A 1,153,433-nucleotide genomic window follows, 5' to 3' on the forward strand; every position below is an offset into this window, starting at 1 on the left:
AACCTGGGTATGGTGACATACACCTGTAACCCTGACACCTGGAAGCTGAAACAAAATATCATGACTTTGAGGTCAGCCTCTGATACACTGCAATCTTGAGGTCAGCCTGAGCCACCTGGTTAGACTTTGATTCAAAACACCAAGCATCAAGAGTGTTTTTGTGGTTGTTGTTAAATTTAATAGCACAAAATCCACATACAAATCAGCCATGTGCTTCATCTAAGAAATAGCTATCAGTCTCTCTGAAAGTGATCAGCCACCTACAGGTTGGACGGGATTAAAATGAACTTATCTAAACCCCATTTTCATTCTTGTTCTTCCCATCACTTTGTCGTGGAGGGCATACAATAAGTACGTTTGGTTTTTGAGATTTAAATAAAGCATAACCAGTTTGAGAACACAATGTGTCTTTGGATAAAATTTGACAAGTTGCGACTGGCAAACTTCCTTAGCAACTCAATAAGGGAGTCAGAAAGCCAAAGAGTTAACCCAACCAAGTAAAAAAAAGAAAAAATTCTAGAAAATATTTACTTAGAAACCACCAAGTACCCTATATTTCAGAAAGAAAAAAAAAAACTAAATAGAAGGTACTGAAATAAAGGTCTTAAAAATTTAAATGATTGACTTCACATTCGCTCCTGTAGTGCTAGCTGCTTCAAAGTTAACTAGAAAAGTTGATAAGAGTACTATATAAGCAAAACAAAAACAATACACACATATAAAAGTGAACTAAACCAACCAACCAACCAAACAAACAAACAAAAAAACCCACAAAATGACAAATCCTCAAGTGTTCTGTCTGTAAAGATGCCATAGCTCAGAGTTTGGCAAACATTTGCTCAACACTTCGAGGCTAAATGCTTAGTGATTGGAGTACACTTGGGTGATCTAGTCCCCAGCAGCTCAGTTTGAGAAGGAAACGCACAATTAAGAGAGGCACACTATGTAATAAGTGTGACCCATGGGCAACAGGCACACAGGCATGTGAAGAAAAAGTGACACACTGTGCTCTCCCACCAGCATATACTTAAAATGCCTTGTGGCACAGATCTGCAACAGGAATATCACACTAGTCACAAAAGAGCAAAATACATAATGCATAATACTATGCCAATGACAGACATATAATTAATATCTGCTTTGGCTTCTATCTGATTTGGTCAGGAAATAAGACAATAAATGGATGCCTCTAGATCATAAATCATCAGACACCATGTGTAATACATAGCATCCATGGGTTTGGTGTATTAATATGAAATTACCTTCAAGTAACTCTTTATTGCATTCTCATGACCTTCTTTTAAACATTTCATAATTGAAAAGTAAATGAAAATGATAGGTATGAGAAATATGAAGGTGGAGAAACGGCTGTCTCAAGCCCAATGTGACCTACATAATTTGAGTTTACAACTGCCAATTACTACCTTGGACAGGTTGGACCAGTACATCGCATTCAAGTCGGAAGTCTTATTATTGACCAAGTACCTAATTGAGGCATAAAATCAGGCGAGTAAAGGATCATTTAGACAGCTGTTTGCCTGTCTTCTGTGAATTTCCTTTCTCACAGCTGCTACCTGGAATTCATGCTGAACTGAACATCGTCAGCTTGCTAGTGCAGCTGTTAAGAAACACAGAAATGGGGCTGCGGCTCTTGCAGAGGCATTTAAGGCAGAGGAAAGAGCAAACACAGTGGGTGGTATTTCCAGTTCTGTTGTGTTACATGAAAGGTGTCACACTGAAGGGCTTAATGACTCTTGTGCCTTGGTTCCAGACAGCCAATGAGGCCAGGCAACATGTGGTAGGGTCAAAGTCCCTGCAAAGAGGACCTGAGGTACTACTATAACATGAAGTCAAACCCGAGCTGTAATTGAGACCCCCTCAAAATCTGCAGATGCTAGGACCATGAAACATCTACCAAGAAAGCTGCAGGATGGAGAGAAGCTGACTCAATAAAGGGGAGTATATATGGGTACTAGAGGTGGCAGAGCTGGAGGGTGGGGCTGTCCAGACCCTTTGGAGTCCAGAGGATTCCACTTGTAATAGATGCCAGGCATTGAGCTTAAGGATTGGCATTTGCTTTGCTGGATTTCAGTCTTGCTCTGGCCCAATCATTCTTTGCTATGCCCTTATTCACTCCTTTGGGAGAAGAATGTTTATTCCCTACTGTTCTATATAGGATACAACTTGTTTTTTTTTTTTCCCCCATAGGAGCTCACAGTTAAAAAAAAAAATTGCCTTGAGTCTCTGATGAGACTTAGGCTTTGGATTTACAAACAATGTTATAATTATTAAAGTATAGGGGCACTTTTGATGTTGGACTGAATGCATTCTACATTATGAGGTGGCCACAAGCTTATGGGAACAAGATACGGAAATTTCAAAGTGATGTGTTTGGGTCACGTTGACAAGGATAGGACAACTTGATGGGATTTGGAATCATCATGAAAACAAATCATTGGCTTGTCTGAAGGATTATCTAAATTGATATAGGGAGACTCATCCTAAATGTGAGTAGTATCGTTCCCCAGGCTGGGGTCCTAGACAGAGTAAAAAAAAAATACAATCTGAGTATAAGCATTCATCACTCTCAGCTTCCTGACTGTGGATACAAAGAGCCCAGCTGCACACTGCCACTAGTACCACACTTTCTCTGCTGAGACTGACTGTATCCCCAGGAATGGTAAGTCAAAATAAATCCTCCTTCTTTATGTTGTATTAAAGCACAGTGAGTAAACAGTTCTTTTAAGCTAAGACATAGAAAGATAGTAAGAGGGTAGGCACTATACATAAAGTTAGGTAAATCAACATATTTTATTTAACATACTAGAGTGAATTCATAAGCAAGTTTAATTTGCTTTCTGTTTACACAAAATGCACAAGTTGAAATCCTAAACACCAGTGTAATATGAGGAGGAACAGTCTTAGAAAAGCAGCAAAAGAATAGATGTTATACATGAAGTTAGGCAAATCGGCATATTTTATTTAACATACTAGAGTGATAAGCAAGTTGAATTTGCCCTGTGTTTACATAAAATGCAGTTTGAAAACCTAAACACCAGTGTGATACAAGGAGGAACAGTCTTTGGGAAGTAATTAGTTCATAATGATGGAGCTCTCTTAAGATATAATGGCCTTCATACTCTTATAAAAGAAACCCAGAGTGTTCTCTCCCTCCTTTCTATTGGGATACAATGAGAAGACGGAACTCTATGGATGAGAAGAAGGCTCTCAACAGAACCTTAAAGCAATGGCAGCCTGATGGCAAATCTCTATCCTCTACAACTTCTGTTGTATGTGAGCTGCCAAGGCTATGGTTATTTTGTTATATCAACCTCAATTAAGCAAATATTTTCACAAGTAAATGGAAATCATAACATTGATGTGCCAAAGTTCTGAAAGAAAAATTTTCAAGTAATTAGGGTATAATTCATAATTTGTACCAGAACCTTAAATGAAAAATACATAAAACTCAGTTCATCTATGATTTATAAAATAGTCTGGAAAGGCCAACACAGAAATATTTAAACAGCGCTGTAAGATCTGAACATTTTACAAAATGCTCTGTTAAAATACAGAGCTTAGGCCAGGCGGTGGTGGCGCATGCCTTTGATCCCAGCACTCGGGAGGCAGAGCCAGGCGGATCTCTGTGAGTTCGAGGCCAGCCTGGGCTACCAAGTGAGTTCCAGGAAAGGCACAAAGCTACACAGAGAAACCCTGTCTCGAAAAACCAAAAAAAAAAAAAAAAAAAAAATACAGAGCTTAAACTTTTTAATGCTGATGATGTATAAATATGGGAAAACAATTGTTTCAACTTTGAGATACGTTACAATTATATAATATGCTAAATGCAATAATTTCAGCTTATATACATATGGTGTCCTATATTATTATCCAATTTGCTTCTAGAGAATCTTTGCTTGAAAATGAAGGGTAGTAATAAATGATGCTCACAAACCATTAATAGGTTTAATGGAAACAAGGGAAAAGTATATTTTCTTTCTTCTAAATATTTCCATATGTGTAAATGGCTACTTAATTTAGCTTTAAGTAGTTTTTTATTTATATTTTATTGTTTGAAACTATACAAAGCTATAAAGCCAGCTAAGCTTGGTTTTGCCTTATGTCAAAGTGAAACATACAGACACTTACACTTTATCTATTTAAATTATGGGTCAAATGTGTTTCTATCATTTTGTATGATTTTTAATGAAGCATTATTTGATATTAAAACAATTTATATAAAATATCTGAAACTTCATAGTATTATTTACATATGATTACTTTAAAATACATCACTTGATTTGGATTAATTTATCCAAAGTAAAAAAACAGTAACAAAAATTTTGCTCTGACAAGCACATTATTAGGCTAAGATAGTTTGGGTGACAGACATTGGCTGGAAACTGAGTCTGGCTTTAAACATTACTATACTATTGCCTCCATTGTTACATAGCACTTATTAGTAGACTATCACCAGCTAACGTTATCATTGCCTTTGTCAAACGGAAGACAAAAATGTAGAGAGGGAAAGCAGTGCAGGCACATCTCTCTCTTGCTTGTAAGTGCACTGGCGGCAGGATGAAAGTAGTCCAAAGCACTGCCTGTTGAATCTGATGGGCCCATCTCTTACGTTTGTCAGAACTATCCTGTTCTTTCCTGCACTTGTGTAAGTGGCTGTATCCTGCCTGTGAAGTTGTTCTCAGTAACACAGTGGGTAGTACTCTGAAGAAGACATCGAGGCAAGTTCGGGCCACTATTCTGAAAGGCTATCTTCAAAAACACTTAGAGCACAGGTTAAAACATTTATACAGCTTTTATATCTAAGAGCCAAGAGACAAAACAAACATGAAGTGTGCTCATACTTTTGAATTTATTTCTATTTGAATCCCTGTGCTTTCTCTAAAATTCAAATAAACAGGAATATTGTATTGTTCTAGGGCCTGGCCCCATTTGTTTCCATTGCAATTAGCAAGGCAGCTGTGCTGAAGTGCAAGAGCAAATGAATGAAGTCAAAATAAAGAAAACAGGTAGAAGGACTAATCATGCTATAGAAAACAACTGAGCAATTCTGAAATAGCAGCCTTAAGTAGTTCTAAGAGTTACTTTTATCTAACTTGTCAAGGTCTCATGTACCTCATCTAAGCCCAGATAGTAAAATTTCAGTGTTAATAGACTTAAAATAAAAAGCCAACAAACAACCAAAATAAACAACACCCAACAACCTTCAGTAGTTTCTAGTTTATGATTTTCCAATCAATTTTGCTTTTAGTAATATTACCAAATAATACCTGTATTTTCTTACCTATTTTGAATCATCTGTTCTAAACAGAGTGCCTGGTTTTGAAGCCCAGCATCAGCATTTCTCAGCTCTGGGGCCTTCATCAAATCACAGAACCTTTTAAAAATGAGCTAGAGTGAAGCAATTTCCTCTGAAATGAAACATTCTACCATGGAGGGAAGTTCCTTTAGGGACAGAAACTTCTAAAAGGCAGCTCAGTTAGACACAGGAAGGAAACAACTAACAAGTCTCAGGAAGTCCTTGAAACTTACCTGAAGCACAATGCTAAGCAGCAAGCACTGCTTCAAAAGGAAATTCTGCCAGTTGAATTGTCCACCTATGTGCTGACCTCCATGGATGCAGCTTTTCTGAGTCATCAGCCATGCTGGGAGGAATGGAGTTCTTTGGCAATGTGGCTTTGAGTTGTCCATGATTCTGTAAGTAACCCTTCATTCATACTCTGGAGTAAGTAGCCATAATAAACTCACTGGTTCACCAAGTTGTACTTCGTTAGATTTATTTCTTTGGTGTGTTGTTGGTGCCCTATCTGGGCTCAGTAGATGTTTCTTCATTATTTACCCAGGAAAAGTCTCATACAATAGGTCCAAATGTCTTAATCCACAAAACAGAGCCAACAGGACATAGCACATAGGGTTGTGAAGACTAAATGATGTAAAGATCTGAATTTGTAAAAATACATGGTGGGTGAATTGTTACGATGTATCTGTTTTTTTCTTTCTGTAAATGGTATCATAAGGCTGTGAGGATGGCACTATTAGGGAACGGAACTTGATGCCAAACCTAATGGCCTGAGTTCCATCCCAGGAACCCACATGGTAGTAGGAGAGAACCAACTCCTGAAAGTTGTTCTCTTACCTCCATATAGTATTTCCTCCCTAAGAAAATAAATACATGTAAAAAAAAAACCACATTACATCTTTTCTATCTATATTTGAGGATGTCATAGGCTGCATCCTAATGAAAGCAACTTATGACAGGCTATCAAAACAGCTAAGCTACTAAACCACTACAATATTTTGATAATTTTCAGTTTTACAAATACCCATTCATTGGTATTTCTGGATTCTGAGAGACTGGATAATATAGCTTTGACTGCTATTTTTTAGAAATCTGTAAAAACATTTACCACCACTGGGATATGTACAACAATGAATCTGTATCACTTACCTTGCCGTCTGTTAGTTTCATGGCTAAGAATGTCAAAGATGTTATACAATTCAAAGCTTTTCTTTCAAATGCAATGTTTTTCAGGATTGACATCATTGTTATGTGACTAGTCTCAGTGTTTAATTTAAAATGGGAGCTTAAAGTTAGAGTTTAGAATTATAACTAGTCTTTACGCTATGAGAAGTTACGTGTTGTGTACCTGAGATTTGCCTAAAATTCTAAAGAACATTCACAGAGTAGTTTCTAAATAGTTTGTTGAGGTACTTTACTCTGCTATTTGGATCCTGACTACCCTGCAGGCTCCTTCAGCAGTGAGTCGAGGATGTACCATGAAGGGGCTTTCTTACCCCAGCCCTTTCTCTTCGTACTTTGCTTCCTAGCTGTGGAAGTGAAGAGCTGCTTTGCCATGTATTACAGCCATGAAACTGCCTCAGCACAGGACTGAATATAAGGAGCTGAGCATAAACTGAAGCCTTAAAAATTTCAACAAGAATCAATCTTTCTTTCTTCCTTGCTTTATCTCTTTTTCTTTTTATAAGTTATCTCCTATATAATGTTATAACAGAAACATAGGCATGTTAAGAGAAAAAATAAGGCAGTTATAAAAATATTAATGTTAAATATTTATTAAATTTTAATTTATTAATCTGAAAATGTAATACTGTCATTCAGCTAATGAAATAAAATTAATCATATGTCAAATGTTCTCAGATTCTCCCTCATTAAATTGATTTCAGGGGAGGCAAAGGATATTTTACACATATGAGGGATCCGAAAGAATGGGCTGACCACATACCCAAACTTTCACAACTGTGAAGAGAAAAACACACATGCAGGTTTACAGGGCAATGCCTAATCAGAAAGGATGGAACTATTTGGTAAACAAAAAGTAAATTTAGTTTGGTTGGTCTCAGATAATGACTGGCAGTAAAACACCAAACAGTACACCAACACATTATTTTCAGCATGAACAAAGCACTCTAGTTGGTATATTTCATTTTTTATTGATTGTGACACAATAAAAATTACATATATAACAATTACCTGTGATCCCTTATAACTCTTTAAAGCTATTTCACTAACACAATTCAAGCTTCAAAGCCATAGAATAAACTAAACTTTTAGAGGACAATTTAAAAATACATTAAAGATATCATAAATCATGATAGGATATTGAGATGGCTTATAACTGGTATTTACACATTCTAATTACAACAACATGTAGACTTTTACAAGAAGCTAGTAACAAAGGCGTTCTGAGGTAATGTTAGTTTTCATATAGTTAATGGCCAGATTAACAATGTCTCAAGTCCTAAGTTCTTAAAAAGTTTTTCCAGATTTCACAAAAGCAAGTAGAATATTGTAAAATATTCTTGGTTGCATAAATCTTTAAAAATAAATTTGAGATTATTCAGTATGCCTTACATAGACTCCTTTAATTGAAAACTGCTGAGGTTTCCAGAGACTATCTTTTCATGTCTTCACAGCTTGGATCTGATCTGATAACAAACAGACAAAACCATCATCAGCCTCACAAGGGAAACAGCAGCAACCCTATTCTCTAAGTCAATTCAAGGCAAATCTATATAACACAGGGGTACCCTATCTGCATATCTGTTTTCTTAATGTACAATTAATACTACTGTGTTAATTTTTATGTAAGCTATAAGGAGGTAAAGAATTAACTAGTTCTACAGGCTTATTAGAAAGACACATAGCAGTTCCTTGGGTCATCGCTCCTTTTTGGAAGCTACTACTTACAATTAATTCCCTTCTAGGTAATTACTTACAACTCACTAAACACACATTCTTATCAGACTTCAGCTCTCACACTCCTCATTCAGCTACTCCTTTGCAACCTTTATGGCCCTAATACTTCTATCTCAGTTAATGCAATTATTATCTTAATGACGATGTCAATGTCACTCAGCGCTCAGACAGGTAGGATGTAGGCTTTTTTCTTCTAAATTTTGTTTACCCTAAAGGTAATAATCTCAACCAAGCCCATCTATTTAGTTTCTCCTCCTTTCTTCTCCTTTTTTTTTAGCATATTTAACACTAACTCAACTCAAATACTCTCACACATGACACACATTACATAACCCATCATTTCATCTTCTTTTTAAACAATTATTTATGTGTATGGGTGTTTTTCCTACATGAATGTCTGTGTACCATGTGCATGCCTGGTGCCTGCAGAAGCTAGTAATGTTGGGTACCCCAGAACTGGAGTCATGGATGGTTGTGAGCCCCCATGAGGATGCTGGGAATTTAGCTGAGGTCCTCTGGAAGAACAGCCTTAACCATTGAGCAATCTCACTAGTCCCTGTTTACACCTTCTTGAAGAACTTTTTTCCTAAACATCATGAGGACTCTCCAACCTCGACAGCCCTTTTCTCTGCTTGCCAACTATTCTTGAGATCCCTTTCATTATCAGTCTAGGATTTTCTTTAACAGTGCACGAATTTGTTCCTCCATTCCTGTGCTGGTTTTCCTAGGTCCTGATCCATCTAGCCATCCTTCCTTTCTTCCCCTTCTGTCCTTATTTTGATAGTGTAAGATGCACGTGTACACATTCATGTGTCTGTGTGTGTGTTGGTCCATGTGTGGAGGTCAGAGGTCAGCTCTGGTGTTGGTCCTCGTCTTCCACCTTAAGGCAGGGTCTTTGTTGTTTGCAGTTGAACACACCAGGCTGGCTGACGAACAAGCGTCTGTGGATGCTCCATCTCTGCCTGCCATCTTGCCATAGGCTCACTGGATTACAGATGAGTGCTACTGGCTTTCAGTAAGTATTGGGGATTTAAACCCACTCAGGCTCATGCCTGCACAATGGGCACTTTACTAGTACACAGGGAGATGAGCCCCTGGATCTTGTCTTTTTCTTTTCTTGGTTTACTCTCTCCCTCTTGAGCTAATACAGCTATGTCTTCACTTGTTGTCACATTTGGTATTGCCTGAGTATGGGATTCCAGGATATTCTCCATGATCTTTTCCAGGCACTGACCATTATCATGTAGCTCCTAAGTAGCAGGTGTTGGGAAGTTTGATTTCACCATTTCCCTCCTTATGTGAAACCTATTTCCACCTCAGGAAGATTGCACAAGTTTCCACTGTCTTCAGGGTTGAACCTTACTAATGGTGTGCCTTGGGAAGGAATATTTTCTTCCCCAGTACTGGGCTCTCAAGGTTCAGTTCTAGCAAATACTCTTTGATGGCATACTATTCCTCCCTATTTTCTTGGTTCTCTTTCTAAACTGTCTCTTGTTTGGATACAGGATCTTCTCAATATGACCTCTTTGGTTGTTTGGGGTTGTTGTTTTTTTCTTTTTTCTTTTCTTTTCTTTTTTTTTTTTTTTTTTTTTTTTGAGATAGGGTTTATCTATGTAGCACGGGCTGTCCTGGAACTTGCTCTGTAGACCAGGCTGGACTCAAACTCATAGATCCATCTGCCTCTGCCTCTCCAGTGCTAGGATTAAAGGTGTGTGCTACCACTGCTGATGTCTGCCTACTTCTTAGTCTGATTCCTCAGATGACCCTCTCTGCATTGTGCCTACTTCTACTGTTTCCTGGCAGAGTAGGAGACAGAAGAGAATCACAATATTTTCCGAGAAAACTTGCAGCTCCTCCTTGCTTTCAGTTTACTATTACCACATACGGTGTGTCTGGTATTTTTCAGTCTACAGATAGTGTTTGAATATTTGCAAAGGATAATACTTGAAACTCATTGTTTCTTGTAGTTGTTGGGTGGGTGGGAGTCATATTTTCTCTTTTCAACTCCAGATCCATCTTTTATTTCCAATTACAAGCATATTCTTAACCCTTGAGAAGATCTTCAAAGTGAATTAGGCTGTGTACTATCATTTCACAGTGCCCACTTTCAGCTGGGGCCTATTAAGCCAATCAACAACCATCAGATCTCCAGCTTTCCAAACAAGATTGCCATTTTTACCACATCCATTTATGTACACGGAATTAACATCTTTTTAAAACACTGCCTTTATCATTAGTGAAACCTGAAATTGGAACATATGTTCGATCCTCTATTTTCATTCGCATACTCGTAGTACAGCATGTACAATAGAGATATTATAATCTAGAAGTGGGCTAGGATAGTAGACCAGAAATATACTACTTGCCTATGTTTGCTTAACACATGTGATTATTAACACATGGGATTACTCTTGGTATTCAAAACAAAACAACATTACGGTTTGAAATCGGGAGGCATTACTGATTTTTTTACCTTGCATGTAATATGATAAAAACAAGTCTCATTATTTTAGAAAAACTTAAAAAAAAATCTCACTTGAACCCTGGGCAGGTAGAACATGCCTGCAGTCTCATTGCTGGGAAATTCAGATAGTGAGTTCCAGGTCAGCCAGTGCTACATAATAGTGATAGCCTGCCTCAGAACAAAAAACAAAAACAAACCTACTCTTCCCCACAAAAATGTTTCAGAACTAGAAATTTTATACTTATTATTACACATACAAAATTACTGCATCTTTCAAAAGAGAATATAATCATATGCAACATTTAATATTTCATGAAAATGTTCAATCTTAAGCTTAAAGAAATAAGACTAACTTAGTACAAAATGGACCTTTTTTAACAGGCTAGAAAACTTCAGGATTCTGAAAGCAAAATGAACATAGTTCAGTTCAAAGGTCTTTTACACCTAGAGTTTTCTATGTTTACGTAGTGAGTGAGTGAAATTACAAGCAGGTTAATCTCTTTTATTTACTATTACTTGTTTTGAAGATAGGTGTTTACCTCTTTTCATATTCAAACAGATAACTGAGAACCATAAAATGTACACTATTACTATTCTACAGGAAAATACGAATGAATGATCATCTAGTCAAACACAAAATGATGTACTCTTAGATTTTTAAAAAAAAACTATATGGTTTCTGCTTTTTTTAAATAAGATGTCTAGGTAGGAGAGTAAGTTTGAGATGTATTGAAAGCTTTCCTATGCACTGTATTTTAACATATATACACACTATTTTATGAAATCTAAGATGTGAATATTACAGATGTGACAGTTACTTCATAAGATAATAAAAGATGTCTGTTAGTGTGAAGAGAGGTTACTAGTAAGTGGAATAGATGTGCTGCCTCAAAGGGCAGCTCCTTTGCTGCTGCTGCTGCTGCACAGAGCAGGCAAGGATGCTATTACTCACCTTGCAGAGACTGCTGCAACCCAAGGACACAAAATCACTTCTAACAATATTCTGTTCTCACAAAGACTTAGGACGCGGAAGATAACAGATCAGAATAGAAAGAAAAACAATGGGTACTAAGAAGAGTTGAAAACTGGTACTGTAAAATTGGGTCATTACTGACACCTAGTGGCTATTGCTACAGATTAAAAAAATAAAACTAGAACTATAAATGGAGTTGGGGAAGAAAGGAGCGATAGAAACCCAAACCTAGGAGCTCTAGCATCTTCTTCCCAGTGCTGTGCTCAGAACCCCTGCACTAAGAGTGTTGGCATGGCTTCCACGGCCTGCCGCATCTGCACTGAGAGTACTGTCAGCATCAGCCAGGGAAGAAAATACACTTCTCTGTCTTCCCTGGGGTTCTACTCTGTAACCTATCAGTTTCTTCTGGAAAGCCATCCATCCCCCATAACCCTGAACACTTCTTACAATAATTTGAAACATGAAGTTGGTGGGTTCAAAGAAAAAATTTCCTTTACTACTTTTGAGAACCATCAGAGATGTTTGTTTCACTTATTTATGAAATATGACTAGAATGGTCTTTGCAATTTAACAGTAAATGTTTTGACTGAATAAATACAAGCCAGAAAGGAAAGTCTGTGCCAGGTGGTGGTGGTATACACCTTTAACCCCAGCACAAGGAGGCAGAGGCAGGTGGATCTCAGACTCTGGAGGCCAGCTCCAGGACAGTCAGGGCTACACAGAGAAACCCTGTCTCAAAAACAAAAAGGAAAAAACAAAGAGGAAAAAACAAACAAACAAAAAATTAAAGTCTGTGGAATTCACTAGAAGAGCAGATTTTACTTATCTTTATAAAACGTGCTCTTAGCATTTGTAAGCAGATTACTCTCCCATCTAACACAACAGGTTATAATTCTGCCATGGTTTCCAAAACATGGAAGAAGAAAAATGAAAAACTATTCCACATGTATCTAATATTAAAAGGCTAATGTAGAATGAATAGTATTTATAATCAAAAACTGTAATTAGGATTTCTATCTTCTTTTATCCCATCCAGAGTAGGGAGATTCCCAGTAAGAACAAACACTCATTTGAAAACTTCTGAGTTGGCCATAAGAACTCTACAGAAAGGACATACATACACCTATCTACTGCTTTGCATGCTTCAAGCTGTTCTAACACACAGTAGATAATATGACCCTAGGGAAAACTATTATCTTAATTTATTCCCTAATAGAGTAGTGCTGTACCAATCTATTACAGCTATTTTGATTAAAAAACTGAACTGAAAATAAATAAGATATCAATAGAATAATAGTACTTATAATAGTAGTATGAGTGTTAAAATTTGTGCATCTATGTCATGTATAAATGAAGTTATATGTGGAGTGCTATACAGCATGGTTAAGAAAAAGATAATTGTCATTTGGTCCTTTTATTAACAGTAAGGCCTAACTAACATTTGTGCCAAACTTCACGTGTTTTCAGCTACTAGAGTTAATGAGAATCTGGGTCCCTAAATTAAAACCATTTTCTATATGTGTGTGTGTGTGTGTGTGTGTGTGTGTGTGTGTGTGTGTGTGTGTGTGTATGTATATATAGAGATCTGATTATATATATATATATATACACATATATATATCTGATATATATATAATATAAACATAGAAACACTTTAATTAAATCTGCCAGAAAAATATAATAAAGTAAATGCAACAAGGTATCAGATACTTACTGTACTGTTTTTTCTGACAGCAGAAATAAAAACAAGAAGGGGGCATTGATATAATAAAATTAAAATCAAAAATGAAAGAAATCAATGAAAAGAAACAGGCTACAGATGCACAGTAGCTGGCGATGTACCTTGGAGCCAGTCCACACCTTCTTGGAGTCCTTCTCCTTTGATGGCATCACTAGCACTGAAATAAAAGCCACACAAAACATCCATCTTACAGCATCATACAGCTCTAGAGTACAATAACACTTTTACAATACTGTAAAGAAATATATTCTAGGAACATACATTTGCGCAAAAACTGATTAAGTATTGAAATAGAACAAATAGAAACAGAGTCTGAGGACTGGGAGAAAAAACACGTGGGACAAATTTTGAGAATATGTAGTGATGTTAAGAACATATAAACATTAGGTTATTTTTCTCACTGTAAAAAAATTTTCTAGAGTTCACTGTCTACCTCAGTCTACACAGTGATCGACACATTTACTCACTCTCTACCCCACTGTACACAGTGTTCCAACAGAAATGTTTGACTTAGGTCACAGTATAGTCACAGAATCAATTGACTTCATTTGAAATGTAATTTGTTATCTATGGAGTAAAAACCCACAATTACAATATGGGTTCTGTTGTTGTTTTGTTGTTTTATTTTTGAGGCAGGATCTCATACAATTAAAGCTGGCCTCAAACTTGCTATGTGTTGATTGAACTTTAGCCTCCACCCTGCAAATACAGGAATCACAGTTAGGAGCCACCATGAGGAGCTCATAAACTTCTTTTTTTTTTTGAGACAGGGTTTCTCTGTGTAGCCCTGGCTGTCCTGGAATTCACTCTGTAGACCCGGCAGGCCTTAAACTCAAGAGATTTGCCTGCCTCTGCCTCCCAAGTGCTGGACTGAAGGCATGCGTCACCACCCCCTGGCTGGTCATATACTTTTATAAGCTATTAGAAGAAAAAAAAACTCCATTAATCTCAGTTGTACTTTTATATTTACTACTGCGGGAACCTTTGGCATCTGCAACTGAAGGAATATTACCACTGACCTAACATTGTTATTATAAGACTTACATATTTGTATGTAAAAGAAAAAGTGCTTCCCTTGTCTTCCAGACTTAAACTTAAACCCCTAATGTGATATTTCATCTATAAGAATTTAAGGTATATAAAATGAAAATAGGAAAAGTTCAAATAATCCTTTTGAGGGATATAAACCAATGTTATATGTTACAGATCTAGTAGCTTATTTAAAATCTATGATCACATTAATAATTAAAATGTCTGAGTAACTAGAGATTATTTTATGCATTCACTTAGTGGGGAAACATACCTAAAGCACAGCAGAGAGCCTAAAGAATTAATCAGGTTACAACTAAAGAAATTACTACCAAGGAATTACTTGTTAAATTGAGATTACATGGTAGTGAAGAATTTTTCAAGTAAGAAGACAGAAACAAACAGTATGAGGTAAACAATTCTTCAAAGCACATTCTTGATTACATATCATAACAGCAAGGCACCAGGAACTAAAATACTTTTATCAAAAATCCAAGCTATTGATTTTGGCACATACAACCTTAGACAAGAATACAGGGAAGAACTCCTTGTCCACTGGTGGAAGTGTCACCAAGTGACTAAAACCCTCCATAATTCTCCGAACAAGCTCCGCCTTTTCTTTGACATAAACTGTAGAACTCAGAACTAGAGCAAAAATTGAGCTCTTCGACACATGCACTACAATGCTTTGCATTTTATGGCCCTGAGTTACTTCTCAGTGGTCACATCTCCCACGGTTTCTCCCTCGATTGCTCTGTTGCAGCCAGACTACCCTCTGTTCCTGAACAGACCAGTACACTCTCAGCCATGAAGAGCCCTTTCTTTCCTGGCCTCTCACTGGGGAAATGCTTCTCCAACCAGGCCTTCACATGAAATGCTCCCTGACTGAAATCAGGCCATAAAGACGACAAGTCACTCATGCTTTCTCTTACGCTGTTGACATTGCCCCATCTGGTCATCTGATGTTTATATAATTATTTCCTTATTATCTGTCTATATCAGAATTCAATATGCAAATCAAAATATATCATAAAGGAACTAAGTAAAAAACATGCTAATGCAATGAAGCCTTAGACTCTATGATTAGTAAAAATGGTAAAAATAAAGGCCCCAAATTCTTCTTTAATTTCCCAGACTATACCAATATATTTGTATCTAAGAGACAGGTAATGTCTTATCTCTGTGTCACTAAGGACTACTACCCACATAGCTAAAGCTAGAAAAGAAGGATAAACATATTTTCAATCTTGTTCATGCTTTAAAAAAAATCACAAAATGCAGAACAAATTTTATAAATGAAATGCTAATTTGAATTAGCAAGATGAAATCCAGTTTGAATTAAAGAGAAGTAAAGTTATAGATAGGTTTTAAAAAAATCTTGGCATTTTTCTGTGTTATATGGAGAGAACACAGAATCTGGGAATATAATATCCTCACAGAATCACCATTTCACTTTTCACACAGAGATATTTTGAGATGTCATAATTGAATAAATAAATCTGTTTAAATTTAACTGTTAGTTATTTTAGGTGGAAGGGGGTAATTCCCTCATTCTACTGACATTTCTTGGATATTGTGCCTCCCGTCAAAGCATCACAATACTCTGCACAATGCAAACATTAGTATTCACTTTAATTTATGTTGTCTTTGGAGTCCAGTGGTTTGTGATAGCAAAAGTTCTATCTCAAAATTTTTCTTGGTCTAAAATCACTCTCTCCTTTAACTATCAAACATCACTGGACCTCAGATTCAAATTGAACAACCATAGAGTAGCACTGCCCCCCACCCCACCACCACTCAAAAGCAAGGAAGGTTTCACTGTTTCCTTCCTTGGTAGAGGGATGCTGGGCCTCATAGAATTCCGAGGTGTCTCTTGGGTTTACTTAAGCTCTACTCTGTTCAGCACCAAGGCTAGTTCTTAAGGAGCTTTTCTTTTTAAAAGCGTTTTTATTAATTCTTTGGAATTTCATACAATCAATTTTGAGCACATCATTCTCACCTCCCGACGCATCCAACTTGGAGTCACTCTTTTTGAAAACCCAGGGAGTCTAGTTTGTGTTACCCCAAAACAGTTTTAGGTGTGGTGTCTCCCCTGATGTGTGGTTGACCTATCGGGTCACACCCTTAAAGAAAACTAACTCTTCCTCTCAAGAAACTTTCAAAATGCTGTTAGGAGTGGAATTCCCACCCCACACTCCATGTTGGGATTCCTAGGCTCCACTTTCTTGCTTTACATGCTAGATCACTTCTAGAGTCAGTAGACTTCTCTGCTTTGTGTCCACCCTCCCTTTAGTTATTACTGTAACTCTTGTGAAAAGTGGGGAAACTACAGAAGGACATCCTGGGGCAGTGGGTGAGTAGGTAACAAAAGAGGATGTCGGGAAGGTAGCACAAAGGAGTTAATTAAGAAACTGTTTCCTAAATAAATAATGCATACAATTTCAGACACCATATATGTCTAGTATGTCCATACACAACCATTATCTCTACTTCCTCATTTGAACAAGTATTTATAGTATATGTACCAGGGACCAGTCACAGAAGTGGGGAAAGAAAAATACGGCAGCAACCACACCTGGCAAAATCCCAACTCTAGGAAGACAAACTACCTCCAAAATAAAAAGCAAGAGAGAGGCCACATGGTACTGGTGAAACACAGTAGCAACCCAGGAACATTGCTTTGGAGAAGGATCAGACAAGGTGATACCAGAGTGCAAATATCCCAAGAAAAGATTGGGCTTGTCTAATTTCAGGTGAAAAGGGGAGTCATTGTGGTTAAAGACTGGAGAGCAAGTGGATAATTTAATTTATGTTTTTGATTATAAGGATTTTTTTTTAATATAACCGTTTCTAGCTCCAAAGGATTTGGAAAGTTAATAGCAATCTATTCATGAGTACCTGGAATGTCACAGTTCTGTGAAGTAAATACTCTGCTTGCATTCTTCCATGTCTGCCATTTATAAAATGATGTAAAAACCAAACAGAAAGCCTAAACAGAACCCTGCGTTTCACAGGCTTTTCAGAAGGACAAATGAGAACTATTTTTTCTTACCAAATATGCCAGGGCTTATCTTTGATGTTCTCTAAGCACAGCAACTGAGACACTTTCACAGACGTCACTGCGTCTCTCAGATCCATTTTGTTCGCAAAGAACAAGATTGGAATCCGGCGGTGCTTAATGTCTGCAAAGAAAAGACACCATCACAACACCTGTTTGAATCACTTTGCCCCAACCCCCGAAAACTGAAAGAAGATGAACTTTCCCGTTGCTTCTTTCAGTATTATCCATACACAAGCACTTAAAAATGCACAGTTAAAGCCGGGTGGTGGCGGTGGCGGTGGCGGTGGCGGCGGCGGCGGCGGCGGCGGCGGCGGCGGCGGCGGCGGCGGCGGCGGCGGCGGCGGCGGCGGCGCACGCCTTTAATCCTAGCACTCGGGAGGCAGAGCCAGGTGGATCTCTGTGAGTTCGAGGCCAGCCTGGACTACCAAGTGAGTTCCAGGAGAGGCGCAAAGCTACACTGAGAAACCCTGTCTCGAAAAACCATAAAAAAAAAAAAAAAAAAAAAAAAAAAGATGCACAAACATTCACCTAAACAGAGGGATCAAAACTACTTGGTAAGACATGTGCCCTCTGACTTTAAACAAAAGAAGAAAATCAGAGAAGGAGAGAAGGGGAATCTGGCAGTTAGAGAAGCATCTATGCCAAAAGGTAAATATTTCTCGTTTTCAGTTGTTAGCACAAGGGAGACAGATCTCAAACAGGAAGAGGAGGAAATGGATTCTGCGTTTTTTTTTTTGTTTGTTTGTTTGTTTGGTTGGTTGGTTGGTTGTTTTTGCTTTTTCGAGACAGGGTTTCTCTGTGTAGTTTTGGTGCTTGTCCTGGATCTCATTCTGCAGACCAGGCTGGCCTCAAACTCACAGAGATCCACCCGGCTCTGCCTCCTGGGTGCTGGGATTAAAGGCGTGCGCCACCATCGCCCAGCTGCTTTATTTTTAAATCACAGACTGTATCATGAACAGGTGAGATATTTTTTAACACGGTATTTTTCCCATTTACAATTTTGAAAGCATTTTCCAAAGGTTATGTGTATTCTTTTTATATTTATTTATTTACGTGTGTGTGTGTGTGTGTGTGTGTGTGTGTGTGTGTGTGTGTGCTGGCACACATGGTATGTATGGGGAAGCACAGGAAAAGTAATGGGAAGGACTCAGTTCTCTCCCTGTCTACTATGCAAGTTTATGAGATCAAACTCAGGATGGATCCCAGGTTTGGCAGCAAGTGCCCTTAGCTGCTGAGTGAAGCCAAGTCCAAATGTATTAAAAAGCTTAGAACTCAGAAGGAAAAGCTCCTTCCCACCTTTGTCCAGTGCTGTTCAATTGCCCCACAGTAAAGACAACACACAGCAGCATCTTCACATCTTGTAGAAACACTGTATTTCCAGTCATAATTATTATACCTAATTCTCCATAACAACAGGCTCAGCAGTTTCATTACTGTACATATTTATCTTTTCACTAAGTTCCCTATCTTGACTGTTACCTAAGCAACACTTAAAAATAAAATGATGAGTGGTTCATAACTGTTTGAATCTCCAATTCTAGGGGATCTGATGCACTCGACTGACCTTTGTGTGTGGTGATATATTGTGTACCCTAATAAAATTTGCCTGAAGATCAGAGAACAGAACAAGCCACTAGATTAAACATAGAGGCCAGGCAGTGGTGGCACACACCTTTAATCTCTGTACTTGGGGATCACACGCCTTTAATACCAACATTGTGGGAAGAACACAGGCCTTTAATCCCAGCGCTAAGAAGGAAGTGATACAGTTGGGTGGAGAAAGGTATAGAAGGCGGGAGGACACAGGAACTGAAGGCTTTTTCGGCTGAAGCTTTTTGGCTAAGGCCTTTCGGCTAGAGGCTTTTTTGGCTGGAGGCTTTTCAGCTGGACCCCATAAGGCTAAGGAAGTCTTTCAGTTAAGGACTGAGAGGCTTTCAGTCAGGATTTGTGGAGTTGGCGAGGTGAGACGTGGCAGTGGCTTGTTCTTTTGTCTCTCTGATCTTTCAGCATTTACCCCAATATCTGGGTCCAGGATTTTTATTAATGTTGGAGCCCATTAGGTTTCCTAGTGGCTGTACCCAGCAGGACTGCATAAGAGTTTGATTGGACCATGGGCCTGGGTTCCAGGTGTTTGTAAGGGTCTAACTAGCAAGGGGGGGGGGGGGGTGCCTTTTGCTCCACCCCTTGGCATTGTTATAAACAGACCTTTGGAATAAAGTTCTGGGCTGGAAGATAAAGATCCAGGCCCACCCGAGTTTATTTTGTATTTTCTCTCTGTTTCTCTTCCTTACTCTTTCTAACTAAAGTCTCTTATCCTTCAATCCTCAAGAGTTCCTGGGGTAAATAAGTATGGGGGCTGGTCTCCTACATATTAAAAAACCAGTTAGATTTCGAGTTACATTTGTGGGCTCCTGCACACCCAGGGTACACATAAATACACTCAGGCACACATACACTTAAAATACACACTCAAATAAAGAATAAATAAAACTACAATCTAGTTCCTCTTTCTTCTACTCGAAGTTTTCCTAACACTGAGAGCAAAACAAGCAGCAGCATGCCCTCTTGTTAGCTGCTCCCCTGTCTCCACTCCCATGGGAATAAGGTAACCAAGGCAACCATACCTGATGTCCTACTGCACAGAATGCCACTGCCTCCCTCATCCTTTCTCTCTGAATGTTCTTCTCTTATTACTACATATTATTTATATATTTAGGAAAGCAACGATTTTTAGTGTTAAAGAAATAAACGCCGGGAGCCTCCCTCCCCTCCCCCCCCCCCCCCCCCCCCCCCCCGCCAAAAAAAAAAAACCACTGTATAAAGCTTTGAAATTAAAAAAGAATAGGCAAAGTTTTTATAAATTTTGTGTAACCAATAAGCTTTAAGATTTACACATTTAAATAGAAAATAATTCTATCTCATAAACAACTTGTTCCTAAACAAACCAACACACATAAGATGGAAGCCAAAGCACAGACATCACAGAAGAGATTACCCAAGTACCTGGGTGACTGAGAAGGGTGTCAAGTTCTTCTTTGGCTACAACCATTCTTAATTTATCACTGCTATCAATGACAAAAATAATAGCTTGTCCGTCTCTGTATAATACAAAGAAATAGAATAATAACATTATTTTACCACCACATGCAATCTTAAGTGGTTATAAAACATCTGGATCCTAGTTAGTTGGCAGCGTCATATCTTAAGTATTTACTGAACATTATATCTGTATACTCTGAAAAATATCTTGTTTGGAAATATTTGTAAAACAAGTAATCAGCTGTTAAATAATCTTGCTATTTTAACTAAATGTGGTCAATAATAATTCTGATCTATGAGCTAAGCATCATACCAATCCTTGAAGGAATAACTTGAATAAGGAATAATTTCTCCACTGAAGGCAGCTGTGGTACCTGATTACACAGATGTGAGTGGACAAAGTATTACACAAGCACTGGTAATCCAGCCTGGCTTCTAACCCAGCCTCTCTTAAATTGTGATTCTTCATCCTTAGCATTGTAAGTACCGGGATTGCAGGCATGTGTCACTCTGCATAGCCTGATAGCTGGCTCTTAAAGTGTAGCTATATTAACCACAGACAGAAACGGACACCAAAAGCAGAGAAGAGAACAAAGGGACAGTGTCATGAATCATATGAAGTTACATTAGTACAGCAGAAACCATACAATCACTTGGATTATTAATCATTATTTGACATTAAAATGTAGCCATGTAGTTAAGCAATATTCATGAAAATACTTACTTATAATAGTGTTCCCAGAGATTCCTGTATCTTCCTTGCCCTGACATGTCAAATACTGTAAAAGACAAACTATAAACAAAAGCAAGGCATTACTGTGTATTTTAAGCAACTAAGCGAAATGGTCATCTTTTAATATCTTAAGTTGTTTTCTATGAGATAAATCAGCATGGCTATAGGACAATAAATGTGATCAACATTCAGGAAAAAATTAAGAATAAACTTATTAATCTATGATTTTGCAATGTATAACCTAAAAGTGTTTCCTTTGCTAATGAGGTTTTCAAGAGTTTGTCTAAGCATTAAGTGTGAGAATAAACTAAAGGTAGTGATACAAAAAGGCCAAAGCCCGTGGGAACTGGAAATGACAACTGACTTCCAGGTAAGTATGGAAACACTCACAGCTTTGGAGTCACAGAGAGAAGGCGGTTACCTGGAGGATTTGAATTTCTCTATGCTGAATCCTATGGTTGGAACTATATCCTGAGACTGAGCCTGGAAGAGAAAACATAAAATTTAGACATTTGTAATTACAAAGATGGATTTTTTTCCTCAAGTCTCAGATTTTTCCATTTCTAAAATATGCTACCAAGGAGATAACAAAGTTAAATATTATAATTTTTGTAATAGGGTCACTATGTGTAAAATCACTTATAAAAATGCAAGATTTACTTGCCAATTATGAATTGGTATAACATGTATGTTTGAATTCACATTTTGTCTTATTAAACAAGGTAGGCAGGTTTTCATAAGTGGTTTAAAAAGTCACTCGGAGTTCCTGTGTTGAACTTCTTAGTTACTCTACACATTATGTTGCTGTGGGATGTTCTGTATGTCAAATGTGTTGCTGATTGGTCAATAAATAAATCACTGATTGGCCAGTGGCCAGGCAGGAAGTATAGGCGGGACAAGGAGAATAAAGCGGGGAAGTAGAAGGCTGAGTCAGAGAGACACTGCCAGCCGCCACCATGACAAACAGCATGTGAAGATGCCGGTAAGTCACGAGCCATGTGGCAAGGTATAGATTAATGGAAATGGATTAATTTAAGCTGTAAGAAAAGTTAGCAAGAAGCCTGCCACGGCCATACAGTTTGTAAGCAATATAAGTCTCTGTGTTTACTTGGTTGGGTCTGAGCGGCTGTGGGACAGGCAGGTGAGAGAGATTTGTCCTGACTGTGGGCCAGGCAGGAAAACTCTAGCTACATTATGTTTATTGAACTTATGTACATTCAATTTATGTATGTTTGGGATTGTCTGTCTTCATGTCTGCCTGGTCCCTGCTCTCAAGAAGCTCATCAGATAGAAAATGTAAGCAACCATCAACATATGACAACATGGATGTGGAGTGCTAGGGAGCAAATAGTAGGTAGTGGAAGCCCCAGGGCAAGTTCTTGGCAAAGAATATTCCAGTAAATGCAAAGAGTAAAATGACCTCAGGAACTTGCTACTGAGGAAAAATAGAAGGCATGCATTCCTAAAGCACATTGCTAAATAAAAGAGTGATACAGACTGAAGGAAGCTAGGTGGAGTCATGATGGCTCTGGCAGGAAGTTCTACATGAAGAATCCTGTAGAACCCTGTGGAACAGGGCCACAAGAACAGCAGGACATACTTTGACAGGTTTCACAGACATTCAAAAATATATTGATAACTGAACACATTAAATGCCTCCTAGAATTTCCATCATCAAAACGGTTCATTCATTTAAACAAAAATGTATCCACTTTACGATCCAGATGCTTAGAAGTTGTTAACTCCTTCTTTGTTACATGCCATGTATGAAACCACTCCTTCCCTAAGTTTTCCTGGCTCTGTGCCATTACCTTAGAATTCACCTTTCCATTTGTTGCTTTGAATTACAATAGCCTCCTAATTACTCCTAATTTGCTATGCCACCTGGAACAAGTTATTTAAGCCTAGGTTTGCTTAAATGTCAACTATATTATCATGCTCATAAAGTTATTATGAGAATTAAATGAGCTAATAGGTACAAAATACTCAACATGGTGTCTATAAACATTCCACAAATGTGTGCTATTATTATAATTATACTCTCATTTTGGTTAGTCTTATTCCTATGTTTTCCCATATTGGCCTTAAGAATAACAAAATAAAAAAGGTCTTGTTACTTTTATGTGAGATTAAAAGTAGAAGAAGGGAAAATTTGACTCACATTACCATGCTCACTTGGGTACTCTACTTCTGCAAAATTGAAATCCAAATGGGAGAGAAGCTGAAAACGAACTGGAGCATGGGAACCTTAATAGTAATGTGCTGCGACCAGAACTCTCCCAAGTCTGTTTACTCAGCTTTTCCTTATACCCAGCCTTTGAGCTGCATAAATATTTCCCCCAAAGTATTGCTTTTTGTTTGCTAGAAAAATAAATTATTTTGTGGCACTTAGGTTCTTGCCTCATTACTCTGAGGTGTCTTGAACAACAAGCTTTGGAATAAAGTACTTCTTAATTTTGTTGTTTTTCCCATGGTTCTACCACTTAAAAAGGTTTTTGTTTTTGTTTTTGTTTTTTTCATGAACACATGATAAAGGTTAAAAATTTAATGAAATCACAGAAAAATACACCAAATAGTAACAAGTGTCTTCAATGAATTATCACTTGAACACTTAAGTTGCCTCTCCATAATTACCTAGGTTCTCCACAAACTCCCCTTTAAAATTTAGCCTGAAGGGATAAAATCCCTCAACTTTTTCTTCTCCAAGGTTCTAGTGGAAATAATCCACAAAAGAAGCTCCAGATGTTAACCAGGATAGAGTAGATTCATATGGAACACATTTTCCCCTACAGTAATAGAGAGTAAAGACTGGGCACAGCACACACTCAGGAAATGGATACAGTGGACGGACATCCTGGAGTCCATAGGCCAGCCACTCCAGCAGAATCTGTGAGCTTCAGATTCAGTGAGGGATAATGGCTGAAAACATAAGGTGGAGGGAAACTGAGGCAGAAACCTGAGTCAACCTCTGGCTTTCATGTGCATATGAATATATATACACATGCACATACCTTTCTTTACACACATAACAAGCACACTCTCATTCCCATCTTCCCAGCAGAGTCATCTCTAATATTAATTTCTCTCTGCTTTACCCAGGAACAAATACATCCAGTCATTGGACTGGAATGGCAACAAGAAAGGAAGGAGGGTAGCCTGGACCATTTGAGTCAGCAGTGACTAGACCAGTATCAACAGGATAAGAGCAGAATTTAAGAGAAATCCTAGTTTCATCAACTCTGCTAAAAATCCTATCTCCATGTAATCAACAAAATCCCCTGGCCAAAGATGATGATGATAACTATAATAATAGTAATAATAATAATAATAACAGCCATCAATCTGTTCACCTACCATCTAAAATATATTTAAGTGCTAATCCTTGTTCTAGGTATTTGTTATTCAATGCTTGACAACTCAAGAGTTCTTTGATGCTGAGGAGAAATATAATACACAAGGTATCAACTGAATATGTAGCACACTATCAAAAGAATATGCAAATTGCCTAGGAAATTTTCAAGATAAAACTAGATGCTTTCTCCCTCCCTACCCAAAGTGGGATCTCATCATGCAGTCCTACCTGACCTGGAGCACTCTATGCAGACAAACCAGATTGGCCTGGAACTCAGAGATTGGTATGCCTCTGCCTCCTCAGTGCTAGGATTAAAGGCATATACCCAAACTACATTCTTTCCTACATAGAGTGAATGGGTGAATACCCTCTCAGCTGAGGATATTTATCATTTTAATACAACACTAGGATAAATTATTCTTAAAAATAAGTTTGAGTCTAAAATCTAGTTATCTAAAAAAATTAATTTTATTTATATATACAAGGAGACAACGTGGAACAGTCTTAGAAGGCTTTTCCTAACAGAACACTGTAGATCCTAAGATTAATACAGTTAATTAACTAAAAATAGCACCCAAATGTAGATGAAAGCTCACAAGTGATGAATTTAAAATAAGATGGGAAAAATGTAAAACCTACACCTGAGTAACAAAAGTATGGAGCTTCTAGACTTCCAATTCAATAACACCTTTTGGCTATTATTTCTAGAGATAAAGGGCAGGTGGGGGAAGCAAGCAAATCTCTCCTAAAGTCTTCAGGTCAATTTTTCTGAACCAGGACAGTTACAGCTTAAGGTTCAGTAAATCATATCAGGAATTATATGCAACAAAGCCTACTTCTGACTTATGAATCATATGTTGCATTGCTAGCTTTATAGATTTTCAGCAATAAAATAATATTTTCATAATATGTTGCTCAAAATCACTGTCTGTCACCAATATGCACAGCACTGTCTAATTATCCAAAGAATTTAGAAATAGGATGCATCTTTCCTTTTGTTTTGTTTTTCCCATGAAGAAGAAATTTAAGCAAAGTCAGTGCAACCTATAAATAAACTTAGTCAATTTGGGAAGCTCTTTAGAGAAATATGAAGGAAGATAAAGAGAATATTCCAGCTTAACAATCAAGACTCACCTGCATATTGCAGAAATATGTGGTATACGCATCAAGCAACCCCTTAAGCAACAGTAATATTAACAGGACTTTACAAGATTATAGGAAGCTAGAACTTCATGCTGCACATAGCTTTCACTAGTATCAGACAGAGTCAAGCTTTACAGAGATACTCACATTGGAAGGTTTAAGTTTGTTAATGATTGTCGTTTTGCCACTGTTATCCAGGCCAAGGCATAAAACATGAACCTCCTTCTTCTTCAGGCCAAGTAAACCTGAAAGTCTGTCCAGCAATCCCATAATGTGATTTAAATATTTACAAAGCAACTGCAAGGGAAAAGAAATGATTATTCCAATGGTACCTTACATATGGAATACGTTAGTATGTACATAAAAAAATGTAAGGATAATGGCAGCACACAAATACATCGGTGTGGCTTAACTCCAAGTAAACACAATAAGCCGATTATCAGAAAGGAGCCTTGACTGAAATGCAGACTGGCAGCTTATAAACCTTGACAGCAGGAATAACATCCCTGACACAACCACATTTATAATATTCAAGAAGAAGCTTTTGTCAACTTCAGTATCATGTGGAGTCTGCAAATTGCAGTTTTCAAAGTTATTTATGAATGAGAGTCTGGTAAACACGGAACACTACAGAGGCAATGAGACTCAGCTACCGTCGGAGGCTAAAACTCAAAAAGTAGAAGACAAGAAAACCAAGAGCCCCAAGGTTTAGCTACATCAGCTTAACTGCTAGATCAATATCTGAAATGAGGCCATGGTTCTATTTTGAAATAATATGTAATTATAAAAACGTCACTGCTTCTGTTTTCTGCAGGATTATTTCCAGTTTAGGTAAGGTTATCTACTAATAGAGACAGGATATTTATCCTGATTTCACCTATCTCTTCTATATCTCTTCAATTCACCATTAATTCTTTGGGAATAATGGATACACTCCTTCACAATTTTAGTCAATCTTACTAAATTCAATGTTTTCTTTTTCTTTCCCTTTTTTTGGTAAAGATTTGTTTTACTTCTACTGGGGGAAGGAAGATGACAGATATTACCAAGTTGCTGTCCACTATGTACACACATACATATATCCCCACACATACATATCCATGCATACCAAAAGTTCCCCCCAAAAAAACAAAAAACCACCTTCAAACTATACCAATACTTCATATTTTGACCAAAAGAATAGATCCTGGGAAAAAGTGAAAAATGCAAAATTAAATGACCAAGAAATGCTGAACAAACAGCATTATTAATATCCAAGTATTTATATTACTGACTAATAACAGATGATGTTCTCTGTGTCTGTAAAACTTTGGAACAACAGAGCTGATTGTTAATTCTAGTCCATGCCAGGCTCCAGATCCCAGGGGATTTTAGTCAGCTTCATTTTTCAATGCTTCATCAAAATTTTCTACAAGATCTGGAACATCATCATCCTCTTCATCAATATTTTCTAGTTTTTGTCCTTTACTATCCAATACTTGTCACAGGAATTATTCAGCTAACTTTCTATTGCTTGTTAAGCTGTCAGCACCAAGATGACTTAATATTCCAGGAAGCATTGCTGTGACTGGTTTGGCTTTTGCATGACCAGTAATTGCAAAGGTATTAGTGAAGAGGGAAGCTTGGACTTTGGAACTGTTGAAATAAAGAGCTGTTCCATCGTCTTTAATCATGGTCACCTCTTCAATACCAGCTATATTGTTCGCAGCCGGTTTCTTTAAAGAACTCTGAAGCTTTTTGTCATCAGCTTGCAGAAAGAAGAAGGCAGTACATAGGACAGCTGTACACACACACACACACACACACACACACACACACACACACACACACACACATCTATTTTTTTAACTTGTCCCCTGGGTGCTCAACTGAATCATTTTTTAAGGGGAATATCTGTCTTAGTCAGCTTTCTGCTCCCATAACAAATGTTGAGATAAATCAGCTCACAATTTTAGACGCTACAGTCCATGACACAGTCCCCAATGTTGGAGACTAAGCTCTTAAGACACAGGCCTTCAAGGAGTATTTATTATTACTGTTAGGTGTGGGATATCTCCCTTCCAGTTGCTGGTCCAGGAAGGGAATCTCAGAGCACCCCAAACAATATACCAGCCATTGCCATTGCTCCCGGTTGCCCATAGGAACTTGATGTTAAGACACTGTTGCTGAAGACACCACACATTTTAGCCACAAGATATGGAGAAATCCAGCTGGCACTGACCAAAGGCTTCTTCCCTGATAGCTAGCTTTCATAGTACAGGAAAGTGCCACACAGACTTTGGGGGGCAAAAAGTCATTAAAAGTCTTCCTCATTTGTAAACCCTGAGAGCTATTATAACGACCAATCTGATAGGCTATACCCAGGCAAGAACGACATGAAGACTGTGGGGGTAACCAACTGCTTTCTGATTGAACTTAAGGCCTGCTTTTCAGGTAGAAACTCAAGCCTGGTACAACAAACCTAACCAAGAACCTGTGAATGGGGAGGTCATAGGGAAAAGCCTACTACTGTTACTGGACACAGTAATAAACTGCTCCCTACACTTTTATCATTATACCCATAGATTAAAGCAGTCCTCAACTCTTCTCAGAGAAGCTTCTTTTTGCAGTGGATAGCTGTTGATACAGAGATTCACAACCCATCCAAGTACAGAGAGCAAGTGACTGTAAAGTGTTCAGCTCTAAATGGGACATCTATCTATACCACATCCCTCCTCCCAAGGCTTAGGGAACATTCTAGAAAAGGAGGCAGAAAGGCTGTACAGGCCAGCAGTTGGAGAGGGGCGTGCCAAAGCACAACCTTCTGGGCATGACAAGGCCAATGTACTCATGAACTCTTATCAGCTGTGATTGTCCACACAAGAACTGCCCAAACCAGGTAACATTCCAGCATGGATTAGGGAAGGGCTCACCAGGCCACTCCCCTTTCAGAGAAGCTCCTGGCAGTGGATGGCTGTTAGGGAGAGCCAGTTTCCTTCAGGGATGTGGCCATTGGCTGGTTGCCCACATAGATAGCTCTATACCCATGAGCATAATAGCACACTAATTGTGCTCACTGGGTTACTTTCAAAGAACAGAAAGAAGAGGACATAAAGTTGGGAGGGCAACATCATGGGGGAGGGTGTCTAGGAAGAGTTGGAGTTGGAGAGCACGGGGTGGAGATAATCAAAATGCATTGTATACAAGTACAATTTTTTTTTGTTTTGTTTTGGTTTTGGTTTTTTGAGACAGCATTTCTCTGTGTAACAGTCCTGGCAGCCCTAGAACTTGCTTCGTAGACCAGGCTGGCCTCAAACTCACAGAGATCTTCCTGCCTCTGCCTCCCAAGTGCTAGGATTAAATGCCTGTACCACCTCCACCCAGCTACAAGTATAAAATTCTTAAAGAATAAATTAAAAATATTATACTTTAAAAAAATCCAAACTATATAACTTTCTAAAGCAAACTTAAAGAACAACTCCCCCAAAACAACTCCTCAAAAATTAATTCCATTAGCAATACAAGACAGAAGTACTCTGAAGTCAAATAAAACTGCTGCTGATGTATTGCTTGCTTTTCGCAGCTTTACATCTGTTCCTTTCCCTCAAGGCCAGCACTGTTAAATTCACACCCCACATCTCCAAAGGAAGTTTTTAAAGGAGCTCTCCTTTGGTTTCATCAAACCCTAAATATTACTATGACAGGAGAAGAAAACTACTCTTTTGCCAGCCACCCAGTACTACTGGCACTGCCACAATATACCTGGGTAATAAATACTTCCCTTTTTCTCTCAACATTAATTTCCAAAGTTCCTGAGACCATTAATTCACTTCATTGATTCTCATGTTCATTTAAGTTCATATAAGTCTGTCATGCTACAGTTCTTTTCATATTTTTTTTACTCTATAGCACCCGAAGCAAGGGATGTTGAGAGAGGTAAGGCTATAGCAGGTAATCAATAGGAAGCTTCTAAGTCAAATGCCATAAGAAAAGTGGCTGCATAGCTGACGTTTTGCTTAGTGCCTTTGGGAGATCTCTATCAATGATGTGCCTTCAAGGCACAGTGCCTCCCTCAAGGGTGGGGCCTACAAGAAAGCTGTCTTTCTTATCCAAAGGATGGGTTTGACCTTAGCTACCTCCCTATGTCCCAGTTCAAAACCTTTTCATATTAGAGATTCAAAGCCTATTTCAAAACATTTCTTTGAATCCCAGCTTAAGAGTTGGCACTTGATGAATCTATTTTAAATTTAACTTGTGATATGAAACAATTCATATTTACCATTTTAATTTCAATTTGCTATTAAGTCCTATACTGTGCTAAGCATATTAATATAAATACTTATATATTTTTCACTTTCCATATAATTTTTATCATATTTTCAAAACTATGACCTATTTTCTTTCTCATGTCCCCTCTCTAGGAAAGTACTACAAGCATTAATTGTTAAAAGTTCTATCATGGATATTCATTTTCCAAGCTTTTTGTGACTTTCTATCATTTTTCAAACACCTGAGGATAACTATTGAAATATTTTGGAATATACAATTTTAAAGAGAAGTCAGCTTTTCAATTTTTTTCTTATCTACAAAATGAAAAATCCTATCACAGCACTGGTTTTTTTTTTTTTTTTTTTTTTGGTTTTTCAAGACAGGGTTTCTCTGTGTAGCTTTGCGCCTTTCCTGGAATTCACTTGGTAGCCCAGGCTGGCCTCGAACTCACAGAGATCTGCCTGCCTCTGCCTCTCGAGTGCTGGGATTAAAGGCTTGCGCCACCACTGCCCAGCCACAGCACTGTTTAAATTTGCATTCATTTCATCAATAGTAAAACTGAAGATTACTGCAAAACTTGCTTCTTATTGGTGTTTCTTTTATGAGCTACTGACCAAATTTTATAGTTACTCCTTTGATTACTGTATATAGGAACCCTTTCCATGTATATGAACTCCGAATCATTTTAGTCAAATAAAATTTTCCTTTATGGTCCTGGATCTCACTCTGTAGACTAGGTTGGCCTTGAACTCACAGCGATCTGCCTGCCTCTGCCTCTAGAGTGCTGGGATTAAAGACGTGCGCCACCACCGCCCGGCTCCCTTATGTTTTTGTAATACATGATTTTTATCTGATGCTACTGATAGGTTTTTGTTGTTGTTGTTCATCTGTTTCTTCAGTTTCAGGTCTAGAAACATTCCCTCTCTCCAGTATTTTAAACACATTCGCTAATATTTTGTTTCCTATATTTGCAGTTTATTTTTCAGATTTTAAATTCTAATTTGTCTGAACCTTACCTGGGTATGAGAAATGATTCAGAGAACTGGCTGCCCTTCTCCTCTCCATCCCTCCCTCTTTCTGTTTTATAATACAGGCAGTCATTTTTTTTTCTAGTTTCATTGTTTTTCTAATCATCCCTTATTGACTAATGTTTCTCTCATTGTGTATTCTAACACATGTTTGGGTCTACTAGTAGGTTCTCAATTCTGTACAATCTAAACTATATTCTCTGGAAGATAATTCTTGGGGATTACTTTTAAAAGAATCTCAAGGTCACTTAAATTTGAGAAATTTTAGATTCTGAGTTTAAACGAGCTTCAAAAGTGTTCCACTCTTTTAAATGCTGACACTAGTTGTAAATCTCCAAGAGAGGGAAAAGGAAGCACTGTTTTTGGTGAGTACTTGGCCATGGGAACCCTTTGGGAAATGAACTGGGAAGCTGGTCTGTTCTTGTGTTGGTCTGTTCATGCCACAGTCTCCGAATTCACACACCACAGCATTCTGTCATGTCAACCCGCAAGTATCCTTTCATTAATGTCTCCTTTTCAGAAAATGAGGGATTTAACAGTTTCTTCCAATTTGAGGGGAACTGTGCTCCAAAACCGTTTGTGTTTTCATGGGATAGATGTTCTAATTTTATTTTCTCCTTATTTTTGTTTAATTTGGAGAAAGGGAGATCTTGAACAACAAAGTTTTCCCAAGGCTAAGTACAACTAACCTAAAATAAGTCCATAAAAAGCTTAAGAAGAAACAAACACTTCCTGAGATTGAGGAAGACTAGCAAATCAATAAGAGAGAAAATCAGAGCAATTTGAGAATAATCTGCAGCACTAACAGTGAACTATAAAGCTTGTTGTTGAATAATAGACAGTTAAGAACATTTATCACAAAGTATTCTCAGCCATTCTTGATTCTTTATTTTGTTTTGAATTTCTTCAAAATAATAGTTTAAGGTTTTTAACAATAAAATCATCTTAATGTAATGAACTCACTAATAAAACATCACACAACTAGATTAAGATAGCCACTCAAGCAAAAACTTGCCCAGTGCCAAACTATATATATCTCAGTGAACTTCTACAATTAGAACTTTTCTAAAGCAACTGAGCTTTGCTTAAGGCTTTACACTTTCACTATCAATTACATTTTTTATGCAATTAACCCCCACAACAAAGGGGGAAAAACTACAATAGGGCTAGAACTAGGGTAAAATTAGCTTTATACTTTCACAACTCATGTCTATTTAAACTTTTTAAAAGAAAAGTATGATCTTAGGGACTAATTACGTAGTAAAATGATAAAGTGCTTGTTTGCCTACAATGTACAAAAGTCCTTGATCTTAAACCTGCAAAAGAGGGGAAAAAATTAAAAATTATACTGGAGAGATAACACAGTAGTTAAGAGGGCTTGCTGCTCTTCCAGAGGACCGGAGTTTGGTTCCCAACAATCAAAGAATGAGGTTCTCAAGCACCTGTAATTCTAGTTCCAGGGGTAGTCACACCCTCTTCTGGCTTCGGTGGGCATTACACTACATGAACACACACACACACACACACACACACACACACACACACACACACACACATACACACACAGAGAGAGAGAGAGAGAGAGAGAGAGAGAGAGAGAGAGAGAACACTAAAACTAAAACTTCTAAAGATTTATTAACATCTTTGTTTAAGAACTAGGTAGAAAGCTGATAGTGAGTTGAGACAAGACTGCCCTAACAGATAGGAAGAACAGCGTATTGACTAGATTAGGAAAAAAATATACCTTCAGCTTTAAAAGTCTTACTATATGTACTGTATAATGTTAGCAGAATTGATAGCTAAAGTAAACTTTCTAAAATGAAACAACTCTGGTACTCGAATCAAGAACACGTAGGTTTAAACACTGGCACTGCACTACTCCAGTGTGACTTTTTAGATTGTCGAACCTTTCTGTCCTACAATATTTAAGGCAATGGGCCGTGCATATGTTTCAAGGTTCTGTTCATTTGTTCAGAGTCTGGCTGATATTTTTCAGTTTCTCATCTCACTCTTGCCTTTATATATACATCAGCCAAATTCTCCTAGCTGCTTCCTGAGAATTAACTTTCCAAAGGATTACTGGTAGTCAGAAAAGCACCGAAGAATTAGCATGTTATCCACACGTAAATGCTTGGAGGGAAGCTGCAGAGAGATGAGATTAGATAGAAAAACTCTCCAGAAATGCTATTTTGTAAACTTTAAGCACGTTGGGAGTGTGGACTGTTGCTACCGCAATTAAACAATCTTACTCAGTTTTAAATATTCGATGAAGAAATTTCAACTAAATAATTCATACATCATTCAAAAAGGCTTGTTTGGGCAGCTTTAAAGTCAATTAATTAAGCAAGCCAACAAACAGCGTTCGCCAAAAGCAGTTCAAGACATTTTCGAGGCTCCTTAGTATTCACCATATAAACTCAATTGCCTTTCTCCATCTCACAGATTAGAGACAGTCACTCGTTTGGAATGAAAAACATGGGCAATAATTTATTCTAAATCGGACCGGGAGAGGGTGGCCTCTGGCTACCGGGGTGGAAACGGCTACAAACAGGTAGCCGGAACTTTTCGAAGTAGTGGATCCTGGCGACCGTGCCATAGCGCTACAACCACAGCAGCAAGGTAGCGTCCACTTAACAAGGGTGAAACGGATAGTGTGTAAAATTATACCCAACAGAGCTGAGAGATAACACAGAGGCGGAGAGGAAGACAGACAAAAAAAACCTGGGTGCGGGCGGAGATACCTGATCTTTTGAGGCCAATCCAAAAGCCCAAAGGCTGACAAGGACCGGAATGGACGCACTCCTCTACCCGTTGCCGCGGTGGGATCTTCCCTGAGAGCCTCAGCCTTCCTCTCTACGCCTCGGTATGAAGGCTCCCGTGTCCTGAGCACAGCTTCTCCTACAAGTTGGGGGAACCGGCGGCTTCGGCCTGGACGGGAGCATCAGTGGCGGAGCGGACTCCAAGGCGCGCGGCGTTCCCTTGGCAACAGGAGCCTCTTCCGGTTCCCAAAGCCCCGCCTCCTCGGACGTTGCAGCGAGTTGGCTGTTAGAGGTCTTCCTTGTGCGGCTGAAGATCTCCGGGCAGAAATGGCCTGATTCCAGCAGAGGAGTTCTATGAGAGAGAGAAAGCATAGAAAACACGGGGAGCCTGTCCCAATTCGCTGGGAGTCCAGTGGTCGCGGCTGGGACGGGATTGGGCGTTGTAGGCCGGCGCACAGCCTGCTGGGTAGTGCGCCGCCGGGGCCTTGGCTGCTCGCACATCGCTGGGAGATGGCGTCCTGGGCGCCCCGGTTCTGGTTAGCGCCAAGCCCTTGGCACAGATTTGGGGTGATTGCCACTCAACCGCAGAGCGTGGCGTGGTGTGGGGAGGGGGTCTGCGTGGATACGGTTCTGCCTCCCATCACAGACCCTTCCCTGGGCTCAGCTAGGCCTGAGAGCGAGTCCTGCGGAAGTATAGCACTGAGCATGGGCAGGAGAGGAGGGGAACTGGTGTAAACAACATAGTTACTGTTAAAAAGGCCAGAGACCTTTGGCAAAGAAAGTGTGATCCTGTCCCTGACTCTTAAGCGGTCTGTTGTCCTGGAGAGATTAACACCCAGCATGAATTTCTGATTACAGTCCTCGGAATCAGAGAGCCTGGTGGCCAGGAAAAGCTTTTGCTAATCAATACTTAAAGTTAACCTTCTTAAATTCACTTGGGATTTATAGCAATAGAAATAAATTGTACTAATTGAAAGATTTTGGATAGACACGGTCCCTCACAGTTGCATTGCTTTCCAATGGACAGGCCATAGATACAACGGTTTTTAAAGATCTAAGAAATTTTTGTCAGCCTTTCAAGCTAGTTTTTTTTCCTCCTCCTCAACGGATGATTCTCATGACAAACTTGTATTTAAAAATTTCATCTCTACATTTTTTTTAAAGTTTCATCTCTTCATTTCACTTCGTAGCATAAGTGTGAGATGTTATTTTACCTTTTCACTAGCTAGCGGTATTTTTAACTACCATACTTGTTTTTTTTTAATCTGACCTAGTAACTTGACTATGGAGGTGGAAAAAAAAAAGGAAGGAAGGAAACTGAAAGGAATTCCAAAGACTTGGTGGTAAAGACACTTGAACGTGTATTACTATGGAGTGCTTTTTCTATTGCCTTTCCAAATTCCCAGATGTTCATAACATGGAATAGGGTGTAGTTCTGATCCCCTGACGCTTGGAAGGCAAAAAACAAACTGAGTGAAGAAAACTGATGTGTGTGTGTGTGTGTGTGTGTATGTAAAACAATGGCATGAATGTCCTTGTTAAAATAGATAATGGATATATGCTATACTTTGTAGTCTAGAAAAATTAACCCATCTATGTATTTCATCTTCAAAAAGGTATTTTATCTAGTGGTTTTGAGGACTTAAGAAAGAAAAGTATACATGTCTGATTGTTAGCAAGTGTTCAGTCAGTACTTTCCTTTGTCCTGAGTTTTTTTTTGTTACCCAAAGAAAATCAACTCAATCCCTGATGTGGTTGTCCTTTAACTTCTGACACCAGACACATTTACAGGGAGCTATTAAACACTTCTCTTTGATCCTGAATATTGTGACTCACTTTAACAAAATGTGGATGCTTATATAGTATTTTCCCCTTAGACATAGCATAGAGCTTATGTGCTAGAATTTTTTTTTCCTTTGCCTCTTTTAAGCTGAGTTCAGTTTTTCTTGGTACAAAGCATTTGGAGAAAACTCAAATATAAGAGACAGACTGAACAACCAACTTTATAGTAAACTTAGATGATACTTTATTGGCCTTATTCATTTTATTTTATGTGTTTTGTCTGTTTATATGTATATGCACCACATGAGTACTTGATTCAGGAAGAGGCCAGCAGAGGGCATCATATCTCCTGGGACTGGAATTAGGGATGGGTGTGAGCCACCATGTGAGTGCTGAGAATCAAACCTAGTTCCTCTGTAAGAGCCACATTGCTTTAAACCACTGAGCCACCGCTTCATCCTCAACTTAGATGATTTTAACTATAAGGAGAACAGTTACTTTAGAGAAGTGTAGTTAATAATTTATTTTATTGTTATTAGAGATTAAAGAGTTCACACGATGCCTAAATTCTATTTGGTGATCCAGAAAACATTGAAAAGATGAACCCTAAAATAATGTAAATATTTCAGATGTTTGCATCTGCTGTTTTGATGGTTGGCAGCTGTAACCTCTCTAGCGTTTACCCAGAAACACGACATAAAATTATTCCATTTGACTTAAAAAGTTAATTTGACTTTCTTGATTTTATTGTGAGCACAACAAGCTTTGAAAACAGTATTAATTTTCTCAAGTCTACTTAAGACACATGTCTAAGAGAGTTTTAGATACCACCTTTCATGTCACAGTGGCTTGTTGGAACTACAGTTCAACAATTATAAAAGTCTGAGATACATTGGATCAACTCAGAATAGTGCAGATGTATTTTCTTCTTTTTTTTTAAGATTTATTTATTATGTGTACAGTGTTCTGCCTGCATGCCAGCAGAGGACACCAAATCTCGTTACAGATGGTTGTGAGTCACCATGTGGTTGCTAGGAATTAAACTGGAAGAACAGTCAGTGCTCTTAACCTCTGAGCCATCTCTCAGATGTATTTTCTTATTAGCAACTTACAAGGAATCTGGAAAATCTCAGATTTATAATTTATTGGATATTTTTCGATGGAAATCTTTAGTGATGGTCTAAAGATTTGTTAGAACAGTTGATATTGTGGGTGTGCTATATGTGTATGTGTATAAACTACCTCTGTAATACATAATTTCATTCATCTGAATCTCATAAAATATTTGCCAGTATAAAATCACTACAAAAATATGTATCCATTAATTATAGTGATATGTGTGAATTTATGCCTAGACCTCAAAGTCTGTAATTATTTTGAAAAATTACAACTATGTTTTGCATACAGAATTATTAAAGTTCTAAACAATACCTAGAAGTATATACTAAAAAGTAAATTAGTAAATTACAATAATATACTTGCATATAACAGTACAAAACGTCACAAATTCAACCACCAAAACTGTAACTTTTATTTGGTAATAGATATTTTAATAAACAGGCTTTCTCCATCTGTAAGACCCTGATAATGCCTTTTAGGAAATCATAGAAAAATAAAATACAGTAATTAGCAATTTGTACTTTGTACAAAAATCTTACTATGTTGCTCAGCAGGTTGTTTTGCTAAACACCATATTCTTTCAGCAAATAGATGACATACATAATGCAATTTACCATAAACAATCCCTCATATTGAGAGCTGGACATTCTATAACACTATTAACTTGTATGCATGCCAGCACATGAAAATTTACATGAATATTATAGTAGATTTTTATAAGATGAAAATAGTACCACTTTCCAATCAATCTGGACTACTCCTCTACTATGGTCAAGTAGGTAGTAGGTGGGATTGCAGTTTGAGTAACACCATTTTGCTGCATTTGTGTCTCTACCATATAATAATTACAACTAAGAAGAAAACAGATTGTATAAACAACTTGGGAGGAAACATATGCCCTAAATAGTGATATGATTCCAAACTGAGAAAACATCATGTGGTGCTATTCTTCCTCATTGTCATAAACAGATACATACTCTCTTGCAAGAATAGATGGCTATAATGCTCACATTTGATGATTAATAGCTTCAGGTCAGTTTACAAAGAAAGACATTGAAAGTCTTTAACTTGTGGAAGGAAAATATTATGACTGTAGTTTTTGATTAGTCAGATATAATCTCTGTGAGAGATTAAATAAGTTCTTCTAGACAGATGTTATCTAGGTATTTTATAGAAATACACTAGCTAGGCGGCGGTGGTGTACACCTTTAATCCCAGTACTCGGGAGGCAGAGAGAGGCACACTCTCTGTGAGTTTGAGGCCAGCCTGGGCTACAAAATGAGTTTCAGGACAGCTAGGACTGTCACACAGAGAAACCCTGTCTCAAGAAAACAATAAAAAAAGAAATACATAATTTACTATTTTTTTTAGGGTTTGTGTCACAAAGACTTTCATTCTTAATATTTTGAGTGCATTGAAAATGTCTACCATTTAAAATTTGAGGTGGCCATTTAAATATCTAAAGTGTTTAAGCAGATAAACATTTACATGTATACTTATATATATTTTGGTTATGCTAGAACAGCAAAAATCTGGAGAACAATCTAATCCCATTAGTCACAATCTAATTTCACATAAAGCCCAAAGAAGCAATATGCATCTTTAAATTCCCACACATCAGATACAGCTTATCCAGAAATGAAGCACCAAGCACTGTTTAAGAAAAAAAAATCCTGTCTGTTAAGTTGAGTGGAACAATGAACAAAACAACCTTATATTGCCCATGTACTTCTAAATGGCAAAATATTTGAGTGTTTTCTATGTGGAACAAAAGCAAAAGCAATTTATCTTAGAATATTAACATCTGCTCACCTACTTTATTTCTTTTTAAAATTTGGATGGGTACGGAAACCCCTCCAAAATAGGATTTGAGAATATTGACAGGCCAAATAAATACTATACCTCTTTCAAGACTAATTTTAATTTTCATAGCTTTTAAAGTAGAATATGTACCAAATGTTTCTGCCATATTCTCTGTCACAGGCAAACATAAGTAAGGAAACAGAAGTAATACTCATACCCTTGAGAAATCCTCAATCTCTACAATATGGACAGAGAAGACTCATTCCAGTCCTTGAAAAACAAAGTGTCAGGTCTTCTAATAAGTTATCTTAAAACTGATATTTGATGAAGATGCCTTTGAGATAGTTTATGTTTTCCTCACTATTTATTATACATAAAGTCCCATCAAATGTGTATGCAAATTATATATATATATATATATATATATATATATATATGTAACTATCCTACACTTCCTTCCCAACCCCAACATTGACTTTTCTTGCTCAAATCAAACTACTCACAAAGCAATGTTTTTGCCTTTCTACCACAGATCTATCAGTTTATCTGCATAGTGCATAATCTTTTCCCTTGCACTGGAGTTCCTTGTACCTGTTCCTTTTCAAAGTAACCTTTATACTTAGCGTGAATACCAACAAACCTTCTACCTCTTCAGCCTTTTTCTGTAATTACCTTCTCTCCTGCATAATCAGTTTCCACTCTGCCAAATCACTCTCATTAGTATGCAAATATGCTTTAGCATCCTTCCTCTAAACAAAATAAAACACAAAACCCAGAACTCTCTTGACCCGAGCTCCTTTGCTACAGGCCTATTTTTTCTTGGCTTCTGTCACAACAAATACTTCTGAAGACTTGTTTACAGATTCTGATTCCATTTTGTATTTCTCAGTCTATTCCAGGCAGGCTTTCACTTCACTGTTTCATAGAGACTGCCCTCAGTAAGGACTTCAAGGAGCATTCTGGACAAAGTTGTCATGTCCAATGACCATTACTTTGGTGTGATCTTGACTTTTTTTTCTTTTCTTTTCTTTTAGACTTATTTCTATTATTTTTAACTTTGTATGTATGTGTCTCTGTGTATGTGCACATGTGTGGGAATGCCCTAGAGGCCGGAAGAGGGCATAGATCCTCTGGAGCTACAATGATGGGCGACTGTTTTAAGCTCCTGCATGTAGGTGCTAAAACCAAACTCAGGTCCTCTGCAAGTACACACTGTTAAGCCATCTCTCTAGCCCTGATCTTGACTTAAAAGCACCCACTCAACTACATTTCTCTTTTCTGTACCTTACCTTTTACTTCTTGGTTTACATTATTAACTTCTTGTTCTCTGCCTAACCCCTAAGCACTGGATTTTTTTTTTAAAGCTCAATCCCAGGCATATTTTTTTATCTATTGTACAGGGTTATTCTTGGTTTTAAAATGTAAACACTGATATATAGACTAATGAATTTCAATTCTGATCTCCAGTCTTAATAGCTCTTTTGAAGTCTCAGATACAACTGTTTACAACTGTGTGTATGTGCACGCTCGTGTGTGCCTGTACATGTAGAGGCCAGATGACAAATTTGAGTGTCCTTAGTTGCTGTCCACCATTATGTTGAGTCAGGTCTTTCACTGACATCGAACTTACAGCTAAACTGGCTGACCAGCAAGCCTCAGGGATCTTCTTGTCTACATCTACCAGCTGTGGAATTACAAGAGTGCCATGATGTTAGGTTTTTTAAATGATGATTCCTGGGCTTAAACTCATGTCATCAATCTTGCAAGTAAAACAGTCTACTGCTGAGCTATCTCTAAGACTATAGCTGCCTACATATAGTTCCACTTGAATAGCTGCTGTTTATTTCTGACATCATATAGCCAAAGCCAAAATTGATTTTCCCCTCCAAAGCTCCTATTTCACTGCCATTCAATCAATTGCTGCTTCCCCAAATGCAAATTTAGTTTTGGTTTTTCTGTCTTCTTCATCCCTCATTCTCAATCCCAATCCCAACTACTGATGAGTAAACCTGGTTTGAAATCATCCAAAACTGTTCCACTTGTCTCTGTCTTTAGCATCTCCCAAGAGCTACCACTTTTTTCTAAATCACCGCAGCCTTGTTCATGCTCTTTGATTCTCCATTTTCCTCACTACTATGTATCACTCTCTATATTCTCGTACACTCCAAATTCCCAACTGTTAGCTACTCCCTTACTTATAACTTTGTTCTTGCTCCTCTCATGGATGTTCCTTCCAGTTTTCTGGATTGCAGTTTAAAATCATATCAGTACCAATTTATTTTACCACTTACTGTGAAGTCACAGTCACTTGTAACTGTAATGTGTATGTAACATGATTATGAGTATAACGCATGGCTGTTGTTTGTCTTTACTACTAAAATGTCAATTTCAGAATCTCGGACCTTGCTTGTCTTGGTCATCACTAACCCTTAGTGCTTTTGTTGGATGTCTGTATTTATAATAAACATATTCAAAGTAAATTTTATGTAAGCGTATATACTTATTTTAAAGTTGAGGAATTTTACAGGTTTGGGCCAGTAAACTCACATGATTTGCTTTATTTTGTTGTTGTTTTAAATATCACATAATATAAATAGGATAAAATTAGGCAAATCATGCTATTCTGGTCATATACATTAAATTATAGATACTTCTATATTTAATGCAAAGTGGTTAAGGTTGTAAAATAGGAAAATGGAATATTATATTTTTTTTCAGAAGGTTTTGGAGACTTGGAAGAAAACAAATAGATTATATAAAATGGAATAGTTATTTGCTTTTGTTTGAACATCGTATTCAGTGAAATCTTAAACATCAAATAAAAAATGACTAGAAAAATTAAACATTATTATCCTAAATTCACTAAGTTTGTTGTGAACCTCTTTTTTGTGTTTCTCTTGTTGAGAAAGTAAAACAATTTGCTTTTTCTAGCTGACCTTATAGGATATCTGAATAGTATGAGATAAAAGAATTCTTTGAAAAAAGAAGAAGAAATTCTAGCTAAGAGAATTGGAAAGTTACTAATATTATGTGATTGAATGAAAATATATAACATGAGACTACAGTCCAGGTACACAACTCTGGACTTTCAGCACCCAGTGACAGAGGGGAGAGGATACTGAGGCCAGCCTGGGCCACAAAGTGAGACTCTATTTCCAAAAATGGGCAAAAGAAAACAAACTCCAAACTTCTAGGAGTGGCTCTGAAAGCAACTAGGGAAATAAAGAATATAATCATTTAGAGTTTTAAGGTGGCACATAAAAACCAAAGTGTCACATAAAATTTATATGAAGATATTGCATTTAAAAACATTTAATATTGTGTAAAATACATATAACTGCTTAAAATTATGTTGATTGTAAACCCTTTCACAGCATCTCTTCAGTATCTTTTAGATACTGTTTCAAATTTAATGATAAGTTTAAAAAAATCTATGAATTGGATAATTCATTAACACATATAAAATATTTTGAGAGTCACATTTAATGAACTATGAGTTCAAAAATCTTTTGCCTATGTTTCTTAGAAATCAAAAGCATTACTACAAGAATGTTCAGATATGGCCATAGCCTTCTAGTATTTTAAAAAGTTGTTTAATTTCAGTGTTTTCATAAGATATTTTTTCTATTTTAATGTCAATATATATATTCACAAAAATGAGTAGAATTATTCACATTATATATTCACACCCTCAAAATTCATCTATTTCAAAATTAAAAGTGAGAACAACATGACAGAATGTTAACTGATTCTTTTTTAATAGTTTTCTTTTTAAATGAAGTAACCCCTTTATCATAAGCTACTCTTTTTACTACCTTTTGTTCTGTAATATTCTGTATTAAAGTTATAATTAATGACATGCTTCTGATCTTTCATGTATGCTGTTATTACAAGTATAGCTCACTCTTTCAAAAACAAAATTTAAACTATTGGTATTTTCCTTGCACGCAAAATGAAAACTAAGTTAATGGAAAAAAATCTCCTAAAGGCATTTATTTTCTACATACAGGTTTTCAATGTCACAATCTGAGGGGAAATGATATTAGTGAAATAATTAGTATGATATCCAAAATAAAACACATTCATGACCCTTAAAATCAAGTGTTCCTCACATTCATTTTTGTTACTACTGATCTAATGTTGTGCCCCTCTTCCCCTAAAATGCTCCCATTTCAGGTTTTATTTATATTTTCCCACTCTCAAAGGATTAATTAAAAACAATAAAATTGAACAACAGCTCCATGTTTTTATAAAAAGAAAATGAGAGTTTTGCATAGTATCAATATATTAATATGATTTTCCTTGAAGAACTATATATAGCACAGGAAGAGAAAACACATTAAATTAAAAACTCCAATGAAAAACATTTATATACATTAAACTTTGCTTTCCATATATTGCAAAAAAATTTAAAAGCTTCATTATTCATTTATTGTCAGTAATATTCACCATTGTCTCAACAATACTTTAAGTGTATATGGCAATGATATTTTTAGATAATATATCAGTGAGTATGAGAACAATTTGGTTTTAACAATAATCATATGAACCACTTTGATGGGAAAGTAGCTCATTCATTTACAAATTCCCTAGCAAGTGCGTGGCTACTCGTTTTTATTTTCTTAGAGTTTCTAAAGACGTTATTTTAAGTAGATTCAGTAAAGGAAAACAAATATATGACAACAAAGCATGCCCAGTTAAAATTTCATCATGGATTTGATAATATCTATAGTTCAGGATTATGAAGAGAGAATATTACTTTCCCTGTCAATTTGAGACAATAGAATTAATAGTGTTTCATCCTTTCAGATTGAATGAAGATGTGTTTAAATGAAAAATATGTTAAAGCAAGTTCTGTCTAAAACACAAACAGCTAATTCTACAAATAATTCAATGTAGAAAAGATTTATGACACCCCAGAAGCAACAGAGCATTCCAGATAAAACCTTGGAAATTTGTGGTTTGTTTTTAGGATCTGGCTTATTTTTTTTCACGCCATATGTCATGATTTCAAACACTTAAAATGATATTGGCTCTTTCTGGAAGGGAAAAAACAGAAGAGTGTCTTGTGTAGGAACACAAGATATGAACAGACTTGTACTGAAATGCTGGCATCAGCTGGAGGAGTAACTCTGGTACTACCCTGTGACAAGGCCTTAGGCTTATCACCAGCACAAAAAACACAAACAATAAGGTTTATATCAATATTGCTTTGTACTTAAGTTCATGTTTAACTCATGAAAACAATTATGACTAAATATAAAATCTGAACATGATATATGAAAAACAATGATTCTTATGTCCCTAGAGTTTTCTTTATAATCACATAGTATGTGGAGACAACATTGGATCTTCCTTTCAGTGAGGACTATTGACATGGAGATCCTGATGCCAACTGAGTAGGGATCCCTTAGTAGCATTATTATCCACTTTTTGTTATTCTGATTTTCTATTTGGTTTGATAACACACCAACTAGAATTCGATTGTGGCAAATTAAAGACCACTAGAAGATAAGTATGATATAGAAACATGGAAAAGGACAGATATGTTACTTGAGAGAGTATCATTAATAGAATAAATACTTGTTGAATTTACAACTTGTGGGATAAATGTATGGTTAACCTATACCTTATTTGATAATACAAAACTGGAAACAATTTGCCCTAGGGATGGATGTGCATACTTCATAGTATGCACAACTCTCTGTATTGTGTTATCCTTTATCCTGTTTTATGACTGGTACTATTTCTTTAGTGGCTCTGATATTCTTAAAAAAATTGGTTGTACATAAGAGTAGGAGAATTATCCTTTGAAAATTTCTCTTAATATGAAACAAATCAAAGATTCTTTTTTTGAAGAAAAGATGGCAGTGTGACTAATGAGTATAGCAATTTAAGAAAGGACATTGCTTTGTTTTCGCTATAAAAATTGCTTTTATTAGGAAAGTGTTATTTATTATAAAGTAGGAGTGACTTGATATCACTGAGATGCACAAGTATTGTAGTTGTCAGATTCTTTTGGAAAAACTGGTTTATTTAGAAGTCCTTTACCTCCCTTAGACATTGAAGTTCTCTTAACTTACTTGTTTCATTTTAAATGCAGTAACTTGAAAAGCTAAACTTTTAGTTACATTCTGTGATTTCAAAAGAGAAATCTGCCAACCAAATAAAAAACACCTGATCCAAGGGCAAAGAACTCAAGCTTTTATATATATAACTCAATAAAAAGTTTCAAAATAATTTGACCTATTGATAATTTGAATCTAAGTACTAGTCAGTAAAAGAGGTTAGTTCAATTACATCTAGACAACCTGTGACTTCTAGACCTTTCCAACTTTCTGTTTCCCAGGAGACATATGTATCATGTCAGATCTCTGTATAACAAAACCCTACTGTTTTTCTAATAAATCTTTAAAACATCTGCCTAAAGTCTTGATTTTTAAAGGGAACAGTGAGAGGAATTCGCAATATATTTTTATGCAACATGAGGTTTTTCTTCCCTTTGGCTCTGTTCATTCTAGTCATGGGTAATCACTTCTTTCCCTGGTTAATGGATCCTGTCGGAAAGGATTTTGTACAAGCTTTGAAGTGCATACATTACATCTGCTAGAAAAATTAGCTCAGGTGAAAGATTACTTTCAGGTTTGGTTTGAAAAAAATGATGTTTTTATAGGCTATCTGAAGAATGATTTCATATATGGACTGACTTCTGATGAGAGTATCTTAGAGAACACACAAGTATGATTGATTCCCTCTACCAAACAGAGTAATGGATGTTTGAGAAGAATTTTAAGAGATTCCAAGATTCAAAATACATCTTTCTAACAGGAATTGAAAATGCACTTCACACTTGACTAGCTCCTGTTTGTTTAGTTTTATTCTATAGCAAGATCCAATCCCCCATGACAGAGTCACCATAGTAAACTGCAAAGAGGCTCCAATCTCTAAAATTTAAACTCAGGGATTAATAGTAGCCAATAACAGCATACTTAAATTCATTTTTGTGAAAAAATAATGTGTATGGGAGGCATGTTGTTTTGTTCAACTACAGTAAATAAAACCTATACCTTTCTGAACATTATAAAAATCAGAAAGTATGTTGGAAATGTTGATCATAAAATGGAAAAGTTATATGACTTGAACATGTGAAGGACAAATGAACATCCCCAGTTGTAACCAGTATACTTCTCTACTGTTTAAAAAAAGTATCAAATATGTTTTGATTAATTATGAGTAAGAGTTTATCTGACTACATGAAATTTCATGTAGTTGTGAAAGTTAAGGAGATAATAATATAAGAACTGATATATCTGCTGTGGTGATACTTTGTTTGTGTTCTGACAAATAAAGCTTGCCTGAAAATCAGAAGTTGGAGCTAGTCACTAGTCAACCATAAAGGTCTGGAGGTCTGTAGAAACAGGAGACAGGAAGCGATATGGCTGGGCAGAGAGAGGAAGTGATAAGGCGGGGCAGACACAGGAGCTCTGCCCTTTCCAGTCTGAGGAGTTGGAGAGGTAAGAGGTGACTGTGGCTGCTGCTCCTTTGCTTCTCTGATCTTTCAGCTTTTACCCTGATAACTGACTCTAGGTTTTTATTATTAAGACTAATTAGGATCATGCTTCTATCGGCTTTAAATCTCTTTTATGTATAAAAACACGGATCCCCTATAAGTTAACAGTGGATTATTAAAATACTAATTTCTTTTCAATTAGTATTAGACTTAGCTCACCGAAGGTGAAGGAACAATCTATTTTGAATTTCCTCCCTTTGTGCGTAGTTTTCTGTTAAGCAAAGTCAGAGCTCACAGCTTCTAACTTGAAGGGCTCCCATTTGTATGCTGAGACCTAACATGTTAAAAGTATACTTTTTTCCAACCTGCCCTGCCATCCTGCCCCTTCTATGGAAACTTACAAGGCATTTTTAGACGTGCTCTGCTTCACTGTGCTGATATAATGAGTGTATTGATAGAACCTGAAACAGAAGGAGATTGAAGAGGGGATTTAAACAAAAAATGGAGAGGGCTGAAAAATTTAATAAAGGAATAAAAAAAGGCAATACTGGTAAAAATCTTGAGTTGAGAGTTTAACTGATTTTCTCCCAGAGCATAAATTTAATAGAGAAAGGTATCAAAGCAGACGTTTAGAACACAGGTTGGATGTTATGCAATTTCCTCTTCACTATCAATGCCATAGAGAGCTTTATAAAAACTTAACTTTTCACAGATTAAATTTCACTTTTTTTCTATTATGGGCTATGTGAGGCTTTAGAGTTATGATTGGAATGCTGCCTTATTCAGTTTGTAGCTGGGTAGATTTTAAGAAGTGATACACAGTGTAATAAATCTGTGATTATAGCATGCACAACACATTTATCAGCAGTTCCAGAGAAACTTTGCAAATTTTCTGTAATTCTTCCTTCCTGCTACACTGTCATCATTTCAGATATTTTTTAGCTGAATGATTTAAATACACCACCTTCATTCTTCATTGTACATTTTTTTGGCTATAGACCAGAAGTTGACTTTGAGAAAATAAAAAATTTACACGGTCTGATTTTCAAAATTCTAAGAACTCACTCATTAGAATTGACTAAGATTTTTTAAAAGCAAGTACATAATGTATATGCATATTCTAGATATAAGAAGTTATTCCTAACTGTAATTATGAAAGTCATTAGCTTATTTTGTCTTATACTTGTTATTGATCGTAGGCACCAAAGAAATCTCAGATTGTTTCTTGTTATATTGCCAACTGCATTTGGTGTTTTAACCATTCATATCCCCAGATCTTAATTCCTCTTGAATCATAGGGTGCATGACCATTAGGCAGCAATGAAATAGATATTCTTATAATTTAATATTTCTGTTTAATTTTGCACATACTTCTGCCTTGTTCTGTTTATAATGAAGTTCATAATTACACTTAACATTATCATGCGCATAGCTTGGTAAATTAAAAATGTAATTTTATAAAACTTGGAAGAAGATATGGAGATAGAGAGTAGAAAGAGAATTTTGTAATAAATCAGGAAAGACATAGAAATGCAAATTAAATAGAAATAGAATTGCATCATCAGACTTTTAAAAGAAGAATGTTAACAGATTTTTAATCTTGCCATCACTGAATGTAAATTCCACAGAATTTTAAATACTATTATAGAATTTATATCAAGGCATACAGATGCTGCAGACAGAGTCCTATGATGGACCATATTATTCTATTTCTTATTTTTCTAAATACCTTTTGTTGTATTATAAAAATAAATATATATGATTAATAAATTTAATCATCTGTTTACATCTGTTATCATTTTATAGATATTTAAAGACAGATAAATATGGAAATTTTGTATTTCCCCTAAATGTATCCAGATTTGTGTAAATGTATCAGGCAAACTGCAGAGAGTCTATGAGTGATACATGGCCATGCATGTAGGTGGCTAGAAAATATTAGTAGCTATTTCTGACACACTTACTTAAAAAGGGATGGAATTCCATTCTTTCCTTTTTCTGTATAGTTAAGCAATAGGAGGGAAAAAACCCAAGAAGATGAGTCAGGTAAAGAAATTATATAAAAGGATCTCATATGAAAAGAAAAAAAAATCTTACAAACAAGAATAAAAGGAAAAGTGAGGGTCCTTAAATAGAAATAACTTTATCTTTTCTTAGGAAAGTTTAGGTAGGAATTTGTGTATGTGAAGAGGATACCTTTGTCTCTGACATCAAATAAAAATTGGTTCACTCAATCCACCTCTTTAGACAATCTGATCTGCATTTTTCTTCCAGTTATTCTTCACTCATCACAATGGTAATTTTTGTAGTTTCACAGGGAGCAGATGATTTTATGGTTGAGTTTATCTTAAAAGGAGCACTATTTTGATAAGCTGACAAATTCATTGGAAAAATATATTTGCTTTTTTTTTTTTTTGCTGCAAGCCTCAGAGAAGATTATGACAACACATCTCAAATGTGTTCTTATTTTTATATACTATGATGGACCAAGGTTTACACATTATATATATGTATATATGCATATATATGCTTAATGTGAGATATATTTATATCATGTTTATGTTATCCATACTAATTTCTTAGAAGATTTGGAAAACCATTCAGAGTGTTCATGTAACTTATTTTTGTGAACAAAAATATTGGAATTGTTAAAGTTGGAAAATACAGTGGTTATCAATCAACTCCATGTGTTTATTACCTTAGGCCACTGCAAGCTATCTTAAATTGAATAAATAATTTCCAATTTAATCTATGGCTACCATTTTAGACCTTTTATTTTAAAAATTTTTCATTGTGAACAATTAACTTTCTCAACGCTTTGATAATTGTTTTTCAAACTTGTGAAGATGAATCCAAGGGAACAGCCATAGATATACTCCATGCATCTGTCTATGAAAACTATCAGAGTAATGGGCTCACTCTTGGTCTTTCCAAGGGTTATTCTTGTAACATACTAGAGAAATACAGTATAGTTAGTAAAAAATTAGAGGGGGGAAAAGCCTCTAAACAACCACCTACTATGAAATATGTATAACCCTATAAAGTCAATTTAAAAATATAGACAAACCCAGCCTTAGAATATTTAAAAGCACAGTATTTTTGTCCATCTCCCTCCCCAACAATGCCCTTCATACAGTAGTCACACCTGACACAAATGCACTATATGGAATCATTGATCGTTTCTGCAAATCGTTGTAACAACATCAGGCACCAACAGTTAAGGTATTAAAAATAAAACAACAGTACAACCCGTAGAGTTGAGTAAAACTATCGAAAAAGAAGCATGTCAAGTTGGAAGCTACTCGATCACAAAACATGGAAGAATGATCAACTATTTCTTTCTTATCTATCGTCAAACTCTACATACATCTTGAAGATGCCACACCTGGACAAATTCCTTTAGGTTAAGTCCATGAACACTTTCCAAACATTTCTATACAAAGTTATACATTCATGCTGAGTTATTTATCATTATGTAGTGGTAATCTGCAGTGGACCAGAGTTTCATTTGCAGGCTATTCAGAGAGGACCTGTTGTAGCGTGATACTTAAATCCAGGATGGAAGCATAAACCTAAGGTGTGCAGCCATAGTCTGAAGAGGAGACTGTGGATTGTGAAGGGATGTCTGGAGAATCAGAACAATGAGTCGTAGAGGGTATATCTTTCTTTGTAGAAATGCTGAGGCACAAAATACAGGTGTTTATAGTACTTTCATACATGAAATCCCTTCTCCTGTATGTGCATCATATGTAAACGTAAAGTCTGTATGCTGCTGACTATTCGTCTCTGATGTCCAATGAGTATGACTCCAATTCGTCTAATATCACTGAGAGAATATGAGGGGGGAGAGAAGGGAGAAGAGACAGAGAAGAAGGGAAGGGGGGGAGAGAGAGAGATTTTAAGCATATAGATTTAATAAATACAAGTCAGAGAAAATGAATACTTAGCTATGTTAAATATATGCCATGTTACATTTGACAAAAAATGTGTTGGTTAATTGTTAAGTAGTCATATAAATGGATAGCAAAAATTGTTTATTTTATTCTCCCTTGTTCCATAAAATATTCTAAAATTCATGTAATCTCAAATTTAATGATATAAAGAAAAATTCCATATCCAGATAGAATGTTTACATTTCTATTGGCATAAGACTATTTAGAATTCAATTAGTTATATAGATTTGCAACAGTCATAGAAAATACAGAGCATGTAGGGTAGAGGTATAATATGGGTATGAAAATGACATTAAGCAAAATTAGTAATTTTGTGGAAATGTACATGTTCTACAACCCCAGAGCAACTGCACTGCTGTGCTTAAGAGACACACACACACACACACACACAAATGGATACAAAAATTGTACAATTCAAAAGTCCTTGCACTAAGACAGATTTTAAAAGCAGTGGAGTCCTGCACAGTAGCCCAAACTGATGAACTAGATTTATCGGCATGAACGCAAATGAATCTCCAACGTTGGGTGAGAAAAGCAAGAACAAAACATAACCTCTTGACTGAATTTTTAAATTTACATGAAATATGTAAATTAGATACACATAGACTAATAAACATTAAATACAGAACAGGGATGACCTTGGGATGGGGGTGGGAGCTGTGGTGGAAGTGGGGTACACACAGAGCTTCAACTGTCTTATGAATGGATTATCTCATAAACTTGGTGGTGGGTACCCTGAAATTTTTTACATTAGTCTCCGTACTTGTTTGTGCATATATGAGAAATAATTCATAAGAATCAATAAAAGCCAGTATTTGACTTAAGAAACTGTCATTGTTTTGAACCATATAAAGTTACATTCCTATCTTAAAACAATGGCAGTTTCACATGGCTCCATTGTTATAATATCTTTAATCCACATTTTGAACATTTCTATTGGATGTAGGCAAAGAATGATCTTTGAGACAATTGAAGATGTCTGAACATGATAATACACAGAAGGATCTCTAAAACGGCAAAGTAACACTATAAGGAGATTGCTTTAATGAAGGTAGCAGGAACTAATTATGCTTTATTAGTATATATGAATAGCATTTTACCAAGGCAACAAACACTATGTCGATGATAATGTCTATGATGTGAATAAGATCAGCATGTATTTTGGAAGCATTTACAACAATGCCACACATCCATTCGAATTAAATATATTCTTTAAAAGAATAATAGTTGAAAGTGTAACTTTCAGCTTCCACTGGAATGATAATGAGAGAAATCACATACTAGCCTTAGGAAAGGTATTCTTGATTGGACATGTGAATTTGAAATTCCATGAGCAGAATATCTAATTACAGCAATAAGCCTAGAACTACTTACTCAATGCTCATTCTTGAAATCAGATCAAACGTTGTAAAGCCTGCTGCCATGAAGTTACTCTTGTATTGACCCATCTTTATAGAATCCAACCAGTCACCAACTGTGACGAACAATGGATATTCGGGAACATCACCGGGGGATTCTGGCATTCTACAGGGAAATGAAACAGCATTTAAAAGCCAGATAAGCCAGACTTAGTCATTTTTAGTTTTTCCTTTTGCAATATTCTTGTATCAAATATTTTTATCCTCTATTTGAATGAACTCTAATTTTCTGTCTTATTCAGCAAGTAATTAGAAAAAACTCTTTTTTTAAAAAAATCAAATCAGTCATTTCTTTTGACATTTTCTGCTTTTTTAACCACTATGGGCATTATTACATTTGATAGATCTTTAGAAGACCCATTTTTTTCTATATTCCTTTGCATGTTTTCGCTCATGTAACTTGAAGCCTAGTCTGCCCACTCTCTCTGCATAGAGAGTAACAGCTGTTCACGATTACCATTTTCTTAGGAATCCATGCCCTTCACCACATGAAAACCCAGAGAATCAACTAACCTGGGCTTACAGGAGCTCACAGAGACTGAACTGACAACAGAGAGCCTGCATGGGACTGACCTAGGCACTCTGCTATGTGCTACAGTTGTGTTCCTCTTGTGGAACTCCTCACAGTGGGAACAGGGGCTGTTGCTGACTCTTTTCCTGGCTTTTGGGACCCTCCTCCTCATACTGGGTCACCTTGCCCAGCCTTAATACATGGGGAGGTGCTTAGTCTTACTGCAACTTAATATGCCATGTTTTGTTGATACTCATGGGAGATCTGCCCTTTCCTAGAGAGAAACAGAGGAAGAGTGGACTGAGGTGTGGGGACAGAGGGAGGTTGGGGGGAGGGACTGAAAGGAAAAACTACAGCCCTGTGTAAAATAAATAAATTTTTAAAAAGGAATCCATGTCCTTTTACCGGCCCCACACTTACTGTGATGGTTCTCCTTTTAATGATGAATTCATTGATCAAACTTCAAATTATGTTGTTAAACATTCAACAATAATAGTCTTATTTAAAAACAATTTCTGATATCATAAAACTTAGTTGCACAAGTAGGATTTACATATAACCAAGTATAATGTGTGGGTATTGTAGCTCAAAATATAGATATAAAGGCATAAAATAAGGCAAATGTCAATGAAATTTGGGCTAACAAGTCAAGGAGAATAGTACTGATAGATAGTAAAATTGTATTATCTCAATCATTTTAGTTTCTAAAATATATGCAGAAAGCATTCTAATTGAGAATGTTTTATACTTTAAGCACAGAAATAATGTAAAGACATTATTTTAAAAAGACTAGGAAAGATATGTGTGAATGCACACATACATATATGTATGCATACATATACATAGCACACACACACATATTACCTAAAGTTGGGGGGAATAAAATGGAATTATCTTAGAAATTATAGTAAAATAACTCAGGATTTGGGGCTTAAATCATTCTAGTAAAACATCGTAGTATTCTTCTTACAGGAATATTGGAACACAGTCCATGAATGAAGCTGTGTGACATTTCTGAGAGCTAGTGAGACAACTCCAAGTAAACAAGACAAGAGTCTGGTAACCTCTGTTCCTCCATAACATGGGATGGTCTTGGAATGTGCTTTAATGCCCCTTCCAGGTGTAATAAATAGGAGTGGGTTTACCTCAGATTATCCATCATCTTACCCATTCTTGTTCAGAATGAGGTTTTCAAGCATGAGTTGTCCTCCTGACTATATACAGCCTAAACTCATGTGACCTTGCCCTTGTGACTATATACAAGTCGGACTCAAGTGAGCTTTGCTTACATGACCTTGCTTAGCCCACAGAATACCCTCACAACATAAATTGTCTGATGCCTTGAATAAAATTGTTATTACATGAGACTTTAGTCTGCCTCATTTTTAGGCTTTACTCTCTGAGGTTCATGCTACCACATAGAGCAACAACATAAGAACATGTAAATATTTTGATGTTTGTAAAAGCACATGGTAGGAAAAGTGTTTGTGTAATAATTGTGCATTACAATCAAAGTCTCATTTAAACATTCTTAGATACAGAACTTACATTATCTAGTAAACTAATAATGATCTTTAAAAATATGCTTATGATTTCATTCAAATCAATATTTACTAAATAATGAAAAATGTTCTTACTACAAGTAAAGTGTTTTATTACACACTGAAAGTTAGTCCAACTTCCAATTATTTTGTTCCTAATTTTCATTCATTTTTTAAATGAATGAAAATATCTGCAGACATATAATTTGAATAACAATATTTTAAATATTTAATCAAGCTTTTGCCATCAGTATTTTAATTGGAACTAGAATTTGCTAATATTCAAAAGCACTTGGCTAAAACCCTATGAAGGAAGAATTTCTGAACTAATACATACTATTTAACTTTGGTATCATTCTGATAAAGTATACATGGGAGTGAGCATTAAATTCTAAGGTGAAAATTGAAGACTACTACAGTCAAATTTAATCTTAAAATTTTTTTTTTTACCTTTCTTTTAAAGTCTTTGAGGAGCACACGTTGTACTTATTTCACCATCTAAAGACTAGGAGGTGGTGTCTTGCAATGCAGGACTAAGTCCTTGCTACAGATTCTTTGGATATTTTCTTTGCTACATTGATTTCTTTCTTTTTCTAAACTGAGATCCAGTTTAAATTAGAGGTGGATATAAATGTGGATATTGGAGAAACCCAGAAGTTTTTGTTTTTGTTTTTTTTTTTTATATGGAATAGGAGTTTGTGTACACCGTACTTTATGTTGAGTATAGTTTCCCTTAATGGTGATTTTACTTAAAAAAAAAACAAACAAACTATTTAGTTCCAGTATATTTCAATAATTTCTATTCTGGAAGCTAAACCATAATGATAAATCTATTTAACTGTGGGTTGTTTCATTCTAGTTAATATCAGAATGACTCACAATTTTACGCAAAACAAAAATAAGTCATGCTCAAATTTGAAAAGCTATCAGAGGGGCTGGGCAGATGGCTCAGTGGTTAAGAGGTCCTGAGTTAAACTCCCAGCAACCACATGGTGGCTCGCAACCATCTCTAGTGGGATCTGATGTCCTCTTCTGGCATAAAGTTGTAAATGCAGATAAAGCACTCATATACATAAATAAATAATAAAATCTTAAAAAAAAAGAAAAGGTATCATAGCATCTAATGACAGGCTCTCGATTGTTGCAATGTTTCTTCCAAGTTTCTTAGCTGTATATATGTTAATAAATATCATCAAATAAAAATTCATATATGAAATACTAAATAAGAACCACCATGGCAAACAAATTTAACTAGATTTTTGAATGATAGCATTCCTTAGAATCTCCAGTTGTCAAGCATGCATTCTGAATATGTAAGAGAATTCAAAATAGCTTCTGCATAATTTTCCTGAATTATTTAGTCAGTGTTTACAACATTATCTTTTAGGAAGTACCACAGTATTTCACAACTAACTCTCAAAAGATTAGGACATCCTTATTGACTAATAGTATAAGTAACCATAGGTGAACGTCTTATTTTAGAACAATATGGCTTTAATAAGTGGAATTACTTGTTAGAGAATTTTGTTAAAATGGAACAAAATTAAAAAAAAATAAGTTAAATTTACATTTCCTTTATATTCTTATTTCTTTATTTTATTTTGTTTTTATTTGTTTGTGTGAAATAGTATTTCACTATGTGACTCAGCCTGGCCTCAAACTCTTGATCCTTCTGCCTCAGCCTCTAGAGTTCCAGGATTATAGTCGTGTACCTTAACACCTAGTTTATAGTCTTCTTGATGCACAGGGCAAGTTGGATAAGTCTCTTTCTCTACCCTGAGATGACACTGGAGCACCTCTTGAGATTTCACAATTTTATGCAACTGGTGAGTAGAAATGTGATTTGCTAATTTTATGTCATTAACATAGAAAATTGATGGGAGAACAAACACCCTTTAAAACTAATGACTGAAATGGCCTATTTCCCCATTGAAAAGCATTCCCAGTTGCTCCCCAAGTCTTCTATTGTCATAATTTCCTTTCTTGCACACACATAAGTAAGCTAGTTAACTCCATGGCCTTTTCTGCAGCTGGCTTGGCACTTGATTTAGTTAGGTCAGGGGCCCTGCATTGTTCACAGCGGCCATGCGGTAATTTTGATTTCATTTTATCTTATACTGAAGTTGAAAAATGTTGCTATATTCAGTTTTCAGAGTTGGACACTATCATCCTCACATGAATTCTCCAGAACATTGCCTAATAAACAATAAATGCCCTTTCTTATCAAACCTGTACAGTGATAAATTCAGTCTATTTTTGGCTGAGATTGTGGAAATCTCTGGTGTTTCATGATTAGTGGAGTTGCTCACCTGAAACATCTTCCTAGTTTAGCCTGAAGCTCACATTTTCGAAGTATATATTGTAAGCTGGATGTAGCAGTTCACACCTGGACTCTCAGCACTAAGGAATATTATCACTTTTACAGGCAGTTCTCTTGATTCAATGGCTATTCTTCTCTACATTTTGAATATATACATTGCCCATCCAGTCACTGAAAGAAAATTTTACTTTGCATTTTTTCAAATTTTCAAGATTTTACATTGCATTCTTTTCAATAGAGCCTATTATTTAACTTGATCACAAATTAATGAAATAATTTTGAGACTTGAAATTAAAGCATGATTTGACTCAAAATATCCTAAAGTATCAAATGCTTGGAAACATGTATCTTGCCTCTACTTAATGCTTAAGGGGAATGAATGAATAATGTTTGCAGTCTGATTCTTTTTTTTTTTTTTTTTTTTTTTTTTTTTTTTTTGGTTTTTTGAGACAGGGTTTCTCTGTGTAGCTTTGCGCCTGTCCTGGAACTCACTTGGTAGCCCAGGCTGGCCTCGAACTCACAGAGATCCGCCTGGCTCTGCCTCCCGAGTGCTGGGATTAAAGGCGTGCGCCACCACCACCCGGCTGCAGTCTGATTCTTAACTGTGTTAAGTTAGAGGCATTAAGTTTTGTCAGGCTTTATTCAGTAACTTCTGTTTTTAATTGTTCAGATTATTAAATATGCATAATAAGATTGATAACTGGTAAAACATACAGGAATAATAATCAAAATTATAGGTAGCTACACAAAGAGAGATAAGTGTAAGACAGGAAAAAATGCATTTAAAGTAATCTCTCAGAATTCTGAGTAGAGTACCCAGCACATGGTCCCTAAAGAGAGATAGGTCACTGGATCTCAATGAAAGTCTTTTGTGAGGAAATAATCCAGAGTAAAAACAAATGTCATATCACATGCAGTCACCATGTATTAGCAGTAACTGTCATTATATCACTATGGGATCAAGTCACAGTACTCCACAAACAATGACAGCAGCATAGCATCTGAGCTAAGCAGGAAAGCGTCATGATGTAATGTCTGCCATTGCAGGCAGGAAGAAGCCACACGTGTGTGCAGCACCAGAAAATCCAATCTATAGACATGCCTAAGGATGTCATTTTGGAACTATGTTCTTGCCATATTTCCTTCATCTCTCTATGTTGTTGTAGTTATATCTGTTCTCAGCTAGTGTTCTTCAAGTGGCTGCACATTGTAGGAATATGCTTAGGGAGTATATGTCTATTTCTGTGCTATTTATCTATATGAGGAGGGCATTTGCTCTACAATGCTGTGTATATCACTCTGTATAAATAAAAGGCTGATTGGCCAGTAGCCAGGTAGGAAGTATAGGCGGGACAAGCAGAGAAGAGAACTCTGGGAACAGGAAGGCTGAGTGAGGAGACTCCAGCCTGCTGTCCAGGGAGCAGCATGTAAAGGCAACAGGTAAAGCCACAGAACACGTGGCGACATATAGATGAACAGAAATGGGCTGAGTTTAAGTGTAAGAGCTAGTCAGTGGTTAGCCTGAGCTAATGGCCCAGCAGTTTAATTAATATAAGTGATTATTTTATAAGTGGTTGCAGGGTCCTCAGGGGCTTGGTGGGACCTGGAGAGAAGCTCTTCAGCTACACTACATCCTTGTATTTACTCGGTAAAAACAATAAAGTGACAGGATGTGCTACATTCAAATATTTTAAAAGGCTTTTTAATAAATTTCATCTATGAAGTTTTATTTAACACAAAGAAATCTAACTGGAAAAATAAAAATGCACCTTCTTTTCTTATACTCATATGTGCAGAATAGTGCAGGGCTAAGAAACATCTGTAGATTTTCTGTTATTCCCTACTCTGTGGTCTGAGTGAATATAGACTTTGGAGTTGATGAACCTTGTGGGTTTTTTTTTTTTTTTTTTTTTGACAAACAGCCTCCTTGAGTCTCCCTTTCCTTATCTGAGCCATGGGAACAACAGTAGTGATAATTAAAGAAAGAAGTAATGAAAGTACCCAGTAGATACAATGATTAGCACACAGTACAGTCTCAATAAGTGGTACTAATTGTTATTGTTTGTAACACAGAATATGTGTCAGTACTACAACAGTTATAGGCAGTATTGTAATTATCTTGTGCCAGAAGAGTAGCTCATTCAGTTTAGATTTGTCTTGTGGGCAGGTAGGAACTTCATGCTTTCTGACCAATGCTTCATTTTCTATCTTCCTTCCACAAAGCTGATTATTGTGCAGTTTCTGCACAGGTTTGACCAGCCAGTTATTTCTGTATGACAAAACATCAATAAAGTACCAGCGACAAAAATCAAAACAAAACACATTGCTCAAGGCTTGTTTATGGACATAAACAATTTTGTAGATGTTGATAATATAGTCAGTGTTGTGAAAAGCCTTTTGAAAATGGATGGAAAATTGTATATTAAATTGTTGAAAATTATTAACTGCATACAAGATGATAGTTTTATTTGGTCTTAGGTTTCTCATCATTTTCTGAAGCAGAAGCATTACAGCACTGGGATGATTATTTCTCTACCTTCCTTATTCACTGTAAACCAGGTGCTTGAAAATCCAACCATCCACTTGTATGTGCTAAGGAAGATAGTAATTAAAGTTACTAAGAACTGCACATTTACAAGATCCCTAGCCATGGCCAGTGAATAGTGAAAATATTTACAATGTGCCTTAGCTGGAGCAGAATATGACTAATGAGCCCATTGACCATTACGGACCAGTACCATCCATCTGAGCAATTGCTTCATATCCCCAGATAACATATATGAATTGATGTTTAAAAAGCACAAAATTGTTTGCCAGTGACTTTCAGTGGGCTTGGAACAGAATTGGAAATGTTATTTTCTCTCCCCGCTACCTGCTCTTTCCTTTCTTCTTTTTTCTTTTTGTAATACTATGTATCAAAGGTAGGGACTTTCTTATAGTAAGCAAGGGTTCTACCACTGAGCTCTATACATGAAGCCCGAGGAATGTTATTTCTTGATTGCATTGCAGTACCGCCAAAGAGCGCAGCTAACTGACTGCAGTCTAATATGCTTAGCCGACGCCAGAGCCTGGAGCATTGGAATGGATGGAGAATGAATGTGCTGGGAGATATGGTAGGGTGGGGAAGGTAGGTAGGGCTTCCTGAAAGGACACCTTATGGTAATCAGGTCACTTTGTATATTATTAAATTTCAAATGGCCAGATCCATCCCTGGACTCTGTAGGATTATACCCACTTGGAATTGGGAACTACAAGGTTGATCCTGACAGTTGTGGGAGAGAGGACACAGAGAGGAAAATGAACAGAAGTCCAGTCAGGCATGGCCTCCACTGCTCTTCTACACATAACCTTGATCCCAGCCAGTCCCATTCTACAAAGGATTGTGTACCATGTGACAATTATAAATAACTCTTTGGGAGGAAATTATTATAAAGTGATTAATGAGGGTACATTGCATTTATGGAAGGTTGCCTGGCTCCATCAAGATGGTAATTTTGAAAATCTATTTAGCAGTTGGTTGGATTTAAGGACATTCTTATATAAATCACCATGATCTCATATATGTCCATACACTTTTTAAAATAGTGTATTGGGAGCTATACAGAAATGAAAATATGCCCCTGGGGAAGTATTGGGCAGAGGAATGTCAGTAGAAGACAAGAGTGAGCACTGCTCTTCCTAGTCCTGAAAGCCATAGATCAACATCTTTCCTATAGATACTCAGGTGTTTGCAAGGAAAGGCTACCAATGTGATTTATGAAATTGCTAATTTGCTAGCAGAAAACTATTAAACTGTGGGGTTCATAGCCTTCTATAGTCTCTTTGATCATTGTATTTTCTCCCCACTTATTATCTTGTCAACAGAAAGATTAAAAGTTTCTCAGGTGAATTCTTTTTTGTTGTTGTTGTGTTTTTTGTTTTGTTTTGTTTTTGAGACAGGGTTTCTCTGTGTACCTTTGTGCCTTTCCTGGCACTCACTCTGTAGCCCAGGCTGGCCTTGAACTCACAGAGATCTGACTGCTTCTACCTCCCAAGTGCTGGGATTAAAGGCGTGCACCGCCACCGCCCTGGCTCAGGTGAATTCTTGAGACAAAGGCAATTAGGGTGGAATAAAAACCGTGGGAGTGTTGATGAAAGAACAATGCCTGTGTTGGTGTAGAAATGAGAAAAACCTGGAGTTTGGGGATACTGGAGTAAAGGAGAGTCTAATGATGAGTGGCTGCTCATTATCCACTCAGGCTCTTTAGCGTTTGTGTGTGTGTGTGTGTGTGTGTGTGTGTGTGTGTGTGTGTGTGTGTATGCATGTGTGTATTACATGCATGTGGTTATGAAGAAGCTAGAGAAGGACATTAAATCTTTTATTTTCTGCCCTGCAGCCTTAAGACAGGATTTCTCACTGAATTGGAAGCTTGCTATTTTGGTTTGGCTGGCTGGCTGGCCAGCAAGCTCTTGAGTTTCTACTATCTCTATCTCTAATACTGGGGATATAGGCACATACAATCATGCTCAGCTGTTTTTTTGTAATGTGGGTGGTGGCAATTCAAACTCAGATTAATGCCCATGTTTGCAGAGCAAGCACTCTTAGGCACCAAGCCATCTCCCCAGCTGGCATGTTTAAAGAGGCATTCTGTCACAAAGATTGATGGTCATGTTTCCTTAATCCAGCATTAATCTGAGACAGGCATGTGTTCTTGGAACTTGGGGGATGGAGAGACTTCTCATGTGGAGGTGCTTGTCATCATTTTGTGAACACAAAACCCACCAGGCCATCTCATTACACTAAAGTGTCTCAATTCTCTGGGACTAGAAACAGAGTGTGTGGATGGCAGTGGGACTATGGCATGAGTGGGAAGACAGGGAAATCCAGTCCTGGCCCTCATGATAATAAGAATAAAGATGAGTTTCAGGCCTGATACCCTGGGAACTCTGGTTCATTTTGTTTCTCAAACACAAATATATTAAAACAAAAAGTTCATATGCCTCTGTCATGAACAAGGATAGAAAAATCACTCACAAAAATTTCCATTTGTTTCAGAGAGATTAGGTTTTGGAATTGAACCAAGCTGACAATTTAGATGAAGGATGCAACTTCTGGTCTGTGTGTGGCCGGGCTCTTAGAGCATGGCAGTCACTTCATCATGGATCTGTGGACATCAATCAGAACCCTGCATCTGCCTTGACCTATGTATTCTTTTTCCATTTTGGGGGGGTCATTTTCTGATTTGAGATTCTTCTTATTTAATAAATAAGATGATTATTCACAGTCTCAAAATGCAATCAATTAAAAATGATGACTATAGCCATTTTCATAGTTAGATAGCTTTGCTATAGCCACCATTAAGTCTGTTAACCCTGTGTTACAGGAAGCCCAGAGGAAATGATTTGGCTTTAGAGGTATGATGTGATTTCCTCTTCCATGAATGTAGACTTATTTTGTAATATGTTTCCATTATGATGTTCTCTCAGTAGTAAAGCATGAACACTGTATTTTCAAGAAAATATGAAAACAAAAATCAAGAAACATTTTCTCTATTTATCTTGCCTATAGGTTTATGGAAATAAAAGTTATTATTATGCATTGATTTTTATTTTGACTTTGTACCCCCTCTTTATTGTCTCATAAATTTTATAAAAATTTGTCCTTTTGAGGCTGCTCATGAACCTGTGCATCCCACTGCTAAATCCAGTTAATACTCCACTTGGTGTTTTCTGAATCTTTGTGAAGACTTGTGTGTTACATTTCTTTGACACAGCCTTCTCTTTCGGCTTTTATGATGTGGCTCCATCCATGTTTCCTGCATTACCAGTCTGGCTCTTCTTTCTCAATCTCCTTTGGTTATTTATTTATTTATTTATTTATTTATTTATTTATTTATTTTTGGTGTGTGTGTGTGGGGGAATCATGTCTTGAATCTTGGTGTTTTAGATAATTGCCTTATTTTTCTCTGTTTATTTGCATTCTTTATTTTCTTCATAGGTTATCTAAGTATGTTAATGCCTTCAGTAATAATCTATGTGCTGGTCAATTTCAAATGTACACCTTTAACCTATATCTTTGGAACAAAAAGTAATTATGCTATGACAAGTGTCTACATGTGGGTATGTATACATGAGTGTAGGAACCCATGGAAGCCAGAAGGGGGTCGTATATCCTGGAGCTCAAGCTATAGGGAGTTTTGAGCAGCCCTGTGTAGTCAGTTGGAAACTGACTCAAGAATAGTACACTCTTAACTGCTGAGCTATCTCTCTAGTTCCATAGCCCAGATATTTTACCTCAAATTCAATCTAGAAGTTATGCACCTATGGAATTTCCACTTGACTATCCCACAGGCATCTATGACTCAGAATGCCCCAAATCATCTAATTTATTCTCCAGAACTTGTTCCTGTTCTTCTCTTAGCATGTATTACACCCACTGTTTGTACAAAAAAAATGAGAAATATCCACTTCTTTCTTCTTTCCATATCTATTCAGTGACCACAACACATAAATATTGTTTGTGTATGTTGCCAGACAATAAATTCATTCTCTTTCCTCCTGATCTCAACTTTATTCTCATTTTATAATTTAGGCCTTGAACTTTTTTCTTAACTCTTCTTCTTATTATTATTAATTATTTTACATAACAACCATTGGTCCCCCTCCTTTCCCTTCTCCCATCTTGCCCACCTCCCCCCATCTCACCCTGCCTTCACTCTTCACAGAGGGTAAGGCTTCCCTTGGGTAGTCAACACTGGCTGACATACGAAGTTGGGACAAGACTAAGACCCTTTCCCTTCATCAAGGCTGAGTAAGGCATCCCACAATAGGGAATGGGCCCTAAAAAAGTCAGTTCATGAGCCTGGGATAGGTTCTGGTCCCATTGCTAGGGTCTCCACAAACAGATCAAGCCATACAACTGTCACCCACATTCTGTCCCATGCAGGTTCCCCAGCTGTCAGTCAGTTCAGAGTCCGTGAGCTCCTATTAGCTTGAGTCAGCTGTCTCTGTGGTTTTTCCCATCATGATCTTGACCCCCTTTGCTCCTATAATACCTCCTAACTCTCTTCAACTGTACTCCAGGAGCTCCACCCAGTGCTTGGCTGTGGGTCTCTGCATCTGCTTTCATCAGTCACTGGATATAGGTTCTATGATGACAATTAGGGTAAATACCAATCTCAGTGCAGGGGAAGGCTAGTTCAGGCACCCTCTCCACCATTGCTAGGAGTCTTAGTTGGGGACATCTTAGGCCTTGAACTTTTATAGCTTGGATTTCTGAAAAGACACATGTGGCTCTGTTTCCCATCTTGTTCCTTGCCTTGCATTCATAGCCTAAATCAACACTCGAGTGGTCTTCTAGAAGTGCAACTGTAATCACATTATTCTCTTGCTTAAACATCCTTCAATGGCTGTCCATGGCCATAGTAATAAAATCCAAAGTGCTTTTCTTTTCTATGCCTTTTGCTCACGGCTTCCGATGTTGGACTGCTCAGAGGAGGCAGTCTGCAGCAATAGTTGGATCACTAGCTATTCCATGCTTGGCTTCATTTTGCTGAGACTGCCAATTAGTGATTTAGAGGTGAACTCTTACATGATCGGCAGTGAAAAGAGGTCTGTTTCAAATGTCCCTTACAGAGCCTAGTCTTATTGTTACTAAAACCCTATACTGACTGGGACCTGTGCCCCACAGTGAATGTCTGCATATCCTGTGGCCATCTTGTGATTCAGGAAGGTGTGCTTTGGCTATTTATAATCTAGTCTAAAAGAAGACACTGATGATATTTGAAGTGTAATATTTCAGACAGAGATGAGGAATATTTTTGCTTCTCCTCCTAATCGTTGTTCTTCAGAGAGAAGTGAGTAGATTTTCTTGGTTCTACTGAAGGTTACAAAATGGTGTATGAGTGCCTTGACCCACCCTATTCTGGTTTGGGGAGAGGAAAGTAGCAAGAGTGAGGTGTGATCAGACCAGAAGGGAGCACCCTCACTTCCGGTGACAGTGACTCACAAATTAACCCACCCTGACCCCCACCCCCCACCCCCATCTTGCTTGGGATTTCAAACAGAGGGATGGAACATAGAATGGAAAGAAAATTAGAGGGGACACACACATGCACACAAATTCTACTTATAAAGGTAAAGAAGGATCAGTAAAGACATAAATATCAAAGATCCACAAAAGAGAAATGGAAATAAAGTAAAGCAGATAGAATAGATAGCAGAGAGAAAAGAAGGGGAAAATTTTTTTCTTGTGAAAAATCCCCACATTTTTTCATATTCGTCATTTATCTGTTCAGCTGATAAATAAAATAAGGTTTATACAGGGTTGGCAATTAGACAATGAGTGACCAAGGCAAACTAATTCCCTCTACCTGTTGTTCTTGCCTGTAGCCTGAAAGAGATTATGATTGTCAGGGGAAAACAATACCAACATTATGCATCTTACACAAGGATGTCCTCCACCAGTGTGTGAAGGGCACTGGGATTGCGGATCAGTTTGTCAAGGAAGCTGACGATGTCAGTAAATTTTGGCCTGTGGTTTCTTTCTTTCTGCCAGCAATGGAGCATCAGCTGGTGCAGGGATGGTGGGCAGCCCATCGGAGCAGGAAGTCTGTAACCTTCTTCAATGGACAAAATTACCTAAACGCAAACACATGCAGATCATGCTCTTACTTTTGGTGACAAGATCTATGCTAAACAATAGCATCTTTACATGTAAGCAGTAAAAACCAAAATACTATTAAGCATAAAAGCGACTCAAGAGGACAAGCACGGCCTGAGCAAGGGTAAATATCTAAGTTCTGAGCAGGGAATGCTGGTAACTCAGTAGCATCTGCCGCCCCTTTTGCAAAGAAAATGTGCAGTACACACGCACTGCTGGAGTCCATGTAGTTAAGTTTCATCACAGTCTCAAGAGCACAGCTTCTGTGTTGCTTTGCTGGACTCTCTGAAACCCCGATGCCAACATCAGAAATGCAGCATGATATGGATACATTCAGTGCAAACTGTATGTGACAAACAGGATTGTTTCTCGAATCATTTTTCATCCTCCTTACAATAACCGGTGTATTTTTAAAACCCATTATTCTCTCTTGGTTGTTTATTTCGGTTCTCCTCATTGACGTCGGATTTTCCTTTAGTCTGACACTGACTTGGCAATGAAGTTGTTTTCCCATGAGCCCTAAGGGAGTCCAAATCATGAAAAGCCAACAACGGCGAGCACCGAGTCCTATGAACATAGGGGCATTCAGTCCGAGTACCCAACAGGTGGTTCTCTGGTGCGTGAGGGGCTCCGTCTGTAGGACATGGTGGTGACCAGTTGTGTGCAGTCACTGTGCAGCTAGCAGGACTGAGGGATTGAAATTTTGATCTGGGTTAATTTTAATTCACTTAATTTATTTTAAACTCTCACTTCCTGTCCTGGTCTAGAGAAAGGAATCTGCATAAAGAGTTAAGAATGACCAGGAGATGACAGCCTGGTGGTAAGACTCCACTTAAAGGCCACGTAGGCCATTTACTTGCTTAATGTATTACCTGCCAGCCCCTCCCATGAGGAATTTCCTGGAGGTGGAATAAAACCAATTCTGAATTTATGTAGATTAGCTTTTGAAGAACAGGTCAAAGGTAGTCATTTGAACCTTTGCTCTTATACCATCTATTGGGGAGAATTTTTTTTTATACAAATTTAAAAGCAAGAAAACTGAGTATCAAATGTATTTAACACAGACTTCAATCAAATTCACCTCCCCACCAACAATCAAAATATAAAACTTAATATCACTACATTAAGAAATCTGTTGCAGGACCATCTACATATATTCTATGTTATTTTTTTAAACACTGACATCTCATTTTAATTTCTTCTTAAATTGACACATTTGACATGACTCTAAAATAGTCTGAATTGATGTCAGATGCAATTTTTAAAAAGGAAACATTAACATCTCTTCAGAATCCTCTTAATGGCCAAGTTTCAACTTTTTCAGTATTACAGAATTTCTTGTGAGCACGTCAACATTTTTGTGACCACAGTGCTTTATGTGTGTGCATGTAATCTCCTGTGTATGGGTGTGAGGATGCCAGAGATGACTTCAGCTGTCTTCTTCTATCAATATTCACCTTATGATTTTGAGGTGGGATCTCTCTCACTGAACCTGGAGCTTGCTGTTTTGGCCCCTGAGCCCCTGGGACCCAGGTTTCTCTTCTGTCCCAGAGCTGGGATTATGGGTATGTGCTGTCACACTCAGCTTCATAGATGAGTGCTGGGGATCCCAATTCGGGTCCACATGCTTGAACATCAGGTACTTTACTTACAGATCTCTCTCCCAGTTCTAGAATACTTTAATCCTCATGGATATTAATGTTTTACTCTCCATTTTATGTTACATTACTGAATATGGTTTTTTTCTCATCTTTTTCTTTTCTTTTCTTTTTCCAAACTACTTCTGGTACCAAGTAGGCTTGAGATTAAGTCATTTTGTTACATCTTTTAGTAAAACACAAATGGATAAAAATGCTTTAAATCAATCAAAACTACTGTGAATAGCTTCTGGAAGTAATTATAAAAAATAGGGCAGAATGACTTCAAAGAACAATTTTGAAGTTGTGCCCTGGGAGCATGAGAGTAAATTTGCCACAGTTATGTGATTATATGTGCATAGAATAAAATAGTGACAAGTTGAGGTCATGTTAGGAGAAAAAGGTTGCTTTTATTGAATATTTTCTATGTGCTTGGTCCTTATACTTTTTTTGTTTACTGCTTAAAATTTCACAGTATGGTGGTTACTATCATCACGATTCCTTACATCATAAAAAGAGAGGTAGGAAGACTTGCTTAGATTCACATCATTACTCTGCAGCAGAATTAGGACCTGTATTTAATTTCTTGTGACTTTCAGATGTCTTCTCTGCTATTCCTCAGATAGTGGTTTTAATTTTCATGATAGAATGTTTTCCTCTCAAATTTTATACCATGAAGCAAACATGAATACTGCTTATCATGTTACCCTTTGTCATTATACATGTTAATTTGACTTCAGTGTTTTTATTTGGGCTCTAAATAGTATGCTTAGTAAGTTTAAAAAATTATTTTGTAGTCTATAAACCGTAATGTTTAACTGAGTCATCATTTCTGAACATTTCTGAGTCTTATGCACATCTCTACTATTGCATCTACTTATTACTTTTTTTCTGTTTTCTTAAATTTATTTATTTAAAAATAGTTTCTTTTTTCATTTTACGTACCAATCCCAGTTCCCCTCCCTCCCCTCTTTCCACACCCTCCCATCTCCCCAATTCCATTCCCCATTCACTCCTCAGAGAGGGTAAAGCCTCCCCCTTGAGGAGTCAACAAAGTCCGGCATATTAAGTTGGGGCAGGACCAAGCCCCTCACCCCCACCCTCATGTCAAGGCTGAGCAAGGATTCTCACCCTAGAGAATGTGTTCCAAAAAGCAATTTCATGCACCTAGGGTAAGTCCTGGACTGAGCTAGGCCTTCTGCATCTGGGTGACAGTTGTGTAGCTTGGTCTTTTGTGGGGTGTCTAGCAGTGGGACCAGGACATGTCCCTGATGCATGAGCTGGCTCTTTGGAACCTATTCCCTATGGTGGGATGCCTTGTTCAGCCTTGATGCAGGGTGGGAGGAGCTTGGTCCTACATCAACTTGATATGCCATGCTTTGTGGATTCCCAAGGGAGACCTTACCCCATCTGAATAGAAAGGGAGGAGGAGTGGATGGGGGTGTGGAAAGGAGGTGGGGGGAGGGAACAGGAGGAGAGGAGGGAGAGGAAACTGTAGTTGGTATGTAAAATAAAATAAAGGAAAAAAAGAATAGTGTCTGACTTATTAGCAAATGCTAATGATCTAAACAGAAATTAATAAAATAATTTTTGATTTGTCTTGATAGAGGAACACATTTCTGTAAAATTTGGAATATCTAGCTACTTCAAATAGACCCAGGGAAAAGCATGATAGCATTTGAAGTCCTGAAGAACACAGTAGTAATTAAAAAAAAATGTCATCAACCAACACTACTCAAAATCTTATTGTTTGCTTAGACCATTCAGATAACAGGGGATTTGCTCTTCCTTAAGAAAGAACTTTATTACACTTATCATTTGGCTATGATCTCCCTCCCCAACGAGAGATTTATATTTCCTTCAGGCTTTTCTAGACAACAAATGGAAATGGTTCACACCAAACACCCAGACCACTTGGCATCTGTCAGGCAGCAAACTCCCTCAGTTTTGATGCTTTTTCTCTAAGAGAAGAGAGAGTGGTAAGAGGGTGGGTGGTATTGCTGTAGAGAAATTTTACCTTTTTTTTTATAAGTATAAAATTTCTTTAATAATGCATGCCAGATTTACTAATATATTCTTTCCACTACATCATTTCTTTTTTTTTCATGCTAGAAAAAAATTTTTTATATAAGTAAAAAGAAAAGATACAAAAAGACATAAAACATATTTGGAAGCCATCATATCTAAGCAAATGATGAGTAAGCTAAATTATGTAAAAGCAGAGAATTATGCACCTAGAACCATCCAAGATATCATTGATTTTGTTTTTTATTATCTTATTTATGGAAATAGATTTTTCTTTTTTTAAATTTAATTTAATTTTATTTTACAATACAATTCAGTTCTACATATCAGCCACGGATTCCTTTGTTCTCCTCCCTCCCGCCCCCCTCCCCTTCCCCCCAGCCCACCCCCCATTCCCACCTCCGCCAGGGGAAAGCCTCACAGAGATATGCCTGCTTCTGCCTCCCGAGCGCTGGGATTAAAGGCGTGTGCCACCACCACCCGGCTGTAGCTACAGTTCTTATCATCATCGTTTTATAGGTAAGACACCTAATCACAGGAAGACTAGACTTGCCTAAAGCTGATTACATACTTAAAAATTCTGACTTCAAAGGTAGCCTGAAACTTGATTCACAAAAAATATATTCCTAATGGATATTCAATAGTTTTCACCCAAACAGATACATATTAATCACTTAAAATGGACTATTGGTCATTCTAGTATGAAAGATGGCACAGCATGATATGTATCTGGGATTAAGAAGTGTCCAATCTAGTGAAGGAGACCAAAGCCTGTGAGTACGGCAAGTATCATCTAAAACAGGAGTCTGTGGAAGCACACAGTAGAGCCTAGCCCAGCCTCAGGACGGCTGTCCAGGAGAGGTGAGTATACAATGGTTTGTGGAAGTTTACAAGGGCAAATGGGGCCTCAAAGGAGATGCTGCTTGAAGTAGATTTGTGTGGATGGGAAAGTCTTAAAAAAGTGTAAAGCTGCATAGGAGATAAAACATTGATCTCCTACATCATTGCTTTTGTATATTATAAACTTAAACTTGCATTTTCAACTAATTAGGATATTTTAACTGACATATATTCATTGTACACGGGGTTGGGTTTTCATGAGCTCAATTGCATATTAATGTATTTAATATACTTTGAGAATATTACTCCATACTCTCTACCCTTCGTATCTGCCTCACACGCTCTCATTTGCACCCTTTGTTTTCCCTGGACAGTTTTACTTCTACTTTCAAGTCATATATGCATATGTGAATTTATATATACATATACATATATATACATATACATATATACATACACACACACACACACACACACACACACACACACACACACACACATATATATATATATATATATATATATATATATATGAGCAAGCTGACAGTTCTGGCGCTATAGGAAACACAGTAGAGTAGAAGAGTGCTGCTTAATTTGATTAAGATAATTATCTCCAGTCATATCCATTTCCTGAAATGGACATGCCTTTTTTTTTTTTTTTTTTTTTTTTTTTTTTTTTTTTTTTTTTTTTTTTTTTTTGGTTTTTCGAGACAGGGTTTCTCTGTGTAGCTTTGCGCCTTTCCTGGAACTCACTTGGTAGCCCAGGCTGGCCTCGAACTCACAGAGATCCGCCTGGCTCTGCCTCCCAAGTGCTGGGATTAAAGGCGTGCGCCACCACCGCCCGGCTAGGACATGCCTTTTTTCTTTATGGTTGAAAAATATACCACACTTTCTTTACCCATTCACCTGTTGACAGGTTGGTTTCAAAGCTTAGCTACTATAAATAGTCTTACGGCAAACACTGATATATGCAAATTTAGACTTTCAACATAGAAGAAAAGTTTTAGCAAATAAATGATTAGATTTTGCTTTTAGAAAGGCTCACTGTGGAAAGCCTAAGGAGACTGGCAGTGGAGACAAGAGATAAAGTTTCAGGCTTGGTAAATGACACAGGAAGAAAAGTAATTTATTGGGGGCTTGAGTGACTACGAATCTGGCGTGTGTGTGTGTGTGTGTGTGTGTGTGTGTGTGTGTGTGTGTGTGTGTGTGTGTATGTGCATACATGCGTGCTTATGGAGGCCAGGTCAATGTCATTATCTTTCTAAATTGGTCTCTACCTTATTTTGTGAGACATGGTCTCTCACTGAGCCTGGAACTCACCAATTCAGAGAGACTTGCTGATCAGCTAGTTCAGGGGGTCTTCCTGTCTTGGCTTCTCCAGTACTGGGATTACAGATGTGTGTTGCCACAGTTGGCTTTCTATCTACATGGTGGAGATCTGAATTCAGTCCTTCATGCTTTCATGGCAAGTAACATACTGACTGAGCTAACTCCTTGACCCATTTGTCCAGTTTCCATCAGCTTTTGGGTTTTAGATTTTTTTTTTTTTTTTTTTTTTTTTTTTTTTTTTTTTTTTTCTTGGCAGCAGAGACAGGTGAATCTCCGGAAGTTCAGGACAGGCCAGCTAGTCTGGTGTACACAGGAGCTACCAGTTCGTTCTTTCCTTCTTTCCTTCTTTCCTTCCTTCCTTCCTTCCTTCCTTCCTTCTTTCTTCTTTCTTCTTTCTTCTTCCTCCTCCTCCTCCTCCTCCTTCTCCTTCTTCTTTTAAGATTTCTTTATTTCATTATTTCTGCCCACCAGAAGAGGGCACCAGATCCCACTATAGATGGTTGTGGGCCACCATGTGGTTGCTAGGAATTGAACTCAGGACCTCTGGAAGAGCAGCCAGTGGTCTTAACTGCTGAGCCATCTCCCCAGCCCTAAGGACTCTTTTTTATTTGTTTGTGGGTTTTTTTTGTTTGTTTTTTGTTTTTTGTTTGTTTTTTGAGACAGGGTTTCTCTGTGCAATTTTGGTGCCTGTCCTGGGTCCTGGATCTCACTCTGTAGATCAGGCTGGTCTCGAACTTACAGAGATCCGCCTGGCTCTGCCTCCCGAGTGCTGGGATTAAAGGTGTGTGCCACCACTGCCTAGCAATAAGGACTCTTAACCACTGAGCCATATCTGCAGCCCCCGGTTTTAGATTTAACACACACACACACACACACACACACACACACACACACACACACACACACACACACACACACATTTTCTCCCAACATTTGAGAACATATATGCCAAGTTATGAGCTGGGAACATAGTTTACTTCATTTAAAGATACTTACAATTATGCATACTATAGGTATGTAAACTGAAGATAAACAAATTGGTAGATTAGCCAACCATCTCCCATGAGACTTGAGCCGCATCCCCAACTCATTTGCCAAGGTTGCTTATGGATTCTTCTTTTCTGTGCTCTTATTGTGTATTCCCAGCTGTCGCCTGCACCCCTCTTCTGATGCTTCCATGTCTGGAGCCCTAGGCCAATTCTGCCCCTAGATATCAATATTTATTACTTCTGTTACAGATCACTTCATTTTGGATCTCAATCTCCATCTCTGATCTGTCCAGCCTGGCTCTTTGCTCTGGTCATTAAGAAACAGATGCCGTCTCTCAGCTGGTTGAAATGAACTCAAGATCTGCTAATCTCTTCCTAGCACTGTCAAGCGTGGAGCCTTGTCAAGTCAAGCAATGGAGCCGCAACTTTCAGCTCTGTGAGTTCTGAAAGCTCTGCTTTGGAGGTAGCTTGAGGGAAAGCTGTATTAACTGTGTCGACTCTGCGACTCTGGCCAGGTGAGGGTGGGGCCAGCTCTGCACAGTCTTCAGACATCCACATGGTCAGACCAGGGACATCTGAATGGCCTTTGGTGGTAACAAGGGCCAAGGACATTGACCCTGATCTCTGCTGCTGCATGGCCACGGACCTAGAAGAGTCCCTCAGTGGCAGCATGGGACCGGACATCACCATAGCCTCTGGTGGCTTCTCAGGCTTCATATCAGGCTGTTCCTCTCCACCCTCACATTTCCAGATCTGCCTCTCTTCATAGTGTTCAAGCTGTTCCACCTCTCTCTCTCCCATCTCTCTACCACATATTTGCTCATCATAGTGGTGCCTTTCCTGCCCGCACCTTGTGGTGGCATTGGGTGGGGGCCTCTTCACTTTTATAGATACTTTCTGACCCCTTGATAAAGGAACAATGGGGAGCAGCTTGTGGTCACTTTGATTACAAGACAAACTGAGGCTCATTGCCTTATGAGATGGAATAAAATCCATTGTACTGATGAATAAATGTTTATAGGACAAGTAGGATAAGTTAGTTAGAGAATAAGGTACAAAAACATGTATTACCAAGGGCTGACCTATTGCTTATCCCAACATTTTCTCTTTAAGATGGAAAACTTTCTTAAAACCATGCAATTAAGTGGGGCTGAAGAGATGACTCAGCATCTGACTGACTGCTCTTCCAGAGGACCCAGGTTCAATTCCCAGCACCCACATGGCAGCTCACAACTGTCTGTAACTCCAGTTCCAGAGGATTCCGATACCCTCACACAGACTGACATGAAGACAAAACTCCAAAGCACATAAAGTTAAAAAAAAAAATCTTAAAAAAATTAATTCTTAAGCTTTCTTTCTTTCCTTCTTTACTTTTTTCTGTTTGTCTCTTTACCTTTCTTTCTTAAAAAAAAATGTGTATGAGGGTGTCAGATATCCTGGCATTGGAGTTACAGATAGTTATGAGCTACCATGTGGGTACTGAGAATTGAACTTGGGTCTTTTGCAAGAGCAGCCTTTAAGGCCATCTTTCCACCTTATGCTCTGTCTGTCTGTCTCTCTCTTTGGAAGTCACAGCAGAACATCATGGGCCTGTATAGAATGGCATATGTTTGTCCCAGAACAGGCTCCTGAAGGGGTCAAAGAATAAGGAGTGATTTGAAGTACAGTTGTTGTTCTGTTGTTGGCGACGGCTTTGGACAGTCATTATCTCTAATAATTGAACATCACACCCAAAAGCCTCCCCCTCTTAGAACTAACTTCCATAGCCCCAGGAAGTGCTGCAGAAGTTGCCACTGGAGAGAAGTAATCAGTACTCTATCCATTTGTGATACCTGTGAACCACAACAATGCCCAGCATGGCCAGATACCCTACAGGTTCAATAATGGCACTTATACTTTGGAAGTAATTAACAGTTGTCTAATTGTACTTAAGGCCTACTCAACAGGAGGGAAATCATGCCTGGTTCTGAAAACCTAGTCAACCATCTGGTGGTGAGTGGGGCCATGAATCTTAGAGAAGAACTTTTTACCCCTACTTTACTAAACTAACATAATTACTAACTGCATTCTAAATACTTATTCTTGTGCCCACAGGTAAGTGTGGCTCCCAACCTTCACTAAAAAGAAGCTCCCTTTTGCAGCAGATAGAGACGATCACAGAAACCACAACCGATCACAGGGTGCTCATCCCCAGTGGATACATCTCCAGCACAACTCCTGCACCAAAGGCTCAGAACATTGCAGAAGATGGGGTGGAAAGAATACATGAGCCGGAAGACCAGGGACTCCGCTTACGAGTTTGCATCTCCTAGGAATGACAAGAAGACTACAGCTGTGATACCTCAACAATGTGGCTGCCTAAATGAGACCTGGGCAATGCCAGTACCACTAAAGATGCTATTGCAGAAATCTCAGGAGGCCCCATCCCTCTACTAAGCTAGAGGCAACTAAGGATTGCTGAGAGCTGGAAAAGTAGGCTTCCGCTAGGGAGGGGCCTCTGACTGGGTATCCATTGTCACGTGGTGAGTCCTAAATTTATTTATGTACATGAAGCAACCCTGAATGGTCTCAGCAGGTTGTATTTATGTACTTATATGGCATATAACAACTAAAGAAGAGAAAGCCAGGCATTGAGAGGGAGTGAGGTTGTGTACTCGTGTGGGAGACATGAGAAGAGTTGGAGTAAGGAAAGGGAATACACGGAAATGATGTAAATTTTCAAAAATCTATCTATCTATCTATCTATCTATCTATCTATTTATTTATTTTTGTTTTTTTTTTTTTTTTTCAAGACTCGGTTTCTTTGTGTAGTTTTGGTGCCTGTCCTGGATCTTGCTCTGCAGATCAGGCTGGCCTTGCGCAACTACTACCCAGTGTCGTAATTATTTTTTAATAAGGAAAAAAAAAAAGACACTTCGGGGAACAGAAGTAACTAACGGCTTTTCTGTACTTTACATCAGCTTGTTACAGTGTCAATAAGAGAACAATGAAGTCCTTGGCATCACTAGGCATCACTCGCAAACAAGGCTCTGTTACTGATAAAGGAATAAGAACTCGGTTCTGCCTGCGATTGGACCTTTTACACCAGAAGCTACATCTGTAGAGATTCTGAAGCTGAAGGAAGTTTGCTAACTACTCTAAGTTTTGGGTTCCCCTGCATTTAGGAGAGGATTTGTTTTAATACAGAACTGTTTCCTAAGAGCTCTGGGTGTCTCCATAAGGAAACAAAAGTTCAGACAGGGATGGAGGATGTGCCTTGTAAACAAAAAATAGGAACGTTGGGGCAGCAACACAATTTTTTTTTATTTGTCTGATTCCTTATTGTGACTTACCCTTTTTAAGAAATATACAGATTTCAACTAATTATGATATTTTAACTGACATATATTCATTGTACATGGTGTTGGTTTTCCTGAGGTCAATTGCTTATTAATGTATTTAATATTCTTTGAGAATATAACTCCATACTCCCTACCCTTCTTATCTGCCTCACATCCTCTCATTTGCACCTTTTATTCTTCCTGGACAGTTTTACTTCTACTTTCAAGTCATATATGCATATGTGAAAATACACACACACCACACACACACACACACACACACACACACACACATCTGGGATCCACAGATAAGAGGCAACATGGAATATTTGTCTTCTGAAGTTGACTTACAGATTAAGTTCCAAGCTAATTTATTTGAAATGTCTTTTCTAGAGAGGGCAGTGTTCTTAAATTCCAAGTTTCCCTGGTGGGGAAAGGCAAACTTTTCTTCTTTGGAACCTCATTGTGAATTCAGAAGCATATCAGGCAACTTTTAATATTATGGTTCCTTGGTCCACTAAAACTACTGAAAACCTATGAAAAAGTAGCTGACTACAGGTGAAAAGAAAAATTTAAAATAAACTCTATGTAAATGACCCCAGAGAACAAAAATAAAAACTACAACAACCAAAAATGGCAAATCATATTTAGTGGAAATCGAAGGTGTAGCCATTTTTTTTGGGGGGGGGGTAAAGGAAAACACTATGGATGCTGTAGGTTATCTAGTTTTTGATCATGTAGTTAGAAAAGAAACAATGTATTTTTTCTTAAAAGTTCCATGGTAGTAGTAACATATGAGTTAGTGGTTTCTCCTACTTACTTTACTAACTGAATTATTTAGCAATGGTGATTCACTGCATTTTTTCCGTATTCCCTATTACTCTTGTTTCTGAAGCAGGCATCCATCCTGAAGGTGCAATTAGTGTTCATTTAGTTAAAATGGTGCCTATCAACCAAATGCCCATGCACCAAGAGTATGAATTACTGAAAAGCTGAGAAGACAAAGACTGTTTTGAAAATTGCTTCAGTAGAATACATATTCAAATCAAGGCAAAAATTCCCCCTGTAAAATGGAAGGATGAAATAATGGGAATGGGTTTTTTAGCAATTTACTGTATCTTATACAGGTCATTACACAGGGACCATTACATAATACAGTCGAGTCTGGAAAATCTAATCAGAGAAAAAAATTGAAATTGACTGGGCTATTTGAGTCATAAAATCACACTGCATTTCTAGGTAAGTAGATTCTGGGCATCCTCCAGTCTTGGCTGTGGTGCTGACCCCTGAGAAGGGTTATAGAATTATGAGGCAATCAAGAAATACAGGAAACATACTTTCTTCCTTCTTAAATTTCAGAAAGATGTTTTCAACCACACCACATCTAAAAATAAAAACTGGATGATACATCCCATTTTCCCCCTTCTAGTGAGCTTCAGAAAGTAACCCACAGGGAAACTCATTATTATTATTATATGAAAGCTTTAAAAAAAGTGAGGAGGAAAAACTCAAACACTGCGGTAGCATTGTGCTTCCTTATAGCCTCAAGTGAGATCTTCCCTGGTGTCTTTCTTCTAGGGAAAACGGATGAGTTTAGTGGCTAAGCCTAAATGATAGCTCACCCAGGAGGCATCTTTGGTCCAAACTGCTTCAAGGCTCTTTTTTTTTTTTTTTTCCTTTCAGTCTTGTAGTCAGATCATTAGAGCTACTGAAGTCACTTCTCGTTTAAGTGAAGCTGACTTTTCCCCCACCTAATGACTGCGGATTTGGTTATTTCCTGCTGTTCATATTTTGATCCCCCCACCCCTGTGAAGCTCATTACCTGGTACAAGCATTGGAGTGGGGAAGCGCAGTGCCCTTGGTACCATCTTTGGAGCTCCCACATCCACGATGAATTCCCATTATGTAGTAAATTACAATGATTTGGGACTTGCATGAAAATAACATACAACATTACCTTGACCTACCTTACGGAAATGAAAGATAAGCATCCCATGCTTTAAAAGCAGCAAGACATCCCCCACCTTCAATCTGCCTGAGAATTGTTTTAGGTGATGGGATCCTTCTGTCATTCATTAAAATTTGACGGAATTGTTGGTAAGAAATGTAACAACAAGCGAGAGCGTTTCATGAAATTTTAACATTGAGATACAAAAAAGCCACAAGGAGGCTTTACATTTCTCAACAGTGATAGGTCAGCCTGCATCCTTTTGCAAGCAGGAAGCAATGTAAACACTTCTGTGTGATGGGGTGGCATGCATAATTAACGAGGCTTTGGTCTCATTAGGTAGAGCTGTTGCAGAATCCTGGATGTCTACTTTACAGGTTAGCAGTAAAGGCAAGCACTTTGGATTAAGCAGGGACTGGCACTTCAATATCATGGCTCCCCAACAACCTGGGTAGATCACTGATCCTTTCTAAGCTCCAGTTCTCTTATCTGGAAATGGGGACAATAATGGCATCTACCCCAGAGAATTGCTTTGAAGCTTAAAAGAGCTAATCATCTAAAAGGGCTGTTTTCTGCTAGCCTTCTCTTCAGTACCCTGGTCTCTTATTTCTAACTAGGACATTTTGTTCGTTTAAACACAAGGTTGGTATTGACAGGTAAAGACTTAATCTTCTCAGGTTTTAAAATTTTGTTTTAAATATTTATTCTGTTATTATAATGTTCTTCTTCATGCCTTTGTGGTTTGATATCTTAATGTACCAATAAAGCTTGATACTTAAAATACATAAAACAAACTGTGTCAAACAAAAAAATAGGTGATTTATAGCAAATTCATAAAATTCAAACTTTTACAACCCATGGTTAATTAAACAATGTGTATGTACCAGGTGCTATGTATGAGTTATCTTTTATTTCTTCAATGTCTACAGTTAGTTATTTTGAACTGCAGGAAATGGTATACCAGAAAGCTTAAACCACTTGCCTAAATGTTTAGTTAGTCATGGGCTTGGGATTGGAGATCAGAGCTTCCTAGTTATTTTAGGAAGTAGCTCTTAACTGGGGTTAATTCTGTCTCACATCTCTGACAAGGCAATAACCAGGGGCTTTTGTTGTTGTTATTTCAGTAAGGGAATGCTACTGGCATCTAGTAGGTAAAGGTTGGTACTGCTGGTTAGCATCAACTCCAATGTTCAGAACAGACTCTCATCCCAAATACCAATGCTGCTGATGTTGAGAGACTCTGCAGGCCTACTAGTCTTTCCCATTTGTGCTGTTATTAGATTAGAATACAGTATCTACCCTGACTACAAGGGACTTATCTGAAAGTGTTGTAGCTGACTGTGAGTGATTGTCTTACTCACTGGGCTGTAGTTAGTTCCAGTGGAGCTTTGCAAGAGATCAGATCCTATGTGAGACTAGCTTTCAGAGAATCCATCAAGTCAAAACTTATATCTCAGATCTCTCTTGCCTCAAGTCAAAAGTCACTTCTCAGCATCACAATCTACAATCAACATTTTTACCCGTAACATTTCACATCAGATATGTGGCTAGTCACTGTCTCACTGTGGTTGACACCGGAGCACATTTGATCATGGATGAGAAAGTCCTGCTAGGGGAGGAGTCCATGTTCACCTCAGCTAGAATTGAAGGTGCCATTGAGTTGACCAGAACTGGAAGTATTGATTTGGAAGGGGTAACATGGCCATTATCCACACTTCATCGTGGAGAATGAGAAAAGGCCAGCTGTGATGGACAATGCCACTTTCTGGTCTTTTTCAGTGACCAGAGGCCCTCTGTTGCTACAGTGCTAGAGTACCCTGGTTCCGGATCACATGGGCATGGGGACTGACAAGTACAGAATCATACACTTGAAGTTATACAGTTCAAGATTTGATGCATCATACCACAAAACTGTGGGGAACAAGGCACCTGGAGACCTATTTCTTATTTTGCCTCTATATTTTTCCCCAAGGCTTGATACTCCAGCAATCTTGTGCCACTGCTGTATTGGGCATTTTCCTTTCTGTGACAGTCATTGTGAACTGTACCTTATCCATGGGTCTAGAGAGTAAAATCAGGTTAAATGTAAAAACAAAACAAAAACAAACCCAAAAGATGAAAAACCAAAAACCAAAAACCAACCAACCAAACAAACAAACAAAAAACAACCCTATAAACATTTGGTGTCTCACAAAAGCGAGGCTACAATAAGGTTGCTCTTGAAAATGACAAGTATCCCAAAAGGATGAGTAAAAGTGAAGCTAAACAAGCAAACCAAAGAACCTCACTTATCTCCTAGCTGCACAACTATTTTCAACTTGGAGAACTTGCAATCACAGTGCTCCATCCACTTTGGAGTGGAGAAGGCTGGCATAGAGACCAAGCACGGCTAATCACAGTATTTACTTCCCTGATGGGGCTTTAGGTCAGGGTTGAACAGAGCCCTTACAGAGCGAGCCAGGGTCTTCTCTAACATTGGATTGGCCTGTGAATTTGAGAAAGGTCTTATTGTACTGCTCTTGCTGGGCTGGAATTGTGAGCCCCAGGGTATGAGACAGCAAAGGATGTAGTGATTAGAGAGAAAAATCTAGAAATCCAGGCCAACACTAAAGCCCTGTATGCCCAGATCCTGTGTGCTAATTGACCTGCTGTTTCATGATTTAAAAAAACAAACTTTTTGTTCAAGTTAGCTTGTGTTGTGTTCCTTTCATTAATCATTAGAATAACCCTCTATAACAGAGTTTGCATGCTATCTTGGTATGTATATTTTAAATAGCTATATTGTAGTTATACAGTGTTTTATTACATTTAAAAAAAAGCACAGAATATGCCCTTGGTGAGTGTCATTCTAACTGGATATGGGTGTAGGACTTATAAAGTATCAGAACTTCATCTCTGCACCAAAATAATGGATTCCCTTAGTAAGAAATATGTCTCCTTAATGCTTTTTTTTGTGTGTGTTTATGGAATACAGTGGAGAATTCCATACAGGTGTACAATGGATAATGATAAATCAGCATGATTTACCTTTCCATCTCTGCAACCATTTGTCATTTCTTTGCTCTGGAAATCTTCAAACTTCTTTCATCTAGTTCTTTACAAAATAGGTAATCAAGTCAGGCGCGATAGCACATGCTTTTAGTCCCAGCACTTGGGAGGCAGAGGCATACAGATCTCTGAGTTCGAGGCCAACCTGATCTACAGAGCTAGTTCAAGGACAGCTACTGGGCTATAGAGAGAAATCCTGTCTCAACCAACCAAAACGAAACAAAACAACCCTCCCCCAACCCAAAATATATAATCACTAGTAGTATTCTGTAGTTACCTTGGTGTGCTACACAGAACACTAGCCCTTGTTTCTCTGACCTGGGTGTGTTTGGGTACTTGGTACTTGCTGCCTGATCTCCTCGCAGGCACCTCTTAGCGACTGCTAGAGTCCAGTTAAGTACCACTCCACTCATTAGTGCTATGTGATCATCTTCTTTAGCTTCCCTTTGTGGGAGAGAGTTCCTCATCTGTCTTTCTGCTCTTTGTTTATTTCATATAACACAGTGGAGGACTGATTTTCCCTGTTCCTCATCCTTGTCCCACGTGCATACCTGGTCGGTGATTGACACATGTTTAATAAATACTTGCTGAATAGCTCAGCATCTGGCACCAGCTATTATATTTTGTTAGGTTTTTTTTTTTTTTAATGGGATAGTTCTGTGCATTCTGCTTTTTTTTCCCCTTCTCATTTCCCTTCCCTAATGCACAATTCCACTGACCTTTGGGAAACTCATTATATTATTCACTAACACAGATTCTGCAGACTCGGAATTGTTCATTGTAATAAAATACACCATAGTCTGCAGAATAGAAAAACCATTTCCTAAAAACTGTCTGAAATTTCCTAAACTCATTAACAATCCTAAAACATTGTAACGTTCAATTTGAACTGTGCCCACAGCTGTGTTAAACTCACCCAAATGCGGTAAAAGCATGTACAATATTGAAACAGGACATAGCTGGACTTCTGTTCCCTGTCTCACCACTTTTCTTAGAAAACACCTTGGATGGAAATGGTCAAATGTAAACCTATACCTTGACTCAACGAATGAGAACTGCAGGAGAAACAGGGAATAGTATTTATGCAGAGGTCAGGAAATTTTGACTAAGCTATTTCTGCTTCTAAATGGAAATGCTGGTTACAGGATCCATCACAGATATGCTAACTTCCAATATGTTTAGCTAAACAGAATCCCAGCTCCCCTTCCTGTAGCAGCGGAAGGTATTCATGAGATACATAAAAGATCTCAGCTATTTCTGCTATTGCCTAGTAATGTGTTGATCCGAAGGCTTCAAGATTTGGCTCCCCAACTCCAGCCCCCACTTTCCGCCTCCCTCTTCTCAGAATCTTCCTTGAGTATTCTTTGGCCCCCACAGAAAGACAGTGAAACTGCAGTGACTGAGAGCCTATTTTGGCTCTGGAACTTGGTGGAAAGTTCAGGCTGATGCTGAGGACAAATGTGAGCAGCCTCAGTGTCAAGAGGTGATTCCTGGCGGTAAAATCTTCTCCTGTTCCAGATAGAGTCCAGGCAGCCAAATGTGGCTTAATAGACAAAATCACTCTCTAAATGGTCATCTTGGATGCTGATCATCAAGATCCATGGCCAGAACTGCTGGGTGAACTGTTGGGCACAATGCAGGCAGAGAGAGGCTGACAACAGGGTCTGGACTACTCTAGGCAACAATTAAGAACAATTTACCTGGTAGTCTGAGTTGAAATGGTACATTTGGGTCATTCCCCACAGAAGCTGTCCTCCTCAGCAATCTATCATGTGGCCTGGCATCCTTGCTTGTACCTGATCTGCCCTATGAAAGTCCTGTCTAGGCTTTGGTACCTCTGCACAGATAGGGAGAACCCTATATTAGTGAAGGAAGAGCACAGATCTTTCTTTGCTGGAATAAGTGCTATCCGTGTCTCTTCAGAGATAAAATCATAGCCTCTTGCTATTAGAAGGCACATTAAACAGGAACCTAATTATTTCTTTATCATTTTATTTAGTCATGAAACTGAGGCACTTTCAGAGTTTAAGTGGCTTTCATGATTGAGCCACAGTCCACATCATCACGGTCATGCTTGCTAAGTCTGCGACTGCAACGTGTCCCAGGAGGAAAGAAAATCTAGGGATCGAGAAACTCAGGAAACGGCCCTTTCTCTTGGTCAGGCTTTTATTAGAATTACTCCCTCTGAATGAATAAGAAAGACTAATTATGACTTTCATTGCCATAAGTGAATGACTTTTATGAAAGGGTTTCATAAAATGAATCAAATCCAAGTCTGGAGTTTCTTATCTGCCTCTTTTGTTTCAGGTCACATATTATATTTTTTGCTTATTTATTTCGCTTCCAGTCTCTCTCCCAACTGTTAAAACATAAACTCCATAAGGACAGGAGATCACCAGCCCCAAACAGGAAGCTGCATGAACAACAACAAACCAACAGAGAAGTCACAGTTATTCATTCCTTGCTTTCCCCAGCCACGACCTGCTCTGAAAGTTCACTATGGCTACAATCTAAAAGCACGAACAACTCATTACCAGGGGATCCTGGGCAAGGAGAGGTACTGAAGAGGACTTGACTCTGGGGATTTGCTTGGACAGCTTACTTTAGTCCAAACAGGGGCAATGTTCAGGTTTAGAATAAAGCAGGTATTAGAGTGACTGAACTTAGGCCTTGCAGGAGCTTTGCTAACTGTTTTTTTAGGAAGTACAAATAAGTGCTAAAAATAAAACAAAACCATAGCATACAGTGGAAGTTCTGGGAGTGAAGAGACAAGTTTCCAGTTTGGGAATTTAACATCAGGAAGTGCTGGAAAGGTTTTGATGAGCTGACACCCACTACACACACACACACACACACACACACACACACACACACACACACACACACACACACACACACCCCTATGCTCAGTGACTGAGTGACAAGAAAAGCTGTGAGGCACATTAGACAAAACTCCTCCAGGGAATAGAGGATTCTAGCCAAATGACACGGCACTAAAATGATCCAGTGCTGGGTACGACACAGAGGTTGCGGGTACAGCATACTCTCTATGTAAGAGCAGATGTTCCAGATGTTCTGAGGGGCCCTGCTATTCTGACTTTGTGTTTGATATTGTGCTTTGGAGAGCAATGACTGTGGAGCTCATGTGACCTTATCCTTGCTGCTTTATAGGTATCTGGTGTTGGAATGACCCATGATCAGTCAGTAGAAACCCACGTAATGAAGTAGGACTCAGTTGCAAAAGCAACACTCCATGTCAGTAGAAGCATCAACAGTGGCCAAAATCTAACCAAGCTTAAGCCTGACTCTAAAATCCCAGCACTCAGGAAGTAGGGGCAGGCCGATCTCCTGAGTTCCAGGCTAGCCTGGTCTACACAAAGTGAGTTCCAGGAGAGCCAGAGTTACATAGAGAGACCCCGTTTCAACAAACAAACAAAACAAAACAAATCTTGTGAAAGGTGAACAACCTGTAGTATGTACTAGCAAAGTCTGAGGTGTGGAGGTTTGTGAGGAGGTTGTCAGCTTTTAACTGGAGTAAAAGAATGTGATGCTGCAGTAGTTATGCTCTGTGTGTGTACTTAGGGATGATTTACAGGCACATAGCTATCTTTACATCTGTGGACAGTCAAAATCATATCCGCGCTCATTTCCCATCATGATAGCTTTAGAAACCATCAGGGTGCATTGAAGAAGGCAAGCTAATTAGACAAAGCTCGGTTCTGAGATGAGGCAGTGGTGAGAGAATACACTGTCTGCTCTGACCTTGCCCTCACTTGCATTGTTGGGATATCTGTAATTCTGATTACTGTCTCTATGACTGTGGGCAGATCATAGAGGCTGAGTGTATGAACTATTCGCTTCTGTAATGTTATCAACCACAAACGTAATTGCTACAGATAAAACAGAACCAAAAGAGAGAGAGCGAGCGCGAGATTGGACAAAAGATTATGTATCTCAAAAGAACCTTGAGAGATGACATCTATTGATAGTGCATCCCTGAAAGCATTCCCTCTTCTTCTAAGTATTATCTGGCCTGGGCTGATATGGGTTTTGCAGTGGTGCACTGTATTGCCCTGTGCTAGAAATGAAATGTCAACATTACCCTGTCTTTTGTGTAACTGTAGGCAAGCATAGTTTTGCTACCCTAGAACAGTGAGAGTGTCTCAGAGAAGATGCATATCAGGCATGGAACAAAGCCCAGCTTGCCCAGTAAACTGCAGTGAAAGGTTCCTCAGATTCTCAAGCCCACCCTCTCCCCAGTCCCCTGTGAAACAGCCATCAGGACAAGGGTTAATCTGAAAGGGAATTACAAGAGGATTTTTCCCGCTCAAAGGTAATGTGCTTGCACTCACAAAATGACAGACCTGTCCATGTACTTACATCCTGGTTGGACATTTCCCAGTATGGTCTCTCTCCATAGGACATCACCTCCCACATGACAATGCCATAGCTCCATGCATCACTTGCTGAAGAGAATTTTCTGTAGGCAATAGCTTCCGGGGCTGTCCACCGTATAGGGATTTTCCCACCCTGAACAAAAAATAGGATATTTCTCAGTTGGATCACAAGTATATTAAGACACAGGCATTCCTTTTAAATATCTCTGGCTTGCAATCCCTGAGCACTTGATAATAATGTTGGCACTTTAAATTAAAGTAGAGAACTGGGATAATGTTAAAATGTGAGAATCCCCACCCCCCATAATGGTTATTCAGGAAAAATAGCTTTAATGGGGGAAAAGTCTTACTTTTGAAAGATTTTATTTCTTTCATTAGAGAAATTTATTTTTACTTTAGATTCACACAATTAAACACACTATTATGCCGTTTAGAGAAATTCCAGATTATGGGACATTAAAAACTAAATATTATTCAACACTCATTAAGCACTGCATTACGTTTATAAATAATAATGAGACTAAAGCTCAGGTCTAATTGAAGACAAATGGTTAAATAGGCTGAGCAGCCTGTACCCACTCCACAGTTGGGAGAATGTTATGTTGTTGCTTTTTCTCAGCTACGATTACATTATTTAAAAAATATTCTTTACCATCATACAAGAGCAGAGGAGTAGGATAACTTTTATTTTTTCACATGTTAGGGTACATTGCATTTTTTTCCCTTCAGTGTTCAAGTTTACATCTGAACATCATAAAGAGATTAAATTGCACACATTTGTACTGTTTAAATGCTAATGTCTGTCATTGTGTTATACTTAACTTTTATTAACATTTATTACATTTTATCTGTTGAAACACTCTGTAAATCTCTTTTTACTATGATGGCAAGAGTAAAACAATTCATCCATTTGATTTATAGCAATATTTAAAAATCTCAGCTCAGAACTACCACGTTGCGTCGATGTGTGTGACCACGGCGCCACTAGATGGCGGTAGAGAACAAGGAGCTGCTCCTGACTGACTCTAACCCGGGAGATGGCTTCAGTTCCCAGCAAAATGATTTCCATCAGTCAGAACCCGCCACCATGGGATTGTTTCAACATCATCAGCATTTTCATGTGCACAGTATCTGAGCTCGCGATCTGTACAGAATCTGTGTTAAAGGGACTGTGGGGGAGGAGTGGAGGAGAAAAAAAAATCTACGTACTTTCTCTCACCCTTGATGAATTTAGGGTTCCCAAACTTACCTTTTAGAGGTGAAATTTCTGAGTACTATAATCTTTAATTATTTAACAATCGAAGCACTATGCACTTCAAGAGAAAAAGGATTAATTTGAAGTAGGAGCCATTTAGCCTTCATACGGCAAATGAGAGAATTAGTGGAACCCTCATTTCAGAGAAGCCTGGAGAGGAATTGTTAGGACCCTTGGGAAAAACACCTTGAATCCAATCCTCTTGTTTTACAAAACAGTGAGCAGCCTAGTGTTCAGAAAGAAACAATTGATATCCTTAGTATCTGAAGCCTACTAGTGCAATCATACAGACGGCATGACAGGGTGTTGTTAGAGAAGCGTAAATACTTCAGCTGGAGAGCTGGGCACGTAACTAATATTAATATTTAACGTGACATATTATAGTCATATATCATGTAGCAGTTTGGACAGGAGCCTGAGCCTGGGTTTCTGTGCTTTAGGACAGAGGTCTTTTAAAAACCATCGAACAAAGATCAGAAAATCACATTTATGAAGTTAGTTAAAGCAATTTAATTGGGTGTGGAGGTGGGACAGGGATAGTCATACATTTTGTTGTTGTTGTTGTTGTGTTTTTCGAAACAGGGTTTCTCTGTGTAGCTTTGTGCCTTTCCTGGAACTCACTCTTTAGCCCAGGCTGGCCTCGAACTCACAGAGATCCACCTGGCTCTGCCTCCCGAGTGCTGGGATTAAAGGCGTGCACCACCACCGCCCGGCAGAGCCATCTTTTTTTCCCTTAAAATTGTTTGTGTTTTTTTTTTTTTTTTTTTTTTTTTTTTTGTGTGTGTGTATGTATGTGTGTGTTTTCTGTGTGTGCCGTGTGTGAGGGTAACGTGGAGTCCAGTTGAGAGTTTCTGGTACCCTAGAGCTGGAGTTACTGATGGTTGTGAGTGGCCAGAAATGGATGCTGGGAATTGAACATTGATCCTCCGGAAGAGCAGCAAGCATTCTTAACTGATGAACCCTTCTCCACATATATCCCACACCCCCAAAAGATTCAATCTTTAATCTAATGTAAATTTGCCAGAAAAACAACCAACCAAACAACAAATCCCACAGACCCACAGTTAAATTGGAATTCTAGATAAATAGCAAATAATTTTTTTAGGGTATATATACTCCATGGAGGAGCTTTTTCTTTTTTCTTTTGAAAAGTGTGTCCCTACTATCAAACACGTCCGGCATTTATCATAAATCAATAAACCAATCACCTTTATTCAACTATACTTTAAATATGCATTCTGTATTTTGATTTGTGACATTTGGCAAACCCTAGGCAAATGCACGAAAAATAAGATGTTGTAAATGCTGTCATTGAACATTAAGTGATACTCCCAGGAAGCTGGTCTTACCTACTTGTCTCTGCGTTTGTTAAGTCTTAGTGTGTTCTATGGGGTAGTGCAAAACAGCAGCTAATGATGACTTTATGTTCATTTACCCATTGACTTGTAAATGATATCCTTATTCAAGTGATTCGCATATGCATACAAATTTGTATTTCAAACAACTTTCCCATGTAAATGTGAAATCTATCATGTTCCTTCTTGAGATTTTCTTTTCGTCCCGAAGGGAAGATATTAAAAACATTGGACAAGCTGCATTGCTACCTGTTGTGAACTGTGCTTACTCCAAATTCCTGAGTTGAAGCCCTAACCCACAGTGTGACTCTCTTAAGAGAAATTTAAAGAGAAGGTAATGCATGTTAAATCAAGTCATCAGGGGGTAACCCAGTATAACTGGTGTCCCTACGGGAGGATGAAGAGACCGCAAAGAATCTGCAGGCACAGAGAGAAGGCCATGTGAGGACACCCTCAGCAAGCAGCCAGCTGTCTATGAGCCAGAGAAGCTTCCAGAAGAGCCAGAATGGCTGACACCTTGGTATTGGACTCCAGGACTACAAAGAAAAAAATTTCTTGTGTTTAGGACACCCAGTTGGGGTATTTTCTCATGGCAAATCCAGCAGACTAAATATTATACTACCCCAATTTAAAAAAAAAAAAAGAACCCCTTTCAATACTTGTTCAAATGAATGCCACCACAAAACGAACAGCATATCTTTATTTGAAATTCTTTGCCCAGTGTTGTCTGGAAATGGAAAGTGTGAGCCAGAATAATCTTAAAATAAAATATGAAAAAAATGGGACAGACGTTTAATGTAGAAAATATAATTTTAAGTAACGAAATGCATGAATCTAATAGTGGGTAGAAACTGGGATGCTTCTGAGCTCACATGTGATAGAGATAAGGAAATATTCAAAGCACATTCTTTTTCTGATAAGAAACACTAGATATAGTTTATTTCTAGTTGTAAGATTAGGCAAAAGGGAGAGACCCTTCAGCCTAGGGCATGGTTTCTATTTCCTACATAAAAGGAAGTAGAGGTCTAGCTATCTTTTGTATTTGTGTATAGTGTGTATGTGTGTGCATGCTTGTGTGTGTGTGAGTGAGGGTGCTCATGTGTCATAGCACATGTGTGTGGCACACACGTGGAGGTCAGAGAACAGCCACAGGTACCAGCCCTCATCTTCTAACTCATTTCAGGCAGGGTCTCTTTATTGTTTGGCGAGGCACAGCCAGCTAACTGGCTCCCAAGCTTCTGGGGTTTCTCCTGTCTCCATCTCCCAACTCATGCAGGTGTGCTTGGATTACAGATGCATGCTGCCTTACTCAGCTTTATGTGCAGGCTGGGAATTGGAACTCAGGTCCTCAGAGTTCCATGCAGCCACCTCCCCAGGTTCTCCTCCCTTTTAATAGGATGGACTAACTTAAACTGCGGCTTAATCTTGGCTACACGTTTTCACCCAGGGGCGCTAAGGTGCTTTTTGTCTTCTTTCATTTCTTTCTGTTATTTCTGGAAGCTCTAACCACCAGATGCTTGCTTCAGGTTCCAGGAATGAACAAACAGGATAATTCTTTAGATCTGAAACCACAATCATTGCTCGTTGTTTCACCATATGTTAGAAGAAAAGATGCTAATCAAAGGGACGAACTGGGATTCAGAAGCGCCTTCGTTACTAATTCCTCTCTTACACAGCAAGCTTAATCGCCAGGGAACAAAGGAAGAACAGGAAGTCAGACACATATATGCTACTGAAACCATTGCTAGCAAAGCTTTTACTCTGTTTTCTAAATGATATTCAAAGCTTATTACCGACCAAGTAGGTAGTGGGTTGCAGATATAAAGGAGCTGAAAACAGAATGGGGAGCTGTGCATGCCTGTCTATCTGTGCATACCCAGCACCTCACAATGCAGCTGTAGTGCACATCTGTTTCACATTTAAATTTTAGAATGTAGCCCTATTGTCTCCAGCGGACTGGCCAATCAATAGATAGGTAGTAAAATTACAAAGACAATACTGAACTCTAACAAAAGAAATGATCCAGAGAAAGCAGAGACATTTGAAAAAAGTCCTCTTTTTTTTTCATTCTCTGGATTTGATGTTTAGCCCAAAGAAAAAAGGTTTTGAATGGACAATAAGCTCTCTGGAGGCATTTCTTTTCCTATAGAGCCTACATCTGAAGTCCTAAAATGTTAAGAGATAAGAATTATGGAATAGACAAACACCCAGGAAATGTATGGAAAAATGTTTATCATTTTAGCTATCAGGAAAAGGCCAATCAAAATTACAAGGAGGTTCTATCTCACCACAGTCGGAATGGTTATCATCAAGAAAGCAAACAACAAATGCTAGGCAAGACGAGAGAGATAGGAGAAGGAACCCTTATTCAGTGCTGGTGGGAAAGTAAATCCATTCCCTATGGAAATCAGTAAAAACAAACAAACTAGCAAACGAACTAAAATGAGCTACCCTGTGATCTAGCTATAGTACCTGTAGTTATATACCTCGAGGAGTCTAAGTTATAGACATTCTTTCACATTCATGCTTATTGGGCCACTATTCACAATAGCCCAGTTATAGAACCTGCCTAGGTTCTCATCAACAGATGAATGAAATATGGCATTTGTACACCATGGAACTTGATTCAGTAATGAAGTGCAAAATTATGTTATTTGCAAGAAAATGGAATGAATTGGAGATCATCATGTTAAGCAAACTAAGCTAGATTTAGAAGGCTGAATACATTTTCTCTCATATATGGAATCTCTCTGTCTGTCCATCTATGTATGTATGTATGTATGTATGTATGTATGTATGTATATATGTATGTATGTATGTATGTATGTACCTACCAACCTACCTACCATCTGTCTGTCTGTCTTTGATATTTAAAAGTAGAAGGTATTATTTGGGAGGAAAGGGACCAGTGGACAGGAGAGTGGATCTGGGGTGAACATGAGCAAAAATACATGTTAACTATCATAATTCATCATGGAGCACCTGAAGTCACCTTTCATAGTGTCCAGGCTCAGGTGTGACCTACTTTGTGTGTGTGTGTGTGTGTGTGTGTGTGTGTGTGTGTGTGGTCTTTTGAAATAGGTTTCTCTGTGTAACAACAGCTCTGGCTGTCCTGGAATTCACTTTACCGGTGAGGCTGGCCAAGAACTCACAGAGATCCACCTGCCTCTGCTTCCTGAGTACTGGGACTAAAGTCAGGCACCACTACTGCTTGACTAAGTGTGACCTTTTTAAAGTTTGTAAAAAGCACAGTCAGGTGTAGGGTAGACCACTGTCACAAGCATTTGGGAGACAGAAGGAGGATCACTGTTTTGAGATCAGTCTGGGTTACATACTGAGTTCAAGACCGATTTGAACTTTGGAGCAAGACCTTCCCTACCAACTACTTATGGCTAGTGAGGCCATGGTTCTTAAAAGAGGATCTTTTATAACCATTCTCCTAAACCAGTATAATTCTTACTTTATTCTAAAGACTTGCTTGTGTATCCACAGGTAAGTGTAGATCTCATCCCTCATCAAATTTGTTTCTCTTTGCAACAGATGGAGACCATATAGAGAAAGACAACAAGTCAAAATGCACAATAACTGTGGGATGCCCAGCCTCAATTGACAACACAACTCCTGTATGCACAGGTCAGGGGATATCATGAAAGAGGGACGGAATGATCACAAGAGCCAGAGGACCAGGAAGGCTGCTGTGAGAGTGTGCCTTGAGCTATGACAGGGAAGCTACAGTCATGGAAGTACCACAGAAGGGCTATCTAAACAAAACCAAACAACAGCAACAGGTGATGTCCCAACATAGACATAGCAAATATCATCTTGTGTTCCCACCACTAGATAAAGAGTTACAAGCATTTAACGACTGGGATGAACTCCCTGGTTAGTTAACCAATAAATAATGAGTCGTCAACCCTATAAACACACAGGCAACCCTGAACAGACTAGACAGGTTATATTTATATGATGATTCATTTATATGCCTGTAACAACAGTGGTTAAAGAAGAGGAGGTTATCAATTTGAGGGGGGTTTGGATATGGGAGGAGGAAGTGGAGAAGGGGTAGGAGAAATGGTATGATTATATTTTAATTAAATAAAAAAAATCTAATGGCTGAGAATGCAGTTCAGTGGTAGAATACTGACTTAAGATGCACAAGGTCCTGAATATGATCACCAGAAAAGTGCACACACACACACACACACATACACACACACACCAGATATGCATACACATATACACACAGCACACACACACACACACACACACACACACCCACACCCACATGCACACACACCCAGATCTCAAGGTAGCAAGACAGTTCTGCTAATTGACAGAATCTGATCCATTTTCAATAATTAGGTAATTAGCCTTATTTTGGCTAATTTGAGAAAATATACATAACTAGATCCTGTGCCTAAAATCTTGACATTGTCCTAAAAATGCCCCTTAAGTCTGAGGATATACCTTACTCATCTCACCATGTCACAACTAAAATTCTGTTATCAAAGAACTGCATCTGTGTTTGAATGCTGGCTGGAAAGATCTCTCCTTGTAGCTTAACCAGCTGGTAATGATTGTCCACACTCCTTGCCCTTCCCTCGTATTTCTCTTTGTGAGGTCCTGGGACACTGGGCAAGCTCCTCAACATCTTCCTTTACAATGTCACCAGAATATACCTGTTCACATAAACACATGATTTTGCATAAAATCATTTGATTCACAGATGCCAGATTAAGACATCTTGCTCTAAGCAAAGACTCTTGTTGATATGGAATTAAAAAAATTTTTTTTTGGTTGAGATATGTATATTTTACAAAGTATATATTATGATAATTCTGTACAGGTGTAGACTATGGAAGAATCAACTCAAATACTTCTATCTCCTTCAAATGTTAATCATTTGTATGTTTTGAGAATTCACACTCTTCATGTCTTTGTGAAATATACAGTAGATTGCTTTAACTAATAATTATCCTACTGTGCTATGAAAACACAGATCAATTTCTTCTTTCTGTTTTGGTACCCTTTATTTAACCTCATTTTCCCTGCCCACCCTCTCCAGGTTTTAGTGACAACTATTCTACTATGAGACAGGCTTTTTAAGTTTTCAGACGTCGTTCGTTCTTAATAACCATCGTAAGTCAAGTTTGTTCCCCCAAATTTCGAAGTTGGAAGCTAAACTCTTGTCTAGTGATGGTGGGGGACTTCAAAGCTGACTTGGTTATAAGCATCCTTCAGGAATGAATTAATGCTATTAGTGTGGAATGGGTTACTTATCACTGGAGTGGGTTTGGCTTGTCCCATCTCTATCCTTTCCCTGACTTGTACAGGAAAGTCCACATACCACCTCTCTTGTGCCCTGGCTCAGGCTGACATTGCAGGGAGAAAGCCCTTGCCAGACGCAGACTCTTCAACCTTGGAGTTCCCTGGCTTTCGAACTGTAAGAAATAAACCTCCGCTCTTTACAATTACCCAGTATTTGGTGTAGTGTTACAGCAACACAAAAAGACAAAGAAGGTAAAAATTTTTAAGGAGATAAACACTGCAGAAATCTATGGCAAACGGCATTGCTTTATGCTACAAATGTGTAAAACTAGTCTTGGAAGTACTTGTCCTTTGTGCCAGACTTCTAGTATTTATGCCGAGGACCTCTGTCACGGTCATCTCTGAGGTCTCATGGTATGCTTTTTTTCTGAACTCAGAGCGATCAACAGTTTGGCCTGGTGCTAAGACAAGCTAATTTTTCCACGACTAAATGGTTCTTATTTTCAAGTGAATTTAGCCCTCTGTAGACTAGTGGAGTAGGAAATAGGGAGGGATAGGGGAGGGAGGGGAGGGGTGAGGTGGGGTGGATACTCGAGCATCCCACCATTGCCCCCTCTCGCCCAGGAATACTGTGAGTATTGCTGCGCTCCTGCGCTCTCACGCTAGCCCACCTTCTCTGTTTTGATGATGAAATAAATCATTACGTACTTTTGAAGCATATTCAAATGCATTGCTCACGAAGGACAGGGACAGACGAGAATGATTTCAGATAAACAGGAAGAACCGAATCATCAGCTTTGGTTCCCACTCGCTAAAACAGTTTTTAAGTGTGGACAGGGCTTCTCGTCCTTTCCTCATGCTGTCGACCTGGGATTACGTCACCTTTCCATTCACTGTCCAAAGGTGATAAGCAGCCGCGCAAATGCAACATTTTTGTTTCCTTTTAATAAAACAGTGTTCGTCACGCCATTCAAAGCTCCAGGAACTAGGATCCTTTTAACCTACTTCCTCCTAAGTTGCTCTGGAACATAATTCATTGCCATCTACTGCCCAGTACTCTCTTTCAATGCAAACATAGGTGCCACATCATTCAGTGAATAACACTATTCTGGAAGACACGTGTTAAATTAGATTTTCTGTTCTATATTAGAAAGAAGATAATGCAGGACACGATGCTACGGTAACATGGAGAATTAAACGCAACAGTTATTATGAGAATTGCCATTGTATCTCAGCACAGATAATTTCAACACTGCTGGCCAAATGCACATGGGCAAGTGGTTGTTGTTGTGTTTTTTTTTTTTTTTTTTTTTTTTTTTGGTTTTTCGAGACAGGGTTTCTCTGTGTAGCTTTGCGCCTTTCCTGGAACTCGCTTTGGAGACCAGGCTGGCCTCGAACTCACAGAGATCCGCCTGGCTCTGCCTCCCGAGTGCTGGGATTAAAGGCGTGCGCCACCACCGCCCGGCTGTTGTGTTTTAAAAATAACCTATCCCTTGTTATTGCTTTACAAATAGATATGATAAAATGCCAACAGGATAGATGATAAAAAAGAGAGTTAAATAACTATTCTCAGTCTTTTCTGGACAGCACTTTCTCTTAATGGCTTCCTTTCTCTTCCTCTTTCCTCTCTCTCTCTCTCTCTCTCTCTCTCTCTCTCTCTCTCTCTCTCTCTCTCTTCCTTCCTCTTTGTAGAAGACTAGGCAACACAGTCTTCTCCTCTTAATGGAGTTTTAAAATCCTGTGGTTAGTGGCTGGAGAGATGGCTCAAGTGATTAAGAGCACTGGCTGCTCTTCCAAAGATCCTGGGTTCAATCCCCAGCACCCACATGGCAGTTCACAACTGTGTGTAACTCCAGTTCCAGGGGATCTGACACCCGCATACAGACATACATGCAGGCCAAACTCCAAGGTACATTAAAGAAATAAAAACCTGTGGTCTGTGTGGTAACTCTGTGGAAACCAACATGGAAGCGATGGCTTAAAATGTACCACATAAATTAAAAAGAGAAAGATGAGTTATTTGAGGTCATTTGCTACCATTAAAATTGAGAAATCTAATACTTTAGGGGATTAATCATGATACAATTATTTGCATACATCACATTTGCTAGTTCTGTTTTTCTGAGAGCTCTTCTCCCATCCATCTCTTCTATTCATGGTTGGACGTTACTTTTGGAAAGCCTTTAGATTCTGTTAGGATAATGAATTGGAAAAAGCAAGGCAAACCTGTATCTATTCTAGTGTTATTTGTAAGTCCTGTTTGAAACAAAATTTTGAAAAGGCTATTGAGCGGACCTAGGTTTCTGAAGGGAAGGGATTCAGGGTTTTAAATACTCGTGTCCACTGGAGAAATTGACGATGTGGAGAGAAGGCAGCTGTGAAGTCAGCTGGCTACCTGACTTTGCAGTCCTCTTTCGTCCCTAATTTCTTCTGACTCTGGACAGATGCTAGGTGTTACTATACGCTGATGGCTTTGGACCGGGTGGTCTTGTAGACTTCCTGAAGGTCTAATATGCTATGATTTGTTAATAAGTGTCATTCTACAGTGAGTTAAACAGAAAGAGTAGCCTTGCCTGCTGTCTAAGGCTGCTGCTAAACTGGGCTGTTCCCTCTTGTGCCCACAGGCACTTTACACAGAGTGTCTAGAGAGAGCCTGGTGCTTTGAGCATATTGGAGAAGCAAGGCCTTTGTTGTTTGTGGTGTTTTGATGCACCAGTTCAGAGTGAAGCTGTGACCTCAAATTACCTGTTGTGAGAGAGGGTAATCTGAGGAGAGAGGAGACAGCATGATGGAATCTTCAGAAGCTATCAGTTTAGGTCTAGCTGCTCAGAATGCTGAGCACTCAGGAGTCCAGCTTCCTTGAGACTTAAAAAGCAGTACTCTGTGAGGACAGGCTAGGAACTCACATCCCACAGAGTCCAAAACTTAAATGTCTGTATATATAAAAAAAAGTTTAATACAGCTGATCCTATTTTAGAGGTAGCCCTTAGCTGAGAGGATTGTTAAAAATGCCAGGATTTTTAATGTGTTTAAAAATTGAGTACAGTTTATAATCATTAGGTTCAGAGTTGAGAGTACCTACTCCTGTGTTTATTCAATTATTCCAAGTTTTCCTTTTAATTTTTTTTGTTATGCAAAACCAATTGATGATCCTTTGAGGAGCCAATTGCTTGTAACTAATATAGTGGGTTCTCTTCCTCCAACCTGTAACCCATCAGCTTCACCAGACTGGCACTCGAAAGCACACACCCTCTGTGTTCTACTTGACAGTGTCCCATCCACTCACGATTTCACTTTCCACAGTTCCAGTTGCGCACAGCTGATTGTAGCTCAAACAATACCTAAGTTTTACATTTCATCCCAAAGTGGGGCGTGGGAAAATGTCTACAGTTACAACCACTTGGGAGGCAGAGGCAGAAATGTCCTTTGAGTCCACAGGTTCAGCGCTACTGGAGCTACACCAATCAGGTGTCTGCACTAAGTTGGGAACTGGATGGGATGAGTAAGGTAAATGATGCAGAATGAAAAATTTTCCTTTTCAATGTTGTCTTACTAATCACCATGTACTTGGCCATCAATAAGAAAAAGAGAAGGGGAAGTTTTCAAGTCTGAATTTTCAGTTTATAAAGCGCAAAACCAGTGGGAGCACTGAAGACCACTGGTGGCATTCATTCATTCATTCATTCACTCATTCTCTTAGTGTTTCTTTGAACAAATATTTTTTGAACACATCTCTCATACCAAGTGAGAGTTATAAAGAAGACATTCCTCTAGTGGGATCACATTAAGGTAAGAGAGAAATTGATGTAAGTAAGTACTAACAGCACCAAAGTTTCTGGTAACTTCACTGAGCAGCAGAAAAGGAGGGATGGATGAGCAGTTCGGATGACTGTGGGGAGAGGGAGGAGGGCATCGAAACGGAGTTGATCTGTAGAGTTGGGAAGAAAAGTAGGAAAGTGATTATAAAGAGGAAGCACGGGCCATTGCTTCAGAGATGTAGCAAGCTCAGAGAGGCAGCAGGTAGAACAGTACCAAGTGTCCAAGGTACTGTTCACAACAGTACCAAGTGTTCACAATTCTGAAACGGCTCCAATTTAGAGTCCAAGGATGGAAGAGATGGCTTGAAGTCTGAGAGACCAGCAACTTGACTAACCACTTGGAATAGTCAGCACTGGGATTGCACGATGCTCTCTTCATTTGGAATGCGTTCCCAGAAACTGAATTTTACTATTTTGGTTCTATCTGCTGCTATTTCTATGTGCAAAATTATACATGATTTGGTTTTCTTTCTTTCTTTCTTTCTTTCTTTCTTTCTTTCTTTCTTTCTTTCTTTCTTTCTTTCTTTCTTGTTTGTTTTCATCCTACTTTTACTTCTTGTGGCTTAAAGATTTGCATCTTGTGGGAGAATGTGGTATAAATAATCCAATTTTTTTTTTAAATGTAAAGGGATACCAGGGACTCTAAATCTTCTTTTTGACCTTTGGACTAAATGTCTAATAAAAAAAAATGAAATTGCTTCAATTCTGGCAGAATCACCTGCGGTACGCGTGTGCAATCATGCGTCATGCCGAGCAGGTTGGAAGGTCTAATTTTACTTGCATAAAATGTTCACTATTTTACAGCAGATTTTCCCAGTGAATACATTTTGGGAAAGCAATGCTTCTTGAAATGAGCCTCCAGCTTGTTTTGCTCTGGTTTAAGTATATCGTTTGGGTTCTGAAGCCTTGTTCTCATGGACAGCAGATGGCTCCGGAGGACACTGCTGGAGTGCTGAATGGCATGGTATGACAGGATCTGAATGTACTTGCCTGTGAGCAGAATGAAGCAAGAAAGAGGTTTTTATCGTTTTTAAATGTTATCACAAGCCAAAGGCAAAGGATAGCTTCAAATAAAAGAAAGCCCATCTAGATATGAGGTTTTTTTTTCTTCTTTTTTAACAGTCCAGATATTTCAGGCACTTTCTTAGGCTAACCAAGATGCTGATGTCTCAGGTTTCAAGCCTGAGCCGCCTTCTTTGGACTCTAAGTAGGAATGATTTAGAAGAATTGAAACTCCTTGGATACAGGGTGCTGTTCCACCCTTCTGTCCCTTTGAATTTGCTGTTTTCTTTGAAGAGATGCTCTGGCCTCCGTCTTTCTCATCACACTCCTACTTTTCTTGCCAATTGCACACATTGCTTCTGTTGTGGAGCCCTTCTTTGCCTTGAGTGTCTCTCCATATTTCCCATTCTCCTCTGTGTTCTTTTTCTTGTTCATTCTTTTTGTTCTGGTCTTCTGCTCACCTGTTACCTTTCACTATGTTTGTGCAAACAATTACTAATTGTGTGTTCAGGCAGAGTCCTTGTTCCTTGGTTCTTTGACATTTCCTTATCACTTAAGAATAAACCTGACTGGCTTCCCTGTCCCCCATGGGAGGACTTACTCTTTTGGAGGAGGGGATAGGAGGTAGATTGTGGGGGGGGGGCAGGAGGAGAGATGAGAGGGGTATCTGTGGTTGGTATGTAAAATGAATAAAATTTTTTTTAAATTAAAAAAAGAATGAGCCTGATCATAAATAGCTGCTCAATTAATACTAGCTAAATGAATGTTGAAGATGCAGCATGAAGTAACAATAGTATGCTTATGTAATGGGTAATGAATGACATATGGTAAATGATTCTATGGATGATGAAAGGCACAATGTTGTGGAGACCGAGTGAGTGAGGGTTTCCAAGAGATTATGAGAACTAGATAATTAGGACTCTATGTAAGCTAGATTGTAAATTAATTGTGGATAAGGAGAGGATCAGGCATAGGACTGTGGAAATATGTTCAGAAAGAGAGAGAAGAAAGCATGATGTGGTTAGAGTTTGCTGAGCTAAGTGGAGTGCAACTGGATAAAACAGTGTGGGACAGGTGGATGGAGACAGATGGGATAAGACAAGCAGGTAGGGGAAAATCAGCGAGGGCTTCCTAAGTCAATCTAAGAACTTGAACCACATTTTGAGTTAATAGTAAGCTATTAAAACCTTTATGCATAGGGATGATGAAATCCTGTTTTTTACTTGGTTTTGGTATTTTTTTGGATTACTTTGGTTGTAGATTAGGGATGGTGAGGGATGACTAGAAATAGGAAAGTCTTGGCAAGTTTAAGAAGCTGGTGATATTTCATATTTCTATAGCAATCATATAACAAATCTTTATACATTAAAGACTTACTTATTGTTCACATTAGAGACTGTCCATTTTACAGAGAAGAGTGTGGTGACATTTATTCTGCTGAGTGCAATCTAAACCCAAGAGTCCAAAGTTGGGCATTAAGTTTGGAAAATTCTCTTTTAAGGACCACCATTTATATACAGTAGTATATTTCCATTTATATACATACAGTAGAGCCATCATTTATTTATACTTCATGTTTATATATCAGAGTAAATCTCTAGGAAAAGGAATTCAACAAGAAGTTATATTGACATGTAAGAGGAGATTTGCTATGGAGAAGCACTCATGTGATCTGGGCCATGGAGTTCCATGCTGAGGTCACCAATCCCATGAAGAATGAGGGAAGCCATGGCATAATCAAGCCTGAGTGGAGGCACTGACAACCTGGAGAGCCCAAGGTATAACTCTAAGGGTGACGCCAAAGTCCCCAGGATAGGGGTGGAGGGGTAGAGTTTAGGAAGCAGCTGATGTTTCGGTTCAGGTCTGAACACCCAAGAGCTAAGAGCTCTGATGTTGGAGGACAGAAGAAGAGGAATGTGACAGGCATAATTTGCTGTGGATATCATTCTGTACAAATAAAATGCTGATTGGCCAGTAGCCAGGCAGGAAGTATAGGCGGGACAAGCAGAGAAGAGAATTCTGGGAACAGGAAGGCTGAGTCAGGAGACACTGCTAGCCGCCATGATGAGAAGCAGATGTTAAGATACCAGTAAGCCATGAGCCACGTGGCAACTTATAGATTAATAGAAATGGGTTAATTTAAGATATAAGAACAGTTAGCAAGAAGCCTGCCATACAGTTTGTAAATAATATAAGTCTCTGTGTATTTACTTGGTTGGGTCTGAGTGGCTGTGGGACTGGCGGGTGAGAGAGATTTGTCCTGACCATGGGCCAGGCAGGACTGGATAAAACTTCAGCTGCAATAATTCAGCCTTCTACACTGTTTGGTTCTACCCCATTCTTAAACGGATTGGATGATGACTGCCCACTTTGGTGAGTGTGAATTTTCTTAATTTAGTTGGTTGAATGCAAATTTTTTTTGGTACTATATATTCACATCAGAACAATGTTTACCAATTATCTAGGTATGCTTAGGGTCAGTCAGTTTCATGAATACACTTAGCCACCACACTGCCAAGGTCCCGCTAATTTGACTAGAAACCTTTCATATAGATATCTAAAATTAATTCTGTTATGATTAAAAAAAGCATCTCTTCATACTTATTTATAATGGTTTTTGTATTAAACATTTTTGGTTTGCTTTTTTTTGTATATTGACAAGTACTAGGTGAAATAAAGAAAGTTCACTCAGTGTGGTTGTTTTCCCTGTGTTCTCAGCTATGAAATTCTATAGGTCCAATTTCTTAGTTTCCTCTTGACAACAAATTTGCCCAGGGACGAGGAAGACACATGGGTCACACTCTAGTGAAATGGACTCAAGGTCAGACTGTGGCAGCATTCAGCAAACCCAAATGAGCAGTTATGGGTACCATTGGCTCCATCCTTTATTTAAGCACAAAGCAAGATCATTAGTTTGATAATGTTTGCTGTTTATCTTTTGGTCCCTGGTGATATTCTAGTCGGGTGGTTGGAGGGCTTTGTACGATTTGTCAGTTCCTCGTGTGCTTGTCAGGTTACTGTCCTGAGTAAACACCTTTCACAGCATTAACCTTGTTCTCAGATCTGTCTGGTAAACAGAACTGAACTTAAAGCAGAGCCCTGAGAATTCAGGAAGGAAAATATATACTTGTAGAAAAATAAATATAATAAAAAATTAAAAAAAATAAGATAAGCTACTTTTGAAAGTCACATTCCAGGAAAGCCACCCCCCCCATCCTTTTTTTACTACTCTGAGCTCAGTCACCCCTAATTAAGCTCAGTTAGACATTTGCAAGCAGTTGAATATCAGGATCCTTTGGCCCAGTTTTGCATTATTGACAAGCTCTTCTTAAATTGCTGCTTCTTGGAATCTAGAGGGAACCTCATGTCAGTGTTGTGGTGCATTAGCATGGCTGTCATAAATGCTTTCTGGGGACTGGACGCTCTCTGCCCGACGTCAGTTAGTACTTCAGTGTCTCTCTTTCATCAGCACTAAATGATTCTGTCCTTTTCCCAAGTATCTCTCAGAAAGGGGGAAGAACTATGCGCAGGTGTGCGCAGGGGTACAGGTTAGTCTTGGTTGTTGTTCCTTACGCTCTGCCCACCTTAAAACCAACTGAATCATGTGCCGGAGTGTGTGTCGTTCTGTGTGCACATGCATATGAGTGTAGGCATCTATAGAGGCCAAGGCACAGAATCCCCTTGGAGTCGTGAGTCCCTCTTTGTAGGGTCCTCTGGAAGAGCAATACAAGCTTTAACTACTGATCCATTTCTTCAGCCCCCACCTTGGTTGGCTTTGTTGCCTTTTGTTGTTTAGTTTTGAGATTGTATTTTAATTACAATCTTTCTTCTTTCCTTTGCCTCTCCCGGCCTTTTTTTTTTTTTTTTTTTTTTTTGAGACAGGGTATCTCCCTGGTCTGGAATCAAATAGGGTAGGCTGACTGCTCAGTGAGTCCTGGATATCCACCTGTCTCCATCTATGCATCTGTAACACCAACGCTGTCTCCATCCATGTATCTGTGATACCAACACTGTCTCCATCCATGCATCTGTGATATTAACACTGTCTCCATGCAACAGGATCACATCCTTGGAAACTGTAGCTTGCTTTGTTTGCTTCCTTCCTTCATTCTCTGTCTCGAATACCATGAGTGAGGAATTTTACCCTACCACATGTTCCCTCCTATGATGCCTTGCCTCACCTAAGGCCCGAAATAATTCAGCCAGCACACTACAGACTGTGACCTCTGAGTCTAAGAGCCAAAATAAATGTTTCTCTTAGGTATCTGCATAGTGAAAAAAAACCTAAACTATGACTATCAGTGATAAAACTAGGAAGACAGCTTACATCTATCAAATTTGTCTTTTTAAAACAAATTTATGGCGCACGCCTTTAATCCCAGCACTCGGGAGGCAGAGCCAGGCGGATCTCTGTGAGTTCGAGGCCAGCCTGGGCTACCAAGTGAGTTCCAGGAAAGGCGCAAAGCTACACAGAGAAACCCTGTCTCGAAAAACCAAAAAAAAAAAAAAAAACAAAACAAATTTAGGTGTTTGCTTTAAAAGAAAATCCTAGGTATCTTATGGGTTCTCCTTGTTAAATGATGGGATTTATGTGATGTAGCTTGTTTTAAAAAAAGAAGAGAAAGTAGTTCAATCAACCCATGGGTGTTGAAGACAGAGTGCTAAGCCTACCACCTTCTGAACTACAAGCACTGATCAAGGACAAAGAGAACAGCTTGGAGCTGGGTCTATCACACTGCAGAAAAAAGCTACAAGTCCTCACCTTTAGACACTTGGTAAGAGGTCTATTTCATTTGAGATAGATGGAAACATGTAACTCTAAAAGTTTGTCTGTGCACTTAGATTTACAAGTCAGAGTTCTTAGGATTTAATTTTTTTTTTTTGTCAAAACATGCTGCAGCTCTTCTTGGAAACATCATGTTTGAAAGAAAATTCAGAACTCTCCACTACTATCCCTTTTCTAAAAGCTCATCTACTTCAACCAGATGCTTAGTTTTCAAAAGTATTATGGAATTTGAACATCATATACATCTCCTCCATAACAATTTTTCATTTTGTCAACTGGGAACTTTCAATAAGTAATAAAAAAATCCTCATTAGTAGTTCCCTTATACCAATTCACTTTGGCACTGAAGGAGAAAAACGTTTTTTTCCCTCCATTCTAATACATTGATCTTCACAAAGGTTGAAAGATAATAAAATATCTAATAAAAATGCATAGCTTTGACCCTCAAAATCCTTGTAAGTGAAAGGGGAGTGAATATCTCTGAATGTTAAAAATCTGTACTACAATCATATTTCCTTGGCAGGCTGATTTAAAGAGCTTTACATGACAGAGAAGTTATACTAGCCTTGACACTGGGACGGGCTGAAGAAGATTCAGATCTGTTTTTATATTTAATTGGAGTGTAAGGGTCAGACTGTCAGAGCAAGATAGTCTTGCCAGTTGTCAGGAAGGGCTACTTCTGAGAACATCAAATTAGGAATGCAGATACCTGGCATCACGTTCAATCAGGTTCTGAATTTCTAAATCTGGGGGAATGGCTAAGCATCTAGTTATACATTATTCCTGCCACCATAATTTAAGGGATTGATTGCTTCGTACTTGAAGGAGGCTGGAAGGGCAAGAAGGAAGGTATTAGAGGTGAATGTGAATGTCAAATATCAAGTTGGACTGTACAAGAAGAGAGGTGGGTATAGATTGTTAGGAAAAGGAAAATATAATTGCATTAAATTTTACTAATTAAAATGAAATTCTATGCATTCTGTGGCTAAGAAAAATGTTAATAAACTATCAAAAATATACAAGAGAAAATTTGAATTTGCTGCTCATCTAAAATATGTATTAAAAATCAGATGTAATAAATACACATTTTTTTTCTCCTGACAAAGGGATATAACTGTCAATGCACTCCAATCAAGGAAGGAAGTGATGGAATAACTCATCTGATCATTCAATCTGACACTGCTTCCCTGGCTCTCTTACTGTTCAAAGGTGGATGCTCAGCACCACTGGTATACTGAATGGGCAAAGGTTTCCATATCCATTAGTTTCTGCTTATTTTTTGTATTTTGCTTTTTTCTTTTTTAGATCAGTTCATGTTCATTTCTCATATTTGGATACTTCTCCTACCTCCATAGAGTCTATAGGCATTACCAGAATGATCGAGTAACTGGAATAATTGGCACTTAAATCCATAAACTGTGAAATGTTTACCTTCCTGGGCAAACAGTTGCTGTCTGCTTCAGAGAGGCTCCAGGTATTGTGTGTGCTCTGTCTACCTTCAGGGATACCTTTCTCTTCAGCCTCCATCATAGCCCACCTGCTGAATAGCCCCTGGCCAGTAAGCTGGCCCACATAGGGTTGCTACTGCTCTACTTCCCTTTTATACTGTTTCTTCTCCTTTTCCTGTAGGTTGGGCTGACCAACTCTAGTTTACCATCAGTGGAAAACCGGTCCAAGCAATAAATATTTTAGAATTACATTTCCGAAAATTCACTGGCTATGATTAGCTTATATTTAAGACAGTGTTTTATGACATGAAAGGGGATTATACGTATTCTCTACATGTATGATAAACACTCATATTGTGCATGTGTATTATTGCATATATGCATTATTTTCTTCATACTTAACCCCTTAGATGCTATTATATCTTAAATGATGTTTCTTAGTGTCCTTGACTTTAAATAATGTTTGGTTGAGCTAAGAGACCTATTTCTTAAAATTCACATGAATATAAGGAAGTGTGTCAGTTTCTACCATCCTCATCTGCCTCTTGGACCATATGTTACCCTTGAAGCAGACCAGACACTAGACTTTCAGGTGCCAGATCCACACCACACCAGAAAGGCCAGTAAGTTGTAGACTCTAATGAGTGACTTCCATTGCTGATTGAGTTGAATGACAAACCACAGAGAAGAGTGTACGTTCTAGGATCACATATGGTCACAGAAGTTGTCGGTCCACTCAACTGGGAAGCACACAGGAATGGATCTGTCACTTCCAGAATGCTGGTAGGTAGTAAACAAGAGACATGAAAGAATTGCAAGGAGCCTTTTGCCTTCTTGCTCCTTCCCCTGAACTGTGGCAAAGCCCGATGTCTTGGCACAGCTAATATGCAGACTTCTGGTCATGTGTGGAGAGTCTCTCAATCACTGTGTCTTTTGTCTCTTACTGAAACAGCAGCAAACACCGGCAAAAGTAAGGGTCCTGCCTGACAGCCTCCTGTGTTCCACTTACATTTTCCTTCCATGAGGAGAGCCTGTTTTTGTACCTCAATACTGCATCATTACTACAGGTGCTTTCTTGAGGTCCTCCTAAAGAGGGAATGGGACTGGAAGAATCATCACTGAATCATTATTTTTTTGCCAGCTCTGAAAATTCAGGATGTGAATTATAGTCATATGCAAGTTTTGACAAAACACATTTAGGAAAATGCCTACATGAGTGCTTGTTATATATCTTTGTATAATAAAAATGTGCAATGGGACTATTGAAAAGGAATCAATTTTCATGTTTTCTACACAATTCCTGACCATTCTGTGAAGCACCATTTATTCTTCCAGGCCTCAGAGTCTTGACAAATTTTAAGTTTTAACTTTTGCAGTAGACTTTGGAATTGCACTGCAGTTTGCTGTTTTGTGTTCTTTGTCTGTTTGGTACACTGTGTAATGAACGTAAGGCTAAGAGCTCAGGCTTCTGAGTCACAGTGCTTAAATGGAAACTGGTTGTATAACTTGTGTGCTATGTGTCATCTGGTAATTTCCTTTCTTGTCCATACCTTACTTTTTCATACATGGCAGGGGTATTGCGTGGATTAAAGAACAAGAGGGGTCTACAATGGGAACAAGACTGATAATCTCATGAAAGAGTGATTATTCACATGATTTCTTTATACACTAGTTCTCTGTGCTGAACAGGATATGGAATGGACTAGTAAGGGAAAATGTCATTTCCAAATAGGAAGCAATGTGATACTCATTCTGTATTGTTTATCTTGACAGTGAAGGAAGGGCTGCATCCTAGCATGTGCTGGTAAATGGCAGTGTCTATACAGAGCAAAGGGGAGAAACCAGCTGCTGAAGTGAAACCGAGTGTTTCCTTCCACAGCGTGTCTCTTACTGTATACTGTATGTTGTACTCTTCTAGAATGGCTGATGCTCCTTTTCAGACTCCACACTTGTCAGAATGAGCAAAGTTGACTTAATCCTCTTCTCACATCCCTGTCATCATGCTCTGCTTTCTAGCTGTGTGACACTGGGCCCTGCAGATTTGCTGAGCCTTGATCTGCTCATTTGTAAACCCCGGATAAGAATTCCTCACAAAGGTGTTTACTCAGCAGAAACTCCCCCTGCCCAGCATTGCACTAGGGAACCGAGGACACAAAGAGAAGCTGAGAGAAGGTCGTCCACTCAGCTTAGAGATGCTTAACAGAAACTGTTTCAACATTGGAGGCAAAGAAAAGGAAGGTTGAAAAAAGGAGGAAAATTACTCATGTAAACAGACTGGCAGGAAACAAGAGACAATATTGAGATTTAGGCCTTTGCCGTCAAACTTGTGCTTTTCTGTTTAACATTTAAAAAATATTAATTATATTTATATTATATGTGTGTGTGTGTGCGCGTGCATGTGTGTATGTGTATGTGTGTGTGTATGTGTGTGTGTGTGTGCTGTGGGATGGTCTGTATGTCAAATGTGTTGCTGATTGGTCAATGAATAAATCACTGATTGGCCCGTGGCCAGGCAGGAAGTGTAGGCGGGACAAGGAGGAGAATAGAGCTGGGAAGTGGAAGGCTGAGTCGGGGAGACACTGCCAGCCGCCATCAGGACAAGGAAGATGTAAAGTACCGGTAAGCCACAAGCCACGTGGCAAGGTATAGATTAATAGAAATGGATTAATTTAAGCTGTAAGAACAGTTAGCAAGAAGCCTGCCACGGCCATACAGTTTGTAACCAATATAAGTCTCTGTGTTTACTTGATCGGGTTTGAGCGGCTTGGGACTGGTGGGTGAGAGAGATTTGTCCTGACTGTGGGCCAGGCAGGAAAACTCTAGCAACAAATGGCGTCCAACGTGGTGGCAAGAGTTTCCACCTAAAACCTGAGAAAAAAGATTCTAAAACGGAGCTAAAAACAGTTCCTAATTGTCTCTCTCAAATGAGCGGCAGCTGCTGGTTTGAGCTACTGGCGGGTTGCTGGCGTGTGCGCTCGACCTGCCGCCATATGGCGGGAATGAGGCCTCTGCAAGTGGCACATTAAGCTACATTGTGGATTTAGCCTTTGCTAGTACAAAACAAAAAAAGAGGTTTCTGGGCTACATGCTGCTTGGATAAAAGCATAGACCCACAATGGCTCCCAGAGCTGGCGGTATCACCGCCATGTTGGGAAGCTGAGGTGGGCGGAGCCAGCAGCCACAGCTGCTACAGTTTAAAGCAACAGATTCACAATAAGACAGATTCAGATGTAATAGTTTAAAATGTGTGTAAAATATACGTAGGCTTAAAAGAGACAAAAAAAGGTGATATATACAGTATAGAAACAAATACATAGTTTTAAAAAATAAAGTCTTTAAAGAGACAGTAAAATTAATATAAAAAAATAAGCCACGTGAAGATGAATATTACACAGAGAATCTGGATTGTGTTGTCTTTGGGATTTTTAACTGCAGAAAAACATTTGATTGTAAAAGCTGTTGAGTTATGCCAAAATGTATATTTTAAAGGTACCTTGACTTCAAAATTTGGATATAAGGATATGTTGCTTTGGAAAGGAGATTCTGCTTTTGTTTCCACAGAAAGCCAGAAGCTATGGATTTGTTCCAGATTAAGACACATCAGGTTTGACCAACCAAGACCCCCTGAAAGGTCTCCGATGACACCATGGCCCAGATGATCCAACATCCAGAACTGTTTCAAGGCAACTGGCTCAGACGAATACACCCTCATGGACTATTCCATAATCCTAAAATGTTCTTTATGTCCCCATAAGATACAGCGCCCCCCTCCAACAAGAAGTAGTAAGAGAAGCTACGCCCAAATTCCCAAATATACCAAGCTGACTTTGGAGATGTGTAAAGGTTAAAACCTTCCTTTTTAAGAAAAGAAAACGGGAAGTGCTGTGGGATGGTCTGTATGTCAAATGTGTTGCTGATTGGTCAATGAATAAATCACTGATTGGCCCGTGGCCAGGCAGGAAGTGTAGGCGGGACAAGGAGGAGAATAGAGCTGGGAAGTGGAAGGCTGAGTCGGGGAGACACTGCCAGCCGCCATCAGGACAAGGAAGATGTAAAGTACCGGTAAGCCACAAGCCACGTGGCAAGGTATAGATTAATAGAAATGGATTAATTTAAGCTGTAAGAACAGTTAGCAAGAAGCCTGCCACGGCCATACAGTTTGTAACCAATATAAGTCTCTGTGTTTACTTGATCGGGTTTGAGCGGCTTGGGACTGGTGGGTGAGAGAGATTTGTCCTGACTGTGGGCCAGGCAGGAAAACTCCAGCTACATGTGTGTATGTGTGTATGTGTATGTGTGTGTGTGTATGTGTGTGTGTGTATGTGTGTATGTGTATGTGTGTGTGTGCGTGTGTGCGTGTATGTGTATGTGTGTGTGTGTGCGTGTGTGTGTGTGTGTGTGTGTGTGTGTACTTGGCTCATGGACTACAGCATGTACATAAAGCCAGATGGACAACTGATAAGGAGGACAGCCTGTTCTGTCCTTCTGCCATGTGGGTCCAGGCTTGGTGACAAAATCTGGGACCTGCTGAGCCATCTTGCCTGGCCTGCCTTTTCTTTCATATATTAAAAAATTCTATTGTTATGTCCAAACCCAATAAAATAACTGGATTAAAATTCCTACACAAATGCTAAGTGCCTTATGTATTAACCTGTGGTGCTATTTTGGGATTCACTGTTATAGTTCCTGCAGCACTGGTATTATTTCTTTCAGCATTTAAAGGCAAACTCAGCCTAACCCCACAGGCTGCAGACCCAGTACTAGGGAGGCTGAAGTAGAGGAATTTTAAGTTCAAGGCCAGCCTGGATAGCATAGTAAGACTCTGTCTCAAATGTATCATAATATAATGAATATGGTATCATATATTAAATAAAATAAAACTCTTGAGGGTATACTTCAGTGGTTGAGTGCTAAACAAGGATGCTCAAGACCCTGGGTTTAGTCACCAGTACTGTAAATCATAAAACAGTTTGAATGTCACTAATACACTTTTTTCTTGAAAGACCACTTATTTCTTTATTAGTATGTAGTTATCTAAATCAAAGACCCAATGGCTAACTTTGGGTGCTCTGCTTTCATCTTTAAAAAAAAATCAATATCTTCATTCACCATAGCAATAGAACCAAGGGCAGCCAAGGTGTGTACAGGGGTGTGAATACTCAGTCAAGTGATTTTAGGCAGCCTTCTTTGGAGAGTGTTAGATGGGAACACTTTGGGAAGATAGCTTTCGGGACCATAAGCTTTGGGAGAGACTAACGTAAAATGATTGCTGGGTCATGGAGTGACCCCCATCCTGTTGGTTCAGCCGAGTATATTAGATGCTCTGGAAATTGATAACACACCTCCAAGCCAAATTGAACGTTGACAGGTTGATGCCGACTTCATCATGATCTAACCAGTGGATCCCTGGAAGCACTCCAGAACAGGCACCCCACTGAAATTGCACACATAAATCAGCTGAAGGAAAAACTCCTTTCATGACCCTGAAACATTTCTTGAGGTCTGTGACACATCCATCTTTTCAGGATTTTACTGCTGATGAAGAGATGTACGTACCCATTCCTAGAAGCCACACATATTCCTATCCTTGCCTTTTAGGCTCAAGAAAATGGCCTATGCTTTTCTAAATGGATGTTAAAATGGGATTCTGTCTTAATTTTCACCATAATTCTAAAAGGCCAAGGAGAAAAAAAAAACAATAAACAAAAAACCAACAACACCTAGTGAGTCCTACCTACATTTATCCAAAGGCTTGAGGAAATAACCAAACAATAGAAAGCACTGGCTTTGTACTCTCTGGCTCCATACTCAGATCAGTGAGAAAGAAGAAGCTGGGGTGGGAGGAATTCTCTCTGGAGATTATGGGAGTTCTGGATAACCCCTCATCTTAAGTGCATTGGGTCCACTAGGAAACTTTTACTTAGCCATTGAAATTTGGTGGAGTATGCACTTGATTTGAATTTACATCTGAAAAAGTTTAAAGGCAAGAACCCGGTCTGCTGGTGCCTGTTCTAAGGAGAGAATCTAGTTTTAAGTCTAACATTTGGCCCTCAAAGCCCTAGTACAGCTTAGAATACATCACAACTGTGGCCGCAGGTGTGAGGCCTCTGAAGGTCTTTGGGTTAATTTAATCCTTCCTAGGCCTTTGGGAAACTCAGTTTTCTTTTCTTCAAAACATTATTCTCTGAGGATTTCCTACATTGCATTTTGGTCATGCATAACCCTCTTTCCATTCTTCACAGATCTGTGCCTGCATTCTGTAGTCACCAAATGTGTTCTCATTAAAAACAATCCCATCCAATTACTGCTGACTCTATACTCTCGGATGTGTAACCACCCACTGGAGCATGTTTGTCCTTTCGTGGGCCATATCCTTAAAACTAACCTCTCTATTCCAGACGCTATTCATTACCAATAACTCCTCAGCTCGGGGTAGAACCTCTTGACCACCTCTGCCATCTACACTGGGATGTTATTTGGCTTGAACTTGCATGAGTCTTAAACATGCTGTCACAACCATTGTGAGATCACATGTGCCACTGGCCAGTTGTGTCTGGAAACACTGTCTTCTTGTGGTCACCAACTGCCTTTGGCCCTTATAATCTTTTCATACCCTCGTTTTCAGTGATTCCTGAGCTTTGGGAGGAAGGGGTGTTTTATAGATGTCTCAGTTAGGGATGAGAGTTGTATAGCTTTATATATCTTCATCTTGACTACTTCTGGGTCTCTGTGTTAATTGTCACCTACAGCAAAAGGAAGCTTCTCCAATAAAAGTTGAGAGATGCGCTAAATTACAGCTATGAGTTACAGACATTATGGGTTAGTTTATTATCATGTCCACTTAGCAGATTAATAATAGTAGGTTCTCCTCTAGGACCTGTCTAGCCACAGGTTCCAAATAATAATACCAGACATGGGTTTCATCTCGTGAAACAGGCCTTAAATTCAAGCGGAAAGTGGTTGGTTGCTTCTGCAACATTTGTGACACTATTGCACAAGTGGGCATATCCTGTAAGGCTGGTCATTATTGTAGCTTATGGGGCTCAAAGCTGGGTAAGACTGATGATAATTTTTCCCCTTGGTATCATACATAGCACCTTCCAGCACTGTGAATGACAGCCAATAGGGATGAAGCTTCCAGGTCAATAACAGATTGATTTTTCCTTATTATATAACTCAAGTATATGGTATCTTCAACAATGGGGTCTAACTATCAAGTTCTGGAAGGTAACCTAAAGCAATAGCCATAGCATATAATATTTTGGGGTCTATGGAACCTTGATGGCCAACAATGATAATAGAGGTAACTTGCTGTGGGATGGTCTTTCTATATTCTGTAAATATGTATTGCTATGATTGGTTAATAAAGAAGCTACTCTGGCCTATAGTGAGTCAGGTTATAGCCAGCTGGGGAATACAAGAGAGAGACAGGAAGAAGAAAGGCAGAGGTGGAAGAGATGCCAGTGTGCCACCCACAGAGCAGCAAGCCAGCAGACTGGTAATGCAACAGCCATGTGGCAAAACACAGATTAATAGAAATGGGTTAATTTATGATGATAGAGCTACCTAGCAAGAAACAGAAGCCATTGGCCATACAGTTTGCAATTAATGTTAATCTCTGAGTGATTATTTTATAATGGCTGCAGGACCATGGGGCTGGGTGGGACCAGAGAAACTTCTGGCTACAGTAACTCATTATGGGTACTGGGATTTTATCTATCTATGTATCTATGTATCTATGTATCTATGTATCTATGTATCTATGTATCTATGTATCTATCTATCTATCTATCTATCTATCTAATTAACACAATCAGTGACATCTGATTCTTTTAATTTGTTTTAATTTTTTGTGGTTTTGAATATGGAAACTTAAAGGAAATGTCCAATTAAATTTAGCAAATTTATTTTGAGTGCATAGGTACACCAAGTTATATACAAAGATGTTTTGGTGAAAATGATCAGCTTATGTAGGGAACAAACTAGTTGTTACCCTACCACAGGACTTAGGAATAGCTGGTTGGTTCAGCTCTATGAGGCATAAACAACATGCCATTACAAAGTGTCATCTGTAATGAATAGACTAACCAGTGGTCTTACAATAGATGATGTCTCATTAGCTGTCTTTGGATTTCTTAAAGATAATTAAAGAGAATTAGATCTCTGTCAAAGTTTGATTCAAGTGCAAAGGATGACTTTTGGTGTACATTTAACTATCTGCTCTATCTACAGCAATAATATTTAAATTGACAGTGCTTTCACAACCCCACCTCATGGTCTCATCTTTCTTTAACTTGTTTTCAGCTCTAAAGGACATCTTAATATACCACTATACATGAGTTCTGGCACTAGAATATCATCAGCCCTATTTATCAACTGAGTCGGCTGGGAGTTTTCCATGATAGTGTCATTTTTTGAGTAATATGAAATCAGATAATCTCTCACTGATGATGTATCTCACTAAATCACTCTCTGAGTACTGATAACATAATGACAATAACATATTAGCATAATTCATCATCACATGTACCTTTGCTCTGGGGGATATTTTATTGTAATATACAATATACTGGCTGTCACTTTGATGATGTATTACAGCAAGACTTCCTCAGGAAAAAACATATTTTGATGGAATGCTACTCGTATCAGATGGTACTGCCCAGGGATAAACAGTGGAAAACAAAATTTGAGTTGCTTTGCTATAGCAGTTGCACGAAGGTCAAAGGCACTGCAAATAGTAAAAGATTATTGGAAGACAACAGGTATCTCTCTGTTACAGAACAGTATTTAAAAGTTTAATATGCAAGTGGGTCAAGACAGGATTTTAGCCTTAGTAAATATTTAATATCCACAGCACTGGTACTATGCAATGGACATTTCTGCAGCCTGCAGTACTGCTCAATGAAATGACGTTCTTAAAGAAGATGTAGAAGCTGGCTTGGGGCAGAAGTGAGGTGACTTCTAAGGACAGATTAAAGTGAATGCAATGTATTATAATGATTTTCCGGCAATCCCTTTCCCCTGAACTACTCCAAAGTCTATTAGATGTAAAAATGACTTAGAGATTTCTGAGCTACTAACTATAGCCCAGAGAGAGTAAGAGTAACCCTAGGTCATGTAACACTGAACGATAGATAGGATTATAAACTATTTTCTGACAACTATTCTTGTGCTTGATATGAAATAATCAAAGTTAATTGTTGGCCATTTGTGATTTAAATAGTGTCAGATAAATATGTGGAGGCAATATGCTGAGTAGAGAGCAGTTCTTTATTTTTATTACCTTGGAGAAAGAGTTTCATGCAAATCAGTGTACAGTTGACTGAGCATAATCATAACTACCCAATAGAAGAAAACAAGGATGGTGTTGATTATGATTATAATAATGGTATCAGCTAATATCCATTGTTTATTGGGCATTTCACTAGACATTTTACAAATATTACATTATTTTGCTTTTCATTTTGTTTAAAGATTTATTCTGACACATGGAGTCCAGAGATTAATGCTTCTAAGCTACTGTGTATGTCTTAAAAACACTATTTCTTCCTCTATGAAAAGTACTGTTCAACAGTGAAACACAGAAGGTTCATCTATTCTTGATGTACTCACTTTTATTGATTACTACATACAGGAAACCATCTTTATTATACCCCTTAAGCAGAAGATATAACTGTCCCTTTAAAAAAAGTCATGCTTTCAATTTGTTTATTTTTTCTAGGCTTCTGAGAAGAAAAATGATTTCTATTTAACATAAATTGGTACTGGTGAACTCAGATGCCTGGGTTTCCCCACCATCATTTGATGAGCCCCTCTCTTTTCAGTTGACTCTCCTCAGCATTTTTTTCTGGCTGCCTCATTTAAATGACAAGGCCCCTATCCAGGTAGGCTCTTTCCCTCACCTTCTGTTCTGTGTAAATCAGAACCTTTCATAAGTGCTTAGTCTTCTGTAGAGATGTCTGTCTCACTGAACCAGACAGTACTATCCTCATTTAGTGTCTTAATTATTGTCCTAGGGGTATCAGGAGCCTCGAGGAGGGTCGCTTTTCAACCCCCTCTCTGAGTGGTGCAAAGTAAACATTCCAGGGGCCCTAAAGAATGCTGGTCATGCTATAGCTTTCAGTAACTCAGCAGAGCATATGATACTCTCCTTCATTCTAAAGGTCATGTAGCCATTGGCAATGGCAGAGTGCACACAGGATAATGATCTATTTGGTAATGTTATTTAATGTGTGACTTTGCAGAGAGACTGCCCATATGCATTTTTTAATTTGAAAAACAACAGGGCAGAAAATTGAGGTCACTGATAATTGAGCCATAGGCTGTGGAGGATGAATGAGAAAGTGAATGTTTCAGAAAAGTTTTCAGCAACTTCCCAGCACTAAGAGAGGACGTCACGGTAAATCACAGGCAAACAAGTCACATGCAGAGACATTTCAGGGCTTTTCATAAGGCACCACAGTTCACATAAATCATCCAGAAAACAGCAGCCAGGTCTAGCAATGTGCCTGAGATGGTGAGGATTTCGTGCTTGAGGGTCAATCGGTTTAGGACAGGAATGGCTTTTAGGAGATTGATGGTATTCCTGGCAACTATACTGTAAAAAGGCTGGGTAAAGAGAAAATAAAACAAAGCCCTGGTTTTGAAATGTCTATTATGCACACACTTTCAAAAATTTGGCCAAATACTCATTATAAAGAGTAACATGTCCATTATAGACTTTTTATGTGGGTACCAGAGAGTCAAACTCAATCTCATTTTATCAACTCAGTCTCATTTTATCAACTGAGCCATCTTCCTAGCTTGGACCTCATCGTTTATATCATAAATTCTGTAGAATTTCAGGGATGAAGTGGTCCATATATTAATTTCTTAGATGCTTGAGTACTATGGCTGCCTCTCCCACAGTGTTTCCAGTTCCAAATATGCAAGGAAACATCATTTGTGCTGAGCAAACATGAACTTGGCAGTCATTCTTGCAGGCCTGAGCATACTGCCATGGTCTTCTCTGGCTTTAAAGGAATGTTTGCTTTCATTCACCAAGTAAGTTTTTATTGCTAAAAGTTGAAAGCAAGAGAAGGACTGTAAGTGAATTTTCTCCTTCTGCTTCTAGGGCATCATGAAGTTTGTGTGCTTCCAAATGCAATCATTTCTCATCAGGGCTACTGTGTGGCTGTGACATCAGTAGATATCTTAGGGGATAAGTTGATGTGTGAGTTGGGCCAAGGGCTTATTAGAGTATGACTTTCAAGTACTTTCCTTTCAGCAAGAATTTCGTGATAATAGCTAAACCTTGGAAATGTTTTAGTGTGAATATATGCATATTATTCAAAGTTGATAATTCTTCCAGCAACACAGGTATTATTCATTTTCTGAAACTTTGTATAGTATAGACAAATGTGGAGAAACTCAGAAGAACTTTGAATGATTTACCTCGAACATTAAGCTAAGATGTAGAGGCTACAGTAGTCAAAGCAATGTTATGAAGAATGAAATTCCCAGGCTCACACTATTAGATTTTATAACTTGAAAGGGTTAGCAATCCGAGTGTGCTGGTAGAGTAATAGGCATACAAGCAAACTGAATGACTTTAGAGACCAATACTCACAAAAAAGGTATTTGTGGTCACTAGTTATAAACTAAGGAGCCAAGACAGGTCAATGGGAGAAAACAGTCTTTCAACTAATAGCATGTACAAGATAATGGTAAAAGAGTGAAATTGGATCCATCATATCAAAAATTTATTCAAAGAAAACTATACATCTAACCACAATGGCTAAAGCTACAGCGACATTAGAGGACAACGCAGTGGTAAAACATCATGACTTATACAGTCAATGTTTAGACCTAACACCAAGAGCACAATCAATGAAAGGAAGTGTAATGCTGACCACATGGGCATGGATGCTTCTTTCTTCTACATGTTGTTAATAGTGATTAGGACTAAGAGAATGGTGGATGATATCCTCAAGTCACATATTGGGTCAGGTACTTGCCTATAGAATGTATGAAGTCATCTTACAAGAGCTTAGTCCAAAAACGGGGGGGGGGGGGGGGGGGGAGAGTACCAGCTCTAAAGAAGACATTGTATGCTTAGAAAAAGATGTCCAGCACCATTGGCAACTAAGTACATGTAAGTCAAAGCCATGGTGAGGTACCTCTACACAGCCACTGGGAACGGCTGTAAGAAAGAAGACAGGAGAAAACGCTGGTAAGGCTTTGCTGCACTGGAAGCCTTGTTTATTCCTAGTGTGAGACTAGAATAGAACATGCCTTTGGAAAACAATTTGGCAGCTCTTCAGAAGGAATGACTTGCCTAAAACTTATATAGTTATGTTTATATAACATAACCACATTTAACTGTACCATGACACAACCATTTAATTTTTCACTTTCTTCTCTCTCCCTCTCCCTCCCCTTCCTCTCCCTCTGTCTCCTGTCTCTGTCTCTTCTCTCTTTCTTTTTATAGTTCATGGAACTCAGGTTGGCCTTGAACTTACTTTGTAATCCAGGATAAACAGCATCCATCTTCTGAATGCTGGGATCACAAGCAAGTGCCACCATGCATAGTTTATACAGTACTAGGAATAGAACTCAGGACTTTATGCATGCAAGAACATACTGTACCAACTTGGTTGCTTCCCAGCCCCAGCAATTTCAATTCTAGATATATACATAAAGGAAAAAAATATATCTTCACAAAGCTTTACACGTGAAAGGTCATGGCAATAGTCACTATAACAACCCTGAGGTGGAAGCAACTCAGATTCCTACCACTTTAATGGGAAATAAATTCAGTATTCTCATACAATGGAACATTATTCATCAATAAACAGAAATGAAGTCTTGATGCACGATACACATTTCAAGAACGATACTCTTCAAGAGCAATTGCATTTACTGAAAAGTTATTCATAAGGGCTGCTATGAAGCTCTGCTGGTTGAGTGCTTGTTTACCATGAATGTAGCCCTGGACTCAGTTCTTGGAACTACATAAACCGGGCTTGGTGGCCCACTTCTGGAATGCCAGCATTTAGGAGTAGAGGCAATAGGTAGGATCAAAGGTTCAAGGTCATTTTCACCTATATAGTTTAAAGCCAACCTGGGCCCTTGAGACCCTGTCTCAAGCAAGCAAGTAAACAAACAAACAAATAAGCATTAAGAAATGTTATTTGCAAAAGACATATATGATATGATGCTATTTGAAATATCTATAATTGGTGAATATGAACAGATAGAAAGTAGATTTGTAGTTGGCTAAGGCTGGGGGCAGCTGTCAAGAAATGGAGAGTGATTTCAGATGGGTAGTGGTTTCCAGGGAAATTAAGAAAATGTTCCCAAATTAGGTTGTGTTTTTCTTGGTTGCCCACTGGAACTTGATGGCAAGACTCTATTGCTGAAGACACCACACACTTTGGTCACATGGCATGGAGAAAGCAAGCTGGTACTGTCCTAGAAGCTTCCTTCCCGCTGGCTAGTTTTTGGAGCATGTGGAGGTGCTATTCAGGCTACTGGGAGAAACAAAGCCAACAGCAGACAATTTTACCCAGCTGTGAATCCTGCAAGTTAAAACAATGGACCTTTCTTCCTTTCCCTGGCCCTTGCTCCTTGGGAATGGAGCTGGCTTCCCTTCCTTGATGACTTTGAACTTTGCAGGAGAGTTGGTTGGCCAATGGGTTGTTGGTGAAGTAATGTATTCCACACACTGCCATGGCTTTAGTGTGTTGCCACTTGGGGCTCTCACCTTGCTACTTCTGCCCTGCACCTCAAGCAGGGCCTACTACAGGTAGCTCTGCTCCTAAAGGATGTATCCCAGGATGGGAGATGTGGAGCAAGCAACCCCAGCCCTGATTCATATGTTAACTATTGTGCACTGGCATACTCCTGAATGAGGAACAATGGCTTCTTGCCACCCTCCAAGGTTCTTTGGGGGCTTCTGGTCATAAAACATTCTGTTTAATTTCTCAAAGTTTATGTGCAACTAAAATTGTCAATGGGTTCAACAAAATTATACAGCATCTATTGGAAAGGAACCTGTTTAGAATGGTGGATCTCCCACCCGGCAAGGGACACATTACAAAATAGGATCCAGGATCTAAGCCACAATTCCACAGTCTCAGACTGAAACCGAATATCTTATACTTCATTATATTACAATCTCTGGCAACTTAAGCTACAAAGGAAGCTTGTTTCCATTTGAATTACTTACCAAAGGCTAGCATTTTACTCTTGGATTATGTCCACAGTGTCCAACAATACTCTAACAAATGTACATCTACCTGCATTCCCATAGAGGGAAAAGAAGACACAGATTGAGATAAAATGTACTATAGCCAATTGCTGTAACTTAGCACCAATGTTGGCTTTTATTTATTTTTTTTATTTTTTTATTTTTTTACAGAATGAAGGATCTACAGCAGACTAAAATACATAAAGCAATCGAAAACGGTGTAATTGGAAAAGAAAGCAAAATCAGACCTCTGACACGAGAATGGAGGTGGGTTATCATGGCAGTAATTAGAGTCTGGAAAGGTAACTTTTATGAGTGGGGAAGATATTGCAGGGGAAGGACTTTCATTTGTCCTTTTCATGCACCATAAGAGACAAAAAGCCTAATACAAATCATTGCAGGTAAAGTGCAAGGAAGACTTTCCACCAGATGGCTATAAACAACTCTCAGAGCCATGAAGCCAGACGCAGAATTTCCCCCACAATATACAGGAGGCACTTTTGCTGTGCCACAGGTAAACACTGTATACCCTAAAGCCACTGGAGGTAGCAAGATATTTACTAACAGATGCCAGAGAACAGAGATTCCAGGATCCAGTGTTCCCTGATGGTCATAAATGCATCTCTTTACTATAATTCTGAGTGATTTCAGTGAAAACACTTGGAATCTTATCTAGACATAAAGCTATGGCACCATGTGTCAGGGTAAACAAATGTGGGCACAAAAGCCAGGAAAGATAGTGCGTGTCAACTGTAAACATATCAGTGTGTAAAACCGAAAGGTCTCAGGCATTAGAGAGGGTGCTAATAAATTCACAGGCTGAGAGCTGTAATAAATACATCCTGGCACGTTACAGCCTAGCCCTGCCCTATAAAACTGGGCATGTGTAGATTTTGAATTTTACAAGATTTTCAGAGGGTCTCACTGAATCTTATATTGCATTTCTACCTCTCATTTATGGCTGTGATTGTGCATTCTTGTATGTGTTGGAGTGAGTACAGATCTTATTCCTCCTTATCTCTTCAAATCTTAATGCCCATCACCTACCAGGAGAGCAGTACCTTTTTGTGAGAAAAGATGGAAGGATGCATAGGAAGAGAAATAGAGGGAGAGAAGGGCGACCGAGTCATTCTACATTTCTGCCACCCAATGGCTGGTCCTTTCTTCTATATACAGAGACTTCTAGCGTCAGTCAAGGTTGGGGGAATTTCTCCTTTTAATTTTCTCTAGGACCCCAATGTCACCACACATCTTAAATTAATAGTTGTATTCATTTATAATTTCCAAATGCACTTCAGAATTTGTTTGATGCATATAATAAATAACATTTATTTAGGCTGTATTGTTTGTTAGAGACGATGTGGGTCTGACTGTTTCACCCTTCATAATTTCTCTTCAAGAACATAGAACAATTACTTCAAGTGATGCCATATATTAAAATGATTTATTTAGTGTGTGTGTGCACACACAGGTGCAAACACAGGCATAATACACACGTGTGTACATGCACACGTGTGCCAGAGCACACATGTGGAGGTCAGAAGACAACTTGTTGCACTGTGCTCTTTCATTGCACCATGCGGCTTATGGGGTCCAAACTCAGGTTGTCAGGATTAGTGGCGGGCACCTCTATCCACTGAGCGGTGCTGCTAACTGGCTCTCATTTGGTATTCTAAGACTTAGAGATTTATCAACATTTGACACGGAAAGAGAAAGAAGCCCTGTGCATAAGACATTTGGACTCAGTCTTGGTATTGTGTTTTATCATTCTTACAATTTTCATTTAGCTTGCTCCATACTTCAATTTTTCTATATGCCAACTGGTGACATCAGTACCTTCAGTAATCATTATCGATTTTTTTTTTTTTTTACAAATAGCATTCTTTAAGTAGAAGGTATTTTTTGCTCACTTATATGACGTTAAGCATTTTCATGTGACTTTCTTAGGTCACAAAGCATCCATGAATGTGATTCCTGTTACTTATGGTCAGGCTGTTGAGGAGTCATTGGGCTGTGTGTTACTTCCCTTCTCCCATTACAGTGACTAGAGATATTGCTTACAACTGAGGCTCTGACATCCCATTGCTATGTGACAACCGTGTACAGTATAATTTATAGCTATAGGATATACAGATTGAAGAAGAGGCAACCCTCTATTGTACAAAACTGCTGAAGTTTAATGACAGATCTGGTGTGGTCTAGCTAACTCTGCTTAGATCTGCTATGATTGGGCTAATCAAGCAGTAAGGGCTTGCTCAGTCATAAATTCTTTAAAGGAGTAAAGATCGATAGCCTCTTGAAAGCATGGGCAAAATAGATCTCATCCTTAGTTTACTTTGTTGTTGCTTCCTTTTATCACTTCTTCTTTGGATGACATTTTCATGCTATTTCTCTCTAGAAGTGAAACAAAGGAGAATGAGTCCTTTCCTTTAATATCACTATACTTATTTTTATTAGTAATACTCTAGAAAATTTTCTTTTAGTTTCATTAATTTTTATGGGTACTATCCTATGCATTTTAGTGGAATTTATTAAATTTTGGGTGGGGGGGGACCTATCAAACTTCTTTAACATTTCAGTTGCCAAAACTTGCTGCTTTCAGCCACGGATTTGTTCCCCACAATCACGGAAACTGTGGTAAATTTAGTTTTATATAAAATCCAGTTTCATGTGATACTCATTAAAAGAGAAAAAAGTGCCATGACCTTGGGGTGGTACACCCATCACATCATCATCAAAGGCACACTTTTGACAGGAGAACCATTCTTTTTGGATTGAACTTTGATTAGAACTGACTTCTACTTACAATTTTATGATTCTGAAAATTGAAAGAATTTTGTACAGAATGGTTTCTGGCTCCTTCTCTTCCAAATCCTTATTTTTCTTTCACTGTTAATGCCCTGGTATGTGTGTGTAGGGTACTATAGGTGATGTTCAGTCACAGCATCACTCACAGCATCTCTGACAGTATCTTTGTGATGCTATTGTAGGGATTTAGCATGTTGGGTGAGAAATATTTCTAAAAACCAACAGTAATGTTAGCATGCACAGAAGTGCCTGAGAAACACATTATAAATCTCACTATGCTTGTAACAAATGGACCCTCAGCTTAGCTTTCTAATAGCTGAACTTTTGAAATGCTCATGGTCACTTCAACTGTGGGAGAAATGTTACTAAGATTAAGGCAGAGTGGTGTCAACAATTTTAACCAGTTGCAGTTTAAGTATCTTGTTTTTGTGAAATTTGTAGTAGATTACCATATGAACTTTTGAATTTGAATTTGAAAGGTCTTCTTTGGTACAAAAGGCCTATGCAATTGAAGCTTTGTTAATGCCACAGTAAAGATGCCAGCTTGTTTCAGAGAGAGAGAGAGAGAGAGAGAGAGAGAGAAAGGATATAGATTAGGGTAGATGAGGAGGTAGCTAGGATCTGGGAGGAGTTGGAAGAGAGGGAACTAAAATTAGAATACATTGTATAAAAAAAATCTATTTTCAAAGAAAGTTAAAAAATAAGTCTCATACTTAATATTATATTCATTTATTAATTCATTACTAAAAATGCTTGCAAATTCTGTAACATGTATTAAGCATGGATAACAATTCAGTGCACACAAAAGCAGATTTTAAGGTACATGCCCTCTCAGTGGCATATATTCATGGGGGGATGGGGAGATAAATGTGTCTATAAAGAGCAGTATGTCTAGGGAATAGCAGATATTAATTCTTTCCAGTCAGCACACTAGTAGTACATTCATTTTTAAGCAGAATGGGGACTTGGCTGGATAATCTGATTTAGTTATGTACCCACAGATGAAACAACTTCTAGTCGTTCCAACTCTCTGCATGTGACAGAATTGGGAACAGGCATTAGTTGAAGGCCCCATATGACTATACACTGGAAGCTTCTGAGACAGTCAACTGAACACTCACTTGTCTTCCACTGAGACTTCAAACTCAGGCAGGGATGTCTAGATCTACCATAGGCATCTTACTGCTAAACAGAATGCACAGGGGCCAAGTAGAAAGAAATGGGAAGAAGTACATACGGCTTTTTGCAGGGCTGGTGAGCAGCAAAATTAATCAGTCTTCAAGCCTCCCGATCCAGGCCTGACGATGCTTCAGGGAATTTAGATTTCAAAAGGAAAATGTTTAATAAGCTAGAAAACTTCAAATTAAACTCATGAATTTATTTATTTATTTATTTTTGCCAGCCGCTCTCCTTTCTAAAATTGTAAAGTTTCGCTTTCCATTACTTTAATTCTGTTCCAAATATGAAAAGCAACTAAATACCTCAGAGGGTGATTTGATTGTCCTTTTTATAGTTACTACATCTGCACTAATGTATTGGGGGTTATTATGCTGTTTATTTTCTGTAATTTTTCCCAATTAACAGTTATTACCAGGAGCTAAATGAAGGTTGCAGTGTGTGTGTGTTTATGTGTGTGTGTGTGTGTGTGTGTGTGTGTGTGTGTGTGTGTGTGTGTGTGTGTGTATGTTGATACAAGTCAGGCAACGGTTAAAAAGGCCTTTTTTTTTTTTAACAATCTGAGGAACTAAAACATAACCCTTAATGTGAGGGAAATTGTATACATTCACAAGAACGTGGTGCCAATAAAATTTGAGTTAATCTGAAATTAGGAAAATTTATCTTAATTAAAAATGTAATCGAAAAGTATTCTAAGGCTCTGTTTTCTCTTCAAGGGGAAACAAATTCTTTTCATGTTTGTGAGTAGAAATGCAGATGCAGTTTCTGAGAAAGCACTGTATGAATTCAATGTCCTTATAAATTTGATAAGTGCTTTGAGAGTAGAAGGGAATCTTTCTGTGATGCTGTCTGTGATTAAGATGTAGTCAGGTTTCAGCTCATTGCTGGCATCTGTTATCATTTAGCCGTAACTATGTGGCTCATCAGTGCTTATCAATTCCTTCAGTCCAATATAGGAGAATGTGTTTTGTTTTCAGTAACTGAGTATGACAGACAAGCTGTCCATAGAGTATACAGATGACAGGTCAAGGGGAAAATGAGCTCTTAGACAGTTTTTCAGGTCTTTCACAGGAAAAAAAAATAGTCAAGTGGCATGTGCATGGTACCCATTGGGCATCGAAGTTAGTGTTCATACCGCTGGAAAATGCATTGCTTGAACTAAACGCACTCTCTATTGAGCGCCAGTGATTCACCATCATTCAATAGAGAGATCATTACTTCTGCAACAGGGTTTTCATTCCAGGTGAGTACTGAAGAGAAATGGTCTATGGAGAAATTGAGCTATCATTTGCTCAGAATTGTAAATTTGTAAGGGCTTGTGGGTAGATATTGCCTGCTCTTCATGCCAATAGGTGGAAAGTCTAAAAAAAATTAAAGGAATGCTTCAGTTGAGTTGTAGATATCCTTATGTATCCACAGGAATGATCTATTTTCCTTATTTTGTTTTATTTTTAGGTTCTAAAGTTAAAAAATAAACAAAGCAAAAAAGAAAACCCTCTGGAAAAAATCCCTTGAAGGATCAGAATTGAGGTTTCTCATCATTCGTACTCATCTTTGACCATTTTCTAGGTTGTGATGGTTTTCATCACATTGGCCTTCCACTGAGAGATCAGAGTTGTACTCCAGGCAAGGATGAAAGAACAGGCATTATTAATCTTAAGTAATAAATTAGGTAGGCTCTCCGTTATTTCATTATAATTTGATTGCTTTTAACTCCTCAAAGAGTGAGATGCTGTCTGTGCTGGTTAGTTTTATCCCAGCTCGACACAAGGTAGAGCCATTTGGAAGAGGAAACCTCAGTTGTAAAAGTGTGCCCTCCAGATTGGCCCCTGGGCAGTCCTGTTGTGCATTTTCTTGATTGATGCTTGAGGTGGGTGAGTTCAACTCACTGGAGGCAGTATCATCCCTAGGTTGGTGTTCCTAGTTGCTGTAGGAACACAGATTGAGGAAGACATGGGGGTCAAGCCAGTAAGTAGCACTCCTCCATGGCTTCTGCATCAGGTTCTCGCCTCTAGGTTGCTGCCCTGCTTGAGTTCCTGTCCTTACTTCCCTTTGTGATGGACTGTTACCTGTGTGTGTAAGTGAAATAAACTCTTTCCTCATCATGTTGCTTTTGGTCACAGTGTTTTACCCCAGCAATTGAAACCCTAAGACACTGCCATATTTCTGTAGTCAGGTACTATAAACTTCTAGCTGCTTGGCATGTAAGTAGCAATCTGGACTGATAGCAAACCTTATTAACCTTATTATGATGTAAATGTATTTTTTGAAATAGCATGTAACATATATTTGTTATAATAGATTCAGATTACATCAAACTAGGTAGAGTAAAACACATTAACTCTACTTCATCCAATTCCCAACACGCATCAACTTCAAGGTTGGTAATTATCTTGTCAACTTTGCCAACAGGTAGAACACTGAATTGTTAACATCACATTTCTTCATTTAAAATGTAGCATTCCCTTCAAAATAAATGCATTCAGTAGATACAAGGGTAGCTTTGAGTATTTCCAAACCTCAGATTGATTCATTTAATAACTATATATGAATTTATATAAATGATATTATATTAACAATTTAAATTTAAACATGTTTTCAATTTAGAATCAGGTTATAGAGATATTTTCAAGTTGACTAATCAAAGCCTGCATTATTTGTAACACTGCATGGTGTCCTGTGGTGTGAATGTTTAATAATTAGTTTAAATTTTCTGAATTGGAGGAATTCAATAGGTTTTCAAGTTTTCTCTATGCTGAACAATGGTTCAATGATTGTATGTAAGTCATTGTTTTCCAGTGAAAGCATTTCTGCAGGGAACAGTCAAAATTGAAAATCTGAGATATTGCCAAGCATTCTGAAAAACAGGTTCATCAATAATTTTGCTTCAACCAACAATGTGTAAACATTTTTATTTCTAATTATCCCTGTCAAGTCCTTTACCTTATAAATCTTCCTAATTTGTGCTCCTTCAATAGTTGTAAACAAAATCTTGTCTTACTTTGCATTTTTCCGGATTATTAATAAGATTGGATACTTTTCATTTATAGTGACATTTATATATTTTTTGCTGTGAATTCTATTTTCTATTTTTTTCTATTTGATGATGTACTCCCCCACCACTGACTTGTATACCTAATATTTTTATCACAGTTTTTTTAACCTACTTATATTTATTTTCTGTTAATGCTGATACTAATTCTATATATTTCTGTATGCCTCTGTGTGGTGACAAAAGGTACCTCCTAGGGCGGGAGATGCCACTCAGTTGGCAGAGTGCTTGCCTGACACACACAATACCCAGGTGTGACTCTTATCACTTCAGAGTAATTACAAGATTCTCATTAAAAAAGTCAAATTCATTAAAGTTCAAAAACATTGCTTTACCATTTTACAAGAAAATGATTTTAATCATGTCTTCTTTCATTTAAAGCACTTCACCATGCCAAATACTTGGATGGCAAAGAGAATTTTCAAGTCTGAGATTCATTATACTTCATTCAAAATTATGTGTACCACATGCGTGACTTGAAGAATGCTCCCTGCTATCACTTCGCTCGTAGACAATGGGGTGTTGGTACCTAAGACAACTCACACAATACAGTAGAGTCAGAGGTTGGCAGTTTTAAGTTCCAAATGCCTTAGTCTGAAATCAGTGAAAACCAGGGAAACCAATTATTTTTCACTTTTCATATTTTTTTTTGTCTGACTCATTCCTTCAGCAACACTTAATTTCAATCAAAAATAACAGAGAAATAAGAATAATTACTATTTTAGACCCTCCCACAAACAACTGAGAATTAGAAAGACAGATAGAACCACATTTTCGAGAGATCCTAGAGAATATTGACTATGTTATTAATACCTGTGGGCCAGGTGCACTAAGGAAGGAAGGAAGGAATTGAGGGCAGTGACATGCCAATAGATCCTCACACATCAGAGGAGAGGGCTGATTTTGAGCATCGATGCCTGTGGTTGTGATTTCTTGGTCCATTCATATTGCCAAGTTTATATTTGTTTGCAGACTTAGCAAGGGAGGTGAAAGCAGAATTAGAAGTTAAAACCGACAGTGGTTTTCATCAAATGCTAAGGCATCAAGGACATAAGAGGGACACTGAGAGAGCTGTAGTCAAAAGCAAAAGAGTAAAAGAGGCAGAAGCAGTCATTTCACAACAGAACCCCACACAGCAGTCCTTTCTAAACACACTCCACTGAAGACAAGTTGTCAGTGACAGAGCAGTAAAAGGCTGCATTGTCAAATAGTCTGGGGTCACAACAGGCTACACAGGTGTCTTAATGCTGAGTCATTTAATAAATTAAGGTCTCTTGGCAAATCACCAACAGAAAATATACTGGACTCTGATTTAATGGGTTGTGTAATACAGAACCCATTGTAGGGTGTCTTAAGGGAAATATTTTTTGGAAGAAGAAAAAAAAACCCAAACATTTTGCATATCACTCTTCCTATATCTCTATGCACACGCTACAAATTCCCTTTTGCTCACATTTCCAGACAAGATGAAGGTAAAACGAAGAGCTGTGGAGGTTATTTACTCTTAGGTGTATTTCAAAACAAATGATTGACTAGAGACTGAATTAAGCATCTAATTATATTCCACTTAATGATTCCTCCATTAAGTACATGCCATATTATAGTACATTAATCAGGCATAAAATACTTAAACCTACTTTTAAATGTCTTCCGGAAACTTGTTTATCATGCTCACCCATACCACAGAATGAACTTGACATATCATAAATGATGATTTCTTGGTTTAGGCACTTTGGTAAGTTAACATGCTTCATATTCTAAAGCCATAGAGTTCATGATTTCTGTTCAGATCAGGAAAATTACCTGTGTGACTAAATTCTTGAGATTCCGATTTTCTATTGAAGAAACTGAATAGATTCCAGATCATTTTCTCAATAGAGACACAGAAATAAACTCTAGGAAAACTTTATTCTCAAGGTTGCTAGGAATACAAAATATGTTAGCCATTGTCAGAAAATATTAGCATGCACAACTTCTAAATCACTTGTAGATAATAAATGAATAGTTATTTTGATTTATAAGGTAAAACTCAGAATATGATAATAAATTGGAGAAGTGGGTGGCAGATGCAACAATGTACATATTACCACAATAAATGGACATGGGTTAAACTCACTATTAATGGATAGTCAGTGGGGGCTGAAAGATGATTCAGTGGATAAGAGCACATATTGCTTTTGCAGAGGTCCTGAATTTGGTTCTTAGAACCCACAATTGGCTTGTAAGTCCAGCTTCAGGGCATCTGATGCTTCTGGCCTCCTTGGGTAATCACATACTCATAGTCACATACTCACATATGCATGCACACACAATTTAAAATAATAAAATAAATCTTTAAAGTATGGAGAGTATCAAATTGAGTCTCATGTACACCAACATACACAAATAAAAGGATCCCCTAAGATTAAATTCCAAAGAAAGTATAATACTATTTTAAGACATCCAGAAAGCAAATGTGAAATCAGGATTTACATTATTTGTAACAAAAAGAATAAAAACAGGTCTGAGGAGTTAATTCAGTGGTTGAGTGCTTCCCTAGCATGCTCAAAGATGTGTTCCCCAGCCTATAAACAAATCAGATAATTCTGTAAATCAAGTACTCAGCATCAAATTATAGAAAGGAAAACTCTTAGAGACCTGGGAAAAGACTGGCAAAGACCATGATCAAGTGAAGCTGTTTTTCTTCCTCAATTAAATGAGATTTCAGTAAAGGAAACAGTAAGTTACCCTGGACTTCTTTGCATCCATTATAGAAATGACAGAGAGCCTCAGAAACCTTGAGAATATACAGCATGGCCTCCACAATCTGCTGTAAGAACATCGGGACCTATTTTATTGTTCCTTATCTCTGTGCATTGTGCTGTTTGTCACAGGAACCTCCAGGCTCTTAGGCTAGCCCTCCTCTTTTATATCCATATCTTCATATTTAAAGCCTTGCCTTAAAATCTTTAGACCTGAATATCTGTCTTTAGTCTATTTTCTGATGGTTCATTTACCATATTAACCAAGCATGTAAACTTTCCCTGAGATCACATAATCTTCTGAACAACTTTTATGTCACAGCTGTAGTTATAATGCTCTGTGCCATCTACATAGAGAAAAGAAAAGGAATTTCCTTTATCTTATTCTAAAATATCCACCTTATTTTTGTTATAAACTCTCAACATCCAAAGGAGAGTAGAGGTAGAGAAAGAGGCAGCCAGATTAATATATGAAAGAAGCTGGTTAACATGGGAAGTTTGGAAATCCCTCCAACTCAGTACACACATAATAAAACAGATCATGCATGAGATAAACCATGCCACCTCTGAATGCAGGAGCAGGAGCTTTGAAAACAATCGACAATGGGTCACATCACTGGGGGCTTAAGGGCTTCTAATCTCAGACCTGTTTAGCTCACTAGTCTAATTTTATTTTGGGGAATATCTTTCTCCGTCTTAATAAATGGTCTCCATTTCTATCACTATCTATGCGTCCCTGGTCCAACTCTTTGTTTCAGGACACAAAAACCTGGAAATCTCAGCAGGTGTCCCCTGAATTCAGATATATACCTATAACAACCCCCATCAAGTTTTTTTTTAAATGTATTACAATGGAGATTTATTAAATTGGTAACATCTAGGCAGTCTGACAATGGCTGGCTGAATGCTAGGATGCTGACAAACTGGTAACTAGCTGCTCAGTCCATAAGTCTGAGCTTCAGAAGACTACTCTCAGGCTGAAGGCCTGGAGGATTCTGTGAGGGCCACTGGTCTTCAGTGTACACTGGAAGGATGAAGAATCTATGTTCTGGCTTTAGTGGAAGATGGCAACAACAATATCAGCAGTGGTAGCAATAGAGATATGATGTACTTACCATCAAAAGTAAATGGTAGACAGGCAAAAAGCAACTGCTTTTCCTTAGATTTACTTCTAGGTTGATGCCTGAACTGGAAGGTCTTTGCTTCTCAGTTAATTGTTGCAGGAAATGCCTTCAAAGATCAACCTAGAGATATGTCTCTTACTTGAGTCAAGATCCAATGAAGTTGGCAGCCATAGGGATAGATCTTGAATTTCTGGTCTCTCTGATGCCCCTCATGCCTCTGACTTGCCTATGGATCAAGTTCTTAAAGAGTTCTACTTCTGAATTACAGTCCTCTCCAAAACAACTTCCTTTTGATTTTGGTCATTCATGTAGGTGTATTCCCTGTCTAGTTACAGTCTTTCAATACTATTAGGTATAAGATAAACATGAGTGCTAGGGCAGGGAGAGAGAAGCGAGGAAGGCAGTGCAAACACTATCTTGTTTGTGAAGCCTGACAAATGATTGTAACACCCTGGCCTCAGCTTTTAACATGAAACCTCAATTTAAAAATAATAGGATGCCTTAGCCTCGAGGTAACAGAATGTCCTAACACGGGGTCAATCCTGAGACCTTGAACAGTTTCAAAAAAAGAGTAAACAAAGTCTAGCTCAAACCACTTCTAAGTGAGCACTTGGAAGGAGGGAAGCATATTTAAATCCCTCAGTCCCAGAGAAGGGATGAAGAAATGATGCTCCAAAACACAGGCAGGAAAGTAACAGGGTAAAATGGCACAGTGGGTCAGTCTTTTCTCTGAACAGTCCAATCATGTCCATAAGAATGTATCTACCTTAAATTTCAATAAGTTTCCTTGCTATAACTCTCTGTGCTTGTCCTGGAATAACACCCCTTCCTCTTCCTCATTCGTTCTCTTCTTATTCCCCTCCTCCTTCTTTTTCTTTGAGACAAGGTTTTGCTATGTAACAGAGCTCACCTGGAACTTGCTATGTAGATCAGTGTGGCTTCAAACTCACCAGCCTCTATGTTTTGAATGCAAGTGAAGAGATGAAAGAAAGGTATCCACTGCTGCTGTGAGCAGCTACATTGTGCTTGACAAGAGTGAAAAGAAGAGAGAGACCTTGCAACCATGCAACTTCTTTTACTGCTTCTGTTTCACATCTGAGATTGAATTATCACCAAAGTCACAATACCTCTATAGTCCCAATTCTAAGCCAATCACTTTCTAACAACCATGTCTGATAGTATAGTCTTTTTTCCCCACGAGGGTGTATTCATATATTCCAGTATACTTATTCTTACAAACTTAACAGGAAAGGAGTCCAAAGTCTATTCTTACACCTCTGGTAGCTTTTCTCTATTAATGTTTCAATGTCACCAAATGTAGGAATCCACTCACTTTTTAAATTTTCATTTCTCATGTCCTCATTTTGCTGCTTATCTTAACTTTTATTGTCAAATATTTTAATAGTTCTCTTGCAATCAATTCAACTCTCTGACTTGCTTTTGCCTTGTTATAATCATGTCCTGAGAGCCCAACTCTGGTTAAAGTCAACGTTGTACCTTCGCTGTAGCTGAACCACACATGAAAAAAATCATACAACATGATGATGAGGTTGTGTTTTAAATTCAGAGTCATTCACATCAACAGAACTTTCTCACAGTATACCTTAAAAACTGTTTATACGCCTTATTACTCTTTTTAGCCACTGCCTTCTTTCTTCTTTCCTTTCTTTTCTTTTCTTTTTTAACAGTAAAACCCTTGAGTTTCTCTATTTTCTGGCTTCAAGATATGTATTCTCATTTCCTCTTAAAGTCACTCAAAACAAACGTCACCACCATCTCTTTGCCAAATTTATACTTTCAAAGGCAATGATTATCACCATTGTTATTATTGCTAAATCAAATTACCATTCTTAATCTGTCTTCCCTGAGAACTCCTTCCTTCTTGAAACTTCCTTCCTTCTTGCTCCCAGGACCCCACTCATTCTTGGTTTCCTTTATCCATTTCTGAACATTTCTTCTCCAATTTCTAATCTTCTCAACCTCTTGGCTCAGGATGTCACAGCATTCTCTCTATTCTCTTGGTAGTCTTAAGTCTTTAAATGACATGGATAGGCCACAGAGTCACAAATTTATCTTTAATTCTTCCCTGTACTTCAGATAGTTTTGTGTGTGTGTGTGTGTGTGTGTGTGTGTGTGTGTGTGTGTGTGTGTGTATGTGTGAATATTTTGGCTCAACATCTCAAGTTGGCTTATCATGCTTAAGGTACTCACAATTAACATTTTCATATTTCTCTGATTGCAGTTTCATATAGCCATCCTTCTTAGGACATCCAGAAAACTTTGAGGTTATTTTTTAACATACCATAATTTTTCTCATACTCACTGCAGTTAGAATACTGGTGGCTCTATGTTAAGAATATACCCAGAATTCAAATACTTTAGTTATCTCCATATTTTTTGACATCTGCATATGTTTTAGGAGTTGAGGGAGTCAGTCTTCTTTTACGTTAGAAAAACATAGTTATCAATTTTAACAATAGTCTATTTTTGGTATAAGATTCAGTTTATATATGTAGCACTCATAACATTCAATTAAAAGATCTGATGGAGAAATTAGTTTTATTCTTTTTTTAAAAACCATTTATTTATTATGTATACAGTGTTCTGCCTGCATGTCAGAAGAAGGCACCAAATCTCATTATAGATGGTCGTGAACCACCATGGGGTTGCTGGGAATTGAACTTAGGACCTCTGGAAAAGAAGTCAGTGCTCTTAACCTCTGAGCCATCTCTCCAGCCCAATTAGTTTTATTCTTATAAGGTATTACATATAATTGTACACTCAAAGTTTATAAAGAACGAATGTTTCAGATGAGTTTTTTTTGTCTTACTATCATGACAGTAACCGGACTCATAAGGAGGAAGCTATGTTTTGATCTTCAATAGTTTAAAATAAAAACTACAGATTCACTGGGAGCACACCAGCTAAGCAAATCAGGGAAACAGATTAGCTAACTAAAGACCCTCACCACTCCCTCCTCCTGTCCAAATCCAATCCTGAAGTCTTGTCCCTAGCAACAGAACACAAGCTGCAGTCTTCCTTTCCCCATGCCCACATCTCCTGTGGATCCCACAGTCAATCCCCTCCTAACCTTCCTCCCAGGACTCTGTTGCTTTATCACAGCCCTCAACCCCAGCAGGGACATCCTGCTAACCTATAGGCCATTCCTACCAGTAAATTAGGTAAGTTGCCTGTAGGTCTTCTTTTTTCCCTGTATTTCCCCAGGCCAATCCCCCAGTATCATTCCTAGCTCTCTAGCAGAATGCACATGGCAGCCTTCCCTGATGCCCTGCTCCCACCTCCTGTGCATCTCATAGATCTTCCCATTCTAATCTTCTCCCTGCAACTCATTGCTTTGTCCCAGACCCCCAACTCTAGCAGGCTCCCCCTGCTAACCCAAGGGCTGCACCTCCTAGGGTAGGTAGGCTGAAGGCAAACCCACACCTTTCCTACTGCTCCTGAGATCTAATCTCCCCAGTCTCAGAAACCCACTGTAATCTCCTTTTCCTCCTTGACCCCATCCCCAAGGAATTACAAACACTTTCTTCCCAATCATCCTTTCCTCAACAAATCCTAGTATCCCAGCCACCAACACCAACAGACATTCCCTATGAACACACCAGCTGAGCAGGCCAGGAAACAGGAAACACACAGCATCACACTCTTTGAAAATCCAGGGAGGGAACAAAACCAAGACACCAAACACCTATTCAGCAAAGACAAACCCAGAAATCAGCACCTAGACCTATAACCATCCCCAACACAGATGCCTAGACACAGTAACAGTCAGACAAATATGTCTCCACTAGAGGCCACAGAAGGCCCTGAATAGTCCAACATAGCTGAAGCATAAGCACAAGGTCTTTTGACCTATATGACGATGATAGAGGTCCTTAAAGAGGAAATCAATAAATCCCTTAAAGCAAGCAAGCAAGCAAGCAAGCAAAGAAACAAACACACAAACAAAAAGTTGAAGGAAAGGAATAAAACTGTTCAAGACCTGAAAATTGAAATAAAATAAAGAAAATATAAACTGAAGGAATTCTGGAAATGAAAAATTTATGAATTTGAATAGAAACCACAGAGGCAAGCTTTGCCAAACAGAATATAAGAGGTGGAAGAGAGATCTCAGGCATTAAAGATATGATATAAGATATAGATATATCAGTCAAAGAAAATGTTAAACTAAAAATTCCTGGCACAAAACATCCAGGAAATCTGGGACACTATGAAAAGACTAAACCTAAGAATAATAGGAATAGAGAATAGAGGAGAATTTCAGCTCAAAAGCCTGGAAAATATTTTCAACAAAATCATAGGAAAAAAACCTCTAACTTAAAGAAGGAGATGCCTATAAAGGTACAAGAAGCATGCAGAATACCAAGTAGATTGGATCAGAAAAGAAAGTCCTCTTGCCACATAATAATCAAAACACTAAGTATACAGAACAAAGAAAGAATATTAAAAGCAGCAAGAGGAAAAGGCCAAGTAACATATAAAGGCAGACCTATCAGAAGTACACTTAACTTCTTGATGGAGACTCTAAAAACCAGAAGGGTTTGAATCAAAAATCAAGTATCCACATGTGGATATATATCTGGGTCTTCAGTTCCATTCATCAGCATGTCTATTTTTATGCCAATACCATTTGGTTTTTATTACTGTAGCTCTGTATTACAACTTGAAGTCAGGGATGGTGATACCTCCAGAAGTTCTTTTATGTACAGGATTGTTTTAGCTATCTTGGGCTTTTTGTTTTTACATATGAAGTAGAGAATTGTTCTGTCAAAGTTGTAAAGAACTGTGTTGGAATTTTGATGGGAACTACATGGAACCTATAGATTGATTTTAGTAGGATGGCCATTTTTACTATGGTTAATCCTACTGATCCATTAGCATTGGGGATCTTTCCATCTTCTGATATTTTCTTCAATTTCTTTCTTCAAAGACTTGAAGTTTTTAGCTAGAAGACTTTCAATTTCTTGGTTAGAGTTACCCCCCAAAATATTTTATATTATTTGAGGCTATTGTGAAAGGTGTTGCAGAGAAGAAGTTATATTCTTTTGAGTTTGGGTGAAATTTTCTATAAACCGTTTGGTCCATTTGATTTATAACATCTGTTAGCTCCTTTATTTCTCTGTTTATATTTTGTCTGGTTGACCTGTCCATAGTAAAAGTGGGATATTGAGGTCTCCTAATAGTAAGTAAGGCAGAGAGAGAATATCTAAATCAACAAAATCAGAAATGAAAAGGGGGACATAATGATAGACTCCAAGGAAATCTAGAGAACCATTAGGTCATACTTTAAAAACCTGTACTCCACACTATTGGAAAAGCTAAAAGAAATGGAAATTTCTTGATAGATACCACTTACCAAAGTTCAATCAAGATCAAATAAACAATTTAAATAGACCAATAAGCCCTAAGGAAATAGAAGCAGTCATTAAAAATCTCCCAACCAAAAAAATTCCAGGCACTGAAGATTTTAATGCAGAATTCTACCAGACTTTCAAAAAAGAACTAATACCAATACTTTTCAAATTATTCCACAAAATAGAAATAGAAGGAACATTGCCAAAATCTTTCTATGAGGACACAGTCACCCTGATATCCAAACCACACTAACTCAACAAAGAAAAAGAATTACAGACCAATTTCACTTATGAGTATTGGTACAAAAATACTCAATAAAATACTGCAAACCAAATCCAAGAACACATCACACAAATCATCCACAATGACTGAGTAGGCTTCATCCCAGGGATGCAGGGATGGTTGAACATAAAAAAAAATCTGTCAATGTAATCCATCATAAACAAACTGAAAGAAAAAAAACCACATGATCATCTTGATAGATGCTGAAAAAGCCTTTTACAAAATCTAACACCCCTTCATGATAAAAGTCTTGGAGAGGTCAAGGATACAAGGAACATACTTAAACGTGATAAAAGCAATATATAGCAAGCCATTGCCAACATCAAATTAAATGGAGAGAAACTCAAAGCAATTACACTAAAACCAACAACAAGACAAGGTTGCCCACGCTCTCCATACTTATTCAATGTAGTATTTTAAGTTCTAACTAGAGCAATAAGACAAGTAAAGGAAATCAAGGGGATACAAATTGGAAAGAAAAAAGTCAAAGTATTATTCACAGATGATATGATAGTATACATAAGTGACCCCAAAAATTCTACCAGGGAACTCCTACAGCTGATAAACATCTTTAGTCAAGTGGCTGGATACAAGATTAACTCAAAAAATCAGTAGCCTTCTTATATACAAATGATAAATGGGCTGAGAAAGAAATCAGAGAAACAACAGCATTTTTAATAGCCTCAAATCATATAAAATATCTTGGTGTAACTCTAACCATGCAAGCGAAAGACCTGTATGATAAGAACTTCAAGTCTTTGAAGAAAGAAATTGAAGATGCTATCAGGAAATGGAAAGATCTCTAAAGATGGAAAGATCTCTCATGATCATGGTTTGGTAGTTTTAACATAGTAAAAGTGGCAATCTTACCAAAAGCAATCTATAGATTCAATGCAATCCCCATTAAAATCCCGACACAATTCTTTACAGACCTTCAAAGAGCAATACTCAACTTCATATGGAAAAAAAATCCATGATAGCTAAAACAATCTTGTACAACACAAGAACTTCTGGGAGTATTACCATCCCTGATTTCAAGCTCTACTTCAGAGCTATGTTAATAAAAACCTGCATGGTGTTGGCATAAAAGCAGACTGATGGACCAATAGAATTGAATGAAGACCCAGACATAAATCTACACACCCATGGATATCTGATTTTTGACAAAGAAGCCAAAATTATACAATTGAAAAAAGAAAGCATCTTCAACAAATGGTGCTGATCTGTTGTATTTTTATTTTATTTTAAGGTGTTTTACATTTGTTTATGCTGTGGAACATTTGTTTAATGATTCAAAGATGTGTTGCATTTGTTCATGGTTTATTTGTTTAACTCTGTGAAGCTGTGTTACTGTGCCTGTCTAAAATACCTGATGGTCTAATAAAAAGCTGCAGCCAATAGCATGATAGGAGAAAGGATAGAAGGGGCTGGCAGGCAGAGAAGATAAATAGAAGGAGAAATCTGGGAGAAAAAAGAAGGAGGAACAAGAGAAAAGGAGGAGGACATCAGGGGCCAGCCACTCAGCTACACAGTCAGACAGGGAGAAGAAGGAAAGAAATGGTATAAAGAAATAGAAAAAGGTAAAAGTCCAGAGGCAAAGGGTAGATGGGTAATTTAAGTTAAAAAAAGTTGGCAAGAAAAAAGTCAAGCTAAGACTGGTCATTTATAATTAAGAATAAGCCTCCATGTGTGATTTATTTGGGAGCTGGGAGGAGGGTCCTCCCAAAAACCAAGAGCCAAAGAACCAAAGAGTTGAAACACACAACACTTGTCTAACTGAATGTCTGCATGTAGAAGAACACAAATAGATCCATAGCTATCACTCTGCACAAAACTCAAGTCCAAGTGGATCGATGACCTCAACACAAATCCAGATACACTGAACCTGATAGAAGAGAAAGTGGAAAGTAATCTCAAATACATTGGCATGGGAGACAACTTCCTGAGCAGAACACCAATAGCACAGGCACTAAGACTGATAACTAATAAACGGGATCCCATGAAACTGAAAAGTTTCTATAAGGCAAAGGATACCAGCAATGGGACAAAACAGCAGCTTACAGAATGGGAAAAGATATTCACCAATACCACATTCAACAGGGGGGTTGATTTCCAAAATATACAAAGAACTCAAGAAACAAAATATCACCAAACCAAATAATACAATTTAAAAAAATGGGGTATAGATCTAAACAGAGAATTCTTTTTTTATTTTTTTTTCATTTTATATATGCTGTGGATATCACTCTGTATAAATAAAATGCTGATTGGCCAGTAGCCAGGCAGGAAGGATAGGCAGGACAAGGAGAGAGGAGAATTCTGGGAAGTGGAAGGCTGAGGCAGAGAGACACTGCCAGGCACCGCCATGACAAGCGAGATGTAAGGTACCGGTAAGCCACGAGCCACGTGGCAACTTATAGATTAATAGAAATGGGTTAATGTAAGATATAAGAACAGTTAGCAAGAAGCCTGCCACGGCCATACAGTTTGTAAGCAATATAAGTCTCTGTGTGTTTACTCAGTTGGGTCTGAGCAGCTGCAGGACTGGCAGGTGATAGAAATTTGTCCTGACCGTGGGCCAGGCAGGACTGGAAAAAACTCTAGCTACATATATACCAACCCCAGTTCCCCCACCTACCCTTTCTCCTACACCCCTTACCGCCTCCCCCATCCCACTCCTGGTTCTCTCCTCAGAGGGGTAAGGCCTCCTTTGGGGAGTCAAAATATCTGCCATACCAAGTTGAGGCAGGAGCAAGCCCCTCCCCACTGCATTAAGACTGAGCAAGTTATTCCACCACAGGGAATGGGCTCCAAAAAGCCAGCTCATGCACCTTTGATAATTCCTGGTCCCACTGCCAGGGTCCCTACCAACAGATCAAGCCATACAACTAAACAGAGAATTCTTAACAGAAGAATCTCAAATGGTCCAGAAACATTTAAGGAGATGTACAACATCCTTAGCCATCAGGGAAATGCAAATCAAAACGACTCTAAGATTCTATTTACATCTGTCAGAACAGCTAAAATAAAAAACACAAGTGACAGCTCATGTTGGAGAGGATATGGAGCAAGGGGAACACTCCATCATTGCTGGTGGGAGTGCAAACTTGTATAGCCATATTGGAGGTCAGTGTGGTGGTGTCTCAGAAAACTGGGAATCAACCTACCACAAGACGTAGATATATCACTCTTGGGCATATACTCAAAGGATACTCAATCATACACAAGGAAACTTGCTCAGCCATGGTTACAGCAGCTTTATTTGTAATAGCCAGGACCTGGAAACAACCTAGATGTCCCTCAACCGAGGAACAGATAAAGAAAATGTGGTGTATTTACACAATGGAGTATTACTCAGGTAATCAGGTTAAAAACAAGGACATCAGGAAATTTGAAGGTAAATAGATGGAAATAGAAAAAAATTACCCTGAGTGAGGTCACCCAGACCAACAAAGATAAAGATAGTATGTGCTCACTCACAAACGGATATTAGCTGTAAAATAAAGGATAACTATGCTACAATCTACAGTCCCAGAGAGGCTAGGGAGAACAACAAGGGTTCAGGGTGTGTGTGTGTGGAAACCCAGATGTCCCTGGGAAGGGGAAATAGAAGAGATTTTGTGAGTTGACTAAGGGCTGGTCAGCATGGGAACAAGAACGATCCAGTTGCGGGAGATGGAGAGGGAGTGTACTGAAAGAGACTACTGGAAACAGCGGGGGCATTTTGGAGTCAGGTAAAAAACCTGGTGCAAGGGAATCTCCTAGGAATCTACAAGAAAGACCTTGGCTTTGACTCCTAGCAATAGTAGATAACAGTCTGACCTGGCCATCTCCTGTGACCAGACTGTTGCCTAGCCCAATTGTCATCAGAGAGATTTCATCCAGAAACTGATGGAAACAGATGCAGAGACTCACAGCTAAACATTAGGCAGAGTTTGGGGGAACCCTATAGAAGAGGGTGAGAAGGGATTGTAGGAGCCAGAGGGGTCAAGGACACCACAAGAAAACTCACAGAATCAACTAACCTGGGGTCGTAGGGGCCCACTGAATCAACAACCAGGGAGCCTGCATGGGACTGACCTAGGCACTTTGCGTATATGTTACAGTTGTATAGCTTGGTCCTCTTGTTGGATTCCTAACAGTGGGAATAGGTGCTGCCTCTGACTGTTTTACAGGCCTTTGGAAGCCTACTTCTCATACTGAGGCTTGCCCAGCCTTAATACATGGGGAGGTACTTAGTCTTACTGAAACTTGATATGCTTATTTTTTGTCGATACTCATGGGAGACCTGCCCTTTCCTAAACAGAAATGGAGGAAGAGTAGATTGGGGGGTAGGAACAGAGGCGGTGTGGGGGGACTGGGAGGAGAGGAGGGAGGGGAAACTGTGGTTGGAATATAAAAGAAATAAATTTATTAAAAAGTGACATCATAAGTTTTGCAGGAAGTAGACAGAACTAGAAAAAAATCATTCTGAGTGATGTAACCCAGACCCAGAAAGATAAATATGGTATGTGTTCACTTATAAGTGTATATTAGCTCTTAAGTAAGTAATAACCCAACTAAAATCTGTAGACCCAGAGAGGTTAGGTAAAGAGGAGGGGTCTTGGGTGATGCATAGATCTCCCTGGGCGGGGGGAAGTAGAATAGATTTTATGGGTGGACTGGGGACAGATAGGGGGATGGAAGCAGGGGATCATATTTGGGTGGGAGATGGGGTAGAGGGGGAGAGTGCTGTGAGATCTGGCTTTAATTTGGGGGCGGGGCGGCTTTTGGGGGTGATGTGGAAACCTAATGCAGCAAAGAAATTTCCTGGAATGTATGAAGGTGATTCTAATGAGGATTACTAGTAATAGGGGATATAGAATCTCAACTGACCATCTCTTGTTGTCAAGTGAGGCTTCCGGCAGCATGACTGGGTTGCAATCAATTGAGTTGCAGGCCAAGGGATCTCAAGAAATTCGAAAACAACCTAGCCTGTTGCTAAGACAGAGGGTTGCTCTTGGCAAACTGACAGCTGAGCCCTATTACTGAGCACTACACCCATAGAACTCACTGAACAAAGAAAAACCGAGCTGGTGCAAACACAGAGCCTTTACCCCTATGTTCTAGTCTCTATGTTAGGCTATCAAAAGAGTAACGTGGATACCATCCCAGCCACAAAAATCTTTGACCTACAATCTGTCCTGCCTGAAAAATATGCAAGGACAATGAGGGCACAGAACTTGTGGGAATAGCCAATCAATGTCTGGTTTGACTAAAGGCCCACTCTATGAGATGGAACCCAAATCCAACACTGCTTGGGTGACCAAGAACTGGAGACTAGATAGCCCAGAGACCTAGGGCAAAACCCAACACTACTGGTTTTTAAAAAGTATCAAGAAAATGACTCCTATTGATACTCTGCTATACCCATATATCAGTGCCTTATTCAGTCATTATCAGAGAAGCTTCCTCAAGCCGCAGATGGGAACAGTTGCAGGGACCACAGCCGGAATGGAAAGAGAGTCTACATGGGAGCTTTCTGTCAAATCCCTTCTTTCAGAGCTCAGGTAATCCCATGAAAGAGGAGGTAGAAAATTGTAAGAGCCAGAGGGGATGGGGGACCCCAAGAGCACATGTTTCTCTGAATTAACTAACCAAGGTGCACATGAGCTCACAGAGACTGAAGCAGTAAGCACAGAGCCTACATTGGTCTGCACCAGGTCCTCTATGCATCTATTATAGCTATTAGTTTAGTATTTTTATGGGACTCCAGATCATGAGAATGAGTGGGTATCTATCTGACTCATGTGCTTGGTCTTGGGTCTCTTCTCCTCCTTTTAGGTTGTGGTGTCCAACTTGGAAATAATAGCTTTTGCTTCATCTTATTATATTTTGTTTTGTCATGCTTGGTTGTTATCTCTTAGAAGCCTGTTCTTTCCTAAAGAGAGACAGAAACAGAGTTGATCCAGAGAGGTGAGATGAGGAGGAACTGGGAGGAACAGAGGGAAGGTATTGTGGGATATTTGTACACTCTGAAGATGTGTTGTGACTGGTTTAATAGAATGGCCAAGAGCTAGACAGGAGAGGCTAGGCAGGACTTCTGGGCAGAGAGGAACTGACTGTTAGAATCTGGCAGGACAGGAAATGCCAGTGAGACACTGAGGAAGTCAGTCATACAGAATGGAAGAGAGGTAAAAAGCCACGTGGCAGAACGTAGATGAATAGAAACTGGTTAATTTAAGTTATGAGAGCTAGTTGGGAACAAGCCAAAGCTAAAGACCAAGCTCTCATAATTAATAGTGTCAGTGTCATTATTGAGGAGCTGGTGATCCCAAAGAAAGTCCAACAAGAAAGTGCAACAACAGGAAGGGAAACCATATCAGGATACATTGTAACAAAAAGAAAAGAAAACATAGCAACATTTAATCACTAGAATTTTCTTGGATAGTTATTTAAGAAATAGTCTCGACTTCTAACAGTGGGAGCAGGGACTGTCTCTGACTCTTGCCAGCTTTTGAGACCCTCCTCCTCATACTGGGTTGCCTTGTCCAGCCTTAATACGAGGGAAGCTGCACAGTCGTACTGCAACTTGTTATGATGTGTTTGGTTACTATCCATGAGAAGCCTGCCTTTTTCTGAATAGAAATGGAGGAGGAGTGGATGGGGGAGGTAGAGGGTTGGTGGTGGGGGGATTGAAAGGAGGGGAGGGAAGAGAAAATGTGATCAGGATATAAAAATAATAATATTATTAAAAAGAAATATTCTTAAATATTTGAAATTACTACTGTTTCAAAATTATAAATTGAATTATTCTAAGGAGAAAGATGAGTTTTGCTCGTAATGTTATTTTTAGTAGATTGGAATAATGTGACACTATGTCGATGTGTATAATCTCCCGTTATCTGGTTTCAGTTGGTATATTTGCTTTCTTAGTAATCAACATAATATGAGGCACATTAACAAAAATAAAATGAAATAAAAATTACATTGTGTAAATCTTTAGGTGTCTCTTTCTGTTTGGTCCCTGATGCTCTTTTAACTTCCAGTTCAAGGCCTATGCATTTTGTTTATAAAATCAGGATTTAAACAGGCTTTCTTTTGTGTTTTGTTGGAAAATCAAATGAAGAAAGCATTGTTATTTCATAGTTTGTTTGCAGTAAAGTATAGGCCACATTATATTATTTTCATGTCATTATAGTAAGGATTCCTATATGACTGTGACTCAATATATTTGAATATTGAAAGACTGTAATTGTTGTATAAACTTATCCTGAAACCTGGTGATTAGGCATTCCCTGGCTGAGAATTCTTGATGAAGTGAGTCAAACCTGGCTTCTGCTTGCAGATGGAATGGGATACAGAAAGATGGAGCACACTGGTTTCTACGACTGCAGCTTTAGATGACAACAGTGAACTGTAGACACAGAACCTGCTTCAGCAAACCGTTTTCCTGTCTGCTTCTAATTGAATCAGTCAGTTATGTGACCTGAATAACCATTTCCTCAAGTGGCTGCAATAAGCAGAAGCTATATTACTGTACTTTTCAAAGACTTGATTTCAGCCCAGTAATTGAATCTTCCTGATTTCTTTGTGATACTCCTGGGAAGTATCACACTACAGAAAGCAACAAAAACAGTCTGGTCTAGACAGAATTTGTTTTTATCTCTTTTTGTTTGAAAATATTCAAAACATGGGCCCCATTCATTGATAAAATGATTAGGCAAAATGTTTTATTGCCCAGGGTAGGTCAGTTATTTTATATAGAATGCACTATCAGAACACTATTAAATATAGTTTTATCTATGCTCGTGTGGATGAAAATGAGCTGTTGGAAGAAATTCATGGCAAATGTCCTTGCTTGCATGTATCATGAAGCCTATGTAAATGAGCAAGTAGAAGCCAATGTAGCCTCATTAACATCTGCACACATGAAAATTGAGACAGAATGTACACGTGGTTGAGATGTAGCTTCAGATACTTAGAAAAGAGACATTGCATTGTTCACATACTTGCTTTGCCATCCACATCAATATAATTTCTAGGGTAATGTGCTACTATCTAATCATCTAGGTTTTTACTTTTCTTAGTATTGTATGTTCTCAGAATCCAGGTTCATTTCATTCCGTACTCAACATCTTTTTTTTTTTAAAGTATAGATCTATATTATAAAATGTCTATTTTTCCTTTGGGATATTGAAAAACATACTTTCCCAGAAAAGCTTTTAGGTAATACTACTTGCATATATCATGTAAATAAAGGGGTTAACTATATTCTTATTGATGGTAAACAAAGATATACTTTAAACCCATTATAGAAAGCCAGTTGTGATTAGACCAGTTAGCTCTATGTCAGGCTAATTCTACTAAGATGGACTTGGCTGGATGTGCTGGCATACCAGATCTTTGCTCCAGAATTGTATTAAGAAGAGGTTTAAAAACAACAACAACAACAACAACAACAACAACAACTACATTAAATCCTGAGCAACTAGGTCATATAGAGATTGAGTTGACAATGAATGCAGTCCATTTAATAGAAAATTGCTTAGTAAGTTTCACTCTGATTCAGGGGACCTTCTCTAAGGAAAGCTTGTTTTTCTGTGTTCCCTCCAGGTGGCCCCTTGGTGCTGCAGCTGCTCAGACCCAAGTGAACACACAGAGGTTTATGTTAATTAAAACTGCTTGACCATTATCTCAGGCCTACCATTGACTAGCTCTTACACTCAAAGTCAGCCCATTTCTGTTCATCTATATGTTGCCTCGTTTTCTGTGGCTTACCTGTGTGCCATTACATGCTGCTCCCTGGACGGTGGGCTGGCATCTCCTGACTCAACCTTCCCCTCCTCAGAATGCTCCTTGTCTGTTTATCCCACCTATACTTCCTGTATGGTTACTGGCCAATCAGCATTTTATTTATCAACCAATCAGAGCAACACCTTCACAGCATACAGAGCGATATCCACAGCAGAGTTGAATTTGGAGAAACCTGTCCTTAAATGTGACTCATGACCTGATCCGTGTGTGTGTGTGTGTGTGTGTGTGTGTGTGTGTGTGTGTGTGTGTGTGTGTCTGTTTATGTGAAAATGTGTCTGGGGTCTGTGTATATAGGTACATCATGCGTGTATAGAGGCAGGAAGTCAGCCTTGGGGGTCCTTCCTCAGATACCATCCACTTTTTGTTGTTTGAGTCAGGGTCTCTCCGTGGGACCTGGGGCTTGCTGATTCAGCTAGGCTGTCTCTTTGGAAAGACCCATGATATTTGTTGTTTCTGCCTTCCCAGTGACTGTGATTACCAGCTCCTGCCCCCCTGCCCAAATGTCACATCATGCTAAGGGTGGAACTCAGGTCCTCATGCTTATGCCGCAAGCATTTTACTGCTTGAGCTGCCTTCCCAGCCCCCACCTGATCCTTCTTTTACTATGTTAAGTTTGGTTGTTGCCAAGATATTGAAAGACTTGGCTGTAAAACTGCAAAGGAGTTTCACAATCCAATAGCTACTAATCCAGCTCATCCTTCACCAGTGAAAAGTGGATGAGAATCATTCAAAGCAATGATTTAGCCTGCTACTCTGTCTATATCTGGAATTTGCTGAAATATTCATGTTATTCCTCTTCCTGGCCAACATCAACTTCCTGTTCATATTCATTCTCCAAGTCTTCTTGTCTCTAGGTCTCCTTTCTTTCCTTCTTCTTTCTTTCTTTCTTTTTTTTTTAGAAAAAAACATTTTTCTTTTATGTGAACAATGTGCATGCTTGGTATTTGTGGATGCTAGAAAAAGGCATCTGATCCCCTGGGACTGGAGTTAGAGATAGTTGTAGGTTGCCATTGGGTGCTGGGAATCAAACACTGGTCCTCCTGAAGAACAGTTGTGCTCTTAACCTCTGAGCCATCTCCCTAGCCCTGATGCCTCCTTTCTTTAAGCCTCTTCCGATATCTCAGAAGTTGATTTTTGCAAATCTTCTATATCTACTTCTTTTTTTTTTTTTTTTTTTTGGTTTTTTGAGACAGGGTTTCTCTGTAGTTTTGCGCCTTTCCTGGAACTCACTTTGTAGACCAGGCTCGCCTCGAACTCACAGAGATCCTCCTGCCTCTGCCTCCCGAGTGCTGGGATTAAAGGAGTGCGCCACCACCGCCCGGCTTATATCTACTTCTTATTTTAAATGAGGACAATTTTATTTTCAAGAGGCTTTTTCATTTAAAATAAAAGTTCTCCACAGGGTTTTATTAATAACTGGTTTCTCTTAGGGAACATTCCGAATGGTCAGGTATAGAGAAATGTGGCTTTTTCTGTTCTCTTCGCTTCCATTGTAGGGTTGGTCATTGAACTAATTGAACTACTCCACCATCTAATCCCAAAGGTGAGATTTTGATTCTAGTTAAGCAAAACAAATTCTAATGAAAACTAAAAAGTTCATTTTTTTTAAAAAAACAAGAAGTGTCTGCTCTCACATAATACAAAAAAGTCATTTAAGCAAAAGAGCACCAATGAAAATCAGGAACAAGACAAGGCTGTCGACTCTCCCCATATTTATTCAATATAGTACTTGAAGTTCTAGTTAGAGCAATAAGACAACAAAAGGAAATCAAAGGGATACAAATTGGAAAGGAAGAAGTCAAATTTTCACTCTTTGCAGATGATATGATAGTATACATAAGTGACCCCAAAAATTCTACCAGGGAACTCCTATAGCTGATAAACTCCTACAGTAAAGTGGCAGGATACAAGATCAACTCAAAAAAATCAGTAGCCCTCCTATACACAAATGACAAAAGGGCTGAGAAAGAAATCAGAGAAACATCACCCTTTACAGTAGCCACAAGTAATATAAAATACCTCGGGATAACACTAACTAAACAAGTGAAGGACCTGTTTGATAAGAACTTTAAATCTCTAAGGAAAGAAATTGAAGAAGATATCAGAAAATGGAAGGATCTCCCATGCTTGTGGATAGGTAGGATTAACATAGTAAAAATGGCAATCTTACCAAAAGCAATATACAGATTCAATGCAATCCCCATCAAAATCCCAACACAATTCTTCACAGATTTGGAAAGAAAAATACTCAACTTCATATGGAAAAACATAAGACCCAGGATAGCTAAAAGAATCCTGTATAATAAAGCAACCTCTGGAGGCATCACCATCCCTGACCTCAAGCTCTACTATAGAGCTATAGTAATAAAAACAGCTTGGTATTGGCATGAAAACTGACATATAGACCAATGGAATCGAATTGAAGACCCTGTCCATACACATATAAACACCTGATTTTTGACAAAAAAGCCAAAATTGTACAATGGAAAAAAGAAAGTATCTTCAACAAATGGTGCTGGCATAACTGGATGTCAATACATAAAACATTACAAATAGATCCATATCTGTCACCATGCACAAAACTCAAGTCCAAGTGGATCAAAGACCTCGACATAAATCCATTTACACTAAACTTAATAGAAGAGAAAGTAGGAAGTACTCTTGAATGCATTGGCACAGGAGATCACTTCCTAAATATAACACCAGCAGCACAGACACTGAGCACAACAATTAATAAATGGGACCTCTTGAAACTGAGAAGCTTTTGTAGGACGAAAGACATGGTCAATAAGACAAAAAGACAGCCTACAGAATGGGAAAAGACCTTCACCAACCCCACATCTGACAGAGGACTGATCTCCAAAGTATATAAAGAACTCAAGAAACTAGATATCAAAATACTGAACAATCCAATTAAAAAATGGGCTGAAGAGCTAAACAGAGAATTCTCAAAAGAAGAATCACAAATGACTGAAAGACATTTAAAGAAATGCTCAACATCCTTAATCATCAGAGAAATGCAAATCAAAATGACTCTGAGATACCACCTTACACCTGTCAGAATGGCTATGATCAAAAACACTAGTAACAGTCAATGTTGGAGAGGATGCAGAGTAAAGGGAACACTCCTCCACTGTTGGTGGGAATGCAAACTTGTACAACCACTGTGGAAATCAGTATGGCGGTTTCTCAGAAAATTGGGAATCAATCTACCTCAAGACCTAGCCATACCACTCTTGGGCATATACCCAAGGAATGCTCAATTATACCACAAGGGCACATGCTCAACTATGTTCATAGCAGCACTATTTGTAATAGCCAGAACCTGGAAATAACCTAGATGCCCATCAACTGAAAAATGGATTAAAAAATGTGGTACATATACACAATGGAGTACTACTCAGCAGAGAAAAACAATGATATCATGAAATTTGCAGACGAATGGATGGAACTAGAAAATATCATCCTGAGTGAGGTAACCCAAACCCAGAAGGACAAACATGGTATGTACTCACTCATAAGTGGATTCTAGATATAAAGCAAAGAACAATCAGATTGCAACCCACAGAACCAGGGAGGCTATATAGCAGGCGGACCCTAGGATAACTGTGGCTTATAATAAGTTTTGGTTTTACTCAATTATTGGGCAAGCCTCAATGAAACATTTCACTATTAGGATAAGAATTTATACTGTATCAAGCTGATAATAGAAAAATAAATAAATAAAAAGTTTAAAAAATATAAAAAATAAAATCTATCTCTATAGGACTGAAGGACTCTTTCCACAAATTCAAAAGTCTCTGTACTTATTCCATCTCTCCTTTCTCTGTTCCTCTTTATTTCCCGCTTTCTCCTTCATTATTTTTTATTTTTTTAAAAATTCTTTATTAGGATATGTTACAGAACGGTGGGTTTCATTGTGATATTTCATAGATGCACTCCTCATCCACACTCCGCATTCCCCCCAGAATCTCCTCCTCTCTCTATGCTTTTTCCTCTTCCCTATAAGTCCCTCATCTATTTTCATGTCTTTATTTCCAGCCCTATACTCTACATATGAGAAAATCCATGCTATTTGTATTTGCTTTTAAGCTCAAGGTCAGGAGGCAGGAACTTGATGACGTTCTACCCTCTCCCCGGAACATGCTTCCTTCCTTTACATCACTGTGGTTTTCATTAACTGGGTCATTGTTACTTACTGCCCAGAGGACCCTTAACTCCTCTTTTGCCTGCCTTCAATAATAACTAGAAAGAATTATAGTAAATGAATCTCTGCTCTTACAAGGCAACAGAAGTGCTTAGTTTTCAGAAATAAGAATAGTTTGGGCAGGGAACTAGTCATATCAAAACTATAGAGAGACAAGGAGTAGGAGCTACACATAAGACTAATCACACAGAGGCACACATCTCCAGGAGAAGGTGTTATTTTGCAGAGCTGGAAGTTGGAACATTATTTGGTATACCTGCAAAAGCACTTTGGGTGATTTAATAGGTAAGAATCAGATCTTGAAATTGGAATTGAAAGAGACAATTTATTGTATAATTTAGTCTCTTTGGCCAGGAGAGGAACAATACAATTTTGGATCTAAATTTAATTGGGATTCAACTAGATTCTTTGAAACCTCTTCATTTTTCACTTGGAAAGCACCAAGGGCTCATCCTTTCAGGAACCGTGATGGACGGCATAATCCAGCACAGCACAGCACATCCTAAATCACCTTCTCAGCAGCCACGGTGGGGCCATTGAAAAAACTGGACTGAAATGAGATCTAAACAGCTTTGTGGTTTGCACAGGGAAGGAAGTCAAGTCTGTTGGGTAGAAAATGATTGGAAGTCACAGCTTCCAGTTCTCCTTTCTTTTTATTTTTGACAATGGAAAAATCTATGCTGGGATTTCATCTCCCCTCCCTATCCTTGTCTCCTGCAACAGTTGCTTAGCAATTCTTGCTTAAGTAGAAGATATGTTTTAAAAAAATCCTTAAATTACCTTTTCAGAGTTTATCCTGAGTCAAAGGTGTCATAAATTACTATTTATGCTTGCAATACCAAGATTACAGCAGAAAGATTATTATTAAAGAATATTAAATATTATTATTAAAGAATAAGGCAATGTGTAAATTAAGCGTATTATGTTTTCTTTCTATCATTGACTATGCCACTTGCATAGTCCTATTGAATATGTTCTTGAAAGTTCAAACCCATGCTTGTCGGCACCTAACTCTCATATGCTCCTTTGCAATCAGAAAAAAGACAAATCAGGCTTGATTAGGAATCATTATGGTGACTACGTAAAAAAGAATTTGTCTCACTCAAATCACTGCCTTATAACCATATCATAGAATCTATGATTTTAAATCGATTATTCTCCCTCCAACTCATCAACTTGCCCAGTTTTTCTGGTATGACAGAACTGAATAAAAGAAAGACAGAGAGAGGACAGGAAAAATGATGATAGCTTGGGTAGTTATTTGTAAATTTGCTAAATCCCAGGCTGGTGGTCTCAGCCAGCTGTGTGCTCAAGGGAGGCTATTTATGATGCAGAGGGGTTAAATTTAGAACAGTGTATACCAATGATCTGAGGGGTGTTCACAAGTGGGAAAATGGAGACTCTGAGAAGGACATACAAAATGTGTGGTCAGTATCTGAGTTGGCACCAATTAGAGGCCATCAAGGATCCTTGAAAGAAACTAATTATAGATTCTCTAGAAGATATTTTGCCTTCCCACAACTCCCAGATATGCTAATTGATTTTCTCTTTTGTGGAAGGCGTAAGAGTCCTGATCAGATGAACAGCAGTGGTCTTGTAAAAACATAAAGTCAGAAGAATCATTATAGTATCTATCTGAAATAAATAAAAGTGTGTATTGATGTTGTTGATTTCAAAACAACTTCTGCATCTAGAGAAGAGATCAAGAAGAGTGTTATTCCAAAGCAAAACATTCCTTAAGGTTTTAGACACCATTCTAACCAGAGTTTGTTGTTTCTACTTGAATATCTTGTGAATCTTGAAGTTCTTTTCATAAATTACTTGAAGTTGGGCCTTGAACATTGTATGACCAGAGATTTGAAGCTGTACCCAAGCATGTATGGAATAAGTAACCTTGCTATTTCATAATCAAGAAGTCAGCCTGAATTTGGCAGTGACATACCTGGAGACTTCTAAAGTATGTGTGAACAATGGCAAAAGCAACGGGAAAAGTGATAAAGTAGGTAAGCCCTATTTTCCCAGGTGCAGATGGCTAGATACTTTACTTTCTCCCTCTGAATTTCTGTGGATGTGCCTGAGATGAAAGGGCTGCCTCTGTACTTTTAATTTCTTTGCAAATTTGGATGAGAATAGGACTGCTACTCTTAAACCATTGTCAGAAACAATTGTTTAATCTCACAATTATTTATATGTATTGTCTTTGTATCTGTACATTTAACAATATTCATCAGCAGTTATAGAGCTAATTGTGAGGCATTGTGTTTTCAGGCATGCAGATAATGTCAGAGTTTTCTGACCTCATGTGATTGGTGGATATTACAGCCAACACTTCTTTATTGTATATAGGAGGGATGGTCCTTTTAGGCAGAATATTGCACAGATAATCTGCAAATCACAGTTTACTATGTCATCAGACTTAATAACAAGCTTCAAAAGATGGATTATTTGTCTTCCAGAAAAATAGTGAGATGGACTAAAATAAGGCAGAAGAAACTGAGAGCCTGGATAATCCATCAACTAGTTAATTCTCATCTGAATAATTGAGAATTTGCTCTCTCATTTCTGAATATTTATGAAAATTCCACAGTGTGCTTACGAGTAGATGCTTCACATAAACACACCAAATAAAATCAACTTGTACAGTTGCATTTTACAAGGATACTTACTATCACTTATCTACAACATACAAAATAGAATGTGGCTTCAGACTTGATGTGTTTAAGAGTCACAGGATTTAGGAATTTTCTAAAACTGCAGGCTGTAGCCCAGCTTCACAAGTGTTTCTCAGGATTTTGCATCATTAAATTTATGTCAGCATATTCCCAAGAAGGTATTGTAGAGTCTGTTCATAGAGAAAATATAGATTACTTTAGATGGCCACAGGAAATACTTATTTCCTGACTGGCACAAAATGAGTAACCAGAGACAAAATGACCTACAAACTTTAAATAAAAGTGCCTGCCTGGCAATGCCTATTGTCATAAAGGAAACCAGAACTGTAAAGAAGTAAAAATGAAAAAGAAGTCAAGCCTGATGCATACCATAGGAAATCACATCTTGGCACTTTACTAAAATGCTGTGGTGCCTATAATTACTGAATGTTATTTTAGGGTAATATGATTGTTTAAATGAGGATGGCCCCATGGACTGGAATGTTTGACTGCTTTGTTCCTAGCTTATGGAACTGTTTGGCTTATAAGGATTAGGAGGTGTGGCCTTGTTGGAGGAGGTATGTCACTGGGGGGTGGGTGGGCTTTGAGGTATCAAAAGACTTTTACCATTCCCAGTGTACCCTCTTGCCTTCTGTTTATGGTCCTATGAGTTCTCAGCTGTTCCTGTTGCCATGTTTTCACTCTGCTGTAATGGACTCTGCTGTGGAATGGTCTTTCTGTGTGTTGCTCTCATTGGTTGATAAATAAAGCTGATTTGGCCTATAGCCAGGCAGAATAAGGCTGGGTGGGAAAGCCACATGGAGATACAGGGGGAAGGAGGGCAGAGCCAGGCAGATGCCATTCAGTGCCCAAGGAACAAGAGGTCAGAGAACCGGTAGGTAAGCCACGGGCCATGTGGCAACACACAGATTAATAGAAATGGATTAATTTAAGTGTAAGATCTAACTAGTAATAAGCCTGAGGCATCAACTGAAGATTTATAATTAATATAAGCCTCTGAGTGATTATTTGGAAATGGCTATGGGAAGGGGTGGGACAGAGAAACTCTGTTTACAGGACTCTAACTCTCTAAACTGTAATCCCAATCAAACAGTTGCATCAGTCATGGTGTTTTATCATAGCAATAGAAAAGTGACTAATACAGGCGTACAGTTGGTATATATTCCAATGTAGGAATCATGGATTAGTTACTCAGGAGTGGCTTGGTAGTATTCTGCTAGGAAGTCCAGGCTGCAGGAGAAGTGTTTACATCCAACTCAGGCCTGCATACTGGGTCAATGCCAGAGTGATAAAGGATTAGCATAATACACATTAAGGAAGAAATTTCATTGAAAATAGTAGATTGTTAACCAGAATAATGGATATTAAAAATAGACTGTAAGTGGCAGAGTTAGTGGTAGTCAAGAAGTGTGGATCAGCTAACCTATTTGGAAATATTTTCTATTTTTCTTTTCATAACTAGACTACATAGATGCTGTTACCCAAGGGTGCTTCCTAATCTCTAAAACATCTCAGTGAATTCAAGCAGTGAATCTGAGGATTCTGACTGCCTGGAAAACAGAGTTACAATGTCTTGGCTTAGAATACCCTTAAATGGCTTTTTTTCCTTCCAGGCACGATTTTTGAAAAAAACAAAAACAAAAACAAAAACAGAAACAAAAACAAAAAACCTCTCCTTGAATGGTAACTTGGAAACTGAATGATTTTATGAACAACTTTTATGAAAGTTTTATACCAATATGTTTAAATTTACTTATTGCTATTCCTTTGATGAATGTCTATCAGGTACCTCAAATGTCTATCTGGTGGCTCTTTCTGCACAGCAGAACATTTACCATGAGTTGCCATGGTTTTACTGTATGGATAAGTTCACCAAACCAATTCAGAGAAATCAGAGGACAAATTTGTTGCACCTCCCTTGTTTTGGTTACCTTTTTTTTTGTGGCAAAAATTAATAAAGTGATGCATTCCCTTCTTTGATGAAGCATGGTCTGAGAGAAGTATTTACTTCTGTGATTTCTTCCATGAAGAAGAGAAAACACCAGAAAGAGCATAGACTCGGCTTTTTTCACGTTGGTTCACTGGTTTTGCAATGGCTCATACATGCTGAGGATTTCCCCAACTGACCATTGAAGGTACTTTTCCTCTTATTTTGTCTGTTTCTATCTCCTTCCTCTAGCAGTTGCTGGTGAAAAAGTATTTCAAAGGTAACCAGATGGCTAGAGAGGTAGGTCAGCTGGCAGAGTACTTGTTATGCAAGAATGAGGACCCAAGTTCAATTCCCAGAACCCATAAACAATTACCGGCGCTGATGGTCCCTCACTTAATCCCAGTACCAGGGAAGTGGAGACAAGTGGATTCTGGAGCCTGCTGCCAGCCAGTCTAGAACAGTCGGTGAATACAAGACCAAGAAAAACCCTATATTAATGGAGGTGGGTGGTGTTCTAGAGGGAAAATCCTAGCTTTTCCTTTGGCCTACATGCCCCCAACACATAACAATAACAAGAACAACGGTGATGATGATGATGATAACCAGAAAGCTCTAGCAGTATCATATTCAACTTTTTCTGCTTAAATACTCTGAAGTAACAGATTTGATTTCAGCAAACCTGTCCAGATATGAGGTTAATACTTTTCAAATATTTAGTTATATTCAGGAGTTAGATATGAAAATGTTCAAATGTGTTGCACGATAAATTTGTTTTTCTACAGTTCAAAAAAAGTGTAAATGGAAAACTAGAAATGTTATGTCTATTTTTAGCAATATCTCTTCTGAGGTAATATATAAAATAACTTGGGAACATGCAACCCAACACCTTTAAATGTTTGAATGCATAATATTTGTGAGGTCACTTCAAAATATTAGAGTCAAAATCTAGAACAGCAGTGTAATTGAGGTACAGACACAGTGGTTATTTATGAAAGCCACACTTCCAGCAAAATTCAGAGATTTTAGTCTGTGTAGTTTGTCACTTTTATAGTTCTTTGATTTATTAAACAATGTTACCATGCAGAAAGAAGGTGGATGCTATCTATAAATAACTTCATAAATGTTTGCCACAGCTTGCCAACTAATTATCATCTTGAAATATGATGGTTCTGATTAATATATCAAAGGGGAAACTCAATTATGAATGCAAGCAATCACACTCCATATACAAGCCAAAATAAACCTGGTGTTTGTAAGTCAGAAGAACCCATCGGGGAAACAATTATGGTAGAATTCCAAGGCTGTGTCGTGTGGGAAATAATGTTCTCCAGTTCAATAAAAAAGAGGTAGGTGAGAATATAGAGAAAAAGCACTTGGGATATTGTACACGACAATAACACATGAGCTGACAAAAAACAAAACAAAACAACCTATCAAAAGAGAAATGACTTCAAGTGTCTTCAAGTTATATAAATTGAGTTCGAGGAAGATTTATTGGGAAACACACATACCCACACATACATGTGTACATACAGACACACACATGAGAGAGAGAGAAAGAGAGAGAGAGAGAGAGAGAGAGAGAGAGAGAGAGAGAGAGAGAGAGAGAGAGAGAGAGAGAGAGACTGACTAAAGAGGGTTGTCAATAGTTTGGGGTCTAATGGTATCTCCTTTTGATTTTTAGATTGAAAAATCTAATATGGAGTTATGTCAGAATATGAACTTTCCAGGAAATAAGGTTGTTGTAGATTTTATCAGTTAAAATGAGTTCATCCCAGAGTAGGATATGTCCCTAATCCAGTAATTCAGTAAAGTATGTATCCTTATGAAGAGGGGAACACTGACAGACATGCAGACAGGAAAATACCTGTGCACAGAAAGGCACAGACAGGGGTAATGCTTCTGGTAGTCAAAACCCAACAAAGATGGCCAACAGACCACCAGAGAATAGGAGAGAGACAGGGAATAGGTTACTCCTAACAGTCCTCAGAAGGATCCAAGCCTGATCTCAGACTCATCAGAGTTATGAGACTATCAGTTTTGCTAATTAAGCCATTTGCTCTGTTGTGCTCTGTTAAGGCACTCGCAGGAAGCCAGCAGAGCTGGAACTGACAGTAAAGACAGTGTCTTCTCCAAGAGTGTGCACAAATACATTGTATTTTCCAAGTTTGTAGAGAATTCTGTTGACTGAGTTTTGGTCTATAAACAACACCATTTGGGTACTTGGAGACACAATCAAGGAGAGAGACAATGTCGGTTACTCAGAGCTGTGTGCTGACCAGGGGTGACGGGAAAGGAAGATTCAAGGCTCATTCAGTGAACATGCATGAGGACCCTGGTACAAATCTTCAGGGCCCATATAAAAGCTGGACACAGCTGCTCATGTCTGTAATCCTAGCACTGGGTCTCTCTGGAGAGAACAGAGGATTCCAGAGACCCACTGGTCAGCCTGTCTAGACAAAATGGTGAGCACCAGGTTCAGCAAGAGACCCTGCTCCAAATTAAGGTGGAGAGGCAACTGAGGAAGGTACCACCCTCTGTCCTCCACATGGGCCTGTAGAATCAGCACACACATGCAGACATGCCTACAGAAGACACACACACACACCACACACGCACACACACACGTATGCACACATGCATACGCACAATTAAGTGAATAAATGGCCAAATAAAGAAATTTAAAACACTTCAAGTGAAAGTCATGTATAGACTATAATTACCTACATTTCTTCAACCTGGCTTAAAAACAGAGTATTGAGGACAATGGCTCATTGGGTAAAAAGCTTGCTGTACAAACACAAAATCCTCAATTTGAATCCTCCTCAGTCCACACGCGCGGGAGCCTGCTGTGGTGCTGTGCCTATGATCTCAACGGTAGGGAGTGGAGGTAGGCAGAACCCAGTGGCTCACAGACCAGCCAGCCTACCAAAAATGATGAACTACAGATTCCAACTGTGTCTCGAAACATAAGGCAGAGACTTGTTAAAGGATGACATCTGACATCAACCCTTGGTTGTCACATGTGCATGCATGGACAAAGGCAACTACACAGATACATGCACACATATGTATACACCCCCTACCCCATGCCACACTGAACTGTCTCTAGTACAGTTGAAGTCCAGACTTCCTCTTTCAATTATCTTTCCTCCCCTATCTCCATCTTTTGATGCCCCCTGTTCTAAAGTTGGACTTTGTTATCCCCATGTTCTTCTTTCTGTGTTTTCACTCAAGAGTTGTCTTGAGGTCTTTCTGTTCATCTCTGGGTTGAGGCCTGTCCTTAGCTGAACGTAAATTTCAAATCGCTTCCCAGATACTTTTGCCTATAGGCAAGGTAGGTTACAGTAGTCTTCAGGTCAGTCTCCAGACAAGGTTCTGGTGGTGACTGTTGGAGCAAATATATATTTACAGAATGTGTAAAAAAAAAATAACAAAGGGAGACAATGAATCGGGCTGCATACTGTAAGACCTGTTCCATGTGTGATCTGGTGGACATTGATTAAAGTGAGCATGTAGTTCAGTTTTTTCCTTTATGTTATTCTTTGAGAATTTCATAAGTATATAAATGAAATATGATCATATTTATTCATTTCCACTTTCTAAATCCCCTCTGTATCCAGGGTTTTTTTGTTTTTTGTTTTCCCAAGACAGTATTTCTGTGTGTAGGCCTGGCTATCCTGGAATTCACTCTGGTCTCAAACTGGGCTGGCCTTGAACTCACAGAGATCCTCCTACTTCTGCCCCCCTAGTGCTGGGATTAAAATTATATGCCACCACTGCCCAGCTCTCTGCATCCAGTTTTTAATACTGGCTGTTGATGGTCAGACACCTTGCTCACCCCTGATAAAGTGGGGAGGGACTTGATCCTGCCTCAACTGAATGTACCAGGCTTAGCTGTCCCCCTATGGGAGAACTTACCCTGTTGGAGGAGGGGATGAAGGGTCGGGGGGGGGGGAAAAGATGGGAGTGGGGTGGGAGGAGGGATGAGAGGGGGATCTGTGGTTGGTATGTAAAATGAATAAAAAAAATTTAAAAAAGACTGGCTGTTGAGTAGGTCACAAAAGTAGGTATCTGAGCATTCCCAGGAGACTTGTTCTATTTTATGATTTAAGAAATGGTATAAGTCTCCCATAGACTTATTTTCCATGGGAAATTTGCTGAAGGATGAGAGACTGCTTATCTTTTATTTGCATAGATGAGGTGAGATAGGGCACATTCTCACAAGGCAGTTGCTTGGATGCCTTCCATCTGAATGCCACAGCTGAGGGCTGAAACCTGTGACCTGACCTTTAAGACCATCTCACAAAGAAAAGTCCAGTCCTCATGGTGTTTTATTATCTTCTTTATTTATTGACTACCTTGCTTATTGTTTTAAAAACAAGCATTTTGCTTTTATTGTGCTGTCATGTGTAAGATTATTATTTATCAAATATTTTAACAGCATTAGCCAGGAGATATTTTCATATAGGGATGAGTTGGTTGCTTAATCTCCAAATAACAGAGGGCTAATAGTACTTCACCTTTCCTTATCATTCTTTTTACTTCGTCAGCTCTTAGGATTGGCTTGAGGTATAAATGGTCCATAGACCTAAACCATATATTAAACAATGCTTTTTGGTTGGGATAAGGGCTCCTGAGGACCCATGTTTTTCAAAGAAGCTACTAATAGTTGATGTCTGCGGTAGGGAAGGAGAATCTCTCTCCTTTGGAGATGTGGATGCTGACAGGTTGCTCACCCCTTGATAGATGACAGTACATCCGTGTGCACATGGGCAGAACTAATTAGACATAACAAAATCAGACATATATTCTATAAATATTAGATATATAACTAATTAGTGTTAGGATTCTGCCACTCCTCCAGCTGCATGACTGCACATGTGCAGTTCAGTAGCTAAGCAAGTGGTCTTACATCTTAAGTCATCTGTGTGCTGCATTACATAATGCATGGCGTGGTCTCAGAATCTGCACATGCATGGCGTAGCTCTGTGAGCCCACATGCGCATGTACAGGAGAATCCTTAAAAAGCTAGTCACAGACTCCTCCTCTCTCTCCTCCTCCTCCACCCCCCATCTCTCCCTTCTCCTCAGGTGTCTCTTCCACAGGCCTGGCAATACTCTCTTCTGTCCCCCGCCCTCCTAATAAAGCTCTGATACCGGGTTTTGTTGTGCCTTGTGACCTTTCCTTGCAGAGTAAAAGCGCTGCTTATTTGAAACCAACAATTAGATATAACAAAAATTAAAATAAGTCAGAAAACTGGCTGGGAGATGAGCTGTGGAGCACTGGGGAAGGCTGGAAAGATGTAACAGTGGGTGGATATGATTAACATACATTGAATTAATGTATGGCCCTTTCACAGAATAAAAAAAATATTAAAACACCATGAATACATATGAGCAACACTAAATGGACTCTTCATGTTTTAGGTATATACACACACACTCATGTGTGTGTGTAAAATGGTAATAATTAAAGGGATATAAATTTGAAAAGGAATGGGGAGAATGGGATGATTTTTCTCACTACCACCTCATTCTCTGTACACTTAACTCATAGGATTTCCACGTCTACTTTGTTTTATTGTCCTCCCCACCCATCCCTTAAAGCTCTGTTAGAATTACAGAACAGACTAAAAAGTCTCTTGGCCCATTTTGAGTCTTCTTGGTTTAACTCATATTTACTCCCACCTGGATACACTTAATGGATAGTGACTAGGACCCACAGATGAGAAGGAGCAATGAATCTCTTTCTGAGGAGGGTTACCTTGCTTAAAATGATTCTTCTTGCTCTGAACTTCTTTTGATAACATCACACATGATTTGCATGAAAACTGAGATGTATGGTATGAAGAGACCGAAGGAGATTGTAAGTACTATCGAACCATAAAAAGTGACATTTTTTATGGATTGAAAAATACAACAGGGAATTAATATTTTCACTTCTTTGAAGGAAGCACAGTGGAAAAGAGGACACCTAATAGTGCTTTGTGCAAATGTATAAAGTACAAGACACACAGAGAGAAGACTCGTTGAAGATGGGAAGAATTCAATTAGACAAAAATAAAAGTGTTATCTTTGATAGCAGTTTTTCTGATTTTTACTTAGAAGAAATTGGGATTTAAGGTAATAATCTGTTTATTGTGTTCATTTATTTATTTATGTCAGGGGCCAAACTCAGGGCTGTGTGCATGTAGGGAAAGTGTGCTACCCATGAACCAAGATCTCTTTTTTCTGTATGTTAAATATATCTATAGTTAACTTATTAAATAGTAAATTATATGCCACATTTTAGGAAAATGTAAATAATATTTTTATCATCCCAATGATTCCAGAACTGGAGAAGAATTTACCAATGTCATCATCTATTAATGCTATAGTGTTGATTGTTTTCTACCACAGGGAAGATATTGTGGACAACCCAAACCAGGCACTCTGCATTTTTACAGGATATGTTTTAGTGGTTGCATATTTCTGTCAGATTGTGCCTATCATTGGTGTCTTTCTCATTCTTGTATCTAATGTAAAAAGGGTCCGATTTTCACTTATTTTCTTTTTTTACTTTTCATTGTTCTAGACAAGCTAACTCAAGCCACACGCAGTGATAGACAAAAGACTTTGCAGTCTGGTCCCAACACCTTTCAGGTTGTGAAGTCCACATTCAGCTGCATTTCATCTCCTGTCAGTGTGAAGGGCAGGAGGACTAGGATTTAGGGAGTCACAGAACATAATGAGCTTTTTAAAGAGTTGTATGTGATGTTGTTAGAAATATGACCTGGATTAATCCCTAAAATTGAAATCTAGAAAGCTAGCAAAAACAAACATATTGTGATATTTTTAAAAATCAGGGAACAACACAAAATACCAAGAGAAGTATAAGGAATAATATTCTATATGACTATTATTATAATCTTTCTGTCAACCTGTTTAAAGAGAGATTTGACAAAAAGAATACATAGCTAGATACAAGATTTAAAATACAAAAGAAAAATATGCATTTCTATTACATAAGTTCATTTGTCTTAGACCACCCCAGTACTCAGGATGCAGAAGCAGGAGGATTGCTACAAGTTCAAAGCTACGTGGTCTATATGCCAATTCTAGCTGGTCAGGGCTACTTAGTGGAAGCTGTTTCAAACAAACAAGTGTTGGGGAGATGGCTTGGAGGGTAAGAGGACTAGTTTGAAAAGCCGGCCTCCATGTAAAAAGCCAAGCATGGCTACACATGCCTATAACCTCAGTGCTGAAGGGCAGAATCAGCCAGCCCAGCAAAAGTGACTAGCTTCTCATTCTGAGATAGATCTACCTCAAGGAAATAAGGTATAGAACAACAGAGGAAGATACTCAGTGTTCTCTTCTGACTTTGACATCCTCACACGGTAGGGTATGTACTTGCACATTCACGAGCATGCACTACACCTCCCCCACAACAAAACAAATACACACACACACACACACACACACACACACACACACACACACACTCACACACACCACACCCCTCCCAAGCAAAATAGAAAAAAATCAAAAACAAGAATTATACACCCACAATTCATTTGTATGTTGTCAACCTGATATCCAATAAATTACTGGGAGACATAACCATAATTTTTTGGAAAACTTGAAAGTAAGTATTATTTCCCCCTCAGAGTAGTGTTTGAATTTTCTTTCTTTTTCTTCTTCTTCTTTTTTTAATCTCTGGTAATTTTTTTTTCAACACACCGAAAATCTACCTGTGGTAATTTAACATTTTCTTCAAATTGAATTCTTGACTCTTTCTTTCTAATTAATCTGACAGCTGGGCTCTCCACGCATTCCCCACCCAGCTGTATCAACGAGATTATGGAGTATCACATTGGATTTGATGTACTCAATTCTGTAGACTTGCCCACTGCCTCACATCTCCTATAACCATGGTGGTTCTCTTGCCTATGGAATGCTTTCATGTTCCCTCCAGTGTTCTAGAAACGATTTCATTCCTAAGAAGGAAAACTAGCCATTTAAAATAGTCATTGAAAAGCCTATGTGTTTTATTTTCTTTTTTTTTATACAAATTTCTATTGTTTCTGTACTTTTCATCCTGTTTTAAACAAGTACTACTTTACTTAACAATTCATTTTTTTGAAAATTTACATTTGATCATCTCATAAGGATTTTTACATCCAATTATACCTTCATTTTTATGGAGGGAAACACTGACTAAATCCATGTAAAGCCAGCTATTGGAATCCCATCTTAAATCTGGCAAACTGCTCAGTTAAATCTTAGGATATAAATTGATCCCTCTGCTTCCTCCCTGCTTTTTTTTGTTTTGGATAGAGCTCAGGGTTTTGTCTTCAAGAGGGTACATTTAAAAAAAATCCTTGCTTCCTGGGCTGTGGTGTCTCATGCCTTTGACCCCAGCACTCAGGAGGCAGTGGTATGTCGATCTCTGAATTCCAGGCCAGGCTGGTCTACAGAGTAAGTTCCAGGGCAGCCAGGGCTACACAGAGAAACCCTGTCTCCAAAACCCAAAGAAAAGCAAAAAATTTCTTGCTTATTAAGTCTCATAAAATATGTGTCTTCTCTCTGAGGCAATTTAAAACTAAGAGGAACAAAATTCAAACTTTCCAAAAAGGCAATGTGTCCCATTCAGGAGCAACAAGAGGGCATGGCGGTTTTAATGGCCTCATAACCCTTCGATAACTTCTGTTGATGACCTTTCATGAAGGGTTTTTATTAGCTCTTGCCCCGCCCCCCCCCCACCCAAGCATGCACAGTTCTTATAAAGAGATCATAAGATCAGCTAGTTCTCCTCACTGAGTATGGAGAAGGAGTTTCAGTTCAGAAACAGAGGGATACTCTAAGTGTACACACTGGAAATTGCAACTCCAAAAGCTTTTCTTCATTCCCATGAGGCATATTTTAGTTCAAGAAGAAACCTGATCATTTTTAGTATCTTGAAACTGCTATGGATGATTGATTGATAAATAAAGTACTGATTGGCCAGTAGCCAGGCAGGAAGTATAGGAGAGACAAGGAGAGAGGAGAATTCTGGAAAGTGGAAGGCCGAGGCAGGGAAAGACGCTGCCAGCCACTAGGATAAGAAGCATGATGTAAGATACCTGTAAGCCACGAGGCATGTGGCAAGGTATAGATTTATAGAAATGGGTTAATTAAAGATATAAGAACTAGATAACAAGAAGCCTGCCACGGCCATACAGTTTATAAGTAATATAAGTCTCTGTGTGTTTGATTGTGTCTGAGCTGCTGCGGGACTGGCGGGTGAGAGAGATTTGTCCTGACCGTGGGCCAGGCAGGACCAGGAAAACTTCATCTACATGAAACCTTGTCAGATTTAAATGTTCAATTGCATAATTTGAAATACATATAGTTACTTTAATACAACTGAGATAAAAATTCAGTGCTGAGACAACTTGAGCAATTTTGCTATCTGCAAAATGGTGTTGATATTTGGCCATGTATTATAGTTACATCACAAAATATTTGCACAGAATTTTACAGGCCATTAATAAAAGCTGAGGGAGGAACACATGTATCATAGGCATTCTAAAGAGAGACTGGGGAAACAGTCTTTAAGAAGAATCTAGAGAAGTAGAGAATACTAAATTTGCCAAGGGAAGATGTCATATTGAGGCTAATGGTTTCATTATTATGAAATATTTTCATTTTTTTTTATTTTTTTTCTATGCTTAAATCAATCTTCTAGTACAAATTAAAAATAAAATATTTGAGTTGTATGGAATATAATATATTAAAATAATACCAGGGAGCTTATTTAGCCTGCTGGTCAGTTTGTTCTCATATTAATAAGATAAGGTCTAGTGTTTCCTTGTCCCTTCCTTCTCCTTCCTCTTCTATCCCTTTCCCCACTCTATTGACAGCTCTTTTATCTGTTTGTAACTTCTGCCTTCTTTAATGATGTATAAAGCTGCAGGAGGAAATAATTGGATGTGGGTCTAGATTGTGTTAGCCTAGCTAATCAAGATGGGGTCCTCAGATAAATTGATTCCTAGTCGCTTGGGTGTTTATTGAAAACTCAAGTTTCTTGATAGTATGCTGTTATTCTTCTCTTGGGCCTGCTGAATGAAGATGAATCTTAGCCAGAACTGGAAGTCTGTTCTATAAATGCTTCAAGGCATTTCTTAAGTGGGCAATCTCAACAGTGGCCACACTTTAGCTTGTTATATTCTTATGATGTTTCTGTGGCAACTGGACAGTTTTATTAATTCTATTCCAGATGCAGCCACTGAAGCATGAGGATTTTAAATGAATGATTCATCTTGTTTACTAAATTATGGTCAAATTGAGATTAAAAACAGAGCTCCAAACTTCTCTGTTTTCTCTACTACATTTTACCCATGGTGTTTCTTCATTATTTAATGGCAAAACACCTATACTAGAATGAAAAGCCTTGATTATCAAACCTAAGGATTGTGGAGAGGAGTGGATAACTTTCTCCTTGATGTCTTTGTTAAGTGCAAATACATTACTTGTAAAAATCCTGAGCAGTAAACGTTCTTCACAAGTTTATCAACACAAAACCAGATGAGAAAGACAGTTAACCAGAAGCACGGGATCTTCTTTGTTGACAAGGATACTGGATACATTTTTTTTTAATGTTTGAAATTCAAGACTCAGTCATGCTTTTTCTAGCTTGCATCTTGGAGTCATCGTTATCGACCTGAAAAAGTTGGTAGTGTGGTGGTGAAAATGAAGATCAGACAATAAATGTAAAGATCTGAGGGAACCTGGCACTTCTTAGAATTCTGTCGCAGAATTCTGTGAAAAATCAGTGAGATAGTAATGTTCATTTTCTTAATCTTCTTGTCTTTCAGTGAAAAGAAAATGCTACCTAGAAAAATGATCTCTAGCTATCCTTTTTGGTAGAGAAGCCAAATAAACACATTACTTACTCACTGTCTGATATCAAGCAGAATAAATTTCTTTTGCAACTCTGTCCAGAGATATTTCTCTATTTTTAAGATGTATAATATTTTCCTTCTCTTCGCATAAAAGTAAAATATCTACTATAGGAAAATTTACAAGTTCAATAAACAAAATAAATATATAAAGTTATGTAATATATATATATATATACACACACACATATGGACATGCACACACATGCACGTAGCACACATGCATGTACATACACACACACAGATCGAGTGATGACTCTTTTCATTTTTCAGCCTTTTTAAGCTCTCACTGCTGCTGTCCTGTTCTGCAAAGGTCTCAAGGCGAGAGTCAGAAGGGAGTTTGAATGTGATAGGATACAATTTGAACAGGGAAGTTCCAAAGGAGGAAACATAGAAATAGGAGGAGGATTATTATTTGAGTGTGGGACAAATACTTTCTTTTTTTTTTTTTTTTTTTTTTTTGGTTTTTCGAGACAGGGTTTCTCCGTGTAGCTTTGCGCCTTTTTCCTGGAACTCACTTGGTAGCCCAGGCTGGCCTCGAACTCACAGAGATCCGCCTGGCTCTGCCTCCCGAGTGCTGGGATTAAAGGCGTGCGCCACCACCGCCCGGCTGACAAATACTTTCTTTAAATAATTACTTAAGACTATTTAGTGACATAGCTTTCATGAAAGAACCATATGATACAATGCTGAGCTCATCACTAAATTTCTTCGACTCTCAATTTCTTAATCCATAAGAGCAAAACAAATCACACACACACACACACACACACACACACACACACACACACACACACACACACACACACCATACTCTGCACACCTTATCAGGATATACTGTCTCTTCTCCCTCCCTCTTTCCTTTTCTTCAAGTCTGTCTGCCTCTCTCCAATCTTTGAGTTTACACCAGCTCACACCAAGCCCCGGTACTGAATAAAGCATCTTTGCTACGGCTTTCCCTGTCCCTTTATAAATCCCTCTCAGCGTGCCAGGCAGAGGTACCTCTTACAGCATCAGTTCTATCCTTCCTGTCACACCTTCAGCGCCTTTCCTGTAGTGAGACTCCAATTTCCACTCCTTTCCCTGACATCGAATTCCTGTAGGACCTTCTCTGTCAATCCTTCAGTGCATCAGCCATTCTGGCCCGAGTCCTAGCTACAAAATATGCCAAGCTTGTCCCCATCTGCAGATTTATATTTGTTCTTTCTTCACCTTAGAACGTTCTGGCTCCAGACATTTTCTTAGCTGCCACCCTCATTATATTCAGGTCTCATTTCAATGTCCCCAATTAAAGAAGTATTTTCTGGCCACATCTTCCAAGGCACTTACTGTGATTATTCTTATTCTATACTTATGGCATAGAATTATTTTTTTGTTTAAAAATTATATTCACTGCAGCATATTCAAAACTGCGAAGTCCATGAGAATGACTTGTTTGGTGGAAAATTCGCAGTGCCTGGAACAGTATCTGACACACAGTAGGCACTTTATTACACGTTCATTATATAGGATCTCAGTATAATGATTCAAGAACATGATTATTTAATGCATGCTTTTCCCCCAAAATCTCAGAACCTTTCCTCCTACAAATTTATTGAATTAATATGGACAGATTATATGCATATATATGTATAATGTTTTCATATATATTGTAAATTTATCTTCATGAAATGACCACTATAATAAAACTAATTCACACACTTTCACTCTTTTCTTTCTTTTGTGAAGAATTAAATTCTACCCTCGTATTAAATTTCACCTGTAAATTGTAGTAGTATTCCTACAGACAGTGTACTTTTCATGAGATCACAGTTCTGTCCTTGATCAGCTAAAACAATATTCACTGGGCAACATTTTCCTATTTCTACCTCTCATCTTCTGACAACAACTGTTCTACTTTCTACTTCTGTGATATGGACTAATTTAGATTATAAATATGTATATATACACATATGTGTATTTGTGTGTGTGTGTGTGAGAGAGAGAGAGAATGCTGCATTTTTTGTGTGCCTGTATGATTTCACTTAGCATAGTGTCCTTCAGTCCTTCAAGTGTTTCATATTGCTGCAAATGGTTGATCCCCTTTTAAAAGTTCAAATAACATTCCTCATGATTAACATCAGGGTTAAAAGTACTGCATTTCTACAGTTGAGCCCTGATATCACACACACACACATACACACATACACACAGACATACACACATGTATATGTGTGTGTAAGTAACATTATGTTGTATTTATATATATATATGTAACAAGAATCATGTAGAGGCCATGGTTTTGTGAGGGAGTGATGGAGTTTTATGGGAAGTGTTGGAGGAAGCAAAGGGAAGGAATAAAATAATGCAATTGTATTTTTATTTAAAATAATATTAAAAAGAAGCACTGGCTCCTTTTCCCTTAAAATATGCATTCTGTGGTATTGAGTTCCATCTGTCTCAGCTCTTATCCATGTTGTAGGTAGCATTTTGTGCTCAAAGCATTTTGGTATACATTTTCAGAGATTTAGAAAAGCAGGATTTTCTTCTTTGCTTGTGAATATCTTAATCCACCATTATAAAGCTTCAACATTTGTCACATTGGCTTCTTTGTACTGCAGAATTTTCAGTTCATTACACTACCGTAAGGGTTGTCCCAGACATACCCAGGAGTGGGCTGTGGGTAACAGTGATAGTAGAGAAGTAATTGGTGGTTTTGCTGAGGGTAATATGCTAATAGTTTCAATCTTCCAACCTGTCTTTTCATGGCCTTATTATTCACAATGATTAAGCAGCCCCTATAGTAAATGAGTATCTTTCCTAGACATTTTCAAAAGATGTAAAAAAGAGGGGCCAGGGAGATGGCTCAGAAAGTAAAAATATTTGGTGCCTTATCCTCTGACTCCCTATCCCAAATAAATAAATATAGAGGTAATGAAAATTTAAAAAGTCAGGAATAAATAAATCTCTTATTTTCCAGGGATGTACATGAATCTGAAGTGATATATTACCTTAGGACAAAAACAAAAAAGAACCAAATAAACTAACTATTAATACTCCCCTTGCACAGAAAGATAGGTTCTTAGCAGATTCTTCTTTTAAAGAATGTCTTCCAGTTCTGAAGTCTTAGAGTATTTTTTTTAAGACACACATTGAATAGATGGAAGAAATACCCTCAGAATGCCTTTCTTACAGGACTTACCACTCACAAATGAAAGAATGAGATACTTTCCCAATCACTGCTTAACTTCTTATGAATACATCTCACTTAGATTACCTTGTAGTCTAGGTCATATTTTTTTCCTTTGAATGATCATGTTAAATATTTTAATTCCTTAACCACAGAGTTCTAGAGCTACCATAAACTATTGTTTCCTAAGCTTCAGAGATGAGAGCTCTTTAAGAAATGACTATTTTTCTGTATGCTGTTTATTTAGTTGCACTGGGATTTAACCCAGGGTTCTACACAGGCTAGGCAAAAACTTTACCACTGACCTGTACCACCCCTTGGGTTGAGTCTTTGGATGATCATTTCTCTGGAGCTGTATTGCCTTCTGTTTCTATCTTGATTAAGATTTGCTACCATCAAGTCACCTGAGTGCTACATTCTTAAGTGTCACACCCTCTTCCACTGACTCTCCAGTCACCATTAAGGTTTTTCTTCTCTTAGCCTGAGATCTAGGTTGCTGCATATGGTGCTCACTCACAATGGGTGATGCCTCTGTCTCTATACTCAGCTCATGTTCTTCGTGCCTGCTAGAGAGCTTGGTTATACTTTCATGTACATTTTTGTAGGTTTTTTTTGGTGCAAAGTGTGGTATTTTGGTGCAAATTGTGGAACCCATTAGTTTCTAGAAATGTAATTTTAGAAAATTGTTTCTCTTATTTTTGAGATTATAATGTAATTACATCATTTTCCCCTTCCCTTTCTTCCCTCCCAAATATCTTCCTAGCTCTTTTTCAAATTCATAGCCTCTTTTTAAAATTAATTGCTGTTACTTGCATATATATATATATCATGCTCAGTCTGTACAATGTTACATATATATGGTTTCAGGCTGACCATTTCATATTGAATAACCCATTGGTGGCCCCTTCCCTGGGGAAAACCATTTCACCTGCTCTCAGCTTGACTCAGTGTGTATGGTTGAGGCATCATGATTATTTTCCCACCCATTTTAGCATGTCTACTGTCCTTGTTCAGCTCATGTCTAGGCAGTCATGTTGGTGAAACTGTATGGGTCTTAGAAACTGTAATTTTTTAAAATTTGACTAATGTCATTAGAATTTCTATGACTAAAAGAGCACATTGAAAAAAATAAATAAGAACTCAGATTTCCCTTTTATAGATAAGCCTAACCTATTAAACATCTTTTTTTAGTGAAAGAGTACACCTTGTGTCCTTTCAATTTAGGAAACCTCTGTTGAGACATATGATCTTTTCTCCTCAGTTAATTATAACATCCTGGGAATTAACTGCTTTTGATTGACAGCGATCATAGGATCTGTTGAGTAACTACCATCTGTGTGTGTATGTTAAGCGTGATCTTATTCTTTTTTCTGTAACTGCAAGCACCTTTCTTGAAGATGGATCTGATTCATCTAGGCTGGATTTTGTTGCTATTCCTTTTTCCAAGGTGTATGTACCCATCAACCTGCATTATTGAACAAGAAGTTATTTTAATCTTTATGCAACAGCTTTCTGATAGCATCATTGTTTTTGTTACCTTTCTTTTTACTCCTGTTGCCGCATTTAGCCTAAAAAAAGCCCAGTCACTTCTTTCACTTCATGTTTCAGTGAATGTGCACAAAATCCTGTTATTCCATTTTATTTTTCTGCATGCTGCTTTGTGGAGGTCACTAGTTATTATAGTTTTCTGCCTTAGTATCTGGTGTGTGCCCAACACTTTCTTATCTACTACATTTTTAGCTTAGCAAAGGTCTAAAACATGAAATACAAACTATTCTTCAGCCCGCTGTTGGTCCCTCCATCACGTTCTAATGCACAGAAAGTGTCTTGGTAGGATGTCAAAGGACAAAGTTTTATTTGCTGAATTTCAGAAGTAAAGAACATGTTTTTTTTTTTTTTTCAGTAGAAAACTTTATATTTTCTCAAGAAGCATTCCATAGCAACCTTTCAATTTAAAACATACCAATGAGGGAACATTCTGAGTCTGTTTTACTAGAAGTTTTAGCAAACCTCCAGGAAAAAAATCAGGTATTCATATCAGATTAAAGTACTTCTAGGCAGAATTGCAAAGGACCATCGTGTGCTGTTTTGTTAGTTTGTTTGAGATAGGCTACCTCCAATCTCCTAGATTCTGGGATTATTGGCTTATGTCATCATTCCCAGATATCAGAATATTTTGTAAATTTATCCTCACACTAAGCATATTTATTATTGAAAAGGCCAATCTCAAGATTTAAAAATTAATACAAAAAGTCAAGAAAATTCATAAACACTTGAATTAGGTGAGGGTTCATACCTCTCTCAGGCTATTGCACTGTTAGCTGTAATTATTTACATATTATGTATAGGCCATGTCTTCTTAAACTGGTAGATTTGACATTTCTCATATTTTTCTTATAGAATACGGAAAAGATGCTTACAAAGGCCAATTAACCAAAACTAAGATGTTAGTAGAAATCTAATTATCCAGATTATGTGTTATCAGCTACAGCATTCTGTATTCCAATAAGGAAGTGCCAATATACAATTACTGCTGTTGAAGAAAAACAAACAAAAATTAGTCACAGATAACATGAAAAGTAGTAATCAAGAAACCACAGAATTTTGTCAGGCATTATATAATGATTCCTACATGTTGCTTTAATCTTTAAAATATAACAGAAATCATTACCATAATTAAAAATAATACTACCATTATATTTTAAATAAAAATCATCTCTTACATCATGTGAATGTGAGCCAAAATATATGTTTTAATGTTCTTTTGAGGTAAATAGGACCTTATTTCCATAAATGAAAGCAAAGAGGCTTAGCATTTTCAATATAGGTATAAGCTGTGGTTGCCTAGCAATATTCAAATGAGCTAGAGTACCTTTTTAGGACTGGTTATAAAGCAGTTGTCCATGTGAATATGTGTCAGATTTAGAAATGGAAGAGATTTTTCAGCACTTAAATTTTAGCCAGACAGGACACCATTTATCAAATGAGAAAACCCCCAAAGAGTCAATAATTTCTATGTAGATTAACTAGTCAAAAATGGTAATTTCATGTGCATTGTTGGGAAAGGGTCATAATCACCAACTTTAAGAACCTGATAGGTTTTTTCACAGAATTGGCACAGAAAAGCATGGACTTAGTTCTTGTCAAGACACTATTTTTGTAATTTATTTCCTTCTATCCTTGGCCTACATTGCACATTTCTTGGTTTCACTGTCATTACCAGGTCCCACGGTCCCTTAGCAGAGGCTTGATGTGTTTTAGCCTAGGGTTTAAGTGCTTTACTAGAAGCAGCTGCTATTACTGTAGTTCCTTTTAAGCTGCATTGTCCACTCTTCATGTCTTCAGAGATATGAGTCCTATTATAGGCTGCAGCTGGTTATTCTTAGTTCTGTCTCCATATAGCTTTGTATGTGTTCTCGCCTTCAGGCTTTGTTAGTAGTGGAGATAGTTTTCTGGAGTGTATTGCAATCATCGAGTTACCGCTTCTTCTTCCTTTTAGTTCTGAAGAATCACAGTAGAAAGTTCTGGTACTGTAAATACCCTGACAGAGAGATATTGTCTCAAAAACATGAGCCTGCCTACTTCTAGTAATGTAGAATGTAACGTCTAGGAATGTAGCATCTAGAGCTGGGAAGGAATTCCAGGAAGTCCTCTTGTTGTTTCTCTCTTCCTTGGATGCAAGGTTTCCATGAAAGCTTTGGCTACTAAGTCCGGTGCCACTAAGGTATATAACCTGGACTTACCTACTTTATAATGTTTCCCAGTGGCATTAAAGGAGGGTCTGTCCAGTCAAGACTCTATCCAAAATGGGAGGCTTTCTATATTCCGCCCAATGAATCTGGAACTTTTGTGCCCTGTTGCCTATTTGTAAATCATAAACCTACTTCTTATGATATCTGTGCATGCCTTGTATTGCTGGACTCAAGACAGTTAGGTATATACATTATATGCATTAGACCTCTACATTGGTTCAGGATTCATAGGGTATAAGTGATATGTGTTCATTTTTGGAGGCTGGCATAGTATAACAAGCTTTGTTATTTTCTACAGAGAAGAGCTTTTTCTCATGAGGGGTAATCCAAACACACTCCATAACAGGTTCACTAAAGAGAACCCTAATGTGGTAGCTCCGTAATACATGGTGCTGAGTACAGATTAGACCTTGGACCTGAATCAAGACCAACGAATACTCAAGTGTAGGAAGAATATGAGAATTTCTAGTTATATTTAATTATAAATCTCACCCATTAACCCACTTTACTGAACTTTATAATGTACAAATATTGACATATATTGCAGGCATATGGATTTTAAATAGGGCTCTAAGGAGTTCTCACTGCCATTTGTTGTAATATGTTTTTCAGGTTTTTTTTTTTGTGTTGTTGTTTGTTTTACTTTTTAGAAAACATTTATTTGGCCTCCGTTTGATTAGGAAAGAACAGCATTGGTGTAGTGTACAGTTAGAAAGAGCATTTGTCTGAAAATTAAATCAAAACTACCCACAGATTTTTAATAGGGGACCTGTGTCATGATTAATAATGTCTCTCAACAACTAGTTATAAATAGATGCCTGGATACCAGCACTCCACCACTATAAATTATATTTTCTTTTCTTTTTCTGTCAATATAGGTACTATTGTGTCACTATTTGTAAAGGTTTTATAATGTCCATAAGAAAGGGATTGGAACAAAAACAGCTCTGTAAAATATCTAAAAACAGGAAGACACCATGGGCACTGGACTAGGCTCTCTGCATAAGCGAGACAGTTTTATAGCTTGATCTGCTTAAGGGACCCCCTGACAGTAGGATCAGAATTCATCATTGGTGTATGAGCTGGGTTTTTGGAGCCCATTACCTGCGGTGAGACACCTTGCACAGCCTTGATTCAGGGGGAGGGGCTTGGACCTGCCTCAGCTGAATGTAATAGGTTCTGCTGACTCCCCATGGGAGATCTTACCTTCTTGTAGGAGGGAATGGGGAGTGTTTAGTGGGGAAGCCTGTAGGGTCAGGAGGAGGGAAAAGTGGGGATCTGTGGTTGGTATATAAAATGAATAAAAAATTTCTTAATAAAAAAGAAAAAAATCTACTTCTAATAATGCCTTCTTTAATTCCTTCTTTTCTATGTCATCTATGCGTAATTTATTATTGGATCTTGAAAATTATATGGTCATAATGATTTTGACCCTTTCTTTTCCTTTTTATCCTAGCTGCCATTATTTTAATTAAGCCGGTATGAGCTTTTGAGTCTGCAGGACTGACGCCTACTTGGAAGATCTACTACCAGTTTCTCTCGTCCTTCAACCTTTCACCCCTTTCTTTGTTTTCTGGAATATCTGTGACACGAATCTACTGTTTTGTTTTTGTATTTGTGCACATCAGAGGCTTCTTCTTAGTTCCTACAGAAAAACCTTCAAATTCCTTGGAGCTGCATTCAAGAACCTTGAAAATTTTTGTTGAAGAAGTGAACCCACCACCCCAATCACTTTCCCTGGACTCCATTTCTAACGCTCCATACATCTGCTTTCCTGCCTGTCCACTCATTTACATTTCAATGTCCTCCCCACCAATTTCCTTTCCTCATGAGGAATGTATTTCATCTAAAAGTCTGTGGGGTGGTTTGAAAGAAAATGGTCCCCAAAGGGAGGGGCACTATTAGGACATGTGGCTTTGTTGGAGTAGGGGTAACTTTATTGGAGGAAGTGTGTCACTGTGGGGGTGGGTTTTGAGGTCTCCTATATGCAAGCAATGCCCAGTGTGGAAAACAGACCACTTCCTGTTGCCTGTAGTTCAAGATGTAGGACTCTCAGTTCCCTCTCCAGGACCATGTCTGCCTGCACATCAGTATGTTGCACCATGATAATAATGGACTAAATCTCTGAAAACGTAATTCACCTCAATTAAATGTTTTCCTTTATAAGAATGCCATGATCATGGTATCTCTTCACGGCAATAGAAACCCTAACTAAGACAGTCTGTCTTTATTTTTTATGTCATGATAGTATCTTTGCCATTCTATAAAGCCTTGTTTAAGCTACTTATCTTTGTTATCACCATATTTCTTGTTTAGATCTCCAGAACAACACTAAATGTATCAAATTGCTGGCATGCACAAGACTGTCTGCTCTTAAAATAATGAAGCCTTTGGAAGAAATGGCCTCATTATTTAGGATTGAATATCCATGCCCATTATAAAGCCAAGTGATCAAATTAATGATATTTATATTATACTTCAACTTTTTTTCCTTGTTCTCTTTGTCTTTCTTTTCTTCCTTCCCCCTCCCCCCCCCCATTTGTGTGTGTGTGTGTGTGTGTGTGTGTGTGTGTGTGTGTGTATGTCAGTGTTACTATGTACCTTGCCTGGCCTGGAACTCATTATATTGGCCAGACTGAACTCATTCATAGATCCTCTAACTATTTTTCCTGAGAGATAAGATTAAAGACATGTGCCACCACCCCTGGCTTTCCTCATACCTAAAAGTTCTTTGAGTAGCAAGATAATTTTGAGATCTGTAAAAATATTTGATTATATTATTTTACATTTACTGATCTTTTAAATTCAGAAACACATTTTAAGACAATCTGTGGCTTGATAGTTGTCATTGGATTCTAACATGCTGGCTTCTTAATTTTCTATTTAATTTAAAAATATAATCTAGATCTAAAGCAACTGTATTTTAAGCTTCTTAACATGTTAGCTATGTAACAGAATATGCTCAGAGGCTTTGGGTCAAATATGATCAAACTGATGATGTATATACATGATTTTAGGTTACCTGTTAGTTTTATGAAGATATTAAATCTAGGTATGGGCTTCTTATTTTAAAGAGCAATTAAGTTATTACCTAATAAGGGGTCCAAATATATATATATATATATATATATATATATATACACATTTATATTTATATTAACCCCTTTATGTATATGTATATACACAAAATGTGTGTATATATGTGTATCTATATATATTTGAGTGTATATATTTTATAAATACATATATTATATATACACACACACACATACACACACACACACATACAAAGAGCTCATCAATTACTTTCTTGTATTTTAGGTATATCGCATGTGTAGCAAATTTATAAATTTTAAAAATTACAATTAATATTTTATAGAATAATCTTTAACCCTAAGAATTGGTATAAGTTATGGGTTTACCAAAATGAAGAAAGAAAATAGCCACAAATAATACAAAATATCTTGATGTAACTCTAACCAAGCAAGTGAAAGACCTATATGGCAAGAACTTCAAAGTATTTGAAGAAAGAAATTGGAGAAGATATCAAAAATATATAAAGAACTCAAGAAATTAGACATAAAAATCACAAATAATCCAATTAAAAAATGGAGTATAGATCTAAACAGAATTCTCAACAGAGGAATCTCAAATGGCCCAGAAACACTCAAAGAAATGTTCAACATCCTTAGCCATGAGGGAAATGCAAATCAAAATGATACTGAGATTCCTTCTTACACTTGTCAGAATTAAGATAAAGAACACAAGTGACAGCTCATGCTGGAGAGGATATGGAGCAAGGAGAACACTCCTCTACTGCTGGTGGGAGTGCAAACGTGTATAGCCACTTTGGAAATCAATACGGCAGTTTCTTAGAACATTGGGAACCAATCTTCCTGAAGACCCAGCTATGCCACTCTTGGGCATATACCCAAAGGACACTCCATCATACCACAAGGACACTTGCTCAACTATGTTCATAGCAGTTTTATTTGCAATTGCTAGAACCTGCAAACAATCTAGATGCCCCTCAATCTAAGAATGGATAAAGAAAATGTGGTACATTTACACAATGAAATATTACTCTGCTGTTAAAAAAAATGAGTAGGAAATTTGCTGTTAAGTGAATGGAACTAGAAAAGATCATCCTGAATGAGGTAACCCAGAACCAGAAAGACAAACATGGTTTTTCCTCACTCATAAGTAGATATTAGCTATAAAGCAAAAGAGAAACATGCTACAACCCATAGGCGCTAAGTAACAAAGGGCTCAAGGTGGTGGGTGGGATGCATGAATCTCACTGTGAATGGGAAATAAAATGGACATTCCCAGTGGACATGGGGAAGGGTAGCTGGAAGGGGAGTGGGGGATGGGAACAAGAGGGATCATGTGCGGGAAGGATGGAGGGAGAGAGTACCAGGAGAGACAACCAGAGTCTGGGGGCATCTCTGGGGTGAGCTAGAAACCTAGAGCAATGGAAACTCCCAGGAATCTATGAGGGTGACCCTAACTAAGATTCCTAGCAATAGGGGATATGGAGCCTTTACCAGCCATCTCCTTAACCAGGTAAGACTTCCAGTGGAGGGACTGGGACACCAATAGATTGGTGCCTAACCCAAATGCTATCAGAGAGGCTTCACCCAGCAACTGATGGGAACAGATTCAGAGACCCACAGCCCAACATTAAGAGGACTTGGAGAATCCTATGGAAGAGGGGGGATGAAGAGTTGTATGAGCCATAGGGGTCAAGGACACCACAAGAAAACCCACAGAATCAACTAACCTGGGCTCATGGAAGCTCACAGAGACTGAACCGACAACCAGGGAACCTGCATGGGACTGGCCTAGGCACTCTGCATACATGTTACTTTTGTGTAATGTGATCTTCTTGTGAGAACCTAACAGTGGAAGCAGGGGCTGTCTCTGACTCTGATGCCTGCTTTTGGGACCCATTCCTTCTACCGGATTGCCTCATTCAGCCTTAATAGAAGAGGAGAAGCCTAGTCTTACTGCAACTTGGCTGGTTGATATCTGTGGAAGGCCAGTCTGTATTTGAAGAAAAATAGTGGAGGAGGAATTGATGATAGTGGTGGGGGGAGTAGAGGGAAGATGGAGGAAATTGGGAGGAAGGGAGGGAGGGGAAACTTGGGTTGGGATGTAAAAACAAAAATGTAATAAAAAATGAAGAAAGAAAATAAAAAGCCTTTAGAAAAGTGAAAATAGCTACAATATTTTCTAAATAGAAGATGGAGTTTAAAATATCATTTTTCTCTAAAATGACTAATGTATTTTCAGGTTTATATATTTTTATTTTTATAAAGTATTTGGTTAAACTAAAAGATCAATGAATACCTATACCTTACATATCAGAATTAGAAATTAATTTATTTTCTATAGAACTCTATTTTATGTTGAAACTGTGAAAATGTTGACAAATTATCACAAGACATTGCAACAAAAATAATAAGGGCATAAATTTTTTTATTAATGATATAAAATTTCCATCTACCTCAAGACTGATTGAATACAGTGAAACTTCAAAATATTTAATAGAAAATGAAATAAAAGAGAATTAATTAATGGGGTGCCATCTAAAAATTATTTGCAAGGTTTAAAGATGGAAAAACAGTAAATATAGTAAATATAGTAAGTTTGGATAGTCTCATTGATATACTCTTTCACTGATGCTGATTTAAATCTCAAATCAATGGTGAGAATTTTAATATACAAATGATGAAGTTACAACTGAAAATCAACAGCATTAACATACTTCAACAGAGATGTTAAGACTAAATTCTTCAAAGCAATATCAAAGGAGATGAATACAGTGAATTGTCTTGGAGCAATTGAAAAATATATGATACTCATGGTGTAGTTGACATCATATAATTTAAGTTGATAGTTTTGTTTTAAAGAGTTAGCCTTTTATTCTTGCTTCCTTTCCCCCAAGTACAATTTTCAAAATGACTTAGAGAACCTTTATATGTCTCCAAAGAAACTTGTTACTCATATATACGTGCATCTGGATCATCTGATAATACCTACCGAAAAAGGAGACATTTCCTAATCACTGGGTCCTTATTAATTACCCTTGAAGTATTAAAGGCAATGATGACCCATAAAGAGGCCTATTTAAAGAATACTTATTAAACAGCTAAAATATCTCCAGCAAGGGCAGGTTCATTTTGAAGGCAGTCATGAGATACATCTTCATCATGATCGCAAAGTCCTAGCACATCAGAAGCCCAAAGATAAAATTTAAGAAGTCTTTTTTCTTTTTTTTAAAAACAACAACAGCAGCAACATCAACCCTCTGAGCCTTCAAATATAAGAAATTCTGTTAACTAAGTAACGTATTAGTAAGAACAAATAAAAAATGAGAACATGAAATTAAGGAAACATGAACCATTATTCTAACAGCGTTAAAGAACTGAAAGCAAGCATGGTAAGGGAACAGGGCACGGAACTTACAGTTGTTGTATAAGCTGCTTCTGGATCATCTTCCAGTACTCGGGAGAGACCGAAGTCAGAGACTTTGCACACTAAGTTGCTGTTCACCAGTATGTTTCTGGCTGCTAGGTCTCGATGAACATATCCCATATCAGAAAGATACTTCATGCCTGATGCGATACCCCGCAGCATGCCGACCAACTGGATGACAGTGAAGTGGCCATCATGCTTCTGTGAGAGAATTACACCTGTTAGTTGACTGACATTAATACAATGTTCATACGTAGATGCAGTACATTAAGCCATGGATTATTGTACAGGATCTTTGAAGATATGCATCAATTCTGTTGACCGTTGCTTATCTTCCTAAAAAAGTACAAGACCCTTGTCTGACATTTAAAGGAGGAATAAAAGCTAACTAGAGGTGATGAAGTACACAAGGAGAGAGGGAAGCCAGTCAAGTCAACCTCCAGAGAAAATTACGTCAAAGAATTTTTTTTCCCAAACAAGAACAAACTCAAGTAAAATGGTATGAGAGAAAAGACTGCAGAGAATACACAATGGGCATTCCATATTTATAAGCTTTGCTGAAGTTGCACAAGCAGACAAGAGAGCAGCAAAACCTGTGACTGGGAGAAACTCATGTGGTAACCAGAAATACTGTGGGAAATAGCAATCACGCTAGGCCATTCAAGAAAAAACAAAGATACATAAACAAGAAATGGATTGAGGAAATCGGCAGATAAAATTGAAAAACACAAGTAAACAGAAAACTAGATGATTTTTTCCAAATATATTGGGCAAATATAAAAGGAAGCATTAGAAGTTGACTGGAAATAAGATATTTTAGCTCTTGGCAAGAAGAATTATACTAAATACCACAATGTGAATAATATGTCAGGCAGGATAGTGTTACACAACAATCAACACATGACATGTTATTCTCTCACCTAGAGTAAAAAACAATGCATAATCTACAAAACAGTAAGATCAGTCCAACAGTATTCTGTGCAAAATGCAAGTACAGGCGAAGTCAAATGCAGATAGTGGTCTTGATGTCGGATGAGATGCAAATACAAATAAACATAATGCATATCAGCTTTAACTTCCTAATTGTTTGGAGACTGTTGTCTTTGACAAGTTACAGAGAAGCATAAAAGGTTCAAGTCATTTTTATACACCAGGCCAAATTGATTTATGAATAACATTAAAAGTTTATATATATATATATGTGTGTATATAAAGTCATTAAGGCTATATTACATAGTAGAAACACACATAAGGATATTTTTGTGCTACAAGCTGTTTGTCATAAATATTTGATAAAAACCACAGAGTGTCTTAGGCACAAGAGATACCCACTGTATCTCTCACAGTGACACTGCCTCCTCCACAATGCCATCCCATTGATTATTTAGAAGAATAAGCTTACATATCAATGGTGCAAACTTGGCCTTATCATATCATCTTATCTCTCTAATATCTCTTGGATTATATCTCCAAAGTGCAGAGTAGAGAAAGGAAGCCTCTCTTAAAAGAAGCTTCCTCACAACAACTGTGTCCACTAAAGTAGGGTCTTCTGTATAATTAATGTGCAAAAGATAACTTAGCATAGAAAATCCTTGGTGTTATTAGCCCTTTATGTTCCCAATCCATCTTCATAGACAGTCCACTCTTAGATAGAATCAGCCTCTTCGATCATGTGTTCGACCTACCTCTCTGCTATTAAGAATCTCAAAACTTGAGAATTGAAAACATAAATTCTATTTTTTTTTTCTGGAAAGGGTTATACTACACTTTAAAGGCAACTCTTTTTCACAAAGTAAAGTTCTCCCAGATCATAGTTATTGTCAGGCAGAATCTCTACACAGTAGGAAGAGTTCAGGGACCATGAGGAAATAAGGAAAGCCTCATTCCCTTCTTCGTACAAGTGTAGTGATCCAACCCACGGTTTTGATGAGACTCACTTATAAAATACATAGGTGCCTCCTGGATTTTTTTTAATAATTGTTAACAGTTAATGAGTCTTTGTTATTATTACATGACATTTTATAACTACAATGAATCAGAAAATTCTGTTTTCTGAAAAACATGTTGTTACTCTAAATACCTACAAAAGGAAACAGGTACACAAAGTCATGTGGAAATGTAACTTCCAATCAATCCTGAGGGTGGCACAAAGAACAAAATTACTATTTAAAAAATGTCTTTTTTTAAATATCAAATGTGAACTGTAAAAAAAAAAATAGTGGGCTTCTGGATGGCCTTTATAAGCACATATACAAGGTATTTTTTAAAATAATTACCATCCTATTATTTATGTGTATTACTTGCTTTCCTTCTCGTTATTGGTACCATACCAATTTCTATAGACTCCCTTCTAGTTTAATGGTTTTGTGTTTTTGTTAATTTTGATTTTATTCCTTAAATTTCATATATGAGAGGAAATATGTTTCTAAGACTGGCCAGTATGTGTGTGTGTGTGTGTGTGTGTGTGTGTGTGTGTGTGTGTGTGCGCAAGCATGCACACTCACATGCGTATGCAAGGTTGACATTGGGTGTCTTCTATTGCTGTCCATCTTTTAAATTTTTTTTTATTTTCAGGTCAAGGCACCCACTGAACCTCGAGCTTACTGATTCAACTACATTGGCTAGCTAGTGAGCTACATGTGAGCTACCCCGCAGCTTTGCTTCTGTAGTCTTAGGTTTGCAGGTGTGCACTGCTCTACCTTGCCCTCTGTGTGGGTGCTTGGATTACGACCCAAGATCCCTTACGTGGGCATTTTACTGACTGAGCCATCTTTCCCACTCTGATAGTAACTAATTTTGCTTAACATGATAATCTTCAGTTCCATACATATTCTGGAATAATTACCTTGGTTTCATTCTTGTTTACTGGCTGAAGAATGTACCATTATATATATACACCATGTTTTCTCTTCTGTGAATACATCCATGGGTTCCTATGCTACCTCTATGATGGGACTATTGTGAAGAGTGCTGTGATGAAGGTACATCATACAAGTGTCTCTTTTTTATGCTGCCTTAGATTCCTTCAGGTTGTAACCCAGGAGTGGGTTTTATGGCAGTTCTAATTTTAGTTTTTTGAGGATTATCCATACTGGGTTTCAAATGACTACATTGTTTACATTCCCATCAATGCTACTCACACGTTTCATTATCATATCTTCACCAACATTGTGTCACATTCTTTTCAATGGCTTTAGTAACACAGAATTCCCACAGCATAACATTTATCCTTCTAAAGCACACAACTTAAAAGAACTTAAGAATTTTCTTCATCACTCCCAAGAGAACCACATAAGGACCATCATACCCTGCTATGCTCAATAATCCCGCCATGCTGGGCAACCACCAACCTACTTTCTACCACAATGAGGTTTTACATGCTCTCAATATTTTCTATGCAGAAACACACAGCTTTTTATGACTATCTTCTTTCACGTTGAACCCTAATGTTTCTGAGACTGTTTTGCATTGTAGCACATATCAGTGTTTTATCTCCGCATTGTTACATTTTATTCATTTAAAGTTAATAAATATTTGAATTACTTCCATGTTTTAGTGATTGTGCATGGAAGTTTTTAATGGTTTATTTTAATGTTGTTATTAACACTGGAAGAGATTTGGATTAACTGCTTTCCTATCAACTGCATGGCAATATATTTTCTACCAATGGTAAGCACTGTCATTTAAAAATTGAGATACTGGTATGTGAGAGAAGTCTGAACTACTTTGTACATGTTGTTTCAGAGGTCACACCATGTTCCTTATCAATTTCTAATTCATTTGACCAAGAATTATTTTGGGGTTCATAAAATCAAAACCATTTTTCATAATAACAACATGACATGTATCTGCTTTTTGTAACTAGGTTTGAATTTGTGTGAATGGTACAAAGCTCTAATAGGTAAAAGGTTAGGAGCCTAATATGAATTAAGACAGTAACATTCAAGTAAAAATAGATTGCTATCTTTATGTTCTTTTTTGCCGCATGTAGAGGATGCTGAACTGTCCTTGGTATAGTGAAGCATTAATTTCCCTAAATCTTGTCTGTGATTATATAACTGCATAATCAACACCTGTGAGACAGACTAAAAGCAAGAATGGACATGGGAGACATTAAATTCGCAGTACATTAAAAGTAGGCCTTCAGGGGTGGGCTTGGGGCTTGTATATTGACAATAATCAATTACCAATTCAGACTGATCCTGTAAAGGTCTAATGGCCTTTGGTTATAGTACTTTCTGCAGTCATGGCTATTTCCAAGACAGGAACTCTGGTAAAAGACTTTAACCTCCAAAGTGCCAGAAGTCCCATCATGTAGGACATTCAATCTGAGAGCTTACCCTAATGTCGTAGTTCTTGAATGCAAATCTTTTTATAATCCATTACCCTGATTAGCTACTGGTGACAATTTCTGTATCTTTCAATCTGTCTGCTTATTCGCCATCCATCCATCCATCCATCCTTTCATCCATGCATCTATTCCTCGTTCATAATATATCACCCAGATGAAAGGTAAACTCCAAAAGTAATGAAATATTATTTAAGGTAGGCATATCTTAATTGCTACTACATTGGCCTTGGGAAAATACACAGCATTTATAAATCACTATAAACTAGTGACACTCGTAAGTCTTCCAGATACTTTTCCATTTAATTCTCCACTCTGGAATCTAAGCGTAGTTATTATCACCTTTATGTACTGGCGGAGTTATGGTTTATAAACACTATACAATAGAGCTTTTAAAACTATTGGTCCCAACTCTATATAGGATTTTGTGATTGGGTTTAGGGTCAGCAGTATCTGATAATGGTAAAAGGCTTAAGAATGTGAAATGATGTCCCTCAACTGAAGAATGGATAAAGAAATTGTGGTATATCTACACAATGGAATAATACTCAGTGGAAAAAAATGACATCATGAAATTTGCAGGCAAATGGATGGAACTAGAAAAAATTATTCTGAGTGAGGTAACCTAGACTCAGAAGGCCAAACATAGTATGTACTCACTCATAAGTGGATATTAGATGTATAGCAGAGGATAACTAAACTACAGTCCTTAGCCCCAGAGAAGCTAGGTACCAAGGAGAACCCTTAGAGGGATGCATGAAGCTTCCTGGGAAGAGGAAATAGATGAGATGTCCTGGGTAAACTAGTGGCAGGGAAGGGGGAGAGTAGAGAGAAAGGGATGGAGGTATGGGAACATGAGGGATCAGGATGGTCAAGTTGGAGATGGAATAGAGGGGAAGAACAATAAAAGTGGTATCTTGATAGAGGGGCCATTATGGGGTTAGGGAGAAACCTGGTGCCAGTGAAACTCCAAGGAAACCACAAGGATGACCCCAGCAAAGACTCCTAGCAATAGTGGAGAGGGTGCCTGAACTGGCCTTCTTCCCCTGTAATCAGATTGGTGACTACCCTATTTGTCATCATAGAACCTTCATCCAGTAACTGATGGAAGCAGATGCAGATATCCACAGCCAAGTACTGGGCTGAGCTCTAGAAGTATAGTTGAAGAGAAGGAAGAGGGATTATATGAGAAAGGGGGGACAAGATCATGATGGGAAATCCCACAGAGACAGCTGACTTGAGCTTGTGGGAGCTCATGGACTCTGGACAGATAGCTAGGGAGCCAGCATGGGACCGACCTAGAGCCCCTGTATCTGGGTGATAGTTGTATAGCTTGCTCTTTTGTGGTGCCCCTAGCATGGGACCAGGACATGTCCTTGATGCATGAGCTGGCTCTTTGGAACCTATTCCCTACGGTGGGATGCCTTGTTTAGCCTTGATGCAGGGTGGAGGAGCTTGGGCCTGCCTCAACTTGATATGCCATGCTTTGTGGATTCCCAAGGGAGATCTTACCCTATCTGAATGGAGGGGAAGGAGGAGTGGATGGGGGTGGGAAGAAGGTAGGTGGGGGGAGGGGACGACAGGAGAGGAGGGGGGAACTGTGGTTGGCATGTAAAATAAAATAAAGAAAAAATACAGAAAAATTATTTCATTGCTACTTCATAACTGTAAGAAAAAAAATGCAATGACCAAAAATTAATTAAAAACAACCATGTGACAAATCCAGGCATTTCCGGCAGTATTTGCTCATGTTGCATTGTTGGGGCTTCACTGCAGTACTGGCTCTGAGCACACACGTGTAGTTTGCAGTGTGCATGCTTCCATCCCACACAGTGCCAGGGAACACTGCATGAAATGCACCAGCTCAGCTGTAGGACTCACATGGTATGAACTGCAGTGCTTTTACTAAACATGGGAAGTTTTCTGCTGTTGTGAAAACACAACACTTTAATTACAGAAAACAAAGACTTAAGATTTTCTTGCATAATTCTTCAGCACATAAGTATCACATTGGTATATTTTTGGATTGCATTATATTAGAATGGTAGAGCTTAAAATTTGCTAATTGAAGAACAGAGGTGAAATTCCTAAAGAAAATCACTTAATGAATATTAGTTTGGAATTAGGACAGACTTTCTAATGATATCTGAAATGGTGCTAAATGTACTGCCATTTCGTATTAAATATTTCTACAAAGTAACACTCTCAGTATTGATGACCCTGAATCAAAACATTAAGGAACCCATTAAAGGCGCTCTGTCTTTTATATTTTCAAGTGCTCAGCATAGATTCAATTATTTTAAAATATTTTCAAATTTTTAAAAAATATCTAATTATTTTAAAATAATATGTATATATGATATGTATGTCTGTACATGCATGAGGAATGTGTGAGTACAGGCACGCGCATGCCATGCTACACATGTGGATGTCAAAGGACAATGCAGGCCCGTCTTTCCCTTACACCTTATTGGAGGCAGGATATCGTTTTCACTTCAGCAATCAGCAGGCTGTCTGGCCTGGAACATCTTTAGATGCTCTTTTCTTTCCTCTCTCCCCCTCCCGCATCTTGTCACAAGAGCCCTATGATTACAGATGCTACCACATCTGGCTTTGTGTAGGTCCTAGGGACTCAAACTCATTTCATTATACTTGTACTGCAAGAGCTTTATCCTCTGAACTGTCTTGCTAGCACCAATATTTAATTCCTTTAAAAAATATTTATTAATTCATTTTATGTGTATGAGTGTTTTGTCTGCGTGTGTGTGCGTGCGTGTGTGCGTGTGTGTGTGTGTGTGTGTGTGTGTGTGTGTGTGTGTGTGCACGATGGGCATGCCTGCTGCCTGAGGATTTCAAAATAGCGTGTCAGAGCCCCTTAAAACTGGAGTTGTAAATGGTTGAGTAGCCATGTGGGTACTAGGAACTGAGCCTAGATCCTCTACAAGAGCAAGGGCTATAAACTGCCGAGCCACCACTCCAGCCCCCAAGTTTTAATTCTTCATGCATAAATAACCACATCCCTCTCATTAGTGAGAAAACTTCTCCTTGTCTTTAAAAGATAATGAAATCATGCATGTGCAAAGGACTTGATTTAAACCAACAATTTCTTTGTGATTTATTACAAGTAAAGGGTTGATTTCTACACAGATTTTTATACACATACATACATACCCAAAGTTATTTCAAAGTTTCTTGGGTAAAAGGAATTGTGAGTATAATAGTTTAAGAAGCCCTGAAGTAGAAAGCATGCATTCTTATGTATAATAATTGTCAGAAAAAGAGCTAGCCTCATCTTTACCTAGCCTTGGATAGTTTGGGCAGCACCATTTGGCATAATAAAGTATGCTGTAAATGATCTCTGAGAGTTATTAAATCAAAACCAAGCAAACAAGAACATTCCAGATAACTCAAAAAAGGCTATTCTATTCTTCTATGTCTGGCTAAGAGGAATAGCCTCATTTATTCACAAATGAGGCACTATGAACTATTTTTCTCTAGAAACAATGTCACTGTGTTCTCCAAACAAAATCTATATCCCCTTTTCTACTCAGTGACAACATCACTTTTACAAATTCAGTTCAGAACTTGGCTTTCTTGAATATGGCATGTGGTTAATAAAGAGTGACAGAATTTAAACAAACTTTTTTAGCATCTCGGGGTTTACTGATTGCTACTGCTATGACATTCCTATTGTTTTGTATAAACCAGGTTGTTTTCTTGAGACTGGGCAAGAGTCTTAGCCTTTTTATGCAGCACTTCTATTACACCTTCCACCATGCTGCCGTCCACAGTGCGGTGCTTGAAAAATATTAATTCAAATTCAATTGAATTGTTTACAAGGGGTGGAGAAAAATGTGAGAACACTGAAATTTAATATCTTTGGGCTTCCTACTGGAGATTAATCAAAACGAAAGTGTGATTTTTTTATATGACATATGGTTTCTTCCCCGAAAGGCAGATCCAAATGAAAGCAAGTGAAGGTGACATATTTACACGATGCATTTGGAGCTCAGTAGCTAGAATTCTGTTTGTTTTTACCCTGTTCTTTCTTTGCTTTCTCAACCTGACTGCTGAGAAACAAGGAATTTACCCTCTAACTGACAGGAAGGGTGAGCCTGATTGGAAGGGTTTTCTGAGAGCTATACATAATAATGACTGCTATTCTGAAAGCTGCAGAGAGTTCCATCATACCCTTTCTCAGACCCTGGGGCACAGCATCCTCTAGATCTAGGCTGTCACTTGCATGTCACATCATTTCTGCAGCAGCTCCAGCTGTTTTGATGGTTCTCAAGGCCCTCTTCTGTGAGTTGCACCCACAGACACATTAAGCTTTTCAATGTTTGTTCCTCTTAGAGTTGAGGTACCTGGCCTAAGCTTAGAAAAAATATTGGATTAGAGTGTCAGGCTGTCTGAAGTTACCATATAATTGTCTGTTGAGTTTTAATTTTTGATAAATATGCGCAGGTCCTCAGAAAACCAAAATCTTATACTGTCATTGCCTAACACTCTTCAGTGATCTTCAGTGATAGAACAAGATGCAATGTTTCCATCATGAATATGAAATTGTGACTGTCTTTTAGATCTTTAGTTCCCCATCCTTATTTTGATTCACCTTTTTGTTTGTTCAGTTCACCTGCAAAACTAGTTGCAGTTAATAGGCTGGGCTTATACAGCTCCCTCATCAAGGGATATTTTTTTTTCTTCACCTGAGCTTTTCATGACAAGTTTTGTCTTCTAAGTAGCCTTTTGTATAAATACATGCCCTGGGACAATATTCATCAAAGTGTCTACTGTGGGGTAATGATTGCTCTGGTTAATAGAAGTCAGCATGAAAACTTAAATCAAGAAAGGTGCTTGCACTAGAGAGATAGAAAATAAAAGAGTAAAATAAGTGAGATCACTTTAAAGAATGATGGTAAAACAAATATGACAGAATAATCAAAAAAGACTGTTACAATGGAGCCTATGAACACTTCTAAGCACATACCAATAGCTCAGATTAAGAATGAATTAGTTTGGCAAGAGAAGGGAAAGCCAAGGAGGCTGGAATCCTGTAATCGAGGAGAACAAGAGAGGATCTGAAGAGGTTGATAAGGTAAAGCCAAGGAGAGTCACGAAAGTCATCATAGTTAAAAGTCTATTCAAAATATGAGGATAAGTTGGCAGATTATTTAATAGTAAGTGAAGAATGATATATTCTTATTTTCATGTGGTCAGGGGAAGCAGAGAGATAAGTTTGGAAGTTAATAGGATAATCCAAGAGTAAGATCCTGGCTTGAATGAAGTTCAAGATTTATTTTAGAAGCTGGCTGGCAAAGCCTGTGATTAACTGGACAAAAGAGAGTACTGGCTTAGGAAAGTCGATTTCTTCTATAGGACTGACTGAACTTACCTTGTCGTGTTCATCCTTACACTCTAAGGGCCTACCCCAGAACTGGCAAGTGGTAAATACTCAAGAGATATTCCCTGAATTAAGCTGCTCAATGCATTTTTCTTTTAGAGAGAGAAGCCATTCAAATCCTCAGTAAGCAGTAAGATATGCTTCTTTAACTATTTTTTTCATAGAAAGTTAGATTTGCTAGGATTTCCCCCAAGAATATCATATGTGAACAGGCTTTGAAATGCTGATTACACTTGGAGCTATCTCCACTTTTAAAAGCAAGATCCTTTGACTATAAATAACAGATCCTTGTAGTTCTAGTACAGAGCTAGAAAAAGGGGGGATAAATAGCATCTAATATTTCTGTTATATATTTTGAGGGAGTTATTATTGAAGAATCTTGGTAAAATAGAGACCATCAACAAAACAGACTTAGAAACGACGAAAGATCTGATTACCATAGTATAAATCAATGTTTTGAAGCTCTTGCTGAAAAATGTGCAATACTCTATAAAAGGTAGATCTTTCTAGTGATTCATGACCTAGAAAGGTTAACTATCAGTGATAACATTATACCTAGTTGATCACAAGCCAGTACTCTTGAGCAGCATTACTAAAATCATACATTATCCATCAAACACATATTTATAGAGGCTCCAGTTCTCAGCACAAGACCTTGGTTTCCTACAATGAATACATCACACTCATGGTGTAATAAGCGCTATTGGATAATGACAGTGCCTTAAGGTCTAAAAAGAAGATATTAAAGTTTGTTTCATATGTATGTTACAGCACTTTTTTTTTGTTCACTTACTACAAGTTACATGAAATTATTGCAACCTTTTAAAACATACACAGAGGAATTTTCCTTCAGGTATAAAGAATGAACTTATGCTGTTTGCTGGAAAATGGATCATTATATTATCTGAATTAAAACAGTCTCAGCAAGACAAATTCAAATGTTTTCCACTATTTGTTGGTCCTAGATTTTATATAGTTACATAAAGTTACACATGAACAGATCATATGAAAGTAGAAGCAAAACTGTCTAGTGGGAGGAGGAGGGATAAGAAAGGAGAGAGTGGTGGGGACTAGGAGGAATGTGTTCAAAATATATCATATACTTACAAGAAAATGATCTTAAATAAATAATAAAAATTAAAAACATTACACAAAACCAAACCAGAATGACAATTAGAAGGCTTAGCTGAAACCTGGAAAATCATTATATCCTAACTTTGACCTATGCTGTAAAATGGCTGTATGATAAGTGGTTTATAGGAAACTCATGCCATGTACTATAACTTTTGTCAAGAACCTATGGCCAATGAGCTCATGGACCCTAAGGGGGCTCTCTCATTAATATTTTGCTAAATGGCCATGGCATCTGATCACATCCGGATAAAGATCTCTGTATTCACAGATCCATGAAGCTCTCGGTCTTCATCTAAGAAACTCCTTTTTGCAGTAGCTGTCAGTTAAGACCCAGACTCACAGCCAGTCGAAGTGCAGAGAACATGTGTTGGTGGAGAGCTCAGACACAAATGAGACATGCATATCACACTTCTTCCTCTCAAGGTTCAGGGAACATCAAGAAACAGAGGGCTCAAAGATTATAAAAGTCAGAGTTTGGGAAAGATCAGGACATGTCTTCTGGACATGATATGATTATTGCTCTCATGAACTCACAGCCGGTGTGTTTGGCTACACAAGACCAACAGAGTCAACATTCCAGCAGGTACAGGGGAAGGGCTCACCTGTACCTGAGGAACTATTGGCAGCTGATGGCTGTTTGGAGAGGGAAATCATTTTTCTCAAGTGGTGTTGCCCTTCGTAGGTTTATAATGCCCCTGTTGATGGTCCCATACCCATGAGTATATGGGCAGTATTAATCAAACTTGGTGAGTTATGAAAGAGAATAAGACTATGCACTTGGGTCATAGGCAGGATCCTAGAGGAGTTGGAGGCAGGGAGTAGAGAATGAGTGAGAAAAATAATTGTATTCAAGTACCGAATTCTGTGTGATGCCCAAATGTAACTGATACATTTGCCATATAACCACTAGACCTAAGGCTCAGGGGAAAATCACAGAAGAAGGGGAGGAAAGATTCTAAGAATTCAGAGGACCAGGATGTCTGCTGCTAAATTGTGTTCTCCAGACATCACAGGGAAAATGAGCCCATGAAATCTCAACAGAACTGAATGAACAAGATGGGCAAGATGACAACAGGATTTGACATGGCATCATGGAAGGGAAAATCCCTCATGGTTCCACATCTAGATGAAAAGGTCAATGGCTGTTGAGAGACATAAAAAAAATCAATCACTTCCAGGGAAGTGATAGTGCAAAGGTTGTTCAATTCAAAGTGGTTAGCCTGGGATACACGTACATCTGAGCAACAATAAATGGACTCAATAGGTTGTATATACAAGCATGCATATATACATATATATTCATATATACAAATGTGTAACAATAATAATTAAAGAGATTATGAATTCAGGAAGGAGAAGACATGGAAAGAATTGGAAGGAGAGGGAGATTCATGAGTACTGTAGATGCAGTGCTCATGTATGAAGCTCTCAAAAAGTAAAATTGTTAAATGAAATAGCAATTCTCAAAGAAAAAGTAAATCTATTATATTAAAGCAAAAGAGAAAGAAAGGATTGGTTTACAAAACTGGTATATAAACCCTGGGAACTATATGCCTCTTTCTCCCCTGCTGTGTTACCAGAGGCTAATGTGAGATAACAAGATTATAATCAGATCATGAGATAAAAGATTATGGTCTGTGAGAGCATAGCAAGAGGAGCTACCTTTTGCCTCCTATATTCCCTTGTTCCTAAAATATCTTCACCTATATTGTCTTTTTGTTTTCCCTTCTTTTGTTTTGTTAACCATTTTTCTGCTGATAAATTCTATTTGGATTTACAAATGCACACAGAAGATGAAAAGTCGTCAGGAGGAATGTGAAAAATATTGTTGAGTAACCTGCTAGTGTGAGTTCCTCAAACTTTATATGGTAAGATACATACAAATGAGGGGATGAGTGTTGCAGAATATTATTTTAAGGTGTGTTACTTTTATTTTGCGTTTGTTTAACTCTATGAAGTTGTGTTATTATGCCTGTCTATAACACCTGATGGTCTAATAAAGAACTGAACAGCCAATAGTGAAGCAGGAGAAAGGATAGGTAGGGCTGGCAGGCAGAGAGGATATATAGACGGAGAAATCTGGGAGGAGAAACGGAGAAGCCAGAGAAGGAGGAGGACTCCAGGGGCCAACCACCCAACTACACAGCAAGTTATGGAGTAAGAGTAAGATTACTAGAAGTAAGAGAATGGGAAAAGCTCAGAGGCAAAAGGTAGATGGGATTTTTTAAGGAAAGCTAGCTAGAAACTAAGCCAAGCTAAGGCTGGGAAATCATAATTAAGAATAAGCCTCTGCATATGATTTATTTGGAAGCTGAGTAGTGGGCCCTCCAAAAGAGAAAAGAGCAAAAACCAAACAACATTTTGGCATTTCAACATGGACTGTATTTCCATAAGGCCTGAGAAAGCTGAACAAAAACAACTAAAAGGGATACAGCTCCTTTAATTGTTTCGGCTGAACATTTTCTGCCGGTCGGTGAGCACTTGAGCAGCTAGCACATTAAATAGAAACAAAAAAACTAATTAAAAAATGCCTGCTGCAGTGCAAGCATTGGTGTTCTAAAGATTTAGGAAAGCTGAATACAGTTCCTGGTCTGACAACCTCCCACAGGCCTTGAGTTTCACGCTTGGCTTCTATGACCAGAGAAGCAGGCGGAGCCAGCTGAGACAGCTATGCGGAGATAATTGTTTAAAATTTGCTCATGTGGTCAAAAAGGACTAGAGATGCGCAGTAAAAGAGATCCAGGCAGGAAAAAAAATCTAAATAGATTTCAGTGTGTTTAACAATGTGATTAGGCTTAAGAAAAGAAAAAGGATATAGTCATAAAAAATGAATAGTTTATAAAATAAAGTCTTTAAAGAGAGAGTAAAAGAAAAAAGCCATATAAAATGGGAAATACACAGATAGTCTGGATCCTGTACATCATTGTGTTTATTTTGAATTTTTTGATTGTTGGAAAGCAAAGGACAGCTGCAAAGAGATGTGGAATTGAAACAGGGACTATTGAAATAAATCAGCCTATATGCTTTAGGAATGCCTTAACTTTTAAAATGTCAAAAAATATGTTTGTCAAATGGAAATAAAAAAATGCTTTGAAATTTTGTTCCCATAGGTAATGAGAAGTTATGGATTCCTTCAAGGTTAATATGGATCAGGTTTGATCAGGCAAGACCTCCTGAAACTTGACAGGTGCTATCTATCAGCAAAAATTACTGGTCTTCCCAGGATTTGGTTATTATCTCAAAATTTTCTCTCTGGGACCCTAAAGATACTTTTTCCACAGACAACAGGAAGCAGTATGGCGAAAACTACACCCACATTCCTGAGAGTTAAGGGGTGTGGGTGGTCTTTGTTTATTTGGTGGGTTATGTATGTTTGTTATCATTTAGGAGAATACAAAATATTGATACAAATTTAAAGTTATTTTTGTGACACTGTATATATGTTTCTACTCTTGTTTAAACAATTCTTGTATATTGATACAAATTTAAGATTTTTTGTTACAGCATCTTGTATACATGTTTCTATTCTTGTTTAAATAACCTATGCAGTTTACTCAAAAATGTACCATGAAGTTCTAGTTTTTGAAAGCTATTATAAACTATATAGGATAATCAGGAATATAGGTTAGTGGTTAGTCATTTATAATGATCAAATTTATAGATATGTTAGGTATGTTTTCTAGGTTAAATAGATATATTTTAGATAGATAGATGGTCTTTAGACCTTTCAAAGACCTACAGAATATGGCATTTAAAATATTTTGGTAACTTAAGGTTTTTCATGACAATGAGACACATCTGCTTCTGGCAGTACCAATTTACTTCAAAGATGGTGGACACCGAAGAAACTCTTTATGGATTTTGATTTCATTATGGCAGGCCACTGGGCAAAGAAACTGCTATTGCCTTGACTGCTTTACTGTGTGCTGTGCAGACTGGACATTCAGGGCCCACAGAAAAATGACTGTTGAACTTTGCCAAAGCAAGGCAGGACAGTCCTTCAAAATTTCTACTTCACAGAAAAGTCTGCCAGTATTCTGCAGGACACAGAGGAAAATGACTGACAAACCTTGCCAAAACAAGGCAGGACAGTCCAAAATTCCTGCTTCATAGAAAAGTCTGCCAGATATTCTAGGCCAGTAGGCTGAAGATGGATGCCCCAAATGTGGCAGAGGAACTCTGGGTGACTGTCCAGGCAGCAACACATGTCTCTCTTGTTAGATAATGTTACATCATTCTGGGTCTTTGATGGAGTTGAAGACAAAATGGTTATAGCTACAGTTTTCCTTAGTTTTGATAGAAAGTGAATTAGGTATAAAAATTTAGAATCACTAAGATAGGATAGTGCATTATTTTCTCTGAATATACTAACTACAAATGGACAGAACATTGTGAATGCAATCCTTACTTGATAATTGCTATTGTCTTACTATGTAGCTGGAGTTAGAGCTGAGCCACTCAGACTCAAATAAACACACAGACTCTTATATTATTTATAAACTGTATGGCCATGGAAGACTTGTTATTTAGTTCTTATATCTTAAATTAACCCATTTCTATAAGTCTATACCTTGCCACGCGGCTCGTGGCTTATCGGTACTTTACATCCTGCTCCACGACGGCAGCTGGCAGCTTCTAGTCACTCAGCCTTCCTGTTCCCAGAATTCTCCTTTCTCCTTGTCCTGTCTATCCTTCCTGCCTGGCTACTGGCCAATCAGCACTTTATTCATTAACCAATCAAAGCAACACATTCACAGCATAGAGAACATCCCACATCATTACTATGTTTAAAACTCTTTTAAAAAGAGGGAAATGTTGTAGAATATTATTTTAAGGTGTGTTATTTTTGTTTATGTTGCAGTTGTTTAACTCTGTGAAGCTGTGTTAACACACCTGTGCCTGTGTAACACACCTGATGGTCTAATAAGGAACTGAATGACCAATGGCAAGTCAGGAGAAAGGGTAGGTGGGGCTGGCAGGGAGAGAGTATATATAGAAGGAGAAATCTGGGAGGGAAAGGAAGAAAAGAGATGGAGGAGATCCAACAGTCAGAAGAGAAGGACTCCAGGGGCCAGCCACCAAGCTACACAGCAAACCATGGAGTAAGGGTAAGATTTACAGATATAAGAGAACAGAAAAAGCCCAGAGGCAAAAGGTAGACAGGATAAGTTAAGGAAAGCTGGCTAGAACTAAGCCAACTAAGGCTGGGCAATCATAATTAAGAATAAGCCTCTGTGGGTGATTTATTTGGGAGATGGGTGGTGGGCCCCCCAAAGGAGAAAAGAGCAAAAAACAAACAGATGAGAGCTTAGATCGGGTCAGATGTAGTTAAAAGTGGTTGTGAAAAAATAGAGAAAAGTCCAGCCTGGGGCAGAAGGGCTTGGGAGAGGTTGTGTTGCCACAGGGATTTACAGCAGTAAGAATTGTAAGGATTGAGCATTTGAGGACCTGGGTAATGAACACAGAGACAGAGCTATATGACAGAAAAATGCCTTGAAGAAAATTTTGCTGGGGGAAGATTGTTTAGAAGGGAGGAAAACATTATCTTCCCATCTTTACAGTAAACTTTTAGCCCCATTTCCTATTGGATGTTACCTCCTCTAACTGAATTCTGCGTAAAAGAGACTTTTATGGGTCTATCTAGGGACTTATGTGATATCTTTAAGGGAAATATTTGTGGGAAAATGCATTCTGAGTTCTAAACAGTCTATTTATATGCGACTTTGAAGGAGGCAGTCCATGGAGGACTACTGTTATGACTAAAGTTTAAAGCTAAAATCCAGTGCTGATGTGCTTGTGAATCAGAAAGTTGGCCATGCCACGACCATTTAGCATGTTCCTGAATCTCAAAATGAAACAGCTAGAATTATTTGTAGGTTTGAAAGACCAGTAAAATACTAAATGTAAAAAATAAAAGTCATTGTTTATGTTCTACTGAAAAGTCTGTTAATTTTTTTTTGTAGTTTCCCTATTGAAAACCTTAAAATGTTTATGAGTGCTTAATAAATATCTGAAAGCCATTCTGTGGCAGTCATCATGACTTTTGAATTCAGGTTAGAAAGTTGTATTTTTAGTTATGGGTGAGAGAAGGCAGCAGGTAGAATCAGAAATTTCAATCATGAAGAAACTAAAAGTAATTTTTTTTCTATTCCTACAAAGTGTAGGAAGAAAAGCAGGTACGGATTTGTGAAGGATGGCAGCTAGATTTCAGAATTACATTTAAGAATCTAAAATGGATTTGAATATAATATAGCTGAAACCTATCAATCTTACTATTAAACTTGAGATTTTTTTTCTTTTTAAACTTTTTGGTAAGTTTTTCATGAACATAATCTATGTAACTTACTGTGTATAGCTCTTATATGAAGCCAAGAAAACTAAAAGTTGTTTGGGTTTGTATTTGGGCGGAGCATCATTGAAGTACAACAGTATTACTCTGGGGAGGATTTGTACACTATATCTGTGCATGTTTGCAAAGAACTCCATATCTAGTTATGTAAATCCAGAACCTCCTGTATAATTGAAACTTAAAAGGAAGACCACAGAGGAGTGCAGATAGGTATATAAAATATCTCTATTTACAAATATAATTTTACATTGTATGTCAACCAATAAGTACCCCAGTCAGAATGGCTAAGATTAAGAAAACTGATGGGGCTAAACAGGTGTCTCTGGTTAAGAGCTGTTCTTACAGATGATATGGTTTCAATTACCAGCACCTAAATAGAGGCTCACAACCATCTGTCACTCCAGTTCCAGGGCATGCAATCCTCTCTCTGGCCTCCTTGCACACTAGGCATATACTTGGTGCACAGATATGAATGCAGATGAAACACTCATACACATGAACTAATTTAAAAAGGAGTGAAAGAGAAGGGAATGCAATGCTGTTGAGGATGAAGGGAAAGGGAACTCCCATCTTATTGGTTGGAATGCAAACTGGAGCAGCTGTTACAAAAATCAGTGGGAAGAATCACCAAAAAGTTGAACATTGTCATACAATCCAGGTATACCACTCATTGTACACAAAGGACTTGATATCATTCTTCAGAGACACCTGTTTATCCATGCTCATTGCAACTCCTTCATAATAGTGCCTCCTCCAGAAAATGAGTCAGCCGAGACATTTATTAACTTATGAATTAATAATAAAAATGTGGTCCATATACACAATAGAACTTTATTCAACTGTAAAGAAAGGTGGAACCATGAAATTTTAAGGTACATGGATGGAACTGGAAAATATTATACTGAGTGAAGTGACCCAGACCTGGAAAGACAAACACAGGATGTTCTTTCTCTTTCTAATTTTAACTTTTTGAGGAATTCGTATGTGAGTACTATATTTACATCATTTCCTTGACTCCCTCTCAAATTCTTGACTTTTTCTGCTATTATTGCTAGATACATCTTCCCTGTTATGTCTAGAAGATACTACATCACAGCAGATTTTGTGGTTTTCAGACTCTTACCATCTTTGAGCCCTCTCTTCCCCGACTATCCCTGAGCCTTAGGTGTAGGTGATGTGTTTTAAGTGCATCAATTAAGATTGAGAATCCTATGGTCACTATTCTTTGCACTTAGACTAGCTTGGATCTCTGCAACAGTCACCATCTGATGCAAAAGGAAGAGAGTTACAGTCATGTGTATACAAAAGGATAAGCATTTAGAATACAGATAGAAATGATATTGTTTTAAGAAAATGGCAGTAGTGGGTTCTTTTCTAAGACCTATGACCTCTCCATTCGTGGATAAATTGCACACATTTACAGGACCCTGCATGGATTTCCTATTGAATAGGGACCTAGCTAACCAGGTGTTAGTTCTCAAGATAAAAAGATACTATTTTACTCTGGGCAATATTTTATTGGACCAGTCATCATTATCATTTGTAGCTTTTACAACTAGGTATGATTATTAATTGCTTCTCTCCCTTGGCAGCTTGCATAGCTTCTTGGGAAATATGAGCTAGTCCCAAGGGATGAAGTTTCTGGGTCTGTTCTGGCTTGATTTTCCCAAATTCTGTATCTGAAGGTTGTGATGTCTTCATCTATAGCATCATACCTTCAGGTTCTAGGAACTGAGTAAGGACAATAGCAACATTGTCTCTTGTTTGGAGAGTCTCTTGGACTCTCTCTGTCCAACAATTTGAAGGGAGGGTCCCCATGTTTAGAACTGTTTTCTTGTTATAGTCTATGGTTTTGGGGAAGAGCATTACCAGCCTGTGTGGCATAATTACATTTAAACTATACATACATATGTACATGCATAGAAAATACACACACACATACACACATATGCACGCACATGCGTTTTAAAGCAAACAAAAACAAAATATATCCTTATGGCCTTTAAAACCATTCTTGTGTTATTTATCTATTTCCTCTCCATGTGTATTACACCCTACCTCCCTCTGCAGTTAAAGTCTCCTTCCTTGGCTCCAGAGAGATTATTCTTACTTATTTGTGGACCACAGCCTCATGTATTAGATTTGAGTATCTAACTGAAGGCAGAAAAGTAGAAAGCGATCATGGGGAAGAGGAGGAGAAAGAGTTCTAGAGAGGTGTATAATAGGCTCAAGGCACATCTGTGAAGGAGTAATGGGGGAAAGCAGTGGGGAGCACACACCTACGGGATTGGAGTTACCACCAATGGAGGGGTAATGCTTTCCTCAGGAGCCACAGAGTATCTAACAAAAACCTAGTACCAGGCAAAGGATATCTTCTTTCAATTGTTGATCAGGGGATCAAAGAGACCCTCCAAGACAATATAGAATATTGCTATCGTCCTTACTTGCCTCCTAGAAATTGAAGTAAAACCCTAATTCTTTAGTCATCACATACTTTTGTCATAGAAGAAGTTGGAGCCATTAAGCTTACAGTAACCTGGGAGCCTCATCCCTGAGAGCTAGCTATTATAATACCAGAAGGTGCTATGCAAGTAGTTAAAGGTAACATTATCAACATTCCTTTATAGCTGAAAACCTCTGAGCCACAGCAATGACCAACCTGATAAGATACTCTCAATGGTACAATAGCAACACTTATGTTTTATGGGTAACCAAAGGGCTGCCTAGCTAGATTTAAGGCCCACTCAGTATTAGGGAACTCATGTCTTTTACTGTAAACCTTTCTAAGAAGACTGGAGAAGTCATATACTGCAGAGGAGAACCTATTACTGTTATATTGCTAAATGAATATAGCTTTCAACTATATTCTAAGTACTTACCGTTATGCCCACAGATAAGTGCAGCTTTTACCCTTCATCAGAGAATCTTCTTTATGTAGTAGATGGGAGAGTGCTACAGAAATGCATAAGTAGTCAAGATATAGAAAATAAGTGATGGTGGGGTTCCTAGTACAAGTGGGAACATCTACAACAGAATCTCCACACATAAGGTTCAGGGAACATCCTGGATGCAGAGAGGGCAATGGTAAAAGTTTGTAAATTCAGAACACCAGGATGACTGGTACCCAATAGTGTCTTCTCGACTTGATACAGATGTTACAACTATGAATTCTCAATAAAATGCCTGCCTTCAGAAGACATGTACAGGAGTACACCAGTCAACATGTCAGCACAGATGGGGAAAGTTTCCCAGTGTAAAACTGCTAGATAAAGAGTTACAGATAGAGGATGCTAAGGGAGGGTGCATTGGATCTCTTCAGTCATGAACTGTCTGTTAGTTTTATCAACAGTAAGCAATCAGCCCTAGCATATGTACACATGAGAAATACCAATTGGACTCAATAGGTTGTATATGTGTATAAATATTTCAAAGTAATAATTACAGAAGAGATCACAAATTCAAGAGGGAATGAGGATGATGCAAGAAGCATTTAGAGGGGAAAAGGAAAGGGTGGAAATGATATATTGTATTAGAGTGCTCATGTATGAACTTCAAAAAATTCAAATTAATAATCAGCAAAATTCTTACATATAAAAGGAGGAATAGAAAGCAGACTAATAAAGGCTAATTTCATGGTAACAGGATGAATGATACTACATATCACAGCACTAAAATATTGGCTATTGATACTTTAACAATTAAAAAACAAAAAAACCCAGACAAGTATGAAAACGACACAAAGGAATCCATTATTTTGTATAAATTTAAAAATATATAAAGTCACCCAGGAACCTAAGACCTCAAAGAGAAAGCTAAGAAAGTAAAGATCCACTTCATCTAAAAAAAAAAAAAAAAAAGGAACCAGAAAAGTCAAGCCTGCCTTGTATATAGGTTCTAGTACACCATGCTTTTCCATAATTGAATAATTATTGTCACAGTAATTTTAGATCTTTTTTTATTGCTAAATTGTAACAGATATGCTAAATAATAACATTGCTCTGTATCAAGTTTCACCTATTTCCTCTTAAAATTAATTAAGATAAAATTCAACTATAACTTTTATGGTTTGAAGCATTATTAGTGAATAAGTGCATTTTTTTCACTGTTGAACATAAAATGACTATGATACAGATTAATTTCATTCTTGTGCCTCTGCATGAATATAACCAGGCACACACAATTTTCAAGAAAAGTATGCTAATAAAATTCAGCTCTCATTATTAATAAATAACTAGCATAAGGTAAAATGCCATCTTTACTAGATTTATAATTTGAGGACATAAATATTTAAAAGATCCCTTTAATTTTTTAAATTAATATTTGCTTTGCATTTGTTCAAGGAGCACTTCAAATGACTCACATTGCTTTTGAAATGCTGATATGAGTGCATATGCATTATTAAATACTCATATTCCTGAGGTATATCTAGGTCTTTTTAATGAGAGAAAACAAAACCATTGATTAAAAAAGGGAAGGACTGAATTGGAAGACAATTATGAGATTCTTAGTGACATGTTCTGAAACATACAAGAATACTATTTCAGATGACATTGTTGGTACTGCATTATATGCAGGATGTCCTTCTATGTGTTTTGTTATAGATAATGTAACATATTTAATAACTTTAAGAATGGAAATTAGAGTGATGATTTCCAGGAGCTGAGCTAAGTAGATATAACTGGGTAACAGATACTGGGTTTCAATCATATTATTTATATTTTTACCTAAAATTACACACAATAATACAAATATATATTTAAATGAAGACACGCACATACATATGTGTATTATATGAAGTTCTATCATTGTGCTAGATTATATCATTATGCTAGTTATAATAATAATTATATCATTATACAACTCCACAGGGTGATAATACTCCCCTAAAAGCCATAGGCTATTTAACAAAATCCCCAGTACCAAGCATGAGAAATCTCTTTCCAAGTTGTTGTTCCAGTGACTCCCAGGGGTTTTCAAAACAATATTTTTCATTGCCCCTGGTTGCCTTTCTTGAACTCGAAGGTGAGTCCTTATTGCTGAAGACACAATGTACTTCTGAAACAGGACTCGGAGCTGGATCTGCCCCCAAAGTCTCCTTCCCAAGGACTGGTTTTTCATAGTACCAGAAGGCTATATGCAAGATGCTAAGGGAGGAAGGCATCAGTCGTCTTACCCACTGTGATGCCTACGAACCGCAACCAAAGATGTCATGACAATATATTGCACCAAAGGTACAATAGCGGCACTTAAATCTTGGTGGTAACCAACAGCTGCCTCGATGAACTTACAGCTCATTCCGCAGGAGGGAGATCATGTTTGGTACTGTAAACCTAGCCAACTATCTGTGGCTAGTGACGAGTGAGAGCATGGATCTTAGAGGGACATCTACTACGGTTGCTTTCCCAAATCAGTATAATTTTAACTGCATTTTAAATAGTTATCTGTTGTTGGCATTTCACTCATTTTGGGGGGCCCGCCATCCTGCTCCCAAATCAACCACACATGGAGGCTTATTCTTTTTTTTTTTTTTTTTTTTTTTTTGGTTTTTCGAGACAGGGTTTCTCTGTGTAGCTTTGCGCCTTTCCTGGAACTCACTTGGTAGTCCAGGCTGGCCTCGAACTCACAGAGATCCGCCTGGCTCTGCCTCCCGAGTGCTGGGATTAAAGGCGTGCGCCACCACCGCCCGGCTAAATTTTTATTTATTATTTTTTTTTCCGGAGCTGAGGACCGAACCCAGGACATTGTGCTTGCTAGGCAAGCGCTCTACCACTGAGCTAATCCCCAACCCGGAGGCTTATTCTTAATTATGAATGCCTGGCCTTAGTTTGGCTTAGTTTCTAGCCAGCTTTTCTTGACTTAAATTATCCCATTTACCTTTTGCCTCTGGGCTTTTCCCATTCACTCACTTCGGTAAATCTGACTCTTACTCCATGGCTTCCTGTGTAGCTGGGTGGCTGGCCCCCGGAGTCTTCCTCCTCCTTTGGCTCCTAGCTCTTCTCCTTTCTCCAAGATTTCTCTCTGCCTGCCAGCCCCACCTATCCTTTCTTCTGCCTCGCTATTGGCTGTTCAGCTCTTTATTAGACCATTGGGTGTTTTAGACAGGCAAAGTAACACAGCTTTACAGAGTTAAACCAATGCATCATAAACAAAAGTAACACACCTTAAAATAATACTCTACTGCATGTATCCTTACGTGCACAGGTGAGTGTATTAAAGAAGCTTCATTTTGCAACAGATGGAGCTCATTACAGAATCCATGATTGGTCAAAATGTAGAGACCCACTAATAGGAGGTACTCAGTGCCAATTGATACATACACAATGTAACTGCTACACTTATGGCTCAGGGAACCCAGTGGAAGATGGAGGCAGAAAGATTGCAATGGCCAGAGGACTAGTAAGTCTGCTGTGAGATTATGTCTTATAAATATGACAAAGAAGCTACACCCATGTTATAAAATGGAAGTTGTCAGGTTTAGAGACAGAGTATTCATTAAAGTACTGTAAAACTTATTTACGAAATTCATCTGTGTCACCAAAGAGATACTGTGTAGGGATGGTGGTTAAAATGACACTTAATTATCATGAATGCATTCCATTATCAAAGGCAGAAAACCCTTCGACATTGTGCTTCTGGGCAGCCTGATACAGGATTTCCTCACTAAGGTGTGATGTATTGTATCTTTAAACCAAAAGCACATGTAGTTACACACATACCAATTCTCTTTTTTTCACACCCATCTGAACTCTTGACCATGCATTCCCCACTGGTAATATGTATCAGGAAAAATGTCCACAAGAACCCAAATAGCATTAGATTTATGAATTTGGAGCAACATAACAGCCAGCCACCAGCACTGGAAGTGGGTTGCAATCTTGTACTTAGTTGTGCTACAACTCCTTCATAATAAAATAGCAAATTGAAGTGATTTTCAGACAGTGTGGGAGACCAAAGGGAAATGTTTCTGCCTCCAGTAAGCACAGAAGGCTATTAATGAGCCATGTCTGGCTCCCCCACCTCGCAGTGCATTCAGCGACTGCCTGCTTTCTGTGCTCACAGAAGTTGCGATTATCAAATTCTAAAGCAGTGGTTGGAAAAATGACTTAGCTTTTCAGAGTTTATGGGCCATATATATACTTAGATATTTTATTTGTGGTTGGCAAGGAGAATTGAGTGCCCACCGTTGAGATGGGTTTATATGGTACACTTTGAGCTCCTGGATAAGAGTTATGATAGCACGGAGGGAACAGGATGCTAAAGAAGGGTAAGATGTTAGTGGCCATAGTTGCCTTTATTCTTATTTTTGTCTTTTTGAATTTTTTCAATATATTTTGAGACAAGGGCTAACTATGTAGCCCCAGATGGCCTTTAACTCATGGTAATCCTCCTGCCTAAGCTTCTGAATTGCTGAAATTACAGGTATGAGCAATCATGCCCAGATTCTTCTTGTGTTCTAATCATGTAAACTTCTTCGTTTATTTTGAAGAAAAATCCATCATGCTTATAAGCTTTTGAAAGTATTTCTAATATTTACTTTAAAAACTACTTCTACAATTTGCTATCTTAAAGTTAATAATTAATTTTCCCTTTGGAATTTGTTCACTGTACCTAGTACTGGGTTACATAGGGATAGTTTCTTACACGTATATAAAGTACACTGAACTATCACCCTATATTCCCTCTGAACCTCTCCTTTTCCCCTCTTCTCATCAGTTCAAATTTTCCCTAGACAGCTTCACATTGACTTTTATGTCACATATGCAGATATGATTTTATGCATCTATGTAAAATCTAGGACACCTATGTTTGAATAAGAATGTCTCCCAAAGGGTCATATATTTGAATGCCTAGTTACCAGGGAGTGTCACTATTTGATAAGGTTTGAAGGATTAAGAGATATGGCTTTTTTGGAGGAAGTGTGTCACTAGGGGTGGACTGTGAGGTTTCAAAAGCCCATGTAAGCCAAGAGTCTGTCTCTGTCTATGGTTCAGGATGTAGTTCTCAACTTCTGCTCAAGCATTTGCCTGCATGCCACCATGATTCCTGCCATGGTGGTAATGGATTAAATCTCTGAAAATGTAAACAAGTCACCAATTAAATGTTTTTTCTTATAATAGTTGCCTTGGTCATGGTGTCTCTTTACAGCAATGGAACAGTGACTAAGACACTATAAGAGAGAAAAATGTGATAGTTGCCATTCTGAGACGACAATTAGTTTAATGTGACTATCTTAAGTCATATCCATTTTCTGCAAACGGCATACTTCATTCTTGTCTATAACCAAAAAGCTTCACTGGCTATGAACCCCACATTTTAGCTGTTCCATTGTTGACAGACACATTGGTTAGTTCTATTGCTAAACTATTTTGAACAGTACTGCAATAAACATTGATGTGCAGATATCTATGTGAGGTACTGAGTTGAAGTCCTTCAGATAAATACATAGGGGGTAGAGTGTGGTTATATGGTGGTTCTATTTTCAGGTTTTTGATTAACCTCATATTGATTTCTATGGTGGCTGGATGAGTTTATGTTCATACTAGCAGTGTATGAGGGGCTCCCTTCTGTCCACATCCTTCCTATCATTTGCTATTTGTCTTCTTTACGAATGTCATTATGACTGGGGTGAGATGGAATCTTTTTTTTAAATTTGAATATCCTTTATTTAATGAACACTGTTACTAATGAAACCAGGTATGACTTCTGTGGTTATTGACTCATTGGAAGATTAATTTCCAGGTTACATGGAGACATTCTGGTACTTTTAAAACAAAGAGCTAGGTACTCTCCACATAGTTATCCAAGGAATGGTCTTAGTCACCTTGGTCACTATGTTTGGATCACCAATACCTGACCTGTACTAGATAGGATTGTATTCATTAATGTTTGTGGGGGAGATGAGTTTTAAAAGGCCATCATATTATTACTTGCATTTTAATATTTGATTCATATAAAATTTAGGAGCCAAAGACATTGCTCAATGGTTAAGAGCAATGACTGCTTTTACAGAGAACCTGGGTTTGATTCCCAGCACTACTGTTTACAACTACAAGTAACTCCTCTTCCAGAGAATCCTGTACCCTCTTTTGGCTTCCCCAGGTACCAGTTATACAAATGCTGCACAGACATACATGCAAGCAAAATAAACATACAAATAATTTTTTTTAAAAAACATGTGAAGGCTACCTTATGATCCTTTTTTCTTTTTTAATTACTAATTGCATGGCCTAAGGCAGGTTTCTTGCTAGCTAGCTCTTATAACTTAACCCATTTCTATTAATCTATATTTTATCACATGGCCATGGCTTTACCAGTCTGTTGGCATTTTGCTTTTCCTTTGATAACAGCTAGTTTCTCTTTGCCTCTCCTTTCTTCTTCCTGTCTCTCTCTGCATTTTCCACCTGCCTCTAAGCTGCCTTGCCATAGGCCAAAACAGTTTTATTTATCAACCAATCAGAGTGACATATATTCACAATATACAGAAAGACATTCTACAGTACTTCCCCTTTTCTGTCTAATCAAAAAATAAGGTTTTAACTTTAATATAGTAAAATTACATATAAAAAATAGTTACCAAGCAAGAATTACAGTTACAGTATCTAGTCTATTTATATTTGGCAAAATTAAAGGAAATATTTTATCATCTAGCCTATATTTGTGAGTCTAAAGTTTCATCTCTAATTTATTTTTTTATTATAATCAAGGAGAATTATAACTATGACTATTTAGTCTTCAACTGCATCAAACACTCCAGAAGGATATAATATTACCTAAGTAAAGCTTTGTAAGCAGCTTCCAAAATTCTGGAAATGACAGAGACAGCTGGTTGCCTGGATGCCCCAAGTTCCTCTGTAACATTGGGGCATCCTTCTTCAGCCTATAGGCCCAGAGTCTCTGAGGTGCTTCTCCCTGTGTCCTGCAGAATATCTGGCAGTCTCCTCTGCAAAGCAGGAACCTGACGGACCATCTTGCCTTATTTTGGCAAAATTTAGTGGTCATTTTTCCATGGGTCTTGCATGCCCAGTCAATACAACATTTTGTCAGGCAGTCCAGGCAAGAACTGTTTCTTGCCCAAATGGCTGACTTTTGCTATAAGGAAAGTAAACTCCATATGGAGTTTTTTTTGATACCCATCATCATCTCTGAAGTACAATGGTGCTACCAGGAGCAGACATGTCTCAACGTCCAAAAAAGCGTAAGTTCTTAAAACATTTAAAATGCCATATTCTGTAAGTCTTTGAAGTGTTTGAAGATTACCTATCTATCTGAAATATATCTATGTATACCTAGAAAACTTAAGGTAGTGTTTTTTTTCGCATTTCTTCAATGTCTAGGGATAATATGTTTATTAGCCATTTGACATTCAACATTTGAGAACCATCTCTTTACTTCATTAGCCCCTTTATCAAACAGGTTATTTTATTTTTAAATCTTTTAGAGGTCTTTGTACACTTCAATGATATAATTTTTCCTAGTGAAGCATGCATATGCAGAGGCAGTGCTCATGGTGTGCAGAGTTGACAGTGCCTTACAAGGAGAATCACATATCAACTCAATGAAGAGAATTCACAGCAGAGAAAAGCATCACTTTTGGAGTCATGAAGACTTACGTGTGGATCTTTTCTGATAAATTTTACTTACACCAGTCAATAAAGTTCTTTTAACAACTATAGGAGGAAGGTACTTTTTACTGTGCTGTTACATACATGGACCAGAAGAGATCCAGGAAAGGTACCATCACGTCTATGGACCCACAGGTAATATGAGGCAGAGCTAGGATTAACAGACATAGGCATCCAGATTTTCATAGTAGTATTAATGGTGGCCAGCACCAATTAAAGCTTTGCTTCTTTCTAGACTGTCAGTTACCTATATGGTGCATACTTAGAGCTGAAAAATGCTAGTTTTGAAAAGTTAACTCAGGAAATACACCATTTATAAGCATGTGATATAGGATGTCACATCTTTTAATTATTGATTCTTTGTACATATTTGCTGAAGACCAGCTCTGACCTGTCAAAGGGTTCTTGGGGGGAGGAGTGAGGAATGAGGAAGTATTAGATAGAAATATAGACAGAGATGGTGAGAAAAACAGAGACACAGGATAGCTTCGGGAGGCCCCTGGGTTGATACCCAGTTTCCTGGACTCTATTCATAATGGGCCATTTATACATCAGCAAGGGGAGAGGTAAAAGACCTCTCCCTTCCAATGTCAAGGTATAAAGTGTAGACCCTTTGAAATACCTGGCAACAATGCCCTTGGTCAAATCATCCTATTATGCAGCCCTGCTAGGTAAAGCAAGCTCAGACTTTCTGACCTTGAATAAGGCCTTACTAGGGAGCTTCTGTAGGACCCCACACATATTGTAACGTATTCCTTGTTCAGTAGAATAAAAGTTTATCTGAAACTAACATTTTCCACCTAATTTTTTTTACCATCCATTTGGTCCAATTTTTAACAGTAATTTAAATTGAATGTCTGCTACATTATTTGCTGTTATAGTTTGCTTTGGGTAGTTGTTATAAAAAATGTAAAACCAACCTATGCCAAACATTATTAGATAGTGAATCATTTTGATATATATCTGATAAAAATATGTTTTGAACAAAAATAATGAAAAGACATAAGTATACATGTATTTCAAGCCCCATAGGTGTCCCTGATAAATTATTCTAAAATAATTTAGAACATTTACAGGTAAAATTATAGGTAGAATATTCTGAAATGGTCACAGCAGAGAACAAACAGCTCATGTCCCCAACCTATGAATTTCATGTTGCCTTAAAGAGCACGCTTGGTTAAGAGTGTGTGCTGTGGATGTAGTTTCTATTTATTACAACCTGAAGATGATGCTGAATTCAGCTTCAGGGATTGAATCTGGACATCAAGCTAAGTCACAGGACTGAGACATCGTCCCCACCAACATTGAGAACAGTTGGAAAGAGAGGACAGGAATCAGGCAAAATAAGTGGAAATGAGATCACGGGAGACAGACAGATGCAAATGGAAAATATCTAAATAGCACGGGACAGAAAATGAGGTGGGACTACAAAGAAAGACAACAGATTCTAACTGGAAGAAAACTCAGGCATTTCATAAGCACAGATACTTTTTATGCCTTTGGTTGGATATGTTAAAGAGTTCACCAGCACGTAAATACATCACCTCTCCTGGGGATAGAAACATCTACTTCAGTGAATAGTTTTATATGTCATTTCACTTTTCACTATCCATGTGTGTTTTCCAAGTGTATTGTGGTGCTTTAAAGCTTAACATGTGATGAATACACTTTGAAAAATGATGTTGAGACTTTGCTAGCTTTAGTTTGTTCCACTATATATTCATGTGAAGTCATCTTAAACTGAATGAGTTTTCAATTTTTATTCTAAAAGATATCACTGCTAAAGGAATCTTATTTGTTCTTTTCCTCTTTAAACAGCCGAATGAACATGAGGGACAAAATTGGCAGAATTTGGGACAGCAATGTAAGGGCTCAGCACTTTAGAAAATGTGTAAAATATCACACTAAATTGGTAAATACGGCTGCATGAACAGCTATAAGTGGCAATGGAATTTTATTTTTACTTCTTAATTGATAGTAGAATCATTTAGTATATATATATAATATATATATGTTATAATCATTAATATGGCAAGTAAATTTATAGGAGAAATCAATTATATTATTATGTGTGCATCCTGTCCCCTCAGTAATGCTTTAGTGCATCATAGAACCAGAGAAATGCATCCAGAGAAAATGCTGCCCTTCTCCACAGAAAACTCATGCATAACATTATATAGAAATTAATTCATGGAATGATTTCAAGTATGGATCTCAGAATAGCTTATTTAAACGGCACCAGGAAAGAGCACCTTACCCGCAAAAAGGAGTCGAGGGATCCATTCTCCATATACTCTACCACGATCATTACTGGTCGGCCTAAAAGAAAGCCAAGAACACACATTGTTAGAGCAATTACAGAGAGATGTGCGGCAGGTAGAGATTTCCAGCTGCCATAGCTAACTTCTTTGTATTTTTAAAAGGTGAACTTCACTTTCCAACCTCTTTCATGAAAGTGTTCTCATATGTGCTTTTCCTTTTGTTTTTTCTCTATAGCATTATTTCTTTTTGAGTTCACAAAAGGACATGGATTATAATCTGAGTTACAAAGTAATTAAACATGTTTTACAAATGTCTTGCAAATTGTTTGTATAGACTGTGTGTGTGTGTGTTTTTTTTTCCTCTAGTTTTTCCATAAATGACAACCAGGACACTGAAGTCATCATTTAAGCAGACATCGCTTCTGTTTTTACAGTTGTGGCATGGCTTCCATGATGTTGTAGCACTTTTTTCCTTACTTAGAGTGGGCAGTTCTGAAATTATTTCTAAATCAAAGCAGAAAGGAGAAATTCATAAATCCTCTTTGATTACTTATAAAAGATCAGACATAGACTGCTTTTAAGGGATTTCAAGCAGAATAATTTTCAGCAGATTGATGAATATCACACACCCATGCCTGGTCATCTCTTTATTGGATACAGATTTGATCAGCAGAGAGCTGATGGTAAAGCATGAAAAACAGATAACTGACTTGTAGTCTAGTGCAGAAGCAAAGATCAGAAACGGAGCATCATTTACTTCTCCTTTTATCACACCAGTTGTTACGGTTCCCAATATATCTCTATTAGGTAGAATATTTGACATAAATAACTTTGATTTGTTTCAAAGAAAGGAATGTATTTGCTCTCTCCAATTGCACAGGCTTAAAAGATAAAATTTCAATTGAGTGGAAAATGATATTTACCTGAAATAGGAATCTATCAATGCTTACTTTTTCTTTCTACATTTTTTTATTTCTGATTAGAATTCTTGATGATTCAATCTGAATGGCACATAGCTATTTTTAGGACACAAAAAATTGATCTGGAAAGAACCTATGCCAATGCCAAGGATGAAAATGTTGGACTCGTAATTCAAGTCTTTTTTCCTGAACTCAAAACCTTGCAGGTTAGAAAGGGTAGCCATCATAAATTGCTTCAATGTATGCAAATGCTAGATTTTACATTTGAATGTATATTTTAAAGAAAGATGAGCTAAAGGTCAAAAGGTGCAATAAAGCTCCCAATTTATCATGCATAGAATTCAAACCTAAGGAAATTTTCCATTTGGAGAGAATATTAACTTATGTTCTGTAATGACCCTTAAAGCTATTAATCTTAACCATATGAACAAAAAACTTTATCGGCAATTCCAGAGGTGAGATGACCTGTCAGCACTCTCATGGACAGGGATCAAGAAGACCTGGTTTGAAGCCTGAAACCTTGTCACTCTGCCCTTTATTTGTCCATTGGTTTCAGAGAGCCAAGAGGTAGCAAGCTAATGCCAACACTTAGGTAGGAAAGTGGAGAAAAATCAAAAGCTATTTTTGTATCTCAACCCCAAATTCTAAGCAAATATTCAAGTTATGAGTACTAAGGAAGAATGTTGAGTTACTGTTATGGGTACCTGAATTATGCTCCCTCTGCATTTTTCATACCTCTGTAATAGCTCCTGACCACTGCTGTCAAGTGTTCATTTTAAAGTATATAATTTGAGTTTTGTTAGAATCAAAGAGCTTATAAACACTTCCTTGCATTGCTACACCCCTATGACACAGATAAAGAAATTGAGGGATAGAAAAATAAAGTATGTTTCTTGAACCAAAAGCCAGCAAGGGGCAGTATTAGGCATCACATCTGGTGCTTTGGATTATTGAACTTTTATGGTATAGCTGCATCTCAGAAGAGATGAGTGGATCGTATCTCTAAGTCTAGTCTGGCTGACCATTAACTCCAGTGAAGGACATTTTCCTAACAAACACTGTCATCCTTGTTCTACCAGCCGTCTACTACTTTCTCTTGTTCAATTCTGCATTCCAATTGCTATTCATCAGTCACAGTTATTTCTTAACTTGTTCCTCTCTGCAATACCCCCACAATGTTCCCCCCTCCAGAATTTAAACTCTGTATATCCTTGCAAGCCTTCATGCTGACATTTCCAATAGATCCCCATCATTGCTATTGTGTATGCTATGACATGCTCTGCTTGGCCTTTGTCTTGCTTTGTCTTTTTCCTTCAGAGACTTGTATTTTCATTCACTGTGATTCTCAAGGTTGATTACCATGAGACCAGGAGCTTAGTAGGTGCTTCATAAAGTCAATTTCTATTTTCTTACTGATTTCACTATCCTTATGAAATCAACACTGAATTATTTCAGCAAGATTCCTAACTGTGTGAATACAAGGTACTCTGGGCTTAGTTCTAGTTAAAACTCTTTTGTAGGTCCATTTTGCAGTCTGAAAATCCATCAGCAGCAAGTTTCACTTCTCATTTAGAATGATGAGGATGAAGACTCCCCCATTTCTTGTGAATTAGAGACTTTTTTTGAGCCATTTTTACCTTTTATGCAGAACTCTCAGTTGAGAGTGGCTGAACTGAAGAACCGTGGTTATTTTTTTTTTCAGACTACTCTTAGAATTTAATCTGTAATTCATTTCCTAATGGTTTTCTACAGGAAATATGTAGTTACAATGAGAAGGTTAAAGGCAAACTTGTAGTCCCTTATTGCATCTGTGAAAAAAATACAAAGAAATAAGGGAACTTATGAAAATTCGGATGCTATTCTTTTTTCCATTTTAGGTGAGTGAAGCTTTTTGGTACACATTCCCTCTTTGACTTGCCTTTTCAATGTGCACAATTACATATGTAAATCATATATTGTATATTCTAAGACTATGACTGCTCCTAGAAGATATACTTAGAAGTAATGGATTCATTTTCTAAATTTTCAAAGATATCTGAGCTCATTTCCTTTAGTAAATTTTAGTCTGCTGCCCAAATGCCGCATACCACAGCATCATCCTAGTGGCTGAATTGAGTTACAGACAATGAGCATACTCCAGGATGCTTTAACCTCAGTCGGTTCTCAAAATTACCACTTAATTTAAGAATGTTCATTGGTTTGATGTTACATCTCCCAAACTACCCAAAGTTATCATTTTCTAGATCATAAAATATATAAATAGTCAGATGTTGTTATGAAGTCTTAACTACATAAGAATCAAAATCTGAAAAATCACTTACTTATGTTCTGAAGATAATTACAAAACTCCTTTATCATCCTTTTCTATTATAGACAACAACAATTGTTTTCTTTTGGTTAGAATATATGTGTGTGTTTGTGTACACATGTCTATACATACGTATACACATTATATATATATGCACATACATACACACACATATATTCCAATACTTCCCAACACCTATAATGACTGATAAAGGAGGTTTGCAGAATCCATATGATCATAAGACTCTACCATTCTCATGATGATATTAAAGAAAAGTAAACAAAGGCATCCTTTAACTTTCTTATAAAATTCTCAGAGAATACTTGGCTAGTGAAATAGGTTTTCTTCAGAGAAGATTTGTGAAAGACGAGGATTACATAGATTTGCCATTTTTATATAAGTAATGAGTCTGTGACGGATGTGGTGTTTTGAATCAGTTCAGCAATTTCTAATGTGCAGCCAGTAAAATGAAGAATCGAAACAAATCTCAACAACCTCAGAACTCTATTACAGATTTAAATCATTCTAGTTTATTTAACATTCGATCATGTCTATATTCTGTCTACCAGGTTATAAACTTGCAGCAATAACTTGTATTGACAGAGTGTCAGTATTCTTTCTACCCACATGCAGTTCAGTACTTCTTAAGCTGGTTATTTCATCTATTCTTCTTCCTTGCTGGTTTTATAGATAGGGAATTACAATTATAATCTCCTCTCGGTTTGATAATAAATGAAACAATTTTCTTATCCGTGTAATGCTTTCTACAGATATGGGTAATACATATCTGAAAAGATATAATATATTAAATTATTGTTTTTATTCACATGATAACTACTAAAATAGGGAAACCATTTTACTTTTAAAGTGTTACCTGTTAAGTATCAGAACCCTCTCCCAAACAAAACTCATCCTCAATGACTTTGACTCTTAGGTTATTTTAAATTTTTAAATTAAAATTTAATTTATTTTTAATCTAATACTTTAATCTAATACTTGTGCTTGAAAATTACACATCTATTGGGTACTATGTGATGTTTCAATACACATACACATTGTGCAATATTTCAATAAGGATAAATATCTATCTCATCAAACCTTTTTTATTTTTCATAGTGAAAACATTCAAAGTCATTTTCCAGCATTTTGAAAGATACAGTACATCATATTTACTCTACTGTGAAGTGGCACATCAGAACTTCTTGTTCTTACATAATGTGGTCTCCACTGATCACCCATCATTGTTATTTATCCCAAATCCTGGTAACCACCATCCTCTCAGCTTCTCTGAGATATACCACTTCATATTGCACATTGGAGTGGGAGAATGCAGAAATTTATTCTGTTTAACACAGTGAACTCTGGCTCCCACTGTGTTGCCACAATTTGTTACACTTCCCTCAGTGAGGACTCTATCAGGAATTGGACTGGAAGCCATTCATGTCACACTTCAGCAAAGGATCTCTGTATTCTGTCTGTGCCCTGAAAATCTTAATGAAGGTGAACTCAGAAATGATGAACTGAGTTGTTTGGGGGAGACAGTTTCAAGGTGGCATACCATCTGTGGTTACTGCTCACTGCTCTTAGATTTATAGTTGGAGACAGCAAAATGAAGTGTAAAAACAGTTGAGGTGTAAATGCAGTTTGGCAAGTAGAGGAATCTGAGTAACTTTAAACTTGCAATAAAGGCGGGGCAGACAAAGCAATTATAATTTGTAATTGTTAAAGAGATTAGAGCTATTACTGGGGCAATTGAGAAAGCACCTAGAACAAAACTTCACCTATTACAAGATTCTGGATATGAGTATAAATTCATTAGGTAATAGAATACCTTTAAAAAGGGTTTTAGAACACTTGATTAGAAAACGTCCTCCTAGGGAGGCATTTTCCTAAGCTCAAGCAAGAAGGTATGGTATACTAATGCAGCTGTGGTCTAAGTAAGCCAGGCTAAGGGGCAGTAGAACTTGGTCTATGTGGTACTGCTTTTCAGGCATGCGAAATGGAAGTCATGGTGAGGGTGGTGGAAGCTTGCATATAGGATCTAGAAAGCCACTGAGACCAAGCAGTGTGTTCCAGGGTCAGATTCTCTGCCAAGAGGAACTGAGTAGCCGCTGATTAATGCTCATGAAACGTAAGTCATAATTGATAGGCTAGGATAGAGGAGATGCCAAAAAAAATAGGATATTCAATGAGGAAATCAGCAGGTACTGAGTGTATCTGACCAAGTAAGACTCCAGTTTCCACAGGCAATAGAGCTGAAAGGACTGCTGGACACCAGCTGATGCCATGATTCCCTAATGAGGGACGATGTGTAACTTCTCTGTGTGCTGATTATTTGCTGTGCTAGGCGCTGATCCTTGTTGGTCCTGCTTTCCCTAGCTGTACCCCTAGTTCCTTACATTTGTAATGGGGATGACAGCTTGTCATTGCATTATGCAGTATTTTGTTCTCTCTCTCTCTTTTTTAAATGAAAAAAATGTACATTTTTTTTTTTTGTCTTTCTGTGTGCTGTGAATATGTGTTGCTCTGATTGGTTGATAAATAAAGCTGCATTGGCCTACGGCAAGGCAGCTTAGAGGCAGGTGGGAAATCAAAGCAGAAGCATGGAGAAAAGAAAGGAGAGGAGGGGAGATGCCAGCCTACTGCCCAAGGAACAACATGCAGACAGACTGGTAAGCCATGGAATACATGGCAAAACATAGATTAGTAGAAATGGTTTAATTTAAGATGTAAGAGCTAGCTAGCAAGAGGCATGCCATAGACCATACAGTTTGTAAATAATATTAAGCCTCTGAGTGATTATTTTACAAGCAACTACAGGACCGTGGGGCCAGGCTGGACCAGAGAAGCCTTCTGGCTACAGTACATTTCCCCTAGACAATGAATTACAGGCAATTTATTCCTGCTGGGAGAAGGAGAATTGGCTTCTCCCAAGGATAAGTTTTCTTTTTGGTTGTCTAGTATTAAACTGATTAGTCCTGAAGTCATATACACACAAACAACAAAAATGGTTGTACTTACATATATCTGTACATACACATATGTACACATATACACATAAAAGCATACATACACATACATATATATATACACACACACATACATACATATGTGTGTATGTAACAATAATAAAGAAAAAGAAGTTAAGAATTGGGTGGGATTTGGAAGGAGGGTGTTTGGGACAGCAAGAAAAAGGAAAGGGAAGTGATGTAATTTTACTTCAATTAAATTTAAAAAGTATATTTATTAATCAACAATGATACTATTTAGAATTATAACATGCAGTGAAGAAAAAAAGGCATTTCTCAGTGTTTTCAAATTTCTGACATGTTACTCTGAATTTCTGGGACAATAAGTCACTATTCCCAGAGTCTTCAAAATTATGATATTTTAAATGTGCTTTTAATAGTCTTCATACTCTATGGATTTGAGTAACTAAAATTCTTGTTTAAAGAATAAAATATGCTAAATTTAGTGGTACTTAAAAGAACTATAGCCTATAGAAATATTTACTGAAAATATAATTTAAAACTTAGGTCTCCTAATAAGGGAACAGCCCCTCAGTGGACACTTTCCATTTAAGGATTTATTTGGCATTTAAAATATGCTAAACCTTGAGAAAGCATTAAAAAGACTGACACAAAGTATCCTATATAGTGAACTCATTAGTGAGCATTTTGTCTTTTAATTACATTCTCTTGTTCTCCTTTCTATGTTATACTATAACCACACATGCATTTGTTTATTTATATACATGTATACCTTGTAGGCTAGGCTCCACATATGAGGGAGTACATGCATTTTCCTCTCTGGCATTGGGTGACCCACTCAATATTACTCTAACTCCATCCATTTTTTTCCAGAAAATATTGCTATTGAACCTTTTCTTTAGATCTGAATATATTCGATATTAGAAACTCTGGTGATATTTTATTTGTGCTGAAATGTGGTGATATTTTATTTGTGCTTTAATAAATAAAGCTTGCCTGGAGATCAGAGAAAGATAGCCACAACACAAAAGTCATACAATGTTAGCACACGCCTTTAATCCTATCACTTGGCAGTCAGGATCTCTGTGTGTTCAAGGCCACACTGGAAACAGAGCCAGGTATGGTGGCACACGCCTTAAATTCCAAAACTAGTTAACCATGGAGGTTTGGAGGTCTGTACAGACAGACAGACAGGAAGTAACAGAGCTGGGTAGAAAGAGGAAGTGATGTAGCTGGGCAGAGAGAGCAAATCAGATTGCAGAACAGCAGGGCATAAAGGCGTGGGTAAACAGGAAGTAACTTGCATTTGGAAGCTACAGAGTTGGTGAGGTAAGGTTGGCTGGTGGCTTTCCCTATTTCCCTGATCTCTCTAAGGCTTTCACCCCTATGTTTGGCCCTGTGTTTTTTATTTAATAAGACCATTTAGAAATCCATCTACAGGAAACATGTAACCTGATTTTGTATTTAGGATTTTTATCAGTATATATTCATTATATAGGGTCTAGTTTCATCTAGGTAATTTTTCTCAAGTTTATCATGTTCTTTGATCATATTCACTCTTCCTATTACCTTCCATTCTTCTTCCTCCCCATTTTCTCTCCTCTTACTAGTCTTCTCTTTTTCTCTAGTCTCCTTCTTTCATTTCACTCACATAGACATACACAGAGAGAGACACACACACAGCACTCAAGTATCTATAAGAATTCTAAGGCCCACTTACATGTCTTATGTGTCCTTTTGACTGCATTCAGTACTTTCTCATCACCTAATACTACCTTTTCTTGCTCTTCTTTCTAAATATTATCCCATACATATACTCACAATTGTTAATATATAATCATACATACATATACTATAGACGAGGATTTCCCTATGAAGGAGAATGTTTCTATTTTTTTCTTTCTGATTTTAAGTGATATGACTTAATAGTATACATTCTAAGTTCATTCATTTTTCTGCAAATATCATGATTTTTTTACATCTGACTATGTATACATTTTGTATCTTTACCACTCTTTCATTATGCATTCATCTGTTGATAGACATCTATGTTGGTTCTATTTCATTGATATCATAAATAGATCATCAATAAATGTGGATGTTCAAATAAACAATAATTCTAAGATCTACAGATGAGAGAAAAATGTATGCTGTTTTATCTGTATGTGACTTATTTTGCTTAATGTGATGATCTACAATTGCATTTGCTTTCTAGCATATAACCTAATTTCATTCTTTGTTATGTCTGAAGAAAACTTTTGTGTATATAAACCACATTTTCTTCATTCATCTGTTGACAAACATCTAGGCGGATTTCATGATTTAGCTACTGCAATAAATAGAGATGTGCTGCTATCTCTGTAGTAATTTGTCTTAGATTCTTTGGGTATAAACCCTTAAGTGGTATACTTCAGGCAGATGCTACTTCTATTTTTAGTTTTTGAGGAACGTCTATGCTGCTTTCCATAGTGTCTAGACTAATTTAATCCTAAGAACAGTATAAGGATTCCCTTTTTCTCACATCCTCACTAGCATTTAAAGCGAGTCTTAGCATTAGACTAAATGCATGCTGTATCAGGAAATATGTAGACGCTAAGGGCAGAATGTCATAGTTTATACAGATGTGCTGGAGGGTCAGTTTGAAAAGGAATGGACTTGTTATGGTTAGTTTTCACTGTCATCTTAGTCAGACTGAGAAACATGTAGGACATTAGTGAAACATATCTTCAAGTGTGTCGCTGAGGGTGTTTTCAGAAAGGCTTGCCTTAAATATGGGCAGCACCGTGCCTTGAGGTGAGGTGTTAGAATGAACAAAAAGAACACATAGAGTGAGAAATCTGTGCCCAAGCGTTTTGCTTTTTGCTTCCCAATCCACCAAGATGTGAGCTGCCACTCACAGGCTACCACGCCGTAGCCTTTCTCATGGACTCTATCCTCCCAATAGTCAGCGACAGTAAACCTCTCCCCTTCAGTTGCTTTTGTCAGGCATTTGGTCCCAGCAGTGAGAAAAAGGACCCAAGTATTCGATATTAAGCATAAAACCACCCAGTGATGGCCTGAGCAAAGGAATGCATATATCGCCACTATACACTACCTTCCAGACAGACTGCTTGTGGATTTTAAGTTAAGGACTATACAATTAAAGAAGGTTTTTGACTGAAAATTGCAGGGGACAGTATATTTAGGACCTCTCCTGATAGGTTCAAAGGGTCACTAAAATTCTGTATAGCTGAAATCAATAGGTTTGCATGTTTTTTAATAAATAAAATGGTTTCTCATAAGGTGGATATTTTTTGACTTAAATATTATACTATATTAGATTTTGAAAAACAGCTTCTTCCAGAGAGTTTTTTATTCTTTCACTATCTGTGTGTGCCTTCTGTATGCTGTTGACAGACCCATGTGTGTACCAACTGTCTTGATTATTAATAACCAGGTGAATTTTGTTCCATGTTTCTCCTCATTTCCTAATTTTAAAATTTAGAGGTGATCTCAATGATCCTTCAGAAATGCTAAAGAATAAAACACCACATCCAACGACAGAAACAACTGAGTAGGAATTGGGAAGAATGATCTATCTATATATTTTTAAAGAATAATAGTTCTTCGTCTAGGTTTACTTAAAAGCAAATTAATGGTGCAAAGCTAAGAAAACAATCAACCCAAAAAGCAAACAACAACAAAAACCTCAACCAACTTGCATTTTCCTGCAGTTCCAGAGAGCTGAGACATGCCATCTGTACCAACCAGCTCTGGTATTATTCAGTAATGTTCTTCTTCCTACAAGAAATTACCATACAAGCAAAAGAATTTTTCTAGTCTAATTATGTCATGTAGACAATAGAAATAACTGCAAAAGATGCCCAATGCTATGCTGCCTTTCACTATGAGAAGTGGAATGCATAGACTGCCTTCCATAATTTTAATAGCATACATAGGCTTTTTAACCTTTGAACGTTTTATTTAAGAACTACTATTTAATTTTTAAAAGTGTGTGTGTGTGTGTGTGTGTGTGTGTGTGTGTGTGTGTGTGTGTGTGTGTGTGTATGTGTGTGTATGGGATATATACATACGAATGCTGATTGCAGTGGAGGCCAGAAGCATTTGATCCCTTGTAGCTGTGAGATGCCTGACATGGGTGCTGGGAAATAAACTCTCTTCCTCTAGAGGAGCATTCCATACTCTTCATGACTGAGCCATTCACTCATCTCCACATTTTTTTGATTAGTGTTTGAGAATTTAATGTGTGTATAACTTGTTTATATCAATTCCGTCTCCTAATCCCTCCTGTCTAAGTCTTTTTAGACTTCCCAGTACTTCTCTGTCTTCCTTTTAAAACTGTTTTTCTTGAGTTTAAATTGCATCCGTACTCATTAGAGTAATATAATAATAAGGATCACATTGAAAGTGGGTCTTGAAATTATGCTTTATTTATTCTTTCCAATGGCTTAATGCTGCTTTATTTCTTGGTGTGTATATGTGTGTGCATGTGGGCGTAGATGTACATGTGTGTCCATGCATGTTGAGGACAGAGGTTGCTGTTGGGCATCTTTTTGAATTGCTCTCCCCCTTATTTTGGTTTTTGGGGAGGGCAGGATCTTTCACTAAACCCAGTGTTCACCGATTGGTTAGGCTGGCCAGCTCAGAGCCTCAGGAACCCTCATCTCTGACTCTGCAAATTACAGGTGTATGCTACTTTTTTTTGGTAGAAGTTCATTTCTCTCTCTCTCTCTCTCTCTCTCTCTCTCTCTCTCTCTCTCTCTCTCTCTCTCTGTCTCTCTCTCTTTCTGTGTGTGTGTGTGTGCGTGTGTGTGTGTGTGTACCTTCATGTTGGTGCTTACAGAGGCCAGAAGAGGGCAACAAATCCCCAGGGAGCAAAGGGCAGTTGTGAGTCACTCAATATGGGTGCTGGGAACTGAATTCCAATCCTCTGTAAGAACAACAAGTGCTCTTAACCTCTGAGCTGTATCTCCAGCCCCATCCATGCCTCACTTTTAGAAAGGTTTTAGAGATCCAAACTGAGTTTCCCCAGGCTTGCAAGTAAAGCATTTTACTGGCTAAACTAAGTCCCTAGGCCTTATTTAGGTAAAAAACATTTTACGTAAATAACTTATAAATACATACAAACTATAAATCAGCATATCCATCATAAATATTGTATGTTTATCAATGTGCCAGGCATTGTTCTCAGGACACTCCATTTCTTAATTAATTTCATCCTTATGACATGCCTATGGTGGTTGCCGTCACGATTTGAGTTTAACAGGTGAGATGCCTGTTTTTTAAGCAGCATAGTCAGGGCTTGAAATGACAGCTTCTAGAGTCCAAGCACTTGTCTATGTGGATGAATCTCGAAATGACACTGTGGCCTCCATTCATCATTTGGACAGCATAAAAAGTTACCCTAAATCTTTATGTCTCATTATGGAAACATTCTGGAAAGGAATTACAGATGATGTGCTTCTGTGGCTACTGAACATACTGTATAGACAAGTTACCTATGAACAGCAAGTAGGTTAGAAGGAGAATGGCTGGGAAAATCTTTAGATTTTTCTTCTTGTGCATTCTATTTATGATAAATCATTTATGGTAAGTTTATGATAATCATTTTAAGACTCTATTATGCATTTTTACAAAAGCACTTTCCCTCATATTCTCCTATGGGACTTAAACAGATAAAATTTCCACTTGTAATTTCACTTGTAAGGGGCATACATGAAACTTTGGAGAGTGGCAATGTAAAATCACTTCTGGGGAAGGCATCGGAGGTGCTGTCACATCCTGAGTCTTTTAAGAGTCCCTGGAAGGCTAGCAGAAAGCTGTTGTGGCTTCCAGACCATCTTTTGGTTCCATAAGTGATTTGATATATACTTATCCGGTCTTCTGTATTATTCCAGATCAGAAGAAAATCACCAGTAAATTTAAAATAAAAACACAATTCTGTCCTATCTATTCAGTATATCCTAGTATGGCTGGAGAGAACTACATTGAAATCATCATACATTGTTAGTTATCTTTTTCCATACTCCATCTTCTACCCTGTCTTCCTTCCACTATCCAATATAATTCCCCTGTTCCTTTATTCCCTTCCCCCTTCATACTACCTGTATTCTCTATTTCCTTGCAATTCCCACAATCATCATCTCTTATGAGTTCCTTATCGTCTATGAATACTTTAATTTAAACACATATCTCTAAAGATTCAAAGCTAATATCTACATATGAGTGAAAAAATACATGGAATTTGTCATTCTGGATCTGGGTTACTTCACTTAGAATGATTATTTCCAGATCCATCCATTTACCTATGAGTTTCATATTTCTTTTCAGCTGAATACTAGTCCACAGTGTATATGAACCATATTTCATTATCCATTCATCAATAGTTTGTTTTCTTTTTCTGGCTATTTTACATTGAGCTGTTGTGGGATATTAGCTTAAGATGTATTACATTCATTTATGCTGTGGAATGTTTGATTTAATGATGCAAAAATACGTTGCATTCTTTAATGTTGCATTTGTTTAGCTCTGTAAAGCTATGTTACTTTGCCTGCCTAAAACAGCTGGTTGGGCTAATGAAGAGCTGAATGGCCAATAGCTAGGCAGGAGAGAGAAATAGATGGGGCAGAGAGTATTAATAGGAGGAGAAGTCTAGAGAAGGAGGAGGAGTGAGAAAAGGAGAATGTCAGGGGTCAGACACCCAGCCACACAGCCAGCCATGGAGTAAGAAGGAAAGATGGATATACAGAATAAAGAAAAGTAAAAAACCCAGTGGTAAAATGTAGTTAAAGAGAAACGGAATAATTTGTTAGAAAAGCTGGTAAAAAAAACAAGCCAAGTTGGGGATTTAGCTCAGTGGTAGAGCACTTGCCTAGCAAGCACAAGGCCCTGAGTTTGGTCCTCAGCTCCAAAAAATAAATAAAAAAATAAATAAATAAAAATAAAAAATAAAAAAAATAAAAAAACAAGAACAAACAACAACAACAAAACAAGCCAAGCTAAGGCCAGACATTCATAAATAAGAAGTCTCCATGTATTTATTTGGGAGCTGGGTGGCAGGCCCCCAAAGACTTAAAAAACAAAACAAAACAAAACCCAACTACACTGAGCAGAAATGAGCATGGATAGCAAAGTTTATATTAGGATTTAGAGTTCTTTGAGATGCTCCTGGGAGTGGTATTGCTGTATCATTGCTGTATCATTATTGCTGTATCATGTGGTAGTTTTGCGATTTTTGAGAAACCTCTACACTGATTTCCATGGTGACCGCACCGGTTTGTATGGTCAGCAGTAATGGGTAAGTCTCCCTTGTTCCCATGTCCCCACATCCACATCATCATTTGTTGTCATTTGTTTTATTGTTCTTAGCTGTTCTTTCCAGTAAGATGAAACCCTAAGGTAGTTTTAGTTTGCATTCCCCGATGGCTAAGGATGTTGAACATTCTTGGCCATTTCTGTTTCCACTTTTGTAAGCTCTCAGTTTAGTTCTATCCCCTAATTTTTAATTGTTCCCTTTCTTTGTGTTTAGGATCCTCTGTGGATCCTAAACTATAAAGGGTCGTGTAGTTCCTGCATGAGCTTTTGGAGCACATGTTCTTCCCTTAGCTTTCTAGCTCAGTCTTATCCTGGATAGTGTTTTTCTTTCTTTCTTTCTTTCTTTCTTTCTTTCTTTCTTTCTTTCTTTCTTTCTTTCTTTCTTTCTTTCTTTCTTTTTAAATCTGTCTTTATTTCTATTTCTAGCCATGTGCTTCTTGTCCAATTCATTGTGCTTTGACATGAGAACCTGGATTTTTTAACAAGACCCTGGGATACTCTGGCAAGTGCCGAACAGACTCAGATCCCTGCCTATAATACCATCTCTACAGGCTCCTTAGGATGAACTTTCAATTTGAAGGAGAAAACGATTGCTAAATGCATTACACATAATTAGATCACTGACTACCTTCTTCCCAACCGGGAAGTTACTATTTATATCCAAATCCTTGCTGCAACTTTTACAAGATGTTTAAGTTTTCTTTCTCTAAGTTCAGTTTTGCTAAGTGCACTCTCTGCAAGCCGCCTGTGAAAAGAACCATGAAAAGCCCACATTGTGTCAGAGTGCGGCTTCCACTGTGCTTTGCCCTACAAAGCAAAAGAATGAGTGCCGAATTTTTGTTCCAGGGCTGGTGTCTCTCTTACTCATGTTCTTAAGTGGCCCAGCTGCCCAATAGGGCATGCATTCCACCCTGAGGGAATGGCTCTCTGGAGGGGAAGAGGTACTGGAGCAGCCAGGTCCCTTTGGTGTTCCTAATTAGGGAGAAAACATACCCACAAAACAACCCCACTCAATGCCAAGATTAAATGCTGATTCACATGGAGACTCAGCTAAATTAGCAAATGGTGTAAGGCTGTTTAGAATTTTCCTTTGTAAGAAGAAAATGATGCTTTGACAAATCCTTCAAAAGACTTGAGCACGTCTTTAAATAGAAACAAAATAAATGGCATAATCTAGAATAATAAACAAGATCTCTAGGTGTTGCATATATTTTTAGTGAGACTTTAAATAGCTATGTAAGATTTATAGTTTTTAAGATTCAAACTTATTCAAATGATAATAAGATAAAAAGAAGCTTTTATGTTAATAAGAAGGCTTAGCCAAGGTCAAAGGCTAACACTTTTTAAAGATTGTGAATAGACACACATAAATGGATGGGGGATTATTTAAAGACTCTTTTAAGATTTTTCATGTCTTTCTCGCAGACAAGAAAAAGCTCAGAGCATGTTCAAGAGTTTGCTATCAAATGCACTATGCAGGCGCTTTCCTCCCTTGTTACTGTACCATCAAGTCTATAGAAAGGCGGCAGTGCTCACTTCTAACCCTGAGCAGAACTTTGAAAGCAGAACATCTAGATGAGCAGGACATGCGGTGCTTCCTTTCTGAGTTTCAGGCTGTTCAGCGACCCCCTGAAACTTACAGAATGTGCGCCCATCTTCTTGGGGAAGAGAGTCTATAGCCATCCTTTAAGGGTTGGGCATGGGGATGGAGACTAAAGAACCACTATGCTTTCGGGTGTTCTGTTAAAAAAATGAGTCTTATTTTCTACCCCCACTGCCCCAAAGTAACAAACAAAAAACAAAGCACAGCTGTGAGGAATCTGAATCCGTGCCTGTGCCACTGTATCATGTGACTTGTCCAGAGGTTTCTTTCATCTCATAAACTGCTTTAAAGTTTCTGAAGCCTAACGTTTGCAGGGTTTAATAACATCTTCAATTTAACGTATGCTCCTATTCTGACTTTTTAAAATTCCAAGTGATATTTTGAATTTGCCTTCTTTAATTTTAAATCGTTTCCCTACTTTTGGAGTACTTTTCCTTATTGAAGTCTAAGAACCACAGTGTATACCTGCTCTTTTAAGCCCATTGAGTTTGAACAATAAGCAAACCTACTGAATATAACCTGGATCTTGATTCTGGCTTTTGATTGATCGTAAAATACATCCTAAATGGGTGTTTAAAAATAACCCTCAAACCCAGCACTAACAATGTTGCAAATATTTGACCCAGAACTACCAATGTTGCAAGTATTTTAAAGGGGGCATTTCCTTGAAAAGATTAGCACTTCTGTCACAGATGTTGATTTCTTTGTGCGTTGGCTGGCTGGGTGTATTGTCATTCTGCCTGTGACCCTGTCCCTCAATGATCTCTCACCAGAGATAGCAATAATCCTGGTTGCCTGCCTGGATCTGCCTGAGTCTGCAACTTTGTTTCCCTTCTTAAATACCATTCTTCTGGCTTTTCTTCTAAAGCCCGCAGCTGTAAAAACTGTAGAGAAGGAGAATCCTTTAGAACAGAGTGACAAACACCTCTTGAGTAGGGACTGAAGTGTGTGGAGGGTTGAAGTCATGCAGGCAGCCAGGGAGGAAGAAACTGGAAGTTAGTACTACAGAGGAGGGGGTATATTTTTACTATAGTGCATTTGAATGGCTTATTTGGAACTTCCCATACTTTTCATCTTTTATAGTTCCCTTCAGCTCTTGATCTAAGCGGGCACAGGGACACACTCACCCATAATTCATCCTGGGTAAATGGCAATATTTGCAACTGCAAAATATACAGCAGATACACACCTCAATGGAATAATAGGAGTTTTTCATCTTGAAGATCTCCTACTTATAAAGTGTATCCTGTGAGGAGTATTTATACTAAATACAATGATGTTTTATTAAAATAAGGCAATTTTTGAATGCTCTTTGGAAAACTAATTCATTAATTATCACCATTTGGGTAACTATTTCTAGTAGATGTGGGTTTGACGTACGTGACTGGGTTTGAAACGTTTCAGGCAAAAGTCATTGCCCACCCCCTTTAGCATGCCTGAAAGTATGAAGAAATCAAATGGTTTAATTTGATTTTTCTGAACTGTTGTTTGATCACATTTAAAATTTAATGTATACATTTCCACTGTTGATTTCCCATGGTGCACTGAGTTTGAACAAATGTTAAATTTCCTTAACATACCATTTACTCCATTCAAACCTGCCACCTAGTCACCATCATTCATGTTGTTTACTTTCTGCATCCTCTGTACAGGCCCAGAGCTAAGAACATCATCATCACCAGGCAGGAAACTTCATGCAGTTTCTAACTTACCTAGTCTAATTTTAACACCTAAACTGTATATTTCCATTTCTTAGGCTGAATAATAATAATACAAACAAATTTTTCCCAAACTCCATATCAGATGTTATTTCACATGAAGCAGAAAAAGGAAAATCATGATATTTGTTAAATAGGCTGTGGAGAACTTGTAATATTTATTCAGGACTGTGAATCCCTTGTTGTGAAAATGGTGCAGCTGGAATGTTAGTGACTTACACAAACCTTGGTTGTGAACCCATTTGCTATTGTGACTAGCCAGGGGCAGGAAAGCAGTTTGGATCTTTGAATTTAAGAATGATTAAAATCTCTTTCTATGAAAATAAACAAGTGATGTTAAATACTACTAGTTATATACCTAGAAGCTGCACATCTGGTTTTGGAATCACTGTGTGTTCACATTTACCCTGTTTTCCAGTTCCAGGTGAGCAGAGGAAGAGGCTAAGCAGATTGGCCATTTCCTTGACTCTCACACAACGAAGAGACACTCCAAGGGAAATGAGAAGGGAAAAAGAAGAAGAGTCATTGTTATGGTACAGACAAACGGAGGTGCTGTGGAGTGGCATCTGCTTCTAAGATTAACCACGGAGGAAACACTGGGGAGATTTTCAATGCTCATTTTGTTTTCTGAACTTACGCATTTAAAAGTTTCACTTGCTCCCATGTTATTGAGCATTAGTCAATATATCCTACTGTTTTTCTCTACCCTAGACTCAGAAAAATAACCCTTTAAACTGACCTTTCTAGAAATAAGAAATTCACAAATGATTGACGGTTGTTACATAAATACTGACAAGCTTGTCTGTTTTCTGGGTCTCATGATCTAGTGATTGTCCTAAGATTGAAGCTATGTGTTAGAAGTAAATGCCATAGTAGAAAAACTGTTACTTAATAGCAGAATGTGATGCAAAACAGAGGACAGAATATAGCTGCATATCTCATTTAAGTTTGACTGACAGGAACCAAATTAGCAAAAGCCCTAGAACAGGTTTGCTAATTCTTCAATGACACGGGAAATGTCTTGAGAGAATGTCAAGTTCTGTGGCATATAATCAATTAGTAGATGCCCAGCAGTCATTATCCTTCAGCTGGTTCTGGGCATATCCTGGTAGCTATGGGAAAGGAACATGCTTCCTATCCTTGGTTTGATATCCTAACCATGAAGGAACATTCCTGTGGATATTATGTGACAGGGGAATACTTCAGGATATTAAATGTATGAAACAATAAAAACTTCATGTCATGACTGCATAATTCTTTGTAACTCAAGATTATGAAGGAAATTAGCTCGAGTTGGGTGAGAGAAATTACAAATCACCTTTGAAAATGTGGCAGTCTTAGCTGTAAGGTAAGGAAATGTACAGGGATCATTTAGGAGAGGGTTATGAGTCAGGAAAAGCAAGCTGGGTTAACTTCAGTTTGAAGGAACAGGAACAAGTTGAGATCTATAAATGTTTCATGCAGCAATTTTGTTTCACCTGATTTGTATGTAAGTCATGAAAACGGAACAGAGTTTTTTCTCCTATGAAGGCTGGAGGCAAATTGGCTTCAAGCCTAGAAGAATAGAGTGCTGGGGCTCTCTCTCAGATCCTTCTCTGGAAGGGAGCTTATGTTTGTGTTATAGAAAGATCGTCTTCCTTCTGTCATTCCCAGTGGCTAAATGACAAGGGCTATTTCAAGGTTTTGCTAGTAATGCTGAATAATTCAAAGCGCTGTTAAACTTCATAATGTCATTTCTGACAGATAACATCTAAATTCACCAGATTTCCACTAACATTAAGGATTAAACCACTAAACTACTAATTGTGTTTATCTACACCATTCTCACCAGTGAGATATCAATTACATAAACTAAAGCTGCGTTTTAAAAATTGGAGTGTGAATTAATTTTCCAGAGAGAAACCACACATATACTGAACATTTTACAGAGCTGATTGACTCATTATAACTTTAGAGAAGTTGGATGTTGCAAGTCCAAACCAAGTATCTTGAGTTATCTTAGCTAATGACTCTTTATTGTCCACACTGTGTATGACCTAATATTCTTGAACCTAGACAAATCCTCTGGGATATAAAACAGACCCTTACCTTCTACCAACCTAAAAGTTAAGCACACTATCAGATTAACATGTGAGGTTAATGGTATTTCCCACTTTGCTGTAACTGCTACTCCAATGCTTCCACAGACGCATTTAAAAAGTGTCTTAATTTACGACTTTCTTTGTTTTGTTACTATGAAACTTCACGAGGGGCTGGAGAAATTGGCTTAGAGGTTAAAAACACTTGCTGCTCTTGCAGAGGACCCGGGATCAGTTCTCAGCATCCACACAGCCCTCACAACCCTCTGTAATTCCAGTTCCAGAAGACCTGACCCTCTCTTTGGCCTCTGAACAGCAGACTCTCATGAGGTACACACACACACACACACACACACACACACACACACACACACACACACACACACACAAATATGCAAAACACTCATGCACATAAAATGAATCTTAAAAGAAACTTTATTTAATCAGTGACCTTGTTGGAACGTGGGATTTGAGCAACCTAGATATGCAGTCCTGGGCTAAAGTCACTCATAGTTCTTCCATATTAAACTATTTCTCATTGTGTTTGAGGTGATGGCTGTGATTTTTCTACATTACCAGTCATTAGTTCTGAGAGCTTAGCCGATGAAGTTTTTTTCCTTTATCTTTGACAATAACAAGAAAAATTCCCCATGTCATTCTCTCCGTTCTGTTTCTTGGTACACAAAAGGGGTAGAGCATCGTCAGAATTAAAATTACCAGTCTTTTAACTTACATCATTTTAGTTTCTACTTTTATCAATAGTACTGTGAGCCACAGAGTTTCTAGGCATAGTACCACGTGGCAACAATAAGGAAAATGATATTTAAGCATATTTACTGCTAGCTGATTTTTATATATTAAATTTCATTAAAAGGCAAGAGGAAAATATCAGAATAATTGCAAGAATAGTTGGCATTATGTTAAAAAAAGAAAACAAATGTACATCTTGTGATTTTTTAAAAATTAGAATTTCCAGCCCTGCCAAATGTTCCATTACCCTGATGGGTGGATCAGCCCTTATGGATACACTTATAGCATTAGCCTAATTTATACCATTACTATTATTTATAATAAATATACAATCATTTTTATTTAAAAAGTCAAGAGTCAACATTCATGTAAAGTGCAAGGTAAGTCTGCATTATTTGGGTATAGTGGAAGATGACAGACAATGCTAGACTTCATTGAAAGACAGGAAGAAAGGGTTTGTGATTAGTGATGCAATGAACAACTCATGAAAAATTTCACTAAATTCGGAAATTGAAGTTTAGAATGTGAGATATGCTCTATCTTATTTCATAATTTTGGTCAGATTGCTATTTTTAGAGAGGACTGAATTTTAATTTTCTATCTTAAATTTTCCTTGGTTTCTGGCTTTTCTTCAAATCATTTTCCTTTAGTGAAATGGAACTTTAATTAACCCTCCATAGATTTGTCTAATTATTCTTTCCGTCAACATACTTAGTTTTCAATCTTCTTTTGTGGTCCATTCCAAGTGGCAAGGTCACTCTAGTCCTTGCTTATGTAAACTCTACACTAAGTGGACATTTAGGGTGCAAATCCTTTTACCCCACATTGATTCTATTTTCACAGTACTAGATATCACAGAGATGCTTCCTGCATTGCAAAGAGTCACTTGCATTTCTTCTCAATGTCTTTTAGAAGTATTCATTTTTGTATTGTTTCTCTATCAGCTGTTGGAAGAATTCTATCGCTTTCTATGGTGATGGAGAAGTGTACCTGGGATACCTACCAGCAGGAATCCTGGGGGGCAGAGATCCTCCTGCTGTCACTGGATGTGGGGCCTGGATGCTGTTTAAAAACCCAGCCCTCAGGAAGCTGGGGCAGAAGGCTTCCACTCCAATCGCTGGGAAGGATCCTTGGAAGAAATAAAAATTGATGTTAATCAAAGGCTTATTCATGGAAAAGTTAGTGACCATTTACACGCAATTAAACCCATAATCAATAATGACAAGAAACCTCACAAGAAAGTTATAAAGTTAAATGATTGAGATAGAGTTTTTCTCATACATTTATAAGATAATTCTATCATTTTTTTGAAGAAAGCTCTACTTAACTATTTAACACACACCCAATATTAGTGAATGGATGAATCCGGTGATCCAGATAGCCAATCTAAAGTAAAATTCTAGTTGTTCACAGAAAGCACATTTCACTGAGGACATGCATTTCATTTAGGCCTCTAGAGAGCCCACTAGGGTAAGAAACTGTATATTCTGTGTCCTAGAGTGAGATTCGTCCCGTTCTGAGGTTTAGCAAGTGCTGTGTTTGTGAGGAGACTTTCTTCTCTTGTATGGCTTGAGTGTAAGATTTCCTCTATAGGCTTGTGTCCTTAAACACAGGTCACCAGCTAATTAGTGGTGCTTTAGGAGACTGTAGAACATTTTAAAGACAGAGTCTTGCTTGAGGAAGTGGGTCACTATGAGAGAGCCTAGAGGTTTTGAGGTTTGACTCCAGTTTCAGTCCACCCTGGAGGAACTGTGATTAGATTATCCCACCACAGCTGTGCCTTCCCCAACCGTGAGGGACTGTTCCCTCTCAAACTGTAAACCCAAATAAACTCTTCTTTCCTTGTTTCCTCTCAGATCTTTGGTCACATCAATAAGACAAGCAGTAACTAATATAAGATTTTTCAATAAAAAAATCTCTGCCAAAAGTAGGTTGAAGTTGGAAATATCTCTGTACCTGGGTCAGAACTAATAGCAGAGCTGGAGTACTTTCAAAATTAAGACCTGTGTCACAAGTATCCAGGGGTAGATCAGAGAGTATTCTGTCACAACTTCAAAGAACAGTGAAAAACTTTTTTTTCCCTTGTGACTGCATAGAGTATTCATCACTGAACACTAATAGCTCCTGTGTGTAAGGTCTCCCCAGCATGCATTTTCTGTATTGCAGAGCTTCATCATTTTCTGGAAAACACTAGTCACTAATGATGGCATTTCACTGCATGCCAGGTGGGTATTACCTTATATGTGCACATATCATTCTTACTTAAAGTCACAAAAGAAATGATATTGTTATAATAGAAAAAAGTTAACTGTAAGAAATACAGATTTTATTATATGCTGTGAAAACTAAAACAGTAAAGTTTTAGCTGACAATGGATTTATTAAAACCAAATAATAAGAAAGACTGGTTCAACTATGTTAGATCTCAAGAAAAAGAATAAGTTAATCACATAGAACAGTGAATAAAAGGATATAAATGAAATGACCACAGAAGCAACTTAAAACAAAGATATCCAGATCAGTGATTCTGAGTAAGGTAAATATCCTGCACATTTCAAGATGTTGTCTTGTTTTTACTATTTTTTTGACAACTCCATAAAAAAACTACCAATTTAGAAAAGATGCTCATTATTTTAACTCCTTGGAAAGAACTAAATACAAATCCTACTTTATTGTTACGATTACATTTATTACCGTGTGCTGTTGTGACACCTGCCATATCTAATAGCAACTTTCATTTTCCTAAACTTACCGCACCTTTCATGATGGCTTTTTTTTGTGTGTGTGTGTTTCTTTACCATAGTTAGAAAGGTCTTTCATTTATTGTAGTGTCTGTTTCTTAAAGAACTGTCACTTTATTTAAAAGCTAATAGAACCCCATAAAAGTGAATATGGATACATATTCTGCTGAAATTGGGCATTATGTGATAATCACACCTTATCATTTCTCTTCATTCATAGGGAATCAAATTTTAGGACTTGCTATAGATTGGATACAAAATGTCCCTCACAGTGCTTGCTTTTAATAGCCTGTTTCCTTGCTGGTGGAGTTATTAGGGAACTTTCTAGAAACTTTAGCAGGTGGCACTCAATTGGAGTCATGGAATCCCTTGGAGCAAGTCTTTTGGCGGGGCGGGGGGCGGTATTTATCCTTGGACCTTTGCTGTCTCTCTCTGTTTCCTACACACCAAGAGATAAAGAATAGCCACTTTCATATGCTCCAGGAACAGGACATTCTGTCTGAGTACATGGAGCTAGGCTGAAATCTTTCAGCCCAAATAAATCATTCCTGATTTTAATTTCTTTTCCTTGGATGTTTTTCACAGCCACAACAGAAGTAACTAACACAGTTTGATATGAAATGGTTTTTAACAGGTTCAGTCAATTGCTCCAGTTGCTCACGCTCTCGACTTTTAGTTTTTAATTGTGAAACACATTAATAATTTATTTTATACCTAACATCGTAATGTCTAAAATCTATAGCAGGAGAGTTGTCAATTTCTTTGAGTGCTTCGATTTTAGTTACACTCAGTGGAGTAAGCATTTATTAAATATTTATAACATGAATCCTTGCACTTCTGGCTTGTTAGTATCTTGAGTCTTTCATTAGAACAGTGGTTCTCAGGTTTAGTGGCACCTGCACACTCAGGACACCATAAATTAGGATGGGGAAGTCATTATTGGTGCTTAATAGATAGAAGGTTGGGGGTCTTGCAATATATAATGTACTGCCATCAAAAGGAAAACTCTATCTCCATATGCCAGTAGTGCCCACTGAAAAATATTATGCTACAGTAAAGTATGATTATTGCAGAAAGACTGTAAGAGAGAACCAAGATGTCTGTTGCCAGAGAATGTCTTCTACATATGACAGGGAAGCTGCACAATGAAATCTCACAAATACAGTCACCTAAATTAGACCTGCATAATGATAACACTGACTGATATGCACCCAGGGATGGGGAGAGTGCAAAGGATGCCATCCCTAGATGAAAAGCTATAGGCAATTAATGGCTGCTGAAAGAGGGAGATAGTCTTCTCCAGGGGCAAACTTTCTAATAAGTTACCCAACCCTAATTGATCATCCCTAAATATGTGTCCACTTAAGCATTACTACTAAATGGTTTTATGAGCACACATGCATATGTATGCATTTGTGTGTGTGTGAGTGTGTGTGTGTGATGAAGAAAGGTCATGGATTTGAGAAGGAGTTGAGGTGCAGAGTGGAGGATTTGGATGGGAAGATAGAGGGGTAAAAATGATGTGATACCATGCTCATGTATGAAATTCTTAAAACAATATAAAATGTTAGCTGGGTGACTGTGGCACATGCCTTCACTCCCAGCACTTGGGAGGCAGAGCCAGGTGGATCTCTGTGAGTTCGAGACCAGCCTGGTCTACAAAGCGAGATCCAGGACAGGCACCAAAACTACATAGGGAAACCCTGTCTCGAAAAACCAAATATATATATAAAATGTTGCTCTCTACTAGTCTATATAATGAGACAACACCAAAAAAGGAGAAGTTGGCATGGCCTGCATCCTGATATCTGACTTGATAACAGAATTGAGAGTTGCTTAGGTGTCTATGTCTGAAAACTAGCTGGCCCACAGAGCAACTATTTTCAATAATTAAATGATATTTGATGCAAACTCTATGAAATCCCATTTCTAAATTGATATTGCAGCAATGTCTCTGGAACAACTCTGCACTAAAAATTAGGTGTCACTGGGTATTTGTGTAAAAATAACACATGATGACAGAGAACTCTGAGCTTCCACTTCATTTTTAAAATGAAAACGATAATGGAGGACACCTTTTAGGGCTCATTTTTAGGATTTAATTATAGCAAATAATCACATATATAAGCCAGTGCTATCATCCTACTATCATACACACACACACACACACACACACACACACACACACACACACACACACACATATGCCCTGCTTCTTAAGGAAGGAAATAAAAAAATGATAAAATTTTGTGACTTCTTCCTCTATATACATTCACAAATCCTTAATAGAAAATAAAAATCTTTCCTTAAACACTACACGTCAGTCATTTATATTTGATGCTAAGATATTAAACAATAAGACAACATCCCTTCTAATCCAATCTTTTGTGATGCAGTTCCTTCATAGCATTTTTGTTAAGTGACATTTTTGCGAGTAATCATTATGATCCATGCATAGAAATCTAAAACGCTGACTGAGTTAAAGTCAAGCAGTCCAGAACTGAGCTTAAGAAATGCGTGCACATGGTCGAGAGACAGCCCGAACTGACCTATTCTGGTGATGGGATGGCCAAACACCCTAATTGTTGTGCTAGAAGCCTCATCCAACTACTGAGGGATCTGGATGCAGAGATCCATGACAAGGCCCTGGGTGGATCTCTGGGAGTCCAATTAAGGAGAATGAGGAGGGTTTATATGAGCGAGAATTGTTGAGACCAAGGTTGGATAAAGCACAGGGACAAATAGCCAAATGAATGGAAACACATGAACTATGAACCAATGGCTGAGGGGCCCCCAACTGGATCAGGCCCTCTGAATGGGTGAGACAGTTGATTGGCTTGATCTGTTTGGGAGGCATCCAGGCAGTGGGACCGGGTCCTGTGCTCATAGCATGAGTTGGCTGTTTGAAACCTGGGGCCTATGCAGGATTGTTTGGCTCGGCCTGAGAGGAGGTGACTAGACCTACCTGGACTGAGTCTACCAGGTTGACCTCAGTCTGTGGGGAAGGCTTTGCCCTGGAGGAGATGGGAATGGGGGGGGGGGGGGTTGGGGGGAAGGTGAGGGGGATGGGAGGGGGGGAGAACAAGGGAATCCGTGGCTGATATGTAGAACTGAATTGTATTGCAAAATAAAAAAAAAAAAAAAAAAGAAATGCGTGCACATGTGCACGGCCTTAGGAAGGGCAGTTTGCTAGTTCCTACCTGGGCTGCCTCTATTGCCGCTTCTGTGACAGTGAGTTTCCTTCTGTAAATGTTTTCAGACCTTAGGGTGGTGGGTGTGCCCCCAGAGTGCAGGAAAATGGACAGAAGGAATATAAGACCAGAAGATCCATATACAGGTATTTTTATATATGCACATATATTATGAATGTTTATCTTTTAGCAACTAACCAATACAAAAAATTAAATATACTCAATACTCCTTGGAAGGTTGCTCAAACATTTTATTGTTAGAGGTGTTTTATAATCAGAGAATTTTGGAGATCGCTTTTGATAATGAGTGAGGTAAAAATGGCAAAGTATGGGTAAGGACAATTTATTACAAAGACTTGAAATATTAGATCAGGGCTTTGTAATGATCATAGAAGACTGCGTTGCTCCTGTATAGGTGTTCCCAGCAGTGTATACTCATTAGGAGCCATAATGAAGCACAAGGGGACAAACACAGTATGGAGTGTCCATGCTTTCAGCTCGTGAAATGAACTCGTCACCAAATATGTTATGACAAGAAAGGATTATGTACTCAGATATAAAGAAACGAGACTACACACACAAATATTAAAAATAAGGATTTTGTAATAACAAATGATTACAAATAAGTAGCATTTTATATGTACCTCTGTGTATTGTTATTATTGTATTATACTGTCTAAATAAACTGAATGTAGTCAGACTCTAAATTATTAAAATCTACTTTTATATCCTCCCTTCCCTTCCCTTTTCTCCTCTCTCTCTCTCTCTCTCTTTGACCCAGGCTGGCCTCCAACTCACAGAGTTCTGCTTGCCTCTGCCTCCAAAGTGCTGGGATTTAAAGTCTGCACCACCACATCTGACTCTGTATTCTATATTTTAGAATAAACATAACAATATAATGACCACTATAAAGTAATTTGTATCTATGACAAGTAGATAAACACAATCCATGCAGCAGACACTTGTCGCTCAAAGATGCTGGCTGATTGGACATGGCCAAAATTAGTAGAGCTGAGGAGCAAGCCTGTGAGTATTAGGAGGGATCCTGTACTTATCTTGATTACTCATGATAGGAGCTCTGTAGCTGCCTCATAGATGCCACTTCATGCCTGGACTTCAGATTAACGAGTGTGCTTCTGTTCTGTAGTTAGAATACCTTCACTATGAAAAATGGGCTGGGCGGTGGTGGCGCATGCCTTTAATCCCAGCACTCGGGAGGCAGAGCCAGGCGGATCTCTGTGAGTTCGAGGCCAGCCTGGGCTACCAAGTAAGTTCCAGGAAAAGGCGCAAAGCTACACAGAGAAAACCTGTCTTGAAAAAACCAAAAAAAAAAAAAAAAAAAAGAAAAAAGAAAAATGGAACAGTTAAACCAAATGCTATTCCAAGCGTTTTCACTGAGGCACGCCCACTTCTGAATGCCCAAGGTTCTCTACTCATATTCCTCCCTCCAGCCACACTAGTTCTTATTTTCAGTAGACTCCATATAATTCTTTCATTACTTCTGGAGCTTGTTTTTCTTTTCCTATATATCTCTCTTCTCTTTCTCAGTTACAGTAATTTATAGTACCACACATTCTCTCTTCCTCTAAGAAGAGGAAAGTCATACACCTTCATGTCTGAGAAAATGTTTCCTAATTTTCTACAATCAGGAAGGGGACTAACGACTCATAACACTCAAACCACCACTGAGAAAGAACAACCCTAGGAAGAAGAGCCATCTTTATGTACAGCACTTGAATAATTCATCCTTAGTCTACTGAGGCCTTTGCTTTGGTTCCCTCACTGATGGTATACACAAAGGCTAAGTTGTTCAACCTATATATACGTTTCACTATAGAAAGGTTTATGCTTCCTGCTGGCCCTTGAGGCCACCCAGACTGGTCTTCTGTAACTGTGGTCAGAAGACATAGAGGATAGTTTCAATAAATGTAAGTTGAGTAAGTAGATATAAGAATGAAGCAATTAAACATGACATATTCCTCCGTAGGCAAGAAACTTCCTAAGCTCTAAAAAACTTGCCTGCTCAATTGCTTTCTCAGCCAAATTATTTTCTAGGAAGGGAGGTAATTTTTAGTTAGGTTTAAAGTATGGAAAATTTCTCCTTCCCAAGGAGATCCATGTTACTTAGCCACTCTGGGTCTGTGTATTGTAGTATGAGTATCCTTTAATACCCAGTTACACATGAGAACATATTATGCTTGCCTTTCTGGATCTGGGTGACCCTAGTTTAGACCCCTAGTAATGGAGGATTCAGAGCCTGAACTGACCATCTCCTGTAACCAGGCAAGGCTTCCAGTGATGGGACTGGGACACCAACCCAGACACAAAACCTGTGACCTACAACCTGTTCTGCCTGTAAGATATGCTGGGGCACTGGTAACATAGAACTTGTGGGAGTGGCCAAACAATAACTGATCCAATTTGAGACCTACACCCTGAGAGGGAACCCATGCCTGACTCTGCCTGGATGGCCAGGAACCAGAAGATGGATGACTCAGAGACCTAAAGTAGAACCAAATACAACTGTGCCCCCCAAAAGTTAATAAAATGATTCCTAATGATATTCTGCTATACTCATAGATTAGTGCCTAGCCCAACCATCATCATAGAGGCTTCCTCCAGCAGCTGATGGGAGTAGATACAGAGACCCACAGCCAAACATTAGTCAGAGTTCAGGGAACCCACAGAAGATGGGGGGAAGGATTGTAGGAGCTAGAGGAGCTGAAGACACCAGGAGAAACAGTCTACATAATCAACTAAGCAGGACTCATAGGGGCTCACAGAGACTGAATCAGCAAGAACTGACCTAGGTCCTCTGTACATAGGTTATAGTTGTTAGCGCAATGCTTTTGTGGGACTCCTAATAGTGGGAGTTGGGGTGGCTCTGACTCTTTTGCCTGCTCCCGGGACCCTTTTCCACCTACTGAGTTGTCTAGTCTAGCCTTGATATGAGAGTTTGTGACTGGTCTTACTATATTTTGTTATGTTATGTTTGGTTAATGTCCCTAGGAAATCTGCTCTTTTCTGAAAGGAAACAGAGGAGGAATGGATCTGGGGAAGAGAAGAGGTGTGTATCGGGGGAGGGTGGAATCTGGGAGTAGTGGAGAGAGGAGATGCTACGGTAGTAAGGTATTGTACAGGAGAAGAATAAATAAAAAGAAAATATATTTCAAAATTATGACCAATGATAAGTGAACTTAACTAAGTTTCTAAAGTCAAGCTATTCTAAACTATAAATTGTATTCCATATACATAAAGTAAATAAAGGAATGTGGAAAAACAAAAAATATGGAAAATTATGAATGAGTGACTCATTAATCTCTCCTTTTGTTCATCTACTGACTCACTTATTTAGCAAATACTTTTAAAGCATAAACTCTGGTACTCATTCCTAATTGAAAGCAAGTAAGAAAAACATTCTTGTGACACTATTGCTTTTAGGAAATAATTCTAATCTAAGTCAAAGTTACAATCACAGAATGTGGTCCATTTTCTAAATTCATACACATGGAAATACTTCTGAAGGTAAGTCAGCATTTTCCTCTGTAGTTGTATATCCAACCTCAATGCAGATTCTTCATAACATTTTAAAATGAAAAATTAAGGTAATAGTGTCTTGCTTTTGACTTTTTTTAATCCTCCAGGTCACAGTAATATAAATTTTAGAGATCTCTCACCTTGTTAATTTTAATGGTTAACTCATAATCCAATATTGGAGCAAAAAGGGCAGAAATATCATTAAATTTCAGTGATTTCTTCAGTGACTTTAAAATAAATTTTCATCTTACTTTCAGTTATTTTTAAATGATATAATGAGGATTGTCATGATTTGTTTAATTATAGCACTAACAAGGAGAATGAAAAGATATTGAAGCTGTTAAGCTTCTTCTTGAAAAATATTTTTATGTATAAAATAAATATTTTAAAAGCAAATATTTAAATGTCTTAGTTTTTTTAACTAATAAAGCAATAAAGTTTGGCCAGAATAACTCACTATATTTCCTTTATACTGAAGGGATCTGTTTACTTAATTTTTGTTCCATTTGTTTCTTTGAATGATTCTTAAATACTCTCCAAGTGGGGTTTATGTCCAGTGGTCTAATTTATATTTAGTGGGTTAAGCAAAATTAATTACCAGATAAGTTCCCTGAATAAATTTAAAATCTGCTAATAGGTATACTAAACTGAACAGTGAAAGTTGCTATGTCTGAAGCCAGGTAGAACTTTGAATTTCATCTTCATTAATGTTGGGTGATTTGGAGCCAGTAAGAACGAATACATTGGTTTATTGTGAAATGTATTGGGAGTATTTATGTGTACAGAAAGTATTCAGTAAGTACAGAGTAAATACTTTTCCACTTTCTCCTCCAACTCCCATGACCTGAAACCCACAGTTTATTCTCCACACTCCTTTTTGTGACTCCTGTCTATAACGCCTTTCTGGCCTTGGCAGGTATCACTTCCTTTATTAGAGTGTGCTTCAGCATTTCTGGCAAGGATTCAGTCTACTCAAGCCTCTGTGCCTTCTATACAATCTTAAAAACTGCAACAGAGACACAACATCACCATAGATACAGTGTTTATTTTTCAGTTTGTGGTGCCAAGCTCAGATGCCTTTAGGACCTTGCCAGGTGCAGTAAATAAGTAAATCAGCTGGTGACAAAGGCATTCAGATGAGCTGAGGGTAAAAGCTCTGACTAAAAATGAATCCACATGTTTAAATATATTTTAAAAATCAAATGGCACACATCTCCAGGACGATTTCGGTTTGTAACTGGTGACCGGTGACTCTGGCTTACACATTTGGCTGCCTTACATTTTTCTGGGTTGTGACCCCTTTATAACACTGGGAAGGGGGTGGAGTGAAGGCTCAGAGGCTAAGAAAGCATCTTGCTTTTGCCAAGGACCCAGGTTTGGTTCTCAGCACACACGACAGGCAGTTCATAACTACCTGTGACTTGGTTTTCAAAGCATCCAATGCCCTCAGACCTCTGAGGGTACCTGAACACCTGTGGTGTGTGGTGGTATTGTGTTCCCCAAAATATTGTGCACCATAATAAACTTATCTGTGGTCAGAGAACAGAAGAGCCACTAGATACAGAGGCTAGAAAATGGTGGCATTCATGCCTTTAATCCTAGTATTCCAGAGGCAGAAATCTGTCTGGATCTCTGTGAGTCCAAGGCCACATTGGAAACAGCCAGGCATGGTGACACATGCCTTTAATCCCAAAAAGTGAGCCTTTAATCCCAGTAAGTGATGGCAGAAAGCTGAAAGGTATATAAGGCATGAAAACCAGGAAGTATGCTGGTTAAGCTTTCAGGCTTTCAAGGAGCACATTTCAGCTGAGATTCATTCTGGATGAGGACTCAGAGGCTTCCAGTCTGAGGAAACAGAATCAGCTGAGGAATTGGCAAGGTGAGGTGGCTGTGGCTTGTTCTGCTTCTCTGGTCTTCCAGCATTCACCCCAACACTTGGCTCCAGGTTTGTTTTTATTAATAAGACCTTTTAGGATTCATGTAACAGTGATGCATATAAGTTCACTTTGGTACACACATATATACACATACACAAGATTAATAAACCTAAAATAATATGAACAGAGAGGAGTAGGTCATACAGGTCCTATTGTCCTCCACACACCATCCTCAGAGTTTGTTCAATGTATTATTTATCATACTGAATTAAAATCATCTTTGTATAAATAATCCATAGGAAGTTTCACTTTGTAGAAACAAAAGGCTGACTTTTCTCTCTGTTAGAGCTTTCAGAGCTACATATACTTTAACAATAAACATAGCCTCAAAATATGTATAATTATCAGAGTTTAATGAGGCTTTTATTTTTCCACTTTAAATGCTCATGAAAAGCTAGTGTTTAGGAACTGGGGAGGGACTTGGGTTCTAAAAGTTTGAGTGTTCTAAGAAGTAATCTGAGAAGTAATGAAAAGATGGATGAATTTGGAAAGTATGTCCCTCTGACTCAGTCCCATGATGCTTGGTCGACATATTCCTACCTAGCTGTTGCTTTCTAGGTTTACAGTTTTAATCTCTATGTCTTTAAAAAAAAAAAGGAGGGGGGCACTTCTAAATCTCAGATAACGATGAGCCAGCCAAGGATTGTTAAACAGAATTTATCAACATGTAAGGGAGCTCAATCTCTTTAGCTTGGTAGTCAAAGTGTGCTATGCTTTAATATTTATGAACTCTGGGTCTATCTGCCACTTTATTACCACAAGGCTTACACATTTTGTACACTAGATAGGAGTGCAGGAGGCAGGCTGCATTTGTATCTGTTCCTGTGTAACTTTCAAAGGAGGCTACTGTAGACCAGACGTCGTGATGGTTCATCTGTAACCTACTTCTCCATACATGCCATAGTTGCTTCAGTATACAAAGCTTAAAAGAGAATGTGGGTATTTAGATTTTTTCCCCAGATATGATGCTAATGCTCATTATCGTTAGCCACCAACCAATGTGTTATGCATATCAATTATTTCTTGTTCAAATAAAATATTAAATCATTTCTCTACAGTGTTAGGTCTTTCAGGTAAGATGACACTAAGTTGGCATGTGTGTGGAAGCAATGCATGACAGGAAATTGGGATTAATCATCACTATGCCGAACAATGATTGACTTAAACAGAGCAGGGAACACAATCATCTTAAAAACAACTGGAACCACCAACAGAGACTAAGACCAAGTTGGGTCCTAATAGGACTTTCTGTGACAGACTGGGACCATTGTGGTAGTGTCTTGGCAGAAGCAAGGGCATGTGCGCTTTATCAAGTAGATGCTGTCTGCTTGAGGTCAGCCTGTGGAATTTGCCTCCCAATCCTCGCCTATGCCTCCTCAGGGCGCTTATGTTGCGATGGATGTGTAACATGAATCTTAAGTGGCCATATTAATGAAAAAAGCCCTCAGAGCCAGCTATTGGGGTGAATTCTGAAAGACCAGAGAAGCCGAACAAGCCACAGCTAACCCCTATGTTTAATGTAGTAGCTGTTCTGTTCTCTGACACCCAGATAAGTTTATTGGGGTGCACAATATATCCAACACGTAGATGCCTGTCCTCACAGTTCAGGTCTCGTCCTGTGCCTTTCAACAACTTCGTGCCATCTCAAATTCTCGAGGTTGAGTACAAACTCGGACATCAGAATTGCTTCAAAATCCTCCTCTTTTCACTCTGTCTGCACCTCTTGTTATTTGGAGGCGTTGGAGACTCCTTCTAGAGAGGGAGTGCCCCACCTTGACTTGGCAGTCTAGATATGACATTAAAACACCCCCTCTTCAAAGCAGCTTTCAGTTTTTCCATTGGCATCTGTGGGAAGCTCCAGGTGCCCTCTGGGAAGACTGCAGATTCTGAAGCTAGAGGCATCTGGTGTCACACCTTTACTATGCCATAGTTTGCACGTGATATCATACAAGCCACCTACACTCCTTTGAGCCTCACTTTTTCTTTTAATAATATGTAGCAAATACTATATTATGAAGACAATTATTTCATATAGTGTTTATGGCACACAGTAGTTACAAAGGGCCTCACTACTATCATTTTTCAATGTTTTTCTTTTTTTCACTTACAAGTAATACTTTTTTTTTCATTGTAGTGGAGTTATTTCTTGTTCATGACACATGTTACCGTAAATTATTTGCAGAAGCTTCTCATTTTTGTATTTTCAACAGAACTTGGCACGCTATAAGGCATGAAACATCGGACGGACTATGCAGGCAATTGTCAAAATGGGACGAACAAAACGTGCCTGTGTTCTCTGTGACACTGTTACTGGTGATTTGATACCGATTTTTAAAGGTCAAATAAATTCATGCAAGTGGTTGGCCAAGTTAGAATACCATTAGAGTCACAAAAAAAAAAAAATGTGACATGAAGCCACACTCCTGAGCTCATGTGTTGTTCTTTCATTCCCAGACAGAAAAGGGGACAGTGAGCCACATTTTCAGCTGATAAGAGGTTTTCACATACCCACTGCCCGCATTTTCTTCTGCTTTGCGTACGTGCCCTCTCTTGTTTAGGTGTGTAAGAGGAAGGGGGAAGGTTTTGACTGGGAAGCATTTGGAAGATACTAACGGGTGGGTATGCATCGTAGTAGAGAGTCTAGTCTGTGAGGAGAGAGACTGAATGGGCTTCCAATCTCCGGGGGGCCTCACTCTAGATGGAAGCCTGAAGTCGCACCCCTTGTGTGTGTTTGGCAGACAGGAAACAATGGTGTGTCGTGCTCTGTTTCATCTAAGATCGTAATGTGAAATGGTCTTGAAAAGCGTTGGATATTGCATACTTTAATGCACTTTAAAAGTTTTTATTGTAGCTATCCATTTTAAAGCTTGATACCATTGAGAACTATATTAATTTAACTTTCCGAGTCAATCTGAGCTAACACTTGCTCCTGAGGGGAAGTGAGGAAGTGGAAACAGACTCAGAGGAGCCTGAGTCTCAGTATTCTCAGCCATGTTTGTTGGGCATGCTGAAATAATGTCTCCACTCACCATCTTTGCTCTTTCCTGCTGTGCCACCATGCTTACCACTGGGCAATCCTTGAAAGCCTATTAGCCTGACTTCAAAATGAGGCTCCACGTACATCCTGTTTGAAAAGACTCCTGCTCGAGAGGTTCAAGGACCTTGTGTCGAGAAAAGTGAGGGAAGGCTAGCAGGTGTTGCTCAGCAGGGAAAATGTGCTTGTCGATGCACTCTTCAAAGCTAATTTCAACACACTTTCTGACAATATCGTTTAGATTCTGGGTTCACGTATCAATCATGCTTTGTATCACTGTTCAAATGCTGGCGTGGACTTGAATTTGGATAGTTTGCTGAAATGTGCTGCTAGAAGTTGCCAGTGGTTCTGGTATCTTGGATACAGTGACAGTGTGATAGAAACAGCTCTGATATATTTGTGGGCAGGAAAACATTGGAAGCAGTCTGCCTGCATTTTATTTCTGCATGGACTCTGGGCACCCAGCTACTTTCTAACCTTCCCATAACAACCTGTGGCATCAAAACAGCTTCATGCTCTGGATGCTCATTTTCAAGAACAGAACCCATCAATGTCTGAAATGTTAATAGCCAAGAGTATAATAGGATTGAGTTAAAAGTAAGTGAACAGTTATATTTACAAGTGAAAAAATACTGCTTTCTAAGTATTCCTTTCAATTTCATTACTATTTAAATAGGCTCATTTTATGACTGTATTATTGTACTGAAGGTTTAAAAAAGATGCTTGTTTACTGAAAAGTTTAAGGAATGAAATCATTTTATTGTATTATGGTGGATTTATCAGCTTTTTTTTTTTTTACAGTTTCAAGTGTAAAGAATCAGGATGCATTCTTTTTCTATTTGATTATAAAACAGCAAAATAATCAGCTTTCTCCTTTCTCCTTGGACTCGTACACATGCTCTCAAACAAAATGGTTCAGTGTTATTGTCTGTGTCTATAGGTAAGTACTATGTCATACAAATAACCCCAAAGCATCAATAAGGTTGGACCAGTGCAGAAGTGGGGAAAAGAAACTACTCCCTGGAAGGAAGCTGTTCACCCATGTGAGGCGAATTTAGTGTGCTGGATGAGATAATTTACTAAATGGTACTCTAGTGCCTCAGAAGACTTCATTCACCTCAGCTGAATGAGCAGCTGGATCAAACTCAATTATGGAGACTTACCATTCATACTCAAAGGCATATAGACCTCAAATTGAATGTTCCTTAATTGGGTGCATATAACTCCAGGGTAACCTGGGTATAGGGCTGAACTGGTATAAATGAGTGCAGACTAATTAGAAAGACTTAGATCAGCACGCCTTTGAATCTCATCTCTACAACACCAAACGTCGATGACCAAGGAGAGAAGGCACCGAAAGGAAGAGGAAAAACAAGGGACAATATTGCTCAAGTGTAATCACAAACTCCGAGTTTGGGGAGATTCCCAGAGAGTATGTATTTAAGTAGAAGCTGAGCTATAATCTAGAACACTGTGCTTATAGAGAGCGCTTTGTCAAGGATAAATACTAATGGCTAGAAGAAAATAAATGATGAAGAATAGAGAGACATTAGGTTAATGATCCACATCAGTCAATAAGAAAACCTTTCATAAGAGACTCTGTGTGTGTGTGTGTGTGTGTGTGTGTGTGTATGGGTGTGCGTGTGCGTGTGCGTGTGCATGTGTGCATATGTTCAAAACTTTCAATATAGGCACGAAGCTTTTTTCTAAATAATAATAATAAGAACAACAACCAAAACTTAGTTTTTTTTTAATTTTTTGCTTTTGAGAAAGGATCTCACTATGTCTCTTTGGCTAGCCTGAAATTCCCTGTGTACCTGCTTCCATCTCCCAGAGATCAGCCTGCCTCTGCCTCCTGAGTGCCTCACTACTGCCCAGTATTTAAACTGAGTATTAAATGCAGTAAACTGTTTCAATTTTCGGGGATTTTTTTTCTTCAAAGAGAGCAGTCCCAATGCATCCTTGAAAACTGAGGGAAGTCTACCACCTCTCGCTACAGACTTCACAGTGCCAGAGATGGGAGGCTTTTCAGAATTGCTCACTAGATTTTTAGTTTACAAAATCTTGATTGTAAGCTGACTTGTTGTTTGCCAGAATAAAACCAGTCTTCATTTTCCGTTTTCCCTGTGTATTCAGATGAGGCCATGTGATGAAGCTGTTCAGAATGGCTCTATTCTTCACACTGCAGGCAGCTGCTCAGGAAGCAGAAGAAACCTGCGTCTTTGGGGACTGTAGACAAATTTCCAAGGAAAGTCATCCTGCACTCTCTGGTGTCCCCGTGTGGAAGCTGCTTAAGTATGAGAGTCATAATCTTTATACTGTAAAGTCATGGCTATTTGCATTTTTCTATCATTCACATTGATCCTACCCTGAAGCTTGTAGTCCGTTTTGTCCTCTATTAAGATTCCTGGTCTTTTCATTAACTGTCAATACCCTATAATGACTTTTGCTCAAACTAAGAATTTGAAAGAAATTTAGAATTTGGAACAGATTTCACACTCATCACTTAGGCAGTTCTGGATCCTTCTACTTTTATTTAAGCTCTTATTTCAGAATGTATTCACCAGTTTAGATACCAGTCCCCCGCCTCGATTGTTCTTGATCTGTCCTCTTGTCTCAAAATAATGAAAAGAGCATAGTTATATTGTGGTATTCTATCAAAGCTCCAGATAGAAATAGTACGTTATCATTTCATACAGATATTTTGATCATGTTTTCCCTCTTCAAACTCCTCCAAGATCCTCCACACTTTACTCCTCACCCAACTTCATTTTCTCTTTCTCTGTCTTTCCTTCTGTCTCTCCCCTCTCTCCCCTCTCTTGAAAAAACAAAAGACTAATAACAACAGCAACAACAAAAAGAAACCTAATAAGACAAAAAAAAATATCAAAATGAAACAAGAAGCCCCCAACAACGTTTTGCGGAGCTCTGCCCTGTAGATAGGAATAAACACAGAGACCAATAAGTGAAAATAGACAGAGAGTGAGAGACTTTGGAACACTCAGTCCTTAATGGGGTTTCTTCATCAAACCTCTCCTCTCAAGGATCAGGAATCTATGTGGAAGAGGAGACAGAGAGATTGTCTGATCCAGAGGTGATGGATAGCTCCAAGGAACCAGTGTCTTCCAGTCACAATAGGACTGATATACATGTGAACTCACAAAGTCTTTGACAGCATACTCAAGACTTCAGGAGGTTCAAACCACATAAAATTGCCTTTTTTTCCCCAATAAAGAATCTATACCCAACAAAATTGAGAGTGATATTTAGAAGTAACCACTTAACTGACTTTTATTTTAAAAAACATTTTCAATTTTTTTTACATCTTGATTATTATAAGGAGATAACTGGAGGTATGATTCTATTCTTCACTGGTCATGTTAGGCTGTGTCTTGTTACCTCAGTTCAGAACTGTGTCTTGGTGGACCAGGCTCACAAAGAGCCACTAACTCTGAGGAGACTAAAAAAGAATGTACAAATCAGGAGCAAAGTTCTTCTCAGTTTTATGGTAGAACTTTTAAATTCATACACCTGAGATCAAAGCTGAGCTTAGTGTCTATAGTTTAGCTGATCAATGAATGCAAAAGAAAGAAAAAAAAAGAAAAATACCTCAAAAACAAGAGCATGAATTCTCTTCTCTTCAAAAGAAAAATCGTTGTTTAGTTGCAAATAAATTTTTATGGTAGGAATCATCATTGACTCTATTTTGTTTATTCGAGTCTTTCTCAAAATTTCTTTTATTTATTTTCAATTTTATTTCCCAGTCAAAGAAAAACAGCAAAAGCAACCATGACAGAAATCTCCAGAGATGAGATTCTATCCCAGCTTGTTCTTTCCCTCAAAGTCTGTGAAGACCCATATTATGCCATCTTATTCATGACTTCATTGGTACTTGGGGACTGGTAAATGATTACATAGAGTTTATCTTTTCTGCCAATATCTAATACAAACATTTTTACTTTTGGGAATGATGAATTCTGATTACTAAAAGCAAAAATCTCATCTCGCTGTCTAATCTTAATGTCACAATTTTACATATAAATGGGATTTTATTTCCATTTGTTTCTCCTCCCCCAACTAAGCATATACTTTAAAGATTATATGCTTTGAACTTAGAAAAAGTGCCATGACTAAATTGAAATTTAAAATCACCTTTAAAACTAAAGTTCTATGACCTTGAATTCAATCTAGCAGCCAACATCAACTGTTGACTCAGAGAACACAAGTTTGTCAATGTATTCTTTGACCATTCTGACAGACAATAGTCTCCAAACCTTTGGACTGCTACCTGAGTGTACTGATGAGAGAGGTCATTGGCTGGGATGGAGAGTAGGCAAAATGGGCACAGCTCTAGTGCATGATATGACCCTCTGCCTCTTAGGAGATAAAACAGGCATGTGGAGCTAATCTCTGGGTTAGTTTTTGCAGAATATAGAAATTTCATGAGGCATTATAGAAATCTAGTATGTTTATATTTAATTCATTTGTCACTGAGCTCTTGTTGAAGGAAATAAATATTTTTCAAGGGGAAAATAAAAATTAGAAAATCAGTTAGGAGTATGCTGCCTATACGGATCCGTACTAGCTAGGGTCTAGGACTCACACTGATATCCATCCTAACCCCATCTTCTCACCCTACGTGCCTACTGTGTTCCTATCAGTAGGCTGGCTTAGTTACTGAGCCAGTCACTGAGGTGGAAACTTGAGGATCATGTAGATTCCTCCATCATTGTCACTTTGTATTCTTCAGTGGTCATCCACATAGCCTGTGTCTTCTCTACCCTATGTCCCCATCTATTCTCTTCTTTCTATCTTGTTCATCTCTACTGACATCACATGACCTTTAAAAAATTTGTGAATCCCTCAGCCATTGGTTCAGATCTGTTTGGGAGGCATCCAGGCAGTGGGACCGGGTCCTGTGCTCATTGCATGAGTTGGCTGTTTGAAATCTGGGGCCTGTGCAGGATCGCTTGGCTCGGCCTGGGAGGAGGGGACTGGACCTACCTGGACTGAGTCTGCCAGATTGATCTCAGTCCGTGGGGGAGGCTTTGCCCTGGAGGAGGTGGGAATGGGGGGGTGGGCTGGGGGGAAGGTGAGGGAGACCGGAGTGGGGAGAACAAGGGAATCCGTGGCTGATATGTAGAACTGAATTGTATTGCAAAAAAAAAAAAATAAAATAAAAATTAAAAAAAAATTTGTGAATCATTGCTGTATTTTTTTTAATTGGCACTCTTTTCTCAACTTTAATTTTTTGGTACTTCTTATATTCAGCTGGCAGAAGATGTTCCTAAAATGCAAATGTTGGTGATTTTCTCCCCCTGTTTATACCCTTTCAATGAGTCTTCACAGGTTTAAGAATAATGCTTGCAATTTATATTATACACAATATGCAAACTACTATTAACCTTTATAAAATCTAGAGAAATGAAAATTCCCTTTCATCAATTTATTGAATTCCATTCTCCTACTGTTACCATTTTGATGTGTGACCTCATAGATGTTTTCATGTGATATGTTATTCTACATTTTTATGTGTATGTTCACATAGTCACATGAAAATATACAGCTTTGGTAATTGAAAAGAGATACAGACTATTATAAAGATATTTTGAAAAGAGCATATAGACTGCAATAAACTTGCTGTTTATATTTAAACTTGATTACATTCTTTGGAGAGCCTTTGTGACATTGACCTACTTCTTTTTAGTTCATTATAGTTACCAGTATTGATACAGGATATTCACTAATTTATCTAATAATTTACTTTCTGATGAGGATTTAGGTTATTTTGTGTACTTCTAGGATACCTATGTAGAGTTAGAAATGGTTTTTATTTTTTTATATTTCTCTTGTTTTGTTTTCTTTTTTGAGATAAGGTTTCCTGGCCGGTGTAGAATTCCCTATGTAGTCCAAATTGGCTTCAAATATGGGATCCCCTTACTTTACTGTTTTGAGGACTGCAGGTGTTTGCCACTGTTCCCACTGTTTGAATTTCTTAGTTAATCTATGCATGCCTTTAAAACCATTGCAAATGTTTCCAAATAGTCTACCAGAAGTCTTCATCAGTTTGTACTTTTATCAGTAGAGAACTGCAAGTCTGTTTCATTTCCCATGTGATCTCTGAAACTCATAGTACTGGCAATCTAATTTTTTCAAACACTAAAATGGTATAATTTTGTTTAATTTTCCTACTACTTTATACTAATTCAATCAAATACATTTTAATATTTTATTGATCATTATATTCATTATATAGAAATTAGTTGTTCACACACTTATGTAATTTCTTTTGAAAAGAGATTAAAACACAGTATATAGTTTGATTATTCATCTTTGTTTAATAAATCTAGCATTTTTTTCAATATCATGTCTCCCATGTTGTCAATCTCTCTGGCTCCTTCTCACCAAACCGCTTTATGAGTCTTTGCTCTCACAGTAAGCTGATGCTTGTAGGTTTGTAAGCCCTTTGTCAGTTCATTTCATATATCAGCAGCTTATTCCCATATGACTTTGCTGCTAATACTACATCCTTTCCTTACCTCCTATTCAAAGTAGCTTTGACTTACCTTCTAATATTCTGCTACCTGTGACCATCTGTGATGAACTTACTTATTATTATTATTATTTTTAAATTTTATTTTATTTTACAATACAATTCAGTTCTATATATCAGCCACGGATTCCCCCGTTCTCCCCCCTCCCACCCCCCCTCCCCTTCCCCCCAGCATACTCCCTATTCCCACCTCCTCCAGGGCAAAGCCTCCCCCAAGGACTGAGATCAACCTGGTAGACTCAGTCCAGGCAGGTCCAGTCCCCTCCTCCCAGGCCGAGCCAAGCGACCCTGTTGTATAAGCCCCAGATTTCAAACAGCCAACTCATGCAATGAGCACAGGACCCGGTCCCACTGCCTGGATGCCTCCCCAACAGATCAAGCCAATCGACTATCTCACCCATTCAGAGGGCCTGATCCAGTTGGGGACCCCTCAGCCATTGGTTCATAGTTCATGTGTTTCCATTCATTTGGCTGTTTGTCCCTGTGCTTTATCCAACCTTGGTCTCAACAATTCTCGCTCATATAAACCCTTCTCATTCTCGCTAACTGGACTCCCGGAGCTCTACCCGGGGCCTAGCCATGGATCTCTGCCTCCAGTTCCCTCAGTCATTGGATGGGGTTTCTAGCATGACAATTAGGGTGTTTGGCCAGAGTAGGTCAGATCGGGCTGTCTCTCGACCATTGCCAGCAGTCTATTGTGGGGGTATCTTTGTGGATTTCTGTGGGCCTCTCTAGCACTTTGCTTCTTCCTATACTCATGTGGTCTTCATTTACCATGGTCTCCTATTCCTTGTTTTCCCTCTCTGTTCCTGATCCAGCTGGGATATCCCGCTCCCTCAAACTCTCTTTCCCTTCTTTAGGGAGATCACACATGTTCACAACCTGATCCTGACTTCTTGATCTACCACATGTCACCTAGAGCACATCCACATATTAGTTACTTATCACTGCTACCAGATTCCTTGGAGTGGAAACTAAGCCATACTTTCTGTTAGCTTCACAGTAGTTCCTTTGAGTAGACTAAGTGACTCACTAAGCTCTTGTTCAGAAAGGATTGTTAAAACTGTTGCTTTATTTAAAAGTAAAATATGGATCTCCACATTTTCCCCTCAAAAATTTCCACATTTTTCCCTCAAATTCATTACATAAATATATTGTTCTGGTTCCTTAAATAGAAAGAGAGAAAATTGTTGTAAATATTGATGATAAAATGCCACAAAATATCGTAACTATCATTCAACAAAAGGAACTTAGAAAGGGCATGGATTTGAATGTTCTGGGTGTATTTGAACTAATCTATTTGTGTGCCTGTAACTGTACTCAATGCTAACCTGTTTCACTGCTAAGATTTTCCAGTTAAAATTAAATCAACTAAAATTGTTTTCATGAGAGATCTATTATTCTTCCATCCACTGGTCTTTGTTTTCTTTGATGTTGCATGTGACAATCCATAATAACTGGAAAGACCTGTTCCTTTGCCCTTCCATCTCCAACTTATGTTCTTGACGGTTGACTAAATAGATCTTGATTTGTCTGGCATTCCTCTGAAAAATCTTATCATCATGGTTCTCTACTTAATCTTACCCATAAAGTGTTCTTTTTTTTTTTTAAATCAGTGAACGATATAAAAATTAATGTGAGAATCCAGCCTCTGTGTAAGTCTTTTCTCATAGATACAGACAGGCACCATAGTGGGACACGTTCTATGAGTCCTTACCTAACAGACAGGATTTCTCACCTGGGAATTGAGTTAACATCAAAGGGTACTAATGTTAAGGTATTGACATAATTAGTGCCACACACATTCTACTCTCCACTCACTTCCTTGCCTCCTGCCTGGGAATCAGACAGCCGGGCTCTGGACACTTGCTGTGAACTTCCCTCATCTTCAGAGAACTGTAAGAACAGACGTTACTTCTACCAAATGGGTTCTGATACTCTTTAGAGATGCCACATTTCTGTCTGTCTCTGGTGATCAAGTCTGAGCTCTCCTCTAAGCCCCTACCATGGTCTTTTCTCTCTGTCTTTTCATGGGGTGAATAACCCTTCCAATAAACTCCTGATACCTCAGTAATCTGTTTTTCTGTGTACCACCCCACCCAACCTTAACAAACAGCAGATGTGAGCAAGTCTGAGTATATTATAAAGGACACAGATTCTCTTGAAAGCCTTTAATTTTTAGCAACCTAAAATGCAGTTGGTCCTTCAGCTACAGTAGTGTTACAACTGTTAAATCACTATTTACCACCGAGCATGTGCCAACCAAAAAACCACTGGTGTTTTCAGTTGCCCTTGGTTATTTCCTTACTTTCTACTTAATATAATTGGAAGACACACGGCTGTCTTGTTATTTTTATTTTTTTAGTTTCTTTTCCTTGTTTTGATTCTAGGCATGCATCTTTTTCATATATACAAACAAAAGGCAGATGGAGGACTTCATTATCACACTTTAAATAATTCATTAATTAACAAAAATCTAGTCACTTAGAAGTAATCAGTCATTTAAAATAGACAGTTGATTTTAAAAAGCTGAAGAGTTTGAAAGCAAGCTTTAACAGGAAGTGAGTCAGCTTCTTGTCTGATACTTTCTCCCTCAGTGCGATACATATTGTTGCACATTGTATGATTGCACATTCTTAGATCTGATACATACTTTTAGCAAAGTAGCAAGATTCAAACTCTATGTTAAAAATCCATAGTTTTTCTATGCCAATAATAAACACATTGAGAATAAAATCAGGAAACAAGCATATTTATAATAGCTCCAGAAACACTGTGAATAAACATTTAAGGAAGGGAATGACCTGTACCATGAGAAATGTCAGCAGAAAAAAAAAACATGAAGACATCAGGAAATGGAAAAACCTCTCCTGCTCAAAGAATGTCAGAATTAATATTGTAAAATGGCTACATTACCAAAAGTCATCTACAGTTTCTATGCACTCCTGAGAAAGTTTCCAGTGACATCATTGCAGAAGTGGAAAAAAAATCTCAAGTTTTATTTGGAAGTACAAAAAAGACTCAGAACAGCTAAGGAAATCCTGAGTGGAAGGAACACGACAAAAGTATCATAATATCAATTTCAAATTATACTATAGATCCATAGTGTTAAAAGCAACAAGATGCTGGCAGAAAAGCTAGCATGAAGATGAGTAGAATAGAACAGAGAACCCAGAATTTAACCCATATAATTACAGCCACTTAGATTTTGACAGTGTTCTCACAATCATACATTGAAGAAAATGGTACAGAGAGTGTTGGATATCCACTTGTAGAAAAATGAAATGAGATTCGTATCTCTTAACTTACACAAAAAGCAACCCAAATTGTACCAAAGGCTTTAATGTAAGACTGAAGTTCTGAAACCAGTAGCAGAAAGCCTATGAGAAAGAGACATAGGCAAGGTCTTTCTAAAAACCTCTAACAACTAAGTAAATAATTTCAAAATGGATCACATGATACTTAAAAGCATCTGCAGAGCAAAGGAAATAAGAACAGAGTGAAATGATAGCCTTAGATCTGAGAAATAATATTCTTGTCTAGTCATTTGGTAGGCAATTAATATCATTAATATGTAAAGAACTAAGAAACTTAAACACAGAAAAGGAAATAATCCAAATAAGAAATGGGCAAAAATGAACAGACTGTCTTAGGGTTTCTTTTGCTGTGAAGAGACACCAGGACCATGGCAACTCTTATAAAGAAAAACATCTATTTGTGTTGGCTCATTTACAGTTCAGATGTTCAGTCTATTATCATCATGGTGGAACATGGTGGCACACAGGTAGACATGGTGTTGTAAATGAGAATTCAGCATCTTACAGGCAACAGGAAGTGAACTTTGTTACTGGGCAGTATCTTGAACATATATGAGAGCTCAAAGCCTGCCTCCACAGTGACACACTTCCTCCAACAAGACCATACCCACACCAACAAGGCCACACCTCCTAGTAGTGCCACTCTCTTCGGGGGACATTTTCTTTCAAATCACCACACAGATACTTTACCAAAAATTAAGTACAGATGGCTAATAAATACATGACAACACATTCAGCTTCTTTGGCCATTAGGGAAGGACAAATCAAAATTACATTGAAATTCTACCTCATCCTGTTAGAAGAATTATAATTAAAACAAGAATTGCTGATACAGATGGGGAAGAATTCTTACACTAGCTGGAAGGAATATTAACTAGTGCAGTCAATTGGAGGTCCATCAAAACTAATAATAGAAGTACCACAATATCTAGCTATATAACTCCTGGGAATATATGACAAGGAATCTAAGTCAGCATCCTACAGAGACTCTTTTAATGTTGATTGTGACATTATTCATAATAGCCAAGTTAACAATCAGTAGATGACGAGACAAGGAAATGGAGTATGAACACAAGCATAGTTTATTAAATCATAAAGGAAAATAAGGTTATATCCTTTGTAGGAAAATGGGAAGAATTTGAGACCATCAAATTAAGTAAGTAACTCAAACTCAGAAAAACTAATACCACATGTTTTCTATCATATGGGGATCCTGGGTTATATAAATAACAAGAAAATTAATATCTACGTATATAACACAGACATATAAAATAAATAACATAGAATTCACTTTGGAAGGAGAATCACTGGGGGAGTTGACAGGAGAGGGTAATAGAAGGACATAGGGTCAAAGTTCACAATGTACTAGAGAATGATGTCATATACAACCAGTCATGAATAGTACCGTGAATATATACTAATAAAAGTAAAATAAATAAAATGACCTTAATACTAAAGACGTGAAATAAAAATTGTGGGCTGAAAAAAATTAGCTAATTGACTAAGAAAAAGGGAGTAAGGAGCTTTGGCACATTGGTAGATTTGACTCTTCTGCTTACTCTATGATATTTAGTATGTTTACTTAACTTTTCTGAATTAAGTTTCCTTATTTGAGAAACAAGAAAACTAATAATAATTAGCTTTATAGCTTTTGTGAGGGCTAATGAGGCTACATATGTAAAATGTATAACATAATATCTGGTACATAGCAGACATCCAACCATGAGTGAGCAAGGAGAAAATCACATGGAAGTCAGTTAATCCTGAACCATAAACACAGCAACAGAGGGAGGACATTTAAGGGTATGGCACCTTAAACACTACTTTGTGGCTTAAAAATCTGGGAACCAGAGGGCCATGTGGAGTAGCACTTACTATTATCACACTCTACTACCTGGCTAAAATATGTAACCAACAGTGCTATACAATCCATTAAGCATGTCGAGATACCATCGGCAAACAGGTAAAGAAGCAATTTTGAGATGAGTATTTCAGGTGATGTGGGCATTAATCAGAACTATAGAGATACTTTGTGCAAGAAAACCTATACTTTAGATAAACTGTCAAGAAAAAAGGCAAACTAGCATATATACGCAAAACACCAATGGAGGGAAATGGATTATTATTATATATATATTATTATTATGCTGGCTGGGGCATAATAACCATAACAGTTTTACAAGCAGGAAGTGGCAGTAGAGGGTGTTGAAAAGCTGTTAGCACCCCTTGCATTGTTATGGTGGCTCTGTGTCCAGAACCCCTTTGCAATCATCATTAACCTACATTCTGCATTGACCTTGATGTTCATAATTTCTGTTGAGATAACAATTGGTCTTTTGTGAGCAGAAAATGCATGCCTTTGTAGGTCTTTAATGTTCAATTTTAATGAAAAACTATTGAGCAGCAAGTTCCTGGTGAATCCAGAGTAAGGAAGAACTGGGGGTAATCTGCATCTTTCATGTGATACGAAGCAGAGGGGTTTCATTAGCTATTTTAAAGCAGATTTTCTTTTGATCTTTGGGAAATAAGATTTATGGCATTTGTGTAATTTTTTTCTTCTGAAGGTTGCAGTGTAATGAATGTAATAACAGTAAAAGGGCATTTCAGATAATAAAGTAGTAGCCATGTCACAGAGAGAATGGCTTTTAAAAGGTACCAGAAGTTATCTCATGGCTCAACTTCAGAATCTATTAATTAGCACTAAATTTCAGAAAAAATCGCCTGACATATGCAGTTGGTTCAAAGGATATATACAAAAAGTGAAACCTCAGAGACTTTTGTTTAAGGAGCACTTTGCTCTTGAACCTCCTTTAGTTAGCCCCCTATAAGCTAATTTTCACCATTCCACCTCTAGCCCTTACTATTCTTAATTTTGACTATTCAAGAGTCTGCTAATTGGTCCCTCTGCTCCATTCCTTCTCGATTAGGATTAATTGAGTTCCTAGGTCTGTAATAACCCTGCAGTAACACTTTGTAACAAGTCAGGTTGCTTCCTTCAATGAGACCTCCCTTCAGTGACGTGTATGATTGATATATGTATATATATGTATATATATATCAATCTATATCTATATCTATATATATCAGTGACATGTATGGTGTGTATGTGTGTGTGTGTGTGTGTGTGTGTGTGTGTGTGTGTGTGTGTGTGTATGTATTCAACTTTTAACTTCAAACTCATTTTTCCAGAGGGCGTAATTGTAACCTTACCTTTAAAAAAAAAAAAACTTTCTATTGCATTTGAAGATAAAACATCATAGTTTACCATTTAAAATTTTCCAGAACACATTATAAATAATTTTTAAAGTTTAAATTCTGAATCTTCCCCATCTAAGCCTCATATGTAAGGCAGATTCAAGTGTTCCATCTCCAAGATAAGGAATGTCCCTGCCCTCAGGCCTATCTTTACAGTTTTTCTATCAGTCTCTTCTCTTCCTTCTCCTGTCATTGTCAAACCCCTGACCTTTTCTCATTCCATATTCATGCCTCTTGTTCTCCCATAATTTTCCTAGTCACTCAATTCTTCAATTGTTCACATTTTTCTTTATGTCATGAGCATTTTATTCTACTTAACACCAACTTTTTTCATTAATTATAGCATCTCTGATAATGTCCAGGTGGGGTAAAAATATTGGCAGGGCAATACAATATTAAAATATTAAATTAATATTTTAATTTTAATATTAAAAATAAAATGCTAGTACAATCTGGAAACAGGGCTAAGAGATTCTGCTTGGGACTTCTTTTGTTCTTCATGGAATATTCAACAGATTTTGAACTCAGAAAAACCATAGTGAGGCAAGTTATCGTGACATATGCCTCTAATTACATCATGGGAGTTATAGGCAGGTCGATCTCTGTGAGTTTAAGGATAACCTGATCTATATAATGAGTTCATAGCAAGTCATGGCTATATGGTAAGACTTTGTCTTAAAGAATAAAAAGTTATGACTACTAATATCACCCCTCTCTGGTCCTGATACAAGATGCTGATTATAACCAGTATCTACATGCAACACTTGCAGGAAAGGTACAGTTTTACTTTTCAAAAAGTGTGTGCGTTTTCATATGTATTGTGGAAACCGAAGTACCAGAAACTACAGAAATGCTGTTTATAATTTCAGCTCAAAGTTTTTAAAGTATGCACATAGAAAGAACAAGGACTTCCTCTAAGAGTCTTATTGCTAATCTTTTGTCACTGAAAGTGTTTTAAACAAAATGTATACAGGAGTTACTATATTCACAATTCATCTTTATAACTGTCATACCATAAATGTCTATTTACTTAGTTTTTCCAAAAAGCCAATGATGAAGAAAATTTTTCATCACAATTCTTAGAGAAGTAAATGCCACAAATTGCCCCTATATGTGGCTAAGCAGAATTAAGGCAAGCTGACTTCAGAGGCTGCACCTTTCAGCGTTTATTTTCAAGGGATATAGAACCAATCCTTTACATACTTTTAAGTGAATTACTTTATGGGTAGGTATGCAGCTCATTTAATATTTACCCCTAGTTTGTAATTTCTATTTTCCTTAATCATCAGCTTAGCGGCATTTCACTGAGCACTGATGTGCCATTCATCATGGAGAAAACACTCGATCCCTGAGGTAACTGTGAAGGCCAATGCAGGCAAATAAATAGACACATACATGGTTTTAGGTACTGTGCTAAGTGTGAGGACTGTGTCTTCTGACCGGCACGTTAGTCAGGTTCCTGAGCCTTGTCTGATTATTTTGAATTTGGAGTTTCTCTTTTTTTCCATATAAAACCCAGTTTGGGGGAGAATCCTGTGTTTATTGAACAAGAATATCCCACCCCTGATCTTTTGAATCTGCTCACATTCAGTAGTATCAGCCAGGCCTGCTTTCATTAACAATCTTATTCTGCCTTGATGATTCTTCTTGGCAGCTTTCTATTCACCGAGTACATCTTGCTCCTTAGTTATCAATCTATTATTACCTGTCTACACAGGAGTTGCATCAATTCTTCCTCTCTGATTGCATACCTTACTTCTGGTTCTTATACCATTCACCATGGTCTTCCTTGAAGACCTTTCTAGTAATTTTTTCTTTAACAATAGATGTCTGAGTGCAGTACAATGGACACAAAAGGAAGCCATGGAGGGACTTCCTGAGTTGAACTTAAGAAGGTCAGGTGTTTGCTACTTGGAAAGAGGGCATTCCTGGCAGAATGAACTCCTCTGCAGAGCCTGGTTCAGGCTAAGAGTCTTGAGCAGTTGAATAGAACTGGAGCACGGGCTCTGTGAGTGATTAACAAATGCCATCCAACTAAGGAGCAAGTGCCAGATCAACCTGGTCTCTGAGGACTCTGCCAAAGAACTTGGCTGCTCCCCATCTGACTGTGGGGAGCCTTGGAGATTTATAAAATATGGGACTGATGCTATCGGCTGTGCATTTTTTGAAGTTTATTCCTCCCGTAGCTCAAAGCGTGAATAGGCAGATAATGAAAATGAAGATAGAGTTGCAAAAATATTTTAAATTATTCTAAAAAAGTATGGTGTTTGGATATCTTAAAAAATTCTTCCTGGTTGTTGAAAGACTTGCCCTGCCAGTTCCCAGCAAGTCCTTGAGGATGGTGACCTATGTTTTTTGAGAGTGACAGAGCCTTTCTTGGCTCTGGTGAACTTAATCTTGGGTGGAAATGGAGAGTGCCAGACAACCACAGTCACCAAAGCTAAGCAGAGTTGGTGTCTTTGGTGTTCATTATTTCATGCCCAAGAAGAATAAGAAATGCAGACAAGGAGTGAGCAAAGAGGAAGCAGATTTATTTAGGAAAAGTGAGAAAAACATTGCAGTAGGAAGTGTCCTAAGAGAGGGGGTACTGCTCAGTAGCTTACTTTGGTGACCTTTTATGAGACTTATGGCAAGAAATAGAGACTGAGATGATAATATTGAGACTGGCCACTCTTTGTTCACACTGTGTGCTGAACATTGAGTAGCCTACATAACCTGTGTATGTCTCCTAGGCCCAATGGAATGATTGCATTGCTCATCCTATGAGGTAAATAGTCATGTTTCCTGTCATCTTTGTCCATCTTCCTTTGGTTCATTTTAGTACTTTGTACACCATTAATCAAGTCACTCTCTTTATTTTCTGGATATGTCATTAGCTTATAAATTCCAGGAGACTTCATCCTTACTCCGTATGGAGAGCTAACTCTTGTCTCTATAGCAAAGAGCCATAATCAAACCCTTTTACACCCCAGAAGACAGTATTTCTTTGCTTTGCCATTCCTAGGCTGGGAGTTGACAGCCAAAGGTCATTCCTAGTGTTCGAATCTCAACTCACTATGTCCACTTACATTTTTTTTCCTTTACCGTTGAACCTAAATCAAGGTCATTGCTTAAATCATTCTCTTTTTGTTGACCCTCCAGGAATCTTATCTAAGTGTCCCACCTTGGTGTGCTCTGACTTCTGATTTAGGACTTGGAGATGCACTTTATCATCCAGTGCTTTCCCCATGTCTCTCGTTTTGGCTGAACTTGACAGGTTATCTCATCAGAGAATATAAATGAGTTCCCCATGAAGGTGGGAAGGAAGAGAGGTATCAGAGTGAGGAAGAGAGAAGAAACAAAGCCCTGTTCTGGGTTTGATGTGAATGGAGAGGGACAAGGACAATTGACTGTAACTCCTTGGGACAAGCAAATTTGGGGATAAGGAAGTTGAATTCCTGCATAGTTTAAGCTATACATGTGATATCTGTATGGAAACATGTAAATAGCTGTTATGATTCTGGAACACAGGAGAGTATTGCTGGTGGTGATTCATGGATGCTGCTTGTTTTCCATGGTGAAAAGAGAAGAGGGTTCATGCTCATTATCCATGGTGAAAAGAAAAGAGAATTCAGGACTGAATACTTGATTCGAGCAGCATGGAGGATCAGAGGAAGAGAACATGACAAAGAAAGCAGGTAAGTAGTCAGACAAAATGAGGACAGTTGGAAGAGTGAGGAATCTAGTAAAGCAAGACAAGCTTTCTAAAGGGAACAGACAAAAGGGGTCAGTATCACAAAGAGTCCCAGCAAAATAAGCAATTGACTTCTTGTTTCTGAAATGTCAGCTAACTAATTATATGCATATATTACATTTTGGAAAAAAAATCAATATTGAATATTTTAGTTTAGCCAAGATTGATTCCAATTAGAATTTTTAAAAATTTTATTTTATATTTGTATTATTTGAATTTTTTTAACCTGGTGTAATAAAGTCATAGTCACAGGATATCAAATGTGTCTTGAATGAGTTGGACTTTAATGCTACATGCTATTGTGATTTTTAAATAAGGAACACAAATATATCCTCCCACTAAATAAAGTATGTTGAACTGAATATCTCAAAATGATAGAAATCTTTTCTGTCCCAGGTGTGATGGTTGTTTCAGCAGAGTGAAAGCTTCTTGAAGGCTCCAGCAGATGACACCTTGGCTTGCAGAGACCTCACCATAATCTTTCCTTCCATATTGACGTGGCCACTTTGCTCTCTGTATCTCCTAGTATTCTACCTGTGTGCTTCTCCCTTCTAAGGACCCACACCTAGTCTAGAATGACTTAATCTTAACCAGCTGAGTCTGTGCTGGGAGGAACACATCACAATATCCCCTTTTCATATTCAACTCAGTTTACAACAGTGGCCAACACTCTGTTATATACTTCCAAAATGCTATGATTGCTCTTCATAGTCCATAAAAAGCTACGAATGGCCTCATTTTGGAGATGGTATTGATGAATTTCCTTCATTGTACTCTGGGTGAAGGATGTCCTCTATTACTGTGCAAAAGTCAGGTCTAGATTTATTTTGGGGCATGATCCTTTGTTTGCCACTTTTTTCCCCTTCATCAGGTCATTTATTGAATTCCAATGATGAATGTATTTTTAAAACTTGTGGGAAAGACTTGGGAAATCTTGGCAATTACTGAAGGTCATAAAATTAGATTTTCTTGCTTTCGTTCCTAATGCTACTTATACAACACTGAAATAATAAGTGGACCAATGTGAAATTATCTGTAGAATTAAACAAATTAAACCAAACTGAACATAGTAGACATTTGCTTTTGCTTATCTGTAACCCATTTTTCTTTGGTCTTGAAAACCACATTGATTTTCCTTTAAAAACATTCTTTTCTTTGTCTCAGTTGATTCAAGTTCCATGGTAGAGTTGAAATCTAGCTATCTCTGTTGAAATTCTGTGGCTTGTTGAGGTAGAGAGTTTCGAATCTGTTGTTCTGTTATAGTTTTAAGAGAATGAAGGCTACCATTCATCTGAATTGTACATCAGTGCAAGATAGAGGATATTGCTTTAAAGCAATCATTCCTGAAAGTGAGCCATTCTAGAAAAAAAAAGCAGCAGAGGGAGACTGAAAGCAACTGACTATTATTAAAGAAAATTACAGATCCAGCCAGCCATATCAGTAGTTAAATGACCCAGAACTGTTAATTAAAATAGGTACAAATTCCCTTTGGATGAATACAATATAATTTGAGTTTTTGTCATTCACAACTAAGAACCTCAATAAATAACATTCTATAAACAGATATGGATTACTAATGTACTATTGGCATCAGTCACCATTGAACAAGGTCATATTTTAAATCAATGCTATTCATATAATCTTAGCATTGGAAATCATTATCTTATGTTTGTTAGAATCATTCTTTTGAGTCTCATGTATCCCATTCAAGTTAGAAGAGTTTGGACAGATAGATATTAAAATTCTCTTGTAGAATGTACTTGGTGATATGATTTCAAAGCTGATGATTTAGTGGGAGTATATATTTGTGTTCATTATTTAAAAATCAAAATAGCATGTTGCATTAAAGTCTAACTCATTGAAGACACATTTGATATCCTGTGACTATGAATTGTCACACAATCATTTAGGAAGCAGAAGTGAAATACTTTCTCATCAGAATGTTTGAGTCATAATGATTATTCCAACTTAGATTTCTATGTTCAACAGTTATAATTGTCATTTTAATGATATATCTATTAATATTACTTCAAATGCACAATTAATTCTTACAGTCTAATTTTCTTGAATAATTCTAAAGCTCGAGCCTAGACCTGGTAAATGAAGGGGACCTTATGGTGCTGTTTGACTGTTAGCATTCTTCTTTCTTTCTTTCTTTTTTTTTTAAACTTATTTGTTTAACCCATAAATTAAGAAAAAGTACCTGCAGGAAAGTGCAAGGTGATGTTTTGCAAGCACTGTGTTACAAATTACCACATTTATACTCACATCTTTTAATCCAAAATTCTAAATTGAATTTTGAGTAGAGACACACCTTTTATTTCAGATGTGAAATGTTTAAGTAGGTTTTGTTATTTGGTACAATTCGCTTGTTAAAGAAATTCTGTGCTTAGCACAATAATGTTTTTAAAATTATTTTATTTATATTATAATACAGTTACATTGTTTTCTTCCTTTCATTTCCCCTGTCCTTTTGATTTGTATTCACTTGTTCATTGCATGTGGAACGAAGTTGTCTCATTTTCAGTGAGTGTTGGCAAGAGGCTCCTTAGGGTCACTTCAGGTCCTACTGCTTGTCTGGCAACGCTTTCCCTTGGTATGTGGGTTGGAAATGCACATCATCTTTATGTTGCCAAGAGTCACCTCTATCCTTCATTAATACTCATTTTTTTGACATCAGGAATGCTAATGTCTCCCATTTTTCCTGCCTCTAAGGTACTATATATGCCAGACATTTACTTGGAACATGTCTCAGATTTTGTTCCATTATGACCTTTGATTATGTATGCAGTATTGGTCTCCAAAAGTATAACCGGTGCTGACAACTTTTTCCCACTTAGCTTTAGCCTCAAAAATCTGAACTTTTACTGATTCTATCCAACAAAATGTTATTATTGTATATTTCCCTCTATGGTCCCGTATAAATTAATTATTTGGCTTGGGTGGTAATTTATACCATGACATGATGGATTGTCCTAGTTTGCTCTTCTGTTGCTGTGATAAACATTAAGGCCAAAAGCATCTTATGGAGGAAAGGGTTTCTTTGGCTTACAGGTTACAGTCTATCAGGAAGGGAGGAACCCTTGGAACCTGGATGCAGGAACTAAAGAAGAGACCAGAGGAATGCTGCTTAATGGCCTGCTTTCCCTGCCTTGCTCAGCTTACTTTTTTATACAACCCAGTACCACTTGTAAGGGGATGGAACCAACACAGTGGGGTGGACCTCCCTATTTCAATGAGAGGTCAAGAAAATGCCTCAATGACTTAACTGCAGGCCACTGTGAACTGGGAATTCCCCACTGGAGGATCCCTCCTTGCGGGTATGTCAAGTTGAAAATCAAGATTTCTTATGACATGTATATATTATGGGATTTTAATAATGTGATATGCAATTTTGAACTATTCTTTTTTTAAAAAAAATAACCCTTTTATTCAGCAACTAAAATGTGTAATTTTTTTGTCAATTAAATGTTATTGTAAGAAACAGTTAAGATAATAAAGGTAATATGGTAGTATTTTAGTCATGGAATTAGTATTATAAAGTATGACATGTATATAGACAAAATAAAAATAGTCATAATGGTATAAAATAGCAACAAAATGATCTACTCGCCTATGTAATTTCTTGATTGTCAAAAATGAGAGTTTTCTCTTAAAAAACTACTTATATCTCTTTTTTCTAGAGATTATAAAATTATTTATTTTTTACTTCTGTTTATTTGATTTTGCATTTCTGTTTCACTTACCCTTTAGTACCTGTAATCAAACCACATCCAGGGGGATGTTAGGCAAGGCTCTACTCCTGAGTGCCATTTCCCGCCACTGGTATTTATTGACTTAGATGACTTACAAAGAATCATTTCACTCCCTACCTAGTTCATGAACTTTTCCCTGAGTTTTATTACTTTTGATTATCTTTAGTTTACTATCTATTAATTAACTTAGTGCTTTTAAACAACATTCAAATTTGTATTGAATTGTTCTAGCCATTGACATCTCTTATGAGGGATGGAAACATCTCAAGCCTTTCCATTAGCCTTCACTTTCTAACTTCTAATGATCAGAAGTTAGACAAAATCACTTTAAAGTGTTTAAAATCTCATATGTATAATTACTCACAACTTTGATGCTTTTTTTTTTTTTTTGCTTTTAGATGCATTCTGAGCATTTTATACTAATGGCCAGAGTCTATATTAACATAGTTATATAAATACTATTCTTTCTGAACCCATTGCTGAAATTAACTTTTAGGAACAGAAGTATAATTTGTCTCTAAACTTGTCAGTGAGAGATAATGTTTAAGACCTCAATGTTAAATGAATGCTTTTAATCATTCATATTTATTAGATAATTTTATTTGGTTCATATTTAAATCAGGAACTTCCTGGTAAATACATTTTCTGATAGTTACACATAAAATTTTCCTCTGCTCTTAGACCCATATAATTTCCCATCAGTACAGTTAAACTGATGGCTTAGACATGTAAACCTGAGCTCTGTATGTTCCCCCAAATCGAATACCGCAGTCTCATTCCCAAATCTGCAGCCTTCCTTGCTCCATTGCTCCCATCTCCCATGAATTGCACAGATTTTCCCCTTCTTACCTTCCTTTAGTTGGTTGCTTTGACCCAGAGTCCAACCCAGCAGGAACCCCCTGCTAATCCAAGGGCTGCTTTTTGCAGGGCAACAAGTGGGCTGGAGGCGGACTCAAATCTTTCCACTGCTCCTGATATCCAATTCCCCCATCACCCTCCAGTTTCATCCCTGGCTCTGTAGCAAGAAACCTGCTATGGTCTCCCTTTCCTCTCCGACCCCATCACCAAGAGATCACAAGGATCATCTCCACCGACCTTCTTTCCCCCAATTCATCCCAGTATCCCAGCCTCCACCACCAGTAGGCATACCATACCAGTGGAGAAGGCCAGGAACATAGGCAACACAGGGCTATCATACTTTCTGGAAATTCAGAGAGGAAATAGAAACCAAGAAACAAAACACCTATCCAACAAAGACAAACCCAGAAATCAACTTCTAGACCTATAACTATCCCCAACCCAGATGCCTAGTGCCAGCATAAAATACAACCAGTAACAGACAGGGCAATATATCTCCACTAGAGCCCAGCTATCTTACCACAACAGGCCCTGAATAGAAAGAAGCACAAGATTAAAACCTTAACACCTACTATATAAAGATAATACAGGTTCTTAAAGAGGAAATGAATAAATACCTTAACAAAATCCAGGAAAAAAACAAATAAAAAATAGAAAGAAATGAATAAACTTAAGGAAATAAAAAAATAGAAACAAACAGGTAAAGAGAATGAATAAAACTGATCAAGATCTAAAAGTGGAAATAGAATTAATAAAGAAAACACAAACTGAAGGGATTCTGGAAAATTTAGGAATTTGATAGAAATTATAGGGAAAACTTCAAAGGAATTCTCAAAAATTTGGGAATTTGAACAGAAACTACAGAGGAAAGCTTCCCCAACAGAAGACAAGAGAAGGAAGAGAGAATCTCAGGCACTGAAGATACAATAGACTAAATGGATACATTAGTTTAAGAAAATGTTAAATCTAAAAAATCCTGACATAAAACATCTAAGAAATCTGGCAGACTATGAAAAGACCAAACATATGAATAATAGGAACAGAGGAAGGAGAAAAATTCCAGCTTAAAGACCTAAAAAATATTTTCAACAAAATTATAGAAGAAAATTTTTTAACCTTAGTAAGGAGATGCCTATCAAGGTATAAGAAACTTGAATATACTGGATCAGAAAAGAAAATCTTCTTGACATGTAATAATCAAAAAACTAAACAGATAGAACAAAAAAGAATATTTAAAAGCTGCAAGGGGAAAAGGCCAAGTAACATATAAAGGCAGAACTATGAGAATTACACCTGACTTCTCAAAGGAAACTCTAAAAGCCAGAAGGGACAGGACAGATGTGCTGTAGACTCTAAAAGACGACAGACACCACCTTAGACTACTATACCCAGCAAAACTTTCAATTACCATAGTTTGGAGAAAACAAGATATTCCATGATAAAGTCAAATTTAACAATATCTATCTATAAATCCAGCCCCAAAGAAGAGGCTAGAAGGAAAATTCCAACCTAGAAAGGTTAACTACTACCATAAAAACACAGGAAATACATAATTTCATACCAGCAAAATCAGAAGAAAGGGAGCACACATAACGAATTCCCCAAAAAGAAAATAACAGGAATCAACAATTATTAGTCATTGATATTTCTCAATATCAATAGTCTCAGTTTCCCAATAAAAAGATGTGGACTAACATAATGCACGTAAAAACAGGATCCATCCTTCTGCTGCATCCAAGAAACATACCTCAGCATCAAGGATAGATATTACCTCGGGGTATAGATTGGAAAAAGATGTGCTAAGGTAATGGACCTAAGAAGCAAGCTGGTGTAGTGACTTCAATATCTAACAAAATAGACTTCAAACCAAATCTAATCAAAAGAGATAGGGAAGGACACTACATACTCATTAAAAAAAAAATCCACCAAGATAACATTTCAATTCTTAATATCCATGCTTGAAAGACAAGGGCACTCAAGTTTGGAAACAAACAAACAAAAAATAAAACAAAACCAAGACACTACTATAGCTTAAGTCACATATTAAAACTCACATGATAGTAGAAGACTTCAATATTCCATTCTCACCAATAGACAGGTCATCTAGAGAAGAACTAAACAGAGAATATTGGAGCTCACAGAGGTTATAAATCAAATGGACCTAACAGATATCTACAGAACATTTCACCCAAACCCAAAAGAATGCATTTTATCTGCAACCCATGGAACTTTCTCCAAGATTAACCACTATTTGGACATGAAGCAAGTATCAACAGATTAAAGAAAATTGAATCCCTGCATCCTATCAGAACACCACAGTTTAAAGTTGGATATCAACAACAGAAATAACAGAAGTCACACAACTCATGGAAACTAAACAACCCTTTACTTAATGAAAAATAGGTCAAGAAAAAAATAAAGAAATTAAATACTTTCTGGAATTCAGTGAAAGTGAACACACAACATATGCAAACGTACGGGACACAGTGAAAGTGGTGCTAAGAGAAAAGTTCATATCATGCTAGCAACTTAACCGCACAGCTGAACCCTCTAGAACAAAAACAAGTATGCACACCCAAGAAGAATAGATAGCAAGAAATAATCAAATGTGGGTATGAAATCAATAAAATAGAAACAGATTAACAATACAAAAAAATCAGTGAAAAAAAAGTGGTTTTTTGAGAAAATCAAAAAGATAGGCAAACCCTTATCCAAATTAACTAAGTGGCAGAAAGGGAATATCCAAATTGATAAAATCAGAAATAAAAAGGGGGACATAACAACAGACACTGAGGAAATCCAGAGAATCCTAAGGACATACTTTAAAAACGTTTACAGCAACAAATTCGGAAAATCTCAATGAAATGGATAATTTCCTTCACAGGTACTACTTACCAAAGTTAAATCAAGATCATATAAACAATTTAAATAGACTTATAACCCCTAAGGAAATAGAAACAGTCATTAAAATCTCCCAACCAAAGAAAGTACAGGGCCAGATGGTTTAAGCACAGAATTCTATCAAACTTCAAAGAACACTTAATGCCAATACTCTTCAAATTATTCCACAAAATAGAAACAGAAAGAACATTGCCCAATTCATTTTATGAGGCCACAGTCTCCCTGATATCCAAGGACTCAACAAAGAAAGAGAATTACAGACCATTTTCCCTTAGGTGCAAAATGAAATTAGGTGTGAAAATACTCAGTAAAATATTTGCAAATGGAAGCCAAGGAAACATCAATTGATCATCAACCATGATCAAGTAGGGTTCACACAAGAAAAGCAGGGATGGTTCAATATATGAAAATCAGTAAATTAATGTACCATATAAATAAACTGGAAGAAAAAAATCCCATATGATGATCATCTTATTAGATGATGAGGCCTTTTGTCAAAGGCAGAAAAGACCCATGACAAAATACAACATCCTCTCATGATAAAAGTCATGGAGAGATTAGGGACACATGAACATACCTAAACATAATAGGAAAATTTATAGCAAGTCTATAGCCAGCGTCAAATAAAATGGAAAGAAACTCAGAGCAATTCCACTAAAATCAGGAACGAGTGTGTCCACCCTCTTCATATCTACTCAATATAGTATCTGAAATTTTAACTAGAGCAATAAGACAACTAAAAGAGATCAAGTGCACAGAAATTGGAAAGGAAGAAGTCAAAGTATTGTTGTTTGCAGATGATATGGTAGTGTATATACATAAGTGACCCTAAAAATTCTACTAGGAAACTCTTACAACTGATAAAAACTTTCAACAAAGTAGTTGAATACAAGATTAACTAAAATAAAATTCAGTAGCCCTCCTATATACAAATGACAAATGGACTGAGAAAGAAATCACAGAAACAACACCTTTCACAAGAGCCTCAAATAACATAAAATATCTTGAGGTAACTCTAATCCAGCAAGTGAAAGACTTATATGGGAAAAACTTGAAGTCAGTGAAGAAAAAATTGAAGAGATATCAGAAAATGTAAAGCTCTCCAATGCTCATGAATCAGTAGGACTAAACTATCAAAATTGCCATCCTACCAAAAGCATTATACAGATTCAATGCAATTCCCATCAAAATCCCAATACACTTCTTTACAGACCTTGACAGGACAATTCTCAACTTCATATGGAAAAACAAAAACGAAAATCAAACCAAACTAAACAACAAAACACCCCCTCACCCCCACTCCCTCCCCCCCAAAAAAAACAGGATAGCTAAAACAAAATCCTGAACAATAAAAGAACTGCTGGAGGTCTCATTATTTCCAATTTCATGTTTTCTACAGAGCTATAGTAATAATAACCACATGGTACTGGCATAAAAACAGACACATTGATCAATGTAATTGAATTGAAGACCCGGACATAAATATATACACCTTACGGATATCTGCTTTTTTATAAAGAAGCCAGAAATATACACAGGAAAAAAGAAAGCCTCTTCAACAACCTGATATCTGCATCTACAAGAATGCAAATAGATCCATACTGGGGGTGGGTGTGGAATATAGGGAGGGGAGAGATATATTTGGAATGGGGGGTAAATTAGGGAGGTGGTATGGAAATGTAGCACAGTTGAAACTTCCTGGAATTTATGAAGGTGATGCTAATATGGACTCTTAGTAATGGGGACACAAAGTCTCAGTTGGGTATCTCTTGTCTCCAGGTAAGGCTTCCATTAGTGGGATTGGGTTGCACTCAATTGAGTTGTTGGCCAAGGGGCCCCATGGAAATTCCCAAACCACTCATGCTTTTGCCATGACAAGGGGTTCTTCTCTGCAAACTGACAGCAGGGCCCCATTACTGAGAACAACACCCACATAACTCATTGAATGTGGAGAAGTCAAGCTGGTGCCTACATGGGGCTCTCGCTCCTATGTTCTAGTCTCTTTGATGTGTTAAGGTACTTTTCAGGCTACTGAAAGAGAAATGTGGAAACCAACCAGCCATAAAACTTTTGACGTACAATCTGACTGGACTAAAAAATAGGCTGGGCTGATGGTGGCACAGAACTTGTGGGAGTAACCAACCAATGTCTGATTTGACTTAAGGCCTACTCCACAAGAAAGAACCCATAGTCAACACTGCTTGAGTAACCAAGAACCAGAGACTAGATATCCCTGAGACCTAGGGTAAAGCTGAACACTATTGTTAAAAGAAATCAATAAAATGATTCCTAATGATACTCTGCTATACCCATAGATCAGTGCCTCATCCATTCATCATCAGAGAGGCTTCCTTCAGCAGCAGATGGGAACAGTTGCAGAGACCCATAGCCAGACATTACATGGAAAGATACTCTGGATGGGAGGTCTCTATCAAATCTCTTCCCTCAGAGCTCAGGGAATCTTTCAATGTATGAAGGAGAAAATAGTAAAACCCAGAGAGCATGGAGGACAGTAGGAGAACAAAGACCTCTGAGTTAACAGGGCAAAGTGTGTATGAGTTCACAGAGCCTGAGTCAGCAGACACAGAGCCAACGTGGGTCTACACCAGGTCCTCTGCATACATGTTACAGCTATTTAGTTTTTTAATTTTTATTTTATTTCAATTTTTTTAATGTGACCTGACTATGAGAACAAGTGGGTGTCTGACTCTTGTGCCTGTTCTTGGGGTTTGTCTCCTCCTGTTGTGGTTGGTGTGTCCAATTTTGATACGACAATTTCAGCTTCATCTTAACATATTTCATTTTGTCATCTTTGGTTGTTACTCTTAGAAGCCTGTTCTGTTCTAATGAGAAATAGAAAGGGAGTGGATCTGGAGGGGAGGGGAGATGAGGAAGAACTGGAAACAATAATAAGTATATAATGTATGAGAAAAGAATGTATTTTCAATAAAAGGAAAAAGAGAGAAAATGTAAATTTGATCAGATCATAGCCTCCTTCAATAGTTTGTCTAAAGGTGAAAATATTATATTTTTTCACTGGAAAAAATATACACTGAGTCCAACTTCTTCCACAATCTGCTTCCTGTTTTTTAGTCTGCCTTGATCCTGCTCTCCTTTCCCTAGCTGTTTCAGAGTGTCTATCCTGTTCTAGAGACAGACTTTTTGCCATCCTTGTTCTGGGTCTTCTCTTCACCTGGAATTCTTTCCATAGATTCCATAGGCATCTTGACCTTTCAGAATCATGTTCTCAGAGAAGCCTGAACTCACATCCAGACTGGAAGAGTCTCCTCTAATCTCTTTTTATTGCTTTATTTTTCCTGTTTGCATTTGTCAACACTTTACATTATATTATGCATTAGCTATTTACTGACTGTCTATCTGTTTGGCTCCAGGGCCCCACGGGGACAAAGATTCTCTTGTCTCCATATGGATGTTTTATTTTCACTCTGTCCTATTCCTCAAAATTATGTGCCTCAACAGATATTTGTTGAATAATAAATGAAAGAAATCTGCTCACCACATCACTAAGGTCAACGCTGTTCTTTAGACTCTCTGTGATGGAAAACACTGCAACTGTGCTTTACATTACAGAAGTCGCTAGCCACACATGGCTAGTGAGCACTGGAAATGTCACTAGTGGGAGCAGATTTCCAAATCACACATTTCTTAAAATTTTTATTCACGCAAAAATAAGTGCATGTCTCTGACATATAGGTATTGTAACCTTATACCTGTTGAGCAAGTCTACTCTTTCACGTTAAAACATTTTCTATGGAACATTAGGACTGTTAATTTCTATCTATGTTTCTCATGACGTTTGTCATAGCTCTTCTGGGATTTTTATTTTTTTTGTTCCTCCTCCCCCTCCCCCTCTTTTTGTGTGTAGGAGGAATGTTTCACTTTTATGAATTATTTCCTTATTTCAATTATGTTTTTAAGAGCGAGTTAAAAATTTTAAAAAATATTTATTTGTACTTGATACATACAGGTGTTTGGTCTTCATGCATCTGTGTGCACCACATGTGTGTCTAGTGTTCAAGGAGGCCGGAAAAGGGCATCAGATACTTTAGAACTGAAGGTAACTTAGAACTGAAGTTACAGGGGGTTGTGAACTTCCATATTAGTACTGGGATCCATATCTATTCTCTCTGTTAAAGCAGCCAGTGGTCTGAACTGCTGAACCATCCTTCCAGACAATGACTGATAAGTTTATTATTTTTAATTCTAATTTTTTATTTAATTTTATTTGTTTTTTGACTGCAGTTTCTCCTTCCTCCCTTCCTGCCAGTTTCTCCCCACTTTCCCTCTCCTCCAGACCTGCTCCCCCCTCCACCTTCCCTCAGAAAAGAGCAGGCCTCCCAGGAATATCAATCACAGTGTAACAATCTACAGTAAGATCAGGCACATACCCTCACATCAAGGTTGGACGAGGCAATTCAGTAGGAGGAAAAGGGTCCCACAAGCAGGCAAAAGAGTCAGTGACCGCCCCTGCTCTCACTGTTAGGAATCCCACAAGAACACCAAGCTACTCAGCCATAACATATATGCAGAGAACCTAGGTCAGATCCCTACAGGCTCCCTGATCTCTGTGAGCCCCCATGAGTCCTGGTCAGTTGATTCTGTGGGACATGTTCTCATGGTGTCTCTGATATATCTGGTTCCTCCAATCCTTCCTCCTCTGCAAGACTCTCCGAGCTCTGCCTAATGTTTAGCTGTGGGACACCGTGGTAATATTTTGTTCCTCAATATATCATGCACCCTAATAAATTTATCTGGGGTCAGAGAACAGAATAGCCATAATATTAAACATAGAGGTTAGGCAGTGGTAGCACATGCCTTTAATCCTAGCATTCCAGAGGCAGAGATCCCTCTGGATCTCTGTGAGTTCAAGGCCACACTGGAAACAGCCAGGGGTGGTAACAAGAGCCTTTAATCCCAAGAAGTAATGGCAGAAAGGTATATAAGGTGTGAAAACCAGAAACTAGGATGGTTAAGCTTTTAGGCTTTTGAGCAGCACAGTTCAGCTGAGAGGCATCCAGTTTGAGGAAATAGGATCACCTGTGGAATTGATGAGGTGAGGGACCTTTGGCTTGTTCTGCTTCTCTGATCTTCCAGCATTCACCCCAATACCCAGCTCTGGGTTTGATTTTTATTAGTAAGACCTGTTAAGATTCATGCCACAGGACTCTGCATCTGTTCCTGTCAGTTGCTGCATGAAGTCTCTAGAGTCCCTGATGAGGATTCTGCTAGGCTCTGGTCCCAGAACACTCTGCAGGCAGGACAAACTGTAGGTCAAGGGTTTTGTGGCTAGGTTGGTGTTCCAACTCCTCCACTGAGGCCTTGTCTCATTACAGAAGATAGCTGTTCAGGTTCTGAGTCCCCCATTAGCAGGAGTCTTTGCTAGGGTTACTCTCTCAGATTCCACGGAGCTTTGCTTGAAGGTATGCATAGCATGTGAATGCAGTGCCCACAGAGGCCAGAAGAGGGCATCAGATTTCCATGAACCTGAAGTTACAGATGTTTGTAAGTCACTATATCTGATGTTAGAATCCAATCCTAGTCCTCTGAAAGAGCAGTGAGAACTGTTAGTTTAGAATTTTCTTTTTAATGACAGAATAGTCTTACTGAGTGGATGTGGTATCTTTTATTATCTCTAAGATCATTAAATAGACCCCTCTCTATGTGTGTGTGTATGTGTGTTTTCAAATTACTATTTTAAGTTGCTAGCCTCAAACTTAATAGTGAACCCCTTCCTGCTTGTGTCTCACTGGTGCTGGTACTGCAGATGCTGTACCATCCCCAGCTCTCAAACAGAACTACGAAAAAGCAGACAGACTTCCATTTTTGTTTCTTTTACAGTTTTGTGATCATTGATGAGTATCCCCCCCGCCCCGCCCCAATTCTTCTTTATGCTTTTAAATCCTGGCTGTCCATCCTTCTCCATCTGAACAGCTGTTTCCTTGAATAAGAAAGGTGCCCATAAATTGTTGACTGACAGTCTTAACTTCAGTGATGAATAGGCAAATCTGCCTGTTCCTGTTTCCTTGCAAAAGATGGGAGAGCTTTACATTTGAATGGGAGCATCTCTATTAGTTCTATTGCTTTCTTGGGGTCTTTCTCTACTTCTTTAGATGGACCACTTCCCCATTCAGCTTATAGGAATATGCTATCACTTCTAGTGGCTGTGCATGCAAGGAAGTGCTAAGAGAGTGTATGGAGAACAAAGGTTTGGTACCAATGCCCTCCTTTCCTCCCTCTGGCTTCTGAGCACTTTCCTGGCTCTATTTTGTCAGTTGATGCAGAACTTCTTTGTTTAAAGTGGGTCAATGCCAACAATTTTCCTCGTGTATCCTTTGAAAAACATGCCCCCCCCACCCCTTTCTAGCTCATCCACTCAGAGCCATGCAATTTCCATTTGCTCATATTCATCCAAACCTCCAGAGGTCTTTCTCATTTATTGTCAATATTAATTCACATATATTCTCATGTATTCATGGCCACTGTCATTTTATTGTAATTTTGGGAGGAAAGTGAAGATTTTAGCATGCCTTTATTAATGGATACCCACGTTCTGTAATGCTGATGATATGTACTAAGAAGTAATGGTAACACTGGTTTTAATTTGTTTGCCATCAACCATTCTTTTATTAGTATCATGTTATTTACATGGAAGTCTTTAAAGTGCAACATTCATCCTCTTGCACGCTGTGCATTAATTCAAGATAGACTCTGTATTCCCAATATTTCTAAGACAATGACACGGTTTGTCTCTAAATTAACTGTGTGCTTGCCTCATACATTGTTTCACTTACTACCAATTTCTACAAGTTACCGTTAATAGACTATTAAGCAATTCAGAACGTTTTAATTTTATTTTAAATTGTTTAAGTTCTTACGTGTTGCTTTATCCACAATATAACTTTTGATATTCTTTTTAAGACTATGAAGAGAGTGCATCATGATATTTAAAATTTTTTAAAAGATTTATTTATTTTTTTATGTGTATGAGTGTTTTGCCTGCTTGTATGTCTGTCTGAGGATGCCAGAAGAGGGTACTGAATTCTTAGAACTGGAGTCGCAGACAGTTGTGAGCCACTGTGTGGGCACTGGGGATTGAACCTGGGTCTTCTGTAAGAACAACCTGCCCTTTAACTGTTGAGCTACCTCTCTAACCCCAATTATCATGATATGTTTATTTAACCTACATCAAAGTTTACACGCACATGACCTATATATTGAAAAGTTGCATTGCTTCCTGAAAAATTTAAAATCTAGACATATTTTAGTATACTATAAAACTTTATTTTTAAAAATTTTTAAATTCATTTTATATACCAACCATAGATCCCCCCACCCACCACCTCTCATCCTCTATTCCAAAAGGGTAAGTTCTCCCATGGTGGGGGGACAGCTAAGCCTGGTGCATTCAGTTGAGGTAATGGAATCCGGAAAGCCAGCTCATGTACCAGGGATAGATCCTGATTACACTGCCAGGGGCCCCTTAAACAGACCCAGCTATACAACTGTCTCCTGTATGCAAGGGTCAATTCCAGTCCCATGCAGACTCCACAGCTGTTGGTCTAAAGTTCCTGAGTTCCTAAGACCTTAATTTAGTTGTCTCTGCAGATTTTTCCATTATGATCTTGACTCCCCTTGCTCATATAATTCTTAGTCCCTCTCTTTGACTGGACTCCCAGAGCTTAGAAAACATCATCCTGGGTGAGGTAACCCGGACTCAGAAAGGCAAACATGGTATATACTCACTCATAAGTGGACATTAGATATAAAGCAAAGGGTAATCAGACTACTACCTACAGCTCCAGAGAAGCTAGGAAACAAGGAGGACCCTAAGAGGGATGTACGGATCACCTTGGGAAGGGGAAACAGAGGAGATCCCTATGAGTAAATTGGGGATGAAGGGGATAACAGAGGGGAGGGGATGGGGGATGACAACATGAGGGAACTGGATGGTTGAGCTAGGGGAGGGATGAAGTTGGAGAGCAATGAATGAGATATCTTGATAGAGGGAGACATTATCAGGTAAGGGAGAAACCTGGTACCAGGGAAATTCCCACAAGGACGACCACAGATTAGACTACTAGAAATAGTGGAGAGGGTCCCTGAACTAGCCTACCCTGGTAATCAGATTGGTGACTACCCTAACTGTCATCATAGAGCCTTCATCCAGTAAGTGATGGAAGCAGATGCAGAGATCCACAATCAAGCACCAGGCCGAGTTTTGGGAGTCAAGTAAAATACATTTTTATATTTTTAAAATTTTTTTATTTTCTGTGTATGAATGTTTGCCTAAATATATGTATACCATGCTTGTACCTGATGGCCAAGGAGGCCAGAAGAGTGCATCAGATCCCCAGGAACTGGAGTTACTGATGGTTTTGAAATTCTGATGTGGGTACAAGGAACTGAACCCAGGTCCTCTGCAAGAGCAGCTCATGCTTTGAACTGTTGAACTGTCCTTCCAGTCCCTATTCTAGACCTTTGGAGGCATTATTGAACTTCTCATTTTCTTCTGAAGTGCATTAGTATTTCCTTGTCCACATGAGTGAATTAAAACAGAAACATCTGTCCACTTGAGTGAATTAAAACAGAAACATCTGTGTACATGGTGGAGGCAAAGGAAAGAAGATGAATGGGGCAAAAACATCCCACACACTCAGGATATAAGCAGATACGAGACAAAACTAGGCACTAATGTCTGAGATTTTTCAATACACTTAAGTCATAGAACATGGAGAAAAATGTATGTTATGGACCACACATTGTTACATTGGCTATATAGCTTATTTTTAATTTATAACTAAATCACCATGGCAAGTCACTTTATTTAGTATTCTGTATTTATAAATATAAAATAGTAGGGCTACATAATGAATGACAGCCACCCATAGTTACATCATAAGAGGCTCCCTCTATTGGTGGAAGTATTAAGGCAACTCTATGTAGTTAAAAGGGAGGTTTATTTTGTGGGGTAACTTACAAGTAAAGGGATATGTTACAGGGTCTGGGAAAGGTATAGTGCAGTCCAGTGGTGTTCTCTGGAGAACTCTGCTCGGTCTACCTCCAGCGTCCAGGATCCAGGAACCATGAGAGCTGGCACATCCAGATCTCAGGTCTTAAGGGATCCTGTCTCAGCCCTGCCTTGTAGCCGTGACAGTTACTTGAAGCATCAATGGGGTAGTACTTCCAGGTCAAAGCTGGAACAGCTACCCACTACTTTCTCTCTCTCTCTCTCTCTCTCTCTCTCTCTCTCTCTCTCTCTCTCTCTCTCTCTCTCACACACACACACACACACACACACACACACACACACCCCTGGGATAGGAGAAGGGCTACTTTAACTTTAGTTGGGTTTCCATCCACATGCCCAGAGCACAGCCATGAGACTTTAAGAAGGTACTGGGATCCAGGAGATGGAGGGAAAGTCCCCAGACAGTGAGAAGTGGCCAGAGAGACTCGAGCTCCTAGAAAAGTGAAGACTCAAAAACATCATGTAATCAGGGTCTGATCATCTTTAAGCCACAAGTATAAGTTGTAAAATTTTTTTTTTACATGAAATGAAACATGTTTAATTGATCAAACATAAACGAAGTATTCACAAAAACAGAGCTTAGTCCTATCTCAACTTGATATGCCATGCTTTGTTGGCACCCATGGGAGGGCTGCCCCTTTCTCAACAGAGGTGGAGGAGGGGTGGATTCAGTGCGGGGTTGGGGAGGAGAAGGGAGAGAAAGCTGTGGTCATTGTCATTGTGCAAAATAAATGAAAAAAATTAATTAACTAAAAATTATAAAATAAGAAGTTATATCTACTTGGAATGTGCAAATAGTGATAAAAAGTTTCCATACTTATATATCGTCAAGAACATATGACTTTTTTGATCAATGTTTCTCAGTGAAAAATCATATCCATTTAGATAAAAAATTATAGGGAATAGACAAAGGTCATATATTCTCCAATTAATTTATATATCATCATAATTTAATATAAAACATGAAGAGCATGGCGTAAGAACCTTGTAGCAAGTCTACCTTATGTATGCAAAGATGTCAATAGAGTATGAACTCATTTTATAAATAATGTTTGAGAAACAAGGGCTAGAAAATCCACTTTTCATAAAGTACATGAAGTTAGAGGTCCTAGAAGATGGATTAAGGTAGCTAGGCAAAATGGAAGACAACTGTGCCCAGCATATCACTATTGTCAGATGTAAAGAGGTAAAATAAGAACTCTAATTTGCAAAAATAGCAGATCTTTATGAAAGTTCATGCAATCAAATAGGGAACAGGAAATCATTGTGATTATAATTTTGGTTTCCAATACTAAAGTTGTATGAAGATGATAATTTGTTTTCCTGATAATAGCCTTAAACTTTTTCTTTTCTCTTTGTTAAAGCTAGTATTTTCAGAAGTATAAAGAGCAAAAATATCAGCTGTGAGTATCACACCCAGATCTGAAGTGTGGCTAGAATGCCGCCTTGAAAACTATTTTTACATCTGTGCATGTGGGTATGAAATAATACAGAGCCCTTGCCTATTTTACTTTTAAATCAGAAATAAATGCTGAACACTAGGGGAAGCCTTCTAAAACTGGTCATATTGAATATGAGTTGTACTTCATTTCCTCTATTAACAGAAAATAACCTTAGATTTCATCAGTTGTGTGTCAGTGTATTTCCCTTGAGTAAAATTCATATTGACATCATTTTTCATTCTTCTTCTACACCACTATGCTTTCTTTGCTACATTTCTTAAGACAATATTTTGGTAATATCCCATGTTCTTTAAAAACAGTGTATTAATAAATGTATTAAGATATGATATTTCCTGTGAGGAGATGAGTTTGGAGTATGGAAATGGATTAGCTCCATAAGGAAATTTACCACTGTTGAAGCTTCCTGAAACAAATACATATAAAATGGATTTAAATGGTATTACTGTATAGTGATGAACAATGCCTCCCTCAGACATCACAAGTTATCAATAAAAATTCTAGTGACAGGAATGGGTTACTTTTTTTATTGTTGGTCAGTGGGATCCCCTAGACCATTCCATCAATACCACAGGCTATTGGCATTGCTTTATTTTAACACATAGATGTTAGTGGTAAGACCCTATTGCTGGAGATGCAACATACCTGAATCAGAGGACATGGGGAAATCAAGCTTGCACTGATCTGAAAGCTTCATCCATAGTGGCTAACTTTTCTAATGGCAGAAGATTTTATTAATGCTGGTCTTTTCCACCCATGAGCCCTGGCAGCTACAATAATGAGTAGAGTGGAAAGATTTGCCTACTGGTACAATGTGGCAGAATATTATGGCAGTAACCAATCATTTTCCAATTATTCTTTTTTTTTAATCATAAGAATTTATTAGACATTTTTAAAATGTGTAGGAGCATGCCACCTCTGTGGGCACCTGCAGGGGCTAAGAGTGAGTGTGATCACCTGGAAATGAAGCTACAGGTAGCTGTGAGCCACCTGACATGGATGCTGGCAGTCACGCTTGAATCTCTGGAAGAGCAGCAAGCACTCTCAATCACCGAGCCATCTCTATATCCCAAATCTAAGATAGTTTTAAGGCCTTTGCTTCACACGATCATTTTTCTCCCCATTCACATTTATATTTGGTCCTTTTATCCTCCTGATAGCCAGAAGGTCCTGAAGTTAATTATTTTCCAACTCCTGAATGGATGGTTTGATAGAGATAGCTTGGCTGTTGAGAGCATTTGTTGCTCTTGCAGAGGACCAAAGTCCAGTTCCCAGCACCTGTGTTGGGTGTCTCACAACTGCCTGTAACTCCAGCTTCAGGGGAGCTGACCTCTCCATGGACATGTGCACACACACATCGTTAAATAAATAATTAAAAAAATAAATATTTCTCAATAGCACACTGCCAAAAAGTTGCCAAAACTATAAACCAACAGTTCTCAACCTGTGGGTCACAAACCCCTTGGGGTCGAATGACCCTTTCACTGAGTCACCTAAGACTATCAGAAAACACTGATACTTATATTACAATTCATAACAATAGCAAAATTACAGTTATGAAGTATCAACAAGAATAGTTTTATGGTTGGGGATCACCACAGCATGAAGAACTATATTAAAGGGTTGCAGCACTAGAAAGGTTGAAAACTACTGCCATAAATGTATGCTCCACAAGATGAAACCCATACTTGATGGCATTAACTGGGCCAAAAAACTGACCAGTTAGGTCACAGGCCCTAGGGGAGAACCTACCACTATCATTTTGCTAGAAGGACAGAGTAATAAATTGCCTTCTAAGTTTTTACCTTTATACCTATAGATTAGTACCTCTCTCAACCCTCATCAGAGAATCTTCTTTTTCTAGTGGATGGCAATGAATATTGAAACCCACAACCCATCAATGTACAGAAAATAGAGATTTTGGAGTTATAAGCTTGAAGTTGAACACCTATAAAAACAGTCCTTCACACTAGGGCTCAGGGATCACCAAGAAAGAAGGGAGAGAAAGATTGTAAGAGCCAGAGGGGTAGAAATCTCCAACACAAACAACATTTGCAGGACAGGACAGCCCAGTTGCACCCATGAAGTCACGGAGGGTGTGAGTGAATGTATAAGACAGGTCCATTCAGCCTAAATCCCATCATGAATGATGGCAGGATTCATGTAATCTCACTCCCATTTGAGAGACCATTAGTAATTGAGGGCTACTGGCAAGGGGTATAAGCTTCTTCAGGGATACAGGCCCTGAGAGACTATACATTTTCTTGAATCCATGTATATGCATAAAACTCCAAATGGACTTAGTGGGTATTAAAAATAAAGAGATAGAAAGTACATGAAGTTACGGGGCAGGGGGAGTGGTAGTGCAGGTAAGAGAGGAATTGGAGGGGAGGAAATAGGGGTGGATTTGATCCAAACACATTATATGCATGTGTGAATATTAAAAACAAATTAAAAAGCATTGCATCTAAAACAGAATTGTACACTGTAATAAGGCAAGGAGTAAATAGTTATTCAAGAACTTAACTGTTTAAAGTAGACTTTTATTTGGTTGTTTGTGCATTTTTTTCCTAGGAGCTTTGCAAAATTCTTTTTAAGGATCATTATGAGAGAGAGGGAAAAAATAGGCAGTGGTGGATCAACAGTAAAATCAAGACAAGGATGACACATAGTGAAGCAATTGCAAAGATTTCATTAAAGCATGCCAGTCATAAAGTAGACATAGCAGATTTTCTAATCTGTTTGCTACCTGAATATAACCTGACCAACGTGAGCCATGTTTTACAGTCAAAACTGGATCAGGGAAGAAAGGAGGCTATTAGATATTAAACAAACAAGCTAGCTACAGCTTTTAAAGATCAGAAAACAGTATCTCTAAAGGCATAATATTATTTCTCTGTCAGTGGGCAATTGCTTAGGGAAAATGTTCAGAAACTACAAAACTAATATTTACTATCATACATACCTCTAGTGCTAGCCCCTAAGATTACCTTCTAAAATAGTTTTATTTTCTATCCCTACCTCTATCAAGACTAAATTGCACTGTGGCTTTTCTTAGAATTCCTCTGTTTAATATATTACATTTCTTTGTCAAGAGGGGTATCTTTTCCTACTGTGAAGGACATGTCTTTAACACATGCAAAATCATATGCCTCATTCCATCAAATTCCTAACAAGACTATTGATAAATCCTTTAAGGAACTCAAATTTGATTAAAATGGATGTTCATTCCATTCACACCAGCTTCTCCACCAATATTTTATCCTCTCCCCTTTCCTGGCTAATTCCTTCTTTATTAATTAGAAAAAAGACCAGGCCCATTTAGTTACAAACTGAAGGGAGCACCTCCTTACAATGCAGACTTCCCTTACTGTCAAACTCTAGGATGCACCAAAAAACTAGTAGAATTATTTTGGCTATAAGAAGTTTAATTTTTTTTTATATTATGAAAATAGTAATTTTAAGTATATATGTGGTTGTTTAATTAAGACATTTATCATTTGATTAACATAGCACTCCCATTTCCTGCCTGGGCCAGTTCCTATGAAATCATTTCTGAGCACATTGCCTGTCCTTTGTGATTGGGAACCCCGCTTCACTCTAACAGGCTCATTTGGAACACTAGATCTGAAAGCAGCAAAGCTTCAGTTTGTTTCACAAAACTTGCTTAGTAACATTTAAGCAATAACTCTATTAATTTCACATCCCTCTTAAGGGGACTGGATTCACTTTCTTGAACAAGCTAAGACATCCACTACCCTCACCACTGAGTCTTTCTGTCTTTAAATTGCCTTATGCTTAGTCTCTCCAGCAGCCTTAGACTTCTCACTTAGCCTTTCTTTCCCAGGGGATGTTCTTGGATTTCTCACCACAGTATAAAATTTATATTAAGAGGCAATAGCTAATGGGGGCATTTCTGGATCCTTTCATTTTAGTGTAATGAAATGGTTCAGGCATTGGGTATGTGAAATCGTGACAAAGCCACAGAGGAGCAATAGCCTGCTGTACGTATGGATTGTTGTAGCAAATACAATGACATTTCTCATATAATCTATGGCCATGTCAAAATGAAAACTGAACTTATTTCCAAAGAATCATGCTTATTAATGTTTAGGGGAAAGGCCAATACATTAACTTCACTACTAAGAATCTTGAAATAGTCATCACATATAATGAAATGGAGAAAAATATCACTAATGCCTTTGTTTGACATTTGTGATGAGTGAACAATGAAAAAATGCTCTCATGGTGATTGATGCAACTTCATAAAAATGTCAGTCCATTCACACCATTCTGTTGCTTTATCTCAACCTAGAGTGGACTAAAGTGCCCCTACTGTTATATCTCAGGCCAGAAAGCCCAACACTGTACTTATATATCCATGCCCACGTTAAGAATGAGTGCTGCAAGTACCATTTACACATCTCTGTGAGATACAGACCAGGTAATGCTTGGGAATATTTAATATTTCTGTATGTGAAGTAGTCATTTGGTCATTTTATCAACTTGGTCCTGTAGAAAAGCCATGTACCCTAACAATTAGCATGTAGTATAAAATTTTAGAGGAGAAAAATACCCCAATATGATAATTGTTGAGAGATAGGAGAAAGTGACTAAGTCCAGAAAAACACAATTATGAGGAAAGCTACCAGTTTTACATAAATGTGACTGACACTAGTCAGAGTTACAGATAAGCACTGAGCTCGACATCCTAGACAAAAAAAATCAGGCTCCTTATACACATAATCTCTATTGTGTCTTTAGCAATGTTGTAGGCATCATGGCAGATAAAATATACCCTTTATTTATAGGTCAAGACATCTGTGACCCTTATTTTGCTACAGGATAACCTACGTTCAAAAATAAATAAATATATACTATATATTGGGGGTCCATATTGCAGATTTGGGAGAGAAGAAGCAATTGAGGAGGGTCACAAAAGAAAGTTAATGCCAAGAAAATAGATGGAGGTATGCAGCACACGAAGTTTAAGGTTTGATTACCAGGGTCATCACAAGTCTTGAGAATCTGTTACAGAGGCATTTGGTTGCTCTAAGAGTTTAAAAGAGCAACTTGGGTGTTGGAGGGGCTTAGCATAAAGCTGCTTAAAGACAGCAAGAACCAAGGGTAAGTATAGTGGTTTTGTTCATCAGACCCCTTCCTTACATTAGCTGAAGAGATTCTATATACCATAAGTATAAACCATTTAAAAAACTGTATTTTATCAAAATTAGATTAAAACCTTCTCTGCAGAAGATGCTAATAGAATAAAAAGAGGAACTTCTAACTGGAAAAGAAAAAAACACTCTAAAATTATTGACAAAGTATTTTTATGCTGAAAAAATTAAATGCAATCTAAAAATTACAATGAAAAAAGATAGGCAAAACTAAAATGTCTCATCAAAGGAGCAATATGGAGAGCAAAATAGGTGTATGAGAGATGCACAGATTTACTAGGAAAATGCAGCTAAGACTCCCCTGGAAATTCACAGGAACAGCTAAATTTATTTGTTTAAGTGACAGAATTAAGAATCACAAATGGTATCAAGACCTGCCATGATCATAATCACTAGTGGACATGAAGAATGTTATACTCATGCAAAAAACTGTTTGGCAGTTTCTCATAAAGTTAAATACATATTTATCGTATGGTTCAATCATCCCACATCTAAGTATTTACCCAGGATAGATGTAAATGTATCTTCTCCTAGAAACTTATGCTTACATGTTGACAGGAATTTTATGACACCTAAGCTACAAACATCTTAGATGCCTTCCAGTTCTGCACGCAAAACAAACAGGAACAGCACTCTACAAAAGCATCCCATTAAGAGAATGAAGCTAGACCGAGAGGGCTACATGTAGTATATTTTATTACAAAGATTTTGAAACCGTTCTGCCCTAAAGAAGGGTTCTGATTAACTAATACAGGCAGAAAATAGAAACAGAGAAGTTAACTTTATAATACAACTGAAATAACTGTTGCAGACAGTGTCTATTAGTTGATGTTAAAACTACTTAAAAAAATTGAGAAATATTTTCACAGTCTAAATGATCTGTCCTTCAAATACACACTATCTTCAAAAAAGGAAAAAATTCACTTTTCAGTGCAGTAGTGTAGAAGTTTGCATCCTAAAGAATGAGGTGCCTGGGGGGCATCATCCCATTGTCATGCACTGCACTCAGAAGGTGTACCTACCCTGCAATGTTCCTGCCAACAGAGGGACACAGAGAGAAGTGCCATATAGTCCTGAGAACTACAGACACAAGTATGGAAGACATTCAGAAAACAAACCAATCAGTATTCATGGACAGTTGTCAAGGTCAAAGACAAAGAAGACTGAAGAATTCCCACAGATGAGCAGAGACTAAGAAGATGGGAGTGTTAATAGTATGTGGGAGCCTGGAACCAATAATAGAGCATAAGCAGGAGGCAGCTCTGTAAATGTTGATAATCGGAGTGAGACTCCACAGTAAGGACTACACACTGACTCTCCCATCTCTCTGCCTTCCTTCCGTCTTTCCCCTCTCTCTTTCTTACTTAGAAGATCTTCGTATACTGCCCAGCCTGGACTCAAAGGAGTGAAATTTCTGGTTCAGCTTCCAAAAGCTGGGACTATGAGCATGTGCTACCACACTTGGGTTGCTTCTTGGTTTTGATATTAATCTTAGAGTTATCAGAGGAACTGGCTGAAGGTTGTGTAAGAAGTCTATCTTTTCATAATATCTTTTCTAAGTCTGAAATTATATTGAGAGGAAAATGGAGGGAAAGTCCCAGCAATGGGCTCCAATAATGACAAAAGCAACAGCAATTACAACAGTATTAACCAGCATTAAAATAACATTCAACTCGAGGTTCAGTCCTGAGCCCTTTCCCAAATCCCACACAATAAACAAAGACTATGTTAAATTTCTATCATCAATTCCACAGATAATTTTGAAAATAGAAATTTCATATGAGAGGCTCCACAGTAATTTGATGATTTCAATAACTAAGGGTTTTGTAAGTGTTACCAACTCAACAAAAAGGCTGTTAGGAATTTCAGGAAGGCTTCTTAGTCATGACTCAAGTGTCCTCTCCTTCAGCTGGCTGGTTCTCTTCCTCCATTTCTTTTCAGAAAAGGGCAGGACATCTCTGAATAACAGCCAGCTAAGGTATATCAAGTTTCAGTGAGACTAGGCACCTTCTCTCCTATTAAGGCCAGAGGAGGCAATCTGATAGGAGGAACATATTCCAAAAGCAACAGAGTCAGAGACAGCCTCTACTCCCATTGTTAGGATTCCCACAAGAAGACCAAGGTACATAACTGTAACCTGTATGCAGAAGGACTGGGTCAGTTCCATACAGGCTCCCTAGTTGACAGGTCAGTCTCTGTGAGCCCTGTGAGCCCAGATCAGTTTATTATGTGGGTTTTCTTTTGGTGTCCTTCATTTCTTTGGCTTCTACAATCCTTCCTCCCCTTCTGCAGGCTTCCCCCAGCTCCACCTAATGTTAGGCTGTGGGTCTCAGCATCTATTTCAACCAGTTGCTGAGTGAAGTCCCTCTCTGATGACAATTAGGTTAGGTACCAATCTATGAATATAGTAGAGTATCATTAGGAATTATTGACTTTTTTTGTTTGGGTCTATCCTAGGTATCTGGGCTGTCCAGACTCTGGGTCCTGGCCCTCCAGGCATTGTCCGATATGGGCTGATAATGATAGGGTCTTCATCTTGACCAGTCATTGGTTGGTCATTCCTACAATTTCTGTGCCACCTTTACCCCAGCACATCTTGTAGACAGGACAAATTATAGGTCAAAGATTGTGTGGCTGGGTTGGTGTCCCTCCACTGAAAGTCTTGCCTGGTTATAGGAGATGGCCAGTTCATGCGCCATATCTCTCATTGCTAGAAGTCTTAGCTAGGGTCATCCTCATAGATTCCTGGGAGGTTCCATTGTACTAGGTTTCTAGCTCATCCCAGAGATGCCTCTGATTTCAACTGTCTTTCCTAGTGTTCTTTTTCTCTATCCTCCTTGCAACTGATCCTTCCTGTTTCCATGCCCATGTCCCCATCCAGACCCCTTCCCCTGTTCACTGGCAATGCCCATTCTATGTTCCCTTTGGAATGAGATTCATGCATTCCCCACCCCACCCCACCCCACCCTGCAGGCCTTGAGCTTGAGTTCTCTTTGTTACTTAGCTTCTCTGGGTCTGTGGGTTGTATGTGGCATGTTTCTCCTTTGCTTTACAGCTAATATCCACTTATGAGTGAGTATATACAGTGTTCAATGACTTCGTTCTCAAAGGAAATATTTTGTATGAATACAATTTTATGTGTAGTCTCTTTTCTCTCTTAGCTCCTGCGGTTTACAGTGTTACTTTCATACTCAACAACTTGTTATTAGGTTTCTTTCAGAAAGCTGTTAATACTTATGACCATCTACTCCATCATTAGCAGGATTAGGGATGCAGAGAACCGATGGAGGTGGGGAACAGCTGAGAGGTAGATCTATGGAAGTGATTTAAATGAATGATCTTAGGAAATTTAAACACTGAAAGGACAAGAATACATTTCCCTTAAATACAGAAAAACATTTATTCTCTTATAAAGAGAGAGTTGACTCTGGCAATAGGAAAATGTACTGGTTAATCTAACTTCCCAATTAGCCCCAGCAGTGCTTGAAGAGTCTGACAACAGGGCCACAGGCTAGGCCATCATGTAATTATTTGTTACAGTCACATTCACTATCTGGTTTAGCTATATGTATATGTTATAATTCCAAGAACAAACACTTGGTAGTAAATGTTCTACAAATCCCTTGAGTCCCCTGAAATCATACAGAAATAATTCAGCACTATTTCAGCAACAGCAGAGTAAGTGCTTAAGGATAGTAGGAGAAGAAAATCCAGGAAATTCACCCTATTTTCTCTTTTCTGCTGCCATTCCTGTGCTCCTTTCCCCTGGGTCATATCTTCTCCACACCCTCACTCTTCTTTCCTTTCTAGACAGCAAGGAATCAGGCTGTCATCATCTCTAGTTTCCTTAGACACCAGTGATACCAGCTGGGGTCTAAGGATCAGTTTGCTTTCAACATCTCAGAATTTATTGCAAATACTAACACCAGTCCTCTACCAACCATTTTGGTAGACACACTCATATCCTTTACCATCAAAGCAAATAAAGGCAGAAACTCCAGAGAAAGCATGCTCTAGAGACCACCGTCTTCTTATCACAGGTATCTGCCTGAGTACTTGGCCGAGATCACATTAATATTTTATCCCCTCTTTTTCAGGATTCAGAAAGAGGAAGAGAAACACAGGAGAAATAAGAGTGAATTGGAAATGCCTTTGTCATTCAAAATGAATGCTTGATTTAAGAAGAATGAAACCACAGGAGTTTCTGACCCAGGAGGATAGGATTTGACCTTTCCTAGTCAATGCTGAAAATCTACAACTTGGGAAAGTGCCTGGCATCCTGTAACTTAGAATTTAATTAATATTATTTGAGTGAGTAAATGCTTTAATGAATGTTAAACATTTTGAATTTTAGTTACCAGCAGCCTTGACTCTATTTTCAAAGTGGCCAGTCAGTTTGTAGTGTTAGAATGCCTCAAATGTTTTGCTGCCTAGCTCTTCCAACAACAGTTAGCTGATTGAAGTATATTTTTCTGATTGCTTTTGCCGAAGGATGCTTCTTGGCCCTTATTGCAGTTGGCTTCCCAGCTCATCTTATTCTAGGGATCTCTGTCTCTCACTCTGAGAGATCTACCCTTTCTGTTGCAGGCTGCTCTTCTGTTTTACCTTCTCTTCCAGTACATTTCTTTCTGCCTTTTTTATTGATTAAATGTATTTCTTGAGAATTTCATACACGTGTGCCTCTTCTTATTTATAAATTATTTAGTTTATGTGCATTGGTATTTTTCTTGCTTGTGTGTCTGTGTAAGAATGTTGGATCCTGGGATTACAAATAGTTGTGAGCTGCTGTGTGGGTGCTGGGAACTGAACCCAGCTCCTCTGGAAGAGCAGTCAGTGCTCTTAACTGCTGAGCCATCTCTCCAGCTCCAACGTGTGTGCCTTTTAATGTAGTTCTCTTCCAGTGAATATCACCTTCCCTACATCAGCTACTAACCACCACCACCTGTGTGTTCAACAACTTCTAATTGGCATCTGTGGTCCAAGCTTCTCACCAGCTTTCAAGGACTTCCTGGAAGTCTTTAGTTAAATTCAGTCATGTTCAAACCAGAAAGTGCTATTTTCTCTTTAAATCTGCTCTCCTTCCTGATTTCCCTGTCCATCCTCTTTCTTACAGGGACAATAAGATTAGAAGCCATTTGAATGCACCATCTGTCTTCCTCGTCTACTATATAACCAGGCAATAACTAAAATATCTCACTCAAATCTTGAAAAGAGATATTTAATTTATTCCTTAAAATATACATTGATTAATTGATTTTCTTATCATTTTTACCTTGTCTTACTTGTGGTGGCTCACAGAGGCTATCTAGTGAGACCTTACTCAGGGTCGGAGATTCTGACACAAAAACTCCCTGGGAGTAATTTATAATATTTCTGAACATACACAGGACTTGAGGACCTCTAAAAGATTCTGTTATAGCTTCAGTATTGAGCCATGGACTCTTTAAAGAATGTCTTAGGATGACATGGAATTATCTTTGGGAATTTGTTTGCTAGTGGAAATGACTTCTATTCCACTTTACTGAGTTTGTATTTAGGCAATATAGTTAGTGCTTGGAAATGTGCTTTTTACTTAGTTGAAAGATAGACAATGTTGTTTGTCTCACAGTGACTGCACTATATTTCTTCATCATTCATTCTTATCTTCTTATAGAAAGGTAGCATTTTGCCTCTTGGTGATGTACCTAATGTCATTGATAACTATCAGTTACATATTGTGAGTACCTATGCTACTAATGATTATAAGTCTGCCCTCCAACCGATGGCCTCCATTTGCTTCCTGGAGAAATAGTATGTGTTGAGCATATGGCTATATCTTTTTCCATTAGCTGTAGCTTATCAGGCTAATAAAGTTGTTATGTGTATCATATAAATAGGCTCAAACTTTTATCAGACATAATTCTTTTGTATAATACAGTTTTTAATCATTTAACTTTCAAGTTTAAATAAAAGCAGATATATGTGCACATATGAAGGAGCAGAAGTGATTCAAAGAACTGTACAATACATGTTTCTAAGAGAAAAGGCTCTATGACAAAAAACATACTCACATTAAGTAAAAACTTATGGAAGACTGTTCTAAAGGTTTTTTTTTTATCTATAATCTTATGTCACTTTTAATGGAGAGCCAATGTATTTGTTTCCCAGACCCCAGGAAAGTCTACAATCAGGCCCTTGTACTGCATCATTATCTTCATCAGTATCATCTTTTATGCAGTGGGGCTGTCTTTAGGGAACATTAATTGCTAGCTATCTCTTAGGTACTTAAGGGCAATCTTGGAACAATTACCATGTATTTATGGGAATGAGGTATTCATTTATTTATTGCTTTTCTTATAACAATCCCGTAGCACTTGACTTAAGCTGATAACAGTATAAACAGGCTCACTGAGTATTTCGGGAATTGCTTTTCTCTCATCCCCACTATGTACCCTGTAGCACCTCAATACTCCCCTATGGGGCTCACTCTTGGCAGTTAAAACTATAGTGCTGATTGTCATCAAGAGTGTACTGAAGCTATCTTTTCTCAGTCAATTTCTTGTAACAGATATGAGAATATCTTTTCCTCATTTTTTTCAGAAGACTCAAACTGTAATACTGGTATGTGAATCACACAAATTTGTCTAAATAGAGGTCACCTATCTGGTTTTCAGATAAGATTCTAACAGATATAATCTCTTTGTTGGTTATTTGGGTGTTTATGTGAAATAAACGTTCAACCTGACAGCATAAAATACCACTGATGAGCTTAGTAAACCTATTTATTTGACTTAAAATATAGAATTAATTTCTCTATTTTTGTAGAGCCATAGAGCCTTCCTTTTTATAGATCCTAATTTAAATATACATAATATATGATAATATATGGATGAAATCATAATACTGAATGAAAAGACATATGATTTGATCTATTAAAGGAAGAAAAAGATCTCTTACTTTCCAGTCTTTGAGTTTATTCCTGGTCACCTATTTCTAGATGTTCTATATGTAAACCCTTCCAAGAGAACTTTGGCATCAAACTTAGTATGTAATCATCTTCAAAATTAAATTTTGCCTGCCATATAAATAAAAATATAAAAACAAAGGAATAATTTGAAATGGTGAAGCCAATAACAGGAAGTCAGCAGATGATGCTAAATGCAATATACATGTATAAATTTAATTTGTATAGAAATCCTTTGCAGTCTTGAAAAAAAGGGAATGGAGGTGCTCCAATCAATGATATTTAGATTAATTTAGTCTTGTTTTACAGACATGAAAGAAAGTTCAGGATAGACATGTTAAATAATTTATCCCATGTGCTTCAAATCTTAACTAGCAAGAGCAGAATTCCAATAATGATTCATTAGTTAGGCCATTTATTGCTGTGAAAGAATGAGTTTGAAATTTAATGGCTTGAAACAACAATTTTACATGAATTTAATCAGGCAGTTGGATACTATGTACATTTAACAGGATAATTGTAGCAGGTTCATCCCCAGGGTCTCTTGGGATGAAGAACTAAGGACCCACACCATGGATTCTTCCTCAGATTTATAGTTTCAAGCATGTGTTTTCTCCTGCGAAGCAGGACTTAAATCCAACTAGAAAGCAGTTGGTTACATTCATAACATTTGCACCACTAGTGCACATGGACATATTTGTATCACTTTATCCATAGATCAGTGTGGTTCCTGAACTTCATCAGAGAGGTACCTTTATGTAGTGGATGGTGGTTCAAAGTGTTAGTGGAGGGGGTCATCTAGAATTCACTTCTCCATCTCACAAGGCTCAGAGCCCATGGCGGAAGCGGGCATGGAAAGAGGATAAGAGCCAGAGTTCAGGGAGGACCACGGTGAAACAGTGCTTCCTGTATCTAACAGGGGAGCCGAACTTACAAACTCACAGCAAATGTGTTTGTCTGCACAAGACTTGAACAAGATTAAGCCAATCAGTTTTCAAGTATGAAAGGGAAAGGAGCTCGCAAGCCTATACCCCTACCTGAGGAGCTATGGACAATTAGATTTTAAGGTGAGGAAAAGTCACTTTTCTTTATGGATGAGGCCCCTGGTACATTGCAATACACCAGTGGATGATCCCATACCCAGAAGTATATGGGCAGCACAAATTTAACCCAATGGAATATTGGAAAAAAAAATGAAAAGACACTAACTTGGAGTAGATCTTGGAGTAGTTACAGTGAGGAGTGGGAAGATAAATATAATCAAAACATATTGTATGAATTTCTTAAAGAATTAATAAAAATACAAAATTATTAAATAAAACCCCTTTCATTGTTTATTGGATACGCTAGATTGAGCTGATTTGGCTTCTTTGTCTCACAAATGACCATAGCTGCAGGTATCTGAGTAGGTTGGGACTTGGGTAGGATTATAATGTCTGAGATGATCCACTCACAAGCCTGTCATTCAGTGCCGCCTAACACTTTGGATGGGGCTGTTGACTAAAGTATCTTGATTCTCTGCTTTTAAAAATGTATTTATTTATCTAACTCATTTTGTGTGTGTGTGTGTATGTGTGTGTGTGTGTGTGTGTGTGTGTGTGTGTGTGTGTGTGTGTGTGCATTTGCATGAGTTTATATGCACCACTTATTTACAAGAGCCTGTGGTGGCATGAAGAGATCATCAAATCCACTGGAACTAGAACTACATATAATTGTGGCTTGGCAGTAGGTTCTGAAAACCCAGCCCAGGTCCTCTACAAGATTAGGTACTGTTCTTAACCACTTGGCAATCTCTCCAGACCCCACTCTTGTCTTTGATGGTTGTGAAGGAAATTTTAATTCCGTAAATAAAAGTAATATTTGCAAATATCTAAATAATTTCTATGAAAAATTTAGTGGCAGTCTGTGTTGGGTTTTATGTTTAATTCATTAGTGAATAAAAATGGAGAAATATTTTTACATTTCATGCCTTTATCATTGTTCAAATATATGCAGCCAATTTCTTTTTTTTTTTTTTTTTTTTGGTTTTTCGAGACAGGGTTTCTCTGTGTAGCTTTGCGCCTTTCCTGGAACTCACTTGGTAGTCCAGGCTGGCCTCGAACTCACAGAGATCCGCCTGGCTCTGCCTCCCGAGTGCTGGGATTAAAGGCGTGCGCCACCACCGCCCGGCCCAATTTCTTAAAGTATAGGAATAAATTTGGATTTTACAGTCATTTTCTTTCAAAAGAATGACCTTGATTCCATTATTTCTGTAACATCAGGATTGTTATTGCAGCAGTTATCTTTTATTTTACTTTATATCAACTATAATAATTTATTAATAATGCTATTAATAGAGTTGACTTCCCTATAGAATTTTTTCGTGGAAATGTTTTATTCTACAATAAAGCATTCTACATTTGTCTATGAAATGTATTTCTAAGCAGTAGTATTTTACTTTAATGAATCAAATATTGATGGTCAGTCTTCTATTAATATTGACATTTAGAAAAAATATAATCCTTTCCTCCTGAGTCATTATGCCAAGTTAAATGAGAAAAGTTTAAAGGTAATGCAATTTCAAAGCTCTGAGGTAACCTATGCCAACTCTGATAATGTCACGACCTCATGGCAAGACACTGAGAAGCAATGTCAGAGACAGAATCTGAATGAAGTTGTTGTCTTCACAACTATGGATCTGTTATTATGAGTTAATAAAAACTAAAAGCAGTACATGAGAAGTAGTGAGGAAAATCAGGAACTTACTTTTGGTGACAACACCTTCTAGGCGAATGATGTTTGGGTGGTCAAACTGACCCATGATGCTAGCTTCTCTCAGAAAATCTCTTCTTTGTCGATCCACGTGACCACCCTTCAGTGTTTTAATGGCCACTGGGATCTCCCTTTTCCCTGGTGTCTTCAAACGCCCACTGCAGACTTCCCCAAATTCACCTTAAAAAACAAAGCAGAAATCATTTGTTTAAACCAAATACTTCTATGTGAAAAATCCAAATTACCTTGTTATCATTTAGAAAAGAACCTAAAACATGTCTTTCAAGTTTGCCATCTTTACTTGAAAATGCTTTTTCTTTAGTCTGTATTAAACAATAGGCCTGATTGTTTATAATGAATAATAGACTACATTTCCATGTGCTACTCCAAGGGAGCTCTGTTGAGAGACATCCCTGATCTGCTGCAGAATTATTTCCAGCAGAATGTGAGATGATAATGTAAATCTAGAGAAAAGTAATCATTACCTAAAATTCCCTGTTCCTCTTCTCTGTCCTAATCTATGGGCCTAATACCATCTTTGTTCAGAGAATCTACCAAGTTTTGTGGTTTATTTGCTCTCTGAAGTCATATATCTGGGTTTTATGACAATTAGAAAGCAATATTGTTTCAATTAATTTATGAACATTGAGAAAACCCATGCTGAACACAATTATAATAACTTATATAGGATACAGAATTATACAAGCTTTATTGATGAAAATGTAAATGTGTAAAGATGAGTTTTGTTTCAGTTCTAGTTTCATCAATAGATTAAATAAGCAAGTATTTTCTAAATTGTTGCACATATACTACTAGGTTGCTGTGAAATTCAAAGAGGTATATGGTATTATTTTGAACTCACAGAAAAATAGGAGATGAATGCAAATGAAACACTTAGAGCATTCCATCCATGTCAATACTGCTTCCCTTAAGAACAGCTATGGTTTGAGGACTTGCAGAGAGGGTTATAGCTTATTTTGGACTGTGAATGATGAGTAGGATGTACAAGTACAGGAGCAGAAGAAACATGTGGGATGGGTGTATTGAAGATGTAAAGAAAATGAATAAAAAGATTAAAAGGTTAGAAACAGTCAATGAATGAAGAGGATACAAGGCCACTGATTCTGAGGGGCTGTTATGGAAAAGGTCATAGTCTTTCTCAGGGTAACAGAATACATTCAACAAAGATTAAGTGGATGGGAAAATAACTCATTAAAAAGGGGCTTGCATATAAGTATGAAGGCCTGAGTTTGACCCCCAGAACCCATATTAAGAACACAGGTATAAGGGAGGTGGAGACAGGTGGATCCCATCCCTAGGGTTCACGGTTTAAGCCAGCCTAGCTTAGTAGGCAAATTTGAAGACAGAGACTCTGTCTCAAAAACCAAGATGGATGGTTTCTGAGAAACTATACTTGAAGATGTTCAACTGTCCTACATATATACCTGCATAAAAAAAACCAACCAAACAAACTCAACCCTCCAAAAAAAAACCCAAAACCCAAAATCCAGAATCTAAATTTTTCTATGGAAAATGCTCTACATTTACTTAAGACCATAATGTTTGATGCCAATTTAGTAATTGGTAACATGATAATGTTAATATTTTATGTTATTGCATAGGATTTCTTTTCTGCAGGAATATAAGGGAAATTAAAAGAGATAACATGCATGCAAATATTTACCAACTATAAATGGTCAGGGCTGGGAATGTAACTCAGTTGCTAATGTTTGTCTACCGTATATGAGGCTCTGGGTTCAATTCTCAGTATAGTATAAACCAGTCATGTTGATGCATGTCTGCAACCCCATCACTGGGGAGGTATAGGCAGGAATATCAGAAATTCAAGGCCATCACTAGTTACAAAGCAAGTTCCAGGGAAGCCTGTGGTATGTGATGCTTGGCCTCAAAATGAAAACAGGAAGTTGGAGAGATGGCTCATTGGTCAAGAGCACTTGCTGCAGCATAAGAACCGAAGTCTGGATCCCAGCACCCACATTACTGGCACTTGCCGACTTGTGGCTTAGCTGAAAAACTGTGAGGTCCGGGCTCAGGGAAAGAGACAGCGCCTCAAAGAAGTAAGGTGAGAGCAACAGAAAAGGACGCCCACATTCTCCTAGGGCTTCCACACACTCCTAGCTACACACTTGCTCCTATACCACACTCACTGCACTCACGCATATTCACACATACTCACATATATGCACACACTAACCAAAGCTAAGTAACAAGCCAATGAGACATACACACACACACACACACACACACACACACACACACACACACGCCACATACTGTGGAGTATTACTCACAAATGACTTTAGATCATTTACATTTAAATCTTTTAAGGGTAGAAGGAATAAAAACTCATGTCTCTTCAGTTCATTAGTTCACAGTTCTAATCAACTGTTGGATGAGAATAGAAGATCAAATTATAATTTGTGGTGCCATGGATTTCAGTTATCCACATTGTCTGTTCCTCAATTCATCAGTCAACCAAACACTGACTATATGTGAATAACTACATCTGTTTATTAATTTTAAGTAAAAAAGACTATATTTTCTTTCTAAAATTATATGCATACATGTCTGTCAGAAATAGAAAGTCTAACAAGTTAGTTGTCATTATTACTATTATTATTATTATTATTATTATAACTACTACTACTACTACCACTACTACTACTACTACCAGAACTAGAAACCATGTATTACAAAAGAAAAAGGCACCCCCTCTGAAGGAAATAGGCTAGTAAGCTGGGAAGGGTGGCTTCAAAGCTTAGAGTTTGTCTTTTATATGTTAAAAATTCACACAAGCAAGGACATGAAAACACTGATTATACTGTTGTCCCCAGGAAATGGAGTGCTCATAATATTGGACTTGACAAATCTTGCCCAAATTTTGCAAGAAATATAAGAATATATTTTTAACTTGATGCTTTCAATTTGTTGGGAGATGAATGTTCATATTTCACAGAGAATAAAGCTGAGGTTTTTTTTCTAAAGTTCTTTCATAAAGCTTTTGATTTTTTAAAGATTTTATTTTGTACCTAAAAATAATTGTTAATAGAAAATTGCAACATTTTTCTCAGCCTCTGCAACCTTTGTGGGGGAAAAAGATGTTTGAATATGTCTTAACTAATGTCAAATATACACAAAGCTTACTAAAGTATTAGAAATTTGTCTATTGATCAGACTTCTCCCCCTAAGAAATATGTAGAAAAAGTAAAGCATTTATCTTTGCTTTTCTTGATCTTTTACTGAACCTGAAAACACCAGCTAGTATTAATAAAGACTTGACAATATTTAGAAATGAAATAGCTGGCCTAAGTCCAAATACATTTGATTTTTTTCCATCCACATATCATAAGAATTCAAATAAACTTTTGAGTACAATAAAAACATGACAGCTCTGTTGGTATTTTATCAAGACAGACAGAGTGGTAATTTTCTTTGGTTTTCTGTTGTCTGAAACTCATGCATCTTATTAACACCAGGCAGGTGTTTTCTTCATGTCAAGCTTTGCTTGATCAGGTTGTTATCACACTTATTTCATTGGCACTAAATATGGTGATCTGAGATTCCAGCTCTCCTTTATTTCCAACCGCTTAACACAAGGAAACAAAAATGCCAAATTCCTGTGTTATTTAAAGAATCATGTGTATTGGTTTTTGGAATGGTAAATATGCCTTAAGGATCCGAGACTCAGTGAATTTTTCAGGCATGGGCCAAAAAACTCACTTGTAAAATGTGTTCAAATCTTCTTTCACAGAAAGCCTGGAGATATCACACATATAAAAGTGTTTTAAACTTAAGTATAATCTCATAAATTGCCAAACACTGATTCATTATGTTACTGTCAGTTATTGTAACAGTAGTTACAATAACTGACAGTAACATCCTAGATGTAACTTGGTCATCAGTAAGAAAAATTATTCCTCAATAAGATTGTGAATATTTATATACATAATTTAGTCCCTAGCTAACCCATTAACTAGAGGCACATGACATTAATGACTACTTGTGCATAATTGCAAACATTATTACAATGCCCTCACATGCTTTTTTGTGGCAATGAGTCTATTAACTTAACACGTACTTTAATCTCTCTAAAAACCTTTTGAAGTAAGTACTAATATTCAATTTATAAATGAGGAAACTGAAACACACCTCCTACATAACTTGTTCACAACCAAACAACTGTTAGGCCCAACAGTTCATCATGGTTAACACTGTTTTCTGCTATTTGAGCAATTTAGTCATTATTAGCATTTTATTGCATTCATATGCTAAGTTCCTTATGGTAATAATGCTATCTTTCTTCACATCAGCTATCTTAAGTGTTTAGATCATGAACTAGACTGGAAATGTACAGAGTGATGAAGCCATGCTGTATGAATCCTTCACTACTGCCCTAGGTGAGGTTACAATTGCTGTGATGAAATATCATGACAAAAAGCAACTTGGGGATGAAAGGGTTTATTTCAGCTTACAATTCCAGGTGACAGTCCATCACTGAGGAAAGTCAGGGCAGGAACTCCAACAGGGCAGGAACTTGGAGGCAGTATACAGAGGCCATGGAGAGGATGCTATTTCCTGGCCTGCTCCTCATGGCTTGCTCAGTCTGCTTTCTTATAGAACCCAGGACCACAAGCCCAGGGATGGCACCACCTACAATGGACTGGACTCTCCACCATTGATCAATAACTAAGAAAATGTCTTACATCCAGATCTTACGGAGGCATTTTCTCAATTGAATTTTGCTTTCAGATAACTCTAGTTTGTGTTAAGTTGACATAAAACTATTAGCGCAACTACTAAATTTGAGCCCTAGCTCAAAGGTGCTGTATATTAGGTGATCTGTAGAAACCACTACAGTCCAGTTTCAAGGTGGCTAAGAAAATTATACACAGGATAATTGATCTTCTGCCATGGACAGTACATTTACTAGCTAACAATCCCATCTATCTGCCAAGTAGTGGTAAAAATGTTTCTTGACAAGCAATTTTATTGGATAATATATAGAGTCTTGTGAAAATATCAATTAGTATTGGATTTTCCACAAAAACTGCAGAATTGAGTTGAAACTTGCAGGAAAGCAGAAAGAAGTAAGTATAATCTGCTTGGAAAGCTATGACATCATGATCATGACAGCCATCCTTAAGTTCCATCCTCTGTGATCTGAGATTCCGGCTCTCCTACATTCCCAACCCCTTGAGACAAAGAAACAAAAAAGCCACAGTTCTGATTTTTTTTTTTTTTTTTTTTTTTTTTTTTTGGTTTTTCGAGACAGGGTTTCTCTGTGTAGCTTTGTGCCTTTCCTGGAACTCACTTGGTAGTCCAGGCTGGCCTCGAACTCACAGAGATCCGCCTGGCTCTGCCTCCCGAGTGCTGGGATTAAAGGCGTGCGCCACCACCGCCCGGCCTGATTTTTTTTTTTTAAATCACGTCTTTTGGTTTGGTGGATGGTAAATATTGTCATCTTGATTAGACCTGGAATCAACTAAAAGACAAGACTTCGGGCAAGTCTGTGAAGGATTTACAAGTAGGACCAATAGAGAGGAGGAGAGCCCCCCACCCACCCACCCCCAGAGTGAACAACACTTCCAGCGGCAGCTCAGATAAAAAGAGGTCAGCGAGAGACAGAACCAAACCTGTTCTATCCAGTTAAGAGTGGCGAGTTGCTGGGCCTAACTTCCACCCTCCCTCTGCATGCTTTTCTTCTTCAATAAACTGCTGATTACTGATACTTGAAGCCATTGTTCTAAGACACTGCTTTCTTTTCCATTCTTTTTTTTTTTCCCCTTTTCTATTTTAATAAAAAGGAAAAAAAAGAAAAAGGTTATAACTAACAAAAGAAAAACTATATACAAAAGTACAATGACTATATACAATATATACAAGTAATAAATGTCTAAACAATGTCTAGTCCATTTGTATTTGACAAATTCAGAGAAAATAATTTCATTGTCTGTAGAATTAATTAAGCTTCCCTACCTAGAATAGGTCTTAATTTTAGATAGACATACAACCTGCAAACTGAATTTCAAATACTTTCCCTACTGTACTAGAGAAAAGAAGGTAATAACCAAATATTTGGAAAAGTTTGTAAAATTTTGAGCTTCTTGGGGAGAAAAATATTTTCATATAGTGCGTAATAACCTATCATATTATGTGATATGCAAAATGTCTTTTGATGGTGATATTTATATATGATAACAGGTATCAATAAAAACAAGGAATTGATACACAAAAAAAAAAAAACAAAACAAAAAAAAAAAAAACAAGGTATTTATGAAGATGCAAGAAAGAAAAAGTACTTTTGAAGATTCAAGGAAATGATCACTTCCCTGCTCAGTGAACCTATGGTTGATGGGTAACTTGATGCATCCAAAAGACTGAAGTAAGCATTTTCCTTCAGCTAAGGATTCTATTTCTAAAAGGATGGCCTAAAAAAATACCTGGTCACATTACGACATGAGTAGATGAAGATATTTATAACCCAGATATGTGTAATATTAGAGAAATCAGTAATTACTTAAATACCTAATAGGAGAATTTAAAAATTGCATACTTCTATTCAATAAAATAAATATGAAAATATGGAAAAAAAAAAAAAAAAAAAAAAAAAAGAGGTCAGCGAGAAAAGCCATGAGCTTGCCTGCCTGCCTTTGACCCTGGTGATGAGTGTGTTTTCTTCCCATTGCTACAGCAGATGCCAGCCTTTCCTGCCATCAGAATACAGCTTCAGCCTCCTGAAATGTACTAAAGACCAGGGGCTCCCTAGAAATCCCTCGGGCATTCAGCACCAGGTTGAGGAGAAGTGGTATCCAGCCTTGTGCACTCAGCAGCCACCAGCTTGTCAAACCTCTCCAGAATGAAGATAATCCTATTGGCCTACACAACTCCTATCCTGTAAGACAGACTAATAAATCTCCCGTGTAATATATATTTGTTCTCTGAATTGTTCTCCTCTGGAGAACTCCAACACAAGTATTTCAAATGTTTTTCTTCACACTTGCTGTTTCCTCAGACTGGATTGATCTCCATTACAAATATCTTCATTTGTTCTGTCTACATCTCCTCAGTTCCCTGTAAAGACTGAGCTTTGCTATCTTCTCTGCAGAATACTTTCCCTAATAAACTTTCATTTAACTTACTTCCATTTGACTCACTTGTCCATTTAAATGTGAAAGAAAGAAAAACCCCACTAAAGTAATACCATCCTCTACATTTGGAAGTGCATCCAAGCACTCACAGACAGGCTATTTTATTCTCCTACCAGATATAATACCAACCTCAGACAAGGCTATTCTGAGACATGACAAGATGAGACAAAGAAAGGCCACTTCATAAATTTGTTCAAGTTCAGACACATGCAAGGTCACTATGTCATCCCAAAATACCACACTTCTCATTCTCTTGGCTAAAGTGAGTGCTCCTCTTTTTAAAACTGATTCTCGTTTTATTCTTATTCCAGTGTTCCCTGTTAAAAGCTAAATTTTATTGGGATAATATGATAGATGTCCTTAAATGTGGACTCATTATTTTGTGCTTTTTTTTTTTTTTTTTTGGATGGAGAGCTTATACAGAACTCAAATAGCACTATGGCAAGCTGTCCACCCTCTCCATTTCTTCAGATATGGTTCCCTAGACAGACTCACTCTCTTTTTCAAGCAGGCCACATACAGCCACTCCTCACTACCAAGTGCCTGATACCAAGCTTCAGGATTCAGCTACGCTTTGTGACTTTTCCTGGAGCGATGTGAATAAACTGTTTATTCACCCTAGATAGAACACCAATGAGAAACCAAAGATATGACCCTACTCAAGTCTAGCTTAGTGAGCCAACTACTGGAGTATGGGCAACTTAGAGACAGCTATACCACAGAACAAAAGTCTCTCTCACAGCAATTGTTCACTGCTAATAAATCCCTGGAGAGAAGTATAATCTTGTAAGCCCCATTCCCAGCAACCACTAACTGCTTATAAATTCCTGGGAAGAAACAGAGCTTAATGCATCCCTCCTCACATCCTCAAGGATGGAACATTAATGGACCAAAACTTTGTGTAGTAATTACAGATGCTGGGCATTCAAGAGGGCAGTGGCCATGACAGGCCTGGAGGAAAGCATTCCACCAGTTCCTTGTCAGTTTGTGGAAGGATTAAACTAAGCCAGTAACCCTCATGGAAGAATCAGGGACACCCAAACCTTGATACTATAAAACCTATATCCCACACCCTCATTCCTTCTGTTCCCAATGGAAACTTCCTTGTAGACCTACAAAGTATGGACTGTCTTCCTCCTGTGGGCTGGGAGTACATTTCATTAATAAATATGCATCATCTCGTCTGTCCAGTGAGAGGTGTAGTATACTGGGCCATCCACTTAACCCTGAACTTAGAATCCTCTGATCAACAGGATGGGCAGGAGGTAATCCAAACAGTTACTTTCCTTTCATTGCCTTCCCAGGAAACTTGTCTACTCACCACTTACTTCCGAAGGGTCTGCTTTGCGCTGGGCAGGTGTGCTCTACATCATGTGCTTCTCCTTATTCTGTGGGATACACCTTTTCCTCCTTAAGTCGCTTCTCACCACTGTGTTTTATTAAAGCAACAGAAACAAAACTGCGACTCCTGTAGAGCTAAAGTACTTTTACTGTAATATAAAATCATTATAAAAAAGCCCAGCTATCTATAGGGCATTACTAACTAGCAAGAAAAGTTTTGTACTCTATATGTCTCTTTGTGGTAGGTTTTGGGTTTGGAATAGGAGGTTGTAAAATTTCAATGGGGCAGAAGACTTAGGAGGGTCATTCTGATAGAACAGATACATAACTGTACGACAGACCCATTACTATAGCTCTATCTTTATAGATACAGCTTCATTTGCCAGACAACTTGGCTTTAGACCCATTTGGACTTGAGCCTGCAAATAAAACCACCTGGCAAAAGGTGGCAGAAGGCAGGCATCATGCACAATGTCCACTGTAGACAGGTCTGTCTGCCTGCTGACATTGATCATGGCCATGAGCCTGAAACCTCGACTGCCATTTTTCTCTAATTGCCTCTCAACTGAACTTGAGTTTAGTGCTGCTACTACAAGGCCATGGGACACTTGCCCATCACTGCTAATGGAACAGGCTTCTTAATCTCTCTCTTACAACAGATCCTGAAGGAATCCTGTCTAGGCCACTCTCGTGCTCTGTTGTAGCCCTAATGGTATTTTTCCTGTTCAGAGAACACCTTGGTGACAGTCCTAGATAAGTTTGCTGCTTTTTTCCCCCCACTGCTGGTCCCCCAAAACTCTAAGCTCAGTTCTAGACTTTTCTACCTATATCCTGGTAGCAATCAGACCCACACAATGATGTGATAAGATTCTTGCCCACGGGTGCCATTGTCATATCCTTACAAACATTAGTTCTAGAGCAGATTTCAAAACATCCCTGAACTTCATTGTGTAGTAAATTAGTGATTATAGATGCTCCTCCAATAACCATACATTCACCAGCACTATGGTCTATGAGTAGTGTGGTGGTTAGAATGAGAATGTCCCCATAGGATCAGATGTTTGAGTATTTTGACATCAATTTGTGCCATTGTTTGGGTAAATTTCATAAATGTGGCCTTGTTGGAGGAAGTGTGTAACTGGGGAAGGCCTTTAAGGTTGCAAAGCCATGAGTTATTTCTAGTTTGTTCTCTTTGCATCCTGCTTGTGGTTTGAGATGCAAGCCCTTGGCTTACCGCTCCAGCTGCCTCCCAGCCTTGATGGATCCTTATTCCTCTGGAACCATAAGCCCAAATAAACCTTCTTTTTATAAGTTGACCAGGTCATGATGTTTTATCACAGAGATATAAAAGTAATGAATACAACCAGCTGCGGAAAGCCAGAGTACCAGGAGAAGCTGTATCTGTCTGAGTCTCCCTACAACCCAGAACACTGACAGAAGCAGCAGGTGATTTGGGGCAGGTTGGGATGGCCAGCTTCAGGCTAGCATTATGTAGAGACACTTGTCTCAAATAACAAACAGACAGACAGTCAGATAATTGTAAAACAAATAAAAACTGATTTTGCTCATCACTATGAAACTGACCTCACGAGAATACTGAAAAAGTTTTTTACACTAAAAGAAAATGATAAATAACAATATAAAAATGTATAAAAGTACAAAGCTCACTGCTAGATGTCAAATTAAGAACGTTCTAATACTGACAGGTCATATGTAAATTACTTTTAATTCTAGTATATGAGTTAGTTAACTCTAGTATGGAGATAAATCTCAAGTAAAAATACTACAGTTCTACAGTAGCATCTAGTCACTTTGACTGTAAGCAACTGGTTAATAAATAGATGTGGAGCTGGTTTCTGTCCTAGTTAGGGTGACAATTGCTGTAATGAAACAGCATGATCAAAAGCATTGGAGAGGAAAGGGTTTATTTGGCTTACATATCATAGTCCATTGAGGGAAGCAAAGGCAGGGACTCAAATCAGGCAGAAAGCTGGAGCAGGAGCTGATGCAGAGGCCATGGAGGAGTGCTGCTTACTGACTCTTGCTCTTCATGGATTACTCAGCCTGTTTTCTTATAGAACTCGGGACCACCATCTCAGGGATGGCCCTACTCACATGGGCTGGGAAAACTCACATATGGAGTCAGTTTTTTAATTGAGGTTCTCCCTTCTCTGATGACTCTAGCTTGTGTCAAGTTGACATAAAACTAGCTAGCATAGCATCAATAGAAAAAAGTTATTAAGGATAAGTGTAAGTGTAGAACTGTTGCATAGGAATAAAGTTAAAGTACTTTTAGCCTACATTAGGTTATTATAACATATATTCTCTAATGATGCTATCATCTAAATCATCTATCTGTCTACATATATATCATCTATCTATCTATTTATCATCTATCTATCTATCTATTTATCTATCTATCTATCTATCTATCTATCTGTCATCTATCATCTGTCCATCTCTGGAAACATAAAGTAAAACAGAAGATATAGAGCAGGATTGGAAAAAGGAGCAAAAGAAGATGAGAATATTAAAAAAAAACTCTAAAAATTTCACAAAATGTCCTATATGGTGATATTTTATTTGTATTAAAATGTTATTTGTATGTTAATAAATAAAGTAGCCCGGGGGTCAGAGCTATTAGCAAGCCATAGGAAAGCAGGGCAGTGGTAGCGTACGCTTGTAATTCCAGCACTTGGTAGGCAGTGCTGGGTAAGTCTCTGTGTGCTCAGGGATACAGCCATTATTGGATACACATGCCTTTAATCTTAATACCAATCATGGAAAACTTGGAGGCCTATACAGACAGGCTGTGAGGAGGCGGTCATGTGGTTGGGTTTACAACCAATGAGAAGGCAGGACAGGAACTCTATATAAAGACTTTAACACAGGGGTAGCTCTGGTTCGGAGAGGTAGGACCACCGCAGGAGGAAGGGTAAGGTTTTAGCTCTTAGCTCTGACCTCTTGGCTTTCTTCTTTGCATTGGTTCTGTGTTTATTATTTAATAAGAAGGTTGGATACATCTACATTTGGCGCCCAACGTGACAAGAATTCATTAAAAACCGCTTGGCTTGGCTTGGCGGCAGGTCTGGTTTCCAGCCTGGGCTGCCCGGCTGCCTAGCTTGGGACCAGGCCTGACTGACCCGCAGCTGGAGCTACTTGCAACTGCTACAAACAACTCAGACCTGCCCTGCTGAACAGGGCCCCTGCCTGTAAAGCCAAGGCTTGACTCGGCTCAAGCGGCTACACTTTCTCTCTCTCTCTCTCTCTCTCTCTCTCTCTCTTGCTGGATTCACACCTCGAAAACCAGGTGGCTGTGAAATTCCCTGGGAGTCTACTGTTCTACCCAGACTTGGTAAGTCAATTAACATATCTATTTAAAAGAGAATTTTTTTCTACATTAAAAAAAATGGGCTTTATGTGTACATTGGAAGAAAATTGGGCTTTGTTTGAAATTTTAGGCACTCTGACAATGGAACAACTATATGAAAAGAATAATATTGATCGAATTATTCAGTTTATTACTTTTCTTATCCTCATTTTACTATTTAAAAAGATCGTCAACTTAAGTGCCAGGATAACAGTCTTAGAAAAACTTGTTAAACCGGTAAAAATGAATTATAGAGAAATTCAAATTCAGACAGAAGAAATAAATAGTGAAGTTGTTTCAAAATTGGATCGTAAGGTTACAGAAAGAAAGCCAGTTTTCACACAATCACCCTTAATTTATCCAGTAGCCGTACAGCAGCTACCTGATGAAGAGAATGAACAAAATACTTGGGTTCCAGTTGAAATGTTAGACTTACGAAGATTTAAGGAGGCAATAGCATCTTATGGCATGCACTCCCCATATGTAAAGCAAATGTTAAACACCTGGTCAACTTGTAATAGGATTCTACCAAAGGACTGGCGGGAATTGGCACAGGCTGTTCTTGAACCCGGACAAAATCTCCAGTGGAAAATGTGGTTCAGTAATGAGGCTAAAAATATAGAAAGACGCCGGGCGGTGGTGGCTCACGCCTTTAATCCCAGCACTTGGGAGGCAGAGGCAGGCGGATCTCTGTGAGTTCGAGGCCAGCCTGGTCTACAGAGCGAGATCCAGGAAAGGCGCAAAGCTACACAGAGAAACCCTGTCTTGAAAAAAACCAAAAAAAAAATATATATATAGAAAGACAATGGAGGGATAGCGGAATACAAGTCTGCCAGGATCAGCTTATTGGCGAAGGCCAATATGCTTCAGTACAAACACAATGTTCATATGATGTCCAAACCCTAGTTCTATGTAAAACGGCAGCTTTGAATGCATGGGACAGAGTTGAAGAACCAGGAAAAAAAACTGAGTCATTTACAAAGGTTATACAGGGCCCCAAAGAATCTTTCACAGATTTCTTACAAAGATTGACTTCAGCAGTACAAAAAATGGTCCCGAATTCAGAGGCTAGTCAGATAATAATTGAATCTTTAGCCTTTGAGCACGCAAATGCAGCGTGCAAAAGAATAATTAGGCCGTTAAAGAGATACAGTTAATGTAGAGGCTTATGACCATGATGATATGTGGGTAGGAAAAGCAATTTCAAAAGGTTTGAGCAATGTTAGATGTTTTGGATGTGGAAAGCAAGGACATTTGAAAAGGGATTGTAAACAGGTCATTCCTAGAAATAATGTTTCTTCAAGGAACACTAGCAACAGAATGCCCCTTCCTTCTGGAGTATGCAGAAGGTGTGGTAAGGGAAAACACTGGACCAACGAATGTAGATCAACAAGGGACAGACAGGGTAACCCTCTGCCTCGAGCTTCGGGAAACTCCCAGAGGGGCCTCAGGCAGGCCCCCACAGTAAATCCAGTTCAAACCTTTCCTGCAGTTGTAGAGGAAACCCCTACTCAAAGCAACTAAATAACCAAATGTCTATTGGAATAAATTATGTTAGTCGAGATGATGAAACAGAGAAAATAGGAAATACAGGAAAAAACATAAAGAAAATTTTTTGGCAAACTTCTATTAATGAACAAAGACCAAAACTAACAATAAAAATAAATGGTGTTTTGTTGTCTGGTCTGGTAGACACAGGTGCTGACATTACCATAATTGCACCAGAATTTTGGCATCCAACTTGGCCTCTTCAGGAGGTAAACATTCAACTCTTAGGAATTGGGACATTATCTAGAGTGAAACAAAGTGTAAGATGGCTTGAATATATAGGTCCAGAAGGACAGAAAGGAAAATTAAAACCATATATGGCTAACATAGCTATGAACCTGTGGGGTCGAGACTTGTTACAACAATGGAATACTCAGATTAATATCCCTCCAATCTCAGAATACAAATCATAAATTAGTACATGTTTCTGAGAGAAATATTAAAAGATATTATTCTAATGAGTGCTCACCAGCCATCCATGTCATACAAGAACAGGGCACAACAACTGATAATCTTCCAAAAACATTAACAGCTCTACCTTTAAAATGGTCAACAGACAAGCCTGTATGGGTTCAGCAATGGCCTTTAACAACAGAGAAACTCCAGGCTTTACAAGAGCTGGTGGAAGAACAGTTAAATGCTCATCATATTGAAGAATCAACCAGCCCTTGGAATTCTCCTGTATTTGTTATAAAAAAAAAATCTGGTAAATGGAGAATGGTAACAGACCTTAGAGCAATTAACAAAGTAATTCAGCCAATGGGCTCTTTACAATCTGGAATTCCTTTACCTACTCTGTTACCAAAAGGATGGCCTCTCATAGTTATTGATTTAAAAGACTGTTTCTTTTTAATACCCTTACAAGAAAAAGACAGAGAAAGATTTGCTTTCACAGTGCCTACTTATAATAATTCTCAACCGGTTAAAAGATTTCAATGGAGGGTTCTCCCACAGGGAATGTTGAATAGCCCAACTTTGTGCCAATATTTTGTAAAACAGCCATTAGAAGTGGTACGTAAAAAATTTCCTAAATCTATAATTTATCATTATATGGATGACATTTTATTAGCTGATTCAAATGCAGATACTTTAGAAAGAATGTTTGAAAAAGTAAAGAAAATTTTGCCTTGCTGGGGATTACAAATTGCTTTAGAAAAGGTACAAAGAGGAGATTCTATTAATTATTTAGGATATAAAATAGAACTTCAAAAAATTAGACCTCAAAAAGTGCAAATTAGGAGAGATCGACTACAGACTCTTAATGACTTTCAAAGATTATTTGGAGACATTTCTCATCTAAGAACTATTGTTGGGGTAAAAAAATGATGAACTGAATAATTTGTTTAAAACCTTAGAAGGTGATAAGGACTTAAATAGTCCAAGAGAATTATCACCTGAAGCTGAGAAAGAATTGGCCTTGGTAGAAAAGAAAGTACATGAAGGGCACGTAGATTGTATTAATCCAAAGCTGGATTGCATTTTGGTTATTTTACCTTCTAGGCATTCCCCAACAGGAATATTAATGCAAAGGGAAGATATTATATTGGAATGGATATTTTTACCAAATAAACCAAATAAAAAATTAAAAACTTATGTGGAAAAAATCTCTGACTTGATTTGGAAAGGAAAATTGAGACTTCGTCAATTAGCAGGAATAGACCCAGCAGAAATTGTCGTACCTTTAACTAAGGAGGACACTGAAAAATTATGGATAGAAAATGAAGCTTGGCAAAAAGCTTATAGTAATTTTTTGGGAGAAATTAACAGCAAATATCCCAAAAGCAATAGAATTGATCTTATAAAGAGAGCTGATTGGATCTTGCCTCGAATTGTGAGGAAAAAACCCATATCTGGAGTTAGTACATTTTATACAGATGCCAACAAACAAGGAAAGGCAGGTTACAAATCAGAAAATTTAAGTAAAGTGGTTCAAAGTCCTTATAATTCAGTTCAAAAATCAGAATTGTATGCTATTCTGTTGGTATTAATGGATTTTTCAGAACCTCTCAATATAGTAACTGACTCTCAGTATGCTGAAAGAGTAGTATTACATATTGAGACTGCAGAATTTATCCACGATGCTTCAGAATTAACTTCATTATTTATTCAATTACAAGATACAATCAGAAAAAGGAGTCATCCTTTATATATAACTCACATCCGATCCCATACTGGTCTGCCAGGCCCTCTAGCACAAGGCAATGATGAGATTGATAAATTATTGATAGGAAATGTGCTGGAGGCCTCAGAATTTCATAAAAAACATCATGTAAATAGTAAAGGTTTAAAAAAGGATTTTTCCATAACCTGGCAACAAGCCAAAGAAATAGTAAAGAAATGTCCTACTTGTTCCTTCTACAATCAAACACCATTACCAGCAGGATGTAACCCAAAGGGTACTCAGAGGAATGAAATCTGGCAGATGGACGTGTTTCACTTTGCAGAATTTGGAAAACTGAAATATGTACACCACACTATCGATACTTATTCAGGATTTCAATGGGCAACTGCTTTGAGTTCTGAAAAAGCTGATTCTGTAATCACTCATTTGCTAGAAGTTATGACCATTATGGGTATACCTGCACAAATCAAAACTGATAATGCTCCATCATATGTCTCTGTTAAAATGAAACAGTTTTTTGCTTATTATAATATAAACCATGTTACAGGTATACCACATAATCCTACAGGTCAAGCAGTTATAGAAAGATCAAACAGAACTCTAAAGGATATGCTAAATAAACAAAAAGGAGTAACAAAAACCCCCAGAAATAGACTACATAATGCTCTATTAACTTTGAATTTTCTCAATGCCAATGAGAAAGGAACAACAGCTGCAGAGAGACATTGGATAATAGAAAAAACTACAGAATTAAATCAACCTATATACTTTAAGGATGTGCTGACCTCAGAATGGAAACCAGGGTATGTGTTACGTTGGGGACGAGGTTTTGCTTTTATTTCTACAGGAGAAGATAAGCTGTGGGTACCATCAAAATTGATAAAGGTTCGATTTGAACAAGAGAGACCTCTTAATTAGAGGAGGTGATAGTTCATCAACTATCGTAAACATCCAATTTAAACTAACTTACACCAGTAACACATGCCTTTTCATTTAATCAGATAACTTGTCAAAAAGGAACATCCCCAAAAAACCTTGGGGAAAGGTTTTTGTTTTTGTCTTTTAGGAGAATGAAGGTTAAGGAATTTGAAGAACACTGGACAAATGAGACAACTGAAGAAAAGGAACAAATCATCTATCCTAAGAAACAGAGTGAAATGGCGTATGGGTATGTTATCTAAAAAAATTTTATGTCTTCCTAAATGTTTGTTTCTGCTTTTCTTTAAAGATTTAACACTATTTAACTTCTAATAGTCCCAGTTCAATTAAAATTTAAAGCTGACTTTGGAGTTGAAGAATGGCTCTCTCCTTCTTCAAACTCAAGCATGTTGTTGACAGGAAAATGCAAACTCCCTGTATCATGCCAGAAGAAAAGAGCCATCTTCTGCTATGGGACAGGAGAAAAGCCAAATTAATTAAGGGACTATTCTATTACGAATCTCAACTCTTTGATTCTATTCTGATTCTTTAAACTTTTCTTAAAGTATGAATTTTATATCAAAATTTACAAGATCAATATATATAGATATATATACATTTTAAACTTTGTTAAGATATAAATGGTCATATAGAGTACTAACTAATTCTAAAAAGTCGCATATATAGTCTTTGTGTTCGAGTCTCTTATCAGTTTTCTGCAGGAAATCACGGTTAGGCCTAACATCAACTGAAGTCTCCAGGAAGAAGATGGGGCCCCACAACAACAACAATTCCACGTGGACAATAATAACATCACTAAGCTGACAAACATCATCTACAGATCAGCTTTGAACTACAAAGTGCTCAGAGCAATTTTGAGAGAGCTAGCTGAGATGATCCAGTCTCAAAGACTACTTGAATAAGGATTTGAGATAAACCCTGAATTTTGGCATTAAACACAGACTGGATAATGAAGGATATATTTACCTTTCCTAGAATTTGACAATTAACCTAAAATTTTTCTTTCAGGATAAAGATACCTTCGCCCATACCTAGCAGGAAGCAATTTCAAGAATATGACGCCCACATTCCCAAAGAGGTGGTGCGGGGCGGTTGTTTTTTTTGGTCTTTTAATGGGTTTTGGGTCTGGGATAATTTTCATTGATTAGGGGTGTTGGTTACAAGTTGTTGTCAAGGGTTAGGAAAAAGGCTAAGCAAAGGAGATTAGATTTAAGGTTCTTATTAAAAAAAAAAAGAAAAAAAAAGAAAGAAAAGAAAAATGTAAATACTTTACATTGGATTGGATTGTTTTACATTGTATACAAATTATATATATTGAAATTGATATTGTTAGAAAATGTTATATATATTTTTCTAATTGTACCGTTCATCTAACAATGTAATGCAATTTTCTGATCCTTGAATGTTATTACCAACTATTAGGATATAAAGAAATGAAAGTTAGTAGTTAGATATTATAATAGAACTTGTAGTTATATTAGGTATGTTTTCAAGATTGAGTAGATATATTTTAGATAGACAGGTTATCTTCAAACCCTTCAGAGATCTACAGAATATGGCATTTAAAATGTTTTAATAACTTAGAAAATTTTTCTTTTTTGTTATGACTATGAGACATGTCATCTCCTGGCAGTACCAATCTACTTCAGAGAAAATATGGGCATTGAAGAAACTGCATATGGAGTTAACTTTCATTGTGGCAAAAGTTAGCCACTGGACAACAAAGTATCCTCGAATCAACAGGACAAAATGGACAGACAGGACATAAAACAAAGGATTACTGATTCTTGCCAAAACAAGTGTGGTTATGGCTTTATCAAAAGGCATCTTCAGAGGCCAGGACAATATGGCACCATCCCTGAAGTGGCCTTCGCAATTCGAAAAAGGTACAGTGCCCTTTTCTTCGAAGGCAGCTGAACAGGCAGTGGGCCGATGGCCTCTGATGTGCAATGGAACAGCAGCTGAAACAGTTATTCTTGAAGAGTAACTAAGCTCACGCCTCTCAATAGTAGACTGGCATTTGATAGAGGGATATGGAGAAGAATGGGATGCTGAGATGAAGCCATATATACACAGCCAAGAAGAATGGACAGCTGAATTAAAAAACCATCAACAATTTCCAGAATTTAAAATCCTGAATCATGACATGACACTAGTGGAATTCAGGTGTTTCTGGTACATGGACTACTTTCATTCAATGTGAGGTTGAACTGTTGACCTTGTGTACATCCTACTTCACAAATGAGTCTGTCAGATATGCTAAGCCTATAGGCTGAAGATGATGCCCCAGCACTTCGGAGAAACCTCAGGTGACTGTCCAGACAGCTGTCTATTTCTATCAACTCACAAATTTTTTGGAAGTTGCTTATGTGCACTTCCTGTTTTTATTTTTGTTAGCTAATATTATTTCCTTCTTGGGTCTCTGAGGGAGTTGAAGATTAGTTATAGTTGAAGGTTAGTTAGTTATAGTTGAAGATTAATTAGGATACATTTTGGACTTACCAAAATAGGATAGATAATGAAATTATTTTCTCTGAATTTGTCAAATACAAATGGACTAGACATTGTTTAGGTATTTATTACTTGTATATATTGTATATAGTTATTGTACTTTTGTATATAGTTTTTCTTATATTAGTTATAAGCTTTTTCTTTTTTTTCCTTTTTATTAAAATAGAAAAGGGGAAATATGGTGATATTTTATTTGTATTAAAATGTTATTTGTATGTTAATAAATAAAGTAGCCCGGGGGTCAGAGCTATTAGCAAGCCATAGGAAAGCAGGGCAGTGGTAGCGTACGCTTGTAATTCCAGCACTTGGTAGGCAGTGCTGGGTAAGTCTCTGTGTGCTCAGGGATACAGCCATTATTGGATACACATGCCTTTAATCTTAATACCAATCATGGAAAACCTGGAGGCCTATACAGACAGGCTGTGAGGAGGCGGTCATGTGGTTGGGTTTACAACCAATGACACAGGGGTAGCTCTGGTTCGGAGAGGTAGGACCACCACAGGAGGAAGGGTAAGGTTTTAGCTCTTAGCTCTGACCTCTTGGCTTTCTTCTTTGCATTGGTTCTGTGTTTCTTATTTAATAAGAAGTTTGGATACATCTACAGTCCTACCCAGCTATGAAGTCTATGAACCATAACAACAACCAACATGGCTCAATACCCGGAAGGGTTCAGTAGTGGCACATATACATTGGTGCTCACTAATGGCTCTCTATTTGTACAAGACCCTCTCAAAAGAAGGAAACCATGTCCAGGACTAGGAACCTAGTTAACAACTTAGTGCTAGTGAATTTATGGTTATTGGAGGAGCATCTACAATCACTAATTTACTGCAACAGTATAATCACTGACAACAGTCTATAGACATCTGTCCTTATGACAACATATAAATGTAGTCTTCCTCAAGGAAATTTCTCTTTGCATGAAACAGAGGCCACTACTACAACCAATCAAAATACAGAGTTGCAGAGCCCAGTCCCAACGCATACATCTACAAAACCACTCCTGCACCTAAGGATCAGGAAACATTGGGGAAGAGGGAATTGGGAGAATTATAAAAACCAGGGCACCTGGGACTCTGCTGTGAGAAACTCAGTGTCTCCCAGCAATATCAGAGCTACATTCATAAAATCTCACCAATATGACTCTCAAACATGAGCTGAACAACCACGACACAAAGCAACATGCCAAACTGGACAGGGAAATGCCCATGAGGCCTCAGTACTAAACAAAGAACTATGGGCAACTGAGGAAAGCTGGGAGTCGGAGACGTGGTCTTTCCTAGAGGACAACATACCAATTGGTTGTCCAGTGCCAAATGGTCAGTCCTGAAAACATACATACAAGCAACATTATATGGGCTCTACAGGTTATATTTAGGAATATATATGTATATGCAAGAAAAATTAGTAGGAAAAAAAGATGCCATGAATTTGAGGGAGAGTGGGAAAGGGTATGTGAGGGGAGTTTGGGGGGAGGAGAGGGAAGGGAGAAATCTTGTAATTAAATTATAATCTCAAAAATCAAAAGTAAAAAATAAAAGATTAACAAAATGTCTGTAGAAATCTCTTATCTATCATAGAGTAAAAATTCAACATATTAAACAATCAAAATCATTGAATAGCTGATGAGACTTGGTGAGAAAAACAGAAGCAAGCATTGACATATATTACCTGTAGGAAACTCACTTTAATATGCTATGAGAGTGAAGGGATAGAGAAAGAGGATGTTAGCCAAATGTGAGCAAGGGTGAGTCTGCTTAGACAAAATACTGTCAAAAGTAGTAAAAGCTGGCAAAGTATGTGACACCTAATGATGAGGGAATGGATTCCTTAAGAGGCTTTAATTTAAAATATACATGTACCACATACTGTGACATCTTAACATATAAAGGGAGTGTTAACAGAGTGTAAGTGTGAAAAGGATCAGGGCTTCTTATTCTGTTTTCCACCATGACCTCCTTTTGTTTGAGAAAGTTTTACTCAACCCTGGGTGTCTAGGTATATCATATGCCAATAAATAAGCCTACGTTATCCATAATAAATGAAAAGTATCTTAGAGGCTGAAGAGATGGCTTAATGGGTATAGCCAATTGTCTCTAAGATGAATGACCTGTATTCATGGGACCCACATGGTGAAAGAGACCTGAATCCAGAAAATTATCTTCTGATCTACACATGCATGCTGTGGCATGTGAAACACATATATTGCACACACCTGCACACACACACACAAACACACAAACACACAAACACTGTAAAATAACAAATATTTTAAAACAATTCTTTGATTAATATATATACAGGAGAAACTGTACATACTCATGAGACAGATGTACTTGCTTACTTTACATAAAGAATTAAATTTTGGCCACATATTTGGCAATATAAGAAACAAACAACATCTTCAAAGTTTCTTAGAATTGATCAATATTTTTATCTTATAAGAATAATTAATTCTGAGAACACTACTTTACATAAATATGTAACACAAAATGGTACAAACATATTTTGTGTCAACTCAGAAATTATTCAAAATTCTATCTTATTCTCAAGCCAAAATCCATTTACTAATTTTCAGAAACATGTCAGCAATTTAAACAATAAATTTAAAACCAAACATTCTAGCACAAAGCAAGCACAAACTATACTGTTTTGATACATGCAAAAGAATGAGGACAGGAAAATAATAAAAATACTTTTCTGAAGTGAAGTCATGTTTGTATAAGAGCAGAAAACTCTATGTCCAATAAAAACTAAAAATGTTGTAATTTATATTGAGAGGATCAAGCAGACGCCATAACAGGCTGCTCAGTCTTCTCTCAGAGATCAGGCCTCAACTTCATTTTCCTGAGACTAAACAAGCACTTTCTGAAAGAGCCAAAACAAAGGACAATCAATCTCCAACACCCTGAAAGCAAGGACTGGTACATGCAGTCCTAGGCCAGGCTTGAGCCATACTCAGCAGATAATCAAATAAGGACAAAGCCTGGGGCTTGTCCAGATCAGCCCAAAAGTAGAAAATTGTATCCCTGACCAGTCCCTAACTAGCCCTGGCCAATTAGAATGTGCAAATAAGATTGCCACTTGCTTAAGGCAATTGAAGATAAAATGAACTAGCTGCCTTAGGCCCTCCCCTTCAGCTGTACTTAAAAGAAGCCTATGAGCTCCTCTTGAGGTTATTGCCATTTTGCCTTTGTGTGGGATGGTCAACCCTAGCATGTTGGAATAAAGAACACTCTTGCTGACTGCACACATGGATGGTGGTCTTTTGAGGGACTTCTCCAGGACCCTAACAATACCATACACCAATCTTCAGTCTGAGTCTGGGTGTTTTGGGCAGCTTCCTTGGCATGACAGCATGTGTAGTACAAATGTGTATGTTTAGAACTAAGGCTGCAGTGGAGTCATGTGATAGACAAATTCATAATTTTTCCAGTTACTAAATCTGATTATAACCTTAACAATGTCCCATATCTGCCTATGTTAATTTTCAGAATATGCTAAGAGAAAATTTTATGTATTTTTGGTTCTAATAAGAAATTGTGTTCTAGTTTATTGGCAATATGTAAATTATTCTCTGGCTCACTAGATTTTTTTTCATTGGTAGCATTTGGGTATTGCCTTTATCTTCTACATGACCTTATAATATTTACTTTTGCTACAATATATAAAATGATTACATATAAAAGAGACAATATTTTCAGGAATTTATATAAAATAAAAGGTAAATTTTAAAAATATGGTAAATATGCATAATGATCTACTACTCAGCCTAAGAAAAAAACATCGTGTCATATGCAACAGAATAAATGAACCTGGATGATTTTATACTAATTAAAATAGTCCATGCCCACAATGATACACCTGGATGATCTCACATGTGTGTAGCGTCTAGAGAAATCAAATCAATTGAAGTAAAGGATAGACTGAACAGTTCCAGGGACTGGGGTGGCATAAGTGGAGAGAGAAAAGTTGCTGATCAAAGTGTATAGTTTTAGGCAGGAAGGAGGGATTTGTATTAGGGATCTAATATATTACATGATAAAAAAATACACTATGTGCTTCAAAATTGCTAAAAGAATAGGTTTTAAATATTGTACTTCTAAAGACTATGTGAGATAATTGGTTTTAAAAACTTGGTTTTTTTTTTTTTTTGGTTTTTCGAGACAGGGTTTCTCTGAGTAGCTTTGCGCCTTTCCTGGAACTCACTTGGTAGCCCAGGCTGGCCTCGAACTCACAGAGATCCGCCTGCCTCTGCCTCCCGAGTGCTGGGATTAAAGGCGTGCGCCACCACCGCCCGGCAAAAAATTGGTTTTTAAAAAGCTTGATTCAATTAGTCATTCTAAACTGCAGCCATTTACGAGAGCATCACATCATGTTCCTTAAATGTAATATACAATTTTTATTTCTCATTTAAAAAATGAAGACATCAGATACCCCATGATGGAATTGCCTGTTTCCCGACATCTAATTGAGAGCAAGTCCTTGCTTCCCTAGTCTCTTAAATCACTCAAAAAGTTCAAACCCTGACCTAGGCTCTTCTAACATCTTGTTGACATACTAGTTCTCCACACTGTGAGCATTTCATTATTTAAAGGAGAAATAGGCACATCTTGTTTAAACAGATATGTTCTAGGCACGTTTTGCTTTCACTGTTGTTCTGTCAGTTTCCTCTGTGATTGCCATACTCCATCCTGACAGGAAATTTCTTAAGCAGTGAACAACTCAATGTAACTTCAGGAAGTCCCTGAAACTGACCAGATTCGTTAGGCCCTTCCTTACCAGAGTAAACAAGAAAAGCTGCAAAGAAGACTCTAAAGAGGAGCCAAGTTACAAAGATTCTTAGGCCAGACAAGCTGCCTGGAAGAAGCAAAAACCCAGCTGAACTAACTGCCTGAAAAAGGTTTAGACTGGAGTCACTTGGTAAACACTCTCCATCCTGTTGAGTTGCCTGTAGGCTGTGCAGTGTGCTCCAGGTTCCTAGCTTTTGTGAGCTGTCACACATATTGAGGTGTGCTGTGGGATGGCTTTCTGTATGTGGTGAATGTGTGTTGCTATGATTGGTTAATAAAGAGGCTACTCTGGCCTATGTCGAGTCAGATTCTAGCCAGGCAGGAAATCTAAGAGAGAGATAGGAGAAGAAAGGAGAGTGGGGAGACGCCAAACCGCTGTCCAAAGAGCAACATGCAATGAGACTCAGGTAAAGCCACAAAACACGTGGCGATACGTAGATTAGTAGAAATAGGACAATTTAAGATGAAAGAGCTAGCTAGCAAGAAGCCTGCCATAGACCATACAATTGGTAATTAATGTAAGCCTCTGAATGATTATTTTATAAGTGACTGCGGGACCGCAGGGCCAGGTGGGACCAGAGAAACTTCTGGCTATAGAGGTGGGTTTTGATGATATAGCTGTGTTTGAGCCGTTTCTGCTTCTGTAAGTAACCCCTTGCCCATACTCCTTTAATTAATCCCAATGAAACTCATTGTTTTTATCAAATTGGATGTTAGTGGTATCCATACTTTGGCCTGTTGTGGGCTCCCTATCTGTGTTGGGTGGATGTGTGTGTAGTGTCTCCCCAGAAAATATTTTGTCACAAAACATTATTAATAGTATTTACTGACATAAAACCTTTTACTAGTTGAAATCGGCATTAAATTTCATCTTTGATATGTTCATTCTTTTGTTAGTTTTCTTTCCAAGGCAACACTTCCACATAACCCCATCTTGTCAACTATAATCTAAGTTATTACATGTACATTATACTGGTTAAATATCATGTGCTGTGGCTCACTGAGAAGGTGGCTCTGGACTTGAGGTTGGCACCTAGATTTCAGACCAACAATGTTACATCAAGTGTCCTCCAAGCCCCACTGTCGTAAGTGGGCTGCCCTGCTGGCTCTGTAGTAGGGAAAGGTAGAGCAGAAAATAGTCCAAGAGCAGAAAACATCAGGCTTTTGAGAACAGCTGGAGGAAGAAAACATTTTCAATAAAGGTTACTACATTTTATCTCATGATGTAACAGTGCTTGTCACACAATGGGACGGAAAAGTCAACAGCTCTTTCATGGAGAGAGTGCTTTGCTCCACCTAAATAATTTCAGCCCTACTTCCACAATTCCATCAGCTGTTTCCAGATGCACTCTCATAGCAACAGTTTTCTTGCCTCGGGATATGTTGAAAGAGATCAATCCTCCTTATGCTGAAAATTATTTGCATTTCAAAGGTAGGTCTGCTTGATAATCTATCAAAATTGATTTTTCCATTCTGCTATCAGAAGAAACAAGCTAAAAATAAAACATAATGAAAAAATACATTTGTGCCTGTTTCCTTTGTCTATTTTGCAGGAGAATGTACATAAAGCATATAGTATGTCTCCATCTTCCACTTGCTTTTCATACTGTGACTGAAACTGAGAATTAATTCAACCCCTCCCTGAATATTTTTAGAGAAATAGATTACATATAAAATCTATGTATTATATATATATATAATTTTATGCATATATTCTCATCTATATACTTCTTTCAGTAGACATACTCATATACTAGATTAATATTTTTCCCCACTGCCAATTACTACCACCTATATGCTGATAAATTCCACATCTGTGTTAACTGCTCAGCTTTCTCTCTTGAAATCTGCACATGCTCTAACACCTGAAAGTCTCCCGAGGACCATCTCATCATCACCTCCTGTCTCATTCTGCTCAGACTGCCATTACAAAATGCCACAGAGTGTCTGGCTTAAATAAGAGATGGCTCTTCTCACCATTTTGAAGGGTGGGAAGACCTCATTCAATACACTGGCTGTTTCATTTCCTGGTAGGACTTTCTTCCTGGCTATTAAGTAAATTCTTTCCCCTTGAAACATCACCTTTTCTTTTCTTGGTGCTCATGTGGAGAAAAATTGCTCCCTTTCTGTCTTAAAAGGCTACCAATCTTACAAGATTTGGAACTTGCTTATGATTAATTTAACCTGAATTACCTTCTAAAAAATCATGTCCTCCCAAAAATCTAACCTCTCACACTTGAAATTACCTTCAACACATGAATGTGCAATGGGCACAGTTTAATACATAGAATATCTTGTAACCTCTTTTCCTACTTTATCCCTTAATTCATTTTGTAGTTATGACTGATTGAATCATGCCCCCTCACCCCAAAGATAAGCACATCCAAAAAGCCTTACCATAAAGACCTTATAGATACATTAAATTAATAACCTTGAGACATACCAGTTACACTAGGTCACCCAGATAGGTCAAGTGGAAACACAAAGGTTCTTATAGGAGAGAAGCAGAAAGGGCAGGGTGCATGACACAGGATGCATGAACATGAAAGAGAGGGAAGACTGTCAAGTGGTTTGAAGAGGCTATAGTATGTTTTTGAAGAAGGGGACATGTAGAAGCTGGCACAGACAAGGATACACGCTCTTCCCTCTGAAGGAATCTGGCCTGCCATCAGCCTGGATTTAGTTCAGTGTGACTGATTTGGTATTTTTGATTTCAAGAACTATAAAACAAACAAACCTGTGAATATCTCTGGTAATGCATGGATGGCAACCATTTCAGGGTTGAGCACAAGCTAATTCTCACGTTGCGGGTTCTGCTTTAATCTGAATGTGACTCTTTAGGCCTTGGCTTCTTGGTGTTGTCTGAAGCTCTCTTCTTCAATAATTCCCTCGTTTATTGTCATTTTCTGCTCCTTTGCCTTTCCCACTGGGAAACTTTTGGGAGTAAAGACTTTTGCTGTCTTCTTCTTCTGACATCAGTCACCATGAGCCCAATGGGGGAAGGGATGTTACTGAGTGATTGGGTGGAGAGGTACCTTCATGACAGTCACCTGCATGAGTATTTGACTAACCGTGAGAGGACATACTATTCTTGAGTCACTAAGGCAACACAAAGATCTTCATTTCTCTGAGGATGAGATCTTCACATTGGTGCAGACAAAAGCTTTTGAAATTCAGTCAGACAAAAAAAACCAAGAGGTGTTTACAGCAGAGAGGTTGTGTTTGGACAGCAATGATGTAATGATGGAGAGAAGTCAGCTGCTTCATAGCTGTGTTGGTCAAGATGTGGCAAGTAACAGAAGAACCATGATTTTTCCAAAACAAGTGGGATAATAATTTTGATTTTAAAAGTCAAATGTGTGTCCTAGATTACCACTGAAATGATATTAGTTGACTTCAACAGCAGTAACGTCTTTGCATAGCTTTAATATAGTAAATGTTTGCATTTAAAACTGTATTATTAGATCATTTCATCTTAAGCTATAGAAAATATTCATGGAAAATCACTATTACCTCTGTAAATTAAACCATGATTCAAATGGAAGACATTTTAATATGACTTTACTTATTCTCTAGAGATAACAGGAAGATCTTCTAATAAAATAATTAGCATAAAATGTTCCTTCTCATGTTAACATTACATTTTCACCAATATAAACTTTATGACTTTAGTTAAAATTTCATTCAGTCTATTTGTCTCTAAGAGACACTCATCATTCATTAAAAAAATATTCTTTATTATTTATTAAAGCACTTTCACCAAGACCTACATTATGATATATGCCATTATTAATACTTCTAAGAGTGAAGGAAAGTTTCCAACAAAACTACAAATGTTTCAGCTGTAGGAAACACCCAAATTCCATGGAGTAATATGAAAAAATATGTAGCAGTATATAGTTAGATTGGATATATCAGTCAACAGCATTTTTTCAAATAATTACTTTGAGCTGTGTTTCAATAAGAATATTCTAAGTTCAATTATTGTAATCCACTAATATTTTGACAGACAAATTTTAAATTGCAAAATGTTGCTCTATACAGACTTATATGCCATTCAATGGTAAACTAGGCTTAAAGAATTATAAATTGAGATGGATTCCAAAGTAAAAGAGCTATTTGTTAAAGTTATAATCTATGTTATAATATAAAATTGCATTTAATATAGTAAGCAATGAATACAGAAGTGTCTTCATTTTAGGCAGCAAAATATTATACAGACTAATTACCACTTAGTGAAAAGAAGGTATAAGCTTTATGCTCAGAGAAGCAGGAACATGTAGATTAATGAGTACTAGAAATATAAATTTAAAAGTAACTAAGTCATTAAATTTACAAATAATCATTTTCTAAATAGGATATTTAAAGCTTATTCTTCACCTAATGTGACATGATAATGTAGAAAGCCATTTCCACCAGGTTCAAAACTCTAACATAGGATGAAAAATTATGACTCATCTTAATGCTTGAATTTTCTTAAATACTTGCTTGGTTTATTATTGCATCTAGACCCTTTGCCATAAGAAGCAAATTCCAACTGTTTAGTCAGATATTTTTCAGTGTAGCTTGCAAGTTTGGACCATGCTTTCTATGTTGATATTGAGTAGAAAGCAAAACCTAGTTTCTACTTGTGCAGAAAAAGAAAAAAATTTCCAGATAATCTTAGGCAAACATTTCACATATTGGGAAGGAGAGAGGCAGGTTAAACAAACTTTCTTTTCAAATCAGTTTTTTCTCGAGGTAGATAATTTCAACATTATTTAAAAAAAATCCATATAAAATTGGTGCTATGGAATGTTGCTTTGTATGCTGTGAATGTGTGTTGCTTGGCTTGGTTGATAAATAGTATGCTGATTGGCCAGTATCCAGGCAGAAAGGACAGGTGGGATAAGCAGACAAGGAGAATTCTGGGAAGAGGAAGGCTGAGTGAGGAGACACTAGCCCACTGTCCGGGGAGCAGCATGTAATGGCACACAGGTAAAGGCACGGAACATGTGGTGACATACAGATTAATAGAAATGGACTAAATTTAAATGTAAGAGCTAGTAAGTAATAAGCATGAGCTAATGGCCAAGCACTTATAATTGATAGAAGCTTCTAAGTGAAAATATGCCATGGGTCAAAGGTGTGACTGCAATTCCCATGGGGATTCTAGACCTATATATCCTCATTTTTGAATGAACTTTGAATGTACTTTCTTAGCTTTTTATTCCTTTCTCTATCTCACAAGTTCTCTGCAATTCATGAAATCATTGACATACAGTGGTGTATACGTCTCAAAGGCTGTTTTTACTCCCATTCTCCCATATATTCTATTTCTTTCCCCCTGACTTCTGTTTTCCCAAAGATTAGCATTTGAGTTCTGCTGTTCTTTCTTCTGCACTTTCTAGTCTGTTAGACTTTCAGCTTCTGTTGTCTCTTTCTGAGACAATGTCCACTATGTGCCCAGGGTGCTGTACAGCTTTCCTTGAAGACCCTATTAGTCTTGAACATGTGGTCCTTCCTCAGCTTCTTGAGTGTAGGAATTGCAGGCATATACTAAGCCTGCTCAAAACTCTATTTTTATTTCACCTACTGATTTCTTAATTTCCAAGATTTTTGTTTGTTTCTTGGTCATTCTCACTGTATACTAAATTTCTCATTTATATCATGAGCTGTTTTAATATTTTTGGTGAATTGTCTTTCTATACTCTCAAACCTCACTGAGATGTTTCAAGAAATATTTGTTGTTCTTAATGGGTATTTTCATTTATATCCTTTCCTTTGATGTCTGCTGCTAGAAGTTATTGTGTTCTTTTGGAGGCGTTATGGTACCCCCTTTTTATTTTAACAATCACCTCCTAGTTTGAGATCTGTACATCTGTGGGATAAGTTTTCTGTAACACTTTGTAAGCCAGTAGTCATAGCTGTGGCTTCTTCCAGTAAAATATAAGTCTGCAGCCTATGGTGGCTTTGGTTTTACTGAGAGTACTCTAATACACTTTCCAGGTAGATTTGTCATTTGTAATCATGGCTTTGGGTATGATGTGTATGTTGTAATGGGTCAGAGGACCAGTTTTTTTGGTTTGAGTACCACAGGGAAGATGGATAATATAGCTACCTAGTCAGGTAGGTAAATATAATACTTGGGGTGGGGCATCTACTGTGAGGCCCCTTCAACAATGGGAGTGGTCACGAGAAATGTGGAGTGTGGTGAATATGTGCTCTACAGTGGCAGCTCTGGGGTGAGTGGTGACTGGCAGAGTGACTTTGGCTCTGATATGGCACCATGCTGAAGAGCCTTGGGCTCTAAGATTTGAAGAGAGACAACAACGTAGGTTCTTTCTGTAGAGCAAAGCTATAGTGTGGACTCCACATAACTCTTCTACCTGGCCTCCAAGCTTGTGTGGACTGTGGGACTCTCATTTGGGGGGGCTGACATACCTACTTATGGTAAGCAGGGCTCTCCCAGTCACCTTTTCATCTACCATGGAGTCTCCATAATGGAGAACTAATTAGTTTTCCATAATGAAAAACTAATGTCCCAATTGCGATCATGCTCTGCTTTGTTCTCTGCCTCAACCCAGGCCTGTATCTCACAGCATTTTCATTTCTCCATCATTAGATTCAATTCCCTTCCCTCAGCTCCTTCCCTGAATGCAACCATTTGCTTTTCTGATTTCATCATACAGGAGAAAATAAGCCCTAAGCATCTCCATTCCTTAGGAATGTTTTAAGTTCTCTAATTTTTAGATGTTTCTTATTTATTTCTTGTTAATTGTATCTTATTTAGAAGTATATTTCTGAAAACCCTGAATACTTAACATGGTTTAAAAACTGCTTTATGACAGGATATATAAAATTCATACTTATTTTGTTTTGTTGAAGAGAATATGACTCTGAAATTTTAGGCTTATTATCTTTTGACTATTCATCAAACTTAAGTTTGTTATTTATATTATTCATATCCACTAGCCTTATTGACTTTCCTATTTTAACCTATTATTTATTAAAGAAAATACAATAAAATATTTTGCTGTTAGGGTTGTCAATTTGCAATTTTATCACTAAGACAATTTTTACTTTATATTTTTATTTATTCTTATACATTTTAATGTTGATATGTACATAGAGCTAAATCCAGAACAGCTAGCCTAAAATACTGAATGTCACCTTAAAATATCAGTCACAATTAGCATCTTAAACTTGAACACTGCCCTTATAAAGGCAAGAAAGTTTGATGTTTACTAATTCAGTCTTACTTGTTGCCTAATTTTCTATGAAATAATATTGGGTGATTAGCTATTGGGTATTGCTTTGAGTACTATATACAAATTAATTCATTTAATCAAGCATGTTACTGAACTAATTGTGAAAATAAATAAATAGTACTAGTATCAAGCTTATTTAAATGATCCACTGATAAAAATAAAACCTATTAATTCCAGAATGTTTGGAAGACAGTCCCATATTTAGGAATCTCAGCAGGAGACAAAGACATCCTTCCTCATAATAAGTACTTTGACCACTCTCACAGTTGATATGGATTATTGATGACCTTAAGGCTATAAGGAATAGTATACGGGATACAACACTTGAAAATTCTCACCATTCTAGCATTTTACAAGCATGTTTCTGAATCACGTCTTTCGATTTTTTTAATCTATTCAAAATGAAGAAGTGCTATGTGCAACTCCAAGCAATGCACTTTCTGCATCCTCAGATGGAAAGCAACAGCCATCCCAACTAGTGATATCTGTCATGTTTGAAGAGACATAATGGGCTTAACTCTCTACCTTAATCTCTACAAAATCACCTCCCAAAATTATATTGACAACATATAGTTATCCTTATTAGATTAATAGCTCATGAAGTGACCAACAGCTGTACAATTATTATGCATTTCAAGCATTTCTTCTGTTAAATCATAATTTGTTCTATAGTGAAGTCAAAGTAATGAGCAAATAATTTTAAAAACTGAAAAAAAGGTAGGTGAAGAGAGATGCATTTTTAATAATGTTAAAATTTGTCTACAAATGATTTGAATTTGAGGTTGGTAAACTGGAATTTTCTGAACCTTAAGGGTATCGGATGATATATACATTATACTGAAACAGGAGCAGACACAGATGCTAAATGCCTGTTGTTTTGATGTTTTGCCTTTCTCTTTTAAAATGATGATAGACCAGGTGATTGCTCTGGATTTCATTGCAATATCATGAATAATAAAACCTGACAATGTTCATGTTCACGTTAGTGAAATAAATGAAAGCTATATGGCATTTGTCGTAGAAGATGTGATTCTCTCTTATTAGAAAAGAACAACAATCCAAAGCCAAAATGCAGAATACATTTATTCTGCATATTCACAGAAAAGTCTACTTGAGATATTAAATGACTGGGATTTCTTTGCATTTCTTAAAATAACAACTGATCTCTCTGTTTCTTTTGCCCGTTATTTTCTTTTATGTTTTATTTAATTAAAAATAGGATGACATGCTTTTTAAACAAGTACTTCTAGCTCTGAATATGTAGTTGATTTTAAATGTTAAATACTTTACATTGTTTTAGAAGTAAGGCTGTCCCTCAGAAGACAGTGAGACACAACTTTTCTAAAGAAAATGGCTTCATTAAAAGGCACACACATACTTTGGCAGCTTGGCTAAGAAGGGATAATTAAGCCTTCCTTTCCTGGGATAGCAGAAAATGGCATCTGATGATCATGAGCCACCATGTTAGAAATCCTAGCACAGAGGCTCAAACATTTTATACACATGTATACAATTATTAGGAAAGTTGTCCTTATATTTTAAATATTGACTATGGTGAGAAAGTATTTAACTATAAAAGTAATGCTCACATATGCTGGAAGATGCTACAAAGGTTTATATCCAAGATAAATACATTATCTAAAATACAGGGTAACATAGGTAACAGCATTATTGAGAGGAGAGGAAAGATTGTATTTAAGCATCCTAAATCATTATCTGTGGTAATATTAATGTCAGTAGTTAAAAGTCATATGAAGGTAATAATAACAATTAAAACAAAAATAGAGTCAGTTAAAACTTTTGCCACATGTTTTCTCAGAAAATTGGGAATCAATCTACCTCATGATCCAGCAGTACCACTCTTGAGTATATACCCAAGATATGAATGGGATGCTCATTCATACCACAAGGACATGTGTTGTGTTCATAGCAGCATTATATGGTGATAGCCAGAACTTGGAAACAAGCTAGACATCCCTAAGCTCTGAGGGAGTAGATGGGGGGAGGGCAAAGTGGGGGATGAACAAGAGGAAGGGAGGTAGGGGAAACTGTAACTGTTATGTAAAATGAAAAAAAAAATTAAAATAAAAAACTTTTGCCATAAATTGGGTATGGTGGCTTTATTGTATGTTTATATATAGTATATTTTATATCTTAAGTATATATAAATATACAATAAAATATATTTTATAATAATGTTTTATTTATAAATTATAATAAGTTTTATTTATTAAAAAGAATCATCATTTTATAGTCTATAAGATAACAAATTATGGATTTTTTAAATTATATTTTCTCTGACAAACTCAAGAATTACATTCACAGTTTTCTTATTTAGCAACTACTAGGTAATGAGCCTAAAGTTAGATACCATGATGCTTACAAAAAATAAACAGGAAAGCCACGTAAGCTCAATAGGAGAATGGAAAATAATATAGAAGGAAAAATTAGAAAGGGCATATGCTTATTAAACATGTGTATAAATTGATATGCACATCCAAAAATCTGAAACCCACTATGGACAGAGTGATCAGATCTATGCATCCACATTAATAAAGCTGCAGCTGTACAGTATGATACATAATCTTATAGCTGCCCACTGTTATTATTCTGCAGAATTGAACTTCTATGAAGTAAGGCTACTCCTACTCTACACCCCTGCACATATATATAGACAGTACATAAACATCATAGTCTTCATTTTCGATAACTAATTTGTCTGACGTTCTCAGCCATTCCCAACTGTGAAAATTTCTGGATGCTTCATCACTATGGTCACCTTCCCCTAGGGTATCCTTCTGAGTCTTTTTAGAATGGGACCCAACATTTGAATTTTTTTTCTAATCAATACAGAAAACTCAGGGTTAGCATCTTCCCTGCTGAGACTGGACGAGTGCAGCAGGGATCCATGTTTGCTCCTGAACAGCTACCATGCCCTCTTGCTGGAGAGAGCTTCCCACTGGGTTATCCTCAGTGGGTGATCTAAGATAAACTGCTGAGAAGTCAAGCCCATTTCTATACTGGGCCAGTTGACTTTATTATGCTTAGCAGTACAGTATCATATTATATTTTATGCCATACTATAAATATATAAACATATATTGTATGTGTATTCACTCTATATTAAATATAATGTATTTATATGTCCCTCTCAAAAATATTCCTAATAAAGTTTTAATTGCAGTTCTGTACATAAAATTCCCCAACTTTCCATGTCCTTTTCCACCTCAATTAGTTCAATTACTGCAATTCCTTTTCTTTTCAGTGTTGTCTGGGGTGTTTTCTGTCTTGCAAATCTATCAGGTGACCTGAAAACAGCTCAGAGCTCCCTATGCAGCAATAATTCAATAGTCTCTCTAGTTTTTTCTTTATTTAGATAACTAGGTTTACACTGTGGGAATTCTGTATTTATTGATTCCCAAAGTTCCTCCTTTATAGAATCCCCAGCGGTGAATTATACCAAACAACACTGCTGTAATGGCCACACCAAAATCAAATGTTAACGATTGGTAGGTCCAACCTTTTGTTATATTTTTTTCAGCATCTTAATAAAGGAAACGAGTCAGTTTTAATTCAAGTTTTCACTTCTCACTTCTATTTCATCCCATCCCAATGGCAGTTCTCTTAACTTCTGGAATGATGGAGACAGTATCAAGGTAGACAAATACCACCCATTACGACGGACCCTTCTCCGCTATTTTCATGAAGAAGTGACTAAGCTCACAGGGGAGAAGTCATTTCTGTAAGGACTGCTGGAGGCTGCAAGCACATGAACATTCTCTGCGATCCCGTGCAATGCCTTGTCTGGAAGGAAAAGCTCTGCTCCTCTGCTCCGGGCAGTGTCTTTCCACACTCCGCTTCCTCCTTTACCTCATCCTACTAGGATCATTAACCTGTTTTTGACTTTGAGGATGTTAAGTTCTAAATTCAAAATTGTATTAGCATATGTTCCCCGAGAGGAAAATAAAAGGGGGTCTTAATAAAAACCACAAAGGTCCCACGGCATGGTTATATGTTACATATAAAGACATATAATATATCTTATTATAAAACTTATAAATAAGACATTAAAACTTAGATGATAGTCAGTGGCCTCCAATTTTTCCCAATCCTCTATGTGTATCTATTTATATGACTGTGCTCTCTGATCAAGAGATAGAGTACTCCTTGTCATCGCATGAAATCGGGATTTCCTTTGGACTTGCTTTGACCAAGTTGACATGTGATGATGAACAGTGATGTGGGAACTCAGAGCCAAAACCTTGAGTGGCTGCACAGCACTTTCATCACTGGCTTAGAACGCTGCCCACTACCACAGCTCAGGGCCAGTGGATGGGAGATAAAATGGAGGGGAGATGAATCAGCTGCCCTGAGATGTTCTAGAAAAGCCACCTGACAGTAATGCCATTTAAACCACCAGTGATTGTGGCTGAGAGGTGACCTTAGGCTAAACAAGCAGAAAATACCCCCAAGTGCTTACAGAGACAAGCCCAAATTGTAGAATTATGAATAAACTAATTAATTATTATTTGAAGCCATTTGGTTTGGGGACAGTTTGTTTCACGGCAACAATACCTTAGATAGCCAAAAATTCCACAAAAGCCATTAGTTAAGTACAGAGACAATTAGATCGAGGTCACGAGTATCACTATGGGAACAATAAACTAATTGCCTCATGCTGGGCAAACTTTATTATGACATAAGCAAATCCTTTAAAGAGATTTATGGTCTTAATTCACACTTATAGCTTACCAATATAGAATGCACAGGGTCTCAATGGCATTATGAAATATCATGTAGTAGAAACAACCTCACATTTTATAAGACAGAAGTGTAAAGTTAACATTGAATTTTTATTTAAACTTTCTCCAGATAATTCTAGCATTGGTAAAACACAAACTTCAAATTATTTTCAGGTTTAAAAACTTGTAAGAGACATGTTATATCCAGGTTACTATTTTCGCAAGGACTTCATATATATCTTGTAAGGCCAACGTTATGTGTCTGTTGGCTTTAGGATAAAATCAGGTGTGGCAATTACTGGACCTCTGTAAAAATAGGACCTAAAACCCTGGATGCCCAAAACAGAAGGCCACCTCAGCACATCCTCAGTTCTCATACGTGTCCCAACAAAACTTTCTTGTACATAGGTGTAAGGAAGTGATGGAGAATCCCCCAAACTGTTAATGAAGATCTCTAGAGGGAGATCTTTTTGGTAGGTTGCTCTGATGAACCTGTTGTGTCTGGCTCATAATGAAGGTCTTCTCCCCTACTCATCTTCTGAGTCTGCCAGAACAAACTCTTAACCATCAGATGCTGTCTAAGACTCAGCATTGACACTAACTGGACTGAAGAAGAGAGAATGCATTTCTGAGGAAGCAGGTGAACTCAACCACCATGTCTAAACATAATACATTATTGTATATTCTAGGCAGATATGTACGTCAGGCAGCACTGGTCCCTCCAACTTGGTATTTATGTACTATAGAATCTTTGTTTTCAAGGCTGGTGGCCCTGGAATTTTTAGCCGACAGAATATGGCAAAATTGATATTATGTTACTTCTTTTATTATTTATAAAATATTATGGCTTCTGTTTTATCGACAGAGCCTCTTGTTGGCTTCGATGAAGCTAGCTGCCACATCATGGCAAGATTATGGGAAGAACACATGGTTAGAGCTAGTGCAGAATTAAGGCATTCCATCCCACAAGCCCAAGTGACCATTTCCTGACAAGATCCACTTTTTGTGTGTCTAGCAATGGGTTCTGTTCAGCTGAGCTTCAAGTGTGCCCACTGCAACTTCTGTCCTCATTGCATCCCTGTGAGCATCCCCAAAGGAGCAAAGCCATGCCTAGATTCCTGGCCTATGGTAACTGGAAAATAGTGAATGTTCTTGGTTTCAGTTTTATGATACTTTTTAATGATACTTTTTATAGAACAATAAATAACATATCATGGAAATATACTGAATTAAAGTTGTTATTCGACAGAGAAGTTGAGCTGGTGCCTAACTAGAGCCTTTACTTCTACTCATTAGGGTTCATGGTATCTAAAGATACACTTCATGATACCATAGGAGAAAAATAAGCACAAACCTAGTTACAAACTCTTCAATATACAACGATGGCCTTCCTGATTAATAGTGACACAAAGATTGTGAGAATAACCAACCAATATCTGATTTAAGGCTCACTCTATGAGGTGAAACCATCCCTGGCAGTGCTTCTGTGTCCAAGAACCTAAGACCAGATAGGCCAAGGATTTGGGGAAAACCAAATAAATATAGTCCTGCTAAAGGAAAAAAAAAAACAAGAAAGTGACTCAGAATGACATTCTGCTATTACTGGTAGATCAGTTTTTCCTCAGGCATTATCAGAGAAGCTTCTTTCTGTAGTAATCGAGAACAAATACAGAGACCCACAGCTGAACAATGTGAAGGGTATGAGAGACCTTGGAACACTCAGTCCTAAATGGGATGTCTCCTCTCAGGGATCAGGGAACTCTACAGCAGAGGAGACAGAAAAATTGTAAAAGCCTGAGTTGATGGATGACATTAATGAAACAGTGTCTTCCATACACAACAGGACAGATGCACAGATGAACTCAAAGAGACTGTGGCAGCATGCACAGGGACTGTACAGGTTCAAGATAGCTGGGGTTCCAGCACTGAGTGGGGGAATTGGATATGAGCTCCCATCCATAAACAATAAGCTATCTCCAACGGACAACTGCTTGCCAAGGAAAAATTAGTCTTCTCCAGTGTAGTCTCATTGGGCATATAAATCACACTCCAGTTTAGGCTCCATGCTAAAATAAACTCACTGGTATTATTATAGATTTTTTTTGTCTCATATTGTTTTGTTTGTGATTTTTTTCTCTCTTTGATCTTTCACTTATATATTATAGTTTCCAATTATATATTTGCACGGGTTATTTATGTATGTGTGTGTTTCTTATGCTTTTTCTTTTTTTCATAGAAAGAGAAAGAAGGTAGGAAGTTGGATAGGTAGGGAGGGAAATAGATCTGAGAGGAGATGGGGAAGGGGCAACTGTGATCGGCATAAATTATATGAAAAAGGTATTTTCAATAAAAGTGAAAATAAATAAAAAGAAAAAACTTGTTGGCATGAGGGTCTTATATTTTTTATTGGTCTTAGTTTTTAAGAGAATAGCATTCTTATTTCTTTCCATATAAAATATAACCATCTTTCCAACTCTTTTTAGAGCATTCCTTCAAAAATGAATCGAATTTCATTTCACCAAACACTTCAGCAATATCCAAATGAGAAGGAAAAATAGTGAAAAAATCTAAAAATTAGCTAGTTCTTATTCCACTTATACAAATTCAATACAAATTACATTATCCATGTAGTTTTTATTTTTGCAATTTTGTGTTTCAATATATAAAGGCAGTTGCATATAATAATTCTATAATTTGATCTGACTTGTCAGGTAAATTATTCATCTAAAGCAAAGCAATGATAGTTTGTAAATCTTTTATACATTTGTTCTTTCTGATTTAATATTGTATATAAAACATGTGCATGATGTTGTATTATTTTGTGTCATATTTTAATGTACTCTCTAGTAAGAATTTTTCTAAACATATAATCTATATCTGTCTACATATCTATATATCTAGTGTGTGTGTGTGTGTGTGTGTGTGTGTGTGTGTGTGTGTGTGTGTGTGTGTTTGTATAGGTCAGAGGACAAACTGGGGGAGTCAGTTCTCTCCTTCCACCATGCTGGTTCTTGGGACAGAACTCTGGTCTTCAGACTTGACACAAAGTGTCTTTACCTGCTGAGCCATCTCACTGCCATCTATTAAGATCTTTGTTGATAACAAAATATGTACAGTCACCTAAAACAAATACTTAAAATATCCTCCCCGTTTTTTATACATTTACTTTGGTATGTGTGTGGTGGGGAGAGGTTAGAGGAAATCCCTTGGGTGTAGGTTCTCTCCTTCCAACATGTAGGCTTCAGGAAATTAAGCTCTGCTAGTAAAACTTGCAGCAGGCACAGTCTTGCAGGTCCACAAGTAATTCTATGTTCTTGAACTTTTTATTTATTTTCTAATTCAATATTTGTTTATTTAGCAAATATTTTACAAATGACTAGTGCAATAGGGCAGTTTGTAAGACAGACAAATTCCCATGTAACATAACTAAAAAACACTAAATGGACCCGCAAATAAGATGTAGAATATTGAATTAGAGGCCAATAAAATTTACTTAAGGTCTATCAAATTGAAGGATAGTACTGTTTCTAATAACAAATGGACTGATTTGTGTGTGTGTGTGTGTGTGTGTGTGTGTGTGTGTGTGTGTGTGAGAGAGAGAGAGAGAGAGAGAGAGAGAGAGAGAGAGAGAGAGAGAGAGATAATGGATTAAATAAAGAATTGAAATAATTTTTTTCTTTGTTAAAACCAATTCATCCTGTTAAGTTTATGGCAATAATAAAGCACAGGGTAAATATATTCTTCCAAGATACAGAGAAAATTAAGAATTTGGGTTTTTTATTAAAAAGAAATATAAAACAGGACATGTTATGGTTACAACCCAATATACCATCAAGAATGAAATTTAATTTAATTATTAATTTTCAGTTATCTGAAAGTCATAAGTATTCTTACATTACATAAGGCACTGAATGTGAAACTGCTTGTGGTAGGTATTTGTGTCATAATGCGTTTTGAGATTGAGCAAAGAGTGATATTCTCAGACATCAGAAATACACAAAGACTAAATTCATTTCAACCTAATAGAATTGTTCCCATGCTTGATTGTTATTATATGTCTGGTCCTTGTCTACACTCTTTAATATCTAATACTGCCTTTAATCCAGTGAGATAGTGATTGCTGTTATCGGTCCATTATATAGGTAAGCAAGCCAGCTATCTAAAAGATGGCTAAATTAATGAAAGTCACAGAGGCTAGTGGGGATGTTGTGACTCAAACACTAATTTGGTCTGAGTCCCTCCCACTCACATCATATTATTTATGGAAAACAAAAATCTTATCTTTTATCATGTCATTTGATTTATAAAGCCATGAAGTTTATGATTCAAAGTCATCAACAGGTCTGTCTACTCGTTATTAAAAATAGTTTAAAAACTACACCAATATGTCCTCTACCATAAATCACTTAAGTTGGTCAAATCAGAGCATGGGAACAATTATACTAGGTTCAAAATGAATGTAGTGTTCATGCAGTTGTAATATCTGAGAATATAACTCATTGCCCAATATCAAACCACAAACCTGCCTCTGTGCGAGAGCTTTTAATCTAAACATGGAGGACATGCACTATAATTACTGGTTTCTTCTTGCAAAAGGTGATCCATGAAACCACATTGGTAATGCTTTTGACTTTTCATATTGTCATACTCCAAGAAAGTGTAATATTAATACAACTCTAATAGGTAATAATAGGCCTAAGAGTTTGCGATCTCTGAAAATAAATGAACTCTATAATAGAAAGAAGAGGTGAGTGGCAGCAGTATAGGGGGTGGGGGCTAGTGCATGAAGACAGGATTAAAGTCAAGCTTTTGGTTTGTACAGCACAAAGGGCAGAAAGTCCTTGAATATTATTCGGAATGAGTTAGTATTGGGGCACTCACTTCTCATATCCTTTTATTGTCCTTTCAACTTTCTTTTCCCTGCTTGCAGCTGACTGCTGAGAAACTGGCATTTAAAACTTCTGTCTTTCTTCAGGAACAGAAAAACAGAGTGACACTAAGCTGGAAGAGGACGCTGATAGCAGAGGCAATAATGAGTTTTGTATAGATAAAGGGATAGAATGTGAATGACAGGAAGATATTGCATTGTCACTGTGACTAGGGAAAGAAGGAAGGTCAAGTTTAAGAAGGATGCCCTATGGGCTTAGAGACACAAGAACAATATTTTTCAATGGAATAATATTTCAAAATTATAGAAATTCTATTCAGAAAGGCTTTCTCATAATGTGCTCTGTCCTAAAAATGAGGTAGCCTTCCATTGACCTTTTCCAGACCATGATTAAATTTCAGTTTACCAGATTTTTTCATTATCTCAAGATATGTGTACAATAATGATTCAGCCTTAATCTACCTTGGTTTTTTAGCCTGGGATTTCTGTTTTACAGGCTTCTACCCATAGTATTTTATTTTATGATGCAAAAAAGTCAGAGGAGATAGACGATCAGATTGTCTCCTATGCATCGGAGCTGCTCACTTCATTTAAATGGAAATGTGGAAATTCAGGCCTGTATTGATGAACAAAGATAAGATGCCTCTAGTAAGTAAAGCAGTGATATAAAAACTGTCTTAGAAAACTCATAAAACAGTAAAATTTACAGTGATGACAGAGTAAGTTAAATATCTATACACACACACACACACACATTCATACAGGCTATTTAAGTTTTTCACTGCATAATATTTGATTATGAACTTGAAAATCCAAGGACAGTGGTTGTGGATGACAGGTGGAATACATACATCTCCAATCAACATAAAGAATTCCTATGAAAGAAGTAGTTAGCATATTGTCTTCTATAAGTATAAGCCATCTAGTAAACATGACTCAGTCAATGGATTAAGTAATGCTGTGGGTCAAGTGCAATGTAATTTTTCATGTTCTTTTGCCTTTTTCTGAGAACATCAATGCTTCCATGTTTACATTCCTTTGTTGTAACTTGGTTAAGAAACATTAAATGGTCTTGTGTCTACCAGTGAGGAACATGGCAATGATTCATGGCTATTTCTTTGCCAAAAATTCATACAGGTCTTGTAGATTCCTCAATAATGAATTTTGAGAGTGTGTGCTATGTCCACACCATCAATGCCTTCATCTAGCCTGAATATCATTCACCTGACACTTGTCAGGATATAGTACCCATCCTTTGCCATCTCCCATGCCACTCTCTATCTTTCCAACATCTTTACTCAGCAACTTATGTAATTTAGCTTACATTTCCACAAGAGTTGTCCTGTGAACTCTGGTACAGTAGAAATGGACACTACTGGAAAACAATAGGTGTGTGTGTGTGTGTGTGTGTGTGTGTGTGTGTGTGTGTGTGTGTGTATTTGTGCTGGCGTGCGTGCGCAGAGGAACAGGATAGGATTAAATGATGGAAACTTATTACTTAAGATTTGGTAAATGTGTATACACACACATATTCCTCATAATTTAAATCATGCTAAGATTTAGAAAAAATTTCGCTATTGTATAGCACATTCACCTGCCATCATTCAGGATAATGGCAGAGTCTCAGAGTCTCTCTGGCCATTTCATGGCCCTTCTATGTCTTGTCCCTGCTCTTTTTCTCTGAAACATTTCACAGAAATGAGAGAACTCTCTCTTCCAAAGCAAATCATACAAACTAAGTTTATTGTTTGTATCTTCCTGTGTCTTTCTATGTAGGAGTTGGACATGTATAAATTCTTTGTTCTGTCTTATCTGAGAGTACATTATTAGCCCCCTCCCCATTCCAAGGACTTCTGCCTCAAATCCAGAAGGAAGGAAAGCTACAAATCGAGGTAAGAAGACAATAATTATGAGATTCCCTTTTAGTCTCTTATGTTAGATCACATCTTTTGTCTGGAAACATTAGCATACAGTATGCATATTTACTATCCAAAACATATACATGGCTAACATTCCCTGCGTCTTGTAGTCTTTGTATCTGAAAGCTCTCATACCACGCTAAACTTAATTAAATGCTGAGTTGTGCATTTCTGTATTTAACCTATCTTTTCTTATGGGAGTTGGCCATGATCATTACCATAGAGGAGGAAAAGTACTATACCTTTCTTGACCCTACATTTAATGGTGCTTTCTCCACATTGCTTCCACAAGCCATGACCACACCTATCCACCCATGTTTCCCACACATGATCAGTTATAGAAACATGGTCTAAAGGGTTTGTTAGTACTGAGTAGGGACACAAAAGGGAACATTAAGTTGTAGCAGTATGGTCTCACAAAGCATTTACTTTTATTTTTCTAAAGGCAAATAGTAGCGAGACCCTTATCAACATATTGTGTGGAAGCTGAGGCTGAATAAAGATGGGGGTTTGGGGGGTAAGAAGGAGGAGGACAGGAGAGGGACATAGAGAAGTAACTACAAATTTAAATGCTCCATGTTTGTTTGCCACATGAGAAGTTCAGATAAAGCAGGTTGAATATGGTATTAAGAAAGTCTTTTTAGTAGTCATTGTATCTGTTATACTTTTGAGAGGAAAAAGATGGTGTGAACTAATCTTTTTGTGCACTGTGAAGATGTGTCACTCAGATTGGTTTAATAAAAAGCTGAATGGCCAATAGCTAGTCAGAATTTTGGGGGCGGAGAGGATGCTGGGAAGAAAAAGGGTGGAGTCACCAGCTAGACGGAGAGGGAGCAAGACATGCAGGAGGACAGGTAAATGTCACAAGTCATGTGGCAACATGTAGATGAATAAAAATGGTTAATTTAAGTTATAGAAGCTAGTTAGAAACAAGCCTAAACTACCAGCCAAGCTTTCATAAAATAACTTTCTGTGTGGTTATTTGGGAGCAGACAAGTGGGACAAAAACCCCACCTATAATTTTTGATGATGAGCAGCATCTGGCCACATAGATCCACATAAAACCTAAGTAAGTTTAAAGATGTTTCCAAACACACAAAAATGGAGCCAAATTTGGCTTCCTAGTCCCGCCATCTCTCATGGTGGCTGTGGTAGAGAGATGCTTCTCCCAGCTGCTGCCTGTGGGCTTCAGTTGCCAGAACACCATGGGCTAATCTGTGCCAAGGTTTAAGGTTTTGCTCATGCAGACAAAAAAGGTTACAGATATGTAGTAAGGCAGGTTCAGATGGAAAAATCTCTAAACAGGTTACAGTATGTTTAACAATGTGCATAGGCTTAAGGAAATAAAAAAGAAAAAGGATATAGATAGTCATAAAAATAAAAAGTTTAAAAATAATAAAGTCTTTAAAAAAAGAGTAAAAATAACAACAACAACAACAAGAATAAGCCACCTAAAGGTGGGATATACAAAGGAAGTCTGGATCCTGTGTGTTTTTTTGAAGTTTGAATTTTTTATTCCTGATGAACCAATGACATCTGCTGAGAGACTTTGGATTATGGAAACTGCTAAATTAAACTATCCTACATATTTTAAAAATGTCAACTTTGAAATGAAAGTAAAAAATATGTTTGGATGGAGAAGAGGTTATGCTTTTGTTTCCACATAAAATGAAAAGCTGTGGGTTCATTCAAGGTTAAGGTGGATCAGATTTGTTCAGGGGAGACCCCATGAAAATCTTGACTACAGACATAAAGAAATAAATCAGAAAAACTACAAGACAGATGACATATATTTACCTGCTCAAACATAAAACAAAAAATCTTTTTTGGCTGGCTTGTGTAAAATGCATAGTATGTACTTGTATTAATGCAGATATGTATGTTACCTTTGAAAGTTTATATGTTTTCAGAGCAAGGGACCAGATACCAATGGCCCAGGTGATCCAGCCTCTGAGAATGCCTCTGTTGCAGTTTCCTCAGAGTTCTACATCCAGAATAGCTTCAAGGCTGCTGGCTGAGATAGCCCAGCCTCACAGACTAGCTAGCCAGGACTTAGCCATTATCCTAATTTTTTCAGGGTCTCTTAAAGATGCCAACTCCCACAGACAACAGGAAGCAGTCTAAAGAACACAATGCCCACATTCCAAAGAGACAGGGTATGTGGTTTTTGTTTATTCAACGGGTTATAGATGTTTATCATTGTTTAGGGGATATATAGAAATATAATAAAGGATAAAACAACAACTGTTAACTTCAAATACTTTGTATTGGTGTGGATTTTGGTATACTAATACAAATTTAAAGTTATTTTTGTTATACTAAATATATGTTTCTACTCTTGTTTGGGATATTGTACTTATGGATAATTAAGAAATGCAGGTTAGTAGTTAATCATTTATAACAATAAAACTTGTAGTTCTATTAGGTATGTTTTCAAGGTTAAACAGATATATTTAGATAGATAGGTAGTTTTTAAACACTTCAAAGACCTATAGAATATGACATTTAAAATGTTTTGTTAACTTTGAGTTTTTCATAACAATGAGAACATCTGCTCCTGGTAGCACCAATCTACTTTATGAAAGGATAATGGGCATCGAGAAAACTCCTTATGGAGTTTGCTTTCATTGTGGCAAGGTTAGTCACTGGGCAAGAAACTGCTTTTGCCTTGACTGTTGACAGTATGCTGTGCAAACTGGACAAGCAGAAGACAAAGGAAAAAGTGTTGAACTTTGCCAAGATAAGGCATGACAGCCCTTCAAAATTCTTGCTTCATAGAAAAGTCTGCCAGACATTCTACAGGACACACAGGAAAGCAGCTCCTAAACTTTGCCAAGACTAGGCAGGACAGTCCTTCAAAATTCCTGCTTCATAAAAGAGTCTGCCAGATATTCTAGGCCTGTAGGCTGAAGGTGGGTGCCCCAAACATTGCACAAGAACCTTGGGTGACTGTTCAGGCAGCCAGATGTCTGTCATTTCTATAGATTTGGAAGTGGCTTGCATTGCACTTCCTGTTTACTCAGGTAATATTATATCCTTCTGGTGTCTTTGTTGGAGTTAAGGACTAGGTAGTTATAGTTGTAGTCTTCATTAGTTATGATAGAAGATAAATTAGATACAAAGCTTTGGACTCATGAAGATAGAATAAATAATGGGATATTTTCTCCAAATATGCCAAATACAATTGGACTGGACATCGTAAATGTAATTCTTACCTGATAATCATTCTTACTGTTTATAGTTTTGTTAAGTTAGAGTTAAAATCTTTCCTTTTCATTTAGACAAAAAGGGAGAAATATTGTGGAATAATCTTTTTGTACACTGTGAAGATCTTTCACTTGGATTGGTTTAATAAAAAGCTGAATGGCCAATAGGTAGGCAGGATAGAGAGAATGCTGGGAAGAAGAAGGTCAGAGTTGCCAGCCAGATAGAGAGGAAGCAAGACATGCAGCAGACAGGTAAATGCCAGAAGCCATGTGGCAACATGTAGATGAATCAAAAAGCTTAATTTAAGCTATAAGAGCTGATTAGAAAAAAGTCTAAGCTACAGGCCAAGCTTTCATAATTACTAAGAACTCTCCATGTGGCTATTTGGGGACAGACAGGCAGGACAGAAAAATCTGCCTACAAAAAGATATAGTTTGATTAGTACAAAGGAGTCCCAAACTGAAAGTTGAATTTCTTCACATCATTGATATTTCAGGCACTTGATTTTAAGTCTCAATATAATGATTTCAGACATTTAATTTATACACAGGAGACTATGATAGAAACATGCTTCTACTCTATCTTGAGAGTGCTAAATAACATGGCACTAAAGTTTACAGTGGGCAGATGAGATGGCTCAGCAGGCGACAGAACACACTGTGCAGCAGAGCCTGAAGATCTGAGCTAATGCCCAAGGCCCTAACAAAAATAGATATGATGCTGTGTATTTGTAATCTCAGCATCCCGACATCAGCACGATGGGAGGCGGAAGCTGGAAATTAGTCTAGGAGCTGGAAGGGCAGCTAACCTGGAGCACATATGGTGGCAGAAACCCCAAATAGTGGGTCTCAGTAAGGTAGAAAGAGTAAACCAACTCCTGAAAGTTGTCCTCTGTAGAGAGACGTGCACGGCCGTGCCTCGAAGATGGCGCCGGCGTCTGGCTTCCGCCTTCCCGATGGGTGGGTGTTCTCTGGGATAAACAACTCCTTATTTGGCTTGGGCGTGGAATCTGGCTTGCTTGCGTTTGTCTGACCCTATCGGCATTGTCCACGTGGCACTACGGGATTGGTTGCCCAGTGGCTATAAAGGGCGTGGGCTGGCTTTCCCCGGGGTCAGAAGATTGTTCAAGGTTCCTGAATAAATGGCAAAAAGAAGAGCTCGGTGTTGTGTCTTCCTTGCTGGTCGAGGTGGTCGCAACAGTCCTCTGACCTTCATACGCACGCCTTGGAACACATACACGTGCGCGCACGCACGCGCGCTCACACACATACACACACACACACCATACAGACACACAAATAATGATGAAAATAATGACAATAAATAAAAGAAATAAGAATTTAAAGTTGATAGCACTATTTCACATGGGACACAAGAGAAAAGTTGAATGATGCTTAGAACTCCTTTAGCTTCTAGATGGCTCCACCTTTTAGAAGAACAAAAACCAAGCACACACTATGAAACTGAATATAATACACACTTAAGTTGTGTGTTGGGTTTTGTAGTTGTTTATTCAACAAAAGATAGCAAAGGTTTCAATTCTTTTCTAAGCCTTTCATCTTTCTAATAGAGAAGTCTTTTCTGATAAGAGCATAGATGTGCAATATAAGACCCTTATGCCAGTTTTCAAAGGGACATCTGGCCATGGAGGGAACCTGATGGCCCAATGTGTTTGAGAAATGGAGTGCAGTTAGGAAAAATTCTTTCCTAATTGTCCATGTTCCTGGGTGGTACTAGTATTTAATGACTCTGGAAAACAAGACTACCTCTGGCATGTGTTATGCAATCACAGAGATAGAGCTCGGGTTTAAAAGAAGTTGTTGGTGGGTTTCATATATTACTGTCATCACCTTAAAACTTATAATATTTCTTTAATAAGGGATCCTCTGTTATCATCATACATTGTGCCTGGAGAACTATGATGTGTAGAAGGGCTTTTAAAGAAGTGCAGTATAATCAGTTGCTTTCTTCTGGCCTTTGAGAAGACACAACATGAGAAAAGCAACATACCATGCACACATGGGCTTGATAGGCAAATCAATGTGTTGGAAATTTCTAGGTGATTGCTGCAAAAGCAAAGACAAGTGGACAGAACTCTTTCTTCTTCTTCCTTCAGGCTGAAAGGCAGATGTGCTGGGAAGTGAACCTTGGCCATGTAGAAGAGAACATGCTAGGGGAAAGCTCAGCAAGGGAAGACAGAACTCATCTCCTTGCAAGACCTGGTGAAGGAAAACTCTTCTGCAAAACCCTGGGCTGCTTATCTTGCATCAAAGACTTAAAAGAGGAATTATTTTTTATTCCCAAGGCCCTTTGCATTAGCACCATTTCTCCTAGCTAATGCACACCATAAATTCTTGTGGGGTGCTTCACTATAATTTTTTTAAAGTAGAATAGCTGAATAATGAAAAGTTCTGAGTACTGGAGATTTGCACATAGGAAGCATTATTAATTTGCATTAAAATGATCTAAAACTATATTGAACCAAATTTTACCTTCAATGATTTTCAGAACGCTCTAAGTCTTGTGTAGCCTCAAGGTCATCTTTATGAACACTAATTATAGTATAAGTCTATAGATGCTGGGACTTGAGTAAATCTATAATAACCTCATGACAAACTCCTGAAATTGCATTTTCAAAATAAATTCCTGAGGCACTCTAATTTCTCTGTAATTTATCTTCATTACGAAACAGACTACAGAAGGTGAAAATAACTTTTGCAAATGTTCTCATTATTTGGGAAATGAATATGGACACATCTGCTTTTGAAGAAATAAGTAAAAAAAACTAGAAAATACTTTTACACCTTCATATTTTCAGTGATGAAACATGCTAAGATTTAAAATATCATGTTGATGAACCAATTGCAAAGCTGTGAAGGAATCCTGTAGTTAAGAGTGTAGATTTTATGTTTACCTGCTCCGATAACTCTCTCAATGCGAATTCTTGAAGGATCAATCTCTTTTGCAAATTCATGGACTGCTAAGGATGGGTCTTCATAGGTGTCTGGATCGATGTATGTTTTAATTCCTGGGAAGCGCACTGAAAGAAAATATAAGATTGATTTAATTTAAGAGTATTTCAGCAGGCATCTATCTTGTGAATGTCTAAAGGTGGGAGTGGCATACAGAGGTAGTTACTTATTAATTACTTAAATTTCTCATTATTTTCCCTTCAGGTTGATGCCTGCATAAAAAGGAAAACAACAGAGAGCTCCTACAGTGTATAAATTCTCTCTCTTGCCGGGCGGTGGTGGTGCACGCCTTTAATCCCAGCACTAGGGAGGCAGAGCCAGGCGGATCTCTGTGAGTTCGAGGCCAGCCTGGGCTACCAAGTGAGTTCCAGGAAAAGGCGCAAAGCTACACAGAGAAACCCTGTCTCAAAAAACAAAAAACAAAAAAAAAAAACAAAAAAAATTCTCTCTCTTGCTCTGCTTCTTGGCTGCCACAAATTGAACAGCTTTTGCCGCAGGGTCCTACCTCTAGGATATATTACCTTACCATAGGTCCACAAATTCAAAATCAGGTAGCCACAGACAGAATTCTATGAAATCCTGAGCTAAAAATACATCCTTCCTCCTTAAGAAATCTAATGTAAAGAAACAGGAACATTACTGTGACTAGACTGGACCCTATGGTTCAGAGGCTTTCGGAATGGTTTATAAGTGGATCTGAAAAATTCTGACCAAAAGTTCTGGGTCTGTAAGGAGAGCCTAATGGTAATTCTGGAGGGAGGTCAGAAGACCAGAATGCAGGCAGGAATGCCAAGAGTGAAGACCATATTCATGGAGTTTCTTATAGGAAGAACTGTATTGGAAATCTGACTAGAGGACCTTCATGTTACACTGTGACAAAGAATTTCCACAACTTTTGTTCATGCCCCAGGGGAAGGCTGAAATGAGAGGTCACCAAAGGCAAATTTGGTGGAGGAAATTTCAAAGCAGTCCAAGAAGGCTCTGACACAGTTGTGCTGGCTACTTTTAGTCATATTTATGGTGAGAACTGTGATTTAAAAAAAATTAGAATAGAAGGGCTTGGAAGACAAAAAATAACCTCACAATTTGGTCAGAAAGAATTAAGTTTAAATTTAAAGACAAGAGGGTGTGGCTGTTAAAGAGATTAGAGCCATTAAAAGAAAGCTGTGGACTTGGCTTTGGAAAGTTAAGGTGTGCCTTAAGCATTTCAGGACTGAGCAGGATTCTACCCATGTTAGATTCTAGAGAATAAGTGCATACACTTACTTGAAAGATATTTCCTAAGAGGCAAGATCTATTGGTGTAAACTATTCACCTAGGATAATCTGGGTAGTTATTTCCTTAAGATTTATTTCACTTTTCTCAGTCATCTTCACCCTAAGAGGACTCTATACTCATGGTTCAGGCTGACAAAAGACCTAACATTATTTACTAATTCTAATTTTGTAATGATGAATGTAGAAGAATCATTAGTAAGGTCATAGAGACTCCCCTCAACTTTCAAAGAAAGCCTAGAGATCCAGTCAATGTGTAGAAGATTTGGTATTACTGTGGTAATTGTTGATAGGATAATGTATAAAGTTATGATAACAAAGGTAAAGATGAAATAGAGATTCCAGAAAGCTAGAGATTCTGGGAATACGGAATACCTGTTGAGAAATACTATAGGCAATAGGCAGAACCAGCTCAAGAAAGTGGTCAAGTGTGCTAAAAATAGAGAGGATGCGATACCCAAGTCCTTTGCAACTTATGTCATTCTACAACATGACCTGAATCCTAGACACAAAGCTACACGATTTAATGTTTACTCTGTTATATTTGCTTTGTATTGTTCCAAACCTTATTTGGTATTCTGTATTCTCGGCTTTTGGAATGAGAGAATTTATTTTGTATCACTCTATCTGGTCTCTGTGACTCTGGCTTCATAGGAGATTTTGAACTTTTCAGCAATGGTGAGCTATTAAGACTTTAAAGACTGGGTTCTAGGAAAAAAATGCATTTGATATTGTAAGGTGCAGATGAAACATTTCAGAATGAGCAGTAGAATGTTATGGTTTAAGGAGATATGTTTAGATGTGAAGTCGATGGAAGGTGGACTCACGATGGTTAATTTTGATTGACAGATAGATTGAGAAGTGCTTCAGAGATTAATAAAGGTCTTTGGGTGTATCTGTAAAAATGTTCTAAGATAGTCATTAAAGGAGAAAACTTCCTCAAATCTTGGTGCAATAATCACATGGGCTAGGGTATGGCATGGATAAAGGAAAAGAGAGGGAAGCCCACAGCACAGGCAGTCTTTTCACAGCACACTCTGCCTCTTCTCTACCATGAGTTGAATGTCTCTGCTCTATCATACCCTCGATGTATGAGAACTCTGAGACCATGAACAAAAGAAAGCTTCAACCTAGAAGGTATGTGTGTCCACTATTTCGTCACAGTGATATCAAAGTATCTATCACACAATGGAAAATAAGTGGATGATAATTTGGTTTTGTTACATCTCAGAAATTCGAAGCCATACTAATTCACAATCAAGTGGGTTTTTAGTCTCACTCACTTTCTTACAGGAAAATCATACCCCCCCCCCCCAAAAAAAAGGAGCTTAGAAGAGGCAATAAGATGTTCATTATGTTCATTAGTAGCTGTAATTTGCTTCATTAATTATTCTGTGTTCATTGCCTTCATTTATTACCTTTCACCTAGGACTTCTTAGTGCTTTGATATGCACACATGAGAAAATCAGCATTTTAAAAAATAGTACCAAAAAAGAATACTGCCAGGTTTTTTTAGACCTGACATTGATTCTGAAATTCTATGCTGTTCCTGACTTGTCACAGTTTAAATATGAGGAAAGAAGAGATAGCTTGTACCTCTATGTTATATTTATATTTTCATAGCTTCTGTGTTATACTCACAACTTAATCATAGTTATAATCTTAAGTTTAGCTCTAATTCTGCTGGAGAATGAGTGTCAGCTAACCAGATATATGGTCATGTTGAAAACATTAGAGACAAATAAAAGTCCCATTACTAACTCACATGTAATTTTCACAATTAAGCTATTTCTTTAAAGTTATAAAGCATTCCTATACAATAGCTAGATAACAATGCTTCTTCTGCAAAAATGTGATATATGTAATTTTGGAAAAACCTTGGCCCAATGAGTCCCGATTGTGACTATCAGGTTTACTACTTTAACTCATCCCTGATTTCTTCAACACTGGTTTCTTTTTCTTCACTTCCTTGGCGGCTTCAGGTTATTTTCAATAGGTCTTGCTGAGCCCATCTGGTTTAGTTTATGCTAATCTGCTGCTTGGAAAGCAGATAATAAATACCTCAGAAGCACTGTTTCTCCCTGCACCTCAGTACAAAAGGCCCTGCAGTGAATCTTAAGGTTGCCCAGCATTAGTCATCCCACCAGGTGTCTGCATCCAGGTTTTTGCAATCTGTTTACAATGTTCTGAGTTCATCTCAGGCCAGGTCTCTCAGGCAGATGGTACTTAGACCACTTTTAAAAGTGATAGGTGCCTTAGAAATTTCCCCAAACCATCTCAGAAATTTATAATATCTTACTTAAACCTTTTCCTGTCTTGTGGGGTGATATAGACGGGAGGGGTGCTTTTAAATTTTTTTTTTTTTGCTTAATTTAAAACAAAAAGGAGATTTAAATAGTTGAGCAAGATGCTCCATATATTATCTCTATACTTTGCTTAATTAAAGAACATTGCTTTCTTGTTAATTCAGTGTCTCACAATAGAAAAACTGTCTTGACAAAGTAGTTTGCAATTTTGAGGTAAAGGTGGAGGTGGGTGTTTGGGAGGAGAAAAGGGCAATTATCAAACCAACTATAGTAGTAATTATAGCTTGCCTAGGAAGAGATCTTCAAATGAATATAACCTTGTAGTCAGCATGGGGCTTCATACATATTCTAAGAGTTAAAGAGCTGATATACTTTTATAGTGCTAATGAATTGTAAATTGCTTTGTTGTATGATTAAATGACAATCTCTAAAAAAAGGCATAAGGGTTCCTCAACACATCTCTATCTAATGCTGCACTAAGTAAAACCAACTCATGTTCCAGGGCCATTGTGATGGTAAATAACTATATACAATTAGTCACCAGGTATTTTTAGTAAATTCAATTTGTTGGGTTCTCCCACAAGCATTGAAGGAAAGGTAATGTCATTTAATGAGAAGCAGGTGCAGTTTCCACCCTAAACCTGGAAGCTAGATGAAACCCTTAATGCCAGAAGGTTGGAAATGCATTTCTTGTTTGCTTGCTTCCAGGGGATCACAAATGTGAAGGGAGTTCTGAAGCTTGCAGGAGGATGCTCAGCAGAGGCAGAGCAATGGCGGTACTTACGGTGGCCATTCTGTAAGTGTGTCCTTCTCTTCTCCTCTGATTTCATTTTGGCCTTTATGTACCATTGACACCTTACAAAAACAGTAAACAAAAGCTTATTTAAGAATTATGTGATATAAGAATACAAAATAATTAGAGACCTGGAGACATGGCTCAGTGGTGAAGAACACTTGCTACTCTTCCAGAGGTCTTGAGTTGATCCCCTACATCAGAGGACGCGCAACTACTTGCACCTCCAGGTTCAGGACCTATAACACCCTCTTCTGGCCTCCATGGACACTTGAACTCCTATGCATATATCCTTCTACATATACATGATTTACAACTAAAAATAAAATGTAAAAAAGAATACAAAACAATTAGAATACACATCGTCCCTAGACAAAGTTCTTGTCTCTCTTTATAAAGACCAGCTTAGAATATGTTTACAATGTGAAAATGCCCCATATAATGCTTTACATAAAAGTTAGCACCAAATAGCATGGTCAAATATACTGATTCAAAAGATAGGATTCATATAAAATATTTCACCATCAGCCATAAAATCCCTTTTATATCTGACTTCTAATAATCACATTTTTTTAAAAGCATCAAAATAAAAAAGGTTTTGAGTCAGAATCTCAGAAATTTAGGAAGTTAGCTTCTATTTTCAATGCGTTAGCATGGTGGCTTCTTTCTTAGGAGTTGAAAATTTGTGGGGGAATGTTCTGTTCTTGCATTGCGTAGTTGGGCTCTTATGACTATATCAATTCAAGTAGCTTCATCAACATCCATGGGATTTGACTGTTCATAAAATTTATAATTCCAGTTAGTTAAACAGAATGCATCTATAGGACATAGTGCAATTTTTCAATGTGAATTATGCCTGTATTTCTAGGGTAGTTTAAATATTCATCCAGATTTGCTATTTCCATGGAATTACTTTCATTGGATGTCTCTCTACCAAGGTCCGTGAGAGGTACTTCAGAATGACTGTATTAGCTAATGTAATCAAAGTAGTTCTTTCCAGCATGTAAAGTATTTAGGCAATTTCTGATGTTATAAAAATTGGCAAACATAGAAATTCAAAGTTGAGAATGATTTAGTGTTCAGTTTTCTTTGTTACTAACTTCTCTGTTTAAGTGGCACTGATATTCCAGTTTAGGAATTATGAAGACAGGTAACATTTGATAACTCCTTTCAAATTTGTTAGGTTAAATTTTGTCCACAAAGATTGCAGCATTTTAAGTTTGTAACATTTATAATCCAAAGCAATAATTTTTACTGTAAAAGGTGAATGTTCTTATAATGTCATCACATTCTCTCTTGCAAAGAACAATTCTAAGACAGTGATGATCTTTGTCAGAGTAGAGACAAGTGAAAGAAAAAAAGTATCTGAGGAGTTAAAAGGATGTGGGGGATAAAATGAAAATGAAAATATTTGGTTATGTGAAATGTCACAATGACAACGTGATTGTGTTATAAAAATACTGCTAATAACTTATATATTGATAACTGCTTAGTAAATGTTATCAGGAGAACACTAAATATAATAATCTTTTCTAGTACTCATTTACCCTCTATAAAATAAATGCTGTTGGCAACTTGTGAATCTTGGGTATGGATATCTTGACATAAATAATTACTTCCTCATAAAATTACACACAACTGAAAGTACAATGATATCCACTATAGATTTATTAACACCAAAGATACAAAACATGTATGATCTAGACTATGATAATTTAAAAGGATGATTAATTTTTGACTTCACAAGATTCTTAATTTCCATTTTGAAAATTTCTTTGAAGATGTTTAGGGTACAATATTAGATGGCTTTTATTTAAGAGGAGTGTCATATTTGTCTACAACAACAAACAATATACAAAAACCCCTATAAATCATGAAGTTTATTTTAAATGTTCTATAAATCCACTCTATAGCCACATCAGATATACTTATAATATATGTTACCTACATCGTATAGAATATGAATTGAGGCCTTTCTCCCCATCTCATCGTCTCTTTCTGTCACCAGGGATGTGAACGGCATACCCAGATTTACTGCCTGTGAATATTGGGCTTTGTCTGCTTTAGGGCTTTCTACTAGGGTTTGGTGCTTTATACATGGAGTCACCTTGGGTGTCTATTGTTTGTTTTATTGGCATTATTTGGGCAGTTTGAAATCATGGCTTTGGAATCTTGTATTATGCACATGTTTCAGATTATTAATGTAAGTCTTGAGGCATTCTTTGTTCCCCTACTGATATTTAGAAATGCTTCGAGTTTTGATTGTTGTGAGAAAGCATAATTACCAAATCAATTTGGGAAGGAAAGCCTTTATTTTTCTGCTTACAACTGTCAATTCATGCTCTATCAGTGAGGGAAGTCAGGACAGGAATCTACAGGCAGGAACTGAAGCAGAGTCCATAGGGGTTCTATCCTCACTGGCTTGTTCCTTGTGGCTTATTCAGCCTGGTTTCTTAGACATTCTAGGATCAGTGCCTAGGAGTAACACCACCCACAATCAGCTGGGTGCTCCCATATCAATCTGATGTGACCAGTCTGGTGAGATTTTCTAACTGGGTTTCCTCTTCCCAAATGACTCTAGCTTGTGTCAAGTTGGCATAAAACTAATCAGCACAATCAATGAATACATATTTTTCCTTAGAAGAATGATCTGAAGATACTTCTGATAAATAAATGTCAAAGATGATTTCAAAATAAGTTGCTTGAAAATAACTTCATATATGATATCTTCATTCTTATTTGTGAAGTTTTGATACTTGGGTATTGGTAATCATCCAAACACTGTCATACACACACACATGTATGCACATACACACACACACACTCACACATACACACATACACTCAAACACACATACACACACTCACACATACACACACACATGTAAACACACACACATGCTCACACATACACACACATACACTCATACACATACACATACATCCTCACACATACATACACATACATTCATACACATACACACACACACTCACACATACACTCATACACATACACAAACAATCACACATACACATACATTCTCTCTCTCTCTCTCTCTCTCATAAAGTGTGGTTTTTCACGGAGTTGGGGATAATTGGGATAGACTCATTTACCTCCCAGTGATGAGGAAGAACAGAGTGAGGATGACCAGGAGCGTGAATCCCCCGACGGCTGCTGTGGCTATTACCAGGATCTGGCCTTGTTCTGCTGCCATATCAGAAGCTGAAACAGAGACACAGGCGACACATATGATGCTGGTTATTTATTTTAAATCACACCAGATTGACCTTTATTTTAATAGCACTTTAAATAACCCAGCTGAAATGATATTTATATAATGTTTGTAGAACTGAGGTCATCATACACAGCACCAAACTTTCTTCTTTCTTAAAAATATAACTAAAATATATGAATTCTTAGTGCTTCCTTTTAAGATTGAATATGAGTTGCATCGATCAGACTTTGCAGACTCGTTTGGCAATGGTTTCTACAACATGAAAAGACTATGCTGAAATTTAAATTAATAAATTAAAATAATTAAATTTATATTTAATATATATTTCATAGAACTAAGTTCAAATATTAAAGATGTGCATTTCCATATTCACAGCGCAAGGATATTCATGTGTGGACAAGGATACAGGTATATATGTGTGTACACATGTATATATATTTGATAGATAATAAGTGGGGGGAAAGGAATACTTAAGTGCTTTGTTTTTTCTTTTTTGATAAAAAGGTCAGATATCACATATAGTAACAACATACTACTTTTTTTCCTATGTGTGATGTTTAGTATGAATTGTCAACTTGACGGACCTAGAATCATCTAGGTGATGCTGGCATCTCAGCATCCATGTGGGCAATTATTTTGATTACATTAACATTTATTGTAGGTGGAATCATTTCATGGGCTGGGATCCAGGAATGAATGAATGGAGAAGGGGAAATAATCACCAGCATTCACTCATTTGCTCCATATTCCATGATTGTGCTATGGCCACCTGCTCCAGCTCTTTCTTGTGGCCTGGACTTCCCTTCCTAAATACAGGTACTAGAGCCAAAACATACCTTTCTACTTAAGTTACTTTTGTCAGGGTGTTTTACTATACAAAGAAATAAATAAACTAAGACATTGGCAAAATTCTCTCTCTCTCTCTCTCTTTCTCTGTGTGTGTGTGTATGTGTTTATGATGCTAAGGTTTGAACAGGGGGCCTTGCACATTATAGACAAAGAAAAAAAAAACCTCTTGTCTTAAAAACTGCAGCAGCTACATGTCACTTATCTTTCAATACATTGATTGGTTCAGTTCTTTATTGTACTCTATTTCTCTATTACTGTTTTCTACACTGGATAGTATGGGAATTGCTTACATATGATGTATATACAGACAGAAACATCAGAGTGAATCCCTTAATATCTATAATTAGTGTGTTAATTAAAGAAAAAAGTAGTGGTAAAGAAAGTGAAACCCAGATTAAAGAGTTTCCTCATGTAAACTTTTGACCAGAATCCAGGCTCTCAAATTATAAATTTCTTTTCCTTCCCATGTTATAAGTACCAATAATAATTCATCCATCAGTAGTCTAAAATATTAATCAATAAGTCCCATTATTATCCTTCAACTTGACTAAAGCACTGTATTATATTTCGTGTGTGTGTGTGTGTGTGTGTGTGTGTGTGTGTGTGTGTGTGTGTGCGCACCAGTGTGTGTTTGAGTGTACATATGGAGGTCAGAGGACAATCTTGGCTTTTGGTGCTAGTCTTCTGCCTTGGTGGAGATAGGGTTTCTCATCATTCACCACCCTTTTTTGGGACTACCTTGATATATACATTCCCTAGCCTCCAGGAGTTTTCCTTTCTCCACCTCCCATCTTTCTGTAAGGGTGGCTATGCTACTACATCCATCTTTCATAAACATTCTTGGGGACTCAACTCAGGTCATCAGGCTTGCACAGCCTCCTCTTCTAGGGAGTATCAACTGTTGGCTTCAGTAAGAAATCAGTCAATCAGTCACACCATTTAGGAGACTTTCCAAATGTCATAAAAAAGGGGCACGTTTGTTCAGTTTTCAGCTAAAGAAATTTATTAAACATTGGAATTAGAATTTAGTCACCATTATTTTATCAAAGTATTTTTAGGCAGTTTTTATAATGTTACATTTTAGTTCTTAATCTATTCAGAAATGAGTTAAATAGTTGCATCTTATCCAATAAGTAATGGACTCAAGCTTTTTATTAGTTTTTCTCCTAGTTTTACAATCTTCAAAATACCACTGATATGGGAATTAACGGTGTGCTCTTAAAATGTCGTATTTTCTCACTGAAAATTATCAAACAATAAATTTTTTAAGTAATTGATGTTTCAGAAAACATTATAGTTTTGAAGATAAAGAAGATGACCTTTTTAATGGAAGACATTATTTACTTACATCTCCTGTGCTCATGAAAGATATTATCTAGTTCAAGACTTTTCAGCCTAGAACAAATATTGTCACAGCAGTCAAGTCTCTAGTGATTTATTGAGACTTTATTCAAAGCTCAGATGGGAAATAAGATTATGTACTTGACTGGCTTGTGGAAATCAGAAAGTTTGCCATAGAAATTTATGTTTACTTACATAATAACTTAGTTAACTACTGATTTCATTAATACATCTCCTTTTGCATACTTCTGAATATGTGATTGTAAGCTGGTTTTGAATTAAAATTTTAATTGTTTAAAAGAATTCATAGCCCTGTATAATTATTTCCTAAGCATGTATACTAGCAAAATTAAGCATTTCTGTATAAAGAATAACATACACACCATACTCAACACAGTTGAAAATAATGCTTAATGACAGTCACTATTTTACTGGGTATAAAATAATATAGACAATGAGGGTAGTATGATTAGGGAAATATGACAAACATAAATACCCATAATCACTTATAGTCTATGTATTATTTAATAAACAGACATATGTTCTTAGGTCAACGTATAGAGTTTAAAAATATTATTGAATGTATGTTCATGATCCACAGGCTTATGTCAGCACCATTGTTACTCCTAGTTAAGTAGTTCTGTTTCTTGTCAAAACCTACACATACTGGACAGAGAAAAGCTGAGAGCACAATACTGATTTGTCTGTCTCCAAGTCCTAGCTACTGAAATATTTTAAATGACCCTTTTCACTAACAGGAGAACCTACTAGACATAGATTTTCTTTTGTTTTACAAGAATCATGCATGCCCTTGTTTGCCATTGATTTTAAGTCTATAATGTGAGAGTGTTGAATTAAATATAATTGTCACATTCTGCCAGAGAAATGTAACTATGTTATTGTGTTTTTCATGAGGCAGTAAAATATTGGAAAGAACACAATTTCCAACATGGAAGTAGGAGCCATGGCCCAGCTTTGTGCAGCCATTATTATACTTGGTGGATAAGTTCTGTCTTTATGGGATTAGTGCTGGTCCATCACACAGAGCTCTGATTTCATCTCAGGGTAAACTTCAAATCCCTTAACTTTATTAATGAGGCTTTTTCCAACTGACTAGCACAAATCTCTAGGTTGTCTGATTAGAGGACAGTGCATTCCCTCAGTTTCTTGAGTGAGTCACACTTTCTTTAAGGGTCAGTTTTCTTTCATGGTCACCCAGTCATTTGGAAAGCTTTTCCAAGTTGTGTGTGTTTTTTCTTAATTGGGCTCTCAGACAGTTGTTTCCATAGCCCACTTAAATTAATACTATAAATGAAAGTATAGGACGTCACCCAAATTACTTTTTGTCTAACTGTCTCTTTTATTGGAATGAAAATTCCAGGAAGGCAGGAAATTCAATCATTGTGATGTCTGTAGGAAGTCCAGTGAGATACACCTCCACTTCACTCCTCTCAAAGAGAAAGTGTAAATCAAAATCATACCCAGCATGGATTATCTAGATGGTCTCAGATCTAACAGGGATTCTTCTTATATGAGGTTAAGACAAGAAGACAAAGAGACTGTGGAGTGATGAGGAACTGGATGAGAAGTTCTTTCTCAGACTTGGAAGAGGTATATTTTGGGTTCTATTGTGATCTGTTGTTTGAAGGCACAAGATGTGTAATGTACTGCACAAAAACGAATTTGAAGGCCAATGTGACTTAACATATCCTAGTAGCTTAATGAATACATTGAGAAAATGAATTGAATGGTCATCAGCACTGTATAATTCTGATAAGGAGAGTTTGGATTAAGCTGGGAGTAACTCACAAACTGTCCTCCTTTTGATAACGTGAGGAAATTTTACCTCAAACACAGCTGTTCAATGGATATGAAGATAGCATGCTCAATATTCATTTCTAATTACTCTATGCACTTTGGAGACAATGATCCTAGAAGGCAAGAGTTACTATAGCAGTAACACTTCCACATTTCACCATGGTCTTCAGAACAAGTTTAAAGAATTCATTAATTCACTCAGTAAGTATTTATTGGGAAGTTATTACATAGCAGATACCAGGGTGACCCTGGGGAGACAGAGATGAATAAAACAGACGCAATCACTATGCTGGTAGACTGACAGTTCAGGAGGGAAAACAGACAATGAACAAAAAAAAAAAAATTACAAAGAGTAAGAACTGCTGCATCAGGGGAACTTGTCTGCAGTGCTATCTATATTCATTTGTGAAGTCCCAATGCTAATTATGCCTAATTAGTTTTCTCAGAGAAAATGTATCTAGAACTTATTCTCCTAAGTAGTACCAACAGGGAGAGACCTGACCCTAAAATGAGCCATCGTGGGATCTGCAGAAATAAATGAAATTTATCTGTGACTCACTCATTGGGAAATATTTTTTTTAAACACAAAAAGGTTATATTGGCAGACCCAAACAAGCATATTAAAATGATATACTTAATTTTATGGTCTTGGCAAGAATTATACTCCCTTAAAGAAAAATAATTAATTTAAAAAATATTGTGATTGTGTTACTCAGAAAATATATAGCACCTACATAATGCTTGTTTTAAGTCAGGAGAATATTAAAAGAAGCTTGCTCTAGTTGTTTCTATTTCAAAACAGAATGAAGTTCTTTCCACGGAATCTCAATTCTTACAAAAAATAGACTCCACATTTTTAGAAGAGTGTGAGAGAAAAGCAAGTTGGCTATTTTTAACTAACATATTTTCTTATATGGAGGCATATGATTCGGCCTCACTGTAATCAAGATTATTTTTTATATTTACATTTCAAAGTGAAATGTGTTATTTGTATTCTGTGTCATTTTCTATGGAAAAGCGTTTTGAAGTTAACTCATTTCTGTTGTGAACTTCTTCTGAAAGCTACTCGGAGATATATGACACATTTTGAATAAAGTATTTCTCAAAAATGCTGCTGAGCGAAACGAATTTCTTTGTCATTTCACTGAAATGATTTTAAAATCATAACCTATATTTCAACAAATAGGCTCACAGTAAACAAAAAAATCATTGTAAGGTTTATTGGCAAGTGACACATGAAAATTCCCTCCTTAGATGATATGTGACAATCAGGATTCTAAATTATATAAGACTGAGAAGCACATTGAACAATGTGCAGTGAAGATTAATAGATCTGCAAAAATTTCAATGCTTCAAGCCTAGATAGACATTAGAATATTATGTACAGATGAAAGGTAGTACAATAAATATTTCTGGAAGAAAAAAAATACAATATTGTAATTTTGTAGATGATGCTATTATTATCTTTCTTGCCCACCTGGAATTTTAAACATGGTCTCACCTTGGGTCTTCCAACAAATCTGAATTTCAAGTCAAACTTTTTACTACATCTTACTTTGTGTTTTCATCACCACTAACATGGTCTAATTTCAGGCTATAGACATATATGAGTAGATGAGTTATGAGTTTCTATTGATCTGCCTTGTCCCAATCTGAGTCTGAGTCTTCCCAATCTATTTATTCCACCTTATGTGATAATTATTCTTCAAAATATTATTTTAATTTCTCAGATATTTTTCATTGCCTAGAAGGTAAAGCCATTCCTTTCTAGTAAGTCTGTCTCAGAGATGCCCATGCAGAGGATACTGGAGTCAGGCCTCATGCTGTTCTCTCCTTTGTCTTCCCACTGCTCATCAATATTCCCAGTACTCATCAAAATTGCCATTTATACCTTGCAAGTATCCCTTCATTTCATTCTTATTCGCTCCAACTCCCGTTTTCTCAGTTCGGATCCACATCTGATCACATTTATTTGAAATGGGCTAGATGGCAGCCTCAATTATGCAAAATACAGTTGAGCAATACTAAGACAAAGAGTAAAAAAGTAAGATCTTACAAAAGACCTCAGACTGATACTCGCACGTCGACACTGAATAGTTTGCTTCCTAGCAGAGCATGTATTCCCTATACTGAGAGTTCAGACCTATGTATTAATTTCTAACTTTACAGCAACAGTACAGTAGCAGTAGATTCTTAGAAAATGAGGCAGGGACATATGAAGAGAAAGGGTTGTTGAAGCTTGTACAAAGTTTTACAAAGAAGTGTCCAAGCCAATAGGACAGACAGAAGGGAGAAATGGGATGAAAATATGATTTACAATTCTAAAATTATTTCTCACCAGGAGCTAAAAGTTTAGAATTAAACCGCCTTACACAATTCAAAGGGTGGCAAAAAATTCATGTGTTATGGCTCAGTGACATAATCACTTAAATTCAATGAAAAAATACTTTGTTAATCATGAGTTTCACCCAGCTCCAATCTGTGTTACAATAAAAACTACCTGCAAAATATGCCCACTGGGGTAACAGTGCCACAAATATGATGGGAGGAAACAACCAGTTTGTGCGTGGGTTTAGCCTGCTCCAGAAGATGGAACCCACACTGACAGTGTTAATAAGGCCAAGAGCCCGAGACTAGGATGTAGTGGGTAGCCATTCCAGCTTTGATCTGGAAGTTCCAACCCCCATTGAGACTTCGGCAACTGTCATGCCTACAAGGCGGGGCCAGCTCAGTTGGTAGAGCATGGGACTCTTAATCCCAGGGTCGTGGGTTCGTGCCCCACGTTGGGTGCCAGATATTGGTGAAATTATTAAGGCCACTCCATGTAGTTAAAAGGAGATTTATTTAATGGCATAACTTACAAGTTAAGGGATAGGTAGGTCGCGGGGTCTGGGGAAGGTGTATTGCAATCCAGCGGTGTTCTCTGGAGCTCTGCTTGGCCCACCTTTACCGTCCAAGGTCCCGGAACCGAGTGAGTGCGCCACCCATCCAGATCTCAGGTCTCCAGGCGCCTCTCTTGGCCCTGCCTTGTAGGCATGACAGTTGCCGAAGTCTCAATGGGGGTTGGAACTTCCAGATCAAAGCTGGAATGGCTACCCACTACACTAGACAGACCATGAACCTTAAGGGAAAACCCTACCACTATCATTACACTAAATGAGCATAGAAATAAAATGATTCCTAAGGACATATTGCTGCACCCATAGATCAAAGTATCACTCAGCCCTCATCAGAGAAGCTTCTTCTTCTAGTAGATGGCAATTAACACAGAAACCCACAACAGATCAATGAGCAGAAAATGAGAGACTACGAAATACTGAGTCCTAAATGGAATGTCAGTATCACTCCCCATTTCTCAAGGCTCAGGGATCTATGTGACATGCTTATGTGGATGGGGCTGGGTGTAGGGGGAGCCAAGGCCACTAAGGAAGGCTGAGAACTGCAGAAATAGTCTCCCTTAGGGGAGTACACACCAATTGGTTATCCAACACAAAATGGTCATTCTTGGAAATATACATGCAAGTAACACTGTATGGACTGAGCAGGTTGTGTTTATGTATTTAGGAATCATATATATACATATGTGTGTGTGTGTATGTGTGTGTGTGTGTGTGTGTGTGTGTATTAACAACTAATGAAAAAGAGGCCACAAATTTGAAATAGAACAAGGAGGGGTATATGGGGTGGGGGTTAAGTGAAGAAAGGGAAAGGATAAATGAGGAGTTATATTAGAACATCAAATCATAAAAGGAATAATTAAAATATTATATGAAATTACCAAAGAATAAATAAAAATATTATTTAGAAATACCATCAAGTACAAGATAATTCACTTAAAATGGAAAGAATATGTGGATGCAAGGTTAGAAAAGCATTCTCCTTTAAATATTTAAAGCTTATAAAAATGATACTTAAAAAGCCAAAACACTGTTTGACAACTCTAGCTATCAAAAATCATTCATTTCTTTCTTTTTTTTATTGAGGATATCAGTTTGGTAAATATGAATGCCAGTTTAGTTTCTTGAGTGCAGAGAATGTTATCTTTCAACTTTCTAAATAACAATGGATTAACATAATGTTCTAAAAGTATGTTAGCAAATGTATAGTCATCAAAAGTGATTAACGAAAGAAGACATTCTATGTGCAAATATAAAAGATTCCAAGTTAAAAGAAATGTTAATTATTAAACATAGCTTAATATATAAACATTCACTAATTTGTTTTTGATCTAGAATAAATTAGTGATGCATTAAAGGATAATAATATGAACTAATTTTCCCCAATTATCTATGACTAAAACATTCAGTGAAGAGACTATTTAGAGGGAGCAGTATAAACATGGAGTTGTGTCAACACACTTTTCTTTTATAACTATCGAAACTTAAGGCCATCTTCCATCACACACATAAAAAATATCTCTAAGATTAAAAACTCAAAGAGAAAAAGACAAGAGATTCTCTTTTCCCCTCAGGTGAGCTGCTTACTGAATTCTCAGCTGAATGGAAGCATGCCTCACAGATCAGCCCTGTTGAAGCAGAGGCTTTGCAAGGATTATATTCTTCAGAAAGTACCTTCACAGCAGAGCCTTCCCTACTGCTCTGCCACTTCTCCAGAAACAAAGTAATTCAGTACATCAAACTGTGTTTCCCCTGGAACACCACCAATCTCAAGACTCACTCTCCTTGATGCCCCAATTTACCTGTCAGATGAAATGCCAAATGACACAGGGATAATTGGAAAATGCAAGTTTGGCACAACTTGATGGAGAGGAAGTGGCAGAGATAGGTGTGGAAAGTAATGAAATACCTTTTTTTTCCTTTTGGAAGAGATTCCCGTGTTCATTAGTGAGTTGCTCAGATGCCTTGCCACATGCAGAGAATTTTCAAAATGAAAATTAATGATCACAGCATTGGAACAACTAGAACAATTGTCAGTGCTTTAAATTTCTGCAATTTAATGTGTATTCGTCTGCCTTTTATACTGTTCCTTGTTATGCTAGGCCTTTGAGACTATTTTTATAATTCAAATATCTATGACTTCATATGTACAGGCTTTACTCCTTTTTAATTATCCAGTGTAGAATAGTATATCCTTATAAATGCCACAAAGTCTCATGATTGCTCACCAGAAATCAAAGAATTCTCTGTACTAAGGATGATTTGCTATGTACGATTATATAAAATGTGGATATTTGGATATTGATAAACATATTTGAGACAGGCAAATATAGGGAATAGTTTAGAAGACTGGTCTGTTCTTGGATTAGGCTATGTACTCTCAGTACATTTAATGGTGCTTCTTTAACTATGCACATATAACCCTTACTATATGACTCACATAGAGGTTTAAGACCCTCACTGGCATTGGGCTACTAGTACACTCCTCTCTGAACAATAGGCTAAATTTCTTCTCTTATTAATGACCATTAAATATGTACCACTTCTTTCAAACATTCTTAATTCAAACATAATTAATCCTGGTTCCAGGTGGGGTAGCAGTTATCAAGCCTAAACTGGTTTTCCATACATGTATAGTAAGAAAAAATTGTGTATTCAAGTAAAATTTATGGAGAATTCCCTAATCCCATTTTATGCATGTGCATGAATTATAAGGGGCATGCATGGTAGAAAAATTATATATGACCTAATCTGTCAATTGAAACACAGAATGACCATTACTGGGACCCTTAGAAACAAAGCTTTTCCTTTCCTTTAATAACATAAAAGGAAATCCTAGGCGCCCTTAAGTGTTTTCACCCACATGGATTGTTGCTCTGTTGCAATGTATTCTACTCTTTATTATTGCATTGTCCTAAGAAAAATTTCTGTGTGGCTGCACAATCTGTGTGAGTTTTTATTTCAATTCCTTGAATAAAAGGCCAAGAACTAAGTAACACCCAACCCTGATCCCAATCACAGTAACATATTGATAAGCATACCTTTGTATTTGAGGCTTTAGTCTTTTACAACACTAACAATTGTTTGGAGAAAAAGGCTTTATTATTAAATACATAACTAATAGAAATCACAGATTTCATAAGTTTTGTGTGTCCTAAGATTTATTTAAAACAAAAATTTATTTATTTTTTATAGAAAGATATTTAAATTAATCTCAATTTAAAATTTTATTTAGAGCTTTATTTAGTAAAGGGTTCAGAGGGCTGGCACGATGTTTTAGTGAATAAAAGAACTTATTGCAGAAGTTTGATCAGAGTTAAGTTTTTGGAATCAACGGGAGAAGGGGAAAACCAATTCCCAAAATCTGTTCTCTGACCTACACACACACACACACACACACACACACACACACACACACACACACACACACCCACACACACACCCACACACCCACACACCCACACACCCACACACACAAACACCATGGTACTTGTGCAACTGCCCCTCCTACTAACATGACGACTACTTTTTGTTATTAAAAATAATCTTAAAATAGGAAGTTTCTGGAGAACATTTTTTTTTTTTTTTTTTTTTTTTGGTTTTTCGAGACAGGGTTTCTCTGTGTAGCTTTGCGCCTTTTCCTGGAACTCACTTGGTAGCCCAGGCTGGCCTCGAACTCACAGAGATCCGCCTGGCTCTGCCTCCCGAGTGCTGGGATTAAAGGCGTGCGCCACCACCGCCCAGCTGGAGAACATTCTTATTGACTTAGGACTTATTGAAAAAAAAATGTCCATCATCAAGAATGTGCTGGGGCTAGGAACGTAGCTTATTTGGTCGAATGCTTTCATTATATGACTGAAGCCCTGAGTTCCATCCTCAGTACAGCCCTAAACTGTGGGTGGTGCCTCCTTCTTCCAAAGTTTTGGACCATCTAGGAAGAGGGGGTGGAAAGATTGTGAGAGCCAGAGGTTGGGGTAGGGGAAGGCAGTGTCTTCTGGACCCATATGACAGGGCTGATGCTTTGATAAACTCAGGATAGCTTCACTAGGCCTCCACAAGATCATATCAGTTAACACTACAGCATAGAGAACAGGGTCTCAGTAGCCCCTACTCCTACCTGAGAAAATATTTTCTTTAAGAATATGGCTTCTGCTAAGTTGACCATGTTCTAGGGGATGTTTCAAAACCCCTAAGATCTATGGTTAGCACAAATTGGACTAAGTAAGAAATTAAAATTAAAAGCGTTAAAAGCGTACCAGACTTGGAGGGAGTCAGGAAGTGTGAAGTCTATCTGGTAAGAATTAGGGAGAGGATTGTGGGGTAAATACTATCAAAATAGAGTGTATATACATGTATAAAATTATCAATAAATTAAACATATTTTATTAAAAAATAAAGACTGAGTATAGTCATGCATATTAATAATCCAAGTATTTGAGAGGTTGAGGCAGGAGGATATAAGTTATAAGAGCTCTCAAGGCCATCCTTGGCAACATAGCAAGTTTAAGACAATCTGGGCTACATGAGAGCCAGTCCAAAACAATAAAAGTATATTACACTTTGTGATACAGATAGGAGTTTCTGAGATAGAAACTAAAGCATAGTTTCTCTCATCCTCATAAAAGTTTCTTTTTTAGTGGCAGAGCTAGATAAGTAAGCCTCAACTGAAATCTAATAAAGTTATATAAATGTAGGTATGTGTTAGGGTCATAAAAGGAGACTGAGAAAAGGAGATGGTGATCCCTTAGCTCAAATCTGTAATGATTAGAAGAGTTTTGCAGCTCACCAAGTGGTTGAGTGGATATTTCGAAATGAGGACATCCTATTTTAAAGAAACCTCATTAGAAATAGCCCAGAGATACAAAAATGCACAAAACCTTCAGGACTTGTTTGCCATGTCTTGAGATGTCTGAGGCACAGAGAAAGATACAGGAGAGAAATTTGGGATTATGGGCTAGGATGGATCAGGGCAACATAAAGTCACAGTGGTCAGCATTCCATTGTTTTTCTCTGTTACTATTAAGCACCTAGGTCGAAAAATGTGAGTTGACTCAAAACTATAATTTTGATGGAGATATGAATCCTTACAGATAGCTGTGACAAGGAAATTAACCTGGGTTGTACTGAGTCTCAAAGTACTTCCTTTATTTTTTGGTTATATGTGGGATCCAACTCCCAATTTCATTGAATTAGTTGTGTTTCTGTCACTTGAAATTGAGAAAACTGAGAAAATGATTTAATGTAATGAATTTAGAGAAAATAATTTAATCATATGTATATCATGCATGGAGAGGGGAATAGAATGGGAGATAGGTCTATTTCTGCCTCACCATTAATAATTTCTCGTTATTTATTGTATTTTTCTTTAGCATCACGATTTTCTTTGTATTTTGAAGCTAAACACAGCGTCACTAGATGTTTTCTCATGATGGACAGTACTTGAAGTAAGGTGAAACAGGATGGAGATTTTTTTATCATTCTAGAACAACCTTTTGTTAAAAAATATTGAATGGCTCGTTAGATACATAAACCACACTTAAAAGCGGGCCCGTGCCCAGCAGTAGATGATCGACACAAAATGAACTCAATGGTATTTTTGGAGGATTGTGTCTCATAGTACTTTGTCTGGGCATTTTCTCCATTTCAGGTCATTTCTTTATATATTATGGTTTCTGATTTTGTGTCTTTATGGGGTTTCTGTGCATGTGAGTATGGGTGCCTGTGTTTCTACTTTGCCTTTTTTTCTGTTTGTTTGTTTGCTTTTTTCTATTCAGGTTTGTTTGCTTTTGTTTTATCATATTTTAATTTATTATTCCCTCCTTTTTTTAGATACTTAATGGTTTTCTAGAGAGAGAGAGCTAGAAAAGGTGTGGATTTGGGTAGGCTGGGAGATGGCAAGGCTCTGGGAAGATTTGGGGAAGGGGAAACCATAATCAGAATATATTGTAGAAAAAACAAACTTTCAATTAAAAAACAAAATTCCAAAAAATAAATTGAATTAAAAATGAATAAATAAAAAAAGGCAAAAATACTAAATGTTCTGCCAGGACAGACTCCAATCTGTATTTTCTTTAATAGTTTCAGATTAGAAACACATCTTCTCTGGCTCCTTAGCAGATGTCATGTTGATTTATAAAAGCGACTAAAGACATATGAGTAAACAACACTTTGGGGCGTTTAGCAATGCCACTTGTTAACATTATGGTGTGTGTGAGCTATCCAAACAAAAAACACTGACCTATAAAGTTACCAACCAAATCTTAGAGTCAAATAAACGAAAGCCGGGGATGGGTGGGGCGCTGCTGCTTCGCCTGATATCAATTTGAATTGACCACATTTGTTTATACGAGTTGTGTAGAAATGTTCCCAGAAGTACAGATAATCATCCATCCTGAGGGTCAGTGTCTCCAAGCTTTTCAACCCAACATTCCTTAAGTAACTTAGAGCCCAGGCATCTAATAGTGACATAATTGCTGTCTGTCAACCCCTAGCTCATCATCCCCTGACAATAAATTCTAAGGGAAGTTTGGGGATCATCACGTGAAAGCTGTTCAGAAGGTTGTATTTGCCTCATAGAGACTCTTGCAACCATTTGATGCTCTAACATGATGCTGTCACCTACAGAATTTTGGGTTCCATTCACAGTTCTCTAGGGGTATATGCTGCCTGCAGGCCAAAGGTTAGGTATGCCCATCAGCTGTGGCAATTTTGTAGGGAGTCAGAGAGAGCAGGTCTAGTTGCAGAATCCTCAGGCCCATGGGAAAACAAAAGTGGCTTCACCAATATTATGCATTTTTATTTTGTCAAGTAGTTTTATCAATCTGCTTCTCAAACCTTACGTATGAAACTCCAATTAAGAGATTAATATTAGATGAAAATACTTTCAAGCTCAATATCACTCTACTAGCTGTTAATATTATTTTTAAGAAGACTTTGCTGCTGATTGGACCAAGAGGTGAGTAACTCTTCTCCCACCCAGAGTCCTGCCTCTCGGACTTAGGCCCTGGGACATAATTCATTCCCCCCCAACCCCACCCATTGCTGCCCCCATTGCAGGCCAAAAGGGGAGACTCCTACCAGCAGGCCTACCCACCAACAACCCCACCGGACCCTGCCATCTAATCCTCTCCCTACCCCAAACCCACCATCTCCCTGAGACCTCTGTGGCTCTCTGAGACAGAGAATCTGCCATATCTGATTGGACCAAGAGCTCCAATTAGACCAAGAGAGGTCCTCTGAGACACACACACACACACACACACACACACACACACACACACACACAGCAAGCACAGATTGGACCAAGAGCAACTCCCTCAGACACAGATACCTGTTGTACCTATTGGAGGAAGAGATGGGCAGATGCCAGTGCAAAATACATACAACAACATAAAGAACAATATGGCACCACCAGAACCTAGCAGTTATACAACAGCAAGACCTGAATGTCACAACGTAGAAAAGCAGAGGAAAATGACCTTAAAAATAACCTTATAAAGATGATAGAGGCGCCGGGCGGTGGTGGCGCACACCTTTAATCCCAGCACTTGGGAGGCAGAGCCAGGCGGATCTCTGTGAGTTTGAGGCCAGCCTGGGCTACCAAGTGAGTTCCAGGAAAGGCGCAAAGCTACACAGAGAAACCCTGTCTCGAAAAACCAAAAAAAAAAAAAAAAAGATGATAGAGGCTTTTAAAGAGGAAATGAAAATTTCCTTAAAGAAATTGAGGAAAAGACAAACAAAAATGAAAGAAATCAATAAATCCCTTAAGGAAAGCTAAGAAAACCAAGAAAAAGCAATTAAACATGTGAGGGAAACAGTTCAAGACCTGAAAATAGAAGCAATGAAGAAGACACAAACTGAGAGAATGCTGTGAAGAGAAAATCTGAGTAAATGAAAAGGAAATACAGATGGAAGCATAGCCAACAGAATACAAGAGATGGAAGAGAGAATCTCTGGTGTGGAGGATACAATAGAGGAGATAGACTCAGCAGTAAAAGAAAACACTAAAGCCAAAACAGTCCACACAAAATGTCCAGGAAATCTGGGGCACCATGAAAAGGCCAAACCTAGTAATAATAGGGATAGAAGAAGGAGAATACAAACTCAAAGGCACAGAAAATATATTCAACAAAATCATAGACGAAAAATTTCCCAACTTAAAAATGGAAATACCTATGAAGATACAAGAAACTTACAGAACACCAGGTAGACCAGACCCCTCCAAAAAAGTCTTTCCATATAATAAACAAACCAATAAACATACAGAATAAAGAAGGTATGAGCAGCAAATGAAAAAGGCCAAGTGACTTATAAAGGCACATCTATCAGAATAACACCTGACTTCTCAATGGAGATTCTGAAAGACAGAATGTCCCTGACAGACGTAATGCAAACACTAAGAGACAAGAGATGCCAGCCTAGAATACTATACTCAGCAAAACTTTCAATCACCATAGATGGAGTGCACAAGATATTCCAAAACAAAACCAGATTTAAACAATACCTATCCACAAATCCAGCCCTAAAGAAAGCACTAGAAGGAAAACCCCTACCTAAGGAAATTAGATGCACCCATGAAAACATAGGCAATAGATAACCCCACAGCAACAAATCCCAAAGAGAGGAAATACACACAAACTATTACCAAAAAATAACAGGAATTAGCAATCATTGGTCATTAATATCCCTTAATATTAATAGACACAATTTGTTTATAAAAAGACACAGGCTAACAGAATGGACACGAAAATAGGATCCATCCTTCTGCTGTATACAAGAAATACACCTCAACTTCAGAGACAGACACTACCTCGGAGTAGAAGGCTAGGAAAAGATTTTCCAATCAAATGGACTTAAGAAACCAGTTGATGCAGCTATGTTAGTTAATATCTAACAAAATAGACTTCAAACTAAAAACAATCAAAAGAGACTGGGAAGGACATTACATATTCATCACAGGAAAGATCCACCAAGATGAAGTCTCAACTCTTAACATTTACCCTCCAAATACAAGGGCATCCATATATGTAAAAGGAACAATACTGAAGCTTAAATTTCACATCAAACTCCACACACTAATAGTGGGAGACTTCAACACCCCACTCTCACCAATGGACAGGTCTGTCAGACAGAAACTTAACAAAGAAATAAGGGAACTAGCAGATGCTATGACTCAAATGTACTTAATAGATAGCTACAGAACATTCCTTCCTAATACAAAAGAATGTACCTTTTTTCTCAGCACTCCACGGAACTGTCTCTAAAATCAATTACATACTCAGTCACAAAGCAAATCTCAACAAATACAAAAAAAAAAGGAATAACCTCTTGTATTTTAATGGACCATCAAGGCTTAAAGCTAGATTTCAATAATAACAAAAATTATAGAAAGCTTATAATCTCATGGAAACTGAATAATGCTCAACTGAATCACCAATGGATCAAGGAAGAAATAAGGAAAGAAATTAAAGACTTCCTAGAATTCATTGAAAATGAATGTACAACATACCCAAACTTATGGGACACCATGAAAGCAGTGCTAAGAAGAAAATTCATAGCACTAAATGCCCACATAATGAAGTTGGAGAAATCTTACCCTAGCAACTTAACAGCACACCTGAAAGTTCTAGAACAAAAAGAAACAAACTCACCCAGGAGGAATAGATGCCAGGAAATAATCAAATTGAGGGCTGAAATCAATAAAATAGAAACAAAGAGAACAATACAAAGAATCAATGACACGAAGAGTTGGTTCTTTGAGAAAATCAACAAGACAGACAAACCACTACCCAAACTAACCAAAAGGCAGAGAGGAAACATCCAAATTAACAAAATCAGAAATGAAAAAATAGATATAACAACAGACAATGAGGAAATCCAGAGAATCATCAGGTCAAACTTCAAAAACCTGTACTCCACAAAATTGGAAAATCTAAAAGAAATGGACAATTTTCTGGATAGGTACCACAGTCCAAAATTAAATCAAGGCCAGATAAACCTATAACCGCAAAGGAAATACAAACAGTCATTAAAAGTCTCCCAAGCCCCCCCCAAACAAACAAACAAACAAACAAAACAAAAAACCTACCCACAATCAGATGGTTTCAGCACAGAATACTACCAGAATTTCAAAGAAAAGCTAATACCAATAATTCTCATATTGTTCCACACAATAGAAACAGAAGGAACATTGCTAAACTCTTTTTATGAGGCTACAATTACCCTGATACCTAAACCACACAATGATACAACAAAGAAAGAGTATTACAGACGAATCTCCCTCATGAACATTGATGCAAAAATATTCAGTAGAATATTGGCAAACCAAATCCAAGAACACATAAAAAAAATCATCCACCATGATCAAGTAGATTTCATCCCTGAGATGCAAGGGTGGTTCAACCTACAAAAATCTGTCAATGTTAATCCACCATATAAACAAACTGAAAGCAAAAACCACATGATCATTTCATTAGATGCCAAAAAAACCTTTGACAAAATCCAACACAAAACTTGACAAAATCCTTCATGATAAAGGTCTTGGAGTGATCAGTAATACAAGGAACATATCTAAACATAATAAAGGCAATTTACAGCAAGCCGACAGCCAACATCAAATTAAATGGACAGAAACTCAAAGCAATTCCACTAAAATCAGGAACAAGACAAGGCTGTCCACTCTCCCCAAATAAATTCAATATAGTTCTGGAAGTTCTAGCTAGAGCAAGAAGACAACAAAAGGAGATCAAGGGGATACAAATTGGAAAGGAAGATGCCAAACTTTAGCTATTTGTAGGCGATATGACAGTCTAATAAGTGACCCCAAAAATTCTACTAGGGAACTCCTACAGCTGATCAACACCTTCAGTAGTGTGGCAGGATACAGGATTAACTAAGAAAAACATCAATAGCTCTCCTATGTACAAATGATAAACTGGCCAAGAAAGAAATCACAGAAACATCACCCTTTACAATAGTCACAAAAGATATAAAATAGCTTGGGGTAACTCTAACTAAGCAGGTGAAGGACCTATATGACAAGAACTTTAAGTCTCTGAAGAAAGAAATTGAAGAAGATACCAGAAAAAGGAAAGATCTCCCATGCTCATGTATAGGTAGGATTAACATAGCAAAAATGGCAATCTTACCAAAAGCATTCTACAGATTCAATGCAATCCCCATCAAAATCCCAACACAATTCTTCACAGACCTGGAAAGAACAATACTCAACTTCATATGGAAAAACAAAAACCCAGGAGAGCTAAAATAATCCTGTACCATAAAACAACTTTTGGAGGCATCACTATCCCTGACTTGAAGCTCTACTATAGAGCTATAGTAATAAAAACAGCTTGGTATTGGCACAAAAACCAACATATGGACCAATGGAATCGAATTGAAAACCCTGACATTAATCCACATACCTATGAATATCTGATTTTTGAAAAGGAAGCCAAAACTGTACAATGGAAAAAAGAAAGCATCTTCAACAAATGGTGCTGACATAACTCGACGTCAACATGCAGAAGATTGCAAATAGATCCATATCTGTCGCCATGCACAAAACTCAAGTCCAAATGGATTAAAGACCTCAACATAAATCCAGTTACACTGAACTTGATAGAAGAGAAAGTAAGAAGTAGTCTTGAATGCATTGGCACAGGACACCACTTTCTAAATATAACAACAATAGCACAGACACTGAAAGCAACAATTAATAAATGGGACCTCCTGAAACTGAGAAGCTTCTGTAAGGCAAAAGACACAGTAAATAAGACAAAACAACAGCCTATAGAATGAGAAAATATCTTCATCAACCCCACATCTGACAGAGGGCTGGTCTACAAAATATATAAAGAATTCAAGAAACTAGATATCAAAATACCAAGAAGTTACATCAGACAGCAGTTTGAATCTTTTTCTGTGCCTATAGGAATATTTTATTATTTACTTCTTTATATCTCTCCTTTCTCTCTTCTGTATATCTCTTTTCTCTCCTACATCTCTCTCTTCTTTCTCTTCTGTATATCTCTTCTGTCTTCCCAGCGCCACAGAGTTTATTTTTATATCTTACAACAATGATTATACCAGCCTATATTTGCATTTCAAAAGATATCTAATACATAACTACTTTTCCAACATGAATCAAAACATCCTTAAAAAGTCATAATCATAAAATTCAATTATCACAGTTCCGGGAGGGTAGGAAAGGCCTTTAATGTTTCCTCATGGTCATTCTTGCCAGACAATTAGAACCTAGGAATCTAATTCTTAACATAATAAACAAAACAGAAATTCTTATCAAATTATACTATAATCTATTTTAAAACTTTATATATAACTATCCTAATTTCTATATCCACATAACTTCTGTAACATTCCTACCTTTCTTATTTAATAATCTTCTTTTATTTTATTTTATTTTATTCTGAGACAGGGTTTCTCTGTGTAGTTTTGGTGCCTGTCCTGGATCTCACTCTGTAGACCAGGCTGGCGTTGAACTCACAGAGATCTGCCTGGCTCTGCCTCCCAAGTCCTAAGATTAAAGGTATGCGTCACCAGTGCCCGGCCTTTTTATAATCTTCTAATGATTAACTCATAATGTGAAATCATAGCATTTTTCTTGATTCTTAGTTTTAAAGTTTGCATTTTATATCTATAAAAGCATTAATATGTTCACTACAAAATAAGCAGAAAATATTTCTAAACTCATTTTTTGTTTTTTTTTTTACTTTGTCAGTCTTGATCTTCATCTCCATCTCTGTTCAGCAATTTCATCAATATTAATACTTTCAAATGTATAGGTTTTATATTGCCTTTTTCAATAAATTTATTCATCTTATTGCCTTTCCCAGATAATCTCAGATCACCGATCTTTTGAGGGCAAAATGGAACAAGTCAGTGAACCCAAAAACCACTATACAAATGATTCTGTTCTTTAAGTAATAAAACTAAAGAAGGGAGTGGGGCTGTATCCACTCAACCAGAAACTGGAACTTTGTCACACAGCTTTTTTAGCCAAACAACAGCCATACAATCTCTTTAGGTAAGTTATGAGAACAGAACTTTGTCATCCAGTCTCCTTAGCCAAATAACAATCAGGCATTCTATTCAGCCAAATGGGGAGTGGTGCCACCAATCCAGTAGCTGGTAGAAGCAGATGTAGTTTCACACCCAAGCACCAGGCTGAGCTCCAGGAGGCCAAATGAAGAGAGGGAAGAGGGATTCTATGAGCAAGGGCCATCAAGATTATGATAGGGAAACCTACAGAGACAACCAAACCAAGCTAGTGGAAACTCATGAACTTTAGATCAATAGCTGTGGAGCCTGTATGGGACTGGACTAGGCCTTCTGCGTAAGTGAGACAGTTGTGTACCTTGATCTGCTTAAGGGGCCCCCTGGCAGTAGGATCAGGATCCACCCCTGGTGCATGAGTTGGCTTTTTGGAGTCCATTACCTATGATGGGACACCTTGCATAGTCTTGATGCTGGGGGAGGGGCTTGGACCTGCCTCAACTGAATGTTCCAGTCTCTGCTGACTCCCCATGGGAGGCCTTACCTTTTCGGAGGAGGGTATGGGGGTGGGAGGAGGGAAGAGAGGAGCTCTGTCATTGGTATGTAAAATGAATAAAAAAATAAGACTGCTATGTATATTGATCTTTCTCTAAATTAAGAGAGGGGGGATAGATAGATGCATGGATGGATGGATGGATGGATGGATGGATGGATGGATGGATGGATGGATAGATATCTAAGGGCTGCAGGTGTGGTTTCCCGAGTGCCTGGGTAACAGGTATGGGTATCTGGTTTAGTCTCAAACACTGCAAAGGAAAAAGAAAGCTGTGTGTGTGTGTGTGTGTGTGTGTGTGTGTGTGTGTGTGTGTGTGTGTGTGCGTGCGCAAACATGTTAGTAAATAGCCCTTTAAAATTGAATTAAAAAAGAAAACATCCTCAACATATTCATTTTTTAAGTCATGTAATAGAAACCAGTATTTTGCTTTATTTATTTCTATTTAAACTAATATCCTTGTAGATAGAACAGTGATTTTAGAATTATTCAGTGTTGGCCATGATGGGAAATAGAAAAATAACCTTTATAAAGACCCTGTTATGAATTTAATTTTTCAATAACTAGAATCGATTTAAGGACACAAATAACTTTGCTCTTCTAGTGCTGCCAGAAAAAAATTGAGTGTCGTCAACTTGATCAAAACTAAAATCATTTTCTTTGGCAGACAAAAAGCAATTGATCAGAGTTCTACACAATACGAGGATCTATTTCTGTTTTGCACAAATGGACTTGCCCAGAGCTAATCCCCAGAAGCTTGCTCCAGAGTTACACAGCTCATCAGAATTTTGTCTATAGCAGCATATTCCTCAGATTCTTTTTGATGACTCAGAACACCTGCCTTGAAAAATTTCATGGCCATTGTGATCTTTCCTCATGGTATCTTGTGGTATGATGGTCTGGGCTCTCAATCTACTATAGGTCTAATTGTGGGAGCAGATTAAAAGCAGAATCCTAAGGACAATTTTTCTTTGCCTGTAGCCTATCAGAGGAGATGCAGGAGGTTTTATCTTCACCTTGGTTCAAATATTTGTTAGGCATCTTGATTTTTACAATAAAAGGGATTCAATTTCTCTTCACCTTAGTTGCAATAACTGATATCATTTTGTTAAAATAATAATGAAAAACCTCACATTTTAAACTCTCCATAAAGACTATCCTCCATGCTGGGCTGAGTAATATATTTAGGTACTCCCAGCACCAGGGATGTAGAGGAAGGAAGATTGAGTGTTTGAAGCAACCCTGAGATACACTCACTTTAGCATTGTCAGCATCCTATAGGGTAGCTATTCAGTCCTGTGTCTTACAGGGCAGAACTTTGGAAAACTGTCCAATCGTAGCTGTTGGCTTTGGAGTAGGGATCTGATCCCAAAGTGAAACAGACACATTCTCATTTTCTTGGGATTAGGAGTCACCATTGTTTTAGCAATTTTGATGTTGGCAAGCATGATCTTGTAGGGCACAAACACCTTTTTTTTTTTTAAAGCATGGATAACTGTAGTTTTTTTGGGTTGTTTGTTTATTTTTGTTTTTTGTTTTTGAATCTTTTGGGAGTCTGCCATTCAGCTCCCAAATTTAAACACAGAGACTTATTCTTATTTATGATTGCCCAGCCTTAGCTTGGCTTGTTTCTAGGCAGCTTTTCTGAATCTAAATTATCCCATCTACCTTTTGCCTCTGGGCTTTTACCTTTCTCTATTCAATATACCTCTCTTTCCTTCTTACTCTGTGGTTGGCTCTGTGGCTGGGTGACTGGCCCCTGGCATCCTCCTCTCCTTCTCCTTTTCTTGTTCCTCCGTCTCTTTTCCTCTTTTCTCCAGTCTACATTCCTCCTCCAGTTTATTCCTATTTACCAGCCCCTCCTATCACTCTCCTGCCTAGCTATTGGCCTTCAGCTCTTTATTAGACCAATCAGGTGTTTTAGGCAGGACACGACAACTTCTCAGAGTTAAACAAATGCGACATAAAAGAATGATGAGAAACCTCGTGCACCCTCGAGGCAAGGGGAAGGGCTTAGACTTGCCTCTACTGGATGTAGGCCTTGCCTTCTTGTGGAGGAGAGTAGGGGGTGGGTTGGGGGGGCAGCTGGGGGGGCAGGAGGAGGGAAGAAGGGGATCTTTGATTGGTATGTAAAATGAATGAAAAACTTTCTTAATAAAAAGAAAGAATGCAACACATCTTTGCATCATTAAACAGATATTCCACAGCATAAACAAATACAACACATCTTCAACTAATATTCCACAACAAGTAATCTCTTCCTCTACTGAGTGGATCAAGAATGTTGGTGACTTCGTTTAGGAGAGTTTTCCAGTGTTTCTGTTTCACCAGGTGTGATTCTTGCCAAGCCCTTTGCTTAGGCTAACTCATGGTATGTTTGTTACTTGAATCAAAGGATAATCTAAAGTTATTCCAAGTTTCAGATAATGAATTAGAAACGACTTACAAACAACATGCAATATGCTTCTTTCTGCCAACCTCTTTGGTATCATTTTTTTCATTTGAAATCCTTATGTATGATATGATTAAGTAATTTTCTTTTCTCCTTTCATTCTCAATATGGAAAGAAGTCTCACTCGACTACTGACATTTTGCCTTGGCTCTCTTCAAGGCTATATGCTTATGAAAATAAACCAATAAAATGTCTGCATTTCTTGAAAAACTGCCTGCAGTCTTATTTCAGAATGTTGCTTATCTCATCCCTGTAGCATCTGGGCTTCATGTGTGCAGGAGGACACGACTATTCTCTCACGCCCAGAAGGAACGCTAGGCCAAGATGATGCGCAAGTTTGACCTCAGTCACAGGACTCCGAGAAAGACCATGATAGTTTGTGTTTATAGGTTCCAGATATTCTATTTCTGGGTCTAATTTCATTTTTATTATTTTACTAGGTTTTTTGTATTTTGTATGCCTATGTGTGGGAGAGTTTTGAAGGTATGCATGTATACCATTGTGCATGCAGGTGGCCATGGAAGCTAGATGAATGTGTCAGAGTCCCTGGAGCTGGAGTTACAAGTTATTGTTAGCTTCACAATGTGGGTTCTAGGAACTGAACTCAAGTCCTCTGGAAGAGTAGCAAGTGCATTTAACCAATGAACAATCTCTTCAGCCCCTATTTTTAATTTATTAACATTTAGTATGTGTATTTTGAACAACCATGAATGTTCTTAGGGAGAAGAGAATTGCAAGTTAAAAAAAATAAACTTTACTCTGTTTAATCATGCTTTCTGAGCAAGCATCCCAGTACAATTCAAGGATGACTCAGGAATCTTAGACAATATGTAAAGAAAATTGGCATAGGGGAAAAGTCCAGCCTTTTCCCGGAAACCAAATCTGCTTGCCCTTATAACTTTCTTTATCCCCACAGATTGTTGCTAATGACTTCAATTAGTAATGTACACATGTTTGGGAATATTCTATTACACTTTTTTTTTTATTAAATAACCCAATGATTAAGAAAAGTGTAATGGAGGTCCTTCTAGCTCCCTTTGTATACATGAGAATTCCTGAGCTCCATTTTCTTATCACCCTGACTAATTCATATGATGAGGTTTCTTTTTCTTTTTTCTTTTCTTTTCCTTGCATTTGGAGGTGCAAAGACAAAGCTTCAAAGGAATTTTTTTTTATACTGGTTTTCTTTTGAAGGTTAACAAAAACCCTTTTTTTTCTCATAATAAAACCAAATATAATAAGATAAAACAAAAACTAACACATTGAATTTGGACAAAACAAACAGAAAGATAACAGCCCAAGGGAACACACAAGAATGAGAAACCCACTCATTTACACACTGAGAAATGCCATAAAAACACTAAACAAAGCCATAACACACGTAAAATGGGTTTGGTGTTCTCCTCAGTCTCTGTGAGTTCCTATGAGCTTTACTCATGTGAATTAGAAGACCTCATTTTCTTGGTGTCATCTATCCCTTCTGGTTCTTATACTCTTTTTGCCTCTTCTTCCTTAGGGTTCCCTGAGCCCTGTGTGTGTGTGTGTGTGTGTGTGTGTGTGTGTGTGTGTGTGTGTAGAGGGTGTTGATGGAGACATCACATTTAGGGCTGAATGTTAAAAGTCTCTCACTCTCTACATAATGACTGGGTGCAGGTCTCTGTATTTGTTCCCAGCTGCTGGTGGAGGAAGCTTCTCTGATGATGGCTGAGCAAGGCTTTGTCTATCTGTCTTCCCTAGTTCTTTATACCTAACTCCTGTGATTCTATGGATGATAGCTTGGTTATCATTGTCTAAACAGCTAATATCCACATTTAAGCAAATATATACCATATTTGTCTTTCTGGGTCTGGGATATCTCACTTAGGACTTTTTTGTAGTTCATTTCATTTAGCTGCAAGTTTCATGATTTTTCCAAGCTGAGCTTTGCTGTCCTGATCTTCAGTTTCACAAGTACAAGTTATTAGAAGCATCTGACACTCCCCAGTGGAGCTTCCTAGTTATAGACCATCTGGAAATACCCCTTACCTCTTTTTGGAAAAAATTCCCTTGGGCTCTGGAAACTTCTAGAAGCCACTCATGAGTGCAAAGGTGAAACAATCCATCAAGCTCTTATGTGTGGAATATACTCATTCCCTGCTTGAACCAACAGGTGTATATACAGGAATGTTTAGCCTTGTTTTCACTGATTTTTTTTCCTTATGAAAGCTCACTGAGTTGATCTTACTTGCTCTAGCTCAAGGGTAGGATAAAATCTGATTTTATCTGATTATTATCCGATAAAATGTGATTATATATATGTGTATCAAAGTATATTTAGATAAAATATATAACATATATTTATATAAAATATGTATTATAAACTTTAAAAAAATCCTGAATTTAAGCTAGAGATAGTTCTGAAGATACATAGTTTTTTTTTAAAGAAAATCACCATATGTGCTACATTGGGTGTCTTTACTGAGCACGCACACTTGTTTAATATCGTTAGGAATCCACTATCCCTGTGGGCATTTAAGTAGGATGAGTGAGAAAAAAGATGACAAAAAGACAGCTAGGTGGTTATAAAAACTGCAGTTCCCAAGATGGATAAATACTGATAGTGAGAAGTGGGTCCCTAATGGATAGGAGTTAGCTGTTAATGGTTTAGAAGGATTCAACAAGCACTGAGAATTGCAATAAAGAACATGACAGTAAAGACAAAATATGCTGAAGGTAATTAGGTAACCCATGTCGCTTGGGTACATTGCCATTTGGTGTTCTTGTTGTCTGCAAGGCGAGAGGATAATTTGGCAAAAAATGGAACAGACTTCTTTTTGGTACTATGTAATGTTTAAAAATGTGATTTTATGAAAGTCCAAATATTCTCAAAACTGCCTGTCTAACATTTGTAAAAGGAAAATCCTTCAAACAAGCTACTGTGTCCAAGAAGGAATAGCACAGTTAATACCTCTTCTGATCAATATCCAATTTTCAACATATGGCTAGCTTTATTGTTCTTTCATTCGCTCATTCCTGTCTAAGGAAATCAACTGATGGCTGTGGAATTGTTAAACTGCAGTAAGGCATTCTGGCTCCTTTCTAGACTAGACTCTTTCCCCTGAAAGTTGGAGTATTGGAAAGTCAACCATCCTATGCAAATGGTGATGGCGTTTGGAGTCAGGGTCATTCTGAGGTAATGAGGCTTGAGTGTGATCCCAGATCAGTATGGGACGCCACATCACCCGAATGGTTTATATGGAGAGGAAGAGGCATGTTGATCTGGCATGCTAGTCCTGTCTCATTACGTGTTGCTCTCTGCCTCGCTATAAGGCAGCACAAAGCAGCAGGTGCCGCACAGATGCAGGTAATGAGCTTTCTTTTCCTCTAGAAATTTGAGCCATTTAAACTTCTTGTAGTTAGAGTTTTCCTGCCTGGCCCACAGTCAGGACAAATCTCTCTCACTTGCCAGTCCCATAGCCGCTCAGACCCAACCAAGCAAACACAGAGACTTATACTGCTTACAAACTGTATGGCCATAGCAGGCTTCTTGCTAACTGTTCTTATATCTTAAATTAATCCATTTCTATAAATCTATACCTTGCCATGTGGCTCATGGCTTACCAGCATCTTCACATGCTGCTTGTCATGGTGGTGGCTGGCAGTGTCTCCTTCTGCCTTCCTGTTCTTTCTTTTCTCCTCTCTGTTAGTCCTGCCTATACTTCCTGCCTAGCCACTGGCCAATCAGTGTTTTATTTATTGACCAATCAGAGTAATTTGACATACGGACCATCCCACAGCAACTTCTGCCATTTATAAATGACAAGTTCTGAGTATTGTGTTACAGCAATGCAAAACAGACAGGTGTACAGATGTTCATTCCAACGTGAAAAGGATTTCACAGTGAGTGCCCTAAGGAAGGTCTCTCACCAGAATTATATTCATCTTCACTTTACATTTTTTTTCTTTCCTCTTTTATGAAGATGAATATAAGGTGATTCACAGCTCAGGGTTGTCTTTCAGAATTATGATACATTTCATGAAGGGGTCTCTCTTAGAAGAGGGCCAATATTTATGAGTATAATAATAACAAATGCTTTTAGTATAGCTATTCATAACATCCATACTTCTAAACATACCACACATATCAACTTACATAGTCTTCACAGCAGTCACCTGAGAAGGTGGTCATGCTATATATATAGAGGCCAAGGACTGCAGTTAGAATTGGGATACATAGTGAGCTCCAGGGGAACGGCTAAACTGGGGCACAGACAATTGAATTCACCTGCCCATGGTTATATGAGTAGACAAGACTGAGCCAAATTCTACATACAAATATTCTAGCTCCAATATTTGAGATTTTTAGAACCGTGCAATATAAATAAAAAATAGCCCAAACCTTAAATAATCAGATGACCACATGCCTGAGTTTCTCTACTTGCAGTTGTGATAAAATACTTGGACCAAACCAACTCAAAGGAGAAAGGGTTTGTGTAGTTCACAGTTCCAGGTTGCAGTGCATCATGGCAGGGGGGTCCCATTGACAGGAGCTTGAAATGACATCAGGTGGAAGAAGAAAGCCATGATGCATGCATGTTGGTGCTCAGCTCTTTGTCTCTACTATTATATAGACCAGGATTCCCACCTAGGGAATGGTTGGCCCCACAGTTAAGATGGATCCTCCCACATCAATTAACCTAAATCAAGATAATATACAAAGGACACATCTAACTTATAACCCAGGTGATTCTACATTCTATCAAACTGACAACACTATCACATGGTAGATTGTGGAGCCTCATTAGTTGAATGTTTCAGAGCACTTAAACTCTGGGAAGTCAATACATCTTGGGAATTCCTGCTGTAGGGTGGTCTTTCCGTATGCTGTGAATATGTGTTGCTCTCATGGGTCGATAAATAAAGCTGATTGGCCAATAGCCAGGAAGAAAGAGATTAAGCACAATACTAGGAGAATTCTGGGAAGTGAAAGGGCAGAGTCATGACAGCTGCCAGCCAGCCAGCCGCTGAGGAACAAGATGTATAGAAAATGAGGTAACAAGTCATGAACCACGTGACAAAGCATAGATAAGAAACATGGGTTGATTTAAATGTAAGAGCTAGCTAGTAATAAGCCTGAACCATCAGCCAAACTTTTATAATTAATATAAGCTTCTGAGTGATTATTTGGGAACAGCTGCAGGACAAGGTGGGACAGAGAAGCCTCTGTTTACATATTCAGTGCACTTAAACTCTGGGAGGTCAATACATCTTGGGAATCCCACTAATTTTTATATCTCACCAGTAAAACAAACAAAATCTAATATCAAAACAGCAATGATGATGGCCATGTAAAATAAGTGTTGAAGGGAAAAACCAAGAAAGTGACTTGAATACTATTCTGCTGGTGTGTACAAGCAAAAAGATACAGAATATTGTTTGGTTTTTTTAAAATATGATATTGCTATTAGAATGAGATTTTGGAGATAGAAACAGCAATTAATTAATGTTTGTTGATTGCTACCCATTGAGTCTAACACTACCCAAAAGTCAATGCTGACATGAACATTAGAAATTAGAAAATTATCATTACCATTTTCCAGATGTGGAAGCTGAGGCATAGAACAATGCAGTGACACAACCCACTTTAGTATTCAGAAAGACTAGCATCAAAATGTAAATCATGGGAATTTAAATTTAAGTACAAAATATGAATTTTAAAAAGTATATATTAACCCCCCCTTCAGTTGTTCTATTTATGGATCTGTTTATCTGTAAAATATTTACCAGATAGAAAAGTATGGCTCTGTTGTAACTATGCAAATTTTCCTTATTTCTTTCTGGGTATTTGTATACTTCATGTTCTTCCATGATGAAGCAAGTTTCTCCATGAAGTTTTCTCCATGAAGTTTTCATAGGCTGCCTCCCTTACAGTAACCGTTATGATTATAGTGACAGTGAATGATCAGAAGAGACATGTGTTAGACAGCAGAGTACTATATAAGAACTCCTTATATTGCTTCTCAGCTTTGCTTTTCCTCAGAGGACCTTTCCTTAATTATCTGAGGTAGCATTCACTATGAACTGTGCACAGGAGCCTTGCATTTGATAGGGCAATGGGGAGTTTTCTCAACATGGACATATGAGGGAGTATGGGTAGCAGAAAAGAATTTATATGGCAATGGATATGGCAACAAAGATAACAGCAAATATCAGGGAGTCCTGGATCTGAGGTGGCTCTTCATAATTTAACCTCGCCGAAGCAAATTGGTCTTTGTAACTCACATTGAACAGTCTTGGATTCTGTCTGTTCTGGAGTTTGGGTGGCTGGCATGATCCTGTGGCACGCAGCTTTTTTAGGCCCGGGGAAATGCCTGTAGCTATGAGTTCTCATGAGGGCTCCCAATAACAGAGAGAGTCAGTACTTCTGTCTTGAGGGAGTCCCACCACAGCGTTCCATAGTTCTGCACCACCTGAAACATTAACTATTTTTCTTATTGTTTATTCATTGAGTCTCTCTGCCCTTGAGAATGTAACCTCCAAAGAAGCAAAGATCCTTGATTATTTCTGTGACAGCTCCATCATGTAGAGAATATTCAAATAGGGAGTGGGATCTAAAGACAAGTGAGTTGGGTAGGTAACAGTACAGTACATGAATGAGTATCTAGGTTTCCACAATGAAACAAAAGCTTAAACTGGTTAAATTGACTTTTTATGTCCCAATACTTAAACAAACAAACAAACAAACAAAAAAACTAGGTATGTTTAGATGCTCATCCAGAGATATCTGGTGCAGATCTTAAATTCCTCTGTTATGATTTCCCATTTAATGAACAAAGGAAACTATCACAGCATATTTTTTAAAATTTCATTAAGAAGAAACTGAAGCCTATAGAGTTTAGTCTTCATGGGCAAAGAGACTATGTCTTATGCTACTTAATGAATTGAATGTATCATTCTGTCTTTACCAGGTTACAATATATAGTCAAGTAGTCCAGCTCAATACAAGCTAGTGACATGTTGTGTGATGTTACTGTCTACTGTTGCTTTGCTAACACATCTCTGTTTCCTCCCTTCCATCTAGATTCATGAAGTCTCCTAGATAACTTAATTTCCAAGATTCGCGCAACTGACCACTTTCGTGGCAGGCTTGACACGAGGTGGCTTTGCTGTACTTTTCTCAGGAGGCTCCAGTGAGAAGGCCAGAATTCAGTGTGCCCTGAAACTCCAGAGACCAAATGTGAACTGTCAAGGAGAGATATGCAGGCTTGCGTGCTGGCAGAGAGTGAGCATGAGTCAGAATGTAAATTGATAATTCCCAAGGTCCCAGCACTTTCAGTATGTGAATTCTGAAAGCTAAAACCGTCTCTAGGGAAGGAGAAAGCGATGACAGCTACAGGATGATAATAAAAAGGTATTTGGAAAGGTTTATTTGTAGTGTGGATAAAATGAAGGTGGGGAAATAATTAGATGTGTTAGCATTGGTTCCAGACAAGTTACTTATGGGAAGCTTGCTTTTAGTGTGGATAAAATGAAGGTGGGGAAATAACTAGATGTGTTAGCATTGGTTCCAGACAAGTTACTTATGGGAAGCTTGCCCTGGATAGTTTGCCTGTCCTCATGTTGTTGATTATTTTTTACTCTTTGACTCTTTTGGGGGCGGGGGCTACCACCAGCTCTCAAATAAATCCATGAAGGATTATTCTTTCTTACAGATTGCCTGGCCTTAGCTTGGATTATTTCTAGCCAGCTTTTCATAACTTAAATTATCCTGTCTACCTTTTGCCTCTTGGCTTTTATCTTTCTCTATTTCTGTATACCTTTCTTTGGTTCTTATTTTGTGGCTTGCTGTGTAGCTGGGTGGCTGGCCCCCAATGTCCTCCTCCTTTTCTTGCTCCTCCTATTCATTCTCTCTGCCTGCCATCCCTTCCTATTCTTTTTCCTGCCTTGTATTGGCCATTCAACTCTTTATTAGACCAATCAGGTGTTTTAGACACATAAAGTAACATAGTTTCACAGAGTTAAACAAATGCAACATAAAAGAATGCAACACATCCTTGTACCATTAAATAAATGTTTCACAGCATAAACAAATGTAACACATCTTTAACTAATATTCTATATTCTACAACATCTTCATAACTACAGGTAGTTGGAAGAAAATTGGAAAACCAGGAAATTTTACTCTCAGTAGCAAGATAACGTACAGCATTGACCATTTCTTGCATTTTTTTTGTACCCATACATCACCTTAACCACTAGTAACCCCTGATCTTGTACTCACTGATAAAGCTGTTAGTGCTATGAATACAGCAAGTTATCAGAATCAGGATGGCTTATCAAAAGAGAATGCTAACTCTGATTTAAGAGTCAGCATATTCTGCCCACGATAGCTTTTGTCAAATGCCCTTTACTTTTGGGCTTATTCTATTAAATTTAGGATTAAATATATCAAATTTCCATTTTTTAATTTTCTAGGATAATTTACACAGTAATATTTAGAATACTCCCCTTTTCATTCTTTTATCTCAGTATGAAAATAGAAAGTACAGTTCAGACAGAATGGATGTATTCTATATATTCTAGCTTAGTAAGTAATATTATAGCATTTCATATTTATTTACAATGCTGAAATGGTTGAAAAAAATCATTTAAGGTGTTTCCTGGCTATGTATTCAGCAAATATAAGAGACAAAAATAACCATAGTACAAGACAATTTTTAAATGGGTATTCAGTTTTCCAAAAACACAGAAGAGTAAGCAATTCCTTTTACTACATATCAGCTGTTTCCTATCTGGAAATAAGGTGGGCATTCTCTGCTATTAGCCTTACTTTATAGTGGAGTAATGTGCTCACAGATACACACTGGGATTTGTACACAGGCAGTTAAATACTTTACAAGGCTTCTGTGATTTTGACAAATAAAATCATATAAAATATACTTAAATACCTTGGAAAAGTAAAGTGTAGCAAATATTTAGGCTGCTTCTTAATTCTTCACACATGCCTCTGAGGAAGGCTTCCTGGGTTTATTTCCAAAAAATATGCCCATTCAGTATTGTAACTTCATAGCCAGACAAAAGCAAAAATGGATACTCTACTTTGGTTAATATAAATTTAAAAATTATCAAATTATATTAAATGACTTTACTTCTGAGTAGTGCTGGGAGAATTTAGAGTGTTTAATGTGCCTTTAAGTTTTGACATGGGTATGAGAGTTAATATTTACATATTTTACATAACATATAACCTGTTCTGAATATTTTGATAATTTCATTCAACTCAAACTTTCCAGTGCTGAGAAATGATGGACTATTATGTGGGTTAAAGTCAATGGGGGGAAACTCTAAAAGAAACCTAAGCTGTCTTGTCTTTGTACTCTGTTGCTTCCTCAATGACAGCTGCATGCTGGCACCAAGTTTTTCCAGCCTTTCCTATAGAGCTGTATCCATGTGTCACCAATATGTGTCACTCGACAGTAGGGAAAGTCCCCTCATGCCTTTAAACACTGTCTCATAACTGCCATTGTCAGCATTCCATACCCATTCCTATCTGTATTCATGATCGTGTGCACTGTGGAGGTGAGGGGTAACTACAGCTCAGACTGAGCTGCAGTAGTTATGTGACAGCTTCCACATGGTCACAATGAGAAATTAGTAGTTTATCATTTTGCCCTTGATGTTTTTGTAACAATTAAGCTGTGGCATTAAAAAAAACAAAAACACTTCAAAACACATAAGCAATAAAGTAGATTCTTATAGTCGGAAGAATGGTTCCAAATCTTCAACAATTACATTGAGAATATTTTTTTCCTTTGAATTTGGAGCAGTTTGATATGTCTTCAGAGGATTTTTGTTCCCTAGAAGAATACAACCATTTATAGTCAAATAACTTGGACAGAAAAGTTTAGGCCTGATGATTCCCTGGATTTCTTCGTTGTCTGTTGTTATGTCTCCCTTTTCATTTCTGATTTTGATAATTTGGATGTCCTCTCTGTGACTTTTGGTTAGTTTGGATAGGGATTTGTCTATCTTGTTGATTTTCTCAAAGAACCAACTCTTTGTGTCAATGATTCTTTGTATTGTTCTCTTTTTTTTTCTATTTTATTGATTTCAGCCCTCAATTTGATTATTTCCTGCCATCTATTCCTCCTGGGTGAGTTTGCTTCTTTTTGTTCTAGAGCTTTCAGGTATGTTACTAAGCTGCTAGTATGAGATTTTTTCCATCCAACTTCTTTTTCTTCTTCTTTTTTTTTTTTTTTTTTGATTTTCTAGACAGGGTTTCACTGTGTAGCTTTGTGCCTTTCCTGGAACTCACTCTGTGGCCCAGGTTGGCCTGGAACTCACAGAGATCCACCTGGCTCTGCCTCCTGAGTGCTGGGATTAAAGGCATATGTCACTACCGCCCGACTTTTCCAACTTCTTTATACAGGCATTAGTGCTATGAATTTTCCTCTTAGCAGTACTTCATAGTGTCTCATAAGTTTGGATATGTTGTACATTCATTTTCATTGCATTTTAGGAAATCTTTAATTTCTTTCTTTATTTCTTCCTTGACCTAGTGGTGATTCAGTTGAGCATTACACAGTTTCCATGAGTTTGTAGGCTTTCTGTAATTTGTGTTGTTGAGTTCTAACTAAGACATTTAAGGAATTGCTCAACATCCCAAGTTATCAGGGAAATGCAAATCAAAACAACTCTAGGATACCATCTTATGCTGTCAGAATGGCTAAGATCAAAAACACTGATGTTGGCCTGGTGGTGGTGGTGCACGCCTTTAATCCCAGCACTCGGGAGGCAGAGCCAGGTAGATCTCTGTGAGTTTGAGGCCAGCCTGGGTTGTAAAGTGATTTTAAGGAAAGGTGCAAAGCTACACAGAGAAACCCTGTCTCGAAAAACAAAAACAAAAACAAAAACAAACAAACAAAATCACTGATGTCAGCTTATATTGGAGAGGATGTGGAGCAAGGGGAACACTCCTCTACTGTTGGTGGGAGTGCAAACTGGTACAGTCACTTTGGAAATCAGTATGTCAATTTTTCAGAAAGTTGGACTCAATCTAAGTCAAGACCCAATGATACCACTCTTGGTCATATACTCAAGGAATGCTCAATCATACCACAAGGACACTTGCTCAACTATGTTCATAGCAACATTATTCATAATAGCCAGAACCTGGAAACAACCCAGATACCCCTCAACCAAAGAATGGATAAAGAAAATGTGGTACATATACAAAATGAGTACTACTCAGCAGTAAAAAACAATGACACCATGAAATTTGCAGGCAAATGGATGGAACTAGAAAATATCCTGAATGAAGTAACCCAAACTCAGAAAGACAAACATGGTATGTACTCACTCATAAGTAGATACTAGATGTAAAGCAAAGGATAACCAGACTACACCCCACACTGCCAGAGAAGCTGGTTAACAAGGAGGACCCAAAGAGTGATGCATGCATTGCCCTGGGAAGGGGAAATAGATGAGATCTCCATGAGTAAACTGGGTATGAGGGGTGGGTTATGGAGAGTAGGGGGTGGGGGATGAGAGAAGAGGGATTCTATGAGCAAGGGGCATCAAGATCTTAATGGGGAAATCTACAGAGACAACTGAACCAAGCTAGTGGCAACTCATGAGCTTTAGACCAACAGCATGGGAATGGACTAGGCCCTCTGCATAAGTGAGACAGTTGTGTAGCTTGTTCTGTTTGAGGGGCCCCTGGCAGTGGGATCAGGATCTATCCCTGGTGCATGAGCTGGTGTTTTGGAGCCCATTACCTGTGGTGGGACACCTTGCACAGCCGTGTTTTGGGGAGGGGGCGCTTATACCTGCCTCAACTGAATGTACCAGGCTTTGCTGACTCCCCATGGGAGGCCTTACCTTTTTGGAGGAGGGTTGTTGGAAAAGGCTTTGGGGGAGCAGGAGGAGGGATTAGAGGGGGATCTGTGGTTGGTATGTAAAATGAATAAAAGTGGACTGCTCTTCTACATTCTTCAGTTTTTGAGCCATATAACTTGAAAGGCAATACCATCTTTTATAAAGGTTGTAAACATGTTATTATCCAGAAAGAAAAGAATAGTGCTTGAAAAATAATTAGAAATCAACAAATACCATACTGTGGAGTTTCAATGGCAGACACTATACCAGACTTCTCTGTCAACATCCTACATAAGTCAGGAAGTTTCTTTATCATCTAGCAAATAAGGGTCCTTCTACCTTTAGTGCAAATTCTTGTCATTATGAACCTTCATTCCTTCATAAGATAGACTAGTTTGTATTTTGATAGTCTGATGCTAGGGAAGTCTTTTCCACTGACTTTTGTCTTTACAGAGTTACAGCTGCAAACTTAGAAAATGTGCTATTGATTGGAGATGATTCCATATTAATGTGTTATACCCTGGAATTTGTCCTCCTCTGAATAGACTCATAAATATGAAATACACCTCCTAGTTGATTAATTAACTTTTTTATTGTTCCACCAGGGTCAGTTGATCTTCTTCCTGCTTCATGCTCCACCATTAATAATCATTCCAAACTTTCTGGCTGCTTTTAATAATGATGTAGCTAATTTCATTCTAGGCAACTGAAGCAGTACAGATTGTGTTGAAACTAGAAGACTGGGTCAAATGGAATAGAGGTTTCAAAAATAAATTTAAGAAGGAAACATGTTAACAAGAAAAACATTTTGTCCTTCAAAATAAGAGATATAGTTTCTTGTTCATCAAGACTATGTCAAGAAATAGGGGAGCTGGTCTGAAGTTCATAATGTAATAGTTTTCTGAATGTTGGAAAGAGTGGAAGAATATGAGATACGATGACATTACTAAAACTTTGTGTTTGAAGTATCCAAACAATCCCACTTTCACAGAGTTCACATTAACAAAGAAAATGATGTTCATTGAGATTAGATTTGGAGACAGATGACTACTTGTTGAGACATTCATATTTTACTCAATAAAATATGGTTATTTAATCACCAATGATTTAGGGGTTAACTCTGTACAAGATGGAATATAGAAAAAAATGAGTTTCTTAGGAACATGAAGAATGCATTAGGAATGACAGAACTAGAGGCAATCTTGTATCTTCACATTCAGGATCACTCTCATCAGTGCCCTGTTCTTATGAATCAATTGCTTCTAATCAGACTTCAATAAATTAGCTAATTTTTACAGATGTTTTCAAAACACTTAGTGATTAAGTCTATTCATTGAGATCTATATTCCATTTTTGGTATAAATGTTTAAGAGAGAATTAAAAAAAACTATTGCTGTGATTCAGCATTTCATATCTTAGTTTGTTAATGCTGCTGCTGCTGTTTTTTGTGTTTATTTCATGATATATAAAACTAGTCAGTCATTAAGACTCAGTTACTGTACATTTAAAATTGCTGACAGATGGCCTTTTGTGCTACAAAACTGTGTATGTAGCCTAACTTTACACAGGTGAAACCTAAATTTACACAATGTAAAAACGCAAGCTATAATTGATGCTTTCAGGGAAAAACATTATATTCGCCCTCTCAGGTCACCTGGATAAATAACTAGGGAAAGAAAAGATGTAAATGACCAATCATTACTTGTAGAAGTCCAATTTCCTAATATTATTGGGTTTTAACTATGGATTCTACTCCCATTGAATAGCTTAAAAATTATTTTTTGTGTGTATGAAAAGTTAAAAATAGCTATAATCTGATAATATTTTATTTTGTGTTTAAATACGCACATATACAGTTATATCCTGTGACTCTAAAATGATGTGAATGTGAAAAAATATAGACAGTGATTTAAATAAAATAAGTGTTTGATTTTATAATCTTTAAAAATTGCTGTACCTTTTAAAAATATATGTAATTTTAACAAATTATTATCTTAAAACATATAAGATATGTTTTAAAGCATTGTTAAGGATATAAAATTATTGGTGAGTTTTTAATTTTCATCTATTCAGAATTCTGACTAGAAGGACATAAATAGTATGTTTGAGGCAATTAACATTTTCCACAGATTCATTCTCAGCTAGAACAAACTGCCCTTGACCAGATAGTGGAATATTGTTTATTGTTGTTATTTTGTAGTATTATATCAATTTATTTCAATTTTGAAAAATCTTTTTTCTTAGCACCCATACTGTTTCTGAATGTCTTAAGAATATTCACATGAAATATTTTATATTCTTGTTTTCTTACTATTATTGTTTAATTTGTTCTAATTTTGTTTACTTTATCCTAACAAAAGTGGAAGGTGATCAAGCATAGCACTTAACAAGTCCAGTATAAAATTTGCAACTGATAAATGCTGTTAGTGGGCACAATATGTAAATATATGCTTGGTACAGTGCTTAACATTAAAACATAAGAAATAACATGCTACTCTGTATGCAACTAAACAGATACTTATCAATCAATATCGATTACTACTCTATCACCAATATATCTCTCCATGTATACATATGTAATAATTTTGTTCTATAGAAGAGAAAAGAAAGCTACCAAGCTTGTTCAAATAAGTTGTTTTTTATTGTCTAGCAACCATAATTAATAATCTTTACATCTGTTAGCTACTTTCCATTAGCATATTCTAATGATGAAATAATGAATAAAAAAGTAAGTGAAAGCACTGACTTTGGAGATTAAGAGATATTACTATAACTATTCTTTGGATATCTTTATCATTTAGAGTACAGTAGCTATTAATGTTTAAGAACATTATTATTATTTTGAAAAACAATCAGTCTATTCCTTATATTATTGTTTTTGTTAGTAAACTATAGCCTGAACAAAGTAAAATAGATACAGCAAAGGAGAACAGAACAGTAAACTCTTCTACTTACTTTGAAAAACTTGAAGTAGGCCATCAAATGAGAGAGAGCCTAATCCACCCAGCCCCTACCCATTCTCTATGAGAATATTATAAAGTTAGTTAATTAAATGGAAGACACAGGGGAGAACTTAGTAATAAAGTTGACATCATAATAGTTCATATACTACTTGAGAAACAAAAGCTATAAAAATTTACACATGAGCTAGGAGAATATGAAGAGGAAAAGACATGCTATCAACTGGGGTACATATCATCATATTATTGAATTATGGCAAACCCACCCCAATCCTACCCAGCCATTATTCACTGGAATTCTCTTCTGGGCATAAACAACATGTTTTAAAATGCAATTTAGAGCTAGTCCAATAAAAATGAGCCTTTAAATGCTTTTTCCGTTTGCTGTAAATTGACTTAGGAACCATTTCATATTCCTGAACTCCAGATTTAGACAAACATATTTTTCAGATTCTTCTCAGATACTTTATCTTTTCAAGGGTCTAATCAAAGTCACTTTAATACTAAAAGCACAGTGTTCACTGTCTTCTGATGCTATTGTTAGCCAGTGCTATGGCCTTCATCTATTACCTCCACTCCCTAGTATACAATTATGGATGCAGCTAATTATGTTTATAAAAAGAGCCATAATGCTTTTAGAATTAAAGGAAATGATTTTTGTAAATTGCTCAATGTGGAATTGTATGTACTATTCCTTTACATGACCAAATACAAACTCCAGTGCAGAATTAGAAATATTTTAAGGGAAATATCAAGTTAATTAATAAAAAGAATACTTAGGACATGGGTGTTTAATATTGCCATTGTCATTAAAGTTATTAAGAGTATATTTTATCAATCACCAAATACAGTTATATGATGAAATCAATATAAATTTATCCTAAAAGTGTCCCTGCCACATCCTGTTGACCATTTCCCCCTAACCACTGGTCATGTGCAGCCTAAGTAATAAAGCAAAGGCCACTGTCATTTGGGGGCTGTAGGTTTTTTTTTTTTAATTTATATTTACATGTATTAGTATTGACCAAAATTAACTGCACAGCTTAGAAAAGTTAATACCTATTTGTTTCTTTTTATTTTACAAGGGAAATAATTCATCTTCCTTTTAAAAGCACATTTGTGAGTACTGAATTATTAAGTTATAAATGCACTCTCAGGAAAATTGGCCAAGTGAAATGTATTTAAAATCTAGTCAAATGAGAAAATGAAGCCTGATGTAAAAATTGTACTTGCTATCAATTCTAATTTTTTCTAAGCTACAGATGATAGGCTGTTCATTAGTTGACAGTTGCATACTCAGTCACACATCACTATAATATTTATTCTAGCCAATAACAATGTATAGAACACCTAAACCACTCATGTTCTGTGTGAGGCTCCAAGGATACAGAAGCAAATTGAAAAGTTATGGCCATTTGTGTTCTCATGATTTACCACCTATATAGCTGGGAAGAAAATGTAAATTTGAATTAAAAATACTAGACTGGTGGCATGTACTCTCATGGGGTGCCAAGAAGGTATACATGGCTTTGATTCTCAACAGAGGAGTCAAGCAAGATTCTGGGGCTGGGAGGGTGAAGTAGGACTATTTCTGAAAACAGGAGTCATTATAGAACAGGAAAAGAACTGGGTGCTGAGACCTCAGGCCAAGCTTCAAGAGAGACTGAAGTGACTAGACATGGATGGTAATGTTGGCCACTCTCTAGTAACCCACAAAGATGAAAGAATGATGGAGTTGTATATTCACTAATATATCTGGATTTATAATGAATAAGAGATTTCAAAATGCACATCATACTTCACTCCCTTCATCTCAGGTTTTGGTTTTCAGTCTGCTGAGCTTGTGGAAATAATGCAAGTTTCTCATAAAGCCTATGCATCTATATTTAATCTTGTAATGTACATGTTGGTGGAATGTGTCTCCTGACCACTGTTTTTTATTGATCTGAGACAACAAGCCAAACGTGCATATTTTAAACTGACTGCTGAAACCATTTGTTTGCAGCCTGATTTCTTCCAAGTTTTCGTTAGGATTATATTATAATACTAGGACTGGTGAACAATCACACAGCCATTAAGATCCTGTGTAATAGCATGTTTGACAAATTCTGCATAAAGGGACATATTTGTGACACATGATTGAGAGTAAGGCATTTCAAGAGGTATTCATTGACTAACGTCAAAACAGTAACTCAAATGAGTATGTGGGTATTTATATGAACTGCATCCCATTCAGAAGGGCCATTAAAAGCTGGGACACCTGGTTTTAAATTATCAGGTTAACTGGAATAGTCCTAAATTACCATCTTACTTTATATCCTTTAGTGAAACTTACTTTCATCTCCTGTTTCAAATTCAAACTTCTGACTGTAGCCACTGTATCCTGTCGCAGTCCTCACTCGGATATGAAATATGTACTTGGTGGATGGCTTGAGACCTGTGATGATGACACTGGGGGCCTTGGACCTCGTGGAAGAATAGGTGAGCTGCTCATGCTCCTAGGGACAGAAAAAAGGAAAAAGGAAATGAGGCGGTGTGACCCTGCCGTTTCCTAGAGACAGTTCCCAGCAAAACTGAGGACCGAGGCTAAGCATATCGAAAATACTGATGAAAAGAAATGTAAGGGTTTCCACAATTTAGCATTTAGTTGATCAGCATTATATATGAGATATGTCTCTGACTTGGAAATTTATCAATAGGATGGCTGCCTGGATTAAACTACACTTGGACCACTGGTGACTTCGACTTTGGCTGGCTGTGACTTGGAGAATAGTGGTGGTCTGAGGGCATGTTCACACAGAACAGCACCTTCTTCACCAAAATGGACAGACTGGACTAGACACATTATCATGAGTGTGGGGAATCATGAATCCACTACACAGCATTTTCACCCACAGGTAGTGAGTGCCAAAATGCCAGGGCTCTCTATCTGTGGGGAGACCTCTGGGTGAAAAGAAAATAGTTTTTAAGGTTTGAAATCTTTATATAGAAATCACCTGTATTGATCTATAACTCTGATTCCTTAGAATTTTATCATTAATATATAAAATTTAACAAATAAAATGATGCAATTTTTTTCCGTTGAGATTTCAGAGTTCACTTTTAGATTTGTGCAAGCTACATAGTGATGGTGAGATCGCCTTCAAAAGGTGTCCATAGAATAGCAGTGACAACAGAAAGGTAGGGAATACTTACGGCCCCTGTGAAATCATTGACAGGTCTTGGAGGGAGGCTTGTTCTGTTTCCTGGGTTTTGTATTCAACTGTTACACATCATTAAGGTGAAATGGGCTTACTCTGGCACTCCGAATGATCAGGTGAGTCCAGGACTTTTAAGTGGGCTCTTTTGCTCTTACGTAAGAACAGAATTGTTTACCTGTCTCTGTAAGGGATTGTTTACAAGATCATGGTGGTGGGTGATGAACTAAACTCTTATTGCTTGGGGTTTATAAAGCTTTCCTCTAAGAGCTTATCTTTTAATAAGATATTCAAAAGCTTCTCTATTCTGAAAATCTGCAGTCTGAAATCCTCAACCCAAACTGATCCAGTGCTGACATGATGTCACATGTCATGTGGATAGTTCCACACTTGAGCTCATATATGCCACAGTCAGGATGGTGGCACACTGGAAATATTGCATAAAATTGCCTTCAGGTTATGCATATAAGAAGTTTAAATGAATTTGGGGCTTAGAATTGGGTACCATCTTCAAGATATCTCATGTATATGCAAATACCCCAAAACTGAAAAAAAATCCAGATCTGAAAGACCCAAGGATATTAGATGAGGGAGAATCAATCTACATTTGTATAAACAACTTTTCTCAATGCACAGATCAACATAGGTCAACAGTTCCCAAAGTGAATTCTGCTTTTTATAAGTCTAAATGTAAAAATTCCGAGGAAGGCAGGAGCCTTTCAGGGTCTCTAATTTAATGATTCATTTGATGCTTAATCATATCTGTATTATCAGAATCTCATTTTTGGTTGTCCTTGAAACTGCTATTTTTTAAGGGAGTTTCTAGACTAAAGACTGTAAAAAAATCTACACATCTACACATACAGAGGATGTGTCAAAGTTCCGTTTACTTGAGGGTGATGACTTAAGATTCAGAACTATGACAATGATTTCCTTTATGTTGCTTTGGAGAAAAAGTTCTTAAGAGAAGACATTAAAAGATGTTATAGCTTTATTTTTCAGGACTTTACATACTTTATGGTAGTTCAGTGTCTGAATAAAGGAATCAAATTTTCCATCTCTCCCTCAAATAATAAAAATTAATTACAAAATGACTAAACTATAGCAATATTGTAAGTAATAAACAAAACATAAAAATTGGGAATACGCACACATATGCAATTTTGAGAGTAGGAAGTAAATAGAAACTTATGCATCTAGCATAGGAGCTACGGAAACAAAACCAGGTCTATAAATATTGATGATGATAATCATCTGCTGAGAATTGAAAGCAGGAGTCAGCTAATGTCAAGACATTTGTAATCAAGGGCTTAAAAAGTCCATAGCATAGAGAAATAGAAATGTACTTGCCAACCATAATGTCTGAAGTAGAAATTTGCTGATCATTTAGATTTTTCAATTTCTTGTGCAAGAGGAAAATAGTCCACCTTTGATATAATTTCCTCCAATATATGTTATATTTTATCTTGAATGCTGCTGTACCATATGAAATGATGACTATGGGAGGATTTGTAAAGCAATGAAAAAGAATTTAGTATTATCCCCTGAGACAGATGGTATGTAATGGAAAGTTTACTCTTTAAAATACTGCCTAACAATCATACACTGTCTTGGTTGCTTCACCAAAACATAAGCAGTAATTTCCTACCTAGTAAGTCACAGAGTCTAGGATGCCTACTATAGGCAGCTTTCAGATTTTTTTTTGCTATCTGATTTGCACAAACTTGTTTGTAGTTTTACCCCTGGAATAAAAATCTTCAGGAAGTGTGCTGAAATGTATCCAACTCATCACCAGCTGCATGTCAGTTGCTTTTCTCATTTCTTGCCACTTATTAGCTTCTAGCAGAACAGAGCTCGTGAAGTGGACTTTTCCTCTTGGTACATTTAGACTCATAGGAAACCAAGTTAGCTTTCATCTACTACAAGCATAGGACGTTATTATGTCCTAACATTGGCTAATTGCTCTTTTGCTGACATATAAGTTCCAAGTCTAAACAGCCGTCATGAGGTAGAGAACATACCTTGCAAGGGACTGTTAGATTCCTTGCTCATCCTGGCAGGACGGATTGTGGATATGTTTGAGTGCAGCGTTTGCATATGCTTTTCTAGAGCAGCACCATCGTTGTGAATCATAGTAGAATTGCTAGCTGTGTGACATGAATGCTGTTAACTCTGCTGAGAAATCTATTTCACTGCTCCTAAATTCATACGTTTTCATCTTTATTCTGTAGTAAAATTCCCTGATCATTTTCTTTTATTTTTCAAGGTATGATCACTATTTGTTTTCCCCCCTATTACTAAAGAGAGATTTTGTTCTCCTATAATACATCCTAATTATAGCTTTCCCTCCCCCCACCCCCTCTGGTTCTTTCCCAACTTCCCTGCTACCCAGATCCACTCCCTTTCTGTCTCTCATTAGAAAGCAAACAAGATTCTAACGGATACTATTAAAATAAGATATAACAAGAGAAAGCAAAAACTAACACATCAGAATTGGACAAAATGAACAAATAGAAGGAAAAGAGCCAGGAGAAAGTAAAAGAAACATAGATACAGAATCCCACTTGCTCTATACTTAGAAATCCCATAAAAACATTAAACTGGAAGTCATAATACATATGCAAAGTACCTGCTAGGGTAAAAAGAGATAAGAAAAAATATAAATTAAATAACAAATAAGGTAAAATTTAAAAGTGTGTATGGAAAGCTCTGCAATGACAATTTGAGACAGGGAACCCACAAAAATTCCCTTGAGTTCATTTTCGGTTGGCCAGCTACTGCTGGACATGCAGCCTGCCTTAAGAGTAGCTTTTGTACTCTTTTTCCCTTTGGAGGAAACTAAATTATCAAAGTGGTTATCATTGCATTTAATTATTACTGCAGTTGGAGAGAGCTCCTGGGTTAGGGATGGGGACATGCGTTCATGTCTCCTTTCAGCCCTGTACATGCTGCCGCAGTCTCTGCGGAGGCATATGTGCATCTATCATGTGCAACTAGAGGACCTTGACTTCTCTTTCCTTGTGTCATCCATTCCCTTTGGGTCTTACGCTCTTTCTGCCTCCTCTTCCTCGGGGTTCATTGAGCCCTGGGGGGAGGGATTTGATGGAGACATTCCATTTAGGGCTTAGGGTTTGAAGGTCTCTCACTCTCTGTAGGGTTCAGGGCACTCCAGTCCAAGAGGCCAGCACTGACAGTGTTCCTTTAGCTGGCTTCCTTTCTCTTAGTCTTTGGATCTTGTCATATTTCTAAATGATATCCATCTCTTTAATTTTGATTTTAACGTAAATTTTAAATTAGATTAGCTAGATGGATAGTTAATAACAATGCTATGGTGATATTTTATTTGTATTAAAATATTATTTGTATGTTAATAAATAAAGTTGCCCGGGGGTCAGAGCTATTAGCAAGCCATAGGAAAGCAGGGCAGTGGTAGCTTCCGCTTGTAATTCCAGCACTTGGTAGGCAGAGCTGGGTAAGTCTCTGTGTGTTCAGGGATACAGCCATTATTGGATACACATGCTTTTAATCTTAATACCAATCATGGAAAACCTGGAGGCCTATACAGACAGGCTGTGAGGAGGCGGTCATGTGGTTGGGCTTACAACCAATGAGAAGGCAGGACAGGAACTCTATATAAAGACTTTAACACAGGGGTAGCTCTGGTTCGGAGAGGTAGGACCACCGCAGGAGGAAGGGTAAGGTTTTAGCTCTTAGCTCTGACCTCTTGGCTTTCTTCTTTGCATTGGTTCTGTGTTTATTATTTAATAAGAAGGTTGGATACATCTACATTTGGCGCCCAACGTGACAAGAATTCATTAAAAACCGCTTGGCTTGGCTTGGCGGCAGGTCCGGTTTCCAGCCTGGGCGGCCCGGCTGCCTAGCTTGGGCCCAGGCCTGACTGACCCGCAGCTGGAGCTACTTGCAACTGCTACAAACAACTCAGACCTGCTCTGCTGAACAGGGCCCCTGCCTGTAAAGCCAAGGCTTGACTGGGCTCAAGCGGCTACACTTTCTCTCTCTCTCTCTCTCTCTCTCTCTCTCTCTCTCTCTCTCTCTCGCTGGATTCACACCTCGAACACCAGGTGGCTGTGAAATTCCCTGGGAGTCTACTGTTCTACCCAGACTTGGTAAGTCAATTAACATATCTATTTAAAAGAGAATTTTTTTCTACATTAAAAAAAAATGGGCTTTATGTGTACATTGGAAGAAAATTGGGCTTTGTTTGAAATTTTAGGCACTCTGACAATGGAACAACTGTATGAAAAGATTAATATTGATCGAATTATTCAGTTTATTACTTTTCTTATCCTCATTTTACTATTTAAAAAGATCGTCAACTTAAGTGCCAGGATAACAGTCTTAGAAAAACTTGTTAAATCGGTAAAAATGAATTATAGAGAAATTCAAATTCAGACAGAAGAAATAAATAGTGAAGTTGTTTCAAAATTGGATCATAAGGTTACAGAAAGAAAGCCAGTTTTCACACAATCACCCTTAATTTATCCAGTAGTCGTACAGCAGCTACCTGATGAAGAGAATGAACAAAATACTTGGGTTCCAGTTGAAATGTTAGACTTACAAAGATTTAAGGAGGCAATAGCATCTTATGGCATGCACTCCCCATATGTAAAGCAAATGTTAAACACCTGGTCAACTTGTAATAGGATTATACCAAAGGACTGGCGGGAATTGGCACAGGCTGTTCTTGAACCCGGACAAAATCTCCAGTGGAAAATGTGGTTCAGTAATGAGGCTAAAAATATAGAAAGACAATGGAGGGATAGTGGAATGCAAGTCTGCCAGGATCAGCTTATTGGCGAAGGCCAATATGCTTCAGTACAAACACAATGTTCATATGATGTCCAAACCCTACTTCTATGTAAAACGGCAGCTTTGAATGCATGGGACAGAGTTGAAGAACCAGGAAAAAAAACTGAGTCATTTACAAAGGTTATACAGGGCCCCAAAGAATCTTTCACAGATTTCTTACAAAGATTGACTTCAGCAGTACAAAAAATGGTCCCGAATTCAGAGGCTAGTCAGATAATAATTGAATCTTTAGCCTTTGAGAATGCAAATGCAGCGTGCAAAAGAATAATTAGGCCGTTAAAGGCAAGATCTGCACCTTTGGAAGATTGGATTAGAGATACAGTTAATGTAGAGGCTTATGACCATGAGGATATGTGGGTAGGAAAAGCAATTTCAAAAGGTTTGAGCAATGTTAGATGTTTTGGATGTGGAAAGCAAGGACATTTGAAAAGGGATTGTAAACAGGTCATTCCTAGAAATAATGTTTATTCAAGGAACACTGGCAACAGAATGCCCCTTCCTTCTGGAGTATGCAGAAGGTGTGGTAAGGGAAAACACTGGACCAACGAATGTAGATCAACAAGGGACAGACAGGGTAACCCTCTGCCTCGAGCTTCGGGAAACTCCCAGAGGGGCCTCAGGCAGGCCCCCACAGTAAATCCAGTTCAAACCTTTCCTGCAGTTGTAGAGGAAACCCCTACTCAAAGCAACTAAATAACCAAATGTCTATTGGAATAAATCATGTTAGTCGAGATGATGAAACAGAGAAAATAGGAAATACAGGAAAAAACATAAAGAAAATTTTTTGGCAAACTTCTATTAATGAACAAAGACCAAAACTAACAATAAAAATAAATGGTGTTTTGTTGTCTGGTCTGGTAGACACAGGTGCTGACATTACCATAATTGCACCAGAATTTTGGCATCCAACTTGGCCTCTTCAGGAGGTAAACATTCAACTCTTAGGAATTGGGACATTATCTAGAGTGAAACAAAGTGTAAGATGGCTTGAATGTATAGGTCCAGAAGGACAGAAAGGAAAATTAAAACCATATATGGCTAACATAGCTATGAACCTGTGGGGTCGAGACTTGTTACAACAATGGAATACTCAGATTAATATCCCTCCAATCTCAGAAACAAATCATAAATTAGTACATGTTTCTGAGAGAAATATTAAAAGATATTATTCTAATGAGTGCTCACCAGCCATCCATGTCATACAAGAACAGGGCACAACAACTGATAATCTTCCAAAAACATTAACAACTCTGCCTTTAAAATGGTCAACAGACAAGCCTGTATGGGTTCAGCAATGGCCTTTAACAACAGAGAAACTCCAGGCTTTACAAGAGCTGGTGGAAGAACAGTTAAATGCTCATCATATTGAAGAATCAACCAGCCCTTGGAATTCTCCTGTATTTGTTATAAAAAAAAATCTGGTAAATGGAGAATGGTAACAGACCTTAGAGCACTTAACAAAGTAATTCAGCCAATGGGCTCTTTACAATCTGGAATTCCTTTACCTACTCTGTTACCAAAAGGCTGGCCTCTCATAGTTATTGATTTAAAAGACTGTTTCTTTTCAATACCCTTACAAGAAAAAGACAGAGAAAGATTTGCTTTCACAGTGCCTACTTATAATAATTCTCAACCGGTTAAAAGATTTCAATGGAGGGTTCTCCCACAGGGAATGTTGAATAGCCCAACTTTGTGCCAATATTTTGTAAAACAGCCATTAGAAGTGGTACGTAAAAAATTTCCTAAATCTATAATTTATCATTATATGGATGATATTTTACTAGCTGACTCAAATGCAGATACTTTAGAAAGAATGTTTGAAGAAGTAAAGAAAATTTTGCCTTGCTGTGGATTACAAATTGCTTTAGAAAAGGTACAAAGAGGAGATTCTATTAATTATTTAGGATATAAAATAGAACTTCAAAAAATTAGACCTCAAAAAGTGCAAATTAGGAGAGATCGACTACAGACTCTTAATGACTTTCAAAGATTATTTGGAGACATTTCTCATCTAAGAACTATTGTTGGGGTAAAAAAATGATGAGCTGAATAATTTGTTTAAAACCTTAGAAGGTGATAAGGACTTAAATAGTCCAAGAGAATTATCACCTGAAGCTGAGAAAGAATTGGCCTTGGTAGAAAAGAAAGTACATGAAGGGCACGTAGATCGTATTAATCCAAAGCTGGATTGCATTTTGGTTATTTTACCTTCTAGGCATTTCCCAACAGGAATATTAATGCAAAGGGAAGATATTATATTGGAATGGATATTTTTACCAAATAAACCAAATAAAAAATTAAAAACTTATGTGGAAAAAATCTCTGACTTGATTTGGAAAGGAAAATTGAGACTTCGTCAATTAGCAGGAATAGACCCAGCAGAAATTGTCGTACCTTTAACTAAGGAGGACATTGAAAAATTATGGATAGAAAGTGAACCTTGGCAAAAAGCTTGTAGTAATTTTTTGGGTGAAATTAACAGCAAATATCCCCAAAGCAATAGAATTGATCTTATAAAGAGAGCTGATTGGATCTTGCCTCGAATTGTGAGGAAAAAACCCATATCTGGAGTTCGTACATTTTATACAGATGCCAACAAACAAGGAAAGGCAGGTTACAAATCAGAAAATTTAAGTAAAGTGGTTCAAAGTCCTTATAATTCAGTTCAAAAATCAGAATTGTATGCTATTCTGTTGGTATTAATGGATTTTTCAGAACCTCTCAATATAGTAACTGACTCTCAGTATGCTGAAAGAGTAGTATTACATATTGAGACTGCAGAATTTATCCACGATGCTTCAGAATTAACTTCATTATTTATTCAATTACAAGATACAATCAGAAAAAGGAGTCATCCTTTATATATAACTCACATCCGATCCCATACTGGTCTGCCAGGCCCTCTAGCACAAGGCAATGATGAGATTGATAAATTATTGATAGGAAATGTGCTGGAGGCCTCAGAATTTCATAAAAAACATCATGTAAATAGTAAAGGTTTAAAAAAGGATTTTTCCATAACCTGGCAACAAGCCAAAGAAATAGTAAAGAAATGTCCTACTTGTTCCTTCTACAATCAAACACCATTACCAGCAGGATGTAACCCAAAGGTTACTCAGAGGAATGAAATCTGGCAGATGGACGTGTTTCACTTTGCAGAATTTGGAAAACTGAAATATGTACACCACACTATCGATACTTATTCAGGATTTCAATGGGCAACTGCTTTGAGTTCTGAAAAAGCTGATTCTGTAATCACTCATTTGCTAGAAGTTATGGCCATTATGGGTATACCTGCACAAATCAAAACTGATAATGCTCCATCATATGTCTCTGTTAAAATGAAACAGTTTTTTGCCTATTATAATATAAACCATGTTACAGGTATACCACATAATCCTACAGGTCAAGCAGTTATAGAAAGATCAAACAGAACTCTAAAGGATATGCTAAATAAACAAAAAGGAGTAACAAAAACCCCCAGAAATAGACTACATAATGCTCTATTAACTTTGAATTTTCTCAATGCCAATGAGAAAGGAACAACAGCTGCAGAGAGACATTGGATAATAGAAAAAACTACAGAATTAAATCAACCTATATACTTTAAGGATGTGCTGACCTCAGAATGGAAACCAGGGTATGTGTTACGTTGGGGACGAGGTTTTGCTTTTATTTCTACAGGAGAAGATAAGCTGTGGGTACCATCAAAATTGATAAAGGTTCGATTTGAACAAGAGAGACCTCTTAATTAGAGGAGGTGATAGTTCATCAACTATCGTAAACATCCAATTTATACTAACTTACACCAGTAACACATGCCTTTTCATTTAATCAGATAACTTGTCAAAAAGGAACATCCCCAAAAAACCTTGGGGAAAGGTTTTTGTTTTTGTCTTTTAGGAGAATGAAGGTTAAGGAATTTGAAGAACACTGGACAAATGAGACAACTGAAGAAAAGGAACAAATCATCTATCGTAAGAAACAGAGTGAAATGGCGTATGGGTATGTTATCTAAAAAAATTTTATGTCTTCCTAAATGTTTGTTTCTGCTTTTCTTTAAAGATTTAACACTATTTAACTTCTAATAGTCCCAGTTCAATTAAAATTTAAAGCTGACTTTGGAGTTGGAGAATGGCTCTCTCCTTCTTTAAACTCAAGCATGTTGTTAAAAGGAAAATGCAAACTCCCTGTATCATGCCAGAAGAAAAGAGCCATCTTCTGCTATGGGACAGGAGAAAAGCCAAATTAATTAAGGGACTATTCTATTACGAATCTCAACTCTTTGATTCTATTCTGATTCTTTAAACTTTTCTTAAAGTATGAATTTTATATCAAAATTTACAAGATCAATATATATATAGATATATATACATTTTAAACTTTGTTAAGATATAAATGGTCATATAGAGTACTAACTAATTCTAAAAAGTCGCATATATAGTCTTTGTGTTCGAGTCTCTTATCAGTTTTTTGCAGGAAATCACGGTTAGGCCTAACATCAACTGAAGTCTCCAGGAAGAAGATGGGGCCCCACAACAACAATTCCACGTGGACAATAATAACATCACTAAGCTGACAAACATCATCTACAGATCAGCTTTGAACTACAATGTGCTCAGAGCAATTTTGAGAAGAGCTAGCTGAGATGATCCAGTCTCAAAGACTACTTGTATAAGGATTTGAGATAAACCCTGAATTTTGGCATTATACACAGACTGGATAACGAAGGATATATTTACCTTTCCTAGAATTTGACAATTAACCTAAAATTTTTCTTTCAGGATAAAGATACCTTCGCCCATACCCAGCAGGAAGCAATTTCAAGAATACGACGCCCACATTCCCAAAGAGGTGGTGTGGGGCAGTTGGGTTTTTTGGTCTTTTAATGAGTTTTGGGTCTGGGATAATTTTCATTGATTAGGGGGGTTGGTTACAAGTTGTTGTCAAGGATTAGGAAAAAGGCTAAGCAAAGGAGATTAGATTTAAGGTTCTTATTAAAAAAAAAAGAAAGAAAAGAAAAATGTAAATACTTTACATTGGATTGGATTGTTTTATATTGTATACAAATTATATATATTGAAATTGATATTGTTAGAAAATGTTATATTTTTCTAATTGTACCGTTCATCTAACAATGTAATGCAATTTTCTGATCCTTGAATGTTATTACCAACTATTAGGATATAAAGAAATGAAAGTTAGTAGTTAGATATTATAATAGAACTTGTAGTTATATTAGGTATGTTTTCAAGATTGAGTAGATATATTTTAGATAGACAGGTTATCTTCAAATCCTTCAGAGATCTACAGAATATGGCATTTAAAATGTTTTAATAACTTAGAAAATTTTTCTTTTTTGTTATGACTATGAGACATGTCGGCTCCTGGCAGTACCAATCTACTTCAGAGAAAATATGGGCATTGAAGAAACTGCATATGGAGTTAACTTTCATTGTGGCAAAAGTTAGCCACTGGACAACAAAGTATCCTCGAATCAACAGGACAAAATGGACAGACAGGACATAAAACAAAGGATTACTGATTCTTGCCAAAACAAGTGTGGTTATGGCTTTATCAAAAGGCATCTTCAGAGGCGAGGACAATATGGCACCATCCCTGAAGTGGCCTTCGCAATTCGAAAAAGGTACAGTGCCCTTTTCTTCGAAGGCAGCTGAACAGGCAGTGGGCCGATGGCCTCTGATGTGCAATGGAACAGCAGCTGAAACAGTTATTCTTGAAGAGTAACTAAGCTCACGCCTCTCAATAGTAGACTGGCATTTGATAGAGGGATATGGAGAAGAATGGGATGCTGAGATGAAGCCATATATACACAACCAAGAAGAATGGACAGCTGAATTAAAAAACCATCAACAATTTCCAGAATTTAAATCCTGAATCATGACATGACACTAGTGGGATTCAGGTGTTTCTGGTACATGGACTACTCTCACTCAATGTGAGGTTGAACTGTTGACCTTGTGTACATCCTACTTCACAAATGAGTCTGTCAGATATGCTAAGCCTATAGGCTGAAGATGATGCCCCAGCACTTCGGAGAAACCTCAGGTGACTGTCCAGACAGCTGTCTGTTTCTGTCAACTCACAAATTTTTTGGAAGTTGCTTATGTGCACTTCCTGTTTTTATTTTTGTTAGCTAATATTATTTCCTTCTTGGGTCTCTGAGGGAGTTGAAGATTAGTTAGTTATAGTTGAAGTTTAGTTAGTTATAGTTGAAGATTAATTAGGATACATTTTGGACTTACCAAAATAGGATAGATAATGAAATTATTTTCTCTGAATTTGTCAAATACAAATGGACTAGACATTGTTTAGGTATTTATTACTTGTATATATTGTATATAGTTATTGTACTTTTGTATATAGTTTTTCTTATATTAGTTATAAGCTTTTTCTTTTTTTTCTTTTTATTAAAATAGAAAAGGGGAAATATGGTGATATTTTATTTGTATTAAAATATTATTTGTATGTTAATAAATAAAGTTGCCCGGGGGTCAGAGCTATTAGCAAGCCATAGGAAAGCAGGGCAGTGGTAGCCTACGCTTGTAATTCCAGCACTTGGTAGGCAGAGCTGGGTAAGTCTCTGTGTGTTCAGGGATACAGCCATTATTGGATACACATGCCTTTAATCTTAATACCAATCATGGAAAACCTGGAGGCCTATACAGACAGGCTGTGAGGAGGCGGTCATGTGGTTGGGTTTACAACCAATGAGAAGGCAGGACAGGAACTCTATATAAAGACTTTAACACAGGGGTAGCTCTGGTTCGGAGAAGTAGGACCACCGCAGGAGGAAGGGTAAGGTTTTAGCTCTTAGCTTTGACCTCTTGGCTTTCTTCTTTGCATTGGTTCTGTGTTTATTATTTAATAAGAAGGTTGGATACATCTACACAATGCTACCGACTTTTTCCTACAGACTTACAGAAATGAAGGTGTCGGTATTCATAGGAACATGATTTATATAGCGCTGTGCAACTGCCGAGATGTTTTCACACACATTCTTTAGTCCTCATAACAAGTTTCCAAAGCAAGTAAAATGATAATATTCAATTCCCATTTATATTATGGTGAAACTAATCCAGAGTCTGTCTACCTCAGTTAATTCAGACATATGTGCTGTACTTATTTTCATTTTATATTAATCGATTGTGTAGACAGTTTGTAAGTAATATTAGGAAGTCACCTCACTTTCCATGGAACATGCAAAATTCATATTCACCCCGAGATCAGAATTTGTTCAAAAGCCCAAGATTCTGTCTTCGATGATCTGGCAGCTGATTAGTAGCCAGCCATGGGAACTTAAAACTATAAGGAACAGATGACAAGTTTAGGACTGTGCCTTGGTTTTTCTTGGTAAAGTTTTTTGTCCACTGATTAGAAGTCTGAACCTATACAATGCTTGAGAAAACATAAAATTAAAAGTGATGGTTTTGCAAGGGTTAGTTTGTCATTTCAACCTTATCGCTCTTCTATGTGTCTCTGCTTACTTGTCTCTGTCTTTCTTTCTCTCACATACACGCATACAACAAATGAAGAATCACACATGGTCTAGTGACATGAAGTTTGAAATAATGAAATTTTGAAATAATAATATTGCATGAATTGGTACCTGCATATCAGGAAAAACATTGAATTCCTCCTCAAAGGGGGAAGATCCTCATGGTTCCCAATCGAGAAGGCATGAGTGTTAAATTTAAACTGTGTTCAATGGTTACTTTCCAAAGGGGAGCTACAGGGAGAATCCAGCTACTTCATTTAGTGGCCCATTTAAACAAGAGTACTACCTGGGAACAGGAGGAACTCATCAACCCTGCCTGAAAGATGCTTTAAGATTTTTTCCTATCATTTCTCTGATGCTGTATTCTTCCTTTAGCTAAAATAAATTCTCAAACACCACTGAAGCAGACCTAAACATATTAAGACATAGCATCCTGGTTGACTTTTCAGTCTCTTCTTGGATTTAATTGGAATGTCAAAACTCTGGAAAAGCTATTGACTCTGTGTGTATTCCATCTTTAAGGTTTTTATAACACCGTGCCAAATGAGTAGAGTGAATGCAATATCTGAAGGTGTAGCATCTCTGTCAAATGGGAGTCACCACATAAGGGTATATGCTATAAAACATCATTTCTATTCTTGTGTCAGTAGCCTTGATTAGCCCGACATGTTAATCTATGCATTCTTTAAAGTTCTCTGGAGAAAAAGAATCTTATTCCCCACAAAATAATCAATATAGTATATAATGTCCTTCTAAATCATAACTTAGTTATTTGCTAAAAGAAGCACAATAATTTGTGTGAATATGGGTGACAATTCTGCTAACATTGAACTCTAGGAAACCATCATTTCATTCTTTTCTTTTTTATTCCAGGATAAGACAACATAGAAATACTTTTATTAACGACCAAAAAGCCAAGGAAGGGCAACAATTTTAACCCAATAAAATCCTGTTCAATGTTAATTAACCAGTAATTAATGCACAGTGGGAAAATGGAATGGCTAAAAATATCAACATGAAAGGACTAAATCTGTCTACAAAGCAGGTGAAAAATAAAAACCCTGTTTATAAAAAAAAAAAGTTTGAAAAAAACCAAAGTTGCTAAAACAGGCCACATTGCAGAGTGGATGTGCCTGACACCCTGATCTCCTTGCCAGTGTGCTTCCTGTGGATGACATCACTTGTCCAGGTACAAGTGGGTCCAGAGCTTCTGCTCACAAAGATGCACCTGCCTCTGCCTCCCCAGTGCTGGGATTAAAGGTGTGTACCACCACATTTGGCAATTAATCAATTAATTAATTAATTAATTAAAAATTTCTCTGTCTATGAGTGTTTTGCCTTTGTGCTTGTACGTGCACTGTGCATACAGTGTCTGCTGTGACAGTGATGACTTGTTTGGCTACTTCATGCTGACCAGAAGAGTAAACGACTGGAAGTGAATGGCCTCCTGCAGCCTGAAGGGCGTGCCTGCCAGCACTGACAGTACCATTCACAGACTCCAGGGTGGGCAAAGAACCAGGCACTTGAGGCACAATGGCTGCTCTTCCCTAAGCCCCCAATCCTGGAAGCTACAGAACAGATTGAGATAAAGATTAAGATCGGACGAACAGCTCACATGATGATGTAGGCACGTACTTGAAGCTTGCCAGCAGGGCAGGCTGCCACACCCAATAAGTCCTTGAAAAGAACGAGAAATATGCCCACACTCTTGTAGTTCCAAATGAACGTGAATGATAGCCAGGAGAAATTTTGGGAAGTGAAGTAGAATGGGAAATGTGCAAACTGTGGGATAACTTTAAGCACAGGTACAAGGTAAAGTTGACTGGCTTTGTGAGGATGTGGTCTATATCAACGAGTTGTATGGCTTCTTGGGAGCCACACATTCAGTAAGCCTCGCAAGAACCAGAGAAATGGACCAAACATTAAGAGCACTTGCTGCTCTTGCAGAGGTCTGGGGTTCAGGTTTTAGCGCCCACACGGTGGCTTTCAACCATGTTCCAGGTGATCCCATGCTCTCATCTGGCCACCTTAGACACTGTGTACACACAGTGCACAGACAAGCACAAAGGCATCATTTCATTCTTGCAAGTGAGGACTGTTACTGAGAAATTTCTAGAGTGTCAACTTGGAAAACTGTAGAATTAATTAATAGACTTTTACTTGGGTTAGCTAAAATATTATTTTTAGTATATATAGCAGTAGCAAATAAATTTTTTTCATTTATCAAATACTTAACTATATGACAAAAATGAACAACACTCATATTCCTAAATATTTAGTATTTTACTGTAGAAAAATAAAGTCTTTATTTTTCTTTTATGACACAATACTACAATTTTGTGTAAAATACATATAGTAGTGATTGAAACAGAAACATAGCTTCAGTTTTATATTTATTGTAACCATATTAAATTGTGTTGTTAATGCAACTGTGACTAGTTTAGTTGCTTGTTAGGAAGTTAGCTTTTGTTCTTTTGTGCTTACATGCAGTTATGTTCATATAAAAAAAAAAGTCTATCTGCCATCAACTTGGCTGTAGGTTTTTAATTCTAATATACTATAAATTTTTAGTAAACTATTATTTTATTCCCATAGTAAAACTGACCTGTTAGTACTTGTTAAGTATATAGCAGCATTATACTTCTTTTTAAAATTTATTTATTTTAAAAAGTTTTTTTTTTCTTTTATTATACATACCAATCTCAGTTCTCTCTCTCTCTCCTCCCACCTTCCCATATCCCCCCTGCATCCAACCACCCATCTACTCCAAAGAGAGGGTAAGGCCTCCCTTGGGGAGTCAACAATGTCTGGCATACTAAGTTGAGGCAGGACCAAGCCCCTCCCCTCTGTGTCAAGGCTGAGCAAGGTATCCCAACCTAGGGAATGCATTCCAAAAAGCCATTTACTTCTAAATGAAAACTTTGGATTTAATGACATTTTAACTGAAAATTTAATCAACTTTTTTTATAAGTGACTTTAACTTTTTCCTATTACTGGCCTGTAGCTAGAGTTTTCCTGCCTGGCCCATAGTCAGGACAAATCTCTCTCACCTGCCAGTCCCACAGCCACTCAGACCTGACCAAGTAAACACAGAGACTTATATTGGTTACAAACTGTATGGCCGTGGCAGGCTTCTTGTTAACTGTTCTTATAGCTTAAATTAATCCATTTCCATTAATCTATACCTTGCCACGTGGCTCGTGGCTTACCGGCATCTTCACATGCTGTTTGTCATCATGGCAGCTGGCAGTGTCTCTCTGACTCAGCCTTCCACTTCCCAGCTTTATTCTCCTCCTTGTCCCGCCTATACTTCCTGCCTAGCCAAAGGCCAATCAGTGTTTTATTTAATGACCCATCAGAGCAACACATTTGACATACAGACCATCCCACAGCACTTCCCCCCCCCTTTTTTTTTCAAAAAGGAAGGTTTTAACCTTAACAAAGTAAAATTACATATAATTTGGGAATTTGGGCGTAGCTTCTCTTACTACTTCCTGCTGGAGGGGGGCGCTGTATCTTATGGGGACACAAAGAAAATTTTAGGATCATGGAGTAGTCTGTGAGGCTGTATTGTCTGAGCCAGTTGCCTTCAAACCATTCTGGATGTTGGATCATCTGGATCATGGTGTCATTGGAGACCTTTCAGGGGGTCTTGGGTGGTCAAACCTGATGTATCTTAATCTGGAACAAATCCATAGCCTCTGGCTTTCTGTGGAAACAAAAGCAGAGACTCTTTTCCAAAGCAACATATCCTTATATCCAAATTTTGAAGTCAAGGTACCTTTAAAATGTACATTTTGGCATAACTCAACAGCTTTTACAATCAAATGTTTTTCTGCAGTTAAAAATCCCAAAGACAACACAATCCAGATTCTCTGTGTAATATTCATCTTCATGTGGCTTATTTTTATATTAATTTTACTGTCTCTTTAAAGACTTTATTTTTTAAAACTATGTATTTGTTTCTATAACTGTATTTATCACCTTTTTTGTCTCTTTCAAGCCTACATATATTTTACACACATTGTAAACTATTACATCTGAATCTGTCTTAGTGTGAATCTATTGCTTTAAACTGCAGCAGCTGTGGCTGCTGGCTCTGCCCACCTCAGCTTCCCAACATGGCAGTGGTACTTTACCACCAGCTCTGGGAGCTATCGTGGGTCTATGCTTTTAGCCAAGCAGCGTGTAGCCCAGAAACCTCTTTCTTTGTTTTGTACTAGCAAAGTCTAAATCCACTATGCAGCTTAATGTGCCACTTGCAGAGGCCTCATTCCCGTCATATGGCAGGTTGAGCGTGCACACTAGGAACCCACCAGTAGCTCAAACCGGCAGCTGCCGCTCATTTGAGAGAGACAATGAGGAAGCTGTTTTTAGCTCCATTTTAGAATCTTTTTTCTCAGTTTTTAGGTGGAAACTCTTGTCACCACGTTAGACGCCACTGGCCTCGGGTTATGATTTGTGGGTTTTGTTAGAAATACTGTGTTGTAAAACTTTCTTTCATTGCAATGCCCTAGAATGACATCATCATCATGAGAACCCTATATTCTTTGGTAATGTCACTGAAATCGACAATTCTGATGGTCGATTTGAGTCATTTCCTGTGCCCTCCTCCTACCCCAGGCCAGCAAAAGGGGACAAAGATGGTGTACTGTCTCAGCGATAAGAGCAAGGTAAAAGGACTACAGGTTTGCTCTTCTAGATGACTGACTCTGTAATTAAGAGCCACAGAGAAAAACACTTCCACTTTGTGGTTTCTTCGGTTCAGAGACCCAACTCTGCCTTGCAGCCTGTGTGTTAATCATCCTATCAACAAAATTCACAGCTGGATTCCATAGCTAGCCAGCAACAAAACTGCTCTCTTTCCTCTCATTGTTCAAACTGTGTAAGAAGTTCCTGACTTGAAGAGAAATGGGGGAGGGGTCAGTTAATTGTACCTGGGCAGTCAGTAGAGTGCTCTGAAATGTTTTTCTGCTATGACAAAATTTTAAAATACGCACAAGTAAGAAAACTGTAGAGTTATTTTAAATGCAGAAGCACTTTCTGGCTACACTTGAGAAGTGTCATTTAATGTACGGTAGCTGTAATTTACTACAATCAACTCTTGATTACCCCCAGTAATCAAAAATAGAAGACCATAAATCACTGTGAAATGCGTTCATGTCCTTTTTCTCATGTATTTCTTCCAATGCGTATCATGATTCATGTAAAACGAAAGCACATACATTCTTAGCACACCAACTGTTCAGCAATAGGAAATAGCTTATTGGTCTTAAATCAGGTATTGAAAATTGGTTGATCAGATATATGTAAATGACTAAGTAAAGTTAATGGTAAGTTTTCTGCTAGGGATATGGTTAAATTATTATAGCATGACTACAAAATGCTAGTTCTAGGAATGGACCAGTAAAGTCATTCGACACATGAAGTTGGGATGTGTAAGCAAGGAGTTAAGCTTGCTGTAATGATAAAGTGAAATGTAAAAGTGTGAAAGTTATTATAGAACCCCGCAGATATCTGACATAGCGTTTTTATTTTCAGAGCACTTGTCAATAGTGAGTCAAAATTAAGTCATTATAAAATCAGTGGTACCTGCACTGCTTCCGTCAGTATGCCTAGGCCCATAGAATTTACCCAAGGATGAATGAAGAAATTTGTAATTTACCTTCGAATGCTTAAATTAGTATTAAATTTTTGTAGCAATTTGAAATTTGGTGTTATCACCTAATGGTCACCAAAATGTAAGGAAAATAATTTTCTTTACTAATATTTCATCACAACCAAGTACTACTGAGAGCAGGAGAGGTGGTCTTTCCCAACGAAGAGCACACCAATTAGTTGTCCAGTGCCAAATGGGCAGCTGAAAACATACATACAAGTAACAATATATGAATCCAATAGATTATATTTAGGAATACATAAAAAATGTATATATACACAAAATAATTTATGACAAAAGAAGCTCTGAATTTGAAGGAAAATGGGAAGGGGTATATAGTAAGGTTTGAAGGGAGGAAAATGGAAGAAGAAATGTTATAATTAAAATATTGTCTCAAAAATAAACAATATCAAAAAGTCATTCATATGGTATCAAGTGGCCAATTTGTTTTCTTGGGAATATTGTGAACAGCAGGTAGGACTTCACTTGCAAAACTTAAAAATTAGTATTTACGCCACATATAGTGGTATATACCTTTAGTCCTAGCACGTGAGAGGCAGAGGCAGGTAGATCCCTATGAGTTCAAGGCCAGCCTGGGCTACATGGCAAGTTCCAGGGTAGCCAGTGCTACGAAATGTGACCCTTTCTTAAATAAATAGATAAATAAATAAATAAATAAATAAATAACACAACTATTTGTGTTGAAACATCTCAGTGCATATTCTTAATATTTATTCGGTTTAAACTTTCCCTCTGGTCTTGGTGTTACCCAACTTTCATATCAATGAGATATTGATTTTTCTTCTTTCCTGTATTATACACATTTATGAAGCTATATAATTAAAATGAAATGTTTAAACCTGCACACACACCTGTTCACAGAGAAAAGTTCCTTCAGTGCACAATTCTTTAGTATATTTTATTAAATGTACACTATGGACAAAAAGTAAGTTTTAAACTTCTTCAATCTTTTTATTTATTTAAATATTTATTGAGATTATAGTACAATTACATTTCTCCCATCTCTTCCCCCATATATGCCTTTCTGCTCCCCTTCAAATTATAAGTATATAGACATATAATATACACATACCTAATAATACATAACATGCATATAATGTACATATATGTTCCTAAATAAACCTGTTCAGTCCAGAAATGTTACTTGCATGTATGTTTTCAGGGTTATTTGGCACTGGAAAACCAGTTGGTGTGCTATGGAAGACCATTTTTCCCTCCCACAGATTTCCTGAGTTGCATATAGTTCTTTGTGTAGGGTTGAGGATTTAGGGCATTTCTTCATTCTTTGTGGAGGGTCACTTGTTCCTAAAGATTTGAATTATTTATTAGCATTTCAATATCAATATGTAGGTGATAAGAATAAATGTGCTGATAGAAAAGGCAGGAATATAAATGTCAGGGAAAAAACATTTAAATAATTCACGTATATTAGACTACTGAGAATAAATGAAATGATTTTATGTGAAAGTAAAAATTCCAAAAGAAAATTATTTGCTGTAAGAATATTTGAGGATTGCACTAAATTTTAACTAAATATGTAGAAAGTTTAGGAATTCCTACAGATAGTAGTAGTTGAGGCAAGAGTGTAAAATAGCTACATAAAAGCTAGATAAAATGTATTTTATTATAAAAATTAGCATAAGTTAGCAATAAGTGTCAAAGAGAGAAAAATACACTAAGCATCTTTAGAAACATTAACATGCATATCTGTATTTTCTCAACTATAAATGTTAAAGCAAATGTCAATGTGAACATTTGCAAAGTTAAATCATTGTAACAGTGTCAGTATGGAGTGGCCCTTTCATTAATTCTACCAAACCATGGGATGTAAATTTTTTTTAAAAAATGAAAAGCTAGAGAAAATAATATATCTAAAAAAAGAACAGCTCTATTTATGATAACAGTTCTGACCGGATGGAAATAAACAATGCAAGTGACAGAAAACTACTATGAAGATTAAATAAACACAGTAGCAGAAGGCTTGTTTTAAATATGTCTAGGTTGCTATTTCTGGAAGAATTAAAGTAAGATAAGATGGACATAATTGTACTGGAATGGGAGAGAGTAGCAGCATAATATAAGAAATACTTCAGTGAAGAGTGTCTACTGAATGACAGTATAATTTGTAAATAAAGACCATCACATTTTTTTCTAAATCAGCTACAAAATACATTGTCATGTGATATACTTCTTACATTAGAAAAGGAAGCAGAAATTTATTTAAATCGATATGCAAGCATGAGAGTTCTTTAGCATTGTTTACTTTTCATGTGGCTCTGATGTGTGGGTGTGCAGGTGTAAACCCCAGGTTTATACAAGTAGTCTTCCTTCATCACTGGTCAGCTTGTTTCAGGGCTCCCTGTTTTTTCTGACTTCTGAGCCTGGGATTACAGGTGGGCTGCCATTTCCACCCAGCACTTTAATTCTGGGGATCTGAACTCTAGTACTTTTCCCTATATGGCAAGTGATTTATCCACTGAGCTATCTCCTCAGAGTTGAAGGGAGATAGATGATAGATAGATGGATGGATGGATGGGTAGGTGGGTGGGTGGGTGGATGGGCAGAGAGAGAGACAGACAGAGTTTGTGGATAGACAGTTTCAAGGATGAACATGTTGAAACTGAGGACAACATGAAGTGTCCTGTCCTCTCCATCCATAATGTAGGTTCAAAGGAATGAATTGAGGCTGGGCCCTCTTGGTGTCAGGTACCTTTGCCTGCTGAGCCATTTTGCCCCACACCTATCCTGGACAATTTTCTAGCATTGGGGCTGAAGTTTTAGGTTTTAGAGCAGAGATTAGTTTTCTCCACTATTTCCTAGTCAATTCATTGACTCACTATTTCAAGAGACATATAAATTGTAACTTTAAGTAACTATATATTGAGATAGCTTAATATGTAGTAATAGAAAACTGTAATATGTAAGTATCATTTCATAGTCTCCAACTCTATTATGACACAGTTCAGTGATCATATATACATTTTATAAATCACTACATTTATTCATGATATTTTGTCTTAACAATAGAAAAGCTTAATCAATTTAAGCACAGGAATTACTGAATTGTTTGGAAGAATTGATAACATTTTAGCCTGAAATGACAACCTAGATTAGTCAAAACAAATTAATTAAAATCATAAACAGAGCATGCATTTTAATTTTAACACATTCATCCTGCTTTCTGTGCTGAAGGCAAGGGACACTCACAGTAGAAAATCCTCCTACCTACTGTATGTAGCAGGTCTCAAAAATGGCATGACCAACTGAGGTACAGACTGCTCACATTAACTGCTAATGTCACTCAGTAGTTCCTGCTGCTGGGATGTTAGCTTCGCTTGAACTCCAGATCTCAGGAGCTAACAATTCTATCTCTAGTGACTGATGGAAGCAGATACAGAGATCCACAGCCAATACCAGGCCAAGCTCCAGGAGTCCGGTAGGAGAGAGAGAGGGGAGAGATTCTGTGAGCAATTGTACCAAGATCATGATGGGGAAACCTACAGAGACAACCAAACCAAACTAGTGGGAACTCATGAAAGTTGGAGCAACAGCTGTGGAGCCTGCATGGAACTGGCCTAGGCCCTCTGCATGGTGAGACAGTTGTGTAGCTTGATCTGCTTGGGGGGCCCACTGGTGGTAGGATCAGAATCCATCCCTGGTGCATGAGCTGGTTTTTTGGAGCCTACTACCTATGAGGGGACACCTCATGCAGCCTTAAGGCAGGGGGAGGGGCTTGGACCTGCCTCTACTGAATTTACCTCCCCATGGGAGGCCTTGTCTTCTTGTGGGGAGGAGTAGGGGATGAGTTGGGAGGAGGGAAGAGGGAGATCTTTGATTGGTGTGTAAAATGAATAGAAAAATTTTTCTTAATAAAAAAAGAAAGAGAAAAAGATTCTACGTTATCATTTATTATCCTATATAGTTTCTAACATCAAATGATATAAAAAAAAAGCCAAGTGTCTCTAAGAAACTTTATATATTCAATGTGATGGATTTCACATTACACTTTTCTTAATAGTCTGGTAAGAACAAAAATGCAAAAAAAAAAATCAGGAATATATTTCTTTTTTTTCTTTTTTATTAAGAAGTTTTTTATTCATTTTACATACCAAACACAGATCCCCATCTCATCCTTCCTCCTCCTCTCCCCAAGCCTTCTCTCCCAGCCTACACCGTACCCCCTTCTCCAGAAAGGTTAGGCCTCCCATGGGGAGTCAGCAGAGCCTGGTACATTCAGCTGAGTCAGGTCCAAGCACCTCCCTCAGCATCAAGACTGTGCAAAGTGTCCCACCATAGGTAATGGGCTCCAAAAAGCTAGTGCATGCACCAGGCATATATTTCCTATACAGAAATAGGTTGCACCCTGAACCATGATATATGGACCTCTGACCTTGAAAGTACTTGACCCTACAAATAGATTATTATTTTGTTACTATTTCATGTGATTTGCAGCTGTCATTAAAGACAGAGCTGAAGACACTGCAGGCTACTTTGTTTTATTGTTTGGTTTTCTTTTGTTTATTTTTAACCATAGGAGGCAAGAGACTCACAAGGAAGAATAAAACTATTACATCTTCTATAAAGTTACATTTTTAGTTTGTTTATGCTCATCTATGAAACCAAACAGGATGTAACAAGCCAAATCATGTTCTTCATTCCGCTTTTGTTTCACTGTTTTCTTTGTAGTGTAGGAGGGTCCGTGTGCCACAAGTGATGAGACGATGTGCTTCCCAGTCTTAAACTGAGATTTTTAATTCTGTGTTAGAGTGTCCAACAGGACCTTTTCTGTTTGCCAACAGAAGTGGCCTTTTAAACTAATATATATAATTTCAAGAAAAAAGATCCCTTTCTGTGATTTAAGCATGGCTTCTTATGACTGAGCAAGTGCATATCCTGATAAAGAATGAGTGCGAACCCTTGGCTTCAGCAGTCTCACAATACTGAGATGTATCGAATCATAACTGCATCTGAAGTGATTCTAAATGGGAGTATGTTCAAATGCAAACCAGATAATCATTGCTGCTGCTGTTAATACAATTAAACAGATGTCCTTGTTGATAACGGAAACTTTTGTTGCATAGAAGTCAAATTTGAGTTAGTGGATGGGACTGCATTGATCACTTAGTAAATTGCTCTCTGAAAAGCACAGAAACTTGAATCTTTTTACTCCATGTCTGGAGATTTAGGAAATCTTAGCCAGGGGCCCAGGTGTCGGATCCTTTGAATGACTGAGTTTGGGCAAAGTATCTCTATGCAGGTAGAATTTCAATGCTTTAAGTTTGCTTCAGATGGTAGAATAGCTTTAGAAGTCAATTATTTTGGGTTTCAGGTCAATAGCCTTTACCTGTGGGCACGAGCCCTTGACTGTGAATACAGTCCTCATTAGTACATCAGGATAATCTTTGGTTATTCTATATTTCAGGAGCCAAGGACAGCTAACATGATGAACATGTGCAGGGAAAACGGCCTTGATTACTGGGCTAATAAACAATTGAACTAAGTTTTTAGATGGTATGAATGGTGTGTTTTAAATTTGCTATTTCATTTTAGACAGTTTTCTTTGGAGCCAAAGCTGGTCTCAGACTAATAATTCACCTGTTCTAGCCTCTTGATCTCTGAGGTTACAAGCGCTTACCACTACTTTGGCTTTATACTGGTCTTTGAAAATGTGACATTATTGAACATGCTAAAATAAAAACTATCATCATGTATAGTTCACTAAGTAGAAAATTACCTAGGTGTTATGTGCAACAGGAGCTGTCACAGCTCCGAACATTCAGACATAGCTAAATTAGAGGGGACAGAAATATTTAATTCATTCACCTGCTGTATTTATCCACAAAATCACAAGATCAAGGGACATGTGATTGCTTTGATTGCCTTATTTAAATGTCCTTGTGTGAAAAAAAAATCAAATGCAGGTTCTGGAAACTCTTGTCTTTGCCAACTGAAACTTAGCCAAAACCAATTTAGCCTGCACCCAACCGTGGAAAATGGCAGAATGCTTCTTTAGCTAACACTTTGTATTTTTCTGAGTATATATCTGTGAGTTTCTATGAGTTAAATAAGAAAGACCCAAATAAATTACAATTCTTACTTTTTCCCCGAGGAAATGTTGGTATATCTGATAGTCACCACTTTCTTACCAATGCAATCTATATGAGAATTAATTTTTAATATAGGTAAATTAGGACACCAAAAATTGAAGAATGAAAGTCTAAACGAACTCAAATAGTGTAAGGTAACTACCTAGATGGTTAAAACCATTGATTGAAAAATAACTTTTGAAGTATCAGAACACTTAAAATAATCACGCAATTTTCTAATTTTCCACTTATATGTTCACATAAATGAATAACTGTCTTTTATTCTTGTTTTTCTTTCCTCTAAAAATTCAGATCAGCATGCAACCTACAAGGTCACTACAAATACATGATATTAAAACGCAGCCAAATTCTTTAGCAACATAAATGTTTTTATGAGCAGCAGGTGTATTCTTTGCAAGGCTGTAAAGCCATTAACAGCTCAGTAAGGAGTACATAATAATAGGCTGTTAAGGCAGCCTCCCTTGCAGTAGTACTGAGGAAGGACACTTTTGAAACCATTAAGACAACAGGATTTTAAAGAGTATCAGATATGGATGCTTTATGAATAGTGGTTCATTTAAACCTTATATCATTAAAGTAATGAATTTAGTTTTCTTAATATGAATATGCTCACCCAAAAGAATGAACTCTTCTGAATAAAAGTTAAATCATAATCTTGAGGCTAAATATGTTTTAGTCATAAGTCCTTGAAAATAAATTGTTATTTTATTTAATTTTTTTTAAATCCATGGTTTAGGGCTGATAACAGCAAAGTTATCTTAATTGAAACTTGTGTTTTCCATCTAGGAGTTCAGTCAGCCTACTTCTATCAACAACTGAATGAATGTTCAGGATAGTCTATGTTATGTGAAGTGCTACTGCTCATTCTGAAGAAATTATGCATGATCTTATTTTCTTTCTATCATCTCCAGATAGTCAATAAAATGGTTTTCTTGGTTTAGTAGAGGGATTTTACTTCCATAGTTGGCATATTCATTAAGTTAAAAAAATGTGTGTATGTGTATTGTACACTGTGTGTGCGTGCATGCGCGCGCGCGTGCGTGTGTGTGTGTGTGTGTGTGTGTGTGTGTGTGTGTGTGTGTGTGTGTGTGTTTAGGCCAGAGGTTGGCACTGAATGTTTTACACAACCACTTTCATTTGGAAAAGTGGGGACTTCTGACAGGATGACTCTGAAAGGCTTGGCCCAGACTTTTGGGCGGGGTGGGAAGCAGACAGAAGTAACACCATAGAGGAGTTTTGTATTCCCATAGGAAGGTCTAGTTCTGGCCCTTGGGGGATTAGGTAGAATCAGTCACTGAGGTGAACACTAATTGTGAATTAAAGTTGCAGCACATGGGGCCTCTGTTTCCAGAAAGTTCTTTCGTTAACAGAGAGCATTTTCACACCTGCCCGCTAAGTCACATAGCCTTGGAAAACACAAGGTCAAATATAGTTAAGTAGGCTACTGGCTACAGGTTTTTCCTGAGCCTTAAAGGTGTCCATATGTTTTTCAGGGTTAGAGATGGAAAGCTATATATGTCATTGTTTTGGCCAAACTGATTGATCACATAAACCTATGGTGAGTGGGAATATCTACCAAGACTCACTCTGCAATACATATTTTGGGAGACATTAATTTAAGATATGTTACATAAGTATAGCTTCTGAAAACCATGAGTGATATACACTAACAACATACGTACTGATTAGTGGTGCCATTAACCTGGATTATTTCTGTGTCTTCTCTATACCTTCCCTTCTTCTTTCATAGAGATTCTACTACAGTGAATTTCATAACTATATAGTCCTTGCCTAAGGAAGCAGGTGTTACCATATCTGAATGGGCCCGCAAATAATATATTATTTACTTTGATTGTATTTAATCTTTCTAGAGGTAATCTTCTCCTATTTGTAGCCTTCTGGAAATTCCTTACATTTCTAAGGTTTATCATTTATGACAATCTCTATTCTTTGATTTAACTAATATACACTATTTACATTTAATATACAATTTGTTTACTCACCTTTCTAATTATGTAAATTTGGATTTGTTTCTTATACTAAGTAGTATGTTGTTGTACATGCTGGTACTCTTGGATGTTGTCTGGCCTTCTCACAATCTTAATAGATCCTTTGGAAGAAAACATTCTTAAAATGAACTATAATCTCCCTTTTACAGTAAACATTTGAATTTCAATAATGGAAGCTTTCATTATCTTTGACAAAATAAGAGATTATTCTACAGGGTTTTTTTTCTAATTTTTGATGTTCTCTATTCTACAAAAAATTTAAATTCTCTGTATAACATTTCTGTTCTTATATCATTGAGCTCAATTTCAGTCAAATATAGAAAGTCAGTGTGCAGATTCTTTCTCTTTTTCTCCCCTCCCAGAATAGGTTGTCCAACCCAGGTTGTAAGCTCCTCCTCATCTGTACTGCCACCTCCCTCTATGCACACATCTATTTCTGACTTGGTCTGTCTCTGGATTCTTTGTTACAACAAACTTCATCTTTCTGTGGTAATGTTACTTGCCACAAACCTTACCTACTAGCATTTTTATTAGAATTTGATTAATATACCACATTAATTCAGAGAAATCTGATGTCTCTCAGTAACTTCTCTTTTTATCCATGAATATTAGCTCTTTATTGGAGAGCCTTTATTTATTTTAAAAACATTTTACATTATTTTCCTTGAATTAAAAATATTGTGGATTAATTCTCAGGTACTTTATAGATTTTACTTTGGAAATTAAATTTCACTGAAAACTATTTTCTGTTTGCCAGTGCTTTATGGAAATATATTTAAATTTTTGTGGCTAGATGCTTTGTTACAGCTTAATTAACAACCGGTAATTGATTGACAGAATTTCTATATAGTCACGCCGTCTATAATGTTACTAGTGTCTTAGAATTCATTTTTTTATTTTATTCTATCTCACTGAAATTGCTAGATCACCTAAAGGTTGGTAAGAATGACCATGGATATTTTTATGAAATTCTCAGTTTAAAGAATTATTTGAATATTTTATCTTAATTGCTTTGTGATTTATTCTATGTTCCTAGTGTTTAAAAATACAACTTAGGGATGACTGGCATACATGAAATGACTTTTTTTGGGTTCTATTGGTTGGGATCTCAGTGTGAAATGCCCCTCACATATGCCAATGTTTGAACCCTTGACTCCAGCTGATGGTACTGTTGGGTAACTTTGTGTGATCTTTGGGCTTTGGAACCTTCCTGGGGAAAGTGGGTTATTAGAGGTAGGATTTGGGAATTTAAAGCCTTTTCTATCTCCATTTCACTTCCTGCTTCCTGAGTGTACATGCAATAAGAGCAGCCAGACTCCTACCACTGCCTTCTGCCCTGTGTTCCTCACCAAGATAAACTGTAATTGCCGGAACTATGTACCAGAATAAGTCCTTTCTCCCTTATGTAGCTTCTGTCAAGGTGTTTTATTGTAGCAACAGGAAAGTAATTAATACACTATTTAAGTGGTTATGTTTTACTAATTGATCTGCTAGTGTGATAAAGTTAGATAAGTGGTTCTCAATCTTCCTAATGCTGTTATCCTTTAATACAGTTCCTCATGCTTTGGTGACCCCAGTCATAAAATTATTTTCATTGCTACTTCATAATTATAATTTTGCTACTATTATGAATGGTGATGTAAACATCTGAATTTCCTGATGATCTTAGGTGACCCTGTAAAAGGGTCATTTGACCCCAAGAAGGGGTCATGACCCATAAGTTGAGAACCACTGTGTTAGATTATGAATTGTATACTATTAATCTCATTCATTCTCAAACCAGCAGCTTTTCTGTAGTTTACCAGGTAAGTTGACTATCATTGTCTTTAGGATTTGGTGTGTATGGACCCGAGTGACAGTTGCTGAAAATCATTTTTTCCCATCTTTTACTACTTAAGGCAGCTATTTATGAAGTTAAAAGGGGCCTATTTTACTTCACATTTTTGGAGATTCAAATGAAAGATTGATTGGCCTCATTGGTTTAGGCACATCACACCTAGCATGTGAGAATGTTCATAGTTAAGCCATGAAATAGAAAACAAAGGACTGATAAAGGCTCTAGGTTGTTCTCAGGGGACACATCCTCAATACTCTAAGAATCTACCACTAGTTCTCACTGTATATAGTTCCACAGCACCTCCTAGTACCAGTAGCTAGGACCAAGGTTTAGCATGTAGACCTTTGGGGTTACCCTTTGACAATATTGTATAATGTATGCTGTTTTAATGCAGTATTTAAGATTTTTTATTTTTATTTATTTATTTATTTATTTATTTTTTGGTTTTTCGAGACAGGGTTTCTCTGTGTAGCTTTGCGCCTTTCCTGGGACTCACTTGGTAGCCCAGGCTGGCCTCGAACTCACAGAGATCCGCCTGGCTCTGCCTCCTGAGTGCTGGGATTAAAGGCGTGCGCCACCACCGCCCGGCAAGATTTTTTAGTTTAAAAACACTGCAAAAGTACTTTTTTCAGATTTATATACTTCCCTATAATTTTCCATATTTGCTGCTGCTTTTTCTTCTTCCTCTTTCTCCTCCTCCTTCTTCTCATCTTCTCCTCCTCTTTCCCCCCCTCCTCCTTCCTCTCCCCTTTGTTTATTTTTTCTTTCCATTTTTTGAGACAGTGTTTCTCTGTGTATCCCTGGCTGTCCTGGAACTCACCAGTAGAGTAGAACTCAGAGATCCCCCTCCTCTGTCTCCCAAATTCTGGGGATGAAAGGCATGTGCCACAACATCGGGCTTGCTTTTTATTTTTTATAGTGTGCTTTTGGAGTTTTTTTCTTGCTACTGAAGCCAGGTCTTCTATGACAGATCTTTTGGTGACAGATTCTCTCTTTTAGTTTATCTCTAAACATCTTTATTCTACCTCTCTTCTAAAAAATATTGTCGCATAGATCTTCCTGGGTTGATAAATGTTTTCTATCAAAAACTTTGAAGGTGGTATTTTTCAGTTGCCTGTTTTCCAGGGTGCTAAGAAATCTGCAGTAAGTCTGCCACTTCTTTGCCAATGGTCTCTTCTTGTTGCCTCACTAATTTTAAAACTCTCATCCTTTCTCTATTTCCTTTATATTTTGCAAGTCTAATATAAATGTTACATGCATGAGCTCATTCTGGATAGGTCACATTTAAGGATTCATTGATGAAAATGTGTAGCCTCTCTTTATGTAGATATTGTAGGGTGTCCCTTCTTCCTAACTCTTTGTCCTTAGGTGAAATTTTGTGTCTTAATTGTGTAATTGTATTGTCTACGCTGCTTTCCATGTCTCTTTGTATTCAAGTCTGGGCATGATTTCAGATGCACATTCAACCTTACATAATTTATAGTTTCTCTTTTTATCAGGCCATCCCAGTATCATTTTATTGTAATATATGCCTGATAAACGTACACATGCATAAATGCATATGTACACTTATGCTAAAGGACCACTCCAATTCAGAAATTCCATTTTGCAAAATTTGCCTATTATTGCCTTCTCTTCATGGTTGCATTTATTCTTTTAATTATTCCACACATAGTTGTTCTGTGTCTGATAGTTCTACACAAATCTGTTGTGGATTATTCATGCTGACTCAATCACTTTTAACCTAATACTTTCAGCTCGTTGAATGTAATGCCATTAGCAGACCATAATCTGCAATGTACTTGATTGAATTCTTAGTTTTTAAATCTTTTTTTCTAGATGGTTTGCTTCCATGTCTATAGGATGTGGCTGAAATAGCTCATTTCAGCCTTTCCTTGTCGAGGGCCCCTAACTCTTCTCTTGTTCCATCACTAGTGGTCTCATAGCAATAAGAAACCATCTCTAAGAGAGCCCACTGTACAGACTGACAGCTCTAGTTCCATCTAAACCAACTGTGTGTGTGTGTGTGTGTGTGTGTGTGTGTGTGTGTGTGTGTGTGTGTGTGTGTGTATCTTTGTGTCTGTATGTCTTTTTTTATGGGAAAGGAAAATTCATGAAATTAGCGAGACTAAAATTTCCTTCAAGAGCAACTGTATCCATACCTAGTAAATTTTCAAAAGACAAGCTTTCCAAAATTGATAGCTTATAACCATTTTAGAAACCAAAAGACTACTTTACACTAACAATATCTGATGCAATTCTTTTTCAATAAATAAGAAAATAAAAGAAAGAAGAGATTTGTGATTAATGAGTCATTAATGCAATTGCAAATTCTCAGAATTCATTCTAGATGTGTCAGCCAGGTGCTGGCTGCTGAGCTGCAAATATGACCGAAGGAATCACAATCCAGCAACAAGGACTGAGAAAGAGTTAAAGACAAAGGGCTACAGTAAAGTCAAATTCCTTCAATGCCTCAACAACTGTTACTAAGCTAATGTATTTTTAAGGATTAAAAACTTTAAATATTTTAGTGAAAGAAGCATGGATACAACACATGTATAAAGTGCACATTTGAATATAAACAAATTCCTTGGAGAGTTTTACCACTTGGAATAATGTACCATTTTGATTCATTATAAACTTCATACTGCTGAAAAATAAAATTTATTAATGAAATGTACCATTGGATGATTACAGTTTTTTAAAAAATGATTTATGTAACCCTATCTTTATTTAAAGGGGCAAAACAAGCAAACAAGAGATTAAAACTAATTATTTTCCTGAGTGACAGACTAGGTAAATTTAATGTACAGTTATCTTGGGACTAATGAAATAAAAATCAAATAGTGCTAATAAAAAAAAGATGATATTTTATAATCACAAAAGTCAAGGAATGTTCAATTGATCAATTATATCTTAAATTTACTTAGCAACACTTTAAAATTCAATACCAACCTTAATATGAATCCACCCTGACAAATCACTATGCGTTTACATGTACATATATATTTCAATGAGAGGAGGAAGGATGGGATGGTATACTTGTCTTTTCTTACCCATGTGTCAGCCCCATCCTTCCTTCCTTCCATTAGCGAACCACTATACCCTTGCTCTTCCTTGAACTTGTCAGGTTCCTCCTGGCTTGAGTGTTCACCCTTGCCTTCCCTTTACCCGAAATGCCCTTTTTGTATTTTGCTTCAGTTGTTAATATTAAATACCTCACTATCTTGGGTTGGTATCTAAGCCAAAAATGAAAATGTTTCACCTCTTTAATTATTTAAAGTTTTATCCACAGAGGATTTTTATTATAGAAACTCATTTCACTGTAAATTTGGATATAGCTCTAGATTGCAAAGGAGTCTTAGCTTTGATTTTCAAGGGACGGCATGGCATGAAGGACAGTATTTTGGGTCTGTTACAGAACGCAAAATTGCACAGCTCCTAAACTGGTACATATAGCTTTTTTCAGTGTCTTTCTCTTTCCATTCCTATATTTGTCCTTTTCCTCTACCTACAGGAAATATGAATGTAGAATAACAATTTTTATAATAATAAAAAGATGTATGTTTCATATTTCTGTATTGTATTGATGGCAACACTTGGATAAAAATATTGCTTCAGAAACTCAAAGCCATTAGGTGAAATTGAGGAACAGAGATTGATTTCTTGACCATGAGTTCTATAACACAGGAATTAGAAAATCAGATTTTTTCTTTACTCAAAACTTGAGTTGGAAAACTGAAACGCTTTAAAATAATGACTGTTGAATGAATCAGTAGAAAATAACTTTATCCACCATTTTTGAAGGCAAAATACAGGTATATTCTTGAATTTCAATCCTTTGGAGCAATTTTTCTCAAGGGGCTTCGATGATGTATTACAGGCACTTTGTGTCTGATCATCTAACTTGAAAAGGGACAGAAATCACACTGTGTACATGGATGTGTTTCAAAATACCCATTTTATGCAAGTTAATGTAAGTAAATAAAAAAATTCTTTACAAGCCCCAGATTTCATTTGGTTCAGTGACAAATTCCTTAACAAGTTCTTTTTTTTTTTTTTTTTTTTTTTTGGTTTTTCGAGACAAGGTTTCTCTCTGTGTAGCTTTGCACCTTTCCTGGAACTCGCTTTGGAGACCAGGCTGGCCTCGAACTCACAGAGATCCGCCTGGCTCTGCCTCACGAGTGCTGGGATTAAAGGTGTGCGCCACCACCGCCCGGCCAACAAGTTCTTTTAAAAATAAAAAAAAGCAAGAAAAATACTTCCTGTTTGTCCTAGGTATAGTTTCTATTGCTGTGAAGAGACACCATGACAATGGAAACTCTTATAGAGTAAAACATTTAATTGGGGTGGCTTATAGTTTCAGAGGTTTAGTTATTATCATCATGGCAGGACATGGCAGCATGCAGGCAGACATGGTGCTGGAGAAGGAGCTAAGAGATCTACATCTTATCTGCAGGCATCAGGAGGAAAAAAAAACTGTGTTACATTGGCCAGACTTGAGTTTATGAGACCTCAAAGCTTGTCTCCACAGTGACATACTTCCTCTAACAAGGCCACATTTAACTCTAACAAGGCCACACCTCCTAATAGTACCTCTCCTTATGGGCCAAACATCCATAGACATGAGGCTATGGGGGTCGTACCTGTTCAAACTACCACAGTGTTTATGAATTTTGTCAAAACCTGGTATGATTGTTTCCATAAAAATCTTAGTATGGTGTTATGACTTGGCCTGCCCCAACATCCATCCTGTCTATGAGATGCTGGAGCATGTGAAGGGACCTGACCATAGACCCAAAGCTGCAGGATCTCCACAACACAGGACAACAAGATAAGATATCCAACAAGAATCCTAGTAAGAGCCCAGCATCTATAGTGTAGTAGAAACCAGATACAGTGAGCCAGACCAATGACTCTTTGCAATGAACACTTACAAGTAAAGATGTATGGACAAAGGTATTTACTTCGTGACTCACTGTGTCACACTGCAGCATCCATGACAACATTTGAAATCCCTTTCATCTTTTTCCTTTTTTCTCTTAAACTTTTTTTTGGGGGGGAGGGTGGGGGTTGTGCAGGGGCAGAGAGCAGATGCAAATCGATAAGGTAATGAATGGGATCAAGATACATGATGTAAAAAAGACACATAGAATAAATAAAAAGACAAAGAAAAAACAAAATAATAAAATATAAATGCATACATGAAAATAAATACAAACAAAACCTGCTGTGATGTATATGGAGAAGTTGGTGGCTGCTGTTTTACCTCACAGTGACTGTGCTTTAAACTACTCATGGCCTGGCTGCTCAGGCTATAGACTGGGGGTGGGGATTTCTGTTTCCCCAGGCAATGGCTCTGTTGCTGCTGCTAAAGGTAGCTTTAATTAAATCTCTATTATTCTAATAAAACTGAGATTCAAAGGCTAGGGTGAAAACCTGCGAGCTCAGAGAATTAGAGTAGCAACTGGCTAACTTTCTTTGCAGGTGTCTTCAGAAGCCTCTCTCCCTTCACCCCACCCCACCTCATGCACCCACACTATGCTCTTCCCTGACACTTACTGTGAACTAGCTGCTAACCCTCCTTCTCTGAGCCCAGGTTAATTTAATTAATTAATGCAAATGCAACACAACTTTACATAGTTAAACACAAATGCAGCATAAGAAAATATAACGCATCATTGCCTAGATAAACAAATATTCCACAACAGGTCCATTCACGTTAACAGATTCATATCCTGCCCTCAACATGAGTAGCATTGTTTTGTTTGGTTGTTTTTTGCAATTTCGTAAAGTCTTCCTGCAGCTTACATTTGCCTTCAACTTAACTCCTTTTAGGCAGTTTTGGCAATGTGAAGGATAAGACAAGATGATTAAAAAGCACTCCATATTTGGAGACTAATTAATGCTGGCTGATTATAATAGGATGTTCATCAACTGAGATTAGAAGAACGATGTTAACAAAAGCAGAGTGCGATGAGTTAAAAAAAACAAGTCTTGACAAATGCAGCCTCTCAAACTGGTTGGTTTCCATTAGACTATTAAAATTATTATTTTCCTTGTAGCTTTTCAGTGGTAGAAAAGTCATTGTACCATGTTTCTATGACAAGTGAAATTAACAGTAGAGGATTCGATTACTTCTTTCTTTCTTTCTTTCTTTCTTTCTTTCTTTCTTTCTTTCTTTCTTTCTTTCTTTCTTTCTTATGTTTTTTAAAGAAAAGCCCATCAGATGACTATTTTCTCCGTAGTGACCCTTCACTGCTGCAAGGCAGATGATCAGGAAATGCTCTCTGGCCATTTTAATACGAAATGCAAAAGCTTAGAAATCCCCTCTAAATAATTGAATGCAACCATTAGGAGCATAGCCAACCAGTCTCTTAATGGAGAGGTCAGTGAGGGACACTAGGCATAGAACTTCTTTGAGAAGTCCAAAGAACATTTGGTGGTTTATAATTGATTTTTCTAGGCAGATCTCCTTTTTTTTTCAAATAGTAATTATATGAGCATCATTAATAATGGCTGTTGCAAGGGACTTAGCTTTACTCTTCAAGGCAAAAATTATATTTGGCCAAAGAAGCTTCATAATTATCTCTACTTATTTGCAATAGAATACAGATTTAGGTTTTTTCCTCCTCATTTGAGAATCTAAGATACTTAAGTCTCCCCCTTGAGGAATGAAGATAATAAGAGTAGAGATGGGAAATGAAGAACTTACTACACACCACTCACTATTCGGGAAAGGCTGAAAAGAGTTTTGCTTTAATAGTTTAACTCCCAGAGAATTTCGTAGTAATTATTTTGTGCCTACATTTTGAAGGTCTGATGCATCTTTTGAAGATGTTAAGTACCTCTCTAAATTAGGAGAGTAAGACATTTTCTAAAGGAAACTTCTTTTATGAAAGCATGTGCTGATTAACCATTAGAAAAGATGAAGCAAACAATATACAGGGGTCAGAAAACTGGTCTCAGCAGCCGCAACACAGGGCTCTATGTCCCGTAGTTTTTATTAATATGTATTTGATGTGGATATGGTTGCAATGCTGGCCACTTTGCTCTGCAGGCTATGTGTGTGTGTGTGTGTGTGTGTGTGTGTGTGTGTGTGTGTGTGTGTGTGTGTATGTGTACATGTAACAGTGATAATCAAAGAAAACGGTGCTATCAACTTGAGAGTCAGGGAGCGTAGGAGGAGTTCCAGGGAGGGCATCTGTAGCTGAGAGAGGCCAGAGGGAGAAAAGGGAAAGGACGAAGTGACAAATTGTTAATTGTATTTAAATTAAAAACATTAAAATGTATTTAAGTATATTGGATTAGACATTCCTTGATAAGGATGTTTTTGGGAATGATCTTTTTTAATGTTCTTTTCCAAATACATATGTAGGTATATATGGAGAAAGAAAGGGAGAGAGAGAAACACACATATGGGAAGAGAGAACAAGAGTCAGAATTTAAATACCTAAATGTCTTTTTTCTCTCGCTTCTTCTATCTTTTCTCTATCTCTACCTTTCTCTTCCTCTGTCTCAAAGACACACATGTACAGATTCATGCTCTGATCTTTTGGCTAGTCTTGTACTATGATGTGACACATTGATCTACCAATGTCTCCATATATGAGTATGTGGCAAAGCACTTACTTGTTTTTGAAATACTAACAGGTTATTGATCTGCTAAAATAGCAAATGCATTATTTTTAAATGGTTCTGAGAGGGTATATATTTTGGCTTATAAAATCACATTTAGGAATTTGTTTATCTTATTGTTTATATAATATCAACTTGTCTCCTAAATATGTTTATTATCTGTGAATAATTGTAGAGAGAAGACTCCTATTAACAAAGTTGACTTGAACCATGTATAAAAATAGGGTATTTTGCTTTCATGGATCCAGTGTACTTTAATTATTAAAATATATTAAGGTTTTGCAAGATCCAGGGTGAAACAAATCTTTAGAACTAAATCTATGACCCTAGATATAAGGTTTTATGTTTAAGTTTTATAAAAAGTAGCATTATTATTTGCTAGCTTGAAATTTCATTTGATTTGATTATTTCTCTTATTTCAGATGCTGAAATCATCCCATATGTGTTATTTAAATGACATGACTCAGTCTTTAGAAATCCAAGATGTTTGTGGCACACAGGCTTCCAATATTCCTGGGTTTAGCTTACAAACACATGCATATACACACATGCATGCTAGAGGGTTTTTTTTTTGTATAATTCCTTTGTATAATTGTAAATAAAGTTCTCATATTCCCAATTCAAGGATATCTTTTATAAAGTAAATACTTGATAATTTTCTGAAATACTGACCATTTTTAAGATGTCTGTACTTCCACAGACCCTTCACTGGAGAGCCAGCCAGATTACAGTGATGGAGAAGAGAGGACAATGCTTGTCTGTCACATATGCTCAGCACACCTCCCTTTGCCAAATCCAGACAAAGACAGAGAAAGGAAAATCAAGAAGGTAGAGAAGAAAAGGTAGGTGAATCCCTTACCAAAGTCTGAAATAATGGCAAAAAAAAAATTGTTGAAAATAATTTCATATTTTGTAAACTGTTCTCCTAGGTTAAAATCTTAAAAGGAAAAGTGAGGATCCTAAATGAAAATACAGTCTGTGTTGTTATTAGGATATTTAATCTACAGGTGCAAAATTGAATGATAATGAAATTATTTTTCATGTTTACATTTACAGAGTTGCACATTTACTTATATATAATTAGTGAGAATATTTATCTTTTCTAAACATCCACTGTTTTACAGACTTTAACTGGTAATTCATATTTTAATGAAGATTGATTTAAAATTTGAATGTCATCACGTATTTATGTTAAATGTCCTTTAAAGAAAATAACATCATGCTATAGGCTGAATTAGTTATTCAACGTTCATGTAGCTATTCTACAGTTTACAGACTAGTGACTCTCTTTAAACTCAAAGGCTTGATTCCTTATCATCTAAAGAAGAGCAATAAATCTCCTGATTATCCTGCTTGTAGCTTGGGTAAGCAGCATTCTGTGTGAGAAATAAAAAATTATAGAGTCCCTGGGGGGATGTTAATCAAGCTGATGTTGATACTGATAGTAATACCAATATTGGACAATTATGAACACTGGATGCATACTTTATCCAGACATAATGGGCTGTAAATATAAAGATTCATATATAAAACATTCATTTAATTCATTCCACATAAATAGCTTATACAGTTGCTGTACTGTTTTCTTAACAGGTGAGGAATTTAAGGTTGGGAAACTAAAACCTTTGTTACCTGGTAAATCAACCTTAAAAATCAGAATTTCAGGCCAGGTCCATATGATTAAAGAATTGTTGTCTTTGATTGTCAAGGAGTTAAAAAGATATTTAAAAATAATATAATATGTTCATTTTCATGTTGGCTGCCAGAAATTTAAGCAAAAAAAGTTTTAAGGGTTTATCTAACATCTGCAAGTATAGGCCATTGAACTAGCTAGTAAAATTTTCAATTGGTTTATAATCTAAAATCACAATTAGGGTTTACATGTATCCAGTGCTTTAGTTCATAAATGTCAATATGAATCAATGAAATGAACATCAAATAGTAAATGAAATGCAAAAGAATAGAGACTAAAGTCACTTTGTATGTTCCATCAGTACCTAAGTGCATGTTTATTGCACTTTCTTATTGTTGACAGTTAGGTGTTGAAGAATAGTGGCAATCATGAACTACATAGATGTCATTCATTTAGCAAGCAGCTAAGTAGCATATCCCAAAGTGAGTTAATACAGATGATTTGCCCTCAGGAAATAGTAGTATTATTTTGACTTTGTCATGATTCAGTTTACATTTTAATAGCTAATGTAATCATCCAACTTCACTCAAGATCAGCAAAACAATTTCTTAGATTAGAAACATTCAAGTATTTTAGTCTTACCTTATTTTAATAATTTTCTCTGTAATTTACCCAGAGAAAGAGAGGTGGGAATGGAATGGAATGGGATGGGCATTGGCCTTGAAGCAAACAAGACTTTCTCTGTTCCAAGATGACAAGATTCCTAACTTTGAATATGCTACAAACACTAGACAACAGACTTCCTTATGCAGGTGAAATCAACGAATCAACTCAGACAGGATGGGCATACAGCAGTTCACATATTTCTTCAAACATATTTTTATTACAGAATGGAATTTTTAAAAGATATGAACATATTAATAAACTTACTCAAACTGTAGTTTAAACACATAAAACATATTCATCACATTCACACACCCCATAAATATATACACATATGCACCTCCCCACATAATCCCCACACCCTTACAAGCATACACACTCACACTCCTCATACACCTTTTACCAAAGCATTTATTGCAAAAGGGTATTCCAATGTGGAAATCCCTTTGCATTTATGATTGCCTACCATGAAAATATGCTACTGTACATGACTTTCTCTGTGGTCCATTTTATCTGCTATAATTCTTTAAGGAATTAGTGAAGAAAAATAGAGTTTAATAGTGCAACTCTGGGAACAGTTAGATCACCTCTTAAAGGAATTCTACCAAAGCTTCAGGTATTTTTCATGCAATCACAGGTTTTAAACTCATGAAAGGAAGTGTTTCTCTGTTCAGCATATAGATTTACTTACTAAGTACCCAATTGATGAGAGGTGCAACAGAGGATCAGAGAACAAATTACTGAACTTGTAATTATACTCTCACTTCTAACACACACAGTATTGACAGGCAAAAAGCATTGTTATACTTTGAACTGCAGTTGAAGTGAACCAATCTTTCTAACTAGACCATGACTCAGTCAACCCGTTAGCAAGCCCAGGAAGGAAACGTTGGGTGGCAGGACAGCACAGTTGTGAAGAGCACTGATGGCTCTACCAGGGTTATGTTCAGTTCACAGCACCCACAGGGTGACTCACAATCCTCTAGAACTCCAGTTCCTGAGAATCCAACCCCATCTGTGGCCTGCACAGACACCAGACAAGGAGTGGTACACAGACACACATGTAGACAAAGTACTCTTAGATATAGAAGAAAACTTAAAACAACAACAAAAGCTTCTAAATATTAGGTAACACAATCTAGATCAGTGGTTTCCATCTTCCTAATGCTGTGATTCTATAATACAGTTCCTCATGTTGTGGTGACCCCAACCATAAAATTATTTTTGTTTCACTTCTTAACTATAACAGGTTGAGAACCAGTGGTCTAGATAGGTTCACTTTTGTATTTATATAAAAAATCTAAAACTAATAATATGTAGTAGCCTTTATCCTACTTTAGAAAACAAAGATGCCTGGCTTATACATTTGACTTCCCAAAACAACATTATATCTCCATAAATATTTGAAGACTACAACTTAAATTTGTGATTATGTTATAGCAAACAAACAGAAAACCTCATCCCCTAGGAGACTTGTTTACATTTTCCTACTGTAGGTCAGAAATTTAGTGGACATTTGTGTAGTTTGTATTTGTGATCTTGTTATTCCTTAGAACAAATGTTCTGAATAATGGAAATGAAATAGGAAACACACAATTTTTGCACCTTATAAAACTGATTTTCAGAAGAACGTGATTTCTGGTGTACATTAGTGTAAGACCTTCATATGAATATTTACGGTATTCTCCCTGTCATTCATGACCACTGACAAATCTACTGTAGTTATTAAAGCTCTACTCTTCAAACCCAGTGTGGGACTGCATTGTTTCTGTTCTCTCATACAAAAGGAATCTTCAAAAGAAAGTGAAAATTTCAGTCAATAACTCACAATTTTAGGTAGCCTTATACTTTCCTATTTTCCTACAGGGTTGTGAAAAAAATATGTAGACAAATAAAACTCAGAGGAAACTGAGTTAGTCTTTTATCCTTATCTTTAATGTAGTTCTCTTAATTGCACTTAAATTTTCTCATGTTTTCATTAAAACTGTTGATTATCTTATTTTTCCTCATTCTTGTTTCCTATCCCAGTACATGGCCAAAGAATGCATAATACAAATAATAACGTTATGCAAGAATGGAATGTCCAAATTAGAAAATGACTTGTTTTATTTTAACCCCGTCAAACAACAAACAAAACCAAACCCAGAACTCATGGGAGTGATGAGAAGTAATTTACAAAGTATACATCTAGGGATATGAAAAGAACTGATTACTACATTAGCATGTGTCATATTTAGTTTTTGAAGAGGATGAGATATAGCAAGTTAGTTGAAGTGTGATTAATATATATCCCATGTTGTTGTTTACAAGAAGTCTGCTGTTCTATGACTCTGGGCCACCCATACTGCCTTCCCTGCTATAGTAGATAGCACATTAACTTATTCTTCTAGGAAAGCAGAACATACAATTTGATATTCATTATGTTTGTAATCTTTAGTTTTGCATATAAATTTAGATACCAGTCTGTTTAGATCTATGCTACATTAAAATAAGCATCCAGGGCATTTGAGAAATTCCTCTGACTTCACGTCTTTTGTTATAGAAGTCACAGCCACAAGCATACCACTAGGAAGCAAACATAATTAATTTCTCCTAACACATATTTTAAAGTGGTAATGAAATTTATCCTGAGTACTTACTTTAATTAGTTTTGGTTTTCACTGTTTTGGATGTACCAAGTCTTTAACATACAAATTATATAGTATAATTTTTCCTTTTTAAAAGTTAGTTCCTTAAAACAATGATGGTATAACTTTTTAAAACAGGAGAGATTTTAAACCTAGAATAACTGCCTAAAAGTTTTATCATTTGTGTGTGTGCTGTCTCCAGCCATAATGAAATAGTACTCACGTCTTTTCAGTTTCTGTCCTATGATGTTCACACTAGACAGATGCTGGTCCTGGGCATCAACTGCAGTCTCATTTCCATGAGAATCTCTGCTCTAGGCACCACAGGGACTCCCTGGCCCACTGAGCCAGACATGGCTCCATGGAGAGTGTGATGTATTCTACACAACATGGAAATTTGATCTGGAACTTCTATAATGAGTCTTGTATCAGTGTGTTCCCTTGATGCTCATTTTCTTTCAGGTAATGTTATTTTAATTAGTACCAAATGCTCATATCCAATTGCTCTGCAGTGGACATTGCAACAAGTAAGTTATAATGAAAAAATAAAAGAATATAAAGACTATTTGCCAGCTCAAGAAATCTGATTTTACTAGAAACTCTAAGTTGTATCTGAAATTGATTTGGTACCCCATTTATCCCACTTTACTTTAGGTTCTGATATCATTTAAATTATGTAATCCCTTTAGTGGTCTTAATCACTAAATTCAGCCATATACGTTTGTGTGTATGCCCAAAGGGTTGTGCCTATTTTCCCTTTATCCATACTTAATGAAATGAGGCAATAGGGAAGTAAATTCTCTAGAGGTACACAACTTCAAGCATGCTACATAGGCCAGTATTGTTGGCATCCACCTGTGACTTTGAAAATGCAAAATCTCATTCTATCTTCCCACACTTATCTGCCAAACCAGATGAATCATAATCTTCATTTCAACTAGAGCCCTACATGAGTAAGGACTTCTATTTCATCTTTATACAGTGCTGCTTTTCTTAAATCCTTGTACGATAATCACACTTCGGCTTAAATAAAAGCTTACATTCACAACATAAATGCGGTAGTTGGCTAGAGAGGAAGGATGATGTAGAGGAAAAGGACTGTGCTTCTGTACCTAAGCCATAGATGGAGGTAAGAGTAACCTTCATAGAGATGAAGAGGAAATAAAATGAAAGAAAAATACATAAAATAGTAAACATACATCATTTAAAAAGGATTTTTAATGTTGATTATTAACATATAAGAACTGCTTCATTTAATTTTACAAAAATGATGATGTATACTTAATGATTATATATCATTTTTGTGGTTACTGCTTGTCTCTAGGCAATGAGACCACAGGTTTAACATCATTATTATTATTGTTGTTGTTGTTATTCTTATTTTTAGTATCCTGATTGCAGTTTCCCCACCTTCCTCTACCCCCATCTTCTCCCCCATCACACGTTCCCATACACTCCTCCATTTCTCTCCAGAAAAGGGCAGGTCTCTCATGGATATTAACCAAACGTGGAATATCAATTTGCAGTAAGACTATTTACCTCCTCTTGAATTAAGGCTGGACAAGATGACCCACTATGAAAGTTGACCCAGTATGAAGAAAAGAGTCCAAAAGCAGGCAAAGGAGTCAGAAATAGCCCCTGCTTCCACTGCTAGTAATTCAGCAATAAGACTAAGCTATACACTATAACATATGTGCAGAGGGCCTAGGTCAGTACCCTGCAGGCTTCCTGGTTGTTCGTTCAGTTTCTGAGAGTCCCTATGAGCCCAAGTTAGCTGATTCTGTGGGATTTTTTGTTGTTATCCTTTAATCTTCTGGAGCTTATAATTCTTCCTCCTCTTCTTTAGGATTCCCTGAGATCCACCTAATGTTTTTCTGTGGGTCTCTGAATCTCTTTCCTTCAGTTGCTGAATGAAGTCTCTTTGATGACAATATGACAATTGGGGTAGGCAGCAATCTATGAGTATAGCAGAATATATTAGGAATCATTTCATTGACTTTTTTTTCCTGTTATCTTTGGTGATATACATGGGACCTCATGAAACTGAAAAGCTTCTGTAAGGCAAAGGACACTTTCAATAGGACAAAATGGCAACCCAAAGAATGGAAAAAGGTCTCATTGACCCCACATCCAACAGAGGCTAATTTCCAAAATATATAAAGAACTCAAGAAACTTGACATCAACAAACCAAATAATCCAATTAAAAATGTGGCACAGATATAAATAGAGAATCCTAAACAGAGGAATCTCAAATGTTTGAGAAGCACTTAAAGAAGTGTTCAACATTGTTACCCCTCAGGGAAATGCAAATCAAAATGACTCTGAAATACCATCCTACACTTGTAAGAATGGCTAAGATTAAGAACATAAGTGACAGCTCATGCTAGAGAGGATGTGGAATAAGGGGAACACTTCACCACTGCTAGTGGGAGTACAAACTTGTACAGCCACTTTGGAAATCAATATTTCCAAATCTACCTCAAGACCCAGCTATACCACTCTTGGGCATATACCCAAAGAATGTTCAAACATACCACAAGGACAGTTGCACAGCTATGTTCTTAGCAAGCACATTCGTAATAGCTTCAACCTGGAAACAACCTAGGTGTCCCTCAGCCTAAGAATGAATGAAGAAAATGTGGTACTTTTTATATAATGGAGTGTTACTCAGATGTAAAAAAACAATGACATCATAAAATTTGCAGGCAAATGGATGAATTAAAAAAAATCATCCTGAGTGAGGTAACCCATACCCAGAAAGACAAACACATTATGTACTCACCTATAAGAGTATATTAGCTGTAAGGTAAAGGATAACCATGCTACAATCCACAGACCCAGAGAAAAAAAGTAACAAGATGGGCTCAAGGGCCAATAAATACATGGATCTTTCTGGGAAGGGTTTTTAGAATAGACATAGTGGGTGGACAGGTTAGAGGGGTTCAGATACAGGAAGAATGGAGGGAGAGACAACTGGAATCATGGGACATTTCTGGGAATAGCTAGAAACCTACTACAATGGAAACTCCCAGGAATCTATGAGGGTAACCCAGTAATAGGGGCTATGGAGCCTGAACTGGACAACTTCTGTAATCAGGCAAGATTTCTAGTGGAGGGATTGGGACACCAACACAGCCACTAAGCCTTGACCTACAATTTGACCTGTCTACAAGATATGCTGGGATAAAGGTGGCACAGAAATTGTGGGAGTGGGCAACCCATGACTGTTCCAGCCTGAGACACATACCATGAGAAGGAGCCCACCCCTGAGGGCCAGGAAGGAAACAGAGGCCAATTATATATCTTTAGAAAAACAAGGGATTATTCATTGATCACTTGTACAAAAAATTACCTAGAGAAAGTAAAATAAGCAGAAAGGAAAAATAGGTATCATGTAGACTGTGGTGCTGAGCTGTATATGGCTTTCATAACAGGCCCAAGGCCTGGCCTTCAAGATTGTCTGCTCCCCCATCCCAAAGAGGCTACATCAAGTCACTCTTGGCTTGTACCAAAAATAGTTCCCATAATGAACTTTCTGCAAGTCTTTCACCTCTCCATAATATTGTTCTCAGGGTTATGAAATTATATGTTTTTAATTAATGTTCTTAAAAAGCTTTTCTGTGTTTGGATGAGAGAGAACAGTTACTTCCTTATAATATTGTATGCAGAAACTTATTGATCATCTGGGTCTGAGAAATGTTTCCTTTCTCACAACGAGTTTTCCTCAACACAGCCAAAGATCTGCTGACTGGTCAAAATTAACAAGAGTACTTCCTGAAAATAATTTCCCAGTCAGTGTCTTTAAATACTGAATGTAAGAATAATGAACTGTTGGAGGGGATTCATGTTTGCAACATGAGCTACCAGTTGGTAATTAGGGGAACTGTATAACACCCTGGTGACACAGGCATCTTTTATTGCTGCCATTTTTGTGGATGAAAAAGGGCAACAGAGAGTAATCAGCCTTTGGCCTCAGGGAAGCTACAAAATCAGCATCAGCAAAAGCCCAAATTTTCTAAATGTCTTTTGTGATACAGCAGAACCTGGCCAGCCATAGCAGCCACCTGCTGGATATGATGAAGTTACTCAGTCTCCTTGTAACTTGGTTCTTCATTTGTTAAATGATAAAAGTAATGATATTTATTTCAAGTGGTTGTTAAGATGATTAATTATTAAATACACCCAAACACTTCAAAGTACCTGGTGTATAAATGATCAGCTGGTATTGTCTATTGTCTACATGTTTGTCTCTGTGGTGGGGATATAACAATAAAGAAAAGAATCCCTCCTCTCATATACTTTCATTCTCATTATCAACAGGACCTTCTCAGCTTATGGACATTTGTGTATGAGTCTTGTTTATGAACATACAAAAGCAGAATGCTATTGAAAGACACACACATTCTGTTTCATTTTTTTAAATTATTAGATGTAATTTTACAGTGATTGAATGTTTTCTCAATTTCTAATAAATGAGTTCTAAACAAAAAGACCATTTTTGCAATTCAGCTATAATGTGACGGAAAAGAAAACACTCTGATTCAAGTTGAGGGATGTAAACCAAATGATCTAAAATTTCATAAATGTTTGAGGAGCATCAGATAAACACATAAATAACTCCAAGGCTATTTTTTGATAGGTACTGATTTTAAATCATGGCCTGACTGTTTATATGTTGAAATAATAACCTCAAATAGCTGGTAATAGGATGCCATATCTGAGAGAAATTATTAGGTTATGCAGGTAGAGACCTCATACATGACACTTGTGCCCTTATTTAAATGATTTCAGAGAGCTGCCTTGTCCCTCTATGATGAGAGAACATGGGGAAAGGATGGCTGTCTATGAAGCAGAGAGCAAGCCCCATAATACACTCAGTCTGCAAATCCTGGACTTCTTTCTCCAAAAATTTTCCAAAACATATTCCAGTTGTTTATAAGCCATACAGTTTATAGCAATAGATTGTAACAGGCCAAGTGCACTAAGAGAAGCAAGAATACATATGTAAGAAAGAAATGCCTGGGGCAGAATATCAAGAAAAAGAGCGAAGAGGATAGAGGGGAGGGTGCAACAGATGTGTGTGGGGTGATGGGTGGAAGTTTGTATGGGAGGGCTAACGTGAGCGAAACAGGAAAAGTGATCAGGAAAGACAATAGAAGAATTCTATGGTTTAATGTTTGCCATGCAGTATTATTGGAGGCACAGTAAAGGAAAGACACTTCTTGTGGTGAGCAGAATGGAATCTTGCTAGTGGCCATGCCAGAGGAACAGCAGATGGCAATTGAAGTTCAGGTGTCTGCTCACCAGGAGGAAAATCCTTGATGGGTGAATCTCGAATAGCAAGGCCCTGAGACCACAGATTCCAGAATGTCTTTTGCTTTTGCTGTGCATTTATATATTTGCCTTTGCCATCTTTCTCTGGTATCTGGCATGGTGTGAATGGGTGTGGGGAGATCCCCACTGCCTGTAATGCAGTGTGTTTATCTCATGGAAACATCGCGTTCTACTGGGCATTTTTAACTGTGGACTATTATGATGATGATTTCTTCCTAAGCTGTACTATCTAATGGATAATAATAATGTTAGTTTAAATAGAGTTTTGACAATTAAACATATAAACAAGGAAGTGTTACACAGCTAGAACACATGAGTTTCTATGGAGGAGTCATACAGACTGTGGGTTAGGTTAATGATTAAGAAAAACAATTGAATCTCATTAGTCTAGCTAGTTTAAATTTTTCTAATCTTAATGTTGGGAGATGTGTTCACAGGTTTCTGAGTACATTATAGCTGAAACAAAGCTCTGGAAATAACTTAAAGTTATACTCAGATGTTTTTGTCAAATAGCTGTGAGGTGAAAATCCCAAGAAGACATTCTGAACATTTAGAAAGGCATGTAGTTGAATGTGGAACTCTTTAAGGTCAAGGGATAAGAACAAAGCAGCCCAATTATTATTAGCTGATGTGCCTTTCTTGCTAAGATTGGTTGATGACAAAAGGTGATGATTAATTCTTTGTACCCATTTTTGCCCTCAATCTCCTGACATAAAAAAACTATTGAGTATGTACTCTAAAGATTTAAAGTAGAGTTGACTGATAATTTTTTTCATATATAAAAGTTCAGATTTATGATTATTTTAAGATTTTCTTATAATATTACCTTTTGAGAGAATTAATAAAGTTATTGGCCTGTGTTTTTGAAATTGCAAAATTCAGCCTACCAATAAAAGAATATCTTGCTTGCTTACACACTCTTAATCTATAACAAGTTGCTTGGATGTGAACGTACGTGGGTTCTTGGGGTAATTTGTTTTTCACCTGTAACATGTAAAATGTTTAATTATGTAAGGACTGTGGAAAACATGCTGTTTCTTACTTGTGTTCATTGTAATCATTCACTTGAAAAACAGAATGTAACCACATTGTAATTTTTATATTGCCTGAAAGATTTTGCTGGGGTATATAAGCTATAAGGGGGAGAGAATAAAGAAGATTTAAAGTGAGTTAGAATGGTAACATAAAGAATGGGAAGGTGAGAAGGAAAACATCAAGAATGGGAAGGTTAGAAGGGAAACATCAAGAATGAAAGAAGGAAATCACCAGGAAAATAAAGACTAGAGAATGCAAAAGAAGAATAAAGAAAAGGTCCGAAGGAAACCATCAAGAGAGTGTGCGAGTATCTTTTTCCCTTAACCCCCTTAGATAAAAAAGTTAGTCAGCCTACTCCAAGAATTCCCTTTGAGCTGGAAGCTAGTCCTCCAGGCAGCAATGGAATCTTTCCTTGGTGTGGGTACTGACTTAACATAGCAAGCTACCCAAAGCCTTAGTACTGGGACAAAAGGGTATGTTCAATGCTCGCTTCCTTTGCTTCCCTTCTTCCATCATGGAATATCTTCTCTCAGAAAGCTGCAGCATTTAAGTACCATTTTAGAGGTATTGACTAGGCTCTTCGAATTCTGATATACCTATCCTAAAATAAACTAGGATCAGTACTTCAAACATGGAAGTACAGTTGAAATAATTCTATGATAGTTAGAGGATGGAAAAATTTGCACACACAGGTGAAGAAAAGACCTATATTGTTGTAAATAGAACATTAAGGAGATTGAGTGACTGTACAAAAGAAAAGATAAGAAATGATTGAAGGCTCTGAGGGATTGCCTAGGTGGTTGTGCTCTGAATTCTGATGGAAATGTAGACAGAAAGGCCATTTTGATAAAGTAATAGAAAAAGAGGAAGAATGTATTGGAAACTGAAGGAAAGGCCATTCTTATTATAAACTAGCAAAGAACTTGGCTGAATTATGTTCATGCTGATGGCATGTAGAAAGTAGAATTTAAGAATAGATGAATGTGAATATTTGGTGCAAGAAATATATGAGCTATAAAATTTTAGAGTTCTTTGTAGATTCTTTTAGCTACATACTTTAAATTCTTAAAAAGAAAGGATATAGAAGTAGAATTTACAATCAAAAGGGAAACAGAATTTAAAGACTTGAAGAATTTTCAGCCCAGTCATGTAGTAAAGAATGAAAAGCATTTCAGCAGATGAAACTAAGCAGGTGACCTTCTAATGGAAGATTATTATGGATAGAATGATGGCAGAAGCTACACACTGGGACAATGGATGAGTGACCCCAAAGGCAAGTAGAAGATACCAGTGCTTCGCTCCTATCTCATTAGTAGAGTGCAAGTCTATAGAAAACAAGAGACATCAAGCATCCTCAGGATACTGTGCCTCAACTGGATGCTCAGGACTATCTCAAGTCTTTTTTTTTTTGTTACATTCTGAGACTAGATCTCAAGCTTTTTCATTTCTAGAAGTAAGTTTTTGACCTGTATGAATTGCTTGGCCTCAGGTATTTGCTATAGCAGCACAAAATGGTCTAATAAAAAATTGTTGGTTTGGTATGGAATAGAGAATGTGGTCTTTTGTGACTTGAAATTTTACATCATTTTCAGGTGAAGGCTAAGATGATGGGAGCAAATACCAAGGTAATATTACTAGGCACTCATGGTTGACCCCGATTTTGGAATGGAAGATAAATAAATAAGAAAATTAAAATAAATTGAACTTTGAACATCATAATTTTCTTTTCATTTTAAGGCAGTGTTCACTTGACTTAAATGAAAATGAAATACTTTTTGGTTATAAAAAAGTAAAAAGGCTTGGGTAGTATAATTAATTCACTAGTTAGAATCAACAAAGAAATACATTCGCTTTCCAATATTTTATTATCAGCATGCAAATAAGCAGGAATGTAAATGTGTGCATGCCCAGCTACACATATACACACCACAGAGAGAAAGAGAGTGATATCTATACCTACAATCTATATCTATCTATCTATCTATCTATCTATCTATCTATCTATCTATCAATCATCTATCAGTCAGATGATTAACCTATCTATCGAGAAGTCAGTGATACCCAAGTCTCAATTTTTTTTTTAGAATTTAAAAATATCTCAAACTGCAAGGGATTGATTACCTTTATGAACCCTTATTTTATAGGTGAACAACAACAAACAGAGCAACCAGAAGATTAAGGAACTATTTCTTGCAATACACACACACACACACACACACACACACACACACACACACACACACACACATATGAGACTCAGGTTTTAACATCCATTTTCTTGAAAAGTTAAAAATTCCTTAATTTTTTATTCCTGGTACCACTACCATCTCTTAAGTTTTCTCTATGACCCATAAAGATCCACTTCCATGACCTCTCTGTGATCCAGCAGACTGCATCTATTGTTTAGAAAGGGCATTTTTCACTTCACAATTATACCCATTAATAGTGTAGTATTTCCGAACAATTTTATCAACTGTGTCATGATCATCAAAAATTACAAAAGCAAATCCTTCTTTTTTCCACTTTGCCTGTCTTTCATAACTTCTATGGTTTCAATCTTGCCATACTTTTCAAAGTAGACTCTCAGATTACATTCTTCTGTATCTTCTTTAATACCACCAACAAAAATTTTCTTCACTGTAAAATGGGCACCAGGCTTTCCAGAATCCTCTCTATAAAACAGCTCTCTTTGGTTCCACCACATGCCCGTCAACCTTGTGTGGTCAAGCACGCATTGCAACATCCACCTCTTCAATTCAAGATTAGGTCATAAAACCAAAACCCCTGCAACATTTTATTAGGGATCTCTCATTACCACACAGTCGGTAAGTGTGCCTACTTTTTCAAAATGTTCTCTTAAGCTATCATCTGTGGTTTCAAGCTCAGACCATCAATAAACAGCAACTGTTCTGGATCCTTTGGATCATGGCCTTCCTCCACCGGGTGACGGCAATGGCCCGAGTCAGGCAGGGGGCACATTTTGACATACATTAATGTAATGAAGGTTATTCATGAAATAAAATTAGTTAAATTATGAGATTCAATTCAATCTTTGAACCTAGATACCAATGCTTCCTTTTGATAAGTCACAATCTGTGAGCAAGGATTCTGATAACAACCATGTGTTGTTTGGCTTCAGGTATTTGTGGATACTTTTCATTCTAAGCAGACTAACTTCATTCTTATTTATAGAAGAATGCAAGTAAAATAAACAGAACTTGTCAGAACAGCCCAAATCCCTCATAGAATGGTGGAGATATTGCTTCTGTATTGTCCAAAATAGGCGCCAATACAGATCATCAACCATTTTTTAAAAACTTTTATTCTTCTCTCATACATTACAGCACCTCTCCCATGCCTCCGACTTCACTCACTCTCTCCCCTGTGCCCCGGATTAACTCCTCCTCTGTTTCCTTTTAATAAAAGAACAGGCCTCCCAGAGTTATCCACCAAGCATGAACTAACAAGATGCAGTAAGACTTGGTATATACCCTCATATCATGACTGGTTGTGGCAACCCAGTAGAGGAAAAGGGTCCCAAGCAGAGGCAAAAGAGTTGGAGACACCCTCTACAACTTTGAGTGAAAGACAATGCATGGTCTAAATGTCATAGCACTGGTACTGGTACCAAAACTCAAAGAAAACCTGATTGTTAACAAAAGAGCCATGGATGTGTTTTTCCAACAGTTCATTGATCACTTTGGTACTTTATCCAATAGTTTGTGTTGCAACCGATCATCCAAATAAACTTTACTTCTGGTTCTTCCCATCCATTTTGTTTTAAAGGCTTAAATCTGAACTTCTTTTTATGACTCTAAACTTGGGCCCACTAAAAGAGAACTAGAAGAGAGTGTTTCTAATTATTTTTTCCAGCCACTCATCTGATGCCACTAAACTCTTGAATGAAAGATCTACTGGAACTATCTAAGGAAGCCCACCTTCTTGGTTTGCAGAGATTTCTCTATGACAAGTTATTTACACTGCAGAGATTGCCTTGATCATCATGAATTTGATTGACATCTGCCTCCACAGTCCTGCTCACATTCTCAGTTCTCATAGAAACCATTTTACGTAATCATTTGCACACAAATGATTACTTCAAGTGCATCTTTTGGTCAGATAATTACTAATGACTAATATTAAAACTACTTAGGGCCCATGCATATGTCTATTCATATGTATGTATATTTACTACAATCCTTTCTCTTTTATCCCTCTGTCCAAGTTTCTCTGTCATTTTACCAATAACCAAAATTCATCTTATATATCATCTTATATATCTCACTTACATGCATAATTGCACACAAGTGCATACAAATGGGAGAATGCTTATGCTTCTCTGTGTGTGGGTTTACTAAATGGTATTTATGCTACCACTGATGAAAAAATGTAATTTTAGTGAATTCTACTGTAAGCTTTCCCAGTTAGTATTTATAAAATTATTTTCTCAAGAGGAAAAACTGTATTATAAATACAGGTATGTAAAATGTAATTTTAGAATGTGAAGTCATAATAGAGAAAAATGTAATACTGTCACTCATTTTGTGCTTTATTTGCAAGGTTGTGACATTTTAACATCTTCAATGGTTTGGCTGCATGTTTGTATGTATGGAAAGAACAGCATTTTACTTGTTCATGCCCATCTCTTCTGCTCTTGTTCTGGTATTCTGCATTGTACTATAGGCTAAGAATATTTTTCCTCAGACTAACCTAGCTTTTTTTAATACTTATTTGGCATTTTTACCTTTAGGTCTGCTTATAATTAATATTTACAACCACCAGAAAGTTGGTACATTTATTACCATTTTGGCAAATGTGACTTTAAATAAAGAAAAGAGATATATTGACATTTTTTCCTAGCCAGAAGCATAATAAGAGACATAATCAGAACATAACTTAGAAATCTTTGGCTCCAACTGCATATTTAATCTACTATCAATGAAGTCTGGGTCAATAGCATATTTTATAAAACAAACACCTTTTTAAAAAAATTATATTTCCCAACTTCAAAGTAAAACTTAGTAAGGCACATTAAAAGTCAATATAGATATCATGTTAATTTCTATAACTTAGAATCAGTGGTTTTCAGATTATTTAATTAGATAAATATGCTTCTTTGTTTTACTGATTATGCCTTTTGTTCATTGGAAACATTGTAGGTTATAGCCAACCTAAAATCTGTAAGGCAAATGACCTTAAAATGAGCCAGTGATTTTTCTGTGTGTAGAATATAACACAGAATACAGAATACTTTCCTGAAACAGAAATGTTTCAGATTTGAAAAATTTATTTTATATATGCATGCATGTTGCCTTTTGCATAGGCAGGCATTGTAGGTACATGAAGATATGTTTCAAATACTGGGACACACACACACACACACACACACACACACACACACACACACACACACACACATCTTTGTACATGCTGCAGGTTGTAACCTTTGCAAAGCTAGCCCATAGATATGAAGTGTCTTTTCCTTGATTCAGACTACATTTGCTCAGTAGTAGAATGGGTTCCATTTTTCCTTCTACCCTGTATTTCTTTAGGGAAGACTTGAATGTGTTTACGATTTGCCCCCCTCAGACATAGAAAATGACAAACCACAATATGCTGCTTTGGGGTTCCAGTGGACAACACTGGAGGGTCAGCAAATGCAGGGAAATCCTTTATTTCCCAAAGACCAGAACTCCAATTCATGTCATGAGCTTCCTTTAAGCAAGGAAGACCAAATGTTTATCATGGAAGATGATATTAAAAAGGTGAACATGTAAAGCCCAGAGGAACCCTGACAGAAGTCATTGTCTCTTCTTTGGATCCAAGAAAATCCATTTTCTACCTTTCTTGAATCACCTGTATCTACTGTTTCCCTTCCTGTTATGAATTAAGAGCTTAAGTTGCAACCACTGGGGTGGTCTTTGAGTTTTATACATCCTGCGTCTCTTATACAAAGATGTGCACTAATAATTATGTATGCCTTTTCTCCTGAAAATTTGCGGTCAGTTACTTCAGCAGATCAAATGTAAACAAGAGCGGGCAAGTTTAAACATCTCTTTATTTCTGATAAATTCTAGAAGTCTCAATCATATTTTTCTGTCGTAAACTCAGGCTAATATATGCAAATTTTACCTTAACTAAAATAATAATTCTGTCTTCAATAATATTTTCAAAGTATTATAATACTAGTTCAAGGAATGTATCAGAAATGACCATGCAATAGCTATGCCAAAATGTCATAATGGTAAATAATTGGGAGAAGGGATAGCACAAAGAAGAATTTCAAATTTAATATAGGATGTTTATGACTTGGGAAACTATAATAAACGAGAATAATTCAAAATAACAAAGTAGAAATTAGATTGATTTTGCTAGCTTTTTTACAAAATAAAACAGCTGACCTGAATATAAAGACAACATTTAATTCATTTATTCTTTAAATCACTCTTTCCAAATTATAGTGGACTGTGACATTAAACTCATTGGCAAAATATTTGCACTGCCCGTTCACCTACGTCAGAGGAATTCAGTCTTGCTGTTCCTTCTCGGCAGGATTTTAGGTAATGTAGAACACAGAAACTCTAAGTTGAAGATGTTATCAATTATCGCTATATTATAAGCCTCCCTAGAGTAGGCCCTGAAAAACATGAGCATCTGGTACTTTCTACTTTAATGTGGCATAAAACAAAATAAACTAATGAAGAAATTATGAGCACAATGGGACGTTAGAGAGGAGTCAAAGATACAGTGATGATGGAGTTAGGAAAAAAAACCAAATTTCAATCTAAACTACAATAACAATATATAACGTAAACACATATGCATATATGCATGTAAATTCAGAGTTCTAGGAAGTGGTAAATGAGACCTACTTTTTCATAGTACTTGATCTCATAGTCCAGGACAGCTCCATTGGAAATAGCAGGTGCTTGCCACGATAGGGCCAGGCTGTTTTGGGATGCCCAGTCCTTTCTCACCATACCTATCAGAGAAGGTGCTATAAGGAAAGGAAAAAAAAAATAATTGATTAGTAGGGATAATTTTAAGTCTGTGAATATATGCTATGTCGCTTCCAAAGAAAATACCTTATTTTGTGTAGAGGATACCAACTGCCAATGCCAAATTAATAAAATAGGCTCAGAGTATATTCCACTCAATCAAATAAGGGGCTCAATTACTTAGAAACACCATGAAGAAATAGAGGAAACACTCAGATATTTCAAGATGAAAGCCAGAGCTCATTTGCCTCTGGTTTTGACAAGGAGGATGTTTTTCCTCAAACTTGGTTTGGTTTTGGGTTTTAACCAGAAAGCTAGTGTGCTTGTCTCCTGTGTTTCATATAATCTAGGTAACAAGCTGTGTGATTACAAGAGCTTATGGAAGCTTTTCTTCTTAAGAGAGCCGAGTAAAAGAAATCCAGTGCCAAAATACTGAGTGTTAATTTTATGACATAATTTCCCAGAAGTTATTTAAAGTGACTTAAAAGGAAACGGTTCAATTTAAGAAGTCACAAGCAAAGACCCACAGACATTATTTTACCAATGAGTTTGTTGGTCAGAGTATGGCATTCTTTTCAGATATTATTGTGTATGTGGAAGTAGAGTGAGACAATAACTCTATTGCTAATACTGAGAAGTAGGATACCACAACGTCCCTGGGAAAAGGGAGGTATGAGATCAATGAAGGTAAATAAGAATTCAAATCAAAAAGATCTTTGGAAATTGTGCCACTCTCGCACCTCATTCTCAGAAATCTATTTAATGTGTTAATAATAGGTGATACAAGATTTTAAAATTTACTCATGGTGATATTTTAAACTTCTTAGAAAAACTCATTTTAATATTTTATTTCTATATGTTGTCTTTGCATCATAAGAAAAAGTCTTTTTTTAAAAAAATTTTTATGAGACTGACAGTTTTGATCCAGAGGAAATAAAAACTAGAACATATATTTAAAATTCTGGTTGTTAGGAGAAAATTAAGATTGGACTAAAATATGTTGGCAAAAATGACATATGATTACAAAAATTACTAATTTTATATTAAATAAAGATAGTAATAGATAACGTAGAAAATAAGATAAGGCACTCGGGAATTATTCATTATTTAATCTAAGATACATTCACTAATAGTGATGATCCTCATGGGAAACTGTACTAATGTTCTTACATTATAGTTTATAATGTATCAGATGGTCATTTATATATAAAATATAAATTCAAAGCAATTCATAAAAACTTGAACAATACAGTTTTGAATATACCTTTCATGTATACATGAATTAATCTATGGTCAATTTTCAGCATAATATAGCGTCATGATGCAGTTAATACTGCAGTATATTACATGTTGCTCTTAACCATATAATGGTGGTAAAACAAACTTTCAATTGTGGTAACAACACAGTGGAAGGGCTACCGAGCAAAATACACATACCATTTTTCTATTCTAATTTTCAGTTACAAATTAGTTGTATATTATTTTAATTTTTAAAGTCTCATGTCACACTTCTATAAAGCAAACATTCCAAAATTCCTTAATTACATAAACTTATTACTTTAAAGTCCACTTTATGGGTTGGGGGATGGCTCAGCTGATAGAGCACTTGCCTTGTAAGTACAAAGGGTTCAGTTTGATTCCCAGAACCATATTGTTTTAAGAAAGAGCCAGGTAAAATGCTGTAAGCTTTAACCCCACTGCTGGGCATGTAGAGACAGGGGGGACCCAGAAGATTACTAGCCAATCAGCCTAGATGGGAAGCTCTGGACCTATAGGATCTATAGGAGATGCTGTCTCCGAGGAGGTGGACAGTTATTCTGATATGGCACCCAAGGATGTCTTCTGGCCTCTGCATTTGTCTGTAATAATTACTAAGTACTTGATTATGTTGGTATTTATCAATATTTTTCTTTCTTTCTTTTTGTTCTTTTTTTTTTTCGAGACAGCGTTTCTCTGTGTAGCTTTGGTGCGTTTCCAGGAACTCACTTTGTATCCCAGGCTGGCCCCAACTAACTGAGATCTGCCTGCTTCTGCCTCCCGCGGGCTGTGATTACAGGCCTGAGCCACGACCGCCCGGCTATATTTATCAATTTGTTTTTCAGTGTTGGACATGTAAATTTCTAATACCACGCTCTCAGAATACTCATATTTATGAAAATCATTTTGACATCATGAACTTCCTATTGTGTGGGATTCTTACTTATTTTCCTCATAGGCTTTGGATGGGTGTCCTTAAGTGATCTTACCACAGCCACCTGAGCAGCTGGAAGTACAGGTGCAGCTCCAGGATCCTGCTGGTTAATTTTTTTCATTGAGAAAAATTGCTTCACATGATTTGAACTTTCTGAACCATGTTGTGAATTAGCATACTGCCTTTGAAAATAGCTGCATCCGTACACCTTAGGTGCCTGTTATAAACAGTTAATGAACTGAAGCAGAGGATGTGAGAAACTACTTGCAGCTTGCTACACCCCTAATGCTGCATTTTATGTCTTTACAAAAGTCAGCATTGTACCAGATTTCATTGTAAAACCTAGCTGCGATATACAAAGCTTCAATCATTTGTTTTGAACACACTTAATGAATTTATTATTGATGACCAAGGTTATATGACATCTTCAACTAGCAGGTAACAGTGATAACCGTGTCTTAATTGTAATAGTGAACACAGAACAGAAATATACGCCATATATATTTCTACCCCTCAAGAAAATTGATGTTGTGATACAGAAGGACAACTCCTGATCTAAAAAAAAAAATCAGATCTTGGAATGAGCAGGCAGAGAAATGTTTTCTGGAACTTGTCACACCAGAGACTGTCAGAGCCACCTAAAGACTCAAGTGGTGCTTCCTGAGAGAGAATTATGTCTTCAAGAAAGTTTTCTGGAAAATTTTATTTCTGGTGTAACTCCTTGCTTAAAACTTCAAACTGTTAGCTTCAACCTTCAAAAATGATTATTGAATGGGTCACTGTTGCCGCTCTAGCTGTTGATGTGAATCTGGGAGAGTGGAGCCTAAAAATGAGGTATACTAAAGTCCCATGTAGTAACCAACTTCATTCAGAGCATCAGACAATTTTTACTCTGAGGGTTAAGAAGAATCACATAAATAAGGTGTTCAATCATAAGAAGAAGCCACACATGGCAAAAACATGTTTTTTTCCAAGGAGGCATATGCATGCAAAATTCTATGTTCTTGAAGAAACTGAAGTCACAAGACTCTTATCTTGTTTTCTCATAGGCACTCAGAATTCCCCTCACATGACTCCATTCTGGGACTATGCTCGGACAGATTACCATGTTCTTGAAAGTGTTTTTAATACAAAACCTTCTGGTTACTACATTTACTAAATATCAAACAGTTTATTAAGTACTATGTAACAATTTTGAAGAAATTATATAGTAGAATTAGCTAACAAAGGAGCTTATTCACAAATACATGAACACTATTTGCTTCAGTTTATGCAGAGACAGTTAAATAAATATTTTAGGTTATATATTTGCCCATAATTAGGAGTTCATCATTTTTTGCTGAGATAGTTACTTGTAAACATGTAAATTGTCTTATCCAGATCTCATTCCTTTATTGGATGTAGAACGCTTCCATCTTTAAGATAACTGACTGAAGCTCAGAGGACTTTTGTAATTGTGTAATGATATTTCAAGGTAAATTTCAATATTAAGTAAGATGTCAAGTATGAATTTATAAATTAAAATTGTTGCTGTGAGTTTCTCTTAACATCCACTCTAATTTAGTGTAATATATTCAAAAGTAAAATCAATGTTCAAAATCACAAGCAAAGGGTGAAAAAATATCACAAATAACCTTATTGCCTTTCAATGTTACTTTCAAAACCTGCAACTCAAAACCACACAATGGATAATTACAAATACATGTTATACTAAGAATTTTATCAAGATTTATGATATATATCATGTTATAGTTTACATATATATGTTTGTTTGTTAATTCTAAAATATAGTTTTAATTTGAAGGCATGTTTTTTTTAATTATAGTGAATATTGTTAATTCTCATTCATCTATTTATCATACTGCTGATAGTGCTAATATTTATTTAGATGCATATACGTGAGCTTGCTTGTATGTGTTGTGTGTGTTTATATGTGTATGTGTATATGTGTGTGTTGTTTGTGTGTTTGAATGTATGAATGGGTATGCATATATATGGGTGTGTATATGTATAATAGGTGAATGTTTATGTAAGAAAAAGAGAGATCAGCACATTCTTATATATGTTTGTGACAATGTGAATTCTAAATAATTTTTGAATAGATCTTATATGTTATTTACAATTTTTCATTAATGTAGGAAGTGTATAACTATATACTTCTTGCTATGCCAGTTGAATAAACAAGTAGACAGCTTTATCAGCACTCCATTTCTTTTAGGAAATATCTAATTGTAAGACATTTTTCATATGGAGTTGGCGTCTTCGCAAGACTTCCACTTTGGTTTCAGCTTGGACCTCACAATCACTTATCACCTTTTCTAGCCTGATATTCTGTCCTCTTTCATGCTCCTTCTCTTTCTATTCCCCATCCTACCTGCCTCTTTCTTCATTTATTTGTGGGTGCTCTTTTATTTCTCTTTATCTGATCCACTCTTCCTTTCAATACTTTCAGGAAATACTTAAAGAAGTTACAAGAAAAGTTTAAAAAAGCATAACCAACAATACAATGAAATTTCAACAAACAGCATAGACCAGGACATACTCATTGACAGAGAATTTTGAAGCTTTATAATCCTTCTTTCTCATTTCTAGGGAACCAATATACATCACTGCAAAGCACAAACTTGTGCTGATTGTGCTGATGTTTTTTCCAGTGTGTGTTCAGCAGAGACATCATGATCAGTACTGTCTTAACAATGGAACTATGCTGATGTGGTATAGATTTATCATGGGCAAATTGATGCACACATAGCTATCTACATAACCGCCCCCCTCTCTCTTTCTCTCTCTCTTTCTCTCTCTCAAATTTGAGACACCATTCTTGAAAGTCTGTGTCTTTTTTGGAAATAGTTATTTAACGGCTTGTGCTTTAAAGATAATGAATCCCCATGATCTTCATAATATTTGCCTGGTGTGATTTTGCTTTGATGTACTTTTCTTTGTAACCAAATTTTAATGATTATATATATTGTTATATTCTTTCCCCATGTGGCTGAAATCTGGTTATGTGTTTGAAATATACACATGAGACACACATGAAGGGAAGTTGGCACTTTATTTTATGCTCTCCCTTGTTTATTTCTATTTTTATGTCCAAGAATAACACTGCAGTATGCTAAACCAAATGGTGGATGCACTAAACAGGATAATGACTCCCACATAACACATTACAATCCCTAGAGCCTGGAAACATTCTGGAAAAATGGGGCTTTGAAGATCAGGATTTTGAGATGGGGAGGATTTAGCATGATACTCCAGGTGTGCCCAGTATTCACAAAGAAATTCATAAGAGAGGAGCACAAGGGTCAGAGGCCAAGGCCAGAAGCTTGTCAAAACGAGTGGCCAGAAGGCCCAGACCACCTGACATCTAGATTTTAGCCCTGGAAGACTTTCTTGTATTTCTAACATCCAGAACTGAGGAACTGTGAATATATATTGTTTTAAGACACTAAGTTGTGATGATCTGTAGTTGTAGTAAAAACAGGGAATTTATAAGCAAATACAACAATATAGTACAATAAATTTTACCAATTCAATGATTAATATATCCTTAAAGATCTTATTTTAAATATAGTTCTCATAATAAAAATTGGGTAAGTTTTAAGAGAAAAGTCATATTGAACAGCAGTTAAAAGATATCTTTAGCCGGGCAGTGGTGGTGCACGCCTTTAATCCCAGCACTCGGGAGGCAGAGGCAGGCGGATCTCTGTGAGTTCGAGGCCAGCCTGTTCTACAGTGCGAGATCCAGGAAAGGCGCAGAGCTACACAGAGAAACCCTGTCTCGGAAAAAAAAAAAAAAAAAAAAAAGATATCTTTAAAGCTATGTCTTCATCATTTTCTTTTAAAAAAATTTATTGATTTTACATCCTGATCATAGTTTCCCCTCCTTTCTCTTCTCCCAGTCCCCCTCCCCTTGCCTGTCTACATCCCAAATCCATTCCTCTTCCTTTTCTATTCAGAAAAGGGCAGGACTCCCATGGATATCAACAGAACATGGCATGTCAAGCTGCAGTAAGACTAAGCACCTAGCCTCATATTAAGGCTGGACAAGGCAACCCAGTATGAGTAGGTTCCTAAATGCCACAAAAAGAGGCAATGACAGCCCCTGCTCCCACTTTTAGGTGTCCCAGAAGAAGACCAAGATACACAACTGTCACGTATATGGAGAGGGCCTAGGTCAGTCTGATGTAGGCTCCCTGGTTGTCAGTTCAGTCTCTGTGAGTGCCTATGGGCCCAGGTTGGTTGATTCTGTTGGTTTTCTTGTGATATCCTTGACCCCTCCATGTTTTTTCAATCATTTTCTAAGAGTTTTCAGTCTGTTTCTTTTTTTAAAAAATTGGGATACTTTACATAGGTTTGTATTACTCTCTTCTCTGCTTTTTGTACCATATTTTCTTCATATCTCCATAAGTTAATTTTAAATTTTTCCTAATGTTAATTATGTTAGGATTTTTTAAAAAAATAAAAGCCTTTATCTTTAAATTTCCAGCATTTCCCCCCCCTGGAAATATGAGCATCAGATGACATGAAGATTGCCTACAATTAAGTATTGTGTCTTGCAATACCATGGTGACATTGGGTGGTGATTTGGCATTAATGAGAAATGTGTGAAGATACTTTCACAGAGCACACAGAAGTCAGTGTGAAAAAAATCCCTTTATTATCAATAAATCATAATAGTAATATTTAATTTTGTAAGCCATGAATTATCCTTAAAGTTCTTTTCAGCACATTCTGCATGTTTTTAATTTCTCTTTCATTGGCTCTGGGACTGGCTGATTTAATGAAGTTTGACTTTACATCGCTCTTTTCAATAATTTTCACCACACACGTCTACCACTTCTTCAGATTCAGGGGCATTTGAGAAAGTGTTTATATGACAGATACTGTAAAGAAAACAGTTTCTTTGATATATAAGAAACAAAGGTATCTTCAAATTGGACCAGTCAGAGATGCTAGTGACCTTCTTTCTCACTGTCACCTTCCAAGGGAAGAACTTTTTTAGGAATTTAGCTTAGCTAGCTCCCAAAGCCGAGAAACTGGCCAGCCCAAAGAGAAAAATCAAGAAATTCAATCTTCCCAGATTCAAAAGAAAAAAATCCTTTGCCTATAATTTCTCATTATAGTAAAACCCAAACTACTGATTTTTATTCTTTTTTGAATATTAAAAGAAAATTAAATTGTATGTGTATGTGTGTTTTGCCTGCATGTATGTCTGTGTACCACATGCATTCCTGGTACCCTCAGATGCCAGAAGAGGACACAGGGAACCCTGCACTGGAGTTATGAATAGTTGTAACCTATCACGTGGGTCCTGGGAATCAAACTTGGGTCCTCTGGAAGAGCAGACAGTGCTGATAAGTGCTGAGCCATCTCTCCTTCCATTCTATTCTTTTCCTTTTTTCTTTTGGTGGAATTGTTACTTTAATGTTGTATAATTATATATTACATGTGAAATTATAATGAAATATAAATTTGTGAGCATTTTACTTATCTTCAAACATGTTTTATTACTTGTGGAGCTCAATTGACTCTCCAACAAATTTTTCCTTTTGTTCCTGGTATAGAAAATAATGAGCTAGCCGGGCGGTGGTGGCGCACGCCTTTAATCCCAGCACTCGGGAGGCAGAGCCAGGCGGATCTCTGTGAGTTCGAGGCCAGTCTGGGCTACCAAGTGAGTTCCAGGAAAGGCGCAAAGCTACACAGAGAAACCCTGTCTCGAAAAACCAAAAAAAAAAAAAAAAAAAAAAAAAAAAAAAGAAAATAATGAGCTAATTTAAATGTTATCAAACTGGGGGAAATTCTACTAACACGATGAAAAAGTGCCTTAGATAGAATTTTCAAAAAGGGGACAGCTAAACAGGTTTTTTTTTTTTTTAAAAAAATGGAAGTTTAAAGTATTGTAGTATGATGAGTGTACAGTTACACATATGAATTTTATTACTGCAATGGTGTTTGGGGGATAAGTTTAGAGCTTTTAAAGAAACCCACATAATGCATTTCTTTAATCTTAGACATCTAAAGTAAATCTGTACATTTATATGATGATTTATGGGCATGGAGAAGCAAGTGTGTTATGTAAAGGGACGAAAAAGTTATAAAATAGCATGTGGTATTAATTAAAAAATACTAGGTTCCTCCAAATTGACTGTGTGGTGATATCTATATACATGGGATGAGTTACCATCAAACTGTTTCTAGTGACTCAACATCACCATCCAGTAAAACCTCAGGCGACAAAGTCTACAACAAAACATAAACCAGTCTTCAATCTAGTAAACATTTTAAGTTATATTAATATATTTAAAAATAAATATCTTATTCCAAGGAACTTAAATCTTGTCCTAGCTCTGAATTAATTATCGAAGTTATTTCTAAAATATAATTCAAAATGTCAATATGTTTAAAACCTTATACAAAAGAAAATGCATTTGTAAACGGCATCCATAAATGAGTGACTCAATGCAGAAGAGTCATCAGCTGTTTAGTCTGGCCTTGTACAGACATTCTTCAATTTATATAATAATACAAGATTGCAGCAAAAGCTAGCTACAAAAGCCACGGACTTTCAAAGTAGTTTAAGTGAAGAAGCTTTATGAAAATTAGACTTGTAAGTGCTATGGATTTGCTTCCCGTGTATCTCAAGAAATAAAAAATCCTTTCCTGTTGCACTCCTAAGGTGCACAAACAGACAAGAAAATTAGAGTCATCTTTCGGCACTAGAAAACAACCCACGGATGTGTCCTTGGGCTTTTTAGAAGAGTTCGCATTTAAAAGACTCCATTCATACTATGAAATAAAATAGCAGCAATTACCATTTTCCCCTTAAGATAGAAGACCAGACCAGCTTAAGTCTTCTTTGATCACTTCGGATAGAATCGATCTTGTACATCTGAGCTCCTAAAACACTTGCTCACTGTTCCTCTGACACCTAGAAATTGACTGCCATCATCTGAAGAGGCCGCACATACTCCTTTACAGAACACACATAAAGATATATTGGATTGCACTTTCAACTTCCTATGCTCCTTCCAATACATTAAACTGTTCTTTATATGTCACAATATCAAATGTCCAGTTATCTTTACTTTATAAGTGTGAAGAAGCTGTCTGGAAACAATTTACCCATAGTCACACACCATGTGAGAAGTGGACCACATTCTAAGGAGATGAGTTGCAAATTCCACTTTGGCCATCAAGGTATCTTTATAGCCTTGGGATTCCCATGGGACCCACTATGTTACCACACAAACAGACTCAGTTATCTTTATTTAAATGTGTCTTCTAAATCCTGTCTCAGGACTTAACCAACGAGTACCTCTACAGTTTTCACTATTTACCCTCTTGGATACCACATGAGCACAGTCACCATTTTACAGAAGTAGAATCAATATAAATGAACATTAACAATGGTAAAGTTAGAAAATGAAAAGTCTCTTTTTTTTCAAATGCTGACATTTGAACTCAGTGTAATGAAAATATGAAATGCATCACATTATAATTCAATTGAACATTATTCAAATCCACTTAGATTAGTTCCTATATTTTTGACCATCATTTAATGATTTCATTCAAAAAGAACTTAAAGAGAACTATTTGCACCAAACAGCAAGAGCAAGCATAATTCTCAGTTAATTATTGTAAAACCATACCTAGCACATTTCAGTGAGAGGTTGGGAGGAAATGGGAGAGGGTGGTGGTGCTGGTACTTAGGAGCAAGGCACAACGCTACATATGTAGAAAAACATCATAATGATTCACATCATTTTCTATATCAAGTAAAACTTTAGTAAAAAAAAAAAAAGGAAGAAAGAGAAATGTCCTCAGTACCAACTTTTTTCTAATTCTAAAACTATTCACCCAGCACCATTCCCTTCATGCCCACAAACTAATCTCATTTCCTTTCCCCCTTGGTCAGTAAAATTCAAATGGGCAGAATTCTACTGTATTCCACAGGTAATGTAGAGCATGAGAACTTTCTCTGAGATTCTATATATTGTTTTCCAAATCATTTAGCTGAAAAAAAAAACCCAGCCAGCATTAATGTGTTTTTAATTTGTATTATTTTGAGCAAGTGGGAGCTATGTGTCTAACACAGTGTGGCGTGAGTGTAATTCCAGGAGGTACAATGATTTAAAGATGTATTCATGCCACTGCCCACTGGAAGGGATAGTGAATGGATTAGGCATGTGGGAGTATTCCCATCAAGGCACTAGCAATGGAGCTGCACAATTTCTTTCTTTCTTTCACTTAAGAGATAGCACAAGTTTGCCAGCATTTCTTCTGGCTTGAGAGGTGAGGGAGGATCTTGATTCTTCTCTGATGAGCACAGCTCAAACAGCCCGGTGCGGCCACTGCTGCCTGGAAATATTCTTGGCTTCCTGAGGACAGGGGTGATTTTGTTCTCATCACTGATCAGATAGCAGACTAAATTACTGGCATAGAACAACACCTGGCTGAGCCCTGTGTTTCCTCCTCATTTTCTCCAGTTAGTAATTGTGGTGTACAAAAGCATCGGCTCATGCAGACAGGCTCTTCTCTCACATTGGCTGCTAGCTTATCCAGTACATATGCTACACTTTCTTCCCCTGATTTCTGTGATGACTTTGTTAACCGAAAAAATGCATCACTTTTTATTTCTTACAGGAGTTAAAGGATAACAGAATTAAAAAATATAAGTATATTCTGATTATTATCGACAATGTACAGTATTATAACTCTTTGCAAGATTTTATGTCACTTCATTTAACATGGAACAGGGCTGTGTGTACTATACAATCTGAATTATGTTTCTAGGTAGAAAATAATTATGTATTTAAATTCAACTTAATTTTTTCTTAGTCTACAAATTTGCAGGATGAGTTTATATGAGTAAGAAATATTCGTTATTTCAGAATAAATATATTACTTGTGCAGTATGTATGAAAAATATAGAACATTATTATTAATTTATAAAACATTACAATTTAAAATAAAGAGTCAAGATAATCAAATTATAATACAACAGGTTAGATAACAAGTGACTGGATAGCATGGAAATGGAAATATCTGACATGTACAATGCTGATATTTAGCTGGCCAAGCCATAGAAGCCATGACTGCCAATCAATGGATTACAGCTGGAACTGTTCAATCTGGCCAACACCTATGGCATAAAATTTTAAATTATTTTGATTTTTATCCCAAATGTATGTGCTATTTTCCTCAATAATCTACAATCATGGCATTTACTGTATTTCTTACTATGCTCTATTTTGAGTTAAGGGAACAAATTCAATCAATCATAAATCTTTTTAAAAACTATTTATACACTATTCTTTACATACTTGTCCTTGCTAATTTTTATAAGGTCTACCTTATTTTTCATTATGTGTGTGTGTGTCTCTATGAGTATGAGTATGTGAGTGCAGGTGCCTATAGAGGCCAGAGGTGATGGGCAGTTGTGAGTTGCCCAGTCTGGATGTTAGGGGCCCAATCTGCAAGATAAGTAGGTGCTCATTTTTTAAATTAAAATATATTTTTAAATATAATATATTGTGATCACAGTTTCCCCTCCCCAGCTCTTTCCATATCTTCAGCACCTCCCCATCCACTCAAATCCACTCCCTTCCTTTCTACATCTAATTAGGAAAACAAAGAAGCATCTAAAAAGTAAATAAATAAAAATAAAGTAAAAACAAACAAACTAGAATAATATAAACAGAAAAAGAAAGAAGCAAAAGCACAAGACACATATAGAGACACAGAGACACACATGTTCACACAAATCCCATAAAAGCTGAAAACTGGAAACCATAATATATAAGCAAAAAACCTGTAATGTAAAAAATAATTCTAGACAAAGTATTATGAGACAAAAAAAAAAAAAAAAACCCTCCAAAAATACCGTTGAGTTCATGTTGGCCATCTACTGCTGATCATGGGGCTTACCCTTAAGTGTGGTTTGTATACCCACTTGCTGAAGACTTTTGAAGAAAACTAATTTTTCATTTATGAGCTGTTTTTAATTGGAGATAGCTTCTGGGTTAGAGGTGGAGGTTTGTGTCCCTTTCTCCTTTCAGTGCTAGGATCCGATCTGGCTTGGACCTATACAGGCCCTGTGTGTGCTCTTACCCTGGGCCATCCATCAGCTCTTTTGTTTTGGATCTTATCTGTAGTCCCGAGTTGCACTGAGCAGGGAAGACAAAGAGAGGATTGTGAGGTGTGAGGGAAGGGAATCTGTCATCCTGAGTCTGATAAAACCTCTCACCAGCTGAAGAGACCTCCAGCACAATCACCATCTGCTGTAAAGACTGACAACATAGAGTTTACTTTCCTTTTGTAAATAGGCGTTTTATGTTAAAATATTAGTGACGCAGGCCTAAAGCCCAAATGTGTATAGTCTCGAGAGGACTTTCATACCTTTTCCCCCCAGAATTGACAGAAAATCTTAAACAAAACTGTTTATAGCAAGACACCTGACTTACCTATCCCTGTGAATGAGACCTTCACTTTATGGATTGTAATAATAAATTACAGTTGTTGGGTGCCTTCAGGAATCATCCAGTGACAAGATAGTGAGTTCAAACCCAACCAAATCCTGTATATTACTATTAAAACAATGAGCTGGGGTCTCTCCCTTGAGGAGCCAGGACTCACTCAGGGATGTGACTGCTTGTCTTCTGAGTACCCACTTTTCCCACCATCCTCATGGTTTTGACAACTTTGCTAATCGCCAACTCTGCTTCATAAACTGGCTAGTCCTGAAATACCTACCATGTCAAATGTTAATAGTCACAAATCCTGGTATGGCCTGAGTTAAGGTCCCCAAAACTCTTGGGACCTCACTGGGCTTCTGAAACTGACAATGGGGATATGTGACTCATTTACTTGTACTCCCCCCGCCCCCCCTGCAAACTCTGACAGCATGACTTTACTGTTGAGGGAAGACAAATAATGAAGTGGTTATCAGATTCTAAACTTGCCTACATCCTATACCTCCTGCTTGCTGGGCATTTGGTTCCCATATGCTCATGATGATGCTTCCTGATTTGAAGTACTACAGAAAAAAAAAAATATCAAACCTGAGAATGATTTTCTCCAAGCATTTTGAACGTTAGCCACTATCTGTCTGTATTCTTAGTTGTGTATCCAATTCAGTTTTGTTGTTTGTTTTAATAGAGACAGAATCTCAGTTTCAGAACAAGGTTGTCTTTGAATTCTTCTGCTCAAGGGAACTCGTAACTTTGCCCTCAGAGAGCCCGAGCTAGCAGAATGTATGGCTGTGCTTGGCCAGGTGTGTGTGTGTGTGTGTGTGTGTGTGTGTGTGTGTGTGTGTGTGTGTGTGTGTGTGTTTCTAAGCCCACACTAGGTATCTTCCTAAATAATCTCTGACTTATGTTTTGAGACAGTACCTCCTACTGAAATGGCTGTTCACTGAATGGTTAGCCTGGCAGGCCAGGCAGTGGCAGGGCTTGTCCCCACCTGTACACCTCTGGGATTATAGGCACACATCACTGTGCTCAGCTTTTTACACAGATGACGTGGATCTAAACTTAGGTCCTTATGCTTGTATTACAAATATATTACTGACTGTCTCAGACCTTCCCCTAAGTAGAGCTAAGGAATTTAGAATACGGAAAGTCTGGCTTTCCTGGCATTCCTCCCACATGCAAACTTCCCTTATCTGCTCCAAAGCAGAAACTTTCCAGGTAATTCACTTGTCATAACTCCCTCCCCAGGTGTTTAACAACTAAGGAAGATTGACTCCAATCACCAGAGGACATCAGCACTGGGACAGGAAATCATTGGAACAGTCACTTCACAAGCTCTCCTATCTCCTATCTATCCTTCGGAGAACCCATTTGTCTCTCTTAACAGTCATCTGTTTCCCATAAGATTTGTTCTCTCCTCCTCCTTCCTTGTGAAGATGGCATATAATCTTCAAATTCTAGCCACCCCACCTTGAATCACATTTTTTGTGTGCGAATTTCTGTCTCTCTAGGTGGATACTAATCTGCCTTCACCCTTGTTTATCTATCTCTTACTAGTTTAAATTGCAGCCCCCAGAACACAGAGTTTAAAAGGATAAGGAAAGTCTCCACAACAGTTTATTTTTAATTATGTGTGTGTATATATATATGTATATGTATATGTGTGTGTCTGTGTGCATATGTGCATGCACGTAAGTGAGGTATTCAAGGCCAGAGGCTGTTGGGTTCCCATGGAGCTGGACTTACATGCAGCTGTGAGTGGCCTCTTGTGGGAGCAGGGAATTGGGCAGTATCCACTCTTTAAACTGAGCTATCTGTGCAGTCTCTCCACAGTTACAAGTCAATGGGTATAGTTTTAGTGGTAATAATACAACAGCTGATGTTTTAATTGGTTCTGACATTATAAAATAGAGATTGGTAAATGTGCTGTCAGTCCTCCTAGGTAATGTATAGAGGAAGTTATGATGAAGGCAGACTTGGAAGGGTAAAAGATGCTGTTAGAGCATGGAACTTAGGGACCAAAGGATTTATAAATCTTTGAGAGACAAACCTAGTCTAATCTCTCAACTTTCTTTCTTTATTGTTGGCCATACTGATTTATTATTTCCTGGCTATATTATGTCCATTTATAACAGATTCTTTATATAATGTATTTTTATAAAAAGAGGACATTTAAATAATTAGAGCTAAAATTATTACTAGAATACAGGAATATATATTATATATAATTACTAGAAAAAATATAGCCTCCAAGCATAGGAAATAGTTTAGTACCTTGGAAACTATATTGTTTTTGTTGGAGACACACACAGAGACATGAACTCATAGGTTTTCTGAACAAGAATCTCACTGTATTCTCTATGTATCCCAGGCTAGCCTTTAACTTGTAAACCGTCTATGTCTGCTACCCAAGGACTGTGATTATATTCATGAATTGCAAAAAAAAGTCCCTAGATAGTCATGTTACATATCTTATATCTGAATATTAGAATGTCTATTTCACAACTATTTGGGGAATATCAATATGCTGCTTATATCAAGAGTCTAGTCATTCTTGTAAGAGCCATAAACACATTTTTTTTTATTTTAAAAATCCTCATAACCATAAATGGCCTCTACACCAAGAGATGCTAATTTCTATGGTTTTCTGGGATGCAGTGCTAGGCTGTAAGAAGAATGAGAAGCATGGTAGGTGGATTTTGCTTTCACACCTTGATAGAGCCTGTTGTATCAGCTCTTCCTCACTCTCTTTAGTAGGTTAGTTTGGTTTATGAAAATCAGCCCTGATGGCAGTATTGATACTACAACATTGATGGATGCTGAAAATCAGGCCTTTGTAAAATATTTTTATTTATTTTTGCCAGGGAAACCCAGTTTTTTAAATAACTTTTATATATCTTTTTATAAATTGGTATTTAGCCAATTTAGAGTGTATACTTTTAACAACCTTTTCAAGATGTAGACAGATGTGCTATGAAAAATGTAGAGTCTTCTTCAGATAGTTTCTTGATTTAATATTGCCAAAATTGAAAATAGTTTTATCCATGTCCTATCCATGGATTCTCAGAATGCTAAAATATTATTTGGGGTAAGATCAACAATCATAGCTGAGACATTAGAAAACATGGGTTCACTCAGGAATTCGTAATCATTATTGCTACATTGTAGTTAGTGGACATTCTAGTGTTTCAAATGTTGGAAGGGACTGGATATCCTGTCACTGAGATACATCTGTGACTTCGGGGAGGACAAAGCTACAAATGAGCACAGGTAGCAGGCCAAACCTCAAGGTAGCTTCATCTTTTGGGACACTTTGCTGTCATTCCACATATCAGCTGTTACTTGGGGTTAAATCCTAGCTCTGATACATGTGAGTGTAATTAATTTACATACTAGTTTTCCTTCACTTCATTGGTTTTAATAGAAAAGTAGTATGATTCACCCTTCAAGGTTGTCATGAGGCTTAGCATAATATTTAATTTAAAAATATAGCATTTCATTTAAAGTATTATCTAACATAACACAAGATGACTATTATTGTTGGACAAAGGGCAACTTTAAATAAGCATTATGGTGTTAATTAAAGGCCCATTTCAAATAGTGCTAGAGATGATTTTATAATGCAGTCAATATTACAAATCTTAGAAAAAAATAACACACTAAAAAGTCATGTAACTTACTCACTGACCCTGCCCCTTCAAGAACACTGCCTTATGAGAGCTGGCACTGCACTCTGCCTCCTCCATGGGAGAGCTGACCCCAGCACCCTGGAGAGATGGCTCCCATGGCATGAACCTAGTAAAGTTGGCTCTGCCCATCACCTGAGAGAGCGGTCCCAATGACCCAGACCAACCAGCTCAGCTACGACCCAGACTCGCATTCTGGACCTTGGGTTGGTCCACACCTAACATCTGCCCCATTTATGACGTGCTGGGGTGTAAGAAGGGACTGGTCCTGCAGTATGATAACCGCAGAATCTCCATAACTCCAGGCAACAACAGAATATCCAAGAGGAATTTTGATGAGGATCCAGTGATGATTGTGTACCAGAAACCAGAGGCCTTGAACCAGACCAATAACTTATCACAATGAACATTTTATGGATGGAGCTGACTGAACAAAAGGGGTATACTACATGACACACCACAGCTCCCAATACCACTAGGATGTATGCAGATGTATTGGAAAGATGGAGAAACAAGGTGGGATTTTTGTTTATTTGTTTTTCTTTTAATTAATGTTTTGAGGGGCATAATATAGGGGTGAGAGGTGGTTATGGAAGGACTGGCAGGTGAGGAGGATTGGGGTTTATGATGTGAAATTTCCAAAGTATCAATAAAGAAACATGTTTTTTTTTAAAGTAATGTAGCAAATAACATGTCGATTCATGTATGAGAAAGTCTAGTCAAATACTTCCCAAAAGACAGTTTTCAAACTTGAATGTCTTAAAAATGCTCTTATGAATATTTCCATAACAAAATTTTAAAGAATTATTTTTTTTAAGGTAAGAGTGGAATAAGCTCTTTACAGAAATAGTTTAGAGAATGCTACCGTGGAAGCCAAGTTGAGGACTTTTGGATATTTAAATTAATACACATTGTTGGAATTTTCCACATATGTTAATTTTGAATAATGGCCATTACTAATCAATGTCATCCATCAGCATTTGACAGTTAAAAGTGCTAGAAATTAGGCCAATATTATAACTTCTAATTTGGGGAGCATGTGTTTTAAATCAACAATATCACTCACACACACTTTCAAATGAACTTGTTTTAATCTTTAATTACAAACCAAATATGAATATTAATGTTTCTATAAGTATGCTGCTACATGTATTTTGAATGTTATACAAAAACAGAACTAAACCCATAATCAAAGTCCTTTATTGCGTCTGCTTTAAAAGGGAACTTTCACTTGACTTTAGAAAGTTCATTAATGAGCCCATAGTTTATTCCTATATTAACATATTAAGCATGTGTTTATTAAACTTTACATGTCATGGAATGAATTCCTAGCTCTGGATCAGGCCACTAAATACTGTTAAAGTTTTTAACAGAGTTCTGCTGTGGATATCACTCTGTATAAATAAAATGCTGATTGGCCAGTAGCCAGGCAGGAAGTATAGGTGGGACAAACAGAGAAGAGAATTCTGGGAAGTGGAAATTTGAGTAAGAGAGATACTGCCAGTTGCTGCCATGACAAGCTAGATGTAAGGTACAGGTAAGTCATGGGCCATGTGCAACTTATAGACTATATAAGTGTCTGTGTGCTTATTTTATAACTGGGCTGTCAGACTGTGGGGGCTTGGCAGGACCCGGAGAGGAAACTCCACCTACAGAGTTCTCTGACCCCAAAACTAATATGATACTTTCCCTCAGATCATGTGACACCATCTTTGCTGGAAGTGTACAGTTAAATGGATAGTTGTCAAAGGAAACTTTAAAACTTTCAAGACAGGAATAGGTAACTTTCTGTTTACCCTAATTACTATTTTCTAAGTATATGTCATTAGGATTTACTATATTTCTTGAAAATAAATACAAGAACTACAGCTCACACCAAAACATACTACATGGAACATATGCTATATCTATATTGTACCCTAATAAAGTCTTTTCTAATACAGAACTGAATTGTTGATCCATCTTTGGGCAAATCATTAGGTGGAAGATGTCATGATAAAGTTAAATATTTTTTGAGATTTTTAAAGAGAACATCAATTGAATACTCCTGGATATGCCCGAGTCAGGGTGGATACTAAGAGCTTTGGCAAATAACCTGCTGGGAAATTGATCTCCTAAGATACCTTAATGCCTTTTAAAAAAATCCCATTTACTTCATTTTAAAACTTCAAAGTCTTTCTTTCTATTAATTATCACATATACTAAAAAATCACAAAGTACAAAATGCTATGGTTTATTCATCTAAGAGGAGCATCTAAATACTAAGTTACAGCAAAAATGGGGACTTACTGAAGCAAAGGTTATCCTCTGTCAAACAAGACCACAAGAGGCTTTTCTCTTAGCAGAGAATTCATGAATATTTTATCTGAACACTTCCGTAGGCTTGCTGTAAAAGCTGTGTTTCTTGGCATTTACTGGGGATGTCAAAATAGGTTCCTGTAATTTAAATCTTTTGGCAATATATTCTTTTAGACTTTCATTGAAATCCTACTGATCATCCATAGAACAATTTGTCTAAAATTTGTGTTTCTGAATAGTTTACAATGTAGACATAAATACTGTAAAAATCAACTTTACTTATAAATAGATATTACTTTTATTCTAGCACAAATATATAGGAAAAAAGGAAAACTAAAAAACAAATACTTAATTCTCTTTATCTAAGGAGTAGAACATAGTGTCCATTATGCCTCATGTTTTAGTAGTGCTCCCCAGGGTCCTGAATGGTGAAGAAATTATTAGTTGATCAAGCCAAAAATAACCACAGCTTATAGCCCACCAATGCTTCTTTAATCAGACATAGTGATTTGTTATTCCAGAATTATTCTGACATTTCTGTCTTCCCAAAATACTGCCTTTCCATGAGATACATCAGCAAATCCTTGCATCTTGTTCAAATTCTGACTGGCTGGAACTCAGAAGTTTGTGAGAATTCATGTGCTTATCCTGATGAGGATAGAAAAGTCAAGTGCTAACAGCTGTCTCTAGGATTTGACTTTTCCATACATGTCATGTGGTCTCCTTAAAAGGGGGATAAAATTAGTATTTTAAAAGTCAAATTTGAAGTTAGGTTTTCTGGACTCCAGATTCTATTTTACCAGCATAACTCTTGGCAATTCATTTGCTTTTTCATTTTCTCATTTACACACTTGGAATTCCATGAGCGTCTAACTAATGAGTTGTTAAACATAATTTAGCTACACAATCTCTATATAAAGTTCCTGAGAAATTGTAAACATATTTAACTAACAGGATTTTTCTCAATGTTGTGACAAGTACTCTTAAAAATGTATATAATTGTTAATAAGGGAAGCTTTTATATATTGTTTTTCTTTTAGCTTAAATCATCTCATCACATTTCCACTAAAATTTATTCTCTTTGTTTCACTTGGTGGGTATCAGCCAGCGAAAAGTTTTGTATTGTGAGAGAGTTGGAATACAACATATATATATATATATATATATATATATATATATATATATATATATATATATATATATAAAATAGTTCCAGAAAAGTAGATTACCTGTGCTTGGTTGAAGCTGACCTCATCTAATATTAACTATGGAGAAGAAAGTGCCACAGTCTTGAAATGACAAGTGACTAAATTGAAGAGACAAATATCTATATCAAGAAGTTGCTTTTACCATCATGGATATGAATATGATGCTAAAATTAATCTAATGCATTTTAGGTAATCTTTGAAAATGTGGAATTATGAAGCTTAAGGACTACAGATTTCCTACAGATGAATGGAAATTAAAGTTTTATAATGGCAACAAATTTCTATACAAATAATTTGAAACTATTTCTTTATAAAGTATTCTTAAAAATTATACCTTTAAATTTTCTGTGACTAGCCTATTTGTGTATTTGAATTTGATTTTCTTAATAGTTGAAAGGTCTCGGGAAGTACTGGTTTCTGTTAGTGGTAAATGCCTAGCTCATGTACATCTAAGACTGTTTGCATTTGCGTCATGTGACAGACATCACTGACATGAGCAAGATCCATAGAATTTCTTCCTGTCATGTTACCAGAAAAACTAGAAAATCACCTGTGCCCATGGGTGTGATGGCCTCTAAGGTTAGGAGATATCTCCTATCACACTTTCCCAAAGAATGCAGTGAAGATCAGAGGTCAAGATGTCAGGTTTAAAGCAGTTCAAAGGTCACCAGGGAGCGACTAGTGGACATCAGGAAAGAACAGAGAGACCAGGTACCCTGAATCTTTGTCCCTTGAATCTTAGTCATTTTTCCAAGTTTCATTCTACCCGAGTGAATTTGAACCTTGGGGTTGAAAACCAGGCTTAAACTTCTGTTCAAACACTGAAAGAAATCATTGACCACATTCTATTGCTACTGGGTGTACATTTGCATCATTTTTATGTGGCCCCAAACTTGGGTTGCGTATTTGAGAGAAGAGTCAGGTAAAGGCATCTGTTTCCTTGATTTGTCTTTTAGTTGTAGTTAACTTTAGGTCAGAGGGAACACCTAGTTATAACTACACTCCTCACTTTACTTTCTAGCACTGTAGCCTTTTTGGAATGCCTGTCACTGGCCCATTCTTTTTGTTGTATTCTTTTTAATTTTATAATTTAATTTAATTTTACATATCAGCCATGGATTCCCCTGTTCTCTCCCCTTCCCCCTCCCCCCCAGCTCACCCCCCATTCCCATCTCCTCCAGGGCAAAGACTCCCCTGGGGATTCATTTCAACCTGGTAGACTCAGTCCAGGCAGGTCCAGTCCCCTCCTCCCAGGCTGAGCAAAGTGTCCCTGCATAGGCCCCAGGTTTCAAACAGCCAGCTCATGCACTGAGTACAGGACCCGGTCCCACTGCCTGGGTGCCTCCCAAACAGATTAAGCTAATCCACTGTCTCACTTATCCAGAGGGCCTGATCCAGTTGGGGGCTCCTCAGCTGTAGTGGGTAGCCATTCCAGCTTTGATCTGTAAGTTCCAACCCCCATTGAGACTTCGGCAACTGTCACGCCTACAAGGCGGGGCGAAAGGAGGCGCCTGGGGACCCGAGATCTGGATCGGCTGGCGCTCTCTCTGTTGCGGGACCCTGGACTAGAGAGGTGTACCAAGCAGAGCTCCAGAGAACACCGCTGGACTGCGATACACCTTCCCCAGACTCCGCGACCTACCTATCCCTTAATTTGTAAGTTACGCCATTAAATAAATCTCCTTTTAACTACGTGGAGTGGCCTTAATAATTTCACCAATATCTGGCGCCCAACGTGGGGCCCGAACCCACGACCCTGAGATTAAGAGTCTCATGCTCTACCGACTGAGCTTCCTTCTCAGGTCTTTGATGGGATTGAAGACTAGCAGTTATAGTTACAACCTAGTAGATAGAACATATTAAGTATTAGATTCAGGTTCTTTAGGATAGGACACCTTTTGGAATGATCTTTGTAACATGCCATTTACCTATGCTCTATACTTCTCTGGATAATAGTATGTGTTTCTTGCTTGATATTGTTTGCATTGGTTGTAGTTCCATCTTATCTAGGTCATTATCCCTCATTATTCCTGGACTATATTTGATAACCATTCCTTTGTATATAGTCTTGTATTAGGTTAGAACTTTCTTATTTAGACAAAAAGGGGGAGATGTAGTGGGTAGCCATTCCAGCTTTGATCTGTAAGTTCCAACCCCCATTGAGACTTCGGCAACTGTCACGCCTACAAGGCGGGGCGAAAGGAGGCGCCTGGGGACCCGAGATCTGGATCGTCTGGCGCTCTCTCTGTTGCGGGACCCTGGACTAGAGAGGTGTACCAAGCAGAGCTCCAGAGAACACCGCTGGACTGCGATACACCTTCCCCAGACTCCGCGACCTACCTATCCCTTAATTTGTAAGTTACGCCATTAAATAAATCTCCTTTTAACTACGTGGAGTGGCCTTAATAATTTCACCAATACTCAGCCATTGGTTCATATAGTTCATGTGTTTCCATTCGTTTAGCTATTTGTCCCTGTGTTTTTTCCAATCTTGGTGTCAACAATTCTCGCTCATACAATCCATCCTCTTTCTCGCCATGTGAAAGCACCAAACTGCTCTTCTGGCTCAGTTTCAATTAAGAAGCAACACGCAGTGTGAGGATTGCAGACTGAAATCCAGCTTCCTGAAGGTCTAAAGCTTCTTTCCTGAAAATCTGCCCTATTTCCTAATTTCCTAACTCCCTCCCTACTGCAACAATATATTATCAGTTTTTTTTAAATTTTTGTGTGAATTATTATTATTTTTTTTATTTTTACATAAGATTCTGTCTTCTCTGGTGGTTTGAATAGGAAAAGCCCCCACAGGCTCATCAGTTTGAATGTTGGGTCATTAGGGAGTGGCTCTACTTGGGAGGGATCAGGAGGCGTGACCCTGTTAGAGTAGGTGTAGCCTTGATGGAGGAAGTCTGGGAGTGGGGCTTGGGGTTTCAGAAGGTTAAGCAAGGCCCACTGATTCTTTCCTTCCTGCTGCCTGTAGATCCACATGTAGAACTCTCAGCTACCTCTTCAGAACCATGTCTGCCTGCTTGCTGGCATGCTGATAATGAATTAAACCTCTGAAACTGCAAGCAAGCCCCGATTAAATGCTTTCTTTCTTTTATTTTTTAAAGTATATGACTATTGATTTTTTTATGAAGAAATTTTTTATTCATTTTACATACCAATCACAGATCCCCCTCTCTTCCCTCTTCCTGCTCCCTCTCAGCCATCCCCTCCTCTGAAAAGGTAAGGCCTCCCATGGGGAGTCAGCAAAGGCTGGTACATTCAGTTGAGGCAGGTCCAAGCCCCTCCCCACTGCACCAAGGCTGTGCAAAGTGTCCCACCATAGAGAATGGACTCCAGAAAACCAACTCATGTGCTTTCTTTTATAAGATTTGCCACAGTAATGGTGTCTCTTCAAAGCAATAGAACAGTGACTAAGACACCCACATTTAGTAAAGGGGTCAATGAGTTTCAGTAAATAAAGAAGTCCACAAATAAGAAGAAATTGTGTGTTTTTCTTTTTTAACAAAACAGTAACTTAATTTCTGTCACAAAACCTGCAAGACACATTTTAAAGGGTTGTGCTGAAGAATATATCCTAAAAGAAATAAAACATGCTTTCAGGCAATGTCTACCAAATGTGAATGGCCAATGTTTCTTCATTTCCAGACAGAACAGTTATTCAAGGTTGTGAGGATTATGTGAGGCCTTCTTACTCTCCTAGAATTTTCTTAAGAGATTTGCCACCCCCCCCTTTTTAGATTTATTTATTTATTTATTATGTATACAGTGTTCTGCCTGCATGTATGCCTGCTGGCCACAAGGGGGAGTCAAGATCATGAAGGGGAAATGTACAGAGATAACAGGACCAAGCTCATAGAAACTCATCAACTCTAGACTGATAGCTGTAAAGCCTACATGAGACCGAACTAGGCCCTCTTCATGTGAGAGACAGTTGTGCAATTTGGTCTGTTTGAGGGATGGTGGGATCAGGATCTATCTCTGGTGCATGAGCTGGTTTTTTTTGGAGCCCATTACCTATGCCTTATGCAGCCTTGATACAGGGGGGAGGGGCTTGGTCCTGCCTCAACTGAATGAATGTACCAGGTTTTGGTGACTCCCTATGGGAGGTCTTACCTTTTTGGAGGAGTGGATGGTGGGTGGGAAGGGGTGGAGGCAGTAGGGTGGGGAGAGTGGGAGGAGGGAGTCTGGAGGGGGAACTGTGGTTGATACATAAAATGAAGAAAAATTAAATAAATAAGAAAGAAATAGTATTCTCTATCCTCCTATGAATTACTGTCTTACTACCTTAATCATTGTTATTACTAAAAATATGCTATAGGAGCTTTGTTAATGTGCTTGCTGGGCTACTATTTAAATTTGTCCTCACTTTATGTTATTTCCCCTCATGCCTACTTTTATTAATTTTATGACTTCTTTTAGTTTTTGAGATTAATGTAAATACATTGTTTTGCCCTTTCTCTGTCCAAAGCATTCTCTATATCTCTCTGTGCTCTCTTTCAAACTCATGGCCTCTTTAAAAAATTGATATTGCAAGCATATGTGTAGGTTTCTGATGTATATCTTGTTTCATGTTTATTTTCTTTTTTTTTTTTTACAGGTTCATCTTTTTTTTTTCACATGTTAATTGGAAACTGAATAATGCCCAATGGAATCACCAATGTTTATTTTCTTTCTTACCTCCATGCTTCTCCCATTAAGTCAAAGTACATCTTTTTAAAATCATAAACATTTTCCTATGGCTTATTTCAACTTTTATGTTAAAAGTATAACGACTTTCACAGGTTTGAATGGTCTCATAATTTGTAATATCACATTCTTTTTCCTAAATCTGAAATGTTTTTAACTGGTCACACAGTGACATTGATTGCTATTGTTAAATATCCTTTTGTAAAGCAGAACAAACTGATTTATTGAGGAAAAGTGAGAACTTCAGAGACTGGGAGTATTATTAAATATTTTTCAATTGATAGATTTGACAATGTGGAGTACAGTAGAATTCTATCCCCACCCCCACCCCCCATCTGTAAATCCAGGTTTACCCATCTGTAAACTCCAGTTTCATTTCCCTCTTAGGCCCAGAGTGCTTGGATAGATGAATCTCAAACACAGGGCCTCAACTCTGACTATGGCACTGTTTGACAGGTTAAACACCGCACTGGGTAACATTGTTAAAAGTCAATTGATAATGTTCTGCTGCGCTACTGTAAGTGTTTACTGTTAAGAACCCTGTCATGATTTCCTGTGAATGAATGACTCCACCTGCAGTGGCTAGTCAGGCCTTTGAATGGCAGCACATACAACTTTTACTTGTATAGGGTAACCTGGGGCATGGAAATGTCAGTCCAACAATTACTTCTCTGGCAACTTACAGGAATGCCCTCGTGTGCCAGCTGTGACAGCCCGACTGCTCTGGACACTTTATTATTACTCTGAGGACATACTAGTTCCAAGGATGGCTACTGAAGTTCCAGAATGCCTTGCGAAGCCATACCATTCAAGACAGCTGCAGTAGCCTTGGAAGACAGCATCCCAGGAAAGGTAAGTTTCCGTGAACTTCACTTTAGTGCTCCCCACATCTATTCTCACTCAAGATGAGGAGTGCATCCCTTCTTCAGTAACTCAGCATGAAGCCAGCCATTGGCAGAACTTGAAGCTGTGCTGTGACAGCTATAAATTGATCCTTCATTTGCATTTCACTTCAAATACCTCTCTATCTATATGATCAAACTCTTCAGCTCATGTTTTAAGTCAGCCTAAAGACACACACACACACTCTATGTTGGCCCACTTTAAGCCCAGTGAAAGTCTCTACCCAGTGGTTTTTTTCCTGCCTTTCTATGATCCTCATTGTAAGTAGAACATGGTGAGATGGTAAGAGTTACCATTACAGAGTCAACAACAGAGGCAATGGCAACCATGGCAGTTGTGGTGATGGGGCAACTCAAGGACCCCAGGATCAATGACAGGGGAAGGGCTAGGGTACAAAGGCAGTGAAGATAATGAAGAACTAAGCATGGAAGCACAGGGATGCCAAGAGAAGGCAGGAAGCAAAAGGTGGTTGTAAGAGATGGCAGGTCCTGGTTACAGTAAGAGGTCCTGGAGCTGCCAGACTTCAAAGTTGCTGCTTCCAACACCCGAGGCTAGAAAACTGTAAACCTAGTGGCACCCACAGTTTAGGAGATCTAATCCCATCTGGCACTGAGGGCAGCCAGCTGCTGCTGATGCTAGTTGCTGGTTAGAGCCAAAAATGTCAGCTTAATGCCCAGCTGGTGGTGTAAGAGGCCAGAACACTAAGCCTGCCTTTAGCTTGATATCTACAGATCTCTAGCTACTAAGTTCCAGAGCCATAGCTTCCAGTAGTCATGGCTTAAACCTTTAAACCTCTGAGTCTGTCTGCCCAGCCCATAAACATTTAGCACTGAAGAGTCTGGATCTACCCATACAACTCTTCCTCCCCTACCCATTTTCCATATGAGTAGAGCAAAGGGTCCCCAGCCAGCTCATTGGTAACCTATGTGTGTAGATTGCAGATTTTTGATTTTCTTTCTTTCCTTTTTTTTTTTTTTTTTGTCTGATGTAGTTCCACTGATTATCCTTTTATCCCTGTTACTTGAGGTTTTCTCTAGGAAAGTAAGGAATCTGTATCCTTAAATCATAAATTATTTTTTTCCGTTCTTGTCTCCCAGCCTTGCCTCCAGCACAATTCATCATTCTTTGACATGGTTCTCCGTACTTCCTGATTCCTGGAGAAAGTAAAATTCTACAGTGAATACACAATGCAATAATGCTGGCAAGTATCTTGCTATCTTAGTATGGACCATACCAGTTCAGACGTGATAGACCAACTTGCTAGTGTAGACCTTGCGTTTGTCAATCAAAACCAGACAGTGGGAGAGGCTGAAAGCTCTTTAACTCCAGAGGGAAAAAAATGATAAGATTATTTAATACTGTTCTGACAGACACCTTGTTTATAGTCTTCAATTTTTGATGTTTCATAGCCATTATGAAGAGAAATTGGAACACATAGTCAAACAGGGCAGACACTTAGATGACCTTCCATTCAGAAGCGTGAATATTTCACTAAGAATATTTGCATACATGGATCAACTTCATCTTGTTAAAGTAATTCTGTGCTTTACTTTCTCTAAAATAAATATATTTAGGGAAATTTGGATTACATTTACCTTGGTATTTCTCTTTGTTACTATTAGGCCCACTATAAAAATGCTTACTCTTTTTATTTTAAGTATACTTATATAAGATAAACTATCAAATGTAAACTTTATAATTTGATGAGTTTCATTATGCAGTTGGTTTGACAAGCTATCACTGTCATCAAGACAATGGCTAATTTTCTTCTGATCGGTGTTCTTCTTGCCTCACTTGTAGCCCATTTCATCCCCTGAACTGTCCCAGGGTAACTAGTGATATGATTTCTTCCCTATAGCTTAATTTTCTAGATATAAAAATTAAATAATTGTATAAAGTAACATGTAGTTTTTAAAAATTAAGTTGAATAAACTGGGATTTATTCATGTTGGTGTGACCATTAGCATTTGATGCTGAATAATATTCTGTTATTAATAGTTTCAATCATTAAGTTTGTATTTGTAGTCAGGGGACAAATACTTTTAAGATGTTGAGTTTTTTCTTCATGATACTTATTTTTCATGAAGCTAAGATAAGATAAATTGCTAGGCTATGAACTGACCACAGTTTTTATGTAAACTTTTCCATTAATTATTTGATTTATAGTCAGAAAAAAATTACTCATCCTTTTGCAGTGTCTAGCCTGAAAAGTATGGTCCTCATCCCACATGGAGAGTGCTTCTCTTTGCAATGTATGGAAACCATTACAGAAAATTATAACCAATCACAATGTGGAGTTACGGAGCTCAGTCCCAAATGAAACATCTGCAATACATCTCCCTCACTCAAGACTCAGAGAACATTGTTGTAAAAGGGCAGGGAGATTGTAAGAACCAGAGGATCAGGGAGTTTGCTGCAAAGCTGAATATCCTAGAAATGTCAGAAGTGACACCTGTAAAGTCTCACCAACATGACTGCCTAGTCAACTCACAACTAAACATGAGCTGAGCAAGGACAACAACAAGAGACATTTGAACTTGGAAATAAATTGCACTTGGTGGTTTTTGGACCATTCATACAGCCCTGAACCAGAAACTATGGAAAAATAATGTGGTAAATTTGTGCTTAGGCACATGGTTCAATATGCTTACTATTATGAGATTGCTGATTCCTTCTTTTATATTCTTAGGGAGTTTTAAAAAGCAGTTTTTTTTTTTTATCAGACAAAGATATGGGAGAAAGTGGTTTAATGATTAAGATGAACATTTTAGAAATAAACACACCCTTTGTTTTCACATATATACAAGGATATAAAAAAAGTTTGATCTAACAGAATGGTCTAGAGTATATGGAAAGCATAATGCCAATTTTCCAAAGTTACAGATTTGGTTACACAGACAGTAGATTTTGTTGGCTAAAGAGGATCAGTAGAGCCTAGATAAGGTAGGATAATAACAACAATCACACTGATGTTCATGTTGTCCATCCAGTGCCTACATGGACCAATCAAATACTAAGTTCTTTATTTTTCAGTTTCACTTTCATATTTTTATTTTCTTGTTTTTAATATATCCAAACCACAGATTCCTTTCCCTACATCCCTCTCATTACCTCCCCGCCACACACCACACTTCCCATATCCTCCAGGTCCACTTCTCTTTCCTTTCCCTTCAGAAAAGCCCTCCCAAGAATATCCACTGAACACGGCATAACAACATACAAGAAGACTAGGTACAAACCCTCATATAATATAATAGTGAGAGAATTCAACATCCTACACTCACAAATGGACAAGTCTGCCAGACAGAAACTTAACAGAGAAATAAGGAATCTAACAGATGCTATACCTCAAATGGACTTAACAGATATCTAGAGAGCATTCTCCCCTAACACAAAATTATATACCTTCTTCTCAGCATCCCATGGAACCTTCTAAAAATGGACCACATAATCAGTCACAAAGCAAATCTCAATGCATACAAAAAAGTGGAATAACCTCTTGTATTTTATCAGAACACAATGGCTGAAAGTTAGATTTCAACAACAACAAAAATTACAGAAAGCCTACAATCTCATGGAAACTGAATAATGCTCAACTGAATCACCAATGGGTCAAAAAGGAAAAGAGAAAGAAATTAAAGACTTCTTAGAATTCAATGAAAATGAATGTACAACATACCCAAACTAATGGGACACTATGAAAGCAGTGCTAAGAGGACTAAATGCCCACATAAAGAAGTTGGACAAATCTCACAGTAGTGGCTTAACAACACACCTGAAAGCTCTAGAACAAAAAGAAGCAAACCCACCCAGGAGGAATAGGCACCAGGAAATAATCAAATTGAGGGCTGAAATCAATAAAATAGAAACAAAGAGAACAACACAAAGAATCACTGAAGCAAACAGTTCTTTGAGAAGATAAATAAGATAGACAAACCCCTATCCAGACTAACCAAAGGGCAGAGAGAGAACATCCAAACCAACAGCATCAGAAATGAAAAGGGAAAAATAACAACAGACAATGAGGAAATCCAGAGAATCATCATGTCATAATTTAAAATCATGTAGTCCACAAAATTGGAAAATCTAAAGGAAATGGACAATTTTCTGGATAGGTAACAGAGTCCAAAATTAAATCAAGATCAGATAAACAATTTAAATAGACCTATAGCCCCTAAAAAAATATAAACAGTAGTTAAAAGTCTTCCAACCAAAAATAAAAAAAAAGCCCAGGACCAGATGGTTTTAGGACAGAATTCTACCACAATTTCAAAGAATAGTTAATACCAATACTCTTCAAATTGTTCCACACAATAGAAACAGAAGGAACATTGCCAAACTCTTCTCATGATGCTACAGTTACCCTGATACCCAAACCACACAAAGATGCAACAAAGAAAGAGAATGACAGACCAGTCTCCCTCGTGAACATTGATACAAAAATACTCAATAAAATACTGGCAAGAACACATCAAAAAAATTATCCACCATGACCCAGTAGGCTTCAGCCCTGGGATGTAAGGATTGTTCAACATATGAAAATCAGTCAATGTAACACACCATATAAACAAACTGAAAGCAAAAAACCACATTATCATTTCATTAGATGCTGAAAAGGTCTTGTAGAGATGAGGAATACAAGGAACATACCTAAACATAATAAAAGCAATTTACAGCAAGCTGACAGCCAACATCAAATTAAATGGAGAGAAACTCAAAGCGAATCCACTAAAGTCAGAAACAAGAAAAGGCTGTCCACTCTCCCAACATCTATTCAATAAAGTGTTCGAAGTTCTAGCTAGAGCAATAAGATAACAAAAGGAGATCAAGGGGATATAAATTGGAAAGGAAGAAGTCAATCTTTTTCTATTTGCAGATGATATGATAGTATAAAAAAGTGATCTCAAAAATTCTACCAGAGAATCCTATAACTGTTAAACACTTTCAGTAACATGGCAGGATACAAGATTAACTAAAAAAAAATCAGTAGTTCTCCTATATAGAAATGATAAATGAGGTGAGAAAGAAATCAGAGAAATATCACTCTTTACAATAGTCACCAATAACATAAAATACCTGGGGGTAAGTCTAATTAAGCAAGTTAAAGATCTGTACCACAAGAAATTTATGTCTCTAAAGAAAGAAATTGAAGAGGATACCAGAAAATGAAAGATCTCCCATGCTCATGGATAGGCAGGATTAAAGTATTAAAAATGGCAATCTTACTAAAAGCAATCTACAGATTTAATGCAATCTCCATCAAAATCCCAACACAATTCTTCATAGGCCTGGAAAGGACAATACTCAACTTCATATGGAAAAACAAAAAAAAAAACCCAGAATAGCAAAAATAATCCTGTACAATTAAAGCAATTTCTGGTGGCATCACCATCCCTGACCTCAAGCTCCACTGCAGAGCTATAGTAATAAAAACAGCTTGGTATTGGCATAAAAACCAATATGTGGACCAAAGGAATTGAATTGAAGACCCTGAAATTAATCCACACACCTATGACCAACTGGTTTTTGACAAAGAAGCCAAACTTGTACAATGGAAAAAAGAAAACATCTTCAACAAATGGTGCTGGCATAACTGGACGTCAACATATGGCAAATAGATCCGTATCTATCGCCATGCACAAAACTCAAGTCCATGTGGATCAAAGACCTCAACATCATAAATCCACTTACACTGAACCTGATAGAGGAGAAAGTAGGTAATAGCTTTGAACGCACTGGCACAGGAGACCACTTCCTAAACATAACATCAGTTACACAGTCACTGAGAGCAACAATTAATAAATAGGACCTCCTGAAACTGAGAAGCTTCTGTAAGGCAAAGGATATGGTAAATAAGACAAAACAGCAGCCTACAGAATGGGAAAAGAGCTTCACCAACCCCACATTTGACAGAGGACTATCTTTAAAATATATAAAGAAGTCAAGAAAGTCGACATCATACCAAACAATCCAATTAAAAAATGGGCAAAAGATCTAAACAGAGAATTCGCAACAGAAGAAAACTCAAATGGCTGAAAGATATTTAAGGAATTGCTCAACATCCTTAGTCATCAGGGAAATGCAAATCAAAACGACTCTGAGATATCATCTTATACCTGTCAGAATGGCTAAGATAAAAAACACTGGTGACAGCTTATATTAGAAGATGCAGTGTGGTGATATTTTATTTGTGCTTTAATAAATAAAGCTTGCCTAGAGATCAGAGGAAAAAGGCCAGTCATAAGTAAACAAAGAAGTCAGGCAGCAGTAGCACATGCCCTTAATCCTATCACTTAGCAGGCAGGATCTCTGTGTGTTTTAGGTCATACTGGAAACAGAGCCAGATGTGGTGGCACACAACTTAATTCCAACACTAGTTAATGTTGCTAGAGTTTTCCTGCCTGGCCCACAGTCAGGATAAATCTCTCTCACCTGCCAGCCCCACAGCCGCTCAAACCCAACCAAGTAAACACAGAGACTTATATTGGTTACAAACTGTATGGCCGTGGCAGGCTTCTTGCTAACTGTTCTTACAGCTTAAATTAATCCATTTCTATTAATCTATACCATGCCACGTGGCTTGTGGCTTACCGGTATTTTACATCTTCCTTGTCCTGATGGCGGCTGGCAGTGTCTCTCTGACTCAGCCTTCCACTTCCCAGCTTTATTCTCCTCCTTGTCCCGCCTACACTTCCTGCCTAGCCAATGGCCAATCAGTATTTTATTTATTGACTAATCAGCAACACATTTGCCATACAGAACATCCCACAGCAAGTTAACCATGGAGGTCTGGAGGTCTGTACAGACAGAGACAAAGTGACAGAGTCGTGTAGGAAGAAGAAGTGATATACCTGGACAGTGAGCAAATTAGATGGCAGAACAGCAAGGCATAAGTGCATGGGTAAACAGGAAGTAACTCTAATTAGAAGCTGCAGAGTTGGTGAGGTAAGGTTGGATGGTGGCTTTCCCTATTTCCTTGATCTCTCTAAGGCTTTTACTCCTATATTTGGATCCATGATTTTTTTTAAATTTAATAAGACCATTTAGAAAGTCATCTACAATGCAGAGCAAGGGGAATTCTCATCCATTGTTGGTGGGAGTGCAAACTTGTACAGCCACTTTGAAAATCAGTATGGCTGTTTATCAGAAAATTGGGCGTCAATCTACCTCAAGACCCAATGATACCACTCTTGGTCATATACCCAAGGAATGGTCAATCATACCACAAGAACACTTGCTCAGCTATGCTCATAGCAGCATTATTTGTAATAGTCAGAACCTGGAAACATCCTAGATGCCCCTCAACTAAAGAATGGTTAAAGAAAATGTGGTACATATACACAATGGAGTACTACTCAGCAGTAAAAACCAATGACACCATGAAATTTGCAGGCAAATGGATGGAACTGGAAAATATCATTCTGAGTGAAGTAACCCAGACTCAGAAGGACAAACATGAGCCTTCATCCAGTAACTGATGGAAGCAGATGCAGTGATTCACAGCCAAGCATCAGGCTGAGCTCCAGGAGTCCAATTGAAGAGAGAGAAGAGGGATTCTATGAGCAAAAGGCATCAAGATCATGATGGGGAAACCTATAGAGACAACCAAACCAAACTAATGGGAACTCGTGAACTTTAAACCAACAGCTGTAGAACCTCTATGGGACTGGACTAGGCCCTCTCCATAAGCAAGGAAGCTGTGTAGCTTGATCTGCTATAGGATCCATCCCTGATGCATGAGCTGTATTTTTGGAGCCAACTACCTATGGTGGGACACATTGCACAGCCTTGATGCAGGGGGAGAGTCTTGCATCTGCCTCTATTGAATGTACCAGGCTGCTGACTCTCCATGGGAGGCCTTACCTTGTGGGAGGAGGGAATGGGGTGTGAGTTGGAGGAGGAGGCTGTGGGCGGGAGTAGGGAAGAGAGGGGGGTCTGTGGTTGGTATGTAAAATGAGTAAAACATTTCTTAGTAATACAAAAATTTTATAAAAGAAAAACTTTCAGAAGTTTCACCTGTCATGTGAAACAAGTGTAGACCTTACCAGGAAGTTAAACTTCACCATTTTAAACTGCAAATTTGCTTTTAAGAATTACATATATAACAAATGTCTTCTTTCTTCAGTAATTTTGCCTATCAAGCCAGGAATACAAATGACCTACTTTAAAGTATCAGGCAAAGGAATTTTTTTTGAAAGTAACAAAAAGTTTCTTTGCAAAAGGGTGGAAAATGAGATGGTTCTTGGCTTTTAAATTTTGCTACAATATAGGAAGTCTTAGAAATACGAAGGAAGGTATTAGTACAGATCAGCTCAGAATCAAATAGTGTCTTCTTTCAGAAATGATCTCTATTTCAAATGGCATTACACTATCTCAAAAGCAGTATTGCTTATTATGAAACTAGTTCCTAAAAAGGCTGAAGAGCTTTGTGGTTGATGAACTCAAGTAACAAGCCATTCTTAGATCAATTTTCTGTCTTCAAAAATAAATGACTTGTAAAATAATATTCTAATTTTATCGTATGTTTAAAATGACTTACTTTATATATTAAAACAATAAATAGCTATGATCACAAAAACAGAGAATTTTTAAGTCTTCAAATTTAAATTCCTGGGAAAGATGACTGATGCCAGTCTGTTTGTAGATTTTCATTGTGACTAATGTCTTATGATTAATCTGCCATTATGATACTGAATTTCAGACACAGGATATCATATGTGTGGTGTACTTTTAGAATCACAAAAAAGTCAGAAATGAAAACTGTATCTCAAAATATTTACTTCTAAGCTATGTTTATATAATTCATATGAAACATACATTTTCAAGAGTGTTTGTGAAAATATTTTTCATTCCAAAATTACATTATATTGTGATTTCTGTCACAAAATGGAGAAAGTATATTTTTTTGTTTTTTAATGAAAATCACAAAAAAACCTTGTTCTTAGGAAGCAAATATCAAGTATAAGCATTCTACTTATCATGAAGTTTTAAAGAACACACCAGTTTAATGAAGACAATAGCATAACCACTTGGTTTTTACACAAGCAGGGAGATTTGAAGGATTTGGCATATATCTGCTATTACACAAATGCAATAATACACACACACACACACACACACACACACACACAAATAGGAAAGGCCTTTCATAAAAGAGTACCTTTGTTAAGTTCTTCATTCTAATTCTATCAATTTTTACTTCCAAAGAAATCATTTACTTGAAATTGCTGTATATCTTTAAATAATGTTTGCATATATTTAGAATTAACATATTTGCTAATTATACAGCACAAAATAGGTTATTTATAATTTAAAGTAATAATATATAATTCATATTGGTCATTTGAATTTTTTAGAGAAAGTCTCACTTTGTAGTACTGGCTAGCCTAGTATATCTTTTGTAGACAAGGCTAGCCTTGAACTCACAGAGATCTGCCTGCCTCTGTCTCCCAAGTCCAGGGATTGAAGCCATTATGTCACCATGCCTGGCTAATAATGAGGTATGTTAAAGGTTCATATAAAATAAGCTATAGTATATACTACATTACAGAGCTAAGTAAATGACAGGTATTCAACTGTCAATGAATATACAACTGGCCCATTCATTTCACCTTATGACTGTTCCAAAGACCATTTACATACTTCCTTAATAATCAGGTCCTTTCCAAATAATGGCTATTAATAACAACAATGCATTGAACACTGCTCTCCTCACAAGTCTTGCCACATGAAAATTTGATGAAAGTAAAATTTAGAAAAGTGACCTGCCAAATTTGAAGGAGATGAATGTCTGCATTCTTGGGCTATTCTCTGAGTAAATTGACTGATACACCTCCGGCAGTGTATGCCAGTGGGATTTCCCAGCACTGTTGACTATGAAATTACTTGTAAGAAGTAATTTAAAGGCACTATATACATCTTGAATTTACCTTACACCTTTAGTGTATGCCACATTACCTGAAATAACTGAAATCATAATCTACTAATGAAAAGAGCTTGGGATCAAAGGGTCCATCAGTGAATGAGAACCTCCTCTGTCTCGAGCATAAATTCAGCCATAGAGGAGACCAAGCTCATCAGCTCAATCCCAGAAACCAAGGGAAACTTGTCCCCATTGGTGGAAATGCATAAGAGGGATAATGGACTCCAGTCAGACCCACTTGTACATCTCTGCTCCATTTCTCATCAGCTCCACAATCTTAAAAAACTAGTCAAAGCCTCTGAAGTTCAGATTATCCCATGAAAAATGGTGATGGTAATTGCAGCCATATAATACTGCTTCAGATATAAATCAGATAACATTCATAATTCACACAGCGTAGTGCTTAGTCAGAGAGAGTACTAGAAAATGTTAATCTGTTATCCAGAATGGAGTTGGGCAAACTGTTATCTCTGAGCCAATAAAATACAATTTAATATTTAATGTTTGATGGCTACATGTTTCCTTCTTTCCATCTACATTCTAATAATACAATCTAACATAATATTATTTAACAAATATTTTCTAGCAAGATCTCTGAAATCTTACAATTGCATATGGTTTTACCTTACATAGTGTCTTAGTTGAGGTTTTTATTGCTGTGAAGAGACAATATGACCAATGCAAGTGTTATAAGGAAAACATTTGATTGAGGGGGCTTACTTACACTTTCAGAGGTTTAATTCATTATCATCATGGCAGGGAGCATGGTAGCAAGCAGGAATATAGTGCTGGAGGAATAGCTGAGAGTCCTACATCTTGCAGGCAATAGGAAGTTGACTGACTCACTAGGAAGTATTTTGAGCATAAAAAACCTCAAACCCCCCACACTTAGTGACACACTTCCTCCAACAAAGCCTTACCCACTCTAACAAAACCACACCTCCTGATAGTGCCACTCTCTATGAGATTATTGGGGCCAATTACATTCAAACTAACACACAAGGTACGTAAGTTACATGCTATATGAATATCAATGTGGCATAAGAAAAAGTATTAGGCAGATGTGTTTGATCTCTGTGTTTGGTTATTGTATCGTAGAGCTTGAGCTCTTCAGGAATGGGAATTTTCTTTGCCTATATTTATATCTGCAATCTAGATATAGTCTTTTTTATCTGCTAGATCAATTGAGGAATGAATTTGTGATTATGAAACTTTTTTTATACAAGTGCTAATAGAGTTTTTATAAGGAAAGTACTTGTTATCAGAATCAAACTACCTTCACAAATGAATGAAAGCATGGGGAGCTCAGGGTGGAAGCCACTTCTCACAAATATTATACAGTGTGCCTCAACCTTCAATTTGGTTTGAGTTTGCTGTCAAATCAGCTACAAATGCTCTGAAGTTTAAAGTTGATAACTGGAGATTGTAAGTCTAGATATTATTTATGACTCCTAAAATATAGGGTAGACACACTATGGTTATAAGTATGTAAATGGTACAAAATTCCAGAGGAATTGTACTAGACGTGAAAAACTTCACTGTGTCAAAAAAAAAAAAAAACTTAAAAATCATGGAATGGAAGCTCAGATGTGAACCACATCAGACTAGAATGAGAATTAGTGTGAGAATTAGGAGACAGGCACTGAGGCCATGCAAGTTATTCCCTGTTCTTCTACAACATTGTTCACGTCAATAACTTTTTCAAAGTCATGGCCTCTCAGAAGAGAACTTTAATTGGTTATGTGTGGTATGTGTGTGTGTTCCAAAATAAGCACAACCTGATAGTCTGTATAATGTTACATATATGTAAATATTTTCAAGGCTGACTACTAGGTACCTGATGTCCAATAGATATGATTTTCTCTGAAAAGGCTATTTCTCCTGTTCTCAGAATTCCTTAGTTGCATGTAGTTCTCTGTGTAGGGTTAAGTCATTGTGAATGTTTCCCTTTCCACATTAGCATGTGTTGTCATCCTTGTTCAGGTCATACTTAGGCAGTCATGTTGGTGACACTTCATGGGTGTAGTTTGTGACATTTCTAGAAGACTCAATCTCACAACAAAATCCTTGTTCCTCTGGTTCTTACAGTATTTCTGCCCTCACTTCCACAATGTTCCTGAACTTTAGGTGGAGAATTTACAAGGCAAACAATAGTCTTACCCAATTATGCTTTTGAACCAACCACAGGAATGACCAGCATTGCACTATAACCTGAAGGGTGAAATAGTGGTAAACAACAGCTCTCTAATTGGATTTATGGTACTGGAAACATAGCCACTTGCCCAGGGATAGTAAAGAGATAGATGTTGAATGAGAACTTACAACTGTCATGTTACTAACCCAGCTTTCCCCTAACTACATTCTAATTTTTTGTCCTTATATGCATAGATATCTGTAGTCTTCGCTCTTCATCTAGGAAACTCCTCTTTGCAACAGCCAAATATAATTACAGAAAACCACAAATGGTCAAAATTCAGAATTGTGGAGCCCAGTCCCAGCTGATATGGGCTTCTAGATTTTTAAAGAGGTTAACTGATGAATGAAATTGGAATTTCAAAAAAGCCTTTATGCTTAATTAATCCATTCTTTAAAGGTATAGAACCACAGATAATAAGCTGAAATCCTTAATAAGTAACATTATAGATTAAATAAATTCTATTACCATATTTCATTAGCTTAATCAAGCTAATCAGCTTTAATTACTAAATATTATTCATAAGATAATAAAAAGAAACCATTAATTATTCATTGTACATTATTAGTACTATGTAGGCCTTTAGAATTTCAAATTCAGTGAATTTATTGGTTATTTTTTGCAATATTAGTGATGTGTATATGTAGTGAACTACATCTGTAATGGAATTATCCATACAATATTTTAGTAAAAGTAGGAAATCTCTCATTTCTATCCGTCAGTGTAGAGAGTCCCTTTCTTCAAACAATAAATACAGTAGAGTGCATAGACATTTAAATGTTTTCTTGCTGACATTAACTGGCATTTGTCTCAGAAAAAATAGGTAGCTTCTGGCATTTGATTCTTTATATATTATTAGGCAAAGATTTGGAATATTCCAGATGGGTTCAGTGTTTACCAACATATGGTAATGTTGTCAAACAAAGAACATGTAAATTTTAAGCTTGAAAGTCAGCACGCTGAATTTGTGAAAGTCCAATGAATTATTTAGAAAGTGTGAAAGCAATGTTGCCTTACATAAGAAAGCAAGCTAGCTAGCAGTGAGCTCAGTGAAGCTCTAGTGGGCAGGCTGCCCTGTTTCTTATTTCTGCTCTTCTGCATCTTAACCATAGTGATTTTTAAAAGATTTTTACATACATCTTGCAACTTGTCTTCTTTGAGGCAGATGTTCTAGTTATTTGTAATAACCTAACATTGTTCTCTAAAATACCCCCCAAATCCCTCCTAAGGTAAGGTTAGCAAGGGGAAGCAGATTGTGCATTTACATTGAAATCAACCAGAAGGATTTACACGTTGTTTTGTTTGTTTGTTTGTTTTTGTTTTCCCTCCAAGGCATGAGCAAGGTGAAGGAGAACCACGGGAAAATCATGGAAAAACACAACAAAAATATATCTATTATGAAAATCTGTTACCACCTTTGAGCTTAAGGGAAGGAAGTAAATAATAAAGAGGGAATCACAGAAAGCATCAGAGAGAGAAATTACATGGAAAAGAGCCATGCAGAGATACAGCCAGGCAGAAATAATCATGTGGGGAGCAAGTTGGGGAAGTAAACCATAGGATGTCCTCTCCTTGCTACTTTCCAGGGTAGTTATTCAGCATCCCAGAGCACTCTTTCCCTCTCTATTTCAGTTTCAGTCTCTATCCTTGTCTCAGTTTCTCAGAGCTCCACCTACCCCACAGACAGAGGCAAGAAAACCCTCAATCATTCATACTTTCATGGCAACACATGTAACATCATAGATTTCTATTCCACTGCTTTTGTACTACTTCATATAACAGCACAAAAGCATGTACACTTTAAGAGGGTAGGTTCTGGAAAAACCAACACTGGAATAACATCTCAGTGTCTCTGTCTACAGCTCAGTTACTTTGGAAAATTTCCTTTTTACCCATGACACTGTTGATGCATCTGTGAGAGATGGCAAAAATATTGTCCTCTGGTTTTCTGGGAGGATGTAATAGGTCAACACATTAAAAATTTTCCATTTATTATATTATTTATTTATTTACTTATTTATTTAGTGAGCATGTCATGTGTGTACAGGGAGGAAGGGCAGAACATGTATGTGTCACATGACTCGTGGTCAGAGGTCAACTTTTGAAGTTGGTTCTCTTCTTTCACTGCGTGGGTACTAGGACTGAATTCTGCCTTGTTGTGTTTGGGCTTCATCAAATGCTTTTATCCACGCAACAGTCTCACTGGTCCAGGTCAAATGTAAAGCCCTTCACATAAAGATGCAAACCACTTACAATCAGGAAGTCTTCGAGGTAGACAGCATTCATGAGGCCAGTCTCCAGAGCTACAGAAGTAGTCAACAACTGCTGAACAAGAAGACTTTCCAACCATTCCCACTGTCTGCAAGTCATGTAGGCATGTAGCTTTCAGGAGTTGTACCTTAGATCATGGAGGGCTTTTCAGTGACGGAGATATCTTTGTGTCATCTATGCTCATGTAAATAACTCTTTATCTAAGCAATTCTAATAAACTTAAGATTTTCACCAAATTAGACTCTGGTGGAATTGTTACTTTGACCTGTCATTAGTTCTGCATTAGGGTTTAAATGGACAACTGTTCACATTTTCCCAAGAAACGCTACACAACAGATATCAATCAGCACATGGCATTTTTATAGTCAGGAAAACTTCAAATTAGTCTTTCAATATAAGATAAAATGGCAATGTCAGACTGAATTTCCTTGCCTTATTGAGAGACAGTCTGTTGAATTTTAGATATATTTCTGTAACTGTTATAAGGGAGAAATTTTTATGGTGCAATTGTAAGTTTGAATCCAAATTATAGCAATTAAGGGTTTTATTCCTGGGAGTGAATGGAACACCCTACTTGGAGTGAGATTATGTGTTAACTTGCAAAATATAGTTGTTGAAAAAAACAATGCAAAATAAAACCTCTGAAGATGATAAAGACAGAACAAACAGAGGGGTTCTGGCAGGAAAAAATACTAAAGTATGCTTAATTTACATCCATCTACAAATCATTTCTGTGAGAACCACAGGATCACACAGTGGAGTCTTACCTACTAGTACTTTGAGTACAGAAATGAAAATATAAATTATTGAGATGCTGTTACGATTCCATCAAAATATTTTCTAATGATGATTCTTTGGTAGCATTTAGAAGAAAATGAACATTATAGAAACTTGAGGCTCATTCACTACTGAATTGTCAGTTGCTTTGGAATTTTCCTTACTGAAAGTAAAAACATTTTAAAAGTGCTTTTAAGTAAACTCAATCTAATATTGTACTAAGTTAAATACATGAATGTGATATTCTTTTAATACAAAATTCAACCAAAAGCCAGTTGCCTTTTGAATCATTGCAAACTATATCTACACTTTTCTTTTCATGAATACAATTGTTATACCAAGTCTTAGAAAAACAGCTTTAGTTAGCCAGTTATTAATAATATATTAATTAGCTGATTAAGTTTTGCTCTTTTGATGCAGGATCTCTTATGTGTCCCTGACTGACTTCCACACCCAATGTAGGGAAGTTTGGCTTTAAATTCTTGGTCTTTGTGCATCTACCTCCTGAGTGCTAAGATGACCAGCCACAACAAACTGTTGACAAAATACTATTTTAACATATGGTTCTCATTGTCATTTGTATTTAGTGGAGTCTTTAAGTTTAAGCATCTAAACTCCCCTTCATTTAGAAGCCCTGCTCGGCTTGTAAGAAGGTGTTTTCTTGGAACATAAAGGTTGTTCACGATAGTTTCAAACAAACCTCTCAAAATGGAGGCTTTAATTTGACAGTTTTTGTGTGGTGTTGAGATGGAACCCAGAGCCTTGTACATACTAAACAACTGAGCTGCATCCCCAGTCTCCAAGAAAATCAGGCCTATTTACTTTTAAAAGTAAACACGAACTAGATTTAAAGCACTTATACATTATTTAAAAGGATTACTCATGGAGGAATCAGTGCCTTTAGAGTCAGCTTAAAGGCACAATTACAGATTTTGTGTTAATTATTCATATAAATTCAATGCTTGAGTTGCATAGAAATAAATTATGTTATTTGAAACTATTTTGCATATTCCTTTAAAATATGATTCCAATCATGAAGATTAGATTCCCTCCTTGAAATTCTGCTAGTTGTGTTATAATCCTGAGGAACTTTATCTCATGAAAAATGGTCTCATTCCTATCCTTTCCTATGCCTCAAATTCACGCTGCCTTTTTTATATCTTCTGAGACACAAGGTTGAGGCAAATCCTATTTCTGGAAATGTTTAAAGAAAAGCAACCAATAAACAACAACAGAATACCCCCATAACAACAAAAACTTGATAGATAACACAGAGTCTATTATATTGGAGTACAATTAGTCTCAAACAATAGTTATTAAATATTAGAGTTACTTTTGACTTTCTCTGTTTCATTATAACTTTTTTTCAAATGTTTTTTTGCTGAGTCCATACTCTCTTGTCTAACAGACAAGAACTAGTCTTGTCAATAGAGATTTACTGATCTCAAAGAGCAACCCCTCCAAATTGCCTCCTGGAGTAAACAAATTACACTTACATAAAGGCAAGATCTTCAAAACAACCATGATGATTTCTGTGGTGATATATTGTGTACCATAATAGACTTGCCTGTGTATCAGAGCACAGAGCCAGCCACTAGATTAGACAGAGGTCAGGCAGTGGTGGCATACACCTTTGATCCCAGCACTTGACATCTCATGCCTTTGCTTGGGAAGCACACATGCCTTTAATCCCAGGAAGTAAGATGGCAGGGCAGAGAAAGGTATAAAGGCGTGAGGAAACAGGAACTCACTCTCTTTAGGCTGAGGGTTTCATAGAGGTAAGAACTAGTGGCTGGCTGTTTTGCTTCTCTGATCTTTCAGCTTTCACCCTGATATCCAGCTCTGGGTTTTTTATTAAAAGGACATCTAGATTCAAACAACAGATTTCTCCTGTTGTTTAAATAAGTCAGTACATGTCTTCCATTTCAAACATAGGCTTTGAACTTCCTTCCAAGGTGGCAGAGCAATCATTATGAATGGTCACATGCCCTTCTTTATTATCAGAGAGAATAAAGCACATTCACATATTAAACAATAAGATTGAAATAAAAACAAAATTAACACCCTGACTCAATATTTTTTGTGTCAATAGATGTTCTTCCAAATTAACGTGTGAATGATTGAATATGAATTTTAATAACCTACTGAGTCTTTGCTGTTGTAATTTTGTAAAATAAGGTGCAGCAAGGTATGCCTAAATGACATTAACAATGCCTATCATGGTTATATCATTCATAAAAAAGGCAATGGAAATGCTAAAAATTAAATTTTATGGGTCCTTGAACTTCCCAAAGAACATTTTTTTTTTTTTTTGGTTTTTCAAGACAGGGTTTCTCTGTGTAGCTTTGCGCCTTTCCTGGAGCTCACTTGGTAGTCCAGGCTGGCCTCGAACTCACAGAGATCCTCCTGCCTCTGCCTCCCGAGTGCTGGGATTAAAGGCGTGCGCCACCACCGCCCGGCCCCAAAGAACATTTTTAAATTAATGCTTGACCTTGAAATGTATAAATAAATCATACATAGGAAATAAGAATTAATATGGAAACCTTAATTCTTCTACTTTCAGAATTTTCATCCTAAATAATATATAGAGTTTTGATGGAATAAGAATTTGAAATATAATTTATTGTGAACTTCTCATAAATATGAGCTTTAAACAAGTTATTTTAAAAACACACATGAACATTTTTTTGAACAAGCTGTTTGGAAGTACTGAATACCATTTAGACATATCAGTCTCTCCCAAATTCAGTAGCAAATCATACACAGCCATTAATTCTGGGAAAATGAAACAGATCTAAATCTCTGATGAACTCTAAAGTATTGTGCTATCTCATCCTTTCTACTAAATTAAATGATGGTTTGTATAGAAAGTTTTGCCATTTACTTAAAGTTAAACAAACAAATTAAAATGCCTCTAGGTTCCAACAAGGTAATGAATATGTCAGCTTTATGTATTGCTGTATATTCCGTGCCTGTACTTTCACTGGAGCTGGGTATCTTAGATGGTCACAAAATATTTTCTGAATGAATAAAACCATTCTTTAATCGGTTTCTTGGCTTCCTCTAGGGACACTGCCTCATTTATTTCCAGCATGGAGTAATGGCTTTTAACAATATCTGTTGCAGGTACCCACATTCAATTGCATGATGCATACTACTACATTTCTGCGATTCACGGCAAGCGTTCCTGCACCTGGCATCCTGCACAGCACTGTAGTTTACCCCTCAGTGTTAAACAGAATTGATCCCTTGATCGTTTGTGCAAAAGACCCAAGCTGTTAGATGAAGATGACTTTGGGGATGCTATTATAGCTTAGCAAGTGAAAAAAAAATCATCCATTTATTTAGTACAGTTTCTTACTGATAGTTACAGCCACTCTAGGGATACAAACTAATGAGGCGAACTGCCTAGTTTGTGCCCAAAATGATTCATACCTATGAAATTATTGCATTGTTTACAAAGGAAGAATGAGGATTGTACTGAGTGTATCACAACAAAGAAATCCATGCTCTCCATTGGATGAAAGACACAGCATGGTACGATACAATTACAGTATTGGGAAAACAACCCAAAGGGTACACCTGATAAATGGAAGGGAGCTCAATAATGCTTCCCACAGTGACACTTTCCCCAGTGAGTTTCAGTGAGCTAATAGGGCCCGATCAAGCATCATAGAAATATTTAGGAGTGCATACCTGCTAGGAAGAAAAGGTGTGAATAAACAGAGAGAGCAAAGATTGAGAAGAAAAGTAATATTTTTGTTTGCTTAATTATCTTTTTCCTTATGCAAATAATGATCTGAAATTATGTTCTAGATAACTTTTTAAAATTTCATTTGGAGTATTATACATTACCTTTTAAATCAATTTTATCACATAAGATATTGATCCATACAATTTAAAATAATGTAGAGTGAAAGAGACATAGGCATAATCTTATTATGTTCACATGTGAACTAAACAACCACTTCCTTTCTAAAAGCCACTCAATAAACAAAAAGAAAGGAAAAAATTATTCTGAAAAACAAAAATCTTAAACACTAAAAAAAGTCAAGTGTCTAACAAAAATTACTGAATAGTTGAGTAAATTTTCAAATTGATTAATTAGATTTTATTTTGATCAAATATGCAAAACACTTGTAAATTTACTAATAAACAGAAGATTTTGATTAGATGATGGAGTAGAATCAGGAATTTGTCTTACTATCTACAAAACAACTTCTCTCTAAAAATATATTAATGGTCAGCCTTGAAAACATATGTATATACAAGCAACATTATATGAACTGAGCAGGTTGTATTATATGTTAGGAACATCTACATATAATCTCTAAGTAGATATAGTACACATATATAATTAGATTTATAATCCATAATCTGTCATATATGTATGTGTCTTAGTTATTTTTCTACTGCTATGATAGAACACCATAACCCAGGTAACTTATAAAAGAAAGCATTTAATTTGAGGATTGCATTTCAAGAGGGTTAGAATCCATGGCCATCATTGGTGAGGAGCATGGCATCAGGCATACAAGCCTGGCACTGAGCTATAGCTGAGAGATTACATGCAAATCCACAATCAGGAAAAGGTAGACATAGTAAGTGGTAATTAGGAAGGGCAGGGCTTTTAAAACTTCAATTCCTACTCCCAGTGACACACCTCCTCCAACAAGGCCACACTGCCTAATCTAGCCCAGATAGTTCCACCAACTGGGGACCAAACATTCAAATATATGTGCCTATGGAGGCTCTTCTCAATGAAAACAACACAGTTTAAAATTCTCAAACAAAAACTGAAGATTCATTCTTGTACACTCCTAGTGATAATTTGGTTTTTCTTATGTTTCCAAATTATCTTTGGCCCCAGTCTTCAGTCTTTTCTTCATACCCTCATTATTTTGCACTTCCTTAATCAGTCCTTGTTACATCTTCCTCCACTTTAAGTTGTTTACATTTTGTTTGCACAAAGTCATCTATAATGTTCCATTATTCTTAATGCTTGTGGGATTGATTGATAGTGACATGTGGTTTTCATTCATGGTAGTGACTGTGTCCTCACTTGGTTTTACTCTCTTCCTTATCACAGTATCAAATTTGTTCATTCTGTGAAATAACTAAGTTTCCCTTTGCTTGTTGTATTTAAGTCTTTTTTCCTACTTCCTTATTACCCCTAGTGTTATTGTCTCTGTCTCCTGCCTATATTGGGTTTATCTTCCTTCCCCTTCTTGCCTCTAAGGTTGGAGTTATTGATTCATACATTTATTTTCCTTTATGCACTATTTTGGTTGTATTCTGAAGTTCTGGCTGATAGTATTTTAACTATTTTTTTAATAATTTGTAATTACCTTTATATTTCTTCTCTGTTATTTAAGGTGTATTGTTTAGTTCTCACACTTTTCTGAATATATTTGTATTACTGTTTTATAATTTAATCCCTCTTATTCAGACAATACCAGCCACTTTATTGTTTACTTCCCTTCCAGTTATGTTTTTTATAGTTGCTTCATGGCCCAATGCATGGATTATTTCCTTTTTCCAATTCTAGGATTTTTCTTTTATGTTTGTTGAGTTTCTTTGCAATGTGTTAAGGTTTTGTTCTTATTTATTATATTTGGTGTATGTTAATTCTCTTGACTTGTAAATTTATGTTGATTACTAAACTGAATAATTTTTATTTTTGCTGCTTTTTATCCTCATTTTCTATCTTTTCTTATTGAAACTTCAAATTCAAATATGCATTTTATATACTTCTGGTTATCAAGTCACTATCCATTATTAAAAATTATTTAGTTTTATGTTTATGGGTGTTTTGCCTGCATGTATATCTGGGCACCAATGCATGCAGTGCTCATGGAGGCCAGAAGAAGGCATGGGATCCCCTGGAAGTGTAGTTAAAAAAAGCTTACACATGTGTACTAGGAATCAAACTTGGGTCTTTGGGAAGCATAGAAAGTGCTCTTAACCCCTGAGCCATCTCTCCAGCCGCTACTGCCCATTTTGAAACTCTCCCTTTCTTTCTCATCTTCTAACTGAAAAAATATCAACAAGATATTTTGTTCAAATTCACTGACTCTTCTACAATTTCTCATCTACTGTCAAGTCCAATGAGTCATTCACCATGTTCATGAGTAAATATGAAATAGAATTCTAGGCTGCTGTGCTACTTTATGTGGTTTCTTCATGCTATTCATGCTTGCATGGCTCTGCTATACAGAGTCATAATAAGAATTATTTTTAATAACTATTTATCTCCAAGTTGATTTGTCTTTACTTGTAAAGATAAATCAATGTAAGAAGCAGTTATTGCACCATACTGATAATGATTCATACTTACTTTCTTCTTTTAGTTCATAGCCTGAACAACCTTATCCCCCATATATATTGTGAATAAAAAAAAAAAGAGAATTTCAGTCTCTTCATTGCAGGTTAACATTCTTTTCAGAAAAAAATAAGGAACTTGTTTCATCTATAAACACCTTACAGTAATAATTATAAGATTTTTTTCTGATTCTGGAGGATTCCACTTTAATTAGTTCCAACATCCATATTTCCTTGAAAATTTAAACTCATTAGAACAAATTGCTTCTGTTTGTTGTTGAAAATGTTATGTCATTTCAGGAAGGGAAGAGATGGTTTTGTGTAGACTTATTTTTACTAATAATTTGCCTCACTGTATATTTTGACAAAAATTTAAAATTATGATGCTTAAGGAGAAGACAGAGGGGAAACTGCAGTCAGGATGTAAAATAAATAAAAATAAAATTTATAATAAGAAAAAAACTTCAATACTACCCCCAAATTGACACTAGTTGAAATGCATCCTTTTGGGTTGCTAATTATTGTCCCATTAAAAACAAATGACAACATAACAAAAATAACAGAATCATTAGTAGTGGAAAATTATATCCCTATTGCTGAGAATTTTTTTTTGATGGCATGTTTAGCCACTGTTTTATAGCACTAAATAGCACGATCCTAGTCACCTCTTAGTTGGACAGAGTCTATTTTTAAATTTGAAATCACTGTGTGGGAGCTATGAGGACATGCCAAATGAGTTTCTCCAGCCCATTCCCACTGTAGCCACTAACATCTTTCAATCGACAAATTGCACTTTGGCATGAACAGAAGGATGGATGGCTGCCATTTTTTTTTTTTTTTGTCCCTAGTAAAAGAGCTATGAACATATGCAGTATGTTGTTCAGTTTTAGCACTCAGGGGTGGCAGGTTTAATTGTACTAAAATGCCAAAAACTAGATGGCAAGTTGAAGACCAAATAGACTCAGCAGGGGATGTACAAGGTCATTTTAGGAAGGATTTACCTGTCAGATCGGATTTTTACAGCATCTCATATTTTAGTTTCCTCCCACAGATTGCCTTCGCCTTCCTATTGTTAACCTTGACTAATTAGAGCCTGTTAGCATGAAAAAACACAGATTAGATGTTCTTCTTCAGTGCCTCAAACATAAAAACAGAGCACTAGAAAAAAATTGCATGATTTTGATGTGATGATCATGAGATACATTTTATCTTGTTGATAGCTGTTCAGAAATGGGGCAGGATGCCTTGAAGGTGAGCAAGTTCTCTATCATACAAGTGTTCAAGCTGTACTGGAGTCATCTGAACAGTGTTCTATAATAAAAAAAAATGAAGCAAATGCTGGGGTGATTAGATGTATGCTGACATGTCTGTTAATGTGTTCTTGAAAATATATACACTGTAAACAAAATGTATCCCTACAATATTAAGATAAATACTTTAAGGTATATTTTCTTTTCTTTTTAAGTGTTTTTTTTTCTGTGCCATTCCTTTAGTAGTTCTCTTGGGAATGTTATGTTTGTAAAATGCCCCTAAATGGAAGTTCACAAGAAAAATACTCAATAATAAACCTTGATGGACAGATCGCTTAAATTATTCTATATTGTACCCATATGTATTTACTTATTATTTATAGAATTAAACCTTAAATAACAAAATACTTATATCTCTGATTTGTGAACCCCCTGGGACAATAAGACAATATTACTCTCAAGGATGGTTATGCTAGTTTTCTGTGTAGGTCTAGTCGATCAGGGGACTTAGCCAGACCAAGGGTATTATTGGGTGGTCCAAACCACATGCCTACTGCTGAAATTTACCTGAGAGTTCTTTGAAATTTAGGTAGTATACCTGGTGATCTACAGATAGAGTCAGGAGCTCTTCCTCCCTTCCTTGGAGGGTAGAATGCCTTAGTTCAGAAAATTACTTCAGTCAGTGTTATCTGGCTCTTTTATTCCCATCTGGAAATGCTTCCATTGACATAAGCTTCCCTGTTAATAGCTTCTGCTGAGATGACTAAGTCTATGGACAAAACCAGCAAAGCTCTCCATCACAGGTCAGAAGAAACACTAACAGTTACAGATGTTAACAGAAGAAACATCTAACTGAACTCCTCACACTTTCTCATTTTTATTTGTAATAAGGACTGGGTGAATACTTTCAAAATTTTTAAGTTGCACTTCTTCAATGAATAATAATTATATCATCAATGTGTTTCTCTCCTCTTGAATTTTATTATATGCAGCCAGAGGAATCAAGACTAAATATCTAATTTCATTTCTCATAAGTTCTGGCTGGGATCTCCTTTCAGATTTATAGATAACTGTAATCTCACTACATCTTTCCAAACAGAAGATGTAAGTGATGTGGAAACAAGTTCTTCTGTGTCTTTTCTTATAGGGGTACCTAATTCCTCTTTCAGATCTTACTACATAGTCTAATTACATCACAAAAGCCTTGTTTCAAACATTAAGAGTTATGGCTTCATTATTTAAGGCTGGAGAACATATGTACTCTTTTCACAGAAAATACCAAAGATATTATAGTCTATATAAGAGACTGCACACTAGTATTCCATTTTATGTCCTTCTGGGAAAATCAGTGTTATTCAGGCACAAAATAAGGTACTGGTTGCCAAAACTAGACACAGGAGTAGAAAGTGACTATAAACAGGCATGAAGACCCTTGAAGCTGACAATAGTGCTCTCGAAATTGTTTTAGTTTATAATTATAACTATATACCGTTGTCAAAACTCACAAAACTATGAAATGATGAAATTTATTACATGTCAATTAGAACTCAATGTATTATTTAAAAAAAAGTCAGTTGACCTAAAAGTTGAGGGCAAGTCTCTATTGCTGAAGACATCATATGCTTTGGACATAGGACCCAGAGAATCTGAGTTGGATTTGACCTGAAAGCCTTCTCTTTGAGAACTACCTGTCATGGTACCAGAAAGTGCCATGAAAGTTTCCAAAGGAATGACATAACCAGATATGAAATCTATGAACTACAACAATCAGCATAGCAAAATATCCAAAAATATGTAATGGTGGTATGCCTACCTTGGTGGTAACCAAAACCTCTCTAATTGGACTTAAGCCTACTCAACAAGATAGAAATCTTTCCTGGTATTGGAAACCTAGCCAAATGCTCTGGGCTAGTGAGGTCATGGATTTTGAAGGAGAGCCTACAAATAGCACTTCAATAAATTTCTAACTAAATTCTAAATGTTTACTCTTTTATTAAACAATGAGTATAGGTCTCATCCATTATCAAAGAAAAATGTCTTTGCAACAGATGGAGACCATCACCAAAACCCATAAAAGGTCAAAAGATGCACAGAACAAGTGATCACACGGCTCTCCATCCTAACTGATACATCTACAACATGACTCCTGTTCCTAAGGCTCAGAGATCATAGTGATGGGGCGGGGGTAAAAATATTGTTCAGGGCCAGAGGAACAGGAAGTTGGTTGTGAGATTGTGTCTCATGGTAAGATCAGAGAGGGCAGGGGTAAAAATATTGTTCAGGGTCAGAGGAACAGGAAGTTTTTTGTGAGATTCTGTCTCATGGCAAGATCAGAGAAGCTATACTAATGAAGTCTCATCAACATGGTCACCTAAATAAGACTTGAACAAAAATTATACCAATAAATAAGGAAGAGTGATGGGCTAGACAGGTCATATAGAGAGGGATCTAGGAGACAGGTGGGAGTAAGAGTAGTCAGTATGCATTATGTACATATGTTAAATTGTTAAAATTTAACTAATAAAAATTAAAATAGGGGCAAGATACATTGAAGACCAAAACCCACATGTAAATCTAATTGTTTTCTAGGTCCTAATCTGTGAGAACAAGGTTATACTATAATAATAATTTTAGTTAAACATCAAAACATGCTTTTTTGGATATTTATTCTTTTCTACATTTTTCTCTATATTTGGCTTCTCTTTTCTCTATTTACTGAATACTTTTGATATACTAGCCATAACATGGGATTTGTAGGTATGTCATTATTTTTGTCTCATACTGTTTGACTCTTCAAAGTTGTCTGTCTCTCTTTCTCTTCATGTGTATTGGTCAATGAATTCTTTTCTTAGTAATATATCTCTGGGAAGGGATTTTCTTGCATTTATATATGAAGGCATGGGACACACAGTTACTTTGAGAATGAGACTCTCTTTTAAAAAATTAATCTTTACAGTATCATCAAAGCAAGTCTAAGTTTTTGATTTATATAATCAAATGCTATATATATGTAAACATTAAATTATATATAAAACACTGAATTATAAAACATTATACATAATTCAATATATATTAAAATTTGAAGGAAAATATTAATATTTTTGTTTGAAAGTACAAGCACACCACCATAGTATGAGAAAGGTCTCTAGCAAGCTGGATTTTCTAATTTATTTTCCTTTTTCTTATTCCATTCTCTCCCTTTTAACACACAAGTCTTAGAAGTTCCAACTTGTTTTAATGGCATGTACTGTGCTAGTTGCCATTGGTTACCATGCTAACGTGGCAGGTTTCATTTATTATGCCAGTATTCACGTATTTACTGGTGGGCCAAACCCTTTTAGGCTCTGACAAAAACAAGCAAAAAAAGCCTTGAGGTTTATGTTTCTTGCCAGTGAATGACTTAACTGAGAAACTGGTTTGAGATTTCTGGAAAAACTTTTTACATTCTTAAAAGAGGTAGAGTTAAAGTATTATAGGGTGAATTTTACACCCCCATTATTATGTTGATTTCCCCATGCCCAGTACAATTGCATTTAGACATAGAGCCTAGCATGTTAATAAACATTGAAGAAGATCAGAAGGTGGGGCACAGTCTGCTGTCTTTATAAGAAAAGGAAGAGCCGGGCGGTGGTGGCGCACGCCTTTAATCCCAGCACTCGGGAGGCAGAGCCAGGCGGATCTCTGTGAGTTCGAGGCCAGCCTGGTCTCCAAAGCGAGTTCCAGGAAAGGCGCAAAGCTACACAGAGAAACCCTGTCTCGAAAAACCAAAAAAAAAAAAAAAAAAAAAAAAAAAAAAAGAAAAGGAAGAGATGCCATACTTGTTTCCACGGGAAAGGTCTCGTGAGAACACAAGGAGAAAGCTACTGTCTATACTTGGAAAGAGAGGTCTTGCCAAAAACCAAATTTGCTGGCACCTTGCTAAAGGATGTGTAGCAAGCAGGTCAGTGAGAAACAGAAGTATGCTGTCTAAGCAACCCAAGTGCTGGTGTTTGCTACGGTAGACCCAGCAAACTAACATGCATGAAGAATACACACATCTCTTCCAGGATTCTGGATGGGCTGGACTGAGGTAATTGAGAGGAGCCTCTGTGGTTTCCGGAAATTGCCGAAAGAACAGCCTGAGGGGCAAATCAGCGTGGAAAGCGCTGGGTTGAAGAAGGAATGTGGACTGATGATTATACAAAATGACCCTCTCTCCCTAATACCCTTCATTCTATTACTTCTTAGGTAGGTGCCTACAGCTCATGTCCCAAGTGACAGAACTCTAAGGACAGTGGTAGTGACGACTCCAACTGTGGGCTGGTTCTGGAGGATAAAACCATTAAGGACTTTCTACAAAAGATTTTGGTCTTGCCTGCCGGCTTAATGACGTTTCCTGTTGGAACACTCCTTTCAATATTTTACCTAAATCCTTCATGCCACGTTGGTTGGGATAAGAACTTTATCTGCTATAGCATTTTTCCTTAATAAACTGTAAGTAGCCTCATAGATTTTTTTTAGAAATTTTAAAATTTCTTTTGGAAAAATTACTTAGGTTATCATTATTTCACATAGACTTTGAACCCTGTGACAAGTCAGCTGGCTTTAGCTTGCCTGTGACTTTTTTTGGTAAAAGGTTTGGCTCTTAAACAGCTAAATAGGAGTGAGGCAATTTAGAGTTCTGTTACACTATATGAACTTCCATGGCATTACTGAAGAACATCTATTTTCTTCAAAGGTCTTGCCACTCCATTCAGAATATGGGCTGCCTTTGGTGGGGCAGGGTCATGAGCTGTCAGTCATGAGCTGTCATGATCCCAAGAAGCTGTGATCTCCTGCTGATCTCTGTATTATGTGTTGTTTCTGCTAGAGTTCTTCAGCTTGGGGGCTGAGATATATAGGTTTGAATTTTTCCTGAATCATGGGGAAAAAAAGTCCTATAATTTTTCAGTTCTAATGATTATGATAAGATAGATATTATTTTGCAAAGTCCTCAGGGAACTTGCCTCAGGTCAATAGAGGAAGCAGAAGAGTCAAAATGTAAACTCAGATTACCCCGACACCAAAGCCCTCACTGTTAAATACCTCAATCTATTTTTATCATAAAATACTGCACTATAGATGAAGTGTTAAAATGCTATTGATTTTCTTCTCTCCAGAATGAGGTAAAAAGAACTTTAAAGAGAGATTGAATAGGAGCAAAGAGAAAGGAGCCAGAGGGGTAGAGTAAGCAGCAGGCAACTGCAGATTTTGATTAAGTCCTGGACCTTGAAGAGATTGAATCATGGATTTGCTGAAATCTTAGAGTTATGCTTGCTGTCTGTGTCTGTCTAGGGAACCTGTTATTTCCCATCACATAGCACTCTGGCCTGCTCCTTCCATCCTTGTGGTTTTGGCAGGACTGCCCATCACATACTTCATTCCACCAGCTAAACAACTGAGATGAATATGATACTCTATCATAGACAATCAGAGATGGCTAAATTGCTGAAGATGTTGAGATATAAGCCCTTTCCCTCCCTTGAGATTAAGGAAAGATTATTTCAGACTCAGTCAGTAGAGAGCCTTGCTCCCAATTGAACTGAAGAGAGTCTGTACATAGAGAAGATAATCAGGACACATGGATGGAAGCAATATAGTCCTGATTCTAAACTCCGAGGTCTCTGGAGACAACTCATTTCTCATTGTAAGTCTTTTGATTGCGTGAGATGCCCCATTAAGCCTTGTCCACATTATCCACACATCCTGTTTGTAAACCTGGAAATGAAAGGATACTGTGTACAGTTCACCTCACGAATTGAGTTCAGACCATGAACCATGAACTTCTAAGTGATGTAACAAATTAGAAAGTAGGTAATCACAAATTTCATGTACTGGACATAGGGTGACAGGTCTTTTGGCGTTTGTCAGTAGTGATGCCCATATTCATGTATAATGGAGCTGGCAGTATCTCAGTCTCAGAAATTGAGGGATGACTAATTTGAGTAATAGTAGAAATCTGGTACCCTTAGAGAAGAACATACTTAAACAAGTATGATGTTCAAGAACAGGTACTAATGTAGGGGACCAGCCCCCAAAATTATATACCCCAGGGACTCTTGAAGAATGATGTATAAGAGACTTAGTTAGAAATAAAGACAGGAGAGAAACAGAGAGAAACACAGAATAGCTTTGGGTGGGCCTGGATCCTTATCTACCAGCCCAGAGCTTTATTCCAAAGGGCTATTTATAACAAAGCCAAGGGGAGGGGCAAAGGACTGCCCCCTTGCTAGGTACAGCCAAGTGTAGACCCTTACAAACACCTGATACTCAGGCTCATGATCCAATCAACCTCTTATGCAGTCCTGCTGGGTACAGCCACTAGGAAACCTAGTGGGCTCCAACATACTAGACACACTGAATATAAAATGAACAAAATTAAAGTCATCAAAATAGACAAACAAAATAGATAAACCTTTGGAATAAGGTTGCATTTTCTAACCCCACATGTGCCAAATAGTTTATGTTAGCCACAGTAAATGCTAGGTTTGGGGGAGAACAGACAATGTATATGGTTTGGGCCAGTTTTGATTTCATCCTATCATAAAGCGACATTGTGATACAGCCCTGTTTTGGTTCTGCATGGCACAAAATACAAACTTGAGATAAACATGTGGAGTTGAGTCATGTGGTGGGTTATACAGGTAGAGGATTCAAAGCCTAGTAGGTTTGTTTGTTTAAAACAAGTATTATGTACACAGGTTACACCATCCTGTTTCTTGTCTCTCATTTGTACTCTGAACTCAAATCCAAATCGATATCTTTAATTAGAACTCTGGGATTTAACTAAAATGATCATAGTTCAAATAGAAGTTTTCACTTATGAGCCTTTCCTGATGTAGGAATTCTATTCAGTGGAATTCTAAAGAAAAGTGTCTGTTCATTTTTTGTGATTCTACTTTTATTCCAGATCATCCTCGAGTCCTGAGAACTAAGTTCTCACAAGTCCTGCTAAAAGGAGGAGGTTATGTACACATGAGAAACCAAAGCACCCTCCAAAGTCTCCGAGTGACGTGATAGATACTGGTAATATAAATATGACTGCTATGACACATCTATTACTTTGTCAACTTACCATCCCGTTTTTACCTTATTTTAATAACACTTATCCCTATGAACAATATGATTCTTATGATATTGGAGGGAAATTGGGATACATTTTGAAGGTAGACTCATTTCTCCAGTTATAGCTTAAGACAAGTAGACAGACATTCCTGGATTCAGCCCTCATTCCTTTTTATCATAGGTGGGGAAATTTATTGTATACATGTTAAGTGTTTATGGGACTGTTGTTTTCATATATATATGATGTCATGTTTCTTGAAATTATGTCCCATGTAAATTTGACATGATAAAAATAAAATTATTTTAATTCTTTTCAGTGTCTTCCTTGGTGATATAGGGAACAAGATGAAGGGAAATAAAATAATGTATTAAATGTGTCATGCCAAGGGAAGTTTAGCACTCTCACTATAGAGACCATTTGAGACTAATAATTTTTAAGGTTATTCAAGTCTTTAAATACGTAGTAAATGAGCAATGACTTCTAAGAAGTTGAAAATTTACTTTACAGTAGTTTGGAGGGTTTGTCATTTGCTCATAAAGGTTCAGCTTTAAAAATATGTAATCCCAACGAAATCCATAAATCTATGATTCAGAGCTGAGGCATGATTCCAGATTCTCCCTTTTCATTTTACTAACACATCTTTAAGTGTTGGGATCCTGCAAAATTTTAAAAGTATTACATGACATACTATAAAATGAAGCATTTTTAAGTATCTAATTTTTTCTTTCTTTTTAATCTGAAAATAGTTTTTTATACAGTATATTCTGATTATGGTTTTCTCTCCCCAGCTGCTCCAAGCTTCTTCCCATCTCCCCACCCACCCAAATCCTCATCCTTTCTTCCTTTCTCATTCAAAAAAATAGGAAAGAAAGCAAAAGAAAAAGCACAAGTAACATACAGATACAGAAAAACACAGAAATCTAAGAATGACACAAAGTTGGAAACCATAATATATAAGCAAAAACATATAAGAAAAAGAAAAAAAAGTTCTGATGAAGTATTATGAGACAAGTAAAACAAAATAAAACAAAACAAAAACTCCCAAAATACTATTGAGTTAGTTTTGTGTTGGCCATCTACTGCTTGGTATGGAACACTCCTTAAGTGTGGTTTATATAAGTATCCAGTGAGACACTGTTGGAAAAAAAATAATTTTCCCAATTTTTATTATTTTTCTTTATCTTACAGTTCTGATTAATTATTGCAGTAATTGTTTAACTTAGTCTCATCTTACAATACTTAAGATAATCCATAATCAACTACTGAGACTTGAATTCAATGTTAGGGTCTGGTTTCTGGAATGTGTAACAACAAGTAATATGACTGTTCTGTACACAAATATATCTACCTATAGCATAGGTGTTGCTCTATGTAGATCATGTTGTATGGGCTCTTAGGTTGTTTTTGTGATACCAAATGGCTATGAATCCTAGAGCTATTATTTTTGCTTTCTAAATATCAAAATAAAATTTATACAGACATCAAAAAGAATAGGGAAAAATAACCTTCCCCCCAAGAATGATTCTCATTTGTTAATTTTGTCCCTTTAGTTCAAAGAAATCAATATTATAACCAAATTTGGAAACCAAGAGAACTCTCCATCTAATGAAAGCAGACTACTTATTAGTCAACACCCTGCTATGGTCAGAAATGTGTATCGCAAGTCCCATCTTCAAATCGCCATGTTCAGCTCCAACCTTCAGTAAAATGATATTTAGAAACGAGATCATGAAGGAGGACTCATTTGATGTAATTAGTGTCCTTAAAAGAGGTTAAAATGCTTTATTCCATCTCTTTCCAAAAGATATAGGATAACAGGCCATAAAGAGGGTCCCCATCAAGAACATAATCTATCAGCGCCTTGACCTTGGGCTTCCCAATGCCCAGATTTGTGTGAAATAAATGTTTGTTATTTCAGTCACACCATCTTTGATATTTTGTTATAACAGCAAAGTTCTTACAGAAATTTTCAATGAGATAGGAAATACTTTTATCACAACAAAACTGTCATAGCAAGTTTAGAACTGCATAGAGGTGGGAGAATTTTGAAATGGGTGACATCAATAATTTATACTGACATGAAGAGACATGTGATTCCTCAGAGCCTGGAAGAAAGAAGAGAGCTATAATGAAAGTGTTCTCACAGTTCAGATTATATCTTGGTGTGTAGTAACTAATGAGGGCCCTCTTACCACATTTTCAATGTTACAAAGCAAAAGGCTGGGAGAAACCGTGGCAATGCATTGTGATAAAAATATCTCTTATATTCTAAGAGACTGGAATTTTGCTGAGCTTCACAGACAGTACTCCCTGAGGATGCTAGAAGTTAACACTGATATCCGACTCTGTACTTAGCCTGTTTATTTAATCTGCCTTTAAGAGAAAAATGTAACAACCAATGTCACTTGCCTTTTATTTTCCATGCACTCAACTTTTAAAACCTAAGCTAATACGTAGTTGTAATCTTAAGCTGCACTCTTGCTCCTGACCCATGAGTAACACATGTGTGTATGCTTGTTATGGTAATAAATCCAAGAAACAGCAAATAAATAGAAAGCAACCTTATGCAATGTATATCTGCCATAAATGTTGAAGACAAGATATGGATATTGCTTGATAGGATTTTTGGTTTTTCGAGACAGGGTTTCTCTGTGTAGCTTTGCGCCTTTTCCTGGAACTCACTTGGTAGCCCAGGCTGGCCTCGAACTCACAGAGATCCGCCTGGCTCTGCCTCCCGAGTGCTGGGATTAAAGGCGTGCGCCACCACCGCCCGGCGCTTGATAGGATTTTTATCTGTGAAGAAATTGGGTCAGTTAAGAGTCAATGACTTAATCCCTCATAAAAACCTATTAAAGATTTCTGTAACATATCCCTTATTCCTTTCTCATGTGATATTTACTTTGCTGCTAAGATAAATACAGAGCAGAAGCTCTTTGTTAGGGATACACAGTCACAGGCACAGGGACAAAAATCACAAAATAGCAATCAGCGAGGCACAGATTCATACAAAAGATAGGTAGAGAATGGCAGAACACAAACACAAAGAATATATATATATATATATATATATATATATATATATATATATACACACACATATATGGAGAGAGAGAGAGAGAGAGAGAAAGAAAGAAAGAAAGAAAGAACAAAAGAAAATTAATTCAAATAGGTCCTTGCTTTTGGTTAAATTACACCAAGAAGCAATGTTTTGTATTGTCCTTTACTTAATGTAATATTCATATTTTGGGAATTTAGAAGGTATAATTAATGAGTTCAAACTGACACAAGAAACATGTCCTCACATGGTGGGAATTAAAAGAGTAGCCAAACTTTGTATGAACTTTTAATGATTTTGATCCTATTAACAAGGACAAATTGCCTCCTTAAAGACACACCTCTGAAAATACTGTAAGTCTCAGGAATGTCTGAATTTTAGAAGGGAGTGGAAGTAAAAGGCACTCTTGCGAAGTCTCATGCAGAAATTAGAACACTAGTATGTTGTGGAATATTTGTACACTGTGTGAAGATGTATTGCTGTGATTGGTATAATAAAGAGCTAAACAGCCAATAGCTAGTCAGGACGTAGAGATGGGACTTCCAGAGAACTCTGGGAAGAAGAAAGATAGAGAAGCCAGGAGGTACAGAGCAAGCAGGATATACAGGAGGAGAGGTAACAATCACAAGCCATGTGTCAGAATGTAGATGAATAGAAATGGGTAAATTTAGGTTGCAAGTTAGAAACAAGCCTAAACTCCAGGCTGAGTTTTCATGATTAGTAAGAAGTCTCTGTGTCATTATTTGGAAGCTGGCAGGACAGAGAAAAAGACTTGTTACGCCAGTGAAACAGGGCGAAAAGACATTTTGGTTGAAGAGTGGTGAGGAACTTGCCTGTATTGTATTCATTTGCTCTGTTTGATGGACGGGAGAACTTGTCATGAGTAAAACTGAATGCTTAGCTAAGACTTCTAGTCACCGTGTTGAAGATGTGTTCCTCCTAAATTCTTGCAATAAGTTGCACTGGGAAAACTGACAACAGAACTGCTAACTCAAAGGAACCAGAATGTAAGAGCTGAAGAGTGAGAAACCTATTATTTCTGCCAAAAAGAAAAAAAAAATAGGGTAACTCATTTCAAAGAGAACAGAAAGATGTGGCTAAGGAAAAAAAAGTACATAAAGATCATAGATGGATCTTAGACTCTATTCCTCTATTTCAGCAATAGCCAGGAATAGAGATGGCATTACAGCAGCCTAGATGCTGCCAGTTTGGAGTAAATTCTTGGATTTCTCAAGACAAACTACACTCATTATTTGGCTGCAAATTCATGTGTACCATTCTTCAAAGAAAGAAAGGATTCTTAAAAGCAATTTTGAAGTCATTGGCAACCTCAGTTCAGAACACAGGCTTAAAGTATGTCTGCCTGGGAAAAGGGGAGGCTGTTTCCACCTCAGTGTCAAAGGTTATGATTATCAAACAAAGACAGAGCATCAGCGTGGCAAGGCCCCACTGAGTCAAAATGAGGACTGATCAACTGAGCCATGAGGTGATATTGGGAGCCGGGGGATTCAGCATCAAATTAAAGGAGGTCAACCTGTATATGGTGTTATGGTCTAGTGGAACTGGCTGTGCTAGGTTTTGGACATATTACATATATTTTATTTATTTAGTGTGTGCATGGGGTACCACAGCTTGTGGGCAGAGATCAGAGAACAACTTGTAGGGGAGCACTGGCTTCTCCCCTATCACTATGTGCATCCTAGAGAACGAACTCAGGTCTCAGCAGGTGTTTTTAGCAGTTCAGACATCCTGCTAGGTTTTGAATTTCTGGTGAATCACTCTTCCTTCATATCATGCCCTTCCAGAAAATGAATGCCTAGTCTATACCCATACAGTATGTCTCACCATTATCTTTTGTTCTTGTTGCATAACTAATAAGGAATTCTACTGGGGAAGGCTCATATCTTGAGTCTTTCTTATTTCTTATTTAGATGAGTATTTAGATAAGATTTGCACTTTAGAGTTTAGAGCTCATACACAAGTGACTTTAAGGCTTGTAGAATCCTTTGAATACTTCTACTCTGACATTAGAAGGGTCTACGTTTTCAGAAACAATGTGTGAATTGCTATGGACTGAACCGATTCTTCCAAATAGCCATACACATATACAGAAATCCTAGCACCCAAGGTGATGGTATCAATTGAACCACTGGGAAGTGATGAAGTCATAAGGATGGGATCTTCTTAATGTGATTAGGAAGAGAAAGAGAAGAGGCCACAAGACTACTACTCTTAATTTTCCTTTACTTCCTTTGTACCCTTCTCTCTCCCTTTCCCTCTTTCCCTCTTTGTTCCCAGTGTTATATTACAGGGAGAAGGGAGCTATCTCCAATACATGCAGTGAGATCTTATCAATATCTACAGCAGCTATAGTCTTAATCATAGATTTTCTACAATCCAGAATTGTGAGAAACTAATGTTGAGTCTTTAACCCACCTATTTTATGGCCTAAACTGAATGATCCACACCTATATACCATTTGAAAAGACAGACAGCATAATTGGCCATAAATGGATCTAAACAGATTCAAGAAAACTGAAGTCATCCAGGGTACTTTCCCTATCCATAGTGGAATCAAATGATAAATCAGTTAGTGCCAATAAAAATAGAAACATAGAGAAAGTAAGACAAGTCAAAGCTGTTTCTCTGAAAAGAAGTCAGGAAAATTACACACAATTGACTACTTAGGAAAAATGAACTAATTCCTTTAACACTACAATTTATTAAATATGAAGCAAGATGAAAGAGATGATTCAATTAGCCACATAACAATTAGAGTTTGAAATTATAATTTAAAAGCTTGCTGAAAATGAACTTCTTGGACAAAATGATTTCACTGACAAAGTATACCAAATATTTTAAAATACTGACATCAATTTTTTTCAACTTTTTCAAGGAACTATCTTCTTTTTGAAGAGGTATTATTATGTTGGCCTTTATTGTTTGGATCTGGCATTACCCAAATGAAAAAAAAAAGACAAATAAAGTAAGACTAGTTGAAAACTCAAACTGGTTATTTGTTGTAAACTTAAATGCAAAAATAGTCAACTATCAAAGAGTGTTTGTTGAATTCAGCAATGATAAAAAAGTATTCTTTATTCCATCTTTGGAAGACTAGTCTAGTATTAGAAAATTATTTTGTGTGATCCACTATATAAATTTGACAAAAAATAGAATCACATGATTATATCAAGTAACATCAAAATGTATCTGACAAAACCCAATATCCACTCATGATAAAAACAGCCTCAACACATTAAGAACAGAGTATATGAACTCAACTTGGCATAATGTGCTTACAAAGCTATAGACGACATCAGTCCACTGTTGAAAGATTGCATCCCTTCTAGAATCATACATCAAAACCACCCTCTTTCCCTACTTTTATTCAACAAAATAATAGGAGAGCCACTCACTGCAGTAAGCAAGAAAAGTGCCCAAAAATAACGTGGAGAAAAAGAAATAAAATGTTCTCTGTTGCAGATAATATCACTGCTACTGTAGAAAATCACACACACACACAAACACACACACACACACACACACACACACACACACACACACAATGAATCTCCTTTAACTAATAAAGGAGGTCATCAATACTGAAGGGACATGAAATAATACTCCACATTATCAGCTATTAGAAGAATACAAATGAGACTCATAATGAAATTGCAGGATATAATTTCTATAAACAATAACCAATTGCATATTTACAGACAGAGAAATGTGGAAACAAGTTAGACATTCAACACTATTTGCAATTATCCTTAAAATGAAGTACTTATATAGGCATAGCTCATCTGTAAGCATAAATGATAAAATGTTGATAAAATATCAAAGCATGACTAATGGGGTGATGTATTGTGTTCATCAACAGGAAGGCTCAACATGATAAAGATTCTGCCTTCTAAAGTTGATCTATATGAGTGAGGTAATTCTTGTCAAAATAAAAAATATTTTTAATCACAAACAAGTGTATCCTGAAATTTATATGAAAAGTTTCATATCCTAGAAATATCTTTAAGATTCTGAAGAAAAAATGGAAACAATGAACTATCAAGACTAACTACATATACAATAAAGACAGTATGGTATTGGAAGCAAGGTGAACATATAAATCATTGAATATCACAGAGGACTCTGAAACAAATCCTTACAAGTGTGGTCATATTAAGTTTTTGAGAGTGTATCACTTTGTTGCACAAGCTGGTTTTGAATGTGCTACATTGTCTAGGCTGGCCTTAAAATCTTTACCATCTCACTGTCTTCATTAGGTAAGCATTGGGATTATGGGAATATGTTACTATATTCAGCTACCAAGCAAATTTTGATGAAAGATAAACAATTCAGTGAAATAATATGTAAGTTTCTTATAAATGATGTTAAAAATAAGTAGGGATCACATGCAGAAATATAAGCCTTGCATAAACCCAGTAACAGTTCAAAATGAATTATAGATCTGATATCCATGTAAATTTATTTAAATGTAGATCACAAAACTATACAAGTTTAGAAAAAAATGTATTGAAGGAAAAAACAAAGCTTTAGGAATTTAGGGACAGACAATGATTTCTCATATTTGATACCAAAGCTCCACACAAGAGTCAAATGACAAATTAACAAAATTAAAACATTTTACTCTGTGAAAATCCATGTGGTTAGGATGCTGAAACAAGCTACAGACAGACAAAAATACCTGTACTCATATAAATGTTCAAAGAATCATATTTAGGATGTTTAAATATTTCTCAGGACTCAGGGTTAGAAAACCAGCAAGCAGTTTGAAAATGTAAAGGGTCATGAAAGAGCATTCCATCAATTGGGAGTACAGATGGCAAACAGGCTCCTGGAATTAGAATCAACACCATAAGCCATCAGGAGAATGCAAATTCCAATCACAATATATACCTAAACACCTACTGTAATCTCTAAAATGAAAAAAAGAAGGTGATGGCACCAAAGGCTGGAAAGGATTCAGAGAAGCTGTGCCACACTATTCACTTGTGGGAGTTTTCAATGACACAGTCACTCTGAATTGATTTTGCAATTTTTCATAAACCTAAACATGCAATCATCATAGGACTTAAAATTCTCCCCTGAGCATTTATCCCTGAGAAATGATAACTTAAATCTCTAAAATTAACCTGTGAATGAATATAAGTAGACAGTTATATGTGATACCTAAAAAGTGGAGTTGGTCAAAAGAGTGTATAGCATATGGATGATTAGGAGAACCAATTGAGTTCCCATGTGATATAGAATGCCACTCTAGTAAAATACAACAAACAAGTGGGTGAATTTCAAGAGTATAAGTAGATTCAAACAAAGGTAATTCCTAAAAATCCATATATTACTTTATTCCACTTACAGACTATTTTTAAATGGCTATTTTAGAAATGGAAGATGCATTAATATTAGTGAGTGATTAAATCTATGAGAGAGGAGATAGAGGGATTTGATGATAAAGTACAACATCAGTGATCCTTGGGATGTTAATATTGTTCCACATCTGGATATACAAGCATACGCAGGTGATAAATATTTATGGAGTGGGCAAATGAAAATATGGAGAAAGCTCAATAAAACTGATGGGTTATATTAATGTCAAGAGCCTAGTGACATTATACTATTGTTTTGTAAAAATGTTGCCATTAAGTGGGGAGCAGGACAGTTTACTGATGGTTAGTGCTGTCTAAGATACTTCCAGAACATTACAGGGAATTGCTTTTGCCCTTGGTTGCCTCCCAGAAGTGGAAGAAAGCTGCTATTGATGAGGACACCATGAACTTTGGACATAGGGCTCAGAGGTCTCTGAGCTGGGATTCACTCAAAAGTTTCCTTCCTCTCTAAGGACTAGCTTTCATGGTTTCAGAAGGTGGCATGCAAGCTTCCAAAGAAGGAAAGTAAGCAACAGTTGTACACAGTTATGATGCCTATTGCCACAACAGAAGAAATGGGGTTTCTTTGCTCTCAGAGGTTGACCATGAGGTCTCCCTCTATCATGGTATCTCCCTCATTGCTTGCTGTGGGATGTTCTGTATATTAAATGTGTTGTTCTGATTGGTTAATAAATAAAACACTGATTGGCCAGTAGCCAGGCAAGAAGTATAGGCGAGACAAGCAGAGAAGGGAATTCTGGGAACAGGAAGGCTGAGTCAGAGAGACACAGCCAGCCGCTGCCATTAGAAGATGTTAAGATACCGGTAAGCCACGAGCCATGTGGCAACTTATAGATTAATAGAAATGGGTTGATTTAAGATAGAAGAACTAGATAACAAGAAGCCTGCCATGGCCATACAGTTTGTAAGCAATGTAAGTCTCTGTGTGTTTACTCGGTTGTGTCTGAGCAGCTGTGGGACTGGCAGGTGAAAGAGATTTGTCCTGACTATGGACCAGGCAGGAAAACTCTAGCTACAATTGCTCTCCCAACCTTCCCTGTTCCAGCTCAACCATCCCATTCCATTATGATCTCATCCCCAATCCCTTATTCTGTATTGCACCCCCTCATCTCCAGTTTGTAGGTTTTAACTCTTTACTCTTTGGGAGGGGCCTGCCACCTAGCTCCCAAATAATCACATGGAGACCTACCTATTCTTTCCTATGAATGCCTGGCCTTACCTTGATATATTTCTTGCCAGTTTTTCTTAAATTATCCCATCTACCTTTTGCCTTTGGGTTTTTGTCTTTCTCTATTCTATATACCTTTCTTTACTTTTTACTCTGTGGCTTCTTGTGTAGCTGGGTGGCTGGCCCTTGGTGTCCTCTCTCCTTTCTTAACCCTCCCTCTTCTCTTTCTCTTCTATTTATTTTTTATCATTCTTTATCTGGCAGCCCTGCTAATATCTCCCTCCTGCCTAGAAATTGACAATTCAGCTCTTTATTATACCAATCAGGTGTTTTAGACAGGCAAAGTAACACAGCTTCACAGAGTTAAACAAATGCAACATAAAAGAATGCAACACATCTTTGTATCATTAAACAAATGTTCCACAGCATAAGTAAATGTAACACATCTTCAACTAATATTCCACAATACCACATCCACTGGCAAACTACTCTATAATAAGGGAAGTATTGATACAAACTCTTTCTTGGATCCACATGACTTGGCTCCTTAGCACTGCACTAAGGAATGTCCCTGGATTGGTTACAGTTCTAATGCAAATTAAGACATCTCTCACATTTAATTTCTGAGAATCTGAATGGGGCGAATCATATCTCTTAGAAATATTGTCAGTTTTTTTATAGCTTTCTTCTACTCTTCCAGCAGTTCCACACTTTGTCAGAATTATTTTTTCCTTTGCCATGGGAAAAGATTTTACTGTTTTGGGATGTATACTTCTAATTCCTACAAAAACTGCTTGACTGAAGATTAAAAAAGCTGAAACTTCTATAAAGTGCATACATTTCTGGCATCTTACATCAGGAAAAGCTCCATGTGTTCTTAGTTTCTAGGGAAGAACCCTTAATCCAGTATTCCCCTAAGAACTGACTGTGGAAAGTTCCATCCCTGTAGACAGTAATTTTCTCCTTCTGGGTAGATGAATTTCCTGATGTAGACTTTCTTGCCTTTTGCCAGATCACTGCAAAGTTAGAACCATTCATTCAGAGTCCAGAGGTCAGATTTATCTTATTTAATGCAATATGCTGAAAATATGAAATAATAAACCAGGCTAACTGATAGATTCAAAGTTAGAGTATGCTAACATTGTACACAATTCTTGCAAAGTTTTTAGCATCAGTTACCTTTCCCTCCTGAACATTTATTAGAATACAGTCATTCTCAACACAGATTCTCAACACAAGAATTAGGACTGAAAGACATCTGTGTGAATGTTTCTCGCTATTATTAATTTATAAATTGATGTTTTTGGTGATATCTTGACTTTTCTCAGAATGACATTTTTTTTCTGAATACAGTGAATGTTGCTCAAAAAAAGCTGTTAGCATATTGTTATTATCCCAGCTCTGAAATGGCCTTTTACACATAGTGTACCATGTGTGATATATGTGGTAGTTGGTACATGGGTTCACCATCCTGCTTGACTATCTTATGTAAGTCTAATAAAATAGTCTGTGGTAATGGGAAATGCTTTGCAATTTAAATAATATAGAATAAATGCTTTAATGAACATAAATGAGATAATGGGAAAGCCCTGGAGGCTGAAAATTCTATGTTATGAAATAATGAAATATTCATAGATGATTATCAGAAAGAAAACTGACTTAAAGGTAAATATGCAAAGGTAAAGCTTATCCATCAGCTGTTTCAACACTGACATTTACTTGAGAATCATACCTTAACAGGTAGAAAAACTTATTTTAGGGTGTGGTTTCAGAGGTTTCAGCCCAAGATGCCTCTCTTTGTTGCTTTAGGCCTGAGGCAATGAGAACATCATGGCTGCAGAAATAAATGGAGGGAAAAGCTATTACCTCATAGTTGTCAGGAAGCAGAAAGAATGAAAGAGTGACACAGAAAAAAGGCCAAATAAAACCTTGGGGCTCCCACACCGGCCTGCCGTGACCTCGACACTGCTACCTAAAACTTCTAGCACTTCCCCCAAATGAGGACATCATCTGGGACCACGCGTTCAACCTATGGACCTGTGCAGAGTTTCATTGTCAATCTATAACAGAATCCAAATTCTAGAATACAAATTTGAAATTATCTTTAGATGATAAGAAAGAATGAATATCTATCTATTATTAGTAAATAGGAAAAAGATACCAACAATTATCAGAAGCAAAAGGGAAGAAGATTGACGTGGAGAAAGAATATCAGAATTACCACTGACTTCACCGAGTGTTACTTACCAGGTACTAGGGCCATCAAGAGGATGGAGGGGAGAGACTGCTGGAGACAGAATGGAGGAGATTGCATAAACTAGACAGCATTTTACCTTTGAGTGACACCCCAAGCTACTGATTCTTTTTGAAACTAGGTCTCAACATGCACCTTAACCTGACCTTGAACTCACACTCTTCCTGTCTCACTTCCCAGGTGCTATGATGGTAGGCCTGTGACACTGTGCCTATCTCCCCCCCCCCCCCCCCCCCCCCCCGCCACTGCCATGGATGTCACAGGCTGAGTGATGATACCCCACCAACTGATATATTAAATCCCTAGATCTCAGGTCTTCAAAACACATTTGGCAACAGGGTCTCAAAAGGCAGTGGCTTAGTTAGAGTGAGAGTCATAGGTTGTTCCCTCATATGACGTTATTTTAATACATTGAGATTCCAGAGGTTTGTGCACACAGAAGATGAGGAGGATACACCAAAATGATGACCATCTCCTAGCCAAGGCCAAGCTTCAGAGGAAACCAAGTACCTGTGTTCAATGTTAGAATTCAGGCCTCCAGGAAAATCAGAAATAACCTTCTCTTCTTTAAGTAGCTCCGTCTGCTCTAACGTTTCATAATTACCCTGGCACACTAATAGCATGATTAACTTACTTATTCCTCATGTGATTTCATTATTATTATTCCATTTTATAGGTGAAGAAATAGATGCACAGGAGGTAAGTAAATTGCTTAATATCACACATCACTGAATAGAAAAAGTGGGAGTTGGACTACCACAGCATACCTCTACTGGATTCTAGTTAACCGAAAGTGACACTCTTCAGAAAGGAAGGGCTGAGGTTAAAAATGGTGGAATTTGGCCGGGCGGTGGTGGCACACGCCTTTAATCCCAGTACTCGGGAGGCAGAGCCAGGCGGATCTCTGTGAGTTCGAGGCCAGCCTGGACTACCAAGTGAGTTCCAGGAAAGGCGCAAAGCTACACAGAGAAACCCTGTCTCGAAAAACAAAAAAAAAAAAAAAAGGTGGAATTTGAACACTCATTTAACTTATAAAACATATATTTAACGTGTGTGGGGAAAAAGACATGACATGTCAGTGTAGATTCAACTAATAATTTTTATTTAAAAGTCTTTTAAGTGATAGCTAATACAAATACATACATAAAGAGCCCAGTGTGGTGGCACATGCCTTGCACATAGAAGGCTGAGGCAGGAGGATTGAGAGTTTGAGTCTAGTCTGGGATATGTAGCCAGAACATGTCTCAAAGTTTGTCTTTCCCCCAAGAAACACATCTCAGCACTGTGAAAACTGACTAGTGATGTTGAGAAGAAATGGGGTTTCCTTGCTCTCAGAGGTTGAGATAAGTATTAGAAGCACAGATAACATTTTGGCCACTCCCCAACACCTTGAGATATCGACTTGTCATAAACTGTAAGATGAAGAACTTGGAATACACGTGAACACATAGGGAGGAAGCACCGTGAAGGATGAAGTTGGGAGTGTGCAGTGGAATGGATGAACTTTCTTAGCACTCCAAACTTCCTGTTGCTATGGAGGACCACTCAGCCACCATCAGAACGAACCTAAGTTTTCTTTTGTAACAGAAAACAAAACAAAACGGAAAAAAAAAAAAAACCTACTTCAGTTCATAGATCAAATGAATGATAAACAACCTCAGATTTACATTTCAATCAATATGTCATTGAATCTTCTTATTTTAAGAAGCCATTTCCAGTGGCTACACCATTTCTCAATTCTATTTGAGCCTTTTATGTGTCCGCTAAAGTATCAGATTGTAATTTCTCTCGTGCTTTCAAACTATGTTTTGTTCTCCCTGTGGTACCATTGTGGTAACACTTACATTCTTTGCCGTTTTATTCTGCTTTCAGTCAATACAGACCATTTGCTCTGCAATTTTATCAGATCTCTTAAAATATCTTTTATATGTGGAGGTTTGAATAAAGAATTCCTACATGCTTTGGAGGAACTATTTCTACTGCTCTATATTCCAGAGAGCACAAACTGTTCTAAATATTTCACAAGTTTCATGGACAGGGTGTTTTCTTTAAAAAGTCTCTTGACAGAAATCGAACTGGGTACTGGTCTATATAACCATGACCATTTGACACAGAAACTAACCAATGAGTTCTTCTTCACCCACTCTTCCTTCATTTCTCATATTCAAGTAACTGTGTAGTATTTTGAGTTTAATTCACATGTTTGTTAGTAAGATTTTCACCTACTTATTTTGTTTTGTCCTGTTGTGTCTATAAATTTGTTTTCTACTATCTTTCCTTACTTTGCCAAATGAATTTATTCTAAACAAAATTAATTAACTTACGGAAATATCCTAAAATTATATAGCAAAAATTACACTTCAGAATTAATGCAAAATTTCTTTTTAAAATTCCATTTATTATTTGAGTTCTTTTTGTGAGACATACATTCTTGTCAAAGACATTCTCAGAAGCATGATCAAATGATTATGAGATCAATCATGACATTTAGAGGAGAGTATTTTGTTCAAATTTATATATGCAGTTCTTGAAAGTTCTTTTTTCAAACTGCAAGTGAAGATGATACCCTGAGGAGACTAATTTCCTTTGTCATCCACCTGAATATCTTCAATTAACATTAATACACCTGCTAGTATAAGTGCATCTGCTCTGAATATGTAAAAGACAGTTGGATCGAAAGAAAAATCTGATTAGTTAAATAAAACAATGTGGAATGTCATTATGCAGGCTAGCTCTCATTAGGGGAATTGTTCCTCACTGAATCAAACACCATAATTAAAACATTAAACATTCTTTAAAAACTTGAGTTTTCCTTTCAATTAAAAGAAAAGTGCCATTAAAGATTTAATTGTATTTTATTACAATGACTTAGCTTTAAGACAGTGCAAACATTTAAGTGGTAGAATTACATGAAATGAATCTTTCAGTGTACTTGATAGCATATTATAGTAACATTTTCCAGTCACTAGAATCACATTCATCAATAAATGAAACAGAAATTATTTAATTATGTTTTCTTTAACTAACTTTCTTTTATTTTTCAGTTCTAAGAGTACAACACAGGACACTGTGCGAATCCAAGAATGACACTTCCCCACCACACACACAAACAAGATTCTGCTACATCCCTAGACTATAGGTCAATCTGTTTTCAAAGAAATTGTTCACTATTCAATTGATGTTGTTGTTACTGTTCCTGTTGTTTTAAACAAATTGTAAATGTCATTTTGGAAAAGCTAACTACTTAAAACTTATTCTCAAATTGTAGTTTAGACAGAGATCCAATTATAGATGTTTAAAATTCTCTTTGTTTCCCATTACAGTGGGGAATGGAAGGAGAAAAGATAATCACAAGTATCTACTTGAAAATTTAGACAGTGCAGTATATTAAAAGATGAAATGACATGAAAGCAGTAATTTTTTTATCGACTCTTGAGTAACTGGTATTTGAAAATCTGTTAGCATATATATAACTCTACCAACTACTAGAAATTCTATAGAATTAATTTTATCATATATATCTGAGAACATCTTCATTTAAAAGTACTTATGAGCTAAGTATTTGCAGCTCAAGTTAAGGAAGTATGGACATCTGCAACCCACAGTGACAACCCAATTTACTTCTTTGATGAAAAAAAAAGCGATCTGAAAACCTGTGGAAAAATAGGTATGATAACTCGGTGCTAAAGTCATTTCAACACAGATGACTCCAGCCTACTGCCTCTAATAGATAAGTAGTAAACCATGCCTAAGATTGCTCTTCCCAAACAATAAAAGCACATCCTCAGACCTGACATTTCCACAGTGATGAATCTCAGATGAAATCATATGAAATGTCAAAATAAAGGCAGAAAAAATCAATAGTCGTGCAGATGAAGTTGTGTAAGGTCAATAATTTCATAATGTCTGTGACAGGTCACACATGCTTTTTTGTGTGACAATATTTTTTAATGTTCAATGACTCCAAAGCACCAAAAATTAATTTTTGAGAAGGAATTACCTCTTGACACGGATATAATTAAATGCATACTGTACCCCCTCTGGAGATTGTAGTAAGATATGGTAAATGAACTGCCCAATCAAGGTCAGAAATACATTGGGTTTTCTACGCCTAGGAAAAGTATCCCTTTGATTCAAAGGAGTATCATTTCTCTTTATTTCCCAGTTCTTTACTGTCCCCCAAGAAATGAATAACTGTAGCCACTCTTCTTCAGATTTCACATAAACATATGGCCTAAAGTGTCTGTACAGATGAAAAGTAACATACAGTCTTTCGGGAAGACTCTTTTCTCTCTCTGTGGGAAAGAAGAAGAGTAATAATTTTTCTACAGTTAGGATAGGAACGGAAAACAATGGCTATTAAATTAACAAAGCTGTGGTTATAGGAAACCTTAAGAAGATTAGATTTCCTGGGAAGAAGGAAAGCTGAGACACAGTCAAGTAGTAGCAACAATTTAAAACCTATTCATAAAACATGGGAAAACAAACAAACAAACAAACAAACAAAACAGGTTCCTGGATACACATCAGAAGTTCATCACTAACCAGAATGGATGCTTTAAGAAACACTTGGTTGTGTGTGAATTAAGATTATGAGATCTTGTATATATAGCTAGACCTCTGCCTCTAAAATGTTAACCAATTTCAAGAATGTCTAAGGGTTCTAAGACAAAAGATTCTCAGTGAAATGCAGTTAAAGCACCCACAGTTAGTTACGACCTTTCCAATTCCATAAACTATATCCTCTCCTAGTTCTTACATTTTGAGTTTTAGATTTCTCTCTCTCTCTCCCTCTCCCCCTCCCCCTCCCCCTCCCCCTCCCCCTCCCCCTCCCCCTCCCCCTCCCCCTCCCCCTCTCCCTGTGTGTGTGTGTCTGTGCTTTTAATACTTGTGGAATTAATAAAGAAAGTTTCAGAAGTAGTGCTCTATCATTCTCTACCTGTTTTTTGAAGAAGGGTTTCTATCTGATTCTGGGACTTTGTGTAAAAGCACATAAACCCCAAGAAATCTTCCTATACCTGAGACCCCCCTCTCCAATTATTGAGCCCTCCAGAAGAGGATTATAGACTAATGTTGGATGATCTACTTGTTACATGAGTGTTGGATCCAAACTCTGGTCCGTGATTGTGGAATAAGTATTCTCAACTGCTGATCCATCTCACTAGCCACTTACTTTTTGAGTTATAAAAACACATTGGGAAGAGCACACCTACTGGTTGCCCAGTGCCAAGTGGTCAGCCTTGTAAGCATATGCAAGCAACATTATACAGAATGAACACTGAGCAGGTTATATTTAGGAATATCAGAATATCTATCTATCTATCTATCTATCTATCTATCACCTATCTATCTGTATTTCTTTCTATCTATCTATCGTCTATCATCTGTCTATCTATCTATCCATCTATCTATCCATCTACCCATTCATCCATTTATCTATTCAAATATACATCCAATAACAATTAATGAAAAAACAGGCCATTATAATTATAATATTATCTTTAAAAAGTCAAGTGTCAGCAAAATAAAATAGACTAGATTTTTATATTCCTTGATAGCATTATTTTACTGTAGTTGGGACTTGTTCCCCTGAACAGATTGCATTAGTGAGGGTTTCTATTGCTATGATGAAACACTAAAATCAAGTTGGGGAGAAAAGGATTTATTTGGCTTACAATTCCACATTGTAGTCCATCCCTGAAGGAAGTCAGGACAGAAACTCAAGTAGGCAGGACCCTGACGCAGAGGCCATGGAGAGGTGCTGCTTTCTGTCTTGCTCCTTGTGGCTTGCTCAGCTTGTATTCTTATAGAACCCAGGACCATGAGGTCAGTGATGGCACCACCCACAATGGGTTGGGCCCTCCCCCATCAATCACTAACTAGAAAATGCTTTGCAGTTGACTCTTAGGAAGGCATTTTCTCAACTGAGGTTACCTCCTCTCCAGTGACTCTAGCTTGTTTCAAGTTTACATAAAACTAGCTATCACACAGTCCTACATGCCAGGTGATGTAAACCTCTCAACTATTTATCTATACACTGATTTACTCTGGTATTCAAGTTCTTGGTTCCTATGCAAGCAAGACAAGTGCTTTTTAGAATAACTTTCTACAAGTCTTAAACTTCAGTCTTCTCACTGGAAAATCAAATATAATCCTCTGCCCCACTCCCCACTCAACTTATTCTAATGGTCAGTCATTTTCCAGCTGATAAAGTGTCCTGCTCTGAGGTTGCATATTGCCTGTACTTTGTCAGTCCTTTTGTCCTGCTCATGAGGGAACATCCATCACCATTTTGTTCTAGGAAGTATTGCAGAGCCAGCAGTCTCTGACCGAATTATATCAATTCCCACAATCACTACCTGTTTCTATTTGTCCTGAAGGATTCTTTGAATGACTGACAAAAAACCAGGATAAGGAATAGCTAAGATTGTAATAGAGTTTAGTTTCAAAGGGCCATAAATGATAGGAAAAGTATCAATGCACAATAAAGGCCCCAAAGCTAAGAATTTAAAATTATTTGTTTTCAAATAAGCATTATTATTGACTCAAAACTATATTGTATAAAAGTAAGAGCAAAACGATAAGTCTATAATATCCAGAAAAAAATCATGTCACTTTATTCTCATGGCTGCCATGTTTCCAGAAGACAGAAAATTTCTTCCCCATAGGATTATAAATAAATACTTAATATGGAGTTTGTAAGAATACCTATGTAGCTGGCTGGTTGCACATGAAGGCAAAGGGGAACTGGTTTATGGTTCTGTAGTGCTTTTTATAATTGAACCCTTGTAAGAACTGGTTGGGGACAGAGCACTGTGGCACGGGTCATCTTTAGTAGTTCTTTCTTTGAGTTCAGAAGGTAAGCAGCAAATTCATCCTACAGAAACCTACAACAGAATGCAAATGCCAAATGAGGTTCTCTTTGTTATTTGCTTGCTTTTGTTTTTTCTTTTTTGCCCTTTCTTCCTCTTCAAGTTAACTGCATGCATATTATAACTTAGTATTGTTTTGAAGTAATTAAAAGTATTCTGATGACTCACGGGATGCAGAGACCAATACAATGTTCTTATAGTTTATCAATTATATTTCTTTCATTTTAGACATGAAACAACTGAAAGCTTAAATACTGAATACATTTTTTACGGTCTCTGAGGACAGTTTGGAGGAGTCACTCACTCAGGCATCTCACCAGTATCCAACATACATTTTATTTTTAAAAAGAAAACCTAAAATGATTTTGAAACAATTATTATGAATTCCTCAACATGCCTGTATCGGCTTACATGAAGCTGTTAGCTAGAAGGACAAAACACTATTTTCACACATCTGGAAGAAAATGTAATTAATAGATCTTAGTGAATTATAGTGATATTACATAATTTTAAAGTCATTTAATGAATATATTTCAACAATTTAGAAATTAAAAATGATGTTTGAAAATCATTAGTTATATGTAACCTATCAACTTTATATTTAAGGAAAGAAATTTCCATATGCATTCTGAATTGGTTTTAAAATTCTTCTGATATTTATGATATGGCATGATAAAATAACATTATTATAACCACAGATTTTGTCAATTTTTATAGAGTTATGGAAAGATGCAAATAATGGTGGAAAGAACATAGAGTATAAAACAGAAGGCCCACTACTGGCTGTGGAAAGCTTCAGAACCAGTGATACTTGATCCTATGTCCAAGTCTTAGTTTTTTTCTAATTTCAGAAATGGGGCTAGCAAACAGCTGATCAGTTTGTTACAGCATTACTTGATTTATTTTCCAATAAAATTTTCTTGTTTTTCTGTGTACTACTCTGCATATATGACTTTATAGAAATAATAAAATTTCACCAAAGTACATGTCTTCTCCAGTTTTCAAAGTTATTTTTGAGAACTTTGTACAAATTAGATATACTATATTTTTAAGTTAAATATTTATGTGTGCCAATAAACTGAGTAATGTTTTTATACTAACCTTATGAATTTTTCATCATCTAATTTTAACTATTTTCTACTTAAATTCTGTCTTTTTTTCCATTATAGCTTTTCTTTTTTCTTTAGTTTGAGTTTGGGAGAAGACTCTTTTTATGGATGTCATTATGGCCTCACTCATGGTCCTCTAACTGTAGCCTTCAGAGCACCTGTACTGCAGGTATGCACCACCACACCCACATTCCTTCCTGGTTCTATCACCTGGTTGTAATGTCTATTGAATTTCTTTCTTTAGCTTTTTACAAACACTTTGGAATTTATCCTTTGATAAATATGTTATCTATCTCCCATATTAGTTTGCAATTCAGCATGACCGTAAATTTTCGTGTAGGTGACTTCGGTTTCTATTTTGAAAACTGAATCATCAAACTCAATTCGGCATGAATTAAATATCCTCTCTTGGGTGTCTTTGTACCTTGTATTATTAGACAAACTTGACAACACGTGTATAATCTCAGAACATAGAAGACTGAAGCATAAATATTGTGTGTTTAAGGTTGAAGATCAGTCTTTATGACATAGTTAGTTTTGTCTAGCCTGGAACACAGACAGACAAACAGGCAGGCAGACTCTCTCTCTCTCTCTCTCTCTCTCTCTCTCTCTCTCTCACACACACACACACACACACACACACACACACACACACACACACACACACACACCAGAGAAAATATAAGGGAAATCATCTGTAACATTGGTCTATGAATGAGTTCATAGACTGGACTCTAACAGCATAGCCAACAAGAGTAAAAATAAATGAATAGGGGTGAGTCAATTTAAAACACTTCTATGGTACAGAGGAAAAAAAAGAGTGAAAAGATGATTTATGGATTGGAGAAAATTGAAAACATATATGAGAGGATAACATTTAAAATATATGAATAACTCTACAATAAGAGGAAATGAACATTATTTAAAATGGGCAAAGGATCTCAACAATCATTTTTCAAACAAAGGCACAGGAATAACTGCCTGATATATAAAAAGATTATGAACATCTTTAACCAGTACAGGATAAAGGGGTAAGTTTGAGGCTTCAAATGTCCATACCTGGACCAGTATCCTCGCCACCGCTGCCTCTTTATTTCTGTCTGTTGTTAGTAAATCATGATATGGAGTGAAAAAAAACTAACCAGTACATTATGAAAAACAACATCCATAGGAAGATTATGATAACAACTACAGAACACATGATACAGTCTTAGACATCTGTGTACCACAATGAACCATTCAAATATGTGTAATTGAAGACAAGCAAAAGGAAAGAAAACTGGGAAGAAGGAAGATAGGAGATGACTGTCAATTTTCCAGAAGATATGATGTTTTCCCACCAAGTCAAGAAGGCCATTATCTGGGCAGAAAAAAGTACAAACAAACTCCATGAACAAGTAGACTCTTGGTCAAAGTGATAAGACTGAAATACTTGAATATAGGCTAAGTGCTAATGAGAAACACAATAAGCAGTAATGTCTTGTTAGTTGATTTCCCTTTAGAAAACACTGAAAATACTGAACAATGAAACAAGTTGTGAAAGCTCATTACTGCCAACCTAGACTAATGTAGCTACCAAAACTATCTGCTGTAGTTGAATGAGAAGGAAAAAGTTTCCATGACCTAAACACCATTTAAAAAAATCATATCCACCACCACCAACAAAATGCTAAACAAAATAGTAGAGGCAAGAGAGGAATAAGCACAGCCAGGACTCTAGAAAGACAGCTTTCTCTCAGGAAACTGTAATTTCTGGTAAAAACAAACCACAACTAAAAGCACAAACCAGTAGAAAACGAAAATAACTACACCTTATACACAGCTTCAATAATAACTCAATGGTCTCAACTCTCCAAGCAAATGAACATGAGAACTTTATAAGACACCAAAGAAATAAAAAAAATATATAAGGGAATACTTCAAAAACATGTACTCTGTTGAGTTGGAAAACCAAAAAGACAAGGATATTTCTTTATTCATCCAGACGACCACAGATAAACCAAGACTATATCAATAGCTTAAACAGACCTGTAGCAGAGAAGGAGATTGATATAGTAGCAAAATGCATTCTTTTTTTCTAATGCCAGTATTTTTTTTATTAAAGCAGCTTGAGCTATGGCAACTAACTGTAGTTTACCCCATACTTTCTTTGTATCTTCACAGAGTAGGCTCAAAAATACTTCTTATATCTGGTTCCCATGCTCTCACATCATTATTTTCAAAAAATCATTGCAGAATTTTTAAAAATAAGGGCATGCATTTGTTAAGAACAAGTTGAGTACTTGACACCATCTGGAGACAGCTTTCAAATTAAATAAAACTAAGTTCAAATGATTGATCCTATGTATTTTCAACCAGATAGGACAGTTTCACACTGAAATTGACAGATTAACCAACAGGTGGTTACTTTGAATATTGTGCCTTTTCTAGCTTTACTGTGGTAGAATTTATAACTCAATTTGTATAAATGTAAGGTGTACAGCATGATGATGGATATAAGTACATATGTTGAAATGATGCTCACAAAAAAAACTTTGTCACTTTGTATGGTCACTTTTATACATGGTCTCATTTTAGTTAAGCTTCTATATATAGTGGTTGAGTAAACAGTTTTTACTATTTCATAAGAAAAATGCTAATTCAAAATTACATTGAAAAAGGTAAGTTAACTATGTTTTCATATTTCTCTGTGAAGTTTACATCTACTGCTTTTAATTTTTTCTTTAACCATTTTTCATACCATATTTTTTCATCATGTTTTTTTCTTTTCCTACTCCTCTAAGATAATAACTCTTCCCACACCACAACTCACATAATTTTATTTTTCCCCTCTCTCATTTTCAAAAAGCCCACAAAAACAAAATTAAAATAAGCAAATAAAAAACAATAAGATGAAAAAATGCCAAAACCATATAAAAACAAACAGTCTACATGCACACATTCCAACAAACAGAAACAATGGAGGTTGTATTGTCCAACTCTTCTGAAGTTTGGCTGATTTACCCAGGGATGCTCCATTGGAGAAATCTGGTTTCCCTCTACCAGCAAGTATATATTGTAAACAGCTTCTCACTTAGAGGTGGGACTAAATACCTGCTTCCCCATCTCAGTGCAGAGAACTAGTCTAGCTAGAACTTATGCAGGTTTTGTGTGTGTTGCCACAATCTCTGCAAGTCCATATGTGTGTAACTCCTGTTGTGTCTGGAAGACACTGTTTATTTCCTCGGAGTCATTCATCACCTTGGCTCTTGCAGTCTTTCTGCCCCCTCTTCTGTGGTGATATTTTATTTGTGCTGAAATATGGTGATATTTTATTTGTATGTTAATAAATAAAGTTTGCCTGGAAATCAGAGGACATAGATAGCCAGCCATAAACAAAAGTCAGGTGTTGGTAGCACACACCTTTAATCCGATCACATGGCAAGCAGTCTCTCTGTATGTTCAAGGACATACTAGGGAACAGCCAAGCATGGTGACACACGCCTTTAATCCTAGTACCAACCATAGAGACCTGGAGGTCTGTATAGACAGTCAGTGATGAGGAAGTGAGGTGGCTGGGCTAAGAGCCAATGAGAAGGCAGAACAGCAAGGCAATAAATAGGAAGAAGCTGGTTCACTTGGGAAGCTACAGTGGTATGGTGAGCTAAGGTTACCCGGTGACTCTCACTTTTTCTCTGATCTCTATGGCTTTCACCCCTGTATTTGGCTCTGTGCTTCTTATTCAATAAGACTGTTTGGAAATTCATCTACACTCTTCCACATAGCTCCCTGAGCCTAGAGGGGAGGGGTTTGGTAAGGACATCCCATTTGAGACTGAATGTTTTCACTCTCTGCACATTGTTCTGTTGTAAATCTTTGTGTTAATTCCCTACTGCAAGAAGAAACTTCAATAAAGAGGGCTGAGTAAGACACTAATCTATAGACTTAGCAATATGTGGGTAGGTATTATTTTATTGCTATGCTCCTCTACTAGAATAAGAGTAGTAGGTTTTTCCCTTGACCCGTAACTGTCTAGTTCAGGGTCTTAGGCACTTCAGTAGTGTCAGGCTTGGGTTTTATTTCATGGAGCAGACCTTATTTTGTTATTCCCGTAGCATTTTTCTGTTACTGTACTAGGATACCTTTCAGGCAGTTTACTGTTGCAGGTCAGAGGGTTTATAGCTGGGTGATATTAACGGCTATGTCTCTCCTCCTTAATGTGCAGAGTCTCTCCCTACACTGTGAACAGTAGTCAGAAGGGCTGAAACTTCCAGCTGGTCACCAGCTCAATTTCTCCATGTTTACTGATATAAATGACAATAAGCAATGCGTCTTACCATCAGCAATGAGACCTTACCATCAAGTTGTGGGGAGCCTTGACAATAGCCTAAGATATACGTGGTTCCATGAGACCCCTTTGGCCAACAACTCAACAAGGTATAACCCATTCTTGGCACTGAAGGTTTTACTTGGTGGTTTAGGATGTTTAGTTGGGGCATTGTCTTCCCCAATTATGGAATAACTTCTTTTAGATTATTTGCATATATGTGTATATTTTAAGAAACCCCCACAATAACAAGTGTCTGTGTTTTTGTGTAAAAAGCCTTTGAATGTTCGTTGTCTCTCCCCATATCCCCTTCTGTGCCTTTTTCTCTCATCCCCTACCCATTTAATCCTATTAGAGTTTACCCCCATATAGTACCCCCCATAATACTATATTCTATTTCCATGCTTTTCTATTAGGGAATGAAAATTAAAACATCTCTGAAATCTCATCTTATCTCAGTCAGAATGGCCAATATCAATAAAACAAATGACAGCACATGCTGGCGAAAACAAGGAAAAAGGGCAATAGTTACTCTTGCAAGTTGGCATGCAAACTGGTATAGTCAATATAGAAATCAATGTGAAGGCTTCTCAGGAAACTAATAATTGATATAATTCAAGATCTAGCTGTACCATTCTTGGGCATATACTCAAAAGACCCTATAACCTGCTACAAAGATGCTAGCTTATCCATGTTCATTGCTGCTCTATTCAGAATAGCAAGAAATTAGAAACAGCCTAGATGTCCATCAGTGGATGAATGGCTAAAGAAAAATGTGGTCCATTTGTAACAATGCAATGTTCAGTTGTTAAGAAAAAATGAAATTATGAAATTTTCATGTAAATGAATGGAGCTAAGGAAAAAAAATCATTCTGAGTGAGGCAACCTACACTCCAAAACACAAACATTATATGCTTTATAAGTAGATATTACCTTTTAAACTTTAGAAACATGTGCTGTAATCTGAGGAACCACAGAAGTTAGCAAGGGGGAGGGGAAGATTTCATAATTAAAACCACTGACTATAAAACATCCTGATGCAGACAGATTCATAACAGAATTCTGCCAGATGTCCAAAGAAGAGCTATAACCAATCTTTCTTAAAATTTAAAAACAAACAAAGAAAATCCCTTAAGATTACTACTAAACTCATTCTAGGAAGCCAGTATTATTCTAATAACAAACCCATTTTAAACAAAACAAAAACATACAAACACCTATATCCTGATGAGCAAAAATAAATTCAAAATTTCTCAATTAAATAATAATAAACTAAATATAAGCACATATCAAGAAGATCACACACCATGATCATGTTGGCTTTGTCCCATAAAAGTAGTCTTAGTCCAACATATTTAAGTCAATAAATGTAACAAATCATATAAATGCAAAGACAAACATCAATGATTGTTGCAATAGATGCAGAAAAAGCCTTTGACACAATCTAAAATGCTTCCATAATACAAACCATAAGTACAGTGGACCTACAGGGAATATATCTTGATATAATAATGCTACTTATGACAATATGACAGCCAATAATCTCATAAATGGAGAAAACCTTGAAGTAATTTCATTAACATCAGAAATGAGTCAAGGTTGTCCACTACTTCCAGTCCTTTCCCTAAAACAATGCTGGAAATGCTAGCTAGAGCAGTAAGACAAGAGCAGAAAATTTGAGTGATACAAACAGGAAAAGAAGTTAAATTATCCCTGTTTGCAGAAGATATGATATTACACGTAAGAGATGCCAAAAATTCCACAACAAAACTTCCAGAAATAAACAAACTCATCTGAGTGGGAGGACACAAAGTCAACATAAATATCAGTAGCTTTTCTATATACCACCAACAAAATACACTAGAAAAGAGATAGAGGACACACTCCAATTTACAATTTTATCAAAAAAAGAATCCAAGTATAAACCAATTTTAGTTTGTCTCAAGTTGACATAAATCTATCCAGTACAATTGATCTTTGTCAACTTGACACACAAGTATGTTATGATTACACCACAACCTTTCCTTTCTTATTCATCCCCAAGATAATACATTAATATCTACATTACAACCTAAGACATTTTACAACTTTAAAAAGTTCTGAAGTCCTACCAAATCAAATACTTTAATAGTTCTGTCTCTTTGAAGAAAATCTAAATCTCTCATATATTTCATTGTGAGTCTTGCCTTTAATGTCTGAGCCATCTTACTACATTTTATTTTGTCATGTATAGTTGTCGTCTCTCAGAAGTCAGTTCTATTCTAAATGAGACTGAAAGGGTGTGGATCCAGAGGGGAGGAAAAGTGATGAGGAAATGCAAAGAGTGGAGGGAGAGGAAAATCTAATCACAGTACATTGTATGAGAAAAGAATTCATTTATCAATAAAAGGAAAAATTATACAGCATAAAAATGTTCACTGAAGAGAAGACAAAGGGTCTGCAAAAATGTCATCAAAAATTGAGCTTTTAGGCAGAATGAGGAATAGAAACATTAAAAACCTCTCCATCTCAAGCATGTGTTAATGGATGGGAGCTAAACAATTATCGGTATGCGTCTGCAATGACAGGTATTTCCTAATGGAAACTTCTGGGAATTTAACCATTGCTATTTTACAAAAGTCAGGTTAGTTTAGTGAGGGAATTTAATTCTGATAAAAATTAAACTTATTTTGGGCACTTAGTATTCCAGAGCCTCAGCAAATTGTGAGGTAGGATAAACGTTAGCTTTGTGTACTACATGAATTAAAACTCCAGCAGAGAGTCAGAGCGATAGCTCTGTAGGTAAAATGCTTGCCTTGTAAGATGAGTCTGGTTCCCAGAATGCACAGAAAGATGCCAGGGGTGGTGTCTTGTGCTTATAATTTCAGCATTGGGGAGGCAGAGACAGGAAAATCCCTATAGCTTGCTGATCAGTCAGGCTAGCCCAATGGGTAAGCTATGTCTTATGTCGGGCTCAAGGAAAAAAATGTCTCTGCTTAGCTAGGCTGTAATGCTAAGAATAAAAATGTGTCACCCTTTCTGCAATCCTAAAACAAACAACTAAATTCCCTCAGCTGTCAGGTCCTACAAGATAAACAAATAAGATATGCACTTCCTTATTTCAAGAGAGAAGAATCAGTGTAGAACGACAATCAAATCAACACAAAACTGAATTCTAACGGTGTAGAGAACTCAGTGTTCCAGGTCTGCAATCCACTCACAATTATCTGGGCTCCTCCAAGGGTCCTGGGTCACTTCTCCAGCTTCACCCTCTGCAGACCACACTGATTGTCTCCTACGCTCAGGCTGGCTCCATTCCAAACAGTTTCTGGAATCTCCAAACTGCTGGGGTCTCTTGTTGCAACTTTCACCAAGAGTCTCTCCTGAGCTTTCTTTACAGGCTCCAGGCCTGCCACACAGTGCCAAGCCTCAGCTGTTCTCTATGATCCCGTCATGCCTTCAAAACCAGTAGCACCTGGGTGACTCTTTATTCATTTTGGCTGCTCTCCAAAAAGATGTCTCAGCTTTACTGGTTTCTTCTTAATCACTGCTAATTTCTCAGCTCCACCTGACCAGCATGGATTATCCCACACAAACAAAGGTTTCATTGGTTCTGGTATCTTGTTGATCACAGTTGATTCTTCTGTCCCAGCTCACCAGAACTACTGATTCTTAACTAAAGATATACAATTGTCCCGATAAAGTTTTTTAAGAGACTTCCCTCTGGAACGTCACAAGCCAGGCCTCAGTCATGGTCTGTATCACTTTCAACAGTCTCATCTTCTAAGCTCCTACAGAACTGAGTTCTCAACACTCAATGGCTTTTTTGCACCAGCGTTTCAAAAATCCTTCCACAGTCCTTCACAAAACAACATGGTCACATCTGTCACAGCAATACCACACAATTTCTCTTAGTTAGGATGATAATTGCTGTGATGAAACACTATGACCAAAGCAACTTGGGGAGGAAGGGTTTATTGGGCTTCTGCTTCTGTTTCACTGTTCATCATCTAAGAAAGTCAGGACAGGAACTCATACAGGGCAGAAATCAAGGGCCAGGAGCTGAGGCATAGGGCAAAGAGGATTGTGGCTTACCGGCTTGCTCCTCGTAGCTTTCTCAACAAATTTCTTATAACAACCAGGAATATCAGCTCAAAGTAGCACCACCCATAATTGGCTATGCCCTCCCACACTGATAACTAGTTAAGAAAATACCTACAAGCTTGTCTGCTTACAGCTGAATCTTCTGGAGGTATTTTCCCAGCTGAGACTTCCTACTCTCAGAGGACTATAGCTTGTGTTAAGTTGACATAAAGCTAACCAGTGGAAAAAAAAAACAACCCAGGAGGTAAAAGGTCTCTACAATAAAAACTTTAAATATCTGAAAAAAGAGATTTAAAAAAGACACTGGAAAATGAAAAGATATTCGTGTTTAATGGATTGGTAGAATTAATATTTTCAAATGAGCATCATATGAAAATCAATTTACAGATTCAATGCAATCCCAATCAAAATACCTAGAACACTCCTGACAGAAATATAAGAAAGTCATCTTAAAATTAATATGGAGCAAAAAGACCCCAGATACCATAAGCAGTCCTGAGGGGGAAAAAGAATATTAGAAGTATTGGTACCCAGAGTTCAAGATATATTAGAATTATTTTACAGTAGTAAAATAATATGTTACTAGCACAAAGGCAGACATGTAGACCAATGGAACAAAATTGAAGACCCACACATGAGTACACATAACTTCAGCCTTTTAATATTTAACAAAGATGCCAGAGACACATGCTGGAGTAAAGAAAGCATCTTCAACAAATGGGGCAGGGAAAACTAGATATTCACATGTAAAATAATTCAATTAGACGTGCAGCTATCACAATGCATAAAATGGGCCCCACCCCAGATAAAGACAGTCAATGGCTGTAGTGGGAAGAGGAGTTGTTTTCAGAGACAAGCCCCCGATGGAGTGCCTAAGCTTAAGTGGTCAGTCCATGTGCATGCAGGCAACATTAGTGGAACTCAGGAGGATACACACACAGTGATAATTATAATAATAACTATTGAAGAGGTCATGAATTGGAGAAGAGCATGAGGAGAAATATATATGAAGAGATGGAGTAGGGAGAGGGAAGGGTAGAAATGATGTAAAAGTGTGTGCTCGGGAATGAAATTCTTAGAAAATTAAAATTAAACGGATATTGTGTATAAACAAGTTAGTTATTCATCTCTACAACTATTCAACTACATAACTTGTATGCTGTTGCTCTTTTAAGTGGCATGGCTTCAGACATAGTTTAAACAAACTATTATGTAGTTGAACATATGTGAATGACATGCAAGTACCGTGGGAGAAACATTGGATTCATAATATGATCATTTAAATTAACATTAATCAAAATACAGAATGATTTTTGGCCAAGTCTTCAAATGAACTATTTAGTCATTTAAACACACACATAAACCAAAGGCTTTGATTTATTATTAGGAAGGAAAATGTAAGCACATTAGGTTACATCATGAAAACAGCAGGAGATCCAAAGGGCTAACACTATAAATGTGGGTCATCTGTTGCATTCAAAACCGGATCCCAGTAGTTAGGAGCTATTTGCCTGATGAGGAAAGGTCATGTATCTTAGTTCTCTTATTTATATTAAGTAAAAATAGTATTTCATACCAAGGTTGTGAGAAATATATAAGTCTATATTTGTAAGAAATTTGAAAATTGCTATTAAATAATTAGTAGTTAATGAAAGAACAATTAAGTGTAACTACTCTATATTCTGTTCTCAGTGATGTTTTAACTAAATTATAGAAAACAAGCAGACATTTTTTACATAATTCAAATGAACATTCTGTCTCATGAGTAAACAAAATAGACAATATTTAAAGTCAAAACATGCTTCCAGAGAACTTGTCACTCTCGGTTTTAGTGACTCCTGCCAAGGCCTGATAATTTCCAAGGAATAGGGTAAGATAGACAACTGTTCTTTGCCAGAACTGGAAGCTGTTCCTGGTATCACCATTTGGATGAATAGAAAGCTGGCAATTAGACTTTCAAAAGATGATCAGGACAGCTCCATTTTTATACATGTCAAATGCTCACGTGTCACAAGAAGAGCTGCTTTCAGTGGGATGCTCCACTTGAGGGTTATCACAAAAAACAATCTTTGAGTATATTATGAGGCAAATCACAAATGTTAGGGAAGTTTGGCAAAGATAGCTTAGTATTTTTTTTTCTTAGCATCATTATACAATGTTTGAAATAGACAAGCTCATGCTTCAAGCAAATGGGTTCAGAGATCTCAACGATAAGTTGTCTTGTCCTTAACATTGTCATCCTGTAGGAGATTGTCACTCCAGAGAATAACCAATAAAATAGTCCACACTATGGAATAAGGTAAAAATGATCCTGATAGTCAAAACTGCAGAAAAAGAGACCATAAGCACTAATCACATGTCTACCTCTTGTGGGATATTCTGACATATGTATGTGTCCATGACTGACCATGGCTCCGCCTGTTCTCTCTCTCTCTCTCTCTCTCTCTCTCTCTGTCTCTCCTTCTACCCTCCCTCCCTTCCTTCCTTTTCCTGGGATTGGTCTAAAAAGTGGACTCTTTGGGGATGTAAGCTTAAGCAACCTCTAGCTCCTGCAGAAGGTAGTAGAAAGGACCCCTAGCCTATTTCAAATGGGAGGGCGTGGTGTTTTATTGGAAAGTCAAGAGCAGTGTCTGACAAACTACTGCTTTTCAGCCAAAGTGTTCACAGCTATTTCACCATCATGGAAATTGCACTTGCTACTCTTGGCACTTACAGTGTTCTTGAACTGAGGCAAGGAAGTGGAGTTTCAAGTGTTGCAGTAATGGTTTTTCTACTGGTATTAAACCAACTAAAGTTCTGAGGGATTCTTGGCATGTTTTTTTGTTTTCATTTATTTTAGATTTTTGTGATAAAAATATTATGCTAAAGACATAATGAAATGTTAAAGATGAAATTTATATCTAATCTTTAAAGTTGTGAATATTCATTAATTCTTAATTTCAACACCAAAGGTTTTATCCAATTTGAAAAATTCCTCTGAAAACCCAGAGTACAAGGTATTTTATATATGTTGATAGCATCCTAATTTTTCCATTATCCTGTAATAGTGGAACAGGTGGCTAATAAATTAAACAGGGATGCAATCTATAATTGAGTAGGTTCAGTCCAACCATGTGGTCCCCTAAAGGCCAGGTGCTGTTCACGAAATATATTAGCTAAAGTCCTTTTTCTAATAGAAATGTAGAAAAGTCAAACAATAATTTCTATACTGTGTTTTGGGAAACCTATATGTGATCTGACAAATTATTAAGAAGAGAAAAGATTTCTGAAATAATTTTAACTCTTGCTACCTAACTAGAATGAATGTAAGACAATACACACAATTCTGGAAACAAAAAATAAAACCATACAAGTGCACATATTATATACTTCATTTTTGCCCTGTGCATGATGGCCTAATGAACACCCAGTGCTCTTTACACTTTCTTTCTTGATAAAAGAAGCAGCAAGAAAAAAAAAAAGCTCATCTACTGTTCTCATGTGATTGCCTTGGGTCTTCTAGAAAGTTTTCTAATACAAAATGATTCCTCCTATTTAAAAGGAAATGAAGTGGTGGTTCTTGTAAAGCAATGCTTTTCAGTGTGTGGTGCATTGGACTCCAACCTATAGTGCATTTTTCGTCTTTATCTTAGTTTGAAAGAGGCTTACATATTTATGCTTGCATATGGCAATATAGTCATTGGACATAAAAACTATGAGGTCTGAAACATGAAACACACATACACAAAATACAGAAAATACACAGATACAGACAGACACAGACAGAGAGACACAGACACACACATACACATACACATACACACACACACACACACACACACACACACACACACACACACAGAGCAAGGAAATGCACAGCCCAAGTGCCAGGTCCTTAGGATCTTAATAATAAGTGAATATTGGTGGACTACACAGAATCTTTATTACAAGACACATTCCATTTTATAATAAAGAAAACTTCTATAAGAGACAGAAATGGCAATTTTTGAATCTGCACATTAAAATGACTATAATAACTTAAAATAAAAAATGGATAGAAAAAGTTCAATGGCTTCCCCCAGTTAAAGAGGAAACTGGTGATAAAGTTATCATTTATATTTCAAATTCCTAATCAGATTTTATGTATTTATTTAACTGTAGATGCACAGTCATTTTCTTTCCTGAAATTCAGAATTGACATTTCAGTACCATTATTAGAGAAGGAATATTTGAGAACTAAACCAAGCCAAAATATTTCCATATGTATATGTGGATTGTAATAATAATAGTTGTATTGATGATTAAACAATAAATTAATAAAGTCATGTTTATTATTTACTGCATTAGTATCAATTTGCTTCTGTTTACAGATTTGGTTATTAAGATTAAAGCATTTATTCCTGGAATGCCAGGGCCAATTCAATTGTGTGTCAAGGTTAAAAAATGGATTTAAAGAAGAACCCAAGAGAATAGCTCATTTTTAAAAAAGAGTTGTCAAGTGAAGCATCAGTCTTCACACTGTAAATTATTTAGAAAGCTCTCTTCAGATCCCAGAAGCAGCATTGAAGAGGGAAACAAAATGCAAGATTCCTTTTTCTTTGGCATAGGGACAATTACTACCTAACTCTTACTTTGCACTTTGGAGAAACTCCATAATAGTCACCATGAGATTGATCTGTAGAAGTTCGAAAGCTCTGTCATTCTCTCTGCATATTAGATATAAAACTGTGTTAAAACCAATCTCCAGGTTAAAGATGCTCATTATGGGGATGAACGCAGGTGACAAGAAGATAGGTTTGTCAAAAAAAAAAAAGTCTTGTTTAAACACTTATTCTCAGGTAAGGGCAATTGTATGTTATGTTTGATATATAACCTGTCAGAAGATATGAAAGAAAGTAAAATAAGAATACAGCTTTTTTTTTTTTTACAACTTCTGTAACACCATTACTCAAGCAATATATCAAAGAATGCAAGGATTTTGAAATATAAATATGTTAACAGGCAAAGCCACCCAAACACAGTTTTTTCTGTTGTTGACAAGACATGTAAACTTTGCTGCTGCTATCTACAGTGCATTAGTATCAAGCAAGTTGTAAAAAGAAAGTGGCAGGCATTTCCACTAATAAAACCCAGAGACAGAAAATATTCACAAATGTATTGATACCACAATGAAAATAAAAGTAATAGAAAGCAAAAAAGAATAGTTGTTCACATGAAGTTTTTTTTTTTTTTTTTTTTTTTTTTTTTTTTTTTTTTTTTTTTTATTAATTTATTTTGCAATACAATTCAGTTCTACATATCAGCCACGTATTCCCTTGTTCTCCCCCCTCCCGTCCCCCTCACCTTCCCCCCAACCCCCCCCCCATTCCCATCTCCTCCAGGGCAAAGCCTTCCCCACAGACTGAGGTCAACCTGGTAGACTCAGTCCAGGTAGGTCTAGTCCCCTCCTCCCAGGCCGAGCCAAACAATCCTGCATAGGCCCCAGGTTTCAAACAGCCAACTCATGCAATGAGCACAAGATCTGGTCCCACTGCCTGGGTGCCTCCCAAACAGATCAAGCCAATCAACTGTCTCATCCATTCAGAGGGCCTGATCCAGTGGGGACCCCTCAGCCATTGGTAACACATGAAGTTTTTTTAAGAAGCGAACTTGAATATGTTTCAAGTACTTGAGCAAAATGGCAGTATAACCCTAAAGGTTCAATAGTGACATTCATATGTTGGCTGTAACTGACAGTGCGCTAATTGGATTTAAGGTCCACTAAACGGGAAGGAAATCATACCTGGAAACCTAACCAAACACCAAGGTCCAGAGAAGTCATGGATCTTATTACTACTGCTTTACTAGACCAGTGTATTTTCTAATTATATCCTATTTATAGCAAATTGAGACAATTATAGAAAAAAACACAACTGGACACAATGTAGATATCATAGGATTGTGGGGAGCCCAGGCCTGAAAGATATATCTTCAACACAAATCCTGCACCTAAGACTCTGGGAACAACATGTAATAGCAGACAGAAAGATTGTAAAAACCAGATGATCAGGAAGTTGGCTATAAGACTGTGTCTCCCAGAAATGCCCATTTACACATGAACTGAACAATGACAATTATAAATAGACATGCTATGGAGGAAGGGAGAAATCTAATGTAGTTCCTACTCTAGACACAAAATCTGTAGACAATTAATGACTGCTGAGCGGGAGCATTGGTCTCTCAGGAATGAGTCCCTAATTGATTATTCACATAGAGATGTCATCTCTGAACTCATGTACACACAAAACCAAAAATGGACTCAGCAGGAAGTCAACATTCCTCCATGGCCTCTGCTCCAGTTCCTCTCCAAGTTCCTGCCCTGAGTTCCTGCCCTGACTTCTTTTGATGACTGACTTTTAAGCTGTGAGATAAAATAAACCCTTTTCCCTTAACTTGTTTCTCATCATGGTGTTTTATTACAGCAATAGAAACTCCATCTCAGACAGGATTCTACACATTGTGTTCAGCAATGAGTGACAAAATGGAAAAATCAAAATTCCTGAACAAAGTTATTTCCTTCAGGATAAGTATAGGAAATAATGGAAATTTTACATTTCTATGTTAAAAAATTGTAGTGAAACCTTAATTTAGAATCAATTAAATGTCTTTAGTTTCAGTTTCAAGTTGACAGTTTGTGTTGAGAACAGATGCTTTGCCAAAGTTAAAACTCAGTCACAGTTTGCATAACATGACAGTGATCATAATTAAGGCAACAGGTTTTATTATTAACTATTGTGTTAGCGCACAAAAGCTAGTAGCCTTCTTGAATAGAAATGGCATATATATTGAGAAAGAAAATTGGAGAAACAATACTATTCACAATAGCCTCAAAACTATGTGAGAATAAATTAACCAAGCAATTGAAAGACTTGTACAATGAAAACTTCAAGACACTGAAAAAAAGAAATTTACTCAGATATAATAAGATAGTAAGACCCCCCATATCCACGGATTACCAGAATTAATATTGTGAAATGGCATTTCTATTAAAAGACTTAACACAATCACCACCAAAATTCCAATGCAATTCCTTACAGAAATTGAAAGAGTCTCAGAGTCTCCGGACATCATATAGAACAAAAGACCAAGGAGAGCCAAAGCAACCTTGGAAAATAAAGATACTGTTGGACTTATCACCATCTCATATTTCAAGTTATGCTACAAGTTACAGTGATAAAACCAGCACGTTACTGACATAAAACAGACTTGCTGAGCAAAAGAACAGAATGAAGGATCTACACACAAGCCCACACTAATAGAGCCAACTGGTAATTTAAAAAGAAGCCAAAAGAACACATTGGAGATAAGACTGCATTTCAATAAATGGCTCTGGTAGAACTGGACAGCTAAAAATGGAAGGATGAAACAATCCTTATCTCTCACCTTGCATAAAACTCAACTTCAAATGGATGAAAGTGGTCAGCATAACTCTTGATACTGTAGAGAGCCATGCACGGCCGCGCCGCAAAGTTAGTACCGGCGTCTGGCTTCTGCCTTCCCAATGGCAGGTGCTCCTTATTTGGCTAAGGCTAGGATCTGGCTTGCTTCTGTGCACCTGGACCTAATCTGGCTTGCTTGCGTATGTCTGACCCTATCGGCATTGTCCACGTGGCACCACGGGGTTGATTGCCCAGTGGCTATAAAGGGCATGGACTGGCTTGAGAGAGAGAGAGAGAGAGAGAGAGAGAGAGAGAGGGGGAGGGGGAGGGGGAGGGGGAGGGGGAGGGGGGAGGGGGAGGGGGAGGGGGAGGGGGAGGGGGAGGGGGAGGGGGGAGGGAGAGAGCGAGAGAGTGAGAGAGTGAGTGAGTGAGTGAGTGAGTGAGAGTGAGAGAGAAGAAGATGGCTTTCCCCGGGGTCAGAAGATTGTTCAAGGTTCCTGAATAAACTGCTTGGAGAAGAGCCTGGCGTCGCGTCTTCCTTGCTGGTCGAGGCAGATGCAACATGATACCTTGTCAGATTTCTATGTGTCATATACATGTTTGTCATATACATTTGTCTCTGTACATAGTTTTCAAATACGTAACTACAAAACGGGACTAACATATGTTCAGACCTCCTTTCCCTTGTCACTATTTTTTTGTGATGTATTCTCATCTACATGTGTGCATTCGTTTGTTTGTTTAATGTTGTTGGCTACTAGTTTAGTGTCCAAGTAAATAATAGAGAATAAACCAGGAAATACAAAATGGAGTTTTTTTTTTATTGTGTTTGTATACCATAGAGTACTGGCTAGGAAAATTCACCTTTCAGCATCAAAATCTGTTAGCAAAATGGCTATTTGCTGACCTTGCCATTTTTCATGTCCTCCATTATAAAATGCTTGATAGGAAAACAAAGGAAATATTATAAAAATGTAATTTGAATAGAAATGTTTATACTGTTTGAATCACTACAGGTAAAGGCATGATTTTATCTGTTATAGAACATGGAAGGAACTACAGACTCATATATTTATTTGAAAATCCTACTCACCCACACAGTAAGCACTTAATGTGCATGCCATGGGATAAAATGTTTATACATATTTTCTAGTTTTTGATTTATTTATAACTTTTAACAAATCCTAAAACTGAATTAACTAACTGCTGAAAGTCCAAGACTAAAAATTAGTGGTTTTCTTTTGATGTCCCAGTTTATTATTATTTGGCATTTTGTTGATTTGAATATTTTGATTTATTAAAGGCTGCCAAAAATTTGACAGTATATATCCAGTTTCACTTTAAAAATATCTCTATTCCCATTGGATTTTTAGAAAGATTTATTTTTAAATGTTTTTTAAAAATTAAAATCTAATTTCACCATTGTTCTCCTTTCCTTTCATTCCTCCAGCCCTTCCTTGTGCCCTTGATCTCTCTCAGTCATGACCTCTGTTTCTTTCATTTTTGCTGCACATATTTTTAATTATGTGTGTGTGTGTCTTTATGTGGGTGTTCACACCCGAATGCCGGTGCCTGCAGAGGCCACAGGCATCAGCTCCTGTTGAACTGGAGTTACAAGCAGCCTTGAGCCTCCTGATGTGGATGCTGGGAACTGGCCTTGAGTTCTACAAGAGCAGTACAGGCTCTTAGCTCTGGAGCCATCGTCAGCTGCTATTTGACAACATCGCTTTTCATTTTCTTCCTTTCCTCTCGTTTGAAGTTCTGATACATTTTCTGAAATAAGAAGCTTTCATATTTTTGAAGGAAGCAGAGGTTTTGCTCCTGACACCATACTCATCCTCATTTTCTAAGTGTTTCATGTAAGTTATTGTGTATTTCCGAAACTGCACAAATCCCATAGAATCTTCTCTACTCCCACATGCTCTTTAAATCAATCTTCTTAAATGTTCAAAGGAATCCTTTGGGTGGATACTTAGGTTTCACTAGAAAATCATAAATTTCTTACAGCTCTTCAAATTCAATGCGTATAATTATTATAATGCTCCCTGAAAATTAATTTATACCCTCTCTGTTTATTTTCTCAACTACATTTAATTTTTTTATTCCAATGTCTTCTCCCCACACTTGGTTAGTTGCAAGTGATTGGCTGATCCTTTTTCAGTCAGCTATGCTTTTGACTTACATAGCTGTTTCTCCTGCTTTCAAATGAATTATTATTTTTTAATCTACATTAATCTCCTCACAAATATTTTCTTGTTCCATTTTCAAAAACTTTGAGTATACCATTCCCAGTGTTAGCTTGATAATTCTGTCAGATTCTGCAAGTAGGTGGTACATTTCTAATGCTTGCCACATAGAACTGTGAAGAGAAATCCCAGATAAGACATGACAGTGAGCATTAGCCTCATGGAGTAAGCTAACTTTGCTAAGGCAGAATCTTACCGTATTCATGTTTAATTATCATTTTACTTACATAATTTTTACTTAAGATACAGGTTGATGCAATGCTGTCCAAGCATAGCCTGGTAGTTATTATGTAGGTAGACCAGTCTAGTCATGAGCTTGTAATTTGCTTCCCTTACTTCCAAAGTAGGAGGATCACAAGTGTGAACTGCCATGCCTGGCTTATTTTCATTTTAATTGAGTAAGTTAGTAGAATATTTTTGTGAAAATGTGGATATATATTTTCTCATCTTGTCTTTGCACTTCTGCTGGGGGGATTATCTTCAGGGATACAACTTTCCTGAATAAATTTTTGGAAGGAGATTACACAGTGATGACTTTCTAGTCCTTCATGTCTTCTGTTTATTGGAAGAAATTCTTCTACACAAATAGGTTTCCCTTTCTTCTACATTAACATTTTATTTATCCAGTTTTGTGTTTTCCTCTAGCAAAGATGTATTTATTTTACTTGGGTGCTTATTACATATTGCTGTAATTATTTGGGTTTTATCCAAAATGAGCCACAGCTCGTTCCATAATTGTCCAGTGCAGTGTGTCTGTGCCTTATGTTTGCTATTGGTAATAATTCAGGCATTAGCACAGAACAGTGCTACCTGGGAGGTTAGTTTACTACAATACTTAGGAACAACTGAAACAAACCAAGACTGAAACACCATTGGCTAAAGCTGTGTATATGTAACCAGCAGCTATACTCATATCCATCAGTTCCATTTCACCAAGGCTCTCAAAGTGAAGAAAGATAATTGAAGTGTTGTTGTGTAAAAAGACAAATCCTGCAACTGTCTTGTGGTTGAAACTTTGGGAAGTTGATTTGGATCATTTAGTATGTTGGGTGGTTTGGGCAGCAAGCGTATAAACGAGCAATTTAGGAATACCTACGAGTGTGATGGTTTATACTGGCTATTAATTTGACCTCACCTAGAACCACCAAGGAGACAAATCTCTGAGCATCTCTCTAAGACAAGTCCTAGATTTGGTCATTTGGGGTGAAAAGATTCACTTTAACAGCAGAGTTCAGTGAGCTGGAGTCTGGTTCTGCACAGCAAGGAGAAAGCTGAGCAGACATTTACCCCATCTCTATTATTTCCTAACTGCAGATGCTATGTGACCCTTCTACCATGCATTTGAGGGTGGTGCCCTCAACTGTGAGCCTGAAACAACACTCTTTTTTAAATAGCTTCTGACAGGCATTTGGTTATAATAGCAGTACAATTAACTAATCAGAGAGTAAAGGTTATTCTGCTTTAGAAGTGATTCTGGTCAGCAAATTTTTGGAACAACTAGGGGGTCCATGAGATTATTTATTTATTCATTCATTCACCTATTTATTTATTTATTTGTTTGTTTGTTTTAGTGCTGATACTGTCACATCATCTACCTGGGTGACGTCATGGCAGTTTCTTAGGATCTAGCTAATATCAGTTTCTATACATAGCCAAGTATCTGGGACTAAACAGTCTGAGAAGCTTGTGTCTTTTGTAAATCTGCCTGTTCCCTGACAGACACATTCAAAGCAAACTCCACTGCATCTTACCACCTGAGCTCCCTTGCCTGTGCAAAGGATGTCTGATGCTTGAGAAACATGGATCAAAGGCAAAAGGAGAGGCAGATAGGACTATGGTTCCCCCTCGCTGTATCGTTGCCCCTCCATATATCTTTCTGAAGCTGCATTTCTCTACGATTGCTTCTTCTCTGCAGTCCTGCAGCATCCCAGTGGTTCCCAGTGTTGACTGAGTCTTGTTCTTTTAACTCCACCAACTGCTTTGCGAACTGTCCTTTCATTACATTTTTACAGTTAATTACTTTGTGTGTATTGTTTTGTAATTGATTGCACCTTTGTCTTCTTGGAACACCTTTGTGTCTCAGTTTGTTTAACTAAAAAATGAGGATGACAGCCGTTATCACGAAGAGGAATGTAGTGAGGTCTGTACATGTATTAATGTATATAAAACCCTTACAGTATTTGAGTAAATCAAACACATAGTAATAATTATGATAATAATACCATTACCATCGAAACCACAGTTGATTCCATTTGATTAGTTTCAAACCTTATGACCTTATTTTGGGATATTCTGTGTGCATTTCTGCTTGCTCTGGAAAGGATTGGAAGCAGAATGAGAGACCAGTAGAGGCAACAGTCACATTTGATTAGATCATAAACATTGGTATCCTTTAGCAGTAAGAAAAATTGTGTGAATTTATTCATGGAAGGAGAAATGCAAATTAAAAGGAGAAAGGAAGATAAAGCCAGTTAAAATATAAGTGAAAATGATATTCATCCTTCTCTTTGGCATATGTGCTTGTTTCACCTCTGGGGAAAGGATAGGTTTTGTATTTAAATGGATAATTCTAATAAAGCCTTGACCTTGAAGTATTCCTTTCCCTTGTCTCCTGCACTCTTTAAATTAATTATTGCAGTTAGATCATATCTTTACAGTCTTTGAATGAAATTCTTCTCCTCCGTTATTTAAATGTTGCCTGTTTACTGTCATCTGATAGTATCTAATGTCTATTCTCAGTACAAACAGTCCCGATGAGGAAGTTGGCCTAACTTGAAAATATCTCAGTTATTGTCCAAAACTAAGTTATTTAGGGGAAAAAAAACGTATGGATGAAAGGTACAACTATTCAAGTAGATAGAGACTTAGTTGTCAAAGTTGAACCTCATCTGTTGGACTCATTTTTGGAGATGAGGAAATAGTGTTGACTGGATTGGTTAATGAGACATGGCCAGTGTGATCATAGTTACATTTCAAAGAGTGGCAAAGAGTAAACTCAAGACTATGCCTTTGACAGTAAACCTCAGAAGTTTTTGTTATGGGAGCTTTGAAAGATATTTTCCCAGGGGTAATATATTTACACAATTATGGCTTCTCATGCTTCTAAAACACATGAAATTCAAAACTTGTAAATGCCTAGGAGATATAAATGTTAAACTATTTGAAGAACATATATATTCATTAGCACTCAACCCTACAATTGTCAGAATATTGAGTTGTGTGGTGCAATATTCACAGAAGAGACACTGGAGATAATCTATTTCAATCTCTTGATTTTATAAATATGGGAGGAAAGTTTGGAACATGACAATCATTAAGAAAGCACCTCTAGTCATAGGGGAAATATATTACAGGTATCGATGAAAATTAACATGTTCATTGTGTTTCAACATTGTTTTTGCTTACCCCACCTATAACTTTTAAGATTATTTGACTTAAAAAGCACCAGTAATAATTACATTATTTGAATACTTAACTATGATGTGAACTACTCAAAGGACTGTATTCACGTGATCATTTCAAATTTTTGCAGCAGTCCTTTGTGGTGCTTGTTTTATTTCTCCATTGTTTTGCAGAAAAAGAAATTTTATAATTAAGCTACTTTTCCCCCAATAGCAAGACCAGCATTTCCATATTTTCATCTTTAAATTCTTTCAAACTGCTTTGACACACATAACTTATTCATAACTATTTCTACACTTTTATAGGATGGACAACATCTAAAAATTGGATAGCGTTGGCTTTGAAAGCTCTGACCTTTCCTCTTAAGGAAATTTGGGAGTGAAAATGTCATCCATGACTTCGGTAAAAATCATTGCTCAAAATTTACTCTCTCCTATATCTTTCCATCCTTGAATCCACCTTGATCATAACCAGTTTTCATTGATTCTCTGCTTGGCCTCTTGCCTGTGATGAATTGTGTAACTAGATTTGGACTTTCTTGTAAAGTGCTCTTTCATTTTGCTTAAGCTACACCTGATTTTAATTGACACTTCCCCTGGTCTGACCTGCTTTGCTTTAAAACTTCCTTCCTCTCTTTACTTGAGCAATCTGACAACTCTTGAAAGTGGCTTATGATGGCATATATATATATATATGTGTGTGTGTGTGTGTGTGTGTGTGTGTGTGTGTGTGTGTGTATCCACAAGTTAGTCATACACTTATTACAGTAATGTTAATTTCTTGTGAATATAATAGTGTGGGTATGGGTATGACTCTAATAAAATAAGTCCTCATTGTGACCACAATATTAAACTATATACTATTATCAATAGATTAAATCATATGCTACATCAATTCATTAAGAAAGTCACACAATTATCTAAGAATAGTCACCTTTGGAATATAGTATAAGTGATAGGGAAAAGAAGAATAGATGCCTGATGTTTTTATTACCTTATCATTTCTATTTTCATTTTGTATTGGTCCATTTTTGAGACATCATAAAATGCCAGTATGACACCCACTGAACAATTCTGCATATGTAACATTGCATTGGTTTTCAGGAAACATTGTCTCATGCATACAGCACTTCATCACATTCTCAGCTAAGGAAGACTAGAACTTGAGTCTGAAACATCTTTTACCGAACACACTGTGGTGGTTTGAATGAGAATGGTCCCCACAGCCTAATATATTGGATGCTTGGTACTCAGTTGGTGGAACTGCTTTGGAAGGATTAGGAGGTGCGGCCTTGTTGGAAGAGGTGTGTCACTGGGGGTGGGCTTTGAGCTTTCAAAAACCCACACCATTTCCATTCCCAGGTAGCTCTCATCCTCTCTCTGCCTCACGCTTGTGGGTGAGATGTAAACTCTCAGCTACTACTCCAGTGCTGTTCCTTCCTACCTTCTGCCATGCTCCTCACCATCATGCTCATGAACAGTAACGCTCTAAAAAGTGAACCCCAAGTAAATGCTTTCTTTGATAAGTTGCCTTGGTGATTGTGTTTTGTCATGGCAATAGAAAAGCAACTAGACATACAACGTCTTCTTAGTTTGCATGGGGTTATCACTTCATCGATAATACAATTCCTATTTTAGGCTGTGTTCTCCCTCATTCTATTAAGCATGTAAATTAATGACTCTCAGGTTTATTTCCAGATTTCAAAATTTCAGATTCAACTAGGCAAGGGCCAGGGAACTAGGTCCAATGACCTCAAATTAGCTGTTGGAAAGAATCCACTACCTACTGTTTGTATGCCTGTACTATGGAGTAGATTGTGTTAGGTATTTCCTATCTGTAAGTAAAGAACCCCTTTATTGACAGTGCTGTTCTCTCTGAAAAAATATCTGATACTATGATACAATGTGAAGCAGTGTATGAAGTCTCATTCCTCACCAGGAATAGTGCATAGTGCATAGTGACAGTCTTTACTATCTTCTAAGTAGTTGGACTTCTTCCCTCAAATCAGATAACTGTTTGATTTTGCCTGAAAGTTTGGTGCAGGCAGCAAGGTTACCAAATAAGCATATCATGGCATAGTGGGAATAAAAAGCGTCATCAACAAAATTAGCTGGGTGTGGTATAGAGTGTCTGAAATCTGACAAGTTCACCAAGGTCCTAGCTTCTCTACAGTCCCATAAAGGTAAATAGTATTTAGAGAATCGTCTTTATAATAGGGATGAGCTAGTGCTAATGAAAAGGCTAAAATACAGGACCTGCAGTAGATGGGAACAAATAGAGAGACCCACAGCCAGACATTGTGCAGAGAATGAGAGATCTTGGAACACTTAGCCCTAAGCAAGGTGCTTATGAACTCACAGAGACTGAAGGGGCGTGCACAGGTCTGCTCCGGGTCCTCTGCACTTATGGCTTCCAGTTTAGTATTTTTATGGGATTCCTAAGTAAGTGAACCAGTGCGTCTCTTATTCTTGTATCTTTTCTTGGGCTCTTTTCCTTCTGTTCCTTTTGTCTTGTTCAACTTGGATGTGATAGTTTTTGTTTTATCTTACTATATTTTATTTTGTTATAATTTTAAAAAGTGAATGAATGAATGAATGAATGAATGAAAACCTAGCCACCAGGGTAAAGTTAACAACTATAAAGAACTCTCCTTTATACCTACTGGGAGAAACTAGTTTTCTCCAATGGAGTGACACTGTGTTTCTCAGCCACTCGAGGAGAGGCCTCATATTCAGGAGTAATTGAAGTACATAAAAATAGACTCCACAGTTTTTTGTTTTTTTTTTTTGTGTGTGTGTGTGTGTGTGTGTGCTTTTATTTGGTTACAGTTTGGTGGCCTTTGTCTTTGTTTTTGTTTTTCATTTTTGGGAGTGGTTTTATTTTGTTTGCTTTATTTTGAGGGTTTTGCTGTTGTGTTGGGTGTTTGTTTCTATTTTGAGAAAGGACTTAAAGTTGAGTCGGTAGAAAGGGATGAAGGCAGGACAAAAAAAAACAGAAAAAGAAAAACTAGTCTGAATACAGAGTAGGGAGACTTATAAGGACCAGAAGATTAGGGAGTTTGCTGTGAGATTGTCTCCTAGGAATGTCAGAAGCCACATGCAAAAAGTATCACCAACACAACGGAACAAGGACAGCACTAAGAGACATGATAAAATGTATAGAGAAAAGTCCACAAGGTCGAAGGTCCGTACAAAGAACCCCAGGAAAGTGAGAAATACTGAGAGCAGGAGAAAGAGTCTTCCTTGGGGAAGAGCAAACCAATTGCTTATCCAATTACCGAATGCCCCACTCTGAAAATATGTGTACAAGTAATACCATTGGGACTGAGAAGATTGTATTTCTATCTTTAAAAATATATATGTAAGTGAATTAATGTAACAAAAAATGACAAAGAAACAAGAGTTTGAAAAGAAGAATGAGAAGGAAATGGTGATATTGTAATATAAAAAAAGAAGTAATAAGAAAAGACAGTTATAAAGCACAGCCCTAAAAATTCCAAGGTATTTCTGGAAACTACTGAAATAAGGTCACATCCTGAAACAGGAATTTTAAAAAATAACCATGCTTTGTTACACTGACACTTTTCTATGGAATATTGTTTATGGCCCAGGCATCTGGTTATACAAATGGGAGGTACACAACGGAACTATCAAGAGATCCTTTGTGGTGACACAGACTATGGAATTTGCTACCTGGAGTGGACAAATACATTTCACTCATGTGGATGTTCAGGACAACAGGTCTTTTAAACTGAGATAACTGGAGCTTTTATACCTACCAGATTGGTGTTCAATGGGTTGATAATGATTGCCTGCTGGATAAATCAATCACCACCAGACCATGCTATTTAAGAATCAGTTAATTTCACATTCAAACTTCAAAATCAAATACACAACAGCACCCAGTAACTCTTGTCAATACATTCTTATTATCCAAAAATGAAAACTGGGGTCTCAGAAGGTGGAGCGATTGCCAACAAAGAATAAGGACTTGATTTTTGATTCTCAGCATCCACATAAAAAGCAAGGCTGTTGGTAGACATCTGTAATCTTGATGCTTGGCAGTGGAGATAGTAAGATCCTTACAGCTTGTGTTCAATGAGACAACATGATTCAAAAAATAAGGAAGAACATGACTGAAGATGATGTCTGGAGTTTGTGTTGATCTCTGACTCCCCACATGGTAGATGTGCATAAAATACACACACATACACACACACACACACACACACACACACACACACACACACACACACACTTACACACATATGATAATGGAGACATTAACTAAAGACTGAGACACACCTGTGTCTGGAAATTTGATCATCTAAATTACATGGTCCAGTAATATGAGAACCAATAGTGCCTCACTGCCTTTGATATCTGCTCAGGCTTTATGGACTTCCTCCTGACAAACGATCATCTTCCACTGCTTTTTATGATGAATTTTTTTCCTCATGCAGTTACACAAAGGAAAATCAGACATTTGAATAGTTAATTCAAACACCAACTGAAGAAAGGATCCAGGATGGCAAGCTAACTGGAAGATGTCCCCAGCTGACTAGGGTGGTGTGAAAACTAACTATCTCGCTCTAGTGAATGAAAGCATGACACTGCAGAGAATTTTGTGATTGGTGGAAATGGAAGTATACCAGAAAGACTGCAAGTGCAAAGTCTCAATCTTAGTATACACAATTATTCTATTTCTGGTTTCCCATTGAAGAGTCCATCTTAGGGCGAGCTTGTAGCTCTGGCTACCATATTAACCAAGACAGAGACTTTTGACTCTATTCTGAAACTGAAGCTTCTCCTACTAATTGTCTTTCCATGGGACTGTAGAGGTTGAGTAATAGACCTGAGGAGTGCCAGAATTCTAGGGTTTTTTTTCATAGTGGTAATGGGGGTTCAGTTTGTGAGACTCTGACCTCTCTTCCTATATTGGGTTAACACCAATAAATGCAGTATATGCAAGCAGGCTAATGGGTGTTTGATGTCATAATAGCCTCAAGACTGAGATAGGCAGGATGAGTTGAAATACTTGGATAGTCAGTACCTTATGTAATAGGAGAAAAACACCTCCATTCATGGAAAGTATGGGAAAGATGCAAGTGGCGGTTTTGATTCAAATCAGTTTATCTCTGATTGTCAAAATTTAGTTTTTAGCCATGCCGGGTTGCGGTTTGGCATCAAAGACTGAAAAGTCACTGTGTGGAAGTTTGGCAAATTGTTTAGTCTTTACTATTCCAAGAAGAAAGGTCTATTAGAAAGGCCACCAAATGTGGTAAAGCTTAATGAAATGTCTCAGAAACTTGCCCAACCCCCTAAATTAAATTTTCCCCCATTATGGGTATCAGACAATCAGGTCTTGGGGATTCATGGACACAAGGCTTTAGGGGTACCATTACTTCTATGCTTCCATATCCTCTCTTTTTTCCCTATCTTGCTTAAGCTATTTAGTCTGTGGCTGGGTGTTCTTGTCTGCTGACAGGAAGGTAACAACACTCTGGTGATGCTGTGGACACCCTTATCTCATTAAAATACATATAGATTATTCATCATACCTCACCAACTAAAAGAGTCCTAGAATTCTCTATCGGAAGAATAGGATCCTACTGGCCATCAGATACATCCACCTGGGTACTGTAATAAACTACTGTAAAAATGGAGATGTGTGATTTGTGAATAAATATTTTAATAGTTCTGAGAACTCACTGTACCAATCACCCAGTCCTCTTTTTCTGGTAACCTGTAAAGATTTTTCACCTCCCTGTCAATATTTGACTGAGCTCAAGGGAATAAATGTCAGTAGAAAACCAACTCAATATTTTATCATAATTATAGCCCTCAGGGAATTCCTTTATTAACTTATAAGGCCTTTGTTATTTTTTTTTTTTTTTTTTTTTTTTTTTTTTTTTTTTTTTTTTTTTTTTGGTTTTTCGAGACAGGGTTTCTCTGTGTAGCTTTTGCGCCTTTCCTGGAACTCACTTGGTAGTCCAGGCTGGCCTCGAACTCACAGAGATCCGCCTGGCTCTGCCTCCCGAGTGCTGGGATTAAAGGCGTGCGCCACCACCGCCCGGCCCTGGCCTTTGTTATTTTTATAAACTTGAATGCTCATTTTCAGAATCCATTTCTATAGAAATTAAATAGTTGCTTATGTAAAATAAGCCATTAATTATATTTTCACCTTTTTTTGGAATACACAATATAGGAAGCAAGCATTCACTGCATCAAAACACTAAATTTAATTCCCATTCTATTTGTCTTATGGAAACCAATGAAAAATAAAGAAAAATGTGAAAGGTGTTGTTATGAGTATTGTTTAAGAACTAGTCATTAAGAGTTAAAATGTAAATATGTTAAACATCTTTAAATAAAAATTGAATGAAGACATTATTATAGACATTTACACACAGAAATCTCACACAGCCTTGAAAAAGGAGATGCTGTCACCTGTGCTTATATAGATGAGGTTACAGAACATTTTGACAGATACAAGACAAATGCCTAAAGAGTATGCTGTATGAGCTCATTCATTCAAGGGGCATGTATAAATAATGAGAAAGGTCTAATAGACAGAAACAAATTGTTATGTTACTATACCTGGTTACTAGATCCAGGAGTAGTTAATAGAGAGAAAAGTAAATTGTAGGATACAGATGTACAGTTAGGCAGGGTAAATTAGTCTGGAAATACAGCATACAACATGGAGACTGGAGACAACATTGTCTAGAATGCTAAAAATTACTATAAGAGTGAATTTTAGTATAAAGATGCTAATTATGAAATGTGATAGATGTATTTGTTTAAACCACAGTAATCATTGTATCATGTGTGTGTGTAACTGTGTACCTTAAGTTTATATGTATGTATAATGAAGTATACTTAAAGAAGAAATGCCTACTTACTTTCTGTCACTTATGAAAAGTTGAAAATATATCATTGATTAATTGGCTTAATACACATTTTACAAATTAAATTTATAAATTTTATAATTATAAGACAAATTCTTGGGGACTTTATACTTTTAAAATTTCAATTTAGGGACTGAGGGTACATATTACTCAGTTTAAAAAAAACCTTCTAGAAATATTTGGATTATCACAATCTATGCAAAAATTGTGGGTGACAGGTAAAGGTATTGTAACTCCACAACTGTAGGCTGAGCCTAGAGAGCCAGGAAGATGCTTGACATTCATTGACTAGCCAAATCAGACTAGTGGATCAGCTTCAGGTGCAGTGAGAGACCCTGTCTCATAAATTGGGGTGCCGAGTGATTGTATGCCAGTGTATATTTTGGTCTGTAATTATATCCACTGTCTTAGTTAGGATTTCTATTGCTGTGCAGAGACACCATGAACACAGCAATTTTTATAAAGGAAACATTTAATTAAGGTGGCAGCTTACTACTCAGAAGTTCAGTTCATTATCATCATAGTCAAGAGCATGGTAGAATACAGGCAGCCATGGTAGTGGAGGGGTAGTTGAGAGTCCTACATCTTGTAGGCAACAGGAAGTCAACTGAGACACTGAGCAGTATCTTGAGCATAGGAAACCTCAAAGCCTGCCTCCACAGTGACACACTTCCTCCAACAAGGCCATACCCGATTCAATAATGCCATACCTCCTAATAATGCCACTCCCTATGAGATTATTGAATTTGAATTACATTCAAACTACCACATTCCACTCCCTGATCCCCATAAGCTTATAGCAATATCATAATGCAAAATACATTTAGTCCAACTTTCAAAGATCCCATAGTCTATCACAGTCTCAACAATGTTTTAAAGTCCAAAGTTCAAAGTCTCTTCTGAGATTCATGCAATCTCTTAACTGTAATCACCTGTAAAAATCAAAATCAAAAAGCAGATCACATACTTCCAACATATAATTGTGCAGGATATACATTACTGCTCTAAAAATTCAGGGGAGGTAGCATAGAAAAGAAATACTGGACCAAAGCAAGACCAAAAATCAGCTGGGAAAACTCCAAACACTTCATCTCCATGTCTGATGTCAAATGCTCTTCAGATCTCCAACTCTGTTCAGCTTTGTTGACTGCAACACACTTTTTCTCTTGGGTTGGTTCCACTCCCTGTTAGCAGCTCTTCTGGGCAGGTATCCCATGACTCTGGCATCTCTAACATCTTGGGTTCTCCAATGCAATTCAGCCTTCACCTTCACAGCTTCACACAATGGCTTCTCTAGGCTTCCATTCAGGAACACCCCTAACACATGTCTGGCCTTGCAGGCTTTCCTTAGGGGCAAATTCCGTAGTGCCTTTCTTTTATCCTTAACTCCAGTACCATGTGGCTGAAGCTGCCAAGTTCTGCTCCTTACTGGGCCTGGAACATGGCCCTCTTGTTCAATTGGGTCTTCACCAACTTTCTGTTGTTCACTGCCTAAGCCTGACTGTCCTGAAACTGGATCTCTAGATTAGGCTGGCCTCAAATTCAGAGTTCTGCCAGCCTCTGGTCTCCTAGCACTGGGGTTAAAGGCCTGTACCACCACACCAGGCTCTAAACTTTTCTTTAATTCCTTTTCACAGGTTGGAAACTTAGCTGGGTGGGATCTTGCCCTGAGGCCACCCTCCCTTTATGCCATTTCTTTATCTGTTTTTCTCCTTGACCACAGAATTTATCTCTATTCCACATTCTGGTGCTCTTTTTCTCCTCAAATATTTTTCCTTGCTCAGCTTGCTCCTTTTCATTATAAATCTTCATTAGAGTTAACACAAATAACCATACAACAGAGTCTATACTAGGCTGTTTTGTGATTTCCTCTGCCAACAGAATTAATCCAAAACTCTTCACTTTTAGCCTCAGGCAGACTCTTTAGACAAGGGCAAAAAGCAGTCACATTCTTTACCAAAGTATCACAAGAATGATTTCTAGGCAACATACTAAAATTCTTCTCTTCTGAAACCTCTTGCTCTACCCCTGGACAGTTCATCAAATCCCACTCAGCACCACTGTCTTCTAGGCTCCCACTAGTACGGCCCATTAAGCAGTGTTTAAATCATTCCACTGAATTCCTCACTCAAAGTACCAAAGTCCAAGTTACTCCAAACAAAAACATGGTCAGGCCTATCACAGCAAAATCTCAGTCCTTGATACCAACTTCTGTCTTTGTTAGGGTTTTTATTGCTGTGAAGAGACACCATGACCATAACAACTCTTACAAAGGAAACATTTAATTGAGGTGGTTTGCTTACAATTTCAGAGGTTCAGTCCATTATCACTGTGGGGAGCATCACTGGTGACATATAGGCAGAATTTGTGCTCGGGCCATAGCTAAGAGTCCTACATCTTGCAGGCCACGGAAAGTCAAATGAAACACTGTGTGGTATCCTAAGTATAGGAAACCTCAAAGCCCATGCTCATAGTGACACACTTCCTCCAACAAGGCCATATGCACTCCAACAAAGCCATACCTCTTAACAGTGCCACTCCCTATGAGATTATGGGGGGGGGGCAACTACATTCAAACTACCACACACACACATGTGAACACATCTTTACTAACAAGTACATATGCCAAATACACAATAACACACACACAGTCTTTAATTTTTCAAAATGAGGAATATAAAAGAAACAGTGAATTACTCATTATTTAATTGTAGTGATATATTGTTTGTACTCTTAATAAAATTTTCCTGAAGATCAGAGGACAGAACACACCACTAGATTAAACATAGAGGCCAGGCAGTGGTGGCACACACCTTTAATCTTAAGCATTTGGGAGGCAGAGGCAGAGATCCATCTGGATCTCTGTGAATTCAAGGCCATGCTGGACTACCCAAGATTAATCCAGTCTAAAAGAGAAACAGAGCCAGGCAGTGGTGGCACACACCTTTAATTCCAGCACTTGGTAATCACACGCCTTTAATCTCAACACTAGGAAGGTTGAGACAGGAAGTGATATGGCTGGACAGAGAAAGGAATCTAAGGCAGAAGGAGAAAGGAAGTTGGGTGCTTTCAGGCTGAGGAGTTAGTGAGGTAAGAGGTAGTAGCTGTGGCTGCTCTGCTTCTCTGATCTTTCAGCTTTCACCCTGATATCTGGCTCTGGGTTTTTATTATAAGACCATTTAGGATTCCTGCAACATCTAATGTATGTATTTTTACCTTGAGGAAACTAAAAACAAGGAATTCCTGTTATGAGTCAGAAACTCAGAAATACGTCATTGCAGAAGGTCATTCACTGCAACTGCCTTTCACAGTACTAATGCCTTGGCTTGCTTGGGACAATCCAGGTTAACATTTAGAATAATATTAGCATTCGTGCCAGCTTCACCCCCCCTTTCAGAAATCTCTCACTTGGTCATAAACTATGATGGTCAATTGAGTAAATGTCATAAATTATGTTGATCACTTATTTTCCACCCACTCTTATCACCTAATTTTCACAGGGTAGGGGCTAATAGGTGCCCAAATTCACAAAAACTGTATTCTGGAAAGGCTCTCTACTGAATCCTCCATAGTTTCTCTATTCAGGCACCAGTGAGGAATGGGGAAATTAAACCATTAGCCATAAGGCACTCCAGGAATTCAGAGACTATCCTACATGTTTTCGTTGGACATTGCTTACTGTGCATAAACATGATACTATACATCTTGTCTTTGAGAGAAGAAATGTAAAAAGAAGCAAAAACATTCTGCATTTTCACTGGAGACATCAATCATCTATTGTTATGGTTTTGTAGACTCTTAAGCAAGTGATCTAGGCTGGGCAATGCTTTTAATCAGTTTAGGTACTAGGAAAGCAGAGTAAATGCCATAAGTTATGATGCATTTCTGATTAATATAGTTCATAGTAAAATGTCTTAATTCAGTTATATTATAAAGCTTTGAATGTATAGCTGTCAAAAAAGCAGAAGCCACTCATGAATTGTGGTGTCTAAGGCAAATTTTAACATGCTTAATAAAAAGAAACACATCATCTGGCACAGAAAAAAATCACAAAGGCAGGATTACACTTTATAGTGAGCCAGGATTATGTGTATCATTATTATTATTATTTGCAAGGCAGCTAACATAAGTTAAAATTAGACTTTTAGGAGGATTAAAAGATTTCTTAACCTACAAGCAGAAAATGATGGAAGTAATAGCCTAAAGGAAGTTCTTTAACAACATATTCTTAGACCCTGTTACATATTCTGCAACTTGAGAAGTAGTAACTGTGTCAGAATTTGTAAGGTTGTCCTTACAAATACAGATAGTTTCTAAAATTCTTGCATTATTTTAAGAACTATTTTGACAGCCTCTTTTTCTTTCTTTGTGAAGTCAATCATAATATTTATACTCTAAGATTCTATCATTAATTTTTCCTTTTCTGAAAAGTATGCTTATATTGACAAAAAGTATGCTTATATGCCTAGAATACCTAAACTCAAGTTATGAAGATTTATAAAATGCATTCTATCTACATTTTGAAATTAGAATTCAATTAAACAATCTATGTAGTTTAATATCAACATATTTTATGTAATGGGAGAAGTTATTAAAATATGGTTTGATAATAACTTGTTAGTTGGCATCTGCAGTTCAGTTCCTTGCACTACTACAATGGCATGAATGAATACCTGACACTTCTCTCTTGTACACTTTGATTCGCTCACCAAGTATAAGAGAGATCCAATGACATAAAATACACTGTTCCCTCCCATCTTGGACTTTGGTGGAAGAACATGATGAGCCTCCAGTTCCCATGATAGCTGTATAAAATGTAGGAAGGGTGGGACATTTAGAGCTAATGAAGAGAAGGGAATGGTTCCTGGAAAGGTTGACAAGTGGGAAAGGGGATAGGAAAAAAGTCAAGATAAGGAGGAAGGAAGAAAATAAAGTAAAAGAAGTTAGGAAGCTTCTGAAAACAGAGGTGCTCTGAGTATTCCTCCATGGGTGACAACAGAACCTGGAGACTAGACATGGTTCCTGTCAGTCTGATATGCTGCCAAAGGGGTGGAACATTGATGGCAAGATTTTGGTGGTGGAGGTGCAGTTTTGTGAGCTTTGGAGAGGTATTTCACTGATCCTAGACCCAGGAAAGCAGAAACTATGCTAGGTGATTCCTGTGCATTTTAGCATTTCAGAAATTGTCAGAAAGGGAGAAACATTTAGCATTAATGAAGAGACAGGAAAGGCTCCTGGAAAAGTTGACAAGGAGGAGAAACGGCAAGAAAAGAGTCAAGATAAGGAGCAAGGGAGAAAATAAAGTGAGAGAAGAAAGGACACGGGAAACCAGCTTAAATTTTCAGCGGACATTTGCCATGTGTGGAAGTGGACATTCATTCTAACAAGTGGCTTGCGTGGGTTTTGAAGTCTGTTGAGGACCAGTTAAGGAGAGTTGAAGGTCCTCTGGATCCCTTGGACTCTCAGTGAAGTCTAGACAATATTCTCTTACACCTTATCAGTCTGTAGTTAGAAACTCAGGGCAAATATTTTGTTGTCCTGATTAGCAAAATTATAACTACTCATTTTTAGAAAATATAGAGAAAATACAAAGGTGATAGAGCTACTCATAATAGTAAAATGTGAGGGAGACTATAATATTACAATTAAAGTCCTTAAATTAGCCTTTCCATGAACATATGTTTACTAAGGGAAGAATGCTCTTCTATAGCTGCTGATGTTTAAAGAGAATTCATTGCACTATGAAAAAAATGATCATTCCTTTAAAATATTAATGGAAATATAATTATTTTTGCCATGTGAATACTTGACAAAAACCATTTTTTCTTTCTGCTAAACATTCACATTTTAATTTATTTTTCTGTTTTTGTAATTTTATTAGTAGCAACATTAGTGTGTAAAAGGGCATGGGCCTATAAAGTATTTTAGTAAACATCACTAACAAGTTTGTGATAATTTAAATGAGTGAATTTCTGCTGATGGTGCCTGAGTTTTATCTTGCAACCACCCCTTCCCTCTCCCAACATAGGGTATAACTATGTAGCACTGGCTGGCCTGGAACTCAATGTGTCTCTCAGGCTGACTTCAAGCTTGTGATTCTTCTGTTTCAGATTCTTTTTTTGTATTTAAAGATTTGTTTCTTTATGCATTTTATGTGCATGTGTGTTTTGTATGCATGTACGTCCGCACACCAGAAGAGAACATCAGATCCCATAGGGCTACAGTTATAAATAGTTGTGAGCCATCACATGGGTACAAGGAATTTAACTCAGGACCTCTACAAGAGCAGCCAATGCTCTTCACCACCTTGCCCTCTCTCCAGCCTCATCTTGCAATCTCTTTACCAGTATTAAATAGTACATATTTTGAAATAATTTCTAATTTGAAAGATGAAAACTTATTTCTAACATTTTAATTCTTTGCTTACTTATGAAAATACTTCTTGTAACAATGGATAGGAAGCTTTAATGTTTGTGTTTCATGTTGTGTGTGTTTTGATCCATTCACAGAGTGGTATTCAATGCCTTGTATTCTAATTTATTGATATTTACAGATTAATTTGTATGCACAGAAAAATTTCCCATTTCCATAATTGTTGCAAAATAATTCTTTAAAATTTAAGTTGTTTAGATTTATTCTGGTTATTTTTGTGATTAAAAGGGCAAGCTGGGCTAACATAGAAAGCTTTCTATTTTTATTTGAGATCATTTCTAATTATATAGCTGTGGCTGGCCTATACTTCTCTGTGTAGCTATCCCTGAGCTCATAGAGATCTGCTTGCCTTCTGGATTTGGGTATTGGATGATTGTTCCACCACACTCAGCTATCATTTTTGATTACTTAAAGTTTATTAATATCTATATGTTTTTTTAAAAAAATCAATTTAGTGGTTTTCATATGAATAATTCATTGCATATAACTATATATAATGTACACACATATACACATATATGCTTATACATATGTGTATAAGGAAGTTTTAAGCCCAGGACACTTACTTTAAACATTATTATAAGGGGGAAAATGAAGGTAGTCTCAGAAGAGAGTACACTAAAATTAATGTGACTGTCCTGTGTGATGAAGAAGTAAATTGTTGAAATTTTTGTTTGAAAAAACACAAGTTGAAATTGATAAATATTTTGACCTTGAGAAGTTAAGAATTTCTTCTTATAATTAAACAATGATTGATGTTTTAATCAAAATTTTAATCTGGACTGGAGAACTAGATCCACAGATGATGGTACCTGCCACCAAACTTGAGGATATGAGTTCTATTTCTGGGACACAATGGTCAAAGGCCAGAATCAAGTTCCTTGTTTTCCTCTGAACTCCATTCATGCACTTATACATATAAAAAATAAGCAAATACAAATAAGCATGATAAATAGGTGTAACTCAACTATGCACTGTAGATTAAAAGTATGAGTATGTGTCAAACTAAAGTAATATTTCTGATATAGGACACCATACATTGTTATTTATACATTTATACTATTTCATGACACAAGATTATGGTTTGATGTATGCCAAAACATAAATAGAATTTTATAAAATATTGATTTATCACTCATGTAATTATTCTTGTTGATAATTTTTCTCTGAGTCTGTCATTTATGTAGTTTAGTGGACAACCAAGGTCAAGATTCCTGGGACTGGTACTGCAGGCCCGCTGACTCAACATGAACTTCCCAGGGTTCACTGTGGACCTTCTCTGCTGCGGGTACAAAACTGCATCCGAGTTATTTTATTCCTGCTTTGAGTTAAAGATGTCTGTGACACCAAATACTGACGAATGAAGTCCAAGGTTGCTCATCATAGTTTGATTTTTATTAAAAGCTTTTTATTTCCCACTAAAGAGAGACATGGCTGGTGTTGGCATTGTACTGATCTTGTTTTTCTTTACCTTGGAAATGGTACTTGGAGGAACATGACTTGGAGGAACAGCTGGCAGCTTTGCAATCTAGAGAGAGGGAGTGAGCTTTTTGTATGATGAATCAGAAATGCAGAAACATTCTACATCCCTGGATTCTCACTGGGCAGTCCCACCCTTTGGAAAGGCATGATCTTTGTTGTCCTTGTATGAGAAAAAGATGTTCTGTATTGAGTAGATCCTTGCATGGTTCTCTGATAGTCTTAGTCAGCCCCATGGTTGGCTGCTAGAATTAATTACTCACCTGCACCTGAACTGTCTGAACCTTAGGACATAATTCCCTGAGGCTGCTCTATTGCTTGGAAAGCAAAGACAAGCAGGGATGTTTGTTCTAATTAAGAATGGGGGAAGACTTCTGTAATTCTTAATTGGGTCTTGAATTCTCCCAATTTAAACTTCTCTTACTGTCTTCAGATTGTTAGTACTTCCTTTCAGACTAAAAGATTATTATCTTCTTTCATTATTTCCTCACAGGAGGAAAGCAAATGCGAACTCCTGAGAAGATAAGTGACACCACTTTAAAGAAGGAAGTAAAAATGTTATCTGCATAAAAGTTTTCATTTATTCATTCACTGATTTTCTCAGTCAACATTTTTGTAGGATCATTGCATGCTACATAACGTACCCTAGGAAAAGATGTGGTGAGCAACACTTTTGTTTTATTTCCTTCCTTCCTTCCTTCCTATGGATCGATCTCAAGCTATTACTATAGTAGAGGTTGGACTTGGACAGGCATTATACAAGCAGAAACAAAATTGGACTACATTTCTTTATTTTAGTGGATACAAAAATGTGGATCTGACCACAGAGAACCAACACACCTCTGCTAATAAAAAAATCAAAAATTTTTCTACCAATACACATCTCATAAAAGAAATAATAAGCAAAAAGTAAGCAGGTAAATATAGTACACTTGCTACAATTGGCCTGTGATATTATTCTTTAATTACTTTTTTAAAATCATTCAAATGTTTACAAGTGAAGAAACCTGTATTAACAGGACAAATAAATAAATAAATATAAACACAAATGTACTTGACTGATTTTCACTCAAAAAACAGATTAAACTCATATCTCCACATTAAAATAACCAATTGCTGTGATTATAAAGTATTGGCTCCAGCTCCATCTCTGAGTGCACTTTACAACAGCAACTGTTTATTCCTATTTGTTTCTCACAGAGAGCGGAATACAAATTGACCTTATGCATCAGTGACTTTATCTCCATGCAAATCATTACATGGACATCTCTGGTGAATTACTTATTTCTGGCCTGATCTTTAAAAATATAAAAGCCAAATTCATAATAGTCACTTTTCTTTTTAAATTGTATTTGTTCTGTACTTTGAGCACACACGGAACTAATTTATCAGGAATTCATGCTGTTTAGCAAGACAAAGTTAGGAAAAATACTATGTAGTAAAGGCTCAGTCTTTTTGCTTTGATGACTCAAACTGGTACAACATTGCCTCTCTATATATTGTTGTAATATATCCAGGCTTGTGACAACATCTTTTGTAATTGGATTTGCAAAATTGTCAAGCAACAATCAAATAAAGTTAAAAAATGAAGCTTGAATACAGAAACCTGTGTGTGTGTGTGTGTGTGTGTGTGTGTGTGTGTGTGTGTGTGTGTGTGTGTATGAGAGAGAGAGAGAGAGAGAGAGAGAGAGAGAGAGAGAGAGAGAGAGAGAGAGAGACTTTTATAATGATACACACATGGAAATGATTGCATTATTACATTAAAATATCAGCATTCTTCTTATTATCATTAGATTTAATTCATTTTTAGTGCTCATTCTCAAAAAGACTCTAGAATGGGAAATGAAGTAATATTGTTAAAAAGGAATGTTCCTGTGTTAACTGATGAGACCTAACTTATGTGACATTTAACTTTAAAATTCACATTAATTTTACTTTATATGCATTTGTGTATTTACACAAAAGTGCATAGTACTTCACTTACATTTTAGCTAGTTAAGATGAATAATTCTTTAACCACTTAATTATTCTTTCTGATTCCATTTAAATTTTTAAGAAAAAAAATCACCAGCTGTCACATACTATCTAGAGTTGTTGGTTCTCACTTGAGCCTTTACAGGTTTTTCCTTCTCTGCCCAATTTATGGATGTGAAAACTGAATTTAAGACACATCTCTTGTAATCAGCAGAGATGATGGCTCCACCCATGTCTGCCTGACTTCAAGACTGTTGCTCTTTTAGGAATAATTGAGAATGGGCAACTAAGGAAACAACCAATTACACACACTGGACACAATTAGCAGACCCAGATAGAAAACATTGTACTGCATTCCTGCTTATGGGAAGTACTTGAGACCTAAGCTAAGGAGATCCTCTGTCATTCTGAGATTATTTGTGTCAATGGAGATCAGATTTGGTGTTTTAAGCAACACCCCCCCCTCCACACACACACACACACACAACACATGCTGTCTATTTCAAAATGTCTAATTCTGAAACAAGGCAAAAGAAAGCAGGAATATAGACATTCACATCCATTTGTAGTATAGTACCACTTCCATGCCATAAGAGCACTCTAAGCTGTCTCATTGACAGCACATGGTCCAAACACCTGAAAATATGTCTGTGCATGTCTTCAAAGAAGAGAGATTCTAGAAGGGCACACAAAGAGATTTGGAATCTTCCTAAATGAAACTGTCTTACTTTTATTTGTAACAATAAAGCTGCCATGTTTATGTCATATATGGATAAGGGGGTGTGTGTTCATAGTACAGCCAATGATGTTCCTGGGAACATCACTGAGTTTGTGAAAAAGAATTAGGAGAACCAGAGCTGTACAGTCGTAGTCTCAAGTTCATCTACTACATTTTCCTCCTCTAAAAGAACATATTCTGCCTTCTCTTTTATTTACTTTAGAGAAAGTCTTACTGTGTCCTAGAGGCTGTCCTCAAGTTCAGCATCCTTCTGCTTCTACCTCCCAAGTATTGGGATGACAGACATATGTTACCACACCTGGCCTATTTTTTTTTGTCAATTCTATGTATTATAGTTGCACCACAAGATGGTATAGCATAGAAATTTAGCAAATAATATACTATAGCTTAAATTGTTTAATCTACATTTTATAGCTTTTTAAATGTATTTATTTAATGTGTGTATTTGGTTTTTATGTGTAGTATGAACACATGCCACAGTGCTCATGTAGTGGTTGGAAGACAGTGGGAATCAGGTCTCTCCTTCCATCATGGGAGTTTTGGGAACTGAACTCAAATGCTTGGACTCGGCAGCAAGTACTTTAACCAATGAGTAATCTGGTTGGCCTGGTGCTTTAAATTTTAGTGAATTCAAATTTTTAAAAATTCCTTATCGAAATTGATTTCTGAGTATAACAATATACTTTATATCTGCATGTAATTTTAGCATGTTATTCTGGGAATGCATTTGTTTGCAAGTATTATTTATATCCTTTAATTAGAAATCATTTTGCTAAAAATATGAAAATTTAATTCAAAATCCAGCCTCTTATTTAATCATATTTGTATTCAACAAATATTTGTGAATTTCATCTATGTGCTAGTCATTATTTCATTGATTGAGAAGTCATAAAATTATTTCATTTGTAACTACAAAGTGGAAATTATTTAGATTGGCTCTGAGACTACTTTTAGACCCTTCTTTAAAAATGCTTTTGTTTTTCTCAGAAACACATCTTTAAACCAGTTTATTGTGCACATGTGGTCACTGTTGTGGTTTGTTCCCTAATGAAACTGTAGAGAAAGAGGGTGGCGTCAGGAAGATGTGGAGTCTGGTAGCAAGTCATGATAGATCTAATAACAGGAATGCTGCTGGTTTCTCTGAGTAGATGAGGTCTCTCAAGAGTAGCTTTGTTCCCGCGAGAGTGAGCTGTTATTGAAGAGTAAGCCTAGTCTCCCAGCTTTGACTCTGCCATGTGATGTCCTCCCCACATTTTGTTCACCACTCTCGCATGTGGTCCCACAATCTGATGCTAAGTGCACTGCTGACTTCAAGACAGCAGGAGGCAACTAGACATAGTCATCTAAATCCATCTCCAGATCTTCGGTCTCAAATATATACTTTCTTTACAAAATATTGGTTTCATGCATTTTTGTTGTAGTTATATATAACTTGACTACACAGAGTATTTTATAAAAGGCCCCTATCAATGTGTCAAGTGGCATTTAAATTATATATATATATTGCATTAATTCTAAATTATAGGCATACTTAGACCATTGAATTAGAAAATAATTAATAAGTTATCACAAAATGATCACTTTTAAGGAGCACTTATCCAACTCTTCATCTATTCATTCAGCTAACACACACTGAGTGCCTCATATGAGCTAAGTAATATTTATAGGCACTGGTAATGAAGGACTAAACATGACAAAAGTTCTTTTTTCCAATCTGAATCTCAAATTGAGTAAGAAAGGAGACAGTAATTAAATATGAAGTTAAGTTGGGAAATAATAGTGAAAAAGGGAAATATAGAGTATGAGAGATTAGGTATTAAAATTTATCTTAATAAAATGGATATGGTTGTTTTCATGCAAAATTCCACTTGAGCAAAGACTTGTAGCCAGTAACCCAAAGAAGAGAGGCCATACAGCAGGAATGCATCTAGAATGTTCAGTAAATATAATAAAACTTCACAGGAGTGGGTAAGGTAGAATTCTATCAATATATTGCCTTTGGAATTAAAAAGGATTTACAAATAGAAGTAATAGAAGTATATCAGTAGTCAAAACAATCTGTAATGGAAAAAGTAAAAATACTTGTTTTCCCTTATAGGCATAAAAGGATAATTGTGAGTTTCAGTCTTCTTCCCTGATAGACAGCTTCTTCTACTTGGTTAAGATTCCTTGGTGAGAGGTTGGCAAAGTCAATACAAAGGATAGCTCAAAAGCCACCCTGTAGTAAAAGTGCATGATGGAGACTTTCCATATTCTTCAGCCTGATAAAATCTGTCTTAATATTTAAATTTCATCCTCATTTTTGGATTTGTTGAGGATCAAGTCTCTCCATATACTAATACTTTATATATTTTTATTTTAATAAAGAATATTTCTAGTGTTTAATAGCTAGAGATGCAACAGGATGGCAGTTGATACTTTATGACTAAATAATTAACTTATAGTTAAGAACTACTGTCCTCTGGTCCCGGGTTTCAAAGGATTGTCTTAATGGTTAATAACTCACACTCTCGACCAGATTCTCTGGTTACAATTTCTGATTTGTCATTAATTTATTGGTGTGATCTTGACCTTAATTTCTCTTATGCTCTCTCAGATCCTATACCAGGAAAATTCCAAAGGTAATATTTCATTGGATGCTACAATGTCAAGAATACTGTCCAACACAAGCACACTGCTACATCCTTCCTAAAGTTCACTTAAACTCCAATGTCTAGATTCTCTCTTGAAATATTTTCTTAATTGTTATTAAAAAATATTAAGCCAAGTAAGCACTTAATTAGAGAAACTACTGTCCGTTAAACATCTGAAGATAATGAGAACCATAGGTTATAGGTATTAAAAAGTATGTGAGGATTATTTAATGGCTGTATGATGTATGGCATCTCTAGGTCTTTAAGGTCACTTCACTTGAAGTACAATTCTTCCTTCAAACTCATCTGTAATGAATAGAATTGACAGGTTTCTAATATCGAGCTAGAAGGGGTATATATATATATATATATATATATATATATATTATTCTAAACCACCCACTGCTTTATCCCTGATGCAGGCACCATGATGCATGTGCTTCTGATTTATGTCTTTGATTTTGTAATAACAAAGTATTCTTCGAGGAAGACTATATTTCACATTCCTGGACTCATTATGCCACACGTGATATAAACGTCTGCTTCCACTCCACCTTTTCACCTAAACTAATAGTTCTTTGTACATCTCTATTTTGTAATATCCTCTGGGCATTATGTTAAGGTAAAACACAGCTTTGTGATGCCCTTTCCAATCAACATCAGACTATTTGTTTAAGGATAGTAATTAACGTTTTGCTCAATTTGTCACACTTAATTTGAAATTAGATACGCAAGAGTATTAGAGACTGGTTGTATCGTTTGCATCTGGCTGAGGCAGTAGCCACTGGCACACTTGATTTATCACTCTTCATTTCAATTACTGTGCCAATGATTTTGGTTCCTAAATGTGGTGACTGACATTTATGGATTTCAAAATCAAAGTGAAAATAAGCTACAGCTAAGAATTCAACATTTCAGATCAATGAAAAAAAAAAACAGTTTTATAACTGCACCCTGTAGATAAATCTTCAGGGTTTGACCAAAAAGAGTTTAGTGCTGAAAGACAGTTCTCTGGAAAGTCAACCAGTATTCCACGTAATGGCTACGTATAAATCACTATCAAAATTGTGCATCTTGCTGCAGTGTGAGGTAAATTTGTTCCCAGGTGGGTACTGTTTTTTTTTTTTTTTTAATGAAGCTTTCCTTAAAAGAACAGCACCCTGGAGTAAGCTCCTCCTTCTGGCAAATCTCATCTTTGATATTCAGAACTCTTTATCCAGCATGGCTTATAATTGAGGAAACACAAAATGTTATTGTTACTAAGAGCTCATCTTATAATGTGTAAAATTAATCTCCTAAATGGCATGAGCATGATTCTGCATTTTTCTAATCAACTTCTGGCTCTGGTATACACTTTGACTCTAAAGATAAGGACACAAGGGTTTGGGCTTTTCTATGACCCTGTCAGAGACAGGTGGTGAAGATTTGTGCTTCCCTGTGATATCCTGATCCCAAGGTTGCCATCCCTAAGATGACTTACAGTGTCATTCAGGGTAAAGCTCCTGCAGGAAGTACTCCACCTCATGTCTTCTCATCTAAGTAACACGTTTAAAATCAGCATGCTATAATTTAACATGTAACATAAAATGGACTTTTAATCTTTCCTTTACAACCTTGCTTGCTGTGTTAATATCATGTTTCTGGTTGAGTGAAGCCTTGGACATTGACCACACTATATTTCTTAATTATAAGATGAGATGGAATACGATAGTCACACATGAGGCCTTAATAAATGGTTGTTTATTCATTAAGCATGCATTTACTGTGTAACTAAATGGCATGCAGTACTGTTCAAGTCTCCGGGGAGTGGATAAAATGATAAAGTACAGAGAGTAACTCCAGTTCACACAGGACTTTCAGTCAAAAGCAGAATATACAAATTCTATTTGGAGAACATTTCCTCCGGGAATAAACTGATGGAATCAAGGCACGAAGAAGTCACTATGGAAAAAGTTTCACAGGCTTGATCTTAAGAAATAAATATAAGACAAAAACAAGTTGTGGTGGAAAATAACATGAGGCTAAAATAAGAGAGAAAGCATGAGAAAAATAGAAAAAAGAAGATGAAGAAATATTCTTGTTGCTATGCCTAAACAAAGGAAATAGTTCATACTTACATATTATGGTAATTTAGACACATATTTTTATTTTCCCCAAACCACCAGGATTTTTTAAATTTGGTTCTGGTGTAAATCACTAGTTTAAGCAATAGGGACTTGGATGTGGGGGAAAATGGTCAAGATATTTTTTCACCTTCTAAAACAATTGCACAACGTTTTTCATTATTGACATTTTCTGGAATGCCTAAAATATTCAGATAAGGTCTGTAGCAAAACCTTCATGGGATGCTAAAATAGAATTTCAGGATATGTGACCTTTTAACTAATTTTTTAATATTTATTTTATCTTCTATATGCATGTGCTTATGTAGAAACATGTGAATGTGTGTGAGAGTGCCCACAGAGGCTAGAAGAGGATGTTAGATCCTCTGGAGCTGGAGTTACACACAGTTGTAAAACCTCTGATGTAGGTGCTGAGACCTGAACTTGAGTCTTCTACAAGAGCAACACAGGCTCTTAACTATGGAGCCATTACAACCCACTGTAGAATTCTGTCTAGCTGCTTGAACCACCACTTTGCTCTATTCTTTTTTTTTTCCTCCTCTGAAGTTTTAATACATCATCTAAAGTCAGAAAATTTGTACTTTTTGAATGAATCAGAGATTTTACTTGCTGAGTGCTCACTGATGGTCACCAGCATTTTCTAAGTGAGTAATTGTAAGGTGTTGTGTGATTCTGATGTAGTACAAGTCATATCGAATGTTTTCTTCTTCCCTGCACTCTGTGAATGACATAAATTAATCTTCTTAAATTTGCAAATACTAACAGTCGTTTGGTAAAAATTTCAGTTTTATACAACTGTATCTACTTTTAACTTCTTTGTCCTTTGCATGAATACTTGGATTTTACTAGAAAATATTTCATACAGATCTTCAAATTACATGCACATAATTGATATATGGTACTCTGAGTATTAATTTATATCATCTCTTTTCTGTTGTCTCTATTTCACCTTCATTTTTTCTTTCTTCTTCCTCACTGTTGATTACACTTGCAAGCGACTAGCTGATCCTTTTCTTTACAATAGGCCATGCAATTGATTGAATTTTTGTCTGTGTTTCTTGTGCTTTCAAATACTTTATTTGTTCATGTTAATCCATGTTAATACCTTCCGTTGTATATCCCTTCTTGTTTCTTTTAGAACAGAAGAACACGTCAGATTCTTTGGAGCTTGCATTGTAGGTAGTTGTGAGTCTCCTGAGATGGCTGCTGGGAAGAGAACTCCAGTTCTGTGCATAAGGAGCAAGCTCTCTCAACTACTTTTCTCCAGCCTAGATACGTACCTTCTTACTGGAGGTGGATGAAGGCATTGCATATTTTTAGGCTTTTAAAAAAATTTACTAGATCAGAGCCTTTGCATTTGTATATACTATTGATTTTAAATATTAAAAGATTTCAAAGAGAGTTAGGGCATATAGGAATATTCATCATATTATCTGATGCAATTTATTCATACTTGTAGGTGAAGACTCTGTGGTCCAGAGAGATTAGATAACTTGATGGAGTTTACACAGCTGCGCAGTGATACTTCAGGGATTCACTCAAGAGTTGATCAGATTTGACCAGCTGTTTCCTGATTGTACATATAGCTAAACTACTGGGAGTATCCACAGAAAAATATAATGACACTAGGAGTTATAAATCCATGAGTATGCAGATGGTAAATAGCAGACAAAATTGTGTACACAGGATATTAAATTGGGAACCCTAGAGATTCATAAACCAAATGGACAATGATCTCTTCTGCCTGCTCTCAGGGCATTCCTGCTTAGGTTGATACACACACACACACACACACGCACACACACACACACACACACACACACACACACACGAGTAAATAAATAAATAAAACAAAAAATAAAAAAAAACCATAGTGCCTTCTGCATTCTGCTCTAGGGCGATGATTTTATTAACATATGCTTACTGTTAAATATTTGGTGACTAAGGGGCAAGCGTTTGGTGTAACAAAACATTTGCTGGTTTGACTTTGAGTATGATAGAAATTCTGTGTGTGTGTGTGTGTGTGTGTGTGTGTGTGTGTGTGTGTGTGTGTGTGTGCATAAAACTATATGTAAGGATCCAAACCCATATTCTCACTTAATCCATCCATTTATTAAACAAATATTTGATGCATACACTTTATGTGGTACGTGCTGTTGGGATTTGGGGTCTAAATAGTTACTGACCATCCATAGAAAGGATTGACATATAACCAAAATAAAGGGTTTGTTAAGTACTACAATGGGGTAAATATAAAGAGCTATAAAATATCTGGACATCACGGTACAGTACTGTAATCTCAGTGTTCAGAAAGCAGAAGCTGAAAGATCACTACATATTTGAGCTAGTCTCATCTACATGGAGAATTTCAGTACAGTTCTGATATTTTGCAGATGTTTTCAAACAGATAAAAGTTAAGCTCCTAACAATGAGAGCAGGGGCTGTCCCTAATGCTTTTGCTGGCTCTTGGTTACCTATTCCTCACACCGGATCGCTTTGTCCAGTCTTAAGTCTTACAGCAACTTGTTATGCCATGCTTTGTTCATACCCAGGGAGGCCTGCCCCTGAACAGAAACAGAGGAAGAGTGTATATTTGGGTGGGGAGCAGAAGGAAAGGAGTACGGTGGGAGGGAAACTGCAGTTGGGATGTAAAATACAGTTAAGTAGGTCAGATGATGAAGGGTGTTGCAAGTGTTTCAGAGAAAGAGTAATAATCCTATAACTCAAAGAAACATTGTCGTGCACAAGAAAATATTGCTGCCATGACATAACTGCATCACTAATTTTCTTATGGTTATATATAGGCATCAATTGTCATGCAATTGGGGTGATAGTGTACACAGGACTTTTTCATCTCTTAAACACAATACTTTAAATGTTAGTTGCATTCAATAAACATGTCATCCCATCTTATAGATAAAATGAAGTTTCCTTATTTGGTGGTGATCCTTTAAGATATGTAGGTCACATTTCTCAAGTTAACATAGCATGTCAGACTAGTATCATCTTTCTTAAATAATGATATGTAATCGTTTTAGAAAGCATAATAATTCTGTTGTGTAGTATTCAGTATCAAATAATTTTATATATATATATATATATATATATATATATATATATATATATATATATATATATATATATATATATATATATATATAGTATTGTACCTATATGTATGCCTGCAGGCCAGAAGAGGGCACCAGATCTCACTATAGATGGGTGTATGGTTTCTGGGAATTGAACTCAGAACCTCTGGAAGAACAGCCAGTGCTCTTAACCTTTGAACCGTCTCTCCGGCCCAGTATCACATAATTTTATAGCTAATCATACAGTGGTGTGAAGACGTTGACAAAAAACATTTCTGAACATATAAAAATTTGACAATTGCCAATAAACACACACACACTCACATGCACACACAAATCCACAAGCTCAATTCAATGAGAATGATGCTATTATTGTTTAAATGTTCATTTCTGAATTTAGCAAGAGTATTCTGTTCTGAAAGAATGCTATGCATTTTATTGTTTTTCAAAGAATTTCTAGCTTGTGTCCTTTGATTATGTTTCTACTGTCTAGTCTTATAATTATTTTCCAGCTCACCATGTATTTTAATTTCATTATGGACAGCTTTTGATTTATTCCGTTTCCATTAAATCAGTCTTTAATTTGTAACATTTGTACTTTTCTCTTTGGTATATTTTCACTTATATCTACTTTTATCTTCTCTCTGTATAATCCCTAGAATTTTCCTAAGGAAATTTTCCGAGTTAAAGAATTTAGTTTGGGTCATTTCAAATAATGTTTTTGCTTAACAACTATTATTCATTGATATACATTTTTCTAATTAGTTTAAAATATAGTCTTTATGTCATATTATATTTCTTTGTGTGTTCATATATTTCCAGATATATCTGTGGCCTTTATGATTAGAAACTATTTTATGCTCTTTTTAGAGTAACAAAATAAATTTTGAAATATGAACTAATTATAGTTTTCATGCTTTAACTGAATGTTCCTATATTATAATTTATGATCAAAATCATCATGTCCAAGTGAACTAGCACTATCTTTCACATTATTTAACAGATTTGTTACCCTAGAGACAGCTGACATTTTCAAAACCTAGCACAATTCACTCTTTCCTGACATATTATGCAGGACCCGCTGCCAGACTAAGACAACTGTTTCACTGGATAATAAACATATGTTCAATAAAGAAATACAGTCCAGAGGCAACCACTGAGTTTCTCAAAAGGAAAAGTTTGGAAATAATGGAAATGAATTTCTTACAAAAATCTAGTACAGCAATATTATGTTTTTTCCTCTGTTTATAATGTTTAGTCTGTGTGTAGAATCCGAATGCTTGACTGTCTTAAACAACAAATGTTTTACTCTTTTTAGTTATCTAATAAATAGGTAACAATAACACTGCCATCTTCTGATCCGAGGGCAATGTTTTTATACAAATATCAAGCCTAGGGGAAGGACCTGTGAAGAGTTAGGGGAGGAGGAACTTCAATATATATTGTATAAAATTCTCAAGAAAATAAAAAAAAAAAACAACAAAATTTCAAACCTATGTTGGCCACGTTTTCATCAACTACATGACAGTTCTTCCTACACTCATCATATGGTGCTTCTGACACACTAGGAGCCATGCTTGCATACTTTGAAAGCCCATGGAAGACACCTGCTGCTTTATACTATACATACTATGCCACCCTGTGTGGGTCCATGAGTGTACTCTGAAGTAATTTCAGCTAGCGAATCACCCATTCTTGCTGCGTTATAATCTCAGAATTCCATACGGAGTAAGGAGCAAGCTAAATATTTCATGTGGACATAAATGTATATAAATTAAAAGGCCCTGGCACTGTGGTTGATCTTCTCCTTATTTTTAAACATTAGTATGAAACTAATGAGAGTTGAGGCAAGTAGATGCATCCATTCCTCTCATTAGGACTGCGAGCCACATCAGAGGGAGAAAAAAATATGGATGTTGAAAATGAAATTGAAACCATTGGGAGAAAACTTTGTAGAATTAGTAGTGTAAAGTTTGGAATACTCTCTTTGGTTCTGGATTAAGAGTGATAATATCTGTCAGGAAGTGTGATTTAAAGATTACTTCTTTATCAAATAAAAGGTGTATCTCAGCTCTGTATTGTACTGAAAGTACTATAAGAAACCTAGGGTACTCATTGTAGTTTACGCATTTCATCATATACTATGTAGTCTTATATCGAGAGAAATGGTATCAAAATGATATGCTAATTTATTTTAAAATCATATTTGTAACAGTCAGTGTTTTCATAAATTGGCTATATATAATGTTTGGTTTTAAAGGAATGATAAGTTGAATTTCATAAGAACCGTTTTATAATTTTATTATAATAATTTCTAGAAAAATGTCTAATAAAATTTAATGACAAATTTTATCAGCAGTATATTATTCAAATTTGATATAAAATAACTAATCCTTCCATTTATGTTACATTGAAAAGGCTAATTATTTGAGTACTTCAAAAGCAATTTAGGTTTTTTGACTTGGTCATGTTAAAGACTTAATCATTTTGCAAAAACCAGTTAGATTAAAAACAGTAGCTGAACATAAAACCTGAAACATCTATTCTTTTAGATGTTAGAAGTAGAACTTGAAGTTGCTTTGAATTTCTAGGACACTATGTATGAAATTCTTATCAAAGATGCTTTAAGGAGGTATAAGGAAAGGACATTCATTCACCTGAGCATTGTTAGGTAAAAGGTAGCAGATATTTTCAAGCTTTAGTGATTCAGCAGAAGAGCAAACAGTTGTTTTGTTAAAAACACACTGGGAGGCAACAGAAGAGCATTTCTTTTCACATAGGATAAAAACATTTACAACCGGCCATTCAAGATGTGTTTCCCTTTACAGCAGTCATGCTGACTGCCTGGTTGAATTTGAGGCATGTTATATAGTAAGCCAGGTCAAGAACCCATGCTTGGTGAAGTCATTGTGAAAGGCAGAGCACAGTATTCCTATTGTACTAAATTGACATAGCATCAAAATGTCTTCTGACCATGTATGCTTATACTCATATTAGAAAAAATACCCTCAGCCTTAATCAGGAGATCCATTCTTTGCAGTGTAGAATAGTAAATGTAAAGATTTATAGCGGTTGATGGTTGTGGGAATTCATTCCATTGAACCAATGACTTTGGGGTTATCTGACTCTATAGGCATGGTCTTGTCTGCATATGTGATCCCTTTAGAGGAGAGAGGGGGGAACCCGGTCAGTGGAAAGTAGATTGCAGTTGGTCCTCATCGGCCTTGAGGAGAACTGAAGCTGGATCTGCAGTGGATTAGAAGCATGTGTCTACCTTGTATTACTGAGTCTATTTCCTCATCACAACCCTTGATAAATAAAAACACACACACACACACACACACACACACACACACACACACACACACACATATACACACACACACATATATATATATATATACACACACACACCTCTGTAGGCTCTTGCTTTAGTTGATGATTCTGGGAATTAGTGACAGTTTTGGGCTCAGCACTTGTGATAGTCTGAATGAGAATGCCCCCCACCATACACTCCCATAGTTTAATATTTGGTCCTTAGTTGGTGGAACTCATTCAGAAAGCTTAGAAAGTGTGACCTTATAGGAGGAGATGTGTCACTGAGAGCAGGCTCTGACCATTCAAAAGCTGATGTCACTCCCATTGTTTACAGACTCCTGTTGGTGGATCTGAATGTGATGTCTCAGCTATTGATCCAGGGTCAAGGCACCACACTTTTACTCTATTATCATAGACTCTAATTCTCTGGTACTATAAGTCCATTTGAACTCTTTCTTTTATAAGTTTCCTTGGTCTTTGAGTTTGTAACAGCCTTAGAGAAGTCACTAAGACAGAAATTTGTGTTAGGGAGTAGGTTATTGCTGTGATAGACCTAACATATGTGGTGTGTGTGTGTGTGTGTGTGTGTGTGTGTGTGTGTGTGTGTGTGTGTGTGTGTGTTTTATATTTTTAATATGTTCATGTAGAAGACTTTGGGACTTTGGACTAGGGAAGTAGTTCAACACTGTAAGCTTAATGAGCTGTCTTAGTAGGCTCTTGAAAGACATTAGTGCTGAGAGCAATATGGACTGTTGAAAGCTAGCTCAAGAGGTTTCAGAAGGGAAGAGTATTAGCAACTGGCTTAGAAATTATGCTTTTGATATTTTTGGAAGGAATGTGGCTGCCTTCTGATTTGTCCTAAGAATTTTCCTAAGCCTACATTGAAAAATAATGGACTAATTTCTTTGGTAGAAGAGATTTCAAGGGCCTAAAAGTGATTATGTTGCATGGTTATTAGTATTATTAGTAATCACTCTTATACATATCAACACTGAATAAGAGCAAGTGGAGAAAAATGAAATACAAAATGATTTGAGGAGAAAAAGAACACCATGAAATTTAATGTTGGAGCCAAGACTTGAGCTGAAAGATGTAATCAGTAAGAAGAGACCTGATCTGAAATCAAATACAGGGGGTTAATCTCCTCAGAGCAGGACCTCACCCAAACAAGCTTTCAACCTGTGAAAAGAAAAGCCCTAAAGAATTTTCTAAGATTCACCAACAAGTTAAAACTGCTGCAAATGTGATGCAAGACGTCAGGCTTTACCCGAGTCAGCAGCCAGACTTGCCATTGTTCACACGGTTCTGGCTTCAGAGCCATGAAGGACAAGGGGGCAACAGGGCCGTGAAATCTGCAGTTAAGGAAAACTGTTGATGCCAGGTGATATGGCAGCAGAGTCCTCACATGGAGCCCTCTGTCCACCCCCAAGACGACATTTCTTGAACCTGTGGAAGGCAAATCTGAATTGCATTGGAGATTCCAAGATGTTGGAAGTTCCAGTGTCCTTGGATATCTGCTAAGGAGTGAGTCATACAGAATGATGAACTTGCCTGATAGAGTGATATATATTATAGGCAGCAAAGCTGGAAGAGCTTAGTCACTAAGCCCCTGGACATGTCAGACATGGAACTACATAATTTTGAGTTTTCCCAGCTGGGTTTCATACTTGCTTTGTTCCAATATTTTCTTAATATTTCCTGATTTCTCATTGTTGGAATGGTAATCCATATCCTGTGCCATCATATGTTTAAAGTGTGCATTTTTTTTAAGTTGACAAGGTTTATTGAGATTGTCTTTAGTCTCAGAAGAGATCTGGACTTTTAAATAGTTTTCAGAATGTCAAAGAATATGGAGACTTCTGATGTTGGACCAAATGCATTTTGAATTATGATATGCCCATGAGACTATGGAAGCCAGAGATTGAATGCAGTGGCTTGAATGAAAATGGCCCCGATAGGCTCCTGATTTCAAAGCATGGTCACCATTTAGTAAACTTGTTTGGGATGGATGAGGAAGTGTGTCCTTGTTGGAAGAAGTGAGTCACTGGGGACAGGCTTTGAGGTTTCAAAAGACCTAAGCCTTTCAAAGTGTACTCTCTGTCTCTTGCTTCTGGATTAAGTTGTGAGATCTCAGCTATTGCTCTAGGTGCCTGCCATTATGCCTTTACTCTGCCATTATAGACTCTGAGCCTCTGAAGCCATAAGATCAGCTGAACTCTTTCTTTTAGAAAATGCCTAAGTCATGGACTTTTGTCACAGCAGTGGAAAAGTAGCCAAGACAGTCCCAAACAAGCCGTTTTTACATTCTCCTCTAAGTCTCTGGGAACATTGTAGAAGAGGAGGCAGAAAGTATATGTAAGAGCCAAAAGACATGAAGAAGACAAAGTCATTGCAAACTTGAACTCACATCCTTTGCAGTTACTTGCTCTAGATCCACATAAGACTGGCCTTATCACCAATGATTCACAGATCAGAGTGGTCCTCATTAGTCCCACATCTTGCTTCAGAACTAATGTCTTTTTATAGATTCTCAAAGAGAAAGAGTCATTGCCTTCTGTTCAGAACCCAACTGATGTGTCCTCAGAGTCCCAGAGATACCATCAAAATCATGAGTACATATAGGGACCTGCTAAACTCAGTGGATCATGTTAATATGAGAGAGAGATTGGTAGGTAAGAGTAGGCTGTAGGGAGAAAAAAGATGACAGGCTGAGAGTAATCAATATGCTTTATAAATTGTGCATCAAATTGTCAAAGAAAAAATAAATTTACTAAAGCAAATACAAATACACACATATATGTATATATGTTATTCTTGGAAGATATTTTATGGAATAATTACTTGATGGCTATGCAGGCTGAGTTGTACTTTAAAGAATGAATATACCAAAAGAATAAATGCAAATAATGTCCATGAGGTTGATAAAATTATTTTAAGGGAAAAGCTTCCTCTGCTACCTTAGTGCAAATTTGTACTGTATTTTACAAATATATAGATTAACATTAGTATCAATAACTCAAATCCACATGCTGATATTAGTACAGCATGAGGCAAATTATGGGAATTCCTTTCAATTTTTGTTTGTTTTTAATCTTTCATTACTAAAAGCATTGCTCATGCCTTGTAGTATAAATGTGTGGTCAAATAATTAAATTTTTAAAAACAAATAGACAACAAAATGTTATATCACTCTTTAATTATTTATTACTTTTAAAAGACTGACATACTTAATAATATTTCAAGCATCTAGTTCTTGAAAATGAATATTGAATCAAATATCATATATTTAGTTTACTCTTGATCTTTTGTTTTTTCACTTAGGCAAAGATTTACTTTTAAATTTTAGAGAATGAAATGTTGCTAGCTTTCCTCATAGCAGAGCACTGGCACCAAGACTCAAACATGCCAACATGTATTTATTATAGCACAAACATGCATTTATATAGCATGTATTATGTACAGCACATTGCTTACAGTGTCATGGTCACTGATCAATTTATGTTGCTGAGAACACAGAAGTAAAAAAGCAAGGACCTTATTTGAATGTGTGACTTAGTCAGTTGGCCTGCTCCCTCAGTTCATGCAGGGTTTAATGCTCCGAGCTTGTCCTCTTGAAAGCTTTAATAATGTTCATCTTTGTCAGCATCTTTTGGAAGTTAAGTATAATGGTATGATGGAATGTGCATTGTTTGCTTATGTCCTGGGCTCCAGGAAAGATCTAGCATCTGCCAACCTGTCAAAAAATTGTAGGCTGTGTTCTTTGTCATACTACACTTCTCTCAGCTAAGTTTTATTATCCCTAATGCTACCTTGTGGTCACCACCATAACCTACTTTAGCTCTCCAAATATATTGATCTCTTGAAGGAAGGACCACATGCTTGATCTGCTTCCCATTTGCAGTGGGCGATGCAGAAAGCTTGGGAATATTCTCAGTCCGAACTGCCAGATATGGAACTGCCTGTCCAGGGATGTGTGTGTGTGTGTGTGTGTGTGAGAGAGAGAGAGAGAGAGAGAGAGAGAGAGAGAGAGAGAGAGAGAGAGAGAGAGAGAGAGAGAGAGAGAGAGAGAGAGAAACAGAGACAGAGACAGAGACAGAGACAGAGACAGACAAGGGGGTGATGGATAGCACTCCCTATAGATACTCTGTCTTAGTAGGAACACGATGTTAGTAGTGGTTTGGATGAGATGTTCTCCATAAGTCTCTGGCATCTGAAAACTTGGTCTCCAGTTGGTGGGTGTTTGGGAAGGATTGGAGGTGTGGCCATGTTGAGGAAGGTGTGTCGCTGGGAGTGGGCTCCAGGTCTCAAATGGTCCCTATTTTCCCCAGTGTGCTTTCTATGCCTCCTGCTGTCGGATCAAGATGAGAGCTCCCAGCTTTCTTCCTGTTGTTATTTTACTGCTATGAAGTCTCTGTTCTGCCATTGCTGCTTCTACTCTTCCCTCTGAAACCACAAATCTAATCAAACACTTCCTTTTGCGTTGTCTTGGTTAAGGTGTTTTGTCACAGCAACAGAAAGTAACTAATACACCCATTCAGTCCTCTGCACATTAATGGCCATTTCTAGGAAGGAGTTCTCAAAGACCCCTAGAGCCACAGAGGCCGATTGTGAGTTCAAAAAGAAGCTGGGGTTATGAGACAGCCTTATTCCACTGAACCTTGGAGTTCCTTCATTCATCCTGTGCAAGTATCTTTGGAGTAACCCCAGGGTGAATTTAAGACCTAGAAAAACTCTTTTTTCCTCCACCTAACTTTGTATGGTTTTTATTTCTCAGTTCAAACTCCCTGAGAAACCTGTGGGGGGAAAAAAGAGGGAACTGTATAATTCCCATGATTTTGTGGATGAATTTAAAGTTCTTATAATTGCATTTGAAACTAAATTGAACAATATAAAGATGAATTGTAAACTTCATGCCAATAATCTGAAGTTTTACCATATTTTCTGTAGGTGTTCATTACCTGAACAACAGGAGGCCTATGATACACTGGGAGAGAAATCACAGAGGCAAAGAGCTTTAAAGTTTAGTGCCTTTCACAGCCCTGTCACTGCTTTATGAAGAAGGGTATCATGTATTCTTTTTCCCACTGTGCAGTAGAGAATATAGAGCTGGTACTCATTATTTCAGTATAAAAATCAAATAGAAAATGCTGAAGAAAACACTGTTGAATTAAAGATGATACGTGGAATTTTAGGTTGATTAACAGATCAGTAATTGGTTTTTAAATGATATAATTGAGGGGTTTATGACAAGTAAATGAATATAACGTATTAATAATGATAAGACATATATATACACACATACACACATACACACACACACACACACACACACACACACACACACACACACACACACCCTGAAAAAGTTTGTGATTTGGATAAATTAATGTGCTTTCAATCTTTAGGAATATTTACCTCAAAGGAATAATTTTGGAAAATATTAAACAATTAAAACATAGTGTTTAATGATACTCAGAAATTAGTTTTCCAAATCAGTCAATTTTCGTAATACTTTAGTCATAAAATCAAGGTGACAATCAATTTTCAATCAGAGAGTTGCATCGGCATCGCTAGCCGTTTGCCTAGCCTATGACTGTGCTTCATATCATGCGGCAGTTAAAGAAAATGTAGACTACAATCCTATTCACTTACTTTCAATTAGTTTGCCATCTACTACCAGGGTTCATTTTCATAGTGCTCAAAGCATTTGGTTAATCAATCTTTATTGTTCTTCAAATTATATAGGCAAATGCAATGAGAATTACTAACATGGGAATAAAGGCTTCAATAGAGTTAGAAGGTCTTACTATTTTAAATAAAAGAAATTTTTGTAGTTCTTTTTCTAACAAATACACAAAATCTCCAAAAGAAGAAACAGTTGATAACCCTAAAAGTCAGTAGCTTGAAATCAAATGAAGACTAAACCTGTTTCCTTCAGAAAACAAAAGCATACCTATATTAAAGGCTAGTTTGCTGGTGATTAGAACCTTTTATTGTAAAGTTTGTAGGTACAGCATCGAAGGACTTGATGTAGATGAAGTTAAGTCTTTGCCAAGGGATGCACATGCAATAGTATTTTCTTGTTATTTTCTAGACACTGTGGTTGAATTTAAGACTTTACCCTTTAAGTGACCATTTTCTGCCACCGTCTTTTATGTATTCACAGGATTTCCTCCTGGATTCATGAGCTACTTAAACTTCATGTTTCAAGAGAGGCTTTTTGGCTTCTCTGAGTAACCATTTCTTCCAAATGTCTTACTCTACTCAGGTTCCCTTCCCAGGGAGTATCTCTGAGAACAGTGACTATGACAACAATGGTACTTTTAACTTTACTTAAACTTGTATTGTTACAGTCCTAAAACACAGAACAAATTCTGGCAGAAGTAGCTATTAAATAAATATTTTGCAATTGATTAAATGTATGAATGAAAGATTAACTCATATCATCTCTAACTTTTACTAATTCTGCAGAGGTTTACTGTAGTAGGTAGTTGTAGGGTGATTTATTCAATGTATGATAACACGTTGTATTTGTCTTCCAATAGTATTTATATGAGAGGAAAAAACATTTTTTAAAAAATAACAAGATCAGTGCTCTAATTCCTGAACTACGGAGCCTTCTCCTTTCTTTGGGGAATGTGGTTGCTAGTAGGTTGCCTGTGTAGTAGATAGCCCTACAGTCATTTGCACATGGCCAGTGCCGAGCAGAGTCAAGGGGCTAATAATAATAATAATAGTGCAAAAGAGTATGTAAAGTTGAAGGGAAATAGGTTGTTGCATCCTGGGGTGAGGTAGAAAGGACATAGTATGTGTTGGATAAAATAAAAGTATATTTTACATATGTATGAAATTTTATAAAATAAAATATTATTTAAAAAATGAACAATCCAGCTTCAGTGAAATTGTAGAATATACTGGTATGTTTGTAAGTGTTCAAAAAGAGTTTCTCATTTTTGTACTGGCTGACTGGGAGCCCAGTCATTGACAGTTTCTCAGAAAAATTAATTTCTAAAGTCCATAGTATTTTTATATCAATTACTCAAAAGATGCTTGACACTAAAAGGCGTTAGGCTTGGAAATAATTTGATGTTCTGCAGGAGTAAAAATAAACTTTACAATTACAGATTCTAATATAATTTAATATTTGACAGAGCTCTAAAGTTATTTAGTAATGACGGACTATACTGACATTTCAATTATCTTCAATAAATAAAATATTCAGTGTACTTTTCCAGAGAGCAATTCTTTTCCTGAGGAGACAGAAAATATTACACTTTAATAGAAGATGTTTGTAGCTTTAAACTCTGTCATATTCTTAGACTGTAATTACAGGAAAAAATACAGCATACAGTGCCAGCATTACACTTGGGTCAAGTCATGGTTATAGACTGTTTAGAAAAAAAAAATTTATACTACTGTCTTGTAGTCAGTGTATTGTTTGTAAATATTTAAAACTTTTTTTTTGTTTTACCTTGAATAGAATAGTACCAGATTTAGAGAGATGTTGTTGTCAACATTTGCTTTAAACAATGAGGATGAAAAGAGCTATCCAAAGATAAAGAATGTTAAAGTGTAAGCATAAAAAGGAATGATGTGGAGTGCGTGCCTAATTACATTCTCCAACAACACACTAAGGTTGATATTTTAAACAGGTTGTGTTCCCAGACTTGAGTGAACTGTAAATAAAAAGAGACATACCAGATTTTTAAGTACATTTCATAGATTTAAATCTATTTCAGTGTCAGCTCACTTAATTACAGCTGCCAGAGCAAAGATAGGAAATTCACAAAGGAAAAATGAGTCTGAGGCAGACTATACTTAATTGTCACCCAACTGTAGAGATGGGGGTATTGAATACATATTTTAAGGTAAAGAATTTGACAACTAGCTTCTTATAATAATTGATTTAATAACCTTTTAGCAAAATCAGCAGAACTAATTTTAAGTGGTATTTCTCTCACATTGAACATGCGTTGCATGTATCAGGATTTCTATAAACACAATTTTTTCTGCTTGACTATTAATGATGAATGCTTTACTTTGTTAATTTACTTGAATAATTACTTTGTATTGAGCTACATATTTTATATTTTTATTTATTTATTTTTATCACTCTAAAAGTTAAGATAAAATGTTTTCTTGGTGTTGCTTTCTTGTTTTGCTTCCAAAATGAAACCCCTTTCTGGTACAATTAACTAAAGTATGAAAAAAAAACCAGTTGCAAATATACATCTCATTGATTGTCAAAGTCAATTAATTAACATTTAGCCCAGTCCACAAGACTTAACCCATATCTGACAATGTTACTAAGGCTGAGAACCTGAGACTCCATATTTAGTGGGTCCTAAAGGAAAACCTACTACAATTATTCTGTTAAATGAACATAGCAATAAAATGAATCTTAATGATATATTGATATACCTATAGAGTAGTGCATTGTTCAGCCCTCATCAGAGAAGCTTCTCCTTGCAGTAGATGGTAATTAACACAGAGATACACAACTGGGCAATGTGTAGAGAATGAGAGACTTTGGAATACTCAGTCCTAAATAGGTTGTTTCTATCAAACCCTTCCCCTCAAGGCTTAGGGATCTGTGCAGAAGAGGCAGGAATACTGTAAAAGGTAGAGATGATGGTTGACTCTAAAGCAACGGCATCTTCTAGACACAGCAAGGCTGAGACATGTATGAATTGAAAATGACATTAACAACGTGTACAAGCCCTGCACAAGTTCAAGTCACACAGAAGTCCATCGTGGAGAGTGGAAAGTAGGCACAAATTTCCATTCCTTAAAAAGGAGCCATTTGCCATCGGTAGCTGTAGAGAGGTAGAAAATCATTTCCATCCAGTGACAGTGTGTATATCAATGACATTTCATGGCAAGCTTCACACTCAGGAGTAGTTGACTAACACAAAACAGACTCCATGGACCATGGAGTTTTGGTTTTGGTTTTTATATTTAAGAAGGAGAAAGATCATACATTCTGGTTGGTCAAGAGGAAGGGGAGTATTTGAGAGTAGTTGGGAGGGAGAAGAATATGCTCAAAATGTATTGTATAAAAATGTTTTAAAATAATAATTATCAAAAGAAACTGTAAAAGAGCTGGGAAGTGGTGGCAAACACCTTTAATCCTGGCACTCAGTAGGCAGAGGCAGAGGGCTCTCCAAGTTCAAAACCAACCTGGCCTACAGAGTGAGTTCCAAGACAGCTAGAGCTACAAAGAGAAACCAGTCTCAACAAACAAACAAACTTAGGATAGAAGATACATTGCCAAGATTCTTAGTTTTAGAACTAAGCCATTGCTTTATAATGTTTATTCATCTAAAATCAGAATAATCAAGAATAGTTTTTATAACTGTAGTTAATTTAGGATGGATTTGGAAAGGCATTTTGTTTTGTTTTATTTTGTTTTTTGAGACAGGGGATTTCTGTGTAACCCTATCTGTCTTAGAACTTGCTCTGTATACCAGGATGGCCTTGAACTCAGAGATCGACCTGCCTCTGCCTCCTGGGTGTTGTGATTAAAGATAAATGCCGCCATCAACTGGCTTAAAGAGACCTTTTAAAAAGTTTAATCATAAGCCACAGTAAACATTTAAGTGGCTTCCTGACTATTTCTTAAACATGAGAAAGTTGTTTTTGTATATAAGGTAAACTTTTATATAGTTTTTATGGTTCAGGTATCTATACTTTTGGTTTATAATATGTTATTTCCCAAATTATACAAAGCATATGTCCTCATAAGCAGCATTACTTTTCTACTTTCCTTTCCTAGTTTGGTCTTGGTGTTACAGAAGCATTCTTTCATAAGTGGCTTATTTCTTAACTTTTTTCAATGATGTTAGAAACACTCTATGTTCCAAAATTTTAGTTTAAACTCACTTTCTCCCACGAATCTTGTACTTCCATGAAAAGTATTATGTCAGTCCCTTGGACCTGGATTTCTTGCTTGATTCTTTTTATCTAGAATTCTTCACCGGACCCCAGGTTCATTTTGCCTAGTCCCATTCTTTCCAGCCATTCCTTAGAGAACTTATATGTTATTTTTGGAAAGACCCACTTTTAGACTTTAATTTTCATTGTGGCCTGAGTGTCTTTTTAGCAGAACTTAAATAGTGCTAATTGGATGTTGGTAAAATGAATGGCACCAGACTTTAAGGTTTATAAGTGATCTCTCAGTACACTAGGAACACCCCCCCAAAAATATACTGAATGAATTTAAAATCACTTTCCATTTTCAGTATAATTAATGATATATACTTATAAAGATTAAGACAAACCATCTCACTGTGTTGTCTTCAGGATCATGTGTTAGCGAATAACTGTGAGAAATGCCCCTCAAGGACTTGAGAAAATATTCTCAAAGATACTTCAAGTTGAGTGATAGGATATTGTATTTATACTTGGCAAAGAGCAGTGAGTCTTAAAATTTGGTTCTGGGACACTAATTTCTATGAACTCCTTGTATGTTCAACATTAGTGTTAACTACTTGAATTGAGCACAGAAGAATAAAACAATAGAACCACAGCTTGAATTATTTCACAGTTGTCCATTCCCTGGAGTATTTGTGATTTCACACAGGTGATTATTGAGAACTTGTGGATTACAGAACTCCAGCTTCACAGAAAAAGGGTGACCAAGAAGGTATCACTTCAAATTCTGACATGGAAATAGCTTCTCACATGGAAAGCTGGCTGGAAGATTTTACTAACATATGTATCGCATTTTTTAGTTCATTAATTATATCTGTATTCTTTCCAATAATATTTAAACATAATGTAAATATTATGTATAAAATTGAAGAAAACCATAATGCATTCTGTTTTTTTCAAGACAGAGTTTCTCCTGTATCTTCCTCTGTAGACCAGACTGGCCTCAAACTCACAGAGATTTGCCTGGCTCTGCCTCCCGAGTGCTGGGATTAAAAGTGTGCACCACCACTGCTCAGCTCATAATGCTTTCGTAATATTCTTCAATAGAGACATCTTGTGAGGACTACTCAGTGATAGCTTTCTACAATATATGTGTGGGTACTATTTATTATTTCATGTTTAATGCATCTCCTTACATACAGCATTAAACTTTAATAATTTATATATTTTTAAAACTTCTGTGCATGTGTGTACCTACATAAGTTTATGTGTGCCATGTGTGGACAGGTATCCTCAAAGACCAGAAAGAGTAAGATTATGTGTAACTGAAGTTACAGGCAGTTGTAAGCTGCCTGCTATGAGTTCTTGACCCGAATCCTGGTCATTTGAAAGAGCAATAATTGCTCTCAACTGATGAGCTATTTCACCAGCCCCCTAGTATTATACTTCTAATGAATTATATCATTTAAAAAGTGTAAAACAGGTGTTCCTGTGGTATGACTGAGCATCCTTTGAGTATATGCCCAAGAGTAACATAGCTGCATATCGAAGTAGGTTGAATCCTAGTTTTCTGAGAAAACACCACACTGACTCCCAAAGTGGCTGTACAAGTTTATGCTCCCACCAGCAGTGGAGGAGTGTTCCCCTTGCCCCACATTGGCCCCAGAATGAGCTATCACTTTTTTTTTTTATCTTAGCTATTCTGACAGGTATAAGATGGAATCTCAGAGTCATTTTGATTTGCATTTCCCTGATGGCTAATGATGTTGAACATCTCCTTAAGTGTTTCTCAGCCATTTGCGATTCTTCTGTTGAGAATTCTCTGTTTAGATCTGTACTCCATTTTTTAAATTGGATTATTTGGTTTGCTGATATTATAGTTTCTTGAGTTCTTTATAAATTTTAGAAATCAGCCCTCTGTTGGATGTAGAATTGGTGAAGATCTTTTCACATTCTGTAGGCTGCCATTTTGTCCTATTTTTGGTGTCCTTTGTGTTACAGAAACCTTATGTATATTTAACATTAATTTTAAATTTTCACATCCATCTAATATATTTTTAATAGAAAATTTAAACTTTTATTACGTATATTCATAGGGATAAGAACTTTTTAGCTTTTCATTTTGAAGTAATTACAGAGGGTCACTAAAAATTACCAAACACATTGAACAGAAAGGTCTCATTCGTCCTATGCTCAGCTTCTTCCCGTGTTAATCACTGCACAGTACAAAAGAAAAATGGAGTTGACATTGGTACATTCACAGTGTGTGTATATGTGTGTATATAATTTATCACGTCAATAGCATCTTGTCATACAGTGTGAAGACAGATTGCTTTCATGATGCTCATAGGGTTCTTTCTTGCTACCCTACCCAAGCCACATTACTCTTCCACAATATATTACTTCAATTCTGTATTTTTTTTATTTCAAGAATGTTATACGAATGGAATCGTATAGTACACATCATTTTGAGCTTGCCTTTTAAAATCAGCATCATGTCCTTGAGGGCCATCCAAGATATATGTATCAGTAGTTTGATCTTATTTAAGTTGACTAGCATTCCAATACAATAAGATTTAGTTATCTTTTTTTAGGTTTATTTTGTTTATGTGTATATTTTCATACGTGCATTCTATGTGTGTAAAAGTGCCCTTGGAGGGCAGAAGGAAGCACTGGACCTCCTGAGCTAGAGCTGGAGATGGTTGTCTACCTCCTAACATGGGTGATGGGAACTGAACCAGTGTCCTCTGGAAAAGCAGCAGGTGCTATTAACCACTGAACTATCTCCACAGTCCCCAGTAGTTTTGTTTTAAAGAATACTAAGTTTGCTTTAGTTTATGTTATGGGTTGAATTGTACTATTAATCTAAACTCTATAGTCAAAATCTAACTCTCAGTTCCCAATAGTGTGATATATTTCACAATAAGTTTTTACTGAGTGATTAAGGAAACATGAGATCATATGAGTGGTCACAATTAAATGACTGATGCCCATGCACAAAGAAACTTTTAGGGGACTGGATACAAGAGGAAAGACTATGTGAAGACATGGAAGAAGTTGGCCAGTTTGAAAGCTTAGCAAACCATCGCAAGGTAGCATTAGTCCTTCTGATAACTTCAAGTCTACAGCACTGTGAAAGAGATTTCTGGAAGCCACAGAGTGCATGGTGTTTGTTATAGCTGATATAGAAACTTACAAAGTGTATAAATCTAGTTTTATTTTTATAAATTTGTGTTATATGTGTTTACTGTTGCTTTCTGTTATACTCTGTTGTATATCCATATAATTTAAGATTGCTTCTTAAGAGACATTTTAAATCTTTGTTTCTTTTCTTTTTCACATTCTGCAATGTAATTGTGTTGGAGGAGAAATAAAGACACAAAAAGGCATGAGCATTTGTGTCTGACGACATCAGAAAGAAATTCTGGAGTGATATAATGGGTACATTTTGCCAAGTTTATCACATTTTAAGTCAGTTTAAGTCCATTTCATAACATTACATGAACAATAGTATTTCAATGTGTGTGTGTGTATGTGTGTGTACACTTACCTCTGTTTGTGTGAGTGTGTTTATTTAAAGGGGTATAGTATCATGGTTAAACATGTTAGCAGGGAGCAGTGTGAAGAAGCATCAAGAATGATCCCCGAGTGAACCAAACCAGCATCATCCTCTTGTTCAGTGTCTATGTCCCCAGCCACCAGCATGCCCCAAAGAAAGGCTGGAGTGGATGATCAAGGAGATGAAGCCAAGATGAAGGACAAGCCATAGAGATGATCTACAAGGTTATCTGCTAATCCTGCTCCTCCAAAGACAGAACCGAAGCTGAAAAAGGACCCTGCAAAGAAGGGAGGGAAGGTACCTGAGGGGAAGAAGGGGAACTCCGATGCTGGTAAGGATGCAAATAATCCTGCAGAAAATGGAGATGCCAGAGCAGATGAGGCACAGAAAACTGAAGGTGCTAGAGATGTCAAATGAAGTGTATGCTTTTTTAAAAAAACAGCATACTTCTGGTGACTACTACTTGAAATACTATTTTTCATCAAATTTTATAAAAATGCAGAATTGTTTTTTTTTAAATCTATGTTGCTAGCACACAGAACACTTCATTTTTTGGGGGGAGGGGCATATGTCACTAACAAAATATCTCCCAAATTAGATTGATGATGGAAAGCATCTTATCCTGATAATTTTGAAAGACCCCTCTTGGCTCTCAATAGAGACATCCTGGTATTGACATATGTGGCCATCATGGCACAAATGCCTTGTGGTGTGGGAAAACTCTAAATTCATTTTTATATCCTCCTCCTGTATCATCAACATAGATGTAGCTCCCTTAAAACCAGAGACCTGACCCCCAGAATTGGTTTTCCCAGTCTATTGGGCAATCTGGACTTTGTAGGAACATTGCCGAGTGTCCCCAAAAGAGTGGTGGTTCCTTTTATGAAAGATTGTGTATCTTCAGATTGATAATTCTTCCATTTTCATCTCATTTCCTGAAAGTCGGGGTGAGCTTGTGAAAAGCTGTTAAATAACATCTTCAATGTGAAATGTCAACCCTCTTCTAAGCTCTTCCCTCTTTTAAAAGCATCAAATGGGGACTTCAACAGGTTTTACAGTGGCCTTTCTGGTTTTGGTAGTCTATACAAGAAGGGAGTTTGGAAGTTCTTGTATATCACTAATGATTGCTGCCCATGTCCTGCATGAAAAAACCATGACTATTAATGGAAATTATCTTTAATAAAGCTGGATACAGTTTGAAAAAAAGTTAGCTGGAATGTTTTTAAAATAAAGATTAATTATAATAATAATAACGTTATTATTTGTTTTATTTGACATATGACAAGAATGGCAGCATACATGGGCCAATTCTAACTCAGTGCATTTAGCAACATTTTATTTATAGCTACCTTTCATTGGCAGAATTAAATATGCACTTATTAAGAAATATTGGCATCTGATTATATTAAAAACACAAACTTCCATTACAGAGAAGCATTTATCTTATCAGGCCATATTGCTTAGGATATAACAAAACTCTTTCTTCAGCCGGGCGGTGGTGGCGCACGCCTTTAATCCCAGCACTCGGGAGGCAGAGCCAGGCGGATCTCTGTGAGTTCGAGGCCAGCCTGGGCTACCAAGTGAGTTCCAGGAAAGGCGCAAAGCTACACAGAGAAACCCTGTCTTGAAAAACCAAAAAAAAAAACAAAAACAAAAAAACAAAAAAAACTCTTTCTTCATCTTGAAAATGAAAGCAAAGAGATCATGTCTGCAGTGTATTGCATGAACATCACAACTCTATTGAATATAAGCCTATACTGAACACAAGCCTATCAGGGATGTTAAGCATAAAAAAGAACTGGGAGACAGTTTTGAGAGAACAGCAAAGGGACTTACCATCTTGATCTGTGGTCACTGTAATAGCTGTGAATGGCTTGGGAGAAATGCTCAGCTCAGAGACTCCATTCATAGCTTCTATTTCAAAGGTGTAATTGACATGAGACACGAAGTCAAGTACGATCACAGAATTGTTGATCAGTCCAGTATGTCTTGGGATGAAGCGGAGTCCTCCACCACAGTCCTCACATTGGCTGGTGTCTAAGCCACATCTCTTACAGACTACACTGTATGTGAGGTCCTTCCTCCCTCCTGTGTCACTAGGTGGGCTCCATTCCAGAATAAGGGCGGTTTCATTGATGTTAAAAGCCACATTTCTAGGAGCTGAAGGTGGCCCTAGAAAAAAGCAATGAGAAAACAAAATGTACATGTATAGAACAATGAATGATAGTGGTGCTACATTAAAATTTTCATGAGTACATGCTGTTGATCTTTAATATTAGTTGGAGATCATTTTCTTTTTTTTTTTTTTTTTTTTTTTTTTTGGTTTTTCGAGACAGGGTTTCTCTGTGTAGCTTTGCGCCTTTCCTGGAACTCGCTTTGGAGACCAGGCTGGCCTCGAACTCACAGAGATCCGCCTGGCTCTGCCTCCCGAGTGCTGGGATTAAAGGCGTGCGCCACCACCGCCCGGCCATTTTCTTACAAGAACCATAAAGAACTTGTTTAAATATCTGATAAAGCTAAAAAAGAACATCCTTAAGGATGAATACAGCATATTTTTAATTTTTGAGTACTGAAATTCCAACATTTAATGTCAAAGTCTTCATATCTCCAAAGTATACTTTTAGAATTTGTTTGCTGTAAAATATGTAATGGATGGAAATTATAAATTATGAGATGGCCATCCCTATATCCTCATTAATTATATTAGCATTTTCACAATTTGAAACCAACTGAGGAATGTATACTCAACACACTGTGTTTAGCCTTCATACCATCACTACTGTATGTGTAGACAAAACACCCATTCATTTCCTTTGCCAAACCCATAGAATCTATTTTCCAATGATTGGGAAAAAGTGTCTTAAATTTAGGGTGGGCAGACTATTCAGAAATGGATATCAGAGGCAGCAAAAATCCCTTTTTTCATAGTGCCTTGCCAACTTGAAGTCATACATGCATTGTGACATAAGGTAAAATCATTGTGTTTTTATTTAAATGATTTTCACTAAATATAAGTAACCTAGACCTTAACTGTGAAAATGTCCCTAGAGAAGACTCAGCCTAGCCTTTCTTCATTGTCATCAAGGACACATTCTTTCTGGTTTTCTTACCATATCATAACACACAATTATTCAACAGATTTTCATTACAAGTCATATTGTAAGATACTAATCATCTTTCATACTCATGCTAGTCCTCCACATCTCAGTTATTTTCTTTTCATTGAGCAAATATTACCCAAAGGTCTCATCAGTGCCAGACTCTGTGTTGAAGGCTATTTTAATGCTATGAAATCCATGTACTGTGAGAATATTGTTTATGAGACATGATTGAAACATAACTCATTATACAAGTACTGGAACAAGCAACATTCTGCCACAACTTAGAAGCTTGGTTTTAAGAAATCCAGAATAGTTCTGTAAATTTGTTTTTATCAATAAAAACTATTTAGGGAATTCTGCAATCCTCTTAGAAGAGAAATTCAAATTGTGATGTAGGCAATCTTCTGAATATCAAGCTATGATCATATTTGTTCATTAGGTCAATGCTTTATTTAGTGACTACTATGTGACAGATACTCCAGTAGATGTGGTACACATTATTCCTGCTTCACTGCAGTTAACATTTAGGGGAACAGCAAGAAAAACATTAGATTAATGGATTCAAGTGATAAAAAAATCAGAGTTCTAGAATGTTAACAGGCAGGAACTGTAGTAAAAAAACTACCAGAAGGAATTTAACTTTTGGTAACGTCTTAAGGAAGCATTGGAGGTGATTAAAAAAATGGTCAGAGTGATGGGAAGAATATTAGGGGTCAAAAGTATGTTGTTAGTCAAGAAAAATCTTGACAGTCATGGAACAGACAGGGAAGCACCTCGGTTAGAAATCAGATGGAGAATCCATGAAGTGAGTTTTAAGGACTAGGAAGGGGCACCACCGATAACTCAAGATAGTTACACTGCTTGAACAACTAGAAATTTCCCTGTGTTCAACAGAAGAAAATCTGTGTGTGTTTGCACACATGTGTGTGCATGCATGCATATGTGTGTGTATGTGCAGGCATGATGTATGCATTTGTGGGTTTGTGTATATGCATGTGTGTGTGTATATGAAGGCATGCACATGCCACAGAGCTCACATGAAGGTCGAAGAACAACCTTGCGTGTCAGTCTTTACCTTCTATCTTTTGGAGACATGGTCTCTCTGTTGTTTTTTCCACTGGGTATAATTCACAATCTTTTGGCTGTTCTCCACGTGTGCTTCCTTTCTCCTTATGGGAGCTGGGATTATAAAGGGCTTACTCTATGCATTCCACTCTATAAAGCATAGATTTGAACTCAGTCCCCCACATAAGGACTTTTCTATATACCAAGCCATCTTCCCAGGCAGGCCTGAAGGTTTTAATGTATGGAAGTGATATATTTTAAGAGCACATCAACATAAAGCATGATGCGGGTTCTGAGAACAGGGGGAATGGCAAAAAGATCTCCTATATTCTGTTGATGAGCAGAATATTAGCCATAAATCATCTGAAATACTCAGAAGTGTTATCTGGCTCATCTTTCCTCTAGTGCCATTCTGATGTCAGCTACATATAGGCAGGAATCTCCAGCTACCTGTATTTCTATTACCTAATGCCAGACCTAGTTATGTGATGGGAATTTTTATTAAAGTTTGCTTTATGTCATTTCATGTTTTAGTGGGCTTGCAGATATGTGTGTCTTTAGACAAGAAAATAAGGAGAAACACAGGATCAAATGTGCATTTTATTTTCCTCCTAAATTTATGCATGGGGATAAAAATTCATTTTCCTAATAATGCCTCACTGTGACAACATTCATATTGCTGATTTTTCTCTTATTTATAATTGATAACATGAATTATTATTCACATATAAGTCTACAAGTAGGAAACATTATCAATTATGTTATGGGTGTCCACAAGTATATAATTATCTGCTTGGACATATGTTAAAAATTTAAAAAATTGAGACACCCTTCTTACTCAAGGGCCCTCACACCAATTTGCATGATGATTAAATAGCTTTTTAATTGCTGTTAAATTATGCCAGCTAAACTGTGATTTCATGCAAATATTAAGCTGTAATGACAAGTACTGAATCATTTACTAAGATTTAGAACTTGGAACCAAGAGAGACAATTAATTCTAATCCTCAGATTCAACTAAATGATGTGTCACTGGGCTTTTCTGAATGTGGCCTGATTGCTTTGTTATCATTTATAAATTATACAAAGATTATATGACATCCAGAAAACATAACGTGGCAGCAATAATGCATTTAGAGACATTTGTATTGAAAACTCTTAGGGATTCCCTTGTGTTGATTTTTTTCTTTGGGAAAAGAAATAGCTCACATCGGATAGAAGACAGCTCCTATCCTCGCCCTCCAGACCGACTTTATAATAAGAATACAATTACTTAGAACTACAGCTGCAGTTATCAAGCTGAGGATGCAAAAAGCTTAAAGTAAAGCTAACTTTATTTTTGCTACACTCTCTACTACTAATGTTATTTTCAACTGGGGTCTCCACTCAGAAACAACTTTTGCTTCAATTTGGATTTTCTCTTTACAATTTGAAAGACTAAAAGCCCGATGCTGAAGTAAGATCCCCAAGACCTAGGACAACTGTTTCTTCTTTTCCTCTTCCCAATAAAGCACCTGGTTCCACAGATGCTTCTTCCTCTCTCCCCACAGAGGCTAGGTATGTTATAGCTTTGCTTTATTTTTTCTTAATGAAAATTGTTTTAAAGTGTAACTGTGTCTTTCTAAATATCACTGTGCAATATATGAAATCCCGCATGATATCAAATAAAACCAAATTCAGTGTTCAAATAAGAGTCTTCTGGCCCATTGCCACCAGAACAAAAGTAATGCAATTTGTTTTGCTGTGTTGACTCTAGCATTTCCTCAAAATTGGTTCATTGCAGGTTATTATCTAAGAAATATGTGGAGAAATACCAGAATTCTACAGAACAGTCTAAATCAGTAGTTCTCAACCTCCATAATGTTGTGACCCTTTAATACAGTTCCTCATGTTGTGGTGATCCCCAACCATAACACTGTTTTCATTGCTACTTTATAACTTTAATTTTGTTGCAGTCATGCATCATAGTGAAAATATCTGTGTTTTTCGATGGTCTTGGGTGACACCTGTGAAAGAGTCACTTGACCTTCAAAGGGATTCTATGAGCAAGGGACATCAAGATCATGATGGGAAAATGTACAGAGACGACCAGCCAAACTAGTGGAAATGCATGACCAATAAACAATGGACCAATAGCTGAGGAGCCCCCATGGTACTGGACTAGGCCCTCTGGATAGGCGAGACAGTTGTTTAGCTTGAACTGTTTAGGGGGCCCCCAGGCAGTGGGATCGGGACCCATCCCTGGTGCATGAGCTGGCTTTTTGGAGCCTAGTGTCTATGGTGGGACACTCTGTGCAGCCTTGGTGCAGGGAGGAGGGGCTTGGACCTGCCTCAACTGAATGTACCAGGCTCTGCTGACTCCCCATGGGAGACCTTGCCTTGGAGGAGGTAGGAATGGGGCGTGGGTTGGAGGATGAAGGCTGGGGGGCAGGAGGAGGGAGGAGAGGGGAATCTGTGGCTGGTATGTAAAATGAATAGAAATCTCCTAATTTTTTTTTTAAAAAAAAAAAAAGAAAGAAAAAAGAAGTTGCAACCCACAGGTTGAGAATCACTGGCCTAAATGTAGGCTGACTGAGAAGTAAAGCAAGTTTAAGGATTATATTTCAGCTTTTGTGTGGTATGTTATTTGCATTTTTTAATCATAATATGTTAATTCTTTAAAAGTCTTCTTAAATTTTCAATCTCAAATGATCATGGATTTCTTTTTTTTGTTGTTTTTAGTTGTTAATAGTAAAGAAAATTAGACCAAAATGTTGTGGTTTGAATCTGAAATCTAAAACTGAATACTATGGTGCTAACCTCTGGTGCTGTTGAAGGTTGTAAGAACTTCATTACACAGAACTTAGATGGAAGAATTAGGTCTTTGTGGGTGTGTCATTGGAAGGGATATTGAAAGGTTGGTTCCTTTGTTGCTTTCTCTGGGTCCATGCTGGCATGAGGTGAGTGGTTTGTTCCAACATGCCCTCTCCACCTTGATGACCTGCCTTGATGATGATCTGCCTTGATGATGACTCCAGAGATAGATACATGGAACTAGAGACTGCAGTTTATGAAACCATGAGCTGGGATAATCTTTTATCCATTTTCTAGTTTGTAAGTTGCTACCCTATTTATTTCAATAACTCTAAGGTACATAATAATATTAATTCCTAGCATAAAGCCAATTTTTCATGTAGAGGATATTAAATATGATAGAGTAATAGTTCAATGTTATCCATATGGAATTAACATTAAAAGAATCCAATTAACCTTCTAGAAGTGATTAGGTAAATATGTTGGTAAGTGTATATGGCTGTGATTTCAATTAAATAAAGGTAAATGCATCTGGTCAGCAAAAATGTGCAAGTTTAGATCTTAATAATACCCTAAAATATGTTCTCAAACCTCTATATAGGTTTATGTTAAAACTCTAGAAGTCATATTGTCATCTCTCAATATGGATTTTGGCTTTTATAGGCCATTGTATTGTTACTGTAACGATATGCCTAAATCTTTTTAACTATATTTAACAGAGGCCTCTACTGAGAGAATATTGGACTTTCATTTTTTTTTCAAATTCTGTAATTAAATATTTATGTTTTTGGGGGCTGGAGAGATGGCTCAGAGGTTAAGAGCACTGACTGCTCTTCCAGAGGTCCTGAGTTCAATTCCCAGCAACCACATGGTGGCTCCCAACCATCGGTAATGAGATCTGGCGCCCTCTTCTGTATACATAATAAATAAATAAATCTTTAAAAAAAAAAAAAAAAAAAAAAAAAAAAAAAAAAAAAAAAAAAAAAAAAAAAAAAAAAAAAATATTTATGTTTTTGGAAATGGATGGAAGCCAAAAAGCTGTGATTCTAACCTTGATCCAAGGAAAGAACTATAACAATTTGGATGAAAAACAACAACAACAAACCAATTAGTGTAAGAAAGTACAACAGTTCCGTGAGAGTCAATCAGGAATGGCATGATGTTAGGGAGGGCCTTTTTATGTTTGTTATAATGTTAGCACATTGTAGTCTACATAGACATAGAAATCCTGGCAAAGCAGAGTTAGACAGCATTTTGTGCAGTTATTTTCTTCAAATTACTGTCAACTCAACAATTTTAGAACGCACAAATCAGCAACCCATGGTAGTCTCTTTACAAGAGACTCGTCTTATAAAAATTAATCAACTAATCCTGTAAAGGAAAACAATTCAATATAAGTTATCAAAGTAAATAATTCTCAGAATTCAGCATTGCATACTTTTTTCCATTCTTCATAGCAAGACAAATTGCCTTCTCATCTTTAATATTCTCACATTTAATTTAAATAGCTAAACTTATTTCTAAAATGAAGAATGAGTATCCATTAACATTTTCATAGTACTATGTTTGAAGAATTGAATGATATTCTATATTTTATGTTATTTTTAAAGTTTTAAAATACAAGTATAAATTAATAGACCAAGTACCACTCATTTGTGGAATAAAGTCCAAGGTTCTCAGCTTTGTCTCCAAGTGTTCATAACCTGGCCACTGTCCGTTCTTTAATCTTTCCTTCCTTTTTGTTGCACCCTATCTTTAACATTTTTTCTTTCAATAATTTTTAAGGCACAGTACATTCTAAAGACTCAGGAAATTCCTGGGAGAGGCTCCTACTGACTCATGAAGTAAACAACCAAGAAGCCTCAGGAAGTCCCTAAAATGACAAGATACTCTAGGCTACTCTCTCTTCAAATTTATAGAAAGGGTAGGAACTGCTGGAGGAACAGACACCGGTGAGCAAGCTGGAAGAAGCTCGGAGCAAAGGAGCTGCCCTAGCAGGGAAACTGTCCTATTGAGCTACTTGGGTGCTAAGTAGTTAGCTGTAGGTTTCCAGTCTTCATGAATTGTCGCCTTTGCTAGGGTGGACTTTACATATAGCATCTGCTTTTGAGTCATCCTTACCCCTTTTAGTAGTCATCACCCACATTTCTATAAGTTCCCTCAAAACAATGCACTGGTTCACCAAATTGGACTTTGGTGTTTGGTGGTCTCCTTGCTATGGCCTGTCATCATTGCCCTATCTGGGGTGAAGAGATGTTTGTTCATGTCTCCCCAGGAAGAGTGTCACACAAGAATGCCTCTGTGTATTCAATTCATAGATTGCTGGTACTTTCTGCATTACAGAACAGTTCCACTCAGAGTTAAACGTTACCCGCTTTGTGACAGCTCTGCTTTCTGCGGGCAGAACTGATCACTTGTGTACCTCTCAAGTTTGCATTAAAAACTGTTACCTAAATCTAAAGAGTGTCCTTAGTATTTCACATGATTTATTTCATGTAATCCAGGATAATACAACAAAAATGAATTGCAGAAATGTATTGTAGCTGCTCACATCAAGAATAAATGGGAAAATATAAACTAGAAAGTGAGTTGTTGTTCTTAGGTCTTTGGTGTTACACAATTTACCTACTACAGTGAAAGAAAAGTGCACGCTTACATTGAGCCCTTTTCTTACTTGATTCAGTTACTTAAAATAGCATCCATTAGAAATGGAAGACAAAAATACAGATGGATTAAGTTATCATCATTTGGCAGAGCAAAGCAAAACAGTGAGTAGATTCAAGCATACATTAATTAATGATTAAATGATTAATGATTAATTAACAAAGATTAATAAATCTTCCTAGAAACACATAACATTAAGGATAATTATGAATGTTTTCTTTGAAACTATGGGTGCTTTTGGATAATTAGTCTCCTATGTGCAATTTGATAATATCGAGTGGGACATTTTTCTTCAAGTCTCACTGTAGAGGCCAGAGAGAGATTCACAGTGGTAACAAGTTTTTACTGATTCTCCAACATCAGCAGACTCTCCTCCTAATAATTCTTCCAATAAAAATAGATTTTCCAGATAATTTAGTGAATGAAACTCTGCTGAAATATCTATTAAAGTGACTGTACCTGGACTATTTCATGAAACTCGGGTGACATCTTGGATACTGGTGAAGCTGAGATTGATTAATGCAGGTGCCTATTCTGTAGCATAGGGTCATTTTAATATTTGAAATTACAATATTACAATGAACTCAGTACATATTTAGAGATGCTTTCTATAGCAAAAACCAATACAGAACACAATGAAGCCTGCTAGAGGTAATAAAAACTAATTTTGTTTCTCTTCTTGCTTTCTGGCTTCTGCACAATTGTGGCTGCTACAAAATTGTTTAGAGTGGGTCACCTAACATCACCTTTGCTTTTGTGCTTTAGTTTGTGATGTGAACAATCAAGACCCAAGTATGATATCTTCCATGCAGAATTTGAGTTTTGGGAAAAGAGTACTAGAAAAAAAATAAAAAGAAGGCTTAGAAATGAGGAGGAAGCCAGCAGAGCAGAGGGATTGGATTGAGCCTTCTGTAACAATCCAGGAAGTATAGGTCCTGATTAGAGCAGCTGAAAGGAGGGAACTCACCTGCTGTACCGCACACAGCATTTATTGTGCTCAAAATAAGAATGAGAGAATAATGACGCTCTGAAGTGGCCAATTATTCCAGCAATAATGAAACCACGCTTCACAGTGTTAGCTTTAGAGCAAAAGTAAATTGAAGTTGTGTACTTCCTTCCCAATCACTGTCATTGTATATCAGATACAAAGAGATGATATTTTCCTGTGTATTAAGAATGAAGTTGCCAGAAACAGTTTTACTAGCAGGGTATTTGATTACATGTTCAGACAATCACAATACAAACAGTATATGTACTGGTGTGCAATAGAGGTGTGTGCATGCATGATTTGCATTCAGTTGGAACCTTTTTAAATAGGCAATGTAAATGATCATTAAATGGGTAAATCCTGCAGCACCTGTTCAGTTGTGCTAAAGAAGCAAAGTCCTGACCGTTTAAAATCATGAGGAAAAGCAAAAATGCTAGGATCATAGATTTATACTGTTTTTTTCTGACCTTGCTCTCATTTATGTATTAACATTTCATGTATCATGTCTATTCCTTACTGTTCCATAAGTACTTTTACTGTTGTTATTGTTTGGTTTTTGTTTTATTGTCTGTTTTTTGTTTATTTGTTTTGTTTTTGGAGGCAGGGTTTCTCTGTGTAGCCTTGACACTTATACTATAGACCAGGCTGGCCTCAAACTCACAGATATCTGCCTGCCTTTGCCTCTGACTGCTGGGATTAGAGGTGTGCACCACTAACCACAGATCCCCTTGGAAAGTACAGAGTTTCCATTAATGAATCATCTGAGAAATAAAGTTTAGAGTGTATGAAATATATTAAAATATCTGAGAAGATATTTCATATTTTACTTGTTTATTCTTACTATCTTTGACTTACAATTGACTGAAAAAGATTTCAATAATTTAATTTAATAATATATGTCTAAGTTGGCAAGGTTGTTTTTAGTGTAAGTGAATGTTAGGTCTATTTCAAGGATCTTGATACAATTAATGTTGGAGGGAGAAAGATGAGATGAGTGTTGACCTTGGATGTTCTTGGTTTGAAGTACAATTAGGGCTTCTGTCTTGAAAGCATGGATAAATGAAGGTTCATAAAGTGAAGGAAAACAGAACAAGGATGGATGAGCAAGTGAAGGTCGAGAGTAATAAAACTGGATCTGTCAAGTTAAGCTTGGACTGATTAGTTTCTCTGTTCATCAAATATTAAGGCCCTTCTGTATGCCAGGTACTATTCTGAGCGGTGAGGTTGCAGTCTGCAAAAAGCATCACTGGTCCCATGGCTCTTGTAGTCTGATGCGATAAAATGACAATAAAGAGTGCAGCAGGTACATAAATAAAGCCAGGATGTTAAAGAATAGCATAATGCATACAATGTAAGACACGATGACAGAAAAGATTAAGTGGGACAGGTGCCATTTTTGAAAGACTGGTCAGAAAATAACCATCCTAAGAGCTGATACGTGACCCTGGAAAGTGGAATGTAAAAGTCCCTAAGAAGCCTAGGGGAGAGAATGCTTCAGATTGTGGACATTCTGTTACTAAGAAAGGAAACAAACTTGGCATCTTTGAAGTCCAGAACGTTTGCAAAGGTACCATGACAGATGCCGGTCAGAGGAGTGGGCAGTTTTCTGTAGGGTTTACAGGTGATCAGATTCCTTAACCCTCAAGCAAGAAGACTTTGGTCCTCAGAATACAAGACTGTGACTATACAAAATTATCAGCATTATCTACCTTCAGATGACAGTTCTAACTATGGGAGAGAGTAAGAATGTACTGACAAGGCAAACAAGTGACATGAATAAAGCCAACATCTAACAGAGGAAGAAGAAAAACTACCAGTGTCATAACATAAAACAGTAGATTAGGAGGGTGAAATGGAAATAGCAAATGTTTCAGACTGAAAGTTATGCCCTCATTAACTTTGTCAACTTGACAAAAGCCTAGAGTCATCTAGGAGGAACATCTAGCTTGAGGAATGGTCTAGATCACCTTGTCCTTGAGCATGGCTATGGGGGATTATTTTGATTGTTAATTGACAAAGGAAGGTCCAGCCTACCGTGAATGGCACCATTTCCCTGTGAAGGTGATCCTGAGCTATATAAGGAAGCCAGCTAAACACAGACATGGGCGAGAGCCATCAAATAGCATTACTGCATGGTTTCTGCTTCAAAATACAGATTGCATTCCTGCTTTGACTTCTTTCAATGACTGACTAACCCTAACAAGCTGAAATAAATATATCCCTTCCCTGAGTGTCTTTGGGCCATGGTGTCTTTAATGTATCAGAAGGTTAGGACAAGTCACATACAGTTTCAAGAACAGTGTGCAACAGAATCAAGTGAAGTGAATAACAGGACAAAGATGTTTCTAATGCAAATGGAGATGAGGATCTTTGGTAAATTTTTGTGATATAGTTATTTCAAGTGGCAGAAGGCAAACTGAACACAGTAGGGTACGTATCATAAATCTAAATGCAATAAAGAAGTAATTCAAAGTGAACAGTAGATGCAACCAAATATAGCCGCTCTTCCAAGGTATTTGCATTGTTGCAGTGAGAAAGTGAACTAGAAGCATTTTAAAGATAAAATTTGAATTTATTATATCAACATTCAGAATAGAAAATAAATAAGAGTCAATCCAAAGCACTGATAAAACTGGCAAAATCACAAGCCACATTGCACCAAACAAGGTTGGTTCCTCTTTGAGCTTGTGGCCATTGGTAGTTGTCCAGTGTTCCAATGGATGGGACCTAACCCAAGTACATGTGGGCAAGACTAATTGGACATAGTGGGTTATCAAATTAAAGGAAGGAAGGAAAGAAGGAAGAAAGGAAGGAAGGAAGGAAAGAAAGAAGAAACAAACAAAGAAACAAAAGAAAATGACAAAGTTAAGATGGTGATATATTAGAGCACATAGGAAGTTAGAGAGGGGCATAGTCCCATTGGGGAATGTGATAATATCCCATTATAACTATGTATGAAATTCTCAAAGAATGAAAAATAATGAAGTTTTTAAAAGGGATGCTTCAAAAACAGGAAAACCTAAAATTGAGACGTTATCGTTTCAACCACTTATATAATTCTCAATTTAACATTTAATCACCTATTCATCATCAAAAAAGGCAAATTGTCACCTATAATATCTTGTTTATGAATCTAAATAGTTTAAACTAAAAAGTGACATTCCATTTCTGCCTATTTTAGTGATGTTATTATTTTCACTTTTTAAAATGTATAGATACTTCACAATTCTTAAATAATAGAAAACAAATCATTTTAAAATTCTGCATGCATTTGTTGAAATGACCTTCACATCTAATTTGAGTATTCTACTGAGAGAGAAGAGAGACAGAGAGACAGAGACAGAGAGAGAGAGAGAGAGAGAGAGAGAGAGAGAGAGAGAGAGAGAGAGAGAGAGGAGAGAAATGTGTACAAACTCAAAAGTACCCTCCTTTAAAGCCAGATGTTGAGGAAACCCAAGCTCATCTGCAAGTCAGTCACAAAGACTGGATTAAAGTTTTCCTCTGGAGTCTCCCTCAAGTGATGAATTTCATATTTCTCTAACAATACGTCTAAAACTGTGTAAAGGAAAGAAGAGTTTTACTTGTAAGTTTTTAATTTCTTCAAGACAAATTTTAGCCAGGGAAATTTTGCACTGCCTCAAAATATGGTAGGTACTTGGATAGCAAGGATCTATATAAGGCTTAAAAAGGAAATATTTCACACTTTTAGCAACTGCTTGAAAAGGAGCTATGATGAGGAGAGCATTTTATTATTATTCAAGACACCTTTATTGGTACAGGATTTTGCCAATTTATTTATTTTTAAAAGCTTAAAACAGAGAACAAGATGATTAGAAACAGAATTTTCTAATACGAAATGTGTAGACTTACTGGTACATGCCATAGAAGGTGGGTCTTTTTCTGCCCTGAAGTAACCCTTTTCACACTGACAGATAGAAGTTGCTTCCACGTAGGTTGAACTGTGTGGAGGGCATTTGGAACATTTTGTGTTCCCAGCAAAGGCTTTATAGAATCCTGGTCTGCAAGCTGTTTAAAAAGGAAAAACAAATTCTTTTTAGTTAACACCAAAGTTCCTCTGTTTTGTACATTTTAAATCAAACATACTTTGTGTCTCAGAATTCAATTTCACACATGTACAGCAAGGTCAACATAAAAGCTCATACTGATAAATAAAATTAACTATTCAATTATTTGGTGCAATTATAATTTTAGAAAATTATGTAAGCTAATTTGGAAAGTAAACATATTCATGCAAATATGTACACAGTCATTTTCATGTCTACACACAATACTCGGCTATGTATGTGTGAGGATACACACACTTGGCCCTAAAAGAGATGGTTTTTGTGAATTTTAAGGAGTTAGTATTAAATAACATTGAGTCAGTCAGACTGTTCAAAAATGTATCGCCAATTCACTGACCCCCTCAGACTTTGAATACTTTACAACTTACATTTTGGCTAAGGTACACCCTTAAGAATTATGCTAAAGGTTAGTATTCTATTGTCTATGATAGAACTGTATTGCTTTTGAAGGTTTAGCTTAATATTTTTTTTTTGGTAAATGATTGAGTAATTCTCAGTAAGAAGATTCTTAATTCCACATGATAATCTGCTAGAGAAGTCTCTAATCCCAGCTCCTGGGAGGTTAAAGTAAGAGGACTGAAAATTCAAGATCTAGCCTAGAGGACAGAAGTAGTTCAAGGCCAAGCTGGATAATTTAGAAGAAAAAAACAAACCAACTTGTCTTAAAGTGAAAAGTGAAGGAAAAAAAATGGTAGATTGTAGCTCAGTGTCAAGAATGTGCATGATTACCTGGCATGTATGAGGCCTTATAGTAAGTCCTTAGGAACACACACACACACACACACACACACACACACACACACACACACACACACGCACACACACACACACACACACACACACACGCACACACACACACACACACACACACACACACACACACACACGCACACACACACACACTCATCCTGCATCATTATCATTTAACAGGAAGCATGTATCGGCAGTAGACTATTCTTTGCTTGCTTACACACTAGTGTTATGCATATAACTGATTAAGAGTACCTGACAGTGTGTAAATAATATATAATTTGCTGACATTGTCATAATTAAAATATTCTCTAAAAAGAATGTGATTTCTAAACTTGATCTATAGTATTGTTATAAAACCTCAGATGATGCTCATGCACTCAAGTATTTATATTTTGTAAAAGAAGTAACTGCTTCTTTATTATACAATTTAAAATAGTTCAGTATAGGATCAACTTTTAATAATTTCAAAAATGATTTTTTAAAATTGACCCTACTTAGAAGCTAAATAATTTTTTACTTATTAAAGTTTAAATATAAAAAGATCAATTTATATAGAAATACATATGTAATTGAGACCCTTCCATTTTGAGTAGGCACACTTTATTTCAAATGTTTAAATATTATTTTAAAGGCACAGAGAAATATCTTGTCTTACAATGTTTATCAGCCACTCGCATTTTACAAATATAGCTTAGTATATAAAAATAGACTGCTTTTAACTTATGTCTGGTAAGACATTAAGTTTTATTTATTTTCTTTGGTACCTTGAATTTACACAACAATGCCCCTTCTAGAAGGTCAATGACTAATGTGCCACCATGCTTCTAAAATGGGTGCACACAATTTTTCCCATCAAAGTGTCTTTTTCTCTTGCTGTCACACAGCCTGATACCTTTATGCTCACTCTCCTTGTGTGGCCAGTCTTCTTTAAATGTCACCCTCTCACTGAGGGCCTCCAGGATCCCTCTTCGGAAACTGTGATCCCTGCTTTGCCATGCCATGTAATTCCACATTGCTTTCCTTTGCCTCTAAGTGATTTAACAACATCTGACATTTGGCACATTTAGTTCTAAAATCCATCTCCCCCTAGATTGTGTGCTTTATCAAGCAGAGATTTCTGTCTGTTTCATCTGCTAAAGTTCATCTCCAGGGCCGAAAAGACTGCTAGGCATTTTTAGACCCTCAAAGAGTATTTGATACATGTGAAAGACTTGTCAGGGGACTTCCTTAATTTCTGTACAATCCCCATGTTTTATGTGTGTATTTGTTTGTTGTCTGCTGTTAGCCATTCTCTGGGTTGGCAAATCTATGTTCTTAATATAAAACCATGACCCACTCATTGTTCTAACTCCTACTTGTCTTTTCCATCTCATGGATCCAGTTCCCCAGCACATCTACTGCCATTTCAACACATTTCCTATAGTAAATACTCATTTGTGTCTGTGGGATTCACAAGAGCAGGTTGGCACAATGCCTGTCAGTAATAGATACTTAAATTCGCACACTCAGTAGAACTGTCCAGTGAGAGACTGCTGTCCTAACTGACTTTCTGCAGAGGACCATGAATGGCTACCCAGTCTATGCTATGGTCATGGCATTGCTTATCATCATAGGTTTAAAGTGATTTTCTATTCCTTTTAGAAGTACTACATGATAAGTAAGATGAACATGCTATGTTGAAAGGCATTTGTGATTGCTCTAAGATAGGAAAATGAACTTATTAGGAGAGAGCAAAGGAGTGAAACTCAGGGCTTAAATGCATCCCAGTGGGTAGAGTGCTTCGCCAGCATATGTGAAACCCTGGGTTCCGTGCACAGCACCATATAAACCAGCCATGATGCCAACCTGCGCCTGTAATCTCAGCACTTAGGACATGGGGACAAGAGGATCAGAAATACAAGATTACCTTTGTGACACAGCAAGTCCAGGCTGAGATACGTAAGTCCCTCAAAATCAAATCAAAAGTAAATGAAAATAAAGTCCCCAAATAAAAAGTAAAATAATATAATAAAACAAAACAAGATGATAAAATAAAACAAAAAAATAAGATAATAAAATAAAAATTTCCATTTGAAATTGTTCACATTGATTTTGATTATCTGTCTATCTCAGTCCATGTATATCTCCCTGTTTACCATTTGATGTGTATGTTTGTGTATGTATGTGTGTATGTTTATGTTTATATATATATATATATATATATATATGTAGCTAGAGTTTTCCTGCCTGGCCCACAGTCAGGACAAATCTCTCTCACTTGCCAGTCCCACAGCCGCTCAGACCTGACCAAGTAAACACAGAGACTTATATTGGTTACAAACTATATGGCCATGGCAGGCTTCTTGCTAACTTTTCTTCAGCTTAAATTAATCCATTTCCATTAATCTATACCTTGCCACATGGCTCGTGGCTTACCGGCATCTTCACATGCTGTTTGTCATCATGGCGGCTGGCAGTGTCTCTCTGACTCAGCCTTCCACTTCCCAGTTTTTTTCTCCTCCTTGTCCCGCCTATACTTCCTGCCTGGCCACTGACCAATCAGTGATTTATTTATTGACCAATCAGCAACACATTTGACATACAGACCATCCCACAGCATGCATGCATATTATATATATATATAATTCTGGTATTAAAGACAATGAAAATCTGATGTTATATAGACTACATACCTTCAGATTGTGTCATAAATTACTTCAACTGTGGTATCATATCTGTCAGCTGAAGGTTTGGTGACTGTCACAAGACACAGATGAGCATCATCTTGCTGCTATCTACTATTATTAGTATATTTCAAGTATATATTTAGTTTTCATAACAATTTAAGAAAATTGAATGAGATAATAAATAATAAATTCACCAGTACTTGCCATAAGATTACTATAATTGCATACATGGGAGGAATGGTCTATATCTCTTCAGTTGGTGGTTTAAGTTTTGTTTGTAGTTCTGCTTGAAATGAAATAACAGCATCCATACCTTGAGAACTCTGTAACGGCTTTCTGATATGTTTTTGCTTTCCCTGTAACACCCTGTTTTTCTACTTATAAGGTATGTGTTTCTTGCTTCCAATGAAGAGAATAAGCAGAACAGCTTGATGATTGCCTGCAGCAGAGGAATGAATATCTTCCAGTACATGTCAATACTCCTACTCTGTGAAATATTGTTGGAAAGCTAAAATTTTCTGATGTGGTTGTTTCTGGTTTTTTCTTTTTTTGCTAGTCTTTTAGGGAAGAAGTTATTTAGATATGGACCTACAGTTTAAATCCTCATTGCACCCAATTATTGTACCCACTGTAGCTTCCATCCAGAATCATACAGATCTGTTTTTTTAAATCTCTGTCTGGACCTGATGCATTAATCTCAGAATGCCTTCCTCTGCTTTCTGCCAGCTCAGATTTTCTCCCAAGTCACTGCAGTTGCGTTTCTAAACACCTGATCTGACTGTAGTGCTGTGCTTTGTACAGCAGAAAATGCAATATGATTTTTGTGTGCCCACATCTGGCCTTCTGTCTGATCCTGTATAAACAAAAGCTAAGATGAATATTTTAAACATTTTAATGATTATATAAATATATGATACACTCAGCTTAGGCTCTTTGTGTACCAAGTCTGAATATATCCTGAATTGTGCTTTGTGGGTAAGGTTTAGTAATGCATAGACTCTGAACTACCAGATTAGCATTGATAATCGTCCTCAGTTGGTTGAACATCTACAAAGTGTTGGCTTTCACTGCTACAAAGATTTTAGAGTTCTTGTTATTCTTCACATACAACACATCACATTACAGCTTTCTTGAGGTGTAACCACTATAAAAAAGCTGTACACACAGTCTGAATTTAGTAAAATACAGCTGAAAACTACAGCAGCTATTATAGTAACTATAATACATCAATTCCAGTTTTACCACCTTTTAGTTTTATCTGTGTTTTTAGACTTGACATTTGTTTTTTGTTGGCAGCACAATTTTTGGTCTTTGATCTGTTTATTTATTCCCTTGTTCCTATCAAATACAATCTGATGATCTTTGATCTTTAATTGGGATGGTTATAGTATTTTACTAAATATGGTTACTCAAATCTTATGTATTTATTATTAATTTTAACTTGTATTTTTATGGTGTTCTGTCTGCTTGTAAGTCTGTGCACTGTGTGTGTGTGTAGTACCCATGAATACTACAAGTAGATGCTGGATCCCCGGGATTGGAGTTACAGACCATTGTGGACTTCTGTGTGGGTTTGGGAACCAAATCTAGGTCTTCCAGAAGGACAGCCAGTGTGCTTAACTTCTGTGCCGTTTCTCTAGCCCCTAAATCTCAGGTCTTGAGTATATTTTTCTAGTTTTTTTCCATCTTGTGGTATTTGGTCATTGTTTCCTTTTCACATTTTTCCTGCTTCTTTAAAAATAAAAATTATGCACACTTTACATAATTCTTTAAAAACCATTTTTCGCTGGTTTACTGCAAATTTCAAATGAGCACTCAGAAAGAACCTCTCTGGAATCCCTTCTAAGAACATCACTGTCCTTCTTCAAACAGTATTGCAAAGTGCATTTGCTTTGATCTCACTGGAGTCTCAGAGCACTTCCACAATCCACGGAACAGACATTGCCAGATTGTGCCAGAGTCTTTCTTCTTCTGCTAAAGGCTGGGAAAATTCTGTGTGTCAAGTTGTGAAAGTTATACATATTATTTTTTATGTATCCACCTGTCTGATGTTTCATGTCTTAAAAATGACTTCTTCATATAGTTATGTGGAGGTTCTTGGCTTATATAAGAAGTCATTTATGTGCCAGATTGCTGATGCCCCTTAAATTCTTATTTATCTAAATGACTTTTATTTCTTTAATGTCATTCTCCTAACTACTGTACTTATTTGATTAATCATATTGTAAAATGTTACAATATCCAAAACAATTCTGCTGCCATCAACCTGTATGTCAAAGGTAAATAGATATTTAATAACAATTTTTGCTGAAACTATTAAATTATTGCAACTACTTCGGAGAACTGGTAGTATCCAATATGATTTAACCCAGACATTCTGTTGGGAAGAACATCCCTACTTCTTCATATATACTCAATTTAAAAGCCCAAAGTCAAAATGGCTTTGCTCATGAAGTCAGTTATACAAAATTCTACCGCTAAGTGAGCTCTCATTCCTCCATTTTATTTTCTGATTCATATTGACATATTAACCTTTCTCACACTATGTATTTCCTTTTCCTCTTTCTACTTATTTTATCTGTGTTAATGTAAACTTATATAACCTAGGTATTGTTGGTAAAATGTCTTAAGAGAAGTGAGGTAAACTGGTATATTCAATCAGCTATATTTAATAGAAAAATTATACTTTGCTGAATTTTACTCATACAGTTAGGTTATAAATGAATTCTTGATTTAGGTTGCATTGACTCCACTGCTAAAGGTATGATCAAGGAGATTAAAGGCAAGAGTGTAGTGGGTAGCCACTCTAGCTTTGACCTGGAATTTCCAACCCCCATTGAGGCTTCAGTAAAGGTCACACCTACAAGCCAGGGCGGAGAGAGGACCCTGAAGACCTGAGATCCGATGCGCTGGATCTCTTGCTTCCTGGACCCTGGATGATGGAGGTAGACTGAGCAAAGTTCTCCAGAGAACACCGCTGGACTGCATCACACCTTTCCCAGACCCTGTAGACTATCCCTTCACTTGTAAGTTACCCCACAAAATAAACCTCCCTTTTAACTACGTGGAGTGGCCTTAATAATTTCACCAATACAAGAGGAATAGATGTCAGATGCTATGGAAATGGTTCATTTATAAAAGACAAAATATAAAAATTAATGCAAATTGAATAATTTAAGCTAAACTCAACAGGCGTCTACATCAACAGCATGTTTATAATTTGAGGACTCTTAATTAGTTCCTTAAAATAAACCTATGATACATGTCATAAAACTTAGCCTTGACTATAGACACACTCAGTGTAACTAGAGTGACGGATTCATCATTAATACAAATGTAATGAATGAAGTACAGTAGAGTTTTCCTCAAAAATCTCTGAGGGACTGAAGAAATGGCTCTGCAGTTAAGAGCAACAAATAGAAACACACACACACACACACACACACACACACACACACACACACACACACACCAAAAAAAAAAAAAAAAAAAAAAAACTGCTATAGGCTGGGGAGATTGCCAAGTGATTAGTGTTACTGAGTAATGAGGAGGACCCGAGGTAAAACCCAGAAACCAATAAACAAGGACACAGTATCACACAGTTGTGATCCTAACATCCTATGAAAAGATGAGGGGAAGATACAGGAAAACCCCCAGGAGCCCATGGACCAGTTAACCAGTTAGTCTGACACATGTATCAGTGAGCAAGTTAGAAGGTTACTAACATTTGAAGTACTGTTAACTATTAACATAGAATCTTCCCTTCCCTTTCACTATCTACCCCCACTATACTCATCTGAATAAACTGTACATGTGGGCATGCATACCACACCACAGATAGAAATTAGCATAACCCTGTTCATCCTATGTGGTGGTAGAAATGAGAATTCCTAATGCTGAGAATATAAAACTCCCCCTGTCTCTAGAAGTTGAGCACTAGTGTTTATCTCTCTTTGCTTCTTGACAGTGGGAGCAACGTGACCCGCTGCCTCATACCTTTGCGGCCATGACTCCCATGCCATGATGGACTTGCACTCAAGCTCTAAGTCTGAATCAATCCTTCCTGCCATAAGTTGCTTTTGACAGGTAGTTTTCTTTCACCACAACAAGAAAAGCAACAATGATATTCTGTGTTCCTCTCACTTGGCCAGACCCGAGCATCCAGTGGCAGAGGTAAAAAGTGGAACGGATTTTTGTAAGGCCACAGATTTCTATGCAAGGGATTGTAAGGAAGAAAGACTGGACTCCAGAATATTCTTGGGGGAGCATCAGTAGGAAGGGATGAGAAAGGTAATCCCATGTTTCTTTTTATTAACCTGTATATATGTGGTCCTGATTCTTCTTAACCTGTCAAATAGCAAAGAACTGAAGAAACAAGAGCTCAGTACCTCAGGCAGTAACGAGATTTTAAAATTTGTCAGATTAAAAAGAGGATATCAACTCTGAAACCATATACTGACTTTTTCCATCAATACTATTTAATTTAATACCTTACAAGACAAAGAAGGGTGTCATAGAAATGGATATTGATCTAGACAGGTAAGTTGCCATTAACAGCCACGTTGTATAAAACTTGTTTAATTATTCTAATAGAAATTAACTATAAAAAATTAAGAATTTAGCAGTCAAATGCATAGGCTTGAGTTTAGTTTCTCTGTTTTACAATCATTTTCAAACCCAGCAACATTTTCTTTGGATGTATGTTTTCTCATTTGTAAAAACAGACGCTACGGGCCAAAGGTCAGCCTCTTCTCTAAATTCATCTATGGAAGCCTCAACTGTGTAACAGCATTTAGAGGTGGAGGCTTTGCATGGGAATAAGGTCATCAGGGTGATGTCCTCACTGATTGGACGAGTGCCCTCAGGAGTAATGGTGCCAGAGCTGCCTACTCACTCATGTTAGAGGATAAAATGAGAAGACAGCCGTGGGTAAAGCTGTAAGGGAGCTCAGACCAGACCTCATATCTTCTAGCACCTGAAATTATTACTTCTGAGCATCGAGAGCTCCGGGAAAGCCATTATGTTGCTGCCGTTGTTTAAGTCATCCAGTCTACAGCCTTTTGGTATCGCAGCACAAATAGAACAAGAAAACAGAGACAACAGTTGGTACTTATCTTAGGGGTGGCTGTAAACATTTTAAATGTGGTATGAGGAAAAAAAATCATATTGCATTCGGGTTATTAAGTAATGTGTTTTCCAAAACTGGCCTCGATAATGTTTTCTAAACCCTACTCTTCTGAAAATATGTGGAAATTCTTCACAGGGGTTTTTCCATGATCTTTTATTTTATCTGGTGTGTTTATGATTGTAGTAGAAGTGAGTCTATGTGACTTTCCGGTCAGCTCCTAAAAGTGGATAGATAGTGAGTCCACCTGTTCTCTTGGATGCTTTTAAAACCGGCCAGCATGATAGGGCTGAGTGTAAGCCCTTAGGAAGGGAAGAATGCAGGAATGAGCTTACGCTCCAGCTGAGCTTCCAGACACCCATTTGCTAGTCACACATATGGGCTCTGGAGTATGGACTCTTCAGCTCTGGGTCCGGAACCAAAGGTGAGCTCTTCCTGCAGCAGAGGGCCATCACGCTTCACATTGCCAAAATTACAGGTTTATGGGGGAAAAAAATATCTGGTTGATGTAATTCCACACTGTTAGATTTGGAGTGGATCTTTAAGAGGCATCTCATAAACTTACTCAAAGCCATATGGTAAGACAGTTATCTCAACCTATAATCTGAATCTTTATCCTAAGGCATATCAGTGGGTCAATGTGTATGGAAAATTTTGTATATTGTGTTTTTGAGGGCAAGGACTGAGTAAACTGTATTTTTTCTTAATTAATCAACTAATTAACTTTTCCCAGTTCAATCACAGTTTCCTCACCCTCCCTCCTCTCCTCTCAGTCCCCCTGCCCCTCCCCTACCCATTCCTTTTCCCTTCCCTTCAGAAAAGCACAGGCCTTCCATGTAAACCTGCCAACCATGGCTTATCAAGTTGCAGTGAGACTAGGCACTTCCTCTCCTATTAAGGCTGGGCAAGGCATCCCAGCAGGAGGAAAGGGTCTGAAGAGCAGGCAACATGGTCAGAGACAGCCCCTGCTCCCTCTGCCAGGAGTCCCACAAGAGGACCAAGCCACACAACTGCAACACATATGCATAGGGTCCAGGTCAGTCCTGTGCAAGTTCTCTGGCTGGTGGTTCAGGCTCTGTGAGCCTGCATGAGTCCAGGTCAGTTGACTTCTGTGTGTTTTACCATGGTATCCTTGGCCCCTCTGACTCCCATTATACTTTCTCCCCTCTTCCACAGGATTTCCCAAGGTCCACCTAATATTCGGCTGTGGGTCTCTGTATGTGTTTCCATCAATTGCTGGGTGAAGCCTCTTTGATGACAGTTGGGCTGGGCAATGATCTATGAGTATAGCAGAATGTCATTAGGAATCATTTCATTGACTACATTTTTTCCAGTCATGTTTGGTTCTATCCTAGGTCACTGGACTGTCCAGGCCTTGGGTCCTGGCCCTCCAGGCATCACCAGGGGTGGGCTCCCTCTCATAGTATGGGTCTCAAGCTGGACTAGCCACTGGTTTGCCACACCCATAAGTTCTGCCCCGATACCTTTGTCTCAGCAGAGCCTCTAGGCAAGGCAAATTGCAGGTCAGAGGCTATGTGGCTAGGCTGGGGCCTCAACTCCTCTACTGGAAGTCTTGTTTGGTTACAGGAGATGGCCATTAAAGAACAATTAATGATGACATTTAAGTTTTAAATAATTTTTCATAATAAATACACTTTTGTGAAAAGTAAATGATGGGTAAAGTTTCATCTTATGTGTCTGTATTCTCTTAGTCAAAATTTTTGGTACAAAATAAAACTAATATAGATTTATGCAGGGTAATCAAAATTTAACTGTATTCTGCAATTTTAATTACATTGCCTTGTGCACTGCCTTATTTTCAAGCAAGACATTTTATCCTCAAATCCAGAACTGCAGAACAGACTCATCATGGAATGGACTGTATGAAAGATCTGAACATTTTAACAAAATCTTGTCAACACTGCTCCAAGTGTCACATACTCTGTCGCTTTAGGGAAGCTTGATGCTTTATCTTGTGCTGGTTTCACAACATGCTTAGAGCCTATTCTTCAATCTGACATGAATTTTGGACATTTATGTTGGAAAATGTGCAGAACACTACTTTAAATAATAGTTAATTAGAGACTTTGATTTTTTTTACTATAGAGAATTTTTAGAGTTATCAAGCATATTGAAAATAAATATAATAACCACTCTTGATTATCCTCTTCATTCTCAATGTTGATGTTTAAATATGCTATTCTATTTGAGACTTAAGAGACTCAGTGATTTATTAGAATCCTCATTTAGTAAATGAGTTGAAGGCATTAACAGATGCTCAAGTTCATGGAGACAATGTATGAATAAGCCACGGAGTTATAAAGAGTAACATATGTACAAGCTTGCTATTAACATACTAAAGAACTTAGAGAAACAATGATCTACGTTTCACTGGCATATTGTATAAACATAGACTTAAAATAAACTACAACAGAATTGTCTATTCAGTTCAAGTGTAGTGCCTCTATTGATCCAGCATGGCTGGCTATGAGATAGTCTCAGATCACAAGGGCATATTCAAGGGTAAAATGCTATGTGCTGCAACAGCAGACAGACGAGATTTGGAATGTCCAGTGCATTGCTTGCAGTAGCTTTCTGGGGCTCTGTAATCAACAGAAACAAGGATGTGCTGATCTTACAGATGTGATGTGTCTGAGCAGAATATGTTCTGTCAGTTTGGCTCCCAAACTTCCCCTCACAGCCTTTCTCTCTATAAACACTGTTGACTTCAACCTGGAGTTCTCAGTGACTATGTGTTACTCAGCCAAATCATTTGTAAGCTGGTGCTTGGAAAATTCAATTTTCATGGTAAGCAGGGTCTATCCTGCACAGTCAGCTACAGCATTTCATGAATCTATAAGTCTTACATTTGGAAAAATGGCAAATGTAGACATAGTTTTCTTGTATAGAGCTCTCAATCTATATTACAATTAGAAGAAATACATGTACGAAACTTTGTTTAGATACTTTATACCTGTCTACACATGAAGAAATACGTTGAGCACAGTACGGGAGATCTTAGTAGGCATCTTTTCTTCAACTCTTAAACCAGTAATTATATAATTTTATGTATTTGCATATCCAGAGTCCTTCAGTTGGGACATTCTCATGTTAGTGTGGTAAGTAAGTTATTGGGCCAAGGGGTTTGTTGCATTATCAGAATGCATGATTTGTCTCCCCCTCTTCTAAGTGCACATGAAAATGCTTTCATTATTCAGAGACTGTTTTTTTTTTTTAAGAACTACTTCAGTGTTTTTTTTTTGTAATTGACTGGATTTCTTTTTTTAATTAATTTTATTTATTCATTTTACATACCAACCCTTCCCTCCTCTTTTCCTGTTCCCTCTCCCCGACTTCCTTTCTACCCCTCAACCAATCCACTCCTCAGAAAGCCTAAGGCCTCCCGTGAGAGTCAACGAAGCACGGCATATCAAGTCAAAGCAGGACCAAGCTCCTCCCTCCTGCATCAAGGCTGAGCAAGACATCCCACCACAGAGAATAGGTTCCAAAAAGCCAGATCATGAGCCAGGGACAGATCCTGGTCCCACTACTAGGGGCGCCACAAACAGACCAAGCTGCACAACTGTCATCCACATTCAGAGGGCCTAGGTTGGTCCCATGCAGGCTCCCTAGCTTTTAGTGTAGAGTCTGTGAGCTTCCATGAGCTCAGGTCAGCTATCTCTGTATATTTTCCCATCATGACCTTGACCCCCCCTTGCTTATATCACCCCTCCTCTCTCTCTTCAACTGATATCCTGGAGCTTGGCCCAGTGCTTGGCCGTGGATCTCTGCATCTGCTCCCATCAGTTACTGGATGAAGGTTGACTTTGAGATAGAATCTCAGCATGTTTCCCTTGGTGGCCTCCATCTTATGGCAATCCTCCTGCTTCTGCCTCCTAAATGCTGGAATTATAAGTATGTTCTATCACATCTGTCTATTTGGGTATTTTTCAAGGAGCTAGGTTCATTTCAGCATCAGCTTGTGGGGTATTGTGAGAACTATCTATTTTTATTGATGTGAAAGAGTATTAGTTGCTAGCTTCAAACTGAATCTGTAATTGAGAGTGTTCTGATTCTCCTGCCTCTACCTCCCACATGCTATGATTATAGGAGTATATCATCATGTCTGCCTGAGATAAATCTTTGTCTTAAAATCTTCTTCTGAGATAATACATATAACATATATGAGGCATTCAGTAAATATTTGCTAAATAATTAACTAAATAAAAATTGGTGTTCTTTAGTGGGTATTGAGGTAAAAAATAAAAAATAAATAAATATTCTGCCACTCTTGATAAACTACATTCTTTTGAGATGTCTTTAAAGGAAAAGAACATTTGCAAAAGTGACATAAAATTAACATAACAGTTGCTATACCAATCACAAAAGGCCATTGCATTCAAGAACTATTTTTAATGGTATTTATACTCTATGTTTTCATGTAGGAAGCTGTGATTTTAGAACATCTGTCTCAAATGACACATTGGTGAATGTATTTACCTCCCAGGTTTCATTGTACATTTTTACATGAATGTATACATAATTTTTCTCTTATAAACTTTTTGAATTGGATAACTGATATAATAACCATACTGTTTCAAGAACTATTTAATACATGTGACATTTTCAGCTACAATATTTTTCTATTATTCTATAATGGAATAACCTTGCAAATGTATAATTAACCACAGTTATTATTCACTCATAAAGTATGTGAGAGAGCTTGTTTGAGACCCATTCTCTAGGGAGAGAAGAAATATAAACTTCAAGTTAAATGATTATTGTAGATCTACAGGTATCTCATAAATATTGTGAAAATAAGTGCCTGAGTTTCAAGAAGAAAAACATTAATATGAAGTAAAGTTGCTTGAATTGGCTTTTAAGCCTGGAAGTGTAGCCTTCTGCTGAATCCTTTAATGTAAAGTGAGACTGATTGGAACAGGTAAAACATATGTTGAAATGGAAATGAGGTCAAGTTTCCTGATACAGAGAGAAAGCCAATTTGGATAAAATAAAAAGCTAACAGTAGAAACAAGAGCCATGCAAAATAACTAATAAGAATATGTTTTTCAGAATTCCATTACACTGTATATACACACATAATTACATGAATTATATGTAATTTTAGGCAAATAATAATAACAATTCTTCATGATTTTTACAAACATCCTTACACTTATTTTTCCCTCCTTCTTCTCTCCTTCCCTTCCTCCCTCCCTATCTTTTCATAGTGACCACTCTTCCCAATTAAAAGTCCGTCCCTTTTACCCCATTTCCTGCTTCACATCACTTGTATACTGCTATTACCACCAATAGATCTCTCCACTCCTCACCCCCATAGTCCCTTTCTACTTCCCTGGTTTCTCTAGTCACTGCAGGCTACATACTAACAAATGACAATTTGGAACAAGGGGAGAGATAACATGTATAGTTTGTCTTACCAAGACTGACTCAATAGAGTTTCTTCTAGGTCCATCCATTTGCCTGCAAATTTCTTGGTATTACTTTTTTTTTAGCAGCTGAATTTTATTCTATTGTATACACGTGCCACATTTTCAGTTTTTATTTATCAATTGAGGAACATTTATGTTGTTTATATCTCCTAACTATTGTGTACACAGTGGCAATGAATGTGGCCTTGCAAGTACCTGTGGAGTAGTCCTTTGTGCATATGCAAAAGAACTGTATAGTTGAGGCATATGGTAGAGTTATATTTAGCTTTTTGAGAAGCACACTGATTTCTAGATTGGCTATTCCAGTTTGCAACTCCACCAACTTCGAACGAAGTTTCCATTTCTATGCATCCCCTTCAACATTGTTGCCAGTTGTTGTGCCGATCTTAGTCATTCTGATTGGGGAAAAATCAAATTTTAAAGTTGTTTGGATTTGCATTTCCCTAATTGTTATGACGATAAACATTTTTGAGCAATTTCTTAGCCATTTTTCCTTCTTCTTTGGAGAACTTTCTGTTTGCTCTGTAGCCAAAGCCATCTGGACTAAAAATGTTCCGTCAAAGAGCTGTAGACTATATTGTAATAAAAAATGAATTACCAGGCATAAGAAACTATCTTTCAAGTTTTTCATCGTGGGAGTCCAAGAGGTACCTAAAACAGTGCAGAATATTACTGTTGTCCTTAGTTGCTGCCCAGAGGTTGATGACAAAGAACTATTACTAAAGGTGCTGCATATTTCAGACACAAGATTTAGATGATTTGAGTTGGATCTGGACCTGAAGGCACACTCCCTGAGTGAGAGATTTTGTAGAACCAGAACATGCTCTGCAAGTTGCCAAAGGAGGAGAGTCACAAGGACGGCTAACCTGGCATTTGTATCTTGTGGTGACCTGCTGCTAATTGTAACCCACTGCTAATTGTGTAGCCTGCATACAACACAGACTTTCCTACATTATCCCTTAGATTTTTGTTTATTCTCCTGGGAGAAATGCCTCTGCCTGCCCAAGGAATGCCACAGGCAAGATGTTTCCTTTCCCTGACTTAGTTCATTCAAAGATATTATGTAAATAGCTTCCAATAGGCCCTGAGACTTTCTGCTCTCTGAGCATATCTGGTGAAAGTGAAGAAAACTACTCTGTATGTCTTTTTTTATATATCTTTTTATTATTAATTTTTCTTATTCATTTTGCATACCAAAGATCCTCCTCTTACCTCCACCCACTCTTCCAGCCTTCCCCTCCCAATCCACCCCCATTCCCTCCCACAAGAAAGTAAGGTCTCCCATAGGGAGGTACATTTAGTAGAGGCAGGTCCAAGCCCCTCCCCCTGCCTCAAGACTGTTCTTTGAACCATGAGTTATCTTGGAATAAAAGCTTCAGAGAAACCCAGAAAAGGACCCCTGAGCCATAATTGACCAGAATCCTCTGATTCTGTTGAATCTCAAATTCAACTTCAATTCCTCAACATCAGTCATTGGTGCATGGCAATATAATTGTATTCTAATTTGAGGGAGAGAGAGAGAGAGAGAGAGAGAGAGAGAGAGAGAGAGAGAGAGAGAGAGAGAGAGAGAGATGGATGAAATAAGGCTAGAATAGTGGTGGTGTGGACAGAGTCATCATTGGCGGTAAGGCAACTGGAGGTGGACTTGATCTAAACACATTGCATGTGTGTATGAAAATCTCAATCAATAAAAAAAGAAAAAGAATATTGTTTTCAACAGTTTCAAAAAATGTACAAATAAGTTCATGCCCTGTACCAGAGACCATAGAGCTTTTCAGATAAGGGAGAACAGATAATATGGTTTATGTAATATGGAATAGATTGATAGAGTTTAATAATTTATTAAAGGCATGTGAAACAGAAAACAAAGGCAGAGGAATGAGATGTTAGTCCTCTAAACCATAACAACTAAGGGGGAAGATTAAACACCAGGAGGGCTAGGCATGATGTTACTCAACTTGTTAAAAACCCTAACTGCCAACTAAGCACTTCAGGATGTCAGCACAGCCAAGTACTTTCTGATAGGAACGCTGATGGTTCAGGATATATCGTGGAGGATTTGTAAATGAAACTGCATAAATTTAGAGGGCTTTTGTACAGCAAAGGAAATTATTTGGTGGTGAAGATACTGCCTAAAGAATAATATAGAGTTAGCTATGCATGAACAGAGATTTTATAGAGAGAATATAAAAAAAAGATTAAAACAAAACAAAACAGGGCCTGGTGAGATGACTCAATGGGTAAAGGTGTTAGCTGCACAAGCCTGGTACCCTGAATTATGCAGACCATCCATAAGTGTAGGAGAGAACCAATCCCACCACATTTTCCTCTGACTTCACCATGTGTGGCAGTAAACATGCTTACAGACCCATCATGTTTGTATGTACACATGAACAAACACACAGGCACTACTGAATAAAATTTAAAAATAAGAATACCCTCAAACCAAACAACTCAATTATAAATTGGCTAATGAAATTAATAGACAGCTCTTAAAAATAAGTACAGTTAGAAATTATACTGGTTTACGAAAATTATGAAACTATACTGGTTTCTCCTGTAGGATTTCTGTAAGCAACACTAAATGGACTCAGTAACCCACACAGAGACATAAATGTATGTAAATACACAAATATGTCCTATTCATGTGCATATGTGTGTAACAACAGTAATTAAATGAACAGAGTTCATGAATTTAAGGAGTATGTAGTAGGTGGAGCATAGGATGAGTTGGAGCTAGTAGAGTATGGGGTAGAAGTGTGAAATACAGTACTAATGATGAAATCTTCACAAAATTTAAAAATGCAATTATAGTAAGGATAAATCACAGTTAAAAATACATGCATATATACAAGCATATAAAAAATATTCAAAATCATTAGTCAATTAGAAGGACTATCCTATAAAAGTCAAATACTGATGTAGCTCTGGGAGAAGGGAACCCTTATACACGGCTGGTGGAATTTAAATTAATCATTCACTATGAAAAAATCTGTACAGAAGTTCTCAGAAAACTAAAAATAGAGTGTTCATATTACTTAGCTATAGTACTTCTTGGCATATAATGACAAGACTGTCCATCAGTATAGGACAGACATACTTGCCAATCTGATGTATTATGGCATTGTTCATAATTGCTAAGTTATGGGATCAGCCTAAATGTCCACCAACTGACAAATGGATAAAGAAAATATGGAAATATATACAATGAAGTTAACTTCGTCTAGTCATGAAGAATATTTTATGTGGGGAAAATGAGGAGAACTTGAAGTTATCATATTAAGCAAAATAAGTCAGACCAAGAAAGACAAAAGTGATGCATATAACATACATATGGTTTTATGTATCTCTGTAAAATCTATGCACCACATTTGCCTTGCCTATTTTGCCTAATAAGAAAATAAGTTGCGAGCATGGGAGAGCGACTTCAATTTCTCATCTGTCTTGTAGTGGCATGGGCAAGGGAAAGATGCCCTCCTTTATACCCATCAATGCCTAGGACAGGTGGGAGAGGAAGCCCTGTGATTATAAGAGGGGGAGAGCTATCCCTGACCCCCACCAGCTGCAACACTTGGGAGAGCAGGCCCTGCATCTCACCAGGGCAGCATAATAGACACAGCCCTGTTAGCATAGATATTGGTGAGCCAACCTTTAAGTTGTGAGCATGAGACAGCTGTCCCCATATCCATCTGCCTTGTGGCACCATGGGCAGAGGAGAGTTGCACCCCCTCCATCAATGCCTGAGGCAGGTGGGAGAGTTGGCCCTGTGGTCACAAGAGTGAGGGAGCTATCCCTGAACCCCACCAGCTGCAACACTCAGGAGAGCAGGCCCTGCATCTTTCCAGGGAAGCACAACAGAGCGAACCCTGTTAGCATAGATGTGGGTGAGTCAGCACAAAAATTGTGACCATGAGAGAGCTCTCCCTATTTTCCATCTGGTGGACCAACCCTACAGCTGCCTAGGCCTAGATCCTGTGCTATGACTTGGCCTGCCCCAACATCCACACCATCTATGATCTGCTGGAGCTCGTGAAGGGACCTGTCCTGCAGACCCAAAGCTTCAGGAACTTCACAACATAGGATGGCAGTGGGATGTCCAAGAAAAGTCCTAGTGGGGGCCCAGCATCGATCATATAGTGGAAACCAGGGGTCTCAAACCAGACCAATGACTCTTTGCAATGAACACTTGCAAGTAGAGATGTATGGACAAGGGAGTCTACAGCGTGATTTGTTGGGTCACACTGCAGCTTCCATGACAAGATTTTTAATTTTTTCCCTTAAATTTTTTTTTCATTTTACTTCCTTTTTTCTCTTGAATTTTGTTTTATTTGGGCATGGGTGCAGGGGCGTAGGGCAGATGAAAAGGGACAGAAATGAATGGGATCAAGATATATGATGTGAAAAACACATAGAATAAATAAATGAATAAAAAGATTTCCAGAAAGTAATCCTCACTATTTCTGCATCCAGTGCTTTTTGTGCTGTTCAATAAATATGGAGCAAAACTCTTTGTTAGGGGCATACATACACATATAGGCAACAGGGACAGATCTGATACATACAACAGATAAACTACGGACAAGTCAGCAACCACAAGCTGCAGACAGGTAGAAGACTTGTGGGGAGAAGTGAGAAGTTCCAAGTTTGGGCTTGCTATTGGTCAAATTAATCTCAGGGGAAGTGATTTGCTTTCTTTCTTTAATCTAGCATCAATGCATTTGGAAGCCTCTGAAGTTATCTTTGATGTGTTTAACTGACTACATTTTGGTGCTCATGTGCAGTCATGTGAGGAACATTTAATGGATTTAATCAACACAGATTTAGGCCATTTCCATTTATTTTTCTTTTTGTTATTCTCAAGGACAGAAAATATTTTTGTTCCAGAAATCTTTAGTATTGAGAACACTGTTAGGTTTGTTTCTCAGTAAATATTTGTTGGATGAGTGAATGTGAGTCCTATCACCCACATGAGTTTAATTATTTTATAGCTCAGTTATCAATAAATTATTAATACTATTTTACTAACAAAAGTTATAATAGTACACTTTCTCCATCGTATGCTCAATTTTACCCTGTCAGATCTTGAGCCTTAAAGATCTTCAAAATGTTAAGCAATCAATGTATTATATGTGCTGCCAAAGTAAGCACTAATCAATAATTTTAATAGAGCCTCTGTGGTTCTACTATATAAAGATTATCTTTCTTCCTATTTGTATCTTAAAATCTTATTGCACGAAGAGTTATATCAAGTTTTATCTGCTGAGCAATACCTGTTAACACATAGTCTTTGAGAATTTTCCTTACTTCCTAAACCTTTGTTTTTTCCATCCCTCTATCATTTCCTTAACTCTCCTTTTGCTTGCATGGAGTCCCTAGGTGTGAAAACAGCGTCATTAGCATGTTTGGCTATGTGTGTGCCCATTATGGTGCCTAGTACCTTGCCAACAACAGTGATAAAAAATTATGAGCTAGTGATGGAGATTCTGGTTCTTATGTACCTGTGTGCCTGCACTAACTCAGGCCATGAGGAATGTATTTGTTTGCTGAGCTTTGGAGGATACAGGGATTACATGTTGCTGCATGTAACAGTACTTTCTTATATAAGGTTGGAAACTTGATTAGCTTTCCTTGGTGTATTTTATTGCATCACAGCCAGAATACTGAGGCAGTGTGAGTTGTTCAAAGATGCAGGAAGTTTAATTCCCATAACTTACAGGGGATGGAATTCTGTCTCTTTACCTTGAAAACAAAACAAAACAAAACAAAAAAGGTCACTAAATGACCAAAAATAAATTAATATTTACTTTCCAGGTTTCTTTCAAGGTGAATTCCCTACCTAATAATATTATTTTATGCATGTTTTCTTGAATAGATCAATAATGGCTATGTTTCATTTTCATCACGGGAGATAGTATCTGTGTAAGTTGCATAGAACCTTGATTGAGAGCATCAAGTTTGCTAAAACTTGTTAAATAATTTTAGACTTTTGATAACTTTAAATTTCCATACATAATCTATAACTATGAAAAGAACCCAGATCTCTAATGAATTATTTAAGTCTGAAGAAACAAACAGAAACACGCTAAACATAACACCAAGAGACTTTCTTGACAGTGTCAGTCATATATTTTTGTGTCTATTAATACACTTCTGCAGTGATTTAAGAGATGCTTACTTAAAGAGACATTAACTTCCAAGGATTTTGCTTGCTAATTTATCAGAGGAAATTAAATTTTCACTTAATTCTATAAAATATGTTTTGATATATAGGACACATTCATGTTAAAATGTAATGCAATGAGTAGTTACCTTGATTTCCAGTATACATATCTGAATGCAGTAATAATTTGTAATAAAAGAGGCAATAAATTTGTAGGGGAGTAAGAAGATGTATATGAGAGGTTTTGGAGTATGGAAAGGCAAGGGATAGAGATAATTACATTTAAATCTCAAATATAAAATAAAATACAATTTAAAAATTGCAGTACAACTGTCTCACTGATAAATTAGCTCTTGGTTTTTTTTTTTTTTGGTTATTAAAAGAGAAAATCCACAAACTGAATAATTAGATGTTTTCCTCTCATTCCTCAGATGCAGAATGATTATAATTTATGTGTAATTTCTGAACCAAACCACCCCTAGGCTCATGACCAAGTGAATAGATCTTAAACCAACTATCATGTATAAGCCTAATTATAAAATAACATGCGTCAGACTTCGCATAAGCCCCTTTTCTACATCCAGAAGGCATAGGGCTGTGCCTACACTGGCCTTATATTCAATTTTCATAGATATGTGAATTTGTTATTAGATTACAGGCTTTCAGGTTTGCAGAGAGGAAGCCATGTTAATTTTGTAACCAGTTACACCTAACATATATCACCAACAGGGTCTGCTGAGCACTGGTAAGCCTTCAGTAACTATATATTGAATTAAATGGAATGAACTGCCTGAGGACTAAGAGTCCGGCCCACGGAGATTGACTTTCAGGGTATAAGGAAACAGTACAGGTAAAAGTGCTGAGTGTGCAAGCCTACATGGCTGGAGGGTACGCGTATAAAGAGGCTGCCAGTTAAACCACCGAAGGAAAATGATATTTAATTTATTGATCATTTAATATGTATCAAGCATGCTGTGAAACATCATACGTGTACCATCTCATTCAATCAATCACAGTAAATTTATGAGGCAGAAAGATTCCTTCTTACAATGAATGTTAAAAGCCCGAGGCTGTATGGTATGATGCCTGATGGAAAGACCTCATGGATTCTGTGCTTTGACTAAGTTGGATTCCTGGTTTTGTCAATTAAAACCTCCCTGTAACACATGCCCAAGAAAGGAGCCTGCAGGGCAAGTAGGAACTCTTTCTTTAAACGAGAAATGTAAATGTGTTATCAAACTGTCATGATTCTTCTTGTGATTAAATTAATTCCTAGCCAGGCAAGGCTTCCAGTGGTGGGACTGGGTTAAATTCAGTTTAGTTATTGGCCGAGGAGATCCCTAAACAACCCAAGCTGATGCTAAGAGAGAATGTCGCCCCCTGAAAACTGAGTGGGGCCCCATTGCTGAGCAAAACCTCCACTCAGCTCATTGAATATATAGAGAGGCCGATCTGGTGTGGGCATGGGGCATTCACTTCTATGTTCTAGATTCTTTAGCTGAAGAAGGTACTCTGCAGGCCGCCGAAAGAGAAACCTGGACACCAAACCGACCACAAACCTCTAGTCTTACAATCTGGTAACGTTGAAATTTTCCTCCCTTCTCTGATTCCTCATATTTCTGCTGTCACCTACTCCCCCGGGATGATTACTTTCCTGCCTACATTGTTGTTATAAATTTTTTGTGTTTAAGAAGTAAGTAAATCTCACAGTGTTCTGTAAAATATGTTTTGAAGTTAGTATTTACCCCACAACAATTCCTCAAAGTTATCCCTGCTGACATGTATAGATGTAGTTTGTTCATTATAACTGATGTTTATCATTCTATTATATGGAAATGCTGAAGTTTATCAGTTGTTCTGCTGATCTTTTAAATTCCTTAAACTCAATCTTTTTTTTTTTTTTTTGGTTTTTCGAGACAGGGTTTCTCTGTGTAGCTTTGCGCCTTTCCTGGAACTCACTTGGTAGCCCAGGCTGGCCTCGAACTCACAGAGATCCGCCTGGCTCTGCCTCCCGAGTGCTGGGATTAAAGGCGTGCGCCACCACCGCCCGGCTAAACTCAATCTTCTTATGAACAGAATTCCATGGTAAGCCTCCTTCCTCATCCTGTTAGCTTCACAACTGGGGAAGTTTTACTGGAAGAATATGGAATTCTGAATCATAGATAGTGCATGGTATAAGTGTGCTAGTGGTGATAGAATTTCCTCCAAACTGATTATAAAAATTAGTAATTTTAACAACAGTGAATAGGTGATCTATTTTCTCAGGTCTTTCAAAATATTAGTGTTATTAATGTTTTTAATTTTCATTTTAATTCTAGGGACTTGTATTGTTGAATAATAGTTTCTAATCACTTATCTCTATTTTTATTATTAACTTTATCTACAAGAGGACCACACCTTCTCTTCTCTGTCTGTCCACAGACATTCGGCTTGATCCTGTGTCTTTCCAACACAATATAGCTAGGACTTACTTACAGTGATTTTAAAATAGAAACTTTGAGAGCCATCAGACCCTTTGACCATTTTTTTCCCGTCTTTACTGGGACAACAGTTTCTAGAGTAGGTGCAGTCCATCAGTTTGTTTTTAATCGAAAGTAGAATCCCCAAGGCTTAGCGTTAACACATAATGTGAACAAATAAATAAAAAGTAAAACTGTTATCATGAGCCACAATGGGATTTTTTGGGTCCTTTGTTATAAGAGTGCAGCCTAATTAGGATAGAAATCTTACACTAATGGGTAATGCAAACGTGATATTTTAATAAGCAAACATACAACAAGCTTGAAAATCACTGTATTGTCTCTCCACCCAGGCAAGAGAAATAATAGTGTGACTGTAAAGTTGGCAGCTTAGTTTCAATGAAGGTGAAAAATCCAGTAGCATCAAGTCAAGCTGGGTGGTTTTAGGTGGACATGCTGAAAAACAGAGGCGTCATCTTGTCTTCAATGCCCTGGACTGCATTTGACAAAGGGATGTGGAAAGAGGAAACCAAAGAATTGTGAGGTGATTGGTTTCTGTTCTATATCAGTTAAAAGAAAGACAGAAAAACTAAAAATCATAGACACCTCACCATTTTGGGAAAGAAGAAGGAATGATGAGAGCAGCAAATCCCCCAGGAGCCATGTCTTGTGATCAAAAATATCACTTGGTTTTCATGTCATTCTACTGAATAGTGTCATAAGTGGCTAAGGCTCCAAGACCCAATGGCTATGCTGCCATAAATGCTATTCAAATGTTTGAGATAGTTAATTTTACTCTGTAGGACAAATTTCTTAGGGAAAAGACACTGAAGTTAGGGCTCTTCCAACCTGCTTGTAAAAATCAAGCAAAGTACAGGCAGCTAAAGAGGCAGGTCTTGCCATGACTTGTGAGTTGGCATGGATTACAGTTTGATACAAAAAGACTGCTGAATTCTGGATAGTGGTGAGCTGCATTGCTAGGAAAGCAAGCAGCCTGGATTAGATAGATTCAAAATGCAAAAACAACTGTAGATGGATCCAAAATTCTGCAGATGGAAGGTGCATATTCAAATGCTATTTTCAAATGCAGGTATGGAGTGTTTTGAAGATTGAAGACTCAGAAGATGGAACCATGGGACCATGGAAACAACACTGAGGATTCCTTCTAGGGTAGAAACACTAAGAAACAAGAAAACCTCCTTTCACCATTACCTGCCATTGCCTTGAAATAAATCTTGATTTCATCTTTTTTTTTCCAAAGAACAATGTTATTAATTTCAAAATTATTGAGAGAGTAGATAGCTATTAGGTAGATTTAGAAAATATTGTATAAGGAATGTCTTTATCATCCTAATCACACACAAAATCACTAAGGTATTCTTTTTATAGTTATATCTCTAAAACTATTTACTCATATGCTATCTTAATAGCAGTTATAAATGTTCAAGTGAGAACTGAAGCTGTTATGTTGTTTTGGCAGGAGCAGTGGACTGAATTTTAGAAGTAACAGAGCAGCATCATACCTGCTCTTAAAGGGACATCAACAAGGGCAGCTCCATGGATCCTCTAAGACACTGACTGGCCAGTGTAATGAAGACAGAGTGTTTAGAGTCCAAGAAGATCTAAGATGCTGACATTGACAATTATGGCAGGGAAACAGCACTGTGTGCATGTGTACATACCACTTAAGCACAGTCGGGCACCACTAACATCTTTAGGATTATAAAGTGAGGCAATCACTTTAAATGTTAGAAAGCCAAAGATATTGACAAGGTAAAAGTCATAAAGAAAAATATGCCTATTTTCACCTGAATAAAAGAATACAAATAATAACTTTGTCTTAGCCTCAGAGGCTTGGTTGGATTTCTGATATTATTCTATATTAACTCTCAAAACATTGTCAGGCTAGAACATGTAACTGAACAATAATGTTGTAATGATTTTTATTTCTCCAGTTTATTATAATGTTCACATTGTAAATGAGTTAAAATTTATTATTGATGTTAAGAGGCTTTACTTCAGTTCTTAACACAGATGGGATGCCTGACACTATAGATTGTGAGAGACCCTACTGGTACTACATGTTTTCCCATGATAACTCTAGTTCACAAATAAGACCTACTAAGAGGTTAACAACAATGATCAATAGTGTAATTGGCTCTTTTAAACTCGGTACTAGAATAAAGTTATATAAAAATGACCTCTTTCTCTCAACTGGCACATGGCAGGTAGTATATATAGCATGGGTCTGCTAGACAAAAATGATGATTGATATCCTAAGCAGGAAGGATCAAGATTCCATCAGGCTACCCCAAGTGATGTGTGTTTAAGGTCAGCCTTGTCTACAAAGTGAGTTCTAGGCAAGCCAGGGATACATAGGGAGACCCTGTCTAATAAATAAATAAATACATGCTTTTTAAAATATTCAATATAAAGCTTAAGAACTGTTTATTTCTAGAATTTTCCGTTACTGTTTTGAAGCACTGCTGGTTGAATTTAATTGAACTATAAAGTCCAAAGCCTTTAATAAATGGGACATACTGTGTTCATAAACTGGCAACTTTGTATGGCATTGGAATGAAAATGTTGAACAAAAATACCTATCTGGGAAACAAAGAAAAGAGTTAAAACAAATAAATTTTAAGAGTGCAAAAACAAATGGAATTAATATCCACTGTAATTAATGTGGACAGTAAAGGTAAGGAAAATTTACTTAAAACCAGAGTTTGAAATGTTTTCTGGTCAGATTATGATTATATTGCTACTTTTCTGTGAGTTTATAATACTTATTCATACTGTGAATGTGTTTACTGCACACTATGGCAAACCATTATTTCATGTAAATATAATCCCTTTCTGTATTTTAAAGTAGATTTCGAAATATAGTTCCAATGATTTTTATCACATTTAAAATACATAATTATTGTAATTTAGTTAATCTCAATATATTTTTCTGATGTATTTATCAAGAACAATTATTTGTTAGAAACTAATTCTTACTGAAGATTATTGATAATGATGGGCTGTTGCATTTGTTTCTAGCTCTTGATAAATTTCAACTAGAAAGAGGTACTGAAGCCAGTACCTTATATGTGGTAAGATTTCCTTTATTTTTATTATCACTCAGTACTATCATGTTCACATTAACTAAATTTTCTTTCATTTAAAATATATGTCACAGTTTAACTTATATGAAACTTGTTGTGATAATCAACATTTCACCTTCCAGATTATGGAAAGGTATTTATCTAAGACAGACCTGAGCTAGACAGTATGATGGGATGTGGTTGCTTTGCTGTCTCACCTGGATGTGAAAGGTTCATATTCACTGTCAGTAACATAAAAATAAGGAGATGAGCATGTGAGAGCTTTTAGAATTACAACTGAAAAGTTGCAAAGCTACAAAGCATCTTTACGTGACCTTAAACAATGAAGTCAGCATATAAACACTTTCATTTGAGCTTTCGAAGTAAGCATCTTCAAATAATGTGAGAGCAATGTAAAACACAAGTGATGAAAATATGAAGCAAAAGTCACAGTATTTGTTTCCTTCTTCCATAAAGAAACATAGGACCCATACTTAAACAGTTTTGTTATAAAGGGGTGGCTGTTCCACAGGCTGTAATATCACAAAAAGCAATCCACTTTTCAGCTAAACAAAGGTTTCTAGTTCATGACTGGTAAACATCACTCAGCTTTTCTTATTTAAAACCAAATTAATAAGGCCTCCAATTTATGGAACTATGTGGGCAAGTATTGGTTTTAAAGTATGAGTGAGGAAAATGTGGCCATTTATTTTCATTTTTATTTTGCAGTACAATTCAGTTCTACATATCAGGCACAGATTCTCTTGTTCTCCCCGCTCCGGTTCCCCTCACCTTCCCCCCAGCCCACGCCCCATTCCCACCTCCTCCAGGGCAAAGCCTCCCCCACGGACTGAAATCAACCTGGTAGACTCAGTCCAGGCAGGTCCAGTCCCCTCCTCCCAGGCTGAGCCAAGCGATCCTGCATAGGCCCCAGGTTTCATTCATTCTTCCAGAGTAGAATTCCTGGAGCTACAAAACCCACCAGGCTTCTGGAAACCAGAATGAATTCCCATTTCCTTCTTCCTTCCCTCCCCAGGCTTCTATGATGTTTCCTTTCCTTCATGGGCTGAATGTGGAGACCAGGCTTGCTTTAAACTCTAAGTAGCAATCCTCCTGTCTCAACTCCAGTGCTGTGATTAAAGGCATGTATTCCTAAGCCTGGGCAACTAACTATTATTTGTAAGGTTAAATTATTGCTGTTGTCCAAGGAGAGCGACAATGATGTGCTCATAAGAAAAAGATATTGCTGTCTCCAGAAAAGCTAATTGGACAAAAGCTCCTTTATTGGTAATCCAAAGCACAATTGTCAGCCCTGGAAAAAAAAATATTTACATGTATTTTTGTATATACATTGTATGTGTGTGTGTGTGTGTGTGTGTGTGTGTGTGTGTGTGTGATTGCAAAAATAATAACAAATGACACAGAGATTATCAGTTTGACAGTGGGAAGCATGGGAGAGGTTTGAGGGAAGATAGTTGGGAGGGCTAGGGGGTGATCTAATTCTGTTTCAATTCAAACATATTAAAACATAAAAATGGATAAATTGGAACACAATGTTGATATTGTTATTGTTGCTCGGTTGTACCAAATTGGTAAAACATGGAAAACAGGAGGAGTGCATTCAAAGGAAACAGCTGGAATTATTAATAACCTCTTAGAAAGTCTGGATTCAGGGCACCTCCCGGGGACATTGTAGCAGAGATTGTACACCTTTTCTCTGAGATATGACCACAAGCATGATTTATTTTCAACAACCTTTACCTTTCACAATTCTCTATTCCAAGTTTCATTTTAAAGAGGTGGGATTTAATTGGTACAGCTGTACCAGGTATCTGTTCCTAGATGAATCACAGTGTTCACAGGTCAGGGTCAAAAAGCACAGTGACAGTCTCTAGGGGGGCTGCTATTCACTGGAACCTTGCAAACAGAGGTGACACTAGGGAGGAAAACTCACAGGTGCTGTGATAAAACCATTGCCTATGCCATAATCTTAACTTCCCCATTTTGCTTTGTGCAAAGGGTCATCAATCAGAGTGTATCTGCTGCTGGGCTCAGTGTCAAACTCAATTTGCTAAGCATTCTAATAATCATACACAGAATATTTGAGGTTAATTGTGTTCACCAATATTCATCCTAGTACAAATTATATTAGTATCTGTCATCAAGCTCTTGTCTGTTTCTGTCATTGTTGTCTGATCTTTTAGAAGTAACTCATCAAAGCAAACCAGTAATTTTTGGGCATGGTGTTTGAGTGGTTTACATTGCATTATAGGAAGGGTCCATAAGTGAGGAAAACCAAAAGACTGAGAAAATATGCACACACTACATTTTCATTTAAATGTGTCAGACATGCCTTTGAGAGGGCCTAAATCAGTTAAAGCCTATAAGTTTTTATCTTCACATCCTGTATGAATTGATCGCTGTACTTACTTCAAAGAGAAGTGGATTGATCATTCAAAGGAATAAGAATAAGAAATTGGAGGGGAATACTGACATGATAGGATTCCAATTAGTGTTCTGTTTCTTTATAGAATGTGGATTTCAAAAACTGTTCCCACTCTCTACTCTACTAGTATATTTTAGGATTAGACTAGTAATGCAAATGATATTTTTGTTTTTTTTTTGTTGTTGTTGTTTGTTTTTTTTTTGAGACAGGGTCTCTGTGCAGTTTTTGCCTGTCCTGGATCTCACTCTGTAGACCAGGCTGGCCTTGAACTCACAGAGATCTGCCTGGCTCTGTCTCCCAAGTGCTAGAATTAAAGGCATGTGCCACTACCGCTCAGTGAAATGCAAATGATTTGGTTAAAAGTTCCATCGCTTATGAATAAGTAGCATATTTGTTTATTGACCACAATGTACTTATTGAATACATTACATAATATTTTACACATTTATCAGAACTTTGGTATATTTGTAAGAGAATGGAAGTTCATAATAATTCTTTAGCTTGTATTAATATGTATAGTATGTGAAATTTTAAATATTTATTTGATTTTATTTCTATGTATGAATGGTTTGCCTGTATGTACTTCTGTGCACCACATGTGTACATTATCTACCAAGGCCAAAGATAGCATTAGAGCTTCTAGAACTGGAGTTGCAGATGGTGTTAGCTCCCATGCATGTGTTGTGTTGGAAACAGAACCTGAGTCTTCCATGAGAGCAGCTACCACTCTTAACCACTTACTCATCTCTCCAGCTACACTGTATATAGTTTATATTAAAATATGTACCTTACATTAGCGCATATACAAGTACATATATATTTTACACAATATAAATCACATTTTGAAAATACGTTAGCATATTATAACATACATTTATGATAGTTAACATTCACAATTATTGTTTGTTTCGGATATTATCGAAACTAGATTCAGAAATACCTAGAGACATGATAAAGCACAATTTTTGGAGTGTATCTATGAGAATATTTCCAAATGACATTGCATTGTGAGTCTCAGTGTACTCAAAGGAGAAAGGAACCATGCAATTGGCTAGAGGCCAATCATCCATGTATCCCCAGGGAGAGCATAAAAACAGAGAGAAGTTTCACTGCTTCTCCCGAACCTACAACACATTCTAATCCTGCATCTGAGCATTAGCACTTTAGACACTATTACTTTTGCTCTCTGAAACCTATTCCAGCAGGTTGCCAGGTCCTCATACCTTTATAATTGAACCGAACAGTGCTACTGATATTCTAGGCTCTCTCGCTTACCAGTGACCTGTCCTGGAATTTCTCATAGAATTATGTGCCCCAATTTTCTGTGATAACTTGACTGTAGTCACCTATTTATGTAATTATTTATATATGTGTGTGTGTTATAACACATATACATATTATGTAATATATATCATATATATCTATTTCTAGCTCTGTCTCTCTGGAGAACTGCAATAAAATATTTAAAATTTTGTGTATTTTCAAAAGACTTTTATGCCATTTTGCAGTTACTATGAGTAGGGGGTTTAATTTGTGCCAGTTGATTCCTTGTCCAGTCTACATATCTAAAATAATGTTTTTGGTTACTTTTTATAAAATGTAGCACAAGAAAGAAATCAGAGAGGACAAATTATGACAAATAAGAATAAACAAAACCACATTCTATTGAAGCATATGAAATAATTTTGTTGTTCAGGTCATAAATCAGTTTTTAAATCATCCATCACCTAAAGGTCACTTCCCTGATCAAAATGTAAATATTCTTGATTCCTTAAAACTGTAACAGTTAGGTTGTCCTGTGGCAATGGCCACCTGGGCAACTGGGAAGTAGATTGATGAGGTTATTATTCAAAGCAATCCAGCAGAGATAAGGAAAGAGAATGAAACTGTAAGTACATCTCAAAGGTTTAGATATAATATTTTGCTTTAGGCCATGATACTTTTGGAATGTGTTGGCTAAAGCAGATATATTCAAACCCACAGATAAATACTCATTGACTTAAAACAATACTTAATCTATTTCAGTACAGAAAAAAGGCTCTGTATGTGCCATCATATCTAATTCCCTCATTGGTTTTTATCTGCTTAAAACTGTGTCTCAGCATTCATATTTCTGTCATGTATGGTACCAGTCAAAAATCTTAGACTGTGGAACAAACATAATAAAGCTATTTAGTTTTAATTGTGGTACTTTTTCTGAAATAGTTATAAAGATGAGAGTTTTAGGATCAATGGAAGAAAACTACACAGTTTCTTGCCTGTCTTCTTGCTTGGTATATCATTTAACAAACATCATCACGAGGCTTTTGCATATCCACAACTGTACAGAACTCCCCATGGAATATAAAATAGACAAGGGATACTCACTACTTGTGTATATTTCACATGCCCACATCCACATCAGCTCGCAATTTCCACTGTTAAATCAATGCTTCACTCTCAACTTTCAAAGTAGTCTGTATGTGTCATGCTATTCCAGTACCCACACAATGTTACCACACTCTATCTCTCATGGCTATCCACTTGTGTATATCCATGTACATTAAACCCTAAAGGCCACCAGTTATCAAAAGGCAGATTTCAGAGCCATAGAGTCAATCAATCACAGTCTAGATAGAAGTATTGAGTAAAAAGGATGTTTTTATATTATTAACTAAAAATTGCAGAATAACAATTACTTGTAGAAGAAAAAGAAAAAATCGTTGTGGAAGAACAAGAACAAAAAGAAAAAATATTTTAAAACTGAAGATAATTCTGCTAGCAATTCTTCTGAGTATGTGTTCTTGATTGTAGAAAATGAACCAGAAGAGGATCATCTAATGCTTTGTGTGTTCTGACTAGGCTACTACATCTTTCATGCACTGAGCTTCAACACATGCAATTTCTCTCTCAATGTGACTTGAGAGCTTAAAGAAAAAAACCTTTACATTTTGCATCACTGCAAACTTTAAATGGTTACTTAGTGGCCATCATGCAGAAGCAGCCAACTTCACCTCAGTGACAGACCAGCTTTAGGTGCCGTATTGTCTTTAGAAAGTGTTATGACACTCCCCAACCTGGCACATAAATGTTGTTGTGTGTAATAAGCCTATACAAATGTAAGATGCCCCTCTGAATAGGAAAAGAAAAAAAATATTTAAAACAGCAACACAAAATAGCAGGGGTCCAGTGGAAAGCCCACGGAAATTTCCAAATACATAAGCTGTTGATAAGTCAAAGGGCTGCTCCATGTAAACTGAGAGCAGGGCCCCATTGTAGAGGACAACATTCATATAAATCATTAAACATGGAGAGGTTGTACTAGTGCCTATGTAGAACCTTCATCTCCATGTTCTAGTGTCTTTGGTAAAAGAAGGTCCTCTGAAGGCTACCAAAAGAGAAATGTAAACACCAACCCAGCCACAAAACCCTTATCTACCATCTGTCCTGCCTGCAGAATAATCTAGGGCAATGGTGTCACAAAGCTTGTGGGATTGACCAATGAATCTCTGATTTGACTTAATGCCCACTCCACAAAAAGGAGTCCATGAGATTAGCTAGCAGAGAGACATAGAATTAAACCAAACAATACTAGTCTAAAAAAAAAGTATCAATAAAATGACCCCTACTGATATTTTACTATAGTCATAGATCAGTGATTAGTGGCTTAAGCAGCCATCATCAGAGAAGCCTTCTCTTGCAGCAGATAGAAACAAATAGAGACCCACAGCCACAGCCAGACAGTAAACACACACACACACACACACACACACACACACACACACACACACACACACAGAGAGAGAGAGAGAGAGAGAGAGAGAGAGAGAGAGAGAGAGAGAGAGAAACCTTAGAGCCTATAGCTGTAAATAAGATACTCTATCAAATCCCTCTCCTCAGAGCTCAGGGAACCCCACAGAAAAGGCAGCAGAAAGAGTGTGGGAGCCATAGAGGATAGAGGATTCCATGAGAACAAGCCCCTCTAAATCAACTGGGCAAATGTCATATGAACTCACAGAGACCGAAGTAGCAAGCACAGGGCATATATAGGTCTGCACCAGGTCCTCTGCACATATCTATATCTATATCATATATATATATATATAATAACTTTCACTTTATTACTTTTATGGGATCCTGACTGTGTGAATGTGTGGGTCTCTGATCCTTGCACCTTCTCTTGGGCCCTTTTCTCTTTATGGTTTGTCTTGTGCAACTTCAATGTGATGGTTTTTGCTTTATCTTATTATATTTTATTTTGTTAAAAATATGTCATTGTAGTGGGTAGCCATTCCAGCTTTGATCTGGAAGTTCCAACCCCCATTGAGACTTCGGCAACTGTCAGGCCTACAAGGCGGGCCCGAGGGAGGTGCCTGGAGACCTGAGATCTGGATGGGCGGCGCACTCACTGGGTTCTGGGACCTTGGATGGTGAAGGTGGGCCAAGAAGAGCTCCAGAGAACACCGCTGGACTGCGATACACCTTCCCCAGACCCCGCGACCTACCTATCCCTTAACTTGTAAGTTACACCATTAAATAAATCTCCTTTTAACTATGTGGAGTGGCCTTAATAATTTCACCAATATGTCATCGTGTGAAAAAATGGAATGTCTGACTTTAAGAACCACATCTACAGTGAATTGATAGACTAAATCCATGGAGTCACAGTACAACCTTTATTACTTAAATGTTAGTAATTCTAAAATTAAGGATAAAGATATACCCAAAAACTTTAATTTGTGTAGTCTTACAATAGGTAATTAAATTTCATAGCATTAAATTGATGCTATGAAAATAATAATGGAAGTGGCAAATTCTCTCTTCCTTTTACATAGCACCAAAAGATGACAGTTTCTAAAACCTATTAGCTGCTAGAATGAATTATTAAGAAGCAGTACTGTTGATTTAAAAGAGATTATATATATTAATATTTGGATAAATTAGGTATCTTCATGCAAAGTGTATCAATGAATACCATTAATTTTTAAAGTCTGATAATATATAAGAAGCATAAGGGAATCACTTATGACATCTAGGACCTTAAAACATATTTATTAACTAGTTAACACTCAAATAAAATGGGCTTCAAAAATAGTAATATTTAAGTCAATATTCTATTTCAGTAGGTATAATTTAAAGCAAAAATTTCAAGTGTGAATACTGAATATTCTTCAATATACATTAGAGTTTAAAAAGACAAAATAGTCATGTATGTACATCTGAACATAACATTTCAAAATCTAAATGAAGCAAAGAACACAGGCTCCACTATGAGGAGTCTGGGGCTTTGTAGAATTTTAAGATGAAAGTAAATTGATTTGAACACAATCCATGTATTTCATTGTAAGATGTGGTTCAGGACAACTTAAGTGATACATAGAAATATAAGAGAAAGGAATTCTTGCTTTTGTTTTATTGTGGAATCCATTTTTCTAACATCTGAGTTTTGTGATTTCAGTTCCACCAAAATCAGAAAACACTGTGCTTTAATATAAATGATCAGAATGGATACTGTCTAGTGTAACAACTTTTACACAGTGATGAATGGCATTTTTTGTATGTAGGATCAAAGCATGGGACACCTGGTTGTCAGTGTGTCAATTTTGAGGTGGGGGAATCTGGGCATACTGGAGCATTTTGAGAAGTGATTATGTTATTGGGACTTAATTTCTGTAGGAGATTTAAGTAGCAATAATTGTATGCACCTTGGTTAGTTTATGCAAGAATGTTATAAAGGAGGAAACCTGAGCACTTCCTGCTTCCTGAGTTCCTGTCTCACCATGTAATATCTTCCTCTTGCGCCCTTATCCAAACTAACCAAAAGACAGAGAGAGAGCATCCAAATCAACAAAATCAGAAATGAAAAGGGGGACATAACAACAGACATTGAGGAAATCCAGAGAATCATCAGGTCATACTTCAAAAACCTCTATTCGACAAAACTGGAAAACCTAAAAGAAATGGATAACTTTCTGGATAGGTACCACATACCTAAGTTAAATCAAGACCAGATAAACTATTTAAATAGTCCAATAACCCCTAACGAAATAGAAACAGTCATTAAAAGTCTCCCAACCAAAAAAAGCCCAGGACCAGATGGTTTCAGCGCAGAATTCTACCAGATCTTCAAAGAAGAGTTAATACCAATACTCTCTAAATTGTTCCACACAATAGAAACAGAAGGAACATTACCAAACTCCTTCTACGAGGCTACAATTACCCTAATTCCTAAACCAAACAAGGATACAACAAAGAAAGAGAACTACAGACCGATCTCCCTCATGAACATTGATGCAAAAATACTCAATAAAATACTGGCAAACAGACTCCAAGAACACATCAAAACAATTATCCACCATGATCAAGTAGGATTCATTCCAGGGATGCAAGGGTGGTTCAACATACGAAAGTCCGTCAATGTAATACACCATATAAACAAACTCAAAGAAAAAAACCATATGATCATCTCACTGGATGCAGAAAAGGCATTTGACAAAATCCAACACCCCTTCATGATAAAGGTATTGGAGCGATCAGGAATACAGGGAACATACCTAAACATAATAAAGGCAATTTACAACAAGCCAACAGCCAACATCAAATTAAATGGAGAGAAACTCAAAGCAATTCCACTAAAATCAGGAACGAGGCAAGGCTGTCCACTCTCCCCATACTTATTCAATATAGTACTTGAAGTTCTAGCCAGAGCAATAAGACAACATAAGGAGATTAAGGGGATACAAATTGGAAAGGAAGAAGTCAAGCTTTCCCTATTTGCAGATGACATGATAGTATACTTGAGCGACCCCAAAGATTCCACCAAGGAACTGATACAGCTTATAAACACCTTCAGCAACATAGCAGGATACAAGATCAACTCAAAAAAATCAGTAGCCCTCCTATATACAATGGACAAAGAAGCGGAGAAGGAAATCAGAGATACATCACCCTTTACTATAGCCACAAACGACATAAAATACCTTGGGGTAACACTAACCAAGCAAGTGAAGGACCTATATGACAAGAACTTTAAGTCCCTGAAAAAAGAAATTGAAGAAGATGTCAGAAAATGGAAAGATCTCCCATGCTCATGGATAGGCAGGACTAACATAGTAAAAATGGCAATCTTACCAAAAGCAATCTACAGATTCAATGCAATCCCCATCAAAATACCAACACAATTCTTCACAGACCTGGAAAAAATAATACTCAACTTCATATGGAAAAACAAAAAACCCAGGATAGCCAAAGGAATCCTGTACAATAACACAACTTCTGGAGGCATCACGATCCCTGACTTCAAGCTCTACTATAGAGCTACAGTAATAAAAACAGCTTGGTACTGGCATAAAAACCGACATGTGGACCAATGGAATCGAATTGAAGACCCTGACATTAATCCGCACACCTATGAACATATAATTTTTGACAAAGAAGCCAAAAGCGCACAATGGAAAAAAGAAAGCATCTTCAACAAATGGTGCTGGCAAAACTGGATATCAACATGTAGAAGGCTGCAAATAGATCCATATCTATCACCGTGCACAAAACTTAAGTCCAAGTGGATCAAGGACCTCAACATAAATCCAGCTACTCTGAACCTGCTAGAAGAGAAAGTAGGAAGTAGTCTTGAACGCATTGGCATAGGAGACTACTTCCTAAATAGAACACCAGTAGCACAGACTCTGAGACAAACAATCAATCAATGGGACCTCTTGAAACTGAGAAGCTTTTGTAGAGCAAAGGATACGGTCAACAAGGCAAAGCAACAGCCTACAGAATGGGAAAAGATCTTCACCAACTCCACATCTGACAGAGGACTGATATCCAGAATATATAGGGAATTCAAGAAATTAGACATCAAAATGCCCAACAGTCCAATTAAGAAATGGGCTATAGAACTAAACAGAGAATTCTCAACAGAGGAAACTCAAATGGCCGAAAGACATTTAAGGAACTGCTCAACATCCCTAATCATCAGGGAAATGCAAATCAAAACAACTCTGAGATACCACCTTACGCCTGTCAGAATGGCTAAGATCAAAAACACTGAAGACACCTTATGCTGGAGAGGATGTGGAGCTAGGGGAACTCTCCTCCACTGCTGGTGGGAATGCAAGCTTGTACAACCACTTTGGAAATCAATATGGTGCTTTCTTAGAAAATTGGGAATCAATCTCCCCCAAGATCCAGCTATACCACTCTTGGGCATATACCCAAGAAATGCTCAACCACACCATAAGAGCACTTGTTCAGTTATGTTCATATCAGCATTGTTTGTAATAGCCAGAACATGGAAACAACCCAGATGCCCTTCAACTGAAGAATGGATAAACAAAATGTGGTACATATACACAATGGAATACTACTCAGCAGAGAAAAACAATGGCATCATGAGGTTTGCAGACAAATGGATGGATCTAGAAAAAATCATCCTGAGTGAGGTAACCCAGACTCAGAAAGACAAACATGGTATGTACTCACTCATAGCAGGATACTAGACATGAAACAAGGATGACTTGTCTGCTACTCACATCACCAGGGAGGCTACCTGGAAAACAGGACCCCAAGAAAGACACAGGGATCACCCAATGACAGAGAAATGGAATGAGATCTACATGAACAGCCTGGACATGAGTGGGGGTAATGAAAGGCGAGGGTTGAGGGAAAGAGAGCTTGGGGGAGCGGGAGATCCCAGCTGGATCAACAACAGAGAGGGAGAACAAGGAATAGGAGACCATGGTAAATAAAGACCACATGAGAATAGGAAGAAGCAAAGTGCTAGAGAGGCCCACAGAAATCCACAAAGATACCCATACAACAGACTGCTGGCAGAGGTCGAGAGACAGCCTGAACTGACCTACTCTGGTGATGGGATGGCCAAACACCCTAATTGTTGTGCTAGAAATCTCATCCAACTACTGAGGGATCTGGATGCAGAGATCCATGACTAGGCCCCGGGTGGATCTCTGGGAGTCCAATTAGCGAGAATGAGGAGGGTTTATATGAGCGAGAATTGTTGAGACCAAGGTTGGATAAAGCACAGGGACAAATAGCCAAATGAATGGAAACACATGAACTATGAACCAATGGCTGAGGGGGTCCCCACTGGATCAGGCCCTCTGAATGGATGAGACAGTTGATTGGCTTGATCTGTTTGGGAGGCACCCAGGCAGTGGGACCAGATCTTGTGCTCATTGCATGAGTTGGCTGTTTGAAACCTGGGGCCTATGCAGGATTGTTTGGCTCGGCCTGGGAGGAGGGGACTAGACCTACCTGGACTGAGTCTACCAGGTTGACCTCAGTCTGTGGGGAAGGCTTTGCCCTGGAGGAGATGGGAATGGGGGGGGGGTTGGGGGGAAGGTGAGGGGGACGGGAGGGGGGGAGAACAAGGGAATCCGTGGCTGATATGTAGAACTGAATTGTATTGCAAAATAAATTAATAAAAAAAAAAATGTATCCTCAAAAAAAAAAAAAAAAAAAAAAAGAACAAAAAAAAAAAAAAAAAAATATCTTCCTCTTGCATGAGTTCCTGTAATGAGACCATGGGGCACCAGCAAATATCAATCACAACATCAGGAGATATCAAGTCATGTCTATAAACAGCAAAATTGTGAATTATATAAACATCTTTCCTTAGTAAGATATATTTTTAAGATATTTTATTATAGTAACAGAAAAACAACTAATACAGATGGTGCTACTGAAATGATCTCACACATGAACAATGTATTAGCATTAGGAGATTACATTATTCTTTGTTAAAATCTCATGACCTATATTATGGAAGAATTATATACTCGTTTCTGGTGAATTGTGTATGTTATATAAAATATAAGCAAGAGCTCTTTTTTATTTTTCTTAGATGTATTTATTAAGAATTTTGGTGGACTTATTATGCTTCTAAAATGCCCTTTCATTATAGCTAGACATTAATAATAGGAACTTTTTTTTTTTTTTCAATTTAGGACCTGGAATGAAGCAGAGCAGCAGCCGACTGGCAGTGGCCACACAGCATAAGGAAGATACAAAATGTTATTATGATCATTGACTCTAACTTGGAGGACATTGATATGGAAGAACCACATGGCTCATTCTGACTAGTATAAGGGCCCTGGCGTTACACAGTCAGCAGCCTGAACAATTGTGCATGGTGGCTGAGACCCTGTACTCTTCCAAGTCAAGATGCTTCTAAAAATCCATTAAACACAATGCTTTGAAAATATCAACCAAGTATGAATAACTATGTATTTTGTTAATCAAATTGCAATACTGTTTTACTTGATATTTTAATTTGATACTACACTCTAATTTCAGAAACCATCTATTCAGAATACAAGATTGTAGGCACGGCCTCTCAAAACCCCCACCATAGAAACCAAACTCCACAGGTTTGTCACTTTGTTAATGCAATGCAAGGGTGATTGTACCTACACTAGATGGAGGCATAGATGCTGCACTAGGTATTATGCATGCCTCAAAAATAAAGGCATTTTAGGAACAATGAATTATTTAGCGTTTGAGGATATTCAGAACTAAGAACCATTTCTAGTGCCCTTCATAACAGCACTTGAATATCTGCAGATGATGACAGCAGATGGTATTGCCAAATGCTTGTTCCATTACATTTAAAATTTCCTTTGGGAGAGCAATTGCTTCCTACAATAAAACAATCACCCAAATTCAACATTAAAGAAACATAGAGGTCTCTTAAAAGGCAAAGTCTTCACGAATGGCGGAGATCACTTTTCATGCTTTATATCTGTGTAGGGATGTAGTGATGCACGTGCTTTTTAAAATTGTAACCAGACATATCTGTATTATTAGACTATGCTGGTATTTTCAGACAAGCTACATTGCAAATTGCATTGATTATTTTAAAATATATTTTTCAAAGAAATCATTAACCCCCAAAACGTATTTTCATGTCAATCTGCCACATAAGTTATTCTATTTCCTTTCTAGATAATTTGTCCCACCCAGTGGTGCCTATTGATGCCAATAAAAACTTTGTTCCCTCCTGCGAAAAGTCAGGCTTTATACTCATACTAAACTCAGACAGTCTCAGTCACTCTTAGTCATTATCACGTTAGTCCAGAAACTCTGACTCCTTTCTGGTCATTTCCAAGCTCAGATATTTTCCATTCTAGTTTAATGCTAGAGACTGATATTGCACACATATTTGCTCTGATTTCCCTTGCATTCTGACCCTCATGGTGGGAGCAGAAAGCTAATGCCTGCAAATTGGTTTCTGCTTTGAATGTGTGTGCCATGGCAACACATATGGACACACACACACACACACACACACACACACACACACACACCACAAAATAAAAATAAATATAAATATATAAAGACTTTTTTTGAAAAAGAGGCTTATATATAAACATGTGATATGTGGGAAAAACATTATTATATTCCTTCCATTGATTTGTAACATGCATCCCTGAAATCTTGAATAACTTACAGAATATTCAGAATGCCATACTGAAAAGGAACTAGATTTGAATTTAAGCTTTTCTACAATATCACCAGATGAACTTCATTCAGTATCAGAAATTTTACTTACTTATTTATTTATTTATTTATTCCCTCATATATTCGTGTTCTTGACATTTAAAATAAACCTGAAATTAACTTATTCTAGTGTTAAGATACAGGAAAAAAGAAGTCTTCCAATTTTTCTTAGCCATTACGCAAACAGTAATAAAAAAGCCTTAAAGTGTGGAAAACACGGAGAGAGGAGCAAAGCAGGATAAGCCCATTTTATTTACATCCTACATGGACATTCCCAATTTGGTACCATATTGAATTTTGAGTTTTTGATGGTGTAAAAAGAAATCACACTCAGCAGAAACTTTACTAACAATTTTGATTTTTTTTTTTCCTGAGAGGGCAATGCTGGGTAACACATCCAAGGTGTGAATCTGCTGCAGTTACTAGGTAAGTTTACAGATACCTGTAGGGATCATTAATATTAATCATAATTGATTATTTGGAATTTATGATGGGGTCAGGGAAGTTGTTCTCATTTTTGGAGGAGTTTTCACATGCTGATAAAATTCTGCACTGCACAAATATCTAAATATCAGTTATATGTAAATATTGGGAAATAAAATTTCTTTTATTAGCTATTAATTCTTCTCAACAATTTTTAGTTAATTCTTCAGAATAATCAGTCTTTGTCCCTTTGAATTTTATTACTGAAATTTTTATTATGTGAAATATTCATCAAATAACAATTATATTTTAAAGTTGAGTCATATCTAAGTTATGCATTTAATTGTGCATTTTTCAATTTTCTTTTCAACAGAAGAGAATTCATGTTGAAAGACAAATCTTTTCAAAGATCTCTTTTCTTTTACATCAATAATAACTGACAAAATACAAGATTGGTTCATAGCTAGAAGTAATTTCATTATAGTGAGGAAAATGGAAGAGATTAAACATTTTAGGTCAAACAATAAAATCATAGCTTGCTCATTTAGACTCATCTCTAATCATTTCTGTAATTCTTGTTAAATACTTGAAAGAAACACTGTGATAAATGCAAGCTCCATGCTGATTCTGATCTTAGCAGCATTTATACTAGTTAACTATGGGACCAGTGTACATGATGGCTATCGAACATAGCTAATTGATTAGAAAGACTGTATATATCTGTATTTGTATACTATAAAGTATATGAAACACTTTTTAATTTTTTTCTTTTGTATTGAAGTTCACAATGGTTTCAATCTTTACTATTTATGTAACAGGAGAGTCTTATCCTGTGATATGTTAGACACAGAATGATTATTAGATCATAATGACTGACTTTTAACAGCTTGGTAGCATCATGAAATACAAGGCAGAAGAGGTAATAACAGAAGAGAATTCATAAGACACTGTTATGTGGCAGATCCCTCTTAGATAAAAATTTCCATCTTGGATAGAAGGTAAAAATCATTCCATCCTGCAGGGCATCTCTTTAAACTCAAGAAGTAAAAAACTCAAAGGTTTCAGGAAGGGCCTGAAACTGAACAGATTAGCTAGCCCCTCTAGTGCCAAACATATATAAACTTTAAAGACCACCGAGAGATACTCTCAGACAAGCTGAGTTGCTTAGAAAGGGCTCCAAACATCCAGCCTATCTGAAGGAAGCAGAAACCAACCAAGTTACCAGGAGGGGCTCAGACCATGTGAGCTGCTGGAAAGAGAGGGTCTCAAACCTTTTGAGCTGCCTGCATGTTGTCCAGATTGCTCTCATTTTCTAACTTACACCAGCTATCACCCATGCTGGCTTTGGTGATGCAGCTGTCTTTGAGTTATTTCTGCTTCTGCAAGTCACCTATAACTCATATTCCTGTAAGTAACCCCAGTGAAACTAATTCATTCACCAAGGTGAACTTTGGTGCTACCCATACTTTGGTATTTATGTTTCCTTATGTTGGTGAGTAGGTACTCATATTTCTTCAGAAACAGTGTTATACAACAGACAGGATAAACAAAATGTTATCCAAATATAGAATCTGGATTCTAGTATGGTCCACATTTATTTTACTCAAGGAGAAAAAGGTTTTTACTGTTATTATATTGTATAGAAAGAAATTGACAATGTATTAATTATGTAGGTGGAAAGTAAGTAAACAGTCAAGTCATTGTCTTTGTGAGCTTTATGAATCCATTAGCTGTGCAGATAAACTGAACTGAAGAAAGTTTCAGGTAGGCATTGGATCACAAGCTTCGTATATAAGAAATCTAACTTCACATTTTGCACAATAATAGTCTTTTTCAGTCTAATTTGAAGATAAAATCAGTTTAATCTTTCTTCTCTATATATTTTAATGTTAATTCTATAAATTTATAGGATACAAAAGACCAGATATATTGAAGTGTTGAATTTCAACCTCAACTACAAATGTAGAATCTATTGTTTTCCTCCACTGATTCTAAAAATCATGGAAGACAGAAATGCAAACCATACATACTGTGTTAATATAGCTCTTTGACACTCTAGTCATGGATTACACTTTGTAAAACACAGACTTCGAAAGGAATATAATTCCTAAATGAAACCTGATCTAAAATTCTGCTTCTCAATCATTATGGCCATTAATCTTCAAGGTTACTTATTCTCTCAGGCACATTATTTAGCATTTTTGGACTATAATTTCTCTTTTCACATGATTCATTGAAGTACTAATAATATCTACCTCTCAGACTTAATGTGAGTTTTAAGGTTTTCGGTATAATGTTTGACACATAATAAAAATAATACATTATTCCCATTAATAACAAAGATAATATGATTATATAATATTGATGTGTTATATATTCACTAGACATATAATAGTACTAAATTATAGATTACTATACATATAAATTACAATAAGGATAACATGTTACATTGATTATATTTATTAAAATGGAAATATAATTACTATTTTAGTTTGAACATTTTCCTGCCAAGTTAATTTGATAGTCAATGTTCTTGTTCTAGGAGATTTATTACTTCTCACGAGACTTAAGATTCTCTATATGTTCTAAGATCTGATTACACTCTTTTTCTAGTTTTTTAATGGGGATACAAAGGTCCTGACAGTTTTAAACTCAGAGTAGTAGACCTCTGTGCAGTGCATTCTGAGGCTAAAGCTGACAGAAAAAAAATGTCAATTACAGTTGGCTGGAAGATGATGTTAATTAAAAGATATTGTTTTATGAGGCCTTAGGCAGTTCTGCATCTCTGTTTAGTCTCTTGCTTGTTCTAAGTTTGTAGAGAAATTACTAAGTATAAGGCTCTGTAAGACATATGGAATATTGTATATTTCCTCAATTTACTGTCATCTTGTTACAAATTAGAGGGATATGTTTCCTGAGTATAATACAAGTGAGTGGCCTGTAAAACAGAGTAAATGAGAAGGATCTACAAGGATAAATAATAAATAAGTTATAATGAAAAATAGAAGACATTAGAATGGACAGATTTTCAGTAGAAATATAGAAGCATGCTATTCTGGAAAATTAAAAGGCCTATTAAATGATTCAATTCAGTGTAGGGGAAATTGTGGGTTTTTTTTTAAGGGAATAGGTAAAAATAAGACAAGGGAATTAAACTGAATTCCACCTCCAAGTGTGTGGCTCTTGTCCATCTACACATGGGACTGCATGCAATGTTCAAGTTACCCCCATTTTTATCAGATTACTGAATTGCAGGCAATTCATGCCTTAAATACTATTACTAATGAATGAATTGCTGAATTAATTTAAATTTGTACTTTAATCAATGGAAAATGGGGAGGCATGAGATTTCATTCAAAGTAGGACATCCAAAGGAAATAATGATAGCATAGTGTAACCAATGAAACAGGTTTGAAATTAGAAGAGGACAAAGCAAGCTCAAACCTTTTTGTGACTGAGAGAAGAAGTGAGCACCAAAGCCTACAAAGAAGCTCAGAGTTATCCTCCCTCCAAGTGCACTTATTATCCTGTTCCAATATTATGGATGGTAAAGGGAAGGGGAATGTGCTGCCTAGTTTTATGTCAACTCGACCCAGGCTAGTGTCTTCAAAAAAGAAGGACCCTTGATTGAGACAATACCATGGTAAGATCCAGCTGTAGAACATTGTCTTAATTAGTGATTGATGGGGGAGAGAACAGCCAATTGTGGATGGAGCCATCAAATGGCTGATGGTCCTAGGTTCTATAAGAAAGCAGGATGAGCAAGCCATGGGGAGGAAGTCAGTAAGCATCACTCCTTTATGGCCTCTACATCAGTTCTTGCCTTCAGGTTTCTGCCCTGTTTCAGTAACTGTCTTGACTACCTTCATTGATGAACAATGATGTGGAAGTACAAACCAAATGAACCTTTTCCTCCCCAGCTTGCTTTTGGTCACCATGTTTCATCACAGCAATAGTATCCATTACTAGGACAGGGAGGAAGAAGAGGAGGAAGAAGAGGAAGGGAGAAAGGAGGAAGAGAAGGAAGACAAGGAAAAGGAGGAAAACAGGAAGAGGATAAGGATGAAGAAAAGGTTTCTAGCACAACAATTAGGGTGTTTGGCCATCCCATCACCAGAGTAGGTCAGTTCGGGCTGTCTCTCGACCACTGCCAGCAGTCTGTTGTGTGGGTATCTTTGTGGATTTCTGTGGGCCTCTCTAGCACTTTGCTTCTTCCTATTCTCATGTGGTCTTTATTTACCATGGTCTCCTATTCCTTGTTCTCCCTCTCTGTTGTTGATCCAGCTGGGATCTCCTGCTCCCCCAAGCTCTCTTTCCCTCAACCCTCGCCTTTCATTACCCCCACTCATGTCCAGGCTGTTCATGTAGATCTCTTTCCATTTCTCTGTCATTGGGTGATCCCTGTGTCTTTCTTGGGGTCCTGTTTTCCAGGTAGCCTCCCTGGTGATGTGAGTAGCAGACAAGTCATCCTTGTTTCATGTCTAGTATCCTGCTATGAGTGAGTACATACCATGTTTGTCTTTCTGAGTCTGGGTTACCTCACTCAGGATGATTTTTTCTAGATCCATCCATTTGTCTGCAAACCTCATGATGCCATTGTTTTTCTCTGCTGAGTAGTATTCCATTGTGTATATGAAACCTCATCCAACTACTGAGGGATCTGGATGCAGAAATCCATGACTAGGCCCCGGGTGGATCTCTGGGAGTCCAATTAGCGAGAATGAGGAGGGTTTATATGAGCGAGAATTGTTGAGACCAAGGTTGGATAAAGCACAGGGACAAATAGCCAAATGAATGGAAACACATGAACTATGAACCAATGGCTGAGGGGTCCCCACTGGATCAGGCCCTCTGAATGGATGAGACAGTTGATTGACTTGATCTGTTTGGGAGGCACCCAGGCAGTGGGACCAGATCTTGTGCTCATTGCATGAGTTGGCTGTTTGAAACCTGGGGCCTATGCAGGATTGTTTGGCTCGGCCTGGGAGGAGGGGACTAGACCTACCTGGACTGAGTCTACCAGGTTGACCTCAGTCTGTGGGGAAGGCTTTGCCCTGGAGGAGATGGGAATGGGGGGGGGTTGGGGGGAAGGTGAGGGGGACAGGAGGGGGGAGAACAAGGGAATCCGTGGCTGATATGTAGAACTGAATTGTATTGCAAAATAAATTAATAAAAAAAAAAAGGATGAAGAAAAGGAGAAACAGGAAGAAGAGGAGACAGCAGTGCCTTAGGATTAGTGAGGACAGAGTTTATTACTTGCTGCTACAGAGGTAAATGAGTGTCAGGATCCATATCGGTTTGCCAAATCCCAATCTCTGCAGTAAAGTGACACTGCACACTTAGTAGGCTAATTCTACAAGAGGAGTCTGAAGCTTTGGCATTTGATAGGTAGGGTCACCTAAATTCCATCCTAGAGTCAAACATTCATTTTACTGAACAGTAAAATGAATCTGCCTTTTACTCCAGAGGCAAACAACATCTCTGTTGTTTGGGGTTTACAAGCATCACATCTTTGTAGGGAGACAAAATAATTAGCTTATGATGGACACAGAAACATAAGAAAGCAATGAGAGATTCTGCTAAACAGTAGAATTAAAGGTGGTGGTAAAAACCACATTCAAAGAATCTATGCATTCATGGAAGGTATCTGTATATTATTCATTCAACAGAGTATTTCATCAGTACAGGAGATGATTTCTTGTTATATTACATTTCCCAACAAGAAGAGAAATTACTCTTACTTTATTGCATTTATGACAAAGCTCATCTTAAACTAAGAGGGAAATGTTAGATTTTTAAAGCAATGAACGTCAGAATTTAGTATTTCTGGATTTTTCTCACAAATGGGAGATAAATTTACAAAAGCAGTGGGCTAAATACTTAAAGGGAGTTCCTAACATCCAAATAAGGTCTAATTTATTTATATATAAAATTTAGGTCTGTCAGCTAAAAACAAAATCAATAAAGTAGAAGAAAAATAATTATTGTGACTAAACCAGAATATTATAGATAAAGAGAGACTGTTGGTAAGACTGAATGGTAAGGGTAGTGTTAAGATAGGGTCTTCCCATGTAGTCCAAATTAGTTTGGAAGTCAACATCTTCCTGCCTCAGCCTCCCAAGTGCTAGAGTTCAATCCTGTTCCACCATGACTGGCTGGGAGTACATTTGTTCTGATGTTTTCCATTTATTATTAGTTCTAGGGGTGAGAGGCCTTATGAAGGTGTTTGGTGCCAATGAAAGCTTCTTAATTGGACACTAAATATTCTCTTTATGCTTATTTTATGGAAAATAAAGATATACCCAACCTTTTCATTTTTCAGAAAAATAAAAAAAGACATTTTCATACTTTTATTAGCTGCTATATAGTGAATAATTAACTTTAATCCAAATCATATTATATTTTGCTCTTAATTTCTGGAAAGTGATCTCAGACCTTTGTAGAGTCATGTTGCCATGAATAGCAAACTTGGAGGCTATGGGCCAGTCAGATAGTAACAATGCACATTTTGGAATGATGATAGTTCTGAGCTGCATTCACAGAGCAGCAATTCAGTGCAGATCTGTCATCACCTATACATCTTCAAGTACTGGAGGATGAGTGAAATGAGATGACTGGGCAATCAACCACCTGTTGATGCAGCTAAGACTCATCCAGGAGACTGAGTTATAAACAAAGGTAATTTGTTTTTTGCAGTTATGATGGGTAGGTTCAAGGTACTGTCAAGTTCATTGTCTGGTCAGAATGCACCCCATCTTCTATCTCCCAAAATGGTACTTGCTACTTTGTAATGAAGGTAGTAGAGAATAGGAATACAAGAGATAATTTCTGTCTGAACCCTCTTTTATAAAGATTTTTTGATCTGTTCATGAGGAAAGAACCCCTATGATTTAACACCACTTTTCAGAAAAACTCACCTCTTAGGTCCACCACAGTGAACAGTGAATTTCAACCTGAATTTTGTAGAAGTACATATTCAAACAATCCCCGAAGTAACAGAGCCCACTAAAAATTCTGCACAGAGATTAAAAGGCGCTTATTTGATTGGAGACACTGCCTCTGGACACATCCTGGTGTCACTATATATTTAAAATGACACCAAATTTGAGTACAACCACCACACATTTCTACTCTAACTGACTTTATTCTTATACATTTCTCAGGATTTGTTGTAAGCTCAAGTAATGTCACATTATGATGCCTTTTATCTTTAGAGTCTTATGTTTCCCCCATTAGTATTGATAACCTTTGTGTGGTTCTAAGGATCTTCAAATATGCAAGTACAGCCCCTTGTTGCCTAACAAAATAATTTCCGAACAGTTTCTAATGTAAAATGAGAGAGTCTTACCTACCGCATTGATTTAATCATTTCATTATAAGAATATTTTTAGCTACAATAAATATACACAAGCCTGTAGAATATAGATGTTTGCAATAATGGCATGAAAGACATGTGCACATGCCATTATTATTAGTAAATGCTTACGGTGTGCCTAATGTGTAAAAACTGCACTCTAGAGAGCAGTGGAGCCTACTTTCCAGGTATATAGTTTTGGATCCAGCCACAGCAATTTTAGCCTCCGAGTTTCAGACTGACTTGGGCGGGCCGTGCGCATCAAAGTCCGTTAGGTACCCTGCACAGGAAAATATGTTCTCATTACTTCCCCTTAGCACTGTACCCTGGTGACAGGTCTTCTTTTAGTCATGGGCCAGAGGAAGCAAGCCAGAAACTCCTGTCATCTTCTAAATTCACAGCGTGACGCCGTAACATTTCTTTAAGCTTTCCTCTTTTATTTTTGTCTCTGACTGCCAGTCCGCCTGTCAAAGGCACAGCGGGAGATGAAAATGCAAAGACCCATCAAAGAAACCTGTGTGCGGAACCTCCCTACAGGAGCCTTCTGCAAGGGGTACACAAAATGGAAATGGCTCCACTGACATTTGCCCTCCAGCAAAACGTTCATAAAATAGAAAAACAAATGTATGCCTGCCCACCCCTCAAATGTGCCCCCTGACATCAAGAAACAGGTTTCGCTTTTGTTACAGTTGAAACAGTTGATTGCTACAACATAGTTTGCTGTAAGGGATTTTAACAGTATACAAATTAAAAACATCTAAATATTCAGATACATAAAAATTAGTGTACGTTTATGTAAATTTCATGGATTTGCAGCTATGCAAATTTCAGAGATTTACTCAAACTTTTTGGTGAAATCATGTAAAAATGTCTTCAAATTTTGAGACAAAGTACATCGTTTACACAGATAGATTACCCCAATTTAAAATTACCTAATGAAAGTAGTACATAATGCAAAAAGTCAGCATCATCCTAAAAATTATTCTATCACAATTTTTTTTAAAATATGAATTTTAATATTTAATGAATTCTTTTTAAAATTGTCTTTAAGTACACATACTCTCTAGAAAGTGTTATATAATACCATGTTAACAATGAAATCATTTTTTATGCCTTGCATTTTCCATAAACTTTGTCTTTTAGGATAGTTTTAGATACCTAAAATCTTTGCAAATTTAGCAGAGATAGTTTTATTTATATAATTCACCCAGCTTCCCACACTGTTAACATGCACATCACCATGGTACACCTGACAAATAAGTAAACAAATAAACAAGTAACATGGTGTCAGCATGTTAACCTTGTTCCTAACGATTTTAGAATGTCGCCACTTTGCGCATTGCTCTTCTACAATGAGGCATCCTTCATTCCATTGCCATGCCATGCTGTTCTATGAGTTTCAGTCTTATTCAGTTTTAGGAATGGGATAGTGCTGGTAATAATTGGCTAGATGTACATATTCTAATAATTGTTACATATTCTAATAATTTCTCTTTCATGCACTCGCTGTGTAAATGATCACTCATGAAAATAAAACACTTTTTTTCTATCAAAAAGCCACAGCCTATATTCCCAGAAAGAGTTGATAATAATATTCTGACTAAGGAGCATTTGACCTAAAGAATCAGATCCATTCATTAATCAATAAGTTTTTACTGAATGACAACTCTGTGCCTTCCTGGGGTAGAGTGTTGGGGTATTGAAACAAAAAGATCTAGTTTATTTTCTCAAAAAGGATATAAGAAACCCATATAAGAAACTGGGTAGAGGTCATTGTCAAAAATTAGACATAAAAAGATATTCACAACTGAAGAAGAGCTGAATGCATTCAAATCTATTACTTTACCTTTACCTGTCACCTGTAGCTCACACCATAAGAAAGTGATGCAAAAGATTTGGCCTAAAGTGGAAGATGTAACACTCAAGATAAATATTTTAGAATGAATTTTATTTTATTTTTCACCATCAGGAAATGGAAGAGTGGGGTTCATAATCAAAGCCAGAGTCAGGCAAAGGGAACAGATATTTTACTGTGGCTAGAAAAAATGATCACAGCTTGCCTTGCCAGTCTCTTTGGTTTTATTGAAATGAAGATAGGAAGTTAAAAGAAAATTATTCTTCCATATTGATTTTAAACAGGAACATGACCAGATTTACATTTCTGAGTTTATTGAAGTTTTCCATTAAAAGAACGACTGATTACATACTGCAAATGTTTTCCTTTTCATTTCCTTTTTAAACTTCTTTGCAATTTGAAAAAGACATACTGTCAGTACCATGAACCAAAGGCACTGAAAGTTAGAAAGGTATCATTGGGAAATGCTTGTGTAACAGTTATGGCTTGAATGTACAACATCCTCTATGGTCTCAAGTGCTTGAAAAGCTTAGCCCCAGATGTTGGAGCTGTTGCGGAGGAGGGGGGGAGAATGTAGAATTTTTAAGAGTTGGAATGTAGCTGTTTCTGTGGGAGGGGGCTGGGCCTAGATGTTTATAACCCTGCCTCATTTTCTGTCTCTTGTCTGCTTCCTGCTCTGTGGAAATCAGTAAGGCTGCTGCTGCAAGATCCAGCTCACACCCAATACCGTGATTCTCTGTGATTCTCCACCACAATAGCCGTATCGATTGAGCATGAGCCAAACAAAGCTTTCCTCCCAGGAGTTTGGCGAGAGTGGTACCAAAAGTAGTTAATATAGTAATAAGGAAGAAGACAACAATGAGGTTAGGAATTCAGAAAGAAGCCACAGTACTTGCAGAGTTGACTATGGAAACAGGGGCACAAACTGTGAGACCAAAATGAGCCATCTTAGAAATAAGACCAAAATGCTTTCACCCTAAAACTAAGGCCTAAGATTTCTCCTTTTAGGAATAGGCCATTAGTTACTGAAACCAGTCAGTCCAGATTCCAGAAACCAGGAAGTGTAAAAGTACAGAGTCACAAGGTAGTCATGAGTTAATAACTGCCGGACTATGGAATGTCCTCTCCCTGGTTTTCAGGGTAACTGACCACAGAAATGTCCCCACCTGAGGGCAGCCAATGAGAAATGGTGGCGGGCAACCCCCCCTCTTAGAAGTAAGATTAAGCCATGATTTCTAGAAAGCCCCTAGAAGCCAGCCAATCAGAATTGTACCCATACCAGTACCCCTAAATAATGTAACCTTGTGGTTTTTGCCTTTAAAAACTGAGCTTGCAAGAGGTGGGCACTTCCTCCATCCTCCACTGTGTTGGATGTATTGGACGAAGTCCCTGCCTAGGCTTGTATTGCTTTTGGATATCCCGAAATTAAACCTTGCTTTTGTATTCTGGCATGCTCATCTTTGGTGGTCTCTCTGGGGGTCATGATCTGGGCACAACAAAACAAGAGAGGAAATGTTTGCATTCCTGCCTACTTGGTAAGGTGGCTACTGATCAAAGTCTCCTAAGGAGTTGGTACAAGAGGCAAAGAGTATGAGTGGAGATGAAAATTGTTCTCTTTTGAAGAGGTTGGGATTGAGATGTCTCGGTTTCAGGGTGGTCAATAGGATGGCAAGTCCTAGAACGGAATCATAGAAGAAAGACTGTTAGGGGAAACAGTTTGGGAAGTACTATTTAATAGATGGTATTGGAAATCATAAACCCCTCTGGTAGCACAGAGATGAAAAAAAAAGTTTGTTGTTGAAACTCTTGGGAAACAGTCATGTTTAATTAATTGGTGGAGACTAGAGAGTAAAATACCTTCATGAGTGGGAGGCGAGCATGGGGCAAAGGCAAGAAAACTATCCCAGAAACTCCAATGGAGTTTCAACTATTGTGAAACGCACTCAAAAAGCAAAGAAAATTAAAAGTTTTAGTTTCTCCCACCCCACCCAAAGACTAAAAACAGTAATTAGGGAATATGCCAAATATTCAGTTTCAGGTATTAAAAAAATGTAGGTTTACCATTGTTAATTATGGGCTAATTTTCTAATGTATTAGAATGGGCCAAATTAGAAATGCCTACAAAGAACATGTTTACAGTAAAATGGGAGTACAAGACCTATTTTTTTAAAAAAGAGAATTTCTAAAATCTATTGTTCAGGTCCAAAAGACATCATTAAAACTGTTGGTGTGTGCTCACATTTATATGGTATATTTTAGTATTCTTTATTAAACCATAGTTTGTACCCAAATTAGTCTCTCAGGAAAAGACATAAATGACTTTGTAGCATATATTTAAGCTAAAAGGGAATCTTTCAGTAAATAAGATTCAAAATGAAGACCTAGACAGCAAAGCCCCAGCACTTACTAGAAATGTTAGATCCTAATGAAAATTCATTTTTAATCTCTTCTTGTAAAAGTAAGAATAAGTGTAATGTAGACATGAGATAGGAATTCAGCACAGTGAATTAAAATACTCTTTGTTGTTGTCACTAGCTAAAGGTAATTAAGTTAGCCTGGATTTAATACTAGGAAAATCATGGATATAGACTAAAATAGATAAGAAAAATTACATAAAAGTGAAACTGGCAGTAAAGTTCTTTAAAAAATTAATGTAAGTATGAAAAAATTTCCTTCCTAAAACAAAAACTAAACCAAAACAAAACAAAAACATTTTGGAACAAGGAGAAAATCTAACCCAAACATCCAGACTATACGGAAAACATGAATGAAAAAAAAATTACGTTAGAATTTTTCAATAAATTTGTAAGAAAATGTAAAAATGCAAAATGAGTGTTATAATTTGTATACTGATGTATTAGGTTAAAAAAAAGATGCCTTCAAAGCAAAACAGGTACCTAGTGTTAAGATGTAGAGTAGAAGAAAGGTTTACATTTCAACGTGATATTTAGCTTTATTTATCATATATGATTAATGCACTTTCAATGTGAAATAATGTTTGAGAAAAAATTAGCAGATATATTAAGGGGCTGCAGAGATGACTTCCCAGTTAAGAGCACTTGCTACTCTTCAGAGTACCCAGTGTCCGCATAGCAGTGTACAACCTTCTGCAACTCCATTTCTGGGATCTGCTACCTGCGTCTGGCCCCTGTAGGGACCAGTAGTGCACTTGGTACACTTAGATACATACAGGCAAAACACTCACACAGAAATAACAAAATACATAGATAAAACTTTACAAAATAAAATAAAGAAAATAGAGGTAGATTAAATGGAAGGAATATGTCTACATCCTATTCAATAAAGAACTGAGGCAGCCCAAACCCACTCACCCTCAGAGGCTATAGCTGCTCCCTGAGACAGACTCTGCCAGCTCCTATTGGATCAAGAGGTGAGTCTTTGTTCTCCTAGCCTATCACCCCAGTCTCTAGGCTTCAGGCTTCAGGCCCAGGGGCACAATTCGTGCTCCCATACCACTACCCATTGCAGCCCCAGTTGCAGAACAGTAGGCAGGACTCTTGCAGGCAGGCCTGATTACCACCACTCCCCACTGGACCCTGTAACCAACAAGGCCCCCTCCACTGCTCAAACCCACCCATCACTTGAGACTGTAACTGCTCCTAGAGACACAGACTCCACCAGCTCCTAATGGACCAAGAGCTGCGATTGGACAAGAGTGCTGATTGGACAAAGAGTGGCTCCCTGAGACAGACACTCTTTGTACCAATTGGAGAAAGAGATTGGTAGATGCCAGTGTAAGAATATATTCAACAACATAAAGAGCAATATGGCACCACCAGAACCTAGTGGTTCTACATCAACAAGACCAGAATATCCCAATGTAGAAGAAACAGAAGAAAATATCCTTAAAAATGAGTTTATGAAGATGATAGAGGCCTTGAAAGAGGAAATGAAAAATTTGCTTAAAGAAATCAAGGTTAAGACAAACAAAAAATTGGAAGAAATCAATAAATCCCTTAAAGAATATCAAGAAAACCAAGAAAAATCAGTCAAACGGGTGAAGAAAACAGTTCAAGACTTGAAAACTGAAATAGAGTCAATAAAGAAGACACAAACTGAGGAAGTGCTGGAAATGGGAAATCTGAGTAAATGAACAGGAAGTACAGATACAAGCATAACCAATAGAATGCAACAGATGGAAGAAAGAATCTCTGGCACTGAAGATACAATAGAGGTAATAGATTCATCAGTTGAAGAAAATAGTAAAGCCAACAAAGTCATGAAACAAAATGTCCAAGAAATCTGGGACACCGTGAAAAGACCAAACTAAGAATAATAAGGATAGAAGGAGGAGAAGAATATCAGTTCAAAGGCACAGAGAATATATTAAAAAGAATCATAGAAGAAAACTTTCCCAACCTAAATAAGGAAATGCTTATGAAGTTACAAGAAGTTTCCAAGCTTACCGAACACCAAATAGACTAGATCCAAAAAAAAGTCCCTTTACCACATAAAAATCAAACCACTAATTACACAGAATAAGGAAAAAATATTAAGATCTGTAAAGGAAAAAGACCAAGTGACATATAAAGGCAGACGCCTCAGATTAGCACCTGATTACAGGGGAATCCGTGGCTGATATGTAAAATTAAATTAATTATAAAATAAAAATATTAAAAAATCCCACCTGATTACTCAATGAAGACTCTGAAAGCCAGAAGGTCATGGACAAACATGATGCAGATACTAAGAGACTATGGATGCCAGCTCAGACTGTTATACACAGCAAAATTCTTAATCGCCATAGATAAACAAGATATTCCATGAAAAAAAAACAGATTTAAACAATACCTACCCACAAATGCAACCCTACAGAAAGCATTAGAAGGAAAAATTCAACTAAGGAAGTTAGATACACCCATGAAAACACAGGCAATAGATAATCCAACACCAACAAATCCCAAAGAAGGGAAACACACAATACTACCACCAAAAAATAACAGAAATTTAACAATCACTCGTCATTAATATCCCTTAATATCAATGGACTCAATTTGCCAATAAAAAGATACAGGCTAACAGAATGGATATGAAAACAGGATCCATCCTTCTGCTACATACAAGAAACACACCTCAACCTCAAAGACTGACACCACCTCAGAGTAAAGGGCTGGGAAGCCTTTCCAGTAAATGGACTTAAGAAGCAAGCTGGTATAGCTATCCTAATATTTAACAAAATAGACTTCAAACTAAAGTCAATCAAAAGAGATCGAGAAGGACATTACATATTCATCACAAGAAAAATCCATCAAGATGAAGTCTCAATTCTGAACATTTATGCCGCAAATACAAGGGTACCCACATATGTCAAAGAAACATTACTAAAGGGTAAATTACACATCAAATTCCCACACTAATAGTGGGAGACTTTAACACCAATGAGTAAGACTACTCTTACCAATGGACAGGTGTGACAGACAGAAACTTAACAGAGAAATAAGGCAACTAACAAATGTTATGATTAAAATGGACTTAACAGACATCTCAGAACATTCCACCAAAACACAAGAGACTATACCTTCTTCTCAGCAATCCATGGAACCTTCTCTAAAATTGACCAAATATTTGGTCACAAGGCAAATTTCAACAGAGACAAAAAAAAAATTGGAATAACCTCCTTTATTTTATTGGTCCATCAGGGATTAAAGTTAGAATTCAACAACAGCACAAATTACAGAAAGCCTACAAACTCATGGAAACTCATAATGTTCAACTGAGTCATCAATTGGTCAAGAAAGAAATAAAGAAATTAAAGACTTCCTGGAATTTAATAAAAATGAATGTACAACATACCCAAACTTATGCGACACTATGAAAGAGTGCTAAGAGGAAAGTTCATAGTTCTAAATACCTACATAAAGAAGTTGGAGAAATCTCACACTAGTGACTTAACAGTACACTTGAAAGTTCTAGAAGAAAAAGAATCAAACTCATCCAGGAGGAATAGATGCCAGGAAATAATCAAATTGAGGGCTGAAATCAATAAAATAGGAACAAAGAGAGCAGTACAAAGAACCAATGAAACAAAGAGTTCATTCTTTGAGAAAATCAACAAGATAGAAAAGCCCTTATACAAACTAACTAAAAGGCAGAGGGAGAATATCCAAATTAACAAAATCAGAAATAAAAAGGGAGACATAACAACTGACAAGGAGGAAATCCAGAGAATCATCAGATCATACTTCAAAAATCTATACTCCACAAAATTGGAAAATCTAAAAGAAATGGACAATTTTCTGGATAGGTACCTATACCTAAATTAAATCAAGACCAGATAAATAATTTAAATAAATAGACGTATAACTCCTTTGGAAATAGAAGCAGTCATTAAAAGTCTCAAAAAACGCAGGGCCAAATGATTTCAGTGCCGAATTCTACCAGAATTTCAAAGAAGAGCTAATACCAATACTTCTCAAATTGCTCCACACAATAGAAACAGAAGGAACATTGCAAAACTCTTTCTATGAGGTTACAGTTACCCTAGTAACCAAACCACTCACAGATGCAACCAAGAAAGAGAATTACAGACCAATCTCCCTCATGAACATTGATGCAAAAATACTCAATAAAATGCTGGCAAACCGAATTCAAGAATGTATTAAAAAAAATCATCTACCATGATCAAGTGGGCTTCATCTCAGAGATGCAGGGCTGGTTCAACATACAAAAATCTATCAATGTAATAATCTTACAAACAAACTGAAAGAAAAAAAAACACATGATCATCTCATTCCCCTTTATGATAAAGTTCTTGAAGAGATCAGGAATACAAGGAACATACCTAAACATAACAAAAGCAATTTATAGCAAACCGACAGCCAACATCAAATTAAAAGTAGAAAAACTCAAAGCACTTCCACTAAAATCAGGAACAAGACAAGGCTGTCCACTCTCCCCATATCTATTCAACATAGTACTCAAAGTTCTAGCTAGAGCAATAAAACAACAAAAGGAGATCAAGGGGATACAAACTGGGAAGGAAGAATTCAAATTTTCACTATTTGCAGACAATATGATAGTCTACATAAGTGACTCCAAAAATTCTACCAGGGAACTCCTACAGCTAATGATAAACACATTTAGTAATATGGCAAGATACAAGATTAACTCAAAAAAATCAGTAGCCCTCCTATGCACAAATGATAAATGGGCCAAGAAACAAATCAGATAAACATCATCCTTTACACTAACCACACATAATATGAAATATCTTGAGGTACTCTAAGCAAACAAGTGAAAGACCTGTATGACAAGAACCTGTATGACAAGTCCTTGAAGAAACTGAAAGAAGATATCAGAAAATGGAAAGATCTCCCATGCTCATGGATAGGTAGATCCAACATTATAAAAATGGCAATCTTACCTAAAGCATTCTACAGATTCAATGCAATCCCCATCAAAATCTCAACACAATTCTTCACAGTTCCTGAAAGCACAATACTCAACTTCATATGGATAAACAGAAAACCTAGGATATCTAAAACAATCCTTTACAATAAAGCAACTTCTGAAGACTTCACCATCCCTGACTTCAAGCTGTACTATAGAGCTATAGTAATAAAAACAGCTTGGTATTGGCATAAAAACCAACCTGTGGACTGATGAAATTGAATTGAAGATCCTGATATTAATCCTCACACCTATGAACACCTGATTTTTGACAAAGAAACCAAAACTATATAATGGGGAAAAAAAAGCATCTTCAACAAATAGTGCAGGCATTACTGGATGACAACATGTAGAAGATTACAAATAAATTTGTATCTATGGCCATGCACAAACTCAAATCCAAATGGATCAAAGACCTCAACATAAATCCAGCTACACTGAACCTGATAGAGGAGAAAGCAGGAAGTAGCCTAGAATGCATTGGCACGGGAGACCACTTCCTAAATATAACACCAGTAGCACAGACACTGAGAGCAATAATTAATAAATGGGATCTCCTGAAACTGAGAAGATTCTGTAAGGCAAAGGACATAGTAAATAAGACAAAATGACAACCTACAGAATAGGAAAAGATCTTTACCAACCCCACATCTGACAGAGGACTGATCTCCAAAATATATAAAGAACTCAAGAAACCAGACATCAAAATACCAAACAGTCCAATTAAAAATGGGCTACAATTCTAAACAGAGAATTCTCAACAGAAGAATCCCTAACAGCTGAAAGACATTTTTAAGGAATTGCTCAAGATCCTTAGTCATCAGGGAAATGCAAATCAAAGCGACTCTGAGATACCATCTTACACTTGTCATAATGGCTAAGATCAAAAACACTGATGATAGCTTATGTTGGAGAGGATGTGGAGCAAAGGGAACACCCCTACACTGTTGGTGGGAATGCAAACGTGTACAGCCATGCTAGGAATCAGTATGGTGACTTCTCAGAAAATTGGGACTCAATCTACCTAAAGACCCAATGATACCTCTCTTGGGCATATACCCAAGAGATGCTCATGAATATCACAAAGACACTTGCTCAACTATATTCAGAGCAGCATTATTTGTAATAGCCAGAACCTGGAAACAACCTAGATGCCCCTCAACCAAACAATGGATAAAGAAAATGTGGTTCATATATACAATGGAGTATTACTCAGCTGTAAAAAACAATGACATTATGAAATTTGCAGGCAAATGGATGGAACTAGAAAATATCATCCTGAGTGAGGTAACCCAGACTCAGAAGGACAAACATGGTATGTACCCACACATAAGTGGATACTAGACATAAGGCAAAGGATAAATCAGACTACAACCCACAGCTCCAGAGAAGCTAGGAAACAAGGAGAACCCTAAGAAGGATGTACATATCACCTTGCAAAGGGGAAACAAAGGAGAGCTCCATGAGTAAACAGGGGGTGGGGGGCAATAGAGAGGAGGGGATGGGGGATGAGAACATGAGGGCACAGATGGCAGAGCTAGGAGAGGGATGAAGTGGGAGAGCAATGAAAGAGATATCTTGATAGAGGGAGACATTATGGGGTAAGGGAGGAACCTGGTGCTTGGGAAATTCCCAGGAATCCACAAGGATGACCCCAGATTAGACTATTAGCAACAGTGTTGAGGGTGCCTGAACTGGCCTATCCTGGTGATCAGATTGGTGAATACCCTAACTGTCATCATGGAGTCTTCATCCAGTAACTGATGGAAGCAGATGCAGAGATCTAAAACAAGCACCAGGTTGAGCTTCCGGAGTCCAGTCGAAGAGAGGGAAGAGGGATTATATGAGCAAGGTGGGTCAAGATCATGATGGGGAAATCTACACAGACAACGGAACCAAGCTCATAGAAATTCACAAACTTTAGACTGACAGCTGTGGAACATGCATGGGACTGGACTAGGGAGACAGTTGTGTAGCTGGGTCTGTTCGAGGGGCCCCTAGCAGTGAGATCAGGATCTATCCCTGGTGCATGAGTTGGCTTTCTGGATCCCATTACCTATGGTTGGACACCTTGCTCACCATAGAGGCAGAGGGGAGGGGCTTAGACCTGCCTCAACTGAATGTGCCAGGCTTTGATGACCCCCATGGGAGAACTTACCCTACTGGAGGAGGGGATGAGGGGTGGTTCAGGGGTCAGTCAAGCTGGGGTCAGGGGGGATGAGAGGATCTGTGCTTGGTATATAAAATGAATAAAACAATTTTTAATTAAAAAAATTGAATCATATAAATACAGAAACTGAGAAAATTTAACTCATAAAAGCATTAGCAAAGGAAAAAGAAAGCACAAACTATACAAGCAAGATTCAAAAGAATAATAATTCAAGGCAATCTAAAAATGAGCAGAAGAAAAGGTTTGGACAACTACTGTGATAACTTACTGTCAGTCTGGCCGAATGTCTGAAATAAAGAACTTATGAAAAGGGAACATAATTTGAGGTCATGATTTTAGAGGTTCAGTCCAAAGTTCCTTGGCCCTGTGACCTTGAGTCTACAGTGAGACAGGACATCATGGTGGGGAACATATTGCTGGTTCACTGGTCACCTCGTGGTCCCTAAGAAGCAAACAGAGAAGGCTATGCCAAGGTCACAAGGACATGCTCTCAATCATGTAACTCCCCTTCATCAGGATCCACCTCCTACAGGATCCATGACCTTCCCCAAGCATCCTGCTAGAGGTTAAACTTTTAACACATGGCACACTGCTATTCAAACCATAGCAACTCTGTTAGACTCTGAGAAAATTGAAACCTATGTGAAACTGACCCAAGGGGAGGAGGGACTGCACTAAGAGTGAAGAAGAAATAAAATCCATGATATGGTTAGCTAAAAACAATTTTTTAAAGATATGGAGCATAGGAAATGTCAGAAAATATACTCATGATTTAAAGAAAATTAAGCACACTAAAGAGGCATGAGGAGATGAGTTCCTGGTTAAATTATTCGTAGAAAAATTGTTTCATTATTTATTATATGGTCAATACTGTAATATTTAAAACATTGTAATGCCAAAATGTTTGACAAGATTCATCAAAAACTGAGAAAAAGAATGTTAGATAAAATGTTTACCTATTACAGTACTTAATGTCTAAAATTGAGATCTCAATGCATATGGGTTATTTATACATTTAGGTCCAGTTTTACAACTTCAAATAAGTAAATTTTAAATGTATAATATATAATAATAGAAAGTATAGAAATAAATCATTCCATGGAGGAGAATATACTAAAATTCATTGGTATTCAGAGACATTTGAGGAAATATGAGATCATGCATACACACTGTGGTAGTCTGAGAATGAGAATGCCAACATAGGCTCATATATTTGAATACTTGGTCCCATGTTGGTAGAACTGTTTGTGAAGGATAAAGAGGTATGGCCTTGTTGGAGGAAATGTGTCACTGAGGGTGCGCTTTGAGATTCCAAAAGCCCATACCATTCCCAGTTAGCTCATACTCTGCCTCCTACTTGCAGATTAGATGTAAATTCTCAGCTACTGCTCTAGCACCATGCCTGCCTGCCTGGTGCCATGCTTCCTACCATGATGGCCATGGATTCTTAGCCCTGGGAACTATGAACCTCTGAATGAAATGCTTTATTTTATAACTTGCTATTTTCATGACATTTGATCACAGCAATAGAAAATTAACTAAGGTATCCATATAGTTGACAAAAATGGAAAATGATATCAATAATTATCACTCATGTTAATGTTGTGAATATAAGACCAAGATACTATGGGGTCAATTGAAATACTGACATCTTTGATTCAGTAACCTTTATATTATAAACCTTCTTTTTTATACCTTTTTTTTGTGAACTTCTAGTGTTTAAATAAAAGCTTTGCCATCTGGTATGTAACAGTCTTGGTTAACATATAAGTGACTGTGCTTCATATTCACTGAAATAGTTAAACTAAATTCTAATAAAAAAAATTGGAGAATGTATAAAGCTAACTAAAAATTCCAGCCCTGGGAGTTGAGGTCCCTAAAACCCTACCTTGCCCTGGGGAGTTGCCTACAGTTGATAGCTGCTTGGGGAGGGGAGTCACTTTTTGGAGAGTGGCTACTAGAAGACTGTCTATGTTTCAGTGGATGACCTTATGTTTGGGCCCAGTAGGTAGCACTAATTGGACACAGTGGATCACAAAAACAAGTGAGTACATGAGGCTGGAAGGAAGATGTGTTGAAAGAGCCAAGGGCCGTTGTATGGAGGAAAATGAAGCTATGATAAAATACATTACAATCATATGTGTCATGTCAAAGAATAAATTTAAAAAATAGAAATATATAAAATTAATTAATTATAAATTGGAAATTGGTATAATGAATACCTCCTTCTTCTAGCAAATCACAATAGGAGATATGTAACCAATTTCAGTTAGGATTTTAAAGTTAACTTTCAAGTATTTTCTGGTTTGAATTCCTTCATAGGGGTCTTGTTTCAGTAGAAATTTCAAGTCCAGATGTGCTACACTGCTTGGAGTCCAAGGTTTTACTTGTATATTGCTTCACTGATAATAGAGTTGGCCTCCACACAAGCAAATTCCATTCTTACAACTTAGAGATTTGCAGCTTGCAGTTAACCTTCAATTACAAGGAACTTCTGAAATTCACTAAAACTTGTACTTTTATATTTAATCTGAATCTGACTGGACTTTATCCAGAAGTTTCCTGAGAGTGTTTAGCATCCATATCAACAAAGTGAATCCTTTTCATTTATCCTCTCAATAATAATAATAATAATAATAATAATAATAATAATAATAAAAGCAGCATATTGGCATTCCATCAGCAACTTTTTACTAACATAGAGTATCATGTTTAGCTAAAATATTCTACGTCAGGATTTTCATTTCTGAAAAGATTGTGGATGAGTTCTATACCATTCAAAGTTTCAGAGACATGTAGCTTTGAGAGATATGGTGCTATAGAATATTTAAAAAAATGTTTGGTAAATATTCTAATAATTAATGAATAAAAGTTGATATTTTGGAAGAAATTAGAATTACAGATCTATCTTATTAAAGTTTCAAAAGTAATTCTATCTAAAACCATGTTAGTGAAGCAATCTATGTATTGAAAAAGTCTCTGCTGTGCTGGAGATAAGTCTCCATAGATTGAGTGCTTGTCTGGCATACATGAAGTTCTCAGTTCAATCCCCAACACTATATAAATCGTGGTGACATACGCTTACAACACCAGAACTTGGAAGGTGGCAAGAGAATTAAAAAGAGTCTTGTATTGACAAATCACCTTATCAGTGGGAGAGCCTCATTCATATAATACATTTCAAATGAAATAAGAACTTTACCTTAAATCACTCCTCATTTATTTTTAACTGATGTATGACTACATATTCACTTTCTCTAGTATTTTATATATAAATGAGAAATAATAATTTTTTTAACTAATGGAAACAAATGTAGAAAGACTTTTCTTTTGTTCAAATATGAGACTTTTTTTAAAAACATATCCTGTGATCTACTAACAGAATTCTACCATATCTTACTAGGTAAAATTAATCTACAGTACAAGAAAAAGCTTGAACTCTGTTGAGATGGTAAATGTTCCTGTTGAAATTCTTTAAAATGTTTATCCTTATAGGAAGAAGCAAAGTGCTAGAGAGGTCCATAGAAATTCACAAAGATACCTCCACAATAGACTACTGGCAATGGTCGAGAGACAGCCCAAACTGACCTACTCTGGTGATAGGATGGCCAAACACCCTAATTGTCCTGCTAGAAACCTCATCCAATGACTGAGGGAACTGGATGCAGAGATCTACGGCCAGGCCTCAGGTGGAGCTCCAGGAGTCCAATTGGCAAGAAAGAGGAGAGTTTGTATGAGCAAGAATTGTTGAGACCAAGGTTGGAAAAAGCACAGGGACAAATAGCCAAACTAATGGAAACACATGAACTATAAACCAATAGCTGAGGAGCCCCCAACTGGATCAGGCCCTCTGAATAAGTGAGACAGTTGATTAGCTTGATCTGTTTGGGAGGCCCCCAGGCAGTGGGACCGGGAACTGTCCTCAGTGCACGAGCTAGCTGTTTGGAACCTCGGGTTTATACAGGGACGCTTGGCTCAGCCTGGGAGGAGGGGACGGGACCTGCCTGGACTGAATCTACCAAATTGAACTCAATCCTCAGGGGAGTCTTTGCCCTGGAGGAGATGGGAATGGTGGGTGGGCTGAGGGGAAGGCAGAGGGGGGCGGGGGCGGAGGGGAAGGCAGAGGGGGGCGGGGGCGGAGGGGGGAGAACAAGGGAATCTGTGGCTGATATGTAAAATTAAATTAAATTATAAAATAAAATTTAAAAAGTTTATCCTTAAAAAGGATAAAATTTAAAATTTCTTCTTGAGAAAAAGATACCTTTTAAAAAGTAATTTTCTCTTTTTCCTTCCTTCCTTCCTTCCTTCCTTTCTTTCTTCTTTCCTTCCTTCTCTCTCTCTCTCTCTCTCTCTCTCTCTCTTTCTGTCTTTCTGTTTCTCTCTTTCTTTTTTATATATTCATGTGTGTGGACACATGCCTGTCATGCATATGTGTGGAGATCAGAGGACAACAACTTTCAAGGAATTGGCTCACTCCTCCTACCATGTAGGTCTCAGGGTAAGCATCTTTGCCCACTGAGCCATCTCACTGGTCCTGAAGAAGACAACTTTTGACCTGTTTGATCTAGATGGCATTGACATTTATGAGATATTCTTAACCACACTGTTAAATCAATTATTAACATTAAATTTTAATGCAGATTTCAAAGGTCACCATTTGTTATTCCAAGAAGAGAAAACATTGAGAATGTCATTTCTATTTTTCTGGCCTGTGTATCCATTAAAAATGCTCTTATGTTTGCATATTAATCTTAACAATCATGGTATTTGGTGGTAATTGCAATTCTCTTTAACAGAAACTTGTGGATTTAAGTAAATGTGGTCTTTATAGCTATTGTAAATCTTTTCGTCAATTGTACTTTATGTTTAATGTATATGTACTGGAGATCCAGATAAATATTTTTCTAAGAAGCAGAAGACAAAGATCAATCTAAATGAATTATATTTGAAAAACATTGTTGTATCTACATTGTTTACACTCTCAATTTTTTAAACTAATTTAGTTATCTAAATGAAATTTATGCTCAAACCTTTATTAAAAATCACATTTGTTGGTGTGTGTGGGGGGCGTGTAACATAGTGTTCATATTGGAATTCCGAGGATAAGTTGGCTGACAGTTCTCTCATTTTAGCATGCGAGCTCTCTAGGTCAAACTCAGGTCATCAGGATTGGCAATAAAAACCTTTACCTACTGAGTGAAGTCAGTGGCCCCTATTCTTAACTTTGAGCACTTTTCAAAAATCAAACACTGATAGCAAAAGTATACACGTTTAACCTACTGATCTAGGAGGAACATAAGCTGTTTTCTCATTTTTATCTCATTTCACTCCCAATGAGTCTCACATTTCTGCAATCTATGTCCACTGTCTTTCAACAGGTATGTCCAACTTAATTAGTCACTGAAACATTTAAATATCTATGTTCCATTCTATCACTATGGATGCATATAATATGATATTTTAAATTCATATATGTGACATTTTATAAAGCTGGGATGTTCTAATGGAATGGAAAGCCATTGTTATGGGGTGTTAGAATAAATTACCTTCAAAGACAAATAATACTTTTCTGATCTTGGTTTCTTAAAGTTATTACCAGTTTCAATTCTAGGAGAATAAAGGATTCACTAATTCTTTAATATTTGAGAGTCCGCTAGTTTTCTTGTGTTCATGACAGCACCACTCTGGCTCACATCCCATAGGCAATTTTATATGTTCTATAATTGCCCATGACTGTTCTCAGCTTTGCATCCTCTATGGCTAAGAATTAACTTGGTAAATTAACATCTTAAGGGCTGTAGTATAAAGACAAGGCTTCATATGTGTACTACAATTTTGGAAGTTATAAAAATCATGAAACAATTTAGGTAGGAAATAAGCACATATACTTTTTAGCAAGAATATATGTCTGAAATTCTTTAAACACTATCATGCAAGGAATGATCTACCTGAGTAAAATACGACATCTTAATACAGGAGTAGTGACTATATGTGGAGAAAGATTAACAGGTGGAGTGAAAGAGCAGCTTTATAGCTCTCATTATTCAGGATTCCTCTTAAATGAAGCAATCAAAGTAGAAATCAAAAGTTGCAGATTGTATTTGTCATGCAGCACTTTAAGCAATTCTGAGTGCCTCACTTGAAAAATGACTCATGCAAGCATTATTATACTGAGACACTGAAAACGTGCCTGATACATGGTGAGCAATCAGCACTTACTTCATTTATTAATTAATAATTATATCTATTGATTTAAAACTGAGAAATGTTCTGTAAAGTATATCTATAATTTATTTAATATAGATTCCATAAATATCAAATGCATATTCACTATTTGAGGGCCAGTGTCTTCAGAAAACACAATGGGATTCACAAATTCTTCATATTAGGTAATACTACCTTTTGCCTTACATGTTTTAAATTTTCTTTGAAGTTGCCTAAGTTTACAACAAAACAAAACTAAATGACCAGCTTTGTTTTCACATAGAAGGTCATCTTGCTAGATAAGACTAAAACCAACCATCAGAGGCTGTTGTTTTGTGTGATCACTAGGGTTTCAAACTGTGTGAGCAGAGTCACTCACTTTGATCAGGACATCTTCCTTCCTAATTATGTTCAGCAGTAACAGTACAGTAAAGGAATACTGATTGCTTTACATGCCTCAACTAAAAGAAACCTTTTCTGGTGATCTGCTTTTACCATCAGTTTGCTAGTAATTTTCCTAGATCATGAACATTGCATCTGTTTTGGTCCTTTTAGCCTTACACTTGCAAACAGAGTGTAATGTGTATGTAAATACCCTCTCTTAAAGGAATGAAGGGGCCAGATTCCTGAATAAAACTATATATAATGAAAATTCACAGACTGTCCCAGTATTTCATCCTCATTTTAATTTCATTAAGGACTATGATACCTAAATTTTAGTGTTACAGTTATTTTATACTATTGCTAAATTCAGCTTAGTTATTATGATTAAGAAATGTTATAAGGCTCTATGATGATGGTTAGGGTATTCACTAGATGGGTCACCTGAGTAGACCAGTCCAGGCACACTCTAGACCACTGCCAGCACTCCAAGGTGGGGTCATCTTTGTGGATTCCTGAGAGCCTCCCCAGCATCCTGCCTCTTCCTATTCCCATGAAGTCCTCATCTATCGTGGTATCTCCCTCCCTGCCCTCCCACTCTGTCCCTATTCCAGCTCGACCTCCCATTTTCCTATCTTCTCATCTCCCACTCCTAGCCCTCTGCCTTTCTCCCACACCCAGTCCACTCATGTAGATCTCATCCACTTCTCCTTTGCTGGGCCATCCATGTGTTCCTCCTAGAGTCTTTCCCTGTTAGCTAGCCTCTCTGGAGCTGTTGACTAATGGAGGCAGATACAGAGATCCATAGTCAGGAGCCAGGCTGAGCTCTGGGAATCCAATCAATGAGAGAAGAGGGATTCTGCAGGCAGGGGACGTGGAGGTCATGATGGGAAGACTTGCAGAGATCGGCCACACTAGTGGAAGCCCATGAACAATAGACTAGTGGCTGTGGAGCCCCCATGGGACTGGACTGGGCCCTCTGGATACGGAAGATGGTTGTTTGGCTCAAACTGTTTGGGGGGCACCCAGACAGGGGGATCACCTGGTGCATGGGCAGACTTTTGGGAGCCTGGTGCCTATGGTGTGAAGCCTTAAGCAGCCTTGGTGCAGTGGGGAGGGGTTTGGACCTGCCTAGGCTCAGTGTGCTGCGCTCTGCTGATTCCCCATGGGAGACCTTGATTTGGGAGATGTGGGAGGATGTGGGGTGGCGTGGGAGGGAGGGCTGGGGGTGGGAGGAGGGAGGAGATGGAATCTGTGGGTGGTATGTAGAGTGAGTAGAAAATTTCTTAATAAAGAAAACTGGAAAAAAAAGAAATGTTATAAGTATTCATTGACCTCTTTCTGTGGAATAGACAGTTATTAGGGATTCTGAGAAATATGCATTATTTGTTTACCTACTTTATATCGTTAACCCATTAGTTTTTAATGCATGTATATAGTCATTTTAATTTATATTAGTAAAATCTCCCTGTGCATCACTATACATATTAACAGAACAACTTCTCGATATTTAATTTGTACAGAACCAAAAAAATTAAGAAAATCACACATTTTATAATTATACAATATTCCTTTTACATAAACGCTAGTCATTTTCTTCTGTTATTTTAATTTCAATCTGCCTTTGCAATGTTAGAATATTTACAGTTATAAATCAATTTTTCTATTGATTTTTCCCTGTGGTATGGTGGAAGAATTAACCTCAGAGTGATTGGAGATTACTTTGAGTAAATTAAATGGCTTATGAATGGTTACAATAAGATAATTATATCTGTAATAAATTTTTATAGTAATTTATTTTCTCTAAAACAAATTTAGCCATCTTCATTAGGAAGAAAACGCTCTAGCTATGACAAGGGCAAATCCAGGGAAAACAGCTGACAAACTCTTAACAGATTGAGAAAAGCACACAGCCTATGTAGACATAATTTTGAACAGTCATGGCATTATCCATGTCTATATTGTTTAATGTTCTTCTAACATGAGATAAATTATGTGCACAGTGAAATGACAATAAAGGATTTGCTATACTGGAATAATATGTTAGTTAGCTAGGAACAAGGTAAGTATAAGCTTCATACATTTTGAAGATAGTGATTTTTTTAACAGCTGTAGAAACAACAAAAAATAGCATTCTATACAGAAAGTCAGACATGATAGCACATGCTTGTAATTCCAGCACTCAGAAGCTGTGAATGGAAAATAGAGAGTTCAAGGTCAACATGGACTACATAGTGCAATTCCATCTCAAAAGACAGTGTATATGTATATGTATAAACTATCTGGTACACACACATACAAATTGACCATATAAAATATTGATAAATTAAAGATGCTATCAAAGTACAAAGTATCAGAGATGCAAATCAAGTACAGCACAAAGGCTCATATGACAAAAGTTGAAGTCACAATTCTTTAAAAAATGGATTGTAGATGTACAGTGACCAAACTTGTGCAAACGTGGTTTGGGATGAAGTTGTGTGAGGAGATTTCTGAGAGCTTGTGAGACAACTCCTAGTAAACAAGACAAGAGGCTGGTAATCTCTGCTTATGGTGATATTTTATTTGTATTAAAATGTTATTTGTATGTTAATAAATAAAGTTGCCCGGGGGTCAGAGCTATTAGCAAGCCATAGGAAAGCAGGGCAGTGGTAGCGTACGCTTGTAATTCCAGCACTTAGTAGGCAGAGCTGGGTAAGTCTCTGTGTGTTCAGGGATACAGCCATTATTGGATACACATGCCTTTAATCTTAATACCAATCATGGAAAACCTGGAGGCCTATACAGACAGGCTGTGAGGAGGCGGTCATGTGGTTGGGTTTACAACCAATGAGAAGGCAGGACAGGAACTCTATATAAAGACTTTAACACAGGGGTAGCTCTGGTTCGGAGAGGTAGGACCACTGCAGGAGGAAGGGTAAGGTTTTGGCTCTTGGCTCTGACCTCTTGGCTTTCTTCTTTGCATTGGTTCTGTGTTTATTGTTTGATGGGAAGGTTGGATACATCTACATCTGCTCCTTCGTAACATGAGACGTTCTTGGAATATGCTTTTGTGCCCCTCCCAGTGGTAGTAAATACCAGCGGGTTTACTTCAGATTACCCATCATCTTACCCATTCTTATTCTGAATGATGTTTCCAAGCAAGAATTGTACCCAGGGCTGTACACAGCCTAAACTCACGTGACCTTGTTTTTGTGACTGTATAGAGCTTGAACTCAAGAGAACTTGGCTCATTTGAATTTGCTTAACCCTCAGAATAAATTGGCTGATGCCCCAAATAAAATAGGTTACTGTATGAGACTTTATTCTGCTTCTTTTTAGGCTCCACTCTCCCAGATTTATGACAACAGTAGTAACAGAACCAATTTGCTAGGAAAACAAACTAGATTAACTATTCATATATACGGAAATTGTGAATTCGGTTTGCTAGACAGGGTATTAGTTGTCTTGCTCTTGTGATAAAAATATCCCGAGAATTCAACTTAAAGAAGCAAGGATTCCAATATGGAAGAGAAATCGAAATCATGGCAGTAGAGGCTTGAGACAGCAGTTCCCAGTGCATCACAGGTAAGAAGCTGGGGATGATGATGCTGGTAGTCAGCTCACTTCTTTTCATTCAGTCCAGCAGTTAAGATGAATCTTTTCATCTCATTGAATTAATCAAGAAAATCCCTCACAGGCATGACCAGGGCTTCGTCTTCTTGGTGATTCAAGATACCGTTGAGCGGGACAATCATTGTAAGTCATCATAGTCTGGTGAGTTGGATTAGGGAGCTTGGAGCCAAGCCTGATAGCAGAGTATGTTCCCCAGGACCCACAGGGTGGAAGGAGAGAACTGACTCCTGAGAGTTGTCCCTTATCCTTCACTTGTGTGCTGTGATATGTGTAGTTTACACACACACACACACACACACACACACACACACACACACACACACACACACACACACTATTAAAAACATCACAGATAGCCCCTAGAGAAATCTTCTCTTTGTCTTCTTTTACCTGGTCCCCTTTTCTACCTCACAGTCCACCCTGGGCTATCACCTCACATAGGTTTCTCTGACCTCTTTCTTCCTCCTGTACTGTCACAGCACACTTTTCTAGTTCTCTCTCTCTCTCTCTCTCTCTCTCTCTCTCTCTCTCTCTCTCTCTCTCTCTCACGCACACACACACACACACGCATATATATATATATATATATATATATATATATATTTTTTTTTTTTTCTGAGATCATGAGGACTTCTAATTTCATACTCTTGAGAAGCAGAGGAAGACAAAGAATCCAACGTCATCTTTGACTACAGAGTCAGTTAAAGTTGACCTGTGCTACAGAAACAATGTATTAAAATGTGAATTTCTTTTCCAGGAATATTCCTAATACAGAAATTAAATGAAGCAAACACATGGTTGTAAAAGTTATTATGCTAAGTTTCTTTTTCACACAGAAATTGAAGAGTATGATCTCAGAAAGCAGGACCACTCAGAAAGTGGATAAGCATGTTCTGTAGTTAAAAGAAAATATTGTGCTGTCTTTCCAGCAAGAGTGATAAGCAGTATTGTACATTTCTAGGATAATTTTGCATTTATAAATGTGATGTTAATATAGAAAAATTCTTTCCTATCTATTTGTTTGCCCTTCTTTTAAACATTTAAAACAAAATGAAAGGTAATTCAAAGTTCTTATCAAATTTAAGGTAAAGGTAAAAACTCCAACTTTAAAGTGAAATATTAATGCCCACTTAGTCTGTGTAGAGGCTTACCAATGGTCAGGTTAGGCTCCAAGCCTTTGAGATCTCAGTTTTCTATTTCATTTGTAATGCATTATGTTTTTTGAAAGATTTTGAATTAAAGGTTGATTACTGTTGTATGGAATAAATAATCAGATGAACAGTTGAACTTAGAAACTAACAAATGACAGATCTAAAGAAAAGTAAATTCTTTTATTTATGTGTGCCTGTGTAAATATGTCATCTGCATATACTTACATTTTTATATTGTTTACATGGTAATGTGTTGACTTATAAGTGTATGGCCAGAGACATTAAACTTGTTAAACTAACTCAAATTCTTGTAGTTTATAATGTAACAGGGATTTTATAATAAAACATACTGGTTCCAATAGCCTTCACTTCATAAGCAGCAACATGTCAATAAAGAGACTATAATGAGGGATATAGAAAAACAATGAATGTGACAAAGTTGTCAGAAACAAATAGAGAGTTCTGATGAGCCCAGGTCCATCTTGTACTGACATGAGCTTTAAATTAATGAATTAATTAATTAGAGGATATGAAAATCTACTTGTATAAAATGTATTTCTTATAACCGGAGATTTAAAAAAGTAGAATACTTTCAGATTATAAAATACTTTGGATGGATTTTTTTCCTAAGTAAAGCATTGATCCAAATTGAAAATGGAAAAGAAAGAAGACAGACACAGGAATATTAAGCATATTACATGTCTACTAAGCTTGAAGACTAATGATAGCATGCCTATGATTAGGTTTACTCTATCTAAAAGTTATGAGAAATTTTTCTAATATCAGATACTGCTTCATGATTGCTTAACCTGTTTCAGGCATTGAGAGAACACTCCAAAATATAGCACAGGACATAGGTACTCCAAATTAACTTTTACATTATTTTTGTAAGCCTCAGCCCCAAGAATTGTCCTATACATGCCCCAAATAACAGGGAAACCTTGGAATCTCTTGAGTAAAAGTTAAGGAATATTTCTAGCCCACAGCATACCTTATAGCTAGGTTCTATAACATGTAGCTATTTAAGACATTTGCTACCTATGGGGATTATAAAATATTGGGAGATAAAACTAAGCCTCTCCCTTTTTTTAGCCTAATACAAAATGCAGGTGCATTCTGTAAAGAAATTGAAAATCAGATTTTTGCTTTGTCAAAAATATACGTCTTCCAGTGTTTTCTGAGATCTAAGCCACAGAGACCAGGAAACAAAGAAACAAATATCTCAAAAGTTCTTAAGAATAAACCTTTTAGCTTCTGAGTTTCCATAGCATTAGAAACACCTAAAGGAATATGTAATTTCTGTCTAAACTGAACTAACTAACTTCCAAAGGTTAAAAGTCTTAATTCTTTTCATACAGCAAAAATAATACGACAAACTTCTTAAATAGATAACTCCTGTGTATAAATTTGTCATTATTATATTTGTATCTTCACCTTTTTTTTTTTTGGACAGGGTTAGGACATGATGATTCTAACATCACACTGTTTTTCTTTTCATCGATTCCATGATTGGATTCCTCCTTGAATATGTTCTTATGTATTCCGCCACATTCTCAACATATACCCATCGCTAATTTTTGTTAGCTTTATTCCAAAGGATCTCATTTTCAGGAGTAAGCGAAACAAGAGCAGCTTCTTCTGTGAAATCATGCTCATGGATTTCCTGAGCTCGTGCTTGTTTCCTAGGGTCATTGGTTGGTGTAATCATATTATTCTTGTTTAAACTTTATATTTTTAAACTCATTAAAAATATATGTTTTTTTGGACACACAGAAATTTCAAGCTAAACCCCTTGTGATATACAGATTCCAGGCAAATCCTACTAAATCCTCTTCTCCAAGTATAGAACAGGGAGGAAATTTGGTGGTCACTCCCAGGCATAGCCTATTCCCTTCCTAAGCATTGAAAATTCATACAAAACTGATTTTCACCTTTCAGCTTCCTCAAAATATTTCTGGATTTATAGCTATCAGTCGGTAGTTGTAGCAGGAGAGAAAGGTTGAGAGTGAGTTGTTAAGATTAGCATATGGAGGAAGTGAGTTGTGAGATGAAATCTCAAAGTGGTTTTCATTTGCTTGTCCCTCTTGGCTAAGGATGAACATTTGTTTGAGTGTCTTTCAGCCATTTGAATTTCCTCTATTGAGAATCCTCTGTTTAGATCTGTACCCCATTTTAATGGGGCTATTGATTTTCTTAATATCTACTTTCTTGAGTTCTTTATATATTTTGGGTATCAGCCCTCTTTCGGATGTGCAGTTGGTAAAAAAATTTTCCCATTCTGTAGGCTGCTGCTTTGTCTGAATGATGGTATCCTTTGCTTTGCAGAAGATTCTCAGTTTCATGAATTCCCATTTATTAGCTGTTGATCTTAGTGCCTGTACTAATGATGTTCTATTCTGAAAGATTTTTCCCGTAGTAATGAGTTCAAGACTACTCCCCTCTTTCTCTTCTACTAGGTTCAGTATATCTGGTTTTATGGTGAAGTCTTTGACACATTTGGAGTTGAGTTTTGTTCAGGGTGATAAATATAGACCTATTTGCATTCTTCTACATGCATCCATTGTTTTGACCAGCACCATTGTAGAAGTTGCTTTCTTTTTTCAGTGTATATCTCTGGCCTCTTTATCAAAAGTCAGGTGTCAATAGGTGTGTGGATTTATGTCTGGGTGTTCAATTTAATTTCATTGATCAGTGTGTCTGTTTTGTGCTGATAAAATGTTGCTCTGTAGTACAACTTGATATAGGGGTTGTTGACGCCTCCAGCAGTGCTTTTATTGTTCAGAATTGTTTTAGCTATCCTGGGTTTCGTGTGTGTGTGTGTGTGTGTGTGTGTGTGTGTGTGTGTGTGTGTGTGTGTGTGACCATATGATGCTGAAAATTCTTTCAATTGAAAGATCAGTGAAGAATTGTGTTGGAATTTCAATGGAGAATGCATTGAATCTGTAGATTGCTTTTGGTAGCATGGCGATTTTTACTATGTTAATACTACTGATCTTACACTTATCAGAATGGTTAAGACCAACCAAAGAAATTGCAGCTCAAGCTGGTGATGATGTGGAGTAAGAGGAACACTCATACATTGCTGGTCAGGATGCAAACTTGTATAGCAACTATGGAAATCAGTGTAGTGGTACCTCAGGAAGATGGGAATCTACCTCAAGATCCAGCTATACCACTCTTGGGCATATAATCCAAAGATGCTTCATCCTACCACAAAGACAGAGACACTTGCTCAGCCATGTTCATTTCTGTTCTGTTCATAATAGTCAGAAATTAGAAATAACCTAGCTGTCTCTCAACAGAATAGTTAAAGAAAATGTGATGCATTTACAAAATGGATTATTATTAAACTGTTAAAAATTAACATCATAAAATTTGCATGCAAATGGATGAAATTAGAAAAAATCAGAAGATGAATATGATATATATATATATATATATATATATATATATATATATACTTATACTTATATGTGGATATTAGCTGTGAAGTCAATAATAACCAAACTATGATACATAGATGGGAGTACAGACTAAAGGACTAGAGAGAGAGTTGCATCTCATTAGAAAATGGAAATAAAATAGAGAGTTATGGATGGATGGAGGTGAGCTAGAATATGAGGATCAAGTGGGGGGATGGTAAGAGTGGGTTGTGGGAGGGAATGCATAGACAGACAACTAAAATTAAGGGCTATTTAAAGGTTAGTGTAGAAATCTGATACAGTATAAATTACCTTAAATAGGTATATACATGAAAAATAATCTAAATGAAATTGCCAAATCGTGAGGAAACAAAGCCACAACTGGCCATCTTTGGTCACCAAAAGCAGCTTCCAGTAACAGGATTGGGTTACACCTAATTGAGTTGTTGACCAAAGGGTTCCATAGAAATCCCTAAAGAACCCAGGCTGTGGCTAAGACTATAGGTTACTTGCCGAAAACTGACAACAAGGTCCCATTGCTGAATACGATTCCTACACAACTCATTGAAGTTGGAGATGTCTAGTCAGTGCCTACATAGAGGCTTTACATTTACATTTACATTCCAGAATCTTTGGTACTGGAAGGCACTCTACATTCTGTCAAAGGATAAACATATACACCAAACCAGCCACAAACCCTTAATCTACAATGGTGTATTACCTAAAGATATACTAGGGTGTTATTTTTATTTTTGCTCTTTTGGGGGGTCTGCCCATGAATAAATAAATCACACACAGAGGCTTATTCTTACTTATGAATGCCCAGTCTTAGCTTGGCTTGTTTCCTGCCAGTTTTCCTTAACTTAAATTATCCCGTCTTCATCTTGCCTCTGGGTTTTTCCCATTCTCTTCTGTAAATCCCACACTTATGCTGTGGCTTGCTATGTAGCTGTGTGGCTGGTCCCTGATGTCCTCCTCCTCCTCTAGCTCCTTCTTCTTCCTTTCTATTTAGGTTTTTCCTTCTATTTATCCTTTCTGCCTGCCATCCCCACCTATTTCTCTCTCATGCCTCACTATTGGCCATTCAGCTCTTTACTCGACCAGGTGTTTAGGCAGGTAAAGTAACGCAGGTTCACAGAGTTAAACACATGCTACATAAACAAAAGTAACACATCTTAAAATAATATTCTATGACTCTAGGGCAAGGCTGGCACAGTTTGTGGGAATAACTAACCAAATACTAATTCGAATTAAGGTCCACTTCACAAGATATAACCCATACTCAACACTGCTTATGTGACCAAGAACCTGACAATAGATATCCCAGGGAACTAGGTAAGACCAAATAATACTTATCTAAAAAAAAGTGTGTATGTGTGTGTGTACAGTATGTGTGCACAGTGTGTGTGTACAGTGTGTGTGTATGTATGTTTATGTATGTATAGTGATAAAATGACTCCTAATAATATTCTGCTGTCACAGATCAGTGCTTTGCTCAGCTACCAGCAGAGAAGCTTTCTCCTATAGCAGATGAGAAGAAGCTAGACATTATGCAGAGAGTGAGAGGCCATGGAACATTCAGCCCTAAGTAGGGTGTCTCCTTCAAATCCTTCCCCTCAAAGCTCAGGGAACTCTGCAGAAGAGGAAGAATAAAGAGTGTAAGAGCCAAAGGATATGGAGGACATGAAGAAAACAAGTCCCTCTAAATCTACATGAGTAAATCTCATATGAACTCCCAGAGGCTGAAGCAGCATGCACAGGGCCTGCATGGGTCGGTACCTGGTCATCAGCACTTATATTATGACGTCCAGTTTAGTATTTTTATAGGATTCCTGAGAATGCTAATGAGTTGGTCTCTGATTCTTATTCCTTCCCTTGGGCTCTTTTCTTTCTGTTGGTTTGTCTTGTCCAACTTTGATGTGATAGTTTTTGTTTTATCTTATTATATTTTATTTCGTTATAAGGTTAACAACTGAACTGTCACTTATACATTCTGGGAGAGGGAAAAATCGGTTTTCTCCAATAGAGTGATATTGGGTATATCAAACACTCCAGGACAGGCTTCATGTTCAAGAGTAGTTGAACAACATATAATGAACTCCATAGTTTTTGTTTTTATTATTTATTTATTTACTTACCTAATTACTTACTTATTTAGTGTGTGGTGATATATATATTGTATACCCTGAAAAAATTTGCCTGAATTTCAGATAATAGAAAAAGCCACTAGATTAAGCATAGATGCCAGGCAGTGGTGGCACATACCTTTAATCCTAGCACTCAGGAGGCAGAGGTCTGTCTGGATCTCTGTGAGTTCAAAGCCACCCTGGACTACATGGGATTGATTCAGTCTAGGAAAGAAACAGAGCCAGGCAGTGGTGGCACAAACCTTTAATCCCAGTCCTTGCGACTCACACACACTTAATCCCAGTACTTGAAATCTCATGCCTTTGCTTGGGAAGCATAAACACCTTTAATCCCAGCACTAAGAAGGGAGTGATATGGTTGGAGAAAGGTATATAAGACGTGAGGAGACAGGAAGTAAAGTCTTTTTGGTTAAAGGCTTTTCAGGAGTCCTAGAGGTAAGACATGGCAGTGGCTTGTTCCTCTGATCTGCAGGCAAATTTTATTTGGGTATACAATATATCACCACATTAGTGTGTGACTTCTATTTCGTTGCAGTGTTAGTGGTATTTGGGGGGGGGGGTTGTTTTGTTCTCTTGGTTTTGTTGTTGTATTGGGTTCTTGTTCTTTTTTTTTTTTAAGAAAGAACTTAAAGTGGGGTGCGTAGAGAGGAGAGATGATTTGAAGGACTTGGCAGAGGGGAAGAAAATATAATCAAAAATTAAAAATTGTTTTAATAATAAAGCTATAATTAAAAAGTAAAAACGAAGGAGTTGACAGAAAAACTGGAAACCCCTCCCAATTAAGGCTCGCATGCATGTACAGAAAATGTGTGCATACAAATGTCCCCGTCTGTCCTGCATGGACACCACTGAGCCTTAGACCTTTTTCCATCTCTGGATGACTTGTATTTTTTAATGTGTATTTTTCCCTTAATAAATTGCCTCTTGTGTTACTGTCCATATGCCTCTGTCTGAATCTTTGTCCTGGGACACAAGGAACATAGAAATCCTGGCAGGTGCTCCCTGGACAGCACTTGATGCCTACACCACTGTAATTATAAGTCCATCAGCTTCAGTACGGAAATATGAAAAGCGGCTTGCTGCAGTCTTTAGTTCTTTCAGACAGCTTCTCTGTTATTTAAATGTACTCAACGCGGACCAGTAAGATTGCTTAGTTGTAAAGTGCCTGCCTTGCAGGCATGAAGACCTGAGTTCGATCCCCAGAACCCACATAAAAAGCCAGGCTCGGTGCCCACGTGCTTACAATCTGAGAGGCAGCGAAGAAGAGATCGGAAGAATCCTGGGGCTCACCAGAGAGCCAGCAAACTGGCAACTTCCAGAACGGTGTGAGATTTCTGCTAAATAAGCATGACTTTCTCTCCTCTGTGTCTCCCTCCTACAGTTAGCTGCCAAGATGAAGAGTACCTGCCCTGTTGTTTTTCTGGCAAACTGTACATTTGCATTTTTATTGATGAGGTTAAAAATCAAAGAGAATCCAGATTTCCTCAGTAACATACACATATGTCTGTGTATGGGGGTGCACATGTACATCTCTGTGTGTGTCTAGGTCAGAGGCCAACATCCAAGGTCTTCTTTTATCACATCCCCTCTTATTCTTTGAGACAGGCTCTTTCATGGCACGCAGTACCCACTGCTTGGCTAGGCAGTGAGCTCAAGGGTTCTCTGCACCTTTTGTGCTAGTTTTATGTTTTCACACCCAGACTTTATTTTTTTTTGTGGGTACTTCCACTCTGGACTCAGCTCTCAGGCTGGCCTGACAGGCACTTTACAAACTGAACTATCTCTCAGCTCAGTTTTCATCATTCCTATCTACATCCCACAAGTCAGGAGAGATGAAATATTCATAAGAAGCAAGCAGTAGGTATTTGAGTGTAATGTGAAGTAATTTGCTGCCTTTTGGTGTGGCATATCTGAACTTCTGGAGGAAATACACTTACTAGTGATGTGATAGTAATAATTCTTACAATATATCTGCAATTATCTGGGACTTCCTTAGTAGACTTGTATTGTCACTTTGCTAACTATCGAAATAAATGCTTGGATGAATTATAGATTTTTGTTTGGCTTTCTTTTTTCCTTCGATTTTTTTTGGTTTGTTTTTGTTTTTTAGACTGAAACACCTGCTTAGAAATTCGAGGAAATTACTGTTTTCTTCTGCCCTAGGGGAATGTAGGCTTACACTTCACACCTGGAGTTAGCTTTCATGGGCTGAGCTTGGAGCTGCAAGCATTGCCTGAGTATTCTGGGACAGGAGAATTGCAATCCTCTGGTGATTAGAATCAGGGAGGGGTAATAATTTGTTAATATAACCACCAGTTCTAAATGAATAAATCTTCAGTCTGGGTTGAGAAAAGAAACTGCAGTCCCTTTTCAAAAGTCTGAGATCCCAGCAATGTTGCAAAGGCTGGAAAAAAAAAAACAAAACACTTTGCCGTTTAAGTACTAGGAAACTTCATACCTGCATCAAGACAGGCTTTGTCATGTAATCACAGCCATAGGATCCCAAACCACCTGCTTTTTGATTATGAGAAAGTCTCATTTTTAACCTATCCACTAAGCTAAAGCATAGTGGGATGTGTGCCTCTGATTGAAGCTGTTTCTCAGCTTTCTGCAAAAATGAGCTACATCAATAGCCTTTACTTATGTCCACATTACAACTACTGAGATGAATACTCAAAAACAATCTGAAAGCATTCTCTACTGGGCTTGATAGTCACTGAAAGCGGTGTGTGTGTGTGTGTGTGTGTGTATGTGTGTGTGTGTGTGTGTGTGTGTGTGTGTGTGTGTGTGTGTGTCTTTTAGGGAAATTTAGTCAGTAGTCTTTAGTGTCATCAATAATTTAAGCTTAACCATCCCAATATTGGAGTAGCATTAACCATTTATTCATTTATCTATATAACTAGAATTTCATGGTAATTTTCCTATTTTATTTGTGAGAAAATAATCTAGTAGGTATTCATAAATTATGACATGTAAAAGCAACCTGGTTTACAATGTTAGAAGTCAGAAGATAAGAATTTTTTTGTTGTTGTTGTTGTTTTCGAGACAGGGTTTCTCTGTGTAGTTTTGGTGCCTGTCCTGGATCTTGCTCTGTAGACCAGGCTGGCCTTGAACTCACAGAGATCCACCTGGCTCTGTCTCCTGAGTGCTGGGATTAAAGGCATGCGCCACCACCGCCCGGCAAGATAAACTATTTTGATAGCTCAATATATCCTTCTAATAAATACCCTATTCTTAAATGAATGAGAAAGAAAATCCCATACATGCCTAGTGATAACCAATAAATTTTCAGAAATATTTTTATTTATTTTATATGGCATTTCAATATTATACTGGCAGAATGGGAAAAACTTCTGACCCTTGCTGAATTGGATGTGTTTCTTCTGTAGGAGTCCATGCATGTTTATTTCTTTATGAAATATGCCAGAAACAATCAATAGGAGTATGTTTCAATATATAACCAAAATAAATACTTTCTTGGCTAAAGGTTAACAATTGCCCTAAAACATTAGTAGGCTTCTAGTTCAAAAGAAAATAATGGATTCTCCTAGTGGCCTTTTCTAAATAAAAACAAAACAAGCCAGACTGCAGTTCCTTCCATCTTTAAGGCCAGTAGCCCTAAGGCATATCATTTGGTAAGAGTCCTCCATGACACTGTGCATTTCTCAAAGCAATAGTGCTGCACTTCTCCTAATGAGGGAAAAATACTTTTGTTGGCACTGGTGGGGTTATGCTGCTCCCAATTAAGATTTCTAAAGCCTTTAAAAAGTGGGTCAGCCTCTGTGTTTCATTAAAGATGCTCCCGGCAAGTCAAAAAATAGAACTGTAAGTACAAATGCCCCTTCGTGGCATTGGTACCTAACCTTAAAATGCTGAGGTCAATAAGAACAGGTAAAGGGGGGCATGCAGCTGGGGCTGGGCTTTGGTTATTGCTAGGGTTAAGAATACCTTTCCATCCATGGTTTGATAAGATCAGTGGGCCTGACTTTAGTTCAGTGAATTGTATATTTTACCTTTATCCAAAAGCTCAGCTGGAGAAGAGATGAACAGGAAAGATGGAGGCAGATCACCTCCTTTCAGAATAATATCCAACAGTGAGATTCTGACAAGATATTTGTTAATGTTACTCAAACAGACATTAGAGGAAGTGGTGGGAAAGAAAGGCTAGGAAGGCTAGGATCTAGAGCATGAATCCAGGTCAAGTCTACATTTGAAAATGGCTGTTCTAGCCCCACACCTGCATGATTTAAAATTCCTGTAACTGTCACAATTATATCATAGTTTCAATGTTCCTAATTTTAATTTTTAAATGGTAATCTTTTTAAAAGAATATTTATTGGGTGTGCAGGTGTGTATGTGAAAGTGAGAGAGAGAGAGAGAGAGAGAGAGAGAGAGAGAGAGAGAGAGAGAGAGAGAGAGAGAGAGAGAGAGATAGAGAGATACGGGGGTGGGGAGCTACAGCATGTGCATGTGTATGGAGGTTAGAGAATAACTTGTAGGAGTCATGTCTTTTCTCCCACCACCTAGTTCAGTGAGATGACATCAGGTCCTCTGACAGGGTCATACTTGTTTTATCCTCTGTGCCACTGATGGCCTAAAGGAGGTATCTTAATGACAGTCTCCTCTTCATGTTTTTTTTAATTAATTTTTTTTCATTTTATATACCAACCCCAGTTCTCCCTCCCTTCCCTTCTCTCACTCCCCACTTTCCTCCATCCCACCCCCCCTTCACTTCTCAGAGAGGGTAAGGCCTCCCTTGGGGAGTCAACAAAGTCTGGCACACCAAGTTGAGGCAGGACCAGCCCCCCTCCTCTGCCCCCTGCATCAAAGCTGACCAAAGTATGCCTCCATAGGGAATGGGCTCCAAAAAGCCAGTTCATTCACCTGGGATAAGCCCTGGTCCCATTGCCAGGGGCCCCATATACCTATCAAGGCACACAACTGTCACCCACATTCAGAGGGTCTAGTCTGGCCATATGGAGGTTCCCCACCTGTCAGTCCAGAGTCTGTGACCTCCCACTAGCTTGGGTCAGCTGTCTCTGTGGCTTTTTCCCATCATGATCTTGAGACCCCCTTGCTCATATAACCTCTCCTCCCTCTCAACTGGTTTGCAGGAGCTCAACCCAGTGCTGGGCTGTGGATCTCTGCATCATCTGCTTCCATCAGTTACTGGATGTAGGTTCTATGATAACAACTCTTCACGTTTTACCCAATTCATTCATGCCCTTTGTTTCTCTTTTTGATCTCATCAGCTAGCCAGGCTCACCTATTTGACAAATTTCAGGCTAATGAGAGACTTTTACTCAAAAGGTATGGCTTTCTCTTTCCTGTTCCTGTCTCTCTTCTACAGGCAACTGCCATGATAGCAGCTTATTTTCCACCCTCCCCACTTTTTTCTTCTTACACACTCTAAGCTTGTTCTTCACTCTGCTCCTTGTCTTTTGTCTTGATTATCTGATAACTGGTCTATTTCTCAGTACTTATGTGTATAAATTGATAAAATATCCAAACATCCTTTACAATATAGCCTTTGTTTTTCCTTAAATTTAGAACAGCACAGAAATGCATGTGGAATCAAATTTTCACAGAGGAGATAACACAGTTGGCATTTGATACAATTTAGGACCCAACCTAAATTATACCAAATCAATTTAAGAGTGTAGAGACTCTGACTGGAAAGTTTAAGACATTTCAGGTGAAATTTGAGTTAATTCTATTTCTTTAGCTGCTGTTTCTTTCTTTGATTTTTTTTCTTTGTAATGCTAGAGATTGAACCTAAGTCTTCAAACAAGATGGGCTTGTGCTCTGCCACTGTGATTATACTACTCGCCCTGCTTCCTTATATTCTAATTATGTTGATTAGAGTTGTGGGACTTATTTAGTTTTTCTGAAAATAAATGGGCCTGAAATAAAAGACAGATTTATTAGAAGGCTCTGAAAGTATTCCAGAGAAATTAAGCATCATTCATTCTCAAGGGTTTAGAGCTCAGAAAAGAGAAGTTATCTGAGATGTATAAGATCCCCCCTACCCCTCAGCTTTCCTGAACTGGGAGCCCTGACTTAGAGTATTTAAAACACTGTTTTTCACTTAAAACTACCAACTTGAAGTCACCTAACATGCAGAGTCCTGAAATTTTAGCTATAAATTCCTGTAAGTTTTAATGAACTGATTCAGTATGAAATGACTTGAAGGCATGGCAATCTGACTGCATGTTATGCTTACTCTTTTCATTTACTCTTAAAACTTCTTTCTGTATTGATGTAACTGTTAACTAAATGCTTGAACATGGCTGTCCAAATCCCAATGCAATGTGGTTTAATATTTCTGTGACTCTCACACATTTTCATGCTCATAATTTCAATTTTCCTAAGGAGTATCTTACCGGTTTAGTTTATCATTAGTGTGTTACTTAGTTTAAGGGGAGGATAGGAATTGCTGCTTAATTCAAACTGAATTCCTTACCTAATATAAACAAGAAAAAATGAGAAATTACAATGGCATATACAGGATCAACACGTGTATACCTTTAGCTATACTGTAAGATCACATTCCTGAATAACCCCCACACTTTCAATATGTGATGCAGTGGAAACACTTTTAAACATACCAGGAAATTTCCTCCCTGCTGGCCAGCTTTTCTAGCACCTGAAGGTGTCATTCATGGTGCTGGGGAAAAAGACATCAATAGTCTTACCCAGTGCTCTCCCCTCCATGATACAATATTCACCTTCCAGGCAAGGTGTGCCCACTTATACAAGAGTGTCAAGATTATTATGGGATAACTCACCACTTTGTAATTGAATGTGAGGCCTGTTCCATGGTACCTTAATTTGATCCCTGGTTCTGTACTCCTGGTCAAAACCTCATGACTGGGGAGATGATAGGCACTGCAGTAGAACCTGGTATTTCACTTTCGCTAAATAGTTGTCAGATTTCCATCTCAATGTTTATTTTTGTACCTCTAGACCTAGACTGTTCCCTAGCTTGGCTAGAGAAGCTTCTTCTTTGGAGTGGACACATACAAGGAAACAAAGAGACACATAACTGTCCAAAGGGATGGATATGAGACATTGAGTGCTCCGCCCTAAACAAGGTGCCTATCACCCTACTCCCAACCCCTAACCAAGGCTTGAAGAACAGCTTGGAAGTTGATTTAGAAAAAAAGTAAGAGCTGAAGGTTAGGGAGAAGTGCGATAAAATATTGCCACCCAGAAATGACATAGCACAGTCATGAACTCATACTAGCCGTGATTACCTTACCTACACAAGACCTACACAAAATCAAATTATGAGTCAGTTATGAGCAGAGATGTCATAGAGAATTTACAGGCCTCAGCCCTGAGGGAGGTATTGGCAGCTTATAGTTGCTGGGGGAGGGAGAATCATTCATTTGTTTATTTTATTTATTGAGGATATAGGACCTGGTAGGACTCCTATACTCCTGGAGGTGGCTCCACAGCCATGAACACATAGGCAGTACTAACTCTACTTAATGGGTTATTTAAAAGTTGGGGCGGGGTGGGGGGGGAGCATATTGGATAAACATGAGGCAGTGAGTGGAGAAATGGGGATAGAGATGATTAAATTTCATTAAATACTTACATGACAGTCTCAGGAACCAAATAAAAAATAGAGAAGAATGTTTCATTGTAACCATTTATTATCCCTACTAGATAGCAATAGCACATGTTACTACTTCATACTTTATAAAATTCATAATGTAAATTTTATCTAATTAGTGATTATAATTTACTGTTGGATAAATGAAGGAAATGTTAAATCATATATATCTGTTTTCTTTGAGATACTAATAGAAGCAGTATATGTTGTACCTATTTCTAAATCAGATAAAATAAACACTTTTTTGCAAAAAATCTGCATGTATCGAAGGACAAAGGTTATAGTGCACAAATCAGCATAAATGTTATGTTTTAAATCATATCAACATGGAATACTATTATCAGTATCTCTTATATTTCTTAACAAAACAGCCAGACACACCTTATCAAACTAACCTAAATGAATCTTTCCATATACTTCTCACACTTTTACTGTGTAATTAGAATATGGAATTTTAACTTCTGTAATTTGGAGATAAGTAATTAGCAATTTGTCTATTCACAAATAGATTTCAATGCTGTTCACAACCAGAACCACATTCTTTATCTCAGTGATGCTATCACGTATAATCTTTAAGGTTTTTCTTTAAATTGATCATTTCTGTGTATTTGGTAAATCAATGAGTGCAGGCTTATAGTGACTCACTCAATTTCTCTGAAGCCAGAAGAACTTTATCAGCATAAAGATATCTGCAGCATTTTCTTTTTTTTTTTTGCACCAAATACATTTGCTTTATAAAGGGATTAACCACTCAGTAGAAAATTGGAACACATAAAATCAATAGATTCCCATGCTTACCAAACCAACATGATGTATAACAGCAGTTGCTGCTGAAATCCATTAAAACAATCTTGTTTCTAAAAAATGTGTGCAAATTCAATTGCAGGCCAGGGGCATCTTGTTTTGTGACTATGTAAGTGTCAGAAAGATGATATTGATAACTATATAGATATAGAGAATTAAAGATGCTTTGTGTATCTAGAACAAAGTCCGATGACATCAGATAAGCAATCTCCAAAAAACAGCCTGCAGGACCAAGGTGATGCATTAGCTTTTCATTTTCATTTCTAGATCATAACCCAAGAAAAGCACTATCAAATATGATAATTATTCTGTTTGTTACTGAGGACATGCAAGTAAACAAGTGTAGTTCCAGGCATAATATCACTGAATGTTTAATGAAGAAATGCAGTGCCATAAGCACTAAATCATTATAAGCACTGTGAAAATATGCAGAAAATACTTCATAGCAATGTCAGAACAAAACACCTTAGCATCACTGCCAGCCTGAGAAGCATGGTAGGCTGATAATTCATTGCCTTTCAGAATTTTCTCAATGTATCTTTCTAGCATCATTTTATAGTTGAACAGATCATTTTGCTTTTGGACCCCAGCAGTAACATTTATCCTTTATCTTTTGTCTGGAATTCAGTCCCAGATAGCATAGTCCTTTCCATAAAAAGGGAACCTTGATATAAACTGGGCCCAGAATCTCTTTTAAAACGTGATCATGTTCTCTGTTTCTTCTTGATGAAGTCTATATGAGCATGAAGCAATAGTATCCAGCCCAAGGGACAGCTAGAACTGTAAGCCCAGTTCATATTTTCACTCAGTAGTCATTTGATATGTCCAGCTGGATTAATCTAGAGTAGGGATGTGCACCAAAATGATATGAAAGCTAGAGGAAGTCAAATCATTGAGTTCACTGACCTCCCCAAGAGACTCAATAAAATAAAACCCCCAATTACATGCCTAAGTGTGCCCAATAATTCCTGTAAGTCAATTTCTACATGCCAGCATGTTTTGAGTGACATTTTCCTGCTGCTCCTAAATTTGTACCTTGTCCAGCTGGCCACTATTCTACTCTGCTCCTTGGTGTGTATCTGTGACTTTTTTCTTTCATTTCTATTTTTAAGAACATGTATATAGATTATTTTAAAACCAGATTATTTAAGAGATTAACATTGGAAAACATGCAAGGCACTCTCTCCTCTGAGCTTGGGTGTGGTCAGCATTCTGTACTTCAGAAAGCAGTGCAAAGAAAAAAAGAGACTATCTTTCATTTGAAGTAATTTATTATATTGAAAAGAATATAGACTCTGATTTATCTATTTTCTTTCAACAGATGTGTTATCTTGACAAGATATAACATTTGTGAAACTGTTCTAGCATTTGCAAAATTTCAAACATATAATTCTTTCATATATTGCCTCTTAGTTACAAGCCTGTGTTTCTTTCTGTTTATGCTATGAAATTATCAGTCAGGGCAAGAGCAACATGCTGTGCACAGTTCTTAAGGTACCATGAGGAGTTAAAGCCCTGTCTTGTTGACTCATGAAAGACTGTCAATCATTATATTAATATCCTATTGAATCATAGAATTGAGGTGTTAGGGGAAATAGCACTTTTTAATCACATAAAAGTTTTCAATTTTGCATATTGGTAAGCTAAAAAAAGGAAACCTCAGAAAGATCTAGGGCACTTTTTTCTTTAACATAGACAGAATAAAAGGTAAATCGAGATCGTTGGCTTCTATAACAAGCTTTGTAGTATTTAAAGCCTTCACATGCTTTGTTGGAGGTGCTATTGCAGATTTCAACCAGTTTGTTACCATCCTGTCTCTCTAGATGCAGGGCAGTGACTAATTGTTAAGTTTCTGTATTCTCTAATTGGACAAATTGGTGACTATATAAGCACAACTAGGTTTATACATTTTTAATAAAAATATTTAAAATTTTCATATCAAATTTAAAAGCATTTATGCCTTCACTCAATTTCTAAGAATAATTTCTCACAGGAAAACAGGTGTTGTGTTATAGTTTATTTAAAAATATAAAGACTGTAAACTAAATGTAGGATGTTTATTTCATCAAAAGAATTTATGTTTTGAAATACAAGAAAAATAGGCAACCGAATTCACACATATTTACCTATAAAAACTCATAGAGAATTGGCCGATACATTGCTAGGAGTGAATTTGGACTCTGAATGGGAAAGAGGTCATACTAAGACATCGACCTACTGCAGTTCAGTTCTGGTCTTCTTAGAAGACAGATCACACTGCCATGTTTCAAGGAGGTCTGCAGGAGTAAATGACTTCTATTGGTGACATTTCAGAAATAGTGAGACAGGAAAACAAGGCTGCAACCCTGAGTGTAAGAAAATGAGTGCCAGCACTTTACATAGTGAAAAACGTGTTTCCTGAGACCACTCTTGGTGTTGATTCTGAGTTCACTTGTGTACAATAAATGAATTTATAAGACTTCTGTAAAGGAATGGCGAACAAGCAAGCACCCAGATGACCTTGTGCCCCTAACTACTGACTTTTAAAGTAAAACTAATACAAAAGTACAGGTAGCACTTCATGCATTCATTCTGATTTTCCTCTTTTTGCTAGGCTGAACAATTTTACTTATACAACCAATATAAAAATACTTTCATTTCCTTATCAATAATTGATATAGGAATATAGGATAAATATTTAACATTGATATAGATTTTAGTTTATTGATATAAACTTAGAATTCATTTTGCTGTTATATATATATATATAAATATATATATATATATATATATATATATATATACTCTCATTTAAGGTATTATGTTTATGTAACTCATTTAAATTATAATGATAATTAAGAAAACAGATTAATAATTAGTCTTCTATGATACTCAAACTTATAGTCATGTTAAATTTTCTAGGTATACATAGATATAATTCAGTTAGGCAGGTAATCTTCAGACACTTCAAAGACCTACAGAATATGGCATTTAAAATGTTTTAAAAACTTATACTTTCCTGGACAATGAGACACATCTGCTCCTGGCAGCACCAATTTAATTCATAGAGAAAGATGGACATCGAAGACACTCCATATGGAGTTTATCTTCTTCTTGGCAAAAATAGCCATTTGGGCAAGAAACTGTTCTTGCCTGGACCGCTTGACAAAATGTTGTTGGAATGGACATGCAGGACCCATAGGAAGGTGACCACTGAAATTTGCAAGGCAAAATGGCCCTTCAGGTTCCTGCTTCACAGAAGAAACTGCCAGACACTCTACAGGACACAGGGAAAAGTGACTGAGAGACTCTAGGCCTATGGGCTGAAGATGGATGCCTCAACATTGCAGAGGAACTTTGGATGACTGTCCAGGCAGACAGCTGTCTCTGTCATCCTAGATTTTTGGAAGTTGCATACAATACTCTTCCTGTTTACTTAGATAATATTGTATCCTTCTGAGGTCTTTGATGTAGTTGAAGACTAGATAGTTATACTTATGGTTTTCCTAGGTTATGATAAGAGATAAGGTAGATATAAAAGCTTAGACTCACAAACATAGGATAGATGATAGAATATTTTCTTTAATTTTGCGAAATACAAATAGACTAGATATTGTAACTACAATTCCTGCTTTATAACTGTTTTGTTATATGTAATTTTACTATGTTAAAGTTAAAACCTTCCTTTTGAATAGAAAGAAAATGGGAAATGATGGGTGATATCATTCTGTAGGCTGTGAATGTGTTGCTCTGATTGGTTAATAAGTAAAGCTGTTTGGCCAATGGTAGGGAAGAATAAGGTTAGGTAGCACATTCCAAATAGAGAAAAGTAGAGAGAGGAGATGTGAGCCACCCACCCAAGGAGCAACATGTAATGGGACTCAGGTAAGCCACGACCATGTGGCAACTTACAGATTAATAGAAATGGGTTAAGTTATAGGAGCTAGCTAGTGAGAAGCCTGAGCCATTAGGCCATACAGTTTGTAAGTAATATAAACCTCTGTGTATTTAATTGGGTTCAAGTGGCTGTGGGACCAGGCAAGACATGGGAAAACATCTGACTACAGATAATAATTACTTAGAATCCTTATCTTTGTCTCTTTATTCTTTTCCCATCCCATTTATGTCTTCACAGATGCTTTGTTTCTCAAGAAATCTAGGGCTTGAATCCCAGTTAATATACTAAGTATCCATATAGCTTTGATTTTTTTTGATTCCCTATTAGGACTTGGTATGGCCTCCACATTTTTTTATAGTAATGTTATCAAACACTGATGCCCCCGACTGGCTTGGACTAAGACATAGTCTTATGACAGGTGTGAATTGTCAGCATGGCAGATCTAGAATCACCTGGGATCTGGGCCTCTGGAAATATCTGTAGATATTATCTTGATTAGGTTAATTGAGGTGAGAAGACCCACCCACCATTTGTGATGCTATTCTTGGTCAAAATGGAGAAAGAGGTGGGCAGAAGCACACATTTATCTTTTTCCCTTTTTGATTATGTGTTATGCTAAGTTGCTTCATGTTTCTGCTACCTTGACTTCCTCATTGATAGACAGCAACTTGAACTACAAGTTTAAATAAGCACTTTATCCTTTACAATGCTTTTGCCTGGGTATTTAATCTCAGTAATAAGGAAATAAACTGAGACACATCTGAATAAGTAGAATCACTCTATGTATTTTAACAAGGCATTTGGTGAACATTTCTTTAGGCAACATTGTAGGTTATATGCAGTTACAGAAATGTTCACAGGATCTTGATAGGGTGGGATGGATTGTAAGTATTTAGAAGTAGGAGTATGTATTCATGAAAGAAAACAACAGTAGAAAACAGCTTCCTTGTATCCTGGCTTGACACAACCTCTTTAATCTCTGTCTTTCTTTCTGTCTGTCTGTCTGTTTGTCTGTCTCTCTCTGTCTCTGCCTCTGTCTCTGTCTCTGTGTGTGTGTGTGTGTGTGTGTGTGTGTGTGTGTGTGTGTGTGTATAAAAGTGTATTTCCCCTGAGTACCAAACTCAAGATGTGGCCTATGCTACATAAGCACCAAAACACTGAACTATATTCCCTCCCCTATATTTTAATATTTTAACAGTGAAAATCATTGGAAATGATTATCATTTAGACAGAAGACAAATTACTTGTCTTACTAAGCTGAGGTCATAGATGATTCTAACATGAATCATTTTATCACTGATAACATTAGCAATATACATTTATGGTAATGATATGAAATAGAGTTTCAAAAATACCCACAAATTTCTCTTGATAAGTCCTTATGAGTAAATAGTAATATTACTTTCATGAAAGTTAATACAAGTTTCATACTTTGTATTATATACACAAGTGAGGAGATGGTGTCCGTCTTCCAATGACTAGAGGAAGTCAGAGAAGGAAGTGAAAATGTGTTAAATTTAGAAGTGTATTCTATAGGTTATTTAAAAATTATTTATTAGTTAATATTAATTAACATTTAATATAAGATGAGTGTTTGGGAAGTTATACAACTTTCTCAAGTTCATAAGTACTAAGACTGGAAATGAAATTTTATGTTCTGTGTGTTCTAATATGCATAATATATAGGGTCTGTCCTATAACCCTTATAAAGGAAAACTCTCTCTGCAACTAATGGAGACCATTACAGAAACCCACAATCAATAAAAACGCAAATTTGTGAAGCAAGCCTCCAATGGATGCATCAACAAATCACTCCTGCACTAAGGCTCAGGGAACATTGGATTAAGGAGGAAGACACACTGTAAGAGTCAGAGTATCAGGAAGTTTGCTGTGAAAACATGTCTCCTAGTAATGTCAGGAGCTACACCAATAAAGTCTCACCAGTAAAACTGCCTGAACTTGAGGTGAACACAGATGACACAATAGGCATGCCCACAGGGACAGGGGAAAGCTTGTGAGGTTCAACCCTACACAAAAAAACTACAAGAAACAAAGGCGTGCTAAGGGCAGGAGACACAGTCTCACCCTGAGAAGAGTGCACCAACTGGTGATCCCACACCAAAAGATTAGCCCTGGAAACACACATGTGAGTGGCGTTTTATGACTAAGAAGGTTATGTTTAGGAATATATACATAAATATATGCATGTCATAAAAATTAATGAAAAAAGAAGCCATGAATTTGAAAGTGAGCAAGGAGCGATATATTGGAGGGTTTGGAAGTAGGAAAGAATTAGGATAAATATTAGGATAAATGAAGTAATCGCACTATAATCTCAGAACTAAAAGAAAAAGTAAAAAAAAAAATGGATCATTGCAAACTGAAATGATTGTGACAAAGAAACTAGAAACAACTAACACAAAGAAACAGATAAATAATGAACATGCAAAGCCTGGACACAAAGTCTTAGGTTAGACATGGTCTTTACTTTCTGAGTTCTCAAAAGATGAAATGTCCAGTCTCTGCCAGTACAACAGCATGCTGAACAGACATCTGCCAAATGTGGTGTGCTGAGGACTAATTGGTTCAGAGTAGACAGCTTTCAAGGTATTTTTTCATCTAAAAACTAGTCTGAATCTAGGGATTTTGTGATGGAAGTCCTCCAGAAAGCATGAGTGAGAGAAAAGAAAACAAACAAAATTCCACATTGATAGTTAGCATTCTCAACTAGAAGTTGACAGGCATTCATTCTACAATAGTTTCCAAAGAAACAGAAAGCTACAAAACATAAAATCATTCTTGTCCTAGTCAGATGAAATGAAATATTAAACCACTCTAATCATGTAAAGATTTTATCTGAATTATTGCAGTTGAATACTTAGCAATTTTATTATTTAAGAAATAATAATAAACATTTATAATATAAATATAATATAAATAACACAACATATAAATAATAAAATAAATATTTGCTATTAAATAATAAAAGTATTTGCAGACCAAAGGGAAGTTCAAAACTGTGATTTCTGAATTTTTACTGTGAATCTTCAATCAGATAATCTTTGTGTCTCTTATACTAAACACTAAAGGAGTTGGCTATAAAGTTAATAGATGTTTATGTGTAAAGTGACTGCCTACTATGTGTTAAAATATAGTTTGGTATGGCTTAAGGAATAAAATTAATTGTCCTTCACCATCTATGTAATAGTTGGATTCTCCTGTTAACACATTAACTTTTAGAGTAAGAAATCCTGTGTGCCAGGGCCTGCAAGGGTCTGTACAAGGTCCTTGGCATATATATTATAGCTTTCAGTTTAGTATTTTGATGGTGCTTCTCAGTGTGTGAATGAGTGGGTCTCTGATTCTTGTGCCTTTTCCTGGGACTCTTTTCCTTCTGTTGTGTTGCCTTGTCCAACTTGGATGTTATGGTCTTTGTTTTATGTTATTATGCTTTTTTTTTTATGCTTTGTCCTTCTCTAATGAGTGGAAGAAAAGAAGTGGATTCAGATGGGAGGGGAGGTGGAGAGGAATTGGGAGGAGTAGAGGGAGGGGAAACTGTAAGCAAGACATACGGTTTGAAAACGGAATATATTTTCAATAAAATATAAAAGATAAAAAGACAAAAAAATCTTGTGTACTTTAGATACTCTGTTAGTGCAAAGTGAACATAACCCGATATACACTAAAAGTATAGAAGTTAAAACATTGTACTGGAACAAATATAACCATATATGGCAATATCCATACAAAATCGAATCATTACCAACAATAAGGGTGGACCTGGAACAATAAGCTAGGTACAGAAAGTGTACAGAAAGATAAATACTGCAGATTCCACCTGTATTTTGTAATTTAAAAAAGTCAAAAGAAGCAAAAAGTATAATGGTAGTTGTTGTGGGTGAGATGGAGGGAGAAAATGGGGGACACTTTACTTTTGATTTGTAGCTCAATAAAGATGCAGGGAGAATGAATGAATGAAGTGAATGAATGAAAGCATGAATCTATAAAGAGACAAAATATTGTTAAAAATCGATTTTACACACACACTAATACAGAGAGCACTCATATTTGCTGATATTAAAATCTCTCTATATAGGGAACTGCCCACAGCAATGGAAAAAATTCTGCTTATTGTTATTAAAAAATTTGTATCAGGGCTAGAGGGATTGATCAGTAGTTATAAGCACTGGCTCTTCTTGCAGACATACCAGGTTTGGTTTCCCAGCATTAATATGGTGGCACAGAACTGTCTGTAACTGTAGTTTTAGGGGATCTGATATCCTTTTCTGGCCTCAGTGAGCAATGCATGCACATGGTACATTTAATGCATGCAGTCATACAGTTACATACATAGAATCAAAATGAATAAATTTTAAAGATTTTTAAAAAAAAGACATGAAAAATAATTTGTAACAAAATGTTCAGATTTTACATTGTGTGAATTAAACCCTATCAGTATTAGGAGTGGTTGATTGGTAAGTTCTAGATATGAGTAAATTTGGAAACATATCTGAAGGAAGGTACAGAGAGAAGAGGGCCTTGTTCACCAATCAGGTCTTTTAAGCCAGTGCTCCTATTACTAATCCAATTTTCATTTCTGTATTCTGGATGATCGCATTAGAGCAGCTGGTATTAATGATAGAGGTAGCAATCACATCCTCCTTGTGACCAAGAACTGTCTGTCTGTCTCAGGATATAACATGTGAAACTAGGAACGTTTCTGCCTTAATCCTGTGAAAGAATGTCTGAAATAAATCTTTAGGTGAAGTAAAGTGATGAATTCTTCATATCTCTGATAACTCTAGCTACACACCTGTTTTTTTCCTTTGTAACTCTCTACTGAAGAATAAGTGGGTCATTATTTCTACTAAATGTTTTAAAAACAAATTAGTTTTCTATATCTAAGAACTATGACCATGTCGTTCTTGGTGGCACACATCTGAACCTTGGCACTTGGGAGGCAGAGAGAGAAGGTAGATCATGAATTTGAGGTCAACTTGTATTACATGAGGAGATTCAATTTCAAAACAATAGAAATTTAATCTCTATCATCTTTTCTAACTGTTTCTAATGAATATTCATTAGAAAAAGTATTTTAAGGACAACCTACACACACATACACACACACACACACACACACACACACACACACACACACACACACACACACACGCGTCAATGAAGTGCTTTGATGGAGGAGGGTGTTGAGATTATTTCTTAGCAGGTAGAAAAAAGAAAAAGAAATGAAGCTTATTTTTATGCCAGCCCATCATCTTTTGGAGATTGAGGTCTCATTCCTTTATCAGGAAGTGTGTGGCTGTAGAGGGCATACAACCGCTCTCCAATGGATGGTTGCATACAGAAGGTGGTGCCTTTGGCTCATACTCATAACTTGTCAATGATGCTAACAATGTCCCTAGGCCTCAATTTGCTAAATTTCTGAATGGCCATTTTAGTTTCTGAAAATTCTATTTGTTTGCATGAAGTCTTTTTACAAACTTCATTTCAGTTCAACCTTTTGTTTCCATGTTCTCCATTCCCTGTCACATTTGTTCACTGTAGGACCCACCAGATAAGTTTCCCGAATGCAAATTCTGTTTAGGTATCTGTTTCCAAGGCATGTGACAAAAGACAGGGTAAATCAAAACCAAACAATGGTCATAGAGGTAATTTTAAGGATATAAAAACCTGGAAATATCACCTTGGATAGGACACAATACATCTCAAGGCATAAGTGTTCCCAAAGAGGTTCTAACACCTAAGACTCTAACCGAGAACTGGCTTTGAAAGTGATAACTGTATGCATGCTGGAAGTATAATGACAGTAAGCTAGAAAAGCCACTTGTGTGTTGAATGCAGGTTCCCAGACATGACATAACAGGCAGAGATTTATGGTAAGTTAATAAGGAGATCTGGAGATGGTCCTATCAATGGGTGCAATGGTAATGATTTTAGGGGAAAGAGGGGATGATGATGCACGTGTCAAAGCAGGGAATGAGACTTAGAGGACAATATGGTAGAGGGTTACGAACCAGGCCTGATGGTGCAATCCTATAATGCCAACACTTGAGAGGCAAAAGCATGGGAAGTACGAGTTAATGGTTAGTGGAAGCTGTGTAGGGAGGATCCTGTTTCAAAACAAACAAACAAACAATGAAACTAACCTAAAACTCATGAGACGGATCCATACTTCATTTGTCTGAAATTAGGATTATAAAATAATTTTTGAACAAGGTCAAATCAAGACAAATAAGACGTGTCTATTAAATCATTTTATTTGGCTAGGAAAACAAGCAAAAACCAAGCCTTACCTACAGTGTACAAGAAGAGGAGAAAGTGAGGCTGAGTTGATTAAGTTTTCTTTGCAAAGTTAACTCCATGTGCTTAGAGGACAATGTAAGCTATTGTCATCTTTGAGTCAATAAGATCCTGAAGTCCTGGATCAAATCTAGGGAAGTTCTAAGCTTTTCCTCTCTCTAATATCTCCAAATCGGTGATTGGTCTGATAAGATTCAATATTGTGAGGATGTTCATTAGAGGTAACAGATTTCTCTAACGCTGTTTTATGGCTAATGATATCAGTCAAATTCAACCTGGAATTAAATTGCCTCCCAGAATCAAAGGACACATTGGTATTAATAATTACAAAATAAGGATCTATCCCTGGTGCATGGGCTGGCTTTCTGGATCCTATTACCTATGTTGGGACATCTTGCTCACCCTTGAGGCAGCGGGGGAGGGGCTGGGTCCTGCCTCAACTAAATGTACCAAGGTTTCCTTTCCCCCCATGGAAGAACTTACCCTTTTGGAGGATGGGATAAGTGGTGGTGGTGGTGGGGTGTTAGGTGGTGGGGGGCGGGAGGAGAGATGAGAGGAGAATCTGTGGTTGGTATGTAAAATTAATAAAAACATTTTTTTTAAATAAAAAAGACATGGTGGTACATAAAATGCAAAAATATCATATCTATATCAGCATATTAAGAGCAGGTGAGATGAAATTTCTGCTCTATTTATTATACATTCAAATAATCAAATAAACACCAAACCACAAAGTGTTGTTTGAAATCTTTACACAGGAGTTGTAAGTTTCACAGAAATATTAAAGGACCATTTGGAAACATGACTAGGACACTCAAAGGTATTGTACAAATTATTAGTAACAAACTATAAAATCATAAAGTCAGGACATTGAACAGTGATACTTCTTATTTCACTTAAATATTTTCACGATTCACTGATTTATTTATTTGGTAAGGTGTGTGGGTGTGCAGTGAGGGTATCCATACACAAACATTCCTGCCGTACTGTTAACTGTGGAGATCAGATCGTATTTTTTTTCTCTTTCTACTGCATGGGTACCATGGATTGAACAGAGACCATAAGGCTTGCCGGCAAGTTTCCTTACTTACTGACCCATCTTGCTAGTCCATATTTCATATTTTTATAAAGTTTAAATATATCACACTTACAACCCTTAGTCCGTTGCTGGAACTGTTTGTCAGCTGTGGTGTGTGTGAAGATTTCCTCCTCTAAGTGACACTCTACTTATTTTCAATTCCTTGCATGCCAATCAGATGAATGTGGATGCAGAGGATGGGCCCCAGAACATCTTGCATTGAGCAATTCTGCCCACCGGGGATAAATATCCAGGAATATGAAGCCTTACACAGAAGTAAGTGAATATTTCCCGAGTGGAAAAGAGTAACAAAAATGGAAACAATCCAAAGGATATTGGGAAAGTTGTCAATTGAGAGGAAATGTGTTATAATAATATAAATAAGGCCTTTTGAGGTGCATCTAAGCAGAAAAACAATTCCTGTTTTTTTTTTGTTCTAGGGAAAATATAATTTTAATGATTCATTCAAATGATAGTGACCTGCCCACCCAGAAACTGTTTTTCCTGACTTCCAATTTATGTGTGGATGAAAATATGCATTACATATTGCCACACAGCTGTCACTCTCTGCTTGGCAGGAAAATTGAAGCTGTGATGGCACATATTGCTTATTATGCTAAAGCTGAAAACAAGCGCCTAACTAGGTACATGTCAAATACAATTTTAAAATAATCACTCACCACGAATGAACGCCACAATAATAGATCTTGAAAACTCAATTTGGGATATATTTTATAACACGCAAAAACAAATCATGAGTAAAACCACCCTTTTGGTTCCGCATGAAATTCTCACATTGGGTTGTGCTGGTGTTGTTGATGATAACCTCCAAGAGTGCAGAAGGCAGAGTCCTCTAGGTGTGTGATCCTGGCCTGTCTTCTAGCTGCAATGCAGGTAATTTTCACTAGGAGTTGTAGATTCTACACAACACCAGAATTTACTACTCATTCATCCTATCTAACTGTAATATCTTACCCATGAAAATCAAACTTGGGTGGGGAGGGTACTGAGGATGTTCACTAGGTGGCATCATTTTTATATCTTAAGCTTTCTCTGAATCTTTCCCCCAAAGTCTTCCAATAAGAATATTTCTAATAAAAAGATTACCATCTTACCATTATATATATATATATATATATATATATATATATATATGAAACTGGATATTCTTAAGTATATCCTACATATTACTAAGCACAGATCTAATATTAGTAAGACTGTAAGTTGCCTTATCTCTCTTTATTCATTTCCTTATTTGTACCAGTGATCTAGGATATTTGTTTATAAATCAAACAATAACAATCCCAAACAAGACATTTTTGAAAATGTAGTTTGACAAGACAGTATTTAGAAAAGAAATGAATCAAACACAATGATCTTAGTTTGATTCCTGACTGCCATATAGGACTGCAGTCCAGTCCCTGAAGCGTCTCCTAAAAGAAAATTGTGTACCTCATAAATGAGCATTAGGGAAATCCTACCATAACCACATCTGAATGATTTGCACCTGTCAATCACTCCCACTTACAAATACTTTTGCCACTTTATGTCTATGAATGAAGCTGATTTCATGTTTTATACTGGATAAAGGCTTATGTGATGGCTATACAATGTTTATATCTATATTTTGAAGCTTACAAACTGGTTGGCCCTTCTACATGTCAAAGGTAAGAAGCCATGAAAGAATATTTATCTGTTCCTTAATTTCTTTCAGAATTTCATTTCTATTGACCTAACTTGTTTGCTGGCATAATGCCCCTTCTGCACCCGGTCCCAAGGTGCCAAGGATAAGTCTGGTTTGAGTTGTTAGGTAGGAATAGAATCTTTCCTGCAATTATCACAATTATCATTAATGATTTGCATAATTATGACTTTTCATCTGTCATCCACTTGAACATAAGTTGCACTAAGGTCAAGAAATTTCCCCACAGTGTTTATAGCTCTCTGCCTCTGTCACCATGACTTGTCCTCAGTAAGAAAATATTTTATAGTTTCAAAGCAAATGAATGCTGTACATTATCGGGGACCTTGTGGAGAGCCTGCTCCACATGGCCACCTCCAGGGTAATGCCAGAAAATCCACGAAGGTGGCGAGGGCTGGACTTTTTCTACCTGAGGGTATTTAGAAATAAGTTTCATCTGACTGTTAAAATAAGAAAACAAATAGCTTTCTGGCATTAGATTTCTCTTTCACTTCATCTTAAAAATGGTCTCTGACTCTGTCTCTGTACTGCTACATACCTTCGCACTGCTACATTCTGTACGTACAGCTACATATCTTTACATACATACATCTTTTCACATGGCTACACATCTTTCTTTTATATATATTTCTCCTCTATATCTCTTTTTTATACAGCTTCATCTTCCTTGTTTCCACACAGTTACAAACCTCTTTGGCACAGTTATATCTACACATTTCTTCTCTCTACTCTGTTACATTCCTTTACATATTATTACATCATTTATTCACTCTGTACTTATTCATTTTTTCATTCATTAATTCTCTCATCTTACTCTCACAATACTTCTTCTCAACTTTGGACAATTATTATGTTACATGTTCTCTCTGCCCATTCAGCTACATCCCTCACTTAGCACGCACACTTACACACACTCACACATTCACTATTACCCTCTGCCCAGCTCTTACACCATTCCTTCATATCATTTGCCCTCATTTATTCTCTCACATTTCCTAATGCTTCTTCTTCTTCATATCTCACTCAGCACACACACACACACACACACACACACACACACACACACACACACTTCACTCAAATTCTACAGCAGTTCTCACACAGCCATCTCTCTCCATTTGCTGTTGCTCTCCTACAGCCAAACTGGACAATTATAAATTACTTGTTTAGGCTCCTACCCATTCTCATAACACAAGATAAGTCATGCAGTTTCTCTTAGACTAGTAATGTCACATTGACCCATGTGTGTAGCTCTAAGTCTGTGAGGGGTCCCAGACATTAAGTAAACAGTTGGCTGAACCTTGAGCCTGTAGCATCTACTGAGGCTGGGACTATGTGCAAAAATTCAATTACTGAGAAAGCTATGTCTAAAGTTGCTTCAAGCTCTGACCTTGAATAAGCAAAGGAACATCTGAAAAAAGGACCTCATGTATTTGTCTCTAGGGGCAACCAGCCTGTTTTGATTTTGCTCTGAAGTCTAATGTTGGCTGTCTATGTAAAAGGCTGTTTTTGTGACTGAGAATCCTATGTCAGTCTGAATAATGTTAAATATCCCAGTATTATTTCTATACATTGAAATTATACAGCTTAAACAGAAATCATAACCTGACCATCCACCACTATAAGTATGGCAAAAGATGTAAAACATACTACCAAAGGGCTGTGGAAAGAACCTCATAGCTGTTGTTATTAGGGAGGTATAACAGTGGTGCCTGAGAAATTTACAGACAGAAAACAATTGGTTTCCACAGCCAGTGACCCCACTGCTTTTGCCAGGTGAGGCTCCCCATTGGGCAGTTATATGTCTGGTGGGTTGACCAGTCAAAACACTAGTTGTCACCTGCTGTATACTCCCATAGCCCTCAGAAGTACATTTTAAATCTCTAGCTTGTTTCTTATTGTTTTGTTTCTGACTTCTTTTTCCCACTGTGCATTTGAAGACAAAAAGTAAAAACTATCTGTGCTTCCTCAAATGTAGAGCAGTTCATCATATCTTCTACTTTTCACTCCAAGTAATGGAGTTGTTGATAGCTTTTTCCAGGTCTTTCTAAACATTAAACTGGAAAGTGTTCATTAAACTCTGTGTTTTGAGGGTAGAACATTACTATCTTTTCTTGTAAAGAAAAAGGCCTTATTTTTACTAGTTTCACCATACTGAACTAGGCCTATAGAAAACAGCCTTGCTGCTTGACACAATTAACTAACACATCTTCTTCCTTAAACTTAAATAACCTTCGCCCAACTTTGAATGATCTATGTCCATTCATGTGCTTGGTCAGGCAGCTTTCTCAGGAAAAGAGCTCACCAAGGTAAAGAGGGTATTGCTTAATTTTGGCTGATGATGCATGATTAGAGTTGACCATTCATTCATCATCTACTTACAACTGTATCAATAAATCATGATCCTTGCTTTTAAGCAGCTTATACCATAGTAGGGAAAGTTAGGAAATAAATCAACAATTTTGATAGTGTTGTATGTGCAACAGAACAAAGGTGGTTAGGGTGCAGTTTGCTCTCTACGGTCTGATTGCCCCTGCTCAGTCCCTAGAGCTTTAGAAGTAAGACTGCAGTGTGCCATGCATTTGGCATTCATCATAGCCTTTGGCCACCACCATGAAAATCAGAGAAAGAGAGAGTAATGTTGAATGCAACAAAGTAATCATGAACGGGTCCTCAGAAGGTCCTTATAAAAAGTAACGGCAATATCTCTAAATCAGGTCAAGGTCACAAAGAGACTGAGGACAACACTTTATTTCTAATCTTTTCCTTCCACACCAGAACAAAATTAGCAAAAATACAATGACAGGTTGCCATTCTGTATTGTGCAATGGAGTAGCTTCTGTCAGAGGTTAATGTAGAGCAAAGTTCTTTGGAAAAAATGATGTCTTCACCTCTATATCATGAGTCTACAACATCAAATTATAAATACATGTATTTTGAGTCAATAACTGTCTTCTTTACCTTTATACTCTCCTTCTGTCTTTTCAGTGTGACCATATCTCAAAGCAGTAATTAGGATCTGAATATGCACTGAAGTGTGGGTCATTTTCTGAACTGCATTCAGTGCTATTTCTTGTCCTTTCCACATTAGAGTTGGAATGAAAAAAAAAAAAGAGCCCTCTGCAAATATCAATGATTCATGCTGACTAAGATATTCTGGCATCCATTGATTGATTTTTAAATGGAAACTCTTGCTATCCATTTGGTTTTAACTATTGCTAATAACAAGCATATTGTTTTCATGTGTCCCTTTCCTACAGTGCCCTCCACGGAATTCCCACTAACAGTTCTTTCCTACCACTCCCTGTGGTGTGTTACACCATGGTAGCTTTTACCTAGCATGCAATTTACCTAGCTTTGCACCGCGTGATACAGGAAATGCCAGCTAGAATTATAAAGGTTTCAGAGACAAAAAAGGTATCCTGCTATGTTTTGAATGAGGCTAAATTTAGTGCAGGAAACATAGGTCTCGTATGTACAAAACAGCTTTGCCACTCAGAAAAGCATCACAGAGTTTTATTTGAAAACCTAAGATTACGAACCTTAAAATAAAATGTTTAAAATGCACAACACGTAACTTCCCTCTTTAAAAATGACCCACTAAGAAAGTAGAATGAGATGGATGAAATAACTTGAAACCACTTGAGTAAATAAAACAAAGAACAAAAAATGACAGATAGTAAAAGACAATGTCTATTAAGTGACAAATCATGTGATGTATGCTATATTTGCTCTAGGGAGTGGGTCTTCCTAATCCATTAGAAGCAAGAAAATTCTCATGGATGATGTTATCAGGAAATTACACCTGAATAAGATTGGGTATAATCCACAGGACATAACATGATTGATAACATGTGAACATGGGTTAGAACAACTTGCATGTGGAATACAGATGGTATTCAACCTCAGAGAACTGTCTTGATGGAACATTTGAAAGTAGAGAAATATGACTTGATTCAGTAAACAACAGGGAAGTGACATACAGATGTAAATGAAGTTGTAAAATGAAGGAATGACATATACCACAAGAATAAACAGAAACTGCAGTCCAAGGTAATTTGGTTGTAGAAAGGCATGGGAATTGAAAAAAAAAAAAAACTGGTACAAACAAAAACTCATTTGATAGGTAAGCCAGATGAGAATGGATAAGCAGTGGTTGTAATCACTATTTACATTTTAGACCTTTGAGTGGCTTTTCTCCCCCAATATGAAATCTTATTCAATGAAATACCCTCTTTTAGTGTTTACTTATCCACAATTATATTAAATGTTAACATTTACAAAGTTTAGTCAAGTGTGGTATGAAACTATTAGTGTTTCCATTTATGCATGCAGTCACTCTAATTTGAGTGGCCAGAATCATCAAGGTATCTTGATAGCTCAAAGAACTAAGTGTGGTATTTTATTAAGTTTTATCTTCAACTTTATTAGAATAAAAAGAACCTAGGCTATTAGTAACACAGAACTCTGGGCATGTCTATGATAGTAGATACAGAGACTATTAGATCATGAGGAGTCTGACTTAATGAATAAGTGAATGGTTTCATGGCATCTTAATATGTTGACATTATTTGGAGGAGGCTGTACAAAGCAATTAGTGGGCTACCTAGAGGATATAGTCCATAAAGGTTTGTCTTTGGGGCCTTTTTGGCCCCTGCCTCTTCCTGTATTGCTTCTATTTATTGGTTACCGTGATATTTACTGTTTTGCCCCTTACAGTCCCCACTATGAGAGATTAAATCCTCTGAAACTTTGAGTTAAATAAATCATTTCTCATTTAAGTTATTGTTTCAGTTACTTTGGTCAAAGCAACACGAGTTAATAACACAGACAGTGAATTTTCCAACACTTCTCTTTTAAAAACAGTTCTTTTAACTTCTCTTTTATCCTCTAGTTGAACAGAGACACTGATTCCAATAATTCTTTTCAGAACAGTGTCATGCCTTGACATACCTGTCCTCATAAATTACTTATATTAATAAACAAATAATTACAAATAATTGATCATTTGACATGTCCTCCTCAATGCTTCTCCATATTTTTTGACAGGATCTCTCTAAAAGTGAAAAAATCTGGAGCTCACTGATGGGCAAGGCAGGTTGACAGCATGACAGCACCTGGAAGAATTTGTCTGACCCAACTCTGACAAGGATTCACACTCAGTTCCTCCATCTTGCAAAGCAGACACTCACTGGGCAGCCCCAAACCCAAGACAGTATTAATATTAAAAGCAAACACAGAAGACAAAATCTGACCAATGATATTTGCCACCATGTTGCTTAATATTAGTTTTGAAGACACCATACAATGTTTGTAAAACTATTATAAGGGCATGACCGTGAACTTAGAATTATGGTTGCAAGGTACCCCAAAGAGTTGAAAACTGCAGAGTAAACGATGAAATAACCAGAACCAGAACCACTGGTCTAGAGTATTTCTCTGCTATCTCAGATTAACCAAAGCAGGTAAGTGGCTCTTCTGTGTACTGAATATCATGACAAGAATTAAGTAAAGAAAATTCCCACAAACTGCTAAAAGTATCTCTATATTTATTTGCAGAAAATACTTACTTATTTTTAAAATTCACATTTAAGTAAAATTATAGTCTAGGGATTCATATGACTTTTTAAAATTAAACCTTGTCTTGGAGGAGGTGGGAATGGGGGGAGTATTGGGGGACGGGAGGCTGGGGGGTAGAAGGAGAGAGGACAGGGGAATCTGTGGCTGATATATAAAATTAAATTAATAAAAAAAGTTAATTAAGCAGATGTTATTCTACTTCTCTTTATCTTTGCATATAAAAATAAAGGACAATATACATAGATATATAGTACTAGACAGATATAAACTTATTATAACCATATGTGTTTATAATTGGATGTACTTATCTTTTTAACAATTCTTAAATCTATAACATATCAGGACCTCCAACATTTTAAGTTAAAATTAATAGCCTAATACCATAAACTTTCATCCTTCAAACTTAGTGGCTTAAAATGTTGTATTTCTTTAATTATCTTTTGTCTTTGTTTCTTTCTCTTCCTATGATAAAGCACTGTGGAAAAAAAACTTAGGGAAAGAGAGGATTAATTTGGCTTACACTTCCATTCATAGTTTATCATCGAGGGTATCAAGACAAGAATTTAAAGCAGAAACTATGGAGGGATGATGCCTACTGGCTTTCTTGCAGGTCCAAGCATAACTAACCTTATTCCACCTAGTTGATGGTGATTCCCACAGTGATCTGAGGTTTCATGCATCAATTAACAATTATGGCTGTTCTTCCAGGCTTGCTAACAACCCAAGTGATATAGGCAATTCCTTAACTAAGATTTCTTTGTCAAGTGACTCTAACTATGTTAAGTTGACAGTTATAGCAAAGTAGGATATTATTATTATGGTTATTATTATGATTATGATTATTATTAATTATTGAGTGTGTATGCATGCATGTGCACTCTTTTCACAGTGCTCATGCTCAGAGGATGTTCAGAATACAACTTTCAGAAATCACTTCTCTTCTCCCACTGTGTGTTCCAGAGATCTCCCTTAGATCACCAGGTTTGTGTGTCAAGGGCTTTTACCTACTGAGCTATCTCCACAGCCCTTAAAATAATAATAATTTTACTATATCTCACAGTTGCAGCAGTCGGGTTTGGTTAGAACTCAGGTGAGCAATGCTTGTTTCATGCGGCATGGGCTAAGTTTGCCCTGTGCTATCTGTTCAGTAAGAAAGGCTTAGCTGCAGAATTTACCTTTGCTTAATGAAACTGTCTAAAATCTTGATGTGTACAAGTAAAACAAAGACCTTTTGTGTCTATAAAGAAATATGCCTGTACTTCATCCCAGAGATTCTGACCCTGGACTAAGGGGCAGTTTGTGTTTTCACAGTTTCCAGGTGGTTCTAACACGTAAGTAGTACTGTTGATATCATAGCTGATGAAGTAAAAAAGGAGAAATGTAATTTGCTAACACTTTCAAACACCATCTGGAAGAAAAACACCTTCTTATCAAGTAACATAGACTCCAGTTGAATTTTTTAAAAATATAAGAAGAAATATGTGTATGCATTGCCCTAAAATTGAGTGTAGAGTTCAAAGGACATATGGGATTCTTATATATTAACACATTGCCATATAATACAAAGTCTCTAGAAATCAAGGTAAAGGGGCAAAAACTTCTCATTACCTGGTTATCACAATTCAAGGTTCACAAATCAACCTTCAGTACGTTATTGGCCAAGCAAGTTGACAGGTCAAACAGAAGAGATGTTGTGTTCCAGTAGAGAGATAGTGTTTACTCATCAATTGCAAAGAAACACATTTAGAATGCTTTATCTACTTGCCAATGGATATTCAATATAGTAAGCTCAGAACGAGAAGGGAATGCAGGCATGACTAGCTGAAAAAAAAATACACTATAAGAAGATGAGAACACTATTAAATTTTTTTTGGTTTTTCATTGTTTGTTTGTTTGTGAGATAGAATGTCATGTAGCCCAAGATTGCCCTCAAACTTATTATGTAGATGAGGATGGAAGAATTACAAATTTTCCTTCCTCTGACTCCTAAGGGCTGGAATTACATGCATCTACCAAATGCCAATACATATTTTGTTATTTTGAGATAAGATCTCATGTAGCCCAAGCTGGCCTCACATTTACTGCACAGCCAAGGAAGGATTATGCTAAACTCTTATTCCTTGGGATTATAGGTAGCCCTACCTAATCTGGTTTATACTATTCTAGAGATTGAACCCACAGCTTTCTGTATCTAGGCAAGCACTCTACCAACTGAACTCTGTCTTCAACCCCTAAACCAGTATTTTAAAAATGAAAAGGATGATATATTTGTCAACTTACCATATTTTTGTGAAACTATAAGTACCAATAATAATTATGGCAAATTTGAAAGCTTGACAGTTATATATTTTTAAAAAGTTAAATTGGCACTTTGGTTTTTTCTAAAGAAACCACAAAAGTGCATTTTACCCAAAAGAAGCAGCTTGTCAATATTTTGGTTGTATCCTGGTTCTAGAAAGGGAGCTGATATTTAGTTAAGAAGATGTCATCTTATAACATGATTTAGTGATTACATGGAACTTGAAATAAATGTTTCCAGTAGACACATGTGGGGCTGTTGGGATTATTTCCATACTACAAACAAAGCAGTAACTTGGAACAAGGCAATTTTGTGATTTATTTGGAAATAAAACCACTTACAGTCACTTGAGAAGTATGCAGTGGACATGAGGACCGATAAAGAAGAAACTGGAGAAGAAGGAATTGATCTTGGCATCAGTATTTGCTTTTGATTGTAGTTCACTAGTTAATACTGTTAAAATGCATTAGACACCTGCAAATTGTATTGTGAACTATAGTGTATTCTAATTAATTAAATTTTTATTCATGGACATAATATTCATGTTATATGTTTCTATAGCAAGGAATAATAGATTGTCTTCATAAAATTTACTAATAAAGCTGAACTGGCAGAAAACATAGCTATTGAAATTTGCCCACTGCAGTAAGAAATTACATATCAAAGAAAATGTACTCTGAATAAGTTGAAGTTATGAAACATGGCACATTAAAAATGTTTTAAAATCTTTACAGACATTAAAGTTTATCATGAAATAAATACTGTATACTATGTTGATTGGTGACAATATATTATTTGGTCATATGCATATGTTTTAATCATTTATCTCATTTCCATTCCTGATCATTTTAACTGATACTCAGTGTTAAACATGAAAAAAACAAACAAACCATGAAATCCTAACAATATGATCACCTAAACAAGATCTACATAAAGGTAAGATCAGCTGAACTGCCAACATGAATGGGGAAATTTCACAATGCTCCATCATTAGGTGAAGAGTTACAGGTAATTAATGACTGCTAAGAGAGGAAGAATCAGTGTTCTCAAGATATGAGCACCATGATAGGTTATTCATTCTCAAACAGTCAGCTCTAAATACTAAAGTGGTTCAGCAGGATATCTATATCTATATCTATATCTATCTATCTATCTATCTATCTATCTATCTATATAAATTATTTAGGTATATTTCATTTATAACATATCCCTTTCCTAGTGATGTGCTCAATCATAGTTATTTAGAGATTGTTTAGAGAAAAATAAGTTCCACTATACTGAATAGATCTCATTTACTTTTATTGTATGCTTTGATCTCTAGATGACTCTGCATCATTTATTTGATTTTGGTTTGAGTTAAAAAATTGAGTTTCTAATGGATAAATACCTCAGGTTTATTAATCTTTTGTCCCAGTATTTCCTACTGTAGCCACAAACACAAAGTAATTAAAGAGGAAGGGGTCATGGATTTGAGAAGGAGTTTGTGGAATGTAGGATGGGAGTTTGTGAGGGCAAAGCGTAAGTTGAAATGATATAAATATAATACTCATTCATGTATGCAATTCTCAAAGGTTTTAGAAACCTAAAGAAGACGTATCACTTTGAAAATGTACAGAGTAATAACTGATGTTCTTTGAAATCAAGATAAGATATTGGCAGCAAAGCCTTTTGTTATATGAGTTATCCTCCTGCTTTCCATTTTCTGAGTCTTTTCTCTTATAGGGCACAAAGTGTAATGCTCTGCCTTGGGAACAGTTTGGGTTCTAGGGTAAATATCGGCCTTAAACACCATCTCTCTCTTGTTCTCTAACTATAGAATCAGTGTTTAAGTATTTGAGAAAATAATATAAGTAATAAAGTTTCATGGTCCCTTACTGCCTGGGAAGCAGTCCTCAAATGATTGCTTCAAATGTCATTTATTTGTTCATGTATCCAGGTGATAATCAAACAGTAATCTATAATATACCATTTAAAAATCACTCTTCACAACTACTGTGCTCATCACAAATGTTTAATCTTTGCTATACTCTGTATATCTCATCTACTTTTATTGTATGCTTTGATTTCTAGATGGCTATTTGTACCTTTCATTCAATTATTATTTGAGTTAAGAAATTAAATTTTAATGAAAAAATAGCTTTGGTTTGTGCATTTTTCTAATATTTTCACTGTATTCACAGAGCAGTAACTTTGGTCATTACAATAGTCCCCATAAACTATGTCATCCTAAAGTGATTTCCTTGATGTAAAAACACAACTCTCATCTGAAAGGGAAGGAGATCATTTATTTTGGAGCCAAGTATGAGTGACTGTGTGCAAGGAACATATATTCAGTTACCTCTAAGAAAATATTCCAATGAAGTAACAGCCTCATGAAATTTGTATAGTAATAGAAGTTATAAATTAAGACATTGCTCTAACACACTGATGAAACATCAGGTAGGTTGGTTACAGCAAATGGAGAGATCTGTCATAGGTCTTGGATACTATTTGATGACATCTTAGCATATAGGTAGGTGGAAACTAGTTGGACTTTCTTAAAAAAAGTTTCTAATAGTCACAGAATAGACATTAAGTCAAACACAAGGTGGGCAACAGATGGCTATTTTAGGGACAGGCTGAAGACAATTTGGTTTTGACACTGCAACTTTCCAGTGTTCTGCAATATCAGAAAATCTAATCAGTCAATCACCCTTGTTGAACACTCAACGTAAGTGAGGTTTTTAATCTTAGGACCTCCGTTCATAACTTTTAACTCATCATGTATAAAAGCCTGGATATATTTTTCCATAAACTTTATGAAAATTCATTTATATTCATTTTTTCTAGCATCAAACATTTTGTAATACTCACCTATATTATTCTCAACATAGTATTAGTAAGAGGTATTTATAATGAAACATTTAACCAGTGGTTTTCAAATTGTGGTTTGTGACCTCAACAGTCACACTTTCCCATTATGCAGAGACTGCACAAATGATACAGCTAACACTCCCAGGACTTGACAATTAGCCCCAAATTTTTCTTTTCAGGATGTCCAATATGTTGGAGCCCGTTTTCAGGTTCTTTGTGGCTTTACTCAGCAGATCTGCATAGAGAGGATGATTAGGACCATGGGCTTGAGTGCAGGTGTCTGAGATGGTCTGCACTTGGGTGTGCTGAGAGGAGGTCTTTTGCTCCACCCCTTGGCGTCTCTATAAATACCCTGGGGCAGAGACAGTCAGGGCCTGTTGGAATAGGTTCCAGGGCCTCTCGAGGCTATCCTGTATTTTCTATCTGTTTACCTCCATAATCTAAATCCTTCTATCTAATATTTCCTGCTGCTCACACTCAAGAAAACTCTGGGGAACTGTGGGGTTGGTGGGTAAATGCCCCGCACCTAAAGATGTCTTTGCCCCCAGAAAGCAGAAAGTAATTTTAAGAAAATGACACCCACATTCCCAAGGGGTGGGGTGGGTAGTTTTTGGTCTTCAATGGCTTATAGATAATTGTCATTGTTTACGATGGTTGGTTACAAGTTGTTAATTGTTAATGGTCAGGAAAAAAGCTAAACAAAGGAGAATAGATACAGGGTACTTGTTTAAAAAAGAAAAAAAGAGGATATAGAAAATGGTAGATTATTGAATCTACTCAGAAAAGGAAAAAAAGGAAGATATAGAAATGATAAAATAAAAGGTAGATTTTTGAATCTACTCAGAAAAAAAAAGAGAGAATGTGGATATGATAAGATAAAAAGATAGATTATTGAATCTACTTTTAAAAAGGAATTACTTGTTTTAAATAGAATAAGTAATGAAAAATTTTTGTCTGAATTTGTCAAATGTTAATCTACTGGACATTGTTAATGTATATAATGGAGTTTTTTGTCTGAATCTGTCAAATGTTAATGGACTAGACATTGTTAATGTAATTTTTGACTGCATATATTGTATATACTTTTTCTTATATTAGTTATAACTTTTAAAAATTTTAAACAAAAAGGAAAAATGTGGTTGATATATTGTGCACCCCAATAAACTTATCTGGGGGTCAGAGAACAGAACAGCCACTATATTAAACATAGAGTTTAGGCAGTGGTAGCACACACCTTTAATCCTAGCATTCCAGAGGCAGAAATCCATCCAGAGCTCTGTGAGTTCAAGGCCACACTGGAAACAGAGCCAGGCATGGTGGCACATATCTTTAATCCCAGGATTTGAGATCTCATGTCTTGCTTGGGAAGGAAGCATGCCTTTAATCCCAGGAAGTGATGAGAGGAAGCAGAAAGGTATATAAGGCATGAGGACCAGGAACTAGAGACTTTTTAAGCTTTTAGGCTTTTAGTAGTTCAGCTGAGATCCATTCAGATGAGCACTCAGAAGCTTCCAGTTTGAGGAAACACGATCAGCTAAGGAGCTGGCAAGGTGAGGTTGGCTGTGGCTTGTTCTGCTTCTCTGATCTTTCTCTAAGACTTTCACCACTATATTTGGCTCTGTGTTTTTTATTTAATAAGACCATTTAGAAATTCATCTACAGGTTGACAAAGCATGATGGGTAATTCCCCTACTGCAATTAGCAGTGCAGAAGTCTAAACTCAAGTTAATGAATATACTTGTTGATTTTCAGCTTCACTACACTGGAATAATTACTTTGCATTAACATATCAACAAGCTAATAATCAATAGTCTAGGGTTCAGATACCTTATGTGTTTGCTTGTTTACCTAGTAATTGCTGAGGAAATCAGTGGCTTTTGCTGTCAGCATTTCTATTAGTATGTAGTTGTATTGTCTTCTCATTAACAGAAATATAAAATGATCATGAAGACAACACTGTCAGTAACAATTGATGAGGTTATATTCACTTTAACATGTAACAGTATGAACAGAAATTTTCAGAAGACTGTGTTTGTGTGTGTGTGTGTTATTTCTTACTAATAGTATGTTGTTCCATAGACAATACTAGGTGTCCATTTAATCCCTTCACTTTTGGTTTCTCTTTGTTATTTATCTGGTTTCAACTTTCCAGCATACCTTCCATCAGAGTGCCATGTGACTTACACACATCACAGTCTTCTGAACATTTCTGTTCATACTGTTACATGTTTACATGAATATAACCTCATCAGTTGTTGCTGTACGTGTTGTCTTCATGTTCATTTTATAATTCTGTTAACGAGAGGACAATAGATCTACATACTAATAGAAATGCTAACCTTAAAATTCGCTGATTCTTCAGTAATTACTAAACAAAGCAAACACATTTATTGATACAAGAGAGAACAACATGGTATTTCCTCCCCGACCCCATTTCATAGATATTTTCCCCATCTTCTTAGCTTGTTATAATGGTTTTAGAAATAGTCTTAGAGATGCAGCTAGTGTTTGTTAATCATAACTTAAGCATAGATATTTCACATAATAGATTGTTACATGTTACAAATCTTGGAAATACGACATTAGCTAAGGCACATTCTAAATTTACTTTGACATCCCAGTTTTAATTTAACTTTCCAAATTTTGTCTGGAGTTGTTACTGTTTCTCCAACAAATTGTGCTGCTTGCAAAGTTTGAATATATATGGTTATATTAAAAAACAGAATAAAGCAATTTGATGCATTAAAACTTAAATCAGCAGTTTACATTTATTATTTTCAAGAGCCATAAAATGTGATAATACCCAAACAATTAGAAATAATGAGAGGCAGAAAATAAAGTGTATTTTTTTTTGCCATTTGAAGTCTAGAACCTATGAGGTCTTGTATCCAGAAACAAATTTGGTTCCGTCTCTGGGTCTAGCACATGTACTACAAGTGCAGCAATTTGACTTGTATTAAAGTGGGGCTGAAGCCGGGCGGTGGTGGCGCACGCCTTTAATCCCAGCACTCGGGAGGCAGAGCCAGGCAGATCTCTGTGAGTTCGAGGCCAGCCTGGGCTACCAAGTGAGTTCCAGGAAAGGCGCAAAGCTACACAGAGAAACCCTGTCTCAAAAAACCAAAAAAATAAATAAATAAATAAATAAATAAAAATAAATAAAGTGGGGCTGGACACAGAATGATAGCCTAATGATTTAACTTCAAAAAGTTGGTATAAAAACTAGCATAGCTCGAGGAAAGCACTTAGAGGACTACTTGATTACTGTAAATACTACACAATTACTTGTGTCCTACTTTTGAGATATGCATATTCTAATTTAAAAGCCCAATATTTAGTATGTATGCTATACACTTTTTGCAAATATTCAATTTGAAAGGAGCAGAAGCCCATCATTGCCAGTGGTGTTCCTCACATTCACACCATTATTCCCACCCATAGATGTGATTTAATAACCCCAGCCTACTTTGCATTTTATTTTTAGATACATTAGCTGTATACAGTCTTCTGATTTATCTGCTATGTGATTAAAATACTAGAAAGTATTTATTAACATTAAATTTTGTTAGCACATCAATTACTAAAGACACTCATTTTTCATTTTGTGAACATAGACTTGAAATACAAGAGACAAGGAATGCAGGTTGTATTTCATAACTCAGTGACTGTAAGCTGACAGTGAGTACATATATTTTTGTCAAGTAACTAGTATATGCAACTATGTATTATAGGTGTCACATAATGACTTCATTACAGATCTAGGACTCAATAGGGTTTGATACTTATTTGGTAAAATCTAACATTTTAGCATCTAAGATATTTTATTTTTGAACACAATTCTCTTAATTCAAAACCATTTTTTAAAACGTATACATGTTTCCACCTGTTAAAAGATATAATTAATGCCTTTATTTTTAAATATTTCACACATTTAAAAATTATTTAATATATACATTTTAAATCATCTAATTATTTTAAAATAATATATTTATGACTTTAAATATCTATTCTCTTAAAGATTCTCTTGGCTTCTTAAGCTAACTATATTGTATGTTCTTTTCATAATACCAAAATATGTTGGATTTAGTGAGAAATAGCAATGAAATGTCAAAAATGTATTTTTATTGTAAATTGAATTTGCATCTAAATGATTATGAGTGCATATATTCTGTCAGAATCATAATAATAGAAATCAGAAAATGTAAGCTCTGATCTTTAGTTATTTTAAATTTTGTTCTTAGATGATGAATATTTTTACCTTTGTGTTTACGCTGGTTATCTTTCTATTACTATAAGAATAATATGGTATGAATCTGTTTTTATAAATGAAAGATACCTTTTTATAAATTTCTCAAACTCTAAGCCAAGGCCAACTGATTTAGTGATTTGGTTCTAAGGCAGTACAGTGAATAAGGGAGGGAGTATGAGGACAAGGGGACTTCATCAATGTTGGGAAAAAAGGGTCTGGGCTTTCAAATAGGGGCATGCCCCTTGTAACAGGCGGCTTTCTTCCAGACTCTACCTGTGGTTTTTGCAACCTCCCAGTAGCACCAGTTGGTGACTGAACCTTTAACACCCGTGCCTAGGGGAGAGCTAAGATCTAGCCTAACACAAGGTTTTAATCTAGTTCCAGTCTTAATGTGAATAAATAAGTCAGAACTTGTTCTTTCTGTGTAGCATTAAATGCCAACTGTGTTTTCTATTGGGACTGTGATTATCTAAGCCATTCTTTATTATTAAAATCTTAAGGCAAATATAAGAATCATATAAGAGGCCAGAGTTTACCATTTACCTTATCCAAAAAACAACAACGAAGACAGAAACAAACAAACAAAAAACACCATCACTTGGATATACTGACTTTACTCTTGCAAGTCTCACCAAGAATCTAAATGCTGGGGTCAGCAGAACTCATGACAGGTTATATCCTCCTTCTGAGATATATTCAGCTGTTTAGAAAAATAATAAGGTATGAGGTTGAAGGCCAAGTACTCTCAATACCCATGAAGACAGTAAATCTCATTATTAATCATTGCGCCTGAACATATTTATGTACTGCAATGCCCATGGATTAAAAATATATAGAGAGACCATAATAGACTTATAAACTGCTCTAAATATAGTTGTGCAATGAAAATGTCAGCTCTCTCTCTCTCTCTCTCTCTCTCTCTCTCTCTATATATATATATATATATATATATATATATATATATATACATTAGCTATAAGTATAGTATTTAGATCATATGGATATATACATCTATTCTTAGTATGAATGTGTATACATACTTTGCAAATACATTTTCCTCTATATATTTGTATACAAATATAGAGTAACTGTAAATCTAAGATTAGAGGCTCACTCCTTCAATTTAAAAATGTTTTTATCAATGTGTTCTGAATTCGGTGTTAGCATCCTAAGTTCTGTGTCTTATCAACCATCCTTAAGATGGAACTCTCAAGTTTTTCATAGCTCCAGTTACATTCCAAATTAACATTAATGCTAGGATCATTATGATGAGGGGGAAAAGCACTAGAAATCATGTATTCTCAAAATGTAGTCCCTGGATTCAAATGTACCAACACCATTTAGTACCTTAATAGGAGCACAAAGTCCCTCCCTAGACGTATTGAGTATATGAAACCATGGTTTGGGACCTAACCATTTGCCAATTAGGCTCCCCAGATGATGATGCACAGAGATAGGAAAGTCACTCACATTCTTTTGGCTACAACTTATTCACATGGGCATACCTAGCTGATAATGCTAGGAATTAGGATTACTTCAAGTAGCTATATACTTGACTAAAATTGAGGTATTTCTGTAGAAAAGAGAAAGCATGGTGCTCCTTGGGGTGGCCTTTGTTTCTATTGAAATTTTGTTTTTTTGTGATCTAGGGTATCACTATTTACACCATGAAATTGAGGTTAACCTTGAACCATTATCTCCCTGTTTTAGCCTCTTCTGTGGTAAGATTTCAGCTGTGGGCAACCAAGCCCAACTAAATTCTACCTTTCTTAAGAAAATGTCTTGCATTATGAAGATTATGGAACTAGAGACTTGGATTAGAAAGCAAAGGTATTGGCTGCCAAGCCTGAGGACATGATTTGGAGCCCATGTGGTGGAATGGGAGAACCAACTCTGCATGTTGTCCTCTGACCTCCCACATATTCTCTGTGGCGTGCTTGTAGTCCCTGCCCCCCACCACAATAAAGAAATATAAAAAGAAGATGTTCTATTTTTCCAGTTATTTATTGGTTTCAACAGCAATTCTTTTCTATTACTCAATTTCTAAAATTATACACTAATATCAAATGGTGTTTACCATTTTAAAGCTAATAAGACCCAGACTTGTAGATGATAGATCTCTATCTCACACTTGGTGGAAGAGTCAGATTTCTAAATTAGGTCTCCTTATATGAAGTACTTACCAAAGTACTATTTCCCTTGTCTTCAAAATATTGTTTCCTTCCAAATGCTCCCCATGAAAATGTTGATCTTTTAAAACATGAAAGCTAAAATAGCAAATTAAGTAGCAAAGCAGCAAGAACTTTAAAATTACAATTCTAATCAGAAGACACCCTTGACATTTTCCTATTTCTTGTTTATATTTCAATCATTGAAATCTCAAAATAAAAACCAGCTTTTAATAAGTAAAAAAAAAAATAAATGTTAATAACTCAAGATAACTGGCTGTCCTGGTGCTAGTATTTCTAAACTTTGATTTGAAGCTAAGCTAATGTGACAATAAAATGTTTAGAAAGGGAGGAAGAAATGATGTAATATTATAACCTCAAAAAGTAAAAGAAATAATAAAAAGAAAAGATGACAGGTGATGCTAACATGGCACTTGCTTGTTCTTTGATATAAAAAAGGATAAAATGGCTGTTATAAAAGAAGCTATAATGATAATGGAAGTAATTAAAAGCCCCTGTTTCCATCTTTTATCATGATAAGAATATTCAACTCTATTTAAGACGTTATTTAATGTTTTGGAAATATTTATGTTTGGCCTCTACAGAGACTGGCTGATAATTTGTTCTAACATTTCAGAATGTTCATATGAACACAAAAGTGCTATGTAGTTTATAACTGTACCTTATTCAGTACAGCACACATGATATGTAAACATACATTTTAGAAGTAGAATAAGAGAAACATTGTGGAAAAGCAATTCTATTTGGTATTTGTATGGGTCTTAGCTGGTATTGTCTTAGGTTTTCTGATGTCATATATATAGGTGGCATGAAGGTTGAACTGACTTTGACTTAGGCACAGTCAGAAGGTCTGAGCCCAGCACTGGTGAGCTAGCTCCATGAGCAAAATCACTTATGGAGGAAAATTGATAATCTTGATTTAGGTCCCAGAAAGCCTGGGCATAAAGGGCACACATTTGTAATCCCAGCACTCCTATAGCTAGATGGGAGGATCAGACAGAAGTATGGGGGGCTAGGAAGCTTACACAGGCCAATTGTCCTGGCCATTGTAGAGCACAGAAACTGTATGACAAGGTGAAGTTGAGACCAATCCCTGAAAGTTGTGTTGTGTTCTGGCCTCCACATGCAAGTTATGGCAGGCTAACGCTAACATACACACACACACACACACACACACACACACACACACATACACACAGACAGACACACACAGACACAGACACACACACACACACACACACACACACACACAGTGTATATTTACTTATTTTATGTGCAAATATGTGTGCCTGAATGTATGTATGTGCACCATGTGCATGCAGGAACCCAGACTTCAGAGGAGGAGTTGGATCCCTTAGAACTGGACAGTTGTGAGCTGAACCATTCAGGTGCTAGGAATGGAATCTGGATCCTCTGGATGAGCAGCAGATGCTCTTAACTGCCGAGCCATCTCTTTAGTGTTGATAACCAATAAGATATTTTAGAAATTTAAAACAGTCTGAATCTTATTGTCTGTGTATGCTATGTTGAAGCTGCAGTTATTAGATGAAGAGAACTGTTTCCAACCTTTGAAAGTAGCTGTTTTTCCTTGACCAATTCCCAACACAGGTAAAGAAAATATTTGGTATTACTACTCCTATGGGAGGAAATACTCATAAAGTAAAGGCATTATCAAATAGTTATGATTTCATAAAAAGAGCATTATTCAGCATGAATGGGATAGAAATGCCATATTACACTAAACAAAAGGAGAGAAAATGATCATTTCATGTATACCAACAGAACACATGATAGTGATGATTACAGAATGTGCATTTCCATTAATCTTCAAAACCAGTTACTTGGTGGTATTACTCCCTTTTTTAAATCTGGAATAAGAATTACAGAAATTCATGTTTTAAAGCCGTGAAGTTAGTTCAGTAACTAGACATTCACTAGGAATTTTATTCTGTCTTTCTAAATGTAGAGTTGAAGCAGGAAACAGCTATGTCCCAGGGATTTCATTTTCTAGCTTTTTGTAGATAGCTCTGCTGACTACTACTTGCTCATAAATAAAGAGGCCAGTGTTAGTTCCAGGTCAAGATACTTAAGCTACTGGACCTTCTCCGTGTTCTCTAACTACTATGCCAACAAAGTGGACTTTCAGACCCTGTCTGAGGAAGGGTCCATGATTAGGCAGGGATGTAAGTCACTGAATCATTTTGTGAAGGATAAAAGCTTTATGTTGCATCAGTGATAATGTATTTGGGCATTTGGATAGTGGCTATATTGTATAATTCTAATACAAGTAATAAGATAGGATTTAGAAGAGGAATATGATCCCAGGACCCATGATGATCCTTGCACATCATCCAGATGTTCTATCCAGGAGCCATGATGGTCCTAGCATGTCCTCCAGCTGTTCTATCCAGTAGCCATGATGGTCCTTATGCTTCCTCCAGTAGTTCTATAAAGACTTTCGGTAGTCTTTTGGCCTGAATAGAATTGTTCGATATTTCAACAAGGCTTCTTTCATTAGGCCCTTATACTACATACAGGAGAGCTCCTATCACATCTGTAACTAGGTTTTTACATATGCTAAGGACAAATTTAAGCAACTCATGTGGCGATGATGGTGATAATGTTCATGCTGAGCAAATTGTCACTGTCAGATTTGTGAATATTGTTATGACTTTCAGAATCTGTAAAAAAAATATAATATACTCAAAGAATATATCTGACAAGGGAATCAAACAACTTACTTTTGCTCAGGCCAAAAAAAAAAAGTCACTCCTCTAGCACAGTTTGGAAATGCCATAAACTTGGATCTTAGGGTATGATGTCTAAATACAGCCTGATGTGAAACTCTGGTCACCATTTGGTTATTGATATTTTGACCATTATCTCATTATCTCTCCTGACATCATGCCAGCTCCAGCATTCCCTCTGATATCCCCCACTGCTTGGCACAGTGAGTGGCACAGAATGAGATCTGGTTTTGACACAAACATTGAGAGAATGCTGCAAAGGTTTGCAAAATCTACATTATACTTTTCAAGACAACGAGCTATTTAGTCACCTGTGGTGATGAGGACGTTCATGCTGGAAAGATTTTAATGAAAATATATTAAAATATAAATAGAAAACAATGTTTAATTTTGAATATTTCAGAGCCCCAAATTATCCTTCCCAATAGTTCTGAAGGCAGCAGAATCAACTAGACCTCTTCTCACCAAAAAAAAAAAAAAAAAAAAAAAAAATCAAGAGCAACAACAAGAACAGGTGTTTGGGACACCTTTCCCTTAGTAGCTAAAAGTTATGGCCACAGACACAGAGCATTTCTTCTTTTAAAAGGGCTGTCTTTCTTTTTGTACATTAAGTATTATAACTATAAGGAGAGCTATGCTAGGAGAGACAAAATAGCCTATTTAGTTCAGATATTCAGAGGGGAATAAACAACATTAATACGCTCGTATTGGGCAGACAATGGTTCTTCTCACTTAAAATACGTGTTAATCCTTTAACACAGATATATTCATACAAAATGAAAAACTGAAAATTAGAAAGATGAAGAATATTTTACAAGGTCACAAAACTATTAAATGGAAACCCTACTCTTTTTTCTCTTGAAATACATACTATAATTTTGACACTCTTTATGGACCTTTTATACAATGAAATATAAATAATCATGTTTGTATATACAGACTTTTTTTTCTGCATAGTCTAGTTAGAGACACAGTGGCTCGAATTTGGTCCTTTCTGAAAACACTGATCTACCATGTAGCATGAGAGGTCTTCTATCTCAAAATGCTTTTTCTGGGTTTTATTATTATTACTATTATTACCTTACATACCTTTCGCATATACATTATTGCTTCTGATTTCTTTTTACGTTTTTGTGTGTGCAAATGTGTGTCTCGGCATCTGTATGTGTTTCTTGTGATTTTTCTTTGGTTCTTTTATTGCTCTGTTTATTTTATCCTAATCTGGTTTGTTTGTTTTTATCTGGTTTTATATTATTATCAGTATCATTAATATTACTATTATTACTTTAGATAACTTTGTAATGTAATAGTAGAGAGAATGAAAGGGTGTGGGTTTAGGTTGATGGAGTAGTTGGGAAGATCTTGGAGGAGTTGAGGAAGGGGAAACTGTGATCAGAATATACTGCATGAAAGAAATATATTCTCAATAAAAAAGGAAGAAAAATGTAAACTTTGTTTTAATAGTTAGCAATCATTTCATTCATAGCCTACAGATCTTAACAATGGTACCAATTCATTTGGTAGCTTCCATTATCTACAAAGTCATACTGGGACTATATAACTTTCCATATATTATAAAGAATTTTGAAGAAAAATCTCTGTTAAATCACTGTATTGTCTGTAAAAATGTCAGAATAGAAAAATCAAACACCATAATCTTCTTTAGAACAATAATAACTTAATCACAGTGATTGTGTGAGAAATATAAGATAGGAAAGCTAAGTTTGGGTCAAATATTGATACCTATCAAATAAATTATAATATATATAATTACTATATTATATATTAAACTATAATATATATAATAATATATATTATTACTATTGTTGTTTGTATTTGCGCTAGCCAGGTGTTCAAGTATATCTTTTTTTCCTTACAGCATGTATTTTTGTGTTTTTCTTGCTTTTAAATGTGTGTTTTTTGTAATTTCTCTGAGTATATCACCTAAAAAGCTATTTAAAAAGAAATCTCAAGTCCCCAAGTATCTAGAAATTGTTTTTACTTGTGGTAATTTTGGTTAGCCAATGAGTTCATTATGTATCCCTATTTCGGGTGCAGGATGTTTAAAATTGAGGTAATGACTCCATTAGCCAAGGAGAAACACAATATTTCAGTTTTATATGCACTACATCAAAAAGAACATGGTAAATAGGTGTTTCCCCTGTGAAATGTAAACAAATTAAACCCAGGTCATAGGAGGCAATAAATTAGAATTTGCTTTGCAGTTACTGTCAGCTGCCTTTTTCCTTCCATTTCTTGAATTTTCAAATCTTATATGTGATGTAATTGATGCACTCACTGAGCTGAATATATTTGCTACACATTATAAATTGGAGTTTTAAAAAGCCGCAATGTCTAACCACACTTTTCTTTGTACTGTTATGCCCTGCAGGAGAAAAAAAAAAGATATGAATTTGTACTGTGATCTATAAGTAAATGTGTAAAGTATGTGAAGCCATAATTCACCTACATTGATTCTGTATTGCTTCTGTTTTTCTAATTTCAAAAAAATTACCATAGTATTCTTTGTAAGAGATACTTGTCAAAAAAATCTAACAAAAAGGTTAAAAAGAATTAATAGCATATATGAAATAGCAAGGGCTGCTTTCAGCTTAATTAAAGTAAATCCCAATTCTTTGTTCTAGCATGAAGGAAATATAATAATTATGTCAAGAAGGCCATTGATATTCCTCTATTAGCATGTAAGATATGAACAGCAATCATAATAATTAAATATAATTACCTTAAAATAATTAGTACTCACACTATCGACTGCAGTGCACTATGAAGCAACTAAATACACAGATGAAAATTCAATATAATTTACATTACTTTGTTCTTTATTCAGGAAGTGAAGATAATCTGTCTGTGTTTTCAATTTCACTAATGTTACACCAGTTATCCAGATATTTTGAACCTAGATAGGTCAAAGCACTATGAATGAATCACTCAACTTTTTAAGGGGTTGCAGATCAAGACTTACCCAAATGCTGGAAGGGGACTTTGGATGTCTACTCTAGAGCTTCCTCTACTGGAAGCTGAGCTTGAATAGTATCAGGTGAATAATACTGTGATTTTCACTACTATCTTTATTCGTAGAGTTTGGGATCACTGACATTTGGAGTACAGTAGAAATGGGTGGCTTTGAAATCAGCTTGTTTGAGTGGCCTTCTTTGAAAATGATTTGCAAAAATAAAGTGTGGTGGCCTTTAAAAACTCTGGAATGCTGTACCTTTGGGGAGACTATCCAGAGGAAAGATATTTTGTCTGAGTTGCACATCTTGACACTGTGTCATCAGAAACTCCGGAGCAGAAAAAAAATCATTAACATAATGTGCTTGCTGGTGCAACAATGACATTAATGTTATGAGGTAACCAACTGCCCTCTAATAGAATCTAAGGCCCAGTCTATGAGAAAGAACCCATACCTGGTACCTTTAAAGGGTCCAAGAATGTGTGGTCATAAGAGAGAACACAATCCTCTCATGCTGCTAAATTTATATAATATTAAAATGACTGCTAACACCTATCACTGTATACATAGATCAGAGCATCTGTCAACTGTCACCAGAAAATCCTTGGTTTGCAGGAGATAGCAATTAATACAGAACACCCACTGGTCAATGCTCAAAACACAAAGGCTATGAAGAACTTAGCCCTGAACAGGACATTTGTAGTACTCTTAAAATGTTCAAGGATCTTTGTGGATGGAGTAGAGGAAGAATGACTGTAAGAACCAGGTGATTAAAAGCATCCAGGAAACAGTGCTTTCCTGATACAAGAGGGCAGATGCACACAGGAATTCTCAGTGATTATGATAGCATGCATGTAACCTATTCAAGCTCTAGCCAGATATATTCCCTACATGTAGGTGGGTGTGGACATGAAATCCCACCTATTGGCTTTTGACAGCTTCTAGAAGAGAGTCTGTTTATTCTAATGATGTGTCCATACACAAGGGCAGGCCCCACTGCTTAGAAGAGCTGGACTACACATACTGGGGCAAGTTGAAAGGGAAAAAAAAGGCAGACTCTCAGAGTTGGGTGAGGGGATGAAAGGGTGGTAAAGGGAGGAGTTGCAAAAGGGAAGTTGAATATATTCAAACACATTGTATGAAATTATCAAAAAAAATAAAAAATATTTGCAAAATCACTTGTCACTTGCTAGATGTCTAACTTCTGTGGTTATTTGGATTGAATCATACACATCAAAAGTGTAAAAGCTAACATTGTATTAACTTGTCTGATAATGTTAATTTTCATTATCATATTTATATCTTCTTTTTGTTTTTCAGACATGTGAGAACTGTATCTTATACTCAGCCTGTCTCTGGTAGGCTACATTATGGTTCAATGTAAAATAATTCTTTTTTTTTTTTCTTTTGGTTTTTCGAGACAGGATTTTTCTGTGTAGTTTTGGTGCCTGTCCTGGATCTCACTCTGTAGAACAGGCTGGCCTCGAACTCACAGAGATCTGCCTGGTTCTGCCTCCCGAGTACTGGGATTAAAGGTGTGTGCCACCACTGCCTGGCGTAAAATAATTCTTTAGTAAGTGGTATCACACTTCCTGGTGTTCACTCCCCAACCCTGATCTTGATCTTTGAATTTCATGTCCTCTCCTGTCCTACAACTTGCCAATAATCTTGTTAGCAAAGAAGAGACTTAGAACTCGGACCCTATCCTAAAGACAGCATCTATCCACTGCTTTATGTTGTTGTTGCTGTTGTTATAGAATATACTCAATGCTATCCTTAGAAAGGTGCTAGAATAAACAAGCAGTAGCCCTATTTTCAAAATCAGTCATGTTGGAGTGCCTTTGGCTACGATTCTTTCCCTCTGAACTGTTAGGTATTAAAACATATCAAACACCTACAGCATGATTTAATGTTTAATGTTGGCGAGACTTCAGGAACACAAAGAATGGAAGGTGAGAGCAGAGACTGCCAATAAATACACAGAGAGGCGCAGAAAGGGGGATAGAGCCCCCTTAAAGGGAGAAGGAAAGGAAGAAATGTAGACTGATGGAATGAAAACATCTAACACCAAGTGTGTTAGGAAAATTGTTTCACCACATGGAAAAATGTGTGGCAGAAGAAGAAGAGGAACATGATCATGCTGACCCTGTAGGTGGAGTTCAGCCTTGCCTCTCCAGTGAGCCCTGGTAGCACCATGGGAAAGAACAGCTCCTGGTGTGTAAGAACCATGACAGAATAAATCCTAGGAAGGCCACTTGACCCTCTTCCATGGAAAATCCTCTATCAGTACTTGTTTTTTAAAAAATGGGTTTTTTCCTTTAATTATAGTGGCTTGTATTTCAGTACGGATATTAGAGTCACATCAAATTTCAATTGAAATCTTGTAGCTTCCACTTACTAATTCTGTAACCTTTAGAAACACATTTCTACAACTTAAAAATGTCCTAACGGGAGTGAGAGAAAAAATATTTCCAAATTTGTTTGAGCAAACCAGTGCTCAGTGAATGAAAGCTGCACGAACAGCAATGGCATCCAATAGTAAGAGACCCATTAACAGAGCCCACGGTATCAGTCAGGTCAACAACTTCTTTGATCGGAGGCATGGGCATAGGTTTCTTTTATGATGAAACTCTAGCTGAAGAAAGCAATTCTTAACTGTGTATGAAGCCAATTCCGCTTAGGGGAATATAACTTACATTTTTTCCCTTGTCTAAGTAAATTAGTTTCTGTATTCGCACCTGCCTGGTTTAATGGGCCCCTGTCCCATTTTTAAAATGCAAAATGTACTTCTGTCTTGTAAGGCAGCCCAGGATGTAAGTAATCACCTTTCATTTCAACGTTTGCACACTAAATTGAAACAATGCTACTTGTTAAAAGCTGTTCCTAAACCACTGAACTTGAGGTTTAATCTTCTCATAGTCACCACTAGTCAAGCCTGGATACAACTTTCCCAGTGCCTGTTGTATAACGAGAGAAAGAGGAGACTCCATGTACTAGCTACCTCATAGCGTTACTTAATTGACAGGCACCTCCCTCATTTTAGACCTGAATAATCCCTTCTATATTCTGCCATTCAAACTTTCTTCCCTCACACTAGACATTCTTCAGCCAGTTCTGCTATTGGCTGACAGGAGCAGTGTATAGATAGACATAAGGTAAATCTGCTTTGGGACATGCCTAAGAACACAAAACACCCTAAAGCAGTGACTCCCATTGCTCTAGTAACTGTTGTATATCACATAGCTAAGTTATTCACACATACACACAAAAACATACTAATGTACAGTTCCATGATAGGCAAAATTGTGTCTTTGAAAGTTATGTACTATAGATATATCAATACATTCTTTAAATAAATAGATTAATAACTTATTAAAATTGGGTCATTAAAATAAAAAATTCCAAATGCCTAAAATCATTAGATACTTTTTATGGCAGAAATTTATTCACTATTGTTACATAAGCATACATTTAAACATATAGGGTGTTAAAATATTGCATAGTAAAAATTACCACTAAATGGTAGAAAGAAACTGATACCATATTAACGCATATATGTATGTACATGTTGACATGTAGATGTTTATTTGAGTATTTATATTGATATTGCTCTCATAGTATGTCTTCTATCCATTTCTGGTTTCTTAGTGTATCACTGTCAAGTAGTGCAATAATTTAACAATTCAAAACAGTGCAATAATTTAACAATTCATAACAGATTTGTTATATCAAGCCAGAATGGGGGCTCATTGGTTAAATTTGCTTATTGGCAAAACTAATGTTCTGAGTTTGGTCCCCAGAACATATATGATGGAAGGAAACAATGAATTACAACAATTGCGAATTGTCCTCTGACCTTCATTTGTACATTATGGTACACAGGCATACATGTGCACAATGCAAATACACACACACACACACACACACACATATATATATATACTTAAAAATCAAATTTTGCTCCTCTAATAACAACATTTAGTATTTTTGTTATTTTAATATTCTATATTTTTAATCTCTAGAACAGCAGGTCTCAACCTGTGGGTTGCGACTCTTTGCCAGGGGTTGTCTAAGACCATTAGAAAACACAGATACTTCCATTATGATTCGTAACAATAGCAAAATTACAGTTATGAAGTACCATGAAAGTTTCTATGTTTGGGGTCACAGTGGTGACACATGAGGAGCTGTATTAAAGGGTTGTAGCATTAAGAAGGTTGAGAACCACTGCTCTAGGGTCTAAAATGTAGAATCTTGGGCTCAGAGGTTAAGAGTATCTTATCTTCTAGCTGAAGACCCGAGTTTGATTCCAAGAATCCACCTTAGGAGGATCAGGAATGCATCTAACTCCAGTGTTAATGTATCTGACAGCTTCTGTCTTTTATGGGCATACACACATAATATATACCATATAGGCACTCACAAATAAATAATTAAAGACAAATATTTTTCATTCCATTTCTGGTAAAATCATTGAGTTTCAATTTTCTTTTCTTTTCTCTTTTTTTTTGTTTTGTTTTGTTATTTTTTGTTTTTGTTTTTTCGAGACAAGGTTTCTCTTTGTAGCTTTGGTGCTTGTCCTGGATCTCACTCTGTAGACCAGGCTGGTCTCAAACTCAGAGATCCACCTGGCTCTGCCTCCGGAGTGCTGGGATTGAAGGCATGAGCCATCACTGTCTGGCTTTAATTTTATTTTCAACGGGTACTATAATGTAAATAATTTGATGAATCTCTGTCTACTAAATGTATATCTAAACTACAACATAAGTATTTTAAGGAGAAGATGTTTTTATACTCAAAAGTTCTAAATTTGGCATGAAGACTTAGCTGTTACGCTAGGAGTCTGTATAGATCTAATAATTTGCAGAGTAGATTAAACAGTGTTTATAAGGGGAGATAAATAGCTTTCAAGTGAGATTGTTCAATTTCCCTCTCATCAGTTCAAAGAGAACCTTTTCTATTTTGTATTGAGATGAGAAACAAATAAGCTGGCTAATTTAAAAATGATTGAGAAGTAAAAATAAAAGTTACACCTAAGCTGTAAACAGAAACAAATTCCTTCGTACAATAACATAACTCATTACTCTATGCTACCTATTGATAAAATTTAGTTTTGAATATAAATTTTAAGGTTATAAAAGAAGTATAAATCTTTGAACTGCATTTGATTTGGCAATGATCAAAATACTGTGATGCTGAACTCATCCAAACAGTGGCTATCCTTCAGTTCCTTCGAAGCACCAATCCTGAGACCAATCCAGGTCTTTCACCTGTTAATTGCTGAACACAAACAAGTTGGCAGGAGCTCTGCCACTTCGTTTATATCAGGAGTATGTCCTGTTTTATAAAAAGTTTGTGATTCCATGTATCAATCTTGTTTAATTCCATTACTCAAACTATGGTTCTGTAAGAAAAATGTGATAAAGTTTGCAAGAAAATAACATATTTGCTATGAATAGGTTATTAGAATGATGTGTGAAGACAGCATTCTTTTTCATATTATAACTTAAATATAACTTGCATAAGCTGCCATCTGATGTAAGTTACATTTCTTTATAAAATTGGATTTTTGTAATGATATTAAATAAAGAATAGGAGCCAGTCCCCAAAGTTACTCAAATTGTCTCAAAGTACATTATTTTATTTGCTTTATGATCTTAAAATGTTCTCATTGTAAACTGGCATTAGTCATTAACTCTGTGTTAGTTATATTGTGAAGTAAATATATTGCTAAGAAATGGTGACACAGACTTTTAGCTCAGCAGTTGGGAGACAGAAGCAGGAGGATATATATGAGTTCTAGTCTCAACCTTGTAGACATAGTGAGTTCAAGGACTACATAAAGATATCCTGTTCCAAAAATCAAGATAAACCACTGGATGCTGGTGGTACATGCCCTTAATCCCGGAACTCAGGAGGCAGAGGCATGTTGATCTCTGTGAGTTTGAATCTAGCCCGGTCTACAGAGTGAGTCCCAGGACAACAAGACTACACAGAGAAATCTTTTCTCAAAAACCCAAATAAACAAACAAACAAACAAATAAATGAACCAGACCAAACCAACCAACCAAACAAACAAAAAACCAAAATCAAATAATCAACAAGAAAAAAGCTTATGGATTTCTTTTTGTATAACTTCCTTTTTATTGTTTGCAAATTTCATATGTGCACATAATATCTTTTGATCAAATCCATCACTATCTAAGCACTACAACTATTTCCCCACCACCACATTTTCCACTCAACTTCATGTGCTTTCCATTTTAATTTTTTTTTTTGATTTGGATTTAAAACACATCGACTCTACCAACTGCTTTCTCTGTGTCATTAGTATAGGACCTTCCACAGGAGCGTGGGTAGTCTTTAGATGTCATATCCCCAGACAGAATTTACTTTCTCTCCTGCATCCATGAACTACCAAGATTTTTTTTTAACTAAGGATGGGACTTTTTCAGAACCTCTCATGTCCATTGGTGAAGTTTACTTTGCTTGATTTGTGGAACTCTTGTGCACAGAAATGCTGATAACCGAGAGAAGAGAAAAAGATCAGGACAGTATGTTGGCAAACTGTCCATTTTAATGGGATAGTAGCCTACACAGCTCAGTGACAAAAGCAACTCAAATGAAAAGTTGGCTAATAATATAAATAAATACTTCTCAGAAATGAATACCCACAGGTTCATGAGAGAATTTCCATAAGGCGAAATGAAACCATTAATGACATATCAATGTACTTGAGTTAAAACAAATATTTTCATAAAGAAAGAAAGTTAGATAGGTGGTATTGAAAATGGAACCTTACAATTTCTTGGAAAGGATGAAAATTAGTTATGGCATGAGGGAAAACAGTATAGATGTTCCTCATATAATTAAAACTAAAGCTACCAATGATTTAGTTCAACACCTGGAATATGCCTAATGAACATGAAATCAGTACAGTGAAGAAAAAAATCAGCAGCCCAATGTTAATAGGACCACGATTCACAAGCCTGAGATACTGAATTCAACCTAAGTATTCATCAGCAAATTAATGAATAAAGAAAATATGGGATTTATACAGCATGAAATAATATTGAATACATAAAATAAAATATTGTTATTCATGATGTATCAGTAGTAATAACTTTACTGCACAAATGGGATCACATTTTATGTTTATGAGTCTACACTTTGTGGTTTCTAAATGTATTTGCTAGTTCTGTGCTGAAATTGTTATTTTATGTATACCCATATACCAATAACACTAGTGTATAAGTTTGGCAGTTTAAAAGAACTCTGTCCAGAAGAGAACTTATGCACACTTGCAAACTATGTGTTGGTCTGATAGAAAACTCTATCACACTGAATATTAACTTGTATTTGGTTATAGTGATTTGGAACATTTGTATTTTCACCTATGAGCTGTTTCTGTTCTATTTTTGAACTTCTTATTTTTTCCTTTGCTCAATTTTTTTTTAATTGAGAAAATAGTACTTTAAAATAATTTATGTAAGTCTTTACATGTCAAATTTTATCAACCATTACCTATGGAATTATGATTATTTTAAATAGTTTTATGAGTTTTGAAAGGTACTTCAAATTTTTATTAGTTTGTGCCTAATTATAATAGATTCATTCATTCTGCATTAATATTCATAAACTTATTATTAGAATAAGAATATTCTGTTTTTTACATATTTTGTTTTAGTTCCAGTTTGTCAAAATGTTGTCTTCCTACATATGATGAGTGTATTTTATTAAGTAAAACAAAACTAAATAAAATCACAACACACCTTTATTTTAACAAAAATAGAAAGAACAAAATAATACCAAAGGATGACCAGATTTTATAAAACAGGAGATCATCTATAAATAAATATATTTTACACCTTACAGTGCAAATATAACTCTGGACATATGTAAGCATATGTGCATATATTCTGTAACAAATTCTCAAAGTAAGCCTGTATTTTAAAAAGTAGACTATGTGATGTCTGATTACCCAGCTTCACTTACATACATACATATGTAATTGTTATCACTATATATAAATGAGCAAAAACCTAAATAGGTAAGAACATTGTAGATGTGGACCAAACATACCTCTTAGACCAGTATATTTTAGGTATAAGCACTGTGTGTTCTACATTGATGGTTTAGGTGAATATGCATTTCTTGGCATAAGCTTCTTTTTTTTTTTTTTTTGTATTTTACTTGCAAAGTGCCAACAAGTCTCTAAGTGCATTTCTTCAAATCCTGTAATTTCTATCCTTATTACTATCACTCACTTTAGATTCTTAAATGTTATTTCATTATACACTCTATCAGTCTACTCTTCCAGATTCGTTTTGGAAAAAAAATAGCTGTATAAAATGCTAAGTACTTGGTATAATTATTTGGGGAAAGCTCTATAGCATTAGGGAGAAAAACTACTTATTTCTGAGGTCAGTTTTGTTTGGAAAATAATTTCATAAGAATGAAAATGTCGATGTAAGAAATGGCTTTCATCTTTGGTCATGAATTTCCCCTCCTCAAGCAAGATATTGCACTGTAATTTAAACAGTAACTATGTAGTGATGAAGTAGAAAGATACCATTTCTAGTATCACAGAATTTTGACATCCAGTTTACAACCATTTCCAGGATGGTTACTTTATTACCTTAACTGCTGGTTAATCTACTAGAAAGCACACTATCTTATAAAATGTGGTACATTGTAATCACTGGAAATGTAAAAAATTTACTGACTGTAATGACAATAACATTGGGGAAGTATGATTTGTTACCTGCTGTATATGGTGTCAGGAGAGCCAGACATTTATTAAATTGTAACAATATTAAATGTGGCTGAATTACTGCTGAGCTACTCCTGGCCTGGCTCCTCCAGAGAGTAGCACCTAGCCCTAATCCATCCTTTGTTTAAGGGACACCTTTTGTTTCTCTTATCCCTTTTGTTTCTCTTACTGCCCTATGTGAATCTTGTCTGAGAGTCTCCCAAGGATCAAAGGCCTATGCAAAACTTAGCTTAGAAAACCTGAACACCATGGTACCTGAGAAATCAAGGAATTTGCATTTGGCATTTTATCTTTAGGAGCTCCTTTCATGTTGCTTTGAAGGTATATTTACTGCTAAACTATAAATAGAGGAAAAATAAAAATTCCCTAGGCGAAGGGAAAGTGCTTCAGTCCTTCGAGGCTGGACCCCCCCCTGCAGCCATGAATACATAGATTCATTCTTAAAATACTTCTGAGTCTTCTTTCCACAAATCCGTGTGAACCCACACACTCATGCCTTGACGAACAGTGACAAGAAAATAGAGTACCCTAAATTTTCTAAAAGTTAGCCAAAACATACTACTTTAAAAGTGTGACATAAGCCACTCCCTGATAGACTGAACTATGATTTAAGAAAAGGTATAACCCACAAAATATCAAGTTCAAATGAAACACTGAAAATGAACAAGGAGCATATGACACATAAATATACAAAAATCTCTAAACTGTATACCAATGAGAGCATCATATCTTTTTTAAAGTGAGGCAAACATTCCAATGGTCTACAATAACTTAGGAAAAAAATCACATGACCTACTTCATATCACATGGCACACTCCATCATTAAAACTATCCTCGGCTCTTTCTTTTTATAAACTGTATATTTTAAGCTTCTAAGAAATGTTTTCTTTCTCCTCTTTTTTCCTAACTATTAAAATTCCATCATTTTGCCTCAAGTCTTAGGCTTTCCTTATTGCTAGTGAAAGACAGCAGAAAATAAAATACTTCCAATTTCTCTTATGCATAGAGAAACTAGATCATGTTACCACAACTAGTTTCATACTATTTGATGTGCTGAGAAGATTTGCAAAGGTGTCTATTTTATAGAGCAGAGATGTTTGTGATAATACTTGACTATTTCTGTTTCCAGGTATTAAACAGTAGAGGGGAGGTTCATTTGAACTAAGGAGACATTTTAAATAACCAGTGATCAGAGCACTGTGGCTTCCGGAATACAAAGATAATTTCTATAGATTTGTCTCCATGCTTTATTAGAATCAGAGGGATAGTAGAATGACCGTAATGAAAGAATGGGAGGGGGCAGTAGTGGGGATAAAAGGATTAATCGAGGATGGAGGCAGGGAGGGGTAGTGGCAAGGTTAACCAAAACTAAGTACACATGAAAAAAATTATGGAGGCCTACTAGTTGTTGATTTCAAAATATAAGTTAAAACAACAAGTGAGTTCTGACAGGACTACTCAGAATGGGTGAATATCGTTGCTTCCAGACTACATGAATTATTGAAGAAAACCCCAGTTCAAGGCGTGGTGTACCTCCCCTAGGAATTATTGGCTTGGGGGAACCCAGAGACTCCCAAATCAACACAGGCTATTGTCCATTGCCCTTGATGACCTTCCATAATGACACAATAAGACCATGTTGCTGAAGACACCTTACATCTTGGATGCAGGACAGAGAAAAACCAGTTTCAAAACAACTAGAAAATTTCCTCCCTGCTGGATACATTTCAAAGCTCAGGAAGATGCTTTGCAGGCTTCTGGGGAGAAAAGCTATCATTGGTCTTATGGAATACTGGAGGATGCATACTGCAATACTGAGCTTCTAATGGTAATGTGCCCACTGGTACAACAGACTGTTATGGGGTAATTTACTGCTTTCTGACTGGATTTTAGGCCTGTTTGACAAGGGGAAATTTCATGCCTAGGAGTATAATTCATCTCAAAAGCCCATGTTTGAGTAGGTCATTAACCCCAAGGTAAAACCTGGCTATTTTTATTTTTCTAAATGGTATGCTGTCAAGTTGCCTTCCAAATATGTATCCTTATTTTGATAGATATGTCATATCAATTATACTTATAAACTCACATCAGCTGTGGCTACCTGTGTAAGACCTGCACCAAGGTCAAGATATCTCAGATTATCCTGCAAAGATAAGACCCACTTCTTATTGAGGATCTGTTGGAATTGATGGGGCTGAATAATCACTTTGAGGATGTGGGCATAGAGTAGGAGTCTCATTCTTCAGTGGATGGTGCCATATACATGCAAATATAGATAGTATTAACAAGACTTAGGGTTTTGTAAGAAGAATGGAATAAAGAGAGAGAGAGAGAGAGAAGAAAGGAGAGAGAAAAAGAGAGAAAGAAAAGCATGAAGATGGAGGCAGATGTGTGACAGGGAAATGAAGTGTCTGGGAGGTAGGATTGGAGGTAGAAATAATGCTATTTTACTGTATTCATATAGAAAATCTCAAGAATAAAGAAAAACAGCAACAACAAAGAATCAAGTATCAGCTAGTATCCCAGGTTGTTTAGAATAAAATACAAACACTCCTGCATATTACTGGCAGGAGTGTGAATTGCTGTCAATGTTTACAAAGTAAATTGAAAATACATACTACAAATCAGAAATGTCAACTGGAGAGATGGCTGAGCAACAAAAAGCCCATGCTACCTTTGCAAAGGATATGAATATGGTCCTCAGAATGTTAGATTACTCACAATTACCTGTAACTCCATCCCAAGGGGATCCTTCACCCTCTCCTAGCCTTCAAGGGTACTGAACTCACATGTGGAAACACACACACACACACACACACACACACACACACACACACACACACACACCATTTTTTTTCTTTTCTTTTATTTTACAATACAATTCAGTTCTACATATCAGCCACGGATTCCCTTGTTCTCCCCCCTCCTGCCCCCCTCCCCTTCACCCCACAGTCTACCCCCTATTCCCACCTCCTCCAGGGCAAAGCCTCCCCTGAGGATTGAGATCAACCTGGTAGACTCAGTCCAGGCAGGTTCAGTCCCCTCCTCCCAGGCCCAGCCAAGCAACCCTGCATAAGCCCCAGGTTTCAAACAGCCAACTCATGCAATGAGCACAGGACCCGGTCCTACTGCCTGGATGCCTCCCAAACAGATCAAGCCAATCAACTGTCTCACCCATTCAGAGGGCCTGATCCAGTTGGGGGCCCCTCAGCCATTGGTGCATAGTTCATGTGTTTCCATTCGTTTGGCTATTTGTCCCTGTGCTTTATCCAACCTTGGTCTCAACAATTCTCGCTCATATAAACCCTTCTCATTCTCGCTAACTGGACTCCCGGAGCTCTACCCGGGGCCTAGCCATGGATCTCTGCATCCAGATCCCTCAGTCATTTGATGGGATTTCAGCATGACAATTAGGGTGTTTGGCCATCCTATCACCAGAGTAGGTCAATTCGGGCTGTCTCTCGACCATTGCCAGCAGTCTATTGTAGGGGTATCTTTGTGGATTTCTGTGGGCCTCTCTAGCACTTTTCTTCTTCCTATTCCCATGTGGTCTTCATTTACCATGGTCTCCTATTCCATCCTGAGTGAGGTAACCCAGACTCAGAAAGACAAACATGGTATGTACTCACTCATAGGAGGATACTAGATGTGGAACAAGGATGACTGGACTGCTACTCACATCACCAGGGAGGCTACCTAGAAACCAGGACCCCAAGAAAGACACGGGGATCGCCCAATGATGGAGGAATGGAAGAGATCTACATGAACAGCCTGGACATGAGTGGGGGAAATGAAGGGAGAGAGTCGAGGGAAAGAGAGCTTGGGGGGGGCGGGAGATCCCAGCTGGATCAACAACAGAGAGGGAGAACAAGGAATAGCACACACACACAGCATTTTTAGATGTATTTTTCTTCCCTGTTCATCTGTGCTAACCTCTCTCCCCCATTCCACATTATGTCCTCTTTCATTTTCTTCTCCTATCATAGGATCTGGGTCCTGCTGTGCCCCCTCTAGATCTCCTTCTCTCAACCTTTTCCAATGGTTTCATTTACTTTCCCAGCTTGTGTGGTTACTCCAAGTTGCATACATAAATCTAAAGGTTAGGATCTACGACCCACATACAAAAAGAGAAGTTGCAGCATTCATATTTCTGGATTTGGGTTACTTTACTCAGCATAATATTTTCTAGATCCAACAACTTACCTAGGAATTTCATTTTTCTATATAGATGAATAGAATTCCATTGTGTACATGGACCATATGCTCATTATAGATTCATGGCCCCTTAAGTTCTTTCAATTTTCTAGCTATTTTGAATAGAGCAGCAATGAACATGGCTGACCAAGTTTCTCTGTAGTAGGATATTGACTCCTTTGTCTATATGCCATGGGGTGATATAGCTTGCCTACATAGTAGATTCCCGTTTTGAAGCTTCTCCTTACTTATTTGCATATGGTTGCAGAAATTTGTAAATCCCACATACTGAATAAGTATCCCCCTTTCCTTGCCCATATGCTTGCCAAATATGTTTAGAAAAGCCATAGGGAAACATATTATTGCATAAGCTTTCTCAACACACACACACACACACACACACACAGAGAGAGAGAGAGAGAGAGAGAGAGAGAGAGAGAGAGAGAGAGAGAGAGAGAGAGAGAGATGTATTCCACCACATGGTAGAATGTTGTTCTCTCCCGAAACTATATACTATCTAAAAAAAGCTCCAGTGCCAAGCAAGAAACAACTCTCCTAGAGTTGTTTGTTTGGTTGGGGGGGTGGGGCTGTCTAGGAGATTCCTTATACAATGTAGGCTATTGCCACTGTTCTTTATTGCTTTCTAGAACATGGTGAAGATAGCACATACTTCAATCACAAGATTTGGAGAAATCAAGCTGGTAATGACATGGAAAATTACCAGAGGGCTTGCTCTCATACTGACAAAATGGCCCTGTGCAAGATCCCATGAAGAAAAGCTATCAACATTCCTACTCAGCTGGGAAGTATATACAACACGGTGGCAAGAATGGTATAATATCACCAATGGTATAATAGTGTCGTCCTCATATTTTTATGTAACAAACTACTGCCTAATTGGCCTAAAAGACCACTTAATTAGAAAGATTCAGTTACTCTAAATATAGCATAGAATTTGTGGACAGAGAGGTCATAAACCATAGAGGAGGACTTATATTACCAAATTACCAAGGAAACATACTTTCTAACCGACTTCTCAGTACTTGTCCTTATACTAGTAGGTAGATGAAGCTCTTACACCTCCTCAAAGAGCTTCTTTTTGCAGCAGATGGGGGCTATTACAGAGACCCGCAACTACCCACATTTCAGGGAATAAGCCACTGGAGGTGAGTCTTAGTCACTGTTCTATTGCTCTGAAGAGACAACACAGTGCCCAACCTTAAATCAGATAACTAAAAGAAAACTCCTATACCCAAGGCCATGGAACATTGTAGAAAAAGGACAGAAAGATGCTAAGAGACTGAGGACTGGAATGATTGCCGGATGATAGTGGTTTCTGGGCTGGACAGGGTTATGACACCCAGTGACTCCTAGCAATATGGCTGCCTGCACAAGACTTACAAATACCACACCAGAAGACATGCCAACATAGAAGGAAGAAAACTGCACATCCTACCCCAGATAAGGAATTACAGGCAGTCAGTGGCTGCTAAGTGAGAAGAACCAGTTTCTTACAGAATGCAATTCCAATCTCCAAAGTGATCACCACTAATCACATGAAAATAAGGGCAACACTAATTGTAGGGTATATAGATATATATTTGCCATACTTAAACCTCCTTCATACTTATTTTATATATTATTTATGCAAGAATATGTCAAGGATTCCAGTGGAAATCTTAGTTAGATTTCTATTGCTGTGATGAAACACCATGAAAAAAAAAGCATTTTTTTTTATGTTAGTATGATATGTGTGTGTGTGTGTGTGTTTGTAGGTATATTCATGCCATGGTTAGCATGTACACGTCAGAGGAAAACTGAGACAATTTTCTCCTGCCACCTTGATCCAAGGATCAATCTCAGTACCTCAGACCTGATAGCTATGTGCTGAGCAATCTTGCTGTCCCTGAACAACTCAATATTTTAGTCTATCCTTTTATTTTTTCCATCATTTTAACTATGATTTGTGTTATTATTAATTATTATTCCAGAGCTGTGGAGTAAAAATTATTGTGCATGCTAGTCAGTGCTCTACCACTGAGCCATACCCATAACATTTCCTTCATCATCCTTCATCATTCCTATAGTTAATAATTCAAGATAATTTTTCGAAACACGATCTCCATATCTCAGACTGGCCTCAAACTGGTAATTTTCTACCTCTTCCTCCCTACCATTCTACAGGCACGCACTGTCACTCTACTACCAGTTCTGCTGATACTTAAGGAAATGATTTGTATATTCTTTTCTTTAAACCCCTTTGTATAACACTCATTTCAAGTGTTTAGACAAAAGAAAAGACTGGGCAACTCTCAAATCAGATTTTGGAACATGTTACGAAGTGATTTAACATCTGTCTTTTCTTCCCATTGCATGACACTAACAGAGAAGGAAGAAGGCATGGGTTGAAGGACTGAGCACGTCATTAGGAGTGCAAGGATTTCTTGTGCTGATTAAGAAGTAGAGGGAAACAACCTCATATACAAGATGTATGTAGACACCATCTTTAATTTTTTGTCTTACTGTACATGTAAATTGCATGTGGGATTGAATGCCACATGTAAAAAAGAAAACTGCTTCCATTTATTTAAAAAAATGATAAGGAAGAAAAAATAGAAGGGGACACCTGCCCTACCGTGTTGGAAGCAGGAATGGAGCTTTTGCTGTTGAAGTTAATCTGAAGCCTGGAGTGGAAGGCCAGCATGCTGTGAGCAAAACAGACCTCTCAGTGGGCTCCTGAACCTGTAAGAATTCATAGTTAATTTAAAGGCTGACTTGGACTGTGCCTAATGGGAAAACATAAGGTTATATTAAGAAGTGTTTGATAACAGTTGACATTTCTAAGGGAAAAAAGCTACCACCAGTGGTGGGTAAATTATTTTTTTGGAATTCTTTTCATCATTGTCTATAGAGACATATATAAAAGTAAATGATTTGCAAATTGCATTAATAACTAATAAAGATATCCAGTTCTAGTTAAAGCTCTAATAACCTGCTGAACATATTTAAATTGTTATAATCAATTATTATTTTCTAACTCCTGATTCTTAATTAGTTTTTATGTGCATCCTAATTTCTTTAGGCTTATCTAATTTTAAAAAAAGTAAATGAATGTGGTGTCTTTATAAGAGTTTTGTTTTCACACAGTTTTATAACCATAAGTTCTACAATCAAGGCATATGCAAGGTCAATTCTATTTGACAGCTGTTGAGGTCTGTCTGAGTCTTCAGATACACAAGTGTTATTGCTGTGCTTACAACTGCGAGCCCCTACGGGTGTTTGTGTCTAAATTTCTTACTTTTTATCTCAAGAAAATGAAAGCTCTTATGTATAATAGATGAGTGTCAAGAAGGGTTTTCCCGACAATGGTTGTGCTGCATGTATGCCATAGAATTTGATGAAAATGAACCAGCAGGTGCAAGGCCAGGGAGCATGGAAGAGCCAGGGAGATGGAGAGGTCTGCTACAACTCTTAGAAACATCGTTTTTACAGTATAAAGTGATCTTTGTTCTGGTTTTGTGTAAGTCTTTATTATGTAGCCTAAGCTGGCCTAAACTCTTGATCTTTTTGCCTCAGCCTCCCAAGTGCAGGTGTTGCTGATGGAAACCACAAGGTATGGCTCATAAATTTATTACCTATAGACGTTTCTTTTTTTCTGATGTTCCCTTTTATTTACTTTTATGTTGAAGTTATTCCAGTTGCTGAACATAATGGACAGCCCACTAACTTTCAATGTTCAAACACTAAGAACGAACATCATAAAATCTATGATTTTTATAACATATTTACTGCAAAATAGGATTATTTTGCCATCAACACATTATATTTATAGCTATTAAATGTTACATCATTGTATTGCCAAGTAGACACTGTTTAGGGACATCTCTAATTGGAATGATATCTGAATGGAAAATTTTAATTCCTATAACCAAAATTTTTATCTCTCTCAGCCTCCCTCTTTACCTCCAGAGTTTGTCCTTTCCTTCCAGGTTTTCAATGTCTCTTTTCCATTGACTTTGCAATGAACTCATAAAAATACTTGATTACAATGCTTTCATCATTAAACAAGAAATAAAAAAAAAGGTTTTATTGCTTAGTTTTTATTGAGTCATTACCACTTACCTCTCTATTCCTTTGTATGTATGTGCAGATGTGCAAACAAACATGCCTGTGTGTGTGTACTTGGAGGCCAGAGGACAACCTCAGGTATTGGTCCTTAGGTGCTGTCTGTCTTGTTGTTGTTTGTTTTTGTTTTTGTTTTTTGCTTTTTTGTTTTTTGTTTTGTTTTTTCGAGGCAGGGTTTCTCTGTGTAGCTTTGCGCCTTTCCTGGAACTCACTCTGTAGCCCAGACTGGCCTTGAACTCATAGAGATCTGCCTGGTTCTGCCTCCCAAGTGCTGAGATTAAAGGTGTGTGCCACCACTGCCTGGCTTGTTGTTGTTTATTTGTTTGTTTTTGTTGGCTTGTTCTTTTATTGGTCTAAAAGTCATTGTGCACTTGCCTGTAACTCCCAAAGTAGGCTATGCTGGCTCCCTGGGAGTCCCCGGGATCATCCTATCTCTACTTCTCAGCAGTGAGATTACAGGCACACTCACAGATTATACTCATGGCTGCTTTACGGTTTCTGGGGATTAGTATCAGGTCCCCAAGCTTGAAACAAGTGCTTTTATACCCTGAGCTACCTCAGCTAGTTCATTACCTTAACCTCCATTGATCTGCCTTTTTGTATCTTATAATTCATATTCTTTATTGTGGAAAGGGTTGTCTTGAAGATTAGTTTAACTAGTAATTCTCTCTATCTCTAATTTTTCTGATGTTTGAAAATCTCTGCTACTTCAATATACACTGCATACTATTTTTTTTTATTTTGGCTTGCTTATGCTGCTAGTCATGTGTGCTATCCTTGGGCTCCATTTGTTCCTGCACCACGGACACTCTCTGCCTCCTCTGTCTCTGTCTCTCTTTTTTTTCTCTCTCTCTCCCTCCCTCTCTTCCTCTGATGACTGCAATTTTAAAACTGCAATCTTAAGAGTTTTTTTTTTTTTACTTTTACCCTTATCCTTGATTTCAATTTTTATATTTTGACAAATGTTCTCTTTTCAGCTTTGATCCTCATGTGCACTTTTTTTTTCCTTTATCAGTTACACTCTTTGTATCTCTCTTTAGAAATTAACACGGTTGAGATGAAAAGCTTTCATTCCCTTCTCCTGAATCTCAGGCTGCTGAGAACATGAATTGTGCTTATTCCCTCTGTGATCCTCATGCAGCACAGTATTGTCTACTGCTAGGCAAGAAATCATTTGAACAAATGTAATAGTCAATTGTTGGAGAATATTCTTTTAAGGTGTGTGTTTCTTTTGTTTCATGTTGCATTTGTTTAAGTCTGTAAAGCTGTGTTACTTTGACTGTCTAAAACACCTGATGGTCTAATAAAGAACTGAATAGCCAATAGCAAGGCAGGAGAAAGGATAGGCGGCATTGCCAGAGAGCATATATAGAAGGAGAAATAAGGGAGAGAAGGAAGAAGTAGCCAGAGAAGGAGGACATCAGGGGCCAGCCACCCAGCTACACAGCCAGCTGTGGAATAAGAATGAAAGTAAAATTACAGAAGAAAAGGAAAAAGCCCAGAGGCAAAAGGTAGAAGGGATAATTGAAAGTTAAGAAAAGCTGTCTAGCAACAAGCCAGGCTAAGACTGAAACTTTTATCATTAAGAATAACCCTCCATGTGTGATTTATTTGGGAGCTGAGTGGTGGGCTCCCCTGAGGGATGACTCATTCCTTACAGGCTTGGGGGTCAGTTGGCCCAAACCAGTAATAAGATACTTTCTGAGAGCCAACCTGGGTCTGCCTAAGGGCCTTAGCAACAGCAGCTGAGACACGGTCTGGAGATGACCTGGACCAATGAGAGGCAGCCTTGTCACACCAGCAGATGCATATTCATCAGAACTTCCCCCGGGAAGGTTATATAAGGTTTGCCTCTTCCTGAATAAATAGAGCTTGTTGTTTCAACATTCTCCCAGAGTCTGTCTCCTTGACTCTGTGCCTACTCGTCCCCTCCCACAAAGGGAACAACAGTACAGGGCCCTGACACACACACCCAAAGAGCAAAGCCAAATAACAACAGACAATTATTATGCATTGCTAATTTATGATGGAAAATGTGTGATTTGGAGTTTTTGCCTAAGTCAAATTTACAATGGTCAGTAGGATAAAAAAATAGCACATACTTTTGAACTATGAAATTATTTACTGTTAATATCTGAATGAAAATTTAGTATTAAAAAAATGGAAGGTCTGCTGTGAGAGAAAATGTCTGCAGTCTGGAGAATCATAATGGCAAACACATTATGAGAATTCCCCATACTGACATCCATCCCTCTTGACCTCCTTAGCTGTTACATTCAGTCTCTGTCTCTGCAGGTTCTATCTGCCCTGCTATAGAGATTCATTTTATCATGATGATTCTTTGCTTTTTAATCAATTTGGATCAATCCACTCTTGGATTCTACTTTTTTGTAGAAATGCTTAGAGCTCAAATGTAACTTTTGAATTAGATTTATTCAAACCAAAACCACATTCTTAGAAGTAATCTATACCCTGAAATCTCTACATCTATAAATTAAATGACTGCATATTTAATGTGCTGAGGAGGCCCTGATGGGGCAGCCTGCTGCAGAGGTAGGAAGAGGTAGCAGCTGCTGGCATCTGTTTTGATAAGATAAACCTCCACCGCTCCTCAGTCTTTTCAAGAGCTCCAACCCATTTGGAAATGCGATGTCTTCTGTAGGTCTTGCTGAGAAGTACTTTGTAAGACTCTTCTGTTCCTTAAACGTTCCCCAGACCCAGCAATTCCAGGAGATAGCTTGCTTTACCACTAAAGTCAACAGCCAAAATCAGTCTTAGACATCGAATTTACTTAAAAGTATATTTGCATACCATGCAATTCCTATATCTAGTTTTCATAAAATCATGCACTTTGGGCTTGCTTTGTAAGCATTGCATTTTTTTCCTGGTGTGGGTTCTCTGAAAAAGATCCTATTAGCAGATTAGGACTATGAATTCCTGAAAAAGACAACCAGTCAACCACTTGACTGGGCAAATATTCTTTTGATTGGATACAAGTTAGAAAAAATTAACTAAACAATCCATTCTTATATACTTGTTGTGTTGGAACACAATGGAAGAATGAAAATTCTGAGTGCTTGGGAGAAAAATCCAAGAAAAGATGATAAGAGTCTTATGAGGTGACCTCAGTTTCTTAGAAAAACACAGAATTAGTCTTGGTATGTGCTTTCCTGTCCCTCCCAGGTACAGCAGAGAAGAGTGAATTCACTTTAGAATTTTCATTACAACTAGCTATTGCTTTGTTTATATGCCTCAACAGATAAACATGTTTTTGTCATGTGTGGCTTGTCCTCATCATTGAACACCTTACTCATGTGATTCTTCTTAACCCTGAGAGTATTAATTGTCTGATGCTGTGAATAAAGTTGGCTTTGGATTAAACTTGAGTCTGCCTAGTTTTTGGGCTCCATTCCCCCAGGTTCCACCATCAACTACCATGGTAAATACTTTGACATTATTTATTACTATCTTAGCATTCTAAACACATATATTATTCTTTCATTCAATATTTATATATTTTAAAAATATTTGAGTCAGAATTTCACTCTATCACTCTGCTTGCCTGCTGCTCACTGTGCAGAACCTGTTACCCTTCTGAGGGCTAGGACTATAGAACTGAGCCATGACATCCCAGCTCTAACAAATATTTGTAAAGTTCTGTGAGTTTCTAGAATCTCTAAGTTAAAAGGAATAGTCATTAAAAAAACACAAGAAATCACAAGTAACCTCAATTGATAGGGTTTGCAGAGAACTGACTCCATCATCAGTGACTAAAGAATCACTTTATAGTTGTGAAAACCTGGTCACCCCATTATTATTTATATGTGATATTTAAGGAAATCAAAATGCTAAAATATCTAATTACTATTTAATCATTTATTTATAGGATTTCATGTAGCCAATGCTGGTCTTGAACTTACCATATTGTTGGGGACTACATGGAACTCCTATTCTTCCTGTTTCTATTTCCCAAATATTGGGATTATAAGCACATATCAGCACACCTGTTTTATGCACTTCCGAGGATAAAATCTAGGGCCTCATGCATATGAAGCAGGCCCAGCTGCACAAAGATTTATTTAAAAAGTAAATTAATACAGTTACTAAAAATAAAGTTTTATATTTTCAGAAACAAAGGAAAGGCAGCTATAATCTAAATGAAGTGATAAAATCCTGGACCATGTTCTAGATAAATGCTTTAATAGATCAGAAAAGGTACTTATTCCATGTGTCAGATAATTTGATCTTGGAGTTATTTGTGATTTATAACATTGCCTTGGAATGCTGTATTTTCCCAGTATTCACATCACAGACTGAGTGTCTTGATCTCAAATTTCATTATTTAAATCCATCTCCTCATAAACTGAAAATTCAGCAAGTTCAGTTATAGAAAAGCATCACACAAGTCCCTGGAGTTTCCCACACTCTTATTTTCTTAGAAAAAAAACCCATACAAGTATGTCTTGCTATTAAGTGATGATTTCATTTTTAAACAAAAAAGCATGCAGTATTTTATATAAATAAAAATTGCAGACTCTGAATCGAGTCAGTGCCCTGATTTGGTCACATGCATATTTCATAGGCTCTACTTTGAACATTTAACCAAGAGATTCAATGTGATTACTCTAGTAACAATTCAATTTGAAATGTCAACTATGTTCAGCATTTAAAAATTAATAGCTGAATCCCTTTAAAGATCAGGGAAATTTTGTTCTGCCTTAGAATAATTTTATAGCCTATGAATCTCCTGGTGTATTGTTTGCATATTTTAAACTATTCTGAATAATGCATTCCCTGGAAAGGCCCATTACTTCAAAGAATTCTGACAGTCTCGGCTCAAGGTATTAATTTTCGTACCGGGTATATATTTTCTACTAGAAGCAAATTTTTCAAAAGCCAACACTACTTTATTCAAATTGAGAGCATGCACATTTGAGAATGTTAGAGCAGTGTACAAACATTAGAACCTTGAGGATTTCATCAAGTCTTCATCCCTCCTGTTTTATTTACTTTCTGTGGAGGAAACAGTAGTGAAGTAGGAATTTGGAACGACAATCATGACACACAGGTGTTTGGAGAAGCTTGTCCTTGGATACAGGGACATTTTTCCAAAGCCAACACTACAGTGATTCTGAGCAAATGGGCACGATCCCTCAAATGTAACTTCAAAATAAATATAGGAAAACCACTGGTCGTCATTCCTACTGGTTTCAGAAGCACTCTGGGGTTAAACAAGGCTAATGAGCAGTCAACTCAGAATGACAAGAATGAGCAGAATCTTTTGAGGGGCTACAGGTCACAGTAGCAACCCCCATTGTTGAATGAATGAATACTAAACATTGAATGAATGTTTAGTATTCATTCAAAGATCATTTTTACCCTTGACACTGTTCAGTGGCTGGGCAATGGGGAGCTACAATGTAATAAAACTTTTTAAAAGGGTTGTGAAATGAATGAAGGTTGAGCAGATGAATGACCACTATTTCTTTGTTCCTTTTAGAGTCTTGGTTCCTTCTAGGGCATTATTACGTGGTTTTTAGAGGCAGAGTTCTGAAAGCCTACTTTTTTTCGTTACTTATCTTCCTCTTGTACATGATACTGACTTTGTTTTACTAGTTTCTACTAGTCTATTGTGACATATGACAGTAGTATTGTTTCCATTCAATGCCAAATGTCTAATGTGTTACTGAACATGCCTTCCAATTTTACAAACGTGCAGGAAACACAGGTATGTTCCTCCTCCGCAGCCAGTTGAACTGATAAAAAGCCTCAGAGGTCATAGAGAAGAACACACTAGCAAAACAAACAACATTTGAAAGATTAGCCTGGACTCCAAGGTAGAGAGCTTGATTCTGTGTTTACGTGGGTCTGACCCTTTAGTGTGGGTGGCATCATTACCTTTGCTGAATTCTGGAGTTCAATTTTTCTCCATTTTCTAACTAGGCACTATGGTCATTTCATTTTGATCTCAATTTGGGGATGAAAAGAGAAGTACAGTTTCTACCTCTGTTCATTTCCCATTCCAAGTGTAATTTCTCTCCATCCCAAAATTCTCTTGAATTCCATATGCTATGTCTGATACTTACCACCTTATTTCTTGGTATTTTCCTATAAGAAAACCATTATTAGTTTCTTCTTACAATTTTCTAATGTTAGTTACTAAGGTTTTGCCAGTCATCATTCTGAATTTGTAATCTACCCAGTCCAATCCATTATCAGCTCCTTTTTTCCAAGGTTCTTATTTTTTTTCCAAGACAGGATTTTTCTTTGTAGCCCTGGCTGTCCTAGAACTCACTCTATAGACCAGGTTGGCCTTGAACTGGGAGATCCAACTGTATGTGCCTCCCAAGTGCCACCACTTGTAGCTGAAGTCTCCAGTCCTGCCTGGCCCATGGTCAGGACAAATCTCTCTCACCCGCCAGTCCCGTAACCGCTCAAACCCAACTGAATAAACACACAGAGACTTATATTGCTTATAAAGTGTATGGCAGTGGCAGTCTTCTTGTTATCTAGTTCTTCTATCTTAAATTAACCCATTTCTATTAATCTGTAAGTTGCCATGTGGCTCGTGGCTTACTGGTGACTGGCAGCGTCTCCCTGCCTCAGCCTTCCACTTTGTAGAATTCTCCTCTCTCCTTGTCCCACCTATACTTCCTGCCTGGCTACTGGCCAATCAGTGTTTTATTTATTAACCAATCAGAGCAAGACATTTAACATACAGAACGTCCCACAGCAACCACTCCCTGGCCAGGGTTCTTATTTGTGAGTGTATTAAGCTGTGTTAATATATTCCTAGGTTGAGTGTTAGCTGACCTTCTTTAATCATTCAGGATACTAGTAATTTTTCAACTGTGATCACTGTTAAAAGAAGAATGTATGAATGAAAGGAATCACTGAATGCCTATGTATATCCAAGTAAATCATGAAAGAGCTATAAAAATCTAGTAAAGCAGCATAATGCTAATTAAACATAAACATGTATATTTATGAAAGTATTTGCCCTTCTGAATGTCTATTCTGTAATACTAAAGTTTTCTTAAATTATAGCCACCAAATATAATGAGATGCTAAAGACCATTAACTCAAATATTACTCAATACCACACTTGTTACCAAATGTTAGTTTTCTATCTGTAATAGGAAGGTAATACCTAGCAAAAGACTAAATGACAGGATGAATGTACTGAATTTAATGTTCAAACATTAGAAATGTTCAATGAATATTATTTCTTTTTTTACTGCAGATATGCTCAATATGTTTCTCTATTTCATGGTACTTGAACAATGAATGGACAACTATGAATAATTATTACAATTTAATCCTTGTATAAATCATTTTGGTATATTTATGATGAATCTGGCACTAAATTCTTAACCAAGAATGAAACTCTCAAGAATCAAGTTGTTTGAGTGAGTATGTGAGGTTGTGGTGGCCTAATTGTTTTATGTTCCTCCAAATGCCTTCTAGAGCCAGAGTGAGAGTTCCCTTTGTGCCCATGTAACAATGCCCTTGATGAAGATATATTAAAAATAATCGATTTATTTAAATGGCAGAGAAAATAAAACCCCAATACCAATCAAACACCTTGTACAAACTGCAATGTGTATTATAGTTATCAAACCTTAAAATGATTATCTTTCCAAAGAGACAGGATTGCCTGGGGGTGTCTGAACACTTTCCGATGACACATTAGGACACAAGCTAAAGTACTGTGTTTTCTCTTTAGACAGCTGGCTTTACTTTGCAGAGGTTATCATTAGAAAGTAAGATCATTTAAAAAGAAAAACTCGAATCTCAGATATCAGGCTCAATGTTTTTGAAAGTCAGATGCTTAGGGATTGATGTCTGCTTCCCTTTCTTTCACAGCCTTAAAAAGCTTGCTTCCCTGCAGTTGATTGCTTCCCTTTTGTGTGTACTTTCGTAGGCTCCTATTCTTCCTTATCTGGCCTGAGTGCTTAATCAGGGGACCCTATTGTACAGACAGAGATAATCCACATCTAACCCCCACCCAACCACTCCTGCTACAAAACAAACAAACACACAAACAAAAACCGCTCTTGAGTTTGGTTTTCAGGCAAGCTCAGAAAGACACCTTCCCTCTGGCATTATTCTGAGTTCTTTGTATTTTTGAGAAATTGCTTCATGTATGAAAAATAATCTTACTGATGTATGTCAGTAAAAAGGACTTGTTCAAACTACCGTTATTAAATACCTAAGTCAATAGAATTGATTAGGAGGTCTTCAAGTGATTTTTAAAAGTCCGGTTGCAGGATCAAAATGATTAAGTAAAGATCAATTTTGTTTGGTTTGGTCTTCTATATAAAATTGGATGAAATTATAGAAACCTGAATTCTTTCTCTTGATCACTTAAACACATACACTAAAAATAATGACAAAGGAGCTTGGTAAAAATTTCCTACTTCAGATTACATTTATGTTATACTTTTTGGTTCTAGTAAAAGACATGAATCAATGTAAATAGAAATAAACATACTCTTGTGCATGTATAGAAATATTTCCGTCAGAAATATAGATCCTTGATTATGAAATGCAATAGTCAAATTGATTGCCAAGTCAAATTTCTCTGCCATGCAATTTAATATAAATTATTCTCATTTTCTTATAAGTAAAATATGATGAAAGTAGTTTTTAAATTAAAATAGGAAATCCATAGAAAAGTCAGTATCACTATTTAAGGGAAAATGAGAGTGAAACATGTTATAACCCCAAGAGAAAAATATTATCTAGCCACCACACCTTTTTTAAACCATCTCCTACCAGACTCATGCATTGTTATTCATTTTAGTATCAGTCAACAAGCCCTGGTATATTTGAAATGAATTTAGTCCTAGAAAGATTACACACCTTTCTAAAATTTAATGACCTAGCCAGAATCTTCCTATAAGCAAAACTTTTATGAATTTTAATTAGTAGAGGTTTTTAAGCTAAAGTCCAAAGTTTCCCCTTTGAATGAAGGGGTATTCCTTTATTCTTTAAAACTGTAGCATAATACAGTTGCAGAACCCTTAGCACATAAATAAGGAGCCCTATCCATATAAAGACAGTGCTCTCATTTAATGTGCACAAGAATCATGTGGAAAACTGGTTAAAAATGCATATTTCCAGACTCCCTCCTCAAAGAGTCAGCCTCAGTAGGTTTTGGCTAGGACATCAGCACTTGCATTTTTAGTGAACAACTCAGTTCCTTCTGTTAGAGGCTGCCCTTCTAAGCTGTTTAAGAGTTAGTCTGAGATATTTTGTAGCAGGAAAGTAAGCTAAATATGTTGGCCCACGTCCCAATCAACTGCTTAGAATCATGTATATATAGTCAATTTAGAGTCAGATTTTTAAAAGCATACCTAGGCAGAACCATCCTCACTACTTTTCAAACATAAAAATAATGAAAAATGGTGGAGAGGATAATGAGAAAAAAATAACTCTATCAAAATTCTTAGAAAAATTATTTTTTATTTTTATTTTTTTTTTGTTTTTCGAGACAGGGTTTCTCTGTGTTGCTTTGCGCCGTTCCTGGATCTCGTTCTGTAGACCAGGCTGGCCTCGAACTCACAAAGATCCGCCTGCCTCTGCCTCCCGAGTGCTGGGATTAAAGGTGTGTGCCACCACCGCCCGGTGAAAAATTATTTTTTAAAAGGAAAAGCTATCCATGATTGTTACCCAGTTAAGAAGTCTAAAAATTTAAAACACATGCTCAAAAATTATCATTGTTGTTTAAAACAGGCAAAGTGAAAATTAATTAGAAAAGAACTTTCTATTTATAAAAATAATATTTGTTAACATAGTCTTACTAATTTTTTATTTCTTTAATTTTTTGAGATTCTAATATAATTATATCATGGTCCCCTTCCTTTTCTTCCTTCCAAACCCTCCCATATACCCATCCTTCCTCTCTCACGGCGTCTCTTTTCATTAATTGTTGTTATATGCATATATGTATATGTATACATAATTTCTTATTAATTACTATCAGTATAATCAAGTTTTTTCTAAATATTATGCAAATATTTTGTATTTGTTTTAGGGTCTAAAGGCAAAACTACTTAAAAGTAAGCATTTATTCCTCTTGTTCCTGAAGCAATGATTTAATCAGTTTTTATAACATTTTATAACAGTGTTTACTTTAAATTGCTTATAAAAAGATAAAGTCAAAGAAAGTAGACTAGAAATGCTGATCTTTGTAGGGGAAACTCAATTCTGTTTTTCTAATAGTTTATATTTATTTTCTGTAGTCCCATAATAATCTATTGCAAATAATCAATAGACTATAGAAATCTAGTTGATCCATTTAGATTATTAAATTTTTAGAACTTTCTGTAATATCTCTTTTCAGTGAGTCAGTTGGTTGTCAATCTATTTTGGCTTGTTGCACAACTATGTTAATCAATTGCTTTTCCTACCTACATTCTTTTCACCTGTCACTTGCTCAATGTTTTGGGGACCCCTTTGTAGAGTAAACTCCATAGGAACTGGTAATTACCAAGCCAGAAAGATATAAAGTAAAAGTAAAATTAAGGCAGTTTTTAGGCAGTGTGATACAACAGAATGAATGCTAGAAGTAAATATAGAGACCCAGCTACTTCTTACAAGGTCAGTGGAACAAGAGCCCATCAAAACCTGTTGGTCCTGACACTACATTATTTGTGGTTTTCTTTAGTGTGAAGATGGAGTGTGCATTTTGAAAGCAACTCATGACAAGGAAGTACCCAGAAGCTTATGCTTATGCTTTGTTGCTACCTGACAAATTTGCCTCTAGAAAAGCAATCACATTCTCTCATTATGAGTGTAAAAATGTAAGGTATACAGTCAGGGAGGTTATACTATCAGATTAGTGTAAGAGATTAAAAATAAAAACATATATGGTCTAATGTCTTTAGTATAGGAAGATACTCTGCATTCTATCAAAGGAAAAACACAAATATCAACCCAGCCAGGAACTCTTTGATAGACAGTGTTGTCTTGCCACTGAGATACAATGGGACAATGGTGTCACAAAGCTTGTGGGAGTAACCAACAAGTATCTGATTTGACTTAATGCCCATTCCATGAGACAGCACCAATATCCAACATTTCTTGGGTGACCCATAAGTTGAGACTAGAAGTACAGGGACCTACAGTAAAACCAAATGATACTAATTTAAAACTAAAAAGTAGCAATAAAAGACTACTAATGCCCTACTGCTGTATTCATAGCATAGGTCAGTGTCTTGCTCAGCCTTCATCAGCAAAACTTCCTCCTGTGTGGATGAGAACAAATACAGAGATCCACGCCCAGACATTACGCAGAGAGTAAGAGAACTTAGGATACTCAGTCCTAAATGGATATCTCCACGAAATCACTCTCCTCAGGGCTCAGGGAACCCTATGGAAGAGGAAGCAGGAAGACTGTAGGAGCCAGAGGGATAGAGGACACCAGGGAAACAAAGCCTTCTAAATCAACGTGATTAAAGTTCATATGAACTCACAGAGACTGAAGCAACAAGCACAAGGCCTGCACATATGTATATATCTACTTTTTAAGTCTTGTTAATTCTGGCTCATTCATTGACTGGCATTGTCCAGTACTTGCACATATTACCACTCACTACCTCTGGCCACACAGTTCTGCTCATAGTCAACTTATGATGTCTTCTCCACAAGTGTTACAATGTCTTATTTCCATCTCCCACCACAGTTCACAGCATGCCTCTGGTTAGTTGGATACAGAAGACATTGTCTACATCATGGTTTGTGGTTGTTAACTCATAGGACTTCTCAGGCAATAGTATTAGATTCTCTTTAGTACTACTTATGAGTACAGGGTACATTATGTGTTCACTTAAAGCATTCAACAATCATGACTTTGCAGATGAGATCTAATGCCAGTAAGTTATCTAAATACTTTTACAATAACTTTGATATTTTAGCTTTACCTCTTATTCAACCAAATGAGTTAGCTCAATTTTCTTTTGCCTTCATCATTGAATACATACATTATTTCATCCTTTCACTTAAATATTCATTTAACCTATCAACAAATATCGAAGGGCTACTAATCTTCAGAACATCTTAAGGCAGCTACAAAATGTATCCAGATAGGTGCTTCTCTCAAGAGCATACACATCAATGTGGGCCACACAACAGGATTCAAACATGATTGTCTTTGACCACTGCTAGAATGGGGACATCACTTCCCAGAATAGCAAGAAAGACAGGACTTCCCGCAGAGAGGTGATTTTTTGATCAGTGAAGTGGAAATGTAGAGAATTTTGCCATGGCAGGAGTTGGAGGGAGGTTTTTCAAGGCATGTAAATAAATAGATACAGTTCAGTGATCTGAAAGAAGCATGAGAGGCAGGAATAACGCATGCTGATAGCACTGTTAAGAGTGTGTCCTCTAGAACTAGACGGAGTGAATTCTAATGCCAATGCTGTCACTTATGATCTCTGTTGCCTTAGTCACTTTACCTCTGACACTCACCTGTAAAGTGGGGAGAGTGAAGAGACTTCCCTCATATGACTGCAGTAAATAATAATATACTTGGAACTAATAAAGTAAATGTTGTGTGTAATATGGTGATGTATTGTGTCCCCAATAAATTGTGCACCCTAATAAAGTTTATCTGAGGATCAGAGGAAAAAGCCAGCCACTATAGTAAACATAGGGGTCAGGCAATGGCAGCACATGCCTTTAATCCTATCACTCGGAAGGGAAGGCCGAGATCTGTCTGGATCTATATGAGTTCAAGGCCACAATGGGAATAGAGCCAGGCATGGTGGCACATGCCTTAAATTCCAACACTAGTTAACCATAAAGGTCTGGAGGTTTGTACAGACAGGAAGAGATGTAGCTGGGCAAAGAGAGGAAATGAGATGGCAGAACAGAAAGGTATCTAGGCATGGGTATACAGGAAGTAGGTCTCTTTGGAAGCTGGAGAGTTGGTGAGGTAAGGTTAGCTGTGGCTTTTCCTATTCCTCTGATCTCTCAGGTTTTAACCCCAATATTTGGTTCTGGGTTTTTATATAGTAAGACCTTTTAAGATTCGTGTTACAGTGTAAAATTACTTTAATTATACTAATATACATTATTTTAGTGCTTTTACATCAGTCACTATTGGTAAGGGACAGATAGGTGATTATATGTATGATATGAATGAACTTACAGTTAAATATCACATTTGGAATATAGCATCTTTGGCTGCATGTAGTTCAAATGTTCAGGCTATATTTTTGAACAGTTATGTCAGAATTGCTGAGGGGGAGACACAAATATCATCAAAACTTTCTAACTAATTCCAGGATTAAGTTAAAACCAGGGACACAGAATTAACTGGAAGTGATCTTCTTTCTGGAACTTATCATACAACTCACCAAATAGTTTATGGTGCCATATCTAATACCAAATCAGCTTTAAAAGATAAAGATTCCTAAAATTTACTCAGAGATTTTGGTTTCTTGTCCCTGGATTATATCATCAAATGATAATTAAATTAACGTAGGTTAGTCTAACATAGTCAACATGCCTATTAGGCTTATAAGACACTGAGTTGCATGTGTGACACACAGTATGTACCAGTCTGCATTATAAATATGTACATTCGCTTGATTTGCAAAATAGAATTTCTTGGAGTGTATGGATCATTGTTTAACATCAGAAAATCCAGAGAAAATGAATGTAAGTTCCACAGTTCCTTAGGAGGATATTTATTAAATAATCTCCTCAGTAAGTTCATTAGGGAAAGAAAGGAATCTCTCTAGTGACAGTTTCTAACTATAAGTCACAGTGGTTGTCTTTAAGTTAGTTTTGTCAACAAGCACAAAAACATTAAGACTACCTATTTGTTAAATAGGAATGATCTCCATCTTATGAATTATTTTGCAAGTTGCCCCAGTATAATATCTATTTTTCCATTTCTCCAAAGGTCCTGACACGGCCTGTCTAGTAGAGTTTCGTATGACATATTACCCAGATAGACTTATTCTCTCTGACAAGATCTATATTTGTAATCAATAGAAGTCTCATTCAAAAGAGTTTTATACCAGAGCTAAGTAAATCAAGCTCTATATCAGAACATGCATTTATTGAGGAAATTCCAAAGTCATGCTGGCAGTCACACTGTTAATTTACTTTACTCCTGAGAAATCAGGTTGATAAAAATTTTTGGTTTCTTCCATGTTGAAGGTCTCTGTGTGGCAACACTCGGCAAGTGAGCAGCAATCTTAGTTTTTTCTACATCTATGAAATATAAAGTTACAGGAATGAATATAGTGAGAATCATAGATGACAGCAGCTATCTCAGTCTCCCTCTGCTCAATGTAAGAAGCAGTAACTGTACAGTCCTCTATTTTAGACCTGAGGACTAATGTGGAGAGCATCAACTCCACTTCCTTACTCCTGGTAGAATATCTGTAGATAAATTCTATTTCCTCACAGTACTTCTCCATTTTTGCTTACTAATAATTTGAAAGCTTATTAAAATAATGAACTCTTCTAATATGTAAAACACAAGATTCCTGGTATGCAAATGAGATTTTAGCTTTCATATTTTCAGATTTAGCACAAGGTACAGTTCCTAACATTCAAGCATCTACTCAGACAAAGACATACAGCCAAAGAACCCATAACTAGTCCATGTCTCTAAACTAATTAGTAGATGAATTAACTCTGTCATGCTACATTGCACCCTTGGTTTCATGATTTTTCCCAAGTCAGGTCCATTTGAACAAAATATTTGTTTTGTGTCTAGAATAGCTTGAGCCACAATCTTGTCTAGACTTAGCATTCATTCAGGAGTTTGTCATCTTGGATCTCTTAATGCTGCTTGTTTGTTATTAGACATGGCACTGCAAATTATGAGATGAATGGTAACCTGATGTCCAGAAGAAGTTCACTCCCAGTTAGTTATGTGTCCTCCAGTCTTGACTTAATCATGGAATTAGAATGGTTTACTACTGATATTTGAATCTCAGACTCAGAGATTTTTGACATCACCATCCCAAAACACAGGCTGAGGATTGGGACCACTCTCAGCCAAAGATGCCATATTCCAAATGTATTTATTTATATGACCATTCATAATATCATACTTCTAATAACCTATCTGTCTGCTAGCAATAATGATGTAAAAGCTCCAAGATGATGGAGAAGATTTGTATGATTAAAGTAATTTTACAGTAAATACTTATTGTTATTGCCAAATATACCATTATTTAACATAATTGAATATAAATGTGTGATTATTACTTCTATGCTGGGAATGTCATATCAAGGATGCTTGGATACAGCAGATCCCTGGTCTGTGTTCAATGCCTAAGGTCATGTCTTCAGAAAATATGAGAAGAAAAAAGTTTCTAGTGTGCCTTCTGTCTGGCAGTTTCCAAATGTTTTAAAGAAGGTTATTTTTCTTACATCAACACACTTTTAATTCCTTTACAGCTAACAAATTTTCACTAAACAGATTTTCCAAATAATTTGCACACTGTCTGAGGAAGATGACTAATAAATCTATATTTTTAAACCCTACTTGATATTATTTACATTTAAAATTTTAGCGTGGCTCCCAACAGTATTATTATCTTTACCATCACGATGACATTTGTCTTGATCTCCCTGTGTGAGTCACCATGATCACCTCACCTTTAGTGGTCAATGTCTACTTCTCTCGGGGGTTTGACCTGACTGTCTCCTCTATATTCTCCCTGTGTCTGTGGTATCCTTTTTCACTGTGGTAATGATCGCCGTCCTGTTACCATTCAAGACATATTACAAAACACCTGTGATCTAGGATTCTGATATCTCCCTTAACCTGCTGAATAAAATCCCAAGCCCTCACACGGAACAGACACAGAGTCTTGCACAGTCTCTCGGTGACCCGTTCTCCCTGACACATACCTACAGTCAGCTGACCCTGTCATTCTCTTAACATACTTCTGCCTCAAGAAATTAGCTTCTGGCATGCCGTCTCTCCAGATTACTGTTCCTGACATAGCTGAGGACGGAACCCTCATCTCTTTCATGTCTTCGCTCCCCTCACCTTCACAGGGATACCTTTTCCTAACCTTAGATAAAGTTGTGCATCCTCCTATGCTCCAAAATAAAACTTCCATTCCTGTCTTCACTACTTTGGATATCATTGTAATACTGGCTTTCCAACTTATTTTAAACTGTACTAGTAGATTATTGCTAATTATCCATCTTTTCCTTGCTATCAATAAGATTTTGAAAGCAAGGTTTTCTTTTAGTGATTTGCTTCATGGTTATCTCTAGTCCCTGCCAATCAGCGAATATTTATTTAGTGAATGATTTCTCGTGTTTAGACATCAGCCTCTTAATGAACTGATTCCTTTGGTTTTTTTTCCTGCATCAATCTTATCCATCACAAATGCTATTGTTTGGAAAGTTATTACATTTTTGCTTGAGTTAGTGTCTCCACAGTGTTTCTCGCTTGTTCATTGCATCCTGTATCCTCCTTTGTTCAATGCCATTGTTTTATAAATAAAGGCTATATACTACAACATGCTATTGAACATTCCAGTGTGTGATTCCTGGGTGCCACATTCTATCCACCTGTGAATGTCTCATCTCTCACCTCTGTGCCTTTGTGCACATGTAGCATCTTCCACCTGCAACAATTCTCATTCCAGTCCATGCTTATTATGCCCTATCCTTCCATCAAGCTGCAATTCAGTTATTACAATCTTAGTGAATTATTCTCCCAGCCAAAAATAATTTTCTCCTCTCAACAGATTCGGCCACAACATAATTAGATATGCTTGTCATAGTTTTCTTATTAGTTTACAAGCTCATTACCTAGAGTGTCAAGCAAATCATCCTCTTAGGCAGTCATTATATTCAGTTTATTGAATTTTATGTTCTTTATTTGCATTCTACTTGATTTTAACAAAATATATTTTATATCTTTATTAACTGTATTGATAAAATTAAACATCATGCTTCTATAAGTAGGACTCTATTGCATACATTAGAGAAATCCAGGAGAGTAGCCATCAATCCATTTCTCAACAATTCTGGAACTCTATTTATCAGTGGCATCATTGTTAATGATTGCTATGTGGACACTGATATCCAAAGCATTGTCAAGATACTTCTTTGGAAGAAAAATTATAACATTTAAACATGTCAGTAGTTGGTGCTCTTTCCTTTATGCTGATATTACAAAAGTATAACATTCTGCTTTAATAATCAATACTAGTATTTTAAAAATTCTAGTTTTATTTTAATATATTATATAAAAAGTTTAATTTTTAAACAATGTTTTCAAAGGTTTCCTGTCTCTTAACTTCAGCCCCATGATATGATCTACAAATTCTTTCAGTCTTGTGCATAGTGTTTTAGCATATGTGCTGTTTACTGATAGCTTATATATTTTAGATATTGCTTAAACTAATATCATATTTTATAGTTTTTGATGATGCATATTATTTGAGAAATCCACATTGACACTATTATCATATCATGTAAATTGAAATACAGAGACTAATAATAATATGAATGAATTTGAAATATTTTTAAAAGATCAGAATATCCATGTTGATAGGGTATGCAAGGAACTAGGAGGCTGTAAAGGCCCATTAAATCCAGAGAATATGGTGCTGATATAGATACCCAGGATGAGTCAACTAAAACACAGCTGGCCCTGGACATCCAAGACAATGAGTCAACTAAAGGTGGTTGAGTCCTGACATCTGGAGAACTAAGAGTAATCAGTGATATCATCATCATACAATCAACAACTACTCCTGGAAAAATGCCATGTTTGCCCAGTGTTCTATAAATATGCCCTTGAGGTCAGAGGTCAGGGCCTTTTGCCAGCCAACTAGTATAGGTCTCTCTTCCTTACCTGTGGCCTGTCTTCTGGTTTGCATGTGTGCCTGTGCCCATTCATGTGTGACCAGTGTGTGCCTCTGCACTTTCCAGTATCTGCTTGTGTACTGTTCCGTATGACACCGAAAACCACGTGGCTTACCTGCTCTGACTACTTGTAATGTCTTCGAGTTCTGACCTCCTCTAGCCCTCCACTTTGCCTAGTGCTGTTGCTCAGCCACCACAGATTGTGCACATATGTATTTCCCAAACAATACAGACAAACAAAAACTACGGGGACAATTTCAAACTTAAGTTTTCACTTAGACAAATTGGATGTGAGTCTGTCAGCATCAGTAGTTTTCATCGATATATTTTGAGTACTAATGTTGTCATCTCAGATGCAAGTAGTTAATTTAGATTTTCCTTCAGGACACAAAGTATCCTGATTATTTCAGAAAAAAATTGAAGTCCTTGTATTTTTTTTTTTTAAATCAGAACGAGTGAACTTGTTTCATTTTTGTTGCTGTGACAAATATTGTAACCAAAAGCAGCTGTGGGGGAAAATGGCTTAGTTGGCTTGCAATTCAAAGTTGTCACCAGTCATGTAGACAAATTTCTAAATGGTCTTGTTAAATAAAAAAAACATGGAGCCAGATATAGGGGTTAAAGCCTGAGAGAGATCAGAGGAATAGGAACAGCCACAAGCTAACCTCACCTCACCAATACCGCAGCTTCCAAAGGCGAGTTATATTCTGTCTACCCATGCCTGCATGCCTTGCTGCTCTGCTATCTGATTTGCTCCCTCTGTCCAGCTACATCACTTCCTCTTCCTGCCCAGCTCTGTCACTTCCTGTCTGTCTATACAGACCTCCAGACCTCCATGGTTAACTAGTGTTGGAATTTAAGGCATGTGCCACCACACCTGGCTCTGTTCCCAGTGTGGCCTTGAACTCACATAGATCCCAAGTGATAGGATTAAATGCATGTGCTAACATTGCATGACCTTTGTGTTTACTTATAAAGGCTGGCTTTTTCCTCTTCTCTCCAGGCAAGCTTTATTTACTACAGCACAAATAAAATATCACAACACAGTCATGTCCTGGAAGTCACGGCAAGAACTAAAGCTTTGCATCCTAATTCAAGAACAGAGAACAGATTCCTGGATTCCTGCTTGCCAGCTCTCCTAATACTCTATCAGCACTTGCTACTCGCAGGTCCTGAAACAGAGGTTGGTGCTTTCCACAGTGGATTGGATCCTGCTTTCTACACCAATTAACAATCAACATAGTTCCCCATAGGCATACCCACAGAACAACTTGATCTAGGCAATCCTCATTTAGACTCTAATCCCAAGTGATTCCAGGTTGTGTCACGATGACAGTTACAACTAACCAGCATAACTAGTATACTATTTTATAGTGTAAATTCAATCTTACTGTCTATTATAAGTTCTACTCCCGTCAGCTTGAAAGACAGAAATACTATAGGCTTTTGAAAATTGATTGTATACAAAGATAAATCTGAGAACTCTTATTGATTTGTGTAGCTTAATGTTCAATGATCTTGAACTTTCTATATAGATAATAATGTGTCTGAATATAGACTTTATATTTAATTTCTCTTCATTTATCTTAGTCCATTTTTAGAATACAGAAACTGATCAAAATGATGAATAAAATAGTGATACTAGACAATTTGTCACACCCTCAATTCATCTAGACTTCTACTATGAGATGGAGTTTTAAAATATATCCTTATTGGTTTAAGAACACTCAATGTTATTTCAATTCTGCCAACAGTTCATATTGTAGAGGAATTTCTAAACAGTCTTATTAAATAAGACACACAGAGCCAAATACAGAGTTAAAGCCAAAGAGATCAGAGCAAGAGCCACCCAGCTTTAGCTTACCACCTGCAGTAGCTTCCCCCGAGAGGGACCTTCTAATATCTGACTTGTGTTTTTATTGCTTTTCTGTTCTGCTTTCTCATTGGCTCTAAGCCCAGCCACAAGACTTCCTTGTCACTGCCTGTCTATACAGACCTCCTGGTCTCTATGGTTGGTACTGGGATTAAATGTTTGTGTCACTATACTTGGCTGTGTCCTTGACCACACAGAGACTCTGCCTACCATGTGATCAGATTAAGGGCGTGGGCTACTACCACCTGACTGCTGTCCCTGGTTCACTATGACCTCTGATCTCCAGCCAAACTTTATTTATTAACATACAAATAAAATCACATTTCAGCACAATTAAAATATTATCAAATTATAAAATAAATTTGTCAAAATTGCAAAAGGACTTTCCTGCACCTGTGTGGATGATCAAAATTTCTCACTTAAACTGAAAAAGTGATGAATCAAGTTATAAGGTCTCCTGTTAAAATAGCATGGAATTCCTGGGAGGGTCTTGGTCCTGCCTCTACTGAATGTACCAGGTTCTGCTGACTCCCCAGGGGAGGCCATACCTTGTTAGAGGAAGGAATGGGGAGTGGGTTGGTGGGAGGAGGCTGGGGAGTGGGAGGATTGAGGCCAGGGGGAATCTATGGTTGGTATGTAAAATGAATTAAAAAATTCCTTTAAAAAATAGCATGGAATTCCTGAGACAAAACATACTGTGATATCATAGTTAGTATTTTTATACTCAGTGCACTTTGCCTGCTGCTTTAAGTCCATATGTTTTTATTCAAATATGAAAATGATTTAGTTTCTCTTTATTCATATTCCTCTTATTTAGATTTACTATTAACCTGTGTTGGTTTTATAAACAAGGTAGAGTCCCTTTTATTCCCCAATCTGTGGAGAAAGTTCCATAAATTTGGGATTTCCTAATTTGTCATGAAGGCATTACTATTTTTTGAAATAACATCATACATTCCTACTTATTTTGTTCCCAGAATCCTAGATGTTCTCTTTTCAAATCTTGGTGTTTCTGGCTTTCATCACTTTTTTCTGATTGCCTTACTTCCTTTTGGTTTGTGAAAAATGAAATCAACCCAAGGAGATTGTTTCTAGAAGTAGATTAATTAAAATATGAGAAATATACACCCATTGAAAAATAACACACATTCCAAAATGTTTAAACAAAGCATGTCATCTCTGTTCAATGGAAGAATGAGTATGTGTGGTGTGTGCACATTTTCATTTTATTTTATAAAATTTCTAAGGCTTATCTAGTCTCTTAAAGTGAGAAAATAACAGTCATTTTAGCATTTTCTTATTTTGTGTCATTTATGATAATATTTTTTGAGCATTTGAAAGAATTTTTTCAATAGGAAAAATATCAAAAAAGGTAAAGAAAAATAGAGTGAAATGCCAACCATCAGGCACAATGTGGGCAGGCAGTCACTACTATGGACCTAGTGGAAGAAAATGGATCTCAGAGAAAACTTTTAAGCCCAAGATCATCCAACCCAGCAGTGAGTTAGAGTAGGCACCCTTGTGTTTAGTGCACAGTTGCTCATAATAGCCAGGAAATAGAAGCAATCTAAGTATCCATTAGTGAATGAATGAATAAGAAAATACGACACCTAGCCACATATTGCACTCCTCCCAGTGGTAAAGAAAGAAACCTCACTATTTGTAACAGCATGTTTATATCTTAAGATCATTCTGCTGGGAAAAAACTAAGCCACATACACAAAGAGAATTGCTACCATTTCTCAAACAAGGAAAACAACAACAACATGTGAAACTCATAACTAGAATGGTGTTACCAGGGGCAGTGAGTGGGGAATGGAGTTGGAAGCTAAGATAAAAACTGTGGAGACCATACATGCATGACAGAGACTGGTAGAGTCTGTAGTACATACCTGAAATTTGTAAAGGATGTATTTCACAAACGTTTTCAGAACAACAAAAATGGTATCATTTGAAGTGCTATGTTACCTAGCTTTATTATGTTAATCATGCTGTAACATATACATAATATATATATATATATATATATATATACACACACAATAAAATATTACCTCATACAATATAAATATATGTGAATTGTTTTTCAATCACACCTTAGTAAAATGATATTTTATAGGAAATAGATAAATTCAAATACAAAAATCAATAGAGCAGCTGACTGATTTACATTATTAATAAAAAGACCATGTCAAATAAATGTTGACTATGATTTTTTCATCCATGCTCTTTATTATAAATTATCATTCTGTGCCACTTCAACCTTTCTTAACCATATTGTAATTAGATTTGGGCATAGCCATCTGTTGGAAAAATAATCTTGATTAAACTGTACAATGTGTAAACTACAAGTACATGCTATTTTCTTTAATATGCTATATTTCAGAAAAGTAATCTATGTTTTTAAACTGTACATATTTGAAGTTCATCCTCACTATATGCTTTAGAAATTTAGGTGAATGATATTTGTAGTTTGTCTACTTTTACTGCATTCTAATCACTAAGACAAAGCCAAACAAGCATGAAATTTCAAAACCCAATGAATTCTGTATACCACATATATGTTGAGAAAATTTTCTCTAGCATGTAGTTTATTTGGTTGAATGTCTAATTCATGTCTCTCCATTTTCCCTGATTCTTTCTCCATTCTTAGTTATTTTTCTTAACTCTTTTATTTATTGAATTGTGAAATCTGGGTATGGTGGCATTTCAAATCAATGTCAGTGCTGAGCCCACCTAAGATTGCTGGAGTACAGTCTTAACCCTCAGAAGTAAAGGTGGTGGAGCAGGGGTTTGAAGCCAGCCACGGCTCTGTGATACCTTGTTTAAAACAAATCCCAAAGAACAACAATAATACATCGTAACAGAAACCTTCTTAGATTTTAGTAAAATTCCAGCAGTGAGGAAGACTTGATTAATGAATCCTGAAAACATCTACAGAATGTTGTTTTTCATCATCAGAACTGTTTCATCTTACAGGAGGATTCTAGATATCACTTTTCTTATAAAAAACAGTTTTGAGACTGTTTGTTTTATAAAACATGGAAAGTTAAATACAGCCCATGCATGTGAAAGCAAAAGGTCCCATATCTGGTATATAGAAACTAGTTACTTAAAAGTAAATTCCATATGTTTGCTCAGAGGCTTGATTAAAAAGAAAATTTATATTCATTGCTGAACAGTTTAAATTGTGATTTAAGAGAAATGTTCAAGGAACACAAAGGAGAGAATGAACCCCCCCCCACACACACACACACACTAAGATAGACCAGCAATGTATGGTCGAGTCTAATAGAATTAAAAAGAACCATGTAAGATGAAGTAAAGCGATGGAGGTACCCAGGAGTAGAGACATTTCACGCACATTTATGCAGCATGAAACATAACATACAAAGACACATAGCTGGAAGTTGTGGTGCACTGGAGTAGTGGTGAGACGTGAGAGAACGACCAGACTCCAAAAAATCCATGAGTCCCCTCTTAAGAAGCCTAGGATTTCAACTCAATGCCAGTGCAGAGCCCAACTATCACCAAGGCTTGAGCCCATCTAACATCAAGGCTTTTGGGTAGTTCCTTGGGCAATCCATGCAGTAACATACATTCAGTAACAGGTGTATCAATGTCTTCACGTGTAAAGACAAAAAAAGACCTGGGAAATTTCTGTATATCTTAGAACGGAAAAGATTGCTTTTATATGTAGTAAATTTTAGATGCTTATTTTGAAAAGATATTAGACAAAAACCATAGTTATTATTGACTTAACAAAGGAGAACTCCCCTACCTGGAAAGTATGCAGCTAACCCAGGACAAGAGGATAGAATTGAAATGACACCACTGTACAGTGTACTTTGAAAGGAGCATCATACGTAGTTGTGCAGTTTGACATATGATCTGTTAGTGTTCTCTTGGTAATTGCTAAAGACTACAAGTGCAGTAACTGTCTGTTCTTGGGAAGCTCTTCTGGAGTTCCAAACTCATAAAGTTACCCACTTATATTTTACAATTGTCTATCTATGGTCTGCCTCTTAAGATCCAACAAAATCCCTAAAGTGGAGAACAGACAGCTCTGGTTGGAGTCACACAGCTAAACAGCTGTCCCTGGCAATACAGAACCTGTCTGGAATTAAAGATAATGTATGACATCATCCCTTTGGTCCTACATTAGGATTGAGTTCTGTCTTTGGTTCTTGAATTTCAGAAGGTAAGACCATTGTATCAATTCTACATACTTTTGAAGTTCAAAAAGAAAGACCTTCAATGGGAAAATGTATGATACAGGACTGAACAGAATGAGGATGAAATACAATATCATAGCAGGATATATGTGAACAACTGGCTAGGACAAAGGAAATTGTTTCCATTCCCCACTCTGCTAATACATTTTACCTTTCTGCTACCTACACTCTGCTCTAAGGACTCACCTGCTGAGATCAGTCTGGTGAGTCACTATGCAGACAGGCAAGTCCTCACGCCAGGCTCCTGGCTGCCTGCTGCAAAGGATGTGAATGGTAAATGGGCTCTCAAACTTTCGGTTTGATCTGATCATACACAGGGTGCTATCTGATCTGATTGCTCCAATTCAGATGTGGCTACGTTTTCACTCTCTTCTCACAGCCCACCCTGAGAATGAAAAGCCCTGAACTCCTCCTGCTGATCAATTGCCCCTGCTTAAAAGCAGGGGAGTTTGCTAGGGACCAGAACAAAGAACGGTTTCTTCAAGGGGGAGCCCCTAGCACTGGGGGTTCAGTTCTTCAGAGTTTTGAGAACAGGGGGTGTAACAGCCATGAATGGCAGGAACTCTTCATGCTAAGTCTCAGACAATGGAGAATTTTAAGAACAAAAAGGAACTGGTGTGGTTTACTTTTAATGATTTATTTGTTTTTATGGTGAGGTGCGTGAGTGTTTTGCATGCAGGTATGCACATGCATTGTGTGTATTTGTGCATGGAGGCTGAAAGAAAGTGTTGTGTGTCCTGAAATTGCAGTGAAACACAATTGTGAGCCTCCATGTAAATTCAGTGGGTACTTTCTACCACTGAGCCATAACTCTAGCTCCAAAGTGGCTTATATTGGCAAATAGTTTTTACAAGATTCAATTTATGATCAATTAGATCTATTGGTTTGAGCCTGTAGGGAGGCAGCACATTATATCACATGAGTGTGGTAGAGAAAAACTACTCATTCCACAGATAGGGAACAAATGACAGCAAGAAGACCTGGATCCACAGACCTCTCAATGGTGAACTACCAATGATGTAATGATCTTCCACCAGGCTCTACATTTTTTTTTTCTTTTTAGCCTTCTCCATCTCTCGATAGTGCTACATGAATCTTTAAGGAACGTTCAAAGCTACAGAATGTACCAAGTCTGAAAAGCAGCTTTGATATCATAACTCTGTTGTAACCTAGAATGTTCTGCAGTCTCCTCTGTTGCTATCCTGTGTGATATTCATAGGTGTTAGAAACTTTGGAAAGTGGGAGCTAATGGCATCAACAACTTCAGTGGCAAGGTGTTCTTGAAAGGGATTTGTGGGCCAGAACCCCTTCCTATGCACAACCACTTCCTGGTAAAAATGGTGTTCTTTCTACAGCTTCCTACTCATAAACTCCCATATTTCTATCAGGCTGTTTTGGTACTGATAACATGCCTTTATACATACACACTGGGTATATTTATTACCTTAGACATCATTGTGGTTTGATAAGGTCTGTCCCACCATGGAATTCCTGATTCATCTCAAAGCTATATTACCAGGGTAAACAACCATGGACTGACCAAAACTTCTCAACCATGAGCCAAAGTAAATCTTCCCTCCTTTTGTAAGCTCTGATTTGCTCAGGTATATTTTTTCAGTAATATAAGTCTGATTACCATAGTCTGGATGGTTAGACTTATCATCATGTCCAGAACTATGAAGTTTTGTCTCACTCACAGAGAAGGTATCACCTGAGTGAATAAAAATATGAAACTCTGAGCACAGGTGGTTATAGAAAGGATCCTCTCTTTTCAGAGGTATTTGTTTGATTTCCAAAGAAAAGTTCCTTAAAATGGTATACTTCATGTTCTACCCGTGAGCATGCACCATTTCAAGAGAATATTCAGACTTTCTATGAATAATGCCTAATATACTCAAAGATCAATGCCAGAATGCATAGGCACAGTGGAAATACTAGCTTGGGATCCAGACTAGCTTGTCTGCTTCTGCCAGGGATTCTTGGTGCAAAGGAAAGGGATAGTAAAACTGGTATCAATTTATCCTAACTTCATGTAAAGAAACAAACATAGAACCTAGAAGTAATTAGAGAAAGAGAAAAATAGGATAAAATCATCATAAACATTGTTGTATGTTTCCAGCCCAAAGACCCTTCAGTGTTTTATTCAGTATCAGCATTAAATTCTAAACATCAGAATTAACAATATATTTACCAAGAAATATGAAATTTACAATCACAGGTAAGACTGGGAATGAATGGTTAATTCAATTTTCCTACTCCACAGTAAACAGCTGCATCATTTCTTTGGCATTACTGATTATAAAATAAATTATCACTGAAGGATTTGACACAGCCAAAGAATTAACTTACTTTCTTTGAGGCATCATCTCCAGGGATAATATGAATTCTTGGATCATTATAGTTATGCTAAAGTCAATTTAGATTGATCAGAGAAAGAGAGTTTATATAATAATACAGAAAACACTCTGAGGAGTTCAAGTTCCCATAGCATGAAGAATTTATAATAAGCTGTTCTATCCTTAAGAGCAAAGGCCATGATAAATTGAAAATGGCTTGCATATCATAACTCAATCTAATATCTTGTGTTTGTTTTTCATTTGAAGAACTTATTTTGATAAATGGCTCAGGTATAACAAGAGTTTTATACTATGTGTCCAATGTTTAAGATATTAATCTGATGTTTATATGAAAGTTCATATTGTATAAAGTGTATTTATACAATGAAGATATTAATTTCTTTTCTTACTTGACAGAATTTGAAAGTTACTTATAGGTACTATGAATTTGGAACACTTACATTCATCATCCCAAGTGAATATTCAGAGTTAACTGTTGTCCGATTTATATACTAATAGTAACACCAGCATTATCAATATTCAAATCAGCAAGCGTCCAAGTGTGTGCACAGCACGGCCCACACAACACATGAACAGACTAAGTCTTGTTGTTCTGGTCTCTCTTTACTTTGGACTGACGTTCTGTCTCCATTGTCTTCCACAGTCTTATTGAACTTGGTAGTACTGAGGTTATGTGGGCTGCAATTTGCTCAATGTCCAATTACATTCAAGGACTTAAACCCTAACAGCTTATTTCAAAGTGTCCCCTAGCTACAATAAAACAGTCAAGGACAAAAGCCATAAACTTGCAGCAAATGGCCACCACTCTTTCTTTTTCCTTCTGTAACATTTGACTTTACCACCTGTTACATGCAAGTTTTACACATTATGCATCAAGTCCAGTATAATTTGTTCAAGATATTTTGAAAGCAAAAATAAATAAATAAATAAACAAACAAATAAATAAATAAATAAAAATTAAAGGAAACATAAAATTTGATTTTGAGAAAGGTTTAGAATAAAACACAAATATACATGCCTCTAATATTCTATTAGCCATTCATTAAAATATTTATATGATTCTGACAGCCCATTCTAGTTATTATTCTCTCTTTCCCTGTGGACAGCGTCCCTAGCCCTCCTCCTTCATTCTTTGTCCTAAACAGTCATATTTCACCAGCTTAAATATTAGGTCTTACACCATCTTCATGCATCTTCCTCTATAAGTGGAAGATTGAATCTCGCTTTAAAATACAGTGTGCTTTGTTCACTAATAGATAATTATTCACAGTCCAACTTGGCTATGAATGGTACTCATTTAAATACTTTACTACAATCCCCATTTTCCATGCCCACAGCCGCATCTCTGAACTCAGGTCTAACTATTATCTGCCACTTTACCCTTGCCTTCTCACATTTTTTCCCTCTTGCCTCTATGTTCATTGAACCAACCAAATCTGCTTTCTATCCCTTGATCCACCACATCTAATCATCTTCAAGTACTCTCTTAAATCCTCTCTGTATTGCCACTGCTTGCACTCTGTCCAATAAGATCACTGACTCAGCCATTGACAATAGTGTCTGATTTTCTGCTTCCTTTCCTGCCTTTTAAAATTGATTTGCTATCATTTTGTCAAATGTCATTACTCCTCATTCCTTCAATTTATAAACCTTTAGTGGTTTCTTATGCATATAGAGCAAAGTCCAAACTCCAATGCATGACATAAAATCGATGCCTTGTAATCTTACCCCTTGTTATCTTTGTCACTATGGTACCACTCACTATACTTCTCAAACAATGGTATTTTCTTGCAAAGCATCATATCTGTCCTAAAGACCTTTGTAAATGAGGTCGTCCTCTCTGCTCCTGCACGTTATCTCCTGCATATTCTTCAGGTTGCAGACAAACTAGCATTCACTCAGTGAAGTTGCTTCTGGTCACTTGAAATTTAGACTTTTGCTCATCCTCCATTATGTTTTTGTTCTACATAGAAACTTCAAAGAATGATTTTTTTTAAAGAAGTTTTCTTTTAATGTGTGGATGTATATAAATTCTGCCCTGAACTATAAGACCCTTTATGGGAGGAGAAGGTATTCTTATTATGTCGATTATTTGATTCTTATCCATCAGCACAGATCTGTCACATAATAATTTAACCTGACAGTCAAGAAATCCATCATAATAACTTTAGTTTAATTATCATCTTTAAAAATTTATTGAATGAAACAAATATTTTTCAATATATTAGATAGTACTAAAAGTAGATTTTAAAACCAGGAGTCGCCAGTCCCACTTGGGCCTGATTTGGCTGTGGACACAGATGGCACCCTCCTAGACTTTGGGGTTTGTGGGCCCCATGATCAACCAGGACCCTCTGTTGCTGGGTGATGGGTATCAAGTACCATCGTACCAAGTACTGCCTGAGGTCTGTAGTCCTGGGCATGGGAGAGAGGAAAGGCAATAACTCCATGCCATCCCTTATGGCTCAGGCAGTCAATACTCAACCAAGCACCATCTGTGACCCAACCAATTGCCCTGGTGCTGGGCAGTTGGGCACCATTGTGGTGAGGGAATACAGGGTGGGGAGGTGGAAGAGAGGAAGAGACAGAATGGTTTGTGGGCTGAGGTGAGAGGTGGGCCTGGAAAGGTGAGGGCAGTGAGGAACTGGCTCACATGAATAGCCAACTGGCCACCCAAGTCCAGAATTTGACTCCTCGTTAAAATGCTTCAATATTTACACAGTTAAAAAGATCATATTTGTATGTTACAAATATACACATTTTAAATGGGGGTGGTCAAATAGTCCATCTCTTTTATGCTGAACTCTTGGTACTGGTACTGATGGATTCTGAAGGAAAAGCAGGACTGTCTTCTCACATGCACACAGTATCAAGCCCACAAACCTCCAGTGAATCGTGTCAGACCTATAGTCATATAGATGCACTTGACTAAAAATCAATAGGTCACAAAAGAAAACAAAAAGACATGAATGCAAGAAAAGGACATGATACATGTGGGGAGAAGAGAAGATGGATGGAAGACTAATCAGAATGTTTTGTAAATATGTGAAACTGTCAAAAGAAAAAAATTGATGAATGAAACTAAAGTAAAATAACAGCACTGGAAAAATTCTCTAAAATTTCTCAATGAGTCATGATCTATTATAACATCTTAGAAAAAACTCATTACTATTATATTATGTTAAAAACATGCTATCGATGTACAAAAAGTTAGGGCTCATCTCCAGAGCAAAAACTAAATGAGGGATTCAGATGTGTGATGAATTATGGATGTGTTGCCCAGAAAAATGAAAACTCCAAAGATGATAGGAAGTCACACTGGATGTGGCTTCAGAGTGGAGTAGCTGAGTGTCACAAAGAATTAACAATGGGTACAATTTATAGCACAAACATTTGAGCATAGAGCAAGATTGTGGCCTTTTGCAATTCCTTACCAGTCCACCAGTGGCTGTGGTGCCTCCAAGTATTTCCCCAATAATATCCTGACGAGGGCAGTTCTTGTAGAAGAGGGCAACTGAGAGTCACTGCCCATCAACAATCAGCACCAAATGATGAGTACATTTACTCAATAAAGCGAACTTGTAAAGCTACCTAGAACATCAATGTATGTGCCTTTTTCTTTAAATATTATGGCAATTCTATAAGAAGATGATTATCTCCGATGAAAATGAGATGACAATGAAAATAAAGCAAAGCTTTAAATGAAGAATTCAAGGGAAAAAGTTCACACGGGAGATTACTGAGAACAGGGATCAGAGCTGTCAGTCAGAAAGCCATTCCCTCCCTCAGTTGATCCTGCTTGGTGTTTACATAAGGGGATTCAAGTAGAATGGGGAAGGTACCAGTTGTGACACAAAAGGACTAGTTTACTTGCCAGTGACACCTCTTCAAGGTAGGTAAGGAGACTGCCTGAGAAAGAAAGCGAAAGGATTCATAATGTAATTGTTAATAGTGATTTGCTGTGTTACTACTGAAATAATCATATTAACCCTGGAGATAACACTGGCCATCATCTATTTGGTGTTTAATATTTGCTTGTCATTGTGTCAAAAGGTTTGAATACATTTGAATCTTTTATTATCTCTATACTATAATGGAATGGACACTGCTATCATTCTCATTTAGTAGGTGAAAACAACAGAGAAATTTGTCTTGTCCAGAAAAAGAAAACTAAATGAAGAATACTTGGATCTGAACCCAGACTAGTTTGATACTGGATTCTGTGTTCCTTGCTGTTACTGACAAAGAAGAAATAAACAATCCTTCTAATCCTCTAGCATGAGCTTGGCAGGCACAAGAATAGATGTGCCAATGTAGATAAGGGAAAACCCACGAGGCTTCAACCCTACACAAAGACTACAGTCAACCAAAGAATGTTTGGGGTCTTATAAATATGATTAAGCCATGGTAAAAGAGATCTCACTCACTGTATGGTGGCTTGTGTGCCTCTTACTATTCACCTTGTGTGAACACAGAAGTGATTTTCCTTTCTGGAGGATGCAGTCTTCTACAGAAAACTTAGTCTAATAACTACCACCTTTGTTTGTACCTCTCATCCCTTAGATTTGTGAAAAATATTTTCCTGTTCATTATAAATTTTATGGCCTAATCCATGTCTTGCCTAACCCATAATGGCCAGACAATACTAGACCAGAACAGGTATTTTTTAAAGGAAATGGATTGTTGTAGAATATTATTTTAATCATGTAAAGATGTGCTACATTTGTTTTTGCTGTGAATATTACTTTAACTGTGTAACGGCGTGCATCTTTAGTTTATGCTGCATTTGTTTAATTATGTAAGGATGTGTTGCATTTGTTTCACCTTGCCTGCCTAAGGCACCTGAGTGGTCTAATAAAGAGCTGAATGGGCAATAGCAAGGCAGGAGAGGGACAGGCAGGGCTGGTGGCAGAGAGAATAAATAAATGGAGAAATCTGGGTTTGAGAAGAGGAAAGAAGAACAAGAGGGCGGAGGAGAGAATGAGCAACATGCCTGGGGAAAGAAGCCAGGCGGAAGTAGAGAAACAGTGAAAGTAAGAAACACAGAAGTAAGAAAGGTAATAAACCCTGAGGAAAAAGGTAAATAAAGAGAAACAGGTTAATTTAAGTTAAAAGAACTAGCCAGAAATGAGCCTAAGCTAGGCCAAGCATTCAAAACCAATATTAAGTCTCCGTGTCATGATTTTGGCAGCTGGTTGCTGGCCCCAAAGGAAAATCCTGGGACAATTGATATAATTCAAAGTTTATTTTTAAAATCACTGTGGTGCAAAACTCCTGCTGGTGCTGCCAGAGAAAAAGTATCATACACTGAATGCTTACAGATAGGAGAGGAAGAGTGTGTGTGTGTGTTTCTAGAAGTTGAAAGTCCAGTAGTTGAGTTGTCCAGCTACTGAGAGTCTGTGACATCCCATGTCTAGGTTTAGAGGTCTGTCTTTTAACTGTGTCCTCAGACCAGAGAAGGTACAACAGAACTTGGTGCGGCCTCCATTGTAACAGAATAAATCCCATTCATGATATTTTTGCCTTCCTGACCTTTATCACTTACCACAGGCTCCGCCTCTGGCTGTCGCCATTATCAGGACAAATGTATGTGAACACTTGAGCTTGGAAGAAATGTATTTGATTCACAATACTCTGACTGCAGAAAAATAAAAAATAACAAAAAAAAGATTTAAAGCACTATTATTTTTTGATATAAAAAATGAAAAAAAATCTAAATATATTATCAAGTAATTAAAAGAGAAAAATGCCTGTTGAACTCTAAATGTGGGTATCTGTTCACAAAGGAAGAAACATACATCTGTAAACATAAATTTGTGACACACAAAAAAAACTATTTTGGAATATGTAATGTGTTACAAAAAAATCTTGCAGTTTTAAGCCTAAAATTCCAGCTATGCCAAAATAATATATATAGAGAAAAATTTTATAATTAGGGCAAATCTATTTCTTTTATGAATGGAAACTTAAGGGCTGTTTTCAGAAGATGCCAATATACAGGAATCAAATATTAAATAACAAGGAAGTAAGGAGAAAAGTACTTACAACATGAGAGGGGCATTATACTCTCAAAATATACTTGAGGAGCTGATAGGAACAGAAGGTTGGAGAAAGGGCGTGATGCATAGTCCTGGTGTCTGTGAAAGTTAGGATCCCCCAGAGCCTACCTCTGCACAAAAGATGAATTATATCTGCAAAGCCTCCTGCTGAGGGATGTGAACTGCTGAAAGGGTAAGGCACATGCCAGTGCATAAGGAATGAAGAGAAAAGCGTACAAAAAAAAAAAAAAGCAAGGAAGGAGATAACCAATAAAGAGAATTGCTGGAGTATGGGTGCCCTTTTCTGAAGGAAGCCTGGGAGCTATTTCACTCTCCTTCTTTGAGGCAGTCTTGCTATGCACCCCAGACTGGCTTATCATCAGGATCTTCTTGCCTCACCCTTGCAAGCCTTGGATTAACAGGTGCACATCACCTCATCTGGTCCTGATTTAACTAGCTGATCTCCAAAATGGTGATGGTAGAAAAAAAACAAATCAAAACCGAATTGAAAATTAGAACCAACAGGTTTAAAAGGGAGCAGGACATCCACATATTCGTAGATTTCTGAGTTATCTGATGTATTCTGGAAATAAAACTGCCTGTGAAAAATACCTATATTTTTTTTAAACTTCTAAGTCAAGTGTGCCAACTCACAGACTTTCATTTCTGAGGCAGGAATGACCCAAGGTCAAGTCTAGCCTGAGCTACATAATGGATTTTGGGTTGGCTTGGGCTACAGAGACTGACAAAAATAACTAAATAAAACAGGTGTCATTCAAACAGTACAACGATAAAGGGAGTTTTCCAACTCTTTAGGAAACTTTAAGTATTCAGAACAAACTACAAGAGAGAAGATCACTGTATGCTAATGATTTACCTCTTACACTTGCATGAGCAGGTCAAGAAAGCTAAATTTGAACAATTTTAAACAATCAGGTTACACGGAAAAGAAAGAAAAAAATCATCTGTTCAAGAATAACTGAATTCCCAATATATTGAACAATATTTTGTCTCCAGAGGAGAGTTCAAGTGGAAGATAGTATCCTTTTACAGTTGCCTCAGAAGTTCAAAGAGATCCTAGATGCAGTAATGTCATTTTAGAAAATTCTCTGGTACAACTAATCCCATTCTATTATATAGTGTATTTTTGGACAATAAATACTTTTATATATATTGTCTATAAACATAAAGATATCAAGACTGAGACAGGTACAGCCCTGGGATTGCTCATTAGAAAGACTTCACTGTAAAGAGGAGCAGAATTCAGTCTGCTCATATCTACTCACACATCTAATGATCTCAGGAAAAACAAAGCATTGACAAGATTACACAATTTCTTTTACAGAAAAATACATCTTTTAAATGGAATATGTTTTTATTTTTGACAGATGAAACAATTTCATTATGACAGTTTCGAAAATAATGATGAAATTAAAACTTGTCAGGAAGACATTTTGTTCCTAAAATGTCATTACAGAAAATTAGAGTGTTGATTTTAATATCATCTCATTAAATAATGTAGAGGGGCAGATTGTGGTCAAAAGCATTTGCGAAAATGAATCAGCAAACTAAAGTCTTTAACATCCATTGTCTAAATTCTGATTTTAGGTTTTAATAATGATTTATAATTCTTTAAAAGGATTATTTGGTTCATGAAAACTAACAGATTTACTCTTATACATAGTTTACACATGTATGATTTCTATTTCTCAAAATTTTGCACAACATTATTTTATCTGGTGATACTTTTCCACTTCATGTCCTGTATTTGGAATTTTTAAATATATTTTGCAAAGCAACTTATGAGATAATAACAAAATTATATACATATCTCTATAGACAAATTCATTGAAAAGACATCCTACAGTATTTAGGAGGGAAATAAGGTTAGGAAAATTTTTAATGGGGAAGCTTGAGGAATAAAGGATGTTACAAGACCTTTAGTAGTTACAGAAATCATGGAGCTGATACATGGTATGGTGCTAACCAGATGAAGTGGATATCAAAGGGAGGGCTAGTTGGGGTAGCAAACTAGGTAGATCCTACAGATGGCAGCCTTATCTTCTCTGAAGATGGGAGTCAGAATGTGAGGAAAGGACAGATTGCCTCATTGCACAGGGAGCACTGAGGTTCAGTGTTGACTAGTGATGACTGACTGATGATGATAAAAACTACAAAGAAGGGTACAAAAAAACTCCAAATTTTACTACAGAGACACCTGAAAGTCTATGCTAATTGATGCTCTATTCATAGTAGCCAGAAATTTGAAACAGCCTACATGTCCATCAAATGATTAATGGATAAGGAAAATGTGGTACAACTGCATAATAAGAATACTTTTTCTTAACAGTTCCATATGAAATCACGACATTTGAAGGTAAATGGGTGGAGTTAGAATCAATGATCCTGATGGAGGTTAGGCAGGTTATATAGATATCAACTGTACTCCAGGACAGGTCTCATGTTCAAAAGTTTTGTCTTTTTTTGTTATGGTTTGTTGCTTTCGTCTCTTTGGCTTGTTTTGTTTTGATTTTTAGAGGTTTTTATTTTAGAGAGAGTTATTTGGCGGGCGCTCTTACCCGGAGAGGAAATGTCACGAAACACGACAGAATCCACTAACAAGAGTTTTATTAAGATAAGAGTGAGATAGGTGTGCTCAGGCCTGTTAGAAAGACATGTGCATAAAGAGAGAAGCCGGAAATATGGTGCCGGCATATAAAGGCTGGGTCGCACATGCATACACAGGCTCATATGGCTACTCCACATATGCGCATAGATCACGTGGTTGTGTTGAGCGCTTTAAGCAACCATGCAAAGCAACAGGGTCCTGGTCACGCGAGATGTTTTGACCCAGAACTGGCTATTTTGACCCAGAACTGGCTAGGTGGAAGTGTATAGGTCTGCCGGGATTGCGCAACCATGCCCAACCGTGGGGGCGTGTTGTGAATCTATCAACAGAAAGTCAAAGAAAGAAAAATAACATTGTAACATTGAATTTGAAAAAATCGCAATGTGGGAGGGTCCAAGACAACTTGGAGATAGGAATGGATATGATCAAAATTGAGCATATGAAAAATTAAAAATTATAAATAATGTATTTAAAATCTGATTAAAACAATCAACTCTAAATTTTCTCTTATTTACTCAAAACTAAGGAGATGCAAAACACTTAGTTATGTGATATAATTTCTGTAAAATAAGCTGTAACCAATTTGATAACACAATTTGATGAATTTGGATGAAACTATAAGCACAATAGAGTTTAAAAAAAACCACCCTTTTCCCCATGCAGTTTGTAGCTCTTTTTCAATTTTTGCTTTTCTTTATATCCTACACCAATAAAGTACTCTCCTGATTGTTGCCAGGAGAAAACAGTTTACATTACCTAAAACTTATATATTATATGTAACATATTAATTAGTGTGTACTTTTTGTGTTTTATTCTTTTTCAGCTTCTTTCAAAATAATTATTTTTCAAAAATCAGTAACAGTATTTTATTATGTAAATAATATTTGGTTATTTTATCATTTTCTTTGAAGTCAATTTGAAAATTATATATATATATATATATATATATATATATATATATATATATATATATATATATATATATCATGCAGTTTACATCATCAGACAATGTATTCTATGTTTGAGCTGTATTTGGTACTTAATCCTCCCCAACAGTCATAAGGAAAATCACTAACTCCATGTTACAAATAAGGTAACTGTTGCTCAATGTGTTTGAAATGGTTCTAAGAAGCCAGGTGTAGTGGCACCTGCTCTTAATCCCAGCACTCAGGAGCACTCAGGAGGCAGAGGCAGGTGAATCTCTTGGAGTTCGAATCCAGCCTGGTCCACATAGTGAATTCCAGGACAGCCAGTGCTATATAGTGAGATCCTGTCTCAATGTCCTTCACTCCCTAAAAAAGAAAAAAAAAATATTCTAATAATTCACTCAAGGAATAAAAACTGCAAATTGGTAAGGTCCTCTATGCAATTAGTCATTTGAAAAATTACAGAGAAAAATAAGACTATTTCTTCAAACATTTCTTGATGGACCAGCTGAGCATTGGTATTTGTATTATGCACAATCTCTTCCTTTATATTTTTCAGGGGATATCAATACAAAACACATAAAAAAAACTCTGAAATAATGCTGAACATACACAAGATGCCAGACAGTAACAAAAGGAGATTGGCCACTTACAGCTTTAATGAAAATACTAGACAAGGGTCCAGGATGTGGACATGAAGACCAAATGTGAAGGAAATGTCCAGCAACTGCAAATCATTCTTGATTAAGAACTATTAGAAATGGGTCATCAACAAGATATTTTACCACTAACCGCATAATGGTAGTTAAATCCACAAGGAATGTTAATAAAAATAGAAGCTCTTTAAAGACAGCATGCCCCTGAGACAGCAGCTATTTCTAGTGGTTCTAAGAGGAACTGAGACCATTATGAAGCATTAGAAAGTTGAGTTTTGGTACATTAAACAAGCAACTGGATTTCACTTACTTTCAGACAGGAGTTTCATTAACCTGTTAATGTTTATTCATGTCATATCATTAACAGACTTAAAATAGCTACAGTTCTATTGAATCTGGTATTCTTCAGGAGACATGAGTATATTCACTTCTGAAAAAATGTGTAACATTTTCTTTTTCTAATTTCAATCCTCTAATGTAAGAACTGTTTTTATAAAAAAAAACAAAAAACAAAACTATTCCATGAGTACTTAGTCTTTCAGCCTCTCTCCTCTATTTTCCCTAAAAGATTTCACATTCTCTTGTGGCTTGAAAAATTCTGAAAATTTGCATAGTAACAGTGAACACTAACAAGGCCAAAGGTGTTATATTCAATCCTCTGTGTATGCTACCTCACTTAATTCTAGCAAAGACTTCATGACATCTTCCCTGTTTTGTAGTAGGTGCAGAATTTAGCTTTGACCTAAGCAGATCTGCCATCACAGTCTGCAACCCTCATCATAGAACGTGTGGTGATATTTTATTTGTGCTGAAATGTGATGATATTTTATTTGTGCTTTAATAAAGTTTGCCTGGAGATCAGAGGAAATAGCAAGCCATTTTAAGTAAACAAAGAATTTAGGCAGTGGTAGTGTATACCCTTAATCCTATCACTTAGCAGGCAGGATCTCTGTGTGTTCAGTCCACACTAGGGAACAGAGTCAAGTGTGGTGACACATGCCTTTAATCCCTGTACCAACCATAGAAACCTGGAGGTCTGTACAGGCTGACAGAAAGTGACAGAGCTGTGTAGGAAGAGGAAGTGAGGTAATTGGGCTAAGATAGCCAATGAGAAGGCAGAACAGCAAAGCAATAAAGGCATGGGTAGACAGGAAGTAACTCTCATTTGGAAGCTGCAGAGTTGAGGTAATGTTGGCTGGTGGCTTTCCCTATTTCCCTGATCTAAGGCTTTTACCCCTATATTTGGTTCTCTGTTTTTTATTTAATAAGACCATTTAGAAATTCGTCTACAAGAATTACTCTTAGAACACCTAAAGGGGAAGTGTTCTCATTAAATCAGTGTTGACCCTTACATGCTTTTACTGTTTTTTCTGAAGTTGATTTCAGAAAGCAAAAGTCATCATTAAAGGCTGAGTTTTGCTGTATTTTTAGGAACATATTCATGTAATGATAATAATAAAAAGGTAAGCTTTAAAACTATCATGAAAAACAGAAAAGGGAGGGTAGGGAGGATCATTGTAAAAGTGACCTCTGCATGCTAAAGCCTCTGTCTATTGAATTGTCTTGTCTCGGTGCAGTTGACTGAAGTAAATCTTAAACATTCTTCTTGATTTCTGACGTTTAAGATTTTGAATTATTATTTGTAATGTTAGAATTCCTCTCGTGGGAATTACAGATAAAATGGGTCAGAATATATGTGCTAATTTTAAAACTTAAGATCAGCTTATTCATAATGCTTTAAGTTCAGTCATAAAATGGCAATGTCCTTATTATGGAAATCCTAGCAAGGTACAATAAAGACCTGCTAATCGCCTCTTACCAGCACTCCCCTTAAGTAAATGTAATATTTTGACATTCGACAAATATATTTGACAAATATATTCTTTTGACATTCGTGTCTCAATATGAAACCATTTAAACATATGTTAAATATTTGTGTGACTTGCCAGTTGTACGATGATGGTATATATTTCAAGAGTGAAGCTGCTGTCTCAAATCTACTGCTTTATTCATATGTAGGTCTCAGCAGAGTGAGAACAGCAGATGGGAACTTTAGGGTCTGTTTACTTCTATCTGGACTTTGATATGCAAATTACTGTTCGGAAAGAATGTGAAGTGAACTGACCACCAAATCCTAGGAGAATTCCTTGAAAGAAGGAAAGGGAGGAAGAAAGGGATGGGGTGAGATTGCCTAGGTGGTGAAGGATGTGCTTTGTCACTTTGCTTTTCTGTATCACACACAAAATATTGCCACCATTGCAGGGCACAAAAATAAGCTCTGGACATGATGATACAAAAGATTCATTCTGTTAATTTTACAGATTGATTCTTTATTCAGAGTGATATTTGCCTTTATACATAATTGAATTTTATAGCTATTCAGCAAAGAAAATGAGATATTTTCTTGATTTTTTTTATAGAAGTGGATATAAATGGAAATTAACTGAAAAGAAATGTTGTAAAGTGGTAAAAATAGTCCCAAGGATTTACTTCTTAGCTTTATATAATATAAATTTTTTAAATACATTTTCTGATATTATTCAGAAATAGCAAAATGGTTTTTACACTTATTAGCTTATGGCATAGCTAATATTTTATCAAATAACTACATCATGTTAAACTCAGAATAAGCAGAGGATATTAGAAAGGTAAATAAGAAAGATGAAAATGAATAAAATAATAATAAAGTACTTGTAATATAAATTGAGTTATGGCTAGTGAAATCTGTTACTGGTAGGAAGTTCTTTATTAGAAAATAGATGTAAAGACAAAACAAAAATTCAGAATTTTTAAAACCTTTACTATATAAGCTGTTAAAAGTTTTAAAAGTTTATTTGTCAATCTATTTGGCATAATTTTGTCTCACAACCCTTAAGCATGAGGATGACTAATTACTGGTGATATAAAAATAGAAAAGATAGAAAATGATTTAATATAAAATACTTAAGGTGAGATAAATACTAATATATACTGCTAATGCTCCTAGAGATGAGTATCCAATGGGATTTCTTTACAGCCTAGCATTGCCAATGAAGATGGAAGTTAAAGATTCTATATATTTACACTGTTGTGTCACAAGCTTTCTTCAGAAATGATGAATCAGGATCCTCCAGGTTCATATACTCTGTGAAGCTACCTGTATAAATATGGAAGGCATATTCTTTGGGTGACCTGAGGTCTGTTCAATGAATTTCTCACATACTTGAAGCTGTCTGAAAAAATTCATCGTTTGTGGCTCAACATTCTTACAAAGGCTTCTGGTTAAAGGCTCGAACACCTCTGTGTGCTGTTCTTCTGATACTTTTGGAAGCGGATAAGGAAGTCTAGTCACTGTAAGCATGCCTCAGAAGGAGCTGTTGGGAATCCTGAACCCATCTTCTCTCTTTTTCTTTCTGCTTCTACACTATTATGAGGTGAGCAGTCTCCTCTGCCACAAAATCTACTGCTATGTTGTACTCTGCCACTAATGCTTTAAGCAATGAGGACTGCAAATCTCTAAAACTGTGAGTTAAATCTCATCCTCAGAGCTTTGCTATTTCTTACATGTTTGCATAGCAGTGAAAAACCTATGGATATTGTGTTCCCTTCAATTTAATAAGCCAGTTCTGTTCTCTTTGGAAACCAAAGGCATCACACAGTGTTCGTAATATAGAGACATGTGTACTATTTGCTATGAGTGGATAGAGCAAGGTTGTGAACTGCCTTTGAGCTGGATGAATGATAAGGTGGCTTTGGAGCTTACAGACAAGCTCACACACAAGGAAGAGGTACCCTAGTGGCAGCCTTCAATGGGCTTTAATGAACAAGACATGAAATATGTGAAGCTGAATCTTGCTTGATCTTGTTTCCCAATGATCCACGAGCTGGGTCACCTCTTACTCCCAAAGGAATTGTCTCATATTATATACATACTATATAGAAAATGCATGCATTGCTGGGTCAAAGTAGCAGAGGTGTATTGAAATGAACTTCACAGGAGAAACAAAAACCAGGAACAACAACAGCAGAATAAAGCCCACAGCCTCACTGAGTCAGGTCAGAAGACATTTGCTACTCTAGTCACGTCATGCCCTTGCCAGATGGAGCTGGCTTCTAGATGTGAGAGTGAGAAATATCTGGAAGTCCACCCACACCTTAATATTTCCAATGCTGTGAGAGCTGTCATCACAGATGGTAAATGTAGGAGATGATTTGGATAAAATTTATGATTGACATTTTCAAATAAATGAGGAAAAGAATAAACTAATAACCCGAGCAGCTATAAAAGTTCTGGCATCTGTCCAATAAAAAGTCAAGAAGATGCCACCTGGTAAGAAAAGGGAAATTAGAAATTTCATTATAACATAGCTGGAGGCATTGATTGGAAGAAACTAAAATGATTTATTAAAATAATGATATGTTTTCACGCCTTAAGAAATTAGTTATTCCATTTGGTGTTACACTTAGAGAAAAATGAAACATTTGATGAGTGTATCTTCCCTCAAGAGTTTAGTGTTTTTTAGTGATTCCTGAGGGGGTGAATGAGTGGGGCCTCTGGATCTGGATCTGTTTCCTGTGCCTGTTCTTTGGCTCTTCTCCTTCTGTCTGTTTTGTCCTATATTAGTTTTTGTTTTATCTCATTTTATTTTACTGTACTTTCCCTTAGAAGCCTGTTTTTTTTTTCCTAATGAGAGGCAGAGAGGTTGTGGATCTGGATGGGAGGGATACTGGGACAAGTAGAGAAAGGGGAATCCATAATCAGGATATATTATATGAGAAAAAAGTATGTTTTAAATAAAAGGAATAAAAGAAAAATATAAAACAGAATTCTGAACCCAGTTTATGTTATTACTCTGTTATACAATCTATTTAGAGATTTTATTTAAAAATAAAAGCCTTGATATGTTATGTGCCAAACCAAGAAATGATTATGTCCAATCAATTAAAGAAATACATTCCCTCACAGATATGCTCTAAGTAATTCACATATGCCAAGCAAAATTCTATGCATAATGAGCTTGATGGTGAATAAAAAAGCCAGACATGTTTTTGGTCCTGTATAATTATGTTACTCTTGGAATACAATGTACCTGAGAAAGACATATCTGAAACAAATGACGGTAAAAATATCATGAATAGTGAAAATCCACTGTGTGATAATCAGGATGGCAAAAAAAGTAGGCAAGATGTTACATATTGAATTGTGAGCCTAGAAAATCATAGGCTGAAATTCTAATCTACTATGTTAATGTATTTAGATATTGAAGCATTAAGGCAATTAAGGTTAAATGATGTAATAAAAATGAACCATAACATAATACTAAAAGATTGATATTCTTATTATAGAAAGAAGTAGAGGCAATACAACTGCAACTGAGGGTCTACAAAGAAAATACTGTGTGATAACTTCCAGTGATGAAAGCCATGGGCAATCCAGCGTGAGTCTTCATCAGGAACTAAGCCTACTCTCACATTGATCTTGAACACTCAGCCTCTAGAATGTTGAGGAAGTAGACTCCTGTTAAATGTTTATTTGTGCGTTTTGTTATGGTAGCCATAGTAAGCTAGTACTTAAGGGTAGAGAAAGAAAGAAATTCACATAAAGGACTTAAGGAAGAAGCTTGGAGAGTTTGAAGAACAGAGTGATAGGACTAGCAGTGTAGTCATAGGAAGTAAGGGAGGTGTACAAAGCTGGGAAACTGCAGATCCAGCAAGAGTTTAATCATATAAAGAGTGAAGGGCTACTAAGATGTGATGACAAATTAAGACTTTATTTCAAGATGGTGAAAGACGTCACCAAATATTCTTGGGGAGAGGTCTGTTGAGTACTGACGTGGTAGTGCAAACTGAGCTTGATCTGTGAAGTTAATGATTCTTAAGAAGACATGGTTTAGGAGTACATTTGGAAGGTGTGACCTATACAACCTACGGATGAATTGATGACACAGAAGCCTCACTGACTGTGTACTTACCCTGCATTAAGTATATTCATTTCTACTTGTGAGACAGTGATCCTGAGAATCATTCAGAAATGTATAAGAAGCAGCTTCATCGACAATGATTTAAGCACAAATTGATGGCGATTATGCTTAATCAACATAAGGGAAAAATACTTGCGACTATTGCTCAATAGCAATTCTTAATATTTTCTAAATCAGATACCCATAGGGCAAGTGTTCTAGTTTCATTTTTGTTGTAGTAATAAAATATTCTGACTGAAAGCAACAGGGTGAGTATTTTAGCTAAATCTCAAGGTCACAGCCCATCACTGAAGAAAGCCAAGGCAGTAACTTGAAGGCAGTCCTACACACCATCAGACACAGCATTACAACCAAAGAAGGAACTAACTTAACTGTCAAGATGTATGGAGGAAATCACGGAGGAGGTTTTGCTAGTTGATTCACAGAACATCTTATACTTAGTTTTCTTACACAGTCCAGGACAACCTACCTAGAAATGATGCCATCCACAGTGGGATGGACCCTCTATACATCAACCAACAATTAAGACAAACCCAAGATATGCCCACAGGCCAAATGGACCTAGACAATTTCTCAGTTGAGGCTCTCCTCTCAGATGACTGTAGGCTAACAATTCCACAGTAAAGCTAACCAGAACAGTAAGTACAATAACTTTTTAACCACAAGCTAGAAGTAGCTTTATTGAACAAGTGGGTATCTAATTCTGTGAATAATGGCCTTTTTGTGAACAAAGCTTGTAATAAATGAGCCTGAAGAGAAACATGTTTTCTCTCTCTCTCTCTCTCTCTCTCTCTCTCTCTCTCTCTCTCTCTCTCTCTCTGTGTGTGTGTGTGTGTGTGTGTGTGTGTAGACCAGAGATTAACTGCATGTCCATAGATGTCATTCCAGGGCTGTAATCCATCCACCTTGGTTGATTCTTTTTCATTTGATTTTTGCTTTCTTGTTTAGTTTGAGACAGGGACTCTTTTGCTGGGCCATGGGGCTGACCATTTCAGAAGGGCTGGCTGGCCAGTGAGGTCTAGTGATCTACCTCTTCATGATTCCCCAATGCTGAGATAACAAGTATGTGTCCCAGTATTTATATTAGTATGTACTGTAACTAACTTTCTACCCTTGTTAACTATTCTTGTTTTATTACTATTTGCGATAAAACAACACAGGAGTTGAAAGGATTTATCTAGCTTACAATTCCAGGCCACAATCCATTGTCAAGGGGAAATAAAGTGAGAAAACTGGTCACATCATATCCACAGTCAAGGACACAACAAAACAAATGTTGTTTTGTCTGCTTGCTAGTTTGTACATGAAGATATATTTCATCACTGATACAGTTGAGGACAACCTGCCCAGGGATGGTACAACTCACAGTGGGTTGTGTCTTCCTACATAAACTAAGAATCAAGACAACCCCTGACAGATGTACTCACAGACCAATCTGATCTAGACAACTCCTTAGCTGTGGCTAACTTCACAGGGGATTTAAGTTAGGCAAGCTGACATTTAAAAGGAACCAGCACATTAGTATCAATTATTATTGCTGTTTTTCTTCATCCTGTATGGTTGGACATTTTCTTCATGTTTAACAGATTTCACTCTGTAAGATCATTTTAGATTTTTGAAAATGTAGCTCTCATAGCTATGATCTTTTTTTCTAGGCTGACCATATGAAATGTTTTTTTTTTTTTTTTATTTTATATAATGACTGCAATGGTTAACAGGATCTAGGAACATCTAGGAGACAAACCTCTGGGCCTATCTGAGAAGAAAGTTCTAAGTTGGGTTAACAAAGGTGAAAGGACTGATCTAAATGTGGACAAACTCATTGCACAGGCTGTGGTCATGAACAGAAAATAGAGGGAGCTGAGTGTAGGCATCCATCTCTGTGTGTCCTGGGGTCTGATCCAGTAACCAGTGGCCTCAAATCACTGGGGCCATAACTTTTCTACCATGATAGATAGTATCCTTCAACAGTGACCGCAAATATTCTGTCCTTTAAGTCATGTTTATCATATAATTTGTCAGAGCCATGATAAAAGAATCAAATGTAGGGCAGTGACACCGAGAAGGACCACTGCTGTGATGAGCCTGACCTTCTGGCGCTTCGACGGTTCTCTACAATTTGAAGGCTTTGTTGCTCAGATGGATGACTGTTGTAAACTGCAGTATTTGTTGCTGTATTCTAGAGTACAGCAGTTGTTTTTAAATTTGGTTTCTAGAATTCAGAATCTGGCATGTGCTCTGGAATATTTGGTCTATGAGAACCGAATACCTGGTCCACGTTTCTGTAAATAGCCTCTGTAAAACCTCCTGGTTGCTGTTCACCTCCGGCACTTTCCTTGTTTTGGAAGGGTTTTCTACTTAATACAAGCCTTGAGAAACAGGGCTTTCAGAAAGACTCCTCTAGTGAGTGTCTCATGATTAACTGGGTTACTTTAAATCCATTTTGTTCAAGAAAAAAAAATAGATATGCTTTCTTTTGTAACACTTGGTCTGTACAAGGTAAGTAATGGGTTTCTAAATCTAAGCACTGTACTGGAGATAGGATTTTTTGGAAAAGATAAGTACAGATTAACTTTCTATGATGAGATCTTAATGAAATTATACCAGAGCCCTGGACTAAGACACTCCTGTCTGGTTTATGTGATAACAGACTCCAAGTTCCTGGGCCCTCATACCCCATTCCAGACATCTTATGGAAGTCACAGGAGTATGTAAAAAAAAAAAAAAAATCCAAAGCCCTGGTTTCACCTGGAAATAAGACTCTAGAAACATAAAAGCATAGAGAGTAAACATCTCAACAGAATACTAAAACACCACTATATCACAATAACCAATTCCTCAACTGACCACCTTAACCCAAACATAACCAACACCCAACTTGACCACCTAATAATCAGGATTTTTTATTATTAAAATGAAGAATACTCGAAGAGAAAGGTCCCCAACTGTCTCAAGGGAGGCTGACAAGGCAGCATTCTCCCTAAAATTCAAAGGCAGCCACCTGATGGAAAGGTTAGCTCCAGGACTGAGATGTTTAAATAAGACAGCAGCATGGTCACAGCCTTAGCTTCTTAGGTCATTGTGATTTCTTAGCTATTGTAGTCAACAAAGTTTGTATTTCTATTTTTGTATGTGCAATTCATATGTGTGAACATAAGTGCTTATGTGTAGGTAAAAAATTAATGAAACAAATGATTTTTATCAAAGAACCATGACATGACTGCTTGCCTATGCTAAGGGAAGGCAAGTACATTACCAGTTGTTAGAGTTTTTCATTCATCACATACCCATACTTTTCCTTCCACAGAAATCTTGCTAGCAATGTCTAACCAGCCTTGTCATCTGCCCCAATTTATAGTTTGGGGATGGAAACATATTTTCATTATATTTTTACACTGATAGAAATGCAGTTATCAATGCATGTCAATACTAATGAAATTGCTGCTTGAAAGAGCAGTTTATGTCATTATGGATTTTGTTTATGGCATAGAAATGTTATGAATAGGTCATTATAATTTGTCAATTTTCACATTTCTCCTATTTTATTTTAAAGCATACATGTTACTTATATTGTAAATTATTTTCATCATAGAAATTTTTAATATCTTAGTTACTTCTTTTCTGAAACTGGAGAATTCAAATTAACTGTGCAGTAATCATTAGAAAGCAAAGGAAACTCATTTCTTATGATAATATTTCCATTCATTAAAAATTCCATATGAAAAGCTAAAGGGAATAATTCTCTTCAAATGATAAGACATGAAAATAACTTAACAACATAGTTAGAAAATTTTAAAGTATAAATTCAGTTGAAAATTCTGATATTTGAAGGAGCAATGTTAAAAGTAGTGTCCGATTGCTGGTTTATTCAATTATGCTCATAATGGTTGATTTTGCTAGAGCTTATTTTATGTTTATAAAGTCCTCCTAATGTGAAGGTTGCACACCTTAATTTCCATGTAAGTTGACTATTTTAATATAAAAAGTGTCAAATATAAATAACAGTGTATCAGGAAAAAATGGTTTATTATTAACCAGGTGAGGTAATTAATACATATCATTTTGGAGATTTTGAGAATACAGAAAGTTCTTTTATAAGATTTTGTAACATGTGATTTAATTTAATTCCGTTCATTACTATTACTGTTAGACTCTCCTCTCGTTATTTGTGGCCCTATGCCATCTTTTGTCATTTTGTTGGGTTTATTTTCACTAGCAGACACTCCACAGTAACTGAACACTTCCCATGAGCTGCTTCAGTACAGTGCATAGTCTTCGGGTTTATTTCCTTCATCACTTGAGATTTCCCTGTATAACTTAAAGGTTAAAGATTAATGAGGATGTTGATTTTTCTTGCAGAAAGACAAATAAGCTACAGTTTAACTCAAGGTGCCAAGCATGCAACCAAGTGTGGAAAGTTTACGTCCTATCTGAAAGTCATCCTAAATTTCTTGAATTTCATTAGAATTCTGCCTTAATCCCAAATTTCACTTTCAACAAACCTATGAATGGATTTTCTATTTCACGTAGGAAAAAAAACACTCACAGGCCCTAAAAAGCAGTGTCTCTGGTTGGAGGGAACCAACTCCACTTCCTCGTCCCAGGACAATTTCACTTTTCCAAAGCTTTCTCCACTCTGGAGATTTTAACTTGGACCTTTCAGTTGTCACCATCTTAACAAACACAGCTCCTTTTAGTTTAATTAATTATACACAGTTATTTTCTTCTTAACATTAAAGTTGGTGGTACGTACATTGGCTTTCAACACAGTTTAATTTTAAAAGTATTTTTATCTTAGCCATAGAGATGGTTGATAGCTTTCCTGTATTACAAACGGCATTAGCTATAATCAAATCATGCTTGGATCCTTTTGAACAGAAATAAAAAGATTTACTTAATATTTATTGCAAAAGTTCTACAGCTGCTTTTAGACACAACAAAGTGATAGAACTGGAGATGCCATTGCACGGTGTTAGCTTTTGCCAAGTTTCTCAGTGCCACATGAATCCTTTCCTGCTATAATCATAGTGTAAGATTTCATCAATTGTTGGCCAGTGGTGGTGCATCCCAGCACTCAGAAGACACACACAGGCAGATCTCTGAATTTGAGGCCAGCCTGGTCTACAGAGTAAGTTACAGGACAGCCAGTGTTACACATAGAAAGTCTGTCTCGAGGAAGAAAAAAAAGTTTTCATCAATATATATACTTTCTATTTTAATATGAGCATTTACTCCTCAGTTTATTTCATATTTCTCTATGAATGTATCAACAATATTTCTTGGCAAATTACTTCCTTCTCTGGAATATAACTTCTGTCAATATTCTTCATTTTAATTTACTGACCATTGGATAATTCATTAGGTTTTATAATGGCATCATTTTAGTTGAATATTATCTTGCTAATGCATACATGTAAGACAAATTTTTAGACCATCTGAGAAAAGTAAAGCAGTCCCAAGAAAATTAAGATCCTATTTCAGAGACACTATTATTTCATGGACACTAGACAGTAAATAAATAATTACTGTTATCACAATGAATTCTAAAATGCACTACTTTTTCCTTTAGGAATTCTAATATACTTTGTTGATCAATGTTTTGAAGTAATATGTACAAAGACATTCTAAATGTTGGATTTTTCCCCTGCTTCACTTGTGGGCATGAATTTTTTTACATGTTACCTTTTTCTTTCCCACTTTACATTAGATGGTGTAATTGCGTGAGAATCTCTAATGTCTGTTTCTTCCTCAGAAGGCTGAATGTGCACAAACTCTCCTTGATGTTTTAAGGAGACTTCTTCAGAAATTATTTACTCATTTATTTCAATTATATATTTGCATATTTCCCCTCGACCACAATGAAGTTACAAAGGTAGACATGCAGTCATGCATTCACCCACTCATGCAGGCAGGCAGGAAGGAAGGAAGGAAGGAAGGAAGGAAGGAAGGAAGGAAGGAAGGAAGGCAGGCAGGAAGGCAGGCAGGAAGGCAGGGGGAGGGAGGGAGGGAGGAAAGAAGGCAAGCAGGGGGAGGGAGGGAGGAGGAAAGGAGGAAGGCAGACAGGAAGGCAGGAGGGAAGGCAGGCAGGCAGGCAGGCAGGAAGGAAGGCAGGCAGGCAGGGGGAGGGAGGGAGGAGGAAAGGAGGAAGGCAGACAAGAAGGCAGGCAGAAAGGTAGAAAGGTAGGAAGGAAGGAAGGCAGGAAGGCAGGAAGGAAGGAAGGAAGGAAGGAAGGAAGGAAGGAAGGAAGGAAGGAAGGAAGGAAGGAAGAAAAGCAGTGGGAGGGAGGGAGGAGGGAAGGAGGAAGACAGACAGGCAGGCAGGCAGGCAGGCAGGAAGGAAGGCAGGAAGGCAGGAAGGAGCTAAAAGAGTTCACCTGGGAGAGCATAACACTATCCCAATTGTGAGCATCATAGAGGAAACAATGGAATGAGACAATGCCCACAATGAAATACGATATCTTTGCAGATTAAATTTTAAATAAAATTCTAACTCATCAGCTGCAGTGAATTAGAACAGACGACTTCCATAGAAAAATTTAAGCAAGGATGCTGGAAATGATGCCACAATTAAAATGAATACAATAAAAAAAGCTTCAAAATTAAACAGAATTTTTTTTCAAAGAAAATATTAGAAGAGATTGGGAGTTCCTGTGTCCAAGAGTTTTAAAAAAGAGAGAAGACATAAAATTGGGAGAGGGAAGATATGGAAGGGAAAAAGAGTAAAAACAGGTAAGTAGAAATGCTTGATTTGAAACGTAACAAAAATGTAAACAACATTTTTACAAATACATATAACTTGCTCTGAAGTTTAAAATATGCTATCATTTTGTTTCAAAAGAGTTCCCTATGTATAAATGAAATAGGCATAATATTATTTATTTTAGAAATATCTTTGTGAAAAGAGTTGTTCAAAAAACTGAGGGTGACTTTTGAAGAATCTCCAATTTAAACACATTTATACCATTATAATATAATAAACATATATTACACACACACATTTTTTTCAAGAAATGAACTACATATTTAAATATATTATAGAGACTAGGCAGTGGTGGTGCATGCCTTTAATTCCAGTACTTGGAAGGCAGAGGCAGGCAGATTTCTGTGAGTTGGAGCCCAGCATGGTCTACAGAGAAATTTCCAGGACAGCTCCAAAGCTACACAGAGAAACCTTGTCTTGAAAAACCAAAAATAAATAAATAAATAGATAAATAAAAACTAAAAATAAATACATAAATATATGGTAGAGCCTATTGCCTTGTCTGTCACCATAATAATTGGTAATAACTCATAGCTCATAGAATATAATACACAGGAAATTAATATCTGCTAATCTAACATCATGCCTGAATAAACACATTTTTCTCAATTCTGAACATTCATTCTACACTTAAAGAAAAATTACACTGTTCTTCAATTTGAGACTATGATTCATTTTCAAATATGTCCTAAGTATTAGGCAACTTGAAATTTACCATTTGGTTCTGCATATCCTTTTATTCATCGAATATAAACTATGAATTCACCAAGTTTTAGTAAATACATGAACAATGCCTAGTATGGCTCATAGTGAAGGTATTACAGTATGAGAAAATCAGCTAATACCAGAGAGTTCTTGAGGAAGGGCTGCACTTCAGAGGCCACTGCAATTAATGCACACACATTCATGCAAACATATATACATGTGCTTGCATACATACACACACACACCTTTTTTTTTTCTAATATATTTTACTTTCAAACTACAGTAGCAGATAGTACAGAGTCCTTCTCTGAGTGCTTTAGAAATTCCATTCCTTAGTACAAATGATTTAATATTGGCTGATGAATAGATGATGTTTTGAGGAAAATACTTTAGACATTTGCTTCCATGTTTAATAATGAAAGAATATATATTAATATCTGACCAAAGCAATTTGTTTGACAAATTATTTGCAATTCTAGAATACATTAATTTGTCTATAGGGTCAGAAAATTACCTGAGCAGGACCAGGAAATAAGTATTTTAAGTATGTAGGCCTCATGATCTCACATACAACTATCAGACGTGCAATATATAGAGTATTAGCCACAAGGCTATAGTCCTTCAACTTGTGAAGGGTTACATTAAGAAAACAATTATGGATCTTTGATTATAATCTGTATTTAAGACATAGATAGTACTGTCTTAATGAAACAAATATGTGTAATAAATTTTGGTCTATAAATTCAATCCTTTAATATTTCAATAATGTTTTTGCCTGTTTTTAAGATTTTAAAAACTATGAAGTCCTTGTAGTTGTGAACTTCCATGAGAACAGGAATTGGTATCAGACAAGTCAGTATGCTTTCATTGTACTTCTCCCTTAGGTATCCATTCAGTGCACCCACTAAGCCCTTTGGAGGACTCTCTTGATTCCTATGCTGAAGTACAAGATAGGCTAATTTCCTACATTCTGAAGTGAGATGGTTTCAATAATGAAGGTGGCTCCTTTGGGGCTTACTAAAATATGAGAGTCATGGCCCTACATCCAAGCTATGATTGCTTCCCCACCACAATCTTAATCTCTACAAAGTGAGAACCAGTCTATGAACTAGCCATATATATGCTCCCATTAATTAGTGACCTCTATTTTACCACAGTTTAATTACTTCATATAATTTAATTGATTTTCCCTTTCTAATCCAACACTAGTAAGAAATATTACTCTCTAGGAGTTACTAATATGCTTTTAAAATATTTTCCCTGAAGTTCATTTTATTATCTGCCTAGGTATATCATTTTGTATATTATTCTTTAATACTCTAGATTTAATTTCGTTTATTATTTCACATAAAATTTGGACTCATCTGTTTAGCTAAATGCAATAAAAATTGGAGTGTGGTGGAAACTAACACTTATAGCATCAAAATATATTATTTAAGAACTCAGTATGTTTACTTAATTATTCTATATTCTTTACAGAGTTCAAATTAAATTGTGGTTTATAGCATTAGAGGAGTTTCATCCTGACTTTTAGTGAAATCAATGAAAAATATATACTATAAAATTAACAATCCATCAACTTAAATAAATTTGATAGTTGAATTAATATATATCAGCTAAAGAAATATGAAATATATAAATGAGTAAGGATTTTTTAATGTCACATCAGGAGATGTGAGAGAATTTTTGTTTCTGTTTCATGGAGACAATCTCATATGTAGCTCAGGCTGACCTTGAAATCAGCTTGGGTTGGCTTTCAATTTCCAATATTACTAGCTCAGTTTCATGATTGCAGGGATTACAGGTGTTTGAATACCATGCCTAGCTCCTTAAATAATAATTTATGACAATTAGAGTCATTTACCTAAGTAATAGGTAGTATCTGTACAACTTTTACACAAAAATTAGAAAATTGCCTATGGTGTTATGTTGTATTTGTATATAATTGTTCATATTAACAATTTATAATAACCCATTTAAGTACCAATATACAATTAGTCACTAAAGAGTGTGTTACCCTGATTACCATGTAATTATCAATTTATTAGTACATCATTAGAAAAACTATTGCACAATATATCTTTATTTACATTTTAAATTATTTCGAAGGAACCCTTTTGACATTTACTTTAACTGATATATTTTATTATTCAACATGAAGAGTCCAGTTTCCTTCAGTAGAAAAAAAAATGACCCACAATGTATATCTGTTAGATTTCAAATAACACATAAAATAAAGAAATAAGGATGTTAGTCATTGCAAGAAGAACGACCCAAAACTCTTTTCTCCTTTTTAAAGAAATCCATCCAAGGCAGTGGTTGTTTATCTCTTCCCAACACGACAGCGTTTGCATCTTTCAAGGAATCTCTGTGACTTTATATAGTAGTTGCTTTTAGTGTGGTCAAATAACAGCATAAATCATGCTTTCCCCCTTGTCTGCCACTGAAGATAAAACAGAGTTTGTTTTCAGGCTTTGAAAGTTGCCATCAATTGTTGGCCTTGCATGCTTCTTTATATGGTGATAGTGCCTGCGCAGAGTAGCCAACAATGGAACAAATCTCCATTTTCCACAATGTAGCACAGCTTTATAGTTCCCTTTAAACTGGAGACTAACGTTGCCATTAATTTATTCCTTATTTATTGGGATTTATTTCACAAATGTCTAGTTTGCACTAAGCTCAGATGGGAAACAGTAACTGTCTACTACCACAATTTATTTCCATTCACACATGATAGGAAACAAATAAAATGCTCCATTGTTCAGTGGTACATGACACAAGAGAATAAAACAATGAATACCAACAGATTACTACTTTTAAAGCCTACAAATACAATGAGGATACTAGTCATTTTTAAACTTTTATGTTATTGTCTCACTATTTTAGCAGTAAATTTACTTGTTAGTTCTCTCATGTTACTTGCGAGTCCTACAGAAATAATGTCAACTCCTCAAAAATGATAAATTCTATATTTCTACGGAAATAGAATGAGTTTTAAATTTGAACTCTGGCTTTATGTTTAATTTGTTGTACTTCATTCAAGCTTTTATATGGTTTCAAGAAACATTTCTCAGAGTCAAAAACTCATGTGGTTATAAAGACAATTTCTGATTATCTTTACTGAATGAAACTTAATATACCTGCTAATAACAAGAACTTTTACTCTGCATGTCACTTCTCTGCCAAGGCTTAAAAAAATTAATTTACAACTGTTTAACGATACACTTTCTCTTTTCACTCATTAGTTACAGATTCCAAAGTTATAGTTGAAATTGGAGATTGAAAGGGCACATTTGTTACTGTGCCTGTGAAGGAATGATATAAGCAATCTTGTACACCTTTCAGTATAATTTGAACAGACATCTAAACTTCCATATGGCAAGGTTCTAGACTTGAGAATTTTGATTTGTGCCTCAGCTTTTAAAGAGTTATCTATTTTACATGTATTTGTGATTTGTTTGCATGTATGTATGTGCCGCACATGTGTGCCATGTCTATGGAGATGAGAACAGGGAATGTGATCCTCTGGCACTGGAAATACAGATAGCTGTTAGCTGCCAGGTGGGTGCTGGGTACCAACCTGGGACTTATATATGAGCAGCAGGTGCTCATAATCACTGACTTATCTCTCTGGCCACGTGATACTTCAACTTTTAAATAATGTACATTTATACAATACAGTACATGTCAAAAGACAGATTTAACATGAGTTAAGTTCAGCAGTCGGTGGATGGAAGGTCTTGTTTTGTCTTAATAGAAGGTGAAACAGACGGAAATTAGGGTATATATAAGAATCTTATTGATGAACTGGGCCCTGTAATAACATGGAAAACAGACCAAGATCATTACATTTTTTTTTATGAATTAAGACATATAAATTGTCTAAAAAAAAAAACAAAAAAAGACATTCAAATTAAAAACAGAAACAGCAAACAAAAATCCTCAATCATTGTTTCTATTCAACCCTGTTGTTAAATATATGACCTCAGTGTAGGCATCCTAAGTTAGAGGAGACTTACGACTATAGAAACAAGAAGTTTAAAAAAAAAAAAAACAGGGCAAACTTAAAGCTGTCTAAGAGAAAGAAAGTTGGGTATGGCCTTTGTGTGTAGTTTCTGACACATGGAGTTGAAAATAGATCATGAGAATATTCTGACTTCTCTGATCTTACTGCCAACATATCTGCAGTCTGTTATGAGTCTACAATTATAAAATAATTCTGAAATTTTCAAAATAGATAACCAATAAGCAGGGTACCTATATGTAATGTCTATTCAGCTACCTATACTGATTCAGAAATGGTCATGGATGGTAAAAGAAATTCATAGACCTACAATTCATGGGCCATAGAGGAAGATGGATAAAAATATATCATTGAATAAATGACCATTTTTTTAGGGACACTGACAATACTTGCCTAGGAAGATTCTGCTTGCCATTGCCAAGGAGCAACCAAGTCTTTCAATATCTATCATTTTAGCTAATTATTTATTTAGGCTTATATTTTTTCATAAATATATATGACCAGTAACTGTGAATGGTAGTTGCCTCATTGTGCAATAAACAGTGGAATTTATTACTTCTATTTAATTATCCTTTTGTGCTCCAAGACCCCATTATTAGTTCTCTCTCACACTTTCCACTTTCTAGTAATCACCATTGTATAGTCAGATTTACCTTAGCATTCAAATATGAGAGAACATGTGTTTTTCCCCACCTCTTGATGGTAATTTTGTATTTATTTACTCATTGTACATATTGTTTCAGAAATAGTTTGCTTGCTGTTTAACTTGTGGCTCATAGGACATCAAAATCTACTTAAACCCAATGGAAGGACTTTTCCTTGTTAGTTAAATTAGGATAAGTGTGTTAACTTAGTGGGAAAGCTATAGCCTATGGCTGAGATGATGATTTCTCCAGGAACTTTAAACTTCCCCATATGTGGTAGAATATTTTTGTTGACAGGTGACCACTAAGCTATGGGCAACATTTAACAGCATCCAGTTCCATTTATAACATTAGTGGTCATATAAACACTCTTCATTTTCATCCATTCTGTATGTACCATATATCATTCAATCTGTTCAATATGAATTAAGGTTGATATGTGCCTCTTAAAAATCTCAGCTGAACACAAGCAAGACTCATTCTATACATATAAATTCCTTAAGTACAAGGAATCTAGATCCTTAAGTCAGTGTTTCCTGTCACCAGGGAACACTACTTTGATTTCTGGCCTGAAGGAACTGTGTTGGTGCAAGTCCAAAAGTTCTGAATCAACAGAAAATTAAAAAAATCAAGAAAATAGAAAACACATTCTAATTTTCTCAGGAAAATGAACATAAAAGCTATATTTCTAATGGACACATGCCTAGAAACATTGCCACCATGCTAATGGGATTGGTTTATACTTCTGAGTAAATTCAGATGTGACCTAAAAGCCTATGTGGAGTAAGAGAGCTTACTAGGCTGAAAAGGAAAAATAAATCTAAAATAAAGTAAATAGAAATGAAACAATAAATATAGTGATAATGAGAAGATGTAACTAAAAATTATCATGGTAAGATAACTAAACATGATCTGAGCAAGGGTAACAGCTATGGACATGCTGATGTGGATAAGGGGAAGTCCTTTAAAACAAAATAAAACACCACCCCCCCCCCAAAAAAAAACTACAAAAACACACCACAGACAACCAAGGAATGCTGAGGGTAGGGTAAACAGTCTTCTCTAGGAAGAACACACATTTTGGTTATCCAACACTTAATGTCCAGCTCTAAAAACATACACACAAATGACATTATACACTTAACACAGACTGAGCAGGTTGTATTAAGGAATAGGCAATATACAGATGCATGTAACAATAATTCATGAAGAAAGAGGCCCTGAATTTGAATGAGTGCGGAGACATGGAAGGGAGGGTTTGGAGTAAGGAAAAGCGGAAGTGACACAGTTTTCTCATAATCTCAAAAATGAAAGAAATAGTTAACAATATCTCAATAGGTGAGATAAATTCTTAAATAAGTGTATTCAAAAGGAGAAAATCATGACTTGAAGTCAGTGGTGAATCTGAAATATTCAAAATGGTGTTTAAAAGATAAATCCATTAGACAGACTGTCTCTCATGAACATCTAAGAACACTTCTGGAACTATAGGAATAAATACTCGTCCTCTCTCGCTTTCTCACTCTCTGAGGAGCAGAAGAAAGAAAATGTATATCTTGTCACATTGCCATGAAACTTAAAACCAAAGTTATGGTTTATAATAATAGATAATTCGCTGAGCATAATGACAATTAAGAAGTTCCTTAATCAGCCATGGGCAACAAGATATTCAGAGACAAGGAAATTCTATCTTCAAAATGCTAAAAAAATAATGGTCACATAGTATTCTGTGCCAAAATAAACCTTGCAAAGGGAAGCCATCATAAAAAATTGTGTGTATTTATGGTCATTAAGTTGTGTGTGCTGTAAATTGAATTTAAGACTTCATACATGGTAGTCACTGAACTGCATCTTTTATAATAAAAATATTTTTTATCTGTATTGTTTGCCTGTATGTGTGTATGTACACCAGTGCTATCCAGTGCCATAAGAATCCAGAGGAGGGCATCAAATTCCTGAAAATTGCAGTTACAGACAGTTGTGAACCACCATTTGTGGACTGAGAACTGAATGTAGGACCTCTGGAAAAGCAACAAGTGCTCTTAATCACTGAGCCAATTTTTTCCAACCCCTTAAAAATTTAAATTCCCATTAAATAGGGAATGTAACAGCTCCTGCACTTTTCCAAAAGAAGTTCTATAGGAAATACCTGATGAAAAGAATACTTACTCCCAGAAGAAAGGAGAAAATCATAGGAAAGCATAAAGATTACTTGGCTATCTGCTATGTCTAACTTTTGACGCAATTAACTTTTAGCATTGTTGGCATAAGTATTAGATTAAACTCCAGACAATATTCCAAATGGAAGAGGTAATTTGAATTTGCTGTTTGAAAAGAGAACAGAGACACTGAATAAATTCATACTCTTCTGAAAACATATACATTAAAACATTAAACATTGATTCTATAGAAATATAATATGTAACTTTGAGGCCAGTGTTGTAAAATAAAAATTAAAATTGATGATAAACACAATTTAAACAACTTCCTATATGTTTTAAATTTAAGCCAACTTATCATTTAACTTATTTTAAAGACTGTGGCAATGAACTAACTATAATTACTCAACTTTATTCTGTCTTGCTGGGAAATAATTCATTCTATTTTTAGACTCAGGCTTCTTGATTTCATATTCTTCTCAAGCCAGATGAAAGCCTTGGATGTCTTCAAGGAAAAATGGCTTTGTTTGGAATCAAAATGTTATATTGCCAGAGTTTATATTTAGTGTGTGAGAACCTTTCAAAGTAGAAAATACTGTCTGGGCCAATAAGCCTGCCCTTTTTCTGTCAGATACCAACTTCACCTTCTAGCTTTTCATCATATCCTCAAACTCCCTTGTTTAATGCCAGAAAATCCTTGTGCCTAGAATTTCTTTATGCTCTCTGCTTTCACAGCCATCTTTGATAACATGATTGGACAGAAGATCATAAGCTCAAAGCATAAATGCTTCTGAACTGCAGGAGAGGCTGTGCCACGAGGCCTTAATAACATCTCTCTTCGAGAGTCCAGATCAATAGCTTTGTCACTAAGGGCCTCACTTATCCCATTCACCTCTGCGAACAATTATGCAATGGTCTGAGAATGGCCACCCTTCTTCCCTTCTGAATGTCAAAGAAGCCTCAGAGGAAACATTAATAAGATCATCTTTCCATGGGGCAAGGAATACTGCACATTAGTAACGCACATTTCAGTTACATACACACAATGAGATTTTATTCAGCTCCAAGAAAAATTATATTATGAAAATCTCAGCAATCGGGTGGTCTGTGGAAGAGACAAAGACAAAAAGCACAATTTATTCTCATATGCGAACCTTTGTAATGTATACCTGTATGTGCGTTAGTCAGTATAAAGGTGAGTGGAGCCTGAAATAGTAGAGCAGAGGGCAAGACAGGGTTAAAAAGAGGTACTATGAAAGAAAGGGAGGGCAAAAGAACATATGTGATATGGAAATGGAAAGAAGGCTGAGTAGAGGCTACAAAGGGTGCAGGACAGTGTAAGGGGTGCAGGACAGTGTAAGGGGTGCAGGACAGTGTAAGGGGTGCAGGACAGTGTAAGGGGGTGCAGGACAGTGTAAGGGGGTGCAGGACAGTGTAAGGGGGTGTAGAACAGTGTAAGGGGGTACAGAACAGTGTAAGGGAGTACAGGACTGTGTAAGGGGGTGCAGGACAGTGTAAGGGAATGCAGGAAAGTGTAAGGGTGTGCAGGAAAGTGTAAGGGTGTGCAGGAAAGTGTAAGGGTGTGCAGGAAAGTGTATGGGTGTGCAGGACAGTGTAGGGAGTACAGGGGAGTACAGGAAGACGAAGAGATGAGTAGAGAAGCAGATTTCCTAAAACACACCTTTTTTATTTGTTTGTTTGTTTGTTTTGAGACAGGGTATCTCTGTGTAGCTTTGTGCCTTTCCTGGAACTCACTCTGTAGCCCAGGCTGGCCTTGAACTCACAGAGATCCACCTGCCTCTGCCTCCTGAGTGCTGGGATTAAAGGCGTGTGCCACCACCTCCCAGGCTAAAACACACTTTCTTAGTCAAGGCATACAGATATCTAATACTGTGCATGCTAACTGAAAAAAAAAAAGGCACACACACAAAGTATAACAAGTTTAGTCTCATTTCAGAAATTTAATTTCCACTCAAATGAAATTGGTTGAATTATGTCATGTGATACCCCCAGGCGTCACTTCTTGCAGCAGGTGTACAATCAGACACTAACATCACTATGTTAATAAGGTTTATCCTAAATTAATGTTCATGAGGAGCTTATTGGGGAATCATGTCACTGCAGAACACACAAAAGAACAAAACTTGCATTCAAATTTGCATGCTAATTGGTTTCAGTTATTTCTTACAAAGTTATAATGTCTTAGATAGATGAAATAAAAAGCAATTTGATGTAAATTAGCACTTTAAAAGCCAACAATATTTTATTCAGACCCTTAAAAATAACGTCATTGAGTAGAATAAATTAAAACAATTAAAATTATGTAAGCAACAGTATGCTAGCCTGACAGTTTCATTTAGGAAAATGCTTAAATGGTTATGAAAAATAAATTGGTATTTAGGGGAAAAAAGCTGATTTGTTATAAACAGAGTAATTTAAAATATTTGTATTTGGTTTTAAAATTTAGAATTTATACTTAATATTTCTGTTTGTTTGATTGATACAGCAAGAATCAGAATGTATTTCTCATTTTTTTGTTCCTAGAATTTGGGCATAGGTGTATGCTAACACCTATATTAGGTGTATGGTAACATAGGTGTATGGAAAAGGAATGGGAAATTCACAACTCAATAATCGATCTTTTAGAATACAATCTCATATTAAACTACTCAAGTTCAAGTAAATATGTATCAGTCAGTGGATTTTGAAGGTGTGGATTTGACAGGTGATGTTATGATGGAAGTTAAGGAACAAAAAGAGCCATTTAAAGTCAGCTCCTTCCCAGGCACCATTTAGGACCTACAAATACATATGTCAAGTTTCTCTAGTATAAGTTGGATTATCCAAAGCCTGTGACATCCTTTCTGATGTATATATCAGGTGCCTTACATATCAAGGGATCCTTTTGAGTCACACAAATACTAGCGTGGTGAGATCCTTTGATATTAGTATTGTGGTTGACAGTCAGCAACCTCTTTCACAAATAGCTTGGTCAGTGTATGATGATACTCTTAAGATGAAGACAATAGGTGCTTCCTTTGTCTAAACAAGGACTGAGACCCCTAGAGGTAATGGAGAATAATGTATTTTCCAACCAAAGAAAGGGTCTAAAGCCAGAAGACAAAAAGGATTATGATATACCTGAAAACAGCAAAAGAAAGAAAGAAAAAGAATAACTGTTTTCTTGATGACATAGGAACTTACAAACCCAGAGTCTCAGAAGACTCATAAAACTCAGTTGCTTGCTCCATCACCACTATGCTCTTCTGCTTTCTGCATGTCCTGGCTAGTTTTATGTCAATTAACATAAGCTAGAGTCATCAGATAGGAGGAAGGCTCAATTGAGAAAATGCCTCCATAAGATCTAGCTGGAAGACAGTTTTTAAATTAGTGATTGATGGGGGAGGGCCCAACCCACTATGGGTGGTACCATTCTTCACCTGGTGGTCCTGGGTTCTATAAGAAAGCAGACTAAGCAAGCCATGGGGAGCAAGCCAGTAAGCAGCACCCCTCCGTGGCCTCTGCATCAGCTCCTACCTCCAAGTTTCTGCTCTGTATGAGTTCCTGCCCTCCCTCACTGCTTTTGATGATGAACTGTCATATGGAATGAATGAAATAAATCCTTTCCTCCCCAAGTTGCTTTTGGTCATGGTGTTTCATCATAGCAACAGGGACCCTAACTAAGGCACTGCATTAGCTCTCAGAAAGCAAAGCTTTTCCTTTCTTTCACTTTTTATCTCCAACCTTTGGATGGACAACAGACAGACTACAAAACCTCCTTGCCCTAATAGTCTCTGGAACTATGCTCCCTTACAGTACCCCTAGCCAATGAAACTGCTTACAGGCTTCTATTACCATGCCTGCCTGCCTGTTTCCTTGACTTTTAACACAAAAATAATAACTTTTATTTTGCCTTCTTCATTCTTCCTGGCAGATACTAAGAGATCAGCTTTGCATGGCCTGTAGTTTAGTATGTCAAATTCCAAAATCTCATCAAATTCTTAAATTTATCAACAAGGACCAAAAATGTGCAAATGGAACCTTGCATCCCTTTGTGACAGACACATATGGAATGATTACTCTAAGTTACCTTATTTTGTGTTTGCTTCATGCTAGACCCCAGTTCTCAAGTTTATTCAAGCAAAGCTTAAAAATAGTCAACTGCCTCTCAAAGGCCAAGCAGAGAAAGAGCTGGACTTCAGTTCTCTATATAGTGTTAGCAGCTCTTCTGCGATCCTAGGCAAAACGTTTCTGTTCCCAATACTGTCATCTTATCATTAGTAAAATGAAGGATGCCAGTGTTTTCCAGATACTTACAGATCTAAAGCATTGATAGATAATGAGAAACATTTAACAATATGGACGGGATTTACTCTTCCTGTATTACTTTCTCACTGCCTTGTGATCACTCTCAGAAATCCATTTCTTATACTTTATTGCACAAGTGATTTTTTTTAATACCGTTCTTTAATCTGACAGCCTTGATAAAACAGATATATTCATAATTATTACAAACTATAGCACAAAAGAAAGGAAGGGAATTAATTTTGTGAAAACCAAAACATAAACAATTATGTTTGATCAGGAAATGTTAATGAAATTCAAGTATAGAAAAAGTAACCAATAAAGAAGCCAAGCCCTTAGATTAAAACATGGAAAACATTAAGAGACATGTGGAACATACACATTGTTCAAAGCCAATGAACCAGAAGAGCAGGTAAAATTTGTCAAGGTTAAAAAGCAAAAGAAGGCCAAATCGTGAGGTTCTTTGAATGCTGCCGTGAATAGTCACTTTCAACAGACCTACAAAAACATTTAGAGAATATAAGGGACTCCCATGACGTCAAGTCAAAAACTGCAATGACATTTGCTTTGTGTCCTGGTTTGTTCTTCTATTGCTTTGATAAAACATTCTTATAAAAGACAACTTAAAGGAGGGAAGCAATTATTTGGCTTATTCTCCCACATCACAATGCATCACTGAGAGATGTCATGGTAGAAACTCAAGCAGAACCTATGGACGAACACTGATTACAGGCTTGCTCAGCATCTGTTGTCTTCATCTTAAGAGTATTATCAGACATCGACCAAGCTATTTGTGAAAGAGGTTGCCGACTATCAACCACTAAACTAGTATCAAAGGATCTCACCATGCTAGTATTTTGTGTGCCTCAAAAGGACCCCTTGATCTGTAAGGCATATATATACATGGTATATACACATGAGAAAGGATGTCACAGTTCATGACTGCTTGCCTAAGGATGGTGCTACCCACAGTGCGTTGGATCCCCAATAACAATGAGGATGCCCCAATTAACAATAGCAGTTGCCTCAGGTTGAGTGCTGAGGCAATCCTTCAATTGAGAGCCCTCATCCAAAGTTAATCTAGGTTGGGTCGAGTTGACAATAAACAATAACCAGGGCACTTTGGGATTGAATAGATTATGGTCCCAGAATAGGATAGCAAAGACAGGGAGCAGAGTTTGGGAAAGTGCCAAGGAAACTGCTATTGGGCTTAAGAAAAGGTCAATCTATCATACAAACTGAAGAACCATTGGTGAGGATGGCCTTTGATAATTTGGTGGCGAGAAAAAGCATTTCTTAGTATTGATCAAATCAGGAAAGTTTGAAAGGGCTGTTCAAACTAAACTCGCTAGTTGTATAGGAGAATGACTCAATGTGAAGCACTTTGAGAACAGTGGCTGAAGCCAATAGCTGCTGAGAACCAGACACAGGCCTGGGCTTTACAAAGAGAATAGAGTCAGCCTCTAATTTATGACATGCTGACATACAGATGAGTTCATCAGTACGACAGAATTCCATTCTTTTACATTCCATCTTTTAGAATCTTAAACACTTTTGAGTGTTCTAATTCCTGTGTTTTGTTTCTTGAAAACAAAAATTGAAAACACCTATCTTTCAAATTGGGGGAGCTTCAAATAGAGCCCTTCGCTCTCATCTGAAATAGGCTTAGAAGAAGCTTTGTTGGGCTTCAGCATGATGCCGTCAAATGGGAGCACGGGTTTGTGGGAGGAAGGAAGGACATTAATCAGAGGGAAACAGAATGGAATGAGATTCAGAATCACAGCAGTAGCCCTCTGCCAACACAGTATCAGCCATTTACTCCCTCACAGGTCCCCTCCTCCACACTTTGAACCCCATGACACATGAAAAACCTTTAACCTTTTATTTTCTTCCCTGTTTTGTTTGCCTTTCCTTTCTGATCCTACTGTGTTGTAGGAAAGATTATGCTAACTTCTGAAATCTTTTTTGCACATTTAAAAATTTTTTTTTATTTTATAATTTAATTTAATTTTACATATCAGCCACAGATTCCTCTGTCCTCCCTCCTCCTGGCACCCTCCCGCCCTCCCCCCATCCCACACCCCATTCCCATCTCCTCCAGGGCAAAGACTCCCCTGGGGATTCAGTTCAACCTGGTAGATTCAGTCCAGGCAGGTCCAGTCCCCTCCTCCCAGGCTGAGCAAATGTCCCTGCATAAGTCCCAGGTTCCAAACAGCTAGCTCAAGCACTAAGGACAGGTCCCGGTCCCAGTGCCTGGGGGCTCCCAAACAGTTCAAGCTAACCAACTGTCTCACTTATCCAGAGGGCCTGATCCAGTTGGGGGCTCCTCAGCTATTGGTTCATAGTTCATGTGTTTCCATTAGTTTGGTTATTTGTCCCTGTGCTTTTTCCAATCTTGGTCTCAACAATTCTCGTTCATACAATCCCTCCTCTTTCTCGCCAACTGAACTCCCGGAGCTCCACCTGCCACTTCGGAAATCAATATGTTGCTTTCTTAGAAAATTGGGAATCAATCTCCCCCAAGATATATATATACCCAAGGAATGCTCAATCATACCACAAGGGCACTTGCTCAGCTATGTTCATATCAGCATTGTTTGTAATAGCCAGAACCTGGAAACAACCTAGATGCCCTTCAACTGAAGAATGGATAAATAAAATGTGGTACATATACACAATGGAATACTACTCAGCAGAGAAAAACAATGACATCATGAGGTTTGCAGGCAAATGGATGGATCTAGAAAAAATCATCCTGAGTGAGGTAACCCAGACTCAGAAAGACAAACATGGTATGTACTCACTCATAGGAGGATACTAGATGTAAAACAAAGATGACTAGACTGCTACTCACAACTCCATGGAGGCTAACTAGAAAACAGGACCCTAAGAAAGACACAGGGATCGTCCAATGCCAGAGAAATGGATGAGATCTACATGAACAACCTGGACGTGAGTGGGGGTAATGAAGGGCAAGTTTTGAGGGAAAGAGAGCTTAGGGGAGCAGGAGATCCCAGCTGAATCAAGAATAGAGAGGAAGAACAAGGAATAAGAAACCATGATAAATGAAGACCACATGGGAATAGGAAGAAGCAAAGTGCTAGAGAGGTCCCCAGAAATCCACAAAGATACCTCCACAATAGACTACTGGCAATGGTTGAGAGAAAGCCCGAACTGACCTACTCTGGTGATAGGATGGCCAAACACCCTAACTGTCATGCTGGAAATCTCATTCAATAACTTCTGAAATCTTAAGAGGCCACCTAGAGAATAATTCTGGGAAGGAAGAGATGGTCTTACATATTCCAACTCTGGTCAAGCAACCAGAGGGTCACATTACGAAGTTCTGCTTCTTCTGTCTTAGGCTTATCTACTACTGAGATATACAATAATGTTTTGTGTTACTTTGTCTCGAAGAAATATATAGCATACATATCTCTTTGTCATCAACTAGAGTGACTAAAAGAATACATATTCAAAAATAACAAGTATTAATGTTTTCTAATGATTATTTTCTCAGAATAGACTAAACCAACAAAGTCAAATATCGATAATGCTTTTCTTTTCCCCTCCCTAGATGTGTAGTCAAATTATAGTTTGAAGTGTGCATTTTATTCATATAAGTATATTAAGTTCACAAGTAAGTTTATTCATATACATTTGAATACTTTGACATTTATTATGAAAAATTCAGAGGTTTGGCTGTGATATAAAGTTTTGGCAGAGAATGGAATCAATAATATGTATTATTGCAGGAAAGAGAAGAATAACTTGAAAGTATTCAAGCAAATGAATAGCTTAAAATGGAAAGCATAACTTTTTAAATTTCTTCACATCTACTGTGTTTCCCACTTGTTTGAAAATAAGTTTATTACTTATAGTGAGAAGCATATATATTTAGAATTTTCATGAGTACGTTATATTGATTTGACTACTATTTTATGTCAATGGATTTTTAGTTAGTGATCTAGGGATATAAAATCTAAGATTAACTCTTCTCATTCTGCCATACATTATTAGAAATGAAGAGTGTCTGTACAGTACACAGTCCCTTTTGCTTCCATGACCAGATGAAGGATAGTAAAGCTAACAACACTAAACACAGATATGCCATCACCCAATAAACTAATGCTATTTATCATTTATTTAAAACTATCTCTGCCAAGCAATGAGTGAAGGTTTATGCCATATATAAAAGTGAATTTTCACATAGAAAGCATCTTAAATAAAAAAAATACATATGGATGCTAGGTTTGTAATATTTATCCAAAACTCTTTTGCTTTTCCCAAATTTTCAAATAGTTAATTAATATTTATGTATGGCATGCTCTAAGGCAAAACAAATTCATAATCCCTCCCTTCTAGAATCATAATTTATATTTACTCCAGTATAAAATCTTGATATAGGTGAGCAAACACATTAAGTTAACACTTCGTATTAATTTGTATGAAATATTCTAGTGATTAATCATAAAGGCTGTTTCATGCTTTATGCAAAAGATACAAAACTTCCCATGCCTCTATTAATGTTTTCCATCTGCAAACATGACCATCACTTAATGGTTTAGTGAAATTTGTGGTAATCAAGAACCCATGTGTCCTACTGATTAAATCTGTAAACATTCACTTTTATTACTATATATGTGTATATATATATATATACACACACATATATTTGTACTTACATATGCATAGATGTACATATGCATATATAAGAGAATTTTTTCTTTACCTTCTGTATTTCATCTTTTTAAACAAATGTGAATGTAATACCAGTGTATAAATGAATTAAATATAATATGGTGCTAGAGTAAAAAAATTCCTATGAATAACTTACCACTGAGAATAGAACATCTGTAGTACACCACTGTGTACAAAGAGACCACTGTATTTATATATTTTATTATATAAAATTTCAATTTATATGTAGTTAAATAGATGTTCTTTATGAAGGTTAAGTAAAAATTTTAAATGTATATATTTAATTAAGTCTCCATAAGATGATTCATGTGAGAGAAAAATCATTTTTAGTTATTTCACTCTCATAAAAAGAATGTGAAAGTTATAATTTTAAATTTAAATGTATTTTGCAATGCTATTATTTCTTGACAATTACTTTTAAAAATCCTTACTAAAATTAAAAATCTAATGTAGGTGAAAATCTTACTTAGTACTAGCAAAGGTCAGTAGTGAACTGAGGTTGGTGATCATTTCCCATATAAAAATGACATGAATCCCAGAATTCATAAGATTTAAATGAAAGGAGAATATGCTATATCATTTCTATATGAAAGAAAAAACAATATATCAGATATTTTCCTATAGTTAATAGAAGTCAGTTTCTTCGTGGGAGCCCACAGAGGCTTCCTAGTGAAAACTTATTCAGGGTCAGAGAATCTGGGCTTGCTTTACCCAGCAGTGCTGCATAAGGAGATGACTTGGCCACGGGAATGGTTATCAGGTGCTTGGAAGGGTCTACACTTGACTGTTCAGTGTGTTTTGATCTTGCAAGGGGGATGTCTTTTGCCTCTCCCCTTGGCACATTACAAAAAGCCCTTTTCAATAAAGGACAAGGCTGTTGGTTATCGACCCAGGCCTTCCCGAAGCTATCATGTGTTTCTGTCTGTCTTCTCATCTTCTGGGTCTCTCTTTCTATCTAATATTTCCTCATTTCTCTCTCATCCACCTAAGAACCCTTCAAAAGGTGGGAGCAGACCCCCACATTTCTTCAATAAGAAATTATCAGGAAGCACATTCAAAAACTTTTAAGAAGCAATTTAAGATACAGGATAAATTATTTGTATTTTTACATCTTACCGTGGCAAGAACCCTCAATTTCTTCATATCCTGTACTGCAGATACACCTTCCAAGAGGAACAAGCCAATCTCCATCAGCTCCACAGTAGAGTTTAGGAGTATCCCGCTCTTCAGCACTCTTCACACATGAACCCCGCACTTCAACCAAAGAGGAAGAATCAACCCTAGGGATGGTATCAGGAAATATAGCCAAGTTCCGCACAGTGAAGGGGCATTTTTTGTAGAAAACACGGACTGAGACCAGGGCTATGCATGCTCCAATGTCTTGAAAAGCCAAATAAAATCCTTTCCTTTCTATAGGTCCCACCTCACGAATTTCAGTGTTGAGTTTAAGGATTCGATCACCCAAATCCATCTGAGTAAAACTCTCATCAGCAGCAATTGTGTCGATCTTTACATATTGGCTTGGCTTGAATTTTGTCCCATGGGATTCATCCGATTCTATATAATATAGATTAAATGTTTCTTTACAAGTTCCCAAGACCCACGGGATGCTGTTACAATCCCTCAATGTGAACTTCATTTCCACATAAATTTTCTGTGCAGCATCACGAGAGATCCAATTAGTCCGAAGCCAGTTGTTCTGATTTGGTTCCATGACGTTACATACCTGGTAGGTATGTATGGGCCTGTTGTGCTCATCCATTTCAGTAATGGCATCCCACTGCACAAAGGAAAAGAAAAACAGTGAAGTGAGTATAAAACCACTGCCATGAACAGAAATGTTCACATTTAAGAATGTTCTAACAAAAGAAAGTGAGTTAAAATTATGCAATGAAACTGTCCAGAGCAACAAAGCAGCATTTTAACTATGACCCTTTGATCGACAGTATGGATCCTGCTCTTCTGGGAGCTTTCTCCATTAACCACATGACCAAAGCAGCTTTAACACTGTCAGTTTCCTCAACTGTAGAATAGAATTGGTAACATTTCCTGTTTTGTAGGGTTGTTATAAGGCATATGCATTTTAAATATATACCGAAAGTAGTTACAATAGTTCCGGGGAGAGAGCTGGAGTGAGGGCTCCGCGTTAAGAACACATACTGCTCTTAGAGAGAACCCAGGATTTGTTCCCGTCACCCACATCAGGCACCTCACAACCACCTGTAATTATATTTTGGTGACCCGACATCCTTTTCTGGCTTCTGTGAGCATCTGAACTCTAGTGCTCATAGAGAACAGACACATCTCATGCTCACAGAGAAACAGACACATAAACAAAATAAAAAAATAAAAATATTTGTTGACTTAATAAAAGGATTTAAAGTAGCATACATTATTTGATCAAAATCACAAGAACCATGAAAAGTGTTCAGTAGATTTTCCCAATCTACCCTTATATATAATTTGCCACAAAGTGATATATATTAAACAGTATGAAATTAAATGCCTCTATGGTCATTCTGAGATAGACGCAGATATCCTCTGTGCTGGCTTGTTTTCTGTCATCTTTCCACAACCTATAGTTATTGGGAAGGAGGGAAAAATAATATGGAAAATGTCTCCATATTAGACTGCAGAGCACTTTCTTAGTGATTGATATGGGAGTGTCCATTCCATATTGGGTGGTACCACACTAGGTTGGTGGTGCTGGTTTCTATAAGAAAGCAGGCTGAGCAAATGAAGGATGGATGGTTTGACTCTATAATTAACAGTTATTAGCAAAAAGACCATCAGTCAACAGCCAACTAGACTATCATGCCAGCACCAACATTTTGAATAATCCACAGATGCCCTGAGGGATGGGGGAAAACGACAAAAGAAAACCACAGCTAATTTATTTGGCTTCAAGAGGACTAGTCAGTCTGTACTGGGCTTGGTGCTATCTGTTAGGGTTACTATTGCTGTGGTGAAACACCATGGCCAAAAGCAACTTGGGTAGGAAAAGGTTTATTCATTCAGTTCCATATAAGAGTTCATTACTGAGGGCAGGGACTCAAGCAGGATAGTAACTTGGATGCAGGAGCTGATGTAGGTGCAATAGAGGAATGCTGCTTACTGGTTTGCTCAGTCTGCTTTCTTACAGAACCTAAGACCATAAGCCTAGTCATAAAACCACCCACAATGGGCTGGGCCCTTCCCCATCAATCACCAAGAAATTGCCCTATAGGCTTATGGGCAGCTGGATCCTACGGAAGCAATTTGTTAATTGAGGTTTCGTACTCTCATAATTTTAGCTTGTGTCAATTCGACATAAAAATATTCAATACAATTAACCCTTTGCCAGCTTGACACACAAGCACATCACTATTAAGCTACAACTTTCTGTTTCTTGTTCATCCCCAAGAGTACACATTTATCATAATATAAAATATTCTGAAACTTAAAAGATCTATTCTTACAAATTTAAAAAACTTTAAAAATTTAATCTCTTTTAAAATCAAGTCTCTTTTAAAATCCAAACTCTCTCAACTGTAAGCTCTCAACTGCAGGCTCCTATAAAATTAAATGCTTTCTTAACTTCAAGAGGGAAGAACCAGGGCATAGACACAATCTGAACAAAACAAAACTGTGTTAATTAAAATCCAACTTGTTAACTCAAGATCCAACATCTGGGATCCACTCATGATTTTCTAGCCTTCTTGAAAGGGCTTCTGTCACTTCTCTGGTTCTGCCCTATGCAGCACACAGAGCTGGATTCCACTCCACCACTGTTGCTGTTCTTGGTAGTCAACTTACGGTACTGGCATTACCAAAATTCAGGGCTACACTGTTGCAACTTGGCTGCACCTTCACCAGTAGCTTTTCTAGTGCTCTCTTCAGGGACTTCAGCCTTGCCACATAGTCTCAATCCTCATCTGCTCTCCATGACCCCTTCATGCATTCAAAACCAGGACCATCTGGGTGACTATTCCACTACCAAGTTCAGCTGCCAACAAGAGGTACAACCTTGGCCACTTGTATAGCACAGCTTCTGTGTGTTGAGCCTGAGGAAACACTTCCCAGAAGATTTCACCTCAATGATGTTGGTCTCTTATCATTGCTAATTTCTTAGCTCCAGCTGCAAAGCAAAGGCGTTCCCTCAGTGGTTCTGGTCTCTTGTTAATCACAGCTGACTCTAGATCCAGCTAAACAGAACTATAGTTTAACTTCAAATATGTAAAGACCCTGATAGAATCTTTGAGTGATTCTCAACCTTTCTCCTGGAACTTCCCAAGCCAAGTCTCCATCCTCTCCATTTCTCTTTACATTTTTAATCTTTCAACCTCCCACAAAACAGCTCATCAATATTTGAACACTCAATGACTTTTCTAGCCCACAATTCCAAACATCGAACAAAAACAACATAGTCACTTCTGCAACAACAATATCCCCAAATCCGGGTACCAATATCTATCTTAGTTGAGGTTACTCTTGCTGTGATGAGAAACCATGACCAAAAGCAATATGAGGAAAGAGTTAATTTCACTCATAATTCTATATAACAGTTCATCATCAAAAGCAGTGAGGGCAGTACCTCAAGCAGAGCAGGAGCCTTGAGGCAGGAGCTGAAGTAGAGGCCATGGAGGCATGCTGCTTACTGTCTAGCATTTACTGGATTACTCAGCCTGCTTTCATATAGAACCCAACTCCACAAGCCTAAGGATGAAACCACCCACAATGGGCTGGGCCCTCCCCTGCGGGGCATTTACCCACCAACCCTACAGTTCCCCAGAGTTTTCTTGAGTGCGAGCAGCAGGAAATATTAGATAGAAGGATTTAGATTGTGGAGATAAACAGATAGAAAATAAAGGGTAGCCTCAAGAGGGCCTAGAACCTATTCCAACAAGCCTTGACTGTCTCTGCCCCAGAGTATTTATAGAGCGCCAAGGGGTGGAGAAACCCCACCCCCACCGTACCCCCTGCCCCAGCACAGCCAAGTGCAGACCATCTCAGGCACCTGCACTCAGGCCCATGGTCCTAATCATCCTTTCTATGTGGACCTGCTGGGTAAAGCCATGAGGAACCTGAAAACGGGCTCCCACACTCCCCCATCAATCAATAATTAAGAAAATGCCCTACAGGCTTGCCTACAACCCCATTTTATGAAAGCATTTTTTTTAAATTGGGGTTCCCTCCTCTCAGATGACTTTAGCTTGCATCAAATTGGCATAAAATTATTCATCACACAATCAAAAACCTCAACTAACTCTGAATCTCCCTTCAACATTGTTTTGCTTAGTCTAGATGCACTTCCCTGATGGCCTAGCAGAGGGACTGGTATGAAACAGCCAAGGCTGTTTGGACAAAGGGATTTGTTCAAACGTAAATTTCCATTTGCCTGGGAAGTATGCTATGATTGGTTCCAATACCTTTCTCCGCCTATATAAACAAGGCATTAGGTAAACTGGATGAACAGGCCAGGAGACAATCTCCTGTATTTCCTGCTGTGATGGTGTTATATTAGATACCATAAAAAGGCTTATCCCAGGTGGCCTTTTCTTGCCTTCATCTAGTATCATGGAGCTAAACAGAAAGAAATAAGCATCAGAGACAGCAGAATGAAATGGTGGCGGACGTAATGGCACTGAGCAGTCAGGAGGCCAGGCCAACCTCTAAAAGAAACAGACATATGGCTGCTAGAGAAGAAGCAGCTGAACAGTTTTAGCGCCACCAAGACTGGAAGACAAAAGGTCCAGAAGTTATGAGATGGCAAAAGAGGTTGGAATGGTAAAGCTGCTCTAAGGACTCAAGAGAAGAGAAAGTAGAGCCTTTGGTCACTGGAAGATTTCTCCAGAGCTGTAGAATGTGTAGGGCTAAAGGTCTCAGACACTTCAGACTGAGACTTTTAACACTAACTGGTTCAATCTGGATTCCTAGGCCTGTATCAGTGTGATAACACTAATGGTTGTTAAGGGCTAAGGAACAACTGTCCATAGCTGTAATGCCAACCACTGAGGGATCCCAACATTTTAGACATACACAAGAGTTATGATGCTGCTATTATCATCTGTCTGTTGTTCCTGTTTGTTACTGTTCGCCATCTAGAGATACAACAGCTGTCAAAGAGCTTCCCTTCGTCTTCCCAGGCTTTCTATCTGGGTAAAGTAGACAGCACAAATTGGTAAAATTTTGATAGAAAATAAACATAGACAAGGCCTTAGATTAATAAAAAAAAATTTCAGTCATTCTTGCAGATATGAGAATACCGTAGTTAAGGAGTCTTTATTAGGGATTATGTTAGCACATGACTATCAAGTGAGTGAATGCCATGGTAGGAATACAGTAACAGAATACATCACAGATATGAAGAGGAAGAAATTTAAAAATTTTTTTAAGTCTCCTAAAGTCAACTTCACTAAGGAACTGGCAACTTGTGTAATATCTTAGGGAAGAGATAGATTGGAGAACAAACAGTAAGTCCAATTACAAGACAATATGTGCATAAATATAGTTTAGGAAGCAAACTGGTAAGAGCTGCCTAGAGAGCTGATCTAAAAGTCTTTCCAAGCATTTTAAACTTTGCCTTTTGTTCTGAGTTAGGCCATTAGATTTCCTTCCCTATTTTGTGTTAAATAAAAGCGTTTTTATTTTAGTTGATTCAATTGGAAGGCCTTGCTAACCCTTCTTAATATAGCAATTTACCAAGACATTTGAATACTTTGAAATCAGTGAGTATTGGTATGTGTGTCCCTCAACTTTTATATTCTATTTTGCACATGAGGACTGTAATTGTATTTTATTTGTACAGTTTTAATAAAATTGTTTGTGAATAAGTAATATTCAAGAATCTTCACAATCTTTGTGGGAAGAGATGTTAGTCTTCAGTCTATCATTTTGATTAGATAATACTGGCAATACAAAGTGTTTCCTGTGTAAATTAAGCATTCCATTTCTTGGTATCCTAGTTCACTGATTTAGAGTAAGATTATTTAACACATTCTGCTCACAGTATTTTTTCACTTTAATTGGCTGTGGAGAGTCACTTAATTTAAGTGGGTTGAACCAAAAGTTAGCATAGTTTCCAACCAAAGTGATATTTGTTTCAGTATCTAGGACTATTATGACATGAAGTGTTTTTAACTATCCAAAAGTTAGTATAATTTCCAACCAAAGGGATATTTGTTTCAGTATCTGGGACTATTATGATATGAAGTATTTTAAACTATCTACTCTAAATGTACATAAATCCCGGAATAATCTATCAGGCCAGGTCAAATCTATATCTATAAATGTCAAGTAGCTTGCTTGTGATTCAGAGGATGTTTTCCATGGAAAGTAGTTTCTTTCAACTGTTTATATAATTTGACAGAATTCAACCTTTGTTTGTCCAGCTGCACTTGCCATTAAATGGAGTGTGATACTGAGTCACCCATCTGATTCTTGTCATTTCACCAATAGTGTGAGTCTCAAGTAACATGCATATTTAAAATTAAAGGCAATATGATATTCTAATAAATCTACAGATTCATTAATAACATTGAGCCAGATAATGTCATAATAAAATCTTAAAACTGCCAAAAAACAAGTAACAGTCACATTTATCATGCCACAAGTAACAAAAATCAAGTCTCAAGTAACATTTATATATTTTTTACTTTTTTTGTATTGTAATAGTTTATTGATGAGTCTTATTTTTATTTATTTATTTATTCATTTTACATACCAACCACAGTTCCTCTTACTTCACTTTCTCCAGCTTCCTGCCACCTCCTCACCCTACCCCCTATCCACTTCTCAAAGAGGGTAAGGCCTTGCATGGGGAGTCAACACAGGACAGCATATCAATCTGGGGTCAGCCCAAGCCCCTCCCCACTGCATCAATGCTGAGCAAGGTATCTCACCATAGGGAATGGGCTCCAAAAAGCCAGTTTATTTACCTGGGATAAGTCCTGGACCCATTTCCAGGGTCCCCACAAATAGATCAAGCCACACAACTATCACCCATATTCAGAGGGCCTAGTTCAGTCCCAGTCAGGTTCCCCAGCTGTCAGTCCAGAGTCTATGAGCTCCCACTAGTTCGGGTCAGCTGTCTCCATGGTTTTCCCCATCATGTTCTTGACCCCCCCTTGCTCCTATAATCCCTCCTTTCTTTCTTCAATTGAACTCCAGGGGCTCGGTTCAGTGCTTGACTGTGAGTCTCTGTATCTGCTTCCATCAGTTACTGGATGAAGGTTCTATGATGACAATTAGGGTAACCACAGATCTGATTACAGGGAAGGCAAGTTCAGGCACCCTCTTCACTATTGCTAGGAGTCTTAGCTGGGGTCATCCTTGTGGATTGCTGAGAATTTCCCTAGCACCAGGTTTTTCCCTAACTCCATAATGGCTCACTCTATCAAGATATCTCTTTTGTTGCTCTCCCTCTCCATCCCTCCCCAAATTCTGCCACCTCAATCCCTCATGTTCCCATCGCCTATCCCCTCCCCTTTTACCTCCTCCCTCAGTTTACCCAGGAGATCTTAACTATTTCCCCTTCCTGGGGTGATCCATGAGAATAAAATACAAAAACTGTCAAAAATCAAGTAACAGTAACATTTATCAGATTTCAAGTAACAAAGTCAAGTATCAAGGCTGGGCATCAGTGGCACACACCTTTAATGCCAGCACGCAGGAAGCAGAGGCACGGAGGTCTCTGTGATTTCAAGGCCAGCCTGATCTACAGAGAGAGTTCCAAGACAGTCAGGGCTACCCAGATAAACCCTGTCTTGAAAAATAAAAGCAAACAAACAAAAAATCAAGTATCAAGTAACAAAAATCAAATCTCAAGTAATATTTATATTTAAAATTAAAAACAATCTAATATTCTTCTGGGTCATGTAAGGAATCAACTAACTGTTACATATTTATTAATAACAGTGAGGCAGATAATATAAAACTTAAAAACTGTCAAAAAATCAATGTCCAAAATTCACAGAATTTTACCCAAAAAAGAACCTTGAAAACATGATTCATCCACTGATTATTCTTATCATGGATAAATTTCTATTCAGATTTGATATTATTTCTTATGGAAGGCATGCAATGATTGTCTATACTATATCCTTAACTTTCCCAAATAGTGTATAGCTTTGTTCTGGGTTTAAAATGATTGACCATCTACACTTTTAATAATTTCAGACTCTATCTCATCAGGTTAAAACTTTTAACATGCTCATCAATCAACTCCTAAAACGTGAAGCTCCTGTATTAAAAATATTATATAAATGCCTTTTGTAGGGGGGAATACATTATGATATTACCATGTTTAAGTTAAATATATTCTACATTGGGGCTGTTTATATAACGAACTAGATAGGTCATACACCCTAGAAGAAAACATAGGGCTATTACTTTGCTAAATGGGAACAGTATCAAACTGACTTCTAATGACCTATAGCTGTACACATATATTAATGTATTTCTTAACCGTCGCCAAAGATGCTTTTATTTATATTAGATGGTAATTAAAGCAAAGACCTACAATAGGCTAAAGAGTAGAGAAAAAAAGAGACTATAGAGGCTCAGCCCTAACTTGGCCATCTATGTCAAAAATCCCTCCTCCCAAGGTTCAGTGAGCACTGCAGAGGAGGGGCAGGGGCAAGAGTGTCCTCTGGACACAGTAGGGTAGCTACACTTATGAAGCCAGCCCCTGTGACAGCATGCACAATTGCAAAAGCTCAAGCCAGACCAAATCCCAGCCTGGAGAAAGAAGCTAGACATGAAGGCTGATCCCTAGCTTAGGAGCTCTTGTCAAATAATCAGTGCTGGAATAGGAAGAGTCAGTTGTCTTTAAGAGTGTTGCCCCTGGGAAATCGACCATGCTCCAGTTAAAGGCTGCTCACTGAAGAATATATAGGCAGTACAAATCGGACTTCATGGGTGAAGAAGAAAAAAAAAAAAAGAGTACACAGACTTGGGAGAGCAGGAAATGGGGGAGGGGAATGGGTACAAACTGGGGAGGAAATAAATATGATCAAAGCATCTTATATGAAATTCTCAAAGAACTAATATTAAAGAGAGATAAGAACATTATCTGATTCAAGGAAAAAATGTGAATTTTCAAATACAATGCATCAAGATGCACAGGATGGCATATGATTTTTCTATATTGAATATAAGAAGCCTTATAAATAATAGTGTTTTATTCTATCTTTGTTTATTTAAAAACATGCACCTAGGTACCTGAACTGTCAAAAGATCTATTGTTAAATTTTATCTTCTGCAATAGTCAAAAGAAATGGATACTAAATTTCAAGAGTGAATCTATTTGCCTAAAATTAAGATATAAATTTAAAGTTCTAGATATAAAAGATACATTTACTATTAAGTATCAGTAGGTGTAAAATTTATTTCATATTTAAGTATGTTTCTTTCAAAAACATTGAATTCTTGATTTTCATATAGTTATAGTTCATAGTTTCGAAGTACTAAAATCAGCCTCCAAAAATTGTAGGCATAAGGTCAGCTAGCATGTGAGTTTGGAGAGCACAAATACCATGTTTCTCAATCTACTTTCAATTAAAATTCATTTTTTTCAATAAAGAAACTTCAAACATATTTTATTTTGTTACTGTATGAAGATAACTTCCTAAACCATGTATGTAGGCTCATATCAAAGTATCTCAACTCCTTATAACTACAAGGAAGTATGTGGCAGTTCCCAGACTTCCACTCCCAACTTTGCTCAAATACACTGCCACACCACGGACTCACACTTTCTCTACTCCCACAAAGGACTTCGCACATGTAAGCTTGTCCTAGCTCTTATGTAAAACTTGGGCCCTCCCCTTACCTGAGACCATTGATCCCTCATTCATGTTGAGTTGAGGACCCCAGGAGTATCCCTAGTCTTTCAGGCTGGATCCCCACCCCTGACACCACTCCCCCAAAAAGCCATGATGCTCCTGAAAATTAATGAAGCTATTAAGGAGAAAAAGCAGACAAAGCCCAGTGTTCCTAAAAGTAGATGTGTCCCATTTGAGAAATAAATTCATGAGTCTAGAAGCCATTTCTTCCCAAGTTGGTTTTCATCACTGTTTTATCACAGAAACAGAAAAGAGAAAACCAAAAATCTATATAAGAGGTAAATCTCCTTTTCCCTCACTTCCCAGTTTCATGAAGTAGAGTGCAGCCACAGGAAAAGAATGGGCAAGCCTATCTATTTTTTTCTGTTCTAGGCACAGAAAAATGGTTTCTCATCTTAAGTCTAAAGATGGTGGTAACCATTTAAAATATTCAAATTAGATTTATAAAATATTATAATTAGAGTTGGTAAAGTGCAGGTCACAGAAGCATCAAAACCAGTACCTATGCAAAATCCAGACACGTGGCTTGCTTTTGTAATCCCAATGTTGGGGAGGCAGAGACAGGAGCGTCTCTGTTCTCAGTAGCTAGCCAGGTTATCTGAGTCACAAATCCAAGCTGTGCTCGCAACTTTTTGTTTCTTGAAGAAACTAGAGTCATCTGGGAATAGAGAAACTCAAGTGAGGAATTACCTTCATTAGACTAACTTGAAAGTAGGTCTGTGAGAATTAATTTTCTTAATTGATAATTGATGTTGTAAGGCAAAGCCTACAGTGGTCTGCACCATCAATAGTAGGTGGCCCTGGGCTGTCAGAGAAAAGTAGCTGAGCAAGCTGGAAGACATCGGCCAATTAGCATTTTTCCACAGTCTCTGCTTCAGTACCTACCTACAGGTTTCTACCTTTACTTGTGACCTGCCTTTCCTAATGGTACACTGTAAATTCTAAGTTAAATAAACCCCCTTTTTTTCCCCCAAGTTGGTTTTCATCACTGTTTTATCACAGAAACAGAAAACAGCAAAACAAAAAACAAAAACCCACAACCAACAACAAAAACCCACAACAAGTCCTGAGGATTAAGTTTTAATTAAGCTCATGCAGCCCTCAACCTAGATGAGGAGATATTGATGGTTGCCTGCTTCTAAGTGAGGGAAAGTTATTTTTCTTTGGGGGTTGTGAACATGGATGGTTTGTCCATATGCCAGTGGACAGCCCCATACCCATCACTACATGAACAACACTAATTAGATTCATTAGTATATATTTTTTAAAAGAAAAAAAAGAGGAAAGGAGAGAAATGAAGAGGAATATAGTGTTGTAAGGGAGACATGTTGAGCAGAGTCTGGGAGGAGGAGAGGAGAAAAGGGAGTGATTATGATATGTATTGGATATGTGTATAAAATTCTCAAAAAGTAAAAAAAAAAAACAAAAAAAAAAAACTGAAAAGCAAGCACCAAAGCAAACAAAAACCCCAAACAACAGTTTGTACTGAATTTGTAGCGTGTACTAATTTCTATAAAAGGAATATAAGACTTGGTATTTGAACACTTTATGAAATAGTCGAAGGAATAAATTATGAAAATATGCTTGCAGCACAGGTTTTAGTCCAAGTATCAATGCGATGCCATCAATAATAAATACAGTAAGTTTTCAGTAGTCAGCAATATTCATGAGTTAGCACAGTCCTGAAAGCTTGAAGGAGGAATGCAATTTTACTTTAAAGAACTAAAGGGCTCAGTAATTCAAATTGAGCATTGGTGTTTCATTCTTTTCTACAATTCTGGTATTCATGAGGCTGTGGTGGGAGGATTTCTATGAGTTCAAAACTATCTGGGCTACAGAGTAAGTTTCAGGCTGGCCTGGGCTACATACTCAGAATTTCTGTCTCTCTCTGTGTGTCTGTGACTCTGTCTCCCTGTCTCTCTCTCTCTTTGTGGTTATATTTCTTTGTGACTATCTATCTATCTATCTATCTATCTATCTATCTATCTATCTATCTATCTATCTATCTATCATCTATCTATTGATTGATCTATATATCATCAATCTATCTATCTACTTTCTCTCTTTCTTACAATCTCTTCCTGGCACACACACACACACACACACACACACACACACACACACACACGAAAAACCAACAAACAAGGAAGCTAATAAACAAAAGTTCAGTAAGGCAGAGAAAGAATAGATTAATGTATAAAAGTTTAGCTATATTTACACACTTTTAGGCACCATTAACTCCATGCCACATGAACTCATTGTATTAAAGTGCCTATTCCTTCTCAAAACAAATATATACCTAATTTTCTAGTGAATTGTTTACAAGTAACAGCTACAGAAATTACACTGTGCAACATATCAAACCTGCTTGTCTCTGTCATCTGCTCACTTTTAATAGCACTGCCACTGAATCAAATATTCTAAGTCCTCTATGGAATACCACAGATTGGGTTTGTAATGTTTCCCAAAGCCATGTGTACTTAAAGTGTTCGTTCTATCCCTTCTCAGCACTGCGAAGAGATGGACATCTTAAAAGGGTATGAAGCAGCCAAGGAAGGTTAGGTCACTGGGGGCCATGAAAGGATCATACAGATCCCTGACCCTGCCTCCTCTATTTTAGCTTCCTAAATGCCTTGAGGTAAGCAAAACAATATGCTCATGCCATGATGTATTATAGGTTATAAGGCCAAAAGAAAATAAATTGGAACCCAACATAAGCCTTTTCTCCATATAAATAGATCCTCTAGATATTTATCCACAGCCGAATTATTACATTTTATATAACAATTTGTCAAAATATAATGCAGAAGGAGCTCATCAAACTAAAGCAAAAAATATATGTTTTTCAGGGAAGAGGGTTTGACTTATTTAGGCTTTAAGATTAGAATAAGTAAGACAGAGAGAGCCTGTTATGGCTTGTGGTCATTTTATGAGATCTTTCCTAAATTCAAGGGATGGATATATTAACTACAAAGTAATGGATAAAAGGTTTAGAAACCTGATCCATGGGATGCTTTGGTTAAGCAAGAATGAGTTATATACCAAAGGATTTTTTTTATTTCATATGCTTCAAGATTACTTTGGAGATAATGACCTTGGAGAAACTATTTAAATACTGAAATTTCATTGTTGGTGACATCAATCCAACATGGTAAGGGAGATATTTTAAAACCAATAAATTAATTGTCATGCTTTAAACTGTTCAAGTACCAGAACAAAGTCTCTTAGCTTTCTTTTCTGTATTCTTTGATGTTTGATATCTTTTAAATGCCATGGAGACTGAGCTCAGTTGTCAATGGAACATATTTAGCATAGTTCCTCTTTCCAAGTTTCAGGAATTGTTGCTGAAGAGGGGGTTGGAAAGAGTATAGAATCCAAAGGCAGTGGATAAATACAAGAAACAGTGTCCTCTGGACAGAGCAGGGCATACAAAGGCACTGGATAAATACAAGAAACAGTGTCCTCTGGACACAGCAGGGCATCCAAAGTCATTGGATAAATACAAGCAACAGTGTCCTCTGGACAGAGCGGGGCATCCAAAGGCACTGGATAAATACAAGAAACAGTGTCCTCTGGACAGAGCAGGGCATCCAAACTTAGGAATGCACAGTGCCCAGCAAACACATGCACAAAATCTGTGCAATGCCAAACCAGATCAAATCCAAGCATGGACATGGGAGCTGAGCTAACAATTACACCCTTGGTTGTGGAGCTACTCGCAGTCATAAGCTGCTGAGAAGGGAAATACAGTTTTCACTAGGAACGTAACGCCTGGGAAGTCCACATGCTCCAGTGAAGAGTACACATTCAAGAATATTTGGACAGCACAATTTGGTCTTAATGGGTTGAAAATGGAGAGACACAAAGTTCTGTGGGTAGGAAAGAGGGGGCTATCTGGGAAGAGTGGGTTTTTAAAAGTAATCAAAACATGTATGAAATTCTTACAGAACTAATAAAAATTGTCGGGAGTTAGAAAAATAGGTATATTGAACTGCTAAAGGCTGAATAGTTCTTACAGAGAACTAAGGATGGTGTGTGGGACTGTATTTTATATACCTAGAGGCTAATGTTAAATCTACAGCCACGGATGTTTCCTAATCTCCCCTTCACAGAGTTTGATGATTACTCTCGTTAGCTTGAATGAATTAAGGGACACCTAAGAGATTAATAAAGTACATCCCTCAGTGAGCCCAGGAGTACACGTCCCAAGTGGGTTAAGTCATGAGGACTCTGCCTAATAAGTGGTTAATACCTTGATGGAAGTGAAAAGTAATGGCATTATTTGGAGGATATGAAGTGTAAGGGGTGAGGGTTTTTTGAAATAAAGGGTTCATCGCTGAGGTGGAAGCCTTATGCTAGATCCTTGCTTCTTTGTTCTACTTCCTGTCTGCCTTGTCTTGACCATCCCTGTCCCACCACATCTTCCCGCCACAATAGGGTTAAAACGTGAGACTGGTGCAAAAGAGCCAAACCTTCCTTTACATTTTCCTAGGGTGGGCCATTGGCTCCCAGGAACACAATGTTTGATATACAGAGCAAGACAAACTATTTCCTTACTTGAAAGTGTCCTATCCTGGTGATCAGGCATTAGAGACAGTATGAAAACAAATCCCACAGTGATTGTTTATCAGCACATTTCTTGTTTTGTTTTACAAAATAATTAAATAGTATTTTTGTTTGTTTCTTTTGGGGGATTTTTTGGAATTTTCATACCCTTCTATGGTGCTTTCCCATGTATTTCCCTCAGATACCCTCATAAAGGATTCTGGCATAGACTGCCCTCTACTACAGCCCGACCAAAGGTTCTATGGCTTTTTGTGATATGTGATTCCTCTCTGAGATTCACGAATTTGTTCCATACGCTCTCATTTGTTTTCCTCTGGAAACACCAATTTCATCCTATTATATCGAACAGGACATTCTCGAAATAGCCACATGGATCTTAAAACATTCCTTCTGAAACAACGTATCAAGGACAACTAATGTTTATTTAGCTAAAATTTTCATAGGCAAAGTTGGGCCGAGATACTTCCATTCATCATATGTAATTTACATATCCACTCCTCAATCCAGACAACATTATGAAACTCACAAGATAAAAACAAATTGTTCTATTCATCTGACATAAGAAAAGGTGGAACTCAAGGACATTCTTCCCTGCGGAAGAATGCAGGGGTTGTGTTTTGCTTTGCTGAGCTACTTGTTATATTTGGGGGGAACTGTTTTTGATACTCCCAGTCTTCAGGAAAAGCAGGAAGGTGGATATGATCGCAACACATTTTAATGACACTGTTGAAGAGTGCTGTGGGATGTTCTGTATGGCAAATGTGTTGCTAATTAGTCAATAAATAAAACACTGATTGGCCATTGGCTAGGCAGGAAGTGTAGGCGGGACAAGGAAGAGAATAAAGCTGGGAAGTGGAAGGCTGAGTCAGAGAGACACTGCCAGCCGCCATGATGACAAACAGCACATGAAGATGCTGGTAAGCCACAAGCCATGTGGCAAGGTATAGATTTATAGAAATGGATTAATTTAAGCTGTAAGAACAGTTAGCAAGAAGCCTGCCATGGCCATACAGTTTGTAACCAACGTAAGTCTCTGTGTTTACTTGGTTGGGTCTGAGAGGTTGTGGGACTGGCAGGTGAGAGAGATTTGTCCTGACTGTGGGCCAGGCAGGAAAACTCTAGCAACAGAAGAGCTAATAAAATATTAAGTTTACATAATTAGAACACAAATGAAAGCCCAGCACAAAGGAATAGAAGTGCTTCATTTCAGTGTCAATTACATAAAAGCAAGCAGCTGACAGGGCTGACCAACTTAACAGCAGAACTAATAAGAGGGTTCATTAGTTTCATTCAGTGCTTCCCTACGATTACTTAGTCTGTGCATCTGTAAATGTTTCACTGCTGAAAAACAAGTTATGTGTTTGTTTTAAACAGTGACAACCCATTTTGCCCAATGCATACGTATGACACAGAGTTAATTTTACCCAGAATATGCACGCTTATATTAGGGCCTATTTTTTCATGTAGGAATATTTCTCACTAATGATCTCTCCATAGTCCCATTTGAAGTGTGTATTGGGAAGTGATGGGAAGTATACAGAACTATTGCTTATGTCTGGAGGTTCTTTAAAAAAACATCCATACCCATATATGGCATTTTATTTCCATAACAAGCTGAATAAAGTAGGCCAAAAAGCTGAATTCCTTTTAGGCATAAAAGGCTAGCACAAGAAAAATAATTCCCAAAGCAACTGGCAGTCACTAAGGATTCAAATTGCTTTCTTTCCATGGAGACTAGAATAAGGCAATCAGGTAGCCTTTCTAGGTAAAGAATGTTCTGATAATATGAAGGGAAATTGACCCACACATTCAAAGCACTAACATAAATTACTCAAATTTATGCTTTCTCATTTTGAAATCTTTAGACTATGATCATTTATTGAGAAATAAACTTAAATTTAGGACAAATGAAGGTAGTCTATTTTTGAAAATAAAAGACTGGTGGAAATCTAGCTAGAAAATTAATATTTTTGAGGGGAAATTATAAATACTGATGTCCTTAACGCACACCACAAAAGACAAGATCAACTGGAGGGAAATCACACTGCAGTTTCATTAACACCCTATGCAGCCTCAAGGCTGACTAGATTAAGGAGTGGAACCATCAGTAAAAACTGTTGGTAAGCCCAAAGCATGCTATGTACATGCATGAAAATGGCCCTTTGGAACAGCATAAACAATAATTTCAAAATATCATTAAAATGGAAAACACAAAAGATAATCATATATCCTATAAATGAAAAAAATATATCTGATATTACATATGTAAAAATAGAAACCAGAAGAGGAAGAAATCATACAACATTGAAGAATGAGGTTGCTAGAGGGAAGCATTTTGGTTGTATCTCTGTCCCCTAAGTGAACAGTACTTAGAGAATTTATTGTATGCACTATAAAAATCCATTTTTTCTTCCCCTTTCTCTGTTCATCAGAAAGCACTTGTTTCTTTTTTATTTACCTTAATGTTAAAATTATTAAATTCTCAATTTATTTCTATCTTTGTTTGTAACAAACAACAGACATATGCTAAAAGGAAGAGTAATATATGTAGAAAGATTTTTGTTTCTTCCTTCAACATTTGGTTGTGATGAAAGAGAAAACATCAGAGAGACAGACTATAACAAATCATCACTGAAATGATACAACACCCCAAAACAAAATAATCCTTTAAACAGTCTAGAACCGATTGACAGTTAAATAATATGTATATAAATGAGACAGTGAATTATATTTTTCATCACAGATTGGTATAAAGATATAACAAAAGAAGGGAAGGAAACACATGATAAATCTATGATTTCTCATTAAGTTCCCTATAAAATTTATTCCCAAGTGTTTTGTAGTATATGATCATAATTAATTTAATTCAAGTAGCTAAACTTAAGTGGAGAAGGGAGCCTGAGGAAGAATATCTTCAACTTCATTCTAAGAAAAAGAATGGCTGAGAATGGAGAGTAGGCATGATTTGTTTAAGTGAGAGAAACCTCATTTGTCCCAAACATTCTTTGCTCACACAGCCAAATAAACTACAGTTCCAGACAGTACACAGGCATCTTATTCTGTGGCTCTGTACTAGCTTAATTTGTAAATTGTATGCATCTAATAATCTCTATCAAAGAAGCTGCTTCTTAAAGGTTCTTCATATTCAAATATAATATTTTTTCCCAGAACCACTTAAATATTCACTTTGAGTCAATATACTGATATAAACTTAGAAAATTAGTGCCCTGAATTCTGCTCCTAGGCATGTAGTTAATAACATAAATCTGTTTTTGCAGCAAAAAAGTGAAGACTCTGCATTTAAATGATAGCTAGTTTCAGAGAATAAAACAAGAAGCAAAATGTAGCCACTCAAGATGCATTTCTATTTCACTTCAGGCAAACATAAAACTTTTTTATTACAACTACAAAGATATTTAATAAAAAAGGTACAAATTCAGTGGCGTATGTAGAATACTACAGCTGAGCCCAAGCTCTATGAATACATTTGTTATTTTTGTGGATTTTTGGTATCTGTAGGCCTAACTATTATTGTAATGAGGATACTGTTCATTAGTAGAGAAGGATTATCCCATTAAAGCCTGTCAAATATTCATGAAGATGAAAAATTCTCTATGGAGTCACCCTTCCCTATGTCAAAAGGTCTAAATTCTAAAGTTTTGGTCTTTTTTGGGAGGTGAGTGTATTTTGGAAAGAGGGTTTCTCTGTGTAACAGCCTCGGACATCCTGGAACTCGCTCCATAGACCATGCTAGCCTTGAACTCACAGAAATCTGCCTGCCTCTGCTACCTGAGTGTTGGGATAAAGGTGTGTACCACCACCACCTGGCTAAGGTTGAGGTCTGAACTTCACCAGTTAATAATAATGCTGAAAGTACCATCTTAGGATATTTATAGGATTAATACTTAAAGAAAATGATAAATACTAATCTTAATTACCCTGTCTTATATTAAAATACACAAATACCCAAACAGGTTTCATGAGACTTCCCAAATACAGATAGCATAGAAAAATCACATTTATATTGATTCCTATTTGTTAGAGATAAAAAAGCCTATTTTCCTTGTTTTAAGAATGAGAAAACTGTCTTAAAAATGTAATTGATTCACTTGAGTCTATAAAAGCAAAACAATCTTCCAACCAGTACATATATACAATAAATCAATGTTGTTTAAAAGTATTTGGATTCTTTCCCTCTTACTTGGTGGGTCTTAAGTCTAATTAAGTGGCTATGCTGGTTATCATATATGTGCCACAATTGTACCCATAGGGTTATTGTGTCACGATGGTCATTGTTGTGGTTCATTGATGTCACGGCTAGATAGGACATTTAATTGTTTCCTGCCCTTTGCAGTTTGCATGATACCTCCTGCTACCCTGAAAGTTAGTAGTCAGGGAGGAAGAATGCAGATCTGTTCCGGCTTAGGGTCCTCTGTGCCCTTCATCTGAAATGCATAGTGTCTTCATCACTAGGGACTTACTTTCACCTGTGGATGTGCAACCAAGGGCAATAGCAATACCCCATAATGTTTTGAGAGTCTCTCTTGAACAAAAGAAAAATAATACCTGGTACTAAAACCTACTCAACTACTCAGAGCTGGTGAAGTCATGGATCTTGGAGAAGAACCTAAAACCACCATTTTACTAAACTAGTATCATCTCTGTAGTACTTGTGCTTTTACCCACTGATAAGTGTATTCCTCAATTCTAATCAAGGACACTCATCTTCGAAATAGACAGAGACCATTAAAGAACATCACAACCAATCAAAATGCAGAATTATGGAACTCAGTTCCAACGGATACACCTTCAAAACAACTTCCATACCCAGGGCTCAGGGAACATTGCAAAGACCAGGCCGAAAGACTGTAAAAACAAGATAATCCGAGAGTTTGCAGTGAGACTGGGTCTCCTAGCAATGTCAAAAGCTACAATCATAAAGTTGCACTGACTTGACAGCCCAAACACAACCTGAACCAGGACAACAGTAGACATCCTCACATAACTGTTGGAGAAAGCCAACAAGAAAGCCTCAATGCTACAGCAAGAACTACAGGCAACCAAGGAATGCTGAAAGCATGAAAAATAGTGTTATTCAAGGAAGAGAATCACAATAGTTATCCAATATGGTCAGCCCTGAAAACACACATACATGTAACATTACACAGATTGATAGGTTACGTTTAGTAATATATATAGATATATAAAATATGTACATATATGCATATATCAATTAATAAAAAGATGCCATGTATTTGAACAAGAATATATTATAAGCTCAAAAATAAATGATATAATAAAAACATATTTGGAAAGTGACATTTGCTATTATAAAGATTTAAATCAAAATTTAAGTAGACTGTGTACTATATGATAACAGGAATTGAATTCTATTGGTCATTGTGTCACTGTTCAGAGGGAAGATAATTGTAGGAAAAGAGTCAGTTTTTATTATTGTTGAATATAAAAGACATCATTAAATATACTCTAGTAATCAGACTCTGACAGTGTGCTAGATCAAGATTCTAAATGCAACATATGACTGAGAAATATGTAGGCTTAAGCCATCTCCTAAGGTACTGGTAGTATTTTGAAGATTATAGGAGGACAGATGATCACAGATAGCTCAAAGGACATAGCTCAAGCCTGGACATGTCAGGTGACACACTGGACATCACATTAGAACGTAAGATTTTTAAAATGCCAATCGAGGTTTAGAACTCTTCCTTGGTATTTGCATTTGCATGCACGCTTGTCTGGTGTTCAAGGTAGCATGGAGGGGAAAGTGGTTTTCAGAATGTATGTCTTCATTAGCTGAGTGAACTGAGAAAGTGTTCTAATATCTAGGAAGCTAAGGAGGTATTCTTTTTTAGAGAATTACTTTAATTTAGAAGGACTATTACAGATCCTGCAGGATCATCTATCTTTGGAGTAAGGACTTATGAAGTTCATAGCTCAGATTGATTAACTTTCTATTTTAACTAAAAAAGCTTATGGTTTAAGTATAGCAAATTATGAATTTTTAATTCTTGCAAGAATCAAATGTGAAGTAAATGAATATTCAAACTGTTCATGTTAATTCAAATGGGGACATGAAGCCTCTTGGGGATGTGATATTCTCTACCACTGCACATGAAAATGAGTAATGTAGAAGAAAGTACTCAAGAGTACTAAATGCTGTTGGGGGCTGGCAATGTAGGTCACTGGGGGCACTCTCCTAGTATGCATAAGACTCGGGTCAGTTCCTAGCACACACCAAATTTAGCAAGTTTAAATGCTAGTTATCTCTCTTCTATATTTCAAACTAAAGGCTTTTTGGAAAAGACTTATGTACTTTTGTACATACTATTGTAGAAGTTTTCTAAATTATAAACATATATACATATAAAAAGAGTTGAAATGGAGTTACTCTGTATCAGGTGGACAATATCCCATTACCTCTTTTGTAATTGTTGGCCAATGGGATCCCATAAATCCTCCAAATTACAGGGTATTGCCATTGCTCTTGGTTACTCTTCAGAATTTGATGATAAGACTCTATTGCTGAAGACTCTATATATTTGAGCCACAGAATAAGAAGTTGGTACTGAACTAAAAGCTTCAATAGCATTGGCTAGTTTTCTTAGTACTTAAAGGCATTTTGCATGCTACTGGAGGAAAAAAAAAACCATGAATTTTACCCAGCTGTGAACCTGAAAACTATAATAATGGCTGGCCTTGCAAGATATATCCACTGATTCAATAGTGTCACAAATATTTTGGGATTAACCAAACATTTTCTGATGAGATTTTTAAGGACCGCTACACAAGGTGAAGCCCATAACTAGCACTGCTATTTGGGCCAAGAACTGGTGGCTAGATAATACTATGAGAGAACCTGTTATTATTCTGCTCAGTGGATATAGTAAACTGACTCCTAGGGACTTATCCTTTTACACACAGAATAGTATATCTCTCAACCTTCAACTGAGTTCTTCTTCTTGCAATAGATGAAAACCAAACAAGATACAACTGATCAGCATAAGGACAAAGAGAGATTTCGGAGTGCTTAGCCCTAAATCTGATATATTTTTCTCTACAAGGCTCAGAAATCAACCTAAATGAGGGGTCAGAAAGACTGTAAGTGCAGAGGCAGTGCATGACTACAAAGAAACAGTGTTTTCTGGACACAACAAGGCAGTTACCCACATGAACTCATAGCAGTTGTGGTAATATACACAAGACTTAGACAAGCTCAAGCCAGAAAACAATCCCATCATGGAAGGGAGTAGTTCTTCACATCACTGAGGAGTTATTAGCAACTTATTGCTTCTGAGAGAGAGTGTCCATTTCTTTAAATGTATGATTCCTGGTAGGTTGAAAATATTCTAGGATAAGCCTCACAACTAAAGTATTTGGACAACACAAACTAGGCCTGGTAGATGAAAAATAATAGAACAAAAATGTTGGGTGGGTAGGGAAGTCATGGGGTGAGTGGATCAGATACAAAATCGAGGAGAAAGCAGGTGAATATGAACAAAATATATTCCATAAAATTCTCAAAGAGTTAGCCGGGCGGTGGTGGCGCACGCCTTTAATCCCAGCACTCGGGAGGCAGAGGCAGGCGGATCTCCGTGAGTTCGAGGCCAGCCTGGGCTACAGAGTGAGCTCCAGGAAAGGCGCAAAGCTTACACAGAGAAACCTTGTCTCGAAAAACCAAAAAAAAAAAAAAAAAAAAAAAAAAAATTCTCAAAGAGTTAATAAAAACATTTTTTAAAAGAAAAAAATATGCCTGCTGAAATGGTCTGGTAAAATACAGATCAGTGTACCTTTTACAACATTATTCATTATGAGTGGGTGTACACATGCATGTGCATGTGTGCATATGTGCACGCATGTGTGTATGCATGCATTTGTGTGTGTGTTTGTGTGTGTGTGTATATGTGTGTGTGTGTGTGTGTGTGTGTGTGTGTGTGTGTGTGTGAACACAGTAGTGACATGGAACATGCATACAGCTCAGAAGACTGTTGGAGTTTGTTCTTTCTTCCAAAAATTGATGTCCCAGGGGTAAAACCTGTCATCAATCTTACTCATTGAACCATCTTACAGGTGTTAGACAAGTATATCTTGATTTCCTAACAGGGAGTTATTGGGTGCCATAACATGTGATAGTTCTAAGATATCAGAGTAAGTAGAACAGTCATGTATTACTCCAGGAAGAGTTTTATTTTTATAGGCCAATACTATATAAAAATAAATTGGCAAATACTGCTTTAGGGCAAGACAATGATTTCAATGTATCTTCTTCAGCTATATTATAGTCCATAATCATTGCTTTAGTCCTTCATGAAGAGTTAATTTTGACTTGTTTGTTTTTCAAAATGCTTTAGAACTTCACAATTCAATTAAGCATATTAATTAATTTAGGGCCACAGTTTCTTCAGAATTTTTCTTGTTGGACAAAAGCTTGCTTAACAGATTCCTACAAAATGAACATATACCTCTCCTTCAATGATTTTAAATAGTTTTGTTTTGTACTCATAACTAGGGATGTTTGAAAATTTAAAAATACTTAGCGGTCTCACATGTCTCTTGTTTGTTAATTACCCATTCATTAAATAGTGCAGCCATTAATTGGTGGTTTTGAAGTTTTTATGTTGAATTTTCACAGTTCTTTGTAAATTTTGGATGTTAACCCATTTTCTGAAGTCCAGCTGACAAACTATGGAAATATTTGTCATCCATTTTTATTTCTACTCTACTCAAGAAATTGGAATCAGCATGGATATCTATCAACACATGAATGGATAATGAAAATGGTATATATAATAGAGTTTTATTTGAATGAAAAAAATGAAATTACTGAATTTGTAGGAAATAACTGGATCAGAAAAGTAGTGAGGTGACCCAACCTCATAAAGGGAAGAAACCATGTATTCATTTTTCTCATGTAGATCCTAGCTTATGTAGAATATTATTTTAAGATGTGTTATATTTGTTTAGGCTGTGGAACATTTTTTTTTAACAATGAAAAGATGTGTTCCAGTCTTTTATGTTGCATTTGTTTAACTCTGTGAAGCTGTGTTACTGTGCCTGTCTAAAACACCTGATGGTCTAATAAAGATCTGAATGGCTAATAGTGAAGCAGGAGAAAGGCTAGGCAGGGCTGGCAGACAGAGAGAATATATAGAAGGAGAAATCTGGGAAGAAAAGAAGAGCAAAAGGGTATAGATGTCTTGTTAAATAAGAAACACGGAGCCAATGCAGAGATGAAAGCCCAAGAGGTCAGAGCTAAGAGCTAAAAACTTACCCTTCACGGCTGCTGCTGTCCTCTTCAGCCAAGAGACCTACATCCTGTGTGTTTGTCCTTTTAATTGACTTTCTATTCTGCCTTCTCCTTGGTTGTAAACCCAACCACATGACTTCCTCATCACTGCCCATCTATATAGACCTCCAGGTCTTCTATGGTTGGTATTGAGATTAAAGGTGTGTGTCTCCATGCTGGCTGTATCCTTGAGCACACAGAGATCTGCCTAGCTCTGCCTCCCAAGTGCTGGGATTAAAGGCGTGCACCACCACCGCCCAGCTTCTGCTATGGCTTGCTATTAGCTCTGATCCCCAGGCAACTTTATTTATTAACATACAAATAAAATCACATTTCAGTACAAATAAAATATCACCATAAAAGGGATCAACTAGGAGGACATTAGGGGCCAGCTACACAGCCACCCAGCCACCTAGCCAGCCATGGAGTAAGAGTGAAAGAAAGATATACAGAAGTAAGAAAAGGGTAGAGTACAGAGGCAAAAGGTAGATGAGATAATTTAAGAAAAAAGATGGCAAGACACAAGCCAAGCTAAGGCCAGGCATTTATAAGAAAGGATAAGTCTCCATGTGTGATTTATTTGGGTTCTGGGTGGCTGGCCCCTAAAGAATAAAAGAAAAAAAAAAAACAAGTTTAAGATATATATTTGTAAAATTAGAAAGAAGACCAAAAATGAGTAAAATGAGATGCTGAATAAGGGCTGGGGGATGGCCAGGGGGATATGTGACATGGAAGTGGAGAGGAGACTGAAGGAGATAACTAAGGGAGTGTGTGTGTGTGTGTGTGTGTGTGTGTGTGTGTGTGTGTGTGTGTGGTGGGGGAAGCATAGTAATGGGAAATGAGAGGGAGAAACCACTAAAAGACATCTGTTAAAAAAAAAATGCCATGATGTTATCTAATGCCTTGTAAACCCATTTAAATCTAGCAGACTGCATTCCACAGAATATGAAATTCAAACCACCCTGAGCACAGCAACCAAAAACCCTATGATGTATCACATCGTGTTTTAAGGTCATGTTAGAAATATAAATCTTTTTGCTCAAAATAAATTATAGGGAACCAATATTCTTAGGTAAGCAGGCTTAAGTTCAACATAACAATAACAACTACACATTATTATATACATTTCTTACTAATCCAGGATTCTACAGAGATAGTATAATAGAAAAGTGTTAACAATAAATATTTTTGAATACATGTTATTTCTATATTTCCTAAGGTTAGTTTTCTCCATGAAAGTTTATCATATAAATACAATTTAAAGTTTACAATTAAATCCAATAATAAAACTTTCATATTTCCAAATTAAACAATTAAATATTAAAAGGGCATGGAGTTTAGCTAAGTTATACATATAATTAAATACACTCACATAGTGAAGACGTTTACTTTCAAAGTCTGTATTACCTGTAATATGTGTTTAAGTTATATATACTTAAAGCAATCTATACTGATAATAATAATTTAAACTAAATGCAGCAATTTGTAGGAAGTAAATGGTATTTGTTTTAGAAAGTACAAACACAGTGCAATACAATATAGGATTCCTGAAAAATGAGTCTCCAGAGAAGAAAATGTTAAATAACACTTAAGAAAGAGATAAGAAAGAGCTCATGATAAAAGATACATGGGATTTAGCAAATATCATTGCTAAAAGTCCTCATTTTAAAGAAGATTCCTAGATTATAAAGCAAGTAAAACCCAATTTAATTGAATTGTCTACCCATAACTGCCTTTCCAAAGATTTTTTTTTAAGGACATCATATTCATCTTTTCAGAATATTTGACACCGTTTTTCCTGTTTCTAAAACTGAGGGCACAGGCTCAAGTTTCTTTAAATGTGTTTGCAAGCAAAAAGAAAAAAAAAAGCTCACAATAATTAAAACGCACCCATGCTCACAGTTGTTACACAATTGCATATTGCAAATATTATAATGACTAAACATATTTCAAAGAGTGTTGAAAGTGATTGGACTTTCTAAAATAGTGTTCATGCATGATAAGTGTACCAATAAGCAAGAAACATGTCCACATGTTTATAAACACTAAGATGGTACTGAAGTTGCTTATCTAGAATTTGCATGTCTTAGTTTCTTTTCCTGTTGCAATGATAAATTACTCTCAAAGAAGCAGTGTAGAAGAGAACTGATATAGTTTAGCTCTTAGTCCCAGGCTACGGTCCATCACTGGGAGGAGGTAGCAACATCAGAAGCTTAAGACATCTGGTCATAGTGCATCTACAGTTATGAAGCAGAAAGCGATGAATCCAAACATGCCAGTACTTACTTGCTTTCTCTCACTACTAAACCCAGGGTCCTCTACCAAGGGAATGATGCTGCCTTCAGTGGGTGCATCTTCCAACCTAGCTAATTCTCTAGATATATCCCAAGGCCTCATCTCCCTGAGATTGTAATGTATGTCAAGCTGACAATGCTAAACATTACAGTCTACTTGTAGAATTGTGTCATGCTACAATAAATGTTGAAAGAATAACTATGGCGTAATGAAATGACAAAACACCATCTAGCCATTCATTAATACACATTTTAAAGGGACATTCAATGGCTTGGAAATTATTTATAATGTACTGTAAAAAGGTAAATGGTTATAAAACAATGGGTAAAGTAATCTAATTTTGAGAAAATATATATCATTAAATATTGCACCTAAATTAGCAAAATTTAAATATTTATTTTTAAGTATGTATGTATATTTGTGTGTGTGTGAATTCAAAAGAGAGTATAGAGGACCACTGAGCTGAAAAATAATTTCTTAAAAGTATAACATGACATTATTTCTCAAATAAGAGATAATCTGTATTTTTTCTGTCTCTTCATGTTTTATTTAACAAATTTCCACACTATTTATGCTCAAACATGACACAGAGTCTATATTTACGCATAATCATAAAATGTTTTACAATGCATTTACGAAGCATAGAAACTAAACAACTTCACAATTCTAAAAACTTCATATAATTATTGTAATATATGCATATTCTCTAATTGAATAGTATAGTAATACTCATATTGACTATGAAAACCAATGACCTTCTTTCTTTTAAAAGTTAAAAGATAAAGTCATAAGTACCTGTTTTAAATTAGCATAATAATCAAATCAAAATAGCCAAAGATTGACCAAACTTTATGAATTCCACTAAACTTTCAAGAAACATAGATCTCTTGCATATACCACTAGATCACTTACTCCATGTTCAAAAGTATCCTTGAATATGCTACTTTGTGGTACTTGTACTGGACTCTATGAACCTACAATTCTTTTTTGTTAGCTGGTTCCCTATATACATCTGATAGTAATCTGTAAACAAAGTAAACTTAGACTATCATTAAGGAGCCTGTACCCGAACTTGAACATGTCTTACTTTCTGTAACTTGTATTTGAGAAGGTCACACACATGACCCTGAATATGTATTATTTTCTTTTAAAGTTTCTCTTAAGCACCATGCTTAAGCCCATATGAAAATATCTTTATTAAACTCCAATTCTGCTTCATGAAATTTAAAGTGTTTGAGGTCCTATTATATCTATAATCCTGATGAAAATATTAATAATAAAAACAAGTCCTAAAATACAATGTCATTTGTGAAAACCAGTATAACATGTGCAAAAAAGCAGTTCATAATGTCTAAGGTCATATATAAACTAAAAATGTTTAGCACAATTACAACAGAAGAGTTGACTATAACAAATGAAAAGGGATGTGCTTGTGTGTTTGAGAGAGAGAGAGAGAGAGAGAGAGAGAGAGAGAGAGAGAGAGAGAGAGAGAGAGAGAGAGAGAGAGAGAGACTATAAAGTTGATTATAAGAAGGAACCGGACTGACAACCAGCACTAAGAGACAGAATAAACACATCTTTCAGTCTCAGTGGTCACCTTTATTCCAAATTTGGACAGTCTAACTGGATCTCATACATTAAACGTTAAGAAAATCATCATAGGTATTTGCAGATACATAGAAAAACACAAAAATATCAACTTTCCTTATATCCAAAATATTGGGATACAGAGTTATATTGCTTTTTGGATATGATTGTAATATTTTATCCAAAGCCAGGGTTCATATGCACCTAATTATCAGAGATATTTGTTTTATATAAACAAGTATAGAAAACATCACATGTAAATGATAACATTTTACCTAGAATTTGATTTTATATATCTGTTTTATTTTCCTTAACAAGCCAGAAGGAAATAAAATCTGAGTACAGACATATTGTGAGATATTTGATCACTCTGTGTGAAAGGCAGCTTCTGATTGGCTTAATGAAAAGCAGAATGGCCAATAGCTAGGCAGGAGAGAATAGGCAGAACTTCCAGGGAAAGAGAAGAACTGGAGAAGAATCTGAGGCATGTGAAGGATGCCAGCAAGACATGGAGGGAATGGTATACACAGAATGGAGGAGAGCTAAAAAGTTACATGCCAGAACATAGATTAATAGAAACAGGTTAATTTAAGTTACAAGAGCTAGTTGGGAACAAGCCTAAACTAAGGCAAAGCTTTCATAATTAATAATAAGTCTCTGTGTTATTATTTGGGGGCTGGTGTTCTAAGAAAGTCTGACAAGAAAGACTCGCTACACAGACACAGTGTAAGCTTTCTGTAAGTGAGTGCTTGGTGTCTTACCCTGGATACATAAATCACTACCAAATATGTCTGAGTCATGAAACTGCTATAGAAATCTTTTTGATAGATTTTAATATAATAAAATTAAAATTCTTGTAGAGGATTTGTTTAGTCTAAAGAAGAAAGCCTAGAGAGGGGTTGGGAACGTAAATCCCAGAAATAGGTGATGATGCATTTGTAGGTATCTAAAGTTCATGCCAGAGTGGGTGCAGACCTGATTTGTTTACTGTGAAATTTGCCTACTGGTGTTCTGTGTTGGGATGATGAATTAATGATGATTTTCTAGAGTGTCACTTACCATGAAAAGATTTTCTTTCTTTGGTTTTACTCCTTCTGTAATAGTTGTTGGTTAAAAAAGTGCTCAGCCATGCATCCTCCTCCTTTTTCATTTCTTTCTTCCTTACGTAACTAATTTCTGTTCTTTAGTTATTGACAAGCCATTACCACTAATGATTAGTTGCTAAGTTCTGTTACAGGGCACACAGGGGTCACCCAAAAGTCTAGCAGACTAGAAATTATAGGCAGTTATTATATATTATATTGTATACCTTAATAAACTTTTCTGGGGTCAGAGAACAGAACAGTTGCTAAATAGATATACAGGCCAGAAAATGGTGGCACACGCACCTTTAATCCTAGCATTCCTAGATTCCGTCTGGATCTTTGTAAGTTCAAAGCCACACTGGAAACAGCCAGGCATGCTGACACATGCTTTTAATCCCAGAAGTGATGGCAGGAAGCAGAAAGGTATATAAGGTGTGAGGACCAGGAACTAGAGCCTGTTAATCTTTTAGACTTTTGAGCAGCATTTCAGCTGAGATCCATTTGGATGAGGGCACAGAGACTTCCAGTCTGAGGAAACAGGATCGGTTGAGAAGTTGGCCAGGTGAGGTTATCTGTGGCCTGTTCTGTCTCTCTGATCTTTCAGCATTCACCCCAATACCTGGCTCCAGGTTTGTTTTTATTAATAAGACCTTTTAAGATTCATGCTGTAGTCAAAGTTTTCTATTTACACTGAGTGCAGTGCCAACAGAGGCCAGAAGAGGGAGTCAGAGCTCCCAGAGCTGGGGTTACAGCTGGTTGTGTTGTGGGTTGTATGTGAGCTGGCTAGGAACCAAACTCTGACCCTCTGCAAAGGCACTTTTAACCATAGAGCCAGCTCTCCAGTCACATCTTTTAAGATATTACACTAACAGTAAAGTTAATACACAAAACAAAGGAAGTCCTAAATCAAAGCACTTTTCCAATATATTGGTGGATGTTCAGATAGGAGGGCTGTGGCATTGGGGAAAAACCTGCTATAGATCTCTGATATTCCTAGTTCTGGAGGTTGGTGGATGCTAATGGCATCCCACTAATAAACTCAAAAGAGTTTCACGTGATAACCTCAAGGATGCTTGGTTAGATTCAGTGGAGGACAATTAAGGGATGAAAGACATCCCAACATAAGTTGTAATCTGGCTTTGTACCTACAACATTCTAACTGCTCCACAATTCTGAAGTTCTAATCAGTTAACTAGTCTTTGAAGAATAGTTAATGTAGGTGGGGCTTCCTTCTGGGACCTTTAGCTCACAAGGGAAAGCCAAGTCCGCATTACATCCTAACTTGACTTTTGGTACTGTTCATTTGCCCATTTTTTTTCAACCTTTCATGATTCTCTAATGCCAGCTTTGTATGTGAAGGTTGTCCTTAAAACTCTTAAAGATATAAAAAGGCTTATTTGTGTATTAAACAGGTCAGAATTAGCAAGGAATTAATATACTACAAAAAAACAGCTCACAGACTTGGGTGTATAAGACATGCTTTAAGTCATTTCCTTAAATGTTAAGATAGGATTAGCTCCAAATATTTATAGCATTAATTGGCATAATAACACACTCTTCACAATTGTCATCCTCTTTTTCCATTACTTCCTGTTCCCCAGAAATGCTTCCTAAACATTATAATAGCCCATTTCACTCAAACATCTGTCTCAGAACATATCTTGGAGGCCATAGAGTTAAGACAATCAGTGTAATAATTATCCTAGCAAGTTAGTCATTGTGCAAAAACTGTGAAGACCTCACTGCTATTGTAAGAGTGAAACTCTAGTGTTTAAGGTATCTCAATTTCTTTCTTCCCTGTGAACTGTCTTGTTATAGAGGTGAAATGGTGACATTCATAGATGTACCATGGATTGGAGAAAGTTACTCTGCAACCGTGATTATAATGGTAGTGGATACACTACTGCAAAGTCAACACACTGGGGGAAGAGAAATGGCACCATCAACTCAGCCAACCTCCAGCTCACAGCAGAGCTTGAAATAGAAAGCTTTAATAATAGATTTTATAAAGATACTAATTTTGAATTTCCTTAAAGTAGGTCAGCATGCAAAATAAGATCAAAACCTGATTGTGCAGTGAGCCATACTGAAGAGATAGATGAACTCACCACCACAGTGCATCCTCTACATTTAAGTCAGTGATGGACAGGAAAGACTTTAAGTTTTAGAATGAAGGTTTATAGACGGAGATATTTGACATTTAGTTCCCCATATTTTGCTAAATTCTCTGGGCTTACAAAAGTGGTTTACCTGTTCTTGTTGTGGGAGAGTAGATTCCCTTTACTTTGAGAAACTAGGAGGCATTGCCTCAACAGAAGCTTGATAAAATGAATCCTGTCTCCTTCCAGCTGGCTCTAATCTGCTTTTAAGATTTCAAGGTTAACAGCAAGTACAATTTTCAATGTAACCCAATTATAGAAGTTACTCTTCTTCGCTGAGGGGAAATGGGTTATTCATCAAAAGAAATGTAAAAAATGATTAATATGTTCAAGCAAAAACTGTGAAACTTGGCCCAGGAAGGGTTCTTTGTACCGTGGACAACAGAAGAAAGAATATAGGTCACCAGAGGAAGCTGATTGGCATCGGGGCATTTACCAATGACTCTGGAATTTAATGGCAACTGAAAGAGCCGTGGTATGCTGTTAGTATGCTCCTTTGAGGTACAGAGTTGAAAGGATGATCTAAAATCAAAATCAAAGGGTAGAAGTCTTTGAATAGAATTTTGATGAAAAAGTCCAAAGCATAAAAGAGGTAAGTATGACACTAGAGAATCTACTGCCTATGATCCCATGGTTCTCTAAAGATAGACTTCTGTAAATAAAAAAAGTAGCAATAACAACACACCCAATCACATTCAAGAGAGAGAGAGAGAGACAGAAACACAGAATGATAGAGACCAAGAAACAGAGACAGAGAGAAACAGAAAACTATCATACTCAAAAACTGTCCTGTAATGACCATACTTCAAGTTAAGAGTTTGCTAATGAAACTGAATACTGATTTTAATAGGAATGATAGAATTCTGGAATAGAACAGTCAATATTCCAAGGCTTAACTATACAAGAAACAGATACTAAATTGTTGTGCTTAAATGGGCAGATAAGTTGGAACAACTCGTTGAAGACAACGGATGTGTTCTGTGGTCCAGGCTCCATGATGTTCGAATAGTCCATATATGGAGCCAGTGAGAGGGCCGTGGGCCCACAAATCCAAAGAATTTCAAGACCAGGTTGATATTACAGTTATTCAGCTCGGATAATAAAAATCACTGAGCCATGCTACCCTCTGTTATTGCAAGAGGTGTATACCTCTAGTCCATCAGTGAAGAAGAGCAAGCCAAATCTAGTGCAGGAATTGGCACAAATCTCAAACCAGTCTAGAAGGCCTAGAAGACTGGTTTACAAAAGCTCTAGCTTACTGGGTTGAGTTGGGACAGCTCTGAGTCACTCCAAAGACATCCTGCTATTGTTTTCATTTTCTTTGTCAGGTCACAGGTTCTGTTGAGATTACACTATAGATGGAAATTAAACAGCACCTTAAAGTTTGTGGCTAATGTCACTTCCATCTTTCCTTCAATTCTGTGCTCTGAAGTTTCTCTCTACAGATGCAAACTCTTTGCACAGCCAAGAAAATCCACAAATGTTACACATTAAATAAAACTTCAATCTTTCTACACAGAATTTTGTTTGTTTATCTATGTGGCTTTTATGTCTTATGAATAATATGTTTATTGCAAAAACACATATTGTTGTTGATATAAACTTTAAAATCATGTAGGAGTAATTCCTTGGATTTGTTCAGTTTGGATCACTAAGAAGTTTCCTAGATATACCATTAACACTAGCAAACTATAAAATAAAAATTAGAGTGATTGCACTTTAAAATTAAAATAATACTTTATCTTGAAGGACATCTTATAGAATATAATACCTAAAAATGGGAGACGCTTTCTATAAATCATATGTCTGGAAAGAGACTTCTATCTAGAATATATCTGATCTTCCAACCATGCAAAAGAAAGATAAGTTGATTAATTAGAAGACAGGTGAACAATTTATGTAAATACTTCTCCAAAGAAAATATAAAAATAGTTATTAAGCATATAAAAGCTTCCAATATCATTTCCAGCCAGGAAAAAAAAGCTGGCATGAGCAATTTCAAGCAGACAAAATAGTTGACAAGACACAGAACTAGTGAAAATGGAGCAATGCAATGGGGGAAGTGATATATCACTTGTAAAATATAACTGGACAATTTGTCAATATACAATATACATAATAATATGAAATGATCCATAATTCATAATTCCATTCCTACATATGTACTCAAGAACACTTAAATCATCTGGTCACATAAAATGTGTACATGGATATTCATAGCACCATAAATAATACAAATCAAACATTCCATTCCAATTGTTTATCAATTAATTAATGCACAAAAAATACCTTTTGAGGACTATACAATTGGACCATATTTGGTAGAGCAATGTGATGCTCAAAGAAGAAAAAGAAATCAAGCTATACTTTGATTAGTTTCAAAATGTGCAAATTAGAAGCTAAACATTAGGGGATCACACACATTGTATGAATTCCTATATGAAATATAAAATATGGGAAAATACATGGAAATAGAAAACATATACCATTTTTCTAGAGCCAAGTGGGAGTGAGGAGGAGTGCAGAGTTCAGAATTTCTCTTTAGGTTGATAAAAATTCTCTAAACTTATATTGATGTGTGTACAACTCTGTGACTATATTAAAGCCATTGACTTGTACTCTTTGAGTTAGTTTCCTACTGAACAAATGATATCTTTTAATAAATATGTCAAATTATAATCCCTTTGCCCCTTCCCATTGTGTATGTCTCATTTAAGATGTTATCTTTAAGAGCTGAACAGCTTTCAAGTAGAGGAAATGTTGGCGAATTTTGTAGTGTTCAAAAAAACATGGTAAAAATTAGTTACAGGAAAAAATGGACTCCATGTGTCAAATAATGACAGAATATTCAGTCTTCCATACAGTGCTTCCTTTGTACCTTCCATCTGACTTACAAAACAGAATTTGTCAACATGAGCTAAAAAAGACAGTACTTAACATTCTATTATATTTTTGCCTTTGATGCAATTTGGAATGATGTAGGATTCTTTTAAGATTTCACATCCCTCATTTATAAAGTCTTTATGAAATGAGAGATACATTTGATTCTCAATTTCAAAATACAAAGGTAAATTAAAAGGTCCAGTATTTAGGAAATAGCTTTTATTCATTAATGTAGGAGAAATTAGACTAAAATATCTAATGTGTAGTATATCCAGAATATAGGTTTGAACCCAATTCATGTTAATGAAAGGATGGATGCTTATCATTTAATAACCAGGAAAACTTAGCTTGACATGAACTAATCTTATATTACGTGTCTATGCCCATATTTTCTTACTAGGTGATATCTAAGTATGTGATTTAAACCCAGATACCTGTCCTTTCTACCTAACTCTCAACACACACACACACACACACACACACACACACACACACACACACACACACACACTGAGCCCATTTATTGTTCTGTCTTTCTGTCTGTCTGTCTGTCTGTCTGTCTCTCTCTCTCTTTCTCTCTCTCTCCCTCTCTCTCTCTCTGTCTCTCTGTCTCTGTCTCTGTCTCTGTCTCTGTCTCTCTCTCTCTCTCTCTCTCTCTATATATATATATATATATATATATATATGCATATATGTAGTGAGTAACTGTTCCAGATTTGACCTGAAAGTACTACCCCTGTTGAAGCTTCTGGTAACTGTTTTGCCTACAAAGTGGTGCCAAGACAGAGGCCCTTAAGACCTGAGATCTGGTTGTGCCAGCTCTCTTGGCTCCTGGATCCTGAACACTGGAGGTAGATCAAGCAGAGCTCCCCAGAGAATACTGCTGAACTGCACTATGCCTTTCCTGGACCCTGTAACCTATCCCTTTATTTGTAAGTTACCCCACAAAATAAACCTCCCTTTTAACTATGTAGAGTTGCCCTAATACTTCCACCAATATCTGGTGCCCCACATGGGGCATGAACCCATGACCCTGAGATTAAGAGTCTCATGCTCTACCAGCTGAGCTGGGAAGTGGAAAGCTGAGTCAGGAGATGCTGACAGCTGCTGCCATGAGAAACAAGATGTAAGATATTGGTAAGCCACGAGCCACATGGCAAGTTATAGATTAATAGAAATGGGTTAATTTAAGATGTAAGATCTAGCTAGCAAGAAGCCTGAGCCATTAAGCCAAACAGTTTTAATTACTATAATCCTCTGTGTGTTTACTTGGGTCTGAGAAGCTGTGGGTCCGAGTGTGACTGGAGAAAACTCCAGCTACACACGCATATATTATATGTGTATGTAATTTAGGTGTGAACACTGAGACTAGATAACCTATCAGAGGGTTCATCAGTAGCAAAGGCTGAATCTCACTTTATTAATAGTTATTGTCTATCTGTAGTTCTCCATCTGAGGGTGGAGTCTAATGAAATTGCCCCCATCCATGTTATCACTATGCATGAAAAACATCCCTTCATTGTATTTATCCACTGATATGGTCTTGTGGTACACAGCTCTCTTAATGAGTGTGACAATAATCTATTTGAAAACCAAGATCAAAATTTAGATGTCAGTATTATCTTCCATTTCTAAAAGACACATGTGCCATAGCTGTTCATATTAGATTTACATTGTGAACATCTGCATAATGTGTATATTTTCCTTCATCCATATTGCTAAAAACAATTCAAACCATCATCAAAGCTCCCTAGCTCTGCTATAGCCACCCTACTTGATCCCTACTGCCAACTTGCTGCATCATGGTCTGTAAGAGCCCACAGAGGTTTCCTAGTGAGAACTTACTCAGGGTCAGAGAATCTGAGCTTGCTTTACCCAGCAGGGCTGCATAAGGAAATGCTTTGGTCACAGGAGTGTTTAGCAGGTGTTTGAAAGGGTCTACACTTGGCTGTACAGTGTGCTTTGATCTTACAAAGGGGTGGTCTTTTGCCTTTCCTGTTGGCATGTTATAAAAAGCCTTTTGAATAAACCTTTGAGGCTGTTGGGTATTGATTCCGAAGCTATCCCATGATTCTGTCTTTCTTCTCATTGGCTAGGTCTCTCTTTCTATCTGATATTTCCTCATTCCTCTCTCCTCTACCTAAGAACTCTTCTAAAAGTGGGAGCTGGGATCCCACAATAGTCCATTTGAAAATCACCATGAAACACACACAACCATTAACATATAAGCAAAACAATTACAGGAGATTCACCCATACAAAGACACCACATTTTAGCAATAACCAAAATTCAGGGCTGCAAGGTAACTTTCACTGCTGTCTATCTTACCCTCTGAAAAAGAACAAGCTCTAGAAAACTGAAGTCATATTTATCACTAATATTAATGGCACTTGATTAATATTATTTATCATTTTTATTGAATGAGTACAAACAATAAAGGCTTCACATACACTGCTCACAGAAGTTCCATGAAATAATAGACTTGTTCTATACCTAAAGAAAGCGAGCTATATGCAAGATGAACCACCACACTTCTCAAAGTCAGAGAACTGGCAAATAAAATGAGAGTCAGAAATCTTGAAAGAAACATGGCAGAAATGTTGGGAGGAAGAGTCTGATATCTACTGAGAAACTGAGTCAGATTAACTAGAAACATTGAGAACAATCCTACATACTAAACTGTTGAAATTCTTGCAATTCCCTTGATGTTATCATGTAAGGCATAATTTTATTATAGATTCTCTAGTTTTTGTGGTCTATTAGCTTAGCTTGAGAGGGAAAGTTAATTCATATGTCATTAGGATACTTCTTTGTACTTAAATTGGCAAAATGAACATATTTTAAAGATATTGTTTTATTAATTACTAAGAAGTAAGTTAAGACTTATATTCCCTGAGACATGTTATTATTTTTACAATCCCACCAGAGATGCAATGACAGGAATTAGTAGGGATTGAAAATTATTAATTTCCATTGTACTTTTCTGTTAGATGAGTCTCTTAGTTTCTGGTCTATTTCAAGAGCAGATCCCATTTATGGTAAAATGGCTTGTTATTGAAAATGAGTAAAGCTTTACTATATGTAAAGAGATTTCTAGTTATTAAAGCTTACGTTTTATAGCTTTATTTAGTTAGCATTTTCAAAATTACTTTGGGAAGCTCCATGATTAATGGTCATGTCTTTAACCATTTGACACGACCAACACACAATTTTTCTCTTTCTTATATTGTGTGTATTCTTTGCAACCTCACAAATTTCTTCTGTGCTCAATCTTGTTTCCTTTCATCTACAATATCACCACATTATTGTTTTCCAAATCCTCTTCAGTTTTTGTGACTATTCACTCATGTTTAACAGTATCTATATTATTCTCCACATTATTCTCACTGTGTTAAATATACTTTAGTTAAATTTGTATTTCACTTCATCCAACTTATGTTTTTCACATAACTGTGCTGCAGCTTTTCTAAACCTGTTGCCTTCATTAGGGTTTCTGTTGCTTTAATGAAACAACTTGGTGAGGAAAGAGTTTATTTTAGCTTACAGTTCCATGTCACAGTCCATCACAGTGGGAAGTTTGGGCAGGAACTCAAACAGGGTCAGGACTAATGCAGAAGGCAAGAGCTAATGCAGAGGCCATGTAGGAATGCTACTTATTTTCTCACTGCATGGGTTACTCAGCAGGCTTTCTCATAACCTAAGACCAGCTGCCTGGGGGCGACTCCACCCACTGTGGGATGGGCCTCCAACATAAACCAATAATCAAGGCAATATTCCACAGACGTACCAATAGGACAATCTTACTGAGGTATTTTCTCAATTGATGCTTCTCAATTTTTAACAAAATTTTATCTTAATGCTTTCCTGAAAGAGAGGAGGCCAATAGCTACTGTTCAAGGAATTCTCAATGCTATAATAAACTGTTGACATGCATATATTATTTGTATTGCAAAATCCTAACACTCAATTACAAGGATTGAAAATGCAGACTCCATCTATTAATTGTCCTCTGAGAAGTTAAAGTTATTCTGATAGCTGGCTTCCAGCTTTGGGGTAAATGTATCATTTGTTTCCACTTGAAACACATATATTAGAAATTTGTTTAGTCGGTTAGCTGGGTCAAGGCTGCCAGTGTGTTCTGCAACAATTTAATTCACTGATCAGAAGTAGTTAATTTGACCTATGCACCCTATCCCAGCAGTTTCTCAATAACTTGAAGACCAGAGAATGTGATGGGAACAATTTCTTCTAATTACCACCCTCAGCCACTTCTCTGTGTATAAGGGTCGTTAATTCTTCAGAACCCTTGGAAGGATTCTTGTGAAAAGATTTATATTTAACTGAATAATGTTCTAAGATCTCATTTTATAATCCTCTTACACTGTGGAATATTTTTTTAACTTATCAACCTTTGACCCTGACCTGATGAGACATTAGCTTTGGAATGAAGAGGACACAAGCTCATGTGTCCCTTTCCTACTGAATACTGAGTCCTACAACTGAAAAAAGATCCATTTTACACACTGTATCTTTTACAGCTACTACAAAAAGATTCCTCTGATGATTTCTTCAAAGCATTTTTAAATATCATTTAGACAGTAGTTTGTATTTGTGCCTGCTTATGAGTAACACTTTTCAATTGACAACTGTCTTTTAATTAAAATGCATTCATCTGAAAAATCATTAACATAATGCATAAGAAAGTGGAAAATATTGGATTTACTGACATGGATAATAACATGATATTTCATTCCCTATCAGAGATTTTTTAATCATTGATTTTCATTTTTTGAAGTAAAATACTTTAAAATGAATAAGTACCAACTTCAACTTTTATTTCTGAATTTGTTTGTTTCTACACTTGTCCATATCCTACAGTGGTTTTGTTTATTTGTTTGCGTGTATATGTGTTTTATTTGTTTTGTTTTGTTTTGGTTTGGTTTGGTTTTTGGTTTTTCAAGACAGGGTTTCTCCGTATAACAGCTCTGGCTGTTTTGGAACTAGCTCTGTACACCAGACTGGCCTTAAACTCCCAGAGATCTGTCTGCCTCTATCTCCTGAGTGCTGGGGTTAAAGGCATGCGCCACCACTGCCAGATGGTTTGTGTTAGATTTTGCCAATAAAGAAAGACTTTTTTTAGGGGTAAGGAAACACACATATAGCAAGCACAGAAAGAGATACTTCACAAAGCAGTGAGGGCAACAGAAAAAGCCCAAGCCCAACCTATGTTTATAAAGATCATATATTCCTGTTTGTAGTTTTGAAATGCAATGAAAATAGAGAAGTCTCTATGTGTACTGGCATAATGGGACACAAACATCATAATTTCTACAATTTTAGTGAAAATTCTTCATATCCTGATAGCAGTTCCTTTTATGCGTCCTTGGAAGATACATATTACTGAATGCCATAAATATCCCTTCCATAGAAGTCAAATACCATAAAGAGTATGAATAAATGTGGAGCCAATTCACATATGCAAATAAAAGTTAAGTTAGCATAGATATACAAATCTGAATAAATGTGTAAGAGGTATAATATAGCTAAGAATAAAAGCACCCAGGACTATAAAGATTCGTAGGATCCATTGTTTTGGAGGATAGCCTGTCAACATGCACCAACATCAAAATGTGTGTACTTTTAGATATAGCATTTCTAGTAGTAGAAAATTATTGTATAAAATATATAACAATAATTCACTTAACAACATTTCCAAGAGTGAAATAACTGCACTAGCATTATAGAAATGTTATGGTTATTTATATTTATGAAAATATCATAGATGTTAATATACTTCATTATTCTTTAAATTACATAATTATTCATTCAATAAATATTTATTAAGAACCTATTTTCTACCAAACAGTATTCTTAAAGTGCATACCAGTAAAAATGTTTATACAAGACAAACTTTCTGATTTCGTGAAGTGTATAAATTTCAGATCATGTATAAATAAAGAAAATAAAAAGTGAAAAAAAATCAAGGTTGAAGTGCTACAGAGAAAACTGAAGTAAAGTAAGGTAAGGGTGAGTGAACAGGGAGGTGTACTTTTATTAGATAACGGAGATCACTTCTCTGAGGCAGTGACATTTGAAATCTGACTAAAGTGCAAACCAAGGAAGAACGTGGGGAACTTGAAAGGAAGAGAAAATGGTATGATCAAAAGGCATAAGAGCGAGCAGAGTTTATTTGAGAAACTTAAGGGGACAGTGTGACTAGAGCTCAGTTTAAAGGGTGGGAGTGGTGAGAAGTGATTCAAAGAGACCTGTGGGGAAGTATGATCACTAGGGTGCTGGCAGGCTACAAAGGGGATCCTGCCATTTGATACTAAGAAGGTAAGCACAGCAGGAGTCTGCCATAAAAATCACAAGATCTGGCTAACATTTTTAATGGATCATTCTAGCTGCTGACTAGGTTACAGTCTCAAAGAGGCAGACAAGCAGGGAATATCAGTTTAAATGTTCCTGAAAGGTGAAAGGAGATAGAACCTGGGTTAGAATAGCTATATGATGGGAAATGACTCTAATATAGATTTTCAGGGAGGTCTATAAGTGTCTGTTAGTGGTTTGGATATGGAGGATTACAGACAAAAAGAAAATGTCAAGTGTGAGACAGATCAGCCTATGCTGATATAGGAGGTTACCTATGAGATATTGTTAGGTGGGAAAAGACATCCACAGAAGAATATGTAGAAATGGACAATTTTCCTTTGTTTAAAATGTTCAAAAGGTAGATATTAAATTGCTGTTTTGAGAAAATCAGAAGACAGATATTTTCAAAGTTTATTTCTTATACATTGGTATCATTTGAATGTACTATTATGTATTATCCTTTTTTTATTTTTAAGACAGGGTCATGTAATGTAGCAGAGGGTAGCTTAGAGCATACTATATAGGACAATGTGACATCAAACACAAGTTGTCATCCTGCCTCAGCCTCTTCAGTGCTTGTGCCAACCATGTGATACCTCTCTCAGCCTACCTATGTAAATTTGAAAGCTGCCAGGTGGTGGTGGCGCACGCCTTTAATCCCAGCACTCAGGAGGCAGAGCCAGGTGGATCTCTGTGAGTTTGAGGCCAGCCTGGCTACAGAGTGAGATGCAGGACAGGCACCAAAACTACACAGAGAAACGCTGTCACGGGAAAAATAAATGAATAAATAAATAAATAAATAAATAAATAAATAAATAAATATAAACAAACAAACAAATAAATAAATTTGAGAGCTGTCAGATCCAAAGGAAACTCTGGAGGAATGGCTATCTATGGTGCCTGTTAGCACACCAAAACTCAGGCTGCGTTGCAAGACTGTAGTAAGAATTCAGCTGATTATGACAAAACTGATACCTGGAAGAAGCTAAGGGCCTTCCAGAGGATGAAGCCAAATCTCAAGGAGTATTTGGTGTTATTTGGCTTTTAATACATCAGCTGTTTCCTGTTATGAATTTCATGGGCACTCATAACTGCTCTAATAACTTTTAATAGTGTATTTTACTTGAAATTCTTCTCAAACATCCTTGGCCAAAATTGCAAAGTCTCCTGAATTAAGGTAAACACCCTTCCGGAGACATCACCTAGGAGACAGGGGACTCTAGGTGCATAGCTTTGTTTCTTGTGCAAATGAAGCTCCTTTCTCTCACAGCCCAAATGGCATTCCAAAGCAATTGACGCAGAACAAAAGGATTTATGTTTATTTTTTTATTTTTTTTTGCATACCAGGCAAGCAATGTAGCTATGAAGCAGGTTTCCTAACTCCAAGCAGAGTTACCTGGCCCTACCAGCATATGGCAGCATAGGAAAAAATGCAGTTTTATTTTAGTGACTTATAGATTCTTTTACCTAACCACCTGTAGTTTGAGCACATTTATGATAAACTCATAATGTTTCACCTAACCACTTATAAGAATATATTTTGAGCACATAAACTCCCTTTCAAACTTATTTCAGGCCTTATCTGACCCCACCTTCTCTATTCACTCCCCTTTTGGATTGCAAATGAAGCTGGTCATCATAGCTCTTGTAGGGACCCTTTGCAGTGTGTTGTAAGAGTCAGGCTGTGGGTAGGAGAGAGACCAGTTCCAGAAGGGGAAGGAACAAAGATGGAGGGGAAGGAGGATGCTGATGAGGACAGAGATGAAAAGGAGTTAGTTACGAAAGGACAGAAGGAGAAGGGACAGGGAGGAACTGAGAGTGAGACCAGAACTGAAGCCATGTAGAGAGAGAACTGACTCAGAAAAATAAAGCAATTGAACTAAAGAGTTTTGTCTACATAGATTCATTTAACATTGTCAAAGATTAGATTATCAGCTTGTAGATTCTTCCTGGACCCTGGGAGAGGGCTGTCCAGGGGCTGGACCCCTGTAGTCCTTGTTACCTCACTATCACAAGTACCCTTGGCTCTTCTCAGCTCTTCTCACCTGGCTCCCTACCCTAAACTTCTTTAGGCCATGGGCTTCCCTCCCTGGGTTATCTCCCTTGTAACCCTACTATTTTGGCTATGTGCTTTCTAGACCCTCTCTCTCTTGGTCTCCTTTGCTCATTGGTTCTCTGTCTTTTTCTATCTTCTCCCTCCCTGTTTCTCTTTTCATGGTCCAGTCTAGTCTGCTGGAAATATTTAGTCTGCTACTTTCTCTCCTCTGGACTGTTTCAGATGCCTCCTGGATGTTTTCTCCCTCGCATCTACAATAAAAAGCCTTCCCCTCAACCATACTTGGAGTGGCCATCTCCTCTTTTATATAGAAGCCATTTTAAAAGTTTGCCTCACTGGAATAAGGAAGAGATTATGAAAAACAACCCTGCCTCCATCTTAGACTTGAAAGTCATCTTATAATAAAGACAAACTAGGTTCATTCCTGTTTATGATTAAACCTCTGTCTCTAAAGGATTGGGCTATGCCCCATTCTTAACTTTAACTACAAATAGTTCTATACCACGTGTCCCAGGAATAGCAGCAGTCTTTGCTTCATAAAGTTGTTATAACCATTTTGCAAAAGTTTCAAAAGTTTATATGACCACTTTTGACTACCTTGTTATGACTACCTTGTTTGCCCACCTTGCAACCATGTCTTTGTTTCAGGAGGTCATTAGGACTAACTTGTTATGACATTTTTCTCCTGTAACTGCCTATTTCTCCTAGTAACACCCCATTTAGATACCTCATACTCCTGTGTTATAAAAGCCTTGTCTTCCTCACATCCAATATTGACCACTCAAATCTGCCTTGAGAGGAGGCAGAATGTACATGAATTAAAAAGCTTGCTTTAATTAATTGCCTTCCTTAATTACTTTGGCCACAATGATTTGGGTTGGTGGTCTTTCTCCTCCTATCTTTGGGATTAACAATTATAACACATATGGAGAGTTTTAAAATTACAGATTGTTAAATGGTACATAGTTTTCACCATCAGAAATACTAAATGATCAAATAAGAGCAACTTCTCAATAAAAAATGATTCAGTTACTATTGATATTAATCATATCATCTTTGCTTTACAATGACACAAATATTAAATTGAATATAAAAATGCAAATTCTCATATTTTAGAAACACTGTGTGTGATTAGCATAGCAAGCATGGTATGTGTGGAAAATATATGCTTTTGGAGAAAAGGAGAGATAGTAGAAATTAATTGTGGAAAACAACAGTCATATTTTTTTCCCAACACTAACATATTAAACTGAGGGAAAAAAAAAGTTCCAGACCTCGACTCCTCAGCTCTATAGTCTCATGAAGAAGAGAAACACACTTAGGTACCTCCGAAGAACAGGGCAATACAGAGTTTATAGTCATGTGCGCAAGGTACTCAGGGGCCTGGGAAAATCAGTGACTGTCATTGCCTAAATGTTCAGTCTTTTTAGCTGCAGATGAGGGAGCAGCATGTGAATGATGGTGTGAGCAGTTTGGGCCAGACCCAAGAAGGAGAATGAGACATTCCCTAAAAGTCATAGAGAAAAGATGTCTGAGGACACTGGGATTGTTACTATGGATCAAACACAAATATGGGTAATGAGGAAAAGTGTATAGATCTAGAAAAGTAGGCCTATTTCAGTTTCTTCAACATTTAGTGTCTGTTACTCCTGTAAATTGAGATAGAGACAGGACACAGAAAAGTTTTAAAGTTGAGTTGTCACTAAATAGAAATTTAGCATTTGTCATAGATTGCATTAGGTGGACAATTTTTAAGGGAAATGGGAGGTACTGGGGGATTCTTTGAGGCAGTGATTGGGGAGATGGGTTTTATATTTAATTCCATTGACCATTAATACAACAGAAAGTACATGACCAGACATTCGATGCATTTATTATACTGACCCAGTTTAGTAAAAGTGATTTTCTTTTGTTCTGACAAAAAGTTTTGTAACCTGATGTGCTCTTTCTTTTTTGCCTTTTCTTGAAGTTGTTAGGTCTCAGGAAGTCCATATGTCTAGAAATAAACTCAAGCTGGACTATAGAAGAATTTATAGTAGTTAGATGAATGTCAGCATTCCTCAAGAACTTGAATAGGTTTCTGTCACAAAAGGCATCATTTTTTTTTTCTTGCCTCTGGCAGAAGGAACATGGCTCTTTCTCCATTGGTCTATGCTGGTTGCTGCATATCAAGGACTGTGCTAGCTTCCAGGATTCCTCAGTCCCTACCCACAAGTACTTGCTGTACATCTCAAAACCTCCGTTCTGGCCACCTAACCCTTCACACCTCCACAGGCTTCTCTTCTCCCAGCACTGCTTTGTTCTCTGCATAATGCCAAGGTATGCCCTTCCCCCACCCCGCCTATCCTTTGCTATGTCTCTAGCTCCAGCTCTCTCTCCAGCTCTCTTGTCATAGCCCTGGCCATGTCCAGTCTACTTCTCGCTCTCTTTGCTCTGTACTCTTCCAGATGCCTCTGAATATTGTCTCTCTCTTACTCCTAATAAAAACCTTACCCCTAATAATGGAGCTATCATGTTGGCAGTTTTTTTTTTTTTTACTATGTCCCCTTACATACAAAGACTATATCAAATCTTTCTATTATGGTGTTATTTATATGAAAATTATATTGCCATATATAAGACAAAGTATTATTATTATTTTTTTTTTTGGTTTTTCGAGACAGGGTTTCTCTGTGTAGCTTTGCGCCTTTCCTGGGACTCACTTGGTAGCCCAGGCTGGCCTCGAACTCACAGAGATCCGCCTGGCTCTGCCTCCCGAGTGCTGGGATTAAAGGCGTGCGCCACCACCGCCCGGCCCAAAGTATTATTTTAAAAATAAAATTACACTAAGGGCTTGATGCAAAATTTCTTGAATTTATTGAAGAATCAGGCTGCCTTCATCTTAGGCTTAAAATCCATCTTATAATAAAAAAAAAGCTAGGTTCATTCCTTTTATGATTAAACCTCTGTTTCTCAAATGTTGGACTATGCCATACCGGTAACCTTAACTATAAATTGTGCTGTACAGCCTGTTCCAGGAATGGCAATCATGTCTTTGTTTCAAAAAGTTATATATAAACATCTTGCAAGGCAATGCTTGTTTCAAAAGGCGATATGATCACCTTTGACTACCTTGTTATGGCTGTGACTGTCATGGCTACCTTGTTATGATTACTTGTTGTTATGGCCACCTCATAGCCATGTCTTTGTTTTAGGAGGTCATTAGGACTAACTTGTCATGCTTACATTCTGCTTCTGTAAACTCTGCCTATTTTTCCTGCCAAATCCTACTTTGTCTTTCTCATACCCAATGCTGACCTCTTAAAAATCTGCCTTATGGAGAGGCAGCTCGGTACAGGAACACAAAATCTTGTTTTAATTAATTGTTTACTTTAATTAATTTAGCCACGATGATTTGGGTCAGTGGTCTTTCTCCTTGGATCATTGGGATTAACAGTATGAACACAAAACTTTTAATATAAAAGCTTGTGTTTTCCCAACAAAGTAGTCAGACTCTTTTGCTAATCTTCAGATTAAAATTCTAGACGTCAGAAAATATTATTTTCATTAACATCTAATCTCCTATCATCATTACAATCATAATCATAGAAGAATAGATATCCTAGAAATATGGTGTTTCTAGTTAAGAAAAGTGGACATGACATTGGAGGAAACACTGCCATCTGCCATTTCCATAACAGTTATTGAAAAGAAATAACACAATTGAAAACTGTGTTTGCAGTTAGTCAAATATTTCATGAATAAAATAGCATCCCCACAACCTCTTCCCCTTCCTTTTAATGTTAATTTTAATGTTTCATTTCTGTCATGTTTTTTAACCTGTGTTATTTTTACTTATGAAAACTTTACCTATATTATTCTCATACAATTGACCTTTAACTCAACTAATTATAGTGGTATAATTTCATATGTTAATAAACATATTTTTTCAGAATTGTAACATGCACTTCTCATAAAATATCATTGAATTCTCAATACAATCTTATGATTTCATTTTAAATAATTATTATAAATAATACTGATTACAAATAAATATCTTGAACATATAGGACAGGTAAAAATGTGCCTCAAAATATATTCCTAATAATAAATAATTGGAATTTGCAATCCATAGCCTCTCATCTCAATATCCTTATACAAACTGAGTAACTTTTACTACCAGTAGATACTTTATTTCATGTTATTTTCATGTTAATATTTTCAGTTAAATTATATAATAAGAGATTACACATTACAAAGAAGGGCAAAACCACTTCTCTGTCATTCAGTATCATGTCAGGTTCTTGATCACCTTATATTTAGCAATCATTTATAAAGCAACAGCATGTTCCCATGCCTGATTTAATAATCAGATATAACAGAACAAATTGCTTCATTTTTCAACACCAAGTACAGTGGTTTCAATGAGAATGCTAGCTCTCCGTAGTCTCATTGTTGGAATATTTGCCCTACTTGTCGAAACTCTTTAGGAAGAATTAGGACGTGTGGCCTTGTGGGACAAAGTGTCACTGGGGGTGGGCTTTGGGGTTTCAAAAGTGCATGCCTTTCCAGTTAGCTCTCTTTGCCTCATGTTTGTTTCTGAAGATGTAAGCTCTCAGCAACTGCTATGGTGCCAAGCCTTCTTGCCTGCTGCCATGCTCCCTACCATATGATCACGGGCTCACTCTGTGAAACTGTTAGTCTCCAGTAAACTCCTCTTAATTAAATAAATTGCCTTAGTCATAATGCCATATCATAGTAATAGAAAAGTAACTAACAATTAAGTTTATTTAACATTATGTTGAATCCTCTAGGACATACACACACAAATGCCACACTTCAGTTAGCAGTAGCTGACTAGAGGTTGCTATGGTATGAAGCACAAATGTCCCATTGACTCAGGACTGTACATGTACACACTCAATAAAAGTAGGAAAGACAAATTAACTTTAGGGGACTAATCTGATCTGGGCTCCTTAGTCTTTTACATGTCACTCTTATTTTTGACTATATCTATTCTGATTAATGGCTTGTTTAACCTTCTCAGATACTAGGTGTATCTACTTAGTAAATTAATGAACATCCTTGTCATATTCTTACATATCTGCAACTACTGTATACCTTTTAATTTCTTGAATTCAGAATAGAAAAGAATATCCAAGAAGACAGGAAAATCATTAGCCAAATATTAAAACATTCCTCCCATAAAGATTTTATATTATAATATGAAATTGGACATTGTGGACTTAATTTTTATTAAACAATTATTTTTTGGTTATGGTTTAAATCAATAAAACAGGTCAATTACAAAATTAGTATTTTTTCTCCTAACTTTCATGGAAATATATCAACATTAATGAAGTTACTAAAACACATTTCTACAATAGAAATTATGCACTTCTAATGAGATTTGATGTATGTGGATTTGATTCTTCTTAAGACATGGTCTCACTCTGTAGCTTAGATGGGTACCAGACAAGATGCAAGTCTCCTCCTTCAGGTTCCATAGCACAGGACTCACAGGTATGAATCACCACACCCAGTTTTGAAATATGTGATAAAATAACCAAATGTATATCAAAGTGAAGCCTGAGCCTGACAGAATTTGGGTTTTATAGTCAGAAGAACTTAAACTTCCTTTATATATCAGTTGACCATCATCAGTAGAAGTTTCTTGGTGACAAATAGAAAAGACAGAAGCAGGCGACACAGATTAAGATGATCAATCAAATAAGTTTTAAATGTCTAATCTGACTGAAATGATATATGAAATAAGTTTAAAATGTCTAATCTAAGAGACACAGAAAGATAACTGTTCACCAAAGAACAATCAAAGACAATTATTTTCTTAAAACTTTGTGAAAATGCTTATGGGAAATAATTTAGGCATGTACATGCTTTCACTTGAAAATTCACATAGGTATCAAGAATGAAATATTATTCAGCGTGAAAGTAGAAATAAGGTGTTATATCAAGTAAGAACACAGAGGATATTAAAATGCATGTTAATATTAGATGAAAGAAACAAACAGAAAAAGGTGTGGGATTCTGGCTCTGTGACATTGTTGATAAAAGGGTAACATGTTAAAAAGTAAAATGAACAGTCACTGTCTAGATTTAAGGAAGAGAAAACTCTGAACAACCAGAGCACAGAGGAATGTTTAGGATAATTGAATCAGCCTGCCTGGTTACCATGGTGGGTTCGTGTTATTATAAATTTGTTGAAACCTGGGAGTCCTAATGTGAAAGTTATGTGCTAAATAATGGTATGTGAACAGTAACGACAGCAAATGAAGGACTCTGTCTGATAGGTCTGAAATAATGGGGGCGGGGCTTATATAAAGGCAAAAGCAACAAAAACATATCTGTACCTTCTGGGTCATACTGCTGGGCAACTAAATCTCCTCTAGAAATATGCACTGTTTTATGTCAGTGGAAGTACATCCTTGAATTTTATTGAGCACTTTCTGATTTATTTGACTTTTGACATTTCCTCTTTTCCACGTATGTTTAAGAGCTGGTAATATTTCATGAAAAGCAAAATTAAATATTTTTTCGAGACACATATTTGTTCTCTCACTTTTCTGTTACCTTTAAGATATCCTTTTAGACTTTAATATCCTATTTCTATAGTTAACCATTGGTTAACATATTCTTTAACGATAGCAATACATTTATAGACCTAAAGTTACATTTATATGGTTGGCAATGTGGTTTAAATTTATTTTTTTACTTAGCTTATGAAAAAGCCTATGAAGATGTGTAATAGTTTAATTATTTTACAGAAAAAGGAACTAAGTATGAAATATTAAAATGGCCAAAGTTAAATGGGCATGTTTAATTTTTCTTTTAATATATATTATGCATAGTATATCATATTTTATTTCATATTTTATATATATAATTTGATAAGTTGGGATCATATCACATCTTCACTACATGTCTTATAAAGGCTTCTGTCACCTGAATCATGTGTGAATTAACAGATCGTTATATTTCTCTAACTGTATAATCTATATTATGAGAGTGAATGATGTGTTTTCATTTCAGGGAAACTCTCAGCATCATGGTTCAATCACCTACAGCGTATTTTGATAGAAAAAAAAATGAGGGGCTGGAGAGATGGCTCAGAGGTTAAGAGCACTGGCTGTTCTTCCAGAGGTCATGAGTTCAATTCCCAGCACCCACATGGTGACTCAACCATTTATAATGAGATCTGGTGCCCTCTTCTGGCATACAGGCAGAACACTGTATACATAATAAATAAATATTAAAAAAATAAATAAAAAGAGGTGAAAAAAATGAAACCAGTATGATAATATAAAATCCAAAATACCTCTTAGCAGTAAATTTTATTAAGAGACAAGCTAATGCCTTCTAAGACCGGAGTTTCAATAACAGTTTTTAAAAGTTAATTGAACTCTGGGGTTAATTTGAAAGCAAAAGTGTAAAATTTTGCTTTTCAATCAGTTTTAGTGTTTTGGAAAAGTGAAGCCATATACACACCCAAAGTGGTATCTAGACTTGACTTCCAATTGGTAGGCTAGGCTTCTGATTGGTAGGCTGGACTTCCTGTACGAAACTTGATGGACTGAAAGAGTAGGTTGAGGAGATGGATGGTAAGTTCACTTTCAGATATTTCAGATAGGATTCCTGACAGGCATCCAAGTTTAACAGGTATTCAGAGTATATAAAATGTGTATATATAATTGTAGTACTAAATAAGACATTCATATCATCACCATTAAGGCTAAGGGTACATCACAAAAGATGGAACAGAAAGAATGTTAAGAACTAGAGGAGAAAGAGAAGAGATGTGAAATATTTCCTAGGTAAGACAAAGACATTGCAGTCATGAACTCAAAGCAGCTGTGGATGCCTACACGGAGTCTGCAGAAGAATATGTCCAGCAACAGGTAGAAATGATTGGTGGAGAAGCTCAGGGGGCCCTACCCTTTACTACTGGACTATTTGCTGCTGTGGAATATCGTTCTGCATGCAGTGAATGTTTGCTGCTCTGATTGGCTGATAAATAAAGCTGTTTGGCCAATGGTGAAGCAGAATAAGGTTAGGCGGGACATTCCAACTAGAGAGAGAGGAAGGAAAAAGACAGAGCTGGGAGACATGCTAGCCACTGCTAGGAGAAGCAAGATGTAAAAGTACTGGTAATCTACAAGCCACGTGGTAAAGTATATATTTATAGAAATGGGTTAATTTAAGATGTAAGAGCTAGCTAGCAAGAAGTCAGAGCCATTAGACTATACAGTTTGAAAATAATATAAGCCACTGTGTGTTTATTTGGGGCCAAGCAGCTGTGGGATGCGGTAGGAGAGATTTGTCCCGACCACTGGCTGGCCGGCCAGGACACAAAAAAACTTCCAGCTACAATTTGCTACTGATAGATTTAGGGAAGAGGGAAACCATTACCATCTGTTTAGAATCTTCTGATTACCTCACCAGGCTCTGTTGGAAAGCTCCAGTCCAGTGCTTACACAGACACTCCTGATTAAAACATGTCACAAACTTGAATCAAAAGTCATGACAGATACCAATGGGAGAGTGTTGACAAGGTTGCAGAGAAAGAATTATTGAACTATAGAGTTACATATATAAAATTTCCAGTTAAAGAGTTAACAGAATGCAAAGCTAAATGCAGTGGCTTGTGAAAGAAGATGGTGAGAGCAGATAATGGTTTTATGGAGAGGCTGACAGATACATGCAGAGGAATTTTAAAGGACATTTATAAAGAAATATGCAAAATCTGGAGAGGGATCAATCCATTACAACATATTTATAGACTGGTAGGTAATATGCATCCAGTTATCTATCAGAAAAACAGTATTGGTATCACAGAATATGTCATAATATATATATAATTACATTTATCTTAGAGCTGAGTGACAATTTCCAAAACCTACCATACTTGTTAATTTTTTCCCTTTATTTAATAATTGACTCTTAAAATTCTCTTCCAGTCCTAGACAGGCCACTAGTCTGTCTTTCACAAACCATTTGCATAACTTTATGTTGTGTATTCAGATTGTCATTAACACCTGTATGGCATTTATGCAGATGCATATTCACAGTTATAGATAGTTAATCCACTATGAAACAACACAAATAGGCTGAATTGGATTATTTCTTAACTTCCAAGCTTTTAAAAGTCTTTCTTAGGGCCTGTCTGGAGATTTTCTTTATTGATGGGGAGCAAGTTGGGGTGCGAGGACTATTGCTTATCTGTTCATGTTACTATCCACAAGGCTAATTTATTTACGACCAATTCTGAGTTACTGAAAATGGTATTCTGTACAATAATAAATTTTATTTATTGACTTTCATGTTAATTGAGTTAGTCTTCTTGTATTTCAACAAATTAGGAAACTTCATTCATTGGTTCATTTTTCCTTTATTAATTGCTGCCTTGTTTTTTTTTTTTTTCATTTTGGTATTGAATATGAAAGTGAGCTGAGCCATATTTGTCAGGGATGCTTCAGAATAAAAAGTACAGAATCTTCACTATTTCCTTCATGCTTAAATGAATCTAACTTATGGTCAATTCAGTCACATTAATGGTTACAGAACCACATATAATGTTTTCTGTAATTTAAATATAAATTGGACTTCTGATCTAGGTTCAGACATGCCAGCACTGTATTAGGCTACATTACAGTAGGTTCATTAGCTAAAGTGGTTTTATGTATTCCAACAAGATGGACTTCTAAGCGTCTTTGAGTTAAGAAATACAGGAACCAAAATGTGACCAAGAACATTGTATATGTGTATACAAATATAGCGGTGAAACATCTTTCTAAACACACTTAGCAAATTAACATATGCTGATCAAAATAAATTTTAATAGAATTAAAAATTAAATACATTCTGCTACGATAATGAAAATATTTTCAAACAAATCAATGCAATACATGATTTGGATAAGGATTTTTTTTAATACTTGATATTGTATATTCAGTTCTATCAACTAATTTTATATGTAATTAACACTTAAAATTCAATTTATTTTTACTCCTGGAAGACATAAATATAAATGGTATATTGAAATTTGATTACCTACCAAGGGCATTAACAATTTAAAGAATAACAAAATATTCCTTAAAGCAATAATTGAAATACAAAGTAAATGCAAAAAACTGTAAATCATGTGTAGATTAATATATACACTTTCACTTAAAATATACTAAAAAAAAGTAATATACTTTATATAAGTAGATACAGATAAATATATTATTTTAAATTAGCTTTTATAAACATGAATATGAAATTTCCACTTTTTATACTTATTTCAGACTTAAAAAATAAGTGTAATTTATTGCTTTCTGGATCTTTTATTTAAAAATTTACTGCATTAGTTAGTTTATGAATTATTCATAGTGATTTTTACATATTTTCATATTCATAATGGTAATTAACACTAGGTAAAAATCTTCAAAATATCAATTGTGTTTCTCCTGAGTACATTATTTATACTCACAGTTATTATATGTAATCTCTGTGCATAACATGACTTAATTCTTCTTTATTACAATGCACTTTGACATTATTAATGTTGATTCTACTTTCAAAGTGCATCAAGTCTAAAATTTTTCTTCATATTAGTCTTAGGTAAAATGCCCTTTTAAGTGCTTTGCTAATTCTTTGGCCTAGCTAAGCAGATTCCTCCCAGACACGGAAAATGAACAGCATATGCATAAATACTACCTTTAATTTTCCATTTATGGCTAGATGATCTTATAAATGCCCCTGAATTGAGGTACAGAAGAAAGAATAACAAAATAAAATGCTGCCATTTAAAGAGTTTATATGGGAAAGTTTAAAAAAAAATTGAAAAAATACACAATTTAAAATTTAACTTCATACTTTATAATCTTAAATAAAACTTAAGAGATTGATATTTGTTTTGAAAGCTTGCATAATACAGCTACATTATATTTTAGTTTTCTAACCTTGAATTCTTTAAAACCATTTACATTTCAATCATATTTTTAAAAATCCAAACATTCATTATTGATATTTTAAAAGTCCAGAAAACAAATGTGAATGTAAAAAACTAAAATGTGGACTTTTAATGTACTTAATTCTGGGCTCCAAAAGACAAATTTTCATTTAAAAAAAAAACAAAAAACCTTTGTACTTAAAATATATGCTATACACGAATAATCTGTTTTCCTAGAAACTTTTCCAACCTGGCTCCTAGGGAGCTGCAGCCTGGGCATCCAGAGCAGAAGTAACAGCGGGGTCTGGAGAGGTGGTCTCTTCAATGACTTCTGGAATTTTCCCCCCTTTTAGCAGTGTTGGAAATAGGTCTGGAAAAGCATAGGAAAGCTATATCAAATTTTCCTTAGGAGGTGTTTTTTTTTTTTTTTTTTTTTCATATTGTTTTGGCAATGTTGCATGGTAAAGGTGCTATATGGTATGGCATTTAATATTCCTTTTAGCTAGTGAGTCCTCCATAGTCTCCATATTAAATTGGCAATATCTTCAGGATAAAAATGCTTTCATTCTATTCATTTAAATTAAGGAAATGTGAAAACTAAATATAAGCATCCTTAGAACCACACATACACAGATGCAAATTCTAAGGGAAGCTTGACTAGTTAGGGTCATGTTCTTGATACTAACTGAACTATGATGCTTTTAAAAAAAATAAAGACTGATACTTTCTACTTAAAATTTGGGTTTCCAAGAATGTTTAAAAATTTATCTTCTACAACCTTGTAAATATTAAATGAATTGATAAAATTACTTCTACATATATTACATAGATATAAAATAATATTAACATAAAAGACAGTTTAAATATATTTGTGTGTTCAAAATCAAAATGTCAACAATTGTTTTTTAAAAATGAGTTTAAAATATAATATACTTTAGGTCTATGTAGCATCCTTAATTTGTTAAAAGAATCAGCATAATTAATTATAACATAAAATATGTTTTAATTTGATTTTCCTTAATGTTTATTATAAAATAAATTATAAAATAAGAAAGATGATTTGGTTACATTTTCTAAAAGTGCATAAGGATGTTGTTGGTATTGGAATATGAGATCTAGTAAAAACAAACATACTTTTAAATACTTTTTTTTAAAGTTGCACTTATTAAAAAAATAGTGAACTGAGAGTTTAAAAGCTGTGTTATTTGTTCAGTTCAAGTTATAGAAAACTTGAGTGAGTTTAGAAATCAAAACCTATTCAGATCCCCATAATAAGAATGAAAGTAGGCATAGGTTGAAATAATTTAATTATTGTTTATTTTTAGTGTTAATGTAATAAAATCAAATAATAATAAAGACTGAATTTCACAATCCTGGGATCAAAAGTAAAACATTAAAGCCCTGTCAGTTTAATGATTGTTTATTGCCTGGCCTATGTTGTCATATTGCCTTTAGGAAAATGATATTTTTATTATTACTCTTTCTGGTAACTAACTGTCAATATCTATTTTAGTTTCAGTTGCCTTTTTTTCTAGCTCTCCACTCTTAGTATATGGTTTTATACAAATTTTATTAGTACTTAACTACATTGAAAATATTAAGACAATATTAGTAACATTATAATATATCTATTACCATTTTTGGTATGATCAAGATAGAGTAAAATTACATTTATCCAATACTTAGTGTAAACCAGTAAAGTAGAAAACTAGTGGGAACATCTTTCCACCTAACATATTCTACAACTCTCGATTTAATTACTTCAAAAATCAAGACTAATAAAATAAAACAGATAGGCTGAAAAATTAGTTCTGAAAAACAAATTATCACTTATTGAGGTGGTAATTTACAACTAAAATAAAAAACCCAAGTGTGTTAATATAACTTCTTGAATAATATGGCATAATCAGATTTAATCAAAATTGATTATTAAAAACTCAAATGAAAAAGGAAGACTAAAACTTCAAGGTAACAAAATCTGAAAGAGATTGACATTAACCACTAACTCATTATGACTTAAAAAGAAGGCCAAACATCTATTCAATCAAAGTAAAATATTCCATTTACTAACAACAATTCATTATTTACAAATTTATTCCTTCATGCAACTAAAAGCCATTAAAAGGGAAAATAATGTTCATATTTTATTAGAGAAACTCTGTCATTAGCTTATTTTTAGCATGAACAACATATCATTGGGGAAATGGAAATATGATTTAATGATAGAAACTTCTATGGTGAAGGTGTACACAAACACATTGCAGACACTTGAATAGAAGAATTTAGCATTGAACAATCAGGAAACAGGTGGATTTGAGAAACTGTAGTGTGATGGGTGACTGTGAAAAAGATGTTTCCATTTCTGCAAGGGAAGTTTTCAACTTATTTTTTTGAAAAAAAAAAACCATAAAGGCCAGAATGTTAATTGTCTTTTAAATAGGAAGAGATTGATATTAAAATAGAATAATGACAGAGCAGCCTGATTTTTATCAGGATCTCATAAAGTTCGTTCAATGTCAAGTTGCGGAAGGAAGCAAAATCTAAAGGATGGAGAGATCAGATGACAGAAGAAATCAAGCAAAGCAGGAAGATGCTTTGTTGCTTAAACAACAACAACCAGAACCTCACTCTGCGAGAAAGCTTTTGAAAACTAAGCCAAGCACACTTGTTTTCCAAATAAAATGTACTTTGCTGAGGCTAGCAATGGAAACTTTATCCTCTATGATTTATCATTTAATTAAAGAATCTATAGGCTGTAATCAATGCAATGGATGGAAGGGTTTTTGTCTACATCCCCAGGATGAATTGACATCCAGTCAGTACTGTGATTTATGGAGTTTTAGGAGGTGATTGGGTCATGAGGGTGGATCTTGTTCTTATGTGGCATGGATGTCCATTCCTTCACTTGATCCTCAGCATTCTATGGAGAGGAGAGTGGATCATGACGGTGCTTTCCTCATGAACAACTTAATTTGTTTTTGAGTTCATAGACTATGAAGAGGTGGGTTGTATCTTGTGTGCTGGCCTTTCTCTCCTTAAGTACACCATGATGAATGCAGCTTTCCTCTTCCAATCCATTCAGCCATGTTGCTGCCTTCCACAGGCCGGAAAGCAATGTATCCAGTTGACATCATAACCTGAAACTTCTAAAACCATGAGACAAACAGGCACTCCCCTTTCTTGAGCTGTTTTTTTCTCAGGTATTCTATCACAATGATATAAAAGAGATACAACTCTATGGGCAACAAATTAAGACCCATATAAAGGAGACTCCAGAGACTCACTTGCCCTTTCTCCCATGAGAGGACACAGTGAAATGTAGGCTCATGCATAAGGAGTTGATTCTGATCTGCCCCCAAAATCTACCAGTTCATGGAACTTGCCATGTCTAAGTTTTCAGGATCCATTAAAAAATGTATTTATATATTAATCTACCCAGCCTGTGAATTTGTTATAACATTCTGTATAACATAGGACAGGTACTGTAGCAAGGAAAAACTGATACATCAGCAAATGCTTGTTTCTTTTCATTCAGGGACAGCATCCAAGAAATAGCACACGCTGGTGGTAACTGATAGAGACAACTCTTTAACAGTACATGTAAATCTGTAATTTAAAGAAATAATTTTATGTACTTTTATTGTTTGGGAATTTCAAATGTTCATGTTTTGATCAAATTCATCCCCTTCAATGTCTCCCCCCATAGCCTCCTCTATTTTCCCACCCCATCAGTTTACCTCCCAACTTTATGTGCTCCTTTTAAACTCACTGAATCCATTTAGCATTGTCTGTATATGTGTGAGTATAGGGCCATCCCTTGTAGACGGGCAGCCTAAAAAGTGCAGCATTCCTAAAGAAAACTTCCCTGTTCCCTGCCCAAGTTGCCAATGATTACCACTACCTCCTCATCTAGGATGGGACCTCATGATCCATCACCCCCTAGGCCTCCATGCTGGTTTTGCTGTTTCAATCTTGTGTTGGTCTTTGCATGTGGTCACAGCCAGTGTGAGTTTATTGCCTTACTGTGTCCAGAAAGCATTGTTCTACAATAGACTCCAGCTACTCTGGTCTCATATGCTTTCTGCTTCTTCTTCCATAATGATCCCTGAGTCAAGGCAGTATTCTTTTTTTTTTTTTTAAAGATTTATTTATTTATTATGTATACAGTATTCTGCCTACAATGTAGGCTTGCAGGCCAGAAGAGGGCACCAGATCTCATTACGGATGGTTGTGAGCCACCATGCGGTTGCTGGGAATTGAACTCAGGACCTCTGGAAGAACAGCCAGTGCTCTTAACCTCTGAGCCATCTCTCCAGCCCCCAAGGCAGTATTCTTAAACACAGCATGAAATGATGTTCAGAGGAAGGTAGGATCTTTTAAACAAAAGTACAAATAGCCGGGCGGTGGTGGCGCACGCCTTTAATCCCAGCACTCGGGAGACAGAGCCAGGCGGATCTCTGTGAGTTCGAGGCCAGCCTGGACTACCAAGTGAGTTCCAGGAAAGGCGCAAAGCTACACAGAGAAACCCTGTCTCGAAAAACCAAAAAAAAAAAAAAAAAAAAGTACAAATAAAATAAACTAACAGAATAAGAATAATAAGTAAGTTCATAAACAGTTCTACACATAAATTAAGACAAGCAAAGCTGACTCACTTCAAAATTTGAAAATTCCCAACAAGAGTGGTGAGCAACTGATAATCAACAGAAACAAGTTTACACGAAGGGTTGAAAACAGCTTCATTTTCACAGTGACTAAAAATAATTTAGCAATAGAGCAGGTACCAAAGAAGCTCTATTGAGAAGATTACTTGGTGAAATCAATTCATGAAAACCTGAGATAATGGAACACTTAGTATGGCTGTACTGGGGGTGGGATGCAGTCTTTGCCGATATGGAGTCTCTGTAAATTAGGACTGGGATGTTTAAAGAAAGACGTCAGAGAACATACCATATTCTTGAAAGATGAAGCCTGTGAAATGAAATTTCATGCACTAGACATTCATTCTACTTTCAGAGAGGGACTCTAATGTCTCTAGTATAAGAGGTGGGTGCTTGCAGGAGACATAAATAAGATGAGCTGAAAGTTGCAATGTCTTTGATCACTTTTTGGAGAATCAGAGATTGGATTTACTGGCTTTCTGAGCACCTGGAAGCTAAGGTTGGGTGGCTCTGAAAAGTCTGTCACAGAAGGGCAAGAGTGAAAGAATGCTGTACCCACACATCATGCTTACCTGACTCAAACTGTACATGTACCAAGTGACAGCAGAAACAAATGGAACCCCAGGAACTTAGTAAGGATTTCAGTACCCAACTCAAAGGGAGATAAGAAGTACGAATTCCAAAAATTTCAAAAGGCTTAACAAACTCTATGCTTTCAACTGAAACTCACAAGGAGCCTGCTTTCAGAATAAAATCAAATCTGTATATGCAAGCTTTGTTTCTAAAGCCAAGCACAAAACTGAACACGCTGACACCACCACCACAGCCCAAGTCAGCCATCTGTAAGTCAATCAAAATGACAAAATCCAGACTGAAATGCAGTCACCACATTCCACTTTACAATAACAATTTGCTACTAAGAGATAGAAGTAAAATGCAACCCAGGACAAAGAAAAATATATGACCATTGAAATAAGTTAAAAAAAAAAGGATGTTGAGGTTATTCTAATGGACTTAAAGGGCAGAGATAATTCCACTGAGGAATCCACAAAATAAAACAAAACAAAACAAAAAATTCTGGAACAGAAAAAAAATTGTTCTGGGATATCATTAGTTAAAAATAAAAAACACAAAATTACAACAGATATACAACAGACTTTATAAATCTGAAACACAATTAATGGAGCTGATCATCCCAGAAATACACAGAGGGAGAAAAAAATGATTAGATGATTAAAAAGTAAAACTTGGCCCTTACATATAGCTGCTTGTTATAACTCTGGGAAAACGACAGAATTAATACATCAATATTGTTTTTAACAATCAACAAAGTTCATGAATTTCATCACAAGCAAATCCATATTCAGCAAATCTAAATAAAGAAATAATATAAAATTGTTTCAGAATTATGGACTTGGGTGCATACAATTACAGATAATATTTGTTTGCCATAAAACCAAATTAAAATAAAAGAGTTACATTTCGAATGGTAAAGTAAATAGTAAAGTTATTGGAAGAATGGGTTGTTGCTGATGGATATTAGAATCTATAAAACCAAGTTAAAAAAATACATACCTGCAAGATAATAATAGAAAATTGTTACTATAAGATAGCAAATTGAACTCATAATGCATTTTCCCATTTTATACAGCTTTTAAAACAGCATTTTTGCCATAAGTTAACCATTTTTGGATGGCTTGGATACTGAATTGTCTTTTTCTTCTGTGAAAGACAGACTATATTAATCGGGATGAAAGGTTTAACTAATGATGATGAAAATTGTATGCAGTATAAACATTCAGAGACTATCACTGGAAACATCTACAGTAGTGGACAATGGAGGACTGCCTTTCATTACAGAGGTTTAGAATAAAGGCTTACTGTCATATTCAAGTCAACATAATTTAGTCTACCTTTCTCCAATTCTCTCACTATCTAACACACACGCACACGCACGCACACACACACACACACACACACACACACACACACACACACACATCACTCTTAAAATTAGTAGTCACACTAAAGCATATGATGTTATAGGCTATCTAGGTTTCTATTGCTGTGAAGAAACACCAGGGACAAAAGCACCAGGAGGTGGATTTCACCTGTACTTTCACATCACAGTCTGTCATTGAAAGAAGTCAAGGGAGAAACTCATGGCAGGAACCTGGAGGCAAGAACTGAAGTGGTGGCCATGGAGAGGTGCTGCTTACTGGCTTGCTCGTCATGGCTTGCTCTGCCTGCTTTCTTTCAGACCCAAAACTAGCTTTTCAGGGATGACACCACACACCATGATCTGTGCCCTCCCACATCAACCATCAATCTAGAAAATGCTCCACAGACTTATCAATAGGCCTCTCTTACAGTAGCATTTTCCCAATTGAGAGTCACTCTTTCCAAATTAATTAACATTTATCAAAAGATAAAAAGATAGATATATCGATGTATAAGATAATGAAGAACTTTAGGTTTCCTAAATAAGTATAGTACCAACTGACATCTCTGTAGCAACACAAGGATTGTTTTATCTATATCAGGAGTTCTCAACCTGAGAGCTTCAACTCCTTTGGGAAAACTTTACCTCCATAAATATGTACATTACTATTCCTAACAGTAGCAAAATTACAATTATGAAGTAGCAACAAAAATAATTTCATGGTTGAGAGTCACTACAACATGAGGAGCTGTACTAAAGTATCACAGCATTAAGAAGATTCTGAACTACTGACCTAAATATATGTATTTTTGCTGGTTTGTTTGAAACCCAGTGTCTAAGAAACTCCCAAGATTCTATGATGGTAACCCTAGCTAGAAGCCCTGGTTATAGAGAATACAGAGCCTGAACCAGCCATCTTCTGTAACCAGGCAAACTTCCAGTGGTGGGACTCATCAACAAAGTAGTCACAAAACCTTCAACTTACAATTTATTCTGCCTGCAAGATGTGCTGGGGCAATGGCAGCACAGAACTTGTGGGTGTGACCAACCAATGACTGGTGTAATTTGAGGACCAAGTCCCAGGAGGGAGCCCATGCCTGACACTGCCAGGATGATAATGAACGGGATGGGGGATAGCCCTGAGTCCTAGGATAGGAAAAAAATCCATAAAATAATTCCCAATGATATTCTACCAACTCAGAGATCAGTGCCTAGCACAGTCATCATCAGAGAGGCTTCCTCTAGCAGCTGATGGGAGCATGTGCAGAAGCCCAACACCAAACATTAGGCAGAGAGAGAGCTCAAATTGGAGATCTCATCAGGTCCCTCCTCTCGGACCTAAGTAAACAAACAAACAAACAAACACAAAAAACACCGTGGAGGAGAGGGAGGAAGAATTATTGGAGCCAGAGGGTTTGAGAACACTAGGAGAACAGGGCCCACAAAATCAACTAAGCAGAGTTAATAGGGGCTAACAGAGAATGAAGCAGCAATTATAGCTGCCTGGGTCTTTGTTAGGTCCTCTGCATATATGTTATGTTGTTAGTTTGAAGTTTTGTGGTACTCCTAACAGTGGGAGGTAACTCTGACTCTTTTGCCTGCTCTTGTGACCCTTTTCCTTCTCCTGGGTTGTCTCTTCAGACCTTGATATGAGGGTTTGTGCCTAGTCAAACTGTATCTTGTTATGCCATGTTTGGTTAATATCCCTTGCAAGTCTACTCTTTTCTGAAGGGAAATGAGGGGTAGATCGGGGGAAAGGAGGAGGTATGGGGGAGAGACTGGGAGGAGAGGAGGGAGGAGAAACTGTAGTGAGGATGCATTGTATGAGAGAAGAATAAGAAAAAGAGAGAGAGAGAGGGAGGGAGGGAGGGAGGGAGGGAGGGAAAAATTTTCAATTAGCACAAGATGTTAGAAAACCCCAAAAAGCAATTCTGCAACATTAAGTAGACATACAGAACATACATTATAAATTAGTATATGAATAGTAAAATCATTTTTTTTCAAAAAATGCTTTTGCTGCTTAATCTTTACTATAGTGTAGTATAAGAGTTGTAAGTATTTTCTGAATTATTCTTAAGACCGAGGAAAGGGAGAATAGATGTCTCCATGAATAGATAAAGTATGCTATGAACTCATTGTATATCTTGGTATGAGGAAGGTAGACTTAAAAGGATAGATTAAATTTACCTATTGATTTAGGATCATGAGATAGAGCATTTGGAAACTGATCAACTCTAGAGAAATCTTCCGAAAACTAGAAGGCAATTGTGCCATTAAATTCTTTGCATTTTCTATCAATTAGTTAATTTTAATTTTAAGAATTAAATATAGTATAGCATGACAAAAAATACAAAAGTATAGTTTTGCTAAATATTTAAAATAGTTTTCATTGTCAAACATTTTGTCTTGTTTAGAAACAAACGTCATTTCAAGTTTTATGGTTCATAAGACGACATTTAAGTATTTCCAGTAATCTTCAAAAAAATCATTTCCTGTAACCAGGCGGTGGTGGCACATGCCTTTAATCCCAGCATGTGGGAGGCAGGGGCAGGCAGATCTCTGTGAATTCAAGACCCACCTGGTCTACAGAGTGAGTTCCAGGAAAGGCACAAAGCTACACAGAGAAACCCTGTCTCGAAAAGCCAAAAAAAAAAAAGAAAATTTCCCACTTAAAGTTCTATTGCTTTTGGCCTTAGTAGTGCAATAGACTTGTTTGACTCTGCTATCAAAATAGTTTTAACGTAATTATTAGAGTGAAATAACAAGATAACTTTTAAGGATTTTGTCCTTGTTTGTATTTGTTGTTTCTTTTTTGGAAATTTTAAAGACGTTGTCAGATATGCACTAAGCTTTATGTTCTCTTTCTCTTCTTCTATATTGAACACAGAAAAAGAATTCAAGTTATACTTATACGAGCACAAAAACTTACAGCAAAGTAATTTGTCAAAAGAAAGAAACACCAGGGAACGTATTATAAGAGATGGACACCCAGCTCTACTTTAGCCGAAGGCATGCATTTTGATAGCTAGGAAGTTTTAAATAGTACTTAATACCTAAAATTATTATAGTCAATTATAATTGCTTTTTCAATGGGCTTAGGAAGATAGTTTCTCTTATTGAAATAGACATAAATATATATTTAAAAATTCCCTAAAGCTAAATTAAATGAAGTGACTAAAGCAGTCATTTTTAAGCAAGAGACAACATTCCTCTGTAGACAGAATTAATGTGGTTATGAATTTCTATGGAACTTATTATCTTGTCACAAACTTTAATTGAATTCTTTCTAAAACTTTTTATTAGATATATTATTTTCAGACATGTAAATGTAATTCTTGTTCTTAAACTGGATTCTATGAACTTTAATCATATTCAAAAAGATCTTTAGTTTTGAAGTTTGGGAAACTAGATTTCTTCTAGTATTGAGTAGCATTCTGATATTTGATGCTATTTATTGCTAATTTCAGTGCAAAAAAATACATGCCATTCCATTTTTAATAAATAAATACAGGAATTTATTTATAGAAAAATGGTCTTACTATATTGTTGCTTTATATTTATAACTGATGTAACAAGGTGAAGAACAGTGCACATTAGATTTTGTATAAATTGTATCTGCCTTATTTCATGAATCACAATGTGGCTAATATATAAATGTAGCACATCTTCATTTATTTATTATTGGAATTTTCCACAAAAATTTATTAAGGAACACATTAAATTTATTATGTTATATTTTAATATAAAATTCTTCCCATTAAAGAGAAGATCCATCTGTTACTAGAAACTAATTCAAATAAAATTATGATATTAAATGCTGAATCAAAAGTCACATGTAATGCTTGTAAATCATTAGAGTTGTTTGGTAATCCTTAGTATACAAGCTAGAATCTATTCCATTTGATTAGCAAGAAAATGTCTAAAAACTGAGTACATACATGAAAACTGATTAAACTGAGCTAACAAGCTTCTGAAAATGCTACATAATTTTGAAAGCACAACCTTATAAAATCAAGCTATGTTTACCTTAAAAAAATACTCAATTTTTATGATTTAATATTTTGTTAATAAACTTTCTATTCCCATCAACATTATATTATACATGAGATATATTATTGACTGCTAATTTTGCAAAGTCTATTAATTAAGTCAGTATTTTCTTTGTGAGAGTTAGTTGGTCCCTGATTGCTCTATATTTCCTTCTTCCTGCTGTCCTCTCCTGAATGCTCTAACACAGTCTTTGTTTTTACTTAGTAATGTCTCCCAATGCAAATGATAGTCTTCTGTGCATTCTGCCATAGTAGATCTCACTCATGTCAGACCCTTCGATGATGGCTATTTCAATTTCCTTACTCTATTTCTCCTTCCCTCCCTGGGATTGCCTGTGGCTCCTTTTGATACTGCTATCTGCATCTTTTCACAGACATTCAGTTACTATCGCAAGTCTTTTGTGATCCTATGTATTAAAGCCAAAAATACCACTATGTTGGTGTTAGCAAAAACAACAAAGTTTTTTTTTTTGTTTTTGTTTTTTAAAGAAAATGTATGGGAAAAGAGCTGTTCAGCTGCTCCCTGCTTCTGTAATGATGAGTACTGTCAATTATCCTATGACTCCTTTCTTTCCCACACAGATAAGATTTCATTTCTTCCTATCTCTATGCAGACACCTGTTCATAATGTTGATCGCTTTCCAAAAGCTCCGTTGTCTCAAGATCATAAATCAATAAGTCATTTTAATTTCTCCTTGTAGGTCTCCCAGGCACCAAGTAATTCAAATGTGTTAATAGCATTCTTTAGCTATTCATGAAGACATATATGCTCTCCATTTTCTTTGAGAGACAAAAATACTTTATAAACTTTTGGGGACTTGATTTACAGTATTTAAATCATAAATTCTTATAGGACGACACATTATTTGAAATTTTATTGATTAAAAAGTATCTTTAAAATCTTAATTATTAAAGACCTGCATTACAACATTTTACCTCTCTAGAGACATAAAAATGTATACACACTCATATGATTTCAATCGCCTGAGTTACTCAACATCTTTAAAACAGGTCCAAATTAAATAAAATATGTGCATATAATGTGCCTGAAAGCAGTATTTGGAACACAATACATACATGGTATAAGCTAGCCATGTAGTTGTTGCTATACTGAAGCAATTACCTCTGTTGTCAACCACTAGTAATAGGTGTTTCATGGTATCAACCCATATTAGAATAAGAAATGTTATAATTTTAATTCTCATGCCCTAACAGAGATTCTGGTATTATAAATGATATCTCATATATTTTATTCTTGTTTCCTTATCTATACAATGAGAACAATAACAAGTGATTTTGGAAAAAAAATTAAAAGATATAATTGAAATGATAGTTGGACAAAACCTGTTCACTGAATTTATGGAGCATATCACTTCCCATTTATGCCATTAATAACAACTTCATAGTCTCCATGAAGAAATAATCATTTCCTCTATGAATGTTCTAAATTACTTCATGTACCACCTAAAAATGCTTTAAAATGTTGAATGATACCTGATATTAATATTAAAATGTGAATAATAGTATGGATGATGTAGTATAAAACCAAAGAAAATGTTAAATAACAAAAACGATATATATGATGCTTCTCCCACTAAATACTCTTACTAGCCTTTCTTTTCTCTTGTTTTCCTTTAAACATGTCATATATTAATTCCTCACAGTTCTTTGGCTTTTTAATTCATAATAGCCATGGGCTGGGCATGGTGGTACATGACAGCTCCTGGGAAGCAGAAATAGAAAAATCTCTTTGTGGTCTAGGCCAACCTTATCTACATAGTGAGTTCTAGGCCATGTAGGGTTAAAAACTGAGACCCTGTCTCAAAGAAGTTGGGGCTCTTTGACATGTCCATAATTATCATAAGCATTAAGTCATAATAATGGTGCCTTCATTTCATATTCAAATGCTGCTAGACAAAAATGAATTAATTGTCAAGAACTAAGGTTTTTCTCCATACTTTAGGCCCAAATGTGTAAATTTGCAAAGCAGAAATTTGGTTTTTGATTTGCCTGCCTCACATCTTCCTCATTCCCTCGCAAAAGTATTAGATGGCTTCAACACAAAATCAGGATCTGTCCCATTAACAGAAGTGTCTGTGGGGGCAGGGCAAGATAATCTTACTGTAGAGTGCTTATCAGTCTCCTAATATCTCTGGTAACCAAGAAGGTGCTTCAGCTTTGTCTTTTTACAAATTAAGATATCATTTTCTTTGACAAGCTTCTGTTAAACTTGTTTTCATTTAGTTCTGCCAAAGTCAAGGTGTAGTGTACAAACACACAGAACCAAATTTAATTAGAAGGGCTCTCATGTTACTCTAGAAACATCAAACCTAACTTCAAAAGAAGACACTAATTTGTAGACATTTTTAAGTACTATATTTGATTTTCAAGTTAAAATTTTGAGAGATTTCATTTGAATGAAGATGTTTTATGGTTATTCTCTAGTTTATTTTAATTTCTTGAATATTGCTTTTTAAAATAATAATAATTGCTAAAGGTTTTTTGTAATCATTTTTTGTTGCATGGCTTAAAATCTTAAATAGAAAAGCATTCACTATTGACCATGAAAATGAAGTAGAGGAGTGTGGAGAGATAGATAAGCAGTTATAAAAAACAGGCTGCTCTTCCAGAGGACCTGGACTCAGTTCCCAGAACCAACATGGTGGATAAAAAGTTCCTTTACTCCAGTTCCAGGGGTACTGACCCCTCCACCAACCTTCATGGACAATGCATGCACATGGTGAACTGGTATACAAGTAGGCAAAGTGCTCAAACACTTAAAATAAAAATAAATACATCTTTTAAGAGAAAGAAAATTACTAAGTATATACATAACAATAGCAAACAGGGGCTATCACAAAATCATTAATATATCTAAATATTTTGGATAACTTCATTAGCATATTAAAACTAACTTCATGAAGTTCTTTCTGAACTTGTATTTTTAAACAGTTACAGAAATGCAAGGGATCTAAAAAATACAACAGCTTCTTTGAAAGTTACAAGGGAAATCCATATATGATATGGATTTGACACTGAGGGCTATGCATTTATTATACACATTGCTTCAAATGTAGTGATTTTTAAATGTTTGTTTACAAATCACATCTTATATTTCCTAATTTCCAGAACAACACTAGCTTCATGATGGCCCGCAGTCAATGTTTTTTAAGATGTACTCAAGGAGAAGAGAGAGAAGGAAGGTTGTTAAAAATCAGTACTGATTTCTGCCCATTGTCACTCATAGTGAGAAACCTTGACAACTGTGTTGTTCAAGGATCGTGGCTTTCTGGAGGTTAGCCACTCCCTGAGGATTCTCTGAGCAGGAACTGTGTGAATGGCAGAGAGGAAGATATTGAGGACACAGAAACACTCCATTATTTAGGAGATTACAAAGCAGGAGAAAACTGGACGTTTAATGTCCAGTCTTACAATTCATTGTTTCATTTTATCAAAAACATGTTCAGAAAGTCACTAGTAAGGTTAGGGAATCCAGTACCAGGGAGAGAAGACCAGCTCTCTAAAGTTAGAGTAAAGCTAACAAGATGTAGAGGAATACATAATTTAGAAATTAATATATAAATTATGAAAATATAATTATGTCTACAAAGTAGATACACTGAAACATTTTGGAAATTTAGAAAGCGTATTATCTTTATCACCACATTTATTCACTATGTGCAATTTGAAGCCAATTATTACTGTTATAAATTAATTTAAATGATATAAGATCATCAGTTTTCTTATTTTTTTTTTCGAGACAGGATTTCTCTGTATAGGTTTGGTGCCTGCCCTGGATCTCACTCTGTAGACCAGGCTGGCCTTGAACTCACAGAGATCTGCCTGGTTCTGCCTCCCTAGTGCTGGGATAAAAGGCATGTGCCACCACCACCCAGCTAGTTTTCTGATTTCTAAATGCTCAGACTTTTTATTAAAAATCTTTAATACATAAGTAACATGAAACTACAGGAATCTACTCATTATTTATTTAAATATTTTATACATTGATTTTTATTAATTCTATATTTTGGATTTAATTTTTTTATTACAAATATGTATATTGATCATGCCTCTACTATATACTATGAAGAGAAATAATTGCAATCTTTAAGTTAGTGTGCTTTATTTAACTTAATATCTAACTCAACAGATATTAGAATAAGAAACATTATAATATATAAAACATTATAATTATATATATTTCATATATTTTATGTTTGTTTCCTTATCTATAAAATAAGAACAATAAGAGATGATTTTAGAAAATATAGTTTTAGATTAATATATGTTTTAGTTATAAAATGATAGTTTATATTAGTTTACATTTTCAATTAATGTCTATAGTTTTAAATTAGTATGTGTTCATACAAATGAATTCTTAAGACCTGTACATTAAAAAGACAATACTTTTCATTAATGTGAAATGACATGAAAGAAATTAAGATAAAGCTTATTGTATATGCATAAAATAAATTATGAATAATTACAAATGATATTGAATTTCTGACCTATAATCTTTAAAGATGAGTTTTCAATATTATATTCAAGTCATTCTGATAGTTTAATTTTTAAGGCTACAATGTATATTCATTTACAAATCTTGTAAAATTATAGCTAAATATTTCTAATTATATGTGCTGAACTTTATTAGGCTAACCTTTTAAATGACATCAGTCAGCATTTCCCCTAAATGCAGATTGACTTCTAAGTTGAAAGTTAACATTTCACCTTTGTATTTTAAATAAATGCACAATGATGGATCATATTTGATTCTCAATTTGGTTAATATTGATTGTCAATCTTAATATTAAATGGGGAGAGGTGTCTTGCTATAAGATTCCCTAGAGCTGCTAGAGGAGGCAATGTGTAACAATGTGGCCATCCCTATAATGGGTCTTGAGAGACTATTGTGTAAAGCTGTGAGAATGAAATCTAATTTTCGATGTTAGGATGCCAGACTTCACAGACATCTGTTTAGGAAAATCGTGTTTGCATACTGGAGCTGGCCAAGGAAAAAAGAGATGTATGCGATAAGCAGAGGAACTAGAGGGCTTCTTCACAAACTTTTTGAATCCATAGTGATTCCATAATGAGCCTAGAATTGCGGTAAGAAGCTTCAGGACTTTGGTGTTTCAATCTTGCTTTGGTACTAGCGTTTTTTGCCAAATCCTCATTTTTCCCATGAAATCTGAATGTTTATTCTACATCACAGTGTGTTGAAGTATATATACTTAATATTATAAGGGTTCACAATTAAGAGATTTCCTGAGTCTCCTGGACTGACAGCTAGTGAGTCTGTATGGGACCGATCTAGGCCCTCTGCATGTGTGTGACAGTTGTGTAGCTTGGTCTGTTTGGGGGGCTCCCAGCAGTGAGATCAGGACCTGTCCTTGGCACTTAAGCTGGCTTTTGGGAAAGTATTCCCCATGCTGGGGTGCCTCACCCAGACTTGATGCAGGGGGAGGAGCTTGGTCCTGTCTCAACTTGATATGCCATACATTTTTGAGGCCAATGGGAAACAAGCCCCTTTCTAAAGGGACTTAGAGGAGGAGTGGATGGGGGATGGGTAGAGGGGAGGCGGGGGTGGGGAGGGAACTGGAAGAGAGGAGGGAGGGGAAACTGCGACCTGGTTATAAATAAATGAAAAAATTTTAATTAATAAAAAGAAAAACAGATTTCTTGACTCTCAAAGGAGACTCTGCACTTAGACTTTCAAATTGTTGGAACTACTTAAGAATAGGAACTTTTCAGTTGGATTGAATGCATTTACATTAGAAGATGTTTATCAGCTTATGAGGACAAGGATGTAAGGTCATGGCAAAAATGTGATATGTGATCAGTTGACAAGTAATAGAGTTGTGATGGTTTATATTGACTGGCAATTTAACAGGATCTAACTTCAATTTGGAGACAGGTCAACATCTGACCAAGTCTTTCAAGGAGTCTGTACATAGGATTACTCAGGTGGTAAGATCCATTCTAAACCTGGACAGTTCCATTTCATGGGTTTCAGTTTCAGGATAAATTAAAAAGAGAAATCAAGTTGAGCACCAGAGGTAATGTGGAACTTTGCTTCCAGACTGAATATTCAATATGAAAATCTGCCTCAAATTCCTGGTCTCATAAATTCCTCAAGATAACGGACTATGTATATACCCTTGAAATATGTCAAAATAACTCTTTCTTTCCTTAAGTTCCATTTGTAAGATATTTTTTATAACATCATGAAAAGTAATGGTATGCATACTAAAGTAAAATAATTTACAAGTATTCAGAAATCAAAGTATAAATTAAATATAGCTGAATTGAAATAGAATTAAGGCATTAACAAAAAACAATAATATTTCAGTTAACAAATATTCTCATGTTTTACATAGTCCAGCAATTCTACATATGCTCATGAATAAGAGAGATGCTTGCTGCTTGCATTGTTATATTGAAACAGACATAGACTGGTGCCTTCCAAAAAAATAAATAAACAAAGAAAAAGATAAGGAAGTGATGAATGATGAGTTGCAATGTTATTTTAGAGAGATGATGTATAATCATTTCTGAGGAGGTGGAATTTTAGCAAAGAGCCAAACTGGAAGTGGGCAAGGGAAGAGTATAGTTAGGGAAAAGACAAAAGGAGATATAAAGACAGAGGGAAAGAACAGTGCCAGTTTGGTGTAGAGTGATGAAGACAGAGTCCTAAATGATAAAATAGTTTTGAGTAAAATTGTGATGCAATCTATTTTAAAGGAATATTGTGGCTATTGTGAGGACTGGGAGGAAAGGTCAAGAAATGGAAGAGAATTTAAAGCTATTAGAAGAGGACTAAGATGGTAGTGGTTAAGTTGTTGGGAACTGGTTGGACAAAATATGTATTTTGATGTTAGAAATTGATAAGAATAAAGGCCAGATGTGTTGATACAGCATCTATGTGCAGTACTGCTATTGTTTAAAAATCAATGTGACCATAGCACAATTTCTTGTCTAGTCCTGCACTCTACTCCCACCAGTAATTTCTATGAATCTGTGGAGGGCATGTGCAACACATTTTTGAGACACAAAAATGTAGAAAGACAGATCTTATCTCAATATAAAAAGACTTATGGGGATGCAGATATACCAAGAGATGGGGTTACCTCTCTCATTAACTAATAAGCTGCTTATGTGACTGTGAAACACAAACACCGCCATTTGCAAAAGAAGGAAATTAGATTTCATCTAAGCAAACTCCCACATCTTAACAACTGCAGGAAAATGTGCTCAGACACACATGAGACATTGCTGAAACACGAACTCAGTAACTCAGTAGGAGAACAATGTATACTACGTTAAGACACCTTTGTGGTGATATTGTGTTTCTCAATATATTGTGCACCCTAATAAACTTATCTGGGGTCAGAGAACAGAATAGCCACTAGATATAGAGGGCAAAAAATGGTGGCACACACACCTTTAATCCTAGCATTCCAAAGGCAGAGATCCATCTGGATCTCTGTGAGTTCAAAGCCACACTGGAAGCAGCCAGGAATGGTGACTCATGCCTTTAATCCAGGAAGGATGGCAGGAAGCAGAAAGGTATATTAAGGCATGAGGACCAGGAACTAGAGCCTTTTTTAAGCTTTTAGGCTTTTAGCAGCAGTTCAGCTGAGATACATTTGGATGAGGACACAGAGGCTCCAGTTTGGGGAAATGAGATCAGCTGAGGAACTGGCAAGGTGAGGTTAGCTGTGGCTGGTTCTGTTTCTCTGATCTTTCAGCGTTCACCCCCATACCTGGCTCCGGGTTTGTTTTTATTAATAAGACCTTCTAACAATTAGTGCTACACATCTTAAGTCAAAATATTTTAGTTTCTCACTTAATATAAATTTGAGTTTCTTAACTTCTAAGATTTATTACTTCCTCCCTCATGATTCTTTATCTATACAAAGAGTAAACACTTGAGTACCTTCAACACACAGACTCTGGGCTCTGGGAGAGATATTTTATTTTGTAAGAAAAGAATAGTTCTTGATATTTGCAGATAAGTAGCTCTCAATTCACATCAAAGAAGGTTTTTTCTTTTTAGCAAGCCAAGGTTCCTGAGGAGAGCCACAACAGGTCAAAATAAAGAGAAGACGTGACATTGGCATAGTCACCCCAATTATTGTATCTACAATGCAAGTTCTACACTTAAGTCTCAGGGGACTCTCAGGAAGAGGAGGTGAAAAGATTTTCACATTCAGAGAATCAGGATGACTTGACAGGGAAGGTGTACAAATGAAATCTCAACAATATGGTTTCCTAAACAAGACTTGTATCATGGCATCAGCTGACATGTCATCGTATACTGTGGAGATTTCACAAGGTCCTGTTTTTAGACAAGCTACAGGCCATCCCCAGGGATGAGTACCCAATAGTTTATCCTAACCCACAGTAGTCAGTCAAAACATGAAAACAATATTATATGGATTCAGTAGGCTTGTATATGTATATACATCTTTATGAAAATCTGAAAAAAATTAAAAGGTACAGTGTAACATTAATGAGTTAAATTATTGTGGAAAAAATGTCTGCCATGAAAATCCACATCTCTCAGCAATATATATATATTGTTGAAGCCTTAAAGACTCATTCATTGGATCAATATAACCAGACCTAGCCCCTGCTTGGCTTCTCAAAAGCTTCAATTAGATGACAAAGCTCTGAAAACTGTATTTCTGGAACCTAGCAGATTAATTCCAACAAAGCCATCCCCTTAAACCATCCTTTCATCTAGAGTCCCTAAATAAACCTAAGTAGCTTTTCTTTCAAACTCATTAACCATTTTCAAGAATAAGAACACAGAGGAAATTGCTTTCTTTGTTGAAAAACTTTTTTAAAAGGACTAATAATTCGTCTTATGGAACTCCTCTCACTCACCTAATCCAGCTCTCTGTTGCTCTGCATCCCATTGCTTTCACCAACCTCCAGAGTTACCCAGTTTTTGCACTGTTTTTCTCATGATGAATACCACAGAATATGAAAATGAAACTGATAAAAGTTAAAGAATCCAAACATGCAATTTTACTCTGCTGGTACCATGTGAGGAGTAATTAAAAAGTTACCTAAAAGAATACATTATAAAAGCATACAATACAGTATTTAATCTCATTACAATTGACACATGGCCAATGGGATAGTTCAGTGGAATTCGATCCCAAGGATCCAGATTGTAGGAGGAAAGAAGAGATTTCTGCACGTTTCCCTCCTTAATTTGTGTACTAGGACACATATACTCCCACCTCGTCCATAAATAAATGCATAATAAATAAATAAATAAAAATAAGTAAATAAATACATACATAAATGTAACGCTGTAGACTTTAGTCTATTACATAAAATCTGTTGAGAAAGAAATCATGATAAACAACATGCAACATTTTGCAAAGACTATGATTATTAAATTTTATTACTGTTATATATAGATGACAAATAAGAACTAACTAGAAAAATAAGACTAAATTTGCTTTTGAGTAAAATTATATTTAAAAATATATGGGCTCATAGAAGAGAAAGTTGAGAAATGCTGAATAGTTTTTCCGTATTGAGTGTTACTGTGAAATGAGAATTTCCAATATTGTATAATTCAACATATATTCTATATTATTTTGTTAAATTACACAAAATAAATCTAAATTCATGATAGATTTGCTAAATTGTTTCAAATCATTAACAAAATAATTATTAGTTAATGAAAGCCAAGTTAAAACATGAAAACAATCTAATACTTTTATGTAACTTCACTGTAACTAAATCTTTAACTAAAATTGTCAATGCAAATACAAGGTATATCCAAAGGGTAAAATATGAATGGAAACAAAAATGAGAATGATAAGGCTACGGGTAAACAATAACATGAGAGTATTATCACTGTGCATTTTCTCCCTAGAAGTTAACTATTGGTAAAATATACGAAGAGCAGAGAGATACCAGGAGTGGACTAATCCTTACTTGTAATTTTTTCATCATCACATCTATTGATAGGATATGTAATAAATAGTATACATGAGAGTCTATTGAAAATAATCAATACTCAGAAAACATTAGTAAATAAAAACAAATAAGGTTCCAATCTTAAGTATTCACTTTCAAGTAAAATTTTGACTCCTGTTCAATAAAATTAACAAGAAATTGTTAAATGCATAATATCAAATTATATAATAATAAAAAACAAAGACAGGCTCATTAAATAATAATATGATATTAATTAAAATTTTGCAGATTTCTCATTATTACCTTCTGCAATATTTAATAAAAACTCTAGGGCATGGGGTTAGGAAATCATCTTTCACATATTACTAAATTAGGGATTTTTTTTTGTCAATTATTATTTCATTAATACTCAATTCCTCTCTGGCACAAGATTCTAGAGAACATTTTCCTGGAAATTCCTCTTTTTCAATTATATATTCTATAATGCCATTCTTACAGAATGCTACTTATTTTCTTGTATTTCATTCCTTTCTCATTTTCTTTCTTTTATTTATGTGCAGTGAATCATTTTCTGTACTACCTTTCTTAGACTAGTCTTAACTTTCTAGAGAAAAAGTGAACATAAAAATCATCTCTAGACTAATTGCTTATCCTAAAGTAACCTATTATTCTACTATCTAGTCTAAGGCAGGTGTCATAGGAAGCTAAGACCAAGAACAAAAGTTATAGGAAAAGTTTGAAAGACACAGAGAAAATCTACATTATTTATGACAAGGTATAGGGACACATGGCTTATCAAATTACCTGATCTAGAATGTCTCTGATACGCTAAATTCTCTCATTGGAAGAATGTTTCAGAGGCCCTGAGCTTAAACATGTAAGACAAAGAAGATTTGATACACTTTGAGTGGGTGTAAGAGCATGAGGACATGAGTAAAGACTAAGAACCAAGAAGAAGATGCCTAGATGTCAGTGAAACTTTCCAAAGATGCTTGAGCCTTAACTGAATTCAAACACAGTTTTAGTCTCTAAATATAGTACAAACCTGATCTTCAGAAAAAAAGTAAAGAGACTAAGAGATTATAGATATATAGATATAGATAGAAAATAGATGATAAATAGTTCAATAGATAAAGATTGATAGATACCAGATTGATTATGATAGATATAGATAGATGATAGAAAAATAGACCTATAGATGATAAAGATGGGAATGTTTATCTCCTACTTCTCTTCTAAAATTATGTTTAGTATTTTTTTGATAAATAAGTCTGGATAATTCTTTGTTTTTTTTAAAGAATAAATAACATATTAGTTCAACTGACTTTCCCCTGAGTTTTAATATTATCTATATTCAGTATACTGATTTCATTCCAATTTAATAAGAAGATAGAATAATTTTGGAAAACAAAAGCCTTGCTAACTTTGAGTTTTGTGCTATGACACATGTATGACTCCATGTGTGCTGTCCTCCTGCACATTTCCAAAGTTGTTACATATGTACGGAAACACTATCTCAATTACTAAGACATATTATTAGATCCTACAATGTTCAGGTGAACTATAATTAAATGTATTCCTCAAGCAACCCATGAATATAATTTATTTGAAATATTAGCATATGATAAATAAATATGAATTTATTTTACCAGATGTATAGAGATTTATAGTTCTACATAGTAACAATATGAAAAAAATTTCAAGACAATAATTAATAGTGTTCTTAAGAGATAAGCTTTTCAACAAGTCAAGTTTTTTCTGAGACAAAATAGACTAGATATCTCAGTCCCGGAATATTAACTATTTAAGGACTGAAACCTAAAAAATTATGAAATAATTTGCTTTAGAAAACATTTATAATTTTAAATTTACCTTTATATTTATATTTTATTTATAGAGAGATATATTTCATTTTTGACTAAATACTTTTGTTTTTAGACATAATTAGGAAAATTGCAGATGCTATATGATTAAGTCATTTGCACACATATTAATGCTCAGATCAACAATTCTGAATATCAAATTAAAACAGAAAAGTCAAGCAAAAGAAAAAAATTGTACATTTTTTTTTTTTTTAAGAATACACATAGGAGTATTTATTACCCTGAACAAAACTCAACTCCAAATGGATCATGAATCTCAAAATAAGACTAGATACCCTGAATATGACAGAAGAAAAAGTTTTTAACAGGCTTGAACTCACTGGGACAGGAAAGACTTCTGAACTGAACACCTGTAAAACAGCACTAAGACCCAAATTTAGTAAATGGGACCACATGATACTGAAAGCTTCTTTATGGCAAAGGACACCATCATCCGGCTACATAATAGGAAAAGAACTTAATCATTCAAACCTCTAACGTACAGTTAGTATCTCAAATACATAAAGAAGAAAAATTGGACTCCCAGGAAACAACTAACCCAATGATAATGGTGTTCGGGAATACAAAGACAATTTTTAAAAGATAAAACACAAACTGCTGACAAACTTTTAAAGAAATGCTCATCATCTTTCTTTATCAGGAGAATGCAAACCAAAAGTACTTGGAGATTTTATTTTACTCCTGTCCAAAGGGCAAAGTTCAATTAAGCAAACTCCATTTGGATTTATTTTATATGCATATGTATTTAGAATTCTTCTACAGTACTATGTTTCCATATGGTTTCTCATGTGGATTTTAGTAAATTGTCCATCCCCATATTCCTACCCTAACCTCTCACTTGCATCGCCCTTCCCACCACTGTCTCTCCACAATTATATATTCTATTTCCCTTTACTTGAATGATCCTGGCAAGTAGTCCCTTACTTGATGCAGAGTCTCTGTGGTTATATGGATTTAAGCACACATGTTGAAGACTTAAATGCTAACACTCACATATAAGGGAAATTATACAGTATTTGACTTTTGGATCTGGGTCTCCTCATTCGTGATGATTTTTTTTCTAGCTTCATACATTTATATGAAAATTTCCTAATTTCCTTTTTTTGATAGAAGCAAAACACCCCATCGTGTAAGTTCACCACATTTTCATTATATATTTGCCAGTTAAAGGACATCTAAACTGTTTCCTAAATCTGGCTATTGTAAATAGTCAATAATGAGCATGTATGAGCAGGTATTTATTGTAGTAGGATATAGAGTCCTTTGGGTATATGCCAGATAGATGTATAGATGGGTTTAAAGAAGGATTAGTAGCCAGCTTCCTGAGAAAATGCCAGTCATTTCCTTAATGGCTGTAAAAGTTTACATTCTCATCAGTAATGAGCAAGTGTTCCATTTTCGTCATATCCTCACAAGCATGAGTTGTCATTTGCTTAATTGAAAAATTGTACATTTTATTTAAAATACTTTTCAATGAATTTTAAGACAAAATGCACCTATTAATGTATAATTTTACATATAAAGGAAGAAATACCTTAAAAATTTGGAATTTATAAAATATCAAAGCCAGAATAAATATAAAATATCAATAATTTAATGATTTTATTTATAATACCATGGGTGTGTTCAATGAAATATAAACTTTGAATTCTGAAGCAAATTTTCCTTTATTTTCTCAGAAGTTGTAAATAACTGAACCATCAACATTACTCATATCATCAAGTGTCCCTTTAGGATTTCTTTGTGAGATTGTTATATGTAGTTATAACAGGAAAGGAATATGGCTGCTATAGATTTAAGTTTTCAGAAATGTATTCACTTATAACATAACATATATATATATATATATATATATATATACATAAAAAGATTATTAGGATAAAGGAGGATGCTGGCTGCTCTAGTTTCCTTTCTGTTGTGGTAATAAATAGCTTGCCCAAAAGCAATTTGGGAAGGAAAGGTTTTATTTGGTTTACACTTCCAGGTCACAATCCATTATTGAAAGGAGCCAGGGAAAGAAATCTAGCTAAAATTGAAGAGAAACCACTGAAGGATGCTGCTCGTTACCTCAGGCACATCACATGGTATTTTTTTTTTTTTTGCAGCTCTAGCCAGTCTGCCTAATAAAGTCACTACCCACAGTGGGGTTGGCACACTTATATCAATTAGCAAAATGCCCCACAGGGATAATACCACAGGCCAAACTGATGCAGTCAATTCTTCAGTTCAGGTGCTCCCTTCCCTGGCAATTTTACTTGGCACCAATTTGACAGTAAAAACTAACCAGACATTGTCTTAGTGTTTGTGCTCTCTCCTTACAATTTTAACTTGACGAGTAAATTATAGTTTCTTATTTGCCAGAAGCTAAATGCATATTGCCATCCTATTTAAAATGTGTGTGTGTGTGTGTGTGTGTGTGTGTGTGTGTGTGTGTGTGTGTGTAAATAAATATAGAAAAATAGGTCATGAATTTGGGAAAGGGGACATGGAGGTTGTATGGGAGTAGGGGGTGATATAAACAATTAAATACAACATTCTTATATATGAAATTTAAAACTATAGCCATGGATGGTAGAGGGTATTAATGTAGATCTTCTGGTGGCTTGTGCTAAATGTTTGATTTTGCCTCGTACTGTCTCCATTTGAGTCAAACAGTTCTGACGCCCGATGAAGTATCCATCTGGATCTAGCCTTTCCTGCCACATGGAATATAACCATGTACACAATTTCATCTTTCACATTGCACTTAGTTTTATTTGGTTATAAATCTGAATTTAATTCAGTCTATATGCTTTTTGGCTACTAGCAAGTATATTGATAGCTATTTATTTTCCAAAGTGCACACTACAAATATCTAGCCAAATGTTTATGAGCAGTTTATCATCTTTGTAAATCATGCGTAAGTTGAGTTCTGCTGATTAAGTTCAGCTATGCCTATTCTAGCATCTATAAACACACAATTGTAAACGAACTTCCACTCTCCTTTAAAAAAACACGTCTCAAGTTCCTCTCTCCCAAGGATTTGGTATCTGTAATTAGTAATTATTTCAATACTATTTAAAGTTAATGAAATAATCTGTGAGACTAAAAAAAGTCTGACCTTCTATAAAGTGTTCTTACCAAGCAAACCTTAATAATTTCTCTAAAGTTATGAAAGATTAGAATGCTATGAAGTCTTGATAATATTTTTTTAAAAAAATTCTTTTTTTTTTTTTTTTTTTTGGTTTTTCGAGACAGGGTTTCTCTGTGTAGCTTTGCGCCTCTCCTGGAACTCACTTGGTAGCCCAGACTGGCCTCGAACTCACAGAGATCCGCCTGGCTCTGCCTCCCGAGTGCTGGGATTAAAGGCGTGCGCCACCACCGCCCGGCTTAAAAAAATTCTTAATGAGCATGTTCACATATTTAAGTGTTAAGCACATCTTATAAAAATCAGAACAATCTTTGTGTATTTAAATATTAATAACCCAATAACCCCTTTAAGTTAAAATTAAAAATAAACCAAATGAAAGGTGATTTTTCCCTGAAATAAAAATGGCAACTAAACCTTGATCTGTAAGAAAGTCCAATATAACAAACGAAGCCTTCTGCCCTCAGCTTTACTACCCTTGCCCAGTCTTCCCCTGTGCCCATCGTGTAGGCTTTCATTACTTTTCTACAGCTGTTACTTAAGAAGTTTAATGGGTTTGGTGCTTGGTGGTACTATTCACAATACCAGAATTCTGAAAATATCCATATGCTACCCAACAATTCTCTTTCTTGTCTTTCCAATGTTCATTTTTCAGTGTAATCTCCCCCAGGTCCAGCCTCGCTTCACCATCCTTCTACCACTCTCTTCTTACCAATGGTTTTCCTGCTCTGCTAGTACAAGGATGCAAGGCCCAAACTTACCTGCTTTGGATGCTTTGGGCCACTAATGCTTAGAGCTTCTATTATACTGTAGATGTTCAAGATGAGCTGGTTGACTCAAAATGAAAATAATAAGTACACATAGGTGGAATATTCCAGAGTCTAATGGTCCCTTACTTCTTTTATACCCAGTTAACAAGAGTTATTGATTTTGGAAAAGATTCTACAACCACAACTGTAACAAAAGAGTATAATCCCTAACTATACTCTAGATATCCGTCCTTATACCTACAGGTAAGTATAGTACTCATCCATCATCAAAGAAACATCTCTTCAATAGGTGGAGACTATTACAGGGAACCACAGCAAATCAAAATGCAGACGTGAAACATAGTCCAAGTGGATATATCTACAGAAGAATTTCTGCATGTAAGGCTCAGGGAAGATTGCTGAAGAGGAGAAAGAAAGTACAGGAGCTGAAGGATCAAGGCATTTGCTGTGAGATTGTGTCTCCTAGTAATGTTAGAAGCTATGTCTGTAAAGTCTCATCCACATTACTGCCTAAGCACAAGCTGAACAAGGACAATGGCAATAAACATGTCAATGTGGATGGGGGAAAGTGAATGGAGGCCTCAACCCTATACAAAGAACTACAGACAACTAAGGAATTCCGAGAGTGGAACAAATAGTCTTCTACAGGGAAATATACACCAATTGATTATCTAATACCAAATGGCCAGCCTGGAAAACATTCATGAAAGTTACATTACAAAGACTCAGTAGACTATATTAAGAAATGTGTGTGTGTATGCACATATATTCATGTAACCACAATTAATGGGGAAAAATGAAGCTACAGACTTGAAAGAGAGCAAGAAGGCTGTATGGGAAGCTTTGAAGGGAGGAAAGGGAAGAGAAAAATGATATAATTATTTTATAATCTCAAAAACAACAGAATAATAAAAATGGATAGAAAAGAGAAAACAAAGCAAGGAAGGAAAAGATGGCTCCCACTCTTATTCATTTTCTAGTTCTGTCAGTAAATTTGGTGGTCATTCAATCGTCACATACTGTTCACTGGCTGGGCTGCAGGCAGGTTACTTGTACAGTACTGCAATGGCCTAGATGAGACCAGGAGCTATAGGCAGATTCTGAAGACTGGTATTCCAACTGCAGTCCCTGATGTTTCTTCATTTATACCTCCCACTCTATTCCCACTTTCTAATACTTTGAGAAAATTAAATTCCTATTTTAAAATGTCTGTGAATGAACAACAAATGTTTGGATTGAATTGAATAGCTAAGGATACTATGTGGCATTAGAACCAGCTTTTTACTAAACACATGCCCAATTTTGCAGCAAATTTATCCATTCTTCACATCACAGCAATCTCGTGAAAAGGCAAAACACATCAGCAATGACCACTGCTATTGTTCTCCCTGTGATCTGTCTTGTTCACTGCCTTTCTTATCTCTAACGTAACATGTTACTGTATTAGCAAAATGGTGCCTTTAGCAAAACTAACACAATCATCCTTTTTCTCTAGTCTTTGGATACGTTCTTTATGATGCCCTCCCATACTTCATAGATAGTTGGCCTAAGGTCAATTAGATCTGCATTGTTTTCATTGACCATTTCTACGTTTTGCTTCTAGGTGGTGATTAGCAATTACTTAAATGCCATAATTTTGCCTGCAAAATAGGACTCAAGAAACCAGTATCTTCACTGTTATCTTTGCCAACAGAAAATCTTTGACCTTCTCCCCACTCATCCTTATGAGAAGGAAAGACACGGTGTCAATCGGTTTAATACAAGATGTTTCTGCCTCTTCTTTGTGAATTAAAATAAGTTAAGGGAATATTTTTTGTTTGGGGGTTAATATTAATAACCCTATACCCTTAAGTGGTCCACATATTTTTCTTACATTTAAAAATTACAAAAATAGTAATGAATATCACCTAAAATCTTATTGAGCCCTTAAATATATATACAATTAAAGAAAATCATTTCCTTCCAGAATCTTTTTCAATTTAGTCCAGAATCTAAGATACGATAAAAGTACCATCATATAACAAGCCATAAAATAATCAAATATATTCTATGATAATGTGCATGTTTTACAAAATTACTTATGTTCAGATAATTATTGGGTACCATTTGAACAAATGTTATGTGAAATTTCCTTCTTTAAGCTCATGAAGTTTGAATCCTTGGTCCCAAGTTTTCTAGGAGTGTTGTGGAACTTTACAAGGGTTTCTTATTTGGAGAAAGTGAGTCATGGAAAGTTTTTATTGAGGGTTATTATCCAGTTCTACCTTGGCCTATCATTCTATGGTTTCCTTATATACCCATATATGAGCTTACTCCCTCCCACTGACCTAACCCCAAGCCATTCTAGCCATTGTGTCCTTCCTTCCATGATGGTAAATCTCAAATCTTTCCTATCTCAAGCCTTTTCAGAACATTATATCATATGATGAGAAAAGAAAATCATGTACAAAAGTATTTTTTTGCTGTGCCTATGGTAATGAAATAGTTTTTGCCTTTAAATATACATAAGTTATTGGAATGCTCACAAATAAATGCATATAAATCCCTGTATGTTCCCCTTTTCTGACAACCAATACATGTGCTATTTTCTTGTGAGCATGCACAAATATTTGAAAATCCTTCTTGCTGCATTATTTATTTTGATTGACTAAACATGTTCATGGAGCAGAGTATGCAATACCCTGTCTGATGGGAGTCACTAATATTAACATACTCTGGTAGACAGTACTAAATATTCTCAATGTTGATGTTAGAAAGAGCATATATGGAGACATCCTATTTAGGGCTGAATGTTCCAAGGAATCTCACTCTCTGCATAATGTCTACCTGTGAGTATCTGTATTTGTTACCATCTGCAGCAGGAGGGAGCTTCTCTGATGATGGCTAAATAATACACTGATCTATGAGTATAGCAGAATATCATTATGAATCAGTTTATCACTATGTTATTATTTTTTCTGGGGTATCTAGTATCTGATTCTTGGTTATCTAAGCAGTGTTGGGTGTGAGTTCCATCTCATGGTGTGGACCTAAGTCAAACCAGCTGTAGCTGGAGTTTTCTCCAGTCCCACTCAGACTCAAATAAACACACAGATGCTTATATTATTTAAACTGTTTGGTCTAATGGCTCAGGCTTCTTATCATCTAGTTCTTATATCTTAAATTAATCCATTTCTATAAACCTATACCTTGCCACATGGCTCGTGGCTTACCCATATCTTTACAAGTTGTTTCTCATGACGGCGGCTAGCAGAGTCTCCTGACTCAGCCTTCCTCTTCCCAGAATTCTCTTCTCTGTTTGTCCCGCCTTTACTTCCTGCCTGACTACTGGCCAATCAGCATTTTATTTATCAATCAATCAGAGTAACACATTCACAGCATCCCCAGCACTTCCCCTTTTCTTTTTTCAAAAGGGTAGGTTTTAACTTTAACATAGTAAAATTACATATAACAAAACAGTTATCAAGCAAGAATTACAGTTATAATATCTAGTCTATTTGTATTTGACAAAATTAAAGAAAATATTCTATCTATCCTATATTTGTGAGTCTAAGGCTTCATATCTAACTTATCTTTTATCATAACTAAGGAAAATTATAACTATCTAGACTTCAACTACATCAAAGCCCTCAGAAGGATATAATATTACCTGAGAAATGGGAGAAGGATGCAACCAATTTTTGGGAGTCTTGCGAGAGTAGACAGAAACAGTTGGTAACCTGGACAAGCATCAAACGTTCCTCTGTAAAGTTGGGGTATCTGTCTTCAGCCACAGGCCTAGAGTCTCTCAGTTACTTCTCTCTGTGTCCTGTAGAATGTCTGGCAGTTTCCTCTGCAAAGCAGGAACTTGAAGGACCATTTTGCCTTGCAAATTTCAGTGGTCACCTTCCTATGGGTCCTGCATGTCCAGCAGATGCAACATTTTGTGAAGCAGCCCAGGCAAGAACAGTTTCTTGTCCAAATGGCTATTTTTGCCAAGAAGAAGATAAACTCCATATAGAGTATCTTCGATGCCCATCTTCCTCTCTGAAGTAAATCAGTGATGCCAGGAGCAGACATGTCTCACTGTCCAGAAAGTCTAAATTTTTAAAACATTTTAAATGCTATATTCTCTAGGTCTTTGTAGTGTTTGAAGATTACCTATCTATCTGAAATGTATCTATGTATACCTAGAAAACTTAACTAAATGGCTATAAGTTTAACTATCATAGAAGACTTATTTACAACCAGCTATTGGTTGGTTACTCCCAGAAGTTTTGTGCCATCAATGCCCTAGAATATCTTACAGACAGGACACCATTGTAGATCAGATGGCTTGGTTGGCTTAGTGTTTATAGTTCTCTGTTGATTGTATGCTGAGTGTTCTCCTCTACCAAAGATGTTAGAATGTAGGGGTGAAGTCTCTACATATGTACCAGCTTGAGTTCTCCATGTTCAGTGAATTATGTAGGAGCTGTTTTCAGCAATGGGGCCTTGCTGGCAGTTTGTGGAGAACATCTTATTGTTTTGCCTGGGTTGTTTGGGAATTCCTGTGGGACCCTTTTGGCAAATAACCCAAGCCTAACACTGGAAGCTTCCTTTGGTGACAAGAGATGGCCAATTGGGACTCTGTCTCTTCCATTATGTGGTGATTTCATTTACATCATCATCATATATGTATACATTTTAGGAAGTTTCTACTATATTAGGTATTCATACTACCCCTCAAATGCTCACTAATTTTTGTTGTCTCTCACAGTATTTCATCCCTCAAACCCTTCTCCCCTTTGTTGTCACTCTTGATCCTCCCCTTCCAGCCTATCTTTCATAATAGAATACCCATAATTATCTATTATGTTTATCTTTCCCTTCATAGCTCAAGGAACCCCATGGGAGAAGAGGCAGAAAGAGTGTAAGGGTTTGGAGGACACAAAGAAAACAGGGACCTCTAAATCAACATGAGCAAAGTTTATATGAATTCAAAGAGTCTGAAGCAGCATGCACAGGACCTACATGGGTCTACACAAGGTCCTCTGCATATATATTATGGCTTCCATTTTAGTGTTTTTATGGGATTCCTGAGTGTGTGAATGAGTGGGTGTCTGATTTTTGTACCATCTTGGGCTCTTTCCTTCTCTTGGTTTGTCTTGTCCAACTTCAGTGTGATAATTTTTGTTTTATCATATTATATTTGATTCTGTTATGTTTTAAAAGGACAAAGTCCTAATTATATGTCAGGAGTTGTAATAATAGTTCATTTTGGTTTTCATCAACGTTTTTTCTTTACCACTGTTGATAACAGTATACATATAAATATGATTATTACCTCATACTATATTACCTTTTAATTAATTTATTCCACTAATGATTTCTTCTTAGAATTATTCTTTTGTATTTTGACACATTCTAAATATATAGCTTCTGGTATGTTTTTTTACAGCCTGAGAGATCTCACTACTAAACTCAACTCAAAATGATAAAGACAGTTGTATTACAAGCAAGACCTGATGGTACTAGATACACTAACAGCACTGCAGGGGTTGGGGGTGGAGGTGGGGGGGTTGAAATCTGCCTAATACTGAACAGTGTTGTGTGATATTTTGTTTGTGTTCTGACAAATAAAGCTTCCCTGGAGATTGGAAGGCAGAGCTAGCCACTAGTTAACCATAGAGGCCAGGTGGTTGTGGCTCATATCTTTAATCCCAGCACTTGGGAGGCAGAGAGAGGAAGTGATAAGGCAGGGCAGACACAGAATCTCAGACCTTTTGGTAGAAGGATCTGGAGAGGTAAGAATTCACTGGTGGCTGCTCTTCTGCTTCTCTGTTCTTTCAGGTTATTACCCCAATATCCGACTTGTGGTTTTTATTGATAAGACTAATTAGGTTCATGCTTCAAAACAGGAATTCTATTTTTGTGTCTTTTAAGATACAATCCCAGACTAATTTTGTAATGCTGGAATTCAGTCAATTCCTACCATAAGAGATCCAGATCTTCTTTTTCACCTGATGGATAGACTGGAAGATAGTTTTGTGGTCCCTTTCTGGCAGAGGCTACACCTCCCAACAACAGGAAGTAATCATATGGAGATGGATCATCATTATTTTGCTTTCCCCAGAGATTCTGAAATTACTCTCAGTTGGGAGCTAAGGGAGGAGGAGAGAGTGGAGTGAGGTCTGGAAGACTTTCCCACAGGCTGCAAGTTAGTATATTAGAAAAACCCACAGGCAAAAAGAAAGACTGCAAACCCCCAAGCTGAGGCCTATCATTACTGGTCAGAGCCACAGGTTCTGAGATTACAAAGTGTTTGAAGATGACTAAAAGGCACACCTTTGAGTACAGATTTAAGATGCTTATGAGATATGTGGTGCATGAAGTTATATAAAGAACTATATGCAATGGATAGAACATGTATTTATTTGAAAGCCTGTGCTGTACGAATGACCCCCACACCCTATAAAATGCAACACAAAAGCTCCAATTTGTTCAGCATTCTGTTTGAACTACTATACTCTTTTTTTTTTTACTACAGCCCCCTTTTGGTAATATAGACTCTTAATAAACTGTGTCTCTTTCCACTTCTGAAAAAATCAAAAGACAATAAGATAGAGAAAGTGCATGAAGCTGGAAGTGAAAAATGGCAGGAACTGGAGGGTTGACAGTAGAGAGGGGATTATATCAAAACATGTTATGAAATGTACAATAAAAATTAACCAAAACTGTTCATCTCACTAAAGGTCACATTCTCCATGAAGCTGAACATCTCCTTGCTTGCTGGCTACAATCATAACATTTCACACCTTATGCAACAGACATGATATTACCTCGTTTTCAATTCTAGCCAAATATGTAGGAAAAAAAAACCCAACACTGATTACCACTTCCTATGTAGCTAGGTTGTCACATTTATCATCAACCAGTTATGTTCATATATTTTAGATCAATGATTCAAAATGAAGCAATCTGTGGATATTCAAGTTGCTTCCAGTTTTTCTGCACAAATGTCTTGGGTTTTGCATAATAGTTACAGGACTCTGTAATGATGTCATTAATCACCTGTTCTTTCAAATGTTTCCTCTTGTCCTCCCTCTCATAAAAAGCAATTCTTTGAAATCAGTCTTTGAAGGGCCATGACTGGCAGAGATGAATAGGATACTTAATTGTACTGGCACATGCCAGAAACTATTCTCCTGGTAAAATCACTCCATGTGAAACTTCTTATTCAGTGGCATTCTGCAGATAATAAGGAGTGTCCCAAATCACACATTGCTGTCCGTGCCTGCTGTCACAGCCATGCTCTCCACTCCGTAAAAGGTTAGTCTGGTTTGTTTCCAAAGTCTGTGTGCATATTCACTGTAACTGAAAACTTCTGCCTTTCCTTCTGCTTTTGTTTATTCTTTCCTTTAACTTAAGAGTGAAAAACATGCTCTACAAATATTGAACTTTCAACAGTTCCCAGTTCTAAATGAGATTCAACAAGGTGAGGCTGTCTAACGGAGTTTGCAGTAATCTCAAGCTAAGAATAGTAAAAAAAGAAAAAAAAGGGTACTTTTACCCTGAATAGTTGTCACCTCAGATAAAGGAAAGAAATCATAAAACAGAAAAAAATCAAAATTCTTTCAATGATATTCTTATAATTTTAGTTACTATACACACATGTGTGTAATTATATTTGCAGCAGTATAAGTAACTGGAATAAAATAATGGCCATAAAAGAATAACATTTAATCATATATTTATTTAAAGTAAGGAGGTAGTAGCTTTTACATTTGTTTCCAAATTACATATTCAATTTCTACCCTCAGTAATATTTTGGAGCACAGTCCACTCTAATTTGCATAGTAATCCCATTGAATTAGAAGCTTCCTTTTCATTAGTCTAATGACTTCAAACTATTAGCCACAGCTAAGATAAATTGTAACTTGCCATTTCTTGCTTACGTTGAGGCGCATAAGAGAAATAATGATCCCAATTACAAATAAAAGATGGATGGGTTATTAAATAGCAAAACTAAATATTTTGTTTACACTTATTGTGCCTGAGTAATTAATAAAGGCTCCACTTCAATGTCAGAAGGAGCTGGCTTGGAGAATAATCTATTTTATTTTCCCATGATATCTGGAAGAGAGTAAGAAAAAAATATCACAGGAAAACACCTGCAAGATCACCAGGATTTAATGGAAAATCATTACACATTTTCATCAATTCCTAAACTTTTTACAAACTATGTGAAAGACAATGGAGCACATATCTAAATTGCAAGGAAAGATTGTTTCCTGATCTTAGAAATGAATGCACAAATATCCAAAATCCCTCATTTCTTTATTCTTCTTTGTGTTTTATTTCATCGTGTTACTCCAGATTTCATGAAGGCAGAATCATTCATGACAGCAGGTCCACTGCTTATGATGAAAAACTGAATGACTGAAGACAGGGAAATACTATCTTACAAATTCATAAGCACATAACTATGTCATATTTTCATATAATGTTTCTATGCTTAACTCTCCACCTGTTTCCAAATACTCCTTTGTGAAGGTTTACTTATCATATCAGACATTAACCTTGAAGAAACAGACACTGAATAAAAATCATCAACCCCATATTGAACAGCTTATATCTCTCCTTACTACATTGCTATCTTAAAATATGAATGTAAACTATAAACAGATGTTGCTGGGAAGATGGATATGTTGACATGTGAAAGGATCTATGTCCCAGAAATCTTCATTTCCACTTAATATCTGAAAGTGAGACCTTATTTTGAAACACAGACCGTATAAGTGTGGCTGAATTAAGGTCCTACTGAGTTAAAGTATGAGCTGAGTCCTATCACTAAGTCATACCATTGCCTTGTGATGACAGAGATACAGTCAGAGGGAAGAAGGCCATGGAAAGATACAGGGGAAAAAATGGAGAAGTGGGAGGAGAATTACTCAGAGCACCAATTTTTTTTCTGAGTCTTGAGTAGAAGCTTGGCCTTGGTCATACTGTAGTTTCAGAGATTCTGCCTCTAGAACCCTGAGACAATTAATTCCTGTTGTTGTAAGACAACTACTCAACAAGTATCTGTAATTTGTCATATTAACCCTTGGAATCTAACATATTTCATAATGTGGATTATGGTAGTTCCTGACTAGGTTTTTACTTCATTCATCACAAATAATTAAAAATACATATAAATTATATTTTTTATGCTTATATACAAATATTTATTGATCAGTCCTATTACTTATGGAATTCACAAATAGATGACAAGGGCAATAAAGGAGTCATTTAAAATTTTATGTGGCAATAGTAACCCTGCAATTGGGAACAAAGGTGGTTAGGTTGAAGCACAAAGGAAGGTACAAGAGTGTAATTTTAAGAATCCCTCTCAAAGACCTCTATATGTTGAAAACTTAGTGTTTATCCTGTAACACTGAAAGAAGATAAGAAACTTTTAGGAAGTGAATATAAAATAGTTCGATCCCCAGGGATACACTCTTGAAGGGGATACTGGGATGCTATCTCATCATATTTCCTTGCTTCCTAGAGGTCCTGAAGTGAGATATCACTATATCATGCAACCCACCATGATTCAGTGCTTCATTCCAAGACCAAAAGCAATAACAGATCAGCAAATTAGGGACTGCAAGATCTAAAACCATGGCCCAAACTTAATTTTGATTCTTTCTTGATTGATTTTGAAGGATTTTTTTTTTTACAGGAACAACATAAGGAAAGGAGTGATGAACTGTGAAGCAATCCTTCACTGTTCTGTATGCTAAAATAGGTTTTGCTAATCTCAGCTGTAATTCTCCTACTTTCTCCAAATTTCTCCATAGAAATTTGCCTTTTATCTTTAGCATATCGTCCAGTGCTTAATCACAATTTGAAAACATAAAATAATTATTTCTATAGAATTGTTATTTTTTAAGTTTAAATAATAAACATTTGAAAATAAACTTCATATTTGTCCCATGACTTGGATTGGTACCTCCCATAGTTATATTTGCTAAGAGCTTGGTACCTATGGAGGTCCCACTGGAAAATGTTTATGAATTTTATAATCAAGACCTCATGGGTGGGATTCTTAATTCTCTGGGAGCACATACTCAGAGAAGATTGTGGTGGAGGCTTGGTACTATTCTTTTCTTAAGTCTTAGTACATGACATAAATTACTTGCTCCATGATTTTCTCTCTAATATTGACCTCTGATGCTCCTATAGTAGCACACAAGAAGAAATAAAATAAAGGAAGAAGAAAGAAAGAAAGAAAGATGGAAAGAAAGAAAAAAAGGAAACAAAGAAAGGAGCTGTAAAATCATAAACTAAAACGTCCAGAACTGTGAACTAATCAATCTTTTCTCTTTTTAAGTGAATTGCCTTAGGCATTTTAATATAGTAATATAAAGCTAAGTAATACAATTTGTAAAAAGGGCATTTTATTTCCAGGCATTGTTCCATTTAATGGTTCAATTTCAAATGTACATTATTACTTTCAATAGACATTTTCCATCTTTAGCAATATTTACCACAAAGTAAATTAACTTTAGCAATATTGATATATTAAAATCCAAGTAAAACAAAATCAAAATTTTCACTTTAAAGTTTGAGATACAGTGCATCCCTCATGTTCAGCTATTTGTGGACAAAGGAAAAAGTGATCAATCAAGATTTATTGTGAACATGTCTATGAAATAATCCATAATATATCAGCACACTCAGAGATAAGTATAAACTCCGAAATCCACTTGAGAAGAATTATTTAAGAAAGAAGTCACTAGTCTTCAGCAGAATTGTACAGAGTGCCAGTTGCCAAATAAGTGAGTATAAAGGAGGTTACTGATATAGACATATTAGGTCTTACATTTTCACATAGCATGTTTTTATCATATCTGCCCCCTATTCCTCTCTTATATACCCTCTTCCTTACCCATAAACTCTGTATCCTCTTTTATTCTACCCATTCAGCCCAATTTGTGAGCCCATAAAGTCTTCTTAGATATGCAACCGTCCACTGGAATATGGCCAACTTACCTGGGGCTACACTCTAAGAGAAAACTGACTTTCCCTTTCCCGGTGGCTATAAATGGCCTATAGCTCCTAGGTTAGGTGTGGGACTTCATGTACATGCTCCTTATTCATGCAATGATACCAGGTAGACTGAGCTTTCCCAGATGTATTCCGTGCAAACGGAACTAAGAAACAAGTAAGGGTAGGTATCTTACTATCTGAAAGAACAGCTCAGTGAATTACATTTTAACTTCAGTTATCTCCCCCGCCCCTACATTTTGTTCTGTCTCTACTTGTAGCTTCATTGGCGTTCCAGTTGATATCTGTTAATGTCAGAACATTGTGGGATAACTTTAGCTTGACACAGAAAGACCAAACTGCGGACAAATGTTTTGTGAGGACATTGAGTTCAAGTTTATGCATTTCTCAACAGAGAGTAAGTGCCTGATCAGAAGGGGAAAACCAAGAGGAAGATGTGTAAAGATACATTTATAGTTAGCATCCTCTCTGCTTCTGAAGTGAAAGTCTTTATTCAGAAGCAAAGGGGGGGAGATTATATCTGTTGGTTTTATAAAGTATAATAAGATTCCAAAATCTACCAGGTCTCTTGAAAAGCTAAGCCACTGGGTAGAAAATCTTGTGGGTTGAATATAAAATGTCCCAAGGGCTCATGAGCTGAAGAAGTTAAGATGCAATTGCACACTAACTTCATCAAGGGGTGAATCCATTTATAAATTTGCACATGAATGGGTTATTAGGAGTTGAGGCTCATTCGAGGAAGTGACTTAATGGAGCATGTCTTTAAAGAGTTCATCTTTAACCTGGACCCCTCCTGTCTTCTCCTCTGTCTCCTTCCTATTCCTCACTGTCACAGATGAGCAACTGTCCTTTCCCATGGCCTTCTGCCATGAAGTTTCTGTCTTCCCATTGACTCAGAAACAATGAGTAGGTTGACCATGAACAGAATCTGATATTAGACCAAAATAAATCATTTGATGGCTTTTCCCTCTGGCACTTTTGAATATTAGAGCAATCTGGCCAAGAAATTTAACCAGAATTTTGTCCTTCTAGAACACAAACACCAAGATCACTGTACGGCTTCAAATTTATTGACAAATGTTATATGTGTCTTTTTTTTCTTTCATTTTTCTTTATTAAGAAATTTTTTACTCACTCCACATACTATCCACAGATCCCCCTCCTCCCTCCTCCCACCCCCAGCCCTCTTTCCCAAGTCACCCCGCATCCCCACATCCCCTAAATTGAAGTCCCCCAAGGGGAGTCAGCAGAGTCCAGCACATATGTGTGTTTAAGGTTCACCAAAAATAGGTAACTGGTATCTGAAAAAAATCAATACTTATACTTAAAAAAAATTTTGCTAGCCTGGTGGTGGTGGCATACACTTTTAATCCCAGCACACAGGAGGTAGAGGTAGGCGGATCTCTGTGAGTTCAAGGCCAGCCTGTCTATAGAGCAAGTTCCAGGACAGGCTCCAAAACTACAGAGAAACCCTGTCTCAAAAAAAAAAAATACTATCAATATGAGGGCATTTGAAGAGATCATATCAGAGAATTATAATTAAATATATTTCTAAAAGTATAATAGATGTTGATTATAATACAACTGAAACATATTTTCATAATGGTATTTTTTATAAAAAGCTGTAATGATTTGGGGGAAATAGACATTCTATTCTAGTAATTATTTAATAACTAAAGGCAGGATTGCTAGTATAATTAACAATTATTCTGGGACAATAGAAATAATCTAGTGCTGCTCTAAGCAAATTATTATTGATAATCACTCAATTAGTATAATGTATCAATACAAGAAATAAAAATAACTGTAGTTTGATGGTTATATGTGTCTCTTCCCATATATATGGAAAAAGCTTAGAGTTTTATTTAGTAGAAATCCTTTCTAGTGTGTGTTTCAAAGCATTACAATTAAGGCAAGCACACAATTTAATTAAATTCATAACTTAAATTTGATTCCCAAAATAAAAATTAATATTACTTTTCCAAAACATTGTGCTCAGTTTATAAAAACCTTCAAAGGAAATGCATGTGTATGTGTACATGTATGCAAACATGCTGACCTTGTTTATTTATCTACTAGAAAAGCTTCTTTAATTTTATTTTTGTATATATGCGTCTTAATTATAGGAGTGATGAAGCATTGTATATATTAGCCAACAGGTTTTGCTTTACTGAATGAAAAGAAAATAAATCATTTTAGGAACCTACATTGCTTACTATGGTATATTATCTCAAAACATTAATTACATGGGGTGCATATTATAAAAAACCCTATTCAACATTTAATGCTGACCTATGCTTTTAAAAACTTTGTCCTTTAATCTAAATTCTCTACAAAATACAGTTCATCCATAAACCATTTAAGATCCATATGTTCTACCTTTTATTATCATCTCAATAACATGGTGCAGGATTAATAACCAACTGGGATTAATATTTCCCAGATGGGATTCAGCTCATCAACCACTCTAAACTGGTCATTAATTCTCCAAACTGTATTATGTCTTGATTGCTGTTGCTTAAAAACCTTTCAAGCTTTTTTTAAATAGTCCTTTTATTTCATAAGTAAATAACTTTCTTTCTGTCTTTGAACATGAATTTAATGAGAAAATTGGTAATAGGAAAATGAATCAGATTAGATAAAATGCAGAATTGGAAGCCAATTTTCAAACCTTTCTACCTATATGAAAAATTTTTGAAAAAGAACACACTTAAATGTTTATTAAAAGTCTGTCTTTCTCCCCATAGATGACTTCTGTACAGTAAGTTCTGGACTCTTTCAATTTTAATTATATTTGCCAAATATAATCTCCAACCAGTATATTATCTAAAATATTGCCAGATGTGCACCTATTTATCTATTCAAGCAACTTTTATTGCACTTCTGCTGTACTATGCTCACTGTCTTACTTAACTCTCCATACTTTCAAAACAATCAGTTCTTTACACTAAAAATTCACTATACACTTCAACAGAGTGAGTCAAACCCTATGATAGGCATTCAGTTTTGTACATTTCTGAAATAGTATTTCCTAATTTAATTTTTAGTAGTACCAGTTTTCCAGAAAAGGGTAAGATTCTTTACAGTATTTAATTCCAGACCAGAAGAAGAGCAATCTGATAACCAGAGACAACAGTAGGCACAAGAAACAAGGCACACGTTTCTGGAAAAGCTGGAAAGTACAGCTGACTAAAGCTCAAGGTGTGTCAGATGATGAATGGAGAGTGGCAGATAATGGCTACAGGTTAATAAGAGGAGAAAACCTTCACAGGGTAGAGACATGGATGTGATAAGACACACACTGAAGCCGTGCTTGAATGACTGAGGGGAGAAGCTGGAGAGAGAGACTCAATGTTGTTGAATACATTATGGAGAATCACAAGATAAATAACAAGGAGTTAAACCAATGATGGAGTGACAGATGAAACTGCTGACAGATCCTGGCTGAAAAACCTCTGGGAAGTACAATCTTCAGGGTATACTACCTGCCTGTAGAGTAGAAGAATGAGTTGATTACCAGACAGTAACCAATTAATTGCATTTAAACATCCCCCTATATATGTTAACTGATCTTAAATCTTTACTATTAATTTCCTAAAGTATTCATGTGGCCTCACTGGGATTTAGACATAGACATCTTTATAAATGAAAACATATGTGTTTAAATGATTCTGGTTAAAATTGCTTTTAACCTACTGAAACAAAGAAACAGCAACAATGACAAAAATTAAACACCCCAGCCTCTTAGCAGAGCCTTCACAACACAAGAATTAAAATAATTTCTAAAATAAAACCAGGAGTCCATAAACCAAACTTAGAAGTAATAATGAAAAAAATAATATATTATGTAATCAAGGACTTACTTTAAAGATGTTAATACCTTTTAAAAAATAAATATGTATGAGAAGACATTATTAATTCTGTATGTTAAAAAAAGCAGATCCACTAAAAAGAATATTCCATACATACTTCCTTTTAGGTGCTCAAAGAATATGAAAGCAATCACTTACTCACAGATAATAAACATTTCACTTTTTATTTTAAAAAGCACTATAACCTGCTTTTGCATTATTTCCCATCCTTAGCGCAAAATTAATTTCACCTAGTCATACATATGCTCTTTGAGTTAATGAAAAAATTAGACAGCAATCAATTTCCTTTGTCCAGATGCTATTTGGAATAGGTGTTATGAGATAGTGGGTAGAGAAGTGACAGGAATCATAGTTGTATATCTATTAACTATTTAAATTTTAATGGCCCGTAATAAACTATATAAATTCATTAATCTGTTTTCCCATACTTTCTGCATACAGGGAGGTCATTTCTCTAACTCACTGCATGAACAGATGACAGGAAGCCAGCAGCTTGCCTTAATTCATGGTCCTGTGGACTGTTAAAGAAGATTGTAGGGGTTGAGCTTTTTCTCCCTGTCCTGGTCTGCTTCAAAAATAGCTCCAGTGCTCCATTTGTCATTATTATCATGAGCTCTATGATTACAAACCACTGTTAGCCTTATAACATGCATTTACAATCTAGCCATCTGAGGTAAGGGAAATCAGCTTCTTAAAATTGACATACATGTATACATTTACAAATTGCAGTTATTATTCAGTGTACATGCATATTGTTTAACAATAAAATTATGGAATTTATTCAAGAATACATAATATTTGATCAAGAGGTTTAGTGTGGTGAGTGAAGTCCAGAGTGAATGTGCTGTGGACATGGGCATGGCCATGTCGAGGACCAGCACCTCATGCATAGAAGTGACAAAGCCTTCCTTCAGTGAGGCACAGAGGAATGACAAAGACTTTCTCTAGTCTGAGTAAACGTCTGCAATGTCTATATTGTGTTAAAAAATGTCCACTATAGGTTCCTTCCCCCAGATCATTATATCCTGAAGACTGCTCCCCTATACAGATGCTCTTACTATGATTAAACCTGCCTATTGGGTCAGCAGAACATGAGCTATGGTGAAGAATCTGACTTCACGCTGCCTAAGTTCTGAAGATTGGAGAGAAGTTGAGGTTGAAAGTAATGGACAAACATGTTCGCTGGAGGAAATTTCAAGCAGCAGAACATTCAAGCAGTGTAATAGTTTCTATGAATATCTCCTATTCAGGTCTGCAGTGATAGAGATTAAACAGTGAAGCAGAAAGTTGTGAGAAATGTTCAGTTTGTAAAGAAAAACTTTACAGCCTAGATATAAAGTTACAGAAAGGCAAGATTAAAAGTAGCTGTGGTTGTTAAAAAGAATTGTTAACATGGAAGATGGTGCTCTGTAATGGGAACACAGGAAAAGATCCAGGAGAGTTGAGAGATCCATCCATGGGTGGCCCAATCTTTTGAAAATACAATTTCACTCAAAGGAGATATTTTTCAATAGAAAATATCTTTAGAGAATGTCCTGGCTGCTTTTATTCTTTTTTTTTTTTTTCTGTTGTTGCCAACTTGAGTCACTTGGGAAGAGGGTAGTTCACTTGGGAAAATGCCAGTGACTCTAACAGATGGATATGTTGGCATGTCTGTAAGACGTTTTCTTAGATTATTGGTTGATATGGGAGTTCCCAGTCTACTGTGAGTAGTGCCACCCCTGGATAGATAATTAATCCTAAATTGTATAAAAAATCTGGTTGAGCAAGTTATGGAGAACAAGTCAGTAAGCAGAGTTCATCCATGGCCTCTGTTTCAGTTTCTGCCTTGAGTTCTTGCCCTGAATTCCATCAGTGACGGAGTGCGACCTGAGACTTATAAATGAAATAAGCCTTTCTTTCTCAAGTTGCATTTAGTCATAGTGTTTACCAATATAGTGGAAAACATAACTAAAATAAAGGGATTTCTTGCTTGAAAATAAGTGCCTAAAAATTTATTTCCCTAGGATCAGTCTGAAAGGCAGGCAGAGATTGATACAACTGTATTCAGTGGGTGCCAGGCTACATCTTGATCTGACAGCAGGACTTGGTAGCATAACTGACAATATACTAGTTTTGCAAGCTTGTGAGATGCAAGACTATGTTTGTCATGGAAGAGTCAAAGGTTCTACAAGAAGGCTTTGGAAGGCTGTGGTATGAAGCTATGATGATGAATCCTAAGATGAAGCAGAAATTGCTGCAGGATGCCTTTCTGTATGCTATGAATATGTGTTGCTCTGATTGGTTGATAAATAAAGCTGCATTGGCCTATGGCAAGGCAGATTAGAGGCAGGCAGAAAATTGAAGCAGATAGAGAGGAAGGAGAAAAGAGATAGAGAAGCACCGCCAGCCACTGCTAGGAGAAGCAAGACGTGAAAGTACTGGTAAGCCACGTCCACATGGCAACTTATAGATTAATAGAAATGGTTAAGTTATAGGAACTAGCTAGCAAGGATCCTGAGTCATTAGGCCATGGAGTTTATAAGTAATATAAACCTCTGTGTGTTTACTTGTCTGAGTGGCTGCAGGGCGGCTGGGACAAGAAAAACTTCCAGCTACAAGAGATGCCAACAGGTGGGATATACCAGATCCAAGAGATGGTCACTGAGGAAAGCTGAAGGCACTGAGTGGATCTGGCTTAAGACAGAGGCTATGTATGCTTCAAGCAGAAATGATAGGAAAGCAGCACTACTGGAGCCCACATAATTTCATTACAAGCCCTAGATACTGGAAATTTACCTGTACCTTTGATATTTCTGCTGCTGGGTTTCATTATTGATTTGGTTAGCTATTAACATGCTATGTTGCATTCCCTCTTTATAGAATAGGAATTTTTACTTGGTGCCATTTTATACTAGAACTATTTAATTTATTTGAAAGAGTTCCCTGTAAAGAGGCTGTCTTGAGTCTCAGAAGACTTAGACTTTTAAACATTGTAGGAAATGTTAAAACCAACAAACAAAAACCTTTGGTTTTTCTTTAAAAAAATAAACTGGACTGAATGAATTTTGCAATATGAGATTAACATGAGACTCTGGGACAATGATTGGAAACTTAGGGCTTACTAGTTATATGGTTGAATGTTCAGTTGAGAGGAGGTGAAGTTGTTATTGATAATAATGACTGTCAAAGTGAATTGATATAGAATCACTTAAGAAGATAAGCATCTGGGCTTGGCAATGAGTGACCTATTAGATTGGTTTAATTGATATGAAAAGCACCACTCAAATGTGGGTAGGGTTCTGGATTAAATGAAGTGGAGAAAGGGAGCATGGACACTAGGTTTTATCTTTCTCTTATCCTGCAAAGTAATCTTGGACCTCCACACAAGCACTGTGATACATTTGGGTATGTGCACACTAATACACACATACTTGCACATGCACTAGCTTGCACACACATGTTCACACTTTACACATATACACAAGTAGATTAATGTAAAAAAAAAACAATAAAGGTATTTTCAGTTAAAAATCAAGGTAATTAGTGATCACTTACCTTATAAAAAAGATTAAAATTCTTTTTTTAATGAACATTTTTTTATTCATTTTACATACCAAGAGATCCCCCTCTTCCCTCCTCCTGCCCTTCCAGCCTCCCCTTCCCAACCACCCCCAATTCCCTCTACAAGAAGGTAAGGACTCCCATGGGGAGGTACATTTAGTAGAGGCAAGTCCAAGTCCCTCCCCCTGTCTCAAGGCTGTGTGAGGTGTCCCATCATGAAAGAAGAAAATTTATATGTAAGAATCTTTTGAGATATATAGAGGGAGAAAGGTTAGAAAACTACAACCTTTGACACCACCCTAGTCAGAAATCATCTACTTTGCATCACTATCCTGCTTTTCTCCTGGCCAAAGGGCACACAGAGGGATTTCCAGTCAATAAATGGCTCAGTTGGAGCTGCCATGCACTTTAAGGGAACAAGCTCTTGAAAGCAGTGGGCAAAGGAATAAAGATCCGCTTCAAATAGTGTTCTACCAGTTTTCAAAAAAAAAAAAATAAATTACACGAAAATCTTGTATGTTTAACATGGTTTTCAAAAAGAACACTCAATTGTAACATAAAGAGGCCTTTCCCTTGTAGAATGCATTTTCACGGAAATAAGGAAGAGTTTGCCTGGGTAGTGACAATGGAGAAAAACTGGTGGGCTGACCAACCCAACTACCACCCAGGCCAAGAACCAGGGCTATGAGTTGGCCTACCCCTACATCCCACAGATCCACTGAATCTGTGAACTGTTGGAGCATGTGAAGGGGATGAACCTACAGATCCAAAGCTGTAAGACCTCTATGACACAAAGCAACAGCAGGATATCCAAAAGGAGCCCCAGGGAGCCCATTATCGGTGGTGTAGTAGAAACTAGAGGTCTGGAGCCAGACCAATGACTCCTGGTAATGAACACTTGCAAGAAAAGATGAACAGACTAGAGGGTAAATTCTGGGTCTTAACATTACAGCTTCTAAAACAAGATTCTTGCACTTTTTTGTTGTTGTTTTGTTTTTGGTTTTTCTTTTAAATTTGTTTTTGATTTGGGAGAGAATTTGCAAGTGCAGAGGGTGGGTGTGAGGGGACAGCGAGATAAGTCGGATCTGAATGTATGATGTGAAATCACAAAGAAAAAAAGTTACTAAAAAAAAGAATGCCTAGGGATGTGGAAAGAGAAAGAGGAAAGAGGAGCATATAAAAGAAGGAGCAATGCAAGAGATAATATAAAAATTTGAAAGTCAAAAAAACAAAGAGGAAAACAAACACAATCATATTTTCTCTCCATATATCTCAACTTTCCCTTTTTCCTTCCTAAAAAAATTGCTTCAAGATACAATGATTTGAATAACTGTCCTCTAGACTTATGTTGTTGGTAACTTCAATCCATGAACTTTTACGGAACTGTTATTAGAACAATATCTCATATCTATTTTGGTTTTAAGGCATATATATGTATATATATACATACATATATATGATGTGTTATACAGATGTGCTGAATGAACTAGTTGAAATGTAAAGTCCATAGATACTATGAGATTTGAGGTAACAAGAATGAGTACTCATACCTTTTTGACAAACACACTTCGAAAATCTAATAATCAGCATGCTATTTTTCAAGTAGTTCATATGCAGTGCAGAAATACATCCATAACTTTATATTTCACTCAGATTTAAGAAAATATCCACTCTTACTTCCAGCTTACTTGTTTAATATAGCACTGCAATGATTACATATTATTTTTAGTGCTAATAAAATTGGCTTATGATGCAAAGGTAATTCTAGATTAAAACAAAAACAAGCAACCTGTATAATACCAAGTGTTCCAGTTTTTACTTATTCAAAATATGTAGTTATTGCAATGTCAATCAATCATAATAATATGATTTTTGAGGTCCTTACATTCCTTAAATATTCCATCCCCACAATAATCTATGGTAATGTATACTATTAATGCTTTCTACTCTTTGTTTGTATGGAGATTAACCTCTCATAGCTATAAAATATAATATATGGGATAATGAGATGCCTCAGCTAGCAAAGGTGCTTGTTGCCAAGCATAGGGACTCAGTTTGATCATTGGAATTTACATAGTGGAATGAGATAACAATAACCGTATGTTGTTCTTTGTTGTCCATAAGTCAGCCATGAAACACACACACACACACACACACACACACACACACACACACACATACACACACACAGATGCAATAAAATGTCACTGGAGCACTACAATTAGTGAAATATATATTTGCAAAATTTATCTATTCATTCACTAAACTGAATGCAACTTTTTGAAGTGTAAAATACTATAACTGAAATTAACATGCTGGACATTTACAACACCACCACATACGTTGTGGAGTTTCTTGGAGTAAAACATTAAAATAGCAGCTTGGAAAATAGTAAAACTTCACATTAACTTTTAAAGAAAGAAATTATCAATAAAGTTCTTATTTTCAGAGTTCAACAAATATATAGTTTTAGAAGATAACACTGCATTATAAAATGATTCAAAATGCAGTAGTAAGGTGTTAGGTTTTGATGTTATTATACAAATGCAGATGTCACAGTAACTTAACAAAACTATTGGTAGATGTTTCATTATCTCTTCTAACACATTCAGTTTTTGACTCTTCATGGTAAACAATAATACTAGAAAACTGTGATATCTAACTTATAAACCATAGGCCCATATACCCAGTTTAATTAGAATTTATAACTACAAATGTCTTATAAATGGCATTAACTACTAGGCTCACTTGCAGCTGTTATTTAGATATGAAAACACAAGTTGTTATTTTTCTATCTACTAACTAACTTGGTTAATTTGGAGTCAGTTTGACCAGGATTTAAAAAAAAATGAGAAAACTTTCTCCTGTGTATATGAGGATGTTTTCTGGAAGAGGTTAATATTTGAATGAGTGAAAAGACCCCCTTTTCTGAAAGTGGGAGCCCCACAAAGCACAGAACTAGAAGGATGAATTCACGGGCTAGGATAAGCTTGGATGGTTGTATTTCTTCCTCCATCCTCAGTCACTGTGTCTCATGGAACCTTTTGACTTGACAGCTTATATGGATGAATATTTTCTCAGGCATTGTATTTAGAAGTTTGACTTGAGAGTGAGACATTGTCTCCTTGGATTATCCGGCTTTTAGAAGTGAATTCCACTGCTGCCTTTCTTATACTACATTCATATAATTTTGACTCCTGGAGCTCCACCTGGGGCCTAGCCGGGGATCTCTGCATCCAGTTCCCTCAGTTATTGGATGAGGTTTTTAGCATGATAATTAGGGTGTTGGTCTGGTGATAGGCTATCCTATCACCAGAGTAGGTCAGTTTGGGCTTTCTCTCAGCCATTGCCAGTAGTCTATTGTGGAGGTATCTTTGTGGATTTCTGTGGACCTCTCTAGCACTTTGCTTCTTCCTATTCTCATGAGGTCTTCATTTATCATGGTCTCTTATTCCTTGTTCTCCCTCTCTGTTCTTGATCCAGATTGAAAACTTAAGCACAATAGCATTTTGCAATTTCAAGCATAAATTAGTATTTTATGGAAATATTGTTATGAGATTATATGTTATATAATTATCAGTTTATACAGTGAATTTTAGATTATTAGTAAGAAATCTAACTCAATAAACTCACATTTATTAATGAATTTTATGGATATAAAATAATAAATATAAACTCATAATATCTAAATTTTTTTTTCAGAAACTTGTGGTGACAATTCTATTAGAATAAAATGAAAACTTTAACTATGAAATTACAAATTGATTATAAAACAAATGACAAGAGCCGATTGAAAAAAGACTTACTCTGCATAATTCTTTTAGTTTTAAGAGCAAGAGTTTAGTAACATTAGATATAATGTATCTATTTCTGTGAAATATGCTAGACACAAAAATACATCCCAAGGTAAATTTTTACTATTAGATTCATATTTAAAGTTATAATGATAGAAGAAATGTAAAACATTATCAGTAAAGAACTGTTGAGTAAGAACATTTGTAGGAGAAAAAGAAAAGTAATTAAACTGTTGAAAACATTTAGCTGTATCTATTACTTAATTTTATGTTTGAACAATTAAAGAATCAGAGTAGAAACCTTCACAAAGAATCCTTTTAGTTGAGCGAAATATAAATATGAAGCAGAAATACACTGGAATGTAGATATTAAATAAAACAAACAAACATAAAAAACTCAATAATAGCCACAGCTAAAATATCAAACCTAACAAAGGATATACTTTTATTGATTACACAGGTGAATAGCATTAAGAAGTAACTTTCAAGATTACAGTAAGGTAATAACGACGTATCACCTTGCCAAGTTCCAAAACACTTCTGTAGAAGCTAGTATTTTCTATCAAATGTATATTGCTAGTATTTGTTCACTGTAATTATGATATATTTTATGTATGCAATGATATCTTTTAAATTACCATATTTAACCTGTATATGGAACAAATAAATACATCATGGAATTAAACAATTACACATAAATTTATTTTAAGGAAAATGGTTATGTGCATACATATCTAAGTACTATGCTTAAAATGTAATATTAAAGAACAATTATTAATTTAAATAAAAACAAGAGTATTTATGTACTGTTCCCATTTATTACCCATTGAATTAGACTTTAATCTTTTCTGTATGAGTTAAGTTATATGCAAAAATTCACACAAATCTGTGGTTCCTTTAACTTTCATAGAAAATCCTACAAACACAAGATAAATGGCAACTTGAAACTTTAATGATATTTAAACTTACCCCGTTTAATGGATATGTTTTCCATCCTAGCTCTCCCATCACCGTGGTTGTATCAAGCAACACAACTAGAATTAAACAGAAAAAATATAATGAGTTTCTCAACTAATATAAAAATATATCAACATTAGTTACATCATGAATATCAAATGTTCTTACTGTTTACTCATCACAGTATCTTTAAGAGCAGTGCTTCTTTGAAATTACTTATATTGGCCTCTTATAATACTTTATGATAAGAAAAAAGCATGAATTAATGCAAAAATATTGCAACATGTATTTGGCTTAATAATCCTAAATGACACTGATGACTGAATAACAATTACAAGGTCATTTTTAATACACCAGATTTTTCAATTTAATGAAATAGCCCACATTGTTTATTCACTAGCTTTCAATCATAGTATATTAGAGAAAAGCTGTATTAACACAGGCCTCTGTGCATTGTTGTTGCTATTAAATGCTTACATAAAAATCAGCAAAAAAATGAAGATGATCTTTTTAATAAACCACAGCCTTCAAAGCATAAGATACTTAAGTACTAGGTAGTATACCAATTGTTGATTGAAGAAAAAAAACAAAATTTAAAACTATGAATTTTTTCCTGTAACCAAAAGTCACTCACAATCTGGAAAACGAAAATAAGCCCCCAAAACAATCCCTCCCAAAATAAACCTTGGTTGAAAGACGAGGTAAGGAACTGAGCCGAGAGTTCTCTAAAGAGGAAGCATTCAGTAGATGTAGCAAATAGGGAAATGGAGATGAAAACTGCTTTACATCTGCATCTCACAGCAGTTAATCATCATTCACACAGATGACCACAAACACTAGTTGGAAGTGGTAAAGCTCAGGTCCTATACATTGTTGGTGTGCACAGTACAAGCGATCTGTTATAGAAATGGGAAAAGGAGGTTCTTTCAGCAAAGGGAATGAGGTAAATACTGAAGACAGGGGAGAGGAGGAAAAATAATACTAAGGATGTTTCAAAACCATCAGGAGTTATACTACTAACTATCTGATAGAACCTATAATACATACAATTCTATGTATAAATATAACTATATTATTTGAATGAACTTTCCCCATCTGGGCTTAGATACCACCAAAAGACAAAGACCATTTAACAAAAACCTCACAACCAGACATAAAAAGTCTTCTTTTAAATTGTTGGTCAAAACTGTCCAATGGACTCCCCAAACATACAGCTTATTGCTATTGCCCTTGGTTGCCCCTCCACAGGTTGAAGGCAAGTCCCTATTACTGAAGACATCATGCATTTCAGACACAGAGCCCAGAGGACCCTGAGCAGTAACTGACCTAAATGCCCCTCCCTGACGACTAGTTTTTATAGTACCAGAGATGCCATACAAATTTCCAAGCTTTGGGGGCAACCAACAACCTTACCCAGCTATGACACCTACAGACCACAACCACCATAACACAATGATCATAAGGGGACAGTCGTCATGCTTGGTAGTAACCAATTGCTCTCTAATTGGAGTTAAGACCTGCTCAACAAGGTTGAAATTGTGTCCGGCACTGAAAACCTAGCCATTTGCTCAGTGCTACTGAAATCATGGATGGTGGCGTAGAATCAACAACTGCCATTACTAAACCAGCATAATACATAACAACAATCTAAATATGTGTCTTTATACCTTCACAACTCAGCAAATAAACTTCTATTTGCACTAGTTGCAGACCATTACAGAAAACCACAAACAATCAAAATGTAGAGCTGTGGAGCAAAATGGATATATCTACAAAACAACTCCTGTACCCAAGGCCCAGGGAATATTGTAGAAAAGGGGACAGGGAGATTATAACATCCAGAGGATCAGGGAGTATTCTGTGAAATTGTGTTATCTAGTAATGTCAGAAGCTACACCTATAAAGGTTCATCAACAGGTTTGTCTGAACATACACTGAGCAGGAGATCTACCTGCTTTTGCTTCCTAAGTACTGATATTAACACCAATTAACATGCCAATTTGGACCCGAGAAAGCCGATAGAACTCAACCTTACACAAAGTACTACAGGCATCTAAGGGATTCTGAGAGTGAGAGAAACAGTCTTTCCCAGGGAAGAGCACACCAATGGGTTCCCCAATATCAAATGGTCAGCTATGAAAACATACATGAGTAATATTATATAGATTCAGCAGGTTATATTTAGGAATATGTATGCATACACACACACATATATATACTATATATATATGTATATATATATTGTATACATATAGGCATGGAATAAAGTCAGTGGAAAAAAAGAGGACATGAATTTGATGGAGAGAAGAGGGGTACATGAGAAGGTTTGAAGACACATATATAAATACACATATGTATATATACTTATATGCATGTACATATTCAAGTATTACATTTCTCACCCCAGATATCAACTGGCCACAGGCTACACTCTGAAAAATATTATTATGTTGCAGTTATTATTATTTCATATGACATCTTATTTTTCCATTTATTGTAAGTATTTTGTGGCTCCACTTAGCTCATTCTTTTTTATATACAATGTATTGATAATTTTAAAAAGTGAAACTATCTTCAACTTTTTAAATAAACTTTATTTCTGCACAATATTAATTCATTACTCTTATGATCTATTTACTAAACATATATTTATAAAAACAACAATAAAACATTATTTTTATTGTGACAATTTTTCTTTTATTTTTTCTCATACTTTCTTTCTCTCTATCTCTTTCTTTCTTTCCTTTTTGTTTTTTGAGACAGGATTTCTCTGTGTAGTCCTGGCTGTCCTGAAACTCACTTTGTAGACCCCACTGGTTTCAAACTCATGGAGATCTACCTGCTTTTGCTTCCTAAGTACTGATATTAAAAACATGCATTACCACCTCGTGCCTGTGACAGCTTTTCAAATGATAATTAAAGAGAAAATTAAACCATCATATACTCACCCCCCAAATTTATTGATTGCTAATTTAAGGCTAACTGTGTTTTAACTGCACTTGCTTACTCACTCTCTCATTGCACATACAGCAACATGGGCAAACCACCCATTATTCTTCTTAATTTATATGAATTGAATGTGTTTTATTTGTCATTAAATTCATCTTCCTATAATGCCCATTTATATGAATTGTGACTACCCACCTCCCATTCAATGTACGATGGCTACAATCAAGATAGAGGGTATTTTCATTGTCCTCACAATATTCCTTGTGACCCTGTGTAATGAATCTCTTTCCTCTTCTGTCCTCTGGCATTTACTCTCGGATTTCTGTCTCTATAATTTTAACCTTTCCAGTGTATAACTGTGGATATCACATGGTATCTACACATTTGAGCTTGTTTTTCCTACTTGGCATCATGGCGTTGGCCCTCATCTTTGATACTGCATAAGCCAATATTCTATTTCTTTTCATGGCTAATAACTAACTCTTCTACTCTACAGAATCCATACCTAATGGACATATTGACTTTTTACAGTTGAGGACATTATTAAGCCAGATTAATTTTCATGTAATTTCAGTTTCTCAGGGGAAAAGTAGGATTTCTAGTTAAAAGTAAAGTTGTACATCTCCATTGACAAGTTCAACTGGTTTCTAGCTGCTCCCCATGCCGGGTCCTGGCATTGCCTTGTTTCTCTAAGTCATTCTGACTTGTGTGTCTTTCCACTCTTGTCGTCTGCATGGGCATTCCCAATAATGATGAAAAAATATCTTTTTCACTACTTCAGAATGCTTATCTAGCATGAAAGATACTGTTTTCTATATGCTAAATTTTCCTGATTTTTATTTATCTACCGATGGATTGGTATACTCCATGTATTTTTTTTTCCCTTAGTGTTGGTTTCAATTTTGATACATGGTTCCTGTAAGTTGTCCAGTCTGGCTTTGAGTTCACTGTATAGGACAGAAAGATGTTAAACTTGCCTCTCTTTTGCCTCAGCATCCCAAGCATCTGGCATAACAGTCTGAGTAATAAGACTTAGCTTCATTTATGTGTTTGTTGCTCAATTGTTCATTCATTCATTCATTTTTTTTCTGCCAGACCTATTGCTAGTTTATCATAGTACTAATGTCACAGCACAGAAAACATATCATAGTCTACTAGGGAAATAACAAAAGGAATAACAAATCAATTAGCATAGGTCATATTGGCAAAATAAATAATCTTACCATACATAAGGGTAAATTGAAACACTCCAGGTACAATTAAATTCCTGCCTTTATAGTAACATATCTTGTGAGGACTTTTGCAGAACGGTAGCAAAGCATTATGTTTAAAACTGTTCCATACATTGAATATAATAAAATGTTAATTTTGCATTTTCTGTAGGAACTACTTCTGCTAAACAAAATAGCTTCTGAAAGGACATTTCTCTTGTTGAAATATTTTAGTTAATAAATTCAGAAGAAATGACCAGATTAGGATGCACTATTTGCTATTGCTAATGAATTAATATATTTAGCTAATGGTTTTCCCTGGCTGCTCATGTCGGAAAAAGAAATAAAATGGGACATAAAAGGCTGGAACTTCTAAAACACTTTCTTTATAGTTTAATTTACTCTATCTCACCATACGGTTCTAACAAGCTTGGGAGCAACGACAACCAAAAATTAGTATGTACAGTAAAACACACACGCGCACACACACACACAAATGGCTTGCTTTATTCAATGCAAGATATCTCACAATTTAAAGAAAAAACACAACATAGCAGTACGACACTTAAAACTATAATTTAATCCTGCTATTAAATAAAATTTATTTTATTTGGGAAATAAATTAATGTAGAATGTAGAAATATGTAATTCCCATGTCGACATTAGGTCACTGAAGATTATGCTGTTACTTATCTAGAACTTTTATGCTTTGGAAATATTTTGTTATTTCCCTAATAGGTGGCAGGATTAGCAATTAATTCACATCAGTTGAAGCGAGGACATGGTGGTCTCTTCTTCCAATAATCTCCAAAATATCTTAAGCATCTTTATGAAATTAGTACTTCAAAGGACATCTCATGTCTATTGTAGCAAGCTTTATAGTTGCTGAGAAATGGAAAGAAGAAACAAAGAAAATACAGTATATACCCACACTGAAATACTACATATGAATAAAAAGAATTGAAGTTTTCCTTGACATCACATGGGAGATTATCACGATTGAAATAAAGCATGATGAAATATATGTACAGGATGATATGTTTCATCTGTGGACTCTAGAATATTGATCTCTTAGAACTTGAGAGTATAATAGTGGTGATGAGGGGCTGAGGAAATGGGGGCTGGTAGAGATGAGAAAGGTCTGATCAATGAATGCAAGCTAAGGTTTTGTGTGCTGCCATGCAGCAGATCAACTGCAGATGGCAATTGTAGTGTTCATTTAAAAAGTTTACAAGAATGCACCAGGAGATTTTTTTTTTATCATAAGGAAATGACAAATGCTTTCCTGTCAGATGTGTAGCTGGGGGAGATTTTCTTTTCCCTATTCCGTAGACTGCCTCTTCAGAGGCCTATTAAACTGAACAGCGATTTCTCAGAAGAAATATCTTACAATGAGTTTCCATCCCAACCACAGAAATAAAAATTAAAACTACTTTAAGACTACATCTTGCTCTAATAACAATGACTAAGATCAATAAAACAAAAGACAATACTGACAGGATGTGGGGAATGAGAAAATATCTTGAATATTTGGTGGGAGTGCAAATTGGTGCAGCTACTATGGAAATCAGTGATGTAATTGCTCAAAAAAGAAATAGATCTACCATGTGACCCAGCAATACCACTTCTAGGCATCTACCCAAAAGACTCTATTTTCTACTACCAAGACACATGCTCATCCATGTTCATAACTGTTCTATTCATAATATCTAGGGCATGGGAACAGCCTAGGTGTCAATCAGCTGATGAATGAATATTGAACACGTGGTATCTATGTATAATGGAATTTTATTCATATGTAAAGAAAAATGAAGTTCTTAGGTAAATGGATGGAGCTGGAAATAATCATTCCAAGTAAGGTAACTTAGTCTCACAAAGACAAGTATCACATGATCTCACTCATAGTGGATCTTTGTGTCAAATCTTTAAAATTTTGTTTAAATGTGTAATACCTATAGAATCAAGAAAACTAGAAAGGGGCCATCCATAGGTGTGGAAGGGGGAAAAGATTTTAGGGGAGGAGAAAGAGCAAAAAACAGATTATATGAAATGGAAAAAAAAAAGAATAATGCTGAGTGTGTTAAAGTGAGTAAGAGATGGAATTGTAGGATAGAGAAAGTATAGGGGAAGGGATGTGTGGAAATGTCATCTGGAAATCTACTGTTTTATTATATGAAAGAATTTTTCATATAAAAGGAGGTTTAATTGGAGTTAATCTACACAGGTGAGAATGCTCCTTCAAGAAGCCATATAATGAAAATAAAAGTCCTGTGTTAGGGGTGGACTGCCTCTCCTGGAATTGTTTCTCAGAGCTTTTCAGGAGGCCACCAAAATAATAAAGGCTATTTCTATTATTCTTGGATATACACCAGAACTTGATAGTAACAACCAATTGCCAAAGACACCTCACATTTTATTCAGAGCATATGGAGTAGTCAGATTGATGCTGACAAGGAAGCCTTCTTCTATGCTGAATAGTTTTCAAAGAACTGGAAGGTGCTAGACAGGTTGCTGTGAGGGAAAAAACTGCACTAACAACAGTAATGATCTGTGTGACAAGATATGCCCCTGGGTCAATAGTGGAACAATTGTTATGGAGTAACCAACCACTCTGTGAATAGACTTACGGTCTGCTCTACAGGAAAGAATTCATGCCTGGTACTGTTAACTTTGCCAAGAACTCTTGGCTGGAAATTTCACAGTCCCAATTAATGAATCTAGTACTAGTGTACTACGTAAGGGGTACAATATCAGTCTGCCCCCTATATTCATATCTCTGCACCCACACACTAGTTCAACTCTTAGATTTTTTCAGAGAAGTCTGTGTAGTGAATGGTTGCTAACACAGAAACTCATAACTGATCACACTGCAGAGTGTGTGTCAGTGGAGTGCTCAGCCACTAATGAGACACTGTCATCAAATCTCTCCACCCCAGGGTCACAGAGATCAATCATACAAGAGGGGACAGAAACATTATAAGAGCCAGACATCAGAAGGTCAGAAGCTTAACACTGTCTCCAGGGCATAACATGATAGCTGTACTCTTAAATTTGTAGCAACTGTGGATGCCTACACAAGAACTGCACAAGATTAAGCCAGTCAATATTCTTTTTTTTTTTCCTAGAGCTGAGGACCGATCTCAGGGCCTTGTGCTTGCTAGGCAAGCGCTCTACCACTGAGCTAAATCCCCAACCCCGTCAATATTCTTATATGGAGATGGAAGGGGCTCATTAATCCCACAATAATTGAGATGCTTTTGAAGGTTGATGGCTTCCTGGAAAGGAAAATAGGTTTTATTTTACTTTTTTTGACTTTTTTTTTAATGGTGGTCTTCAGTAAGTACACCATGTTCCAATAGATACCATCAAACCTAAGATTATAAATTATAAATAACATATAAAATTATAAATGTATTTCATGAATTATTAATAAAAGAAAGGAAAATATGAAGTTGTAATATGGTGGGGAGGTGGAGGATGGATCTTAGATGATCTAGGGCAAATGTGGTTAGTGTACATTGTATGAAATTCTCAAGTGATTAATAAAACATCATAATAAAATATTTTTCTTCTTCATATATGAACTTATTTAAGTGACTAATACAGTGTGGTCAGTATTTTTACCTATGATTATCTTATCCTTTTAAATTATATCTCTTTCTTGAGGTATAATGATATACAAAGATTTGTGCATATTTAATATGTATAATTTGATATGCTTGGACATATACATATACCCACAAACCTATCAATTCAATGAAAATCATAAACATATTCATCACCTTCAAATAGTCTCTTCTGCTGCTTTCTACTTCCTTCTGTTGGTTGGCCTTCTACTGCCTAATAATACTTTTAAGTTGCATATACATTATTAGAACATCCATTATGCTGTGTAGTAGATCCTTGGAACTTATTGGTCTGGTATATCTGAAACTTTGTATTCATTGAGCAGTAATTTCCCATTTTTCTCCAGAACCACCCAACCATCCTGAATTGAGTAATTCAATATTTGTTTTAATAACTGGCTTATTGCATTCTGTATGGGATTTCTGAAGTTGACCCATGTTGTGACAAGTAAGGAGATTTTACTGTTCCTTCAGGCAGAATAACAGTCCATGGTATATAGATATGATTTCTTTATTCATTCTTTCTTTCTAACAGACATTCAAATTTTCTGTATATCTCTATATTGATTAATTTCACAATGAGTTTCCAAGTACAGATTCCCAACAATCTGATTTCAATTTTGTTACTAAATACCACAGAAATGGAAAACTTCACTTACTACTTTCTCTTGTTTACTTTGGTCAATCAGAAAAATAACACTTTTTTTTTTTTCAGTTTTATACAGAAAGTTCACAGGTACCATCAATAAATAAAGATATCTAAACATGACACAGGAAGAACTATCAAAACCCACTAATACCTAAATTTATCAGCAGATATTAACTTAATTTCCTCAAGTTATGGTCTTATGGCTGGTGAATTAATTGGTTAATTGATATAATTACAATCCTTCCTAGACATTTTGGTGGCCTAGATTTTAGTAGTCATAATAAAAACTTCAATTCAGAACAAATAAATGTAGATTATTAGTGCAGAGGATTTGAGGGGGGATCATATATTAGCTTTCAGAAACAAGATTTTCCTAATTGTTGTATTTTTATATAAAACGATGCTGTTAAAAAAAAAAATTCCTAATAGCATTTTTTTAAAAAATTGCACTATAGACAAGTAAATGATGAATTAATATTAAATTAAACCAGAAAACCATTCAGAGTTTAATGTCATTACAGGGCATGAAGGTTTTAATTTCACCATTTGTTTCTACAAAACCCCACAATGCAGATTTCCCAAACTAATTACACTGAACCCAACGAGGTGAGAGCTCCCCCTGCTGGCTTTAAACAAACGGGATGCAGTGCCTGCTAGAGTGCAAAATCACTGCAAACCCAAATTGCAACAGCAACTCAATGTAAAGGCAGCAGATTTTAATTTTAAATGAAACAGCCAGGGTTTAAATTGTACTTAGTCATGGAGTAAAACTCAAAACGTACATTTTTCTGAGAGAAACTCAAAGTTTAATTATTTATTTAAATAGTGAGAAACTAGATAAACAAAAAGTAAATACTAGGGTGGTGCTAACACGATGTTTTGAAACATTTATTTTGTGAAGCAACATAAGGTATAGAATATGCTTGGGAAACTATTTATTTAACTTTTGAAAGAATCCAGTATATTATATTCACCTCTAAAATTCTACTGCAATATATCAGTTAACTTTTACTTATACATCATGAAAGTTAAAAAAAAAACTGTGCTAGAAGCAAATATTAAATAATAAAGTGAACTTTAATAGTAGTAGAATAAATACAAACAAATATGAACATAAGATTCAATACTTCGTATAAGTGTCATGCTTTTAATTTACCTAGTCTTAACCCTCTTTATTAAGCTTAAATAATACTACTTTAAAAACAGTATATGTATTTGCAATATATGATAAATTGTCTTGGTTAAAATGGAATAATAAAAGAATATGAAATTTTACTTATATATTGTTTTGAAAAATTAATAAGGATATAAGTTATTTCATTAAGAAAGTCCTTTTTTTCCTGGGAGTTGGGAATGGGAATATGATTCAGTTGGTAGAGGGCTTGCCTAGCAGCATACAGGAAGCCTCCAGCACCACTTAATGAATGAAAGCGATCTGCCTATAGTGAAGGTAGAGGGAGGTAAATGAGATGATCAACATCATCTTGTTGTCTTTGACTACTTGACTAGTTCTAGGCCAGCATGGAATACATGGAATCTCATCATGAAAGACTCTGTCTCAAATATAGTTATATATGTATACGCCTTTTAAGATATTTTTATTTTAAAGATACTAATAATAAAGATACAAACTGATGTCATAAGAACTGACTATATTATTTTTAAAGATATATTTTTGTTAATTCCTTGAGAATTTCATATATGTACACAATACATTTTGATTAGATTCATACCTCCATTTCCTCCCAATTCCTTGCACGTCCAACAAGTCTAATTTGTGTTGGTCATATCTTCATGGGTGTGGAACCATACACTGAACTTGGTCTGCCTACAGGCCGTCATACCTCCTTCATCCATTCTGGAATGCTGATTGTCATTATTTCAATACTCTAAAAGGTTCAAACAACCACAGGTATTTGTGTGGATACTTGTTTGGATACTTGCTTTAATGGATTTCATGCATGGAGGATAAGGTGTTCTCTTTAGAAGGTGATTCCACTTTAAGACTGGGTCAGGTAAAGCGAGAGTTGAGTCACTCAGAAACAGCTCATCAGGACAATGGTGTGATGAGTTGTGTTTCACTAGCTGTAGTCACCCCTACCTATCCTGTGACACCAAAAAAAAAAAAGAAAACAAATGAGAGGAAATGCAACGATTATAATCTTAGAAGTATGAATGATAGAAACAGACACGTACCTTAATACAGTATATTCTAGACAGAGACGTTGTCAGGTGCTTTAACTGACTTTGAAGTTATCACATTAATTCAGGCTTGACAAAACTGCCTAGTTTATGGGGTTAAAACTAAAGATTTTTTTACATACAGACCTGTGTACTACAGTGTTGCAATCAATATTTAATCCCTCCCCAAACTAATAGAGATTGCTGTGAGTGTACATAGGATTATATGCTTACCCCTCAAATGCCTTTCTATATATTGATATTATTTTCAAAGCAACACAGTGCAGAGGATCATTCCTTCTTAAAAATAATGAAGTCAGCTTAGTCTATAGAGATTGACACTGGTTCATTAGTCGTACTGAAAACATTTTGTTTGTTTGTGGCTATGCTTATTTCTCTATTCTTGTTCACTTGTCTTTACTATAAGTGATATTTGTCATTTCTTTTATTCAGCCTTTAAGTTCTGAGAACCTGGAAAATTCCATTTTGAAACATAACATACTAAGTATATAGTAAGGTTAAATTACTTTCACAAATTAGAAATTTAAGTGTTGAACTCTTGAGCTCATAACAGTCTTGTATTTCATTACAAAATATCTTCTTCAGAAAACATCCCAATATTTTTCTGCAAAATAAATCATTCCATTTATTTCAATTCTAAAAATGTAAATTTGGTTATTATTTAAATGAAAAAAGTAACAAAATAAAATAACAAACTGCCGGGCGGTGGTGGCGCATGCCTTTAATCCCAGCACTCGGGAGGCAGAGCCAGGCGGATCTCTGTGAGTTTGAGGCCAGCCTGGGCTACCAAGTGAGTTCCAGGAAAGGCGCAAAGCTACACAGAGAAACCCTGTCTCGAAAAACCAAAATAAATAAATAAATAAATAAGTAAGTAAGTAAATAAATAAGTAAGTAAGTAAATAAATAAATAAATAAATAAAATAACAAACTATGTACAATTTACTCAAAGAAGTTCCTTGGAAGTTATTACCAAATGAAAAAAATCTGCTATTATTTAGAGACACAGAAAACTACAGAGTCATGCCTATCACTACCAACTTGTCCAAGAGAAAGCTGCTTAGCTGATTAAGATAGAACTAGAATGTCCATCCTCACTTTTACACCTTCCTTTTCTCTCTTTCCAGGTACATCTAGGTATTTATCTTCACTGATGTAGCTTTATTTGCTTCCGTTTACAAACACCCCTTAAATATATCATTGGCAGCACTGACCACAGAGACCCAGTGAGAATCTAAGGGTCTCTCTGATCTCTTAGGAGTTCATTTACTATACCAGGAGGCTGAGACCCTGACTAATGTCATTTTACGCACCTATGTGTCCACATGGCAGTTACGCATTTGTATCCAAATCATTGCTATTGCTCTGACTGTGAAATAGTAAGAGGACAAAAATGTTGTCATGTTGATACTGAACAGCATTGTATAATTCTTCCACTTGTTTCATCTTGGGACCTCAAGTCTCTATATCTGCTTCAACTATGCAGGGTTGGATTGGTTAAAAGAAAGAAAGAAGGAAGGGAAGAAAGAAAGACTATTTGTCTTTCATCTTAGTTTTGCCAGTTTCAAGATATATTTAATAAATGCCCCCAAGTCTCTCACGTCTCCCCCAAAGATATCCCACTTAACTAAGACCATTGAAGGTGCTCCCCGTTGCTTCCAAGGCATCAAAGTCACATAAACCTTTCTACTTCTGTCCTTGTATATCCCAACCTTGTTTTTAATGTGCTTTAGATAGTTTTCTTTTTTTGAAAACACATCACAAAACTGAAGGTCTGAAATACACAAGTTATTGTTGCTATAACTCTTGTTAAAGAAATTATGACCATTTACTTCAAAATCCTATCCACAATTCAATGGCTGTTTCAATGAAAAACAAGGTTTATTTAATAATAAGTCAGTCTTTATTTATTTATATTTTAATTTAAAAGTTCTGTTTTAAATTTACATACCAACCACAGTTCCCCCTCCTTCCCCCCTCTTACACACTCCCCTCCACTTCTTCCCTACCCTGTTCCCCATTCACTCCTCAGAGGGGGTAAGGTCTCCCATGGGGAGTCAACAAAGTCTGACCTATCAAGTTGAGGCAAGACCAAATCCCTCTCCCCTCTATCAATGCTGAGCCAGGTATCCCTCCATAGGGAACGGACTCCAAAAAGCTGGTTCATGCACAAGGGATAAATCCTGGTCCCACTGACATTGGCCCATAAACTGCCCAAGCCACACAACAGTCAGCCACATTCAGAGGGCCTAGTTCTGTCTCCTCGGTTCCCCAGCTGTCAGTCCAGAGTCAGTGAGCTCCAACTAGTTTGGGTCAGCTGTCTCTGTGGATTTCCCCAACATGATCTTGACCCCTTTGCTCATGTAATTCCTCCTCTCTCTTGGACTGGATTCTGGGAGCTCCACCCAGTGCTTAGCTGTGGATCTCTGCATCTGCTTCCATCAGTTACTCGATGAAGATTCATTGATGACAATTAGGGTAATCACCAATCTGATATCGGGGGAGACCAGTTCAGGCAACCTCTCCACTAGTGCTTGAAAGGCATTTAAAGAATTGTTCAACATCCTTAGCCATCAGGGAAATGCAAATCAAAACAACTCTGAACAAATTAGTCTTTAAAAAAAGTTTTGACACCTTTACTTTTAAACAGAAACAATAGAGGTTTTCTATTTAAAAAACAAAAATTTCATGTGAGCTTAAAAGAGCCTCTGTGAGTAACATCTTTATTTTCATTCTTGAAAATGGAAGGGACTTTCCTTTTGTAGTGCTGTTTTCCTTTATTATATTTACATGGACTTTATGTATTATATTTACATAAAATAAATTTCAATATTTCTCAGTTGGATAGTAATGTATCCAGGAATGCTATTTGATCATATCTAATGTGTTGCTATTATTCCAGCAGGAGACTATAAAGCCTCTGATACACACACACACACACACACACACACACACACACACACACACACATATATATATATATATATATATATAGAGAGAGAGAGAGAGAGAGAGAGAATTTATACAGTCTATAGGATACAGTATCTATCTTCAAAGGGTTCTGTGGCATTTTATCACTTCCAGTATTAGGATTTTTGTGTTGATCCCCATGGCATAGTTTATTCAGACATGCAAATAGCAGAACAGATTAAAATGTCCTTAATTAGAGATGCAGCTAAAGAGAGGTTGCAGTTATTTAGGAAACTGTGTGAAATTGAATTGCTGTTCTGTAAGATAGGGTGTTCAATATCACATCATCAGCATCAACATCAGAGCTGTCAGTAATTGGATAACTTATTCCAGTTTCCACAGAATGCCAAGGATGGAACAGATAGCAGAAATACATCCCTGAAGTCAACAAAATGAGAAAGAAATAATTATTTTCTGCCTGTAAGATGCTCTCTCAAACAATCTCAAATGTGTGAAAGGTCTACTAAATTTGTCTAGAGAGACACAATTGTGAAGTAAACATTATCAGAAGTAGATATTCATAAAAGGCAGGCTTTCATCATCGGGAACAGAAAATGTTCAAAGAAAAAATCTTAATTATATTGTCATCATTTTGAAAGAAATACTTGGAAACATTTTGAAAGGACGTATTTTTACAATACCTAGAGAACAATAAAAATAATTTATCGTTAACAATTAAAATTTTAAATCAGAGTTCCTCAAGGGCAAGTCCTGCCTCCTCTCTAATAATAAATGGAAGAAGGCAGATAATGGAAAAGAACATAGTCAAGAAGTGCCTATTTGGGTAGAAATATATTCTTAACTGAGCATTGAAAGAGTGGTCCAGAATAGTGAGGTGCTGTGGGATAATGCCCTTGCACACTGGTTTAATAAAACGCTGATTGGCCAATAGCCAGGTAGGAATTATAGATGGGTCCAACAGAAGAGGAGAATGCTGGGAAGAGGAAGTGCTGAGTCAGGAGTTGCCAACCAGACACAGAGGAAGCAAGATGTAAAGGCAGAACTGAAAAAAAGGTACCAAGCCACGTGGCTAAACATAGATAAGAATCATGGGTTAATTTAAGTGTAAGAGCTAGTCAGTAAAATTTGAGCTAATGGACATACAGTTTGTAAATAATATAAGCCTTTGTGTGTTTACTTGGGTCTGAACAGCTCTGGGCCTGGCAAGTGAGAGAGATTTGTCCTGACTATGGGCCAGGTGAGACACAGGAAAAATTCAACTACAAATGGTGCAAAAACATGGGGCAAGAGTTTCCACCTAAAACCTGAGAAAGCTTAAAAAAAAAAAAAAGAAAAAGAGTCTAAAACAGACCCCAAAACAGCTTCCTAGTTGTATCTCTCAGGCAAGCTGGGAGCTACAGTATGGCAGGTTTGCAGCTGCATATGGGCTTGAGTGCACCATGGCAGGTTTCCGCCATGTCTCCAAGCTGCACAGTGCACTGCAGATTTAGCTTTTGCTAGTACAGGAAAAAAAAAAAAAGAGGTTTCTGGGCTATTGGATGGAAGCATAGACCCACTGCTTAGCATAGTCAGCAGTGAGCCTGGTGCCTGGTAGTAAACATAGTTCCACCATGTTTGGAAGCTGAGGTACGTGGAACCAACAGCCAAAGCTGCCATTTCAGTCCTAGTAATACTGTAGTTTAAAGCAATAGATTCACAATAAAACAGATTCGGATGAAATAAGCCTCTAAACGATTTATAAAATATATGTATATATACACATAGGCTTGGAAGACAGAGGAAAGAGAATATAGACAGTTATATAAAGAAATAGAAAGTTTTTTAAAAAATAAAGTCTTTAAAGAGAAAGTAAAAGTAATATAAAAAATAAGCCATGTAAAGATGGATATTATATAGAGAATCTGGATTGTGTTGTCTTCAGAATTTTTAACTGCAGAGAGACATTTGATTATAAAAGCTGCTGAGTTAAATCAATACGTATATTTTAAAGATATCTTGATTTCAACATCTATGTCTAAGGATATGCTGCTTTGGAAAAGAGGTTCTGCTTTTGTTTCCACAGAAAATGAGAACCTATGGATTGCTTCCAGGCTAATGTTGTTGGACCAGCCAAGACCCCCTAAAAGGTCTCCAACGATACCTTGGTCCAGACCATCCAACATCCAAAATCAACTTCAAGTCAACTGTCTCAGAGAATACAGCCTCACAGACTACTCCAGTCAGGACTTGATCATAATCCTAAAATTTTTATTTGTATCCCATAAGATTACCAGCACCCTCTTCAGCTACAGTGAGAAAAGTAAGTACTTGAAATGTAAATGTTCAATGTGTGGAGAAGATGCTCATGTACCATTTCCATATGATCTATCTGATGTCCTTAGCAGACAAAGTAGTCACTGGGAAATACAAAAACAAATTAGATATCATTTGAACCATAGAATCGGCTGTGAGAAGAGACACATCTTTTGTATTATCTGGAGTCACTTTTCCTTCTCCAGGTTGGACTCACCCCTTTTAGCCAGCAGTGCCCTCAAGCTGTTCGTTCTCACATCAGTCCCATGTATTTGTCCTATGATGAGCATGGTGGGTAAATGACTCCCTCTTATCAGTTGCTCTACTGAATGGATGTACCATATGAAGAAAATATATTGCTAAATTAGCCTGTAGATTTGATTATGAATAATCATTTCCCATTATTAATTCTGCAGCATTTCAAAAATCTAAGTTAAGCGTGAATCATTGTGTGAATTATTCTAGTAGCATTTTGGTAATAGAACCTTGGGACATTTTCATGGCATTCTAAAAATCACCGCACCTAAGAAATTCCTTATGGGAATTTGTGGAAAAATAAATTCTAAAACTCTAATGTATACTCCATTTGTATCCAGGGATAAGACTTGTCATTAATATTGTGTTTTCTATAACTGTGGCCACTTTGTTAATTATTGTGAACTTTTCTGTCCTAAAACAAGTAATTGCCTAATTCTCAGCACCTACCCTGATGTGGCTTTCAATGGATTATGATCTTAGCACCCTACTAGGTTACAAACACTTAGTATATGAACGGAAGAGAAGAGTAGTAATACAGTTTGCTTGTGTCATGAATCGTATTTTCTCTCCACACTTTGAGTTTCTGATGTTAATGGATCCACTTAAGGAGTCATCAAAACAGACATAAGCACAAGGAATTTCTTCAGCTTACTACAGAAATGTGAGCCATGCCACAGCTCTGCTAGGCTGTAAAGGAGTTAGATCAAACTGCCACTTTGAAGACTCTTTTCTAAAGTAACTGACAAAGTCTGCTCATGAACCTGCGGATTTCATAGTCAACTGCTCATGAAATACACTTATTCAGTCACGAAACTGGATAATTTATTCATGCACTCTTATGAATTCTGGTGAGATGCTACACAAGAATAATTTATATAAAAATGTAATTTTCAAGTGCTTTTACCATACTGCAACATACTTGAGTGCCTGAAGGACAGGTGTTGTCTTTTAAATAGGTAAATTGAATCATACCAGTTACACTGGTAAGTAATAGTGCCCATGGAGGATAGCAGTGTATAATAAAAAAATATAGCCATGATCAGACGTACATAAAATATGTAGCAAGCAGTATCCTGTCAGTTGTGCGTTGATCGGCCTTTAGCCCAATCATTTCATGAAGTCCTGAGAAGGATGGAGGATAGCTTTCTACTGGAAATGACTAAGGAAATGTCAGAGTGGATGCAAAGTCAGATTGAGAGGCACAAGGATTATAAAGCAGCACATCTTTTCCAGGATATTTCTGAAGGGAGCAGGAGTAGAGAGGAGGAAGGGTTCATAAATGAAACATTTACGAATGTGACCCATGCCAGAAGCAGTGTGACTTTGGTGTACAGAAACGAATGACAGATGGAAGCTTTATTGTTGGCATAAAAATAAACTTTTAAAAACCTACATTAGTATCATCATTACCCTGTGGGGAAGGCGCATCATTAAGGAGTATTGTCAAACTGTTTATTACCAGGACCGCCTGCAATAAAGCAAATGCAGTAGAAATGACAAAACCATTTTAACATTTAGGCAAATGAAGAATATTTTATTCAGCATTAGGTTCTCAAGTATAATTAAGGACAAGGAAGCAGATACAGACTTTCACAATGCTCTGAATACTCTCCTTAATTTACTGATTATCTAAGGCATGGATTGGAGGAAGAAGTATATAATGTTGACAAACTCTTACGGCTTTTTTTTTTAAAGGTCACAAGTAGCTCAGGCTGTCTTTGAACTCCTGATCTTCATTTCCAAGTTGTTGTGCTTACATGAGGGCATCAAAAAAACCTCTTTTGGTGAAGTTTTCAGGAACCAAAGTCTGTCCTCGGCCCTTTAAGGAGGTGAGGGCACAATGGAATAGACTGGTTTTTGTTGGTTATGTATACAGGAGACCAGTTTATAAACGAGAAGGATGGTTTATTCACTGTCAGTTTGTCTCAGAAGGGAATCTCTTTTACAGAAGTTAAATTTATTCACCAAATTATAGATCAAAGATATCCTGTAAAGTACTAAATTACTGGCAATACATGGCCAGGTTTTCCTTTTGAAAAACCCTCTTGATTTTCCTGATGGCTTTCAATTTCAAAGCTTCATCACTAAATGATGCTAAAGAAACATAGAGTGGTTTTTTTTTGCATATTTTTAATTTTTTTGAGACAAAGCTACACAGGCTAGGATGACCTTGAATTTGTCATCCTTCTGCTTCAGCTACCTGAATATCACCATTGTAAACATGTATCTCACACCTAGCTTAAAAACTTTTTTCTACTTGAACTAAATGTTTTTCAAATATATCTATTGTCAACTACACTGCTGGCATTTTGATTATTACTTACACATAGTTTCCATAGTTATATCACACATTTTATTGAATTAATTTTGGAAACTAATTTTATAATTTTTGACAATATATTGATTCCTTAATTTTTTAATTAAGAAGTTTTAAATTCCTTACCAAAAAATAGTTTTTTTTTGTGTGTGTGTGAGTATAGGTTCATGTGTGTATGCAAATGTATATGTATTCAACAGAATGTGCGGGACAGAAAGGGATGTCAGGCATCCATTCACCTATAGCTCGCTAGATTATTTCGTTGATGCAGTGTATCTCACTAAATCTGGAGCTAGGCTAACTTGACAAAATGCCCCAATGACTTACTTCCCAATGACCTTCACAGTCATGGGTTCATGTGAAGTTTGATACATGGAAACTGGATATTTTAATACAGTTATATTACAGAGCAAATATTTTTTGCACGGTGAAATATATATCTCCAAAGATGTGTTAAATGAGAATGAAAGTCCCATTTCTACAGGCTGATCCATATGCTTTCAAATAGGGACAGAAAATTGCATTTGCTTATCATGAGTTATATTTTTTAGGAGAAATATAAACTTAAAAGCATAGTGTCCACAGTTAGTTGGTTAGGATGTTATTGTTGTAGGTACCCTTTCTAAAGATAAATTCACTTCTCTTATTCTCTATTAACAAATAATAGTAGTTTTTAAACAAAAATCTTTAATTTCTCAATGAAAATCATTCCTGAATGATTTAATTTTCTTTTGACTAAATGAATCTTACTTCATTCTATTTTCTAAAACTGCATATGATTTATATGATGTAGATTGTACCCTTGTTATAAATACATTTGTTTTTTTTTCCTCTGACATCATACTTTGCAGATGAAATTAATCAGTTTGGAACTTGAAGTGTTATTGCAATATTATCAGCCTTTCAAACACTGTCATTTACCATGTTTTTTTATGCTTCAGACACAATTAAAAGTCCTCTCAAAGAAACGAATGTATCCACATCATAACTCACTGTCCTCCTGAGCAATGGACACTACTTTCTGATTTTCTTTTTTTTTAATTTTTCTAATTTTTATTTTATTTTATAATTTAATTTAATTTTACATATCAGCCACGGTTCCCTTGTCCTCACCTTCTCAGCCCCCCTTCCCCCCAGCCCACCCCCCATTCCCATCTCCTCCAGGGCAAAGACTTAACCTAGTAGATTCAGTCCAGGCAGGTCCAGTCCCCCCTCCTCCCAGGCTGAGCCAAGTGTCCCTGTATAAACCCCAGGTTCCAAACAACTAGCTCATGCATTGAGGACAGGTCCCGTCATACCCAGAGAGGCTTGCCCCTAGGTCCCATCCCTGGGCACCAGTCATTCCAGGGAAGACCTGCCCAACTTCGCCCCAGGTTCTGGCCATCGGGCAGGATCCCTTCCATCCCCACTGGGAAGGTTCCCCTTCTCCAAGACCCCTGGCAGACCCTGAAATCTCCATGTCCTTCCCCCATGCCCATCTGCCAGAGACTCCTGCCACTTCCTGAGACTTAGAGACCAGCCCCCACCTCCCATCCTGCCCCGGAGCTCCCATCTGGACAAGAGAGCTTCCATTAGGACCAGAGAGAGGCTTCCTGAATCTGTCAGCTCTGTCTGATTTTCTTGTTTCAAATCTGGCCCACAAGGTCTGCTCCACCATACCTAGTATAAAGCAGCATCCCACCTCTTTGAACATTTCTGTTATTAAACCAGAACTAGATATATTGTTTCTCACAGTTTTGGGGGGTGGGAAAACAAAATCGGGGGTATGGTGACTGCTTAGTTGTAATTTTGGTGTCTTTGCATGGTACAAAGTAGAAGTACAAGAGAAACAATTCATCTAGCCAATCCCTTTATAAGATCACCTCACCCATTCACAAGGAAGTAGACTTTCTGGTCTCGTCACACCTTAAGGGCTCTTCAACTCTGAAAACAATTACCTTGCCAAAAAAAGAACTTTAGAAGGTACTCATTTAAACCATAGCACCATCCTTGAGCCTCATTTACCATATATAACAAGTCCCTCAATTTGAATCCTGAGTGCTATAGGCAAAATAGTAACTCCCAAAGACTGTTTGCATCCCAATTTACAGAAACCTGTTAATATCTTGTTAAAGCTATATATATATATATATATATATATATATATATTATATATATATATATATATTATAATAATGAACTGGAGGCGACTTTGAATAAGAAACAAGATTTAAAAATTAAACAAGAAAAAAAATTAATTATAATTAACTTAGTACTTTAACTTTACCATTTTAGATACTACAACCTCACTTGTATTGAATCTATATTAATATTTTAAAGTATATTCAAGAGAACATGGTTAATCTTTTTCTCTGTGGCTGCTTAGGGACTGCAGCCATTATGAATGACACAGTAACAATCTGGACCAGGAAGTTCATGACTAACTCTTTGCTTCAGAGAAAGCAAATGGTCATTAATGTCCTTTACCCTGAAAAGGTGACAGTACCAGAGGCAGAAAAGTCTAGCCAAAATCTACAAAATCACACCCATTATCATCTTTGTATTTGGTTGGACTCAGTACTGCTGTGGGATGTTCTGTATGGCAAATGTGTTGCTGATTAGTCAATAAATAAAACACTGATTGGCCATTGGCTAGGCAGGTAGTGTAGGCAGGACAAGGAGGAGAATAAAGCTGGGAAGTGGAAGGCTGAGTCAGAGAGACACTGCCAGCCGCCACGATGACAAACAGCATGTGAAGATACCGGTAAGCCACAAGCTACGTGGCAAGGTATAGATTAATGGAAATGGATTAATTTAAGCTGTAAGAACAGTTAGCAAGAAGCCTGCCACGGCCATACAGTTTGCAACCAATATAAGTCTCTGTGTTTACTTGGTCGGGTCTGAGCATCTGTGGGACTGGCAGGTGAGAGAGATTTGTCCTGACTGTGGGCCAGGCAGGAAAACTCTAGCTACACAGTACCCATCGGGAACCATGTTGGTGGTGTCAAGACAACTGACTTGGCAGGATTTTTGATTCTTTTGATTATGCAAAGAAGTATGACCCTAAACAAAGACTTGTAAGACATGACCTTTACAAGAAGAAGAAGAAAAAAAACCCCTCAGGAAAAAAAGTGAAAGGAATACAAGAACAGAATGAAGGTGAGGGGTTCTACAAAGGCCAATGTTGGTGCTGCAAAAAGTGAGTTGGAGACGGGATAACAGCAAGAGGAATAGAGATGATCTGCTATGATGATGCAGATTTCTAACTAGGGTACAAATAAACTAAAAACTTCTAGTGAAAAAAAGAGAACATGGCTTAGAAATTGTTGCTTTACAATATATATTGTTGTACTTTGTTATATATATGGTACTGCTTACAAGGCCTCCTATGGATATCAATATATCCAGATACTAAACTCTCATATGTAAAATGAACATTATTTGTGCATAACCTACACACTTGTTTCCAATATTCTAAATTATCCTGAAATTTATCTTGATACTTGGTTCAATGCACATACTATGGAATTAGTTGTTATAATGTTTAATTTATATAATAAATCAAGAAAAGTATGTATAGAAGTTCCACGCAGGTATGATATTTTTATTCACATATTTCATTCTGCTACTGATTGAGCCATGAATAGAGTTCCTATAGGAACACAGGGGCCATTGTACCCTGAATTCTTCGGCAACGTGTGTAGGACAACCCCTAGTTTGTGCTGTCTCCCTGCTCTAATTTTTCTCTCTTTATGTCATTCTAGCCTCCATGACTCTGAAACACTGGAATTTCTCAAATTCACCTTGTCCCTTCCCCTTCTAACAATGTCACTTATGCTGTTCTTTTGGAACATTCCAATTTAGTAGCACTACAAACAGATTCCTCATCACAACTTGTGGCCTACCTCATGATCGCTTTTAAAACCTTCCCTAATTTGCCTGAAGAGACAGATACTTAGATACTATTGAAAATTGTATGTATGACTTCCTAAGAAGAATCATCTTAGTTTTAACAGAATGGATGGATTTTCTTTAGTAAATATTCTCCCATTATGGCCACAAACTATGAATGTTAACGCCACATTCTTCCCTATGACTGAGTGTCGAAAATATGAATAATAGCCTCTCAATTTTGCTAGAGTCTCATGCTATTCTGAAAACTAAAGTTTTAATTTAAAACAATGAAGTTACTCAATGGAACCACAAAATAAAAATATACAATATATACAGATATTTGTAAAAAATACACAAAAATATAGATAACTTGGAAGTTGATAAATGACTCAAAATTTGAGTAAAATAGAAATTTAGGAAAAATAAGAATTAAAGTATACTTTTGGTAGCTTCAAGGTTAGGAAGAACACTTTGAAGAATGAGTAGTCATGGCCATATGATTATAAATTCATTGGTCCAATAGCAATAAATAATGAATGTCTTTTATATTTATGTATCAGATTGTACCAAAGGAAATTAATGGAGCAGAGGGAGAGTACTGACAAAGGTACAATAATCATCTAAAATTTTAATCCTATGAGGAGGAGAACGAACAGCTATAGAGAGGAAAACATGATTCAGGAGCTTCAACAATTTGAGAAAAATAAATTTGAATAGGACTTACGCAAGGTCAAGACAATATAACAGATATGTATATATGAGTGTGTGTGAATATATTTATATTAATATATCATATACATATATGTATATATGTGTGAATAAAACACTAACTATAGCATAGATTCTACTCTATTTCCAAATATAAAGAAACCAACATATAGATAATAGGGAGTATCTGTGAAAAAAATAGGTAAGGTTTTTATCCTTTTTTCCTGTATCCTAGGCTGGTTTCTTGAACATGCTGTTCTCCTGGTTCCACTTCTGGAGTGCTGAGATGACAGACAGATGCCAGCACTCACAGCTTGTGCGATGCTTCTGCTCACAGCCAAGTCTTTGTTCATATAAGGCAAGGACTCCATCTCCTGAATTACATCTCTAGCCTAGAGGATGCTCTTAACACATGCACAAAAATAGCCAATGCATTATGGCCACTTAGGTTGAAGAAAAGCTAAGAAAGGAAACATGAAACTGCATTTAAAATTATTTTAAAAGACCTAGGAAGTCTGCAACATCTCTAAAGTTAAATATAGGGATCCTACCGGTTTGACACTTTAGCAGTCATTTAAAATTGTACAGAAATGATGTCCTCTATAGAGTTCCTCTCTGACTGAGCTTTTATATGAATTCAAACTTTTAGTAGAAACTAAAATGTCTCATAAAATAAAATGAAATATTAAATTAGACCCATGATTACTATTGCTTGGAGATATAACTAAACGTTTAAATGGCACACTACTGTCCCTTATGGAAGCCCGATAGAGACAAAATTTCACATTATTATTGAGGAAAGAGTCTGCCTTTTTTTCTGAACAAGTAAGCAAAAAAAAAGAATAATCAGCAATATGTAGCTACTCAAATTAGAGTTAGTTTAAACATATATCCTCAATGCTGGCTATATCACATACAGAGAAATGGGTGGTATTGTCTTTAAAACTTTCTCTGCCATGTCTAGTATTTCTCTCCATAATGCCCTGAAATCTCTAAAGCAATGCATCACAATAAACATGTACTGATATAATCTGTTCCTATCAAATGTTTTATCATATTGATGACCAAGTAGCTAATACTGTGTACTGTGTAAATGTATAAAAAAAGCAGGGCACCCAGGATCTCAAATTTCTAAAATCAAGTGATGTAAAGAGAAACATCTTGAATCCATCATGTCTATAAAGATTAACTTCAGAAAGGAGAATCTTATGTCATATTGGACTTTCATTGAGAAGAATGGCCTTTCTTGGTTTCCTGGATTTATATTCTGACCAACTCCAAACTATCACACTTTACAGTAAAATTCTACTGCCTCATTTCTATGAATAATGAAACTGAGAAAAAATTTAAACAAACAAAACCACAGTTCATAACCATTCCTATTCTTTAAACAATTCTTAGGTGATGCTTAAACACATTTTTCTCATCTAAGGCCTGAAATCACTCAAATATTCCAAGCAACTTTGAAGTGGCCAGTATGCTTCCGTGTCACTACAGGAACCTTGCATCCATCTCTCAAGCCCCATTGAAAAATTCCTTAAATTAAGTGCCCCAGGACTTACCAAAATTATTTCTCAAAACATTTGTTTCTTGAAGACTTAACTATTATGGCCTTCCCACGAGCTACATTCTCTTATCCTAATGACTCTCTACTCACTCTCAGTTTCAGCTTACATAAAAATTCCTGCTAGAATGATCTCCCAATATCCTTCACCTAATGGTGTGGAAGTGGCTCATTTAATGGGCCCCTTCAGACTAATATGCTTTCCACGCCAAAGGCATGACTTCATTGTTACTAGCTACTCAATCACTTATCCCTGTGAAATGGACTAAGTTTCATAAGTTCAGAGATTGTAGTCATGCTGTTCACTATTTTTTTTCTAGAATCTGGCACAATGAACTATCAAAAGTTCTAAGTCCTCAGATGAGAAATGATAGGTGTCTTTGCATAAGAGCAATTCTCTGGGGTTGGAAAGAAGGCTCAATGGGTAGAGTTCTTGCTATGCAAGCATGAGAAATTGAGCTTTACCCACAGAACTCATTTAAAATTCTGAATGTGGTGGTGCACAATTGTAATCCCAGTTCCACAGAAGCAGAGAAAATTGGATTCCTGTGACTTGATAGAATACAGCCAAGCCTAATGGGTAAGATCCAGGCCAGTGAGTGTTCTTGGGAGACAGCATTCACAAAGACACAAGCATCCCAACATAAACACACACACACACACACACACACACACACACACACACACACACACACACACACAATTTCTTGAGTTGATCAAGAAAACAGTGAAATATCACTCCTAGAAACATTAAGTATATGTGCCTTTCTACTTCTTATGGGAAATGGCAAATAGCAACTTACTTCTATTCTTTACATTTCTTCATCATCAAAGTTGATATTCTGTATTTATCCATTGTGTAATTTACATTCTTTATAATACCATCTGTAGCACTAATTGTTAGAAGGTCTTATTAATAAAAAAACAAACCCGGTGCCAGTCATTGGGGTGAATGCTGGAAGATCAGAGAAGCAGAACAAGCCACAGCCACCTCACCTTGTCAATTCCTCAGCTGATCTCATTTCCTCAAACTGGAAGCCTCTGTGTCCTCATCCGAATGGATCTCAGCTGAAATGCTGCTCAAAAGCCTAAGAGCTTATTTGGGCCCTAGTTCTTGGTCCTCACGATTTATATACCTTTATATACCTTTCTGCTTCCTGCCATCACTTCCTGGGATTAAAGGCATGTGTCACCATGCCTGGCTGTTTCAAGTGTGGCTTTGAACTCACAGAGATCTAGATGGATCTCTACCTCCAGAATACTAGGATTAAAAGTGTGTGTGCCAACTCATGCATTGAGCACAAGATCTGGTCCCACTGCCTGGATGACTCCCAAACAGATCAAGCCAATCAACTGTCTCACCCATTCAGAGGGCCTGATCCAGTTGGTGACCCCTCAGCCATTGGTTCATAGTTCATGTGTTTCCATTCATTTGGCTGTTTGAAACCTGGGGCCTATGCAGGATTGTTTGGCTCGGCCTGGGAGGAGGGGACTAGACCTACCTGGACTGAGTCTACCAGGTTGACCTCAGTCTGTGGGGAAGGCTTTGCCCTGGAGGAGATGGGAATGGGGGGGGGGGGGGTGTCGGGGGGGAAGGTGAGGGGGACGGGAGGGGGGAGAACAAGGGAATCCGCGGCTGATATGTAGAACTGAATTGTATTGCAAAATAAATTAAAAAAAATTAAAATTAAAAAAAAAAATTGGGGAATATGCCGGGCGGTCGTGGCGCACGCCTTTAATCCCAGCACTCGGGAGGCAGAGCCAGGCGGATCTCTGTGAGTTCGAGGCCAGTCTGGGCTACCAAGTGAGTCCCAGAAAGGGCGCAAAGCTACACAGAGAAACCCTGTCTCGAAAAACCAAAAAAAAAAAAAAAAAATTGGGGAATATGAAAAGTGACAACTAACACTACAGGAGGTGGAATGGGGGGTGGGTTGGGGGGAAGGTTGGGGGGGTGGGAGGAGGGAAGACAGGGAAATCTGGGGTTGATAAGTAAGATGAATAGAAAATCTCTTAATAAAAAGGGAAACAAAAATAAAATAAAGTGCCATATTGAAATCTAAAAAAAAAAAAAAAAGTGTGTGTGCCACCATTTTCTGGCCTCTATGTCTATCTAGCAGCTGTTCTGTTCTCTAACTCCAGATAAGTTTATTAAGGTGCATGATATATGGACCACAACCATTTGTTGATTTCTGAAATATATAACATAATTTCATGTTTTACATTACAGACTTGGAATAGGTAGACAAACTTCAGACTTACATAAGGTTGATCAATCAGTGCTACCTCCATATTAAAATAGATGGCACTATCTTCAGTTATGTTGTTTTCTTGTTATAAGATTTCTATATTATTAACTGGAAGAAAACTTGGTATTCTTAATTGAATTCAAGTTTTTACAGGGTAGGATTTGTCCTGTAGCACTTAGATTGAGGAATTTATCGAAAGTGAGATACACACACACACACACACACACACACACACACACACACACACTACTGCTATATAATATTGTAAGAAAATTTTGTATTCTTAACTGACTTCGGGCTTTTACAGGATAGGACTTGTCCTGTAGCACTTAGATTGAGGAATTTATCAAAACTGAGGGAAACACACACACACACACACACACACACACACACACACACACACACACACTGTTGTTATATAATATTGTTATTAAAGGCATATTGGATCATATAAAATTATGTTATTTTACTTAAAAGTACTGGGCTTAAATCTTTTTTTATTTGATTTCATCCCAGATCTTAAAAACAACAACAACAAAAAACCTCTGTGAGCTAATTTTATATCATATTCCAATGAAATCTCTGACGGTTTAATTATTTATTGTGAATTTTAATTATGCCTTATTTTAAAAATTTAGTTCAATACAAATATCCAAATTTCACACAACTCTGCAGATTTCTCTCCTTCAGTTTTGTTTTGCTTGAGATCTGGGAGCTTGCAGTGTGAGAGGGGTAGGTGTTAGCTGCTACTCATAACCTGCCATTCAAGGTTGCTATTTCTGATTCACCAAGAATAATCTCAGAAAGTGAGTGATTAAGCAGACAGAGGAAACATTTTCCTGACTCGTTCTGTCTTGAGTTTGCTTTTCTGACTCTGAGATTGGAACATGCTCAAAGATGACTCTCTTTTATGCCTGTATAGAGAATCCTCACCCCTGCCGCTCCGCCGCCCCAGGAAAAAGAACCTTAAGTAAAAATGCCTCCCAGTTAGTAATGTTTATCTAAGGAGATGGGGAAAAGCTGAACCTTACTAACTGGGAGGCTTTGTTCACTGTGCAAGTATTCTTACAGAAGCTCTCCAGAATGTGCCTTTTTAAAGGGCACACTGCTAAAGTGTGGGAAAGCATCCCTCTTTCCTCCTTAGTTCTGACTCAGCAACTCTTCTGCCCTGTGTTCCCTTCTCAGCACACCAGGCACAGGCTCTCTGATAATTCTTATGCATCCAAAACAAAGAGAAACATATTAATACCTGAATTATCACTACAGTGTCCTCTAAAACATCTCTCTTCACACACACACACACACACACACACACACACACACACACACACACATTCACAAAATCACTTTCAATTTTCTCAAACTCACCTAATAGTAGTAGTTGAAACTAAACGTCTTTACTACTAAAAAAATAGTTTAAAAATAACTATGCTACACAAGGAGTGATTTAGTACCTCTAATTAATATTTTCAGCTGTTTGTACCTGGACATTTTCTTGGTCTGAGGATTTAAGGTGAATTTGAGTCATATTTGAAAACTCAGTATCATGACGTAATAATTTTGGCTACCATAGTTTGAATGTCTTTTGTGTGTCAAGCACTTTACTAAGTATATTTTAAGTGTAGTACCTCGTTTACTGTTCCAAAAGTATTATAACTCTTATTTCTATTCTTTGTGGTTAAGAAATGGACTTTGAGTATAAGAACACTTGGGAAGCCCAAGTAGGAAGAAATCGAAGCATTTGAAGTAAAGTCAGATAGGCTTGCATTTAAAATTATCCGGAGTATAAGCCCTAAACACTGCTCAGTGCCACTCGTGCACTATGAATGACATCAGGAATATGAGCTGGGGAAATACTGCAGTCTACAGTGCAAGAACGAAAGCCAAGAGGTGATGGTTCAGACATAGGGTCACAGGAACACACCTGGCTCTCCTGTTTTTCTAACTGAAGGGTTCTAGTAAGCTATGATAAAATAGGCACTGGAAGATGGGAAAGTTTAGATGATTTTATATCACCCGACATAAAAGAAAAACAAAAAACTGCTATAATATTATGTCTGATTTTGAGATCCCAACTTCCTGCCTGTTCTTCCACAGCATGAAATGAATAAATAGGAACAAGGATCATCCATGTTGGTACTGAATAATAAACAGGCTTAAGGAGGGACTTTTAAAGTTCTTACCTTTGTATCTTACAATATTTCACACCTCATCTGCTCAAGTGCATGAAGGTAATGAACAAGCCTTACAGCAGAAGGCTCTGGACATTTGTAGTCCATCAGTGACTTTCAAATTAAAGACTTCTGGGAAGCTCAACTCCACGTCTTATTTACTTCAGCTTTGAAGGCTGCTCACAAAGATAGTTCTAACTTTTGTTAAGCACTTACATTCTCTTAGGAAATCAATCTTCCTACTTTCTTTCTTTCTTTTTTCTTTTTTTTTAACAGATTCTTACGGTGATCACACTGACTGTACGTCTCTAAAGCCATAAAGCAAAATTACAGTTGTGAAAATAAAAAAAGGTAGGACCCAAATATTTTCATGTGTTTAAAATGGATTGCCAACATTAGAAAAAATTTTTTATAAGAAATATAATCATAAGCTGGGTGTGGAGATGTATACTTGAAATCCCAACATTGAGATCCAGGAGGCAAGAGGGCTAGCTTGAGCTGCAAAGCAATACCTATTTTTCAAAATAATAATAATGATGATGATGATGATGATGATGATAATAATAATATTTTATAAATGAATGGAATCTGTACTGGCATAAATACATCTTATTTTGTAAGTCTAGCTACATGGCCAATTTACCTATTTCAAGGAATTCTTGGATAGTTTAGAAAGAAGCTTTCAGTATTATACAAAGCATGGCAGCAGTGATAGTCAATAAAATTTTCAAATGAAGCTAGTAAAACTTGAAGGCTTACATGTTTTATGGTGAATGTAGGGTCACCACTAGTTTTTCGCTTTCTCTAAGATCTTTCCTAAGAAAAATGGAATTTGAGTAAATTGTTAGCAAAAAAAAATTTTAAAAGAGTTTTAATACTTTATTTATGAGTACTGTTACCCATTTAGGATGTTCTTGCAAGTTGGTATAATTTCATTGCAGGGAAATCATTAAAACTATATACTGAACTGCTATACATTAACTTAAAATATCTATTAAAACTTAACAATATGTACCAATGGATATTCAAAAATAATGCCCATGTGGGATAAATAGTTACATTCCCAGCTACTACATGTTCATCATGTTACTACTGTTTGCTATGCTTAAAAACCTGTGAGCTCATGAAACACCCTATTATAGTTCCCAACTCCTAACATAAGCTTTCAGTACAATGAGTATCTATTAAGTGATCAATAACATGCACTCAGCAAATGAGTTTATTCATTTTCACTCTACTCACCTGTTTTCCCTGACCAACTCAAACTGCAAAGGACTTCTAGTAACTCCATCACACATCTTTCAGGATGGTAGAAGTTTGGCTTCCACAGCTTACACAGTTCCCACACGTTCAGAAGTATACCAGGAACTCATGTTTTCATATCATTGCTTCTCTAACATACTTAGCAAGAGTAACTGTTGAGTAATTATTTTCCTGATCCCTGGATTCACAAATATTTAAGTGTTCCTTGACCTTATAATTTGTAGTAAATATATAAGGCAACTATATTTATATAGTTATCTGAAAACAGTGTGTCCAATCAATTCTTCAAGACTATGATTACTCTCTTCTATTTCTTACTATGACTATTTTTCCAAAAATTAATAAAAAATGTTAAAATGTTCCTTGCTTGCCAGGGATGTTTATCATGCCCTTATGTCTTACTATCCTGAAAGTAAAAAAAAAAAAAAAACATTAATTTGTCCTTTGTTTGTTGGAAACGCTTTCTCATCATGTCTCTTTATAGGCAAGGGCTGGACAATTAGCCACTGATGGTTGAGAGTGCACTAAGATAACACCAGAGGAATTTTTGCTAAACAGACCACAATGAATTACATACATAATTTTTATTCACTAATGAGGCTTGCTTAAAACAAATTTTTATTAATAGTCAGTATTAAACCTTATTTCCTTAACAACATAAGTTAAATCCATTACAAAAGTACATAGTCCTTCACTCTACTGATTGAGGTTTGGGAGAAAAATGAGAGACACACAGGTTTGAGAGAAATCAGAGTGAACCATGAGCAAGTGCACAGGGCTGTGGTGCACTCCAAGAGAGACACACATCCACCTTGGGGGACAAATGAACTATAGTGCAGCTGAACTCTGGAACTCAAAACATCCTCTCCATCATTGCCATAATATTACAGAAGACCTCCAAGCAGACTGGCTATGGTTTGAAATGTCATTAAGATTGTTTTTGCCAAGCCTGGTGGTTCAAGTCTTTTATCTCAGCTACCCAGGAGGCTGAAGCAGAAGGATTGCAAAGTTTGTGGATTGTGTGGACAACTTAGTGAGACTCTGTCTCGAAATGAAAAGTGAAAAGAGATGTGGGGATATGCAGGGTGTTTACCCACCAACCCCACAGTTCCCCAGAGTTTTCTTGAGTGAGAGCAGCAGGAAATATTAGATAGGAGGATTTAGAATGTGGAGATAGATAGAAAAAAAATACAGGATAGCCTCCAGAGGGCCTGGAACTTATTCCAGTGGGCACTGACTGTCTCTGCCCTAGGGTATTTATGGAAATGCCAAGGGGTGGAGCAAATGACCTCCCCCAAGCACAGCCAAGTGCAGTTCATCTCAGACACCTGCACTCAGGCCTGTGGTCTAATCATCCTCTCTATGCAGACCTGCTGGGTAAAGCCACTAAAAACCTGAAAATGGGCTCCTACAGGGATATCATTTGGTAGTACATTAGTGTTGTAATTTGTGGGGTATAGATGTCTGGAGTTACTACAGACTATACACGTAGTCTCTTACCAGTGTTCTACTGATTGCTTTTTTTTTTTTTTTTTTTTTTTTTGGTCTTTCGAGACAGGGTTTCTCTGTGTAGCTTTGCGCCTTTCCTGGAACTCACTTGGTAGTCCAGGCTGGCCTCGAACTCACAGAGATCCGCCTGGCTCTGCCTCCCGAGTGCTGGGATTAAAGGCGTGCGCCACCATCGCCCGGCTACTGATTGCTTTTTATTTCATGTTTTGGTTGCTGCAAGTATACAATCTAGATGGTTTTAACTACTTTCTCAAGCTACCCAGGGTGCTACTAAGCATCATGTTCACATATCAAAATTACAAAATTATTTAAGGAGTTCATTCTATATCAATTTTTTCAAACATATTTGGCTTAGTAAAACTAAACACTAAAACAGTTATAATGGAAAGCTAAGCACTTGTAATCATTTTCCTCTATTTTCTCAAGAGCACTGATTTTCAAAAAATAATATCAGAACACCTGCATGAGTGTCACTATAGATGATTGCTAACAAAGAGTAATCCTGCATGTCAGTATTTCATAAAGACAGGCAACATGCATCTTTCCTACCTTCTCTCTCCCTGTCTCTCTCTCTCTCTCCCTGTCTCTCTCTCTCTCTCTCTCTCTCTCTCTCTCTCTCTCTCTCTCTCTCTCTAGTTATGAATGCACATCCTCATCTTAACTCTTATTTTAATCTGTTTATCTACATTTTGCTTTGGAGCTTTATTAGGATCATTGAAACGGCTAAGTAGGTATCCTATTTTTTTATTGTCACCTTGACAGAACCTAGAGCCGTCTGGGAAGAGGGAACCTCAAGGGAAGAAATGTCATGTCCAGTTTAGCCCGCAGGCATTTCAGTGAAGTGTTGTTTTGATAGTTAAATAATGCAGAGGGGCCCAGCCCACTATGAATGGTACCATCCTTAGGCAGGTGGTCAAAAGTTATAGAGGAAATCCTGCTGAACATTAGCCAGTGAAAAAGTGAGGAAGCAACTTTCCTCTGTGATTTCCTTGAGTTCCTGTCCTGACACTCCTTAATGATGGGTTGTGACCTGGAAGTACAAGCCAAATAAAACCTTCCCTGTCCTATTTTTTTTTTCATTATATCAGAGTGCTTTATCTCAGCATCACGAAATAAACTAGAAGAGTAGGTAAAGGCTTAGGAGTGCATATTTGTGCCAAACATGATGACCTGAGCTCAAGCCAAGGACCCACATGGGAAAAAGAAATAAGAACTGAATCTTAGAAACTGTCCTCTGACCTCCATGTGCACGCCTTGGTGTACACACTCACATACACACGAACACACACACACACACAAGATACAAAACCCTGTAGTAATTAAATGTAACAAAAATATTTTAAAACCAACAAAATAATTTTACACTGATACCAGTGTAATTAATCTTAATTTAAATATTATATTTTATAGTCCATTTTTCTTTTCAATGTATTTTAATCATTAACTCACAGAATCAAAAGTTTCAAAAATCACTGTGTAATAGATATAAGCTTTATGTTTTGCTTTTTTCAAGTATTCAGATGAATGACTTTTAAATATCTATAATTTTACTTTCAATTTTTATGGAGAGTAATGATTCATCACTCAATTTTCAGTCAAACATTTTAATGCATGTCACCATTACTGCTTATGAGAAATTAACCAATCATCCCTGGATCTCATAATGTATGCTGGAACTGTTCCTGTAGATAATATCTAGTCTGAATCAGAGGACGACTTCCTGCCAATAAGTGAAAACTTACAGACTTAATAATTTATTAAAGACCTAGAAATATGTCCAGTTTCCCTTTTTATAGTCAAATCAAGGAAGAACTTGTTAAGTAGTGATATAAGTAATATATCGCTTTTCACAGGAGGTTTAAATTAGAAACTTATCATTAAATTTTACTGATGAATGTTTAAAGATAAAACAAGCAATACATAGCATACAAAACTCTCTCTCTCTCTGTCTGTCTTTCTTTGTCTGTCTGTTTGCCTGTCTCCTTTCAGCAACATCTACTGAGAATAATTACCAAGAGAATTGGTTGGACTTTAGTAGAGAGGCATCAAGAGTGCTATAGCTCTAAGGCTTTGTTGTATTTGATGGATAGTAAGCCTTTGTATTATAGTTCATGGAGTCACTCTGCATGGACGTAATTGTGCACAGCATGGGACTAACCCTAACATGATTGCTCAGTAAATTAATAAGTGTCTTTTAAAACCCCATTTTGAATTCTAAGTATATTGGAAAAAATGCAATTTATATTTTTCATATGCAGTCTCTTAATTATGTTATTTAAATGGCAGAAATTAAATCTGGAAATTAATTTTCCTCTTTGATCATAAAAGCTACTTTCTTGAAGTCTTTTTTTATTTATTTCAAATAATCACTCATTAATACAAGAATATTTCTTTTTGTCTTTGTACTAATATTAGTGCTGGAAAGACAGAAGAGACATGACAACTATGACTTCACAGAGCACACAATGAGTTTTATTTCTTTTATCTTTTCATGTTCAAACTTTGCCTTAATTAGTGTATGATTTGTTTTCATCTTGTCCTTTAGTCCTACAGAACTGATGAACTGGGAATCAGCCTTCCTTAGAATGTAAGTATGGCTGTTAGAATCATCTTGGTCAACTTTATAGTTTAGTTGATGTCCTTTCTTTCATGCCACATATCTTGGTCTCCTATCTTTTCTACCTTTTCTCTGGAAGTAGTAGTATTTCTCTCTTACATTTTTACATTCAAGTTCTACCAGAATTATTGCCAATTGTACCCCACAATTGACTGTGAAAGTTCTTATTTCATCATCACCTGATGATATAGCTCTTTTACACTTTATTAGAATGTTAATGTTTTCTGATAAAAATCACAACACAACCTGGACTTACCTAACCAAAATTCAGATATTCTGTATAACTGGCCTTGAAAAAGTAAATAATTCATCGATAGAAATATATGTATTAGTATGATACAATTCAAGATTTATAAAAGTTTAATGTCATTCATAATTAGTGCATATTTTAAAATATGCTAGGTCATGTCACTGCATTTTATTATCCGAATATGACATTTTTACTCAAGCTACATTTTTAATATATACAGGTAAACTACATGAACAATCACATACACATGTGATGTATTCAGTCTATTCATATCATGTATCGCACAATGTAAGACCTGTGTCTTTGGGACAGAAAACTCTGATAATAAGAGGATGGTTAGCACATATTCAGAGCCCGGTCTCATTTGAAACAATGATAACAAAGAAAGACAAAACGATAACATGAGGCTGACATTGTTTTATCCAGTCATGGATCAAACAGGGCAAATTTAAGTGAAGGTGTGGAAAAAAGTTCATATGTCTTGAAGTGGAAAATAATGTGTTCATTTTCATTGACTGGGGGTCAAGTTTATAGAAACGAGTTAGAGATTTAGTCACAAAGCCGCAGGGATGCAATATGGTTTATCTTGGTTAAAAGGTCAGAAAGTCCAGGGATTTGAAGGAACATACAAGATTAACCTCCTTGAAGTAGTTTAAAGACCCTGAAAGTTCTCTATTCTGACAAAAGGATTTTTTTTGTCCTCCTGCCAATAACAGGCCAGTTTAATAAAGAATGATTCAATGGGAAAGGGTTCTACAAGTCTAAAATACTATACACTATTACATAAATTCATTTGGATATTACAAATCACTAAGTAGTTCTGGTGTTTCTCTAATACATACACTTTGCTTTAAGGTCTTTTATAAACAAACACTGAAGCAGGTATATGAACAGCAATAATACATAGACCTTCAACTTAGCCCAATTGTAATTGCCAAATAATTTCTCTAGACAGCATTCCCTTGTTCTGATTCAACACTTCTTTTTTCACTAGCAGAGTTTCTTTTGCTTCTATCTAACAACACTATGGTTCCTGCCCTCTGCTGCCCCTCTGACAAAATTAAAAAAAAAATGACCAACATGCTTCTCTTTCTGTGGTGATACTGACTTTCTTAAAGAGTTCTATAAATGTCCTCAATCTATAATTTAAGCATATTTATTTAAATAAATGTGCTTCCAACAACATATCTCACACAGATAATGTATCTTCAGTTAGCTGTCAGGTTCCGAAATGCTTTTGTTAGACATTTCTAGAAGGAAACCTGGGCCTGAGGACTTATTGGTGCGAAGTGCAAAACAAACTTCTAGTTACAATGAAAATAGCTTGATCAAGAAGGTTTGATCCGGTCAAACTTCTCTATATTATGTTTTCATTGGCAAATATAAAATATCAGTTATAACCACTTGCTTGTATGCCTCCCACCTTGATGCACAATTATCCCCCTGGAATTATAAATCCCAAATAGAGTCTTCCTTCTGTAAGCTGTTTCTGGACATGGTATCACAGTATCAGAAGATAGCTAACAGAGATGGTTAGCTTCCACCAAGCTGACACACCCAAGAGTCACATGGGCAGAGAGTCCCAATGAGAAATGTACTACAGTAGATTGGCCAGAGGGATGTTTGTGGTAGCAGGATGTTTTAATTAAGTTAACTGATAGGAGAACCCCATCACAGTGTGAGGGCTTCATTCCCTCGTGAGGGAATCTTGAACTGTTTAAGACGGGAGAGACTGAGCCAAGCACAAGTAAGTGAGGCAGAGCATGTATGCGTTTACTATGCTGTAATTTCAACTATGAATGTGGTGTGACCAGCAGTTTGAAGTTCCTGCCTTGACATCTACACAATGATGGACTCTAACTTGGAAGCTAAAATACAAGCTTGTCTCCTGTAGGTTGTTTTTAGAATGGATCCTTTGTGCAGCAATAGATATGAAACTAGAACAATTCCAAAGCATTAACAGCTTTACTCTGACAAGCAAAAAACAACAGATGACAAGTTTGAATTTGACAAGGAAAATCCTGCACATGGAGATCTCAGAAGTTAAACATGTATTCTGCCTTCAAATTGAGCTTTTAATGGTGTATGACAAAATATGAATTGTTTGTTTGAATTGGGATTATAATTGAGTACCATATTAAAAATTTCTGCTTGAACCAAAGTTTAAAAACACAGAGTTGAAAATTTTATTGTAGAGATAAGCTGATACTGATATTAAAAAAATAGTTAAGAGAAGTAGTCATCAAAGGCCAAGCAAATATCTTTAATTCAAATATTACATAAGCAAAATATTTTCTATAATGTTTAGATCTGGACAAAATAATGTCCCTGGTTTTATTTATAGAGAATTATTCCTCTTTATTTTGAACTTGGATTTATAAGGATAACCAAAGAATTTTTTAAAGAGAAAAGTAAAATGAGCTATGCTGCAATAAACAAAGTTCCTAGTGCTCACTATGAGGTATAATAAATTAATTACTAGTGAAAATTAGCACAGAATTTAAATTTAACATGCATTTTAATTATAGTTTATTCTATTGTAAGATTGTAGTTAAAATGTAGTACTAAGAAAATATCAACTAGAGGTTAAGGAACCTTAACTATTAGATATAATCTTCTGCATAGATATGAAACTTTTGATTTTTTTCTGTCATTATAAATGCCATCTGTAACTCTTGTCTTCTCACACTGGGTGAAAATAAAGGATCAGAGAAACATCAGCAAATTCTGATTCTTTGTTTGATGAACACAATCTTGGTTCTTACAAAGGTCAACCTTGTTAATTCTGAGACCAGGAATGAGGATAATCATTTTCTCTATGAGACAGATAGAACTTCTAGCTCTGACATGCTTTGATTGAGTTCTCTGCAATCCTCCTAGTGAGTAAATATACAAAAGAAACATTTGTAGGTGGAAGAGATGTCTGTGCACCCATGTTCACTTGAGCTGTATTCATAACAGTCAATATATGGAGACAATCAACATGTCCAACAGCATATGAATGAATTTATTAAATGTATTATGAATGGGAAGTTATTCTGGTGTACAAAATCAGGGAATTCTGTTGATTTTAGTAACATGAATGAACTTGTTGATGCTATGTCATATAAAATAAACCAGGTAGATTAAAAAAAAATACAATGTGATCTCTCTTGTAGAATTTAAAATGTCAAACTCTAAGAAGTAAGGAACAGAAAGGTGATAACAAATACTGGATACAGAGAATAGAGAAAAAAGTAGGCACTGGTCAATGAGCATAAGGTTACCATCAGAAAAAAAAAATCTTTTGAGATCTCACCCTGACTAACCCATGTTCACAGAGGCAGTACTAATCTGATGTTGTGGAATATATAAAAGACATAGAGGAGGATATGAAGGTGGGATATCCACAAGTTGGATGACAGGGAGAATTCAGGGAAGAAAATGGAATGGGAGATGATTGTAATATATTATGCAATGTATATTGAAATATCAAGAAATAAATTAAGTATACTTTAAAATAAAGCATTTATATTTTCAATAGCTAAGATTTCAAATTATATTCGCTATTAAAAAAGATAAATATTTAAGGTGATTTGTACACTAATTGGTCTGATTAATTATTCACAATGTATACATGTAAAATATTACATGGTATCACACTAAAAGTGTGATTTTTGTGGGTGAAAAATAAAATAAAAATATAAAGAGTTTCTGAAAGACATTTTGATGCCTAAGATCTCAGCAATGAAAGAGTACTTCATTCCTAAACCCTATCATCTTGTTCTGGAGAAATATTAGAATGGAAAAGAGGCTGCCTCTCACCAGAGAATGTGAGCAAGCAAATATTTTTCTCCTGGTTTCTTGTCAGCTGTAAAAAAGTCATACTCACTAGAACTCTCTGGCCCAGGACTTTTACCATGGAGTGAATTATAGTAAACATACTGAGAGAATAGTTTGGACTGTTGACACACGTTTTGAGCTATCAAAAGTGAAAGGAACAGTACCATTATGCAAAATCAAAGTTGAGAGAAAACAGATCAATTCTGAACACATCAATTAGAGGTACATAGATAGCAACAACCACAACTGATTATGTATGTTTTCTAAGAAAAACAATTAGATTACCTCTTACCAGAAAGACAAACTGAAGAAGTCATTCTGCTTCTCAAAAAATATATATAGATTTTCAAAGTCCCATGACCTCTGAGTTAAATCTCACAACTTACCTCTGAACTAGAACAGAACACTTAAAGTTTAGTGTAAAGTCTCTTAAATTCTATCCACCTTTTCAGTGCTAATTGTTACTGCTCTAGGTTAAGTCTCCATAAACTCTTGCCTGCATGATGGCAATCATGTCCTAATCAATTTCTCATTGTCAATCCCTGCTCCATAAATATATTGTTTCTTCAGTGGCCAGAGTGGTTGCTTTTATAAAGAAGCTGAAAGATTTAGTTCTCCATCTGTCTGAAACATGTTAATAGATTTGTTACATGTGGTTACAAGTGTCTGGCAGTGACCACAACACAAACAACAACAAAAATATTATGACATACCTACTAAATTTTAATCACTGTTTCTCAGAAATCTTTATTTTTGCTTGTATTCTTAGTGACACTAACAACTATGGTCTCCAAAGCATTTTACTAACTTCTAGGAAGACCATTCTAAAATACTAATTACAACATCTGCATATCTCTCTCTCTCTCTCTCTCTGTCTCTCTGTCTCTCTGTCTCTCTCTCTCGTCATCTATGGAGAGATAAATAGATCTATCTCTCCATGTATAATCAAGTAATATTTTGCTTTCAAATAAATTTTAAATAGTATTTTCCAATAAGATTACCTGGCTTTTCTAAGAATATACTAAGCTTTAAATGCACACTTGAAAATATTTTAGAGTGGGACTTTCAATATGGAGTTTCAATATTTTTCCTACAAGGCAAGCAAAAAGAATGTGAACATAAAGCGAACAACTTTAGCAGCCTGTCTCAGTGGGGGGCCATCAGCTAGGTGAACTTGCTTGTTCTCAGTCACATAGTATTAAATATCTACCCACAGATGGCTGATAATTAAAATAGGAAGCATGATAAGTGATGCAGTTAAATTTAAAAGATAAAAAATGGTGTGAGTTTTATGTAAACCAAGATTCTTTTGAGAGGAAGGCTTTCAACATCAAAATATGCTACTAGCAGATTAGAACTTGAAAAGCATTATTTCCTTTTAGAGATTAAAACTAAAAGCACAACATGAACCACTGATAATCTTAGATCAAACTGGATACATTTATTTCAGATACCAAAATATGAATATGTCCTATACAAAACAGACATACTTTCATTGCTAGATGTATATTAGATATTTAGAGAACTCTTACTTATTAGTTTTGAATTAAATATTCTCAAATCAAAATAAGATACTGCCTTGTATTTTGATTGTAAAATATTTTATTGTTTGTTAATAACACAATAAACAAAATGCATTTACCTGAAACTGTTTCATAATCATTTTATTTATTTATTTATATTTTGGTTTTTCAAGAATGAGTTTCTCTGTGTAGCTTTGGAGCCTGTCCTGGAACTTGCTCTGCAGACCAGTCTGGCCTCAAACTCACAGAGATTCATTGGCTTTGCCTCTCAAGTGCTGGGATTAAAGATCTGTGCCACTACCATCCAGCCCATAATCATTTTTAATTCATAAAAATATTTTGCTGCAGTAAATAGAAACCAAAATGGTAATACTATTTGAAAAAATTCTGTGATGTCTTACTTTTAATTGTAAACTTGGCATAATCTAAAATAACATAAGAGAAGGGCCAGTATGATGTCGGGTGGGGGGGGGAGTTATTTTGATTATAGTAACTAAGGTAGAAAGTTATCTGCTCCAAATGAAGGTAGCACTCATATTACTATTGCATAGGCTGGGCCCTGAATTGAAGGAAACGAAAAAAGGTAGCTGAGCTACAGCAGGTATACCTCAATTCATTGATTCCTGCTTTGACTGCGGATGTAATTTGACCAGTTCACCTAGACTCTTACTGCTTGACTTCTCTGCCACAATGGAGTGCTACCTTGAATTGTGTCATAAGTATGTCTCTTCCTCCTCAAGATGCTTTTGTTAGGGCATTTTATCATAGCAATGGGAAACAAGACTAAGAGAGACATTGGTACAAATAAGTGGGGTCATTGCTCTAACAACCATGATCATGTGGCTTTAAGCCTTTGGAACTGTTTTGTGGTAGGAATGTGGAAGAGTTTGCAATTTTGGACTAGAAAAGCTGATGAATCCTTTTGACAGAGCTTAATTGGCCAATCCAGGGGGAGAATGAAAGATGGCCATGCTGTGAGAAACAGACTATGGAGGTGTGTGGTAATGAAGTTTCAGGGCGGAGGAATGACTCTGTGAAAAAATGAACTATGGGTTGTTCCTCTGTTATTTTACCAAGAATCTAGCCACATTCTTCCTGTGTCTAGAGAACATACAGGAGGTTGGACTTAAGGGTAATGGATTAGTTTATTTGGTAGAGGAGATTTCATGAAAGAAGAGAATTCAGGCTGGTGCCGAGAAAGCTATAATTGTTAAGCAGATCAACACCACTGAAAAGAAACCTTCAAAACGATACTGGGTTGTAGGATTAATGTCCTGAAGGCAAAATTCTAACCCCATCCCCCAGCCACACCAACCATGGACGGTTTCATCTTGTAAAGGTCTCAATTTATTAAAAGGAATTAAGCCTAAAATGTGGGTGGTTTCCCCTGGTGCTTGAAAGCAACTGCCTGTGAAATTGTTTCCTCAGGATCAGCACAGAGAAGCTGACATAGTTCTATTGCAGGTAGGCCAGGATACTTCACAGCTGACAGTAGACATTGACAACATCTTCCAGGGAGTGCTGGTTTTATAGGCATGAAAAAATGCAAGGTTAAAGTGATCATGGGGACCATCTAAGGACAGGCATTGTTTGGCAATGTCAGAGACCCCTGGGGCCTACAATCAGAAGGTAAATCCTAAACTGCAGTTGAAATTTCAGAATATTGGGGATGCCAGGACCATAAGATTTTCTTCAGGGAGGGCTCTAAATGATCAACAGAGCCAGCCTGAGTCTAGAAGAGAAGCTATGGGTGTAGGAACTGGAGTAGTGGGGGCAATCTAAGCCTTAAGAGCTTGGCTGATTTTGTCAGACATCCTAGATACCTGACATGGAGCTGCAGGATTTTGTGTTTCCTGTTTTGGTATTTGGTTCTGCTTTGATCTGATTGCTCCTAACTGTGCCAAGATTCTTTTGTTTTTGAATATGAATGTGTACTTTGTGCCAATATATAATGTGAGTATGAAATTTTAGAGTAACTCACATTTAAGAGATTTTTGGACACATAAAGGGTTAGAATGTTTAAGGATGATGAGGACTTTTAAAGACTAGATATTACACTATGATATAAACATGAGATTTTGGAGATACAGAGTTGATGGTTAATGTTTAAAGTGATGTCTTTGTATGTCAAGTTGAGAAGGAATGGAGTCAAGTTGGTAAATTTTAATTTTCCACTTGACACAATAAAGAATTACCTGGGAAGAGAATCTTAATGAACAACTATCTGGATTTAGTTGGTGTGTAGACATCCTATGAGAGACTTTCTTAGTTGAATTAATTGAAGTGGGAAGGCTCAGCCTGAGTATGACAGCACCATTTTATAAGCTGGGCCCTGGACAAATGAAAAGGAGAAAGAGAGATGAGCATTAGTGGGAATCAATTAATCCACTACTTTCTGCTCTTTACTGCGGATGTCATCTGACTAGTTGATGTTTTTGTCATGACTGTGCAACCTTGAACTGTGAGGTGAAGAAACATTTTTTCTCTTTAGTTGCTACTGTCAGGATATGTTATCAGAGAAACGGGAAAGGAAGCTAAGACACAAGTTGCCTAAAATGTAATTAATGGTAGCATCATTGTTAGATGGTTACCTCCCTCCAAATTCTTCTGTTCCATCCAGTCACTTCCACCCACGTGCTTGACTTTCTCTATATATTCATATTTATTCAAATTGACTTTTCCACCTTTTATTTTAGACAGGTTCTCATTTATTTCATATCTCAATATCCTATGCAGTCAAGGATGTCTTTAAACTTCTTGAGGGACCTCTCTGGTGAAGAATGATGTTGAACTTCTCTTGACTTGAAGAGAATGCACAGCAACACCCAGTTTCACTTTCCTCTTTATTGATAAATCCTTCCTGGCTGCCTCTTCATCATAAACAATGTCACTCAGACACCATCCTCTCCAGGGAACAGTCTCTGTAAACACTAACCTACTGTAAATTAAAAAGAAAAAAAACTGTGGCTGTGATTATTAGTGGGTAGTTAACATACTGAATTCTATTTATTTATTTATTTCCACTCTGTATTTATTAAACGTTTTTTTCAGTTAGAGAAGACTTTTCATCTGTTAGGATATAGCTTTAAGTTCTCAGGAAATACCTATGTCTGCTGTGAGAAAGCACCTATGGAAAGTCTCCTCCATGTCCTAACCATTACATCAATTGTTTTCATTTTTTATTCACCTCTTATCGACCAATTTAGATGACCACACAATATTTCTTCATATTCTCTGGTCCTATCAGGTGGTGTGGTAGTTTGAATAAGAATGGCCCTCATAGGCTTATATATTTGTATACTCAGTCCTCAGATGATAAACTATTTGGAAAGAATTGGGAGGTGTGGCCTCGTTGGAATAGGTGTGCCATTGTTGGAGGAGGAAGATAGTTGTATAGTTTCAGAAGCCCACACCAGGCTCAGTGTCTCTCTCTCTGTCTGTTGCATGCAGATCAGGATGTAAAGATCTCTTTTAAAAATTGCCTTATATATGGTGTTTCTTCACAGCAGAGTGACTAAGACAGGTGGTCTTATTTAATTCTTTGAACTTTTCTGTACCACATTTTCTTCATGTATAAAATGAGATGTGATAATGGTATCTACCTCTGATTAAACTTTCTGAGATTACTGTTAGAGTTCAATAATGCAGCTACCTCTTCAGGTAGAAAAAAGAAAATTAGTGTGTGTAATCCATGCAGAACAATAAACTTCCCTTTCTCTTTCCATTTTGCCTCATTTGTTTTCATAACCAGGACAGCACATTAACTTGATGGCACAACAGGCACACTGTCCATTGTTGCAGCCAAGCTAACCTGAGCACATGTCATGGCAACTCATCTGTGCTGCCTGCCCTTCAGTCTCCAGTTCTGTTTTTCTCTTTGGGCTCAAGAGTGAGGCTGAGTGGGTCCCTGTTTAATGCTAACATGAATCACAGTCTCTGGAATTCAATTAATGTTTGTTCAGTAAATGTGGAATGAATGATGAAATGTCTTGATCGACAGTGTGTGAAGATGTTCCAGCATCTGCTGCGAAGCCAAATGAACTCATACAATTGTGCTGCACTTCGAAACGTTCAAAACATTTTGACAAACAATATTCCATTGCCACTGCAACCCTGGAGAATAGAGCCTCCAAGGAGTGTCAGTATCTTACCAAGTTGCAAACGGGGGCTCAAATATTTAAAATATTTGCTCAAGGCCACAGGGGAAAAATGCCAGCCAGCTAACTTAATTAATCCTGCTGGTGCCTTCCTGAGAAACAAATGTATCACTTCTTTAAGCTTTGACATATGTTCCTCCATGATTTCACTGAAGCAGCCCATTCTAGTTGAATATTAATGGCCTAAATTGTTTGTTCCCAAGCATTATTTACATATCACTGCATCATTTGAAAAAGGTCATTTTGAGATTTTTACTGAATGAGAGAAGAAAATACATAACTTTCCTATATATGGATAAAATCACAGAGATGAAAGCTACATGTTAAATGCATAACAAGTGGTAGTGACAAGGTTTTACAAAAATTGTCATTATATTTCAGTTTCTTCCTATAGAATTTATGTTTACCATAGAGGACATTAAATCTGTAGATTTTTGTACCAGTACTATAAAAATAACCATGGGCTTATATTTTCCCTGAATGCTGAAGATTTGCAGCATTTTTGTACTGTGGGATAATGCTTTTGTACACTGGTTTAACAAAACCTGGATTGGTCAGTAACCATGCAGGATGTATAGGTGGGATGTGTAGACAAGGAGAATTCTGGGAAGAGGAAGGCAGAATCAGAAGATGCCAGTCCGCCTCCAGGGAGCAGCATACAATGGCACACAGGTAAAGCCATGGAACACATAGCAACATATAGATGAATAGAAATGGGCTGAATTTAAGTATAAGAGCTAGTCAGTGGTTAGCCTGACCTAATGGCTGAGCTGTTTTAATTAATATAAGCTGCTGAGTGATTATTTTATAAGCAGCTGCACGACCATGGGTGAGAGAGATTTGTCCCAACTGCTGAACAGCCGGGACACAGAAAAACTTTCAGTTTTAGTATTGGTATACTTTTTTTTTCTGTAAAAAGTCATTCTATATCGTTATTTGAATATGGCATGGCAAGCTTTATTGTATCTTATTTGATAGGCAAATAAGGTAAGAAAATTGAATGACTTGTTCATAGCCATGCAGCTTTATTTGACAAAATGAGTTAATTTAGCTGATTCAATGAAAATTCTTTCTCTTCTCTTACTCTAAGTTTAATATTTAGATAAGTGTGGCCATGTTTGTCAGTTATTTTTAAATGATAGTCTTCTTTAGACAACAAAGTCTGTGCAACTATGGACTTTCATTTCACTCACTTATAAGTCAAAAGTACTAATATATTGTTTTTGATCATCTACCTTTGCATTTTTATTTTTAGCATGGGTTTGGTGTTGTATGCCTTTAATTCCAGCAAACAGAAGGCTGATCCTGGAGGATTAAAAGTTCTAAGCTTTGCTGTGGGGTAATGTTTTTGTACACTGGTTTAATAAAATGCTGACTGGCCAGTAGCCAGGTGGGTAGTATAGGTGGGATAAGCAGACATGAAGAATTCTGGGAAGAGGGAGCTGAGTCAGGAGACACCAGACTGCTGTCCAGGGAACAGCATGTAATGGCACAGAAGTAAAGCCACGGAACACATGGTGACATATAGATTAACAGAAATGTGCTGAGTTTAAGTGCAAGAGCTAGTCAGTAGTAAGCCTGAGCTAATGGCCAAGCAGTTTTAATTAGTATAAACCTCTGTGTGTTTACTTGGGTCTGAGCAGCTGCGGACTGGGTGAGACACAGAAAAATTTTTATCTACAAGGGTTATCTGGACTAACATACTTGCAGGCCTTAAAATAATTTCTTGAAATCCATTCTACAGCCATTAATAGTTTTCTGATATCTAAAGAAAAAATATATACAAACCTATAACAGAAATTTAAATCAGGTAAATTAATCAAATGTGATATGTTCTGACATCCCAAAATAAAAATTAATAAAGTCATATTTTACACATCAAATTGTCAAATCAATCAATCAATAACAAGTAAGAATAATAAGAATATTCTTTATTTTTGAATTTAATCCAGAGCCCTTTAAACTATGCAGCTCAAACAGAGTTTTATAAAAGAAATAATTATAATACACAGAGGTACATGTCAAGAACATTACTAATTAATTTTCAAAAGTAAGCTATCTCCACTCTATATATCACTAATTCTATTGAACTCAAGGAGAAAACTATATTCAACTTTTCTTTAATTACTCCAGATAGTTGAAAGAACAAATGAGCTCCATCATTTAGCTATCCTTTTAGAGAACTTCTGATGTTCCCTGATCATCTGCACAGCTCCTAACAATAGAACAGAGGTTGCCAGTGTGAAGTCTATCTAAATTTTACTTTCTTCTAACTCTCCATTCTCATTCTGCAGTTCATTTTATTTATTTCTGAACTGAATAAATTTAAATTATATATTACATTACTGTCTGCTTAAACCATACAAAGCCACTGAAGGAAGCCTAGCGTATCTGGGTAACGGTCCTTAGATGGATGAAAGGCTGAGATTATGGAAGACAAGACAGGTGTGTTTTGTGCATGGGGGTGAATGTACACAGGAAGAGAGTACTTCCTTGGATTTTCTTTCTTTTCACGGGGATTATTTATTTATTATCTTAATAATTAAATGAATTTAGTTTTATTTATGCAACTAAATAAAAGATAAAATTTCAATTATTTTTTCAAATAATTGTTAGTCATATTTCTCCACCTTTTGTTAAGGTTTTATGTAAGTCCTTTCATTAATGGCAATTTGAGCATTTCCAATCAGGAAATCCTAAATCTGAAACTTTTTGAATATTGACCCAATGTCATATATGACCTCATGTTGTGTTTCATAGTCAGAAAGGAGGCTCTCCACAATTACCAGATAGAATTATGTTGAGATTGTTTATATATGGTGGACAGTAAACATAAATGGCAACTTTAACTGGAAACTCAAGGTAAGATATACCTTTTTTTTTTTTTAATTTATTTTAATTTATTTTGCAATACAATTCAGTTCTACATATCAGCCACGGATTCCCTTGTTCTCCCCCCTCCTGTCCCCCTCACCTTCCCCCCAACCCCCCCCCCATTCCCATCTCCTCCAGGGCAAAGCCTTCCCCACAGACTGAGGTCAACCTGGTAGACTCAGTCCAGGTAGGTCTAGTCCCCTCCTCCCAGGCCGAGCCAAACAATCCTGCATAGGCCCCAGGTTTCAAACAGCCAACTCATGCAATGAGCACAAGATCTGGTCCCACTGCCTGGATGCCTCCCAAACAGATCAAGCCAATCAACTGTCTCACCCATTCGGAGGGCCTGATCCAGTGGGGACCCCTCAGCCATTGGTTCATAGTTCATGTGTTTCCATTCATTTGGCTATTTGTCCCTGTACTTTATCCAACCTTGGTCTCAACAATTCTCGCTCATATAAACCCTCCTCATTCTCGCTAATTGGACTCCCAGAGATCCACCCGGGGCCTAGTCATGGATCTCTGCATCCAGATCCCTCAGTAGTTGGATGAGGTTTCTAGCACAACAATTAGGGTGTTTGGCCATCCCATCACCAGAGTAGGTCAGTTCGGGCTGTCTCTTGACCATTGCCAGCAGTCTGTTGTGTGGGTATCTTTGTGGATTTCTGTGGGCCTCTCTAGCACTTTGCTTCTTCCTATTCTCATGTGGACAAGATATACCTTTTATATGAGCAATCATTCCAAAATTTTTAAAACCCCAACTTATGGAATCAGGCATCTCAGGAATGCACTTTTGTACACACTACACTTATGAAGGAGTAGTCAGGCCTCAGAAAAAAAGTAATATTAGTGATTTTAGTCGGATTATCTTTCTTAGACCAAATCTCTCCTGTATACTGAGAGATAAGCAATTTACTTTTCTTTCATTTAGATGGGTAACATAGCATATTTTTAAGAAGGCTCTGGAGTCATAATGCATACAAACAATCCCTTTCTGCATATCGTAGATTCCTGTAGCTCTTTTTATATAAATATCAGAAGGTGGGTTGTTTTAGAATAACAAGATCTATGGACTAACAGCCTCAGTGGCATAAGTCTGGGTTCAGATGTTCAGAGAATTTTTCCTCCTGAGGCTCTCACAGAAAGCCTCCTTTTAACCCTCAGGTGAGTTGTTATCACTATGTGTCATTCTTTGGTTTATAAATTATATAATTACAGTACATACCCTTATCCTCAAGCACATTATTTATATATGTTTTTGTATAAAATTGTTCTTTTCTTAAAGACCATGAGTCATATTAGATTGGAAAGGACCAATCCTAATCAAATCCAACATAATTACATGTAATTTCATATATATATATATATATATGGAATATATGTTCCCATATATCCTCACATATGAAATTGTATATATTATTATAAAATTACATGCATGTTATATATAATAAATATATTTATATATTTATAAATACATGTGAATGTATATGCATGATGTATACATTATATATACACACATTTTATATATATATATATACATATATATATATTCCTGTGTATTAGGTCTTTGAGAGATGATAAAATTCAATTAATAAAATCTTGTACCTAAACCCAGACTCAGAAAGACAAACATGGTATGTACTCACTCATAGGAGGATACTAGATGTAAAACAAAGATGATTAGACTTCTACTCACAACTCCAGGGAGGCTACCTAGAAAACAGGACCCTAAGAAAGACACAGGGATCGCCCAATGACAGAGAAATGGATGAGATCTGCATGAACAACCTGGACATGAGTGGGGGTAATGAAGGGCAAGATTCCAGGGAAAGAGAGCTTAGGGGAGTGGGAGATCCCAGCTGGATCAAGAACAGAGAGGAAGAACATGGAATAAGAGACCATGATAAATGAAGATCACATGAGAATAGGAAGAAGCAAAGTACTAGAGAGGTCCCCAGAAATCCACAAAGATACCTCCACAATAGACTACTGGCAATGGTCGAGAGAAAGCCCAAATTGACCTACTCTGGTGATAGGATGGCCAAACACCCTAACTGTCATGATAGAACTCTCATCCAATGACTGAGGGAAGCAGATGCAGAGATCCATGGCCAGGCCCCAGGAGGAGCTCCAGTAATCCAATTGGTGAGAAAGAGGAGGGTTTGTATGAGCGAGAATTGTTGAGACCAAGATTGGAAAAAGCACAGGGACAAATAAGCCAAACTAATGGAAACATATGAACTATGAACCAATAGCTGAGGAGCCCCCAACTGGATCAGGCCCTCTGGATAAGTGAGACAGTTGATTAGCTTGAACTGTTTGGGAGGCATCCAGGCAGTGGGACCAGGACCTGTCCTCAGTGCATGAGCTGGCTGTTTGGAACCTGGGGCTTATGCAGGGACACTTTGCTCAGCCTGGGAGGAGGGGACTGGACCTGCCTGGACTGAATCTACCAGGTTGAGCTGAATCCCCACGGGAGTCTTTGCCCTGGAGGAGATGGGAATGGAGGGTGGGCTTGGGGGAAGGCAGGTGTGGGGGTGGGGAGGGGGGAGGGGGAGAGGGGGGAGGACAAGGGAATCCGTGGCTGATATGTAAAATTAAATTAAATTATAAAATAAAATTTAAAAAAATTTTGTACCTAATACAATTTAACTTTGTGCTAAATTGCTTATTTCATGTGAAATTTTCCTCACAAATAAAGTAAATGTAATAATAGTATTGATTTAAAGATTGCTATGAGGATTGTATACTTGAAATTCTTGTGGTATCTAGCAAAGAGTAGTGTACGTGTGGGCAACTATTTCTGGGAAAGTGGCTTTCGGATGTAATCTTATCTACACACATGTTTAAATGAAGCTGTAGAAATCTTATCTTGCAAATTACTTAAATTGTAGATTCCTAGACAGTTTTCAAAATGTAAGGTTTAGAAGCATATTATTTTCTTCTAGTTTAGAAATAAATGTAATTTTAAAAGCATAATATTTCCATATGGAAAGTAGATCAATATTGAGTATAGCTTAATTTTTCCTAAAATTTTCTCTTATAGCACCAGAGACCATGATTAAGTTAGTAAAGGTGCTTTATGCCAACCAAGCATGACAAGCTGAATTCAATACTAGAATAGGAGTTTTATGATAACAAAGGATGCTCCAGTACTGTATTTTAAGAAATAAGAAGTAGGCTTCAAGGTTCTGTTATTATATATCTCCTATATTGCTGATTTTCTGTCAAATGTTTCTTAAATTTCCTAGGCTGAACAAGAAAATTCTAGACTGATGTAGACAAGCCCATATTCTCTGCTTAGTTTTTTTGATGAAGTTAAAATGCTAAAAGGAGATATTTCATCATCATATTGCATGGTAAGTGGTTAGGTATACGTTGGGTGTTGGCCATCCATTACCTATTCCACTTTGAATATTCCACCAAGAAAAGATTTCAGAGAACTGTATTGCACTTTGTCTAGTCCTGGCAAGGTCATTAGTCAGAGGACTGTACTATTCTTTTGGCTCTGAGGATCAGAGCAAGGTCAAGCAGAAATTATTCTATACAACTGAGATTTTCAGCTGAGAAATACAAGAAATGGTTGGAACCAATTCAGCCCAGTGAGACTGATAAACCCTTGATACCGAGAACACAGCATCTATACTTGTTCTTGCCCTTTCCAGTCCATTCTCTAGGTTTTTCTTTGATTCTACAGGTTGCCCAAAAGCTTCCTAACAATTTTCTTTTCTGCTTATGTTAGTATCTTCATCCCTGTTGCTTGAAAACAATTAGAAAGTTTAGTGTCAAATATTCAAGTTAGTATTTTTCAAACTATCCACATCTAATTCATGTAGCATATTTATTTATATTGAAAATAGATTCTTTTCTCATACAATACAACCTGACCACAGTTTCCCCTCCCTCCACCCCTCCCAGCACCATATCCCCACCCCACTCCCCTGAATCTGCTTCTCTTCTGCTTCCCTTCAGAAAAGAACAGGCCTCCAAGAGGCAACAACAAAACATGACAGAACAAAATACAGTAAGAGAAGACCAAAGCCCTCAAACTGAGGCTGGACAAGGCAACCCAACAGGAGGAAAAGAGTCTCAAGAATAGGCAAAAGAAGGAAAGGCTCACCTGCTCCCACAGTTAGGAGTCCACAGAAACACCAAGATAACAGCCACAACATATACGAAGAGAACCTGGTGCAGACCCCATGCATATTTATTACAAATGTGTGTCCTAAATAGTATCTCAGACACACTAAATGCAATTATTTGGAACCTGTCTCACAGATCTGTCATTTGAACACATGCTATATTAATTTCCTAAGAAAAGAAAAAAAAATATGGTCATTAGTGTGCTGCATCCACATTGAGAGAATTAATAGAAGTCCATGAAGGAGAATGTTATGGGATAATTCAAGGGTATGACTTGTATTGGGTGTTGTTTTATTTTTGCTTTTTAGATGGTTTACATAGTACTTAACAGTTTTAATGTACCAGGGAAACATTATAAAGATGATCAACACAGGAAGATAAATATACTAAATAGCCTTTCTACTATGAACTATAGTAAGTCCATAAATAAAATGTATTAAGGGGACAATATTGCTTAAAATATAATTACTGACTTTGACTTTTGTTAAAAACAAAAAAAATTATATAATTCGGGGAAACTAATTTTTGTAAAACTTTTTTCCAAATTATGTTCTTTTAAAATAGTTTTTTAAATATTGATAGAGTTTACATTAAAACATTCAAATACTTAATTTAATTTCTTTGTAATTTTAAGTTCTAGCAGTTGTGTGAATTTTTCTTTCTCACCTAGTATTTTAAAGTATTTTTCCTTTTTTTCCCTTTTGGTTACTAATTTGCTTGATTAAGTCTGCCAAGTAAATTATTGTTGATAAAAACTGCATTAGCAAAATAAATACAGAAATTTATGATGCTTATCTTACTTAAAACAAGATAAAGTAGCGGAATAAAATTACTGTAGACAGTCAGAACAACTTTGGCTTTTTATTGACTTTTCCTTGTTCTAACCCTCTGTCATTGATGCATTGCCAAAGTGCACGTAAAAAGAAGCTGCTGGCTTGAAAACATGCTGCTGGGTTTCAGTGGAACTCCCTCTGTAAGCCCAAAAGAACAGATACCCAGTGTATGAGCTTAAATTACAACTGATTTTCCTTGGATGGCAACCATAAGCAGGCTATCTGTGGGAAATTTAATATAAAAGCTTAAAATATAATAGAAAAAGTAAAGTGTGCAATCTTAAATTTATAGTTCTTTCCATGAAACTACTAAAATGAAGTGCTTATGTGAATAATTGTGATCTAGTATGGGAAGAAGTTACAATGTAGAGAAAGAAATCCAGTCTGTGCCGCCTCCCCGTCTCCCTCCACCACCTGCTTCTCTCTCTCATCCATACCTCTTAAAAGACATGCACAAATATAGGCAGCAAGAGAAGACAATACACAATGACCTGCAAGGTTCTAGATACTATGACAACCAAGTAAACTACTTTAAAATTATGAGGGGGGCAATCATTAACTTAAACTTAACAAACAAAATTTACTCCAAACTACTCCCACTTCCTATATAGGATACTAAATACTCAATAAAGATATTAGGCCTCAAATCAGAATTTTGAAAATAACAGTGGGTGATCAGGTACTACTTCTACGCACACAAGATAGAAAAACGCTTCATCTATTGTAATACTTTGCTTGATATATAGGTTTTGCATGTTTTCACGTGTGTGGAGGCCAGCATCTGTGTTTGTCTCTTTCTCAATCACTCTTCCATCTTCCACCTTAATTAATTAATTAATTAATTAATTAATTATTTTGTCTCTCTCACCTCAACTGGAAGCCTGATGATTCTGCTAGAGTTTTCTGGCCAATGAGCTCCTAGAATTCTCTTGTCTCAGGAATGGGGTTACAGACACATGATTCCACACATGGCTTTTTACATTGGTATTGGTAATTCAAATTCACGTCCTCATACTTTTGCATCAAGTAACAACTTAGCCATACTCTCAGTGACTTTACACACAATTTTGAGAAGAAAATCCCTTTGGTTATTGAATGTGAAATGCTTAAAATTATCAGAAGTTCCAAAGAGCAGAATTGTAACCAAGGACCATATCTCTCCCCCTTTACATACAGATGAAGAGCACACTCTCCCCAGTAGTCAGTGTCAGTCTTACTGCAATAGGAAGCATTACACAGGATTGTGGTGATATATTGTGTACTCTAACAATATATCAAGCAATATACCCAAACAAAATTTGCCTGAACATCAGAGAACAGAACAAGCCACTTGATTAAACATAGATGCTAGGCAGTGGTGGCACACACCTTTAATCCTAGCACTCAGGACACAGAGAGTGAGTTCAAAGCCACCCTGGACTACATGAGATTGACTCATTCTTGCTGTGGGATGGTTTGTATGTCAAATTGCGCTGATTGGTCAATAAATAAAATGCTGATTGGCCAGTGGCCAGGCAGGAAGTATAGGCGGGACAAGGAGAGAGGAGAATTCTGGGAAGTGTGTAGTGGGTAGCCATTCCAGCTTTGATCTGGAAGTTCCAACCCCCATTGAGACTTCGGCAACTGTCACGCCTACAAGGCGGGGCCAAGGGAGGCGCCTGGGGACCCGAGATCTGGATGGGCAGGCACTCTCTGGTCCAGGATCCTGGACGGTGGAGGTGGGCCAAGCAGAGCTCCAGAGAACACCACTGGACTGCGATACACCTTCCCCAGACCCCGTGACCTACCTATCCCTTAATTTGTAAGTTATGCCATTAAATAAATCTCCTTTTAACTACATGGAGTGGCCTTAATTTCACCAATATCTGGTGCCCATTCACCAATAGAAGTGGAAGGCTGAGTCAGAGACACTGCCAGCCGCCCGCCATGACAAACAGCATGTGAAGAAAGCCATGAGCCACGTGGTAAGGTATAGATTTATAGAAATGGATTAATTTAAGATATAAGAACAGTTAGCAAGAAGCCTGCCACGGCCATACAGTTTGTAAGCAATATAAGTCTCTGTGTTTACTTGGTTGTGTCTGAGCGGCTGTGGGACTGGCTGGTGTCAGAGATTTCTCCTGACCTTGGGCCAGGCAGGAAAACTCTAGCTACACATTCTAGGAGAGAAACAGCCAGACACTGGTGGCACAAACCTTTAATCCCAGTACTTGGGAAGCACACACTCCTTTAATGGGTAGGAGGAGAAAGGTATATAAGGCGTGAGGAACAGAGCTAGAAGGCTTTTTGACTGAGGAAGCCCTTTCAGCTAGAGGCCTTTTGGCTAGGCTTTATGGCAGAAGCATTCCTTTCAGCTAGAGGTTTGTTCGGCTAGAGACTTTTGGGTGAGGATTCAGAGGATTTCAGTCAGAGGATTTGTGGAGTTGGCGAGGTGAGATGTGGCAGTGGCTTGTTCCTTTGTCTCTCTGATCTTTCAGCATTTACCCTAATATCTGGATCTGGGATTTTTTTATTTTTAGACTTTTTTAATATTTGTACTACACAGGATTGTGAACACAGATATTTAACTGGAACTAAACTGTCAGGAATTCAAATCCTGGTTGACTCTGGCATTATGACGTCATGTGTTTACATATTCTTATGCTCTGTTTACCTCATCTGTTAAATGGCATTGCTGTATTTAGTTACACCTCCTTTTCTCTATGTGTAGGTTTATGCTGTGTGTCACATATCAAACCAATGTTCCTTTAATCCACAACAATTAGAACAAAAAGACCCCATAACTTTTACTAAAACTTGCTAAATATTTTTTGAGAAATGACAGTCAACCCAGCAAGAAAGGTGTGGTGCTTGCTCAGCATGCCACAGAGTGCCCTATTCTACAATGCTATAAACTTATGCTGGGATCACTTCCAACCTCTACATCTAAAGGATAAATATCATCCATATGCAGCGCTTGCTAATGATGTTATACAGAGATCTGTTTTCTGACCCAATTTCTTTGACCACTGTAAATTTCCTGTGAGGTGGTTGTCACATACATGCTTCTTTCTGGAGAGGAATTAGGAACATAGTACTAGATGGAACCAAAATTCCTGACCCAGGAATTTTGTGCCTGCTCTGAATTTCCAAGCCAGACAAAGCCTAGTCCTTAAGAATGTCACTAAGTTATAGCACTGATATCCATCCTTAGGGATCTTTTTGGAGGTGAGGATTATACCCCTCTTTAGAGAATATATCCATCTAATTTTTTTTTCTTTTTGCATAATGTAACAGATTGTTGATATTTTCAAGACCAAGGTAGTGGGGTAGGAGATAAAATTACAGCAGTCTCTCCCCACAAAAAACCCCACCAAATAGGGTAATCCTAACCACCCTTTTAATGCTGTCTCCTTGGCTAAATGAAATCAGTATCCATTGACTCCTCTCGTTATAAGCCATCTTTTATTCTTCTCTTGTCACCTCCCATAATCTTTTTAACAACAAAACAAATCTGTCCAAGTACTTTGTAGAGAAATATTTGGTCACTCTTATCAAAGTAGAAGATATCATTCAAGAAATTATTTCAGGCAAATACAGTCATCTCCCAGAAGATTCTCCCATTTGGTATTATATAATTTGATTCCAAATTTTTCATTTTATAAATAAGGGTGCAATCTAAATTGCTTATATTCAAGCAAACAAATCTTCTGTCTTTTCCTTGTCATTTAAAAAACTAAACTCATAAAGTGGAAAGTAATAAGTTCAAATGTATGGATATTTTCAACACCCATTTAATTGCTTTCTATACTACAACTTCAAAAGGAATATTTGCCATCAGGGAATACTCTGAGGCATTAACTTACAACCATAATATATGGAGAAAAGTGAAATAAAATGATGGGAAAAGATTGCTACACATTAAACATCTCAGAAAATTCACTGCACTGTAGCTCAGTGGTGTAAGAATGCAAAAGAGAGGCCTTAGGTCCAATCCCCTGCATGAGAAACAAAACCCTTGGAAAATTAACTGAGCACAAGACCAATACAGATTACTCTGTAGAACTGTAATGTGATCCAGCAAAAAATAATGTTTAGGAAAGGAAATTTACACTTCTATGAAAAATCATCCTAAATCCCTACTCAAATTCTCATACCTCTTTCAACCATGTTGGTGCTTTTTCCTTTCAAGGACAGCATTCACAGAGATAGACACCATTAGAAGATTGTGTAGATCTGGAGGGGTCTGCAGAGCAGTGCATTTCTAAGGAAGAGCCACATACACCCTCTTTTGTGCCAGCCTTATTCTGTGTAGTAAACACTTCAGCTGGGCTCTCTTCTCTTTCCCACACCTATTAATCAGGCAGGAAGTCATTCTTCTTCCCAGAGCTGGTAGATAAGTGGATTTTAGTAGATTCAGATTTAAACTAAGGAAGTAACCCCTCCTAAGAATAAGTTCCATTAGCTGTGATCCTGCCACTGAACTCTCACCAGAGAGCTGACATTCACACATAAACTTCAGGTACTCAGTGACGGGCAAATGGTTATTTCATTTTCCCAGTACCTACTGAACACTGAGTACATGAATCCTTCAGAAGCATATCTCAGTAGAACAGAAGTATTGAATAGAAAATAATTCAGGATTTAAAACACTGTTGACAGCCAAAGAATAATACAATAATAAAATAATCAACAACCAATTCAAGAAATTCTTGAAATTAATATGATACAAATGACAGGTGTATGAGGAGTTGGAACCTAAACTCAGAAAGGTTATAATCATTTCAATTTCAGAACAACTAACAGAGATAAAAATAGCCAAATTATATAAACTACCCCCTCTTTAAACTTTGGACTAGAACACATTCATATTTCAAAGGGACAGCTGATAACAGCTGCTGCAAACAGCATTAAAAAAGATCGATCAATGGCAAATGTAGTGAGGAGGAAATTGGCCATTTTTTTTTTTTTTTTTTTTTTTTACAAATGGTCTTGGTTTTACAGGTTCCCTGGATTCTTCTGCTGTATTGAGAGTAGAACTTCTAACTATGGCTAGGGAACATTTAAAAGATGGGCTCTTTGTCACATGGAGGGCTGTGTCTGAAGTGCTGTGCACATGATAGCACACACAGGAATAGTATTTAAAGTTAGTGCCACAACTCCGAAAACTTTTTCAACTCAATAAAGCCTGGTTTTATGAACAAACAGAGATATGCATATTCATCTACCATATTAAAAATGAATATTGTTTTGCAATTAATTATTTAAATTCTATCAGGTATATGATAAGATTAGTAATAATTTAGATTATTTTGGAAACATTTTTTATGAAAAAAATGGAAAATAGCATAATGTTGAATTTGAAAATAGGGAGTATTATTGTAATTTACGAGCTAGATTGGGAGTTTGCAGTGCTTTTTGATATTCTAAATGTATAATTCTAAATGTCAGCAGCTAATCATGGGTAATCTGCAATTGATTTCTTCTGTTCAAAAATACCAAGTTCTGGCGGCGATTTCTACTTCTATGTGTTTCTAGGGGCATATTTTTCAAATACAAAATACAGAATCTATCAAATGAAAAGCTAACTTCTAAAAAAAAATTTAAATACCTGTAAATCCAACATTTTAAAACTGCTAAAAATGCAATGCTTAATAAAGTTAGGAAAGGGGAAGTAGCCATGAAGCATCAAAGAATAAAACGTGAAAGTAGGTGACTAGATTTTGAAGAAATATTTGATTTTGAGGCAGGATCTCACTCTGTAACCTAGGCGAGCAGTACATTAGTCCCATTCTCCTGTCTCCACTCCCAATAGCTGGGTTACATGTTTAAACAACCATCTATGGCTTGAAGATATCTTTTTAAAAAAGTTTTTTTGTGTGTGTGTGTGTGTGTGTGTGTGTGTGTGTGTGTGTGTGTGTTTGCGCGTGTGCGCGCGCATGTGTGTGAAGGTCATGAAGTCCTGTTGATGTTGCTATGTCTTCCTCTGTTGTGTGTCACCATCATTCCGCCCTTTCTGCCCTTCCCTCCTGCCCTCTCTCCCTTCTTCCCTCCTTCCCTCCCTTCCTTCTTTCTTTCTTTTTGTTTTTTCAAGAGACAGGGTCACCCACTGAACCTGGAGCTCTCTGACAAGTGAGACCCCTGACCTGTTGTCCTTCTCTGGTCCCTAGCATTGGAGTTACAGATGCATGTACCACCAGGCCATGCTGTGACACGGATTCCGCGGTCCTTATCAGAGAGTCCTTACACTTGCTCAGAAAGCACTTAACCATGCAGGCATCTCCCCAGAACTGAAGGGACATCTTATTAATAAATTTCATCTAACCAAAAACCATTCAGATGTTGCCGATTATGTAGACATGTACAGAGATAAGTAATCAACAAACAGCCTGGTCTACTTGTAATTTGCTAAAATATGAATTTTGTGTCTTGTGGATTCTGAAAAGAATCCCAGAATTAAGTATAAAAGGTATGAGAAGTCAGATTTAAAATTTAAATGAAAAGACAAATCGTCCCATACAATAATAAGTTCCAGACTCAGGCTGAACCAGAGTGCCTTTTAAATGGTAATGGCCCCACTTTAAATGTAGAAAGCTTTAAAAGTTTTACATGCTGACAAGATAACTCAAAATTGTTTAAAAACTGGGATCCTCATAAAAATTTCAGCTTAATTCTACTCCAGGTATTGAGGTTGACATATTTTGATTAATGAGTCACAGCCCCAACCTATACACGACAAGAATGTCTTATTTGTGAAATGTATATCACTTCTTTTGGCCTTTTCTGTACCTCTCTATCTCTAGTACATTGATGTCATGTAGACCTCTGATTTTATGGCAATGAGCTTAGAGTGAGGACAGATTTTATTCAAATAGTTCACAAGTTTATGTCCAACATATGGTCATGCCCATATTAAATGGCTCCATATTTTCCTTGCCTCTGTATATAATTCATGCATCTTTGAGAACAGAATTTTTTTATTTTTCTAGAGTCCAAATGTTCAGAACAGTTAAATGCAGGTGCTTAGGTATATCCACTGATGCCTACATATGTTTATTGGCTAAATCATTAAATTTATTTGATTTTCCGTGTGTTTTCCTTCACGTATGTATGTGAACATGTGCATGCCTAGGGCTTGCAGAGGTCAGAAAAGGATTCTGGATCCACTGTAACTGGAGTTATGGGTGATTTGTGCCACTGTGTGAGTGCTGGAAACCAAACTCTGGTCCTCTGAAAGAAGTTAGTGGTTGTAACCACTGAACCATTTCTGTAGTCAGGGTTAGCTACATCTTAATCTCTCTGAAGTGGGAAACTGGAATGTAACGTTTACAATCCCTGTATTTAGCACTACAAAGAAGCATAAAGCCAATAATGCAATTTAAATTTGGGTACGTATTTATTTTTGAAGCTAACAAAAGTCTCACAAGATATATGAATCCTTCTCAAGAACTGTAATATTTGTATCTAAGTAAAAAAAAAAATAAACACTATATATTTAGTGGTTTTATGCATTTCACTAAATAATTACTTCAGAATCTCACAATAGAAATATATACAGTTTTACTGTAGATCTTGGTAGAATTTTTGAAGCAACAGTATTGTTTAGCTTTAATAAAACTATTAAAACTTTGCTGAAACTTAAAAAATGCTAAGACTTAAATTCTTAAAGACTCGCCATTTAAGCTAATAGAGTTCTTGAAAATTCAGAAACAATATATCAATAAATAGATTTCTGCTCATAAACTAGTGAAAGCTATAAAGATTCTTACACCTGTACTTTACACTAAACAAACTAGCAGTGTTAATTTAATAACCTGAATGAACTGCATTTTGTCTAATCTATAAAATGAAGTTATTATAGAGCAATGCTGTAAGACCATAAGTTATCATCCCATTAGTACCTATAGCTCTAGTACAGTCATAAAAATCACAATGAAATTGGAGCATGCTAAGTGTTACTTGTCTTTAAATCATGGTGGGTAATATGCTATACTGAGAGTATGAAGCTCCAAATGTTTGCGGTTTGTCAAATAAAAATCAGGATCTCTTTACAACTATTCCTTTCTTAAATGGAGCACATGAAATAGTCAAGGCAATAGTGAACTTCCTTTACAAAATTCTGGTGTTCTAAAATATTCACAGATAGCATAGCATTTATTATGCTGGTGTATACAAGACTGGTGTATACAGTCATATTTTCGTGTAGAAAGTGTTACAGTCAGTTTTGATTTTATGTAATCAGGTCTAGCAGTTGGTTGTACTTTTAGTCATCACACTTAAAGGTGACTATTTACACTCACAAGGTAAACACAATTTAAGTACACTTTAATTTCAAAGAAATAGAGCATAAAAGGGATTTACCATAATAAGTTTTTAACTAAGGTTATTTTTCATTAGTAGGCACCTTCATATTTTCAGAAATTAAGGGTCATAGATCATAATATTTTATTCAGCACATGTCACACCATGGAGAATCCATAACCAACAGGCTTATTTTCCCAATGCCCTGAACCAGGCCAGGTCAGTCATTACTATTGCTCCAACACGGAGAGATTAATTTAGGAGAAATGAAAGATATCATTTCTTAGATCATTTTATAGTTTAAGTCTCTAATTATGGATCTAATTTAAATAATCTTTAGCAATATTAAAGTACCACAGCAATATTAAAGACAATTCAAGGTCTCATCAAATATGATTCAACCTGGAAGCATGTATTCAGTTACTCTCAGTTCTTACTTGGAATATTTCTAACACAAGGTTTCTTATTCTCTAGATTACAATGGACTTTTTTAAAACTACATAAAATAAAGTTACAGTTAGCATTGGCAGGTAAATTTCTATATGTTGTTTTTACTTTTATCATAAACTCTATAAATATGAATTACAAGTATTCTTGTTCTAGATGTTTTATGCTTTATGTACTGTAGCATAAAGTGTTTCTATTTGCTGTGTTCATCTACCACAAAATCCAAGTATATTGCACAGTTACTCTAGAGAACACATAATTGACCTGGTATTAGCAGATGGATACATTAAATGAATTATGCATATTTACATAAAGTACTTTTCATCACATACATGTACCCATAAAATCATAAAAAAGTAAAAGAGAAAATAACAGATTAAGTCATTTTATATCCCTCACACTGATTTTCCAAGTCCATATTATCATATATCTCCAGGGAACAAAAACTCGACCTTAACACCTGAAAATGTAATGATATATGAGGAAGAGCAATTATTTTCAAGTATGTTCATCAAGTGTAGGTCAGCACATAGGCCAGCAGCTGAAGAGTTCAGCAATGTACTCAGAAACTAGCTGAAAATATTTCTCAGGATATGGGCTTAAAGCATGCATTTTCATCCTATTTTCTCTAAAGCTTAAACAAAGAGACAAACAAACAACAACAAAACATGTCCACTGCTATTTGAAAGTGTAAATTTATATTTAAAAGACAAATTACAGTTTTAAATAAAATATCCCTTTAAATGAACACACCAGAATAAGTCAGTTTAATATCCCTTCAACAAAAGCTCACTTCAATATCAATCTATAGAAAGCCATAAATTTGTGATATATTTAAATTTCATTTGCACAAATACTCTAAGCCTGTAAATTAATTTTATGTATTTTATATAACTAAATTAAGCATCTATATAGTCATACAGTTAAGAGTAGACTATCTTAAGAAGCAATTTATAAATAGAGCTCAGAAACTGATGATAGCATTTGATTATTCTGATTTATCACAGAATCTCCTTTACAATGGAAGATGTTATACTAACATCATCAAATCTCTTACAATTAAATAAGAAGTTCCTACAGAAATATCTGACCCTTCGTAATAGGATTTCAGGATACTCCCTATGTTCAGGTGTTGTCATTATATTATCAGCAGCTCATACAATCCCTGACACATTTTATATACTGAGTTTATTCCATGATTTATTTATTTAACTTTGACAGAAATTGCTCTAGAATAATAGATTTGGTTAAAAAAAAGGTACAGAATGTTTTTTTATGTGAACATCAACCAATATGTGTGTGTGTAGTTTTATGTGTGTATGTCATATGATATATGCTTCATGTGACCAACATGATTTTAAAATACTTTCCAGATAATCAATCCAAATACTGAGAAATAAATTTGGAGACAGGCTGAATGTTTTACACTGCATGAGACATTCCAATACGGAACCTGGTTCTGGATCCTTTATATCCGGCAAGTACACTGCCTATCATGTAGCAGGTCATTAAGAAATATGGTGAAAAAAATAAACATTGACATTTTTAGAACATATATAAAGACTAAAATTGTGTGTCATATAAGAGGCCATAGTGTTTATTCAAAGGGAATCACTATTCCAGACATTCTATAAAGATTTACTGCATGTGAATGTATTTTAAAATATCACAAATATTTACATGAAGAATGTTCATAGTATGAATTTTAAAATGAACATCAAATATATAGAATTGTTTAAACTAGGAATTTTCTGCTCTCTTTTTTGTTTGTTTTTGAATAACATTTTATGAGCTCTTTTACTATCATGTGATTTTATTAATTTTTTTCAATGACCTTTTGGAAGGCGGCTCAAAGTAAAAGGTAGATAACTGCTCAGAAAATTTTTAAATTATATAAAATTTACTGAAGCATCTTCCAATGTCCCTGTTCCCACAAGTCATATACCTTTAAATTCATTTTTCTGGATCTTAAACTTAACACGTGTTAATCTGTATTCATACTGAATGAAGAGAAGAGACTCATGGGGAAAACTGAAAACAACTTGTCTCTTTTACACGCGGTATTAGTTGGAATTTTCATTGAAATAAACAATATCAAAACACATGGATGCATTTAAAGACAATTCTATTGCTTTTCATTCCTTGATCTTAGACATTAATAAATGTTGTCCTGTGTAGATGGCCAAACCTATTTGAGTCATTATCTGACATTACCTGACCAAAAACAAAACAAAAAAAAACTACAGACAGAAAGCTGTGGTTAAAAAATAAATTAGTACATTGCATTTGATGTATTGGCATAATGTATAGTATTTTGAAACAGGAAAATCTTACTAAGATTAGATACAACTTTCAAATGAGTGGTACAGAAAGACTTTTACATGGAGGCCTTATCACCAACTCCATTAATATAGTTATTTTATAGCATTATGCAATCTATAAATATATCAAGTATATTTATATCATTATGCATTTTTATGAGTACTCTTCGGGGGGGTTGACTTATACTTCCATATCACTGTACCTCCATTAATACATTTTTTGTTTTGTTTTTGTTTTTGTTTTTTGAGACAGGGTTTCTCCATGTAGTTTTGGTGCCTGTCCTGGATCTCTCTCTATAGACCAGGCTGGCCTCGAAATCACAGAGATCTGCCTGGCTCTGTCTCCCGAGTGATGGGATTAAAGGTGTGTGCTACTGCTGCCTGGTTCCATTAATACATTTACTTATTCCATTGTACCATATATAAATATACCAAATATATTTATATCATCTTGCACTTTTATGAATATTGTTTTTGGGGAGTTGTTTGGCTTACATTTCTGTATCACTGTTAGGAAGTTAGGGCAGGAACACAAACTAGGCAGGAACTTGGAGGCAGGAGCTGATGCAGAGGCCATAGAGGAGTGATGATTAGTCTCATATGATTATTCTTTTATACTATTCAGTTTGGTAGGGAAAACGTGAGAAATGAGCTATGTATTTTTGTGAGGTACTTTTGTTTTGATCAATTCCTCTTAACTCATCAATTATGAATAATCACAAAGCAAGACCACTTAATGGGGGGGTAATACAATATATAATTCAGATTCTCAAAAAATATAATTGAGATGCTTGAATTTCTCTATATTTGTTTCTCTGCAGGGATAATGTTTTCCCAATATTTAACTCCTCAATAACTCTTTGCCTTCTGCTCCCCTCCCCGTGCTCTGGGCCAGGCTGTCACATCCATTCTCCTGAACAATAGCCACATTCCCACTTCTGCTCCTGCATGCCTCCAGCCCTCTCTTTGCTTTTGAGATGGACCTGAGTTCCTTTACCATCCACTTTACCTGAGATAATATTAAAGCCTACCTTCTTACCATGTTTTACATCCATTAAGTCTGCTGTCTTTCAAACTACACTTTTCTATTCCTTCTTTTGCTCAGTAAACTCCAGTCATACTGGACTCAGTTCTTCATATTTGTGGAGCACAATTCTTTACAAAACATTTCCTTCTAGCATTAATGTACTTCTTGCTCAGAACAAGTTATGTGTTTCTCTTCCCCGAGGATGAGGCTTAAATTGCACCTCAACACAGGCCCTTTTCAACGCTCTCATTTAATACACCACAATTGTCCTGTGACTTTTTATTCTGTTGCTTTGGTTGCTTTGTTCATTTTTTTTCTTTTTTATTTCTTTTTTTTTGTCTGTCTGTATTATTTACCAGGTTGGTATGGGGGAACAAAATATGCCCATGACCTCCACTTTTTCTTCATCACCTAAATTTTATTTTTATGCTTTGTTATTTTTGTTCTACATATAGTAATTTGCTCATTTATTGGAATTTTGTGAGTACTTTAGTTTATTATTATTTTATAATTATGTGCATGTGTGCACCTGCAGGTGGCCAAAAGCATAATCTCAGTGGATATGCAGTTACATGTGGTTGTGAGCCAATTAATGTGGGTGATTGAAAACACACTCCTATCCTAAACCATGCACTCTAAATCACTGTGCCATCTCTTCAGTCACCAAATTTTACATACTAAAAACGTTACTCAAGATAGAGCAGTAATAATAGCAATATACTTTCTATTTTTGAGGAAATAATGATGTATATATAAATGTTAAGTTTATTTGATTGTTGTAGACATGTTATTAATTTAATATTTTATTTAATTACATTATTAGCAATGTATGGACAGATGCATATTGTTTTAATTACTTAACTATGCATATCGATGTCTATCATGTTTAGATTGCCAAGAACTTTTAAGCCAAAGGAAGGAGACTTCTATGAATGTTGCAATGTAGTTGACTTTTAAGTAGAATTTTTTTTCTATTGGCAACAAATGGAACATGAAGAAGAAATACTTGTGTGGGAGGAGAGGGAAGTGGCTGTTGAGATTGTGCAAGAAAGAAAAAGTTTATAGACAAATAGAAAAGATTGTGCAACAGAGAATGGTTTTGTAGACAAATATGAGATTTGTTATGAATTCTCTTGGACTCAAAAGTCTTATGCATTATCTTCTTTATATCTTTAAAATAACATTTCTCCATTAGAGAATCAACAATGCATTATATTGGTTTTTAATAATTTTATTTATGTTACTTTTAGTATACTTTTAGTATAAAGGACATAGCTTTAATGAACATGTAACAATTTTTATGCAATAAGATTTTCAAATATAGTTTATTTGTAACTCAGAGCAAATAATATACAGAATCTGATGAGCACTCTTGAATCAGTAAAAAAAAAATACTCTTTATATTGGGTGTTATTCTTAATGACTCCACAACTTGAACTTCCTATTTATAATAAAATCAAATTCTAGATTTTATGTATAATTATATCTATCAAGAGGACATGCGATAATAATCTCAAACATCCCTACACCTATCAATAGCTTATATTTGAAAATAATTTCTAACTATTGTGAAGAATCTTTCAGAAATATTGTCAATAAATTATCTAATTGTTCTTCTTAAAAATATATTAACTAATTTCTTGTATTTCTTCCATTTTAACAATTTATGAGTGGTGCTCCTGATAGTGCAGTTAATTTTAGATCATTGATTTTTAGGCAGATATTTTGTGCTTTAACATGTTTACTTATCTTTACATACAATTTCAGTTTTCTTGCCATAATTTCATCCAAATCAATCAATTAATAAAACCAACTAGTACCACGGTGAATGTTTGTCCAGTATTATCTGGTAACAAGTCATATCACACAATGGTGATAATAAAATAAATTCACTGCTTCATCTAGCCAAACAAGTTGACTTAATGAATTATTTTGTAAGCAATTGTTTTTTTTATAAACATGAGCACCCTAAGAGATGCATCAACTCATTCAGACTACATGGTACCCTGCTAAAGGAGCATAAATAGATCCCTGATGGCCAGTAGCCACTGTAATTGTTACACATGATTAACTTACACATGAAGTAAGACTCAGTTTTCTATTCACTAGTAAGGAGATGCAAGGTATGTGTGTGTGTGTGTGTGTGTGTGTGTGTATATATATATATATATATATATAAAATCTGTATATATATACTGATTAAAATATGAGTTTAAATAAAATTTACTAATTCCTCAATAATACTGTGGTTTTTAAAAATGCAAGGGTAAATAATGGCATATGAGAGACCGTCTAACAGAAATTATATTTCTACTTAATCAGATGAAGTGTTGTGGGAAGCACCACTACCTTCATATTGATTCAAAGAGCATTGGGTAATAGAAAGAAAGAGTCAATCTATTTATTTTATCTTCACAGAACATTTTCTCTTTACAGCTTTCCACCCAGTTCAAAGACCAGAATCCTTGTCTATAGTGAGGTTCCCCTTAGTCTGTCTTAATAGGGAGGTAGCTCACTTCTTGTCAGCACCATTATTTGACCCTGCCTTAGTGTGGAAGATTGGGGATGGGGTAGGAGGTCAGAGGATGAATGTAGTCTATTCAGCCATGAAGGATTTTATATATAATCATTTGACAAAAATAGACACAGCGCAATGACATTTCATTTTGTGAATGTTCTTAATCAAGAAGGAAGCTTATTGAAAAATGAAAATCTTTTCTATATGAAATAGCACATTTTAAAAAATTAATAAAATTACAAGCAATGTGAAAAATATCTTCTAAAAACGAATATCTCTGACATTTATTTTTACATCTATTACAATTAAATGCAAATTTTACTTGAATCTTTCTGTGTTGTTCATATAATTCTGTAACAGTCCACATTTTAGATAGACAAGCATTCATGTCCAGTTCGCTGTCTCTTTATGAAATTACCAATTAAACTTTCTTTAAAATATTCAGAAAAGTAATCTATAGAAGGGTGATAATTTATCATTAATTTTCATGATAATTTTGGTATTCTCTAAATTTGTCAAAACCTCTAATCATCCCAATATTACAAATAACCATTTATTACTGATGAAAAATTTGACCATACTTTGTAACTTTGTCCTGGAGAACAAACTCAATTTATCCAACTTTAACTTTGGGTACCAGTAAGTTTATACTTGCATTTTTAGTATATTAATACATATTCAAATTAACAGTTTTATTTGGGGATACTTAATGGTGCTTTTTAGGTTTTGGGATGGCAGGATAATATGCCCAAGCACTAAGTTAAGCTAATTGGAGCAAATAATAAGGTTCAGATGTTTCCTATTTACTCTAGGTTAAAAAAATCATTAAAAGGAATGTAAAATTCACTAAGAGAAGGAAAAAAATTACTCTAACAGGTTAAGAAACATCTCCACTAGGCTCTTTCATTTGAATGTGAATATTTGAATATGAATATTTGTAAGGCCATAGTTTAGCATAACATGCTTCAGTAGAATAGCACTTTATTTTGGGGGATGTTCATATGTGTTTTATTTGTTTGAATAAAACCAGGGCCTAGGATTGGTGCTGACTTACATGGGTACTACAGATATTAACTATTCAGGAAAATTCAGACTGGAATCACTTTAAACTTTGTAGTGAACGTGAATCTCAAACTACACACACTTTTCATTTCCATAAACAATAGTATTGGTATTAAATAAATATCTGATTTCCTCAGTTTTAAAGATTGTTTTCCTTTCAAATAAAGTAAGTAAGTACATGTTATTTTCCATAGTTTGTATTCCCAAATAAGTAAACTAAACTATGTCTGGGTACTTAATACCAATAATCCTTGAAGAGCAACCAGGGATGCTGTCTGAAGCTATACCACTGTGGAAGAGAAGGTATGGCATTATAGCTGTCACTTACATGACATGTCAAAGTCATGGGGATAATATATGTTTTCCAAATAAGTAATTGAGATTAAATTTTTTGTCAGATAAAAAATAAGTAAAACATGCCAATAGTGTTGTTTATAAACAGGAACATGTGAATTGTTTCCGAATGATTGTTTCATTTCTATATAAAATAATATGGCCACATAAACAATTATGACAAAAGTAAGGCTTTGTTATTTAGCTTGCCTTCTCTCTCAACCTCCTGCCTATCAAACACAAAGTACACACTCTCGTCTGACCTCTATTTGTACTTTCCGAAAATGTTCTCTAGACCATTATGCCGGTGTCTTACATGTTAAATGGCAAATATAATTGATCAAAGCTGAATTAGCGATAAAGTCTGCGTAGAGTGTCTCTGCTAACAGGTGACATATTAGTGATCCTCACTGTATCAGTGAGAGCATCCAACCAGGTACCTCTAGAAAACTTTTATGGTTGTTTGATACTTAGTGTGAAAGCAATATAGGACATGCAGGTGATATTTTTCTGTATCCTTAAACATTCATAGCAGAACTCCAAAGAGATACATTTCATGAAACATTGAGCAGAAGGAAAGAAAATACTCAAATATTCCACATGCTTTTCATCACCCCACACACACACACACACACTCACAGCATTCGCCTTCAGCTTTCCACTACCCACTGGTGAAAGTCCTCTAAAAATCCGATAACAACTAGACTTTATGAATAGGATATTCATAACTTGGAATTTCAGATTTAACACTCATCTGCCCAGTTCTCTCAAAAATAGAGATACCAATTCAGATACGTGAGCATTTGTTGTAAGAATAATTTGAAGAAGAGAATGGTAGACAAAGTTCCGAAACTGAGTAAGGTCGACGCACAGTTCCTGGAGAAAACAGGCAGATCATTAGTTACAGGTGACTAGGGTCCAGCAAGAGTCATGACCTTTCTCTCAAGAAGCTCTGGAGAAGAATCCACACGTTGCTGTTTTGTAAAAGATTCTCCAAGAAGCAGTTAGGTCTGTGCCATGGAGGTTGACCTCCAGTGGAGACTGCGCAACGGGGGAGCAGTCAGACAAATGCCCCTAAGGGACCCATGTGCTGTGGCAGCTCAAGCATTGGAAAGAATCCTAGAGATAGAAGGCAGCTGAGCTCCAGGGGCAGCTGGTCCCAGGCAATGCAATCAGGGCTCTCTGGTCAGGAAACATCCTAGACACCACAGTGTGGCAAGTCCAGAGGAGCTGACCCAGGGACAAAGTTACCTGCCACAGTGGACAAGAGTACTCACTCCAGACGCACCCCCCCCCCCCCCCAGCCCTTCCGTTTGTCCCTTACCTTGGTTGGAGACATGACTGCAGTCGCCTGTCCAAGCTGTCAGCAGGGGCAAGAAGAAACCAAATTGCAAAAGAAATTCCCGGACTTCGCAGCCCCCCATGGCTCGCGCTGGCTCTCTTCTCCCCCTTAAAAAGAAGTGGCAGTCGCGCAGCCAGGTGTTCCTGGCAGGGTGGGGGTCCTGGCCCAAGCTCTCTTCTTCTTCCTCCTCCTCTTCCTCCTCCACCCGGCCCGCAGGGGAAGTCCCGGGGCGCCCCCCGCGTGAGGCCCCGTGAGCAGGGCACGAGGGTCCAGGCTGTCCAGGTGCAGGAGCAGCTGCTTCGGAGGAGGATGCTGCCTGCGCCGCCGCCGGGGAGCTCCTGGCGGCTGGAGGCGAGGGGAATTGCATCCACCGCCGTGTCCCGCTCGAGCGAGGACTATTCACTTGGGCCCCAGAGAGCGCGCGCGCAAGAGCGAGCTCAGGCTGTAGTTTGGGGGAGGGGAAGGAGGACGGGGCGGGGGGTGGGGGGGAAGGTGCCTGAAGGAGGGTACTGGGGGTTGGTAGGGATGTCCAGTTGGGTAGTGAAGGTGCAGTTCTGGGGACCCTAGCGTTTCTCTTGACCCAAGTTGGCACTTGCAGAGCCCAGAGCAGAGGGGGTACAGCAGACAGCAAGGCTAGCCTGGGCGACCAGAACTTTCCCCTGGCTGGTGTCTGGGGAACCAGGCGAATGAGGCTCTGCGGGGGTCTCAAATGGTCCCAGGAGGCAGCGGACCAAGCGCTCAGCCTCTTGACTGAGTGACCTGGTCTAAGTGGCGATTCCTGGGCACCACAGATTAGGTGGCATCTGCGCCTCCCCCAGGCCGTGGCAGCGGCTTACTTACTGGGTATCACTGAAGCTACCTTAGTCCCCCAATCACTTGCGTCCCCCCTCCCCCATGTAGTGATAGACTGTCCCCTCTGGACACCACCTTCCCTTTCGCCACATTTCTCCCGATGCAAGGGGTGAGGGTTGCAGGTCAGCGCCCTGGGCACAGCTTGGTGATGGTGGCGGTCAGCTCTGAAGTGTCTGAGTGCCAGCCTTCCAAACTTGGCCACCAGAGCGAACCAGCAAGCTCTCTGGCCACCTCTCCTCTTCCAAGTCCTTGGAAAGCATAGGGATGGAAGAAGCGATAGAGAGGAGCCACTGCAGGCTGGAAGTCGACTGGTGCCTGGCACCTTGGCTCGCCTAGGTCTTCGCGTCGGCATACGGTGGTGACTTCGCCAGGGAGGTCACCAGCATCATCATGGCAGCTTTGGTGCCCGGCTTCCGAAGGGCCTCGACAGCCCGGTGTTCGGCGGCGGCGGGCTACGCGCGGAGAGCAGCCCAAGGGCTCAGTTCTGCGTGGCCAAGTCCAAGGCAGCGCGCGCGCGGCGATTGGTGCGCTCTCCTCGAGAGACGGCCCTTCTCCGCACCCACTGCCTCCCAGGTCGGGGCGCTTCTAAGCTGGTGCACCGGCTACTTGGTGGGACCCCACCCTGGGCCGAAGAACAGGACTAGCTGATGAGAAGAGGTGTTGCCACCTGCAGTCTCCGATCTGCCTGCCGAGACCGGTGCACGGAGGGCAGGGCCCTAGAGCGCTGCTGAGCTCGGTGGAGCCCCGCGATCTGGCAGCAGCTGTGGCACGGGTGCCGCCAATTCGGCGCTAGAGGGGGTTAGTAGACAACAAAAATCTACTCACTGCTCGCAGGTGGAAGAGCAGGCTAAACCTGCGAACAAGCAGAAGGGTGGTTTCAGGGTAAACTTACAGTGTCTGTTGGGTCTCACTGGCGTTGTCATTTCTGTAATGCATTCGTTAATGTGATTATCGTTTTCTTTATTGAAGGCACGCAGATTGTCAGTCTTGAGTGAGGATTTAAAAAAAAAAAAAACCCATCTCCAAAGGCACTAGGAAGGGGTTATTTGAAGGTTTATTGACGGCACTGGAGAAAAGTGAAGCGAATTTCTATAGCATAGAAAGGATATTTTCAAAGTGGGCGGAAGGTTCAGGTGGGGGAAAGGTTGTGTCAGGAACGTTAAAGGAGTAGGTGTAATAAGAGGTTTTTACCAGAGATTCTGGAAATGAAGCAGGGTTTCCAGGCAATTCGATACAGCTCAGTGTTGTTTGTGGTTCGCATCCCAGTTAAGGGATTGCAGTCCATGTCTTACAGTCAATCAAAGGGGAAAAAAAGGAGCAAGGGACGCCCAGAATCTAAAAGCTGCTCTCATGGAGAGAAATGTGTGATGAAGCTTTCTAATTGGTGGCTACTTTCACAGTCATTATGAATTCATACACAGCTTTTCAAAGATGTCCACGCCAATTTAAATGTATGCAAATCACATCTACGAAGATGGAGTTCGTATATTAGTGTTTCCAGTAGTGAAATCTGATTTTGCTACTCATTTTACCAGTATTACTGATATTGACTAATGACACAGGCATTTGCAAATTCAATTTAGTTTACTAACTCAGGTGTAAAATAAAAATCTACGTGGCTACACCACAAGACATTCTGTCTAAGTAGTCTTTCCAGAGTGCTTAATGACTACGCTGGTGGTTTGATTATATATAATAATTCCTTTTTCCCTATATTCTCAGTGGAAAATAATTAACATAATTTCAGCATCACATTTATAAATGAGCATTTAAACTCCAGTTTTAATGTTTTATTTGATCTTAAATTTGAAACAATTCATTATAAACAATGAAACAGTCAGAAGCTGTACTTAAAATCATATTAGAAGGGAATGATTCTAATGGAAAGAAAATGAAGGGAATAACAAACGGAAACAAAGCTGTGGGTCATTTCCCAAGACTCATGCTCAATTTCACAGCAGAATACGATGTCTGAAACAAACTTCAAAGTAGCTCTAACACTTGGTTATAGCGATCTTCCCTCTTACTGTACCAACCATTTATCCCCTCTTCACTATTTGTTTAAATAAGCCAAATCAGAGCTTTACATAACATGGACCACCTATTCAGATGTCTTACTGATTGTGACTTTAAAAAAAATTAGTGACAAGATTTTTCCCTATATTAAAACATGTGTCATAAGTTTAGAAACACTTTGATACTGTTTCTTGCATTTTTAGAAGATAAGGAAATATTAGTTTTAAAAAACCCAACAATGAATTAAATTATCATGACCATTGATTATAGATAGTCTCACATACAGTATTCAGGTAGAAAAGTAAGTTAATCCATGAGTTGGGTTACGGTTATTAATTCCTAAATTTTATAATAACATTAATTAATAAAACAATTTGGCCATATATATTCACACAAAGTATACATACATATATACATTCTAATTTTTTGTCATATATTCATTCACTTCACTCACAGAAGAGAGTTAAGTGCAAACTATTTTGTATGAATAAAACTAATTTGCTGTATAAGTTTGCCTTGGAAAACTCAGCCCTAAACTAAATGGGATGTCTCCATCAAATGCTTCCCCTAGAGTGGGGAGGGGGGTTCAGAGAATCCTGTGGAAGAGAAGGCAGAGTGTAAGAGCCAAAGGGGATAGGGGACACTAAGACCAAGGCCCTGTCAATCACCATGAGCAAAGCTCATGTGAACTCATAGACACTGAGGCAGCATGCACAGGATCTTCAGAGGCCTGCACCAGGTCCTCTGCATATATATGTGTGTGTGTGTGTGTGTGTGTGTGTGTGTGTGTGTGTGTGTGTGTGTGTGTGTGTGTATGTATATAATGTATATAATGTCTTCAAGCTTAATGTTTTTATGAGATCCCTGAGTGTGAAAACAAGTAGGTCTCTGATTTTTGTGCCTATTCCTGGATTCTTTTCCTTCTGTTTGTTTGCTTTATCTATCTTTGATGTGGTGATTTTTGTTTTAGCTTATATTTTATTTTAGTATTATCCCTTAGAAGCCTGTTTTCTAATGAGAGATAAAAAGGGGTTGGATCCAAATGGGAGGGGAGGTGGGAAGGAACAGGGAGGAGTAGAGGAAGGGGAGACCATAATCAGAATATATTATGTGAGAAAAAAGTATATTTTCAATAAAAGAAAAGAAATAATAACTAGAAAAAATAAAATAAAGTACAGGCATGGGAATCATATGTGAACTAGATGCAACTGCTGAGCAGAGACACACTTCCGTTTCGGTTTTTCAGCAGTGTTGTCATATTTGCTGACATGTGACAGTTTCAAAATTATAAGCCACTCAAAGAACCAGATGCAATATTCATGTAGATTTATCTGCTCTTGTCTATTTGAATCATACCCATATTCATAAAGGCATTCATGTCCCATTTTTCAGAGCTATATTCTTCAGAATTCTTTTGTATTCTTTCAGAACATTGTTCTTCAAGATATATGTGATCTGATTTCAGGTGAGAAATGATTAAATTTTTATTAAGTGAAAGATATATGACACAAAAAAATCCAACCCAACTACTCACTTATAGTAGGAAAAAATCATTATTAAATGCTATTTGCTTTGTAAAATGATGAAGAGAGTGGATATTTAACCTGCAATTAATTCCTTTGAGGAAAAACAAGAAGGATTATATTGTTTAATACTCAGCATGTTTCAAGGATGGAGACAGTCTCAAGTATATTATTCTGGCAGAAGAGTAAATTAATCCATTTACAGCAGTAATTTGCATTCTCTAAGGTCAAGAAAGAAGAAAAACAAATAAAGAGCTCTGATCCTCAAAGATGTCATGAAACATCAGGTCTTAAAGGATTAAGTTTGCAACTCAGATGTACACAACTGCATGAGCCTTTTTACTGATACCAAAGTCAGTGACCTGCTATGGACAACAATATTTTCATGCCATCAACTTTAATATCTGAGTTAAGGAAAAGATTGACTTCTATATGATTTAGCATACAAAAAGCATAAGCAAAATTCAATAGCTAAAGTAAAGATATCTACAAATTCAAATATATATAGCTAGTCTGAGGTTCTTTGCTTAGAAATTGAGTACCTCTTTTCAGTGATCAAAGAACTTCCCTATTTTTTTTGGACTGGATAAAATCATTACATTTAATATTAAGCCCAAATATATTTCTTGTTGTTTTATGTATTTCAAGGCATGATACAAAATAAATCAGGATTAAATAAATGTAGCATAGTCTTGGATAATGAATATGCACTAATATAAATCAACTTAATAGTTGTGGTTTCTTGCTTTATTAACTTGGAAATTTTTATATTTAACTATAGAAATTTAATTTTAACTGCACATACTTTGAACCTTATTATGTTTCTAATACTATGAAATTTAACCCTGAATTATAAATGGATCTCTTGCGAGCTTTTGTTCTTAGGGTGAGCAAAGGTCACTCTTATGATGGCTCCAGATAGATAGAAGTATATAGTATGTATTATGTATATATAGTACTTTATAATGTTCTATGGACTAAATTGTTAGTAGCCAAAGTGTTTTAATAATCATTGAAAAATAGAACAGTGGCACTCAAATATATTTTTTTGCTAATAGATATGTAGGTAGAAATATTGAATTATTCTAAAAAAATCTATGAAGATCAAATTTTACCAAATAGCATAATTGCTATTTAAGCACATATAAAATCTGGGTGTAATGGCTCACCCTGTAATTACAGAATTTCCTAGGCTGAGGTGGGATCATTGCTTATTTAAGGATTAGTCCATGCTAAATAACGAGTTATAGGCTAGAGCTGACCTGTGTGTGGAGTGAGGCCCTGTCTCAAAATAAACACATCATCATTTAAAAATTTTGTTTTTGTGGAGATGCTTTTGAAAATATGCAGTGCCCTAGGTAAAATCATATATGAGTGCAAAGTTAGGCAGTAATATGAAGAACCATATTTGTCAAATGAGTGACAATCATTCTACAAAACTTATTATTTCATAGTTATGAGTGAGTATCTACAGATACTTACATCCCATGAAAACAATGTAATAGACAGAGGTAAAGATTCACAATATGCTTAGAGTAATATGAAATTCTTCACATAAAATTCACATATTAGGCACATTAAATTGTCAATGGCATGCTGTATCTCATATGGATTATAACACTGTGACTAAGACTTCCTTTTCAGCTTTCCAAACTTAATGTACAAGAAAGCATGCAGAGGCTGAAAAGTACAAATATAAACCCTGATGACAAAAAATCTGAAACACTTCCTTACAAGAACTTTGGATACAAAGTCCTGCTTTTCGGACACATCTAGAGATCACTTCTCTTTATCTACTGCTTTGTCTGCCCTGGGTTCATTATAACAAAAACATGGTTTGCATTATTTATACCAAAGTACCTGAAATGTACATTTGATAACTGTTATCAAAATGATAATATTTCTAATAAACTTATGTTTATGTAATTGTTCTTGTAAAATCTAGTTTTATTATTTTCTGGGGTAGTGCACAGAGCTTCTCAATGTAGGAAGATCACAAAACAAAGCAAAACACATTTTTATTAAATTATGTTTGAATACTTGAATGCAAAACTAAGAGCAGCATCCCTGCTATATTTTTTACAATGAAAGTAAATCACGTGTATTTAACTGTACAAATATTTATTTAAATTTAGCTTTGCTTTTTCCATCAATTGTTGCCTGTTTGACATTTAGAAAATGCTAGTTAATGATATTTATTTTTATTCAATGAAGACAAAGTTGTTTTGACACAGCTGGCCATTCTGGAGCATGAAAGATAAACTAAATGGCTTGTTACCTATAAGATGGAATAAATTTACATGTTATCACTTAAAAATTTCTCCATAATTTATTCAAATTATTTTGGGGATAGCATTATAAATGCAACTGTTTAATCTTCAATATTGTATTTGATGTCGGTAAATTGTTGTGGTAGAGTCTTAAGAGATTGAACCCATCTACATCAAGAGCGTGCTAACTCACTGAAATCAGTAGCTACAGTGATAATGAAGGCATTATTCCTTTACTGTGAGGGCAAACAAATTGATCTGTATTGGATTAATCCATATTTCTGTGTTTTTTATAATATAAACTCCTGAGATTTAGGAACTCAATCTCTGTAATCTTTGTATATTTCCCATAGTCCTTGGTAAAAATGCAAGAGAGAAAGAATATTGCTTTAAAAGCAAATGCAGAGGTAGAAAACTATTCTAGAGATCGTGTTTTCATTGAATGACATAAATTTATTATGAAACTATGAGTACATACATATATTTCTATTTTCCTAATGTCAAAATTAAATTTCTGAGTTTAATCATGTTTGTGTTTTCTCTAATTCCATAACAATGTCAGAGTAACAAGACAAGTAACTAAGACACCAAATGATATGTGTATCTATGCATTTCTTGTGATTTTTCCTTTGGCTTTTTTTCTTGTTTGGTTGTTTTGTAGTAATCTGATTTGTTTGGTTTTTATTTATCTTAGTGTTCTTTATTTTATTGTTATTCTTTAGACACCTCTTTGTTTTCTAAGCAGAGACAAAACAAGGATGTAGATCTGGATGGGAAGGGAGAGGGAGGAACTGAGGAGTAAGAGAGGGAACACCATAATCAGAATAGACTATTTAGAAAAAAAACCTGCCCCGATATAATGTGCTCTTTTAGTATTTTATTGAATTAATGACAAGATACAGACATTGGTCACTCAGATACAAACTCAATATTTTAGAAAATTATCTCAGTTAGATGCACATTATTTAACCAATGTGCTTTCTTTTGAATGCTATACTTTTGAAATAATCCCAGAGTCACATAGCCACTGCTAGGCACAGTGTGCCTACTATACTGCCAAGAGTCCATCATACTCACAGTGCCTGGAGACTCAGACACAGTAGTAAAGTTTCCAAATTCATGTCTCTTAAGAGATTGAAAAGATGTGGCACATTTTGAATCTATCTTATGTTGCACTTTGTTCTGGATTTTGTTTTGTTTTTCAAACCTGGGATTTTTTGATTTACATAGATACCACCTGTCACTTCCGAGCCCCAAAAGTACTCTGCTTTGATGATATGCTAAAGCCTTAATCTGTCCCTAGTTTCAATGTTAAAAAACAGTTAATAAAACTTCATAACCTGCCTAGTTTCCCAGGCACTGATATAAAATGGGACAATAGCCTTGGCATTCTGGCTCTCAAATCTGCTTGTCATCACTACACTAGCTCCTAAGTTCCAGAATATTCACCAAAATACAAAGATTCTGCTCATATACAATTTGCATATATTTTCTTATTTTCCTGCTTATAAAAATTTATCAAATCTGGTGACATGAAACTTCCACTACAGAATGCTTTCAGTGAGTCTCCTTCCCAGCTTTGGTTAAATCTCCAAATGGCCTAGTCCTCATTTGAACTGGCCCAACACTGGCACAATATTGACTTGCATGATGTTATTGCTGTTTTTCATAAAGTATATCTTTTAAGTAGAAGCTGTCTTCTGAAGTCTGAGCTCGTCCTGACTCATCTGTTCTGTTCCCTGCTCCATCTGCAGCCTCTTTTCAAGTCCCCACTTAAATGATAAATAAAGCAGAGCCTGTGCACACAGAGCTTCCATGTTCTAAGTACTTGCTGTGTGTCCTGTGCTGCTCTACATATATTGGACATATTAACTTATCTACAGCACTGTCTATAGTCCCATTTTAGAAATAATGTAACTAAGACATGAGATTATAATCTAGTGGCAAGCAAAGAATGAGTTTAATTTTTATTTCAATGAAATTTGTTCTTTAATAATTTCACACATTTACACAATTAATTCTGATTGCTCTTATCCCTTTGTATCCTTTTTCAGTCCCCTACCCCTGGCAATCCAGTCCCTTCATCCCTGTATGTCCTTTACTCTCATTCATGCCTTGCCTTTTTTTTTTTGTGACCCACTGAGTTTAACAATGGCCACCTGTAAGTCCTTCTATACAGAACTGGGACTCTTTTGCCGGGGAGTGGCAAAGCCATTGTTATCATGAACTCCTAACAGCCATGTTTGCCTGAACTGGATAGGCACACAAGGAAGCTTGTCAGTACTTGGCCACTGGCATGGGAGAGTTTATAGAACCCTATTTTTTCAAGGTAAAATGCTAACTACTGAGGGTTTCTAAGACAGAGTGAATAATTTTCTTTGGCTGATTTGAGTGCCCTGTCTTTTTTTTTTTTCTAACTTAGTTGAGTGATAATCAAGAGAAATAAGTTTCCAGTTGTTCTGGAGGGAAATAAAACTGAATCAATCACAAATAGTGACAAAAATGGGGGCTAGATAAGTTTCCTATATATGGTAGTACATATATTCAGTAATGACAGGACTGTCTAATAACCTAATTATTTTCAGCCTAATAATAATAATCAGCCTACTGGTCCTTGATATTTTGTTAGTGCTATAAATGGGTCAAGTACCTAACTATAAAGGTACAATTCATATTTTTAAAAAGCCTATTTAGATAATAAATTAATATACTTATGGATTTGAAACAATTTGTATCAATCTTTACTGTGGTATCTTTCAGAGTAGACACTTTTTGTCCTGTTTCAAATAAGAATTCTATAATTTTGCTATTCTTTCTTTTCATGAAATCAGCACAGATTACTATAAAAAAAACCCTATATTTAAAAGGTGACTATTTAATCTTTATCTTAAAATGAAGGTATGATGATGTTGATAACTAATGAAAGTTTAGAATATAGTTTATATTTTCACAAAAATTGGAAAAATTAACCATGAACCTTACACATAATAGACATGTATCTTGTGTCATGAATTTGTATATGCTGTCTGTTGTGTATATTTTAGTCCAGCATCAATTGGTTCTCTTATTGAAAGAACTACTGTTTTGAAGGCCAGATTTGACTTTGTCACCTGTCACTAAGCAAGGGTTAACTACTCTGTATCCAGTGTAATTATGACAGTATCAGAAGTGAGAGCTCCAAATTCCCAGTGGAAAATTTCTCCAGACTCTCACGCAGCCAAAACAAAGTAATTTCACTGAAATGCTATCTATCTATGCATGGATATAAAGGTTTTTCATGAATTTACTTATGTAACCAGGAAAATTTTTGAAAGTCATCAATTAAGGACTAATGGACTTCTTTATGACATAGGTTAAAGACAATTGAGTAGGATGACTTTTGTTGTTATTGCAATTTAGAACATGTTTTTCTTTTATAAGCTTCTCCCTTCCTCCATCAAGAACTCTTTATATACCCAATTCTGGCTTGGACCTTATAATCATCCTGTCTCAGTGATTATATACATAATAGCCATGAACCATCACACCTGCTGTTAAAATTATTCTTTTAGTTTTAGAAGTAGCATATCAATTCCAAAGAACAGAGATTAATTGAAAAATGACTCCCTATTGTGCTACTATGAAATTATTATTTATTGTGTTTGTATACTTTTTAAACAAAATTTTTTATTTTATAATTTAATTTAATATTACATATCAGCCACGAATTCCCCTGTCCTCCCTCCTCCTGCCCCCCTGCAATCCCCCCAGCCCACTCCCATTCTCATCTCCTCCAGGGCAAGGACTCCCCTGGGGATTCAGCTCAGCATGATAAATTCAGTCAAGGCAGGTCCAGGAATGGACATTTTTTAAACATCTTAAGCTATCCCCATCCCAATATGTATACTGATGTTATTGATCCCAAAATATGTGTTCAAGACTATATTGCATTTCAATATTTTCATAAGTTGTTTGAGTTTATAGGACTTTGTATTATGATATATAGATGTTCTTATAATATAATTTAAAGACGATCTATGAATGTAACCAGTTAAGAAAGATGATGACTTTTTAGTGCAACAATACAAATAGCATAAGCCAAATGTGCATTTTGCAGTCCTCAAGATTTCCTAAAAATGTTCAACATTGTCAACATGTACATATAATACCGTTAGTGAAGAATTTCACCACGATGAAATAAACTTTTATTGCTATTATTATTAGTTTTCTTTTTCTTTTGGCATTATTTGATGGGGAAATAAGACAACAATTTTTCTCTGAAGTAAGGGCATAAGTTTGCAGTTAGGGTAAGAAAAAGAGTGTGAATTCCTGACCTAAATATTCTAAGTAAAATCACAAACTAATTTGAACTCATCTATTTTACTCTTCTTTGAAATAATCCCTTTGTGTTACATCCTTTTTTAAGGTACACAATTAAAATTTACTGTTAAATCATATTAGTATTTCCCTTTTAAAACAAATTGTTATCTTTTTTGCCTAATGTGAAATGTAAGTAATTGGCCTCAGGCCACTTTTTACATCATGTTATCTATAGCTATATTAGAGCATACCGATATTAATAATATTCATTTGAACACATGTCTTTCAGAATAAACTGCCCCATATCACACAGGGTGCTAAGTGCCTCACTGTTTTTTCATCCTATTTATATGGAAGTTGATATTTGGTTGCCAACAAATACTTTCTGGAAAATTTTATCTGTCATGATTTATTCATGTGACTTTTAATGTTGCCTGTAATGTAGTGGCATAAAGCAATCATTTCATTGTACACGTGGACTCTGGAGGTTAGACAAGCACAACAGAGACCAGGACTTGTCCCTTCTTCAAGGGCAGAGCTCTCAGCTTAGAAAACTTCAAGTCTGTGGGGCTTAATGTATGAGGCATTTTGCTTTAATGGCGGCTTATGGTTGCCTGGGTCCATCAACACTAATGTCAGTAATTTCTATGCGGCTCTTTCTATCTCTCCCCAGTATTGTTAAACTACAATTCTTTATTCTTTGCCCCTACCTAGAAGGAAAACCCTACATTTCCAGTGGTTTTCAACCTTACTAAATCTATGACCCTTTTATACAGTTCCTCATGTTTGAGTAGGACCCAACCATAAATTTTTTTCATTACTACTTCATAACTTTACTTTGCTATTGTTATGAATCAGAATGTAAATATTTTTGAAGACTGAGGGGTTGTGACCTGCAGGTTGAGAACCATGAGTTAAACCTAAAGACTAAGGCAAAGAACACCCAATAGTAGACTGGCATTGCCTACAAAGCACCAGACTTGAAAGAGAGTTTGAGTAATTGCACCACCTTTGTCAGAAAATTAAATTTCTGCTGGTTATCTATTGGAATCATTTTCTCACTGTTTTCTTTCAGGTTTGACAATGCTTACAGAAAAATAGGAAATCATTCCAAGTGTTGACTGCTTCATAATATTCAAGATAAGACTTTCTACCATAACTGATGTAGAAAATATTGAGTGTACCATGATAAGTCCTTGACATTGAAGCTGAGGTTATTGGAGTATTTATTGCATTGGTGTTCAGAAATGTAGGTGCTTTCCCCTTATTGAAGAACCGGAACAGTATTCCTAAGATGGGAACTGGATGATTGCAGCATGAAACACCAATCCAAAGCAATCTAAAACATCACTTTCTGAAAAGCCACTCAAATGAAATTTCCTGATTGCTATGACATTTGCAGTAATGCTTTGAGTTTAACATCAAAATTTGTGTTAATATCACAAATAAAATCAAATATTAGCCAAAGTATTCCATAACTAAATTATAATTGCAGCACTAATTTATAATTTAAGAGTAAATTTATTGACATTTAGCAGAAGGGGAAGATATTAGCATGCAAAAGTAAGAATATTCATAGATACATAACAAGTATGCATGCTGATAGTGTTTCTAAAGGAAAACTTGAATAGGATTGCCTATGAAAGGAGGGAGTACAATAGAGAGTGAAATAGTGGAAATAAGGGTAGAGACCATGAAGGATGATTGGAAATCCCTTAAGGAAATGTTTTATTTTAGGTTTAATTAAAAATGACTCAGGGCAGCAGCAAGATAGCCCAGAGGAGTTTTGGTGAGGATCCAGTGATGATGATGTACCAGAAACCACAGACCTTGATCCAGACCAATGACTCATTGCAAAGAACATTTTCCAGTAAAGATGACTGAACAAAAATGACACACTTTTGACATATACTATGTGACAGTGCACTTCTGTTGCCACCAGGACAACTTAAGAGGTGTCGGGGAGGAAGGAATGATGGAAAAGTGAAGAGTTTGTTTTTTATTTTTTTTTTTATTTTTTTTCTTGTTTTTTGTTTGTTTGTTTGCTTGTTTTGTCTTGATTTTTTAAAAAATTTCCTTTGGGGGATGTTGCAGGGGTGAGTGGAGGATATGGGCAGATTGGGAAGTAAGTGGAATGAATGGGGTGCATGATGTGAAATTCCCAATGAATCAATAAAGAAAGTATGTTAAAAAATAAAGAGCCATGTGGTGGTGGTGCATGCCTTTAATTCCAGCACTTGGAAGGTAGAGGCAAGTGGATCTCTGTGAGTTTGTGGCCAGCCTGGTCAACAGAGCTAGGGCTGTTAAACAGAGAGACCCTGATTCGAAAAACAAAAAACGAAAAAAAAAAATAGAGAAAAAAAATATATGCATATGTATATGTGTGTATACATATATAATTTAAATTAAGTTACAAAATTTATGGGGATAATTCTCACAAACATGCCCTCAAGAGCTGTAGACTATTTAACAAAAACTTCAGTGCAGGACATGGGATATCTCTCTTCAATCTCTTGACAGAGAGTTCAAGTAATTTCCAAAATAATATAGGCTATGGCCATTGCCCTGGTTTGCTTCCTAGAGTTTGGAGGTAAACCTTATTGATGAAGGTACCACAGACTGCAAACAGGATTTGAGAAATAGAGCTGTAACTGACTTGGAGGCCCCTTTACTGAGAACTAGCTCTCAAAGTATAAGAGAAAGTACTATGCAAGCTGCCAAGGGAGAAAAGCAATCAGTGGACTTGTGGAGTTGTTGACTTATGATTTACATAAGATTTATGGTCAACGTGGCAAAATATCCACTAGTGCAATTGCAACTTCTGTAACTTGAGGGTAACTAACAACAGTCTAATTGGACTTAAGGCCCACTCAACAGAAGAGGATTCATACTTAATACTGTAAAGTTAGTCAATTGCCTATAGCTGGAGTGGTCATCAACTCTAGAGGAGGACCTATTATTTGCTGCTTTTTAAAACTGTCTTAATTCCCAACTGCATTATAAACATCTATCCTTACAGCCACAGATAAGTGTAGCTTACCACTCCTCATCAAAAGCTTCCTTTTGGACATAGACATGGTCCACCCACAATCTCTCAAAATGCAGAAAATAACTGACAGCGTTGTTCCTATACCAATTTGACACAACTGCTGTAACACAACCCCTTCACCTAAGAAAAACTCAGGCAATATCATTGAAGACAATGTGAAAAAGAACCAGAGGTCCAGGGCATCTAATGTCTTCTATATATGATAGTGATCTGAACCTATGAAATCTAAATAATATGGTCTCCTAGACAAGAGCTTCATAATAATAACCATAATTGGCATGTAGTATGGATGGAGGAAATCTCTCAAAGTCTTAACCTTAGATGATAAACTACAGGCAGCTAATGACTACTGAGAAAGGGAAATTCTGTCTTTTCCAGTAATAGTAAGCTCTGGTTAGCCACTTTCATTGGTCAGACCTAAATACACACACACACACACACCATAAAATTAACTTAGCAATTTTTATTCATATATGTGTAACAACAGTAACTAAAGAAACAACATCATGAATTTGCGAGCATGGTAGGGCATAGGAGGAGTTGGAGGGAAGAGCTGGTGAAGTGACTATGATAAAAATACTCTACTCATGATTAAAATTCTCAAAACAATGTAAAGAAAAAAGAAAAAGTGTTATGGAAAATCATAATGTTCATAATACTTGCTGATAAGGCTATTAGGACAAAAATAATTCCAACCAGAAGATAATGTAGTTCGAGAAGATGAAAACATTAGCATGGATATATCTTTAAGAAAACTAGTCAAAGAATATATAGCCATGTCAGAATATCACTGCTTGCACAAAATAACAATATTGTAGAGTTGTACTTTGTCAGAGGGCTCTTGGAGGAAGGAGGGAGTAAGGAGCATAAATTAGATAGAAATACAGACAGAGACAACAAGAAAGACAGAGAATAAAGAAGAATAAATAAAGAAGAATAACTTTGGGAGGGCCCTTGGTCAATACCCAGTCACCTTGACTTTATTTATCATGGGCATTTTATACATCAGCAAGTGGAGGGACAAAGGACGTTCCCCTTTCAAGGACAAGGTATAAAGTACCAACAAGTGTAGACCCTTCAAAACACCTGGTAACCCACACCCTTGGCCAAAACATCCCATTATGCAGCCTTGCTGGGCAAAGGAAGCTCATACTTTCTGACCTTGAGTAAGACCTTACTGGGGAGCTCTGTGGGCCCCCAGAGTTCTTCAAACATTAATCTAATACAACCTTCTATAATGAAATGATACAATTATGCATCATGCTATTTTTAGCTCTGTGTCAGAGAAACTACCCAAATAAACTTAGTTATAACATGGTAAATAATAATTATGATATTTTTAAAAGTGGGCATTCACCTATTTTTAATATCTATGAGTATGGAATATGTGTTTAGTATATCTCTTTTCAACACTCACTAATAATTTTCTAAAACATCTAATTTAATATGAAGATAACTTGTCATAAATGAAAATAACAAGAAGTTCATCAAGTAAAAAGATAAAATGATGATTATTTGACTTTTGATTTCCTTCCTATTATATAAAAACAATTTGGGGATTCTTTCTAGTGAAGACACCTAGCATGTAATAATTTTACAATTATAAATGGTTAATTCATTCTTACTGGGTTATCTAGGGAGAAACTTGTGGATGTGAGTGCTCCTATGTCATAATTTTATTTACATAGGTTAATAGATCCCAAACTATTTAGTGAAGAAATTATGGTTTGATGTATTTTGTAGATATTACTATTTACTTTGAGATGAATATTTATCTATTTGAGAAGATTTTGGACCTCCTTTTGGTGGCTTCAAACAAGCTGTTTTCTCCTAGAACATATCTACTCTTCTGTATAGGAAAAAAGTGGGATTAAATTCCTGTCCCTTTGAATTCTGTGCTGTTGATTTTAGGTCTCTGTGGAGTCCTCCTCTACAAGTGATTACTGTACCCTGCAGTCACCTCTCCCACAAAAATCAAGTAGCTTTTGATTAATATAGTGACTAAATTTTTTAATGAATAATAAAATCTATTTTAAGAGAGATATTTTATTTTCTGTAGGAGCTGTATTTATTTATCCTAGAAGAAAATGCCAGCAGAATAGAATTTTTTGCTTTATGATGAAATTGCAACAATTGTCTTCTTCAAATTTTATATCTAATATACGGGGAAATAAAAATTAAAGCTTTACTAAGTTCCCCTTTCTTTTTCATCCTTTCCTTTGTTTCCTTTCTTCCTTTCATTTCAATTGTTATTATTTTACTAACAACTTTTTCTATTTCACCTTCTTTGGAAGATGCCTTAAGTGAAGTACGAAAATTTAGGTAGCTTCGTCCCTAATATAAATTCCACAAGTAACTAGATATGTAGCCTTTGTCTGATCACTTACAATCTCAAGGCCTTAATTAATTCTTCAAAACTGTTGGGGATTAAAGTAGATTATCTTTCTAGACCTTGCTACTTTAAAATAATACAATTCAAAAACATGTGTAAAACAAGGCAATTACAAGGTGTAAACATCAAAACCTCATTTGGAGAAAACATAAAATGAATCAAGCACTTAGCATGGGTTACTTACCGAGATGAACTAAAGTCAGGCTGCAAGGCAAATTACTTTAGGCTATCTTGTTCTCATAATACAATCAAATAAAGCATAAAAATTCTCTATGGAAATAAACTTACTTCTCTTCATTGACTTCTAGCAGAAATAAATATGATTCCAGTGTGGAAGGGATATTGGATGCTATAATTGAGGCTGTATTCAATTATAGTGCTAAAATTGAGCCTTCTCTGGTTTCCTAGCACCATGGATGTACTGCAACCCACAAATATACTAATTTGTAATATGAGTATATAATTCATTTGTCTTTATGTATAAGAAACTGAAATTTCATAGGGCTAGCTGACTTTGATTGTTTAAAAAATTATATTCACCTATCACCAGAGTAGGTCAGTTCGGGCTGTCTCTCGACCATTGCCAGCAGTCTGTTGTGGGGGTATCTTTGTGGATTTCTGTGGGCCTCTCTAGCACTTTGCTTCTTCCTATTCTCATGTGGTCTTCATTTACCATGGTCTCCTATTCCTTGTTCTCCCTCTCTGTTGTTGATCCAGCTGGGATCTCCCGCTCCCCCAAGCTCTCTTTCCCTCGACCCTCGCCCTTCACTACCCCCAGTCATGTCCAGGCTGTTCATATAGATCTCATTCCATTTCTCTGTCATTGGGCGATCCCTGTTTCTTTCTTGGGGTCCTGTTTTCCAGGTAGCCTCCCTGGTGATGTGAGTAGCAGTCCAGTCATCCTTGTTCCACATCTAGTATCCTCCTATGAGTGAGTATATAGCATGTTTGTCTTTCTGAGTCTGGGTTACCTCACTCAGGATGATTTTTTCTAGATCCATCCATTTGTCTGCAAACCTCATGATGTCATTGTTTTTCTCTGCTGAGTAGTATTCCATTGTGTATATGTACCACATTTTGTTTATCCATTCTTCGTGAGTATATAGCATGTTTGTCTTTCTGAGTCTGGGTTACCTCACTCAGGATGATTTTTTCTAGATCCATCCATTTGTCTGCAAACCTCATGATGTCATTGTTTTTCTCTGCTGAGTAGTATTCCATTGTGTATATGTACCACATTTTGTTTATCCATTCTTCAGTTGAAGGGCATCTAGGTTGTTTCCATGTTCTGGCTATTACAAACAATGCTGATATGAACATAGCTGAACAAGTGCTCTTGTGGTGTGGTTGAGCATTCCTTGGGTATATGCCCAAGAGTGGTATAGCTGGATCTTGGGGGAGGTGGATTCCCAATTTTCTAAGAAAGCGCCATATTGATTTCCAAAGTGGTTGTGCAAGCTTGCATTCCCACCAGCAGTGGAGGAGAGTTCCCTTAGCTCCACATCCTCTCCAGCATAAGGTGTCTTCAGTGTTAGAAACCTCATCCAACTACTGAGGGATCTGGATGCAGAGATCCATGGCTAGGCCCCGGGTGGATCTCTGGGAGTCCAATTAGCGAGAATGAGGAGGGTTTATATGAGCGAGAACTGTTGAGACCAAGGTTGGATAAAGCACAGGGACAAATAGCCAAACGAATGGAAACACATGAACTATGAACCAATGGCTGAGGGGTCCCCAACTGGATCAGGCCCTCTGAATGGGTGAGACAGTTGATTGGCTTGATCTGTTTGGGAGGCATCCAGGCAGTGGGACCGGGTCCTGTGCTCAGTGCATGAGTTGACTGTTTGAAACCTGGGGCCTATGCAGGATCGCTTGGCTTGGCCTGGGAGGCGGGGACTGAACCTACCTGGACTGAGTCTACCAGGTTGATCTCAGTCTGTGGGGGAGGCTTTGCCCTGGAGGAGGTGGGACTGGGGGGTGGGCTGGGGGGAAGGTGAGGGGGGCGGGAGCGGGGAGAACAAGGGAATCTGTGGCTGATATGTAGAACTGAATTGTATTGCAAAATAAAAAGAAAAAAATTAAAAAGAAAAAAATTATATTCACTTTCTGTACAGTATGTGGAATATTAGCAACATCAACAAGGTTTTTTGAATGAAGAGCTACAGAATCTACCTTCATAAAGAAAATTATTATATCATCAAAGAAGTAATAATAAATCCATATGATTAAGCTATAATTTAGAAAAGTTGTTTGTATAAATCTGACAATAAAATCAAGAAAACAGTTTTGAATCTATGTTATTTAACATAAAGATCTTACTAAAACTACAAAGAAAAAAGATGTTGTTAATGTTTTCCCTAATGGGTATTTAATGTGAATTTATGACATCTTTTTCAGAAGACTGATTATTTTAATTGAAATCTGTAAGCCATGTGAACACTGCTTTTTATATTGAAGACTACAATTGTGGTAAAGTACTAGATATTCAAGTGGTGTATGTGATATATTCTTTGGCAATTAATAAAGGTTTTGGAATACATTTGCATCATAGGTAGAAAAGTAAGGGTCAATGTCATCAATTGGTTATAACTGATTACACTGTGGCTTCCATGGACAAACTGGTTGGAAGAGGCCACTAAATTCTGACTGCAACCCATCTTCTCTGTTCTCCCTCCTCTTACTTCAAAGAAAGCTGAGGCATAAGGGAACTATTTGATATTTTAAGAGTGTTTGCAAAATGCAAAATTTTTTGACAAGGACATTAATGATGCTATCTAAATATCTCAGATGCTGCCCCACCAACATTTTCAGCTACCTTTCAGGGACTACTGTATAGTGATATGTCCTTCCAACTCTAGGTTTCTTATGGATGAAGCATTGGCAGAATCCTGACATTTATGTTTCTAAAAATTATATTTAGCTAATGGGTTGTTGGAATATGGATATAAAGCTCAGAGCTGCCAAGTTGGTTCTAGACATCTGCTGGCTCTCTGTGCTCATTAGTGGAGTAAACAACTCTCTTTTAGATAACGGGTATAGGATGTCTAACCAGGCAGATTTCTCAGCAAGTTCTTAATATTTCTGGAAAATATTTTCTTGTTAGTTAAGCCACTTACCCCAGAATATGACTTTTAACAACCAAAGTTAGTATAATTACCTTTATTCTTGGACTTGGCTACTGGAAAGTTTTATATAATTTTTATATTAAATCTTACACATGGAGAACTTCATATAACAAACTTCTAGCTAATACAGAATTTGAAAAAACATGAATGGAAGTAATGGAATAAGCAATCAGTTTTTTACTATAGGTTCATCACTGTTCTGTATTCCAGGTAAAACAGGCTAAATATTGATACGTTTTGATTTTACAAAGAAGTCAGGTTCATAAAGCAGCATTTTGCTTTTCAATCTTAAGGTTGGTTATATTTTCATCTTGTCTCACAGTCAGTGCCCATTAAAATAATGAATTAGGGGGATCTTAACTCATAAGAATAATGCTTTAAGACTGTTTCTAGTGTAGGCAAGTGTAGAGTCCTAATAGTGGATTTATGAAAGTTTTGGGTAGATGCCATAAAAATGAAGAAAATGAAGATTTATTAATAGTGAGGTTTGGATCAGTTGATGTGAGGATCGAGGATCGATAACATGGAGATGTATTAAGGAGCACTTTTAAAAATATAATTCCATGAATTATGAAATTGTTGAGTACTATAAAAATGTCAGTTCTTTTAACTTTCATGTATAAAAGCAATTACCATTGTCCTAAGTTCCTTTCTGTTGCTGAGATAAATACAATACTATGATAAACACCATGAGCATAAACTACTTGGAGATGAGTTTATTTGGCCTCTGTGTTAAACTGTATTGAGGAGAAACTAAGGCAGGAATCTGGAGGTAGGCCTCTGGAGGCAGGAACAGAAGAAAGGCTTTGTAGGAATGTTGCTTATTGACTTGCTTTCTTGTACAACCCAAGCCCACCCGCCCAGAGGCCTCACACCTAAAGTGGATTGGACCTTCCCATATCAGTCATTAATCAAGAAAACACCCCACAGATATGCCAAGGCACAGTTCTAATGGAGGAAATTCCTCAGTTTATGATGTCTGAGCAGGTGACTAGCTTGTGTCGGGTTGACAAAAATAACCAGAACAATTATGAGGAAATTGCATGAATTCTGTGGAAATGGCTCATATAAATTAGGATATGTGGAAGCTTAAATATAAATAAGGTACAAAATGTTTGTGATTAATATTTACGCCCAACATATTATTTGGTATTTTTCTATACTTTTTTGATTTGATACTGAAGGCATGCGGTGTATACTTATAGAACTACTTAAAAAAATTGAAATATTTGAAATATTTTACTCTATCCTTCAGGATACCACTTACGCCTTAGAAAATTAACTTAACAGAATAATTTCTAAGAGGCTTTAGAATTCTTAATTAGATCTTGGTTACAAAAGGTGATTATTATGTCTCTTATTATAAATCAACAAATATATATTTTAACCCCAAGTTTAAATCAGAGAAATTTGATATTTTCTTAACACTCAAAGCAGTTAACATTTTGTTTCCATGTTATCAGAAATAGCATCTCATTATTTATTTCAGAATTATCCACATACCTTCTTCTGGAATTACCACTCGGTAAACTTATTTTTATTGATAAAAATAACCAGATCAGTGTGGTACTTAGGGATAGACTGTCTCAGTGTTGTCTGTTAGCACAAATTTCAGAGAGGAATCCTTTATCAACTTTACTGTGTTATATGTCCCTCAATTGTTACCTGTTCTGGTTTCAGTGAATCTATTCTTTACTGTCTTCTTAGAATCTCTACCAGTGTGCAGAGAACTTGCATTGATATTCTAAGTCCATTCTAGGACATGCAAATTCTAAGATGGTCATTTTTGTAGGGCCCTTTAGACATATTAAGATCTCCACCTGAGTGGAGGTATTGGAGCTTTATAATTTAATGCGGCTATTGTCCTATCCACATAGGAATAGCCAATAATAGAACAGAGGGCGGCTGTGCTATTTGAAGAAATCAACTTATCAAGCCTTTCTTTCTAGAACAATAAGTTTACTTTGCTTTGAACAAACAAAAATACATATAAAAAAGATCTTAGGGCTTTTCTCATATGGGGTTTTTATTCCAACAGATGATATACCTTGTCTAATTAATGTGAAATGTGGTTGTAGTGGTCCTGAAATTTATCCTTGCAACTCACAACAGTGTTCAAATACTGGAATTTCCCATTTTCTGTGCCCCTTTGCCAATTCTTGGGAGCTCTGCCCAAAACTGAACTGTTTTCATCAGCTTCCTTGCCTTTAGAAAAATTTCCCCATGTCTATTATTCATGTTACACACTAAGATTATTATTTTTAGGAAAGTGAGCACAGTAATAAATATAACATATTTTGCTCTTACCATTCTCTGTATGATGGCCAAACCTCTAATCTAGACTTGGTAATATTTCCTTTGAGTATTTGAAACACAAAGCCAAAGTAAGATTGTGTGTTATAATGTCATACACATTCCCAAAACAGTAAGCAGGGAATGGCTCATTTGAATGGATGAAGGTAGAATTGGTAGGGAAATAGGCAACATTGAATAGAATAAAGGCCAGCAAGCCAGCAGGTCCTGCCTCCCTCAACCTCCCACATGCTGGGGATCCAAATTCAGGTTGTCATGCTTGTATAGCAGTCCTTTACCCAGTGAGCCATTTCCTCAGCCCACTCTTCGTTTTTAAACAGCTTTATTTTCATAGAAATGTACAGCAGAAACTAAATAAATAGGCTTGTGCACAAAGCCTTTGCTTGGTCACTAGACATGTCACACAAAGAATGTGTTGTTTTCTGAGTTTTACTTTGTTTCTTAAAAGCACAAGTGATGGCATCTATTGTGTATACTTAATAATAAGCAAATCAAATTAATTAATGGATTAAAACAGCTAGTATAGAGTAAGTATTTAAGAAACACTCTCACATTCTATCAAAGTACCTCAAAGCTGGAAAATATAATATTCTTATATGTCACTTAAATTGATTTGGCACTAACACAAATATGTATCACATATTAAAGTGAATCACTATTACAAGAGATGAATGACTTGAAGATATCACCATTTCTGAATGTTAATCTTATGAATGTGTTCTATAAGCATTAGTGACAATCTTTTTACTTTTTTCATACCACAGCATTCACGTCAGGTACCACTAGAGGGACTAGTATTATCAGAAGTGTCTCACAGAAGCTTCAGCAGTAAAGAAAAAAGATATTATTTTTCAGTTAAGAGGAAAAAATGTTTTGAAGTAAAACTGTAGAATTCAAGTACCTTCAAATGGCATTTTTATTGATTCACCTAAGATAGACTACCTCATAACAATCATTATCTTGTAGACTATCATGAAGCACCATAGTTTACATTAGATTTCACATTAATATTGTACATTTCTTTTAGATCTCTGCATCTCCCCATTGCAGAGACAGCCATATCTTCTCAAACAGTGCGAGTTTCATCCCTGAGACAAGATGGTGAAGGTTGGAGTGAAAGGATTTGGCAGGATTGGGTGCCTGGTTGCCAGAGCTTCCATCAACTTTGGCAAAATGAATGTAATTGCCATCAATGACCCATTCATTGACCTCAACTATATGGTATACATGTTTCAGTATGATTGTACCCATGGAAAGTTCTACTGCACAGTCAAGGAAACTGGTTACCAAAGGGAAGGCCATCATCATCTAACAGGAGGGAGATCCTGCCAACATCAAATTTGGTGATGCTGGTGCTAAGTATTTTGTGGAGTCTACTGGTGTCTTCACCACCATGAAGAAGGCCATGACCTACTTGAATGATTAGCCTAAAAGGGTTATCATCTCTTCCACATCAGCTGATACCCCTATGTTTGTGATTGGTATGAAGCACTAGAAGTATGACAACTCACTCAAGGTTGTCTTTATGCTTCCTGCACCAACTGCTTAGTCCTCCCTGGCCAAGAACATCCATGGCAACTATGGCATTGTGGAGGGACTCATAACCACAGTGCCTGCCATCAATGCCTCCCTGAAGGCTGTGGATGATACCTCTGAGAATCTGTGATGTGATAGCTGTGGGGTAGTACAGAATACCATTTCTGTACCCATAGTGCTGCCAAGGCTGTGAGCATAGTTATCCCAGAGCTGAATGAGACACTCACTGGCATTGACTCCCATGTTATTACCCTCAATGTATCTGTAGTGTATCAGACATACCACCTGTAGAAAGCAACCAAATATGATGACATCAAGAAGGTGGCAAAGTAGGCATTGGAGGGTCTACTAAAGGCATCCTGGGCTACACTGAGAATTAGGTTTTCTCCTGAAACTTTAACAGGGATTCCTGTTCTTCCACATTTGATGCTAGGGCTTGCAATGCTCTCAAAGACAACTTTGTAAAGCTCATTTCCTATTCTGACAAGCATATGGCTATAGCAACAAGATGGGAGACTTCATGGTGTACATGACCTCTAAGGAGTTAAAAGCCATGGGCCACCCATCCTAGCAAGAATAAGGGAGAAAGAAAGAAGACTGAACATTGAGCATCTCCCCTCACAGTTTACATCCCAGAAGTCCAGAAGAAGAGGAGGTGCTTAGGGAGCACTAGCTCTTGAATATCATCAATAAAGTCCATTTTACTAACTTAGAAAACAAATTTTTAGCAAAGCCATAAATAAAAGTAAAATATAGAGGTAAAAGAATAACATCAAAATCAAAAAACAACAAAACAAACAAATTAAAATGCAACTTCTTTGAAAGACTCAAAGATGGCACTCAAATTTATGAAGACTTATGCCATGAGAACTTTGTTACTGTCAACAAATTACAAATTTAACCCTCTGTGAGATTATATGCTTTTATAGTTTAGGACTATCATCTAAATTATTAAAAGGTAGCTCATGGTCCGAATGCTATGAACAAAAGAAAGCACAGATACATTTTGCAAGGAATGTAAATTAGTTCCACCATTTTAGTGAATATTACAGAGATATCTTAAGAATAAAAAATACAACTACCACACGACTCAGAAAACCTGCTACGGGCCATATGTACTCAGAAGACAATGCTAGAGATAAAGTTAGACTTAGGGTTAAGTTTAGAGCTAGGTGTGCTGTTAGAGTTAGCATTAGTCTTGAGGTTATGAAATCATGTTAGTTTTAACACTATTATCAATACCTGACATGTGAAATCAACCTGTGTCCATTAGTGATGAATGGATAGAGAAAAGGCTTCATTGATTACACTGAGGCTTAAACAGGATATTTTATAACTTGAGACAGTAATGAACCCCTAAGTGAAATAAGGCAGAAACAAACACAAATAGGGTCTGATCTCACTTACATGTAGAATTTATAAAAGACAAATCCATAAAAGTAAAGGTTGGTTACCAGATATTAGGGGATTGGAGGGAGGGCGGAAATGCCATTTAAAAAGTAGACATTTTCAATTGACATAAAATAAGTTATAGATATCTACTGTAGTCTACAGATACTATGGTTAATAAAAATGTACTTTAGGAATTTGAGGAAAGACTTAATTTTAAGTATTCTGACCATATTTATACTAGAAAATGGACACATGTCTTTGAATGGATGAATATGTTAATTAACTTGAATCTAGGAGTAATTTCACAGTATATGTGAATACTAGAATCACATTGTACACTGGGAAAACTGCTGCAGAACAACAACCCTTCGATGCTTTTTATTACATAGAACTCTATTTTTTTCAATGGTGATTGAAGTATTTAATATATTTGATGTATTTTTTTGTTATTTTGTCACTTTGATGAAGCTGTCATCAAATCTTACTATTTTCTGAAGATGCTTCAATGAAGAGAAAACAAGTGGTTCTCAAGACCATATTAGTACGTGATGTTGTTGGTCATATATCAGTTATATGTGTTTTATATATATACATATATATGTGTATATATATATATATATATATATATCTCAGATATAAATTAGCCCAATATAACTTACCTAATTTTATTTCATACTCATTAATCATCTTTATGAAGTAGTTACCCTGCATACAAAGATGAGATGCATGTGATGTGGTCAGTATTCAAAGAAATGACCACTATATATGTAAGTACATTGCTGAGGTTTCAAGGAGAAATACGTGACATAATTTAGTATAGACTTATGTCTAAGTGACACAGATACTCATTGGCAGATAGTGGGATCACTAGTGAGACCCTCAGAGTAATGAATTGCTTTTGTCCTTCAAAATCTTTTCCAAAACAGTACACTGAGAAATGCTGGAAGCTTTTAGTGCAATAGAAGGATCAGAGGTCCATGGAGAGACCAGTATAAAGAGAAGAGGTGTTAAGAAATGTAGCAAGCCCAAGGCTACCGGAAGTGGAGAGAAACAGCAGTATAAATACATGCTTCCTTGTCTTTCCAGCCTGACTTTCCAGGGTACTCTGTAGGCGAGCATACTACTGGAACTTCGTGTGTAGAGATCAAAGGGAAGTGCTTGGAAGAGAAAGAAACACTAGGGTAAAAAAAATTGTTCAGAAAGAATATAGGCCAAACTGCTCTTTAGAATTGGATCCTGAAATATAAATATAGGTGTGAGAAGCTCCCTGTATGAGGACACAGGAAATAATTTATTATAGATTTTAGAAAGCAATAAAACTATGAAAGTGATGACTCAGCATGTAAGACAGCTGACGGCTACAGCCAGAATTCTTAAGAATAAGTAAAAGTGATACAAAAAATGTACTTTGATTGAATAATATTTTGAGGTACAAAACATTTGGGCTTATCTGTGTGTTTTCTATAAAAAAAAATCTGTAACCATGTTTAAGCATACTGTACATTTTCAACATACTTAAAATGAAAAATATGCCATTGAAAACTTTATCTTGTTTAATTTCTAAAATGTTTCTAAGGTAAATAGAGATAAGACATTATAAAGACTGGGACCTGTATAAAAGTCATCTGATTTTCCAAAATTTGATCTTGTCCTAATGACCTAAAAATAATACGTATGTTTAGTTTAAAATGTCACATGTCAGTCAAAGTGAACAAAAACTCAACAGTATAAAGAAATGTACCTATATGGTCATGCTTCCCTAAGATGTCCAGTCACACAGTAGTCTGAGTACTCCACTAATTTAGGAAATTCTCATGATATTTAATTCTATGTTTACAATGTGAGGAAACTATAACCTTTTTCATAACCTGACATTTTGTATGGAAATTACAGAAGATAAATCATGCAGGTCATGCTGTGTGTATTTGTTATTACATTTTGTTTTGTACCTTGATTTTTTCCTTTTTAAAGAATGAGCTTCCCTTATGTTCTTCATGTAGTCCAAGATACAGCCTGGCCCTTCAGTAGTTCCTGTGCTGTATGTGACTAGGCTCTCATCCATGTGAGTGCCATGTGTCTACTATTTCATCTCTTCCTTAGACTTCAGAAAATGTATTCACTTGTTTATGTGTATATAAACACATGGGTATGCATTCATACATATAGATGGAATATTTTGATCCTGTATTGATTTTTCATGTTTTTCTTTATATGAGTAATAGTATATTGTACATCTTTTATTTTACTAAAAGAAATGGCAGTATATAAAGTGAGTGATAGACAAAGGTATGTCCTTAACCTGATTCCCAACATATAGAATGATTTTGAAACAATTCGAATGTTGTCTTTCATTTACAAAATGTTCCTGCTTGAATAATAAATTATATTGCCACTAGAGTAATGTAGCCACAGCATAAACCTCCTAACACAGATAGATACTCATGCAAACTCCAAGATGTACACGTAGTATTGTAATATACTTAATGTGCTATCATAGGTTAACCTTTACTGATTACATAAAGTAATCAATTTCACTGTGAATTAAGGTCAACGTGCATTTTAGACTACTAAAATATGCCCAGGACTATTAATTTAATATTATTTGAAGAAAATGTTATTTTTAAAAGTCTCCTGCTCTCATCAGTGGAAGATATTAAATGTAAACTTCCACAGTCAACAGAAACTTAAAGAGATGAGTGAAAATAATGTGGTATATCACCTGGATATTTGGAACAGAAGGAAAATGATGTAAATTCTAATACTAAATGAATGAGGTTTAGTTTTTAGATGATAATAATCAATCAATATAGGTTTTTAAATAATATTAACCAGAACCACATAACGTGATTTGGGGAGGAAATACGTGTATACATATTGGAAGTGCAGACATAGTGGGTACAGACAAACAGCTGGAATTGTTAAAGAAAGTCGCGCCATAAATGAGAAGCATCGTGGTTTTCACTGCAACAAGAGGGGGAGTGGCTTAAAAGTGAGATGTAGAGCTTCACAGGCTTTAGAGCCTTGGGCGTTAAAATGCACATTTATGTCAAGTGTAGTCCTTGCAAGACATTGCCTGAGAAGACAGAGCCGCCAGCATACCTTGCACACACACACACACACACACACACACACACACACACACACACACATATATATATATATATATATGAAAATGTTTTCCTGGATCAGTATTTGAAGGTCATGTTAGGTATAGGGCTGATAAAAGCTGGCCTGGATATATCTGAGCTGGCCTCAGAACTTGGCATTGGCTGTGTAGTGTCAGTGGTGATATACTGAAGGATACACAGATGTAAGATTGTACCATCTTGAAATCTGAATGAAAATAAGTCTTTCCTCTTTCTTAAATATACACACATGTATGCATACATATCTATATACGCAGTATATACATATGTACATATATATCAGCTTATTCTAAATTTCATATTTCAAGTATTTACTTTATTCATTATTAATATGATTCTAGCAAGTTCAGAACATTAACAACTTAAATATAATAAGTAACAATATTGTCGTTTTCTGAAAACAAAAATACCTTAATCAATTAATGGTAACTGCGTTATAATATACTCACTCAAAATATACTGATGATTGCAATTAAAATAATTATGAGACTTACAGTGTCATCTAATTTCAATGAAGAAGGGAGGTTTTGCACTTAATTTATATTTGCCAGTGGTTTTTTTTTGCTATGATCAGAAGGTATTACGAACTAATTTCTGTCCAAGTAAATTCATTTCTTAGTTACTACCAGGAGGATATTGGTTACCTTTACTGTTATTGTGTTTTGAAGCTTAAAAGGTTGTTTTATTCCTCCAGCATGCCATTATTTTCCATGTGAGAATTCAATGAACAATGGATTAAATGTAGTAAGGAAAGCTTAGTAGATTTTCCCAATGGATATCATAATCTTAATGAAATGGAGTGGTTGATTGCTATCGATTTTGAGCTGAATGGTGGCTCTCCAAACACACTAACCACCTAGCATCAGGATGGTTTTAGTGCAGCTATTTTGGGTATCAGTCTGGAGGTTTTTCAGAAAACTACAAATGGAACTATCATATGATACAGCTGGATAACATTTAGGTCTATACATAAAGGACTTCCTGTCCTACTACAGAGATACTTGCACATTTATGTTCACTGGTGCTGTGCTATATTCCATAATAATTAGGAAATGAAATACACCTAGATGTCCATCAGCTGATGAATATATAATGAGATTTTATTCAACATTTCATAATTATACCTACACAGAAGTAATTTTTTACTCAAGTGTACAGAAAAAACTCAAACCATTCATTAAATTGGCTTCAAAAATTGCATACCTAGTCATAACACATAAATACACATTATACACATATGAGAGGAGTCAGAAAGACATAGGGAAAGGAGAAGAGAGAGAGAGAGGTTGATTTTTAGAAAGAGACAATTGTTCCTTCCCTTGAAAAACATTAAAAGTCCAGTAGAAGAGAGAAAGATGTAAAAATAAACATTGCAGTCATATTAAAAAAAACTGAAACCGTGAAATCTGTAAGTAAATGGATGGAACGTGCAAATATTATACTGGATAAGGTCAACCAGGTCTAGATATGCAAATGTTGACTGTTATTTATCATATGTGGCTCCTTGATCCAAATCTTCTGTGTCATGCACTTAAATTGGTATAATGTGGAAAGCAAGTCACTAAATGGCCCATTGGGTCAAAGTACATTAAGAGATTAGGAGGTGAGTAGTAGACTGTATGTAAAATAAGATTTGATCAGCTTATTGGGGGCGGAAGCATGAAGTAGAAAGTAGCTTGAAATATAGGAAAACAAGAGGGTAGGGAAAGGAATGGAAAAAAAAAAGAAAGGTTTAGAAAAAGTAGCTAATGCTCTTAACTGCTGATTTGTTTCTCTAGCCCAAACTTCATTACTGCTTACTTGGTTCATTCAAACTTTCTACTTTTTGATCGGTTTTAATTATTTATATTTTGATTACAAATAATCATATGGCTTATATGTTTTCTGAGATGTTGGTGTATCTTATATATTTTAAAATGTCTCCTTCATTCTATGTGCAAGTACTCACAGAAGTTTGCATTTGTGAACATGTGTATTTTTAACTTCACATTTTTCTTTTTTAACTAATCTAGAATCGTGCATTTTATACTTTTAAACAGCAAAATGTATGTTTTAACTTTCAACCTTCCCATTTTACGACTTTTAATGCACATTGTTATTTCTTGTATTTCCCTGATTCAGATTTGACCTCTCTGTTTTTTTGTTTTTATGAGTGCACTGTCTCTTGAACTTCTTTCTCATTAGTGAATTGACATCAGGGAGTGAGAGAGATGTTGCAGAATAAGCATAGCATCGCCTAGTCAGCAGCCATTGACTAGCCTTTGAACCAGCATCCACAAACTCGACACATTCCCTTACTTGTAATCATAGGGCACTTATATCTGTAAACCACAGTAGAAAAGTGTCATATTTTATTATGATGCAATTGCCACTCATTAAACTGAATTTCAAGTGCTAAGTAAAATTAAACAATTCAAGTTAAATAGTTATTAAAAGTTTCTGTTGCATCCCCCTCAACCAGATATGATAGTCAAAATGCATTTTGTTCTTTTCCATTCCTATTGGTTCCTAGGTCTTAGGTTTTGTTTAAATCCATTTTAGGTTTTCTGTTACAGATTGTCTCTTCTTAAAGAGAAGTTATTTTAAGAAACCTGATTCCACAGTACTTTCACCCTTTCTAAACTGTATCAATGTTATCATTTAAGACACATTATGTAAATTAAAAAGTCATTACTACCATTTCCCACTACCATCATAATCTTTTGCAATGTCTTAGCTCTGTTTATTGTCTGTTGAGTATTATAATTCTTTGATTATTTTCTCAAAAACCTGTTTAAATCCATGAATGACTACAGTGCTGTTCCTGTCCACAGACAGATGAGAAGTGACTAAAAGCTAGCTTCCTTTGTCTTAGTAGATAACATTTCATGGCTGCTGAGTTTCATATTATAAATACATGAGACATTAGTCAGATTAACTTTCAAGTAAAAATTCTTTGCTCTTAAAGGAGCTTATATAAGACATTCTATTTACTATTGGAATTCAAAATTTTCATCAGGATATATCTAAGTAAATGACCTTTTTTATTAATCCTCTCAGGGACTTGGAAACCTTGTCAATCTTCAGGCTCACATCTTTCATAAAATAAAGAAAACTTTCATTATTTGTTTAAACATTACCTCTCCTCTATAATTTCCTCTATTTTATTTCAGAATCTCTTTGATACACTTTAAAAGTCTCTTGCGGCTGTTCTCAGTAACTCATTGTTTTACTAATATTTGTTATGATTAATACTGTTTCTATGTGATTTACAGTTCTCTGTATATCCCCATGATCAACTTACCATCAACTATAAAAGTTTTCTTTTACTTAAAATATTAAAATATTTAGCATCAAAATATTTTCTTTTGTTTGTGTTATATTGCTGTCTGATATATATATATATATATATATATATATATATATATATATATATGGTTTTGTGTATGAACATAGAGACCAGAGGATTATGTTGAGATTCCTATTCTATCAATTTCCACTTTACATCTTTGGAATAGGCTCTCCCACTTAAGTCTGAGCTCCTGGTTTTGAATATGTTCATTGGCAAGTTAACTCTCAGAATCTGCCTGTCAAGGGTCACAGGCGTCCAATTTTTTGTTGATTTGTTTTCTATAGGTGTTATGAATTTGAACTCAAGTCCTCATGTTTATCCAGGAAGCATTTTTTTCTTATTGAAACCTCTCTCAGGCCCTCTACAGATTCTTTTATTTTGTCACAGATAACCTTATTTTGTCTTGTCTGACTTTTCCACCAGTCTTCATTCTGAGGTAGCGCTTTCTTTTTTTCTTCCTTGTTTCAGGTTTTCTGTTTCTCCCTTTTATTTGTTCTTTCAAGCACAGTGACATTGGGGGCTGAGTAGGTGAGGAGTTAGACATGAGGTCACCAGGATAATCTGATAGTTGTGTCTCTTTGGTAGGAGATAGAATCAAGGGAGCTACAGATCATCATCACGACCCTATCCTATATTCATGGATATTGGTATAAGCATGGCTTGAACTGTGGTTCTCATGGCTTTGGGAACTCATAGTAGTTACATTGAAGACAATGGTTCTATGTTCCTCAGAAACCATTGGAAACCAAAGTTTTAACATGCAAAGGTTAAGGTCTTTTGAACATCCTTTCCATCTATTACTGACTCTTGATGGGCCCTGTCCCTTATAGATTCAATATAAGCACCCACAGGTACTTCAAGATCATGATTATTGTAGCTATGTCAGCTCCAAAGGCAGCATTTTGAAGTTTTTATGATTGGGTTCCAGATTTCAGACTTATTCAACCCTGTCTCTATGATGTTTCCTGAGCCATAGAGGCAGTGGTGTAAATGTCTTATTTAGGACTGGTCACTAAACCCCTATTCATTATCATCACCTTTAGCTAAGTGAAGGCTCTCTGATTAAGACTGAGAGTTAGCATATGTTTATGAGGACAAGCAAATGTTTAGAAGGCATTTTGGCTTCATGTCAATTCAACAAAACTATAATAGTAGTCTTAGGGTCTATGATTTCCTCAGCCATAATTTTGTGCTATATTTACAGTACCAGGCATGAATTCCTTTTTATAGAGTAAACATTATATCCAATAAGAGGCCAGTTGGTTATCCCACTAATACTTGCTCCATTATTGTACAAGTGGGCACACCTTGGCGGCTGGTAGTTTGTTATTGTGGATTGTAGGACTCATATTGGGGTAATGTCATTGCTGCCTTTACTCCACCAGCAGTTCGTGTAGCACTTTCTCACACTACCAAACTAGCAGCTTCCTGGAACATAATAATTACACAGCACCTGGAAGCAACTAAAACTGCAAGGATAGAAAATTAACAGCCTCAAATGGTCCTTATGTTTGTCCCTCACAACTGCAAAGCAGGTGAGGTCTTCATCTAAAAATTAAATAAAAGGATCTCATTGACTTAATTGTGTCAGAGAAATAAGAATAAGTTCATTTGATCCAGTAAGGACAAGCCACATCTCCTCTATATTGTTGAAGAAATGTTTTGACTTGATACACATCATCCAGTCACTTTATTTTTGATAAGAAATTACATTAAAAATGTTTCCAGTGAATTAGTGACATCCATAGATAACTTCTCTCCCATAGTCTGATGCTGGGGATAGTCTTGTAATTTTTGAAAATTTTTTTTAATGGAATACCAACTACTGCCACCTTTTGACTGTTGGGATTACAAGCGTGCAGTATATGATATAGATTCCTTATCTCAACATGTTATTTGTAATATACGTTGTTATTGTCAAATGTTTCTTGAGGTTTCATATGTATATTAGTATGCTGGATTAGACTGGATGAATATATCAGGATCTATTCACCCATTTTTGTTCTGATAAACATTTATGTAGTTTCCTTTTGAAACCAATAGTTATAGTAATGCAGTAAGTATACAAGAACATAACATACATCTTTTCCAGTACGAAAAGATAGTCACACATTCAGCTTTAATAAATGCTAACTACTTTTTAAATGTTGAGTTTTCTGTCAGTTGTAACCTTTTCCTTCAAATTTAAAAGCCTATGTATTTCACTAGTGTTCTTGCCCTTGATGTGATTTTATATTAGAGAGAAGAAGCAGGAAAGAATGCTCATTCTTGCTGACTAAAGCCTCTATGTTTCTACAATTCATGTATTCTATTCCCTTAATATTGTTGGAAGACATTGCTGGTTGATCAGAGGACATAGTTTCTCTACGGCCAAGCAGCTTCTCTCTATAATATCAGCAAAATGGGGATACCTCCTTCTAACAAAGATTCCTGCTGTGTACTTGCCCTTATGTGGAGAATGTCCTTGGATCTGGAGGACTGACCTTATCTAAAAGTTGTCTATAAAACCAGATGCCTGATTCATCTTTAGGTTGACCCTTGGCACAGAGCCCTGCTAAGAACACTTGTACTAGGAGCTTTGCTATAGAAGCCTACCACCACATACTAAGCCTAGTGATAGGAGCCTTCCACTTAATGTAAATTAGGGTCTGTCCCCAGGCTACCCAATCCTATATAGTCCTTATAATATGGAATAAAATTGAGCTGATTCATCAAAATCTATCTCCCGGAGGATTGTTTCTATTTGTGCTCATGGACTGCCAAAGCTTTTTGTCACCCCCATTTGACTCTTTCTCCTCTCAATCTGGTGGCTAACAGGCCAGGGGGGAAAGGCACCTCATACAACATAAATAAGTAATTACATAACAGCATACATATGTGGTTATTTGCACTTGTATATAAACATATATTCTTCCCAACATTTCAAAATAGAAGTGACTTAAAAGAATATGTGTTTATACCTATACTTTAGTTCTTTTTAATAAAATAACTTATTGCACATATTTAAATAATATTATTTTGTGAGAAACATACATTTAAAAATATTTGCTATCGTTCATAGAATAAACATTAACGATTATCTCACTTAGGTTCTCATTCTCACCTACTCTCCTATCAAGAGGATCTAAAAATCTACTTAATAAAAAGCTTCAGTGTAATACATTCTTATTAATTATGGTCTTCATGTTGTGCTAAAGAGCTTTTCACCTGTTCATGCTGCGCACTTGATACCTTGATTATTTATTTTTATTAATAAAAGGTATTAACCTTGTCATGATTTTACATGGCTAGTCGACAAGTGATGTTTTTTTTTCCCCACCTTTGCCCCATAATTTTCTTTTAGAAGTTAGTAATATCAAAAAATTTAAAGGGTTCCATAGTGATAAGTTTCAACCCCCTGGCTCATACAGTCCTTCCTCCCTGTCTTCACCAGGATTCCTGGAGCTCGGCCCAGTGCTTAGCTGTAGATCTCTGCATCTGTTTCCATCAGCTGCTGGGAGAAGGCTCTCTGATGACAATTAGGGTATTCACAAATCTGAGTACAGGAGATGGCCAGTTCAGGTACTTTCTCTGCTATTGTTAGGAGTCTTAGCTGGAAGCATCCTTGTGGATTCTTGGAACCCACAGAAATGACTAATCTGGACTCATAGGAGCTCATAGACTCTGGACTGCCAGCTAGGAAGCCTGCATAGGACCAACCCTAGGCCCTCTACATATGTGTTACAGTTTAGTATGTGGGCTGTTTGTGGGATTCCTAGCAGTGGGATCAGGGCCTGTCCCTCATGTTTGGGATGGATTTGGGGAACCTATTCCTTGCACTGGGTTGCCTTACCCAGACTCAATACAAAGGAAGAGGCTTAGTAGTACCTCAACAGGGAAGGAGTGGATGTGAGGGGGGAGAGGGAACAGCAGAAGGAAAGGAGGGAGGAGGGGGGAGAAACTAGTCAGGATATAAAACAAATGGAAAAAATTAATAAAAAGAAAAAAATTTAAAGGGGTCATAGATGTGGAAAATCAAACTAAAGATTATTTTAAATAATTTTAAGCCTTGAATTAAGCCTTATATGTGTTGTATTTATTATAAAAAACATATGCATCATTATTGCTGGATATATATATATATATATATATGTGTGTGTGTGTGTGTGTGTGTGTGTGTGTGTGTGTGTGTGTATGTGTGTGTAAATTTTAAGCATGTTGCTTGCCATTAAACTTATATGGGTTTTCCATTAATTTGATACAAAATCATTTTGGGACTCGTACTTCCTTATCTACTATACCAGGGCAGATTACATGCTTCATCTCTGGTGAGAATACCTCCTCCATTGTGGTTGTTGACTAGCAAACGTTTGAGGTAAGATATCGTTTAATTTTTATGACATATGAACTGTTTGGAACTCATTTTACATTTACATATGCTTAATTGCTCAGTTCCAAACTTTGGATTGGATGTCTGTGTGTTCCTTGTGCGTCTAATTCTTCTGAAACTACGTGAGAGTTAAGAGACGAATGAACTATAGTACTTGATGCCTTTGATGAGGTAGAAATAGATATATGCCTGTTCAAGACAATCTGTTGTTTAATGATTATCAATCAGGCAAAAAGTGTACAAGAAGTGAATGCTTTATGTGGTGGCCCTCTTGTTTTCCTCCAAGATTCTTCATTGCTTATAGTGTCGCTGCCAAGATGAAGTTCATAAATTCAAAAGAGAAACAAGTTCCTCTCCCCACTTCATTTTACTACCATCCATTGTCAATAAGCAACATGAAGTGCCTGGGATATGGCTTATGGATGACAGATAGCACAGAAGGAATAGGTGCCTAGGAATTGGACAGAATTTAAGATGGAGAGAGAATTGTCACCACCTTTGCAAAGAGTCCGTCAGTAGGCTGTCAAAATGGATAAACCATAGCCTAGATAAACCATAAAGTCAGACAGCACAGCAAAAATGGCAGACTTCCCAGAAGTGCCTTCATAGTGATTGGGAAAAGGCTCAAGTGATGGCTTGAATTGTTTTTATTACTATGTATGACTATAGAAAAAGGTATATTCTAAACTACCTAAAGAGTCCCAGCACATCCTCCCAGAAAAAAACTAAGTGAGAAAGAATGTGCTAATAGACAGGAAAGCTCCTGACTCATCAAGCAGGTTAGTTGTTCCGTAGGTCACAGGAGATGCTGTCACAGAACAGCTCTCTTCATGGTCTCTGTGGATTGAAGATGTCAAGGTAATAGAAGGTTAATGGCAGCATTTCATTTAGATAGAAGGCTACTAAAACTACATATTGCACTATGCACTATTCAGCTTCCCATTATTATCAGAAATACTCTAAGCCCAAATAATCAGTATATAAACAGAAAAGGCTTCTTTTGGCTTCCAGTGCTGGAGAATTCAATTTCTAAACACATAGCCCTTTCTTGCAGTACTGTAACAGGAAATGAAGATATGAGTGTGACAGAGCAATAGCCACTTTCTTTGTAGACAGAGAACAAAATGGATGAAGAAGAGTCTGGAATTCCACACTCCTCCCCCATCATTAATGACCTAAAGTCCCCACAAAGCCCCAATTCCTAGAGATTCCAGGATATATTCAAGTCCTACTCTGGGAACCACATTTTTAACACATGGGCATTGGGGGGACATCCATGGTCTACAGTAGCAGAAAAATAAGTTCCTAAAAGGTTTTTAAAAAGACTGTAGATCTTATAAAGATAATTTCCATTTCCTCATGGTGCAAAATAGGTAAAATAGGCTGCTACATTTTGCTCGACTTGTGTAATCCAATATGATAAAGAAGACACAAGCAAAAAGCTGAAACCAGATTTCAAAAGGAACGTCATGATTCTTTGTCTTGTTTCACACCCTGAGTCAGTTTGCAGAATCAAAGCTTGTTGATTGAAATTGAAGCTATGCCATTTGTGCTGGAATCGTGGAGTTCCCTGCAAACATACTCTTCTGCCATTCACACAATGATTTGTCAATTAGCTTTGATGTGTTTGATTTTTAAGTCTATCATGGGGAAAGGGTACTAACAACATCATTTTACGTCCTTTGTATATAGTAGATATGTACATCAAAGAATTCAGAACTCCATCATTGCAATTGTTAAACAAGAGTTTGCACATAGTCAGATGATAAGTAGCAGAATGGGCCAATTTCATTTCACAGTGGGTCCATTACATCTATCCTGTGATCATTTCCTTGGTTCATGAATACAAACTTAGGATGAGACAAATCCTAGCAGACAGTACTTACATTCATCCTGTCTGTTAACTGCATGTCTTTTGGCAGAGAAGATGATATAGAAAGGAAACTCCACATGGAGCATCTGAATGTTTTGTCCTTGAATAACATAATAAATAAATATTATTCCAATGCAACTGAGAAGGAGAAAAACACATAACATACATAAAAACTTAAGGGACTACTATGCCTCCTTCTGTTACTGAATAATGCATCCTTAAAACCACAGGAGACATAGCTTAGTGAATAAGAGCACTTACTGCTCCTTTAGAGGACTTGAGTTCAGTTCCCAGCATCCATGTCAGGTAACTCATATCTACCTATAAATCAAGTTGCAGGAGAACCAGTGTCCTCTTCTGACCTCCACAGGAACCTCCTATACAAGTAGAAAAAAATCTAATTATATTTCTTTTTTTTTTTTTTTTTTTTTTTTTTTTTTTTGGTTTTTTCGAGACAGGGTTTCCCTGTGTAGCTTTGTGCCTTTCCTGGAACTCGCTTGGTAGCCCAGGCTGGCCTCGAACTCACAGAGATCCGCCTGGCTCTGCCTCCCGAGTGCTGGGATTAAAGGCGTGCGCCACCACCGCCCGGCTATATTTCTTAAACTGGATGCTATAAATTAGTGGTAAATAACAGTATTTGGTTGGATAATTTGCTATACAATCTAATTATTCTTCTGTAATTCCCAATGCATTTACAAATGTCAGTATTATTTTCTGTCTATGTAGATACAACAGTTGTTTTTTTAAGTAGGTCTGGCATTGTTAATTAATTACTTTTGACATTATAATTAGAAATAATGACAATTTATTATGTTAAACTTTAGGCCCATCTAACTTTATAAGATGCACATCATGTTGACATCGTATCAAAGCATTACTCTTTCTATTTTTATAGAACCTGTTAATTTTTGTCTTAATAGTAATGATTGTGGGTCTCTAATATTATGAGTCATTTTTCAAATATATCAGATACTCAAATAATTCTTCCAAAAATATAAAATTCAATTAGTCAACAACATAGGGAAGCATGACAATCATGTTCTGACTCCTACAAAAACCAGGACTCTAACTTTTATATCAACTATTTTGAAACCAAATATGTATATCCCAAACACTGATGTGCTTGTGTAAGTGTGATATTTTCATGAACATAGATTAATACATCATTCCAGTGTTTGGTTTGCCTTAATAATCTGATAAGTATAGTTTTATACAAAATAATTTATATTTATTTAGGTTTGGCACTATATATTCAATATATACTTTTAACATGACACTAAGCTTTTATTTAGCTTAATAGGCCAATGAACAGAAAGGGTGTTGCCTATGGTATTACATAGAAAATCAGGTCTTGTACATCAGATTAAGGACAGTACTTCCTTAGATCTGCAGAGTTGGAAATGACAATTATTTTGTGTGTTATAGTAGGTTACAGAAATTCCAGAATTGAGTCACAAATGTTAAACAGATTCCAGGGTTTATAACTGTATTAGTTACTTTTCTATTGCCATGATAAAATGCCATTGAATTATTTATCCATATAATGTGACTCATATTTTTACACTTTTTAAATACTATATATTGCATCTGTATGTATATATATATATATATATATATATATATATACTTTATAATATTTTGTAATTACATTTAAATATTTTTTCCTGTGTCTAACACATCAATATCAAATCCTAACATGGCATCATAGCCAAGTATTACAGACAGGAAACCATTCTAGGAAGAAGCAATTTCAACAGAGGAACATTTTTGAACAAAGTCTGGATTCTTCTTTCTTTTACCTAACCTATTGATGTTATAATCAAGGAGTTACATTGCCAAGCAATAAAAACCTTCTAGAAATTTTTACTTCATATTCTACTTTTTCTGTAAGTGTTCAGAGGTAGCATTGCTTGAATAGATGACAGATAACATGGAATTTTGACCCAATAAGTGTTTCAATGTTCAGAGTTAGAATTGTTCACAAAGATAACATTGAACTTGTATCCAGTAAGTGTTTCAATAGCAAGTGGAACTTTAGATGTCACTTATAACAAAACATTCATAATAATTATTTATGTTCATTTTAATTCACAGGCAGACTATTCAGATATATTAATTATTGTATTTCTTAAATTAAATTTTATTAATTTATGACAAATAATAGTATTTGGATGGAAAATTTGATATATAGTATAATTATTTTTGTGTGCAATTCACAATGCATATATGATTTTCAGTAATAAGTTTTGACTGCATAGTTACAACAGTTGGCTATCATCAGTTCTGGCATTGCTAATGAATTACTTTTGACATTACAATTAGAAATAATGATAATTTATTATGTTAAACATTAGACCAATATAACTTTATAAAATGCACAACTTGTTGATGTCACTAAGCATCACATTACTCTTTCTTTTTTTGTAGTACCTATTGATTTTTGTCTTAATAACTATTAATAATTTTGGGTCTCTAATATTCTGAGTCAATATTAAATCAGACATTCATTCTAAATATATAAAATTCTGCAGCATCTAAAGGAAATTGGTTTAAAGAATGCTGTGTGTATAAAAAACAAATCTGAATATTCAAATTTCTTATGTAAAATGGTGTATTATTTAATATAACCTATCCTTTTACTTGTATATAATTTAACTCATTTCTAGCTTACATTTAAATTGTATATAGTTATTAGTATATATCATTATACTTTTATGCTATAGAGTTATTATAATATATTATTTCCAGGATACTAACAAGGAAAAGCTTCTATATCTTCTTTATAGAAACAATGTTTCATGAATACTTTTGACACATTGTTGTTTAAACAGGAAATCAGAGAGCCACCAATATAGAGATCTGTGTCTATTAGGACAATGATTTACTTCTGGAATTATAAAAGTGAAATTTATTAGAATATCAATGACATAAGAGATTAGTTGACGTATTTAAAGCTTGCTTAAGCAGAATTATAATCCATGTATTCAGTACTAATTAAGGAGTGTAAGTATCACACAACTCTGAAAAACTGGACCCTGATTAAGTACATAGAACAATATTTTAATGAACACAGATGGGGCACCAAGCTGATGGTTCAGCTCAAGGCTATCACATATGGCTGTGCAATTTGGTAACAGCTCAAAGCAACTTGGCTGATAGAACCAGAAATGGATGACATCTAACTCTGTGCTGCTTACCAAGCCATGAATATCCATGTCCTTTAAGGCAGCAATTCAGAAGTCACTCCAGGGTGCTGTCTGTATGTGGAGAGATAATATAACCACCCTCCTAAGTTTCCAATTATTTCATTTAGTCTATAGCAGTACAAATTAGTGTGCAATGATTTGCTCCATCTTTGCATAGTGCTGAGATTTGAAAGAAAATATGGGTAAAAATTTCATCCTAAATGATGCCTTTGACACATACTAAGAGAACTCTGTTGTTAATCCACTTGAGACATGAACAAAATTATACTGATTTATGTATATGATAACATTTATGTGTCCCAGTGGGAAGTATGTTTTTTATTTAAAACTTTGATCCTGGAAATGGAGGATAGATAATCCTGTCAAAGACTTCTAAAAGCTAAGCAACATTTCAAATCCTTGGATAAGAGAGACATCATTTTTTAAGAGGAAGGCTCTTGTCTGACAACACATGGCTTTACACTTCAGTATATGGTCTGAGATTTTATTGGTTTTTGCACGGGAGGAGATTGTAGTTACTGATTCTAGCACTGTGTCCCAGCTTCCTACGTTCTGATATTAATCCTTGTAGTGAATCTGAGGAACAAAACAGTTTGTTTATTGTAAACTAAAAACCTAAATCCATGATTTCAAGTACTAAAAATTCAAACATTTTCTTCCCCAGTTGATAGGCAACCACTCAACTGACTTCCAGAATGTGCTTTATGTTCTCTAAATATCAAAAAGCTGGAAACAAGCCGGGCAGTGGTGGCGCACGCCTTTAATCCCAGCACTCGGGAGGCAGAGCCAGGCGGATCTCTGTGAGTTCGAGGCCAGCCTGGGCTACCAAGTGAGTTCCAGGAAAGGCGCAAAGCTACACAGAGAAACCCTGTCTCGAAAAACCAAAAAAAAAAAAAAAAAAAAAAAAAAAAAAAAAAAAAAAAGCTGGAAACAGAGTTGAAGTCATCTATTGCCCCACATCCCTGAAGATAGAACCAGTTGACATTATTCCTCATTCTGGGTGATCAATAAGTAACATGAAAAAAATGTGATAAAGTAACAATTATTTCTTAACATGTTGTTGAAATAAAATGTCAGTTTTATCACCTGTCAATTAGAGGGTATTTGTACATTTAAAATATTAAAGACCACAGTGACCATGTCATGAAGTGAGGTTCTGTATATGTAGAGGAAGAGTTTTAAACATTAAGTGCCTGGTTTCTAAACCACTCAAAAAAAGTTAAAGGTTATTTTCTTCATGATGAACTGAAAACATATTAATAAAATATAATTTTAGCAATCACATGCTACAAGGAGTGAATCTGAAATTAGAATTGCCTTGAATGGAGAGAAACATCCAGGACATGAAACTACAATACCATGGGGCACAGTTATTAAGTTATTTGTAAGCACAGTTTTTGAGATGAATAGTTGAGACTAAGGTGGATTTGGTAGCTCATGCAATCATCAAAGTTCCTTTAAACTGTAACCAAACACACTTTAGGAACTCAACATAATGCAAAAGCACACATATGGACATAAAAATTATGACATAAAGCATGTAATTATACTAACATAGACAGTAGGAACAAATATGAAAATTGTCCTATAGAATGATTAAACAAAAGTCAACAGGGTATTATATGAAGTGTCTATCCATTGACTTTTTATTGATGTTCTGCATTGGCTATTTTTACTTTTTTTATTATTCTTTTTAATTAAGAAATTTTCCATTCATCCTACATATCAGTCAGAGATTCCCCTGTCCTCCTTCCTCCGTCCGCCTAACCCCCCCAAACCCTCCCCCATTCCCACCTCCTCCAAGACAAGATCTCCCATGGGTAGTCAGCAGAGCCTGGTACATTCAGTTGAGGCAGGTCTAAGCCCCTCCTCCTTGTGCCAAGGATGTGCAAAGTGTCTCACCATAGGCACTAGGTTCCGAAAAGCAGGCTCAGGCACTAGGAACAGGTCCCAGTCCCACTGCCTGGGGGATCCCCAAGCAGTTGAAACTAAACAACTATCTCACTTATTCAGAGGGCCTACTCCAGTACCATGGAGGCTCCTCAGCTATTGCTCCACAGTTCATGTATTTCCACTAGTTTGGCTAGTTGTCTCTGTACTTTTTTATTCATCAGAGTAAGTCTTTGAAGTAACCTAAATGTTCTATTTCCTTTTACAATATCATATCTCCATTTTTGACTAACACATTGGTTTTACTTTTAGTTTTATTTTATTTTGATAGCAAGTTTTTTTTTAAAGCAATGATTACATTTCCCTTTCTTGTTTATGGCAGAGAATAAATGAATAAGTCAGGAGGACATACCTGGTACACTGACCTAAGAACATCCACATCCTTCATTTTAGTCTAACAAACTTATCCTTGCCTTTTATCTTATTTCCTTCCTGCTGGCAACACATTACATTAATACTGAAAATGAATTCTCCATATCGAAGTGGTTGCTAACCTTGTTCCTATCACAGGTCACTACAGACAAGTGAAAGTTTCTGATTCTTTGAGACACTGGTTTTCATTCATTCTTTTCTTTATCTTCACACCTTTATCACATACATTCTTGCATAGATGAAGGTGACTTGAATGGTTATCAAGATCATGAAGGACTACAGGGAAAAAAAGCAAACTATTGAACTACAAAAATCAAGTTGTTTGACCCAAACACAGAGTATACGGACAGCAAAAATTAGACTCAATTAACTTAATGATAATAATAATAATTAATAATAATAATAATATCAATAAATATTGAGGAGGAAAAGAAGATAATGTTGGGTGGATAATGAAATATACGTGTGGATCAGGAAGAAGTAGGGAAAGGGTGGTAAGTATATCTAAAATTCACTATATGAAATTCTCCAATAATAAAAAAGAATATTTTAAAAATTAAAAATTAGCTGATGTGGCAAGTCTTTCATAGAGAAGCCTACATCTATTTAGGGGAAAAAAATGAACGTATTGGATGTTCTGTGTTTTGTTACTGCATTGAAAGTGGATGAGTGTTTTTAACTAATAATTTCTTTTGTAGTCTGGTCACACTTTCCTTGTCTTCTCATACGCAGACTTGAGTTACTGCTCTTTCTATGTGTCTTGCTGTAGCATTGCAGACTAGGAAAAAATCATGAAGTAGGAAAATAAATGTGTTCCAACAAGATTGCCAGGGACTGGGTTATTAATTACTTGATCACCGTCCCCAGCTCTAGAATTAAAAGTTTTACATCTTACTTATAGTTTGAGAAAAGAACACAGAGTACAATAACAACTTACATTTTAACTCCTACCAGATGTTTACTTTGTTCTGTTTCGCATAAATTCACCAAGCCCAAATATTTTCAAATTCCTCAATATTTTCAAATGCTAGCATGTTTTTAGATGGAGAGTCTAAACATTCAAATGCTGGTGTGTATCTTTTGAAGGATAATGACAAAATTAATAATGGTGTCCGTGTTTGACCAGGCTGGACTCCCCTGTTTCTATGGAACAAATCACAACTTTTAAAAACTGACTGGGTATCTAAATGTCATTTAGTATTGTTAATGTTATAACTATACTCCAGTTCTCTTAGTGCAGTAGCTTACTCTCGTTATTCAGCAGTCAAGCTTTGTTTAGTTGGGTAGTTCTCTTTATGAACTTGTCTGTCTATCCAGTTATTAGTTGCAACATTCAATTATTTCCATCTGATTGGAACTTGAGTGTAACTCCTTACTTGACTTAGCTTCAAAGTCTGGAGCACTTTCAGATTCCCCCCTATACTAATGCCTTCAGTAATCATCAACAAATTGTATAATAGTCTGTGGCTGCACCTAACCCTCACAGAACCAATGCTTCCTAGATGATTTCAGTTGAACAATGTAATACATGGAGGTGATTAATCCTCTGAGTTCTGTAAAGAGATGCAATTACTGTTTTGGTCTGACCTTTAGAGTACGTATCAATTAGGCTTTTTTTTACTTGATTCCGATCTTCTTAATGTTTTCATGGAGTATAGAAACATACTTTGAGGTTAACAGTAGACTCAGAATTGGTTTGTGTCCTAATCCCATTCTCTGAGACATCCTTTGTAGAATTGATTACTGACATTTACAACACACTTTGAATTCATGTAATGTCAGATAAAAGCATTTAACATTAGCTCCTGACTACTGAGATTAAGCTTGGTAGAAAGCTCTTTACTTTCTGTGTAGGATATAGCCAAAAAAGTTTTAGTATATTTGTAAAGGGAAACAAATTTCTTCATGTTTTATAGACAAAAAAAAAGCAAAAACAAACAAACAATGATCTTGATGATCTGTAGGAATTTTAGGAAGAGGTAAAATTTATCATTCTACTAAAGTATTTAGTTTTCATAAAAATTTTCTTCAGTTTTTATGAATGTAAATTTCTAATATTGACAGGGAATATATATGTGATTTTGTGGCTGTTTATAAATGAATTGTTTTAAAAGCATACATTAGCTACCAAAGTATATGTGAACATAATATTCATATACAATTTGGGAAAACACTTAACAGATTATATATGTTGTTAAGTAACTAATTGTGTCACTTTCTTCAATATCATTAGGGCTTGGTTAGTGCCTGTTATTCATTCTCACATAGAAATAAAGGTATTGTCCTGTGATCCTTTTTCCTATCTCAACAGCCACCCTTGAATTCGGGTGACAATTTACAAAAAGACACACACACACACACACACACACACACACACACACACACACACACACAGGATCAAAGTTGAAAATGAACCAGAGAAACCAGAGTGATGGTGCTGCAGGGAAAATTAGAGTCCCATGTGTAATATGAACTGCTAAACAGTCTTATTAATAAAAAACCCAGAGCCAGATATTGGGGTGAAAGCCGAGATATCAGAGGAGTAGGACAAGCCACAGCCAACCTCACCTCACCAACTCCTCACTCTTCAAAGAGACCTACTTCCTGTATACCCATGCCTATATGCCTTTCTGTCCCTGCTATCTCACTTACTCTCTCCATCCAGCTACATCACTTCCTCTTTCTGTCCAGCTCTATCACTTCCTGTCTGTCTGTACAGACCTCCAGACCTCAATGGTTAGTGCTGGGATTAGGCGTGTGCCACCAGGCCTGGCTCTGTTACCAGTGTGGCCTTGAACTCACAGAGATCCTTGAACTCACAGATCTCTGCCTGCTGAATGCTAGGATTAAAGGCATGTGCTACCCATGCTTGACTTCTATGTTTATGATAGTGGCTGGCTTTTTCCTCTGATCTTCAGATAAGCTGGGTGCACAAATAAAATATCACCACATTTCCCCTTATTTGTCTAAAATAAAAAAGTTATAACTAATATAAGAAAAAATATACAATAAGTACAATAACTATATACAATATATACAAACAATAAATACATAAACAATGTCTAGTCCATTTGCATTTGACAAATTCAGAAAAAATATTCCATTATCTATCCTATTTTGGTGAGTCCAAAATGTACCTATTTCACTTTCTATCCTAATTTGTACTACCGACCAAAAACTATCTTTTGATGTCTTTTAAACTTATACACTTTACAACTCTTTAGTGAGTTTCTTTTCTGAAGTTCTTAGCAAGAAAAACTATAACTATCTAATCCTCAACTCCCTCAGAGACCCAAGAAGGAAACAATATTACCTAGTTAAACAGGAAGTGCAAACAAGGGACTTCCAAACAATGTGAGTTAGGACAGAAACAGCCAGCTGCCTGGACAGTCATCTCAGGTTCCTCTGCAATGTTGGGACATTCTCTTTGGCCTACAGGCTTAGCATATCTGATAAACTCCTCTGTGAAGCAGAATTTTCTAAAGGGCTTTCCTACCTTGTCTTGGCAAGGATCGGCAGTCCTTTGTTTTGTGTCTTGCTTGTCCATTTTGGACAGCATACTGCTGGCAGTCAATGCAAGGGCACTTTCTTGCCCAGTGGCTAACTTATGCCACAAAGAAAGCAAACTCCATAATGAGTAGAGAAGTAGATTGGTGCTGAGCAGTACTTTGAAGTAGATTGGTGCTGCCAGGAGCAGACATGCCTCACAGTCATTAAAAAAAAAAAAATCTGTGTTATTAAAACATCTTAAATGCCATATTCTATAGATCTCTTAAGTGTTTGAAGATGACCTGTCTGTCTAAAATATATCTCTGCTTGACCTTGAAAACATAGCTAACATGACTACAAGTTCGATTGTAATGACTTACATTTCTTTATTCTAATTAGTTGGTAATAATAAATTTCAGGCACTAGCAAATAGCATTACATTGTTAAATGAACTGTATAGGTACAATACCTTGAACAAGATTAGAAATATATGTACAGTATTTTGTAACAAAATCAATCTCAAATTTGTATCAATATACAAAATACAATATACAAAAATCCAATCCAGTGTAAAATATTTAAAACTAGTGGATGCCTTCTAAAACTATAATTCAATAATCTACCTTTTTATCTTATCGATAACCCAAGTAAGTGAAGTTCTGGAAAAAAATAGCTTGACAGAGGCTGCAGGAATTAAGTGAGGGAAAACTTCTCAGTGTCAATGAGGGAGAAAGATGAAGGAGAAGTAATGTGGGTAAAAAACGGAATTCCCCAATAAGAAATTCCAGAGAACTTTCCTGTGATTGAAATTAAGTATGATGCAATAATAGAATCTAATCAAAATTCATAAAAGACTATAAGAATTTTCCAAACTACAGAAAAATACTCCATATTGTAAACTTGTAAATCCAGAGAAAGGTAAACACTAAACTATTATTTGATGTGTATATCACAGAAAGTAAACTTGCTTCATGTTTCTAATCTTTTAAGTTACAGTAAAGAAAGAAAATATTGAATTTGCTATTTTCCCATATCCTTGACATTTATACCCAAGAATGAGTTGTTGATATTGTAATGAAAAAAATTAAAGTACAAGACTACAGTATTATTTTCTAGTTTTAGAAAGATTACTCTTGGGATTGGGGATTTAGCTCATTGGTAGAGCACTTGCCTAGCAAGCTTAAGGCCCTGGGTTCAGTCCTCAGCTCTGGGGGTGAGGGGATGGGGGGAAGAAAGATTACTCTTTATATTTTCTCATGTAAAGTATCAGACCCTATACTTCTCTGTAGTGAGGACAGTTGGTATGTTCTAAAACATCAATATTGATAAATAGTGGTAATGCTTATATTATATTACAAATTAAGTATTTGAATTGAAATTAAACATTAATAATTATATGTAGGGAGCTGGATATTGAGAGATCACTATCTAGAATAAAACCTAAAATAAATAACACTGTGTGTTACAAGTAGACAAACAAATTATTGTGCTCTATTTTGGACTGTATGCACATTAAACAAAGCATAGCTATATTAGTTTTAAATTCATCAGTCCTAAATATGTTTGCTATAAATAATAATTTTTTGAGAGATGCTTCACGATGTGTAGCCTTGACTGGACTGGAGCTCACTGTGTAGACCAGGCTGGCCTCAGATTCATAGAGATCCACCTGATTCAGCCTTCAGAGTGCTGTTATTAAAAACCTGAGCCAACAAGCCAGGCTTTATCACCTTTTCACAGTTTGAAAATACTAATGATTGTTCAAATACAAGGGCAAAAATAATGCATGGAACTAGTAGTTTCCATTCATATTATAACAAAAAATTACATAAAGTATAACAGAGAGATGAATACCAAAAGTAGAAACTTTCACTGCTGTCTGAAAAGGCTCTTATACTATATTTGTTTATGGAATTTCTGCAAGTGCTCTTACTTTTGGAAATTTTATTTTCCCATTTTTTTCCCTTCATCCTTTCCAGTCCCCTCCAAGTGTCCCTCCTCCATTCTTTCTCTGTTCCTTCTCTCTCCTTTCTTTTAGGAATATCAAAACAACATCAATCTGAAACACAAAGTGTGTGTGTGTGTGTGTGTGTCTGTGTATAAGTGTGTGTCTATGTGTTTCTGTGTGTATGTGTATTCAGAAAACCGAATAAAAATTGAATACACGTGAGAGAGAGAACTTACATGTAGTGTCATGGAGTTCCTGACGTCCCCCACCTCCCAAAGTTGACTATTGCTGCTGCCATTGGTTCTCCACTGTAACTCGAGGGTAAAAATCGATTGCTAAACATGTCACATTCCTTGATTGTAAGACATGGAGAAACCAAGTTGGAATTCCTACAGTGCCTTTACCTGTGATGCAGGATGTTAAGAGAGAAAGGTCATCAACAGACTGATCAAAAAAGAGACAATAAATTAGAAAAGGAGCAAGGAAGGGCTTATGTTAGGGTTTGGAGGAGGGAAAGGGAAGGAAGAGATGATGTAACTATATTTTTGTCTCACTAAAATGGACATAAATAAAAAAATTCTTCCCCTTCGAAAAATACAATTACATCATTTTCCCCTTTCCCTTTTCCACTTGCAGCTCCCCCAGGAACCCTCTCTCCAACCCTTCTCAAAAGTCCCATTCTCCAATTGACAGCCTCTTTTTCTTTGATTATTACTGTTACACATATGTGCATAATGCAGATGATAACACATACATATTTATGCACAAATACATAAATAAAAGCTGCTGAGCTAATTTTTGTTGTTTGTGTGTATATTGTTTCATGGCAGGCCACTTAATATCAGATAACCAATGAGGGGACTTACTTCTTGTTAGAGGCTAATTCTCCATGTCTCAAAAATCTTTAGTAGTCTATTGTTCTCTGTCTAATGATGGAAGCCCATGAAAATTTTCCCGTTCCACATTACTAGGCCCATTGTTATCACCGTTTTTCTGGACATGTTTATGCAGCCATTTCTAGACTCCCTGGTATTCTGGTTCTAACAATAATAATCATTCTGCCTTTCATTGGTACTGTTCCCTGAGTAACAAATGCCAGAACCATGATGTAGTTGTGTCCACTGGAGCTGAGATCACCAGGATCCATTACGTTGCATTGTGTCAAGTTGTGGTTTTCTGTAATGTGTTCAGTCAATCAGAAATAAAACATCACAGTGCTAAAAACAGGTGCTCCAAATTCTGGTGCATGCAATTTCATTAAAAGTGTACTAACAGAATTAAAGACACAGATTAACACAAACTCAATAATTGTAGGGTTTTTGAGCACCCATTTCCTCTAACAGATAGGTCATCTGGACCAAAACTAAACAGAACTTCAGAATTGAATGACATTTTATATCTGATCTCAAATGGACTTAACAAATCTGTAGAAAATTCCACCCAAATGCCTAACAAATACTTGTTTTACTCAGCAGCACCTGCATGAAAGCTTCTTTAATATATATCACATACTGGGTCTTGAAACAAACTTTGACAAATATAGAGCATTGAAATAATTCTGAGTATCCTTTCCAACCCTCATGCAACAAAACCTAAAGTCAACAGCAAGCAATACTCCAGCAATGTATAATCTCATTGTTTTAGTTGTGATTTCTACTGCTGTGATAAAACAAAACACTAAAACCAAAATTCACATGGAAATGAAACATTTTATTTCATTTTACAGCTTATAATTTATCATCCAGGGAAGTTAAAGCAGGAACTCAAGGCTAGAACTTGGGAGCAGGAACTGAGGTAGAAGCCACAGGGAAGTGTTTATCACTAGCTTCTTTATCACAGATTGCTGAGCTTGCTTTTCTGTAGCATTCAGAACCACAAGCCTAAGATTGCACAGCTCACAAAGAGGAGGGCCCTCTCATGTCATTTGTCAATCACCAATCAAGAAAATGCACCACAGGATTGCCCTCAAGCCAATCTGGTGGGGCATTTCCTGAATTGAGGTTCTCTCTTCCAAACTGACTCTTGCTTGTGTCGAGTTGGCATAAAGTTAGCCAGCAAACACCTGAAGATGAGATAACTCATTACTGAACAACAAAGGAGTCAAAGAAGAAATGAAAACATTCCTGGAACTAAGTGAAAATAGAAACACAACACAACCAAAATCTAACTCCGCAGTTCCAAAAGAGTGAGCTACTTCCTGTCTACCCATGCCTATATGCCTTGCTGTTCCACCATCTGATTTGCTCTCTCTGTCCAGCTACATCACTTCCTCTTCCTGCCCAGCTCTGTCACTTCCTGTCTGTCTGTACAGACCTCTAGACCTCCATGGCTAACTAGTCTGGAATTTAAGGCATTTGTCACCATGCCTGGCTCTGTTCCCAGTGTGGCCTTGAACTCGAAGAGATCCAGACAGATCCCTGCCTGCGAAGTGATAGGATTAAAGGTGTATGCTACCATTGCCTGACTTCTATATGGTAGCTGGCTTTTTCCTCTGATCTCCAGGCAAGTATTATTGGGAGACACAGTATATTGGGGGCATAATACATCATCACAGCCTCCCTTTTAGCTTAGACAAGAAATGGATAAGCTTATTGCTGGAGAGGTATAGATAATGCTCTGATACTAATTCTTGGCCAAAGATGAGTTGATTCTAGGTTAGGTCTGGCTAGACATCTATCTCTAAGGCTTTCCCAATTTCCCTGATCTCTCAGGTTTTTACTCATGTATCTGGCTCCATGTTTTTTGTTTAATGAGACCATTTAGAAATTTGTCTACAGGAGGCCAAAATGCATTTAATACAACTATCTTTCCTTGCTCAGCAACGCTCGAGAGAAAAGTGCTAAGATAAAACTCCTGATTAAATAAATGATAAAATGAGCCGGGCGGTGGTGGCGCACGCCTTTAATCCCAGCACTCGGGAGGCAGAGGCAGGCGGATCTCTGTGAGTTCGAGGCCAGCCTGGTCTCCAAAGCGAGTACCAGGAAAGGCGCAAAGCTACACAGAGAAACCCTGTCTCGAAAAACCAAAAAAAAAAAAAAAAAAAAAAAAAAAAAAAAAAAAATGATAAAATAAAAAAAAAAGAATTTGTAGAGTATAATTTCTCTTAAAAATTTTTATTTAATTTTTGCTTACAATCCAGAGTCTTCCATGTTATGATTTTGAAAATAGAAATTAGTTGATAGCTATCACTCTCGTTATTGTGTCATTAGAACCTACAAAAAGGTTTACTTAAATATGCAATGGCAAAACCCTTTAGAATTATGGTGTTTTAATAAAACGTGGATATCAAGAAGACATTTCCTCTCATTGGACATTTGGCAATGTCACTAGTCTGCCTGATGGTATGAATTCAGGCATGTCTGAAGACTGTTTTCAAAGGCCAAATAGGATCTTACAGCATGAACGGACTCTCATATCACATTTAACACTTCAATTAAGTAACGCAACACTGATTGGTCCCTGGAGTCATGTATACCCATAGATTAAATGTCAGATTTGAAAAATTGGACTTTAGATCATGTCATGACAAATGTAAGAAAGTTTACACCACAATATAACCACAGCCTCTTAGATGTTATAATTAGTTAAATTGAAGGCATTTGTGGTTAGAGTAGAGCCATTAAAATGCTTTTTTTCCTTGTTCAAATCTTTTTCAACAACTAAAAAAATCTAATACAATAAAATACATCTCAGATAACATATGAACTATTAAAATGAATAAAGTATCAATTCAATTATTGGATTTTTCTAAGGATATTATGTAAGCAGTAAGTAGCATTTTAGAGCTCTGTGTCAATGACTTGTGAACTAGAATATGCATTATAAATAGGAACAATCACATTAAAAAAAAGTTGCTAGAGAGTGTATAGTAAATGCATTTCTTTTAAAGAGTTGAGTCCCTTCAGACTTGAATGTTGACTACTGGCAGTAAGTGAAATATTATAGAGCTAAATATTATAGGAATAAATAGTGCTATGCAAAATGATATCACTTTGTTACAACACAGACAGCCCTTTCTCATAGTCAAATACATTTAGAAATACATGTCTTCTCAAAGTTTTATTAGCATGTATTAATAATACATAATAATGAGTTGCATTATGTCAAGTTCATAAATGCATATAATATACATTTATTATAGTCACTCCATTACTCTCACTAGCCCTCTTTCACTTACACTGACCCCTTCTTCTTTCCAATTATTCCACCTTCTATTACCATGTCTTTTTTTGACCCCAGTGTACTAATGATCTAATTAGGTTTACTTAAAGGAGTATGAGTTATAAGTTAGTCACAGGAGAATGGGCACCTTGTCAATGTTTACATTTCTATATAGAATTTCTCACCCTCCTCCAGCAACATTCCACTTCCTAGAGACACTCAGGGAAGGTGGAGCCTCAAAAACTCCTCAACCTGCAGCAATAATTACTGTTTTTAAATCTTCAAAGAATAGGGCCCTGTGATCCTCCATGACAGAATACAGATGATTCTAATCTTGTTCAGATTCTAGGCCGATTATCACAGCTACTGAAAAGACCACATCAGGCTGGAAGACATCATTCTGTAACACTCCATTCCTTTTGTAGCTCTCATTTTTATTCCCCTCTTTCACTTCCGGATGTCCCTGAACTTTGCAGTAGGTGATATGTATCTGACTGATGTCTGAACACTCAACAACCAATTATTTTCATCGCTGTGACCTGTTATGAATTTCTGCACTTACACATGCCCGACTACAAAAAGAGCCTCCTCTCACCAAACTGAAAGCATCATTAATTTATGAACACATATAAGTATTTAGAAGACAATTTCACAAACACATCACGTCCATTCAGCAAAACAATAGCAGTAACTTCTCCACTAGAGCCTATGACCTCTTCAGCTATGGATATAAGACCAGTTATAATACCAGACAGACAAGGGTGTGGGCATCAAATCCAATGAGAATTTGTTGGCTACCACCATAATATTCATGTCACTATTATATTCTTCCATTGGACATAGGCTGCCTGCTGTTGGTGGAACTTTCTTTTCCACCTGCCGGTTCCCAAATAACCAACACAGAGGTTTATATTAATTGTAGATTTTGTCACATTCCACTCAGTTCCTAGGTTCATCCCTCTTCCAAGCCAAATCAAGTCTTCCTGACTTATTTAAAGTCACTGAATGAAGTGCTGCCTATACATTCTAAAGTGTGTGCCCATATACTGAAGCACTGTCAACCTACCAGGGGCCACATCCTTAAATAAAACTTATTCTCCTTTGCACATGTAAATTTTACTAATCCTGCTTTGGGCAATTTAAGAAACTTCTTTTTCCTTAAGAATGGAAACAATTTCCTAAGGCAAATTTAGTCTTGCTCCTTGTCATGGTACATTCAGGCTGCATAGAGATTCAGTAAATCCTCAGTATGCTCTTCTTCAGATCCATCTGCCTACATCTCTCTTTGCAAAAATTCATTCTTATTGGTTATGTGGCCAGCACTATAGGCATGGAATGATATTCCCTCTGTGCACATGTGACCTAAAGTGTTAGATTTACCACTATGTTTCTAATAGGATTAGAGAAGCAGGGGGAGGGTCTAGTTTTGTAGATGATAATATTTGTGGGTGAGAAACATCCACACTTACAGAAAGTGTTGAGGAAAACATTGCTGCTGTGGTCCAAAAGTGTAGAGAGCATAACTTGTGATCATCAACATATGAACTATCTACAAAAGCTCACTCCTCCTATTATTCTTCATTGATCTTCATTTGATTTTTAAAATTGAGGATAGATTTATTTAAATGTATTATAGATCGATTTTTGCAACATTTATATATAACAATCATGAAAACTGAGTCTCTAGAATTCTTGTCTTTTAGCAGGTTTTAATTTATTTTTAACTAAAATTAAAGTGTTTCAAAATTGAACATACATAGCAGATAATTTTGATGAGTAGAATGTATTAGTTAAATCTAATATAGTATTATATTTTAAAAATGAACTAAAGTATATAATTTAAATGTATTTTTCAAGCTGGTAAAAGATTTGTCAGCTATATAATGATAGATAAATAAATCATGCTTATTTTCTATATGCATCTTTCTCTCTAATCTACTTATATACGTCACCTAAAGACTTAATGTCCAACCATATTACTAGAAAGCCAACTAGATGTGATTTTTAGTCTAGGCCTTCCCTATGTATCTGAGAGAAATTAATCACTTTGTTTAAATAAGTCTTTCTTAGATAGGTTTTTCATTAATCAAGTGAAAATAAAAAAACACTATCAATCCCTTAGAATTGCTTTAAAGACTAAATAAAATGTAAGAAACAGGATAGAGGTCTTCTAAATGATATGGCACCTCCTGGATTCTGTTATCATTTTTGAAACAACTTTCCTTTCTAAACTAAACTTGCTCTGATGACTTCCATGATCCAAGCTGAAGACTAGTTCCCCTTCTGTTCACTTCCTCAACTGAATTATGGGAGAGTATGTATTGTTTAAGAATTAATTTATCAGAGATTTATTTTGAAATTTTAGATGAGTAAAATCACTATTATATAATCTGAAATTCAGTTACTTTTGAAAGAATGTAACATTGCATATGATAATGTGTATGTGTGGATTTGCACATGGATTTTGCTGCAGATAATATCCCTGTACAAAAATGCCATTTATAATAATAGTAAGGTGGGTCTACAAGTGAACATAGGGTATATGCACTTCAAGTCACATCTAGGTCAAAGACTGCAGATGGTTTTAGTGAAATCAATATTAAGGATAATAATGACAGATGGTAATAGTCAGAATAATGTTTCATAGTTTAGTCCTCGTTACAGAAAGGCTTGTCTTGCTCTTCATCTTTTATGTCTTCATAACATTAATTTAATTTATGAAGCTTAAGTTTGGTAGAAACAAATACCCCATTTGTGTACAATGAATTGCTAGGAAAAGGAGGATGTAGGAGGAAAAGAAAAAAGCCTTGCATTGAGTCTATTTGAGAAGTATAATGGCTGGTCTTTGTCCTCTCAGTGGCTGTTTAGATTCTTGAAGGCATGTTGATGGAGTTTCCCAAACAACTGCCACCCTCATACAACTTGAAATTTCTCTACACTTGTTTCTGTGTTTTTTTTCAGATTTTCTTTTTTCCTTTTTGTCCCACACTAAACCCTGGACAATTTGAGAGAGAACAGGAGTTTGGCACTGAGATAATTAATAGAAGAGAAAATTTAACTTAATCATAATTGGATATTTACATTTATTAATTCTGTGGAAATTTTATGAACATTTAGGTCTTTTCTAAGCATGATGTACATATATAAGTGTATGATTGTATATTTATATGCATTTTAGATTTATATATTATAAAATATTAAGTACTGAATATTTTAAATATAAAGAGAACATACAAAGGACTATTTATTCAACGTATAAGCATCATATATTTGTGAGATCTACTTATTGACGTGTGCTTCTCTACTCACCTGACTATCTTAACTACTCTATTGTATCAAGATGCATGAGTATTTCAAAAATGTAGTTAACCATATGCCCCTTGATAAATGGAATTTTATTAAGCTGTTTATTTTGCTTTGGATGTCTTCATTTGTTTATATATGAAATGTCATTATTTACAAACAATTCCATCCCAATACCTATACATATCTGTTAGTGAATATATTAGAGTTCGTTTGTTTACAGAGTGAGCATGTCATATTGTATTCATTCAGATTTATAGAGTATGTCCAAATTTGCAACATTATTCATAAATTATTCTCTATATGACTACATTTTAATTTCCAAATCTATAACCTGTATTTATCTCCCAAAGTCAAGGTTTGTAGAAGATTTAAACTGTTCCTACGCTACCTAGGCAAACTAAGGAACATAAATGGTTTCAATGAGAATACTTCCTGAAATGTCAATAGTTTTGATAAAAAAAATAGTCTGTGAAACAATCTTGTTCTATTTATTCATAGAAAGTTTTAGAGAATCAACATCTGTAAGCTTATATTAGGAAGTCCTTAAACTAAACAATTTCATTGTTAATAAAATAAAAGCTTATGGATATATGATTTGAGGACTGCCAAAATAAAGTGTGTGTAGTTGAGAGAGTTAAAAACCAAATAGATCTCCAAATTAAATGTCATCTTATGGGATAATTTTTCATATACATTACTGAAAACTGACCTGCTAATTCAAACCCCCAAACTAATAAACTGCAAGAGAAAGAGAATATTCTGGTGACTGTATCCAATAGTTTCAGGTTTGTTTCTTTGGGTTGTTTTGTTGTTGTTGTTGTTGTTTTGTTTTTTCTTTCTTTCTTTGTTCCTTTTCTTGATTTTATTTTTTTTATTTTTATTTTATAATTAATTTAATTTTACATATCAGACAGGGATTCCCCTGTCCTCCCCACCCCAGCCTTCCCCCCCAATCCACCCCCCATTCCCACCTCCTCCAAGGCAATGACTCCCCTGGGGATTCAGTTCAGCCTGGTAGATCAGTTGAGGCAGGTCCAGTCCCCTCCTCATTACACCTAGGCTGAGCAAAATGTCTCAGTATAGTCCCTAGGTTCCAAAAAGCCAGCTCATGCATTAAGGACAGGTCCTGTTTCCACTGCCTGGGTGCCTCCTAAATAGTTTAAGCTAATCAACTGTCTCACTTATCCAGAGGGCCATATCCAGTTCCATGTGGGCTCCTCAGCAATTGGTTCACAGTAGTCTTGAACGCATTGGCACCGGAAATCACTTCCAAATATAACACCAGTAGCTCAGGTTTTTTTTTTTTTTTTAATTTTTTTATTTTTATTTTGCAATACAATTCAGTTCTACATATCAGCCACGGATTCCCTTGTTCTCCCCTCTCCCGCCCCCCTCACCTTCCCCCCAAGCCCACCCCCCATTCACACCTCCTCCAGGGCAAAGCCTCCCCCACAGACTGAGATCAACCTGGTAGACTCAGTCCAGGTAGGTCCAGTCCCCTCCTCCCAGGCCGAGCCAAGCGATCCTGCATAGGCCCCAGGTTTCAAACAGCCAACTCATGCACTGAGCACAGGACCCGGTCCCACTGCCTGGATGCCTCCCAAACAGATCAAGCCAATCAACTGTCCCACCCATTCAGAGGGCCTGATCCAGTTGGGGACCCCTCAGACATTGGTTTGTAGGTAGAGTTTTCCTGCCTGGCCCACAGTCAGGGCAAACTCTCTCACCTGCCAGTCCCACAACAGTCAGACCTGACCAAGTAAACACAGAGACTTGTATTGGTTTCAAACTGTATGGCCATGGCAGGCTTCTTGCTAACTGTTCTTTCAGCTTAAATTAATCCATTTTTATAAATCTATACCTTGCCACATGACTCATGGCTTACCGGCATCTTCACATGCTGTTTCTCATTGTGGCGGCTGGCAGTGTCTCTCTGACTCAGCCTTCCACTTCCCAGCTTTATTCTCCTCCTTGTCCCGCCTACACTTCCTGCCTAGCCAATGGCCAATCAGTGTTTTATTTAATGACTAATCAGCAACACATTTGCCATACAGAACATCCCACAGCACTTCCCCTTTTTCTTTTCAAAAAGGAAGGTTTTAACCTTAACAAAGTAAAATTACATATAATTTGGGAATTTGGGCGTAGCTTCTCTTACTACTTCCTGCTGGAGGGGGACGCTGTATCTTATGGGGAAACAAAGAAAATTTTAGGATTATGGAATAGTCTGTGAGGCTGTATCGTCTGAGCCAGTTGCCTTGAAATCATTCTGGATGTTGGATCATCTGGGCCATGGTGTCATAGGAGACCTTTCAGGGGGTCTTGGCTGGTCAAACCTGATGTATCTTAATCTTGAACAAATCCATAGCCTCTGGCTCTCTGTGGAAACAAAAGAGACTCTTTTCCAAAGCAACATATCCTTATATCCAAATTTTGAAGTCAAGGTATCTTTAAAATATACATTTTGGCATAACTCAACAGCTTTTACAATCAAATATTTTTCTGCAGTTAAAAGTCCCAAAGACAACACAATGCAGATTCTCTGTGTAATATCCATTTTTATGTGGCTTATTTTTTATACTACCTTTACTGTCTCTTTAAAGACTTTATTTTTTAAAACTATGTATTTATTTCTATAACTCTATATATCATCTTTTTTGTCTCTTTCAAGCCTACGTATCTTTTACACACATTGTAAACTATTACATCTGAATCTGTCTTAGTGTGAATCTATTGCCTTAAACTGCAGCAGCTGTGGCTGCTGGATCCACCCACCTCAGCTTCCCAACATGGCCATGGTTTACCACCAGCTCTGGGAGCTATCGGGGGTCTATGCTTTTATCCAAGCAGCGTGTAGCCCAGAAACCTCCCCTTTTGCTCTGCACCAGCAAAGGCTAAATCCACTATGCAGCTCAAAGTGCCACTTGCAAAGGCCTCATTCCCTCCATAGGCAGGTTGAGCACGCACGCTAGGAACCCACCAGTAGCTCAAACCAGCAGCTGCCGCTCATTTGAGAGAGACAATTAGGAACTGTTTTTAGCTCCGTTTTAGAATCTTTTCTCAGGTTTTTAGGTGGAAACTCTTGCCACCACGTTGGACGCCATTTGTAGGTAGAGTTTTCCTGCCTGGCCCACAGTCAGGGCAAACTCTCTCACCTGCCAGTCCCACAGCCGTCAGACCCAACCAAGTAAACACAGAGACTTTTATTGGTTTCAAACTGTATGGCCATGGCAGGCTTCTTGCTAACTGTTCTTTCAGCTTAAATTAATCCATTTTTATAAATCTATACCTTGCCACATGGCTCATGGCTTACCGGCATCTTCACATGCTGTTTCTCATTGTGGCGGCTGGCAGTGTCTCTCTGACTCAGCCTTCCACTTCCCAGCTTTATTCTCCTCCTTGTCCCGCCTACACTTCCTGCCTAGCCAATGGCCAATCAGTGTTTTATTTAATGACTAATCAGCAACACATTTGCCATACAGAACATCCCACAGCAGGCCTGATCCAGTTGGGGACCCCTCAGCCATTGGTTCATAGTTCATGTGTTTCCATTCGTTTGGCTATTTGTCCCTGTGCTTTATCCAACCTTGGTCTCAACAATTCTCACTCATATAAACCCTCCTCATTCTCGCTAATTGGACTCCCAGAGATCCACCCGGGGCCTAGCCATGGATCTCTGCATCCAGATCCCTCAGTAGTTGGATGAGGTTTCTAGCATGACAATTAGGGTGTTTGGCCATCCCATTACCAGAGTAGGTCAATTCGGGCTGTATCTCGACCATTGCCAGCAGTCTGTTGTGTGGGTATCTTTGTGGATTTCTGTGGGCCTCTCTAGCTTGTTTTTTAAGATGCATTTTGTGTACCTGGTGATTGCTAGTGTTACACTTTTAGAAAAGACAAGTGTTAGGTAAATCTGTGATTTGTGTTAACTTATAAAAATCACTACATAATCACCACAAATTAACTGGATCCAGTTCAAAACTAATGAATATTAGAGCTCACAGGTAAATGTGTCTGAATTTAGCATAATTTAACTAACTATATCTGTCAATTTAACTACAAAAGTCAAGTACAGTCATAATTAGATTAAAAATAATAGGAAACTGTCTTCAATTCAAATTACAACAGGTGAGACAACAATACTTACCCTTTGATAGAATTAATCCATACAGGTGCTGAAGAACACAGTGCTTAATGATGTCATAGGAGAACATGGAATATTTGTCAAATTATTTGAATATCTATAAAAATGGTCAACAAAGGCCAGGCGGTGGTGGTGCACGCCTTTAATCCCAGCACTTGGGAGGCAGAGGCAGGCAGATTTCTGTGAGTTCGAGGCCAGCCTGGGTTACAGAGTAAGTTTCAGGATAGGTGCAAAGCTTCACAGAGAAACCCTTTCTCAAAAAGCAAAACAAAACAAAAAAGTGGTCAACAAAAACAAAAATGCAACTATGTTGAATAACATAACAACAAGAATTATGCATAGTCAATCATAAAGAGTGATAAACAGAAATTGAATGAATTATTGTAGGTTTTTCATACTATGTATGAAATAGTATAAAAGTATACTGATACAGACAACTGAATATGACACGTGAAATATGAATACAATTCATTGTAAAGCAAGTGATAAAATGATAAAACACTGATGGTGTGGAGTGAGGCAGAGAGAAAGAGTGGAGAGCATTATGGAAGTACACTGAAATCATAAAAGCACTCAAAATCATAAGCGAACATATTCATAATAATTGAAAATGAATTACATGTTCATATAAAGATTGCAAGTCATGAAAAACATTCATTTAAACCATAAAAGTCCTGTTACATGAAAAGTTTTAAAAATCAGATAAAAGTTAAAACAATCTGAATATAAAACTATGAATTAGATAATATTAAACTATTAAATTGATTAATTAAATGTAACAAGCACATAAATACATATGTCAACTCTGAACTTGTCCACTTTTCAGTAACTTAGTAACTTAGAAATAAATTAACTGTACTCATGTAGAAAATTAAATGATTTCTAACAGAAATATGATTGATTTAGGCTATGCTAACAATAGATAGAAAATGAAAACTGATTAAAACATTATTTGGAAGTTATTAAGTTTATTTGCAATGCTCTAATATAAGAAAATTTTGGCTGGGCGGTGGTGGCACACACTTTTAATCCCAGCACTCGGGAGGCAGAGCCAGGTGGATCTCTGTGAGTTAGAGGCCAACCTGGTCTACAGAGCAAGGTCCAGGACAGGCACCAAAACTACACAAGGAAACCCTGTCTCAAAAAACCAGGGGGAAAAAAAAACAGAGAAAATTTTGGACTAGGAATGTTCTTAACAATATATGGCTTGTTCACCATGCTTGAAGTCTTTTCTTTCATCTATCCACCACACTCCTGAAACTTGCACAGTGGTACATGCCTGCAATTTTAGCAAATGGAATGTAAAAGCAGAATCAGAAATTCAAGATCACCTTCACCTATTTACTGAGTTCAAAACTACCTTCACTTGCATAAAACCCTGTTTCCAACCAAAATCCATAAAACTAAAAGAGATTCATTTTACCTTTTCCAATTCATTCATTAGATAAAAACTTAGTGTATACTATAGGGAAAAAATGTTGAATATGTATGTTCCTAAAATCTTCTTGAAGCAGTGGAGATGGCCCAGGGGGTAAAGGTAGCTGCAGTGCAAATATGGGGGTGTGAGTTCAAATTTCTAGCAACCCCCTGATGTTATTAGCTAGTTACTTCATAATTTGTTCAGGTTACCTCAACTTTTATGTGGTAATTTGTTTGTTCAACATTACATCCAGGTTATCACTGGGATGTTACTGCTTCCTAGAACTAGTTTGGGCTACAACAATTTCTGAAAATTTTCTACTTTTTAATGAGACATTTAAGGAGTATTTTTGGTTATATTTGAGAATGTCATTGTTAGGAATTTATTTTATGCTTCCTCCATGGTTAGACCGGGGTTAGAGGTTTAATGTTGTAGAATATTATTTTAACTAGGCAAAGATGTGTTATATTTGTTTATGCTGCAGAATATTACTTTAACTGTATAAATGTGTATTTAATTATGTAAAGATATGTTGCATCTGCTTCACCTTGACTACCAAAGGTACCTTATTGGTCTGATAAAAAGCTGAATGACCAATAGCTAGGGAGAGAAAGGATAGGTGGGGCTAGCAGGCAGAGAAAATAAATAGGAGGAGAAATCTAGCTCAGGAAGAAGAAAGGAAGAAAGGAGAGAGAAGAAGGAGGAGAGAAGGAGGGAGATCCAGGCAGTCATCAAACAGTATGATATACAGAAATAAGAAAGGTAATAAGCCCCAAAAGCAAAAGGTAGATGAAGAGAAACAGGTTGTTTTAAGTTAAAGAGCTAGCCAGAAACATGCCTAAGCTAGGCTGAACACTCAAAACTAGTAAGTCTCTGTGTCATGATTTGGGAGCTGGCTGGTGGCCCAAAAGAAAAAGCCTAGTACAGTTTGAGGAAGGAGATGAAGCTTCTTTTCATCATGTCATATGAAGTGTTTTTTTTTTAAATGTATGATGTATTGTCTGTCCATATTCATGTTGAGCAGTCTCTTGAATTAGGACTCTTCACAACTTTCTATTCTTCCATAAAATTACCCCTCATTATACTGTACTCTTTGGAAAGATGTCATTGTACACAATGGAGACTGGAAAGTTATTCTCACCTTCTTTTGGAGAGGAATTATTATTTTAAAATGCTTATTACAATTACAACAAAGTCATTTCCCTGATGTTTAAAAAAAAAAAGAACAATGGAAACTGGAATTTAGGTTGAGATGAATATAAATCTTTTGATGATTTTAAGTTGATCTGTCTTTTCTAAAAGTTTAATCTGTTTTCCTTTTCATCCACAAATTCTTGTTTACAACAAGTTTTCTCAACTTCTGGGTGATATGTGGTCAGATAATTATTTGCTGTAGAGAATGTGTTGGATGTAGTAGGATATTGGTTAGCATTCCTGGCTTTGACTCCACTGCAGAGTATATATCCTTATACCATAACATTAGCTTTTGTCTCAATATGGCAACAAAAAACTCTTCCACATATTTGTTACTGTCATAAATGCAGAATTTACTTAATTGAGGAATTTTGTGCTTGACTGAATTATGTATTAATTTTTACATTGTTTAGTCATATCATATGATTGAACTATGAGGGAGGTTCATAAGATTCAAGAGGCTAAGCAAGGTAATAAGTCTTAAAATATTATGAAGCATAGTAAGCTCAGAAAGTTCTGGAAGACATAAGATTCACTAGTCTGTTCCTCAGTAAAAGCCCTGATCAACTCTTGAGGAATATGAGACACTTCAGTGGAAGTGTCTACAAGTTGAGCAACAGGTTCTATTTGGAGTTGTCTCCCATTCTAGTATGGGCATTTTCTCAAGCCATCTGCCTTTGACTCATCCATACTCATGTAAATAACCCCAATAAACTCACATATTTACCAACATAGACTTGAATGGAATCATCTCTTTGTATAGTTATTTATGCCCAATTTTGATGGTGAATAGATGTTTCTTCATGCCTCCCCGGAGAAATCACAAAATATGCATTCATACATTATCACGTATTTACTTGTCATTAACTATCCCAATACATTCCAGTTTTTAAATGATTATTTATGTTGTCCCAATATTCTTCCACCCTTCCTAGCTCTCTTCATCAGAGGACCTAATATCCTGTATATGTCCCCTTATTCTTAACAAAACATCTTAAAGAAATAATTCTGGTATTTATAGTAGTTTGCAATCAGTTTGATTTTTCCATTATTCAATAAATCCTCACATCTCAAGATCAACTATCACCATGGCTTTGATATCATAGACAGCCACCAATTTTAAAATTACCTCTTTGCATTTATTGTGGAGTTAGGTGTGTCATGTCTGAACAGCTGTCTCCTCTAATCAAATGTCACAACTCAGAATGTGTCTACCAAGAAGAAAACTGTAGCAACCAAATTTATGATTTTGGAGCTTCTTCCTTATATCAGTGTAGCCATCTAATAACTTTATACAGTGAAAACACTTCCTTCCGTTCCCTTCAACAAACTCTTCCCATAGTTTCACTCTTCATCATTCCAAACTCTTCGCTCGATACTTTCAATAGCATCTGACAAAAATGTGTCTCTAGTATCTAGCTTCCTTAATTTGTCTATTGCTATTCTCTCAGTGCATTGTTTAAAACTGAATTGCTAGTATAGCTCTTGAAATAGTCTTTTATTGCATCCAATTGCCTGAAAAATGAATCCTAATAAGAACAGTAAAAGGTTTTGCTCATTGGATTTTATACAGCCTTGTGTTCATTTTTTTTCCTTGCTCTCCTTCTCTGCAATATAGATTTTTTCCCATGAACTACCTTCTAACTTATTCTTCATATGACTACTGTAGTTTTTATTAAAAATAAGAACATACTGTTCAGTAACCAAACATTGTAAGTATTTATTTCCTGGTGATGGGTGTGCATGTTGAGTTACACTCCTATTTTTATAACAAGTTTTGTCTTCTGTTAATGCCTTCCTCTTTGTAGAACCAATGAGCTACCCAGTATATAATTTTCTCTGACTGTGTATAGAAGCTTTGAATAATAATTAAAATATACAAGGCATCTGATGGCATTAAAAACTTTTTTATTTAATGTCATAGTTCACGCATAAATCAAGCCACATGGACAGGTTCATAGCTAGAGACATACCTAGTATCCAGCATGAAGTTGTGTGCAAAAGGGAAGCCTGAAGACAGAGGCCACCTATCAAATCCAAACGCACTCTTTCCTTTCCTTGTTTTGCATATACTGTTCTTTTGGCTTCAATAGTATATGAACAATATCTTTGCCTTCATACAACTTCCTCATCATTACCCAATATCTAAGTAAACATCTTTTTCTGTGAAAACTACCCATTTTTCCATTAAGTTACCTGAATTTCTCCTCTTTTTCTCTCTTTCTATTTTTGTTACAGCTTTAGAACATTATACATTATTTTGTTACATAGGTCTTACTAAGCATAATAAGGTAAAGATTATTTTTATCTGTACTTCTGAGTCCTCCACACAGTAAATATGGATCCTGAAACTATATGGTTGGATAAGCCCTTTGCTGAGACTATACTATGTTTTCAACTACAACAACAGATCTTTGAAAGATTCATAAATAGATTCCACCAGTAGAATATCCGCCAGGATGTTGGAAAAAGATACCTTATACATATGCAGAAAAACAAGTTTTAAAATCATAGATTATTCCCATAAAATATATAATAAGGAGAAGATATGCTATAACCCAGGAATAAGGTAATTACTGAAGTTCATCTTTATGTACTCAATTTTGATCACTCAATAGGATAACTTTAATTTTTCTTATTTTTAATTTTCAATGAGGTAAAATGGTCAGAATAAAATCCCATAGATTTGACATGAGTATGAGAAAATGACCAAACAATGGATGCATACTCTTAGTTATTATAAATTTTATCTAATATTTGTTAAAGCAGAGAATTGTGGCTTAGATTGTTTATCAGATCTGCACATTTCATGAACTGAATTAAGTTCAAGTTCAGATACAAAGAATCCACTTTGATTCAAGCTTGGTCACACCTGTCTATAATTACTACACTCCCTGCAGATGGGAGGTGGAGAAAAAAGAAAGACTGGAAGCTCCCCCAGCAGCTAACCTGGAATACAAAGAGGTGAACAACAGACCTTATCTCAAACCATGTAGAAAGCAATGGCAGACATGAAAAATTGTCCTCCAATTTGCAAATGTACCTCACTACACATCTACCTGACCACACACAAAATAAACATATGTATACACACACACACACACACACACACACACACACATAGGCCTGCTTCACACACAGTTTAAAAATGATAGAGAATTGAACCTACATTAGTTTTCTTTGGAAAAGTTATTGGCTCTAAAATACAAGGGATGAAAAAGAGATGTGCGATATAATTGCATTTCCAAATGGCCTGTGACTAAGGCCATTTGTGCAATGACTGAATTAATACAGTATCTATATTGTCATGCACCTCTACATATATGTTGTTTTATATGTTTGTATTTATACACAGTATTATATACTTTAAAATTTCATATTTCGTGTGAGCCACACTCACATGAAAGCCATTTAATAAGAATATACAATCTCTAGAGACTGTCATCAAAACTATTGGTGTTAATGAGCACATGAATTACTTTAAGTTTATTAATTATTTTTGCTTTGCTTTGCCTCACTGGTTTTACAAAGAAAACAAGAAAATGTTCTCTTCTTTTAAATTTTAAAATAACAAATAAAATTGCATTTTTATAAAGAAGTTTTTCTTGAATATTGAATCCATGCATACAACTAACTAGACTAGAGTCAGGTTTCAATTCTGTCAGTAACAAAAAAAAATCAATAAGAAATATAAAATTAATGAATGTGTGGCTCTGATGAATCTGTAATGGTTTGCAGGTAACTACTTCCTCCAGTGAGTTATTATGGTTACTCCATTGTAAGATGAATACATTACAATTAGTTATTGATTTTGACAAACTCTCTCATATTACTTCCATGTATTACAAATGAGACCTGTTAATGTTCATTCTTCTACAAGCCGATAAATTATATTCTTAATCTTCACCTTATTGTTACCATGATGAATATTTGAATGTAATGAGCAAAATGCGGACCAAAGAACTTTTCAATGATAAAATGCTGAATAAAATTGCAGCTCATTATAATTACCATGAAATATTATCCTCTGAAACAAGTAAAGAATCAAATTCTAACTATCTCAATAAACTTAATTCTGAGATTATACATTTGCTACATAGTTTTATAATTATTACTATACTTGTGCAGTCAAAACTAATTCAGTGAGAACAGACCAAGGATTCTAAGATAGCTAGCTCTCCAACAAAAATGAAAGCCAAAAAGAGGTACAGTGTCTTAATCCTGATGAGCAATATGCTGTAGCTGGCTGATTATGAACAACAGAACTTTATTTTTCTTTAATGAATCTTGATAGCTATGCTAGATCATTTTGATTTAATATTTATACAACTTTAGTTTTTCTATAAACTTAGTTTATTTTGCCAGATTTTATGGAAAGTTCATGCAGTTTAATTCAGCTTAATTCATTTGTCTGACCAACTCATCAAACTAGAAAAAAGAATATATTGGATTATTGTTGCCTATACAAGTCTCAAGCAATAAAGTAATAATATGTTAATAATTTTGAAGTACATCTTTTAGATACTTTAATATTAAAATAGGCATTGTGAATATGATTTTACTTGGAGAAACAGAGTCCAGTGAATTTTATTTGGAGAAACATATTCCAGTGAATAAAATGATTTATTTATTTAAATAAATTTTCAGCTGATATAGACGAATGTATTTGAAATGTATAGAAATGATATGTATTTCTATAGACCTGACTTAAATCATATAAAGTAGTCATCTGTGAAACTTCATTTAATACTTATTTCTGCAATGCTCTAGTTAGGATCAGTATGCCTTCAGGTGTGGTGACATTTTGGACCCTAGAATAATTTCCTTCCCTTTCAGACTCTTTATGGTTATGGACAGGGCAAGTTGCCATTTGAAGCAATAATTATATCAAACCAAAGATAAAGACATGAAGACACACTCAAGAGACAGATTATTCCAGAGCTAGCCTCTTATATGAGTTTAACCTCCTCTTTACAAAAAAAAAAAGATCACCTTGTGTCCTTCACTAAATACCCTGACCGAGGGAGCTGGATGGATGGCATCAAGTCCTGGTGACTGTCCTTTATCTCTCATCTGTATGTGACATTTACATAGATCCTTTCTGTGCTCAGAAAGTTGGAGATGATTTTCATAGGTAGTAATTTTGTCATGTGACAATTTCTGATCTTTCATAAAGATCAGGTGCTGTTTTTAGCCTTTCAATTAAACAATTAAAAATCAATTGAGCCATGCTTCAGGCATACACTTATAGTACTAGCACTAGTTAGTTAAGAGAGGAAGGTCCTGAGATCAAAGCCCACTTAGGCTATATAGAGAGATTCTGTGTGAAAACAAGTAAGCACACAAACCAAAGGAATTATATTTTCTTCTTTTTCTGGTTGTGTAATTATATAATTTTCTAGTGGTATTATTATTAAATAAATAATAAAATTTGTAGTTTATGTATCTACTGTGAGAAGAGATTATGCAAATCAGTTTTTCTCAACCTTCCTAAGGCAGTGACCCTTTAATACAGTCCCTCATATTGTTGTGACCCCTTGCCATAAAATTATTTCGTTGCTATTTCATAACTGTAATTTTGCTACTTTTACGAATTGTGATGTAAATATCTGACATGCAGAATATCTGATGTGTGACCCACAGGTTGAGAACCCCTTGTATGAGTAATCAAATGATGTGTTGACTCTCTAATTTCTGATTAAGAGAAGGGGCCACAACATCCATTCATTTTTCTGCTGCAAATACCAAACACATGAAGCCTCATTTCATTGAAGTGGGAGAGGGAATTTCTCTTGTTACTACAAGTTAAATGACATGTGGGCCCCCCAAAAAAATCACAAGCTCACACCAAAATTAAATTGAGTGGATCAATGGTTTTAGAATATATTAGTGTTGAAGGAACTTAATACTTAAAAACAGAGCCAACATCATTGCATAAAGTTTGGGTTGGTAACAGAAAGTAATTGTCATCAATGAAAGTTGGCATATTTATTTGGAAACCAGCCTATAATAGAATTGAATGCATATCTTTTTGACAGATGAGCAATAAATTTAAACTTTAATTTCATATAGCAATACAATATTAAAACTTGTAGGCATAAAAATGAAACTTTGAAGAGCGATTTGTATATAAATTAGTTGTGGATTATAAAATGTGCCTAAAGCTTAACTCATTTGTTCAAACATAAAACTTATCAATCATTAATGAGCCTTTTAATATGTATGCAGATGTAGATACTTCACAACTATTCTATAGTATTTTTTTCATAGTACTTTTGACAGACAATGTTGGTTACATAATCTCTGAATTATCAACTCTCAATATCTTCTCAATTGCTAAAATTAAAATGTTGAGTCTGAAACACAGACCTGCAGTAGGGGGTGACTGCTTGCCAGAGCATAGAGCTCTTTGATCTTGTCAAGGGTAAGTGCAAGCTGGTGACTTGTCTTCGAGCCCTTTCGCATCTGACTAAATGGTTCCCAAGTTAAAGAAATAGCAGAAGAGAGTTGAAGTTCCCTGTGACACAGAGGGCATCATGTGTGGTGGAGTGGCATCACTGGAAGTAAAAAATCCACCAAGTTCCTATCCAAGGATAGAAAGATGAGATTATTGACTACAACGTAAGGGGACAGTAGTTAGATGATAGCAGATATTTTATGTGGGAACTCTCTTCAGTATGTTTTCAGTAACCAACATGCAAAGATGGCATTTTTCTCTTTTGATGTTTAAATGCCGGACAGGGGCTGGATTTATGAGGCATGAGAACTATGGTGAAAGTTTATGATTCATTTGATTGGCTAAGCTCAGTCAGTCTAATTCGATAGGCAGCTCTGATTACTTAATGCCACCAGCTTGGTTTCCGTAATTTATATTAATACCCCCAGCCGGTTTTCTTTATTTTTCCTTTCTGCAGTTTAAATATTCTTTAATTTTAATATTTAAATTGTTTTAAATTAAGTTAATTAAATTAAGTTTACTTTTAGATTGTTTTCATTACTATAAAACTCTGTCTCCATAATTTTTGCTTGTTTCTCAGAATTCCAGCATTTTATTGAAACTCCTTATTTTATAAAATATTATTATCAAACTTTCTCTAATGTATTAAGTGTGGTTTCCTTTATTTCTGTGAATATGTATCAAGAGGCTACTATAAGTTATGTTTCTATTAAATCACCATAGGATTCCTTGCATGTTGTTTCTTCTGGCTACCTATGTCTAGTATTCTTTGTATATCTTTTACTTTTTTGTTGGAAACTGGACATTTAGATAGTATATTGCGTCATTGTAAAGAATTTATGCACTGCCTGGGACTGCTATTTTCTAATTTATTTGTCTAGTGAATGAATGAATTATATAAGTCAATCCTACAACCATCAATAGTGTTCAATGTGTTGTTTAGGGAGGCACAGTTTTGGATATTTACTCTGTCCCTGGGATGACAGGAACATTGATAGAACTTACTCTTGTAATATACCATACCCAACAATTAATCTCTCCACTATTGACTTTATGATTGCTGTACTACTTTCAAAATGTCCTTAATTATAATTTAGTCTGCATACCAATCAAAGCAAATTTCAGCTTCTTGGAAGAAATATTGTCACTGCTTCAGTTTTGTTCTTGATCATTGATTGTACCCTTTAGAATACTGATCTCCCAGCTCTTATTATTAGGCCCTATCCTTCAAAAATGCCCAGAGTTTCATCTTTGTTCTAGCACCCGTGTATTGCCTTAATCAAACACAATGACAAGAACCAAGCTGGACAAAATGGGATAGAGAATCCATCATGGCAGGAATGAAATGGCAATAGACAGGGAAGACATGGGGGCAGTAATCTGAATAATCACAATTCATCATAAGAACCTAAAGCCGGGCTGGAGAGATGGCTCAGCCATTAAAGACTAGGCTCACAACCAAAATATAAGAACTTAAAGCCAGGCCTTAGTGATACCCTTCCTCTAGCAAGGCATGATCCGGTAAAGGTTTTATAACCTTCATAAACAGTTGCACCAAAAGGGGACAAAGTATTCAAATACATGAACCTACAAGGAATATTTCTTTTCCAACCAACACAAGCTTGTATCTTTATTTTCTACCATATTGTCCTCCATTCTGTAGGGTAAGTACCTTTAGGCTTATATTCCCATAAAGGAAGTTAGTTCCTTTGAGAAAAGATTAAATATTATTTTTATATGATCTTTATTTACCTTCAGGCAGAAATCCTGAGCCAAAGATATGAAGGTTGGGATGGGGACAATAACAGGCTTCTTTATGAGTGACACTCCTATTACAGAAACTGAACAACTGAGTAAAGAAGATCAGCGCCCTGTATCCCTGGGATTGATGACATCATGTTTAACCCAGGGGAATCAGAATCCTAAGAAAGATCAGAACCCTGTATTCCTAGGATTGATGTCATCATGGTTTAACCTAGCTTAATCAGAATCCTAGGAGTATAGGCTGGCCACACAGAAAGGAAAGTCACTGTTACACATCCCAAACTACCAGTGCCTGGGTCTTAACCTGAGGTGCACGTAGCTCAGAGTTGAATGAGAATGCTATGTCCTCCTTCACCAAGGAGAAAGGCTTCCATTTGAAGACTGGATATACAGACCGTCCTTGTGCTCTTGTTTCTGCTTCTTTGAGTTAGAATACCACCTTTTTTTTAACACCTTTTAATATCTATTACTAATAGATATATATGTGTGTATTAGTTTACTAATTGCGTTTAAAGATCATTTCTGGGTATTTTTGTGGTTGTATTTTTAAAAAGTTTTCCTTTTTTTTTCATTTGTTTTGTTTTGCTTGTTTTTTTAAAGTTTCTCTGGGAGTCAGCTTAAGCAGAAGGCCAGAAGTTCATTTCTTATACAATAATTAAGTTAGTTATAGATAAGAACAAGAATAAATAGGAATTGAAAATTTTCTTAACTATTAAAACTAATGAATTGAATGAGAACTTCGCAAATAGTTCTGGTGTGAATGATACAATTTGTTACCTTAAAATGCTTCTACGGTCACAGCACAAGTGAAAAACATGTGGAACTATAAATAAAGTGTAAAGTTCTGATTTTAAATATAATGTGCTAATTTCAAACTATTGGTAGAGATTTAAATATCATGCAATTTTTTTCCACTAAGAATGAAGACAAAGGCAGAATAAAACATTTTAAAGAAAATAAATTATTGTAAATGATGATGAATATGTAAATCAGGTATTTATATATAAATTTGACATTTCTCTTTCCATAAAATTCTTCTAACCTTTTATTTTTTATGATATCTAAAGTGCTTATGTAAAGTCATAAAAATAAATTACTTTAATGTCAGATTAAGTTTTTGTGAAAATATAATTTGGTACAGGCATTGAATCTATTCAGTTAAAAGTCTAAAAGACATTTCGATTTTAAATAAATAAGAGAAGAAAACTCAGAATAATATCTTAAAATTATTCATAAGAACAATAATATCTAATTTCAATCAACATTCTCGGGAGAAATTTATTTTCATAAATCAGTGTCATATATTTTAGACTGCTGACATTAACTAGTGCTAAGCAATTCTGCCACTGCAATTTGAAAATTCTTTTCTATACATCAGATATTTTAATTTTAGTTAATATTCACTTGAAAACCAAATGGAATTATTAAATAAGGAAACTTTATTTTTAAAAGAGCTTAGCTTTCACTTTTCATAGGGTATTACATTTATAACCCCTGGAGATAGCATGAGTGATGAAACAAATATTTAAATAAGTTTGGGGCATAGTTAATTCTGCATGTATAACAGACTCAAACAAGTTAGAGTAGTATATTCCCCCTCAAAAGTCCTATTAATAAGCTCTATCAATAGTGTGGTTTTAAATGAGGATGGCTCCCATAAGTTCATATATTTGAACACTATCTCAATAGTTGGAACTGTTTGGGAAGTATGAGATGGGGCCTCATTGGAGAAGGTGTGTCCCTGGGGTAGGCTTTGAGGTTTCAAAAGCCTACAGTAGACCCAGTATCTTTCCTTTTGACTGTCTTCATCAGATCAAGGCTCTCAACTCCTGCCTTGGTGTCTTGCCTGTCTGGCTTCTGATATGATGAAAATGAACTAACCCTCTGAAACTGTCAGCAAGGCTCCCCCAACCCCTATTAAATGCCTTCTCTTATTGGGTTACTGTACCTAGAGTTTTCCTGCCTGGCCCACAGTCAGGACAAATCTCTATCACCCGCCAGTCCCACAGCTGCTCAGACCCAACCAAGTAAACACAGAGACTTATATTGGTTACAAACTGTATGGCCATGGCAGGCTTCTTGCTAACTGTTCTTATAGCTTAAATTAATCCATTTCTATTAATCTATACCTTGCCACATGGCTCGTGGCTTACCGGCATCTTCACATGCTGGTTCTCATCATGGCGGCTGGCAGTGTCTCTCTCCTCAGCCTTCCACTTCCCAGCTCTATTCTCCTCCTTGTGGCATAGTCGGCAGGATAGGCTGAGGAGAGAGACACTCGGCAGGATAGGAGGATAGGCCAGCGCCGTTTCAGGCTTAGAAGGCTGCAGTTTAAAGCAATAGGCTCAAGCTAATATAAAAAAATAAGGCACATAAAGATGGCTGCCACACAGAGAATCTGGATTATGTTCTCTTTGATATTTGTAACTGAAGAAAAACATTTGATTACAAAAGCTGTTGAGTTATGCCAAAATGTATATTTTAAAGGTAACTTGACTTCAAAATTTGGATGTAAAGATATGTTGCTTTGGAAAGGAGGCTCTGCTTTTGTTTCCACAGAAAGCCAGAGGCTATGGATTTGTTCCAGATTAAGATACATCAGGTTTGACCAGCCAAGACCCCCTGAAAGGTCTCCGATGACACCATGGCCCAGATGATCCAACATCCAGAATGGTTTCAAGGCAACTGGCTCAGACAATACAGCCTCATGGACTATTCCATAATCCTAAAATTTTCTTTGTGTCCCCATAAGATACAGCGCCCCCCTCCAGCAGGAAGTAGTAAGAGAAGCTACGCCCAAATTCCCAAATATACCAAGCTGACTTTGGAGATGTGTAAAGGTTAAAACCTTCCTTTTTAAGAAAAGAAAAGGGGAAGTGCTGTGGGATGGTCTGTATGTCAAATGTGTTGCTGATTGGTCAATAAATAAATTACTGATTGGCCAGTGGCCAGGCAGGAAGTATAGACGGGACTAACAGAGAGGAGAATTGAGAGAACAGGAAGCTGGGTGAGAGAGACACTGCCAGTCGCCACCATGTAAGATAGTGTGGTAAGCCACTAGCCATAAGGGAAGGTATAGATTTATACAAATGGGTTGTTTCCAAGGACATGTAATATTTACATGCGCCACCAAGCCGCATGTGAAGATGCCGGTAAGCCACGAGCCATGTGGCAAGGTATAGATTAATAGAAATGGATTAATTTAAGCTGAAAGAACAGTTAACAAGAAGCCTGCCACGGCCATACAGTTTGTAACCAATATAAGTCTCTGTGTTTACTTGGTTGGGTCTGAGTGGCTGTGGGACTGGCAGGTGAGAGAGATTTGCCCTGACTGTGGGCCAGGCAGGAAATCTCCAGCTACAGGTTACTGTGGTCATCATGTCTCTTCACAGCATGATGTGAACATCAACTAAGACTGAAGTTGTTTCCAAGGACTGTAATATTGTTGTGACAGATCTGACCATGTTGTTTGGAGGATATGGGAGACTTTGGGACTTTAGACAAGAAAAACAGTTGTGGTTGAGTGTTTTACGTGAGTCTAACTGGGTCATCCTAGTAGGAATATGGAGAAAAATGGTGCTGACAGCAATGTGGACTGTGGGGTGTATGTGACAGCTCTAGAGGTTACAGAGAGAAAGAGTATTGGAGACCAGTCCTGTGATATTTTGGCAAGGATATGGTTGCTTTTTGCCTTTGTCCTGAAATTTTCCAGAGGTTAAATTGAAGAGTTTTGAATTAATGACATTGGCAGAGGAGATTTCAAGGCAGCCTAGTACTGTGTCATACAGTTATTATTTATTGCTGTTATGAGGATCTACAATGAAAAGAAGCAGGCTAGACAAAGAGAAATACAAAATGTACAATTTGAGGAGAAAAGGAGTGTAGCTGGCATGTCTCTCCAGCTCCTGCCAATCCCCGGCAGTCCTGCAGCCCACTTATAAAATAAACACACAGACTCTTATATTGTTTAAACTATTTGGCCTAATGGCTCAGGCTTCTAGCTTTCTAGTTCTTATATCTTAAATTAACCCATTTGTATAAATCTATACCTTGCCATATGGCTAGTGGCTTACCACACTATCTTACATGTTGGTTTTCATGCAGCATCTCCTGACTCAGCCTTCCTGTTAGCAGAATTCTCTTCTCTGCTTGTCTTGCCTATACTTCCTGCCTGGCTACTGGCCAATCAGCATTTTATTTATATGGAGCAATATCCACAGCAAAGGAGCACCAGGAAATGTGATGTTTGAACATAGTTCTGTGCTCAATAATATTGAAAAGCTTAAAGAAAAGCCAGATTCTAAATGGAATAAAAGCAATGGTGATCTCATCACAAGCCCTCACATAGTTTATCCTGCACTCTATGATAGAAAAAGCTCTGAAGAATAGCCCAAGCCAAAGCAACAACAGAGTGTTCATGTAAATACAAGTCATCAAGTGAGAGCAGACTTCAGCACAAGCATTACTTTGCAGCTTTGGCTAAGTTGTTCTGAAATATAGGGTTAGGGAGAAACCTGATGCTAGGGAAATTCCCAGGAATCCACAAGGATGATAAAAGCATCATTTTCACAGCATTCATTTGTTTAATCTTCATCTAAGCCTTATGCATTGTCTTTGCTTTTATTCATAGTATAATTATATTCTACTTCTTCTCTACATTTCTCTTAAGTGTTACCTTTTTAGACTCTATTCAATACTGTTACCAAACACAGTCCTAACTAGAATGACATTCTTGCCCAAAGCTCTACAGTGAATCAGCATGTCATCTTCTACTCTTGTTTATTGCCAGTATCCACTTCCTGGTTAGCTGCCTTGCTGTTTCCTTACACTTCCCAGCCTGTTCACATGCTAGAGCATTACCTCCCTTTTCTGTCTGTTGCTTGGATTGTGAGTCTCACCAATACACCTGTTTTTCTTTTTGTTCCCCTAAATCTTGGTTTATTAATTATATTCCTTCATGACTATAGCTTCTCTTACTATATTTGCTTTATGTTGTTAAAATGCTAATATATAATATAATGCATCTCACTTGTTTCTTTACATGAAGTGTATAACATCTATTTTGTTCATAACTGGAGACTCAGCATGGCAAATAACATATAGTAAAACCTCAATGAATTATTTGCTGAGTCAATCAAAATAAACTATCAGATAGATTAATGAATTGAGCTAACAGACTCTGAGACAAAATATTTCAAAGCAATTTAAATAACACTATGAATTGAAAAAATCAGGTTGATTGTTAATTTCTGTTTAAGTTTTTCTTAGAACTAATTGTATGGAATTTGTAACATTGATAAAATTGATAAATGTCAGAAAAAACAGGAACTACACACATACTCATGTAACATCCTAAATATCTAAAAGTGGCTCTGAATTCTTTTATCTTTTAACTATGTCTCCTAAGTATATAGAAAGTGTTCATTATAGACACTGCTTCTAAAGGAAAATTGTATTTCTCCCAGCTAACAGACAACTTTGTAATGACATTCTACTGAATGATAATCTGCTCCTATTGCTTCTACCCTATTCTGTCTAGGTCCATATCATCTCAAAAACACATAAAACAAGCTGAAATATGAATTAGACTTTTTTCCTAGCTATGGAACACTTTCTTGTGGCATCATAACTTCAAATATATGCTTCCCTCATCTTGACTTCCTTCCCCTCTATCTTCAGTTCTTCTGATGTGTCTTTCCTCTCAAAACTGAGATGGCATGCTTGTCCTTTGTACCTCTGGATCCCTAACATCTAGTACAGGCTCTGAAATGTGGTGACAATAGAAGATGACTTACAGTTTTCAATGTGAACTTCAGGAACTGGATGACTTGGGAGCCGAGTTCTTTTGCTGGTTGTAGCAAATATTTTCCATATAGGAATTTAACATCTTCAAAAGGAAACATTTGAGAATGGTGATTTTTTTTTCTTAAACAGTTTTGTGACTAAAACTTCATGTTCAGCAATTATTAGCTAAGTGAATGCAAATGCTAGACTCCTATCGTAAATCCAGAAGTTGTTAATGTAAAAGAGAATATATTTCCCCATATGACAGGGCTTAAAAAAGAACAAAACAAATCTATTTTAGCTTGTGACAGGAAATTCATTATCTAGCTCCCTTAAAAAAGTCATTACAATAAGGTAAATAACACAAAATATCACCTTATAAATGTGTGACTTTTCAAAATGTGTCTTGTTATCTGTATGTGGAGCAAAAAAAGGAAAGGGAAAAGAAAAAAAAAACGAGGAATGAGTTGAGGCCAAAATTGAAGAAATTAAATGGTTGAAAACTCTGAAGTTCAAAAGTATATATGATGTGAATCTATGAACCAATACATAGGGTGTGAAATAAAAAAAAGTATGAAAATGCTTGCGGAGAACTTAAAAGCTTTCCTGTTAGGGCTGGAGAGGTGGCTGAGTGCTTGCTGATCTTGCAATGGCCCAGTGAGTGACACTCATGCTCATCTTGACACAGACTGCTGTGGTTTGCACTGTCTCTTGGAGTGCATGTAGTAGAACCTTGGTCAGCTGGGGTTGCTATTAGAATTCGGATGGACCTTTAAGAAGAAAGGCATGGTGGGTAGTCTTTGGAGAACATGTCCTTGAGAGAGGTTGTTAGGAATTTCATCTTTATTATCTTCTTCCTTTTGTTTTCTTTCTTTTTGTTTTGATTTTTTTACTTGGATCAGGATGATTTGCCGTGAAGCTCTTTCATGGACTCTTGACATGATGTATAACATTAACCACAGGCCCAGATGGAGCCATTTGAATGGAACCATGTGTTCTTGGTCTGGAAACCAATGCCTTCCTTTCTTTCTGTGGGTGTCAGTTGCCTCAGGTATTTCATTACAATGTTGGAAAGTGACTAATACATAGTGTAAGGATCATACATCAAGAGCTCAAATGAACAGGAACAACTAAAGAGCTGGAATGTAGGGGGTTTGTTTTGTCAGTTAAACCAATGGGCTGAAAAGGAAACAGTCAACCAAAAGTTTGCTAGCTAGCCTCAGTGACAAGACACTAAAATAAGTGACTAAACTGATTTTCTTTAGGAGCATTTTGCTCCATGTAAAAGTAAACATCTACACACAGAGGGTCTATGTAAAAGTAAACATCTCCATTTAAAGTAAACATCTACACACAGATAAAAGAAGATGTGGAAATCAAAGCACTGTTGTTAGAACTCTAGACACAATCTTTTGGAAATTTTAAATGGTAAAGGACAAATGAGTTGGAATTGAAAAGTAGCAGGCCTTGAGTAAGAATAGCAAAGCTTCTTCAAGTTTTCCTGTTTTGCCCACTCCCATATTGGAAGGCACACCAGATGCTTATAAGGACTTCCATTCAAGGCCTAACACAGAGATATCTTGGAATTAATGTACTGTGCCTGGTGAAGGAATGTATTACTATGAATGAAGGGCATGACTCACTGGAGAGGAGTGAGTCATTAATTGCTGCTCCCTTCAGAGCTTGTGACATGCTATTTACTATGTGTATCTCATTGTGTGGGGAGGGAAGCTTTGTCTGTGAGGCTGGCTACATGGTCTTTATCATTGCCATTGGTTGGGAAAGAAAATCACACACAGTGTTTCACAAACAGCTGTACCCTTCAGTATTGCAAGAGCCCTGTGCACATTATGGTCTAGATAGAGGGAAGCTGACACAATTTTGAAGTAGAAGTCTTGGGGTTTAATGAAGAGTTGGGCGAATCAATCATATCAAATGTGAGGTTGGATTGTTTGGAGACTATTGTAAACAAGAGTGGTTTAAGTTAGTAGACTTGTGGATGTCCCTTTTACTAGGATAATACAGAAGTCACTAACAAAGTCTAGACCTGCAGATTGTTAGTTGCCCTTCTGTTACATCCTTTGTATTGAGGAAAGACACTTAGAATTAAAATTCTAAGTTTGCTTTTCTCTTTGCTTTACCCTAGAAATTCTAACTCTCATTCATTGATGGCTGGGAAGTGGGAATTTCTATACGATACCTTTTCTTGGGTATTCCAGATCTATTTAAAAAAAAAAAACTTTCTGTGGTAGAAATTTTATTAGCAGTCTAGTATTATGGATAAATTTAGTGCTCACAGATCCATTGCATTGCTCGATATTCATGTGCTTGCTCATCTAAATGATCAATATTATTTGGATTAGAATCTTCTTTTATTTTCTTTAGAGCAATTTTAAGTGCTTTATAACACTGAAGTGCTATAAATTAACTAAACACATATGAATATGCTTAATCATGAGCTGTTCTTTTTACTCATGGATTTGTGTATGAAGAAATATCAATGGCTAGCAGCCATTTGAGTCTGGATCATATTTTAGAGTTGGTAAACTCTAAGGTCACTAGTTATCTTAAGCCCAGGATCCAATAGACTCGTTGAAAGTACAGCAGCTGATTATCAGCCATTTCACTGTGTTTTCTCATTTTAAAGGATGGCTTATTGGCTGAATTTGTTTTGCATTCATATTTAGTTCAGTTTAGTTTAGTTTTCGAGACAGAGCCTCACTGTGTAGTCCTGCTGATATCAAACTCATCATGTAGAAGATTAGTCCTAAATTCACATAGATCCACCTGTCTCTGCCTACCATACTTGGACACTCATATTTATATTGAATACAAGTATTTTCAAGTAGAATCAGTTTAAAATGTAAAAATGCCTAATTAATATTTCCAAAATAAGTACAACTTATTGTTATATTAATAGAAATATTTCTGAATGAATAAATCTAATGACTAGAAAGTCTGATATATACTTATCTCTTCTTTATCAACTCACTCATGCAGCTGCATTTACTTGCTTGGTAGCCTCATGAATTTTTGTAATGTGGTTCATGGGGCTTCTGCACTTTGCTAATGAATTTTAGAAACAATAAGAGAAAAAAAAAAGAGGAAACACTCTTTACTTTCTTTCTATCTGATATAGTCCCTTTGCCCCAAATCAAGACATATGACAGATTTCATAGTCTATGAGAGGAAATGGAACCAAGAATGGAAATTAAGATGACTATCTTACCCCACTCCCATTAAAAAAAAAAAATACATTAACTGTACTTATTTGCATCTCTTTTGCATACAAAATACACTCACCTTTCTTCTAAAAGCTAAACATCAGGATGTCATCATCTAAATCAATTAAGAGGAAGGTGAAGATTTTTAGAGGAGCATCATAGTGACCTTTTCTGATGTGACTGTAGTTTGCATATCAGGTAGTCTCAGAGAACCTTGAGAGGAAAGGCCCAACATAATAGTAATTTTCAAATTTGTGATTCAGTTTGCTAAAAAATCTATCAGCCAAAGAACCATAAACTCAAACTAGAACCAATCAGGAGATGACTAACCAAATGAAATTAAATAAAGAATCATTGTACCAATCTTGCAAATAATTTGTCCTGGTGAAGGAAAAGGAAGCAACAGAAATCGGCTGATCTCAGATACAACATTGTGAGGTTCCAACTAATATCTTCTTTTAATAGACTTGATACGTTATAGTATATTTTAGATTTCTCTATCAAGCTTTCATTATGAAAATTAAATTCAAAACTCTATGAAAATAGGTACAGATACATTTTTAAAAGAATGTACAGATTGAGAAGGAATGTCTCTTTGTTTTGCTATCACTAAGTATACATTTTCTGAAAATTCTTGTTTTCTCACTCCCTGTGACAAAGTTACTATCAGTCAGAGTGTGTTCTATATTTTAAGATCTATGAAAATTCCATCAATTAATCTTATCTAGAGGGCTCATCCATTTGCAGTGCCTATATTTTGATGAATTTTTTTTGTCATCAAAAACATAGGGTGTTTACCTAAGTTCAATTTGCTTAGTTATTCTCATGTATTCCAATAAAACCAGTAAGCTTAGGTGATAAATAACATTGTAGATGAATTTTAAAATGGTCTTATTAAATAAAAAATATGGAGCCAAATGTAGGGGTGAAAGCCTTAGATCAGGGAAATAGGGAAAGCCATCAGCCAACTTTATACTTCACAAACTCTGCAGCTTCTAAATGCAAGCTACTTCCTGTCTACCCTTGCCTTTATTGCCTTGCTGTTCTGCCCTCTCATTTGCTATCTTAGTTCAGCTACCTCACTTCCTCTTCCTACACAACTCTGTCACTTTCTGTCTGTCTATACAGACCTCCAGATCTCTATGGCTGATACTGGGATTAAAGGTCTGTGTCACCATGCTTGGCTCTGTACCCTAGTGTGGCCTTGAATACACAGAGATCTTGCCTGCTAACGGATTAAGGGCATGTGCTGTCTGACTTTTTGTTTACTTAAAATGGCTGGCCTTTTCCCCTTGATCTTCAGGCAAGCTTTATTTATTAATATACAAATAAAATATCACCACATAACATATTTTCATAGGCATATTAACAAGTTTATGTAACAGATTCATGAAATGTATTTATAAGAATAAAATATGGAAATATCCATAGATTTTCCAAAACAATGAACAAAACTCAGCCTGTATTTGTAAAACATGCTCTAAAAAATAAGCATAAAATACTTCTACATTTCTGATAAAAATTTCACTTGTATAACTTACATATAAGATATCTATTTGTTAACTGTTTGTCAGGAATCAGAAAAATTCTCTATTTTTGATGACATTGAAGATGACATATGGGTCCTGACATATAAAAATGAAGAAAATATCATATGAGGTATAAATACTACAAACATTTTCATTTGAAATAATTGTCTTTATAGAAAATAAAATCTCCTAATGACAACATGATTTAAGATATTCTTTGCTAGATGGTCAGAAACAAATGTTCTATATAAGAGGAAATGATCAACTAGAAAATAGAATAGAGATTTTCAAATAGCTGAAAAAATTGTAAAATACTCATCAATTTGATAATAAATATAAAAGCTCTTTATGAGAAAAAAATATCCAAAGTACTAAAGAGAGTAAAAAGTTTTAGGTGAACTGAAAGAATGCCATATAATGAATGCCAAACTATTTTAAACAGCTAGCTGCCAATTATATTCAAAGTTAGTGTTTAAAGTTTGTTCCATGATAATTTTAAGGGATAATTACTTAAATTATTTCATTTATACTTTTTAATTTATTTATTATGTGTGCAAGTCAAAGGATTTTTTTTTTGTTGTTGTTGTTGTTTTATTTTGTTTGGCTTTATTTTTGAATCAAGTCCTCCCATCCACCATATGGGTTGTGGGGCTTAAGCTTATGTCCCTGGCTTGACAGATAGTGGTTTTATCCACAAGGCCATCTCAGTAGTGATCAAGACTTATTTCATAATTGAAGGAGCCTTGATTTGTAGACATGTAATCGGAAGTACAAGAAAAAGCCAGATAAATTGTGGAGAAAGGAAATGAAAGTGAATGAGGTAGAACCTGGGTTTGTATTCTAACACATTCTTTAAATTTTACAGTGGATGAGAGAAATACAACATTAGAAGCAAAAGGAAACACAATCTGTCCAACAGCATGTAAATTCCAAGAAAAATCAACAAAAAGTGACTAAATGAAGATTTAGTATGTGATGAAGGTGGCTGTCAGTTGGAAAGAATTGGTAAGATAGAAAACAAAAAATATTTCACCATATCTTAAGACAAAATAATATGATCTCCACTTTAATATGTATTAATATTTATGGTGAAAATCTCTAAGGTAACAGAGAGACAAATTGAAAATGTACATTTACATTAATATTTTCTCAGGTAATTTTAAAGAATGGAAGGAGATGATAGTAATCTCAGTGCATTATTATATACATGTATGAGATTGTCAAAGAACCAATTTAAGCAATAGAAAAGAATGTTTTCTCCTCTTTGTGATGTGAAATATACTTTTTCCTCTCTCTTTACTCTCTCTGGCCAACACACAGGCACACACACACATACACACACACACATGCACACACAATAATATACACACACACACACACACACACACACACACACACTCACTCACACACACAGTAAAATGGAGAACGGTAAAAACCTGGAGGCAGTACAAGGTAAAAATAATTCAGAAAACTGGATCAATGATTACTGTGGACAGGAAATATGTTTTGGTTTATGGATTCATTTGCAGTTTGAACAACAGTCATTCTGGAACCATGCAAAATAATGGATGCTCAAAATTATATTTGTCATTAAAAACAATAATCACAGAGAGTAGAGTTCAAAACTGCCCACAAAGAGACTCTATTATTGAGATTTTGTTAATGGGGGAAAAATCCAGCTCAATTTCCCATCTGGTTTAAATACTGTGAATTGGAGACTGTATTTTCCTTAGAAGTTTTTTTTTTTTTTTTTTCATTTTACATACCAACCACAGTTCCCCTCCCTCCCCTCCTTTCTCTCATCCCCCATCTTCCCCCCATCCCACCCCCATCCACTTCTCAGAGAGGGTAAGGCCTCCTGTGGGGAGTCAACAAAGTCTAGCATATCAAGTTGAGGCAGCACAGTAGGATTGGCTGAAGGAGACAGATACAGGAGGATCACAAGTTCCAGGCCAGCCGGGGAAGAGACTGTATTTTCAAATGTTCTTAGTAATTCTTCTCAATAACAAACTAAGTGATGCATTCTGAGAATAAGCAGTCTTTTACACTGTTGTTTTAAATGCATTACTTGGATTTGTAGGTAAAAACAATTCAAATTAAAAGTAATCAGATAGTTTATGATTTTAGGAGGCTTGCATAATTAATTTCAGAATTTTTCATTTATCTTCATTGCTAGCACTGGCCAGCTCCTGCTCAGGTCAGACAGCTGTGGCCACAATCTTTGATGCCAACAGTTCTGATTTACTTTGAATTTGGAAATGTTAAAGATGAACTGATTTCAATGTGATTATATCTATCATAGCTCTCTTCCTTCTGATTGGATGCAAACCCAGTTTTGGCATTCAGGTGACAGAGTATTGATTATATTTTCTGTATTAATTGGCAGAGTAGTATAGAGAATTATTCAACTCCCTGAAATTGAGCTCCCCTGTGGTATCTTTGACTTTTGAAATGAGTATATGAATATTATATAAATTGGATCAACTCTTGGTTATGACAAAAGAAGACATATTTTGTAAGTGAACATAAAAGTACAAAATGTTTATCTCAGAGTTAAATTGTTGTGGTCTGTTTTAACATCATTATTGACAATGTTTTAGACTTATGACTTACAATGCACTCAAAGTTCCTATAGCATTCCCATTCTTTGTAGTACACATATAAATAAATCAATTAAATTTAAATTTAAGATCTCATTGATATAAAAAGGCTATTTAATTTACTTACATTGAAAACTAAATTGTGATTTGGATATTACTTAAAACTATATTGTATACTTCTTAACAAATTAAATTTATAAACATAATATTTTAATATCCACTGATATAGTACCTGAATGCCTTTCTCTTGAAGGCTTGTCAGTTTAGGGACTGACTTGTGTCCACTTGTCTATGGCTTTAAATTTAGAAAGATTATATGAATATACATAGAATTTATGTATCAAAACGCATGTAGTAATCATTATTGTGAGTCTGTAGTTAATCGATGCACGTTACAAACTTTACATGGATAATTATGGATACACAGCAAGGAAGTCATTTCTAGTGTCTATTTCCTACTGAGTTTGCAAAGTATACAGAAAAGACGGCCAAGCTGCAGATGTAGAACTTCATTTTACATCCTCACCACATTGTACTCTCTTTATATCATACTTGAGAAGCATGACAACTTTAAATTATTTTACAAACATTTTGTTTATTCTGAGTTAATAATATTATCTTATTTTGTTTTACTCAATATTGCATTAGTCTATATGAATATACTGAGTGAAAAAACTAGACATTTATTTCCCTGTGCCCTTAAGGATTACTGTATTATCTACTGTGAACTCTAGAGAGCACAATAAATATTTAATATAATTGGAGAATTCAAATACACAAATACATATATACATGTATATATTTAACAATAATTCTAATTTTGTTAAACAAGTTTTATTATAGAAATTTTAGTTTTTATTTAATATTTTTCCTTTTTCTTTTCAAATTTAACTTTTTATTGATTCTTTGTGATTTCACACCGTGCATCTCGATCCTACTCATCTCCCTGTCAATTCCCATCTGTCTTCTACCCTTGCAGTCCCACCCTGAGGAGAAAAAAGATAAAATTTGTCCCTGTGCTTTATCCAACCTTGGTCTCAACAATTCTCACTCATATAAAACCCCAACAAATGGAAACACATGAACTATGAACCAATGGCTGAGGGGCCCCCAACTGGATCAGGCTCTCTGAATAGGTGAGACAGTTGATTGGCTTGATCTGTTTGGGAGACATCCAGGCAGTGGGATCCGGTCCTGTGCTCATTGCATGAGTTGGTTGGTTGAAACCTGGGGCTTATGCAGGGACGCTTGGCTCAGCCTGGGAGGAAGGGACTGGACCTGCCTGGACTGAGTCCACCAGGTTGATCTCAATCCTTGGGGGAGTCTTTGCCCTGGAGGAGATGGGAATGGGGGGTGGACTGGGGGGAGGTGAGGGGGGCGGGAGGGGGGAGTACAAGGGAATCCGTGGCTGATATGTATAACTGAATTGTATTGTAAAAGAAAAGAAAAGAAAAAAAAGATAAAATTTAAAAGAAAAGAAAAAATCTCATTGTGGAAGCTGTATTGTGACACAGTGAATCACACAGTCTTTCAATCCATGTATTATTGTTACTTGCAAGTGTTTATTGCATTGAGTTGTTGGTCTGGTTTGAAGTCTCTGGTTTTTGCTACATCATTAATACTGGGCCCTCACTGGAGCTCCTCTTGGATATCCTGTTGTCCTGTATCATGGAGATCTTATCTGCAGGACAGAGTCTGTAGGACCAGCCCCTTCACGTGCTCCAGCATATCATAGATGGGGTGGATGTTGGAGTGGACCAACTCATGGCTCTAGTTCTGGGTCTGGGTGCCTGCTGGGTTGATCAGTCCATCAGCTCTCCTTCACCCTCTATACCCTGGAGTGAGCTCTGCAGTCCCGGCTAGATCACCATCTATAGCAAGCAGTAAGGGGTGGGGCCATTTCTCCAGCTCTCCTGTTGCAGTTTCATATCTCTCTAATTCTATAAAATACAACATGATGAGTTAAGTTTTGAATAGATGTTTTTAATGTAACACTAATCTAAAACCAGATAACCTACAAATAGCAGACAATGCATATTTTTAAAATGCCACAAATACCTAGAAATTGTCATTTCAAATACTGAAATTAAACTAGATAATGATTGTGCAAACTAATATTACTGAAAATTTACATCCTAAGGATGAGAATTTGCTGTGTGGCTTTTTTTTTTTTTTTCAGTATCAGGACTGTGTGAAATGTAGGTTGCCTGAGAAGGAGAATAAGGTTCCAACCTAAGACCTAATTTTTATTCTAAACCTTGGGGAATCTGTGAGGTTATTCATAAAGCGGCAGGGAAAGATAGCAAAACGGCACCTGAGAAGGAATGGCAGAAAAATAGACATGAGGATATTTTTCTACTTTATCCCACTGAGTATAGAAAGGGCACAAAAAGTCAGCATGTTCTGTGTGTAACAGCAGTGATTCCACACCTGGATAAACAATCTATTTTTCCTCACGTGCTCTCTTAGGATAAGATAGTAAATGAAGAAAAATAGCAGAATAGAAGCATCAACGTGTGTAATTCTCTGAGGGTGAGTCTAACACAGAAGCTGTTGTTGGAAACAAGGCACAAATCATTGATCAAAGAGAGACACTGCTAAGTTCATACAGTGCTTCACTTGGAGAGGGATAAAATAAAAGAGAGGACAGAAGCCAGCAAGTATGTTTTTGTCAGCTTCAGACATCCCCAGAGCAAAACAAAATAGACTTTTTCTTCTAATCAATAGGATGTGATCACTAAAAACTGAAAGATGAATCACTTGTGTTGAAAAGCACACTTGAACATACTATAAATACTAGGGCTAATAGCATAACTTGAGGAATTGAGAATAAATTTAAAATGTAACCCCTTTTGTTTAAAAATTAGTGAATGAAATTAAATTTATGTTGACCAGTTCTCTTTTTGACCTATTTTGATATTTCATTTTCTATTTAATATCTTTTTAAAAATTCATAAGTAATCATAAAGAAATTTACCATTATAATACACAATGCAAAAATTAGACTCAAATAATAGGAAATCCAACTCACGCATATTTACCAAAATTATATATTTTGTGTTACATACATTACCCACATATCTACATTTCATTATATCAATTCTGTAAAAATACTTCACTAGGGTAAATATACTTTACTTTTCTTTGTTTTCATTTCAGTATAAGAGTTTGTTTATGAAAATGAAGGAATGTGAATAAACACTTACGTGCAAAAATTCCTTTGTCATTTGTGTTTCTTAGAATGACATTACCTGAAACAAATTCTCAATAAAATGTCAAGCATGTCTTCACTGGTTTGGGGAAATTTCTCTTACTCAGTTAAGACAAATTACTTATCTTCTAGTAACCTTCATTTTCACTGAGCCCTCATGCATTGCTGATCCCCTGGAGCTTTGTGCTGTGCAAACCATAAACACTATTTGTATATTGAATATCAAAGACTAGTGGGCACACATGCTGCCATAATTGTCTCCACAAATGTATATCTTTTAAATTACTTTAGATTATTATTTTTATGTGTTTGGCTTGCATGAATGTATGTGTACCTTGTGTGTACTTGGTGCCTGCAGAGGTCAGCGGATGCCGTCAGAGGCTCTGGAACTGGAGATACAGATGCTTGACAGTTAACGTGGTTGCTGGGAACCAAATCCAAGTCCTCTGCCATAACAGGAAGTACTTTTAAACATGGAGTCATCCCACCAGTCCTGCATGTACACCTTTTATTGCCCCATTGGAAAATACTTTAACACATAAACTGGACGCTGAATTAATAAAGACTTTAAATATCATGACAGAAAGACATAGCAAATATAGACTCTTTCTCAACATAGACCCCAAGTATCTACACAGATTGCCAGGCTCTAAGTAAGTTTATTAAAGATAGGAGTAACTTTCAGTGGCATTCAGTCCTTCATCATTGTGATATGATAGTGTTGTCTACAAATGCATTAGACCAATTTCATACCTATCCCATGATGCACATGCTCATTGTGGTAGTTTGAATGTAATTGGCCAAGATAATTTCATAGGGAGTGGCACTATTAAGAGGTGTGGCTTTATTGGAGTGGATATGGCCTGGCTGGAGGAAATGTGTCACTGTGGGGATGGGCTCTGAAGTTTCCTATGCTCAGAATGCCCATGTCTTATTCAATTTCCTGTTGCCTGCAAGATGTAGGATTCTTAGCTGTTCCTCCAGCACCACATCTGCCTGCATGTTGCCATGCTCCATGTCATGATGATAATGGACTGAACCTCTGAAATTGTAAGCCACCACCCCAATTAAATGTTTTTCTTTATAAGAGAGTTGCCGAGGTCATGGTGTCTCTGCACAGCAATTGAAACTCTAACTAGTCACCTCATGATGCTGCACATTGACAAGCTGGCCTTTAGTCAATGTATTAAACTCAGTTATTTTTCTTTTTTAGCCACTTTTAGTCTTTTATTTTTTATAAATATTTTATTTTATATTTACTCATGCTCATAACGTGTGTGAATCAAATCCATGCCCCATTCCCTCTGTCCAATTCTTTCCCTATACCTCACCACATTTCCTGTACTACATGTGCATATCTTTTAAAAAATATTGAAAATAGACTTTTCATATACTATATCTGATTACTGTTTCCCCTTCCTCAACTCCTCCTGAACCTCCCTACCACCCACCCACCCACCCAAATTCATACCAAATTCATACTACCCAAATTTTCTGATCTCTTCCTCTCAGGAAAAAAATCTAAAAGAGAAGAAAAATAAAATAAGATAAAATCAAAGCAAAGAAACCAAAATAGACAAAATAAACAGATGAATGTTAAAAAAAGACCCAAAAGAAGAAGCAAAAGTGAAACATAGATGTAAAGGTATACATTTGCACACATAAAAACATAATAAAAATGCTAAATTTGGAAACCATAATATAAAGCAAAAGCTGGCAGGGCTTAAAAATAAATGTACTGACAAAATATTATGAGACAAAAAACAAACAAAAAAAGGATAACAAACCTCTCAAATGTCACTAATCTTATTTGTGATTTGTGTTGACCATCTACTACTGGATATGAAGCTTGTCCTCAGGAGCGGTTTTCATATCCAATGAGACTCTGTTGAAAAAAATCTTAGTGTTTCCTTTAGAGCAGTTATCATCTGGAGATAGTTTCTAGTTTAAGGATAGGGGTTTGTGACCACTTCCTCTCTCAGTGCAGGGGCCCCATCTGGCTTAGACCTGTGCATGTTGTCACAGACTCTGTGAGTTAATATGTGCATTGATCATGTTGTCAACATGGTAGTCTAGCTGGAGAACCACCAGGGAGGACTCTTCCTGAACCTGGCTGACTCTCTGGGTTGGGTAAGAAAGCTGCTGCCTCTGCCTTTGACATGGAATTCTTAGAAGTTTAACTCCCCCTTATTTGACCTTAGCAAAAGTGGCTCAGGCTTGGCCCAACCTTATCCCCCAATCTCCACACCCAGTAACCCTTGGGAATGACCTCAGGCCTGAAGTCTTCCTCCCACATCCCCTCTGGCTCTTACCATCTTTATGCCTCCTCTTCTGCAGAGTTCCCTGAGCCCTCAGGGTACAGATTAGATGAAGACAACTCATTTAAGGCTCAACATTCCATGATCTGTCACTCTTTACAGACTGACCAGTTGTGGTCTCTGTGTTTGTTTCCATGTACTGAAAGAGGAAGCTTTTCCAATGATGACTGAGAAAAACAATGATCTATGAAAACAACAGAATGTTAGGAGTCATTTCATCGAGAGATTCATTTCACAGAACATTAGTGTTTGGTTTTCTCATAGATTTATGGCTTGTCTAGTATCAGGCTCATGGGCACCAGGGTAGTGGGGGACATGGGTTCAATCTAATAGAGTGGATCTTAATTCCATTCAGATAGTGGTTGGTTACTCCCACAACTTTTGTACCATTATTTCACCAGCATATAGGCATGTAACCATTGTAGATCTAAGGGTTTGTAGCCATGTTGGTGTTTACCTTTAATCTTTGGTAGCATACAATTTACCTTCCAGTACCATGAACATTAGTCAAGGGATGAAGGCTTTAGGTTGCCAATAAATGACTTATAGTTCAATGAGTTACAGCTGCTATCTACAGCAATAGGGCCTTGCCATCAGTTTGTGGAGAGCGACTAGTAGCTTTGGCAATAACCTAGGTTGTTTTGGAGGATTTCCATGGGTCTCCTTTATTCAACAACTCAGTTAGATGTAGCCCATTCCTGTCACTGGAGGTTTTATTTGGTGGTAAGAGATGGACATATCTAGTTGTGACTTTGTCTCCCCCATTATTTGGTAATTCCATTTTTTTCTTTCATATATGTATTATTTGAAGAAGCTTCTACTATAGAAGGTTTCCATACGACCTTTCAAATGGCCCTTAGTTTAAGCTGTCCCTCCTCATATTTCTCCCGTTCCCTCCTCCTCCCTCCACTCTCCATTATATTTCTTCCTAAAGCAAGATGTTTTATATAAAATACACTTTTCATAAAAATACTTAGTAATACTAGAAACACAATTAAAATATGGATATTTCAAAATAAATACAAAATGAAAATCAAGTTCTACTTCTCTGGCTGGTAAAATAAGAGAAAAGGATCTCTGGCAGCTCTGGCTACATAAGAGAAGGCGAGTAGCAATAAAACAGCAAGAAGAGACAGAGAATAAGTAGAGAGTCTAAGGTACAAATTGCAGGGAGCCATTCATGAAATGTGGGAGGGCAGTCTAAAATGAGGTAGAACACAACTGGGGCAAATTATTTTTATTGTAACTTGCAATAATATGTAGAGATGAAATACTTGTAATGTTTTTCCTTGTCATAAATAGGTACATGGCAGAAATGGAGATATTTTAACTTTTGGCACACAAATGTTAATGACCCTGTTCCAGCTTGACCCTCCCACTTCCCTATGTTCTCATCCCTTACTCCTCACCCTCTGCCACCCCCATACACCCAGTCCACTCATGTAGATCTAATCCACTTCTCTTTCACAGGGTCATCCATGTGTCCCTCGTAGGGTCTTTCCCTGTTGGCTAGCCTCTCTGGAGTTGTGGGTTGCAGTCTGGCCATCCTTTCCCTCACATTTAGTATCCACTTATGATTTAGTACATACTATGTTTGTCCTTCTGAGTCTGAGTTACCTCACTCAAGATGATATTTTCTAGTTCCATCCATTTGCCTGCAAATTTCATGATATCATTGTTTTTTAGTGCTGAGTAGTACTCCATTGTGCATACCACATTTTCTTTATCCATTCTTCAGTTGAGGGGCATCTAGGTTGTTTCCAGGTTCTTGCTATTACAAATAATGCTGCTATAAACATAGTTGAGCATGTGTCCTTGTGGTGAGACTGAGCATTCCTTGGGTATATGCCCAAGAGTGGTATAACTGGATTTTGAGGAAGATTTATTCCCAATTTTCTGAGAAACCACCATACTGATTTCCAGAGTGGTTGTACAAGTTTGCATTCCCACCAACAGTGGAGGAGTGTTCCCCTTGCTCCACATCCTCTCCAACATAAGCTGTCTTCAGTGTTTTTGATCTTAGCCATTCTGACGGGTGTAAGATGGTATCTCAGAGTTGTTTTGATTTGCATTTCCCTGATGACTAAGGATGTTGAGCAATTTCTTAAATGCCATTCAGCCATTTGAGATTCTTCTGCTGAGAATTCTCTGTTAAGCTCTGGAGCCCATTTTTTAATTGGATTGTTCAGTATTTTGATGTCTAGCTTTTTGAGTTCTTTATATATTTTGGAGATCAGCCCTCTGTCAGATGTGGGGTTGATGAAGACCTTTTCCCATTCTGTAGGCTGTAATTTGGTCTTATTGACCATGTCCTTTGCTCTACAAAAGCTTCTCAGTTTCAGGAGGTCCCATTTATTAATTGTTTCTCTCAGAGTCTATGCTACTTGTGTTATATTTAGGAAGTAGTCTCCTGTGCCAATTCTTTCCAGACTACTTCCTACTTTCTCTTCTATCAAGTTCAGTGTAATTAGATTTATGTTGAGGTCTTTGATCCACTTGGACTTGAGTTTTGTGCATGGCAACAGATATGGATCTATTTGCAATCTCCTGCATGTTGACATCCAGTTATGCCAGCACCATTTGTTGAAGACGCTTTCTTTTTTCCACGGTACAGTTTTGGCTTCTTTGTTGAAAATCATATGTTCATAGGTGTGTGGATTAATGTCAGGGTCTTCAATTTGATTCCATTGGTCCACATGTCAGTTTTTATGCAGGGAGGAAGATACCATGATAGAGGGGGACATCACAGGAATAGGAAGAGGCAGGGTGCTGGGGAGGCTCTCAGGAATCCACAAGGTTGACCCCACCTTGGTCTTCTGACAGTGGTCCAGAGGGTGCCTGGACTGGTCTACTCTAGTGACCAGCCTAGAAAATAACCTAGCTGTCATCATAGAGCCTTTGTCCAATGACTCATGGAGGCAGATACAGAGATCCACGGCCAGCACCAGGCTGAGCTCCAGGAATCCAATTGATCAGAGAGAGGAGAAATACTGCAGGCGATGGACATTGAGATCATGATGGGAGGAAGTGCAGAGATGACCGGCCACACTAGTGGAAGCCCATGAACTGTGGACTGGTGGCTGTGAAGTCCCCATGGGACTGGACTAGGCCCTCTGGATACGAAAAATGGTTGTTTGGCTCGAACTGTTTGGGGAGCACCCAGGCAGGGGGATCGGGATCTGTCCCTGGTCTATGGGCAGGCTTCTGGAACCTGGTGCCTGTGGTGTGACACCTTTCACAGTCTTGGTGCAGTGGAAAGGGGCTTGGATCTGCCTAGGCTCAGTGTGCTGGGCTCTGCTGACTCCCCATGGGAGACCTTGATTTGGTGGATGTGGGGATGCAGGGTGGCTTGGAAAAGAGGGCTGGGGGTGGGAGGGGGGAGGAGGGGGGATCTGTGGGTAGTATGTGGAGGGAGTAGAAAATTTCTTAATAAAGAAAAATGAAAGAAAAAATGTGAATGACACAAATGTGGTGACAAACAGCTTTAGTCCCAGCCAGCAGCAGGTAGAGGCAGGCAGATCTCTGAGTTATAAGGACATTCTGGTCTGTAGAATGAGTTCCAGGATGGTCAAGAATACACAGAGAAATTTTGTCTCAAAAATGAAAGGAATTATTTGGGGGTACTTCCGCTCTGAATGAGAATTATTGACTACTACAAGAATAATCAGGTTGATATTAGGGTGGAAATGCAAATAGAATTTTCATTGATAAAATAAATGACTTGAAAATGTGTACAATGGAGTAATTTGGATATAGAATCATAAACTCAAAAAAATTCACTTTAATGAAACACATAAGGAGGATGCCAATTCAATGGTATTGTTGAAATCTTTATGGTTTCCATCAAGAGCTTCAGAAATATGACTAACATTGGATTTTAGGTCTAGGAATGCATTTTTTTTGCATTAACCACAGGTTTGAATACCCAAGTTTAGCTTTGTAATCCTTTGTAAATGATGTTGCTGTACCATGTGAATGTGTTGTCTGTAGAGGCAACAAAAGGGTTATGGAGGGGGCAAATTTAATTAAAAAAAAACTGAGACAAATTATTGAATATTAGAAGCAGGTCACTCAGTGACTAAGTCATATAGATAAGTCTCCTTATATTCTCTTACTTTTAGGGTGCAGATCACATTTTAAATGTTCTACATTGCCAGGTAAATAAATAGAAAAAGGGAATTTCCACTCTGATAACTGACACTGATCAGAATCAACATTTGAGAAAAGGAGTATGAAATGTGCCTATTTTTCTTAAGACAGTAAGAATTCTTACTGGAAGTCACTGCATAAAAGTAAGCAGAGGTTTTTTTTGTAAAGAAACACAGCTTAATACACACATGCATTTGATAGCCGTTACTTACATCCATTCTACATACAGTGTCATCTAGGGTTGTGTTTAAACTGGTTCCAACACAGAGACAATCCTTACAGACTCAAAATGAAGACATTATATACTAGAGTAAATATTTCTTATAATTTTCCTAAAATAAAAAATGTTTTATAAATTTGTTAATGAGATTCCTGGTATCTGTAACTAACACTGAATTATATGATATTTCTTTTATATTTTATTCAATTAGCATATGTAAATATTACTCCATATATTAATCACATAAAAGGGTATCACTATGACTTTTCAATATGTGATAATTACTTTAGCTATATTCCCCTCTCTAGTATTCCTCATTATTACCTGTTCATCCCCCCTTTTCCAGTTCCCCATCTGTGTCTCTAGCATTTTCCCTTTTAGTTTCAAGTCTTTTTTCAAACCAGCTTTTACACATAAAGAAAGATAAGTGGCAGAACATTTGCTTGTATTTGATCCCAATATGGCAGAGGGACAGAATTGGCAAGATTGGTTGTGATTAAATCACACATTCTAAATTGTAGATTGTGTATACAGTTAAAAATTATTCTAATGACAGATTCTATTTTATGTTGTACATAGCTTTTACTTATTATGTAAAATGAGGGAAATTGATTCCAAAGGTAATTTGAGAGGTCTAGAATGTTAAAGAAAATTTCTGGAAAAAATTAACTGAATTATCAATAACTAATTGGGGGTTTATACAATTAGTACTACATTTTGGAGATGTAGTGTGAGAAAAATTATTTGTCAAACACTGTAATAAAATGATAGACAAGAAATGAAATCATGCTGTAAGTTTCTGGGGATTTTAATGAAAATATGTATTTTTAGAACATGTTATAATCATGAAGGAAATTGATAAAGTTCTTGAAATTTATCCATCCAATTTTGAAAAAAAAATTTTTTTATATTTTGAGGTTATAATTATACCATTTGCCACTACCTTAATTTTTTTTTTCAAATCCTTCCATATATTACTCCTTGCTCTCTAAAATTCATGGCCTCTTTTATTAATTTTCATTACGTGTGTGTGTGTGTGTGTGTGTGTGTGTGTGTGTGTGTGTGTGTGTGTTTTATATGGACTTAAGGTCTCCTGGGGTTTCCCCCATCCACTTTAGTATACCTGCTGTTGTTCTTGTTTAGCTCATGTTATGAAGCCATGTTGGTGGACCTTTAGGAGTGTAGCTTCTGGAATTCTTAGGAGACATAATCTACATAATCCTTCAATTCTTATGGCCCTTACAATCTTTTTGTATCTGCTCCCCATATTCTACAATGATCTCTGAGTCTTAAAGTAGAAGGCTTACATTATAGAAGTATCTATTGGACTGGGCTCACTAACTCTACAGTTTGATTGGTTGTGCTTTTCTTTAATGGTCTTTGTCTTAAGGTTTCTATTGCTGTGAAGACACCATGATCTTGGAAACACTTGTAAAGGAAAACATTTAATCGATGCTTGTGTACAGGTAGTCCATTGTTATCATGGTGGGAAGCATGGTGATACACAGACATGATTCTGGAGAAGGAGCTGAAAGTTCTACATCCTGTCCACAGGCAGCCTGAATATAGAGAGAGAGACACTTGGCCTGGCTTGGGCATCTGAAACCTCTAAGTGAATGCCAGTGGCACACTTCCTCCAACAAAGCCATACCTACCCCAACAAGGCCACACCTCCTAGTAGTATCCCTTCAGGTGACCAAACATTCAAATCTATAAATCTAAGGGAGTCGTTCTTAGTCAAACTGCCACAGTTTTTTTTTTTTTTCTGTTGCAAGGAGAAATTTTCTTGATGGGGAGTAATGACCAGACTTATGTGTGGGTATTATGACAAATATTTAAAATGTAATTAGGGATTATGCTGGTTTAGTAAAGTGGTAGTTACAGATCCTATACCAATATCCATGACTTCACTATCCCTGTGTGACTGGGTAGATTTCCAGTACCAGACATGATTTCCCTCCTGTTGAGTGGAATTTTACTCTTTAGGTGAATTCATCTGAATCATAGAGATATGAGCAATTTCTAAGTTGGATTATTATTTCTATTATAAAGGGTATTGAGTGGTTCCACTTCAACTGAATGACAATGTTTAAAAGAAGTTTTTAGTTCTTCCTTGGTTATGTATTATATTGTTTCCAAATTTATACTAATCAGGGAGTAAGGTTGAAATTGGGAGTATGGTTCTTCAAGCATCATGACTGAGATGTACACTTCTAAAACCTTCTTCACTGAGTTATATCATCCTTCATTTTTTTAACAAGACTGGAAATGCAGATGTACTATTATATATTTTAATTAAAATAGGAATTTTTATTTCTTCATTTAATTTATTTTTTGACATGCTTATACAATTAGTTTTGTTTTGCAAAGTGCATAGTAATTTCAAATTGAACTCATGAAATTATTTATAAAAATCACTCTCTAGTCTCAAAATGTTCCTATTTGAAAATGTTTGTGTTTATTATTCAGTGTTACATTATATATACAGCTATCCTAGTGATGCAAATATCAATAAAAGCTATAAATATTTCATACATAATTCATGTCTTGCTTAAAATAATGAATATTTTTCTTATAGATAAAATTTAGCATTTCATTTGAAATTCACTTGTTATTTATGAGGATTTTTCTTGATACTGCTAAAAAAACTTTATACTATATAATTTTATATGGTTTACATCTTACTCATGAAGATGCTATCAGTTGAACCATTTTACCGTTGATACTGTTTAGGCTATGAGAGTTTAAGTGATGTTTTCACTGCTCAGCAATCCCCATAGAATAGAGCAGAGCTGTGGAACTTTTCGGTTAGTCTCCAAAGAAGAAGGCTTCACTATTTTTGAATTAGTTTCCCAGATAAATTAATTAAACCTGATTCTTGTTTTTATTTCATATTTGATAATAGTATATAGAATTTTGAACAATAATCACATTGAATTTTATAGTTTTCATACTAAGGAAAAAATAAAAATTCTTGTTATATTCAATTTTTATTCTAAAGTAGATTTGAAATTTTCATTCTAATTTGAACATCAGTCCTAACCCTTTATAAGAATAATGTACTTTTCAATTTCATGTGTAAGTAGGAGCTGGGGAAGGGGCTCAGTTCGTGGAGCAATTGCTTAGTGTTCCAGTACCACTTTCACAGGGTGTGACGCTGCAGAGCTGTAATCACAGGCAGGAAGATGGAGTCAGGACGATGGAGTCAGGAAGATCAAAAGATCAGGTCACCTTCAGTTACACAGTGAATTAGAGGCTAGCCTAGCACCTTTGAGGCCATTAATAAATAACAACAATGTTAAAAATAATGGCGTTAGATGATCGGGAACATTACATACTTTTCCACATTTGGTGTTTGCTTTCTTTATTTCCTTATCTGTTCAACAGTCTTTTCTCACAGAAGTAATTGGAAGCACAAAAAAATAAAAAAAATAAATTATTTCTTTAAGTTTTTGAGATTGTAGTATAATCACTATTCCTTCCCACCCTCCTATATTCCTTCCTATATACCCCTCCCTCCTCCCTTTCACAATCCACACCCTCTTTGTCAATGGCCGGTTCTGAGTCCACCTGTTTCCAAGAGAACAACCTCATTTTGAGTTCCTGCATAAAAGGGCCAGTGGCATTAAGGTGGCAAAATATTCAGTTGTATTTCAGTAATTTTTATATTGCTAATACCTTTAAGTTGTTGAATTTTTTCTTATTGATATGTTTTAAATTTGCAAGTAGACCAATTCAGCTTGTTATAGAAAAATAATTGCTATGACTTAGATTTGTTTTTTAACTCTGCCACTTAGGATGATACTTGAATTAGTGAAGAAACATATTTAATATATGAAGTTTTGTCTTTATTAACTTGAGATTTAAATAATGTAATTGCTTCAGCTGAATATTGATTGAAAAATTATTCAATAGTGGTAAGGAATATTTGTGCTTCAATTATCCGTCTATTTTTCTTATTATGAAATACCCAACCAGTTATAAGATTATCACTGTAACTTTATAGTAGGAATGATGCTGTTTAATAATCAGAAATGACAAAACTGACTCATTGAAAGTACCAGACCACCTGTCAGTTAATTGGACTAAATGATAGCATATTCACAAATAATACAAATATAATCTGATTTTTCAAGGCAGATAAATCATTTTACCATTTCTACAGAGAATCTTGTAACAAAAACTGTCTTTTCTGTAACATGAATATGCCTACCTATGCTTTTGATACATTTTGTAGTTGGCTCACATCCTTTCCCAAGATCTCATATTTTCGATTATGTTCATAATGCTGACCTTAAGTGAGTAATATGTTTTTACCACAGGGGAGGGTTGGAAAGTTATGATATTCTGAACTGAAAATATATTAGGTTTTTACTAAGATTTTTTGACAGTGAAAGATGTCAGAAGAGCAAACACCAGAGAGACCTTGTAATAAGAAGAAAACACCAGGAACTAATCTTTAATAAAGTTCACTCAGGAAGTATTCTTCAGGGCCCGTTTATTGAAATTCAACAGAGAAAGAAGTGATGAGTTGACTGTTGTTTGAGTTTAACAGTTACCTTTGTTCAATATAGATGGGAACATGGAAGGTGCCATTGCCTTTTATCTGTTTTCTAGAGTGGACTGCCAAAACACTAAGTATACACTGGAAAGCTGATACAAGGAAGGATCAGCATTCTAAAATCTGTTACCGACAAAGAAATGTGCTAACTTTAAAAGGGACCTCCCTAAACTAATTAAAATAAATAGTAATAAATTTACAGTTATTAAAAACAATAACTACATGTTATTATATTCTAGCATTAGATATTGTTTATAATTATATATTCTGGAAGAAGTAGATTCAGTATCCTTTTAGGGTTATACATTTTAGAACAATTTATCTATGCATTTTTACCTGTCTTTACTCCATAATAAAAATATGTACTTTCTAATTACAGGTATGCCTTTTTATAATTAAAGTCTTTTAAGCAGTCATTCCATTGTACTTAGTCTTTATAAACTATGCAATTCATCTCAAATGATCTTAAATGCTAAGTAATCTAGGTTTTGCAAATCAGCAATCAAAAAAGAACTTGCCTGTTCTAGTAGAATTTAGACTTGGTAAATTGGTAATTAGTACAAAATAAATATATTTATCATTAAAATATAGTGTGGAAATTTTGTTAAGGTATGTGGAGTGCATAAATCAGAGAATATGGATAGTAAATGTTGTGTTATTATTTTTACATTGTGTTTATATATTTTAGTTAAGTATTTATATTATTACCTCTTCCTTTCTTTATTTCCTCCAACCCTTCCCATGCCCCCCATACCTTCTCAAATTGATAGTCTCTTTTCTTTTATTATCACCATAATATATAGAATGTACACATTTCAATGTATAAATACATACATACAACCTGCTGAGTTTGTTTTTGTTGCTTCTGTATATATGAATTCGAGAATGATCACTTTGTATTGGACAACCAATCAAGGATTCATCTCTGGGAAAAGACAAGTCTCCCTTTCTCAGTCCTCATAGTTTCCCGTAGCTCTTTGTCTTTCTGATTATTTTAAATAAATATATGAGGCCACATTTCTGCATAAAATATGTCAAAATAATATAAATGGCATGGATATCAGGACTAAATATTTCAAGCAGTAAGAAACAAGACTGATATTACAGAATAAAGCTGTCATTTCCTAGAAAGAACTGTGGCAGCAGTGGAATGGTGTAAGGAAATTAAAAATATTACACACAAGATTGTTGACAAAATATTGTGTGCCTTTAGAAAATGATAATAATTGTGTATTTAAGACTTATAGAGATAGGTGATTGGTAACATGCAAAAGAAGACTTGGCACCTAGGATTGCTGGTTATTAGTGAAACAGGAGGCATTTACAATGATCTAGGCTAGAATAGGATCACTACATATTCTGCTTTCCATAGAAGAGTCATAGCATAATACATTTTCAGGTACATTGCTCCTAATTTCTTGTTCCTAAAAGTGTAAGAGTAACAATTGTGATGCTTTATGCTAATCCTATAGAGACTAGAACATTATTGTTAAAGGGGGAACCAACAGGTTATGGTAACTGTTAGTGAACTCTTTCATATCAATTTGTTATAGTCATATATATCTTTTATATTCATTAAGATCCTAAATAATAACCACAGTGATAAAAATACACATTTCTACATTTATTTACAATAGACAAAATTTCTCTTAACTCAATTTCTACTTATATAATAAATACACATAATACACCAAATTATAGGAAATTAGTTTGCAACTTATAATTCCATAATATTATTAACATTTAATTTTATACACTATGTTCTGCTTGGTAGATTGATATGGTTTTCTGTCAGTGGAGTTGTTAAACAGGTTTCCTAAGTACTGGTCAGTGGAAACATGCAATCAATTTGAAAATTGTATTAGAGATTGCAGAGATTCCAAGGAATGATTATGTCCTGATATTCTATTTTGGTATGTGGTGCTAGAGATTGGATTTAAGGACTTACACTTTCACTTACTGTATCATCAGTCTTTAGTCTTCTGTTATATCCTTATGCTCATATGTGTATAAGGGAATGGATTTTACACTGTATAAAGAGAAATTCAATATCAGAATAAACTCAGTATTGCTCAGCTATATATAAAACTACACATAAAAATTAAATCTTCAAAATATTTTGGACTGTTTGAAATATGTATATATATGTGTGTGTGTGTGTGTGTGTGTGTGTGTGTGTGTGTGTGTGTGTATGTGTGTTATAAACACAGGCAATCATAATTATTAAAATTTGCCTAAAATGTAGTGTAACTCTTGATCATATAATAGGCTATGTATTATCCTTATATTATCAGTCTGTGTGATGAATGGCTCATTATTTTAATATGCTATGTTTTGTTGGACCAACTAAATAAGAAGTGGCACATTCATTTTACCTACTAGGAAAACATCTACTGTGTGTTTGTGAGTAGAATTTCAATGGAACAGATGGTTGTTACAGGTAATGGCTAAATAATAAAATTCTTTCCAAGCTTTTGGAAATGGTATATGCTACAATATTTGATTAAGTTCCTTCCAGTAAGAGGAAGTACTTAGAAACTGATGATGTCATAATTTTGCAGAAACAGCTTTCACATGAAAACCTAAACCAATCTTTTCATCATTCGTTCTCTTACTTGGTTACTGGGAAATTCTGTAGTCAATTAATGCAGATTAAGTGAACTATTGTCTTGGTAAGTGCTATATTAAAAATTAAGTTTTAATCAAATTTGTATGAGTATCATGAAAGTCTTATTGACTGAAACATCAATTTTATTGCAGTTCTTTTCCCCTTCGGGGATTTGGAGTAGCCCTTTCTTTTGATATTACAGAAGAGTATGGTGATATTTTATTTGTACTGAAATGTGATTTTATTTGTATGCTAATAAATAAAGTTGCCTGGGGGTCAGAGCTCATAGCAAGCCATAGCAAGAGCTAGGCAGTGGTGGCACACACCTTTAATCCAGATCACATGACAGACAGATCTCTGTGTGTTCAAGGATACAGCCAGCATGGAGACACACGCCTTTAATCTCAATACCAACCATAGAAGACCTGGAGGTCTGTTAGACAGGCAGTGACGAGGAGGTCATGTGGTTGGGTTTACAACCAATGAGAAGACAGAAGAGAAAGTCAATAAAAAGACAGATACACAGGAAGTAGGTTGCTTGCTGAGGAAAAGGACAGCAGCAGCAGGAAGGGTAAGAAGGTGGTTTTAAGTCTCAGCTCTCGGCTACTGCTCTGACCTCTTGGGCTTTTAACTCTGCATTTGGCTCTGTGTTTCTTGTTTAATAAGACTGTTCATCTACAGAAGAGAGAAAGAAAGTTTATGAAATGTCTTGTGTTTCTGCATTTTGAGTAGTTTACTTTTAGTAAGTGTGATCTTAATATAATTTCACATTGATGTCTGGATGGTCCTAAATAGGCAATAATTACAGAACTCTTCCTGTGAATCCAATTTACAAATAATGAGAGTATATTTCATAATTTATTTCTGAACCTGTGAAAGGTGCATAACTATCTGCTTCATTGATCATACCAATGCATTTATATCTCTTTATGTTACTCGGTTATGTCATCTACTGACTTATGATCATTTTGAAATTGTAATTTGTGAGTAGTGAAAATGTTTAAGACTTAGCTGGAAATGAAGTGTTCAAATCGGGATCTCAGTTGCCAAGTGACTGCTCACCACCTAATGCGATTATATTTGCCCTGGTGAATTTAAAACAAAGTTAAAGTACCTATGAGGCACACTAAGTACCAATTCTTGAAATACAATGTGCAGCCGGGTGAATTACTGCAAAAGCGCACACATCTTTTCACAAGTGGATCTCATTATTGATCTAAGAATGAAGGGCTTTATGAAACAAATAGGAATGTAAACTAGAGTTTCTTAGCTCTGAACATTCTTATGCTAAGTTAAATGATTTTTAAAAGCTGACCAAGTGGGAAATAGCATATAAACAACTGTGAAAGATACAATTATTAAAAACCTTCTAAATCTCTTTTTAAAAATATGACTCAATACATTTCAGCCAGTTAGTTGCTTGTTATGTCCAATATATTTTTGATGACTGAGGAATTTTATTGAACACCTGTGCAGTTCATTACTTATGAAGTTCTCTTAAATTCATACATTTTATTTCATAAAAACATTCAAGAATTTGGGGGAAGCAAGGAAAATACTGGGTGTTTGTCCTAAGTATTGGATAATTTACATGTCATCTTAGTTCTTTTCAAACAACATATGAGGAAAATAAAGATCTTTAGTGCTCATTCAGATTCAAATGCAGTACTCTTGTGGTTTAAGGCATTTGGCCTTTTAAATGATGTATTTTATGAAACAAGATTGAGGATGTATATTTGTTAAGAAGGTTAAAGCTGTGACTGAGCCTGTGGCTTTTAGTTTGTTAGGTTAGGCTTCCCTCAAACAAAAAGACGTCTGAAATGTTTCAGTAAAGACACACAGGCATTAAAGAATATGTCTAAGACAGCAAGTAAAGAAGATAATTTCTACATGTACTTTGAAGTGGGAGTTATTTTCCAGACAAGCCAGGGACATAGTTTTGGCTAGTTATTATATTTTAATTATCATCTAAATCATAATTATGGACTATGTATGCTTATATGGAAAAGCCCAGTACAACTTACAGTTGTTTCTACCTTTTCCCCTCACACAATGGAACTTACATGATTCATTTTCTGTTTCTTCTTCTTCCCTTTTCCTTTCACTCTTTTGGTGAGCAGTTACATATATGTTTCCTTATTTCTTCCTTCTTTCTGCATGAAAGCTATGCCAAGACGCACATTATTTTTTATTTTTTATATTACGTAATATATTTTGGAATTTGCTCTATATCTTTACATATAGTTCATACACAGTTTTTGTAATGATGCACCATAGACTATTGTGTGTTCTCATAGTTTATTATACCACTCTCATAGATATCTACTATTTGATTATTTTGCAGATTTGAAGTTACAAATACCAATAATGAATGACTTGATATATTTGCATACCAATGTATTTAAATCCCTTTGTGTTTCTCTTTTACTTCAACTACTGAATTATGATAACTTTGAAATTGTAATTTATGAGTAGGGAAATTGTGTATAGATTAGCTGGAAATGAAAGGTTCATATTAGAATCTCAGTTGCCAAGTGAGTGTTCAGCAACTAGTGTGCTTGCCCACATTGGACATTATTGGAAAACTTCCCTCTAGTGGGCTTCTAGCACTTGCAATCCTACCAGCGGTGTCTTGCATGGTTAATAGAATGTCAAGTTATTATTATACATTTATATATGTCTCACAAACTAGAAATGCTATTTTAATGAATTTTAATTTGTATTTGTCTAATTATCAAAAATTATATACTTACATATGTTTAAGTGTCAAATCGTATCTTTAAAGTGAATATTTTTGTACTCTTTCCTTAATTTCTTTCTTGGGAAGGAGGGAGAGCACAACCCTTAACTTTTTGTTTGCTTGTTTTCAATACACAATTTCTCTACATAGTGCTGGCTGTCCTGGAACTCACTCTGTGGACCAGGCTAGCCTGGAACTCAGAGATATGCCTGCCTCTACCTCCTGAGTGCTGGGATTAAAGGGGTACACCACCACCACCAAGCTAATATCCTTAACTTTTAATAATTCTTCCTATGTTTGTGATAGGAACCTTTCATCATGTAGTATATATTGAAAGGTTCCTAATTCCTATTTAGTCTGTGAGTTGTGTTTTGACTTTATTTATGATGGGATGTAGGATGCAGTTTAAATGTCCTTCCGAGTCTGTTGGAACCCACACAGGTTTCCCAGTAAGATGTGAGCTTACTTTACCATCAGGGCTTCATAAGAGGGTAATTGAACCATGGGCCTATGCTGTGGGATGTCTTTCTGTACATTGTGAGTGTATGTTGTTCCCATTAGTTAATAAATAAGCTGCTTTGGCCTATGGCAAGGCAGCTTAGAGGCAGACGGGAAATCCAAGGAGAGAGACAGGAAAGAGAAAGGCAGAGTTTAGACACTAGCCTGCCGCTCAAGGAGCAACATGCCAGCAGACTGGTAAAGCCATGGAACACCCTTTAATCCTAGCACTCAGGAGGCAGGGGCAGGTGGATCTCTGTGAGTTCAAGGCCAACCTGAGCTACAGAGTGAGTTCCAGGAAAGACACAAAGCTACACAGAGAAACCCTGTCTCAAAAAATTCAAAAAAAATTTAAAAAAAAATCAAAAGCCAAGGAACAAAACATAGATTAATAGAAATGGGTTAATTTAAGATATAAGAACTAGCTAGTAAGAAGCTTGAGCCTTAGGCCATATAATTTACAATTAATATTAAGCCTCTGAGTGACTATTTCATAAGTGGCTGTGGGACCTCATGGCCAGGTGGGACTGGAGAAAACTCCTACTACAGGCCTGGGTACCAGGTGTTTGGTAGGGTCTACTGCTGTGGCTATCGATCACTCTGTATGCTGTGAATATGTTGCTCTGATTTTGTTGATAAATAAAATGCTGATTGGCCAGTAGCCAGGAGGGAAGTATAGTGTAGGCAGGATAAGCAAAGAGGAGAATTCTGGGAACAGAAAGGCTGAGTCAGGAGATGCTGCCAGCTGCTGCCAGCTGCTGCCACCATGAGAAGCAAGATGTGAAGGCAGAACTGGGATTAAAGGTTTGTGTGGTGACGCATGCCAGTAGGATTTGCTGAACAAACCAGAGGCAGGAAGTATAGGCAGGATAAACAGACAAGGAGAATGCTAGGAAATGGAAGGTTGAGTCAGGAGACACTGCCAGTTGCTGCCATGAGAAGCAAGATGTACATATATTAGTAAGCCATGAGCCACATGGCAATTTATAGATTAAGAAATCTATAGAATTTGGATTAATTTAAGATGTAAGATCTAGCTAGCAAGAAACATGCCACAGCCATACAGTTTATAAGTAATAAAGTCTCTGTGTGTTTATTTGGGCCTGAGTGGCTGCTGGTCTGAGCAGGACTGAAGAAAACTCCAACTTGGTTGTCTATATTTGGTTGTATCTAGCAAGACGGATGTCTTTTGTCTCACTCCTAGGTATTGTTATGAAAAGCCCTTTGGAATAAAGTTCTGGGCTGGTGGATAAGGTCCAGGCCCTCCTGAGCTATCCTGTGTTTCTGTATCTCCTCTATCCTTTTATCTAAATATTTCTCACTTCTCCCTCCTCAAGAGTACCCTGGGGAAAAGTGAGGGTGCTCTCCTACAAGAGTCCATTTGTCTAAGACTTCATTTAGAGTGTGCTGCTTTGGATGAGTCCCGTCTTTCAGAATTAGAGTTTACTAGGAGGCCTATAGGTTATGGAATCATGCTCTCTAAGATGATAGTTGAACACTGCCCTTTCCTCTTCCTTTATATTACATTTGAGACATTAAGTGAGGAAAATTTCTCTATTTCACATGATTTGACACTATTATTTGCTAATAATTAATTATTAATTATGTAGGGACAAAAATCTCTAAAACTATGAGCAAAAACAAACCATCTTATATGTTCAAATTGGATCATTTTTTGATGTGTTATTGTACTGGAAAGTGGAAAGCTCACTAACACATGATGCAATTTTGTCATGAAATGTGCTGCCAAATTAAGGTAAAATGATCAATATTTCATTTTCTCTGCATTTTGAGCAATAGAGGGTATTTCACTCACACTGAGAATAAAGAAAATTTTATATGAGTTTTCTTTCCCTACTTGTAGGGCACCATATATATTTTTAACATTTAGATGTATGATCTATTTTGGAATTGAGTTTTCAAGGACACTGGTGAAGTATGACTCTAATTTTATCTTTTTCCAAATGATTAACCAATCCCTGCATCATTTATTAAATTGTCCTTTCTTCCCTTAGAAAATTGAAAGGCCACTTTTATCATACGTTGCATGATAAATTCCTATGTGTACTTGCATGATTTTCTGTACATTCTCACAATTCAAGAGATCTGGTGCCAGAACTTTATAGTTGTAATTAATGCAGCACTGAGTGTAATAGTTCTTGACATCAATCCAGTTATGGCACACAGTTTTTGATTTTAGATTAATTGTGGTCCCTCATAGGGGTATATTGTCTTATTTAGCCATTTTGTGTTGATGGACAATGGAGGCGCTTCTAGAAATGATTATGTTGCATGAAGTTTTTGGGAACATTCTGGTAGAAATCAGCATCCAGGATGACAATTTATGCTAGCTTGATACTTGTGAATGGTTCTAGTTGTTGAGTTATATTTTACAATCAATTTTTTTTAATGGAAGGCAAGATTATCTTCCTTGATCCCATGTCATCTTCAGGAATGAATTCTTTTAATGATACAGCTTATCATTTTATCTATAACACCTATGGAAAATCACTAGCATGAACATTTTATGTATCAATTAGCATTTATACTATGGCATAACAAATATCTTATAATAGATAAAATCATTGGCAAGTAAAAAAGATTATGGATTTTATATGTCATGTGCTACAAATTTGGAGATTTAATCTTTTCTGCTTTACACTGGTTTAATGTTAAATTTTAAATATGCTTAAAAAGAGCAAAACTCTATACTTTAAAAATGAATTTATTTTCCCAAAAGATGATGAATGCACTGGTAACTATTGATTCTAGTATTATATTTTTTTCCTTTGAAAACCATGCTATACTGTAAATAAACTAATTGCTCCCCTCTGAACTTCTTAAAATATCTGTCTTTATTAATCCTGAGATCTTTTGACAGGTCCATTTTTTATGAATACAAGTAAGACCTTAATACCCAGGATCTATAACAATGTGAGCTCTGTGAGAACCTTTATATTGCAGATAGTGGTGGCATAATTTACTCTTTTCCATGTCAGAAATTATCCTGACATAATGACTAGCCAATGATAAAACATTGAAGCAAGCAAGTTGACATTTTTACTAGGGCTTCATGATCCCATAATTTTGTTTGGCCAGTGTTTCTACTTGAGATCTATAAAGGCTAAATTTCTTCTTAAATAGTTGCTGTCCCTTAACTTATATTATTAACTTACATTATTCCCCTTAACTTACTAATGTTGGATCATAAAATAATGAGTAAATAAATCTCATCTTCTGCAACATCTGTTGGAATTCCACAGTTACTATTGGAATTAATAATGCTGTTTTGTTTCTTTCAGGAAAGTGGTAAATAGAAACATGTCTACCTGTATAACTTTTATATTTGTTGAGGCAAGGAGAAAATATTACTTCAAATTTGACGTTTTTCTTGAGCAATGAAGAATACACACAATCAAATTTTAGTAAATTATACTGTCACAAAGGATCATCAATGAGAAAGATTTTAAATTCAGCAATGTACACCTTTTTATAATTTATTGCATATTGACAATGTATAGGATCTGCACCATAGCATACTATATACACTACTGGGAATGTGCTCCTTGATATAACCACATATATATTACCATTGCAAGTATTCTTCACTGTAGAAAACTAAATAGACCATTCAGAATGTTTTGGTGTCTCTTGCTTCATAACTTCTCATTCAACTTCAAATATTGTCTAAACAACATAAAGTATCCAGGATAGTCTAAAATACACAAATATTTGGCAGGGCTAATAATACAAGGAATAAAACTAATGAAAACATTATATAATAACATGTTACATAAAATAGCATGCTATGTGCTGATAAAAATAAGCAGGTAAAAACTCTGATATATAAGTCCAATGACTTGAGTGCAATCTCTGAAAGAGCCAGGAGAGTACTAATTTCTGAAAATTGTCAATCATCTCTACATATGCACAATAATAATGTTTTAAAAAAACTACATTTTAATTAGAGGGTAAAGGACTGAAGCATGGAATATTGAGGGAACCACATTATAACATGCTGCATTATTAGCATCACATTCCACAATAACCAAATGTGATGACTGGTGGAGACTAATTTTAACTTTACAAATACAGAAAATAACCCTGAAAAATGATTAACTGTATCTAACTTCTTATAAGCATTTAACTTGGAAAATAGCAATGGTAATACCTGTCACAGGAGTGGGAAATATGATATTAGATGTATTAAATGGAAAATGGAAAATTATAAAATGGGATTTTCAGAGGTCAGAAAATGCTTTTCTAATTTCAGAGAAGTTCATGTTTAAAATTATGATTGTTTGAGTGGAAATTGAGTGTTATTTTAAGAACACTGTTTATTTTTTTCAATTTTGCTTTATCCCCTACTCCATTTATTTTTATCTTAAATTAATTTCCTATACTATTTTATAATGCACTTACTCAGCTCATTATTACTTGTTGTATGTAACTATTTGTGAATCTGACTTACTATTCCATCTTCCTGGATGTTACTTGAGAGAACAAACACTATATATAGTATATATTATAAATATATGTATATACATATATATAATGCTTTAGAAACAGAAGTAACAGATTTAGGGGACATAATAGGGTAGGTTAAATATTTCAACCTAGAAATTGAAGGTGAGCTATAAGTTCATCAATAAAAAAAACTTTAAGGTAGTTACACAAAGGGCTGGAATTGAATTAATGAGCGCTAAGCTATGACTGGATAGATGGAGTGATTTGTGGTATGGTATTTGTACAGTAGGATGACTGTAAAGAGCAGTAAAGTACAGGGCACTTCAAATGGTTTGCATTTCTTTATTTATGTGTATGAGAGAAGCTATGTGAAAAATCATAGGACAGTTTACATGAGTGGGTTCTCTCTTTCTCCAGTATGGGTTCTGGTGATTGAAGACAGGTAGTCATACTTTGCATCACAGACCTTTACCCACTAAACAATTTCACTGGCTCTTAATGTTTTTACCACAAAGAAATAATAATAATTTGAGTAGGTGTTTACCCTGATGTAAACATTTTCGAACGTTCATCTTTACCCAAACTCTGCAAAGTATACCATAAATTTATACATTTTTTTTTAAATTTTAGATTCAAGTTAAAATTTATTTTATTTAAAACAGTATCAAAATAATTTTTAAATTTATTGTTTTCTCTCATATATTACATCCAGAATGCAGTTTCCCCTCTCTTCTCCCCTTCCAGTCCCTCTCCTCACCCCCATCCACTCTTCTGCAGAAAAGGGTAGGCCTCCCATGGATATCAAGCAAACATACCATATGAAGTTGCAGTAAGATTGGCAAACACTCCTTGTATTAAGACTGGAAAAGGCAACCCAGTACGAGAAAAAGGGTCCCAAAAGCAGACAAATAAGTCAGACAGCCCCTACTGTCACTGTTAGATGTCCCACAAGAAGATAAATCTAAACAACTGTTGCATGAATCCTAAATGGTCTTATAATAATTAAAAAAAAAACCTTTATTGGGATAAATGCTGAAAGATCAGAGGAAATAAGCTATAGCCACTTCTCACCTCATCAACTCCTCAGCTAATCCTGTCTCCACAGTCCTCAGATTGAATACCTCTGAATCCTCAGCCAAAAGGCTCTCTAGCTCCTGTCTTCTCACATTGTATATGCCTTTCTCTTCCCAGCCATTTCACTTCCTATCTCAACCTTCCTAGGGCTGGGATTAATGGCGTCTGTGCTTCACAAATACTGGGGTTAAAGGTGTTTGTCACTACTACCTGACTCTGTTTCTCTCCTAGACTGAATCAATCTCATGTAGCCCAGTGTGGCCTTGAACTCACAGAGATCCAAATGAATCTCTGCCTCCTCAGTGCTAGGACTAAAGGTGTGTGCCACCACTGCCTGACCTCTATGTCTAATCTCGTGGCTGCCTTTATCCTCTGATCATCAGGCAAATTTTATTAGAGTACAACAGAATATCACCACATTTCCCCTTTTTTGACTAAAATAATAAAAGAAGGTTATAACTAATATAAGAAAAACTATGTAGAATAAGTACAATAATTGTATAAAATATATACAGTCTAGAATTACATTAACCATGTCCAGTTCATTAAATTAAGAGAAAATGCTGCATTGTTTACCATATTTTAGTGAATCCAAAGTGTTGCACCTAATTCACTTTCTATCTTAACTTGTATTACCAACAGAACACTATCTTCTGATGTCTTTTAAACTTATACACTTTATATCTCTTCAGTGGGTTTCTGTTCTGAATTTCTTAGCAAAGAAAACTATGACTATAATTATCTAGTCTTCAACTCCCTCAGAGATTCAAGAAGGAAATAATATTAACTGTGAAACAGAAAGTGCAAACAAGAGACTTCCCAAAAATATGAGAAATAACAGAAATGGCTGGCTGCCTGGATAATCACCCATATTTTCTCTGCAACCTTGGTGCATCCATCTTTGGCCTACAGGCCTAGCATATCTGACAGACTTATCCATGAAGCAGGATTTGCTAAAGCACCTTCCTACCTTGTCTTGGTAAGGTTTGGCAGTCCTATCTTTTGTGTCCCGCTTGTCCATTTGGGCAGCATACTGTCAGCAGTTGAGGTAAGGGCTCTTTCTTGAAAGTCAAAGAAAGTCAATTCTATAAAGAATTTTTTGGATGTCCACCATCTTCTCTGAAGTAGATTGGTGCTACCAGGAGCAGACATGTCACATTGTCATATAAATAAAAAGAACCTATGTTATTAAAACACCCTAAGTGCCATGTTCTGTAGATCTCTGAAGTGTTTGAAGAATATCTAAAATATATCTCTGTTTGACCTTGAAAACATATCTAACATGACTACAAGTTTGATTGTAATGACTAGCTATCAATTTGCATTTCTTTATATCCTAATTAGTTTGTAACAATAACGTTCAAGGACTAGAAACTTGTATTGCATTGTTAAATGAGCTGTATAGGTAAAACACCTTGAAAAAGAGTAGAAATATATGTACAGTATGCTCTAACAAAAATAATCTCAACTTTGTATCAATACACAACTTATATACAACATACAAAAATCTAATCCAATGTAAAATATTTAAAACTAGTAGTTGCTTTTTAAAAGTAGATTCAAAATCTACCTTTTTATCTTATCATAACTATATTCTCCCTTTTTTTCTTTTCAAAGTAGATTCAATAATCTACCCTTTATCTTATCATATCTATATCCTCTTTTTTTTTCAAACAAGAACCATGAACCTAATCTCCTTTGTTTAACTTCTTTCCTGGCCATTACCAATACCACCTTATAATCAACCACCAAAACAATGACAAATATTCATAACTCACTGAATGACCAAAACCCACCCACCCTACCTCTTGGGAATGTGGGCGTCATGTTCTTAACTTTGCTTCCTGCTGTCGGGGGCAAAGGCATCTTTAAGGAATCCTGAAAAGAAAATTTTGAGTTAATTGTCAAGTCCTGGGAGAGGTAGCTGTATCATTTGTTGTCTGGTTTCTGCATAATGGGAAAGTGAAGGGCTTGTTTCAAGTCCTGGCAATAGCAGTCTGTGAGGGTGGATCATCTCAGCTAGCCATCTCAAAATTGTCCTAAGCAGTTTGTAGTCCAAATCCAATTGATCTGTAGGTGGTGTTTGGAAGGTTAGTGGCATTATCATCGTCTGGATGGAATCATCATTGTGGAACCCTATCATCCTTTTGGAAAATTCAAAGGTCACTGTTAGGCATGGTAATGGTTCACTGTAGAAAACTGATAGAGACTCAAACCCCAAATCACATACAGGAAGCTAGATTAAGCCTTCTTTCTAGAATTAGTTAGTATTCTATATGACCATTAATATGACAAAAAGTTTAAAATATATGTATATATATTAATCTTATAAATTTTGATATAAAATTCATACATTAAGAAAGTTTTAAAGAGTCAAAATGGGGGGGATAGCTGGGGGGTGGGAAAAGGGAGACAGAGGAATCCATGGCTGATATGTAAAAATAAATTTATTATAAAATAAAAATATTAAATAAAAGAGTCAAAATAAAACTAACCAAAGGGTTATGAAGTTATTAGCAAAAGAATAGTCCCTTAATTTTGATTTTTCTTCTGTCCCATATCAGGTGACTCTTCTGATATGATACAGAGATTTTGCATTTTCCCTTAACAAGTAAACTTGGATTTAAAGAAGGAGAAAGCCACACTCCAACTCCAAAGCCAGCTTTAATTTTTAATTGAATTAGGACTACATAAAGACCATTTGCATTATGTGTTTATAGAAAACAGTAGAAACAAACATTTAGGAAGACTTATGAAAATTTATCCTTTTAGATATATGATATACCAATAGGCCAATTTACTCTTTCTCATGGGACATTTTTTCTGAATGATTTGTCCTTTTCCTTTAGATGTCTTATTTGTCCAGTGTTCTTCAGATTCCTTAGCCTTCATTCTCTTGAAAGACAAAAACAAAATTCTTCCCCAACCCTAATTTTGGGGAGGTTTCCTTTTAACAATTTATATCTGAGCAAATGAAAAGTATTTGCAAGTTGTATAAGTTAGTTTACATTAAATGGTCACACTGGTTGATGAACTATCACTTCTAATTAAGAGGTCTCTCTTGTTCAAATCAAACCTTCATGAAATTTGATTGTATTCATAGATATGCTTCTCTTGTGGAAATAAAAGCAAAACCTCATCCCCAACATAACACACTCCATTCTGAAGTCAGCACATCTTTAAAGTATACAGGCTGATTTAATTCTGTAGTTTTTTCTCTTATCTAGTGTCTCTCTGCAGCTGTTGTTCCTTTCTCATTAGTACTGAGAAAATTCAAAGCTAATAAAGCATTATGTAATCTATTTCTGGTGGTCATTATTACCCCTTTCTGTTTATTTAGCATATCCTTTAGAGTTCAATTAGATCTTTCTATGACTGCTTGGCCTGTAGGATTGTGTGGTATACCTGTAATATGATTTATATTGTAATAAGCAAAAAAAAAAATAAAAACTTGTCTCATTTTACTGGAGACATATGTTGGGGCATTGTCAGTCTTATTTTGTACAGGTATATCCATGATGGCTATAATTTCTAGCAAATGTGTGATTACAGAATCAGCCTTTTTGGAACTCAGAGCAGTTGCCCATTGAAATCCTGAATATGTATCAATGGTGTGGTGTGAAAATTTTAATTTTCTAAATTCTGCAAAATGAAATACATCCATGTGCCAGATTTCATTCCTTTGAGTAGTCTTTGGGTTACTTCCTGTGGGTAGTGGAGTTTGATTGCATAAAGAACAAGTAGTACACTTCTTTATAATTTCCTTGGCTTGTTGCCAGGTCATGGAAAAATTCTTTTTCATATATATATATATATATATATATATATATATATATATATATATATATATGTATTTTTTTTCTGAGATGAAGACCGAACCCAGGACCTTGTGCTTGCTAGGCAAGTACTCTACCACTGAGCTAAATCCCCAAGCTTTGTGGTAGAACACTTGCCTAGCAAGCCGAAGGCCCTGGGTTCAGTCCCCAGCTCCAGAAAAAAAATTCTTTTTCAAACCGCTACTATTGACATGATTTTTTTAATGAAATTCTGAGGCCTCCAGCACATTGCCTATCAACAGTTGATCAATTTTGTCATTACCTGTGCTAGAGGCCCTGGCAGACCTGTATGGGATTGGATGTGTGTTATATATAAGGGTTAGTCCTATTCCTGATTATTTCTTGTAACTGAATAAATAACGAAGTTAATTCTAACTCATCAGGGATAAATTCTGCTGTTTCAATGTGTACAACAAATTTTTCTGCATACTGAGAGTCAGTAACTATGTTGAGAGGTTCCATAAAAATCCATTAATACTATCTGCTGTGGGATGTTCTGTATGGCAAATGTGTTGCTCTGATAGGTTAGTAAATAAAACATTGATTGGCCAGTAGTCAGGCAGGAGGAAGTATAGGTGGGACAAGGAGGAGAAGAATTCTGGGAAGTGGAAGGCTGAGAGAGACACTGCCAGCCACCACCATGACAAGCAGCATGTGAAGATGCTGGTAAGCCACAAGTCACATGGCAAGGTATAAATTTATAGAAATGGATTACTTTAAGATATAAGAATAGTTAGCAAGAAGCCTGCTACAGCCATAAAGTTTGTAAGCAATATAAGTCTCTGTGTTTACTTGGTTGGGTCTGAACGACTGTGGGACTGGCGGGTGGCAGAGATATGTCCTGACTATGGGCCGGCAGGAAAACTCTACCTACAACTATCAAAATGGCATATAATTATGATTTTTGGACAGAATTTTAAGGACTTTGATGTACTTTACTTAAATTTTCTGATTAGTAGCCTGCCTTTCCTGACTTGTTTGCATGAGTATAAAATGTAGGGGCTCCAGATATTGGTTTTTACTATACAATGAGAGGCAGGATCCAGTTAGTTCTATTTATAAATTGAATTCTATTGTTTTGGGGGTATTTGTAGTTAGCATCTCTCAAAAAATTACTGCAAGCTCTTTGTCAAGTTTCACTTTCTGGCTATAATTTGTCAATGTCATCATTAGTTAAAGGTACTACAATTTCTGCTAGGTCTATTCCTGTTAATTGATGAAGTCTCAATCTTCCTTATAAAATCAAATTAGGAATCTTTTCCACACATGTCTTTAATTTCTTACTCTGTTTATTTGGCAAAAATGTCCTAATATCTTTTGGCAGTTGTTAGTTATTGCTGGAAAGAGAATCATTATATTGGAAGATATGGTCACTGGTAGATTATCTATGCTCCAGCAGATGGTCCCACATCTATGTGGAGAAAAATCAGTTGGACTTAGTGGATCATCTAAACAAGGAAAGAAAACAGGACACAAAGTTTGGAATAGGGCCTGATTGGAGGATCCTCAGAGAAATTGAAGTAGGGAAATAGAGGATCTATCTATCTGTCTGTCTGTCTGTATATCTATCTATCTATCTATCTATCTATCTATCTATCTATCATCTATCTATCTATCTATCTGTCATCTATCTATCTATCTATCTATCTATCTATCTATCTATCTATATGTATGTATGTATGTGTCACTGTGGATGTGAACTTTGAGTTTCCATTGCTCAGGATACTGCCCATTTTGTTATTCGACTTCCTGTTGCCTGCAATTTGTAGGACTCTCAGCTAGTCCTCCAGCACCATGCTCCCCACCATGATGACAGTGGACTGAACTTCTGAAACTATAAGCAAACCCCCTCAATTAAATGTTTTTGTAATAAGAGTTGTCATGATGGTCATGGTGTTTCTTCACAGCAACAGAAATTCTAACAAAGACAGATATGATCAAAATTTGTTATATGTAATTATGAACTTCTAAGAAATACTTCTTACTAAAGTCTCTCAAGATAAAATTCATACCTTACACCATTATCAGGCCCAGAATCTCTTACTGGATAATCATAGGTCATAGGGGAAAACTTAGTACTATTATTTTAAAAAGTGGACATAGCATTAAACTGACTCCTAATAACTTACTGTTATACAGGCAGGTTAATGTATCTTTCAACACTTATCTGAGAAGCTTCTATTTGCTATAGATGGTGATTCATACAGAGACTCACAACTAGTCAAGATACAAACAATAAGAGACTACAGAATACTGTATACTCAGTCCTAAATGGAACATTTATACTGCATAGTCCCCACCCTAGGATCAGGGAGCACTGCAGAAAAGTAGGACAGAATGTGTAAAAACGTATCTTATGAACACAGCAGGCCTACTGCATATATGATCTCAAAGGGGTTGGGGCAGCGTGTATAAGACCTGGCCAAGCCAAATCAAAACCAAATGACAGTATGAATAAAGAAGTTTGACACAAAGCCCACATCTCACCTTCGAGCTATTAGCAATTGTTGGCTTCTTGAAAAGGAAAAGGGTGTTGTCTAAGAATGTAGCACCTGGTGATTAGACTAGTCTACAGGAGAAAAAACATATATCCAAGAATATCTAGGCAGCACAGACTGGTCTTGAAAGTTTAAAAACTAAAAGACACAAAGCTGAGTAGGTACAAAGGATGGTGGTTGTGGATATGCAGATAAGGTCAAAACAGGTTGCATGAACCTCTCAAAGCACTAATAAAATTTTATCCTATTTTAAAATAAAAAGAGTTCATAAAACAACGAAACATCAAAAATCAACCAACCAAAAAAAATCCCAATGTGACAGTCATTTTTAGTATACCAGACTAACATTTATGCCAATGACCCCATAAAAATTAAACAGAAGTAGACCTGCAAAAACACATGGATAAAACATGTATAAATACCTTCCTTAGTTTTCTTATTTATCAATAGCATTCTTCATTAAATTTCATGATGTACCGTGCCCTAGTTAGCACAGAGGCAGATTTTATTTTATTTCATTTTTCTGTGTCACCTTCCTCCTATGGGCTTGAAAAGTCTACATTCCATCTATAGGAATAGCTCCTCTGTTTGGTCATTGGCTCAGCTGTTACCACTTTGGGTCTTGAATTGGTACTTTCTTCCTATTAAACTGCTCCCTGTTCTCTAAGAAATGCTATCCACATCCTCAGCAGACATTTATAGTGAGAATTTGGCAGGCAGCAGAAAAAAATGCTACTTTGTTCTTCAACTCTGACAGTTGCTCTATCCTCCCTTTCCCTCCCCTCTGCTTTCATACCCAACTCCTCTCTGGGCTTACTTGCATTACCAGCATTTATGTGAAGCATTATGAATGAATCATAGGAGTAAATGACTGGTGTACACAAAGCATTTTGCTCCATGATAGTTAACAGTTAGTGTGCCTTGCTTAATGTCTTTTCCCCTACCACCATTAACTAGGAGATGATATGATCAAATGTTGCTGTTGTGAGCTGGAAAAAGAAAGGCCATCTCATCTCATATGGGAATGATTTCTGTACGTGTTGCTTAGCATAACCTTGTTTATTTTGATAAAATATATGAAAATACCTTTTTCATTGTTATATGATCTTATTAGAAAGACCTTTGGTTGCTGTGGAGATGGCTCAGCAAATTTGTTAGTCGGTTTTTGTCAACTTGCCACAATCTAGACATAGATGGAAAAGGGTGCTTCAACTGAAGAATCACCTCCATCAGATTGGCCTGTAAACAAGTCTGTGGGTGCATTTTCTTGATTGATTATTGATGTGCGAGAGCCTAGAACATCTTGGCAAGGCTGCTCTGGTAGAGTGGTTCTGGGTTGTAAAAATGAGCAAGCTCAGCAAGCCATGTGGAGCAAGCCAGTAAGCAGCAGGTTCCTCGGCCTCTTATTGAGGTCTTGCCCCTAGGTTCTTGTTGTGCATGAGTTCCTACTTTGGCTGCCTTTATGACAGATTGTTATGTGGATATGCAAGTTGAATGAAGTCTTTTATCTCCAGGTTGCTTTTGATAATAATGTTTTTCATGGTAATAGAGATCGAACTAGGTCAGAAAGTAAAAGCATTTGCAGCACAAACGTGAACCTATGTTCATTTGTCAAGCACCCATCTTAAAAAACGGGCCAGTAACTCTAAAGTGGAGGTGAAAATATTGCAAAGCCTTGGTTGCTGCCAGCCTAACTCCAGATTGAGTGAGAGACAGAGCCTTACGGAAATAAATAAGAAAGACTACTACAACAGGATATCTGACATCCTCTTCTGGTCTCTATACATGTGAATGGGTAAGTAACCCCCTCCTCTCTCTCTCTCTCTCTCTCTCTCTCTCTCTCTCTCTCTCTCACACACACACACACACACACACACACACACACACACACACACACACCATCTCTAAAAACGTTCTATTACTGTCCAAAGGTTTTTTTTTTTTAAATATTTAGATTAGTGCAATGTATTTTTCAACTCCTGGCTCTTGTTTGCTTTTTGAGGGAAGAACCAGAAATGAATCTTACATGGCCTAAAAAGTTCAGAATTAAGTCATTGTGGTGGACTCTTATATCAGTCACTCTCTTTTTCTTTAACTTAGTCTAGGTTTAATATGAGATCAACTCTACTATGCCCATATCTTCCCACCCTGGTGCTACTCCTGTATGAATATTAAAATATCCAGTGTTAATCAGGCATTTAGAGATAATGCCTGGACACCAGCAGATAAGACAGTCTGGGTGGCAATAATCATTCTGGCATCATTGAGAAGCTGGTTTATAGACGTGGATAATGGTAAGCTAAACAATTGTATAATAGATTTTGAAAGTCTTTGGATTATACCTGAAATCATTATTACATACTAAACTATATGTAGTCTTAGCTAATACATCTTGGATAATATTTTCCTGTCATAGTGTGTATAACCTGATAGCTGGGTATGACTGCAGGAACTGTAAGAGATCTGTTAACAGTTAAGCTGTATTAAATGCTATCCTCCCAGGTTTAAATCTTCTGTTTTTAATTATTTGTGAGAATCTTGGAATATGATTTTAATTTTTTTTTTAAAATCTTACATGCTTGTACCACATAGAGTTGCCCACAGTGGCACTTCTTAATAGTCATTTAAATAGAATATTAATCAGACAAGTTTTAGTTGTATTTCTGATTAGGATAGTTTTTGGATAATCAAGGCATTTTCTTTTCTCTTTGATTAAGAGGATTAATGGCTTAATCTTAATTGATAGTTTAAAAAATTCATCCTTGCAAGATTTCTCTGAAGTGACACATCTGTTTTTGTAATGGCACTTTCCTACCCCTTAACAGGCTCCCACTGTTCAATTTTTCTCCCACTGATTCTTATATCTTTTACTATATTATTATTGAAAATTATTTTTATTGGTAGAGACTCAGTGAGGATCTAGTCACTATTGTTCTACTTGCTCAATAATTCTCATACTCTCTCTTTATAAAAAGTGTTTATTTTTCTTTTCTTTTAAAAATATTTTAATTGAAATAGAAATCACATCACTTTCTCCTCCCCTTTCTTTCCTCCAGTTCCTTTCAAACAGCTTTCCTCAAGCCTTTCCCAGTGTTGGTGCTGCTCCTCCTGGCCGGCTGCCCGCAGCAGCCATGCCGGAGGATGAGAGTGCTGATTGGAAGAATCACAGCCATGGTTACCTTTTTAGAGCTTTATTGGGAGAAGGAGAGGGAGAGAGAGAGAGAGAGAGAGAGAGAGACAGAGACAGAGAGAGAGAGACAGAGAGAGAGAGACAGAGAGAGAGACAGAGAGAGAGACAGAGAGAGACAGGAGAAGAAGGAGGTCTAGACAGAAGGAAGGAAGGAAAGAGAGGGGCGAACCGGGGGCCCACCCACTTTTTAGGCTGGGACGCTGTCGAAGGCTGGTGACATAATTAAGGACCAAATCCTTACACCCAGGTCTCTTGAGAGTTCAAAGTCTCTTTTTTATTACTATTTCCACATACTATATATAGTATATATGTGTGGGTGTCTGTGTGTGTGTGAAATACAACACAAATATATGTATATGTGTGTGTGTGAAATACAAATATATAAATACAACCTGCTAAGTTCATTCGATTATTAGTGTGTATACTGTTTTAAGACTGACCACTCCACAATGCATAACCAATAAGGGGCTCATCCATGAGAGGCTCATTCTTCTCCCAGAATTCACCTACAATATGCAAAAACTCTGCCTTGCCTCTTCCTGGTCAGGTGCTCAGAACTAGGAATTCTGCCTCAATACTTCACTGCACCTGGTGTGCAATAAACCCCTTTTGTTCTGAGTCAATTGATCTGCAATGCCACTTGGCCTGTGAGAGGAAGGAGGGTCTGAGCTTCATTTGCACAAGAATTAAAGCGATGCTCCTAGTTGTCCCCTAGGAAGTGTTTCTGGAAGGGTGTTTACCTTAAATCAGGAGACTGTTTGCCCTTATGGCCTAGGATGCTTGAGAAGTATTTCAGATAAATACACTGTTAGAAGTTCTTGGAAGCATACATAGCATACAAGAAAATCATTGCAGAAACTAGTATATATTCCCTTTTTATAAAGTATGCTAAACACTTTTTAAATTATTTCTTAGCCATTTTTTCTTCTATTGAGAACTCTCTGTTTAGATGCTTACCCCATTTTTAGTTGGGTTATTTGGTACCTTGATTCATTGTTTTTTGAGTTCTTGTATATTCTGGATATTAATACTTTGTCAGCTGTGTAGGTTGCAAAGATTCTCTGAGTTTCTTCTTTCTGTGATGAATTATTTACCTAGCTATACATATTATTTTTAGCTTTATGACATTCTAGTTGTCAGTTGTTGGGCTTAATTCCTTGACTAATGGAATCCTGTTCAGAAAGTTTTTATTTGTTTGTTTGTTTTAAACACTTACATCTTGTCAGGTACTGCATATGTTTTCTTCTAGTGGTTTTAATGTTTCAGGTTTAAAAATGATTTTGATCCACTCAGATCTGATTTTTGTGCACAATGATAGAAATTGATCTAATTTCATTCTTCTGCATGTACTCTATTTTTAAAGAAGGCAGAGAAATCCTCATTCCCAGTCTCCAGTTGTTTATATTGTGATCTATTCTCTTACATGTCTGATCAACATGCTTTCCTTCCTTCTTTCTATCCATCCTTTCCTTCATTCACTCTTTCTCCCCCTCTGTACTCAACAGTCTCTGTTCTTTAGTCCTTTCTCTCTTATTTTTTAAATCAAGAGTTCTATTAGAAAGGGTAATTATTTTTAAATTTATTTTATTATTTTTTATGAATATGAATGTTTGGCTTATATGTATGACTGTGTACCACACAGGGGGTCTGGTGCCTGTGGAGGCCATGAGAAGGCACTAGATCTCCTGGAACTAGAGTTGTAGATGATTATGATCCACCATCTGGCTGCTTGGAATCAAACTCAGGTCCTCTGGAGGAACAGCCAGCCCTCTTATCCATTGAACTATCTGTTTAGCTTCCAGAATGAAAAATTCTTAAATGCCACTAATTAGTATCAGCATTTAAAGCCTTTTTCTTTCTGTACTGTGCTTTTTTGTTGTTGTGTTTGCTGAGATTTTTAAGAAAATAAAATTAAAAAATAATGTGACAAAACCTGCTTCTAATTTTTTTCTTGTGGAATTTTGGCCACCCTAAGGGGAGAATAGTTTTCAAATTAATCAAATTAATGTTATTTTGTTGGTTTGTTTCTTTTGTTACTTTTAATAGCAGCTCCATGACAAGTGGCATATCCCTGTTACCCCTTCTTATTAAAAATAGATTCTTTTCTCATAAAATATATCCTGATAATAGTTTTCCCTCTCTGTACAACTTCCAGTTCCTCTGGACCTCCTCTCCCAACCTAGTCCACTCACTTTCTGTCTTTGATTAGAAAAGAACAGCTTTCTAAGAGATAACAACCAAAGATAAATATAATATGATAAAGTAAAATCCATCACATCCAAGTTGGACAAGGCAAACCAACAGAAGGAAAAAGGCCCAAGAGAAGACACAAGAGTCAGAGACCCGCTTGCTGACACATTCAGGAGTCCCATGCAAGTATTAAACTGGAAGCTATAATATATACTCAGAAAACTTCATTCAGACCTGTGCAGGCCCTGTGCTTGCTGCTTTAATCTCTGTGAGTTCATACACACTCTACTCGATTGATTCAGAGGGCCTTGTTCTCCTAGTGTCCTCCATTCCCTCTGGTTCTTACAGTCTTTCATCCAGTTATCCTTTTGAAAGTGAAAAGTCAGGTTTGCTTGGTTAGAAATGGCTTAAAATAATGAAAGAATTTATTGAATGTTAATTTATATTTAGTAATATAAAACAAATTAATTATATCAATAATTCCATAAATAAATCTGTTTAGTTTTGTAAAGAAGCTTTAAGTTATGATAAAAAATTTGAGTTCATAGCAATAATAAATTATTCTTGCAATTGGCACAAGTATAGAGGAAAAATTGTTTTGTCTACCACATTGTTTTGGGGTACAGACAAGACACACGCACATACACACAAACCAGAAATCATCTTTTTTTTTTTTTTTGGTTTTTCGAGACAGGGTTTCTCTGTGTAGCTTTGCGCCTTTCCTGGGACTCACTTGGTAGCCCAGGCTGGCCTCGAACTCACAGAGATCCGCCTGCCTCTGCCTCCCGAGTGCTGGGATTAAAGGCGTGCGCCACCACCGCCCGGCTTCAGAAATCATCTTTTAAGAAAACTTTCTGAAAATATTTCCCACCTTCATTGATCAGCAATGTGGAGACTGTCAAACAAAGAGAATTTTGTTGGTGAGGAAGGTGTGGTTTGAGGTCGCTATTTTAGCCAGGTTATAGACGGTCAGAAACTAATCTTTAGATAACTGGAGCTAATAAAAGGATAAGAGCAGTTCGGGTTCCAAAATTGGGACTCAGATTTTATAAGATTACCCAGCAAGCTAAATAAACGCTGAAGTGCTGAAACATATGAACAGGTGACCTCAGCATATATTTTCAATTAAACAATATTTTTTAAGATGCTGAATTTATGTTACTATACATTACAGTGTCTGGATTGAATTTTAGATGAGAAGTGTGAACATTGTGTTATCAATGTGTTTATAGATGTTGTGCACATTGACATGTGTCACATACTATAAACTATTTAGTGTATTATAATTAACTCAAATGTTTGTTGTCTATCTCTTTGCCTATCTGTTTATCTATGTATTGATTTATTTGCCTATCATTTATCTATCTATTTGCCTCTCTGTTTCTCTGCCTCTCTCTCTGTCTCTCTCTGTCTCTCTCTCTCTGTCTCTCTGTCTCTCTCTCTCTCTCTCTCTCTCTCTCTCTCTCTCCCTCTCTGTATGTGTGTGTTAAAACTGTGTGTTATATACCAAATGGAAAATTTAGCTATAAACTAAAACCAAATTATTCCATATACAGGAAAATAGATATATTAGAGGTCATCATATTAAGTGCTTAAGCCAATTTAAGAAAAACAAATACTATGTTTTCTATCGTTTGTAGTTCTTAGTTTTTACATAGTCAGTTAAAACAATTTCTGTATAGATTAAAAAATGAGAGGCAGCTGTGTATTTACTATGCTAATAATTACAATGGAAAATATTTTGGATATTTATAAAAGAAAGAAAAATCCCAATATATAAATTTTGAAATACTTGTTTTTTAAAGAAAACACTAATCTTTTAAAATTATTTATCTTTGAGTATTTCATACATGTAGAAAATGTATTCTGATCATAATCACCCCTCACTACCACAGTGCTGCTCCTCCAAGCCTCTCCCCTTCACATCCTCATCCAACTTCATGGTTTATTCTTTATGTTTTTGTGATCCATTGAGTTCAATTATTGCTCACTCAAAGTATGTACATGAATATAGGACTGTTCATTGTGGCGCAGTCAACTTCCAGAGGTTACACTCCTAAAGACAACTGACTCTTCATCCCTCAGAAGTCATCAATTGCCAATAGCTCCCCAGCAAGGAATAGAGACAGCCTTTTGAGCTTCTCCCACATCCATATGGGATTATTGACTCCTGTGACATTATACAGTTCTTGTACAAACACCTACAGCTGTAGTGAGTTCTCAAGTGTTACAGCACCCATGTCCATCAGACACTGTTAATTCATATACCTTTAGAAAATCTTTGACAAGTGAGTATGTACTTAAAATTTTTGATTAAAAAACAGCTTCACAAACATTAGAATATTTTTCTGTAAGGTTTTACTGTCATATGTTTAGGGTTATAAAATTAGAAGAAGTTTGGTCTTAGAAAACTGTGCAAAGTGATATTGTAATGCGGTGTTCAGCTCATCACTGCCTGCATGGAAATCATTGCGGTTGATTCTTACTTTGTCAAGTATACTTCTTAGATAATCAATTAAGTAGAAATAATAGCTACTTGTGTAATATCAGTTTTCTTAGGCTTTCTATATATAATTATTAAAAATAATTAAATTTTGGGACTGGTGAAATGTCTCAACATGTAAAGACATTTGCTACCCGTCTGCCCCCCTGAGTTTGACCCTCAGATCCCATACTGTGGAGGACAAGAATTGATTCCCTCAGGTTGGCCTCTGACCCCCGCCCACACATACATCATGAGGCACACATTGCCACCACACACAAAAATTAATAAAAAATAAAAGGATAATAAAGCTAACATAAGTACAATTCCTGGTTAATAGTGCTTTCATACAATTTAACCTCCTAAAGTAATATAAAATTTATGTAAAAGATTTTAAATACAGTAATATATTTATCTGTCAAATGAGGGCAATAAATTAAAGAACTCATGAATTCTTGAATTCCAAGAAGAAAATACATTTATGTCTATTTCTAAGTATCTCAGAGTCCACATTAAATAACTTTTGTATGAGGGCAGGGAAAATTTCTAGAAATTATAAAATATATTCACATGACATTTCACATGGCAAAGGGTTTACAATTACCTAATGCCTCAGATTTTTTTCTTCATAGGAATATAAAGGTTACTGGGATTTAGCAATTTCTTAATTAATTCTATAAAGTTTATAAAATGTATAATAAAACCCCTATACCAAAAGTTTAGTAAAAATTGCAAAAGAGGAGAAAGAAAGACTGTAAGAGCCTGAGGGCCAGGACATTGGCTGTGAGAGTCGATATACTATGCATGAGAAGGAAGCTGCATTCATTAAATCTCAATAATATGTTTGAAAAAAGAGACCTGCATAATGAGCACACCAGTTGATGTAGCTACTACATGAATGGAGTTAATCTCACAAGATCCTGCCCCTAGATGAAAAGTTATAGATGATCAATGACGGTAGAGGGAAGGACAGCAGTCTTCTTCAGGGAAATAGAGGAATTTAAGAGGGGAGAGAGAGGGATGGAATGATGTTCATACAGTATTCGTGTATGAAATTCTCAAAGAAAACATTAAAAGGAAAACTATAGGGAACACATACAATTATTTTATTTAGAAAAAGTAAATTTGTCTTCTTCAGACATGGTATCTCAAAATGCAAATTTAAGATACAAATGAACACAAATAGAAAGGAATCAGTAAATCGGTAAGTAGCACAAAGTTGCCAAGGGAACTGCTTGTGTGAAAATGTATTTAGATAACAAAAAATAAAACAAAAATTTTTATGGGGAGGATGACAATAACAACAAAAAAACTGTGTGGTAAGATATTTTCCCTAAACTAGAATAATTGGATTTTTCCTAAACTTAAAAGAAGAAAATATAGAGCAAAACTCTAGATTTTAGCTAGTCAAACCAGTGTGTGACAGATGAGGTCTGTGAAGGGAGGCCTGTGTGGGATTATGATAGCTAGGAGAGAGCAACTCATAGGAACTGTCCTTTGAGGTCTACTGCCTTTGTTTCTCTGGCGACAAGGTCTCACTCTGCAGCTCAGGCTGCGTTTGATCTCCTGGCAATCCTCTCTCCTCAGACTGGCCACAAAAGGGTAGGCTCAAAGTATGAGCCTCCAAGCTCAGCTTTAAAGATACATAGTTGAATACTAATTTTGGATGCACAGAAAAAATCCAGTGTCTAATTTCCTGTTATACTATTATCTCATTTCAAAATTAACTTCTTAGTACAATTTTTATAATTAATTAATTAATTAATATTTTTTAAATTTATTCTTCTTTCATATATTACTTTCTGATACCTGCAGCTTCCCCTCCCTTCTCTCCTCCCAGTCCCTCCTGAAATCCCACTTTTAAATTTTCAACCATCTGCTAAATTGCACCTTTTTATAGTTAACTCTTTCCATTCCATTGATGACATCTCCTCTGTAATTTTCAGTCAGTTTCCATATGTTATTATTCCTCTGATTTCTGAATATGCTTTTGTTATATCAGGCTAGAAGTCTCCATGTCACTGGCTTTATATCTTTTGATTGTTCTGTGTACCAGAAAACTCACACTGATTAACATTTCCATGAGTCTTGCTTTCTGATGCTGAAGGTATTCAGTTTCTATGCATTCTTGTAGAAGATGGTGTGCACTCAACCTTGGCTACACATTCTTCAGCTCCTAATTACATTCAAGAGACTTTTCATCAGCTTCAACTTCGGGCTCATTTAAACAGGCTTCCTCTAAGGGAAAGATATCACAAGGTAGAAGGCTTTTCTTTACCTGTTCGTAAGTAGCCATGGAAACAAAGACTGTATGATCTATTAATATAAATTTTTATATTTTTGTGAAGGATTTATTAGGTTTGAGATTGCTTAGGAACACTGGTGGAATTTTGCTCATTTTATAGTTTGGTTTAATATTTTAAGCATATTAATCATTATGAGGGCTCTAAATGTAGTCTTTTAAAAAACATATGTCTTTGATTTTTAAATTTTGTGTATTGTGTGTTTGCCTGCATATATGAAGGTGCACATGTGTGTTGTCTTCTCCGAGGCTAGGAAAGGGGACTGGATTCCCCTGCAACTGGAGTTACAAGCTTTCAGGTGGTGCTGGGAATTGAAACCAGTGTTGTAAGAACAACACGTATTCTTTATTTTAATTTTTTATTGCAATATATTTTTTTATTATTTTTTCATTTATTTTACATACTGACCTGTGGGGCATTTACCCACCAAACCCACAGCTCCCCAGAGTTTTCTTGAGTGTGAGCAGCAGGAAGTATTAGATAGAAGGATTTATATTGCGGAGAATATTGCAGAGATAAACAGATAGAAAATAAAGGATAGCCTCGAGAGGGCCTGGAACCTTTTCCAAAGGGCCCCGACTGTCTCTGCCCTGGGTTATTTATAGAGATGCCAAGGGGTGGAGCAAAAGACCTCCTCCCCCAGCACAGCCAAGTGCAGACCATCTCAGACACCTGCACTCAGGCCCGTGGTCCTAATCATCCTCTATGCGGACATGCTGGGTAAAGCCGCGAGGAACCGAAAACGGGCTCCCACACTGACCAAAGTTCCCCCTCCCACCTATCCTCCTGTTCCCTCTCCCACTTCCCATATCTACACCCTCACCCCCCAACCCCCAACCCCCACTCCCACCCCGCTGCTCATCCACTCCTCCTCTGTCTCTGTTCAGAAAGGACACAGGCCTCCCATGGGAGTCAACAAAGCATGGCATATCAAGTTGAGGCAAGGCCAAGCTCCTCCCCCTGAATCAAGGCTGGGCGAGGCATCCAAAGAAAGAATGAAGAGAATGTGGTACAGTATTACTCAGCTATTTAAAAAAAAAATGACAACATGAAATTTGCAGGCAAAGGGATGGAACTAGAAAAAGTTATCCTGAGTGAGGTAACCCATACCCAGAAAGACAAGCATGGTACGTGACAAAAAGTATTCTTAACTGTGGAAACATTTCTCCAGGACATAAACTTCATCTTTTTGACCTGAAGTTGAGGTTTTCTGGTTGGACCTTTGGATATCCTCAAAAGATGTATCATTTATGCTGTTAGGTTGTGGGCACTGTTCTGGGATGTACCAGTGTACTAAGGCATGCCAGCATCAGAAAAAGAGCATCAGTTAGGTGTCAAGCAAGGCCACTGTTGCCTTCAGTTGGTTTTTTATTTCATAAGGAATTAATCTCATTTTCATTTGGCCAGAGATATTATTTTAGTTTCCTCTCTGCTTTCTTGAATGGATGGCCCAGTATTTACTAAAAATGCATCATCTCCATCCACTTTATGCTTTAGGTAGTTTCTTTTGTGGATTTCTAGTTTTATTCCACTGTGGTCTGACGGGATGAAATATCTTTTATTTTATTGAATTTATGAACACATTTATTTATATGTTCTTATATTCTTTTGGTTGTTTTATCAGTGCTTTCTTTTTTTAATTTTATAATTAATTTAATTTTACATATCAGCCGCAGATTCCCCTGTCCTCCCTCCTCCCCCCTGCCCTCCCCCCAATCCACCCCCATTCCCACCTCCTCAAGGGTAAGGACTTCCCTGGGGATTCAGTTCAGCCTGGTAGATTCAGTCTAGGCAGGTCCAGTCCCCTCCTCCTTTCACCCAGGCTGAGCAAAATGTCCCAGCTTAGGCCCCAGGCTCCAAAAAGCCAGCTTATGCACTAAGGACAGGTCATGGTCCCACTGCCTGGGGGCCTCCTAGATAGTTTAAGCTAATCAACTGTCTCACTTATCCAGAGGGCCTGATCCAGTTGGGGGCTCCTCAGCTATTGGTTCATAGTTCATGTGTTTTCATTCGTTTGGCTATTTGTCCCTGTCCTTTTTCCAACCTTGGTCTCAACAATTCTCGCTCATACAAACCCTCCTCTTTCTCACCAATTGGACTCCTGGAGCTCCACCTGGGGCCTGACCATGGATCTCTGCATCTGCTTCCATCAGTCATTGGATGAGAGTTCTGTCATGACAGTTAGGGTGTTTGGCCATCTGATCACCAGAGTAGGTCAGTTTGGGCTTTCTCTCGACCATTGCCAGTAGTCTATTGTGGAGGTATCTTTGTGGATTTCTGGGGACCTCTCTAGCACTTTGCTTCTTCCTATTCTCATGGGGTCTTCATTTATCATGGTCTCTTTTTCCTTGTTCTCCCTCTCAGTTCTTGATCAGGCTGGGATCTCCCGTTCCCCTAAGCTCTCTTTCCTACGACCCTTGCCCTTCATTACCCCACCTCAAGTTCAGTTTGCTCATGTAGATCTCATCCATTTCTCTGTTGTTGGTCAATCCCTGGGTCTTTCTTAGGATCCTCTTTAATAGGTAGCCTCCCTGGAGTTGTGAGTAGCAGTCTAGTCATCCTTTATTTTACATCCAGTATCCACCTATGAGTGAGTATATACCATATTTGTCTTTCTGAGTCTGGGTTACCTCACTCAGGGTGATTTTTTCTAGATCCATCCATTTGACTGCAAACCTCATGATGTCATTGTTTTTCTCTGCTGAGTAGTACTCTGTTGTGTATATGTACCACATTTTATTTACACATTCTTCAGTTGAAGGGCATAGAGGTTGTTTCCAGGTTCTGGCTAATAGAAACAATGTTGCTATGAACATAGCTGAGCATGTGTCCTTGTGGTAAGATTGAGCATTCCTTGGATATATGTCCAAGAGTGGTATAGCTGGGTCTTGGGGGAGATCGATTCCCAATTTTTCTAAGAAAGAACCATATTGATTTCCAAAGTGACTGTACAAGGTTGCATTCCCACCAACAGTGGAGGAGAGTTCCCCTTGTTCCACATCCTCTCCAGCATAAGCTGTCTTCAGTGTTTTTGATCATAGCCATTCTGACGGGTATAAGGTGGTATCTCAGAGTCGTTTTGATTTGCATTTCCCTGATGATTAAGGATGTTGAGCAATTCCTTAAATGTCTTTTAGCCATTTGAACATCCTCTGTTGAGAATTCTCTGTTTAGCTCTATAGCCCATTTCTTAATTGGACTGTTGGCCATTATGATGTCTAATTTCTTGAGTTCTTTATATATTCTGGATATCAGCCCTCTGTCAGATGTGGGGTTGGTAAAGATCTTTTCCCATTCTGTAGGCTGTCGCTTTGTCTTGTTGACCATGTCCTTTGCTCTACAAAAGCTTCTCAGTTTCAAGAGGTCCCATTGCTTAATTGTTTCTCCCAGTGTCTGTGCTACTGGTGTTATATTTAGGAAGTGATCTTCAGTGCCAGTGCGTTCAAGACTACTTCCTACTTTCTCTTCTATCAGGTTCAGAGTAACTGGATTTATGTTGAGGTCTTTGATCCACTTGGACTTAAGTTTTGTGCATGGTGATGGATATGGATCTATTTGCAGCCTTCTGCACGTTGACATCCAGTAATGTCAGCACCATTTGTTGAAGATGCTTTCTTTTTTCCATTGTACAGTTTTGGCTTCTTTGTCAAAAATTATATGTTTATAGGTGTGCGGATTAATGTCAGGGTCTTCAATTCGATTCCATTGGTCCACATGTCACTTTTTATGCCAGTACCAAGCTGTTTTCATTACTGTAGCTCTATAGTGGAGCTTAAGGTCAGGGATCGTGATGCCTCCAGAGGTTGTATTATTGTACAGGATTCTTTTGGCTATCCTGGGTTTTTTGTTTTTCCATATGAAGTTGAGTATTATTCTTTCCAGGTCTGTGAAGAATTGTGTTGGTATTTTGATGGGGATTGCATTGAATCTGTAGATTGCTTTTGGTAGGATTGCCATTTTTACTATGTTAATCCTGCCTATCCATGAGCATGGGAGATCTTTCCATTTTCTGACATCTTCTTCAATTTCTTTTTTCAGGGACTTAAAGTTCTTGTCATATAGGTCCTTCACTTGCTTGGTTAATGTTACCCCAAGGTATTTTATAACATTTGTGGCTATTGTAAAGGGTGGTGTATCTCTGATTTCCTTGTCAGCCTATTTGTCAATTGTATATAGGAGTATGGTGATATTTTATTTGCATTAAAATATTATTTGTATGTTAATAAATAAAGTTGCCCGGGGGTCAGAGCTATTAGCAAGCCATAGGAAAGCAGGGCAGTGGTAGCGTACGCTTGTAATTCCAGCACTTGGTAGGCAGAGCTGGGTAAGTCTCTGTGTGTTCAGGGATACAGCCATTATTGGATACACATGCTTTTAATCTTAATACCAATCATGGAAAACCTGGAGGCCTATACAGACAGGCTGGGAGGAGGCGGTCATGTGGTTGGGTTTACAACCAATGAGAAGGCAGGACAGGAACTCTATATAAAGACTTTAACACAGGGGTAGCTCTGGTTCGGAGAGGTAGGACCACCGCAGGAGGAAGGGTAAGGTTTTAGCTCTTAGCTCTGACCTCTTGGCTTTCTTCTTTGCATTGGTTCTGTGTTTATTATTTAATAAGAAGGTTGGATACATCTACATTTGGCGCCCAACGTGACAAGAATTCATTAAAAACCGCTTGGCTTGGCTTGGCGGCAGGTCCGGTTTCCAGCCTGGGCGGCCCGGCTGCCTAGCTTGGGCCCAGGCCTGACTGACCCGCAACTGGAGCTACTTGCAACTGCTACAAACAACTCAGACCTGCCCTGCTGAACAGGGCCCCTGCCTGTAAAGCCAAGGCTTGACTCGGCTCAAGCGGCTATACTTTCTCTCTCTCTCTCTCTCTCTCTCTCTCTCTCTCTCTCTCTCTCTCTCTCGCTCTCGCTGGATTCACACCTCGAAAACCAGGTGGCTGTGAAATTCCCTGGGAGTCTACTGTTCTACCCAGACTTGGTAAGTCAATTAACATATCTATTTAAAAGAGAATTTTTTTCTACATTAAAAAAAAATGGGCTTTATGTGTACATTGGAAGAAAATTGGGCTTTGTTTGAAATTTTAGGCACTCTGACAATGGAACAACTATATGAAAAGAATAATATTGATCAAATTATTCAGTTTATTACTTTTCTTATCCTCATTTTACTATTTAAAAAGATCGTCAACTTAAGTGCCAGGATAACAGTCTTAGAAAAACTTGTTAAACCGGTAAAAATGAATTATAGAGAAATTCAAATTCAGACAGAAGAAATAAATAGTGAAGTTGTTTCAAAATTGGATCGTAAGGTTACAGAAAGAAAGCCAGTTTTCACACAATCACCCTTAATTTATCCAGTAGCCGTACAGCAGCTACCTGATGAAGAGAATGAACAAAATACTTGGGTTCCAGTTGAAATGTTAGACTTACGAAGATTTAAGGAGGCAATAGCATCTTATGGCATGCACTCCCCATATGTAAAGCAAATGTTAAACACCTGGTCAACTTGTAATAGGATTATACCAAAGGACTGGCGGGAATTGGCACAGGCTGTTCTTGAACCCGGACAAAATCTCCAGTGGAAAATGTGGTTCAGTAATGAGGCTAAAAATATAGAAAGACAATGGAGGGATAGCGGAATACAAGTCTGCCAGGATCAGCTTATTGGCGAAGGCCAATATGCTTCAGTACAAACACAGTGTTCATATGATGTCCAAACCCTAGTTCTATGTCGAATGGCAGCTTTGAATGCATGGGACAGAGTTGAAGAACCAGGAAAAAAAACTGAGTCATTTACAAAGGTTATACAGGGCCCCAAAGAATCTTTCACAGATTTCTTACAAAGATTGACTTCAGCAGTACAAAAAATGGTCCCGAATTCAGAGGCTAGTCAGATAATAATTGAATCTTTAGCCTTTGAGAATGCAAATGCAGCGTGCAAAAGAATAATTAGGCCGTTAAAGGCAAGATCTGCACCTTTGGAAGATTGGATTAGAGATACAGTTAATGTAGAGGCTTATGACCATGATGATATGTGGGTAGGAAAAGCAATTTCAAAAGGTTTGAGCAATGTTAGATGTTTTGGATGTGGAAAGCAAGGACATTTGAAAAGGGATTGTAAACAGGTCATTCCTAGAAATAATGTTTCTTCAAGGAACAATGGCAACAGACTGCCCCTTCCTTCTGGAGTATGCAGAAGGTGTGGTAAGGGAAAACACTGGACCAACGAATGTAGATCAACAAGGGACAGACAGGGTAACCCTCTGCCTCGAGCTTCGGGAAACTCCCAGAGGGGCCTCAGGCAGGCCCCCACAGTAAATCCAGTTCAAACCTTTCCTGCAGTTGTAGAGGAAACCCCTACTCAAAGCAACTAAATAACCAAATGTCTATTGGAATAAATCATGTTAGTCGAGATGATGAAACAGAGAAAATAGGAAATACAGGAAAAAACATAAAGAAAATTTTTTGGCAAACTTCTATTAATGAACAAAGACCAAAACTAACAATAAAAATAAATGGTGTTTTGTTGTCTGGTCTGGTAGACACAGGTGCTGACATTACCATAATTGCACCAGAATTTTGGCATCCAACTTGGCCTCTTCAGGAGGTAAACATTCAACTCTTAGGAATTGGGACATTATCTAGAGTGAAACAAAGTGTAAGATGGCTTGAATGTATAGGTCCAGAAGGACAGAAAGGAAAATTAAAACCATATATGGCTAACATAGCTATGAACCTGTGGGGTCGAGACTTGTTACAACAATGGAATACTCAGATTAATATCCCTCCAATCTCAGAAATAAATCATAAATTAGTACATGTTTCTGAGAGAAATATTAAAAGATATTATTCTAATGAGTGCTCACCAGCCATCCATGTCATACAAGAACAGGGCACAACAACTGATAATCTTCCAAAAACATTAACAGCTCTACCTTTAAAATGGTCAACAGACAAGCCTGTATGGGTTCAGCAATGGCCTTTAACAACAGAGAAACTCCAGGCTTTACAAGAGCTGGTGGAAGAACAGTTAAATGCTCATCATATTGAAGAATCAACCAGCCCTTGGAATTCTCCTGTATTTGTTATAAAAAAAAAATCTGGTAAATGGAGAATGGTAACAGACCTTAGAGCAATTAACAAAGTAATTCAGCCAATGGGCTCTTTACAATCTGGAATTCCTTTACCTACTCTGTTACCAAAAGGCTGGCCTCTCATAGTTATTGATTTAAAAGACTGTTTCTTTTCAATACCCTTACAAGAAAAAGACAGAGAAAGATTTGCTTTCACAGTGCCTACTTATAATAATTCTCAACCGGTTAAAAGATTTCAATGGAGGGTTCTCCCACAGGGAATGTTGAATAGCCCAACTTTGTGCCAATATTTTGTAAAACAGCCATTAGAAGTGGTACGTAAAAAATTTCCTAAATCTATAATTTATCATTATATGGATGACATTTTATTAGCTGATTCAAATGCAGATACTTTAGAAAGAATGTTTGAAAAAGTAAAGAAAGTTTTGCCTTGCTGGGGATTACAAATTGCTTTAGAAAAGGTACAAAGAGGAGATTCTATTAATTATTTAGGATATAAAATAGAACTTCAAAAAATTAGACCTCAAAAAGTGCAAATTAGGAGAGATTGACTACAGACTCTTAATGACTTTCAAAGATTATTTGGAGACATTTCTCATCTACGAACTATTGTTGGGGTAAAAAATGATGAACTGAATAATTTGTTTAAAACCTTAGAAGGTGATAAGGACTTAAATAGTCCAAGAGAATTATCACCTGAAGCTGAGAAAGAATTGGCCTTGGTAGAAAAGAAAGTACATGAAGAGCACGTAGATCGTATTAATCCAAAGCTGGATTGCATTTTGGTTATTTTACCTTCTAGGCATTTCCCAACAGGAATATTAATGCAAAGGGAAGATATTATATTGGAATGGATATTTTTACCAAATAAACCAAATAAAAAATTAAAAACTTATGTGGAAAAAATCTCTGACTTGATTTGGAAAGGAAAATTGAGACTTCGTCAATTAGCAGGAATAGACCCAGCAGAAATTGTCGTACCTTTAACTAAGGAGGACATTGAAAAATTATGGAGAGAAAATGAAGCTTGGCAAAAAGCTTGTAGTAATTTTTTGGGAGAAATTAACAGCAAATATCCCAAAAGCAATAGAATTGATCTTATAAAGAGAGCTGATTGGATCTTGCCTCGAATTGTGAGGAAAAAACCCATATCTGGAGTTCGTACATTTTATACAGATGCCAACAAACAAGGAAAGGCAGGTTACAAATCAGAAAATTTAAGTAAAGTGGTTCAAAGTCCTTATAATTCAGTTCAAAAATCAGAATTGTATGCTATTCTGTTGGTATTAATGGATTTTTCAGAACCTCTCAATATAGTAACTGACTCTCAGTATGCTGAAAGAGTAGTATTACATATTGAGACTGCAGAATTTATCCACAATGCTTCAGAATTAACTTCATTATTTATTCAATTACAAGATACAATCAGAAAAAGGAGTCATCCTTTATATATAACTCACATCCGATCCCATACTGGTCTGCCAGGCCCTCTAGCACAAGGCAATGATGAGATTGATAAATTATTGATAGGAAATGTGCTGGAGGCCTCAGAATTTCATAAAAAACATCATGTAAATAGTAAAGGTTTAAAAAAGGATTTTTCCATAACCTGGCAACAAGCCAAAGAAATAGTAAAGAAATGTCCTACTTGTTCCTTCTACAATCAAACACCATTACCAGCAGGATGTAACCCAAAGGGTACTCAGAGGAATGAAATCTGGCAGATGGACGTGTTTCACTTTGCAGAATTTGGAAAACTGAAATATGTACACCACACTATCGATACTTATTCAGGATTTCAATGGGCAACTGCTTTGAGTTCTGAAAAAGCTGATTCTGTAATCACTCATTTGCTAGAAGTTATGGCCATTATGGGTATACCTGCACAAATCAAAGCTGATAATGCTCCATCATATGTCTCTGTTAAAATGAAACAGTTTTTTGCTTATTATAATATAAACCATGTTACAGGTATACCACATAATCCTACAGGTCAAGCAGTTATAGAAAGATCAAACAGAACTCTAAAGGATATGCTAAATAAACAAAAAGGAGTAACAAAAACCCCCAGAAATAGACTACATAATGCTCTATTAACTTTGAATTTTCTCAATGCCAATGAGAAAGGAACAACAGCTGCAGAGAGACATTGGATAATAGAAAAAACTACAGAATTAAATCAACCTATATACTTTAAGGATGTGCTGACCTCAGAATGGAAACCAGGGTATGTGTTACGTTGGGGACGAGGTTTTGCTTTTATTTCTACAGGAGAAGATAAGCTGTGGGTACCATCAAAATTGATAAAGGTTCGATTTGAACAAGAGAGACCTCTTAATTAGAGGAGGTGATAGTTCATCAACTATCGTAAACATCCAATTTAAACTAACTTACACCAGTAACACATGCCTTTTCATTTAATCAGATAACTTGTCAAAAAGGAACATCCCCAAAAAACCTTGGGGAAAGGTTTTTGTTTTTGTCTTTTAGGAGAATGAAGGTTAACGAATTTGAAGAACACTGGACAAATGAGACAACTGAAGAAAAGGAACAAATCATCTATCCTAAGAAACAGAGTGAAATGGCATATGGGTATGTTATCTAAAAAAATTTTATGTCTTCCTAAATGTTTGTTTCTGCTTTTCTTTAAAGATTTAACACTATTTAACTTCTAATAGTCCCAGTTCAATTAAAATTTAAAGCTGACTTTGGAGTTGGAGAATGGCTCTCTCCTTCTTTAAACTCAAGCATGTTGTTAAAAGGAAAATGCAAACTCCCTGTATCATGCCAGAGGAAAAGAGCCATCTTCTGCTATGGGACAGGAGAAAAGCCAAATTAATTAAGGGACTATTCTATTACGAATCTCAACTCTTTGATTCTATTCTGATTCTTTAAACTTTTCTTAAAGTATGAATTTTATATCAAAATTTACAAGATCAATATATATAGATATATATACATTTTAAACTTTGTTAAGATATAAATGGTCATATAGAGTACTAACTAATTCTAAAAAGTCGCATATATAGTCTTTGTGTTCGAGTCTCTTATCAGTTTTTTGCAGGAAATCACGGTTAGGCCTAACATCAACTGAAGTCTCCAGGAAGAAGATGGGGCCCCACAACAACAACAATTCCACGTGGACAATAATAACATCACTAAGCTGACAAACATCATCTACAGATCAGCTTTGAACTACAAAGTGCTCAGAGCAATTTTGAGAAGAGCTAGCTGAGATGATCCAGTCTCAAAGACTACTTGAATAAGGATTTGAGATAAACCCTGAATTTTGGCATTATACACAGACTGGATAACGAAGGATATATTTACCTTTCCTAGAATTTGACAATTAACCTAAAATTTTTCTTTCAGGATAAAGATACCTTCGCCCATACCCAGCAGGAAGCAATTTCAAGAATACGACGCCCACATTCCCAAAGAGGTGGTGTGGGGCGGTTGGTTTTTTTGGTCTTTTAATGGGTTTTGGGTCTGGGATAATTTTCATTGATTAGGGGGGTTGGTTACAAGTTGTTGTCAAGGGTTAGGAAAAAGGCTAAGCAAAGGAGATTAGATTTAAGGTTCTTATTAAAAAAAAAGAAAAAAGAAAGAAAGAAAAGAAAAATGTAAATACTTTACATTGGATTGGATTGTTTTATATTTTTATTTATTTTTTTTTTTTTGGTTTTTCGAGACAGGGTTTCTCTGTGTAGCTTTGCGCCTTTTCCTGGAACTCACTTGGTAGCCCAGGCTGGCCTCGAACTCACAGAGATCCGCCTGGCTCTGCCTCCCGAGTGCTGGGATTAAAGGCGTGCGCCACCACCGCCCGGCTGGATTGTTTTATATTGTATACAAATTATATATATTGAAATTGATATTGTTAGAAAATGTTATATATATTTTTCTAATTGTACTGTTCATCTAACAATGTAATGCAATTTTCTGATCCTTGAATGTTATTACCAACTATTAGGATATAAAGAAATGAAAGTTAGTAGTTAGATATTATAATAGAACTTGTAGTTTTATTAGGTATGTTTTCAAGATTGAGTAGATATATTTTAGATAGACAGGTTATCTTCAAACCCTTCAGAGATCTACAGAATATGGCATTTAAAATGTTTTAATAACTTAGAAAATTTTTCTTTTTTGTTATGACTATGAGACATGTCGGCTCCTGGCAGTACCAATCTACTTCAGAGAAAATATGGGCATTGAAGAAACTGCATATGGAGTTAACTTTCATTGTGGCAAAAGTTAGCCACTGGACAACAAAGTATCCTCGAATCAACAGGACAAAATGGACAGACAGGACATAAAACAAAGGATTACTGATTCTTGCCAAAACAAGTGTGGTTATGGCTTTATCAAAAGGCATCTTCAGAGGCGAGGACAATATGGCACCATCCCTGAAGTGGCCTTCGCAATTCGAAAAAGGTACAGTGCCCTTTTCTTCGAAGGCAGCTGAACAGGCAGTGGGCCGATGGCCTCTGATGTGCAATGGAACAGCAGCTGAAACAGTTATTCTTGAAGAGTAACTAAGCTCACGCCTCTCAATAGTAGACTGGCATTTGATGGAGGGATATGGAGAAGAATGGGATGCTAAGATGAAGCCATATATACACAGCCAAGAAGAATGGACAGCTGAATTAAAAAACCATCAACAATTTCCAGAATTTAAAATCCTGAATCATGACATGACACTAGTGGAATTCAGGTGTTTCTGGTACATGGACTGCTCTCACCCAATGTGAGGTTGAACTGTTGACCTTGTGTACATCCTACTTCACAAATGAGTCTGTCAGATATGCTAAGCCTATAGGCTGAAGATGATGCCCCAGCACTTCGGAGAAACCTCAGGTGACTGTCCAGACAGCTGTCTGTTTCTGTCAACTCACAAATTTTTTGGAAGTTGCTTATGTGCACTTCCTGTTTTTATTTTTGTTAGCTAATATTATTTCCTTCTTGGGTCTCTGAGGGAGTTGAAGATTAGTTAGTTATAGTTGAAATTTAGTTAGTTATAGTTGAAGATTAATTAGGATACATTTTGGACTTTCCAAAATAGGATAGATAATGAAATTATTTTCTCTGAATTTGTCAAATACAAATGGACTAGACATTGTTTAGGTATTTATTACTTGTATATATTGTATATAGTTATTGTACTTTTGTATATAGTTTTTCTTATATTAGTTATAAGCTTTTTCTTTTTTTTCCTTTTTATTAAAATAGAAAAGGGGAAATATGGTGATATTTTATTTGCATTAAAATATTATTTGTATGTTAATAAATAAAGTTGCCCGGGGGTCAGAGCTATTAGCAAGCCATAGGAAAGCAGGGCAGTGGTAGCGTACGCTTGTAATTCCAGCACTTGGTAGGCAGAGCTGGGTAAGTCTCTGTGTGTTCAGGGATACAGCCATTATTGGATACACATGCTTTTAATCTTAATACCAATCATGGAAAACCTGGAGGCCTATACAGACAGGCTGTGAGGAGGCGGTCATGTGGTTGGGTTTACAACCAATGAGAAGGCAGGACAGGAACTCTATATAAAGACTTTAACACAGGGGTAGCTCTGGTTCGGAGAGGTAGGACCACCGCAGGAGGAAGGGTAAGGTTTTAGCTCTTAGCTCTGACCTCTTGGCTTTCTTCTTTGCATTGGTTCTGTGTTTATTATTTAATAAGAAGGTAGGATACATCTACATAGGAGGGCTACTGATTTTTTTGAGTTGATCTTGTATCCTGCTACATTGCTGAAGGTGTTTATAAGCTGTATGAGTTCCTTGGTCAAATTTTTGGGGTCACTTATGTATACTAGCATGTCATCTGCAATTAGCAAAAGCTTGACTTCTTCCTTTCCAATTTGTATCCCCTTGATCTCCTTATATTGTCTTATTGATCTGGCTAGAACTTCAAGTACTATATTGAATAAGTATGGGGAAAGCGGACAGCCTTGCCTTGTTCCTGATTTTAGTGGAATTGCTTTGAGTTTCTCTCCATTTACTTTGATGTTGGCTGTTGGCCTGCTGTAAATTGCCTTTATTATGTTTAGGTATGTTCCCTGTATTCCTAATCTCTCCAAGACCTTTATCATGAAGGGGTGTTGGATTTTGTCAAATGCCTTTTCAGTATCTAGTGAGATGATCATTTGGGTTTTTTTCTTTAAATTTGTTTATATAGTGTATTACATTGATGGACTTTTGTATGTTGAACCACCCTTGCATCCCTGGGATGAAGCCTACTTGATCATGGTGGATAATTGTTTTGATGTGTTCTTGGAGTCTGTTTGCCAGTATTTTATTGAGTATTTTTGCATCAATGTTCATGAGGGAGATTGGTCTGTAGTTTTCTTTCTTTGTTGCATCTTTGTTTGCCTTGGGAATCAGGGTAATTGTAGCCTCATAGAAAGAGTTTGGTAATGTTCCTTCTGTTTCTATTGTGTGGAACAATTGAAGGAGTATTGGTATTAACTCTTCTTTGAAGATCTTGTAGAATTCTGCACTGAAACCATCTGGTCCTGGGCTTTTTTTGGTTGGGAGACTTTTAATGATTGATTCTGTTTCCTTGGGGGTAATTGGACTATTTAAATAGTTCATGTGGTCTTGATTTAACTTAAGCATGTCATACCTATCCAGAAAATTATCCATTTCTTTTAGATTTTCCAGTTTTGTGGAATAGAGGTTTTTGAAGTATGACCCCATGATTCTCTGGATTTCCTCAGTGTTAGTTTTCAATGTCTTCCTTTTCATTTCTGATTTTGTTAATTTGGATGCTCTCTCTCTGCCTTTTGGTTAGTTTGGATAAGGGCTTGTCTATCTTGTTGATTTTCTCAAAGATCCAACTCTTTTTTTCATTAATTCTTTGTATTGTTCTCTTTGTTTCTATTTTATTGATTTCAGCTCTCAATTTGATTATTTTCTGGCATCTATTCCTCCTGGGTGACTTTGCTTCTTCTTGTTCTAGAGCTTTCGGGTGTGCTGTTAAGTCACTAGTGTAAGATTTGTCCAACTTCTTTATGTGGCCATTTAGTGCTATGAATTTCCCTCTTATCACTGCTTTCATAGTGTCCCATAAGTTTGGATATGTGGTATCTTCATTTTCATTGATCTCTAGGAAGTCTTTAATTTATTTATTTCTTCCTTAACCCATTGGTGATTCAGTTGAGCATTATTCAGTTTCCATGAGGTTGTAGGCTTTCTGTAGTTTTTGTTGTTGTTGAAATCTAACTTTGATCCATGATGGTCTGATAGAACACAGGAGGTTATTCCAGTTGTTTTGTATCTGCTGAGATTTGCTTTGTGGCCAAGTATGTGGTCGATTTTAGAGAAGATTCCATGTGGTACTGAGAAGAATGTTTATTCTTTTTTGTTAGGATGGAATGTTCTGTAGATATTGATTAACTCCATTTGAGTCATAACATTAGTTAAGTCCTTTATTTCTGTTAAGTTTTGATTTGGCAGATCTGTCCAGTGGTGAGAGTGGGGTGTTGAAGTCTCCCACTATTAATGTGTGGGATTTTATATGTGATTTACACTTTAGTAATGTTTAGTAATGTTTCTTTTCCATATGTGGGTGCCCTTGTGTTTGGGACATAAATGTTCAGAATTGAAACTTCATCTTGGTGTATCTTTCCTGTGATTAGTATGTAATACCCTTCTTGGTCTCTTTTGATTGATTTTACTTTGAAGTCTATTTTGCTGGATATTAGTATGGCTACACCAGCTTGCTTCTTAAGACCATTGGATTGGAAAGCCTTTTCCCAGCCTTTTATTCTTAGGTAGTATCTATCTTTGAATTTGAGCCACTGCTGTGGCTTTATCTATTGCCTGTGTTTTCATGGGTGTAGCTGACTTCCTCAGGTTGGAATTTTCCTTCTAGTGCTTTCTGTAGGGCTGGGTTTGTGGATAAGTATTGTTTAAATCTGGTTTTGTCTTGGAATGTCTTGTTCACTCTGTCTATGATGATTGAAAGTTTTGCTGGGTATATTAGTCTAGGCTGGCATTCATGATTTCTTAGCATCTGCATTACATCTGTCTAGGTTCTTCTGGCTTTCAAAGTCTCCATTGAGAAAGTGGGTGTTATTCTGATGGGTTTGCCTTTATAAGTCACTTGGCCTTTTTCCTTTGCTGCTCTTAATATTCTTTTTTTATTCTGTATGTTTTGTTGTTTAATTATTATGTAGCAAGGGGACTTTTTGGGGGTGTCTAGTCTGTTTGTTGTTCTATAGGCTTCTTGTATCTTCATAGGCATTTCCTTCTTTTTTTTTTTTTTTCAAGACAGGGTTTATCTGTATCTTTGGAGCCTGTCCTGGACTAACTCTGTAGACCAGGCTGGTCTCGAACTCACAGAGATCCGCCTGCCTCTGTCTTCAGAGTGCTGGGATTACAGGCATGTGCCACCACTGCCCAGCCCGACATTTCCTTCTTTAAGTTGGGAAAGTTTTCTTCTATGATCTTGTTGAATATATTTTCTGTGCCTTTGAGTTAGTATTCTTCTCCTTCCTCTATCCCTATTATTTGTAGGTTTGGTCTTTTCATGGCGTCCCAAATTTCTTGGACATTTTGGGTTATGACTTTGTTGGCTTTAGTGTTTTCTTTGACTGATGAATCTATTTCTTCTACCATATCTTCAATGCCAGAGATCCTCTCTTCCATCTCTTGTATTCTGTTGGTTATACTTGCATCTGAAGTTCCCATTCATTTACTCAGATTTTCTATTTCCAGCATTCCCTCTGTTTGTGTCTTCTTCATCGTTTCTATTTCCCTTTTCAGGTCTTGAACTGTTTCTCTCACCTGTTTCATTGCTTTTTCATCATTTTCTTTAAGTGATTTATTGTTTTCTTCCGCTTTTTTATTTGTCTTTTCCTCTAGTTCTTTATAGATGTCTTCCTATTTTTTGTTTGACTTTTTCTCATTTTCTTTATTGATTTCCTCCACTTTTTTGTTTGTCTTTTCCTCCATTTCATTTTTGATTTTTTCTTGAAAGGCCTCTAGTATCTTCATGATGCTATTCTTAAGGTTGCTTTCTTCTGCTTCTTCTACCATGTGATGTTCAGGTCTTGCTGTTGGAGGAGGGCTAGGTTCTGGTGATGCTGCATTGCTCTTTATGTTGTATGTACTTCTGCCTTGACGTCTGCCCATCTCCTCATTTAATAGGTATAAGAGGTGCCTGTGTCTGAGCGAGTTGCTGTTGGTCCACTCTGTGTTTGTTGTGTCTGTGTCTCAGGGGGCCCTTCTGGTTCTAATCTTAGCTCTTGGTCTGATTGGAGCAGGCAGCTTCTGTGTCTCAGGGAGCTTCTCTTGGGTTAACCCAAGCTAGTTGATTCTGTGACTCACAGATTCCTTCTTGGTCTTACCCGGGCTCTTGGTCCAGTCAGAGTTGACAGGTTCAGCATTTCAGGAAGCCTCTCTTGGTCTAATGAGAGGTGGTGTATTCTACTTCTCATAAATCCACTCTTGGTCTAATCAGAACTGGCAGATTCCCTGTCTCCTGAGTTTACTCTTGGTCCAATTACGGCTCTTTGTCCAATGAGAGCTCTTTCTTTCTCTGGGCTGGATGGGAGCTCTGGGCTGGATGGGAGTTGGGGGCTGGTCTCCAAATCTCAGGAAATGGCTGGGGTCTCAGGCAGATGGGTATGGGGACAGGACATGTAGTTTGCAGGGTCTGCTGGGGGGTCTTGGAAAAAGGAACCTTCCCACAGGAGCCCTGCCTGCTGGCACTTAAATGGGACAGAGTTGGGGGGGGGGGGTCTTCCCAGGGAATGGCTGGGGCCCAGGGATGGGACATAGGAGCAGGCCTCCCTGGTTATGAACCCAGTCACTCACCTCTGATCCGGATGGGAGTTTTGGGATGGATGGGAGCTGGGGACTGGTCTCCAAGTCTCAGGAAGTGGTGGGAGTCTCGGGTGGATGGGTGTGGGGGCAGGGCATGTAGATTGCAGGGTCTGCTAGGGGTTCTTGGAGAGGGGAATCCTTCCCATGGGAGCCCTGCCCACTGGCCGGCAACTGGGGCCGAGTTGGGGATGAAATATCTTGAGGGTTTCCTTTTCTTTATTGGTATTCTTTGAGACTTGGTTTGTGGTCTATGATATGATCAGTTCTTGGAGTAGATTTTATATACCCCTGAGAAGATTGTGTATCTCCAGTCTGTTGTGTGGAATGTTCTATATATATGTTATAATTCCCATTGTTCCCTGTTTTTTTAATTGTTGTTATTTTTGTTTGTCTTTGTTTTTTGCTCTAAAATTTCTTTGCCTATTTCAAGCCTGAAGACTTACCTTAATATGAGAGTGGAGTATTGAAATCTCTTATTATTGTTGTGTCAGGACCTATGCGGGTTTTTACGCCTTATTGTGTGAAATTAGGGACTTAAATATTATGTATATAAATGTTCATAATTGTTATATGTTCTTTGTAAATCATTCTCTTTTTAAATATGTGGTGTCTCTCCTTTGTCTGCTAACTAATTTTATACTCTATTAGCATGGTAGCTTATTTTCCATCCTTTGCTACTGAATTTTGTTAGTTAAGTGTGTTTCCTGGAGACTATAGACAGTGAGTTCTTGTTTTTGAATGTAGGTGATTTGTCTGCAATTTTTTTAGGTTACCTCTGCTTGTTCATTTGTTTTGTATTTGTATTGCTGTATAACTGTATAAAATGTGATTGGCAGTGAAATAAAAAACCATAAATGAAAGTTCATTGCTTCAGAAGTGCCTGTATCACTTTACAGAAGATCACTGTGATGTATAGAGTTTGGGACTGTTCAAGTGTCTCAGTGGCTTTCTTAAACTATCTGTATGATGTTTTTTATTTCTGAATTAATTGTAATAAAGTGGCTTATGGCTATAAATAAAAATAAACGAGCAAGAAATTATTATTTATACAACAAGGCTTAGCTGTGAATCGTGGATGACAGTTTAGGATGGGTTGGCCTGCTGAGCTCTTTCTGTCTGAGTGCAGATATTCTTCATTCAAGGTCAAACTTTTGAGAACCATAATAAGTACCAGCTCCAATTGTTCTAGGACACTAAGCTAAATAAAATAATATCTCACTGACAAAGTAGAACCCTAGCCACTATCACCACCATCAAAGGAGCCCCTCAGAATACCTCTGGTAAGACAGCCTCACTCTAGTACCCATTGGGGCTGCAGGATAATGTATCTATTTAACTCTACTTCAGTCTTCTTTCATAGTGAATTCATTCACAGCCCATGTGTAGCCATCCTGTCACACTGTCTGCAGCAAGTCAGAGATGATATGTTAATTTGATTGACAAGATAACATGTCTTTTCATATAATTTTCTTTTTCTATGCATCCTTTTAAAAGTCCATCTTTTCAAATCATTTCTATTTAAAAATGATTTATTTTGTTCCTTCCTATTTTGTTTGCTTGTATAATGAATAAGCACCTCATATCTCATATTTTCTTGAAAAGGATTCTATTATAAACCTATAGCTCCAATTTCTCACCTTTTTTTGTAATTAAATTGTTTCCATACCATTATTTTTTAGTTCTCTTTATAAACAATTTATATGTGCTTCATATGAGGCATTTTCACAAGTACTTTTTCCTTCCAGGCATTAGTCCCTAAACTGAGAAATCAGAATTTCATAGAACAAGAATAAAAAATTAAGTAACTGTAAGTTGCTAAAGGTTCTAAATGTTTTCCTTCTTATTCCAGAGTCAGTGGCCATCCATTTCATCTGTCATTGAAATAAAAAGAAAAGGATAATATAACTTATAAAATGATGTGCTTTAAAGTTTTAGAAAGTTAGACTGAGTACTAGAAAAGGGTGTGGAAGAAGATTGGAAGTCAGTGATGTGTGACATAGGATGGTGTTGATATATTACTAACAATAAAGCCTTTGACATTTCAAAATGTTTTCATAATCAAATGCATGCTTGGCATGAAAGCCATTTCCAACTATAGTCTAGCCAAGGACTGCTAAGAGCTACTTGAAAGGAACAGACTTTTATATTCAAATTCTCTCTTGGAAGTTTTCTGTTATCAAGAGTTATGTATAGGAAACTTATATTTTTATAAATTGTATATTGAAGACCTGACATATAAAAATTACTATTTATTTAACATATATTCTATGTTCCATGTAGCTATGGACACCTACTGAGTAAGGCACTATAACTGAAGTGCAGATATAAAGGCTGGCTTGTAGAGATAGCTGACCTTAATTTAGTTGAAATAAAAAGATATACTCACAAAACTATTTGAATAAATTTAATAAGAATAGAAGTAGCTAGTAATATATTCTAACTAAGCTTCATATACTGAAAAAAGTAAACTCATTTATTATATACATTTCTCCAGAGAAGGGAACTCAGTTCACCAATGTTAGGTAACTTGATTGAGATCCGCCAAGTCACTACACTACAAAGTGGTAAAAAGTATCTGGCTCAGAGAGTGCTGGTATTTTGAAGTAAATCTTGAATGTCTTCTTGAGCTACTTAAAATTAAACCAGCAAGAATGCTATGCAAATTTTGAAGTGCAAGGCTTGTTGGACTTCAACTGAGCCAACAACTAGTTATAAAGGAGTGAGGAGCAGCTTTCACTTTCATAGGTATGGTTCTAATCTTATGCATTTTGGGGATTGGTTTATCACTACTTGTGAAATTATTTTAAGCAACATATAGTAATACATGTAATCCCATTTGCTATATAGAGCTAATTCCATGATAGTTTGAAATGTTGTAGCTTTAGCATTGGTTTGGTATTGTAGTGGACTAGACCATTAGTTTTCAACTTTGTTAAAACTATTTGAAAAGTAAAAATCATGTCCAATTATAGTCAAATAGCATTAAATTAAGAAAAATAAGACTTTCAAAGTTTTCATTATTGTACACTTGCTTGTATTTATAGGGTAAGATTTAGAATTCTTGAAGTAATTTAATGAATCAGAGTTACATTTCAACAGGCATTTTTGTCTCATCTTTGAATTTAATATTAAGCATAAATTTAATCATTTGACAAAATTGAATTTAATAAGGAGATGGCATGCTCATATCAACTTTACAAAATTTTAGTCATCCATTTTTAAAGTTATGGTAGTATTAAAAGTTTTTCTATTCTATGCAGTGCACACATATATAAAAAAAAATAAGTGCTGTATTTTCCTGAGTGTCTATACATACAAGACATTTTGCTTGCAACTGTTATATTATGCGAAGACCCCAGAGGGTATCCCACACGTGCAGGGAAACATGCTGAGCAGATGCAGTGAGGGTGTCTGCTTGTGGAAAGGTATTTACACCCAGGCACTGCACCCACACAGAAATGGTTTATTATAATAGGAGATAAAGAGGCAGAAAAGACAGAAAGGAGAGAAAGAGAGGTGTGTGCACCTCATGGCGGGAAGGAAGAGAGCAAGGAAAAGGGGGGGGGGCGGGTGGTGCAAGTAGTTTTTCCTTAGAATTAGGCTTTTACATCAGGATGCAGGGTGGTGTCAAGGGGTGGGGTTCCAAAAGGTGGGTCAGAATATGAAGAGCAATCAGTTCATAATTCAAATTATACTATTCCTTCTAATGGTGTGAATAATTGAACTTCATAGTGTAATTGCAGTTTGTTTGAAGTCATTTAAATATCCAGGAATAGAGCCAGGATTTTAAAACTGGTTTAATGACTACAAAATCAATTTGCTTTCCAGTGCACTCCGGAGGAGGCTTTATAGTAGCTAAACAACCCTATCTATTAATAACACTATAGATAAATTTAAAGATGGACAGATGGCTTACAACAAACACCTAAGTTATTTCATAACTTTTTTTTTTTTCTTTTTTTTTTTTTGGTTTTTCGAGACAGGGTTTCTCTGTGTAGCTTTGCGCCTTTCCTGGTACTCGCTTTGGAGACCAGGCTGGCCTCGAACTCACAGAGATCCGCCTGCCTCTGCCTCCCGAGTGCTGGGATTAAAGGCGTGCGCCACCACCGCCCGGCTCATAACTTTTTTTAAGTAGCAAATATTTACATCATGTTTAAACTATGAATTGTGGTCTAATGGAAAACATTTTATTATTGTATATAGATGGTTCAAAATATGTTAAATAAGTGGGCAGACTAATGCTTGACTTTCTATTTCATGGAGTGGAGGTAAATTTATGTTAAGAATGACAATTTTTTCTCCTAATAGTTACAATACCACCAGACCTTTGTAACTTTGTCATATAAATACAAAAATTCATAAAAAATAAGTTTAAATGCTAATTTTAGTTGATAGCAGTGAAATAATCAATCCATAATTAAGCTTTTGTGGTTACTGTGCATGGTTTTCTATAAATAATTTTCTGCGTACAAATGGGGAGAGACTTCATTAAACATTATTTGAGGATCTATGTAGGCTTCAGGAATAAATGATCAAGGAAGGTGGAGGACCAAGTAAAGACAGCAGCCACATTGGTCATGGGCCTGCTTACCCTGTTTCTCGAAGGCTCAAATAAAACAAAATGCCAGAACAAGAATTTTTTTTCTTTCTGTCTTTGAGGAAAACTTTAGACAAAGTCTACATTAGGATTATATTACCAGTGATTCTCTTGGACAGACTTGGAGTGCTTATGTATAGTTGATCTTGCCTTCGACTGCCCATGGATATGACCTCTGCAGGCTCACCCCATCTCATCATTCACTCTTACTGATTGATTTGATAACCTAGAATATGCCTGCCTCGACCACAATGTGAGCTTAGTAGTTCTATTTGGATGGAAATTGTTGTTAATAGAATCATAAAATTTAATTATATCTGACTCTTACCATTTTCATTTATACCTCTAAAACAGATTATAACCAGGTTTCTTCCCTTAAAAAATATTTTCTTGAAAGTGAGCATATATTTTAAATATTCAGTCTTAATTAGTTGATGCATTCTAAAAATATATTTATCAAATATATATAGAATTTCCTTAGAAATTATGTTTCAAGGGCTATTCTATTCATTGTTAAAACAAAAATAAAATTAATTTTTCCAATCCACAGAGAAAGCTGGATATATTGGAAAAACAGAAAATCAATAGCTTTGCTCCCCCATAATACCATATTTCCTCACTCATTGCTACTTAAGGATTGTTCACATAGTCTGGTTCACTTGACATAGCTACCCCCAAGGTCACCACAACCACATCCTGTTGCCTGAGGACCTTGCACAGCATTTTGAGCATCTTCCCCAAATAGTGATGCTAATCCCTGTCACAACCTGAGTCAACTCTACCCCAGTCCCTTTTGCCTAATGATCTTGGTGCTTAGATTCCTGTGTACACTGCCAGGTAGTGAATCCTGTGTACATCCCCTTATCCCCATCATAACCACAGCCCACCAGATAAAGATTTCTGGAAAGTCCTGCATACCCTTCTAGTTAACATTGTCCATTCCTGCTTTGTTTCCAGCCCCTGGGGAGCATCAGTAGAACTCCATGAGTCTAGCACTGACTTCAGAGTTTCTATATTAAGAACCCATGGAAAATTTGCACCTATCTGAGATGGGTCCACTACTGATAAGCAATTTAAGCATGTACATTGACCATCACCAAGACTAAATCCCATTAAGATGGTCTAAAATCTAACAATAGAAAACACACAGTCATGGAGCTTGAACAACACCCTACCAAATAACACATGAATCACTTCAAAATTTTTTTAAAAAAAGATAAGGAATACATACACATATACACCATCACCACCACCAACAACAACAACTAGAGAAAAAAGGAAGCCATGAATTGAAGGAGATCAAGGAAGGGAATATGACAGTGATTGGAGGGAGGAAAGGGAAGGGGATAATATATAATTATATTAAAATCTCAAAAAAATTAAATTAAAAAATTCCCAGTATCAATGAAAATGAAAATACAGCATACCAAGCTCCATGGATAAAACTAAGGAAATCCTTATAGGAGTTTGTAATCTTGAGTGCTTACACCAAAAAATCATAGAGTTAGGGACTGGAGCAACGGCTGAGTTGTTAAAAGCTCTAGTTGCTCTTCTAGAGGACTTGGGCACAATTCACGCAGCCGCTTGGTGATTTACAATCATCTGTTGCTGAGGAATCTGAGATCTTCTTCAGGCCTACTTCATCCTTATGGTACCCATATGTTTATGTGGACAAAATACCATACTTAGAAAATATTATTAATTTTAAAAAATAAGTAATAATACAAATAAACTTGATAATGCACATTAAAGTTTTAGAAAAAAACAAAAACAAACAACATCCAAAAGTAGCAGAGCTAAAGAAATAATCAAGATAAAAGCAGGAACTTATGAAATAGAAATAAAAAAGCATCACATTAATTCTTATACTTGGGAGACAGGCAGAAGCACGTTAATATCTGTGAGTTTGAGACTGTTATGGTCTACATAGTGAGTTCCAGGAAGCTATGGCTGCATAGAGTGACCCTGTCTCAAAAATAAAATAAAAATAAAAATAAAACATCAACATCAAAATACGAAGAATCAGTGAAATGAAGATTGATTGCTTTGAAAAGATTAACATTGACAAACCTTTAGCCCAGTTAATGAAAAAGAGGGAAGATTCAAATTAATAAAGTTAGAGATGAAAGGAAGATTTTACAGTAAATACAAATGAATCATAATTATATGAATATTTTATAAAGCCTTTATTTCATTATGTTGAAATATCTAAAATAAATGGATGAATTTTTTTGGTTTGTGTTTAATTTAGATTGATGGAATAGAGACCTCCATGAAGTATGGAAAGATGGAAGGAGAAGTGTTAGACTATGTAGTGGGTAGCCATTCCAGCTTTGGTCTGGAAGTTCCAACCCCCATTGAGGCTTCAGTAACTACCACGCCTACAAGGCGGGGCCAAGAGAGGGCCCTGAAGACCTGAGATCCAGATGTGCCACCCTCTCTTGTTTCCTGGACCCTGGACGCTAGAGGTGGACCTAGCAGAGTTCTCCAGAGAACACCACCAGACTGCGCTACATCCTTCCCAGAACCTGTGACCTACCTATCCCTTCATTTGTAAGTTACACCATTAAATAAACCTCCCTTTTAACTACGTGGAGTGGCCTTAATAATTTCACCAATAAGACTAGATCATTAAAAAACTATGACCCAAATTTCTAATTCAGAAATAGGAAGAGTTTCTGTTCACCTACTCACAAGTCTGTGGTCAGATCTTTGGTAGCTATCTTAGTTACTTGTCTGCTACCCTAGAAAAGGCAATTAAAGTTTATCATGGTGTGGAAAACAAAGAATCATGAACTTGAAGCAGCTGGTTATATTCTATCCATAATGAGAAAGAGAGATCATGAATGTATGGAATGCTGAGGCTCAACTCTTGTCCTCCATTTTTAGACTCCAGGACAGACAGCAATTTGCAAGGTAGATTGTCCAACCTCAGTTAACAGAATCAAGAAAATACCCCAGAGGCATGCCTAGAGGCCCATGTCCCAGGTTATTGTAGAGTCTTACAGCTTGACAGTTAACACCAAACATCAAATAAAATAAGTATTTTATTTAATGGTTACTTATATCAGCAGCCTCTAGTTTTGAGACTGACTTTAAAATTTTATTTTGCTAGTTGAGAAATAAATGACACCAAATATTATAAAATAGAGTTAAAATAAATTAATCCTATAAAATAATTTGCTTTATTGTTTATTCATCCTCTGTTTCCTAAGAGTAAGCCTGTGATATCCACTCAACTTGGTGATTTCAGCTGAATAGCCCTGGCCCCTCACCAAGATGACAGCCAATGAGGCCTATCAGTGGTTCCTACTGACTACATAGAGGAGCTTTTTAAAAAATCCCACTTTGAGAATACACAGAAGACAGAATGCATAGTAAAGCAAATAGTAGGCATTTATATGAAAAGTTCAAAGACATGTGGATTGTGGATAAGACCTGAGAATTATTCTGTAAAATTTGTGATCCATATCACAATTTTTCAAACTTTTAATAGAGAAGGGAAAATATTTTCCTGTAAAACAAGTGTCTTGTGTTGTTCTAAGATATCTATAACAATATCTATTTAAAAATTAAATATAATATTATTTTGAAATTCATTAAAGTTTGTCTTTATGTGCTATAGTACCTTTACAATTTAATTTTGTTACATTTTTAGTCATATGCACAATAATCAAACATGAGAGGCTAATGAATGATAATTATTATATCAAAATTCCTATTAAAACTCATTAATATGACAGATATAAATGAATTCTTACATGCTTCATTTTAAATTATAGAAAGAAAATGTCATAGAAATGTGGGCAACTTTTTCAAAGCCATAGATATTTACCTAGACAAATTCAGAAAAGGCATTAAACCTCACTCAGTTATATTTTTTTAAGTTATTTTATTTTTAACTTAGAAGCCTACTGTTCACTTAAACTAACTCTGTGGAGTGCTGCACTAAACCAACCAATAGTGTTATTAAGGCAGTCCAAAATTGTGTTTGAGATAAGTGACTTTACAGTTATAAAGGTCATTTCACTGTGAGCAAGTTATTATCTTGGTTCCTTTCTCTTTATATCTGAGATAAATTAAAAGAATAGAGTCATTATTAAGTATATCCATGTCAAGGAATCTGGTGTGCTTTGAGGTCATTCACTGAACTCATGTATAAATTGAGTCCCCATTGTGAGTTATTAAGAAGGAAGAGTCTTAAAAATATACTGCAAAGTTAGAACTCCCAGAAATAATTAAGATTATTTATGGCTATAACAGAGGGGTCTTAACCCAGCAGCACTACAACTTTATAAGAAGCCCATGGTTAAGGACTCAGTGCTCTCACTGTGCTGTGCCTAGGAGCTATCTCTTAACTATACAGAGAGGTCCTGCCATCCAGAAAGATTGTCTTAGTCATTGTTCTATTGCTCTGAAGAGACACATGACCAAAGAAACTCTTATAAAGGAAAACATTTAGTTGAAGGCTTGCTTACAATTTCAGAGGTTTTATCTGCTATCATCGTGGCAGATAACATAGCAGCCCACATGAAACTGGAGCAGTAGATAATAACTACATCCTGATCCTTAGGCAGAAAGAGAGAGAATTTATGCTTGCCATAGGCTTTTGAAGCCTACCAGCTTTGAAAAGCCCCAGTGACACACTTCCTCCAACAAAGCCACACCTCCATAATCCTTCTAATCCTTTCAAACAGTTCCACTCCTGGTGAGCAAACACTCAAATACATGAGCCTATGTGGATAATTCTTATTCAAACCACCACATTTCCCTGCCCTGGCCCCCATAGGCTTGTAGTCACATCATAATTCAAAATTCATTTAGTCCATCTTTAAAAGTCTCCATACTCTATAATAGTCTCAAGACTGTTTAAAACTCCAAAGGTCAGAGTCTCTTCTGAGACTCATGGCAATCTCTTAACTTTAACCCCATGTAAAATCAAATAAAAAAAATGGATCACATACTTCCAACCTATAATAAGACAGAATATATATTAGTATTCCAAAAGAGATGGAAGGGAGCACACTGAAGAAATACTGTACCAAAGCAAGATAGAAAACTAGCAGGTCAAACATGAAATTCTGATGTCCCAACTCTCTTCAGACCTCCAGCTCCTTTTAGATTTGTTGACTGCAACATACTTCTTTCCCTTGGTCTGATTCTACATCCAGTCTGTAGCTCAGTATCCCATGGCTCTGGCTTCTCCAACATCTTGAGGACTCCATCACAATCCAGGCTTCACCTTCATAGCTTCATGAAATGGTCTTTCTAGTCCTCCATACAAGGACACCACAGACACTGGTCTGGCCTCAGTGGCTTTCCTTAGCTGTGGAAGAAGATTCTATAACCTCCTTCTTTGACTCCAAAGCCAGAATCACATGGCTGAAGCTGACAAGCTTTATTGCTTGATGGGGCTGGAATTTTGCCCCTTGTTCAAATAAATACATTTGCATCAGCTTTCTGTTGCTGGTGGGTTCCTTCATTGCTTAAGCTTTTCTTTAATTCTTTTCACAAGTTGGCTGCTTAGCTGGGTAGGATCTTTCCCTGAGGTCACCACTGTCTTTATTCCATTTAGGATCAGGCTTTTCGTAAAACTTACAATAGCCTTTAAGAATATAACAGAGTTCACTAAAAATAAATCCATCCTATAAAGAAATCTGTAAAAAGACAAACAAGCAGTGGAAGGAAATGAATAAGATGTGTCAAGATGTGAAAGTAAAAATAGCCTCTATAAAGAAAATCTAAACTGAGAGAAATCTGGAAATTGAAATGAGGTTCTAGTACTGAAAGAAGTGGACACATGCTCCCATCCTTAACACAGAAGCTCTCTCCAATTGATAACAACTTGCAAAAAAAAAATTTAGTTTTTTTTTTTCCGAGTCTTACTGGGGAAACAAACAACTCTTAAGGGTAGGATGCATGCCCAGGAGTAGATGTCCAACAGAAAACAAACTCGACAACTTCTTTGGAGGTTCCTTGTCTCATAATGTCCTGTCGGTGCTGTATTTTTTTAAATTTTATCTTATTTTTTATTTCTTATTTTTTCTCTCTTTTTATTCTGTAGGTCCTTTGAGTATATATTATGGCTTCCAGTTGATCATTTTAATGGGATTCCTGTGTGTGCCAAGGAGCAGCTCTCTGCTTCTATATCTGTTTCTTGTGAGTCTTGGGGAGCTCTTTTTCTTCTGCTTGTTTCAATCTATACTGATATATTCTTTTTCTTTATTTAACTGTACTTTATTTTACTATTACGCTTAGAAACATGTTTGTTTACTAATGGGAGACAGAAAGACGGTGGATTAGGATGGGAAGGGAAGTAGAGAGGAGCTGGGAGGGGTAGAGGGAAGGGAAACCATAATCAGGACATACTATATGAGAAAAAATATATTTTCAGTAAAAGAAAAACAATGCAACAGCAAAACCCCAACAAACCAATTAAACAAGCAGACAAACAAAAAACGAGTGTTTATGTTTTCAGTAGCTTTGGGTTGTGAAAGAGAGACGTTCATATGCTGGTTCATCAAATTGAGGTCACCATCATGCACTATCAAACAGACCCTACTTGAAAAGAGAAGTAGTCCTCTATTTGGTCTTTCATACATCAAAGAAACAATTGATTAGAGGGATCAAATTTAAAGAAGTATTTCCAATACTTGGATGACTTAAACTAACAATTTCTTCTGAGGCTGAAAGAAGATAAATGAATATATTATGTGTATTTACAAACAACATAAAATGAGCAATTTCTGAAGAATTAGAATTCATTTTTCAAAGAATAAATGTGAACAGTCACACAGTTGTATTTCCAGGTCTGCTTGTTCCTGTGGAAATACTACATATTAGACAAAAATAAAGAGATAAAAAATAGCATGATAATTAACTTATTTTATTCATATACTAATTTGAAAAATTAGTTGAGGTTTTATACCATAGATGCTTTTGTTTTATATAAATATATATAATATATATGTACATGTATTGATGCACTTTACATTTTTACCTACATAAATATGTATTACGCATTAAAAATGCTAAAGAAAACAAGAACATCTAGGGTTGTTGATAGTGCTATGAGTATGTACTCATTTTTTAAAATAATTACTAATAAGTTTAAAAATACATACAAGCTAGCATAATAAAGTACTCCAATTTCCACTACAGATGTTTTCTTTACATTTAGCTATTTTATTTTCCACCCTTATTCAACACATAGATGTAAAAGATTAATAATAGATAATTCACATTTAGTATCTTTATTACACTTATACATAGATTTTATTTTAGGTTTTGCAACTTTATTTACAAATTTGTTTTTAAGGTTTAGCAATTTTAGGCTTAGAGTAAACTGTGTGCAATGTATGTGGAGTTCTTTTTGACCAGCAATAACCAACAAATTTTCTTATAGCTAATGTCTTGCCCTGGAAAGATAAATTTGTTAACAACTAGTATACTGTCTATACCTTATCGTTAGATAAGCTCCATTGTTGACCTTAGAACTCAACTTTTTTTGTTATATGTCTTTGTATAGCTATTGGCCATTGATATCTGTTGGAAGAAGCATAGTCAGTTTTCTTCATGAGTATTGCTACTGGTAGGTCAACCATGCTCCAGTGGAAAGTCAAACATCCATATGTACATATGTGGGCAGCACAAATTGAACTTGATCATGATGAAAATAAAAATAAGACATAAAGTTCAGAAGTTTTTAAGAGGTAGGGAGTGGATATGCAAGACATTGCAGGGGAGAGTGAATGTAGTCAGGACTCATTGTAAAGAATTATCAAATGATATTTTTAAAATAAGAGATTTACTATATAACAACACTACAAAAAGCATATTTAACATGTTAAATCAGCTTAAATGGACTACAAACTGATGAATGAAAGTGAGAAAATAGAAATAAAACCTTCTCAGGTCCTGCAATTTGATTTTAATGTACAGAGCTTAACATATTATAAAACCATATTTTGTGCATGAGCTATTGCTTTGAAGATTAAGTACATAATTAAAAAGGCACTAGCAGAGAGGAACTCTACTGCCATTATTTCATGCGGTGCAGTAATCTTTCATGAGTGGTTTTAATGATTTATGTACAACATCTCATTTTAAGAGGTAACACCAGAAAATTCCAGTGAGGCAGCAGGGGAAAGTGAAACATAAACATGAGCATGTCAGTGAGCTTTTTGTCATTATGTAGAACAAATTGAATAACAGAGAAACAATACAAGGGAACTTTGTAGATCAAACATCATAGAGGTACCACCAGGAAATAGAAAACGGACAACAATCATCCAAGACAAGCTGATGTAAGTGAAGGCTTTCCTCTAGATGTATTCATTTTTTTTCACTTATCACCTTGAGTCTACACAAGTGAGTGATGTGGGCTCCTGTGGTGGTTTGATTGCAAATGGCCCTCAGAGGCTCACATATTTGAATACTTAATCAACAGGGAGTGGTACTACTTGGTGGGATTATGTGATGTGGCCTTATTGGAGAAAGTACGTCACTGGGAGTGGGCTTTGAAATTTCAAAAGGCCAAGACAGGCCCAGTAGCTCTCTCTTCCTGCTGCTTTCAGATCCAGATGTAGAACTCCCAGCTACCATGACTGCCTGCATACCACTGTGCTCCCTGCAATGATGATAATGAACTAAATCTCTGAAACTATAATCAGGCACCAATTAAATCCTTTATTTTATAAGAGTTTCCTTAGAGGAATTGCTCAACATCCCTAATCATCAGGGAAATGCAAATCAAAATGACTCTGAGATACCACCTTACATCTGTCAAAATGGCTAAGATCAAAAACACTGAAGACAGCTTATGCTGGAGAGGATGTGGAGCAAGGGGAACTCTCCTCCACTGCTGGTGGGAAAGCAAACTTGTACAACCACTTTGGAAATCAATATGGTGCTTTCTTAGAAAATTGGGAATCAATCTCCCCCAAGACCCAGCTATACCACTCTTGGACATATACCCAAGGATTGCTCAATCATAACACAAAGGCACATGCTCAGCTATGTTCATAGCAGCATTGTTTCTATTAGCCAGAACCCGGAAACAATCTAGATGCCCTTCAACTGAAGAATGAATAAATAAAATGTGGTACATATACACAATGGAGTACTAGTCAGCAGAGAAAAACAATGACTTCATGAGGTCTACAGGCAAATGGATGGATCTAGAAAAAATCATCATGAGTGAGGTAACCCAGACTCAGAAAGACAAACATGGTATGTACTCACTCATAGGTGGATACTAGATGTAAAACAAAGGATGACTAGACTGCTACTCACAACTCCAGGGAGGCTACCTAGTAAAGAGGACCCTAATAAAGACACAGGGATCCCCCAATTACAGAGAAATGGATGAGATCTACATGAGCAAACTGGATGTGAGGTGAGGTAATGAAGGGCAAGGGTTGAGGGAAAGAGAGCTTAGGGGACCAGGAAATCCCAGCTGGATCAAGAACAGAAAGGGAGAACAAGGAAAGAGAGACCATGATAAATGAAGACCCCATGAGAATAGGAAGAAGCAAAGTGCTAGAGAGGTCCCCAGAAATCCACAAGGATATCTCTACAATAGACTACTGGCAATGGTTGAGAGAAAGCCCGAACTGACCTACTCTGGTGATAGGATGACCAAACACCCTAACTGTCATGATAGAACTCTCATCCAATACCTGACAGAACCAGATGCAGAGATCCCTGGCCAGGCCCCAGGTGGAGCTCCGGGAGTCCAATCGGCGAGAAAGAGGAGGGATTGTATGAGCAAGAGATGTTGAGACCATGATTGGAAAAAGCATAGGGACAAATAGCCAAAGTAATGGAAACACATGAACTATGAACCAATAGGTGAGGAGCCCCCAACTGGATCAGGCCCTCTGAATAAGTGAGACAGTTGATTAGCTCTAAACTGTTTGGGAGGCCCCCAAGCAGTGGGACCAGTACTTGTCCTTAGTGCATGAGCTGGCTTTTTGGAGCCTGGGGTCTATGCTGGGACACTTTGCTCAGCCTCGGTGAAGGGAGGAGGGACTGAACCTGTTTGGACAGAATCTACCAGCCTGAGCTGAATCCCCAGGGGAGTCCTTGCCCTGGAGGAGATGGGAATGGGGAGTGGATTGGGGGTAGGGCGGGGGCGGGGGGAGGAAAAGGGGAATCTGTGGCTGATATGTAAAATTAAATTAAATTATAAAATTAAAATAATAATACTACTAATAAAAGAGTTTCCTTAGACATGATGTCTCCTCACTGCAATAGAATCCTGACTAAGACAGTTCCCAAGGCTCAAAACACTTCAGGTGACTATGGTAAGATGAACTAATAGTGTTAAAAGGCCATAGTGTAAATAACCTGCCACATTGCCACAAGGTTCTTAGCTACAATTTTCAAGGCTCTCAAGCTTACTTTTAAGTATTTCCTAAGAAACATACATACTTCATTATTTTTTTCTAGCTGTCTACCATATCTCCAAACTGAGCTTCCCATTGCTGGTCTTATCCAAATTGCCCATTTTTTGTATGGTTTTCTTGTTTAAAGCTCAAATATATCATTAGTTATCTGCTTACATTCCTTAAAATGGTATGTAAACTCTTATAATTGTACCTTAATAGCTGCCATTTATAAACTGTATATCATCAAAGAACTTTTTAAAAATCATCTTTGATATTGCTAATACTGTAAGAAAACATGTAAATTAGAACGGAAGATGTTTTTGGAGGAAAGAATTAGAAGAGCTACAGGTTTGAATGCTTTTTCTGTAATAAGCCACACAGGCTTCATTAAAAACTGAGTTTCATTGATATATGTAACTAGTATATTTCTCTATTTATAGTCTACATCTATTCTTTAGTGCTTAAAAATTTTTAGACAGTTTTGTGTATATAGTCTTGGTAGGCCTTTAACTTGCTATGTAGTCCTGCATGGCCTCAGACTCACAAAGATGAACTGCTTCCCAGATTCTGAGATTAAAGGAGTATGCTACCACACTGGATCATTTAGTATTTTACTTATTTTTTTTTCAACAGAATATTTATATTGACTATGTGGGAATTTCATATGATGCACCCTAATCACATTCACTTCCCAGTTCTCCCAGGTCTGCCCCCTCACCTTTGTGACCTCCAACCAAAAACAAAAAACAAAAACAAAAACAAAAACAAACGAACAAAAGACAAGTCAAATCTGTGTTGCCTGTATACTCACTGGAGCATGGTCAAACACCCAATGGCCAGCTCCTTAAAGAAAACTGAGTCCTTTCCCACCCGCCACCCCCCTCCCCCCCCAGAAGCCGTTAAACTGTGGAGAGCTCCACTTCACATTCTTGTCACAATTTTTAAAAGTTCTCTTCAGTACCTTCATGTCTAGGCTGTTACGTTTGGGGTGTGGGAGTTGGGGTGGAGGGTAGGGTGGGGTTTAGGGGTTGTCACAGAAGCCTTCTGTGTTTTCTCAACCGTGAGTCTGCTGTCATGGATACCACTGCAAAAGAGCCTTCCCTGCGCAGGAACATGGACTTCCACCTGGCCTCCAGCGTCAGCACATGGCACAGACCTCGGCATGATCTCCAGTGGCAGTACTTAATTTTGTGCCATTCTGCAAAACTTCCTTCATATTCTGAGCATTATTTAAGAGTAATCCCTGAAAGTCAATGAAATCAAGTGTCCAGCTTTTATTGGATACAACAGTTCCACAAATGTTGCTGATGAATTGAAGATCTAATTTTTTTCTTTTCACATTATATGACAATATGTAGAAAAACAGTGCATTTCCTGCTTATGCCTTTTTTTTATAGAAAGGCTAGCATTATTATATGCCTAACTGTATTTTAGCATATTAATGATAAAATATACATTTTCAAGTTTATTCATAGGCTTGTCTATTTATAAAACATCTTAGTTCTTAAGAGGCTGAACTTGAAGCAAATGTGAGAGGCTGAGCTCTGCTCTTCTCAGTAACAATATGCCTTGTTAATGCCAAGGATGCCACTACTCAGCTTCTGTGACCTTGACTCAGCCTGTCAAGCATCCTTAGAAAGTTGTGCTACAATGGCACACAGACATAAATATCTCAACTACCTGGAGGCTGAGTTGGAATGGATCATAATTTCACAGCTTGGGCAATATAGTCATTCTCTTAAAAATAAATAAATTAAACAAAACACATAAAGAAAAGTCTAGAGTCTGAATCATAGCTGTATTTTCATCCCAGAATACAATGTGATTAAATTTCAGTTGTATTCTCCACTGCAAGTAAAGTTCTTTATAATGTTTACTATCACTTAAAGATTAAAAAATATTGAAATTATAGTATCTATATAATATAGTAAATTACATATTTCAATATATATTCGAATGTATTTAAATAGCATTAAATTCTTAAAGTTGGAAAAGAGGGGGATGATGGCAAGAATAAGGTTATTTCGTTATTGTATGTATCTAAATTTATGCTGAATGTATACTCTTCTTAATACATAGCCCAGTGTATAAAATAAATATTACTAAGTGCTGTCAGTCACTGTGGGAAGGCCACCCACTGTTTGAAAGGTAGAAAAGACTGGAAGTTCATGACTAAATGAAGATCAATTTAGAAACAAGTACTCATTTTTAGAGGATATTGAATAGAGTTTGAACAAATGGCTTAATCTCTTTATTAGACTCTATCATAAGATATCTAAAAAACCATATTTACCACATTTCTGCTAGCTGGAGCATAGAATTTAGAGATCTGGGGATTGATTTATCATATGTCAGACTCTCTAGGAGAGTTAATAGATAGTTACTTGAAAAAAATGCTACATCCTAAGGTGGAATAAAAGATATATACTTCAAAGAGAAAACTAACAATGTCTCCTTTTCAAGCAGGTCATGGAGAGGACTTTTGTTTCAAAATACATAGCCCTCCATTTCCTTTCCTTGCTAAGGGTCTATGAATTAATGTTATTTTAGTTTCTGTACATAACTTGTGTCTTGGGCATGATTTATTTTCAATTTATGACCATGTTTGCTACAGAACTTGCTTTGGGTCACACTCAATAAAAGAAAGGTCAGTACATAAATAATGAGCTTAATGTTAGAGTGAGATTTTTAGCACTGAACACTAAAATCACCAGAAGAAAAACTGTTATTGAAGCCAGCCAGAAATCTAATCTTGGGACAGAAAATACGTGAGGTAGGCATTCCAGAAGCAGCTAGTAAATACATTGCTCAAATGGATCACGTAATTTTTAGTTGAAAGATGATAAAATTTAGCTTACAAGGATGCTCTTAAATGGTTTTTATGATTTAAGCCAGCAACATGTATTCAAGGCATCATAAAGCTGATAATGTCCACAAGCTGTGGCTAGGAGACACAGCAAACAATTTGTAGGAGACATCTGGGTTCAGCTCTAGTTCTGTGACATCAGATCTCTATGTAAATTAGCAGAGATGTTTTCAATAGCAGTAAAAATGTCTTCACAGCTGGGGATTGTAAGGAAATATTGGATTTCGAGCAATCAGTCTTGGTTCAGTCACTTTTTAAAATGAATTACCCTAGACAAATTACGTTACTCTTTCTTATCTGTAAAGTGGGGTTATTAATACAGTCTTGCTGGGGCATTATGAGGATTTAACTAATTAAATGTGAAAATGTCTGGTCCATGTTAGAAAACTAGTATGAGTTAATTAACACTGTTAGGTAAAATTAAAAATGGAAAATGGAAGTTGCATTAATTATTCAGCAGAAGGAATTTTGAATCAGTACTGGCTTGCTCTCACTAAATAGGAATCTGGGCATTTGGACTTCTAAAAGGAACTACTGTATTAATTTATATGGAGTTTTATCAGAGACACCTTTATTGCATCTGTGAATCCTGCATCATCATGAGAAACACCACATCTCCTCCATAATCTTCATTGTAATACTTTCTGGCCCTTTGCATTCTATCTGACTCTGTTTCATTACTTTTTCAATGTACATACTATGTTCTCCCTTCTCTTAACTTACCCATAAACTTGGATATAACCTATCTTCATTCATCATATATGTGGAAGCTAAAAGATACATGGAAAAGGAGAATTGGTTCAAGAAAAGATTGAAAGAGATTCTGGATGTTTTGAAACCAAATTTTAGTCTGTGTAAGAGAAAGAGTACAAATGTGTAACGAAAATGTATTATTTGCCTTGACACACACATACAAAACAAAACAACAAAAAATTAACATTATCAGAATTATCAGTCTTACCAAAATATGCTGAGGCATAATGAATATTTTTTTTAGAACCTGTGTTTAAAACTATAGACACAGAGGTTACTGTCACTAGTGTAAGCAGTGGTCTTAATACTGGTCTCAGTAAAAATTTAGTGATGAAATGATCCCTAACGATATTTGGCTACACTCATTGCCTGAGTGAACCACTGGGGAGCTTCCTCCTACAGCAGATGGGAAAAAATAAAGAGATCCACAGCCAGACATTACACTCAGAGAGAGACATTGGAACACTCAACTCTAAATGTGATTTCTCCATCAAGTCTCTCCCCTCAGAGCTCAGGGATCTCCAGGGAAGAAGAGGCTGAAAGACTCTAAGAGCCAGAGGGGATGAAGGACACCAGAAAACCAATGACCTCTAAATCAGCTGAGCAAAGTTCATATGAGCTCACAGAGACTGAAGCAGCAAGCACAGGGCCTACATGGGTCTGCACCAAGTCCTCTGCATATATATTATGGCTTTCAGTTTAGTGTTTTTATAGGACTCCTGAGTGTATGCATGAGGGGGACTCTGATTTTTGTCCCTTCTTGTGAGCTCTTTTCTTTCCGTTGATTTTCCTTGTCCAACTTCAATTAAATGCTTTTTTTTTTTGTCTTATTATATTTTTGTAGCTAGAGTTTTTTTTGTCTGGCCCACAATCAGGACAAATCTCTGTCACCCGTCAGTCCCACGGTCGCTGAGACCCAACCAAGTAAACATAGAGACTTACATTGTTTACAAACTGTATGGCCGTGGCAGGCTTCTTGTTAACTGTTCTTATAGCTTAAATTAATCCATTTTTATAAATCTATACCTTGTTACATGGCTCGAGGCTTACCTGCATCTTTACATGTTATTTGTCATTGTGGCGGCTGGCAGTGTCTCTCTCACTCAGCCTTCCACTTCCCAGCTTTATTCTCCTCCTTGTCCTGCCTATACTTCCTGTCTAGCCATTGGCCAATCAGTGATTTATTTACTAACCAATCAGAACAACACATTTGCCATACAGACCATCCCACAGCATTTCTTTAATATTCATAACTAAAAAAAACCATTTGATTACAAAAGCTGTTGAGTTATGCCAAAATGTATATTTTAAAGATACCTTGACTTCAAAATTTAAATATAAAAATATGTTGCTTTAAAAAGGAAGCTCTGCTTTTGTTTCCACAGAAAGCCAGAGACTATGGATTTGTTCCAGATTAAGATACATCAGGTTTGACCAGCCAAGAACCCCTGAAAGGTCTCCGATGACACCATGGCCCAGATGATCCAACATCCAGAAAACAATGATTGGCCAGTGGCCAGACAAAAAATATAGGCGGGACTAACAAAAAAAATTAAAAAAACAAAAAGCTGGGTGACGGAGACACTGCCAGCCACCACCATGACAAGCAACATGTAAAGATGCCGGTAAGCCACAAGCCATGTGACCAGGTATAGATTTATAAAAATAGATTAATTTAAGATATAAAAGCAGTTAACAAAAAGCCTGCCACAACCATAGAGTTTGCAAGCAATATAAGTCTCTGTGTTTACTTAGTTGGGTGGGACTGGCAGGTGAGAGAGATTTGTCCTGACTGGGCCAGACAAAAAAACTCTAACTACATATTTTATTTTATTGTGTTTTGTTGCTGTCTCTAAGAAGCCTATTATTTTCTCATGAAAGATAAGAAGGGAGTATATCTAAACGGAAGTGGAGGTGGAGAGGGACTGAGAGGAGTGGAGGGAGGGGAAACTGTATTTGGGATATATTGTATGAGAAAAGAATCTATTTTCAGCAAAAGGGGAAAAGAGAAAGAAAATACCAATTACCTCAAGGCTATTTCATTCCTTGAAGGTAACTTTTCTCTTAAGTATTTAACTACATAGAATTACATGTTCAGACAAGTAGTACCACTTCTTTAAAATGGTAGGTAGCACATGTTAAACTGAGACTATCTTAAAAAATACTTATGAGTCTTTTATAAACCCAATGAACTCATTCTTGTACTAAACTAAACTCGAGTAGAAACATTTTTTTGCCTCTTATCACTGGATTCTCTGTGGTGACAGGATGTTTGTTCATGTCTCCTAGGGAGAAGTCACACGATAGTTACCCAGTTTGAAGCACAGACTCAAGAATTCCTTTTCCTTTCTTGCCCTTTAACCATAAATGTGGTGACAAATTCATATTATGCATGGACTCCACTGTTCCTTTTTGGTTCTTTTAAATGGAAAAAAAATTAAAACAAATTAATCCTTTCAAGTCTTTTCAAATTAAAAATTCAATTTTAAGCCAGAACCATGGATTGCCAATTTTTTAAAAATTTTTTATTTTATTTTACAATATAATTTAATTCTACATATCAACCACGGATTCCCTTGTTCTCCCCCCTCCCGCCCCCCTCACCTTCCCCCAAGCCCACCCCCCATTCCCATCTCCTCCAGGGCAAAGACTCCCCTGAGGATTGAGATCAACCTGGTAGACTCAGTCCAGGCATGTCCAGTCCCCTCCTCCCAGGCTGAGCCAAGCATCCCTGCATAAGCCCCAGGTTTCAAACAGCCAACTCATGCACTGAGCACAGGACCCGGTCCCACTGCCTGGATGCCTCCCAAACAGATCAAACCAATCAACTGTCTCACCTATTCAGAAGGCCTGATCCAGTTGGGGGCTCCTCAGCCATTGGTTCATAGTTCATGTGTTTCCATTTGTTTGGCTATTTGTTCCTGTGCTTTTTCCAACCTTGGTCTCAACAATTCTTGCTCATATAAATCCTCCTCTTTCTCGCCAATTGGACTCCCAGAGCTCCACCCCGGGCCTGGCCATGGATCTCTGAATCCAGTTCCCTCAGCCAATTTTTAAATGAATAGATCATAGAATAAATTATTGATAACATCCAAATTAAATTAAGCTAAGAAATGATAGGAAAGATAATGTCAAGTTGTGTGGTTAAACAGAAAGCAGATTATATGATGATAGACATAAATAATAATATAAATAAAAGGGCTGAAGGTTGACAAACTAAATATTCCTATAAGACATTCAAGACTTTCAGAAGAGAAATAACTACTGAAGGAACAATATGAGACTATGTTCTTACAGTTGGCTGGTAGAGTTATTTAAACATTTAAAATGAAAATATATACATCAATATCTATGTAAATCTAGTTATGAAGTTATAGAAATGTAACCACAAAATCTCCCCACACAACATTTGTGCCCTGGCAAATTGATAATGTTCATCCTATCAAGAAATGTGGTCAGTTTTACAACTCTGAAATAGGCCTTGAGACCTGTTTTGGGCAATGGGATAAGTCACCTGAAAAAAAACACAGTGTTATGTAACTTCCTCTCTATGTGTTCCTCAGAACCTACATAAGAATAAGCCACATCTATTGCCAATAGACAAGAGTTCCCATGGAAATGAATAGATATGGTCTCTGGATATTCTGATGTAGTCTCCAAACAAAGAAGGAGACAGAAACCCTACTGGCCATCTCTTGTTACCAAATGAAGCTTCCAGTACTGGGACTGGATTTCATCCAGTTAAGCTGTTGACCTAAGGGGTCCCATGGAAATTCCCAAAGAACTCAGATTGTCACTAAGACAATAGTTTGCTCTCCACGAACTTACAGCAAGACCCCATTGCTAAGACAACACCCACACAAGTCAATGAACATGGAGAGGTTGAGTTGGTGCCCACATAGAAGCTTTACCCCCATTTTCTAGTACCTATGACATGGAAAGGCACTCTGCATGCTACCAAAGAAGAAAACTCAATACCAACCCAACCACAAAACTTTTGATCTACATTCTGTACTGCCTGTAAAATATGCTAGGGAAATGGTAGGAGTAACCAACCAATGTCTGATTTGATTTAAGGCCCACTCCATGAGATGGAATACATACTGGACACTACTTGGGTTACCAAGAACCAGAGTCTAGATAGCCCAGAGGTATAAGGTGAACCCAAATTGTAGATGTAAACAACCTTCTTATTAAATAAGAAACACAGAACCAATGCAAAGAAGAAAGCCAAGAGGTCAGAGCTAAGAGCTAAAACCTTACCCTTCCTCCTGCGGTGGTCCTATCTCTCCGAACCAGAGCTACCCCTGTGTTAAAGTCTTTATATAGAGTTCCTGTCCTGCCTTCTCATTGGTTGTAAACCCAACCACATGACCACCTCCTCACGGCCTGTCTGTATAGGCCTCCAGGTTTTCCATGATTGGTATTGAGATTAAAGGCGTGTGTAATAATGGCTGTATCCTTGAACACACAGAGACTTACCCAGCTCTGCCTACCAAGTGCTGGGATTACAAGAGTACGCCACTACTGCCCTGTTTTCCTATGGCTTGCTAATAGCTCTGACCCCCGGGCAACTTTATTTATTAACATACAAATAACATTTTAATACAAATAAAATATCACCATACCAAATAATACTGGTCTAAAAAATTTGTAACAATAAAATAACTCCTAATGATATTCTGCTATACTCATAATAAGGATTGGTTCCTTATTTAGACATCATCAAAGAAGCTCCTTCCTGCAGCAGATGGGAACAAATACAGAGACCTACATCAAGACATTGCAGAGAGAGAATAAGGGAGAGAGAGAAAGAGAGAGAGAGAGAGAGAGAGAGAGAGAGAGAGAGAGAGAGAGAGAGAGAGAGATTGATCTTGGAGCACACAGCTCTATATGGGATATCTCCATCAAATCCCTCACCTCAGAGCTTAGGAAACCCCAAGAAAGAGGAGGCAGAAGGAGTCAGGAAGACAGAGAGAGAGGTAACAGAGGACACCAGGAAACAAGGCTCTTTAGAACAACTGAGCAAGGCTCATATGAGCTCACAGAAACTGAAGCAGCATTCCCAGGGCCTTAATGGGTCTAATAGAACCACTGCAATATAATATATATAATATAGCTTTTATTTTAGTGCCTTTATTCAACTCCTGAAAATGTAAATGAGTAGGTCTCCAACTATTTTTTTTATTGAAAATAGATTCTTTGCCCATACAATACATCCTGACCACAGTTTCCCCTCCTTCCACTCCTTCCAGCTCTGCCCCACATGCCCTCTTTCCCAGATCCACTCCCTCTCTGTTTCTCTTCAGAAAAGAGTGGGCTTCCAAGAGACAACCAAGCATGACAAAACAAGACACAATAAGACAAGGCAAAAGCCCTCATATGGAGGCAGGACAAGGCAACCCAATTGGAAGAAATGAGTCTCAAGAGCAGGCAAAGGAGCCAGGAGTCTCTGATTCATGGGCCTCCTCTTAGGGCTCTTTTATTTTTCTGTTGGTTTGTTTTTGTCTAACTGCAATATGATGGTTTTCATTTTATCTTTATATTTTATTTCAATATGTTTTGTTGTTATCTCCCCAAAGCCTGTTCTTTTCTAATGAGAGGCAGAAATAGAGTCAATCTGAATGGGAGGCGACATGGGGAATAACTTGGAGGAATAGAGGGAGGGAAAACTGTATTCAGATAAAAATACAAAATATAAAAAATAAGATATGAAGTATTAATTTTATTTCATTTGCTAATACTTAAAGTAAAAACAGGGTCAAACCTCTTATCAGGGTTATTGAAAGATTGAGATTGCTGAAACAAGAGCAATTTTAAATAAATTCAAAATAAAGGTTAATTACAAGGCAAATTAAATTATATGTAGCAGTACCAATTAGGTATTTATCTTTACAATTTTCACATTGCATTGAACATCTATTGCTTATATATTCTATCTATATCTTTATTCAGTGTTGTAAGTTCTTCACTGACAAGAATGAATTATGATAGTTATATTAAATATTATCACTCTCATGGGAAAATTTGAAATGTTATATAAATTTTTAAATCCTTTTAGTTATATTATCAATAAATGCTTAGATTTCCAATCTTATGAATGTGTGACTCAGGTTCTTTGTGTTAAGAAATTGGGTATCTTTATCTTATTCCAGAATTTTTCTAATAATGTTTTCATTTGACATTAGATTTTAAGCCACTTAGGTTAAAAAAACAAAACAAAACACAGGGATCATCTATTTACAAAAATGTGTAATAGGTCATTTCTTGAATAAATAGAACCAAAGGCATTGGTCTATTCATAAAAGTCTGTAAAAATATTTATTATGAAATTAAAAACTGAATCCTGAGAAAAAGAAAAGGAGCCCATCAAATTCGCTGTCAACTATATCATTGCAGTCACAAATATAGCTGTGCGTTATTTAGGATAGTTCTAAAACATATTAAAGTCATAAGAAAATCTAATTTCTTAGAAAATAAATATGTGCTAACAGAAATACAAATAATAAATAAATCCAATCAAAAAATATTTCAGGAAGACAATTACTTTATCTTGACTGTTGGTTTTACATTTATTAATATAATGATGTAATTTACTTGTCATAGAATTAAGTGCTTTGTACTTTTACATAGAGTGTCATTAGGTAATTATTATTAAAGAATCTTAAAAAGCACAAGTGTAAATATTAAATATTTCTTATAGTTATTTTGTTATTTAGGACATCTTCCTATCAGAAATTCTAGGTTAGTGGTAAGGAAATGGTGATTAAATGTGCCATTAGCAATGACCAAGATTGTCTTTGAAGTTTTCTTGAGAGAAATGATAAAGTCAATGTCATAACTGAAGAAGGTACTTTGTTGTCCACTTTTCCGTGATGTAACAAAATACTGAACAAGAAAATTTAAAGAAAGGATTGGTTTATGTCAGAGTTCAGAGCTTTCAACCTGCAGTTTCTTAGCTCTACTTCTCCTATTCCAGTGATGGGTCAGAGCACTGAAGAAAAGAATATGCAGTAGAATAGGGATGTTCACTACATGAGGATCAGGAAGCAAAGACAATGAGAAAGAAAGGTATTGAGGGTATCTTGATAGGTAAACCAATCACAACCCTCATTTATTCACTTACTCCAACTATGTCCCACCTACTCATAGCACATGCAGCTATGATTTCATCAGCAGATTTATCCATCACTTAAGTACCTTAATGATGTTCATCTCCAAAAGTGATACTGACTGGACCAATCAGGGTAAATATAAATCTAAATTAAACTAGCACACTATTACCAAGTTACTCAAACTAAGAAGCTACATTGTGCTCCACATTTTATTTTATTTTTTCACGTACTAAACATATATACCATTTCAACTGCTACACTAAGCAATGTAGTTTTAAGTGTTATTACATGTTTTAAAACAAAAGCATTATTATAGGAACTAAGCCTTCAATACACTTAAAAATTATATTTAGTGCTGTTTATTACTATCACATAGTATTGCATTGGTGCAGTGTACTTTATTGCACCAATAGGCAAATTATAAATCTTAAATATTTACATACTTTGTGTAAGGATTTTCGGTGTTAAATATTGATGGTGGGTCTGTCACAAACAGAAAAGAAAATATATTTCTTGGAATTTAGAAGTAGATGTTGCCCTGAAAAGTTGTGATTGGAATTATATTTAAGAATAATATGTTTTCCATTTTCTGACTATTATCAATAAAGCCACAATAAACATGTTGAGCAAGTGTCCTTATGATAGGATGAAATATCCTTTAGCTATATGCCCAGGAGTGGTATATCTGTGTCTTGAGCTCGATCAATTCTCAATTTTTTGAGGAAATGTCACATTGATTTCTATAGTGACTGTACAAGTTTTGCACTCCCACCAGTGATGGAGGACTGTACTCCTTGCTCCAAGTCCTCACCATCATGAGCTGTCACTTGTGTTTTTGATCTTAGACATTCTGACATGACAGAAGTTCCCTGTCTCAAAACTTGACGCCAGGCCCCCAAATGCTGAGGACAATATCTTTATAGCTCACTGAACTTACAGAGGTTAAGCTGGCACCAGCATGGACCTTTCACCTAATGTTCTAGGTTCTTTGGTATGAGAAGGTACTCTGAAGGCTATGGAAAGAGAAACCTGGACAACAACCCAGCAGGAAAACCCTTGACCTACAATCTGTCCTGCTTACAAGATGTGTTCAGGCAATGTTAGCACAGAAATTGTGAGTGGCCAAACAGTGTCTGATTTAACTTAAGGCCCCTACTACAAGAGTGAGACCATACCCTACACTGTCTGGACAGCCAAGAATTGGAGACTGGATAGCCCAGAGACCTAGGAAGGAACCAAACAATGAAATGATTCCTAGTAACATTCCTCTATACTCATGGATCCACGCCTTGTGCAGTCATCATACAAGAGGCTTCCCCTAGCAGCAGATGGGAATGGGTGCAGAGACCCACAGCCAGTCATTATTTGTAGAGAGTCTAAATTAGAGGTTTCCACTGGGTTCCTCCCCTTGGAGATTGGGGAATTGAGGGGAAGAGGAGGAGGAATGATTGTAGGAATCCGAGGGGGTGGTAGACACCAGGAGAGCATGGCCCACCAAATCAACTGGACAGGGCTCACAAGGGCTCACAGAGACTGACTGACAATCAAGGAGCCTATATGGGTCTGTACCAGGTCCTTTGCATATGTGTTATGGCTATTAGCTTAGTGTTTTTATGGGACTCCTAACAGTGTAAATGAGTGTGTCTCTGACTCTGTTGTCTGGTCTTGAGACCTTTAACTTCCTACTTGGTTGCCTTGTCCAGTCTCAACACAAGGGCTTTTGCCTTGACCTTTCGTATCATGTTTTGTCCTGTTTGTCTGTTGTCTCATGGAAGCCTGTTCTTTTCTGAAGAGGAAACGGAGGAGGAGTGGATCTGGAGGAGAGGAGAGTTGGTGGGGAGTTGGGAGGAGTGAAGGGAGGGGAAACTATGGTTAGGATGTATTATATGAGAGAAGATTCTGTTTTCAATAATAAAAAAGAACAATACATTTTATTGTCAAATAAGAAATTAAATTTTCAGAAGCAATAGAAGGAAGGATATACTTTAATGCAATAGATATTGATAGATTAAAGATTTACTCAAACCACATAGATTGAAGTCATATAATTAGGGAACCTGACCAGGTAGGCAAAGCAAGGCCATTAGTTTTGGAACATTAAGATATAAAAGGAATGTGACCTACGAGCAAATAACAACCTTTCTTCCAAAAACAGAACCTTAATAATGAGAAATTCTATATAACCTATGACAGTATACCTATGCATTACTGACCCCTGTTATTAATAATACCATTAGGAAAATGTATCTTTAATTTTCCTATAAAAATATTTTCCAGTGCTAAAATTGAAAACAAAAATTTTGTGAATGCATTGGTAGATTTATGTTATATTATGTTATCTTTATTTTCATACTATAAAATTACTTAATTAAAAGCATTATAAATGTCCCATTTCTTGTTGATTCTCTGGTCAGGGATGCAACCTGAGATTATTTTGGTACCCAAGAGCCATGCTGCTGGCAGAGCCATACTGATCTGGGTGGTCTGTGTTGCCACCAGGAGCCATAGTGATGTCCAGGAGAGTGGCTGCCTATGGACATGTCTAGGCCTCTGTCCTTGCTATGACTAAGGTCTATGTTGATGTCTGTGGTTCCTGTTATCATTGAAGACTGATGCCTGGGAAGTGAGCCACCACCTAGGTGCCTGAGGACCACACTGCTGCCTGGGCCATGCCTAGCTGAGTGGCTAACACTGGCACCCAGGGCCATGGTGACATCTGGGTCTGGACTACTGCTGAGGACTATATCTGGGACTCTGGTCCTACTGCAGTTAGAGTCTATGTTGATGTCTGTGGTGTGTGTTGCCACTAAAGGCCACACATATGCCCAAGGTCTAGGCTATGTTGGTGTTCAAGTGTAGTACTGCTGCCGGGACCATGCCTATCTAAGTGACCTACACCAAGAGGGACCATGGTGTCTTCGGAGCCTGAGATGCTATTGAGAGCCATGCCTGGGTCTTTGGTTCTGCTACAGCTGGTGTCTTTGTTGATGTCCATAGCCCATGTTATCATCAGAGGCCATGGGAACCATACTTGTAGAAATCCTAGGGCCCTGCTGAGTTGGATCCACCTTTCATTGTCTCTGGGATGTCTGACGCAGTCCTACACTAGAGAACTGGCTCCACCCCTAATCACAGGAGCAGGAGAGCTGACCTTAATGACTTGGGTGCAGGAGAGCTGACTCTGTCTCTCCTCTGAAAGAGGCAGTCCCAGCAGAGGCACAGACTGAGTGTCTTAGTCAGGGTATTTTTTATTGCTGTGAGGACTTACCATGACCACAGCAACTCTTATATAGAAAATATTTAACTGGGGTAGCTCACTTACAGTTTCAGAGGTTCAGTCCATTATCATCATGACGGGGAGTATGGTGGCATGCAGGCAGATATGGTGCTGGAGTGGCTGAGTCCTATATCTTGCAGGTAACAGGAAGTTGACTGAAACATTGGACCATGTCCTGAGCATAGGAAACTTCAAAGGTTGCCCCCACAATGACACACTTCCTCTAACAAGGCCATCTCTACTCCAACAAAGTCACATATCCTAATAGTACAACTCCCTATGAGATAATGGGGGCCAATTACATTCAACTTGCCACAGTGAGTAAATTAGTTACCACCCATGTCCACATCCAATGCTCTGAGTTGGGCCACCACAGCATGTACCCCATCTATGACCTGCTGGATCACCTCAAGGGACTAGTCCTATAGAACCATAGTCACAGGATCTCCATGACAGTGGGGGGCAGGCATGCAACAGCAGGATATCTAAGAGGAGTTTTGGTAAGGGTCCAGTATTGATGACGTAACAGAAGTCAGAGACCTTGAACCAAACCAACAACTCATTACAATGTACATTTGCAAATGAAACTGTTTGGACAAAAGGGTGTACTCTATGACATACTTCAGCTCCACTAAGACAAATGAAGAGGTGATGGAGAGGCAGGAAATATGAAAGGGTGAAGTTTCTTTTTTTTGGGGGGGGTCATTGTAAGAGAAAAGGGTATATAGGTAGGGACTGGGAAATGAGTGGGATTAGGGTGCATGATATGAAATTTCCAATGAACCAATAAAAATTATGTTAAAAATAAATAAAAGCATTATAAACACTCATTACATTTCTTGCTCATTGTTATTTTCTGTCTCCCAAATAAAAACAGTATTATGTTGTGAAAATTTTTAGCTCAGATGATAATAAAAATGTAATGTCTAAACACAGTTCCAAAATTATTTTGAACATAAATAAACTGATGTAAACTAGTGTATAATTTTCTCAAAAAAGTATTACAATATTAAAAACCCAAGGTATTATCAAGGCAAGTGGATATTCTCCTTTAGTCAACAAACTGAAAATCTCCATGTTGTATTCAGAAGTAATCTCAGTAGAAACACAATTCACAATTCACAGCAGCCCCTAAGTTCTTTGAGTTGAAGGATACATGGTTTTATAACTATGTTCATAAAGCTGATAATTTAATGCATGATAAAATGCACTGTGAAAATGTTTATTCTCCCTCATTTTCCTGTTATTCCTGCAAATCTTCTTTCTTACAACTAATTATTCTCTAATTTTCATGTTGCTTTTAGTGTGTGTGTGTGTAAAACACAAATTGCTGAATGGTCTTATTAATAGAAAACCCGGAGCCAGATATTGGGGTGAAAGTTGAAAGATCAGAGCAAGCCAGCCAATAGTTTTTACTTCTACAAAATTCAGTCTAAAGAGAACTACTTTCTGTATACTGATGCCTATATGTCTTTCTGTTCTGCCATATTATTACTTCCCCTCTCTGCCTAGCTGCATCACTTCCTCTTTCCACCCAGCTCTATCACTTCCTGTTTGTCTGTACAGACTTCCAGATCTCTATGGTTAACTAGTGCTGGGATTAAAGGTGGGTGCTACCATGCCTGGCTCTCTTCCCAGTGTGGCCTTGAACTCACAGAGATCTGGATGAATCTCTGCCTCCTGAATGCTAGGATTTAAGGAGTGTGATACCACTGCCTAATCTCTATGTTTAATATCGTGGCTAGCTTTGTCCTCTGTTCCCCAGGCAAGCTTTATTTGTTAGAGCACAAATAAAATATCACCGTGTGTATGTGTGTGTGTGTGTGTGTGTGTGTGTGTGTGTGTGTGTGTGTGTGTGTGTGTGTATGTGTGTGTGTGTGTGTGTATGTGTGTGTGTGTGTGTGTATGTGCTGTATTTTATGTGTGTAAAGGTTCTGTCCCATTTTATTATTGTTTTTATTATTGAAATTGATTCTTATTCTCTAGAATTGATTGGCCTGGACCTCCCTTGTAGACCATTCCATTTGGGCCTCAAATTCACAGAGATCTAGTCACATCACCCTCATAAGCACTAGGATTACAGTGTGCTCCACTTCTTCTGACTCATGTTGGCAGGTTCTTATACATGTAAATTCACCTGGGAAGACATAATAAACTATATGACTAACAGATGAAAATAATAATGGCTAATATTGGGAGATATCAGCATGAGCTTCCTTTGAATCTAGTGTAGAAATAACTATATATATATAATATCATTTTAAATATATACATTATTTTTATCATTGATATATTTAAACTGATTATAATATATATAATAAATATGTATCAGATTAAATATGTATATTTAATCATACATTTGTAGTTCTTTGCTCTGTTAACTGAATAACCTATAGAAATGATACCCCTTTAGTTATAAGAGCATAGTTTTACTCATTTCTAAGACCCTTAAGCCAGTAAAATAAATCAAGAATCCCTATAGAAATTATTTTAGGAATGGACTAGAGAATGCACAAAACAAAAGCAGAACAAGAATAAGAATACACACACATGCATGCACACACACATGTATGCACACACCCTTAATGAACACCAGACCAATATAATAAAAACAGAATATAACATAATGTTGGGGGTATTGGATTATAAATCCAAGTTTATTGTTTATGTCTATTAGTTCATTCTGATGTTCATCATTGTCGACTGCAAAAATGGATATAATGAAAGAAATAAATGTCCCATTATTCCATAGATCAATGTAAATATATTTCCCCAATGGAGATAGAATATTCCTTATAATTAAGTTTAATATAAATGGGTTAATTTAAGTTATTAGAGCAATTAGGAACAAGCCTAAGCTAAGGCTGAGCTTTCATAATTAATAAGAAGTCTCCTTGTCATTATTTGTGAGCTGACTGGCAGGACAGAGAAAGACTCGTTACAGTTATCATTATATTGATATTCTTGGACACGTGAGACTAAGATGATCCTCAAACAGATTTTGAAAACATTTTAAGATTATTTTTATTTCTTAACTTTTTCTCTTTTTATTTCTTCAGTTATGTATATGTCACTTACAGAGCTTAAGAACAGCCTATATACACAATAGCACTCTTCATTTATTAATAGTATTAAATCATGTTTCACTGTTTCTTTCATCTAGCTATACTAAATATATCCACTCTGTGCTCTTTTGTAGAAGTAAGCTTTTGAACATATGCTTTGTTCATGCGTAGGTATGTAATTTTTTGGATGATTACGTTAGTGACTATTCAGTTGTATGTCAGAAGCACTTTGTCTAAGTTGTGCCATCTCATATCATAACTACCCTTCAAATAGTGCCACATTTAGTGCAGAAACTGTGCCCATATTTAAAAATTATTTCTAATTCTTTTTGTCTCGATTCTAATGTAAGTGGAGCTTTTAGAATGTTCACCATGCACTGTATCACTCCTATTGCAGAAGAATGAATGCAGTTGGTTTTGTGTTTTAACTTTCTGTATTATAGGTTTTCCAAAGTTCCTACTATGTATAAGCTTGACACTAATGCCTGCAAATGTCTACCAAAATAAAATAAGATTGTGTTTATGCATTAATATATTTTTGTAAGAATCCCAAAACCATCCAAATGTCCAGATATCAAAGAATGTATAAATGAATTTTAACATGAGCAACAGAGTGTGATAGACTTATAAATACGAATTTCTAAATACAGTAGCATAGGTGAATCCCTTCCTTACTAAATATATGCTGCTGTAACAAAATACCTGTAACATTTCAAGTTAATTTAAAAACAAATTTATTCAGCCAGGAGGTGGTGGCACACGCCTTTAATCCCAACACTCAAGAGGCAGAAGCAGGCGGATCTCTGTGAGTTCAAGGCTTGCCTGAGCTACAGAGTGAGTTCCAGGAAAGGTACAAAGCTACATAGAGAAACTCTGTCTCAAAAAACCAACCAACCAAACAAACAAACAAAAAACAAATTTATTTATCATACTACTTTCTTAAAGGTAAGGACCCAAGATTGAGGCCTACTCAAGTTTGGCATCTGTTGTAGATTCCAGTCTCTGTTTCCAAGAGGAGATCAGCTCTGTAATTTTACATAGCTTAATGGACAAAAGGACAAAACATTCCCAATTGTTTTCAGGCCAAGCAATAAGTCACTAAGGCGGAGCCATTATGAATGGTATTAGATCTGATCATGTGGACGTGAAAATACCAGCAGGGATTACCCATCCCATGGGGTTTCTCACAGAAACAGTAGACTTATCTGAATCGGTGGACAGTACACCAATGGCAACAATGTGTACAGTGATATTTGAAACCCCATTTACACAAATAAGAAATGTATTTTTATCATTCCATTAAAATCATTGTTCTTGGATATCCATATTATAACATGAGAAGGATGAACAAATGAGTAAACTGGTTTTAAGGGAGTGTGGAATACATGTACAGAGTGAAACAAGCCATGGGATCTCACATTAAACTTGAGGAAGATCAAAGCATAGTGCTAACTGAAGTGTTATAAAGGGGTAGAAATTCAAATTACATAAAATTAACAAAACTCAGACTTACTTTCTCAAGAATTGAAATGCAAACTTACCATAAATATGAATTTAGGGACTCTATATTGGAGTCAAATTTTCTATCATCAAAGACTTTTTCACATTAGTAAGCTCTTATGTAGTAGTTGTCTATCATGACATCATCCCTCCAGAAACCTCAAGATCCCTTGCATTCTATGTACATGTTCCTGTTGTGTGTTCAACCAAGCATACATGACGATGTTATAAGTGATAATAAATAACCCTCCTTCATACCATACCCAACACTTCCCCGCTCAGAAGGGGAAGGCAGGTGATAGCAAATTCTTGGGATGTGAACATTAGTAAATATTAACTTGTTGGAACATTTAACATTATTTTCATAATAAGAGTTCACTTTTTTAGTGATGAATGTCTTGAGCATTTCTCCTAACCAGAAGGTTCAAGACAATAATAAGAAAATGTAAAATGTTAGAATCCAAGTTTCCCTTCCTTTTATTTCAATGTCCTCATTTGGATTCCTGCCGAAACTGAAATGTCAGCATCTTTTTAATTTCTGTTCTTAGGACTGAGTCTCGAGTCCAGTTTATACTTTGGGGGCATGCACCCTACCGTAAGAGTCCTGGTTGATTTTTATCAACTTGACACACACTTAGACATATCTTGGAAGAGAGAATTTTAATTGAGAAAAAGCTTCCATTAGGTTGACCTGTAGCTAAGTCTATTGGGCATTTTCTTCATGAATGATTAATGGGGGAAGCTCTGCCCACTGTGGGTGGCTTCAGCCCAGGCAGGTGGTCCTGGTTGTATAACAGAGATAATAGAACAGGCTGGACAAGCAGCATTCCTCCATGGTTTTGCTTCAGATCCTATCTCCAGGTTTCTGCCTTGAGCTCCTGCCCTGACTTTTCTCAGAACAGACAGTAACCCAAGAGAGGTGTAAGATGAAATAAACCCTTTCTTCCACAGGTTGATTTTGGTCATGGTGTTTCATCACAGCAATAGTAACCTAAACTAAATGAGTATGGTAAGTTTTTTTCCGTGTTCCCACTGTCACTCCTTTTTTTTTTTTTTTTTTATTACTGGCATGGAAGGTCAGCTGACCACGAGTCCTTGCAGGAATTTGACTTTTGTGCTCTAATTTTGTAGAAAAGCTAACCCTCCTTCTTCTACTGTACTAGTTACCACTTATAAATTTAGTAATTGCCTTTTCTAATACAAAATCCACCAATGTCCCATTATATGGAGATGGGATATCAATCGCTTAAAAAATGACGAGGAATGAAATTATCCTTAGAATCTGCTTCTTAGAGACATTGTTGACATCAGTCCCCTTATAATGGGTTTCTTAGCACCTGACTAAGTAGAAAACGTTACCTGGCTTACAATCTAAACTTTCATTGTAATCTCCTGGCAAATTTTCTTACTATAATCTTGTAATATCTAGGGAGGAGAAATGGTCAAACTCTTCATCATCAGAAAAGCGTACATTTTATATGAAGACAATGTTAAATGTTCCAATGTTAGTTGAAGTAGTTTACAGAAAACAAAAACAAGGTAGAATAAAAGGAATGCAGGGACCACTTAAGGAAGATTTCTAGGCTTACCTGGAGCACAGCTGTATTTCTTGGTCCCAATTTACAGCCAAGATACAGAAAATTCATTATGCACATGAAGGTACTTTTAAGCTACCCCTAGGTGTCCAGAACTTCAGAGAGAGTGAATGTGTCTTTTGCCAAGACTAATTTTCCAAAGAAAGAAGAGTGTATGAGCCATAATCAGAAACAGCCCTGGAGAGAGCATAGACTGGTCCAGGGAAGGAGGCTTGCAGTTTAGTAATAAGTATAAAAGTAGGGCACAATAATTCAAAAGGAAATTTGTATGCATACAGCTTACTTGTTAATTGGTATTTCATTCTTTCAAAATATGATAAAGCCAGGAATGGTTCCTCATTACTTTAATCCTAGTATTTGGGGGGAGACTGAGGCAGTTATACTGCCAGGAGGAATACATGGTTATTCTGGGATAAATAGTGAGTTCTAGGCTAGCCTAGGCTGTGGAGTGAGATGCTGGCATGAACAAACCAACAAATAAAACCAAAGAATCAAAATGACAGAAAAAATATGCTGGATTCTTATTTCTCAATTCAAAGCTAACTGATAGAATAGAAACACTTCAGCTGATTTGGGTGGTATGCACATGTAGAGACTTAGCAAGCTAGGGCAGCAAGATCATGAGACCCTGGAGTTTGGGACTAATATAGGCATCATCAAGAGAATCTATCTCCAATAAACACAAACAAAACTTTACAATCTTATTGTATAGTATATTATTTTTGTAAGCTAAGATCATTTACTATATGTTTCATAGTTATTAATGAGAATATTTAATTATAATCTATAGCTAAATTATTGAGGACATCAACACTTGAAATCTTTAGGAACAAAACTAAATGTTCTTTATAAATTAAAAAATACCCTTGATATTAAAATGGGGAAGTATATTTTTGTTAGAACCATATTAAATGGATTTTACTAATTTTCTTCTTAAAAACTGTATTTTTTATGCTTGAAGATATAAACCATGTATAAAATATATCATATAAGTAAGAGCAATGACACATTCTTTGGAAAATCCTCTGGAATAGCTAATAAAACAGGTGTGTAAAGAGCAGACTTTACAAATTCATCAGCAAGGCTCGGCTGTCCCAGGCAGGATGCCCTGCTAGCAGCTCTGTCAGTGTGGTGAAGGGTCTCACAGGACCCTGTCAGCAAGGAGGAGATTGACAAGATATTCCGTTGTGAAGGAAGGTCATTCTTAAGGATGCTTTCATTAGCAAATTCACACTATTTGCTGAATTGTGCTTTCAGAATTTCTAAGTAGTCCATTAACAGAAAGCCTTGCTAAAAAGTATATATATATATATATTGGTTTTTCGAGACAGGGTTTCTCTGTATAGCTTTGCGCTTGTCCTGGATCTTGTTCTGTAGACCAGGCTGGCTTCGAACTCACAAAGATCCACCTGCCTCTGCCTCCCGAGTGCTGGGATTAAAGGCATGCGCCACCACTGCCCGGCCTAAAAAGTATATTTTTATGGCATTGTACAATCTCTGAACCACTGCTATGGTTTCCATTTCATCTGGTTTTACAATTGCACTGTGACTAGGGCAAGGGACATCATGAGAGGTTCTCTTTGTTTTTCTTGCTTTATGTTCCTGTTGGAAAATATAACATACAACTTAAGTAAGACATAGCTCTCTGAACAGATGAAGATAGGTTTCATCTGTACACCAGAATCTAATCAATATTTATATGTATAATTCAGCTGTGATTTGACTTAAAAGGGCTTATTGGGAAATGTTATCATTGATACTATTTTCTACAGAAAAAATATTTTACTGTTTAAAATAACCCTGGACTTTTAAATTATAACCTGTTTTCATGTTCAAAAAATAAATAAAATAAAATAAGGATTAAAAAAAAAAAAGAAAAGAAACACTCTATACAAAAACCAAATTGAGCTTATTCTGGAGATGTCTAAAATTCATTTTCCTTTATAATATTGCATTGCTTTTGCTCACCAGATAACAGTGCATTTTGCAAGTATATGTTTATAGAATATAACACTATTTTCAGTTTGAAAATCAAATGCATTAGTCACATAATGCTACAGCCTTAATGGTTTTCAATTGAAATAGTCCCCCTTTAATACTTCCTGGCATTTTAAAGAACCATGGTTTTACTAATTATTGCCTTTTTCCTTGTCAGCAGTGGGAATAAGCTTGGCTGTAGATTTTTAGCAGTGGAATAATTCTCAGAACAGCAGCTTGGGTTCAGGAAACATCAGAAAGAGTAAGCAGCACAATGCGAAGTACGTTCCTGGCAGGGAACACTTTAACAAGTTCAGGCTGTTCCATCGGCTGAACAGCGCTGTTATATCAGCTGCTTAACTCAAAGATCACTCAGCTCCCCCCACCCCAGGGGAGAGGCAGCAGGTGCACAGAAAGTTCCTCTCTTGATGTGGAAACACGGCATTTGACAGAGCAAGCAGGGACTCAGATCACACAATAGCTGTAAAGAGCATTAGCTCTACAGAAAACCCGCCAACCCCCTACACTCCCCAGATGACCACTTCTTCACCTCCAGTGACATCCTCCCCTGCTTACTTTGATCTTTTTGTGTGGTTCCAATAGTTCAAATAAACAGCAGGGCTTCAAGAAAATAAGCGGAGAGAGACAGATGGGTACTTTTGCTGTCCACCTAGAAATCACTGTGCTCCTAGCAATGTTATATTTGGGAAGTGCACCCCAAGGCAAAAAAAGGAAATTTGAAGGGGTTAATCTCCAGCCTCAGTGTGTGGCAGCTGGTTTGCATGAGAGACATTGTGCTTATGCCAGTCTTCGGCCTAGGTAATTTATAATAGCCTAAAGTTCCAATATAAAAGGCACATAGCTGCAGGGAGACATGTCAGATTCCCTTACACAGCCTGTCATCTCCTTGGAAACATAATAATTAAGATGTCTGGTATAACTGCTTCTGCCAGAAATATTTTTAGATTGCAGCCCATTTCAAGAAACTCTAAATTCAAGGGGAGAATTATTAAATACTGCACGACAAACTGAAGAAAGTACTTTTACAAGTTCGTTCTGTCAAAAGGAACAGATACTTCATCTAAATCTCTTGACAGTAGGTAGAGGAATACCTAGGATTGAATTAAAAAATAAAAAGATCAGCATCAGTTTGATCAGAGCGAAAGCAGATGTGATGGGAGAGAAACATTCACTCTTAGTCAACCTGTGCCATTTGGGTCTAAGAGACTGACACAACTGTAAAGGGAGAATGACATTTCTTCCCATCTTCAAATTGATGTAATTGCCTTTGCTGATTATCCATATCATTCCTAAGCAAACTACTTATCCCATCATAGAGTCTCTACTGAGGATGCTGTTCAGATTCTATTTGCTTGCAACTATCAAGTAAGGTGACACGTGAAACTTGTATATGGCATTGGGTCCCTTGGTGTATGTAAAAACTATGTCTACTGGATTAAAATAATTTTGGTAACACGTTCAACTAAAAGACAAATAGCATTAGCGACTTTAAAGAGGCATTTGAGCTCAACTGGCTAAAGTAATTAAAAAGGAGGGTGCTAGGTACTTCTTAAAAGCAAATGCTAGTTTTCTTTAACTCTTTTTGTTTTCGCAGTGCATTTCTTATTCTGAACTATGATAAGACTATAAAATCATTTCAACTGTAAATATGAGACCCAGAGCAATATGGTACTAGGAAAGATCATATTGTTCTGATCAGTTTTAGATGAAAATGGGACAAAAATAAGTATTCCTATTCAGCATGGATTTGCTTTAAATATACAATGTTTTGAACAACATGCTAGATAACCATCTTTAAGACATCTATCTCATATATTTTTTAAAGCAAATTATTGAAAGATGCATTCTGTTCTAATTTTTGTGTGAAGAATCAGAATCCTTCACAGATTTATTTTGCTAAGTTTCTATGAATCTTACATATGCTGCAATTTTGAGTGATTTTTTTTAAAATTATACACACACAGGCACACACATATATGTATATGTATTATATACTTATGCATATATATATATATATATTTTATTGAAGGCAAATTTTTGTTTCAAAATTTACAAATATCTACCATACATATTGTATAAGAATGCCTTCTGAGAATGAGATGTATTTATTCTGATGATACATTTAAATTATAGCAATAATAGATTAAACAGACCTTCATTCTAAATATGTCTTGATACTGATGTGTATCTTGCTAAGATAAACTGAAATTGAGTAGAAATTTTATGATATTCTTCTCATTCTCCCCTTCCCTCTTTTCTTTTTGGTCTCATATTCTTCTCTTAGATTTGTATTTGTATCCCATATCTATTTCACCCTCCTCACTCTTCCTCCATAAGTGTATAAGTTAGAGTGAACAGCTGGAAGAAGGAAGGAAGGAAGGAAGGAAAGAAAGAAAGAAAGAAAGAAAGAAAGAAAGAAAGAAAGAAAGAACACTGATATAACCAATATAGCCCAGTCCTAAGGCATGAACGATCCAGACTATTTAAAAGAGAAAGAAAAGAAGAGAGATTGATCAATAGACAGATAGATAGAAATAGTTAATAATCAAAGGAAAAATAACAACAACAACAAAAAGCTTCAGAACTCTTCAGATAAATCAATTGATGTAGAAATACCCTGGAAAAGGAAAACAGATAGGATCTGCATGAGTAAACTGGGGATGAGGAGTGGGCAATGGTGGGTAGGGGATAGGGGATGAGAACATAAGGGAATGGGGTGGTCAAGCTGGAACAGGGATGGAGTGGGAGAGCAATGAAAGAGATACCATGATAGAGGGAGACCTCATGAGGATAGACAGAAACTGGGTGCTAGGAAAGTTCCCAGGAATCCACAAGGATGACCCCAGCTTAGACTAC

The 1,153,433-nt window shown here is 36.7% G+C and overlaps 3 protein-coding genes and 2 pseudogenes across 6 annotated transcripts; 2 read left to right on the forward strand and 3 right to left on the reverse strand.

Moving 5' to 3' along the window:
• Positions 1-7,445: 7,445 nt before the first annotated feature.
• Arl6 (ADP ribosylation factor like GTPase 6) lies at positions 7,446-34,515 on the reverse strand. The gene is made up of 8 exons (XM_052740949.1): positions 33,789-34,515; positions 25,919-26,068; positions 21,698-21,759; positions 21,268-21,336; positions 20,508-20,602; positions 17,496-17,625; positions 13,516-13,571; positions 7,446-7,965 (listed from the first exon to the last, which is right to left on the reverse strand). The coding sequence occupies exons 2-8, from the start codon at positions 26,039-26,041 to the stop codon at positions 7,940-7,942; spliced, it is 561 nt and encodes a 186-aa protein (XP_052596909.1). The 5' UTR covers positions 26,042-26,068; positions 33,789-34,515; the 3' UTR covers positions 7,446-7,939.
• On the reverse strand, positions 26,880-27,533 carry LOC128112141 (transcription factor BTF3 homolog 4-like). The gene is given in 1 exon segment (XM_052740950.1): positions 26,880-27,533. A coding segment is annotated over 1 exon segment (303 nt). The 5' UTR covers positions 27,445-27,533; the 3' UTR covers positions 26,880-27,141.
• A 2,580-nt stretch (positions 34,516-37,095) lies between the features above and the next one.
• Positions 37,096-972,619, reverse strand: Epha6 (EPH receptor A6). Of its 4 annotated transcripts, XM_052740947.1 has the most exons (19): positions 970,089-970,137; positions 900,804-900,868; positions 851,492-851,611; positions 798,298-798,961; positions 593,971-594,126; positions 581,326-581,661; positions 440,672-440,796; positions 386,025-386,187; positions 345,828-345,936; positions 342,705-342,775; positions 338,283-338,408; positions 289,564-289,749; positions 226,382-226,507; positions 205,694-205,755; positions 175,574-175,783; positions 83,921-84,070; positions 64,189-64,382; positions 51,348-51,497; positions 37,096-49,846 (listed from the first exon to the last, which is right to left on the reverse strand). In XM_052740947.1, the coding sequence occupies exons 3-19, from the start codon at positions 851,519-851,521 to the stop codon at positions 49,732-49,734; spliced, it is 2,973 nt and encodes a 990-aa protein (XP_052596907.1). In that variant the 5' UTR covers positions 851,522-851,611; positions 900,804-900,868; positions 970,089-970,137; the 3' UTR covers positions 37,096-49,731. The 4 variants fall into 4 exon arrangements, 3 of the variants coding, with proteins under 3 accessions (XP_052596907.1, XP_052596906.1, XP_052596908.1); XM_052740946.1 differs by lacking the exon at positions 851,492-851,611 and having other exon boundaries at positions 970,089-971,851; XR_008218857.1 differs by lacking the exons at positions 37,096-49,846; positions 51,348-51,497; positions 64,189-64,382; ... (6 more) ...; positions 386,025-386,187; positions 851,492-851,611 and having other exon boundaries at positions 970,089-971,918.
• On the forward strand, positions 579,309-579,984 carry LOC128112142 (non-histone chromosomal protein HMG-17-like; annotated as a pseudogene).
• Positions 921,603-922,421, forward strand: LOC128111635 (40S ribosomal protein S24-like; annotated as a pseudogene).
• Positions 972,620-1,153,433: the final 180,814 nt, after the last annotated feature.

This window comes from Peromyscus californicus, unplaced genomic scaffold (assembly GCF_007827085.1).
Source record: "Peromyscus californicus insignis strain IS unplaced genomic scaffold, ASM782708v3 Scaffold_16__1_contigs__length_79575227, whole genome shotgun sequence".
Classification (NCBI taxonomy): Eukaryota; Metazoa; Chordata; class Mammalia; order Rodentia; family Cricetidae; genus Peromyscus; species Peromyscus californicus.

Excerpts from the sequence above, each read along its gene's own strand:
- Epha6 (XM_052740946.1), bottom strand. The coding sequence starts at position 970,473 with ATGCAATTCCCCTCGCCTCCAGCCGCCAGGAGCTCCCCGGCGGCGGCG. Across the intron at positions 798,962-900,803 it reads AAACATATCCATTAAACGGG|TGGGATGCCATTACTGAAAT; the intron begins GTAAGTTTAAAT and ends TCCTTTGTGCAG. Across the intron at positions 581,662-593,970 it reads ACCTTCTATGGCATGTACCA|GGCCACCTTCAGCTCCTAGA; the intron begins GTAAGTCTACAC and ends GCTTTTTTCTAG.
- Arl6 (XM_052740949.1), bottom strand. The coding sequence starts at position 26,041 with ATGGGATTGCTGGACAGACTTTCAGGTTTACTTGGCCTGAAGAAGAAG. Across the intron at positions 21,337-21,697 it reads GAGAAATTCAAATCCTCCAG|TTTGTCTTTTACAGTATTTG; the intron begins GTAACCGCCTTC and ends TTTTGTTTATAG. Across the intron at positions 7,966-13,515 it reads AGGTGTGGACTGGCTCCAAG|ATCAGATCCAAGCTGTGAAG; the intron begins GTACATCGCCAG and ends GTTTGTTATCAG.